The sequence below is a fragment of the Perognathus longimembris genome, chromosome 4, assembly GCF_023159225.1.
Source record: "Perognathus longimembris pacificus isolate PPM17 chromosome 4, ASM2315922v1, whole genome shotgun sequence".
NCBI classification, from domain to species: Eukaryota; Metazoa; Chordata; class Mammalia; order Rodentia; family Heteromyidae; genus Perognathus; species Perognathus longimembris.
Genome location: NC_063164.1, coordinates 84,143,861 through 85,199,118, shown reverse-complemented (window position 1 = coordinate 85,199,118; position 1,055,258 = coordinate 84,143,861). Strand labels below are relative to the sequence as shown.

The window sequence follows — 1,055,258 nt, the reverse complement described above, 5'->3', positions numbered from 1 at the left end:
GGAGCAAAAAATACCTCATAGACAGCATTCAGGCCCAGAATTCAAGCCCCCAGTACAGGCACACACACACACACACACACACACACACACACACACACACACACACACACACTTAACAGAATGTACAAGACAAAAAGCTCCTTGTCTGGGCTGGGGATATAGCCTAGTGGCAAGAGAGCCTGCCTCGGATACACGAGGCCCTAGGTTCGATTCCCCAGCACCACATATACAGAAAACGGCCAGAAAACGGCCAGAAGCGGCGCTGTGGCTCAAGTGGCAGAGTGCTAGCCTTGAGCGGGAAGAAGCCAGGGACAGTGCTCAGGCCCTGAGTCCAAGGCCCAGGACTGGCCAAAAAAAAAAAAAAAAAAAAAAAGCTCCTTGTCTGAAAATAAATGCATAAGCAATATTTTGAATACTAAATTATCAAATTTATAGTGAAATATGTCTCACATGTCTAAAGAAATACAGAGCAGGAAACTTGAAATATAAAATGTAGCTGGGTGCTGGTGACTCACACCTGTAATCCTAGCTACTCGGGAGGCTGATATCTGAGGATTGCAGTTCAAAGCTAGCTGGGGCAGGAAAGTCTGTGAGACTCTTATCTCCAATTAATCACAGAAAAAGCCAGAAGTGGTTCAAGTGGCAGAGTGCTAGCCTTGAGCAAAAGGAGCTCAGGGACAGTGCCCAGGCCCTGAGAACCTGCAAGGACCAGTCCAAGGACAAGAAGGAGGAAAGGGAGGAGGAGGAGGGGGAGGAGGGGGAGGAGGGGGAGGAGGGAGAGGAGGGGGAGGAGGGGGAGGAGGAGGAGGAGGAGGAGGAGGAGGAGGAGGAGGAGGAGGAGGAGGAGGAGGAGGAGGAGGAGGAGGAGGAGGATCAAACCTCTTTCAAGAACCCAACAGTATTTTTAAAAAAAACAAAATTTAAACCTATTAATTGAGATTAAAAACCACTGAAGGAATAGTTGAGAAGGAACTAGGATTAAGAACTGGAAGGATTGCTAAAATTAATCTCAGACAAGCAAAGAGATAAAAAGGTGGGGCTGGGAATATGGCCTAGTGTAGAGTGCTTGTCTCATATACATGAAACCCTGGGTTCGATTCCTCAGCACCGCATATATGGAAAAAGCCAGAAGTGGCACTGTGGCTCAAGTGGTACAGTGCTAACCCTGAGCAAAAAGAAGCCAGGGACAGTGCTCAGCCCTGGAGTTCAGTCCCCAGGACTAGCAAAATAATAATAATAATAATAATAATAATAATAATAATAATATAAAAAAGTACACAAAGAGGCATTATGGATCCAACAAGAAGGTATACAACATATGTAGAGTTGAAATTCTAAAAGCAGCAAGGAGAAAGAGAATCATGGTTCAAATTCAGACTGGGACAAAGTCTACTAGTATTATCTCCAAAATAATGAGCAGAACTAGCCAGGCTGAAGGAGTAGCTCAAGTGACAGAGCAAGACAGTCAAGCAAGCATGCATGAAGCCCTGAATTTAAACTCCAGTACCACCAAAAAAAAAAAAAATAGAAGGAACAAAAAAAATTATGATCAAGAGACATGCATGTGAAATACATTCCTATCAAACTGGAAAATAACAAAACAATCAGTAGATCATGAAAGTAATAAGAAAGAAAAGATAAAGTCAATTGAAAGGAATGAAAGTTAAGCTACAAGAATTTTCTCAACATATATCAGAATATGGTGGGATGATATCTTCAATCATATGATTAGCACTTGCATGGTACTTATAAAGTACCTTGAAATGTCTTAAGGGCTTCACTTGAATGAATCTATTTAATCCTCTAAATCATAATGAGGTAAGCCTTGTTCTTTGGCTCATTTGACCCATGAGAAAACTGAAGTAGAAATCTCAAATAATGTTCCTATGATCATACTGTGTTACAGACAATTTAAATGAAATTAGCCTGTTTCCAAGACTGTGCTCTTGATACACATATTCAATTAATTCCCCATGCTAAGAGCAATCACTGGCAACCTAAATAGCTCTCCCAAAGTATATTTGCTACCATGTATCCACCAAGTTTTAAGAAAACAATAACATCAGATATTATACAACCTCTACCACAAAAAACAGAATATATAAAAGTTTTTCAAGAAAACGCAATTGTAAGTCATTAACACACAGGAACATATAGGTGAATGTCTTAATAAAAATATTAGTAAATCCCATATGCCAGGGAAATTTAATAAAAGCTATTCAATTGAAAATATATTCAACCTGGGGCTATAGCTACAAATCCAGAGATTCATTGTATGGACTTAATTGCCCTCATATACATGGCAGGTGTTCACTACAATATAGAGTATTCTGTATTAAAAAGATTAGAAACAACCTAAGTTTCTGAAATAAATCTCTTATTATATGAATTATTGAATGTCACCAATGGGATATTTTCCAGCAATGATTATAATCTCTATTGATATGAAAGCTCTCTAAGCAACTGCTAAATTTTAAAAATCAAAGGATAGTATCTACATTATGCTTATTATTAGAAACTAGGAAATAAGAAGTTATCTTTATAGTGTGAATACTAAGAAATGCCAGAAAACAGGACATGTTTTTTTGTATGGGGAGGTGGGTAGTAGTCACTGGTAAGAGAAGGGATTTTTTTTGTTCAGTCCTAGGATTTGAACTCAGGGCCTGGGCACTGTCCTTGAGCTTTTTCTCAAAGCTAGTGCTTTACCCCTTGAACCGTGGTTCCACTTCTGGCTTTTGGTGGTTAATTGGAAATAGTTCTCATGGACTTTCCTGCCTGGCTTCAAACTTCGGTCTTCAGATCCTACTCAACCTCCTGAGTAAACGAGGATTACAGACATTAGCTACCAATGCCTGGCTGAGAAAGGATTTTTTTCTTCTTTATTAATTATCTAATTTATTTATTGTCAAAGTGATGTACAGAGGGATTAGAGTTTCATATATAAGGCAGTGAGTACATTTCTTACCCAACTTGTTACTTCCTCCTTTATTTTTCCTCTACCTTTTCCTCTCCCCAATTCCCTCCCCTCCTCCACGCCCAGAGTTGATCAGTTGGTTTACAGCCTATAGTTCTGTAAGTACTGCTATTGCATTGGTTCACCTTTTATCATTTGTCTCTCCATTGTGATGTTCCCCTTCCCTTCCCTAGTTCCAATAAACATATATACAATACCTAGGGTACAAAAATCAATTATAGTGACATCAGGGGTAAAATGCTGGGGAAGAAAGACAAAAGAAAATGGCTTAATTTCACATGGTACATTGAAAATAAAAACAAAGATAAACCACTTATTTCCATAACTTGGAGTTCATTTCACTTAACATCATCACATGTGTTCATATGTACATAGCTATTGAGCTATTGTGATCTGCTAGGACTATCCTAGTACTGTACTAAAGTGGGAAACCATAGAGTCATGTTTCTTTGAGTCTAGCTGACTTCACTTAGTATGACTTTTTTTCCAACTCTTTTCATTCCCTTACAAATGAGGCAATATCATTCTTTCTGATAGAGGCAAAGGTTGGACAAATGGGATTACATCAAACTGCATGGCAAAGGACATAGCTTGCAAGATAAATAGAAAGCCCTCATATTGGGAGAAGATCTTCACTGGCCATACAGACAAGGGCCTGATATATAAAATATATGTAGAACTCAAAAAGTTAAATGCCCCCAACACAAATCCTCAAAGAAACAACTGCCACCTTAATAAATGGGCTAGAGACCTAAAAAGAGACTTCTCTGAAGAGGAAATGAGAATGGCCAAGAGAAGTGCTCAGTATCTCTGACCATGAAAGAAATGCAAATCAAAACAACATTGAGTTTCCACCTCACCCCAGTAAGAATGTCCATTATCAAGAAAACTAAGAACAACAGATGTTGGCAGGGATGTGGCCAAAAGGGAACCCTACTACACTGTTGATGGGAGTGTAAACTTGTTCAACCACTCTGAAAAGCAATGTGGAGGTTCCTCAAAAGGCTAAACATAGAACTTCCCTACAACCCAGCAGTCCCACTTTTGGGCATCTACCCAGAGGATTACAGGCAAGACCACACTAAAACTACCAGCACAACTATGATCATCGCAGCACAACTTACCATCGCTAAAATATGGAACCAACCCAAATGCCCTTCAGTGGATAAATGGATCGAGAAAGGATTTTTTAAATTTCTTTTTGTGCTGGGAATGTGGCTTAGAGGTAGAGTGCTTGCCTAGCATGCAGAAAGTCCTGGGTTCAATTCCTCAGCACCACATAAACAGAAAAAGCCAAAAGAGGTGATGTGGCTCAAGAGGAAGAATGCTAGTTTTGAGTAAAAAGAAGCCAGGAACAGTGCTCAGGCCCTGAGTCCAAGCCCCAGGACTGGCAATTTCTTTTTGTACAATGTATCTTGATTTTTGAGCCATAGTACCATATTACAAAACCAACCAAATAAATACCTAAGAATAATCATAACTAAGGGAAATAAAACTAAATTTAAAACACTAAAAAGAAAAATATATGACAAAAAATGGCATGGAAGGAAAGAATAATATGATAGGAATTTAAATGTTCCATTGTTTGAGATGGTGAGCAATCATAGATAAAGTTTAGAATGTAGTGAGTTTAAACATCAATGACATAATTTATTTAATTTGAGTTAATATATTCTTATAGCATATATACAAGGTACTTGAAACAAAATTTAACAACCAGGATATGTATGCGTGTGTATGTGTATGTGTGTGTGTGTGTATCAGTAATAGTGAGAAATTTGATGATAGCAAGTACAAAAACATGATTTTGAGAAGACAAACTATGGAAAGATATAGAGAAGTTCATAACTAATCTTGATCTAATATCTATATATAACATATATATCTGTGTGTACACATGCATAACTTTGGACCCAAAAATAGGAGAGATGAGATAAAGTATACAGGAAGCACTTATAAAAGTTGAGTTTGTGCTAGATGATAAAATGAGTCTTAGTATGCTTCAATAACTAGTAGCATCAGACTATGTTGTACTTACTATTATGCTATCAATATGCAAATTTGCAGGCTCCCACATGTAGCTTAGTAGAGCCCTGGGTTCAATTTCCATCATCACTCTTGGGCATTTATCCAAAAGATTACTAATCAGGTTACAATATATAGCTGTATAACTATGCTCATTTTTACACTATTCACCATAGTCAAGGTGTGGAATCAGCCCAGATGCCCCTCAATGGACAAATGGATCAAGAAAGTGTGGTGTGTATATACACTGTGGAATTTTAGTAATAGTTTAGAAAGAATAACATTGCATCGCTTGCAAAGAAATGGAAGGAACTGGAAAAAATCATGTTAAATGATGTAAATCAGGTGCAGAGAGAAAAAGGATATGTATTTCCTCTCATATGTAGAAGCTAGAATCAATTTATAAATATACAAGTAAACATTTGGGGGTGGTGTGCAAGGGTACACAAATGTATTAACAAACATATGTTATTTTCAGACAAGAATTCAAATGGCTTAATTGATTAGAAAAACAAACTCACAGTCCAATAAAATTATTACCAGGTAATTGGCACTCAAAAGGTGTGAAGGAGAGGTAAAGAGAGTGAGGTAAGTGAATAAAGAGAGGAAGGGAGGGTGAGAATGCAGTCATATTATTCAATGAATATTCTATGAAGTTAAGAAAACTGGAAGGATGAGTTTGGTTGAGAGAGTTGGGGATAATAATGAAAGGAGTGACATTAAGATGCATTGTATTCATAAACTGATTTGTACAACTATTTAAAAATAATAAATATATAATTTAAAAGGTAGAGTGAAAACAAAAAATAAATGAAGAAATTCACAGTAATACTATATCACGTTATGACATTTATGTTAGAATATAAAGAAAATAGCACATTTCTGTTTATGTTAAGAGGCAAACATAACATTGATTTGAAAATAGAGTGAGGAAGGGCATGATGAGAAAGTAATCTCACAACCTAACCAAACTCCTGAGCATAAGTGCAAAAGTTCTACTCTAAATAATATGCTCTTTCTATTGGTAGAGTAGGAGAAAATTGAATTCAAACCAGTGAAGATGCTGAGACCAGATGAGACCATGGAACAAAGTAGTAAACTCAAGGAAGAAAGCCACCATATCTCTTGCTCATTATTCCAGAACTTCAAGTCTGTTTTGTAACAGTTCAGAGTCTATGTGTCAAATGCATACCTACACCTTTCTATACTAAAATCAACTTTGCTATCAAATTCTTGAATAATACATTCTTATCTGACGACTTTTAGGTATTATTTCTCTGTGTTCTTGAATGTATTGATCTACCAGATTTTTTTCCTATGTTTTTTCCTTTCATCTCTTATCACAAAACAGTTCATTTGCTTTCAGCATGATTCATATGTATTTATTTCTTGATCCTTTCATGTCTGATAGTCACTGATACAAATGGTGTGTATGTTAAACTTTCTCTCTTATGAATGTAGATACTGTTGTTCCTTTGATCAGGTTGTTGCTATGGAAAATCTGATGTAACCTGACCATGATTTAAAAGACTTCTTTGTTCTTCCTGTTAACCTAAGGAAAATTATTTTTTCTTCCTCCAATAAATTCTAAAGGATACAACTTAGAGGCTACCTTCAATATCAATGTTTTCACTTTTTTAAAACTTATTTTTATTGTAAAGGTGTTGAACAGGGGGTTACAGTCACATAAGTGAGGTAATGAGTACATTTCTTTTTTAACAGTTACCCTTCCTTCATTTTCTCCTGTTTTCCCCTCCACACTCCACACCCACCAAGTTGTAAAGCTCATTTCTAACATACTTTCCAGTGAGTATCATTATTGTATATGTTCTTCCTTTGTCCTGCTGTTTCTGGGATTCCCTTTCACTTGCACAGATCAATTAAACTTATATACAAGACAAAGGATGCAGAAAATGAAAACAAACAACAAAAAAAGAACTGAAAACAGAACACAGTAAAAACCTCTTGTTTCTAATTTTTGGGGTTCATTTTGATATGCTTCTTTATATATGGTCCTATGCACTCAGTGATTGGGCTATTGTGACACCCTGCTAAGAATATCATAGACATATTCCAGTTGTTACAAATGAGGGAAAACATACAACCTGCATTTTGGGAGCCTTGACTTGCTTTGCTTAATATAATGTTTTACTGGTCTTTCCATTTCCTTATGAATGGGGCAATGTCATTCTTTCTGATTGAAGAATCAAATTCCATTTTACGTATGCATGTATGTATGTATGTATGTGTATATCACATTTTCTTGATCTATTCATCTACTGAGAGGCAGTGAACATGGTTGTGCTGGTAGCTTTAGTATGGTCATTTGTGGTCATTTGGGTAAATGCCCAGGAATGAAATTGCTGAATCATAGAGAAGCTCTATGTTTAGTCTTTTGAGGCACCTCCATACTGCTTTCTAGAGTAGGACCAATGCTTTCCTTTTTTTTTTTTAATTAAATTTCATTGACAAGGTGATGTACAGAGGAGGTACAGTTACATAGTAAGGTAGTGAGTATATTTCTTGTCTTATTTGTTACACCCTCCCTCATTTTTCTTTCCCTTCCCTAGCATATATACAATATCCAGTGTACCAAAATCATATACAGTGATCACAGGAGGGTAGGAGGGTATGTCAAAGGAAATTCACCTAGTACATTAAACATAATGACAACAATTTCTCTAAAATAAAATTTGTTTCTTAGATAAAATTAGGATATTTCTTCCAGGAAATTTTTTCTTCTATGAAATTTTTTAATTTTTTTGGGGGGGGCAGTCCTGGGCTTGGACTCAGGGCCTGAGCACTGTCCCTGGCTTCTTTTTGCTCAAGGCTAGCACTCTGCCACTTGAGCCACAGCACCACTTCTGGCTGTTTTCCATATATGTGGTGCTGGGGAATCGAACCCAGGGCTTCATGTATAAGAAGAAAGCACTCTTGCCACTAGGCCATATTCCCAGCCCCTTAATATTTTTTTCTATTCTATTTGTTGAGCTCTCTTCTTCATGTTTACCAATTTTTATCATTATTATTTCGCTGTTTATAGCGGCTATATTGTTTCTCCATGTTCTTTAATCATGTGTGTTACTAAGAACTACATCCAGAGACCTTGTTTGCAAGGCAAGTGCTCTACTACTAATTCCCTTATTCTCTTTCCAAACTATTTAAATTTAATGAAATTGTGTCACCTTTCAGGGATGATTCTATTCCTTCTTATTTGTAATTTATTTATTAATCCTGCAATGGCAATTTTTACACTTCATTTTTGTTTCTTAGCTTTGCAACCTGCATTTCTCTCCCAATCTTATGTTTTGTAATGTAATTCCTGAGTTCGGAAAATTGAATCCAAGTTCTTATATTATTGTGTGGTATGAAATACTTGCAGGGAGTTTTGTTCTTTAGAGTATTTTCCTCCAGAATGGACCTTCAATTGCATTTGATGTTCCTTTCACTTCTTGCTACTGTTTATAACGTTCCTATTATTTTTGGTTGCTGTGTGTTGGCTCAAGTGCTGTTCAGTTTCCTTTGATTTTACTCATTCTGAACACGGCAACTCCATCCTCAGACACAGGTGGATGAATTTATGTTGCCTCCTCTCCCACTTGGACTCTATTTTCCACAACTCCAAACATGAATCTAAGAGCTGAGTATGAAATCTAATTTACTTTAAGTTAGAGAAAGAGATCCACTTGGGCTGTATACATAGACTTTGCTGACTCTTCCTTCTGTCATCTAAGATTCAGCTAAGTATCTATTAAAAGGTTCTTGTTGCTTAGGGAAATATTAGTCTGAACTTTGAGTTTGAGATAGTACCTTTAATTCAGTGTAATGTCCTAGAGACTGCCCAATCTCAATGGCCAGTTTTCCCTTTCACCTGACTTGTCTTGTCACGTCACAGCAGCTTTTATTTTTGCCTCCCCATCCAGAAAATATACTCACATTCATGCTCAATTCTTATTTTTTCCTTTACCAATTAGAGGATATTTGCTAAATTTCCAAGGCTTTAATTTTCTCTTTTCATATTCTAATCCTAGCAGTTGGAAAGATAAACACTTGTTTTCTTTATAACCATTGTAATGGGGTTGTATTTACTTATTTGGTTGCTGATTTTTTGTTATTGTTGTTGCCTTGGTTGTTTGGTTTAGTGTGACATAAAACATATGTTTTAACCTCACTCCACTACATTTATTTGAATAGTTGATTGGCCACATACTGATAAAAGAGAAGTATATTGTCGAGTTAAATGAAATGCAGATTTTACATGGCTAGCTCTATGTAGATGTTAACTATAATACTAAATATATAAATTTAGGTAAAAATACATAAAGGGGTGTATTTTAATGTTAATGCTGCTATTCTTTAAAAGAATAGTTTCCACTTTCTTCTTCAAGCTTGTCTACATTTCATAAAATTTCTATAATACACATTTTTTCCAAGCATGCTATTGCTTCTTTTTTCTTTGGTCTTATTTATAGCATGCCTTTTACCAAAGGGTATTTGATGTGGTTTTCAGCAGGAGAAATATACAATGAGGTTAATGAAACAGAAAATCATGACCAAGGGAAAAACAATGCAAAAAGCAAGAAGGGGAGAAAGAACAGAGCTGCTAGGGGATCTGATTTTGAAATAAAATAGGTTGCTGGACTTGCTTATATCCCAGCCTTAATATGCCCTGCTGGAAGTCAGTGAGTTTTAGCTGGAGAGAGAAGGCTATTCAAGGGAGCAAAGCAGAGACTGAACCTGTACCTGCCTGTGAGCTGAGTGGTTCTTTCCCAAACCACCGATCAGTAAGCAAAAAGATGACCATGTCATAACTAGAGGCTTGCTCTGTGACCACCTTTGACACAGGTATGAAAAATGGCAGAGACCATGGTTAGTGTCACATTCTGAAGGACACATATACACATACGTTGGTGATCAGGAAGTGGTTGCATAGTAGGAAGAAGGACTATCTTTAGGAGTTACAGAGAAGAGCTGTTGTCAAAGTCCTGCATGTGGCCCTGTGTTCATCCTCCAAAGGTTTAATCTAACACCTGGGCAGCAATGCTAGCTATTGGAAGTTCTCATAAAATCCTTTAATTCTGTAGGCAGAACTTGTGGAGCCCTCTGTGCTAGGCACAAATGGTGGTGAAGAACTTGCCCATGCTCCTTTGAAGTTGACTTCAACAACATTTTAAAGACATAATTTATAAGTCATAAAATAAATGTGGTCTAAGTGTACAGTTCAGCGAGTTTTAATGAATTTAGAGAGTTGTGAAACCTTTGCCACAGTGCAGGTTGAATTCGCCTAGGTTTGTCTGTCTTCAGTCCCCATTCCTATCCCAATCCCAGGCAAGTGCTGGTCTGTGTTGTTTCTAGTGTCAGCTCTTAGTATTTCCCATGTGACTGGAATCATGCACTATGAAAGAAGAACATGTTCACATAACTTCATAATGTCATGTAGATTATTATTGAGACCATAGGCTGTATATTTACCCTTCTTGCCTCTATACATACTTAGATTCGTTTGTTTTTTGTTTGTTTCTTTGTTTTTGGTCTGATTATCCTCATTTTCTTTTTTTTTTTTTTTTGCCAGTCCTGGGGCTTGGACTCAGGGCCTGAGCACTGTCCCTGGCTTCCTTTTTGCTCAAGGCTAGCACTCTGCCACTTGAGCCACAGCACCACTTCTGGCCATTTTCTAGATATGTGGTGCTGGAGAATCGAACCCAGGGCCTCATGTATACGAGGCGAGCTCTCTTGCCACTAGGCCATATTCCCAGCCCCATGATTATCCTCATTTTGTTAAGTATTGCAGAATCTAAATGATCACCCACTAGCCATCTCACCCCAATCCTAAAAAAAAAGTTCCATAATAAACACATGAACATACCTTTCCTTTTTACATTGGATAAAATGCATGTTCCATAAGTTGACATTTGAAGTCCTAAACAATCTGACTACATCTGTCCACAAAAAATATCTCCAACTCAAACTAGCAAAGACATATATAAGGTATGTTACTGCATAAAATCTCTCTATACAATAACTTTATTTATTTATTTATTTAAATAATTTTATTGTCATGGAGCTTGAACTCGAGGCCTGGGCATTGTCCCTAAGCTTTTTTGCTCAAGGTTAGTGCTTTACCACCTTGAGCCACAGCACCACTTCTAGCTTTCTGGTGGTTGATTGGAGATAAGTCTTATAGATTTTCCTGCTCAGGCTGGCTTTCAATCATGATCTTGAGATCTCAGTCTCCAGAGTAGCCAGGATTACAGATCTAGCTTACACAATAACTTTATATGTAAATAATAAAATGGTAAAATGTGGCAAGATACATTAGGAAAAATTAGACATGGTAAACAGCTGCCAGGAATTCAAAACAACGTTTAAAGCAAATACAAGAGATACTCATCCTTTTACTTACCTTAAGATTAAGGGACCAAAGTTGTTTTAAGGGAAAATGAGGCAGGATAAGTTAGGGAAAATGAGGCCTGGTGAAGGCAACTCAAAAACAAGGTATTTAGATACATAGAAGAACTATCTTTGCTTCAGAGAGAGACAACAGGATGCATTTATCTCTTAGGAAGAGATGCATTTTTCACTGCAAGAGTTAACATGTATTTGGCATGATATATTGCTTTCTAAGAGAAATGCTCCCCCCAAAGTAACTAAATGGTAGAGCCAAAACACAAAAAACCAGAATGGTAAACAAGAGCCCGGACCTTAGAAAGTATAACAATACCAAGAGTGATTGAGAGCAAAGATAAACATCTATCTTTTCTTATCTTTAAAAGTCAGACTCACTACCCTGTATACTGTATATATGTGTATTAGAACTAGGAAAGGGAAAGGGAATAACAAAATCGAGAGACAAAGGATAAAAAGACAAACGATTTCAAAAGCAATACTTACAAATCCATTTGGTGTAAACCAACTGTACAACTCATGGAGAGGGAGAGGGGGTGGGGGTAGGCAGGGGGAAATGAGGGAGAAGGTAACAAGTTGAACAAGAAATGTACTCACTGCCTTACATATGAAACTGCAACCCCTCTGTACTTCACTTTGACAATAAAGAAAAAAGGAAAAAAGGAAGGAAGGAAGGGAGGGAGGGAGGGAGGGAGGGAGGGAGGGAGGGAAGGAGGGAAGGAGAAGGAAGGAAGGAAGGAAGGAAGGAAGGAAGGAAGGAAGGAAGGAAGGAAGGAAGGAAGGAAGGAAGGAAGGAAGGAGAGAGAGAATATGTGAGTTTGAAAACCTTCTTATTTCTGATCTTATATCTATATGCAAATCGTGGTGAAGTCAGATCTCTTGCTGTCTTGAGGGTATGACCTTTACTTTTTGGGGTCTCTGATTTTTATTATATTAAATGGCAAACTTGAAAGTGTTGATTGGTGAAATTTTTCAGGCTTATTAGTTGTACTCCCTTACTTTAATTGTACTCCCTTACTTTCTGTATGTTAAGCTCTATCATTTGCCTTGCTGAATGGTTTTATTTATTTATTACAACAAATAAAAAAGTCAAAGTTTAGGCATACTAAGCACTCAGTTCTAGCTTATATGACCTGTAGATAGACAAGTTTGGTTCTGAATCTGTATATTATCTTAATGATCTTTATTTTTAATTTCAATACTATGTCACTGATCTTCCTTTTAGTAGTGCTTGATGTCTTTTCCTCGGTAATGAAAAAAAAAGTAAAGTTGAAGAAATGGCAGTCAACTTCTAATTGTATATTTTGCTTGTAGGAGAGGTGATAATTTCTATTCTGTTCTTTTCTATTCTATTTAAGGAGGGGCTACTGACTGCTTTGGGCACCTAGAAAACTGCTTCCCCTGGACTCAAATTCTATTGTGTGTTAGAGAGTATTGTTCATCTTTAGGATAGTAGATACAATCATGCTTAAGCACAATCTTCTTTTAAATGTGTATTTTTCATTGTTATTATGAAGATGATGTATAGATGAGTTATAGTTATATAAGTCAGGTAATTCATTTCTTTTTTAAACGTTTTAAAAATATTTATTCAATTAACTTATTTATTGTCAAAGTGATGTACAGAGAGGTTAGAGTTTCATACATTAGGCCTTGGGTACATTTCTTATAATGTTTGTTACCTCCTCCCTCATTCCTCCCTCCCCCCTCCCCCTTTCCTTCTCCTCCCATGAGTTGTTCAGTTGCTTTACACCAAATGGTTTTGCAAGTATTGCTCTTGGAGTCTTTTGTCTTTTTATCCTTTGTCTCTTGATTTTGATATTTCCTTTCACTTCCCTAGTTCTAATACGAGTATATACAATATCCAGTGTACTCAGATGAGATACAGTGATAGTGCAGGTACAACCACAGGAAGGGGACACAAGAGGATCATCTTTTTGGACAATGTCACCCCTTCCTGCAGGAGTTTTTCTCTCCTGCCTCCACCCATAAGTTGTACACTTCATTTTCAACATAGTGTCTAGAGAGTACCACTGCTGCATTTGTTCACCCTTTGTCCCACCCTTTCTTTGTTCCCCCCTGACCATCCCAAAGACAAATAAATGAACAAACAAGACAAAAAAAAAAGTCAGACTCATTGTTTTTATCATATAAATGCCCAGGAAGACAAAAAGGTGTGTGTCTCTCCTTTAAAGCACCCACACTCTTAGAGTTTATCTCTGCTTTTCTATTTGTCTGTTTGTCTGCCTGCCTACATGCCTGTTTGCTTGCTCATTTGCCTACTCAATAAAGCCCACCAAGTTTTCTCACCATTGTGGTTGTCCAGAAGTTCTTATTCTGCAATGGGAGCCAAGGACTCTAAGTAAAGAGTTCCTAAGGGAAACTTCACAAACCCTGACCTGCATCTAGTGACAAAAAAAAAAAAAGAATAAAGGAAAAATCCTTTTATAGTGAGAACAAAAAGCAAGTCTACTCTTGTGATTCAAGACCATAAGCAATCTGTCTCCAGTGTCATTTCCTCTGCCTCCTACGTCTCCCATAATGTTCTCAAGTCAAAGGGACCTGACTCAGAAAGTTCTCATCCTAGAACCTCAGGTACATGCTGGTTCATAACCTAGAATACCTGAGTCATTTTCCTCATAGCCTTTGGACCTTCTAAAAAATGTGTTTGTGTATCTATTGCCTGGCTTTAGGTCCTATAGTGGCTACACAGCCTATTTTCTACAATCACAAGAAATACTAGAGCTGCACCAGAGCAATTAACAACCAACAGTTCTTTGTTGCCACTAGGCCATATTCCCAGCCCCCAACAGTTCTTTGGTAGAGTGATAAAGGCAAGCATTGTTAATGACAATGGGAGAGCAGCTGTGTTTATTCAAAGGCAAAACTACTTTGATAAATCAAAGTGTTACAAACGTGGTGAAAGTGGGCATTTAAGTTACACCTGTCCTAAAAAATATGCCTGGAGAATGTGAACCTCCAAAGAAGAAAGAAAAAAAGAAAAGAAAATTCCTGAACCAGAAGCAATTGAAGAAGTAGAGTAGAAGAAAGTGAAGATGAATGAGAAGATCCTTGGCTTTACAGTCTCAAGCAAGCCATAGCATTCCAGCAAGCCAAAGCTGAATAGGAACAGAACACACAGAAACCTAGTTCAGAAGGTTCCCTCAACATCAGATGACTCAAGACACCCAAGTGAAGTAAGGAGACTGGGTCGGCAATGGGCCTTGATGGTAGAGGACATTCTTTGATTTGCAGATGTGTTTTGAGTTGTCAGGTTCCAGTAAAGTCTTACTCTCCTTCAATGATTGGTTCTTGATTTCCCTTGATTGTTTTCCATTTGATTTGTTTGGCTTATCTTCAACATCTGTGTTAGATTTAAGAGTGTTCACTTTTTTTTTAATTTACTTTGTGTTCACATCTGATTTGATTTCATACACTTTGTGTGGTTTGGGGTTATACAAGATGTGTGTTAGCTGCTGTACTCAGGGTGGTAGGTCTTTGAAACAGGAGGCCCCTTGCCGCTAGCTAGCACTCTAATAAAGACTCCACATTTGACATTTTAAGTGGTGGCTTCTCTGTTCTTGCCATTGGTTCTACCATAGAACACAAGGATAAAGAAAAGTATACATTGCAGTGATGAAAAAGAACTTAGTGACTAAACTTGTATTTATTATGTAAAATATCTGTAAAATTAAAAATCTTGGAGTACATACTTTAAAAAAACAAATCTCTCTAAAATCTGACTCAGGGCTGGGGATATGGCCTAGTGGCAAGAGTGCTTGCCCTCCTATACATGAGGCCCTGGGTTTAATTCCCCAGCACCACATATACAGAAAATGGCCAGAAGGGGCGCTATGGCTGAAGTGGCAGAGTGCTAGCCTTGAGCAAAAAAGAAGCCAGGGACAGTGCTCAGGCCCTGAGTCCAAGGCCCAGGACTGGCCAAAAAAAAAAAAAAAAGAGTGACAGATCAATAGGCAACAAGCAAGAAGGCAATGTTGGAATGAAATAATGGTGACCCAAATTCAGGGTTGTAGCCTAACCATGGGTTAGATAATTTGAATTTTAAAGGGTTTATATTTTATTCTGGAGAAAATCAGAGAGCCATTGAGAATTTTCAAGTCGTTGGGTACCTTCATCATATTTGTCTATTCAAAGCAATATTTATTTGTAGATCATTCTTGAAATAGTCAGAATGACGATGTAGAAAGATGTAGAGAGGGCTGGAGGAGGCTGAGGGAGGAAAAAAAAGGCAAGAGTTCAATGAGGATACAAATACAATAATTTCGGGCAGTGATTATGAAAGTCTTGAATGGAGCAATTGAATTGAATTGGCAATGGACACAATGGGATGTGTGAGACTTTACAAGTTCCAGTGAAACTAGTCACCCATAGACATGAGGAATGAGACAGAAAAAGAGTGAACAAGTGCAGAGATTGGGTGACTGAATGTAGAATGGCAACTGTCAAGACAAGAAACTCTAGTTAAGAGATGGTTTATTAAAAAAAAAAAAAGAGATGGTTTATTGGAAAGATGAGAAACTCCATTTAGGTTATGTGAATGTAACCTAAGTTACATTATGCAAATTATGAAACCTTGCAATTCTAGAGATGAATGACTGGGATTTGTTTGCAAAGTCCTGGCTCCAAATAAATATGCAAAGAATAGGCAATACGTAATTGTTAGATTGTTGGTAACTTTGAAAATGGGTTTCTACATTTCTGCTGTAATTTAGATAGTCACAATGAGTTAACACACTCAGTTTAACAAGTAGAAAAAAAATAAACATGCTGAAAAAGATTGTATGTTATTTAAGTGGCATTAGAGAGTTGTGAACACAAAGCCTAAAGGACAAAGTGCCAGTGAAAGATAAGGCTCCAGTAGGTAAGAAGGGCTCAGGGTCTATCTTCCTCCCTGGAGGCATCTAATGAGTCTTGTTACAAGTATGTAGGACATCTGACCTGTCATACACAGAAGACTTTGCAGGATGTGACTAAACAAGTAGAGAGTAAAACAACCATGTGGGATGGCAAAAGAGATTGGAATCTTAGAACTTCAAATATAGAACCAGTTCTCCCTGTCCATCAGTGCTCCTTATTGTCATTTTCTGTGTGCAGTCACATCAACATAACAAGCTGGACTGGACTTGACAGCCAAGACTTTCCTTCATGAGAAAGTTAAAAGTTAAAGTGTAAGCCATGATGAGCTAGGAGAAAATAATTCCCATACACTTCTGATACAATTTTTATTCAAAATATGTAAAGAACTCCTAGAGGTGGGGAATAGTGGCTCATGCCTATCATTCTAGCTACTCAGATGGCAGAGACCTGAGAGCCATGATTCAAAACTAACCCAGGCAAAAATAAAACATGGGACTCATCTTCAATTAAGCACCAAGAAAACCTGAAATGAAGCTGCAGCTCAAGTGGTAGAGTGTTACCCTTGATTTAAACAAACAAATAAACAAAACCTCAGTGACAGCATCCAAGTGTTGAAGGTTTAAGCCTCAGGACCTGCATATACATGCAAAAGTAACTCTTGGAAATCAATTCTTTAAAAGCTAAACTGTTCAATAAAATGAAAAGTAAAAGACTTGAGGAGAGTTAAGGGAGTATTTTACAAAAAGGAAATACTCAAAATATGAAAAAGTGCTTCCAATTGATTGTGAGAACACAAACAAAACCCACAAACAAAGAGATAATATGATATTGCTATCAGAATGCACTAAAATACAAAGGCCAATAATTGCAAGCATTGATGAGCATATGCCGCCATAGGCTCCTCAGAAGCATCTGGTATGAGTGCAAAAATAAGCCTTCTCTATAGTCTAACAGTACTAGCCCTAGCTAATTACCCAGGATACATAAAAACATACACACAAATGCCTTTACAGGGTTATTTTTTAAAAACAACTTTATTCACAGCAATTCTAAACTTAAAACACTCTGCATAAAAAAGGATAGCCACATTGTATACATATGTATTCATGCAATGAAATACTAAGTATCCATGAAAAAGAACAAACTTCTAATATGTGCCACAACAGGGAATGATTTCAAAATTGTTACATTAAATGAAAGGGTTAAAACATCAGAGGACCAAGTGTAGGATCCCATTTATATGAAATCAAAGAACATGAGAAACAAAGGCAAGCTCTGGCTCATTACAATGTTTTGTGTATACAAGACTGGTCCCACAAGTTCAGCATGTAGCTAAAATGTTCCTGTCACCCTTGAAGATGCTGAGGCTCAACATTTGCCTTGCACATGTGGAATACAATGGTGTAAATAAACCAATTGTGGCACTGGTCAGATAAAAGTCAAACACATACCTTTATGTACAGTACATAATACTTGATGACAGTGAACACCTAAGTAACTGGTTTGTGTTTTTACTGAACTCTACCTTTTATTTCTATATGCAGTGCTTTTCTGCTACTTAGAAAAAAAATTTACTATGTAAGTGTGCCTTGTTTGCACTAGCAATATCCTCATGTATCTTGTGTCAACTGCATCTCTTGACTGCATCAGCAACCCATGTTGAGCAATGGACCTAGACCATCTAGGTTTATGTAACATGCTCTGTGCTGTCCACATGAAGACAGAACTGTCCAAGGGTGCATTTCTCAGCCTGCATCTCCATCATAATATGACATTTACTGTGATAGAAGGAAGAGCAGTGGTGACTGCAGGGTGGGAGGAGGGAGTAGACTTTAACTGGGAAACAACACGGCAAAGCAACCTGAGCTGATGGAAATAGACTATTCTTCTCTTGTTAGTTATGGGGTTATACAAATATGACAAAGGTCATCAAGCTATATACCCTCTGACTCATGCATTTTCCTGCAGGTAAGTTACTCCTCTAGATATGATTGCCTGAAGAGAGTATATCGTCCATTTTGCTGTATTCCTGCAGAGAATGCCAAACACAATCAATCTAATCAGCAGGACATATCAGTAAAACACAAAATGAAAAACTATCTTTTTAAATGTCAGTATAATAAAATACAAAGAAAGTCTGTGGAAATTTCCAGCTTAAAGAAAGCCATAGAAGCATAACAACAAAATACAATACCTGACTGGAGATTGAATTTGATTGTAGAAAGGAAGAGTACTATAAAGACCATTATTAAGATAGCTGATAAAACCTCAATATACATAGTAAGCTAGATAAATCTGCATGGGTGTGAATTTATGGAGGAGATAATGAACTTAATTAGGTAAGAGAATATCTCTATTGATATAACATACAACCACAAGAATTTAAGAGGGAAAGAGATGTGCTGTGTATGCACACTTGCCTTTAAATGATCCAAAGAGAACAAAGGACAAAGCAATTTGGATGAAATGAATCTAGGTGAGATTTTATTCCCTGATACTATTTTTAATTTTACAAGCTTCTATAAATTTGGAATTATATTTGAATAAAAGTAAATAAAATGTTTTCAATAAAAAGCATGTAAATGTCAACATAGCATTTATAATGCTATAGTCTCTCTTTTTAAATGGATTATAGAATATTGTATACCTAAAGTACACAATATTAAGAGTGGTTACTTATGGTGGTAGGCTTATTTGCCTTAGGATATTATTATTTACTCCTATATTGTTTGGTATTTTCATGTCTTTAATATTATTGAAGGAAAGACTATTTCAATTTTTAAATACGGAACAACCACTGTAATGAAACTGGAATCTCCTCCCACTTTTTGGCAACTCAGTCTTGAAACAAAGTCCAAACCTTAGAGCATTCCAATTCTCTGGAAAGACTTGTAACATAGGGAAAATTCTTGTTTGTGGGTGCTGCTCTAGCTAATAAATGCCAACTGCGAATATGAGGAAGGCTTGAGCAAAACACAAGGAAGAGGGAAATGTTGCCAATAGGATGCAGGAACAGCCAAGTGCCCCAGGAACAAGGAGCAAACAAAGTTCTTTCCTGAATCACTCTCGTTTGGTTCCTTCTCAGCTATTGCTGTTGCCCATTTTTCTCCACATGACAGGAAGCCTGACTGCTTACAGCTACAGTTCTTTAGAACTTTCCAGGGGGGTGGGGGAGGTTGTTTGGTTGGTTGGTTAGGTTTTTTGTTGTTGCTGTTGTTGTTGTTGTTTGCCAGTCCTGGGGCTTGGACTAAGGGCCTGAGCATTGTCCCTGGCTTCATTTTGCTCAAGGCTAACACTCTACCACTTGAGCCACAGTGCCACTTCCAGCCTTTTCTGTTTATGTGGTGCTAAGGAATCTAACCCAGGGCTTCATGTGCACAAAGCAAGCACTCTACCGCTAAGCTATATTCCCAGCCAAAGCAAGCTTGCTTGCTTTGATTTTGGGGAAAATACGTGGGTTTGAACTCAGGTCTCATGCTTGCTGGGCAGGCACTATACCACTTGAGCCACACACCTCTAGCTCTGAAATTTTGTCTCTTAAAACATACTCTTACATACAAGCTGTCTTTCAGTTCTGTGTTAAAAATACTTCAAAGAGGGAGCAGATTGGACTAGGCAGGTTTATGCCCTTCCCTAGATCAATCAACAAAAACCTGGATTATAGATCAATTTGAGTGGCCATTCTGCCATTGAACAAAGACTTGTTATTGGAAGAATCTTAGGAAACTTTTTTACAATTCTTATTCTGTAATTCTCCATTATCTTCTGTGACTGGGGTAGTTGTTTGTCTACTTTGCATAGATGCTAGTTCCTTGTTGGTTAGGAACTACATTCTTTTCCCTGTAAACATTAACTTAATTGATAGCATGATGCTTCCATATAGGAAAGAAATGTCTAATATTTGTAATGAACATTGAACCATGTTGGTATTTGGTAGACATTCAATAAAAATTTGCTGAGAGAGAGAACATACATGTTTATTCTACAAAGGACTGAAGGAAGGAAGAATGAAAGGACAGAAGGATGGGAATGGACAGAAGGATAAAAGGATAAAAAGATCAATGGACAGACATCTACATTTTCCTGTAGAAAATATACATTTGTCTTCTAGGAACTCAAGGCATGTGTTCTGAGCTGACTAGCCTGGGTTCCACAGTGTGGACAAGAGGCACATTTAATCAGCACACGGAGTCATTAGGCCTTGATCTTGGCTTTCCTTACCTGCACTTTCTACATTAAAGCCATGGGATTGTGGATGAACAAGATCTAAGTAAGTCCCTTTTCCATATCCAAAAGACAAGAACATACCTGAAAAGAAAGCATAAAAAGATGGATATAATATATATGGCTTTAATTAGCAAATATGTAGTTACCAACAGTGGGCTCAACACTATTCAAAGCAGAGTTGTGGGGGAGCTAAGAAAAAGATAGTAGAAATCAATGTGTTAGTGCCGTAAGAGAAATGTACAACTTGCTAGCAAGGCTTTTTGTTTTAATTTTTATTCTCCTTATTAATTTAAGCTCTCTCTTCTTTTCTTTATCCCAGGCCAGTCCCCAGGTTGGAGGTGATATTATATGATGGATAGGAATGCATGAATAAGAAGCATTTTCCCTAGGTCCTAAATCCCAGCTCACTAGAAAGTTAAGTTAGCTGACAGAGCTAACTTAGTCTTGGGGCCAGGAAGACTTCCTTGGAATGACTGACTTCCTGACAGCCTTGAAGGAATACATTGTGATGAACTAAGCAACAAGCCTGAAGAGAGGAAAGTCTGCTGGGAAGAAGATCCCACAGCTTGGAATGTCAAAGAGGTGAATCAAGTCTGTGTTCAAGGTGTATCTGTAAGGATATTCATTGTGATTATACTTATAAGAATGAAAACTACAGGCCCACATGTCCAAGGATAGAGGAATGTTATTTAATAATAAGCAATGTAATATGATACTAGAGTCCAAGGAGTTATTAAAAAGTAATGTTTCAGATGACAATGTTCAAAATATATAAAGTTTTAAAATGGCACAAGGACAGTGTGGTATAAACATTGTTAAAACAGTATAGTTCTTTCACACATACATTACATACCCATGCCAATTACCAAAAATTCAACTGTAGTCATATCAAGATACTAGAGTGACAACTGATAGGTTGAAGTGAGTTCAAGTGAGTTCAAGGCCAGTCTGGGATACACAGACAGACCTGGTCTCAAAAAATAAAAGCATAGATAGATAGATAGATAGATAGATAGATAGATATACCATTTTCTACATTGTGCGTTTCACTATTTTTGAAATATCTTCACAATAAAAAATGCTAGATTTGTCATAAAAAGAAAATTGAAAGAATAGGCTTGCATTTGCAGTCCACCTCCCATTGTGTTCTCCTACGTGAAAAGCATCAGTAATCCCAACAAAGGCCCAGCCGAGCTTGCCACTGGGTCTGTTGCTGAGCAAATCTACCCATTTAAATCCACCACGCAGAGCTACCTGGGGATGTGACTTTCCTGCCAGACTCTTGTGTGGGAGCTTTCCTCTGCAGGAGGACATGTTTGACCTTCATTACACAAGTGCTGCCTTTCTGAAAATGCTTAGTGAATGTTATATTAAGGGACCTGACTTCTCTGCAGACATCAGAGTTGGAGCTGCACTGTTCTTATCAAGTCCTTTCGGGAGAGCTTCCCACTCTCGGTGGCCTCAGCATTCAGAACAATGTGTCTGAATGTCTTTTCTGAAAGGCAAGGGGCCACTCATTGCCATCTGCCCACCAGATGCAGAAGCAACACCCCGTGTTTCAAAACAACAGACTTCCCTCCCTCCAAGGAAGCAGGCTTTGTGAGTATGAAGGAGAGAGAAGAGCTGGGAGAACTGGAGTGCCTGCATGTACAGTTCCAAACACTTGGACCTACCTAGCCTTGATGGAGTCATTTGGAAAACTTTCCAAACTACTAATGCCCATGTCCAGAGATTATGACATAATCTGCCTCTCCGCTCTGCGGGCCTCTCCTGCCCGCGGGAGGAGCAGGAAGCGTATCCCAGGGGGGCAAAGCCAAGATGAGGTAAAGCCCCGAAACCGCCTGCCGAGCCCCCTTTAAATTTAAAGCAAGACTCAGGACACACAGGCGATTTCAGGGAGCCATCTCATGAACTTCCTTTTAATAAAGGGAAGGGCAAATACATTTATAGCAATAATGATGGTGGGAAGGGGAGGACCTGGAATCGCTAGCTCAGATTAGCGACAGGCTAGCAACAGATTAGCCTGTCGCTAATCTGAGCTGTCCATCACAGTGATGTCAGGGAGCTTCCCCCAGAGGCGGAGATCACAGCCCACAGAACCGCCCCCTTGGGCTCGGCTGGCGCCATTATGATATCCACTCGTGGCCAAGGCGGAAGGCGGGGCTGGTTTGCTATCTCTTCTGGACCCGGAAGGGGGTAGGAGTGGCTAACAGCCAAGCAGCCCCAGGGTGGGAGAAGACCCTCAGGACTGCCCCTTAAAGGTATAGCCAGAGCCCAACAGATGATACCCAGGGAATGAGAGTTTCCGAGGCTAGGCCTCCTTCACAAGTTTAAACTTGCATTGCATTTTCCATGTGAGAGGATAATTTAAGTGAGAATACCCTCTCCATTCCAGCATTCTGCCACACTCTTTCCTTTCTTCTAAACCCAAAATCCTCTTTCCACTTTTTCTCTTAATCCCTTAAATCCCTATTTCCTCTCTAAAACATTCAAAATGATCTGGTCCACAGTTTTCCAGCATGGTGAGATATTCTCTCCCTGACCATCACCAGCTGTAGACACACAGCCTAAGTCTTGACAGTCCCAATCTTTCAGTCCCCTATCTTTGTTCATACAATTCTGGGAGGTAACCCTGCTTTCTACAGTTGTCATCTCCTAATTCTGAGAAGGGGTCAATAAACCCTTTCAGCCAAGGACCAAACAGATGGCAAATATTTTAGGCATTGCAGGCCATATGGCCTTCATTGAGATTATTTAGCTCTGTTGCTATACCACAAAAACTACCATAAATAGATGTAAACCAATGAGAATGGGTATCTTCTGTTAAAACAGCTTTTACAGATACAGCCACAAGCTAAATTTGTTGCAGAGATTATAGGCCCTCTGCTTTCCTGTTATTGTCTTACTGTTTCAGCTCCTAGTTAAGAATTTTAAACCTAGTTAAAAATTTAAACAGTTCATCATATTAAATTGTTGATGTCTAGATTACTATTTATATTTGGATTTTACCAAGATCTTCCTGATATAATTTCTCTAATGTACTTTCATTGGGGGTGGGAAGAATATACTCAAGCCAAGTATGGTAGTACAAATCTGTAATTTCATCATTGATGAGGCTAAGGTAGGAGAATCACAAGACTGAGATTGTCCTAGGCTACTCTGTTTCCAAGAAAATAAAAAAAGGATTTTCTTTAGTGATTCTGCATTGTTTAATATTTTATAAGCCTATACTTTTTGAGGGGAAAATTGAACTAAAATGCACTGTTCCTAGCACAATCTTTCTTCCATTTTTTTTAGAAACAAGAGGAAATATCTATATTAAGATGTTTCATTTCATTCAAATTTTCTGAGGATGGGATAGTTGTGATCTCAGAAATATCACAGCTGATTCCACCTTGAATTTTTGCTCTGAATCTAGTAACTTTGTAATACATATATTCATATTACATATAAATATAATATATATTCTTTAGCTGCTAACACTATATAACATATATTATATATGCAGCTAAAGAAACATATAGAGATTATTCATGGGGGGAAAAGGAAAGGGGGAGGAGAGGGAGGAATGAGGGACAAGGTAACAAACAGTACAAGAAATGTATCCAATGCATAACGTATGAAACTGTAACCTCTCTGTACATCACTTTGATAATAAAATTTGAAAAAAAGAAACATATAGAGATTATTATATATAAATATAAAAATATAAATATAATAAAATAAATATGTACTTAAAGAATATATATTCTTTAGCTAATATATATTATATATAATGTCACTTATGATATATGTGTATATATGTGTATGTGTGTATATGTATGTATATACATGCATATATATGTGCAGCTAAAGAATCATGATTGCATCATCAGCCCTAGGGTGGCTGAGAAAAACAAATTAAGTAATGGATGGAGAAATGCCTTGAGAAGTTAAAAATGCCGAACCAATATGAGGAGGTGGAAGGAACCACAAATCCCTTTCAGCCTTCCTAATAATGACTCTTAATGTACCTTAGGGGAAATATTGAATCTATTTATTTCCTGGTTTTTAAGTGCATTTCTCTTATAAGTAGATATTGTGTGTTCACCCTTGTCATCACCTTCACTGTGTGCATACATGATGGCTAGCAGGTGGCAAGACTCCGCCTTCAGCCAGCTAATGCCATGGAGCACCTAGTCCTTAGCAAGTGATTGGCCCTGACAGCTGACAGGAGTTGGACCCTACTCTGCTCTCTTTTCCTTCCTTCCACTTACCTGGAAGTCTTATATACCATGATGAATCTTGCTAGGGATTTTTATTGAGAAAAAGAAAATTTACATTACACCAGGAGCAAGATTCTTTATCTAGAGTCTGCCACTTTGGTTGGACAACAATACTATTTGTATTCATGAAGGCACCCAAACAAGCTTTACTTGTGACTTTCTCAATCACTGGTGTTTTTTTTCTTATCACATTGCAGTTTTGGATCTGGAGATCCATCATCTATGCTCATTATGACTTCAAAATCTATGTTGGCCATTATACCACTACAAAATCTTTTTATGTACAGCATTACTAATGATGACCAAACAAAGTACAGTTAATTATAATACTGAACAACTAACTTATCATTTAACAAAAGGAACATTAGGAAGCTGGAACTTATGTTGCCAGGGAAGTGGGAGAGGGAGATGAATGGAAAGAAAAAGGATAGGCAAAAGTAGCCATAATGTATATGTATGAAAATCTAACTTGAGGGGATGGGTGAGGTTGGGAGAGATGAGAGAGAAGGATGAAATGGGTGACATGGATTAAGATGCCTGGACTTGTCAAATTGAAACTCCTCTGTACAACTACTTGAAGATCATTTTTAAAGATTGAGAACCAACAAATAATGACTCACACAGAAAAAAGAAACATAACAGTTGTTATTATATTATGAATAAGTGTACTATCTGAATTTTGAGCTGCAGGACATTAATGTAATTTTTCCTATTAATAAAAATAAAGAAAAGATGATACTCCAAAAAATAATGAAAGCTGTATGTTCTTGTTGCTCATACTTGTTTCTTTTTACACTTGGATAATTATATTTCAATGTAATTAGTTTCCTTTAGAATCCTACATATTTTATTTCCTGCATTTAAAAAGATATATAGGCTTCACAAGACAGTCAGGGGTTACCAGGTACATTAAAACATTGCCAGGCACCAGTGGCTCACATCTATAATCCTAGCTACTCAGGAAGCTGAGATCTGAAGATCATGAAGTCCCTGATCTGAGGTCCATGAGACTTTCATCTCCAGCTAATCACAGAAGAGGCTGGAAGTGGAGCTGTGGCACAGATGGTAGTGTGCTAGCCTTGAACAAAATATGCTCAGGTGACTTTTGGAAGAAGTTTTTTCTCTTGAATCTGTAAATCTTCCCAGACCTCCCTTCCCTTTGTGTTGAACAAACATGAATCATGGCTGTCTCCATCTCAGTGAAGTACAGAAGTCACCTTGTATGCTTTGAAAAAAAGAAAAAGAAAGAAAATCTCAGGTAGACTCTCAGAGTTCTTTTGCCAGTAGAGTACTGACTTTGTGAAGTATTCTATTGCACGTGATTGCTTTGTGAAATTTGCCAATGATTTCACCGGATCAACCTGGTTTGGTTTATTTTCTGTGGTTTGCATTGCTATTGAAAGCTCATGGGGGGAAAAAACAACAATATGCACAGGGCTGGTCAGTATACACAGGTCATGACCCAGAGGTCATCCACAGTTTTAGGTGAAACATGTTGAGTCTGAGGCTTTGGCATTGATGGGATGAGGAGCTCATGTGGCAAGGGTGAAGAAAGATGAATGCTGCTGGAGTCCTTTATGTGAAAGTGTGAGAATATAACCATGAAACTTGCTCAAATTGGTGTGGGAAGTGAGGAGGAAGGATGAGGGAGAATGATAGAATCGCTGGGTCTGATCAAGGTATATAGTATGTATAAGTGGACGTGTCCAAATTAAATCCCTTTGCAAATTTTTTTTAAAAAGATGCTCAGGGACAGTGCTCTAGCCCTGAGTTCAAAGCCTCAGGAAGTACCCCCCTCCACAGAGAAAAATAAAAGTTAAGTATCCTACCCCAACACAATATATTTTCCTAAGGTGTTTCGATCTTCGTTTTTGTTATTTTGCTTTGTTTTTTGGCTTTTGTCAGTTTAATTTTTACTCAGTCTATATCTTTATCCTCTCCTCTTGTTCTTTCTTTATTGCCAGATTCTCATACACACTCCAACTTTCAATTTCTCACCCAATTATACTATATAGAGCAATTCACCTCAGCATGTTTGTCAGCATCCTGGCATCCTGTGAGCCTGTGGGACGTGTTGGGTGCTTAAATATGTACATACATTTTTTATCTATACTAAAGACCTTTAAAATTAATGGAATCTTTCTTTCCTTCATATTCTCAATACTTGTAATTGTTTCTGATATTTATAATTATATCAAGTTGAATTTTGAAACATTGCTTACAGCTTTGTCTGACTTAAAATCACAATATATTATATAATACTACCAATGGGAAATAGAACCATCCCTTCTAATTGGGAGTGTGTGTGTGTGTGTGTGTGTGTGTATGTGTGTATGCAGGCACACTAATGCTATGCTAAATTTTTTAAAGTTTATATTAACTTTTCCTCATAGCAGAAATCTCATTCTTACAAATAATGCCTTACTTTTTTGCTTTAACTAACAATAAATGAATTCCATATTAATACATCAGTCCACCCATCCCTCAAGTTTCCTGCTTTCATTTTGCTCATGTGTACATTGAGTATTATGATTGTGCTCATCCGCCATTTCTCTTTCCATTCATGTGACCCGCTCCTTCCAGATCCCCAGTCAATACACATTTCAGCTTCCTGATGTTCATTTCATTATATTATTAATTAATTATTCAAAAGGGGTTATACCATGGAATCTCACTCCTGTATATACTTCAGTAGTTTGAATGTGTGTGTATGCATATGGTCATATGTATGTTTTCATATATGTTTATATTTTAAATCTAATTTCCATATCTGGAAAAAAACATATATTCTTTGACTCTCTGAGCCTGACCTTCAAATGATATATTATTTTTCCTCATGGATGGATAAATAAAATTTGAATACACATGCATACACATCCCACATGTTCTTGCTCAATTTGTCCATGGTAGGGCATGGTAGGGTATGGTAGGGCTTTTCTATAACTTGGTTGTAGTGAATAGTACATCAATACACATGAATATACAAGTGTCTTTGTCATATCCTGACCTGTAACCTTTTGGATGAATGACTAAGAATGTGTCACTGGATCATAGAGTAGCTCTACTTGGAGTTTTTAAAGAATCTCCATAATGCTCTTCATAGTGGCTGCATTAATTCACATTCCTACCAACAGTGTATAAGGGTTGCTTTTTTACCTGAATTATCGCCAACATTTGTTGTTGTTCATGTTCTTGATGATGGCCATTCTTACTTGAGTGAGATGAAATACCAAAATGTATTGTTTCAATTTGTACTTCATGGCCAGGAATGCTGAGCATTTCTTCATGTATTTATTGGTCACTAGTACTTTTTTCTCAGAAGTGTCTACTTAACCCATTTATCAGTTGGATTATTGATTTGCAGAATTTGATTTATGAGCTCCTTATATATCTGTTTATTAGAGCTTTGTTAAACATATGGGTGGCATGCACTATCACTGTATCTCATCTGAGTACCTGGAGATTGTATATACTGGTATTAGAACTAAGGAAGTGAAAGGGAATATCAAAATCGAGAGACAAAGGATAAAAAGACAAACAACTCCAAAAGCAATCCCTGCAAAAACCATTTGGTGTAAACCAACTGAAGAACTCATGGGGGGAGAAGGGAACAGGGAGGGGGGAGGGGGGGATGAGGGAGGAGGTAACAAATAGTACAAGAAATATGTCCATGGCCTAATGTAACCCCTCTGTACATCACTTTGACAATAAATAAGTAAACATAATAATATAAATAAATAAGTATAATATATAAATATAAGTATAATAAATAAATAAGTATAATATAAATAAGTGTATATATATATATATATATATATATGGGTGGCAGTGATCTTCTCCCATCTGTAGGCTGTCTTTTTAAATTAGTGACTATATCCTTTGCTGTGTAGAAGTTTTTAGTGTTCTGTAATCATTGTGTTGGGATCTATGTGTCCAATAGTGTTTATTTAGTAAAGTTGAATGCCCTGGCATTTGGTGAATATATGTTAAGAACGAATGTATCTTCCTAGCCAGGAACTAGTGTCTCATGCTGTAATCCTAACTACTCAGGAGGCTGAGCTCCACTTCTGGCTTTCTGGTAGTTAATTAGAGTTAAGAATCTCACACACTTTCCAGCTGAGGCTGGGCTTCAAACCAGAATCCTCAGACCTCAGCTTCCTAAATAACTAAGAATACAGTCATGTGTCATTGACACCCAGCTACAATGGACTAATTTTGTCTATAGTCATTTGAGATCAATGTATGAGGTTTCTTCTGTCTTGCTGTCATTCTAGGACTTTGTTGTATAATTTCTGTTTTCTGAAGATATTGTATTTCTGTGGTTTCTCTTATTTCTTATTTTACTCATTTGTGGACCCTTTCTGGTGGGCTTTTAGTTACCTTAAGTCTTCTTAATGGTTTATTCTCTGTATTCATACTAGAATGAGTGTTAGCTGGTTTAATGATCTATTTCATACTGTCGGGGTTATCTCAGCTCTGATAGCATCTCCAATTCAAAATTCAATAAAAGATTTACATATAGTAAGACATAATTGGTAGTTTTAGCTATACTCAGTCATACCATATGTACTGGGAGCTGGGCTTTTGTACAGTACCATAGGATACAAAGCTATTAGGAGTAGATGGGGTGAGGGAAAAGATAGAAAGTAAGGAAGACTGTGAGCAGCGGAATGGGATGTGTTGAGTGCTGGTGCCTGATGCTTGTTGTAGGTATCCAGTTCAGTTGTGAGAAGTGGTGACCTCAAGGGTTGGATATGAGTAGAAAAGATAAGAGCCCTAAAGTAAGGAAAGGGGGAGATGGAATAGATTACTAATGAAAACACAGTAAATAGAAAAAGAGTGGAAAGGAAAGGAAGAAGTCAAACAAACAAACTAACTAATAAGCAAAAATGAAACAAGTCCCTAAACAGTTTTCCTCCCTGGCTTGTTGCCAGCTAGGCTTTTGATTCAAAATAATTCTCCCTTTCTGTCTCAGACCCCTTTCTGCCATCTGGTTTGAATAGGTGTAACTCCTCTCATGGTAGAGGAAGCATGCATGGTATCTCTCTTTAGACCCACTCTTCACCTTGCTTAGATGATGTTGTGTGTCCTGACAGCACTTCAGGATAAAATAAAGCATGGGAAGTCTCTAATGCTGTTGGAAGAAGCTTCCTCTACCATTTTGTTTCCAGTCTTTCTCAAGTTGTGAAGAGCCCACCAATTAGATACCACTACTTAAGGATAGATGTGTTGCCCTCTGCCACCACTGATATTTCCTTTTGATCTCTACTCTTGGGCCCACTTGGGTGGTGTGGGCAGCTACTCTCCGGGTTACAGCAACATTCAGCTGTGCTTGCTATTTGGACCCACTGAGTCAGTGTGAATTGTCATCCCAGACATGGGGAATGTTACAGGAAAACTCAGTAGTCCTGTTCCCTGCTTGCGTGGAGCTTATGAGCTCTCCTTTTCTGTGACACATATGATCCCTCACTCACACATAGTGGCAATGTCTGTGCTGGCCACTTAGGTTATCTGTTTTTCCCTCAGAGCTACTGCTCCCTTGTGTGATGTCCTCTGGGAATGGCTGCCACCACATTTCACCCTGAGCTGCAGCTCTGTTCTGCCTTTTCCCCAAGTCTAACTTCCAGTTTTCTCTATTGTGAAACTGTTTCACTGGTGTGTCAGATATGTGAGTCATACCAGTAGATCAAAAATAAGACCAAAAGATGTATAAGGGACCCACAAAGGATCCAGGTCTTCTATTTCATCACCTCGCCTACAGCTTCCAGGGCACATTGTTTACATAGGGTTCTATGTGAGTAAAGTTGCTTGTTGTTTAGAAGTTTGAGTCATTTTTTTTTATTTGCATAGACTCTGTCTGCCTCTGCTCTGCCTGGTACCCTTACCGATGCTGTCTTAGCCAGCTTAAATCCTGCATTTCTTGTTGGTCCACTGAATGGTTATTGTCGGCAATCAGCCATTTTTGCCTTTCCTCTCTTATGGAATTTCTAGTAACCGCAGAACTACAGGTGTCTCACAGCTATAGTCCTAGCTACTCAGGAGGTTGAGATCTGGGGATCATAGTTGAAAACCAGCCCAGACAGGAAAGTTCAGTAGACTCTCATTTCCAATTAGCCAGCTGAAAGTGTAGCTGTAGCTCAAATGGTAGACCCTAGCCTTGAAGACAAAAGAACAGGGATAGCACCCAAGCCCTGATTTCCAGCTCCAGGACTGGCATATATACATACATGCATGCATGCATGCATGCATACATACATACATACATACACACACATACACATATATTATACATATATACATACATATACACTTTTTTTTTTTACAGATTTCTGACTTGGCATTAGGACTCTTGTATTATCATTATATTTTTATCTGAACTGAATTTTTTTTCCTTTTGTAAGAGTCAATATACTCTTCTTTATATCATAAATTACATTATGTATTTTCATAGCCAAGTGTATAACTTATAAATCAGAATTATTCTAATAAGTTATTTGAACCAGTAGCAATTAAAGTATCTCATTGTCCTTTAGGATATTTTAAAAATTGCATAGTGATTTGGAATTCTGTGTGATTAACAAGAAAGAACACACAAAACATGGCTGATATGATTATGCAAGAGAGCATTACTTCATGTACCGTATGAGGAATGTATTATTAGGAATCTTACATTCAATTAAATATAATTCTAGTATGGAATGCCAAGTTCCCAAAGGCCTTTATATAAACACAAGTGCTCATTACCCTAATATTATGGAAATTCAAGCTTCTAAGAGCAAATTAAGAATATTAGCAAATATAGCCAGATAAAATACATGGCTTAATAAGCAGAATAGAAAAATGTGACAGATATTACATCTTAAAATTTCACTCAGAAAAACAAAGCAACTACAGATAAACAAAATCCATTTCCTTAATAGAAAATATGTAAAACACTTGGAGAAAAACTTTAAAATATTTCTGAAAGGCAAAAGAGCAAAAATATGGAGGCAAGTCAAGTCCAACAGTAAGAAATAGCTTGAATCTACCCTGCTAAAACTATTCAATAGAGTACTACATATCTTAAATAATAAAATGTGGGCCATATATGAATGACCAAGGAAAACCTACAAACAAAAATCTACATACAAATCTATGCAGTAAGAAAGCAAAGTAGCCGGGCACCTGTGGCTCTCATCTGTAATCTTAGCTACTCAGAAAGCTCAAGATACAAGAGTGGAGGCTTGAAATTGGCCTAAGTAGATAAATCCCTAAGACTCTTATCCTAATTAACCAGCACAAAGCCAGAAGTAGAAGTGTGGCTCAACTGGAAGAATGCCATGCAAAAACATGAGGCCTTGAGTTCAAGACTCAGTACTAGCACCAAGATGGGAGAGGAAGCAAAGTAACAGAACGTTTACTATCCTGCTTTACATAGAAAAAGTAATAAAATTAGAATGCGTACTCTGTTTGTTTATATGTAATAAGAAAGACGAGATTAACAAAAATAGTTACCTGTGAAAAACAAGCTAGGCACAGTGGGTAGGAATAAGAGTAAGAGAAAAAAAATTAGTTTCTATCTCTTTGTATTGTTTTGATTTTCTTGGACCATGGAACTACATTACCTATTATATAAAACACAATTTAGAATGTTATATCACTGTTGTAATCATTTTCAACATGCCATATGAAACCCTAAAAAAAACAACACAATTTATCCTAACTATTCAAGTGCAAACATTTCTTTAGATTCATAGATGTTTTAAAAAAAATTGGGGACTGACTTGCACTAATTCACAAAAGATATCACTTTATAACATGTTTTTAAAATTTTTTCTTTATTGTGAAAGTGCTGTACAGAGGGGTTGCAGTTTCATACATAAGGCAGTGCATACATTTACTATCCAACTTGTTATCTTCTTCCCCATTTTTCCCTTCAATTGAAATCCCTTATTACGTTATGTATGCTTAATGCTATTGTTCTTTTCTCTATGGAGACTAAAACAGCAAGTCACATTCTTGATGCTAAAACAAAATGTTCACTTTTTTGTTTTCACTATGCAAATGTTAAATGTTTTGAAGTGTAAAGAGGATATTTTATAAAGATCCCCATATTTGAAAACTAGGTTTCACACAAAGCTAGATTCTCCAAGGATTATTTAAGCCATAAAGTAATACTCTCACATTTTTGCTTTTTCTAAAATCAGATCTTTTTATCCATTGGATTGTGTTATCTTATCAATGGATCAAGAAATTGTAGTGTTTAAGATTAAGCTGGGAAAAAAATTCTTGTTTTGTTTTTAAAGTAGCTTAATTTATAAGTTTTGGTTTCATATATAACACATTGTACATTTTTCATGGTCTGTTCAAACATTAGTCCCTTTATGGCTTTTATAATGAAGATTATTTTGTGAATTAAATATTTTTAAATTATTTGCTTCCACAGACTATTTCAAACAGTCAATCATGCTTGAGACCCTGAAAACACAAAACACTATTTTCATGCATCATTAAAAAAACTATGCTTGTTTTGTGGAATCTCGGTTTCCCTGGGGACACTAGTTATGATGCCATCTTCCATTAGCGGACATTCATTAAGACATTGTGAGATTACACTTTCATCAGTGACATACTGCTTGTTTCTATACTATTCTTGTGGAGCTTGTGGGCCTGTTACTGCATTGATGGCCCTGCAGCATCTTGTGTGGCATTGTTCTGTCTCTTTTCCTATCTAAGAACATCATCATACCCATGGAATTTTGTGTCAAGATGAAATGTTGTCAGGGAGAGAAGACTTAGCACCATTAAAATAGCCATATGTACAGCTCAGCACTGACTTCATTTTTCCAGTGTGGCTGTTAAGTTTAGAAAACTTATTACTAAACTATTTGCTGGAAAATTGAGAAATGCGTAGGTAAGGAAGAACTGAGACACTGGTGGACAAAGAACATGGAAGGGGGCGGGGCCAAGAGGAAAGTTCTTTCTGGAAGATGCAGTGAGCTGCAATGATGACTAATAGTCCTGTGTAAATAAGAGCCCCAGAACTTTTCACTCTGTGTGCCAGATCCTGAGCCATTGGGCCTACATAATAGTTTGTTATAACCTCAATGCAGGCTTCATATATGTTTCACTCAATCAAATGGATGTTCCAAATAAATCCCTTTCACTTATAGGGACTGGCAAATATCCCCTGTAAAAATCAGGATAGTTAATATTTAGGCTTTGTGAACTATACTGTCTGTTGTAGCTACTGAACTCAGCCATAGACAGTATAAAGCAAGGGCGATGGATGTGTTCTGATAAAGCTTCATGGACCATGAAATTTGAATTGCATAAAATTTTACAGCTCATAAAGAGTCATTCCTTTATCAACCATTTCCAAATGTAAAACTATTCTTGTGGACTTCACAAAAATAGCACAGAGGCCAGGATTGCCTGTTTCCCATAGTTTACCAACTGCTGTTCTTGATCTTGGTTAAACAGAGCCAGTCCAGCCCCTGAAAGTCTCCTACTAGTTGTTTTATAGTTTGAAATATGAAATGTTCTCCATAGGCTGAAGATATAGCTCAGCAACCTCGATTGTAACAAAATCTCTCCAAATGTCCACAAGGAAGTTTAAAACCCAATTCTCTATGAGAAAAGCCTTGGAATTTTGAGAAAATAGATATAGTATAACAAAGATAGCATTACCACTAGACGGTTGATATGTTCAGTTTGCTAGTAAATGGAAAGCATCCCTCCACCTCATAGAGCCCTAGGTAGCACCTGGACCAGTTTCCCTGCACTACAAGCAGAGAGAATACACAATGACAAGCTCACCTAGACATTCACACAGGCACCACTGGTTTGATCTGTTCCCCACCACTTCACTAGATGTCTCCTCCAATTGATGTATTAACTGCTAGCAGGGACTTAGGAGTCACAGTATGCCCGCTGGAGCATAACCAGGTTGTAAACAGGAAGAAAGAAGCAATCTACTATTGTCCTGATGACCTTTTTCTAATCAGGGGCCTCGTTCTTTAACTCATAGAGTTGTTTTATGGCTGGTAAGTGGCAAGAGGAAATAGATGGTCCTTGAGAAAACAGCTTTAGCAGCTACAAGAGTTCTACCTATTCCCTGACTAAGCTCATCCAAGTAATTGATGTGAGCTATTTGTCATGGTAGAAAAAGCAAGAGGAATTGGGAATGGCAATGTGCTAGAGAGAAAAAATAATGCATCATCCGGTAAACAACCAAGATCTGAATTGGGTTCCTGGAGACAATGATGGTGAAGTTAGAACACACGAGATGAACAAAGCTGACATATCCATTACGGTGGTATAAATTCTCCACAAAATAGTAGTTCTGTCTGCCATCGCAGCTCAAGTTTTCTGACCTCTATACTAGGGATCTAGATGGATCTAGATGTGGATTTGGGGTTCAAGCTAAAGCATTCTATGTAAGGAGGTTATTAATGGAGGCTGAAGATCTTATTTTGGGGGGAAGAGGATGATACTTAGCTTGAACTCAGGCCCTAGTCATTGTCCCTTAGCTTTTTCACTCAAAAGCTAGCACTCTACAACTTGAGCCACAGCTCCACTTCCAGTTTTTTCATGATTAATTGGAAATCAGAGTCTCAAAGACTCCCCTGGCTGGCTTGATCCTCAGCTTCCTGAGTAGTTAGGATTGCTGGCACGAGCCACTGGTGCCTGGCTTTGCTTTTAAAAACGTTCAACTTGTAGTCATGTAAGATCAAACTTCTCCTTTTTCTTTAGGGTCTGAACTGATATGGATTGCTGTTGGACAGTCATTAGTCTTCACCTCTTATTGAAGGCTGCATTCTGTATACCTTATGAAATTTCAAATAACAGTATATAAGCAAAAGTTTGCAGAACAACTCTTTTTTATTGTCAAATTGATGTACAGAGAGGTTACAGTTTCATACATTAGCCATTGGATACATTTCTTATACTGTTTCTTACCTCCTCTCTCATTCCCCTTTTCCCTCTACCCCCATGAGTTGTTCAGTTGGTTTCACCAAACAGTTTTGCAAGTATTGCTTTTGTAGTCGTTTGTCTTTTTATCCTGTGTCTCTAAATTTTGGTACATAAGCAAAAGTTTGCAGAACAATTCTTAAAGAGCCTTCAAATTCCTCTACCATGAAAAATTGTCTGTAGAATTCCTCCAAATTGATTATAAGAACCTTGAGAGTCTTCATCTGATTTTTGTTTATAATCTACTATTTTTTAATCAACTTGAATACAAAACTAATGAATACACTCTCCTTATGTCAGGTATTATTTTCTATTCCAAGATAGCCCACCAATGAACTGAGAAATTTTGAATCAATCCAAAAGCTGTTCACCATGGAGGTCAGAATGTGATCAGTCAATCTCAGAAGGAGTCTCAAAACTACTTCCAGAACCTCCTAACATATTCACAATAAGATCTACTACATAAGAACTACTTTTTAAAATGTTTAATTATCATAATGAATTGTAAAAGGAGGATTTATTATAACATTAACAACATGCATATAATGTACTCTAAGTTCATCCCATCTATATTACTTTTTAATTTCTCTCCTTTCCCCCACTATTTTCTTACATATATATAATACTTTTGTAATATTTACCCTGCATCAACCTCTTCTTTCTCCTTCCCTCCACCTGTTAGTTTCTCCTAAGAAAATGATAATATCATTCTTATTTTTCAATATTTGTGTTTCAGAGTTTGACTTGATTAACATGATCTCCATTTCCATGATTTCATTCTTCTTTATGATTGAATAATATTTTATTGTATATATGTACCACATTTTCTTAGTCAATCATGGATGGTGGGGCTCCTAGACTGGCTCTGAATTTCTTTTCACCTTGTTTGTATCTCAGTCCCTCTCTAAGTTTGGGAACATTTGATCCACAGTCTCTCCATGATCACCAGCCCAAGAGACAGAGGATCCTGGAAGGTGAAAGATGGATTTGGAAAAAGTTGTTCTTGGAGTAGAACTTGATCTACAAAATTATTGAGGTTCAAAACATAGGTCATTAAGTAGAGTCCTCCACATCTGAGTAATGTACCCAGGAAGGAAATTGGGCTAGGGCCTGGAGCAGTGTATGTTTCTGTAGATTCAACTCAGGGCCTTGCATTAACCAATCAGGAACTCTACAACATGATACACATCTTCAGCTCTTTTGGCTTTAATTGATTTTTCAGATAGGTTCTCTTATTTTTTTCACAAGTCAGCTTGGGCTACCATCCTTCAACGTATACATCTTAAGTTGATGGGATGACAGGCAGAAACTACCACACCCAGCTTATTGGTTGAGAAGGGGTCTTACTAATTTTTTACTCAGACTGGCCTTGAATTGTTATCCTCCTAATCCTAAGTATCTGGGATTCCAGATATATATGGTGCCAAGAAGAAATTTTTATCATAAGTAATATGCTTCCAAGGGAAGACCCAGGAAATTGGGATTTCTTTTACCCGTATGTTGTCCCAATGTGGATCATGAGGTAAATGTCCACACGTTAAGTTCTTGCCCAGATGCCAAAGCCAGGAAACAATCCTGGAAGTAGACTCTGGTCAGGCTGTGGGAAATAAACATTTGAAAGGCTTTTTTCTGGAAGCTTATTTTTTTTCAGGTATCTTAGAAAGCATCTCCCTGTGATGACTTCTTCAGACTTCCTAGTGTATTTCTGTGGAAGGCATCCCAGCATTACCTTTCATATAAACTTTCTTTCCTCTTTCACTTCAATTCCATCTGCTCAAGATAAATATTTTCAGGTTCTGCAACATTACAACCCATCAAAATGAAAGCAAAAATGTACCTTTCCTGTTGTGCTTATGCCAGATTTTACAAAATTGCCCAAGACAGCCAGTCCAATGGTTTAGCATAAAACAAACAGTATTGAGGATGCTTTTTTAATCCTTGGACAGAGCTGTGGTCTGAGGGCAACTTACACCAGGGATAAAAACAGAACATTGATGTTTTAAGGAATCTCACAGAAAAGGTATCATAGGTAAAAATGGATGACCCTGAGCATAGACAGCCTGCATTGATGACCTGAAATTGAACTGACAAAGCCTTCCACACACAGCTGTATCCTCTCTAGACATTAAAGAGAAACTAAGAAGAGGAAACGAAAGTTAGATGGCAGCAAGAGGCCCTATGCATCCCTCCTCTAAACTCGAGATGAAATGTCGTCTCATCTCCTCTATTCCAGCCACAAAGATATGCATCATGGGGACTGTGCCAAATCACATGGAAAAAAACACCAGAGTTTCCTATTCTTCCCAGTAAACCCCACCACTCATTAAAGTCAGAAAGCAGAAAAGGAGAGAGGCACATTTTTTTTTTTCCCTAAAGGAAATGAAGGTCAAATCTTCAGGCTTGTTGACCAGTGAAGTTTTCTTCAAAGGACCAGACAGTTAATGTGTCAAGCTTCCTGGGAAACTTCCTGGGCCTCATGATCCTATCACAGTTGTCCAACTCTTCCTTCATAGGGTGAAGGCAGGCAGGGAATAAGTGGAGCTGTGTCTAACAAAACCTTACAGAAGACATGAACATTTTCATTTCATAAAGTTCTTGAAAGGCAGGACATATTCAGTCACTTGAAAGTTGCAAATCTCTGCCACAGAATTAGGTTATTTAGGTTCAGGCAGGGTGAGAGAATGATGGAAGGGCTGGCTCTGGTCAAGAAACACAGGACACATTAAGTTGTAAACCTCCTATACAACCTTTACTATGTGTCTATGCTGGTACTGGGCTTAAACTCTGGGTTTACAATTTTGCTCAAGGCTGGAGCTCTACCACTTGAGCACACATCCATTTCTGACTTTTTGTTAGTTAATGGAAGAGTCTCACAGACTTTTCTAACCAGGTTGGCTTGAAACCACAATCCTCAGATCTCAGTCTCCTGAATAGATAGGATTCCAGATTTGAGTCACTGGTACTAGGCTGTACAACCTTTTGAAGTTTAGAAAAATTTTTTAAAAGGTTCATAGTTAATTTCATGTAGTAAGAATTGCAATTCAATTTTAAAACATTAAAAAAAACTACATTTTAACTTGTGTGCTAGAGATGGTGGGTTAGATTCAGGCCATGGGCTGCTGTTTGCTGGACCTTGCTTTAAAGAAACAGCCTGAGTTCATTATCTCTTATTGTAAGTGAATCTCATGAACTGTATAATTCATAATGAAGTCAGCTTACAATTCTGGAAGCTGGGAAGTTTAAGGTAAGAAGGTAGAGGTCTTTCTTCCTGGTAGGAACTCTACAGAATCTTTGAGATGACACAGTATACTGTTAGGCAAGACAAAGCTCCTAATTCAGATCTTTCTCTTCCTTAGAAAGCCACCGAACTGCTGAATTAAGACCTCATCCTTATGCCCTCATTTAACCTTAATTACTCTCTCAATAGTTCTGCATTCAAATACCACAGTTGGATTAAGTTTCCATTCTTTTTCTACTTCACAATGAATTTTGGGGTGGGAACATTCAAATCCTAGTCCAGTTATTATTTTATATACCATCACATGGAACTAACTCTGTTCTTAGAACCTCCTTTTAGTCTATATGTAAATATGTATGATGATTGATTTTTTTAGAGATGGACAAATGAGGATAGAGATTCATTAATGTTCCCACGATTAGATTGCACAGCCAATCAGTGGCAAGACTAGGATTTAAACATTTGAATTTTTCTTTCCTCAATGAAAAATGAAAGCTAAATATATTGGGGAACTCTTGTTAGTGTCACCGTGCATAGAACAGGTGCTTACTGGCATAAACAGGAAGAAGACAGGGATCCTGTAATAAACAGGGGCAGTGTCTACTACAATGAGTTATACAACCCAAATGTTTTCCACGATTAGATTAGAAAACCCTGCTCAGTTGCATCACCATATTAAATTCTTCCAGCAACTCTAAGAAGTAAATATTCTTTCCCATGCAGTAGAAACTGAGGCTGGACTGCTACTGGCCAGCAAACTAGGTTTGAACCCATGCCCACCCACTGGCCCCACCATGCCTCACTACTGAGACCTACTGCAGTTTGGAACTACGCTTTTTCTTTAATTGATGCTTTTTCTTTATGCTTTTTCTTTTTTTTTTTTTCCAAAATGCAAAAGCAAGGCTTTATTCAGGCAAGCTGCAGCTTGGGTCTCGTCCCATTCACCAATGCAGCAGAGATAGGGAGGAGGACCCCGAGCTGAAATTTTACAGGGTTTATAAAGGCAAAAACCACAAAGTTATAGTAACCAGGTGTTTACAGATCTCATTGGCTCTGGGCTAGGGGCAACATTCCAAGGTGGACAGAGGTTATCAAAACAGTCTCTCGGCTGTCTGGGTTCTGACAACCTGTCCTGTTAGGTGGAGTATTTGGCGGCCTGAGTGGGCTCACAGTGCTTGTTTATCTTTGGCCAGCATGGCCATTTCTCAGAGCTTGTGCAGGCCCAAGGTTACAGGCACAGAGTGAGGCCTGGCTGGCTTTAAGATAGCTTTGTTTAAGGAATTTACAGCTCAACAGTTTCAGCACAAACAAGTCTAGTTTTTACAGTCCAACCTAAACAACAAGATGGCTATGGTTTCAAAATGGAATCACTGCTGCCTCAAAGTAAGATTTACCTTCACTCTATGCTTTTTCTTTATTAATCTCACTGCACGAACAGTACCATGAACCATGTGACTTCCTTATTGCATCCTAGCACCTACACTGCAATAAATTCTTAGCAAGTGAGTGAATGAATGAATAAGTGAACATATACCTCCACATATTCATATCCAGCACCTGCCATTCTTTCTTCCCTAACCCCGTCTTTACCTATATCTATGTCTATTTCTATATCTGTATCTAAAGTTTACAGAGGAGACTTCTTTAACAAACTGAAAGTCATCTATTACCCTTCCAAAATTCATTTCCTTCAACTTTGGAGAGAATTATTTTTAAATGTTAGTGTACATTCCTGTCCCCTTAAACACTGAATAGAATAATGAAACTCAAACATTTATTTAGTGCTTTAAGACATGCAGAGGACTTTCAATCTATATTATCTTGTCTTCTCAAAGCACCTGTGGTGGGTGTCCTATTATTAGGTCCCTTATCCCCTGTAGACAAATGTAAAATTCAGACACAGAGAAGGCTGAGGACCTACTACAGGTCACAGGCTTGTTAGTGGTGGAATTGGCGCTGATCCCATATCTTCTGAGTCAGCCCCTCGCTTCCCTTTCCCCTTGAGGTATGCTGCTACCTCCTCCCAATGCTGGCCTTCTATTGAGAATGCAGAGTTTCCTTCCTACCAGGGTTACAGGGTTCAGGTGGGCTACAAAGCTCTAGGCACTTATGCATAAGCACATATTATGTAAGATCTAGGTTTCTTTTCCCATCACAGACTTGCTATTAGCAGGCTCAAATAGGCAGCTAAGCCGTTTCATCTTAGAAAGGCAGCTAATTGCACTTAGCACAGTCATAGATTCTATGAATTAACAGGCTCTGAGTGAAAGCATGAGGGACAATCTTTCTGGTAAAGGATATAAGTTTTCATGCATGGACTTGAGTTTGCTAGCCCGTGACTGACTGCTTAAGATGTAAACAGCAAAGCTGATTGTCTACAAGCTAGGTTTAGAGTCAAGGCCACCAGTGAGGGAGCTTGATAGAATCTCCTAGGTAGGCCACGGTAAGAGAGGAAGTTGATCAGTGTGTAGCCTAAGGTTGGCACAGATCAGAGAATTGCACTCAGAAGTGGGGAACATTCAGGTTAGTTCTTAGGGTGGAGTCAAAGGCTTAGCAGGAAATGCTTCCTAAAGCATAAAGAGATATGTGTTAACAGAGGTCTCACTCATTTCTCAGAACCTACCACCTTGGATGGGAAACATAGCTTTGGGATAGAAAACAATCTGTGAGCAAGAACTTGTCACCTTCTACAAAATGGACCTCTGCCTGCTGAGATTTAGTCTTCTCTCTACCTGAGCAACTCTTCTCACTTCTTCATCAATGTGCTCCTAAAGGAGGCAGAGATCTCAGTAAGAAGAACTAACACAGAATCAATACAATCAGAGATTGGGTTGAATGAGATTAGGGTTGAATGACTCTGCTGTAATATCAGTTAGACTATAGTACCCATTAGATGAAATAGTACATATAGATCACTCAATTCCATTCTTGCACATTCCATAAAATGTAATTATTATATTTATTGTTTCTTTTACTATAATATTATTTACTATTGGATAGCCTATTGAATCCTTGAAAATAAATGATGATTTTTAGTAGTATCTTGGAAAATACCTTCTGTTTATTTTTCTCAGTGATATTGTGAGTAACTGGAACATCTGTATAAATGGCCTTTATAAATTGTGTGTATGTGATGAAAACGATTAATATTGCATACGGGCACTTAATTGATTTAATTTAATGCATTCAATTCATTTAATGCATTAATTCATTTAATATTTATATTGTAAGAAGTAGGTACAGGTCCAGCACTAGTGGCTCATGCCTGTAATCTAGCAACTAAGGAAGCTGAGATCTGATGACCGTGGTTCAAAACCAGCCCAAGCAGGAAAGTCCTGAGACTCTTGTCTCCAATTATCTACCAGAAAACCAGAAGTGACACTGTGGCTCAAAGTGGTAAAGCACTAGCCTTGAGGGAAAGAGCTCAGGGATGGTGCCAATGCCCTGAGTTCAGCCCCACAAGCTGACAAAAAAAAAAAAAAAAGAGTAGGTACAACTACAGAGAAAGGCAGAAAGGCAGTCAATTAGTACATAGTGCTGTCACAATGTAGTTCTTGCCTATCCTCTGTTTACTCACACACCTCATCCTGCTTGTTCCCCATTCTTGGTAAAATCTCATTGAGGTTTTGAGACAGATTTCTGACAGCAATCTCCTTCCAACAGACCTTTTCTGATTTTCCCAATGCAATAGTCTCCTTCTTCCTTGTGAATCACCCACAACTTTCTTCCTGCCTCTTCATGTGCCTCCAATTTGGCTTTGTCATGTCATGTGGCTATTCATAGTCTTGTATACATTCTACAGTGTTTTACACTACACTTAGAAGACCAACTAAAGGATACTGACTTAAGTCACTAGTTCTTCACTAGCATTTCTGAGAATAAACAGAAGAATGAAATGGAGTGGAAAAATAGACCAGAATAAAAGAAAGAATAGAGTACAGTAGGATAACAGAATGGTATGAATAATAGAATGGATGAGGGTGTTCCACATAGTAAGGGCAAGGATTTGTTTCATGAAATGTTTGTATCAATGGCGTGTGTGTGTGTGTGTGTGTGTGTGTGTGTGCGTGTGTGTGTGTGTGTATGCACACCTGCCTTTATTAGGCTGCAACAGAAAAATGAACCTCTGAGAGTAAAGGAATTATTGTTTGATGAATATAGGGGTCCAGTTTTCTTTTTTCCTTATTTTTTTTATTATTTTCTTAGTTTTATATTCTTGTTTTGTTTTTTATGCCAGTCCTGGATCTTGAACTCAGGTTCTAGCACTGTCCCTCAGCTTCTTTGCTCAGGTGCTCTACCACTTGTGCCACAGTTCCACATCTGGCCCTTTGATGGTTAATTGGAGATAAGAATCTTGTGGACTTTCCTGTCCAAGCTCACTCATTTCAATTGCAATCCTTAGATCTCAGCCTCCTGAGTAGCTAGGATTACAGGTGTGAGCCACTGTCTCCCAGCAAGATGTGTCTTTTTATCCTAAGCATTCATACCTATCTGTCGGGCTCCCCTCTTCACCCTCGCGCATATCCTGCCCCGTCCCACCAGGAGGAAAAGCTGGAGTACGGCCCAATGTGCAAACCTTGGGGGTGCATAGTCACGAGATGCCCCTCCTCCCCTCTGTCCCTTAAAGAACGACACAGGATGCGAGTGGGGGCATCTTGGGGTAAGCTTCTGGAACTCCCGATTAATAAAGGGAAGGGCAAATACATTTATAGCATTAATGACAGAGGAATCGCTAGCTCAGATTAGCGATAGGCTAATCTGAGCTGTCCATCACAGTGATATCACAGAGCTTCCCCCAGAGGCGTAGATCACAGCCCACAGAACCGCCCCCTTGGGCTTGGCTGGGCGCCATTATGATATCCACAGGTGGCTGAGGCAGAAGGCGGGGCTGGTTTGCTATCTCTTTGTTTCTGGACCCAGAAGGGGGTAGGAGTGGCTAACAGCCAAGCAGCCCCAGGGTGGGAGAAGAGGCAGGCCTCTCGGGACTGCCCCTTAAAGGTATAGCCAGAGCCCAACACCTATCAGTATCAGTCCCAGCTCCAACTTATGACCATCCCTTTGAACTGAACACATCCCTCCTAAGGAGCAACATTCAGCATGCATGTCTAATCCACATGCACACACAAGGTCACACTACACTCTCCAACTCTCCCACAACACACACAGCCAGGGGGCATGCCACCTCTTCCACTAGTCACAGCTGCCACAACAGAGTCTTCTAGACACAGCAAGTACTAGCAAGAACAAGAAAGTCCAAACTGGGATATGTGCTTGAAAAATGTGGTTTGGGTCTTCCAATAATAGCCCTGCATTGCCTGATGTTATCCTATTTTCTCTTTGAGTTAGGGTCCTCTGCCTACAGCCCACAACCCCAGGATGCACAACAGACAGTGGCTAAGTGTCTTCCCACGAGTCTATGCTTTATCACTCAAGTAGGAGGTTTGAGCTTCCTGTGGCTACAGAGGAGTTCATAGAAAGAAAACACGATAGTTGCTCTTAGGAGATGGTCCAGTTGCCCTCCTGTTGGCATGGCTGCAAAAGGGATAAAGACAATTCCTGGTCCAGCACCATGCATAAAACCAGAGAATGAATGCCTGCCCTCAAGGAGGTGATAGTGCTGGAAGAAAGACTCTCAGTGTTTCCCTAACAATAGTGGGAATGCCTCAACTGAGACTGAGACCTAATGTCAGGAGCCCAAGCACCCCACCATTTCTTGTATTACCACCAATGGGTAAGTGACTTCATGGCAGCCACAACTCCTCCACATGGGCACAAATGAGCTTGGGGAGAAAACTATGAACTGGGAGGGAAATGTTTTGACATCATCATGATATAATAGAAAATAATATTCCTCCTTGGGTGATAGATGATTGTTCTATCTATGGAAACATTTTACTTCACTAATATGGACTAGAGAGATTATACTGTTGCCAGTAGAGGGAATTAGTACATATCTCTGGCAGCTTGTGTATCTGAGTCAATAGTTACCCTCAGAACAACAGACAAAAATAAAATCTTTGTGAATAAACCGAGCAGATGAATTTGTAAATGAACCTCCTATTAGCAGGAAAAGCTCAAATACTAACCACTGAGGGCAGCCCTACTGTGTCTGCATGTCTAATTCTGTGGGTGGCTATCTCCAGAGACAGAGAGGAGGGGCTAGAGATGATTGATAGCAAGATGAGAGAGAGACAAGCCCAACCTCTGGGCACAGGTTGGTGGACCTGTTTTAACATTGTGGCATTTTGAAGCCATTTCTTTCTAGGGCTTTTTGCTGGGGCCGCTGTATTGCACACCTATAGGAGGTAGCATTCTCACTATTCTGCAACCAAACATGCTCTTGGAGTTGGGTAGTGAGTGCATGTGTAGACCAGTTCTCTTTCAAAGGAGAAAGAACACAAGGCTAGCAACTGTGGTATATCATCCTGCATGAAGGACTGTCTGCTTTTCTCAGTTACCATAGACATACCACAGGCAGATCAAGGTATGTAGGCAAATCAAGCACAATTCAAAAAGACTTCCCTCCTTTCTCCTCCACCCTTCAGGGAATTCAGAACCTCCCATAGAGGCTGAAGAACAGATGTTGAGAAAAATGAAGAGAAAGGATAGAGAAGAAGGGAGATTTCTACATGTTCCTGTCCACTGTGGCATTTGCAGGAAGGGCCAGGAGTCCTGGAGTTACCAAAAATGATGTGGGTTAGGAAGAGCCCAGGTTTTTCTAGAAGTGAAGAGGAGGGGGAGCTTGTATGCCACAGAGGAACACCTAGAGGACCAATGGAGACAGGCCTCTTCCTTCCTAAATACTCTAGAGGAAGTTGAATCCAGGAAGAGATAAACACTTGGGCAGAGCACATGCCTACTGGAACAAGGGGAGTGAATTTGGTGTTGTCACCTCTTCAGAGCTGTGAAAACTTCTGTCTTGTTTCTGATGTGAAAAAAAATCATAAATATATATATATATATATTCTTTTAAAGAGAAGGACCTCTCTTTAAAAGAAGAAAAAATAACCTGTCATCTTTTAAGCCTTATGAAAAAAATTTCCAGCTATTTTCTCTTGAAAATAATTTTCCTTCCCACTCATACTTCATTTCTTCACTCTTTTTTGTATGGATGCTTAGTGAAGGACTCTTCTAGTTCCCTCCTCCTTGGCATGATAACTGCCAGACACCAACAAAAGGAGACCAGATCCCTTTCTGGAAGAGTTGACAGTCCATATAGCAGGAGAATTGCTATGATTTGAAAGTGTCTCCCAAACTTTATGTGCTTAATATACAAATAAGGGAAAGGGAAAGGGGGAGGAGGGAGGGGGGTATGAGGGACCAGGTAACAAACAGCACAAGTAACGTATCCAATGCCTTACGTATGAAACTGTAACCTCTCTGTACATCAGTTTGATAATAAAAATTTGGGGAAAAAAGTGTTGAGAGGTAGGCCTTAGCCTTTACGTTGGCCTTCTTAGCCACCAGGTCTGGAAGAAATAATATGATATGTCCACCTCTGGAAATATGCCAGACCCAGCCACCAATGACACCTGCATCAGTTGCCTACATACTATGGTAAGAAATCTACACAATTTGGTAAAAATAGTTCCAGTCAAAGTCACTAGTAACACTGTAGCTGCCATACAAGGTGCCATACAAGGCTTCTCTCAGGGAAAGGCCAGCAAAGGGATCCATACATAGAAAGAAGTAGAAGGTTGATATCTGGCTTTTAGGAAATTTCTGGAGGTAAGTTAAATTAGTGAATGTGAAGGTGGGCCACACCTTCACATAGGAAGACAGGATAGGAAGACAGATAGGAAGACAGACTGAGTAGGAAGGGCTGGGTCCTATCCAGATTTAAAAAGCACAGGAATCTCTCAAGATATAAATCAGTTCCTCTCTATTTGCAGCCAATTATGTCTTTCTTCTTTGGGTAATATTAGGTATTCAGCTGCTAGAGTGGAGGGTGGAGAAAACTTTCAACAATGTTGAAAGAAACCCATACCTTGACAACTTATTTTGCTATCTGATGAGCACAAAATTAGTTTCCATATTAACACATTATGTGGAGATAAGGCACAGAAAAATGAATGACAAAAGATAACATAGTTCTCACCTAATTTCCATGGAGTACAGTGTGTGTGTTAGTCAGAAGTCGGGATGTCTAATGCAAGAGAGATTTGCAGCGAGCAGTTAAACAGAGATATATTACCCAGAAAAATAGGTTTGGCTTGGGCACTGATATTTCCTTTCTTCTGTGAATAGAATAAGATAAAATATTTCTTACAAGAGATGACCAGTTCTGGCATAGTCCTTGCCTACCTCTAACACTCTTCCACCAAGTGCTGCCAGGTACCAAGACCAGCTCTTAGCAGGACTTGGAGGGATTATTACTCAGTCCATGGGACTCTTCAATGTGGGCCCTAGATACCCTTGCAGATAAACTGTGCCAGACCAGAGGGACATGTCAGTTCCCAATTCTCTCTGGCATGGCTGTTTTCTGTCAATCTAGCTTTGGATGATGGATTTCCCATATGGCTCAAGGCACTTGAGACACCATCACCTCTCAGCCTAAACCTAATGCATTTTTAACTTTTCCTTTTAACCAGGCATCAAAGGAAAAGATTGCCTTGAAAAAAAATCCCTGGACAGGCTCACAGGCAGCCAGAAAGATTAATGTCACTTGATTTGGAAGGCTGAGGGACCTGTGAGTAGAGGTTGTTAGGACTCCAGAGCCCCAAGGCCCTATGATTGTGAATGAGGATGCCTTTTTGTAGCTTCAGGACAATTTCCTGAAGCTGGTCCTGATGTGCTACTATGGAGAGGTGGTTGGCTGGCAGAAACATGGCATGTGAACTGACCCATTCAACCAAGAAGGAAGCCAAGAACAAGGATTTTGTTGGACATGTCCTTGCTATTTGACCTTGTACAAGTCACAGAAGCCTTTGTTTTCCACTTCTGTTTGGTAAAAAGTTGAGCATGACTTTTTATATATCTGTGAATGTCAATATCCTTTGTTCTTTTTATTCTATTGATTAATAACTACCTCATGCTGAGCTCTAGTGGCTTGTGCCTGCATAATCCTAGCTACTCAGGAGGCTGAGATGTGAGAATCAAGGTTCAAAGTAGGCCCTGCCTGAAAAGTCTGTGAGATGCTTATATCCAATTAACTAGCAAGATACTAGAAGTGCAGTTTGGGCCCAAATGGTAGAATACTAGCATTAAGCCTAAAAAACAAAAAAAGAAAACAAGAACTTGAGCCCTTGAGTTCCAGCCCCAGTACTGGTGTATGTGGGTGTGTGTACACACCCCCACACACAAACTACCTCGTGTTTTCACGTGATAGTAGACTAGGTGATGGGCCTTCCAGAAGCTCTATAAATTAAGTCTTTATTGCCCAGCAATTGAGAATGTCACTGGGAAATCGCTTCAACTGCAGATAGTTGCCAGGTCAGCCATCACACTCCCCAGCATCCTGGGACAACCACACTGATGGATTTAGGGTAGAAAGGTCTGACCCTTTCTTCCCTACTTAACACTAGGCCAAAGGATGGTCTGGCCTCACAAATCTCCATGTGTTGGTCAAAACTGTGATAAGGCCTCAACTGCTCATTCTACCCAATGTCACTTCAGCACCTTCCTCCATCCAGGTTTCCCCAAAGGTTTGTCTTACCAAGCAGTCTTCATGCCAATCCCTCCTCATAGTCATCTTCCCAGGAAGGACACTGGACACATCCATTTCTATAAACTCTGATCCTTTAAGTATTCTCTGTTTCATTCATCTCCATTTTACAAATGAATAAATACAGGCTTGGAGAGTGACTTACCAAGTTCATGCAGTCTGCATAACTCCTGTTAAATCTTTAGCTTACTAGAGTCTCAGTCATGCCTATTTCAATTACACCTCACTGCCTTCCCCAACATGCCTTATTTTTCTTACATGGCAAAAAGAGATGAGAAGTCAGAAAAATAACTCAATTCATCCATCCATTCCCACTGCAAGGAGAAATAATAAGCAAATGCATGCATCCATGAGTTACACATTGCCTCTACTTTAAATAGATAAACCTTTGGTTCTCATTTGGGGATTATTTTAATCTGCCTACCAGACTGTATCATATAGAGGCAAGCTGGCTGCAGTGGCACACACTAGTAAGCCAATCAATTAGGATCAAAGTCCTGGCTGGGCAAGGCAAAAGTGGATCCTATTCAAAAAATAACTAAGGCAAAAATGCCTAGGAACTATGATTCAAGTGATAGAGTACCTATAAAAGGACACAAGAAACTCTGGATTAGAGTATGAAATCTGAACTTTCATCCCAGCACCTCATCTTCACATGAATAACATGCTGCTCTTTGCTATTAGGCTATGTCAAATTCTAGGGCTGACTGCTGGAGCCTCTGTGGAGGGGAGAAAAGGGCTAGTCATGTAATAACCAGTGATGATGGCTCTCTATGTATTTTCATTAGGAAAGATGGGCAAGGAACTCTTAGGAATTCTATGTTATTTTTATAAAATTACATGGAATCTGAAAATATTTCTAAAGGAGAAGGGTTGCCTGCCCTGTGATCTAGGGCTAACACTGTTGGGAATTTATCTGAAAGATTTCAAGTCAGGATGCGATAAAGACACCTAAACATCCATGTTCACTACAGCGCTATTCAAAATAGTAAAGTTGGTTACAGCCTAGATAACCTACAGCCAATGAATAGATCAAGAAAATGTGAGGTGTGTGTGCGCCCGTGCGTCTGTATGTGTGCGTGTGTGTGTGTGTGCGCGTGTGTATCATGGCATCTTTTTCATCCATCAGGAAGAATAATACATCATTTATAGGAAATGGATGCTTCTCATAAAAATCATATTGAGAGAAGTTAAGTCAGACCCACAGAGATAAAGAGCACATGTTTTCTCTGATATATGAAAGTTAGATCTAAAATGTAAACACATACAGAAGCATATATAGGGTTTTATGTATCTACATACAATTAAACTGACCAAAGTGTGGGATTCTATGGTGTAATAGTGGTCTGAAACATCAGACAGTTAAACAAAGTTAATACCAAGAAGCCAAAACATGACTTGCCACAGAGTGCTGGGGGCCACAGAGAGGGGGCACATGAATAAAAAGAGGAATGGTAAACAAATATGGTCATAATCCTCAAAGTACATACCTGAAAACAGAACTAGTAAATGGGGGAAATCATTGGGATTGGATATATGGGAGGTTAGTAAAAATTATGGAAGGGGTGACAGCAATGAAGACGCAATGTATACATGAAAAGTCATGTTAAATCAAAGCCCATTAGTACAACTACTTGAAGATAATAATTTTAAAAAGAGGAAAAATAGTTTGAGACATAATTTTAAAAATCACCATGTACTATTTACAAGGAAAGGATAGCTGTGGTGTGGGAGAGATGGAAAGACATCAGGTTACAGAATATTCTCCACAAGTGCACTCTGACTGTCACTTTGTGAATGTCCTCGTGACAGAACACCCAGAGATTTGCACTGTCTTAGCCAAATCCCTAAAAATTAGTCACTTTTCTGTGTGGGTTAAATCTACCCAGGTGAATTTCACTGGTACCACAGCTACCATCCAGCCCCTTACTTCACAGGTGAAAGTGCCTGAAACTCCCAGAGGCAAATGACTTGTCTAGGTTTCCTAGAGTGTCTGATGTAATAAAAACAGACAATTTCAAGTTCCAGACACATGGCCAGCAATCTGTGAGGCATCCCTGACTTGGTGAGGTGGTACCTCAGAGTGACCCTTGCAGCCTCAGGCTCCAGCCAGGAGCGCACCAGCAGCTGAGCCACACTGGCTGTCCATAGCATCTCTTGAGAAAATATCCTAAAAGCAGAAACTGTCCACATATCACTCAAAACTGAACATTTCATTGCTGAAACTGAAGTGCAATCTAGGGCACTGCCATCTATAAACCAGGAGTCACCATTTACCAAAAAATAAAAATGAGAAAAGAAGAAACCAATCAACAAAATGAAGATTGTTGCCTCTTATCCCAATACCTCGCAATAAAAACTCCATTTCTTCTGTTCTTTCTCCTTTCTCTTAGGAAAAGCATAGGTCCTAGAGGTTATAACAGCAGAGCATGAACTAAAATTGCTGTTGATTCAAAATATATGCCTACTGATGTTTTGTGTCCAAAAAAATAGCAATAACCCCTAGTTCAATTTTCAATGTCCAAAGTCATAAGGATGCCAGTTACAGATGTTTTCCATGGCCCTGGAAATTTTGAGCCCATAATTTTTTCCATTTTTCATTTGTTTACATATTATATACAGTGGCAAATAAAAAGTAAATGAATCTGAGTATACCATGTACCTAGTAAACAACATCCTCACCCACATAGAGGATATTGCTGGCAATATAGAAGGTTTCTAAAGTGTACAAATGCCCAAATATCATTTAGGTTGTAGGTAACTGTAAGCCACCAGCCTTCCCCACCTGGATAGTCAGCTAATTTCATCTCTGGGACAACCCCTGACCACCATCCCCCACCCCACCCCCCACCCCACATACATAGGCAGCTGAGATGGAAGGAAAACTTCATCCTGAAAAGAACACTTTTCCAGAACTGCTCATCATTGGCTCTAACTTCTCAAAGTAGGTGAATGGCCTTTAGAACCTTATCTCAGCAAGAGAAAAGCAATCAAAGCAATGATAAAAGACAGAGAAAGGACTGCAAGGGAGGTGAGGGTGAAGGAAACCCAAAGGCGCAGACAGAGGAGAGGAAGCAATGAAAGTCCAACTTGTCAATTATACTTCTCAACAAGGAATAATGAACTTCACCTTGTTTAATAGCCAGACCACTCCTTAGGGTGAAAAGGAGATGGCCTAGTAGTTTGAAATCCTTAAACTAATGTTTGCAGAGATCTATATTTTTTTCCTCTTGCTTGTTCAGCCAACACCAACTATCAACTCTCATTCAGTTTTTTTCCCCCAGTGGGAAATTTCCTTCAACTCCAAAGTCAGGATTTAATAACACGTATTTCTGCTATCAACCCAGAATGGACCCTACTTTTCAATCTTCTAGAACACATTTCCTAATCCTTCATACTTATAATTTTCTACTCATGAGTGAGGGACATAAACTCCATTCTCCAAGTTAAAAACTTATGTGTATCTTCCAAAATTCAAATTCTACTTCAAAAAAGGGGGTTCCATAGCTTACAACATGTTCTGTGAGCACAGCCTGGTCATTCCCACAGGGGCTTGGCTAGGTAAACATGCCAAGCTAGTACAGGTCCTGAGTTGAAGAATCAGTACAACCAAAAAGTAATAGAAGGAAGAGAGGAAGAGAGGGAGAGAGGAAGGAAGGAAGGAAGGAAGGAAGGAAGGAAGGAAGGAAGGAAGGAAGGAAGGAAGGAAGGAAGGAAGAAAGGAAGAAAATGGAGAATAGGAGAAGTATTGTCATAGAGGCTTAAACAAGAAACTTTTGTTGTGATTTTGGTGGCTAGAAATCTGAGATGAGGTGTCAGCAGAACTGATATCCTTATGATATTTTTCCCAGCTTGTCAGTCTTGTAGGTTATCACCTCTCTGTGTCTCTGCATAGCCTTCCCTTTCTTTGTGCTAATTAATTCTATTATATATTGTTTGTTTTTGTTTGGCTATATCACAATTTATTCCATTTAGATCCTTCTCTTAATGTAGCATCAGCTTATTCTCAGTCCTTAAACACTAAAGCATACCTGTATTGCAAATCTCCATGCATATTTCTGACTGCCTAGTGTTGACCTCTATGGAAATAATTGGAGACTGAATGAAAATCAGGACTTTGAGGGCCAGAATACCATCCGTGATACTTGCGCTTCAATGATAAGAAGCAAAAGCTCATCATAAGCCATGCTACCATCTTTTTTCCCTGAAGACTTAGGTAGACCTGGACTAAATGAATATCTCTTCGAGGGCACCAACAGAGATCTAGGGCATGAGACAGATCCCTAGAACTTTCCAGGGACCACTGGGGAGATTTTTCCCAGGCTTGATGTTTCAACAATCACCTGACAATGATTTATACCACCAGTCAATTATAGGCATGGATATCTACATTGAATTAGGAAGTCTCCCATGTTTCTTTTTCTAGGTAATAATGCACATGATTGCTCTGAGGAATTCAAGGGATTTGACACTCTGGAAATCATTGCAGAGGCTTTACATTTTGCAAAGCAAGCTAGAGAATTACATAAGCAGCTTTATTCCTCCTCAACAGTAAGAGTAGAATAAATCTGACAGGACAGGACACTGGGGATATAAATGGCAAGTGTCAGAGTGATAATGATTCCATAAAACATGTGGTGTGGATAAAAGAGAAAGGATTTAGTGGCTTTACCCATTTTTTCTCCCTCTCATTGAATCGTAATTCTCTACTATTTAAATTAAGTTCCCATGAGTGATTTCCAGGGGAAGAATTCTGTCCAGGCAACCCTGCCAGGGACCCACTCCACCCAAGGACATCCATTGCCTGGATTGATTCTTTTGTTTCTGAATAATTACTTATTTATTGTCAAAGTGGTGTACAGAGGGGTTACAGTTTCCTATGTAAGGCAGTGGGTACATTTCTTGTACAATTTGTTACCTCCTCCCTCATTCCCCCCCAACCCCTATCCCTATCCTCTCCCCCCATGAGTTGTTCAATTGGTTTACACCAAATTGTTTTGTAAGTATTACTTTTGGAGTCGTTTGTCTTTTTATCCTTTGTCTCTCAATTTTGACATTCCCATTCCCTTCCCTAGCTCTAATACCAGTATATACAATATCCAGGGTACTAAGATAAGATACAGTGATAGTGCAGGAACAACCACAGGAAGGGGATACAAGAGGATCATCAACAATAGAAGCTACGGTTTCACATGGCATGTTGAAAGTAATTACAACAGTGACATAATACTCATTTCCATAACATGGAGTTCATTTCACTTAGCATTATCTTATGTGTTCACAAGGGCATAGCTATTGGGCTCTTGTGATCCTCTGCTGTGACTAGCCTAAACCTGTATGAATTATTCACTATGAGGGAAAACATAGTCCATGTTTCTTTGGGTCTGGCTCACTTCACTTAGTATAATTTTTTCCAAGTCCTTCCATTTCCTTACAAATGGAGCAATGTCATTCTTTCTGATAGAGGCATAAAATTCCATTGTGTATATGTACCACATTTTCCTGATCTACTTGTCTACTGAGGGGCATCTGGTGGGTTCCATATTTTAGCAATGACAAATCGTGCTGTGATGAACATTGTTGTGCTGGTGGCTTTAGTGTGTTCGTTTGTAAACTTTTGGGTAGAAGTCCAAGAGTGGGGCTGCTGGGTCATAATGGAGCTCCGTGTTTAGCCTTCTGAGGAATCTCCATACCACTTTCCAGAGTGGCTGAACAAGTTTACATTCCCACCAACAATGTAGTAGGGTTCCCTTTTGGCCACATCCCCTCCAGCATTTGTTATTGTTAGTTTTCCTGATATTCACCGTATACTGAAATAGACAGTGGGAGCTGTCTGGGAGCTCAGTCTGTATTACTTGGGAAAATCATTTACATAAATAATTTCTATGGATCTGTGTGCTGTTACCACCTGATTCAACTCTTCTTATACATTCAAGACATAATAATAGCATTTTAGGTATCTTTAAAACTCAAAGGGTGGAGGAAAAGTTGGGTCACAGTAAGAGAAAGAGAAATAATTAATTTCTGAAATGGCCACAGATTTTCCTGCCCTACCATCTGTTCTATGTCTTGGCTGTCTCCTTTCAATGAGACTTACATGTGAGGTTCCATTTTCCATGCTAAGTTTTCACCTGCCCCCAACTTTCTAACACAAACATTCTCAATTAATTCTTACTGCCTCCCTCTACTATGCACTCACATTGGCCCTTTCTCAAGTATCTGTTTGTATTTACCACCATAAATACTCCTTGAAATTGAGTGTCATACTTGCTGCCCTCCCTCTGATGCTTTCCCTCCACATGGGGAGGGAATTTCTGTCTTTGTGTTCACTACTGTATTTCCATGGTCCCAGATGCATAGGATCTGCTAAATAAATATTTTCTAAATGAATGACAAGTTCAAAAGTTTCCTTGCCGACTATCAAGACATTTGTTGCTCTTAATACCTTCCTTGAGATCCCTACTCATTATATTCATAAGACACCAGGGGAACAAGGAGAATAAGGATCTTTTCCAATTCAGCTCTCCTTTGCACTTTCTATTTACCACCTCATCACTAAGTGATGCTATCAGATGATACTTCAAGTCCTTCGGCATCAATACTGTAATAAATAAACACATCCATTTTTATTTTCTACCATCCCCAGGTACAGATGTTGGTTTGAAATTTCTTACTAGGTATTCACATATGACAAGATTTCAATTAATTTATATTCGATCAATACTAAAGGGTTTGCTGAGAGCTTAAGGGACACTAGCAATTATTTTTTCATCACTATAATGTGTATTATTGATGATGCATTGATCCCCAAAAGACATTGTTTAAGCACCTCAGCCATTCCTTATCTGCTTATCTGTTTTAGAAAACTGCAACAGCTTCCTAACTCATTTCCATGACCCTCACTTTCTTGTGTAGTTTGCTTCTCCTGCAAGCCCAACTCAATCTTACTCTACATAATGATGTTTCTAAAATGAAGGTAATTCCTCACTCACTCTTAAAGTTCTTCAAGGGAATCTACAATGTGTAGTATCTGAGGAGTTCCAATGGTCTTGAAAACACATCTACTTATCTCTTTTTTTTCCCCACTGGAAAATATTTTTTTTTCAAATTTTTATTATTAAACTGATGTACAGAGATGTTACAGTTTTATACGTTAGGCACTGGATACATTTCTTGTACTGTTTGTTACCTCGTCCCTACATCTACTTATCTCTTTAGCCTCATCTTTCCACAGCCATTCCCTTCACATAAACATATACACCACTACCACCATAGCAACCATCACCATTACCACCATCTCCACCATCATTTCCTCTGCATGCACTCACCTCACACCGCAGGATAAGGATTCAGATCAATGCCCTTTTTCTTTTTGCCTACATTTCCTAAATGCATTTTCTGAATAAGACGTGGTAAGTTTTGTCTATAAGTCTCTGTAAGAAACGTCACCTATAAAGTAAAATAACACATTGCTAATTTTTTCTGCAGTGATTTCAATAAGACAATTGGAGATTCTTTTCTATAGCATTTGCTTCTTAAAACCTTGGTGAAGGGGGCTGGGAATATGGCCTAGTGGCAAGAGTGCTTGCTTCGTATACATGAAGCCCTAGGTTTGATTACTCAGCACCACATATATAGAAAATGGCCAGAAGTGGCGCTGTGGCTCAAGTGGGAGAGTGCTAGCCTTGAGCAAAAGGAAGCCAGGGACAGTGCTCAGGCCCTGAGTTCAAGGCCCAGGACTGGCAAAAAAAAAAAAAAAAAAAAAAAACTTGGTGAAGGATAAGAACTGATTTTATGTGTTCACTCTGTTGAAAAAAAATTTTAATCTTGAGACAACAATAATATACATATAAGAAGATAAACTCTGAAACCATCTTTTCTGGAATCAAATTACATTTCTATCACATACTATCTGTGAGCCCATGGAAACATTGCTTATTATTCTGTGGTGTGATTCTGGATCACTTAAAATTATGTCAACAACAGCAACTCAGTCTCTGTGTGTGTGTGTGTGTGTGTGTGTGTGTGTGTGTGTGTGTGTGTGTGTGAGAACTAAGTAAATGAATGCATAATAGTAATGCAAATATTTTAAGCCTCAGTATCATTCAATAAAATTAATACTTGAAAAATACTTAGCATAATGTCTAGAATGCACTAAGAACTCAACAATGCCTTTAATATTATATTCTAGTGTATAATCCACAGGTAATATTTTATTCATGCATGAATTCAACATGTATGGAAAGCCTACTATATGCCCCAGTGCTACAGTCAGATCAGCATGCATCCATTCTTTTTTTTTATTTCAAATTTTTTATTATCAAACTGATGGACACAGAGGTTAGTTTCATACATTAGGCATTGGATACATTACTTGTACTGTTTGTTACTTTGTCCCTCATAACCCCCCCTCCTCCCCCTTTCCCTTTCCCCCCATGAGGTGTTCAGTTCACTTAGACCAAACAGTATTGCAAGCATTGCTTTTGTAGTTGTTTTTCCTTTTTTACCCTGTGTCTCTCAATTTTGGTATTCCCTTTCAATTTCCTAGTTCTAATATCAGTATACATGGTTTCCAATATACTCAGATAAGATTACAGAGATAGTGTAGGTACAACCACAGGAAGGTGATACAAGAACATCATCAATAATAGAAGCTACAGATACACATGGGATGCAGAAGGTAGTTACAACTGTGATATAACAATCGTTTCCATAACATGGAGTTCATTTTACTTATCATCATCGTATGTGTTCATAAGGTTATACCTATTGGGCTCTTGTGATCCACGGCTGTGACTGGCCTAAACCTGTACTAATTATTCCCAATAAGGGAGACCATAGAGTCCATGTTCCTTTGGGTTTGGCTCACTTCACTTAGTATAATTTTTTCCAAGTCCTTCCATTTCATTACAAATGGGGCAATGTCATTCTTTCTGATAGAGGCATAATATTCCATTGTGTATATGTACCACATTTTCCTGATCCATTCGTCTACTGAGGGGCATCTGGGTTGGTTCCATATTCTAGATATGACAAATTGTGCTGCGATGAACATTGTTGTGCCGGTAGCTTTACTGTGATTTTGTTTGTGTTCTTTTGGATAGATACCCAAAAGTGGGGCTGCTGGATCTTAGGGGAGTTCTATATTTAGCCTTCTGAAGAATCTCCATACTGCTTGCCAGAGTGGCTGAACCTGTTTACATTCCCACCTACAATGAAGTAGGGTTCCCTTTTGGCCACATCCCCTCCAACAATTGTTATTGTTAGTTTTCTTGATATATGACATTCTTACAGGGGTGAGATGGAATCTCAATGTTGTTTTCATTTGCATTTCTTTTATGGCCAGTGATGTAGAGCACTTTTTCATATGTCTCTTGGCCATTCTCATTTCCTCATCAGAGAAGTATCTTTGTAAGTCTTTAGCCCACTTGATGAGGGGGCTATTGGTTCTTTGCGGTTTTGTTTTGGAGGAAGGTAATTTTTTTAGTTCTGCATATATTTTAGATATGAGGCCTTTGTCCATTGAATGGCCGGTAAAGATCTCCCAGGCTGTGGGCTTTCTGTTTATCTTGCGAGTTATGTCCTGTGCCATGCAGAAGCTCTGGAGTTTGATGCAGCCCCATTTGTCCAACCTTTCTTTGATTTGTAGCCTTTCTGGGTCTTTGTTAAAGAAGTTCCGTCCTGTGCCAAGGAGCCCAAGTGTTTCTCCTACTCCTTCCTTTAGTGTTTTCAGGGTGTCTGTTTTGATTTTGAGGTCTTTAATCCATTTGGAGTTGATTTTGGTGCAGGGTGATATATAAAGATCTACTTTTAGTTTGGTGAATGTGTTGAACCAGCTTGCCAGCACCATTTGTTAAAGAGGCTTTCTTCCAAGCTATTGTTTTAGCTCCTTTATCAAAGATTAAGTAGGCATAGTTCTGTGGGTTCATTTCTGGGTCTTCAATTCTATTCCATTGGTCTTCAGGTCTGTTCCTGTGCCAATACCAAGCTGTTTTTATTACTATAGCTTTATAATATAGCTTGAAGTTCGGTATTGTAATTCCTCCAGCACTGGTTCTTTCTGCTTAGGATTGTTTTTGCTATTCTAGGGCTTTTATTGTTCCACATGAATTTCTGGATTGCTTCCTCTATTTTATTAAAAAATGGTGTTGGGATATTAATGGGTATTGCATTGAATTTGTAGATAGCCTTTGGCAATATTGCCATTTTGATTATATTAATCCTCCCAATGCAGGAGCATGGGAGGTTTTTCCATTTCCTTAGTTCTGACTTAATTTCATTTTTAAGCTTTTAAAGTTCTCATCAAAGAGGTCTTTCACTTCTTTGGTTAAGGTTATTCCTAGGTATTTTATGTTTTGGGGGGCTATTGCAAAAGGAGTTGCTTTCCTGATTTCTGCCTTGGTCTTCAGGTTGTTAGCATAGAGAAAGGTCATTGATTTTTGAGGGATTATTTTATATCCTGCAACTTTGCCAAAGTTTTGGATCAGCTCTACTAGCTTGGGGGTAGAGTCTATGGGATTCTTTAGGTATAGGATCATGTCATCTGCGAAGAGAGAAAGTTTAATTTCATCTTTTCCTATTTGGATCCCCTTTATATTTTCTTCTTGCCTAATTGCTCTGGCTAAGAATTCTAGTACTATGTTGAAGAGCAGGGGCAAGAGTGGGCATCCCTGCCTTGTTTCTGATTTTAAAGGGAATGCCTTTAGTTTTTCACCATTTAGAGTTATACTTGCTGTTGGTTTGTCATAAACTGCCTTGATTATATTCATGAATGTTCCCTGGAATGCCAGTTTTCCAGGGCTTTTAGCATAAATGTGTGCTGGATTTTATCGAACGCTTTTTCCGCATCCAGAGATAAAACCATGTGGTTCTTTATCTTGCTCTGGTTGATGTGGTGGATTACATTAATTGACTTGCGTATATTAAACCAACTTTCCATCCCTGGGATGAATCCAGTTTGATCGTGGTGTATGATTTTTTTGATGAACTGTTGAAGTCGATTGGCCAGAATTTTCTTGAGAATTTTTGCGTCTATGTTTATCAGGGAAATCGGTCTATAGTCTTCTTTCCGTGATGAGTCCCTGCCTGGTTTGGGGATGAGGGTTATGCTGGCTTCATAGAATGTGTCTGGTAGTGAACGTTCTCTTTCAATTTCCTTGAAGAGTTTGAGAAATATTGGTGTGAGTTCTGTTTTGAAGGCCTTGTAGAATTCTGCAGTGAATCCGTCTGGACCTGGTCTTTTCTTGGATGGGAGATCATTTATTGCTGTTTCTATTTCAATACTGGATATGGGTCTGTTTAGAAGGTTTAAATCTTCATGGTTGAGTTTGGGGATATGAATTTTTTCTAGGAAATCATCCATTTCTTCCAAGTTCTCAAATTTGTTGGCATAAAGGTTTGCAAAATAGTCCCTTTTTATTTTCTGAATTTCGGTTATTTCTGTGGTGATATTACCTGTTTCATCTCTTATCTTGTTTATTTGAGTGTGCTGCCTTCGTTTTTTTGGTCAGGTTTGCCAGGGGTCTGTCTATCTTGTTGATTTTTTCAAAGAGCCAACTCTTTGTTTTGTTGATTCTTTCGATGTTTTTTTTCGTCTCTAATTGATTTAATTCTGATTTGATTTTAATTATTTGCTTCCGTCTGTTGACTTGGGGTTTGGCTTGTTGTTCTCTTTCTAGGAGATTAAAGTGCTTCCTTAAATTATTGAGTTGCTGTTTCTCCAGTTTGTTGGTATATGCGCTCAGAGATATGAATTTTCCTCTGAGTACTGCCTTTGCTGTGTCCCAAAGGAGCTGGTACTTTCTGTCCTCATCTTGGTTGAATTCCATAAACATTTGAATTTCCATTTTAATTTCTTCAATGACCCACTGATGGTTCAGCAGTGTGTTGTTTAGTCTCCATGAATTGTGGGATTTTCTGTGTGTCTGTTTGAGTTGAGCTCTAATTTTATTCCATTGTGGTCTGAGAGTATGCAGGGAATGGTTTTGAAACTTCTGAATTTGTACAGATTTTCTTTGTGCCCAAAGATGTGATCTATTTTGGAGAATGTTCCATGTACTGCGGAGAAGAATGTGTATTCTGTTGTTGCTGGCTGGAATATTCTGTAGATGTCGGTTAAGTCTAGTTGTTCTATGCAATTATTTAGTTCTGTGGTTTCTTTGTTCAGTTTTTAGCGTGTTGATCTGTCCAGAGGTGATAGTGGAGTGTTAAAGTCCCCAACTATCAATGTGTTTGGGTCTATGAGTGTTTTTAGAGTCAGTAGTGTTTGTTTGATGAAGTTGGGTGCTCCTGCATTTGGTGTGTTGATATTTAGAATGGTTATATCTTCCTGTAGGAGAGATCCCTTTACTAGTATGTAGTAACCTTCTTTGTCTCTTCTTACCTTTTTTAATTTGAAGTCAATTTTGTCTGATACTAGGATTGCAACTCCAGCCTGCTTATGGGGGCCATTTGCTTGATAGATTTGTTTCCAGCCTTTCACTTTTAGAAGATGTTTACTTTTGCTGGATAGATGTGTCTCTTGGAGGCAGCAGAAAGATGGATCTTGATTTTTGATCCCACTTATGAGCCTATGTCATTTGATTGGAGAATTAAGTCCATTAATGTTGAGAGTTAGGATTGAGAGATGATCATTTGTTCCTTTCATTGTCACTATCTTGTTAAAAGCTGTGTCTTCCCATTTCTTGATCTGATGTTTACTATTTAGGGTTCATTTCTCTGTCTGTATTGGGATCTTGATTATTTTCCCTGTATAGTACATCTTTAAGGATTTTTTGCAAAGCTGGTTTGGTGGAGATATATTGTTTCAGTTTTTCCTTACTGTGGAAGACTTTTATTTGACCTTCAGCTATGAATGAGAGTTTGGCTGGGTACAGTATTCTTGGTTGATAGTTATTTTTATTTAGTGTGTGGTATACCTCATTCCAGGCTCTCCTTGCTTTCATGGTCTCTGCTGAGAAGTCTGGGGTAATTCTGATTGCTTTTCCTTTATATGTGATTGTTTTCTTCTCCCTAACAGCTTTAAGGATTCTTTCCTTGTACTGTACTGATCTTGTTTTGATCACTATGTGTCTGTAGGATGTCCTATTCTGGTCTGGTCGGTTTGGGGTTCTAAATGCTTCTTGTATCTGTATAGGCCTTTCCGTCTGGATATTTGGGAAGTTCTCAGCTAATATTCTGTTAAATAGGTTGCCTAACCCATTAACTTCTTTCTCCAACTTTTCCTCAATACCTATTATTCTTAAATTGGGCTTCCTGATCATGTCTTGAATCTCCTGTAGTGATCTGTTTTGTTGATTGGACTGGACTTGTATTGATTTTTTATCTTTCTCCATAGATTCAAGAGAATCTTCAGCTCCTGAGATTCGATCCTCTGCTTCGGTTAGTCGGGACTGTAAGCTAGCTACTTGATTTAGAATCTCTTTTCCTTCTGACTGGTCTTTCCTGATTATTTCCATGTCATTTCTTAGGTCCTGTATGGACTTCTTTACTTCATTAACTTCATTAATTTGGTTTTGAGTGTTGTCTCTCAAATCTTTAAGCTGGGTAGCTATCTTTTCTTTTGACTCTTGAAGTTCATTTATCTTTCTATTTGTGGATGCCATGAAATTCTCCATTAATTTTTGCTTTGCCTCCTCACGCTCTAGAATAATTGACTGAAGAGATTCAAACTTTTCATTTATCATGTTTATCAGTAGATTTTGTAGAGCATTTTGGGGGTTCTCTTCTATGTCTTTGATTGACTGCTCTGCTTCCTGCTTGTTTTGAGTGGGGATAAGACTTCATTGTTTGCCATCTTTCTTGTGTTCCTTCTGCCCATTTGGATTGGGAATGCCAGTCTACCAGCACCTGTGAGAACCATTTAAGACCCAAAGCAGACTTTACCAGGCACTGTTGTGTAAATCTTTGAAGGTCATAATTAAATACACATACCTTTTATACCTGTGCATAAAATTAGATTTGGCATTCCTAAAGAATACAATTTCAATATAACAACCAATCCTGAGCCCTGTATTCAGTAGTTACTTATTTACTGTTACAACCCTATGAGCAATTCTTGTTCTTATATTAAGTTCCTTTTGGACTGGCTTTCTCTATGAACCCCTTTGTTTCACTCAAATTAAGCAGGGATACCCTCTATCCAATAACCAGGCGTCAATGGGATCTGGAGGACCTAGCAGTAAGTCAGCAGGGTAAGTTAGAGGTAATAAAGAAACTAGAGTGAAATGTATGGGGGGGTGATGATTTTGGTTTAGTTTCAGTGATGTGGAAATGTGGAGGAGAGTAAAATCAGTAGAAACAACAAGATTAAAATGATAGACAGTGGAGAGTTAGCAGTAAAGAGTGGAGATGTTATTCATAGGAAAGTAATTTTTAAAGAGAATACATCGAGAGAAATAAAGAGAGAATACTAGAAGACAGATGCACATAACTGAGAAAAGTTATTTAAAAAAACAATAAAATAAAAAGGAAAAACAGAAAAAGATAAAAGAAAAAAAAGATCAACTACAACAACAACAACAAAAAAGATAGAACCAACAGGTGAAAATGGGAAATAAAAACAAACCAATGATGTTTCAGAAATGAAAATATAAAAAAAAAGAAATAAAAATAAAAATAAAAGCTTAAAAATCTTTTGAGACAAAAAAAAGTCTTCTTTGAATGGACTTTCTACAGTCTCTGGTTTCCTTGTGATGGTCTGCAGTTTATTCTGCCACTTGGCTGGTTTGACGTGCCTTCAGTTTGCAGGGGGTGGATCTGTTCTGACCCTCCTCCACTGTTGGTGCAATCCTGGGTCTCTGTGGTTCCCACAGCTTGCAGGTAAGACTTGGGCGTGCTCTGTAGGTGGGGACTTGAGCGGTCTCAGAAGCTGTGGCTCCTCCCGTCTGCTGTGGGGCCGCTACCTTTAATGACTGGCTTTGAATAGGCTGTGGACTCAGCAGGGTGGGGCGACTCTGGCCGGGTTTACCAGGCTGAGTCACTTGCCTTGAGGAGGTTCCACCCTCTGGGGCAGGGCGGCCTTCTGGGCAGAGCTGGGTATGGAATTCAGCTCTATTTCGGGCTGGGAATTGGGCATCTAAATGGGACCGTTTATCTGTCTCGGGAAGTTTGTTCTCCCGTTTGGCAGTTCTGTGCCGCCAATAGCTGCTTGCCGCTTTTGCTTTTTAATTTAGGAATTCCGGCGAGCAGGGCGGGCACCTCTAGCCAGGCCGAGGCACAGGACATGCCTCCCACCTGACAGGGGGCATTCTCCTAATGGCAGGGGGCAGCTCTCACTAATTGGTCCCTCCTGCCCTTCTCAAAGATGGCCGCTTTGTCTTCACTTTCCCCAGGCAGGCTTTAGCTCCAATCTGGTCTGACGCTTTGCCAGTGTCAAAGATGGCACTTTGCTCTCATGGTTGGGGGAGGAGCTGCTCTTTGGGCGCAAATGAGACTGTCTTTAGTAAGAGTACTCATGCTGTCTCTGAAATTTCAGCCCATCTGTGCTCAGCCTGCGATCTGTATGTACGCTGCTGTCTGGAGAATTTCTCCCTGGTCTCCATTGAGCTGCACGGGGTGCGCAGTGCGGTGCTGGCACCCACACTAGTGTGGCATTGGGACTCCGCCCAGAGCTCGAATCTGTGATTTCAGACCAGCTAAGTTGATTTTTCCTTCCTGGCCGGAACACCTGTACTGTTAGAACTTATTTGAGCTGTCTATCTAGCGGTAAAAGTTTCTCTGGGGTGGAAAAACTGCGCTGTTGGAGGGAGCTCAGCTAGAGCACTGTTGCTTCTCCGCCATCTTCTCCCGATCCTCTAGCATGCAGCCATTCTAACATAAAGGTAGTAACGCTTTTCAGTGTCCCAACTGCAATCAAAAGTTGGTAACAAAGGTAAAACACTGACATGCATAGGCACCTGCAAGAGCCAATTCTCATTATAGTCTTACCCTACAGCCATTTCAGCCAAATACATCTCTTCCAACTAGTTATAGTATTCTAAGAAGTAATATTGACTATAGTCATCCCCCTTTGTCCACAAGGGATATTCTGCAACCTACCTTTATTCTGACAGTGGATGCCAAAACCCTTGGGAGTACCAAACCATAGATAGATAGATAGATAGATAGATAGATAGATAGATAGATAGATACATACATACATACATACATACATACATACATACATACATACATATATACATTTATACACATACATACATATACATGTATGTATGTGTATGTATGTACATGTATATATGTTGTTCCAATAGAGGCACACCTATGATACACTCATTTATAAAATAGCACAATAAAAGATTAACAGCCATACTAATGAATAAATCAATTATAACAACATATTTGTATAATAGTCGTGTGAACATGGTATCTTTCACACTCTCCAAATACAATACTGAACTTTTCTCACCCCTCTTCTTCTTGAGATCATGTAGGACAATACTATGCCTGTGTGAAGAGGAGAAACTAGATGATGTACTCAGAATGGCACATAGTTTAAAACTGAGTGATTTATTCCTGGAATTTTTTTATTTATTATTTTGAGGCTATGGTTGAACAAAGGCAACTAAGACCTCAGGAAGCTAAATTGGATAAGAACGGATGATTATAAGTGCATGGTGAGTAAATCAACAAGTCAAAGACTGTTTGGCAGGGGGACTGTCTAATGGGAAGCTCAATATCCTGGGCCATCATAGTGGTTATCAGTGGTAAGTAAGAAGAGATTTTTAGAGTAGGATAAATATTTGGGTCACAGGCAACTCATATGCTTGGGTTTCTCCTTTCACATCCTACTACACAAAGTGGGCAGTAATTTGGTAAGGAAGCTGGTAAGATTCCATTACAAAGGCTATACTCTTGGTACTCTTACTGCTGTCTCCCCCATAACTACTTCTATATCAGACTGACCTTTTGGTTTCTGTGCTTCAAAGAACTTGCCCACATCAAGGCAGATGGAGTAAGGATGTTGTCTATCTGTTCACTCAGAGAAAAGGAAGATTGGCCTCTCTCTAAAGTTCTCCTCTAAGTGCTACTATGAACTGATTTATGTAGTCCCCAAATCCTCATTAGGACTGGATATGTGAATGAGTCTTGCAGGTAATATTTAAAGGAAGTCATGGGGCCAGGCCAAAAGGCTTAATGTAGTCATAAGAAGAGAAACAGAGCTGGCAAGACATCCCTAAAAGCAATTGTTGCTCTTTCCCCATTCAGACTGAAGGAAAACCATGTGAGGCCATACCAATAAGGCAGTTCTCTGTGAGCCATAAGGAGAGTCCTCACCAGAAACCAACTTTTTTTTTTTATCACCCTGATCTTGCACTTCTCAGCCTCTAGAACAATGGCAAAATAAATATCTGTCATCGAAACTGTGTGGCCTGTGGTGTTTTGTCATGGCAGCCAGAGATAACTAATGCAGAGACATTTGTAGGGTTTAAGGTTTGTCTCACAAGCTTTGGACTGTTGAGCTTCCAGAGGAACTGTGTAGGGTACTTTATCATCTCCTAGACAGCGGCTCTGTGCTGATGATCATAGCTACCTCCAATTTACTCTACAACTCTTTGGGCACTTTTGAATCCTTTCTGGCAATGTGTTTTTTTTCTTTGCATTGTAGTAAATAGAACTTTGAAAGCCTTTGTGAGACTGAGCTCTTGAAAATTCAGCTGAGTGAATAAATGGCTCCAGGAAGACTCCTTCTCAGTCCTTGCTAACAGCCTCATAGAAGCCCGAGGCTGCTTCACTGGGCAGGGTTTGGAATCAAGAGGGAGGGAGGAGGGTATAGAAACATGGCTTCTAGATCAAAGCAAATTCCAAAAATACACAGATTTGGTAGTTGAGTGTGACAAGGGTAGTTGAGAATGCTAAGGATCTACATAGTCTGGTTGTAACTAATGTATAGTTGTAGAAAAATTGAAAGCTTCATTAAGAATGAGAAAGGAAATTTATACATAAGGTTATTATTTATCCCAATCATTTTTGCTGTAATGTTATGCAATTTTGGACTTGTTACATTACTTACGAGAAAGAAAATTTTTATTACTCATAATTCTACAATTAAAAGGTGTTTCTTCTCATTTTTCTTTGCATGTGTTTGTGTATAGAGAGAATTGGGATTGTACCATCATATTATACTTCATATCATACTATATTATTATCTTCCTTTCATTTAGTATCACACGTCAATAATGTCAACTCATAAAGAGTTCTTCAGAATATTTTATTTTAGTGACGTTTTTAATATATGGGTCTTACCCAAGCTACTCAATCTATTAATGCAAAAATGACAAGGGGTGAAGAGAAAAGGGCTGATTATAGTGCGATTTCTTGCATTTTGCACTCCTTAGTGTTATCAAAGTATATGCTAGCCAGGGAAACAGTGGGTCCTTTTCTCTCTAGAAGAATTTAAGAACAGATGAGTTCCATCCAGACTTCAGAACTTGGGAACCTGTGGTAAGAAGATAGAGAGTTTGAGGCAAACATGGCCTATATGGGGAGGTTCTATCTAAAATAAAGATAAAGGAAGAATCAAAGAAGAAAGAAGGAAGGAGGGAGGGAGAAAGAGAAAGTCCTACTCTTCAACTAGGGTAGTTTAGTCAGTGCTAAAATAACAAGCCAGGGTAACTTAGGCAGAAATAAAAATAATCAGGCAAAAAGTAGTCATTAGGGTCCTAGTTAGTCACTTGGGTTTTTCATTCTCTCTCAACTAGACATTCAATCTTAGCACTGAAGAGTCAGGTGAACTTATCCCCCTCCTACAGGCAGACGTAGGCAACTGGACTGTAGAATACACCTCTTTCCATGCCATAGAAGGAGAAATTGAGGCTTGGAGAACTGAGGATAAGAAAACCCGTAAGGCTAGCACTGAGATGGACATTTAGCGTCCCCCACCCCAGGCGTGATTGCTCCCTTTTTTTGTTTTTATTATAATGGTAACATGTTCAGGCATACAAAAAGTATAATAAAATATGACAGGTAACTGCGCCCACCATCCAGCTTCATATAAACATACCTTCTCTTTTCCCCTCCTCATGTCCTTCTCTTCCTCCAAGCCTCACTCCCAAGTTGTGTCCACTGTCCTAAATGTGACCACTGTCCTCTTCAGACAACCGAGGTTTTCATATATAAAATAAATGGCAGGTCATTTTCACATTTAAACTTTATATACTTGTTGACATTTTGGGCACCCTTCTGAAACTTTCTTTTCCTTTCCAATTATTATTTAAATTTTTAATCTCTTTTAACATTAAGCATAGTCTATGGATATTTCAGAACAGATCTGCCTTTCTCAGGTCTGTGAACATTTAGGAAATATCGTCCATTCGGTCATGTTTTTGCATCAGGTGTTCTCTGGGACTTTCCTGTGAAGCTGTTGCCTATGTTGGACTGCTCTCTTATGCATGGATGCTCACTGCATATCACCCTGCTCAGTCTTGTCATTATTAAATCTGTGCTGCAGCATCCTGAAAAGGGAGAGAGGCTTTAACAGAATGGACAAGTTGGACCCAGAACAACTTGGCAGGGGGAGATATATAGAGGTAGGAAAAATCCCCTTCTGGGATGGTGAAAATACACCTGGGGGGACTATGGTTCTGCCATGATCCATTCCTGAACTCCTCCCCCTAGAAGACTCTGAGGCCCACAGAGATAGAGCCATAGTCCCAGATGCTTATTGGTTGAAGGCAAGTTTGACTTTTTCATGATTAAATGAAAAGCATTATGTGACTGATTGCTGTGCATTGGGAGTATTGCTTTTCACGGCCTCTGAATTTTATTTAATAGCTTTTTTCCCCTTAAGACAAAAATCTTATTATATAGCTCAGGCTGACCTCAAACTCATGATTTTCCTGCCTCAGTCTTCAAGTATTGGGGTTGAATAGCTATTTTGTTAAAGAACGTTCTTGAAGATCCCAACATTGTCAAGTGGTATTTATTTATTTAAAGTTGTATTTTTATCCTTCTACTATGGTCTGCTTTAGCAACTATTAAGATTAATGCTCTAACTCCTGATTTTTTTTTCAAATAAAGGTAAAATTAATACTGTATCCTTGACTCAACTACAGAACCACCTCCTTTGCATAACAGTCTTCACCCATATAACAATCAATTTTATTAATCAACAATCACCATCAGAAATGAAAATCTTAGTCCCCATGAAACAATGTCTGCCTTTTTTCCTTCTTCACTAACAAGAGTGAAGGATTTAGACACAAAGAAAACAAGAGAGTTGAAATCTAGACTTCTTTCCATCCCAGAATATGCTTGCTGTAAAGTAGGTCAGACTATGTTGCTACAAATCTTAATAATGCTCTTTCGCTCTTTCTCTGGCTATAGTTGGGGGAGAAGAACTCATCCAATTAATTGAAGAAAAATTACAGCAGAGAAAGAAGGGTTCCTGAAGTGCTGACAATACCCAACTCCACCCACAATGAGGTCATCAGCATGAAAATTATTATCAAAGGAATGACTGGTGGTGAGGCAATTATTATACAACTGATGCTGCAGTAGACTGCCTTCCTTGACCGCAAACATTTGTTCTCCTTCCTGGGGTCTGAGGAGAAAGCTGACACAGCTCTGGGAGAGGACAAGACTGAGCAGCAAGAAGAGAAAACTTGAATGACCCTTAGTACTCTGAAACTGACATCCCTCCACAGCAAGCCAAGGCAAGGGCTTCTCAAATTCAAACTTCAGCAGAAACTTGCTAGAAAGGTAGATTTCAAAGGGTATGTGTGTGTCTATGTGTTGTGAGTCCACTGAAAGCTCTCATATTCTGTAAGTCTGGGTATGCACATTGCCTCTGAATTCAATTCTCTTTTTTTTTTTGGCTCTCACACATTTTCTCACCTTAACTATGTTCCCAAGAACAACATTGCCAGAAAGTAAACCATATCAATTTAACACTTCATCAAAATGTTGCCAGTTTGAGACTCTTTTTCCCAATTTTGTATCTGTGACTTTGAAAACTCTAAATTGTCAGAAACCAAGATTTTGAGAGACTTTTAAAGAACCTGTAGCTTATTCTTTGACCATATCTGATTATTTGCCAAAAATATTTTTCTAGAAAAATGCTTTCATGAAGTTACTCAGAAAATGAAATGTCCATAATTCCCCAAATCAACCAATCTAGAATGGCACAGTTACCATCAACAAAATCTCCCTTCCATATATCTAAAAGGTAAGTTTTGGGTTTTTTTTTGCAGTACCCCTTGAGAGAGAGTATTTTTAACTACTATATATTCATTCAGCTATTGTCAAAAATATGATGCATAAGAAGTACTCCCAAAAGCCAGTAGTGAAACAAAAGTATTTTCTGGCTCCAGCATTTATGGGTTTTAGGAATTTAACTAAGCTAGGGTAATTTCGGGTAGTTTAGGACCAGGTTGATTCCACGGTCTCTCATTCTCTTCAGGTCAGTAGTCTCCAGAGACCTTGTCTTCCTGTTGATTGAAAAAAATTATAGGCACACAAGAACAAGTCCAGTCTCTTTGCTAGATGGAAGGCCCATGCCTGCCTCTTATCACTAACATTCCTTTGGTAGATGCAAATCACATGGCCAGACTCAATACCAACAAAGCCAAAGCTTTAACTCTACCTAGCATAGTAGGAGCTGCAAACTCCTTTAACAAAGGCTATGACTGGAAGGCAAATGGAAACAAAGGAATCCACTGCCTCATGTTTTTGTTTTCTTATTTCAAACCACAGCAATAATTTAGAACTGTGTTAGGACCCTTAGAAGATACTTCTGAGTTTGAATATTGGCTTTTCCTCCAGCTAGCTGGGAAACCTTGGGGTGATTATTTGTGTCTCAAGTTCCATATCCTAAACTGATAAAAGAGCAGAAAGAAATCTACTCTGAAGATGTGCTAGGGTGGCTAATTGAAACCTTGCATGTAGAAAGCTTAGCATAGTGCATTATGTATAGAAAAACATGTTACAAACAGGATTTGCAACTGTAAATAACAGTTATTCTATAGACATTTATTGGGAGTAAGTTACATGCCAGGTGTGGTGATATTAAGATATATAAAACACATAATGGCCTTTAAGCTCCGCAGTGAGGAACCACCTAACTCAGCCTACAGCACTAGGAGTCTCCCAGTGGATGTGGCACACAGGTTCTTGGGGAAAAAAATGAATGGGAATTTGTCTGATAAGTAGAGGTGTGGATGCAGGGATGATATCCAAACATAGGAATGGTGTGCTCAGAGGACTGAGACATTTAGTAGGTATGTAGGGGAAATAGAGGCCAGCTGGAGAGCTGTGATTATGATAGGGGACAAGTTCAGTTATGATAAATATGTTTTACCAAGGAGATTCTATCCCAAACTCCACTAATAATGTTCATATAGTAAGCAGTCATTTAATGCCACAATCCCCAGCCTACAGCAATGCTACATCATCTTATTTAAATTCTTAAGAGCTAGTATGCAGAGAGGTCCACCGGAAATGAGATCTTCAGTCACAGCTGCTGGGAGGATGAGAGGACCCTTGGCTGTACTTTCAATCCCAAGGTCTTAATGGGACATCTGTCAGTGAACAGCACTCTACTTAGTACTTGGGATAGAGAGTTGGGATGCAGAGGAAAGGGGAATAGACTCAATCTTGTGTTAAGGAAGTTTCATCTATGGGTTGGGTTCTGGCTAAAAGGCATACTGCCCACCCCCCAATCTCAGGCCACACCCTCTTTAAGATTCAGCTTCCTAACCCTAGCAGTGGTCACTTCCAGTGGGCAGGAGGGCCTTGTCTGATTTACATGGAATGTTGGCCTTTCTTCTCCTCCTGTAGGCCCTATTGTTTCCCAGAGAAGAGAAGAAAGGCTCTGCAGGACAGGTTGGAAAGAGAAGGTAGGCTTGGACTCACTGCATGTTGCCTTTTCTATGGGGAAAAAATTAAATAGTGTGTGAAGTCCGATTCTGTAGCTCATGAGCATTGAAGAGAGGAATTTTAAAAAGCTGATTCTAGGAATGAATTAGTAATGAGTTTCTGCTGAATTTTTAAACTTGTACTTGTCACACCATTCACTGGTCATTACCCCTTTTGGATTTATCCACAAGATTTTGTTTTATAATTTGAAAGAAATTCTGAGTTTCAAGAGAAGCTCTCTATGCTAGAGAATCTCATGGGCCAAGGTTGTTCTTTCTAATCATAGATAAGCATTTCCTCCTCTAGGGCTCCACAGCCCCTTGGGACCCCCCCCCCCCCCCACCTCCCCAGGAAGGAACTCTCCTCTGAGGTTCTGTCTCACTGCTTGCTTACAACTTTCTGGCTGGAGCTCGCTCTGTTGCTGTCACTCAGTTCTTTCTATAACTGACTCCAACACAGAATGCCAGAACTCTAAGCCAACCTTCCTGTCATCTCTTATGAAGATGGGCAACCTTTCACCTCTGCCCATGATAATTGGGAGTCAAAGGTTAGAGACCCTTCAACTCTACCTGCTGGCCCATCTCAGAACAAGTGAGTGAGATCCACCTTCATTTCTGAATAGTGAGGATGACAGATCTGACCTCCACTGGGAAGATTTCATAGGTACTATCTGCCTTTCTGTGAGTCAAGTCGGCTCCAATTTCTCCTTCCATTCAATTCCTGTTGCAGCTATAACAACATACCCAAATTTAGCTGTGAAGAAAACAATCAAAAGGGAGGCTTTTCTAGTTCTGAAGATAAGAAACCTGCAATGAAGCTCACTGAGCTAATTTATGTGTCATCATCAAGATCTGCATCCCTTTTGTAGACAATAATGGAGAGGCTTTCTTTCCTTTCCCTGCTCCTAGATTCCACCTACAATTCCTAGGCTCATGGCCTAGGAGCTAGGAGAATATGGTTGAATCTGCCTCAGGTCACATTTGTTCTTGAGTATTCCTCTTCCACATTTAAGGACCCTGTGACTCCATTGGGCCTAGTTGGATGATAAATTATTTTAATCCCCTGTGCTCCCTTATCGTGTAACAGGACATATTTGTAGTGAGCTGGGACCATGACAAGGGCATGTTTGTGGGGTTATGACTACCTCAAAAAACAAGGTGAAGGAGACATGTAGGAAACACATGCACGCACGTATTTGGTTTGTTGTTTCAGATACAACTGAAGAGATCTTCCAAATAGAAAGGAAAATACCACAAAGCAGCATTTCATTTCTTCTACCTGACTTCTTTCATCCTCTCAGTATTTCAAGTTGCCAAAAGGGTGGGGACTTTCCCCTTTGTTTATGGCTGCTTCTGTGGCACACTAATGACAGAGAACTTATCTATCCATACAAGAACGGGGAGGAGAGATGACACAGGCGATAAAGCCTGCCTTCTTCCATCTGCCACGGGCCTATCAAAGCCATCACCTAGCTTCCTTGTACAGAGCATTTCCTCAAATATTCCATGATGATGAGGCCATCTGCTTCTCTGTCTGTAATTAGTTGCACACTTGTGCTTCTGCTGCAATCACACTCTGTTATTATGGTTTGTTGGGGTTTTTTTTCCCCAAAAGTATGATGTATGCCACCCTTACTGGAATCAAGACTTTCTCAGAGTGGTATTTTCAGCTCCCAAGAGGTAGCTCTGCATAGTGTCCCCTCAAGTGAACTTGGCATAGGCTAGTTAAGGAAGCCCTGGGGGAATGACTGGAGTCCTTGAGTGGCAGTGAGGTCATAAGCATGCTCTTATTGCCTCCTGTGAAGAAGGAGGCACACAGGAGCTGGGGATATGGCCTAGTGGCAAGAGCACTTGCCTCCTATACATGAAGCCCTCGGTTCGATTCCCCTGTACCACGTATACAGAAAATGGCCAGAAGTGGCGCTGTGGCTCAAGTGGCAGAGTGCTACCCTTGAGCAAAAAGAAGCCAGGGACAGTGCTCAGGCCCTGAGTCCAAGGCCCAGGACTGGCAAAAAAAAAAAAAAAAAGGAGGCACAGTAAACAGGAAGTCCATTGAGAGTCCTGGGCAAGCAGTGTGGCTTTGAAATTTAGGAGAGGATGGAAGGGCTGCCCATTGTCCACAAAAGGAAATAGAAACTAGAATGGGAAAAGGGGTTCTTAAACTGAGTGTGGGTAAATTCTCACCATTTTTTCCTCAAAGAGAAAAATAATGTTGGTGTTGGGAGTCAGGCAGGTGAAGGAGCTCTGTCTAACATCAGGGGCAGGAAGGATAGAGCATGCCATCCCAAAGAGGGCAGGCAGGAGGGTGTTGCCACCTGGGATAACAGGAAAAAGAACAGGTGTCTTTCTCTTACCAAGGCTTTTTATTGTATATTGTTTCTATCAACTGCCTACTGCCAAGTGACCTGATAGCAAAAGAATATTGAAAAAGCTCTTCTTTCTGAGAATGTGCACAAAGAAAATAGCTCTTCCTCCATACATTTGCTTGTCTCCTGTTTCCTACTTCAAAGTGGAGAGAGAGCAGGTGTTGCAGCTCAGGATCTACTGGTGTTCTGGAGGAACATCCTCTTGCACTGCTAGGAGCCATACTTCCTACAGGAACAAGCATTGGTCTGGGCATACACAAAAGAAAAACATTACTCATACCCTGACTCTGGATGCCAAATCCCATCACTGGAAAGAGCTAATGTAATTAATTTCTCACCTATCCTGCCAGAAGTATTTGAAGAATATGTAAGGATGCATGCATGAATATTCTCCCCTCCTTTTATAATTTTATTTTTAATAGACTGATTTTTGAGCCCTTTATTTTTGAGCTCTATATTCAACAACTCACTATCATGTATTTTCATAGGAAAATTGGGCAAATATACCCTTATATATGTGCAACTTCTATTATCAATAAACCTAACATTTGTTACAATCAGTGGCCCTACACTGACACCTCATTGTTACTCAGTTTATAGTTATTAGGATTCAGTCTTGTACCATACTAACTGATTTGGATGAATGCATAATACATTTATAGCTGTCAATGTATCCATTATTATCATACAGAACATTTTATTGTCTTATAATTCTTCTGTGTTCTGTCCACTGAGTCCCCCTCCTACCCCATCCCCTGACTCCATGCTCCCAACACACACCCTCTCCTCAGTTCATGGCACCCACTGATGCTTGTGTCACTTTGTTTATTTGTGGGGGTACTGGGGATGGAACCCAGGGCCTCTCACACGCAAAGCAAGGATGCCACCACAGAGTTCAACCTTCAGCCCACATCCATTGATTCTTTTCCTGTCTGAGGTTTTGCACTTTCCAGGCTGTTATGCAGCCAGAACCATTCCATGTGCAGCCTTTTTTTTTTTTTTTTGGTTAGTAATATGCATTGAAAATTTCCTCACACCTTCATTCTCTCAGCAGTATTTGCCAAATGCCTGTTGTGCACCACACAAAGCTCTGGGAGCTAGGGTTCTCTGTGAAAAGATGACAAGTTCCTTCACTCCTCGGAGCTTATACCCTAAAGGTGTGGAAAGAATAACTGAAAGAATAAACAATGAAGAGATTTTGAGATGAGCTATGAGAGAAATAATACACAGAGATATGAGAGTGAGTGGCTGAAAACAGATCGAATAAGTGACCTACTTGGGGTTGGGTGGAGGACTTGCAGGACTGCGGGGAAGGGGTGGAGGCTACATGTAAACTGTCATGTCCACCTCTTGCCAGGAGGAATGATGGTTGAGAGCAGGGAGGCTGCGGCCTGCTGTAACCCTACTCTTGTCTGGACTGGGATCTGGAACAGGAGCCTGCAGAAGGCTAGAGGCAAGAGGAGAATCCTGCACACCATCCAGTTACACAGCTTCCTCACCACCTCTCGATTTGGATTATAGCATGGTCTCTTATTCCAAATCACCACCAAGAAAGCCACAAGTGGAGGTATTGCTCAAATTGTAAAGCACCAGAGTGATGCAAAAACCCAGGGAAGAAGATAAGACCCTGAATTCAACTCTCAGTACCAGGAAAAAAAGTTTCATATTGCTCTCACTGTCATGGAATCCCTGCCAGGGTACTATGTCAAGGACCCCGGAGCTTATCAGTAGAGGGGAAATGCAAAAGGAAAAAAATCAGTATCAGCTTCAGAGGAAGCTTGATGTGAATACAGTTACATAATTTTACCAATGATGTAAGCTAGCCAGGAGAGGAACAGGGTTCTCAACACAGGTGTATATACGATTATAGATCCATCATCTTCTAAATCGTCACTTTGGCGCTTATTCCTATTCAAAGGCCCCACATCTTCTGAGTTGCTATTCTCAGGGCTCACTGAGTAATTGTTCAGGGACCCTCTAGAGACCAGCAGGCAGACCCTAAGTTGTGTCCACATTCTGTCAAGAAGTTCTGGAGTGACATCTGACTGTCCCTTTGTACATCACCCTTTGGTGCTACCTTCTCTCCAGTCTTCAGTCATCATCTTTAACAAGAAGGAAAGCCGTGGTAGAAATCTGTATTGATCTATACCCATCTATCCATGGATGGTGCTTAACATCTATCTATCAGAAGTTACCTATCTAGGGGAGAACAATGTGGGATGACATTGGTCAACTATACTTATAATCTACTTTCTGGAACTTTCTGGAACCTCTGTAAAACTACTTAATAAAAATGAATAAATAAATATTGAAAAAAGTTACTGATTGGCTTTTTAAGGCTGAAAAAGGGGTGGTGAATAGCTACTAATAGCTAACTGTACACCTTAAATTGGGGATTGAGAGAGTATAGCTTCGTTTCATAGTCCATAAAAGACATTAGAACTTACTTCTGCCTTCTTTCTCTGGGTCATTCACTCTAGAAGGAAGCCAATAGCCATGTTATGAGAACACTCAGACAAGCTGTGTAGGACTTACGTGATGAGCAGCTAAGCCATCTACCAAGAACTACCAGACATCTTGGGAACAGACCTACCAAGCCCAGGGAAGCCTTCAGCTTCCTGCATCCCATCTAGCTCTAACACACCCTCATGAGAGATCCTCATCTAGAGCTATAAGCTAAGCTGCTCCAAATTTTCCAACCCAATATATGTTTTGATTGTCTTAAGTCTCTAAGTTTTAGAATGATCTTACACATAGCAAGAGATAGTATTACATAGAGTAAAATACATTCTTAGATTTTACTAGCTAACAATTAGTCAATCTGAGCAAAAATATAGACCAACACTGGCGGGCTAATGCATTATCCTTAAAAAGACACACACACAAAAAAAACACTTTTCTCTTTTAACAAAGGAACCTTGGAGATGCAGTGGCCCAACTCAGAAGTATCACGACATAGCAGGCTTGGGGGCCGGCCTGCAGGGAGGTTATTTTTGGCGAAGGAGCAGGGGAGTTTCTGTGGCTTTTTAATCACCTCATGCAGCCAGCTGCCCATTCTTCCTAGCGAGTGTCTCTGCTCATTCCTTTGGAGGCCCAGAGAGAAACAATTCCTGCAGAGGCAGCATGAGCAGAGACTCGATAATGTCACCACCCTCTGAGTGACAGGAAAATGCTCTTTTCTCTCTAGGGCTCTCATTCCTCTTTCTTTTCAGCTCCTTTTACTATATCTGATGTCCCTTGAATAAAGGTCAGTCATTTTCTACTTTATCTCTTTCACTAAGGGGGTCTTTCCATTCTGAGTAAGTTATATCTTTGCTGCCTGCTGACTTTTTCTCTTTTTTTTTTTTTTTATCCCTACTGTCTCCTTTGACATTTGTTGCTTCTACAGCACTTTGGAAATCCTGGCATTCAACTAAGAATTTAATAAAAGCCGAGGATTGGAGTTTGAGCATGCTAGGGAAATTACTTCATTGTTTTATGCTTGGCTAACAATGACAATGAAAATGCGTACATACACCACCACCACCAAAACAAGAAAAAGATGAGAATAGTGGCTAATCAGGGTCAGCCTTGCCATCCACAGGCCTGGAAGGGAGGTTGGTGATTTGTCTCTATTTCCTTCCTCAATTCAGAAATGGCTATTCCCACCCAGGCCAGTAGTTATTAATAGGTAACAGAAAGCAAAACCATCTATAAAATTTTAATGACAATTTCTCTCAGTCCCACAATATCTCCTTTGCTTAATCTTTTCCTTTTAGTGCTTCTTTCTCCATCAGTCTTGCATATGTTTGAGAATTTTTCTGCCCTTTGCTAACAATGTAAACAATAACTTCTTATTCTGTTTTGAATTTTGTTATGTCTTTTTTGGAGACCATGAATTACACTGTGCCCCCCTCTATTTTACAATCCTGGCTTTTGGAAGCTTTTTAGTGCATTGATAGGGAACTCTCGGGGGGGGGGGATGCCCATAATATTTATTTTTAAGAAAACTGGAGCAATAGCTGATAGTGAAGGCTACTACTCAAACTAGAAGCCTGTGGTGAACTCAAAGTTTAACATTGACCCAATTATATGCCTTTTTATAGCCTCATGTTTTTGCAAAGCTGAACTTTTCGTGGTCACTATGATAAAAGGATTATGTCATCCAAAATGCAATGCAGAATAAAAAATGCAGGCAGCAATATCTAATCTGATTCCAAAGTTTAGTAAGTTGTTTAGTGTCCAACAGCATGTATATTCTCTTAGTAAGTCATTGTGATTAATTTGGAATATTGATGTAGAATAATAATGTTGGCTTTGCTTTCAACATGAGTGTATTTCCCTCCCAAAGGGAGGGAATGTGTCTATTAGGCTACTTCTACCCAACTACTCAATAAATAGTACTGTAAGATATTTCTTTTGGCTTTAGGAAAAAAATTTTAAAAAAACACATAACCACACACTAAGAAACTAATTAGAACATCTGTTGTAGCCTTTTGTGAGGTGGCCCAATCCCATCCCTCTCATAAGCCATTGTACCCTGATTCTGTGTGTTCCCATAGTTACTGGGTGCTGCTTGTCCAACTCTCCATCTCTTTTCTGTGAGGAATGGTCTCTTGTTTTTCTTCACACTCACTGACTACTACAACAGGACTTGTCTTGGATTACATTGTAAATTAATGTTTTCACTAAGCTGTGACTTTTTGAGGGCAAGAAGCAGATCTTGTTCACTTCTATGTACCAGCATTGAAGGACAAAGCATACATGGAGTACGAGAATCTTTGTCTTCATTTTTTGTTACCTATCTGATGTCTTTTTCCTCCTCCAAAGACACTATGGTTAGTTATCTCTACAGTCAGCTGCATCATGTGTATGTAAAGTAGAGAGATCAACCATGGGTCATGTGGCCTTCTTCCTCTTGAAGATAACCTTTGAGTGATGGGTTATCTATGGGTTGAGACCTAAAGATTTTGCTTGTGTTACTCTTGGCCATGTTTTAGGAAATGTATGTACTGAAGCCGGACCTGGAATGGGGTTCTAGGCTATGCTACCAGGTCAAACACAATTTTCTGCAAGACACAGAGACTCTTAAAAGAGGAAATGATGATTGTTTTTGTTATGTTTGGTTTTTATTAATTTCAATTCTGTTTGGTATGTTAGTTAGCTTGATTTGCTGGTTAGAACCACAGTCTTAGGCTTGTTTTTCTGCTATATCAGGAAGAGTATCAGCATAAGAATCTTAGGGTAAGGGTCTTGCCAGGTCTGCTACTCTACAGGAAATCAATGCTGGCTCTGAATCCAAAGCAATAGTAGTTCCCAGGTTACAGTGAACCTCACCCCACTGTTCCATTGTTGAAGTGACAAAAATTCCTTCCTCCTCTCTTCAGGAGATTTAAGTATAGCAAAAGTCTTGGGAGTTTGCCTATCTGGTCCATGCTCATTGTTGCTCAATTCTAACTATTTAAGGGTTCTTATTTGTCATCCTTAAGCTGTCATTTATGTTTTATGCTCTGATCGTGTTCACACATCTCATTGTGAAGCTAATGGTAGCAAAATCATTACTTAACTTACTAAAAATATAATAAAACTCTTGTCTCTTTTGAGCAAGTTTCTTCCTTTTGGGGGAGAAGAAGTTAGATGTGTTACCTGTGAATGTGAACACAATTATACCTTTCTTGCCCAAAAAGAGAGAGCAGAGACCAATTCATTTCTTAGTATACTGGTTCCTACCAAGAAACTAAGATTTCACAGTGATTTATGAACCCAGAGTTTCCAGACCACTGACTAGGATCAATGTGCATGATAAATGAATCAGTGAGGTGAAAAGGGGGAGCTTCTTTAATTTGAGCAATGGAACTCATTAAATAAAGGGAAAAAACCTTTTAGTTGGTATGTCCAAGTATGTCCAAATAATTGAGGACTATGTACTTATTCTTGGCCTAAGTGGTAGATATTTTGCGAGAGTAAGGCCGGGCCTGGATGTTCAGTGAAACCTTCCCAGAATCCATGGTCAATCTCTGGTTTCTCTGAACTCAAAGAATGAGTGAGGTCTTGGCTGCTTCTGTAACTCTGCCTTGTCAACCATATCATGACCACCACTGGATTCTTATAGATTGTCAACAAATTTCACTTTCATTTCAACTGCTTCTCTCTTTTAGACCTTCTCCTTCTCCCTTTTGTAGCTTTTAAGCCTTACTGTTACTGGCACTTTACCTGAACTTGCATACATATTCAAGCCTTTTCCAAAAATAAATAAATAAATAGCCTTTCTTGCATCCTATGTAAGTTTCTAGCTCAGGAACAATTGGGGTGTGCACAGAATTTCCATTTATTCTATGTCCAATATAAGTCAAATGACTTTACTCCCTGCATACAACTGACCTTGGCATTACCAGGGCTACTAGAAAACTTTTAGTATCCATATTCCACTCAGGCCTGACATGCGTGGCCCTGGCCACAGCATCCTTACCTCAATGATCCCTCCCTGCTCTCTGGAACTTGTGGTTCTCAAACTTTTGTAAGCATCAAAATTGCCAGGAAATGCTTAATCAAACAAACCTTGCATGGTTTCTGACTTGGTAGGTATGTCTGGAGCCATAGAATGTGCATTTTGTGAAGCTCTCTGGTGGTCCCCTTTGCTGAGTCTCAGCAGACCACATGTCTCAGCAGAGCTGCGAATGACTTCAGATTACTGTCCTCTGAGCATTTGACAATGTCCGAAGACATTTTTTTTTTTTTTGCCAGTCCTGGACCTTGGACTCAGGGCCTGAGCACTGTCCCTGGCTTCTCTTTGCTCAAGGCTAGCACTCTGCCACTTGAGCTACAGTGCCACTTCTGGCCATTTTCTATATGTGTGGTGCTGGGGAATTGAACCCAGGGCTTCATGTATACAAGTCAAGCACTCTTGCCACTAGGCCATATTCCCAGCCCCCAAAGACATATTTGACTGTCACAATTAGATTGTGAGGAGAGAAGATACTGGAATACAATAATGGGAATCAGAGATACTCTCAACATCTTACAATGGGCAGAGAAGTCCTATTTCTCTCTCCAAACAGAATTATCTGGGCCAAATTATCTATAGTGCTGCATTTCAGAAACCTTTCTCTAAAGATTCTTTTCCTGGCTGGCTCTGATTTCCTCTTTTACTACACTGGTCTAATAGATCCCATGACTTGATGCCTTTATGTCTTCTGTATGTCTCATCTGTCCTCGCTTCTTTACTCCCACTAAAATTTAAGTTCTGGTGCATACCTGCTGTGTGATCTTAGGTCATCCACTTAGCCATCTATGCCTCAGTTGTCTTATCTGGAAAATGGGGTTGGTATGATGGCTGCCTTATTAAGTTGAAAGAACTAAGTGAGCTATCTAAACATAAAGCACTTAGAAGTGGTGTTGACGATAATAAAGAGTTGGCCATTGCTATTATTTGCTTGTTTCTACCTCAACTGACACACTGCAAAGATAGCAATATATCTTTCATTTCTGTGTCACCTTAGTCCATGACAAACACTTGATAAATGCATAGCTACTGAGTGCCTGACTTGAGGTCCAGATCATTTTCAAATCAATGGTACTAACACCATTTTCTTCTGAATTCTCAGAAAACACAAGACTTTGCCTCTTGATTTAATTCCAAAGTTATTTTCAACTACAAATCCAGAATCTCAAAAATATTCCAAGCAAAATTTTGATGAAATGAAGGAAAGGTAGATTTCATCTCTTTTCCATTCAGATATTGAATAATTTCCTTCTCTTTGAAATTCTAAATGCAACTTTTCCTTTAAATCTCCTTTCTTCAATGATTCACATACAACAGCAGTTACATGAAGCTCGTCCTAATGTCTTCTAACAATAAAAGCTCATCTCCATCCTCCACATTCCTATAATATATTGTCCACAATATTATTGGTGGTCTTCACAAACTCCCTTATAATTGTATATACATATAAATTCACATAAAAATCCAGTGCCAAGTAGAGTTACCACAATATCTGAGCCACTAGTATAGATTAACATACATCACGTCTCATCTCATATTAGCTCTACCTAATAAATGAGGTCTATACTATAATAAAAAATACTCCTAACCCTTTGTGATTTAATTCAATAACAATTTCTCTTACAGGTTCCATTTTTCACTAAGGCCAGTAAAGGAATCTGTCACTCAGACCCACATTCATAGTGACCTGACCAGTGGCCTCCTCAGTTGTTTAAAAATAATGTTGGAGATCTTACACTGGGCATTTCATGCCTTGACCAAAACATAACACAAGACATCTCAACCCCAAGCGCACTCATTATAACCAGTTATGTGGTCCTTCCCAAACACAGAGGGGTACAGAAATCTACTCATTTCATAGGGACACTCAAAAAAGGGAAAATTGAATGAGAACGAGCCACGGAAATCACTACCACAACATGGTGCAGTTAGTAGTTGTTTATAATAATATCTGAGTGGATTAAAAGATATATTTCAAAGGACATGGAATATTAAATAACTAAAACTAAATCAGAATGCTAAACCAGTTTATGCCCTGCTGTCTAACTTTGAGCAAGTTTGATGACTATTCTAAGCTTTAGATTTATCTTCTATAAAAGCAAGAAATTGGGTGGTACAATTTCTACTTGAAATATAGTCTATGGTGCATAGAAACATCTGTCCCTTTCTCAATAAAAGAGACCCTTAAAAAAGACCCCACCATACTGGGCAGAATTGTCCTTTAACACTAGCTGATTTTCTTTTTGTCCTAAATAGATGGAGAAGTTACCAAGGAGAAATAGTGCAGAGATAGTAGATCCAGAAATAGCCTTTTATTTCTAGCCAGAGTCAAGTAGGAGCCTTAAGCAGACTGGAGATGTCTACTTTGTTTTTGGGAGATGCCAAAGTTGTCTTTTCAATCTTAAAAGATGTTCAGAGAAATTCTTTAATGGTTTCTGAGCTGCTCTCAGGCCTGAGCCCAGGAAACATTGTTTTTGTAACCGAGACATAAGGACATTTGGCAGTGTCATGTTCTTCTTTGGCTGGGTGCAACTCTTTATTTATTAAAGCCACAGGCTCTTTAGGCCAAGGATCAGTGTATTAATTTATGCAGCTTGCCTCCAGAGACAGACCAATTTGAATTCCCCCAGCTTCAGGATGACCCAGTTTGCTGCCAAGACATTAACTCTAATGTTTTTCTTCTCTGTTATTATGTCTTTAAAAGAGATTTGAGGCCTGCACTAGGAAAAGATCAGGATCCAACACTTCATCCCTCCTCTTTCAACTCTTTTCTTCACTACCTCAACATGAGTTGTATTCTCAATTTAATTCAACAAGCCAATATTTCTTGAGTGCCTACTATATATAGGCCATATGTTCACATGAATTGACCCCAGTACCTGTCTACTGGAGGCTAGGATAGTCCTAGAGAGACAAACTGCTCCAAGAGAGTTTGGCATGCTCAGATCTCAAGACACGTAAAAAGGACCAGGTATGGAAATGGTGGTACACATTGCTATTTGGAGGCTCAGTAGTATTATTTGTGTTTGTCAGCTTTCCATAGCTCTAAAAAATGTCTTCCACAAACGACTTAAAAGGCAATGAAGATTTATTTTGCCCCATAGTTTCAGTCTGTAGTCACTTGTCCCTGTTGCCTTTGGGCCTGTAGCAGCACAGGAGATCATAGAAACAGCTCATGGTAAAGGACATAACTCACCTTCAGGTGCCTGGGAAACAAAGAGGAAGATAGAAAGGGGGCAGGGTGCCACTGTCCTCTTCAAGGGAACATTCCATTGACCTAACTTCTTTCTACTAGGCACAACTGCCTAAAGGCTCAACCACCTCTCAGTACCACCATATTCTAAGCCTCAAGTCTTTAGGATTTTTGAGGACATTTAAGAGCCAAAACACAGAACCTTTTGACTTGGGGACTGAAAGATGAGAGTTTCACATAGGCTTTGGGGACATAGAGTTAAAACCATTTTAATTCCAGCCTGAACCAAAGTAAAATGAGATAATAACAACATTGCGTGTTTGAGGAACTTCGAATAGTTTCTGTTGGATTTAGTATAGGATGAGTTAGAAGAGTTCAAAGAAAGGGGCTAGAGCATAGATAGCTGGCCTTGTTCTGTGAAAATAAAATAAACCATTGTCCTTACCAGTCATATTCAGAGAATAGATTTTGTAGACACAAATGTCTCCTAAGGCCATAAAATGAACTTCAATGGCATCAGTGAAGAGCTCAATAGAAAACAGTGCACTCAGGTTAGAATTATATGAAGATTTGTGATTTACCAATAGAAGTTTGATGCAGAGGCATGAGCCACAAGCATCAAGCTCAGAACTTTTTGTTGCGATGATTTTTTTCAAATAAGGTTTCTCATTTTGAGCTGAGTGCTGGCCTTCAAGTGTAATCTTTCTACCTATGCTTCCACAGAAGTAGGACTATAGCCGTTTACCACTATGTTGAACCTACTTGTGGAGATGAGGATTCTCTGGCTTTTTGCCTTAGGCAGCCTCAAGCTGTTATTCTCCCGAATCTCTGTTTCTAAAGTAGGTATAATTAGAGGCATTAGGGGCTGGGAATATGGCCTAGTGGCAAGAGTGTTTGCCTCGTATACATGAAGCCCTGGGTTCGATTCCTCAGCACCACATGTATAGAAAACAGCCAGAAGTGGAGCTGTGGCTCAAGAGGCAGAGTTCTAGCCTTGAGCAAAAAGAAGCCAGGGACAGTGCTCAGGCCCTGAGTTCAAGCCCCAGGACTGGCAAAAAAAAAAAAAATTGGAGGCATTAGCCTATAATTTGATTCTTTCTACTTTCATATTTCTTTCATATTTGTCATGTTAGTCAATAATATAAAGATGGGGGCTGGGGATATAGCCTAGTGGCGAGAGTGCCTGCCTCGGATACACGAGGCCCTAGGTTCGATTCCCCAGCACCACATATACAGAAAACGGCCAGAAGCGGCGCTGTGGCTCAAGTGGCAGAGTGCTAGCCTTGAGCGGGAAGAAGCCAGGGACAGTGCTCAGGCCCTGAGTCCAAGGCCCAGGACTGGCCAAAAATAAAAAATAAAAAATAAATAATATAAAGATGGGGAAGGTCAGGTGTTGGTGGCTCATGACTATAATCATAGCTATTTATGAGGGTGAGGTCTGAGGACCGAGGATCAAAGCCAGCCTGAGCAGGAAAATCCAGGAGATCCTTATCACCAAAAAACTACACACACAAAAAAACAAAACAGTAGTTAGAGCCGTGGCACAAGTGTAGAGTGCTAGCTTTGATGAAAAGAAACTCAGGGACTGCACCTAAGTCCTGAGTTCAAGCCCCAGGATTACCACCACCACTACCAACAACAACTATGTAATTTTATAACAACTATATAATTCTAACCTTCCAAGCAATTACTGTATGAAATTGGGCTTTTAGTGTCAAATAGATTATTGTTTTGTGTAACCATCATTGCAACCACAAACGTACACAAGTATATAAGTAAACATGCAAATACAAAATATGTGCAAAAGGACATTGAAGATAATAAAAGTATGTTACTGCAACAAAAATATTTAAACATACAAAAAAGAAGACGTTTGGTACAGCAACCGACAAGGGAGAGTACAGTGCTTAGAAGTCAGAGGCAGAAGAGCCACTAAAAGGTAGAGGCAAGGAAGGAATTTGGAGAAACTCGGCAGGAAGAGAGTTGTGTAGGTTCATAGCCAAGGACAACACAAAGAAATCAAGAGCACAAAGTTCTGAACTTCCATTTCTTCTCTCTCTCTAATTGCTTTTTATCCCCCGTAATTCAGCAAGACACCAGAGCCCATGAACATTGCTCATAAAGATCAGGAGGTCAGGAGGGAGAGGTGGGAGATAGCTAGCAATTTATTGCTGCTGGCGTTTGACAATGCTGCTGGTCAGAGATGCTTATGGCTAGGATTCTCCTCCATTATCTATACAGTAGTCTCCCTTTCTTCATAGCCCTTCTTTTCACATCCTAGCCATGATGGACCTTAACCTCCTTAGCAGCTGGAACCTGTTCCACGAAATATGAAAGACATTGTGCACCCAGCAACTAAAGAGATTATTTTTCTGCTATTGCAACAGAGAACATTCATTAGTAAGGAATGCTCAAAAGACAGACAATAACTTTTAATCTTAACAAAAGCAAATAAGAATGACAGAAGGTGAGTTTTATGTATGTCATATGAGCAAGAGTGATATTTTTGTGTGAGTCACGTCCCTGGACACAAAAGTTTCTTAAGTGTCACTTCTTTTTCCTGGAAGCATAGGGCTCAGGTGAAGCTTGATAATGCCAATTTCCATTCGTTCAAGGCAAGTGAATATTATTCATAAATCTCTGAATGAGGAGAAGCAGGATCTGAGAAGTAGTCTCTCAAAGACAATTGTGGGCATTGTGCCTATAAAATCAGTTGAACCCATCTGTTAAGACATGGTGGCAAAGATCAGTTATTTTAAAATCTTGAGTATTATGCATCTCACATTAAAATAGAGAAAAATTAATATTAAAGGTTACATTAAGGAGTCAGGGATTGAACCATAAAATTGACCAATCTGATGGATCCTAGGTGGTCTATAAGAGAGAACCTTTTGATTACACAACACTGTACATTTAGGTTCCTCAAGTTGGGATACTGATATTTCGGTGACATGGTCAATTGTCTTAGTTACTTCCTGTATAAGGAGATAATGACATGAGCTTTTCATGGGACTTTCTCCTTGGTGGTCCAGACAAGAAAAATATCAATCCCATGAAGCATCTATTACAGTGATGGATTTTTTTCTTTTTTTTTTTTTAAGTCCTGGGCCTTGAACTCAGGGCCTGAGCACTGTTCCTGGCTTCTTTTTGCTCAAGGCTAGCACTCTGCCACTTGAGCCACAGTGCCACTTCTGGCCATTTTCTATATGTGGTGCTCGGGAATCGAACCCAGGGCTTCATGTATACGAGGCAAGCACTCTTGCCACTAGGCCATATTCCCAGTCCCCAGTGATGGATTTTTTAAGGCTTACATCAATCAACTATATTAACTCTCAGATCTTCTTCAATTCCTGGAGAAAAGGACCAGAACAAGGGAACTTGGAATGCTAACCAATAGACTTTAGTTTTCCATGGTATCAGGTCAGATGGAAGGAAGGAAATGTTTGCCTGGGAGTGTTTCAGCTAGATATAGATGGAAATAGGAAAAATTGAATACTTGGTAGGGGTTAGAAGTTTAAGCAAGGTGACAGGATCCAGCCCAATTTACTGGTAGATGCTGTCAAACTATCTGTATCATAAAAGAGTTTATAGGCAGGTATGATGATATACATCTGTAATCCCAGTACTTGGGAGGCTGACTGAGGAAAATCATGAATTTGAGGCCAGTCTAATCTACATAGTCTCTAGTTCAAAAGGAGAATATAAAGGGGGCTTGGAATATGGCCTAGTGGCAAGAGTGTTTGCCTCCCATACATGAAGCCCTGGGTTCAATTCCCCAGCACCACATATATAGAAAATGGCCAGAAGTGGTGCTTTAGCTCAAGTGGCAGAGTGCTAGCCTTGAGCAAAAAGAAGCCAGGGACAGTGCTCAGGCCCTGAGTCCAAGTCCCAGGACTGGGAAAAAAAAAAAAAAGGAGAATATAAAGGAAAGAAAAAGGGAGGAAAGGAATGAGAAGAGGGGGAGGGGAGTTTGCATGTCCATTAACAACCTGCATTTCACGTAGAAGTACAAAATAGCTAAAAGTAATGGACAGGGCCAGGCACTAAGAACTGGAATGGGTAAGTCTGAGACAATAGAGTCTTCCACTGACACTCAAGATCTTTCGCTACAGTCACCTGTTGCAGCCCTGTGTGGGGTAACTGTAATTGCCCTCTGGAGGGGGCTTGAACCCAGGTAACTGTTATGACAAAAATCAGGACACGGGGGATACAGAGGCAAGTGAACCAATGCATACTTTATTTATAGAGGGTTTATATAGGGTTAGAAATCAGTTTCAAGAATAAAACAGAAAGATTTATGTATCAATGTATTGCTGAGGATATTACTACAACAAAGTGGATAACACTGCAACAAAGGATCAAGCCAGTCAAGGCAAAATTCTTAACTATAACCTAACTACTATTTCCACAAAACTAATTATCTTAGACAATTGACTTCCCTATTTACTGTAAAAACCTATCCCAGGAGCAGTTGGGCAAACAAGTCTCCCCAGGGACCCTCTATTCAGGGGAGGAGAGTCTCATGACAAAGTGGCTTCCTTTGGCCAACGAACACAGGAAATTCTTTAAAGGAGATGTATCCCCATTGGCCCATTAGTTTGCTAAGAGAGCATCAGAATATCTGTGCCAAGGCTAAGTCCCCCACTGGTCAGAGAAATCATCCTCCCACAGTCACCTTCCTTTTGTTCAAAATAATCTCAAAGAAAAATTATTCTTGAACACAAAGTAAAGGTGGGTTTGTTAGACTTAGCTTGATTACATAGGTGCAGAAAGATGGTAATTTATTGTATGTTAATCTTCTTAAGTCTGTTTTCACAAAGAATTTTTTTTCATGAGGAATCTCAACTTGAAATTTTAAAAACATTTCAAACCAAATAAAAATATATATCACCAGATTATATCTAAAGTTTCTGCTATTTGGGTGAATTCTACCTCTGTAAAGTTCTCAAAATATTATTCTAAGTTTCTTAGTAAGTAAGCTTTCACCTGCAGTGTCAAGAGCCTTGTGAGCCAGGTAAACATAGTTAACAGGTTTCCCCAGATAAGAAAGATAACCTTTCTTCAGGGGGTTTGGTCACATGTAATTAAGGAAGCATCATGCTCAAATATGGCATTGGAACCAAGACCACAGTTGCTTAAGCAATGTGTCCAATTCTGTCTTGCTAATGAGGAAGACACATCATTATTGAGCTTAGTCAAATAAGAATGAATATATAGTACTTAATAATATGCAAAGAATACATAGTACTTAATCATTCCTGAATTCCATAGGGAGGGAAAAAGGTATGTGTTTCACTTCTGTTTATAATAGCATAATTGTCTTGACTTATAGAATGATTAAGAAAAAAAGATGAGGTTCTTTCTATCCAGGAAATAGAACATTCAAAATAATCAGCTGTATTTTCAATGAAAATCACAACTATTTCCCATCTGTTCATTCAGTGCTATGTAATTGATTCTTATTCCTTTCTATCTGAAGTTAACAATCTTGTGAACAGAATTTTTAAGTAAATCCATTAATGATCAGGATATACCATTCAGATACCTTTGCCTCTCAAAGGCCTTTGCCATGCATCTCTGACTTTGCTGGAAAACATCCTTACAGGCAATGTCTCTGAAACATCAGATTAAAGCAAAATTCATCTATGAATGACAAAGGACTTCAAATGGCTGTGATTACTTTTTCCAAAAGTAAAAGATAAATGTTCACAGTAAGATAATGCACCTGACAAATAAATTTAGATGTTTCTGTGGTATTTAAAACCACACATAGTCAATCCCAAACAAGTTTTAGATAAAACATTTATAAACATAGTGATTAATTCTATTTTCATAACAGAGTAGATACTATATCTAGTTTGTAAAAATGGATAACTGTAATCTGTACAGAGAAAAGTATCTTTAGGTAGCAAATAATTATCTTGATAATTCATAATAAACCACAAGCTACTGGTTCATAAAATATACAAAAAAAATTGAAAATCCAGGTTACAGTGGCTCACACCTATAATCCTAGCTACTCAGAAGGCTGAGAACTGAGGAACATCATTTGGAGCCAGTCAGTGCAGAAAAATCCATGAGAATTTTATCTCCAACTAACGAGCAAAAGAGAAATTTGGGGTGTGGTTCAAACGTTAAAGTGCTAAGGGACATTAGGAGGTCCTGTATTCAAGCTCCAGTACCAGTACCCCCCCCCCCCACACACAGAACATACCAAGTAGAAAGATCCAATGAGTGAGAAGTCAGTCCTATACAGCTACATCTGCATACAAACAGTACTCCATAAGAAAGAGAATGTATGTCCCAAATTGAAAATCATTGGTTCAAAAGATGCTAGAATAAAGATAAATTTGTGACCAAGTTAGCACTGTTAAAAATGATGATGGACAACATTACTCCACTGCTGATTGTTATCAGACAAAGCAGCACATGGACCTTGTTAAGTGAGACTTCATTTTGCACAGTGAGCACACTGAAAATTCTCTTGGAACTTTCCTTATACCATATCTTTTCAAAATATTTCTGCTGATGACATTTTACTCATACAAACTTAACCTAGAAAAGTTAACAATGCTTTCCATGGAATTCATCAATATATTAGTAACATATCCACCAAATTTAATTATGTCTATAATTTGTCTTTGTACAAGATAAAAGAACAAAGCCCTTGTCCTTTTCCAGGAGCCCCTGGGAAATTTCTAAGATAGTGGTAAGTGTCAAAAAATAATTTAAATTAAACTTCAAAAAGATAAATTATTTAAAAATGCCAGATGTGAACACTGATCAAGATAGGGTCAGGGGTTAGTGAGAACAAAACTTGGCTACCAGCATGATCAAAGTGGCAAGAAGTGACAGATTTTTAAAGTAGATACAAGATGGGCACTAACAGTTCATGCCGATAATTAGATACTCAGGAGGCTGAGATTTGAGTATTGGGGTTTGGCTCTAGCCTGAGAAGACAAATCCAAAGAGACTCTTAACTCCAGTTAGCCAACAAAAAGCTAGAAAGGGAGTCTAGGTCGAGTGGTACAGTACCATCCTTAAGCAAACAAAAAACAAAACAAAACAAAACAAAAACCCTAAGCAAGACCCTAAGTTCAAGCTCCAGTACACACACACACACACACACACACACACACACACACACACACACACACACGCGCGCGCGCACACATTAAATATAGGAGTTATAGAACGTTTCCTCAGCTAATTCTCAAACAAGAAGCCTTTGTCCTCTTAAATAATCTGGACATGGAAAATCAGCACAAAACACAGAAAAGTATTGTTATAACACAAAATCTTTATTATACATGCACGTTCTTACACAGAAGGTAAGAACAATGTTTTATCACCTTATTCAGACCCAGAGAAACATAGGTTGCTTGCTTTCACTCATTTGTGGTAGCTACAATATGCCTATAAGTACAAGTAAACACACTAGATCATGAGCAATGGATTACAAATGAACTGACTGAAGTGTAATAGATTCTAGGGTGAGTGAAAATAGTGTAATTCTTTAAAAAGAGTAAGGCAAAGCTCAACAAAATAAGTACTAGGAAATGGGTACTTTTAAGAGGGGAGGGTGGGGACAAAGAGAGAAGGGTAGAAGAAGTGTGAAAGAGGGGAGACTGCAGGCAAGAATTCATTGTATATACCACAGAATTGAGAAATATAAGGGCAAGGAGTAGGTCCAAGGAAGGGGGAATGAAGATGTTCAAGTAATGACACAGATCAAGATGCATTATATGCATAAAGTGCATTGTTAAAAGGAAAAAATAAATACATAATCTAAAATTAAGATAAGTAAGGGAAATGGTAGGTTGGGAGGAGTGGATGCAAATGCTGGAAGGCATGGTATTGATCAAGATACGTTGTATTTATAACCTCCTTAGGTGAATGGACACTCCTTTGCACAACTAAAGATAATAAAAATATTTAAAAAGAAAAAGGAAAAACAAGACTTGAGTGAAGGCTATGGAAATGACTTACACTGTGGATCTAGGAAATTTCCTTTACAACAGTATCTATACAGAGCCCCTGTTCAAACTGATACAGGCCAAGTGGGAAAAACAGGGAGAGGTGCCAACAACCTAAATACATCTGAAACTTGGAATGCAGAGAAAGTCATAAAGCCAAGGCAAAGACTGAGTATGATTGTCAAAATATATGCTATCAAAGTGTGGGAAATTCAGAGTATTATCTTAGCCTACTCAAGGGAATGGAGACACTGTGGGATTTTCAGATTCTTGTCTTACTCAGAGGTTCTTTCAGCCTTCAACAACACTAATTTGATTTCCTTCTAGTTTCTAGCCCAGCTGAGCTGGTAAATTTTTCTAGAGCATAAGATCTCTTGAATGGCTATGTGAATGTATGCTGGTTGAAGATAAGGGACCATCACCATGCCCCTGAGTATGTTCAAAGTCAACTCAAGAATGGCACTGTGGAGGTCTGGGTTATATCTGAGAACAGGGCAGCAGGAACTCCCTCCATGTTTTGAAATCGTGTAAAATAATCATTATTTTCCTGCTACTGATGTAAATTTCAATTCATAGCATGAAATATTAGAGTGAAGTGTCATCTTCTTGCACTCTCCTCACCTCCAGCTTGATAGAGGACAGAGAACATAAGGATATGAATACTCATGGCAGAAGTATCCTTAGAAGAATTGACCCCACATCAATTTGGATGAAGTCACCATTCACTTTGCTACTGTTTCAAGCCTTTCCTCCAGGGGCAGGAAGATTTTTAAGCAAATAGACTGTTGCTACTATTGTACTGGTGCACCAATCTGTTACACAAATAGATTGTTACTATTGTAGATCTGATTAAATGGAGAATGTTGATAGAGAGATATTATCTTGGATATTCTGAGTGAGCCTAGAATTGAAGTTTACCCAATCACTTAGATGGCTCTCACCATGACTGGGTATAAGAAATTGATAATCTATTAGAACTCTCAACTCATCTATATAACTGGATTGCCACTTTGTAGTGAAAATCCTCCCAACAGCGCTCACTACCACCTATCAGCTGAATGTCACCAAACCACACTGAACCTGAGTTTGGGAGAAATGTGCACAATCAGCACTCAGCACACAATTACTACATATGCACAGCAGCACAACAATTAAGAAACTGCTGAAACAGTTATGCAAGGTACAGACTTTAGAGCCACTTTCTAAATTGCAAGTTTTGAAAATCAAGGGAAAGAGTTGACTTGCTTATTCTCTGTAGAACTTTAAGGTGTTTTGTAGCTCATCTCAGCAAACACACTCCATCATAATCTCATCTTCTGTTGATGATGTTCCAAGAAAGGTGGTTCCTCTATTTCCTGCCTTCCAGATTTTTTTTCTGTAGTTCAGGAAAAGGTTACTTCATCCAAATGATATTTTCTTTAAAAAGCAGTCTTTATAATCTCTAACAAAATAAAGTGTGATACATGATAAAATAAAATCTGAGTGTGTGTGTGTGTGTGTGTGTGTGTGTGTGTGTTTAAATTCACATGACTTTGGGTGTTTTGAACAATTGAATTGACATTGGTAGTTATCTAGTAGACCTTAAAGTCATTGTGCAGATGAGACAATTATCCTAAAATACAATGCATTTGACAATGTTCATTTCTTTTTCACACAGCTTAGATTAGCTTCTCTTACCTGGTCTTACTCTGCTGTCTGAAGAGATGCTGAGGCTTTACTATGAACTGGGGTAAACTGAGGCAACTTTGCTCTCTGTACCCTCATCATCTCATAGGGACACTGATGGAAGCCTCATTTGTCATTTACGGAAATCAAATCACAAGGCCAAGACCAAAAGCCAAGAGTGGAGAATATACCACACCCACATCCAGAGAGTGCTACTAAATCACAAGACAAAGGGCATGGCTTCTGATAGGGAGAAGAGGTAGATGGAGCTTAAGCTGAATGGCATGTCTAAAATATGCCCACATTTTAATCCCTGGAATCCATAAACACTGTGTTGGAGGGCCAAAAAAAGAACTTTGTAAATAAGATTAAATAAAAAAAATATTGAGGTGGAAAGATTATACTGGATATTCTGGGAGAACCCAAATGTAACCACGGTGATAGCTATGTCTGAGAAAAGTATGGTGTTAGAGTTTGAAGCAGCATACCTGAATACTGAAGCAAAGGGAAAAGGGAGATGTGAGCCTTGAGCCAAGTACTGAGGACAGGCCCCAGAAAACAGACAAGCCAAGGAGATGACTTCTTCAAGAAATACAGCCTAACAGCCATTAGATTTCTTACTTCTGATGTCCAAGACAGCAAAAGAATATGGGAGTGCAGTTTTAAGCCACTAAATTTGTAATAATTTGTTAGAACATTAGAAAACCCATACAGAATTATTTTCAGATTATGGGGTAAATGTATAAATGACTTTAGAAGAAGTTTAAGCAGCATGATAGAAAAGCTTGTATTGCCTTCAATGGACTTAGTAGAATGATAAATATTAAGACCCTGTTGATGAGGACTCAGGAGGAAATAAGGAACATATCCATGGAGAGTAGAAGAAAAGGTGTCTGGTCATAAAGTAGCCTAAAGTCTAGCTGAAATTGTGTTCTATGTTTATGCGGCAAGAAGAACTTGTCAGCAATGCACTTGAATACTTAAGTGAGGAGAGTTTCAAGCACAGTATTGTAACAACAACTTGGTTTATTACTTATTTTATAAAATAAACATGAGAAAAAAAAGAGATAAACTGAGGAAAGGATAGCTCAATAAAAGGAACAAGGACTTATGAGTTTGAAAATTATCAGTTTGGAAATTATGCAGAGGGGTTAGTTACATATGTAAGGAAATGAGTACAAATCTTGTCAAAGAGGTTATCCCTCCCTTGTTTTCTCCCACTTTCCCTTCCCTGCAACTCCCCTGCCCCCAAGTTGTAAGGTCCATTTCCAACATACTATCTTGTGAGAGTTACTGTTGCATCAATTCACCCTTCATCCTTTATCTCATCATTTCTGTGACTCCCTTGCCCTTCCCCAAATCAGATAAATGGATATACAAGACACTGGGTACCAAAATAAAAAACAGTGACAACAGGGGATTAACAAAAAAAACCTCTTATTCCCATATTTTGGAGTTCATTTCAATTAGCATCATTTTATATGGTCATATGTATATAACTATTGAGCTATTGTGGTCCACTTTTAGGATGATCCTAGACATATAATAATTGAGTCTGGTTAACTTTACTTAATATGATTTTTCAAAGTCTTTCCATTTTCTTATGAATGGGGTGAAGTCATTCTTTCTGATGGAAGCATAGAATTCTGTGTATATATGCCACATTTTCTTGATCCATTTGTCTACTGAGGGGCATCTGGGCTGCTTTCCTATCTTAGCTATGATAAATAATGCTGCAATGAACATGGCTGTGCTGGTAGCTTTAGTGTGGCCTTGTTTGTAGTCAGTTGGGTAAATGCCTAGGAGTGGGATTGCTGGGTCATAGGGGAGCTCTATGTTTAGTTTTCAGGAGCCTCCATATTGCTTTCCAGAGTGATTGAACACATTTACATTCCCACCAACAGTATAGTAGTGTTCTTTTTGGCCACATTCCCACCAGCATCTATTAGCATTTGTTTTCTTGATAGTGGCCAGCCTAACTGGGGTGAGGTGGAATCTCAATGTCATTTTGATTTGTATTTCTTCTAGGGCCAGAGATAGTGAACATTTCTTCATGTGTCTATGACCATTCTTATTTCCTCTTCAGAGAAGTTTCTCTTTAAGTCTTTTTCCCATTTATTAATGCAGTTGTTGTTTCCTTGAGGATTTGTTTTTGGGGGTTTTAATATTTCTAGCTCTAAGTATATTTTAGATATGAGGCCCTAGAGGAGATAAAAATTTAAGGAGGTTGTGGACTTCAAAATTGTATGGTCAGAAAAGAGGCTACTGGAACTACTTAGATGAAAATACATAATGGTCCTCATTAAAAATGAGATGTGATTTAGAGGTTGGAGCCTCAGTTTAAAGAGTAGAGCTGAGAGTCACAAAGGGTTAATCCTGTGCCTTGAATAAAGTTGGGACTGGGACACTTTTTTCCTTCTGCCATCTGTATTTTGTAGAATAGCCATGTCTAGAACCATTAGCCTATGTCTGTCTCACCACTGTATTTTAGTATCAGATGCCTTGCTTTCTTTTTTCACAGGTCGAGAGAATGGATATACTATGAGGCTTTCACCTTCTTGATGTAGATGATTTAGGTATCACAGCTGGGGACTTTTGAACTGATAATATCCAGAGAGGATTTGGACTTTGAGTTGGTGCTGTGATAGGAGACTTGGGGGGATTTGGGGCAAGGGTAGATGTATGTTGTTCTGAAATGGACATGACTCTCTGGAGTTCAAGGAGCAGACAGTGCTGAACTGAATAATGATTTAAATTTTTAAAACAAGATGCTGAAATGATATAGTCAGAAGCCAAGGAGGACCACAGTCTCTAGAAGCTGGAAGAGGCAAATGATAGATTTTTCCCTATCTCCAGAAGGAATTATCTTGGCTGACATGTTGATTTCTAAGCTTGAATTCATTCTAGATGTCCGACCTCCAGAACTGTGAATTCATGCATTTGCACCATCTCAAATTACATTTGAGGTAATTTTTATAACAGTAAATGGAAATTAATACAGGGCCATTAATAAAATTGTCTGTAGAAACAAACCTGCCCCTGCGATTTAAGCATTCTCATTATTATAAAACATATGCTACTATTTTTTATCATATAAGATTTGTGAATATTTAATATTCTAACTTGTGACTTAGCCTCATATTTGGGCCAACTTGTCTCCCAAAAGATAAAACTGTGTGTGTGTGCATGTGCACGCGTGAGTGCACACGCATGTGCGCCTGTTTGCGTGCCACTGGGGTTTGAACTCAAAGCCTCAAACTTGGATACTTTATTCTATCAGTGCTCTTCCACTTGAACTGATCCTATGGGCCTATATTTTGCTTATTATTTTGAAACAGAGTATCAGGGATTTTTCTGCCTACACTGAGTTTGAACCTCTAGATCTCAGCTTCCTTAGTAGCTAGAATATAGGCATCTGCCTATAGTGCACATAGCTCAATGAAGTAGCTTGACTTTTAAAAAAAATTATAGTGAATAATAGGATTTAAACACCGAATTGTCCCTTTTCAATAATTTATAAAGAGTTTAAAATTAAAATGATATAGGATAGTGCTTGCTTCAGCAGCACATATACTAAAATTGAAAGAATACTGAGAAGATTAGCATGGCCCCTGTGCAAGGAAAAAAATGATATATGATAGAACATAATTTTAATTTGAGTTTTAGGAGTCACCAAAGAGACTTTTGCACTTGCAAGTACTTTATTAAGCGAATGAGTCATACACAAGTATTTGAATGTATAGAAGTTACTGGAGGTTAGAAAATGTAGAAGGAAATGGGGAGTTTTGGTGTATTTCCAAACAAAGTTCTATAGAAATAATAAGTTCTGGTGTTTTACAGGATTGGGGGCAGGGAGGAGGGTGGTGCCTAGAGTTCATATTAACCTTTATATATTTTATGAAGAACTACACAAGAGGAACTTCAAAGCTCTAAACACAAAAATTGATAAGGAAAAGGAATGCCAGTCACCCTGATTTGATTGGTACATATTGTATACATGTATTGAAATGTCACAATCTATCTCATAAATATGTATAACTATTTTATGCGTATTAAAGCTTTTTTAATATTTAAGAATTAAATCCTAACAAGTTTCATTTGATGGTTACATATGCATACAACCTATCATGTCACCCCATAAATTCGTAAAATTAAAACAATCATCAAAAATGAAATATGTATTAAAAAATAAGCACTTATTCATCTTTGCTCGTGAGAATCCAGGGGGACTATATTATAGAGGCTTAAACAGCAAGAAAGGAGGAAGAGCCTGCACTATCACTGTATATTATCTGAGTACACTGGAAACGGTATATACTGGTATTAGAACTAGGAAAGTGAAAGGGAATACCAAAATCAAGAGACATAGGATAAAAAGACAAACGACTACAAAAGCAATACTTGCAAAACTGTTTGGTGTAAACCAACTGAACAACTCATGCGGGGAGGAGGAAAGAGAGGGGGGAGGAGGGAGGGGGGAATGAGGGAAGAGGTAACAAACAGTACAAGAAATGTATCCAATGCCTAACATGAAACTGTAACCTCTCTGTACATCACTTTGACAATAAATAAGAAAAAAATTTGAGAGACACTGGGTAAAAACAGACAAACAACTACAAAAGCAATACTTGCAAAACTGTTTGGTGTAAGTGAACTGAACACCTCCGGGGCGGGGAGGGAAAAGGGGAGGAGGGAGGGGGGTATGAGGGACAAGGTAACAAACAGTACAAGAAATGTATCCAATGCCTAACATATGAAACTGTAACCTCTCTGTACATCAGTTTGATAATAAAAATTTGAAAAAAAAAAAGAAAAAAAAGGAAAGGAGGAAGAGGAGAGAAAGGTCTGCTTGTCTATGGAGCAAGGTGCTCAGCAGCAACTGGACTATTCAATCAAAAGGGAAAAAGGATTTTAAAAACATATCCCTATAAACTATATGAAGGCATTTGGATACTGTTCAAAGTTCTCACAAAACACAGGGTAAAGACATGGGCCATGCTGAGATTTCTTCTGGGCTGGAAGAAAGATACATAGTTTATGTCAGGGATGTCACTTGGGGTTCTTCCTCCAGAATTATGTTATCATTTAGAAATGTTTCAGACCACAGATGTTAAAAAGTGGATCAGCCTGAAGATACATAGTTCCTGAGAATGGCTCTTCAAAGACACCAGCTCTTTTCATCTTTCTGAACTGTATCATCCAAGTGGCTTTTTAGTTTAGGTTTGTGTGGAGATTTGAATAATGGCTATTGTGACTCTAGGCTTCATGACTTTATTCAGAGGGATGATATCCCAAGTATCCGTGGTAAGAATCTAGTCCTTAAATCCCTCTTAAAAAGAAATCAAGAGTGAGAGACATAACTCATGATGGAGAACTTAACCCCTTAGGCCCTAGGTTTGATTCCTAGCACTCCCTGTAAACAAACAGCTAGCAAGCATTTACAGTAAGCATGCAAACACGTCAATACACAATACCTTTCTCAGAATTCCTCTTCATATTTTCCCTTTGATCTCATTGGCCAGAACTGATGCTCATGCTCTTCTCCTACCTCCCAGCACTAACTAGCGGACTTAGGAGCTGAGAAAGCATCAGACGCTTCAGTCTATAGAGGAAAGCAGCTACAAAGGAAAACAGACCAGGAATGGCTTTTGGATGGTCATCTTATGGTGTCTGGGGCAAGTATTTATTCTCCTTCCCTCAAAGGGCTGCAGCTCTGTTGGAATGAATGTAGGAACTAAGATTTGGCCTCTAGAGAGAAGCCAGTGCCCTGTTCCTGAAATGCACTGCCCTTACCTTTCCTTCTCCCCAACTCCATCTTAGGGAAATGGTATTGAGACACATAAGCAGAGCATACTTGAACAAAAAAAAAACCTATTCAATATTTCCCTAAATTCCTGGATTCCTTTATCTACATAATACCAAAGTACTTGTGGCATATCGCTTTCATTTAAAAAATATCTTTCACATAGATCTTAAAAGCTCAACAACTAGAACCAAGACATCCAATTTGAATCCCACATGGACTATTTATAGGCCATATGCCAGAGTGGTTGAACTTCTCTTTGCTTTGATTTCATCTTTTGCAAAAGGGGATGACAGTACATATCTCATAAGTTTATTATTAGGCTTCAATAACTTAATGTAGGAAAGTACTTTAAATAGTGCTTGGCTATAAGATCTGCATGTGTGCCAGCTAGCACTATTATTTACACCAGCCCCCATGAGTCTAGATTTTAGCAGCCAACTGAGCAGATGATTAACACTACACCCAACTGCTCAAGTGAGCACATTGAGTCTAGAAGCTTTAGAAACTCCTCCATATCAATAATTTTAGCTTGATCTAAAGCTGGTTTTCTTTCCTTGATTTGGCATTCTCAGCATCAGTCTCAATATGTATTTTTGAGTTTTCCTTTTGCAAATTAGTAAGATCTCCTAACACCTGCAATGGGTAAGTCTTTTTCCTTTGAAATTTTTCTCTTCCATTGGCTTTGAAGCATGCTGGGATCTGACTGTGTAGGGAGAGAAAGAAAGTGAGGGCTTGGTATAAAGCGTGAGATTTCAAGACAATATGTACAATCCAGGTCATTGCAGGATATCAATGAAGGTAACAAGAGCCTCTCTGTTGCCTTCCTTCATCAAGTGAAGCCATTGGAGTGCATTAACTCATTTTAATTCTCTCATAAATCTCTATTCAGTCCTCATGATTCTATTCTGTTCAAATCAATGACTGATTTCAAATAGCAGTTTTTAAATTGTGAACAAAGTTGAATTTTTAAGTCAGTAAGTTACTAGAGAAAAGTTCCTTTTTTGATTTTCACATATCTTGGATGCAAGCTACTAAAATTAGCTCATTTTTTGTTGTTGTTTGTGTGTGTGTATGTGTGTGTGTTTATGTTATGTGTTAATTTCAGAAGTCAGAAAAATCCTGTTCCATATGTATTTTGGCCTGAGAACTTATGACTTTTAAATTCATTGTTCTCTTTCTTTAATCAAGTCCACTACAAACATCCATCTTACTCTCATGGTTCTTACGTTCCTTATCTATTGGTGGTCTCCCTAACACTTGATTTTTACAGGTACTTACATCCTCAGTGCATATAGTTTATACCTTATTAAACCTAGGGCCTTGCACGACTGCTACTCCTAATCTATATTCCCAGCCCAGAATTTAATCAAACCTTTAAACTCATTCTCAGCCTTTATAAAACTAGCTAACCTTTTGTTTCCTTGAGACATTGCACTTCCTGATTCTAATTTGGATTTTATATTGCTCTAGCTATCTAACCACAAACAGAAACTTATTCTGACTAATTAAAGAAGAAATGTTTCTTTAAAGAAGAAGAGGAGAGTCAGGCTCAGAAGCATGCATGTGAAAATAACTGCTAAAAACATGCCATTAAACAGATAGGGGGAAGATACTTCTCCCATTTCACACTATTTGTTGGACATCCCAGCTCACATTAGCACATCCTGGGTCCATCACCAGGTGACAGTGCTGCCCAAAAACGTGGGCAGCCACCTTGACCACTGGAAGCATTGGCTTTCACCAACATTACATAATGGATAATTCCTCCAACCATTGAAGACAGATCAAGTCTTGGCAGAAAAAAAAGAGTCAAGTTCTACAAGACTGAACCAAGATTGACCCAAATGGGGCCCAGTTTTATCAAGTTTACAAACATAATTGTACATCTGTCACAATTTTTATACCATTTGAACAAGTGAATAAATGTATGTATAGTACCTTTAATATATTCTTTAGCATTTCAAATATTTTACAGAATAGCTTCTGTCTGTATTTTTATTTCTTCTTGGTTGTCTGGAGTTGGTAACATAGTATAGAAAAGAATTCTGGGCTTTATTGTCAGGCAGGTTTTAGATTCAATCCTGGTTCTGACCTTTATCAATCAATAGTGATTGTTGGGAGATGTGTAGTATTTAACTTTTCCAAGACTTGGTTTCTGTATTTCTTTACTTTTTTTCCTTCCTTCCTTCCTTCCTTCCTTCCTTCCTTCCTTCCTTCCTTCCTTCCTTCCTCTCTCTCTCTCTCTCTCTCTCTCTCTCTCTCTCTCTCTCTCTCTCTCTCTCTCTCTCTCTCTCTCTCTCTCTCTTTCTCTCTCTTTTGCCAGTCCTGGGGCTTGAACTCAGTCAGGGCCTGAACACTGTCCCTGGCTTCGTTTTGCTCAAGGCTATCACTCTACCACTTGAGCCACAGCGCCACTTCTAGTTTTTTCTATATATGCAGTGCTGCGGAATCAAACCCAGGGCTTCATGTAGACAAGGAAAGCACTGTACCACTAGGCCATATTCCCAGCCTCTGATTCCTGTATTTCAAAAAGGGGTACATAGTAAGATCTGCCTCATAGATTGTTATAAAAATCAATAGAATTCCCAGAGATATGCTGGGACACAATGGACTTGATTGTGTTGACAGACATGTGTTTCTGTACTTAGAACTGGGTAATTTTCTTATAATATATCTTATCTGGGACAATTATGAAGACAGACATGGGATAATCCTGTTCAAGCAGACTTAGCAATACTATAAGCTACTAAAGTATTGTTATGACATAATCCCCCAAACTCTTCTTTTCATCTAACACTTATTGTTCACAAGTGATGGAAATGCTACAAAGGAATCTCCCTTCACCAGTATATATGAGCTTGCCCATCAGCTGCTCATGCATAAACATGCAATACTCTGCGTATTAAACTGCCACTGTGTTTTGTAGTGAGCTTTCACTTGAGAGGACATGATACATGAATATCTTTCTATCTACAAGGCTGTGCCTTCTCACAAATATTAGTATAATACATTAAAATGTTTACTCTGAGGAAAAATTTGTCATAGTATTAATTTCCTCAAAGACATGAAAGTATATATTATTTATATAAATAAGCAGAGTATACAATATAGAAAATGCATATCTGTGTATACATGTGAGATTATACTCTTTTATACTTTGTTTCTGTACATACACACATATTCTTTCTTTGTTTAAAAAAGAAAAATCCCAGAATAGCCTGGTACTGGTGGCTCACCTCTTAATTCTAAGGAGGCTGAGATTGTGGTTTGAAGCCAGCCTGGGCAGGAAAGTCTGTGACACTGTTATCTCCAAATAGCCACCAGAAAGCCAGAAGTGGAGCTGTGGCTCAAGTGGTAGAGTGCCAGCCTTGAGCAAAAAAAAAACTAAGAGAGAGAGCCCAGGCCTCGAGTTTAAGCCCTATTATCTGAATAACAACAACAATGCCAAAATAACTATCTGTAACTTCCTCTATAGCAGTGGATCCATACTCTTCAAATGATTGGCGTCTTTCAGTAATCTTTAGGCCATTAGGCTGTAAAGTTAGTAAACACTCATGGGAACTTGACTTCAAAATGAATCCATTATGATTAAAATCTGTTATGATCCATATCTGGCACAGAAAGTCCTGGCCACCAGATGTCACCATTCTTCTATTTCCCTCCTGGTGCTGGAGGACAGAAAGAGATTTTCTTCTAAGGGACTGAGGGAAATATAAGCCTCTAAATATTCGGGATGGGAGTGTTCCACAAGAGGTCTTTTCTTATGAATTATAATGTTATACCCTTGCAGATTTCCTTGTGGCTCCTGAACCACCTGGATGGGTTCTGACAGCAGAGGATCCAACTGGCTGATATCTAGGGACTCATTTGGTCCAGCTATCTCCTCCAGGTTGAGGTTAAAGATAAGACCGATTTCAGGTGTTTAGGACTGTCGCTAATTCCATGCCAGAGAAACCACAGACATGTTCTACTAAGGTCCTGGAGTTAGGAGACTGCCTGGAGTCATGGTCCTGACAACTCACAAAATGAGAAAGACAAACTAAATTTTTTTGGAATTTACAAATTCTATTATTCTCAATTTTTAAAATCACTCTGCTAGAGAGCATAGGCAACAGGGTAGGGTGATTTAAGTGCAAGAATGAAGAAATGAAGTGACACGAAGGTAGGACAATTCTGCATGTAAGGTCAGGGACATTTGAACATAAACCCTGTGACTGGTTACAGAACTTGGAACTTGTAGTTACAAACTTTGTCGTTTACACTCCTAGGTAATTCACCAGCCCACTCTCCCTCCACTCCAGGTTACTTAACAATGATCTATAATACTTACTGAAGTAAATGTATGGCATTCTCTCCTGAGAATTGGTTGGATTTAATATTTCATGTCAGTGTTCTTTGTGATTCCTTCAGGGCATGGAATGTGCTCTCTTTTCTTTCCTTTCTTTTTTTTTTCTCTTGTTTTGAATTTACTACAGTGCAATATTCAGCTGGCATGTTCAGTGTTCCTAAAATCCAAAGGCTGAGAGCAAGGCCGAGGAAGAAGCCTAATTCATTTATTGTGTGTCCTATACGTATCCGTTATTCCTGAATACAAACATTTCATCTTTATAATAACCCCACGAGGCATATTTATTATACTTATGGATTAAGCAGCTGAATTTAGATGGTTGAATGGCTAGTCCAAGGTCACAAAACCCAAGTGACAGGAACACACAGCGCTATATAATGCATTCTACGAGGGAGGAAACTGAGCAGCAGTGCATTTGCTAAAGTAGCATCCTTTAATAGACAAGCCCCTGGACTTGACAGCTGGAAGGTCTCTGGTCATTAGAGACTTGACTTCAACACAGGAGATTGTATCGTCGTAATCAGCAGTTGGCCATTGCCTGTCCCTGACCTTGTACACTGTTGTTTACGGCCACAAGCAAACAATGTAGCTTGCTTCTTGTCTCCCTTTGGGTTGCGGAATTGAGAGGCTAGAAGTCCTCTTCGACAGAGTTGAGAATTTACAGACAACCCCTGAGAAGCTGGGGCTTTCCGAATTGGCTGAGCGCTCCGCCGGGGAGGGCGGGGAGTTTGCCGAACGTCCCTGGCCGGAATCCCTGCCTCCTAGAGCCGCGAGCTCAGAAGCGAAGAGAAGTTGGAGAGGTCGGGTAGGAGAGCGTTGGGGGGAATTGCGGACAGATCGCTCCCCCACCCCCGCCCTGATCTACAGTACCCGGGAGGAGCGGCTCGGCTGCGTCTGGGTCGAGCGTGGACGCGCTGTGCGCGGCCCCGCCAGGGCTGGGAGTTTGCAGACCGTCCCTGCCGCGGCCCGCTCGGCGGCGGCCCTGCGGCTCCCGCGGCGGCGGCGGCGGCCCCGGGCGCGATCCTGCCCAGGTAGCCGCGCCGCTGGCTCGGGGCCCCGCCACCTCGCGCCCGGCCGCGCCTCGGGCCCCGCGGGCACGGCGGCCGGCGGGCCATCCTGGCTGCTGCTGCTGCTGCTGCCCGGCGAGCGGGAGGTAAGGTCCTGGGGTCGGGGCGGTCGCGTCGGTGCGTGCGGTGCCCCCTCCCGGGGGTGCCTGCCTTGGGGATCGCGGGGGCGCGGGGGCCGAGCGGGGGGGACGCTGGAGAACCCGCGCTCGCGGTGATGCAGCCGGGGGCTGCGTGGGTGCCCCGGCCGCCGTGGCTCTGCGTGACCCGGGGACGCCGCGGGGCGCGCGCCTGGAGGCGCCCACCTGCCGGGGCAGCTCCTCGCGGGGGGACCCCAGCCCCGCGACGAGGGGGGCTTGCCGCCTGCCAAGGAACTGTCCAGAGGTGGCTTCGGGGGAGCGGGCAGGAGGCAGACGGCTGAGATGAGAAGATGGGCGCCCAGATCGCCAAGGAGTCCCGGGGGTCTCGCTGCGGGTGTGGGCCAGGCTGGGCTCCTGGGGACTGGGGACACGGGCGCGAAGGGCGGGTTCTCCCGTGGACCAGTGGGGGAGAAGAATGAGAGCGAGACCGGCTCGAGATCCTGAGACAGGAGGGAAACGGGGCAGGCGTTCCGGGCTGGGAGCTCTGGAGGCCCGGCCAGTGCCCGGGTCCCCGGGAGACGATGGGCTGGACTGCTATGGGGCCCGCGCGCTCCGCACGGCAGCTGGGTCGCCGGGCTGCGGGAGCGGAGAGCCCACACCCGGGCGCACACTCCCCGAGAGCATGCTCAGTGCGGTCCTGGGAACTTCCTGCCGAGTCGCCGGCCTCCCTGGCCCCCTCTGGGTCCGCAGCTCGCAAAGTTGGGGGCAGGGGTTTCGCGAGTGGGCAGCGCTCACCCAGCCATCGTGAATCTTCGCCCCAGGTCCTTGCTTCTCTGCCCCACCTCCTTCCCCGCCCGCCTGGCACAGGTCGCCGCATTCCCCCAGCACTCCTGCGGCTGGGAACGGGGGCGTGGATGTCATTCTCCACTGCCTGAGGCCGGGTGGTCAGAGGCCTGGTGGCTCGGCCATCTGCCAGGTGGACAAGCTAGCAGTGCGCCTGGCGCGCTCACGGACCTGGTGCGGCCAGCAGCCGAGCTGGAAGGGGGTGTGTGAGCTCGGGGAGGTTCGCGCGCTCGCTGTAGCTGTCACACACAAAGCCTTTGGCTTCCCAGCCAAGGCGCTGAAGAGGGAAGGGGTGGCGCTTTGCCATTGTACAGCAGCTTTTGGGGCATCATCGGAGCGCCCACTGGCTGCCAGGGACTAGGTGATGGTACATAGGGTTTTCTGAGATGCTGGAGTTAGGGGTCTGGGGCCAAGGGCTCCTGGCATTGATTGCCAGGCCGGTGCTCAGTGAATGCCGTTGTTTGCACTCAGCCCTGGCGCCCCAGTTAGGAAAGGCTGGATACTTGGAGCTGTGAAGTTGGGAATGGGGTACACTGAGGTTTTTATGGCCCTCCAGTTGGAAGGCAGCCCAGATCATGCTCCAGTGTGCATGTGGAAAGCGAGTACATTATATTGAACTCACCCCAGATCATTGTCGGTAACTGAGAGACCTTTGGTTTTTATTCTGAGTGCCTTACTTACATTGGTCATTCACATTTTGAGTCTTTTTTTTTTTTCTCAAAACATTTTGAGTCTTGACACTGGACCAGAACTTCCTTCTCTGACTCACCCCTCCTTGAAGAGGAAACAGTCTCAAATCTATCTTCAATAAATTTCTCCTCAGTCTCCAGTTTTCTATAAATTACTTTGTTGTTATTCGGGGTTAAGATTAGCACCCCTAGATTTGCTTGGCAGCATCAGAGCAAGCAAAGCTCTCCTTTCTAGAGGATTGTTAAATACCCTCCTGTAATCAACTTACTGTTCATATGGTCAACTCCAGATAGAAGAGCTGAGGGGAGAGAGTGACTTCTGCCAAGCAGTTATTTGTGACAGAACTTGGTGTCTGAGCAGAGATCTTGTATACTTTCTTTCCTTTCGTTCCTTCCAGGATTGGGTACACTTAAAACTAGGGTCACTAGTGTGTAAAGGTAGTGTGCAGTTTTGTACAGGTTGCCCCTACCTAAGTGGCCACTGATTGGTTTTAAGGTAAAGTATGGTGGCAGGATGGCTGGGAGGCTCTGCCTAGACCTTTTTGTGATAGCTGTGTGGTACCAGATGCAGGGCCTTTTGATCTCAGCAGTGTGCATTTGAAGTGCTTTGTGTTTGGAAGTGTGAATACTGTGCTCACGTACATATATATATATATTCACACATCCGTGTACATTTTTATAAAGAAACATGTGCATATGCATGCGCATATGCAGAGTTCTTCGGGAGAATCTGGAAGCTGGAAGGGACCTCGAGAGATCATAGGAATTCTAATTTTCTCCCTTCCCATTCAGCTTTCTCAGTTTAAAAATAACCACCCAGCCTTCTGCCCAGCTGGTCTCTCAAAGCATTGAAATGCTGGAGTCTCCCCTATGATCCTAGCTGGAGTGACTGGGGGAGGCCTTTGGCTCCCTCCTGGGAGAAGTGTGGCAGCTCAGGATTCTTTCTAGATGTCACCCTGACATTCATCACTACTTTCCTAATGTCCCACTTGTTTTGGAGTCCAAGTCTCTGCAGAGTCACTCCTGGATAAATTTTTACGAGAGAATAGTGACCAGTGTGCCCTGGATTGATGCCTGTAAAATGGCAAAGAGAAGTCATCATTAAGATCTGGGTTGGGAAGTGCCTATCCTCTGTCACTCTGACCATTCTGAGAGGTAGTTCCCCTTCCCACGAGGCTTGAAGAACATCCAGGCTCCTCTTCTTCCCTCTTCCTGTTCATCCTTGCCTCTCAGCTCTAGGAAGGGGTAGATGGGTGGCAGTTGGTGTGGCATTCTGTATGGATGCTATTGAGGTGGGCCTCCTGAAAGTCAGTGCTGTCAGCTTTTGTGTGGTGCTGCCATGGTGATTATCAAAGTTTGAGGTAGGGTCCTGGTGCCAGGTGAACAAAGTGTAAGGTAATTTTGACAGAATCTAGGGATTTAAAAGAGAAGGAAATACTTTCATACAAGGGGTAAGTGGGTGGAGTTGCCATGAGGGTAACAGTTGAGAAGTTTGAGAAGAAAATAAATAAGCTTTGGAACTTGTCAGTGCAGGTTTTACCATGCTGCTTTTAAAGTTAATGATTGCTTTGAAGTAGAGTCATTCTTAATAGCCAGAAGATGGCTATATTTTCACATTTCTGTTTGAAATTGAGTAAAGAACTTCCCAAGCTTTGAAGTTTTGCAAGTTTCTAGTCTAAGCCCCACCCCAGTGCTTATTTTGCATCCTGTGGCCACATGCTAATCTGAGTATAGTTGCTGATTACAGGTGTACTTACAGAGAGCATCTTCCACGATCTGCTGTGCACCATGACTGGGGCTGGGGCTGAGTATGAAGATGTCCTTCCTCTGAATTACTTTCTCACTTTTAATCCATCTGACCTTCTCTTTCAGTGTGCTAATGCAAACTAATAGCTCTTGGGAAGTTGCCAAGGTGAGTCCCAGGAGCTTTACTACTATGACCATGTGCTCAGCTGGGAGAGTAAGGCCTTAAGCTGTGTGTTTGACCATTTGGGTTATTTTATTTTATTTTATTTTATTCTTTTTTGTAATTGCCAGGGTTAAATGCATCCTTCCCTGACTTCCTGAAGGCTTCCCTGAAGGCTATGTGTGTGGAATGGGGGGGGGGGGGGTGTATGTCAGAGAAACCACTATATTTCTTCAAAATCCTGCAGCTCTTTTATGTAGACATACTACTTTCTGCAATGAGAACAAGGAAGGAGTTTAAGCTATTGTGTCTGGGTATGATGGAGGCAGTTGTCCTTGTAAACTGGAACTGTCTCTTTGTTACCCCCACTGCCAGGTTGTTTTGCCACTTGAACCTTGGCTGCTACTGAGCTGGCTACTTAGGAGGGTTAAGAAGTGTTTTTTCACCCTGCTGCCCATGAACTCAGGAAGGAGGTGTGTCTTAAGTATTTTGTTGCTAGTAACAGGTATATACTACTGTTTGCAATGATTTACTTTAAAAATAATTAGTCCTCAGTGGTCCTGTGCTTGCCTAACAAGCCTGAGGCTGCAGTTTCCATTCTCAGCACTACCAAAACAAAGTATAGAACAAAAAGATCAGCCTTACAAGGTATACTAAAATAATAAGAGCCTTATTTACTGTCTTCCTTCTGTGATTTTTGTGGCTGGTGCTTGAGATGAAACATATATTTCCACTGCCTAGTTCTGAGCCCTTTACTTTTGCACATAGCTTATAGGCCTTGCCAATCTGTGTTTGAATAAAATGTTTTTTTTTTCTAATTTTCCCACACAGAGAATCTTCCACTCATAATAATTTTTGGTCTCTTCCCTGTCTCTTTCTCTTAGGAATTTATTGGTGCTTATTGTCATGGAGGTCATTGTTTTGGTGGAAAGATATCAAAATCAGGTGACTAAGTTAAAAGGAATGATAGTGATGAAGGAATTTGTCTTCCATAATTTGTATTAATCCACATGCTTCTTTCTTACTATTTCATTTGATTCTCAGCACAACCCTGAGACAGATACAGTGGCATTGGGACTTGATAAGATCTGGTCAGTGTCACTGATAGCTCTAAGTGGCAGAGTGAGGATTTGAACTCAGAGTCCATGGATCTTGTCTAATTGTTGTCTGATGACAATGATATCTTGTGGTAGGCAGAGCCTTCCTTCCTACCCACACCCAGGGAGACTACACATGTGGCTATTTGGAGGGGCCTGCAGGGTTTCCTTTTTTTTTTTTTTTTTTTTTTTTTTTTTAGCTTAGGTCACAGTTGTGGAGAGGTTGAAGAAGGACTTCTCAGAGTCTCACCAGTAGGCAGCAATGGCAAAGCAGAGCATCCATTCTGAATCTTGGTCCCAGTGGAACAATTGGTAACAACCAATAACAGATATGTGCCAGGTTTGTTCAGAGAGATGTCCGGAAAGAGAATGCTCTCGTCACTGAGGTCTGCTTTTTCCTGTAGCCTCAGATACATATCTGTTTCACCTTGGAATGTGCAGGTAGTAGGTAGGGGTGACTGAGTACCCTCACCATCTCCAACTGGGACTATCTAGTCAACCTTTGTCCCTTTCAGTGGCATGTTCCCATCCTCATGTCACCTGTTAAGTTTGACATCTTAAGAAAACAGTCTAGGTTGGGCGCTATCTAGTCAACCTTTGTCCCTTTCAGTGGCATGTTCCCATCCTCATGTCACCTGTTAAGTTTGACATCTTAAGAAAACAGTCTAGGTTGGGCGCTAGTGGCTCACACCTGTAATCCTAGCTATTCAAGAGGTTGATATCAAGATGACCATGGTTCAAAGCCAACATGGACAGAAAAGTTCAAAAGACTATCCCTTTAACCAATAAAAAGCCAAGCTATGGGCATAGCTCAAGTGGTAAAATGTCACCGTTCAGTGAGCAAGCTGAGAGTTAATAAACCTTGGATTGTATGTTTTACTCTGTTAGTCCTTCTTTGCGCTCCTAACCTCTCTCAGTCTCACTGAAGTAACAAGGCAGAGGAATGGGGTATTGGTTAATAGTTCAGTTAAGGTTGCCTGTGAAGATACTCTACAGTGTAGGGAAGGCTGAAAAGAGCAGAGACCCTGCATGATATCCCCGTGACTATGGAGATAGACTTGGTGGCATTCTCCCATTGAGTAATACCTGTAAACACCATTTCCTTTCCTTTTGTTCCTTCACCTGCCCAAGGACCATACCAGGCATATCAGTGCTAGCCCTGCTCCTGATTCCAAAGGTTTTTGCTTACTAAGTAATAGCAAACTATTCAAAGGCTGCATAGGCATGATGAGGGCCCACACAGAATTCAAATCAGTGATAAAGAATATTGCAGACACATGAGACATTGTAACAGCTTATATCATGTGGTCATTTTATGCCCCAGGGTGTTTTTTTGTTTGTTTGTTTGTTTTTTTAATAGGCTGGGTGAGAGTCTCATTATATTACTGATCTTGAGCCTCTGGGCTTAAATGATGCTTCTTCCACTATAGTTTCTCAAGTAGTTCGGACTTCAGGTGTCTACTATCATACACACTATTGGGCTTCAGTTGTCCTGTTGAAAAGTAGGAGGGGATTGAATGAGCTCTGGAGATCTCATCAGATCCTATCTTTCCATGTGGAAAAGGAATTGTGGAATAAGGAAATTAAGTGAAATTCACTTACTGCATTTCAAAAAAGGTGGAGAGGGCTGGGAATGTGGCTTAGCAGTAGAGTGCTCGCCTAGCATGCATGAAGCCCTGGGTTCGATTCCTCAGTACCACATAAACAGAAAAAGCCAGAAGTAGCACTGTGGCTCAAGTAGTAGAGTGCTAGCTTTAAGCAAAAAGAAGCCAGGGACAGTGCTCAGGCCCTGAGTTCAAGCCCCAGGACTGGCAAAAAAAAAAAAAATAGGTGGAGAAAACATTCAAACTGGTTTTGCCATAGTCAGTAGACTACCTTTTGTAGGCAGTGAGATACTTACCTGAGAACTGATCCTTTATCATCACTAAATTTTGGGATGTTTATCTTAGTCCATCTAAAAATGAAAATCCTTGGTCCTGACTCCCAGCCAAGAAATAATCTGCTTTCCTCTAATGGAACAACGCCCCAGCCCCCCCTCCCCCCCACCCCTTGGGAAATAGGAAGGCAAGGAACAGATGATGAGCAGGCCTCCTGAGAACTTCATGACCCAGCAATGTGTGGGATGTAGCTCAGAACTGACACTGCCCCCAGCTGGGCCAAATCTTATTCCATGTCTTCCTCAGTACTTCCCTGTGAAACAAGCACACTAAATGAAGGATAAGGGAGCTCCGTATCAACTTCATTGCAGCTGCTTTTATTTATTTATTTTTAAACCATCTGTTATTTTCAGCTCTGTTTTTTTTTAAATTTACTACTGTTCATACCAATGAGGAGTTTTCTAAATGACCAGTTCTTCTTTTCTCCTTATTTCCAGAAGACTGTCTGTGCCTTTTGCTAATAGGATCTTTCTGTTTTCCTTTGGCACCTTTCTTAGTACTTCTGTTTGATGTTTTTTTCATCCCCTCTCCTGTTCTTTTCAACTTAAGCAAGAGAGAGCAGAGGCAGCACCAGGTGAGGGTATGGAGGGAAAGGAAGCTTTTCTCTGTTCCATGTACTTATAATGTACATTGTGAGTTATCCTCAGGCTCCTATAAGACCTTTGTGAACACAGGAAAGCCCCTTTGTCTATCTGAATTGCCTTTCCTTCGAAGGAAGTTCCCATGTCTAATGAGAAGGAAATGCCTTCCCCTTCCCCATTTATTTGACGGATAACTCTTATGCCTGCCAGACTTAAAGGTGGCTTTGTTGGGTGGGTAGTCTTCACTGTATATTCTTCTGTATGTGCAAATGTAATTCTCTAGTATAAACACTATCATCTTTCTTTTATGGGATTACCATTTCTTATTTGCAATTCTAATTTTTAAGAACATCTTCAAGAGAAAGTTATTTTTCCTAGGCTTGTTTAAAAAAATATGTCTGGCTCCAAGGGCCCTCAGGAAGGAGTATGGAGCTCTAATAGACTCAGACTGGAAGCGGTATTGCCTGGTACGAGGTGGCACAGTGGAGTCACAAGATCAGTGAATGGGGTTCATGAGTGGAGTTTCCACACCCACAGGAGATACTGTGCAGCTAGCTATATGACTGTCTACACATGGGCTGGCTCTAGGCTCTGGGATCCCTATTTCTTATTTGCAGAGTAACACATCACTGCACTTTCCCTGTACTTGGGGGTTCTCCTGCTGTTCATAGTTAATGGGACTCAGCACACGACTTTCTAGCTTCTTTAATCTATCCTTATAAATATGTGTAGATGTGCTCCTTTATTTGAGGTCCTATTTAGTCTTTGTACCTTTTTAGAATTTTGTGTTTCGAATCAATCAGTGGATTTTATAGACATTACAGTGAATGTAATTCCTAGGCTCACAGTGGTCATTAGGACTGTGTGTTTATGCGTGCATACATGCACAACTACATGTGTCTACATGCCACATGAATTACTACATTATTTTCACATTGTTTGCAAAAAGTTGGCAGTGATAACAGTTGGAGGTCAGGCCTGGAGTAGCCATTGGTTAAGTGAAGCTTCCAGAGAGTTCAGTGGAGGTATTCTGGTAATAGAGAGGTTCCCTTCATACTTGCATTTTAGAGCCCATGATAAAAGGATAGTTGGAGGTACTGAGAATAATAATCTTATTGTTTCCTGTAAAGTGCTTTTTCTATGACAGTGAGTTGCTATTTCCATCATACTGCCTTTGTTCCAGCTGCCTCTGTAGCCAGAATTGGATATAGCTTTCTGTTTTTTATGCCATGCACAGTATTCTATAAGTTCCAGAAATTCCAGAAGCCACAGTGATTACAGTGATTACAAGAGGAACTTGTCTTTGTTCTTATTGTCAGACGACAGTAGAAATGTTATTCAATCACCTGTCCTTCTGTCACTCACTATCCAGTAGCTTAAACAAGTAATGTCTCTTAATTGTGCCAATAGGAAGTTTAGGTGTATGCTCCCTTCCTCAGTCTCCAGGAACAGTGAGCTGAGACCTTGTTCCTCTGAATAGAGTTCTCTGCTTTTAGGGATCCATGTGATTAGATTAGATTAACTGGGATAATCCAGGATCATCTCTCCATCTCAAGGTCCTTAATTTAATCACATCTGCCCTGTGAGGTAGCATAATCATAGGTTCCAGGGATTAGTATAGGAACATCTTTTGGGGCCATTTATTTCCTGCTTATCACCATTCTCAAAAATTCTCTGAAAGGAAATACTATTTTACTTGTTATGAAAGTGAACTACTCATTTTGCATCAAGAAACTTTTCCAAGAAATGTACCTGTTTCCTTATTCTTGTCTTTTTGAACGTATTGTCACATTAACTCCAAGTGGGAGAGCCAGGGCACAAGAGCTTCTGCTTTTCTCCCTTGCAGTTGGCAACCTTAAAACAAAATGAGAAGTAGTCATGGAAAAACTGAAAATAATGTAAAATCTCTCTGCTTCTGTCAAGGTAATGATAAACAGCAAATGTTGCTGTGGTAGATTGTGCTAATGGCTCAGAATAATGGCCTTTCTGCATGTACATTGTTTGCCTCATAGCTTTGTAGTTCTAACTCCTCACCCCCACCTCATGGGATTGGCCATGTGACTTTCTTTGGCCAATAGATTATAGCAGATGTATATAAACTGTTACTGTTATTGTATGTTTTGGTGTGTGTGTGTGTGTGTGTGTGTGTGTGTGTGTGTTCGCACACGTACTAGGGCTTGACTATGGCCTGGGAACTGTCCCTTAGCAATTTTGCTCACTGCTAGCAACTCTGCCACTTGATCCCCAGCTCCATTTCTGGCTTTTTGGTGGTTAGTTGGAGATAAGTGTCTCATGGACTTTTTTGCCCTGGCTGTCTTTGAACCATGATTTTCAGATCTCAGTCTCTGAGATCTCAGATTTCTGGTGTGAACCACTGATGCCTTACTATAAGCCATTTTTTTGCCATCCTGGGACTTGAACTCAGGGCCTGAGCACTGTTCCTGGCTTCTTTTTATTCAGGGCTACTTGAGCCACAGTGCCACTTCTGGCTTTTTCTATATATGTGGTGCTGAGGAATTGAACCCAGGGCTTTCATGTATATGAGGCAAGCACTCTACCACTAGGCCACATTCCCAGCCCTAGAAACCATTTTTAAACTATGTGCTTCTGCTTATCCTTGTCACCATTGCTTTGTTCTCTTAGAGCTGTGGTTGCTGCCATGAGAACATGCCCAGGCTGGCTCACCGATTCCACCCTAGAGCAGACAGCCTTCTGCCCCCTGCACTGGTCACAGTCGCCTCAGCCTCAGCCTGCCTGAAGTCCCAGAACCACCCAGCTGGGATGCATGTGTGCAAATAGTGCATGAAGGTTTAGGGCAACCAAGTTTCAAGGAAAGTTCCTCTCTAATAGTGATAAAAAGTTCATGCCAGATATTTAAGTAGCATTAAGAGGAATTTTACTGTCTTTGGGAAGATCATTTTGGATTATTTACAATTAATTTGTAGTATTAGAAGATTATACTTTAGGCTCAAAAACTTCCTACCCTAGTTGTTTGTTTGTTTTTTTCAATTACAAACAGACCCCCCCCCCCCAAAAAAAAAGCCCATTGCAGTTTTAAAAGATATGAGCAATTTCACTCAGACTTATTTTCCTTTTCTAAACTTCTTCCAGTAGGGTAGTTTTTGACTAAAGCTTATAGTAAGAAATATATATTGTCTTGAAGTTACATATATAACAGCAAATAGGATTTTAAGATAAGCAGCTATAACTTACTTACTTTTACATTTTTATTAGAATCAATTAGCTGTACAATGGAATTTCATTTGGACATGTCTGTATAGGCATAAAATGTACCTTGCCTTCATCAGAATCACCCCCTTCATCACTTTCATCCACCCTCTCCTCCTTATTCCATTTTATTTTATGAAAAAAATGTTGATCAAGGATCAACAAAGAGCATGGCCCATTTTGTTAATAATGTTTTATTGGCACAGAGCCACACCCTCATGTTCTTATATTGCTTCCAGCTGTTTTCATACTGCAGCGACCAAGATGAGTACTTGTGACTGATGAGCTCGCCTACAATGCCTGAGCGTTTACTCTCTGACTCTTCAGAAAAGTTTTTTGAACTCTTGCATTGAATGGATTTCATAACTCATTGGTTGGTTGTGACTCTCCCTTTGGAAATGACCTGGAGCTGCCCCAGTGCCCTGTTGGAAATGACAGTAGCATATGTGAAACCAACTCTTCTCCCAGGCCTTACTCAAACTTTCTGCTCTTTATTTAGATCCAATAGTTAAGATTTTGCTATTTAACATTATTCCTGATGGGCTTGCATAGGAACCTTTTTAAGCTTTTCTGAAGTGTTTCATTATAAGTAGTGTTATACCACCCCCCTTTTAATTTAAATAAGGCTTTCTAGTGGAAACTAATTGGAATTAAAATGGTCACAAATTCCATTCAAGTGCTAGTTATTTATTCATTAGATTCCAGCAGTGCCTTTTTGTGATATAATGGAGTCCATTAGTGGAAGAGGTAGAGAAAAACCATGATCCTGGCTTCTTTTTAGAACACCTCTCTGGCAACTGGTCCTTATTGCCACATTTCTAAATTAAGGTGGTGTTATTGCTGAGCATAAGGCAATTTAGAGACATTAAATCATGAACTTTGGTAGTTGAAAAGAGACTTTGGAAGAAAAGTTTTCCTTTTCTTCTTTTTCTTACTCTGAGTAAATTGGGCCCTTAAAGGCCACATTTCTTTAATTTGAAGCCTATTAAAGAATGGCAGCGATGTTATTTATGTTGTGTGGCTTATGGGATTGATGAGTAAGAGCTGAGGCACAAAAGACCAGAGTGATTTGGATATGCCTTTTTAGATTCTGAAATGTCAGATGAAGAATAGCCACTGACCCATTTACTTATTAGCAGTGACAGTAGAACCAAAATAAATGAACTTGGATTACAGTATAAAGAGCTTAGGTTCAGTCTGAAGCAAAGTAGGCTCTTTGACATTACAGGATATTTACCTGTTTCTTTATTCCTGTCTTTTTGAACATATTCACGCAAGCTCTTGCCCTGAGAATTTTTGGTGATGGGCTGCCAACTTAGTATAGGTGGGTGGCCGCCTTTTAAATGGTTGGGTGTGATTAGTAATTCTTAGAGCCAGCAGTACGAACCTGCTAGAGCTTGCAGCAACCAAGATGGAACATTCACATCAGGGTCCAGGAGAGGATCCTGAAGCCATCTTCAATGTGGGATGGAAGCTCTGTGTATTGCAGAATTCTTTCTCCTGTTTCTAGTTACAGTCTAGCTACTTAATTCTTCTCCTTGCCTTCTATGTTTCTTGTCCCAAGGGTAAATCTGTGAGTAAGGGTACCTGCTACTTGGTAGGCTACTGAAGTCTGATCTTCCTCGCACAATGGCTGTTCCAAAATCCTAAGAAGTGCCCAGCTTGAGATCACTGAGAGCTAGACAGGGGGTGGGACTTGGAGATAAGAATCTGGTCTGGTTCTGGCCCCTACAAATGCTTTGGTTGACATTTCAGAAATTCATTCCTATGAATGATAATAATGATTAAGAGTGGTTATTGCATTTATCGGATACACACCAGGGATGTTAAATAACTGTGTAATTGGTAGAGAAATTGTTTACCAAAACCTATATCCTTTGGCTAAACGAGTATGGGCAAGACTTGAATGGAGACCTCATTTTTATATAAACAAATCATTTTTGCACATTTAAATAAGCATCAACCTTTCCAGTCAATGAAAAAAGATTGTTCTTTCTTTTGTTTGAGGAAATTACCAATTTTGGTAGGCTCAGACAAGTGAGAACATACTATCACCTGTCTTAGTCCATATTGGTATTGAGCCTCACCTCCAGTCCAGACTTTTGCTGGCTAATTCTTTTTGTTGTTGTTGGTGGTGGTCATGGGACTTGAATTCTGGACCTGGACACTGTCTCTGAACTCTTCAGCTCAAAGCTAGCTAGCATCCTACCACTTAAGCCACAGTGCCACTTCTGGTTTCCTGGTGGTTAATTGGAGATGAGTTTCACAGACTTTCCTGCCTGGGCTGGCTTTGAACCCCAATCCTCATATCTTAGCTTTCTGAGTAGCTAGGAACACAGGTGTGAGCCACTGGCTTCCAACTTTGCTGGTTAATTCTTAACGAAGTCAGGTGCACTTTTCTGTGTGAGCTGATTTTGAATCTGTCTTCCGGGTCACAGCCTCCTTAATAATTGATTAGCAACATAAGACTGTGGCTACTTGGGCAATGTGTGTATGTGTACATATGTATGTGTATATGTATGTTTATATATATATACAAGCATACATATATACAAATACACATATGCATATATATACATGTGTATATCCATATGTCCATCTATATGCATGTAAATACTACTGTAGAAGTTGTAATAATGTCATTAGAACATGTAATAAAGTCATGTATATGTATATTTGTAGTATATATGTGTATGTGTGTATATACTAGGATATATATATATACACGTATATATGCTAGGATATATATACGTGTATATATACATACATACGTATGTACACATGCACATATATACACATAAATATGTGTATATACATACATATACACACATGTATATATATTCATGACTTCATTACATGTTCTAATGACTTTATTACAACTTCTGGAGTAGTCTTAACCAGCTAATTGCATATTGAAATCATTATTTATCATAAACAACTTTCCTTTTACTCTTCCTATTACTCTTGTGACACTTAATATGTGTGTTTGAAATTGTTGTTTGGACAGGTTATATAAGAATTTGATTTCTGATAGTACAGTGTTACAAGTGTTACAAATTTGGTAGAATTTTTGGGGTTGGAGCTGATTTCAAGTACAGTGTAACCATATGGAGTCTCTATCCAAATGAAGGCTCCAAAATATGTAACAATTTGATGAGTCTAAATCAGAAAAATATACACATAATCTTTAACTTCCTGGCCAGTGCACTCAATATGTTGCCAGGTTGTTCAGGGCAGCTTCTTGTTCCTTCCATCTGGCAAGAGAAGAATTCAGGCAACATGCTAACATAGGGAAGGTGATAGGAAAGTTTATTAAAAGAGAAATATGGGGCTGGGGATATAGCCTAGTGGCAAGAGTGCCTGCCTCGCATACACGAGGCCCTAGGTTCGATTCCCCAGCACCACATATACAGAAAACGGCCAGAAGCGGCGCTGTGGCTCAAGTGGCAGAGTGCTAGCCTTGAGCGGGAAGAAGCCAGGGACAGTGCTCAGGCCCTGAGTCCAAGGCCCAGGACTGGCCAAAAAAAAAAGAGAAATATGATAGACAAAAAGAGCATGAGGCATAGACATGCCATGATGGCATGATGGTGGTGTAGCCTCTGTATGGGCTATCTTCAGTGGTCTTTCTGGTCACTGAGCCTGATTAGATGGCTTTCTGATTGGTGGACTTCCTTTCTGTTTCCTGTAAGATTGTTGTGCCAAGAATTGACTGTCTCATTGTTATTTCCTCATTTTCTTTTGTTCTTTTTACTTCCTCATTCTTTTGTAGACCTTTCCTCCCATTACATTGTCAGGCAAGTTTTGGTTTATCTGCTTATCCTGCTGTCTGCACTATATAGGCTGAAATTGCTTGCCCACATTTCTACTCAACCTGCATCAACAGTAGTAGGCAAAAATAATTGTAAGTAATTGTAAAGTAACTGTTTTCTTTTGCTCTAATAACTCAGTTGAATTAGTACTCCTAATACCACAAAAAAATAGACAAGTAAAAAAGCAAAGTAGTCCACATTTAAGATGTAGCAGAAAAATGGCCAAGAGAGATTTTGCCTCCCCTTGTACTGCTCCTCTACCTACCACACCCACTGGTAGGGGACCTTTGATTCTCCCTTTAATTCCTCTTGTTGGACCTAGATTCCCTTTTTGGTTCTCTGTATCATTCTGGAGAAAATGCAGGAGGTAATGGAAGAAGAAGAGGTAGAAGAAGCAGCAGCAGCAGCAGCAGCAGCTTATTTGGCTTATTTCTAGTGCCTAGGAAGAAGAAGAAGCTTATTTGGCTTACTTCTAGTACTTAGGAAGTGCAAACAGTATGGTACAAACATGTGATAACCATCCCCTGCTTACGCCACAATGTGGCAGGCAGATGGCATCACATGACGGGGTACACATGCGAGAGCTCACATACCGAGGAAGGGAACAGCTGAGGAAGCCTAACTTGGCATTTTTTTAAAAAAAATTTACAATCATTTCTTTTAATGTGATATACAGAGGGATTGCAGTTACATAAAACAGATAAGTACATTTCATTCTGAATAATGTCACAGGACTATTACAACTCCAAAATAAAAAGACACATTTTCAAAAAGACACTTTTTCAAAATGGACAATAGGTCTGCATAAATATTTTTTCCAGAGGAGACATATAGAAGGTCAGTAAGCACCTGTTTTCTTGTTTTCCACATTTATTTTTTTATTTTTTTTTATTGTCAAAGTGTGATACAGAGGGGTTACAGGTTCATATGAGAGGCAGTGAGTACATTTCTTGTTCTACTTGTTACCTCCTCCCTCATTTCCCCCCTCCCTCCTCTCCCCTCAAGAGTTGTGCAGTTGGTTTACATCAAATGGTTTGTAACTGTTGCTTTTTGAATGGTTTGTCTTTTTGTTCTTTGTCTCTCGATTTTGGTATTCCCTCTCCCTTCTCCAGTTCTATTACCCGTATAGACAATATCCAGGGTACTCGGATGTAATACAGTGGTAGCGAGGGTACAGCCACAGGAAGGGACTACAAGAGAAACAAAACTAGACAAACCACTCTGTCAAACGAACAGACAAGTAAAAAGAGGAAAAAAAAAAGTAGTACAAGTTCACATGGCATGTTGAGAATAATTACAACAGTGCTAACTTGCCTTTTACAATCTCGTCTCATGGGGAACTAATCTAGTCCTGACCCATTCCTGAGAAACAGTATTACCCATTCATGAGGGTGGAGCTTCCAAGACTCCATTACCTTCAATTAGGCCCCACATCTTAAAGGTTCCCTTATTCCCACATCCCTGCACAGCAGGCTAATCTTCCTGGCCATGAGCCCTGGGGGACAGAGCACATTGAAGCTACCTCATGGGTGAAATCAGAATGTCACATGAGTTTCATAGGAACTGCTGCTGACCATTTTGTAAGACGTCAGGGGGAAAATGAACCTATACCTACCTCCTCTGACCTCTAGCTAGCATTTAGCAATTCCTTTGCTTTTGAATGCAGACCTGTCAAATGAAGAGGTATGTGTGTTATTTACAACTTGGTCACCAGTAGGTAGCTAATATTTCCATAACACATTACAGATAGATAGCAGATATCATAAACTGTCAAAACTCATTGCTTCTTGGAACTTATGGTGGTTGTAAAACCTGCTGTTAGATAGTGTTATGTAATATGTAAATCAACGAGCACACATGTTACAGTATTACAATTTAAAAATATTTTGGTAACTATTTAAATATAACTGACTTCTCTGCAATCCTGTTTATACATTTAACTAACTGGGCTGTGAAAGGGTCCCTGTGGCTCGCCAGGCCACTGGGGTTCAGAAGTCATAAGATCATGTGGTTCTCTGAGCATGACACAGCACACTGTTCCCCCGTTCTTCCCTGTCAGCTGGGATTGACCTTTTCCTTGACTTTCCCCAGGGCAGGAAGGTGAGGAGATGAGCTCATCTCCAGTTGGCCCATTTTCTTCTCCCATACAATCTACGCATATATACACATACATACATACTAATAGTGAGGCTTGAACTAAGGGACTCTTGCTCTCACTTGGCTTTTTTGCTCAAGGCTGGCCTTCTACCACTTGATCTCTCATATGGGGAGGCAAGTTTGTCAAAACATTCTTTCAGCAAGGATCTAGTAGTGAACTCAATCTATGCTGAAAGCCAAAATGTACTTATTTTCTGAATCCTACACAGAAGTGTGATTCTTGCTTCAGATTTGCAAGTTGAGAAAAACACACATATACACACATTCTGCTAGAAAATTCCCTGTATACAGACAGATCAATCTAATCATTTTCCTGTACCTCAAAGTTGCATCACCTAGTCTAAGAAGTACCCCATTGCTCAAGAGAGATATTTTGCAAATAGTTGTGTTTGTTTTCTTGATACATTGTGGTTTAGCAGGCAGGGCCATTCTTTAAAAGTTAGGGCTTTGAGTGGAGGTTGACACAACTCTACAGGTCGGAATTCCAGTCTGATTCCTAGTGTGCTACTCATTGAGTTGGGATTCAAGCTGCTGCTGCACTGCACTGTAACTAGAGTTGTTTTAGTAGACTCAGCCTCTTTCTAGAATGTCCTGTTGATAGGAAGTGACTTAGCCACCAAAGAGAGCTTACTGCACTATTTCTTGCTGCTGTCTGGATACAAAGCCATTGTTGCATGATGTCCTGTATCTTTTCCCTCTCCTAAGGTTGAGGGCTATATTAAGAATATGAAAATGCTGAACATTTCCTTTCTAATTCTTCACAAGTGGTGAGGAGGGATTTTTCACATATTTAACAGCAGTACCTTGAATGAGCATATTAAACTATAGGATGATATTTTTTTCTTTGTTTCAAAAAATATTACGCGAAAGTTGGAATTGAATAGTGGCACATTTGCTCTTTATTTTTTCTATGGCTTCTATTACGGATTAAATTTCTCTTCAAGTCACTCCCTTAAGAAAGTAGAAGCAGTCCTATTTTGCATTATATTATTAGTGCCCATTTAAGACATAAAGAGAATGTATGTGTATTTAACAAGCTTTTCATTGACATGACAGCACTTTATCTTTATGGGGGGAGGAAAAATGGAGATAGCTTCCTGAGCTGGTGATGGTGTTATTAGGGGCTTGAATTCAGGAGCTGGTACTCTCCTTTAACTTTTTTGCTTAAGGCTAGCATTGTACTACTGGATCCACAGTTCCATTTCCACCTTTTTAGTAGTGAATTAGAGATAAGAGTCTCATGGATTTTCTTGCCCGGGCTGCTATCCAACCACAACCCTCAGATCTCAGCCTTCTTACTAGCTGGGATTAGACATGAGCCACTGACTCCCAGCTAGGACCTACATTTGAAAGTGTGATGTCTACGATCCTTCCATTGAGAGCTTATTCTTTTATCCTGGGATCTATGAGGATAGCTCTTTGGGGCAGAGGGGTGTCTTTAAGAAAGCAAGAAATTTATCAAATTCATTTGCATGGTAATTTTACTCACCTTAAAGCAACAATTATATCCACCTCCACCCCATTATTCATGATCACATTTTGTTCTGCCCCATTGATATTTGATTTGGGGTAAATTTTGACCTTGTCCTATCTTTATGGCTAGTGTAAAATCCAGAAGCTCTGAATATAGAATTTTAAATATCCATGAGTGATCCAGCTTCTGATCACATGGATAACAGAGCTAATTGCAACCCACTGAGATTGAACTACCACCCTGTTGTCCTTATTATAGTGTGGAGTGGGGAATACAACTTCTGTCCTCACGTGACAGTAAAATGAGATATCAAAATGTATAAACAAATTATGTCAAGAGCCTCCGTTGTTGTTGTTCTCCTCCTCGTCCTCCTCCTCGTCCTCCTCGTCCTCCTCGTCCTCGTCCTCCTCATCCTCGTCGTCGTCGTCGTCGTCCTCCTCCTCCTCCTCCTCCTCCTCCTCCTCCTCCTCCTCCTCCTCCTCCTCCTCCTCCTCTTCTTTCTCTCCCTTCTCTTCTTCTTTGACTCTTCTTCTGCTTGGAATCGAGCTTGAATTTAGGGCCTGGGCTCACTTTCCTTTAGCTTTTTTCCTTAAGACCAGGTCTTTACCACTTGAGCCAGAGTTCCACATGGGTTTTTGGAGATAAGAATCTCACAGACTTTGCTGCTGTGCCTGGCTTGGAATTGTGATCCATAGGTCTCAGCTTCCTAGGATAATAGCCACCTGTGTCCAGCTAAGGAGAGAGTTGCCTTGTTGAACGGAATGTTAGCTGGTGCTAGAGGGTACTAGGCTACTAGGCACACCTGTGACCCACCATGTCTTGTTTATACTGTGATTCATGCTCAGAGCAGCTTTGTAAATTAGAGTCTCTAAACTTCATGGAACAAAATGAAATCATTATGTGTAGCATGAAGAATCTTGCCTGCAGATGCTCCCATAGTAAACAAGGTGACCCTACAATTTATCATCCAGGTTGAAAAGGGGTGCCATTAATAATTATGATGGAGCAGACATACATAGAGAGGTATGTGGTCCTCCTAAATCAAGTGTGCTTTGGGATTTGGTATAGTTCTCTGATTCTAAAGCCTGCCTGCTCTCAATCACAGACTATCAGCTCATGCTGCTCTGTCTACAAACTCATCAAGCATATATCACATAGCACGGCACCTAAGTCTTGTGGGAGGTGCACAGCCTAAGAGAATCCTCTCCAAGGCTACTAGGGAGCTTTCATGTAGAAATGTAGAAAGCATTTTGTTGGGAAAGCAGGTAGTTTTAGTCTTTCTGAACAATGATATTCTTTCTTTAAAGAATGGATCTCCTATAGCACTTACAGGAAAAACAAAGTAAGAGCCTAACATCTCATATTCAGATCAGACCCCTTCACAGCACATACCTGTTGAGATTCAGTGATAGACAGCGGTTCCTGGCTATCCACAGGGCATTGGCTCTAGGATGCTGAATCTGAATTCTCAAGTTCCTTAGAAAAAATAGCATAGCATTTGCACATCACTTACGCACATTCTCTTCTGTACTTTAAATCATCTCTAGATCACATATTATAACTAACACAGTGTAACTGTTATGTTAATAGCTATATGACTTATGATACAAAAATATTTACATACGCTGTACGCCTTTTCCCAGATACTTTTTAATAATGGTTGGTTGAATCCACATGTAGAACCCATGGATTTGGAGGACTGACTGTAAAATATTCTTCAATAAGAAAGTGTATACATGCAAATTTACCACTGTTTTCAACAGTGTCCTTGGTGTTCTTGTCAAAATAGGGTTCTGTGATGTAATTATTCCTATAAGAATTTCAAGATAAAAATCCCAACCCTTCAATATGCTACATTCCCACTCTCTCCATACTGTAACAGGTGATAAGCCTTTTTGCCCCTATGTCAGACATACAGGTGTGAACATGCTGGGCAGAGAGGCTCAGGCTCAGAGATGCATGAAGGACAAGCTCAATGACAAAAAGTTAAGACAAGCATTTCACAGTCCCCCAGGATTTATTTGTTCATGGTTTCACATGTTCTGGCTGCCATCTGAGCCAGTTGGAGGTGTTGAAACAAGTTTCAGAAGAGAGCAGTTCTGTAAATACCACAGCCTGTAAAAAGAAGTCCTGCTAGATTGCCGTTTGTCATCGTCTGCAGTGCCAAGGAATGAAAAGCCTTTTAGAATCAATCCACTACTGGGAATGCAGAGCAAGTAGTTGGACCTATGAGATTTATGTGCTTGGGTTGGACATTGGGGATCCAACTTTGAATTAATGCCTGTGACACCCAGATTCCATGGGGATCCACCTTCTGAACGTTGGATCACCCAAAGAGATTAATATTCCAAAGGAGACAAAATGTAACTTTCTGGTGATGAAGAAAAAGCTCTTTCCTATCAGGAGTCGTCAGTAGGACCTGGAGGGCCTGGGCCTGAGATTACACCTCTCTTGAGCTTTCTTCGTGCCATTCTCTGAAGAGTGTAAGCAGCTCTGAAAGGCAAGGATTTTTTTTTCTTCTGGGAAATATAAACCACTGATGAGGAAACAGGGAGAAAAAGAAATCAGGTATGAGGAAGGGGAAGAAAAGGAAGAGATGGAGGCAAAGGCTACCTGGGTGGCAAGGGGAAACTCCAGGATGCCTCTGTTGCTGTGGATGAGCAATGAGAAGGCTGCTTGGACTAGGTCCATAGCCTGGGAAGTCAGGATAGACCTAGCACTGCTGTGTCCCTTGTTATGAACTAGCTTGTAAGTCTCTGTCTCTTCCACCCAAGTTGGGGAGTGGGGTCAAATATTAGTCCATTGTGATTTCCAGCTGTGAAACTCTTTGATACCAAGCCAATGAGCCATGCTTCTAGGACTTGCCAGCATGGCTCAATAAACATTTACCCAGAGCTTATATGTCAGGAACTGGGCACAATGGTGGCCAGTACTTGATCCCACATCCAGGGTGGGGCCTATCATAGTAAACTTTCCCATAGTTCCAACAACAGGAAGGGCATCTGGCTCTGGGAGAGCTACGAATTGCCAGATAGTGTTATGAATCGTTTTCATTTGTTGGCACTAGAAAAAATAGCCAGTGTTGCTATTGTATTTTTTTTTAGAGATGAGGAAATTGAGTCATAGAAGTAAAGCTATTTGCCTCAGGTTTCACAACTAGCATGTTGATGGAACCATGATTTCAACTCAAGGAGTCAGTGTAGTTGCTGTGAGAGGTATATGGTAATCATGTGTGTTTTTCTGTCTTTACTGAGAATAGCCATCCTGTCTATCTTTTTTTTTTTTGCCAGTCCTGGGCCTTGGACTCAGGGCCTGAGCACTGTCCCTGGCTTCTTCCCGCTCAAGGCTAGCACTCCGCCACTTGAGCCACAGCGCCGCTTCTGGCCGTTTTCTGTATATGTGGTGCTGGGGAATCGAACCTAGGGCCTCGTGTATCCGAGGCAGGCACTCTTGCCACTAGGCTATATCCCCAGCCCCTGTCTATCTTATCAACTATTTTATCCCTAGTGTCTGGTTCTACATGAACTCTTGGGATATTTTTGTTGAAAGAATAGGTAAATAGATGGATGGGTGGGTGGGTGGGTAGGTGAATAGATGCATGTAGATGGGTAGATAGGTGAATAGCTGGATAGGTGAATAGATAGTGGGATGGATGGATGGATGGATGAACAAGTGGATGGATGGGTAGATGGATGAGATGAACAAGCTCTTCAGGAAGCTTACAGTCTAAAGAAGAAAACAGACATATAAACAGCTAGTGTTAGTGAGCTTGGGACAGGAAGAAGTATTAGCCCAGTTCAGGAAGGTTTTGTGTGAGACTTGGGTAAAATATGTATAAAATTTAACAGACTCCAAGAAGAAAGGTGTTGGCAGCAGGGGGCTGACTAGAATCCTAACTCTGGCATGGTTTTATGATTCCAGAAAACAAATAGCTGTCAGGAGTTCCTAGGAAGGGTGCAGGTGGGGAAGACCATCCCTGGGAAGATATTTGAGCTTTCTCTTGAGAACAGCTGAGGGTGCCTGAAAGAGTTTATGGGGGGTAAAGTGGAATGTGTGGATTTGGATTTCTGACCTGTGTTCTGGCCACAGTATAAAAAAAAAAAGGAGGGACAGAATTGAGGAAGGAGGTGTGGATTGTTACAGAGATCGGAGGAGCCTACATTGGGGTTGTGGTAGGGGGAGATGAGTGGGAAAGGCAGGGGATGCCTTGCTGAATGCACAGTAGGGGTGTGGATATGTGCACAGTGTTCCCAATGTGGTGCCATTCTGAGCCCTTTAAGGTGAAGAGCAGGGCACCTGTCAGTTTAGTCCATGCCAACATTAAGATGTCAGGAAAGAGAAAGCCTGTCTTTGAAGAATTACTTCACCTTTAGGTTGGGCCACAAAGGGGTTTGGGAGGGATACAGAAAGGCCTGGTCTGCCTGAGCAATCTGGGTCATGGTTTCATGGGACATAATCCCAACCGTGGTGATAGGCGCTAACAGTTTTGAGTCCTTACAGTATGCCTGGCCCATGTATGAGCACATTAGGTGCTGATTATACTCATTTGCACTTCATAAAAATCCTATGAGGTAAGTGTTGTTCTGATCCCCATTTACCAATAGGACAGCAGGCACAGGGATGCTGAGTCACTACTTATCCTAGGTCACATGCTCCATGGGACCAAAGACACCAGGGAGATAAGGCCTTCTAAGTTATGATTGCTTTTGTGGATTTGGAAGTCTTCAAGGATCTTTGCAAAACCCACTGAATGATTCAGACGCAGAGAAAGAAAAGATGTTAGAACTGTCCTGATAGGAGAAAGAGGGGTCAAGGAAAATGTGCATGTGTGTTTTAAAGTATGAGAGAATTGCTCACTGGCTTAGAGCAAGGCAAGTTCAGAGGCAGACTTTATTTTATTTATTTTTAATTAATGTTGACACTACTGGGGTTTAAACTCAGAGTCTGAGCATGGTTTTTTAGCTATATTTCTCAAGGTTGGTACTCTACTACTTGAGCTATACCTCCATTTCTGGCATCTTGGTCATTAATTGGAGATAAGAGTCTTATGGGCTTTCCTGCTTGGGCTGGCTTGAAATCAGGTCCTCAGATCTCAGCCTTCTGAGCAGTTAGGATTATAAGGGTGAGCCACTTGTGCTTGGCTCAGAATCAGATTTTAAAGATGCAGGGCAGGAGGCAGCTGAGGGTGGGTGTGAGTGTGGGAGTGGTGTGTCTTAGGATATATGTGAGACATGGAACAAAAGCATGAGAGAGAGATACATACACAGTCAGATTTACAACTGGGAGAGGTTCACCTCACCTCACTGATATGAAATACCTAGGTTAGATAAATCCATAGAGACATGATTCAGATTTCAGTTCCTGAGTCTTGGGGAGTAGGGTGAAGCAGACTGCTTAAATGAGTCTGAGTGTTCTTTTGGGGTGATAGATATAGAGGAGATGGCTGTACAACATGGTTAATGTAACTAAATGCTATTGCATTGTTCACTTTGTGTGTGTGTGTGTGTGTGTGTGTGTGTGTGTGTGTGTGTGTGTTGCTGAGGATTGAACCCAAGGCTCTGTGTAGGTAAAGGATGTACTTTGCCACTGATCTACCCCAACCTTGACTAGTTTACTTTCAAAGGTTAATTCCATGTGTATGGATTTGACCACAAACCAAAAACAGAAGCACCAATAAAAACTTCAGGGAGCCAAATAGGTTATGTTTCTGAGCTCTGCTTACTCCCTATATCATGAGCAGCTTTAAAACAAATTTAAAGAAAGTAATAATAATTTTTATGTGCTAGTACTGGGGCTTGAATTCAGGAACTCCAACTATTTTGTAGCTTTTTTTGCTTAAGGCTAGTGCTCTACCACTAGAGTGCACCTCAATTTTTAGCTTTTTGATGGTTAATTGACCATAAGGAGCGTTTGGGTATGTCTGTCCAGGCTGGCTTTGAACCATGGTCCTCAGATCTAAGCTTCCTGACTAGTATTACAGACATGAACCACCAGTATTGGGCCAACATGATCATCTTTCTTTTTGTCATCTAGCATTCCATGATGTTTTCCTGTTTAGGAGAATGGAAGCACTGTGTGCATAGTGAGTGCTCAGGAAATGTCACCATAAATGGGGCAATAATTGAGTGTTTTGATGAGGTAGATCCACAGACAGGTGGAAGGGTGGTGCTGGCTCTGAAACCTTGACTATGAAGAGAATGAAACTGGGTTGCCTGAGAAGAAAAAGCCTGAGTTGTTACTATGTTTAAAGATCTGCTTAAGTCAGGGCACAAAGTAGCCTGGTGCCATTGTTTATGGACATTGTTTGTTGTTTGTGTTTGTTGCCAGTCCTGGGGCTTGAACTCAGGGCCTGAGCACTGTGCCTGGCTTCTTTTTGCTCAAGGCTAGCACTCTGCCACTTGAGCCACAGCGCCACTTCTGGCTTTTTCTATATATGTGGTGCTGAGGAATCGAACCCAGGGCTTCATGTATACCAGGCGAGCACTTTTACAACTAGGCCATATTCCCAGCCCCTGTTTATGGACATTGTTTATGTGCTGTCTGTCTGTCAGTCTGTCCTATCCCTGGTACTGTTGGAACTGCTTGAGTACGGAAAACAAGGCAGAATGAAATGGAGTGCAATTTGTTGTTGAAGGTGTTTGTAACAAATGGTTCAAGGGATTCTGGGAGAGAGACACTGAAAACCAGGGGGAAACATGGAAAGAAGTACTTCTAAAACTCTGGAGTGAAGGCTGAGTCAGTGAATAGGTGTATCAAGATCTAACTCAAGTAGAAGAATGAAAAGTCATTGGGCCCCAAGTCAACCCGTGACAGTGAGCAGCAAAAATTTGGTGCGTAGGGAAGTCTTTTGGAGTATAATATGAAAACTTAGGTTTTCTCCCTCAAAAATTAATGTTTTAAGTTTCACTTTCATGTTTATAAGTTGGCAGCAGTACCTTTTCCATTTTTAAAATAAGCGAGCACATGTTAGATAAGGATGCATGTTGTTTTAAGCAGAGTATTGGGTACTTTTTAAAGTTACTTTGTGGAGTTTGGTTACTGTTGAAACAACTCATTAATGATGTGCTTCCCTACCACTCCATGTAGTTTATCAATGAAGAGACAGAAACTAAAAGTCATGTCACCCAACTCCCTTCTGCGCCTTTTCATATATCAAGTTGAAGGAAATGAGTTCTGAGAAAGTTTCTTGGTGTTTCTGAACGAGCACTAGTGGATATGAGATGGCATTGGGAACCTTCTCAACTTGTTCCCAGCATGCCACAAGCTACTACCTCCTGGATGGCTGGCCATCATTGTCTGCAGTTGGGTTGCTTTCGCCCCACAACTGTTCACTATTCTTTTGGTTGTTACAGGCCTGTATGCAGACTCTGACCTTACCTTTCTCTCCTGCTTTCCTTGGAATGTTCTGTTACTTCTCAAATAGAAGAAAAAATTAAGCCATTCTGCACTCATTAGGAAAAGTTTGGCTCTGAAGAAAAATAGGCCTTTGAGTTTCTTAGCCTAGTCTAGGTGATGGCTCATTTTTTTTTTCCAGTCCTGGGACTTGAACTCAAGGGCTGTCCCCGGCTTCTTTTTACTCAAGGCTACTTGAGCACACACTTGAGCCACAGCACCACTTCTGGCTTTTTCTATATATGTGGTGCTGAAGAATCGAACCCAGGGCTTCATGTAGTTAAGGCAAGCACTCTACCTCTAGGCCATATTCCTAGCCCCAGAAAATACCTTAGAATTAAAAAGAAATACCTTTAAAAATTTTTAACTGGTCTTTCAAACACAGATGTTAATATGATTTCCCCCCTCCCCTCTTTCTCTTTCTCCTCTCCTCTCTTCCCTTCCCTTCGCCTCCCCACCCCCATCCCCTCTCCACTTTCCCACCCCAAATGGTTTGTAAAACTCAGGATGTTTTGAAGTTCTTGATCATTTTAGTTCTTTATTAGGAAGATCAGATAATAGATGTGAGTAATGGTGTAATTGAAGAAAAGATCCCAAGAACAATAGCCATTCAATGCATGGTAAATAGAATCTTAAATTCAGGTTAAAGAAACAAGTATTGAGGTTCTATGCAGGCAGCCTAGCACTGTGTACAAAGGTGCCTATTGATTAAACACTTAGAAAGTTTTTTAAAGTCCCCTTTTAAGTCCTAAATATTGGCATTTGGGTGATGGATGTCTTTAGGCAGATAAAATACTTGGATCTTTTAGTGGAAGAAACAGGGATCTTTTCACATGAGTTGGCACTTGAAAATATGGCTATAATTAACATATACAGTATCATTAGTTTTCAGGAAATGTTCATTTTTCATGTCTTAAGGAAGCTTTATAGAGTTACTTAAAAAATAGTAACAGCCTACTGGAAATGAACACATGGGGAAGAAGCTACTGGGTTTTTTCCCTTCTTTTCTATGTGAGGTCTTGTACCAGGTGGTAGAATTGATGGTAGGTGAGCAAGTTCTGTAATTCTCCTCTCCTCTTCTTTTCCTCCTATACCAGAAAGGAAAATAAGCTTGGGGAGTGGGGAGCACCCCCCCCCTTTATATACCCTGAATTCTAACTGAAATTTATTTTTTTAATTTTATTAAATTTTATTGCCAAGGTCATGTGCAGAGGGGGTAGAGTTACAATAAGGGAGTGAGTACATTTCTTGTCATATTTGTTATACCCTCCCTCATTGTTCTTTCCCTTCCCTAGTTCAGGTAAGCGTATATACAATATCCAGTGTACCAAAATCATATACGTGACCACAGGAAGTACGCCAAAGGAAATTCACCTAGAACATTAAACGTAATGACAACAATAGAATCCTCCTGTGTCCTCTTGTAGTTCTTTTTGCTTATCCTCATCTTATATAATCATGTATACATAGCTGTTGAGCTATTGTGATCCTCTGATAGGTCTATCCTAGAACCTTTTTATGCTTGTGTAGTAGTTGTTTGGTTTTAGATACATAATGTAAAGTCACTGACCCAAACATGTGGAAATATCATTTGAAAAGTTTCTTATTTTGCAGACCTGGTCTCTACTGTTCTTCCCCATCCCCCCAACAATCATATATCAAGGAGACCATGTACCTTTCTTTGTTCTTTGTGTTCTAGGCTTGTCTCCCTCAACATTATTTGTTCAGGCTCTGACCATTTCTCTGCAAATACCAATATTTTATCGTTTCTAATCGCTATGTAATATTCCATTGTGTATAGGTACCACAATTTTTGGATCCATTCATCTGTAGTGGAGCATCTGGGTTGTTTCCATATTTTGACTATTGTGAATTGTGCTGAAATTTATTTTTTAAAGTTATGGACATATAAAGCAGAACAGCTATCCTTGAGGAGAATTGGTTCCAAGACTCCCATGGATACTAAAATCTGGAGATGTGCAAGCCCTTTATTGGGCCGTATTAGCATACACCCTGTACATGGCCCCTGTGCATTTTAACTCATTCTTAGATTACTTACAATGCCTAGCCCAATGTAAATAATTATTAAATAGTATTGCTTAGGGAATAATAACAAAAGAAAAAAAGTCTGAATATGTCTAGTATCAAAGCAGTATTTCCCCCAAATATTTTCAATCTGTGATCAGTTGAATCTGTCCATGCTATATCCCTAGATATAGAAGAATTATTGTATTGGAAGTCCCTCGATGTTCATCATCAGGAAATATTTATATCTTTACATATATATGTATATATGTGTGTGTGTATACATGCATTTACACACTCATTACTTCCAAATGTTGGTAGGTTGTAGACCACTTTTATGTCTTATAACTTGATGTTTTAATAAAGAGGCACTCATTACTACAGCACCATTAAAATATGGCAGGAAGTCTAAGTGTACTTTCTAATAGTTTGTGTTTTATCTTACATATTTAACACCACATCGTTTTCAGGAAACATCCATGGCCTTCACTAGCTTGTGAGTGGGGTCGAGGACATGAAAAGGTTAAGGCCTTTCCTATTTCCTTGATCTCCATTTTATTTTACTAAACTGATAGTTAATTGGTATGTTATCACGATGGTTCTTGACCCTGGATGTCCCTAACAACTCCTGGGGGAGTTTGAGGAATATCAGTGTGCCAGTGAGAGTCACTTACTGACAAGGACATGTTCTGAGATTGCACTGTCGGTGATTTTTTTTTTGTCATCCTAGATAGTGCTTACACAAACCTAGGGATATGTCAGGTGATTCATAGCCTGTTTTGGCAATCCAGAGATAATTACAAATACAAGATAGAGGAGGCTACTACTTGTAGAAGATGTTATACTGTTTTAATAAGTAGAAGTACACTAAAATAACAATATAAAGTAAATACATAAACAAGGAACCCAGTCATTTATTGTCAATATCAAGTGCTGTTCATACTATATGTGCTATACTTTTATAAGACCATAGGGTAGTAGGTTTGTTTCTTCCACCCTCACCATAGACAGCTCAGTGATGCACCATATGACAGCCTTAGGAAGTCACAGCCTCATTAGATGATAGGAGTTTTCCAATTGCATTACAATCTGGGACCACCATTGTATATAGGTCCCTTCTTAGCTGATGCATGGTCTCCAGGATTAGAGAGCATTGTTTTAAATGATTCAAACTTCAGTTCTTTTGTATTTCTGGAGGTAATAGTGGCTGATAAATTATGTGCATACACAATTGTTATATCCATCCACATCCACAATACTCTGGATGGGATTATACTATGGATATTATACTGCATGTATTTTTTTCACTTACATCACTGGTTCATTCATAGCTACTTCAGTATTTTCAGTTTGCCTAAAACTGAAGGGCCTAATCCTTCTAGGCTCAGCTCAGGAGTAACTTGAAGATTCTTGTTTCTCAGTTTTAAGAAACGGGGGAACATGGGTATGTGAGACTCTCAGAGCAGTGGATCATCTATGTAATTCTCTGAATCTGTTTGCTCATCTGTTAGGTAGAGATAACCAGTGCTTTCTTAATAACAGTTGTGTAGTACATCCAAGGTCAGTGTTAGGTGGCTTTATCCTTACAGTCCTTGAGGGTTGTATTCCCTCATGGAGTTTGAAATGATCCTTGGGCCCTCCAGAGTTCCTTTTTCTAGTAATAACAAGATAGTCAAAAGCAAGGTCAAGTAAAAAGGAATTATACATGCATCTACTAAATACTCAAAGTATGCTCCTTAAACCCAGACTGTCTCCCTCAGGATTTCTGTCAGCATCCAGGTGGATTTGGAATTGAGTTCAAAGCTGCATGGATATTAAACTAACATTATAAAGTCTTCTAAACCTACTACTTATACCAGGTTGAGAAACTCTTAGAAATATTCCCACATACTTACAGGCCCACATTCATTCATTTGTATCTGTCTTGCAAAAGCAACTTTGATAAAATAGAGTCAAATCTCCTGGCAGCAAACAGGATTTACTCTGAACATTTTAATGAAGACTGATGTCAAAAATAGCTGCAGAATTGCTGATCAGCATGAGGGTGTGCTCAAGACACCCTGACCAACACCACCTTTAAGGCAGAGGAGCCAGGGACAGAAATATTATAGTTTCTGGAGCACAATGAGATTTGGAACCAGGGAGCAGGGATTTCAAGTGACCAAGGAAGCATAGGCTGTATCTGTTGTAGCTCTTGAGGAGGGAGAAGGGACTGGCAGCAATACCCTGACCTTGCTTCTTCTTGCTGAAGCAATAGGAAGCTAGCAAGCAGGAGAAGCCAGGTGCTGAAGGCTCAGCAGAATAATCAGGTTGTCTGTGCAGAAACTGCCCAATGTCAGGAATGTGAGAAGCACCAGGCAGAGGGCAGAGCACAGAAGTAGAACACAGCACACATTTTCTCCACTTTGTCTCCCAGGACTTGGACGGGCTCATGTTCACTCTTCAAGAAACATCAACAAGACCATTGAGGCAGAGAGATTCAAAATTGCATCACATGTTAAAAAGAAAAACCTCTGTATTTCAATTTCACACCTGTGGCAGACTGACCTCACGGCTGCTGGATTAGGATCAGCCTCCATTTTGCAGAGCTTAAGAGATGAATGGGCTACTTCCATTTCAGGATTTTAAAAAATGAGACAGTGAATAACTCAGGATTAGCAAACACAATGACCTCTCAATGTTTACCTGTAGGAGCTGAAGACACAAAGAAACCTAAATACAATAGAAGCATGCTTTCAAAATATAACCACAGGTGTTATAACAGTTTGGAGGCATAGGACATGGTAGTTGGTGTGGTCTGATAATGGGTTAAACTTTCAAAGTTCTGTGATGAATGTCTTCTTTCAACTCCATGTGCTGGGTATCTCTGAGAGGTTCTGTGGCTGCTGCTAGGGAACGTCTGAGGAGTCTAAATAGGAGGCTGTTTGAGGTAGGCGCTCACCAAATCTACCCTCTCATTTCCTTGCACTGTATACAAGTTAGCTCTAGTATGAAAATACAAAATAAAGCTCCAAACTTGGAAACTTCAAGAGCACCAACATGTCACCAGTGAAAAAATTCCATACCTAACCTTTTTTTTTTTTTTTAAACAGATCACAGGTGTATAAAGTTCCCTTCAGGCTATATGTATGAGGTTCCTTTGAAGCCTAAATGAATTCTATGCTAAGATTGGTCCCAGTTCCCAAGATCTCTCAGTATGTATATGCAGATATCTCAAAAGCCCCCCAAATTCAAAACCCAAACAGTTCTGCCCAAGCATTTTGAATAAAAGATACTCCACTCTTCACCTGGGGACCTGATTCCAGTTGCCTCTAGGCCTCCAGAGATCCAGGTTTAGAAAGATCATAGGTTGGGATGTGCCTGCGATTAGCATAATTTTGAAGGAAGGCACACATAGATGGCCTGGAGGTCTCAGGGGCCTGTTGTTGAGCAGAGAAGTCTAGCTGTATATCAAGGCACTGTGGCCAAATGTTGACCTCCTTAGGGCACTGCTAGTTTGTGGAAACGAAACCAAAGGAAAAGAAATGGGTTAGCTAGGTTTTTACCACTATGAGAGAATACTTGAGGAAATCACCTTTAGAGGAAGAAGGATTTGTTTCGTCTTAGAGTTTTACAAATTTCAGTCCACTGTTGGCTTTTGGGTCTGATATGATGGGAGGGCACATAATGGAGTAAAACTGCTTACATTATTGTGACAGAAAGCAAAGAGAGACGATGGGGTCCTAATAGCCCCATTCAGGAGCCGGTTCCTCAGTGACAAAACTTTCTTCCACTAACTTTCTTCCTCACACCACAGTAGCTGGCCACCTTTAACACAAGAACTTTTAGGAAGCATATAAAATCCAAACTCGAAAAATCAGTGTGACTTTAATCTTTTTACAGTAGTTAACTGTCTGTTGAAAAATGTTGGGTACGGGGGACATCCAGAGGTAATTGAGACTGTCCTCTTGGCTTTAAAGGGACCAATCATCCTCTATGTTTAGCTGTATGCCAGCAGGCTGTTAAGAGGGCAGTGATTTGCCAACCTCACAGAAAGGACCTAAGGAGCTTGTTACAAAGTCCAGTCTCTGGGTAAGCCCCTCTCCAGCCATGAAGTCCTCAGTTTTCACCAGCGTCCAAAGTGTTTCCAGAAACATAGTTGAAGTATGGCTCAAGTGATAGAGCACCTGCCCAGCAAGCATAATGACCTGACTTGTGAAAGGATCCAGCATAGCAAAAACCAAATCAAATCAAAACAAAACAATAAAACACTAAATTGATATAGTTTAGGAAAACACTGCTGCAGGGGGCTATTAAGCCTCTTAAGCTTGATCAGGACACCTTTAGTGTCTCTCTCTCTCTCTCTCTCTCTCTCTCTCTCTCTCTCTCTCTCTCTCTCTCTCTCTCTCCCTTCCTCCTTCCTCCTTCCTTCCCTCCCTTCCTTGCTTTCCTTTTTTCCCCTCTTAATTTGCCAGAATTATAAAACTCCTTCTAAATGTTGTTCTCAGCTACCTGTTTTAACTCCTGTACTTGAGATAGCTAGTCCTTGGCTGGGAAGATGCACAAAGTGATTTTTTCTGAAGAGGGTTTCTGGTGCTGCAATGTGGGAGATGCTGTCTTGTTTAAAAAACAAAGAAATAAGCCTCTCCATCAAACTCGGTGGTCTCACTGAAGAGGTTAGAGAAGGAATCTGGTAGAGTCTGTTTGTTTCCAGCCTGTGTTGTTATTAATCCTGTTATAAATGATAATGCTTTCCATTTACTGGTTGTCTCTGAGGAGTTTTCTGTATTGCCTGCTAGACCCTGCTGGGTGATTAAGCCACTCACTTGGTGTCTCACAGGCCACTTGAGGACGATTTGCTTACAGCAAATGAATGTATTTCTTGGAGCTTTCTCCAAGTGGTGTGTTAAACTGTTAATTCTGGCTCGTGGGGTGGAAAAGGTCCTCTGCTGTGGGGGCTGACATGGGATGATAGGGGATGAAAGGGAAAACCCATCCCATCCTACTCTGACCCTTTATTCCCTCTGTGTGTGCATGTGCATGCACACACACACACACACACACACACACACACACACACACACACTGTAGCAGCTTTTTTTTTCAGTGCTCATCATTCTATGGAAAAAAAAAAGATGCTGGCAGCCATACTACTTAACAAGAGATTTTTAATACTTTTGTAAACAAAGATATACAGCATTTTATTTCCTCACAAGGTCTTAACAACTTCAGTTTGCAATACAAAGGCTTTGTGGTCAATTAAGGCAGTGAGGGTGAGAGAAATGGATAGGGGTGGGTGATGGTCATATCTGGGAGAGTTTCAATGGGCACTCTGCTTACTTCTCTAACCACTGACTATGAAGCCTTTCAAAACTCCAACAGTCAGTGCAGTGGCCTTTTCAGAACTATAGAGGTCATTGGTGCTGTGATTTGATCACAGAAGGAAATTAAACAGTTCCCCTGACCCTGCCCACCTGCATCTTCCCCTGGCCTGTCCAGGTACAACTGGAATACAAGTCAGAGAGCATAGGAATGTCAGCCCAGGTCAGACCTATCACAGGAGACTAGAAGTCCAATGGCTCCATTGATCAGTTCAGTTGTTTCTACGGGTCTGCTTCGATTCTTTGGTTTGTAGATGATAGTTTAAAGATTCTATTATCCCCTCTGTACACACAGTGTGCAGCACACGCATGAGCGCACACACACACACACAAAATCTTTTAACTTACATTTGAGTAACATGGACCACATCCCCTCAGATTCGGCATCTAACCTGAAGAAAGGGCTGAAGATCGCCCCCTAAGACTATTTTACCAAAGGTAAGCCTTTTCAAGAAATGTAAGCCATTCTAACAAATATGCTGTCATTCTCCTCTAATGAGTTGTGAGGCAGACAAGATAATTAAAGAAACTCTCTGCTTGTTAAGGTTGGAAGTAGAAGCATCTTGTTCTATCAGGTTTGAAGTCAGTTCAGGAGGGCACTGAATGAAGTGTCTTGGTCACCTGTGTGACCTTCCCTGCTGACACATCTGTTCTGCATACAGAATAGACTTCCCTCCAGATTACAACTCCACATGCAGATATTTCTGCCACAACCATAGCCCTGTGGTTTGGACTAGTCTTATAAGATAAAAATACCTTTTCACTCCTTACTGTAATTCTCTGTCAGAAGGTAGAGGGGGTGGGGGTTAAGATGCACTCTGTTAGTCCATAGTCAGGAGCTTTAGGATGTGTTAAGCAACCCCTGGGAGACTTATTATTTCTGTTCCCAAGCTTATTCATCTCTGCTGCTACCACATTGGCCTTGATCATTTCTGGTCTCGAACTTCAGCAGACTCTGCTTTGTTTCTTCTTCCTGTTTATAGAGCCTGCACAGTAAGCTTTTGAAAATGCAAACCAACTAATTGCCATCAGCCAGAATGACAAGGGTTCCCAGGGCTAGGGTTCTGAAGTTTTGACCAAGTTCTAGTCATTTCCTGGCTGGGTGGCTTGGGAAACTTAGTTGACCTCTGTCCTCTTTTTTTTTTTAGGGATAGAGAGAGGGCCATCAAAATGGAATCTACTGGGGCTGGGGATATGGCCTAGTGGCAAGAGTGCTTGCCTTGTATACATGAGGCCCTGGGTTCAATTCCCCAGCACCACATATACAGAAAATGGCTAGAAGTGGTGCTGTGGCACAAGTGGTAGAGTGCTAGCCTTGAGCAAAAAGAAGTCAGGGACAGTGCTCAGGCCCTGAGTCCAAGCCCAGGACTGGCCCCCACCCCCCAAAAAAATGGACTCTACTATTGGAGTTGTTAATAATGAACACACACACACTTTTTTTCCTTTTGAGACAGGGTCTTGATATGCAGCTTGGACTGGCCTTGACCTCTCTCATGATTCTGCTGTCTCTGCCTCTAGGGCTAGATCACAGGTGTGGCTACCCTGCCCACCCAAATGTGATCACATCTTTTATGTGAAACATTTTGAATATAGGAATAAACATAGGAAATGCTGGAAAATATTACTGGTTTTTTCATTTGGTTGTTTCTTTTTTAAAATCATTATCTTTAAGCATAAAGGAGTTGCCATTTAACAAAGCAGTTTATGAATGCAGTGCATCTTGATCAGTGTCACTCCTTTTAATATTCTCATTCATCCCTGTTATCCACCCCTTCCCTTGCTTTTCTTAATTTTGTTGGATTCTTGACTGCATTCACCTTGCTACCTCTTCATTTGTCCTCCCCTCTCCCTTGTTTTTTTTTTTGTTTGTTTGTTTTGTTTTGTGGTGCTTAGGATGTAAACCTATAGGGTCTTGAGCTTACTAGGCAAGTAGAAGCTCCTATATTGTTGTTTTTCATTGTTAATATTCCAGATTCCAGAATATCCTTATTAAGCTTAGTTTCTAGCTGTGATTGAGATTACATGTGTGAGGCCCTGCATGCTTCAAGTATTCAAGTCCAGATGCCATCTCTAGCTTGTCTTCTTCAATTCCTTTATATCTATCTCTTCTTCAGGACCTTGGCATAAGCTTTTGCTGGACTGGGAATATTTACTTCCTTCTTTACCTGGCTAGCTCTTGCTCCTCCATTCTATTTTAGCTTCACTATCTCTTTTTCAGGGTAGCCCCTAGATTCCCAAGATGAAAACTGGTTCTACATTCTCTGCTATGTCTCTTACCCATTGTTTTCCTTGATAGTGTTTGCCACAGTTTGCAAATGTGAATTTGTTGGTGGGCTTACTTAGTTGGTGTCTTCAAGCTGCCCTATGCTATAAGATCCTGGAGGCCTAGCATGAAGGCTATAAGTAACACACTGGAAACAATGTAGGTCAGGTTGGTGCTAACTGTGTGAGGAATGAATTCCACTCCCTTCCTGGGCTGCTCATCTGTGCATAATTGAGTGTTTATTTGCAGAGCATCACCTAAATACAATTCTAGATCATAGCTTAGCCACAAAGTGTGAGGTTCACAAACTGTAGCCTGTCAGAAACAGCTGGGGAGGGGGGGGACTGTTTCAAAACACAGATTGCTCAGCTGGTCCCCACATTCTGTGTGCCTGGGCTGGAGTTCAAGATTTGCATCTCTGTTAAGTTCCCAGGTGATACCCTTGCTGCTTATATGGGTTGCTTGTGTGGAAGACCACTGATTAAGAGAGAATGTGTGTGGGCAAAACAAGCTTAACAAAGCACAAGACCTGTCAGCTGGTGGAATACCAACAAGGATATAAAAGTGCTAAGAAAAGCAGAATGCTTCATTTGTTCTGGGCCTTCCAAGGGAGTCTGTCATCTCCTCTTTCCCTTAGACTGGAAAAAGCATTTTTTTCTTCTTCTTTTGGTTCAGAGGTAGGATGTAGGGGCCAGGGAGGATGGAGGTGTAGGAGTTCCCCTGCAAGAACAATGGACAGGTCGCCTTGAAGCTGTATAAAACAGAGAGTAAGGGCAGGAACTATCATTGCTGGTCATTCCTTCTGCTCTTGCTTCCTCAGGTCTTTGGAAAGGATTTTTCTGTTTTGTGTCTCTTTTTGTGTCTCTCTTGGCTGACTGAAAGCCATGTGACAGCCTTTAGGCCGTAGAGCAGTTAGTCTCTCCTGCATGGTTTTCTTGTCTGCCTCTGGGATACTCTCCATTGGTGTCAGGGGATTTCATGAGCTCCATGTGGCTCCTCATGCTGTCTGTAATGGAGAGAGAGATAGTGTTGTTGCACTTCATTTAACCTTGGAGTGAGATATATCCAGGCTTGATGTTACTCAAGGCAGCCTGGCTTCAGGTAAGTTTTCTCAAACTTTTCTTGTTCTATTAAGTGAGGGTGGGGGCAGCTACTGTGTAAGGGGTGAGCAGAGCCTCCAGATATGGAGGACTCCCGTCCAAAGGCTTGGGCCTTGCTACTTTGACTATGAGTAGGTGATTGAATTCTGCCAAAGCTCAGTGCCCCTTCCATATGGGGACTCAAATTCTACCTACCAGGTTTTCTGGGAGGATAAAATGTTTGGGAAGACAAAAAGAACTCAAAGCTGCAGCTAATCATATCATAACAACGTTAGTCTCTTGGTTTTGCCAGAAGTGTCATGGTTCTGTAAGATGTTAAAGTTAGGAGAAGCCCATATTTTTTTTTCCTACCCAAAAAGGCTCTAGGATTCCTCTTTTTCCTTACCTTTCTCTCTTTCCCTGCCTGTATTCCCTGCTAAGTGAATCCCTGGTGGTAGAAATGTGAAATTCATGAAGCATGACAAAGTTGCTCAGAGAAAAGGTAGCTGGTGCTTTGTTCTATACATCACAACATTAGACAGTCACACTTCCAATTACATGTAAATAACAAACTTTCCTGGGGTGGGGGTTGGGTTATTTTATTTTATTTTTGGTCCTGGGGCTTGAACTCCAGGTCTGGGCGCTCTCAAGCTTTTTTCAGCCCTACTACTTGAGCCATAGCTCCACTTCTGGTGAGTGTGCACGTGCATGTGTGTGGTTAATTGAAAATAAACCCTTGAACTTTCTGCCCCTGCTGGCTTCAAGTAGTAGTTCTCTAATCTCAGCCTCTTGATAGCTAGAATTACAGCTGTGAGTCATGGCTTTGGAATTTCTCTAAAACATGATGCCATCTAATTTAACTGTATTCACAAAAAATGAGATGATTCTGCCACTGGGAAGAAGTCTTCAGAGTGGGGTGGGAGGGATAAAGAGTCATGCTGAGTACTACTTTAAACTCCTCTATGTTCTTGAAGACTAGTTGTTGTTGGGGTAGCATATCTTTTAGGAACTTCTCCCCACTTATCTTGAAAATCACCGTTCTGGAGAAGTGTGGGGTATGTGGTTCCTAAGTTGCTTTAGAGTTGCCTGGGAAGTGAAGACAAGAGTACCAAGTTCCCAGGATGAAGATGGATTTATACTCAACAAATCAGTGAAACACACCTGTGTCATTAGAATCGTGGTACAGCCTATGGCAAAAGGAAACCTCAGTTTCCACGTCAGTAAAACACAGCCTGGCTTGCTTGATGGGGCACTGGGATGCACTGGCTTGCTTGATGGGTCACTTGCTTGATGAGCCATCGTGTGTGTGTGTGTGTGTGTGTGTGTGTGTGTGTGTGTGTGTGTGTGTGTGTGTGTGTGTGTCAGGGACAGGGTGTTGCAGCTGCCTCTCCTTGGCTTCTGCACTACCCAATGATGGTTTATGGCACTTGACAGTGTTCTTACAGAGTTTGTGTCCTGGCCTTGCCACTTAGCTGGCTGCTTTATCTCCATGCTCCAATTCCTTCATTTGTGATACAAATCGTAGCTTCTGACGGGTTTGGATAAAGTTGAAAGGGCTTTATGTGCTTCTGACTGGCTTAGCAGCAGCCTTCTGCAAGATTCAGGCTGCTGCTCAGCTATGATCATTAGTGCCACCTGATACTTCTGGTGATCTTTTCCTCCAGACTTAATAGTTTTAGCAAAGAACATCTGTGAGTCCCCGGGCAGGGCAGGGTGAAGAAGGAAAGAGGACATCTGGAAGTGGGGGTTAAGGAGGTTTGGAGGCCATAGGACATCAGGGCCCATGAGTGGAGTGGCAGCTCCTCAGAGCTTCTAGGCCTCTGTGAAGGACAGACAGAGTTGCTGGTGTCGAATCTGACAAGCTTCCTTAGGCCTGAAACTGGGGGCAATGAATGGCTGTGCATGTGGTCTAAGTGGACTGGGATAAAATCCTGTCTTCCTAGCCATAGTCTGACCAGTGTGTTTCCTGGGTCTTGGGCTTGGGGCTTGGGTGGGCTGGGGAGCAAAGGGGAGGAAGTGAAGTCATTTTTTCAGCTTTATGTAGTCTGGCCGTGGCTTAAAGGGTGCATTTTTCTTGTGAGAACCTGGCTACCTGGTAAATCATTTAACTTCTGAATGCTGGCCTCCTGCCCATAGTAGGAGGACCCAGGCAGTGATCCCTCCCCTTCCCCCTAGCTCTGGGCCTCTGCTCTGCAACTTGGAAGAAAAGTGAGCCTGGAGGAGCCTCAGGATTCTGTTCAGTTCTGACTTTCCCTCAGAGTTTTCACAAACTTGCAAATTGGTCTGAAGGAGTTGAGTTTATTTTTCTTCTTAGTAAGTGTGATCTTGGCTGCAACTGCCTGCTTTTTGTGGGGCTGTCAACATTTCATCTACTTGTTTGAATATCCATTTCTAATCTTTGGATTTTTCTCACTGTTCTAAGCTCTTACTTTGTGAGAATGGCCTCAATCATACAGTTGCATAAAAAAAAAAATCCATCAGGAAACATACATGTCTAGTCTATCAAGAAAGATTATGCTAGTGTGCTCTGTAAAGTGTGTGATTGAATATTATAAACATTGCTAAAGCCATAATAGGGAGGACACATATTCTTAATAAGTTTCCTTACAGCTTTGTTTTCTTTTTGTTTTTGTTTTGGCTGGGCCTGGGCTCTGTTCCTGAGCTTTGGTCAGTCAAAGCTTGGGCTCTCTCTCACTCAAGGTTGGTGTTCTACTACTTGAGCCAACAGCTCCACTTCCAACTTTTTGTGTTTCTTTGGAGATAAGAGTCTCGAGGACTTCCCTGCCCCAACTAGCAGTGCACCTTTAGCTTCATATCTTAGCCTCCTGAGTAGCCAGGATTACAGACGTGAATCACCAGCACATGGCTTCTATGTAATTTTCGTGTCAACATAGTTTTAGGATGTTTTGTTGTCAGGGAGCTTGTTGATTGAAATGACCAGGCTTGGCTAAAGGACTTGAGATGTGATGGGAGGTTGGGTGTAGCTGTGTGTGCCAAGGTGAGAGAATCGTTTGAGGCCAGAGTAGATAATACAGAGAGATAGTGGTCTCTTAAAATAAACAGCATATGTTTGGAATGAGATGTGACTGTATGTTTTGTCTTCGCTAGAGTGTTTGGGCTTCAATTCACTTAAAATTATGTTGTGTAATTGCCACCCTGAGCTTTGACTCTGTGCAGGGAGCTTTGTATTTCCTTTTGGAGGCCTTTGAGTAATCCTTTCAGACTGACTTCCCTTTAGAGTTGAAGATGCAGTAATATTCAGACCACCATGGTCTGAAGTATGCAGAGGTGTCCCCAGAAGATTACATCATGTAGTAATGTTGGCATTTCAGTTTGTTAGTATGGTCTGGTCACATAAGAATGAAATGGCCCGATGGTGCATTTCTTAATGTACCCTAGTTATTATTTCTTAATGTACCCTAGTTATTAAATGACACAGGACTATACTGTGGCTGAATGGCTGAGTGATTGCTCCAGTATCTTACAGCTAGAATTTAAAGAATTGAGATTTGAATACAGATCTTAAACATGTGATTTCTGCTATACTGCATTGTCCCTTAAGAAGACAATAAGGAGGTAGATTCATAGTGCTTAACTATTATCCTGTCTAGCCCAGCAGCCCTGTGGGGTAGATGCTAATAATGTTTCCCAGGGGAAGAAAGCAAGGTTTAGAGATGTTACTGTTGCACAGACATGTGTATGTGTATTGAAGTCAAATGAATTTAGAGGTCCACTTCTCTATTGGAGGAATTGTAAATTTAGGAATAGGAATGGAAGCAACTCTATGGATTTGTCAAGTGTTTGTAGAGGACACTTGTACAGAAGTTTCTGTGTCTGAAATGCTCTTCAGAGCTATACCCAGATTTAGTTGTGCTCTATTTTGGAGACATCAACAGTTTGGATACCCAGGAAGGGAACTGTACCAAAGATCGTGAATTAGGGAACAATGGATTGAAATTGGGCCTGGATGTATATGTATTTATTGGGAGGGCAGAGGGTTTAATTGGGACCAGAGAAAAAAGTGCATGTGACAGTGATAAGAGTCTTCCTAAGGAGGCCTATTAATGTGAAAAAAGCTGTCCTTGAATCCAGAGGACTTGGAAGCCCAGGATTTGATTTTGGAGTTGGTGGTATGTAAGCCTCCTGCTGAAGTAGAAAGGCTGGGTGTGGTACTGCTCCTGAGCTTCACCTGGAAGATGCTCAGTAGTGGGTTAGGAGGGAAGAGGCTGAGGCTGGAGAAAGGCTAGCCAATTAGAAAGCTGTGCGAGCTACCAGGTAGGTGATAGTGAAGACAGGACCTCTCACCAGGGTTAGTAAGTCAGTTGGCTGTGGTCCTTAAATGAAGGTAAGTAATGTTGCAGAGAGAAGCAGAAATCTTACTGATACGATTGAGCTGAGAGATGAGCATTTATTCAGTACTGATGCTTTCATAGGCTCCAAAAGAACCACTTTGTGTTATTTCCCTACTCAGTGCTCTGAAGGATGAATTGATCTGCATTTTTTATGGAATCCTCTTCTCTCCACTTTAGTTTGTAGGTCTTACTCTATAAAGTTCCCTTTCATTGTCTTGTAAGAAAGCTCTAGCCAGGTCTGTATACCATTGTGAGTTTGGGACTGGCAAGGTGTTTGCCAATATGACCTACAGGAGCTGGCATGGAGGTGGCATTCTGACCTGGGTTCACCACTGTAGAAACAATGCTGGCAGCCATGACAACAGGCTTATTGGTGGATGTGGAGTTTAGTGTTGGGCAATTGGCCTATCTCAGAGGTTGGGAGAGGGTGGAGGGAGAAGTAACAGCACTGGATAACTATGAAAGAGATGAAATGCTATATGCAGAGAACATGGAGGCCTTAATAGTCAAAGTCAGATCAATAACCTTGCCTATTCCCAGCTTTATTGCCTCCTAGGTTGTTTTGTTGCAACAGTAACCAATACTATTTTAGGATTCTTTCTCAAATTGAAGTTACATCTAGAGTTTTCAAATCCTAGAAATCTTGTTTTCTTTTTTAAAAATTGATGTAATTACTGTCAAAGTGATGTGCAGAGAGAAGTTACAGTTCATATATAAGACAGTGAGTACATTTTTTTTTTTTGCTAGTCCTAGAGCTTGAACTCAGGGCCTGGGCGCTGTCCCTGAACCTCTTTGTGCTGGTGGGGTACTCTACCACTTGAGCCACAGCACCACTCCCAGCTTTTTTTTTTTTTTTTTTTTTTTTTTTTTGGGCCAGTCCTGGGGCTTGGTTCAGGGCCTGAGCACTGTCCCTGGCTTCTTCTTGCTCAAGGCTCGCACTCTGCCACTTGAGCCACAGTGCCACTTCTGGCCATTTTCTGTATATGTGGTGCTGGGGAATCGAACCTAGGGCCTCATATATACGAGGCAAGCACTCTAGCCACTAGGCCATATCCCCAGCCCCGCACTCCCAGCTTTTTGTTCTGTTTATGTGGTACTGGGGAATCAAACCCAGGGCTTCATGCATGCTAGGCAAGCACTCTACCACTAAGCCACATTCCCAGCCTGTTTCTTATCAAACTTGTTACCTCTTCCCTCTTTTTTCTCCTACCTTCCCCCTTCCCCAATTCTCTTCTCCTCCCCAAGTTGTACAGTTGGTTTACAGCATATAGTTTTGTAAATATTGCTGTTACATTGGTTCGCCTTATAGCCTTTGTCTCTCCATTTTCATGTTCCCCTTCCCTACTTCCGATAAACATATATACAAATACCTAGGATACCAAAATCAGTTACAGTGACATCAGAGTTAAAACCATGGGGAAGAAAAACAAAAGAAAATGGCATAATTTCGGATGGTACATTTTGTTTATGAGTGACAATTTGTGTCCATTACATACATATGAGGTACAATGTGGAGTTTTGATGCATGTTTGGTTTTGTGGCCTGGAAATTTTAAGAAATTCTTCTAGGTAGCTTGCCCTCTCCTCTGGTGGTTATTTTCAGTGGTCTTCTGTTTGCCTTTGGATATAGTGATTTGAGAGTTGATGTTCTAATGTTGTGCTTTTTTTTTTTTTTTTTTTGTAATTAGAAACAATGGTAAGGAGGAAATGTAGAGATTGGCTTCTTCCCTGAAGAGAGCTTTGGTGACAGTGTTCAGGGGAATGTGCCTTCTTGCAGATGGTGTTTGGGTGTCTGCTTAGCTACAGTCAGACAGGAATGCGTTCTTCGTGAATAGAAGAGCTTATGGTGGTTTCGGAGTACCTGTCAGTTCTGATGCCTCTGGTCCATGAGGTTTGGTTACTTGCTTCCTTTATAAGTTTGCCAAATGTCTTGTTCAAAGAATATTATTACTTAAGGATGAAGCCTAAAGACACACAACAGGTATAGACCATAGACTGATGAAAGTCTTAATTCTGTGGTGAAGATGGTAACTCTGAGCTGGGCTCTAGATACTTAGGATGCTGAGATTTGAGGATTGAAGTTCAAAGCCAGTGTCAGCCCAGGAAGACAAATCCTTGAGACACTTAACTCCAGTTAACCAGCAAAAAGCTGGAACTTGAGGTATGGCTCAAGTGGTCAAGCACCAGCTATGAGTGAAAAAGCTAAGCAAAATCTCGAAGCCCTGAGTTCAGTACTGGAAAATAGATACACACACATACACAAAGACATTCCGTCCTCTTGCATGGTTAAATATATAAGATGTACCTGTAAATTATTTATACCAGCATTGTGCATTAGAATTTTCTGTGCTTTATTTTGGCTATGTTATCTAGTGTAGTAGCCATCACTCATCCATAACCATTGAATTAGTAAGATAGCTAGTATAATTCATTGAGGAGGATTTCAAATTTTCTTTAATCTTAACTAATTTAAATTTGAATAGGCACAATTTCAGTAGCAACTATCATATTAGATAGGAATGCTGTAGCCAGTCACCAGAAAATGGTTGCTTCATTTAGCAATAGGAATTGTTCTAGGATTGAGGTTTTGATTGGATAGGCTTATTTGAGGGAGTTTGCATACACAGGGTATACTAATAGATATCAAAATTTAATAGATAGCATGTGATTGGGAATTTGAAGACAACTTTGGAGAGCTTGGTTGAAAGTAGAAAGGTGGGCTTTTCAGAGGATGATACCTTGCCTATAGCTTCAGGTCTTCTGAAATAATATATAAGTAGTTGAAGCTTTTCTGTTGCTTAAGTTCCCAGGGAAGTGGTGTAATAGGTACATTTGGTGTTTGGACGCCTGATAGAACTGTGTGAAGATGGAGATCCTCTATTATGGCACTGCCAGCCATGCTTATGTGTGTGTCACCCAACACCACCCTACCCTCCTGGGTTTTGGGCTCGGGTGGTCATCCAATGGGTACTCTAGTTTTCTTTTTCTTTTCATGGCTGAAGTTTAATCTTGGGATCCTGCTCTTACTAGCAGGTGCTCTCACTGAGCTATACCTACAGTCCTGTTTTGTGCTGGTTAGTTTAAACTACTGTGATTCTCCCATTTTATGCTGTAACTGAGATAAGAGGCACATGCCACCATACCTGGCTTCTTCCATTGAGATTGAATGTCATGAAATATTTTGCCCAAATTGGCCTGGAACCTTGATCTTCCTGATCTCAACCTCTTGCGTAGCTAGGAACGGGCATGTGCCACTGTGTTCAGCTGTTGTTTGAGAAAGGATTTTTAAAACGTACTACTTGTTTCTTTTTTCCTCCCTTTCCTTACCACCTTCCCTCCCCTCCCTTCCTTTTTCTCTTCTCTCTTTTCTCTTTTTCTCTTCCTCTCCCTCCCTCCTTCCCTCTTTCCTTTCTCTCTCTTTCTAGGCTGGCCTCAAATTACAGTACTCCTCTCATGTAGTAGGATACAGGTATGAGCTACTACTTTTAGCTAGCTTTTTGCATTTTTTTTGGTACCAATCTTGGGGCTTGAACTCAGGGCCTGGGCACCGTCCCTGAGCATTTTTGCTCAAAGCTGGCATTTTTGGTAGTTAATTGGAGAGTCTCAGGGGCTTTCTTGCCCAAGCTGGCTTTGAACTTCAATCCTCAGATCTCAGCCTGCTGAGTAGCTAGGATTATTATAGATATGACCCATCAGTGCTCAGCAGCTTTTTACTTTTTTAATGTAAGTCTAAGTCTGTGTAATTAACTAATCATGAGAACATTTTTTTTTTTTTTTTTGGCCAGTCCTGGGCCTTGGACTCAGGGCCTGAGCACTGTCCCTGGCTTCTTCCCGCTCAAGGCAAGCACTCCGCCACTTGAGCCACAGCGCCGCTTCTGGCCGTTTTCTGTATATGTGGTGCTGGGGAATCGAACCTAGGGCCTCGTGTATCCGAGGCAGGCACTCTTGCCACTAGGCTATATCCCCAGCCCAATCATGAGAACATTTTTGAATAATTTACCTGTAAATGAAGCAGAAGATGGCAGTTAAATGTGTCACCAAATTCAACTACTTAGCTCCATGAGCCTCAGTTTCTCCTTCCATATGATGCAAATAGTGGTACCTTAGACAGGTATTATGTCATCAGCACCAATAAGAGTAACATGTGGATGGAATTATCTCACTGCATGAGACAGTTCTTCTCCACCTCTTCTGAGGGCAACCAGTTCATGTGTTGGCCTATGAGTTCTGCCTGGGATGATCTCAGGAGAGTTCAGATGAGAAGAATGGAAAGAGGTTATGACACACAATGGAAAATTGTAGTATGATGAGTCAATCATTGTTTTTAGTCGGAGGTAGTTTATTGGTATGTAGTATAGTCTTCAACATTCTAGCTTCGTTCTCCTCCCTACTTGGAAGAGCATTACTTTACAGTTTAAACACTGCATTTCTGGGCATTAATATTCACATGGCCTCCAAAGACGTGTCTGTGATCACTTTGTTATCTGGGCTCTGTTTACTTGAACACTTGAAGTTGATTTAGTATCTTACAAGAACTGAGATTGTCTCCCAGACATCATTAATCTCACCTTCCTTGTCCAGCTTAAGTGTGAAATTAATAAAAAAAAAAAAAAGGAAATTAATAACATGGCAGTATTCACAATTCATCAGGAGACCTCCCAGCAGGTATGAAATGACTTTTTCTGAATTAATAGCAACCCCAACAAATTAAAGGTATAGAAAATGTTGTATCCATTTAGGAAATGCCCCTTGATGCTTCCTGCTTTGATAATTAGTCAAGTTAGATGGAGGTGGTATCTGACACTATTCTTTCTTGGGAGGTCATCTTAGGACCCATGAAAACATTAAATCAACTTCTCTCTTCCCCTTCATATATATTTCTCTTAGGTAAATGAGAAAGCCACATAGTTGATGCATACTAGTTTCTTGTCAATTGAAAAACATTTGCCTGAAGACATGCAGTTTTGATCTCTATTTACAGTAAACTAAATTTGATGGTGAGTTTAGTGTTTTCTTGTTATGACATGTGGTATGACCAGTTTCAAAGACTACATTATAATGAACACATTATTGGAAAGAATAGAGTGTTATAATTATAATTCTTTATTGCAGCTTTTAGTGAGGGCAGTAAAGGACAAGGTTCTGTCACTGAAGTGTTCCTGTAATTATATCAGAAATAACAAGCAGCCACCTTCCATTAGGGGTGTGAGAGAGGCTCCTTACTATTTAAGTGATCCCATAAGGAACTAAGTGAATCATCCTTAGCCACAATATGAGGAATTAAAAATAGAAAGGGAACATTGATATCATCCTATACCAGGTTTTAAGGAACAGAAAAATGCCACATTACTTTATAAGCAAATAATTATCTGAACTAATGGCCCAACCCACATGACAATAACCTGTTGACTTGGTTCTCCAACCTCAGCAAGCCTGCAAACCATGATCACTGGGCTCCACCTGAATTTCAGATGGTAAGGATGATGGGAGTCTCAACTTCTCAGAAGAGAGTGGTGGTTTTAGACTTTGAGCATCACTTGTTTCTGTTTAGATTAATTCCCTAGTGCTTGTTAAAATACAATTTGAAGAAAATGCTGGATTTAATTGGGGTAAGGAGCTGCAAAAGTTTTATAAAGGGCATCTTTTGTTTGTGATGTAAGTTTACATGGTTGTAAGCCTAGATAAATGGTCTCCCAATCCAGTAACATTGTCTTAGTAATATCATGGATTCATATTTGTTGGCTACAAATAAATACTCCCTTTCTCTAGTTAGTACTGGATTCAAAAGTTTCAATGTTCATTTTTCCCCTTGACTCCACCTTATCTGGGGATTGTCTGTAGGTCAGCCATTTTCCTCAGGGTATTCCAGGTCTAAAGTCATTACATGGCCCTCTTTGTCATACCTGGCTGTGGTCAACACAATAAAAGTGGGACACATTGGATCCCTCCCACTGTGCTTCCAAAATGCATATTGGTTCTAGGGCTGCTTGGTTGTAATCTGATTCACTTATCCTATTAAAGCCACAACAGTCACAACCATCATCACCACTAATGTTTGTAGAAGGCCTGCTGCCTCTCTGCAGCCATGGGCTGTGCTTTTCTTGCTGTAGCTTAGGAGCCCCTGCTCTCTTAATGAGGTACCATGGTGCCCTCTGTTTCAAAAGAAAAAAGAAGGTTGCTGAGTCACTCCAGGAACCTCAGGGCTCATCTCAAGACTTGAGAGTTTGGAGCTCTGTACTTGAGGCTGGCCATCTGAGTAAGTGTGGTAGATATTCCATTGTACCTCAGGAAAGCTTTCTATTGAGACGATCAGAAGGTCTTACTGAAATGGAAAGATGCTACAAAGTTCTGGAGCATAAATAAGCTAACTCTGCTTGTAATTAACATGCTCTAAATTCTGGTGCAAACCCCACTGCAGATCTTTGTAACTGGACAAAATTTCACTCTGGTAATTTTTAGCTGCTCTGGCTAATTTCAGATGGAAGCCAGAATTATAATCATGCAAGTCTGCCTATGTATGGCCATCTGATGCCTGAGAAAGAAGAATGAAGAACTTCAGGTTTATAAATGTGGTCATGATTTGGTTTTGGTGTGTAAATGTAGAGATGTTCTGGATAGGAGAGCAGAGTGGGACAAGACACTGAGCAAATTTCTCATAGAATTCTTCTGTATAGTCCACAGCTCATAAAGTAGATTCTTTTGTTTGCAGACATTTATATCTTATTTACAAAACAGTGAGTGGAGTAAATCTTGGCTGCTTTGTCACTGTGGCCTGTGTGGCTTCCTTCCTCCTCTCCAACATTGAATTGTATGTACTCTCACAACCTCTACCTACAAATGTTTTAACAGTTGAAGTATAATTAAGAAAGGGAGGAAAATCAAACAATAAGGCTAGGAAGAAATTGAGAAAGTCTGTTTGTGCCCAGATAAGATACTTGGGTATAATCTTAATGAAAGCTGTTTTGAAGGGAAGAAAATACCTCCAACATTTTCTGTATCTAGAGAAAGAGCTAGAAATGGCTGAACTTTTTCATTAATGTTGTATTTTTGGCTCTGCAGGAAATGGTACTGTAGATGACTGAATATTAAAGCTAAGGATGGAAGTAAATGGCCGTAGGTTTCTTGGTTTCCATGAATTTTGCAAATGGTTACCACCAAGGAAGGTTGGGGGTGGGAGGAGGGATATAGGATTTTCCCCCTGACTCAGGAAATAGATCTGGTTCCTAAAGTAAAATCAAGATTGCATTCTCAACCATGTGGATATTCTTTAAAAAAATAATCCAGAATTTAAAACACTGAATTTTTTCTCTTTTGCATAGTATGAGCATTTTTTTTCTGCATATGATAGTTGTAACGTAGAATTGATGAATTATCTACAACCTATGGGGAATTGGTCACTGTACTCATAGGAAACATGGTTATATGATGTCCCAAATGAGATGTTTATAAAAAGCTAAAATTTAGTAAATGCATGGGAAGTTGATTTAGCCTTGAAGTAGAATATTGATTTCTTTAGCCTATGCTTCTATTCATGAGTGAATTATTCTTGATAATGACAAGATGTTGCAGATTGTTATCTAGAAATACTTTGAGCTGGAGATGTTTTAACTTGGGCCTCATGCTTGTTCACTTGCTCTCTCAACTGGCACTCCCACTTGACCCATGACTCCAGCCTGGGTATTTGTTGGCTATTTTGGGCATGGAATCTTGTGCATTTTTCTGGATGGATTGGCTCTGAACCTTCAGCTTCCTGAGTAGCTAGAATTATAGGTGTTAGCCACTGATGCCAGGCTTGGTTTTCTAGAAATCTTGGTGATTGGAGTTAAGTGAGTCAGCAGTGCTTTCTGTATCATAATACATTTTCAAGACCCATTCCGTCATCTCAAAACTATCTCAGAAGCCAGTATAAAAATGGGACCAAGTGGTCACCAACTTGATTGTGTTCAACCTTCCAGCTGTTGGTTTGGCTCAATCAATGTTTACTGTTTCCTGGAGACAGTAGATTTGGAATGATTACAGGTTCAGCATGCTCGCCCAAGTTGCCCCAGTGCATAACCCTCTGGTAGTGCTCAGATCTTGCTATACAGATGCAAATGTAGATATTGTGAATCCATTTATATGCCACAGACCATAAAAAGGACTTGGCTTGTTTTGGATTAGAAATATCTGAACTTTTTCCATAGAAATCTATAGCATGCTGTTATGCGAAGTCCTTAACAATTGACTAGACATATGAGGTAGTACATACTATATTATAATCTCACTATTCAGGACACTAAGGCAGAAGACCCATGAGTTAGAGACCAACTTGTGCTATGTGGCAAGAGCCTGTCTCACAAAAAGAGAAAAGGTAGGTCAGTTCATTTAAAAAAATATACCAGTGGATTTGAAGATGACAGGTCCAGTGTGCTGGTTTCTTTGTTTTTTTGAGGGGTATGATTGGTGTTGGGTGATGCAGGTACTATAACACTGAGCCATATAACCAGTCCTTTTTGCTCTGGTTATTTTTGAGAATGTGACTTGCTCTTTGTCAAAAGTGGCCTGGATTGTAATCCTCCTGTTTATACTACCTACCATAGCTATGGTGACAGGCATTCCCAACATTTTCTGTTGAGATGGGATCTTGCAAATATTTTTGCCCAGGTTGGCCAGGAACTGTAATCCTCCAGATCACCCCAACTATGTAGGTTGGGATAACAGGTATGTCCCACTGCACCCAGCTTTTGCTTGAGATGGAGGTCTTACGAGCTTTTTGGCCAGGGCTGGCCTCTAACTGCAGTCTTCTTGAACTCTGCCTCCCTGGTAGTTAAGGTAACAGGCATGAGTCACTGGTACAGTGTACTTTGTGTTTTTCTTCCTACCTTCCATTCAGATCCTTTTCAGTTTTTCACTTCTCTACTGATATAGCCCATGAATATAATAAACATTATATACATAGTTAAACATTATTAAATATATACACACATATGACCTGTTTGTGAACTTTTCACTAAATAGAAACACATAGTAATTTATTTCTAAAATATCTCTTTATTGCTTCTTTTGGTTTTATTCTTCTAGGAGAGGCAACTTCAAGTTCTGTGCTTTATTTGAATGAACAGGCTTTTAAGCAGGTTAGATTAGTAGTGAGATTTGTTTTTAAAATTATGTGTATAGAAGTGCTATTTCTGTGTGTATGTTGTAATGTGGTCTGTTCTGGAAAGTGTTAGGATTGGTGAAAACATTGGTCAAACTCTTCCAGTGTCTTGGCACAAAGCACAGTTTTGGTACAGGTTCTCCATCTTTCCCAAGATAGCCTGATTCCTGTTCTGAACAAACAATGGGTACATTTGGAACCTAACAAGCAAGGTGGGAGTGATGAGGAAGTGGTAAGACCTTGGGGATAGAGATTTGGGAAAACTGTTGGGTCGCAGGCAGTTGGATCAAGGAATGGATCAATAAAATGTGGTATATACACACAATGGAATTCTATGCTTCCATCAGAAAGAATGACATTACCCCGTTCATAAGGAAATGGAAAGCCTTGGAAAAAAATCATACTAAGTAAGTCAGACTCAAAGAAACGTAAGCTCCCTCATTTGTAATAACTAGTATAAGTCTAGAATAGTCCTAGCAGAGGATCACAGTAGCTCAAAAGCTATGTACATAAGACCATTATAAGATGATGCTAATCAAAAGGAACAAGGTACAGAAACAAGAGTTTCATTTTTTAATGTACTGTGTAAAGTTTTTCGTTTCTTTTTCATTGTTTTTCCTTTGGTTTATATCCTGTTGTCACTTTTTTTATTTTGGTACCCTGTGTCTTGTGTATATGTTTATCTGATCTGGGGAAGGGAAAGGGAATAACAAAATGGTGAGACAAAGGACAAAGGGTGAACCAATGCAGCAGTGATATTCACAAGACACTATGTTAGAAATGAACTTTACAACTTGTGAGGAGGGGTCTCGGGAGGAGGGAAAATGGGAGAAAATGAGGAAGGGGGTAACAATGTTTGACAAGAAATGTACTCGTTACCTTAGTTATGTAACTGTAACCTCTCTGTACATCAACTTTACAATAAAATTTAAAAATCCAAAGCAAAGTTCAGACAAGTTCTTTATCAACCTGACTGCAGTGGATCAGATCCTTAAAGAGAAGGAATTTAAAATGTCCTTGTGCTTTCAGGAACAATACCCATTATAAAGTGAATGTTGGAGAAGGATCAGTTGGGCTATATGCATAATGTAATAAGCAAGTATTCAACCTAACTAAACTGAGCCTATGATGTCATCTTTGGAAGAGAGAGGACCAAGAAATCTGGTCAGATGTACCATTTTAGAACCATCAATAAGTGCAAGCCTGGGTAACTCTTATTGCCACACCTGTGATCCTAGCTTCAGCCATCTGGTTAAGACTGTAAGATGTATTTGATCTTTTATGTACCTTGGGCAAGAATATCTTATTTGCATAGAATTAGCAAAGTGACTTTAGAAGAGGGCAGTTGAATAAGTCATTCAGTCATTACCAAGTACAAATTTGGGTTTGATTGCTCCTTAGTCTTATGTCAGAGTACCCCCTTTACTGCAGGTCCTGCCTGATCATGGCTTGGCTGTAAATAAAGCCACTTTCTGGGAAGTGAGACCTTCAGATGGCATAACCTTTGAATTAGGTCTATATTGAGGAACTATTTGCTCAAGGAGTAAAATTTGTCTCCAATTCGAAGCATGTTTTATGGAGGAAGCAATTTGCTAAATACTTCCTTATTTCAATAGTGTGGATCATTGTAAACCACTGCCTGGGCTGCCCTTGAGACTCTGTTAGCTTGGTAAACTTGGAGCAGAACATTTGGATTTCACAGGCTAATAGGATCCGGGTGTCATAGTGATGGGGCCAAAACAAGGAAACATAAAGCAGTTCTAGTTCTTATTTCTTTCATATGAGTGGGACTTGGAATACACTTTATTTCTAACCCCTTCTCAGGAGAAAAATAACTCAGCAATCCACAAGCACATGAATGTCTTGATATGAATGAAAGCATTCAAGTTATAGAAAAAAAAATCACGTGGCCATGTGACTTTTATCTGTCTTCTCTTTAGCAGTCACCTTGAGACTTTGTCTCACTGGAAGAAACCAGAGAAGCTGGAAATGAGTCCTTTGGAACCTCAAAGGGATTTTGAACAACTTCAGGATATTGGACTTTTGTCCAAATGATACCATGCATATTTGATCTGACTTTCCTTGTCCCCATGTGCATACCCAAGGCCTGCTTAATGGGAAAGTGACTTTCTGAACAGTGTGTCTTCAAGTTCCTGAAACTGAATTAGTGATGACTGATATGGCGCCATTCTCTGATCTCCAAGAGTTGCTAGGTTTGGCACTAGGGGTTGCATGCTGGCCATGAGGAGGCCAGATTTAGGTCTATAATCCTTGCTGTCTGGTTGCAGGGCCTTCTACTTGGAGATGGGCTGCATTTTTTTTTTCTGGCAATATCTGCACTCCCCTCCTGTTCTTGGCTCACCGCCAAGAAGGCCTCACCGCCTTCATGAAGCAGGCAGATGTGTTGGTGTCATGTGGGACGCCTGGGCTGTGTTTCTGCCACTAAATATGTTGTCTCCTTTCCTCCGTTTACATGCCATACCTGTCTTTGGGAGGTGAGAGGTGGGTCTTGGATCCTTGGGGAATAACTACTGAAAGAGCAGCTGTCTGTCAGCCTCCCCCAGAGCCTTTGAGTTGGGCTGTTGTCAGCCTGTTGTTGGAGGACTTCCCAAAGCAGCAGACTTGCTATCACTGACATTTATAAACTTAAAAGCCACATCACAGATGACATTACATTTCTTATCGCCCTTTAAATAGCCTCAGCCTATAAAGCATGTGGCCTCTCTCCACATGGACAACCCTGAGTTGGGAGAAGAGTTGGGTCTTTCCTGAAGATGAATTGGCTTGCTCTCTCCCTGTGACATTTTGTAAACATGGGTCTCTTCACAGTGGTGGTCAGCTGTGTCCCCCAGTACCTAAGAAGTCAGCTTATACAGATAGTTCATTTGGGGCACAGTTCTGAAGTTTCTATCTATAGTCAGTTGGCCTCATTCCTCTTGGGTCTAGGTCTGTGGTAAGGAAGCACATCAGGGTGGCCACCATGGTGGAATACAAAGGGGAAGGAGTGGGCTCCCACAGCCCCAGTAACCTGAAGACCTCTAACTAGGCCCTATCTCTTAGACTGTATCCTACCCCTATCCATAGCCTCTAGAAGTATCACAGGCAAGGGACAAATCTTTAACCCACATTCCTTTGTGGGGAAAATTCTAGGTCAAGATTATAGCAGGTAATTTGTTGTTGTCCTGGCTTTATCTTAGGCTTCTATGTGGCTATGTGAAGCTGGTATAACTCACAGGAGACTATTAGGTTCTCAGAGCAAATGACAACCACAGAGTCTTGACAAGGGAGGGTAAGCCTGAGAGATGGCCATTTTGTTCCACCAGTGGCTAGCAGATGGCAGCATAGGAGCAGAGTGAAGGGGCATAACAATCTTTGGACAAGGAAAAGGTTTCATTCTATTTGATTATTATCCAGGTCGGGGTGTGACAAGAAATGTACTCACTACCTTACATACGTAACTGTGACTCCTCTGTACATCACCTTGGCAATAAAATAAAATTTTAAAAAGTACAATAAAATACATGAATCAAACTCCAGATTATGGGATTAACAGTTAATAAAGAGCCAGGCATGATTGTACACACACCTATAACCCTATATACTTGCAATGCTGGTGCAGGAGAATAGTATATTTGAGGCCAACTTGGGCTACAGAGGAAGGGCCTATCTCAAAACAAAAGGGATAACATGTAGATTCTTCAAAAGCTATGGATTCAATATCCAGTAAAACACACACACAAATGCATGTTCACACACACTTAAACACACTAATGATATGTTCTTGCTGGCATCAATGATGAACAATCTGAGACAAGAAAGGAGGGCATAGATGGCAGGTGCTAGCAAAACACCATCATTGCCTATGCTCAGATTTCTTCCTATGGTTTCTAAGACCTTAATAATATGTTACAAAGCTTTAGTGCCTGGCCTTGCTGTGTGGTGTGCTTACTTTGCATGGAGTTGAGCAGAAATTGGCCTCCAAGCAAGCTTGATGGTAGGCTTCCTCAGCTGAGCCAAAATGTCAGTCACCTCTTCCTGTCCTCTGCCTATGGTACATGCGGCTCCTCCGACTCAGCCTCTCAGAGGTCAGGCTCAGATTTCTCTCTCAGTAGTCACTGCCCATTGATAGAATGGCAGGGTGGGCTCAGGGCAAGGTGAGGCCATGGACTAGTCATGGCTTTCTTACTAGACCAAGCTTGGACCTGCAGAGCTAGTTTCTTTATTAGAGGTGAAGAGTGCATGTAATCGAGGACACCCCTGCCCCACTGCCCCCACTGGGCAATGTCAGGAGCACTTCCAAACAGAACCAGACATTTGTACTTTGACTTTACTTGGTTGTCGAAAAACAGTATTTCAAAGATCCTGATGAGCACAGACATTTAGGAGTTAAGTATTTACCTTCTATATGCCCTGCATTTTTTTATCTTGCTATGTCTCATTTAACTTTTGACAGGTACTTGTTTTGGCTTCTGTTAAAATTACTGGACTTTTGGCATGAGGAAGTTGTAAATAATATGGTTGGCCTGGGACAGACCTACACCTCTGGTTTCCATTGCTTGGTCTCTCCCTGATAGTGCTGTCTGGTTTTGTTTTCTTTTTGCATTTTGAAGTGTGTGTGTGTGTGTGTGTGTGTGTGTGTGTGTGTGTGTGTGTGTGTGTGTCTTCCTCGCCTTCCTCATTCTCCATCTAGTTGAAGACTCCTGGTAGGAGTTAATTCTGTGGCTACTACTTGGCTGAACTCATGCTATTGCCACGGCGTCTTGTTCCTCTTCCCATAATACTTCATGCTTGATGTGGAAGACAACTCACTTTGTAAATAAACTGAGTTCTCCCCAGGCTGGTGTGGGGTTTTTCTTTGCATTGACAGGCATGAAGCATGCTTTACATGGCCTTTCAAGATTTAAGTGAGGGACAGACAGCATTTGTTGGGCAAGCTGAGGTGCTTTTAATTAAGCTGAATAAGGCATGCCGACCATTTCTAATCAATGCCCCGTTTAGCTGGTTGTTTGCTGGGTGTAGAGTCCTGCATTACTTGAGCTCAAATGTGTGTTGGTTAACTAATAATTCACTTTTTGTTTCGGTCTAAGCCTCAAGATGACTGATAGGAATCGCCACACACAGTGAGCACGGAAAAAAAGGCTGTGTTGCAAGGACCAAGTTGACAGGAAGGCAAAGGAGGCCATGGAGTTCTCTGAAGAGATATAGAACATAGGTACAGAGAAGGTGCAAAAAGAGGGGAAGGGGTACAGTAACCTAAGGGATTTGGTAAAGAATCTGGGCCTCTTGAGTAGCCTAAGAATCAGACCAATTAAAAAAAATCATGTACAACTGAAAAGACTAAAACCTCAAATTGTCTTAGAGGAATGGAAAGTAAAGGGCTATGAGTATGAATGATAATAGACTACTAATAGTAGAAATTTAAGCTAAATATATGGCTCAACTTGAAGCTAAAGGGCTAAAACTTTCAGAAAACATACATATAATTAAAGAAGCCACATACTGGCACGTGAGTATAACCCATAATGTGACATTTTAGGGCTCTTGTACAGTTTTTCCATGCACTTTGTTCAAGATTTTAGTTTCATTTAGTGAATAAATGGAATGAAGTTTATTCTGTCTTATTCAGAATTTTTATTCTTATCCTTATTCAGAATTTCAAAAGGCATGCATTTTTCTTTTAATGGGTAGAATACAGTCTTCAAAAAGACTATACTAGCCAGATGCTGGTGGCTCATGCCTGTAATCCTACAACCCAGGAGGCTGAGATATGAGAATCACGGTTTGAAGCCAGATGGGGCAGGAAAGTTCATGAGACTCCTATCTCCAAGTAAGTGCCAAAAAAGGTGGAAGTGGAGCTTTGAGGGGAAAAAAAAGCTCAAGGACAGGGCCCAGGCCCTAAGTTCAAGTTCCAGAACTGGTGTGCATGTGTGTGTGTGCACACATACACACAGACTATAATAACTATCCACTAGCATTGTGAGAGGATATGCTTGGACTCATAGGCCTCTAATGTTCTTATAATTTTGACAGTCTGATAGGTATAACATGCTTTCTACCTCATTGCTATTTTATTTTGCCTTTCCTGGTAAGGTAATGAGATTAAAATCATCATGCTTTAAAAAAAATGATCATGAATGGGTACCTTTTCTTTAAAAAAAAAATGGGGCTGAGCATGGTGGTATGTGCCTGTAATCTCAGCATTGAAAGGTGTAGATGGGAAGATCTGGAATTTGAGGCTGGCCTGGGCTATCCAGTGAGGACCTATCAAAAATGTAAGACAAAAGCAAAAGCAACAAAAAAAGAGAAAAAATTACTGATAAAACTGAAACAGAAAAAGTTTAAAAAAATAAGCTACCAAATTTAGATTGAAAGACATTACTCCATGGATTTGTTCTAGTTTATAGGACACTTTTTCTTCTACTTTACTGTTTGTCTCTTCATAGAGTAGAAATACTGTATGGACTGGCAATAGCTGTAGATCCCCTATGAGTGACCTGACCTTGGGCAGGTGTCTTCACTGTTTCTGCCCCTGTGCTCTGGGAGGCCCACCCAGAGCCCCTCTAGATCCTGGTGTTCATATTCTTCAATGAAAGTGGTAGCTGGTTGATAGCTCACTGTTCTTCTGGCAGGATGTAGGGAAACTGGAGCAGGTGCTTGCTTCTGAGCCCCTTGCTCAAGTGGGTTTAATTATGAAGGGACATGTAGGGAATTAGCTCATGGTATACCTCCTTGATCACCTTGATGGGAGGCCTGCCATGCCTTCCAGCTCATTTGGAAGACGTGTATTGCAGTTGTGCCCTTCTATAGCAAATAGACTTGTGTATGTGTTTATTTATAATTATATCCAGTCTGTCCTTTCCTTTCTTTCTTTCTCTATCTCCCTTTTCTTCCTTCCTTATCTGTTTTTCTTTCCCCCCTTGTCTTTCCCCTCTTCCTTCCCCCCAGTCTTTCTCCCTCCCTTTTCCCTTATTTCCCACTTTTTCCTGATCCTGGAGTTGAACTCTGGGTCTGGGCACTGTCTAAGCTTTTCAGCTTAAGGCTAGCACTCCACCACTTGGGCTCTTGGGCCACAGCACCACTTCCAACTTTTTGATCCTCAATTGGAGCTAAGAATCTCAAGGACTTTTCTACCCAGGCTGTATTCTGTGATCCTCAGATCCCAGGTCCCAGCCTCCTGAGTAGCCAGGAGTACTATACTAGGCTTTTTGTTGGTTTGCTTTTTACTTCATTCTTATTTATCACCTACTGGGTAGCAGGCATTTACTATGAAACACCTGAAATGAGGTGAAAGTGCTGATTTTTAAGTGTTTTAGAGTTTGAAGGGTAAATCTCTGGGCTTTACAATGATTTTCTAGATTTTTGATACAATATTTTCTGCTAGGTCAAAGCAATGTTCTTTAAATGGCAGTTAAATATAAATTCCCTTTCCATTTCTTTTTTAAAAGCTCTGATACATGATTCTATTTTTGTTGCTATTTGGGTTTGAATTCCGGTCCTTGCAAAGCAAGCCCTCCACTACTTGAGCAACACTCCTAACCCCTACTGTGTGGTGATGTGTGTGTGTGTGTGTGTGTGTGTGTTAGTGTTGTTAGTGGTGTTCCTAGGACTTGAACTCAGGGCCTGGGCACTATCACTGAGCTCTTTCTGTCTAGTTTTTTTTTTATTTATATTTTTCTTTATAATTTTGGTTATGGGAGAGGTGACCTGTGTGAGGAATTTGTTATTGACTCAGGTTAAAAAGGCCCTCACTTTGACCTTCTTTTTGTGCTGGTGGTGGAATCCAGGGCTTCACACCTACTTGACAGGCACTCTCACCACTTGAGCCACGTTCTAGCCCTGTTTGCTCTAGTTACTTTTGGGAAATAGGGCTTCATGGTTTTACCCAAGCTGGCCTAGACTGTTCTGGCCTGAGATAAAGGTCTTGTGAACTTTTTTTCAAGGTTGGTCCCAAACAACAGTTCTCCTGCTCTCTGCTTCCCAAGCTGCTAGGGTTACAGATTTGTGCTGCTCAGGCTCGTGCTTCCATGGCCTCGGTGTTACCCTGCAACAATTGTCTTTCTAGCCTATTGGATCGGAGAGCAGATTGAGGAGCTGGCACAAGGACAGTCTTATGACCAGGCCTGGAGTTGTTATTGTCGCTTCCTACTCCCATTCCATTGTCTAGAACACCATCACTAGGCCTCCCTGGTTGGAAGTATAGTACAGCACACAGGAAGAATACTACATAGATTTTCATGCATAGCTGCCATTTCCGTTATCAGCCCTTTCTGTTTGTTTGATTCATTTACCAGAATTGTATTCACTATTACATTCTTTTATCTAAACTATCTTATTTATGCATCTCTCCTGCCCAAGCATGCTTATGGTTATATATGACATTTTTATGCACTGAGGAAAGAAACAATGGACGTTGCAAGAAAATGAAAGTTGCCTCAGAATTAATGGCTGGTGATCACACAGGCCTGCCATCAGTGGCTTGGAATGGCTGATGCCAACTGTGAGAGTGAATTGGCCATGTGCCATAAGCTGCATTTGGATTTTTTCAAATCAAGGAATTCATGAGTTGAGAGCAATGCTTAGTCTTTAAAAAGCAAATGGCTCTTAAGTGGGGAGGACCTATGGCTGCAGGGGCAGCCAGGAAGGAGCCCATGTTGAAAGGTGGCAGAGGTAATGTAACTTGATAAAAAGCTAACAGAGTGGGAATATCTTGGTAAAATTGTCTTCTTGCATATGGCTAGTGCCATATTTGATCTGTTTTTGTGCTTTTTAGTTTTGCTTTGATGACTCTGCTGCTTAAAGTGGCCACAAGTGTAGTGCTGAGGCCCAAGAAGGCTGTGGTGGACCTTAGGAGCAAATGGGTACGAGACAAGCTTCATTCAGTCCAGGCTTAGTGCTACTGGCTATTAGTTCCATGTTATTGAGTCAACAATGTAAGGTATCTTCAAACAGAAGTATATAGAAAGCAAGGGTATGTTTCATGACAAGATTTTCCGTCAGTTAAAAATGTTGTGATCAGGGGCTGGGGATATAGCCTAGTGGCAAGAGTGCCTGCCTCGGATACACGAGGCCCTAGGTTCGATTCCCCAGCACCACATATACAGAAAACGGCCAGAAGTGGCGCTGTGGCTCAAGCGGCAGAGTGCTAGCCTTGAGCAAAAAGAAGCCAGGGACAGTGCTCAGGCCCTGAGTCCAAGCCCCAGGACTGGCCAAAAAAAAAAAAAAAAAAAAAAAAAAAAATGTTGTGATCAGGGGCTGGGGATATAGCCTAGTGGCAAGAGTGCCTGCCTCGGATACACGAGGCCCTAGGTTCGATTCCCCAGCACCACATATACAGAAAACGGCCAGAAGCGGCGCTGTGGCTCAAGTGGCAGAGTGCTAGCCTTGAGCGGGAAGAAGCCAGGGACAGTGCTCAGGTCCTGAGTCCAAGGCCCAGGACTGGCCAAAAAAAAAAAAAAAAATGTTGTGATCAGGGACTGGGGATATAGCCTAGTGGCAAGAGTGCCTGCCTCGGATACACGAGGCCCTAGGTTCGATTCCCCAGCACCACATATACAGAAAACGGCCAGAAGCGGCGCTGTGGCTCAAGTGGCAGAGTGCTAGCCTTGAGCAGGAAGAAGCCAGGGACAGTGCTCAGGTCCTGAGTCCAAGGCCCAGGACTGGCCAAAAAAAAAAAAAAAAAAAAAAATGTTGTGATCAAAAGGCTTACAGAAAGAATGACATTGTTCCATTTGTACGGAAATGGAAGGACTTGGAAAAAGTTATACTAAGTGAAGTGAGCCAGACCCAAAGAAACATGGACTCTATGGCCTCCCTTATTGGGAATAATTAGTACAGGTTTAGGCAAGCCACAGCAGAGCATCACAAGGCCCAATAGCTATACCCTTATGAAAACATAAGATGATGCTAAGTGAAATGAACTCCATGTTATGGAAACAATTGATATATCACAGTTGTAACTACTTTCAACGTCCTATGTGTATGTGTAGTTTCTATTATTGATGATGTTCTTGTATCACCTTCCTATGGTTGTACCTACACTATCTCTGTAATCTTATCTGAGTATATTGGAAACCGTGTTTACTGGTATTGGAAGTAGGAAATTCAAAGGGAATACCAAATTTGAGAGACACAGGGTAAAAAAAGAGAAATAACTACAAAAGCAATACTTGCAAAACTGTTTGGTGTAAGTGAACTGAACACCTGGGGGGGGGAGGGAAAGGGGGGGAGGGCTGGGGGGCATGAGGGACAAGGTAACAAACAGTACAAGAAATGTATCCAATGCCCAACATATGAAACTGTAACCTCTCTGTACATCAGTTCGATAATAAAAATTTGAGAAAAAAAAAGGAAAAAAAAAACAAAAGGCTTATAAAAACCAAACCCTGAATATTCCTTAAGAACAATATAGTTCCGCATTCATTTACTCATTGTCACAGCTATTTATAGAACAGAACTACTGGAAGTACTGAGAAACTGCTGTACTGTTGTTCATTTAAGTACAAGTCCTGAAGTCAGGAGTTGCCCAAGGTCAGCAAGTGGGATCATCTATCTGACTGGCCACAGGCCATTTTCCTCACATTGTTCTTTCTCTTCTGCTCTGCTTCCCTCTGCTCTTGACCACCCAGCAGAATCTGCTGAATGTGCTGCTAAAACCCATCCCAGAACTGTGACTAAAACTCTTGGTAAGGCTGGTAGTTAGGTCTGGCCCATGGTAGACATTATGCGGCAATAACAGCAATAGTTGACATTTGTGAAAATTGCCATGTGTTGTGTATTGATTAGCTGAGTCACACTGTGAAATATGTTACTATTTTGTATGAAAGAATAAGGCCCTTAGGAGCCATGATTTAGTGAGGGCTAGAGAGACAAGAGACAAAAGATGCATCCCTTGTTCTTTCCTCTTTCAGAATACTTTTCCTTTGTGTTCTGTGGGGGTGGGGTGCCTCCCTGGCTGCTGCTACTAGATCAGTCTCTTCCATATTGCTTCTTGGCCTATAGAAAGAACAGGAAAAGTTGAGGTGTGTATAAAATGAGAGATTTCAAGATAGAGAATAAGAATTTTTTTCTTTATTCATTTCTACATTTACCAAAAATCTTTCATCAGATAGAATGACCTCTTAGAAAGATGATCATTTTTAATTTTTTTCCCTGTTCATGAGGGAAGTCTTTGAAAGGCAAGAAAATTGGAGAGGGCTTCGGGTACTTTCTCTGTGGTATTCTTTCTCCCTCAACATTATTTCCTGCCTATTTCTCTGGCTTCCCCTGTGTATGTAAATGGACTTGCTGAATACAAAATAAAACATGTACCTGTTAAGAATTCATAGTGCTATAAAAATGCCTCTCAAGAGACTAACATTCCTGTGTAAAACTTCCAGAGGTATTTTCACATTGATTCTCATCTCATGAGCTGCAAATGTTTCAGGAGTTATTAGGTGCATTTTGGTGGAGATTTGGTAAGTTACTTGCCTCTAGTGGGTAGAGGTTAGTGATGCTGCTAAGCATCCTATAACACATAGGGAAGCTCCACAATTAAGAACAATACATTTCAACCCATTAATTCTGTTGAACATGAGAAACCCTACTCTGTTCTTGCACAACACTGGAAGGACTTTCTTCGTGTCCAGCCCCAAAGCTTTTGGATTTGAACAAAATAATGTTCTGTGTCTTCAGAACGGTTTTGTTTACCTGGTTCTCTTGTCTCTGGTTGTACCTTAGTTCCCTCCTGAGGTTAGGGTGGTGAGAACAGTCCTAGGTGCTTGCTATAGGGAGCACAGTGTCTACTGAGACAAAAAAAGAATGAAGCTGACTTCAGCCAGTCTGCCTTTATGCTCTTTAAATGTGTGGGAAATTGTGAACAAAGCCAATGTTCACTTCCTGAAACCATAGATCTAAGTACTAAATAACTGTTGCTGTCATTGTGTGTGTGTGTGTGTGTATGTGTGTGTGTATGTGTGTGTGTATAATAGAGATGATCCTCCGTTAAGATGATTCACACTATAAGATTTTTTATTTCATGGTAGTGTGAAAACTGCACACTCAGTAGAAATTGAACTACAAATTTTGAATTTGGATTTTTAAAAAAATTGATTGTGGTTTGGTTCAGGGGCTTGCACTCAGTGTCTGATTGCTATCCCTGAACTTTTTTGTCCAAGGTTAGTGCTCTCCCACTTGCTTAACTGGAGCTAAGAGTCACTTGGATTTTTCCTGCCCAGGCTAGTTTCGAACTCTAATTCTCAGATCTCAGCCTCTTGAGTTGCTAGGATTATAGGCCAGTGCCTGGCTGAATTTGGATCGTTTCCTAGGCTACTGGGGTATGAATTAAGATATTCTGGAGATGTTCCTAGTAAATCATGAGGACACGAGGGGAGGCATCATAACACTCTGCAGTGTGCTCTTTTGCTTGGCTGTTGGTGGTATTAGGTAGTAGATGTACTCAATGCTTTTTACACTTAAAATTCTTTCAACTTACAATGGATTTATCAGGTCATAACCTTATAAGTAGAATACCTTTTTGTACTCTTCAAGCATTGTGTTACATGTGGACATTAATTCAGAGAGCTCTGGTTCACAGTGGCCTTTGAAACATGTTGACTGTATTTCATCCATAGTTTTGAGTACCTTCCTGGATGGTTCAAAAGTGTTGGAAGTGATCTACCAGCTATCATCCATACTAAATATGCTGCTGTTGGGATGGTAGATTTTTTTTTAAGTAAAAGATAATTGGAACCAGGCCCAGGAAAGCAATCATTATTACTGTTGATCCTGGTGCATTTTCAGATGCCACATCAAAGTTGTGACCCAGTATGGTCTCTGTGAGCATGGACCATACTCTTGGCCTTGAACCCTCAATGTTTTAAGACTTTGTGTTGACTTATTGATTCAACCATAAGGGATGGTGCATACCTCCTTAGCATAAGGGCACAGCCTCAGACAGTTATGTTAGCAGTACCAATATGGAGGGGCTAACCACCCAGTCTCCCTTGAGTCTGTTACCTTTACCCCATCTCAAGCTACATGACTATTATTTTCCCTGGCTTCTGACAACAAAGGTCATTTTGGTATGTTGCATAGTGGAATTAAGCAGTACAGAAAGATGAGACCAGCTTTTCTACCTACTTATTTCTATTTTAATGGAGACATATGAAATGGTCCAAAATGTATCAATTAAAGTCAGTGGGGACTGTTAGATGACCCAGAATTCTTGGTCTGTTTCAGGTACAGTTTTACTAATAAAAGCCTAAATCTGCAATGTGGTAGAATTGAATATGGTTACTTCTATAATGAGAAAAACAACCAGCCTAATTATAACATTTATTAAGTTCTGGGATTTTATGTGGAAGGAAGATAATTGCATAGAATTTAAGAGTTTATATAGTTATGAAAGCAATCAAGTTCATTGGAAGCTTGAGATAGGTTAAAGTGTGGTCAAAAAGCTAGGTATGCCATAGAGAAACTTATAATTGGATTTGAGCTGGAAACTATAACAATGCAGACTTACTACACCAGAATATTTTTTTCTGACTAAAAAGCCTGTTTTGTCTGTAGAAATTGAATAGATGGGATGTTAAATAGTTGGAAGTTTGGGTCACAGAGTTCTAATATTACCCTTTGCTGATGGGAAAATTCAGTACTCTGTTAAGGTGGTCAAGAATGTTGAAAACTATAAAATTTACTATTTAAAAAAAATGGAAAGGAAGGGAAGCTTTCTCTATAGTTTCCATGCGTGATGAGAATCTTTCTCCACACTTCTCTCTGGATCTGTCAAGAGGCTGGGAGCTGAGGTGGCCAAGTTGGGAACTTGTCATGGCTCCTGTTGGGGTGTTTTGTGGGTAGCAGACCACACAGGATGTGAGACATGTTTGCCAAACGGCTGCAGTTGGTCCCAGCAGAGAGAGGAAAACGAATGGTTCTTGCAAACTTGCTAAGTCAGGGATGTTGTCTCTGGAAAGCTGCCTTTTAGCTCATTTAATTTTTCTTGTCTTTGAAAGTCTTTTTTAAAACTCCTCTTCAGTGGTTTCTAGCTATCTTCTCTAATTAAAACTAGAAAGAATCTTCACATTTGTTACTTGTTTGCATCCAGTTGTCAACTCTGCTGTTCTCGTGCCTTTTTTCTTCTTCTTTCATTTTCAAGCTTCTAATGGAGAAGCAAAAAGTACAAATGAAATCAGTTCTGAGATGACAATTGAGTCGTTATTTCTAGGTGTCAGAGCTCTTCTGGCCACTCTGATTACAGGATGATGTTGAATCCTGCTATGAGGTTCTTGGCCCTAATCACCATCCTGTGGGTTCCCATGCCAGCTCTGCCCACTAGGAAAAAAGCCTTGGACAGTGAGTGGTATCTATAGCTTCTGCCTTGTCATGTGCTTTTCTCCATGCAGGGGGCGCTCTCCCAACCACCTTTCCATCTGTTCAGGGTCTAGCCAGCCTTTCTTGCCAGAGGAGCCTTTCTTAATGAGAAATGTTTCTTATGAATTTGTGCTATGCAGTGTGCGTATACACAGATGTTTGTGTACACCATTGTGTTTTCAGCATTCAGAATGGGCTCTCCATTTACTAGGCCTGAACAGAACACATGGGCTAATGTGTAGATTCCTCTTTTATCTATTGATATGTCGTTTTCCCTCCTCACAGTTTGAGGTCAAGGATTATGTCTGTTTGTTGTCATATACTCAGTGCCTGACACCAGGGGCCCAAAAAATGTCTGCCTGAAAGGTTTGGCCTGGAGAGTAAGCACTTAAGGGGTAAAAGATTCTGCTCTGTGCTGCACTTGTTTGCATTAATCCCTGAGTGTATGGGCAAGAGCTTGTCCTACAGCCCTGAGGTCAGTGAAGTTGGAAGATGCTATGGAGCAAAAATTCTGCCTTTGCCAGCCCCCATCCCTACCTCATTTTCAAGTGAGGCAGCGCTTTGTATGTGAAGGTGTTGATGAGAGAGCTCATGTCTGAGGAACAGCGCTTGACATTGATGTTGATTACCTTGCTGATTGCTGATGTAGGAAAACATCAGCAAAAAAAGAAAAATTAAAAAGGAGTGTGGTTATATAAAGGCAACATTAATTATCATCCTTTAAGGGAACTAATTGCCATTTTTACATGATTACTGAGGAGCTCAACAAAAGCCTAATGTGTCGCATATCTTGTTTCCATATCTGCACTAATTTTGATAGCGGGTGGAACTTATTCTAGTACTCAAGCCCTACAATCACATCAGAACATTGAGGATCCCCGCCCCCCACCCCCACCCCCCACCTCTCCAGTTCCCAGAAAAGCAAAATTCAGTGTGGAATAGAACTTTCCCAATTTGGAATTTTTTCTTTCCTAACTAGCTCAGGTTTTCAACGATCACTTTATCTGTCAATGAATGGCAGCAGGTGGCAAAATGAATAACCAAGGAAAAACCCTGATCCTGTGGGAAGTGGCTGTTGTCTGCATTCTCCTTAGATGGAGAGGCTGCCCCCACCCTACCTTCTGCTTCCCCTTTGTTCCCATTTCAGTAAAGGAGCTTCCATATTGCAGGAGTACCTGATGCACTACCTGGAGTCAGGTGATTGAGGCTCTGCTGTTTTCAGAGTTTCAACACTGTGACCATGGGCTTACTAGCCTAGGCACCTCACGGGGAAGCCTTTGGCTCACCCAGCATGGTTGACTACTCTCAACTTAGGAAGACAAATGAGAGAAGACTGGTCCCCAAACATATTTCAACCCTGCCTATCTCCTCAAATAGGAAACCAGAGCTAGATCAACATGAACGGTCCTATTGTAATCTAGTTTTGATTTTCTCCTGGGACATGTTGAACTTTTGTTTAGCCATTGTTACTTTGAATGGAACATACTCTTAGTCATTAATTCCTACTACTATGATACCTGAGATAATTAACTTACAGACAAAAGATTTACTGTGCGCAGCTCATGATTTTTGAAGTTTAAGTCTGTGTTCACTTGGATGAGGCCTTGTTTTGGGGTCTGTGTGGATTACCATGCCAAGAGCAGGTGAGGAAGCAAAGACACCTACCTCATGAGCAGGACTAGGAAGAAAGATCTGGAGTCCCATGACCCCTCAAGGGCCTGACTCTATTCTTTGAAAACCTAGCATTAGCCCCTGTCTCTTCTACCACTTCCCAATATTGCCAAGCTTGGGACAGTTAAGATCCAAACTGTAGCACCCAGTGACAAACATTTGCTGAATCTCATGGGCAGAAAGGAGTCGTGAAGACTGAATAGCAATAGGGCAGCAACTTCAGTGAAGGTTTTTCCTGGCTGGGGAACTTTTAGATGTAAGAAACCTGCCACTGTTAGTCATGCTGAAACAGTGCTATATCAAAGTTCTGTGGACAGTAGGCTAAGTTACCCAGTGTCACATGCTGGCCAGAGACAAGGAGGAAAGTGGGCTTATACTACTGCAACAGGCTGAAGGTAACTTCAGGGATGGAACTTGAGGACAAGGAGAAGTCCTCTTTTTTCCAGTTCTAGGGCTGGAACTCAAGTCCTGAGCACTATCTCTGACCTGCTTTTGCTCAACCACTCTACCACTTGAGCCACAGTGGCACTTCTGGCTTTTTCTGTTTATGTGGAAGTGAGGAATTGAACCCAGGGCTTCATGCATGCTAGGCAAGCACTCTACCACTAAGCCACTTTCCCAGCCCGCTCTTTTATTTTTTGTTGCTAGTGTTGAACTTAGAACATTGAGTCTGCTGAGTGCTCCTTGTACCACTGTGTCACACTCCCATCTTAGAGAGATTCTTTTCTGTCAGGAATGAGATCCCACTGCTGCCATGGGCCTCAGTTCCATTGTAGGACTCCCTTCTACGAAAATGGAAGAGCTTTCAGTCACTGCCCATGCTTTGTCTCCTGGTTATTTCATTTTATTTTTGTGCTGGTAATGGGGCTTGATTTCAGGACCTGGATGCTTTGCCTTAGCTTTTTTTTACTCAAGACTGACACTCTTCCACTTGAACCACAGCCCCAATTCTGGCTTTGTGGTGGTTCAGTAGAGATAAGAGTCTCAACAGATTTCTTTACCTAGGCTGGCTGAAAACTGCAGTCCTCAGTTCTAAGTCTCCAAAAGTATCTGGAATTACAGGTATGAGTTGCTGGTGCTTGGCTTCTTGATGCTTTTTGACAAGACAACACACTGAAGCTTACAATGATGGTCAGTCCTGCTGTCCCTGCCATTAGCTTGCAAGGAGTGCCAAGACTTGGGATCTGCCTGTTGGGATTACTTAGCATGTGCCTGGGGCTGAGTCTGAAGTCAACAAGTGTGAGGAGCTAACTGAGCAATTTAGCTGTGGTCTGAGTCTGTGCAAGGAAAGAGGCACTGAAGATACTTGTTTCCTAGGAATTCTGTCTCTCTCTACTTTCTTTTTTTTTGCGTTAATTCTTTTTTTAAATTTAATTTATTTATTAATTGAACACAATTTTTTTTGACAAGGTGTTGTGCAGAAAGGGTACAGTTACATAGTAGGGCAGTGTGTACATTTCTTGTGATATCTTACTCTCTCTACTTTCTAACAGTGGACTTGAGATGCAACTCCACTTACTAGTTGAGAGAAATTCATCAGCCAAGAAGTACTTATAGGCCTGTTTGCATGAGTGTTGGATCATTATGATTTTGTAGTAAGTTCTCAACCTCTCGGAGTCTGAATCAGAGTTGCTTATTGTATCGGATGGAAGATATTGCCTTCTATGCTTGCAATTGAAATTGAACCCAGAATTAACATTCTCTCTGGGTGGACAAAGATTGTCAAGGATTGTAGGTTATGGGTCTATTATGAATAGCTCTGTCAGATGACACCATCAAAGACACTCATTTGTCTTCTTTTTTTCCTCCCCTTTCTCTACCCCCTCATTCTCCCTTTCTCCTCCGCTGTCCCCCTTCTCTTCCCTACTCTCACCTTTCCCTCACTTTTCTTCCCCCCTTCTCTTACAAATACATATTAGCAAATCAGCATTGGGGTAGAATCCAGGTTCTCAGGCATGCTAGGCAAGTGCTCTATCATTGAGCCATATGCCACCTCTGGATATTTATTGAGCTCTTACTGTATATTCAGCACTATTCTGGGCACTGAGGATGTGGAGATGAATAAAGACAGGAAGTAGAGAAATAGGCAAAATATGCCAGGTAGACATACATGCTTTGAAGAACCGTCAGGTGTGGTTAGAATAGGGAACAACTGCCTTGGGGGCTATTTGAAAATTGGGGTCCAGTGAGAGTGAATGTTTGAGCAGAAAGCCGAAGCAATGCGCAGACCAGAAAGCTCCCCCAAGAAACAAACTTGGTCCAGATCCCAGGCCTGGTCAATACAGTGGAGGGATCTGGAGATGAGCCTGGAGGCGAGTGGTGCTGGTGGATGTTCGCAGAAAGGCTTGCTGGGCTAGGTTTTATTCTGACTATGTGATTGCTATGTCTGTAGAGTTTTGATAGGGGCTGGTTTGATGGATTAGTGTTTTGCAAAGGTCATTTGGCTTGTGTAGAGAATTGGTTGTGAGGGGCAGGAATAGAAAAGAACCAGGCATGTGTGACAGTTGTCAGTTAAGCTGATGGTGGCATGATTTAGATGAGAGGAAGGAGATGGTGATAGCTCCTTTTCTGCGTCCATTCAGGATGGAGTTGCCTTTTCTACTGTTTCCTACAACCTTTCTGTGCTTTTGTTTTACTTCAGCACTCATATCCTCTTGTAATTCCTCATTTTCACTGTTGTAAGTGGTATGACTTCCTAAAATTGCACACATGTACATATCCTTACGTATGTTTTTTCATTCTTTCTTTGATTTTCTTCCCTGCTGGCATGTGTCACAAAGGCACATAAGACCTTTATCAGAGTAATCGCTGTATCTCTAGTGTCTAGAATATTCTACATATTGTATGTACTCAAAATTATTTATTGAATGACCAGATGAGACAGGAGGCATGGTGATAAAGATTTTTGCTTCAAAAACTACCATCATGACTACTTGAGGTTTTAATTTTATTGTTTTTACAGCACTGAGATTTGAGCTCAGAACCTAAAGTGCTTGTTTATTCATGGCTGGCACTGTTATTACTGGAGCCACTCCAGTCCAGCTGTTTTAGTGGTTAATTAAGAGATGGAGTCTTGTGGACCTTCTTGCTTAGGCTGCCCTTTGTGATCCCCAGATCTCAACTTCCTGATTAGCTAGGATTATAGGCATGCACCAACAGTGACTAGTTCTTTCTGAGGTTTTAATTGTTGCATTTAATACAAGGAAAGCATCAAACTGTGCTATCAGTGTAACAAGAATGGGGAAATGTTTACCACTTTAGAATTTAATAAAGGAAAAGTAGAGGAGACCTGTGTAAGCTATGGGAAAATTTTGCTTGTGGTGAGAGAGACACTGCCACATGAGAAGGAATAACTTCAGATCTGCTCATTGATTGCAGTGACATTTGTCACTTTTGTTTACATCCCATTCCAATCTTTTGTTCATTTGTGTTTCTGTTGGAAAAGACTTTGAAGGAAATAGTTAACTCGCCCCAGTGCTATGCTCTGAGAACTATACTTCCCTGAGCTGTAGTCCACACCAGCTAATTCTGTCATGGGAAAGTACATATTCTTCCCTAAGGATATTGGCATGTGCCCATTGTGAGGACAGAATGGGAGCAGTGGGGATGGAGGAATTGGTGGCCAGGAATCTTAGTCCTGTCCTCTGGACTTGTGGCAGATGTGCCACCTCAGGAGATAGAGAAACCTCTTTTGAACCCAGGCATCTCTAATCTGTCACTTTGGACAAGTCCCTTCACCTTCCCATACCTCAGCCCTTTCTTCTGTAAAATGGGAATGATTGCAGCCCGCACTGTTTGAGGGTGCTATAAAGATTGAATCCATACAGTAGAAGGTTTTAGAACTCTTGTCAGGGATAGCAAGTCCTCCAAACATCTAAGCTGTTACCAAGTGGAAGAAAGTTTCTACTCACTAACAGCAGGCATATGTTTTCACAGGTGAAAATAGGTGTTCTTTGGCCCTGGGTATGGAGCCACTGGATAGCATTTGAATTGGAAGTGGCAGAGGAGCTGTCTTGGCACCTGATATTGTACCTCAGTACAGTTATGTACTCATCAGAGCCAGTACAGACCCCATCCGTTAGTCTAGTCTCCAACAAGACTGCTTTCTGTATTCGCTTTCAAGTGCCAGCTGCAAGTAGAGTTCCAAGCCACTGATACCTCATTCACAAAGCCAAGAGGTTCTCATGATCTCCCTAGGTTTGATAATTTACTAGAACGACTCTCAGAGCTGAGGAGAGAATTCTACTTAAGGTTAATTATAAAGAGCACAAGTCAGGATTGGCTGAGTGAATATACTGACAAGGTTTGGGAGGCTCTCCAAAGCAGAGCTTTTTTGCTCTGTTCCTGTGAAATTAGGGCATTTCACCTTCCTGGCACATATCTGTATTCATCTACCAGATGTTCCACTGAGCTTAGTGTCCAGACTATTTACTGGGGTTATCATTGCATAGGCATGATGTATTATGAGAATGTAACTCGTAAGATGATCTCCAGTTTCCCATATTCTCCTTCAGAATCCTGACTGATCACATAATTGGTCTTTCTGGTGACCAACCCCCTATCTGAGTCATCTTTCCAGGGTTCATAAATAACAGGCATGCCTAGGAAATTGCTAGGGTGTAGAGCCTTCTTCTCAGGAACCAGAGACTAAGGCCTATATGATAGGAATGTGCTATGAGAGATAGCAAGATATAAGATGGTGGTCTGGGAAGGAGGACCAATTCCCCTCTGGTTTTGATGCTTTTGTCTTAACTCACTGTCTAGGAAGCTGTAGCTTTCCTTTCTTTACAACAACTTTATTTTGTTGCTGAGCAAGTAAGCTGTCTTTGGGGATCTTATAGTAACCTTCTATTAAATAAGCCACAAATAAAGCATTTGAGTTTCAGTCCTTCAAAACTGTGGCTTAAAAACTGCTCTCTGATGCTATGTGAGTACAGTAAGTTGTGGAAGTGAGTCACAAACTATCTTAATGGATCCCAGAGATACCTTTCTCATTAAGCACATCTGAAATCTAGGTGGACACAGGGTGGTACCTTTCCGCTAGGTAGGCATCCTTTCTACTTTCTGCATTTCATGTGCTTGCTCCCTGAAGACTTGAGGTCAGAGGGTTGGCAAATCTGTGGCAGAGTCTTTTCCTGTGAGACCCTCTTATCTGAGTCCTTAGGGAATATTTGCCTCAGACCCATATGTTCGTGGGCTTCTATAGCAAGTGAGGTTTTTATGCTCCATCTCTTTGAGCCTCCTTTTTCCCCCTTTGTACTCTGGACTGTTCACTTATGTGCATCTCACAGTACATCTTGGTCTCTGCAATTATAGACTGAGTGATTCCAGAGGCATTTCATTTTATCTTAAGATTGTGTAGTTTTCTGTTCTCTGCCTTACTGCAATTTCTTTGGCATAATGTTACCCAGAAGGGCATATGAGGATCTATCTAGTTAAAGCCCACATAGTTTAAAGTACCCTCACTAGTTAAAAGCTCACAGGAGGCCCATTACTTCTAAATCACTCTTTTTTGTGCATTTTTTTTGTGGTTAGGATTTGTAACATAAAAATTTGCCATTTTAATCATTATTTTCAGTGAAAGTCACTGGCACCCCACTCATCTGAAGAAACTTCATTTTCTCTTAAAAAAAATTCTGTACCCATTAAATTTCTTCATTCCCTCAGCCAAATACTCACCATTCGATGACTCTTCTTTCATATTAGTGAAGTCGTTTGGTTTGCTTTTTGAAGTATTGCTGTAGCCAAGGCTAGCATTGAACTTGTGATCCTCCTACCTCAGCTTCCTGGAATCTGGAAATACTGCTTTGTTCTACCAGCTGAGCCAGAAGTCCATATAAACATGCATCTGCATTGTAGCCTGTGTCAAGAATCTCATTCCTTTTTAAAGCCGAATGACATTCCTTTGCATGTGTACACTGGCTTTTGTATATTCATATGTAGGTGGGCACTTGAGTGATTTCTACCTTTGGACTATGATGATAATGTTGCTGTGAATATTGTGAAATTACTTTGGAACAGCAGTTCCAGGAGTGGAATTTGTAGATTCTGTACAGTTGTATTGTTTTGTTTGTCCTAACATGAAATTGCAAAAGTCTGCTTGCTGCTTTTTATGTGATTGGTCCGACTGGGAAAACAGTTACTTGCTAAAGTAATAATAAACTCAGGCTGCTTTTTTTTTTTTTGCCAGTGGGAACTTACCAGTCTGAGATGCTAAGACATCTATGTTTTGGGACTAAGATCATCACTTAGGGAACCAGCCACAAGTGGTGATATGAATCATTTCCAGCAATCTCTGCTACTCCTTATCTGATCATTTTTGCTCATCATTGAGATAGTTTACTGTGGGGTTTTATGATATAGTGGTTAAGATCTTTGACTCTAAGATCAGATTAAGTGGGTTCAAACTCTTAACTTCTTCACTTACCACCTGGAGAAATTACCTCCCCCTTTTGTGTCTCAGTTTCCCCACATATGCAGTGGGGTTATGGATATAGCTCTACTTTAAACAAGCAAAAGTTCTTTTCAGGTATTTAGAAATACCTAGGTTGAGATGTATCTCAGAGGGAGGGAAAGCACTTGCTTATATACACAACCTTGGGTTCAATCCTGAGCACGGAACATAAGTACACTTAGTAAGGCTTGCTGGGTGTGATGGAGCATGCCTTAAAGCTGGACTGCTGCAGAGTCTGAGGCAGTTGCTGGTTGCCATTTTGAGATCAGGCTGGGCAACTTAACAAGAACCTGTACCAGGAAAGAAAAATAAATGATAAAGATAGAAGTGAAAGACAGATTACTATGTTAATTTGTGAATGTGTATATGCACATGCATGCATGAATTAATGTGTGCCTGCTTGCTGGTCCTGGGCTTGAACTCAGGTCCTGGCACTGTCCTGAGCTGTTTTGCTCAAGACTAGCAATCTATCACTTGAGCCATAGCTTTTCTTCCAGCTTTTTGGTGGTTACTTGGAGAAAAGAGTCTCACACTTTTCTGCCCCAGCTGTTTGAAGTGAGATCTTCAGATCTCAGCCTCATGAATAGCTAGGATTATAGTTATGAATCACTAACACCCACTATTTTTTTTTTTTGGTCAGTCCTGGGCCTTGTCCTGGGCCAGGGCATTTTTTTTTTGAATGGATAGTGTACTTTATTTATTTATTTATTCAAATTTTTATTATCAAACTGATGTACAGAGAGGTTACAGTTTCATACGTTAGGCATTGGATACATTTCTTGTACTGTTTGTTACCTTCTCCCTCATACCCCCCTCCCCCCTCCCCCTTACCCTTTCCCCCCCTGAGGTCTTCTTTTGCTCATGGCTAGCACTCTACCACTTGAGCCACAGTGCTACTTCTGTTTTTTTCTGTTTATGTGGTACTGAGGAATCAACCCCAGGGTTTCATGCATGCTAGGCAAGCACTCTACTGTGAAGTCACATTCCCAAATCCCTTACTCTTCTTAGTTTTGTAGGATATACATTGCATTCTTGGCCAAATTCTCCCCTTTTTCCTCCTTTTCACTAGTGTATCCCTTTCCCCTGGACCCTACCCACCCTTGTCAAGTCCCTGCTTCCTGTTTTATTTTGCTGAACTTTGATTTTACCTTACTAAGGAATTACACAATTTGTTCTCCCTTGAAGCTACCATGTTTCAGTTAATAGAATTGTATACACTTGAATACCACCCAACGTATTTACTTATAAGTTATAAGCTAAATCTAGCTTTCACACTTGAGAATAAACTAAGCCTTTAATTGTGGGGGATTACTTAAATAAAATGTGATATAGGTATGTACAGTACATTGCAGTACTACTCTACCTTCTAAATTGTCATTAAATGTATCAGAAAATGTCTAAAATGTGTAATGATAAAAATCAATTACAAGAAGCCAAGTGTAATATTTTGTGATATAGATGTATAGATAATATAGCATATACATGGAACATATACTCACACTTATACTTTTTCATATATATGGAGAACTACATGGAGAGAGATATTTCATACCACATCTTGCCAATGGATATCTGCTGGTGGCAGAATGAATGGTTTTTAAAATTTCTTTGTGCTTTTCCAGTACTTATCATATTTTTGGCACTGATCAAGTATTATGTTTTTATGAGAGAAAAAAATACCTTCACTTGGTGACAGAAGGTGCTATTTGGTTAATTGCAATTCCAAGTGGGAGAAGCAGATAGAGGGTCCTGTGCCTCAGGAGTCTCCACTACCCAGTGATTTGCTGATCTCTCCCACAGTGTCTGGCCTCATGCCCAGACTGTGGTGGACATGCCCCCAAGATCTTTTGCTGTTCTTCTGAAGTCCTGGCCTGGTGTGCGAGAGTTTCCCCAAGCCTGATGTCCAGGGACATCAGTAGCAGTCTCTCCTCTTGCATGTCTGAAGTCTTTTTTTTTTTGTTTAAGGAGTTTTGGCCAAGAACCTGTGAAGTTTTGCTATGAGAGCATTTAATCACTTTTAATCACTTGTGATGAAGGCTGGATCTCATTTTTGGATCCCACATTTTAGTCTTATTAAATATCCCTGGCATGCCTAATGCAGACATTTATGTCCTTGGAGTTTTGTGCATAAACATTTTAAGGGTAAAAATAAAGTTGCTTGCTGTTCAGAATTGATCCTGAGCAATATATCTTCTACTGGACGGGGCCTGCCAGCTGGTGTCGCGCCTCCTGCTGGGTTAATGAATAGACATTTGCAGAAAACCTTGACTTGCTCTTGAATCCTCTGTGCACCTTCACCACAAAACTCTGCTTTTGCCAATTTGCATTTGTTTTACTCTCCATCTTTAAATGTTTCTCAGAAGAAAGAGGAGACACTTTCTGGAATAACCGTCCATGAGTTGAATTACTTTGGTGACTAATGCTACAAATATGAATCCCTAAATAATAATCCATTATACCAATTTTTGAGAAAAGTAAATTTCTTGATAGAGTTGTCTTTGGTAATAGCTTTAAGACATAGGGGTAACTCCGTATCAGGTGGAGTAGAATGCTTAGAGGACAATCAGAAAAAAAGTGGTGCTTGTGGCTATAATAATACTCTATCATGTTTTCAAGAACATGTCTTGTCGCTTTGAGCAATTAGTGAGGAGGCAGGTGGAGGATATATTACCTCGTCTACCATTCATTGATGGTCTAAAGGTATGTTGTTTATCATTGTACTGGTAATAACTGTTGACTCAGCACACATTATTGTTTATACTAAAAAATAAATGTTGGAATTGGATGCCAATGGCTCATGCCTATAATCCTAGCTACTAAGGTTGAGATCTGAGGATCACGGTTCAAAGCCAGCTTAGGCAGAAAAGTCCATGAGAATCCACTAAACCACTAAAAATCCAGAAGCTGAGCTGTGGCTCAAATGATAGGAGTACAAAAGCTCAGGAATAGTACCCAGGTCCTGAGTTCAAGCCACAAGACAAGAACAAATAGGTGAGTGGATGGATAGCTGGGTGGATGGGTGGATTAAATGTCTAGAGATATCAAGAACCCAAGAGCTTTGGTCATCCATCATGAGTTTTCTCTCTCATCCAGGAGGTCAGAATACCTCAGATTATCTAGGGAGAGTAGTCTTGATCCAGTGATTGACACAGATGCAAGCCAAATGCTTTACCACTTGAGTTGCACCCCCAAACCTTGGGCCAATTATTTAGATCTTCACTCACTGATTAAGGCCTTGGTGACAAATCTTCTATGAGTGGTTACACTTTTCACTGATGTTTTTGATTGTTTGGGGGGTTCAAGTGTTCTATGCTAATAAAGAATTTTAAAAGGCTGGGAATATGGCCTAGTGGTAGAGTGTTTGCCTCATATACATGAAGCTCTGGGTTAGGTTCCTCAGCACCACATATATAGAAAAAGCCAGAAGTGGTGCTGTGGCTCAAGTGGTAGAGTGCTATCCTTGAGCAAAAAGAAGTCAGGGACAGTGTTCAGGCCCCGAGTTCAAGCCCCAGGGCTAGAAAAAAAAATTAAAGATGAAATTAGGTGTTTTACCAATGCAGATATGAGTATCTTTATCTGAAATGCTTGACATTAGAGATGCTGTATACATTGGACTATTTCTCTATTTGTAATGAGATATTTCAGGTCTGGAACCAGAGTCTGAATATGAAATTTCTTTTTCCTTTGGTACTAGGGCTTGAATTGAGGGAGTCCTGCTTTCAGCGATTTTTCTCATGACTGGCACTGTACCACTTCCACCACACTTCCACATTTCTTGCTTTTTGCTATTTAATTGGAGATGGATCCCACAGATCATCTTCCCAGGTTGGCTCTGATATACTGTTCTCAGATCTCAGCTTCCTGGATATATAGTATTAGCAGGTATGAGCAACCAATGCCCAGCTTATGAAGTTTATTTGTGTTTCCAGGATAGCTGTGCAACAGAACCTGATGCACCCCTAACCCTGCCTCCATGCTGATGAGGACTGAACTCTCAGGGCTTCTTGCATACTAAGGAAGTTCTATACCAAGTGCATGTTCTACCAGTAGATGACATCTCCAGGCCCTAGGGGTTATATACAGCAACTGAGTATGCATGAATCTTTTAGGGGTACCTGTCGTGAGGTCAGGTGTTGAATTTTCCACTAGTGATGTCATCTTGGTGCTCAAGGTTTCAGGTTTTGGACCACTGTGGTTTTGGATTTCCATGTTCGAAAGTTGTAAGACCTGTATTATATATACTCCATTCTCCTTGGATAAAGGGCTTGCTCAAGTTCAATGTCTGTAGTAGCAGTGTAGGCTGTGGAAGTCCCACCTACCTTCATAGCCTCTGATCTCGCAGAATCCCAAGGGTACGGTTGGATCTGTGTAATACACAATGTTGGTTATATAATTACCAGGACTAAACACCCTTTTGAATATTATTGTAAAGGCTTTGAATTCTTCTAGGCTCCTGAACCAGTTGCTTATTTATCACCCATCCAAGAGAGTGACTTGAATCTGAATTAGTAGATATTGTGCAAGACTTGAATCCTCGTTAGTCCTGAACAAAAATAATATCAGTCCCCTTCTGTCTTTTGCACTTAGACCTATTTCAAGTATGCATCTTCTGTTTTGGTGAAGGACTTTTCAGAGGTACTGAAATCTTCTTGTTTCATTCTGGGCATTGTATATAATTCTTTTTTTTATCCTCTTAAATTGGAGTGCAATTTCCTAGAAGTTACCCTAAATTAAAGGGAAGAAAGATTGAAAAATTTTAGTCTGGAGTCAAGACATGTCTTATCATACCCGGTTCTTGTCTCCCATATGAGATGTAGCATGTAGTTTTGTAATTTATGTATTGCTGTTTCCTTCAAGCACCTGGTGAAATGGGTACCCTTTAGTCTCATGTTTGAACTCCTATCACCTGCCTACAAATGAATCCCATAGTTGTTTGCCCACAGCCTTTTTCATGTCTATATTGTTTCTGTATTTTATGCCAGCTGTGTTCAGGCATGTTTGTGTGCGTCCATATTGAGTAGAACTTCTGAATGTACTGGGTAATCTCATTTTTCCATGGTTGATATTGTTCTGATAATAAGAATACTGTATTTTTTTGCTAAGCAGAAGAAGACATGAGGGTCATGAAGTTTTAAGTCTTGCTGTGTCCATGCTTTGAGTTACATCCTCCAACAAATGACTTAATTTTTCCTAATCTAATCATTTGACATACTTGCTGTCAGTTCCTGGTTATTCCTGTAGACATGGGTCCTTGATTTTCTCAGTACTTGTTCTTTGTGTTAACTCTCTGTGCCCAAATTATAAGCAAATAAATAGAAGTAGAAATGTAAGTACAGAATAGATCCAGATTTCTTAGGAATTGTGGCCTATGATATATTCTTGGTATAGGAATTACTATTTTTTCCTTTATTGAAAAGAGATGAGTTTAGGTTGTCTCTAGTCCTCAAGCTGTAGTATAGGGTAAGTGTCTGTGGTATAGTTTTTTTAAATATTAGAATATCCAAAGGGGCTTTTAAATGATGCTTAATGTGTCAATGTTTTCTTTATTGTGCAGAATCTGCTTTCAAAGCAAAATGATCAGATTTCTTAGTGAACTCACTGATTATTTTTCTATTAGTTGCAAAATTGGTTTTCCATTAGGTACAATATGTAATAAATGATAGTTGATGCCTTGGACATAGATCTTTAGCTCTACTCTTATACTTTAAGGCTTTCTTTCTATTTTAATGGGATAAGTTGTAATAGTTTAAGGGGAATGTGTGTGCTTATTTGATTTATAACATTTTATCTCAGAAACTCTGCCTTTGAAGTTTCAACTATTTAAGAAATTACTCATAAGACTGCATTAACTGTCCACAAATCTCATTCATTAATTTATCAAACGTTTATTGAATTCTTAATGTGCCTGGTACTGAGATGTATGTGGGTGTGGGGAGGAGGGGTCAGAGATGTCAAGAACTGCATGTTCATTTTTCTATTAGAAACTTTGCAGGCTGATGGTTTTACAGGTACGTAGAATAAAATGTACTTCAATCCATGTTTTTTTCAGTTTTCCAAGCCCTTAGGAGCGTTTTACAGGTGAGCTTGACATTGATGGGGAGGCATTTTCTAGGTCATCCAAGGCCCTCCAGGTAGAGGAAACAACATTAGCATTAGCAAGGTGACACTAGACATGTTTCAAAAATTGCAAATGTTTGAGAGAGACTGGTGGATACTGAATTTGAAAGGTATTTTGAGGCATTGAGAGGCTCTTTGTAGATTCTATCACTTACAATTTGAGTGTTTGGATTAGAGAGATATTTTTAAATCTTACAATATAGCTTGCTGTCCTTCAGAGTGCAAGATAAATCCCTCTTCCTTCTCGGATGCTATAAAGAGATGGCCTCTTGATCAGCAGTCTTAACCACATTCCATGTAGTTTAGATCCTGTGTGAAGACAGATTCCAGTACCTGACAGAAACCAAACTATTTATTTGAATGAGTAAAGTTCAGTTTCTTTTTATTTTTAAATTTATTTTGGTGTCTTTAAATACTTGTGCAAAGGAGTTTCAAATCAACATATCACTTTGTGTAGAATGTCTCTTCATCAGTGTCATCCATTTCTCTTCTCTTAATGTCTCTTCAATGTCAAGGGAGCCAGGCTCCTGCCAACTCCTGTTCTGCCATCTGTATCTATTGTTGGATTCCTTTGTCTGGCCTCAGATAGAGGAGGAAAAATGATGGAAGGCCAAAAAAAGGTGAGGACAACCTAAGTCACACATCTTCTATTCATATCCCTTTGGGCATAATTGAATAACATTTCCACCTGGCTACGAAGATGCCTATAGAATCAGTGTGGCCATAGCCGCATGCTGTGCTGAATTTAATTCCACGGGAGAAGAAGGAAATGGCTTTGGGATACAGTAATAATCCAGCACAACCCTATTGGGGTCTTGGAAGCTCTGATAACTGGAAGTAAAACATTCTTGAAGTTCTTGACAAGTAGTCAAAAATGGTGTAGCAGTAGCTGATGCCTTCAGGGCTCTTCATATCCAAGAATTAACAAAGTGCATACATCACATCTGCTTCTCCTTAGTCTCTCAGTGTAGCAGCTTAGCTTCTAGTTGTCATCTGCAAACTTTGTTGTCATAGGCAGTTCACGTGCACTGTGGAACATTCACACTTCGGTCCTGAGCTCTACTCAGCTCCACAGCTTGCCAGAATTCTGACCCAGAATTCTTCAGAACTACAAAGTACTTGATAGCAATGCACCAAAACATGGCAGGATGACACCTTTCTGATTTGAGCCTAGCTGGATGGAAGGCTTGGTTGTCTTGAACCATCTGGAGCCCAGTCATGGTGGCTGAATTTATAGGATTTTTGGTGCATTTGAGGAAACAGTTGATCAACTTGTAATTCCATTGGTGTAGCTGACCACATTCAACACATGCTTGCCACATTTCTTATTACAGAAGCTTTGGGTCCTGCCTGCTGAACCAAATCATCTGGAGTAAAAGCTGGATGAATTTGTAGGTCCTTGTAGTGGTGTTAGGAATGGGATCCCATGTGGATTAAATGATGGATAAGGTTTGGGAACCACTGGTTTTCAATCTTCCTTTTACTTCAAGCTCCTGGCAACCAGATCATGGTTTCCATTCCATTGAAAAGATTCATATTATAACATAACTTGTAAATGTTAGGTGTTGGATTGCTTCTGACACTCAGCAAGTAGAAAGGAGACAAAAATTTATTTTGTGAATGAATGGCATTTGTGTGTGGCTCCACAGCTCCCCTGCAATGTTTTCTTGTGGCATATTAAGTTGTCTTGAAACATTTTGGTTAACAGAAGGTAAAAATTAGCACACCAGGAAATGCTGCATGTGTACCATTTCAGGGAAATTAAATACTTTTATATCTTCCAAAATTGGTGATAGATTTGAAAGTAAACATTAAGCTCCATTCTGGAGTTCTTATGCTAAGCTATTATTTCTTATGGAGATCCTTTCTGTATAATTTGACTAAATTCTTAAGAGTACTGTCTTCCTTTCATGTTTTGATTATATATCCTTGCCTTCCCTCTTCTACTTCTCATAAGAGACTAGTGTTTTCCTGTTTGCTGATAGAACCCAGGATCATACATAGCCAACTAGACAAGTTCTTCCAGGATACGGCTGGAGCCTGGGTCAATCAGGGCAGAGTGGTAAACACTTGAGACTGCATATTGACTGACTTTCCTTTTTGTACCACCAAAGAATTATTGGTGACTTCTTGGGATGTGATGTTTCAGGACTTACTAAACCTTATTTTGCTTGCTTGCTCTTTTTACCTTGAGTAGCCTGTACCTCATTCTGCATTGGCTCTGGACATGGACCATTAAATTTCTGCTTAGATAAGCAGTGATTTTTTTTCACCCTGTAGCGTAGGCTGATGTATAAACTCTTGAAATCACTGTTACTCAGTTTTTCTTGTTTGATGATTGAAATACTCATTCGAGTTTGTTTGAGATTCTTTGCTTTTTGTTCCTCTTTCAATATTATTTTGAGACTTCAGCTTTGGGAAGTTCTCCCTCAAATCCTTCATTTGGGCAATGGCAGTACATGCTTGTTAGTGTTCACTGTTGCGTGTTAGCTCTCCTGGAGTTAGAAAGAAAGAATCCAGGGGTGGTCAGCTGGTTCTTTTCTTGGTGATACTGGTAGGTGGAACATGCTCTGGCCTACAAGGAACTTCAGTGGTCCAACACAGTTTTTTGTTATATCCTCCTTGCATTAGCCTCTCTATTTACTCATGTGGGGTATCATTGACTGCATGGTATGCACAAGGCCTCTGGTAACGTCAAGAGTGTGGTAGAAAATGAGAACAGATTTTAGGGCTTATATTGTGGTAACCTAAGTAAGCAGATAATATCAGGGAGCTTTGGTGGTCATGAATGAGGGAGTGTATGCTTCACAAGGTAATCAGGGAGGAACTGATCCTCTGTCTTTGGGTTGTAATTTGGGCGGGAGGAGTTAGTGGTAAAAAAAAAAAAGACAAAAGCTGTAAAGGGAGTGCATGAAAGGATGCAGTGGGGGCAAGTGTGGGGTTACATGAATCAGCAGCCAGTCAGATCATGACAGGCTGTATCTGAGGAGGGTAAAAAGTTTTGAATTTCTCAGGTGTGGTAGAAAAAAGAGGAAAGCCTAGCACAGCTGTGTAAATAACTCCTATTCTGAGGAACTTCTGTGGAGAGTGGAGGTTGTTAATCTTCCTTCTTTCCTTCCTAGAGATGATACCATGCTATCTTCATTGCCTGAATAGATTTGTCCCACATGATCAAGGCTGCTGTCTGTCAGGAAAGATAGATGGGAATGAGGTTGAATGAGGGTTGAGCTGTGCAGCTTGAACACGGTAGCAAGCTGTTAATGAGGGCTCCTCCTAAATTCTTGTTGGTATGAGGGGAAATGGAAGCTAAATGAAGCAAGCTTGGGCCAAGTCATTGTTCTGTGTTTCTAGGACTCCAGGCTTGTTTTTGGAATCTCCTGTCCCCTCTCCTTTTTCATTTCAAGCTGTGCCGTGTGTGTGTGTGTGTGTGTGTGTGTGTGTGTGTGTGTGTGTGTGTTTAGTCTCCTCCCTTGCTTGACCTGGCAAATCACTACCAGAGCTTACAAACACTTGGCAAATCACTACCAGAGCTTACAAACACTTTAAGGTCATGTGTGATGTCACATCATTAAATCACACCCAGACTGGACTTATGTCATGATAGTACCTGGACTCCCTAAAAGGTACTTTTGATATTGACCACAAAAATTAAAAAATATTTACCTTTCTTTGTTGAAGAGTTTGTCTTAGGTATGTTTCTGTCTTTAGTATGTTTGCCCTCTTTGCATCTTTGGTCTAGTTAATACAACTTGGCTTGGGAAACAATAGATATAATGTGTTAAAGGATAAAATTAAAGTAGATTCAAGATTCAGTGGGAGCCCAAAAAATGTCACTTGAGAGCTTGGAAAGTAAATATGTGCTCTGAGCTGCAGTGAGATAGTGTGATCTTTCCTTATGCTTGACCATAATAAAGCAAATTGATTTTTTCCATTCACTCTTAAAACTTGCCATGTTTCCTACTAGCACCAGTTGTGGAGGGTGAACAGCTAGGTGCCCCTCTAGTAACTCGAAAGGCCCTTGAGAAGACAAGTCAGCATCTCATGCATGCAGGGGCAGCTGTGGCAGCTGCAGACAGGGTGAAACCTTTTTTTGTGATTTGTCTTCAGAACCTCTTCTCCTTTCGCCTCTAGGGTGACCCTTGCTTGTCATATCCCCAGTCAGGTGTTACTGTCAAGTGTGCTGACAACCACACAATGCTAATGAGGAGGTGGCCTTGGTGCCTGCCAAGCACCGGCATCTTTATCTGCCTGATATGCTTTTCAGAAGTCCACTCTCCCGGTGCCAAGTGCTTCTTTAAAGAAAATAATATATGCGTGTGTGTGTGTTGGCACACGTGCACACGTATACACGTGCACGTGTGCACACACACACAACAAAATGAACAGTGATTCTTTCCTCAAGCTGTTAAGTCCCACTCAGGCTTGACAGATTAAATGCCAATAAGTGGGATGCTATCTGTAGTACAGAGACTGCCAGCCTTTAGTATGGTCACTTCTGTGGTTATTCATTTGGTGGTTAGATATTGATGAATATATGCAACTAGTTCCATGACATCATAATCCTCATCACTGAAAACCCATCAATCCCAAGGAATTGATCTTCCTTGGGCTTTATCTCTGTCTAATAGTTTTTCTCCTTTCCTGTCCTCTACCTCTCATCTAAGAAATTAGAGCTCAGCTTCTTTTGGGAATTGAGAACCAGTCCCTAATGTGATAGTGTGGTTGGTGGCTCACACCTGTAATCCTAGCTACTCTGGGAGTTGAGACTGGGTGGGCTGCTGTTTGAGTGAAGAGATGCCATCTCAATAAAGCTGTGCTTAGTAGTGTACACCTGTCATCTCAGCTACACAGGAAGGATAAATAGTAAGATATTGATCCAGGATGACCTGGGTATAAGTGGAACATCTGATTTTTATACATTCCAAAGGGGCTAGGGTATGGCTGAAGTGGTAGAGAGTCTGTTTAGCAAGCACAAAGCTCAAAACGGAACCTCCATACTGCAAAGAAAAAAAGGTAAGGCCTTTTGGTAGATGATTAAGCCATGTGTGCGAGAGCCTTTATGAATGGGATTTTTACACTTTTGTAAAGGAAGCTGGAGAGGAACTTTGTTCTTTCTACCACATGAGGACACAGCGAGAAGCTGCCATTTATCACCAGACATCAAATCAGCTAGTGCCTTGATCTTGGACAGTCCATCTCCCAGAACTGAGAAAATGAACTTTTAGTGCTTAGAAATTACCAGTGTAAGTCAATTTATATACAACTGCCAAAATATACTATTATACTGACCAAGGTAGGAGTATGCTTTAGGCTCCAGTCTCCTCTATGAGTGTGGATGTGTGTACTCTGGGGGGATTGGAGTGGTGATGGTCCTGGGGACCTCCCCTACTTATGAGATAAGAAAGGTCTCAAAAGTATATTTAGCCATGATCTTTGGATCTGTTAAAGGCCCTCTTAATCTCCTTTTGAAACAATTATTTGGTGGTGTTCCCTAAACCATAGATAATGTAACCCACTGACACAATTAAAAAAATCTAATGTCCTAACTGCAATATAAAACAGAAAAAATATCAACTATATATTTCATTACTTAAAAGCCTGGGCCCAAAAATCTTATGTAGACAAAATGAAGTATATGTAACTTTATATACCTTCTGGCAAAATCACCTATAAATGTAACAACTCCAACTACCAGGTTGATTTTGATTTAGATTCTGGGAGTGGCTTTATCATCAGCAATGAAGTATCTTTTTAAAATTGTTATTGTAAAGTTGACATACAGAGGCGTTATAGTTATGTAAATCAGGTAATGAATTCATTTTTGAATAATGTTGCTTTTTCCCAGTTTTTCCTGCCTAATCCTCCCCCCAACAAGTTGTATAGTTCATTTCCAACATAGTGTCTAGCATCACTGCTATGGTCCCCCAGCCCTCCCAAACAGATAAATTTACAAGGTAAAAGGTACAGAAAGCAAAAACAGAGACAAAGTAGAAGAAAACCTAAAATAACAAACCTTGTTTCCATTTCTTTGAGTTTATTTCGATAAAAATCATGTTATATGGTCATATGCACATAGCTGTTGAGCCTTTGAGATCCTTTCCTAAGAATATCTTCCTTTGTTCTCAGTGTGTGACTGTCTAGAGTCTTGTATAATTTATCATATCCAAGTGTATTTTTTGGTCTTTTACCATCCAATGTGTTTAATTGTGGATAAAGTATATTTTCTTTCAGCCTATGGAAAAGTTTAGAACAAAGAAAATTATATTTTTAGCTTATTTTATGTGATAGTTGTATGGGAAAAATTTGAATATTTAAATATTTGCCCCCATCAATACTGTCTAATCTCCACATCTCCAATCTCTGAGGCACTTATTTCTAATTCAGGTTTGTGAGTGACTCCTAATCTGTATATTTAATGAGCTTCCCAGATCATCCCCACACAATAAGATTGATGGGACTTGGAACTAGCATTTTGAGGAGTGAATTTAAAACAATCTGTCTTTATTCTCTCAGAGGCATGTTTATTCTGAGGACAGAATAACCCAGAGCTTGCTTGTCATGTTTCAGAACAGTTGGTTTTCCAGGTAAGCTAAGAACAGATTTTCCACGAGTATGGTAAGGTATATTGTTAACAGTGGTCCATGTAGGAATGGATGGCTTTGGTATGCTAGGAAAGATTTCTATCACCGAACTACTCTCTCAGAAATTCCCATGATTCTTGGCCCAAGAGACTGGCATTCTGAATGAAATTCAGGGTTTTATGAGGCATGGTAAGAGTGTGAGGAGGCTTAGTGGGGTTGGGGAAGAGGTTCTGGGGCTCCTCTGTACTTGATATGCAGGTTTTGCTGCTGTGGTCCTGGGTAAGTCACTAACTAGTCAGAGCCACGTTAAGACTGGGCTTAGTAGACCCCCTTCCTCCATTAAAAAAGATTGGATATTCTATTTTATAAAAGGAACAAATTTGTACTTTATTACACAACTTTTCCTAATTAACCATGTGGTGTACACAATGCTGCCCCTCCTAGTCTTCATTTATCCATGCCAATGCTTGTGATTTATACATACTCATGATTTTCACCATCTGCTGGGTTTGACAGCCTTCCCACCCTTTGGGAGCTTCCTATAGCCACAGACTCATCTTTTTTTAAATTAATGTTTATATATATCTTTATTTATTATCAAACTGAATTACAGAGAGGTTACAGTTTCATACATTAGGCATTGGATACATTTCTTGTACTGTTTGTTACCTCATCCCTCATTCCCCCTCCCCCTCCCCCTTTCCCTCCCCCACCCCCATAAGTTGTTCAGTTAGTTCATTTTCACCAAACAGTTTGTAAGTATTGCTTTTGTAGTTGTTTGTCTTTTTTTACCCTGTGTCTCTCGATTTTGGTATTCCCTTCCAGGAGAATGAGTGCAGACTCATCAGGTCTTACTGTTGTTGGGACAGTTTGAATTTTTTTTTTTCTTTTTTTTTTTTTTTTGGCCAGTCCTGGGCCTTGGACTCAGGGCCTGAGCACTGTCCCTGGCTTCTTCCCGCTCAAGGCTAGCACTCTGCCACTTGAGCCACAGCGCCGCTTCTGGCCGTTTTCTGTATATGTGGTGCTGGGGAATCGAACCTAGGGCCTCGTGTATCCGAGGCAGGCACTCTTGCCACTAGGCTATATCCCCAGCCCCGGGACAGTTTGAATTTTATTCCCCCATCTTCTGGAAATTCTAGCTTTTGGGTTTTTGCTCTATACTGTGACTTCTGCTTTCTGAGCCAGTGAAGTTATGATTCAGGAAGCTGAACTGAGAAACCTAAAAGAAAGAAATCTTGGTTAGTTAGCAGTTTGTATGATAACCTGAGGCTGAGGAATAAATTTGCTATCTAGATCCATGATGGGACCAGAAACCAGGTATAATGGAAGGTTAAGTGTTAGCTTTTTGCTGCTATAACAATTGGGGGGGGGGGTTGTACTAGGGTGTGAATTTACTACTTGGGGCTTGTGACTCAGTGGCTGAGTCACACCTTCAGATCCTTCTGTACTCCTTTTTTTGTGAGATAAGATCCTATTCCCTGCCCAGGGAGTATACTTGGACCTTGATTCTCCAATTCTTCCAGGAAGTTAGAATAACAGGAGTACCACCATTTCCAGCTCCAGAGGCATCTCACAAACTTTCCTTTCCAGGCTGGGCTTGAACTGTGATTGTTCCCTGTTTCATTCTCCCAAGGAGCTAGGATTATAGCCATGAGCCATGAGTGCTCAGCTGAAAAAATAGTTGAAAAAGAAGAAAGATTTATTTTGGCCTACAATTTGAGGTTTCACTCCAGGGTTGACTGAATCCATTGTTTTGGGCCTGATGGCAAAAATGTCATGGTGGCAGAACCATATGCCTTATGATGGCCAGGGGCCTTGGGATTCCACAGGAACCTATCTAGGAGGCTGTAGTTTGGCGTGCCACAAAGGGAAATTATTTTAAGAGTAGTATGTAAGGTAAAGAAGTAGTTCTTCCTCACTGCGCAGTTAGCAAAAATCTGCTTACCAGAGATACCCATCACTTGCTTCTGCTTCGTTTTGAAGAGGCTTTAGGGGCTAGGAGGGAATCCTGACCTTGCAAAACCTCATCTTTGTGGGAAGCTTGCACAGTTGTGACTGAGGTCAGACTCCAAGTTGTGATGATAAGTGTTACTTGTGTGTGGTGCTGTTGTCTCCAAGTCTTGGTGGCTGCTGTAAGAGGCAGGTGCCTATGGCCTTGGCCAAATGATTCTTTGAGACACAGAGGTTGTGTGAAGGAGAATGAGCTCTTAGTCTCCTGTTTCATTGGTTTGTATATCAGAAGTCAATAAAGATCCATGAATCTCAGCTGGCTAGTGGACATTCTTACTTCAAGGTGAAAAGACTTTTTGGTCTATTTTTCAAAGGTTTCAGGTGTGTCACACTGTTGTAACCTTAACAGCTTTGGTGCTGTCATTCTACCGATTCCTGCCTAGGAAAGATTAGGTGAAGGATGTTCAAAGGTGCAAGACAGCACTTTGTACCAGACTCTAGGCTGAATTGTGTTTTGTGATTTTTAACAGACCAGTATTTTCTAAACTCAAGCAGTTTTTTGTTTTAATTTTTTGTTTAACAAATCCATGTTAACTACCTAGTTACTCCTGGTTACCTAATATGATTTATTCTTTTTTTAAATTTATTTATTTATTTTTAAATTTTTATTATCAAACTGATATACAGAGAGGTTACAGTTTCATACGTTAGGCGTTGGATACATTTCTTGTACTGTTTGTTACCTTGTCCCTCGTACCCCCCTCCCCCCTCCCCCTTTCCTCCCCCACCCCCATGAGTTGTTCAGTTAGTTCATTTTCACCAAACAGTTTGTAAGTATTGCTTTTGTAGTTGTTTGTCTTTTTTTACCCTGTGTCTCTCGATTTTGGTATTCCCTTCCAGGAGAATGAGTGCAGACTCATCATTTTAGAATATTCAAGAATTAGAACTAAGGAAACATGAGGTGACATTGTGCCCACTTTTTCTTTGTTAAATATAGGAGGAACAGTGGGTGAATTTGCCTCAGGTTATATAGTCGGCTGCTTGGTGTTTATACTATCTAGTAGCCTTTTGCCTTTTCAAGAGAAGCCATCACCAAGAACCTAGATCTATGTGTAAAAAGGAAAGTCTACTTACATCAGACAACAAATGCAAGGGGGTTTTTCCCCATGTTACCTGCTATAGTTTGAATATGATCTGTTCTCATCAAAATTAGGTTGAAATTTAGTTACCATTATAACAGCAGTAAGAGGTGCTGGAACTTTTGAGAGGTCATGGGCTTATTAGCCTCAGAAGTAGATGCAAAATGAGATTAATCGTCCTGGCATGAGTTCTTCACCTGGGACTAGCTAGATCTGTTACAAGAACAGGTTGTTATGAGTAAGGCTTTGCCTTGTGTTTGCCTCTTCTGCATGAATCCTCTTGTTCTTCCCCCTCCTCTTGTGAATGCTGTAGTACCAGGCTCTCAACCCTGGCCAGGAGATTCTAGATGCTCAAACTCCAGAATTGTGAGCGGAATAACTGTTTTGTGAATTACCTACCCAGTCTCGGGTATTCTGTTACATCAAACAAAAATTGACCAACCTAGTAATCTCTAACTCCTTAGATACCAATTCTGATATTATGCGGAGTTAATACAGACCACACAAGTTGAAGGCTCAGTGTCAGTGCCCCGGCTCTAGTCAGTCACAAATGCCATCATGTCATCTGTACTTCAGACTGGCCAGAGGATAGGGAGAGTCCTATAATTGCCCCAGGTGTGTTAATGTGCTGTAGTGCCTCATCAAGCTCCAGGAAACATTTGCTTCAATGTATATTGTGAAAAAGAGTTACACAAGACAGAAATACGTGGATGAAGAGGTATATTTAAGTTTTGAATGATTTTAAATGCAAGGGCTCTGTCCAGTTGCAACTTGAGTGTGTCACCCTGCTAGCACCAGTGTATGTTTGAGAAATTTCCCAACCTGTTATGTAGGGTTTTGAGTTTGAACTCGGCTTCAAACTTGCTTGTTAGGCACTCTACCACTTTAAGTCATGCCTCTAACCTGGCTTTTTGCTGGCTATTGTAGAGATGGTATCTCAAGGACTTTTCTAACTAGGCTGGCCTCAAACTACAGTCCTCTGAATCTGACTCCTGAGTAGCTAAGATTATAGCATGAGAAACTGGGGTTGATTTATATAGTGTTTTTATAAATAACTTTATTGTAAAGGCATGATTGATTAATTTCATTGGCCATTGATCGATGATCACATGACCCAGCCCTTCTCTAGCCTCTTTTTCTTCCTCAGGCATTGGAGATGTACTGAAAATTGCCTTCCTCTTTCTAAAGAAGCAGAAGTATGAACTTTTAATCACCATCAACACATAAAAGCTTCTCTTGCCACTGGAGATTACAAGTCTTAGAGGCTCTTGGGGTCAGTAACTGAGGATTAAGATCAAATATTGTAACAAAAGTTTCCTTTATTACTTAGGAAATTGCTGGCATTTTAGGAGTTCAATGCTTTGAAAATGGCTGAGGATAGAATGGGACAAATATAACATGTTTATGTCAGATCCCAGTGGCTAACCAGTATTTGACAGCCATTGTGGGAACTTTATTGCTGTAATATACTGTGTAGAATAGTACACATTAGAAGTGTACAGCAGCATAAATTTCCATAAAGCCATATATGCATACCCACTTTACTACACAGCTAAGCAGAACTTTGCCAGCTCTTCAGAAGCCTCCCACATTCTTCCAGCCACAACTCCTGTCACTCACCTCCTTGCTGTCTTCACTTCTAACATTACAGGTAGTGTGGCCTATATTTTCTTGGCTTCTTTTGTTCAATATATGTTTGTGAAATCCATCCATTTTGGTGCATAGAGCTGCAAGTCATTTCCATGCTGTATATGATTCTATATTGCATCTGAGCCACAAATTTGTGGATCTGTTTGATGGCACATGAGCATTTGGATCATTCCATTTGGGGGCTATTGAGAAAATTGCTTGTGGAAATGGTTAAGAATATAATGCACATCGTAGGTACACACTGCATTTGAGTGGCAAACAGGTACAATGCAATTTGTACTTAGAAGTCAAATTTAGGAATCACAAGGAATACATGAATTCAGTTTCATACTACCAGTTTTCCTGAGTGGTGGCTTGTCTACTTTTACCAGCCTTGTGTAAATCCTTACCATACTTGGTATTTCTTTTCACCCTGGCCATTCTGGTGGGCCTATAGTGGTGTTATGTTGTGGTTTTAATCTCACCCTTTGCATTTAATTCTGAATATTTGGCTGATAATAGACTGATCTCCATTGTTTTTAGAAGGTGGCCTTAGATATTTTTAAATTTTCAGAAAAGCTGATGTGTTCTAGAGTCCATCAGCTCTTTGACAAGGGAGGGGATGGCAAAGTTGGCGCTTCCTATTGACTCATACTCAGCACTCACCATATGTTTCGTTTATTGCAATGAGATCAGCAGAAATAAGGAACAAGGTCTAAATTGGGGCAGCTTAATCTGAGCTGGCTGAATTTATATATGAAATCAGGATGTTTATGGTTTTGCACAGGGCATTCAGTATATGAAAGACAAGTATGTCTGAAGCTTACTCACACTGTAGTCCTGTGAGACTGAACTGGATTTTCAAGTTCTGAACTGGGAATTCCCATGTTGCAATCCAGGACATTTCTAGGGAAAAGGATTGTAAAGAAGGAAGGTGACATAGCTGAGACCCACTGAGCCCGGAGCACAGCCTTAAGATACAGTCTAGGGATTTCTGTTAGCTGAAGCAGATCCATGAGCTAAAGAATTTACTGTGGAAATCCCAAAGGAAAATTAAAACTTGACCAGCAAGGGAATTAAAGAGACTCAAGTCTCATGATTAAAGTGGGGAAATGGTGATTCTCTCTTCTGGTAGTTCTGTGATGCAGGTCACACCTGACATAGGAAGATAATTAATAAAGACCAGTTTGGTGTCATTTTTTTGTAATCTGTTGCCACATCTGTATAGTCAGGGGTACCCTTGAGTGCATAGTGAGAGCCCTAGTCTGTACATGGCAAAAGTCTTGCTTAGCATAGGGAAACATTTGCCAGAAAATAAAGGTACAATGCACTTGGCCCTCTTCAGTAGGATAACAGATGTTGTGCCCTAGAACTTATCAGCTACCTCTGTGGGATGTGTAAGGAGGTCTTTGGTATCCTAAGACATAGGTAGCACCCCTGGAGATCCTTTGTCATCCATACACCACATAGTGTCAGGTGGAAATTAGCTGAATCAATGTGTATGGCTTTGATGCTATTGCTGTTAGAGACAAGGGTATCTACATTGAACAGAAAAGGATGAGCATGGTCTAAGTCACCTGTGTGTGTGTGTGTGTGCACACGCGTGCACACATGTTTTTGTAGCTGAAGGGAAGGAAAATCTGTTGATTATCTGAGTGTCTGCAATGTGCCCAGCATTTGAACTTCTGTGTAGATTATCCCATGAAGGCTCATTTGAGTCTCCATTTTATACGAGACTGAGGCTTGCTGGGCTCAGTGATAGTATGTTAGCTGAGAAAGTAGAAGTGGGTAGCCAAAAACTGAACGGTAAGCCACACTGGACGAAATGTGTTATGCAGATGCTGCCTTAGCCACCCGTGAAGCAGTAGCCCTCAGTAAGGTTGTTCATTAATGTCCTTCATTTGGGGGTGAATCTTTTAATTATGTATGCATGTTTATGAAAACGTCACAGTGAAACCCATTATTTTATACAGTTAATATATAGAGGAAACAGTGAGATTTGAGGGTGTGAAGGTATCAGGGAAAGGTCTCTGCATAGAGGAGCCTGGGAAAGATCAATGGGAGCTAAGGGAGTCAGGGAAAGGTCAATAGGAACAAAGGGGTTAGAGAAAGGTCAGTGGGAACAAAGTTTCAGTTGGACAGGAGGAATAAGTTCTGGTGTTCTACTTAGCACAGCAAGGTGACTATGGCTAACACTATTGTCTATTTCAAGACAAATAAAATGATTTTGAACATTTTCAAGTGATAAGTGTTTAAAGTAATGGAAATTATAATTACCCTGGTTTGGTCATTGGACAATGTATGTTTGGGTTGAAACATCCCATTGTATTCCATATATATGCAGTTACTACTTGTCAGTTAAAAACTCAAGACAAGGGGCTGGGAATATGGCCTTGTGGCAAGAATGCTTGCCTGGTATACATGAAGCTCTAGGTTCAATTCCTCAGCACCACATATATAGAAAAGGCCAGAAGTGGCTCTGTGGCTCAAGTTTACAGAGTGCTAGCCTTGAGCAAAAAGAAGCCAGGGACAGTGCTCAGGCTCTGAGTTCAAGCCCCAGGACTGGCCAAAAATAGATAAATAAATAAATAATGCAAGACAAGTCTTTGTTAACAAATAAGGCTGAGCTAGGTGCTTCCTCAAATACAGAGGCTGTAATCAAGGTTGGTTATCTGGCTTGTTCATTTTGGAAATCGGGCCAGAGATTCTGTAGATTTCTGTAGATGGCTGACTTTGATAGAATCAGTCTGGCCTCTTGTCTGACTTCCTGTGAGGGAAGACGGTCTTTTAGAGCCACCACGTGGAGGGAACCATGTCTTGAGCATAGTGCTAGGCATTTTTATTGACTCAATGGGAGAATATATAGTCTGCTGCAAGAACCTGGATTATAGCTCTTAACTGTGTATTTTAGCCTTGTACTTTTCTCAAAGGATTTGTTACCACAAAAAAATTAAAAAATGAAATTTCTTGAAAGTTGTTTAACAGGACAGATGGTGAACATCTAGAGGGGGTTGAGATAGGAGATTAACTTCCTGTTCTTCATTGGCTACCAGGAGGTAGAATGTGGAGAGAGAAGCAGGTTCTTGATTCTACTCTCCCTACTTCCTCCCCCAACTTTATTTCCTTCTCATGAAAGATTATTATAAAGCACAGGTGAGTCATAGGGGCATGTTCTATATCAGAGTAATGAGGCCATAATAATCTGAAGTGACTTACAAAATTGAGAAATACTGGGTTGAAATACCTTACAACATGCTGTGTCTCGTGATATATCAGAACACCACCTTTAAGGACTGTAAGTTCTCAACATGGCCAACGATGCTACCTCACCCCTGAAATTTGACTCAGTGTAATGAATTAACACTTTATCCATTTGTCTTAATCAGTTTACTTTGATCAAGTCACAAGCTATCCCAACACTCAGTAGCTTCAAATAGTAAGGTGTCTTGGAGATCACAAATCTGCAAGTCAGTTGGGTGAGCTTTCTGATCTTAGCTGGGCTTTCCCACCTGTTTGACAGCTGTCTGGTGCTCTGGGATTCCCTTCCACACACACAGTACCACCTTGTGAACAATTAGCATGGGTGATTTTGATTGGTACCAAGGGGTAAGTAGAAGTACGCACTACCTCTGAGACCCAGGTGGGAGCTGGTATACAGTGACTTATTAGCCAGAGCAAGGGGGCTAATTGAGACTAGTTCCAAGAATAAGGACAGAGATTCTTGGCAGGCAGTGTGAAAACAGGAGACTTAATTGGGAGTATCCATGCAATCTGCTTATCCTATCTATTCTTCTCACAGTCCTTTATGTTGTTTCTGAAGCAATCCTTCATTCTCTGCTTCCATTCCTTATTAAATTAAAAGTTCCTGGGGCTGGGGATATAGCCTAGTGGCAAGAGTGCCTGCCTCAGATACACGAGGCCCTAGGTTCGATTCCCCAGCACCACATATACAGAAAACGGCCAGAAGCGGCGCTGTGGCTCAAGTGGCAGAGTGCTAGCCTTGAGCGGGAAGAAGCCAGGGACAGTGCTCAGGCCCTGAGTCCAAAGCCCAGGACTGGCCAAAAAAAAAAAAGTTCCTAAAAGTCTCAATTACCATTTGTTGTCCTTAGAGTCTGCAGAAGCCACTAAGAGAAGACATCAATTTTACTGTCTAGATGTCCATAAGCAAACAGCTGTGGAGGTGGACATGTAGCTAGCTGATGTGGGATAATCTGAGTAAATCCAAGGAGGCCTTATGTGCACTGTGGGCTGTGAATTTAGAGGAAGTCCTGGCCTAAATGTGTGGGTGCAACAGGCCACAGAAGAGCCTCATCACCGGGAGCAGAGAGCAGGAAATAGTTGAAGGGAAGCAGGTGGTTGCAGGGGGCCTGAGGGGCAAAAGGACTTAGAATTGGTGCTGGAATGTTTTGTTTACCATGGGGGTAGATGAGAAAGCCTATGGGTGGTGGTGGAGGGATAAGGACTCAGATATGGTTAATGGATAAATGAAAGTTGTTAGATTTTTTTCTTATGCCAGAGAAACATTCACTTAAGGAACAAATAAGGTAGCTATTGTATCAGTCCTTTGAGGACACAATGGAGAGGATAGTTCTGTGAATTCTATTCTGAGGCACTCCAGAGCAACACAGCAGTGTTTGGAAGCTGCCATGCGATATTTTAAAATTTTGAGGAAAGCACCAGAATGTCTTTCAGATGCTTTTTAAGTGCTAGAGTTGTTTGGACCTCACTTCCTAGTAAATGGATTTTATTTGTTATTGCTTTGGGCCTAAGGGTACCATGAAAACAAAACAAAATAAAAAACACAACTAGATCACAAACAGCACAGTGGAATGGGAATGTTTGAGTTTGGGAAGTTCTGGTGAAGTTGTTGAATATTGTGTTTGAACCCTGCCTTGCATCTAAACAGTGGTATGACCTTAAACAAATGTGGCACTTTCTTGTCCTCTTTCCCCATCATAAAGTAGAGATATACAACTCCTCCCTTCATTTACCTTATTGCAAGTAATAACCCAGGTTATATGAGTAAAGGGCATTCAGTAGAGCCTGCTAGAGCATATATACTTATAGGGAATAGCTCCTTTATTTTTGTTATGAATTGAACCAGTGCATCCCACAGTACCTGGGCTGAGGTGAGACCATTGTCTTGTGAAAACAAGGTAACCAACTAAGGGAAGGAGGCTTGCAAAGTAGTTGATGGTGAATAGGATTTTAGATTCTAATAACTAGTCTATGATTAATCTTCATGTGATATTACATGCCTACATAGAGTGTAGTACAGCTGTGTACTGGAACTTCTCTTTCAAGAAACTTAATATCCAAACTCTACTCTGGTTTCGAAGTGATAGGCCTAGCACATTTATTCATATTCTGTTCTTTCTGTGTCACCCTTAGTGCCAGAGAAATGACCTGCCAGTACCATAAATGGCTCAGATAAAAGGAACTCAAGATGGTGTCTCAAAACTCTTTTCTGCTTTCCTGGGAATGAGCAGTATGGGGGAAAGATCACATGACAGGGCAGTGGTTCCTGCCAGTGCAAGTAAGCCTGTGTACAGGAAAGCTTGGTAGCTCATCGTTAGTTGGTCTCTTTTTTTCCATTTGGGGGATGGCAGATTGCACTGGGTGAGAGAGATTCTCTACTGACCTTAGTGTGTGTACGTGCATGTGTGTGTGCTGCTGCTGTATTTTGCTTTGGGAGCAAGTGTCTGCCAGATCTAGTCTCTAGCCTTCCCTCTTCTCCAGTCCAGTCTGTATGCTTCCCTATACCTGGGAACCTTCTTTTGCATTTCCACTGATGTCACTCTGCTTCTGTCTCTGAATTGTGGCTGGGAATTAGCTGTGGCCTTCTGGCTCATTCTGATCATATTCTTTTGGATTCTGCCAAATATCTCTTGCATTTGTTTTTCACCTTAGCACTGTGTGCTGTCAGTATTTCAGTGAGCCATTTCCAAGTTAATTTTCCCCCATTTGCTTTGTAATTAGTTTTCATCTCCTTTGTCTACCCTACCCTGTCCTGTATTCCTCTTGTGAACAATCCATCAAATGAATCCCCTAATTTAGGGCATTATTTTAAGAGAATGTGGGTCACACAGTGCCATCCTTGAAGATTGTTCCCAGTGTGGTGGCTTAGTCTTGAAGTTTTCAGTTTTGTTTGTCATCTTGCTTTATTAGCAGTGATACTCAATAGATACTGTGCTGAAAATGAACTGATGGGAGCAGAGGGAAAAACTGGGAGAAAAGGAGGAAAGAGGTAACACTGTCCAAAAAGAAATTTACTTATTACCTAACTTAGTGTAACTATAACCCTCTTGCCTTAACAATAACATTTTTTAAAAACAGGAAAAAATACAATTTTAAACATAAAAAATATGCATCCTATTTGCAGGTATTTCATGATCTGCAGGAAGTTTTCAGAAGCAAGGAGGGGATTGGGTATCTCCTATGGGATAGTTGTTAGAAAAGACATGGAGCCAACTTCCTTCAACAGGTGAGATTTTGGTAAGCTTTATAAAACAAAAATGGAACTCTACAAGGGAAAGGTGTTCATGACTTTGCTCAGATTTGTATGGAGGCTGTACTGTCTAAGTAATTGGATTCCTGCCCAGTTATTTAGCCTACACAGATTTGAAATTATGTGATTTAACATAAAAGGATAGAGACCATAGGTACACGTAGACGTTTGCTTCTAATCAGGATAAAGGTCTAAATTATTTAGCGGTGTACCATTATAAGTATCCTTAATTGTTTCATCTAAAAGCAGCAGTAGCAAAAAGAAAAAAAGAGCTTGAGATTTGTTTTGGGGTTTCCATCCAGTACTAATTCTTACTCTTAAGGGTTGATTGCTTCTTATTATTAGTCAGTAAATTGAATTGCAGAAAGAGGTCAATGTCCAGTCTAATGACATATTGGACCCTGTCCAGTGGGACAAGTTAGCTCTGCTAAGTTACAGATCTCAGGTGCTGCCTCTTATTTTTGCTGTCTCCCAAACCTAGGATCTTGTTAGGAATGTAGACTCCCTAGACCCACTGACTTAAAAAGAAATCCTTAACTGTATGTACAAACGTTTCAATCCAACATATGAAATTATATGTGCAATCCAACTTGATCATTATCACCCCTTCATCATTCTCCCCCAAACTAACACTGACTTCTAATCTTTAGAATAACCAGATACCCTGGTGATTGGCAGGCACACTAATATCAAGAAAATTCTAGATTCTGCCTATTTCATGCACCCAGCATGCCCTATTCTTTTAGAGGCATTGAATTCTGAGCATAGCCCCTGTGGGATTAATAGAATGAATTAGAAAAATACTTGTGTTTGCCATGTAATCTGTTTTTCCATCTTTCTGTACATTTATACACACTTGTGTAGACCAGAAAATGGACACTTAGTTCACTAGTGCCTGGAAGAATGGGGTTGGGAAGATGCCATGGTGCCTGTCAAATGGTGTTGCTATGGAAGGTGCTAGAGGTTCAAAGCAGAAAATGCTGGCTCTGCCTTTGAGAAATCTGGTCCAGAGAGATAAACAAGAAGAAGGGAATTTTATCTCGCTAGGCTTTATCTTATGACGGCAGGAGAGGAGCAGAGAAAAGTGTAGCTAGATCTTTGTTCCACTGTTTTGGTCTTGCTGACATCAGTGTACAGAGATAGGTAGACTACTCCACACAACAGTTTTAGGGCTTTATCAGACTTCGATCTCAGAAAGCTGTCCTAGGTCCTCTTCAAACCATAGATAGCATCTGTTCTTTTTTAAAGCAAATTATCAATCTGCTAGTACTTGAGAATGGTTTTTCCACCATACTGGGCCTTAGGATACCTTAAGAATCTGTTTGCCACAGAGTAGAGTACTTCCTGCTGTATCTTTTGGGACAGAAGTCCTTTTACCTTCAAGGTTAATATCTCTCCTTTCAATTGCCTCGTTCAAGCATGGTCACTAATCCTTACAGTAGAATTAGCTTCGTACACAGACATTTAAGAAATGGATTTCTGGCGTTCTTGATGTAAGATTTGTCACATTTAGCAGAACAGAGAAGCAATAATAAATGTACTTCATGTTCAGAAGTATGGAGCCAAACATTATCTGAGGAGCTAGAGAATGTTGGCAATCAAACCATTTTATTGCTTTTTTAACATTTCTGTGTTTTTAACTTGCTTTAAACAGTCTTTTGAACCCAAGTTTATTTGAAAACAAAGCAAATTCTCTAATTACTTAGCTGGGTGAGTCTTGGAAGTGCAGTTTGCTCGTACACCAACATTTATGTGTAGAGTGAGAAACAAAGTATTCAAAACATTCTGAATGAAATGAGCATCCTTAACCCAACATCTGAAATGCTTCAAAATCCAAAACATTTTAGTGCTGACATAACACCACAAATGGAAAATTCTACACCTGACCTATGGGAGTAGTTGGAGTCAAACACAGGCACACTAAAATACTCTATAAAATTATCTTTAGTGTATGCTTGTAAAATGTAAGTGAATTTCATGTTTACAATTGGATCCTATCTTAGGCTATTTTATCATATAGGAAAATATTCTAAAATCGCAAGCCCACCATCTAAAACAGTTGGTCAGGAGCATTTCAGATAACAGATACACTGCCAATGGAATACACGGTGTGTCTGCTCCTTTAGTGGACATTGAGCTCCTAGCATGGAGCAGACAAAGTTGCTGAGAACTATGTGGTGTCCACTGTGTTGAAATATGCTCAGAATAAAGGTAATAGACATGATGTGCCTTCCCAGAGCTTTAGATCTTTCAGGACTCAACTGACAGGCCATCAGGGATCAGGCAGCCTGTATGGGTTCCATGGAAAACTGGTGAGCCAGGCTTTAGTACACCATTTTTACCAAAATCTATTTGAAGAAATGGGTCTCTGCTCCCAGAAGTCTCATTTGTTGTAGGAGTGAGGGCAGAAACCAGTCTCTCCATGTTTTTCAAATACAGAAATTGCTCTTATAAACAACTTCCTTATCTCGGCTTTCTAGTCCAGCTTCAAATAATTAGGCTGTATCCTTATGAACAAATGTAATTTCTATGGCCTCCCTCTCTGGACCATCAGTTGTAGCAAAAAACATGGTCTGAACCTTCAACTTGAACTTTTTCCTGTCCACAAAATGGAGACCCGAGGTCAGTATTCCAGAGCATTGCCAATTGTCATGAATTATACATTACTAGAGTGAACAAATTGACCCTGGGTGGCTGTTTGTGAAACAAAACACTGAACAGTGTAAAAGACCCACAATACAACTGACCTCTGATTATGGCCTTTTAACTACTTTCTTCTAATTGTTGCCTTCTCATGAAGCCAAATATGAAAACCTGGAGTAGAAAACTTTAGAAGCTAGCTACACCTGGCAATAGGACTTGGCATTTGTAGTCTCTGCAGGTTAGGAACACTCAAAATACTGAGATACAAATTATGCCGAAAACAAATAGTGCCTCTCCAAAAGGATTTTGGCACCAGCCTCTTGGATAGTAGGGCTTTAAAAAAAATAGACTATATTCTGCAAAAGATGGACTTGAATAACATAGATGCCTACCCTTGAATTGTGTTGTGTGGTTCCTAGGGATGAACTTGACAGTTCAGGCATCCTCCAGAAGACAAGGCCTTTGTTTTGCTCTAGCTGTGATTTTTGAAGGGCTTTGAATGATTCTGATTCATGGCAGGTTAAAACCCTTGTATCTTCAGTGCCATGGGCTTCGGAGCAGTCACTGCTGGTGCTAATGGGGTTATTTTGCCAATGGCTGTGGAGTGTAACAGGTGGAAATGAGCCACATTTCCTAGAGCCCAGTTGCAGAGCTTTTCTTTTGCTTGCCAGGAATGAGACAAAACACAGCCTGATTTAAAGGCTTGAGACAAAGACAAATTAGACATAGAAAATCACAGTGGTGATTTCCAAGTGGGAATACATCAGCATAGAATGAGAGAGATTTATACAGAGGTAGCAATTCTGTTAAAAGATGAAAGGTGATTGGATGCCCGTGACTCAGGTCTGTAATCCTAGGTATTTGGAAGACAGATTAGGACATCTGCCAGCCTGGGCAGAAAAGTTCACAAGACCACTTCTCAATGAAGAGCTATAGACAGTAGCATGTTATCCTGGCCAAAACAAGAAGTCTAGGAGTACATTTGGAGAGATAGCAAGAACTTTTTTCAAAAATAACCAGTGGGAAAGTGGGCTAGAGGCATGGTTCAGTGGTAAGAGTGCCTACTTAGCAATGTGAGGCCCTGAGTTCAGACTCCACTAACAGCAAACAAACAAAAAAGGATGGGGTAGGAGAAGACTGAGAGATGTTCTTACTTATGGGGGGCAGTTTAAGTAATATCACCTGTTCATCATAATGTGTTAGTGACTCTGTGTGTGTGTGTGTGTGTGTGTGTGTAAGTGTAAGTGTAAGAAGATAGACAAGAGATAGGAAGAAATGGAACATTGGAGGGTGTTTCTTTGGAGGGGAAGACTTTAATTCTCAGGAAAATTAAAAAGGATTTTTAACACTAGAATATATAAATACTCAAGATACAATATTGAAATTATAGTGTAAGAAAGCTCTGATTAGAATCATTGTTTTCACCTTTGGTACCCAAGATGCCTAAATTCCTCTAGCACACCAATATTACAGTAGTGTCTTCTCTCAGATATATATCTGGCAGTTTCCAACCATGTTTGAAGATAGCACGTGAGCCAGTTACTAGTTTATAGCCTGTTAACATCCATTCCTTTCATCTGCTCTTCCAGAATGGGTCTGGGCCCCTTCAGTGTTCTTCCCTTGTAATTGGCACCGTGTTCAGTTTTGTCAGTAGAGGGCTCCAGAGAGACATGGCAGCAGGAAAGAATTGTTTCCTAGGTCCATTGTGGTTCTTGAGTGGGAAGGTTCTAATAGTGTGTCTTGGGTAGTGTCCCCCCATTATGTTATGGTGGCCAGCAGCTTGCTGTGGGACCCTGGTGAGCAATCTTGTAGTGTGTGTCCAGCCACGTGCCTCCCTGTGAATTGATTTCCTGATGTGTAGAGGACATCACAGTGACTTTTCATCCATGCTGTGAATTGTAGTTGTGCTGTTGACAGCAAAGGCTAGGTCTCTGTTCTTGACTGGTGCCTCTCCACTGCAGGTTCTCAGTCCTTATATGCGCCGTGTGTGCGTGTGTGTGCGTGCGTGTGTGCATGCATGCGCGTGCGTGAATGTGTCAATGTGGGGCTTGAACTCAGGGACTTGATCAGAAAATCAAGGCTAGCACTCTACCACTTGAGCCACATCTCCTCTTCTAGGTTTTTGGTGCTCAATAGGAGATAGTCTTGTGGACTTCCCTGACCAGGCTGGCTTTGAACCAAAATCTTCAGATCTCAGCCTCCTGAGGAGCTAGGACAAGAGGCATTTGCAACCAGTACAGCTCCTTATGTGTTCCGTCTTACTAGTCAATATCTTGCTAGTACAATCCTAGGTTATAGTTAAGAGTTGTCTATATTAAAAAGATTTGTTTTCAGAGAACTGTGTGCTTTCCATCTCCTCACTGCACCTTGAATGATTAAAAAAATCCTTTAAAAAAATGTTAGGCCAGGTGCCCCAGGACAGGCATACCTCTCCCTCCCACCCAACTCCCCCTTACACTCACAGGTATGTCAGAAAAAAATGATGGAGGACTCTAATATGAACAGAAATGATTTCTTCGTATCTATTGCACCTTTCTGATTACTTGTCTTTCATCTTCCTTCACCTCTGTAACAGTTGGTCAAGTTATAGAAAAGTGGTAGTAATGGACATGATTCTTGTTTATAGAAACAAAAATGACTTTCCACCTTCAGTGGAGATTCACTATTCATCCTCCCTGAGAAACCAGCTGTGTGTGTTAAATGTTGTTTTTTGCACCCCTGATTCTGTATGTGTATGTTCTTTGTACTCATTCTTTTGAACGTACTATAACATTCTTTCATTCCCTCATTAATTATTGAGCTAAATAAAATGTGTAAAATTAAATCTGTGAAAGAGCCATGATTTAATTTTTAAAATAAACATTTTACAATGACACTGTGATATATTTAGGAGCTGGTGAAACATGACCACCTGTGTTTAAAAAAATAAACCCACAGAAACCTATGATAGGAACTTTTAAAATGATTTAGACACCTAAGGTATGAAACTGTAACCTTTCTGTACTTCACTTTGACAATAAATAAGAAAAATTAATTCATTCATTAAAAGAATGATTGAGACAGTCATTTTATTTTATTAAGAAGAAGAAAGAGAAGCAGCACAATTGTATATTGAAAATAGGTAAGATTCACCACATGTCCACAAAATTGGAGAAAATACAAATCAAATCTAAGTGATTTTAATTTAGAACATGTGAGTCTTTCAACTCAATAACAAAAATCAAATAACCCAACTTTAAAAATGAGCAAATAGTATGTATAGACTTCCTACCAAAACCAGTACAAATAGCAAACATCAGTGAATGGTCACCATTAGTAGAAAAATGAAAGTCAAAGTCACAGTGCAATACCACTTTACACCAGCTAGAATGACTGTAATCTAAAAGACCAATAAAATAATGTTGGCAAGGAAATGCTGGTGGAAATGGAAAAAGGCCAGTCACTGTGGAAAATAGTCTTGTATTTCCTCAGTGTGTCAACACAGAATTGATACATGACACAGTACTTCCACTCCTCAATATATACCTGAGAAATATACAGATACACACATGCACAAAGTTGTATGTGATGAATGTATCTAGTGACTTTATTCGGAATTGCAATCAACTAATCTGCAAAATGTGAGTTTATCCATAGTATTGAATATTATTTGGCCATAAATATACTGACACATGCTGCTATGTGGATAAAGCTTGAAAACCTACAAAGTAAAAAACACATAATTTCATCTATTTGTAATGAATAGGCCTATCTAGAGACAATAATTAGATCAACAGTTGCTTATTTCTGGGGGTGAAAACTGAGGAATTAAGGAAATGGTGATTAAAGGGCATGCGCTCTCTGCGGGGTGATATAGTCTGAAACTGATATATTTGTAAACTCTGAATTATTCAAAGTCAATGTAATGCACATTTTAATATGGTTGAATCATATATGAACTCTATTTCAGTAAAGTGCTTTCTAAAACAAGGGTCTCAACCTGGTAAGTAGTCATCAAATAAACTATGTTCCTCCATGGTTGGTGATAAACACATCATTGTGGATGACCACTTGTACAATGATACACATGTTGAAAGAGCTGCTTACACTATCTTGATGTGTCATAGTGATTTCTTCTTTGCGGTTTGGAATGACATTTCTTAAGAGTATTGAAGAGTTGCTGGGAACTGGTGGTTCATGCCTGTAATCCTGGCTACACAGGAGGCTGAGATCTGAGGATCACAGTTCAAAGCCAGCCGTAGGAGGAAAATATATGAGACTCTCATCCCCAATTAACTATGACAAAGCCAGAAGTGGAGCCATGGCTCAAGTGGTATAGCATAGCCTTGAGCACAAAAGCTCAGGGACAGCACCCTGAGTTTAAGCCCAAGGACTGCCACACACACAAAAAGAGTATTGCAGAGTGAAGTAAATAGTAGGCATGGGTCTTCATGAGTGCTCCTTTTTCCCTCCTCCCCCGGAGCTGAGTTCTTTTCCAGGAATGAAAGACCTGCAGACCAAACCCTCTCCTATGGAGTATCTCAATTGAGTAGCCCTTTACCCAGTGTTGGTACTTAGTCAAATGACTGAGTTTGTAGTTAGATGTACAAATGGTCTGTCCAGGCATGGCCAGGTGGCCTGTGTGGCCAAATAGTGTTGTATCCTGTTCAGGCATCTGGCTTCATCCGGAGCTGCCATTTTCCTGTCTCAGAAAGTGACATCCTGATTTTTCCTCAGTAGCTGAAATTGTAATCCTAAAGGTCTTTCAAACGGCTTCCTCTCTTATTCCCTCCAGTTAGCCACCCACTATCCACTAACTAGTCTGTTGATTTTTAACCTCTTACATACATCTGGTTCTTATCTCTACCATGAATACCACTCCACCATTCAGGCCCTCTGGGAGTAACAACTAATAAAGCAGAACAGACCTACACTGCAGCTACTAAGAGACTATTGGAAGCATAGCATATATATATATATATATATATATATATATATATATATATATATATATATAGCATGGATACTGTGGTCAAAGAAATAAGATTTATGTTGGGAACAGGATTTCAATTTCTTAAAATGGCATACAACCAAAAACTTTAATGTGGAATTTTAGTATTTCCAGGCTGCAGTTGGTTAAGCATAACTGAAACCATAGAGCACGAAACTAAGGAACTTTATACTAGACCTGGAAATTAACATTGACAGGTGGACCACAGAGCTAGTGAATGCTTTGTGATGTCCACTTCTTTTGCCAGCTTGGAAAGTACCAGTTCTTGTTCCGGAAACTGTTGGCAATTTCTTGATTTCCTAGGGACACATTTTAATGTAAGAATGGCATGAGAATTTTTGGTGCTGTGACATGGTGGTGGTCATGGTTGTTTGTATATAAGGTTGAGTTTTGAGGATAACCACTTGTTTATCGTGGTAAAGTGGATTATACCCCCACAAGAATGTATTTGAGCAGTGTCATTCCATCTGGTGACCTTGGGTCAAAACTTTCTTATAATAAAAAGTCAGATCTGCCACAGCAAGGTTTTTTCTTTGTTTTTGTTTTCTTTTTTTTGTTGTTGTTGTTGTTTTCTTGCTAGCAGAATAGCACTGATGTTTATACTTTCTGAATCTAAGATGTAGTTACTTTAAAATTATGTCAGCATTGTTTGTTAGGCATTGGTATGCTTTTACCTTTTCTTGAGCCTGTGAAATGTAAAGACAGAGGCTGGGTTTGTTTTTGTTCTTGTTTTGGTCCTGCTTGTAAAATTATAACATCTCTTGGGGAATAGCTCTGTGCAGTGAATTGTAAAGTGTGGTTTTATTTTGAAAGGTGGGTATTTTTTCTGATCATGATGAATTCAGTGGGATGGGTTTAAGACTCTTTGTGTTGACCCAGGGAATTCTTTAAAGTGGCAGTTGTGACCCATCCTAGAAACTGGGCTTATTCATTAAAAGTTGCTTGGCATCCTCATCTAAACCGAGGGGCATAGGCTGTGTGCAGTGGTACGTACCAGTAATCATAGCAACTTGGGAAGTAGAAATAGCATCTTGCTTTGGAACTAGCCTGGGCAAAAAGCTAGCAAGAGTCCATCTGAACAAATCAATCAAACATGAAAGTGCACAGCTGTAATTCCAGTTATGCAGGAGGTAATAAACCAAGTCCCAGGAGAAAAATGGAAGATTTATCTAAAAAATAATTGCAGTGGAAAAAAATGGATGCGGGCATTGCTCAACAAGTTCAAGGCCCTGAGTTGAAAGCAGAAGTGACAGAAAAAATTAAAAAAAGACTCTGGATCAGTTATGGTGACATTTTTCTGACACTTGGCTATGTTTTCTGTGTTTTCCACAGATGTGCTTACATTGTTTGAGACAAGAAACTGAAGAGTAGAAAGCTAACCACAATCTGCTTCAGAACGAAAGGAAGTTAGTGAAGCCTGATGTCATGGTTTCAAAGCAGGCAGAGGATTAATTCTGTGAACTGACTCTCGGAAGGCCTCTGAGGATGCTGTAGGAGTCAGAATTCTTAGTAACCCACCTCTCATCCACACCTCTGATCCACACCAGATCAGACAATGCCCTTTAGGAATTAGAACCCTGTAAGCTAGATGTTTCATGGATGAGAAATTTAGGTCTCCATTTCTAGAACTTTCCAAACTAGCCACAGGGCTAATTTTAGGCCAGTGCTCAGATGAGAATCTGGATCTAATTCCCCAGCCTTTCTGCCAGTCCCACTTGCACCTCTGTCCACACAGAGCAGTACAGCTTCCATCCTAGGGGAGTGCAGAGACCAACTGCTTTCACAGCTGAGAAGCTGCCTTCTGAGGTATGTCTCTGAATGGGGAGTTCAGTCACACTCATTGCTGTGTCTTTTGATGTGTGATGACCTTGTTGTGGTCTGGAGAGAGAAGGAAGCAGCCAGCTGAAGCAACTCATCAGATCAGTTCTGTGCACTTTTCACACTGAAGTGGTAGAGTGTGTTCCATGGGGACTGAAGACTTGGGGTTCTTCAGGAGACAGGTTTCAGAGCCTCCTGTCTCTTTTCTCCAACACTACCAGGTATCTTTATTGACCAAGGTGGCTGCAAAGACTTAGCCTCAATAAATATCAAGTACTTCACAGAAGGACTTTAATCTTCAGGAAGTCAGGATTTGCTCCCTGCTAAGATTCAAACAAGTCTGCCTATCTGTCTGTCTGTCTGTCTCTGTTTGTGTGATTACAAGATTATGGTCGTATGCACCCAACAACCAGATGTCTCTCTCCTCTTCAGCCAGGTTGTGCAGATTATGGGGTAGGGGAGCAGGCTCCAATGTCAACCCTGGGACAAGTTACTCACCTACCTTCAAGAACTTCTATGGCTGGGCAAGTTGCTGTGCACTTTATGGATCTTGGGGCCTGCACCTCTCTTACTTGACAATTGCTTTTTGGTTTTTTTTTTTGTTAGTTGGTGAGGCATTAGATGACTTATGTTTCCAATCCCCTTCTAGCTTCATAGCGTTTTAGTATGACCTGCTCATGAGCTTGCATTGGGTGTAACTTAGTTTATATCTGAAGGCTGGAAGTTAATGCTCTGTAGGGTACTTTGAAAGTGGTGAGCAGAGACACGTATTTGACACCAGTGCCAACAACTATTGAGAAGGTTAAGCAATTAGGACACAGGAGCAGGCATCTTAAGGAGGCTAACTGAGCTGTGAGAAAGATTATAAACAAACTCAGGGTCTTGGGCTTGCTTGTATTCAGAAGGCTTAACAGCTTCACTGTCAAGTTCTTGATTAAGGTGTGACTGTTCCTATCATATATTTCACATATATTTCATTGGACCCAGTAAGGATAATTTTTTAAATACCATATATCCTAAACTAGTGCAACATTAGCAAATAGTTCTGAGTGAAACTCTTGGTTTCTGATGTCTGGAAAGATCAGAAGGCCTGGCCACTCCAGGCTGTCTTCTACCAAGTTGTTGACTGACTGGAGCTAAGAAGTCTGCCCTGAGTAGATGGGGACATAGACCATGGCTTATCACAGATCCCTTTCTCTTCTGCTCTTGTCCACCCTCAAACCTCTTTTCCCCTCAGTCTTGTAAAGTGGACATGATCACTTACTAATTCTTAGCTTTAGACTCTCTTAGTATGCTCAAAATGATATTGCCTTCCTAGACCAATGAATAGATGGATAATTTTGGAGTGGGAGGAAGGCTAGCATTTGAATTTGTAAAATCTCTCAAGGTGATTGAAAAGCACAGTGAAGGAAGAGAAAGCATTACATCGGCTTGATCCAGAGTCTACTTTTTGGTTTATGTTTGTTTGTTTTGTTTTTGTTGTTCCATAACTGGGCCTTGAACTCAGGGCCTTATACTCTCGCTTGGCTATCGCTCTCAAGGCTGGTACTCGCGGACTTGAGGAATACCTCCACTTGTGATATTTTGATGGTTAAATGGAGATGAGTCTCAGACTTTTCTTCCCCTGCTGGCCTTGAGCTGCAATCCTCAGATCTTAGCCTCCTGAGTAGCTAGGATTACAGGTGTGCGTCATCAGCACCCATCACAGCCACTTCTAATGGTGGCACCATGGATGATGGAGCTGAGGAAGCTGTTCCCTTGACCCAATTGATGGGAGCTGATCCATCCTAAGTGTGGATGAACTCACTAGGGAAAATCTAGGTCCATTTCTAAAGCAGGCAAATGCACGGCATGTTTTGCTAAGGTATTAATAAACTCCAGATCTGTTGCACTGCTGTAGGCATTTAAATTATTACAGTTAAAGCCCTGGCTTTTTTTTTTTGCATAGTGTGATTATAAAAATACTTTTAATGGGCCTGCAAATCTAGTAATTATAAGAAGTGAGGTATATGGATTTACTTTATTTGGGGCAAGGGCTAAAAGGGAGTGGGCACAGTTAAAATGGGCTTTGGTAGCTTTTGGTTTTATAGAATGACTTAAGCTGTGGTTCTCACTGTAAATCTATGTCTGTTGTCTACCTGCCTTTCCTGATGATTTCTAAAAATTACATTCTAGGCTCTGGGTGTAGTCATCCAAAATGACTAAAAAGTGCTAAGGAACAATCAAATAAAAACCTGTTGTTATTCAGGAGGAAGATAAGATAGGAGGGGCTTAGTTTAACATGTGAAGCAACTCGTTCAAAGCTCACCTCAAACATGGTGGCCACATCATTCATTTCAGAGCTCTTCTTCTCAGGCTCTGAGTTCAGAGGGAGCTTGGAGACATAGTTGGGTCTGCAGGAAGTTTCACTGATTAGACGTTCATCCCATGATGTAAGTCTTGTTGAAGAGATGAAGGGCTGAGCTAATTCTGGCCCAAGGGTTTCCATGAAGTTCCATTCAGTTTCTTTCTAGCCAGCGAAGATCTTTGGGACCCATGATCTGTCCATATCCTAGCTGTTCTGGAGATGTGGTGTAGGTGGATGATTTTAAGGGCAAGGGCCATCTCTTTTTGAACCTTCAGTGTTATCCACCCTTAGCACTACCTGTCATACCTACCACATCGTTTCCTCACACCCTTGTCTTACAGTCACAGTTCTTATATCTAGTTTTATCTTGATTTCATTCTGTAGAAAATTCTCTGCCATCACTTTGGAGTTGCAAAAGGGAAAAACAGAATGACAATGTCTCTCTAAACTTTGGAAGCATATTAGTAAATCTCTTTCCTTTGGGATAATCTGAGGCTTAAGGGTGTGTGTGCGTCTGTGTGTGTGCATATGTGCACACGCGCATGGGCGCCATTCACTACCTAAATGTTGCTACCCCTCCCTAAATGTTTGAAATAAAATACCCATTGTGTGACTCCAACTAAACTATTCTGGATTTTGTGCTTGCCTGCCAAAGACACCCGGACACCTCCTGTTATAGTGCCTTTGTGTAGGATCACCTGGGAAGTTTTTGGTTGTAATCCACAATGCAAAAGGATAAAAGCAGAACTGGGGTAGGAGCCTGAAGGAGAGCCTCTTCAGGACTGGGGTTTTTGGACGATTCTCAGGAAATTTTCTTGTACCTACCTGGCTCCTTATTTGAGTTATTTCCTTATTTGCAGGAATGCAACTTAATACAAGTAACCAGTACATGTATTCACATTATTATGCACTAGATTGAAGATTCTGTTCCTTTATGATCTTTTGGCCTGATTGGTCTTATTCATCTCAGGAGTTTTGCAGAACAGAGTGTGAAAATCTGTGATGTTAAGGTGTCTGGGCACTGGGTAAGAAGCCAGTCTGTAATGGCTCTACCACCTGATGTCTGTGGCCTTGAGCAGATGGCTTCGTAGGCTTTTGCCTCAGTCACCCCTTCCTAAAAGGGGAAGGATCACTTCATGTATGTCATAGGTTTGTATTCCATGAGAGGACATGTATTCACATAAGAGCTGTTGCCTCTCATTATGTTGATTTAAAATAGAGACAGTAGTAGAGTATATAGAATGCAGTTTAGTGTCAGCCTCAGCCCAGAGGAGAGGCGGCAAGTGAGCGTGTGGTGTTTGACCCTATCTGTGACTTTTTCTCCCTTGCCATACAGTCTTTGTATCTTGGCCCCATGAGGCTTTATCACCATTGCTAAGTGGAGAGTTCAACCATATGTATTTTCTGAAATTAACCCACATGTCTGTGTTAGATTTATGTTATTAGCGATGTCATTGGGTGAAACTCATTCTTGGTCATAGAGTAATTCCTCAGGCTTAAGATTGTTCGCCCTGGGGCTAGGGATATGGCCTAGTGGCAAGAGTGCTCGCCTCTATACATGAAGCCCTTAGGTTCAATTCCCCAGCACCACATATACAGAAAATGGCCAGAAGTGGTGCTGTGGCTCAAGTGGCAGAGTGCTAGCCTTGAGCAAAAAGAAGCCAAGGACAGTGCTCAGACCCTGAGTCCAAGCCCCAGGACTGGCCAAAAAAAAAAAAGAGATTGTTTGCCCTGATGCCAAATGCTCCAACACTATTGTCCTTTTCTCTTCCATGTAGCTTGGGCTTTCTCCTTCAGTATTAGCAGTTACTCTTCGGTGCTGTGACCTACATCAGGCAGCCCCTCATTCTGATCCCAAGGGGAAGCTAAATAAACAGAGTTGTTGAATCAGTCCCCCTGTATTTATGCAAATACCTAGCCTTTCCTGAAAAATTCTGGTACTGTTTACTATCTGCCTGATCTCTCTTCCTTTCAGGATTTTGTGGTGATATTGAGTCTATATGTTACTGGAAAATGATCATTTTCATTGTTAGTTGATTAGCAACCTTAATTTCTACTGTTAACAAATTCTTCTTTGCCACATGTCTTAGTCTGATTTTTGTTACTGTAACAGAGCACATGACAGTGAACAATGTATAAAGCAAAGACGGGGTTTTTTTGTTTTGTTTTGTTTTGTTTAGATCTTGGTTTGGAGCCAAGGACATGTAAGAATATCAGAGGATGTATCTGATGAGGGCCTCATGATGTGTCAAGCATGTGGCAGATGGTACCATATGGCAGGATGTCTAAAAGATCCAGGAAAATTGGCCTGAATGCTTTGTAACTATCTACTCTATTCTGGCGAGAAATAACCTATTTCTGGAAGAACTGGGAAACAGAATCCATCATGAGTGTGACACCCATGACTCGGTCACCTTCCCAAACTGTCACTCGGTCACCTTCCCAAACTGTCAGATTGACAATTAAATCACAGCATGAGTTTTATTGTGGGAACACCATTTCCAAGCCATAGCACTGCGGTTTTGGGAAGGAGGGAGTGGCTTGTATTCTGTCTGACATATCTATCTGGTTCCTTTTCGTTTAGTTACAAATCATGATCAGTTTCAAAGAGGATTGAAATGAAACATGAACACAAGAGGGAAGTATTTAAAAGTGATTTTAAAGTATGTGAGAAAATAAGAGGGAAATTAGACCCAGGAATGAAGTTTCTACAGAAAGTATATAGCAGAAAGTATATAGCTTGCTGGAAGCAGACCTTGGCTTTGGCTCTGAACATTTCCTATTAGCTGGCTTGGAAAGGCATTGGCTGCTTAATTTAATGAAATCCAGCCAGTTGCTCAGATGTCATAGTGCTAACACAATGGGGACCTTTCTTTACTGCCTCCTGGATACATTAAGTGCAACCTTTAACATGCTTACAGTAATCCAACTACCTGTTTTACTTGGACACCATCACTGTTTTCCTTGGTATCATCATCATCAACATCATCATCTTCATCTTCAATCTCAGTTTTACTGCTTTCTACATCAGGACAGAAACTTCACTGCTTTGAAGACTACTCCTAAGCCACATGGTTCAGAAACAGGCCAAATCCAGGGCTTTGTAATGTCTAGAGAAGCATTTCCTCCTGGGGGGTCCTTACCTAGGATTTTTGAGGATACCCTGAACTTTTATTCTGAACAGCAATGATGTTATCTTTTACCATTTCTGTTTTTAAAAGCCATTAAATAATAGATGTATTTATACACCCTACATGTCTTAAAGCTAGGAGAATTTGACAGCCCACCAGCGTTTATCAAGAGTTTGGTAGGGCAGTTGCCGGCATTCAGGAGAGTATTCTATACCAACAACCCATGAGGTTATTTGCCATTGTATGACAGCATAATAAAAGATATTCTTAATGGCCTGTTGGTTAAAGGCAGGATGCATTAGGAAAAACAGGTCAACATATAAATTATTGAGAATTACACTGAGAATTCTGCCAGTTTCCCTCTGGATTTTCTTCCATGGAGTCAAAAGTTTTATCTGATCCAAATCCTTTTAGCATATCATGTAGTATTTTTTAAATCAATATTTAGAAAGAGAAAATACTGTATTTGAGTATTGTCATTTTGTCTTTCAATTTATTAGAATTAAAACTCCATACACCTGCAATGTGTCATTTGCAGAGTGCTTTCAAGTCGATGCTGAAACCACCTGTGTTATCCTAGTATTGTAGAAACAAAACAGGAAAATATGTAAAAATAAACATAGGAAGGCAGTGGAGATGCTACTTAATTGTAGCCTCCCTCCCTCTGTGTTCTAAAATAATAAGAATAAAAGCAGATGGAGGAAGATTAAAATATATTGCCACATTTATTGGGTCTGATTTTAAACCCTAGCACTGAATGAATGAATGAATGAATGAATGACTAAATAAATGAACCAGTGAACCAACAATTGAATGAAAGGACAAAAATAAAATAAAAAATTAGTTCTCCTAGTGTAAAGCTATATTGAAAAGCTGGGTTTGGGTCCAGGACTTACTGATCTTCCCTTAGATGTGTCTGGCCAGAAAGCTATAGGTAGGCTCTGAAGGTGGGTAAGGTCACCATGCTTATTTTGAACACAAGAATAGACAGTGTGTCAAGCACTGCCTCTGAGCTGAGATGTTGTCCTTTCTCCTGTTAGAAACACTCCAAAGAAAGTATATCCCTGGCCACTCTTTCCTGTTCTTCCTGGGAAACAAACCATATATTCTGTATGTATATAATGTCCAGAGAAAATAGAGTCCTCCCTGTATAAACCTTTTGATTTGTTTTGAAATCCAGATGCAAAATTTTCAAAGATTGAGCATCTTCTTTTTTTTTCCTCCCCCCCCCCCCAGTCCTGGGGCTTGAACTCAGGGCCTGGGCATTGTCTCTGAGTTTCTTTTGCTCAAGGCTAGCACTCTACCACTTGAGCCACAGTGCCACTTCTGGCTTTTTCTGTTTATGTGGTACTGAGGAATTGAATCCAGGGCTTACCATTGAGCCACATTCCCAGTCCCGAAAGACTGGGCAATTTTGGTTTGTTTCACCTACTTTTGATGTCAGGACCACTAATTAGATTGCTGTCTAGCTTTGAAAATACATTTGGTCTCTACACCAAATGCATAGTAATAAAGATGAAGTCTTAAAATTGATTTTCATGGGCAAATCATGCTTTTTCTTTCATAATTAAATGCTATGTGTTACATATTAATAACAAATTACCTTTTGCCCATTTAATCATATAAAACAGCAGAGGTGGTGTCAGAATGAACTTCATAACTTTAATACCTTGTTGCAAAAATGAATTAGGCTTTACCTTAATACCCTTAATGAAAATTAAGAAATGATTAAAACTTTCCTTGAGGATATAGATGTGTGGTTGTATATGCATATGGGAAAGGAAAGAAAGAATATGACTAACAAGAGCCTGTTGGCTCGCCAAAAGGATAGCAAAACTGGTTTAGAACAACAGATGTATTATAAACCCCTTAAGTCATCTTTCAAATACAGTTGTCTTCAGCTAAGCATCACCAGTGGCCATAAAGTCACTATGATGTGCTTTGAAAAATACTGCAAGTTAAAGCAGTATTTCCAGAAACTTAACTATTGGTTGATACCTTCTGATGCAAAATTAAGGCACTGATCAAGATGCCTACAATTCACTTGAAAGGTGTTCTCTTTGAATTCAAATGGGAAGGTGTCTGTGGTGGTTAGGCAGGTGTACCAAAGTGGGCACCTCAGCAAATACAGAACACCAAAACTCTACTATCTCACCTTCCCCAGGATGTCTACTGTTGAGACATGCAAGGAATATGTTGAGTAGCAACGCAGATTGCTTTCCTTTTGGGAGTTACTTGCTCTAATACAGTTCAAAGTTGGAATATGTATATAATGATATATATGATACATTTATATAATGTATGTATGTGTACATGTGCATGTGTGTATATATATGTATATATACATATATTGTGTATATATATGTATATATATATATACATATATATACACACACATGCATACACATCCCAAGTTGCAACTTGGATTTTAGTCTAATGAATCAGAAACCTTTCTGTTCATTAGCAATTACAAAGCAGGGTCAGTTGTTAACATGAACACACTGGTGCAGGCTGAGGAAACTGTACTTTGTGCATGTTATTCTTATACACAGTTTCTAGCTAGGTTGACCAGAGATCACTTTCAGAGATTGCTGCTATGTTTAGCAAAACTAACCTCTTCTTAGTTTTTATCAATTGAGGATGAAGTGATAGGTCAAGCAACATGTGACTGCTGAATTCTTCTCTTAAAAAAAACCCCAAAAACTGGCCTGGGGTGATTATGACCATAGCTTGGGTTGTGTGCACCAAGTGAATCAAGAATTCAGGGCTGGGGATATAGCCTAGTGGCAAGACTGCCTGCCTCGGATACACGAGGCCCTAGGTTCGATTCCCCAGCACCACATATACAGAAAACGGCCAGAAGCGGCGCTGTGGCTCAAGTGGCAGAGTGCTAGCCTTGAGCGGGAAGAAGCCAGGGACAGTGCTCAGGCCCTGAGTCCAAGGCCCAGGACTGGCCAAAAAAAAAAAAAGAATTCAAAGCTTTTTATCCGAAAAGCCTTTGAGCAACCATTGTAGATTCTTTGTGTGTGGTGGGCGGGGGGGGGGGGGGGGACGGGCGGTGGGGGGCGGGCGGGAGGGGGGTCTAGCTCCTCAAACATCAGCTAGTTTTTAACCTGATGGTTTTTATACTAGTTCTCAGATAAAACAGCTAGAATACTCTTGGGATGGGTCAGCATCAAGTTCAGCTTGACAGCATAGTGCTGTGTTTTTGAAATAACTTAAAGTGGTTTTCATCACTTTTTTTAAATATAGGAGGCATTTGGTTCTGTTGTCATTCATGGGTGTTTTCTAGTTGCCTGGAAATTGATCATCAGTAAAAAGGGTTCATTTGGTGCTTATAAAATTGCTTCGTGACTTAACTGCCCTTTAGCTCTTAGTGGAAGTGAATTTTTTGAGCATTTTTATTCAGTGCTGAGGAAATCTTTCTAACAAGTTCACATGCTGTGTAATCTTTACATATACTATTTTGTTTCTTCTTAGTCATTGCCAACCTCTCATTATGACAGTATGACAATTTCTCATTTTCTGGGCTGGAAGCCAGATGACAATCCTGTTTTTTGTTGTTGTTGTTTATCTTATCATCCAGATTGAATCTTTTCACATGGTTTCTTCTTGGGCCTGTTGAGTATGGTCCAAGATCTTGTGGAGAGGCACCTCAGTACCATGTAAAATTAGTAAATTAGCCTAGGATGATCTCTTCAGATGATATCAACCACTGTAGTACTGAAGGGAACTGAAGTTCATATATCAGTTAGCTTGGCTATGCTGGAGATCAGTCCTCTCTTCACTCTGTGGCCTTCCCAGGCCTAGCTCAGGTCTGGAAGCCTGCCTGTCATTGGGTCATGATGGGCTCCTGCAGATAGTCTCTCTGATTGTTCTCTCTCATACTCTGCAGCATAGTCTATGGCCTAACATCTGCATTGTCATAAAGTGAGAAAGGCTATGCTGGTTGGCAGTGACAGCTTCCTGCTCACTTTTGTCCTCTTTCTCCATTGTCCATCTTCCAATAATGTGCACAACCAAGAGAATGTTAGAATAAAGTCAACCCATTCATTTCCAACTGGTTCTCATCCGTGGCTAGCCCTCTAGTGGACACAGTCATATGTGAATGACAGAGCTCAGAAGGTGGGTAGGAAAGGAGTCAGGGAAGATCTGTGAGAAGGCAAGAAGTTAAGAATTCTGGATCTAGATTCAGTTACCTTGTTACACTGTTGGAAATTGTGCTACTGGTACCAGAAATGGAGGCCTGCACTTTACCAAGTGGCCAGCAAAATTGCAAGGTACATACCCACTTAGATGAATAGGGCCAAAATCTTCCTTTCTCCTGTCCACATTGGGAATGCACATGTGCATAATGAGTGAAAGTCAGGATTACCTTGCTTGATTGCTCCATATGTAAAGAGGGATGGACTGTATAAAGTCCCACCTAGAGTCAAACACACTTCCGATATGTTGCTGGAGCTGGTGTGTTTCAACGAGGGACTCAGCCTAAGACCAGTACAGCTAGTTGCAAAGGGAGCAGAGGGTTTTTAATTGGAATGTGATATACCTGTCTATTAAGAAAAGGATTGAGGGTCTCTGTTCATATGTGTGGGAGGAGAGTACAGAGGTCAGTGAGGCTCTTGGGAATCACAGTGGAAGTTCAGGCAACTGCCAGGTGGGCCCTCAGGTTGAGTTCAGGCTGGTGGCACCGATCTTGTATGTTCAGGACATCAAGGGCAATGAGTAACCTCAGGATCTTTCAAAAATGTTTAGTTATTTTGGAGAAATAAGCCTCTTCCTCTTTTGCAGCTCCTTTTAACAGAGTCAGAATCTTCTCCCCTGCCTTCACTACCCATTCTGCCTGTCTTCCTTATACCAATAATTCTATAGATTCTTCCTATCACTCACTGGTTCTCCCTTCCCTTCCAGGATGATTGGATATGGCCTTTAACATATCAGCTTACTGCTGACCACAAACTGTCAGTCTAGTATGCGTTTCCTATCAGTACATCTCTTTCCCTTCTGCAATTGTGCTGGCACTGATATTGTGAGTCTGGTTCGCTGGAGACTGACTGTATTAGTATTGTAAGTTCCGGTGTGATGTAACTGGAAAACATGTCATTGTGCTTGGTTGTTTCCCTCAGCAGGTTCAATGGTAGTGCAGCAGTCTGTGTGAAGTTATTTGATACATTTTAATTCATTGTATTTTCTTTGAAAGTTGATCAAGTTAGGAGGACCTAACTGATTCCCGTGCTTTGTTTGGGTTTAGAGTAGTGGAAGCCCAGAATCACCTAATTGTGAGTGGTAATGGCAAAAAGAAACACTGGACATCTTAGATCTCACCTTACAACTCCTCTCTTATAAGCAACTACTAGTGTATTTTCTATCTCACTTTGCTTATTCTAGGCATTTCATATAAAGGGAATCATAAAATTCATGGATTTCAGTGAGGTGGTTTTCTTTTCCACTTAGTAAGATGTTCTCAGGGTTATATATGCTGTAGCATAGTCACTTCTTCATCGCCTTCATTGCCCTTAATATCCTATGTTATGGATATACAACTTGTCTTTGTCCATATGGTAGTTGATGGGCATTTTAGGTTGTTTCAATTTGTTATAAAGAATACGGCTGCAAAATGTGTGTAAAATTTTTTGTGTGGGCATATGTTTACCTTTCTCTTGGGAGAATTCCTAGGAACAGAATTGTTTGGGTCACATGGTAACTCCCTATTTAAATGTTGGAGAAATTGCAGGCAACAGATAAAGATTACAGTTTTCTACATTCCCCCCTCCCAACAATTACATGTATTTTTTATTACCATCCTAATGGATATAAAATGATATCTCATTGTGGTTTTGATTTCCATTTCCCCTAATTAATGATGTTGGACATCTTTTTATGTGCTCTAAAAATAGGACAACTGATTTATTTCCTTGCCAGAGATCTTTGACCATATTTGTTAAGGGGGAAGCCAGATGTTACCATGTTGCAGAGAGAGTGGAAGGAAGGAAGTAGGGGATAGAGGTTAATATTGGAAACAGACATGGTGCAAATTTGCCTGAAGTGAACTGTTGAAGTCATGGCCCTGGTCTTTTCATTTCTATGCCTGGCAATAAGGTCTTCTGAGATAACTGTGCAACCCTTCTTATACTTGCTTAGCTATGGCACCTAGCTGCTAAATCTGGAGGCAGGCAGATTCTGACCTGAATTACTACTGTTTGATCACTGTTGTTCTGAGGCCTCTCTATTAATTGTGTGTCTATTACTGATGATCATCATTAAGTCTTTTTAAAGCACCAAGAATCTTTGTAAGGATGGTTGTCCTATATCCTCCTCATTATCCTCCCTATTACTATATGAGATGGGGTGTCTTCTGAATAATGCTTTGAAAAGTCTTGAATTCTGTCTTCTTAATAGGAATCGTAGAGATGAATTCTAATGTGAATCTTTGTGTGTGCTGATAGACAGTCTGTTATCTCATGCTGTACATTCCACTAGAGAAAAGAACATTCCTAGCAGTTCTATAGTCACTTAAAATCTGGCCCTGAAGTGCTCTGAAGTACTTATAGCTAGGGATTTGTACTTTAAATCTGCACCTCCCTGAGCTAGAAAATTTATACTTAGGTGGTTTCTTGCCCATCTGCAAGTCCCTTGATTGTACAATGGGGGGGGGGGAGGGTGCGCGCAGAAGAGTGTCCTGACCTTCATAAGGCTAGGATTTAGAAGCCTTCTGCCAAGATTGTATTTAGCTTCCACCCTTGCCTTTTCTGTGGCATAAATTCTGCAGCCTTGAGTATTGTTGCCTTTACAGTGGGGCAGTTGAGGAAGAGAGAGGGGTTTGTTTGACTGTTGATACATAATTCTTATCAGCAGTTGAGGTTCTGTCCTAAAATAAAGAAAATCATCAGAGGACGGTGGGTCACACTTCATTTGCTTGCCCTAGGACAATCCCTTTTTGGGGTGACAAATGAGTATGGTTGTCAAAACGAAAGTATAGCCACTTCCTGAGGAATTGGTGGCTGCAGAGAGATGTCTGTCAGCCTCCTGAGTATAGGTATTCCATCAGGCCCATAATGGTTTAGGCCACTGGCCTCAGAGCAGTGTGTACCCTTAGAACACATGGAAAAAGGAAGAAGGGACAGCCCTATTCATTTGGCCATCCTTTAGAAAGGTAGAATATAATACTTTAGTGAGTCCCATGATAATTTCATTTAGGTAACATTTTTACTGGCCCCAGTGGCCAGTATCTTTCTCCAAGAATATACATGAAGATGGTTCCTAATTTATAATAGTGTAACTTAAAGTTATTGACTTCGGGGTAGGGAGAAAGCACATGTGCACAACTATAGTTTTTCAGTGCAGAATTAAATGAATTACATGAGTTACATAGCACTTGATTATAAGTAGGCTTTGTGTGATGATTTTTTTTTTATCGATTTCAGATTAATATGTGTTCTGAGCATGATTAAGATAGAATGGGCTAAAAACTGCATTTTCCCTTTAGTATTTTCTTACTTAAAATGGTTTATTAACTAGTATGCAGTATAACTGGAGGAGTATCTGTGTCTGTGTACCTGAAGGACTCCTTAAACAAAGACATGGAATCAGTCACTTTTGTATCACTAGGACAAAATACCTGAGATAATCAACTAAAGAGGAAAGGTTAATTTCAGTTCATCATTGGGGAGGTATGATTCTGTAATAGGTTAGCCCATTGCTTTGATTCCTATGGCAAGGCAGTAAATCACAATGAAATACATGGTAGAGGAGTCTGGTTTACCTCCTGGTAAACCAGGAACTAAGAGAGGAAAGTCATGTACCCAGTTACTTAAGCTCCTCCCACCATGTTACTCTTCCTAAACATTTATTACAGTCTGAGGAATAAGTTTTCAATACATGGATCTTTTTTGGGGGGGTGGCATTCTATATCTAGGTGATCGTACCCACATACAAACTAGTAAAGAATCTAGGGTAGACAGGTTTTTCATTTGTTTTCCCAGAACTTAAGAGAAGGAAAGGAACTCTGTAGGCTAGAACAGTGAGGATCCTGGTTTAAAAAGGTGGAACTGGAGGTGGGGCTTAGACAATTGTCTGAATTTGGATTGGCACATGAATCAGGCAGCCTAAATGGAGATGGGAAGGTATATGAAGATGTCTGTGAAAGGTTATGGTAATAAGAAAACCAGCAAGTAACATAGGATATAGTGGGACAAAGGAAAAAAAGTAATGGAAGACAGAATTTTTGGTCTGTGGTACGTTGCACAGCAATGGGATACTTGCCCCTGGAATCTGGCCACCTAGTTCAGGGGCTCTGACACTGAGAATTTGTCAGAATTGTCTAGAGTTTATTGGAGCTTAGCTTTCTCAGCCCACCTCCAGAGTTGATTTAGTAGGTCTAGCATGAAACTTGGGAATTTTCATTTCTTACTGGTTATCTAGATGTTGCTAAGATTAGGAACTACACTTTGAAAATCAGAAGCCTGGAATTCAAATGTCAGCAAAGCTTTTTGGTTAAGAGCTAGAAAGTAGATATTTATATTTTAGACTTTGTGTAACTAAATGGTCCCTCCTCCCTTCCCCCCCCCCCGCCTTTTTTTGCCAGTCCTGGGGCTTGAACTCAGGGCCTGGATGCTGTCCCAGAACCATTTTGTGCTCAAGGCTAACACTCTACCATTTGAGCCACAGAGCCACTGCTGGCTTTTTCTGAGTAGTTTATTGTAGATAAGAGTCAGGGACTTTTCTGATCTGGCTTTGAACCACAATCCTCAGAACTCAGCCTTCTAACTAGCTAGGATTACAGGCATGAGCCACCGCTGGCTCTCCCTCACCCCTCCTTCCCTTCTTTAAAGAATATACTCTTTTTAAGGGCATGGTGTCTGTCTGTCACACACAATCTCACCATATTTTCAGAGTTCCTGGACTACATCAAATATATAATACATTGTTTTAGTAAATTTCAGTTGTTATGTAGTAAGTGGTAATATAAATTATCAAGTGTCTATAGTTGACAACTATACATAGACTCTTACATATTGTTTTGTTGATTTCCAAACCTCTAATAATGGACACACTGTTCTTGGCTTTACATCAACAGATAGTAGAGGAGCAGAGGTGAGGAAGGAAAGGTGGGTCACTGTTTATTGGTCCTTGGGCAGGTTATCCCTCCCCTGTCACCTGTATTTTCTTATCTCATTTGTATCTCATTTAAGAGAGGTGATATTACTTTTTAGCATATAACTTGCTTATGATGACTTAAACCACTAAAAGGCATTCTTCACAATGCCCAGAAGATAGCTAGGATTTATTTAGTATTTACCATTATTAGTAGAAGTACCAACAACTAGTTGCTCTGTTGATAGGCAAGAGGAAGGCTATGGAAAGTGGACCAATAGAGACATGCATTGATGTATATGAAAGATAATGTTTCAGGATCCTCCCACCTTCTTCTCTTAGGTTGGTGGCAAGAAGAACACTTTAAACTAAAGTATGCACACTCTGAATACAGCCTGGCTCAGACTCTTGTAGGACATCACTGCTCAGCCTCTTCCTGGCAGAGTGTTTTTCTTAGCTGACTGGTTCTTGGGTCCAGGACTCTTGCTGAAGAGGCACATATCTGAACATACCAATGCTTCTTTGCAACTCATGCTCAGACCCCACTTGCTGAGCAGCTCTGATTTTGTTTAAAGCGTTGGACCAGTCTGTGCAGGTACCAGATTGAATCTGGCCATCTTACTATTGAGATGCTTGCCTTTTAACTCCTCATTTACCTCAGGGTAGGAGTGAAAGTGAGAACCACAGTAAAAGCAGACAGCCAGGTCCTGCAAGTTTCCTGTGCAGGAGCAATGAGTTGCAGCTTTAGCTCAAGATAGCTGGAGCAAGGGGTAGGAACTCAATGATAGAGTCTGTGCTTAGCAAATGTGAGGTAAAAAGAAAAGCCAGAACATAAAATACCACTGACTACACCCCTTGTATCTTTCTGTGCTGATACAGGGAGACCATCTATAAATATAGATAATATAAACTGGGTGACCTTAAATAATATGGGAGCCCTTGCCCCTAGCTTGTCAGCTATCCTTCAAAGACCACCATTTTCTTGCTCACATGTCCAGCTGCCTGCTCTCATCCTTGCCCAAAGTACACACTGACTTTGTAAGCTCAAGTTACAGACTAGACAGACTAACAGTGCCCAATGGTGATAGGACTCCACCCTCCACCTGGGTTTTTGCTGACATACAGTGAAAATCTCCTTCCATCTCCTCTCTACCTTGCAAAACAAGCTTCCTGTTTTGAATGAGGTCCAGACGGGAACAGCCCCACTTACACCTATTAACACACTCAGACACACTTCCCTCTCTCTGCATGTGTACAGCTTTTTGTACCTTGCCAGATTTCCCCTCGGCTTACAGATCCTGAATCATAACCGAAGATACCAAACCAGCAGGAAGTCGACATTTGATGTAGAGCAGTCTGGGTGAATCATGGCTTCTGGTTGATTTTTTTGCTGTGTTTTGCCATGATCACTTTGCTAAACTTTCCACCTCTTTTACAGCAGAATGGAAGCAAAGAAAGGAAGTTGCCTGACGCAGGAGCCCGAGTGAGACCAACAGACTCGCAGACCCAGCCTACACCATGAACTTGACTTTATCTTCTTTGTGTTGAGAGCAAGGACAAGTAAAGTTGCTGGTGAGCAATGGCTCTCTTTACTCCCTGGAAGTTGTCTTCTCAGAAGCTGGGCTTTTTCCTGGTGACTTTTGGCTTCATTTGGGGGATGATGCTTCTGCATTTTACCATCCAGCAGCGAACTCAGCCTGAAAGTAGCTCCATGCTGCGGGAGCAGATCCTGGACCTCAGCAAAAGGTACATCAAGGCACTGGCAGAAGAAAACAGGAATGTCGTGGATGGGCCATATGCTGGTGTCATGACAGCTTATGGTAAGTATGCTAACATGGGGGCCATGCCATTGAGCCTACCTTGGCCTTAAATGGACTTCAGGGGCTCCCAGACATAGACTTGCCATGCATTAAGTAATCCTGCCTTTGAGGGCCATGATTGCTCAGAGAGAGAGACATCTTCAGAAATGTATCACAATTCCCTTTGAGGGATTCTGAGCTCTTGCAGACAGCCTTTCCCCAGGCACGAAGGGCAGCATTGTTAAGTTCAGGTTGTGATTGCTGCTTGCTTCCTGTCTGTCATCACATTTTTGGACACCATGGCCTCTTAAGGGAGTATGTTCAGGGAATGCTGATAAACATTCTTATAATCTATCGGTAAACATAACTTAATTGTGAATAGTAGGAGTGAAATGAGGAGGTAGAAGGGATTATTTTTCCCCCTTTATGAATAAGCTTAGAGCCTAGTGTATGCTGCTTTCCTGCCACTGTCGCCTGCCTTAATGATTTTAACCTTTGGTTACCCAGTTTTTGCCACTCTTATTTCTTGTTCCTTGTCTCTAATTGATGTCACTTTGGAAGAATTTTTTGTACTTGCTGTCTATAAGTGCCTTAAATCCTTTCTCAAATGACATTGAATTTAAAGAAATACATGGATTATATCTTATTTTCCTTTGAGCAAAAGTTATGCTCAATATAGAAAAAGTGGGAAGCTGTAGATAGGCAAAGAGAGCAGGAGAGAAACAGTTACACATATGTCTACTACTCCAGGCAGTGTATAAAATAACATTTCAGTGTATGTCTTTTTGATAGCTTGTGTGTGTGTGTGTGTGTGTGTGTGTGTGTGTGTGTGTGTGTTTTGGCAGATTCTTACAAAGCAAATTTGCAAATGAAGTCAGGATCACACTATGTCTTAGAGAATTGCATCACTGTGGTCCGTGGGCCCTGGGTATGCAGTGTGGACTGGTGTTCCAGAGAGAGATTTGTTCTTAGTTTCAAAATCATTGAATCAAGGCTACCGTGGTCTCAGTGTTTGGGACTTGTGACATGGATGTGATGCAAGGGTAGAGTTGGGGGAGGTATAGGAAGGTGGCTCTTGTGCTTTGTAATCCAGTCAGGGCTCATGCTCTCCACCATATAGAGTTCAAGTGATGGCTACTGAAAAAGTACAACTGTGGGTTCTGTCTGATTCAGCTTAAGTTGAAGCATAGGATGTCATGATCATTAATACATGCATCTTCTTCCTCTTCAGAAAGATCTGTGACACTTGGTCCTATGGTGTGTGTGCGTGTATAAGGAGAAAATGGTTGATTGTGAGGAGCAGTGTGGACACTTTTTCAGTAAATGCTATTTGAAATGTTCACACACAATCTACCTTTAATGTGCTCCTTTAAGAGTTTACTACTATCTGTATTACTATGTCTAAATAAAACTTTTCTGATGCAATGAATTAAGAAATTTTTATCATGCCTACTTAACATGCCAATCAAGTAAGTGATCTCTGGAGCTGAGTTTCTGAAATTTAATTGTATGTGCCTTAGGAATTTGGGATCATAATGTGGGGAGATCACACTAAGACAGAGTTTCTCACCTAATATTACTAGCATGTGGAGCCAGATGTCTATTTTTTTAAGGAAGATTATTTGTGCATAAAGTTCTTATACAAGATACCAATAGCATATCTCTGGTTGTGGTAATTAAAAATATCTTCAGATGTGAGAGGGGATTTTCCCTGCTCACTTGGATAACTGCTGTGCTAAAAGTTACAGCAACAAACACCATGTTAGCACCAGCTTTTGGGAGGTTTTAAAGCAGATGATTGGATTTTGTTATTTCAAATTTGGCAGCCTAGCTTTCTCTCTGGCCCCCATTTCTGGATTATAATAAACTGGGTTGAGGGAGAGGATTGGTGTGGTCCAGGGCCAGTCCTGGGAAGCTGGAGAGCCATTATAAAGACATGTGCTTCCCCTACAAACATTGAAAAGCAGCTCTGACAACTGATACCAGATGAGACTCAGAGACTGCAGGTTGCTTCCTGGTATAACTAGGCCAGCAGAGCAACAGTGAGATTGTGTGGGCCATCAATTTGCTTTCTTTTTGTCTGCCTCAGACAGCCCATGTGCAGTGCACTACATAGATATCTACCAAGAATGAAGAGCTGATGTTTCATGGCAGGGATCTGTTCCTGGTCTGAATGGATCCTGTTAATAGGTCAACAACAACCCTCTTAACATCTCTGTGTCAGTATAATTGGCTATCTGTGTTCCAAATGGATCTTTGGTGTCTGTGGCAGGTGTTTGATGAATTGTATTTGCTGATTTTAGAAGATTAGAATCCCTGGTTTGAGATCCTAGAGCAGCTGAGTTCAGCAAAATATGGTCTGTGAGCCAAACTTAGACCCTGCTTGTTGGTGTAAATAAAGTTTTGTTGAAACATAGCCATTCTCTTTTGCTTATAACATGCAATATCAGGGTAGCATGGTAATACTGGCTTTTATTTCACAAAAGGTCTGAAATATTCTGAATCCATCATTCAGCAGTCACAATAGGTCATTCTTAACTCTTGTCTGATTGTTTCTCATGGACTCAACTCTAATACAGAATGAGCAAACTGTAGGCTGTGAGTCAAATTCTCTGTGCTACCCATTTTTGGAAAGAAAGTTGATTAGGATACAAACATATCCATTTGTGTTATTAGTTGTTTCAGAGACCGCAAAGCCTAAAATACTTGTCTTTCACAAAAATGTCAGTCTCTGATCTGGATTATCTTGGGTGAGTCTACCTACCCATAAGTGTTTTTTTTTGTTTTGTTTTGTTTTTTGGCCAGTCGTGGGCCTTGGACTCAGGGCCTGAGCACTGTCCCTGGCTTCTTCCCGCTCAAGGCTAGCACTCTGCCACTTGAGCCACAGCGCCGCTTCTGGCCGTTTTCTGTATATGTGGTGCTGGGGAATCGAACCTAGGGCCTCGTGTATCCGAGGCAGGCACTCTTGCCACTAGGCTATATCCCCAGCCCTCCATAAGTGTTTTTTGAGTCCACAATCTCCTTCATCTCTACATTTGGATTCCCTGAACACATCCTCTTCCTAACACACCCATTCGAATGCAGTACTCCTTTGTCTTCTGAAGATGCTTTGGCGTGATAGGCTGTGAACTGTAGTGGTTAGCATGTTTAGTTTTGGAGTCAGAGAGTATGGCTTTGCCACATCTTGAAACTTTGGCTCTAGAGCCATAGACTATTTTTTTTTTTTGGTTATTGTTTTTTACTTATTTATTTATTGTCAAGGTGATGTACAGAGGGTTTGCAGTTTCATACATAAGGCAGTGAGTACATTTCTTATCCAACTTATTACCTCCTCCCTCATTTTTCTCCCCCTTCCCCCTTCCAATCCTTATCCTCCCCTGAGATGTACAATTGGTTTATAGTATATTGCCTTGTAAGAATTGCTGTTGCATTGGTTCACCTTTTACTCTTTGTCCGCTCTCCATTTTGATGTTCCCCTTCCCTTCACTAGTTCAGAAAAATGTATATACAATACCCAGGGTAACGAAATCAGTTACAGTAACATCAAGGGTAAAACCCTGGGGAAGAAAGACAAAAGAAAATAGCATAATTTCATATGGTACATTGAAAATAACAATATTAAACCACTTATTTCCATAACTTAGAGTCTTTTTCACTTGGCATCATCTTATGTGTTCATATGTACATAGCTATTGAGCTATTGTAATCTTCTGCTAGGACTATCCTAGACATATACTAATTATTACTAATGAGGGAAACCATAGAGTCTATGTTTCTTTGGGTCTAGCTCACTTCACTTAGTATGATTTTTTTTCCCAAGTCTTTCCATTTCCTTACAAATGGGGCAATATCATTCTGATAGAAGCATAGAATCCCACTGCGCATATGTACCACATTTTCTTGATCCATAGACTACTTTAAAAGTGGGCCATCAGCACCTTATACCAGGGCCTGTGAAACTTGAATGAGGTGCTGCTGGCCAGGTACCTGGCTTGTACCTCCTTTTGATTAGTACTTAATCCAGACTGCCCTTAACTTAATTAAGATTGTTCCACCTTATGATGATACAGAAACATACCCATAAAACCATCCTATTTTTTTCACCTTTGGTATGATATTCAATAGATCACATGGGATATTCAGTGCTTTCTTATTAAATGGGTGATGTTGATTTTCTACAACTATTCTAATATAAGTATTGTAAGCACATTTAATATGTGCTAGGCTAGGCTAAGTGATGATATTCAGTGGGTAAGATGTGTTACATGGATTTTGCCTTCGAAGCTTTTATGGAGGATCTATTGGAATGTTATCTCCATGGAAAGATCATCTTGCTCTTGCCCCCACTCATCCTTATTTTGGTGCTTTAAAAGAGCAGGCCACAGAATCTGAAGAACCTAGGGGGAGCCAGACAGCAAACAGGCAGATATGGAGGAGGAGTTGGCCAAAGCTTTGTTAGCCCAAGCTGGTGACCTTTAAGGCAGGAGATGATCTGACAATCTCCCCAGTGAAATGTCCTAGTACCCAGAAAGGAAAACAGATGAGACACAGTGGGGTTAAGAGGGTGTGGATGGACCACTAGGGAGTATCTCACCTGGCCTCAGGTTTCCATGAGGGTGCCTAGGAAATAATAAACAACAGAATGAAGAGGCTTCTTTCAAGAGTTGGTCATTTAGAAGTGCTGCTTGGAGGTCTCCCAGTAGGCAGACTGTGTGGAACAATTGGTGTATTCATCCTTGGGGTGTAGAGGGTGTGTCTGTTTCCCTGGCAATCTGGAGAGTGTGTTGGCTGTGACCTCTCAACCACATATAAGGCTTCTGCAGTTCTACATCTCCCTGACCAGCCTGGCAGGGGGTATGGCTGGCAAGACATCATTGAGATTGTCATAAATGGCACCATTTGCCTAGTCAATGCTGTTTTTGTTTTAGAGGCGACTCAATCTGTGTCTGACTTCAGTGACCCAAATTTGATTTCCAGTGATCACCACTTATTTAACAGGGCAGGCCTGGTCTACTTTGGTACTCTTGGGATCTGTGATGGAAACCTGAGGCCAGGTCAGAGTCCTTCTGGGGTTTATCCCCATATTATTAGCCCCAGTATATCATACCTGCTTACCTCTCTGGGCACAGGGACACATTGCCCTGGAAAGGTTACCAGCTCAGGATAAAATAGCTCAAGCACTCAGCTTCTCTGTGACACTTCCACTCATATCTTACTTGCTCTTCCTACAACTTGCCTTCCTGGCTTCTGAGGCTGTCTCTGTCCTTCTGGGGCCTATTGCCTTGTTCCGGAGGTTTTGGTGGTGGTTGTTTATTTTTGGTATAGTTACTGGGGCTTGGACTCATTCTATACTTTCCATTCAAGGATGGTGCACTTGAACTGTACCTCCACTTCTGGCTTTTTCCTGGTAATTGGATATAAGAATCTCATGGATTTTCTGCCCACGTTGACTTTGAACTACATTCCTCAGACTTCAACCTTCTGAGTAGCTGGGATTACGAGCATGAGCTACCAGTTACCCAGCTTTGTTCCTGAGTTTCTTAGGTGTAGATTATCCCTTTGGCTGGCTCCTGGCATTCAGGGACATGTCTTTGTTGGCTGAGTGTGCCATGCACTGTCTAGACCATATATGCAAAGAGCAGGAAATAGGTGGGTTGATACCCCTGCCTTTATGGATGCTGTGTCCTCTTTGTAGAGGAGAAATAAACAGAGAAAAATAACTATGGTGGTATAATTTTTTTAAATATCACCTGAGAGGCTTCTTGACACTATAAGGTGAGAGAAGGCTTCTCTTATGACATGTCTTTTAAATTGGAATGATAAACATTAGCAGATAGGTGGGGTAGAAGGAGAAGGCAGATTGAGGCAGAGCATGTCATGGAATGGAGCCAGCAGCCCACCAAGGAGAAAAGGCAGTATGGAAAATCACGGGGTCTGAGAAGTTAGCTGCTGGTGGGCCTCAGGCAACGTGGGTCCCTGTGTGGTAGGTCAAAGCAGAGTGTATGACAGAGTTTAGATGTTCTAGAAGCAGAACTGCTCTTGGCAACCTCCTGTGACCACTGCCATCTCCAGGAGGCAGAAGGAAAATTAAGAGGAGAGAATTCTGATTCCCTAAGAGGACCTCAGTAAGAATGGAAAGCCAGCCCAATCTTGGTCACAAGCCAAGAGTGATAAAGTTCTAAGTGCTTTGGGCTTCTGGTGATTTTCACTGGCCTAAATGCCAGTCCCACCTAGGGCTATGGAAGATTGTTCTGGAAAGGTAGCAACTGTCTGGTGTTGCAGACTCAGATAATACTCCAGATTTAAATAAGAGCTTTTCCAAGTCTTTGTTTCCATGGCTTCTATGAAAAAAGGAGGTGGTTAGCTGGGTGCCAGTGACTCACTCTATAACTAGCTATCCAGGAGACTGAGATCTGAAGATATCTGTTTGAAGCCATCCTGGACAATTAGTCAACAAAAATCTGAAACTGGAGATGTGGTTCAAGTGGTAGAGTGCCAGTCTTGAGTTGAAAAAGCTGAGGGACAGTTCATAGGCCTTGAATTCAAGTTTCAGTACTGGCCAAAAATAAAAAAACCAAAACAAAACAACAACAACAACAAAAGGTGGTGACAGATGTTGGGCGTTGCTGTTGGGTTTTATTAAAAATGCAAGCCTGAAAAGGGTTTTAAATTTTTTGCTTCGATTGCTGCCAATAGGATCAAAACATAGTTGTGGGCTAGGATATCTGTGGGGAAATGTGGAAAACTATCATCACTAAAGCAGAAATTCTCTCCATTTGAGAGAAAATGTACTGTTCTTGGAGTGAAACTGGTAAGGGTTAAAAAAAATTAAAGGCCAGGCTGGTTGTGTGTGTGAGGCAGCCCTGGTTATTCTATGGTGATGTGGCCAGTATGATTAAGGAAAAGGCTTTTTTTCTGCTTTGGAAAGCTTGGAACCTAAAAACAGACCCCTTGGGGGCTTGGAACTTCTCTCATGAGGCTGTGGTAGACTTTCTATTCAAGACCCAATTCACAAGCATACCGGGTCAGAGATTGGAGGTGACACTGAAGGTGGTTATCTTAGACAGGAGTCAAATCCAAATTCGGCCTCATTGTCTGCCACAGTCAAGTCCTTTGCTATCATACCTACCACTGCTTCAAGCCTGCATTGCAGGGACTTCACAGTTGTTTCTCAGAAGGGTCCTGCCCTTTCCTGGTGGCTCAGGAATTCAGCACAACCCTCTTTTCCCTCTTCACACCCCAGGCATGGAGCTCAGGCTATGCAGACCTCCTGCCACTGTGGACCCCTAAGGAGCTCAGCACCCTTCTTGTGCTTACCCCGGGGCCACAGCTGTCTTCTAAGTTGTGGTGGAGCATCTTTCTATTTTCCAGCCTCTGGTTTTCTTCATTTCATCTATCTATTCTTTTCTGTTACAGTGAGATCTGCCTGACTTCTTCACAGAAAGAGGTCTCATCCTGCTCTTCTCATTTTTCCCATTTCTCAGGCCAATAACACATGTTGATCATATATATGAGTCATTTCTCCCCAACTTAGACTGTCAGCCCCCCCCCATAAAGAGAGACTGAGGTCTAGTTTGTTCTCCATTGTGCCCCAAAGCTATGTCTGGCACATAGTAGGAACAATGGATGAATCGAATTGAGGCAGCCCTGCCCCTTCAGGAGTCTGTGACTGTCTGTTTGGTTTAGTTACAGCTGGAACGCATTTGAGAATCACAGTAGTGTTTTTAGTGAAACAGGAAATGGAGGGAAAGCCCTGGGGAATCTGCATCCAGGCACTCCAAGCAGTTATTATTCTAGATCCTGATATGACATCTATTGTGTATTCTTCCATGTGGGGTAGAGACAGGAGGAGCCTGTGTAATCTTGAGCAAGTGACTTGAGTTTTTGGAACCTTCTTTCTCTTTTATTGTGAGGTAGAGAATGTGCTGTTTGTTGTTCACCTCATGGGTCTGTGATAGGGTTGCAGATAAAAGCACTTACAGCACTGAGGTTAGTGACATAGGATGGTTGCTATTAATAATCACTACCCTTGGCTGGATATGCCTGTGTCTGTTACCACACAGCTAGTGCTGTGGGTTTAGTTTGTTTGAATATAGCTTCAGGGACTTGTTTGTGCAACTGTCCTTAGTGATGGGGCCCAAACACAATAAAAGGAACACACTGTACTCCACAGAAAGATGGGGCTTGCCACCTCATCCAGAAAAAAAGGAGATATGGTTATTTCTATGTGCAAAAGAGGAGGTTTCCTTTGTGGGCTGGAAGATAAGCTGGGTATGATCAGCCAACCTGTGCATTTTGGTAGGAGCTTGTTTGCTGGTCATGTTTCTGACATGAGTTGGCACATGAGAAAGAGCAGCTTGCAAGGAATGATGAGGTCCTGCAATCACTGGTGACCCTTATCAACCACCTTGGCTTCTCCTTACCTCTGAGTTCTCATGTCTTCCAGAATATTGACCAGAATGCTTGACTCTTCTATTTTGTGCATGTCAACAAGTACTAGGAAAATTCAGCAAAAAGCCTAAGGTATTTAGAGACTTCATGAATACCTGATGTTATCAACAGGCCTACAAATAGTCTCTCAGATTTTACTGTCCACTTACTACCTCCTTGCACCTCGCACAGCACCTCAAGAGTGGCATTTTTATCCAGATACAAGCTCTGGTCAAAGTTTAAACCCAAGAAACAATGGGGGACAATGGCACTGGTCATCTGAGCTGCTTGAAGTGAACTTTGTGATGATTGTCTGACTGCCTCCTGTGCTCAGGCTGTGTCCTCTTTGTCCACTGCAGGACAATGGGCGCTTGTGGAAGTTCACATGCAGCCCCTTATCTACCACATGGCTTTCAATGCAAACGAAGTAAGGCAGCAAGTACCATTAGGATGTTTCCAGGGAGTGTTATCACAGGACTCAAGAGTACCCATCACCAGTGTGAGTTCTGAGAGTGGAAATCACAGCACCGTGTCCATGTTGGAAATAGCATTTCAGCCAGGCATAGTGGTGTACTGAGAAGGTAGGGCAGGAAGATCATGAGTTAGTTCAAGCCAGCCTCAACCATATCTTGAGACCAGAACTAAAATAAACCCAAAAACCGATAAATACACACTTCATAGTTAGTGTGTTCTAGAAAATGAAATCTACCTAAACCTGAGAGAACATAAAGTATAAACAATAGAAATAAACATACTCCCCAGCCCCATATTGGGGTCTTACTTGTGTCTTTTCAAAACATGGGATGATCTTGTCTAAACACCTCTGAAAACTCACCTTTTTTATTTCCTCATTCTGCTAATTTGATGGCTCTTACTCCTTTTTTATGCATCCATGCAATAAATACTTATTGAGCTCCTGATGTTAATAGCTATTGGCAATGAATAGTGGACTAGAAAGAGCTTCTATCTGCCATCCTCCAGTTTACAGCTAGTTATTTATTCTGTCTTATGAATGGATGACATAATATAATTTGATCTTTTCTGCTGGGTGGCTAAGTAGTTTTTCAGTTCTTATCTGTAATAAATAACTGTTCTCTTTTATAAATAGCACTGCCTTGAATGTCCTTGTATATAATGAATGGATTGTATTTTAGTTATTACTGTAACAGTATTATCTCTGTTGGAAAGGTCACTTTCAAATTAATTTTAAAATATATAATTGATGAAACTTGACATTCCTTGCAGGCAATGGGAGTAAGGGGTTGAGGGTAACTCTTTTTTCATTAGCACCTTTCTTTCTCATTAACACCCTGTCTTTGCTGGTTTCCCCAGTGCAGCAACTAAAACCATACTGTGACTCTATGGTTCATGTTCTGTCTCTCAGGGTAGCTTTGATGAAAAGGAATTTGTGTAAGGTGTCAGCACAGATATAAATTATTTGGGGCTGTTCAGCTACAGATCCAAGCTCATTGCATAGTTGGTCCTGTGCCATCAAGTCATAGCAGCCATATCTTAAAAGTAGATTATGGGGCTGGGTGTTGGTGGCTCAAGGCTTCCATCTGTGGATCTCTGAAGACAGCCCAGGCAAGAAAATTCATAATACTTGTATCTCTCCAATTAACCATCAAAGATGTGCAAATGGAGCTGTGGATCTAGTGGTAGAGAACTAACTTTGAGTGAAAAAGCTAAGGGACAATGCCCAAGCCCTGAGTCCAAGCCTCTGCAATGGCACAAACAGGAAATAGTAGATTGTAGGGGCTAGAAGTATAGCTCACTGGTAGAGTGCCTGCCTAGCAAGCAGGAAGTCCTGAGTTCAAATCCTAGTATCACCAGAAATAAAAAAGGTAGATTGTAGTTTTTGTCTACAGCTCTTGACAGGTGATTCCTGCAATGTAGTACATTGCATATAGGGTATGGTAACTGACATCACAGGTGAGTATGAATAGCTAAGCTGAAAATCAATGCTATGGAAGCATGGCCTAGGGCAAGTTGGGTAGAGAACAGCCTTTCTTTTTTTTGTAATTTATTTATTAATTAAACACAAATTTTTTGACAAGGTGTTGGGCAAAAGGGTACAGTTACATAGTAAGGCAGTGTGTACATTTCTTGTGATATCTTACACCCTGTTTTTCTTTCCCTTCCCTAGGTCAGGTAGACATATATACAATACACAATGTACCAAGACCATATACAATAGCCACGTGGCCTATGCCCAAGAAAATTTGCCTAGGGCTTTAAATGTAATGTTGATATTAGACAATATGTCGACAGTAGTCTTATATGAACGTACATACATAGCTTTTTATCTATTGTATTCCACTGAGAGGTCCATTTTTGACCTTTATATGTTGAGTAGTTGTTTGGTTTTAGTTACATAATGTTGAGTCGCTGCCCCAATCCTGTGGGAAATACCATTTGACAAGCATTTTTTAGTTTCACAGACCTGGTCTCTACTGTCTCTCTGTCACCCCATCTTAACAGTCATATATCAGGGAGATCATGCCCCTTTGTTTTCTGTGTTCTAGGCTTGTCTCGCTCAACATTATTTGTTCAAGTTCTGACCATTTCCCTGTGAATAACAATATTTCACCATTCCTAATCGCTATGTAGTATTCCATTGTGTATAGGTACCATATTTTTTGGATCCATTCATCTGTGGAGGGGCATCTGGGTTGTTTCCATACTTTGGCTATTGTGAATTGTGCAGTGATAAACATGGAAGTACATATGTCTTTTTGATATCTTGGGACCTGCTGTTCAGGATAGATGCCTAGGAGTGGTATGGCTGGGTCATAGGGTAGGTCTATATTGAGTTTTTTGAGAAACCTCCATACTGTTCTCCAAAGTGGTTGTACTAATTTGCACTCCCACCAACAATGGAGAAGGGTTCCTCTTTCCCCGCACCCCCTCCAGCATTTGTTGTTGCCTGAGTTCAGAGTATAGGCCATTCTAACTGGAGTGAGGTGGTATCTCAGGGTTGTTTTTATTTGCATTTCCTTTACTACCAGGGATGTTGAACATTTCCTCATATGTTTCTTTGCCATTTTTATTTCTTCTCTTGTGAAGTCTCTCTTTAGCTCCTTTGCCCATTTCCTAATTGGTTTATTGGGCTTGGAGGGGCTTAGTTTTTTGAGTTCTTTGTAGATGACAGATATTAGGCCTTTGTCTGTTGCTGTGCAAGAACAGCCTTTCTTAGTATAGCCTTTCTTAGTAATTATTTGGGAAATGTGGTTTATCACCCAGTCTCACAACTTTTACTGGTTGGTGTACAAACTGTACCATCAGGGCCCTGATTCTTCTGAGCTCTCCTTTTGACTCTAGACATAGAGAAAATAATGACTAGACATGTTAGCTCCTTGTCCATCTTGTTCAAGGTGATATTGGCACCTTCCTACTGCTGCATGCCTTAATGTCGTGGTTCCTGGAAATGAAAACTTAGAGATGCTGTCGGAGTACTGTCTTAATGCAGCTTAATCGATCTCACCATTCATCGGAAGAACTTCCGACATGATAGAAACCAAAGTGTACTTTCCCACAGGGGCATTTTTTTTTCTCAAATTTTTATTATCAAACTGATGTACAGAGAGGTTACAGTATCATACTTTGGGCATTGGATACATTTCTTGTACTGTTTGTTGCCTTGTCCCTCATGCCCCCCCCACAGGGGCATTTTAAATGTTTTCAACTACTTTGATTTTGTCTTTATCATGGATGGAGAATTTTAAGAACCCAGAATTGTGGTAATAATATTGGGATTAAATTTTTATTACTAAGGCTTTGAGACACAAACAAAATTTTAAAAGCTCATTAGTAATTGAAAATTGTAATCCTGCTGAGGACACATTTTATTGCTATAATAACTGTAAAACACAATGACAAATATGAAAATATACTAGAATTTAGAGGAAAAACTTTTACCCTCATTTTCTTATTAAACTGTAGAAATTATTCTTTGGTATATAAATGGATTACCATTAAGGCTAAAATGCAAACACAAATATTCCACTATTTGTTTAAGATGGCAATAAAGCTGTTAACAGTTTTTTGCAAGTTCAACTGTAAAATGCAAAGGTGAGAAACAATTTTATCACCCAGAAAGGTACTTATAGAATTACTGTTCATTATTTATGAGAAGACTTTAGTTGTATTCATTTACTTATGTAAACATACTGAGTGATTTAATGTATCAGGTATGGTGTCTAGTTGATAAGGATGGACTTTGTTAAGAATGGATGTCATTTGCTGTTTGTCCTTTATTTTTTCTCATTAATAATATAATCTTACACTGAACTGTTTTGAAATGCTAAGTCAAATAGTTCTTTTTTTTTCTTTTTTTTTTTAATCTGGAGGAAAAACATGCCTACCCTTGGTAGCCCAGTGGTCCATCTTCATTTCTAAGACAGAGGATATGGAATGGCACATTCTTAATTCTTTTAAATCTTGCATTAGCTGATTTATCCAGTAGTGTCCAGCATCAGTTTGCATTGCTCAATGACACTGAATTGGTTGGGTGGCATTGCCACAGGATAGTAGCATTAGAAAGTCTTGAGGATGATTGGGTCATGACTTTACAAACACATTGGCAGAATCATAGAGGTTAGTGTCTAACATGTAGGCTCAAAAGCAGCAGGATGAAAATGCTTACTGGTTACTTGGGACTATGACTTAGATGTGAAGTAGAATGGGAGCTCCCACAGATTCCCCATATATAAATGAGTTAATCCATGAAAAGGGCTTTGGACAGACTGACACATGGACAATACTCACTGTGTGGTGGTGGTATTGTGGGGAGGGGAAGGTGGGTGATCATCAACAACTTCATCTTAGGCTTGATTCTCACAGTGGTGTGTCAGAATTGAAGAGAACATCTTAGTAGTTAACATGGCAACAATGTGTCCTACACAGGACATGTACGAATGACTGGGGGCAATCTTCTGTTCAGGAATCTGTTGCCTTTTAGCATGATTCCAAAAGGTTCCCAGACCTCAAGAATTGTTTTATAGGCTCATCTTCTGTTGCCTTTCTTAGGGTTGAGAGGCAGCAGTTTCTGTGCATGGAAGCCATGCCTCATGCAAGTTGAGATTTGCTTCTTATTCTTACATTCCCTAGCTCATCAGGGTTGGCAGAATGCATATAATCCATGTTTCTCATGTGGGGGAAATTTTTCCCCTGGAGAGATATTTGGTAATATCTGGAGACAATTTGGATTGTCCTGTCTATGGAATTGCTACTGGTAGAAACCAGTTTGGCTGCCAAAAAGCCTGTAATGCCTAGGACAGCCTCACAACACAGAATGATCTGGCCTACAGTATCAGTCGGCCAAGCTGAAGAAGCTGTGAGTTCCCTATGCTAGAGGAACAGGGCTTTTGGGTTTGGTAGTTGAATGTCATTTTAACACTGGTGCTAGTTGGCTGGTGATACATGCAGGCTTTCAGTAAAGAAACCGGAGGAGCGGATACTTGATGTCGTCCTGCATTTTGAGGACTGTTCCTTCTACTGAGCTTAGCCACCTGCAACTGGCATGGTTATCCCCTTTGTGTGTCTGGTCTCCAGGAATCTTCACAACTGGAGAGAGCCAGCTGATGCATTAGACACAGTGACAGATCAGAGCGGGTGACCAGCTCTGTCTGTCTGTGCCAGCTAATGATGTGCTAGAGGCAGACTGTCATGCTGACCATGGGGCTGCAGCTCTGGAGGACAGTGATCTCATGACCTTTTAGATAAAGTAATAAGCTTTGTGTTACCCAAGGGTAGACATTTTTAGGAAGGACAAAGCATTTTCTATTAGGAGATTTTATTTTATTAATACATGTATTTAACAGGCATATGTGCAATGCTTATTATGTGCCAGGCAGTCTTTGAAAGAACCTATGGTGGGAGTGACTGGGGATGAAACCCATGGCCTTGGGAGTATCAGATATGTGCTCTTCCCTGAGCCATGTCCTTACCATCCAGGTCTTCATAACCACCCCAAAGAGGAAGGCCTGTCCAAATCTGTTCAGTAGATGCAGACACAAGAAGGTAGAACCTCAGCTCAAACCCAGAAAACCTGGCTCCAAAATCTGGGCCTTTCCCCTCTGTGAGATGTATGAAAGACTCATATTCAAACTGTCTCTGAACTTCAGTTTTTTTTCAAGTGTAATGGATTTGTACTTCACTCACAGGGAGGAGATGAGGATAAGGCAGGTTTACTTGTGCAGTTGCATTGCATGTGACAGTGGAAACTGTAGTCCCTTGTACCCTCTTTTGGTTGATATTTTCATCTGTGACATCAGTTTGGCCAGGATGTGTTTGGTAATTCATTTGCAAGCTGCTTAGTCAATTAGATACCTGGGAGAGGAACTAGGAAGGACTCGGGAAAACAAAGGATCTTATTATAAGGCACCCTATATAGGGCCATGTGGGGAGACACTGTAGCAGTCAGGAGACAGAAGACAGGAAAGGTTCGGCCACTGCCTCTACTGGGGTTTCCTGAGAAAGGCCAGGAAAGGCAAGACAGGCTGCACAGGGTTGATAGCCTAGTGTGAATAATACTGGTGGGCTATGACCTATCACAGTGGTCTCTCCTTGCCTGGTACCTGTCCCTGGGATGATTATGGCAAAGGAATGATTTGTCTCCTAAGGTATGTGGTCAGATAGTGAATATATGATTTTGGTTTGGTAGGTTCACATGATCAAAGATGTGCTTCAAGCTTTGCTATCTTTGTAATTTGGCTAAGTCTCTAGGAATAGCCAGCCAGCAATGCTAATTTTTGATGATGTCAAAAATTATCCTAACAGACCAGAAATTTAAATAAATATGTATGGCATCTGTGGGTATGATGAACAGTGAATGGAAAATAAATGAGTCTTAGATATTATTAGGATAAAGGAATGTATGGGTTGCTACAGACCTGACTGTTTTAAAGAAAGCCTCATGTTTAGCGTTGGGATGAGATGATGGCTAGAACAGGACTTTGGAGATGTAAAGAAACAGACTTCAGGGATGAAGATATGATTATTGATGATGGCTTTTAGTTAGTGTAAGTGATAGTATCTGAGAACACAAATTCCATGTTAATTATAAGCCTGTGTTTCTGTTCTATGTGTTTCAGTTTTAATATGTTTCTCTCTTTACCTGGTTCAGCTTGGCCAAGGTAATGGATGGTAATTGGCCAGGTGTGTGTTGATTTCCCAGGCTGTTGGGAGCACTTTTATCTGTTCTCAGCAGAATTAAAGGTAACACTTCACATGTGCCTTAGTTGAGGTTTGTGCTACATCCTGCCTCCCACTCTGTGCTCTTCTTCCCTGGCCCACAGCCAATTCATATTGGGTCTGGAGTCTGTTCATGTAGATGGCTCTCCTCATGGCCATCTGCCTTCATACATAAAAGTCAGTGTGTCATTTTGTGGTGGTGAGTTTCCAGAGGAGAAAGTCTAATTTACTCTTTTTCTTTCTTTTGTATATTATGCTACATAAAAACCCAATATAGGGATCAAGACAATGTTCCTTCAGAAGTGCACACTTCCTCAATGTACACTGAGATGTGTACACCATGAAAGAATATCTCCAGGCTGGTTCATACTTGTTTCATTTTAAAGAAATGATTATTGTCTTAAGTATTTTCTGAATCTGATCATAGTCACCTCTGGTTATCCATCATGCCTGGAAGTCTAGACTGTAGCATTTATTAAGTGCTGCCTTCTGTAACTAACAGAAACAAACACTTGTCCAAAAACTTGGAACATGCCAGAGAGTACACAACACTAAAAATGACAATGAACTTCATCAAGAAGCTACTTCAAGACCTTGCTGCAACTTTGGGTGTCAGCAACCGCAGAGCTGTTAGGAGGAAGAATCTAAATTCCATGCTGTGGGAGGATGCTAGGGGGCAAAGTTTTGTTTGGCTTTGTTTTGTTTGCTCCAGAACAAGTGTAGTATAATAACTTTATGTCACTTCTTATCAATCTAGAGTTCTCCCATAGACTCCTTTGGTAAGATCTGGGCAGTTGAAGCTAGTCTCTGTTGTCTCTAAGATGTGGGGTTTTGTTATTGTTGTTGTCTTGATTTGTTGACAGATATTTCTTTCACAATCTCTTGAATAGGCCTTTTTTTATTTTAGGCTGGCATCAAACTTAGAGCATTACACATGCTAGACAAATTCTCCTCTTTAGTGAGTGATGTAGACTCCAGCTCACATTGGAGAAGTTTTTGTTTTTCTTGTGAAAGAGTCAGAGAGCAGACAGATATTCAGTGGCCACAAGCATTTTTACATTTTCCCCATTCTCTTTTACAGATCTGAAGAAAACTCTTGCTGTGTTATTGGATAACATTTTGCAGCGCATTGGCAAGTTAGAGTCGAAGGTGGATAATCTCGTTATCAATGGCACAGCAACAAATGCGACCAACTCGACCACAGCTGTTCCCAGCTTGGTAGCACTTGAGAAAATTAATGTAGCAGGTAAGAATGGCAGTTCTGTGGATTTCAGTCCTACTTTGGACCTGGGGCCCAGTGGTTTTTACTGGTGTAATATAAATTCCATAAACTTGGCATGCTATTGTGAAGATGTACAAATTCATCTTTGAATAACAGATGCTAGAGTGCTTTTATGATCTCATCATGATGTGTAATTTCCGGTGGTTTTCTAGCACATGTGCACATAATGAGTTTCTGCGATGGACTTCTTCTGAGAAGATTCGAGTAGTTGGAATGAAATACAGAAGTTATCTTAGACACCCATGCCAATTCCTTCCCAGTCTCCACTCCTGTCAGATATTTTTAAAGTCTGTTAAGTGTATAAGATTGTCTCTTTCCTGTAGGAAGGAAGTTTTTTCATAGGAGATGTATAAGTTGGCTGTAGAGCTGCGATTGTGGACTATGCCTTGTAAGTGTGTATGGAGCAATACAAATTCTGGAAATGGCCTTTAGGAGATAAGCAGGCCCTGCCTCATGTTGGTGGGGCCCTGTAGTTGCTCATAGACTCCCCCATGCAACCCACATTGGAAGGGACCGTCATTGGTACCTTTTGAAATTGTAACATTGGTCAAGAAAAGAATGGACTAAAGATAGACCCCCTTCCAACACACATTGACCTGAGGTCAGGCCATGGGTCATTCCACATGAGCCAAGATTATTTTTATTTGGGTGGCTGCTGCTTTGTAGGGACTCGACAAAGTGAAGAACCCCAAGGGTTAGGTGGATGGATGGTCTTGAAAAAGCTGTCTATTGTCATTCTGCTGAGTAGTCTCCAAACCTCTGGCTAGAGAATAAACTAAGTAGCTAGGTTACTTTTGAAATTTAAAAAGAAATCTACTTCCATACACTTTTATCTCATCTCTCCTATTATCTTGGAAAAATTCATAGACTTAAGTAGGAGAGATTCTTTTCCTTCCCACCTCCCAGTGTCAAAACATTTAATCGTTTCATATTATGCAAACTGGTTGTATTACCTTTTATGTTCTTTGCCCTTTAGCAAGTATTAAATTGCAAAATATATTTCTACTAATCCAGAATATCCAACCAAACAAAAGTATTAAAAATAACTTTTAATTACAACACAGAGGCAATGTCACCAAGGCCATAAATCCTGTCTTCCCTGCAGTTTCCAACCATTTCTGTAATTAGACAAGAAAACCTCCCACTGTGTTGAGCTGCTTATTAATAAATGAGAGAGCCAGGCTTCTCCAGTCTCCATTCCCCCATGCCTGTTCTCAGTGCAAGATGCTTTTGGGAAGCTCCTGTTGGTTTCATCACTCTTCTAAGTTTATCAGATTTTAGAGATAGAATGATTTTTGCTGCTCTTCTACTATGCCTCTGTCCTGGAATTCAGGAGCCCATGTAAACATAACATTCCTGTACTCATTTCTTTTCTCTGCTATGGCATCTTGCTGCTTTGGTGCTCTCTTCCTCCTCGTCCTCGTCCTCCTCGTCCTCGTCCTCCTCCTCCTCCTCCTCCTTTTCTTCTTCTTCTTCTTTTTCTTCTTTATTGTCAAAGTGTGATACAGAGGGGTTACCTATTCATATGAAAGGCAGTGAGTACATTTCTTGTTCTACCTCCTTCTTGTTACCTCCACCCTCATTTCCCCCCTCCCCCTTCTCCTCTCCCCCAAGAGTTGTGCAGTTGGTTTACACCAAATGTTTTCTAAGTGTTGCTTTTTGAATGATTTGTCTTTTTGTTCTTTGTCTCTCAATTTTGGTATTCCCTCTCCCTTTTCCAGTTCTATTACCCGTATAAACAGTATCCAGTGTGCTCGGATATAATACAGTGGCAGCAAGGTACAGCCACAGGAAGGGAGTATAAGAGAAATAAAACTAAACAAACCACTCAGTCAAACAAACAGACAAGGAAAAAGAGAGAAAAAGGTAGTACGAGTTCACATGGCATGTTGAGAATAATTACAACAGTGGTATAACTCTTGTTTTGGTAACATGGAGATCATTTCACTTGGGATCTTTTTTTTTAATTTTTTATTATAAAACTGATGTACAGAGAGGTTACAGTTTCATACGTTAGGCATTGGATACATTTCTTGTACTGTTTGTTACCTTGTCCCTCATACCCCCCTCCCCCTCCCCCCCCAGATGTTCAGTTCGCTTACACCATACAGTTTTGCAAGTATTGCTTTTGTTGTTGTTTCTCTTAATTTACCCTTTGTCTCTCAATTTTGGTATTATCTCTCAATTTCCTAATTCTAATACCAGTATACACGGTTTCCAATATACTCAGATAAGATTACAGAGATAGTGTAGATACAATCCAAGAAGGTGATACAAGAACATCATCAACAGTATAAACTACAGATACACATGGGATGTTGAAAGTAGTTACAACTGTGATATAACAATCATTTCCATAAAATGGAGTTCATTTCACTTAGCATCATCTTATGTGTTCATAAGGGTATAGCTATTGGGCTCTTGTGATCCTCTGCTGTGGCTTGCCTAATCCTGTGCTAATTATTCCCAATAAGGGAGACCATAGAGTCCATGTTTCTTTGGGTCTGGCTCACTTCACTTAGTATAGTTTTTTCCAAGTCCTTCCATTTCCTTACAAATGGGGCAATGTCATTCTTTCTGATAGAGGCATAAAATTCCATTGTGTATATGTACCACATTTTCCTGATCCATTCGTCTTCGGAGGGGCATCTGGGTTGGTTCCAGATTCTCGCTATGACAAATTGTGCTGCAATGAACATTGTTGTGCTGGTGGCTTTACTGTGATTTTGTTTGTGGTTTTTTGGATAAATACCCAAAAGTGGGGTTGCTGGGTCATAGGGGAGTTCTATATTTAGCCTTCTGAGGAATCTCCATACTGCTTGCCAGAGTGGCTGAACCAGTTTACATTCCCACCAACAATGAAGTAGGGTTCCCTTTTGGCCACAACTTGGGATCTTCTTATGTAGTCATATGGGTATCGATATTGGGGTATTTTGGTCTTCTATCATGACTAGCCTATTCATGTACTAGCTATTCCCTATAAGGGACACTATAAGGTTTATGTTTCTTGGGGTCTGGGTCACTTCATTTAGTATGATTTTTCCCAAGTCCTTCCATTTCCTTATGAATGGGGCAGTGTCATTCCTTCTGATGGAGACATAGAATTCCATTGTGTATATGTACCACATTTTCCTGATCCACTCATCTACTGAGGGGCATCTAGGTTGGTTCCATGTTTTAGTGATGACAAGTTGTGCTGCGATAAACATAGTTTTGCGGATGGCTTTAGTGTGGTCTTGCTTGTAGTCTTTTGGTTAGATGCCCCAAAGTGAGGCTGCTGGGTCGTAGGGGAGCTGTATGTTTAGCCTTCTTAGGAATCTCCACACTGCTTTCCAGAGAGGTTGAACAAGTTTGCATTCCCACCAACAATGTAGTAGAGTTCCTTTTTGGCCCCATCCTCTCCAGCATTTGTTATTATTAGATTTCCTGATAATAGACATTCTTACTGGGGTGAGATGGAATCTCAATGTTGTTTTGATTTGCATTTCTTTTATGGCCAGTGATGTAGAGCACCTCTCTCTGTCTCTCTCTGTCTCTTTCTGTCTCTTTCTGTCTCTCTGTCTCTCTCTGTCTCCTTCTGTCTCTTTCTGTCTCTCTCTGTCTCTTTCTGTCTCTTTCTGTCTCTCTCTCTCTCTCTCTCTGTGTGTGTGTGTGTGTGTGTGTGTGTGTGTGTGTGTGTGTGTGTGTGTGTGTGTGTACTGGGGCTTGAACTCAGTGCCTGGGTGCTATACTTTAGCTTGTTTGCTCAAGGATGGAATTCTACCACTTGAGCAAAAATTCCACTTCCAACTTTTTGTTAAGTGGAGATAATTGTCTCATGAAGTTTTCCTGCCCAGGCTGGCTTTGAACCAGTATCCATAAATCACAGCCACCAGAGTAGTTTAGGATTATACGTGTGAGCCACTGGCACCTGGCCTCACTGTCCTATCTTTATGCCTGGCTGACAGAGAGACATTTCCCAGACTAGGTTTCTAAGTCTCAGCACGGAATCACAGACGACCTCAGGAAAGAGCCTTGAGAACTGCTGCTTTCAAATGGGATAGTAGCACTATATTCAGCTAACAAATACCTCCTCCATAGGTTTTCAGTCATTGGCTTAGATTGGAGCTCCTTTAAATGTGTCAATACTGCTGGCTTAATGTTTGAAGAACCTGCAAGAGGGTTGCATCCTGTTGTTTGTCCTTTTAGGAAAATAGTCAGTTTAGAGTTATACTTTTAATAATTAACTTTATTCTCATCTATTTGCATTCTTTTTCTATAAATTCAATTGATACCTTCAAGACTTTGGTCAACTAGAGAAATAATATTCATGCATAAAAAAATACAAATCATAGTCACTGTGAAGTGGGAGTGATTGAGGAGGCATCCTGAAGGGAGAGATACTCTGGAGATGGGTAGGATTGACACATAGTTGCCTTGTGGAGGAAAAAGTAGGAAAAATGGCAAATAAAATAAGGGAGAAGACATGATTAACAAGCATCCACCAAGTACCAGTTACTTTCTCTGCTCTTCTAAAATGCATGAGTTTACTTAATCTTTATAGCACATCTGAGAAATGGTTTCACAGATGTCACTGAGTTTATGTATTTGGGGAGGGCCCCACACTGGTCCTAGAAACCTCTTTGTTTGGCTTATGCCTTCCTAGTGCCATGTTCTGAAGAGATTGAGTGTTTGCGCTTTCTTGTTTCTACTTGTAAGTCATTGTAAAGAGAGAAGTCTGCAAAAATTGTAACTAGGCCTATTTTTTAGAAGTTCCTGGACAAGGAGAGCTGAACTTCCTTGGATATTTAGTAAAACCTGTTTGATAAGGAAGTTCTCTGTGACTTGGGCCTGCTCACCTGCTCCTTGGCTGGCCTTTGTGATATCCAGGCCTCTGTGTACAGACACAACCCTTTATTAAGCCCAGAGCAAATGGGGATGTGTTGGGCATCCTCCTCGGTTTCTCCCAGAGTTGGGGGGAGGGGGAGAATGATGAATCCTTTCAGGTAACCAACACATATTTTTTGCCTCTTTGCCATATCCATACTTCAGAGCATGGAAAAGACTGAAGACTTGAGTTAGTAGTTCTCATTTGTGAGCAGTCAGTCATTGCTTTTCTTCCCTCTCTGTTGTCCATGACCATACCGTTGGTCCTCAGAGCCCTCTTGTCACTTCAATAATGGCTTTTGAGCTATGAGAATTCATTTTTATGGGGTCTACTCCTATTTGCCAAAGCTTTCCTTTCTCCCTTCCTTCATCTAGACATGTGGTAATTGCTCAGAAATGTTCTCCCTGGTGTGTCTTTACTGCTTGCTCTGGTGTCTTATTGCTCACCGATGTTTCTGAGTGCTTAACTGTTGTGTCTTATTGCTTGCTGATATATCTTCTGGTTGACAATAAACAGCTGCTAAATTGGGTGCCATGGCAGTTGAAGAAAGGTTCTCTATATTTTCTTTAGATGGGTAGTGTGTGTGGGGTGTGTGTGTGTGTGTGTGTGTGTGTGTGTGTGTGTGTGTGTGTGGTGTCCATCCCCTTTCCCTGCTTTGTCTAGCTGTGTTCCATGTGGCTTTTATCCAAAATGGCTTTTCCTTCAAAATGTATCACCCTTGGGCTTTTTTATTATGTGAAATTAAATGTGTCCCTAGAGAAATTTAGGTGGAAATGAACTTTATTAAAATCAAGAATCAGAGGGAACTATATTTTGTGAGCTCTGTTTATCTTGCTGGAGAGGAATGGGAATCAAAGAAATGGAGAAGCAGATTGAAAAAAACAAAACCTCCCCATACTTTTATCAATCAGATAGTAAATTAATTTATCTAGATTTATTCTCTGAAAGGGCTTGAATACTCCCTTGTCAGAATGACCTCCTTCCATGGGCTGGGGCTTTTTTTTTTTCTTCCAAATTTTTATTATCAAACTGATGTACAGAGAGGTTACAGTTTCATATGTTAGGCATTGGATACATTTCTTGTACTGGTTATTACCTTGTCCCTCATACCCCCCTCCCCCCTCCCCCTTTCCCATTCCCCCCCTGAGATGTTCAGTTCACTTACACCAAACAGTTTTGCAAGTATTGCTTTTGTAGTTGTTTGTCTTTTTTTAACCCTGTGTCTCTCAATTTTGGTATTCCCTTTCAATTTCCTACTTCTAATACCAGTATACATGGTTTCCAATATACTCAGATAAGATTACTGAGATAGTGTAGGTACAACCACAGGAAGGTGATACAAGAACATCATCAGTAATAGAAGATACAGATACAGATGGGACGTTGAAAGTAGTTACAACTGTGATATAACAATCGTTTCCATAACATGGAGTTCATTTCACTTAGCATCATCTTATGTGTTCATAAGGGTATAGCTATTGGGCTCTTGTGATGCTCTGCTATGACTTGCCTAAACCTGTACTAATTATTCCCAATAAGGGAGACCATAGAGTCCATGTTTCTTTGGGTCTGGCTCACTTCACTTGGTATAATTTTTTCAAGTCCTTCCATTTCCTTACAAATGGGGCAATGTCATTCTTTCTGATAGAGGCATAAAATTCCATTGTGTATTGGGCTGGGCTTAATGCTTGCCTATCAAGTATAAGGTCCTGTATTCATCCCTAGTACCACAACAAAAAGAATCTGCTATCTTCTCACTGGTGTTTGCTAGAAAGATCTTTTTGCCTTTGTGTAGTTTTGCAGGTACCAAATAACAGAGGAAAAGGAAAAAAATAGCTGTCTGATTATGAAAATGTTTACCTGCTCAGGATGGAGATTATCTAGCTTATTTCCTGTCACGTGTTCAAACCTCCCTGTTAAAAAGCATGTAGTAATAACTGATCTCATGGGTAGGGTTGTACTAATGGAGTTATAGTTCCTCTTCTCTGATTGTGTTTATGAGGAACTGCTTTGAGTTGGGAATTGGTCTCATTCTGAGGCCTCAACAGACTTCGCTTGCCCTTTTGATTAGTCATGACTAAGCTTTGCACAGATGATTCTGTGCTATGAAAACTCCATGAAATGCAACTTCTAGATGGCAGTAGTTTGGAGGACAGGGTCATCATTCAACTCTCAACAAGACTATGCGTGTGAGCACAACTGTACATGTACCTCTGCCTGTATTTACTTAACTATCAGTAACCAGTAGTTGCTGTCAGTCAACAACTGAGTAATTAGCCAGCATTGACTATTCACTAAAAGCCTAACATAATGATAGCATCTATTCTGTTATGACCACTTACAATTGCAAGGTCAATTGGGAAATGTGATCACAAAATTGAAAGTGCAGACATAACTCAAGTGGTTGTTTTCTGGTATTTGGTCCAAAGTGCATATTAGATAGTCATGCATGTTTGAAGTCTCCTTTGCCACATGTCTGGTTTCTAATATCTGGGAGTGAGGTACAGTAGTTTCTGTTCTTAAAACCATCACCATAATTATTATTTTTACCAAGGAAAATATTCATCCTGGGCTCCAGGCCTTGCCTTTGAAAATATCATTTCCCAGCTTTGTGTGCTAATGGACCCTGAAATGATGCTGCACCTGTGTTATTTTCTTGTTTGTGTGCTTGTGTTAATCACTTGTGTTAAAGTAATACCTGAAGTGACCCAGCTCTAAGCTCAGTCATCTGTTCACCTGGTAGCTTTCCCCGGGTCAGGTCTTGGCCACCAAGTGGGACCCCAGATTCTGTGGAAAGGCGGAAGAGGCACTAGTTCACTGCAGGGTCATTTCCTATTCATTTAAGCAAGAAATGAACCCTTTCCATCTCTACATGCCACTTTCTGCTTTGCTCTTTGCAGAGACAGCAATAAATATTAGAATACTGGTCAGAAACTTCTTTTGGTGTCTTCACAGAAAGTACATCATGTAGTTATTGGTGTGGTTTTCACTGTGTAGTCAAGGACATTTCCGTTTTGATCATTAAAGACAAGAAAGTACAGTTCAGGCAAAGTGGTGCCAACTTTCAAGGCAGAGTACCTATAGTAGTGATTCTCAACTGGGCACAACTTTATTCATCAGAGAACACTTGACAAATGTCTGGAGACCAAAGTTGTCATGACTGGGCCATGCTATTTATATCTAATAGAAACCAGAACGCTAGGTGTCCGTGGCTCCCACCTGAACTCCTAACTACTCAGAATGCTGAGATCTGGTCAGGTGAAAGCTAGCTTGGAAAGAAAAGTCGATGAGACTCTGATCGCTAATTAACCACCCAAAAGCTGGAAGTGGATCAGTGTCTCAAGTGGCAGAGTGTCAGCCTTGAGCAAAAAATCTAGGGAGCAGTGTTCACGCTCTGAGTTGACAAGGTTCACATCCCAGTACACACACACACACACACACACACACACACACACACACACACACACACACACACACACACACACACAGAGGCCCTAATATACAGTGCAGAGCTTACAACAGAAATTTCCAGGCCTGTATGGCCGTTGTACTGGGGTCAAGCAATGCTGATGAAAAACACATTCATAGAACCTATTGACCACAAGTACTCCTATTTAATTGCAAGGGTCCAGACAGGCTCAGCTGTTGAGGTATCTTGCCCACACAACTGAGAACCAAAGTCTCTTACCTACCTTCTAGTTTGTTCACATGCTCCCAAACCCATCCTATTTAGCTTTGCAACTGGTTTTTGAAACCTCTAAAAAAAAAGAGAGAGAGAGAGAGATTTATAAACTCTTGGAAGATTGTTTGAGAATTTTAGCCTTAAACTCGTTCCTGACCAACCACCAGTCCATCTGCTGGCAGTGTGCTTTTTGCTTCAGCTAATAGAGAAGGTAATCTGGCACAGAGTAGTCTGGGAGGATGGATTTAAATAACAAAGTGTTATTAGGAATCCCATTTTATAAATTTGAAGCAGAGTATAATATAATTACAAATAGAGGGGAGAGTAAATAAGTTAAAGAAAACAGGACAGGTCCCCAAAGGTCAATTTTACAATATAAAATACCCTCCAGTGAATATTTGGAGTGCTAAGGAGGATAAAGCTAGAAGGGGAGGCTGGAGTATTTGGGAAGTGTTTTCAGTAGGAAACTAAGGACTTTCTTGTTGGTTCTTTGGCTGTGCTGCTGAGGAGAGTTTTCAAACAGGAGAATGGGTAGATGAGATCATATTCTTAAGGAATAATTCATGGGCAGGTGACAGAGATACATGTGAAGAGGGCCCAACCAGAAGCTAGAGAGCACAGCCCTGAACCGTTCATTTGGGATATTGCTTTAAAGGCAAATAAAGAGTTAGTTCTAGGACTCTGGAGATGGAAGGGCCATGAAAAGTAATGCCTATGGAGATAGACTGCCCTGGTTTGAATCCTGGCTCCACTGCTGCATTGCTGTGTGACTTTGGGGCGCATTTCTTAACTCCTATGGCAGTTTCCTCCTTTGTGACATGAGGAACATAATAGTCATGCCCACTTGACAGGGAGGTTTGCAGGTTTAGCTAAAGATAAATATGCATATGGATATTTAGGAACATTAGTCAAGGTATGGTGTGGCTTTTCAAAGCCTAACTCAAACTTTTCTCTCCCTGAGAGGTTTATAGGTCAAAGCTTCTGGATTGCTAATGACCTGCCATCACTTTTCTCTTTTAAAGCTGTTAGAAATAAACTCAGTGGAGTGTTAAAGTCTCCAACAATCAATGTGTTTGGGTCTGTGAGTGTTTTTAGAGTCAGTAGTGTTTGTTTGATGAAGTTGGGTACTCCTGTATTTGGGGTCAGGAAAATGTGGTACATATACACAATGGAATTTTATGCCTCTATCAGCAAGAATGACATTGCCCCATTCATAAGGAAATGGAAGTAATTGGAAAAAATTATACTGAGTGAAGTGAGCCAGACCCAAAGAAACATGGACTTTTTGGTCTCCCTTATTGGAAATAATTAGCACAGGTTTAGGCTAGTCACAGCAGAGGATCACAAGAGCCTAATAGCTATGCCCTTATGAATGCATAAGATGATGCTAAGTGAAATGAACTCCATGTTATGGAAACGAGTGTTATATAACTGTTGTAATTACTTTCAACATGCCATGTGAAAGTGTAGCTTCTATTGTTGATGATCCTCTTGTATCCCCTTCCTGTGATTGTACCTTCACTATCACTGTATCTCCTGAGTACTCTGGATACTGTATATACTGGTATTAGAACTAGGAAAGCGAAAGGGAATATCAAAATCAAGAGACAAAGGATAAAAAGACAAACGACTCCAAAGCAATATTTGCAAAAACATTTGGTGTAAACCAACTGAACAACGCAGGGGGGGTAAGGGAAAGGGGGAAGGGGGAGGGGGGAATGAGGGAGGAGGTAACAAACAGTACAAGAAATGTACCCAAGGCCTAATGTATGAAACTGTAACCTCTCTGTACATCACTTTGATAATAAATAAGTATAAAAAAAAGAAAGAAAGAAAAGAAATAGGGCTGGGGATATGGCCTAGTGGCAAGAGTGCTTGCCTCGTATACATGAGGCCCTAGGTTCGATTCCCCAGCACCACATATACAGAAAATGGTCAAAAGTGGCGCTGTGGCTCAAGTGGCAGAGTGCTAGCCTTGAACAAGAAGAAGCCAGGGACAGTGCTCAGGCCCTGAGTCCAAGCCCCAGGACTGGCCAAAAAAAGAAAAGAAAAGAAAAGAAATAAACTCAGCTTAAATGTCTATTTTAAATGGTCACACCCTGCCCTGATTCCGGCTTTCCAGCCCCCTGCACTATACTTACACATTTACACCTTTCTCCAGCCATCGCCAATGCTGGCTAATTCTTATTTACATCGTTTTCAAATTTCCCTAAGAAGGCTTCTCTGAGCACTCCTTTTCTTGTCCCAAACCACTTGCTTTGTGTCCCACAACCTGTTACAGATATCTTTGGACTTTTCTTCTTTTGCTTGTTTCCACAGCTAGTCTCTAAGCCCCCAATGTCTTGCTCAGAGTCTAGTGAACAGGTAGGTTTTCAGTCAGTGTGTGTCCAACTGAGACTGTTCCCTCCCTTCTTCCCTCCTTCTTTCCTTCCCTCCCTCCCTCCTTTCCTCCTTTCCTTTCCTCTCTCCCTTCCTTCTTTCCTTCCTTCCTTCCTTCCTTCCTTCCTTCCTTCCTTCCTTCCTTTCTTCCTTCCTTCCTTCCTCCCTTCTTTCTTTCCCTTCTTCCCTCCCTCCTCTCTCTCCCTCTCCCTCATTCCCTCTCTCCTTCTCTCCCTATCTTCTTCTATCACTCCCACCCCATCCCTCCCTCCCTCCCTCCCTCCCTTCCTCCCTCCTTCCCTTCCCTTCCTCCCTTTTTCCCTCCCTCTCTTTCTTCAGCACACCAGGTGAGCACATGAATATCTCACCTTTTGTCATGGCAGCATGGTCCTGTCTTCACTTCTCACACTCTTTCCATCACTTGGCTGCTTTGGCTGTGTTGCAGACCCCCTGAATACTTTGGGAATTTAAGAGAGACTAGGAAGCTGATGATCATACTGTTAAAAGGAGAACTGCTCCACACTTTGTCAAAACCAAGATTTCTTACATAATGTGGTCATCTTTTTCTGATCTCATGGTGGCTCAATATATTTTTTTTTAATGTGAGCAGGATTTTTTTTTTTTAGAGATTTTTAACTATCTTACCTTGTATTCGGGATTGTTCTGAATGAATTGTTACTGCAGAGAGGAGATAGAGACCCGTAGATCTTAAGACCTGGGCACTAATTATAGACCCTTCTAGGAGTGGGCTTCTTTTATTGCCAAGACTGAGAGTGCAGGTCCCTGCTAGGTGTGCTGCTCCCCCCTAGCCACTGGTGGGAAAAGCATGGCCTCTCAGTGCTGTGCACTACAGAGCTGGGAACCTTGCAGACATCTGTAGGGCAAATACCTCTACACAGGATTGCTTCTTCCATCAGAGCTGGGACATGCTGAAATTAGACTTGTTTGTGTTCATCAGAAGGTGACAGATATCACTTGCTCTAACTTGGCTTAATGAGGTTTGTGTACGTAGTGATGATATCGGCTTATATATGGCATTGTTTCGGGAGACATTCCACAGCTACAACATAGCATATGCTTTCTCTCACATGTTCCCTTGTCTTTTGCTGTTTTATGCTCTGCCTGTTTACATTGATGCATATTTCAATAAACTCGTTTTAGAGCCTGGGATTTTAAAATACAGAGAAAAAAATGGAAAGAGCTGTTTTAGTGGAAACACAGAGATGTATCTGTCCCCGCATTTTTGGAAAGGTTTTTAACATTTGTGGGTTTAGAGAGATTTTCCACTAAACTGTCTTTTGACTGCATATGCACAGCTTCTAAAATTAGGCAGCCTATGTAAAAATCGGTTGTTAGTTTCCTGGGGTTTCTGTTGTAATGACCTTGTGGCCTTGTGCATGTTAAGCAAGTACTGTGCCACTGAACTACTTCTCTGGTCCTAGGGTTTTTGTTTCTTTTCCTCTCTCAGGCAAAGAAGCATGAAAGCATGTGAGGTGAAAGTGGTCTGAAATTTTCAGCTGAGTTTAGAAATTAAGAAAAGAAGGGTCCAGGGCTGGGGATATAGCCTAGTGGCAAGACTGCCTGCCTCGGATACACGAGGCCCTAGGTTCGATTCCCCAGCACCACATATACAGAAAAACGGCCAAAAGCGGCGCTGTGGCTCAAGTGGCAGAGTGCTAGCCTTGAGCGGGAAGAAGCCAGGGACAGTGCTCAGGCCCTGAGTCCAAGGCCCAGGACTGGCCAAAAAAAAAAAAAAAAAGGGTCCAGTTTAGTTTGTGACTGAAAGAGGCTGAACTGGCCCTTGGGTTTGGGATTCTTGTCCATTTCTTGTCCATCTTTTACCTTTGAATGTTGCAAACCCAGAGCCTGGGCAGAGCTAGCAGCAGGACTCCATGGCTGGGGACTGACAGGGTTTTTACATTTACTTGGCCTGCTTGATCAGAGTTGGACAGATCTCCTATTAGCTGACTTTATTCTGTCTTGGTGCTTTATGTTGGTAAGAGTTTTTTAAGAAACTTGATCTTCACCTTTGTTCAGCTGGAGATGGTCTCTTAAGCCAGTTACTGCACAGGGATAACAAATGATCCACTGATAGGATTGTGTTAATGCTTCCTCCCTTTAGGGGACTTGTTGATACCACCCATAGGATTGTAGTTCAGAGAAAAATGCTGCACCTTGACTGATTTGATTCAAATTCTAGCTCAACCATATCTAGTCATGTGACTAAACATCAAAAATAGGGATGAAGCTCATATGCCATGTTAAAACTGAGCAAAATATGTAAAACACTCAGGAGCACCAGGAACAAAACAAAAGTTTGGTAAGTTTTGGTCATTGTTTCATGTGTTTCTTTTTTTTAACTTTAAAAAAATTAATGCATTTTTACTATTGTAAACGTATTGTACAGAGGGGCTACAGTGATATAAGTCAGATAAAAAGTACATTTTTTGAACAATGTCACTCCTTCCTTCAGTCTCTCCTAGTTTTTCCCTCTTGTCCCCACCCACAAGTTGTATAGTTAAGTTTCAATATAGTGTCTAGTAGTATCATTGCTGCATTTGTTTACCTTTTTCACCCCCCCATTTCAGTGTTTCACCTCTGTTAACCTCCCAAAGACAGATAAATGAGTAACCAAGACAAAAAGAAAAGAAAACCAAAAAAAAAGCAACAAAGAAAAAAAGAAACGCTTGTTTCTATTTTCTGAAGTTCTTTTTCTTAAGAACCCAACTCAAAAGTCTACCCCCTGGGTCATAGCAGATGGCCAGTGCTAAGTAGGTATATAAACTACTAGGATTTTATGCTGTATTTTATAGAGAAAACTGGATCTAAGAAAAGGATTTCTGGAAGCTGTTTGATGATATAACCTATACTTTGTCTTTGACCTAGTCACTTTTGCATAGAACTCTTAACTCCCTGTGTATCACTTTAGCTCATCATTAAGCACCAGCTTTGTGCCCTGTGTGATAGAGATATTAAAACCAAGAGGATGCAAATGAGATAGTAGGTTCTGAAAGCTTGATATAATGCCTTATCCCCTTGACGTACTGACCCTGCCCTCTGTGATTAATTCCCTATCATGAAGTTGTGGCCACAGACACGATGTGGCAAACATTGAATGGTGCCGGGCTCCCATTGAGAATGTATCATTCACTGTAGTGGATGGAGAGGACTGAGCATACTGCCCAAGCTCACAATACCTTTCTTTACCATTAGTCCAGAGCTGTTTTCCCCTTAGTCTGAAGATCCTATTGGCCTCGCCTGACCATTTAGCTTTGGAAATAACCTTCAGCCGACAGCCATCTCATAATGAAAATGAAAAGAACCAAAGAAACCAAAGAAATCAACTCAGAAGGACTCTTTCCCTATCCTATGGTAAATGTCTATGGCCTATAGAACACTAGAAACTGCCTTCACCTCCCATGTTACCTTCTTTCTCCTAAACAAAGAGGGAATTCCTCTTCCAGAGAATTCTGCTCCAGTCATTAACCTGTTTAAATTCTGGGCTGATGGAGCATTCTCCGTAATTTCTTTCTTAACTGTACAAGCTATAGCATGAATTGTAGAACAAACTAAATATTTAAGTCTTTATTTCAGAGTGCAGTTGTATTTTGGCAAAAAGAAAAGTTAGTAAAGACCATCTCTGATAGTATCTGACATTGAGACACATGAGACACTTGGTTGAACTTCCAGTCATTTCTTCTCAGTTTTACTTTCTTTCTGAATCCTGCCTCTGAGAAGGCAAATGGGTGTTACTAGGAACTGGTTACAAGATTGGTTTTCTCCTCACATTTCTGGTATTTGTCAGACATGAATGACATGGCAATGAAGATAAACTGCCTTCCCTGTGCCACCAAGAATGCCACGAGGATTAAGAAGGTGCCTATTGGCTTGTAACTGTGCAATGTCAGGGTTCCCTGAGGGCAGAGGGCCATTAGTAGCGGCTGAATTGTATGTGGTGCCAGGGCCAACCCATAAGCCTGAGCTACTGAGCAGTCATGCGAGGGCACCTGGGGATTAAGTGAGCAGTGATTTTCATGCCTCTGGGCTATCAAGGGCCAAAGCAGCCATGTCACTTCTTATGTGTAAAAGTGAATGACAGGGTTATGTTTTCTCAAGAAAAAAAAAAAAAAACTGAACAACTTTTCTTCCCCGTTATAAAAAGGGATACAATTTTACTGCTGAAAATTTAGAAATTACAGCTCAGCCCAAAGAAGAAATATAAAACAGCTGTTCTTTGTTCCCACCCAGGGAGGGACTCACTGGATTCGGTTCCTTCCTGACAGATACTCTGAAGTGCTTGTCCTGTTCCAGGCACTTTCTAGGCACAGGAGATTGAGTAATAAGCAAAATCAGTATGTTCTGGTGAATATGTTCTTGCAGTGTAGTTAAATCACAAATAGATAATTTGACATCTTCTTGGTCTGGTGGTGATGAGAGTGAATGGAACATGATGGGGTAATGTTTACTAGCTGGGTGAATTTTGAGGGAAAGCTTCCCTCAAGGGGAGAGGAATCTAGGGACTATCTGAGCAAGGTTAGTCAATCCGTCTGCCCTATATTTCCAAGGCACATTCTTCTGGAGGGTACATTTAAGGAATGCTTTTGTGCTCCTTTAGTCATACTAAGTCCATGGTTTAATAAAGTAAAAAAAAAAAATCCCCAAAGAGACCATTTACCATCCAATGGCATCATCTAGCATTTATGCTCTTACTGGACTCAATAGAGACCTGTGAAAGAGTGGTATGGGAACCCTGGAAGGCAGGGGAGTTTATAGGGTGTACCACACATGCTGTGTGCAACAGCTGGGAGCTTACGCTTCACTCCTAGGATGCTGGGGTTGGTTTGAATAAGTTCTGGGGAGAATTGGAATGACTTCAATCAAGTCTCATTTCTGTCATCTGTACAGAAACTAGCTTATGGGAACATTAGGTGATGCACAAAACAAGTATATTTGAAAGGCTAGCTTATTAAATATTGGCCATAGTTTAATTATTGTTAAAACAGATGGTTTAAAAACGGTGCATGTGAGTGTGTATGGGCGTGCAAATGCACAATTAATAGGCTGTTTTGTTCTGCTTTGAATTAGTACTTGGGATTGAACCAGAGCTTCACACATGGAAGTCATGCTCTATATCTTGCAGCACCTGAAGATCTCTTTAGCCAATGAGGCATTTCAAAAATTATATTAGAGGCTTTCATAATGTAAGGACTTTAATAGTCGGATATCATTTTGCATAGGACTTTGTGTTTTGGCCATGAAGTGATATTAGAGTTTTTGAAGGGAAATTTCTAAGGTACCCATCTCTAGTGAGATTTACAATGATTGTTTTCTTAGGAGTGGAACACCAAGGAGCAATGCATTTGTGCCTCTCATCATATAAAATATTTATCAAAATGAACTCTAGGAAATGGAAAAAAATAAAACTATTGTTAGGAGAGGGAGTATTTGCTTTTTTACATAAACTTTTCTTGGTTCCAGGGGTGTTGGGTGAGATTTTGATGTTCTCAAAGCTCACCACAATGTCACAGTACTTATAAGGCTTGACCTAAATAAGGTGTTTGCTTTTAGCTTAATTCTTCATGGAAACTGGTACTTGGGTAAATATATCATTGAGGTACACCTTGGTTTTGTCACTGGTCTGATTCCTGTGACCCAGAAGAAGGTAGGCACACATTTATGGTGGAAGTGTGGCCTCCGTTCCTGTTCTCTGTAAGACTTCTGGCTGTAAGATGACTTCTGCTGCTCTCCCAGCTCCATGCTTGTCTCACCAGGGACAGATTGCACAGGTTCCCTGGGCTATAGATTTGATGTCAGAAGTGCAAAGGCATGGTATCACTACAGTAGGATCCCTGAGTAATGTGTGCTTGGCAGGTGATGGGACTGGCATCAAGAGTATAAGATGGACACAGATTAGGAATGTGTAGGATCCCCAGTGAGGAGCATAGAACCAGGACCTACAGTAGGGTTGTTGGCAAATCATCCAGTCTTTATTTCTTCTACCATAGCCAGACAGTCATGGAGTTGTAGAACTGAAAGAACTAAGATATTCTAACACTTCCCTAAGTCAAGGAATGACAACTTTCCGAAGTCCTTAGTGGATGGTCTTCAAGCATTATTTGAACAATTTTAGCAGTGGGATTTAGCATCATCTCTCCCAATATAGCTGGCCACAACCTCAGAGTTATATAAAGGGTCAGATGCTTATCACCTGTGTGCCAAATCTACTCCATTGTCTGAGGTTATAAGTAGTTTTATTTGAATATAGCTATATCGATGCACTTATTGTCTATGATTATTTTTGTGCTACAAAAGCAGAATTATGTCATGGAGGAAACTATTTGATTGCCCAAGCTAAAAATGTTTTACTCTCTAGATCTTTCTAGAAGGGGTTGCTGGACCCTGGTGTAAATGAATGACACTGTCTCAAGTGTGGAACATAGCCTGTGACCCCATGTGCTAAACAACTGGACTTAGGAACTGTTATTATAATGAAACAAAAGTAGCCATGTTTTTCTGAAGTATTATGGTCCCAGGCATAAATCATAACTTTAAAAATACTTTACTAGTGTTTTAAAGCAAACTTGTAAAATATTTATCTCAGTTTCATAGACAGGACTATCAGGATGGGAGATGACATATAATCCTGAGCAAGAATTCAGATCCTGTTGACTGAGGTCCACATTCACTCCTGTTGACTGTCAAACCAGACCTCACACAGGGGCAGTTTTTATGATAAGAACCATTTAAGGCTCAGAGTGAGAAGATTTAACAATGGTCTAGATCTTTTTTTTCCATGGTTTGGATATAACTATTTAACTTGCCAAGCATACATTATTTTTTGAATTTTGTGAGTCTTTTTGCTATCATGCATTCACAGCTGTGTGATTTTCATAGTAGCCAATTTAAAATGCCTCTGAATGTTCAGCATGGTTACATCCCAATAAACCTATCACAAATGGAAAATACAATGAGTATACTCAACTGGTGAATGTCCTAGCTTAGCAACACATCCACACCCTGCTCATTTACTCTCCTGATCATAGGGCTGACTGAGAGCTTTGACTCCCTGCTCACCCCAGCATCACAATAGAATCCAGATTCAAAAGTAGAAGTATGGTTTCTATTGAATCAATAGCATTGCTTTTGCACCATTAGAAAGTCAAAAGATAGTTTTATGCATGGGAAAGTACCTCAGTGTTAGAACACTTCCCCAGCATTCTTAAGAATGAAGCACTGAGGCCATATGGCAGTGGCTCATGCCTATCTTCTTAGCTACTTAGGAGGCTTAGCTAGATCTGAGGATCATGAGTCAAAGCCAGTCTAGTCAAGAAAGTACATGAGACTCTTATCTCCAATTAGCTACCAGACCCCCCCCCCACAAAAAAAAGTTAGAACATAAGTGGTAGAACACTAGCCTTAAAAAAAAAAAAAAAACTTGAAAAAGCTAAAGGACAGTGCCGAAGATCTTGAGTTAAGCCCCAGTATCAGCTCTCTCTCTCTCTCTCTCTCTCTCTCTCTCTCTCACACACACACACACACACAAAAAGGTTATGAAATAATTTTTCTACTGAAGACATTTAAACACTTTGTAAGTGTAATGTAATATAAGTTCCTTGTAAGAATTTTGGAAAATACAATTTGGAAAATAAAAGTGAAGTGACTTTAATCCTGTTATCTAGAGCATGTGACTGTTAATATTTGGTTATTTCTTTCTAAGCTTTTTTGTATTGTATATACAGTACTTCATAAAAATTAGCTATATTCACTGTAGTTTGAAAAACTGATTGTGAGTTAGTTATCTCTAGTATTTTTTTCAAATTTTTATTATCAAACTGATGTACAGAGAGGTTACAGTTTAATATGTTAGGCGTTGGATACATTTCTTGTACTGTTTGTTACCTTGTCCCTCGTACCCCCTATCTCTAGTATTTTTATTGTTCAAAAACCTGTGTCTTGTTTACATGTTTATCTGATTTGGGGAAGGGAAGGGAATCACAAAATGGTGAGACAGAGGACAAAGGATGAACCAATGTAGCATCAATACTCACAAGACAGTATGTTGGGGGCTGGGAATATGGCCTAGTGGCAAGAGAGCTTGCCTCGTATACATGAAGCCCTAGGTTCAATTCCCCAGTACCATATATATGGAAAATGGCCAGAAGTGGCGCTGTGGCTCAAGTGGCAGAGTGCTAGCCTTGAGAAAAAGGAAGCCAGGGACAGTGCTCAGGCCCTGAGTCCAAGCCCCAGGACTGGTGCAAAAAAAAAAAAATATATATATATATGTATATATATACACATATATATGGTTAAGAATATGGCCTAGTGGCAGGAGTGCTCACCTCGTATACATGAAGCCCTGGGCTCTATTCCCCAGCACCACATATATAGAAAATGGACAGTATGTTGGAAATGAACTTTACAACTTGGAGGGGGAGAAGGGAAAGTGGGAGAAGACGAGGGAGGGAGTAATACTTTTTGAAAAGAATGTACTCATTATCTTACTTATGTAACTGTAACCCTTCAGTACATCACCTTTACAATTAAATTAAAAAGTAAATTAAATTTTAAAAAACACAAAAAAGCTTTAATTAAAAAAATAAGTATGCATTCTTTTAAGAGATTCTTGTTTTCTCTCTTTGCTTCTGATGTAGAATGACATACAGACTGGCTAAAGGTTATAAGCAATTTTGAAGTTGAGTGTTTCTTATCAAATCAGTATATGTACATAGTTTTAAAAGTAAAATATTCAAAGCTTGTAACAAAATCCTAGACTCATGCCCAGAATTTATCCAGGCCTTTTTTACTCCTGACACTGTTCCTCAAATGGAAATTCCATTAACTCTGGTGGATTCTTTATAATATCTACCTATATTTATGTAGAATATATGTACGTTGGTTTTCCATACTTGGCATTTTTTAGAAACTACCTTTTAGTTTTGTTACAGAAGATGGGGAGTTAGCTCCCAGACATTATCCTACCACAGGCAGCACCACTCCTTGCCACCCATCCTCATTCAGTTGGTGGTCATTGGTGGTCATTGCTTACTCTTTTTTTTTGGCCAGTCTTGGGCCTAGGACTCAGGGCCTGAGCACTGTCCCTGGCTTCTTTTTGCTCAAGGCTAGAACTCTGCCACTTGAGCCACAGCCCCACTTCTGGCCGTTTTCTATACATGTGGTGCTGTGGAATCGAACTCAGGGTTTCATGTATATGAGGCAAGCACTCTTGCCAATAGACCATATTCACAGCAGTGCTTACTTTATAATAGGCGCTGCTTGGCCAGGCAGCGAAATAGGATGTGCTAGGATTATAGGCATGAGCCATATGTTTTAAGAAAAATACTATATTGTTACAATATATTGCTACTTCTGTTCTCATTCTTGTTACTTATTGTGAATCCTTTAACATACCTGATTGGTTCAACTTTATTAATAGGAAAATACATGCCATATATAGTTTAGAATGATTCACTGTTTGAAGGGTTTGCTGGAATCTTGCAACATATCTACACAATAATCTGGTAGATGTAATAGAGATATAACAACTGTTTTCCTGCATACATACACTCCTGCCTTATTGTGGCCCTGTTGCTTCCTGGACCTGCTGTGTAATTATTTCTTGGCTGTTTCCAGTGTCCCTGAATGGGTCTCCTATTTTCTGGGTTTTAGTTCTTCCTCTTAATTGGCTTATTGCCTCATCCTGTAATAGTTTACTGAGAAAGAAGTCTAGGGAGGAGATAATTTGTGAGATTTCTTCAGTGGTGGAATATATCTTTTTTTGCCTTATTATTGGAGTGATAACATTAATTATACATGAAGTTCTAGGTTTGTATATTTTTCCTTAAACAAAATGAAGAAATAGTTGCATTTATCTATGGTTTTCAGTGTCAGTTTTATGAAGTCTAGTTAACTTTTGTAGTAACCTCTTCATACCTAGAAGGACCTCTGGCCTTCTGTCTTGAAATTGCTTGTGCCTAGTGTGAGCCACATTTCATTCGTATTCTAACCCTTCCATGAACTCCTTCCATTGGGACACTTGCATCTTTATTGTCTGGGAAATTTTCTTTTAACTGTTCACTTCAGAGTCCTGGCTCTCCACGACTCTCCATGCCTACCCTATATGTTTCTTCTGAAATTCATTTATAAGATTATACCCTGTCTATGATTTTCTCATGCCTTCCTCATATCTGTTTTTTTTCTCTTATTATTCTTCCATTCATCTTTTTTTCTGTGTTTCCTGGAAGACTTCTTCAATTTTATATTCAGCTCCTCTTTTGAATCTATTGGTTTATTTTTGCCTCTTCCCGAGGGTTTCTTTAAAAGAAGAGGGAGGGTATATGAGTATAGTTGAGTGAGAGCTTGGTACTCTGTGACACCTTGGGTTTGATCCCCAGCATAAGGCAGAATTTAGTCATGAAAACAAAACATCTTCACTTATGAGTCACATACTATTTTCAAAATAATTTTAGTTTTTTGTTTCATTGGAGTGATTTTTTTTCTTTTTAACTTCTGAAGTTGTCTGTTACGTAGTGCAAGCTGGCCTTGTCCTCGCAACCCTCCTCAGCCCCTCCAGTATTAGGATTCCAGGTGCGTGCCACCACAGCTAGTTTAGTTTATCTTGATTCCTGTTGCCATGTTTTCCTCAAAACATCTGGTATGCTTTAGGTGCTGTGAGCCTTGGTTGGCTGTGAGGGCATACAGCTGCTATGCCAACTCCTAGATAATCATGGGGGTTAATTGCTTAATTTGGAGAACCCTAATTGCTTTCACTGTTGAGTAGCCCCAGAGATGGCTTCTTTAACCTTGTGGCTAAAACTGTACTGTAAAGGTAAAGATTGAGGCCTCCTAAAATTTGGAGCAGGTCTCCATTTCCACTTCTCTGACCTTTCCACTCTTCTAAGACCTTTCCTCACACCTCTCCTGAGAGGAAACCTTTGCTATTTATTAACTGTGGGGTCTCTCTTGTATAAGCATGGCAAGACCTAATTGCCATAGCCGGTTACACTCTGAACAAGGATGTGTGAATGTTCCTGTTCTATGTTCTCCATGTAAACACTTGATGTTTTCCTCAGAAAACAAACTTTGCCAGTACAATAAATAGAAAATGATGTTTTACATACACTTCTTTGATAGCTAAAGAAGTTAGATGTTTTCCATGTTTTGTGGAATTTGTATATTGGGAGAATTTCCTGTTTAAGTTATTTATTGTTTTCTCTTGAGTGCTTCTTGAAGTCTAAATCATGTTGCTAGTACCTAGATGTGGGAGCATCCTTTATTCTGACTAATTATGTGGTTCTGGTAGGGACATCATGGCAGCAGTACCCAGCATGCTAGGTGTGCATATATGTGAGTCTTTCTATTGTAGCTGTGGCAAATCCCTATGAGGATGGAGTTAGCCTGACATGCTTCATCTGGCACATGATAGGCATTGCCTATCAAATGGGTCAATAACATATGCACAAAGACTTGTCCCTTCTAAGTCCAATGGGAATTAGGTCAGTGGTTGGCCCACAGTCTGCTGTGTAAATAAAGTCTCACGGGAACACAGCTGTGCTCATGTGTTTACATACCATCTTTGGATCTACATCATGGTGGCAGAAATTGAACAAGTGGAACAGAGACTATGAAGCCTCTGAATCTAGAATATGTACCATCTGTCTCTTTAAAATGGTTACCAAGGCAGAAGTGTGGCTCGAGCTTATAATTATAGCTACATGGGTGGTGGAGATGGGAGATCATTGTTCAAGAACAGCCAAGGAAAAAGTTCAAAAGACTCCATCTTGGCCAGTAGCTGGATACTGCACTACCTGCCTGTCATTCAGGTAAGGAGAAAAGCACAAACAGGAGGATCAAAGTATAGGTTAGCCACAAATATAAAGCAATATTGTATCTCACAAATAACCAACTTAAAAAGAGACTGGTAGAGTGCCCTCCTACCAAGCTCAAAGCCCTGAATTCAATCCCATTGCTGCCAAAAAGAAGAAAGTTCACCACACCCTGAATCATATAAGTATTTGCCCAGATTCATGAAAACACACAGTTACTTGTTCTTACAAATGTAAACTAAGCAACACCATTATCATGCCTTCTGCAAAAGCTAGTACGTGTGGCAATGGCTGTCACCTTCCTTCGCCGGATGTATGTGAATGTGATAAGCTGTGAACTGTTAATCCATCCTCTCATGAATTCCCCCAGATAACTGGTTTCCAGGAATATTGCTGTGTAGCCACATTCTGCCCCCCACTCTACTTCCTCCCTCTCTCTCCCCCTGACTCTCAATTTCTCGAAATGTCATATGTACAAAACAGTGTTTACCTGCTCAGACCTTTCATTGTTGCTGTGTTCACAACTTTGCAAAACAAATTACTTGAAAACAAAACAGACTAAGGAGATAAAAGGGCAGTGATGAGCATGTGGAAGCCAAAAGATAGTACCTGGTTAAGCAGCCAGTGTTGGAGGCAGGGAATCCTTTTTCTCCCATATTACCTGTAGGATGCCAGTCTTCTTCCTGTGGCTTCTCCACATTCTCCCTTGTAGCCATGTGCCCTGTCGTCTCTGGATTCACCCCTCTAGGGCTGGCCTTGTATTTGGCTGAGCCCCGGAGTTGGTGTATCCCTCCCTATCCTCTCATATGACCTTGGTGGTACTGCAGTTCTGCTCTTTGCACCTGCTTCACCTCCCTGCCTGTGGAGTGGGAAACCATGACTGAGGTGTGTGCTTTTGGAGACCCTCACCCTTTTCCATGGTGTTGATCTCCTCTCTGGCTCTCTTCAAGCCACACCTAATATTAGTATACCCTTGATAATGACCCACGTACAAAGCAACTGGCTAGCTGCTCCCTGCCAGTCTTTTGCATGCTACCTGTGGTAGGGCCCTCCTGGCACTGTATGTTGTGTTAAGTGTTCATGGATGTGAGTGACTGTGGTATGGTGTGCAGAACTGTTGCTAGAAAGAATGAACATAGCAGGCCTCGGACTACTTTCCTTAGCAAAACCTGCTTGTAAGGCCATAGGGTTATCTGGCTTTGGGATATTTCCTCCTATTATTCCTTAATGATGGTGAGTGGCTGTGGCTAAACAATGTTCACAAGCAATACAGTTCCTGTTGTATACCTGTTTTGCAAGGTGCTTAAATGGCTAGTTCCCCAATACAAGTCTTAAGCACTGAGTCTCTAAGGTGTTTCACTGATAGACAACGTTTGACTATATCACTGCTGTGGTTTCCATATGATTTGATCACTCTAATCCCCAGAGTGAGATATTAAGCCATTGTTTTTAGATATGGGACCTGTGGGAGGTGATCAGTATTATATAGCATATACATGAGATTATATAAGGATGAAGGCCCTGTGACTGACACTTGGTGGCTTTGTAAGAAGAGAAATAGATGACCTGCATGCATACAAACTCTCTCTTCCCCCCACCTCTCTCTCTCTCTCTCATTCTCCCCCCCCCCCATACACACACACTCATAATCACACACTACTCCATCTCTCACCCTTATGCTCTAGCTCGGGACTCTGCCAGGAAGAAAATCATCACCAGAAGTTCTTGTATTTCGGACCAGAATCATGAGCTAAAATGAGCCTACTTTACAATAAAGTTACTTATACATCCATGTTTATTGCAGCATTGTTCACAATAGGCGAGTTATAGAAACAGTCCAGATGTGTTACACTAGATGAACGGCTGAAGAAAATGGGTCTGTATATGTACACAATGGAGTTCTTTTTATTCATAAGAAAGGATATTATATCATTTGCAGGGAAATGTATGGACCTCAAAGGAAAAAATAATTGATGTAAAGTCAAAAACAAAGAGTTCATGGTTTTTTTTAATATGTGTAAGTTAGACCCAAGCTATGAACATTTATGAAAATATTTGCTTAGCCATCTGCGTGCATATATATATATATATATATAATCAAATTGCCTAAAGTATGGTATTTGCACATGTGGGATTCCACATTTAATCCGCTCGAACAGTTCACAGTTTAACAAATTGTATCCATGAAGCTGAAACAAGTCTTGACTAGGAGAAGCTGGGATTGAGAGTGTGTATGTATGAACGAACTAAGAGGAAGAAGGGTGGGTGAATCCAGTTATAATTTCCAATGTACATGTATGAAAATCGAGCTAGCAAACCTGAGACCAGTGAGAATGAGATAGATGGCAAAGGGGATGGTGGTGGAAGGGATGATACTGATCAAGATGTGTTGTACACATGAACAGACATATTAAAATGAAATCCCTGGGTATAATTACTGGAGATAATTAAAAAAGAAAACAATGAAAATACACCTCCCTTGTAACTCAATTTATAGAATTATGTTATTGAAAACAAAAAAGGAGTTGTCATTTTTTTTCTGGAGGAAATGAGCACATCCTGTGTGACTACTAGAGAGAACGCTCGATCCTGATCTCAGGACTTTGCCCCATACACATTTTCCTTTTCTGATTCTGCTACATATTCACAAACTGCAGGTTACCTATGCTGAAACCCCACATCCTTTAGTAATTTATCTAAGGAGTAACCTTGGGAATCCTGATACTAGGATTTCTAATAAGCATATTCTGAACTCTCCAGATAATGTTTGTTCAATGCTGACTTGGCAATGTGGGAAAGCCTTGCCTTGCACATATATTCTCATACATGTCTTTTATACAGTTCACTGAAAAGCAGTGGGATTTTAGAACATTTCCCACCAGCATTATCTTGACCAGTTGGTACATTGTTTTGAGTTTTTAGCTTTGGTTCTTCTTAGCATTTCTAACCACACTGTTTCCTTTATATTCTTTCTCATAAGGTGGTCTAGTAAGGGCTGCTCAGCCTCTACGTCCCTGGGGCTTTGTGGGGAATTTAAGTACATGACATGCAGAGACCAGTTGCACTTAGAGTGCAGTAGCTCTGGGGCTGGTGTTTGCTCAACTCATATCCTTCTCCTGCACAACTAACTCTTCCTGTGCCTTCACATGCAAACATGAGGCCTGGCTTCCTGTCTCTAGTCATTTCTTGCAGTTTGGTTGTTGCTGATTTTAGTTATATAAAGTGTTCTTCTGAAGTCTTTCCAGATCATGTTGTCTCCATGGTTGGTTTTGCATAAAAAAAAAAGTGGTCCTGAAACAGGCACCAACCAACAGGATGGTCAAACAGAACTATCACAGTAATGGGGGCTTGCTTATTCTGGTACCTCTCCCTTTTTGATGTGTGCTGTCAGGAGAGAGATAACATACTAAAGGACTGAGCTGTAGGACAAAACCTGTTTCTTTAGCTCTTTACAGTAGTGATATAAAAGCAGAATAGAGAAGAATACTTCTGTCAGTGGAGCCTCATTAAGTGAGGCCACATGAGGAATAGATTGGGTGTGTGTAGTCTGGAAATTACATAATTCTAATTGCCCACTGAGCTTCATCTAGGAGCATAAGGCAAAACAAAATAGAGGCAATGCCCTCACTTCATGGCCCTTATGTTCTAGGAAGGGAAACTGGCAATAAACACGTTAGCACATAATATATAGAGCTAAGTATGGTTTTTAAAGTAGTTTAGATAAAGAAGATTTCTAGGAGAGGTTGAAAGTATATATGAACTAAGTAGCTATTTCCCTTCCACATTGGTATATCTCCTAACTCTTGAGGTGTTAGGAGGTGGCACCTATGATTAGGTTTTAGGGGTAGAGTCCCCAGAAATGGGGTTCATGCCCTTATAGGGTGAGAGACTTGAGAGTTTGCTTTTCTTTCCATTCTTGGCCATGTGATACCAAAGGAACACATGGTCAGTCCAGATCTGCTAGCGTGCTGACTTCCAGCCTCCAGATTTGTGAAATATATCTTTCTGTTAAGCTGTGTGGTAACTTGTTATAGCCGCCCAAAGTGACTAAGAAAGATGAGATGGATTGAAGATGATTTGAGAAGACCTTGGAGGGAGTATTTGAACCAAAATAATAGTGAACTGAACTTCCACCTGAGAAAATCTTTCAAAACACAGGGAACAGCATGGAGAGGAACTGAATGCTAGACATTTCTTAGCATATTTATAGGCGAGAGGTAGACTGGTGTGGCTTTGAGATCATGTTTTTAGACCCCAGGTCCAAAGTCTAGAAGTCCTGTTAAGCCCAGCCACTGGCTTTCACATGCCAAATAGAGACATGGTAAAAGGCAGAAAGGAGATAAATTACATACCAGCCATGGGAAGACAGCACTTTTGTACTTATTCTGCCATTGTCAGAGGTACAGATATTGCCTGTGACTTAAGGAGACTCTGAGGCAATGATTGAAAAAGATAGTCATAGTTAAAACAGCCTCAAAGAGCCTGGTTGACCATTAGCTCAGTCTTTGTCCTTGGAGGAATTCCTTAGTACAGATCAGAAACCAGGAAGTCTGAGTTCCACTGTTTAAGATGGTAAGGAGGCATTACTTGTTTGCAGGACAACTTGCCTTCAACACAGAGATGATTGTCAATCTCTTTTTTTCTTCCAGCAAACAAGATGATTTCAAAGGGACTACAACAGAAAATATCTCAGATCAAAGGACACACATACAAACTTGGGGTACTATTTATTAATTCATGATACCCAGCAAAAGCATCTTTTAAGCTGTTGCTTACAGCCACAGTGCAGAGTGAGGTCTAGAGTCATGTAAGCTGTGGTTGACAGTTCTGTAGGTCATACGAAGGTCACCTATTTGTACTGTGAGAAAATGTTTATGCAAAATGTGACAGCACCTACTATGATTGTTCAGTCATTTTTTCCCCTAGAAACTTACAACGTTTGGGCCCTACTAGAATCTTCTTTGATGTTTTATATTTAGTGATTTCTCAGCACCATTAAATATAGTGCTTCATCGCTCATTTTGTATCATCAATCAGAAAGCATGGTCCATTCTAGACCTTTCCAGGGCTATTTTCTAGAAGGTTCTCCCCTCAAATCATTCACTCACTGGCTGTGTGAGATTGGCATATTCTATTCTTTTATTTCTTGGCTAAAGAAAGAGTCAGAGTTTAACATTGCTTAGCCAAACACCAAAGAGTTTGACACTTCTTGTGAAAGCCCCATAGAATGAATGCATTAAATAGAAACTTTTCTTTATGTTGGCAGATGAACATTTCCTAATTTATTGAGTATCAGCTTGGTAAATATTATAGTAATAGTTTGTGGTTTTTTCAATTGTATCCAAAATAAAGCTGGGTTTCTGGTTTGTGTTCCAAATTTGGACTTTGAGATCTGTCTAAGTTGGAACTTTGAGTTCTCTTCCAATTTCAGTTTCTATGATTTAAATACAATACAAGTTCCATCTTTTCTACCACTCACCTCTGCTCCTGCCATTGGTTCTAAATATCACTGGGTGCTCTACCTTCTGCTCCTTCAGTATTTGTCTTTGTATTTGTTGTCATGAACTAGCCACAGCTGGTTCGCTGACTTTCCATCAGAAGGTCTCTGTTCCATGGACATCCCTCAGTAACCAAAGGTCATGCAGTAGCCTCTGACACACAGGAGGTTATTATCCAAAGCATGGTCTGTGACTCTTTGCTCCTGGAGCTCTTTGAAATTGCCTACCATTGAACAGAATACATAAATTGATAGGAACAGGAAGGTACCAGGAGGTCATGTTTCAAATTGGGGTCTCTAAATAGCTTTCAGATGAAGGAAAGTCTAGGCCTCCTAGATGTGTGCCTGACTCAGGACACATTCATTGTTCTCAATGGTAAAAAAAAAAAAAAAAAAAGAGCAAGCATGCAGGCAGACAGGCACACCTCCAGGGGTGAGTGGGGCCTATTTTAATAGACCTTCACACATGACAGATATCCTGTTCTCATTTCATTACAATTCACTCTGGATACCACTGTGCATCTTGGTTCCTCTTGACTATTTTCATAACATGTATATGATAGATAATAAGTGTCACTATTCAGTGAGTGGAAAATATGAAAATTGAAAGTGGAGAGAGGATTCATTAAATTGCAAATGAATACATTATTGGTGAGCACTTGGTTCCAAGCACTAGGCTGGTTATTTGTGCTGCAATTCTAGTATAAGTCTGGGAGGAAAATAACACAAGCCCGCAGGTGTTAGGGGTAAGCATTCTACTTGATGTCAGGGTAGTTAGTCTGCTCTGTTTTCTAGTACTGATTGCTAAGTCAAGAATTCATTGTTCTTTGCAGGTTAGGTCCTTTGCAGGACCCCTGCAAGTTAGGGGTAGACCAGGAAAATGTTATGCTTTCAGTGCTTAATTTTTGGAGGAGATGGAGTTTGTGTTGATGGTTTTTGTTGTTGGTTTAGTTTGGATTTTTTTGCATTACTTTTTTTTTTAATTCAGGGGCTTTTACTTGATAGACAAGTGGTCTGTCTCTTGAGCCATATCCCAACATTTTTTTTTGCCTTAGTTATTTTATTTTCAGGTAGTGTTTACGTTTATGCCAGGGCCTTCTTGAACTGCAGTCCTCCTATTTATGCTTCTCAGTTGTATGAAATACCATACTTGGTTTCATTTTTATTTCCATGCTTATAAGTCTTAATGTAAGTCTTAACATACAGATTTTATTTGCCTCAGCATTCATTGTATGATATGTACATTTCTGAAAAAAAATCTTCTAAATACACAACCTAATGAAATATTTTTATCCTAGGTATATCCCACTACAGGCCATGTTCTGAACATGGGATTTGTAGCCCTGTGTGCCGAGGGCAGTAGTTTTGGATTCCTCTCATTGATATTTGTATGATTCCTCATACATATTACTACTAGTCTGAAGACAATGGGAAGGGGGTAGAATGACCAGAAAGTCTAAAAGCTGTTGTTAAAGTTCTTATGAGTTGAATGTAGAGCTGTGTTATACTAGAAGTTTCTGCAGGCGCTGGCAGAAGACTTGAGAGTTAAGTGAGCCCAAATGGCTGCATAGATTTCTTCACTCAAGTAGGGAAAGTGAGACTTGTTGCAGTAATTTTCAAACAAAATAAATTAACAATTGGAAAGGGAAAGAAATGTTCCTAGTGTTGACAATATCTTCCTCCCCCCCCCCACCCCATTGGATCTCTTTTCTTTTTCACTCACTCCTTCTCTATTGTATTATTAGTAGATGATTCATTTAGTCCTGATTTATCATTCAGAAGCTCTGGAGAATTTCAGAAGCAAGAATAGTGGCTGGCTCCTGGATTGGAAGTGCTGTCCAAACAGGAAAGAGCCTTTCAGAGTTTCTGTTGGAACCACCATCAGTACTATTTGAGAGACTGTTTCAAGAAGCTTAAGTTATGCCGAATTGAAGTCAGTATTTCAGTTCAGCCTCAACCTTAACAAAACAAATGGTCCCCTGTCTTAATCTAACTTCCCCTTCAGGGGCTGGGGCAGGGGCAAGGATGGGTTAGTTGGTTTCACAGCATTCCCCCCTTAGGAACATATGCTTTTCTTTTTTGTAGAGAACTCCAAAACAACTACAGCTTTTATTTCAGAGGTTAAAAAAGTAGAAGTCAAATTCTTTGTCAGGGCAGAGCATTTTATCTAGTGATATTTGGCAATCTTATGCCTCCACGTTGGTTCTTAACTTGAATTTTGACTCTTTTGTAAGAGAAATATTATGGTCTTGGCCCTTGAGGCCATGAGGTGGAGTAGAGAAAGAAGATAGTGGGAAATGGACCAAATGCATTAAATTTCATTTAGCTGGCTAGACTAACTCTGTTGTATTTGAGTTGCTCTTTTTTCTTTGTGGCAATATTAGTAGAGTTGGAGATGGTACTAAGTATTTGAAAAATAGTGAATTTAATAAGTTACCATGAACATATGTTACTGGCTGAATCTAGGAGATAATTTCTGGAGCTGTGGGTACTAAATAAACACCAAATATTAAATTTACTTGGTTTAGTATTGAGGGAGTGGCTGCCTGGATTTTTTAGTTCTTTTGAGTTTCCTGTTCTTAATATCTTTGGTTTTAAGGTTTTATTGATGGAAGGTTCATTTTTTTTCTTGTAGCATATGACTAAAAGCTTATGATTTTATTGCTACTTTTTTGCCCCTCCTTTGTTTTTCTCTTTTATCTTGTTGAATTATTTTTCAAGAAAGGAAAATCACTTCGCTTAAAGTTCAAAAAAGAGTGAAAAATAGATCTGTTTATACCATAGATTGCATTCTGCAGATAATTATAATCTATTTCAGTGAACCTCTGTCTTATTACTTGTTTTACTTTGATAAGATAGACTTGATATTTGATTAGAACAAGAAAATCAGTAAAAGCTGTACAATCCAGAAAAAGGAAGACAAATGAAAATATGATCCCCAAGCCATTTAACATGAACAGATTATACTTCCATATTTCATAATATTTATGCTTTTTGTGTAAACTCAATAAGTTTGTAGGCAGAACCTTCAATATAATAGAGGGAATAGCTTGGCAAACTCTCTACATAAAAAGAGTAGTAAAAGTGGGCAAAATTCTCAAATGCAATCATATTGGGGCTTTGGAAGCTGACCAAAGATGCCTATGAAGTTAAAAAATGATTGCTCATGAAAATCTCATTAACTTGTCTAACAGCAGTGGGTGTTGGCCTTTATGTCTGGAGTCACTGCTGCTCCCTACCCCAGCCCTGGAAAACCATCAGCTTCCTTGGAAGATTTGATTTGGAGCAGAGCACAGAAAATTACCACGTCCAATAGCATAGTCAGCAATAGCGGTGTTGGCAAATGAGTGAAAATAGCAGGGGCTCGGCTACGGAGAGTGCTCACTGGTTCAGGGCAAGCAGTCTATACCTGAAGATAAGCCAGAGATTTAACTCTGAGACTTGAGAGATAAGCTGACCATAGATTACTTGAAACTTAAAACCACAAACTTGCTTATAAGAGATCTGAGAAAACACAAGCTTCCCATTCCCGCATTGCGGACTATGAAACTGTACAAAACAGAAGGAAGAACAAGAGAAACCAGAAGGAAGTAAGAGCCTGGGTAGATGTAAAACTGTTATACACAGAAGAGCAAATTCTTTGTCAGGCAATAGAAGTCTTTTTTTTTCTTTTTTGGAGAAGAGAATTAAGTATTTGAATTTTTATTGTTACTATAAAGGTGATGTACAGAGGAGTTACAGTTACATAAGTCAGGTAAAGACTACATTTCTTTTTGGACAATGTCACCCCTTCCTTTGCTCTCTCCCAGTTTTTCCCTCATATCCCCACCCACAAGTTGTATACTTTATTTTCAACATAGTATCTGTCTACTGAGTACTATTGCTGCATTTGTTTACCCTTTGTCACTCCATTTCTGTAACCCTCACCTTTGTCCTCCCAAAGGCAGATAAAGGAAAAAATAAGACAAAGAAGAAAACAAAGCAACAATGAAGAAATAAAGCCTCTTATCTCCATTTCCTGGAGTTCATTTCTTTTTTTCCCTTTATTATCATAGTGTGATACAGAGGGGTTACAGATTCATATGAAGGGAGTGAGTACATTTCTTGTTCTACTTGTTAACCTCCTCCCTCATTTTCCCCCTCCTCCTTCCCCCCTCCCCCTTCCCCTCTCCTCTTAAGAGTTGTGCAGTTGGTTTACACCAAATGGTTTCTAAGTGTTGCTTTTTGAATGGTTTGTATAAATACTCTTTTATATGATCAGAGGTACATAGGTGTGCCTATGTACCTATATCCTATGTACCTATGTGCCTATATCCTCCTCTGGTCTTACTATGGGAAGTTCTTACGTATTTGAGATGTTTGTGTATAAGCTCTGACAAGTCATTGATTGATCATTAAACTGTTGAGGAATATTCTAAGCCTTAACATTTGAAGAAGACTAAGAAGAATAAGGAAGAAGAGGAGGAGGAGGAAGGAGGGAGGGGGATTGGGGAAAAAAACCTGAGTGGGAAAACCATGGAGGAAAAATATCATGGAACAGATCCTACAGATTTTGTCTTGGCAATTTTTAAATAAATAAAATAATATTACTCAGGGCCAAAAAAATGGGGTCTATATCCAGTACAATGTATTCCAAAATGTTTGAAACATTCAGAGAAACTGCAATAGCCATAATCAAGGGGAAAAGAAAACCTATAAAGGGGGAAAAAAAAGTAGACAGTCTTCAAAGTAACAATTAAGGTGTCATTTTTTAATTAAGGAATGATGACTTTTAAAAATTAAAGTATGACAGTTATTCGAAAAATATAGAAAAAACATTGAATGAAATAGAAACAAGTTCAAAAGTAAAATAACTGACATAAAAGAGTTACTTAAGGAAGAGGTAACAAGTTTGACAAGAAATGTACTCACTACCTTACATATGTAACTGTAACCCCTCTGTACATCACCTTAACAATAAAATAAATACACGAAAGATTCACTGAAGAGGGACTTAGGACAGTATGTAAAATGTCAACAAAAATGCCAGGTCTGGAGAGAAATAGGAACTAGCCAACTGGAAAGCAGCCTGTAGCTATGGTAAAAGGGGACTCTCAGAGACCTACATTACTTTAAACATACTAATATTTCTACTGGTAGCCCAAGAAGAAAAAGTAAAAAGAGGCAGAAAGAAACATCTGAAGAAATCAGAATTGAAAACCTTGCTAAGTCTTGCTAAGGAATGTTACTCTATAAGAAAATGTAGTATATATGCACAGTAGAATTTTATTCATCCATTAGGAGGAATTACATTAAGTGGAAGGACTTGGAAAAAGTCAAGTGAAATAAGTCAGGCCCAGAGAGACAAGGGACACATATTTTCTCTCATACACAGAATCTAGATCTGATTTATAAAGAAATAAGTAAACATATACCAAGTTGTACACAACTATATGTGAACATACTAACTAAAATATGGTATTTTCAGGGGAGAATATAAATAGAATAATTCGTAGTCCAAAGAAATGAATATCAGGGAATGGATACTTGAATGGTATGTGGGGGAAGGTCTACAAAAGGGTGTAGATGAAGGAAGAAAGGAAGGGGTGGATAATTCATAATATTCAATACAAATCCTATGGAACTATGAAAACTGAAGAGGGAAGTTAGATTGGGAGGAAGATGAAAGAAATGATGCTAATCAAGATGCATTACACTTATAAACTGATTTGTTAAATGGTAACTTTTTATACAACTAAGAGAAATATGATTATTTTTAAAGAATAGTATTCTACTGACCAAAAAGTTGAACATATTAATAGTTATATAAACCACTGGGCACCAGATTCACACTAGTAATCTTAGCTATTTGGGAGGCTATTCAGGAGGATCTGAGAATACCAATTGTGAGCCAGCCTGGGCATAAAAGTATGCAGATGATAACTCCAATTGATTGGTAAAATGCTGGACTGAAAGTATGGCTCAAGTGGTAGAGTATGGTAGAGCTGTGAATGACAAAGGTGAGTGGGAATGAGAGGCCCTGAGTTCAAGTTCTGGTACAGGTACACACACACACACACACACACACACACACACACACACACACACACAAAAGTAGTATAAATACAAAGAATTGATATTTTGACCTATCATACTAGATAAAGTTCATACAAGACAAAGATAAAACAAAATAGCAACTTGTTTTTCCAGCAAAGCTATTTATCAATAGAAAAGACTAAATTAAGACAAATAGAAACTCAGAATTTTTGCTGAGCAGATTTTCTCTATTAGAAAAGCTAGAGAGGGACAGGTGAGAATGTTGAAAGGGGTGACATTAATCAAGATAATATTGTATTCATAAGCTGCTCTATTAAATGGCAACTCCTTTGTACAACTACTTAAAGATAAAACTAAGAAGATCTGGGCTGGGAATATGGCCTAGTGGTATGAGTGCTTGCCTCGTATACATGAAGCTCTGGGTTCTATTCCTCAGCACCACATATATAGAAAAAGCCAGAAACGGTGCTGTGGATCAAGTGATAGAGTGCTAGCCTTGAGCAAAAAGGAAGCCAGGGACAGTGCTCAGGCCCCAAGTCCAAACCTCAGGACTAGCAAAAAAGAAAAAAAGAAGTAAGAAAAGCTAAAGGATATTCTTCAGATCAAAAGAAAATAACACCAATAATAACTTGAATACGAACAAAGACATGAATAACACCAAAAGGTAAATGATAAGTTCAATGAAAAAGAGAGTACATATATACATATATAATGTTTGATTTTCTTCTCTTTAAAGTTTTGTTTTTTTGTTTTTTTGTTTTTTTTTTTTTTTTTGGCCAGTCCTGGGCCTTGGACTCAGGGCCTGAGCACTGTCCCTGGCTTCTTCCCGCTCAAGGCTAGCACTCTGCCACTTGAGCCACAGCGCCGCTTCTGGCCATTTTCTGCATATGTGGTGCTGGGGAATCGAACCTAGGGCCTCGTGTATCCGAGGCAGGCACTCTTGCCACTAGGCTATATCCCCAGCCCCTTTAAAGTTTTGTAATTATATTATTGTCTTATAACATATAATGTAAATTATGTGCTTAAGCACTTATATTGGAAAACTTTATCTTTTTAACTGGGATTTGAACTCAGGGACCTGTGTTTACTCCATTGGCATGTTACCATTTCAGCCACACCTCAAGCTTGGATTTTTGATGGTTAATTTGGACATGGAGTCTCGTGCATTTTTCTGCCCAGGCTGGCTTCAAACTGTGATCCTCCAGGTTTCAACCTCTTGAGTAGCTAAGATTTAGAGCCATGGACTACCAGTACCTGGCTTAAAGAAAGACTTAAAAAGAAATTTATTCCTGAAGAGATTCTTAAGAAAACTTCAATGGTCAATAATATAAGCTTCTACACAAGAAACTAGAAGCAGAAGAACAAATAAAAAGAAAATAAGCAGAAATCATGGCATAATAAAGTGTAGCAATTATTGAAATTGAAAAGAGAACAACTTGAGAAGAGCCATTAACCCTGAAATTAGGTTTTTTTTAATAATGAAAAATATCAGCTAGATTGATGGAAAGAAAAAAAAGTAGACACAGATTATCAAAATCATAAATGGACATTACTATGCTGATACAGGAATTTAAAAGCTTTTAAAGGAATATAATTAGCTTGTCACCAAATCAAACTAACTTTGAAGAAATAAAAAAATATTTATAGAAAGGCACAATCTATATGGGTCCCAAATCATCTGAATAGCTCAATTGCAAAAAAAAAAAAAAAAAAGACTCAAAGCTCCTTCCATATTACAGATGCACATGGTAAATTTTATCAGGAAATTGAAGAGGAAATAATACCAATTCTTCACAGCCATTTGCATAAAATGAATTCTCTAAACTCAACCATATCCTGACCCAAAGCTATATCAAGGCATCATAAATTAATAGTACATGGACTCCCACAAACACAGTATAAAAATTCCTGAAGTATTAGAATCCTAAATTCAGCCATATATATAATTATATTTCTTGATTAATTGGTATTTATCAAAGGAATACAAGGTTGGTTTAACATTCAAGATTCTGTTATTCTACATGAATATAGAACAAAGGCCAGAAATTATATTATCTTAATATCAAAAAACAAAGGTGAGACAGTCCAACACTGTCTTATGAAGACTTTCTCAAACTAGGCAAAACAGGTAACATCATATTCTGCAGAAAAGAATTAATTTCCTGCTAAGATGAGGGAAAAGCATGTTTACTCTTGCCACTTTTCTTCAACGATGTATTGGTTCGTATTGGACATAGTAATACATAGAAGCTCATTATATTATTTCCACTATTGTGTATATTTCTATTTTTCTAGTAAAATAATAATGGTCACAAAAATTTACTAGGTATTTAATTTTTGTTTTCTATTTTGCCAAATTAAGGTCATCTGACCAGTTCTTTTCTTTTATAGTATGGTGGCATATATTTTTGTGCCAATGTACAATTCTTTAGAGTTAGAACTCTATATCCACTCATTCTAAATTATGTTACTAAAAAAAAAAGCCCTAGAATGATCTGAGAATTAACAAAGCTGCTTGTAAGGGAGACTTTACATTGTGCATATACAAATATTGTTTCAAATTCTTGTGTATCATAAGGGCCTCTGCTGGAGGCCCTTTCAGCTGGACATGACCAGAAGTATACTAAAGAACTGAATCTAGGCCTCAGTGGGGAACAAAGATGATGATTCATAATGATGGTAGCAGATGATTACATATATTTTGGTAGTTGTTCTGGGTTGGAGTTGAAACTAGTTGAATGCCATGGATTAAATTTAAGATAATTCCAAAGCCAGAAGCATGAAAACAGTTTCAGCCTTTACCTTCCCTCTGAGGAAGTCAGAGAAAGGATGAAAGAAGGAAGAAATTTATATTTAAAAGATGATAATGCAATTTTCTGTAAAAAAAAAAAAAGGCCCTATTTTGAGAATATTATTCTAATGTAAGTCTTCTCAACACTTTTCTTCACTTTTCTGTCAGGAGCCAAACATTTATTCTTCCCTGGAGTTCGTATCTTATATGCCCAAATATCAGCATCACCACCATCTTCTTTCATTCATAAGAATATTATCAATTTTGTGAGCCACTGTTGTTCTTATGTTCTAGGGAATAGAAAAAGAAAGCTGATACATGGTTACTGATATTGTGGTAACTAATCTTATGGACTTTGCAACTTTTTGGTTTATGCACATATTTGCACAAATAAATATATCCCAACTAAAGGATGCTCTAATAAAATACCACCTAGATTTACTGATTATTTAGTACAAACCAAAAATGTTATAGATATTCCCAGGTGGCCTGAAGGTGTCTATTTGAGCTAGAATACTTGCAGAGTTTCACAGGTAGGGAGAATTTAAGTTGATCCTACAGGCTGGGTAGGATTTAGAATTTTAATTGTATAAGTTTGGTTATGTTACATAAATCCGAACAAGATTTGTATTTGGATTTTTTATGCCTCTTTGAGTTTATTTACTTGTATTTTTACCAGTCCTGGGACTTGAACTCAGGTCTTAGCCACTATCCCTGAACTTTTTTGCTCAAGGCCAGCACTCTATCACTTTAGCCATAGCGCCACTTCCAGTTATTTGGTGATTAATTGCAGATATGAGTCTCCCAGACATTCCTACTCTGTATGGCTTCACACTGTGATCTTCGGATCTCACCCTCCTGAGTGGCTAGGAAAAGATGTACGAGCAGCTGGCACCTAGTTGCTTTATTTTTTTTTTGTAATAAAGTGTGTCAATACAGAGCTTTATTTATGGAAAACTACAAATTGTAGAAACAATAGCTCTACTCTGTTATTTTTGTCTTTTTGCCTTCCTTACAAAGGCAATTTTAATTAAATGAATTTCAGTGTTCTCACATGATAGTACTATATTAAGGTCTCAAAAATGAAAAGTTCTGATCACTCAATATAAATAGTATGAATGACAGTATGCTTGTGTTCAGTTTCTCAAGAAATTAAGTTCAGGTCCATAAAGACTCTTGGGTAACTATAACACCTTTCAAAGAGTGAAGCTATGTTATTTCCTGAGCAGACAATGACAGGCTGTAATTAAGCTTCACTCTAAAACTATGCTGAAGAAAAATTGTGGATAACATCCTGTCTTTTGATTGCATGATGGTAGAGTAAGCTGAACAGGAAGAGTATGTAAAATGACTGCCTAAAAATTCACCCCTTTCCCTTCCTCCTCCCCCCCCACGACTTAGGTAAATATCTGACTTTTGTCTTCACATTAAGTAAAGATATTCCTCCCATAAATACCCCATTTCATTGCTAGCTTTCTTTAACCCACTACTCAGTGTCCAAAGATCTTAGGCAATGTCCCTTCTCTTCAGCACTCACCCCTGTGACATCCCTGAAACAGCAAACTTGCTTCCAGGTCCTCACAGATCCTCTCTGAGCTTCATGTTCTGCCCTAGGCTTGCATGTAGCTCTCTCAATGCCTCAAAGCTCATATTGTAAAATGTTGTCATACAATGTGGATGTCACTAAGGATTCCTCATTGATTGGCAGCTCTGTTTTAGAGAGGTTTTATATTTTTGGTTTTTAAATCAAATTTGCTTCTATGTTCTAGTGAGCAGACTAGAAGTAAAGGGAGAATCAATTCCTTGTGCTGTTGATTGGTTGCAACCATTCTCTTGGGATTTGTCTTATTATCATGCTCTGCATGGTGTTGGAAAATTTAGAAATGAGTTACCTAACGTATTTTCTTTATTTAGATTATCTTCCCTTTTCAGGATCTATTTTTAAATTTTGTGTGTGAGGCAAAAAGCCAGGTACTGCTAGGCTAAGAAAATCAGGGTTGTAGATTGTCCTTTAAAGCTAGGTGATTTCTGTCAGCCCACAGACTGGATGAAGCAGGAACAAAATCACAGCCTTTCTAGTAAGTGTTTGAGGGTGAATTATTTCCTAGCATGGATGACTCCTTCCACACTCATACAGTTACCCTTTGCTGTGAAGGCTGTTATTGAAACCTCTCTTCAGCTTTGGGCTGAACACAATAAATACAAAATTAGCTGGCCCGCTTCTATCCGAGATACCCCAGTGCAGCCAGTGACAGAGGGAAATGCTTTTCCAAAAGGCTGCACTTAACTCTGATTGTAATTTCCAGAGTGAAGACTTTACTTTTTGGTGTGCTTTTGTAGCCAGCCTAAAGTGATGGAGTACTTTGTTCCATGAGCAGACATGACAGATACATTATCAGAGGTTGCTGAGGGTGTTACGATTGGACATCAGTAAGGATACATGTGAGCTGGGCAAGAGGTTAGTGGAAATTAGCAAAAGAAAATGAACTTCCTTTCCTCTGTATTCTTTTCTTGTTGGTCATGGGACTTGAACTCAGGGCCTAGGCGCTGGCCCTGAGCTTTTTCACTCCAGACTAGTACTCTGCCACTTTGAGCCACAGTGTCACTTCCAGTTTTCAGGTGGTTAACTGGATATAAGAATCTTAGGGACTTAACTGCCTGGCTAGCTTAGAACTGTGATTCTCAGATCTCAGGCCCTGAGTAGCTAGGATTATAGGCCTGAGCCACTAGCACCCAGCGCTTCATCTGTATTCTTAAATCATGCAGAAACCTTATATTTTGAAGCCACATACCTTAATTCTTATGTGGGCAAAATTACCTATAATGTAAAACATAGATCTTAAGTGTACGATTTGATGAATTTTGATAAGTGTATGCATCCATAAAAACAGCACCACCCCAGATTGTTCCCTCATGCAGTCTCCACCCCCTTTGGCAATCATTGCTTAGGTTTTTATCACTATAGATTAATTTTTTCCTGTTTTTTGATCTGTATAAAATTGAAATTATATACTATGATAGTTTGGGGAGGTTAGTATTATCTCAGAGTGTTTTTGAGCTCTACACATGTTGTATATATTAATAATTCATTTATTTTAATCAAAGACTAATATTCAGTTATATGAATATATATGATTGATTTATCATCTATTTTCTTGAAAATGTGCATTTGAATCTTTTCCAGAGTGGAGCTACTATACTTCCAAAAACACATGAGGCTATCATTTTTCTAAACACCCTTCTATATTGCCATAAAAATGCCCATCATACTCTTTAATAATTCTTCTAATACCTACGGGATATTCACTTTTAATTATTAATGTTGCTAATAATCTAAGTATTTTTTTATTAACACAGTGTGCAAGTTTTCATTGTGGCATTTCCATACATATATACCATGTACTTCTACTGACTCCCCATCATTCATTCATTCCTTCTCCCCCTTCTTATTTCAATGTTTCATTGTTCTATTTTCATACTTGCATACTAAGTACTTTGACATATTCACACTCATTACTCTCTATTGGCCCACCCTCTCCCACTAATACCTGTCCCATGTGTCCCCCAACAGATCCTATCTTAATTTTCCTATGATTTTTTAGTATATATTAATTACACAAAACGGTTTACTATAGTAGTTAATACATATAAGTATTGTTTCTGTGTGTGCATACATGCACATGAGTCAGTATTAGGGCTTGAACTCAGAGACTGGATGCTGCTCCTTAGCTTTTTCACTCAAAATTGGTGCTCTGCCACTTGAGCAGAGCTCTTTTTCTGGCTTTTTGGTGGTTAATTGGAGGTATGAGTCTCACATCCTTTCTTTTTTTTTTTTTTTTTTTTGCCAGTCCTGGGCCTTGGACTCAGGGCCTGAGCACTGTCCCTGGCTTCTTTTTGCTCAAGGCTAGCACTCTGCCTCTTGAGCCACAGCACCACTTCTGGCCATTTTCTGTATATGTGGTGCTGGGGAATCGAACCCAGGGCCTCATGTATATGAGGCAGGCACTCTTGCCACTAGACCATATCCCCAGCCCCTCGCATCCTTTCTTGAGACTGAGCTGGCTTTGCACTGAGATCCTCAGAGCTTAGTCTCCTGAATAGCCAGAATTACAGTCATGAACTACCAGCTCCTGGCAATGTATGCATACTGTACTTTAGTCACATTAACCTCATCTATGGTTCTCTTTCCTGGTCCTCTTAACAACTACTATTCAAGGGTTTTCTGTGAGTTTCCTTGTGTCATCATCATGAATTTCAATATTTTCTTTTTAATTTTTTATTACCTTTAAATTGTTGCACAGAAGGGTTTGGTTCACCATGTCAGTTTTTTGTTTTTTTTTTTGGCCAGTCCTGGGCCTTGGACTCAGGGCCTGAGCACTGTCCCTGGCTTCTTCCCGCTCAAGGCTAGCACTCTGCCCCTTGAGCCACAGCGCCACTTCTGGCCGTTTTCTGTATATGTGGTGCTGGGGAATCGAACCTAGGGCCTCGTGTATCCGAGGCAGGCACTCTTGCCACTAGGCTATATCCCCAGCCCCACCATGTCAGTTTTTGAGTGCAGTGCATCTTACTCAGTGATGCTCTTGTTAGGGGGCATAGGGTTCACCTTTTCAAAGAATCAACTTCAGCTTTCGGGATTTTTTTTGCTAATATTAGTTGGGATTAAATCAGCGAGGCAGAACCACTAAAAGGCGTGTAGGATGTTAAGAGATTTGTTAAGTGGATTTGGTGATGCACGTATGTGGGTGCAGCTTTATGCCCGGCTATTGAGTTTTTGGTTTTGTCTGATGATGGTGTTTGATGTCCACAGGGCAGGTAGCCAGGAAGGATGGACAGAAATGACAGAGAACATGCTGAAACTCACATAGGAGCTGCAGCCCAGGATGACACCCATGCCAGTTTGTTTTTGTTTGGGGGGATATTTGTTTTGCCCCCAACCTCAGAGTGTGAGTGTTCTACAGAAGTGGAAGGCCTTTATTCCAAATTGAACGAAACTTAGAAAGAAGCCAGCCATAACTCCTCCATCTCCTATATACCAAAAAAATCTATAAGTAATAAAACTGAGCAAGGGACTCTGAAGGGTTAACATAAACTTTGTCTTTAAAGAGATGAATATGAAATACTTTATCTTTGTGAGATAAATCACTTCTAATCGCAGTTCTGCTATTTAATTTTTATAGTGCAAAGGCAACCATAGACAATATGGGAATGAGTGACATGAGTATACTACAATAAAACTGTAATTACAAATCAGGCCTTTGAGCCCATTTAGCCTATGGGTTACAGTTTATTGTTCTCTAATGGGGACCTTGCAATATACTTTCTTAATTTACTGTAGTTTGTTGAGATTTAGTATAGGATCCTAGATTATTCAGTTACCCAATGTCAATATTTGTGTTCCACAAATATTTAATGGGATATTTTAGAAATAACTCTTATGTTTTAAGTTGTATGCTCTTCTGTGGTGTGATGAAATCTTGCAATATCTATTCTGGAACATGAACCATCTTTCTATTGAGTGTTTCCATTCTTTATATGCTACCTGATGGTAGTCATTTCAGTTACCAGATTGACTTCCATACTATCACAATACTATGTTCAAGTAGCCCTTGTTTTATTTAGTAATGGCACCACCAGTGCCAGAGAGGTCATGCTGGCAATTCATATATGCCAAAGATGAGTTGTAAAGTAACTCTTTGTAGTGAAATGGTAAAAGTTCCTGACTTTGGGAGAGAGAAAAAATATGTGTTGAGGTTGTTAAGATCTATATATAGTAAGAAGGAATGATCTATAACTTACTCTAAGAACTTTGTTGTATGTTGTTACATACTGTGGTATAATACAATTGCTAAAATTGTCCTATTTTATTAATTTTCCTATTTTACAAGTTAAATGCATAGTAAGTATATGTATACAGGGGAAAACTGAGCACACAGGGACCAGCACTATCTGTGCTTTCTGGCATTCTCTAGGGGTCTTAGAACATATCCCTTGCATATGAAGGGATTCATATTGATATAGTATATCTTAATAGGGTTTTTAATTAAGCAATCTATTGCCTGATAACTAAAGAGAGTGAATAAAACTGTTGTCTTTTATTTTCACTCATGTATTAACATTTCATATACTCTTCATTATTTTATAAAACTCCAGGTTTTTATCTGGTATCATTTCCTTTTCAACCCAGAATGTTTCTTTGCATCTACCTGTACAGATTTGCTGGTGCTGAAATGTCTCTTTTCTTATCTTTAAATGGATATTTTGGGGCAGCATTTGTCAATGACAAAGATACAGAATTCTGAGGAAACAGTAAGTTTTCTCTCAGCACTTAAGAAAATACAGGTGTTATTTTGCTCTCTAAGTTCCATCCTTTCCTGATGAGAAGTCAAGTGGCATTTCTCTCTTCCTTTTTATGTAATATTTTATTTATTTATGTAATAATCTATTCTTGGATTTTAGCCGTTTTGAGTATGATAGATGTGTTTGTCCTCATTGTTTATCTGTTTTGTCTGAATTATTGGCTCTGAAGCTAACATTTTTAAATAAAATTTGGAAAATTGTTGCCCAGTATTTCTTCAGATATCTTTCTTCCCATTTTCTCCCTCTTTGACTTCTCAGGATCCACTTGCATGAAAGTTGCTTATATGGTGTTATCCCAAGGGTCATTGAGGCTCTGCTTGTTTTCTATCATTCCTTTTTTATCTCCTAAGTGTTATTAATCCTGTTATCTGAATTTTTCATTTTAGATAACATATTTTTCATCCTAGAACTACCTGTTTTTTTGAATTGGGGATTCTGTTATTTACTTACACATCTTTTGTTTTCTAATTTTATTTATAGTAGCTGCTTAAATTCCTTTTCTGTTCTCTAATATTTACATCATCTTAATATTTTCACTGGCCACTTTTTTTGACTTTTATTTACATTTTGGTTTCACCACATGTCTAGAAAGTCTAGTTGTATATTGGACATTATAGTATGTTGTAGAGTATCTGTATTTTGTTATTTTCCTCTCAAAAGTATTGTCTTCATTCTAGCAGACAAATAACTAACTTTTCACCCTGAACTTTGAAGAATTAATCTTGTGGTTTGTTAGGATGTGTCTGTTTCAGGTCCTTACCCGCCCCCACCCCATTCTCGGGAAATCATAAGTCCAGAGCCTCATGTGAGACCCTTGTAAGTTTCATTAGACAGCCTGAAAAGTTGATAACTAACTCCTCTGATTTGGGGATTCAAACTCCAGCTTCCCTTTCATGCCTAAGCACTGAAATTTCTTGAATTCTTTAAAGCATTCCTGGGGTTTCCATTATAAATGCTTAGGTATAGTGTCATTCGAGACATAGGTTATATATTTGGGGCTAATCTCTGGCTTCCTACCCCCCTTTTGGAAATATCTTACCTTAATTTCTCGGTACTACCAGACATTCAAGCCAACGAGACTATAGCATTTAGACATTTCCCACAACTTAGGGTGGTGTGTCTCCTCCAAGATAGCTAGTCATCTGAATGTAAATCTTGTTCAGCACATTTTCCATTATCTCAAGGATCAAACTTATTCTGGTTTCTGCCATGTTTTTCTCTTTCATCAATGTCTTCTTATAAGTATCATCTATGGGAAAAGTTGTCTGACACAAGAGTCTCTGTCTTTACCAGTGTGTGACATTTCAGCTTCATTTGTGGATATCACAGCCACTGTTTCCAGGTTCACAAATAGAAAATTACCCTGAGCCCTCCATGCTGTGGCTAGAAAGTAAGAAGTGATGTGGCTTAGGGGTAGAGTGCTTGCTTAGCATGCATGAAGCCCTGGGTTCGATTCCTCAGCACCACATAAACAGGAAAAGCCTAAGTGGCACTGTGGCTCAAGGGGTAGAGTGCTAGTTTGAGCAAAATGAAGCCAAGGACAGTGCTCAGGCCCTGAATTCAAGCACCAGGACTGGCAACAACAACAAAAAAAGTGACTGTGACTTCCTGTCACAGTCTGATGGAATGTCAAAGATCTGATGGAATGGTTCTTGTCTAGTAATGTCACTACCTTATGGATTCATACACTCTGGGGGCTTGCTTAGAAACCTACTACTAATCTCCTAACAAGAACTTCCCACAGCAAATTCCTACTTGGGTGAAATCTGTGTTTCACCTTAGAGAAATAGGCTCTCACTACGTATTTTCTCTGTTTTCAACATATTGTGTGCCAGTCCTACAGGAATACTCAAAACATCTAAGAATAAGGATATCAAAGTTAAAGATGAATATTGAAATTTATATGGTTACTATATTGGGCATGTTTGTTTTTCTTTTTTTTTTTCAAAATTTTATTATCAAACTGATGTACAGAGAGGTTACAGTTCCATACGTTAGGCATTGGATACATTTCTTGTACTGTTTGTTACTTTGTCCCTCATAGCCCCTTCCCTCCTCCCCCTTTCACTTTCCCCCCATGAGGTGTTCAGTTCACTTACACCAAACAGTTTTGCAAGTATTGCTTTTGTAGTTGTTTGTCTTTTTTTACCCTGTGTCTCTCAATTTTGGTATTCCCTTTCAGTTTCCTAGTTCTAATACCAGTATACACGGTTTCCAATAGACTCATATAAGATTACAGAGATAGTGTAGGTACAACCACAGGAAGGTGATACAAGAACATCATCAATAATAGAAGCTACAGATACAGAAGGGACATTGAAAGTAGTTACAACTGTGATATAACAATTGTTTCCATAACATGGAGTTCATTTCACTTAGCATCATCTTATGTGTTCATAAGGGTATAGCTATTGGGCTCTTGTGATGCTCTGCTATGACTTACCTAAACCTGTACTAATTATTCCCAATAAGGGAGACCATAGAGTCCATGTTTCTTTGGGTCTGGCTCACTTCACTTAGTATAATTTTTTCCAAGTCCTTCCATTTCCTTACAAATGGGGCAATGTCATTCTTTCTGATAGAGGCATAAAATTTCATTGTGTATATGTACCACATTTTCCTGATCCATTTGTCTACTGAGGGGCATCTGGGTTGGTTCGAGATTCTAGCTATGACAAATTGCGCTGCGATGAACATTGTTGTGCTGGTGGCCTTACTGTGATTTTATTTGTGTTCTGTTGGATAGATACCCAAAAGTGGGGCTGCTGGGTCATAGGGGAGTTCGTTTTTTTTTTTTTTTTTGCCAGTCGTGGGGCTTGGACTCAGGGCCTGAGCACTGCCCCTGGCTTCTTCTTGCTCAAGGCTAGCACTCTGCCACTTGAGCCACAGCACCACTTCTGGCCATTTTCTGTATATGTGGTGCTGAGGAATCGAACCCAGGGCCTCATGTATACGAGGCAAGCACTCTTGCCACTAGGCCATATCCCCAGCCCTAGGGGAGTTCTCTATTTAGCCTTCTGAGGAATCTCCCTACTGCTTGCCAGAGTGGCTGAACCAGTTTACATTCCCACCAACAATGAAGTAGGGTTCCCTTTTGGCCACATCCCCTCCAACAATTGTTATTGTTAGTTTTCTTGATATAGGACATTCTTACTGGGGTGAGATGGAATCTCAATGTTGTTTTGATTTGCATTTCTTTTATGGCCAGTGATGTAGAGCACTTTTTCATATGTCTCTTGGCCATTCTCATTTCCTCATCAGAGAAGTCTCTTTGTAAATCTTTAGCCCACTTGATGAGGGGGCTATTGGTTCTTTGTGGTTTTGTTTTAGAGGAAGGTAATTTTTTTAGTTCTGCATATATTTTAGATATGAGGCCTTTGTCCGTTGAATGGCCGGTAAAGATCTTCTCCCAGGCTGTGGGCTTTCTGTTTATCTTGTGAGCTATGTCCTTTGCCGTGCAGACGCTCTGCAGTTTGATGCAGTCCCATTTGTCCAACCTTTCTTTGATTTGTAGCCTTTCTGGGTCTTTGTTAAGGAAGTTCCGTCCTGCGCCAAGGAGCCCAAGTGTTTCTCCTACTCCTTTCTTTAGTGTTTTCAGGGTGTCTGTTTTGATTTCGAGGTCTTTAATCCATTTGGAATTTATTTTGGTGCATGGTGATATATAAGGATCTAGTTTCAGTTTGTTGCATGTGTTGAGCCAGTTTTGCCAGCACCATTTGTTAAAGAGGCTATCTTTCTTCCAAACTATTGTTTTAGCTCCTTTATCAAAGATTAAGTAGGCGTAGTTCTGTGGGTTCGTTTCTGGGTCTTCAATTCTGTTCCATTGGTCTTCAGGCCTGTTCCGGTGCCAATACCAAGCTGTTTTTATTACTATAGCTTTATAATACAGCTTGAAGTTGGGTATTGTAATTCCTCCAGCACTGTTCTTTCTGCTTAGGATTGTTTTTGCTATTCTTGGGCTTTTATTGTTCCATGTGAATTTCTGAATTGCTTCCTCTATTTCATTAAAAAATGGTGTTGGGATATTAATGGATATTGCATTGAATTTGTAGATAGCCTTTGGCAATATTGCCATTTTGATTATATTAATCCTCCCAATCCAGGAGCATGGGAGGTTTTTCCATTTCCTTAGTTCTGACTTAATTTCGTTTTTCAAGGTTTTAAAGTTCTCCTCAAAGAGGTCTTTCACTTCTTTGGTTAAGGTTATTCCTAGGTATTTTATGTTTTGGGGGGCTATTGCAAAAGGAGTTGCTTTCCTGATTTCCGCCTCGGTCTTCGGGTCGTTAGCATAGAGAAAGGCCATTGATTTCTGAGGGTTTATTTTATATCCTGCAACTTTGCCAAAGTTTTGGATCAGCTCTAGTAGCTTGGGGGTAGAGTCTATGGGATTCTTTAGGTATAGGATCATGTCATCTGCAAAGTGAGAAAGTTTAATTTCATCTTTTCCTATTTGGATCCCCTTTATATTTTCTTCTTGCCTAATTGCTCTGGCTAGGAATTCTAGTACTATGTTGAAGAGCAGGGAAGAGAGTGGACATCCTGCCTTGTTCCTGATTTTAAAGGGAATGGCTTTAGTTTTTCCCCATTTAGAGTTATGTTGCTGTTGGTTTGTCATAAACTGCCTTGATTATATTCAGGAATGTTCCCTGGAATCCCAGTTTTTCCAGGGCTTTTAGTATAAATGGGTGCTGGATTTTATCGAACGCTTTTTCCGCATACAGAGATAAAACCATGTGGTTTTTTATCTTGCTCCGGTTGATGTGGTGGATTACATTAATTGACTTGCGTATATTAAACCAACATTGCATCCCTGGGATGAATCCAGTTTGATCGTGGTGTATGATTTTTTTGATGACCTGTTGAAGTCGATTGGCCAGAATTTTGTTGAGAATTTTTGCGTCTATGTTCATCAGGGAAATCGGTCTATAGTCCTCTTTCCGTGATGAGTCCCTGCCTGGTTTGGGGATGAGGGTTATACTGGCTTCATAGAATGAGTCTAGTAGTAAATGTGCTCTTTCAATTTCATTGAAGAGTTTGAGAAATATTGGTGTGAGTTCTGTTTTGAAGGCCTTGTAGAATTCTGCAGTAAATCCGTCTGGACCTGGGCTCTTCTTGGATGGGAGATCATTTATTGCCGTTTCTATTTCAATACTGGATATCAGTCTGTTTAGAAAGTTTAAATCTTCATGGTTGAGTTTGGGGATATGAATTTTTTCTAGGAAATCATCCATTTCTTCCAAGTTCTCAAATTCGTTGGCATAAAGGTTTGCAAAATAGTCCCTTATTATTTTCTGAATTTTGGTTATTTCTGTGGTGATGTTACCTGTTTCATCTCTTATCTTGTTTATTTGAGTGTGCTGCCTTCATTTTTTGGTCAGGTTTGCCAGGGGTCTGTCTAACTTGTTGATTTTTTCAAAGAACCAACTCTTTGTTTTGTTGATTCTTTTGATGGTTTTTTTCGTCTCTAATTGATTTAATTCTGATTTGATTTTAATTGTTTTCTTCCATCTATTGACTTGGGGTTTGGCTTGTTGTTCTCTTTCTAGGAGATTAAGGTGCTTCCTTAAATTATTGAGTTGCTGTTTCTCCAGTTTGTTGGTGTATGCACTCAGAGATACAAATTTTCCTCTGAGTACTGCCTCTGCTGTGTCCCAAAGGAGCTGGTACTTTGTGTCCTCATCTTGGTTGAATTCCATAAACATTTGAATTTCCATTTTAATTTCTTCAATGACCCACTGATGGTTCAGCAGTGTGTTGTTTAGTCTCCCTGAATTGTAGGATTTTCTGTGGTGGCTGTTGCATGTTTGTTTTTCTACATGCAACACCAACTGCTAAGGTCTAAGAAAGGTTATAAGAACTTAAATAACAAGAACTTGGTCCTTGAGAGACATTCCCAGGAAGGACATTATCCAACAGACTTGGTAGATAAGTTAAGTCAATAGCAATAAGCCACATGAGAGCAATAAGTAGCTCTGTCGTTCATAGAACTTGAACCCAAATGCTTGCAATTTTCTAGCGTCTTTGTGACTTCTCTTTACCATTTTTTTCTATTTTAAAAAAGCTATAGTAACTAAAACTTATTGTCAAGGCATCTCAGTTCTCAAGTGTTTTGTAATTTACTTTTCCGTGCTAAAAAAGCAAAGCAGAAGACCACAACTAAGGAATCAAAACAAAACAAAAATCTCAATTTATGTGAGAATGAAAACAAAAACACATCTTGATATCTGTGAAGAGTATAATCTGAGCTTTCCCTCCTTGTAGACATCTGGGAGGCCATTTAAAACCCCTGTCCTATCACAAACAGCTGCAGGAAAGCTTGTGATAAGTGATCAAAAAAGAGGGCCTTGTAAGGTAAGAAAAAAATACCTATTTGGGACAATTTTGCACAATAAAAATAGCCCATGGCTATAGCAAGCCTTCTATAGTTTCTAATTCTGTATTTCTTTCTTCGTTTGTAAGGCAGAAATACACACACACACACACACACACACACACAGATTGTATATATTTCTTCATTTTTGTTTTTCCTAACACAATCCAAGTTAAAACTTAACTTTGACAGGCTAAGAGGAATCCAAAATAAATGAACTGCCAGGTGCCAGTGGCTCATGCTGATAATTCTAACTATTCTGGAAGCTGAGATCTGAGGATCATGATTTAAATCCAGCTCGGGCAAGAAAGTGCATGAGATTCTTATCTCCTCCACCATCAAAAAGCCAAAAGTAGAGCTGTGGCAGAAGTAGTAGAATATGAGCGAAAATGCTCAGGGACAGCACTCAGGCCCTGAGTTCAAACCTCAGGTCCATCACACACACAGTTAAATATATTTGAGGAGAGAAATTGGACTACTGTTATTTGAAGGGATGTAAAAAGATGCATGTCGCTGTTCTAATCAGCCAGCATGCTTTTCCTCCAGCAAATTGCCTGAGAGAACAGTGGAAGTGCTGGGAGGCTCTGCCCTGCCTGCTATATTGAAAAAGAAAAATAGTTGTAAAAATTGCCTTAGGCCCATGTGGATGCAGTTTTGCCAGTATGCTAAATTTTTAATATTTTCCACCTACTTCTCAGTTACTCTCAAATCAAAGTTGACAGCTGAGGACATATGAAAACATATCAGTTTATATCTTATTTTTTAAAATATTATATAGGGAAACATTTTTTTTTTTTTTGGCCAGTCCTGGGCCTTGGACTCAGGGCCTGAGCACTGTCTCTGGCTTCTTTTTGCTCAAGGCTAGCACTCTGCCACTTGAGTCACAGCGCCACTTCTGGCCATTTTCTGTATATGTGGTGCTGGGGAATCGAACCTAGGGCTTCATGTATACGAGGCAAGCGCTCTTACCACTAGGCCATATCCCCAGCCCCTGGAAACATTTTTTGGAAGTATGATACCAGTATAACTTTTTTTTATTTTTGAAATACAAAAGCAACATTCTCCCAATTTAGTTACTGTTCTGCTTATTTATTGTAACCAGACACATAAACAATACTCATGTAGAATATTTTATACGCCTTACCTTCTTCCTTGGAATTCTGAAGAACATTTTGTTGCAGAAGTGATGATAGCAGAAATTAAGTATATACTTATAGAAAATTTCATTTACATAGTGATGATAAATGCATATTTATGCATAAAAACTCTAATTATTCAAATTATATTACAGTTTTATCTTCCAGTCCCAGAGCTATTTGTGTATACACACATACACATACACACACGTGTATAGTTCATTTACAAAGACAAAAACCATAAGCCCAAAGCATTTTAAACAACTGTATATATAACACTCCACCAAGCATTGTGACATAAAACTAATCAAGGATGGCAAAACAGCACAAAGAGCATACATTCATGGGGTAAATATATCACACCAGTAGATAGAGTGATGCAATGAGAGGTAGTATGTGCTGTTTCAGTGTGGTCTATGCATGCTCTTTTCCAAGGATATTTCAGCATGCCACGTTCTGATGCAGAGATTGTTATGTGTGCATGTGTGCACATGTGTGCTGGTGTAGTTTCTGGTACTAGGACTTGAGCTCTGGACCTCATAACCCTACTTAGCTTTTTCATTTACATCTGCCATTTGCACCATACCTCCATTTCCAGATTTTTGGTGGTTAGTGGAGATAAGAGTCTCTCAGATTTCTCTGTCTTGGCTGGCATCAAACCTCAGTCCTCAGATCTCATCCTCCTGAATAGCCAAGATTACAGGTATGAGCCTCTAGTACCCAGGTTAGAGATTGGTTGGTGAATGAGACCATATGTGAGCACCAGACACATGAGCACCTAGGTTGTTACAGGGTTTTTGCTGATTCTGTTTTTGAGTGAGGAAGCAGAGTCTCCTAGGTGTTGGGTAATGTGCCCAGTTAGGCTTATAAGAGGCAGAGAGCTAATCCCTGCTGGGTTCTCTTAGATAGCAAAGCTACATTTTCCAGCATACAGCTATTACTCACAGATGTACCTTTTACAAAGCTGGGGTTGAAGGCAGTCAAGGCCCTGTAGAGAGCTGGTCTCACAAGCTCAGCTGGGCTTTCTTGTGTCCCTTCCAGGCGTTGATAGCTTCCTAATGGGGAGACATTGTATGTAGTGGCAATGAGGAGAGATGGTGTTTTAGAAGATGAATGATCTATTTAGGAGATTCCAGATTTTTTAAATCACTTTATGACTTCACAGACCAATATGAGGTCATTTTGAAAATACATTTACAAAGAAAGGATTTGCCAATTACATCCAAAATAGGTACCATTGAGAGTTTAGGTTAGTGAAAAACCGTGTTCGAGGGACTTATTTTTTAAAAGCCATTGGAAGAGGTTGAACATTCATAATTGTCTTTATAAATCCCCTATCAGAAAAAATGGCACTGGTTTCTTTACCAGTGAAACAGTTTTTGATGCCTAGGAAATTTATACTAGGTATAAACTATTCAACTGTCAAGATTTTATGTGATATCTTTTAACGTATAATGTGGTCACATTTGATGAATAGATAGACTGCTTAAATTGCACCTGTTTTATCCAGCAGGTTGCTTTCCTAGTCAAGTACTGTTGGTTATTTTCCACATAGCCATTGTAACTAATGCATGCAATGCCCTTTCTGCCTGAATGGATAAATGTGATAAATTGTGTTCTGAGCCTGGAACCTGAATCTATAGCACACAGCACCTGTGCACTTGCTCTACTGTACCCAGTGTTACCACTTCCCCCTTATGCGTAGATATGCTCTATAGAAAACCCTGTAATTATTGAACATAGATAAAATTGTTGTCTAACTGAGTCATCTCCTCTTCCTCAATGTTACCCTTTTCCCTCTAGGTTCTTACCTGTGGCTCACCATTAGAATCACCCAGAGCAGGGGGAGCATATAAAAAAGCAATGCCATAGCCATTCCTCAGGTCATTTAAAACATCAGAATATCTGGAGGGTGCAGAAATTTTATTTTTTTTAAATTAACACCTGGAACTTCTGAGAAATGAACAAGCAGTTGATAATTGCTACACAATGACCTTGACAAGTTGCTGGAATCCTAGTAACTTGGCTAGTAATTGACCCCATTGTCTTCTGTTGAATGGAGTAATAGTATTTCCTCTAAGATTTGTCAGGAAGATTAATTTAGTTGACCCTAGTGTATAAGTAAACATGTAAGTCAATTGCAGTAGGTGTTTGGGGAAGAATCTCAGGTCTGTTTTGGCTAGCATAGATACTGTTAGTGTGTGCTTAGTTTTCTCCTGCCTATTCCTGCCCCCACCATTTATTATCCGGTGATTATTTAAGCTATCAACTAAGATGTCCTGTCAGAGAGGTCCAAGAATGAGACCAAGGGGTTTCTTTCTCATGTTATGTGGGCTCCTGTAGAGAACAATGCAAGCCAAAACTGTGCCTCTACTCCATATGGCCATTTAGGATTAACAGTCTGTGTGTGTGTGTGTGTGTGTGTGTGTGTGTCTGTCTGTCTGTCTGTCTGTCTGTCTGTCTGTCTGTCTCTGTCTCTCTCTCTCTCTCTCTGTCTTCGTCTTAGTGTGTCCCCTTCCAGGCCATGGGAAGAGATGACGTTGTTGAAATTGGAGATGACTGGGAATTTGTTCTCATATTCTAGTGTGAGAGTGATCCTTCCTCTGTATACAAGTGCTCAACTAAAGTCTTAGCTCCCATGGAATAGAGGCAGATTACATCTGGAAAATAGCCAATGGCTTCCCAGAGCCCAGAAGCCCCTCATGCCTTCAGACACTCAGCATGCTTCTCTTGTAGCTGTTCAACCTTATCTTTGTTGCCAGGTCCTTTATTGCAATTGCACCATCCTGTCAAAATACTTTTTCTGGTGAGTTAGATTTAGGTTCTAAGACCTGTTGGAGACCTACACCAAGGCAGAGATTGTTTTATTTTGCTCTGTTTACTTCCCAGAATGGCACTGAAACCATTGCAGATGCTCACTTAGGAGCTCTATTTGTTAAATGAGTCAGTAGCAGAGTATAATTTGGGAGGGGATTGAAACAGCTATATGAAGATATAAAGATATAATTCGCATGCCATACAATTTGCCCATTTGAAGTCTGATTCACAGAGTGGCACAACTGTTAACCACAGTCAATTTTAGAACATTTTCATCACTTCAAAATAAACTGTATCTTTTAACCATTGCTTACCTCTCTGCTTTCTCTCCCTCGACTCTAGAAGTAAACACCTATCTATTTTCTGTTTCTATAGATTTTTCTATTCTGAGTGTTTCATATAAATAAGATCATACAAATATGTAGACTTTGCAACTGCTTTCACCTAGTGCAATATTTGAGATTCATCCATGTTGTAACATTATTACCCTAATTCCCTTTTACGACTAACCCAATATCTCTTTTATAAATGTGTGGCATTTGGTCTAGTCATAGGTTGACAGGAATTTGGGTTGCTTCTGATTTGGGGCTGTTCTGAATAAAGCTACCTTGCACATTTTTATACAAGTTCTTGTATAGTTATATTTTCTTCGTACTATAAACAAACAAGTAGAATTGGTAAGTCAAATAGACCTGTTTAATTTGTTTAAGGAATTGCTAGTATGCTTTCCAAAGCAGCTGTACCTACCCATATATTTCTACTCTTGGTGCTTGAGGGTTCTTATTCTTTCATATCCTTGCCAACACCTGATAGTATCAAAATTTTATTTTAGTCATGTTTGTTGCTTTAAATCCCTTTCTGGTGAGTTTGATTTGTATTTCCCCAATGACTAATGAGGATAAGTTCTTTTTCCCTCTCAGTGGCAGTGACAGTGCTAATATTCTTCCTGTGTATTGTTTCTAGGTTTATAATTGGCCCTTTTACTGGCTGATGTTCTTAGAAGTAGTGGCTTGGAATATATCAGAATTGAGGGTTGGTGTCTATCTAAATGTGGGGTGTATATTTTGATACTCTTAGACACCTTATTGCTTTCCTCATATGGAGAATCTCAGTCCCAGGTCCTCTTTTTTTTTTTAATCTCTTAAGGTTATTTTTATCAACATCCCATGTACCTAGAAGAAATTAAATCATGAACAGCTTAAAGGACTTGATACATGTCACCAAACCATTAAGTGGGGACTGGAATTTTCATGCAAGCGGGTCAGCATGTTTGCCTATTGTCTTTTTGTTGTTGTTGTTGTTTCTTATTTATTGCCAAAATGATGTACAGAGAGGTTACAGTTTTATACGTTAGGCATTGGATACATTTCTTGTACTGTTTGTTACCTCCTCCCTCATTCCCTCTCCCCCCTCCCCCTTTCCTTCTCCCCCCACTGAGTTGTTCAGTTGGTTTACACCAAACAGTTTTGCAAGTATTGCTTTTGTAGTCGTTTGTCTTTTTATCCTATGTCTCTCGATTTTGGTATTCCCTTTGACTTTCCTAGTTCTAATACCAGTATATACAATTTCCAATGCACTCAGATAAGATACAGTGATAGTGCAGGTACAACCATAGGAAGGGGATACAAGAGGATCATCAACAATAGAAGCTATGGTTTCACATGGAATGTTGAAAGTAATTGCAACAGTGATATATCACTCATTTCCATAACATGGAGTTCATTTCACTTAGCATTATCTTCTATATTCATAGGGGCATAGCTATTAGGCTCTTGTGATCCTCTGCTGTGACTAGCCTAAACCTGTGCTAATTATTCCCTATGAGGGAGACCATAGAGTCCATGTTTCTTTGGGTCTGGCTCACTTCACTTAGTATAATTTTTTCCAAGTCCTTCCATTTCCTTATGAATGGGGCAATGTCATTCTTTCTGATAGTGGCATAAAATTCCATTGTGTATATTTTTCCTGATCCATTTGTCTACTGAGGGGCATCTGGGTTGGTTCCATATTTTAGCTATGACAAATTATGCCGCGATGAACATTGTTGTGCTGGTGGCTTTAGTGTGTTCCTGTTTGTGGTCTTTTGTGTAGATGCCCAAAAGTGGGGCTGCTGGGTCATAGGGGAGCTCTATGTTTAGCCTTCTGAGGAATCTCCATACCGCTTGCTAGAGTGGCTGAGCCAGTTTACATCCAGGTCCTCTTTCTTTCTAGTGATATATCAACAAAAGCAAAAACCTTATGTTAAATACTTAAATAAGCAGGTAGTATTGCAAAAAATAATAGTAATATATTAAAGGGAAGGATCAATCACCTTAGGTTATTAGATTAAATTATGATTAGAAATTTTAAGACATTGCTTATATTTGGCAGTATTTTCATGTGATTTTCTTGCTGACTCTAGTACCTATACATAGGTAACTACAGAATTTCCGTGTTTCTATTTAGCAAGTCCATGAGGCTTTTGAAGGCATTCTTTCAGGGAGGAATGAGAATTTGTCATTTTATTCTTCCACATTCTCTCTTCAGATTTTCCATGCCAAACACCAATGTGGTGAGCGTATGATGGTATGGTGTGTCTCTTGAGCCTAGAGATAGTCTGGTAGAAATAGTCTTGACCTGGAAAGCAGAGGCATGGGTTGAACTTTCACCATGTTCTGCATGTAGAAGGTGCTTAGAGACTTTTGCTCCATTATTGAATGGAGAAGACACTTCCTTTAAGCTGCTGCTTGGATAATCATTCAAAGCAGAGGGTTGACAACTTAAGCTTTTGGAAGTCTTTCACATAACTCTTTGATGCAATGATCATTTTTATTTGCAGCTTTAGAGGCTGGAACAGAGAGAAAACAAAAAAGAAAAACAAAAGAAAGAAAAAGTAACTAGCAAAATCTAAAACAAATCTTTTCAAAGTACTGATCTGAAATGTTTCAGAATCTCAAGATTTTTTTGAGAATTAATATGCTCAAAAATTTCAAATTTGGGGTCCTTTGTAATTGGAGGTATTCTGCTTAGGAATAATGCTCAACTGGTAAAGGGCATAGAAATAACTGTAAAAGCTGAATATCTTTCAAATCTGAAATACTTATGGTACCAAATATTCCAGTTAACTAGCCTCAACTTGTCCATTCTCTTGGAGGTCAGTAACTCTTTCCCATTAGCCATATTTTGCCTTCCCAGCCCCTGTGGTAAACTGGAAGCTTCCTGTTACTGTGGGGTCATATGCTTGGAATATGTATACATGACTCAGTTACAGAAATTCAATCACTTTTCATGTAGTACAAGTGGAAAGCAGCCCTAAATGAATATTTGCCAAGCTAAGAATGACTGGTGAGCTCATTTTTTAATGGGAGACTGCATTTCACCATGCCTGGTTTCCCTCTGATATGCTGCTGTTAGCTCCTGAAGCCAAGCCCACTAACTGAGGTGCTGGCAAGGTCCAAGCCTGCCGGCCAAGAGTAGAGATTATTGGCTCTTGGCAGCCCGTAAGCAGCTAGCTAGGCTATGGCAGGCTCAAGTGGGTGTACTAAGTGGTCATCTGATAAATATGGCCCCGTGTTCATATCAGGTGTGCTAGGAGAAAAAACTACCTTGTCCTACACACAAAACAGTCACTAGAGACCTTTATCTTGTGAGAAGAAGATGTGTGGGTGGCATTGGGCTGAAGGGAGGCTAAGGAGATAGTTATCTTAGTTGTTGGCAAAGGGACTGGACAAGGTGATTTCAAGTTTCCTGAAGCTTCCAGGGACAGACAGAAGTTTTTAAAGTTTCTAAGAGTTTTTTTTTTCTCTAAACTTCTTCTATTTCCCCTTTCTATTAAATAGATAATGTTGAGGCAATAAGATTCTTTAATCTCTCAGATGTGTGTTCCAGATAAATAAAAAGTCAGGGTGACAGCGTCCTATAAGTTCTTCGACAGAAGTGCCATTTCAAACACTTGGCATTAGTGCCATGAGTCTAGATGGAGTGCTGTCTCCTTGGTGGGATAGCTCTCAACTCTGAATAGCTAATTGCCTTTGCATGGGGTTCCCCTAGACATGCCTGTCTCCCGCCCTCCGTAATCACCACCACTCAGGAGCAGGTAGTCACACGTGTGTATATGTATACCTGTAAGTGTTCCTAGAATCAGAATTGAAGCTGATGTCTGACTTGCAGCCTGTTTCTTTTCTTTGCTCTTCCCCCTTTTAAAAAAAATTGCTATCTTTGTAGTACAAAGGGGTTTCTTTTATTTTTGAGACTCTTTTACAGCCTTATTTCCAGATCTGTTTTGTTCAGTTGAGGTGAGGAGCAGTTATCATTCATGCTAAATGAGTGGCAGGTGAATTTTTATGACGCCGTGTTACTGATTGTCAAGGGTGCTTTAAATGCAAGTGTGTGTGCATTTGCATTGAACTGGTCAGTTTCAAGATGAATTGTGTGGTACCAAGTGAACCTTGCATTTGACTTTATAAAAGCACCGGACAGTTAATGTATGATTCATCAAGATCACATCTCATAGAAAGATGTAAAAGCTCTTTATAAATGCCAGTGAGATACAAATATCAGTAACTGCCTTATAGAATAGGTTCCTCTTCTCTTTCAGCATCAGAAAGGTTCTTCTCTCCCTGCTGCCCTCCGTGTTGTTGATCCTTGGTCCAGTGCGGCTTTCCTGGGCTGTGTGTAGTGTGTGTTTCAGAACTCAAAGTTCTTGGGCAGTGGTTTTGAGTGGGCCATTCTTTGTCTCTTTTGTCTGTGATACTTTCTTTACTCCATTGGAGCTTGGGCTCTTCACTGCTCTGTTACTTGTTTGTTGTTCACTTATTCAGTCCCAGTGTACGGAGCTTCTACATATGTATGTGTGGGGTACAGCCCAGATATAACCTCCTGCCATCTAGAAGACCCCTTCACTCAGTTAGCTAGTAGGGGGTCCACACCTTGCCTGAAGGGGACATAGCATTGACATTTCTATTTATAGCAGGTTCTCAGCAAGTGGGCTGAGTTTGGAGGGTTGTGCTGAAGCTTTAAAAGGTTCTCTTTTCCTATCTGTAAGAAGTCTCTGTTTTACCAATTGTAAAATGTAATGATTTATATGACAGCCCTTGAGAAAGGCCAAGTGCTCTATAAGGCTCTACCTCACTTCTTGTCCTGCCCTGGGTCACCTCATTCTGTTTCCTCCCCTTACCGGTTCTGGCCTCCACTTCCCACTCTTCCTCAGAGTCTGAGAGAGGCCTAAGTGAACAGATGGGTCTGATTCTCTCTCAGTCTCTGTCTGTCTGTCTCTTTCTCTCTCTCTTTCTCCCTCTCTCTATGTTTGTGTGTGTGTGTGTTTGTGTGTGTACGTATGTATGTATGCATGCATGTGTGTATGTATGTATAAATGCTTAAACCATAAGCATTTGTGGTATAGAGATAATACTTGTTGCCTTAGGTTAAGCCCAGCATCCAAGCACCACCTATGCTGTGTGGGGATCCCAGTGACTAATATGCATCAGGGTTTTATATCTATGTAATCTGCCCTTTGCACTGATACCTATTTGATAGCAAACTTTTGTGTATGAGGCTGGTCTGAGGGTAAGGGATGAAACAGAATCATAAATAGTCATATGAGCTGAATTTCTATGCATACATTAACATTTTTATTCTCCCTCCCCTTGCTCTTTTACTCTGAAGATAAAAATGGCAGAGGAGATAGCTTGAGGCAGAGAATATTCTAGTATGGATAACCTATTCTCTTATCCCAGGACCTCATGTATAGTAAGCTCAGTCATTCCTAAAAAAGCAAAAACAAAGGCCTGAAAACCTGCTGTAGTTTTTTTATTGTCAAAGTGAAGTACAGAGGGGTTACAGTTTCTTACATAAGACAGTGAGTAGATTTCTTATCCAACTTGTTACCTCCTCCCTCATTTTTCCTTTACCTCCCTCCTCCCCATTTCCCTCCCCCCATGAGTTGTACAGTTGGCTTACACCATATAGTTTGGTAAGTATTGATTTGTCTTTTTATCCTTTGTCTCTCAATTTTGGTATTCCGTTTCCTAATTCCAATACACACATATACAATATCCAAGGTATTAAAATCAGTTACAGTGCTATCAGGGGTATGAATACCTGTTTTGTTGGATTTTTTTGGTGGTTGTTTTTTAACTCAGATCACAGGTAAATCTTCCATGGACACTATGTAATAATATTTACTGATGTTGTTGTCATTAGAATGTAAACGAATGGGGAAATTATCCTCTTGAGGAGGAGCTCCAAGTCCTCATGAGCTAAGTAGTGATAGAAAGTCTCACTTAAGTTATTCTTGGTTAGATTTGGGTAAGCAGCTTTGATCCATGGTGGAAGACAGAAGGTTCTCTTTCCCCAGTCACTGCCGGTTTCCATCCCACAACTTGAAACACCATTAAACCAAACCAGAGCCTTTAGAAAAGCCCATTATCTATTCAGACCCCTCACTGTGTAAATAATGGAGAGGAAGTTCATCTGTAAGGTAATGCAGATTAGAGGAAACTTTTTGTTGGATAGCTTCAAAACTGCCTAGGCAGAAGAATAAAAACCCTGGCCTATCCAGAGCCTCCAGGTAATCTGAACCACCTCCAGAAGACACACTTGCAGCAGGCAGAAACATCCCGGTGTCCTTTCAAATAGCACACCCACTGAGTGCCTGGTAATCAGGAAGAAGGCATTAATATCTTGTAGGTTCCTCTTGCCCTAAGAGGGAAAATAGACAAATACAAAGAAAAAGAAATAGCTTACCATGGTGAGAGAGAGTAGGCAGTACACTAGGGAAGTTTAGAAGAGGACAGCACCAAATCCCAAACTAAATTCTGATTCACTCCGCATGGGAAGGAAGGGTTAGAACTAATATCTCCAGGAAAGTGAGGCTTGGTTATGTCTTACTAAAGGAAGGGTAGAGAAAGTGTTGAGGGGGAAAAAAGGCTAAGAAAGGGCTTCTAGGCACAAGACTATCTGCAAAATTCCTGAAAGAGAATTGGTTCAGCAGATCTTTGCCTCACCCATTCCTTCATGTATTCCCTTCTGTAGCTTACTTACTGTAACAGAGTTGGAGCAGTTGTGACAAAACATGAGGATGCTGACCTTAAACTACTCACTACAGGGTCTATTACATGGGTAGTTCGCTCATTTTCATCATATTTTTATTCCTTGAAAAGCACCCATATCATCAGCAACAGGGCTTTGTTTTCTGCCCTGGACTGGTTAAGCTTAATACCAACCCTCCTCCAACTCTGTAGTTCTGGCTTCTCAATTTCTGGTTCTAAATATTCCAGAAATAGAATGTTACTTTGTAGTATGAAAGAGCATTATCTCCCCCCCCACACACAAAGAGGGCATGTCCCCCTAAAATATCTATTCCAACCCTTATTTAGAAACTTTGCTTAGTTTCTTCAAACCTCTGTTGCTGCCTATATGTTTAGAAAATGTTACCCATCAAAATTAGAATTAAAAACAGCTATAGGAGTCGTCATGATTGTAAAGTCCTCTATAGTTTCTGGTGATTAGTGGCTTCTGGAGCCTGATGAATGGGAGGAGAGGAACAGTAGGATAGCCTTCCCTTCAAGCCTTTTATTTTAGAAATACAGAGAATGCATTTCTACAAAAGCAACTGTTCCAAGCCAGACTTGACAAATATTAACTTAATAAGAGCTGGACAAAATAAAGCTGCAGTCATTGCCAATTCACAGATCATAAGACAGAGAGGCTCTGATAAGCTAAAGGCTTTACTGACTGACACTGCCTCCTTTCTCTAAGGAGGAAGGTGTTGAGTTCTGTGCTTTAGTTGTCCTTAGCAAGTAATGATGCTAAGTAAGTAATGCAAGACTTTCAGACTGTAGAAAGAACTGGCTTTCAAATATTAGGCACAACTAACATCTTCCTTAATGCCAACTTTGTTTTAATCCCAGTAGCTACTGAGGTATTGGATATCCTTATCAAATGATATTGACATTTGAGATCTTCTTTGTGCTTAGTATTTGATATACAAAACTACAGGTAATAAATAATATTTTCCCAAGCTTTTCTGGAAAATAATAAAGTTGTTTTGGGTTGTCTTAAATCTCAACACAATCCTTCCTGCAGAAAATTCCAATTATAACCACTGTGGCTTTAGGCAAAGACTAAGTTCTTATTGCAGCACTTAAAGCCTTTTCTCTGCAGGCCCTGTCTGCTCCTGACTTCTCAGTGTTTCCCAAAGTCGTCCCTGAATTTGGAACTACCTCAGTTCCTTGAATGCCATCTCTGTCTTGTCCATCTGTCTTGCTCAGCCCTGTTTTGTCTTCTGGTCTCAATAAAAATGTTACTGGATCCAGGAATGCTTCTTTAACCCGTAGATATTGAGTTGGTATCATTCCCTTGCCTGATCCTTAACCACGTCTGTTGCACTGTTCTGTTGTTTATTTGTCAGTGCCTACCTTTAGATTGTAAACTTCTTGAAAGCATTCTTTTAGGTTTTGACACTATAGTTTTCAAGTATAGGAATCTAGTTAATACAAAGGGGATTTATTAATGTGTTTATGCTGGTACTGATGGCTTGAACCCAGGACCTCATACTCCTACTTGTTGTTTTTTGGTTTTTGTTTTTTTTCACTCAAGGCTGGCACTCTACCACTTGAGCCACATCTTTTTGCTGTCTAATCAGAGATGAGAATCTCACCATATTTTCTTACCAGGCTGGCTTCAACCCACGATCCTTAGATCTCAGCCTCTTTACTAACTAGGATTACAGGCTTAATCCATCAGCTCCTGGCTTAAAGAGGATTTATTGCAAGGAAATTTAAAGTACTAAGGAGACTGAAATTTGAGAACTGTCCTTTAAGCAGCCAGACCTCATGAAATTAACATGGGACTTCTTCAGGATAATAATATATGTCACTGGTGGCTCTTTGCTACTCTAAACTGTCTTTCTGGCTTTGTGAGACTGTGCATATCTGTTTACAAAGTCTTCATACAACCTCTGCTTGCCTGATGGCTTAGAATGAGCCTACAAATCTAATGTCATTTCCACCTCCCTGCTTATACGGTGCCTCAGTTTACCTGCAATTTTCCAAGCAAGCCCTCTGATTGGCCCAGCTCATCCTGTTACCTAGACAACAAGGAATATAGGTATCTAGCTATCCTTTAGGGGGCCTATCCTTGGTAAGGACCTCATTTAGACTGCTTAGACATGTTTGGTGCTGTCAAGATTTCATGAGCTAGAGTATGTCTGCAGTGCCAATCTTGGCTTCTGTTTCATGGACTTTGTTTTTCATTCTTTACAGATATCATTAATGGAGCTCAAGAGAAATGTGTATTGCCTCCTATGGATGGCTACCCACACTGTGAGGGGAAGATTAAGGTAAGGCACAGGCAGTGCCTGTTCATCTCCATCCTCCTTGATCTGATACAAATGGGCAAGTGAACCTGTGAGTCATTTCAGAGGTTCCAGCTTTGGGCAGTGGCCCTGATGACTCTACTCTGCTTAGGCAAACAACATAGGTGGTCTGCAGTTCTCACTGCTCAGGCAGGAAAATCCAGGGCTACTTTCCATGCGAGCTGTGTCTTTGAAGCTCTCTTCCTCTCTTTCCCAGCCTCCTGTGGGTGATCCCTCAAGGCACAGTGACAAGGGGCAGCTGTTATTTAATGACTATCTCCCAGTTCCCATAGTCACTAGGGGCCCTGCTCATTTCAACAGGATAGTGGTTTAAAGGTCACATTTGCATGTTCAGTTCAGTCCCCATAGATATATGGCCACTTTTCCATTCTTTTGGTTGTTGTTTACTTATATGTTGGTCTTGGTTTTTTTTTTTAATGCTGAGAATCAAATGTTGAGACCTCATGAATGCTGGACAAGTACTCTCTCATTGATGTACATCTCTAGCCCTTAGCCTTTTCCCTCCCCCCACCCTCACCCCTTTCTGAGGAGAAGTGGTAGACAGTACTACGGATTGAACTACTTTCTAGGCAAGTAAATGAGTGAGCCAGTCTTTTAGTCTTTTTGGTGTTTTTCAGTTAAGGTCTCCTACTTTTATCTTGGCTGGCTGGCCTTAGATTCAGATGCCCCTACCTCTACACTTCCTTCCTAGTAGAGATTACAGGCATGCACCACCATGACCAGCTCTAACTTTTTTATTTTCTAGTTTTGGAGGCTGGGGATTGAACTCAAGGCTTTGCCCATACTAAACGTATGATCTACCACTCAAGTACATCCCAGCCCGACATTTGATTTTAATTCCTATTATGGTTTGTCCTTTGGGAGACCATGCCTGACCAGTAGAGTTCAGAGAATAGTGTCAGCTCGGGTTTGCAGTTAGAGCCAAGAGAGCAACCCAGATGTACTTGTTTCCACTACTCAGGCCCAGCTCAAGCCCATGTTGGTTGTGGTTCCTGATTTTAGCTCATGATCTATCTCCTTGCTGTCTTCAGACCACAGCCTGAGTGGCTCACCTCACTATTGCCCTTCTTCATCAAGTGCGTGGGACACAGAAGGGGTTACTCAGAGATGTTTCTCTGTTCTTGTCATTTCAGTGGATGAAAGATATGTGGCGTTCAGATCCCTGCTACGCAGACTACGGAGTGGATGGCTCCACCTGTTCTTTTTTTATTTACCTCAGTGAGGTCAGTACCCTGGTGCTCCAAAAGGTGGAGGTGTGTGTTTAGACTCTTGTTGAGCCTGCAACTTGCAAAGTTGAAAGATGTGTTACCTCCATGTTTTCCTATGGTGTAAAATATACTTCAGTATTTTCTATCACAACCATTTTTCAAACATACAGTTCAGTGGTATTAAGTACATTCTCAGTGTTATGGGATGATCACCACCATCCATCTGTAGAATTCTTTTCATCTTGCAAAACAATCTGTACCCATTAACCTCAACTCCCCAACCTTCCAACCCAGTAATTAGCATTTTATTCTACTTCTGTCTCTCTGGATTTTTTCCCTAGCTACTCAAAAAAGGAGAATTCTGTTCTTTGTCATTTTGTGTCTAGTTCATTTTACTTGGTATGTTTTCAAGATTGTGCTATGTAGTAGCATACGTTAGGATTTGCTTTATAGGGCTGAATTGTTTAAATGACAATTGGCTTATCTATTTGTCTTCCACTAGACACTTGGATTCGTTCCCTCTTAGACAATTGTGAATAATATATACCCTTGACACCCTTCTTTTTTTTTTTTTTTGGCCAGTCCTGGGGCTTGGACTGAGGGCCTGAGCACTGTCCCTGGCTTCTTTTTGCTCAAGGCTAGCACTCTGCCACTTGAGCCACAGCGCCACTTATGGCCATTTTCTGTATATGTGGTGCTGGGGAATTGAACCCAGGGCCTCATGTATACGAGGCAAGCACTCTTGCCACTAGGCCATATCCCCAGCCCCTTTTGACACCCTTCTTTCAGTTCTTTGGGGTACATATCCCATAAGTGGAATTGGTGGGTCATATAATTCCATTTGTATGTTTGGAGAAGCTACCATACTGTTTTGCATACCTGCTATCCAGTCCACAAGGACTCCCATTTTTCTACATCCTCAGCCAATACTTGCTACTTTTCTGAGTATAAAATAACTCATAGCAATACTGACCTTCTTGTCATGTCTATGTTGGCTAATTACCTGTTTAATTAAAATCTGAGTTTATTATAGCCCCTTTCTGTTTTCTGCTGATACCAAAGTTTGAACTAAAAGCTTCATATTCATTTACTAGATTGTTCATAGCTGGTGCTCTACCACTTGGGCCATGCCTCCTTGCTTTTTGCTGCTTTGGAGATTGAATCGTCAGCACTTTTTCTGTCTTGGCTATTCTCCAACCATGATCCCCCTGGATCTCAGCCACCTAAGTAGTTACACTGTTGTAAGCCACTGGTTCCTGATTTCTCTTCTCCTCTCTTCTCTTTTCTTCCTTCCTTACATTCATTTGTTCTTTCTTTTCTTGCTTACTTGCTTTCATCTGAATTCTTTGTCATTTGCTCCTTTGGGGTTTTAAAAGGTTTCTTAGTACTTTCTTAATAGGCCACATACCATTTGTTGTGGCTTGAGTAACTTCCGTTTCACACTTCAGAAAGTCAGGGGGTAGGAAGAAATAAGATTTTCTCCTGTGAACAGAGCTAGTAGGGAATCAAAACTGCTGGCTGCCCCTTCTCCCCTTGATGGACGGGGCTGTCCTCAGGGCTGATGAAACAGATGCTGACTAATTCAGAACTGCTTCATACGGGCTCTCTGCTGCAGTTACTCTTTCATTCTGCCCTGTGTGTGCTTTGCTGGTGCCAGTTTACTAATAGTCATAACAGCACCCTGATGTCAATTTGGAAAGCACCTCTGTTTCTGACACTAAAAGAAATGTTTTTGCTGTAGTTGTTCTTCTGGGATCTAGACGCCTTTTTTTTTTTCTGCTGTAAGTGGACCATGCCAGTTTCTTTTTGAGGCAGAGCACAAGTTACAATGGCCTCTCTTTCCTAATATATTCAAGTCAGATTTTGTGTGTGTGTGCCTGCACTGTGATTGAACTTAGGCCTTCTCACACTCACTTGGCATTTTCACTGAAGGGTCATGCTCTACTGCTTGAGCCACACCTCCACTTGTGCCTTTTTACTGGTTAATTGGAGATCGAATCTCATAGACTTTGCTACCCAGGCTGGCTTTGCACCTCAATCCTCATATCTCAGCCTCCTGATAGCTAGCTGGGATTATAAGCATGAGCCATCAGCATCTAGTCTTCAAGCCAGACTTCTCCCACAGCACTGAGGTTTGAATCCACATTCTCAGCAAGGAACTGCCACTGAATCACACCTCAAGCACTACTGACCTTAATGACAAAGTTGTGTCCTCAACACAATCACCAGCATCTCAGAGCTAGTGACAGTTAAAATATGTCTTAAAATGAAAGGCACGTAGAATTGGGTGTGGCTGTTTCTCATTAGCACACTGTGGACAAAGTGACTTTACAGCACTGGGTATGTTTCTGGCTCTGGATTAGGTGGACAATGGCCTCCTTCTCATTTTCTTCTTCTCCAGAAGCAGGTCTGCACCTACAGGTGAGCCCTTACTCAGGTGAAAAGCCAATTGGAAGTACCTTTCCTATCCCTAGTGTGAGGCTTCTCACTTAGTTTAATTTTCAGAAGTTTCTGTCCCCTTTCCCTGTGGTAGAATGTAGCCAGAGGCCAGCTGTGTGCAGTGATTGACAAGCTGGGCTAATTTCACGCCTTTCTAAGAGCTGGCACTTGGGATGGACGGAAGGGGCTATCATGGAGGATTCTGCATTCCCATCCCAGGCTATTCTCCATCTCCTGGTGCGTGGGAGCTAGGGGAGTATGGGGAGTGCTACAGTTACTAGAAGGGGACTGTATTAATTCACAACCTGATCCTTCTCCTTGGAGACCATCTCCCACCTCCCTCCCATTGAAGGAAGGATATATATATAGCTAAGGGGAGAGGAAAGTGAGCTTCTGGGGAGGAGAAATGAGAGTAGCACAAGGCAGACTGGGCTATATAAAAAGATGTGTGGTTCACATATGCTTTCCATGGGATGCCAAGTGTTTCACATTGGGACCTGTGATTACTTTTCCTAAGATGTGGAATTGGCCTTCCTTAGCCCAGTTACTCTATCCTTACATAGGTCAGGTTTGACCTTTTGTTGGGTTGAGTTCAGTACAATGAGTACTTATTAAATATGTATTCAACAATTCTCAACTGCTACTAAGAACTCCTTCATTGGCCCCTATGCACAGTGTTTGTTGTCTGAAAGAGGAGAATGGGAGTGGAAGCAAAGGTAAACATCATGGACAAGGAAGGGTAGAGATTGTTTGTTTGGGAGAGAACTAAGGACCTTTTTCCTTGTTTTGCTCTGAAAATAGCTCTGAAAAAGTTCTGCTTCTTCAAAGGTACCCTATTAAGAGTACCCTATTAAGACTCTATATAGGTAGGTATAGGGTAGGATGATTGCTTTAGAACATCCTGCCTAAATTTCAGCTTTCTCCTATTCTCTAAGGTTTTTGTTTGGTTGGTTGGGTTTTTGTTTTTTGTTTGTTTGTTTGTTTTGGAAAGTCACTGCATCTCTTTTTGCCTCAGTTTCTTCCATTATAACTAAATCTTTTTAACTTTGTTTTCAAAGAGCCCTACTGTGAAGATATTGGAGGGTTCCTGAGTTAGTATGGAGTATGCTTAGAGTAGGCCTGGCAAAGAGAAAACACTCAGTAAATGCAACAGACACTTTGATGGTTTTTAATGATGTCGTTATTTGAGAGTAGTTTGTAGGCTGTCACTTAGCCTCCAACATTATAAGTGGACTCTTGGTTCCATTTTAGAATTAGAATCAATTTTGGCTTCCCATTTAGCATTATAATTCAATTTTAGGTTCTTTGACGTCTAGTAATGTAGAAATGTAGCTGGTCCCTTGATTCCTGTATTTCTTTAATTGGCAAATAAAAATGGTACACATTTACAGTGTACAAGATGATATTTTGATGTATGTATACAGTGGGAATGGTTAAATAAAGCTAATTAGCATGCACTCACCTCACACACTTGTTTGTAATAAGTAAACCTCCTCTTGACTGTTTGTCTCTTAGGATGCTTGTGTTTGCATTTGAGTTAGGAGCTGCTCATGAAGCCAGTAATATGAAGTTCATCAAGATGGTCAGTTAATTAACATCTAGAATTTTCTTTTAAATCATGGACAGTGGCTTTATGAGACTGTTAGTCTATAGTTACCCCCTAACCCCCCACGCTGCTTCCTCTCTTCCTGTTCTGGAGCTTTCCTTGTTTTGCCACATCATTGAACTCTGAGAGCTGTTTATACCTATATCATATGCCAGCTCTCTTTTGCAGTTGGAAAAATGTTTCAAGGACATCTTCATTTGGCTTGTTAACTCAGATCAACAAAAGCACCAATGACTTAATTCTATTTCTAACCCCTATTTCTACATTTGATATCAGGACTGTGACAAAAAAGGAGACCAAGTAAAATGTCTCTTCCAGTCAGTCACCAGGCAAAACTGAAGGATAACTTTTACATCCATTTTAGGAAGTGGCAGTCTTCCTTCCTCTGACTGATGGCTGTCTCACAATGCCAGTTTCCACAGAATTCTGGAATTACAAGCCTCTACGTTTGCTTTCAACACCTGTATCCTACAAAACCTATTGCTTAAATCTCAGGCAATAATGTTACCAATACCTCCCCCCATTGCATTCCTCAGCTGCTTGCCCTGTGTCTGACACTCCTGGGGACTGAGATGGAGAGGTCACAGCTGAATGGATGCCCAAGTGTAGGGACAGGGCTTTGCGCTGATCATACATAAAGGAAGAGTGGAATGTCATTGAGTCCCCAGCTGAATGCTAGATGTTGGTCAGCGCTTAGAGGTGACCCTCCACCCCCAAGGCCATGGATAACTCACAGAGGTGGGCTAGGTCTCTTCCCTGCAGAGTGCTGTCCTTTTCAGTGCCCTCACTCCCTTCATGAACTCAGGCTCATGACTGGTAGCTCTTCAGTCTTGTGATTAAATCTACTTGTGTTTAAACTCAGACTTCATTTAGCTACTTTCAATTAATCAATGCACTGCTTATTTTCTAATACTCCTTAATTTTGATACCCTGCCATAAAACAGGAGAGACCTATTGACCTACCTGAAGACATAACTCAAGAAAAACAGGCATCTGCCATGCTGAGAGCAAGGAGTGAGTGGATGATTCATTTGGAAGCCTTGTATTTCCAGAATAGCAGGCAGTTCATTTTCCGTATCTGTTTTTGTGAGCCATGTAACTACTCCTATTCTAGAGACAAGGTCCTATAAAGTAATTACTCTGAGAGTGTCATTGTTTCAGGTATATTAACTTAGCTGGCTGCAGAACCTTTTACTATGATCAGTACAGAGGAAATTTCTTCACCCTTACAGGTATTATATTGATGGATGACGCTGATGCATTTGACATCACACATTTTTATACCATTGTTCCCAAAACTAGCAAGCAGCCTACTTTTCCAGACTTCTAACTTGGTTGCTACTATTTTATAGTTGACTCAAAATAATCAAATTGCCCAGTAATTGATTTCTGGGTCTTAAGGTGTATACAGCTTGTAATGCTTTCAATAACATTTTGGGTCAACGTGTGTATATGTACATGATTATATACATTTGCATGTGTATACACACATGTGCATGTGTGCATGCATGCACATGTGTGTATATCTCAGAAAGGAAGAAAAGAAGCGATTTCATGCTTTACTCATCAATCTGCTCCTGTTTCTTGAGCAACAGAAATAAAGGTCTTTTTTCTGCTTTACCCTTGGCAATATGTAAAACTAATATTGGCTGAGCATGCTATTAACCTTGAGTTTAAATTCATCGTACTTAATCCCTTGATTAATGCCAAGATTAATGCCCAGCAGGAAAGGTTGACGCTTAAATGTTTGTGAATGCAAGCATGAAATGAAATCCTAATAACTGGTACAATGATTTAAATTTATGGGCTGTGTTGGCTGCTAAAGATAACTTGGAAATGGCGTGGCAAAGACTAATTTGTCAAAGTGGGCAGCAAATGAGAATTGCTGTCCAGGTTGCAAAAGGAAACCTCAGTGAAAAAACCTGACTACCATTGTTGAAAAGTCTAGAGGACTTGATAAAAATCACTAGACTGTTACCAGTGCACATATGCATGGGTTTAGCCATAGGAAGAGAGAAATTTCCCTTCTTCCAAGTAAGGTTTCTTGGCAGTAAAGGTGATGACAGAGATTTGTGCATCATGTTTTTCTTCCTAGGTTCAGCCTTGTTTCCTGTCTTTTTCATCTGTGTTTCATTTGAGTTACCTGCATTTGGAGACATCTTTTTGCACAGGGAATTCTTTTAAACATTACTGAAGGGGTTCTGTTTGTTTCACTTTATTTTAGTTTTAGTCCCAATATTGGGACTTGAACTCAGTGCCAGGGCGATGTCTCTTATCTTATCCACTCAAGGCTAGTACTCTACTACTTAAGCCGCAACTCCACTTGTAGCTTTTTTAGTGATTAGCTGGAGATAAGAACCTCACAGACTTTCTTACCCAGACTGGCTTTGAACTGAGATCCTCACGTCTCATCCAGTTGTATAGCTAGGATTACAGGTGTGAGCCATGGCTCCAGGCTACAATTCTGAGTTTGCAGAATAGTATTTAGTCAGCCTCACAGATCTCTCTATTCTCTCCCCTTTTGAAGTTTTTACCAAAGCTTCCTAGTTGACTTTCAGATGCTACATACACTATTTAGAGTTAACTCTTTCTGCCTTTAAAAAAAATCAGAGAGAAAAGAAAAAGACGTCCAGAATATTGCCTCTTTCACCCTGGAATGATGTGGCTGGTTGGCCTCCAATGTAGTTGTCTACAATTTGTTTTTTAAGTGTCCTCTCTTGTAATTTCTGGTGTATGTTCAGAAGTGCTTTTTTTAATTTTAGACTTTAAATGCTTTTAATACAAGAGATTTCATACATACACAGTAAGAGTAAAATGAACCTCTCCTGTGCCCAAGGCCAATCTCATTCCACTGACACCTCCCCCCCACTTCATTATTTTGAATAAATCCCAAGCATCTATAAACGCTGCCTATTAATGTTTAATATGTATCTGTCAAAGAGATTACTTTAAATAGTCTCATAACTACATCACATCTAAGAATTAACATAGTTTCTTAATATTCCTCAATATCAGATTGGTACTCATATTTTTAGGTCATCTTATATATTGAGCTTTACTGATTTCAACTGGGTTTGAAGGGGCCATAAATTGCAATCACACATATCTTTTCAGTTTCTTTGGATTATCAGTGGCTTTCCATATTTTATTTTACCCCTTACAATTTTTTGTTAAACATCTTGTGATGCTCTGAATTTTGATTCTTACATTCTGTGGTGTTGGGGAGGCTGCTTCTCTGTGTTTCTGTAAATTGATAATACACCCTGAGTTTTTTCAGTGGCCTGAATGTTCCTTTTACCCAGCCCATTTCATGAATGCTATGAGGAGACACATAATGTTTGACTGTATTTCTTAACATATCAGTTTGTTGACGATTTCATTAATTCTTTGAGTATTCCTTTGTTGTTGTTTTACTTTGTGCAGAACTGGGCTAGAACTCAGGGCCTCATACATGCTAGGCAAGCATCTGCTGATTAAGCCACCTCCCATCCTTTAGGCCTTTAGTTTTTCAGATATGTCTTATGCATTTACTGAGACCATTAGACCATGATTCTCCTACCTCAACCTCCTAAATAGGTAAGATTATAGGCATGTTGTACCATGCTTGACTTGTCTGTAAAATAGGGCCTCATCTAATTTTCCCATGCTGACCTTGAACCTAGATTTTCTTATCTTCTGGTGTTGAGTAGATGGAATTGCAGATATGCATACGATTACTTTTTTCTATTTTTTATTGTTTTTGTATAGTTTACATACAGAGAGGTTACAATTACATAAATCAGGTACAATCAGTACAATTCTTTTTGAACCATGTCTCCCCTTCCACTTTCCCAGTCTTTCCCTCCCGTACCCCCCATAAGATAGATACACCCTTCATTTTCCACATAGTGTCTAGTGAGCATCACTGTTATATCAGTTCATCCTTGTTCCACCTTTTACGTGCCTTCCCTACCCTCCCAAATATAAACAAATGTGAAACAAATGCTTCATCTGGTTTTGAATTATTTACAGACAGATCATATAGGAGATATTTATGTCACTTTCCCAGTTGGCTTCTTAGTATCTTCCATTAGTGACCAGCACCTTCTTTAAACATAAAATTTTTGTTTACTTTCCTATACTTTGTTTATTATCATTACAAGGTCATTGATTAATATATACTTGATATATATTCAATCCATTGTAATAATTGTCTTACTATAAAATTTCCTCTAATTTGACAATCAGGTACATTATTATATGGCCTTTTGTATTGTTTTGATGTCATTCTTGGTGTTTTTTTGAAACCAGAGTTTTTTTTTTTAATTGACTTCATTCTTTCTAATGCTGACATCAAGGTGTTCTAGAGAGACTTAATGGGAAGAAAACTTGTCATTTTTTGGCTAAAATAAATTTTATATATGATACAGCAAAAATTACCTTTTAGTAAAGGAAACCTTGAGAAGGAAAGCCAATTTTTATCAGTCATAACAAAAGCAATAACCTGCAAAATATGCATGGAGAATAAACAAAAATTTATATTCAATCTACTCTCTTCCATAGTATGTTTTGATGTCATTCTTTAAGTAGATTTCTTGCTCTCTCATGTGCAAAAGGCTCATTTTACACAGTTGCTCTCCTACCCTTGATATGGGTTATACCTGGGGAGATGTATAGGCCATCCAGGCCTATGTTGCAGCCCTTGCTCCTTCATGAATAAAATTGCACAGAAATCACAATCTGCAGGCAGGGTCATTCATTTTGCTAGGATTTCTTAGTATAAGGAATCTCACATGTACAAATATTCCTCATTGCTTGTTGTATGAGAGAAGACATCATCCAAAAGTGTATCAACTCTTACATTGCATAAATGGTCCACAGAAAAAATAAAATAAAAAAGTGCTCTTAGGAATTAAATGAAACCAGGCACTGGTGGCTCATGCCTATAATCCTATAGCTACTCAGGAAGCTAAGATCCTGTGGACTGTGGTAGCCAACCTTGGACAGAAAAAATCCATGAGAACCCATCTCCAGTTAAGCAGCACAATGTCAGACTGGACATATGGCTCAAGTGGTAAAATACCAGCTGTAATCAAGGAAGCTAAGTGAGAGTATAAGGCCCTGAGCTCAAGTTCAGTACCCAAGCAAAACAAAACATGATAGTATATGTGTGAGTTACTTTTGTGTTGCCATAACCAAATATCTGACATAAACTTCAAGGAGGAAATATTTATTTTGGCTCAATCTCTGAGAAAGTTTAGTCAATAGCCCTTGATTCCATTGATTCTGGGACCCTGGTAAGGCAGGGTTTTGCTCCAAGGGGACCAAAACTATATAGAGGAGGAAGCTCTTCACTTTCTGGTAGACATGAAGGGAAAGACAGGAGTGAAAGGGAAAGATCTAGCCTTCAGGGGTAAGCCTCAGTGACCTACTTCCTCCAACCAGCCCTACCTCCTGAAGTTTCCATCACCTCTAAAAATGGCACCACCAGTTGAGGACTAAGCATTCAACACATGAGCCTCATGGGGTACATCTCATATTGATAATATCACAAGTGGTAAGAAAAGGCCTTGTTAAAATGATAAGGGACTGATAATGTATGAGGGAAAGAAATGGAGGAATCTCAAGGAAGTATTCAGTGCTAGGCAAAAACTTACATGTATAATCCTACCTACTGGAGAAGCTGAGTGAACATACTTCAAGGCCAGCCTGGACAAAAAAAAAAAAGTTCATGAGATTTCATAGCAACCAATAAAAATCTGAGCCCAGAGGCATGCATCTGTTACCTCAGTATAAATAAGATTATGGTGTAGGCTACCCTAGGCTTAAAGTGAAGCAATTTGAAAAATAATGAGAGCTGAAATGCAGTGTGTACATGGACTAAGTGATAGAACACTTGCCTAGCAGGTGAGTTCAAACCACATTACCAAAAAGAAGGGGAAGACACAGATGCTCAGAAGGCAGTAATCATAAAAATAATGACCATTCAAAGGCCCTTGAGATCATTAACATACCAAATACAAGAAGAAGAATCTCCATGGAAATTTTTTTTCTCTGTGCTAGAAATGGGCTTGAACTCGGGATCTTGCACTCTTCTAAACTTTCTTGCTCATGGCTGTTGCTCTTCCACTTGAGTCATTCTTCCAGCCTAGATGTTTGCTGGTTAATTGGAAAAGGAGTCTCAACAGACTTCTCTGCCCATACCGACTCAATCTAATCCTCTAATTTTCAGCCCAAGTGAGCCACCCTCAGCTGGCTTGGAGGTTTTTAAACTGTTCTCATAACCAGCAGTGTCTGGTATATGTATTTATTGAATGGATGATTCTGTTCAACACATTTTTCAGAAGAGGCGATAGCCCTGGCCAGCTTTGGACTCTGATCCTCTCCCTACCTTGTCTCCTGCATAGCTGGCATTACATGCATGACTACCACACCATCTCATTTTAAAGATGGGATCTTAACTACCCAGGCTAGCTTCAAACCACAGTCCTTTTCTGCCTCCAATGTAACCAGTATTACAGGCATGCACTGCCAAACCTGGCTCACATACCGTTCTCACCTTGGAACAAATTTTGTGATGACATTTTTTTTTTCACTAAAATTTATTTGTTGGGCTCTGTTACTTTGTGCCTGTAGTGCCAGCTTCCAAGAGGATGGCGTGTAGAAGACTGTAGCTCAAGGCCAGAAAGGTCCACAAGACCCCATCTCCAAATTAACCAGCAAAAAGCTGATCTGGAGGTGTGGCTTCAGTGGTAGAGCTTCAGCAAGCAAGCCAAGCAGGTGTGCGTTCCCTGAATTTTAACTCAGGTATCAAAGGTAACAAGGAAAAAAATGTAAGAAATTCATGTTGAGACATGAAGTGGGCATTTTGAGCACTTGTTAGCAAGTTTAGTATAATTTTCTCCAATATTTTATCTATAAAGTATGGGGGAATCATAGAAAGGAATGACCAATTAGGTTACAATGCATAACTGTCCTGCCCATCTTCTGTTCTCACTGTCCCTTAAAATTATATGTCTGGATCTGCAAAATTATACATTATACACAAAAGAAGAGCTGTGTCTCTGGTTTCTAGAATGTGACTACTTTAGAAGATAGGGTGACTTGGGCTGTGGTCAGTGTAGACACAGGTTGGGTGGGACAGGCTTTGCTGTGGGCAGTGGGAGGCTGGTATGAACTGTGTGTCTGTGTGGCTCTTCTGTGATTGGTTTACAGAGGAATTCATTTAGTGCCTTTCGTGTGTGAGGGAAAATTGACTTTCTCCTCCTACAGCGATTTGGGATGGATTTTAGAAACTCTGTGTCATCATCTCATTAGAACCCCACTGGCTCTGTGGCACATTGAACACTTGGTGCTGCTTCCCTGTACATTCTGCCCCTTTCTTGTACTCTGATCAGAACCCTGGATCCCTCCAGCCCTTGGTGCCCTCCTGCAGGTAGCCTCATTTGTGCCTTGGGTTGGTAATATTTCTGCTGCCTTAATCAGGGGGCCAGAAGGACTGTCACAGTAAACCCCATGTGCAATCTTGTTTCAAGGAGTTGGAGTTACCCACAATCAACTTAGGTCTGAAAATATCCCATGAAAACTTCTCAAAACAATACATCCATTTAAAATACCATTTTATCACAGCATATGGTTAAAATTTTGTACTTTATTAGTGTTGGCCAACCACCTCTTATGGTGATTATTTTATAAGTTAAATGCTACCATAGGACAAAATACAATATCTGTAGGGTTTGGTGTTATGCACGGGACAGTCCTGCCTTTGGAAAAGGAAGGGTTACAGTAGAGAAACACATGTGCCCCTGATTGCCCGGTTGGCTTTCACCATTTATCTGTGTGGCTTTGATGCTTACTGTGAGCGAGGCTTCTATCCATTGGGATCAAGAGGAAGCCTGCCTTGCCTAAACTAATGTTTTGTTGAATGTTCTAAGAAAATGACCACAGTAAAGTGCTTGTGAATAGAGAAGGTATTGTTACTCTATCTTTACTGCTTAGATTATGTCTTTCATTTCATTCACTATTCAGTAAGTATTGGTTACTTGCTGTATGCCAGGCTTGAACTCTGGGCTCAGGACAGAGGAAGGATTTTGTTCACAGAGAGTCCATGTTTAGAGGGGCAGAGAAACTAGACGCTGGTGGTCATGCCAGTGCCTAGCACTGTCCCTATACTCTTTCCCTCAAGGCTAGTTCTCTACTACTTTGAGCCACAGCCCCACTTCCAGTTTTCTGGTGGTTAATTGGAGGTAAATGTCTCACGGACTTTCCTGTCAGGCCTGGCTTTGAATCATGATCCTCAAATCTCAGCCTCCTGCATAGCTAGGATTACAGGTGTGGGCCACCAACTCCTGGCTTGTCATGCTTTTATTCCTAGCTACTCAGGAGGCTGAGATCTGAGAATTATTATTCAAAGCCAGCTCAGGTAGATAAACCATGATATTCTTAGGTTTAACGAGCAAAACGCCGGAAGAGGAGGTGGGGCTTAAGTGGTAGAGCACCAGCTGTGAACATAATAGCCAAGCAAGACTCTAAGCCCCAATACTGGCATTTACAAACAAAAAAGGAAGAAGGGTAACTGTAATCAATATATGCATTAATTTCCACAAGTAGTGAGAAAAAATAGTGGGGAATGGCATAGAATGATAAGTCAGTCAGGAAGGATTCATGAAAAGAAATCTGACAGGTATGGGGGAGAAAGGAAGTAAAGCTTGAGACACCTCATAAAGAACATATTTTTGCTAAGCACCAGTGACTCGCACCTATAATCCTAGCTACCCCGGAGCCTGAGATCTGAGGATTATGGTTTGAAGCCAACCCAGGCAGGAAAGTCCATGAGAGCTACAATTAATCACCAGGAAACAGGAAATAAAACTGTGGCTCAAGTAGCAGAGCACTAGCCTTGAGCAAAAGGAGCTCAGGGATAGCATGCAGGCCCAGAGTTCAAGCCCCAGGACTAGAAAGAAAAAAAATTCAGGTAGAAATACAGATGTCTGAATTAAGTATTGGGTGTCCAGGTAAAATACAGGATACTTAGTAAAATTTGAATTTCAGGCAAATAAGTTGTTTTTGTGGTACTGGGGATTGAACTCGGGAACTCATTTTTGCTAACACTCTACCACTTGAGCCACATTGATAGCCCATTTTGCCTGTTTGTTTTTGAGATAATAACTTGTGCTTTTGTCTGGGAGAGTCTCAGGTAATGTTTCTCGTGCCTTTTGCCTTCTAGGAAGCTGGGATTGTGGGCATGAACCTGGCCTGTTTTATTTTTTTTTCTTTAAAGTATAAGAATGTGTCCTTGTTTTTCCTATATCTGACAGTTCTCCTGGGTCAAGAATGAGCTAAATGAGTTGCAAGGAGGTCGGTTTATATTGGGCCAAGTAAATAAGGAAGACACTGTAATGATGGAGGGCAGATGTCATAGGATCTTGATATAAATTGCAACTTGTACTCTTGAGTACAATGAAAAGCCATTGAAGGTTTCATTACATGTGGAGTATGATCCAGTTTTGGCTATAAAACAATCATTCTTGCTATATAAAGCAGACAGTAGGGTAACAGTTGGATGCTGAAATTTCCTACTGCTTTCATTGACTTTACCACACTGCTTTATGTAACAGTGATGCAACAAATGATTTTACAAGATGTTCTCTGGTTGATTTAGGTAATACTACTATAATATTGTTTAGAAACCAAATATGTGGTGTGGGTGTTTATGGAGTAGAGATTAAGGGCATCAACCCTGAGGCAGAAGAAAGAGGCTGCACTTCAGCTATTAGCCAAGTCGAGTCTTTCTCTTGCTGTTCTCATCTGGCATGATCATTAGTCTTTACCAAGACCAAATGAAGCAGCTTGTCTCTGTGTTTGTCTTTGAACTGTGCTCTATTCCCCAGAAGCATTTATTTGATCTTTTATATCTTGCATCCAGGAGACTATCACCCCTTAAGCAGCCAGACCAAAATATCCAGCACAGCTATTGGTACAAAGAACATCTTGGTAGCTGATCTATTTGCCATGAATAGAAGTCTTTTCCACTTACATTTTCTGAAATTTTAGGAAAAGGAGTGAATAAGCAGTATATGATGCAAAGAAGTCCTTTTGATTAAAAATGTGTGTGTTGGCATATTCACTAACCATTTTATTCGCTGTAATGTAAGTGTATTAAGTGTGTGCTTATGTGTAGAGTTAAGCATATCATCCATCTTCGCTGAACCCCAATCAGTTCTCTTTCTCCACTCAGCAGCAGTTAACTCAGCAAATGCCTTTAAGCCATGGATTACTCACGTGCAACAGGTGGTGTTGAGACCACAAGGTCATATTCATTATAAAAATTACAATATGCATGTTAACAAAAAAGGGAAAGCATCTCTAATACCCACCCAGAAATCATTTCAGTGTGTGTTTATAACACCTTTTCTTCTTTCATTTGATTATAATAACCACCTGAAAAAAAATGTAGCATGGAATCCCATATGTCAATGATCATTAGAAAAGAACTTCACATTGATGGTGAAAAAAGAGGTTATAACAGAGGCTATCTTTATTTTTACTTTTCTTCGATGCAGAACTAGGGTTCAGACTCAGCCTTGGTGGGCAAGTGCTCTCTTTTGGAGGCATTCCCTGCTTTAGGATTTTTAGATAGGGTCTTGCACTTTTGCCCAGATGGTCCCTGGACTGTGATCCTACCTCCCAAGTAACTGAGATTACAGATGTAAGCAAGACTACCTGGCTTTCTTTGGTAAGATCTTGCTGAGTTAACCTTTAATCATGATCCCCTCCATGCCCACCTCCCTAATAGCTAGAATAAGCAAGAGACACCAACCTGACTAAACAAAACTCTATTACTATAGAGTTAATGCCCTAGTAATCTATATGTGCACAGGCCTCAAGTCTTCTGTTTTTTGCAACTTGTATTGCTTTCTCATTCCCCCTTTACACTCCAACTTGAACTGTGTCTATATCCACCAGCAGTTTCTTTTTCCTTAACTATAAAGAATTGTCTGTCCCATGGACCTTGAAAGGAAACCTGACCCAGTTAGAATTTTTTTTTTTTTTTTTGGCCAGTCCTGGGCCTTGGACTCAGGGACTGAGCACCATCCCTAGCTTCTTCCTGCTCAAGGCTAGCACTCTGCCACCTCAGCCACAATGCCCCTTCTGGCCGTTTTCCACATATGTGGTGCTGGGGAATCGAACTGAGAGCTTCATGTGTAGGAGGCAAGCACTCTTGCCACTAGGCCATATTCCCAGCCCCCAGTTAGAATTTTTGGGGACTCAGAATGCTTTGATTCACAATCCTCATGATTAAGCTGCAAAACCTTTTTAGTTCAAAGAAGGCTAAATCACTAGGAGGAAGAATGTCAAAAACCAAATTGTTTTATACCTCCTCATGCAAGAAAAGTGATTTTTAGTACCCTGTCTGTGGAACATGTATTAGTTTTCCAAAGTTCTAGCCTGAATGGTCTCTGAATCTGCTGCTGCTTCATTTTGTGGCCTGAAGTTAGTACACTAAAAAGATTAGTTCATGTCCAAGGAGTTTTGCCTTCAAATAGAAGATTATTAGACTAATGGTAATTGATTGTTGTGTATGTTGTCCTGAATTGATATGGTTTTCAATTTTTTAACTTACCATGGTGAATTAAAGGCTACTGTTAAGATTACAGCCCTGGCTGGTGGTGTAGATAAAAGGTAGAACACTTGCCTAACATGTGCCAGACCCTAAGTTCTATCCCCAGCACTTGGAATGGAAAGGGAATATTGAAGTGCCTTCCCTGGAAGAGAGGCCATAGGAGTTGGGTAAAGGTAGGAGTAGACAATGTAGGATTTTTGCTTGTTTTAGTCCTAGGCTGTCTCTACCATGAAGATAAGCACACAGTGGCCTCAGACAGAAACAAATAGCAGAGGCACAGGTGGGAAGATAGCCCCAAGTAGATATGTAGACCACTGGGGTTCTGCCAGCCAGGAAAAGTGGTTCTATTCATAATGATGTGAAGCAGGATTGCTTCCATGTCAGGCTTCTGAGGGCTCCCCCTGAGGTCAGCATTATTAATAGGATGCTGTGCTGGTGAGTCAGTGTATTAAAGGGTTCCAGAGAAATCAGACAAAAAATAACAAGCCAGGTATTGAGAGGTTAAATTATTAGCATTGGGCAAGATTTTTTCCCTATGTGTTATTAAGGATGATCTTATTTAGGAAAATGCTGCTCATTGGAGAGTTTCTTTCAGTGCTTGGCATTATTGCCAGTTCTGGCTTCCTTCCAACCCTGGTAATCCTCTGGAGTTTTCAAAGGAAAGAAATGCTTTATTTTCTGTTCTCCATTCTCCCCATGGGATGATTGGTTTGCATATAATTTAATTATTTTGTTAACCATTAATCACTAAGTACAAAAACAATCTTAAAAACCCTATCTTTCCATTGTGGTAAGATCTTCACTGTCGGTTTTCCACTGTTCTGAGTATTATGTGTTAGCAGTGAAATTTCTCTCTAAAAGCTCAATTGGACTATTTTCCATTTTTGCAGGATGTCCTTGGAGCCTTGCACAGTAATGTCTAGTGATTTAGAGTAGCAAGAAGTAAGATAAGTGCTCAGCTTCGAAGAGGAATTAGTCTTGAGGAATTCATTGGGAAGTCATATATTAGATCACCTTGGATTATATTTTCATCAGTATGAATCTAGGAAGTTTCTTGTTGTGGCCAAGGAGTAAGGAGGGAGTTGCACTCTCCTGTAGCAATTTGGGAGCCCATTAATGTCTCCTTTTAGTTGCTGGTCTTTATTCATAGCCTTGCTTCATCTTTCCTCATCATGACCTTGATGGAATTTTTTTCCTGATAAATTGCTATACAAACTTGGTTATTCATGTAGTTTTGAACTTGTGTGAGTGCTCTCTCTCTCTCTCTCTCTCTCTCTCTCTCTCTCTCTCTCTCTCATGTGTTTAATGGGTGGCTGTGTTTGAAGGTCTCAAAATCAAGTCTTCGATGCATTTGAAGTCTTTGTATTATAAATACACTTTATAGGAATATTTTATTGCATCCACTTACAAAACTTTAATTGAAGTAATTCCATACAGCCTGAAACTCAATGGTACAAATATGGTGATGCTCCTAGACCAGCCTAGGCTTCCTCCTCTGACAAGCTTCATGTGTGCCTTTTTCTTCACTTTTCTCATCTGTGGAACTCCACTTGCTGCCTTTCTTGGCCATACCTCCTTGTTGAGAAGTCCCAGTCATTAGACCATCAGCCTCCAAGGCATGTTTGTGTTTTCTCTTTTTTCGTGAGCAAAAACAATTTTAACTTTTTGGGGGAAACTGTTTTTAAGACTCTGAAGTTATTCACAAATATCATAAAGCCAAATTTTGCTCCACAAGAAGAAAAAAGAATATTGCACATTTTCTGTCCAGGGATTTGACCCCATTTTGGTTTTTCCTAGCTGGAGCACTACTACTTAAGCCATGCCTCCAGCCCCAGTTCGACTCTCTAAACTTAGCACTCATGCTTTCAGAGCATTAGCAGTGGCAGATGACTTGATACAAACAAAGCCAATTATTTTTGGTCATAGTAAAAATCACCTTGCATCAAGAGTAATTTCTAGATTAATGAAGTTGACATGGTTCTTGGAAAACTTACCAGTTGTTGAGGGCAAACTATTTTGTCTGGCTGATTTTTCTGACCATGGGCTGTGCTCCCTTCATAGTGCTGCCACCTCAGTGATCCTCCAAAGACATTCCTACTCTGCTAAATCTTGGCCCACCTGATTATAAAAAATGGATTTTCAGAGCAATTTTGTAGTCATCTTTAATAATGTCATTATATTTTAGCAAATGGCTAATGAATTTTTGTGGCTATTTTAAATAAAGACCAGATGCTATTTCTCATTTTTTCTTTACTAGAAATTAATTTTCCTAATTTTTTGGTAACCTTGTAATTTCTTTAAAATATGGCACTGTCTTTCCTCTCCCTCCCAACTTACTAGATCCTTGTGCATTGATAAAACAATCTATCCTCCAGAATGGTTATCATAAGAGCAGCAAGAAATAGCCCTCTTTTTGTTCGCCTTCCTCTGGTATCTTTTCTTTCCCACTTTATTTCTTGAGATAATATGAATAGCCAGAAAATGAGAAAAAGCTTTGGCCAATTAGTTTTAAACGATCAGCTATATTCCTGAATCTTCAGATCAGTGATTGAGCTCTGTAGCTCAAATGCCATCGAATTTCCTTTCCCTAGAGTGCCAGAGGTATAACAAATCAACTGTCTGCTTACTAAATGGACACTGAGGCACCTTTGCATTCTCATTCCCCTGTGGCAGTGATGGAATCTTTCTGCCATCAGCCAGCCTCTCTCTGGTATAGAAGTGTGAGCACTGAATGATTTTTGGAATCGGTCCCTGTAAAGTATTTTGGGACAGGTGTGAAGCTCATTCTTGTGCTCTTTTGACCTTTGCTGAGGTTTCACTGAGTGAGCACCTGTGTCTGGATAGTTGACTGAAGTCATGAGAGTTTGACTGAAAACCATATCCCATATTAATACAGTGTTGATTGCATGCCAGGATCAGTTCTCAGCCCTTTGGCAGTGCATTAATACATTTGAAGATGAGCCACTGTACTTAGTATTGATGATTTATGTTTTTCAGGTTGAAAATTGGTGTCCTCATTTACCTTGGAGAGCAAAAAATCCCTATGAAGAAGCTGATCATAATTCATTGGTAAGTGATTTTGGAAAACTCTTCCTAGACTTGTGCATTTAGGTCAGATGATGAGTGACACAAGTGGAGCCTGCAAGTACCAGCTATAGGGTGAAATAGTGTTCTGCTAGAGAACTGTCACCAATCCTAAGCCCAAGTAACCAAATCAGTCAGCCAGTTAGCATAAATTTATATATTGAACAATTCTCTGTGGGTCCTTAAATGATGGGCAACTGATAGGGATAAGAGCCAGTGACAGATGTGGAGGCCCTGGATGATCTAATGAGAGAGGATGATTATAAATAATGGCCATGCCTGTCATAATGCTTTAATGCAGGCCAATGGGAATTAACGAGGAAGAGGCAATCTCAGCCTGCAGAGGTCAGGGTAGATTGCATAGACATGACACGGGAGCTGAATTCAAAATGATGAGTGACTTTCTATGATGTCAGGGGAAGAAAGATGTCTCCATTGTATAGCAGTGAGCACGTGGTGGTGTAGAGCAGGATTCAACGGGTAAAGCCAGGGAGTTGCGAATGAGCTAGGTTGAAGATGACAAGGATACAGTAGGAAAGGGACTATGAAAAACTTTGTATGCCACCTTGAGAACTGAAGTCTTTATTCTTTAGGTGTCAGCAATGTTTGCTTTAAAAGGCCAGATCCTAAATACTTTCCTTTTTGCAAGCCATATAATCTCAGTTACAGCTACGGCAATTTGCTATTCTAGCCAAGTGGTTGTAGGTGATACATAAATGCAAGTAGAAGCTATGTTCCAATAAAACTTTACACACACAAAAAAAAAAACAGGCAGTAAGGAGGACTACCCACAGGCTCATGGATGTCTGATGGGAGCTGAAGGCCTTGGGGCCTTGGGAGGCTGTCGGACAGAGAGGAAGATGAATGTTTACAGTGAACTATGGTGGCTGCTGGAAGATTAGTTCGGTATGTGTTAGGTGTCCTATGAAATAAGTATTATCCTGTTTCTGTCTTCCAATCACCAGTTGAATCCTATAATATCCAGAATAGTTAGGGGGTGGGGTAGGGGGACTACTGTTCTTGGATTTTAAACTATTCTGGCCTGAATTTTAAGTTGTATTCAGCTGTGGTAGAAAGATAATATTTCTGGCTTTTAACCTCCTCGGACAACCAGACATTTTGATGATTTGGATATGAGATTAGATGAGCATTTATTCCCCCACTTAACTCTGGACAGAAAGAGACTCTGTGGTAATGTACCTGATGTCAGGGAGCCTGTTCAGAGCTGATTTCAACTGAAGTGAGTAGTCTGCTGCCTCACAGTAGATCCGAGTGGCACAATCAATTCTGGCACAGAGAATTTGAAGGTGTGTCAAGCATACTCATTGTAAAATTGGCATTTTTAACATGGCTCAGGGGTTTGCAATGACTGTGCCGCCTTTCTCAATTTCTAATTTTTTAATGATGTCCCTGATAGCAGTTCAGCAGTCAGGGGCCTGTGCTTCAATTTGCAATCCTATGACCCACAAGTGAAAGCTCTAAAGCAAGACAAGACTCACTTTTGAAGCCTTGGATTTAATTGACTCTCTCTTTCAAGTTTTCAAATGTCACATCATGAAAACCATTTTTGCTCTCTGGCTTTTTATCTCCTATTCATTTTATTAAATTTCTGTTTCTAGGCAGAAATTCGGACAGATTTTAATATTCTCTATAATATGATGAAAAAGCACGAAGAATTCCGGTGGATGCGGCTACGGATCCGGCGAATGGCTGATGCATGGATCCAGGCAATCAAGTCCCTGGCAGAAAAGCAAAATCTTGAAAAGAGAAAGAGGAAGAAAGTGAGTTTCTTTTTTATGCATTTCCATTAGATGCCAGTTTCCTTTTAAAATGTACTTTTGCTTGGAAAGAAGACTAAGAGAAATGTCATGTGTCAGTTGACATTCCCTCAAGAAATCTGATCAGCCTTTTATACTCCCCTTTCTGGGCCTTTCATTCTCACAATACTCCTATTTAGCTGAGACCAGCACAATTTCTCAGATATTTTAAGCAGAATATCTGCTTGTTAGATTTTCTTTTTTTGTTGTTTTTACATTATTTATTTATTTTAAAAAAATTTTGAGAAGGTGTTGTGCAAAAGGGACACAGTTACATAATAGGGCAGTGTGCACATTTCTTGTGATATCTTACACCCTGTTTTTCTTTCCCTTCCCTAGATCAGGTAGACATATATACATTACACAGTGTACCAAAAACGTATACAGTAGCCACATGGGCTACAACAAAGGAAAATCACCTAGGACTTTAAATGTAACATCAACAATAGAGTTTGCTTATGCTTGTCTTATATGAACATACATACATAGCTTTTGAGCTATTGTGATCCACTAAGAGGTCTATTTTTGACCTTTGTATGTTGAGTAGTTGTTTGGTTTTAGTTACATAATGTAGGGTCACTGATCCAAACCTGTGGGAAATACCATTTGACAAGAAGTTTTTGGTTTCGCAGACCTGGTCTCTACTGTCTCCCCCTCCCCCCCACCTTAACAGTCATATATTGGAGATCATGCCCCTTTGTTTTCTGTGTTCTAGGCTTGTCTCACTCAACATTATTTGTTCAAGTTCTGACCATTTCCCTGCAAATACCAATATTTCACCATTTCTAATTGCTATGTAGTATTCCATTGTGTATAGGTACCATATTTTTTGGATCCATTCATCTGTGGAGGGGCATCTGGGTTGTTTCCATATTTTGGCTATTGTGCATTGTGCCGCCATAAACATGGAAGTACAAATGTCTTTTTGATATCTTGGGACCTGTTGTTCCGGATAGATGCCTAGGAGTGGTATGGCTGGGTCATAGGCTAGGTCTATGTTGAGCATTTTGAGGAACCTCCATACTGTTCTCCGAAGTGGTTGTATGAATTTGCACTCCCACCAACAGTAGAGAAGGGTTCCTCTTTCCCCCTACCCCCTCCAGCATTTGTTGTTGCCTGAGTTCACAGTATAGGCCATTCCAACTGGAGTGAGGTGGTATCTCAGGGTTGTTTTTATTTTCATTTCCTTTACTGCCAGGGATGTTGAACATTTCCTCATATGTTTCTTTGTCATTTTTATATCTTCTCTTGTGAAGTCTCTCTTTAGCTCCTTTGCCCATTTCATAATTGGTTTCCTGGGCTTGGAGGGGCTTAGTTTTTTGAGTTCTCTGTAGATGACGGATATTAGGCCTTTGTCTGTTGCTGTGCTGGTAAAGATCCTTTCCCATATGGTTGGCTGTCTTTCTAGTTTGGTGACTATGTCTTTAGCTTTGCAGAAACTTTTTATTTTGTAGTAGTCCCATTTGTCGAGTCTCTCCCCTATCTGTTGTGCCCCTGGGACTCTATTCAGGAAGTTCCTTCCTGTGCCTATAAGTTCTAGCGTCTTTCCTACTCTGTCCTTCAGTAGTTTCAAGGATTCAGGTCTGATGTTGAGGTCCTTGATCCATTTTGAGTTGATCTTGGTGCACGGTGATAGACTAGGGTCTACTTTGAGTTTTCTACATATGGCTGCCCAGTTTTCCCAGCACCACTAGTTGAAAAGGCTATGTTTTTTCCATTGTATGTCTTTAGCTCCTTTGTCGAATATCAGCTGACTGTAAGAGTGCGGTTTTATTTCTGGGTCTTCAATTCTATTCCATTGGTCTTCAGGTCTGTTTTTATACCAATACCAGGCTGTTTTTGTTATGATGGCTCTATAATAGAGCTTGAAGTCTGGTATTGTGATACCTCCTCCACTGCTTTTTTTGCCTAGAATTGCTTTGGCTATTCTAGGTCTTTTGCTGTTCCATATGAATTTATGGGTTGCTTTCTCTATTTAATTGAAGAATGTAGCTGGGATCTTGATGGGGATTGCATTGAATTTGTATAATAATTTGGGCAATATGGCCATTTTCACTTAATTTCATCCTTAATTTGGTCTGTGACCCAAGTATTAGATAACAGTGAGGGGTTTAGTCTCCAAGTATTTGTATAGCCTCTGTGGTATCCTTTGTTACTGAGGGTTACCTTGATTCCACTGTGGTCAGATATAATACATGGGGTGACGTCAATACATTTGTATTTGCTGAGGTTCTTTGTGTGGGCTAAGACATGATCTATTTTGGAGTATGTTCCATGGGCTGTTGAGAAGAATGTGTATTGGGTCTCTGTAGGGTGAAAGACTCTGTACAGATCTATCAGATCCATTTGGGATATGGTGTTACTTAGGTCTTCAGCTCCCTTGCTAATCCTCTGGGTATTGGATCTGTCTCTTGGAGAGAGTGGAGTATTAAAGTCTCCCACTATGATTGTCTTTGGGTCTATCTTGTTCTGTAGTTCTGTGAAAATTTGCTTGACATATGTAGGGCCTCTTTTGTTCGGTGAGTATAAATTTATCACCGTGATGTCTTGATTCTGGATTTTTCCTTGTATTAAAATGTAGTGCCCTTCTTTGTCTTTTTGAGTTGATTTTAATGGGAAGTCCAGCTTGTCTGAAATCAGGATGACTACTCCTGCCGTTTTGGTAGGTGCATTTGCTTGGAAGATCTTGCTCCATCCTGTCATTCAGAGCCTGTTTTTATCCCTTGCTGGAAGATGGGTCTCTTGAAGACAACAGATAACAACTTTTTGTTTACGGATCCACTCTGTCACTCTGCTCCTCTTTATCGGAGAGCTTATACCGTTTATATTCAAAGAGATCATGGATATGAGTGTTTTTTTCCCTTCCATTTTCCTGTTAGGCTGTTTTTCCTCCCCCTTTTTTCTTGTCTTTATTGAGCTGCTCTTCCTGTTGGGCTCTGGCTATTGTAGTTTCTTTCTTTTCTGTCTGGGGGTCCTGTACATTTACTGTTGGGTGGCGTTCCCCTCTTAGAATTCGCTGTAAGGTTGGTTTTTTATTCACATACTCTTAGATCCTCTTTGCTATGGAAAGATCTGATTTTTCCCTTGAAGGTCAGTTCTAGTTTTGCTGGATATCTAATTCTGGGTTGGCAATTGTTGGCCTGGAGGACTTGGATTGTGTTCTTCCACGCTCTTCGTGCGTTGTAGGTGTGTGTGGAGAGGTCTGCTGTGATTCGGATCCTTTTCCCATTGTAGTATAGCTCTTTCTTCACTTTGGCTGCATTCAAAATTTGCTCTTTAGTCTTGAGATCTGAAGTCTTGATTATTATGTGCCTGGGTGAGGATTTTCTAAGGTCTGGTCTACCAGGCGTCCTACAGGCTTCCATTACTTGGGTGAGGTCCCTTGTGAGATTAGGGAAGTTTTCTGCAATAACTCTATTGAAAATATGTTGTAGCTCTTTGCTCTGGTACTCGACTCTTCATCTATTCCAATTATATGCAGATTATATCTCTTGTCTGTGTCCACTAGCTCCTGGATTTGTCTGCCCTGGAGTTTAACCATTTCTTGGAGTGTGGTAATTTTCTGGTCCTTATCAGCTGCATAGTCATCCAAAAGAGAGATTCGGGATTCGATATGATCAATTCTTTGTGATGTGGCTTCAAGTGTGGTGTGTATGGATGACAGCGAGCTGTTTATGGTTGCCAGATCAGCTTTCATCGTGGAGATTTCTTCTTTTAAAGAGTTGAATTTTAAATCTATTTTTTCATGCATTTCGTTTCTCAGGATGTTAAGGTCTTCTTTAATGGAGAAGTGCACTGTATCCATTTTTGCTTCCATTTCTTTCTTGATTTCCTGTAGATTTTTCAAGACTTCCATTCTTAGCTCCTGTATCTGTTTTCTGAATTCATTCCTGAGGCTTTCAATCATTTCTTCTATTTTATTCTCATTTGATTTTTTATTCTCCATCTGCTCTTCAGTCATTCTACTTTTTGGAGCTGGCAAGTTGGCTTGACCTTTCATGAAATTTGTAATATTTCTTTGTGATTTGCACATCTGGAGATCTGTAGGTGACGACCTTGGCTTGGCTTTGTGCTGGTTCCTGCTGGTCTGTAAGTGGAGACTTGTGTGTGTCCTGGCTCTGGGTTTGAGTTTGGCTGTTGAACCTTACTGCCCAATGGGTAAGTGAGACCATCTCAGTTGTTGCCGAGGTGGTCACCCTCACTGCACTTGGGGGTGGGTAGGTTCTGTGTCTTTCTCTGCAGGACTGTGCCCTGCCGCTGTGTTGTGCTGACCCTAGTGTGCCCCTGATGGGGGTTTGCGGTTCGCTGATTCAGTGTGACGTGAAGACTTTTCTCTTCTTTGATTCTTTTCCCACTAGGTACCGTGGTCAAAGGAGCTCACCTCTCAGATTCAGAATTGCTGCTGAGAGGTGGCCCGCCCACCTGTGCAGAGTACTCTTGTCGGAGCAGGTGCTGCTGTTGAGGGGTGGCCTGCCCACCTGTGCAGAGTATGCCTATCAGAGCAGGCGCTGTCACTGGGGGGCCCTGCCCACCTGTGCGGAGTGCACCTATCAGAGCAGGTGCTGCTGCTGGGGGGCCCTGCCCACCTGTGCGGAGTGCACCTATCAGAGCGGGTGTTGCTGCTGAGGGGGCAGCTTGCCTGCTTGTGCGCTTCCGTGGGGGGGTTGGGCAGGAGATCCTCCTGCTGGAGGGCTAGCACGTTGACCCATGCTGGCCCTCCGGGGGGCACGTGTGTGTGTGCTCTAGTGTTTCCTTTGGGAGCGTGCTGCCCTGAGTTGTTGGTGGGTGCTTGTGCCCTCTCGCAAGTCTGCTGTGGGGGGCAGTATGCGTGTACCCCAGCAGGTTCAAGTGTCTGGATGTGGGTTGGTGCCCACAGACTCTCTGCAACTCTGCTGTGAGGGGGGAATATGTGTTTGGGCCCAGGTGTCTCTGCTGGGCTGGTATTGCACACCAGCGAGCCTGTGACTGTTGTTCAAAAAGTCTGCGCGGACCAGGGTGCCTCAGGTGGCGTTCCAAGGCCTACCAGTCCCCGGGCCCCTGCTGGGGGGTGGGGGGGTGGCGGGGCTGGTGCGGACAGGTTCAGGCTCCCCAGCTTGGGCTTTGGGGGACGCCTGTCTAAGGTGGTCCCGGTCACTTTGTTGGGCGCTGCTCCACCTCTGCTAGCTCCCATGTCCTCCCAGTGGCTGTAGAGTCCTAGAGCCACCAGTTATGGGGCTCCTTTGTTCCCTTGGGGTAGGGAGGGGGAGGGAGGGAGCTCTAGCTTCTTTGTAGGGTTTGGGTCTCTGCTGGAGGTCGTCTCCTGTTGGGGGGGGTGGCAATGGGGAACTTACTGGTCCTGGACGGTGTGTGTGTCTCGCGTTTCTGTGGGCTTTTCAGGGCTGGGGTGCTGGGGTGTGGCGATCAGTCGTTTGGTGGTGGTGGTCCTGGCTCTCCCTGTCTGGCTCTCCCCATCTGCGCCGCCCAGTTCCCCTGCTGTTGTTGTCTGTTCCTGGCTGTTCAGTCCCGTGCCTCCGGTCCCGCACCTCCAGTCCCGTGCCGCCATCTGTCGATCGGTCTGCACTCCGTCTGGGGCCCGTGGAGCTCCTGCTGTCTTGACTCTGCACTCCTGGCATGACTTTTTGGCTGTTGCTTCTCTGGTCACTATCTCCAGTCCTGTTTACTGGTGCCAGATCCCCTTTCCCAGTCGGGGTTGGCGTGGGGGGGGGGGGAGAGGGGGAAGGGGGGAGTGCCCCAGAGATTTTCCAGCTCCATGCAAGTTATAGGCTCTTCTTTTTTGTTCTTTTTCATTTCCTGTGTTTCTCTGTTGCTTCTGGTTGTTGGGTTTGCTGGACTCATGATGGGGTGTTGAGTGTTGGGGTTCCCAGCACACTGTTCGGTTGGAACGAGTTGGGGTGCCTCCCTATTGTGATGGCGCCATCTTCCTCCTCTCTGCTTGTTAGATTTTCTTCAGAACTGTCTGGATGTTTCTCCCAGGCTACTGGAAAAAATTTCCCCTGTTTTGTTTTTTCACCTGAGTCCAGCCTCCAAGAACTTCCATTGATGACATCAGGAAGTTCTTACATTTTTGTTATTGTTTTGTGTTTGGACAGCCTGTGAATTCCATTGCTGCCATGCTGGGTGGTGCTTCTGCATATGTACATAGGATAGAGAGGTTTTATTGAACTTGAGTCAGTTTAAATTTGTAAGGTGCTTGGAAGGACATTCTCTGAAATGCCCTTGGGTTTAGAAGATCTTATACCCTCTTCATTCTAGCTTAAAAGCAACATGGTGTTGAATTAGCTGTTCTCATTTCAACTGAGCAAAGCAAACAATGTGCTCTCATTTAAAAAGAAATACAGACTAAGTTTAGCAGGGATTACTTGACTAATTTGATACTGCTGAAAAGGAAAATACAGACACACGTTGCCATATTCCCAAGTCACAGGTTGATACATCAGTTTTGCTTGTTTGGAAAACAACAAAAACCAAACATTCTGGCACCAAGTAGTTATGTGTGGGAAAACATCTGGCCAGATGTATTAGGTGGGCTGGAATAACAAAGAATATTTCCATGTTTCCTATGGACTTAATCCTTAGAATACATCATTAGGTGAAACAAATCTAGATAAGGAATAATGTACATTATTTTGAAAGGGAAAGGAAGATACATCTGTAACATATGTATAAACATATACCTATAAATAATATACATATGCTTATTGTCATATTTTACAAGTTGAAGGCTAAGCCATAAAGTTATAAACAAGAGAGATGAGCTAGGTGGTTAGTACCTATAATCATAGCTACCCAGGAGGCTAAGACCTAGAGGACCCTATCCAAAGTCAGCCTGGGAAGAAAATTCTGAGAGGCTCCATCTCTAGTTCACCAGCAAAAATCTGGGCTAGAGGCATGGTTCAAGTAGTAGAAAGCAAGCTGTTAACAAGTAAGCTCTGTAAGTATGAGGTCCTTAATTTAAAATGAAGAGAAAGAGAGAAAAAATGAAAAGGAAGGAAAGGGAGGAAGGGTGGGATGAAGGAAAGGAAGGAGGAAGAAAGGAAAAGATAAGGAAGGAAGACTGAGCTAAGCATTGTTAGTGCATGCCTATAATCTTAGTACTTGGAAGGTAGAGGCAGGACAAGTGGGAGCTTGAGACCAGTCTGGGAAACCTAACAATACCCTCTGTCAGAAATTTTTAAAAAGAAAATAAACAGAAGTAATAAGGTAGATGGTGATGATGGTTGTACAATATGAATGTTCTTGATGCTACTGAACTGAATCCATTAAAATGATCGGTTTTATGTTATGCATATTCTGCCCCATAAGAAAATGAAACGGAAGAAGGCAATAGAGTGTCAGCAACAGATATAGAAATTGAACATCTCTAAATATATCATACTTTGTAGACTGGATATTATAGTTATTTTATATAGTGGAAAAACTCAATTTTAAAAAGCCATACCTAAAAAATATAAGAAAAATAAAATAGATCAACTGACACATTCCTCCAGATCTGATATGAGCACAGAGAGGAGGATAGTATTGAAGTCTCTCCAACACCATAAATGGAAGCTTTCAGGTGAGCTATCACTGAGGACAGAAAGAATGGCAAAAATACATTAAGACAATTCTTACCCTGTGCTATGTGGAATCCATTGTGAATATTGAGATGCAGAAAATAAGGAATTACATTAGAGAAGTGGGATTCTCATTGTGGGAGAGAGGAATTAAGAGCTGTAAAATGAATAAAGTTGTATAAAGGCTTGAATTGGAAGTACTAGTAATAACACATGCTTTATTTTATCTTTGAGGAAAATTAATTTTCCCAGTTACAGACACTGTAAAACCTCCAAACAATGATTAAGCCCTAGTCTTTGATCTCTAAATGCTCTTTGCACTAGATGGTATAAAAGTTCTTAGAAAATGCCTCTTTATAGTCTGAGACGGGAACTGTTATAAGCTCGGAATATCTTGTCATACCCAATAGCTGAGAAATTGCCAAAGGCTGATAGGTTTGTGTCCAAAGAATCGAGGAATATCTGGGCACGTTGGCCCATGCCTGTAATCCTTGCTATGCATGAAGCTCAGATCTGATGGGTCATGGTTTGAGACTAGCTGAGGCAAAAAATTCATGTTCTCTGTCCTGGCTGACTTGGACAAAAAAAGCACAGCCCTAATTGAAAAATAACTAAGGCAAAAGAAACCTGGATTGTGGCTCAAGTGGAAAAGCACCTGCCTGGCAAGGGCAAAGCCCTGAATTCAAACTCTAGTATCCCCACCCCCCTCCAAAAAAAAAAAAAAATCATTGAACCTACTAAAAACAACTTCTCACTGGCCAAACTGGGATAGATTTGATAGTAAGGGTAATAGTCACAACTTACTGGAATTCATTGTTATTTTTATATCATTTTTGTATTATTTAAAATTAAAACAAACTCATTGATGGCTCACACCTGTAATCCTAAATATTTGGTACACTGAGATCTGAAGATCTCCACTGGAATCTAGCCAAGGCAGAAAAGTCCATGAGACTGCTACCTCGAGTAAACTAGCCAAAAGCCAGAAGTGGAGTTGTGGCTCCAGTGGTAGAGTGTCCATCTTGAGAGAAAAAGCCAAGCAAGAACACAAGACCCTCTCAGTTCAAGCCCCAGGAGAACTGGCAACAGACTAAAAAATAAATTAAAAAATAAATAAGAAATACATGAAAACCTCAGAATATGTTTTAAAACTAATTATTCTGAAAATTAGAAAAGAAAGTGAAAGAATGTACTAGGCTAATTCCTTACAAAGTATATCTCATGGTGACCAAGTTGTTAATGAGAAGTGATTTCTTTTCACAAATGAAGGAATGCTAGACTATTACTGTGTTGCAGCCTCAAGTACACTAATGGGACTATTTAATGACTGTCAGTGACCACAAACATCCAACACAGACTTCCCAATATCACTCCCACAAACAGAACCACACAGCACCATCTATAAATTGTCATCACCTATAGAATTGCCAGGACAACTGAATCTGAACTTGATCACATCTGAAGACCTCTAATTATTCATTCACCATAAACACAGGGTGTGAAATAACCTGTATCACAATCCCTTGGGATTGCAATCTGCAAAATCTAGAATTAAGAGAAACTATTGAAATTACAACCCAGTGTCTTTGACAAATTGTAACACACTCACATTTACCCAAACCTTTCCTCAAATGAGTACTAGGAAATTACAGAGTTTAAGAGAAGATGAAACACCTGAAATAGTTATAATGTGTGCACTCTGACCTCACAATCTCACAAAGCTCAGTTGAGGAAGTATAGACATTAACTGGCTATCAGATGATATTAAGAAATTAGTCTGTTTAGGGGTGACACTGATGGTGTGGCTTCATATTTTAAGTGAAGATTTGAGTTGAAGTATGTATCAACAACAGATGTAATATATAGAATTGACTTCAAAACAGTCTAGAGAGGATGGGAAAAAAGAGGCTATGGATTAAATGATGTCATGAATTAATAATTGCTAAAGCTGTGATAAAAGTCTCTTAGAACTGACAACATTCTCCTGTCTGCTTTTCTGTGGTTTGAAATCTGCTGCTTTGGGAGGAAAAGAAGTCCCAGTTGCTAAAAGATTCTCTGTTGTCCTGTCTAACTTTAATTCTGACTTTACTACCCCAATGTTTGAAAGCAGGATAACCTGTCCATTCCTCAAACTCATGGATGGCTATACCAAAAAGCCACGAAGGCTTTATTCTCTGTAAATATTATTTTCTTCTTTTTTCCTGGGGAAGAAAATGGCACATCTCATATTGAAATTACATCAGGATATAAATGTGGCTTTAGAAGTGAGTGACTGTTTTGTGGAGCATTATTGTGGACTTTGTTCTTGATTCACTGAAATTAGTATTTGCCTCTTTTTTGTGTTTTCTAGGTTCTTGTTCATCTGGGACTCCTGACCAAGGAATCTGGCTTTAAGATCGCAGAGACAGCATTCAGTGGTGGCCCTCTTGGTGAATTAGTTCAGTGGAGTGATTTAATTACATCTCTGTACTTACTGGGCCATGACATTAGGATTTCAGCTTCACTGGCTGAGCTCAAGGAGTAAGGAGATTACTTTTCAATTTTAAATCAGAATACAAAAAAAAAGTAAACTCTTAAAGCCCTCTATTAGTGGATAATTTCTTATGGAGGAAAATAAAAGTGATAATTCACTAAAAAGAAGATAAGAAGATTATTTTCAGGACATAAAAACATACACTATGAAAAGGATAATATGTTTTCATTGTAGCTGCAGGCTCCCAAGGCTTCTTAAATGAATGCCAGAAAATTCAAACTAAGAAGCTTATTCTTTGCTGTTACAGGTGTGTCTAGCATCTGTAGCACAAGTCACTATTGACTTTCCTAATTCCCTGTCTCTTGCTGAAATTCATACCATTCCCAACTCAACATCAAGCTTTCTAAATTCTGAAACAGGCAGGTTCTTGTTTATAATTTAATTTGGATACAATGAACTTCCTGAAAGCCCTGATCCAATCCTTTTCAATTAGCCAGCTTTCAGCTCCATCTGTTAACTTTTCCCAGGTCTTCTGTTTCACTGAAATTTTCAGGAAGCTCTTGTTCTTTCTCAGTCCCTTCTTGATTGACATAGCTGGCCATGCAGATACTTAGATCTTCCACTCCCGTAGGCTGCCCACCAACTACATGTCATGTTGCAAAGCCAAGTATCTTCAGAATAAACCATTCTAGAGATGAGAGGTGTCTTAAATACATATGTATTCCACCCTGGTCTCTTCTGTAGTCAAGGGACTGATGGCAAGTTAATAGTTGAAGTCATCTGCTAATGATTTTCACCTGCCATGTACCATCATAAAGATTTGGTTGTCATAGTAATAGCAACAATAATGACAGTAATAACATTGATGGAAGCTATTAACTGCAAACTGTTGTGCCTCAACTTACTGTGCATCAGGTGCTTAGCACTCTGTGTTTTATCTTATTTGGTTCTTAGCAACAGGATGTAGGTACTGCATTTTAAAGATAGGGAAACTGGGGCTGGGAATATGGCCTAGTGGCAAGAGTGCTTGCCTCGTATACATGAGGCCCTGGGTTCGATTCCTCAGCACCACATATACAGAAAATGGCCAGAAGTGGTGCTGTGGCTCAAGTGGCAGAGTGCTAGCCTTGAGCAAAAAAGAAGCCAGGGACAGTGCTCAGGCCCTGAGTTGACGGCCCAGGACTGGCCAAAAAAAAAAAAGATAGGGAAACACAAACATGAACTGTCTGAACTTTAAGGATGGCACTGAGAGTTGAGCCCTATGACACTCTTTGACTTCAAAATAGGTTCTGAGGTCTGTGCCTTAATCATGTATTACATAACCGTTGTTCCTTTACCAGGCTGCCTCCTGCTGCCGTCTTCTTGCCTTGTAGGATGTCCAAGATTTACCCTGTGGACACATTCCTATGCTTCCCTGTATTCACCCTGACTTCTGTGGGATGGATTTTGATTCAGGGCCTACAGAGATGACTAGCATGTGGTTAAGGATCTGCCAGTCCTTTGATAATTGCAATTAATACATTAAATAATAATTACACTAATTACAATTCTGGTAGTACTAACTGAAGTGTGGATGCTAGAATGTAAATGTGGCAGGCAGGAAACTCAGTCTTACCCAGCACTAATGCCTAGCACACTGGGTGTTCATAGGATTGTTAAAGGAAAGGAAGAATACAGAAGTGACTTGGTGGCTGGCTTAAATGGGGCACCACCAAGTACCAGAAACAAGAGCTGTCTAAATGCTCAGAGAAGGCATATTAGGCATATACCTAGCAGACACTGATTTGATAGTCAAAGGAAAAGTCGATAATGGAAAGCTGATAGTGGTCTTTATGTACATTGGATTCAGGGATAAATGTATTTTATTTAACAAAATTACAGAAGTAGCATAGAACAATGGTCCCCAAAAGCACCTGTACATTGAAACACTTGTAATTTTTTTAAGTTTTGGAGAACTCTCTGAAGTCTCCAAATGTTCATCATTCCTATACTAATTAAATTACAGCATAAGGATTCAGCCTTAAATATTTTGTGATGCCGTCAATTCCATTGTAGAGATGAGTTTGACGACCACTGAGTTCAGGATGGACCAGGTGTCAGCACACTGTGTTTCACTAAGCCAGATGTACCTCGCTGCCCATTTCTATAAATAGCTCAGGATGCCAGAATACCCGTGGTAACTTTCTGTTTCTGGCAGCTTTCATCCTATAATGGCAGAGCTGTATAATTAGGACAGAGGTGAAAGTGTTTATTATCTTGCCCCTTACAGACATAGTTTGCAGACTTTTAGGAAGAAGTTCTATGGAAGTTGGCTTTGTATAAACCTACAGAAGAGGCATGAAGGTACAGGGGCAGTGGAAATGTAGAGCTCTTAAATTCCTCAGTATAGAAAATCTTGCTTTATAACCAATTCTTTTTTTTTCTGGAAAGTAAAATAAAGTTTCTTGAAGGTGAAACCACTTGCCTGAGTCTTCTAGCTTTGAGTTGGGCTGCTCTGCAGTGGGGAGGGCTTTAGAATTACCATGTGGTTGACTTTAAGGGCTGTGTTTATGCCCCACCACTCGCTTATGTAGGAATGAGAATGGGGCTCTGGATTCACCTTCATGTGAAGGAGGAATTGAGTGTGGCAACAGGTTTGGAAACATTATGCCATCCTCTCTAATAAGTATTTTGGGAGTGATTTTTTGCCTATTGAATTTGCCAAATTCAGTACCTTAAAGTTAATAGATTTTTTTCTTCTCTGGTTTGCTGTTCTCTAGAATCATGAAGAAAGTTGTAGGAAACAGATCTGGTTGCCCGACTGTGGGAGACAGAATCGTTGAGCTCATTTATATTGATATTGTAGGACTCGCTCAATTCAAGAAAACTCTGGGACCATCTTGGGTTCATTACCAGTAAGTGCTATGTGTTGTTCTGACTTATGTTAATACTCCTTTTTCTTAACCTTAAGAAGGATGACATAGTTACAGTACAAAGAGATAACTAAATATCTTTTGAACTATATGGAGTGGGTTTCTTATTCCTAATTGAGAGGTTTCTGACAAGGACTTTCTGCTTCCTAGGGCTATTCCTATGTTCACTGATGTCATGAGAATAGAAAACAAGTGTCCATCTTTTTCCTTCCCTAGTACCCAGCATTCCCTTCTCCACTGGTCTTGTCTGCTTAAGTAAATAATGCTTTTCACAAAATAGGCACAAAGTCATTTTTGTGGTCCTTAAGTTTGAGTTAATGGGTCATTTCTTACCTTTTTTTATATCAGTATTCTTGTCATTCTTGGGAGGAAAGGTTAGGAGCCTGATATGAATATTGAGGTATTTTTTCCACCTTTATAGCTATACTAGACTTCATGCTTACTAGGCAGGTACTCTACCATTTGAGCCACACCCTCAATCCTTTTGATCTGGTTTTGTTTGGTTTTTGAGGAAGGATCTTGCTTTTGCCCAAACTATCCTGAATAACTTCCCATCATAGTTAAAATGTCAGATATATACCACCATGACCAGCCTTTTCTGTCATGATATGATCTTATGAACTTCTTTTGGCCTAGTCTTTCCCCAAACTTCACTTCCTTAGTAATAAAAATATTACAGGTGTGAATCACCCTCCCTGGCTAGAACTCACATTATTTTAAAGGTAAATTTATGCTTCCTGTGAGAGTGTGTGTGTGTGTGTGTTTGTGCGTGTGTGTGAGAGCATTCTGTACCCTGCTCATTATTTAGTAGAGTAGGTTCTTAGTTCTTTGATTGTGAGTTTGAGACTATTATTTAGAGTTTGGAATAATTCTATGTGGTCCACAAATATGGTGCTAAGTAACACAGAATTATATAATGTCATTTATTATGTTTTCTTTTTTCTATGAGGCATTCTGCAAAGAAGCTTGGTTTTGTGCTAATACATTGCTAATATTTCTTTTAGCACATTCATGTTTTTTTTTTTTTTTTTTTGGCCAGTCCTGGGCCTTGGACTCAGGGCCTGAGCACTGTCCCTGGCTTCTTCCCGCTCAAGGCTAGCACTCTGCCACTTGAGCCACAGCGCCGCTTCTGGCCGTTTTCTGTATATGTGGTGCTGGGGAATCGAACCTAGGGCCTCGTGTATCCGAGGCAGGCACTCTTGCCACTAGGCTATATCCCCAGCCCCATTCATGTTTTTTTTAACAAAAAGAGAGTAGCTGTGTATGCCAGCCTTCAGCAGGCAAAAATCACCTATTTTGAATTTAGTAATATTTTCTTTCCCCCTAGTACTTAAGATCTGGCTCAGGACTTCTCACATGCTAGACAAATGCTCCTAAGCTAAACCTCTATCAACAGTTTTTTTTAATGCTTTTTTCATTGTTGTTACCTGCTGTTTATTGTTGATACTGACTTTGATGGCCACTACATTTTAAAGTAATTATTAAAAGCTGAATAAAGATCACAGTTCATTTAATAGTGTAGATGCCACAAGAATTTTAAAAGTATGAAGGCTGTTAAGACACTGTACCAATGGTAGTAAAAGAAAGCTACACTGTAGTTTGAAACTGCTTTCTAAGAGAACACTGAAAATCTTCCATTTAGTGCAAGATACAAATCTCCATGTGTTTATTCTTTGTTGCTACTGAATAGAAAGGTTTTTTTTTTTGTTTTTTTTTTTTGTCATTCTTATTTTTCCAGTAATACGGATTGAACCTGTGGCCCTTCACATGCTAAACCACTGCTATATCTCTGGAGCCACACTTTCAGTCCTTCTGTGCTTATTTTGCAGTAGGGTCTCTCACTTTTACCCTAGATAATCCTCCTACCTCTATCTCCACCTCTCAAGTAGCTGGAATTATGGGCTTAAAAAATGTTTTGAGGTGGTCTTCCATGTAAGACAGTTTTACTTCACTGTGACTAAACACCTGGGCAAAGCAAGGAAGGAGAGGCTTACTGTGACTCATGGTTTCAGATCATCACAGTAGGGAAAGTATGGTAAAGCAAAGCATCTCACATCCTGATGGTCAGGAAACACAGAATGCCTGTGCTAGCACATTCCTTCCTTCTTCACCTTTATTCAATCTTGCTGCCAGCCTAGAGGATAGTCCCACCTACATTCAGGGAAAGTCTGTCTTCTTAAGAAATCATCTTATATCCAGGCCCTGGTGGCTTACACCTGTAATCCTAACTACTCAAGAGACTGAGATCTAAGGAATGTGGTTAGAAGCTAGCTCGAGTAACAAAGTCTATGAGATTGTTATTCCAATGAACCATCAAAAATGCTAGAAGAGGAGCTGTGGCTCAAGTGGTAGAACTAGCAATAAAAGCTCAGAGACAGCATCCAGGCTCTGAGTTCAAGCTCAGGGCTGGCAAAACAACAAAACAAAACACCTACTCTGACCTACTCAGAGGTATGCTCTGCTAATCTCTTGGTCACTTCTTGATCCAACCAAGTTGAAAAGATAACCATCACACCTTTTAATTTAGCCAGTAAATGAATCAAGCTAGCCTGTAATATATCTTCCTCTTTCAGGTTAAATTTTAATAGTATTGACTATAATCCTCAAGGTTATATGAGTTTAGAATTCCTTTAGAAATCAGAAATGAGAACTGAAAATACAAAGAATCTCAGAAACATGGAGGAGGGATGCCATTGTCTGCAGAATTTCCTGGCAATTGTTTTTCCCGAGCAGCAATGGTTTGCTCATTCAACAATGAAATATTCACAGTAAAGAGACAGGAGACAGGAGACAGGAGAGACTGTTGATTAAATGAATAGTCTTCATGATCTTTTCCTTTCTTTTGAATGTAGATTTCATTTAAAAAGAAAAACAAAATTAGATGCTTGGTTTGGGGCAGAATAGTACTCTACTTTTTGTTTCATATTTTTCCTTTCTCTAGCTTTATTCTTTCCTTTGACGTCTTCATGAATCACAGGCTATCATGTTTGTTCTTACTTATGTGGAAATAACCATCTTTCTTCTTGGTTAATAAGCCATGTAGTAAACACACTTTTTTTTATTTAATCCAACAGACTGTTAAGAAAAGCATGGCAGTTGTTCTCTGGTATTTTGTGAATGGCAGACATCTGGAAAATGTGCACAGAAAACTGGACAGTTCAGTCCTCCCCTGACTGTCCTAGACTATTTCAGACAGGTGCTAGTGGTTCACACCACTAATCCTAGCTACTTAGGAGGCTGAGGTCGGTCTAGGATTGTGGTTCAAAGTCAGCCTCTGCAGGAAAGTCAATGAGAGTTTTGTCCCCAATTAACCAGCATATAGCTGGAAGTTGAGCTGTGACTCAAGTGAGTCTAGCCTTGAGCAAAAAAGCTCAGAGACAGGGCCCAGGCCCTGAGTTCAAGCCCTAGGCCTGGCACACACACACAAAAAGGACTGTTTGAATAGATATTCTCATTGGTGGTGTCCAGATCGATTAAGAAAGACTATGTTTTTATTGCAGTGTCAGTCTCTAATACTGGCATTTGACTTCTTTGTAAATGAGAAGGCACCATCACAAGGGTTTTATGGAAGAGTATGATGTTGATTTGTTTCCTTAAATAACTGGCTGGTATTAGTAACCATTGGTAGGAAGTCTTTTGGTGATTTATTCTTGAATCTTTGTGTTGTAACAAACAATTCTATCAAAACACCAAAAATAATTCTTGAGAAACTTCCTTGTTCACTTCTTTCTAAAAATGAATTGTCAGAGCTGTCTGAATTCATCTTGGTTCACAGAATATTCTATAAATTGTATCATCATATCTTCCCATTAAGAACAAGCCCTTTAGATCTTGGGTCTTGGGAAAATATTTGTAAGTTCCCTCTCCCTAGATAGATAGATCGATCTATTGATCGATCAATCAACAGATCTATATATTTCTCCACATAAATAGATACATCTACATAGATAGACCTATATATACACATCTCTATAGAGAGATACATAGATCTATAGAGAGAGAGATATAAGGAGATTAATCTATATAGATCTAAATATATATATATAGACATCTCTATATAGAGCTATATATATGTAAATAGGTAAATATATCTAGATATATAAGCCTATATACAGATATAAATAGATAGAAAATGTATACATCTATACTTATATACACACAGGAAATTCAATTAAACATTTGTTGAATATCAACCTATGACTAATATTCTACTAGATATTACCCTTCCCTGTTTGCTTCACATGAGGACTTAGGAATAAAAGACACAAAGGAGGTAAAATGAAAACAATCTACAATAAACTATTCTTTGCATCAAATCTAAAACTGGAAAATAGGCCCTAGCTAGGAGCCTGTAAAAATCTATCTCATTTTAATATGGCCAAAAACAAAAAGAATGTTCCAGGAGTTATTTGGCATTGCTCCTGAGGTCCCTGTCTAAGAAAAGTCAGCTGCCTGGGACATGAGGCAAAAATAGCTAAGGGACAGTACTTGGGCTTTGAGGTCAAGCCCCTCGGTACTCACATTTTTTTTTTAAGTAAAAAAAAAAAAAAAAGGAGTAGGCAAAGAAGAAATTGAGTCGGTTCCTTAAAATCCATTGCTATTATTTAATTCTAAATTGTGGTCTTTAATGGTGATAGGAGTTATTCAGAAGTATCATTGATACACAAAACAGACTGTTTCTATTGATCCACAGTGAGCTTAGTTTACATAAAAGTTCTGCAAATCTGTGATAGAATCAATGCAACCCAACCCAGAACATTTTTGTTTTAGTAGTGATTTTTTTTATTCCTTTATTCCAGTTGATCATTCTTTGTGCTCTCTCAAAGTGAGTGGAAAAGTGACTGGAAAAGTGATTGTTTGCTTGTTTTTAAAGAGCCCACTAGGAAATACTTAGGCTTTGGGGCTAGGTGTCCACCCCAACATATTAACAGCAGGAAAGTCAATGGCTAAGACACAGACTGTGTGTGAATTGAACGGCAAACTGTGGCTGGAGGCAAAGAAAACTTTATTTTTTACTTTAAAATAAGACTTTCATACAATTTTCATGTCACAAAATATCCTCACTCTCTTCTGTACTTAATCATTTTAAACTATAAAAACAATTCTTAGCTCACAGGCTAACAAAAAGAAATGGTAGGGAAGATCTAGGCCTGTTTTAAGGCCTTGGTGGAATAGCTACATGAGGTACCCTCTATTGTATTTCTTTAGGCTGTTGGAAGAAGTGATCTGTTCTGTTAGATACAAGAAACCCACCATTGCCTATATATGTGATTCTGAGTCCATTTTGTGTTGCTACAACAGAATACTTGACCTTGAGTAGATTATAATTAAAAGTAATTTTAGATCTCAACATTCTGGAAGCTAGAAAGTGCAAAATTAAGGGACCACATAAATACAGACTTGAGGGGGGCATCGCAGGGTGAGAGAGAGGACCAAGCCAGCCCAGATCCCTTCCTTTTCATACAGGTTCATCCTCAAGATTTCATTACTTCCCAAAGGGCTCATCTCCAAATTCCATCACCTTCTGAATGTGAGGATTAACTATAGTAACTATGAAGGTTAACTGTGAATGTAAACTCAGACTCTCAGTTTTGCATCCTCAACTTGACCAGGTAGTGAAGGATACCACAGTGAAGATCGCAGTCCCCAGTTCCAGCTTTGTGGAGCTTTTCATTTCGATGGTATTGGAGTGTTCCTATGTGATTCACCACTTGGCTGAAGGAACTCCTGCTGTGTGGTGACTAAAGCTCTCAGGTGCACAGGCAGACTTTTGAGATGGAACCTATTCTAAAACCTGAGGGTGTAGATGTCACTCAGAGATTCTGTGTTTACCCAGCATGCCTGGGACCTGGCTTTGATTCCCCGCATCAAGAACAAAAAAAGATAAGAAACTTAAGATTTGAGTCGTTTACCAGTGGTATGTTTTAACCTAATTCATCCTCGGAGAAGGGTTAAAGCGTTTTTCCCTTTGTGAACTTTAAGGTCCATGTTGTAGTCTCACACAGAGCTCCTTTCTCTTTCAGGTGTATGCTCCGAGTCCTTGATTCCTTTGGTACTGAACCAGAGTTCAATCATGCCAATTATGCCCAGTCTAAAGGCCACAAGACCCCCTGGGGAAAGTGGAATCTGAACCCTCAACAGTTCTATACCATGTTCCGTGAGTATTCACCCCTGCTTTCCAGAATGGCACCAAACGCAGATGGAGAAATTAATTAGATAGCATCTATTTAGGATAGTGATTATCAGAGCCCTTAGCTGAAGAAGTGCATACTGTTTAATCTTTCCGTGGGAATAAATGATTTTTTTCTTTAATTGCAATAGAAAGCCCATGTGAGCATTTTGAGAAAAGCAAGGAAGTGTTCTAGAGAAGAGTGTTTGATACAAATGATCATTAGAAGCCATGTCAGAGAGGACTAAGGTCACAGCACTGTGCATGCCTCATGCCACACTGAAATGGTTCAGTGTCCCCTTCATGCTTAATAAGGAACAGGGTCTCCCATCTCACCCCATTTTTAAGCAGTTAATGCCTTTTTTTTGCTCAAGGCTGACACTCTGCCACTTGAGCCACAGGCGCCACCTCTGGCCATTTTCTGTATATGTGGTGCTGGGGAATCGAACCTAGGGCTTCATGTATACGAGGCAAGCACTCTTGCCACTAGGCCATATTCCCAGCCCATAATTAAACTGTAATTCTTAATTATTTAAGCATCAAATGTTGAAAGAAAACACTTTAGCTTCCTAAGTTGATCTTTTCTAAACTCAGTTCCATACATTGCTGACCTTTTATTTATTTATTTTTTGGGGGGCGGGGGGGAAGTACTAGGGTTTATAAAGGGCTTTGTCTATCCCTGCTAAGCAGGTCCCCTACCCTTGAGCCACACCTCCAGCTCTTTCTTTTTCCTCTACTGTTTTTAATTGATCCTCCTATTTACAGTTTCCAGGAAGCTGGGAAGACAGGCATTCAACCGTGCACCTAGCTTTGTATTGGTTGAGATGGAGTCTGGTGAACCTTTTTGTTTTTCCTTCTGAGGCTGTCCTTCAATCACTGTTGTCTTGATCATCTCCCAACCAGCTATGAGTACAGGGGTGAGCACATCTTGGTGCATTACTGAATACTGGCCCCAAAATGACCCTTTTCCTTCTCTTACTGACTTGATGTGTTGCACACATGCTGACAGATGAGAAGCTGACTGCCCCCTGCCAACCTCTTAGAAACTTGGCATTTGCAGGTATTCCTAGCTACCATTTCTTCCTGTTGCTTTTCCTTTTCTTATCTTCTGCCCTCTTTGGAAGTAACTGAAGACTTTAAATCCAAACACAAAACTTGCTAGCATTAGTGCCAAGTGTAAATGTATTACTAATGCACCACAGTGAAGTTGAAGTTCTCTTTTGGAAAGAAGATCCCATGTTAATTGAGATGTTCAGGCTAGAGAATTCCCATCTTCATCCAGAACTTTCCATAGGTTGCTGATCATGTCAATCTGTTTGCTTGGTTGGGAAGACACCCAAGAGATCCCAACAGTGCCTTTCCCCAGTGGATGTAGCCCTCTAAATGGCTGAGAGAATACAACAGATGTGTGTACCCAACGGGTGCTAGGTATAAGAGGGGAGAATTGAGAAGGCCACAGCTTAGAGAACTCATGCTCTGTGTAATGTAAACATTATTGTAAGGGAGCTGTATCATCCTACTGAAAGGTGCCTCTGGGGGCACAATTAGGGGTATCTAATATTGGACACATTAAGTGACATGAGATGAGAGTTAGAATTAGACTTTAATGTGAAACTTTTAGAAACTGGAAAGAGGGGTCACCTAACTGCCTGAGAAGTAGCCTGTGTGTTCATTCAGTCAAGTGAAGTAAAATGATTCTGTGTCCAAATGGCACAAACTACTGCTGACATGATGTGGCAGGGTTGTACTTTCCAAGACATGGTTGTTAGCCCTGTGCTTTGGTTTTGGGGAGAGAGGGCTCCAGAAAGTATGGAGTTCCATTTTTATTGATGAGGGCTTAAACTCAGAGCCTCTGATTCTCTATTAGAGTTGGCCTCTATCACTTGAGCCCATGACTCCAGTCCATCATTTTGCTAGTTAATTGGAGATGGAATGCCAAGATTTTTCTGTTTGGGCCAGCTTGGAATTCTGGTCCTCCAGATCTCAGCCTTCTGAGTAGCTAGGACCATAGGTCTGCGTAACTGGTGCTCAGCTTAGACTTCTCTTTTTCAGTGGCAGAGTTTGGAGCCATGCAAATTCAACTTTGCATTTGTTTGTGGGGAAGCTGGTGTTTCTTTCTTTTTCTTTTTTTTTTTTTTTTTTTGGTGTTTTCTCTTTAGTGACTGAAGGATTTCAACAGTCTTAATTGACTCAACTGAAAGAAGTTGACTGTTTAAAATGTAACTAAAGATGAAAACTAATTTCTTTTAACTAGAGAGAGAGGGATATGCTTCCATATTATATCTAACAAATCAGGGAAATTTTATGCATGTGACTGCCTTTAAACAAATTAAAAAGTACTTACATGTCAAAATATCAACAACCACTGAAAATACCATAAGCAAACAGTGTTTTGACCATATGTTCATAGTAGAAAGTATCTGAATTGTTATTTGGAAACTATTACAGATATAGTGTAAGAGCCAAAATTTTCAGTATTCCAGAAAGGGAAGAACAATTTTATAATTGAAGTAGAAGCCATATAATCTTCAATTCCTATCAGAAATATTAATGAACTTATGCTTTCTCTAAAAGTAAAATGTTTCAGGGGTTGGGAATGTGGCTTAGTGGTAGAGTGCTTGCCTACCACGCATGAAGCCCTGGATTCAATTTGTCAGTACCACATAAACAGAAAAAGCCAAAAGTGAGGCTGTGGCTCAAGTGCTAGAACCCTATCCCTGAGCACAGAGAGGTTCAGGGACAGAGCCTAGGCCCTGAGTTCAAGCCCCAGGACCGGAATACATACATACATACATACATAATACTTACTTACATGATTCACTGGAGCACTAGTGATTCTACTCCTCACTACTCAGGAGGCTGAAATCCAGAGGACCAAAGCCAGCTCATGCCAGAAAATCCATATGACTCCATTTTCCAAATAACCAGCAAAAAGCTATGCTAGAGGCATGGCTCAAATGATAGTCAGCTGAGCAAGCGCCCAGACCTTGAATTCAAACTCCAGTGCTAACAGGAAAGACAAAATACATTTCCATACTTTGAAAAGGACCTTAGGACTGGTACTCAGACTGGGATTCCCTAAATATCTTTTCTGATTAAGAACATAAACAGAGCCTCTTCCTAGAATAGATAGCCAGTAGCAGCCTGAGACAGGGGAGTATTTAGGATTAGTATTATGCCAGAAGGCAAAGAAGCTACGAATGATTCCAGTGGTACAGTTTGGGGGACCCAGGACCCCAAAGTGTAGTTACTTAAGCATCAAAGAACACTGCAGCAGACTGAAGTGAAATAACTGAGAAATGACCAGGGCCCAGGCTAAGTGGCCATACAGGAAAACACCACAGAATGCAGTCTGTCACTTTTGCAAGTTGCTAGGTCACCCCCTCATGACTCTGCAAACTAAAGTTAAAAAATAAATAAAAAATAAAAAAAAGGTTTGATCTTCCTGTCTTTTTAGCACAAGTGATAGCTGAACATAATCAAATGCTTGATGAGAAAAAGTTGTTAATCATGGGAAAATCAGAGCTAATAAATGCAAATGGAATGAGGAATTAGAAAATCAGCATTTTGAAACTTAATGAGACAGTGGAGCGAGGCATCATCAGCGCCTGTGAAACCCATCAAAGAACAGGTTGATGGAAAACTCTCATGGATGAGGCTGTCTTGAATGGAGGAAATATGGAAATTAGGATGGAAATGAAGCCATTTGAGACATTCATCATGTTGGGATGTCTGGGCTGGAGAATATGCCACAGAAAACAGTATCTCCTGTACCCCACAGTCCAGAACCCCCACAGTGAACTTGAATGATCCCTTATCAGAGGGTCTCTTTCCCACATGATGGAGAACTAAAGTCCAGTCCAACTGTTGAAAGTGGCTATTCTAGTGGTATCAAGAAAAGTACTATTTCCTTTTAGCATAAGAAAACAATGTCAGGGCTGGGTGTAGTGATACACACCTGTAATCCCAGCTACTCTCCAGGTAAAGGCAGAATCATAGTTAAGATCAGCTCTGATGAAAAAAAAAATTAGACCCTGTCCATCTCAAAAACCAAGCTGAGCTTGGTGGTACACCTATAATCCTATCTTCTGGGGTGGTCACAGGAGAAAGACAGTCCAAGTCAGAAGCTAACACAGGCCCAAGTGCTAAGACTTACATGAAAAATAACTAAAGCCCAAAAGAGGTGAGGGGGCTAGAGGCCTTAGCTCAAGTGGTAGAGTTCAAACAAAGCCCAGTATCATGGAAGGAGAGAAGAAAGGGAGTGAAGTAAGGAGGGAGGGAGGAAAGAAGGAAAGAGGGAGGAAAGAAGGAAGGAAGGAAGCAGGGAAGGAAGGGAGCCAAAAATCTTTTTTAAGGTGCTTTATCCAGTTATCCTAACACATGCCTCTTGACATCTGTGGGTCTCTAAATGCAGAGTCTTATTTTCAGAGGGGCCAGGCAGGGGTGGGGGCAGGGCATCACACCTCCACTTTAGAAATTATAGACCCAGTTGAGAGAAAAAAGAAAACTGGAGCCCAGAAGCCAGGGACACCTGACTGCTTGTCTTAGTATTCACTCCTGAATGGTTTGCATTTTGCCTTTGCTGTTGATAGTAGTACTAGGGTCTGAACTCAGAGTCTTGTGCTTGCTAGACAGGCACCCTACTACTTGGGCCATTCAGGCCTTTTAGCTTTTGTTTAGTCCTTCAGTCAATTCTGACCTGGTCCCTGCACCATCTGTGTCCTGCTGGCTTCTCTCATGTTGTCTTGCCTCCTGGATTTCAGGTGTCATTTAGGATGTCAAGTTTTCTCTGGCCTCTGGGCCAGTGTTGTGCTGTTCTTTTCCCTAGAAGCCACAGTCCCCCACCATGTCCCAACATGTATATCCACATTAGTCCTGCGCATGCTCTGAAAGCCTTCCTGCAGCTAGCACTCTTGAATTTGGTTCTCACAGGACCATGTTCCAGCCCAGATCCCACATTTTACACCCTATCAACATGATCCCTGCTGAGTCCTCTGGGCCTTCACATCATTAATGTTAAATGAACTCATTGTTGAATTAATAAAGAACCTATAGACTCCAGTAAAGTTAGTTAAAACACAAGTCACTACATGACACTACTCTTTTCCATAGGACATGGCTCCCATGACCTCTTGCTGTAGGGAGAGTAATCCATTCTGGGGGGCCCTTTGTAGTCCTGTGTGGTCTCACCTCATCTCCCTATCTCCCTCCCTCCCTCTCTCTCTTCCCCATCTCTCTTCCTCCCATTCCCTCCTCCTCCCTCCTCTCTCCTTCTCTATCACTGTCTCTCCCTTTCCTCCTTCCCTATTTCAACCCCCTCCCCCTTCCCTCTCCCCTATCTCTCTCCCTCTCCCCTTCTTTCTCCCTCTCCCCCTCCATCTCTCCTCTCTCTTTCCTATACCAGTCATGAGGCTTGAACTCAGGACCTGGGCACTGTCCCTGAACTTTGATGCTCAAGGCTAGTTCTCTACCACTTGAGCCACAGCCTATTGCTGGCTTTTTGGTGGTTAGAGATAAGTCCTGTGCACTTTCCTGTCCAGGCTGGCTTCAAACCATGATTCTCAGATCTCAGCCTCTTGAGTAGCTAGGATTACAGGTATGAGGTACCAATGCTTGGCCTGTTTTATTGCTGTTCTCTACAGCAGTACAGGAAAAGGTAGACAATGGGCAAATTTAACATAACAGAAGTCTGGTGGAGTTGGTGGCCTCATCTTATACTCTTTTTCAGTTGAACTGATAGATTGGGATTTCCAGAGCTACACTGTACAGATTGTCATTGTTGCAGACATGTTAACTCTTTGAATTGCTGCCAGGATGAGGCCCTTTATTGCAACATCAGGACAAAATAGTAGCTTATGGACCAAAAATTTAGCCTGACAAAACAAGAATGAGCTCATTTAGAAATGAGCTACGTCCCTTTCCTGCAGGTGGTGAACCTGTGGCTAGGGAATGGTTGCTCCCCTGCACAATTTTATTTTCAGGGCATGATGGGCACAGAAGCAATTTGACTCAAACTGCCTGTGGGGCCTTTGCCTCAGAGCAGAAGGGCTCTTGCCTTGTGTGCAGACCTGTAAGTAATAGGATCAGCCTTGCTATTCCTCCTATCTGAGTTGCAGCCTTCAGGAATGATGTTCTAAGGAGTCCAGGCCATTCTAACTTGGTTTTTGACACTTGAAGAATTTTTTTCATGTGCCTTCTGTGAACAGTTTCCACATTCATCTTTCAGTTCAGCTCTGTGTTACAGCTTCTTCCGTAGTCAGCACTCAGGCTCTGTCTCAAACCACCTAACATCAACACCATTTTTGAAAACTCAGTAACCTATCAGTGTCAATATACAGTTTCAGAGTACACTATTAAAACAGACTTTATTTTTAATATTTTTATCTTTAGTTGTACAAAGGAGTTGCCATTTCAACAAAGCAACTTATGAATATAGTGCATCTTGATCAATGTCACCCATTTCAGACTCTTACCCATCCCTCCCAACTCTTTCACCCCCATTTTTCTTAATTTTGTAGGATATGTATTGAGGTTTGGCGGGGGGGGGGGGGTTGTTTGTCTGTTTGTTGCCATTTATCAATACAGTTTAGACCAGGTTTTTTTTTTCTGTCATATCTGTTTTATCACCATTGAAATCAGCAGGAAGATATTGACTATAATGGCAGTTTAATTTCTCCCAAATTCTGTGTGTGTGCATGTGTGTGCATGTGCACACGTGCACACTTATTGGTGCTCTGGTACTAGGGCTTGACCTTGGGGCCGAGGTATTGTCCCTTTGGCATTTTCACTCAAGGAGGGCTGGCCACATCCAACTTTCTGGTGGTTAGTTGAAGATAAGAGTCTTACAAACTTTCCTGCCCAGACTGGCTTTGAACTGTGATGCTCGTATCTCAGCCTCCTGCGTAACTAGGATTATACGTGAAAGCCACCAGTGCCTGACCTGGCCCAACATTTTTTTTTTTAAATATCAAAGTTTATTGAAATAAAATATAATCTATAATAAAAAATACTACAGGAGTTATTCACTGGTTACAGTTTTAAGGATATTAACACAACATTTTAATCCAACAAGGACACTATATTTGTGGTATAACAGACATGAAATTAAGTTCTGCTTAAGACTGAATAATTTCATCAGAAGTATATTATACTTTCCCACTTGGCCCAACATTTTTATAGCATATTCAAACCTACATAATAGGAGGAGAAATGTTTCCTAGAAACCAACTACCAAGACTCCACAATTTCCATTAATTTTCCTGTGAATAGGACATGTCAATTCTTTATCTACCAAAAAGAAAAAAATCTGTAGGTCCTTTGGCGTAACATCATTAACTAGAGTTAACTAAAGTTGAATTTAATCAAAACCCTATTTCATTTGTCTCTGTTCTATAGACAATATTGGATTTTTTTTCCCCTCCAGCTGAATATGCTCATTTAAGGGATTGCCTATCCCTGCTTGTCTCATTCACTGGTGTAACCTTGATTCCTAAGTCATAGCCTGACTCCTAGTCAGTGCTCAATCATTGAACTACATGTTGAATGAGGGACAGTAAACAGAATGCTGTGATACTAGCTAGGATTTTAATCTTTTTCTGTAATTTGTTTACCTTCTTTCCAACATCTATTTTGTGGCCTAGATTAAAAAATACATTAATTTTAACAACTTGGGAAATATTAATTGAGCACCTATAATATGGACCTGGTCTAGAGTCTGAGATAGAGACGCACACCTACTTGGTTACTGATTAATTCGAAGAGTGAGCCTTGGTTTTGGAGCTAGTGTGCATTGATGTTAGAGATTGTTTAGGCATGGTGTCTACTGCCTGCTAATGCAGATCCATCTGCAAAGCAATTGATTAGGCATTTATCATGGATTTAGTCATGCATTTGAAAAATATTTACTTGTCCAGGCACAGTAGCTCAAGCCTATAATCCTAGCTACTTGAGAGGCAAAGATGAGGGAAATCACAGTTGAAAAATAGGCTGAGCATAAAAATGTTGTGAAATTCCATCGCACCCAATGATTGGAAGCATGCTTCATGCCTGTTATCCCAAGCTGTAGAGGAAGCAGTGGCATGTGCCTCTTATCCCAGGGACAAATAGGAAGATCACAGCCCATGACAGCTCAAGCATAAAGTGATACTCTATCTCCAAAATAACCAATACACAAATGGTGTGGGAGAGTGAATCAAGTAACAGAGCACCTGGTTAACGAAGCTTGAAGACCTGAGTTTAAACTCCCATTACCGTCAATAATGTCTCTTTACGTCATTCCTACTGTGCTATTTACTCTAGAGAAACACAGCTCAGTGATCATAGATGATATAATTTGACAGGGAGGCAGTATTATGCAATAAGGGCTGTCGTTCTTCAGGGTATAAGAGAGCCACAGATGGTTGCTTATCAGTCTTGGAGAGTCAGGAAATCTCTCCATCAGGAAATGATGTGAGCTGAGATTTCAAGGGAGGGAGAAGTGATAGACATGCCAGACACCTCCTAGCCAGGAGGTAAGATAAAGATAGAAAAGCCCAAGTAGGTCAGCATGGAGCAGAGGTAACACTGGAGGCTTGGCCAGAAACAAAGTTGAAAAGAGGGCTACACTGGGCTCTGTGTCATCTGAAGGGGGTGACTCACTGTTTTCCCAGGAAATTGCCTTCATCACAGGTTCCTTTCAAAGCAGGATTTTGACAATGTCTAGCAATATGGAGGGTAGATTGGGGTTAGTTAGGACCAGTGGGAAAAAGAAGAAAGGAGTAAATGAGGGTACATGGAGACTGCTTCAGTGATAAATTTGAAACATCCCAAAAATCTTGTACTAGACTGCATTAGGTAGGATGTCTGTCGCACTTGGTAATGGGGTTTTTTGGTTTTTTGTCCCTGGGGATTAACACTGGCTCTAGGCAGAGCTCCATTGAGGCCATGGAGGATGTCTTTACATCTTAGCTGTAATTGCTACCATTCTCAGAGAGGTTGTCCTCACATGGCACAAGGGGAACCATCCACAGGGGGAACCAGACACAGCTCTCTACTTAAACCCTGCCAGGTTAGTGGCTCTGACTAGTCCTTGGAGAAACCATCATGGTGGGTCCTGGGTCTTGAATCTGTCTTTCAGCAGATGCTTGGTCAGGTAGGTCCTCTCTCTATGGGCTCATTCCTGCAGGCCGGGAGTGTGAAGAGAATCATGGACCCAAATTGACACCATGACAGCACCTGTAAGAGCAGAGCTGCATGGGCTGAGGGATGGGTGATGAGTTCCATGAAGGGATATTAGCATCCTCAGGAGATAGAATCAGCTCGGACACTGCATGACTGAAGTATTAGGCTGTTTTCCCAAGCATCGGTGATTGTGCTTAAAACCTGGAAGTATATCTGTGGTCCATTGTGTAAGTGGAAAAAGGCATTTACTCTTAAGAGTAGATGTGATAGGACCATTCTTAGTTTCACTGTTTTTATTTATTGTTTAATAAAAAGGTCCATAAACCAAGGAAGAAAAGCCTACTTACTCATTGTAGATATTTTTAGGCTATTTAAATTGTTAAATAGCTTCTTTTTTTCTTTGTCTTTTTGTTATCTAGAAGGGGAAGGGGAATGTTTTATATTGATGACATATTTCAGTTATCAGGAAAGCCAATAAAAGTGTTTATATTCAGGTGAATGAAAACTTAATGCTGAAGTCTTGGCAAAAAAAAAAAAAATATATATATATATCTGAGGCCTGGTAAAAGCCAGATAGACACATGGGAGAGGGTTGATGGATTTGGAGGAGCTCACACCCTGGGACATGGTGACTGCTGGCTACAAGGGCTGAGGCATGAGCCTGGCTGGCTGTGGACCTTCTGCTCTTGTTGACCATGTGATAGGTGTATAATGAAACATTCTTAGAGGTGTTTAAAACCCTCTGGTAGAGGGGCTGGGGATATGGCCTAGTGGCAAGAGTGCTTGCCTTGTATACATGAGGCCCTGGGTTCGATTCCCCAGCAACACATGTACAGAAAACGGCCAGAAGTGGCGCTGTGGCTCAAGTGGCAGAGTGCTAGCCTTGAGCAAAAAGAAGCCAGGTACAGTGCTCAGGCCCTGAGTTCAAGGCCCAGGACTGGCCAAAAAAAAAAAAAACTTACTGGTAGAAAAACAGCCCTTTTCTGAGTGCTGGTGGCTCACACCTATAATCCTAGCTACTCAGGAGACTGAGACTGAGATCTAGTGATCAAGGTTCAAAGCCTACAGGAAGGTCTGTTAGACTAACTCTGAATAACCACCAAAAACTCAGAAGTGGCACTGTGGCTCAGAGTGGTAGAACATAAGCCTTCAGCAAAAGAGGTCAGGGACAGCACCCAGGCCTTGAGTTCAAGCCCCATGACAGAAAGAAAAACAGCCTTTTAAGACTGATGGATTTGAATGGAAGGTTAATTTGTTTTACTATGGGTTGGTACTGGGGACCTCACACTTGCTGGGCAGGGGCTCTAAAAGTGAGATACACTTTTAGCCCCTTTTGTAGTAGTTCTTTTCTCAATCCTCCCACTTCCTGCAAGGACCACAATCCACTGTCCACAATCCAGAGCAAAAGAGAAGGCCTGGGCTGAGGTGAGAGCTGGATGAAAAGATCACTTTAGTACCACCAGCCTGGAGTTGTGGCTTTTGCTTCAGTGTAAGCAGTATGAGGAAGGGCACTCGACACATGTTAACATGCAGCACCACTGTATTTTGGAGCTCCTTTGAGCCAGGCCATAGCTGGCCTGTGGTTACTTTGAATCCTTTGCAGGGGCAGCTGAGGAAACTTGTGCTGACATGCTAAAGTTCAGCTTTATCTTAAAGAAAGACAAGAATGAGACTTCTGTGCACACTTGGACTCATTAAGTGTGGGTGTACTTTTGTAAGCATTTGAGATCCTCATGTATATGGAGTTGGTTGTTCATCAGGGTACCATTTCACAATAAAAAGTGCTGAGTTAGGATGTAGATGACAGGAGGTTTGTGGTTTGAAGTCAGCCCAGGCAAATAGTTCACAAGCCTTCATCTTAGCAAAAAAAAGCTGTGGGTGGTGGAGTGTACCTGTCATCCCAGCTATGAAGGAAGCATACGTGTAAGTAGGATGGGTCACAGTCCAGACTAGCACTGGCAAAAATCCCCAGGAAATAAAGTAAAAAGGCTAACGGGTGTACTCAAGTAGTAATGTGCCTAGCTAGTCATCATGAGGCCGTGGGCTAGTTTACACTTTGGTCTACCCCAAAAAAAAGTACTTGGATGAAAATTTAGGGGGATCTTAGAAGTCTTAACTTGTTCTTCATATACTATCAAAAGTTAATCTAGCATCAGAGTGTAGTCACAATGCAGAAGAACCTGCATTTTCTCACAAGTGTTTGAAATAGATTGTTTGCTGCTCTCCACCCCTCTTACCATCCAAGCCATTCCGGGAATCTGTGACACAAAAAGTTCTATGTATATATTTTCTCCTTTTGAGAAACCTCATAAATGTTTTACTTTTTATTTCACTTTAATATAATGTGAAATAAGATCCATTAAATATCTTACATACTACATTGTTTCATTTCTTTAAAAAGTGTCCAACCAAAGCTGGGCACTGGTGGTTCATGCCTGTAATCCTAACTACTCAGGAGGCTGAGATCTGAGGATTGCAGTTCAAAGCCAGCCCAGGCAGGAAAGTCTGTGAGACTCTTATCTGCAATTAACCACCAAAAAAACGGAAGTGGTGCTGTGCCTCAAGTGTTAGAGCACTAGCCTTGAGCTGAGGAGCTCAGAGATAGCACCCAGGCCCAGAGTTCAAGCCCCAGGAACCACAAAAAAAGGGGGGTCCATACAAAGAACAGATAATTGAATCACCAAAACAGATATCTCAAGAATGGATCATTAGAAACCATGTGGGCTTTCAGACAATAAAAAGAACCTTCACGAAGTTTAGAGGATTAGATTCTGACTCAAAATTTTTCAAAGCAACAAAAAGGCATCTTAAACTCTTAAACTACCTTAATGACATTCAGTATGCACATGGACTATCTTCCCCTCCCCCACCCTCTTTCAATTTTCTCCCCTTAGGGCTCCTCAAAAACAAAAAGAAGCTGCCATCCCTCTTGTTGGCTGCAGAATTTATTCAGTAATTTACTTTTCAGCCAACTGCAGCCATTGCCCTTGCCTCTGGGCACTTGTTCAAAAACACAGAAATGAAATAACAGATCAGCCAGACCCAACACAACTCCCCAGCCACAACCCTATTATCTCTGGTTCTGTCACCCCCATTAGGCAAAAGCCTGGGAAACTGGATGGTGACAGCACAGTATTTATGCAGCCTGAGCATCTCCATAGCTCCAGGCTTTCTGCCAGCATCCCTCTTTCTCTGGTTGTTCCCTGCACTGGACCACAAAAAAATGAGGCCTGGGGTGTTCAGTCTTAGGCCTGTGTTGTCTACCTCACACTGCTTAAGAAGCTTCCGTGACTTTGTGCCTGGGAAAAGTCTCTTTAGTTCCAGGAAAACCACCACTAGACAAAAGGACCGACTTTCCTATTTGTTAACCACCTACCTGTGAATGGCTGTGGTTGATGCCGCAGTTTGCAGATTACTGAATCACAAGACTAGCTCAATTACTGGGAGGATTTGGTTTCCTGTTATTTATAGCTAGCCTATTCAGGTCAGACCAAATAGAGAAGTTGCTTCATTTAATATTAGTTGTGTGTGGTCTCTGCTAGGCTGTCTCTTAAAAATAACAGATTTGTCTGGACAGGATGAAGGCAGAGGAGAAGAGGGGCTCTGTTATATCAAGAGCAAATCAATTGGGCTGGGGATATGGCCTAGTGGCAAGAGTGCTTGCCTCATATACATGAGGCCCTGGGTTCGATTCCCCAGCACCACATATACAGAAAATGGCCAGAAGTGGCGCTGTGGCTCAAGTGGCAGAGTGCTAGCCTTGAGCAAAAAGAAGCCAGGGACAGTGCTCAGGCCCTGAGTCCAAGCCCCAGGACTGGCCAAAAAAAAAAAAAGAGGAAATCAATTGTCAGCACCCGGTGAAACTCCTTTTCAAACCATAGGCTCAAGGTGCAAATATTTGAGGACACTATAGAATTCAGTCTCTTGCTGGTGAAGTGTTAAAATAGAGAAGTGGTAGACTCCCTGGTAAGGGAGAATCCAGAAAAACCATTTTTTCCTTCTAGATTTATCTAACCTGCAGACAAGGTTCCTTTGTTGTGGTTGGCTTTAGAGAGTGGTTTATACCCCTAGGGAGCTTTGCCTTATATTCTGTTTTCATTCCATGAACCTGTTCAAATTAGCCCCTCAATCACAATCATGTGTTGCTTAACGAAGGCATCCTCTGAAAGCAGGACCTTAGGTCATTGTGTCCTTGTGCAAACATGGAAAGATGGACTTCCACAAACCCAGATGGACACAGTGTCAACAGGCTCTATCATCTTACAGAACCACTGTTTGCCTTGTTGACTGAAATAGCATTTTGCGGTACATGACTTTTTGCCTTTGATTAGCATGTAATTCTCAAAAGTAAAAGTTGGAGTGATACTCAATTTCCCACCCGCCTCAAGCTCATTTTACCCAGTTGAATGGTATACAGGGCTAGAGTAAGATCATATGTTGTGGACTCCACCCTGTCACCCTGTTTAAAACAATTGATCCAGCTATCTTGTTCCTTCTGGCTATCTGGCAAGTGAGAGAGAAAAGTCCCACCAGGTCAAAGAAGGCATGTGTAGTAGGAAACCAGCCTTGTACCAAGGAAAGGAGCAAAGATGGATTTTTCCCTTCAAAAGCACAGGATTTGGTGTAGGTTAATGTAGTCCTAGCTAGAATTGTGTGCAGGTGAAAGTTTTACTAGGGATGTGTGTGGGAAAGGATGATCCCTTAACCCTTTCAGATGAGGATGAGAATACATAATGATGAGAGATGGCTTGTAATAAACCTGTAATTGCTGCTGCTGATTGTTGATTGAACCCTAACAGCTCTTTCCTTTGTTTTCTATATTAGCTCACACACCAGACAACAGCTTTCTGGGGTTTGTGGTCGAGCAGCACCTGAACTCCAGTGACATTCACCATATTAATGAAATCAAAAGGCAGAACCAGTCCCTGGTGTATGGCAAAGTCGATAGCTTCTGGAAGGTGAGTCAGTGCATGTGTGCGTGCATGTGTTTGTGTGTGTGTGTGTGTGTGTGTGTGTGTGTGTGTCTGTTTGTGTGTCTGTCTGTCTGCCTCACTCTCTGAAAAGAAGCTTATTGGATAATTTAATTTAACTTTGGTCTGGGGAGTAATCAAGCCAAGTGCCCAGGGCTTAATGGGATCTGCTTATACATAAACAAGAATGTTCAGGAGTTTGTTTTCTCCAGCTTTTGGGCATCTAACCAAGCCTGTTAAATGTGTCCATCATTACAGCAGCTTCAGAACCTCGTCTCTCTCTCTCTGCATGTCTCTGGAAGTGACATGCCGGATTCTTTCACCTCTTAGACAGGAGACCCAATTTTTGTGGGTTTCCATATTTTCAGATTCAGCCCACTGGGGATTCAAACCATTCTGGAAAAAAGAATTGTGTTTGTACTGGACATGTATATTTTTCTTGTTATTATTCTGTTAATGAGTTATTTGGGGGACCATAGTTCCCAAATAGTTCAATTTTAGCATCCCACTTTTAACTTGTTTTTTAAAAATGTATTCTCGTCCATACATAATACATAACTGAATGTGGTAAAGTAACCTAATAGACAACCTGACTCATGAAGACATAGTGCTTCCTCTTGCAGCTCCGCCCTTTGCTAGTTGGGGGAAGGAGTATTCCAACTTCCTACATGGACATAGCTGCACTGTGCATGCTTGTTACCTGAAATGTTTTGATCAGTTTTGTGTTTTCCAATAGATGACTGGTAAATGTTACCCAGACACAAATAGCACTGACCTAGGACCTCACTCAGCCACCTTCCCCTGCGTACTCTAACCTAGCAATCATGTCAGTTTGTCCTCACACAGTGAATGCCTGAAAATTAAAATTAATTGACAACTTGTTTCACAGTATTGCTTCAACTTCCACATTTCTTAAAAATTAGTATCCTGAACATAAACGAATCTTCTGGGTACTGGTATTGATTCATGCAGGATCATCATTGTATGAGATCTGTGATCTCACTGTAGTGTCCTTATCACTTACTACTATGATCCATGCCAAAGTGATTGCCTTGGAGGCTTTGCTCAGGCCATGTCAGGAGAACAAGTGTGGCCCCTGAATCACAATCTGGGGTTCAGACTTGAGCAACTTATCAATACATGAAGGATTTAACTATAAAATGGGTACCAACTACCATGCAGAGGAGGCTGCCCCTCATTAGTGCCTGTGAATACTGTAATCTTGTTAAATTTCAGGTTCTTATTCAGACCATCTAGAGTGGGACCAAGACCCTGCCCTGTTCACAGGAGCCAAGCAGGCCATTCATTTATGTTATGCACCCTTTCAGTAGCACAGAGGGAGGTGCTCATGCTTCTATAGAGTGTGTTGCTCTAGCTGACCAATCAGTGAATAAGGAATTTTTCTGTTCTCCTTACCTTTGCCACCTTCCTGCCACTCTTGTCAATCTGGCAGATCTTAGGTCAATTTTTTTTATTTATTAATTAAACAAATTTTTTTGAGAAGGTGTTGTGCAAAAGGGGCAGTTACATAATAGGGCAGTGTGTACATTTCTTGTGATATCTTACACCCTGTTTTTCCTTCCCTTCCCTAGATCAGGTAGACATATATACATTACAGAGTGTACCAAACACATATACAGTAGCCACGTGGCCTACGCCAAAGGAAATTCACCTAGGACTTTAAATGTAACGTCAATGATAGAGTTTGCTTATCCTTGTCTTATATAAACAAACATACATAGCTTTTGAGCTATTGTGATCCACTGAGAGGTCTATTTTTGGCCTTTGTATGTTGAGTAGTTGTTTGGTTTTAGTTACATAATGTAGGGTCACTGACCCAAATCTGTGGGAAATACCATTTGACAAGAAGTTTTTGGTTTCGCAGACCTGGTCTCTACTGTCTCCCCCTACCCCCACCTTCTAGGCTTGTCTCACTCAACATTATTTGTTCAAGTTCTGACCATTTCCCTGCAAATACCAATATTTCACCATTTCTAATTGCTATGTAGTATTCCATTGTGTATAGGTACCATATTTTTTGGATCCATTCATCTGTGGAGGGGCATCTGGGTTGTTTCCATATTTTGGCTATTGTGAATTGTGCAGTGATAAACATGGAAATGCAGATGTCTTTTTGATATCGTGGGACCTGTTGTTCAGGATAGATGCCTAGGAATGGTATGGCTGGGTCATAGGGTAGGTTTATGTTGAGCTTTTTGAGGAACCTCCATACTGTTCTCCGAAGTGGTTGTACTAATTTGCACTCCCACCAACAATGGAGAAGGGTTTCTCCTTCCCCGCACCCCCTCCAGCATTTGTTGTTGCTTAGGTCAGTTTTTGATACTGTGAATGCCTGACTTGCCATTTTGACCTCACTTCCAAAGGTATATTGGCCAATCTTGTTCCTTCTCATGCCTGCTGCCTGGTCCCTAGCTAGGAACATGCCTCGGTAGGCAGTGGGCTCTGAGTTGATAGAAGAACCATGTTGTCCTCTTTATGATCCACCGGCCACATCTGTGTATCCAGGTACCTGCGGAGCCACATGCTTAGCAACCCAGACATTTTTCAAAACTCAAGGCCTAGAATTCTTTTCCTGCTTCTTCTCTTGGCTTCATTTTTTTATAGAGCTCATCTTAGAGTTTCAGTGATGATTAAATGAGTTAATGTATGCACATTGCTTAGCACAGAGTTTGACACACATTAAATCTAAGCAAATGCTTGTTAACTGTTGTTCATATCATTGCTAGTGCCAGACTAGAGATGCCACCATAGAAATTGGTGGACGTTAACATAGGAGGGCAGGACATGAGGAACTGATGAATACAAAACTGCCCAATGATACTCAGTTTCCTATATCAGCAGTTGGCAAACTCCAGTCCATGGACCAAATCTAGTGTATTATCTGTTTTTGTAAATAATATTTTATTGGAACATAGCCATAGTAATTCATGGTCTATGTCTACACTAAAATTGTAGAGTTGAGTAATTGTGACAAAGACTGAATGACCTACAAAGCCAACAATATTTACTATCTGGCCTTTTCCAGAGCAGTTAGCTAGCCTCTGAACTATGCAGTGGCCTACATAAACCCTGTATCTCTCAGAGGACAGTTTGGCCAGCGGTCTCTGGCACAGAGCTCAGCAGAGACCTTTTTAGCTCATTTCAGGGTTGTTGAAATGTTGATGGATAAGCACTACAGGAAGAAATGAAGTATGACTTCAGTGAAATTCTGATCACTTTGAGCCTGGTACCTCTTGAGCATTCAGCAAAACTACTAATGCACTGGTAATAACAGAGGATGATAGCCTGGGAGAATATGTAGCTCAGCAGCAATGGCTCTCAATTTGATCCCCGATATATGCTAGGCCCTGCATTCCAGGCCCTGCAAGGATGTGGCTTAAGTTCATGGGGAAATTTATTTTCACTTCTTACAGAAGTTGATAGCCATGACTTAAGGTGATTCATGCTGGTATCTTTTGAGGAAGCAAAGTCAGCTGTTATTCTCCTTAACCCTCCTGGTTTACAGTTGAAGAATTAGCTAAGGCAGTGGAACCATGACATGATTGAGGTCCTGCAGCAGGCAGTGTCAAAGCCAAAGCCAGGCTCTACCCCACCCTCCAACTTAGAAACTGGACTCCTTGAAGCCACTTGCTTGATTGAGCTGTCCCTCCTCCATTCATCTGGAGGGTGGTTTTATGTTTAGAACCCAAAAGGAAGGTCTCCATGGGTGACTTGAGTATACAGCAAGATCCCTAGGTAAATACTGGCATAACAGGTAATCTGTTGTTACTGGATGCTTACCACATAGATGGCTAAGTCAACAACAGCCTTGCAGCCAGTTCTGCAAAGTAAACAGACCTTAAGAAGAGTAATTCAAATCATTTCTGGCGCTGGATCCCAGGCCCTGGCTTAACTGCAGCTTTAGCCTGCTTCACAACAACCAAAGTGAACCAATCTCACCTGAATTGTAGAGCAGCTTTTGTCCTAGACCTCACTGTGTGGTTGTGAAGTATTCCCTCCAATGGCACATGTTTTCCCTGCAGACCTGAGGGATAGGGTACAGGAACTTTTAGAAATACAATGCAAAGTTCCCCTGCCTCCTGCTCTTTTCTGACCAGTGCTCCATATATAAGAAGCCAGAGTGATCTCTTAAAAAACAAGAATTGCATCTTGTTACCCCTCTGCCTACAGTCTCCAGTGGCTTTATTTTAAACATATAGCTTACAGATAGATACATACATACTACATACATAAACAAACAAACAGCTTACATTTATAATGAAATTCAGCTTCTGTAATGGGTTTAAGGAGCTAGACACACCTTCTCTGAACCTACTATTATTATCTCTATTTTCCTAGCCATTTCCACACTTATCCTCACACAACTGTCCCTTCATTTGGGAGGATTGCCAGGCCCCAGCCCCTACAACCTCCATGTCTCACAGCTGCTGTCAACAAAATGTTACCTTTTCCCCTCTGTTACAGCTTGAATATGAAATATCCCCCCATTCCTATACATTCACCACTTGGTCCCCAGCTAGTGGTGCTAGCTTGGGAGGTGATAGGAACTTTAGGAGGTGGGCTCTAGCTGGAGGAAGTAGGTCACTTGGGTAGACAGAGGCATACTTTTGAAGGCTATAGTAACCAGGTCTCCAGCTACTTCCTTCTTCTGCTTCTGTCTGCCATGAGGTAAAGAAGCTCCTTGCCCACATACTCCTACTTCCATGATCTGTTCAAGGGTATGGGGGCAAACAGGCAGGAACTGAACCCTCTGAAACCTTGAGCAAGCTCTTTCCTCTGTTAGGTTTGTTCTCTTGGGTATTTTGATATAACAGACTCCTGTGTTGTTTGGAGCATTGTCAAATTCATTGTCATTTTGCTTCATTGTCTTTCTTTCTAGACTGGAAGCTGTATGGAGTGGAGGTGGGGGATTTGACCTGTTTTGTTCCACCTGCACTGCCTGGCTCATAATAGGCATTCAGCAACTACTTAAGAACTGAATCTGCCTTTGATCTAGCTTAAATAATGATTTGTCTTGGAAACCTGGGATTCAACCTGAAGTACTTTTTGCTTTGGACATTTCCTTGCTGATCCTGTAGAGGAGTGTAGGGCCTTTAGAGCTCAGTGGTGAGGATGGCAGTGAAATGACATGGAAAGAGAATTCTGCACAGGGGTCAGGGGCCAGCATTGGTGTCCTGAGTGATTTGGGGCAGACAACACTAGCCTTAACTTCCAGTCATGTATAAATGAAGGCATCGTTGAAAATGAGGATGAATTATGGATAGATGCAACAATGTGGATGACCTCAAAATAACTAGAAACATTCATACGATATGGTTTTCCTGGTATAAAACTAAAAAATGCAAACTAAACTATAGTGACAAAAAACAGATCAAGGGTTTCTGAGGCAAGGCTAGAGGGAGAAATGGATATGTTCACTGTTTTGAGTGTGCACATGTCACCACTTATAAAATTATTGCTTATAAATGTATGCAGTCCATTATATGTCAAATACCTCAATGAAGATGTTAAAGAATAAGTGAAAGTTAGCAAATTGCAGGTTATGGGCAAAATCCTATTTGTGGCCTATTTTTATATAGACTATAAGCTAAAGATAGTTTTTTTCCATTTTGAAAGCTTTTTAAAAACACAAAACAGGGGGCTGGGGATATGGCCTAGTGGCAAGAGTGCCTGCCTCATATACATGAGGCCCTGGGTTCGATTCCCCAGCACCACATATACAGAAAATGGCCAGAAGTGGCGCTGTGGCTCAAGTGGCAGAGTGCTAGCCTTGAGCAAAAAGAAGCCAGGGACAGTGCTCAGGCCCTGAGTCCAAGCCCCAGGACTGGCAAAAAAAAAAAAAAAACCACAAAACAGTATATGACAGTGCCCTTATGTGTTTCCACAGAATCTAAAGTATTTGTTGTCTGGCCCTTCACAGAGAAAGCTTGCTGACCCATGGAGGAGGACTGTAATTATTTACTTGTGTTCTTTGGGCCTCTGCAGTCCAGCCACTATGAGAGGCCCAGGGCAGGAACAAACCCCACCAGAGAAGCTCTGATGATCAAGGCACAGATTAGGATTTTCACTGAGTTAAACTCTTTAAAACCAATCAAACCAGTTCTTGTGAGTCTCTACAAACCAGGTGACCCCAGAGTCTTAGAATTCCCATCCCCAAAACTATGTAATTATCTAGCCCACTAATTTGGTTGACTTCAGCTTATTTTAAATTAATGCAAAATTGGAAAAAGGAGTCATTTAGAGAAATGCTGCTGGGTCTATAGTAGGAATTAACTGCTCTTAGCTCATTGTTTTAATGAACCACCAAAGACCTTTGCAATTAAAAAAATAAGTACTGATATCCTTGAACAATTGTTTCTAAGTAAGTTAAACCTTGTCATTCTATCCTTGAACACTTGTTTATAAGTAGATTAAACCTTGTCATTCTGTTTACTTTTATAGAGATTAGATAAATTTAACCCCCATCTTATGCCAAATAACATTGAAATTATTTTGAGATCATGAAACAGGAATTTGAGGTTGCTGATGGCTGATGTCATCAGAGCTTTTGGTGCTAATTCTAGCCACAAGAGCCTTGGAAGATAAAGGATCTCTGGTCTATTTCCCTTGGGAGACATGTTGAGCAGAAAAGACCTGGTCGTGGTCCCTTGGAGACTATGCTTGCTGGATACATGTCAAAGTCCAAGATGTAAAGTGGTGAAAAGGTATCCCCTCAAGGACAGCCATTGATCAGGCTGTGGTCACACTGTAGAACCTCTTCCCTAAATTCAAGTGACAGCCTGGGGCAGGTAGGGGAGGCATCTGATGCAAATGGAAATGTCAGAAATAAATCATTGCTTTTAGGATGGCAAAAGTACAATTCAGAAGACTTCAATGACTTCAAAAATAGTATTGGCATTATGCTGACGGTAACCTAACCCATGCCACTTCTGTACATAGTACTTGATGAGTGTATTCATGCAGAAAGAAATGGAGTTCAGAAGACCAGGGTAGCATTTCTCATCTTGTTTTCCTGGTCAAATATTTCCCACTTCAGCAAGCTTTCTCCTATCTTTTTTAAAACTCTTGCCATTTTCTTGTTGGTTGGCAGAGAAAATATGTTCTCCCTGTGAATCCTGTCCCATCCTGGAGATACTGATTATGATGGCCTGGGAAAACAGATTTCCCAAATCTGATGGGGCCACACCCCACTCTGGCTGCTGCCTGTGGCATTCATTTACCCTCTGGGTCTCACTTTCCTTGACTACAAAATGAGGCAAAGGACTGGATGTTCTTTTATTTTGATCCCCAGAGTTTCATGATTCTATAAACTCCTCTTTGGCCACCTCTACTTCTTTCAAAAGCAAGGGCAAGGAGAGGGTAGCCTTCAGGACAGGTTCATAGTCCATCAGAAGTAGGGCAGAGCCACAAACAAAGCCCAGAATCCATAAAACCAAATGCCTGAGGAAAGGATGGACTCCCTGTGGCTTAGCATCTTCCACTGTAAAAGAGATTTAAGGGATTCATTGATGGTAATGCTCTCCTGGATCAACAGTGTAGGGCCCAATCTTGGACTTCTTGGAATTGATCTTGGACTTCTCAACAAAGCATAATGTATAGAAAAAAGGGACTCTTTCCTGCCTGTTTGAGAATACTAACCATGGTGTCTGTCCCTGCCCCACTCGGGATATTAATCCCTTTCTGTCTTGTGTTCTCACCTGAAAAATGGGTGGTGATAATATCATATCTACTTTATAGAGTTCTTGTAAAGAACAGTCATGCTTCACCCAGCTGCATAAATACGTTCTGAGAAGTGTCGTTTGGTGATTTCATCTTAGCGCAAGTAGCATAAAAGGGCATAACTACTTGAACTAACATGGCTACAATGTCAGTAGGCTGTATAATCAGATGGGATTTTAGATTATTGACTGACACTATGTGGCTCAGGATTGTATAAAAATATTAGAATAGTACCTTATATGCATTAATGTCTATTAGCTTTCCTGCTATTAATGATTGTCTAGGAAAATGAATGCCCTTTTGACTAGGACTAAAATGTGGGGAGACTCCAAGACCTGTTTTATGAATACAATTGAAGAAGCTAGTGGCCTAGGGAGAAAAGGCTTGACTGTGATTGGGTAATGAGTCATTACCCAATGATGGAGAGTCAAACTGTGATGGTTAACCCCAAAAGGTACAGAACTCAGGCTTCATCGAGTATTCGTGGCTTTCCAGGAATATCAGACAAGGTATTACTCCTGAGATGAGCCACCTGGAAGGCCGTTAAGCCCCTGCTGCTGTTGGCTGAAGGAATGTTGGCAGGGCTTCTGAAAAGTATCTAATGCCAGGGGATATTGGGCTGTCCTAACTGTGAGATCCCTGGCAAGCCATGCACTCTATGTTTGTAGAATGTGGGTGGGAAGTAGCAGGGCAAATGAAATGAGAGAACATTCCACAGCGGAAAGCTTGGCCACAGGCTGGCAGTGTCAAGAAAATAATATTGCCCACTCTGTATTTTTATCAGGATACAACTACATGCCTAAAGCAATAGACATAGCCTTAGAGCCCCGTGGGCCATGTCCTACTCATGTTTAACCAGCACAATATTTTTTAAATTGGAAATTTTGCCACTTGGGGAAGTTCATCTGCAGAGCCAGAATTCTCAGCTTCCTTTGAAAATTTAGACCATGTAGCAAATTGAAATCTCATGCTTACCAAACCCGAAACAGTCTGGAACCAACATGGACAAGCGTGCTGGAATCTTCCCATGATGGTAGTCCTTCTTATATGCTTTCCAGTCTCCATAACTTCTTTGGTTCCTACAAGGGTTTGTGTTTTTTGAGTCTTGATGGAGAGGCCAGGAAGCAGCCACCTTGTTTTCCAGTTCTCTGAGAGGTAACCTGTTTCCTCTGAAAAGAATCAGAGAAGGAATTTGGAATGGAATAACATCCCATGATCCAGCCAGGCCAAGTCATCCTGGCCAAATCAGAGGCCTCATAGGAATTCTGTCAAGTTTTGAAGTATAAGAGCAGATGGAGAGGAAACCAGGGTCCATCTTTCAGCATGTTACTCCAGTAGGAATCTGGAGTTCGTAAACTGCAAACATCTATTATATAGATGTTCTGCTTGCTAGAGCTGGCCCATGAGCACATTCCAGGCAACAGTCACTTCTGATACAGGCTGCTCTTGTGCTGCTGGCAGTCATGCTAGGGAAGGAAATTCAGTTGTTTTCTTTGGGATGGGTGGGAAGGATGTCTGGCAAACCCTCCTGCATCTCCACCATTGAACTTTCTGGCTGCCACTGGTCTCAAATGTAATCATGCTTCTAGGCTTTTTTCCACCTGCAAGGGAAAACTTCTCCTTGAAACTCAGTCAATAGACGTGCTCATGGTTAGCACTTCTAGCAGTAATCTGGTCATTGGTGTAGGTATTGGGGAAAGTTTGCCAAGCTGACTTCCAACTTATTTTTCCAAAGAAAGGTGGGAAAGATAAAGGTCACTCTCAGAATTGTGAGCATGAAATAAATAAATAAATAAATATAAAAAAGAACTGTGGGTATGGTTAATACATCACATTCAGATATATATGTGCATACATAGTCATACTCACATGCAGATATGTAGATGCCATTATTAAAGAACTATTATGCATACAGATTCCAGGTCTCCTTGCTCATCCTTATCTAGTCAGAAAATTCAGAGAAGGAACATGGGAGTCTCTGTTCCACACCTGTCCCCAACAAACTAGTCTGGGGAAACACTGTACTAGGTATTTAATCTTCCCAGATCAGAAACACCTTACTTCCTTATCTTGTGTGGTAGATATCTGGCTCTGGCTGCCTTAACCACCCATGCTGTAGAATACTCTGTGCCCTTACTTGGACTTTCCTGCCCAGGACAGCTAACCAGACACATGGCCAAGCCCTCTGAGACCTGCTCCCCTATTGCTATGGCAACAGTCAGTCACCTAAATTAACTAGAAGATACAAACAGCTGATACAGGGACATCCCAAAGAATGCTTGCCTTTTAGGAGTTCAGATAACAATTTATAGGTATTATAGAGGCTTCAAAACATTGAATCATAGTCTCGCGTACCACATATGAGAGATTTTGGGGTTTTTTTTTTTTTTCGTGTGTGTGTGTGTGTGTGTGTGTGTGTGTGTGTGTGTGTGTATGTATGTATGTGTACATGCCTGCCAGTATTGGGGCTTGAACACAGAGCCAGGCTCTTCTCCCTTGGTCACTCAAGGTTGGTACTCTACCACTCAAGCCACACCTCTACTTCTGGCTTTATTTGCTGGTTAACTGGAGATAAAAGTCTGTCAGATTTGTCTGCTTGGACTGGCTTCAAACTAGGGCTCTCAAATCACTGCCTCTTGAGTAGCTAGGATTACCACTTGTGCCCCGCAGCACATGTAAGCTTTATAGGTGCTGATGTAAAGCCTCGAACATTTAAAAGGGACCATCTGCCTTGAAGTATGGATGAGTGTTAGTCTTCTTGATGTCTTTCCTTTAAAGGCCAAACATGGTTCAAACTTTTGGGTGATGAGTGGTAGATGGTTAGGGAAGCAGTAAAGGGACCTGGGGATGGAGACCCCAATGAGAGCCACAATTCTAGTTGCCCCACTATGACCAGCAGCCCTACTAGGGTGTCAACAAATCACTGACAGCAAATCATTGCAGCCATAATAAAACAAAGTATTATGGGTGAAAAGGAGTACCTGGTGCTCAGAGGGTCTCCTCCAAAAGCCAGGATTGGCTTGGAAAGCAAGAGATTTGATCAGCTTTCTAACATACTGAAAGTGGAGTGCTTCTAGAAGGTTCCCAATGCTGCCTTCTTTTCTAATAATGCTGAAATGATTTCATTCCTAGTTCTTAGTAAACACAGCTGTTATGCTTGTAATTTGTCTGTACGCTTTTTGCTATCATTCCAACCCTAACGGTTTGACAGCTGATAAGGGAAACAGTGTTGAGAGATGGGGAAAGAAGTTTTCTATTTCAGGGTAAAGAGAGGAACAGGAGTTGCTGTTCATGAACAAGATTCATTGAATGAATCCAAGTGTACAGAAGTGTGCTAAACTAAGGAAGAAGAAAAGACGAAGAGGGGGAGGGGGAGGAGAAGGAGAAGGAAGAGGAGGAGAAAGAGAAAGAGGAGGAGGCACATCTTAGCTACCAGAGACTTCGGTGGTCAGATGGTGAACATTACTGGGAGAAGACAAAGTCACAAAAACTATTGCCATATTACTCCATATCTGTGAAGATAGTGTTAAGATATTCCTTAAAGGAAGATAGACCCAACTTTATGAATGTATTTATTGCCTCTGAACTTACTATGGTCTGAAAGACATGGCCCTCTGAAAGCAACTAAGCATAGTTTTGTAAGAATAAGATAATTATGCTGATTGATATTTTTCTCCTAGATAGAAAGACCATGGTTGAAGGCACAGAGTAGAGAATACCATATTTGGGGATGAGAATTTTAAGCATAGCCCAAAGTCTTGTAAAAGTAGAGTGAAAACCTAAAAAGACAAACCTGTACCCTTCCCTTCCAGGCAGTGGTTGGTTGTACCAGGTGGGAAATGGGTTGCACGGTTTGATCCTGATATGCTAGTCACTGTGGTGAAGCCAGGTGATCCCCTCTCCTCTTTCCCCACACAGGACTCAGCTCAGCTGAGTAAATTTGGGACCAGGTTTATAAGGGGTTTCTAAGCAAGGAGGCAGAAGTTATTGAAGGAGCCACTGGGTCTAAGAAGTTGGAGACTTTTCCATTGGGCCCTCAAAGGACTGTTTACAGCTGGACCTCGGTGAATTTCTCTGCCTGCATATCAAAGTAGACCTGAGGTTTTGCCTGGTGTCTGTATGAACCTAGGGCAATAGAGTGGGGGTCGATTCTTCATACTCCATCTTTGGATACATAGAAAGAATGAGCCTAGAGGAGAGAGACTAGTCCTTCATATAGGATCTCTAGATACATAAAAAGAGTGAGCTGAGAGGGGAGCAACAAGGAGTTAGGAGAACAAAGCAGATTCCCATCAGATGCTTGACAATGGTCTTTCTGGCCCACATATGCCATCATTCAGAAAGCCAGTTCAGCAAAAGCATGGAAGAAGTATAGATTTCTGCCTATTTTTGGAGAGTAAATGAAAGGGGATGGATTGTGTGAGTGTGCATTGGCACCCAGGTGGCTTTCATGCCAGCTGGAATATTGCAGGGGTAATTTGTGGTAGGAACCAAAATAATAAGATTTGCTGTGGAACCTGCCATATCAGTGCAAAGCCAATATGCTGAGACCTTGAAATATACCTTGCAAAGACAGAGCTTGTTGGTGGAGTTTGATCCAAAAAGTACAGATTGGGGAAAGCCTTTACAATTTACAACATGGACTTACTTGTTGGAAACAGAATCCAGGAAATATTACCAGAAGTATTATGACATTGAGAAATAGTGACAAACCAATTGAGAAAATATTTTTAAATGTAATACTGTGTGTGCTTCTAAAATCACATTTAGGCTATATGTATGTTTTTATACTTAAAAATCATATAGGCAGCATATGCTCATAAAATCTGGCTGGGGCTGTACAGCCCTGAGTACTAAATGAGTCCATCTGTACTTGAACTGAGTCAAGAGAGAAATCTAAAGTTCTAGGGTAGCTTGGAGAGACAACAGAGCTCTAGGGAGCCCAGGAGATAGATACCTGCTTAGCTGGAATAGGTTCAGCTGGCTGGCCTTTGTTCTTCCTACATGATTCTCCTTTAGACTAGATTGCATTCCTTTGGAGATGATGATAATGGATACCATTTGAGTGCTTCCCTTGTGCCAGGTGACACTGTCACAATGAGCAAAGGCTATACTCTTATTAACCCTAGTTTTGAGGTAAAGAACTGGAGTGGTACAGTCCAGGTCCAGGTGGTGGTCAAGATTTCAAGTAAAGCATTGCTCTGTGAGTAGACACGCTCTCTGGAATATTCTTTTTTTCCCCTGGTTATCCTCTTGGATTTCCAAGAACCTAAATATGCCCTCATGGCAGAGGACAGACTTTGAGGATAAATTCTATGTATTTGCACCTAGAAATTTGAAATCTCTTATGCAGAAACCAGTGACACTGGGATGGATAATTGCATTGTTTACCTTTGTTGCAATACAAGTGAAACAAAGCCTTAGTCTAACAATAAAACCTCAATTTCATTCTATATATAGTGACCATTGTCATGTTTATCAATTATTAGAAATCTGCCTGCATACTGGAGGTTGCAAGGTTATATCTGCCCTGAAAGGACTTGCTTAGAGAGCCAAGTGACTTGGACAAGATGGAGGATATTTTTAAATAAACTGAACAGCTCGGCCATGGGGTGCAGCTCCGTGAAAGAGCACCTGCTTCATATGTGCAAGGGCCTAGGTTGGATCCCCATCACAACGAAGGAAAAGCGAGTGGAAGAGCACCTCACATATGCTGTGAAAGGGAAGTCACAAGTTAAGTGTATGTGCATAAGGGGAATACCATCTCACACCCTTTATTCCATCATACTACACATTTCAATTAAAAGGGGCAGATATAGTCAGTGCTAGTGGAGGTGGGAAAGAATCGTTGCATTGGCTGTTACTGTGTATATTCATCATTTGTCTAGGCGACAGAAGTCGGATTCAGTGAAGGACAGACTCACCAGGTCATGTCCCCAAAACTCAGAGGGCACCACAGCAATGTATGGAATAGAGATATCCAGCCCTGAGGGGATCTAAGCCAAACAGTGTTTCAGGTTCTCAAAGCCTGCTGGTTCTTGCCAGGCCTCCAGATGGTGCCAGCGTGCTCACAGTGGGTAATGTCAATTAAGCTGAAATTGTCAGACCAGATTGCCCAGTGGTGTCCAGTCTCACCATGATGCAGCAGGAAACCAGGATTTACAGACATGGAATTTGAACTCACTGCCGCAAGGAGGCTATGTCCAGTTCAAAGGCTTCCTTCTTCTCATCTTTTAGTTTTATCTCCTCTCCTGTCTTTTCCTTTTTTTTTTTAAGTTTAGATAACTTAGAGTTAATGTAGCACTTGTTTGCTGAATTTAATATAGAGAATTCATCCCAAATCTGTGTCCTCTTTTACTTTTAGCTCCATGGAGTGAAATGACTTGACAAATGAGTGATGTAAGCCAGTGATGTCTGCGTAATAACTTGAAGAATCAGTGTTGTAGCATTTTCATGAAATTCCTCTGTCAGTATCAGATACCATTTCTGCTCAGTGAGCTGTGAGTGCCTCACAGCTTCTGGTTGGGGAGAGCATTATCGATGGGACTACAGAAGGAAAAGCATATTCCTCCTCATCCAGCTAAAGTAACAGACATCCATGCAGAACTCAGCTGAAGCCAGGCTACAGAAGGTTCACTCTGTGAGAATATTTTGACTTTGCTGGACCATAATCTGAGGCTAGACTCCTCTGAAAAGAACTCCCTAGGTTTCCAGAGTAGGTCCCCCTACCAGCACCATCGACAGATAGGAGCTCAGTAGACTCAGACATCATTCTCTGTACTGGCCATCTCTGCCCTCACCGTATCCCTTTGCCTGTCTGTACCATGTTTTCACCCTTACAGTGGGCTTACAGTACTGACTTGCCTATTTCACAGGGTTGACATGGAAGTCAAATAAGAATTGGAAAAGTGCTTTTCAAACTAATACAATCTAGTCAGCGGTGCCCAGGAACCTCTTTGGGTCAACTGGAAGTATCTCCTGCTGTGAGCAGTAAACCATCTCAGCCAGCAGTGAATGAAGGATGCAAGGACTGGCTTTTCTTACACAACCCTGTCTGAGTTGGACAAGCCTGGGAGGGCTAGTTTCTCTACTTTATGTCACTAAAGACCCTGTGGCTTGCTCATATAGGGTCACAAGGCAGAGGGCAGAGTGGAGGGGAATAAGCCAGCCATATCCATTCCTTTTATCAACAATCAAAGCTTCTCCACATAGTTCCCCTGGTCACTTTCTGTTGAAGATTTTTTTCATCTTATAATTCAAGTGATGTGGCCATCTGAGGCTACTAAAGAGGACAGGAAAATGGGGTATGAAATTTCTGGGATAGGCTTATCTTTCACTTGCTCAAGAGTCTGAGACTCTTAACGAGGTAGAGGGGAAGGAAAAGGGATTTTATGACTATGGCACATTTACTTTTCCCATTTCTATTAAAGCCATGTAACACATGGACAAAAGCAATTTAGACACCATTATCAGATTCCTGTTCTCTGAGGACCCTCCTCCCACCATCAGTGAGTTGGTCATTCAAAGGACTCTTGCCATCAAAACTCAATATTTTCCACAATTGGGCCCTTTTCTTCTACCTGACTCTTCATTCTGAGGCAGAAAGAGCCTCCCACTTCTGTAGTGAGAAGTGGCTAATGCGTTTATTACCAGATGTGTCTGAACAGGTAGCCTCAGACTTAATTATAACCCAGTTCTTGATAGAAGTCTCGGCTTCTAGCTCTCTACTTTCAACCCACTTAGAAGGCCACTAGACACACTCAAGTCATTACCTTAGAAAGAAAGTATACTGGTATATTTTTGCACCCGCTGGGCTTCAGACTCATCCTTTCTATTTAATCTGTACAAATGAGTCTGGGACCTAGTAATAACTTTGCCTTTGCATCTGGGGCTAGAACATTGCCAGAAGAGGGTTCTGAAAAGATGACACAAGAGCAAAATGATGAAACGATTGTTCTGTCTAACTCATGAGTAGATTCTAACACATCAGGATCCGGATGCTGGGAGAAACGGTGGGGACCATGTGGCCAGAGCAGAATGTGGGAGCTTAGGAGTGCACATCTGGCAAACAGAGTCTGTGACCACATTCTCATCTGTAAATCTAATCCTCACCCCCCACCAACAGCATCTGGAGCTCCCCGGAGTCCAGCTACATAGCACTTAAAAATCAGGGACCTTTGCAACAAAACAGGTTTCTTTTTCAGGCTCTGGCATTGCCTCATATGTGCTTTTCTTTACATGACACTTACCTAAGCCTCAGTGTTCTCAGCTGAAAAAGGGGGAGAATAATAGCATGCACTCACAGTTTCTGGTTACTGGAGACAATGATAACAAATGATAGCCACTGAGTACAGTGCCTGGTACATGGAGGTAGTTATATGATGGCTGTTGCTAAGGCACACTGGCTCTCCGTGCAGACTGGACTGGATCGTTTTTTAGTCTTTTCTTTCCTAAATCCTGAAGTACATACATAATCTCCTGCCTTCTGGTTTTCTCTTCCTTTCCCCCATTTCTCTTCTCTGAGCTCTCCTTTCTGCCTTGCTTGCTCTTTGCTGATTTTTTTCTTAGACTTCTCCCAGTTCCTTCTCCCTGTGTTTAGACTTTTGCTCTAATGAATTAACAATGGTCTGATGAAACAGTTTCGAAATATTTGCCTGAGGCCTTTCAGAAACATGTGTGTTTGTTCTATTTCATTTATCTTGCAATGACTTGCTCATATTCCTTGTCACCGGGATCAAGTATTCCTTTCCAGTTTTGTTCTTTCAGGAGTAAACTAAGACGGAAGTGTTACTGTGGCTGTGACCCAAAAGACAGATGAGTCACTGCTTAGCAACCACCACAGAGATCTCAGCCTGAGAGTTTTCTTGTCCTTGTGAGGAAACATCTGTAACTTTCTAGAGCTTCCTTTAGCCAGCTGCGTAAAAAGTTCAAAGATTAAGTTTCATGCAGGCAGTCCAAGTATGGGGCAGCCTGCCAGCACCTGGAAGCCCAGAGAAAGTTGTTCTGTGGACAACCACTGCCTGTCTGTGATGAGATTCGGATGCTCTCCAGCATGCATCCATGGGCTTCCTAGGGGCAGGCACCTACCATGTCTATCTTAATTACTGTTTTCATCAACAGTGCCCAGCCAAGCCCTGGACACAGGAGATACAACTAAATTTTCAAGTTAATGAAGTATGAAAAGAAAAGCACATTTGAATAGAAGTAGGTTGATATGAAGAGTATGAAGTATCCTAGTACAACCTCTCTCAGAGTTCAGGACTCTTTGTTGCAAGAAAATATAAGTGATTTGCTTAGAGCTGTGTTTTTAGCGTGAGTGGACTCTGTACACATGGACTCTGGATTGGGCATTGTCTGGACTCTGTCACTCATGCTGGAACCATGGACACATTTTAGTCTTTGCAAACACTGTTTGCTCATCTGTTTTTTGGTTTTTTTTTTTTTGGTGGGGGGAGGTATAAGGAATAGCCTAAATGGTATATGTCAAAGGACTGTAGAAGTAAGAAAAGGAATGTCAAGAGCTTTCCTGTACACATAGTATTGTGGCTGACATGTAGAAAGGGTTGTTGGTCCTTAAGGACAATAACTATATTACTTTGCTTTCTTTGCTAAAGCGAAATGTCTGAGGCTGGGTAGTCACTTAGAGCTGAAGATCTCACGAGATAATAAATGCTGTCATGCAGGAATGGGAGCCTTATTTTTGTGATTAGATTTTAATTTCATATTGCTTTCACTGCCATGTAGAAGGGCAGATGCTCTGCAGTTAGCTGTTGTATTTCTGTCCCCACCAAGTGGTCTATGTTCTATTTCTCTTTCCAGAGGGAAAGAGCCTCATTTCATTTAAATGCATTCATTCATTCATTCATTTCATTCAAAATGCATGCATTCTATGCTTTCAACATTGTTGGGAGGGCTCATGATTTAGAATGAATACAGTATAGCTTACCTTCATGGCTCTTACACTGTGTTTGTGTATGCACACATGCATATGTGCACATACATGTGTGTGCTCTGGTACTGGGGCTTGAATTCAGGACCTGGACAGTGTCCCTTAGTTTTTTTTGTGTGTGCCCAAGGCAAGCACTTCAACTCAAAACACAAGTCTCATGGGCTTGCTTGCCCAGGCTTGCTTGGAACTATAATCCTTAGATCTCAGCGTCCTGAAAGTAGTTAGGATTACAGACGTGATCCATCAGTGCCTGGTGGGTTTTCTATTCTAAGAAGATGCAAGAAATCTATAAACCATCAAATAAAGGCATAGTGATGTAAATAGATGCTATGAATAATACTAAGACAGAGTGAGGAAACAGGATGGTGGAAGGTGACCTTCATTTTACCATTCCCCATTCCAAATTCCAATAAAGTCAGGCAAACACAAGAGCCTGTGTTATTCTTTGTAGAAATGAATTCTTGAGCTCCTCTGCAAGGTTGAATTCATGGCATTAGCTTAATTATGATAACTATTTAGAATGGTAGTAATTCCCAGTACCCTAGTAAATGCCAGAAAAGAGATTGGCCTTCCATTTTCCAAAGAATTGCGAACCAAAATGCTGCCCAGGCTCTCAAATGCACTTGGACACTGCTTCAAACCCTGCAATCAGCTGACTTTGCCTTTTGAAGTTTGTTCTTTCAGTCATTTCTAGATAATCCCCTAAATGACCTGCAGTTCTATAGAAATACATTTTTAGCTGTTTCCTGGTCCCTACTTAATCAGGACATAGGTCTTGTAGTTTAAAAAAACCTCTGAAATATTATATTTTCATAAAAATAATTATTTACCTCATAAGCCCTGGTTATGAAATATATTTGGCTTTTCAGGAATTCAGAAGGATCTTTAAAAGCTGCCCAATCCTTACTGCTAGCCCTGTAGTGTTGGGGTGGCCTACTTACTGCTCTTTGGAATGACAGAGTCTACCCATGAGTATGGCATGCCACAACGGTTGGCCATTTGTTCTACCAACTTCTCTTCCTTGTAGAGGATGGCACACCTGCTTCGTTGGAGTGGCTTTTTTGTTTTGGTGTGCTGGGGATCAAAGCCAAGGCCTCCTAAGTGCTGAGCAGATTCTCTGCCACTGAGCTACATCTGGAGCCCAGAGAATGGGTTTTATTACGTTATGCCTGTACTAAAGCTTGAACTCGGAGCCTTGCATTCTTACTTGACTTTTTAGCTGATCGCCTCCAGTTTCATCATTTTTTTTCTGGCTCATTGGAGATTAGAATCTCTGTTTGTCTGGGCTGACTCCAAATTGCAATCTTCAGATCTCAACCTCTTGAGTCGCTAGGATTCTTAACATGAGCCACTAACACCTGGCTGAGAATGGTTTTTAAATGTTGCCTGGATTCAAATCACTGGAGGACTCATCCAAAGTAAATGCCATTTAGGGATGTGGTCACAGTGAAGACAGGTAGGGCCTAAAGGTCTGGGGCAGCAAACACAGCCAAGGTTCTGTGGTAATCTGAGATTCATAACAATGAGAAGACAAGGAAACCCAAAAGGTAGTCCAATGGATCTTCTGTAGCTCTCAGAGCCCTAGCTGTATCACTTACTTCCAGTGTTGGATATATCTCTCTAAAACTAGTCTAGGCCACAGACCTGTCTTGTCATTGAATGAACCATTACCTAGGCTGATTGATCTGAAATGTAAATGCAGTCACTTCCATACAAACTTAGGTAGTACCCTTGGGAGCATTTGACAAGAGTGTGTATGTGTTTGCCTGTATGTGTGTGTGCACAAACACATGCCTGTGCCAGTAGTGGCATGTGAATTCAGGACCTGGGCTTGCTCTCTTGGCTTTTTTTAAGCAAAGATAGCACTCTACCACTTGAGCCACAGCTCTACATTTTGCTGGCTATTGGGAGATCAGAGTAGTTGCAGACTTTTTTTTGCCCAGCTTGGCTTCAAACTGCAATCCTCAGATCTCAGCCTGAGTAGCTAGGATTATAGGCGTGAGCTACCAGCACCCAGCAAAATTGTGCCTTTTTAAAATGCTGTTAAATTATGAGTAGTGAAGGCAACAAGAAAATACTGAAGACTTTCACTAAAATGCTGAAATTATACTTACCTTGCTCCGCAAGTATTTACACACTTACATAACACTTCAGAGAAATTTTACAGAACACATTACAGTTTTTAGGGTGAGATAAAATGTTCCCAGCCTATAGACATGACTCCACATTTTTGCCTGCATTAAAGGGTTGTTACTCTTAGCCAACCAACTGTTTCTTTCAAGTTGAATGAAAAATACAGAGTAATGATGTCTGCTATGGACAGATAAAAATGGCTAGACTAGAACCATAAACATACTTGCTTGTGCAATTACTTTTCTACCTGCTTGTTTTTTAAACAATGATATACAGTTTAACATATTTTTCTATTTTTCTTATAAAACACAGCATGCCTCCAATTTAATCAGGCATTGAGATGAAAATATTAGCCATATATCTCCTTATTAATCTAATTGTTGAGCTGTATTTCATTTAAAATTTTTAGAAGTTGTTTTCCTGATATTTTTATCTTTTTTATTTATTTTAATTTATTATTATTGCAAAGATAATGTACAGTTACTTAAGTCAGATAAAGAGTGTACTTCATTTTTTGTTTGTTTGTTTGTTTGTCTTCTGGTCCTGGAGCTTGAACTCAGTCTGAGGGCTGTCCCTGAGCTCTTTTGCTCAAGGCTAGTACTCTGCCACTTTGAGCCACACTTCTTGTTTTCTGTTGGTTAATTGGAGATAAGAGTATCACAGACTTTCGTTCCTGGGTGAGCTTTGAACTGCAATCCTCAGTTCTCGGCCACCTGAGTAGCTAGGATTACAAGCATGAGACACCAGCACCCAGCTAAGAATACATTTCTTTTTTTTTTTTTTTTTTTGGCCAGTCCTGGGGCTTGGACTCAGGGCCTGAGCACTGTCCCTGGCTTCTTCTTGCTCACGGCTAGCACTCTGCCACTTGAGCCACAGCGCCCCTTCTGGCCGTTTTTCTGTATATGTGGTGCTGGGGAATCGAACCTAGGGCCTCGTGTATCCGAGGCAGGCACTCTTGCCACTAGGCTATATCCCCAGCCCAAGAATACATTTCTTTTTAAACAATACCACTCCTTCCCTTGCTGTCTCCAAATTTCTCTGTCCTGTCCCTACCCACAAGTTAATTTTCAACATAGTGTCTAGTGAGTGTCACTGCTGCGTTTACCCTTTGTCCCACCATTTCTGTACCTTCCTCTTACCTTCCCAAAGACAAATAATGAAAAAACAGGCCAAAAGAAAATGAAAACAAAAACAAAGAAGAAACAAATGAATAGATGCAATAGCTATTTGCAGCTGACCACATAATACTTATCAAAATGAACTTCAGGAAATAGAAACAAGAGCTCCTCCTCCTCCTCCCTGCTATTTTAAATATTACTCATTTATTCTTGCCACTTGGTGGCAAGGTGTCAGATTTTCACTTGGGATTTACACTATGGGTTACTTTTAGTGCAATACCTCTGCAGGATCTACAGCAGGTTCACACACTCAATGCCTTTCATAAGTTTATGTAAGGCCTTTGGCTCTTGCATGTTTCTTAAATGGTTTAGAAATAATATCAAAAGAAGACTATGTTGAGACAGGGAAGTTAAAGGGAATTTATATTGAAGTATCCATAAAGACCAAGTGGGTCATACCTATCTATGCCCATCTGCTTGCTGTCCATGGCCACTTTTGACCCTCAGCAGCAGATAAGAGTCTAACAGAGACTACATGACAGAGACAGCCTTAAATGTTATCTGGCCCTTTAAGAAGAAAGGATATACACTCAGTAGTGGAGATAGGTTGTTTGTGGGGGTCCAGGGTAAGTGTGGGCTTACATCTACATAGTGAGACATTATCTCAAAAATGAAAAGCAAAGGATATTCTGGACCCCTGACACCCATACCAGCTGTGTCTCTCAGCCCTCCAGATACCTGGTACTTGGTCTTAACCCCACCTGGTCATCCTTTCTACTGTTCTTTTGAGGATTATCTTATAGCCTACCATTTTTGAGAGTATTAATAAAGTGGATCCATTTCTCAATGGTTTATTCTTCTTCACTAATTGGGGCCAACCCAGTGGTGTTTAGAACCAAGTTCCTGCTGGATTCTATGGCTCACACAGCTAACCCAGTTACTCAGGAGAAGGAGATTGGGAGGATGTTGATTTGAGGCCAGCCCAGGCAAAATGTTAATAAGACTTCGTCTCATCCAATAATCCAGATATACACATTTGTGATCACAGCTATGTAGGAAGCTGTAGATAGAAAGATCATGGTCTGAGGCCAGCCTCTAGCAAAAATGTGAGATTCTGCCTTAAATTATTTTTTGCTAATGCAAGTTCAAGTGGGAGAGTACCAACCTAGCAAGTAAAAGGCCCTGAGTTCAAACATTAGTAGCAAAGAAAGAAAGAAATTAAGGAAGAGGGGAAGGAGGGAAGAAAGAAGAAAACCCAACTCCTAGTTCTTCAAATGAAACGCTGTTAAGATCAAATGCTAGTTGTTAAAAGGGCAAATTGTTTCTTCATGGCTCTTTGATTTTTACTGTACATGTTCATGGAAAGTTCCTCAGGTTGACTTTTGGCGAAATCAGAAGCTAAGATACAGGCACTTCTGCTGGGTTAACATATCTACATCCCTATCTTCCAGACAATAAAATTGCACATTGAAAAGAACAGAACTGATGAGAAAGGCAAGGTAGGGTCAAATTACTGAAAAACTAGACAACTTTGAACCATAGCCATTAAATATTAAAATCCTAGTAGAAATGGTAGCAGTTAAAAAGCCATTTATAGCCCCAAAGGTAAGCACTGTAATAAATACACAATTTGCCTTTAAAATGGTGGGCTAAACCTGCTAGGAACAGTGGTCAGGCAATCTGAGACAAACCTTCTTCATGAAGACAGGAGGAAGACACCCCTGGGCCTTTCCTGTTGGTGGAGGGACCCACAGGCACATCTGTGATAGTGCTGGTAGCTGGCCACAATTGGAGGGAAGCCAGGTTTGGGCTACAATACTGAACCCCACTGTGGCATGCTGCATGCAGCTGGGTGTGTTTAGCTTGCATTCCTCTACTATTCCCATTTTTGCAAAATATTAATGTACTGGGAAAGATCACTTGTGAACCCTGGTGACTTAACATGCTCTATCTGTTTCATTCCCTGCTTGTCTTTGCGTCTGAACTGATTGACATTAGGGAAACATGCAGAGTGTTCCATACTCTCACCTTCCCCCACACCTCTCTCTCTCCCTCCCTCCCTCCACCTAATACTGCAGAGTAAGTAACAGGCTGAACAAGAGAACCCCCGTCTACTCCACAGCTGGCAATCCACCAAGCCAGTGTCCAACATGAAAAGTCTTGATTCAGCAGCTATGTCAGACCAGTGTGTATGTGAAATCTGGTCCCATGTTTGTGAAATCCAGAGGGAATTTGGGGGGGGAGGAGTATGTTTGGGATGTCATTAATCACTTAATCCTTTCTTGAGCCATCAAAAGCCCCTGATTCCTAAGACACTCTTAGCTGCTGACTGATGAGCCCAGGTGTGCCCCTGTCAGCTGTGCTCTGTGCTCAAAGGCATGTCACCCATGGTGACAGACAGGAGAGAGCAAGATCACTCTTCATGAAAATTGGAGGGTAGCAAAATAAGCACAAAGATCAGGCTCTAGACATGCATGTGTGTATTTTTATTGCCTGGATATAACTGTTGGGTATTTATAAATATATATCAGTGCATGCATGGGGTATGATGAAGAGAAAATGAAAGTTATTGACAGCATGAAGAGAAGGATCATAAACTCCTGAAGATGAAATATATTGAACAGTCTCAGGAGGAAGAAAAAATACAAATGATTAGACCTTGATTGATGCAGATAGAGAGGAAGATAAACCTAGCGGTTTTTACTGAGGCATAGAAAATGAGAACATGTCGGCTATAATACATGGAAAGAATGTGGACCAGCCATGCCGAGGCTGAGCCAATCAGCAGCCAGATCTCTTGGAAAGTGACAAAGGCATAAGGAGAACCTTGTTGTCATCCGGAATTGTATCATAGGAAGCACTTGAGACACTGGGTTATGGCGACAGAAATCCTCAAATAGAGCCATGGAAAACATTTTGTTGTAAGTAAAATAATGTTTGTCTTAAATGTGCCAAACAAGCATTGAGCCCATGTAGGAAATATCAGGGAAGTGTCAAATTATGACATGTTGTCAGAGGCAAACTCAGAAATGTTTGAATAAACCATTGACCTCTAGCACTAAGATGCTGGAAGGAATGCTATTCAAGCAAGTGAGAATGTAAGGAACAAAAGTATTAATATTCATGTCAGAATGTGGAAATGCATGGGTATTGCTTAAATTAGGAATTACATTGAAATGGGAGTGTTCAATTACATATATGTGTGTGTGTGTATGTGTATAAATACATGCATACATGCATATACCCATCCATAGTAATAATTTCTTAAATCAGGGTTTCTTTTATTTTCATTTAAGAAAGGCATATTGGAGCTGCATTAGTGGCCTATCTCTAAAGGAACCTAGACTGTTTTTATCTTCCAACCCAGCCTTCTTCCAAATGACCCCTAATGACTGCTGGAACTCACCCATTATGTCCTTCATCCACATAGAATGCAAAAGGAAGAAGGGAAAAATAGGAAGGATACTTCCCTTTCGTCATCCCACTTTCAAGAGCTCTCTCAGAAAAAATGTTTTGGATATTTACCTACCCTTTGTTGTTAGGGAGACTGGGAAAATTGAGCTTCTAATTAAGCTGTGCCTGCCGAGCCAGCCAGCAGAGAAAAGGGAATCCTGAATGAGGGGGGGGCGAGGATTAAAGAAAAGGAATAATACAAAATAAGAGAAAAAAGACAAGAGGCAAAGATGGGGTATGGGAGGTCTGCATCTTGAGATTGTAACTCAAGACTGCAGCCAAGTTTATTCTTAAGTCCCAGCTTATATGCAGTTTTGGAACCAGGGAATAGCATAGGGTTGTTAAAATTCAAGAACACAAAGAGGCTTTGAAGTTTGCAACATTTGATTACAGTAAACACAGGATAAGGTTGATTAACATAGGAATGTACTCCAGTGGACATAGCAAGGTGTGGACATAGCAAAGCAATTCCGGATAGTGGCTGTGAACAAATGTCCTTGCATCTAGCATATCCTGGCGACAACAGCACAGCTAGAAGTCAGAATGAATTTAGCTGCAAGTTTGGCTCCCGACATTTCCCCTGTCTTTATTTAAAGAAGCGAACCCGCCTATCTTTGGTGGGGTGGGTCACCCAGCCTGCCTTACCCGTCCTGGGGACCGTCTTCAGAGCAATGCTGAAGGCCCTTGTCTTTGGTCAGTCAAGCTGGCCCCGCCCTCAAACCCGTCTCTGGCCGCGGTTCCTCTCAGGGGAAAATTCATTCACTTGGAGCTTGACCTTATGCAAGCTGACTGGCTAAACTCATGAAAGAGTTTTGCAATATGCGTACAATGCAAGGAAGGCATAGGAAAGCCATCAGCAAAAGTATCCCTGGGCCAAGCAATGTCATTAGCAGCCCCTTAACATTAGTCAAGGAAGGGATATACTGTTGAAGTTGTTCAAACAGTTCTTTTGCTGTTTCCGCCACTTTAGAGTCCAGAGGCAGAGCTTGCTCTTGTCCAGCTATTTGCCTATGGAGTTGAAAGAGATCTAAGGACAAGTTATTATGGTGCCAAATACCATTTAGATGTGCTACAACTTGTTCCCAAGGATAGCTCAACCCATTATATTTATGGAGGGTCACACAAATAAAGTCAAACCCAGCATGACAGCGCACCCGTTGCAAAGTTTGTAAAGCGCAGATTTGTTCTCCCAGTGACAACACAGATTCATACAATGCTTCTAATTTTTGTTCTACCTTATCATCAATCCTGCCTTGAAAGTTCAGGGCTTGAGTGGTATTATGAGCAAGCTGATTAACATAGTGAGCTGTCTGCACACTTTGTGTTAAAGCCACAGTAGCCACTGCAGCAGAGGCAGCTAAGGAAATAAAGGCTACAATGCCTGCTATTAATAGCCCTACAAATAGGCTAGGGTGCATAAGCTGTTTTAAATGTTTTAAAACTTGAATACCTGTTTCTTCATACCAAGCTTCAGATATGTTCACAGGAAGCATGACAAATGGAGGCTGCTTAATAATAATTACAGAATCAGTAAGACCACTATACAAGCAATTTGTAAAAGAACAGTTAGTACAAGTAACATTGAAATACATGGCTCCTATAGAAATGTTAAAAGGTCCATACATGATGGCATAAGGAGGTGTTACACAAATCATAAGATTTTCTAAAGAAGAAAAAGTAGGCCAGGAGATATTATTTAGGGCAGCCACTAACATCCAGACATGACGTTGAGGGTGTCCATTCATCCACCACAGACCTGGGTTGTACTTGTTGGTGAGATTGGCTCCAGACCAGTCCAGCAGCTGAGAATTAGTTCTTGAAATATTGGTTATAAAAGTATGATCATGTCTACACTTTATGGGGTGCAGTTCTCCCGTGGATTCTACAATTTGAGAGGAGTTGATGCAGCGAGGTATCATGAAGGACGATGTAGAATTGGCATGTACAGGAAACCCAGAAGGCAATGAAGTCATTCGTATAGTATATACTTGACTGTTATCAGGAATCCAAATTCTATGATTTACGGATTGCATTACAGTACAGCCTGGAATATAACTTTTGGAGTCAGTTGTAAAACATAAATGGGTTCCAATACCAGAAGCTGCAAAGTCTCCCATTTTAACGTGTTGGACAAAAGGGCCTGGAGCTGTACTGTATGCTGATCTGTTGACATGGATGAACACCTCAGCTCCTTCCCAAGTCGCAGGGTGCACAATTGGTGGATCTGGCACGTAAGCCCAGTGGGTCAGCGTTTGTACCATTCTGATGAGTTTCCACAATCCGAACGCAACGCTCAGGTAGCCAGCGGGCATCATTTTCATCCTATGAAAAAACACAGACATGTCCTCGACCCCATGTCAATACTGGATCGGGCCCGTGCCAAGCACTTGTTAAAGGATCTTTCCACTTAACTTGGGCAAAAGCTCTTTGCTCTCTCTTTTCCCAGAACCACTGTGCTGCGGAGTGGCCATTGCAGTCCAAATTTAAAAAATTTAGTATGAATAAAGCATGAGAAAGAATATTAACAGGAGAGAAGGGGTATAATTCCTCCCCCTTTTAATTTAGAAATTTGGTGTTTTAACAAACCGTTGGCCCGTTCAACAATTCCTTGACCTTGAGGATTCTAGGGAATTCCTGTAGAGTGAACAATTTGGTAAGATTTGCAAAAAGTTTGAAAAGCTCGTCCAACATATCCTGGACCATTATCAGTTTTAATTTGTTTAGGAAGTCCCTTAGTAGCAAAGCAGCATAAGGCATGGGAGATACAATGTTTGCTAGCTTCCCTGCTAAGAGGAGTAGCCATAATAAAATTAGAGTAAGTGTCTATGGTAACATGGACAAAGTGGAGCCATCCAAAAGGGGGGATGTGGGTAACATTCATTTGCCAAACATGGTTGGCCACTAAGCCTCAAGGGTTAATGCCATTGGAGGGCACAGGTAGGAAGGTAGCACAGTTGGGACAAGTTTTTACAATTTGATGAGCCGCCTCACGTGTGATATGAAGTTGCTGACGTAAGGTACGACTGTTTTGATGGTGGGCAGCATGTGATTGCTTTGCTAAGTCAATTTGAGTAAGAAAAATTTGAGTAGCCTCATCCGTAATAGCATTGCCCTCACTTAACGGTAAGAAGAGGCAAATTGAAGTAATTTGTTGGAGGGACAATGATGTGGAATTATGCCCATAAAATTGTTCCAAGCAATGGCCCAGGAATCACAATGAATATAAAGCCATTTTTGCTGCTGTAAAGTATAGGGGATATAAATAACCTGTGGATCTCGCCCAAGATACTTACAAGATTCCACACGGCACATATGGAACTAAGGTGGCTACCAATTTATAATAGGTGAAGTACAGTGGGGGTTTGCTACAATGAAACGGGGTCCCCCACCAAGGGAGGGGATTCATGGTTCCCCCAAGAGTCCACCACACAGTCTCCAGCTACAAGATGACAAAAAGACAGATTTATTGGGGAAGTAAAAAGTGAACAAAAAGTGAACCGACCGGCCTTGGTTGCAGCCCAAACTCGGGAGCCGAAACTGCTGACCACGTGTGCAGGATCAGGGCCCAGACTCGGGAGCTGAGACCGCCCACACATGTGCAGCCAAGACTCAGGAGCTGGGACTGCGTCCACGTGTGGCCTTCCAGCCTGGTTATAAGGCAAACATCACAGACAAAGTTGTCACACGCAGGTGACCAATGAAGATACAACACTTACAGAGCATGCTAGGGCGCACACAGGTGGCCAATAGAGTTACAGTCTGTCTCATAATATCTATTTGAACTAACCTATCATTCTACGCCTACTCATAGCAGGTTCCCTTGAAGCTCCCAGGCCTCAGGTGGTCAATCTACATAACTTATCGTAATAAAGAGGAGGACACAGGTTCCCTTGAAGCTCCCAGGCCTCAGGTAGTCAATCTACATAACTTAACATAGTAAAGGGGAGCTTCCCTGAATAGGGTGAGGGAGGGCTTAGTGGAGATGGAGTTGGCTTCTGCTCTTATCTGAGCTGGAGTCAACCTGAAGTTCCTCCACAGTTAATGATGGCACTGGGCAGATCTGGCCTCCCTATTACAATAGGGAGTTAACACTTTTGAAGGAGTAGCAGGCAAGGAAAGCTATAAAAGGGGTCCCTTCTGCCAGAGGACCGCTGTTGGAGAATGAGATATAGTTAAAATACATGCTTCCCAAGGGGCTGAGTAATCAATATAATTTACATGTTGGCAAGAAATGGCAGAATTTACTATGCTTAAGGCTTTAGCTGTTGAAGTTGTCATTTCTCTGGGAGATGTAGGTTCAGGGTCCCCCTTTAATAGATCAAATAAGGGTTTTAATTCAGCTGTGGATAATTTAAGATAAGGGTGAAGCCAATTAATATCTCCCAGAAATTTTTGAAAATCATGTAAAGTAAGCAAAAGAGAAGTTTTAATCTGTAATTTTTGACTAGTAAAATAATAAGGACCTCAAATATGACCAAGATGGATTTTTACTTTTCTCTGCCTGGGCTGGCTTTGAACTGTAATCCAAGGAGTCTTAGCCATAAAAGCCCTTCTTATTTCCAATTAAAGCAACAGGAGAACAAAAGGAGTAGAGCTTACCTGTAAGTTTTTAAGAATTGACCAACAAATAGTTGCCAGAGTTTTGCTGTAACAGTTAAAGAACAGCAGACTGAATGAGATCCATGTGCCATTAAATCAAATCATATTATTTAACCTTACCTTACTGGCACGTGAAAGAGAAAACAAGTGAATAACAATAAAAGTCTCAGCTTCAGTGGATCTGAAGTGGCTGTGTCTTCCATCCCAAATCAGCAGGCCAGCAGGAGAGATGGCTTACATCTGGATAAGGCTGTAGTAGCATCTCAGAGTTCCCTGGATAGGCTTTTACACCTCCTGCTTGTTGCCTGTAAATTTCTACACAGACTGGTTAACAGATTTTAGGAGGCTTGGGCCTTTAACCATCTTTCTAGTCACAAAATCCACACAGATTGAAGGCCAACCAAGTCTGCTCTCTGTAGCAGTCAGGACAGTTTCTGAGTCACAGAGGGAGAAGACACCAATGCTACCCCAATGCAACCCTGTGGTCGCCAAACACAACTCTGATGCTTTTAACCTTGGAATAAGTCTCGGTTGCAACTCTGTCATGATAGGCCTGCTATAAACCCAACTCCAATCTTGGGACAGGCAGAGCCAGGGTAGTAGCCTTTATTGCCTGGGCAAACCAGGCAGTTTGGGAGCTGACTGTGGAGGCAGTTTCCTGTGGCCACAGACTGCCACGGTCCACTCAGCTAGCACACATGTCAACCTGCATCCTATAAAGCAAAATGTTAATTTTGGGTCAGGAAAATTTAGGTTAATAGTCACATTTGTACAGTTGTTCCAAAATGACTCTGGTCCCTTGATCTTAAAGAGTTTATGAGAGCACAGCGAAAAAAGAAAAAAAGAAAATAGAGAAGCAAAATCTTAGTCTTTACCAAAGAATTGTCAGGATTAGATGTACACTTGATTCTTAGCATAGATAGACATAAAAAATAACACACTGGTTTTACATCATTGTACTTATACCACATGCTGTATATTAGAACCTTTTGGAGTTTTTCTTAGACATATTTGCTTGAACCCAAACATTATCAATTTGGGTTTAAAACCTGTTTTTTGTTTTGTTTTTAAGTTTTACCAACACATAGACATAGACAGACATACAGACAGACATACAGTGTGCACAAGCTTTAGGGCACGCTTAGAATTGTTCTTTAATTGGCCATGTAAGTTTTTCTGGAATTCCAGTGGCAACTGATATTATTTTGCCTATATTCTAGAACCACATAGTTAGATAGTAAACAAAAAAAAACAAAAAACAAAAAAAAACTTTTCAGCAAACCAAAATTTTCACAGATTATCCAAGAAGCCACATTTTGAGAAACCAGGTTAGCTCCCATGGGGAGCTTATGGGAGACAGGACATCCACACAGACAGCAACCTCACAGTAAGACACCTTCATCTCCCAGCATTTGAATTGCAAGGTCCCTTTGAAATGCAAGGCCATAGTTACAGAGTTCAGAGTGGGGGCAGGGTTACCGGGAGCTGGAGACTCCAAGTCCCTGCCCAGCCTCCAGGAATTTTGCATCCCTGTCAACTGGGGGATGGGCAGGCTTTCACTCCAACCAATCCTATTGTCGACTATGTGCTCAATGCTAGAGAAAACTTACGATTTAGCCAAACAAGCAGGATTTAACTGAGTCTCCAAACTTAACATCAATAACAAGAATAGAAAACCTTTCTTTGAGTCTTTCAAAGCAGATGTTAAACAAATATCAATACCCATCCTATGTCACAGGCAGGCAGGCAGAGTTTAGAGGGAGGCAGAAAAAGAGACAGACAGAACTTCATCTGCCTGAGCGCTCATAGAAGTTAGGTAAGTCCTGCAAAATATTCCAAATATGTAAGATTGGGCTCAAACTTGACCAGCTTTCCTGAAGCATTTTAGACTGTCCCCAACTTGATGAATGACTAGCGGAGCTGAACTAGAGATCAGTTGACTCCAAACACCCACAGTTCAGCGGCCCGGTGGCCTTAACATGGAGCCAAGATTTGCTGATCCCCTTGACCTAGCCCAGTAGCTTTATGGAAAATCCAAGTTCCAGGCTAATGGTCACTCACCCTGGTTGGGGTTTCAAATCTTTCATTATCGTGGTGGATGGAAGTAAAGCGCTTGGTCAGGAGAAGTTACCTCGGTGGTGTTAGCATTTCCCTAGCCTCAGGTCCCTCCCCTCTGCGAGCAGCCTGCATCTAGGAGAGCTGTAAGTCTGCCAGGACTGTCAGTGGGGGCTCACCAGTATCTACCTTTAAGGGAGTTTGTTGTTCTGGATGAAGCTGTGACAATAGAGCTATAACTGATTTAAACATATTCTCAACATGGGTCATCTTTAGTAGGCTCATTGTATAATTTCTCCTTGGTGTCTGAGCCATCTGAGTCTTCCTTAAAATCTAGCCCATTGGGTTCAGATTTTATTAATTTTCTCAGCTCTTCCTGGGCAGCAGCATATGCTCCCGGGGCTGGGCAACACTCATCAGGTCCCTGTTCAGTTTCTCCAATCAATTGATTGAATTTATCTAAGCAATCTCGGACCAGATACCAAAGAATAATAGCATCCACTGGGGTTTTCTCAGGGCCATTTGCATCATAATGTTCCTGAATCTTCTTTTTTTTTTTTTCAATTTTCTGCCAAGTTCCTAAGTTATTGGTTCCTTCCTCCAGGAACTGGGGGCATGCTTCCTCAATAAAGTAAAAGAAACGATCTAAGTGACTTTGGCCAACTTTCACTGCCCGGTCATTAAGCATGCCTTTGGGAGCCTGCACGTATAGCATGCAGCCTATACTTTATCCCATAATTTCTTACTCCCAACAATACTCTCTCTCTCCCGCTCTCCTTCCCAAGTGATCTGATGTCCTTACCTGAGAGGGGTCCTCTGCCATCGTCCCAGGCGTTCAGGTCCCTGTTCAGGCGCCACACCTGCTGAGCCAGCCGGCAGAGAAAAGGGAATCCTGAATGAGGGGGGCGAGGATTAAAGAAAAGGAAAAATACAAGATAAGAGAAAAAAAGACAAGAGGCAAAGATGGGGTACGGGAGGTCTGCATCTTGAGATTGTAACTCAAGACTGCAGCCAAGTTTATTCTTAAGTCCCAGCTTATATGCAGTTTTGGAACCAAGGAATAGCATAGGGTTGTTAAAATTCAAGAACACAAAGAGGCTTTGAAGTTTGCAACATTTGATTACAGTAAACACAGGATAAGGTTGATTAACATAGGAATGTACTCCAGTGGACATAGCAAGGTGTGGACATAGCAAAGCAATTCCGGATAGTGGCTGTGAACAAATGTCCTTGCATCTAGCATATCCTGGCGACAACAGCACAGCTAGAAGTCAGAATGAATTTAGCTGCAAGTTTGGCTCCCGACAGCTGTGGATGTCCCGAACAAAAATAAGCCACCAAAGGTGGAAAAATGAGTATTACCAGGAGAATGAAAAAAATATATATATCAATTAGATTTGATAAAGGAACAGAAGATGGATATATACCTGGGAAAACCTTTGTATTAGATACAAGGGTAGGGAAAGTATTGCATTGAACCCAAAAACTTTGTGTGGGTCATCTTAGCATAAGAAAAAGTAGAGGAAAGAATAAAAATAAAGGACAACATATTATCACAAGAGTCTTCCAAAAAAAAAATTCTTATCCAGATTCTCTTTACCAAACTGGCATAGAAACTAGACTTTATTGTATGTCAGTCAAGAACTCTTTTACCATCCTGGTTCTACACTGGCTAAGTAGGCCTCAGGCAAGTTTCTTACTATCTAGGCCCCAGTTTCCGTGTAAAGTGGAAACAGCAATCCATTTCTCCTAAGAGAGTGTGAAGATGATTAGCTATTACTTTGTATACCATGTCTTCTTACAGAGTTGTATACATGAGCCGTGCCATTCCCACCCACATGGCTGGCTATCTTTGCTAGCTCTGTATGGCTGGGAGCAAAGCCTTTCATATGCTCTTGCTTCACTTGTCATGCTAGAGGGAGCAAGAGAAATGGTCTTTCTACTCGTGACCATCCTGAGCAAGGGTTGTTTGGTGATGGAGAACAAGAGGGATAGGAAAATGAAAAGAAAGCTTATCTCTCATAGCTACAGAGGGCTGACTATCCATATATGTCCCTGAGAACTCAGCCCCAAAGCCAAGTAAATAGGTGTCTGGATGGAAGACTGTGAGCAGATGCTCATGATGGAAGGAGAGAAGAAGGGGGCTGTTGAAAAATCAGGAGATTTTCTGCATGATCCTATCATGCCAGCAATCCTATGAGGAAATCAGGAGAGTTCAACAACACCAGCTGGGATTGGAGCCTTGGATTTTAGAAAGATGCAAGAAGAGGAATTGAAGGGAGGCACAAGGCTAAAATGTGAGGGTAGTGGTAACTGAAAGCCAAAAATTAACCCGAAGAAATCAAGGGTAACAACAAAAATATCTCATCCTCTCTACTTTCATGTGTTCCAAAGCTCTTCTCAGTATAAACTAGTGATCTCACTTAGAGTTTGGCCATGAGACATTTCTGTTAAAGGTGATACATACCTGTAATTCCAGCTTTTGGGAAGGTAGAAAGAGGGTCACAGTTCAAGGACAACCTAGACAGAAGTGTGAGACCCTGTCTGAAAAATTTGAAGCATTAGGGCTGAAAGTGTGGCTCAGGTAAGGTCGTGAATTCAAGCATGTCCAACCCTGATTACTGAAGAAAGATGATTACTGTGAAGAAAACCTAGTCTTATTCTTTAGTCCAAGTATTTTAGCATGTCTCAAATGTAAGGATCTTCAATCAGAGAGCCACAGGACTATTATTACAACTAAATGTAATTTATAGTCAGTTCTTAGTGTTGAAAATACACAGGGCTGATAGTTTAAGCTCAGTTGTAGAACATATGACTAGCATTCATGAGGAACCCTGGGTTCCATCCCTGTACTACAGCAAAATAAAATCCACAGGCAGTGTTTTGATATCTTGCATTGTCCCTATTTTAAATTTAAATCAGCATGCAAATGAGATCTCGATGTGTTCTGAGTATAATCCTTAAGTCGTGTGTGTGTGTGTGTATGTGTGTATGCACACACACGCACACGCATGCACAATGTGCATGTATGCAGGCCTCAGCGTCCTGAGTAGTTAGGATTATGGGTGTGAGCCACTGGCACCCAGCTTTGGTCTCTTTTCATGGAAGTTCATTTGTTGAAATTAAGCTACTATCTTTCTCAGGGAGTTGCCCACAATCTGTTTTCCTAATTGGATTCCTTGGCATCATTCTCATTTTGCTACATGTCCCAAAATTAGTGGGTAAGGTGTAATGGTTTGATCACATTTGCTTTTTGCAAGGCTTCTTTTTAGGGGTTGGGGTCAGAACATCTGGAGGCCCATCATATCTGCTTATCTGATTTTTCCTAATGATAGCAACCACGAAGAGTCATCGCCTAAACTCATCGATTCATTAGTGCCTGCTGATGATATTCTAATTGTCTTTCTGTCACTTAATTTAAAAATACTTGATGTTTTCTAGTCTGCTGGAGTTATTTCCAGTCTTATTGATGCTTACGAACAAGTAAGTTTGGCTGGCAAATGCTTTGTGTGGGCATATCTGAAACATCTTCCCAGGAAGCAGACGAGGCATCTGCAGTGAGCTGGCACCCTCTGCCTCTTCCAGGTCTTCTCTTTTTCAAAAGGAGAGCTTTTCTCACTTTTATTTTGCTAAGTACAGTTCAGCCTCAGCCTCTGCACTGCCTCCATATGTTCTACCAACTGAACCATCAGCCCAACCAGCTAGATAGGTTCTCAGTGATTAATTTTTTTTTCCTAGAGACCCTGAGGCCCACAGTCATGCACATATGGTGGCTAATGGCTTGGTGGGCAACTGAGCTAATGGTGTGTGAAGGTGACCTGAATAAATGGGGAATCAGAGCTAATGTGGGCTATGGCAAGCTGCTCTTGTAATAAATTTGGAGTACTCGTGTTTCTGCCTAAATGGGTGTTAGATAACTCTCTTAGTACCTGTTTCCTGGGCTCAGAAATGCTGTCAAGGAACATGAGACCAACTGAACTTCTTTTAAGCCTCCGTGGTAAACTTGCTCACTCATTCTTTCCCTTGTTCTGCTGCAATTTCAAAAGCAACTTCAGGATGGAGCAAGGTAGTCTAGGCCTGCATTCCCTCCCAGTTATAAGATAGACATCAAAAGAACCATGGTTTGAGGCCAGCAGAGAAAAAAGTTAGCAAGATCATATCTTGCTAGGTTAGATGTGACAATACACATTTGTAATCTCAATTATGCACAAGGCAAAGGTAGGAAGACCAAACTTTGGTACTACTCTGGGAAAAATTAGCAAGACCTTATTTGAAACACTAAAAGCAAAAAGGGCTAGAGGCCTAGCCCAAGTGGCCAAGGACTCACTCAGTAATCAGAAAGTCCTGAGTTCTATCTGGGAAGGAAAGGAGGAAGGAGAGAGAGAAGCTAGAAGAAAGAGGGGATGGGGGGAGGAATAAAGAAAGGTTCATTTCTTTTACTTGTTTTTTAAAATATATTTTAGTGTTGTTTAGAGGTGATGTATAAAGGGGTTGTAGTTACATGTCACATAATGAGTATATTTCTTTTCTTTTTTTTTTTATTTATTTTATTGTCAAATTGATGTACACGGGGGTTACAGTTTCATACATTAGGTCATGGGTACATTTCTTGTACTGTTTGTTACCTCCTCCCTCATTCCCCCTCCCCCTTCCCTTCACTCCCCGTGAGTTGTTCAGTTGGTTTACATGAAATGGTTTTGCAAGTATTGCTTTTGGAGTCGTTTGTCTTTTTATCCTTTGTCTCTCGATTTTGATATTCCCTTTCACTTCCCTATTTCTAATACCAGTATATACAGTTTCCAGTGTACTCAGATAAGATACAGTGATAGTGCAGGTACAGCCACAGGAAGGGGATACAAGAGGATCATCAACAATAGAAGCTACGGTTTCACATGGCGTGTTGAAAGTAATTACAACAGTGATAATAACACTCATTTCCATAACATGGAGTTCATTTCACTTAGCATCATCTTATGTGTTCATAGGGGCATAGCTATTAGGCTCTTGTGATCCTCTGCTGTGACTAGCCTAAACCTGTGCTAATTATTCCCTATGAGGGAAACCATAGAGTCCATGTTTCTTTGGGTGTGGCTCACTTCACTTAGTATAATTTTTTCCAAGTTCTTCCATTTCCTTACGAATGGGGCAATGTCATTCTTTCTGATAGAGGCATAAAATCCCATTGTGTAAATGTACCACATTTCTTTTTGAACCGTCACCCCTTCCCTCACTGTCTTCCAGTTTTTCACTCCTGTTCCCACCCACAGGTCATTTTCCACAAAGTATCTAGTGAGTATTTGTTCACTCTTTGTCCTACCTTTTCTGTGTTCCACCTTTCCCTCCCAAAGACAAATAAAAAACAAGGCGAAACGAATGACAACAAAAACAAAATATCTCTTTGTTTGTATTTCTTGGAGTCCATTCTCTTTTGATAGTTCCTGTAAGTTCAGTAGGGACCAGGATGAGAGGCATCAGTGTGGTTTCTTTGGTTTTCCCCAGCCCATCCTGGTAGGAAACGTCAATGCCAGCAGAATTTGATTTGCCGAGTTGGATCTCTATGTCTTGTATGCTTCTCTGTGGCAGCCCTACTGATGTTCATACATCAAGCCAGATTTCCTAACCCATTTAAGTGGATATTAACTGAGCATGACTAGGATTATAAGTGTTCTTCACATTATAAAATGTTGAAAACAGTAAGCAGACCTTTTCCTGTTTTTTTTTCTTATATTCCCAGGGATTGTTTTGTGCATACCACTTTGGGGGCCATGTTTGTTTTCAGGAATTAAATTTTTTTTTTTTTGGCCAGTCCTGGGCCTTGGACTCAGGGCCTGAGCACTGTCCCTGGCTTCTTCCCGCTCAAGGCTAGCACTCTGCCACTTGAGCCACAGCGCCGCTTCTGGCCGTTTTCTGTATATGTGGTGCTGGGGAATCGAACCTAGGGCCTCGTGTATCCGAGGCAGGCACTCTTGCCACTAGGCTATATCCCCAGCCAGGAATTAAATTTTGTTTGAATCATAGGGCAGAGCAGGGCAGGGCAGGGCACCAGAACATTCTTCAGTGTGGAGTTCTCAAAACATTTTAACCTGTCTGTTATTGCATGAATTTGTCCTGTGTATAGTGAAGACAAAGCTAAGCCACAGGTCATCTATACTAGTATGTGAAAATTCAGACAGCCTGACTCCTCAAAAAATTTTGCAGTGTAGACTCTATTTGGTTGTTGCTGCTGAGTTCCTTTAAAACACGGTATTGTTAAGGCCTAGGACTCTACTGGAGCAGGCGGTGATGTGGTTCCTTTCTCTAGATGAGCACAACTGCCTTGTAGCTCTTTCTTATTTCATACCTTAAGGGTCTTTTATTCTTGGACTGTTGTCTGGTTCACATAGCAAGTATGATATAAGCAACTTTGTGTGTGTGTGTGTGTGTGTGTGCGCGCGCACACGCGCACATGCATGCACACTAGTTTTAGCGCTTGAATTCAAGGCCTGGGCCCTGTGTCTAAGCAATGCTTAGATCTCAGCCCCCGAGTAGCTAGGATTACAGGCAAGAGCCACCAACACGAGAGTAATGATGACAGGTGGATGTGTCAAGTCCTTCACCCTGGAGGCTACCAATCAGGAAAAGAGATGAGTCCTTGAGCAGTGTACAACAATAGAGTAGAAGATGACAGTGGAGAGGCTGAGGTTTCACTGGCTAGGGGTGGAGTTGGTGCTGAGAGTTTGGAAGCCAGGGAGCAAAGGGTCAAAAGTGTCACTTGAAATGCCTCCAAAAGTGGCTGCTGGATGGCATGTCCATGTGGGAGAGCATCTCTTGAGCTAGGGCTAGAGGTCACAGCTATGGGCTCACTCTGTTTCAGATGCAGTCACAGATGCCACAAATTGGGGGCTAATGCACAACACATGTCATTTCTCACAGGATTGGAGGTTGGAAGTCTAGGATGGGGGCCCTGGCATGGTAGAGTTCAGCTGAAAGCTCTTCCTGCTTGTAGACAGCCTACATCCTACTATATCCTCACATGGTGGGAAGGAAGCAAGCTAAATCTCTAGGTCCTTCTTGCTAGGGCATCCCATCCATGAAGGCTTCACCCTCAAAACCTAATTACCTTTCACCTGTGACATCTCAGGGACTAGGAGTTCAATACTAGTCAATAATAGCCATGGCATGAAATAAAGGAGAAAAGTTTGAGAAGCCATGGGAAAAGGCATTTGCATTACACCACCTCATGTCATCTCCTGGATGTCTCCAGAAGAGAAGACAGTACCTGAAGGATTTAAGATCAATTGGTTGGGGAAACACACCCAAAGGCCACATCAGGACTACCTGGCAGCAGATCTGTGCCCCATTATCCTTTTCCTCCTTATGTAAGTTATATGTGTGTCAGTCTCAGTGATAGAGCAGAGCTGGGAACTGGCTCTGGTCCTGAGGTATGCAGGGGACCGGTGAGGAATGCGTGGAGTGGTAAGAGATGTGGAAAAAACAGAGAAACTCCCAAAATGACTGACCAGGGTGAGTTCTCAGCTTCTCCTACCCAATGTAGTTTAAATGTTCCTGTTTTCAAATTGCTGTTTCTAAATTAGACACTGTTACTACTTTTTCTTCCTAAATATATTTATTGGCATATTTTGGATGCAAATGCACTTTAATTAAGTTGATCGCTTTTATTTTGCTATCTTCGTGTTTTCAAGAAATCAGGAACGAAGAAAAGACACTTTTAAAGTCCTGTGATTTGTTTTGAGGAGAGAGGAAAGGGGGGAGGGTATTTTTAGCTCCACTCTTACAAGTCCGATCTTCCATCAAAGCTCAGTTGTCAATTGCCCTGGCAAGGGGACTGTCACACTGTGATTGGAGCACAGGAAGGAAGGGCTGAGTCTTATGTTTTAAATGGCATAGTTTGTCACGAGTCAGATCCCAGACTACAACAGTGACATACTGACACTTGGTGCTCTGAGGGTAGAGATTGTGCACATTATTACTGAGTGATACATTTGTCCTGGTGGGCCTGTGGGTATTGATGCCAATGTCTGGGGCAGAGGGCCTTGGAGAGGAGGTATGAACAGCATACTACTTACACACTCAAGCTTAAACTAGAAATTCACCCCCAAAGTGGTGTGGCATCATGAAAACAAACCCATGCTAGCCGCCGCCCGCCCCCCCCCCCCCCCACATACACAGATGGGGAATCCCGGGTCAGCAGGCCCAACATGGAGGAAAGAAGGTCACTTCACCACAGAGAAGCACTGCACCCTCTGGCCAGTGGTGTACCCTATGGCAAGCCACAAAACACTGTACAGTGTGCATCTGTAGATGCATGTGAGTATGGGGAGGGCGGAACTGCCAGTATATAAGAGTATGTATGCATCTATGTGAGTTGTGTGTGCATGAGAGAGGGGGAAGGGAGAAGGAAAGGGGAAAAATAATATGCTGGTAACCTCATGCTTTAAAAAAAAACTCATTTATTTCTATGAACACCCTGTGAGATAGTAGGACAGTTTTTGTTTGTTTTTATTCTTTTGTATCGGTGGTAAGGCTTGAACTCAGGGCCTGGGCACTGTCCCTGAACTTTTGTACTCAAAACTAGAGCTCTACTACTTTGTGCAACAGTTTTTAGGTGTTACGTTGGAGATAAGAGTCTCATGGACTTTCCTGCCCAGGCTGGCTTTGAACCATAATCGTCAGATCTCAGCCTCCTGAGTAGCTAGGCATGAGCCACTTGTTCCTGCTTAGTAGGACAGTTTTAATAGTCTATCTTCATAAACATAAGACAACTGAAACTTAGGAGCTTTCCCAAGATCTAACAAGAAGTTGGTCAGAGAACTGGAAAGAAACTTTAGCTTGCTTTGTTGTTGACCCAAACTGTATACTATGTTAAATATTGAAAGGGGCTCCAGAAAAAGTCAGACCACATCAGCAGAGAGTTTGGAGGGTGGGTACCTACACAGAAGCTCTATAAAGAGACAGACCAGCTGGAAGTGGCTCTTGTGGCTCAAATGGGAGAACACTAGCCTTGAGCAGAAAGAAGCTTAGGGACTGCACCCAGGCTTTGAGTTCAAGCCCCAGGACTGACACAAAAAATAAAATAGAATGAAAGAAAGGAGAGACAGACAGACCAGCTGTCTCCTGTCCTCACTCAGTAATTAAAGCCATCCATTCTGCTGGACTGCTGGGAAGAGCTGCCAAGCTTCAGGAACTTGAAAGTCTTCGGTAGTTTTGAAGCAAGGCTGTTTACCCTGTGTATGATCATTAGAGCAGCGAGAGCTTCCTAGCACATTGAATTATGTCTTATTTGGAGTTTGCCTGCCTCCTATGCAGACTTCACAGTCTCAAACAGCAATTGCACTGAAGGACACGTTTGTAACCTTCCCTAGTCTATTGGGCCATCCTGGTGTCCCCAGAGAGGTGATGTTTGTTATTAATTAAGTCTCCAAAGAGAGGAATACATCTAAATACTGATGGCAAACAGGATTAATTCTTTTACGGTAAATTAAACACTTAATGAAAGTTTTGTAGCCCCAGACTGTGTGTAGCAGTTTTCTCCACATCACAGCAGCCTGGTTGTATGGTTGATGTCATTCAGAATCAATGAATGGAACCAGTGTTGTTGCACTACCCCATCTCATCTGCTGCCTTTAAGAGTCTGCAAAGCTCATGTATGCATTGCAGTATACCTGCCTTCAATGTGTTGTGGGCTCCAGCAAGTTCAGTTCATTGAAGGTTCCTTGGCCCTTAGCTATGAAAGATTGGCAGAAGAGTGAGGCCTCTCAGGTGCCCTCCTCTCTTTATGATGATAAAGTTGTGTCCTGTCCTGGTTGGGCACTGTGTGCATGCCTATAGTTTCAGCAACTCAAGAGGTAGATTGCAGGAGGATCAAGATTCAAGTTAACATTAACAAGACCTTTTCTCAACAGTTATATACAGGGAGGCATATGTATGAGTATCCTAGTCTGAGGCCAACCCCATAAAAAAACCGAGAAATTATTTTTTTATTTATTTTTAAAAAGCTGAAGCAAAAAGGGCTCAGTCATGGCTCAACTGGTAGAGTGCCTGCCTAATAAGAGCGGGGCCCTGACTTCAAAACCCTAATATTTATACACCTGCACACACACACACACACACACACACACACACACACACACACACACACAGTATTCAGGCCTGCAAAAAGCAGTCTTGGCTCACATATTTTCTCTTCCTGGTTTCACAGCAAAATAAGGCCTCCTCCATTGATCTCTCCTCTCGGAATTCTACCTAATCCCTGCGTGTGAGGCGTGCCCTCTGGGGCTGCCAAATATGATTTTGGAGACAGATGCTATCTTTTCCCCCCTGGTTGTAAGATAATTACATGTGGAAAAGTTGGAAATTGCAAGAAGGCAATTACTTTTCATCCTGGCAGGCAGAAATAAACAGGCTTGATGTGTATTCTGCCAGTCATTTTGTGAGTTATTTGTGTATCATCTTGCTTCACTTGATTAAAAAAAAAAACTTTTTGGAAAAAAAAAAAAGCAAGCCTTATAAACTTTAAGTAAAGACAGGCTGACAGAACTGTCAGTGCTTCCCTTTAAAATGGCTATAGGAAAGGTATTATTTGATGATGTCATTATAGGTTAACACTAAAAACAAAATGTAATACTTCTGTACTTTTCACTGAGAGAAAGCAACATAGACAAGTGTTCGTGCCCCCCTTTTTACAAAGAAATAGAGTAAAAGGATTTAAAAAATTGATCTCCATTTTACATATAATACAAATACAAGATCAAAGTAGAAGATAGTCATATTTTTTTCCAGACCACTGTTATTCATTTCAGACTATGGCTAGTCCTGAACAGAGTCTTTGTTCTAAAGATGGAGGTGTTGAAAATGACCCCTGTGATGCCAGATGCTGAAAGTATGCTGCAGGTTGTCCAGTGGAGACCAAGGCTCCAGCCACCCTGGCAGCACCGGGAATAGCTTTGTTCAGCCTGTTACCCCAAAGTGATTGAAGACAGGTCGGATGATCACTGGAAAAGTGACACTCAGCTCTGTGTCATTAGGGAAGGAACTTTCTGCAGAGCGCCCAGAGGCATTTAAGTTTGGCAGCTGCCAAGTGCAGTGAGGTTTATAAGGAAAATTTCCACCCCGAGGCCTTAACAAAGCAAGGGATCGCTGACAGGTTGACCAACTGCCTTTTGTTTTGACCCCCACACCTGCCCTCTCACTACCCTCTATTTGGCAAGGGGCTTGTGTGCAATTCCCCGGGCCCTGGGTCACCCACTTTCTCACTCTCTCTGATCCTGATCAAGTCCTAGTGGCAAAGGGGGAAATCACTTGGCAGCCCGGGCCTTTGCCTGTCATTACCACACCTGAAAAGAAAGTGACTGTGTCTCCCTTCCCTGCACCTGTGGAGTGTCGCTGCTCTCATGTGCCTCCACTCCTCACTCAGTCCACACGAACTGGTATTCACCTGACTGGTGGTTTTAATGGACTGTTGGTTTTTTTTATTTTTTTAATTAATTTATTTTAATCTTTTTTGGGGGGTGGGGGGGGGCAGTCCTGGGGCTTGAACTCAGGGCCTTGGCTTCTTTTTGCTCAAGGCTAGCACTCTGCCACTTGAGCCACAGCGCCACTTCTGGACATTTTCTGTATATGTGGTGCTGAGGAATCAAACCCAGGGCTTCATGTATAGGAGGCAAGCACTCTTGCCACTAGGCCATATTCCCAGCCCCTGTTGGTTCTCTGTGTGTGTGTGTGTGTGTGTGTGTGTGTGTGTGTGTGTGTGTGTGCGCGCGCGCGCGCGCGCTTGAACTCAGGGTCTGGGTGCTGTCCCTTAGCTTTTTCACTCAATGCCAGCACTCTACCTCTTGAGCCCCACATCCACTCGTGGCTTTTTTTTGTGGAGGAGGGGCGGTGGTGGTTAATTGGGGATAAAAGAGTCTTACAGACTTTTCCTGCATGTATTAGACTTAAACCATGATCCTCAGATCTAAGCCCATTACATGTGTCAGAGCTACTAGTACCTAGGACAGGCTTTGATTTTAAAAGTAATTAGGTTGAGAAAAAATAAATAAATAAAAGTAATTAGGTCTGTCCTAAGTTAAAAAATTAATATCCATGAGGTTATATAGTATGCTTTTTTCCCCCTAATGTACCTATGTGTAGATTTGTACAAGTTGACATTTAAAATGATTGTCCAACTCCTACCTAAAGGCAATCTGTATAATTAAGTTGAGGAGTGGAATTTCACAGACTACAAGAAAAACCAACTGTTTGAACTCTTCAATTGGTGGAGCTGTTTTTCCCTGGCCCTTGGATACAATTTTGGGCAGGCACTGTACTTCTTAAGCAGTAAAAATACCCTTCTGTTAACTTGAAGTTCCAAAAGCAATTCATTGTAGTAAAGTGCCCACTTTAGTTTAATCATGGAAACTCTGAGCATCACTTCAAGTTCTGCTTCTTTCTCTACTGCCAGGCACTGGAGCCTAAGCAGGATGAAAGCATGAGGTCACTTTCTTGGATTCTCCAGCCTGCATCTGCATGTTACTTCTTTTTCTTTTCTTTCTTTTTTTTTTTTGCCAGTCCTGGGGCTTGGACCCCAGGCCTGAGCACTGTCCCTGGCTCCCTTTTGCTTACGGCTAGCACTCTACCACTTGAGCCACAGCACCACTTCTGGCTTTCTCTATTTATGTGGTGCTAAGGACTAGAACCCAGGGCTTCGTGCATGCTAGGCAAGCACTCTACCACTAAGCCAAATTCTCAGCCCATGCAGGTTACTTCACCTTGCCTACCATCCTCCTGTCCCCTAAACCAGGAAGCTGTAAGTTCCTACTGGGACCAAATGAGAGAAGCAGATAGGACTGATGGGAAGACACTTGCCCCATGCAGCTGGCCCCATCTGGGCTCTGCAGGTGTCTGGTGCTCATTGCTCTGGCTAGATTATGAGTGTTTGCTATCTGTCCTTTCCCACACCCACCTTGCATCGCTCATGTATTTTGTTTGTCAGCTTGATCTGATTCTTTCTCAGCTCCTGGTTTGCAGCTGCCCACTATCCCTGTGGCCCCTACAAATAAAGCCCTATCCATTAGGACCCAAAGTCCCTTGGTGTACAGCCCCCACTTGTACCAACGGAAGCCTGTCTAATCCCCCTGGAAGACTGGCCATTCTAGCATTGGTTCTGTTGTAGGCTTCTCCCTTAGGGCATCTATCAGCCCCATCTCTGACATTCTCCCCCTATCTCTGGGGTGTAGGGTTGAGTAGAGACTGGCTATATACCACATGCCTTTTATGCCCTGCCTCAGAAGGTAAGGGCTGGTTACTCCTGTGGAAGGCAAAGCCCAGTGGAGTATCCATCTCCTCCTTGGTTTCAAGAAAGGAATCTTAATCAAGTTTATGCAACCTACTGGTCATTGACCCTTGGGAAGATTCAATGCAAAAATAAACCTTTAGTTTTCCAAAGAAGCCTCTTCTTCCTTCTTTTGTGTCAGCTTTCTCTTTATTCATTATCGTGAATCTAGTGTCTAACACTGAGAGTAGGAAGCTCTTGGAGGAGTCTCTTAATGTGGGCTGTGGGCTCTGTTCAGCTTCCCAGCCTCTTTTCTGAACACAGTAGAGTAGCTATTGGGCTTGGTCGCTTTAGAACTCTGTCAATCAGACTAGATTTAGGGACGTCATTATCCATAAGTGACTGCATTTGCATCAGGGAAAAGAGAAATCAGCTTGACAATTTGAAGACCCCCTGCCCTCCTCAAGGCAGAAAGGAGGTCATGTCAAAGGGTTTCTTGTTTTCACAAACTGGCTGGCAGTTCCCCAGAGTCCTTTAAGAGGCATTTGTTAAATGGCAGAAAATGCTAGTGCTAAGACAGAGAGCTCTGGAAAACAACAGGGCTGCAAGCTGGAGCAGCATACTAACTAGCAGCTCAGAAAAGACATCAGTAGGGGGCAGGGGCATTGGTTCAAGCAGAGCACCAAGAGAAGGCTGTAGCCATCTAAGCTCTTGTGATTCTCACAGGGCAAGCTTGGCACCATATTTTTTAATAAGGTTACATCTTAAACACCTGAATGTATTTCACCATTCCCAGTTCTTGTTCAATACTGCATATATAGCAGGTGTGTAATAAAAGTGTGAAATGGTGTGATCCCCAATTTATATATGAGAAATTTTGTCACCAAGTTGCAAATACAGAACGATTGCTCTTTCTATACCACCAGTAAAACTGAGAAATTTCCTGATTTCCCCCATGTAAACCACAGACCAAACTTCTCTTGCAATCATAGTAGAGGGAAGGAAGTGAGATTCTAGAGTCACTCATAAGCATTTCTAACTCAGTCTTATATACAGCCACTGGGCCTTTGTCCTAAAAGATCCATAACTTGTACAGCTGAGGCCTGGTCAAGGAGAAATTTGGAAACAAGTGCAAATGGGAATATCACTCTCAAATGCTTGATATCAAAGGTGTTTTACATTTCTGAGGATTTTTTTTCTTTTGTTAGGTTGTAGAATATTTGTAGTCTTTTCCTGGTTGAACATCCATAGCCACTTTTTATTTTTGTATTTTGTTGTTATTGTAAAGGTGGTGTACAGAGGGGTTACAGTTACATAAGTCAGGCAATGAATGCATTTCTTTTTGTACATCCTCCCTTCCCTCTCTCTCCCCAGGTTTTCCCTCCCATCTCCACCCACAAGTTGTACAGTTAATTTTCTACACAGTGTCTAGGGAGTACCATTGCTGCATTGCTGCGTCAACCTTTGTCCCTTCATTTCTGTGTCCCCCTTTACTCTTCCAAAGACAGATAGGTGAACAAACAATACAAAAGGAAAAGAAAACAAAACAACAAAGAAAAGTCCTCTTGCTTCCATTTCCTGGAGTTCATTTTGATGAATGAATTTCACATAAATTTTATATGATCAGAGGGATAGAGGCATTGTGCCTTTGTGTTTTTTCCCTAAGAGTATTCTTTGGTCTCACTGTGTGTGAATACCTAGAGTCATATATAATTTATCATGTCCTGATGTATTTTAGATCTAGCTCCCACATATGAAAGAAAACATGCATCATTTGTCCCTCTGTGCTTGCCTTTCCTCATTCAACATGATTTGTTCTGGGTCTATCCATTTCCCTGCAAATGACATAATATTACTCTTTCTAATGGCTGTGTAAAATTCCATTGTATACAGGTACCACATTTTTTTGATTACCTCATCTATTGTAGGGCATCTGGGTTGTTTACATACATGGATATTGTGAATAATGCAGCAATGCACATGGATGTAAAAGTGTCTTTACAATACCTTGGCTTGTGATGTTCTAGGTAGAGGCTTAGGAGTGGTATCGCTGGGTCATAGGGAAGATCTGTGTTTAGCTTTTTGTGGAATTTCAGAGTCCAAAGTGATTGCACTTGTTTACCTTCCCAGCAGCAGTGCAACAGGGGAGCTTTTTCCTCATATCCCCTCCAACATTTGCTGTTGTTTGAATTCACAATGTTGGCCAATATAACGGGGGTGATATGAAGTCGTAGAGTTGTTTCGATTTGCATTTCCTTTATGACCAGGAAGAACATCCTTATTCTTAAATCTGAAGTGCTCCAAAATTTGAAACTTGAAGCAGCAAGATTTCAGATTTTTGGATGTAGGAATGCTTCATTTTATACCAGAAGATGAGGATTCCTTCTTTTGATTGTTCTTGAATCATAATTGGACCACAGATCCACCAGAGATGAGAGAGTAAAGTCCCTCTCATTATTTTCTCTAGTGATTGAGAATCGGTTTGCTTGTAAAGAGGTGAGGGGGTGGGAGGGGCAGAGCAGGGGTGGGCAACTGGGAGACTCAGCATCTTAGCTTCTGAGGGCCTTCTAGAGTCTCACAGAGCTTGAGTGGGGTAATCATCTCCCCCTATACACACACCTCACCAATGGACAGTTAATTCTGATACATGAGTCAAAAGACTGCACAGACTAAATTATTCTGTAATGTAAATTACTTCTGCTTCGCTGCCGAAATGCACAGAGATTTGCATTTTAGAGCTTACCTCTAATCTTGGAATAAAAAACATTTTCATTCTTTTCTTAATTTTGGCTTCCTGGAACAGGCAGGTGAGGTTGTTTTCTTTTGTCTCTCTAGCTCCCTTCTTCCCTTTTATCTCACAGAAAGCCTTATTTTGGTAGTTATGATGAATCAACTATACTACCTATGGTTTGCCCCTCGCCTCTGTTTTAGTTTGTGTTAAAATAGGCCATCGTGGAGGTAATCACTTGCTAGGAGCAAGTGGAACAACTTGGCTCCTGAATCTGGGTGGGAGAGATGGGCAGATCCCTGGGAGGTGTCTAAAAGAGCTGGGCAGTACCTGGGATTGCCTTTCCCGTGTGCCTGGAAGCTGCAGTTTGTATCTTCTCTATCCTTTTACCCAGCCAGTGTGCAGTGGTTGAGCATCTGCTCATTGCCAGGTTCCTGCTGAGCTTTACATCCTGCCCTTGAGAAGCTTACATTTCCCACTAGGTAGGAACACACAGACTGCTGACCAAGAGGCCCAGGAAGAGGCTCCTGAAACAACTCACACCACCTGGATGAAGCCAGGAAAGCCAGGTTGCCCAGGGTGAGGAGAGGGAAGGAGGAAGGAGGAGTCTGTCCAGGACTATGGGGAAGGACAATAGGAGATTGTGAGAAAGGGTCATGGTTGCAGGTGTTATCAGGAGCACCAGAGAGGAGTGGGAGGTAAAGCTGAGAGCTTATAGAAAAGAAGTGCAGATTACAAAGGGATTTGTGAGCCAAGCTGAGAGGGTCTGTCATGCCACTGGCAGAACTATTTCATCATTTTCCATAGAGGAAGAAAATTTGTAATTTTGGAAACTAATAGTAATAAGGAGGGAATGAACTGAGTGAGTGGGAGCCTGTGAGCAGATAGCTGGGCCTGAGGCAGATTTATGTATAGTCGTCACTACTCCCCTTATCTGTAATCTTCCTCTCGGTTCATAGTTTTAGTTGTCTGCGGTCCACCATGGTTCAAAAATACTCTATGGAAAATTCCAGAAACAATCGATTTACAGATTCTGAGTAACATTCATTAAAAATATTTTTATCATTGTCCTTTTGTTATTATTGTATATCCCTTAATGTGCCTAATTTATGAGTTTAAAATGACTCAGACATATTTGTGCATAGCTTTCAAAAGAATTGGCCCTGTGCAGAGTTTCAGGCATCCACTGAGGGGAGGGATGTCTTAGAACTGTCCCTCATGGAGGAGGCAGGACTACTGGACTTATACTGGAGCAAAGGGCAGTGCAAGGTGGCATGGTGGAATGTGAGACTACATTCACCCAGCTTTATGAGGAGTGAACACTGACCCAGAAGCACGATGGACCCTGGATGATTCACAAGCAGAAGCTGAGTTCTGCCTTACTTTGGAAGAGAGCAAAATAATAGGTTTACTTTTTTTTTTCACTGTCCCATTGGCCCAGTTTTGTATAATTCTGGGATGCTGTTCAGGAAAGGGACTCCTGGCCTCCCATTCCATAGTGTAGCTTCTTCCCAGCCTGGATGGCATAAGCACTGCCTGAAAACCCAGAGCAGATAGCCAGGGGAACTGGAGAAGGCTTACAAGGTGCGTGAATCATCATTCAAGGAACTTCGCTCAAGGGTTATGATGGATGGATGCCAGGGTGAATGGAGGAGGTCAGTTCTGAGAAAGGCTTGCAAGACCACCACTGAGTACAGTTGATGAGTCTAACTTTCCTCCCTTAGCCTTGTTTGCAGCTGATTCTGCCCCTCTGGAGAGGGTTACCTTTCCAAAAGCATCTAGCACTGCCCCAAGTTGGATTCCCATTGGCTGATAAGGTTTTCCACAGCTGTTAAGGAGTGGGGGATGTCCCAGCAACAGTAAAGGGACTTCCATGGCTAGTTTGGTTTCAAGTGTACACTATGGCCTTACGTATCTTTCTCTCTCTTTTCTTTCTTTCCTTCTTTTTTCTTTCTTTCCCTTTCTCCCTCCCTCCCTCCCTCCCTCCCTCCCTTCCTTCCTTCCTTCCTTCCTTCCTTCCTCTTTTAGCCAGTCCTGGGGCTTGGACTCAGGGCCTGAGCACTGTCCCTGGCTTCTCTTTTGCTAAAGGCTAGCACTCTGCCACTTGAGCCACAGCGCCACTTCTGACCTATTCTATATATGTAGTGCTGAGGAATTGAACCCAGGGCTTCAAGTATATCAGGCAAGCACTCTTGCCACTAGGCCGTATTCCCAGCCCTAGCCTTATGTTTCTTAAAGAATCAAATACAATTCACTGTTGGGTGTACATGGTCCAAAACTTAGGGACTAAATTACAGGGGGTTTTCAACTGACAATGGATTTATTGGTGTATCAAATGCATTTTTGAACTACAGTGTTTTCTACTGATACTGTATTGGAGCCTCTAGATTTGTAAAAACTATGCAATGGGCTAGTTATTGTGTGTGAAAAAAGGTAGATGCTACTCCTTTAGAAAACGATGAAAAACTCCATAAAGTATGTGGCCACAGTGTACTGGTCAGGACACGGTGTGTATATGTTTGTGTACTTATATACATGCATGCTCATGCCAATATTGAGCCTTGAATTTAGGACCTAAATCTCTTGGCTTTTCACTTATGTCTGGCACTTTTCCACCTGAGCCACAACCCTACTTCTATGTTTTTGTTTCTGTGGGTTTTCTTTTTTTTTTCTTTTTTATGTTGTTCCCCCTTGCTGGCTAATTGAGAAAAAAAGAGTCTTGTGGAATTTTCTGCCCAGACTTGCTTTGAGTCATGATCCTCAAATATCAACCTCCTGAGTAGCTAGGATTACAGGCACCAATACCTGCCTACACTTCTTGCTGTACATAACAACATGCCTGACTTTATACTAGCCAAGGCAATGACAGGGGTAGGTTAACCCTTAGAACACAGGGAATGGACAAAGATGAGCCTGAGCTCAGATGTAACTGGAACTGTGGAGCAAGAGCCTCCCACTTGGCCTTGATTCCATGTGTGCAACTCCATTTTTCTCTCTGTGGACCCTGCTTGTACAGCTCCAGTTCAACTGGAGCAACTCAGTTGTGTTGCTCTGGAGAGGGTTGACTTCAACCATCCCTATCGAGCATTCCGGGAGGATTTCCATTGGCTAGCACTCACCAAGTCTTTGCCCTGAGATGAACCAATGGTGAGCAGGGCTATAGAATTGTTTTATAAATATAGCAAGTCCAGTGGTATCCTGTGGATAAAGAAAGCTGGTGTCCAGGAGAGAGGCTATGTGTGTATGTCTGTCTGTGTCTGCCTGCATGCCTGCCTGCATTGGGAGCTGGGAGTTACTGGGGAGAAAAGTACCAACCACTCCAGTGCAAAGCTCAAGTACTTTCCTATGGCCCCATTCTCCAGGCAAGAAAAGTTGACCAGAACCTCTGATTCTCCCATTCTGTGGTTGGTCCCTCTTACACAAGGTTGTTGAGACTGAGTTGTTTTCTTAATGCTTTCCATCCAGGCTCTGCATAGCTTACTACCAGTTCTGTGATCATACCTGCCTCCAGCTAGTCGTAATTATACAGCCAGAGACACACTGATAGCAGTCCTTATTGACTGGTGCTCATTCTCCTTTTCATTTGCATCCCCTCTCCCCTAGATGGGGTTAGGAAGATTAAAATTTTAATCAGTTAGATACGTTGTTTTGAATGGGAATTTAAATTGAACTGGAGATGGAAAGCATTAGGGGGCTGCCAGCCACTCGCCTGGGACCTCACAGAGGCCTTTCCCATAGCAAAGTGTTGTGGTGTGGTAATCAGTATATGCCCTGGACCACATCTCTAGAAATAAGTAGATGATGGGGTTTGGGGAGGAGATCATTTTCTTTGACTTTGGCCTCAAGTCAAAGAAGGAAAGCTTTCTGGGAAGTGATCATGACCTAGTTCTTAGATCCGTGGGACTCCTAGGCTTGTGGTATCACCTTCACCCTAGGCCTGGATGACCAGGATGTGGAAGATGGAGTTGATGTGCTGGAGAATGCCTCCCACCCCTGTTTACCACTCCCTGCTTTGGGCCCTCCCAAAAGGGAAGGAAAGGCAGGCAGGGATATAGTTAATTTAAGAAACTCAGGCCTGTTTTTGTTTATTTCTCTTCTTTTATTTTTACAGTACTTGCACTTGCCAGGCAAGTGCTCTACTACTTGAGCCTCATCTCCAGGCTGTTTTACTGTGGTTGTTTTCCAAATAAGTTTTCATATTTATTTCCGGGCACACTTAGACCAGTATCTTCCTATTCTTTTCCATTAGCTGCAATGATAGACACATGCCACCACATGCAGCTTTTATTGACTGAAATGGGGCATTACCAACTTTTTTCATGGGATAGCTTCAAACTGTGATTCTCCTAGTCAAAGCATTCCAAGTAGCTGGGATTGCTGGCATGGGCCATTGCACCCCACTCTCCTTTTCCTAAACACAGAAGTTGAGTGTACATTGAAGAGAGAAAGGGATTGTTTGAACCCTTGATGGCAAGAACCAAGCTATCTACCACGGTGGCAGTAGTTCAGGTTTGGGAGTCTTGGGTAGACTGGCATTTATTTAGTCACTCATGATTGCATCTATTTTAGTTCTGAAATAAGACAAATATACAGAAATGTACAAAGTAAATCATGGTGTTAGTATATTTCCTACTGTTGCACCAAAATATTTGAGACTGGGTAATTTACAAAGAACAAGTCTATTTGACTAATGATTCTGGAAATCTGGCATGTCCAGCATCTATCTGGGGCCCAAGGAGGGCCTGGTGCTGTATCTTAACATGGAAATGGTTATAACATGACAAGACAGCAGGTGTGCTAGCTCAGATCTCTCTTCTCATAGAGTCACTAATGTTATGTGATAAGGACCCCATCCTCATGTGTTCATTTCATTCTAATTACTTCTTAAAAGCTCCACTTCCAACTATAACAGGTCAGCTTCTGGGATACACATTCAAATCATAACAGACTTCCAAATACCACCTATATTTATAAATGTTAGTACCTTAACAATATTTTGACATGAAAATGATAAGTTACAAATTTTGCTAACGTGCCATCTTCCTCTACAAACTGTCCTCAGTAACCAATACCCGAAATATTTCATCCTCACATAGGTTCTTATACTTCAGCTATGAATGCTTATGTGTATGAACATTGCCTATACATAATGTTGCTTTGTGTGGTTAAAGAAGTTTGTGAAATAACTCTTGAGCCATACAGATTACTTTGCAGTGATTCGGTGCTGCTGTTTACTTATGGAAATCATGGAGAAATTGCACCATATTTTTGAGCTATAAGGAGGTACATTACGGTGCTATTTGTCCGCTCACACTAATAATCCAAGCTGTACAAGAGGTGGAGAGTAGAAGGGCACAAGTTTAAGGCCAATGCCTCCCTTAGAAGAAGTGAAATTTACAGACCCCCCTATCTCAATCAATAAGCTCTAGGTATAGTGGTATGCACCTTTGATGGCAACCATATGGGAAGCTGTAAATTGAAGGATCACAATCTGAGGCTGGCCTGGGCAAAAACAAAGGCTGGGAACATGGGTCAAGCAATAGAGCATCTGCTTAACAAGTATGAGACCTGAGTTCAAAACACAGTACCACCTCCCAAAAATTAATTAAATTATTCTGTTTAGATTAATGCAGCATAGCATAGTTCAGATAAGCAAGATCAATCAGAACCTGACAGAGGCAGCGTCAACAGGACTTTGTGACTAGTTTGATGTGTTGGGGCATAGGAGTTCAGGAACAAAACATCCAGGTACCTGGTAGGAAAGTTGATGTCAACTCACTGAGCTTAGGAGCAGAGGGAGAAATGCTGGTATGGTAAGGTGGTATGTCTTTTGGACCTGTCCAGTTGGAAGTGGCTACAGCAAACCAGGCAGAAAATCTCAGGAGACAGTTAGATGTGTGGACTCAAACTTGAGGCAAGAGATTGGAACCAGAAACCCCTTGGGTTCCTTTAGCCTCCAGTGAGCGTCAGTCTGAGTGGGAGTACAGTACATGTGGAGAGCCTGGGGTTGTGCCTTTACTTGGAACAGGAAGTGTGGTTCACGCTCATGGGATTTTAATAGAATGCCGACATGTGACAATAGGGAGAAGTTAGGAAGAGTTACCTTCAAAGATTACAGTTATGTTTGAAATATTTTCCCTCTGATGAGCTGCTGGGATTTTCTTATTTGTGTGATTATATATCCTCCCTAACAGGAATATCGGCTCTCATTTGTTACCATGCCTAAAGGTCAATAAGTTCATGGACTTCTGTTAGCCTTTATGTAGACTTCTTTTCACTTGACCAACCTCTCCCTGATTATACTTTAAGAAGCTCCAAACTAGGCTGGGTCCTGGTGGCTCATTCCTGTAATCCTGCCTATTCAGAAGGCTGAGATCCGAGGATTGTGGTTCAAAGCCAGACCAGGAAGAAAAGTCCCTGAGACTCTTATCTCCAATTACCACTCAAAAATTAGAAATGCAGCTGAATCATAGTGTTAGAACACTAACCTTAAGCAAAAAAAAAAAAAAAAACAACAAAAAACTAAGGGATAGCGCTCAAGACCTGAGCTCAAGCTCACAACTGATTGAAAAAAAGAGAAGCTCTGAACTTTGCCAGGATTTACAGCAACATAAGTGTAACTTAGTATGTATCATGGCTTTTTCAAGAGTTTTCAATTTGTCTTCAGTTTGTGAATGGTTTTTGGCAGGGCAAGAAACAGATGAGCTCTTTTCTGTTCTGCCTATAGCTCCCACATGCCTGGTCTGGGGCCTATGGTCCAGCCTTACTAGTTTGCAGCTGGCATTACATGGGAAATTGTCCCCTTATTCATCAGGAACAGATGCATGCCCCATCCTAAGTCCTACTTCATGCATGCATGAATACAAGATGTTCTGGGAGGCTTCCTTTGGGAGGCTTGGAATCCAGCCTCAGTAGCGCAAATAAAAATATGGGATGGAATCTGGAAAGAATTTGGTACCTGCTATTTTAAAAGGCCTTAGGGATTTAGGATAGAAATGGCTACAGGTAGCTAGAGTTGCTGTGGGCCCTCATTTCTATTTGTCTAATTTTTTTCTATTCTCTTCTTCCTTCTCCTTCTTTCTCTTGGCTTCTATTTTGGTCATATTCACAGGGACGATGTCTCTGTCCAATCTGAGGCCTCCTCATTACTACCTATGTGCCTGTTTTGCTCATTCCTTCCTTATAGCTTTCCTGCTCCATAATTAATTGTGCAGACTCCAACACTGAATGACCTTTGCTCATAATGCCCACATCTATCTCTAGGGAAGTGGGCCCTCTATGTCAGGATTTTGATTTCCTGAAGTATGATCTGGAAGGCTTTCACCTACTATCCCTGAGGTCAGCCCTTCCTCTGAGCAGGGGGCAGGGTTATGAGCTCCTGCCTGTTTTCCAGGGCCTATCGGGGAAGAGATGGAGTAATCAGACACATATAACACAGATTCCCTATCCTACAACCCTTCCAGGGGGCTTTTACTGGGTACCAGTAAGCTAACCATGCTCAAGCTTCAAATGGACAACCATGGCTTACAAAATGCTTCTACTCTGGTCACACAAGGCCCACATTGTTGGGGCTCGGTAGCCTCTCCCGGCATAGGGAACGAGGCTCGGGCACTCTTCTTTTCACACTCCCTTTCACGCCCTCTCCCCTAGTCACCTGGCCCGCAGATGAAGCTAGGGTGGAGCGGGGGAGTCAGCACCGACCTGCCGCGCGTGGCCAATCCAAGAATGTGTGCGCACCCCATTACCAATAGACAAAGTCAGGCATACGCATGTCTCGGGGTCAGCTTCTAGAGCTAACTAACTTTATTGAGACAAGGGTAACGGGAGATGATTCCGAGGGAAGGGGATTGGCCAGGATGCCGATAGGCTGAGAGGTATCACCTGATCCCCGTGAGCCAGGGCGGGGCTGGTAGGCGCCGGACTGGCTAGGCTGGGAGGCGCCTGGGCTAGCTAGAGAGTTGGGGGCTGGTTGCAGAGCCGGTTACTCTGGTTTCTGACCCAGAGAGGGTAGCCTGCTTCCGCATTCCCCAGGGCTGGGGGAGGGGCATCAAGCCCCCCACCAAGGCTAAAGACCGGATCCCAACACCACATCTCAGAAGTACTGATCTCAGCATCTTGTAAACCACACAAGCATCTCATGGAACTAAGCGCGTAGTTCAAGTATACATTTTTTTTCATACCTTGGGCTACAGGGAGGAGCTTGCTTGCTTACCCACAATCTTCCTGGTTCAGAAAATAGAGGATTTGAACTTGCTGTTTTAATTTTTAATCATGAGCAGTTCTAATACCTGATCTTGAAGTAGTTTCCCAAACTTGAGTACTAGTGAGTGGGATAAGGAATGGCAGTGAGAAGATCATGACCCACTGCACCCAGAACCAGCCTCCCCCTCTCTTCACTGTGACAGCTGCCACCACACCCCAAGTCCCCCAGTCACAGAATCTGCTATGATTAGATCTGCCTGAGGATTGAGGGGGCGGGGGAAAGCCTTGGAATTGGAGACAAAACTTTATCCTTTTTTTTCATACAACTGGGAAACATTACAGAACTTTACTCAAAAAAATAAACAACCACACCATACAAAATCCAGCTTGCACTACTTAGTCACACAGAAACATGAAGAGGAAGAGAAAGTGAGCTTGCTTCTAATCCCAGGTGGTTTCTATTTCAAAATGTGCCTCAGGGCCTGCAAATACAGGGAAGGGGGTTTGCTTTTGCTTCTGATGAAAAGTAAAACAACCCTGGGATGTTTCAGTGCTCATCAAAGTTTCCACTTACCTTTTTTTTTCCCTACTTTGGCCTACCTGTATTTTCTCATCTTCCAGCGGCTACATGCATCAGTCCATTGTGTGGGAACTCTCCTCACCCCAGGATCAGGACTAAGTGGGATCCCATTCTGACAACATAAGTTAATCATCACTAGAAATATTGGCAAGAACTAGAGATGATTGTATTCCTTAGAGACAGTTTGACATCTCTGGATAAATATTCCAGGTCAACTGACTGTCTTCTCTGAGCCTTCCTTCTCCTGACTTCCTCTCCCAAAAAGAGAATCAGCCAAAAACAATGCATTGAGTCCCTGATAATTTACAAAATGAAGATGGAGCCTCAAAAAGGGCTGACCATAGCACTTGTTGGAACCTCAAAAAGGGCTGACCATAGCACTTGTTGGTATGCAGTATTATGTTGTTGTATAATGTGTTGCTGCTTAGAAAATGGTGCTGTGGCTATATGACTGTTTCTCCCTCAAGAATCCAGCTAGATTACTTTTAAAAGAAGTTTCAGAAGTTGGATTGATAAATTCTTAAGTTTAAGAACTTCCATCTCTGTGGTTTCTGGATTTAGAAGTCCTATCAGGCATGTTGTTATGCAGGCTGAATGAAAGGGAAAGAAAAATGCTGTGTTCTTGTGTTCCGCCTATAGAATAAGAAGATGTACTTGGACATCATCCACACATACATGGAAGTGCATGCCACTGTCTATGGCACCAGCACAAAGAACATTCCGAGTTACGTGAAAAACCATGGCATCCTCAGCGGGAGAGACCTGCAGTTTCTTCTCCGAGAAACCAAGGTAAGCTTTCAATAGATAGATAAACATTCACCAGGGATGGGTTTACAGGTTTCTTCCCATCCATGTTGAAGATGAGATCAAAGTCTTTGCTGCTTTTCTTTTCGTCAGTGCATGGGATTTTTAGGCTACAACTGGGCAGTGTTTGGTAGAAGAGCTATCACTGGTAACAATGAGTTTTGAACAGTTTTCTCCAAGTGTACGCACTGATTTTGCCCCCAAAATGTATTTATGTAATTAAAAATAAAAGTAGTATTTCAGTGGTACAGCACTTGTTCTAGCAGGTGCAAGGCCCTAATTTTGATTTCTAACATCATGAATGTGTGAACGCATGCACACACGCAGCAGATACACACACACACACACACACACACACACACACACACAAACACACACCTGGGAAAAGAGCCACAAAACAGAAGAGGTAATTCCCCAACTAGAAGGATGGACTGTTTCTCTTAAAATAGAAAGCTAGGGCTGCTGAGCCCCCCCACCAGGTCACTACCACAGGAATGAGGTCCCCAGCATGCTTTTGCTCACACACCTTCAGCAAGTATGTGCTGATCACTGAAGAAGTTGAAGTAAAGGCCAGTCCCTACTCAGGGAGCAGGGAAAAGCATCAATCATGGAAAGTAATGGAAGGAAAGATTTTATGAGGAGGTAAGTGTCTGATTGCCATAGACATGACCAGAGATCAAATGGTATGAGTGGTTAGAATGCCCTGAGAATTACTTTGCTAAGCTATAGCACGATGATACATTGTTTTAACACCAATGGTCTCTGTCCTTTCCATATGCTGTCAAGGAAACAGCAAACAAAGGGCAGAAAATTGTGAATAAACTGCAATTTGCCCGTTGATGGATTAGATAAGCTCCCTATGTGTACTACTAAGTTCTTATTTATGATTTTTCTGAACAGTAAGGAGGTGCTATCTGCTAGGGACAGAAAAGTAAATAGCAGTAAGTGGATCTGCTCCTTCAGTGTCTCCTAAACACAGCTGAGCTTGTTGTCATCCAGCTCGGACAGCAAGCACACTGTTTTTGTGTTTGAGGTAGGCAAGAGTGGTTGAGCCGATGGACTCCATGACATAGATTGACAAATTCTAACCTTTGTGAGGCATTTTGTTCTTAGAAGGTGTATTTGCAAGTGCTATCCTCTTTAAATCTCACAGCTGTCTTAAAAGGTAGACAGAGCAGGTGTGGTTGTAATTGTTAGAGAGCTAGGCTTGCCCAAAGTAAACTGTAGTTGAATCATGGAGGCAACTTTAAATTACAAATTAAAGCTTTACTAGGCCCTTGGCATACCATCCTCATAAGAACTGTTACTGTTTGTTTGTTGCATGTGTATGTGTTGTTTGGTTTTCTGAAATGCTTGGGTTTGTACCCAGGGACTCGCTTACTTGGCTTACTTGGCTGATGCTCTACCACTTGAGCCATGCATCTAGTGCTCCTTTTTTTATAGTTATTTGGAGACAGAGTCTCATGGATTTTCTGCTCTACCTGGCTTCTAGATCAGTCCTCCAGATCCCAACCTCCTGAGTAGCAAGAATTGTAAGCATGTTCCACTAGCACCTGGCTCTGAAGAACTCTAAATGGGCACCCTCTAGCCAAAACAATTGTCTGTTCTTTGTCCTCTATAAACACACTTTGACCCTTTCTACCTGTAGGTCATTTGTGTGGTATCATGAATAAGGAAGTTTGACAGATTTTTTTTCAACTCTTTGTCCAAAATCCTAGTTTGTTTTATTTCCTCTATTTCTATCCAAGGTCTCCCGTATAGTCTGATGCCTGTCTGGACCCTCCCAGAGTGATGTGTGTCCCAGTTTCCCTGTTTCCTATCACCTGTCTTAGCTCGACATTTTAGGATCTTCAGGATGTCCGAGCCCTTTAAGGATGATGCTATTTTTGCCATTTGCCTTTCTGCCACATCAGATTGTGCAAAAAGTTCAAGTTCCTTTAAAATAACATTTGGCAGAGCTGGTTTTCCACAGCGTGTCATTACTGTCTCACACACTTCTATTAACCCAGCCTCTTGAATGTCTTGCTCAGCCTTGCAAATTTTAAAAGAACACTTACCTACCATCCATTTAACCTGTCAGAAAATGGGAAATAGGCCAAAACCAAGGTCCCTGATGTCCAAGGGAGCACAAGAAAAGAAGCCCAAAAGACACAGTCACAATGGTGGAGATGGCCTATCAGACATAGAATGCAGCTTGATTTTGGAGTGCAGGAGGCATATATTCATCCTTGAAAAATGAGTGCCTTCTGAGGATGTCACTGATTGAATTACATAGAACAACTTATCTGACAGCAAGATATTAAAATACTCTTCATTGCGATTGTGGCTCGAATCATTAGCAAATGTGACAAGGACAAGGCAGTGTGTCACCCAGACTCTCCTTCCACTCAGAGCCCAACAGCAGTCACAAAAATGAGTGAATTTAAGGCTTGGAAATAATAGTCTAAAAGACCAGTCTGGCTATGCATTTATGGCTCTTCCTACTTCTAACTCCTTGCTCTATGTTTCTGAGCAATTTAAAAGCAATTTATTCCCATCCACACTGGAAGTGGAGAACTGGAGCTGCAGAATGAATGAGACCACAAGCTCCTCAGACACATAACTAGAGAGAAAAACAAGTCTGGTCTCCTCAAGAGATTCAGTGCTACAGAAAGGATTGATGTTTAATCATCCTTACACTCATTACATTTTTTTTTTGTGAGCCATCTTTGAATCTCCAGCCCTCCCTCAGCCAAGCCCAAAGGCACTCTTTGCCTAGCAGAATTTTGTCCTGGCATGCCATTAGAGGCTTGGGCATCTTTAGCAGAGTTTTGCTTTGGAGAGCCTGAGAATTCAAGAACAACTCCGTGTAACAATAAAATCAGAACTGAAAACATTGCAACTTTGTTGAAATCTAAAAGGTCCTTATCTTAGGGGTATAAATGTGAATGAATGAGTGGATGGGTAGATTGATGGATGAATGAATGATTTATGGAGAGATTACAGATCAGTCATTAAGTACAGTAAACTCAAAGAGTGGAGTCAGAGCCTGCAAACCAGGGCTCACCAAGGCAGCATGTTTTCTTTTTTACTTAAATCCCCATCTCATTCCATGTATTTTCTTCTTCACCTTCCTACTTTGAACTTCTTCACTTCCAATTTCTCCCATCTTCCATTGGATAGTTCCTTGTTATGTGTGCCATATTGAATAGCACATTCATCTCCTATACTTCTGTGGTGGTGACTCCAGGGTAAAGAGTTCTAATTCATAGACAGATAAGTACCTTCCTTTCTATATCCAGCAGAAAACAGTAGCTGTAGCATACAAGGTATTGCTGTCCCCTTATCTATGCACACTTCCTACCATTCCACCTTCCAATAATTGAGTTGCCCTTGGTAATCCTGGTTCCCTCATGGAGAAGCCTGGACAGGCTTGGCAAACATGCAATGTATGCTAATCCAAGCATCCTGACACCTCCCCTCCCCACCCCAAAAAAAAGCCACACACAACTGTCACTGGGCCTGGATAGATTTTGAAATCTCTGTGTAAACCCTAGCTTGAGTCTCCCCGACCCTGGCACCAGACTCTGTGAAACCTCCATCCATAGGGATGCGGAATGAAGAGTGCAGAGGCACAAGTCGGGAACTCCTTCAACTTCCAGAGCAAAAGTGTACCCAGTTCCAGGAGTGCTGACTTATGCCTGAATTCACAGCTACATTGGGAGGAGGAAATCAAGAGGATCACCATTCAAAGCCAATCCAGGCAAAAAAACTTATCAAGACCCCACCTCAAAATATATATTAAGAATAAATTTGAAAAGCTAGGCATAGTAGTGTGTACCTGTAATTCCAACTGTATAATAGATCTAAGTCTATTATAGGAGAACTGCCATCTAATCAAACTTATACATAAAGGAGACCCCACCTGAAAAATAACTAATGCGCAAGGGCTGGGGTCCATGTCTTAAGTAATGGTAGAATGCCAGCCTGGTAAGCATAAGACCCTGAGTTCAAACCTCAATACCAACAAAATAAATGAATAAAAATTGCCTTCCCTGCCAAGCCACACAGTACACATTCATCCTCTCTACACAAGTACTCTTAATCTATTCATATTTATACTTTTGCCCATTTATCCTATTAGTATATACTACAGTCTAGATGTATTTCACCCTTGGACACATGGCTTAAGTAGAATGTCCACCTAGCAAACATGAAAGCCCTGAACTCAAACTCTCAGCATCTTTGAAAAATAAAAAGTGTTCTGTGGCAGTAAAGTGAATAAAGTGGCTGGGTGAGCCATCTCTAGAGGTCAGGAGCCAGCACATGTGTGTTACACTGATGTGCGTGACCATGGTGTTTACTGTAACTGAATCAATCTGTCCTCTCTACCTCTTATCAGCTGCCAACGTCATGTGCTAAGTCCTTGCTGTGGATTTTTTTTTTATTTCCACAAGAGCTTATGTTCTTGCATTACAACCCAGTTACAGCAAAGCCAAGGCTGAGGTTTCATTGGTGAATAGCCTGCATGGCCTTGCTGTTGGCTGCCTACTCAGAAGCCTGGTCTAGAACTATGAGAGGCAAGCCATCAAGGAAAGGCTTCTCCAAGGCAGGATGCCCAAACTAACTTTCAGTGGTCACTGTTTCAGGATGGTCCACCTGCAGATGTCCAACATGTCCAGTTACAACTTTACCTAGATACTTTCTTCCAGCCCCATCTCCAAGTTAGTGAATTTAAAAATTAAAATGTGTTTGATTTCATGTTTGGGGCAAATGAAAATGTAAGAACTTTGGATCTGGGCAGTGGTGTCACTAGCCAGGTAAGTTGGTCTCTGGGAGTGGACTAGAGTCTGCCCCCAGGAAAGAGCCTTTGTTTTGGTGTAGTAACCAACTTTGAGAACTTTAATATATTTGATCAGCACCCTTGTCACAGCCTCATTGGCCCCTGAATATCTTCACCAAAGCCAGCCTGCAGGCACAGTGAGTCAGGGCTTCTGGAGTGTTAGAGGATGGAGCCAATCAGGATGGGAGATAACGTGGCCACTGTTAATCTCATCCTTCAACATCAGGTACTTGAGGAAGACAGGTGGCCAGAAAGGGACCCTTCAGGCTACATGAAAGCAGCACTTCTCAGGAAAATAAATAGTTTTCTCCATCCCTAGCCATTGTATGGGTTCTTTCTAAAGCAATACAATAACTACTTTTCACCAGAAACATGTTGAGTCCCAATCATTGAATGAAGAATGAACAAGTGAGACTTAGCAATAACGAGTGAGGAGAGTCATGGAATTGGCCTCCATACAAGGCAGTCACAGTGAAGCATCCCATCTCTCTCTTCTGACAGATATCTCTCCCCTTCCTCATCCAAGTACTTTTTGAAACAGTGAGAACTCTTAAAGGCAATGCAGATGCAGAAAATCCTGTAAAATTCCTGCAGACACAGCTCCCATAAACCTGCAACAAATGATACAACATTGTGATTACAGCTGTGAAGTTGCAGCTGGATTTGAACTTGGGAAGCTGTTTAGCAACAGTTTACCAAATCCTGGGATAGTGAGGATATTTCTATGGAACATCAGTGTAATCTTCATGGCAACCCAGGAAATCATGCACTATTATTTTCTCTGTTTTAGATATGAGACACTGAATTTTAGAGCCCATGTTGTCCTCACTAATATAGAAAACAGATTACAAATGAGCCTCATAGAATCAATAGTCAGAGGCAACAGACAATAACAATTACTGAACTCGGAAGCCACGTTCTTGGGACTCGAACCCTGATCTTGCTTCCAGAGCAATGAATGCTGTTAAGACATTGTTCTGACCATTTTTTTTTTTGAGTTCTTAACTGACATTTATTGGAGTAGCTGGAATAACATTTCCCGATTGACACTGTTTCTAAAGGAAAAAAAAATTACATAGTTTGAGCCCACTGATTCTATTAATGATGTACGTTTTCCTCTCTCTATTAAACTGTTCTGACCATTTTATACCATGCAGCCATCCTATGAACTTCCTGGTCCATGGTTAAAGGAATCTTTACTAAGTGTGGGGTTTAAAACTATTTCATGTCCCTTTCATGTAGGGAAAAGTTCTGAGTGTTTTAATTGACTTTTTGTACATAGTCTAGAATGTCCTGTGCCAGAAATAAGAGGTATGGCACTTTGTCTTGCTTAGTAGGAATTCATAATTTTCACTTTAGAGCATATAATCCTTCTGTGTAACAACACACATGTGTAGAGCTGTGGAGATGTTCCATCATCCAGAATATCCTTATTAGACTCTGTTTCTGAGGGCTAGACAAGTACACATAGAATAAGGCCTGTTTTGTTTTGAGGAGTTAATCCTTGCTACTTGAATGCATTCTTGCCTCTCCTGTCTCTTGCATCCATGCTAAGGAAATCTGTGAGCACAGTTATGCAAGAATGAAGGATTAGAGGCAAAGCAATTTGATTTAGCCAAGGTACCCATGTGTGGCAAGCCTAAAGCATGCAGAAGTTGATGGCTGGATGTGGTAAATTCACTGCCAACCTTGTTGTCATTCAACCCTCAAATGTACTATTTGACCTTCGTACATCTGCTCCATTGTAATGTCACAGGTAATGACTATACAGGAAGCCAGGAAAAAAATTGCTTATTGACAGAAGTGACAGAAAACTGTTATTTTGGTGTTTCCAAGTCATGCATTTCCTGCAATCTTAATTAGTGTGATGAGAAACCTCATTGCCAAGAAATTCTGTAGCATTTAAGCTTCTTTTGAAAATAGTAAGGCTTGAGAGAGTTAGCTCAAAATGTTTATTTTATGTGTACTAACAAATTCTGTTGCCAGCAGGGCATAGAAAACTGGGATAGGTTGTTAAAAAATATAATTAAACCCAGGTCACATTCAAGTCTATCAACCAACAGCCTCAAATCCTCTCAATTAATAGGATCAGATTGGTTGGTCTGAAAGAGATAATTAAATTTTTGCCACAATTTTCCTATTTAAATTGACTAGCATTGTACTTTTTCTACTTGCTCCATAGTGGACAATTTCGAGTTGATGAAGATATCTGCACTTGATGGTAGGCCCTGATTTTCAGAGGTCAGGAAATATTGAGGTCTCCAACTCATCCCCTTAAGCCAATGGAGACCCAGTCTGTATCTTCTAGAACTTTCCTTCTTTCAGTCACAAAGATCCAGATGTTTTCCACTATCCTGTGCCCAGCCATGGCCTGATAGAGGTCATCGGTTTGTCCGTGCACAGCTGACTCATCTTCCCCAGAACATCATTGGGAAGACAGCACAGAAATCAAAAGCCCTAAGGATGGTCACTTTGAACTCCGCCCTGAGTGAGCTGGAATGTCTTAGGAGGCTAGCACATCCCACTCTTACCTTCTGTGTGTTCTGCTGCTATCTGTCCAGCCGGTCTAAGCCACAGGGCCAGAACACGTCCTGTGTGCATGAATTCTGATCATTGCATTTCTGTTCACTGAGGAATAAAAAGATCCAGAGCGGAGGTATTCAGGTACTACAGAGATGTTCCTCTTAGCACCCCAAATTCCACCACCATGCTTTCCCTCACTCTCATGGCCTGTGGTGGTACTTCTGCCCCAGGGTGTGGGGGTGGGGGGTGGGGGGAATGACCCAGCCAGCAGTGGAGCTCTGAGGGTCTCCCAAAGCCTCTTTTCTCTCCCCAACCCCCTCCCCTGTGGATACTCTGGAAACAAGAGAGGTTATTCCTCCAGTAACTCAACACAGTTGAATATTCTGTGCAAAACAGAAGTTAGTAGGGTATTCTTTTTTTTTCTTATTTATTGTCAAAGTGATGTACAGACAGGTTACAGTTTCATACGTTAGGCCTTGGGTACATTTCTTGTACTGTTCGTTACCTCCTCCCTCATTACCCCCTCCCCCCTCCCCCCTCCCCCTTTCCCTCTCCTCCTATGTAGTAGGGTATTCTTTTAGAAACCCTGTGCTTTTACTTTGGATGGCCATGCTCTGTGCTGCCCTGGCCTGATGCCCTTCATCTCCAATGTTGCCCAGAGAACTTGCCAGCACAGACCCCACAGTCTTCAGTGGAGCCTTTTGATAGAGAACCCTTCTCAAGCAGCCACAATGCCTCTGTGAGAAAGTGAGGAAGTGGAACCCAGAGCTCAGTCCAGTCACCTGTCCTCTGACCTGGTTCATCCTCAGAAGGAAATATCTGCCCTGCTCTAGAGCCCAGTTGGCTTTTGTCACTTGATGTTCCTGTGAGCACTAGAGCAACTACGGATTCCTTGATGTGGGCAAAGAACCCAGAGTTCATCTAGTCCAGGTTTCAGTGGCCAGGGTCCCTGGCCTGCATCATTCTGGCAGTGCAGAGGGTATTCCCACACTCAGGGTAGGTGGTGAAGTTTTCCTGTGAAGTGTGATTTCATTTGTGGCTTAAGAATCAGAGCAGCTGAAACAGCAGCATGCCCCCTTTGTCACCGCAGCTCCCTGCTGGTACTGGCAGTCCAGACTTTGCAGGTGTGTGTTTGCTGCCATCTATTGTCTGCTTAGAGGAATTGCATAGTGTCCCTGCTGGCGAGGGAGGTCCTCTGGCAGATGGGCCCTGCAGAGCACCCTCTGCCCCCACCCAGGGGAAAATAAAAACAAGATGTTGGCATCCCCGAGTGAAAAAGCCATTATGGAAACCTGTGTTTACTGACCTACCATCGTTTGAAAGCAGTTCCATTTGAACTGTAATCAAACCGCCAAGTGACCTTTCTGTCCCTGGCCCAGCAGCCCTGAAAGGGCCTGTTGTTCCGCTGCTTCAATGAAGAAACCTTCTGTTTAGTTAAGCAAGTGTTTTTCCAGTCATGTCTCCTGGAGAGTTACAGAAAGATGATTGTTGGGTCTTGGGGGTTTTGTTGTTGTTTTTCTTTTAGTATACCCCAACCTCTCTACCTCCTCATCACACACACACACACACACACACACACACACACACACACACACACACACACACCATTTCTTTGCTTTCTTAGCAGAGTAGAGTTTTCTTAGCCATGCTGCTTCACTAGGGCTTTCACAGTCTCTGTAGTGTTTTGTAGATCTTAGTATGAGCCCTTTTTCTTTAACCTTACCTGCCCTCCCAGCCCCTGGCCTGGTAGCCTTCCAGAGTGCCTGAGGTGTTCAAAGGAATGGACAGCAGAGAAGCTCCTGTGAGCCAGGAGGCCAGTCCTGACTGAGATGTTCATATGATGCTTGTTGTCTTGTCTTACAGCTGTTTGTGGGGCTTGGGTTTCCTTATGAGGGCCCAGCTCCCCTGGAGGCCATTGCAAATGGATGTGCTTTTCTGAATCCCAAGTTCAATCCACCCAAAAGCAGCAAAAACACAGACTTTTTCATCGGCAAGCCAACACTGAGAGAGGTGAGTATCAAAATTATCCTACTTTCAATAAGAAGAAAAGGAATTCAGGTGTAGCTCAGTTATAGAGTGCTTGCCTAGTATGCACAAAGTCCTGGGCTCCATCCCCAACATAGCAATATAATAATTTATAATATAATATAATATTGCAATATTCTATAATATTGATTTCTCACTGTCCACAGAACATCCAGCCCTGTCCTTGTGCACACACAGATACCAAAATCTTGAAATACTCAACAGCATAGCATTTACATAAACCATCTCTAGATGACTTAGCTGTAAAAAGCTTTTGTACTCTATTGTTTAAGGAAAAGTAAGAAGGAAAAAACATCAGCATCAAGTTCAGCATCAAGTCTTTTTTATATATTTCTGGGTCTACAGATGCTGAACCCATGGATATGGAGAGCGGAGAGCTAACTGTATTGTTCATCTAATGTGGTGGACCATGGGGGAGGGCTTGGAGGGCGGATCCTGAGACTCGGGTCCATGAATGATGATCACACCACTTTGTTAGTGGCAGGGCCAGGATCTGGATCTGCATCTACATCTGCCTCCACAAAGTATCTTTTCACACTACTCCAGCTTTATCTTAACATACACATAGTCAAGCTGAACTCTGAACTCATATATGGCTGAACGCTAGCATTTAGAGAATGAGATCAACTGGGTAAAACCTTCATGGAGAATCAACTCTCCATGATATTCTGTGGAGAATATAAAAAGTAGACTATGAGCCAGCTGCCATTGGGGCCCAAGACGGTTATCCTAGCTCTCAGGAGGCTGAGATTTGAGAACTGCAGTTCAAAGCCAGCCTTGCCAGGGAAGTCCATGAGACTCTTAACTCCAATTAACCAACAAAAAAAGCTAGAGGCACAGCTGTGGCTTAAAAGCCTTAAAGGAAAAAAGCTGAGGGACAGCCCCCAGGCCTTGAATTCTTAATGCTGGCACAAAAACAAGCAGCCTGTGACTGTTCTCAATGAACTTCCACCTGAAGACAAGTTGTATCATGTGTGACTGAAGTAGTGTTCCGGATTCCTTAACTTCCCACCAGCAGGCACCAACCTGAGAAGTAACCCTGCCATTGCCATTCACAGAAGCCTTGTTTCTGTTTGAATTGCCTTCAGATATCCTCTTAGAAATCCTCAGTGGGTGACAAATCAGCACAGAGGATAGATGGATTTGATTTGAGGCAATAAACAAAAGTCATTTCCAGCTAAGTGTGAGTGAAGCCTGGTAATTCTGTATCTGGGCAGAAACAGGTATGTGTAAGAAACCATAAGATTGATTTTTCTTGTTAGTTCTGGATAGTTAATAAATGGCTCTGGCTCGAGGCCTCTCAGGGCCACCAGCTAGGGGCTTACATTGTGAGCAGCCAGCTCTCTGTGCTATAAAACATTTCTGCTGCTTTTTAATCCTTCTGGTTTGCTTTCCTGTCTCCTAGACAGGACAAAATATGCATTTCCCAGGCTCATTGTTTATTGATGAGGCAGGAATCTTGCCATGGATTATTCCTCCAAACCTTTCTATCACTGCTGAAATGGCTGAAAGAGAGTTAGAACAGCTGATCTATATATTATCTCACAGAGGGTAACCATTACCCAGATGACCCATCAGTCAAGGGTTAATTGTACGTTTTCTTGCTTGCTTCTTCCTTCTGCTGGTGTAATAAATTTGAACTCTTTACTTTGGTGAGTGTTTTCTTTTTGAGAGGTCACTTTGTTCATGCAATACTCTATTGTAATGCTCACCTGTGTGCCAGGTGCTGTGGGAGGGTCCAGAGCATAAAGATCTAGCACATTGTTGGGGAAGATTCAAAGGACATGCCTCAGCAGGCAATAAGTCTCAGTTTAGGAGTTTCTGCTTTTGCTTGTGACTAACTTCTTTGAAACATTGGAGTTTGGGATAGAAAATAGTCCTCCTTGAGGATTTTTGTTTGTTTGTTTTCACAAATAGAAACTAACCATCAAGTTGTATACATTAAATATATAATGTACATATACACTATAAAATTATCTCCTTGATCAAATTAATTAAGATGGCTATCACTTTACATAGATGTGTAAATGTGTGTGTGTGTGCGCATGCACACACACGCACCAGATTTTCCCTCTTGGCAAGTTCTTAGTGGATACTGCAATGTTGTTAAGTATACTCACCATGTTGCACAGTAGATTTTTAGAACTTAGTGAGCTTAAAGAACTGAACCTTCGTAGTCTGTGATCAGTATAAGTCTTTATTCACTCCACCTCCCCACATCCCTGAGCAACTAGCGTTAAACTCTGCCTAAGCGAGTTATGCTCTTTCAGGAACCCCACGTGAGGCCATACAGCATTCATCTTTACAAGTATGCTTATTTCATTCAGCCCAAAGTCCTCTGGGTACATCTAAATTGTTAAAAATGGCAAGATTTTTTTTCTTTTTTGTTTTTTTGAGGGGGGGGATTAAATAATATTCAGTCTGGTGCATATAGACACAGTTTTTTCCTTTGTTGATTAGCAGTTAATATACTGTGTTCATGTCTTGGCTGTTGTGAATAGGGTTTTTATCTGTCTTTTCAATATCCTGATTTCCTATCCTTTGATATGAAAATTCTACCCAGGAAAATGTAATTCCTAATTTGTGTGGTAGCTCTCTTTCTCATTTTTGAGAAAGCTCTATACTGTTTTCCATAATGGCCACAGTGATTTACATTCCTTTTTTGAGGTTTGTTTTTGTCTCTTTGATAAAAGCCATTCTAGCAAGCTTGAGGTGATATCTCACTGTGACTTTGACTTGCATTTTCCTGATCATCAGTGGTGTTGAGTTCTTATCTATTGCCTTTCTATGTCTTTTTAAGAAATGGCTATTCAGATCCTTTGCCTATTTGTAATGGGTTGTTTTTGATATTATGTTGTAGGAATTCTTTATATATTTTAACTCCTCATCACATACATCATTTGCAAATATTTTCCCCTGTTCCATGTACTTCCTTTCCACTTGGGTGATTAGTTTTGTTGATATGTAGAAATATTTTAGTGTGATGCCATTACATCTTCCCATTTTTGCTTTTATTGCCTATTCTTTGAATATCAAATCCATAGTATAATTGCCCAAACCAGTATTAAAAAAAGCTTTTTTCTGTTTTTTTTGTCTAGTAGTTACACTGTACCAGACTTATATTTAAGAATAATTCATTTTAACTTGATTTTTATACATGGTGTGAAGTACAGATCTAATTTCATTCAGCACATAGATATCCACTATTCCCAACACTTTGTTTTTGTTTTTGTTGGTCACGAGGCGGGCCTGGGTGCTATTGCTGTCCCGGAGCTTTTTTCATTCAATGCTAGTCCTCTACCAGTCTGAGATACTTCCAATATAATAAAGCCACTTCCAGTTTTCTGGTGATTAATTGGAGATGAGTCTCACAGACTTTCCTGCCTGGGCTGATGAGAGCCACAATCCTCAGATCTTAGCCTCTTGAGTAGCTAGGATTACAGATGTGAGCCACTGGTGCCTGGCCCAACACTATTTTTTAGGCCTATCTTTTCCTCTTGTATGTCCTTGTTGAAGATCAGTTGACCATAAATATTTCTGGGCTCTCTGTCCTATTCTTCCATCTAGATGTCAGTTTTATGCCCATATCACTAATAAACATTCATTTAAGTGTTCAAGATCTTTCAGGTTCTATTTCTGCCCAAAGATAGATAGATGATAAATTGATAGATTCCAACTTTTTAAAAACTTTCTGTAATAAATTTTGTATAACTTTAAATATATTAATGCATTTGTTCATGTATTCTGCATTTGTGCTATTCATTCACCTGTTGGGCATTTTCTACCTTTCGCCTGTTGTGAGCAGTGCTCCCATGAATGCTGGCGTGCAAGTATTTGCTTCCTTCCCACTTCCTGTTGATATTCCAGCTGTTAGTTTGCTTTTCATTTACTTAAAAAACAGTTGAAGGGCTGGGAATATGGCCTAGTGGTAAGAGTGCTCGCCTCGTATACATGAAGCCCTGGGTTCGATTCCTCAGCACCACATATATAGAAAAAAGCCAGAAGTGGCGCTGTGGCTCAAGAGGTAGAGTGCTAGCCTTGAGCAAAAAGAAGCCTGGGACAGTACTCAGGCCCTGAGTCCATGCCCCAGGACTGACAACAAAAACAAAACAAATAAACAAAAAACAGTTGAGTCTTACAAACTTCAGATATACCATTTATCCTAATGGTAACAGCGTACAGAAACCAGGACAATGATCTAAACCAAATTAGTGTCTTGGTATTATCTTAGAATCATATTTGCTCTTCACCAGTATTCCCACTGAGACCTTTTTGCAGTTTCTGGATGTGATTCAGAATCAGGCATTGCCTTTAATTGTCATGTCTCCTTAGTCTCCTCCAACCTATTTAAAAAAAAAAATCAGACACCCATTGGCACTCGTGGCCATAATGTTTTTAAAGAGTACAGGTCATGTCTTTGTATACTGAATGTCTCCCATTAAAGACACTCTAACCCTTGCCCAGGGAATAATGTAATATGACCAAGCTCAGATCAGCCAGTATGAAGTTATCAAGAAGAGTATGTTCATTATTTTCTGCCATTTGCCGTCCTTTAGTAATTTGATTTTGCTGAGGTCATGGAGGGCATTATTCTTCATGGCATGAAGAGAGAAGAGACATTGGAGCTGCTGCACAGGAATGAGACTCCAGGACAAGGACTGTGGAGCCAATGACCTCACACAGATGGCTCCATCAGTTCGGAACTCCCACTGGAAGGCTAAGAGGCAGATGAGCAATTGACAGATATTGAATGCATTTCTAAAGGGTCCGTGACACCAGTTTCTCCATAAGAAAGAATTTAGCTCCTATTTTCCAGGATCTCCCAATATGATAGGGAAGAATGAGAATACTGCTGCCTAGTCAGTGGGATTGTATAAATGGCTACATGAATTTAGGAGGAGGAGAAATAACTTTAGTTATGCCAGGTGGAGAAAAATGTGAGTGGTCAAAAGAAGAAAGGGAAATGGGAGTTGAGCTTTCAGAAGAAAAGACAGAAGACTTCAAGCCTAAGAGGCATGATTATGGATGAAACTAGGAGAGAGGAAGGCAGATTTGATCTGGTATCCAACACCATCCAGCAACATCAGACAGCTTTGAGAGGAAAGAGACCTTAATCTAATGGCAGGTGTGTTACCTGCCATGCTCTTTCAGCTCAAAATGCTCTCAAACCTCCCTAGCCAAAGGGTTTTTGTTGTTGTTTTTTTAATTGGGAAAGAGCTACTAATAGAGCTGTAAATGTGGCTTACTGGTAGAGTGCTTGCCTACCATGCATAAAGCCTTAGGTTCGATTCCTTAGCACCACATAAACAGAAAAAGCCAGAAGTGGTGTTGTGGCTCAAGAGGTAGAGTGCTAGCTAACCATGAGCAAAAGAAGCCAGGGACAGTACCCAGACCCTCTGAGATCAGGACTGGCAATGAAAATAAAAAGAGTTACCAATAAGTCTAAAGACTGAATAAATGGAATTGTATCAAACTGAAGAGTTTCTGCATAATAAAGGACATAACTAGCAACATAAATAGAAAGTCCACAGAATGGGAGATTTTTACCAACTATACTTCAGACAAGGGCCTCAATTAGAGCTCAAAAAAATTCCCCAAAATTCTCAATGAAACAACAACCCAATTAATAAATGCGCTAAAGATTTAAAGAGAGACATCTCAGAAGAAGTAACGATAGCCAATAGACACGTGAAGAAATGTTCAACATCTCTGGCTATAAAAGAAATGCAAGTCAAAGTAGCATTGAGATTCCACCTAACCCCAGCTAGAATGTCCATTATCAAGAAAACTAACAAAAAAAATGCTGGCTGGAATGTGGCCAAAAGGGAACTCTACTACACTGTTGGTGGGAATGTAAACTTGTTCAACCACTCTGGAAAGCAGTATGGAGTTTCCTCAAAAGGCTAACCATAGAGCTCCCCTATAGCCCAGCCATTCCACTCCTGGGCATTTGTCTAGTAGAAGAACACAAACAACTCTATAGATTTCTAAGTCAAAACACTTAGAGCAGTTGGAGACCAGTGGCTTATTCCTGTAACCCTAGCTGTTTCAGAGGCTGAGCCCTGAGGATCTTGGTTCCAAGCCAGCCCAAACGGGAAATTTATGAGACACTTATCTCCAAATCACCCAAAAGCCAAAAGTGGAGCTCTGGCTCAAGTAGTAGAGTGCTAGCCTTGAGCAAAACTCTCAAGGACAGAGCTCACAATTTAAGTTCAAGCCCCAGGTCTGATACAGAGGAAAAAAATATATACATATACTTAGAACTTATTGTTTATATCTCAGCAAGTGAAAGTTTTAACCAAAGTATACATCATTACAGAAATATCTCTTTGTGTCATACAAATGTTTAATGGTAAGCAGTAATTTATCCACATAAATTGATCCCCATCAATTTCCTTTGTGTCTCTTTTTTGCCTTTACTTGAAAATAGGGGGAAAAATGAGATTTCAAAATGTGAGTTTAGCTTTGTTTTTATTTCTGCATTGGATCTATTTTTGAAAGCTGTTATACCTGCTCAAGAGAGGGGAAAGTTCCATAAACTATATATACTTTAATATAACTTGAATGTTTAATCTTTGTATTGGGAAGCATGTTAGTAGACTGCAAGTCATTATTCTAACATTTTGTATACTATGACAAACTCTCTGATTTCAGGAGGGGGAAGTTCCATAAGAGAACTCATGTTCTCCTTAAAGATTTAATAGCCACTCTGAAATAATGTCTCATATTTAATAAGATTTTTATTACTTTTACAAACTATACTCCAGTAAATTTACTGATTGATACACAGTGAAGTAGCTGAGATCTGATGGTTCTCAATAAATAATCAGGGAAGAACATAATGTTCAGAGGAAGCTAATGAATCACAAATGCCTTACTCATAAAATTAAGCAACCCTCAGTAAATGTAAATCAATTAAATGATAATGGCTCAGCATTTTGTGTTTTCTAAGTACTTAACACAACCTTGTAAACAAGCAGGGATTTTTGAGGAGAGACAAGAGACTGCATCTAATACATTACTGAATAGAAACACTGATAGCAGTTTTTATTTACTCTGACTTCCATAGGACTAATTAGTTTGTTTTGTAGGACAAAAATAAAAACTGGTGGGTATTTTGCTCATCTTTTTCTGTGTGTCGGTCAGTTTTAAGTGTGTGCTAAAGGCTTTTGTTTTTCTTTTTATTAAGAACTAACTCAATTGCACCCTCTAAGTTGTCATACCCCTTTCTGTTCAAAGCTAGTAATTTGTTGAAGGATTTGAACTTGGTGAATTTGGCTCTTCTGCTTTCTGCTTTATATTTCTTGAAGAAGTACAAACCTGTCTAAACTCCAGAATCCTTGTGGGTACAAAGGAAACCTGATAATGTGAGTGCACATGATTAATGCAGTGCCTGGCCCAGCCTGCGTCTTGATTGATAGGTTCTGAGCTCAAATAGGTGCAGAAAAAAAAAAAATTGTGGTCACATGGGCCTCAAATCTCCTGTAGCCTGTCACTGACCATAGAACCCACCAAAGGAAGAGGGCAATGTCAGAGAACGAGGAGCTGCCCCAACTAGTTAGGGACTAGTGAAAGATGCAACTCTGGGCAGAGGAAGTAGGAAGGAGAGAAGGCGGAGTTAACCACATCCTTAAGAGATTGCAAGATTTTCTCATGTGATTTCTGGAGTGGTTGGCAGGAAAGACTGCAGCTGGAGGCCAGTGACTTGTGCCCCAGTTTTCCTGCCCTGGTAGCCCACAGTCACCGATGTGGCAGGATACCAAGAACCATGGCCAAAAAGGAGATGAAGGCTAAGCATTAGATCACCCAGACTTCCAAATATGTATGTGTGTATGCATGTATGTAAGTATGTATGTGTGTATGTACATATATATATATATATATATATACACATATATGTATTAAGAAGATAAAAAACCAGGTTGGCCTCTAAAGCAAAGATCTTAACACTAAGGGAACCAACACCAACTTTTACAGTAAATATGTTATACATTCCTTCTCTCTGCTGAGATGAAACTTGTAAATAATATAACCTGAGTAATTAAAAAAAATTATTATTCTCTAACTGTAATATAAAGAAGAAATAAAAGGCAAATAATCTATAATGAAGTAATACATATTTCAGTATCATGTAGCCAAGAACGATACTAGAAATATATCTTGTTCCTCCTTACAATGGGCATTTTTATTTAAAAGGAATAAAACATTTAGTAGAGCATTGTCAACATTCTTTGCTTTTAAGTATGAGTGTGTATGCATGTCACACATATGGACATAATTGCCATGACTACAAATGGTAGCTACAAACTGGTAACTGGACCACTTGAGGTGTATTTTACTAGAGAGGCTAGTGTCCTAAGTGCCATTAATTTTGCTGGTGAGTACATAGGAAATTAATTTTGCTGGGGCTAGTGATGTGCCCCAGTGGTTAAAAGAAAAGTAGGTTTAACTTACACAAATCTCTGGGTTCAATCCTTAATGAAAGAGAAAGAAGAGAAATGGAGGGGAGGAAAGAGTTGTTGATCAATAGACAAATTTTTCTACAGGACTGTCCAAACCATTGTCATATGTCTCCACCACAGACTAAGGGTAGCCTCATTCAGTCATTGTAGTAACTGAAAATGTTCTCCCAACTGTTTACAATGCTCCTTTACACCAGAAACTCTAAAGGATGTGAAAACTGAGGGGGAAACATGATTGAGAAAAATATAGCAGTCTTGAAGAATGAGCTTTGTGGAACTCAAATTTGCCAGGATGCATACTCGGTTTCTTTGGCCACACATTGTTCTTAAACCTTTAGGATAAAAACCACCATCTTTTCTGATTACAAATTGTCTTTATAAATTTCAGGCTCTGATTTATGGTTTTCTGAGGGTGCTCTGTTTCATACTGTCACCTTTGTATGCACCCTTAGTCATCTCCCTATGACTTCAGAGCATTGATTTTTATTGCAATTTTCTGTGCTTGCCTGTCTCTTCTAGCCAGGATAGTACATTACTGAGTTTATCGAGGTGATATTCTGGTCTGAGTTATGAATGAAAGTTAAGTGTTCCTTAGGAGTTCAAGCCACCTGTTGTAAGGGCTTGTAAGGTGTAAGCCAGTGATAAAGTACCCACTTGGCATGCACCAGGCCCTTGGGTTCAACCCCCATCCTCACCAAAATGGAAAGAGGAAAAACTGGAGGGAAAGAAGAAAGGAAATCAACAAGACAGAGATGGGGGAATGGGAGGGGAGGGGAGGAAAGGGGATGGGGTGTAGGGTGTGTGTGTGTATGTGTGAAGAAATGGAAACATCAATAATAGCTTCTTTTCACCAGTTGTGACATTCTCTTATCTCCAAAGTGGGATTCCAAATAGAGAACCACCACTGCATACTGTATGTTTTTAAAGTCTGCTTGTTTTGTCAGGAGGTGTTGATAATGGAAGGGAAGGACAAGAATGTCTTGTAACCTGGGAAGCACAACTCAGTACCATCAAAAACATAGCATTTCATCTAGCACAGGAGGTTCTTCAAAAATAATTCAGTGTTTGTGAAACAAGGGTGTTATTTTTCTCTTCCCAGCTGACATCCCAACATCCTTATGCTGAAGTATTCATCGGCCGGCCCCACGTCTGGACTGTGGATCTCAACAACCAGGAGGAAGTGGAGGATGCAGTGAAAGCGATTTTAAATCAGAAGGTTGTTGCTTTTATTCCACATTCCCCCAATGTGTACTGTGACCTGGTTATGTTGAAAGAGTCACAGGCCCTTAGTTTCAGTAAACAGATGGTTTTCACATGAGCTGGAGTCAGGAAAGAGACGAGCTGTAGGATGTGGCCTGGGGACTTCCTGGATGTTCTGTGAAATGGAAAACAGAGCTGGTTCCACGTGTGGACTTGGTTTCTCCAACCTGTGGACAGGCTCCTGGGTCTCTTGTCTAATTATTTCACACATACTGATAGGAAAAGACAGCCTGCCACTTTTACTTTACCTACAGAGGGGGGGAAAATGGAAGAGAAAGAACTAATGGAGGAAATGCTGTGAAATGTGATGGAGAATCTGTTTATTCCTTTGGTAGAACCATGTAAAAATGACTTGATTTTCTAGACTCTTGAAGAGGCATTTGTATCCACATGCAGAGATGAGCCTGGTTCCTCCATAGAAAGTATACCATCCTGTATGGGTTCTGATATCTCAAGACACCCACGATCTGTCATGTCCAAGGAAATCTCTGAGCACTTTTCTCATATAGTTTTAATGTGTGAACAGAACTATAGGAGATGTGCTGTGAAGATGGGCTGATATTGTGGATATGGATTCCAATTACTAGCCATACTCCCTCCTCTCTAATGTAGAGCTAATATTATCTACTTTATCAGTCCCTTGTGAGGTCATACATATAAGTGCTAAAGTACAGTGTCTGCCTCATAGTGTTGGGACATTATTCTTTTGTAATAGATACTCTTGATTTCCCCTAGACCATAAGAAACATGAAGGTATCATATATATATATCCATATATATATATGGATATATACATATATATGATATATGATATGATCCATATATATATGGATATATACATATATATGGCTATATGTGTTATATGTGTGTGTGCATCCCTGCTGTATTTGAAGCCTTATGATTAGATGGATGGATGGGTGGGTGGGAGGATGGGTGGGTGGGTGGTTGGATAGTTGGATAGATGGATGAATTAAGTAAGGAGAGGAGAGGAAAAAAGGAATGATGTTTGCAAACAAACATGTAAGTTAACACAAGGCAAGTGCTGTTGAGTGCCAAAAACAACATACAGAAGGTCTAGGAGGGAGATTTCTGTATAATACTACATTTTGAGTGGAGTCTTATAGAATGAGAAGCAAAACTAGGTTCAAAATGCAGTGTACATAAGAGGACAGATATAAAAAGGCATATATCCTGAAAGGAATAGCCAATTTGTCTCTCCTTGGGAAGGGCTTTGTTTCCTCTTGGGGAAATAGAATGTGTTGACCCATCTGTGGCCCACAGAACTGCCCTTTCAATTAATTCCTATCATCTCCAGGAAATGAAGCATTATCCATGCTTTGCTACCTTATAAATGGTCTGGTTATTGGGCTTAGAATCATTCTCAACTTCAAACTACAACAGTCAGATAAGAGCTATGCTTGGTGAGGAATGAGTGGGAAGCTGAAGTAGAAGCAGAAAGCTGGAGATCATGGAATCCAAAACTTTATGTGATAGATCCATTTTGTCAAACCAAAATCTAGCTGAAATGCCTGCTTGGTAGAGTGCTGAGGAATGGTCCAGAGTTCTGTAGTCAGCTCTATTCACCGCATGGATCCTTTAACATTGCACAGGTTAATTGAAACCCTCATCAACCTAATTCTATACTATTCCCAAACCTACATAAGACCATTTAAAAAAGTAATTCTAACAATAGTTTCTTCATAGAGCAACCTTGTTACAAACCGTATGTCAATCTTTGTACAATTCTATAGAGTGAGGCTATACTCCTGTTTTACAAAGAGAGAGAGAGACAAAATAATTTGATGTTGCACAGCTATCAATTAATAAAGCTTGTGTTCAAAGTCTAATATTTTGACTAGGTTCAGATAATGTAAACTAAAAAGGAAATGGATGGATCAAGTGGTAAAGAGGAATGGTGTGATGGAAGAAATATGATAAATACAAAACCTTAAAGTTCCATAATAGAAATAGGTAAGAAATTTAGTGTTAGGTTTTCTCACATTTATCTCCAAGATCTTTACGTGAAAAGAAAAAGAGGAAGAAAAGTTGACATATCTTTTAAAGAGTAAACTTCCAATAAAACCAGACCTAGAGATGGTCTAGATGTTGGAATTTTTGACAGCAGTTTAAAATGTTATAATGCACTAAAAGGTTTTGAGAAAACAAAGTGGACAAAGTGTGTGAACAGATGGGGAATTTCAGTAGAAAGATTGAGACTATTTTTTAAGCCAGTTGAAAAATGCTAGAAATGAAAAGTATAGTATCAGAAATGAACTCATTTCATAGCATTCTCAGCCAATGGTGTATAAAAAAGGAAAGAAGTCAGTGAAGCTAAGACTTGTAGAAGAAATTACTCAAATAGAAGCACAAAGAGAAAGGAAAGAACATGTAAGATCTATGGAACAATACTGAGCATCTTGGCTTACATGTAATTAGAATCTCAGAGGGGACAAGAATTATGTGGAAAAAATATTTGAAAAGATATTGGCTAAAATTTTAAATGAATGAATGCTATCAAATTAAATATCCTGGGGTTGGGGGTCATTGCTTCATTAGCAGAACACTAGCCAATGAGCAAAAGCAGCAAGTACCAAAAATATCCTAAGAGCATGGTTACCCTCATGCAGAATAAATACAAAGAAAACCATGCCCCGATACAGCAGGATTGTAGTGCTGAGGGCAAAGATAAGGGGTGGGGGGAACTCTTGGAAGCAGCTAAAGAAAGCTTTATTACAGGCTGGGCATATGGCCTAGTGGCAAGAGTGCTTGCCTCGTATACATGAAGCCCTGGGTTCAATTCTCCAGCACCACATATACAGAAAATAGCCAGAAGTGGTGCTGTGGCTCAAGTGGCAGAGTGCTAGCCTTGAGTAAAAGAAGCCAGGGACAGTGCTCAGGCCCTGAGTCCAAGCCCCAGGACTGGCAAAAAAAAAAAAAAAAGCTTTATTACATTTAAAAGAATAATTTAAAAAATAGCTAACTTCTCATCAGAAATAATGGAGACTGAAAAAGGGTCTCCAAGGACCAGAACACACAAGACCTTTAAATAGGCAATGATAGGTAAAAATTCTGCATTTCATAAATATGAACATTTTGAGCAGGGGAATAAAATGACCTACATCTGGCATCCTCCACAGGAATTCAAAGATCTGCCTAACCCAGAAACCTGTGGTTACAAAATAGAGGCACTTAGGCAAAATCACTGGTCTTCTGGTACATTCAAAGATGATCTTTTATTGATCTTCCATGAATTGGGGGTCATTCAAAGTCTCCTTGATCTCTGAGAGAAATTCTACATAAGAATTGTACCCTGACTTTGGAGTGTGAGTGGGTACTAGTGGACATGGAGAGTCTCACAAGAAGGAAGGTCAAGAGCAGAAGGTGGGAAGTTCATGGAAAGTTCCAAGGCCAGCAGAAACTCCCCAGTCCAGCCTGCAGGCATCCTTCCTGTGACCTTCAGTGCATGAGTAATGGGCCTCTTTCCATCATCAAGAGGACAGGAAGGCCCCCTTGCCTTTTTGTAATGAGCCCTACTTGGCTCTCTCTGGATGTGGTTTCAGTATTCCTTTTCATCCCATACCCCAGGAGGCCCTGCCTTGTTTCTGAAGGACATTAGGCAGTCCATCCCCCTAGCCGACACAACAGCTCCAGCTTAGACACATGCCCAGTGCTCCCAGAGCCAGGTCTGGAGGACTTTCCTACCCAGAAGGCCCTGTTCCTACCCACACAGCAGGGTAGCCCAGGAATGCAGTTTCTTCCCTCCTCTCCTCACTTATAGGAAAGTTGTTAAGCTTCATATACTTTAAGAGTGAAATGGTCCCAAAGCAGCAAATGAGTCAGCATCCATTTCGTTTAACTGGGTGTGGGTTGGTAGGAGACCAGAAGAAGAGCTATTTTTCTATAACTCATTTTGTTTTCTAATGGATGCCCTTTGCAATATGCTGTGAGAATGGCTGTTGAGCTTTCTGCCTGCTTCCCAATACAGAATTGAATCTGTTGCTGTCATGACAGCTGACTACTAATGCATGGAATTCCTACTTGGCCTCTTATAAATGTCCACTTATATGTCATGTCCTCTGTTCTAAATGGTTTGTTTTTGTTCCTCTATCAACTACTGAGAGCAGACATATCTGTAGGCCAGTTATAGAACATGTCTGGAGTGAATTCACACCAGAAATGGAGTGAATGCCCTTTACAAGAAAAGAAAATTGTACCTTTTGAATGAAGAAGTATGTCTAAGTCAGAGCCAGGCAAGTGCCAAAGCTTGAGATGGGAAGGAGCAAGCTGAGGTCATGGAAGTTTGTTTTTCAAAGTACCTCTTCAGAGGTAGCATACTGACCTCTGTGCTTGTGAAGTTGTGGGCAGTTGTCCCCATGACATCATTGGCTCAATCTAGACAGATGTGAGCAGGTGTGGCTGAACTTAAACCAGTTGATGCAACCTGCATCTAGATGTGTAGTTAACAGTAGGCTAGAAGGTTTTAAATCTTGGTTTGCTATTTGACATATGAACACAGATACACACACACACACACACACACACACACACACACACACACGGAAAAAGCATGGCACAGGACCAACTGTGTGGGTGCCCATGAAAGAATGTCCCATCAGAGGTTCAGTTCTCAGCAGCCTCAGCTCCTAGATGTTCTCTGGTTCTCCCTGTAGATTTGAGCTAGGTCAGTAGGGGAGGGTGAAGGTGCCCCTCTCCCCTGTCACCAACAGACACTGTTGAGCTCTCTGAAGCTCTAATAGATGGATCTTCCAAATGCAGTTTCGTTTCACATTGGTGTACTCCTGAAGATGCAGGCCTCAGAACATGGGGAACTCTACAGCAGAGCTCAAACCCACCATTCTTCTCAGGTGTCTCAATATCCATCAGAATGCCCCTCTTTGTCCCATGAAGCACCTCTAGGGCTTCCTGCCCCCTCACATAATGCCTAGGCTCATAAAATCAGCTTTAAAATTACAAGGCTTTTAGACAACCCCAGTGAGACTGTCTACCTAGTTTCCACAATTCTCATAGTCCTAAGCTCCAGCTTTTTGTCTTTGTCAAATCTCACAGTGCTCACTCAGCCAGCAGTCTTCCTCCTCTTGGCTGTCCCCAGTCTTCATTTTCTGGATCCATAGCTAGCTTTAAAAGTCCACCATGAGCAGAAGTCTGCTTTGTTCTGTAGCAAGGGCTCCTTGGGCACATGCTAACTTCCCCAAGTAATGTAGACCAGTGTCATTGTCATTGCCATAGACCCTTACACTTCTCTGTCTTTGCCCTTTTCAATAATGGTAACCATGCATTTATTCAACAGGTATTTGCAAATATCCTGAATGTACCACACCATGCTCAACCCTGGGACACTGATGATTCATACCATGTCTTTCCCCTCTGTGCTTACTTGCTAGCTAGTGATAAGCTGTACCTTAGGCTGAATGCCTTCTTTATGCTAGCTACTAACTTATGCACTTTTCCCCATGTATTCTTCACTATAGTTTAAAAGAAGTGGTACCAGGCAGCAGGGCTCATGCCTGTAATTCTAGCAGTTCAGAAGGCTGAGATCTGAAGATCATTGTTCAAAGCCAGGGAAGTAATGTCTATAAGATTCCTATCTCCAGTTAACACACACACATACATACACACACACACACACACACATACACACACACACACACACACACACACACACACACACACCACCCCACCCCCAGGAGTGGAGCTGTGTCTCAAGTGGTAAAGTGTTAGCCTTGAGAAAAATAACTCAGGGATAGTTCCCAGGCTTTCAGTTCAAGCCAAGCCTCAGGATTGGCACAAAAAAAGGAAAGTGGTGGAATTTATTGCCACCTATGTATGTATGAGGGATCTGAGACTTAGAGATAGTAGATAGTTGGTTCATGGAATCTGTACTTAGGGAAAACCACAGTGAAGCTATGAGCCCTGACTGTTGACTTTCATGTCTGTCTGTCCTATCTGCTGCTGAGGCTAGCTCAAGGCTTGAGCCCCTGTGCCCACATAGCCCATAGAAGACTGGTACATGCCAGGGATCATGTGCTATATTTTGTTTCCACAGATCGAACCGTACATGCCATATGAGTTCACATGCGAGGGGATGCTGCAGAGAATCAATGCTTTCATTGAAAAGCAGGTAAGCCTTAGCAAAGGTCAAGACTTGGCTTCTGAGTCCTGTTCTCTCTCTCCTTCACAGTTGAGAAAGAGGGTGCAGCATGCGTCTGTGGTTATTTTCCTGTTCTGGAAAATTCTAGAAGCTATGTAATGGCTTGTTGGAATTCTGAAAGCAATGAAGGAGCAGGTCTTGGGGTTTATTGTTTGCAATTGGAGAGGATCAGTTAGAATAGGAGCTGGAGATGAGTGGGCAGATGGAGTTTTCCTGCCCACCAGCTCCTGTGCCCTAAGCAGATTCTCTGGGGGCATCATCAGGACTGGGAAGCATGAGGGGACAGACAGATTATTCTCTTCCCTGTCTTTATTCTTACCCCTACAAAGACAGGGACTGAAACCTCAATTTCTAAGCAATCTTTTAATAGTATATATACCACAATTCTAAGCATATTAGGATTTCTTAGAGTTTTGCAAATGGAACCCCTTTTCAAATGAAACCTCACATAAAGCCTCTGGAAATAAAGCAGATAAAAATAAGAATTCAGTTCCAAAGCAAGGGAGATACTCACAGTCCCACTACCCCCAACAGGGTTTGGAAATTATAGCCCTACTTCTAGAAGTAAAGGCCACAGAGCTCATTCATTGCCTTCCCTCTAGAATGTTTGAATTATTTGAGCTTCAAAAGCAACACAGAACTAGAAATAGACAGACGCAGGCCCCCAAGGGCAAAGGAATCTGAACTCCTTGACCAGATTCCAGAAATAAGGGGCTCCTCCTGATAGGTCAAGGCAGAGTATTTTAGGGTGATCAAGGGATCTTTACACAATGGGAAAGGAGAACTATGCCAGCTGAAAATAGAAATAGTAGGTTGAGTATTTTAAGTAAGTCTAGATTATGAGCCTAATGGGGTTTCAAAGGAAGAGTTGGTAGCTTGAGGAGACTAAAGCTCTGGGGTGTGAGCCCCAAGGCAGTGTGTCTGAGCACCTGAGTTTTTGATGACAGCACGGCTTGCCCTGCAGACCAGCCCCTAGGCTCATCTCCCAACACTTTCTAATTATGTGAGTGTGGGTATTTGTTACACTGCCTCTCTGTGCTTTATTTTCCTCTTATGTAAAATGAACATAATAAGAAGACCTTCGTGCTCAGAGAGGGCATGGCACATAATGCTTAATGAATGCAATCTAATAGTATTGGTGTTTCAATTATTATGCTGCATCACAGTATATCATAATATACATTATAACCATGTATATTGTAATATATATCACTCATCAAACTTGACCATGGTAGCTTAAGCATTGAGTCACTATCTCATTCGGTAGATCATAACTCTATTGACCATGCATAAAGTCTATGCACCAAAATATGCAGAACCTCACTTCCCTTCTCATCCACAATTTCACTTCCTGAGTGTTTTGTTACCCACCATCAACCACAATCCAGAGATACTAAGTGGAAAATACCAATACAGTATAATAAGGTATTTCTGGAGAGAAATTATACCCACATAACTTTTATTATGCAATAGTATTATAATTGTTCTAGTTTATTTTTAGTTGAGCTGTTTGAGCTGCCTAATTATTAAATGGTACCACAGGTAAGCATGCATACATAGGAAAAAGGCATGGTATGGAGGTTGGTGCCGTTTATGGTTGCAGGCACCACTGAGGGTCCTGAACACCATTCTGTAGGCATCCATGGATGCAGCTGTATAACATCTCATTTAATCTTCACAGTAGGACCAAGGTGGCAGCATTAACCCCATTCTCTATATAATGAAAGCTGAGATTCATAGTATTGGGGTTCATAGGTGGTAGAATCCAGTTTTGTTTCAGGTTTGATGTGAAATCTACATTGATATTTACCAGAAACTCAGGAGGTAGCAGGGGTCCTGGGCTTTGTCTTCCTACCTTCTGACTACTTAGCCTCTCTGGACAGCTACTGGGCTTCATATAGCGATAGATTAAGACATCTCTACCCTGGCTGCCGTCCATCTCAGTCTCTCTTGAGATCTTATCTGATCCTTTCCACTGCTTCCTGCACCGTCCTATTCTTCCTGAAGTCACATCCTCTCAGGTTACTCTCTAGCTCATATAGAGGGACTCTTAGGTTTATCTCACTGCTTGTGCTTTTTTCCCTGGCTGGAGCTTATACGTATCAGCCAGTCCTGACAATGGTGTCATGTCCTCTGTATGCCTATTGGTAAGTTTCCTTTTAAGTAGAAAACTTCTGTTCCCTAAGTTAACCTTGCTAGGTGCTTCCATCATGCTGGGGTTGTGCCTGTGTGTTCATCCCTAAACCGCAGGTGCCTCATACCTGCCTGCCATATATAACAGGTATCCAGCCCATCCCTGCTCAGAGACTGTGTAAGTGAATGAGTAGGTGAACAAATGCAAGGGGGCTTTATTGTGTTCATGTGTAGTAGGAACCAAAAGGCTGTGAGTGAATTCTCTTCTAGGAAACATGCTTATGAACCTGCCCTGTCTTCCCCATCACCTCCTAGGTGCAGGAATCCAGTGGTTCCTGGTTTGTTTTGAAAGTGAGTTAATTTGAGTACAGATTTGTCAGCTGGAGCATCTGTGGACTGCATGGGCTGTTGGGGAGAAGTATTGTTAGAGCCTCATCCCTGTGCTCAGGAGCTTCCATTTCAGAGGAAACAGTGAAGCTCACAGCAGTGCTGCCGCTGTAGGCACAGATCTTTGCAAGTGATAGAACCCATATTCTTTGGGTTCATATTGCCCAGCCTGCAGAAGGGTGGGGGGGAGAGAGGCAAGAGAAGAGGGTATTTGAAGGCTCCTTAAGGGAATTGAGTCCAGCAAGAAACAGAGGAGAGAAGAAGGACAGGACAAGTTGAAATGCCAAGGCTCCAAAAGATGGCTATGAATGTTAAAATGCATAGCTATGACTGAGAAGGGTGAAGTGAGAAACCAGACTGGAGGAGGAGTCAGAGGGTAAAAAGATGCCCAGACTTCGCTGAAGTATTTTGAAGTAGAGTGGGGGTTCGCTACAATGAAACGGGGTCCCCCCCAAGGAGGGGATTCCTGGTTCCCCCAAGAGTCCACCACACAGTCTCCAGCTACAAGATGACAAAAAGACAGATTTATTGGGGAAGTAAAAAGTGAACAAAAAGTGAACCGACCGGCCTTGGTTGCAGCTCGAACTCAGGAGCCGAAACTGCCTACCACGTGTGCAGGATCAGGGCCCAGACTCAGGAGCTGGGACTGCCCGCACCTGTGCAGTCCAGACTCAGGAGCTGGGACCGCGTCTCCGTGTGGTCCTCCAGACTGGTTATTATAAGGCAAACATCACAGTCAAACGTGCCACACGCAGGTGACCAATGAGGATACAACACTTACAGAGCATGCTAGGCCGCATGCAGGTGGCCAATAGAGTTACAGTCTGTCTCATAGTATCTATTTGAACCAACCTATCATTCCAGTTAGAATTGGTGCATGGATTTGGCGGGGCTCACATGATGCAGGTGGATATGCCTACTCATAGGAGGGCACGGGTTTAACCTTGAACATTCCTTGAACTTTCCATGCTTCAGATGGTAAAGCAGTTTATACAATCTTATCACAGCAAAGGGGAACTTCCTTGGATAGGGTGGGGGAGATCTTAGTGAAGATGGAGTTGGCTTCTGCTCTAATCTGAGCTGGAGTCAACTTGAAGTTCCTCCACAGCTAATGATGGCACTGGCCAGATCTGACCTCCCTATTACACATTTCAATTTATTTCTGGGATAACAAGAAGCCTAAGACATATTTTACCACTGAGTTAGCAGCATTGTCAGTAGTTATCGTATATTGGAAAAAAATCTTGTTACGATTTTGTACTGGGGGCATTTCTCATAAAAAACATTCTCCTAGTGCTCCTAAATGAGCAATAAAGGAGGACTTGGGGGCTCATCCCAGGAATTCTACTGGACCCATGATATTCCCCTGGTGCCAGAGGCAGCCTAGATCCTATTGGCTCATAGAGTCGGTCTTCTATTAGCCCCAGGCCTGGGATTTTAAAGCTTAAGGCATTTGTTCTTTTTACAGCTAGCAGAATATCTTCAAAGATCAGTGGAGGTTGGAGAACAGGGTGTTTTAGACAGGAACAGGAAACCCTGCAGCCTTCAGGAGGCACTTCCGATGCCCCAAGCTGTAGGAGCCTCTGAGCTCATTAACCTGATCTCAGCCTCCAGAATCCTCCATGGGATATGCAAGGGAGCATGGGAGCTTTTACCCAGAACCCTTTCAAGGTCATCCCTCCTGCCCTACCCCCACAGCGGCAGGAGATGGAGGAAGCCAATTGGCAGTAATAGAGAGCACCGTAGGCTTCAGTGTACACTTTAACAATCGCTGCAGGAAACCTGCCTCAGACCCAGCCAGCCTGGGGCGTGGGCTCAGTGGGGAAGGAGACTGAATTCCTCTTAATGCCCCCCCCACCCTTCACTAAAAACACTGATGTGCATGGCTCTTTGAAATAAGCTGTCTCAAAGGGGAACTGCCTCCAGCACCGGGAGAGTTGTGCCAAGGCGAAAATCCCTTGTGATGGAAGATCAAGCTTGATTATTCTCTGACCTGAGTGTGTCCTAGCTTGTTAAGATTTTCATTATGCATTTCTTCAGAAAGTTATGTATTTGCCTCCAGCCAGAGAGCTTAGCAGGTTCTTTTGAAGGAATGGCAATGTTCCAGTTGATTTCTGGGGAAAAAAAAAAAAAACACTCAGGTTCTTTAAACCCTATTTTCTGCTTCCTATAAAGAATCTCTAAATATACAAGGATGGTCAGTCACAGATGGTTTGTAAAAAACTGTGTAAGTCATGTGAAAAACATGCTGAAGATACAGAAAGACAAAAGGAGTCAATTCCCAGAGCAGAAAGAGAAGAGAGCTCCCAGGCTCATCTTGAACTGCCTAAGGCATGTATAATATTGTTGGGGTTCATCTATGCTGTAAGACTCACCAGCAAGGACAAACTGTTGGTGAATCTGCAAAGTTTTAGGTGAAGGAACAGTAGAAGTGACAGGGGCTGCAGGGAATGAGAAAAGGGCATTGAAAAGAGGGGAAGATGGGCACTGGCGTGGGGAGTCTTTGCTCCTGAAGTAGCCATGGTTGTGGTTTCCCAGCCCTTCTGGCTCAGGCACAGGCTGAGTCATGATGAAGCAAGTCTGGATCCTGATGTCTGGCTGGCTCGCCTCTAGCTCTGATGCCACCATCTCTGACCTTGGGCACATTACCAAGTCTCTCCTATTTTATTAAATGGAGATAACACTGTCCACTCCACAAGGTTGGTGCAGACAGGCTAGAGCTCATAACTACTGTGCTGGGCCCAGCTGGATCCTCTGAACACCACAGCAATGGACTGCGGGGGCGGGGGGGAGTGGGAACTTGAACCCATCAACCAACATGTGTTTGTTAGCTTCACCTGGTATAATTTACAGACCATAAAATTCATTCCCTGTAAGGGTACAATTCACTGACTTTTTAAGCAGGGATATTGAGGTACAACTACCACCTCAGCCTCATTTTGCAACATTTCATTCATTCCTGAGTGATAACTATTTATAAGCAATCCTTGCTCTTGCCCCAGTCATAGGAAACCACTGATCTGTTTTCTGTCTCTCTAGATTTGCCTTTTCTTCCACTCAGTAAAGTGTTGTTAATGTTCATTTGTGCCGTAGCACTTCTTAGCACCTACTTTTCATTGTTGAATAGGATTCCATGGCACATAAGTACCCCAAAGCTTTTCCATTCACTGGCTAGCAAACATTTGGGCTATTTCCACATATTGCAAAGAGTTCTGTAATGAATGTCCCATGCAGTCTTTAGATGTGTGTTTTCACTTCTCTTGCATGGATTCCTTGTAGTTGAGTGTTGAGCTCCTCCCAAGGCAAACTTGGTACCTGCATTGATTGGCAGGTGCTGGTGGTCCCTGGAGATTGGTTCCTACTCCTCATCTTCTCTGTTGCCCTTATGGAAACACAGATTCACATCTCTTTCTGGGAGCAGCCCCAGGGCCTCCTATGAACAAAGTTTGCTTCTTTTACAGTACAGGCTAGGGATGAGCAGCTGAGGTGTGCTTCACCTAAGCACTGTTCATCAGTATTTATTAAACATTCTTTGTATTCTAGGCACTGTATTTCCCGGCAAATATATACATATGTACATACATATGTATACGCGCGTGCGCACACACACACACACACACACACACACACACACCCTCACATTACTGGTTGATTGTGGGACAAATGCCATTTTCATAATCTGGACCCTCCCCCTTGCTTCCCCCTCAAGCCCTCTGTTTTATTTTAATTATTTTGTGAATGTCTGATCTTCCTCCTCAGAGACAGTGAACCCTTTTGTCTGCCAAGGGCCATTTGGATAGTTATAACATCATTACAGGCTATATAAAATTATCGGTTCAGGCAAATGGGACACAGGAAACCAATGAGAAGCATCATGTATCTGTCCTGTCATGTACCAAATGAGGATCTTAATATGGTACATAGGCCAGATGTTCCCCATCCTGTGGGTAGCTCCTGCCTCTAGACCTGTACATCAGAACCATCTTCTTGGTTCCAATATCCTAAAAAATGGTGGACTTAGGAACTGTGTTAAAAACTTGGCCAGGTCTGAGAGGAGTAGGGGCTTCATTCTGCACTGCACTCCATGTCCTCATGCTGGCTCTTCTCCCCCTTTAGGCTGTGCCAGGTGGGAAGAGCCGCCTGCTTGGAGCAAAGTTTGGCACAGCCTAAAGGGGGAGATGGGCCAGCCTGGCCTAGTGCTTTCCTCTTAAGGATGCCTTTCACCTCAGCTCAGCCTTCTCTAAGTCTTTGTGTGTCTGATAACTCATGTGTTCTCAGGACTGCTACTTAGCCTCTACCATAGAGGCCACACTCATGTTTTTCTACCAGTGGCTTGTGCTCATGTGTTGAGAACATTGCTTTTCCTCACAGATTTTTGGGTGGATACATCTCTCTTCTACTTTATGGTCAGTGAGTGGGAATAGTAGTCAGAGAAGAAATTTGGTGAGTGGTTGCAGTGATTGTTAGGAAGGAATGCAGATGGTTGTGCACTAAGCGAGCTTGTTAGCCAGATTGGAAATCACTGTTTATATCTCATTCTGGCTCCATACATAGATGCCTCATTGAGTTAGAATAGTCTCCTTTTCCACTTCTGTTACTATCAAAATCCCAGGATGCCAAAACCATGCCGTGCAGTTCAAAAGCTCGTTGCTGAGGGCCAATTATCTGCAAAGCACCATGCTAATGGTAAGCCACTAACTCGTATGTGGCCTGCAAAACCCAAGCCAGAAGTCTGTACCTCCTGGAAGCCTTCTCTGGTTGCTATCACTGCCACTCTTCCCTTCCTCGTAGTGGTAATCCTTTACTTCCCTCAAGTGGTCTTTGTATCCTGCTTGCCTGTCTGCTTTTCTGCTCTGCTGTATGTAATATGTAAAGTGTCAGCTCCTCCGGGCTGTGCAATGAACCTCTGAGCTCAGGGACTCTGTCTCCTTCATGTTCATAATTCTGACACCAGGCAGACGGCTTTCACAGTCATTTGTAAAGTTGTAAATGAGCTCGTACTTTTCTGCCTCTTATTCTGCCTCTTAACAAGTTCATGTTGAGTGTGCTAATGAACGAATGAGTGTTTGGAGTGATGTGGCAACTCAGCATTGCTTTGTTAGCCTGTACCAACAAGCTAACAAAACATAAGAGAGACTTCCAGCCTCCTGCACACCAAGCAGTGGCTGAACCTGTGGATGAGAGGACACTTAGGACAAGGACTTCCATTTTGATTGTGCCCTGTGTATGGCTGGACCCAGTGGCAGCTGTCATGGATGAGTGGTTAGATACAATCCAGCAACTCAGTTTTTGCCTCATGACCTGGGCAGCAAGCCATGGTCAGGCCTGAAATGTGATCTCTAACATCCCTTCCAACAGTTACCTTGCTTTGTGGTCACAGAAATTGCACAGGGAATGAAGAGCAGATGGTCCTGTCCCCATTTCAGGTGAGGGTGCTTGGATCCTATCTGTGAAGTCCACAGCTGGGGCCCAGATTTACAGCCTAAACCTGTCCAGCCCTATTCCTTAACCTGCTTTCTGATGACACTTTAGGCTCCCTCTGTTCAGCTGTACCACTTCAGGCTTTACAGTCAGTTCCCTAAGCTTAAAGAGAACTATTTTTCCTATGCCTGACCCTCAGAACTGTGGGAGGATGCCTAGCCATCTCCTCCTGGTGAGCTGAATTGAGCAAAGCCGCAGTCTTGGGTAAGTTGACTTCTGTGGTTTACAAAGAAATTAACAAGCCAGCCAGGCACCAGTTGCTTCATGCATGGAAGGTGGTGATGATGAGGAAGATCGCTCTGTAAGGCCAACCCAGACAGAAACATTCACAATATCCTTTCTCAACTGAGAACTGGTGGCATGCACCTGCCATCCTAGGTGCCAAGGCTTCTCCCACTCTTCCCACCTTACAGCACATCTTGCCATGCTCAAGACTTGGTACAGGATATCTGCTCACCCAGAGCTGCTCAACTTCTGTAGGTGCTCCCTGTTCAGTGTCTAGGCTGCAGTTTCTAGAATGCTGCCTAAGGAGAAGGAACCTCTCTAAGGATGTATTCAGTTAGGAAAGTGAGTGTTTATGGAACACTTTTTGATTTGGTTCTGCTGGACTCTTCTTTCATTCTGTTAGAATCACCCTGGATAGGTGAGCTTGTGACCAGACTTTGTAATGTACCCAAAACATTGTGGTAGAGGGACCAGGCTTCAGATTTCTGTGACTTCAGGTTTAGCCTTTTATGGGGCTGAACTGAATAATGAACAAAGCAAGCATTATTCCAAACCTCAGCAGGAGGAGAAACTATGCCCTAAGCTCTGCTTGAGGGGACAGGTAGTGAGAAACAATGCCAGTTCTCAGCCTTTGTGGGTTTCTCAGCCTAATCCAGGGGTGTTAGTGAGTTTTTCATTACTAGAACTTGAAGACCTCTTACTTGGTCTCACCTACCCTCCAAAGGCTTCCACTTCCCTACAGAGCCACTACCTGGCGTCCAAGACTGTATCACATGGGCTGTTAGGGTTGGGCCACGCTAACTCAGGAGGTGTTGGCTCGGTAGCCTCTCCCGGCGTAGGGAACAAGGCTTAGCTACTCTTTTCACACTCCCTTTCACGCCCTCTCCCCTAGTCACCCGGCCTGCAGATGAAGCTAGGGTGGGGTGGGGAGCCAGCACCGTCCTACCTCGCACATGGCCGATCCGAGAAAGCGTGCCCACCTCCTTACCAATAGACAAAGTCGGCATACACAAGTCTCAGGGTCAGTTTCGAGAACCAACTGCTTTATTAGGACAAAGACGAGGGTGGGGGGGGGGGGTGGGGAATGATTCCGAGAGGAGGGGATTGGCCAGGATGCCGATAGGCTGAAAGCTGTCACATGATCTCCCTGAGCTAACGTCACTCGAGAGCGCCGAGCCAGGGCGGGGCTGGTAGGCGCTGGGCTGGCTAGGCTGGGAGACGCCTGGGCTGGCTGGAGAGTTGGGGGCTGGGTGCAAGGGCGGACCCAGAGAGGGTAGCCTGCTTCCGCATTCCCCCAGGGCTTGGGGGAGGGGCGTCAAGCCCCTCCATCAAGTCTAAGGATCCCAACAAGGAGGCAGAAAAATTCTCACTTCTTTTTTTACACTTTTTTTTGTCAGTCCTGGAGCTTGAACTCAGGGCCTGAGCATTGTCCCTGGCTTCTTTTTTCTCGAGGAGAGCACTCTACCACTTGAGCCACAGTGCCATGTCCAGCTTTTTTCTGTATATATGGTACTGAGGAATCTAACCCCGGGCTTCATATATATGACGCAAACACTCTACCAGCAGGCCATATTCTCAGCCCCTCTCACTTCTTTATTAAACAATGTTCCAAGAAAACCTAATTTGCAATAAGCAACAAGTGAACATCATTTGGTCTGTAAGCTATTTCTAGCTAGCCCCTATTCAAGAAAATAGTTAGCCAAGTCATGTTTCAAAGCAAATGGCACATGCCATACATGACATCTTCAAAAATGTCTTCTTTTTGGGCTGGGGATATGGCCTAGTGGCAAGAGTGCCTGCCTCATATACATGAGGCCCTGGGTTCGATTCCCCAGCACCACATATACAGAAAATGGCCAGAAGTGGCGCTGTGGCTCAAGTGGCAGAGTGCTAGCCTTGAGCGGGAAGAAGCCAGGGACAGTGCTCAGGCCCTGAGTCCAAGGCCCAGGACTGGCCAAAAAAAAAAAAAAAAATGTCTTCTTTTGCCTGATGTTAAATTTACAAAGTTAAACTGAAGTAAATATAATCTTTTTTCATAGTGTCAAAAAGAATCACCTGGCTTCTTCTGATGCAAATGTGATCTTGTCATGGTCTCCTGGTCATTTGCTTGTTCTGTATAGTCACACAGTAGTTGATGTGTGAGTGATTTAAACTCTCTTCATTATAATAGTTAAAGGCTATAGAACTTACCCATTTGCTCCTGAGGAATTATAAGTAAAGGTGCTTCTGTTAGCCAGAAAAATAAACATATATGACACTTAACCTCTTCCAAATGCCCGTATTCTTAGCTCTGACCATCACAGACTCCTTTGGTGATGATGTACATCAGTTCCTCCTGTCTTCTGGTGGCCTTCCAGACAGATGGAAGTGTGTCATGATGCAGGGTCTCTACATAGCAGAGGGCGGCGGCCACTGTCTCACACTCTTCCCAGTCAGGGTATCCTGGGTCTGTGCAGTCTGTGCCATCACCCTTAGTAACAGCATGGAGACCCACAGAGCAGATGTATGCTCCTTCATGAAGTTACATAGCCCAGTGGGTTCTCCAGCCCAGGGCTGCCTGTATCTCACAGGCTGCTCTGCTCACCGACCTTCATATTCAGATTACATTGACACCCTAAAAAACTCATATTTCTATCTGAAGTATTTGACCCTCCTGGAATCTTATGTCTACAGAGGATAGGAGCCTAGCCAGACATCTCCAGCCCATGGTTAGGTGTAGCATTTCTGTTGTTTACCACCAAACTCAGACTCCAAGGAGTCCTATAACTTTGTCAAGTGACTATAATGTCATGGACAGCATGTGTTCCAATCTCCATCATTGCTTTGCAGAGGCACAAAGAAAAGCTAGTGCCAGGTGCTTGCTAACTTCCAGTGGCCTTTGTCAGCAGGTAACAGTATTACTTCATTTGGATGTAACATCTTGATTTCTGATTAGGAAACTGAGGTATCAGTGGCTGCAAAGTTTTGTCCAAAAGTTTATACAGCTAGTAGAAGGAAGAGGCAGGATAGACTCAGAGCCAGCTGCCTGGGGAATCTGGGAAGAAAGGGATTTTTTTGCTGTCTTTTAGCTCATCAAAATAAATATAAGCAGCTGGATGTCATGCTCACACTTGTAATCCAAGCTACTCTTGAGGCAGAGATCTAGAGAATTACATATCCAGGACAGTCTGGGCAAAAGTTAGCAGGGCTCCATCTCAACCAGTGAGGTGTATGTAGTAGTGATCACCTGTCATTGCAGCTACATGGGAAGCCTAGGATTGTAATCCAAAGCCAGACCTGGACAAGAACTAAACCTTAATCTGAAAAACATCTAAAGCAAAATAAGGCTGTAGGTGGTATAACACCTACTATGAGGTCCTGGACTTGAACCCTAGAACTGCCAAATAAAGAAGTAAACAATGAAGTTAGCATGAAAAACAAAGCCACCCATACCAGAGGCCCTGCCAGATGCAACTTGCTAGGGTTCCGCCCTTCCCGGTTGCTAGGGCAATGACACCCAGGCAGTGAGGCCCCTCCTTAGACATTCTATGGGACAAACAGGGTGGGGCTCAGGACATTTCCTGCCTATGGCCGGGTCCTAGGAGCGCTGGGCTGAGAGATGACTAATTTCCTCATCAACACAGGGAGAGGTGGAGCTGAGGAAAAATAAATATCCCAGAAGGACAGACATTGCAAAGTAAATTTCCTGACTGCTCCTGACCCCAATCTTCCATGTCACCAAGCAACAGTCCTGCCCACAGGAGATACTTATTTCTACAGCAGAGCAGTGGGGTACATTTCTGTGTCTTTTTGCAAACACCAGGGGCCACTTTCCATCCCCTACTTCAGAGTGTTGGACAGATACATGTTAGGTCTCAGAAACTTGCCTCCCTTTTAGGTAGTATTTGTCTTTAAACAGGATCTAGAGAGGCCTCTTTGTGCCCCATTCCCCATGTCTATAGGGTAAATCCCTGCATGGACCATCAAGTCCACAGCCAGGTGTTTCTGGGGACTGACATTCCCCAAACATCATCCAGCATAGGCAGTTCCTGGGTGGGTAGGGCAGGTGCCAGATCCGGAGACATTCTGCGTAGTTCTGTTGACCAGGGGTAAGCAGATCCGGCTCTGGATCCATCATGGACATAGCTGAAAGGAGATCTGGGATCCCAGGCCCAAACGAGTGGCCTGCTCCAGCCTTCCCTGGCTTCTGCTTTTCACCCAGCTGAGGGCTCACCATGCTGGGTGACTGCTTCCTAGCCTCTGACTTCTTTGCTATTCCTGGGTCTCCTGTAGCTGCCCTTTGCTTCCTTCGCTCCTAGAGTCTAGGACTGGACGGTTCTTTCTGTTCTACTGTTACTTGTAGGATGCCACATTTCCTTCACATTATCCCTACTCACTGAGTCAGTGCAGCATGGTGATGACTTTTTTTCACCAAACAAGCCCAGAGTCCCTACCAAGGGCACACTACCTTGTCAGGTAATATCAGAGATGCCTATAGACTCCACACTTTGATCCTTTACCTCACAGTGGCAGGAGCTTGCTGTTGAGATAAAACTAGCTTCTGATATCATATGATGTGGCTACCAAGTTGGAAGGCATATCATGTCTTTGGAATCTGAGAGGAAGCAGAAGATAGCTGGTGGCAGCAGACCTGGACCTGAGGCTTATAGACAGCCTGCTAGAGTGATGGTGATGAGGATAATGAATCACCACCTTAGACACTGGTGTGGGCCTGAGTCCATTCCAGGTAGTGGCTATTATCCTGGAGACTGTAGGAGAGACTTTGCTGTGGGACCCCTTTCCATGGCTCAGGAAGCTGGTGGGTAGAGAGGTCAGAACTTGGCCTATGAGTGTATCTAGCCTGAATCAGTCTGGCTCTCAACCCTCCGTTTCATAACTCTTTCCCAGCATGGCATCTGCCAAGGTCAGGATCGTTTGGCAGGACTGGAGATCCCCAATCGCATCCTTGGCTGATGGTTTCGTTCTCATTCTAGGACTTCTGCCATGGGCAAGTGATGTGGCCGCCCCTTAGTGCCCTGCAGGTGAAGCTGGCAGAGCCCCGGCAGTCCTGCAAGCAGGTGTGCCAGGAAAACCAGCTCATCTGTGAGCCGTCTTTCTTCCAGCACCTCAACAAGGACAAGGACATGCTGAAGTAAGTGCACTAGGGAGGGGAGGCTCGGGCAGCTCCACCTCTGTGAATATTCTGGGGTCAGAGGCTCTGGGTTTCCATTTCCCTGCTGTGGGGCTGGAGGGGAAAGATGTGGGAGGAGAGGGGAGCAGGTTGTAGCATGGTCCCCAGAGAGAACTTACCTAGTGTTTTCATTGTTCAGCAACATGAAGCCACCTGGCATGCTAATGTGTTTAGACTTTGAGTGGAGGATGTTGTAATTTGCATACATAATGTCACATCTGAGCTTGGAGTTTGTAGAAGGTTTGTACCCAAGAACCAAGAAGGAAAGATAGAGACTCACTCATGGATAGACCTGTCTCAGATCCTGACAGCAGCCAGGTCCTCAAATGGCCTGAGGATCGCAAGGGGCAGATAACAGGTTTGCAGCCATGGAGTAAAAAAGAAATGAAAACTCTAGTGTAGAGCTGCCACAGAACTGTCAGTAGGGTTCCAGGCCCACCTCCCTCTTCGTGGCCCTGCCTCCTTTTGCCCATGAGTTGTGTGGTGCATCCTGGCTGGGCTGGGTCCTCAAGGGAGGCTGGTATAACAAGGAGGAGCTCCAGTGCTCTTGACCCCTTCACCCCACCCTTGCAGTACTTTGTTTCCAAATGGAGTTTGGTATCAACCATTCCCAAATTTCCACATGAAGTTTCTTCTGGCTTCTGACTTGTGATCTCTGTCAGTGCTAATTCCACTCTCCCAGTTTTTATCACCCCCCCCCCCACAGTGGTTCCCATGCTTCCTAATTATCTAGCTTCCCCCGCCTCCTGAAGAGCACTAGTGAAGGATTTTCTCCAAGACAGTTACCTACAAATAATAAGACACAGCGGATGCACTTGTAAGTGATCCGACCATTGTTCTGCCCATGCAGACCAGGCATACAGAGTGGAGTGCACTGGGGATCAGGGCTTGCCGGTCCCCCATTCTGGCTTTGTGCCTGTCCACTGTGGTTACTGTGCATGGTGGTCTGATCTGTGAGTCACAGAGTCCAAAGCATGGTATAAACCCCTTTTAGAGCATGTGGTCTCTGGCATGGTTCACAAGAAAGCTCTTTTCAGTGGGGCTGTGGGGAATGCTGACTTCTCCCATGCTTGTTTTTCTGATCGACTCTGAACCAACACAAAAGCACAGGCTAGGAATTGGAAGCCAGGGTGGGATAAGGGGGTGGGGGGCTCCTGCTCTCACCCAGGGAAGCTTTGGGAGAGAGCAGGGATCTGACATGAATAGAAAGCAGATGGCAGCGCCATAAGCTTCTAGTTCCATAACATAGATCCAGTTCCATGCAGGGCTTCCCACGGGCTCCTTTTGCAAATAGCTCCCAGAGTAAAGTGGGTTTTTTTTTAAAGAACCCAAGCACTCTGTTTATATTAGAAACACCACTGAGTCACCAGGGCCAGATTTCACACTGTACTTACAATTCAGTGTGCAGCCACCTCTGGAAGAGGAGACACTAGAAGCTGCCTCTGCGTATGGGAATCCTGAACAGTATAGTGTGGCTTTCTCCCCAGCCTGGACCTTGACCTTAAAACTGTGTTTAGTGTCTGGTGCAGAGCTAGTGTGAAACTCATGTGGCTGACCCCACACACAAGGTCTACCTCCAAGGCAGGAGTCAACAGGAACAGGAAAGGTGACCAACAACAGGGTAGGTGGCCGGTTCCCTCTGTTTTTATCAGTTTTCTCATCTGCAGAATGGGGACTTCCTGAGTATTGATGAGATGGTAATTCAGCCCTCACTGAATGGCCCATTTGGGTAAGAGCTTTGGGCAGTAGAGTAGGCTGAATACTGGCAGTCTAAGACTAGAAAAGTCCACAGAGCAGAGAAGATGGGTGCAGCCAGTCCCTGAGCCATGCATGCTCCCTCCCCTCCTCCAACACATCCACTGTAGAGATTCAGGCTTCTTACCAGGAATCTGGAGCAAATGGTAATTTTGCAATGAAGCTATCTGAAATTAATTCTGTGAGTGTAAGAGCTCTACTGAATAACTTGTTCATGCATTTGTAAATACTGATAATGTTGTAAAAGCCCAGCTATCTGGCAGTCTATTGAGTGTCTCCTCAGCATGGAGGTAATCCTGGTCCATCCATATTCATGGCCAATTAGCAATTAGCAGCTCCAACAAACTCAGGCTGTTTTGTCTTCTCCAACTTGGAGCTCTGTTCTCGGCTGAGTTTAAGCTCCTTTCAGACTCCCTGTGTCCACAACCTTTAATAACCTATCCTGGTTATCTGGTAGGAGTTTAATATGTCACAGAAGTCAAGCCCTTTGTATGATCCTGTGTTGCCATCTTGAATCAGTAACAAAGCAGACAGGTGGTCTTTGAGCTTCTGTTCCTGCAAGGGACAGCTGAGTGCTGAGGAGACTGGCACAGAACACACACAGTTGAGGTCTAAGTGTCCTCCGGGCACGGTTCCACCAAGGCCAGATGAGGCTAAAGGTAGAAGGAACCAGGAAGTGGCAGAGTCCATCCATTTCCGCATGGCCTAGTTTCAAATTACAGGAGATACCTCAGTTTACCATGGTACAGCTCAGGTTTTTTGTTTTTCCATTCCTGGGGCTTGTACTCAGCCTGTGTGCTTGCTGTCACTGTCTCTTAGCTTCTTTTTCTCAAGGCTAGTGCTCTACCATGTGAGCCACAGTGCCACTTCCGGCTTTTCCTGAGTCATTTTTTTGGAGGTAAGAGTATCATAGACTTTCCTACACAGGCTGGCTTTGAAGTGCAATCCTCAGCTCTCAGCCTCCTAAGTAGCTAGGATTACAGCCATAAGCCACCAGGACAAAGCTTCAACTCAGGAATTTTTTAACTGCTTTACTTCAAATTTTGAATTTGAGTCTTTTTCTAGGATACAGATAAGTGGTTTGTTCCTGTGTGGTGATACCAGGCCCTGGCAGCAGCAGCTCCCAGGAAGCTACATGGTCATGAGGGACAACAACTGACAGACACTAAAGCATGCTGCGTTGTTGAGCTGTGGCAGGCACTAGATTGTTTTAGGGTTTTGTTTATTTGTTAGCAGTACTGAGGTTTAATCCCTGGGATTCATGCTTGCTAGGCAAGTGCTCTGCCTCTTGAGCCACTGATTATTTTTGGATATGTGCATTATGGTACTAGGGCTTGAACTCAGGGCCTGGGCACTGTTTCCTGAACCTTTCTTTTACTCAAGGCTGGAACTTTACCATTTGAGACACAGCTCCACTTCTGACTTTTTTCTGGTTAAATGAAAATAAGAGTCTCTTGGATAAGAGCCTGCTGAGTAACTAGGATTACAGGCATGAGCCATCAGCACCTAGCACCTCTGGTTATTTTTGACATAGGTCTTGGGTTTTGTTGTGGTTGTTTTTGGGGGGTCATTCTAGACCAGGATCCTCCTTTTCTTCTGCCTTGGGATTCAGGAACAGCCTCTATAACCGGTGTTTTTTTGGGGGATGAGATCTCATAAACTTCTTTTCTTGGGCTGTCCTTGAACTGTGGTCCTCCTGTTGTCAATCTCCTCCATAGCTGGAATGGCAGGAATATACCCAGCTACTAGTTGTGACGAGATCTTGTGAACTTTTTTGTCTTAGCTGACCACAAACCATGATCCTCCTGATCTTAGCCCATAGAGCAGCTAGGATTACAGATGTAATCCATCACGCCCAGCTGATTAGATGTATTTAATGCATTTGTCACTTATGATATTTTCTACCTGTGGTGGATTTATGCAGATATGAGTTTATGGAAAGGGGGAGCATTTGTGTGAAACATATATGTGAATCTCCTCTTTGAGGAGAAAGTGATGGATGTAAACTAAGTGCTTGGGCACCTGGGAGGACCCTGAGGCAGGGCAGCCACCCAGGGGTGGGGGTGGGGATGGGTCTTAACAGAAAGGAAGGTGCACCAGGTCAGGGGCTAGAAGAAAGAACAGGAGTAACAGCTGGGAATGCCCTTCTGCCAGGCATCTGGAGGGGCCATGACTCCTACACCCTACATGAGGGAGAGTCAGGAGCTTCTGTCTGTTCTGCTGGGGCTGGGCTTCTCAGCCTACCCCATGACAAGAAAAGGAAATGGGCACTCCAAATTGTGAACTGAGAGCCGATGGGCCCCACAGAACATCTGCTCCCACCCAGTGAGAATGCCAGCTGCTGAGAACAGCTGGAGAGAAGGCATTCTGTGGGAAAAGAGAGGGGAGAGGCAGGTGTGGTGTGTGTGTGTGTATGTATGTCTATGTATAACAGATAGGCAAACACAGCCCTGTGTGCACACTGTAAGGTCAGTCTCTGGGGGGACTGAGGTGCCTGGACTGTGGCACTGTGTAGTCATAGGACGCCCTCTGGAGATTGTATTGTTCTGGTGACTTTTGTTCTGTAGTTCAGCAAAGGTGATGCAGCACCGTTCCTGTATCCCACCCAGCACTGGGGGACCTGCATTGTCACATCGAGGGGTTAAGAAAACACCTGTGTGGGAAAGTGAGATGGCCTTTAAAAATGGCCAGAGCCAGCTGATGCAATGGCTCAAGGCTGTATTCCTAGCTACTTGGGAAGTGGAGTTCAGGGGATCATGATTCAAGGCCAGCCATGGGGAAAAAGGGAGGAAGAGATGAATTGGGAGAGTTCATAAGACTCCATCTTTGTCAGTGCATGGGTATGGTAGTATAACCCAGTCATCCCAAGCAAGGGGGAAGTACAATAGCAGTGGTGTATGCCTGCCATCTCAGCCACACATAGAATCGCAAGTACAAGGATCACAGTTACAAAATGACCAGAGCGCTATGTGCCCACAGCATCACAACTCTGGACTGCTGGGAAACTGCCTTACCGCTGGTCCCCACTGTGGTCCTGGGAACTCTCTGCTGCTGGGATACTTTTCTACCTCATCCTGACAGACAGGTTTTAGCCCTGCTGAATATGCACACACAGACATGAGCACATGTGTGCTTGTAGTTGGCAGACTTGACTTAGCCCCTAGAGCCTGAGTCTAGGTGATCTGGGAAGAGGGTAATAGGGCCTTCCATGGCTTTCAGCAATTTCACCCATCCACATGGGGTCTGTGAGTGGGAGAGAGCTCCATGCTCACAGCCAGCAGTGAGCCAGGCAGATGGTATGATTTAAGCCTTCACATCTGCTGTACTCCACCTACAGAAATAAATAGCATGCGCATAAATCTGTGTCCCAAGGCCACATTCCATATGCAAACTTAGTTCATTCTGAGTGGAGCTCCAGATACCCTTTGGTTTTTTAAATTCTTTTTCTTTCTTTCTTTCCTTTGTGTGTATATGTGTGTGCGCACGCTCATGTGCAAACACCAGTCCTAGGTCTTGAACTCAGGACCTGGGTACTCAGGACAAAAAAATCACTCTACCATTTGAGCCACAGCTCCACTTCAGGTTTTTGTTTTTTTTTGGTGGTTAAATGGCAATATGAGTCTCATGGAGTTTTCCTGTCCAGGCCAGCTTCAAACTGTGATCCTCAGCTCTCAGCTTCCTGAGTAGCTGATGTAGTACAGATGTGGCCATCAGCATGTAACATCCCTTTGCTCTTTATTGGTTAACTGGGGTACCTTGTGAAGGTGTTGGTAGCCCCAAGGTTTAGAAAACCCATGAAACTCCCCCATTGCTGTCTTTCTTCATGATCCATGACCTTAACCCCTGGGCACTACCATCTCCCAGCTGGCCCCAAGACCATGGGTGGGAAGGTGTTTAGAATCATGGAAGAGATCCCCCAGTGACTGTGGGAATGAAGCAAGAAGGGGAGGGCACCTGCCCTCTGAGGTGTCCTGTCCTTGGGGCCTAAGGAACATGTGGAGGGGAAGCTTTGACTTCGCTGGGAGACCCAGTGAGTTCTGGGTTCCCGAAGCAGGTGGGGCTTCTTGAGCTCCTGAGCAGGATCCAGGCTGGCAGCCTGAGAGAGTGCACTAGAAGACAGCAGATGTGCTGGGAATTGCAGGATTTCCTACTGGCAGGGCCTAGGTGGCTGGCAGGAATAAGAGGAAAAAAGATACCTCCTCACCCTACTCCTACCGCAACACACACACCTCATTAGAGGCAATTAGAATTCGCAAGTTCCCTATGCTCATCCACTCTCCCTCAGCAAGAGGAGAGACTTCCATCATCAAAGCAGAATGAAAAGGGTTTTAATGCCTATCAAGGGAAATGGCATAGCCCAACCAGTGCCTGCTAGGCAATGATGGCCATAGCAGTGAGCATAGTCATCCCAAGCATGAGTATTTATGGGCCACCAACTCTGCAAAGTACTGTAGAAGCACTAACTTAATTCCTTGCAGTTGAGGTTTATTGATCCCCATCTTAGAGAACAAAACACTGATGCACAGAGGCTGTCAGCTGTCCAAGGGTCACATGGATGCTCAGAGACAATGCCAGGATTCAAGCCCAGATCTGCGTGGCATAGCACACCTTGTTCCCCAAATTCAAGTGCAGCACTCTGTACTGGATTCTCATGCAGGACACTGAGTGGGGCCTCCTTGTTCAGGGAGGGAGATGGCTGGTTGGTAGGAGGATCCAGTGTGCCCAGGTGAGAAGGAAAGGGGTTCAGTCCTCTGAGATACGCATTCTATTGGCTCATTGGGAACACAATATCTGAGTGGAATTAGTTCTCCAAGTAGTGGCTCCTAGACTGAAGAAGCAAAGCTATTTGTAGCTCACAGACTGCTCTGCCATGGGGCACTGGAATAGGGCCTGCTTCACCTTTTTGTGGTCCTGAGACCTCAGCTCTCTCATCTCCAACTAGGGTTACAAGAAGCCATGAGTATTATAGCAAAGCCCTAGGAATCGAGGTCAATGATAGCATACCAGACAGCTTTCCAGGGGAGAGTAACGCCAAGTAACAGGAATCTTTCCCAAGTTTTTTGTGGGTGCATACGTGCCTGTACTGAGACTTGAACATAGGATCTTAATTTACACTCTCCATTGGCTTTTTTGCTCAAGTCTGGTGCTGTTACTTGAGCCACACTTCTACTTCTGTTCTTTTGCTGATTAGAGACAAGAATGTCACAGACTTTTGTGCATGGATTGGCTTCAAATCACATCCTCAGATCTCAGCCTCCTGAGTAGCAAGGATTACAGGCATGAGCCACCAGCATCCAGTTCTTTTTAAGCCTTTAGTTTAAAAGGCAGGGCTTTGCCTCCCTTTTGCTCCTCGGAAGCTAGCACTTTAGTGAGTGGCCACCTTGGCCTTTTCTTATTGTTTTGTTCAAGACCAGGAGTCACACCCAATACTTGATGCTTTCACTCCTTGGCTGGTGCTCTAACATCTGAGCCATGCTTCCAATCCCAGCAACCTTGGCTCTCAACACTCAGTTGATTAGTTTCTCTGTAGCATGCCGTGTAATCATCCTGTAAAACCTTCCCTGCTCTGACACAGTTCTTACACTGGGATACTTTTCCAATGACTAAGAGCACAGAAGGGCCGTGGTTTGTGTGGTCATTTCCCACTTGGTGAGTAAGCAAGTTATTTCCGGTTTTTCTTTTTTTTTTTGCCAGTCCTGGGCCTTGGACTCAGGGCCTGAGCACTGTCCCTGGCTTCTTCCCGCTCAAGGCTAGCACTCTGCCACTTGAGCCACAGCGCCGCTTCTGGCCGTTTTCTGTATATGTGGTGCTGAGGAATCGAACTTAGGGCCTCGTGTATCCGAGGCTGGCACTCTTGCCGCTAGGCTATATCCCCAGCCCCCGATTTTTTTTTTTCCGGTTTTTCTTAATAGGCAGTTTTTCCCCTATGTAGCTGAGCCCCAAAGACACTCTTCCACCCTCATGTATGCCTTTTACAGCTGAGATTCATAAGACAGAGAACTGTGGGATCAGAGGGTATACATCATTCCATATTTAAAATAGGAAAAGTGAATGTGCTTCCCACATCTCAGGTGTACCAGTGGACACATGACCAGGACAGGTTCTGTCCCCTGAATCTCTAACCCCTGTGACTTTCTTTCCTACCCCAGGTATGAGGTGATCTGCCAAAGCTCAGAGTTAGCCAAGGACATCCTGGTACCCTCCTTCGACCCCAAGAAGAAACACTGTGTGTTCCAGTCAGACCTCTTGCTCTTCAGCTGTGCAGGCGCCCACCCTAAGCACCAGCGGATCTGCCCCTGCCGGGACTTCATCAAGGGCCAAGTGGCCCTCTGTAAAGACTGCCTATAGCAGCTACCTGATGGATGCCACATGCGTTCTGCTAGGGAAGTCAAAGATGGTGGCTCTGTTGTTCAGGGCCAGGGTCAGAAGTCATTCAGGGATTCTGGCCAGAGCCTGAAAAAAACTCTGATCCAAGGTATGGATTGGGTACTGCTCCCACTGTGGTCAGCATATCCCAGTTTTCACCAGAACAAAATGAGAGCAGGCCAGGATATATTTTCTATGTTGTGAGGAGCCACTGTAGGGGATTTGTCCCTGCAACTGCTCCAGGGTAAAAAAAAGAAAACAAGAAAAAAATAGTCTCAAGATTCATTTAAATTTAAAACAAAACAAGAGGAGGAATTGAGCTCATTGGAAAGAACTTTGAATGGAAACATTCCTAAACCCATTAACTTATTTATTTGGGAGGGGGGAGGTTGGGAGGGCAATAAGGGAGGGGGAAAGGGATTGATCTCAGTCTCTTCTATTTCCCACTGATAATCATCCACTTTCACTATACTATTACTCTGTCTGCTTGGGGTGGGGCTGTGTGTGGTACTCAAGGCCAGCTGTGAGGACCTAGCTTCTAGAAGCAGGTGGCAGCAGAGCAAAGGAAAATCTTGCTTTAGAAGCACAGCCAAACAATCCAGGACATTTTCATCGTTTGTGGAGCCTGTGCATGTTTGGCAGTGGCAGCTAAAGGACCAGGAACTCTGTGGCTGGGGTGAGGGGAGGGACACACTGTGATTGTCCAGAGCCCCCAGCCAGGGCTGTTTGGAAGTCAGGAGGGGACTCCTTCCCTTTCCTTTTCATTCCCTTCCTACTCACCCTCACACCTTAGCTCCATTTTCTTACAATATTTCTAGGAAAGAAATGCAAGACTGGAGTTTTTGTTTGCTAGTCTATGACAAATTCACCCTCCTTCACTTTAGGACTTTGTAATGAGGACCTTTGAACCTGGAGGGCAGCTGTCTAGCCCCCAGAGAGGTGAGCCTGGGACAGGAATGAAAACAATCCTTAAGGGTTCGTAGCATAACTAGAGCTGGGCTCTAGGTGAGTTTGTGTCCCCTCTGATGTCTGACAGAACTGAAGTCTAGTGAATGGGACTCACAGTGACCTTAATATTCACTGAGAGACCACCAGCAGCCCAATGTGAATGCTTTGTGTTGTTCTGACCACTCCCTAAGGTGTGGTGAGTCTATACGGCTTTTACTTCAGACACTATTGCTAGGGTTAGGGACAGCAGGTTGGCCCCACCTTCCACATCCCCAGCCTGTCCACTCTTGCTGAAACCTTGCTTTTGTCCCATGTGTGTGAGCTGCCCAAAGCCCTAAAGTTCCATGGCAGCCAGAGTGAGCCCTCTTCTACCTCTTGCTATGAGCTCTCAGCATCTTCACCCAGTCCTGGCTGGCCAGATGGAATACTTTGGGCTTCACTGCATGCATGCAAACTTGGGGTTTCCAGGATCCTGCCTGCTGGGGATAGTGGGGAGCCAGCTGAGGCCTTTTCCAGGAAGAGCCTTTAAATTTGGGAAGTGAGATCTGCCTGCTTCTTGATTTCTACCCTGGGGCCTAAATAGTAGCAACAACACAGCCAGCCGTTTTCTGCTGAGGCTCTCAGATTGCTGCTCAATGGGTCTGAATTGTATTTCCAGTCCTAGAGAATAAGGAGGAGCAGCTGGGGCTCTCCACCCACTCAGGGAAAGTACTGAGGAGAGAGGCCTCTGCCTGGGCCCAGTTACAAGGGCCAGTAAAAATCCAGTTACTGGTGATGGAGTATCAATCACTGGTGATAGGGAGTATGTGCACCTTTCTTTGTTTTGCTAGGGCAGTTTCCTACAGTAGGAGGGGAGAGAAGTAGCTTTCTTCCTGTGAGGAAGGACATTTTCCCAGTGTCTAGGCCTCTTGGCTGCCCCCCAGGGAGTTTGCCTGAGTTCCCAGATTCTTAGAACAGGTCTGCCCTCTCCTGGGCTCTTCTGGAAGCTCCACAAGCTGAAGGTGACAGTGTATGCATTCTACCAGCAGGAGGCACCTCCAAGCCTAGAGATTTCCCAGCAAGCTAAGTTAACAGATTTTCAAAACCACAGGAATTCAGAAAGCAAGAAAATGAGAAAGTCACATTATTCTTCCCTTCAGAAGCTGCAGGAATCATTTGCTGACTGTCCCTGAGCCCAAGGTCTCTCCACCTTCCCATCCCTTCCATTCCTCTTAAGATCTTCTAGGCCAGATACTGCAAAAGAGCACTTTCTTCTATTTAAAAATTCCTCTTTTCCAGCTCCATTATGAGCTAGATGGAAGCCCATTTCCACTGGAGGAAGCAGGGGCTGCCTCTCTTGGGGGCAAACAAACCACACTCCACTTGCCCTGAGCCTTATCAATAGGTGAGCCCCATGTACACTGGCTCCCAGGTATGGTCAGTGACCCACCAGGGAAAAGTGAGGAGGAAGCTTCAACCTGCCTGCCATGTGTGTAGAGAAACAAATAGTGTGGGCCTGGGAGCCTGCCACAGTTTTACCATTATTGATCTTTAAATCTAAACTCCTATGTAAATTGATAACAATTCCACAGGGAGAGAAATCCAAAATCAGGATTAATGTTTTCCTGTGCTATATAATAATGTCTTGCCTAGTCTTTCAGATTATTTTCCCCTTTGTGATCTTAAGCTTTTTTAAAAAATTGAGGGGAAAATGTATATCTAATTTATGAATAAAAAGCTTTCCTTTGTAAGGTCAGAATTTTGCAGAGCAAAAACTCCTGAAAGGAAAAATACAGACTTCTCTGAATGTCAGTAAACACCTCATTTCATGGATGCAAGTTGGTTTGCACATGTGCAAATAGAGACACCTTTTGCATTTTTGCTTGGATTAGGTTTTGGTTACTGCTTGTGATAATTTTCTTGTTGTTGCTTATTTGCTTGTTGGCTGCGTGTTTGGAAATATTAGCAACTACTTCTTGGGTGATAGTTGTTTTCCTGATGTGCCTTTTCATTTTCTTTTGGGGTTAGTTTTGAAACTGTGGGTGCTGTTGAAGGCTGACACCAGAACACTCCAATGTGGAGGCAGGACAGGCTTCTTGGTGACTGCAGACATTCAGGCAGGGCATGAGAAATGTTCCCCAACCTACAGCCTGTGTGCTCACATTCACCCCTAGAAGGTGAAAGAAAAGCTCTAACTTCCTCTGGACTCGGCCAGGCTTTGGGTCTGTCTGTCTTGACCTTGCTGAGGTGTACCCAAGGAAGAAGCCCACCCCTAGTTGACAATGGTCCTGAGCTCTTTAGTAACAGTAGCCCAACTGATTAGCAGCATAAAGGGGAGAAAATGTAGAGCCCCTTTCTGTTCCTTAGTGAATGAATGTAGAGTCCCATACAACTCACTGGTCATACTGTCTTCTGGGTGGTAGAGGAGAATGAAATTGTTTAAAGGTGGGTGGGAGATCTTTAGACCCAACCAAGGTGGTTAGCCTAGATTGTATAATTATATACACTGCCACCCTCTCCCACGCCCCCCAAATTCTTGATTTATAAAGAAAAAAGTCTACTTTGTTAACGACAGGCTCTGTTTTATGTTACTATCCTAAGCCTGGATTGTTTTTATTTATTTAAAAATAGTTTAATTTCTCTATTGGCTTTATTTCTTATCTCACCCATCCGTCTAAGGATGCAGGATATCTGCATGTGACTAGACGGGTGGACATAAATGTTCATGCTCCTCCAGGAAGCTGGCAGTTCTGGAAAGCTGAGGGGGGGAAGTTCCTTTCAGTCTTAGCTTCAACAAAAAGTGGGAAGCCAAGTCTTTATGTATAGTAAAAGACCAAATTAGATGTATAGTCTTGGATGCAGGAAAAAAAAAAAAAAGGTTCCCTAGATTGCCTAGCACTTAGGATTTTGTGAGGATTGTGTTTAGCACAGTACCTGGCACATAGTAATCCCTAGTAAATGTTAAATATTGTTACTATTAGCATTTCATAAAATTTGAGAAAGAAATGAGCTCATTCCCTGTTGACTCAAAAGTGATTCCTAAATGAAAATAATATTCAAAGTTCATTGAATGTCGTAGGAATTACTGGTTTCAAGTGTCCAAGTTCTACCCTACCCTGCTAGTTGAAATTTTAATGTATTTCTGAATGCAATGAATGGTTTGAAAATATGCCAGACTTCAGCCTCCATTGAAACAAGGCTGCAAGAATTTACTGAAGTTTGAAAGAGTAGAAGTGACCTTTGGCCACATATGGCTATCTTCTGGAACATTCCAGGGATTTCTTTGAGGAACTTTTTGAGCTAGAAAAGTTCTTGGGCAGAGTACACCCCTTAAGTTAATGTTCATCCTATTTCTCTGTAATGCAATAATGGAGACTTCTGTTTAAGGGGAATGAAATGATCAATTGAAGGAATACATTCCCCCAGGAAATCCCTTTGCTGCCCCCTGCTGGCCAGGGAGGCCTCTAACAGGCTGGTTACCTCATGTTTCCTTTAAATCCAAGTTGAATTGTACTAGTACTGGACATGATTCACCCCAGAGGGGGCAGCTGAAGTCCTGGGGGAGGGATCTGAGCCTCTTTCAGAAGAGCTCCCAGAGGCAGCTCATAGTTGAATAGTGTTTTCCAAAGTGATTGAAATGCCAGTTTGCTCTCTATTTTGTTGTGGATTTAGCTTCTTGCTTCCCTGATAGATTTAAAGTTTTTATCTCCAAACCTTGGTCCACACAACTCTGGGTAGATTTTGATCATAGAATAAGGGGAAATGTCTAGAGTTCAGTGTGGTGTTTTTTTTTTTCAAATTCCTTTGGCTTCTCTGCAGTTGATTAGCACTCTTATCGCTTTATGGATATAACTGTTGACGTTTACCTTCTTCAGAGCCTCCCTCTGTCCCAGATTTTGTGGCACCTTGTTCCTTACCCTGCCCTGAAGTAGGGATGGTGGGCAAGCAGAGAGCATACTGGTGCTGCAGGTCAGAATGCGTACTGGGATCCCAGCACAGTCTGCCAAAGCTGAGATGGTACAAAGGTGAGTGGCACTTTGCTCACTGTCCTGCCTAAGTATTAAGACACTCGAGTAACAATTGATGCCAAAGGAGATGATGTCCCTTCTGCTGTCACAACCTTGGTGGTGTTAAGCTAATGAGTGTTTGTGTCTGTGTCTTCGGATTCTGGTCCAGCTGTTTTCTGTTGTACTTTGGGGGTTTGGTAGCTGGAGTCCGCAAATAAGATATCACTATCCAAATGTACTGTACTGGCACAGGGAGCACAGGCTTTGTTTTCCACTGTCGTAGAGAAAACTAGGGAGAACTTTATTTTTCAATAAACTTTTCTTGTGTGAGCAGTGGAAGTGTTTTTTGGGGGAAGGGAGCTGGATGAGGACAATCTGGGCTGCTGCCCAGCTGTGTCTTGCATTTACAAGCACTTGGGAAAGCTGGTGGGAAGCTGTGTTGAAGGAGAAGATGAAGAGTTTTACTACTAGGTATTCATTCTCTCCAACCTGTGTGCACCTTGAAAGGAGCAAAACTAGAAAGTGAGCTGATAGCCTTTTCTGATATAGCTGTTACTGCCCAGGCATTTGAAACTCAGAACCCAGTTCCTTCAGAAATAAGCAGTGTTAGAGGCAAGGGATGAGTGGGCTATGAGCACTTGGTTGGGTAGATGCTCTAGAATTGAGGCAGGCCACCCCTAGGCCACAATGAGGGGTTCAACCCCCATGAACATGGCTCTTCTGACCTTGTTAGATCCTCCTGAGAAGTATCTGAAAATGGATGCCATGGAGCTGACATTGAGGATTTGGTGGCATAGTGCCTCAGAAATATCCTAAGAAAATGTCAAGGTCTTCTGTGCCAGGGATTCTCTTCCTGGAGCATATATTAAATTCAGCGAGAAATCTTGCAGTAAAGAAACCTGGCGAATCCTGCATTTTCCAGACTTGCTCTAACATTTGGCCCTTTGTGTGTGTGGCATATTAACATCTCATAGAAGGCTCCTCAGAGATTCTGTTGGAGTCACACTAAAAGGAGCACATTTGATTGAGGTTTTGGTGCACCTCCTGTGACTACAACCCATCCCTCACAAGAGGCCAGGTGTAAAAATTTCCATTTGTGGCACCACATTGGCTTTTGGAACAGTTTGGATTTCCAATTGCTAGATCAAGGTTATTCGACCTGTACCTTTCTGAAGCAGCACTACATGAGATGGCACCTGGTGATTAGTTGCCAGTGACTCCCCGTGAATGTGCAACCAGATGTGGTAGAACTGCCATGGAGCCCAAGATCTCTGCTGTCATTCCCGCTAGGCACAAGGAAGAACCTGCCCACGATGAGTACGTCACACAAGGACAGCTCTCAAACATTCCCTCCCGGTACAGGTACCATACAAAACAGGTAAAGGTGTTTATTGGTCAGCTGCTGCTGCTGCCTGGGTAGACAGTACTGTGAGAGGTACAGAACATTGTGGGGTGGGAGACAGGTCTATGACATCAATACTTAGCATCACATACACTGAAAAAGTCTTGTTTCTTACAGATGAGTAAACCATCTCACAGACTGTAATATACCATTACCACTTAACACAGCATATAGATATATGCATATATGGATAATTATATCATTATGTATTACAAATAAACTCACATCTCTCAAAAAATGGATCCTGGTTTTTACATGGATGTGCAGGTTCTGAATGTGTGAGAAAGGGCCATGTGCTGCTTTAGCTTGTCCATGCAAAGCTCATACATATATCACTACATACTTTTGTTTAAAAAATAGAATGGTTTCCTTTTGGACAAATCTGTTTCGATTTTAGCATTATTAGTAAAACAGTATGAAACTAATGTAATACATTGATAGAAATTAGGAAGTGATATACTGATGGTTCTGGGGAGGAAAGGGGGTGCAGGACACACTCTCCCCTAAAAACTGCCAGAAGAGACCTTGGAACTCGGAGGTGGACCTGGCCAGTTGCTGTTTCCGGCTTGGAGCACCACAGAAGGGCTTTCTGCCAAGCAGAGATTCTTACCCTACCCTTGAGAACTGTTCTATTGTGGAAAATAGAAAATGTCAGCTCCCACCCAAGATGGGGAAGCAAATCCCCTCCACTGGGTAAGGTCTTACTGTGTTTGACAAGGACAACAGTGAGGATATAGGGAAGATCTGCCCACTGGGCAGACCTCATCCTTTCACGAAAAGCTGTATGAAAGAAAACTTCCAAGAAAGAAACAGGATGTTCAGTGAAATATTGGCACCATCTGCCGACATGGAAACTCGGTATCACCTCGACGATCTTCAGGAGCCACCTGCACCCGCCCCTCCAACCTCCTTCACTCAAACATCTCGTAGTGACGCGTCTGCCGGACCCTCGGCACCATGTCAATGAGGAGTCTGCAAAGAGGAAAATGGACATGGTCACTTGGCACAGACCTCACAAGCCCTAGGCCTGGAGGAAGCTCAGAGGGAATAGTGTTTCCGAAGACAATCACATACCATAAGGTTCACCCTTGAAGACGGTGCAGTTCATTAGTACACTCACGAATATGTGTGATCGTCCCTATTAATTCCAGAACCGTTTTTGATCCCCCCCAAAAACTATGCCCATTAGCAGGGCATAAGAAAATTATGCCCTTAGCAATCAATTTCTCTCATCTCTATAGATTTGTTTTGGGAATTTTATATAAAATGAAGTGTGTGGCCTTTTGTGTCTAGGGTCTTGTACTTGGCATAATGTTAGAGTAAGTTCATCTACATTGTAGTGTGGATTTCATTTTTAATAGCTAGTAGTCCACTGCATGGCCATACCACATTTAGCCATCAGTTAATGGATAGTGTTGCTGTGAGCATTCCTATGCAAGTTTTGGCATGGTGTTTCCATTCTTCTGGAGTAGTATAGAGCACTATTGCTGGGCCAAATGGTAACTCCTTATTTAACATTTTTAGGAAATGTCAAGTTCTTTTTCAAAGCAACACCACCATGTGCATTCCCAACAGGTATGGATGAGTATCCCTTTGCATCCCTACCCACACTCCTAACCATCTCTGGTTCTGAGTCTAGTCCCTGTCTATTGGGAATCAGAAAGCAACTTAACATTTAAGAGCTCAGCTAGTGTCTTGCAGAAATGATTCTTTCAAAGGCTTACTCCAGCCTGGACACTAGATCCAGAGCCAGCATGCCTGTAGCTCTTTTTCAGTGAAAGCACTGGATATGCCTTAGCTTGGCTCTTCTGTCTAATCCCTTTGGCCAAAAAAAAAAAAAAAATCTCTAAAGCTTGGGCCTAGCCTCTGGCCAGTGGTTGCTACTAGCTCTCCAACTCACCCTAGCATTACCTACATGTAGTAGGTGACAGGCAAGACTTAACAGGTGAGAAAAACACTCAAGGGGCATCATGGAGACCCCCATTACAGAGAAGGTTAGGAGGGCACATCTAAAGACATTATAGTAAAAAGGAAGTCTCACCAATTACAAAGAAGCCTGCAGCCACAGAGGCTGCAGGTTTCCCGCTATCAAGGCTCTGGGTACAAGCTATGACTCCCAAGATCCTGTCATTTCCTGTATGAAGAAGGGGGTGGAGTAGCAAAGAAGAAATCAGAACATACTTGACCCCATAGGCAAAGATGGTGAGTCCGATCAGCACACCTATGCTGCCATCCAGGTACCAGACAGCTGCATTGTGCTTGAATACTTCAGCACTCAGAAGAATGGAGAAGCCCATCACACCACCCACGAGGGAGTTAAACCCTGCAGAAGAAGCAGAGAGATGGTATATGACAATGCCCAGTGATCCTAGCTATTCAAATGTTAGCAGAAGTTTCCCAGATGTTCTCTTATGGGTAACAGCCACCACCTGGGTGTCTGTGGCTCATCAAATCTTATGTCACCAACCACCAGGGATTTCCCTGAATGGACATGTTACCCACACTGTCAGTCTCTGCTCTCTGTTTTCTAAGCACTTACAATCCCATCACAGAGCACATGTGGGGTTCACTGTAGGTCACACACACACACACGCACCATTAGAACAAAAACTTTGAGTAGGAGTTTGGTTTCTGGTTGAAAGCCAGAGCCCAGGACAGCACCTGGTTCACAGTAGTGACTCAAACCTGTTCAGTGTCCACTGGGCCATGCTTTGATCTGGCCAGATTATCAATGTTTAACCAATAAAAGCTAAGCAGTGGGAAGGAAATAAACCAGTTATTCCTCTTGAGCAGGGCCTGAGTTCATTCCCTCTTAACTCTCCTTTAACCTCAGGTCAGACCATTTCCCTCCCTCTCCAGAAGGAGCAATGTGATGCTCTGAATTAGCTACCTGGCTAGACATGGGAGGAAAAACAACCAGCAGTACTGGACACAGGTGGCTTATACCTATAACCCTAGCTACTTAGAGGCTGAGATCAAGGTTTGAAACCAGCCTGAACAGACAAATCTGGAGATTCATCTCCCATAACTAGCTGATAGCCCCAGTACACATATACACAGTGATCACTATCTCCCCTTGTGACACATCCTATGGTCCCCACAATTTACACATCACATTTCTGTTTTACCCGTTTTCTCAAAGGCCTCAAGGCTAGCTGAGGATGCTTGTGGGTATTGTTGTGCCACAGGCTCCTCACCTGCTTCCATATCTCAGGGCTCTGGGGGGAGCTCAGGTCCATACAGGGCCAAGCCCCTCCTAGCACCAGGCCTGGTATCATTCCTCAACGAGAACACTATCCTGAGGCCTTCAAGGGCACCTCCAGGCCTGTGACCCTGGGATGGACACGTCCCACCATACCTCCCCCCTCTTCTGATTTGCAATTGATTTAGTCATGTTCTCAGAGGACAAGAATTCTTGTTCTCCCAAATAACACCACTCACCTGTAACAGCAGCTTCTCTAGCCCTCCTTGTCCTAATGTAAGGCAAATCTTACACACCTGGATCTTTCCCAATGGGATGTACCCCACCTTATCATCCCCATTCACACCCATCCTTGACCCAGGTGCCACTGTTCCCCATAAAATTGCCAGAGAGAAGTCTTCAGTGCTTCCACCCCTTCCACTCAGGCTGCCTTTTCCCCCACAAGACCCTTCTCAAGGTCATCTGTGACATGTGGCCTCATGGAGGTGACTTTCTCTTTCTGGAAAGTTCTTCAGCAATTCTTTACTGGCTTTTCTGCACATCCCCATCCTGGTGGCTATAGCTGCATTATCTGTATTCTTCCATCCCAGAAGGCATTTCTCAAACATCTGTCTTTGGCCTTTACCTTTCTCCTCTGACTCACTCAAAATGTGCACAACACAGAAATCAGTTCCTACAACTGAACATCTCACCATCCAGCAGCCATCTTAGTACTTGTTACCATGTGCTCAGTTGCCAAGGCCAAAAATCTAGAAGCCCTAGGTAGGCTTTTAGATGTCTTAGGACTTGACTCAAAGTCTAGGGAATTCTGAAGAGCTGATACCTCTATCCTTCCTCCAACTTCCCAGCCCTATCCAAGCCGCCATTCAACTCCCCTGGACTCCTGTACCAGCCCCTTCACCTTTCACTTCTGTCCACCACTCCTCAAACCCACATTCCATCTCCCACAGCAGCCAGAGTGCCAGGCTGACCCTCTCTTAAGTAGACAACTGCCCAAAGCCACCAGCGTTCATGAAAACTCTTCCATCATGACTCTTATACCACATCCTTCCCCTACCACATTCCAGCCACTCAACCACTACACTGTTATCCCACAGGGGCACTTAAACTTACTCTTACTCCAGGGTCTTTGCAGGCTTTCTGCCTATACCTAGCCCAACAAGCTCAGCCCCCTAGCACCCCTCAAGCACCTCCTCTCTACCCATGGCCCCCTACTTACCTCTCAGGCCTCAGGGAGACTCTGCTTCTCTCCATGGAGCCTATGAGCTCTCCACGTAACAAGCTACCTTCGCTGTTTGTGTTTGATCATTTCTTTCCCACAGACAGGAACTTGGTCCTTTTCCTTGCTGTATTTCACATCACAGAAGAGGGCCTGACATTTACCATAGGCTCAGATGGACCCTACATTAATTATTGAATTACCAGATGGAGAGGACGGAAAGGTGTGTGTCATGGCCCTGACGTCTAGCAAGTCTTGCCTGAACCAGCAGCCTTGATCTATTTCCAGTGGTATTTAGAAGATATGAGAGCCTGCAGTTCCCCAGCCAGCCACTAGATGTCAACTCTGCTCCACCAAACAAGCACTGGCCTTCTGGCACCAAAGATCCCAGAACAGGTGTTCCCTCTATTATTCACAGCTCCTCCCTAGGATTTGAGGCAACCTCACCTCCCTCACCTAAATCTTCTAGAAGAGGGTTACTTGGCTCACCTTGTGAGATGATAAAACCTGACCTCTTAGAAGCCTGCATGAGAATGCTAGAACACACCAGGGCTGGGGCCAGGTCTTCTCTGCTGCTGCTTCCCTCAGAGCTTCATAGCCTTCCTGGCCAGAGTCATCCCACAGGCAGGAAGAGCCTAAATCCCAGCCCAGGGCACCATCCCAGCCCCATCACCAGACTCGGATGGTCACCCAGTGTAGCTGGACCTTGAGCCTTAGTTATATTGCACAAAGCTATTTTACTTTGAATAGTACAAAGCTTGCATATCTTCCTGGTCCTGAGCATGTGCGTGTTAACAATGTCAAAATACCACAACTGGGCAGCATAAAGCAAGTCTTGAAGGTGGTCCTTGCCTCTGTCATCCATCTACCTGCTGCTGTTCCTGGCTGCAGAGGCACAGTTGTAACAAACCGGCTCCACATAGCTGCACCTTAGGACTTGCCACCCACCAGGTGCCCCTCAAGTCTCACCCTTCCATCTTCAGGAGAAACAACTGCTTAACTTGCTTCCTCTCTTCTCATAGAAACTGCCTGGCTTGTGGGGTTCATGGAATGTCATAAGCTGTGCATTCCAGAGCTGTCCCCTCTGAGAACCCCCAACATTGATAAGTAGGGCTCCCCTAACCTCCAATCAGCCTTTCTTCCAAAGGGAAGGAAGATCAAAAAGGAAGTAATTAAGAGATTACTAACCAATGAATGAAGCCAGACAATACAATTAGCAGGAGGCTGTAATTAGTTTTCTATTTTTCCTAAGACACGCCCACTCCTAGAAGAGGGCCCTACTGGGTAACACACTGAAAAGGTGGGGCTGCTGCCTCTATGAAACAGTGCTCTACCTCCCTCTCACCTCAAATCCTGGGTCCATCTGTCCCTCTCCCACCACTTCCCCCACCCCTCCCATCATGGGGTAGACTGCCCCATTGTACTGCCCCAATTTCAAGTGAACTCTCCCTGCTTCCATTCTTGTTCTACTGTTTCCTACCACAGATACTCAGAGAACTGTAAATATTTGGCAAAATATCTACACTCCTGACCCTGCAGGCCTTGCCTGTGAGATCAGTCCCTGCCCACTGCCCCACTTGAGCCGCAGGACGAACCCTGCCTAAACAAGAGCTCATTTCTGCTTTCCTCTGTTTGGGGGATGATTTTCACTTCAACCACCCACTCTCCTTTGTAACTTTCCCTCCTCTGGTTCAAGTGTATGACAAATAGTTTGCTTGTGGATAGTTGTATGAATGAATAGAAAAGCAAAGAGTTAGCTCATTAGAGACTCATACTTAGCATCAATTTCTCCCTCCCCCGTCACACACCTATATAATACAAAAATGGAAAATTGGCACAGTGAAGTCTAAGTGAATATGTGAGTTTGGAAAAGCCATCATGTCAAGGAAAAGCCACCAGCCCAGACAGAAGGCCCATGGCTCCAAAGAGATGAGGCCATGGTCATTGAAGCTGTGGAGAATGGCTGGATGTCTTGGCCCACGCTCATGCTTCTGGAAAGCACTCCTTCCTCCCTGATGCGAGCTGAACATACATGGACACCTGGCCTCTGCAAGCCAGCAGGTCCTGGAACTGGCTACAGAGCTGCTCACCCAGTGCTCGCTCACTCTGGCAGCTCAGAACAGGCTGCCTATGCTGACACCCCAGGCACACCTACCCTGCTGCCCCTTATGTTTCAGGGAACATGACATGGGGAACTCATGACTTAGCCAGGCCAATGTCTTGTTCTTCCCCAATAGCTGGGCCAGTTGAGTCCCTCAGCGAGGTGGATAGGGATCTCACTGGTGACTGGAAAATCCAGACCCATGGATCTGTCCATGCCTGCTCATCCTTGAAGTTTACATCCCAAACACCAAACACCAGATCACAAAAATCATAATAGGTAGACATCTCAACCCAAACTGAAGGTCAGCTCCACATAGGAAAGGGAGCCCAGCCCAGGTCTGTGGAACTCTATTAGTGCCAACTTGATATACACCTCTAATTCTACCGTGCCTTTGGGGCAACAGCAAGCCAGAAGGCTAAGCCAGGCTGTGGTTGGCCTTCAATTTTCCGTATCCATATCAGGAGAATGAACCACTGGTTCTCTAGCTCACCTCTGGTAGGAAGAATAACTCATCTATCCCTAAATTGCAATCCCTTTTGGAGACCAGGGAAGGCTGCCTCTCAGCAGCAGGGCAGATACTGAAAGGAGATGATTCTGCTGGAGGAACTCTTCAAACCCTGCTGACCTGTTGTTCTTAAGCACCAGCCCAACAGTACCCACCCCAGAACCTGATGTCAATAGGATCCCCACATCCCTCAGGCCGTGTCAGGAAGGCTGTGTCAAGAGCTTGCCACAGTGCTGGAGGAGCCCTGGGATGGCAGCCTGCTGCACACAGAGGGGCCTTAATGCTGCTTAAAAGCAGAGAAGGGTACAGGAAAGCCCAGTCTGAGGAGAAGGTTCTTTCATTCCATCCACAGTCCTTGCTGCTTTAAAAGCTTTGGTTTCAAGTGAGCCAAAGGCTTCCTCAGCCCAATCCGTGTGACAAGGGCAGATGGAACTGCAGGCCGGGCAACAAGTGGCCCCTTGAAAACTGATTCCAACAGCTGCTTGTCCAACAGTACTCAAGAGTGCTGGGCACAGCGGGGTCCATTGTCCTTTGGGTGACACTGTACATGCACCCTTAGAGTGACTATAGAGGCATCACCAAACATCAGTGCCTACCACATGGACTGAAGCACTGCTATGAAATGCCCATTCCTGGGCCCCCACTTGAGCCCTCAGAATCTCCAAGGGTGAATGAAGCCCAGGTCCACAAACACCCGCCAAGCACTTTTAATGCTACCAGACTGGGAGTGGCCACTGCCTAGGGCCTGGGACCCCAGGTTTTGTATTGAGGATGTCAGATTATGGAACCCTTCAGGTCTGTTCAAAGAAAGTCCCACCAGCATCCACTGGCCCAGGTGATGCTCTCCCCATGCAGGTCACCTTTTGCCTTCTGAAGCAGCAGTGCTGCAGGGGTAAGGGAGAGGAGGCAATGGGGGGGACACAGATGGGGTAGAGTCTTAGTCCTGAGCTCAGCCCCCACATGGATGCATCACCTGGGTTCTTTGTGCCACTCTGCAGTCCAGCTCCTCACACACCAAGGTATCAGAGTGGGGGAAGGATGAGAAGTTAGCCCATACTACATTCACCAAGCTCCATTATTTGGAATAGAGGGGCCTCTGCATGGCCATTCTCCAGTCCAAACTACAGCTACCAGCCACCCATCCCCTCTGCCTTCAGATGTTTCATATATGAAAGCTTGAGATTCAGGAGGGGAAATGTGTTCTATGAAAAAAAAAAAAGTGTTGAGCAATGGTGGCTCACATCTGTAATCTCAGCTACTCAGGAGGCTGAGATCTGAGGATCACAGGTCAAAGCCATACCAGGCAAGAAAAATTCCTAAGACTCATCTTTAGTTAAAAGCCAGGAGTGGAGCTGTGAGTCAAGGTCAAGTGATAGCATGTACACCTGTAGTGAAAAAAAAAAATTCCCAGGCTCTGAGTTCAAGAGCCCCATAACCAACATAATAAACAAACAAATAAATAAAATGAATAAACAAATAATCTAGGCATGCAATGCTAGTATTGGAAGGCTGAGGCAGAAGGAGCTTAAGTTTGAGGCCATCCTGAGCTACAAAACAAATGAACAAAAAAATCCAGCCATTTGTGCTCATCTTGTGCAATACACTCCAAACTTTTACTCTTGACTTCCCATGAATTTATTCCTAGAGTCTGCACACACTCAGAAATAAATAAAATTAAAACAGCAAAGCCGTTGGCTTCTCTTTGCCAAATGTCTAGTCTGGAGTCTGCACTTTTCCTGCATTCACACCTCCTATGTGGTCAGGCCAAAGGCCTATATAAGCACTTTTCTACTTGGTTTAAGCTTTGAACTGAGAACACATGGGGCTTCCCCAGAGCAGGCAGGCACTTGGCAATCTCACCTGATAATCTAACTCCGATGTGAACTGCTCACTAAGCAGATGGGAAAGGAAACATGGAGACTCAGAGGAAGCATTTGTAGAGTCCAGAAAAGGCACTTGCCTTTACTTGGAACAATCTGCATGAAATCTGAGATTCTGAGAAGCCCGTTGTACATCATTATAAAGAAGCTGGGACCCCTGAGCCTTCATTAGGGAGTCAGCATCAAAGAGGCAGCATCAAGAGCTTGTCCCACGTGTGTGTGTGTGTGTGTGTGTGTGTGTGTGTGTGTGTGTGTGTGTGTTTTGAGACTTAAACTCAGGACCTTTTACTTGGCTTTTTCTCTTAAGACTGGCTCTCTAACCACTTGAGGTAACACTCTCCTTTCAAAAAGGGGCTTCAAGAAGAGTTTATTAAACTCAGTGATATAATACCTGTATCTGTACCCTGAGATCATAAAACAGGCTAAACAGGTTGGGCTAGGTGAATTCTAAATTGTTGAGAGCACTACTGCAACACAAAGTAGCTGAAAGTGGCCCCAAAACTCAGCCCCAGAGGTCAGGCCCACACAGCCTATACTCACCATCTGTTATGAGTGCTCTGCTGGTCAGAACTTTCCCGAGCATAAACTTCAGAACCGCCAAGATACTGCACAGAATCCCACTTAAAATGGAGACACTGAACAGGAAGTCATCCTGGAAGAGAAATTTCAACAGTTTACCTCCTGCTAGAGCAGGTCATCTGTGAATCGTTTGCCTTAAAGGTCAGTCAGCTATACTTAATAACTAATCAGTCAAACATGCTGCCACCAGGTAGAGGTGTGCTGTCTGCTTTCATTTATCTGGGATTTAGAAAAGATGATCAAAAAGTATCAGATTTATATTTATTTATAAAACCACTATGTATTTTTCTCTCTCCTTGTAGGAAATTCACTTTCATGCCATTCTGCTAAAAAAAAAAAAAAAAGCAATCATTGATTAATAACAGAGTCGGTCTGAATAGTAAACCATGGTACCTAGTCGTTTCCCACAGATAAGCACTTAATTGAGAACTTTGGATCTATCACTAGACCAAGAACCATATCACACACACAGACAACGGAAGTAGCCACAGGGTCAGTTATGGCTGGAGCTACTTAAAATTCTATTTTCTCCCCCGAAGTCACACAAGTGAGATTTCAAATATAGCCTTTAAGGTGGGAAAAATTGCATCTAAAAATACAGTCTGCTATTGACGTGATCTTAACACTTCCTGTAGGTTGTTACCTTAGGTTTGTGAGCAAGTGAGTCACATCTGCAAGGCCAGCACCGCCATCTCCGACATCAGGCCCACTATACTCCCACACCTCACTCCCCTGGGACACAGACTCCAGCTTCTCCAGAATTAAAATGCACCCATCAGCAGAAATTCAAGATGGCATCATACATCCACAGAGGCAGGATCCTCCCTCAGCATCTTAATAAATTCACTGACATAGTGACAGGAGCTTGGAAGAAGGAGACTGCTTCCTTGGGCTTCAAACTGAACAGAATCATTTGAAGAATCACCTCAATGGAAACAGGATATCTGCATGGTGGCAAAGTATCTCCTGCCAAATACAGATCACTGGTGCTGGTAGTCTTAACAACATACATTCGCAAATTATTTACTATTTCTTTCTTCAGGATGTAGAGATCAATACTCTCCCTCTACTGCCTTTCCTTCAATATGGACTGGGTTCACTCAAAGCAAGCTAACAAATATAATAGGATGTGGAAAGGAGAAAAGAGCAACTTCATATACCACCTAGCCAAGTCATCAAGGCTAACATCACCTTTGTATTTTGATGTCAACGTTTGTCTACATGGTGTTCTACCCCAAAATCTATAGACTCCACTTAATCATGAACAAAGCATCAGACAAAACTGAACTGAGGGACATGCTACAAAATACCAGACTAAAATTCCTCCCAATGTCAAGGTCATGGAAGACAAAGAATAACCAAGAAACTGTCACAGACTGGAGGCTGGAGGAGAGGTGACAGCTAAATGCAATGTGGAATTCTGGGCCAGATCCAGGAATAGAAAAAGGCCATCGGTGGAAATGCTAAAGAAATCAAAACTGAGTCTATAGTTCTGTCCGTAAGCGCTGTGATCTCAGTGTAGATAAATGGGTATGGTTATAAAGATATTAATGTAGGGCAGGCTGATGAAAAGTATATGAAAATCAATGTATTAGCTTCATTACTCTCCTACAAATTTACAATTATTTTAAATTTATACTTTTTTTCAAATTATAAGAAAGGCTGGACATCACTTTGACAATAAATAATTAATTATTATTTTAAAAAACAAACCTAACAGTACAAACATGTTCATTGTAGCATTATTTACCATAGCTGAAATATGGAACCAAGCCACATGCCCCTCAGTAGATGAGTGGATCAAGAAAATGTGGTGCATATACACAGTGGAATTCTGTGCTTCAATCAGAAAGAATGACACTGCTGCATTCGGAATGAAATGGAAAAACTTGGAAAAAGTCATATTAATTGAGCCAGACTCAAAGAAACATAAGCTCCATGGTTTCCCTCATTTGTAATAATTAGTATGTGTCTGGGACAGTCCTAGCAGAGGATCACAATAGCTTAGTAGCTATGTACATATGATCATATAAGATAAGATAAGTGAAATGAACCCCAAGATATGGAAACAAGAGATTTTCTTTGTTGGTGATGTTTTTAATGTACTCAGTGAAGTTATTTCTTTTTTCTTTCATTTTTCCCCCTATAGTTTATACTCTGTTGTCACTGTATTTGATTTTGGTGCTATGGGTATTGTATATACATTGATCTGAATCTAGAGAAGAGAAGGAGAATGGCAAACTGGTGAGATAAAGGACAAAACATGAATCAATACAACAGCCATACTCACAAGACAATAAGTTGGAAATGAACAATACAACTTGAGGCAGGAGTGGGGCAAGTGGGTGAAAAATGAGGGAAGAGGTAAGAAGTTTGACAATAAATGTACTCACTACCTATATGTGTAACTGTAACCCCTCTGTACATCACCTTGACAATAACATTAAATTTAAAAGAAGGGGCTGGGGATCTGGCTCAGCAGAAGAGCGACTGCCGAGTGAGCGCAAGGCCCCTAGTTCGTTCCTTAGCTCTGGGGAAAAAAAATTAAAAGAAAGAAAGGCTGGTCCAAACCAGATTTCTTGGCAAATGCTGAGTTCTTCTAAGTAATTCAGTAGCAGGGCTGCCACAGTGGACTGGGGACCCAGAACACCCAAGTCAAAGTGCCCTTTGAGAATTCAGCCTCATTACAGACATCAAATAAGGGTCTGAATGAAATGGTGAAATGGTACTTGGAAGAGGAGGTAATTACACCTCAGTGAAGCAGAATGTTTATGAATGAAATTAGTGAATTAAGGAACTCACAGAATCACATTGTCTCTTCTCATACGACACAGGAAGAAGACAGCCACCTATGAATGAACTAGCCCCTCATCAGATACTAAATATGTTGGTCCCTTGATCTTTAATTTCAAACCTCCATATCTATAATCAACACCACATCTGTAACCCAACATTGGGGCTTGGATCTCAGCTGAAGTAAACCTAGGAAAATAGTCCTTGAGTTGCCCTCCACCCATTCAACCAATAAAAAGCTGCTCTGAGGGGTAAGCATCTTTCACCCCAGCTATGTGAGAAGCACAGAGAGGGACCATAATCTAGGCTAGCTTGGGCAAAAGGCAAGACTCTATTCAAAAAAATTACTATATCAAAAAGAGCTTGGGGTCCTGTCTCAAATGGTGGAGCACATACCTAGCAAGTACAAGGTCCTGAGTTCAAACCCAAGAACTGTGGAAGGAGGGAGGAGGGAAGGACTCCCACTACTCATGAGTCACCTAGTTTGTGGTCTTTTGTTACAGTATCCAAAGCAGAATAAGATCCACTAGTAAGGAGTCACATATCAACACAGTCCTAGTTTACTAACTGCATTTGAAAAGCACAGATTAGGAGACTAAGGTAGTCCATCAAATAAATAAAGTATGCTCATGAATTCAGAGTTCATGTTGCTCTCCACAGGTGTTCTGACTCCATTCAATCTCTCCCCAGGACATACTTGAGACCTAGATTTCCAGTAGTGGAGAAAGTCTGTGCTCCCTACCTTGGAGGTTCTGAGGAGCTTGGGGACCCTCTGTTCCCTCAAGTTGCCACCCTTGACCTTGGGCGTCATCTTCTGTGGCTGGCACCCCAGGGAGCTCACTTCTACCACATAGCCAGTATGCCACAAGCCAAAGTTCTCACCACATGCCAGAGCCAGATTCTGGCAAAGGGACATAGGAAACGTATTACCTAGGGAAGAGTAATGTCAGAAAGACTAGAGTCACAGTTTTTTTGGTGGGTGAGAGAAACACATGGTATTTGGGGGCCTCCTTCTGAGAAGCTTAATTTTAGAGAAACCATCCACAGATTGGGTGGTCCTGAGGTTCACTCCTGGAGGACAGGGCTGGGCTGCTGTCAGAAATAAGTGGAAACATCAGGCAGTGGTTAAAAGACACCAAAGTGAGTCCCATTTAATATCTATAAGACCCTCAGATAATTTCCCCTTTCCTCTTCCCCTCTCTCTCCATTTCCCTCCCCTGACCCCTCATGTCACCCTTTGTGAAGTGGAAAAAGCATAATAAATTACTAGCTGAGGCAGCCTCATGCTGTATGCACCAGGCTCAGCTGGAACCTTTCCTAGAATTTTCTTCCTAAGTACTTCCAAGTTTAAGTTGGCCCCTAAGACATCTGTATTAGTCCCAGAAGGTCCCTAAAGGAACTGCTGTGATTCAGATGAGTTTGCTGATGGGCAGGCCCACCTCGGAGGAGGGGAGGCTGCAGCACACCTCTAGCTTCTCTTCGGCTCAACCTCTTCTTCCATCTCAATAAGAAGGGTCATCAATGGGAGCCCTTCTGTGGCTGCCTCAGGTCTTGAGCCAGGCCTGTGGCAGCTTCAGAGAAAAAGGCACTAACTTCCTAACAGTTCACAGAGCCTACGTCAGTAAGGGGCAAATGTAAAAGGTACCAGGATGCCTCATTCATGCCCTCGTAATCCTTGCATGTCCCTAAACCATAAAAATCAGGGGAGTTCATTTCCTTGTTTCATACCCAGGATGTATTATGATCAGCACTCTGATTTCTCACAGTTATCTTCATTGAACAATAGAAAATAGGGGCTGGGAATATGGCCTAGTGGCAAGAGTGCTTACTTTGTATTCATGAAGCCCTGGGTTCGATTCCCCAGCACCACATATATAGAAAACAGCCAGAAGTGGTGCTGTGGCTCAAGTGGCAGAGTGCTAGCCTTGAGCAAAAAGAAGCCAGGGACAGTGCTCAGGCCCTGAGTCTAAGGCCCAGGACTAGCAAAACAAAACAAAACAAAACAAAACAAAAAAACAATAGAAAATAAGGACAAAAATCTTTAAGGAAATTACCACTAATTCAAAGTCAAACACATACTAAAGGTGATTACTATATGTCTATTCTAGTAAGCTTATACTTGGAGTAGTAAAAGCCCTTGGTTGGGGGGGGGGGCGGTCTGTGTGTGTGTGTGTGTGTGTGTGTGTGTGTGTGTGTGTGTGTGTTGGTTGTGGGGCTTGAACTCAGGGCCCAGATGCTGTCCCTGAGCTTTTTTCTTTCTGTCTGTCTGTCTTTCTTTTTTTTTTTTTTTTTGGCCAGTCCTGGGCCTTGGACTCAGGGCCTGAGCACTGTCCCTGGCTTCTTCCCGCTCAAGGCTAGCACTCTGCCACCTGAGCCACAGCGCCGCTTCTGGCCGTTTTCTGTATATGTGGTGCTGGGGAATCGAACCTAGGGCCTTGTGTATTCGAGGCAGGCACTCTTGCCACTAGGCTATATCCCCAGCCCCATGTCTGTCTTTCTTTCTTTCTTTCTTTCTTTCTTTCTTTCTTTCTTTCTTTCTTTCTTTCTTTCTTTCTTCTCTCTCTCTCTCTCTTTCTTTCTTTCTTTCCTTTTCAATGCTAGTGCTCTACTTCTTTGAATCATAGCTCCATTTCCAGTTTAATTGGAGAAAAGAGTCTCACAGACTTTCCTGGCCAGTCTGGCTTTGAACCAGGATCCTCACATCTCAGTCTCCTAATTAGTTAGGATTACAGGCATGAGCCTTAAGTGCCTCTCAGCAAAAGCCTTTTGAAACTAATTCAAGACCATAAAAGGTTGATCTCCTGAACTATATGAAAAAAATGTACATTTCAGAGATTTTTAGGTCACCATCACTGAGACATAATTCAGCTTATGTGCATTTTCATAATGTATATAATATTCATTACTAGTTTGTAGTAGTAGAAAGAAATCAAACCACAGTAATTATACAACTTAAGCCAGAAGCTTAGAGAGATCATAGTAGAGCAAGGACCCAGATGTCTGACTTCAAGTCCCATCAATGTCTCCAGATATATTTCCACTTCTTTATTTAGACTTCCACCAAGTGTTTCCTGCTCTATTAAGCACCTCATAGTTCTGGAGCCTGGAACCACCAAGATCAAGCACAAGTAGAGTCAGTGTCTGATAAGGACCATTTTTACCTTATAGATGGCACTGTCTAGATTGTTCTCACATGATTGAGGTTGCACTTTCTAGGGTTTCTTTAAAGACACTAATCCCATTCACAAGGGCTCTGCCCTCCAAATCTTATCAATTCCCAAAGGCCTCACCTAATACTATCACTATGGACCTTTGGGTTTCACCATATAAATTCAAGGGGACACATGTTCAAACCACAACAATTCTAAATAAAAGTTTGGAACATAAGGTAGAACACCTAACTCAGGAAAGTAATTTCTGAGCAAGTGGGAGGCAGAACAAAAACCAAGAACTCCCTGGTGTTCTAATGATCAACTACAGGTTGAAATGCACCTTGGAATGGAAGAAACAACACACATCCTCACCCCTGGCCCCAGGGACAATCTTCCTGAGCACTGGTGGCTACTCTAGACTTCTGGATAGAGGGTCATTGGTGACAAAAAAAAAAAAAAAAAAAACGTGTAAGAAAGCCACAAGAGTCTGGGTTAACCAGACTCCCCCCCCCCCCCCCAGGTCTGACTTACTTGTCAGCCATGGTGTAGGAAGGCAAACCTTGAGTACAGTAGCCCTCACCACACTCACCAGGGTTGCTGAGCAACATCTGCCTTTCATGAACAGCAGCCTATAGCCCCTGGTAGGGACTCAATGTTTATATCTATCCAAAGTGAATATGTCGGGCTGGGGATATGGCCTAGTGGCAAGAGTGCCTGCCTCATATACATGAGGCCCTGGGTTCGATTCCCCAGTACCACATATACAGAAAATGGCCAGAAGTGGCGCTGTGGCTCAAGTGGTAGAGTGCTAGCCTTGAGCAAAAAGAAGCCAGGGACAGTGCTCAGGCCCTGAGTCCAAGGCCCAGGACTGGTCAAAAAAAAAAAAAAAACAACAAAGTGAATATGTCAAGTTCTAATTCTAATCCCTTGGGTGATGGTCTGATGAGGTGGAACTTTAGAGGATGACCAGGTTATAAGGATGGAAGATCTCTTCATGTAAGGGATTCATGATATTCTAATTAGAGATCTTAGAGGTTTTATCTGCCTTTCCCATAAAGATATCACATACAAGAGCCACCTATGAATCAGGAAGCAGGTCCTTCCAGAGGCTGAATCTGTTGGAACCTTAGACTTCCCAACCTCCCAAACTATAAGAAATAAATGCCTGTTGCTTATGAATCCCTCTCTCTGAAGTTCAGGAGAGCTTAGGAGAAACCATCTCAGCCTACTCCAAATGTCACTCCAATGCTACTCCAGGTGACAGGAGACAATGAGTCCATCTGAATGACAAGTCCTTTTTAAGAGCGGGTCATATATAGACTTATCATTTCCAATGTCACTGGTCCCAAAGTGTGGAAAATGCCTTAACCTGATGAAACAAACTCCTTATACATGTCTTCCAAGAACTGATAGGACCCAGGGGTACAAAATCTTTGTATCCCAAACCCTTTGGTGTATGCTTAGATGAATACTTATAACCTAGGACGCTAACTCCTGGAGACATATACACCTAAGGCTGAACCACCATCAACTAGATCGATGAGTGAGAATATCCCTTCTGTATAAACATGTGATTTTCAAAACATACTGGAAAAGGATATAAAAAGCATCTCACCCATGCTGCAGTAAGGAAACTGAGGCTTGGGGAAAGGTGTTGATTCTACCCCAAACAGCAAAGGGGTAAATGGTAGCAGAGTTGTGTTCCACACTCAGCACTCCCTATCATTTAGCTCTCCATCTCAGCCTAGTACCACCCACCCTTCCAGTTTCCTCAGCCCCGGTTGGAATGCGGTTGAAAGTCTCAGGCCTAATTTTAGGACCTAAAGTTAATTAGGAAGGAGTTAAAACCTGATCTGAGTGAGGATCTTATGCTACTGTGTGATATTTGTTATCATTTGCTCCTCTGGGGACCTTGGTCAGCGGGATCAGAACATCAGTCAGCTTTTCTCCTAGAAGACATAGGGTTCCTGTATTATCCCACTGATAGTCTGGTGAGCTAGTTATTGAGTGTCTCCATGGCCTGCTATAAAGTGATAGGATAAGATCTTTTCCAGCTCTTCTCAGAAAGGCCAAACCCATCCAAAGGATAGAGTTGACTCCTTTGTTTACCTCTCATCACTCTACCTCTTCTTTCATTCTGCTGCAACAAGCCAACCTGACATTCTACCTGTTACACCAATATGTAACATGCTGGTAGGTAAGGGCCTTAGCATATGCTGTCCTTCTGCCTGGAAGCTCCACATGTCCATCCAGCTTACTCCCTTTCTTCTGTTTCCTTTCTCTCTTCTGTCCTTCTTCCTCATTCCTCTCTCCTCTCTCCTTTGTCCTCTCTCTTCTCCCATTCTTTATCCTCAAAAACACCTTCCCAATGAGGTAGTCTGTAATGTAATATCCCCTCATGTATTTTTAATGTTACTTTTCTCAACACATGTGCTTAAAGTGAGAAACTAATGAAACTAAAAACACAGGTGGTCCTCTGACTAGCCACATGCAGGTATGCTCATGTCACAGAGTGTAGATATAAAATGTTTCCACCATAACAGAAACTTATAAACTTATAAGGCATTGTACTGATTTAGAAAAAAAAATATTTTGACCGGTGAACTTAAGATAAAGCAGTAAATAGAGAAGGGCATAGAAAAGTACAAGACAGAAGGGACTAGAGCTCACAACTAGACAAATGGTCAAAAAAAATTAAAAAGTGGTTAGACAAAGCAAGTCCCAGGTCTAAAAATTTATCTTGATTAATATTCTGCCTTCCAAGTATACCTAGACATTAGAGTTTAAAAAACTATTATATATTTTCTTAATACATAATTAACATGAAGTAAATATAAAGACTTGAGAGGTTCACTTTGATTAATTCTGTCAGTGGTAAGGATAATCTATATAACTATCAACAAAGTAGAACAAAAAACATTTACTTTACCCTAGACGCCATTTTATAACTTCAGTTACCATAGATTTAATTTTTCCTATTTTTTTAAATTTGATACAAGTGCAGTACACACTTTTAATCTGGCTTCTTTTTTAACATGACTTTTTGAGACTCACCTTTGATGTTTTGTAGTTTGTCCTGGGTGGTCCTGGAATTTTATTCTAAAAATCTGTTTCATTGCCCTCCTTATGAAAGAATTTTTATAATTCAATCTAAGAGCCTCCTGCCAATATCAGGATTTTTTATTTAGGTTCTCAGTGGAGATGGTTAACTGTTGATGCCAGGAACAGGTAAAGGAATAGGAGGGAAGCTGAAGGATCTGTGACAGTTAATTTAGATTGTCAAATTGGTTATATTAAATACCTAGGAGGTTAGTAAAGCACACCTCTGGGTGTGTTTGTGATGGTGTTTCCAGAGACAATTAGATCAGGAGGGTTCTGTCCTAACTAATGCACTAATCCCTTGATGGATTCATAATATGATGACATTCCTCAGAGCTTGCAGAAGGTAGGAGATGGGGCCTGGATAGATGTAGGTCACTGAGGCATGTCCTTGAAGGCTAGCTTGCCCTTGTCTCTTTCTGTCTGCCATGAGGTAAAGAAGCTCCCCCAGTACTTATCCTGCTGCAATGATGTTCTACCCAAGGGAATGAGGCCATGAAACCATGGACTGAACCCTCTGAAACTTGGAGTCAAACCTTTCCTTTTTTAAGTGTCTGTGTCACATATTCTATTGTAATAACAACAACAGTTTAAAAAAATTTAAAATAGTAATACAAGGTCTAATTCTCTCTCCTTACTTAGGACATTATTTGCCTTCATGAAACATACCTTTAGATCAAAAGATCAAAAACAGAGGGTTGGGGATATAGCCTAGTGGCAAGAGTGCCTGCCTCGGATACACGAGGCCCTAGGTTCGATTCCCCAGCACCACATATACAGAAAACGGCCAGAAGCGGCGCTGTGGCTCAAGTGGCAGAGTGCTAGCCTTGAGCAGGAAGAAGCCAGGGACAGTGCTCAGGCCCTGAGTCCAAGGCCCAGGACTGGCCAAAAAAAAACAAAAACAGAAGGATCTGCTATGACAAACTCCACCGAGTAGAACAGGCTTCAAGAGCAAGGATCTAATTGTTGTGCAAGATCTCAGTTGTCAGGATATATCTAGTGCCTCATCCAACTTGCTGGGGCTGATAACCCCATCAAATTTTCCCACTGTACCCACCCAATGTCCCATCCACCAACATAAACAGATGTGATTTGCTGTCTATAAATCCCACTCCATCTTCTGACTGATTCTCATCTTCATATCAAGTGGCCTGCCCATTTCTAGCTAGTCACCAGCCTGAAGCAATTTCTAACACTGTGGCCAATTTTTCATCCTCCATCACCATTCTCACTTTCTCACCCATCCTCATCTCAAGGAACTTGTATTTTTGATACTGCTCCCAGGAAAACATCATGTACAAATGATTTTTTTTTTCCAGCAGCACCAATTGCCACCAGCCATGTTAAGCTTATACCTTGTCAGAGTTAACACCTACAGTTCCAGTTCCAGACCACAATGGACTGTGGCCACTGATACCTGACAGAAGCCAGGCCTGTAAACCCAACCCACTCTCACCCCACTCCACTTTCCTGCTTATAAGGCATGAGGCAGCAAGCAGGGAATCTGGATGTGTGCTTGCTTATGCCTGCAAAAAGGCGTCCTTTGCCTTCTAATGAGGACAAATTTCAAACCATTCTGACACTACATGTATTTGAGTATTACTCAGGGAAATGCTGCTGCTGGCTGAATAATAAATGAATATTGATTTATGGCCCCACATGAAATTAACAGTCACTCTCATCCTCAACTTTTCATCACCACCCTCCCCCCACCCCAGTAGATGAGAAAGCTGGCAGATGTGGAGGAAATTATGCCAAGCACGAGCCCTCAATTTCTCCCAGTTATTAAATTATATTGACAAATTACCATGGACTCACATCCAATGGCTTCACAATTTTTTTAAGTTTTTTAAGTTTTTATTATCAAACTGAATTACAGAGAGGTTACAGTTTCATACATTAGGCATTGGATACATTTCTTGTACTGTTTGTTACCTCGTATGGCTTCACAATTTTTAAATGAGCATCAGACCATTTGACTGTTGGGATATCAAGCGTTGATGTCTAGACAAGCAGATATGTAGTCAGTGGACACTGGCTGGGGTCAGCAGAGGGTTTTCAGGTACTCTGGGGAGCCCTGCTCTGGTGTTTCCTGGCCAGAACGCAGGGTCTGACAGGTGATGCCCCTCAATGTTATAAAGAGAGCACCAAGTTACTGAGGATGACAACAGGGTCACAGAAACCCACAGAGGAGATGCAGCATTTCAGCTGAGGGGAAATGGAGGCACTCTGAAGGATGCCCCATCCCCCTGTGGAGCCTGACTCCTAGAAAATGAAACATCAGTCCAATTGTAGTTGTCTGGTACATGATAAGGAATGTAAGTGTCTCTGAAACAAGTGCCTGGTCCTTGAATGTCACCATGGAGTCTGAGATGAGCCACACTGGCTGGGCTCTCCCCTCCCTTCCCTGGTGACTGTGGGCTTCTGAAGAAAGTAAGACCCTGGGGTTCCCTAAACCCATACAAAGCAAAACATCTCCTCCACAAATCCTCAGCACACACAGGCAATGCCATCCCTGAAAAACTTCTTTGTAAAGGAAGGAGCACTTTCTGGCTGCCTGCTTCCTCCCTGTACTTGAACAGGGATTTTAGAAACTGACCTTGCTAAAAGTGTCACAAGGACATAAAGGCTGCTTTTACTGAAAGCACTGAATCTCACTTTAGCCTACAGATGTGTGATGGGTAACTATAAATAGGGTAAAAGCTTGGCATCTTTGCCTTCATACTACATCTGTCTCCTTTGCTCAGGTTCCTCCTTAAATCTGCATATGGCCATGTTAATCATTTAAGAAGCCTCTATCAAAACCTGGTAATGCAAGACTGATTTGTCCCAAATTTACCTAACCTCTTGTCCCTATTCAAAGCTGAGAACATCAGCTCTAACTGGTAATAACCATACACCACCCAGCAGCAAATAAGAGAGGACCTTAAGAAACAATTACATCAACTGATACTTTAACAGCAATTACAGGTGGAATTATTTTCTAAGTACTAAATAGGTAATTTAATTTTATTTCAGATATAACTATTCCATGAATCCTGTTATATGGAAATTATGACTTTTTTTTTTTTTTTTTGGCCAGTCCTGGGCCTTGGACTCAGGGCCTGAGCACTGTCCCTGGCTTCTTCCGGCTCACTCTGCCACCTGAGCCACAGCGCCGCTTCTGGCCGTTTTCTGTATATGTGGTGCTGGGGAATCGAACCTAGGGCCTCGTGTATCCGAGGCAGGCACTCTTGCCACTAGGCTATATCCCCAGCCCGGAAATTATGACTTTTAACAGAGAGGTTTAGTCGCCTCCCAAGGGTAAGATCACACAGCTAGTCATGGATATTGAAGGTGTTCAAACTCCTATCGTGGAAATCCACTGCCCTTCACATATAAAAATATGCTAGATCTTCTAAACATTGCCCAATGACCTTGAATTTGTTTTTTCTAATAAAGGAAAATAACACATAATTCTAATCCATAATGCTAAGAGCACCCTTCTATATAGTTGAAAATGCCTTAAAAGTCAGAACAGAGTCTAAGTAAAGATTGAGAATGAACTCAACTTTTGCAAGTCCACTTAATTGCAACAAGGGTTTTGGGTGTGTGTGTGTGTTTTTTTAAGGGATGACAAAGACAAAGAAATGAAGAGAAGCACAGCATCCAGGATTTGTGTGAGCTAGCTAGGGAGACACAGGGGTAGCAGCTGCGTTTCTGGGCCAGCTTGGAATTATAATCCTGCAGCTCTGAGACCTAGAGCTCTGTGAACTATCAGTGCATCAGCTAGGGTTTATTGCTGAGGTGGTACTGATAGTTTTGTTTTTTTTTAATAATGAGCTTTATAAGACAATGGGCTATTTACATTATGTACATATTTAGCTTGGATAAAAATGAAAGGAAATACATCAGAATAGTAATTTCTGGATGTGTCAGTCAGGGTTCAACCAGGGAAAGAGAACCTGAGGGAGACAGACACAGGTATTTAGTGCAAAGGACTGGAACTGGTTTGCATGGTTATGGGGCTTCCGGGAAAATCCCAAGTTCACAGGGCCAATATCAGGCTGGCCCCTCAGGCTCTAGCAGAAGATGTGTCCACAGGAAGACTTTCTTCTGAGGGAAACCTGAGCTCTGGCTGAAGGTCTTTCAAGATTTCCAGGCTGAGATTATCAGCCATAAGCTCCTGTACTTAAGACAACTGACCACACCTACAAAATACCTTCAAAGTATCACCCAGGTTACCATTTCACTGAGAGGCTGGGGTTACCTGAGCATCATACTGGGTGCCATACTTACACTGGAGACTTATTCCAGAAACCAGTGACCTTGAAAACTCACCTCAGTGTTAAGTTACCAAGGAATCCAGACTGTTTCTCAGAGTGTAATACATCATGGCTGCCTCAGAAGGACTTATGGCAGAGTGTGGTTAAGCCAGAACCTGAAAACCACCCAATACCTAAAAAACATTGTGGAAAATGACAAAGACGAGCACACCTCTATTCAAATGACCTTTGCCAGCTTCTCAAATTTTCTCTTTTATGGTTTGAAACAAAATAGAGAAAAATTAAATGCCAAAATTCAAAAGGAAAAATACAAACATAAAATTACTTGACCACAAACATTACAGTACAGAGCTTCATGGCCATGAATGGGGAGGAGTCTAGTGCAAGCTCTTTTGGCTATTATTGTCACACAGATGTGTAAAAATGTCCTCACTAACCAACTGGGCAGTCTGTCTGCAGCTCACTCAAAGATGAACTCTTCCGTGCTTATAACCCCACTAAAAGCAGTATTGGCTGAGTGCCTGGTTCAACCCAAAGGTGCACATATAAAATGAATTCATCCAGTCCACAAATACCTACCAAGTTCCTTCCATATGCCAGGCCCTGTTGTAGACACTGGGAAAACATTGAGTCTAAGTTCTTTACAACTGTCCTATCCCCTCCTCAAAATCTACACTCTTATTTCTTGCTTTATGCAAACTCAGACAGACAAACAGACCAAACATTGCACTGCCGTGCACTAAGAGATACTGCAGCCATCAGCTTCAAATGTTACAGCACAGAGGACTGAAGGATGTTGAGGGAATTGCAACAGGAGAGAGACAGTGTTGGTCAAAATAGATGGTGGATGCCAGGCAGAAACTAGGGCCAAACTAACTTCAGCCAGGCAGCTTCTCCCAGGAGGAGGACATAAGTGTCAAGGACCACAGCACTGGGTGTTAGGTCCTCTTACAACTCTCCCTGCAGCCAACAATGCAGAGGATGAAGGAGAAGATCAGGGTGTCCTCACACGCTGACCTTCACAAGTACCCATGGATCTTCTGATCTCATGTTGTGTCTCTCCTTAGGAAGTTTTTATTAGGGAAAAGATCCTCTTGTTGGGGATTCAGCTTGGCCTTGAAGGGGGAAGGGCAATGAGAGCACTCCCGAGATGCTGCCCTTCCCCCAGCCCTGGGGCAGTGTGGAAGTAAGCCACACCTATCTCCCTCTGGGTCCAGAACCAGAAGGAGTAGCTTTGAGACCAGCCCCCCAACTTCTTGCCAGTGAGCACGTGTGCCCAGCTTTCTGGGCTTTGCCCAGAGGGCGGTACTATGGGAAGTGACATTAGCCCATGAGGGGGTCCTAGGACAAGCTAGCTGGCCTATCGCCAGTTTCTGGTCTATCACCCCTTTTCTCCTCATCATTGCCATATTACTTTAGCCCCTCCCTTGAATAAACAGATTGTTCTTTGAAGCCTTCTCCGAGACTCTGTGTGTGCCTGGCTTCCTTGGTGGGTATAAGGAGGGAGGAAAAAGGTCTTGTTCGGCCACGTGCACCTGAGGTTTGCCCGTGTCCCTCACTCCACCTTGGCCGCCCGCAGGTCAGGCGCCCAGGGGAGAGGGTGAACAGGGGAGCACTGATAAAGGAGTAAACTTAGCATCCCCGGACCCAGGGGAGGTATATCTAGCCTGGCATCCTCTATTCAATCATCTTGGACTCAGAATTTGTCAGTTCCCCCAGGGGAGTTCATCAAAGAGCTCACTTAAATAGGGTTACTCAAAGGTTAAGAATTATTATCCAGTGCCCTATCATCACCCAAAAGACCTCCATCACAGGGAAGTATTCAATGTTTTCCTAACAACTCAGTTACATGTATTGCTGGCTTTGCTACTAAATATTCATATTCTGACACAGGAAGAGTATTCCAGAGTAACAATATTGTCCATGTGACAGGAGAATAGAGTAGCTTATAAAAGGGGCCTTTATTATTGCCAGGACTTATTCTCCATTCTGCTATGCTGGGACATATTGTTTATACCCTATAAATAAGAATATTTTAGTTGGGGCTTGGGAAATAAAGAAAAATTCAGTCTGAGTCTCTCATACTCAATACAATAAACAAAAATCAAATACTCGGAGGAGCAACTGTCCATATTATACATGGGAAAGTGAGTGAAAAATTAGTTATATTAAGCTTAAATAAACACCTTTTGAAAGAAAAGTCTTCTTTTGTTAAAGAGTAAAGACTCTCAGAACTACAGAGATAAGTGCTAAGTTAGTTCATTTTGACATTCAAGATTTTTAAAAAGTCCTAAAGATTAAATAAGTCTCCCAAGGTCAAGTACAGATACATTTGAACAACGAAGTATTCACCACTAATACTTGGACTCCTATCTTTGATAAACACCAGTAGCCCTAAATAAATACACAGGTGCAGGGTAGAAAAAAGTGAACACTTCTCTATGCTTCCTCCCTTCTCTGTTTTTTTTTGTTGTTGTTGTTTTTTTATCATTCTAAGCTAACATTCCCCTAAAATGGGGTGTGTGTGTGTGTGTGTGTGTGTGTGTGTGTGTGTGTGTGTGTGTGTAAAGGGTTAAATTAAAGTGACTCTGTTCAGAGGTGTTAGTCAGTTTGTTGCTTACATTAAAATATAAATGACCCTGAGCATGCATAAAACCCAGGCTTGTTTGTGCTAAAGCTGTTGAGCTGCAAATTCCTAGAACAAAGCTATCTTAAAGTCAGGCTCCACTCTGTGCTGTGCCTGGCCTTGGGAAAGACTGTCAATCACCCCATTTGGCAGGACATCTTGTAAAAACCCAGACAGCCGGGAAACTCCCTTGATAACCTTTGACCGTCCTAGAATGCCCCTAGCCCCGAGCCAATCAGCCTTCAGTCCATACCCTAATTCTGCTCAAACACCTGGTTGCTGTAAATTTCCTAGTTTTTGCCTTTATAAACCCTGTAAAAATCCAACTCAGGGCTTCCTCCCTATCTCTGCTGAGTCGGTGTAGGGGACAAGGCCCGAGTTGCAGCTCACCTGAATAAAGCCTTGCTTTTGCATTTCAGACCGTCTGGCTCTCGGTGGTCTTCTTGGTGGGTTTCTCTCGACTTGGGCATTACACGTTTAAAGCCTATTAGTTCTTGGCTCTGGGACAAACAAAGAGCCCAATCTTACAAGAGTGGAACACCCCTCAGGGTCTGAAACCAGGAATTTCTCTGTCTTTGTGCAGCACTGGGTAGACAGTAGTGAAGGGAAGCTGAGGACCTTCACCAGATATAATGAGGGGGGGAGGGAAAGAGGGAGGGAGAGGGTGGGAGAGAGAGGAAGAGAGAGGGAGAGGAAGAGAGAGAGAGGGAGAGGGAGAAGGAGAGAGGGAGAGGGAGAGAGACAGAGAGACAGAGAATGGAGCTTGAACTCAGGGCCTCAACCTCTTACTTGGCTTTTTTGGTCAATTTTGTGTTCTACCATTTCACCTCCATTTCCAGATTTTTAATGGTTAATTGGGATAGAGTTGCACAGTCTTTTCTGCCTAGGCTGGGTTGGAAATCATGAGCTTCAGATTTCAGTCTCCTAAGTAGCTAGGATTACATGTGTGAGCCACCAGCACCCAGCTAAGATGGATCTGCATGGTACTGATCCAGTCAGAATCTCCAAAACCACTGAGAAGTTGCAGGTTAGGGGCTTACTCCCATTCTGTAGAATGTAGGAAACGTCCTAGACTTAGCATTTATTCAGAATCTTCTGAGACACTGGTTCTCTGGGCCATGTTTCCTCACTCAGGAGACCTGGATTAGCCTATGTGTATCTCTGCTACTGACATCTCATAGTCTGGAGTGAGGTGTTTTTATCTGAGAATTTGCTTCCTTTCTTGTTATTATATGTCTGTGGGTCTAATGCCTCTGCCTACTTCACAAACATACCAAAGGTCTAACAAGACTTCAAGCTAAAAAGCACTCTTTGGAGGTTAAAAAAAAGGAAAAGAAAAGCATGGAGATACAGCAAACAGAATAAAGAAGATAGCAGACTGCTCACAGCCAGAACATCCTCTAACTAAAATCCAGGTTTCCTGAGCAAGGAAAAGAGAACCAATCAGACTCCCGTGCCTTCATTTCCTAGGTAATAGGAACTGGTAAACCAAACTGCATGCAAAGAGACAAAAAGGACACACTGCCCAGGCTTCCAGAGGCTTGGAGTGCCAAAGCCTGAGACAGCCACTTCAGGGGTGCAGGGAAACCCCATGAAACCACTCAGGCTTGTGCAAAAGCACAACCAGCTATTTTCACTTTCTCCCCAAATCATATACTTTGTCTTCTTATTTTATCCATTTATGTTATAACTATCAATAGTGTTGTCCACATCCTAGGCTCTAAATGCCTGAGTTACACTCAGGAAAATAAACACTCCCACCCCAGCAACTCCTTTATTGTAAACATGGCTCTCTGAGCCAGGCGAGGTCACCTGCGGCCAAGCACAGCCCCTGGATGAGCGTAACTGCATGATTTAAAGTGCACCCTATGAGCACCATTGATTTATTTTTAAGCCTATGAAACTACCAAACCAAAGCGAATATTTCCATTACTTCCCAAAGTATCCTAGTAATTCTTGATTCATTTCTCTTCCTCCTTCTGCCTCTACACACAGACAATTGCTATGCTTTTTATCATTACAGATTATATTGCATCTAAATGGTTCAATAAATGAGGCTCATAGAGTACAAACTACTGCCTCTCTCTTGGCACCTTAATTACTTTGATATTCCCCCATGCTGTTCCATGGTTCAATACATAGTGCCGTTTTATTGCTGAACAGTATTTTACTATATAAGTATACTGCTTAACTGTTCACCTGCTAATATACAATCTGGGTTGTATCTACTTTTTGACAGTAGAAATAAAAACTGCAATACATATTTGTAAGTCTTTGTGTAAGGACAAATCTTCATTTCCCTGGGGTAAATAAATACTCATGGTTGGAATGACTATGTTAGGGGGGAAAATAGATGTTTAACCTCTCTGAGAAATACTGTACTATTTTACTCTCTCACCACTCATGTGTGAGAAGTCTAGAAGCTCCACACATCAAAAGAAAATTCTAGCAAAACTGTTTGGTGTAAACCAACTGAACAACTCATGGGGGAAGAGGGAAAGGGGGAGGGGGGAGGGGGGAATGAGGGAGGAGGTAACAAACAGTACAAGAAATGTATCCAATGCCTAACATATGAAACTGTAACCTCTCTGTACATCACTTTGACAATAAATAAGAAAAAAAAAGAAAATTCTAGTTGGGAAGTGGAGCTGTGTCTCAAAGTGGTAGAGTCATAGTTTTGAACAAAAAGCTCAGGGACAATGCCTAGGACCTGAGTTCAAACCCCACAACCAACAACAAAAAAAATTCTAATGGGTGCATAGTGTAATTCCCTGATGACTAATAATGTTTAGCATCTTTTCCCATGCTTACTAGTCATTTACTGATTCTTATGAATTGCCTAAATATTGTTTCCATTTTTCAGTCTTTTAATCTTATAAAGATTCTATATTTTAGATATAAGATATTCATCTGATATATGTTATCTGTCGTATCTTATAATTTCCTTCATACAGTCTTTGTTAGCATTTCTCTAGCCTCAGGTCCTCAGCTCCTCCCATTAGCCCCCAGATCCACCCATACCTAATGAGCCACTCCTACTCACTACCTACTTCCCCTTTTCCCCCAGAGAGAGAAACTGCCACCTGGATAAGGTAGTTCCCTCTCCCGTGGGAGCTATGGCCCCACTAAAAAACCTCCTCATGAACCTTCTTCTCCTGTCTGTGATTATCTCCTCATGGTCCTTTGGGATGGCCAGGACATATCCTTTCAGTCTTAGAACAGCAAATGTTTCTGATTTTGATAAAGCTTAATGTTCAGTATTGTGATGTCAATAAACCACATGTAAGAAGCCTTTGTTGTATCAGTTTTCTTTGGTTTCTTCTAGAAGTTGTATAGTTGAAATTCACTCAAGTAGAGGTTAGTAATCTATTCACTTGAACTTCTATATAAACAGTTGATGTCGGTTTTGTCCATGTGGCTAGCTGGTTGGTCCAGCAATGTGAGTTGAAGAGACTTTTCCTTCCCCTATGATGATACCACAGTGCTCTTGCCAAACTCCAGTTGGCTGGGTATATGTGGATTCCTTTTCTGGACTTTTCTCTTTGAACTCACTCAAGCCAATAATTTCACCAGTACTCAATTCTGTGTTGTCTTAAAGCCTGTTGGTTCCTAGCTCTGGGACAAACAAAGAGGCCAATCTCACAAGCGTGGGACACCCCTAGGGCTCTAATACCAGGCATTTCTCTCTATCTTAGTGCAGTTCTGGGTAGATAGTGGTAAAGGGAAGCGGAGGACCTTGACTAGATACAACTAATTTTTTTTTTTTTTTTTGGCCAGTCCTGGGCCTTGGACTCAGGGCCTGAGCACTGTCCCTGGCTTCTTCCCCCTCAAGGCTAGCACTCTGCCACTTGAGCCACAGCGCCGCTTCTGGCCGTTTTCTGTATATGTGGTGCTGGGGAATCGAACCTAGGGCCTCGTGTATCCGAGGCAGGCACTCTTGCCACTAGGCTATATCCCCAGCCCCGATACAACTAATTTTTAATAATTTTTAAAGTATTATCCAATACTACTCTCTAGTTAACTTTAGAGTTACACTTGTAGCATGTCATCTTAGCAGATGAGTCTCCATGGGGGATCAGAGATCACAGCTTAGTACAAAAGAAAGAGTCCATTGCTTTTCCCAGCCTAAGCAGAAAAGGGCATCATTGAAGGCATTTCCTGGAAGGTTCAATACAGTTTAATCTTCCAGCATTAAAGGCATCAACAGGTCTAACAGCTTCCATACAATGACAGCATCAGCCAACATCCATTCAATAATTATATGCTCAGCAAATCCCTACATCGTGACTTTGTTAAGTATCTTACCAAGAAGGTATCATTAATATTTGATTCTACAATCCCTGGCTTCTTTTTGCTCAAGGCTAGCACTCTGCCACTTGAGCCACAGCGCCACTTCTGGTTTTTTTCTATATATGTGGTGCTGAGGAATCGAACCCAGGGCTTCATGTATATGAAACGAGCACTTTACCGCTAGGCCATATTCCCAGCCCCATCATGGCATTTAATTTCTACAATTGCTGCTGTGGTGTAGATGGGACTTCATCCCTTTAACAAATGAGGAAACTGTTCTCACAGAGGAGAAATGATTTGCTAAAAGCCATCCAGCCAACAAGTGATGGGTTAGGCTAAGTGAGCTGGTCTCCAGAGTGCCTTGTGTTCTACGACGGCATGGCTCAAAGTTAGCTATGGGGATTTTCTGAAGCCTATTCAGAGCAATGCCCATCCCATCTAGAGAACCAGGACAGGAGCCAAGGGCACAGGGGGACTCCAGACAAGCATCAGAACAGCTACAACAGCCAGAGGGAGAAGAAGAGATCCGAAAGCAGGGAGACGGGGCCCAGGAACCCAGTCTGAAATGACCTAAGGCCTCAAGTTGGAAGTTGGGATCATTTCAATTACCAATTCAGAGACCTCAAAAAGAAGAACCTGAAGAGGCAACTGAACAAGTGTTATTTTTGAATGCCGATTATTTTAACTAAATTGCTCATTGGGTCCTTATTGTAGACCTCTGACATAAGTAATTCTCTATTTTATATGCAAAACCAAGCATCAGAGAGAGCACATGGTGTGCCCATGGCCACCTAGGTGAAGAAGCAGCAGAGATGAGGTTGGATCTCAGGAGGATCTGCTCACATCCTATTGCCATGCTCAGCAGCCACTTTTCTGTGAGATTCCATGCATCTAGGGACCTCCTCACTCCATACTTGTCCGGGTTCATGTTCTTGGTTCACCTGCCAGTGGGGTCCCTTGAGAAACAAAGTAAGAGTGGACAAGGTGATCAGTGTTATGAGGTACTGTGGAGCCTGTGCGATAAGAGACAGGATGGCCAGCATAGCCAAAGATGAGGCCAGTGGGGGGTAGGGCTGGACACTCTCCCCCTACCATAGCCCCTGGTTAGTAGTGCCTCCAGGAGAATAAGAAGGATACATCAGGAGGATCAGGGCCCAAAAAGCCAGTGGGAATAAAGAGCCATCAATTCCAATGGACCTCAGTCCTAAGACAGCCCTAGACAAGAAGACAGGGATTCAAGTGCAGGCTCTGTCATCAGGCTGCTGACAGCCTCTGGGAAGTCATGTCAGCTCTCTAAGCTATATATCTCAGCAGAAAAAGCAGCATGCCGCACAGCCTTCCTTACCAAAGCGGGATACAATGGCAACAAAACCAGGAAGAGCTTTCTAAAGCTTCCCACATCAGCCATTCTACAATGTAGGTGTATGGAAACATTATGCAGCACCCTATAAACACATATACCTTTCATTTGCCAACTAAAAGTTAAGACATTAAATAAGTTACAATTGGTAAGGCAGTCCACAAATAAGTAGAACCGGAGATTTCTGGAAGTTGCTCGTTCTTGCTTAGAGTTTTTCTTCATGCTAGAAATAAAGTGAGCCATAGACATATAAGGCAAGCACTGTCTGCTCCCTCCTGACTCCAAGCAGTTTCACAGGAGGCTTCTTCTGGAATGTTACATTAACCAAACAAAGGACACAACCATTTGCTTCTGTCGACTTGCGGCAGATTCTCCAGAGTCCTGGGTAAGGGTTTCCCAGACAGCCAGGCTGACCTCACTCCTCTCACAAACCCCAGGGGGCAGGACGCAGAGGAGGCTCAAAGCCAGCTGACTGCATGGTTGGTAATTCCTAAGAACACAGAGGTCATATTAAAAAGTGACCCATTCTTGCCTTGGTTCTTACTCTGAAAACCATACAGCTGAATTAAAAGAAACAGCCAGGAAGAACAAGGCTGTGGGAAGGAAGACGCTACTTCTGAAAGAACAGAAGGGCTCTGTAGTCAGCTCTTGTAACACTGGTCCACATCCTGCCATGACAGCTGTGGGAAAGGCCAGAGCCTTCACCTGGGCATACCCTTTCAGGGTACCACAACTCTGACCAGTTTCTTGCATATTTTATTCAAGCCTAACTTTGGGCATTTGAGTTTGTGGCTCTCAATTTACATTAAGTACTACAGATGAATGCTCATTTTTTCAGGCCAGAGGTTGGGGCTTGGCTAAAGCTTCCTGGTTTCGAGAAACTCCTACTGCACAGCAAATGAACCAAAGACTTGAGAATGAAAAATCTTTGGCTATAACCTGGTAGCATTTACCTGTCCTTATGTGCTGTTCAGCACATAGGAACCTTTCTCTCCCCATACACAGCCCAACCCAAGCTCCTGCAGCTCAAAAGTACTATTTGTTAACCATTCATTATTACTCTCTGCTAAAGACCAAAAAAATTTCACCATAAATAGTTGCAATTTTTTTCTGGTACTAAGAAATGAACCCTGGGCTTCAAGCACTGTAACCTCTATTTGAGCTACATCCAGCCTTTTTGTTTGTATTTTGTTATCAAGACACAAATTTTGTCTCAGAATTGGCCTCAAACTTGTAGGGATGATGTGGACAGTGATCCTCCTGTCTATACCTCCCATAAAGCTGGGTGACAGGTGCACCATGACACTCAGCTTTTTATTGATTGAGATGAGGGCCTCAAGAACCTCATTTTTATTATTCTGGCCCTAGCTGGACTTGAACCAAGATCCTTCCAAGTAGCCTCCCAAGTAGCTTGGAATATAGGGATAACACACCATGCCTGGTTTGTAATTTCTTAAATCCCATCCCAAAACTGATAAAAACTGCAATAGCTGTATCTCTATTTGGGGTCAATCCACGGGAATGCTACCTGAAACAGAACATTGAACAGTTACTTCCTGAGATAGAATTTAGGCTGGTAAGCTTGTCATTTAAGAGTATTTTACACCCTGGAATAAAAGAGACTGTTCTCAGGTAAAAGTAATTCTGAACAAAGACATGAGGCCCTCTAAAGAGCCGGGTGCACAGTCATCCATTCCATATCAAGTTACCCCTGCTGGAAATAAATTTTTAATGCCCATATAAATGATATGTCAACTGGCATACTGCTGAAAATGCTTACCCAGTAACATTTCTTAAAAGTTGAGGCATGTTTGCATCTCCTGAAAGACGCAGAAATGTCTTATGTGTACAATCACACTCAGTGCCTTCATCTCTTATGTTCAGATTCTGACAGAAGGGAACATGGGATAGAAAATTTGTTTGGTGGAAAACAAATATGGAAAAGTCTAAGACTCCAAGGCAACCCAAATGAGGGAATTCAGTACTTAAGCATGAAGAGCACAAGACTATAATAAATACTAGGATTTGATTGAGCTTGTTCTGCTGAAAACAATCAAATCCCCTAAGTAGGTACACTGTTAACCAGCCATCCATCTTTCCTTGGTGTGACTGAGATAATAGAGCATCTGCTTCTAGCCAATGGCAGTAATCAATAGCAGTTAAGGCCCTGGAGGATTATGAAAAAGCTGGCTCTAATCTCAGTGTAAAAGGGAGTAGAGTCAGGTGCCAGTGGTCCACCCCTGTAATCTTTGTTACTCTTCAAGAGGCTGAGATTTTTTTTTTAAATCACAGTTTGAAACCAGCCCAGGCAGGAAAATCTGTGAGAGTCATCTCCACTTAACTAGCAAAAACCCAGAAGTGAAGCTGAGGCTCAAGTGGTAGAGCACCAGCACTTGAGCATAAAAGCTAGCAGTACCTAGGTCTTGAGTTCAAGCCCCCATATCAGCACAAACAAAAAAAGTAGAAAACAACTTACAGCCTCTACTGAAGGTACTAGAATGCTCCACTCCATTGTCATTACCCATAAACATATCCATACAATGCATCACCCCAAAAGAATTCATATATATTTTTCTAAAAGTGAAATTAATAATCTGATCATTTTGATCATATTTAAGTGTGCATCACAGCCACATTCAAACCAAATCACATCCTACAAGGCCGTATTTCACACTTATACTGCTGTGAACTCCTAGCCTAAGCATTGCTATAAAGGCAGCATCTCCATCTCCTGGTAACCAAATCACTTGCCTTCTATGAAGACTGCCTGATGGGAGAAATATTTCTTTTCTCAGCATTGATAGGCTGAGGACGACAAATATAAGAATTCAAGTTCAAGTAATGACTTTCACCCAAAGGTCAAAGCATTCAAAGATGCATTTTAATATGAAATTGCATCCTCCAATTGCTTTATCTGAATGAAGTTATACTAAAAAAGACCTAATGTGAAAAGATTTATGTATTGAATTGAGGTACAAAGGAAAAAATAAATCTTATTACAACCACAATTGAATGAATACTGAACAACAGATGCAAAAACCAGAGATTAAATCACTGTTCCAGTTCTCCTTGCCAAAAGAAAGACATCTTGCTATGAAATTAGTCAAAAGACACAGGAGAACAATGAACCCAGTACTAGCTCAACTATTTGAAACCTCTTCATCTTACCCAGTACTTCTGTCTGGCAAGTCATTTACATTTCTGTCCTCCCATTCCAGTCCTTGAATTTCCCATGATTACCATCACTATCACTACCTGCCCAGATCCTCTAAGTAAAGGTGTGCTGAGAGGCTGTGCAGGAATTGCAGGAAGATTTATGTGTTGTTTTTGTTTTTGTTTTTGTTTTTTAAAAGAGGAGGAAGACCTTACCACTTCTGGGAGCAGCCTAGTTGAGAGGTCATGGATGGCTTTGACCACTATACATATGGAAGAGAGAAGGAATATCACCCCCAAGATGACACAGGCTCTGTAAAACAAAACAAAACAAAACATTGAGAGTCTTAACTGGGAGAACTCCACACAACTGAGCAATCAGCACCATTGACGGAGACAGGGACACACTCTGGGAATGGAACTCAATTGCAACTTGCCACACTCCCAGGACAGACTGCAAGTCTATTTATTCTCTCACTTCTGAGAGAATACAGTTCATAGGAAAGGAGCTCACCATCTTACATCACTAGCAGCATCCATGAGCACTTGCATGGAAGGGTCTTCCAGACATGAAATCTATCCCTTTGTCCTGACTAACATGATACTTCAGCCCTCAAACCAAAGGATAAAGAGCTAAATAACAAAGAACAGAGCCCAAGCCTGATCTTTTAGCTTGCTGAATGATCTTGGGAACATTTCCTACCTGAAGATAAAACAATATGAAACTCAAAGCATGAAAAGTAACCCATTCACATTAGCTTAGACAAAGGCAAAGTCTACTCTGGATTCTTCTTTTGATTTTTCCCACTGATGAGGAAGAGTGATTTGGTAAAGACAAAAGAGTGTTTGTGGTAAGATAGATTTTTTTTTCTTTCAATGTGAAGGGAGAGAAGGAAGGGTGTGGTCAACCAAGGTACCCAACACAAGAGGAAGTTAGGAAACAGCCAGAGGTAAAGCTGACAGGGACTGACAGGGACACAGAGGGAGTGTGGGGTGGGGAATGACAAGGAAATCTTTGGAGCTTGTGATGTAGAAGTCTCTGGCCGTCTAGATACAGCACACCTCAAGAGACAAACATGAGGAAATGATAATGCTAATATACAAGTCAAAATCCCAAAGAAAACAAAGAAAGATAGAAGAATGTGTACAATTATCTCTAGGTTGTTCCTATCCCAAATTAATGTCTTCATTGCTTAGTCTTATCCAAGCTATCAAATAAGATCATTTTCCATGTTCCAGCCTAAGATTCTCTTCTCTGGACTAACAGCATGGTCTTGAGTTGGACACTGAACTTGGAAGGGGAACCTACTTATTATCCTAATAAACCTGTGGACAGACACAATCCTCAAAATTCAGAAGTCAGGAATAAAAGAGAATAAGCAAGGCTACAGGGAATCTACCCAATAGGCTTCTACTGTAAGTTTTACTCTTTTAAAGACCTAGACAAAAAGAATAAACCATTGCAGGAGAGAGCAAAGTGAGGAGCAGGAAGAAGAGGAGGAAGAGGAGGAAGAGGTGGAAACAGAAGCAATGAAAGGGCTAGGGTTCTCAAGGGAGACTTGAATAAATGAATCAGGAACTGAGGGTACCATGCATCTTCATAAAAGTCAGGCAGTAAGAGCAGCTTATGCAGCTAACATGGGACAGTGCACTGAGGGCTAGTGACAGTCCCATCAGGCAATCAGGGATGGAGAGGACTCATGGAGGAGTGAGGTACATCTACTGGAGGGTCTCTGAGTAACCGAGGACTGTGGCAAAGGCAGGGATTCCCAGAACTTGGAAATCAATGCTCTCAAAGCACCTGCTCTTGAGTCTCATGTATCCCCTCAGAAAATAGTCAAAGACCTAATGTGATGGGGGTTTGAAGTAATTATTTCTATCAGAGCAAATGTATACTGGAAGTCAGTATGGGAAAAGAGCCCAAGTGAGGCTAGATTTCCAAGGTTTTTCAGTATGGGGTTTTCCCCCATTCACAAAATCCCTAGGTGACACAGAGTCAGGGTATCCTCTTTTGATAAATCCAACCACAAATCCATCACCTTTTAGTCTTAAAGGAAAACTTCACTCACATTCACTTGGGAAACATTTTTGTATGTTCCTTGAGAATCACTGTGGTTCGTGTGTGTGTGTGTGTGAGTGTGTGTGTGTGTGTGTTGTGTTGGTCCTTGAATTCAGGGCCTTGGTGCTATTCCTAAGCTTCTTTTGCTCAAGGCTAGCACCCTACCATGTGAGCCACAATTGCACTTCTGGCTTTTTTGGGGGGGTATTTTTATTGGAGATATGAGTCTCATAGACTTTTCTGCCCTAACTGGCTTTGAACCACAATCTTCAGCTCTTAGCCTCCTGAGTAACACAGACTACAGGAGTGAGACAATGTGCCCAGCTACCTGGTTCAATTTTTTTTAGCAGAATCTCTAGGGTGAACTCAAGACCCTACATTTGTTTACTGGCCTAGTCTAATATTTAGCTAATGCAAGAGCTAAACCCATGGGAGGCCTTTCCTAGGACACTCCTACTGTGGTATAAAGCACACAGCTGTTTGAACAGAAGCAGGAAGGGAGAGGCCATCTTGCAGGTGAGGAAGGATGGAATCCAATGAACCGTAGCAGCTCTGTGGTACATGGCTGGTCAGATCCTTCTCCTTAAGAAATAAGTGAGGTAGTCTCCATCAGTGCACCAGAACTACATGCAACCTGTCACTGCATCCTGACCACATCAGTACATACTCCTCTGGGTAGGGATATGGGACAAACACCCGTGCTTCATCCTGACAATGATGTTATAGGAATCCATCTTTCACAATGTCACTATGAACAAGCCCTTACCATTCACAAAATGTGAGCTGTGAATATGTTATATTACTAAAGCAACCAAGTGAGAATGATGAAACTCATTGTACATAACTTCTTTTTTATACATCTATACTCAAAAGTACACTATACATCCCTTAGATCAAAAGCCATTACCTTCTATTTCTAAATGTCTATAGTAGCAGGTTGCACGAGCTCACTCTCTCTCTCTTCCCCCCCCCCCCGTGTGTGTGTGTGTGTGTGTGTGTAGAATTACCAACTGATTAACCAATCACTGAGTCACCTCTATGTTTCTCTCCATGAAGTCTCAGGAGCAGTAACTGCTACCAATAAGGTTGGAAAAAAAAGAAAGGCTCCTAATGGTTCTGCCAAATACCCCCACTGAAATGAAAATCTGAGATACAGCCTAGCATTGGTGGCTCGTGTCTATAATCCTAGCAACTTAGGAAGCTGAGATGTAAGAACCAAAGTTCAAAGACATCCAGAGCAAAAAAGTCTATGAGATTCATCTTCAATTAACCAGAAAAAAGGCAGAAGTGGAGCTGTGATTCAAGAGGTAGAGCTCCAACCTTGAGGGAAAAGGCCAAATGAGTGAGACTCTGAGTTCAAGCCCCAGTACTGGCACTAAAGGGGGAATGGGGAACGGAGAGGGGAAAAGGAAACAGAACAGGGAAAAAGAAAGGAAGGGCAATGAGAAAAAAGCCAAAGGAAAGGAAGAAGAACAAGGAAGGAAGGAAGGAAGGAAGGAAGGAAGGAAGGAAGGAAGGAAGGAAGGAAGGAAGGAAGGAAGGAAGGAAGGAAGGAAGGAAAAAATTCTGAAATATAATGACAATCAAAATGAATTTTCTATTTTGATTTATGAAAGTTGAATTCCATAGAATTGTAATCATTTCTTCTTCACCAGCATACTTATGGAAATACTCAAAACTGTTGTGAATACCCATTTTCCTCTTCTTTTTGAATGTACTGCACATCTGAAAACCACAGAAACTCTTTCTAGCAAAGCTGAAGCCTGTGTGTCAGAACCCAACCACGTCTGCAGCCCAAAGCAGTTATTAATAGCAGAGGGTGTGATGCTATTTTTTTAATGTTGTATTAATAATAGATTGTGTTTATACAGCAGCTTTCTACTCAGGCTCTCAGAGTTCTGCCCATCCACTCATAAATCCCCAAGATTCCACTCACCAGTCCCAGGTCTTCGTTTATGGTTGGGAAGGGGAGGGAGGGATGTTGCCTAACAATGGGGCAAGGCTTAGGAGACTTGCCCAAGCCATCCAAGCAGTTTCAAGTACATGTCACCTGATGGCCTTCAAGTGGCCAGTTTCAGTCATCCACCACTTGAAGGTTCTAGGCATCTCCACTGCATGCTCCCATTACCCCTGCCTGGAACTACAGCAGTCTCTAAGCAGCTGGAAGATTTAGGTCAGGAGCAAACACTGTAAATGTGTGCAAATATGGTTGTCTCTTCCTCTGTGCTGTGAGCTGCTTCAAGGTTTTGGGGACAGAGGGTGGTGGGGATTGCAAATGGTAGTTTGTGACCTTTTTTGATAGGATGACCTGATAAATGACAAGGGCACCAGGATCTGGTCACCATAAAGAATACAGACTCCTCCTCCCTCCTGCTCAAACCTCAGAGAACTTTATGAGTTAGAAAGAGGCAAATGAGTCACTACCCTTTCATCATAATCTCCAGTCAACCCAGACAGAAACTAAAGCTCTCAGTGCACCAGTGGATGTCACAGTGTAGAACACCTACAGATTACTAGCGTCCTCATCACCTGGGAACGTGTTAGAGAAGTATATGCTGAATGAGTCTATCCCAGACCTACTGAAGCACAAACTCTGAGGGATCCCAACAATATATGTTTTCCTACATGCTCCAGGGGGTTCTGATGCATGCTCAAGTTTAAGAAACAGAGCATGAATTTAAGGCACAGTCTGGTACAAAGCTGGTAAAAGTCCAAAGAAATGGCTAAAGCTGCTCAAAAGAAATAATTAAAAGTCTAGTGCCAGTGGCTCATGCCTGTAATCCTAGCTACTCAGGAGGTAGATCTAAAAATTGTGATTCAAAGTCAGCCCAGCCAGGAAAGTCCATGAAACTCTTATCTCCAATTAAACAGTAAAGTGGAACTGTGGCTCAGGTAGTAGGATGTAAGCTTTGAGTGGAAAATCTAAGAGAATAAATACCCTTGTCACGAATTCAAGCTCCAATACTCACACAAAACAACAAAAGATTAAAGGTGGTTAAATTCATTCTTACAGATGTTCTGCTATAGGCTATGAGTTACTAATCATGCATAGGATTGTAAATCCAGTACTGTTAAGGGAAAAACCTACCAGCAGGTGTTCACAAGTAAAATGATGTCAGATTGAACGGTGGTTTGGTCCCTTATCAACTTCAGATTTAATGGTCTCTAGTCCAATCTTACCAGTTCTCAATGACCTCCCATCAGATCAAATAGCCACACAAGAGAAACTTCCTCCCTCATCCTATAATTTATGACAGATCTAAAACACAGAATAGCCTTGGCAATTAACCAATCCAGCCCTCAGTTTAAAGAGTAATCACTTTACTCATCAAGTTCCATCTTCATCCCCAAAGCATTTACAGTCTGGAGTGTCATTCAAACAAGAACCAAATAATAGAAACAGAAAGACAAGTGATGTGAGCACACCTAGCACTTGGGGACACACAATCTCTCAGGTGGGTTTATTCTAGCCTTGCACCCACATGTACCTTGCCATTTCAAAAATAAAGTTACAGGGCTGGGGATATAGCCTAGCGGCAAGAGTGCCTGCCTCGGATACACGAGGCCCTAGGTTCGATTCCCCAGCACCACATATACAGAAAACGGCCAGAAGCGGCGCTGTGGCTCAAGTGGCAGAGTGCTAGCCTTGAGCGGGAAGAAGCCAGGGACAGTGCTCAGGCCCTGAGTCCAAGCCCCAGGACTGGCAAAAAAAATAAATAAATAAATAAAGTTACAAACCAAAATGCATTTGGAGGCAGGAAAAAGAACGGAGAAAGTGAAAAATGAATGGCTGCGAGCCATTCCATGTTCCCTATGACAAAATGCCAAATAGGCACCAAACAGGCACTGACTTGTTCAAGACCCACATCATACCATCATTACTCCCACCCACCTGCTCTCCTACTGCAGAAGTTCCCTCCCTCCTCTTAATATACAGATTATATTTAAGCCCTGGAAGTAGATGAGATCATCCCCCCCCCACCAAGAACACTTGTGCCCCACTGGGGTGAGCAAAAGGTTCTGTGAGTGGTGTTGGACCAATGAGTAAAGATGAACAGGAGTCATCCCTGAGAGGCCTTCTGTGCTAAACTGAGCCATATAAACTTTCTTATGAAAACCATGCAGAGCCCCTGGCAGGCTTAAAAACAATTATTAGATTTGCATTTTCAAAAGCTATCTCAGGTAATATTTGTTGTAAGCATCTGTGGGACCTGATCTGCCTCCATTCCCTTTCCAGTGGTAAGCAAGCCTTTCATCCTTTCAGGATTCATTGTCCCAAGGAGAGGATCAATGGCCACCGTACCCTACCTTGAACCAAGATACCTAAACCAAGCTGACTTTTTCCATGGACTCGGAATCTTAGATAAAGGACAGCAAAAACTGACAGCCAAGGTGATTCACCCATACCCCCATACCCAGGGTAGCTGGAGGCCAAGCTGGGTCTGTCAACCAGTTTTCAACCAAAGTCCCTTGGGCAAGTCAGGTTTTCCCACACAGTGGCTGACTCCCCCAGATCAAGTGTTGCACAAGAATTAGGAAGAAGCTGCAAAACCCCAGGGGGCCATGTAGCTTCTTCCAGAGCCTTCCACTGCCTATAAATGAGTTTACTAAAATTAAAGGGAAGAAAAATGAGATGATTCCTCAATCACCAGCACAATGCAGAAGAAGGATGGAGGAAGGGAAAGAGGGAAGGAGATAAAGAGGGGAGGAAGAGATATTCTGTAGTCAGAAGATACCATCTGCCATGGTGATGGAGAGGCCCAAAACTGCATCCTCCATGAACTAACTACTTTGGTAAATCCTTCGATGTTTCTGGCTAGGGTCAGAGTAGTTCGTGCTAGGCCAGCTTTTGAGTTTTTTGTGCTGCAGTGGACCAAGGGAAAGAGGTGGACTGGAATTAGCAGAAAAATAGGAGGTCGCTTCCCAGCAGGCCGGTAGAAGAGTGCATCATCAGTCACATCAGCTTGCTCTCAACTATACATCCCAACTTTTGTCACATGATTTGCAGAATCTCTGTTCAGAGGGAATATATTCAACCTCTTGATTTCAGATATAGTCTAATGAAAGCCCCTTGCCTCCATTCTCCACTGGAGTGTGAGCAGAGATGATATCCACTGTACTTGTGTCAAGGATTGCATATTCACAGCTGGGTTGACCTCTGTTATGGTTTGAGTATGAAGCATTCCCCACAGGCTCCTATGGTGGGATCTTTGGTGCCACCTGACTGGCTTTTAGATCATGAGGGCTCTGACTTCATGAATAGATTCATCTGTTGATAGAGTCATAATGGGGGTACATGATTGGAAGTTGATGGAAACAGGATGTGGAGCCATGCCATTTAGAAGATGTCTCTTGTCTCCTGGCCCTTCTTGGTTCTCTGCTTGCTGTGTAATATGAGGTGAGGGCCTCTGCCACATTCTCCTGTTACCATGATGTTCTGCTTCATCATAGACCCAGAAGCAACTGACGCAAAGGCTATGGATGGAAAGCTCTATGACTGTAAGAAGAGTAAATCTTTCCCTCACTATGTTGTTTTTGTCAGGTGCTTTGTCACGGTGATGTAATAGCTAACCAATCTAGCTTCTGTGCTGTCCAGTGGACCTCAGAGAGAAGCCATTCCTTCTGCCCTGAACCTGAACTCTTGTGGAATATGCTACTGCTGACCCTGTCTTACATGAGAAATGTCTAAGAAATTAATGTGTGTGGTAGAAGTCTCTGAGGTTTGGTGGGGAGGGGGGGAGGATTTGTACTGTAGCTAGGTTGACAGATTCAAGGCTCCTGAATGAGATACAAGTTAATATAGTAGCAGAAAAAGGAATTGCAGGACAAGGAAGTGAGGGCAGATCTGAGTACTTGAGAAGATCACTCTGAAGCTCTTGCCTGTGGTGGAAAGGAGGAATCACCTCCTGTTTGTGTTCACCTTGAAAAGCAGGCAATAAAAGTGTCAGAGCCCAGAAGTACAGAAGCCCACTCCTTAAATGATGATCCCACAAAATGCATACCTGATCAGAAGTCCCCTGAGACATCTGTGACTCCCACTCCTTTATCTCCATGGGAAACCCTGAGCACACACCTCCCACATCACTTAGTTAATTAAATCATTCATTCATATCTTTCTCTCTGTATATATATATATACATATATATACAAAAATATTCCAGTGTTTCTTTAGTAACCTACTCTCCAGTTTTCTTAACCTACTTGCTGACAGTATTTAAAGTAATTGGTTTAAATTGTTCATTCACTTTGACCCACTTCTATCCCTAAAGAAAAAGCTTACTACAAGAGAATGTTCATGGAAGCATTATTTATATTTAAGAGTGGGAAATTTAAATATGTCATAAAAGGAGTGTTTAAGTAACTGTGATACATCAATTCAGTTGACAACTGGGGCCCTACTTTAAAAACTACTCAATGTGGTGGCTCACATGAATAATTCTAGCTACTTGGGAGTATTGAAGTCTAAGATTGGCCAGGGTAAAAGCACAATACCCTAGCGAAACAGTTGGCTAAATGATCTGGGGGCATGGCTCAAGCAGTAGAGCATCAGTCTATCAAGCATACGACCCTACAAAAAAGAAAATGAAGTTCATCTCATAGAAGAACAGAGTAGAATATTGATCACTACAGACTGGAAAGTAGGGTAGAAAAGTTAGATAAGGGACACAATACAGAGATTAGTTCTGGTTTTCTATAGCACAGTAGGATAATTTTTGGTTATTGTAACCTATATTTTAAGATGATTAAAAGAGCATAAAATCCTCAATATATAAAAGTGATGAGCCGGGCTCTGATGGTTCATGCTACCCAGGAGACTGGGATCAGAGGACTGTGGTTCAAAGCCAGTAGGAAAAATCGAGGATACTCTTATCTCCAACTAACTAGCAAAGAGCTAGAACTAAAGCTATGGCTCAAGTGGCAGAGCACTCACCATAAGCATAAAAAACTCAAGGAAGCTCAGCACAAGCCCTGAGTTCAAGTTCAAGCCCCAGAACTGGCATGCGCGCACACACACTAAATGAAAGTGATGAATTTTGGAGGAAATGGAAGTGCTATTAACCTGATCATTATACATTATACACATGTATCAAATCAGTATGACCTCATGAAAATATGCAACTATCTCAAGAAAATACATATTACATATTTTGTGCTTATAATAACAGGAAAAGTATCTAAAAGATAAAATATTAAGTGAAAACATGGGAAGCCTAGCAATGTATCTCAGTTGGTAAATACTTTTCCAGCATGCTCAAAAGGCCTTGGTTCCATTCTTCACACCCCAAAATTAAAAAAAAAAAAAAACAGCCCAATGCTGGGGAGAAAAAGCAAGGAAGAACCTGAGTTATAGATTAGGCTGTTCTTCATAGCAAAACCTTGTTCACAAGACAAAACAAAATAATGGCACATAAAATTAAATGTATATGGAATAGAATATATAACACAACCTAAATCCAAGGAGACATTTATACAATTAATATCCTATTAAATAACAAATAGTGAGACAATGGGCTTTGTTAAACTTTTCTGAATGCTAAATTTTTATATGGGAAAAATAATTTTCTGGAAATGTTCTCTAGCTACATCACTATTTCCCTTTGTGTCCAGATTTGAGGTCACAGATTTATCTGCAGAACCAAAATGTAGGAACTGAATAAGTATTATTTACTCCTTGGCAAGTTAGAGGGAAAATCTGAATCTCCCAATGAGATTATAAATTTCCTTTCACAAGGCTGTCAGATGAGGAGATGGAGAAACATGCCATGTTTTGGGCTGGATCTTGTCTATTTCTGCAACTTCTCTTTGACCTATGCACTCGACTATTTTGAAGGGCTGACAGTACAAGAGAGGAAGAAACAAATAAAACAGGAAAAGAGCACCTTAAAAGAAACATTATTCACCTACCAAATTGGAAAGAAATCTTCACACACACACAAAATTGCAAGTTATTTGAAAAATATCAATTTGCTGGAGACTTACTACATTGTAAATTGGGAAACACACATTAATAATTAATACTAAAGCTTTCACTTGAAGTAGCCAGTTTCTGAAAATTCTGGGCCTTTAAGTTGCATTGATATCCATGATTAGGTTCATAAAATACTAAGTCCTTTTAAAAAAGAAAAGAAACTCACTAATTAAAAGGCTGATTTGGTCTCTAAACTAGCAATGCAAGCTAAAAACTCTAAGAAATAATGCTAGTGATTGCACAACCATGATCATTCTGCCCATCTTAGAAATGGAGAAATCAAGGAATCTAAATTTATTTTTCCATAGTATTATATTAATGCAAGGATGTCCCAGCATAAGGACAGGTGGAAAATGTGTGTGTGTGTGTTTGTGTGTGTGTGTGTGTGTGTGTCTGTGTGTCTCTGTTTCTCTGTGCGTGTGTGTGCGTGTGCACATGCCAGTCCTGGGGCTTGAACTCTGCTCCACTTTCAGCTTTTTTGGTGCTTAATTGGAGATTAGAATCTCATGGACTTTCCTGTCTGAGCTGGCTTGGAACCATGATCCTCAGATCTCAGCCAAATGAGTAACTAGGATTACAGGCATGAGCTACTCTACCCAGCTGAGAAGATTTTTTTTTTAAACCATGGAGGGAGGGTCACCTCAAAGCATACAGGGAGCCCAGAGCTGTAGCTAGGGCTTCTGATGCCACAGCACTACTTCTTTTTTTTTTTTTTAATATTTGTATTGTCAAACTGATCTACAGAGAGGTTACAGTTTCATACGTTAGGCATTGGATACATTTCTTGTACTGTTTGTTACCTCCTCCCTCACTCCCCCCTCCCCCCTCCCCCTTTCCCCCCATGAGTTGTTCAGTTGATTTACACCAAACAGTTTTTCAAGTATTGCTTTTGTAGCCATTTGTCTTTTTACCCTGTGTCTCTTGATTTTGGTATTCCCTTTCAGTTTCCTAGTTCTAATACGAGTATACACAGTTTCCAATGTATTCAGATAAGATACAGAAATTTTGCAGATACAACCACAGGAAGGGGATACAAGAACATCATCAATAATAGAAGCTATGGTTTCTCATGACATGATGAAAGTAATTACAACAGTGATATAACAGTCGTTTTTATAACATGGAGTGCATTTCACTTAGCATCTTCTTATGTGTTCATAAGGGTATAGCTACTGGGCTCTTGTGATCCTCTGCTGTGACTAGCCTAAACCTGTGCTAATTACTCCCTATGAGGGAGACCATAGAGTCCATGTTTCTTTTGGTCTGGCTCACTTCACTTAGTATAATTTTTTCCAAGTCCTTCCATTTCCTTACGAATGGGGCAATGTCATTCTTTCTGACAGAGGCATAAAATTCCACTGTGTATATGTACCACATTTTCCTGATCCATTCTTCTACAGAGGGGCATCTGGGTTGGTTCCAGATTCTAGCTATGACAAATTGTGCTGCGATGAACATTGTTGTGCTGGTGGCTTTGTGTTCTTGTTTGTGGTATTTTGGGTAGATGCCCAAAAGTGGGGCTGCTGGGTCAAAAGGGAGCTCTATGTTTAGCCTTCTGAGGAATCTCCATACCGCTTTCCAGAGTGGCTGAACCAGTTTACATTCCCACCAACAATGAAGTAGGGTTCCCTTTTGGCCACATCCCCTCCAACATTTGTTATTGTTAAGTTTTCTTGATATAGGACATTCTTACTGGGGTGAGATGGAATCTCAATGTTTTGATTTGCATTTCTTTTATGGCCAGTGATGTAGCACACTTTTTCATATGTCTCTTGGCCATTCTCATTTCCTCATCAGAGAAGTCTCTTTTTAAGTCTTTAGCCCAGTTGTTGAGAGGGCTATTGGTTCTTTGCAGTTTTGTTTTGGAGCAATGTAATTTTTTTAGTTCTGCATATATTTTAGATATGAGGCCTTTTTCCATTGTATGCCTGGTAAAGATCTTTTCCCAATCTGTGGGCTTTCTGTTTATCTTGCGAGCTATGTCCTTTGCCCTGCAGAAGCTCTGCAGTTTGATGCAGTCCCATTTGTCCATCCTTTCTATGATTTGTAGCATTTCTGGGTCTTTGTTAAGGAAGCTCCGTCCTGTGCCAAGGAGCCCAAGTGTTTCTCCTACTCCTTCCTTTAGGGTTTTCAGGGTATCTATTTTGATTTTGAGGTCTTTGATCCATTTGGAATTGATTTTGGTGCGGGGTGATTTATAAGGATCTAGTTTTAGTTTGTTGTATGTGTTGAACCAGTTTTTCCAGCACCATTTGTTAAAGAGGCTATCTTTCTTCCAGACCATATTTTAGCTCCTTTATCAAAGATTAAGTGGGCATAGTTCTGTGGTTTCACCATGATCAAACTGGATACATCCCAGGGATGCAAAGTTGGTTCAATATACGCAAGTCAATTAATGTAATCCACATCAACTGGAGCAAGGTAAAGAACCACATGGTTATATCTCTGGATGCAGAAAAGGCGTTTGATAAAATCCAGCACCCATTTATGATAAAAGCCCTGGAAAAGCTGGGATTCCAGGGAACATTCCTGAATATAATAAAGACAGTTTATGACAAACTAACAGCAAGCATAATTCTAAATGGTGAAAAACTGAAGCCATTCCCTTTAAAATCAGGAGCAAGACAGGGATGTCTGCTCTCTCCCCTTCTTTTCAACATAGTACTAGAATTCCTAACAAAAGCAATTAGGCAAGAAGAAAATATAAAGGGGATCCAAATAGGAAAAGATGAAGTTAAGCTTTCTCTCTTTGCAGACGACATGATCCTATACCTAAAGAACCCCATAGACTCTACTCCTAAGCTACTAGAGCTGATCCAAAACTTTGGCAAAGTTGCAGGATATAAAATAAACCCTCAAAAATCAATGGCCTTTCTATATGCTAATGACCCAAACACTGAGGCTGAAATCAGGAAAGCAACTCCTTTTGCAATAGCCTCAAAAAACATAAAATACCGGGGCTGGGAATATGGCCTAGTGGCAAGAGTGCTTGCCTCCCATACACGAAGCCCTGGGTTCGATTCCCCAGCACCACATATACAGAAAATGGCCAGAGGTGGTGCTGTGGCTCAAGTGGCAGAGTGCTAGCCTTGAGCAAAAAGAAGCCAGGGACAGTGCTCAGGCCTTGAGTCCAAGGCCCAGGACTGGCAAAAAAAAAAAAAAACAACCTAGGAATAACCTTAACCAAAGAAGTGAAAGCTCTCTATTGTTGGGGATGGCTGTGCCTTTAAGAGGGGACAGCTGGCTTTAGCCCATCCCGCCTCTTTCCAGCTTCAACCGGAAAAGAAGCCAGGCCACCCCCCACCCCTCAGCGGCAAGCACGTGTGCCACCATGGCAGCTGGAGACCCCAGAGACCCGGTCCTTGGGGGGCTGTGGTCTCCGCCCATGGAGGAAGTTCCGTGACATCACCATGATGGACAGTTCACTAGCTAATCGTTAATACCCAGTTAGTCCCTCCTCTTCCTGCCCACCATTACTGTTATATAAACCCCTCCCTTGAATAAAATCCTTTGAGGCTGGTAGTCCATCGGACCAGCTCCCTGAGATCTTCGTGTCTGGCGTCTGCTCTTAAATGTGAGAGGGATTGGGATCAGGGGTTTCGGCAGCCCTACCTCAGCTTAGCTTAGCCCGATAGGGACACACTCCGCCTCTCCTGCTGGCAGGAGAAGCAGAGCCGACCACCCCTCACAATTTGAGGCTTGGCGTCTCCCCGGGGAAAGGTGGGGGATGTGGAATTTAGGCCCGACACTCTATGATGAGAACTTTAAAAACATGAAAAACGAAATTAAGGCAGAACTAATGAAACAGAAAAACCTCCCATGCTCCTGGATTGGGAGGATTAATATAATCAAAATGGCAACATTGCCAAAGGCTATCTACAAATTCAATGCAATACTCATTAATATCCCAAAACCATTTTTTAATGAAATAGAGGAAGCAATCCAGAAATTCATATGGAACAATAAGAGATCCAGAATAGCAAAACAATCCTAAGCAGAAAGAACAGTGCTGGAGGAATTACAATACCAAACTTCAAGCTGTATTATAAAGTTATAGTAATAAAAAACAGCTTGGTATTGGCACCCGAACAGGCCTGAAGACCAATGGAACAGAACTGAAGACCCAGAAATGAAAGCACAGCACTTCTTTCCTAGGCCTAGAGGCTTGGGGGAATGGCTCCTTGCGTTCTCTAAGTCAGCCTCAGCTCAGCATGCACCAGGCGGACAGGGAACATACCTCCTCAAGGCAGAATCCAGCCCTACTTCAACTTACAGAAGTGACCATGGTAACACACCACATCCACACCAAAACTAGCTCTTCCTCCTCACTTTGTCTGCTTTCCTTTCCCCTTATTTAATCTTTCAAAATTACTATCATCCAATCGGCTACCTACAGCAGGTCTTTGTTTCCACTCCCAACTCCAGGCAGGAACAATTGCAGAAAGTACTTCATAGAGGGGCAGAGAACATTGTCAAAGTAAACAGAAAGTTAAGTAAGTTTGGACATAGGATGGTCAACATGTGATCAGAATCTGATCACAAACATCTGTGTTAACAAGCCAAATGCAGATCCAGGATGGTAGCTTCAACTTTCTTCCTGTTTTTGCAAATTAAATCTATCAGCAGCCCAAAGCTTAGGACATTCTTCCAGATCCTAATGTCCAATCAAAAGCAGCAGTCCTTGACACAACTTTAGTTGTCTATGGTCCCTTACTGCCATTTAAGATACTCACAGATCTGAGAGCAAGGCCATGAATAAGCCAAAGCAAATAAATTAAAGAACTAAAGAAAGCAAGGATTCAAATCATTATATATTTTACAACTTGAACTCAGAGCCTGGATGCTGTCCACTTGAGCTATAGCTCCACTTCCAGCTTTTGGTTTTTAGTAGTAGTTTGTTGGAGATAAGACTCTCACCGATTTTCCTGCCTGGGCTGGCTTCAAACCAAAATGCTCAAATCTCAGCCTCCTAGGTAGCTAGGACTAGAGGTATGAGCTCCCAACCCATATTTTACCTCTTAAATCCATTTTCTTCTCCTTCCTTCTATGACAGTTTTTAAAATCTATAACATCCATGAAAGAAGTCATTTCTAAGGTCTGTGTTGGCCTCAAATGGGTATGGGACAATTTGGGAACAGAAAATGAACTTCCAGGGATAACAAATCCAGAGTATTGGCCATTTTAGCTCTCTGAGGACAAGCATAGTTCAGAATCCAAGGGCCCTATGTGTTCTGTAATCTGATCAACTCAGCCAGAAAGGCAGGAAAGAAAAGAAATTCGAGTGAACTCTAGATACAGACACATCCTCTGGGAGGTGAATGGGTGGGTGTGGAGAAAGAGAAAAGAGTGGATAGCTGTGCACCAAAGGAAAGGCAAAGACAGTTCCATGGTCAGTTTCCCCTCAATGTTCATCAGTCAAGGAGTTCCTGGGTCAATATATAAAGGCCAAGGGGTGCTAGAGGAAGGAAACGTTGTAATCTTTTATCTAACTCTAACTCTACATATTACTATCTTGTAGAATCAAGGGATTCAGACCTTTACATTGCTTCTCTCTATGGATTCCATACACAGCCCTGAAATACAGAATCAATGTCCTACAAAGGACTTGTCACATTATTAAGAGTATGACATCTCTCAGAAGGAATTATGCACAGTAATTTCTGTGAAATCCATCACATGCCCTAATTTTTAGAAGCAGTAGATGCTCTGAGTAAGCCTTTTTCTTGCAATGAAAAGAGGCAGGAAGGAAAAAGCACAGGCTCTGGAGCCAGAGAGACCCAATGTGTTACAGCAGTAGAATTTACCGGTGACTTAGAGGAAACTAACGTCTCTCTATCTCTCTGTGTGTCTCTGTGTCTCTTTCTCATTCCCTTTCCCTCCCTTCCTCTCTCTCTCCCTCTCTGCTATACTTTCTACATGTATATAATATGTATATACTGAGATAGCAGTAGGCCTGTTGTGAGTTCATTCACATGAACAGGTTATCAGTATTACCTAGCACAGTCAAAAAGAAAGCTAGGTGCTGTGGCTCACACATGTAATCCTAGATGCCTGGGAAGCTAAGATGAGTGAATTGCAATTCAAGGCTAGCCTGGGAAAAAATTCACAAGACCCCCATATCAAACAGTCAAAAAAATAAAAAGCTTAATGCAGTGGCACACACCTGTTATCCTTGGTGTATAGGAAGGTGTCAAAAGGAGGATTGGGACCCTAGGCTGGTGGGCACAAACACAAGACCCATTAAAAAAATAACTAAAGTCATAAAAAAAAAAGGTCTGGCTCACATGGTAGAATTCCTGCTAAGCAAGTGAGGCTCTGGGTTCAAATGCAAATATCACAAAAGAATGTAAGGATGCTGCAAACACAATCTCCCCTGTTCTCTTGGACCAGTCTATCTTCCTTCCTGCAATAGGGTCTATTATAACCCGCCCTGTTGTGATCTCTGCTAAGTACAGAATGCTTTCTTGGCTATCAACTCTCTTTCCCGTTAGTAACCCTGCGGCCTGGCACAGGCAGACATCTATCACTTTTGGAGGAGATTATATCAGCCAACGGGTAAGTTGATCCAGAGCCACTGGCAAAGGGTCCACGGAAGGGTGAGTCATTCTCTTGATCCCCAAACTATCAGCTCTTTTAGGCCCTTAAAGCAATCCCTGGGCCCTTAAAGCAATCACATTTCTGCCTCCCCCCGCCCCCGCCATGACCCTGTGCCTGGACAAGGGCCTGAGCAGGTGTTATTTGTTAGTTCAGGTTTGTTTTCATTTTTACAAAGTGGTCCAAGTGAGCTGGGCACAGTTAGTTCATGCCTGTAATCCTAGCTACGCAGGAGGCTGAGATCTGAGGTTGTGGTTCGAAGCCAGCCCAGGCAGAAAAGTCCCCATGAATCTCTTATCACCAATTAACCACTCAAAAACCAGAAGTGGCACTGTGACTCAAGTGGTAGAGTGGTAGAGCACTAGCCTTAAGCACAAAGAGGCTCAGGGACAGCAGCCAGGCCTTGAGTTCAAGCCCTGCAACTAACAAACAAAAAACAAAGCAAAACAAACAAAAACCCAAAGTGCTCCAACTGTTTTCTCATGAAACAAGAGGCCTGGAAACTCTTTTCAAAAGCACAGACACGTCTCTAAGTCTATGGTTCTGAACTATGAGACAAAAAGATATTAGGCAATATCTGGAGCTATTCTCTACCAGTACAACTTGAGGTCCTCTACCCAGTGGGTAGAGGCCAAGGATGCTGATAAATGTCGAACAAATGGCAGACTAACTCTCACAACAATAAATTTTCTCCTGCACAGCATTAACCACACCAATGTTGCTTTAAGCCATGTGAGGGTCTGGCTTTCCCTGGAGCCCTGTCAGGTTCCCACTTTCATAAACTGGAGCCAATCCACAAAGTCAAGAGAACCAAACTGGGAAACAGCTGGACTGATAACTGGGGAAGCATTTCAAGCAGCAATGAAAGAAGCATTCACCAAAGACCCTGCCCTCTGCGAACCACTGACACAGATGTAAACATGAACTATTTAAAATGAGCACAGCAGAGCTGGGAATGTGGCCTAGTGGTAGAGTGCTTGCCTAGCATACATGAAGCCCTGGGTTCGATTCCTCAGCACCACATATATAGAAAAAGCCAGAAGTGGTGCTGTGGCGCAAGCAGTAGAGTGCTAGCCTTGAGCAAAAGAAGCCAGGAACAGTGCTCAGGCCCTGAGTCCAAGCTCCAGTAATGGCAAAAAAAAAAAAAAAGAACACAGTAATAATCCCAACACTAGAGACAGCTCAGAAATACACCTGTTCCTTTGGACCAGTGATTATCAGCTCCATCAGCTGAACACCAACCAGTAAGGAGCAGAAGCAGGGTCCGGAAGGTGGTCGAGATGGAGGAGGCAGCTGCTCTACCTCCACTCTCCCACTCACTCCTCACAACTGTCAGACAGACAGATCCTCTAGCAGTTGAGGAAGCCCAAGTTCAAAGGCTGTGCAAAGGTGCTTAAAGCTGTCCTTCAAACCCATCATTTAAAACCCACACTCTAGTCACTCAGCGTCCTGCTATATTTCTGAGGTTTTCCCTGTGAGCACTGATACAGATCTGTGGGGCATTGCTAGAGGGAGGTGGGCTCAGACCCTGGAGACTTCCAGAGAGGCAGGCCATCTAATGCTGGTGGCCTGTTTGTGTCCATCATTGTGTCCATCAGGCCCACTGCCTGGGGCTGTTTCCTCTAAAGTGGAGAGTGTCTGAGACATAAAGACCCTGTCTGATGACTCCCCTTGAGAGAAAACAAAACAACTCTATTGGTCAAAGAGAAAGAAAACATCCATCTGAATCTATTTCCTTTTATTTGTAAAACCCATCTCCTAAGCAGCTCCTAAAGGTAAGCTAAGCAGGTTACAAAAACAAATAAACTATTTTTTTTTTTTTTTTTGGCCAGTCCTGGGCCTTGGACTCAGGGCCTGAGCACTGTCCCTGGCTTCTTCCCGCTCAAGGCTAGCACTCTGCCACTTGAGCCACAGCGCCGCTTCTGGCCGTTTTCTGTATATGTGGTGCTGGGGAATCGAACCTAGGGCCTCGTGTATCCGAGGCAGGCACTCTTGCCACTAGGCTATATCCCCAGCCCCGACAAATAAACTATTGTGGCACTAATAGTAACTAAGGTTCCAAGACTCTGGGATGTGGTATGTGCATGGATGTGATCATTTACCTCCCAAAAGCTCCACAAGCAAAGACCACAGGAGCATCATTTGTAGAGAATCTACTGTGCACAGATCTGACAGGGACTTGACCGACCACAGCCTTTATTTTGCCAACAAGAGAAACAGTCTTGTAAGGACAAGTTGCCAGCTACATGGGGCAAATGATTATGGGAGCAATATAAAAGGAAACTCATTTATTATTCCCACTATAATTATTCTACTGGTTCATCTAAAGCTCATTCTCATTTGCCCTAGTGTTCCAAGTGCCCCATTTTGCTCTAATCACTCTGCCCACTGATTTTACATTAAAGTAATCTGCCATTTGCTTTTTTTTTTTAAAACAAAGAGAAAAAGGATTGAATCCTATGCATGTTGAAAGAAAAAAATGCCATGTGTCTTGAATAACCCTTTGCAGTGTCCATTCCCTTCCTAATTACCAGCTTACTGGCTTTCTGACAGATGGGAAAGAATGATCCCACCCCTTATACAGCTTATATAATGAGGCACCAGGCAGTCACAGCTCCATATTCAATGAACCCCATTAATTCAACTGAATGACAGAATTAGAGTCTTGTAGATAAGACTGATGTATGTGTACAGAGTCATTTATTAACCATTAACATATGTTGTAAAAAGGGCTTTGAGTTCACAACTGTGAAACAGATATGCAATTTGCAACCATCCTTGACTTAACAGCTTGTCTGAGTGAGGAGGTGGGGGTCCAAATGAATATGTGCACTATGCACTACCACACGCAACTACACTACAGAATCAAAACATCACCAAATCAAAACATCATCAATCAGTTAAGACAATTTATTTAGGGGCTGTTGAAAGGTCACATGCTGAAAACTTCACTTATCAGAATCTCAAGTATAAGCTCCAATTTCTTTTAACTCATATCATTAGAAAAGGAGCAAGCCATTTTCAAATGTTATTTTCATTGAGAAATATATGTCCATGTGTATGTATAAATATGTATACAAACATGCACATATAAACATACATATTTGTACTATACCTATATGTATACATGTGTGTGCATGTACATACATGGGTACATGTAGTCCATGTATGTATACACAAAAATGTTTATACACATATATACACTAGAGGGGAGAGCTTTTAGTGATGCCTTTTAAGATCTATTGTTGGGAAACTTAGCAAGGCCCTCTCTTCTGTCTTCCAATTTCTTGGACTTCCTACTTCATCAGCACCACAACATATTTCTCTGCCTTGAGCCAGGGAGCTTCTACGTAGTTCATCCTACTAGACCTCCCTGAACAGAACCTGCACTTTAAACAGCACAGTGATTGGTAAGTGCATTACAATTTGAGTAGCACAGAATAATGGTTCTCAAAGTTGTCTCTACACTGGATTCACCTAGGAAGCTTGGCACTTGGGTCTCATATCCAGACATGCAGATGTGATTGGTGTAAGAAGTGGCCTAGAGGTGTTAACATGTCTTTGGCTTTTGTCTGTGTGGGGGGGGTGAGACAGACAGACAGACAGACAGACAGAGCGAGTGAGACTCAATTCTTTTTCAGATAGGGTCTAGCATTTTTGCCCTGGGTTACCTCAGACAATAATTTTCTTATCTATGTTTCCTAGGTACCTGGGATTATAGGTTTGAACTAACATGTCTAGCTTACTTTGTTGAGATAGGGAATCTCATTAACCTTTTTGCTAGAGCTGACCTTGAACCATGGTCTTTCTGATCTCTATCTCCCAAGTAGCTGGGATTATAGGCATGAGCTACCATGCCTGGTAGCATTAGGAGTTTAAAAGCTCCCAGGTGATTTCAATGTTTAGTCAAGTAAAAACAAACAAAAAAAGTCTTTGAAAACAACAACAACAATGTTAAGTCAGCAAAGCACCAGTGGCTCATGTATAATTCTAGGCACTCATGAAGCTAAGATCTATGAATCTTAGCCAGCCAATGGAGCAAAGTCCATGAAACTTATCTCCAGTTGACCACCAAAAAGCTGGAAGTGGAGGTGTGGTAGAGCACCAGCCTTGAACAAAAAGCTGAGAAACAGCTCTCAGGCCTGAGTTAATCCCCGGTATAGACACAAAAATAAATGAATGAATAAATAAATAAACAAACAAATGAACAAGCAAGCATTAAATCAGTGCTACTCAAAGTGTTTCTCCTTACCTGTGGCCACAGCATTACCCAGGAGCTTGTTAGACAGAGATGCAAGTTCTCAAGCTCTCCCTGTTTTGGAACTGGCAAGGCATATGCTGTAACAAGTCCTTGGCAGAACTGCAGTCCCTGGCCGTGAGCATTGGTACATTAAATAACACTCCATACCCTTATAGGTATTTCTGATCACTTGTTATACAATCACTGGATTACAGTCACCCTGTGGGAATCAATATTCAACTTCAAGACTGCCTGCCTGGCTAATGGGATGCACAGATTACAATTTAGAATTAAAGCTTTCCTGTCCAACTTTGCATTTAGGACAGAATCCACTGAAAACAAGTTCTGTCTCCTGCTGTGCTCCAAGGAAGTTAGTACCACCTCTAACCTGAAGCAGAAGGCAAACTACAGTGTGGGGGCTGGATTTGATGGGGCATCTTTTCTAGACCTGTAAGTCATAACAGTCTAGAAAAGCACCTCCTCGGAGTCTTTTGAGGAAGAAGGTGCTAAGAAAACAGTGGAGCAGCAACAAGAACTGCTTGAGGACAAGCAGGCAGGAATGAGGAAGGAGCTACTCCTGCTGGGCAGACAGGAAGAAGTTTGGAGAGGTGGTTCGGGCTGGTCTTCAGGTGTGCCCACTTCTATGACCAACCACAGTCCAAGTACTGAACTTTTCACAACTAGTTTTAGTTTGCTTGAACTATGATAGGTGGGAGAATCATGTCTACTTTTATTCTTAGTGTTTAACATTATCTTTTCTAAAGCTAGGAAGAAGTGTTTTCCCTTTCCTTTTGTCATGACAATAACATTTTATAAAACTACCTAAGATTGGTAAAATATCCAAAAGTTGTCCACTTCTAATACTGCTGTGGAAGAAGCTGACCTAAAAATCTACTGTACGATTTTGCTATACAAATTGGCTGCCTGAAATGTGATTAACAGTTTCTTCACCTAGATTGATTACTTGTAAAATAAGAGCTCAAGCATCTCCCAGTAGGATGAACTGCCCAGAAATGCAATGAGCTAACAACACCTTAGGAAAGCATTTCGGAGTATCATTTTAAATTCCTATGTAGTTTTGTTCTGTTTGGGCCACTGTACTTCAAGAACATGATAAACACCTGTGCTTTAAGCCTTACCAACTTCAATGGTCCTTACAGGGAAAACCTAATCATAAAAACAAACACAGCAAGGTTCCCAATGTGTTGGTCAAAACGTGAGCAAATAAAGCCTCCTATGGTTCAATCTTAACCATACCACTGAGTTAAGCCTCGGTAAAAACTCAAATTGAAAGGGACAAATAATTAGTGCTTTATAGAGTTCTGGTACCAATTACTTCTTGTAATGACATCTCCTGTATTCCTCATCTCCTTTCCCATGACCAAATGACTCAGCTCTTAACTAGAATCAAATCTTGTCTTCTTACTAATCATATCATCTCACTTCTGTCAATTTGACTCAGTCCTCTGTGAAGCTATGTAGATACTTAGATCCATGTGTAAGAACATACACACCACACACCTGTGCTCATGTGTCTACATATCTGCCCGTTTGTGTGTATGTCTAGGCATGTCTACATATAAACACACATGTAGAGGGGGAGGGAGAGAGAGAAAAAAAAATAAATTACAGAAAGTTTGTAAATGTACTTTAGAAAACCTTAAAAATCCTAAAGGAATCATATAAAATGTTCTAGAAGGAAAAATAACATTTCTCAACATTTTCAAACATTCTTGCCAAAAGAATCCCAAATTCCCAAATCCTGATATGATTTAAAAACAAAACAAAACAAGGGGCTGGAGAGAAACAGTTATATAGGAAGACATTTTCATGGTACAAGGACTTTATAGTTTCTCCAAGTAATGAGACTATACTGCAGGGCTCCCCAATCCCTCCTCCCCCAGCAGGGTATGAGCCACTTGATAGGGACCTTGGCAGTCATTTTGGTCCTAGATGAAACCATGCAAAATTATGGGAAAACAGCAAGATCAAAGGAAAGGAGGCTTGTAGATCAGTCATCAGGATAATATGGGCAACTCTCTATCAAGGAGAGATTAAGCTCTCTGACATAGGAAAATAATTAAGAGATGTATACAAAAAATCTCAACCGTGTATATCAGACATAGATCTGAAATTATCTGAGCCCTAAAAAAATACCCCTATGTTCTTTTTCCCCTGCCTTCCTGCTACCCACCCCCCCCCCCCAGAAAAATCCTCAATTGCTATTGAGAACAAAATTCTCAGGCTAGTTACAAGGTAAGAAAAGTGATTCATGTCAATAAAGACAAAGACAGAACAGCTTCACTTCCTCTAGGATCCTTTCCTCAGGCCCACCAATGAACAAGGTACAAATTTTTTTTTGATTAAGAGACCTCCAAGTCCAATAAAGCAGAGAGCTTCAAACTCTAAAAGCTGTTTACTCTCACCACACCCAGATCCTAAAGCCCATCATCTCAAATTCTGTACCTTCATTCAAACCACTGACGAAAACTTACCAACTATCTGAAAAAGAATCTGGACAAATAGGAACTGTTCTAGAAATAGACTTTTAACTTTTTTTTTTGTCAGTCATGGGGTTTGAACGCAGGGCCTTGGTGCTGTCCCTGAGCTTGTTAGCTCACAGCTAGCTCTATATCACTTTGAGCCACAGTGCCACTTCCAGTTCTGTGGTTGTTAATTGGAGAAGAGTCTCATGGACTTGCCTGCCTGGGCTAGCTTCAAACTGCAATCCTCAAGTCTCAAGCTTTCGGAGTAGCTAGGATTAAAGGCATGAGCCAGTGGCGCCCAGTCTAGGCCTTGATATTTTTAAGCAGACCTTGGGGGAAGTGGGGAGGCTTACTTCAAATGCTTAGATGGCTTACTCAACAGATTAGAAAATACTCCAAAATGAAAAAAGATTTTGTTCATTAAGACCAAATATAACCCGCTCAACTTCATTTTCTTTATGAATGTTTTCTCTAGTTTGAATAATTAGGATGCTGCCTTGGATGATATTTGTGTTTTATCAAAACCATTTGTTTTTAGTTTTTCATAACATTACTTTCATGTAAGAGAACATTGAGCATATTTTGAAGTCAACTGTTTGTCTGGCTGCACAAACATTCTGTAAAATCTTGATTAGCAAATCAACTTGGAATGTCTTAAGCCATTTGACATTTAAGTCATTTAGATGTCTTAAGTTACATTTGACACCATTTGCTTCTTAAACTGTCAGTTTTTTTTATTTATTTCAATGCCAGGGTTTAAATTCAAGGCCATGAGCTTGCTGGGCTGGTGTGATACTGCTGGGCCATTCCTCCTGTTTCTCACTTGTTAATTTTAGAATAAGGTCTTGCTGCCAGACATAGCCTGTATAATTTAGGCTTCCCCTCGCTACTGGAAACACGAGCATGTGCCACTGTGTCCTGCTTCTTTCAGGGACTGAGTCTCTCAAACTTTTCTGTCCAGGCTGGCCCAGAACTGTGATCCTCCTAATCTTAGCCTTCTACCTAGCTCTAAGTTGACAAGCACAAGCCACTGCAGCCAGCAATGGTTTGAAATGATTCTTGTCAACTTTTCTGTCGGGGCTGGCCTTGAACCTCTACTCTCCCACTCTCCATCTCCCAAGTAGCTAGGATTCCAAGCATGAATTACCAGTCACTGGTTTAAATGGTCAATTTCTTATGTGATAATATCCAATGCTAATGATATATAAATGGTCATAATCTTATCAGAGGACATTTAGAAACATCTATCACACCTCTAACTAGAGAGTTCATTTTAAGAAATTTTTTTCTTAAGAATATAGATGGATAGAAAATATCAAGGCTTCTCATTGCTGTGCTGTCTTAGGGGGGACACCTCAAATATATTTCATAAAAGAGGAAGGGACCACAGAGGTCCAACCAGCAAGAAAAAGGCCACAGTGGTTAATAATGGTATATCCATAAGATGGAACAGGTATGGACAGTACATCAACTTTTTTTTGGTCAGTTGTGGGACTTGAACTCAGAGCCTGGGTGTTGTTCCCAAGCTTCTTTGTGCTCAAGCCTAGCACTCTACTACTTGAACCACAGTGCTACCTCCACATCAACTTTTTTGTGTGTACCATTCTGGTACTTAAACTCAGGGTCTGGGTATTCTCTTTTTAGCTTTTTCTGCTCATGGCTGGTACTCTACCACTTGAGACACACCTCCCTTTCTGGCCTTTTGTTTGTTAATTGGAGATGATAGAGTCTCATGGACTTAGCTGCACAAGCTAGCTTCAAATCGTGACCCTCAGACCGCAGCCTCCTGAGACTAGAATTACAGATATCAGCTATTGGCACCCAGTTAAACCAGCATTTTTAAAATGACAAATGATGGATGGGAGCAAGAGGCCCAACACAGAGCAAACAGCCTTGTTTCATGAAACAGTGTGTAAACCTCTGCTCATGTATAGAAGATGGGAAGAAATGCATTTTTCTTGAAATGAGTCATTTTCTGTACATGCAGGATGCAGCCAATCCAAGCTCCAGGACAACTATACTCATGCAAGTTAGGAAGCTATGCCCCCATTTGAGTCTCAAAAGTAGGAGATAAGGAACTTCATCTGCTCTTCCCCCAGCTCATTTCCCTTAGAAGTCATTCTACAAATGCCTCTTCTTCCTGTTCCCACCATCTTTCACTATGGACACCTCTCCATGTTACTCTCTAGGAGGCAGCTGGCAAAAAAAAGAAATGCCTCAGGTTTGACCTCTCAACAGAAAATAGGCCTCAGAAAAATTCAAAGGAAATCTTCCTCAATAAATCTAAAACCATTTTATACTACAGAAGAAGAAAAAAAAAAAGGCTGAATGACTAATCTGGGCATTTTCATTAACTTAATAACATATGCCTACTTCAGAAGTAAATCTAATAACCTGGGCCTATTCTAAGGTTGGAGGGGAAATAAATCAAAGTAATTATGTCTGGAAGGTAGCTAATGTGTAAAATTTATTTTCTCCTACAATAAAATTCCCCAGTGCGGGCGCGCACACGCATGCGCGCGCACGCGCACACACACACACACACATACATTCTCTCTCTCTCTCTCTCTCTCTCTCTCTCTCTCTCTCTCTCTCTCTCTCTCTCTCTCTCTCTCTCTCTCTCTCTCCCTCCATGCATTTGTTTTCAAATGGTTCAAACCAATGTTATAGAAGTTAGGATCCAAAAAGAATAAGGTTAATATACTTTTCCACATTTCTTCAATGATGTTTTGACTTTTTCTGGCCTGACCTCTAACAACTTTTATCAGCAGCTTATATTAGTTTGGTTTTGGTGATACTAGGGTTTGAACTGAGGGATTCTCACTTGTTAGGCAGGCACTTTATCACTTAAATCATGACCCCAACCTTCACAATTTGGTTTTGGTATAAAGAAGGAAAAATGGTATAACTGTTCTACCTTACCATTAAAAGTTCAAGGCCATTGAAATGTATGCTTTGGAACCTTGGAATGTAGCTCAGTGGTAGAGCACTTGCCTAGTATGCACAAGGATCTGGGTTTGAACCTCAGCACTGAAAAACAGTATATACACACCTTGTGTAATATGCCCCATATCCTAAACCCATCCCCAAAGAGCTACTGGTGCAGATCATTACCCTCTATGACTAGAAGACTGACTCAAGGAGGTAGGATGGACTCAGCTGGTTTCAAAGCCAAGGTCATGTGTATACATTCAGTACAAAATCATGGTATCATGCCCTTGACAACCCAAAAACTAAAGTCTAGGACTAATACCAGTAGGAGAGACATCAGTCTGGGACTATCTCCTGGCTCAGCTTTTGGAGCCAGATGCACTATGAACAAATACACAACTATGTCAAGTCTACCCACTAGGTTCAAGTTTAAATACCACACAACAAACCCAAGTGTTAAACAACTCTCCACACGTCTCTGTAAGTCCAGTCTTCTGGGACTGTCTCTGAAAGCAGGTCTAGAAACACATGCAGAAATTAATCATTAAAAATTCTTTTACCTGGAGAACTTACATTATCCAAATCCTCCTCCCTATGCTCCTGGGCCTATAATAGGATGTAATATTAGCAAAATTGTAGATTTGATAATAGGGAAGCATGTGTTTGATTCTAAATGTGCTTGCTACTGCTTCAGACAGTCACGTGCCTAGAAAAGCAGAGTTGCCGGTTAATTATGCGAAGGACAGACCCAGCTTTGTGTAGTCTTTTGTTTGAAGCCTATCCCTGGCTTTAGTTACTCATGATATTAGGCAAAGCAACCTAATACAGTCGAGCAGCTGTGTCCACACAGTGAGGCACGCTTAGGGAATACTCCAGGCTTCATGTGCATATAAAATAAGTGAGCTTACCATTTCCTACATATGTTCCTCATTCTTCTGTGCATTTGTGGCTGGCAGCATTTCTAATCACAGCAGCGACTCCATGAATAATCAAGCTTAAAGATCAGTGGCAAACAACAGCCTTACCATACTTAGGGACTGGCAGGTCTCTGGTATAATGTACACCCATGCCAACCCACCAGCTTTCACTTTCATCAGGAATACAGACTGGGCTAGGATGCTTAGTTTGATTCTCTTAGTAAAGAAAATGTGTCCCACACCACACATATAGGACCAAAAGGAATAAACAGAGGTATACACAAATTGACATACAAGAGATAAAAGTCATCACCGCTTAAAAACAGCAAAAGGTAGCACATTTCAGATCTCCTAAAAGATTTTTAATTATGGTACAACCAACAGCTGAATGTGTATGTATGTATATAAATATGTACTCATTTTAAAAGGGCTAGACATAGGTAAGTGTTTTAACATAGGTAAGTGTTTAGACATAGGTGTTTTAAATGCCCTTGGTTTTATGTTACAGGAAAGAATCAGGTTCAAGAACAGTATGTATAGAAAGATAAGTTCACTATAACACCTCATCACATGTGTATGTGTATGAGTTATGTGTATTGTGTATGAACATAGTAATGTGTGCAGACACATACAAGTATGTGTCCTGTTTCATTTGCTAAGAAAACATCCTAGATGCAAATGTGCCCAACCAATTGTGCTTTTCTTCTGTGGACAGGGAGGTCAGGAGAAAGGTAATGAATGTAAGAAAACATTCATTTAAAATTTTGTATTATTCCAGGTTCAGAAGGTTGAGATCTGAGGATCATGCTTCAAAGCTCTGGTAGAAGAGTCTATGAGGCTCATCTCCAATTAGTCAGCAAAAAGCTAGAAGTGAAGGTTGTGGCTGAAGGGGCGGAGAACCAACCTTGAGTGAAAAAGTCAAGTTAGAGTATAAGGCCCTGAGTTCAGCCCCCAGTAGCAGCACAAAAACAAAAATGAAAATTGAAAAAACCACCCACTTTGCAGTAAAAAGCTGGAGATAACGGTTAATTCACATGATAGAGTACTTGCATTTGTGAGGAACTATATTCCATCCCCAGTTCCTCAAGACAAAAATCTTGAACAAATTCAAAGGTATTTATTCCTACACAAACACACAGAATCAGTGAGATGAAAGTATTTCTGTTTTGATAAAACAGTGGAGGACATCATATATTCACTAGATTTATAGCAAAACCATCTGAGCTCTCCAACTTAATTACACAGCCAGGGCAACTTTGCCCAGAGACTTAATAACTCACCATGGCTTCCTGCTGTTCTTATAATCAAAACTTCCTCTCAAGGCCTCAAGGCCCCAAGGCCCCAGCTGCATCTCTCTCTGCCCCCTCACTACTTAGATGCAGACACAAGAATTTTTCTGACTCTCAAAAACACTGAGGTAGTCACACCTTAGGGTCTTTGTTTGCAGTGATCTCTTCTCAAAAGGTGTTTTTTTTTTCCAGGCTCCTCCTGTTCATGTTTAGTATCTGTTTATGTGCCATCTCCCTAGAGAGAATACGTCCCTTAATTCCCAGATGCCCTCTATATGCATACATGCATACCACCACATTTCTTTGGCCTATTGACTTCTTGGCTCTTACTGCTTCTGCAATCACTTCACTACCCATCTTCTCCTTTTGGAGACAGCAAGGTGCTAGACTGGTTTGTTTTGTTTCCTCCAGGTACCTCATGAAGTGTCTGGCATACAATACGCACTCAATACCCAATAAATGATGGGCACCTGTCGGCAGGGTACTAGAAAATGGATCTTTTGACAGGAAACTGACCAATAAAGCCCAACTTTTTCAAAACAAACTTTACCTTCTCACATATGAAGAAAAATACTAATTATATTGACAGACACCTATCCAACCAGAACTCAATGACTCATCATCCCAGAAAGGAAGAAAACAATCTAGAGAATGCAAAATAAGAATTGAAGCTTAGATTTCATTACTATTTATGACAGGAATGAAAATTGACTGCAAAGCAAACAAACCAATAGGACAAGTAGATTTTTAATATCAAATAAGGCTTAACTGAAGTCAACAAAACATCTTGCTCAAAAGATGGGGAAAATACTGAGACATAGGGGTCTAAACATGTCATTTCCCCAACTTCCATCTATTCTCTTAGCCAGGACTTCCCAACAAACCATTTAAACAGTCACTAGTTTTGCAGAGTCCTCAGCTTTAGATTCCAACACGTCTTTTCATAACTGAAGACCTACAGATAGGCATTCAGTTCCTTTCAAACAGTAAGAAAACTTGAACTGGCATTTAAGAAATGGATACAGTCAGCTGTTTATAGGTGACTTCCACATCACTGGGTAACCTGTTTCTCACTCAAATGTTTTCTCATTCAAAATACATGTGTAAAAAACAACAACAGTTCCTTGCCTGAAAATACCCAGGAACACGTTTTGGTGGGCAACAATATCCAAATTAAGCAAACCCTTTGTAGTAACAAACAACCTAAAAAGAGAAACACAGTAACTTTGCTTGTTCTGTCCTAATGAAGCTATGGAGATGAGGGTTATTCATTTTTTTACAATTATTTTTGTTGTTGATGGTGGTGGTGTTGGTCCTGGGGCTTGAACTTGGGCTGAGCAAGAAATGTAATGACTGCCATATATAGTAACTGTACCCCTTTTGCACAATACCTTGTCAACAAAATTTAATTAATAAAATAGAAAAAAAAAAAAGGAGCTCCAGAGAGCTTCCTTGTGGTCTCTGCCAAGTAAGCAAGAAAGTATCTACACAAGGAGTCGCCTCAGCTGACCATGAGTTTGCCTCGATCTTGGGCTCCCCAACTGTTCCCTTTCCCACAGAACTATGAGTGAAAAAAATTGTACTGTCCATAAGCCACCCAGTTTATAACACTTTGTTATAGCAGCAAATGGACTAAGATATCCAGCCATTCCTCTCCTAGCCCTAGACCTCCAAAAAGAGGACAAGAAGGCTACGAAGGGTCAGGTTGTAAAGAGTACGATGAGCAGGACACAGACTTTTTTTCTTGGACCCACAATATCATGAATCACCAAAGGAAGACTACACGTATGGTAAGGAGTTGTTTTGTAAATAAATATAAAGATGTGTATCTAAATATTAGCCTATTTGCCCAATCTGGTATAAACTCTGGGACTTAAGCAATTGTCCTAACCCAGCCTCCCAAGTAGTTTAAGGAATGACTACTACACCCATATGTTAATTTTTTATTTTTATTTTTTTTTCCAGCCCTGGGACTTGAACTCAGGGCCTAAGCACTGTCCCTGGCTTCTTTTTGCTTAAGGCTAGCACTTTACTACTTGAGCCACAGCACCACTTCTGGCCTTTTCTGTATATATGGTGCTGAGGAATTGAACCCAGGGCTTCATGCACACTAGGCAAGCACTCTACCACTAGGCCAGATACCCAGCCCCCCATATGTGAATTTTATTTTAGAAAACTTCTAGATTTTTCTTTCTTTATTTTTTTTTTTGCCAGTCCTGGGCCTTGGACTCAGGGCCTGAGCACTGTCCCTGGCTTCTTCCCGCTCAAGGCTAGCTCTCTGCCACTTGAGCCACAGCGCCGCTTCTGGCCGTTTTTTCTGTATATGTGGTGCTGGGGAATCGAACCTAGGGCCTCGTGTATCCGAGGCAGGCACTCTTGCCACTAGGCTATATCCCCAGCCCAAGATTTTTTAATTTATTAATTGAACACAATTTTTTTTGACAAGGTGTTGTGCAAAAAGGGTACAGTTACATAGTAGGGCAGTGTGTACATTTGTGATATCTTACGCCCTGTTTTTCCCTTCTCTACGTCAGGTAGACATGTATACAATATACAATGTATCAGGAACATATACAGTAGCCACGTGGCCAAGCCCAAGAAAACTCGCCTAGGGCTTTAAATGTAATGTCGATATTAGACAATATGTCAACAGTAGTCTTATATGAACGTACATACATAGCTTTTGAGCTATTGTATTCCACTGAGAGGTCGATTTTTGACCTTTATATGTTGAGTAGTTGTTTGGTTTTAGTTACATACTGTTGGGTCGCTGCCCCAATCCTGTGGGAAATACCATTTGACAAGAATTTTTTGGTTTCACAGACCTGGTCTCTACTGTCTCTCCGTCTCCCTTTCTTAACAGTCATATATCAGGGAGATCATGCCCCTTTGTTTTCTGTGTTCTAGGCTTGTCTCGCTCAACATTATTCGAGTTCTGACCATTTCCCTGCGAATAATATTTCACCATTCCTAATCGCTATGTAGTATTCCATTATGTAAAGGTACCATATTTTTTGGATCCATTCATCTGTGGAGGGGCATCTGGGTTGTTTCCATATTTTGGCTATTGTGAATTGTGCAGCGATAAACATGAAAGTACAAATGTCTTTTTGATATCTTGGGACTTGCTGTTTAGGATAGATGCCTAAGAGTGGTATGGCTGGGTCATAGGGTAGGTCTATACTTAGTTTTTGAGAAACCTCCATACTGTTCTCCAAAGTGGTTGTACTAATTTGCACTCCCACCAACAATGGAGAAGGGTTCCTCTTTCCCTGCACCCCCTCCAGCATTTGTTGTTGCCTGAGTTCAGAGTATAGGCCATTCTAACTGGGGTGAGGTGGTATCTCAGGGTTGTTTTTATTTGCATTTCCTTTACTACCAGGGATGTTGAACATTTCCTCATGTTTCTTTGCCATTTTTATTTCTTCTCTTGTGAAGTCTCTCTTTAGCTCCTTTGCCCATTTCCTAATTGGTTTATTGGGCTTGGAGGGGCTTAAGTTTTTTGAGTTCTCTGTAGATGACAGATATTAGGCCTTTGTCTGTTGCTGTGCTGGTAAATATCCTTTCCCATATCGTTGGCTGTCTTTCTGTTTTGGTGGCTATGTCCTTAGCTGTGCAGAAACTTTTTAATTTGTAGTAGTCCCATTTGTCAAGTCTCTCCCCTATTTGTTGTGCCCCTGGGACTATATTCAGGAAGTTCCTTCCTGTGCCTATAAGTTCTAGCATCTTTCCTACTCTGTCCTTCAGTAGTTTCAAGGATTCAGGTCTGATGTTGAGGTCCTTGATCCGTTTTGAGTTGATCTTGGTGCATGGTGATAGGCTTGGGTCTACTTTGAGTTTTCTGCATATAGCTGCCCAGTTCTCCTAGCACCAGTAGTTGAAGAGGCTATGTTTATTCCATTGTATGTCTTTAGCTCCTTTGTCAAATATCAGCTGACTGTAAGAGTGCGGTTTTATTTCTGGATCTTCAATTCTAATCCATTGGTCTTCTGATCTGTTTTTATACCAATACCAGGCTGTTTTTGTTATGATGGCCCTGTAGTAGAGCTTGAAGTCTGTTATTGTGATACCTCCTGCACTGCTTTTTTTGCCTAGATTTGCTTTGGCTATTCGAGGTCTTTTGCTGTTCCATATGAATTTATGGATTGCTTTCTCTATTTCAGTGAAGAATATGACTAGGATTTTGATAGGGATTGCATTGATTTTGTATAACAACTTGGGCAATATGGCCATTTTCACTATATTGATTCTGCCTACCCATGAGCATGGGAGGTCTTTCCATCTCCTTGTGTCTTCTTTGATTTCCCTTATGTTGGGATCCATTTTCCCCTTGATGGAAGGGGCTTGATGCACCTCCCCCAGCCCTGGGGAATGCGGCCCTTCTACCCCCTCTGGATTGGAATCCAGAGGAACAGGTTGGGCAAACAGCCCCCAACCTTCTAGCCAGCCCGGCGCGCTCGAGTGACTTTAGCCCTTGGGGGTCAGGCGATACCTTTCAGCCTATCGACATCCTGGCCAAACCCCTCCCTCGGAATCATCTCCCCTTGTCCTTATCTCAATAAAGTCAGTTCGCTCTAAGAAGCTGGCCCCGTTGCATGTGTTCGTTGCAGGTGATCACACATCTATGGCAGATCACGTGCTCGTCAGGTCGGAGCGACCCCCACGTCCCACTCTAACTTACCTGCAGGCCGAGGGTTAGGGGAGAGGACGAAAGGAGGGTGGAAAGAAAGAAGAGTCCGAGCCGGGAGGGGCAAAAAAACCCCAACACCCTTATTCGATTTTTATAGTTTTCATTAAATAGGTTCGTCACGTCCTTGGTTAAGTTGATCCCTGGGTACTTAATTCTTTTTTTGGCTACTGTAAATGGAATTGTTTCCATAATTTCCTTTTCTGTTTGTATATTGCTGGTGTACAGAAAAGCTGCTGACTTTTGTGGATTGATTTTATATCCTGGTACTTTGCCAAAATGGTTTATTAGGTGTAGGAGTTTGGGGACTGAGTTTTTTGGGTCCTTCAGATATAAGATCATGTCACCTGCGAATAGGGATAGCTTGATTTCTTCCTTGCCGATGTGGATCCCTTTGATGTCCTCCTCTTGCCTTATTGCTATGGCTAGGGATTCCAGTACTATGTTGAAAAGAAGTGGGGAGAGTGGGCATCCTTGTCTTGTTCCTGAGTTTAGGGGGAATGATTTTCGTTTCTCTCCACTTAATACTATGTTAGCAGTTGGTCTGTTGTATATGGCTTTTATGGTTTTGAGGAATGTTCCATCTATTCCTGTTCTCTCCAAAGCTTTTAGTAAGTATGGATGTTGTATTTTGTCAAAGGCTTTTTGGGCATCGACTGAGATAACAATATGATTCTTGATTTTAGTTCTGTTTATGTGGTGAATTACGTTGAGTGATTTACGGATGTTGAACCAACCTTGTGACTGTGGGATGAAGCCTACTTGGTCATGATGTATAATTTTCTTGATCAGTTTCTGGATCCTGTTAGCTAATATTTTATTGAGGAGCTTTGCATCTGTGTTCATTAGTGATATTGGTCTGTAGTTCTCTTTTTTTGTTGGGTCTTTGCCTGGTTTGGGAATGAGTATGATATTAGCTTCATAGAATGAGTTTGGGATTTCTCCCTCTGTTTCTATTTCGTGGAAGAGTTTGAGGAGTATTGGTATTAGCTCCTCACTGAAGGTTTTGTAGAATTCGTTGGTGAATCCATCTGGGCCTGGGCTTTTCTTTGTTGGGAGGTTCTTGATTACCTCCTGTATCTCACTGTAAGTTATTGGTTTATTTAGTTGATTTATTTCTTCTTGATTCAGTTTGGGCAGTTTATACTTCTCCAAGAATTGATCCATTTCTGTAAAATTATTGTTTTTTATCTAGATTTTATTTTTGAAAATCTTAAAAGCCTGCTGCTTATAATAACCCCTCTTTATCAGGTACCTGGTATAGGTGCCAAGAAACTTTCCATATTACATCCTTTGTTTCTCATGACAATTTTATAAGACAGGTAGAAACTGAAGCATTCCTTAAATTGCTTCAGATTTCATTATTTAGCTATAAAAAAAAAAAGAAAAACTAAACCATTACACAGAGCTCCTGGGAAAACTATGGTAGGGACTCTGTGATCAAAGGATACAGCACTTAGAGGAAGCTAGAAAGAGTCATCAGTAGATCCATCCAATGAAATATTTTTGTGTATGCATGTGTGTGTGCGCATGTGCACACGCGTGCACATGAGTGTCATTACTAAGGGCTTGAATTCTGGGCCTGATGCTCTCCTTTAGCTTTTATATTCAAGCTGGTGCTATGTCACTTAAGCCACACCATCTCTTCCAACCTTTATCTGGCTAGTATAAGAGTGTCGTCAACTTTCCTGCCTGGGCTGGCTTCAAACTGAGATCCTCAGACCTCAGCCTCCTAGTATTACAGGTGTGAGCCACTGGTGCCCTGGTCCTCTCCAAAGGATCTCTTGCAAAGAAAAGCTACAGCAAGGAGTCAAGTTCCTTTGTAAGAGATGTTGTCATGTATGAAAATAACTCCATAGTTAAGACAGATTAAGTGTAGTAACAGTGCAAGATAATCAGAGATAGTGTCAAATGGAGGTGAGAGCTTTATTCTTTCTTCTCGTGATGTCTTTAATATTCCCCCAAAGGGAAAATATGGGCTTGATGCGAATTATGAAACTAATGCGTTCTTCCCAAGGGAGTCAAAAAGTATGAATATATAACTGATCACTGTAAACAACAGGATATAACTGATCACTGTAACCAACATGGACAATTTGAAATTGATAGGTAGCCAACAGCCACTGTTATGCAAAATCAAACTGGATTAAATTGTTCAACAGTAAACACAGAACATATATTCTGAACTCAAGTGAGGAAAACAAAACAAAACAAAAAACCATAAAAAGTCTGGTGGTAAAGTTTCAGACTATTAGGGGGTAAGCAAGCCTAGAATTGTGGGCAATCACCAAGGACAAGAGCCTGCCAAGGGATCCTGCTGGCAAAGGTGGTCAGAGAGGGAGGGATCTCACTCTCCTGTCTTCTGGAAATCTACCCTCTTCATACACGCTGCAGTTCACACCAGTACAGCAGAGAGCACTGGGACTTCCAGTTCTAAAATTGTGGCCTTCCTCAGAAACATCATGCAGGCTTTCCACAGTGTTGGGTTCTGGGGCTCTCAGAGACAGAAAACTCTTCATTCAGCAAGTACCTTGTCCTGGCAGATGCTGGAGGAGAGGCCACAGAAGTGGATAAAGGCTGGCTTCTGTTCCCTGATGCTTAATCTGAAGAACTAAGCCTCAGCCTCATGTGGTGAAGTCAGAGCTGTTTCAAAGACATGGAGAAGACCAGGCTGGGGCCAAGACCAATGGATCACTATTTGCAAGGTCTCTGTGACGTCAGAGGCTGCAGTGGTCATCATGACAGCCATTTGCCAGGAAACCCAGGATCTGAACACCTGTTCCTACTGACTCAGCTGCTAGATGACCATGCACTGGCCCAGGCATGTTTATCTGTGGATATTTTCCCCACCTTTGTTTGAACAAAAGCACAGGAATACATTTCAAATAGGGTCATGTTGTAGTTCTTAGTTCTTCTGAATCCACAATTACCTTCCCTATCCTTCTAAGTAATTCTGGGTTTGCTAATTGCTAAGGAAAAGATCTTTCTAGGGAGGACGTGGGATCAGACAATGGCAAACTCAGCTGGTGACTCCTGCCTGTAATCTACTTAGGAGGCTGAGATCTGAGGAATATGGCTCAAGGCCAAGCTAGACAGGAATGTCCATTAGACTCTTATCTCCAATTAATGACCAAAAAGCAGAAGTGCTGTGACTCAAGTGGCAGAGTGCCAGCCTTCAGCAAAAAAGCTGAAGGGCAACACCTAGTCACTGAGTTCAAACCCGAACACACACAGGCACATACCCAAACACATACATGTGCACATGTATGTGCATGCATATGCATATAAACATACAAGCCAAACTGCCAAACAAACTAAGCCATGCAAATGACTATTTGGGGAGGTAGTCTTACACAGTGGTTGAAAGAAAATTTCAGAATAAGCACGAGATAGATCTAAACTCCATTCTATCCATTACTAGTCACGAGCCTTCAGGAACAGAATTCACCTCTCTACAGGGAGTTCAACATATGTCTTTCTAAGGCAGAGCATAGCATGATACTTGGTAAAAATCAGGTACTCAGTGAATGTTTATTACTATTCTAATTACTCTGTAATAATAGTAATAATTAGTATATTACTATACTAATAAGGGTTACAAAACTTTATGTAAGATGCAAGGATCCCATAGTTCAGGCTTTTATTCTGCAACTCTTTAAGGATCACCTACTAAGTGCTATGAATCATTTAAAGGATTTGGGAATAAAAATAAGACTGTTAAGAAAATCTCTTACCCATGTCAGCATCAACTCTTATGTGGGCATATTTACCAATTAATAAATTAAATACAGTCAATCATATCTGTGGAAGGGAAATATGGTCGGTGGATGCTGGTGCCTCATGCCTATAATCCTAGCTTCTCAGGAAGCTGAGAGAAAAAAGATGTCAGTTTGAGGCCAGTTCAGGCAGAAAAATTTTCAAGCCTATCTTGAACATAACCAGTAATTAACAGGGCTGGAAGTACAGCTCTTGCCATAGAGCACCAGCCTAGCAAGCATTAGTTCTTAATCCAAACCCTAATAAGAAAGTAAGAAAGTAAAATGTGACACTGCAAAGAAAGGGGGAAAAGAAAAAATCAAAAGATAACAAAACAGGTGAGTCTCGTCTCAGAGCAGCAGTGACAGTGGGCTCATCTCAGAGGCTGCTAACACCAACCTAACACAGCACCACAACCTGGCAACTAAAGTGAAATGGATTGTCTAACTATTCTGGAGTCTAGAAATGTAAACTGCAGGTGTCCGCAGGGCCCCATTTCTTTTTAAACCTCTGCTTCCTGGCTCTTCTGACTTCTAGAATTTCCTGAAATCTTTGGCATTCAATCTCTTCTGCATTGCCAACATGGACTGTCTGGGCTCTGAAAGGCTCTGCTGGCCTTACAAAGATGCTAGTTGTTAGAACAGCCCAGTGATAGACTGTGACTACTTCTTAACTTGATTATATCTACAGAGACTCTACTTTTAAATAAGATCCCATTCTGGGTTAGGACTTGCAAATATCTTTTGTGGGGATATAATTCAATGCCCAACAGGAACCATCTACATTCCCTTCCTCTAATACATTGTCTCATAACACCACAAACTTTTTGGGTCACCTTTGGGGGTTTCATGTATACTTTCACAGATGAAAGATGGTTTTGACATGTTTACATGGTAGAAGCTATTCTCTTCATAAAAAAAAAAAATCAAAACTAGAGCAGGTGAGCTGGTGTCATCCACAGAGAGAGGCTCCACCTTTTCCATCAAATTCCATCAGTCATGTGGTTCCTCTTAAGCTATTTATTCTTCTAGTTCAATCCTACTCAAGTTAAAGCACATTCAAGAGCTTTGTAAAGTGAATAGCACTAGACAAATTTTGAGTAAATGGAATTCATTTCCACAGAGCCTCTGATTCAAGGCCAAATCAAATACTCTCTCCATGAGAAGAAGGGAGAACTCTGATACTTTTTTTAAATTTTGATGTTGGTGCGAGTACTAAGGCTTGAACTCAAGCCTGGGCACTGTCCCTGAGCTATTTTGCTCAAGGCTAGCGTTCTACCACTTGACCCACAGCTCCACCTCTGGCTTTTGGCTGGTTAATTAAAGAGTCTTGCTGACTTTCCTGTCCAGGCTGGTTTCAAATGATCCTTAGATCTCAGCCTCCTATGTAGCTTAAGATTATAGGTAAGATACTGGCACCTGGCTTGTGATACTATTTAAAAGTACTGTAGGTATAAATCATGGCTCTTGAGACAAAGCTAATGGCCAAGCAAGCTATTGTCACTTGACTGAATTACTTACTTCTCTTACTTCATTTTTGGAGCAGCAAAGGTGGTTGCTGAAGCCAGGCATGAAAATGCCATCATCAAGCCAGCCTGGCAGTGTTTAGTCCAAGGTATTTTCAAGCAAACTAGAAATGGCTCCCTGGGTGAGAACCAGTGTGGCCCATTTATTTCACATGAGAACTCACACAAAGGATTTATGTGTCTTTAGTACAGCTTTCCAGAGCTCTCATATTCGCTTTACAACATGCTGCTGAGCAGAATGCCATCTGCAGGTAGGCCTGGACCAGAACAACCTCCCAGGCTTACTTGGCTGACTCTGCTGAAGAATGAGAAGCCTATGTGGTGAGCAGGACCTCCCACCTGCCTCCACCCCTCACTCTCAATGAGCTGAAAGATGGGCCAAAGAGACAGCTGGGCCTGGGGCACCCGCGTGTGTCCTCACCTGGGTCGCAAGCGTATGCAAAATGTCAGTGGATCCCAGAGAGCACCAAGCTGTATCTTCCATGGCAAGCATTCCAACAGCCCTGGCAGCTGACAGCAGCAGGAGGCTGTCCTTCCTGTGGCCTTACAAGGTGCGCAGAGCCTAGAATGGCCTATTTTCACAGGAGTGAAATTCCCTGTGTAATTCAGTCTTGCCAAGTTCCTAGCAAACTAGTTTCTCCCCACATCCTCCAGCCCTTCCTTACTTCCTCAAAACCTTTCGTTTCCAATTTGCCCCGCACTTTGATTTTTTTCTTTGATACTGAGGATGGAACCCAGGGCCTCAGGCATATTACACACACACAAAATAATACTGAACTATGCCCTGTGCTTTGATTTATTAACAAAATACCGTATTTTTTAAAAATAGGTTGAAAGCAATCAAAGTACAGTCATCCATTGATGTGGTAACCTCTAGTCACATGTGACTACTTAAATCATTTTAATGTTCAACTGGTGGCTCATGCCTATAATCCTAGCTACTTGAAAGGCTGAAATCTGAAGATCATAGTTTGAAGACAGCATAAGCAGCAAAGTCTGTAAGATTCTCATCTCCAATTGACCACCAAAAAGCCAGAAGAAGAGAATCAATTGGTCAAGCACCAGCCTTGAGAAAAAAAAAACAAACAACAACTAAGTAAAACAAGAGGCCTTAGGTTCAAGCCCCAGTACATGGAAATAGATGAGCAAAACTTCAGTCCCTTGATAGCCATTGACATCTGTCCAGTGACCAGAATAAGGCACAGTACAGTTATACATAGCTTGTCTATCATCACAGAGCAGCTACTGGACATCCATGGTCTAAATGATATAAAGAAATGGCTCCTTCTGTCTGTCCACTGCCCCTCAGCTGAGGGGAGGCGATCCTGCTGCCAGTCTCCTTTGTGTCCTTGCAGACATCTTTCATATGCCTAAACAAGTGCATATGAATGGAAACCTCTTTCTTAAAACAAATGAGAAAAGATCGCATACACTAGCCTGCACCCTGCTCTCTTCTCTTAATGAACTTAGAGCTCACAATGTAAGGGTACAAACAATGCTTCGTTCTTTTCATTGGCTACATAGCAATCCACCGGCACCAAGCCAATGTCTCTACTCCACCCTCATCACCAGGCTTCCATGTTCACCCTGGTATGGCTCCATGCCTTCCCTCTCTGGAACTGGCACCCTAGTTTCACCCAGGTTCTCCATCCTCTAACTTCTGATGGTTCCCTTCACTGCCTTGCCTGAATGGAAACCTGCTCATCTCTCAACCAAGTTGCTTTTCCTACTTGTGAGGTAGAGGCACTTTCTGCCTCTTATCCCTTCCTCAAAGTCTCTTTCTTCCTGGGGAATACTCTCAAACTTCCTCTCCATCTTCCTCACGCAACATGACCTGCTGCCATCACACACAACCACTCCCTGACCTCCCCTTCTTCATTAACCTTCAACTTCGGTTTAGTGATGACAACTGTACCTGATTTACTGCCTCCACCTGCTCCTGCAAACACTCCTGGGAGCTCCCAGTGCAGGTGCAGCTTTCAGTCCACATCTGACCTCCTACAAATTCCCTGGTCTTTTATTTCCACACCACAGCCATCCACCCACTTACCATCTACACCAATAGCTGAAGCACCTATGAAATCCTAGCTTTTCACATCTCACATCAAACGCCAACAACTGACCTCGTCGAGACTTCTGTTCATTAACCTTGTACTGTCCTCTCTACCTCTCCTTACCCATTGTGGACACTGGTTCACATGGAGATTCCCGCCCTGTACACACTCAACTCCTTTGCTCTTCCTTCTTTCATACTCATGTGTTCAAAACCCCAACTATGAGAAAGTCTGATGATCTGCTTCACCATATATAAATTCAAGGAAAACTGTCTGGGCTTAAAATTCAGAGCTTCAAAATAGTTGGAATTATAAAATGGTTGCAACTAATATCTAAAACAGGAAAAACAGGGACAGTGGCTCTTCATTGTAATTCTAGCTACTTTGGGGGCTGAAATTGGGAGGCTAATGGCCAGCCTAAGCAAAAAATGTACAAGACTCTATCCCAACCAATACAGCTGGGTGTGGTAGCACATACCTGCCATTTCAGTCATGCTACAAAGTCCATGCCAGCCCAGGCAAAAATACTCTATTTTAAAAATAATGGAAGCAAAAAGGGATAGGAACATGGCTCAAGTGGTAGAGCATCTAACTAGCAAACCCTGATTTCAAACCCTTGTACCATCAACAACAAAACACCCTCCCCCCCAAAAAAACCACCTCAAAACCTGTCAGGTGATCCAGCAATCCCATTTCTGGGTTTGTATCCAAAAGAACTGAAAACAAGTTCTCACAGATATTTACACATCCATGCATGGCAGCATTATTCCCAATTATTAGGTAGAAACTGCCTAAATGTGGATGAAAAGGATACACAAAACATGGTCTATAAATACTATGGAATATCATTCAGCTTTTAAAAAGTAGAAACATGTGGAGGCCAGGCACAGTGAGTTACACTTGCAATCCTAGCTACTTGGGAGGGTCAAATCAAGGTTAGACTGTGGGGGGAGAAGTGAGATTCTATCTCAGGTAAGCTGGGCATAGTGGTCCATGTCTGTAATCCCAGCTTTGCAGAAGGCATGGATAGGAGGATTTTAGTACAAACCCAGCCAAGGCAAAAAAGCCTCAAGAACCCATTTGAATAAAGTCAAAAATAGTTGGAAGAATGTGGCTAAGTAGTAGAGTTTGTCTAGCAAGCACAAGGCCCGGCGTTCAAAACCCCTGTCCTATCAAAAAAAAGGAAGGAAATTGTGTTAAATACTACAAAATGAATATGCCTTGAGGACAGACAGTACACTAAGAGAAATAGCCAGTCACAAAGACACGAAAAACTGAATGGTTCATTTGTGAGTTTAAGTTGTCAAATTCATTAGAATAAAAAAATGATATGTCATTACCAGGTGCTGGGAGGGAAAGAGATGAGGAATTGTCCAATGGGTGTAGATTTTGTAAGATGCACATTTCTGGCTGCTTCACAATAACATGAATATACTTAACATTACTTAACTGTGCACTTAAAAATAGTCAAGATAATAATTTTATGCCATGTGGGATTGCTAAAACAAATTTAAAAGTAACAAAGCAGAACTCTTGTGGTTACTCTGTGGTGGTACAAAAGCCATAGCACTTCTTCCTGTTGGCATCAAACAACTCAAGGTGTAAGACTGAGACGCAGTCATAGGGTATGAGGCTAGGGACCATTTCAATACTCTGCATTGGCAATTTCAAACTCAAAATGAATTTGAGGCTGTGGTCTGATTCAGAAAAATAAAAGAACTAAACACTATTGGCTGTTTCTCAATTCCAGTATTATTTCCTAGCAACTGGAAACCAATGAATTTTCCATCTATGCCCCCACAGAACCCATTTATACTCCGTGACCATCAACTATCAGCTTCTTGTCTAGTAATGACTTCATTAATTTGGTACTTCCATAGGTTGAGCCAGAGATGAAATAATTATACTAGAAAGATGTGGTGGTGGTCTTTTATAATCCCAATCCTTGGGAGGCCAAGGAGAATTCTTGTTTGAAAATAGCCTAGACTACATAATGAGACCCTGTCTTAAAAACAACAAAACTTTAAAGCCAACAGTATGGAAGACTGTATATCATTTGGATTCTTGGGTTAAGAATCTCCAAGTTGGGCTGGGGATATGGCCTAGTGGCAAGAGTGCCTGCCTCATATACATGAGGCCCTGGGTTCGATTCCCCAGCACCACATATACAGAAAATGGCCAGAAGTGGCGCTGTGGCTCAAGTGGCAGAGTGCTAGCCTTGAGCAAAAAGAAGCCAGGGACAGTGCTCAGTCCCAGAGTCCAAGCCCCAGGACTGGCCAAAAAAAAAAAAGAATCTCCAAGTTAACTTAATATCCATCCTTCTACTATCCACCACGTAAAACTGGTCAAGCATCACCTCTGTGTTTGGCTTTCTGGTAGTACATATATTGTCATTGTTGTTTTTAATGGAGGCCATTTGAGGACCAAAGACACTGTCATCAGCCTTGGCTTGGGAAAACCTCCATGCCACATGTGAATGGTCAGGATTGTCAATTCTACAGAGAAGCCACAAGAATGTGTGGCTTTGTGACTAGTATGTTCGAAAATCATTTTTGCAGAAAGAAAATAAGATTTTTTTTAAGCAAGCATGAAAAAAGAAACTGGAAACCGCACTTAATTCTTTCTGGAATTATAAATAAAATTTTAAATAAAATTCAGCATTATTAACTCTAAAGACAGGCCAAGGATAAGAGCTTTCTCCTTATATTACTTTACACATATTTCTCTAAGAAAGAAATATAATGTACAACACAGGAAAAATGTAAACTTCTACAAGCCACATTTTAAAATTAAAAAGAAAAATTTCAATATTTTAACCTAATATATTGAAAATGATCTGATATTAGCATGTAATCAATAGGGGTTTTTTGGCATATGTATGTGTGTGCACACACGCTCACACATACATACCCACATACCAGTACTAGAGCTTGAACTTGGGGCGGTGCACTATCATTTTCTTTTTCACTCAAGGCTGATGTTCAATCACTTGAGCCACACTTCCAATTTCAGCTTTGTTGCTGGTTAATTGGAGATAAGAATCTCATGGGCTTTTCTGCCCATGCTGGGTTTGAACAGCAATCCTCAGGTCTCAGCCTCCTGAGTAGCTAGGATTACAGGCCTGGACCAGCAGCACCCAGGCTCAATGTCTTGTTTTTAATTAGTAAAATGTTGATATTGTCTTTAATTGCTAGGTCTTTAGCATCTGATGGGTATCTTACACTTAAAACCCCTCTCAGTTCAGATGAGCCAACCTCACCTGCACTCCATGGGAGAGTGCCACTGCATAACCAAGCCCAGTGTTCGTCACACAATATAGTTAGTAGCAGCTTTTGAAGTCCAAGCCTGTTTCTAGTTTGCATTATTTAGATTGTTTTATAGGATTCTTCAAATCCCTACCTAGAAGGTTGGATGGCTATATGACCTGCTCCCTCACCCTAATGTAATCATCATTTAAAATTTTACAAAATGTACTGTTTTAATTTTTTTCAATCATAAATTAACTTTTCTTAAAAAATTAACTATCTAAAACACTATCATCTCACAAGTCAAGTTTGATATCTTATTACTATCTTTTTTGTGCCAGTCCTGGGGTTTGAACTCAAGGTCTGGGCACAGTCCTTGAGCTTTTTGTGCTCAAAGTTAGAGCTCTATCACATGAGCCAGAGCTCCATTTTTGGATTTTTTGGTAGTTAACTGGAGCTAAGAGTCTTGCGGGTTTTCCTGCCCAGTTGGCTTCAAACCATGATCCTCAAATCTCAGCCTCCTGAATATCTGCACTTACAGGAATATGTCACCAGTGCCCAGCTAAGATTGATATTTCCTATTTGCAAAAAGAGCTGGCACAATCAACATAAATATTTAACATGTAAAATAAGTTTTTGTATACCAGCTAAAACCAACAATCAAGTGAATTAATATTTGCTCTCATGTTGTCATTTTTCAGGAGCTTTCATTTCAGGACATTTACTCTCAAATACATTCCTGCCTGAATCTCCTGGCACGAAGAGATAGTTCATGCTTCCTCTGTGTGATTTGAGGACCTCATAGCAGGAGTATTTTCTCTGCACATCACCACAAATCACAGGAGGACTTGCTATTACACCACCCAAAAACTGCATAGGCATGATGTAACACTACCAAGCCCTGTATACACACACACTCGTGTGTGTGCATACAGACAGATATTCACACGAGTCACATATATACACAAAAGCATATATGTATATGCATGTAATCACAACAATCTCAAGAAGAATTTTTGTTTTCCTGCTTTTCCAGATAGTGGCTCGGAGAATCTCCATGCCTTTTTCTCTAAGTCATGGTTATCCAAGCCAAAAATCTAATTGTGAAGGTTGAGTATTTGCCTAGGATATTGAGTTGGAAAGGAGGGAAGAAGGGATATGAGAAAGAAGGAGAGAGGAGTGAGGGCGGCAGAGGAGAGATAGAAAGGAGAGTAGGAGATATGGAGGGAGGAAAGAGATGGAAAAAGGGAGAAAGGGAGAGGGGGACGGGGGAAATCTGACTCAGAGCGATGGAACAGAGAGAGGGATGGATGATGGAGGAATCTGATTCTGACTCTGGAACCTGGTCTCTTTTCACCGTAAGGACTACAATGCTGTAAAGAGACAGAAGTTGAGACAAAGAGAGAGAAAGAGAGAGAGTGTGTTGTGGTCATATACACAAACCTCTCATAGTCAATTTCTCCCCCAGCCTTTTAGTAACCTCCTCTAATATAGACAAGGGTAGAAGGCAAGTATTTAATTTAAATAATTTAAATAATTTAAAATTCCACCAAGATGTCTTCTGTAACTTACAGTGATGAATTCATTTTACTTAGAATGGTGAAAATAACCATAACAATCCAAAAACAATGAAGATTCTAACAACAAAAGGGTTGGGGGGGGTGATTGGGAGGGTTGATGGGTAGACAGAAAATAGCTGGACCAAAAGATAGACAAGCAAATCTTTGCTTCAAACCATGGAAGAGAGAAATACCAAGGTACATGTGTTCTCTCTGACCATTCTAGGAAGGACCTGGCCGGTAGGTGACATAACACTAGCTGTCCCCCAAGGCAACTTAGGACAAAAAGCTAGGTGATATGTGCCAAGGGCCCAGTTACATGGCTTTCATTTGCAGGGTGTCTGCAGTCTGGGCAAAAGTAGGATCCACTTACATGTACTCTCTATGGGCAGAGTGCACAGCGGCTGCATTGCTGTAACGCCACAGGACAATCGCTGATGACAGCACATCCAGGATGGCATCAAACTAGGAGAAGGAGACACAGTGTTAGTGGCTTTCCAGAGCTACAGGGCCCAGCGAGGAAGACAAAGGGCAACTGTACTGTGACTCAGAGTCCTGGAATGAGGACCTCACATCAACGAGGTTTCTGGAGAGTCTGGAGTCCTGCTGCTCTGCTACTGCGTGGTGGGTACTGTCCCCCAGAGCCCCAGGCTCCCAGTGCTCTGAAATATGGGATGGGGGTGAGGGGTACACTCTTCGGAAATCTGTAGGATTGATGTCTATGGCAGGCAAGGCAAAGTGCAGCATTTTTAAGTACATTCCAAAGGAAAGATTGCAGGTGCAGATTCCATTTCTGGTTCTTCATGGTACTATTCTACCTGGGCTCAGGGGTGAGGGTGGGCCATTGTAGGGCTCTAGGAAGTCCACCAACACTTTGATTTGCGCACAATCCAGTGTTTTTGTTTGATGACAGCAAGCCAGAGAGAGAAGGAAAGGAGAGGGTGGTGGTGGGAAAGCTTGCTAGAGAAGGAAGACAAGGCACGTGTATGTGTGTATGTGTGTGTGTGTGTGTGTGTGTGTGTAGTCACATATGTGTTTCTGGCCATGTGACATGTATAGCATGTCGGTCTGTGGTATGGGGGTAGGCATGTGTGTACAAGTGTGTGTGATGTCTGGGTATCTGTGGCCTGTGCTTGTGATAGATGTTATGTGTGTATATCTGGGTGCATGAAGCCATGTGTTGTTTTCTGAACAGAGCATACTCTGTAAGATTCTACAAAGACTCTGCAACATCCACAAAACATGAAGTTCTTACAACAGAGGGCAGAAGTGGTTTGAAGAAGCACACATAACTTGGGGTACAGAAACCTACATCTATCCAGGAAGGATAGTGAAAGGGGCTTGCTCCCCTTGAGTCAGCATACTGTGTATCTCAGCTTTCATTTCACAGGTACAAGCACTGGGGACAGGGGAAACACTGTCAAGTTTTTTCAATATACCTAGGCTACAAGAGATTCACTCTCTGTGACTAAATTCTTCCAGGAGGCTGGTCTGGAAAGCAGGGACCCCAACTTGGGCTAAAGACTGACTACCCTAATGTGAACAACTTCAATCCTAATTCCTATCCCCTCCATCTATACCAGTGACCAGAAAAATCTCTCTCCAGTACATGTCAGGCCCACACACAGCCTGGAAGGGAAGGGGGGCTAAAGCAGACTCTCAACCAACCACTTTGTAGAAAATGTGACCATTTCACCTTTGAGAAATAAATGCTCTTATTGCAGTTTATTTTAATTAACTTGTAATTTTTATAGAAGCTGTTACTATAAAAGCTGCATTTCTCATGTCAAGCTCTTTGATGCTACCCACCCTCTTATTTGAGAGCTTGGAGAAAAAATGGGTTCAGGGGGAAAAAAACGTGCAAAATTTCATGAAAGTACATTTCAGGTTACTTACTGCAAACCCAAAAGCAGAGGCGCTGTACCTCATAACGGAGACAGCTAAAAAGAAAGAAAATATTATTCAGAATATTTGAAAAACCTCATGAATAATGGCTCTCATTGGTGTGGCAATTAATAACATTTGATATAGCCTATTAAGTATCAATGGAAAAAGTCCAAAATAAAATTTTAAATTCCTGTCTTTGTAAAATATGAGACATTAAAAAAAAGTAGAGAATAAAAGATTTCTATACTAATGCCTGGGACAACTTTCTTTGTGTGTTCAGAAGCATCAAAGGGCAACATCAGAACAAATGACCTCAGCACTTATCCATATGATGAAAGGAAACTCCAAATTTAGAAAGTGATTAACAGACTAGATGTTAAACAGAAAAGATGTTAAATTTTCAAAGTGAAACAGCAACCTTAATTCTTCCCATAAGGGATTATGCGTATCTCATTGCTACCAATAACAGAGAAAAATCTTTTGACCACCCTCCCACCCCCAACTTTATACTGATAGACATTAATGTAGCTATTTATAGAAACAATGAAAAATGAGATTAAAACAGATGTCTATAAGCACAGTTATAATTAAAATATTTATCTATAATAAAATATGAGGAGGAACAAGTCAGTTGAGTGTATAATTCTGATCGGGGCCAGAGCAATGTCCAGCTTCAAACACTGTCCCCAGATTGATTCAGTAAAGGCTACTCTCCAAGCCAAAGCCACATTTAACCAGCTGTGTTAACCTCACAGCAGTAAACCCCACCTATGTATCAGCTTTGAAGCATCTTGCCCCAGGCATTCCAGGTGTGCACCTGTGGAGCTAAAGAGGCCTGAGGCACACAAGTCAGCCCCTAGGTAGACTTCCATTTAGCTCCTCACAATGTCCCTTTCCTAGGCCCTCATTGCTATCCCATCCACATGATTCAGGGACAGGCCCCCACCATGATGGGGGCACTTAATCCAAAGTGAACTGAACACTGTTTATTCTCTGTGACCTAAGTATTGAGACAGATCCTCTCTGGTCAATTTATGTAGGCAGACCTACAATGTTACTAGCCATTGTTTGCTATAAAGACTTCTGTGCAGAAAAACAAGCATGGGGCTCACTAACACTGGAAAGACAGAAGCACAGGCTCTCCAGGATTTTTGTGTATGTGTGCCTGTCCTGGGGCTTGTTTCTAGGCCCTGTGCTTGAGCTACTTTTGCTCAAGGCCATCACTCTCCCACTTAAGCCACAGCGCCACTTCCTACTTTTTCTGAGTACTTTATTGGTGTTAAGAGTCTCACAGACGAGGGAGGAGGTAACAAACAGTACAAGAAATGTACCCAAGGCCTAACATATGAAACTGTAACCTCTCTGTACATCACTTTGGCAATAAATAGGAAAAAAAAATGAGAAAACCTAGCATTGAGTTAAAAGCAAAAAAAAAAAAAAAAAGTCTCAGACTTTTCTGCCTACACTGGCTTCAGTGATCCTAAGATCTCAGCAAGCTGAGTAGCTATGACTACAGCTGGATTTTTACATATTCCCTGATGCCCAGCCACACTGAAGGCCTCAGGCTGTGTGAGACTAAGTACAGTCTATTAAGTCTCTGACCTTTTCTGTCTGTGACATGAGCTGCCCCAGGCAGCCCTGCTGTTGCTCTTGCTGGCCCAAGGAGTGGGGCAGAGCCAGCTGTGCACAGGGCTGGCTGCAGCTTTCTTGGCAACACAGGTGTGTGGTACACAAGGGTCTTGAGCCTTCCATAGAGCATTAGCTCACAGACCACACTGGCATGAGCAAACCAAGAAGTGGCTCCCTTGGGTTGGTGGGGAGGGTCCTGCCCTGAGCACAGAGATAGTCTTATAAAATCAGGTTGTAGTACATGCTCACTATGAACTGAGTATAGCAAGGTTTCCCAGAAGCGAGCAAAAGAGGATGGCTGGGTTTTTATTACAGCCTGTCTTTAACTATCTTAGCTGAGCTTTGGGTGGAGGGGGTGGCCTTTGTAGAAATCAGCAGTTGAAATGGATAAACTCCCACTATCAATACCTATAACCAATGAGAGGAGAGCCTCCAGGGAAAAGATCCCATCTGAGCTCGCTGGAGTGCTCTGTCTGGACTGGGAGCCAAGGGGATGGCATGTGTGGAGAGCCCCTCCTCAGGTTTGACTTGAAGTCAATTTTTCTATGAGTTATCTAATAATACAAGACATTTCTATGGTAGACTACATATTTCAAACATGTAGATATGTGAGTCTAGTGAGAAACACAAAGAAACTCATCTCAGGATCTGGAATCAGAGGACTGATGGGGTTTCTTTGGCTTCATGGGATTCCATGTGTCAGACAAAAGGGGCTTGGGGTGTTGTTTTTGTGGTAATGGGGATTAAACTCAGGGCTCTGCCACTTGAGCTACCCAAGTCCTTTTGGTTTTAGTTTTTCAGATAGGCTCTTGCACTTCTCCCTGGGCTAGCCTCAGACTGCGACCCTCCCATCTCTACCTCCTGAGTAGCTGGGATAATGGACACATAGTGCTATATGCAGTGCATACAACACTGCCCAGATTCCCCCTCACTACCACTACCACATGAAGGATTGAACTCAAGGCACTCTTGCTTGGCTTTTTGGCTCAAGGCTGGCTCTCTACCTCTTGAGCCACACCTCTATTTCCAGCTTTTTTGCTATTTAATTGGAGGTAAAAGTCTTACAGACTTCAAACCATGATCCTCAGATCTCAGCCTTGAGAATAGCTAGGATTACAGGTATAAACCCCTAGCCTAGCCCCCATTATTTCTTGCAGTAGCAGAAGGGATTGAATTCATGAAGTCCAGTGTCCATAGTTCCAAACACATTTGGAATCACACTGTCAAGTCTGTTTGTATGAAGTAAGTTTGCCCAGTGGGTGGATAATCTAGAGTACATGTGGAATATTAAAATTGTTCTCTTTCCAATATACCAAGGAAAATGTGAGCAAGAAGGTTCCAGGTTAACTCAGAGTTCTTATCAGAGATGGGTCATTTACTTATAAATTACCTCCCTCTAATTTCCTTGATGACATGGAAAGGGAGAGATGCCAAAATTGCATGGGGATTTAAGAGCACACCAAAGGGCTCTCCACCCAGCCTGATTCTGCCAGCTTCCCTTTGCAGCCCACTCCTGGCTCTTGCTACTAAATAACACAAGTAGTCATTAGCACAGGATCCAAGTGGAAGGGCTCAGGTGGCCTTTTAAGAATTTATGAAGAGTGTCAAGTAAGAACTTCCATTTTCTTTGGTCCCTAACTCATCAAAATGAAGAATGAACTCAACAGAAAGGGTGAGTGGATTAGATAGGCCTTGTTCACAGGAAAAGACAGAACAAATCTGGAGTTTTTCATTATAATACTTCCACTTCTAAGACAGAGTTCCACGTGGAAAAGTGCAGGCCTGGCCCAAGATGGACACCCAAGACAGAGATGAGCAGAATGGTTCCTGAGGAACATTTAGCTGGCCCCAAAGCAGCCACCAGCCCAAAAGAGTTCAGCGTTGCTTGTAAGGCAGGCACCAGATTCCACTAGATTAACAGACTTGAGCCCTGTCACCAAACAATTATGCTTCAGATCAGCAAAATCCACGAAGAAGTGAGCCACCTGTGAAGCAGAGCTCTCCCATGAGGGTTGCTCCTCTTCAGGCCAAAGCCATACTGCCAAAAACAAGTCACTGGGCTGTGGGCATTCCAGTGCAGAGTCTGCATAAACACAGTCAGTGGCATATCCAACTGACAACACTACTTTCCACCACCTCCACTTCATCCCGATTATCACTGTGACCAGAAGCTCTTAGGAAATCCTCAAAGAGGGTTTCTGCTTCTCACATGTGAGCCCATTTCCCTTACTCAAAACTTCAGCCTGTCCTTGGGGAGCACACTGGTGGCCACCAAAGGGGTGCGCAGTTACAGGGCCTAGGACCCATGCCCAGAGAGATTTGTCCTGGGCTCCCCACCCCCACCCCCATCCCCACAATGAGACAATGGAAATGCTTTGCCATATGATTAAGCTGGATTTTCACATCTGAAAGATGTATGCTAGGGTGCAACAGGCTGATCTTTTTTTCTGTTTTTTGTTGTTGTTTTGTGGTCCCACATCCAGAGTTAATTATTCAAAGGCAAAATTAAATGAGTCAATGAAAACCTGTCAAGTTTCTTCTGTCTTTTTGCTGAAAATACTAGAAGAATATCTTTTTTTTTTTTTTTTGGCCAGTCCTGGGACCTGGGCTCAGGGCCTGAGCACTGTCCCTGGCTTCTTTTTTGCTCAAGGCTAACACTCTGCCACTTGAGCCACAGCGCCCCTTCTGGCCATTTTCTGTATATGTGGTGCTGGGGAACTGAACCCAGGGCCTCATGTATACGAGGCAAGCACTCTTGCCACTAGGCCATAGAAATAGATTTAGCTGCCTGTAGTCCTTCTCAGGAGGCTGAGTTCTGAGGATTCATTTCAAAGCCAGGCAGGAAAATTCATGAGGCTCTTATCTCTAATTAAGCATCAAAAGGCATAAAATAGAGCTGTGATTCAAGTGCTAACCTTGAGTAAAAAGCTCAGGGACAGCATTTAGGCCCCCAGTTCAAGCATCAGGACTAGAACAACAATAACAAAACAAAAACAAAAACAAAAGTATATTTAGAAGAATAACAGGATCTACAGTGAACTTCACATGAATGGGTATGAACTGCCTTGGAATGTTTGCACACACAAAAAAAAGGGAAAAGTCAGAAGAGAAGAAATACCAGGTAACACCAAGTGAACCTCTAGAGAAGCATGACATCTCTCCCCACATTCCACAGACTCATCACCCAATAATTTCCTGAAGCTATTTTGAATTGTTTCCGTGCGTGTGTGTGTTTGCGTGCGTGCCTGTGTGTGTTGGTGTTGGAATTGAGGGCTTGAGTCTTTCCCATAGTTTTTTCGGTCAAAGCTAAGTCTCTACCATTTGAGGCACATATCCACATCTGGCAGACTCAGACTTTTCTTCTTAGACTGGCTTTGAACTGAGATTCTCAGACCTCAGCTTCCTGAGTAGCTAAGATTACAGCTGTGAGCCACTGGTACCCATTTTGAGTTGTTTCTGTGACTACAGCTAAATAGATCTTATACAATATACCTGCACGTGATAATCCTACATTCAACCCTTTCCTCTAGAACCTAACAAGTAGAAGATTACTTTGTACATGAAAGGTTCATCGTAAGTTCATGGGAATTGTAAATAGCATAACATTGGATGCAAATCTAAATGTCCAGTAGTAGGGTGATGAATATGTATGGTCTATTTGAAGGACAGGCTTTGTGTAGCTATTATTAAAATATGTACAGCATTCTGTTGCTTAATGCTTATAGTATCTATCAGGCAGTGTAATTATACTGATGGTAGACAGGTTTTGGCTTGATGCCAAGAGTGATGGGTACCATGGGAAAGGATGGAAAAAGGGTCTGGAACAAGGGAAGATTCTCAATGGGGGAATAGGAAGAGGTTTCATTGTGATGATGGCATTTCAGCAAGACTTTGGAGAGGCAAGAGTGAGCCAGTAGTTATCTATAGGAAGAACCTTTTCGGATAACAGGAAGTCCATGAAAAAAACCCTGAAGTAGAGCACTGAGCATAATGGAGGCCCTAGGCTAGAGTCAAATGGAGAATGTAGGCAGTTTCATGAAATAATTAAGATAAAATACAAAACAGTGCATGTAAAATGATAAGCTTTATGATATAACTGCTTTAAAAATGCATAGATGCCTGGGCTACACAGCAAAGATGATCTAAAAAAGAAAGGAGAGAAGAGGTGAAGGGAGGGGAGAAATGAGGGGAGAAGGGAGAGGGGAGAGAGAGGCAAGAAAGAGAAAAGAAGGGGGAGAAGGAAAAAGAAAACTGAAAATAGAAAAAACATCCTAAGATGTTAGTGGTTAATCTTTAAGGGATGGGAATATTTGAGACTTTTTATTTGTTTTGTACTTTTCACATTTTCTACAACCATTGTATATAACCATTCAAATTAGAAAAAGAAATCAATATTATTAGGGAAAAATGATCCAATTCATTAGGAAGTAATCAAAAGTCTAAAAGGAAATAGCAAAAGCTAGATTTACTGAGAGGTTTACAATGCTTATCTGGAAGCAGGAGGTGGTTGAGCTTGGGGTACTTCTGGCTGGGGGAACATTACCATTCATGATTTTAGTTTTATGTTCCTGAATCCATCTTTATATATATATATTTTTTTTTTTTGTTGTTGTTGTTGTTGTTGTTATCTAGCTGAATTACAGAGAGGTTACAGTTTCATACATTTAGGCATTGGATACGTTTCTTTTCTTTTCTTTTTTTTTTTGCCAGTCCTGGGCCTTGGACTCAGGGCCTGAGCACTGTCCCTGGCTTCTTCCCGCTCAAGGCTAGCACTACTCTGCCACCTGAGCCACAGCGCCCCTTCTGGCCGTTTTCCATATATGTGGTGCTGGGGAATCGAACCGAGAGCTTCATGTGTAGGAGGCAAGCACTCTTGCCACTAGGCCATATTCCCAGCCCCTGGATACATTTCTTGTACTGTTTGTTACCTCGTCCCTCATTCCCCCCTCCTTCCTCCCCCTTTCCCTCCCCCCTCCCCCCTATGAGTTGTTCAGTTGTTCAGTTCATTTTCACCAAACAGGGTATCTATCCAAAAGACCACAAACATAATCACACTAAAGCCACCAGCACAACAATGTTCATCGCAGCACAATTTGTCATAGCTAGAATCTGGAACCAACCCAGATGCCCCTCAGTAGATGAGTGGATCAGGAAAATGTGGTACATATACACAATGGAATTTTATGCCTCTATCAGAAAGAATGACATTGTCCCATTTGTAAGGAAATGGAAGGACTTGGAAAAAGTTATACTAAGTGAAGTGAGCCAGACCCAAAGAAACGTGGACTCTATGGTCTCCCTTATAGGGAATAATTAGCACAGGTTTAGGCAAGTCACAGCAGAGGATCATAGGAGCCCAATAGCTATACCCTTATGAACACAAAAGATGATGCTAAGTGAAATTAACTCCATGTTATGGAAACGATTGTTATATCACAGTTGTAACTACTTTCAACGTGCCATATGTAACTGTAGCCTCTATAATTGATGATATTCCTGTATCACCTTCCTGTGGTTGCACCTATACTATCTCTGTATCTTATCTGAGTATATTGGAAACCAGGTATACTGGTATTAGAACTAGGATATTGAAAGGGAATACCAAAATCAAGACACACAGGGTAAAAAAGGACAAACAACTACAATAGAATACTTACAAACTGAATCCATCTTTTTAGGTCAAATCACCAACAAAATCAGGTTGTTAATGGCCCACAATACTCAAGAGGGTGCTGTGGAGGGCGGAGCAAGCCAGGGTCCAGAACACAGGCAAAATGTCAATCCTCCTCTGAGCAATCACACCTCCCAGGAGTTGGCAGGTCCAATGCTAGACTTTTATTTAAACATCAATGGGGGAGATTTAAGCATCAATAGGGAGGAGGAGGCGAGAAGTGCAGAAGTATACAAACAACAGAAGTCTTAAGTAAATATTTATATAGGTCTGGTTAAAAGAACAGATCTCTTTTTCAATAACTCACACCAGGCCAAAAAACATGTTAGCTGGAAACTTAAATTCAAACAGAAAGACAGCTGGAAAATTAAGGGGACCCAGGCAACCCATTGTTAAAGCAAAGGCAAATGCAAATCTGCACTGAATAAGCAGCAAGCTTTAAAGGAAGGTCTGCAAGGCTGAGACAAAGAGCCTTGAAAAAGCAGAAAGGGACATGGCAGCAAGACAACCAAAGATCAATGCAAGAGCCCCTCAACATTCAAGAGAAAGCTGTTTCAATTGTCAGCTAGATTTACAGAGACAAAGAGGACCCATCTGTCATTCTCTCCAACATCAAGCAATAATTATCTTGAGCCTTAGCACTCTTTAGCAATACCCCAGGCCCCATAACACCTCCAAGTTGTTAAATTATGTGACCAGTAAAGCTCTGCTAATAAATCAATCCCACTTTAATTAGAGCGCCTCCTTCACTCAGATGCTTGGCAACCATCTCAGCCACAGCCAAAATCCAAACCCACCTGTAGCACTTCCTTCCCCTATCCCACTGTAGGGCAGGCTTGCCCACTCCCAGCTAGGTCTCAGAAGAAGAGATGGAACTGAGACAAATTTTCTTTGTGCTAATTTCAACAAAATCTCTAATAGGTACCTGATTCTACCCCTCTCAAATAACATTATCAATGACTGCAAAAGTAAGTGACAGGTTGAATTCAGTGAAGAAGGAAAGGCTTTAAAAAAAAGGGGGAAACAGCATATGCTGGTAATCAATGAGGAGGATAAGATAGAAGGATCATGAGTTCAAGACCACTCTGGGCTGTTTCTTTTCTCTGTATATCACCTGTATAATAAATTTTTTAAAGGGTATGCATGATGGCTCACATCGTTGTTACTTGAGGAAAAGGAGATTGGGAAGATTGTAGTTTAAGGCCAACTCAAGCAAAAAGTTCCTGAGACCCTATGTCAACCAATGGCTAGATGCACAGGTTCAGGTTCAGCATCCCAACTATTTGAGAGGCTAAGATTAGGAGGATCATGTTTCAAGCCAGCCCAGGCAAAAGTTCAAGACTATCTCCTAAGTAGAAAACTTTATGATACTCCTTACATCTAAGAGCCAGCACAGTGGCACATGCGTACTATCCTAGCTAGGACTGGAAGCCTAAGATAGGATCCAGGTCAGACACACACTAAGGCAGTAAGTGACTAGTAACTAGTGCAAAAGAAGGGCTGGCGGTGTGGCTCAACAATAAGAACATCTGCCTAGAAAATGGAAAGCTTTAAGTTCCAAAGCTGGTACCAAAAAAAAAAAGTCTCAATGATATAAACTTGCTACATTAGCCTAGTGAATATTTGTAGAGGTAGGGAAAAATTATCAAGTAGAATCTTCCCATTTTCTCTTCCCAGGCCTTCTAGGGATGCTCTGGGGATAGGTGTGGTTACTGGGAATTTCAAGCCATTTCTCCTTCTCAGGCAGTTGTTTCTAAGTTGGTTCAGCATCTCCTGTGGCACCAGAAGTTCCCACCAATACTGACTCACTGGGCACACAGAAAGGATATGCATAAGAAAGCCAGAATCAAGGGTTATAAAACAGTACAAGAAATGTATCCAATGCCCAACGTATGATACTGTAACCTCTCTGTACGTCAGTTTGATAATAAAAATTTGAGAAAAAAAAAAAAAGGGGTTATAGCACATTGGTCTGTATTCCCAAAGACAAGGAAAGCACAGAGTATACTGTTGGTGCTCAATAAATGACTTGATGTCAAAGTAAACTGAGCAGGTCTGAACCCCACTAATAACATCTAGTTTTTATAATGTAATCAACTCATTCCAGATCCCAAGACAGCGCTCAATATCAGCCTTGGCTATGGCTGGCATGACCTGTACCGTATTCTACATTGAACCTCTGATTGAACTGCTGAAGGAACATTTTGAACTGAATTCATTATGAAGAAGGAATCACTGAACAAGGCTTTAAAGGCATGACTCAAAGAAATGGTTATGAATACTCATTTGATCTGAATCCAAGTCATTGGAAGATCGTTAACATTATCACTCAGGAAATAAAAGCTAAATATGATGTAATAAAGCTCTTTTCTCTCCTCCTCCCAACACTCTCCTGCATAAAACCTACCAAAGTAACAAGAAACATGGGAAAGAAACCAAAGAATAACTTACACCAAAGAATGGTCAAGGCCAAAATCTAACTTAGAACAGATGTTGACAAATACATTAAAATTTAGACCATACCAAGATCAAGGGAAACATCGGAAGACTGCTAACATATCTCAGTCAAATTAGACAAAGGGTGCTTCAAAGCCCGACTCAGTAGTAAAGCACTTGCCCCACATATGTCAGGCCCTAATGCTGTTCCTTGGCCATTGCAAAGAATTAAAAGTTTCCACTGAACTCTTATAGAGCTCAGTCTTCCATGATTGATTGGATGGCACAGTCATGAAACAATGACCTCTCCATGCTAATCTAACATTGGGTATGGTGTAGTCCACTCTTGAACTCTTCCCAATTGTACACATCATTAGGACATCAAGGGAGTGAGAGCAAAGCAGTCACTCAGCCACAGGCACAGAATCAAGCCGTGGGAAAATTAATGGCATTGTCAATAAGGGAGCCAATGCCAGCCAGGCTGTCTTTTGCTCACAGGGCAAGAAAAAGTTCTTTAAGGTTGACTACTGAGGTATTTTTTCCTAAGGAAATACTCAAAGCTGCCTGTAGCTCCTTTTGTGTCCCTCACTTGAAAAAGTAAAACAATTCATAATCATTTATTTGTAAGTATAAGTTATATGCTAAATTTAAGAATTTAGACAAACAAGATTACATTAGCAATCATAAAATGCTCATTCTGTATAAAGCCACAGTTACTAAAATTGTAAGATACTGGCAAAAACAGAAGACAGATAGAGAACCAAAGAGACTTAAATAAATTCAGCAAGGCCACCAGACACTAAGCCAGTACACAAATACAAGTTTTTTCTATATTAGTCACAATTAGAATACTAATGCTAAAGACATTTTTACACAGTATAAAAACCAACTCGGGGCTGGGAATATGGCCTAGTGGCAAGAGTGCTTGCCTTCTACACATGAAGGGGCGCTATGGCTCAGGTGGCAGAGTGCTAGCCTTGAGCAAAAAGAAGCCAGGGGCAGTGCTCAGGCCCTGAGTTCAAGGCCCAGGACTGGCAGGAAAAAAAAAACTGCCTAGAAATAAACTTAATAAAATATGCAAGGTCTCTAACTAGAAAAATAAAACATTCAAGGATTAGACTTAATTATATAGAGGGATATACCTTCCATATACCATGGAAGGCATAATATTGTCAAAGTTTAAGGTGGTTTTCTTGGGAACTAATTGATCATTCTAAAGCCTGTGTGGAAAGTGAGGAGTTAACATGAGGGGAAGATATCTTGAAGACAACCAAACTAGAAGAGTTACTCCCAGTATCAGTATTATTATCAGCAGTTATTTCAAAGCTGCAGAAGATATGACAGAATGGTACTGTCATGGATAAAAAATAATCATAGAGCAAAAGAAAATCCACACATATTTCACTTGATTGATAATAAGAAACTCTCCAAATACACTAGGGTAAGAAACTTCTGTGCACTAAATAATGCATTGTCAATCTGATATTCATATGAAGTGACTAAATCTCGTTCCTACTTCTCTATACCAAAAAATTATGGATGAGGTATAAATATGTAAGGCAAAAGATGCCTTAGGAGATGTCTGAAATATAATATTGGAGAGTATTTTCATAATCTTGGGGAAGAAACAGATTGAAGCAGGATGTAAATGCATTCCTCTGAGTGAATTGAAAGTAAATAGAACTCCATTAAAAGACCCTGTGAAGAGTCTATAGCAAGCTACAGAGTGGGAGAAGATATGCACAACATTTAACACATACCAGGGGACTTGAATCCTAAATATATGAAGATGTTTTATAAATTAACAAGAAAAAGGACAAGGGGCTGGGGATATGGCCTAGTGGCAAGAGTGCCTGCCTCATATACATGAGGCCCTGGGTTCGATTCCCTAGCACCACATATACAGAAAATGGCCAGAAGTGGCACTGTGGCTCAAGTGGCAGAGTGCTAGCCTTGAGCAAAAAGAAGCCAGGGACAGTGCTCAGGCCCTGAGTCCAAGGCCCAGGACTGGCCAAAAAGAAAAAAAAAAAAAGAAAAGAAAAAGGACAACAATCCAATAAGAAAATGGGCAAGAGATCTAATAGGCCCTTTATAAAAGATGATACATAACATAACCAACAAACATGAAAATGTTTAGCTCTATTTTCAGGGAAAATTAAAAACCCACAAAGAGACAATACTGGATACTCAAAAAAGGTGACCATTTTTAATGTTGGGAAGGGCACTGTACAGCTGGAATGCTTAGAAATTAGTAGAAGTGTAAATAGCCACAATCTTTTGAATTATTATATGCTGTTACTTGTGTTGTCATGGATTGAATCCAAGGCCTTGTGCATGATATGCAAGTACTCTACTACTTAGTTGCTTTAGTTGATTTAGTAGCCCTAGTACAAACTTTTAAAACACATTACTAGCATTTTTAAAAGCTGTGCTCACTCAGAGACAGAAGCAGAGAGGTAGACAGAAGTAGAGCAGTTAACAGAAGAGAGAGGTAGAAAATAAGAGATTGAGAGATACAGATATACATATACATAGACATGACATCTGTCTATACACACACATACATGTATGTGTCAAAAGATGCTTACAGTATCATTACAGCAGCATTATTCATAATTTCAATTTACCTAAATAGAGAATATTAAATGTTTTTCAATATCAAAATGAGTTGGTACACTATTCATCTAATGGAATATTATACAACAATAAATGAATTACAATTAATCACAACCACATATGAGTCTGAGACAAAAGGGGTAATCACAAAAGCATGCATAAAGATTATACAAATAGGATTATACAAAGATTACTGGTTACATAAAATTTGAAAACAAGACAAAGCAGTCTATGGTAGTAGATATTGGGGACTGAGGTTAGTGATGGGATGGGAACAATGGTTGGAAGGGCACATGAGAAGGGATTCAGGCCAGAAGATGAGTGAGAATGGTGGCTGGACATCTATGTTAACTTTGTAAAAATTTATTAAGCTTCACAATTTTGACCAGTGACTACTTTGTATGTCTAGTATACCTTGATACCCATCATGTATACAATGTACCTTGACCAGACTCACCTTCCATTACTCATCCCTATCCCCCTTTCTCACACCAAGCTTCATTATTCTATTTTTGCACATGCATTCATTTGTCTTGACCATATTTATCCTCCTTCAGCCTCTCTATTCCCACCATCCTTCCATTACTATGTAGATCCTGAACAGGTTTAGATTCATGTGGGGGGGGGAGAGGTCCTGAGGTCTGAATTTTTGTATTCAAAGCTAGCTCTCTACCACTTCAACCACAGCACCACTTTGGCTTTTCGCTACTTTATTGGAGATGAGTCTCACGGACTTTTCTGCCCTGGCTGGCTTCATACCATGACCCTCAGATCTCAGCCTCCTGAGTAGCTAGGATTAGAGGCGTGAGCCACTGTGGCCTGGCTGCAAGTCATTCATTTTTGTTAAATGTATGTTAATGGTCCAAAGGGATTTTACTGTGTTTTTTTTACACATGCATATATTATAGGTTAATCAGATTTATTCCCTTGATTAGTCTCTGTCCCAAACTCCCTTGCCCCTTATTATTTAATAGCTTTCAGTATACTTAAGTTTTTAAAATAGTGCAATTTTAAAATCCAAGAGCCTACAAAATATGTGAAGGATATATATAAATAGGCAATTATTAAAAGTAAAATATCAAAAAACGTAAGATGGCAAAATTGAATGAAAGATGAACATCAGTTCCTTTTCCACCTATTACAATGGCAGAAACAACACATTTCTTTTAATGATAAGAGTGTGTGAAGGTATCAGAATGTAATCTTCTCCTTCAAGGTCTATAGGGAAATTTTTTTGAAGGACAAATTGGAAGTTTTTATCAAAATGTAAGCTACATTTTCTCTGAAACTAGAGATTCTACTTGAGATACTCTATACTTACTCTGGCACAGGAGTAAAAGGAATACATTGAAGTGCATTAATTTCAAATATGTAACACCAAACTATCAACAACTTAGGCATCCATTTGTAAGTGAGTAAATGTAATGATCATTTTCATACTATATCACTAAGCTCTTGAAAGATGTGTAAGGCTGCAAAATACAGGAACATAATAGAGTGATTTGATATAATAGTGATTATCAAAGATTGCCCGTGTAGGTACACAGGTGTATGCAGAAACAAATTCATATATATGCATATAAAATATGAACAAACTAGGGGTGATCGTTATCTTGAAGGGAATTGAGAGTAGGGTTGAAAGGAAGTTCTTGTTCCCTTGACATCCTTTGGTTTGCTTTTGTTCTCTCACTCTGGGTATATTGTGCATGCACCTGTATGTACTTCCAAGGCAGAAACAGAACTTCATGTACAACTAAAGAAAGCAGCTGACCACTTTGACTACACATCAGTCACTATGGAATTGCTTGCCATAGTAGACAAATGATTTGACCAAAAAGAGTCTTTGGAGATTGAGAGTTGTGTGGCTGACATTTTAGACACTTAGTCCTACTCTTCACTGATTCAGAAGCAAATCAAATAGATCCACTGTTTGTCAGTATCCTTAAAATAAAGAGTCAGAGCTGGGTGTCGATGGCTGCTGCCTGTAATCCTAGGTACTCAGGAGACTGAGATCTGAGGATTACAGTTCAAAGCCAGTCCAGGCAGTGAAGTCCATGAGACTCTAATCTCCAATTAACCACCAGAAAACCAGAAGTGGTGCTGTGGCTCAAAGTAGTAGAGCACTAACCTTGAGCTGAAGAGCTCAGGAACAGTGCACAGGCCCTGAGTTCAAGTCCCACGACAAAGAAAAAAGAAAGATAGTGAGTGGAGTTACGGTTCAAGTAGTTAGCCCTGAATACAAAAGCCCTAGGAGCCCAGTACCTGGGTTCAAGCCTTAGGACCAGTACTAAAAATACACAAACAACAACAAAAACAGGTAAGATTTCCCCAAGTTTAAAGTTCCCAGTACAGCTTTCCCCATTTGCAAAAAAAAAAAAAAAGCCTTTCTTTAATTGGAGTAGGTGCCAATGGAAAATCAAGAGGAAGAGTTATCTTTGAGTGGATTTCCTTCTTCATCTACGAGGGACAGCACTATCTTCACCCCACGAAGAGAATGGTCACAGAGTGAATTCTAAGATGCCAAGTACATTCTGGTCCCAAGCATGGATTCCTCCCCCAGAATACAGCCTTGTACCATTGGGGCATCCAGATCTTACAAATCACATCAGTCTTGTCTTTGAAGTGGCATGGATACAATCCTCAGTTGGTGAACCCATTTTGGAGCAATGTGCTCTATAGCAGAGAGAATTATCACCGAATACCTACTGAAGAGACAGATAAACTGTGGAACACAGGTTGTCACAAAGACTGTAATGAAAGAAAGCCAAGAGAGTGTGAGAACTGGTAGGAGCTGTACTTCAGCATCAAAAGCACCACCAAGAACACTATCTGGCAACATTGTTCTTGAGTGTCCATTGCAATAGGCTTAAGGCCAACAGGTACAGGTGATCTTTCTCAATTCTCCAGCCAAATCACCTTGTCATGATGCATGGTGTCCAAAGTTTGAAGGGCCAGACATCTATGGAGAAGACCAGCTCAAACCAACCCCATCCTGCACAGGAATCAGCAACACCTCCACATTGCCAGCAATATCAGCAGCAGAAGAATTAATCCCAAAGAACATACAACAGCCTGTGCCCCTACCAGCACCAGAAAGGCTCCCCTGATGCCTGTGGTTAACACCAGGAATCTCATTGCTAAGAAACTATCCCCACCCATGGACAAGACCATTTGAGATTGCAAGTTTCTCAACAGCAGGTTCTCCTGGCAATGAACTGGGGACATTCTTCCTACTGGCATTTCCAAAGAACACCAGAATCTTTCCCATGGTGGAGACAAACTGTCAAACCTAGGTTTTCCCATTCTTGCCCCTGTGACCTCGCATCTCATAGCTATTCCTGCCCTTGTATTAGCACATTCATTTGTGTTTATATTAATAAATGATTAAATGGGGAAAAAGGAGAGAAACAAATGAAAATGTTTTCTATGCTATTAACTATCCTTGACAGTTGCTAGGTTAAGATATAAAAGTCAGGGAATCACTTGCCAAGGGCAAAAAGGTGAAGTTTCCACTTGGTCTCGTCATCTCCTCTATGAAGTGTTGAAAACTATCTGGTATTTTTTTTTAAGGTTGTCATCTTATCTGAGGCAGTTCATTGACTAACCTTAGGAATCTTTAAGCTTAATTTTTAAGTGTATTAATTGATATATTTTAGTGTACCCTAAGTCTGTTATGTTTCAGTGTCAGCTTTCAATACTGGAGCATGAATCATTACATGCTACACAGAGGTAGACGCATAAAAAGGAAAGAAATCCTAAGTCTGGTTTCCAAGTCAACCAATGCATTAGCTGACCATATGCCCTGTGTATGTGTACAGTGAGAAGAATGCAATACAAATACAAAGCAACCAGCCAACATGATTTCACAAATCCTGAGAAATCCATTACAAGAATAAATATGGAAGGCACAACCATTAAAAATGGAAGACAACCATTAAGAATGAAATTATAGACACTATGATGTCATTCGGCTAGGTCAACAACATTTCCCATTATCCAGAGAGAAACATCGTGGGTTGGATTCTTACAGGATTTTTATACATGGAGAGCTATGATTGTGAGTGTTTTACATGAACCAGTGCAAGTTACCGAGCTAGGAGCAAAAATGAAATGAGTGTTGATGTGCCAAAAGAAAATAAAGGAGACGTGGTGTCTCTTGATCTAATGACAGTATTTTTTCCTGAGAGCATCAACTTTATTTCCACTCAGTCCTCATAAATAACTCATAACTAGATATCAGAACAGTGAATTGTACATTTCCAAACTCTGCCAGGTCAGATGTATGCCTCAGTGTTTTTTTCAAAATGAGCCCCTTAAATCCTGTGAGGTTTAAACCTTTGTGAACCTCATTAAGCCTCCCTGGTCCCTACTTCATTTTAATCAGCGCACCTATCTTTTAACTCCTATTAAGAATAGGGTTCTACAAAGGTGCAATGCCTCTGTGCCTCTGATCATATAAAATAACATTTATCAAAATGAACTGCATGGAATGGAAACAAGACTTTTTCTTTGTTGCTGTTTTTCTTTTTTCTTTCCGTGTTTTCTGTCTTTGGTAATGTAAGGGAACACCGAAATGGAGGGACAAAGGGTAAACAAATGCAGCAGTGGTACTCACTGGACACTATGTTGAAAAGAAACTATACAAATTGTGGGGGGATGGAAGGGAGAAACAAAGAGTGAAGGAGTGACATTGTCCAAAGAGAAATGCACTCTTTACCTGACATGTAATTGTAACCCCTTTGCACATCACCTTTAGAATAACAATAAAAATAATAGGGTTCTGTGAAGGTTTAACTGCAAAACTTTAGCAAAAAGAATATACTGCTATACTTGTAGTCTAAAAAGAGTCAAAGCAATCTATGGTGGGAGAAACTGAATAGGTCCCCTGCTTAGGACTCTCGAGTGGGAAGATAAGCAAGAGTGACTGGTGGCTTCACAGCTATGTTCACATTGTGAATATTCGTTAAGCTTTACCATCTAGCGACAAATCATAGCTCCATTCCCTAGACCAGATCAAAACATTGGACAATCACTGTCTAATAGAAAAATAAGACAATTTCTGTTTCCATCTTCAGAGAAAGTTTTCAGGGATACCCACCAAATAGCACCAAACAGTGGGGACACATAGCTCAAAATTTCATGGAAGTTACATAAATTTTTCTTGGGGAAGGAACACAGGTAGTCAATCTTATTCATTCAGCCTTCCTTTTAGCTATTTGTTTTCAAGGCAAAGGCTGGTCCTTCCCAGCAGAATAGCTGACACTAAGATGCCCCTGTCCTCCTCCTCTGGAGGAGAGCATACTACAGGCTGCACAAGCTTCACCACATGAACAAAATGAGTGGGTAACCAGAGTCTTTCCTCAGAAACAAGAGAAATGGTAAAACAGAGAAGATGGCTGGTAGAAGAGGAAGGAGGGTACAAATCAAGGCTTAATGAAAACCTAGCCTGAGAACAAAGCTGACAGAAGAAAGGATAGAGAAACAGAATTCTGACACCATTTAAGCCTGTGGATGCATCCAATTACATTCAGTAATTCCTTCACATTTATTGTGCTTAAGCTAGCAGGGGGATTGCCACTCTTTGCAACTGGGACACTTGACTGCTACAACACACATGCTTCATCAGCAGGCTTGCTGCTCAGGCACACACAATTCCCTTCTCATCTTGGTATCAGATCAAAGATAAATTAGGAACCAATTAGAATTCAATAAGGAATCCTTATTTGAGGATTTATTCAAATAAATTCCTCTCCAATTATAGACAGAGCCCCTCAGTCTTAAGAATCCAATTATATCTCATGCAAAAACAGCCACACACCAATATGTAAGATATTTGGCGCATAGGGTAAGGGGTGGGACAGCACTGCCTCTTTCCTATCTCACTGTGTTGGCCCTTCAAAAGAATGCCACATGTATTTCTCATTATCAAAAGCACATACCTGGGGCTGGGAATATGGCCTAGTGGCAAGAGTGCTTGCCTCGTATACATGAAGCCCTGGGTTTGATTCCCCAGCACCACATATATGGAAAAGTGCCAGAAGTGATGCTATGGCTCATGTGGCCAAGTCCAAGGCCCAAGACTGGCAAAAAAACAAAACAAAACAACAACAACCAAAAAAAACCATACCTAATGCCCAGCCAGGCTGTGGTTTGACCACACCGAGGGGTATTACCAGGACATCCCACTGCCTCTCTACCATGACCTTCTCCTCAAGACCAAAAGCCTAAAATACAGGAATAATTCTTACCCTGGAGAAAATCCAAGAATTCTTAGAAAATTTCTTTTCAGAGTTTTAGATTATATATGTCAGAGTCCTTGTTTGATGACTTGCCTAGATTGGGCACATTGTCTTATCCATTGCTAAGATTTATGATGACAAAATAAGCATAAGAGAAAGATGTGTGGAACAAAGTCAGAAGACAGCAAGCACAAGCTTCCTTTACACAGGACATGGCATTGGTCCTCCAGAGGGAGAAGTGATAGCATGGCAAAGTGCACTTTACCAGGGAGCTTGTTGCACTTGGCTCCCAGGAACTTTACTGGTGACTCTACATACTTTCCTCATAGTACCAGAATCCCAGACTTCTAAAGGGAACACAAATGATCAGGGTAAAGCACAGAGTTGTTACACAGTTGAGGCACACTGAGCTACTCTTCAGAGGAAAGTTTATTTACCCTCAGTGTAGCAACTGTTTATTAGCCAAGTTCCCAAACACTGCTCTATGAACCATCTCCCAAGTAGGCTTTTCTGAAGATAGGCAATCTCAAGCCTTTATACAGGAAGGAAGCTTAATTTTACATATTAAAGAGAATGGAGCTAATTATTCCCTATGATGGAGACCATAGAGTCCATGTTTCTTTGGGTCTGGCTCACTTAGTGTAATTTTTTCCAAGTCCTTCCATTTCCTTATGAATGGGGCAATGTCATTCTTTCTGATAAAGGCATAAAATTCCATTGTGTATATGTACCACATTTTCCGGATCCATTCGTCTACTGAGGGGCATCTGGGTTGGTTCCATATTTTAGCTATGACAAATTGTGCCGCAATTAACATTGTTGTGCTGGTAGCCTTAGTGTGTTCTTGATTGTAATCTTTTGGTAGATGCCCAAAAGTGGGGCTGCTGGGTAGTAGGGGAGCTCTACGTTTAGCCTTCTGAGGAATCTCCATACCGCTTTCCAGAGTGGCTGAACAACTTTACATTCCCACCAACAATGTAGTAGGGTTCCCTTTTGGTCATATTCCCTTCAGCATTTGTTATTGTTAGTTTTCCTGATAATGGACATTCTTGCTGGGGTGAGGTGGCATCTCAATGTTGTTTTGATTTGCATTTCTTTTATGACCAGTGATGTAGAGCACTTCTTCATATGTCTCTTGGCCATTCTCATTTCCTTTTCAGAGAAGTCTCTTTTTAGGTCTTTAGCCCACTTGTTGAGGGGGCTGTTGGCTCTTTGAGGTTTAGGCTAGTCACAGCAGAGGATCACAAGAGCCCAGTAGCTATGAAGCTATGACCTTTGAACACATAGATAATATTAAGTGAAATGAACTTCATGTTATGGAAATGAATGTTATATCACTGTTGCAATCATTTTCAACATGCCATGTGAAACCTTAGCTTTTTTTTGTTGATGATCCTCTTGTATTCCCCTGCCTGTGGTTGCACCCGTGCTATCACTGTATCTCATCTGAGTACCCTGGATAATGTATATACTGGTATTAGAACTAGGGAAGGGAAAGGGAATATCAAAATCGAAAGACAAAGGATAAAAAGACAAACGTCTCCAAAAGCAATACTTACAAAACCATTCGGTGTAAACCAACTGAACAACTCATGGGGGGTGAGGGGGGAAATGAGGGAGGACGTAACAAATTGTACAAGAAACTTACCCATCACTTTGACAATAAATAATTATTCAAAAAATAAAGAGAATGGAGCTGTAAAAGCTGGCCATAGTGGCTCATACTTGTAATTTCAACTACATAGATGGTTACTTTGGGGAGAACTGAAGTTCAAAGACAGACCAGACAAAAACTTGGCAAGATTACTTCTCAACAAACATCTCAACAAGAGCTGTCCTGTGATACCCAGCTATTCAGGAGGTTACACATGCAGAGACTATGCCTAAGGCTGTTCCCAGGCAAAAAAAGAAAAAAAAGAAAAGTGAGACTAAATGGAAATTAAGTAAAAAGGGCTGGAGGTATACCTGAAGTGGTAGAGCACATTTCTAGCAAGCATGAGATCTGGAGTTAAAAATCCAGTACAAAAGAGGAAGAGCTAGGGAAAGGGGTGACATTGTCCAAAAAGAAATGTACTCTTTACCTGACTTATGTAACTGTAGCCTCTCTGTACATCTCCTTTATAATAATAAAGGAATATAAAAAAAGATATTGAGAGAAAGAAGAGAAATAGAGAAATTTAGAGTTCTGGGGTAGAACACAAGTTGACTCATATTACATGGCAGAGCAAGAACCTGCACCCACATGTCCAGAATCTCAGAGGCTGGCTACTGTCAGTCACCCACAGACTCAACCTCAAGACATTCCCATTCTTCAAGGAAACCAGTTCACTACAGAGTGGATATTACAAATGAAGGAGCTTTCAGACAGCTCTGTTCTGAGCCACAAATTCTCCATGGCAACATTAATTACAGCTGCTACTTTAAAATTTCACCAACTGAATGAATATAATTTTTAATATCCTTCCATCACTCTTTCATATAAAACATACCTCTCCAATTCTATTTAATTACCTTTGAAAATGCTCAGTTCATTACCACTTTAATTAATAGCATACAATTTTTTGTTGGTGGTGGTAGTGGGGCTTGAATTCTAGGTCTGGGCACTATCCCTAAGCTCTTCAACTCAAGGCTAGTGCTCTAACATTTGAGCCACAGCACCACTTCCAATTTTCTGGTGGTTAATTGGAGGTAAGAGTCTCACAGGCTTTCCTGCCCAAGCTGGCTTTGAATGCCAATCCTCAGATCTCAGCCTCCTGAGTACTAGGATTACATGTGTGAGCCACCAGTGCCCAGCAGTGTACAGTTTTACTTAAAGCTGAAATAATCCTTACAGATTGTTAATCAAGCCCAACATCTTTATGTGACAGAAAAAGCATAGGTTTGTAGAGATTCTTTGATTGAGATGCTCCCCCCACCCCCACCCCATCAACAACACATCTAAAAGCCAGGGCCAGAACCTCTCATCTTGACTTTTAGTTATTCAACCTTCCTAGCACATCTTGCTGTCCCAATAGGCCAAGCCGGGCTGTCAGAGCTCAGAAGAAAAGTATGCTACTGGTAGACAATGCTGTATGTGTATAATGATCTGACATGAATTCCCCTCCACGATCTCTTCAAGGAAGCCTGTCCAGCCCTGTGAAAAGCTAATATTCCCCAAATTAGAGGGAAAAAGTGACTAGAGATTTCATGACATTTAGATGCTATTTATATGTATCCCTTTTAAAATATACATGATTACCCAGAATTAGACCTACCACACTGGATTCACAAAGGTACAACTTGCCAGAGACAAGCAGCCTCCACAAGCTCAGAACTGGGTGCTGGGGCTTTCTATACCATCTACCTTCTGGGATATTTGTGTTTCCTTTCTGGTCTTTCAGCCTGAAAGAAAAACTCTATCCTATTTGTACTGCCCAAGGAAACAGAGATTCAGTCTTCCCAAATATCATTCTTATACAACAGACAGATGCGAAGCACACAAATACAGAAAACAAGTCATTTCTCTACAGAATAGATCCTCATTGTATGTGTGTAATCCAGCAAGTAGAGGAGCTCAAATGCGGAAAAGGTTCCCATAGTTAATCAAAATATATATTGTCAAATCAGGAGATGTGAGTGGCTTAGCCTAGGAAAGAAATCAGAAAGGTGGAAAAACCAGCATCCTCAATGGAGGCATATTCCCCTACTTTTCCCAGCTGGTATTTGCCAAAGTCTATGACATTGTTGATGATCACCATTTGGAGAAAGGAGGCTACAACCAGCAGACACGCGTAAAGACCAGCTTTCCTGCTGGCATGGGACAACCTCCCACAACAAAGAATAATCCATGCCAAAATGCAAATAGTGCCAAAGTTGAGGTGCCTGCTTTGAGCAGATGAAACAATCCACACTGCTTGGGGACTTGCATACAGCTCTGTAATGTTTTAGGGTGAAATATGGTGATGCACAAAGATGAGAAAAGTGAAATAAACTCATAGCTAAATGAACCAGAGGACTCTGAGTTCTAGCTTTAGTTTGGTTATTTCACTCTGTGTGTGTATGTGTGTGTGTGTGTGTGTTTCCCCATGCACACACGCACATGTATGCACATGCTGCTCTGAGGCTTGAACTGAAGTCCTTGTGTTCTCTCTCAGCTCTACCTCCATGACTGCGAAGGGCCCTCAAGATTACCTTGAGAGGGGCCAGCAGAGCAGAGCTGGCCTAGGTAGCTATCTGTCATGTTGCCTGTGTTCCAGGAGTTGAATTTGTAATTATGTTTCTAAGGTTTGAGAGTAAAATTTTAGAAAATACTGTAAATCAACACAACAGCAGAGGAAGAAATGAAACCTAAATTAGCCCCCAGTGAGGCTGCAGGCCTTCAATGTGGGAGACAGAATAGGTAAACCTAGCAAAATCTGTAAAACCTGAGTTAACAACAAAAAAGGCCAAGCGTTGAGAGTAAAGTAGCCATTGGTTCCGAGTATTCTAAAAATCTAGGGAGACCTGTTCAAATGTCACTTTCCTTGTCTAGTCTTTTGGTGTCCTTTCTTGCAAGAAAGTCCTCATTTAGATGAAGAAATGATCTGAAGACTAAACAGGAGGGCAACTCATTAACAGGATCTGTTGTGCTTGCTGGTTTCCCAGCTGCAAGAAGTGGACAGATTGCAGGATGGCTCATAATGCAACTCCATGGCTTACAGCTGTGCAAGCTATTCTCTGCTCAAGGGCTCTCCGCTGAGCTTCCCGGTAGATGGCTTTATTCAAACACAAAGGGAGGGCTTTTTCTCAGATACACAAAAGGTATCTGTGGCCTAGCAAGGTTTTGACTCCACAGTAGATAAAAGGGCATGACTATTTGCCAAGCAAGGCCAGCTCTGAAGAAGGTTAGGTGAAGAGGGTTAGGGTGGGAGGAAATGATGGGTGGGAGTCCCAATGATGGAGAGAAAGGAGGAAGCTGAGATTTTCCTGGTTCTGTGGGAATTTTCTTCCCATAATGGGGAGGGGGATAAGAAGGTAGTAATCATAAGAGACTGGTGCTGATTGCTGGGGAAAACTTAAGAAAGATGCTTGGCATTGTGTTTTCATGGATAAAAATAGGACCTGGTTGAACAGTCCTGAAAATACATTCCATCTCCACTTTCCCTCTACTACCTACCATTTCTGTAGACATTCAGCCAAGAGTGAGTGAAGCTGAGACTTCTGTGGTGTCATGATCCCTGCCACTTTCACCTCTGAGGCACCTGCTCAGGGCAGTACTACCAGCCGAGAAGAGGGAAATGATCTCTGCCCCTCTGCTTGAGCTCCCCCCTGAGCAGTGCCCACACAGTTTCAGGGCTGCTGGGCTTTTCCTAGCTCCATATCTTCTTTAAGTGTCTCTGTCATGAGATGGATCCCTGATCACAGGAAGTGATCACCTGCCCCCTTAGGAGGCAGAATGCCACTATCACAGCACAGGAAATCCAATTCTGTTGAGAAAAAAAAATAATTTCACAACATGTGGAGCACACTCGCCTGGACGCCTTGCATCATTAAGAGGCGGTTCTAGCTGGCCCTGCCTCTTGTCCCAGCCTCGGGCCACGTGTGAGCCAAGATGGCCGCTGGTGGTGAACCCAGAGGCGGTCCTCGTAGATGTAGGCCACCCCTTAGGGAGGTCCCTCGGAGCTCCAACAGCATAGGAAAAAGTGTTCTAGTTTGAGAAAACATGCTAAGTCAAAGCAAGGGACACTTTGGGGACATAGGTCTTCAAGTAGGACTGAAAATCACTAGGCTCCTAGGGGGTCCAGGAACCTATCCACACAGAAGCTAGCCTGGAATGTGGGAGTTTTCCAAGGAAAAAAACACCAGAAAGGACTTTGGGGCAAAGATGGAAGAGTCAGGGAAGAAAAGAAAATCGTAGGCATTGATGAGAGCTTGAAGGGTAGTGCCACACCATGAGGAGAGGGAGGAAGGGAGGATGAAGTTTCAGGGTGATAGCCATTAACACTGCCCAAGAATAAGCCCCCAAGGAAAGAGCACCTCTTGGTCACCTAGAGAGCAGAAGTATGGAAATCGGATGCAGGATAGAGGGGATATGGGGATTTTAGAAACTCCTGGAGATCTTAAGGAGAAAGATGTTAAAAATCAGGGTGTGGATTATGACCCACTCATGAAATTCTACAGCTGTTTTAGTCATCAGAAAAACCTGTTGTTAAATTTCTCACTAGACCCTAAATTAGGAAAACAAGAATGTGAATTGGGCCATGTTGGTATCCATGTTGGAAGGTGGGGGTAGGCATCTCACTTGGCCTAATTTTAGCTTGCAAAATAAATCTCCACATCAAAATGACACCAATGGTGAAAGGAAGAATTTTAACCTTGTGCAAATGTCTCAGCAGGACTCCTTACCAATCAGACTGAATGTCTCTCCAAGGCCTGGGTTTTCTTTTCAGGAGACAAAGGTCTCCCACACAAAAAAAGGAAGCAGCAGGAGCAACAGATAATGGTCTGGCCTCTCCAGAGTCTCTCTGCCAACAAAGCTGAAGGTTTTAGGGCCAGCAGGGATCACACCTTTCTCAAAATCTAATGCATCTGTAAATGTTTTCAAATCCAAACAGAAAGGGCCTCCTGCATTCCTCTGATGTACAGGGTTTCTTTCCCTCCCCTGCTATTAATGCTGTCTCAGGATGGGAGATGGGGTAACCCTCTCAAACCTCCTAAATCAAACAGCATTAAACAGATACTCTTACTTTTTACTAGCCTGCTGCAGAGCTCTTTCTAAACCACCTATATACCTTTATCTGTTCACTGTCCCTTCCTGGGCAAACTACTGTGTGCTATCTCCTGATTTCCCTCATCAGAAGAATTCCCGCACCACAACTATTGTCACTCTCTGCTCTCACCTCCTCCCAGAGTTAGGTTAACAGATGGGTGCAAAACCCCACAGACTATTCCTGAATTTAATGACAGTAGCTGCCATCTTTGAACATTTTGATAGATATGACACATGTACAGCACACAATCTAATTTAACTCCCCACAAGAGCCCAGATCTGCTCTCTTTTCTCTAGAACTCAAATCATCGCTTTTCTGGAAATTTCCTTTCCTTCTCTCAAGAATCTTCCATACCAGCCAAGTTACCAGCAAGGTACAGACATTACCCAGATAGCAAAAACAAACAATAACAAAAAGACTTTAACTTACTTCAACTTATAGAACCAAACCTGGAATGCTGAGGCACGGAGAAAGTCACCCCAATTGGTAAGTGCTCTACATCTTGGGCTAGATGGAAAGCAAGGAGTCGCCAAAGCCCCACAGAAGTTGGCATCCTGAGAGAGATGGCACTGAGGAAGGAAGGCAGTGGGAACTGCTACGGGGAGGGGTGCAGTCACACAAAGGAAGCAGGATCAGCCTGGCTTCTTTCCTGCATGTGTCTCCTATATGCTGGTCATATTTCTCTCAGCTGGAGGTATTTCCCAGCCTTTCCCACCTGCCCAGGTTAGCCTGTAAGCCCAGGAGACATTGATTTCTATCATAAAAGAGGGCTAATTAACTGATTAACACACCAATTTCCTACTTCGGTTATATTAGTTTTATGATTTAAAACTAAGAAAAAAAGAAAGGATAACTTTCAGATGAGCTGTGTAGTATTCTGGTAGGCTTCCAAAGTCTTAATCACAAGATTTAGTTCAGAGGGAGAGAGAGAAAAAAAATACCTATAGATTCTGCTCACATTATTTCCTGTTCTCAATTTGCCATTTTGAAAGGATTACTCACACCAAAGCCAACCAGAAGCACTCAGACCTACCCATCTAAGCCAAGTCTGTTTTGCTTATGTTAATGCCTCCACTGGCAGAACCAGAAATGGAATGCATGACATTCCTGTCAGCCAACTTGCTGTCCGTGTGAGTAGTGAAGCTTACCATGGCAGTTAGATTTTGCATGTGTAATGTTGCATGCAGCCATTTGGAAAGATTAATTTGATAACGAATTGCGAAAGGCAGCAGACAATACTTCCCCATGGCACCGTTAATATGAAAAATACTGTGCACACGCTGAATATTACTAGCACACAGCTGTGATTACTCTAGCCTCTCAACTCATCCCAGTAATCTGACACACGGTATAGACTCAGTAATTCTGATCATGTAAAACATCAAGGCTAATTGGGTAAGTAGTTGGTATGTGTAAGTGCACATTAAGCAGCCATGTTTATACAGCTCAGCCAAGTGGATCCTGATTATTCTTAGGAAGGGAGGCAAAAGAGATTTGTTTATTCCCCCAACAACCTAATTTCCCTATGTTCCCTTCATCTCCAGATTCCCTCCCAGAAAGCTGCAATCCTCCATCCTGAATGCGGTCAGTACTTAAATAGAAAGACAATCATGAAAGGAAACAGATGGTTCCATTTGTCCTATAGGAGGGCAGACGAAAGAGAGGCTTCTACCAGATAGAACACTTGAACAAAAAAAAAAAAAAAGAGAGAAAATTGGCAGGGTGGTATCAGGCCCTCATGGCCAGTCAGGGCAATCATGTCTCACCTCAGTTTTCTACAGCAGCCCTGGGTGTCCTGTAGCTGACTTCCATCAAACTCCCCATGGTCTCAAGTCATTCAAGGAGATGCTATTATATCTACAGAAGGCAAGTACTCTGATAGCAACTTTTGGCACAAAGATTCTAGCTTATCAAAGCATATACAGTGTGGGACTTAGGACTTAGAATTTCTTTGACAAAGAAAGAAAGAAAGAAAGAAAGAAAGAAAGAAAGAAAGAAAGAAAGAAAGAAAGAAAGAAAGAAAGAAAGAAAGAAAGAAAGAAAGAAAGAAAGAAAGAAAGAGAAGAAAGAGAGAGAGAGAAGGAAGGAAGGAAGGAAGGAAAGAAAGAAAGAAAGAAAGAAAGAAAGAAAGAAAGAAAGAAAGAAAGAAAGAAAGAAAGAAAGAAAGAAAGAAAGAAAGAAAGAGAAAGGAAGGAAGGATGGAAGGAAGCATGGAAGGAAGGAAAGAAGGAAGGAAGAAAAAAAGAGAGGAAGGGAGGAAGGGAGGAAGGGAGGAAAAGAAAAGGCGGGACACTGGTGGCTCATACCTGTAATCCTAGCTACTCAGAAGTCTGAGATCTCAGGATCACAGTTCAAAGTCAGCCCAGGGAAGGAAACTCTATGAGACTCTTATTTATATCCAGTTAACAGCCAAAAAACCAGAAGTAGCACACTGTGGCTCCAAGTGGTAGAGCCCTAGCCTTGAGAAAAAGAGCTCAAGGATATGCCCAGACTGTGAGTTCAAGCCCCCTCCAAAAAAGCTCTTTGAAATAAAAAAAAAGAAAAGATTCACTAAATTAGAAGTTCTAGATTTGTCCAAGTTCTAAATTTTTTCTGCCATTATCACCTGAACCACATTCCAACCATTTTTTACTGATTGCTCCCTTAAAAAGGAACAAATAAAGAAGACCTGCCTTTCTTGGGGTACTTTATCAAATCACTGGCTATACTGAGCTCTAGGACAATCACATGGATTTGTATACAGCCACAAGAACATGGCAAAGTATTTGTTATTACTGTATGATTATTTTTTTTACTAACAATTCAGCCCTTGAATTGTTATAGTAAGATTTTTTCTTTTATACACAACACATAAGATCTCATGTGATACAAAACTGAAAAGTGCAGTCTTAGAAAAGTAAGATAACCAAAAAATTACAATTATATTATTATTAATTATATTATATTATTATATTATATTATTATATATATTATATATATTATTATATATAATTATATTATATTATTATATTATTATTAATTATATTATGTAGCAAAAATATCAATTGTCAAAACAGAGATTTGTTCATGTTTGGTATTAAATGAAATCTCAATCCTAGGTTTTCATCAACCACTTTAATAAACAAATGATGAGTATGTCACCTGTCCCAACATAGAGATAAAGCAATTTTTATTAAAAATGTCACAGGGCGTTAAATGCTTGCGGTTTGTACCTCAATTATTTTGGTAGTGAAGGAAACAAAGGTGAAGAGAGTTAGAATTCACTAAGGTATAAAAATTAATTAGGCCATCCCAATCCTTTGAGTCAATGCCACCAGTTTAAAAGACATAATACCATATACTGGATTTTAATTAAGAAGGTTACAAAACTGTTTAAGAATGAAAATCCAACTGCCATGCTCAATTAAGCAGGCTGATGGAACATATGTTCAGATGCTCTCTCTGAAGGGTCCTTTTGGCAACAGAACATAAAAAAAAATCCTGTTCAAGAGTTCACCTCCCTCTCCACAATATAGAGGTGTGTGTGTGTGTGTGCGTGTGTGTTAAGAGTAATTCATTTACTGTGACAAGGATGTCAAGTATTAATCTAGTATTAGACTAAAGACCAATGAACTTATAAGTCAAGAGTAAAGATAATAAAGTTAAATAAAGTTAAACATAATAAATAAATAGAATAAATAAAAAGAAATTTTGAAAGAGTAGGGCCAGGAGCACGTGATGGTCCAGGCTCAGTCTAGTTCTGACTAACCAAACTCTCCAGGCCTTGTCATGAAGAACCTCTGAGGCTCAGTCCAGTTCCAAGAGTTTCCTGGGCTTTCTTGCTAAGGCTGGCTTTGAACCTTGATCTTCAGATCTCAGTGTCTTGAGTAACTAGAATAGACACAAGCCACCAGTCCCCAACTTTCTCTGCACTTAATGTTGTAATACTCTGCCTCTTAAGAATAAATGGTGTCTAGAAAGCAAGGTTTAAGGCTAAGGTGCTTAATTTAAGTGATGACATGGAATTTTAAAAAAATGTTTTATTGTCAAACTGATGTACAGAGAGGTTACAGTTTCATACCTTAGGCATTGGATACATTTCTTGTACTGTTTGTTACCTCCTCCCTCATTCCCTCCCTCCCCCTTTCCCTTCCTCCCCCCCCCCCCCATGAGTTGTTCAGTTCATTTACACCAGTTTTGCAAGTATTACTTTTGTAGTCGTTTGGAAAAAAAAAAAAAGATGATGTCGAATTTTGAGATTCATTGAAAGGAGGCACGTCTTTAGTGGAAGTTGGATGGTATTATGGGAAAAAATGAATCAAGCATCCACCATACAGTACTGAACTCTATGAGTTCTGACCATTCATGGCTTTTCTTCAATAGTGGCCTTCATATATATATATATATATATATATATATATATATATATATATATCTTATTATCAAACTGAATTACAGAGAGGTTACAGTTTCATACATTAGGCATTGGATACATTTCTTGTACTGTTTGTTACCTCGTCCCTCGTCCCTCATTCTCCCCTCAATAGTGGCCTTCTTAGAATCACATATCCAAGGATACTCAGAGTAAAATATACTGAAGTTTGAAATGTTCTGACCATCACAGAGGCTGGTACCAATGAGAATGGAACTCAGACAGGCACACAGTGGGTCTACTTTCTTCTCTCTCTCTCTCTCTCCCCCTCCTTCTCTCTTTCCTTCTCTCTCTCCCTCCCTCCCTCCCTTTTTTCCCTCCCTCTCCCTCCCTCCTTCCCTTCTTCTCTCTCTGTCTCTCTGTCTCTGTCTCTCTCTCCCTCCCTCTTTCCCTTCTTTCCTCCTCCCTCCCTCCCTCCCTTTCTCTCTCTCTGTCTCTCTGTCTCTCTCTGTCTCTCTTTTTCTCTCTCTCTCTCTCTCATTAAGCAAAAAGTAGTGGTTTGGGAAAAATAAAACAAACTCAAAACCTCAAGTCTCCTTCCTCTGGAAAAAAAATTAATAGTTTAAATTAACTAGAAAATGTATACTACAGAAACCAGAAACGGTTTTCACACCTTTTGCCTAAGTGTCTACACGCAAGTAGTCTCAACATGTCAGGTTTGTCACTTTCAGAATCGATCCCCCCTTCCCTTGGGTGAGATAAATTGAATGTCAACATTCACATCCACAACTGAGTCTATTTCTTTCAAAATGTATGAAAGCAGCTGCCACCACCCGGCTTTGCCTCCCTCCCCTCACCCCATCCTCCTCTCAACTCTGTCCTGCATGAGCTAATGATGTCCTTCCTGCTCTGTGAGGGGCAAGTTTTTAATGAAGGTGATGAGGAGAGAGCTCAGGAATAAAAAATGCTCATTTTGAGAGACTATTCCTCTACATACTGAATATGTCAGTGTGTGTTTAACCAAAAATACTATTTTACATGAAAATGTAGAACCCAAAAAAGTAGCTACCCTTAGCCCCTCTCCTACCCTTGGGCCATTGATTTCCCATTTTAAATATCTACTGACTCAAAATAGGTTGCCCATAATAGAACACCATGCTCTACCTAATGGTGTCGAGCTGAGGGATAGTATGTCCAGAAACAGCAAGAGACACTGCAATCAGAATCGGCTTGGAAGTGGAGAAGGGAGAGAAGAAAGGGGAAAGAGGAGAAGGGTGAAGACCATGAGAGAGCAAGACAAAGGCCAGAATTTGAGAAAGCTTTCAGTTTCCTAGAAAGTATGATCATGGAAAGAAGCCTGTTGAGAAAGACCTAAAGAGAAGGCAAAGGGTGGGACAAACAAGGGTTAAGCTTCACTAATGCATGCCTGAAAACCAGCCAGCCTAATCAAAAACCACAACTCAGGCTGGTGAAGACTAGATCCTGCCCCATGTTTACATTTACAATAATTTGCATACAACCAATGAGTCATAATAAAGACCTGATATATGTGAGAAGAAATGAAAACTTAGTCTTCCATCAACTTGTTGCCTTGATTAAGCAATTAGCAAGTGAAGAAGATGAAGTGGTGTTGAAGTCCCAGGTAACTGTTGGGGTACAAGTTTCACTCTGAGAAGAGGGAAAACAGAAGAATTGCTTGTGGGGTTCAAAGGGATTCCCTCATGCATGTAAGGAATGGAGAAGAAACCACCTGCTAGAACACTCTTTACATGTCTCCTAAGCTAGCTTGACTTCTGCAACTAGCCTTTTATAAAAATGGGACTAAAATACCTTTTGCTATTTTAAGAAATGTGCCTATGCAATAATTCTTTAAATAGAAATATATTAAAATAACCTTATTTCTACTTAGTGGAAAGAGAAATTACTTCATGAGGAAAATACTATGGGCAGAGATGTTCATGACAGCACCAGCTTTGGATCTCAGAAGCCTGGGATTTCAATCCGCAGCCCACCCTCACAAGCTATTTAAAATGGGCAACTTATTTAATATCTTTGTGCCTTGGTTTCTTTCCTCCTTTCTTCCTTCTCTCCTCTGTCTCTGTCTCTCTCTCAGTATGTGTGTGTCTGTGTGTGCACACATGCATGTGCACATGTGTATGTGTATGCCTAAAATGTTGAGGATCAAATTCTAGGGCTTTAGACATGTTCTCAAAGCACTTGACCACTGAGCAACACCCCTACTCCTGTCTTGTTTTCTTCATCTACAAAATGGACATAGGAATCTCCCCTTTGGGCAGTCTCTGAATATTGAAGGAGTTAAGATGTGTAAGTGTTCAGGAGAACACAGCAAATGTTTGCTGGCATAGAAGTTTTTGCTAAGTATACCTCATCATTATCCTCTACATGCTCATATGTGTCACTTACAGTACTGAATCTTTCAGAAGACAACTATCTGAGCAGAAGCTCCTAGAATTTGAAAAGCAAAGAGCACTTAATGAAGACCAAGAATAATGAAGCATCTCACTTGAAATTCCACAGAGAAGGCCATGGTCCCCCAAAATGGAAGGCACAGGATCTAAAACAGAGACCCAACTCAAGGATCAATAATGAAGCAAAGCCAGCAGAAATCTGAAGAAAGGGTCTCACTCTCTCCATGTAACTGCCATCCCTGAAAGCTTTAAACATCCCATAGACTTTTAATAACCTCGTTTCAGACACTCAATACTTCCCCATACCCACTGGGCCTCTCACCTTGTCTCTGCTCTAGGCAGTGACCCTGGCCAGCTAGCTCTGGAAGAAGGCTCCTCCTGTGGTCTTTTGGTTCCCTCTGTGGGGAATGTATTCCTCCCAGGTAACTGTATGCTGGTCCCCCGGTCTCCCATCACAGCAACTTTCTCAGTGAGGTTTCCTACAACTGCATTATTTAATATACAACTGCTCCTTTACTCCTTCTCCTTCCTTTTCTGGCTTCATTTTTCTCCATGGCACTCCTCATTGTCTAGCACACAGCTTTCGTTGAAGCGCCATAAAAGCAGTGATTTCAGCCCCAAAGCAGCACCCAGCATATATAAGGTGCTGAGTAGATAGACTACTACAAGATTTCTGAATAGGAAACATACATTATTGTTTGGTTGAAATAAAAATTGAATAGTATAGCAAATACACCTCTAAGTTCTCCTTACCTTCCTCCTAAGGATAAAGTCATATTTTGACTATGACAGCTGATATCCAAGTAAAACCTAGTAGTTTCCAGGAACAGATCTGAGAACAATGCAAACCCTTGAACAACATGAATATATTATATACCAAGAGAGGGCTAGATCAGGGAAGGCCATCAACCTTGAGCAAAATCTGCAAACCACCACTAACAGCACAGAAACGTGTTCACTGAGCTCCCATCAGGCAAAATGGGCTGCCAGTGGTCCATGAGAACCTTCTGCTGTCATGTGAAAACCATAAGTGTAAACCCTCTCCTCACAAGCTAACTTTCACAATCCTCAAAGTCTGAGAGGTAAAATACCCAGCACCATTGAATTGATTGGCAATTCCATTTTAGAAGACTTCTCTGAAATTGCTTATAAAATTGCTAGTAAAATCAGAGTCAGATGAATGGATCAGAAAAAATGTGGTATATATACACAATGGAATTTTATGCCTCTATCAGAAAGAATGACATTGCCCCATTTGTAAGGAAATGGAAGGACTTGGAAAAGCTTATACTAAGTGAAGTGAGCCAGACCCAAAGAAACATGGACTCTATGGTCTCCCTTATTGGGAATAATTAGCACAGGTTTAGGCAAGTCACAGCAGAGGATCACAAGAGCCCAATAGCTATACCATTATGATCACATAAGATGATGCTAAGTGAAATGAACTCCATATTATGGAAGTGATTGTTATATCACAGTTGTAACTACTTTCAACATCCCATGTGTATCTGTAGTTTCCACTATTGATGATGTTCTTGTATCACCTTCTTGTGATTGTATCTATACTATCTCTGTAATCTTATCTGAGTATATTGGAAACCGTGTATACTGGTATTAGAATTAGGAAATTGAAAGGGAATACCAAAATTGAGAGACAAAGGGTAAAATAAGAGAAACAACAACAAAAGCAATACTTGCAAAACTGTTTGGTGTAAGTGAACTGAACACCTCGGGGGGGAAAGGGGGAGGGGGGAGGTTGGTATGAGGGACAAGGTAACAAACAGTACAAGAAATGTATCCAATGCCTAACGTATGAAACTGTAACCTCTCTGTACATCACTTTTATAATAAAAACTTTTTTTAAAAAGGGCCATAATTATATGTCAGTGGCAAAGTGCTTACCTGGCATGCACAAGGCCTTTGGCTTAATCTCTAGTACTGCACATAATTTTGTCTCCTCACCATAGTCATCTTTTCCTTTGAGTCTTTGGGTGTATAATAGCTGTTTAAAAATTCTTTTTTGTTCATTTTTTCCTCTCTGTGATTTCTGGTTGTGTTTCTATTGACTGATCTTTTTTCCTGGCTATATAAAAGGAGCACATTTTTCATGAAAAAAAAATCAGAGTCAGAGTGATTTTTACTGGCAAAAGACATAAAAAGTTTGTTAAAACTATCTGCAATGGGCAGGTGCTTAGCATGAGCTTGATCTGTAAAAGCATTTGTAGTTAAGAAACTGGTAAGTAGAAAAGTCTAGCTCTAGACTCTGCCTGTACACAGTGATCTGCCTGCTACCACCCAGCCACTTCACAGCCAAGATACTTCATGATGTTTGGATATTATTGTAACAAAAGCAGGAAAGATGGTCCCCAAATTGTGAACTTGCCTGCTGATACTTTTATCATACTATAACCACATCTCATGTAGAGTTGTCTATTACATTTTTCCATTAAATTCCTACCCACCCTAGATACAGGAGAGGAATATATGAAAAACTCATGAACTAAGTAATATCTGCCAACTGAATGACCTTATAAAGCCTACACAAGTTATTTCGTCTCTCTGTACCTCTATTTCCTCTTAGATTTGGGAGAACTAACACAAGTTATTTCGTCTCTCTGTACCTCTATTTCCTCTTAGATTTGGGAGAACTAAACAAGTTAGTTTATTTGAAGGCCTTTAATACAGAGACAACACTTAGTAGGACATTCGCTATTACCAATGTTAACATTTCTTACAAACATAATGTAACATTAAGCCATGTCATTAATAAGAAATAATGAAAATAAATAGTTGCTTTTACAAACATTTATTAAAGAGAAGTAAAGTCGAGAATTGTAAAGGTCTTATCATAAATGTGTATCTCACAGCGGGCTGGTGGCTCACACCTGTAATCCTAGCTACTCAGGAGACTGAAATTTGAGAGTCACAGTTTGAAACCAGCTGGGACTGGGGCAGGGACAGGGCAGGGGCAGGAAAGACTGTGAGACTCTTTTTTTTTTTCAGTTTCCTCAAATTTAATGTTTTATATTTACTAATGCTACTGTAAGTTGATATATATGTGCATATATATGTTAAAATTCCAAGGATATATATCATTACCAAGTAATATCAGCAAGCATGCCTATCATAATATTCAAGCAAGTTAATTTAGGCTGCTGTTTTAAGAAAAAGAACACATCCTGAAACTTAATAACAATTGACATTTTGAACAAGGCGCCCATACCACCCTGAATGCACCCGATCTTGTCTGCTCTCCGAAGCTAAGCAGGCCGGGCCTGGTTAGTACTTGGATGGGAGAACAAGGCACACATGGTTGATGAAAATCTTTTACCTTCCAACTTAGTACAAATTCAAAGCCAGCCTAATTCTGATCATTAAAATGTGTTTCTCCCCATTTGGCTCAAAATGAAATAGAAAAAAAAATAACACTTCCAGTTAACAGACAAGTAAAACCTACCCAAATCAAAGAACATTATAACATGTATGAAAATATCACAATGAACCGCTTTGTACCAATAATGTAACATACCAATAAGAAGAGGGGAAAAAAGCTACCTAATTATTGTTAAAAAACAATTAGGAGCCAGGCCTGTGGCTCACACGTATAATCCTAACTATTCAGGAGGCTAAGATCTAAGGATCAAGGTTTAATGCCTGTTAGGCAAGAAAAGTCCATGAGACTCTTATGTCCAATTAACCAGTAAAATAATCAGAAGTGAGGCTGTGGCTCGAGTGGTAGAGCACTGTGAGACTCTTATCTCCAATTAACCACCTGAAAACTGGAAGTGAAGCTATGGCTCAAAGTGGTAGAGTGCTCGCCTTGAACAAAACAGCTCAGGGATAGCTCCTAGGCACTGAGTTCAAGCCCCAAGACTGACAAAAAAAACAAACAAAATAAATATGCCTCCCAAGGAAGATAGTGGTGAATAGACAAGACTTTTTACAGTAAGATCAAAGTAATACCTGGAATGAAAGATAAGCAGAGGTCTAGGACCTCAGAACAGAGCTTCAAACTTAAGGTTCAATTATAAGAACTTTCACAGTTGAGTCAAGCTATATAAATGCTCCCAGGAAGTCTTTAGATGGTATTTGTTGGAGAAAAGACTGTTTCCATGGCAACTTCCTTTTCTTTAGGAATCCCTTACTCTCAGGCCAAACTTGTGTTAGCTAGAGTAGCTGAGACAATGAACCACAACTAGATGTTTCAACCACCAGACAATGGTTATCTCAGAAACTAGAAGTCTGATGAAGTTGTCACCAGAGTTGATAGTCTTCATGCCTCTCATGGCTTCTGGTGGTGGCTGACTGGCCATCTGTGGGTTTCTATGGCTTCTGTTAAAGTCTCTGTTACTGGCCTTCAAATTTACATGGTATCTCTCCTCCCACTGAGCCTGTTTGATCCATATTTATCCATTGTGTATGGACATGGATCACACTGGTGGCTCCCTACTCCCAAAAAACCTTACCTTAATTGATATAGCAACCCTATTTCCAAATAAGATCACATTCTGATGTACAGAACATTTTGGCTCCAATATGTGAATGTAGAGGAGTACAATCAACCCATAACAGAACTTTTGAGGGAGACCAAGGTTGATCAGCTGGAGCTGCCAGGAAGGACTGATTCAGTGGAAGAACTCCTGATCCTGTTTCAGGATGGCCTTAGGCACAAGTACTGGCTTTACCTTGGCCTTTCCCTAACCATAGAAAAGCAATGTTATTATACTAGGTTATTAGAGAAAACCCAAAGGCTCCTATGATCCTTTCTACTCTTAAACACAGTAGTTAAGAGTGGCATTTCCTTCTCATGAGACTTGGGCAAGATGAGAAGGTGGAATAACAGGAGGATAAATAATGGTTCATCGTTGACTTAGGATCAAAGTCCTGAGGAACCATGACCTCTAAAGTCCTTAGAAAAAGAAAAAAGGGCTGGAGGTATGGCTCGACACTAGTAAGCCCTGAATTTGAACTCATGGCAGTACTGTTGAAAGAAAAAGAAGAAAGAGAAAATGGAAGAGACAGGAAAGATGGGAGAGAGGTTGAGGGGAAGGGAGGAAGGGAGGAAGGAATAGAGAGAAAGAGAGAGAATCTTGACCCTGACCTTGCACTAATGTACTACCGCATCTGGAAAGTTAGGTTTGAGAACACTATCTACATAAAATCTGAACCTCTGAGCCACTCACAGTCCTCAATGCCAGCCTTTGTGCATGGCCAAAGTCCCACAAAGACGCAAAAGAAACTAGACACATGGTCAAATCATATCCAGGAACTCTGTCTCCTAACTTTTAAAATTGGTACACTAAGACTGAACAAAGGTTTCCTTTACCAAAGAGTGCCAAGGACTCCTAGCTGAAGGGATTTCTTCTACTGGTAACAATTCAGTGTAGCCTGTTCCCAGTTTTTGAATGAAGAGGCATTCAAACAAATAACAAGGGCTGGGGATATAGCCTAGTGGCAAGAGTGCCTGCCTCGGATACACGAGGCCCTAGGTTCGATTCCCTAGCACCACATATACAGAAAACGGCCAGAAGCGGCGCTGTGGCTCAAGTGGCAGAGTGCTAGCCTTGAGCGGGAAGAAGCCAGGGACAGTGCTCAGGCCCTGAGTCCAAGGCCCAGGACTGGCCAAAAAAAAAAAAAAAAACAAATAACAAGAAAGGATGCACTTTAAATGCAATTACAACAGAGTGTTTATATTTAATTTACTTTTAGAAAGGAAGCAGCTTCATAGCTTTCCCTGTTGTGTCCTGTGAAAAGTAAACCTGTAAGTTACAACATCTTAGTAATCACCACATCCAAAGGGAAGCAAAATGTTACAGAAATCCAGGGGACATTTGAATATAAGTCATTGTTAATATCGGCTAAATTTCTACCGAACTTAAAACTTCTCCATAAACCAAGATTCACCAATCTGGTCCTAGAATTTACATTTCTGGAACCCAAAGAATTGACTGTGGGTATGAAGACTATTGGTATCTTTCTAGATATCCTTGCCCACATATTGCTCTGAGAAGAAACTGAAGTATCAGCCAGACCACAAGCGTGGGAAGTCAGCACACTTGTTGATTGAATTAAAAAGCCACCATTCTCTGGCACTCCCGGAAGAAAAGTGAGTTAGAGAATAAGAAAGGAGGAGGAATAATAACTCTAGCCCTAGTTTCAGGTCAACATTCAGGACACAGAAGCAGGACACAAAAAGAGACACTTACCACCTTGAATGCAAGCTGCAGTTCCTAAATCAAACCAAAATGAAATCACCACATCTGAGAAGGAATACACAGAAGTCCTTGGGGACAAGAAGAGGACACTGAACCAATATGTGTCAGCTAAGACAACTCCACAGCTCCTCCCAGGAGTCAGTCTTCCATTTACACCTTCACTAGATGCCTACTATGTACAAAGATCATGTGAGATGGGCAGCAGACAATAGAAGACCCTGATTCCTAGAATCTAATTCCAGTGAAGGTGTATTCTAATTCCAGTGTAAGGTCTGCTTTTCCCATGAATGTAAGGCATGCGATTTATTCCTTGATGATAGAAGAATCAACAAAAGGCTGTGTAGAAGAGCTGCTATGTGAGCTGGTATGGAAGAATGATAAAAATAGATACGGGAAAACTGGAGGTGAGAGAAAGAGAAAAGGAGAGACCATTCCCAGTGTAGGAGAGGGGCTCAATTAGACTGAACTATAAGGCTCAAAAAAGCAGAGGAAGTAATATGGGATTTATTTAGTAAGGAACAGGAACCATTTAGAGTAAATGAGAGGTGAGCTTTTTAAAAGTTTGCTGTAAGCCAGTGCTCATGCTTGTGATCCCAACTTCTCAGAACTTCTCAGAAAAAAGACATTTAGGCATAAAAGTGCACAAAACCTCCACTCAACAGAAATAGCTAGGCACGGAGGCATGCCTCTGTCATTTCAGCTATATAAGAAGATCTCAGTCCAGGAAGGCCAAGGCCAAAAGCCAGACCTTATCTCAACTAGAGCAAGAAGGATTAGAGGTGTGGCTAGATTGCCTGCCTAACAAACATGAAGCCCTAAGTTCAAACCCCAGTGCCATAAAAAAAAAAGGTTGATATAGCAATCTGTAAGATAAACAGAAAGGAACAAAAGTTTAAGGTATAGAGTGTAATTATAAGGCTATTGCGAAAGTTCTTGCCCAAGATCATTACTTCTAGAGGTAAATGGCAGCAGAAAAAAACGACTTGAATGAGCTGTGAGGTACAGATAGAATACACAGGATGAGGCACTATAAAGAGAATAAGAGAAGACCATGGTTTAAAAAGGGACCAATAATCACTGAGTGCCTGCCTACTGTATGTAGCACATGGTGATACAAACATGAAAAAGACATACCTCTAATCCTCCAGAAACCTGGGAAAGAGAATCCACAGTTACAGTACAAATAACAACCACTAGATTTGGGCTTAAAGAATAAATACACATGTATTCATCAGTCTCTTAAACTTAAAATAGTCCATCATCTCTCAGGCTTTCATCATTTCTACCAGATTTGACTCTTGCGTTTTTCAAAATTTTTCCACAAAGAAAAAAAAAAATGTATCCCCATCTACTCCTATGAGTTTCAGCCCGAGTTGAAATACAGAAAGGTTAAAAAGCCACAGTCACTCAAGAGGCAGTGACTAAACCAGTTAGTCTGTGTCTTACCTTGAGCTCTTACCTACCCACCCTCCCTGAAACCTTTCACTCAACCCTTCCTCCCATTCTTAAGGCACTTTGAGCCACAGAGCCACTTCTGGTTTTCTGGTGTTAATTGGAGATAAGCTTCTCACAGAGTTTCCTGCCTCGGCTGGCTTCAAACCACAATCCTCTGATCTCAGCCTCCTGAGTAGCTAGGACCAGCACCTAGCTTAGGTATGCAGATATGTATGAATACATATAAAAACATTTGTATGTCATATATATGTATGTCATCTATACTGAGAATTAGACAAACATTGACACTCATATAGACTATTCTTTCTTTTTTGGCTGCCCTGGGGTTTGTGTTGGCTAGCTAGGTACTGTACCACTGGGCCACATCCCTAGCCCCTCATATAGACTATCTCATGTGCTGTTCTACTCCACTTACTGAGTAGCTCCAGGTGCTTATCTTATGGAAGCCCCAGGTGCTACTGTGCAGTTGGAAACACAAGATAGAAAGTTTTCAGGAAGACAAGACTGAGTGTCCAGTACCTGGGCTATGTGGTACAGCTTAAGCCTCTAGGAGCTAAAATGCTTGGAACCTGACAGGGCTCAGCATCAGGAACATTAGGACTTGAGCTAGCCTTAAAAGGCAAGCAGAGAAGTAAGAGATGGGCACTTGCAGCTTCTCAGAAAACATGAAAAATTTCCAAAAATTCCAAATTTCCTGCGAGTGATTCTAATTATATTTGCTTCTGACTATATTAGAAGCCCTGTGCATAACCCAGAGACTAATAGTTGACAGGGAAACCAGATATAAACCACACCATCCCCTGAGGAACACAGGAAAAAGAAGCAGTCTCTTCTCTATCTACCTTTAGCAGCTCATAGGAATGAGGCAGAATGGGTCACAGAAACACCCCGAAAGACACGTGCCCAGTGCTATCTTGCTGTCTGCAGTTCTATCTGGAGCAGATCTCCTGAGGACACAGTGATGAGAAGCCTGAGGTGTGCTGGCAGGCAGGAGGATGAGGGCAGGCCTATGGTGCACAAACAGGGAGGGGTGGGCTGAAGTTTGCCAAGCCCAGAAAGGACTGCTCACCATTGTTTATCCATCAAGCTGTCTGAATCCAGGCCATCAGAACATGGGCAACTGCAGAGTTATTTGTTTCTTTCCAGTGTCTAAAAGCTTGATTCATAAAAAATTAAGATGGCTCTGACTCTGAGATTCTTTTGCACACAGATTTCACTTATGAGATAATTAACCCTTAGGAAGGCAGTTCAGCCATCATGGAGTGGTCCTTCAGGGGAAGGAAAAAAAAAAAAAAAAAAACACTTACAGGCCAGAGGGTCATGGAATAAAGTCTTGGTGTTCTCTAGGTGGATAATTTACAGGATGCATCAACTATTTCTATGAAAAAATAGGAGAAAGATAAGGACAACCACAAACAATGGGAGAGCAAATATAGGATATATTTATATCCTACATGGGAGATATAGGAGAACTTTTTCTATACTCTTAACATCAGTATGTATCTGAACTACTTTCAATCTATGTCAACCAGTGTATCAGGCATAAAGGGAAAGTGGTGGAAAGACAGGTAGAAAAGAGGGGTCAGGAGGAAAGAAGGAAGAGGGCAGTGAGGAACCAAAAGATGGGATAAAGGTTGCACTGTATCACCAAGCTTATTTTATCCCATTATATGTGGATCTTAACTTTGCTGAGAATTTCCAATATGTATGATGTCTTCTGCTAGGTGGTAATTACATCCCATAACTTATTAAATAAGAAATCTCATTAAAAAATAGTCATTATCTCTAAAAATAATAAGTGGAGCTAGCTATTTATATGCTGCTGGTCACCATGCCCTGTCTCACACACAGCAGGATAAAAACAAAGACATATGTGAGACAAAAAGCTTCTTTCCTGTTACTCAGAGCCCAGGAGGAGCAGATCTATAAAGCAAGGAGGCATGCCCTCCCCCCACTGGCAGAGCTCCTGCTTGCTGAGATTGTTAGCTTTAGGTCCACTCCATCTATTACATGATCAGATGGTGAACATCAATTCATGAAGCCCACAAGAGTGCAAGAGCCAATACTCTGAAACCTCATAGGATCTGCAGAATATAAACTAAGAAACTACATGCTGCATAGAGTTAAGGTGTTTCTGTCTCTTTTCCTAATTCTAGCTAAGAAAGGACAGGAAAAGTCTGTGAAGTTGCAAGTTCATTAGCCTCACTGAAACATTACAATTTTTAAAAAGATGGAAAATCCATATCCAGGCAGCTTGATGCACATTCTGAATTACAGTAAATTCAAGTGTATGTTCAACTATACATAAAGCATGAACTCTTTAACTGCCCTCACTTACCCACCTGCCAGAGACAAGCCACTCTTGTCCTTGTAAACAGCCCTCAATGATCTAGGATGCTGTCTCAGGGATCCCACTCAGTAGTAGGAACAGGTTTTAACTGGTTCCTAGCCAAGATCTGGTGTTGTCTGCTCTCAAACCTGAGTATACCAGTTATATTTGTTGTGCAAATTACGTAACACTAGTATTTGTTGTAATAATATTATAGGCATGAGCCAGACATGTTTCAAGGCCTTTATTTGTATTAACAAATTATAACTCATGACAGTAGAATGAGGTAAATGTAATCATTAGCCTTACTTATTTAAGTAATGCAAAAAGGAAAGCTAGAGCCTGCTTTAAGCCAGCAAGGAGAAGACCACAGATAAGAGGACAGGCAGTTGAGCTCTAATCCCACACTTTCTAACTACTGATCTTTGCTGCCTATATAAAAGACGAACTAAAAATAAACATGTAGATAAAGTGAAACAGGAGGGAAGTTCCCATGACATAAAGACTCAATAAAGCCATTCTGCTGAAAAATAATTGACTTTATACTATATATGAGCCAGATAATTGTGAATTGATACCAAATATTATTTTCTGGGATCAGATAATCTTAAAAAGTACCCCTGTGCTTGCTCTGCTTTAATCCCAAATAACTGGAGATATGGCGCAACACACTGTAAACATGGCTTTTAAGAAGTCTGTACAAAAAGATGGTGCCGATAGAATAGGGAGGCACCCCGACTCGCTCCAACGGCATACATAGTGAGGTGGGAACTCCAACACCCAACACCCCATCAAGAACCCAGCAAAACCAGCAGCCAGAAGCAGTGGAGAAATGCAGGAAAACAAAAAGGAGCAAAAAAGAAGAACCGAAAACCTACACGGAGCCGGAGATTCACCGGGGCACCCTCCCCCCACCAGCCAACCCTGGCCCAAACAGGGTCAGGCTGGGAAAGGGGAACCTTGTTTGTGGTCTTTTGAGTAGATGCCCAAAAGTGGGGCTTCTGGGTCATAAGGGGGCTCTATGTTTAGCCTTCTGAGGAATCTCCATACTGCTTTCCAGAGTGGCTGAACAACTTTACATTCCCACCAACAATGAAGTAGGGTTCCCTTTTGGCCATATCCCCTCCAATATTTGTTATTGTTAGTTTTCTTGATATAGGACATTCTTACTGGGGTGAGATGGAATCTCAATGTTGTTTTGATTTGCATTTCTTTTATGGCCAGTGATGTAGAGCATTTTTTCATATGTCTCTTGGCCATTCTCATTTCCTCATCAGAAAAGTCTCTTTTTAAGTCTTTAGCCCACTTGTTGATGGGGATATTGGTTCTTTGGAGGTTAAACAACACACTGCTGAACCATCAGTGGGTAATTGAAGAAATTAAAACAGAAATTCAAATGTTTATGGAATTCAACCAAGATGAGTACACAAAGTACCAGCTCCTTCGGGACACAGCAAAGGCAGTACTCAGAGGAAAATTTATATCTCTGAGTGCATACACCAAACTGGAGAAACAGCGACTCAATAATTTAAGGATGCACCTTAATCTCCTTGAAAGAGAACAACAAGCCAAACCCCAAGTCAATAGACGGAAGCAAATAATTAAAATCAAATCAGAATTAAATGAATTAGAGACAAAAAAAAAAACATCGAAAGAATCAACAAAACAAAGAGTTGGTTCTTTGAAAAAATCAACAAGATAGACAGACCCCTAGCAAACCTGACCAAAAAACGAAGGCAGCACACTCAAATAAACAAGATCAGAGATGAAACAGGTAACATCACCACAGAAATAACCAAAATTCAGAGCACAATAGGTAGTACCTCTTATGAGGCAGGACTCTGCCATAAGAAACACTAAGGAAAACTGAAAGGAAACCACTCCATATGGTGGTATAAATGAGCAGCAAGAAATAATGAGCACTAGGAACAGTAATCAGAGCAAAAGGCAAGGAAAAATGAGTACATATTTCCCATTTATTATTCTTTCCTTTCCTTGTATAGTTTAAAATTATACAAGCACAATATTTAGAGGTTTGTTACAGATACAGATACAATAATAAATGCTGGCATAAGCTATAGAAAATTTGAACATTCATGCACAATTAGTGGGAATACAAAATAATACAGTCAATTTGGAAATCAGTTTGATGGCTTCTTAAAAGATTAAATGGCTTACCATTTGCCTGTGTGCTGGTGGCCCACACCTGAACCCTAGCTACTCAGGAGGTTGAGATCTAAGGATCATGGTTCAAAGGCAGCCCAGGCAGGAAAGTTCACAATATTCTTCTCTCCAATTAGCCCCAAAGCCAAAGTGAAGGTGTGGCTCCATGGTAGAGGGCCAGCTTAAGCAAAAACACCAAGCAAGAGCACAAGGTCCTGAGTTTAAGCCCCAGTACAAGAGGAAGGAAGGAAGGAAGGAAGGAAGGAAGGAAGGAAGGAAGGAAGGAAGGAAGGAAGGAAGGAAGGAAGGAAGGAAGGAACTAGAATTCAGATCTGTAGTTACTTGGGGTTGAGAGCAGGAATGAATACAAAGAGGTATCGGGGAACTTTGGGGATGATAATAATATTTACAACTGGATGTCCAACTTTATGAATTGTATGATATATATGCTATCTCTTAATGAAAATCTTGGTTTAGATGGATACAGCAAATATCTTTGTTTATCATCCTGTTACTGCTTGCATCTTGACTCCACAGTAGGGACTAATAGCTTCCCTCTCATACTGGGAGGATGCTAATTTCAGTCATGAAACATGCCAAGAATACATTTTTGCTGAATTGCAGCCAGGGCTATCGGTTTGCATCACCAACACTCTATGGTGCTGAAGCATTTGGTCTCAGTGCACAAAAGATGGCCAAGTACATGGTTTGAACATGCTGTTCTGGGCCAAATGATACTGGTTTCTCTTAATCTCACCAACTTAACTCCCAACAGCAAGTGTTATAAGAAGAACACTGCAAATGCTACACATAGGTCCACTGACATGAGAGTGGGGCTGAGTTCCATGGTATGAAGCCAAACAGTTTAGTCAAACCCTAAGAAACTAGCAGCCAGTTTGCTGAACGGGATGCTGTTGTTTTGACAGTACAGGGTCACAGCCTTTGGGAATTTTTAGTTGAATGCATATGCATAGGATTAATTAACAGTCTCTCTCACCATCAGAAGAAAGCAGGAAGAAAAGAAAACACAAAAGCAAGAGAAGGAATAAAAAATGCACAATGAATGAGAAATATTCTTTCACCTTTGCTCTAACCACATCAGTTCAAAGGGTTTTCAGTGGTTACACCAACAGCTCCCTTCCATCTACTCTCAGCTATTCTCAGCATTTCTGATGGTAGTGGAAAAAAACAGAAGCAAAAGAAAATTTTAAAAGGCAAGAACTGAGTTTTCTCATCAATACTGGCTTCAAGAGTGCATGTGTTCCATACCCAACAATGTAGCTGTGGTAGACAACAAAGACTATATATATACCTTAGTCTCACATCTTCCTTGTACATTGCCAACTTGGGCTCATAGCAGGGACTAGATTCAATTAAGAATTCTAGAGAGTTAACTGTAAAAAGGTCTAGAAAACTTACAATATCTAAACTTTGTTTAATTAAAACAGGTATGGGCGTCAGAGGTCCAATGAGGTGAAGCAAGTTTTAGGCTGATAGCAAGAATTTGAGCTGACCAGCCTTGATATTAGTGCTCTCTACATTGTTCTACACACTCTTTTTCCAACAGAGAAAGCCACCTAAGCCTGGGGAGAACAACTGCTGGTCAAGATGACATGTTCCTGCCAGGAAACCCATAGGAACATCTGTCTAACGCCTACAGTGTCTCAATTGCTAACAAGCTATGAATGCAAAGAAGTGAGTGGTCGAAGATGGCAGACATTCCCTGCTCTCCATGTAGTTATCATGACTGGTCAAAAATAAGAATTCCTGAGTTCTAGTTCCTTTTCTCTGTAACTTGAGGCTCACACGAAAAGGTAGGTCTTAAATACTCATGTTTTGCTGACACTCAAAACTATGACTAGATAGTAAGGTTACAAATGAAGACATCCAAAAGAAAAAAGTCATTTTGGGGGGAGGGGGATCCTGGGGCTTAAACTTGGGGCCTGGGCACTGTCCCTGAGCTTCTTTTGCTCAAGGCCACAGCTCTACTACTTGAGCCACAGCTCTATTTTTGGCTTTTTTGTAGTTTATTGGAGATAAGAGCCTCGTGGATTTTTCCTGTCAGGGCTAGTTTTTAACCATGATCCTCAGATCTCAACCCCGTGAGAAACTAGGATTACAGGTGTAAGACATTGGTGCCCTGCACATCTTTCTTTTAAAAAATGCATTGCAAACTGGGAGGAAGGGATGACACTGTCCAAAAATGAAATGTACTCATTACTGACTTATGAAATGGTAACCCCTCCGTACAACACATTAATAATAAAATAAAATTATATTTTTAAATGCACTCAATGCATATTCAATGCCAAATTAGATTAAATAAAAGAAAGTGGCCAAGAGAATACAAGTCACCTTTGTTCCCAACACCCAGAGTCAGTTGCCTGCCTCCTTTCTCCCTAGAACTAAATAGAGCCATTTCTTAAGAGCTCCATGCTGAGATTTCTAATCATGAGCCATATATGGTTCTGAGTTAGGATCAGGAGCACTATATAAGGAAGTGGTCATTGGGAGGATCAAGAGGGTGAAACCAGGTATCCCTGGATAGTGAGGCTTACCTTTATATGAGATGCGGCCTTCATGATGCTAAGCATAGCTCAAAATCCAAATAGGTCCTAAATGGTATCAATTGCCTATTAAAAAGCAACAATAGTATATATTACTTCTGGCCAGTAACACCAAAGGTAGAAAAGAGCCCAGGACACAAGACAAAATTATATGATAGTTTTTCTAATCTTCCAGCTCAACACTTCCAGCAGGCAGAGTTAACAGCTGATCAGAATCTATTGTGGGACAGCCCCCACAGTTCCCACAGTTATCTCACTGTGATGACATCCTGGCTCCCCAACCCCTTATAGGATGTGAGCTTTGCTTCTGGGTAACATATTAAGCCACACAGAGTTATCGTTTTAAAGTTCTGGAGGTCAGAAGTCTATAATTAGTCTCACTGGACAAAAATCAGGGTGTTAGGCTACAGTCCATCAGGAAGTTTAGGAAGAACTGTCTCCCTGCCTTTTCAAACCTCTAAATGTGCTCACATTCCTTGCCTCATGGCCCCACATCCCTCTGTCCTCCGTTCTGTCATTATATTACCTTCTCTGACCTTGGCCTTCCTCCCTTCCTCTTAGAAAGAATGATGAATACTCTGGGCCCACTGGATAAGCCAGGATAATCTTCCTCTCTCGACCTTAACTTGATCACATCTGCCAAGTTCCTTTCATCATGCAAGTTAACATATCCACAAGTTCTGGGGTTGAAAAGTTGGATGTCTTTGGGGAGCCATTATTCTGATCCTATCACACCTAGTCATAAAACATTCCTTAGGAACATGAATTTTAATGTATTGTTCATAGTCCATTCAGGGGCAAATTTGCCTATTGTTCCTGTTAGGTTGTTTCCAAAACTTTTGCTATTATCAATAATGACAAAATAGATACTAAGCCATATAAATATTTAAGTATTCCCAGAGTTATTTTCAGATCTAAGGATCTGAGTATGTTTAAGGCTTTTTACATGCTCAATGGCAACAGATAAGACTGCCATTTCACACTACTGTTGCCAGCATAGAATATTATACTTTTCTTCAATCACTGCCTATTTGAAAGGAAACATAGGTATGTTTAAATTTGCATTTATTTTCCTTCCAGTGATGCTATAATCTATATATAATATGAACTAGTCATCTATATTTCTCCCTTTGAAATTATCTTCTTGTGCGTTTGTGTGTAGGGATGGGATGGGACAAATGAGGAAGAATGATTGAAAGGGTAACATTGATCAAGATGCATGCACTTATAACCTGACCTCTGGAATTAAAACCTCTTTGTACAACTACTAAACAAAAAGGGAGGAGAGGGAAGAAGAAAGTAAGAAAAAGAGGAGGTGGAAGAAGAGGAGGAGGAGGAGGAGGAGGAGGAGGAGGAGGAGGAGGAGGAGGAGGAGGAGGAGGAGGAGGAGGAGGAGGAGGAAGAGGAAAATGAGAAGCGAAAAAGAAACAATTATCTTCTTACGGTACTTACATATTATGCATTTGAAATGGTATATCTTGAAGATTGTTAGACTTTTAAACTGGGCACAATGGCACACACCTCTAATTCCAGTTACTTGGGAGGTAGAGGTTAGGAAGATCAAGTTTGAGGATAATCCAGCCCCAACCCCCCAAAAAGAGGCTCCTCTCCACCAAAAAAGCTAAGCCTTTGTGCTGTATCCCTTATAGAGGTATTTTAGAAATGCATCACTTTCTTCTTGGGACTAAACTACTAAATCTTCATACAATTTTTTTTAATTATCATGCTTTTCTCGAGTAAGTGTCTTACCTCATCTTGACTTCTCTTGTTTCTTAACTGAGAAATTCTGCCTTAGTCTACCTTATTCTGTCTTATAAAAATTGTGTTTTATGCCTTAGGGCTTGGAGTATGCAGCTTTGTTTTCTCACCCAAACTTTTTTTTTTTTTTTTTTTGCACCAGAGGCTATTTGTGACATTTGGTGGGGGCTATACATTATTATCAATATGGGAACACTGGCCTCAGGCAACCAACAGGAAATACACATTTTTGTCCTACCATGAACCAAATGATTTCTTAGACCTTACATACCATGTCTTATTCCAGAGTCAGAATTCTTAATATAGATACTGCCTCTAAACATATATTAAAAAGTTTCTTCTTGGGGTGAAGTTATGGAAAGAGAAGATATAGTTTTTACTTTGAACATGTATTTCCTATACAACAAGCATGTAATAATGATACAATAACTGTTATGGATTAAGAGATTTAACTGACAATATTTAGTTTCTATAGATACATTTGGGGCCTGTTTCATATCTCCCTCTTATCACTGACCAACCCAACCCCTGCCATATTGTGTTTTACTTTTGCATTTCCAATTTTCACTTCACTATATTTTTGATTACACTAATCCTTCTAAATCAATCTCTGTTCAAACTTCAGGTTATTTTCACATGTTTACTTTTCTAAGTCAGTTTTAACATCACTCTCTCAGATTCTCCAATAAAAATTCCATTAGTATAATTAATTGGAGTTAGGTACATGAATTTTACCCAGTAGTGCAGCTTCATTAATAAAGGGAATATGAAGGACTGAGGTGTGGCTCAAGTGATAGAGAGATTGCCTGGCAAGCATGAGGTCCTGAGTTCAAATCCCCATAACCACCAAAAAATTAAAAATAAAGAAAATTGCCAACTCCAAATTTGTAATTCCAAAAGGATTGGGGTCAGATTTCCATCTGCTGATTGTGAAGAAAGGATCTGGTAGACAACATGGCCATTGTTACCAAGTGCTGCAGACAGGCCTTTGACTAAAGGAAATAGCTACATGTAACAAATGTTTTTTCTAGTTAATGAACATGCTGACTTATACATCAATGTCAGCATCTATTGAGGACCTCTCAGTAGCAATTAAACTCATTTGCACAACATTCTTATAGCACGCCTACAATGTCAGGACTGTATGCAGTACTTGTCTGAGTAACATTCGGGGTTTAACTCCTGTCCCTAAAAAGTTGTATGGTTTAAGTATGAGAATTACCCTGAAGATTGATGGACAACCCAACATAAGTTTCTAGGATATGATAGACACTGAAGGAATGGAAGAAATCATCGGTTCTGCTTCTACTGCCACACCAACAGCCTATTTAAAGTTGTGGTTCAGGTAGGCACTAGTGGCTCTCACCTGTCATCCTAGCTACTCAGAAGGCCTGAGAAATCATGGTTCTAAGCCAGCCTGAACAGAAAAGTCCTTAAGACTCCATCTCTAATCAACCAGCAAAGTGCTGACTAGAGTGTGACTAAAGTGGTAGAGTGCCATCTTTGAACAAATAAAGCAAATAAGAGGTCAAGGCCTTGACTTCAAGACCTAGTACTGAAAGAAAGGAGGAAAGGAAGAAGGAAGGGAGGGAGGGAGGGAGGGGAGGAGGGGGGAGCAAGAAGGAAAGAGAGAACGAAGGAAAGGAGAGAAAGAAGGAAAGGAAAGAAAGAAAGAAAGAAAGAAAGAAAGAAAGAAAGAAAGAAAGAAAAAGAAAGAAAGAAAGAAAGAAAGAAAGAAAGAAAGAAAGGAAAGAAGGAAAGAAGGAAGAAGAAGAAAGGAAGGAAGGAAGGAAGGAAGGAAGGAAGGAAGGAAGGAAGGAAGGAAGGGAGGGAAAGAGGGAGGGAGGGAGGGGAGGATAGGAAGGAAGGTTATTTCCTAGAAAAAATAGACAACTTTAAATAATACTTTTATTTCCAGCATCTCCAAATCAGTAACGTCTTCTTGTATCTGAAGTCCATCTACTAAGCTCCTCATCTCCAGCACAGCAGTGTATAAGAAAGTCAGGGAAGTGGTGGGAGAGTGAGAACACTGGTACTGGATGGGAAAGAGAGAGAAGAGCAAACTGTCTGGACTCAGGCACAGCCAACAGAGCTGTCTCTGGCAGGCATGCCCTGTATTCTTGGAAAGAAAATGCCGATCCCATGAGTGTGGCAAGAAATAAGATATTTCCAAGGGGCTGGCCAGGGGTCTGACAGCCTCCCTCTCCACCCAGGTTCAGTTATCCTTCCCCATCACCATGGCAACACTCTGTCAGAAGGCACACCACCTCCAGCCTGCAAAGTAGGTGCCAGCCTCTTCAGTGCTGTGACATCTCTAGAAGGCGCTTTTGAAACTGATATAGTTCTCTGTGTTGTGCAGGGGAGATATGTGAGGGGAGAGAGGGAGTTCTTGCTGCTAATTGGTGGCTGAGAAGATTAAACAAAAACCCACACACACACACACACACACACACACACACCCCTGAGCAAAGCAGCCTATGCTATTGATGGAAGAAAAACATTTTGACAACATCACTCAGTTAAGCATCAAACACTTGAGAAAAAGAAAAATTGGCTTATAAAAGAAAATTAGTAACCCAGTACAATGAGAGCCCAGAAGCAAAGGGTTAAAGGCAGTTTATATTCTCTCCAAGGACTAGAAACAACTTTATAATAAGAAAGAAAATGAAGACCCCAAAGAGGTCTGAAAAATATATCCAGGGGGCATCATAATCTGATATTTCCAAGAAATTGAAAAAGATCAAAGATTAGCACAACCTGTAACTTCCTGTGATGTTGCCAGTAAATTTTTAATACTTAGAGCAAATGGTAAAGGACAATACAGCATGGGCAGGTTTGCATGGTCATCCCCCAAAGAGGAAGCATGAAGCTCTGGAGCCAATGCCTGTGTGGCCACCAGTTACCACAGATGTGCCACCATGTCCCATCCATTAGGGAATAGAAAGTTCCAGAAATGTAGGCAATCAACTGGGTTATCGCTCCTTCACAGAACATCTCTAAACACTCAACCAGACTGAAGTATACAAGAGCTTGTGTCCCCAAAAGAACAAGTAAACCTTTTTTGATGTAATAACAATAACTTTTAGCTGGATTTGTAGCCCAAAGTAGGAAGTGAATGTGTTAGTCCTGGAAGGGAAATTAAATACAGATTGGACCAGAAGTGTATTGTAGTTGGTTTTTAATTCAAGATTCTTTGCATATATAATGAGATATTTTAGGAGTGAGACCAAGTCTAAACATGAAATTCACATGTATTTCATACAAGTGATATGTGTTTGTATAAAAGGGTAATTTTATATGAAAATTTTAATAATTGTGTGGGCAAAATAAGGTTTGTTTTCTTGTAATTTATTTATTAATTACACAAAAAATTTTTGACAAGGTGTTGTGCAAAAAGGGTACAGTTACATAGTAGGGCAGTGTGTACATTTCTTGTGATATCTTACACCCTGTTTTTCTTTCCCTTCCCTAGGTCAGGTAGACATATATACAATACACAATGTACCAAGAACATATACAGTAGCCACGTGGCCTGCGCCAAAGAAAATTCGCCTAGGGCTTTAAATGTAATGTCGACATTAGACAATATGTCGACAATAGTCTTATATGAACGTATACACATAGATTTTGAGCTGTTGTATTCCACTGAGAGGTCAATTTTTGACCTTCATATGTTGAGTAGTTGTTTGGTTTTGTTTACATAATGTTGGGTCGCTGACCCAATCCTGTGGGAAATACCATTTGACAAGAAGTTTTTGGTTTCACAGACCTGGTCTCTACTGTCTCCCCGTCACCCCATCTTAACAGTCATATATCAGGGAGATCATGCCCCTTTGTTTTCTGTGTTCTAGGCTTGTCTCGCTCAACATTATTTGTTCAAGTTCTGACCACTTCCCTGCGAATAACAATATTTCACCATTTCTAATCACTATGTAGCATTCCATTGTGTATAGGTACCATATTTTTTGGATCCATTCATCTGTGGAGGGGCATCTGGGTCGATTCCATATTTTGGCTATTGTGAATTGTGCAGCGATAAACATGGAAGTACAAATGTCTTTTTGATATCTTGGGACCTGCTGTTCAGGATAGATGCCTAGGAGTGGTATGGCTGGGTCATAGGGTAGGTTTATATTTAGTTTTTGAGAAACCTTCATACTGTTCTCCAAAGTGGTTATACTAATTTGCACTCCCACCAAAAATGGAGAAGGGTTCCTCTTTCCCCGCACCCCCTCCAGCATTTGTTGTTGCCTGAGTTCAGAGTATAGGCCATTCTAACTGGGGTGAGGTGGTATCTCAGGGTTGTTTTTATTTGCATTTCCTTTACTACCAGGGATGTTGAACATTTCCTCATATGTTTCTTTGCCATTTTTATCTCTTCTCTTGTGAAGTCTCTCTTTAGCTCCTTTGCCCATTTCCTAATTGGTTTATTGGGCTTGGAGGGGCTTAGTTTTTTGAGTTCTCTGTAGATGATAGATATTAGGCCTTTGTCTGTTGCTCTGCTGGTAAAGATCCTTTCCCATATGGTTGGCTGTCTTTCTGTTTTGGTGGCTATGTCCTTAGCTGTGCAGAAACGTTTAATTTGTAGTAGTCCCATTTGTCGAGTCTCTCCCTATTTGTTGTGCCCCTGGGACTATATTCAGGAAGTTCCTTCCTGTGCCTATAAGTTCTAGCATCTTTCCTACTCTGTCTTTCAGTAGTTTCAAGGATTCAGGTCTGATATTGAGGTCCTTGATCCATTTTGAGTTGATCTTGGTGCATGGTGATAGGCTTGGGTCTACTTTGAGTTTTCGGCATATGGCTGCCCAGTTCTCCCAGCACCAGTAGTTGAAGAGGCTATGTTTATTCCATTGTATGTCTTTTGTTGTTGTTGTTGTTGTTGTTGTTGTTGTTTTGTTTTTTTTTTTTGGGTTTTTTTTTGGCCAGTCCTGGGCCTTGGACTCAGGGTCTGAGCACTGTCCCTGGCTTCTTTTTGCTCAAGGCTAGCACTCTACCACCTGAGCCACAGCACCACTTCTGGCTGTTTTCTGTATATGTGGTGCTGGGGAATCAAACCCAGGGCCTCATGTATACGAGGCAAGCTCTCTTGCCACTAGGCCATATCCCCAGCCCCCATTGTATGTCTTTAGCTCCTTTGTTGAATATCAGTTGACTGTAAGAGTGCGGTTTTATTTCTGGATCTTCAATTCTAATCCATTGGTCTTCCGATCTGTTTTTATACCAATACCAGGCTGTTTTTGTTATGATGGCTCTATAGTAGAGCTTGAAGTCTGGTATTGTGATACCTCCTGAACTGCTTTTTTTGCCTAGAATTGCTTTGGCTATTCGAGGTCTTTTGCTGTTCCATATGAATTTATGGATTGCTTTCTCTATTTCAGTGAAGAATGTAACTGGGATTTTGATAGGGATTGCATTGAATTTGTATAACAATTTAGGCAATATGGCCATTTTCACTATATTGATTCTGCCTACTCATGAGCATGGGAGGTCTTTCCATCTCCTTGTGTCTTCTTTGATTTCCCTTATTAGATTTTTATAGTTCTCATTAAATAGGTCCGTCACGTCTTTGGTTAGGTTGATCCCTAGGTACTTTATTTATTTATTTAGGCTACTGTAAATGGAATTGTTTCCATAATTTCCTTTTCTGCTCGTACATTGCTGGTGTACAGAAAAGTTGCTGACTTTTGTAGATTGATTTTGTATCCTGGTACTTTGCCAAAATGGTTTATTAGGTGTAGGAGTTTGGGGACTGAGTTTTTTGGGTCCTTCAGATATAAGATCATGTAGTTTGCAAATAGGGATAGCTTGATTTCTTCCTTGCCAATGAGGATCCCTTTGATGTCCTCCTCTTGCCTTATTGCTATGGCTAGGGATTCCAGCACTATGTTGAAAAGAAGTGGGGAGAGTGGGCATCCTTGTCTTGTTCCTGAGTTTAGGGGGAATGATTTTAGTTTCTCTCCATTTAATACTATGTTAGCAGTTGGTCTGTTGTATATGGCTTTTATTGTTTTGAGGAATGTTCCATCTATTCCTGTTCTCGCCAGAGCTTTTAATAAGTATGGATGTTGTATTTTGTCAAAGGCTTTTTGGGCATCGACTGAGATAACAATGTGATTCTTGATTTTAGCTCTGTTTATGTGGTGAATTCCATTGATTGATTTAAGGATGTTGAACCATCCTTGTGACTGTGGGATGAAGCCTACTTGGTCATGATGTATAATTTTCTTGATCAGTTTCTGGATCCTGTTAGCTAATATTTTATTGAGGAGCTTTGCATCTGTGTTCATTAGTGATATTGGTCTGTAGTTCTCTTTTTTTGTTGGGTCTTAGCCTGGTTTGGGAATGAGTATGATATTAGCTTCATCGAATGAGTTTGGGATTTCTCCCTCTGTTTCTATTTCACAGAAGAGTTTGAGGAGTATTTGGTATTAGCTCCTCACTAAAAGTTTTGTAGAATTCGTTGGTGAATCCATCTGGGTCTGGGCTTTTCTTTGTTGGGAGGTTCTTGATTACCCCCTGTATCTTGCTGTAAGTTATTGGTTTATTTAGTTGATTTATTTCTTCTTGATTCAGTTTGGGCAGTTTATACTTCTCCAAGAATTGATCCATTTCTGTAAAATTATTGTTTTTTAGTGAGTAGAGGTTCTGGAAATATTTCCTTATGATTGTTTGAATATCATGTCTACTTGTTTTAATTTTTCCGATGGAGTCCCTGATTTTACGTATATGAGTCTCTTCTTTTTTTTGTAAGTGTTGCGAGGGGTCTGTCAATTTTATTTATTTTCTCAAAGAACCAGCTTTTAGTCTTATTTATTTGTTGGATGGTCTTTCTATTTTCAATCAGATTTATCTCTTCTTTAATCTTTATGATCTCTCTCCTCCTAGCCATTTTAGATTTGATCATTTCTTGTTTCTCCAGTTGTTTTAGTTTCATCTTGAGATTATTTACCTGCTCTGTTTCCATTCTTTTAATGTGAGTGCCGAGGGCAATGATCTTGCCCCTCAGTACTGCCTTAGCTATGTCCCATAGGTTTCTTTGTGATGTATTTTCATTGTCATTGTGGCTTATGAATTTGTTGAGTTCATCTTTAATTTGGTCTGTGGCCCAAATGTTGGATAACAGTGTGGGGTTTAGCCTCCAAGATTGTGTATAGCCTCTGTGGTAACCGTTGTTATTGAGGGTTACCTTTAATCTACTGTGGTCAGATATAATACTTGGGATGACATCAATACTTTTGTATTTGCTGAGGTTCTTTGTGTGGACTATGATATGGTCTATTTTGGAGTATGATCCATGGGCTGCTGAGAAGAAGGTGTATTGGGTCTCTGTAGGGTGGAAGATTCTGTATAGATCTGTCAGATCCATTGGGATATGGTGTTACTTAGGTCCTCAGCTCCCTTGCTAATCCTCTGGATGTTGGATCTGTCTCTTGGAGAGAGTGGGGTATTAAAGTCACCCACTATGATTGTGTTTGGTCTACCTTGTTCTGTAGTTCTGTGAAAATTTGCTTGACATATGTAGGGCCTCTTTTGTTCGGTGAGTATACATTTATCACCATGATGTCCTGATTCTGGATTTTTCCTTGTATTAAAATGTAGTGCCCTTCTTTGTCTTTTTGAGTTGATTTTAATGAGAAGTCCAGCTTGTCTGAGATCAGGATGGCTACTCCTGCCGTTTTGGTAGGTGCATTTGCTTAGAAGATCTTGCTCCATCCTTTCATTATGAGCCTGTTTTTATCCCTTGCTGTAAGGTGGGACTCTTGTAGACAACAGATGGCCACTTTTTGTTTGCAGATCCATTCTGCCAGTCTGCTCCTCTTTATCGGAGAGTTTATACCGTTTATATTCACAGAGATCAAGGATAAGAGTGTTTTTTCTCCTTTTATTTTCTTGTTAGGCTGTTTTTCCTCTTTTTATTCTTGTCTTTAGTGACCTGCTCTTTCTGTTATTTTTCTGGTAGAGCCTCCTGTTTGCTTGTTTGTTTGTTTGTTTGTTTGTTTTGGCCAGAGCTTGGACAGGACTTCAGTCCTCCTATTTATGTCTCATGCATAGATGGGATAACAAGGGAATACCACACCTAGCTTATTTGTTAAGACAGAGTCTTGTTAACTATGTGCCTGTGCTGCCCTTTAACTACAATCTGCCCAATCTCTGTTTATCAGGTTGCAGCTTTATTTTGGTTTGCTACACTTTGTTTCCTTTTTATTGAGAGAGGGTCTCAATAGGTAGCCCAGGCCAGCCTCAAATTCATGATCCTTTTGCCTTAGTTTCCCTAGTGGTAAGATTATAGATAATGCACTGCGACACCACCATATGTAGCTGTTTAAATTTGAAAAAATAATCAATTTAAGGACACTTCTTTAAAGAGTAAATCTCTCAGCGAATTAAACTAAAATTTAAAATATCAGGTTTAAAACAGTCCATTCAATTAACTAAAATAAGATTTTACATTACCAGCATGCTGAACTTGATAGTCCCACAACCTCATGTAAATGACATGTTGAATTAGATAATAGTTTGTTGTGGAAGTTGTCTGTGAAATGAAAATATTTAGCAACATTCTTGGCTTAGTATGAAACCCCTTTCCCAAGCAGAGCCTACCAAAAATGTCTGTAGATATTACCAAACATCCTCCCCTGGGGGGAGGGGGACAAGATTTCTCTGTCTGTCACTGTCTCTGTCTCTGTCTCTCCCTCTATCCCTCTCTCTCACTCTCTATCTTTCTCTTTCTCTCTCTCTCTCTCTCTCTCACACACACACACATACAGTCACACAATCGGGTACTGCTGATCAACCTAGAAAGACAAATTTTCCACACAATTTACAGATAAGCACACTGTACCCTGAAATTTCCAAGAAGCATATTCAGTGCTAGCTATGAGAGTTAAGTATCAGAACAGGGTATCACATGCCACAGGGTTCTTGTTATTCCATTACACTAAGCTGTTGGGACAGTACCTGAAGTCAACTTGCCTTTCTTAAAATAGATGCTGCTGAAGCATATTTGAAGAACTTAGCACCACTCAATCAATAGTATTAGGGATACCAGAATGAGAAGCCTGTTGACTTCATGGCCAATCATATGACTTTTCTCCTATAATTCCATTCAGAATAATGATTCAGCAAAGACTCATGAAGCCTTTCCCAGGCATCGGAAACATCAATTGAGCTGCAGTGAGCACAAGGGAGACAAGTTCACCAGTGGCAGTGCAGATAAACACCAAGTTCCCTAAGAAAAGCACTAACAATGTAATGAGGTGGCTCACGAGGGAGAAAATTCTCATGAGCTTAGAAATCAGTAGAACCACAGAGGAAAGAGGGACTGAAATGGGCTTCATAATATGAAAAATGCATTCTAGAAATATGTAACATCCTGAAGGTGAGAAGCCCAATCCACTCTTAGGACCTTAGGAGTGTCTTTTTATCAGGAACTTGGTATAGAGTAAGTAATGATGCTGGCAGGCTCTGCATGCTTACCTAGACACTGAGTTTCGATGTAATTAGTCAAGAAGGAGCCATTAATTTGTTAGCAAATAAATGACATAATGAGAATTATAACTGCAGAAAATAAATTAGAAAAGGAATGGAGATGCATGCCATTACCAACTGTTTTAGATTGTTGGTATTTCAGATTGTTGGTAGGAGTGTAAACTTGTTCATCCATTCTGGAAAGCAGTATGGAGGCTCCTCAGAAGGCTAGACATAGCTCCCCTAAAACCGAGCAGCCCAACTTTTGGGCATCTACCCAAAAGATTACAAACAAGAACACACTGAAACCACCAGCACAACTATGTTCATCGCAGCATAATTTGTCATTGCTAAAATCTGGCACTAATCCAGATGCCCCTCAGTAGATAAGTAGATCAAGAAAATGTGGTATATATATACACAATGGAATTCTATACATCTATCAGAAAGAATGACACTGCCCCATTTGTAAGGAAATGGAAGGACTTGGAAAAAATCATACTAAGTGAAATGAGCCAGACCCAAAGAAACATGGACTCTATGGTTTCTCTCACTGGGAATAATTAATACATGCCTAAGATCACAATAGCTCAATAGCTATGCCCATATGAACACATAAGATGATGCTAAGCAAAATGTAGTTCAAATTATGGAAACAGGGGCTGGGGATATAGCCTAGTGGCAAGAGTGCCTGCCTCGGATACACGAGGCCCTAGGTTCGATTCCCCAGCACCACATATACAGAAAACGGCCAGAAGCGGCACTGTGGCTCAAGAGGCAGAGTGCTAGCCTTGAGCGGGAAGAAGCCAGGGACAGTGCTCAGGCCCTGAGTCCAAGGCCCAGGACTGGCCAAAAAAAAAAAAAAATTATGGAAACAAGTGGTATATCATTGTTGCCATGTGAAACCGTGCCCTTTTTAAAAAAAATTTATATTCCCTTCCCGTGGTTTTACCCCCAATATCACTGCAACTGATTTTAGTACTCTGGATATTGTATATATGTGTATTGAAACTAGGGAAGGGAAAGGGAATGCCAAAATCGAGAGACAAAGGATAAAAAGACAAACCAATGCAACAGCAATATGTACAAAACTATATGGTATATACACTGGATATTGTATATATGCCTACCTTATCTAGGGAAGGGAAAGAAAATTGGGGGTGTAAGATATCTCAAGAAATGTATTCACTGCCTTATTATGTAACTGTGCCCCCTGTGCACAACACCTTGTCAATAAAATTTAATTAAAAATGTGGTACCTATACACAATGGAATACTACATAGCGATAAAAAAAACTATATAGTATAAACCAACTGTACATCTCATGGGGGAGAAGAGGGAAAGAGGGAGGGGAGAGGGGGCAAAAAAGAGGGAGGAGATAACAAGTTGGATAAGAAATGTACTCACTCCCTTACATATGAAACTGTAACCCCTCTGTACTTCATTTTGACAATAAAGAAAAAAAAAGAGGAAGAAAACTTGAAAAAAAAGGTATTTTAGGGTAAGTAACATTGCTCCCAAAAAATGTACTCTTGACCTAACTTATGGAACTATAACCTCTCTGAGTATCATCTTTATAATAACAATAAATATTTTAAGGTATTTTAATGTAGTCCTATGCCATAACAAAATGCCAGAGGCTGTTTACTATGATTTGAATATGGTAGTGTACTTGAAAGCCCACATGTTAAAGATTTGGAACCCAGGGTACCACTACTGGGAGGTACTGAAGACCGCTAGGGGGTAGGGCCTAGTGGGAAAACCATGGGTTATTGAGGCATTCCTTTTAAGAAGATGAGGGGACCCTAGCCGCCTCCTCCTCCTTCTCCTCCTCCTCCTCCTCTTCCTCCTCCTTCCTCTTCCCTCTACTCTTTTTACTCCTCTACCTTTTCCTCCTCTTCTTCCTTCTTCTTCTTCTTCTCTTCCTCATTCTCCTTCTTTTTCTTCTCCTCTCTCCTTTCCTCCCTCTCTCCTTCCTGATGCACAATATAAGCAGTTTGTGCACCACACATCCTGCCATGTGGTGCCACCCTTGCAAAAGTACCAAAGAATAGGGTCACCTGGTCTTAAATTGTAATGTCTAGAAACATGAACTCTACAAAATATTTTCTTTTTGGATGCATGTTGCTCATACTTGTAACCCTAGCTAGTTAAGAGGTTGAGATTTGAGGATCATGATTCAAACCCAGATCAGGAAGACAAAGCCAAGAGACTCTTATTTCCAATTAATCACCAAAAAAGCCAGAAGTGGAGGTATGTCAAACGGCTGAGCACCAGCCTCAAGAGAAAACCTAGGAGAGCTTGACCCCTTGAGTTTGAAGCTTGAGTACTGACATAAAAAACCTTCTTGATAAACTGCTTCAAGTATTTCATCAGAGCAACACAAAACTGAACAACCAACAATTTCATAAATAGAAAGTGATTCCCCACAATCTGGAAGCTGGGAGATGTAAGATCAAGGATCTAGCAGATGTGGTATCTGGTAAAGGTTTTCTATGCTTCTGAGATGGCACTATGCTGTTGCATCATCATCATGTGGCCCAAGTGGAGGGGGGTTCCCATCAACCTTGTTAATAAAGGCATGAATCCCATTCACAAGAACAGACCCCTCATGTCTTAATCACTCGCCAAGGATCCACTTAGTAATAGCACCACAATGGGATTGGGTTTCAAATGGATTTTGGAAAGGCACAATCAGACCACAAAGAAGGTTTCCGAAGTACAGCTAACCGAAAGGAGAGAGTCCCACAATGCAGGCTGTCTCCTCCAGCAGGGAGCACTGCACACAATCAGAAAGAAGCTATGACACTAACCTGAGAAAAAGGCACTGAGAAGGAAGCCAAGATGAAGTAACAGGAGTGGGACACCAGTCAGTGAAAGGAGAGGGAGGAGAGGGACACATGAGCATTCTTTTCTGAATCTCAGTGACAGGAAGAACAAAGTGGCATGAAAAGAAATCCTGAAATCAGGGAAAAGGCTGTCCTAAGGGAAAAGCTGAGACCTCAGGCAGACACCTGAGAGAAGGCCCCTGAGAGCTTTGAAAGGTAAGTGAAGCTTTGACAAAAGACCTGGCCCATGATTTAGCTCACAAAGAAAAGTGAATTTATAGATGTGTAGTCTTCTGTATAAAGTTGGTGCTAAGACTGGACATGATAAGTCACAACTGTTACTCAACCAGACCAAAATGTTTAGTAAGAACCCCCATATCAACCAACAAGCTAGATGTAATTGTACTCATCTATAATCCTAGCTAGGCAAGAGGCCATAGGTAGGAGGATCTTCATCTGAGGCTGTCCCAGGGCAAAAACATGAGATCTTACCTTAAAAAGTAGCTAAAAACAAAACAGGGTTGGATATGTAGCTAAAATTGTTTCCTAGATTTCTTTCTTAGCAATCATGAGGCCCTGAGTTCAAAATCACAGTTTTGAAAGTTTAATCACAAATAATACCCCTGTAGGAAAAAAAAAGAATAAATAAGAAGAGTCATAAAGAATGTCTAAATTGAGTTGGGCACCAGTGGCTCACATCTATAATCCTAGCTACTCAGGAAGCTGAGATCTGAGGTTCGAGGTTTGAAGCCAGCCTCCACAGAAAAGTCCCTGTGAGACTTTTTATCTCCAATTAACCACTCAAAAACCAGAAGTAGTGCTGATGCTCAAGTGGTAGAATGGTAGCCTTGAGCAAAAAGAGGCTCAGAGGTAGCATCCAGGCCCTGAGTTCAAGCCCACAACTAACAAAAAGTCTACATTTAAGAATCAAAGTAAAGCTAGACACCAATGACTTACACTTATAACCCTAGCTACTTGGGATGTTAAGATCCAGTAGGATTGTGTTTCCAGACCAGCCTAGGCAAAAAAAGTTCTCAAGATCTCATTTAAACAGGAAAAAAGACACCAAAAAACTAGGTATGTTGACATGTAACTGTTATCCCAAGACGTATAAATAAAAAAGTATGGTCCAGACTGGTCACAGTAAAAAGTGAGATCCTAATGGGGTAAAACCAGCTGCAAGTGGTAAAGTACCTGCCTAGCAAAGGTGATAGTAGAAGTTCTTCAAAGTAAGAAAATAAGAAAAAACAGCTATGCAGACCAACTGTAACTGTCTAGGTAGAAAAGAGAGTGGTGCACATAACAGACAAAAGCCCAAAAAGACATGGCACAGACAAAAAGCCTGTAAGGCTGTGGAGGCTGCACTGGGTTCTGACAATAGAGCATTACAGCACAGGAGGTAGGAGACTGCCTTCTGGAGTCAGGCAGACAATGGGTCTATCCAGACTATGGCAACAAGTTACAAACCTTCTCTGTGCCTCATTCCCTCAATACACTGAGGATAGGAGAGCTCTCTGCATGCAAGCTGCTGGGAAGTTAAATGAGTAAAGCTTCACTAACATTAACTGTCCTAATAATGGTCCCACCTGCTCAACATCTGCTCCCCTCCACAGCAGCCTCTCACAGGAGAAAGGACCAGTGACTCAGGGATGGGATGATCTTCACTTAAAGCCAGGAAAAGGAAGTACTGGGAAGACAGGATTGCACACCTACAGCTTGCATGGGCCCATGAAGCGGGCGTATCTCTATGAACACCAGCCAACTAGAAGATAGGATGCTCCACATGTTTTCTGAAAGTTTAAAAAGACAGTACACAGTCTAGGTCCTGAGGACCACAGAGTCTTTGTTGAAACTATGTAAGTCTGTCCTTACATCACAATTACAGAGATGAATGGGTATGGCCATGTCCCCGTGAAACTATTTACAGAAACAAGCAGTGGCCGACCTGATGAGACCAATGTTCTTCATACTCTTAACACTAGATTAGCTGCAAAGCTTGCAGGAAAGGGCCATGGAGACAGGAGAAACCCAACATTGACATAGCCAGATAAAATAGTAAAGGATTCCAGTCTGACAACTTTCAAGTTGTTCCACTTGCTTAATAATATTTTGTTGTGTTGACAGAGGCGTGGGAGGGGAAGAAAGATGAAGAGCCTGGCTAGAAAATATGGGAAGCACTCATGGGAAACAATATGTGAGCTAGAGAAACAGTAAGCAAAAGCATTTATCAAAATCCAGGGTAGATAAATGATGAGAGGAAGTCTGGGAGATTGCAGTCCTAATATTCACTGTATATATGTGCATATATATATATACATATATATTCATATATATATGAAAATGGAACTAGGAAAATTGAGGGAATGGGTGGGGTTGGGAGAGATGGGGAAAAATGATGAAAGGCGTGACAGTGATCAAGATGCATTGTATTTATAAGCTGATATATTGAATTGAAGCCCCTTTGTACAACTACTTTAAAAGAATTTTAAAAATAAAAAGATTTTTAAATCCATCTACACTGCAAATTCAGAGAACTACGGTCTCAAATGCAGCTTCCTGGGCTCACCTGGAACTCAGGAAGGACTGCCTTATTTCCTGGTGACAGGAACTCATTGCTCAGGAAAGGGCTCTTGGGTCTTATCCATCCCTCACCACAGCCCCAACCCCAACCATCACCTCGTCAGATGCCTCCTACTGTCTTTGCTAAGAAAACAACAATCAATCCTTATCTGTTGCCCAGCATTGATCAGTTGAGTTATCACTTGAAGTATCTCAGAAAGATACTTTAATTTAGATAATTTAAGATTGCTGGACTGATAGCTAAGACTGTACTTAGAGGGACCTGAGAAAACACTGAACCTTGTTGCAATCTTAAGGAATCCCTTCACTGTAATAGAAGAGCTACAAAGAGGAATGACTCTGGTGTTAACAGCCTGTCAATAAAGTCTTTAGCAAGGGAGATGAAAATTGTTTTAAAAAAAATAACCTCATGTAAAAGAGGTAAGTGTGGAAAGGCTGATATGGATAACAGGGCAACGGTGATGAGTGTGATTACAGTAGTCTTTCTTGTCAGTTGTGGGGCTTGAACTCAGGGCCTGGGCACTATTCCTGAGCTTTTCTGCTCAAGGCTAATGTTCTACCACTTTGAGCACCACTTTCAGTTTTATGGAGGTTAATTAGAAGAAAGAAACTCCTGGACTTTCCTGCCTATGAACCTGGCTTTGAACCACGATCCTCAGATCTTAGCCTCTTGAGTAGCTACGATTACAGGCATGAGCCACCAGCACCCAACTAGTAGTCCTTCTTAATCTGCACATTCAGTCTCCACTTACAGTTAACTACAATCAACCACAGTCCAAAAATACGGCATGGAAAATGTCAGGAACCAACAGTTTATAAGTTTGAAATGGTACATTGTCCTGAGTGGTAGGATCGAAGCGAGGTAATTGATGTTCCACTGTGAGGAAGTGAATCAAGAACATGAATCATCCCAATGCTAGTATATCCATGCTGTATATTCTACCCACTTATCAGTCACTTAGGAGCCCTTTTGGATATGACTATTACAGTATTGCAGTTTTTTATTATACTGAATAATGGCTCCAAAGCACAAGAGAAGTGATGCTGGCAGCTCAGATGTGCCAGAGAGAAGCTACAGTGTTTCCTCGCAGGGTAGGGAACAGGATCTTGGGGGCCACAGAAGACCTGAAATTACTTGGTACATGACAAGACAGGTGCATAATTCTTCTCATCTGCTTCCCATTTGCTGCCTTCAGCTGCCTGCCTGTATTGATAATTTTGTATGGCTAGCAAATGATGTCATAATATTTCAATGCCCTTGAGCAAAAAAAAAAAAAAAGATTCCTCACCTCTGTGAGGTGGAGGTTTCTTGACTTAGTAATGAGAGGGGGGAAATATGCTGAGTTTGCTAAGATCTATAGTAAGAACAAATCTGTGAAATTGTGAAGAAAAAAAGAAACTGGCGTTAGATTTGCTGTTGTACCTCCAACTGCAAAAGTTACAGCTCCCGAAAGAGTGGTAGGTATTTAGCTACAATGGAAAAGAATGGCTGGGGATGTTGATTAGTGTTCAATCCCTAGCCATGAAAAAAAGCATAGTCAGCACTATGCACATATGCACACACACACACACACACACACACACACACACACACACACACACAGAAAGGGCAATCCAATTAGAAAAGACCATACAAGCATGGGCACACAATGGGGGAAGCAAACAGACCAAGGTAAGTAACATTTGGGGGAAGGCAACAGAATGGCCCTGCTAGTTGTTAAAATCTCCCAAAACTCCTATCCAGAAGGTGTATGGATGTTCCCCTCACCCTCATTCTCTCCTCTTACACAATTGTACCACCTTTTCCCCTAACCATGAAACTTTCTACAAGTCTCTGCGACTCAGTAATATCCATGAAAACACACCAATGCACCAGGATCTGATCTAGTACTCTCTGGTGCCCATTCTGTCAGGGCTGTGTCTATACCACACCGTTCCAGTGGTTAAAGGTCTCTTGTCTTTTGTCATCAAGATGCACCTGGCTAACAAAGCGCTTGCAAAGAAAAGAAATGGAAACAAAGCTACAAATCTGAGAAGTGCCAAATGCAAAAGTACTGGGAAGAGGGCTTGTTCAGAAATGCAGACTTCATTTTATAGTTTATAAGAAGCAACTACAAGGTTCTATTTCTTATTATTAACTAAGTCTTCTTGAGGAACAATGTAGTACATATAGATAATTTTCAAAGTAAGCTATACAAAGAAATATTAAGTAACCTCCCACAAATATTTGATAAATATTCTACAGTGGATATTAATTCATATCCTTTATTTTTAACACCAAAAGAATTGTGTGTGTGCATGCTCTTCTGCTCCTTATCTTTTTTCAAATTTATGTATTTTGGCATTTGTGCCATACCAGAAAATATGTGAGTCCTGTATTTTATTCATTAAATGATTCTACCTCAACTTATCTATGTAGAGCCCAGCTGATAAACACAGAAGTCATTCCCATTTTCCTGTAACAAACTGCAAGGCAGCAAACACTGTTGTGTGCATATATCTGCATTAATCGCAGGACAAAACAGAATAGAAATAGAAATGCTGGGTCAAAGAGCACTATAGTGTCCTCAATGGATGGGACAGCCAAGAAAACAACTGTGTCGAGGTGGGAAGTATGAAGGGAAAGAGAAAGAAAATTACAGAAGAAACAGTCTGGAAGAACATCTGGAAGGCCCTAGCAATGTAGAGAGAACCTGAGTGAAGTGGGGTACAACAAAAAGCACAGAGTGAAAGGAACTCAAGAGTCATGAAAGAGAAATTGAAGAGGAAGGACCTGAGTTAGAGCCTAAGGGTACTAGGATAGGAACAAGTGGCGAGAGGGGAGGACAGCAGAAAGGAAGGAGAACAGCCAGTGCTCAGAGCATTTCTAAGCCTCACATCTCAGGAACACATAGCTGCCAAACAGTTCACCAAGGAGAAAGAGGGCTTGAATGAAGAAGAGGCCCATGTTGCATATGGTGAACTCAAGATATCCAAGGACCCCAGGGAAAGGAGCTAAAATGGAAACAGGGAAATAGGCACTACCTACAGAGGTATGTACAGCCTTGGATGAGACAGAAGTCAGGGAGAGAAGACCACAGAGACTCACCTCACAGAATTAACTAATATGGAGAGCCAGAGGTGGCAAGAAGCCAGTCAGGGCAGGAAAAACCGACATCAAGTGTTAGGGAAGAAAACGAGAGGAGTAAATCTAGGCAGAAAGAGGCTTCTCTCCAAAGCAGTGGAGGGAAGGGATAGGCATCATTTTTTCAACACATGAAGACTCAAAAGAAAATGGAAGCAAGCCTGAGAGCAGCACTCACAGAGTTATCTTTGAGCAAAATCAACTCAGGAGCTGAAGGAGAGGAACAATATCTGAGTAGACTTTTCATAGTCTAGGATGGCTTCAGATTTCTGAAGCTGAATCAGAGTGTAGGTGAAGAAAGAGGAGAACTAATTGCAACACCCAAGAGGAAACAGAGACAGCAAAAGCTCAGAGCAACTGGCCCCAAAGACCTTCTTATCAGGACTGATGGGAGAGTGTGGTCACCTGACAGTCAGCCCACTGTCACCGTTCATGCACCAACATGGTTCATTTCTTTAATGTGTGGTTTGAGGTTTCGGCTCCAAATTTCCATTTTCTGGCAGCTCTTGCTTCTCTTGGAGATGCTATAAGATGCTAATCCCAATGGTGTTTCTGCAGGCAAAAGAAGCTTCTAACGAAAGGGCTCATGGCAAAATGTCACCAGAACAAGCTACTGTGTACATGTGCTGCATTTGTCTGATCTCATCCATGGAGGACTCTTTTATCTACTTAGAGGAAAACTGTCTGCAAGTCAGAAATACAGAGCTAGAAAAGCCCACAAAAACAACTAGGGACACAAAAGGTGACATCCAACTCTTCCCAGAGCTTAGGGATTAGACATTTTGCAAGCCTCGCATGGAAATAAAAGAAAAAATAGCTCTTGTGAAATAAGCCCCTGTCTCCTGGGAAAGCATTAATGTCTCTTTAGCTCATTCCTTTATTTTCAGGTCAGTAATAGCATTCATTCAACAAGTCAGATATTAAACTACTCTATTTCTTACTTCATTCCCAGACACAGTGCACACTTGTAATTCAATTTCCCTTTAAAAGGACAAAAAAAAAACCACTAGTTTTTCTAGTCTTCTCAAGACTTCAGTTCTCATTGCTGCTGCTTTTATTCCCTACTTATGAAACTCTAAGTTTTGGAAGTACCAGTTCTTCAATCAATACTTAGGCAAAGGTTAAAATTCAAGTCAACAAGATGGGACATAAAATACAAAATCAGAAAGCAAAAGTGTATAGTCCCAAAGTAGAGACTAGGCATAGGCCATTCTGTAACACATCTGTGTTAAGGATGACAGAGAGATCAAGGACCAGGGCCCTCCCCTGCACTAATGCCTAGACAAATAATGAACAATAACCACCACCCCCAGAAGAAAACATACAAGAATAAAAATTTATCCATCAATTTCAAAAATGAAAAAGAAGTATTGAGGGGAGGGGTATGTCAACATATTGGAAATTCTCACCAATACACTTCAAGTTAGAGAAAAACAAGATGAGAAAATGAATAGAGCAGCCTAGCCAAATGGCATTAGTACAGAAGAATTTCAGCCATTACTGCAGTACCTCTAGACTTTAGTGAGACCAGGAAAGTGGCTATAGCATCAAACTTGGACATTTCCACATGAATCCAGAAAATGCTTTAAGCCTGAAGATAGTGCCCACATAGCACAACAATGTTCATCACAGCACAATTTGTCATAGCTAGAATATGGAACCAACCCAGATGCCCCTCAGAAGAAGAATGGATCAGGAAAATGTGGTACATATACACAGTAGAATTTTATGCCTCTATCAGAAAGAATGACATTGCCCCATTTGTAAGGAAATGGAAGGACTTGGAAAAAATTATACTAAGTGAAGTGAGCCAGACCCAAAGAAACATGGACTCTATGGTCTCCCTCATAGGGAATAATTAGCACAGGTTTAGGCAAGTCACAGCAGAGGATCACAAGAGCCCAATAGCTATACCCTTATGAACACATAAGATGATGCTAAGTAAAATGAACTCCATGTTATGGAAACGATTGTTATATCACAGTTGTAACTACTTTCAACGTCCCATCTGTATCTGTAGCTTCTATTATTGATGATGTTCTTGTATCACCTTCCTGTGGTTGTACCTACACTATCTCTGTAATCTTATCTGAGTATATTGGAAACCATGTATACTGGTATTAGAACTAGGAAACTGAAAGGGAATACCAAAATTGAGAGACACAGGGTAAAAAGACAAACGACTACAAAAGCAATACTTGCAAAACTGTTTGGTGTAAATGAACTGAACAACTCATGGGGGGAAAGGGAAAGGGAAAGGGAGAGGCGGGAGGGGGGAATGAGGGAGGAGGTAACAAAAAGTGTAAGAAATGTATCCAATGCCTAACCAATGAAACTGTAACCTTTCTGTACATCAGTTCAACATTAAATTTTTTTTAAAAAAAATTTTTTAAAGAAATGAGCTGTTCTTGACTGGGAAAATGGTTAGCACTACAGTGCTTACCTAGCATGCATGGAGCCCTGGGTTCCATTCCTCAGCACCACATAAACAGAAAAAATCAGAAGTGGTTCTGTGGCTCAAGTGGCAGAGTGCTAGCCTTGAGCAAAAAGAAGCCAGGAACAGTGCGCAGGCCCCGAGTCCAAGCCCCAAGACTGGCAAAAAGAAGAAAAGGAAGGAAGGAAGGAAGGAAGGAAGGAAGGAAGGAAGGAAGGAAGGAAGGAAGGAAGGAAGGAAGGAAGGAAGGAAGGAAGGAAGGAAGGAAGGAAGGAAGGAAGGAAGGAAGGAAGGAAGGAAGGAAGGAAGGAAGGAAGGAAGGAAGGGAGAAAGAAAGAAAGAAAGAAAGAAAAAAGAAAGAAAGAAAGAAATGAGCTATACTTCATTTAAACAAGGAATTAATGTAGACAATACAGTTCCTGCTAAGCTGAACAGTATAAACGATCTGCTAGCAGATGAACAAGCATACTACAAATGGACAAAAGAAATGTTATATCATTGTTGAGATGAGTGAAGGATGCAGTCAGAAATAAAATAACTAGAAAAACAAAAGCCAGCTCACATGAGTACAAATATCTCATAAATAATCAAAATTGATATAAACATAGTAAGCAGTCGTGAAGAACATAAAGTACTTCAAACTGGAACAAAAAAAATAATTAAAAGGGAACATAGGTTGACTCCTCGCTCCCCGCCCCCATTGTAGCTGGAGATTTCAATACTCCTATTTCAGTAATAGTACTAGTAAAGATAAAAAAGAGAACTGAGTATAGCAGTATCTAATTGGCACTAACTGACTTTATAGAATACCCCCAAATAGTAAAATACCACTTTCAAGTTCAAATAAATTATTCTCATTGAGAAACCATCTTGGATCATAAATATATATATTGTCAGTCCTGGTCCTTAAACTCAGGGCCTGAGCACTGTCCCTGGCTTCTTTTTGCTCAAGGTTAGCACTCTGCCACTTGAGCCATAGCACCACTTCTGGCCGTTTTCTACATATGTGGTGCTGAGGAATGAAACCCAGGGCTTCATGTATATGAGGCAATCACTCTTGCCACTAGGCCATATTCCCAGCCCCTTTTTTAATATTTTTAAGGAAATAGGGGTGTCTCACCACACACGACATCCTACCTCACAAAGATGAACAATTAAAAAAAATAGTCAACAGTTACTACTTTACACTTACAATGTACACTTAGAAACAACTGTTGCAGATTATGTTAATTTAAAAAGTTAACTTTTTACAAAAATAACCTTTATTATTATACCCTCATATAAGATATTTTTATGTGTATACCAGTCTTGCAGCTTGAACTCAGGGCTTGCATGCTGACCTTGAGCTTTTATGTTTAGGTTAGTGCTCTATCACTTGAACCACAACTCTACTTCCAGATTTTTTGGTGGTTAATTTGAGATGAGAGTCTCAAAGATTTCCCTGCCTGAGCTGGTTTTGAATTGCAATTCTTAAGATCTCAGCCTCCTGAGTAGCTAAGATTATAGGTGTGAGCCACCAATGTCCAGCTTTCATATAAGATATATATTCCCTTACTGGCCTCAATGTGAAACTTTAGAGGATACCTTTATCTTGTCAATTTACTGTTTTCAATTCTAACCCATAGTCTACATCTTTCAATTAAAAGAGAAGTCTGGGCCACTAGAAATAAGCCAGGGACTTGAATCACTGTGGCCAGACTCCTGAAGGCACATAGAAAACTGCTCCAGATGGATAAATTCTTTGTCTTCACAGCCTGCATGTACTGTGGCTGTGAAATTGCTCAGGCACAACAGTAAATGAAGTCCACTCTCAGCTGAGTCCCTTCATGCAGTTTCTGAGAATATTCTGTCAAAACTGACAAAACGTACAACACTGCATGTTCCCTGCTTGAGAAGAAACAAAAGTTACAAAAAGCCAAACAAATCACTGTACTTTCTCTCTTACTCCATTTCTCCCTTTCTTTCTTCTTTTCTACATGTCTTTACCTTTATTATCCCTTTTTTCTTCCTTCCTTCAACCTGAGAATTACATTATTTATATGATTACATTATTACAAATATTTTCTATTATGATGATAATTTTGTGGAGGTTTTATTCGTGCTTTTTTGTGTGTAACATGGCATCTACAAAGGTATTGTGGCCAGATGGCTAAACAGGCTAATTTACCTAACTGCATTAGTAGTTGGATATGAAAGTTTTTAAAAATGTGAAAATTTTATGGGCTAACAATTTAGTGGACTTTTACTATTTGTTTTACTGTTGTGTGTACTCTGAGATGAATTTATTTTTATTGAGAAACAAAGATTCTATTTAGCATATAACAAAAGTTTACTCTCATAATGTAAATTTTCCTCTAAGATCACTGTGATATTAACAAAAGATGATTATTTAATAACTAGATGAAGGAAACAATTCCGTCTCTCATCAATGCTTCAGATACATCCTAACAGATTTATAGATTGTGTAAAATTCAACTATTTGTGTACTATATAGGTTTTTCTTTCCTACTTTTTATTAGTTCATGGCTGCCATGTACTTTGGATACAATTGGAATTGACATAGTATTAATAAACCTACACTAAACACTTTTTAAGTCAAACAAGTAACCCATTGTGGGTTCTTAGCTGTCATTTGACCTCTGAGTGCCTCAGTTTTTTTCATTCAGAGGAGACTCCCAATGTTCCCACATTCTTTTCCAGCACAGTTTGTTATTAATCTATGGTTATATTTTTAACCCATTAGTTAAAACTTCCATGAGCAACATTTCCTAAACAATAAGGAGAAGACTATTACAGAGGCAATATTTATGTCTAAGAAGAATACTCTCAGATTTTTAATTAAATTTAAACAGGAAGTCTTAGTTCCCCCAATGTCCTAACCTCTCCAAAGGAAACCAAGTCTTAGACTGTCCTACCAACCTTCAATTTTTTTATGGCAGGCTTTCTCCACTATTCTTGGGCACTAATTACAGCTTTTAGACATTCATTCTATGTGGATTGTACCTGAGGTAATCAATGTAAGCTGAAGAGGTTAAGATCCAGTCTTCTAACAGCTTAAATTTTCTTCCTCCCACATATATTAAGAAAATAGCCAAAAGATCATACCCACTACACAAACCATACTGAGGAGTAGAGAGAAGACCTAATAAAGAAAAATCACCAACCATCCAGCCACAACAAAAAATTATTGTATTTGTATTTATATTTGAGTTGTGCACACGAAGATGTGAAAGGAAAAGATAATAACTCCACACAGACTTCTTTCTAACTAAACAATCTGTATAAGCATTCCTGTGCTAATTATAATAGACTTATAGGAGACAGGAGGGGTCATGAATCAGGGTGCTAAGGACTGGCTTCCTGCCAACAGCATTAAATTGTAATATCTCATATCTATGGAGGCCTGGCTAATACAGGGGGAAATGAGTCGCTGCAACCAGAAGTAAACACTTCCTCACATCTTATTACAGCTGATGGCTCATAGCTAAAAACTCACAAGGTACTAAACAATCATGTTAACTATTAAAGGAAAAAATGGGCTACAAGAAAGAACTGAATGTCAGAATTCTGAAAATGTAATTCTTTGACCTAAAATGTATCAAAAGAGATATAACATTTATTAGACACTTGAGACACCAAAATAAAAGAACTGTGTACAAAATAATAGGGTAAAAGGTTGTACAAAATATCTATATGAAATGCAGCAAAGTATTTATATAATAAGTAAATTTTGCAAAATCAAGGCTTTAGAAGATAAAATACATGCAATTTAAAGAAAAATAGATAAACACTTGGAAATAATTGTTAGGACACAAACATTTCCTCTGCATCTTCAAGTCTGTCCTGTCCTAGCACTCACACCCAATATCAATGACCATTGCCAGTGAAAGGAGTTGCACTGGCAATGTTTATCATGATTTAAAACTTGCATTGAAATCACATTAAAATATAAATATTCTAATAAGCCAAACTTCAAAACAATTAACTAAGTGCCAACCAGTATTGGAATGGTTAAAATAATACATACATAATTCTGTAGAACACTATGCAAGCATGATAAAGAGTCCATGCAGTAGAGCTGGGCCATGTTAGAGCACATATGTAATTGTAGTACCTCGAAGGTAGAGCAGGAGAGAGGGGGAGATGGGGAGATGGGGAGATGGGGAGGGGGGCAAAAGGGTCAAGGGGGAGGGGGGAGGGAGAGAAGAGGAGAGGGAAAGAAAGAAATCCAGTCATGTCACTTAATGACCAGGCTACATTGCATTCTGAGACGTGTGTTGTTATAGGTGGGTGTGATGGTTCATATCTATAATCCTAGCTACTCCAGGGGTTGGGATTGAGAAGACTGTGGTTCTAAGGCAGCCTGATCAAACAGTTAGGCAACTAGTTAAGAACATGCTCAGCAAGGTGTCAAGCACCTGTTTTCCTTTCCTATGAAGAAAGTGTGACTATAATCATTGTGGTCAGGCCACCTCTGGTAAAAATCTAGACCCTATTGGAAAATGGTTGGGCATGTGGCGCAAGTGGTAGAGCACCTGTCTAACAACAATAAGATGATGAGTTCAAAACCCAGTACCACAAAAAAATGTGTTCCAAAAAAAGTGCTCATGAAATGTTTTCATTGTGTAAACGATGTACTATACTCACACAAACCAAGATTGCTACAACTTCACTAGGTGACATAATCTTAATGAGATCACTATAGTATGTATGCATAAACAGTCTACTGCTGACCAAATCTGTCATGTGTCATATAATTATAGCTGTAACAGGTAGAAATGAGAATCAAATAATTTCTTGTTACTTTTATTGGTTGACTGTTAGTCATAGCTATCTTGTAACTTTAGGAAGCTTCTACTCTGTGCAGATAATAACCTTTGAAAACACAAAACCACACCCCCCAAAATACAGAAAAAAAGCAACTATGAGAAGAAATCAGTAATTAACCTGTTTGATTTAGCTCCAGAATCACACACACACACACACACACACACACACACACACACACACGCACTAGCTTTCAATTTGACATTCTATTTGTTTTGGAGAACAAAAGCATGAACGCCTTTGTGAGATTTTATGCAAGTGACAAATTCTCCCTCTATTTTTGTGAAGAAAGGTATCAATACATAAACATGAAAAATTATGTATTTTTCATGTGTTTTTAGAACGAATTCCTGGCCTTATTCTGAGTACCCACATGAGCAAAACAGATCTTAATTCTCAATTCTTATTCTAAAGGAGTGAAGGAAGGATACACATTCCAAGACAGTAGATAATATAAAACTCATTGATTTTTTTTCTGAAGCATTACGTTTTTATGAAACTGTGTTTTTACTTCAAAAAGAAGGACAATAGGCTTTGAAGTCGCCAAGTCCAGAATTACAAATCAGTCCTGCCTCTTTGTCCAGGAGGAGCACAGATGCTTATAACACCCTCTCAGACATGGGCAGGGGAACCCCACAGAAGCCTAGAGCATACTACCTCCCAAGTCAAAGCAGGAACAGAACACGAGGAACAGACATTGTCCACATTTAGACAATCAGAGGCCAGATCACAGGACCCAAGGAGTGAAGATGTCTGTTTAAATGCAATGGAGAACCACTGGAGAAATAAAAGGGTGAGAAGAGGGAGCTGTAACTAAAACTGACAAGCCATCTTGGAGGGAACTAGAAGTAGGGTGCACAAGAGGCCATTGGGCTGGCGCTGACAAGAGATAATGTCAGTCTAACAGAGCTGGAGAGGAAAGAACTACTTAGGGACATATTTCAGATTTTCTTTGTGTTTGTACTGGGGCTTGAACTCAGGGCCTTGCACTGTTGCGTGGCTTTTTCTCTCAAGGCTGGTATCTACCACTTGAGCCATACCAATTCTGGCTTTTTGCTGGTTCATGGGAGATAAGAGTCTCACACATTTATCTGCTGAGACTGGCTCTAAACTTTGATCCTAAGACCGTAGCCATGTAAGTAGCTAGGATTACAGATGTGAGACACCTAACAGAATTCACAAATGCACTAGATGGGGGATAAACTAAAGAAGGAATCCCAAGTCATATGAGGAAGCTCGGTGTTTTCGGTTTTAAAAAAATGCCTTTCTATCCAGATAGAAGTAGTGTGTGCTTTAAGTTGTGTCTCTGTAGTGGGCACAAATGTACCACCTGAGACCCCACAGCCAGCTTTTAAAAAACAGACAGACTGAGATCCACCATCAGTCAGTTCACAGTGGAGGGGAGTGGGGTGGGCAAGTGGAATCAAGCCAGCAGACAAATTCAAGTCAGATGCACTGCAGATTAAGCAGCTAAATGAAGACATCACAATGCATACCCAGTGGTATTGACGAAGATCTTCTGAGCTGGGGGGGAGAGGGGGGAGGAGGAGTTCATCGTTTAAAATAAAGTACAGATTTCATCATCTAAAATAAAGTGCAGAGGACTGGGAATATGGCCTAGTGGTAGAGTGCTTGCCTCACACACATGAAGCCCTGGGTTCAATTCCTCCACACCACATATATAGAAAAAGCCAGAAGTGGTACTATGGCTCAAGTGGTAGAGTGCTAGCCTTGAGCAAAAAGAAGCCAGGAACAGTACTCAGGCACTGAGACCAAGCCCCAGGACTGGCACTAAACAGTAATAATAATAAAGTGCAGAAAAGATAGAGAAGGATTATTTTTCTGACAGTTCAAAAATGAAGGGAAGACCTGGAAAAGAGTGCTGTGGTTTGAATGTCTTCCCAAAGTTCATGTGTGGGAAACTTAATCCCCAATGACACTGTTGAGAGTTGTGACATTTAAAAAGTGATAGCAGCACTGGGCATGGTGGTTCATGCCTATAATTCCAGCTACTCAGGAAGTGGAGATAGGAGGCCTGTAGTTCAAGGCCAGGAGTACAAAAAGGTCAGCAGAGCCCATCTCAATATACAAGCTGAGCATGGTACACACTTGTGATCCTAGCTGTGTGAAGTGGAGATAATCATTATCTAAGGCTGGTCCTGGGCCAGCACAAGAGTCTCTAAAAAATAAACTGAAGCAAAAAGGGCTAGGAGCATGATTCAAGTAGTGAAGAGCCTGCCTGCTAAGCACATGATCCTAAATTCAAACTCCAGTGCTACCAAAAACATTTATTATGACGCTATCACTGTCATTCATAATGCCATTACAGCAAAAGTAGATGACTGATAGAAGAACTTGTGCAACCCCTCTCCTTCTCTCCCTCTCTTCTTCTCTCTTCTTCTCTTCTACCCCCACCCGCTTATAATGCCCTCTGTCACAATGTGATACAGCAAGATGGCACTTACCAGATACTGATGCCTTGATCTTGGTCTTCCTAGTCGCCAAAACTGTTTCTGTTCTAAGTCACCTGGTCTCTGGTATTCTGTTATAGCAACACAAAATAGACTAAGATATATATATATAATTTTCACCAAGAACTCATTTGTAGGAGATGTACAAGCAAATGGAATCTGTGGCAGATTTCAAACCAGTAGTTTTATTCCTACTGGTTTCTTTACATCAGGACTAGATGAAGCTCTGTAACCCTATTCAAAGACTTTGGCACTCTATAGTTCCTTACTTTTCCAGGTGGGAAACAGCAACATTTACTACATTCATTCAAGGAGCTGCTGATAACCCCAGAAAACATTCACAATGAGCAATCCATTTAAATTCTACAGAATAAAGATCAATTTTACTCTATCATTTTTTCATCCATACAGTAAGCAGTAAATAAATGTGCACAAAATTCACACGTTCTTGAAAAGGCGTGTTTCCTTCCAAAATGAATAACTGAATATTTAGCTCTGCATATTTTCTTGAGACTTGAATGATTTTTAAAGGAAGCATTTTTAGAGTTGGAAATAAGTAACAAAATTATACACAATCAAGATATTCACAACTTTATTAGTTTTCATTCATTCAGTTTCTACCCTTGAAATCAATCAACAACCATCAACATTTTCTCTCTTAAGGTAGTTATTTTGAACTAGGTAGAGGTTATCTCTTTCTATCAAGATGTAAGGAAGGATAAAAGGCCAAGAATACATGCCAAACTCCTAAATGTAGATACTCTCTAACCTGGCGAAGCAAGGCCAAAATGGAATATATATGGACTAGCTGAAAGTATGACTAAAATTCATGCTGGAATTTAGAAGATGAGTATTATTTTCCTCTCTTCATATTTTTCTCTCAGGAAAAATTAAAAGAAGAAAGAATATTTGTCTTCATCGATGACCTGAAATCCACTGGTACAAGAGAGAGGAAGAGTAAGGAGGTTTTTTGATGGGCTTTCATAACAAGGCTACTTAATAATTGACGTTTTGTTTGTGCCATACCTGGCAAGGAATGTCTGCTCAGGTCACAGTCCGCAGTTTCTGTGACAATGAGTGTTTTGGAAGCACACCCAATTCCAACTGGGTATCTGGTATGATGGTACCCTCAACTCCCAGGCCACAGTGGATGACATGGCTAGAATCAGGCACCATCTTTCACCTGGAAATCTTGAGTTGGATCTGCAGGACAGTTAGGTCTCTGCATGATCAACCTTCTGTCACTGGAAGCTGCATTCAAAGAAAGGAAGAGAGATGGAAGAGGATAGCCAGAATCTCCATCTGTAGGAATAAGCCTTGCAAGTGAGCCCTGACTGATTGCAGGAAGCTCGGGCTGGTTTCTATCATTTACATATTCTCATAGTCCTAATATTTCCAAGTCTGTTGGGTGGCACCATGATTATTGGTCTAGAATGTGAGGCAAATACACAGGACATAACTCAGCAGACTTCCAGAGGCTCATCAACTTTAATTTCTAGCTACTCTGAGCACTACCAGTCTCTACTTAGTGTCCCAGGCATAGCCCTATTTGGGCATATCATTAGGGCTGTATTGATCTTTTCCCATATCAGGCACAGTTACTAGGTGCTCTGAATCTGTCATCCCACATCTTCCACCCACCCTACAAGGCAGGCATCAACTCAATCCCAGAGGTAGGGGCAAGAAAATGCTGTGCACAACAGCACACTAAGGCTGTGCAGCTACTAGCTGGCCAGAGCAGAGCTTCTGTCCATACCTGACTCCTTTCTGTTCCACACACCTGCCCCTCTCAGGTGCTTCTGAAACTACCAAGGAAGAGTTTCTGTCACCGCAACAGAACAACTTCAGACCTCTCTGACAGATGAACATCCTAGCGGCCGGCTTGCAGAGTCTCTAAAACCCTACAGACACAGGTTTGTTTGAAAGATCCAAACAAAATGCCATCTCTCCATTTCCATTCCATGGCTCTCCTCCCAATTGCAGCATGGCATTTTCATCTTGACCGGAAGCGATCATTCTCCTCCTTCCTGACTTCCAGAGCTGAATTTCTCAGACCTGCTTTCCTGTGGAGCAGCAAGGGTAGGCTTCCATCATGCCTAGTGCACTTATTAATTTTTTTTATATCTTTATGGAGACCTTAAGATGGCATAGATTTGACAACCCTTTCCCTGGCCAACACAATGAATAGCTTCTAATTACAGGCTGAGCTGTGTAAACTCAATATCAACATCAGTCCACAAGAATCACCTGAGAGCTTACTAAATCTGACAGTTGTTATTGAACATCCCCCAATGGCCATAGGTAATAGGGCTGGTCCCCAATATGTTGCTATTGGAGGATGATGGAACTTTTGACACAAGGGGCTAGGTGGAAGGTTCTTAAGATACTGGTGTGTGTCCATGACCAGGATTGTGAGATTCTTCTCTTCCTCCCTTTCTTTGGCTTTCTGGTCATGAAGAGAGCTGTTTTGCTATGTCACACATTCCTGCTATCATGTGATACCCACACCACAGGCCCAAAGCAATTGGGTCAACCCATCATGCACTGGGACCTCCAGGACTTCCAAAAGTAAACATATTTTAGGTGATTGTTTCAGTTAATTATAGTGATGCAAAGATAACTAACAGATACAAAGACTGTTGACCCCACCCCACACCTACTCCAAAGTCTTTGATTTTGTAAGTCTAGGATAGGGTCTAAGAAGTTACATTTCTAACAAATTTACAGGCGTGATACACTGAATAATAACCCCAATGATATCTAGGTCCACCTTAAGATGTTGTCTTGTAGATCAAAAGGTACTTTTTGGAAGTGGATGTGATCCTGAAATGGGAAGTTATCCTGGGTTATCAGATGGGCCCTCAATCTAATCTCAGGAGTCTTCATGAGGGAAAAGCAGAAAGAATACATGACAGCAGAGAGGGTAATGTGACAATTAAAGGTAAATGGATTTGAAAGATTTGATCACAAGGCAAGAATGCCAGCAGCCACCAGAAGCTGCACGAATTAAAGAACAGATTTTCTGCTGGAGCTTCCAAAGAGAACAAACCTGGCTAGCATCTTGCTTTAGCCCCAGAAGAAACTCAGACTTCTTGCCCCCCTGATCTGTAAGAAAACAAATAGGCAGGGTGTGTGTTTGGTTTTGGTTTTGTTTTGTTGGTCATGGGGCTTGAACTCAGTAGCTGGGCTCTGTCCCTAAGCTCTTTAGCTCAAGGCTAGCATTCTACCACTTTGAGTTTCAGCATCACTTCCAGTTTTTTGATTGGTTAATTGCAGATAAGAGTCTCACGGAGACTTTTCTTCCCTGGCTAGCTTCAAACCACAATTCTCAGATCTCAGCCTCCTGAGTAGCTAAGATTACAGGCATAAGCCACTGTTTCCCAGCATAAATTGATATTTTTAAGACACTAGATGTGTAGTAATTAAAGCAGGCAATGATGTCTTGCCAGTCAGAGCTCATACGTGGAGAATTCTTGCACTCTCTCTATCCCTGACCACATTCAATCTCATTTTGAGACTCCCAGAAGATTGGATGATGATCCTGAACTGATTGAGTGGGAACGAGCATGGTGAAGTGGGTTACAGGAATGATTTTGATGCCTGATCCATTCACCAACACTGTGGCTTAGCCAGCCCTAGAATCACTCTTGAGATGCTTCAGTTTCTGCATCAGTGACTCAGTGTAATACCACCAGCTCCAGAGCACCAGCATGAAAAATATTACACACAATCATGTATCTAATCTCTGCCTGGCTCATCGAAAGCACTCTCTAATGTCTCCTACTACAGGTTTATTATTATTTTCCTAACTGCACACTGGTTTTAAAATAGCTGAATGCACATGCCTCACTCTCAACAGAAGCCTCCTTCTTAACAATGTATATTTCTTGACCCAAATCCTGTCATCTATACATCAACAGAAGAGAACAAAAACCAAAAAATGTAGAATTTTAAAAAATCATATTGTCTCCCTTGCACAGAACACGGCTAAACACACTAAATCCCAGCCACCGTCACTAGAGATCAAATTGACAACTTCTGTCTACCTGTCTCTTGTCCTCATCTCTCCCAACCCACTCCACACTTGATACCATCTCCCCAATCACACTTCTTCCACAGCACCCACTTACCTACAAAATAAAATCCAAGTTTCCTGACACGCCTAGTAACCGCTCTAAAACTAGCCCTTGCCCATGTTTCCCATCTAAATCCTTACACTCCCCTTCACCCACAGAGACAATCTATGCCAAGCTTACTGGACCATCAGTTCCTTAGGATCCACTCTTGTTTCTGCCTTCACTGAGGCCTCCTTTTTGCTCTGACAGCCCTTCCCAGGTACCCATCTTTGTCAGCTCAGCCACAATGGGCTAGATATCTCCTGAGGGGAACTGTCCCTATTCCTGCCTGTGAAGTAGGACAAGCCTGGTTATCATAAGTCTGGAACCAGGTAGACAAGAGGACTTGGGGGCCTTATTATCCCTTAAGGATAAAGGCTATGATTGCCTGAGATGGAAACCTAATTTCATCAATTCCTCATTGTATGACCCAACTGGCATGTGACATGGTAGGTAGACAATATAGAAAAATGAAACTTTTCCTGAACAAATGGATGCAATTGGCATTCCTGGAGAGCCGAACAGAAAAAGGGAACCTTGCTTCTGATACCAGAGAAGCCCTGAGTAGCTTATGCCTAGGTTACATGCCTAAGCCATGAGTAATTGTGACCCCTGACAATAAGTGAATCCACATTCCAATAATTGAATCACACCTTCTAAAATTTCAGCAAAAGTTTAAAACATATTTTAGACAATGATAAGATTACATGAATTTTCCCAAAATGATTAATTGCAATACAGGCCTCATTTAGCTAGAATATTTGTAGATTATCTAATGAGTCATATAGTATACAGTTAATAACATCTCCTAAAAAAGAAATCATACCTAGTGGTCCATATACACTAATAGCACCTAACACATTCAATTATATTTACAAACTCTTTGAATACCATCGTTGGAAAAAATATAGACTCTTCCAATGGATAAAGCACTGGACCAGCTGCTAGAAGCCCCATCTGTTGATCCATTCCTGATGAGGACAAGACCTGTAGGGCATCATTCATCTGCAAATCCTAAGACTATGGGACTCAGAAGAGGTCAGAGAGCAAAACCTTACAAGCTAAAGAAAGAAATGGCCTAAAAATGGTAATAGGAAACAAACTGCTAAGATAAAGAAAGATAAAAAATGTAAATTCAACAGAATTTTTTATCCAATTCCTAAGTCATTTCCATATTGTTCTCCCTGTTCTCGATCAGCACACCGCCTCCTCCTGAGACAAGCCAAGAATCCCTACCTAGGTTCATTGCCTCTCCCAAGGACACCAGGTTTATGTCAAGGGGATGGAAGCGAAAGGATTCAACTAGGGGGTGGGGAAGAGTCACATCTTTCCTTCATTAGCCTTGATATTCATCGAGATATTTGGACCCTAAATTCAAGTTCCTAAGGCCCAGAAAGCCAACCCCCTTGATTGGAGGTGTAGTGAAGTGTCTCTACCATTTCTGCTTGGGTTCTCTGGTGTCCTGCCTTCTCACTGTGACATAACATGGGCTAGTATATAGCAAACACATAGTTAAATTAATTTACTTTAAACAAATAACTGATCAAAAAAGCCCAATCCATCAATTTCCTATGGAGGCAAGGTAGACCTCTTTGCTCATCTGTGGCTACTTCTCTACTTCAGTTATTGTAAGATTCCATCTCCTAAAGGAATTGTCAGTGGAGATTCATTGGCTTGCAGCCTCCAGCATGTGCTACATGAAAGAAACCACCACCAAGGAGTTACTCAGACAAGAGGCCCTCACACACAGTGGAGTGAATGAAAAGTTTTTTGATCACTTTTAGAATATGGCAGCATTGGAAAGACCAAAAGTCCCTCCCCTGAGTAAATGCTTAACCTCTTTGGCCATCTGCTCCACAAGAAAATTATCCCTATGCTTCTTTTTGCCCTTTGCTACTCCTTCCTACCTTGGTCAGGGATCATGGCCCTCTGTGTCTCTCTAGGGATAACTCTATTCTCCAGGCAGATGGAAAAGAAGAAATAAAGTCAACGGTTGCCTTTACACTTTCATTTCTGACCACTTCCAGAAAGAAAGAAACCAGATCCTAAATGGAAGTTCTGTAACCATCTAGTTCTAAATCTCATCAGTGATTAACATTTCCATCTACAGTTCCATCCCAAGGTGCAGCAGTTTTTTTCCGTAAATAGCTATGTTAGTATCTTTCCCATCCTATTGTCTGATGTTCCACTGACCTTCTGCCATCGAGAAGCAAGTCTTATTCCTTCCCCTATAACCTAGGCTAACATTTGTGCCTGCTCTGACCAGGAGAGGTGGTGAAACTGATGCTGCACATCTGCTGGCACTGGGTCCCATGGGGCAAATCAGCTTTCACCTGTTTCTGTCCTGACACATGCATTCAAAACTTCAACATGTCATTAAAGGATATTGGGCAACCCCAAAGCCACTCTGCTGGAGAAATGACATGGGCAGATTACATAAGGACAGGGAATGTAGAATACCCCCACCTGTTTCAGCTCTAAGAAATCCAAGGTTCACTAACTAAACACCAGACATAACAGTGGAGAAGCTTTTGGAGATGTTTATAGCCACCACAGCCCCCACCAGACACCTTAGGCCAGGATTCAGCTAAGCTTCTCCCAAATTCCAAACTCATAGAATAATGAGATATAATAGCAATGATGAATGTTTTAAGCCAGGAGGAGGTGGTATGTGATTTACTATACATAGTGACTGGATCACACTCTTTAGTAGACCTGGACGCTTCTCTCAAAACAGAAATGTACCATCTCTGGGTAGATTTAAATCATCTTGTCAGAGGCAGGTATGAGTGGTTCATGCCTGTAATCCTAACTATTCAGGAGGCTGTAATCTGAAGATTGCAGTTCAAAAAGTCCTGCCGGAAAATCTGAGAGTGTGTGTGTGTGTGTGTGTGTGTGTGTGTGTGTGTGTGTGTGTGTACATGAACACACACACCAGTCCTGAGGCTTGAACTCAGGGCCTGGGTACTGTTCCTGAGTTTCTTTTGCTCAACTCTAGCTCTTTACTGCTTGAGCCACAATGCCACTTCTGGATTTTTCCAAGTAATTAACTGAGGATAAGAGTCTCATAGGCTTTTTGCCCTAGCTGGCTTTGAATTGCCATCCTCACATCTTTACCTCCTGAGTAGTTAGGATTACAGGTGTAAGCCACTAGCACCCAACCATGAGACTCTTATCTCCAATAAACCACCAAAAAGATGGAAGTGGAGGTGTGACTCAAGTGGTAGAATGCCAACCTTGAGTGAAAGAACTAAGGAACAGCTTCCAGGCCTTGAGTTCAAGCCTCAGTACCAGCACTTATGCACGCATTCACATAATACAATATTCTTGTTAGCATTTAATTTCACAACTTTGCCTCTTGTTAATTAACATTTAAAAAATAAGAGCTAAAGTTCTACTTCCAGATCCTGAGACTTTGAAGAGACTGTTCAGCATCTCAAGGCACAGTGGGCATTGATCAATCAGCACGGGTAGAGGAGGTATGTGCTGCTCCTGAGTGAGCAACCCAAGGGCAGGAACTAAGTGGGAAGTCAACAGGCTGGACAAGGTTGGGCCTTCCCAGTACCTCCTGAGCACTGAGCCTTGATCCCTGTGATCCTCTGCTCCATAGCCCAGAATCAGACATGCTGACTAATAACTGAAAGGACTGGTGACAAATTCACTGATGTGACTGGAACCCAATGCCCTAGGTAACAGCAGCCAGTGACACCTGAGGGGAAGAGGGCACATTAATGAGCCCCTGAAGAGATGAGAAATGGAAAGGAGTGTCACAGAGCTAGAGCTTCCATTTCACCTAGCCAGTGGCTTGCTTGTAACTAAGTCAGATTGGAATCTGAGGACCCCACTCCCCTTATGTAACTGGAAACCGATCTATAAAGAGCTTGACATTAAAGTCCTCAATTTTAAAGAACTTTGAAACCAGCACCACTACCACCAAAGTGCTTGAATATACAAAATAGCTGTTGGTGATATCCTGGCTCATTTCTTTTCTTTCAAGAACACTTCCATTCTTCTGTTACAAGATTGTCTGCACAGGACTCTGGGAATTAATTCTCTCCCACCTTCACTATACTACCCTCCTCCCAAGATGGTCTCTGTGCTCCTGTCCAGCCATATCTGCAGTGTGACATCTGAAACTATACCATCTCCTTCCTCCCCATCACGGCTGGACATTCTTCCACAAAGACTAATTCAGGCAAATCATGAAAAGCCTGGCATGTGATCCACAGTAGTCAGGCCCCCAGAGACTGGGTCCTGCCTGCCTTTGAGAATCCACCGCACCAACAGATACAATGATAACTAGTTGGTTTTCAGGGGCACAAATGTCCCCTGAAGGCAAGCCAGCCCTCCTCCCCATCTCCTAACTCCTGCAGTCTCTTCCCAAACTATTTGGATCCAGCCACACTCAATCTGTGCCCAGTGTTTCTCTCACCAGCCTGGCTCTGCAGAAACACCCAGATCCCTGGATCAACACTCTATGCAAACTACTGACCTTGGTTGTGACCCAGGTACTTTCTATCATTCCAGAGACCCCAGAGATGGCACAGCCCCGTGCTTCTTGTGGCACAACCCCAACCAACCTTTCTGGGACCCCAATGTTAGATATAAAATAGAAATGCCGTTATCAGTGGCCTCCGTATGATCCACTCAACCCTCACCTTCCTAGAGGGAACAACACGACACAGTGGAAGGGATACAGGAACTGGAGTTGATGAATGTGAATACGAGCTAAGTCCCACCACTGATGGGGCTGACACAGACTCAGGATCCTCAGCTGTGTGAGTTCAAAGGCTAGCTCCTCTCACTAGCTATGTGACTTAGGACACATTATTCAACCTCTCTGGAACTGTGGTGCCTCAGATAAAATGGGTTGTTCAAAGTAACTCTCTTAAAGGCCAATTGTGAGGATGAATTGAGCTCCTAGATACAAAGTGCTCACAACCTAGTCTGACCTGGTAAATGTTCATTGTGCATTATTGTCTATTCCTGCTTAGGCTCATTAGCATCCTATTCACATGTCAGATACAGTTTGTTCATCATCACCACCAGAATGCTATAAGGATAAAAGATGTCCTGAAGATTTTAAAGATAAGGAAAACTTATTAGCTGTTACCACTCTGCCCCCAAAAACCTCTCAACCAATATTCTGCAAGTTTCAAGTGTTGAGTTGTTATAGAGGAAGATAATGTAAGGTATTAGGTAAAAACCAATAAAAATGTAGAAAGACACCTCTGTAATACAGAATTTTCTATGATTATATACTATATATTATTCATCTTTATTTTAATATTCGACTAGCCTTGATCTGAATATGCATAGTACTGAATTAGCCAACATCCTTTCATCTATAAAAAAAACATAAAACTACTCCCCTATATCCCTAAGTCCACTAAGAGAGTTCATTCCGGAACTCTGGCCAGTTACCTCCACCCTGTCCATTCAGGAGTTATCCAAGTCCTGTCAAGTCTCCCTGTCCCTCAGAAGCCCAGTCCCACCATTCTGCTCCTATTGCCTCCCTCACCCTTGTCTTCTTCAGTCCTCATTACTGAGGGGTGGTAAAAAGGTTCCTACTTCTACTCATAGTCCTAACTCCATCCAGGGCCAATTTTCCAGAGTGCACATTTAACTGTGGCATTTCTCTCCATACTTCTTTTAAAGGCATCCCATAACCACAGGTGTGGCAACAATTTTTTTAGGAAAATGAAGCCATTAATGTATTGGTTTACATTTTTATTTTTATTTATTATAAGGGTGTACATGAGTACATTTCTTGTTGAACATTGTTACCCCCTCCCTCCTCTCATTTTCTCCCACTTTCTCTCCCCTCCAACTAGTCTCTCCCCCAAGTTGCAAAGTTCCTAGTGTTGTTCTTGTGAGTGTCACTGTTGCATTGGTTCACCCTCTCTCCTTTGTCTCACCCTTTTGTTATTCCCTTTCCCTTCCCCAAATCATATAAATGTTATATACAAGATATGAGATACCAAAATCAAAAACAGTGACAACAGAGACTAAACCAAGGAGGGGGTACAAAGGAAAAAAAAAATAACTTCACACAGTACATTTTCAAAAACCCTCTTGGTTCTATATCTTGGAGTTCATTTCAATTAGCATAATTTTATATGGTCATATGTACATAGCTATTGAGCTATTATGAGCCTGTGCTAGGACTATCCTAGACATATACTAATTATTACCAATGAGGGAAACCATGGAGCCTATGTTTCTTTGGATTTGGCTTACTTCACTTAATATGATTTTCTCTAAGTTTTTCCATTTCCTTATGAATGGGGCAATGTCATTCTTTCTGATGGAAGCACAAAATTCTACTATGTATATATGCCACATTTTCTTGATCCATTCATCTACTGAGGGGCATCTGGGTTGGTACCGTATCTTAGCTATGGTAAACAATGTTGCAATGAGCATAGTTGTGCTGGTAGCTTTAGTGTGGCCTTGTTTGTAATCATTTGGGTAGATGCCCAGGAGTAGGATTGCTGGATCTTATGTAAGCTCTGTTTTTAGTCTTTTGAGGAACCTCCATACTGCTTTCCAGAGTGGTTGAACCAGTTTACATTCCCACTAACAGTGTAGTAGTGTTCCCTTTTGGCCACATGCCGCCCCCCCCCCCCAATCTATTAGCATTTGTTTTCTTGATAATGGCCATTCTAACTGGGATGAGGTGGAATCTCAAAATGGTTTTGATTTGCATTTCTTTTATGGCCAGAGATGTTGAGCATTTCTTCATGTGTCTATTGGCTATTCTTATTTCCTCTCTAGAGAAGTCTCTCTCTTTCTCTCTTTCTCTCTCTCTCTCTCTCTCTCTCTCTCTCTCTCTCTCTCTCTCTCTCTCTCTCTCTCTCTCTCTTTGCTTTTGTTTTTGCCAGTCCTGAGGCTTGAACTCAGGGCCTAGGCACTGTCCCTGAGCTTCTTTTGCTCAAGACTAGCACTCTACCATTTGAGCCACAGAACCATTTCTTGTTTTTTCTGTTTATGTGGTACTGAGGAATCAAATCCATGGCTTCATGCATGCTGGGCAAGCACTCTACCACTAAACCACATTCCCAGCCCCAGAAATCTCTTTTTAATTTTTTAGTTCACTTATTAATGGGGTGGTTGTTACTTTGAGCACTTGTTATTGAAGGATTTAATTTTTGAGCTCTAGGTATATTTTTTATATGAGGCCCTTGTCTGTTGTATAGCTAGTCATTTCCCAATCTGTGGGCTTTCTGTTTATCTTGCTAGCTCTAGGACCTCTGAATATATTACCTTTAATAGAAAACTTTGCAGAGTTAAGAATTTGAGATGAGGGTGATAGAATGCCAGCCAAGGAGCAAAAACAAACATCAGTGAGTTCCAGTCCCAGTCTCAGACAAAGAAAGGAACGAAGAAAAGGAGAGGGAGAGAGAGAGAGAGAGAAGGGAGGGAGAGAGGGAGGGAGGGAGACAGAAAGAGAGAGGGAGGGAAGGAGAGAGGGAGAATTTTGAGATGGAGAAATTATATTGGATTATCCAGGTAGAGATAGAATCTCAAGATTCCAAAGAAATTAGGATGTGGGGGAGCCAGAAAAGGAAATGTAACAATAAAAACAGAGTATGGAGTGATGTTGTTGCTGGATGGATGGAGGCCACAAGTCAAGGGAAGAAAGACCTTCCAGAATCTAGAGCAGGCAAGGAAACATATTCTTCCTAGAGCCTCCAGAAGGAACATGATCCTGCTGACTCTGCTTTTATCTCACTGAAAATGTTTATGGACTTCTGTCTTCTAGAACTAAGCCACTAAGTATGTGGTCATCTGTTACAGCAGCAATAAGAAATGAGTACAAATACTATACAGAACAAATTGCTCTACAGATACAAGTATATTCTCATCACAGAACTGTTTAGAATTCTAAAGCTATAGTATCTTAAGTATCCATCAATAGGGACCGGTTAAATAAATTTGAATGAAAAGGTCAGTACTTGTCTTTTGCTCGTTTATACACATACACAAATGTATACTCTTGTCAAAGGTATAAATTCCTCCATATTTGAGAATGTACTTTCTGTACATGATTATATTTTGCATAGCATTCCTAACCTGCCTTTTACAGTTAAGATATCACATCACAGGGATCAGGACAAGTTAACATAAAAACATTACATGTATTTCTGAAGGCATCAACTTCACTTCTTATGTACTAATTGAAATTCACAATATGTTTGCTCAAAAAGAAACACATGGATACATTCCCCTGTAGAGGGAAAACTCATTCTCAGAAAAAGTTTCATGTTGAAATTTTATTGGATCATTACCAAGAACTGAGACCAAATATTAGTGAATGTAATAAAACACTCCTTTAAATTAAGACAAAAAGAAAAAAAATCAACCAATGAAAGAAATCTAAACCATGTAGGTACATAAAAAGAATATTTGGGCTCACACTTGAGCCACTTGTTTCACCTCAAAACTTCTATTGTTCCCACAATTTCTAGGGTAGCTAATATCTAAATAGTAATATCTCACTGAGCAATGTTGACAAATGAACACACAGGAACAGCAGTAAGATGTGTAGCACTGATTTCTCAAGGGACCGATATGCCTGGATCATAATGGGAAGGATATGAATAATTCAGATATTTCCTGTCTAGGGAAAAAAGACTTTTAAATATCTAAGCCTAAATCAGATTGAATTAATTAAAGAAGATGAATAAGAAGTAGAGTGCATTCTGATGCCTAGCTTCACAAGTTACCATTGCAAATTTCATCTGGAACTCAAAATAGGGCAGCCTTCACGTGAATGAACAGTGCTAATTAACAAATCTGATCCCAGGATTTGGGAATCAAATTTTCCTTTCACAAAAGCAATCACTGGTTATTGGCAGACATGCCACAGTGCATAGCTTCTGAAGAGGAGCTACCCTGAGAGGAAACCTCGCAAGCTAGTCCCTAGATCTGAGACATGATAGCTGGCAGAAATGTGGGAGACTTCAAAGGCCCTACATTCAACCTTCCCCACTTCCTATAAAGACAAGCCCCCTAAGCACAGCCCTTAAGCCAATACACAGACCACTTCCTTGTCCTACGATACAATGGAGGGCTGCCAATGTTGTGGTGGTAAATGCTTCACTCATTCTCTGGCACAAAAAAGGGCTATGACTTGCAGCATTTGCCAATTTCCATGGTATAAATACATCCATCCCATTGCCAATTTCAAGTCACCAGCCTGATGTCAACTTACTCACAAAAATCCTGAAATTTTAACAATTAGTTCTTATTTACCAGTCCACTCCAGTTCGGTGTCCAATTGGCCTGCATTCTTGCAAATACATACATATATACCAGCAGGGGCTTGAATCTCTACTCATTCTTGACCTTGGGGATAATCACTCTTTAAGGAACATGTCCATTGGGTTATAGGTTAATTGTACTGTTTAGTACTGCAATAGGCACACATATATTCATAAATGTCTTATTCTAATGACTTGAGATGTTATTTATAAGCCCTACAATGTACAGATGTAAAGTGTACATGTCAATGGTTTTTGGTGCATTCAGAGTTATACAATTGTCACAACATTTCATTTTAGAACACTGTCATCATCCCCAAAGAAAGTCTCCATCCCTTGCAAGTGACTTCTTGCTGTCACCAATTCTCCCAGTCCTAAAAAAAAAAAAAATTCATCTACTTTCTGCCTTCCACATATCTACCTTTTCAGTACTGTTCACATAAATGGAATCATAGAACTATATGTGATACTATATAGACAACTATTATAAATTAGTGCTGTATAAGTCAGTGCTACATGAGAAATTTAACCACCTTCCTTGATAACTCATTCAGCCAACTGATACAATTCATCAACAGAGTTGCAGAAACAAAAACAAACACACAAATACAAACAAAAAATAGAAGAAGAGTATAATACATTTCTGCTTTCTTCCCACAAATTTTCTCCCATTTTCTGAAGAAAGCATTTTCATCAGGAAAAGGATATAAAATATCATTAAAATGTCTCCATTCTAGTAGCAAAACTTGATGCTACAAAATCAAAGCAAGCCAGCTTCCTGTGACCCTGCCCCTTCCTCCTCTTGCTGTAGACATGGTGGCTTTCACTGAGCAGATAATGAGGCTTTGAAGATGATCCAGATCCACAGGGTTAGAAGGAGGCTGCTGGACAAGACAGAGGCCCACAGGACTGCGATGATGGGCTATTTTTAAAGGCATCTCTGAAGTGTCAGCAACTGATCTTGCCATCCCTGTCCTCAGCACAAAAACCCATTCCATCTAAGAGATACGCCACAGACAGAAAGCATACTGCAATCTATGCAAAGAAAGGCATGGAGATCATAATAAAAGTGAAAGTGGCCTTTGGAATTGAAAAGAAACTACTATCTTCCAGTATTGATTTTTTTTTTCTTTTTTGAGCCACATCATGTTTAATTTTTACTAGCACAAGGAAGATGAAAAAGTGAATTGCATCTTATGTGAGGAGGGGAGAATAGCTTAAATCTCTGAAATACTTTTAATTTTTTTGTAATAAAATCACCAAGACAACAGAAGACAAAGTTACATTTATAATATAACCATATGTTCCTTGTTTTCATGTGTGGATACTGGGCCCTGAACTCAGGGTGTGGATGCTGTCCCTTAGCATCTTCACTCAAGGAGGATGTTCTACCACTTGAGCCATAGCTCCACTTCTGCCTTTGTGGTGAATTGGAAATAAGAATCTCATGGACTTCCCTGCTTAGGCTGGCTTCGAACTGTGATTTTCAGATCTCAGCCCCCTGAGTAGCTACAATTATAGTCACAAGCCACTGGCATCCAGCTATATGTTTCTTAAAGTATCCCAAGCAGGGCTAGACTGATGAATTGGTAATGTGTAAGTGGCTGTTCCTGAGATATGCAAGAGTAGAGGATTATTATCCTTCATTTTTCCAAAATGAGGTGCTATTGTTATAATATTGTGGGTGTGGGTGTGTGTGTGTGTGTGTGAGAGAGAGAGAGAGAGAGAGCGCTATTCCTGGGGTTTGAACTCAGAGCCTGGTAACTGTTCCTGAGCTTTCTAGTGCAAGGCTAGTAGTCTACCACTTGAGCCACAACTCTACTTTTGGGTTTGGGGTGGTTAATTGGCTATAAGAGTCTCAGAGACTTTCTCTCTTTAAATTGCAGTCCTCAGATCTCAGACTCCTAAGTAGCTAGGATTATAGGTATGAGCCACCAGCACCTGGCTTATAATTTTAAAGTACCTCAGCATTCCTTACCTTCCCTGTATCACCAGTTCAGAACTCCCCCAGCACTGCCACATACACAGGAAGAAGGGCCTCGTCAAGCCATTGATCCTCCAGGCATAGTCGGACCATCAGGAGAGACTTTGGCTGTAAGAAACCTTCACCCTCCATAGAGTTCACCTACAGCCAGACTTAGAACACCAGGTGAAGAGTGACTGCTTGGCCCACCTGCAGCCCCCTCTTTGCCATAGCTTCTTTCTGCTCTCAGGAAAGTAGACCAAAAACAAATCAACTGATTCTGAGGTTTCCATTCCAGACAATTTTCTGGGTTTGCACTGAGCCATTTAAAATTATTTCTTGGGCTGGGAATATGGCCTAGTGGTAGAGTGATTGCCTCATATACATGAAGCCCTGGGTTTGATTCCTCAGCACCACACATATAGAAAAGTCCAGAAGTGGTGCTTTGGCTTAAGTGGTAGAGTGCTAGCCTTGAGCAAAAAGAAGCCAAAGACAGTGCTTAGTCCCTGAGTTCAAGCCCCAGGACTGGCAAAAACAAAAACAAAAACATTTGCCTCCTAAAATTGTTTTTTAACATATCTGCTCCTTCTCCAGAAGACTCTTTGCCTGGCTGAACTTTAATCAGGATACTAAGCCTTCTGTTAGGATCATCTGTGAAGTTCCTTTAAAACAATTTTAACCAGGCATAGTGGTGCATGCCTATAATCTCAGAACTTGGGAGGGTCAGATAGAAGGATCATGAGTTCAAGGCCAGCCTGAAATACATAGTGAGTCATGGTCCAAAAGACTAAACAAAACAAAACAGAGGGAAGGGGAGACATTGTTCAAAATAATGGACTTGACTTGAGTAGCCCTTTGTACATCACCTTTATAATAACAAAAAGGATGTTTTAAGATAATAAAAGTATAACGTATGAAACTGTAACCTCTCTGTACATCAGTGTGATAATAAAAATTTGGAAAAAAAGATAATAAAAGTAAAATAAATAAATACTTCTGAAAAAAGACAAAATGAAAACAACAACAAAAACCAACCCTTTAGTGAAGCCATTCAGTCAGAATCCCAACTGAAGATTCCTTGAGCTCCACCATCTCTCACCCTGACCTGTCTTTAAGCAAGAATTATATTAGGTCAGTTTTGCCAAAGGCACCTTTACCCTTTATGTTTCCTCTTACTAATTCTCTACCCTGTGACTGGCTGTAAATCTCCCCAGCCCGTGCTGTATTCAGAGTTGAGCACAGTCTCTCACCACTGCAGGGGGAGACTGTTGCAGTGGTCCCAGCCTACCAAGATGGTGCTGAAGAAGGCTTTCTTACAACCCTTTAGCAAGTGTTACTGGTATCTTTTCCTTTTCTTTTTTCAACTCCAGTATAGTAACAAATACCCCTGGGTGAAATCAGCCACAAAGTAACTCTAGGACTTCTGAGGTGCAATATCCAAGAGAAAGAGAAGAATTTCACTGTCAAGTCCAGGCAAATGTCAATGGCACCTTATGGTCAAAGCCATCACAAATGGCTTGCCTGCCTCCTTCTTATGACTGTGTTAGCATATGGACTATTACTGTCTTTGACTCCCTTTTCAGTGTTGATGGGTTATAAAATGTTCCAAAGAGGATGACAAGGTAGAGAGGGTTTTATTACTGTTTGTTTTGTGTGTGTGTGTGTGTGTGTGTTTGTAACAGGATATGTTGGGACTATTTGTGTTTACACGTGGCTCGTCCTCACTGGAATAACAGAGGCACTACCATCTTACTCTGTCATTTTCCTTCCTTCTTTCCTTCCTTCCTTCCTTCCTTCCTTCCTTCCTTCCTTCCTTCTTCCCTCCCTTCCTTCCTTCCTTCCTCCCTTCCTTCCTTCCTTCCTTCCTTCCTTCTCTCTGTCTCTGTCTCTGTCTGTTTCTCTGTGTGTGTGTGTGTGTGTGTGTGTGTGTGTGTGTGTGTGTACTGGTACTGGATTCATGGCCTAGGTGCTGTCCCTCAGCTTTTTTGCTCAAGGCTAACCCTCTACTACTTGAGCCACAGTCAGATAGACTTTTCTGCCCAGGCTGGCCTTGAACCTGATCCTCAGATCTCAGCCTCCTGAATAGTTAGGATTATAGGTGTGAGCCACCAATGCCCGGCACTCTGCCTTTTTCTTGAACATACCCAGTGGGAGCCAAGCAAGAAGTCAGAGGGAAGGCTCTGGAATCGTCACACCTAGTTCAAACACAGCCTATGCTTATTACAGTCATGTTCCAGAATCTGTAAAACAGGAACCAACCCAAACACTGGGTGCTCCTGGGGTAGATCCAGTTGCAAGCCCCGGAACACTAATCTTACATTTGGGAAAAGCTATTATTTTTCCAAGCACAGAGCAAGTGATCAATAAATGTCTGCTGAATAAATTAATCTTTTCAAGTTACTGGTTTTTAATTGCTTTAAGATGAATTTTTATTGAGCTCTTTTGTTCTACCTTCCAAGTAGATAAGCTACATCCTAATGAGGCTACTGTATTTGAGAACAACAGTTCCTTCAGCTGTTGAAATGTCATCCTTCACCAAGCAAAAAAACCTCTTCCAATCTCCATTTATGTACCTGAAAATAATGGATTCATATACAGAGATGACAAACCACACATTTAATAGCTATCACATAGCCAGATGTGGTGGCATATACCTGTAATCCCAGAGGAGTCTGAGGTAAGAAGATTAAGAGTTCCAGACCAGCCAAAGCTATATAGCAAGACATACACCTGTAATCCCAGAGGAGTCTGAGGTAAGAAGATTAAGAGTTCCAGACCAGCCAAAGCTATATAGCAAGACATACACCTGTAATCCCAGAGGAGTCTGAGGTAAGATTAAGAGTTCCAGACCAACATCTGATAAAAAGAGCTCATTCTGGTTTACTTAGGTAACAAACACTGCAGTTGGTAGAAATGATTAACATTTAAGGTGTTAACACCTGTGAATGCTTTGGATTTAAGAGAATAATAAATATTTTGTAAAAATAAAAAAAAGAGTTCCAGACCAGCCAAAGCTATATAGCAAGACTCTTGTCTCAAAATAAATAAACAAGTAAACAAATGAATCAAACCCTCAAACCCTCATCAATCACAAGGAATAAGGGACATTTTAACTCCCCAGCTAGGGAAGGTCTTGGAGTCCACACCAGGTACTGGCCTTTTCAGCTTCTGGCCAATAGATAAATCCAGAGGACAAATGAGGGAAGCTGGAGGCTTGGGCAGTAGCTGATTCCCAAGTGGTGTTTTAACAAGCAGCAGAGCCATGAGGTACATGCATACCTTACACCAGCCCTGCATTTAACAACTACATGTGTGTGACTGACTGTGTGTGCACACATTGCCTTGTTGTATTGTTCCATTGACTTTAAGACCAACTCATGCACTTTAGTTCATGTAGCATAATGTGAAGGAAGGCTCCCTTCCATTAGAGAAAAACTGGCCTCTCAAGTAGGTGATGGGCTTTCAGCATCTTCATATCTGACCAGCCCCTGTGAAACTTCACACTTGCAGTAATTTCACTTAGGTGAGAGAAGGGAGTAACAATATGTTCTGGACTAGAAGGAGGAGCCAAAGGAGAGGAAGTTGAGTGACCCAGAACCTCACCAGGGCTTTCTAAGGCACTTTAACTGACTCTGACCCCAACTTGGACAGAACCTAAGGAGCAGCTCATCTCAACCTTCTCCAAGGATCCCAGAGACTGACTCACTGTCTTGTGCAAAGTCACGAAGTCATGCTCTATCTAGAAACAAACTTTCTAACTCCCATTTCCTCATTGCCACCTCCCATCACCTCCCTACAACTAACTTACAGCAATGGTGCCAGGCCCACTATGAGATTCCCATCCACTCTGCCCAGGTAATGGGTCACTACTTCCTTCTCTACCCACTTCAGCTTCTCCAGATCTCCTATTGTGTCCATCTCTCAACACCGACCAAGAAAAAAAAAATTATTTTAAGTTGTTCTTTACATGTGTATTCCAACAAAAGGGTTACAAAGGGACCAACAGCCCTATCATACAATACACTCCATACTACAGTCCACTTCACAAGGTGGCTCTGTGACAGGTAGGCCAATGACTAGAAAATGTTGCTTACTGAGGCAAGACCTCAATTATTCCCAAGTCTCTTAATGATGCAAATGGTCTGAGAAACTGCTTTTCTATATAATTTTTTGGAGCAAAAAATTTTGAAAACAAAACCTCAATAGAATTTCTAATTGTTTTATAAAGAATTAATAACTTTCCCTTTTGTGGGATTTTCATTTTAAGTAGATATTTTCCCCCTCAAGTGATAGATAAACGAATTAAATTTAAAAACCAAAATCAAAGACAGGATTTAACCCACACTGATGAGATCTATAAAAATAAGTCTTTAAAGCCATGGGTCAAATTTAGCTAAATACTACCCTGAACAATCTTTCACTTTTGTGTTTTGTCGTTAACTAAATGACCAAAATGTATGATTTTCCTTAGTGATTCATTCTCAAAGGGCTGGTATGGGACCCTATTTAAAAAAAAAAAAAAAAGGCTTCTCTGAATTCTGGGAGCTCATTAGTCTGGTGAGCAGACACTTTCCTGCTCCCTGCCCTGGCCAAAGCAACACCCAGTTCCCCATCCTGTGCAGAAGGTCCCAGAAGGTGTTGTCTCAGCAGGGCTTACTAATTCCAGTGCAGTCTGAGACACTTACCATATTCTAGAACTAGCACCCAGATTCATATTCAGCTCTGCCAGTGTCTGCTGTGTGAGCCTGGAAGAGTTACTGACTTCTCCATGGAGCTTTCATAAAGATTCAACAAAAGCACATAGAGGGTTTAGAAGATTGCTGTCACCTTAATAAGTGCTTTGTTACCTGTCTTATGAAATAGTAATCCTTCTGTATAACACCTTAATATTACAATAAAGTTATATTTTAACAAAATACTGGTGGGGGGGAGGGATACATATTACACATGGCATAGAAGCTTACTTCACCATAATACTTTAGAGATGCCTGAGAAAATAAATAATCTTCATGCAGCTAACCCCAAAGATGGTACTTAGTCCTGCAACCTTCCTTAGCCACGACCACTCATAAAATAAGAGTGGGTGCTGGCTGCAATCCTGGCTACTTAGGACACTGAGATCAGAGGATCAAAGTTCAAAGCTAATTCTAGCAGAAAAGTCTATAAGACTCCTATCTTCAAGAAACGACCAAAATGCTAGAAGCAGAACTGTGGCTCAAGTGCTTGGGTGTAAGCCTTCAGTGAAAAAAGCTAAGGTACAGTGCCCAGGCCCTGAGCTCAAGCCCTAGTACTAGCACACAGAGTGCACGCACAAGATAGAAATGAGCTTCCTCAATTCTCCAGGCAAGCTCATGTCCACTGATAATCTCCTGGACAGAAATCCTTTCATTATACACAAGATTCTTCTCAGAGCTTTAGAGATTAATTGTCTTGCAAATTCTTGTCTTCCTTCACCACTTTGCAAACCTTATATCTCGTTCTGCTTTACAAAGGCCAAAAACATGCACCTGGTCATAGTCAGCTTATTTAGAGGGGTTAAAGTCATGTCTCAGTCTAATGACCATCTGTGTCTCTGCAGCAGCATGGAAAGCTGGGGTGAATAGTGCCTTATGAGAGGCATATAGGAAAGGAAGTTAGGAGAAAGCAGTCTGAGTCCATAGAACCACAGGCTACTAAAACTAGAAAAGCCTTAGAGAGCTCTTCATTATTACACATGATAAAAGAACACAAGAAACTGTCTTGCCTATTAGAACAACTCAAACCAGAACATGACAACACCAAAACCTAGAAAGAACCCTTACTGGTACAGCCATTTGGGAAGATAGTTTGACAATATATTTTAGAACTAAACATACTGTTACCAGCAGTTCCATTCCTTGTGACTTTGTTTACCCAAAGGAATTGAAAATGTAGGTTCACATATAAACCTGCACACAGATGTTTTCATAGGAAATTGAAAGGGAATACCAAAATTGAGAGACACAGGGTAAAAAAAGACAAACAACTACAATAGCAATACTTGCAAAACTGTTTGGTGTAAGTGACCTGAACACCTCAGGGGGGGAAAGGGTAAGGGGGAGGGGGGAGGGGGGTATGAGGGACAAGGTAACAAACAGTACAAGAAATGTATCCAATGCCTAACGTATGAAACTGTAACCTCTCTGTACATCAGTTTGATAATAAAAATTTGAAAAAAAAAAAGATGTCTTTCAATTGGTGAACTGATAAGTAAACTATAGTATATGCAAACAATGGAACACTTTTTAAGACTTAAAAGAAATGAGCTATTGAGGCAAGAAAAGCCATTGGGGAAACTTAAATGCATATTACAAAGTAAATAATGCCAGCATGAAAATTCCCTACTATACGATTCCAACCAGCTGACATTCTGGAAAAGACAAAAGGACCAGTCATTATTAGGTACTTGGGAAGAGAGGGTGAATAGGTGGAGCACAGAGGAATTTTAGGCAGTGAAACTATTCTACACAATATCATTATAGTGATGGATATATGTCACTATACATTCGTTCAAACTTATCCAACACCAAAAATGAACCTAATATACACTGTGAATCTGGGTGACAATGATGTGCCAATGGAAGTTCATCCATTTTAACAAATATGGTGCTCTGTGGCAGAGGATGGCATTAATGTGTAATGTGTAGTTACTGTGTAGGATATGAGAATTCTTTTCAGGAATTTAAATGACTTCCAGAGTCCCAAAGCTGGGACATCAACTCTCATGACTTGTAGTTCAGTCCCCTTCCATTGCACTCTTTCTTACTTCAAAAATCAAACTCATTTGTTAAGCCACAAGCAGAACAAATTTTCTGATCATAAGGCAAACAGAAGTAGCCATTACAAAATAGGTATAACTTCCAGGGAGATACTGATCAAGATGCATTTATGTCATAACTTGATGTGCTAAACTGAAAATCATTAGTATAACCATTTAAAAATAATAAATAACCAATGAGTTTGGTGTGAGAAGTATTAAAAAAATAGGTATAACTTGTCACTAGAATCTAAACTTCTACTTGTGAAAGAGTCTGACAATCTCTTGATTAAATCTCTAATAAGTCATAGATTTCTGGGCATCTTTCATACTCATCCCTACATTCCAGTATAGCCCTTGACTTAATGGAAAGTGGCAGACACAGAGAGAGAAGAAGGAGGAAGTTGATCAGATTTTGCCATTTAAACAAGTAGGGGGCCAAGCATGGTGATCATGCCTGTAATCCCAACTGCTTATAAGACAAGGTAGAAGAACCATGACTTGAGGCTTGACTAAAAACCTATCCAAAAAATAAACTAAAAGCAAAAAGCAAAAGCGGTAGTGTGGCTCAAGTGGTAAAGCACTTGCCTAGCAAGTATAGGGCCTTAAACTTAATCCCCAGTACTGGGAGTAAAGTGACTAGCAAAAGGCACAAGGACAATGAGGACTCTGGAGTAACTTGTTTCAGCAGTTCCCTAAACACGACATGTCATCAGCAGTGGGAAACCCAGAAGAAATGCTTTTAACACTGCTGACTATAGACACACTCTGCCCTCAATTTCTAACAATCTCCAACCAAGACAGTTAGTTTAACCTACGGCAAAGTCAAAACAGTAAAATGGAAATTGATTAACAATGACTGATACTCATTATTGTCTCTTTCTGCCATAATGACCTAAGCAGTTGTGTTGTTTCCCACAGTCACCCTATCCCTGGCTAGCACTATGACTTTGCTTTATAGATGAGAGAAGCAAGACCTATTTTTAAAAAATAACAACTTCTTCAAGGTCACAGAGAAAACAAGCAGCACTTGGTCTCTGCCTTGTGACATGTCTCCCACTTATTTGTCTCCAGACAAATACTGGATTGAGCAACTGATATGTACCAGTCTTTGAAAATATATACTATGCAAAATCCCTGTCATCCAAAGATTGGAGAGTTGCAGACACATTGCAATCACCATCTATTGGGCAAAATAAAACGAGTCACAACTAAATTCACAAGCAGTGTTGCTTTGGGATAGTGATTAATTTCATGTGCACAAGCAGAAGGAGCTTAGCATCCTCCAAAGGCCAAGGACAATGGGAAAAACATTTGGTTCTGGGGAAGGCCATAAGCTCAAGGCATCCTTGAAGTTGAGCCAGCTGGGGAGGCTGGACTCCAGAGGTAGCAAGCAAAAGGACACAATATCAACATAGAGTCTTTACAACCCCTGTGTTCTAGAAACACAGACAGATGCCTTACAAGCAGAATAACTCAGGTCCCAAGAACAAGTCCCATACAAAATATGGCACTCATGGGCTAGAGCCATAGCTTAGTGGTAGCATAGTTGTCTAGCATGTGTAAGGCCCTTGATACTATCCCCAGCACTTCAAAGGAAGATTAAAAAACAAAGCCCAGAAACAAAACTAACAAAAATCCTATGATACTCCAAGAATGAACACTCTCCTATCTGCCTTTCAACCTTCCCTTTGCTGATGTCATAATCAAAATATCCCAGAAGCAGCTTCTTGATCTCAGCTTCCCTTGGGTGCTGAGTTGACAAAGGAAATGGCAGAATGTGTCCTCTCTGTGGTCAACAGTATCACCTTTAAAGGTCCTGGCTGAATCAGCTCCTGAAGCCAAGCACTGTATCTTAACCTTCAAAAGTAACTGCTTTTAAATTTCCTATTTAAATTCTCTAGGTATCCACAGTCAACTGCTGCTCAGGACCCTCTTCCTGAAAGTATCCTGAATAATACATAATTCCTAACCCAGAAAATACTGTGAGCAGGTAGGAAGCAATAGACCAACAGCCTGATCAGCAACTGCCATGATTTTATCTTAAGCAGTTTGGAAGGATCCATTTTTTTCCTTGCCAAAAGCAGCAATTCACAGTGCTAGGAAAATCAAATTGTGCCAATGAATTATTTATAAGTAATAAATCATAATTAAGCACCATGCTGCACCTATTTGAGTTACAAAGTATATTTTTCCACAATAGTCACTGTAAGGTTCAGTAATCATTCAATTAGATCTGGAGACCCTACCTCACCACATTCTCCTGTCTGTATCCCTTAGCATTTCACAAAACCACTGTAAAATAATCTCAAAAAGAATATAGAGTTTACAGAAAAACACACATGAACCTTTGAGCAGGGTTGTCTCTGTAATAAGAAATAGCTATGTGAGGCCAGGTGTGGTGACTCTGGCTTATAAGCCCAGCATTAGGGAGATTAGTGTTAGAAGCCAGCCTGGGGCTACATAGTGAGTTCAAAGCTAGCCTAGGCTACATAGTAAGACCTTACCTCAAAGAGAGAGGGGAGAGGAAGAAAAGGAAAGGAGGGAGGGGAGGGAGAAAGTAGGAAAGAAGCCATGTGAGGAGAAATGAGGAAAGGAACCCACTGGGGAAACTCATTTTGTTTACCAACTTCAGCACTATTTGGCTGAAATCATGCGACTATGTCAATTAGATAAACAAAATTATTTTTAAAATGCATGTGGATTTAACATCAAATGGGTAACTGCTTCCAGGTATGCCAGTTACCTAGGTAACACAGGTACTCGGTGCAGACTTAAACAGGTGGGGGCATCTTCATGGAGCCCTCTTGGGAGTGGATCTTACATTCCAGCTCTGTAATAATTATGAAAAAGGCACCGACTCTCTCTGGATACTTCCTGCTGGCAAGGGGCATTGACATTAGGGGTAAAGGGCGGAAATGTGGCCCCTCCTGGAGAAGGGAAGCAGAAGCTGACCCTTGGTGGTAGATGCCAGTCCTTGAATGAAGCCTGGAAGAAGTCTCAAGAAGCAGGGGCTGTAACTTATTAAAAATTGACCACAAATACCTGTCAGAGTTATTTCTCTAAAACTGCCCCATTCCCTTCAGCTTGTGGAGTAGATCAAACCCAGAATGGCTAGTCTTTGAGAAGGAACCTAGAGGAGGGTCCCTGGAACCCAGCCCACATCACACTCTCCAGGGCACAAGCCAAAAGGTTGGGCCATTGAGACTGATTTTCTAGCCTATCAGGCATGTTTACTTTATGGAATAGTCTGGTGAGGACATAGAAGTCCAATAAGGATGTAGAGGGGAGCTCATAAGGAAATCCAGTCAAAGTCTCCATTCAGGCATCCATGAATGGGAACAGACTGGGAAAAAAGGCATTGGAGTCCCTCTGACATGGTCAGACAAACAGAGGACCTGTAGATGGGAGTCACTCACCAGACATGGAGAGGAGATGGTGTGGTGGATGTGTAGCCAGCAATGGTAAAAGCGTCCAAGGTGAGTTTCTGCCGGCTTTTGGCAGTCTGGTCCAAGGAGGGTTAGTCAAGGAGGTGGATTAAACCCTCAGAAGAGAAGAGGGAAGAGGGTATCCAGTGACTCCTGATTCTCTCACCATCGGAGTCTTGGCACCAAATGTAAGGCTCACAGGAAAGGAAGCCTGTCACATGGTTCAGGAAAAAGGAGTTTATTGGGGGGAGAGCAAACTCACAGCTCATACAAGATGGAGGCACGGAGAGAGAGGGGAAGGAAGAAGGGAAGAAAAGAGTAAGAGAAAAGGAAAGAGAGCAAGGACTTGTGCTGAGCCAGATTATGTAGGAAAGGCAGGAGATATGGCCAGGTGGATAGGATGTGAACTCAGAGAAGGGGGAGTTAACTGCCTCCAGGTATGTCAGTTACCTAGGTAACACAGGTACTGGGCACAGACTTAGACAAGGTGGGAGGCATCTGCATGGAGCCCTCCTTGGGGTGGACCTTACCTTCTCCTCTCCAACACACAAATGGTGAGTTCCAGCACAAAAGCTGGAAGCCAGAACACAGAACAAAACGATCGACACCACCACATATACAAAATTAACACAGAAAGTCAGCCACAAATCAAGAACAAATGAGAAATTTTTAAATCTCTGATCACTGTTTCTTTTTTCTCCTAGATTCTTCCAACTCTTCTATATGTCGTCATCCTCAAAATATTCTTTAACAGGGTAATCCAAATATCAGTTGGAGTTGAGAGAATACAGTAATTTTTGTTTTCCCATCACTGAATCCCTTAACAGTAATGTTTTCTCCAGTAGTAGCAGACTTAAGACTCTTCCTCACACATCCAAGAAATAATAGATGTTTAACAGTGACCTTCAGTTTTCATCAAAGTGTTAATCCTATTCAAATATAATACTGAACAATGGATGCCTTCACCTTCCTCTAAGAACACAAACATGAACATTCTCTACAGTACTGTGCTATCCAAAATGATAGCCACTTGTAGCTACCCAGTACATGAAATGTGGCTAGAGCAAACTGAAATGGAAATTCAAATGTAAAAAATCTCAATAATTCTTATGATTTATCAATAAAATTTGTTTTTTTTTTTGTTTTTTGTTTTGTTTTGGCCAGTCCTGGGGCTTGGACTCAGGGCCTGAGCACTGTCCCTGGCTTCTTTTTGCTCAAGGCTAGCACTCTGCCACTTGAGCCACAGCGCCACTTCTGGCCATTTTCTGTATATGTGGTGCTGGGGAATTGAACCCAGGGCCTCATGTATACGAGGCAAGCAGTCTTGCCAGTAGGCCACATCCCCAGCCCAATAAACTTTGGTATCACATTTTAGATATGGTTGACTAAACTTGTAAAATCTTTTTACCTTTACTTACTGTGGTATCTAGAAAATGTTTAATTATACATGTTGCATACTTTTGTGACTAGAACTTTTTTTTAATTTAGGTTGGACAATGCTAATCTAAAGATCCATTCTTCCCCAAATGATTAGTACTGTGGCACCCCTCTGACCTGTGACCCCTAAGAGGCCTTCTGTCACTCAGAGGTCCACAGATTTCCCAGATTGGAGTCACCATGAAGAAGGAAAAAGAATGAAAGAAGTGGGGGGAAATATTTGTGGGTTTTCTTGTACATATAAATTTTCTTGCATATATAAATGCGCTCATGGAATAAGACATAATTTAGAAAAACCAGTAACTATACTTCATGACCAAATATTATGGCTTTCTATACTTCAACAGCTAAGTGTACCATAAAGTGTGTACTTTATTTTAAAAGACTGTCTAAGTAAGTATAAACCTTCCTCAAAAACGTGGTTTCTCGGGCTAGGGATATGGCCTAGTGGCAAGAGTCCTCACCTCGTATACATGAAGCCCTGGGTTCAATTCCCCAGCACCACATATACAGAAAATGGCCAGACCAGCACAACAATGTTCATCGCAGCACAATTTGTCATAGCGAGAATCTGGAACCAACCCAGATGCCCCTCCATAGATGAATGGATCAGGAAAATGTGGTACATATACACAATGGAATTTTATGCCTCTATCAGAAAGAATGACATTGTTCCATTTGTACGGAAATGGAAGGACTTGGAAAAAGTTATACTAAGTGAAGTGAGCCAGACCCAAAGAAACATGGACTCTATGGTCTCCCTTATTGGGAATAATTAGTAGAGGTTTAGGCAAGCCATAGCAGAGCATCACAAGGCCCAATAGCTATACCCTTATGAACACATAAGATGATGCTAAGTGAAATGAACTCCATGTTATGGAAACAATTGATATATCACAGTTGTAACTACTTTCAACGTCCTATGTGTATGTGTAGTTTCTAGTATTGATGAAGTTCTTGTATCACCTTCCTATGGTTGTACCTACACTATCTCTGTAATCTTATCTGAGTATATTGGAAACCATGTTTACTGGTATTGGAAATAGGAAATTCAAAGGGAATACCAAATTTGAGAGACACAGGGTAAAAAAAGAGAAATAACTACAAAAGCAATACTTGCAAAACTGTTTGGTGTAAGTGAACTGAACACCTGGGGGGGGAGGGAAAGGGGGGGAGGGAGGGGGGCATGAGGGACAAGGTAACAAACAGTACAAGAAATGTATCCAATGCCCAACGTATGAAACTGTAACCTCTCTGTACATCAGTTTGATAATGAAAATTTGAGGGGAAAAAAAAAAACAGAAAATGGCCAGAAGTGGCGCTGTGGCTCAAGTGGCAGAATGCTAGCCTTGAGCAAAAAGAAGCCAGGGACAGTGCTCAGACCCTGAGTCCAAGCCCCAGGACTGGCCAAAAAAAAAACAACATGGTTTCTCCAAAGCCCTTCATAGACAGTAAAGTTCACCCTGGCCTTCTGGTTTCACACACAGCACCACAAGGTACTGTTGATGTGTACCCACTGATTTGTTAAGTATAAGTTACAGCAGGAATTTCTAAAAGAAAAAAAAGTCACTAAGTAGTTTGCAGGATGGATTTCATCCACCAAAGGAAAAGTCACTGCATTCTGAATTCTTCAGAGATTTGATTACACCATGACAAAGCCCAGCCTTTCCTTCACTCTGTCTTCACCTCAGCACAGTTAGAAACTACAGGCCCTTCAAAAGGGAACCCTACTTCATTGTTGGTGGGAATGTAAACTGGTTCAGCCACTCTGGCAAGCAGTATGGAGATTCCTCAGAAGGCTAAATATAGAACTCCCCTATGACCCAGCAGCCCCACTTTTGGGTATCTATCCAAAAGACCACAAACAAAATCACAGTAATGCCACCAGCACAACAATGTTCATTGCAGCACAATTTGTCATAGCGAGAATCTAGAACAAGCCCAGATGCCCCTCAGTAGAAGAATGGATCAGGAAAATGTGGTACATATACACAATGGAATTTTATGCCTCTATCAGAAAGAATGACATTGTCCCATTTGTAAGGAAATGGAAGGACTTGGAAAAAAATTATACTAAGTGAAGTGAGCCAGACCCAATGAAACATGAACTCTATGGTCTCCCTTATTGGGAATAATTAGTACAGGTTTAGGCAAGTCATAGCAGAGCATCACAAGGCCCAAAAGCTATACCCTTATGAACACATAAGATGATGCTAAGTGAAATGAACTCCATGTTATGGAAACAGTTGTAACTACTTTCAACGTCCTATGTGTATCTGTAGCTTCTATTATTGATGATGTTCTTGTATCACCTTCCTGTGGTTGTACCTACACTATCTCTGTAATCTTATCTGAGTATATTGGAAACCGTGTATACTGGTATTGGAAGTAGGAAATTGAAAGGGAATACCAAATTTGAGAGACACAGGGTAAAAAAAGACAAACAACTACAAAAGCAATACTTGCAAAACTGTTTGGTGTAAGTGAACTGAACACCTCCGTGGGGGGGTGGGGGGAAGGGGGAGGAGGGGGGGTATGAGGGACAAGGTAACAAACTGTACAAGAAATGTATTCAGTGCCTAACGTATGAAACTGTAACCTTTCTGTACATCAGTTTGATAATAAAAATTTGAAAAAAAATTTAAAAAAAGATATTTGCATAGAAAAAAAAAAGAAACTACAGGCCCTTGGCTCTCTTTACATTGTGATTCTCGAGCTAATTACACCTTGTACAATCAAAAGTGCGGCCACTAGCACCAGTATAAAGTCTAATCCTGGCAAGATGCAAATACTAATGAAATCCAAATACACTCCCAAAATAAAGACAGAGACCTGAAGGACAGTTCAAGAGGGACAATGTACACATTCACTTATTCACTAACCTTGACTGCCCCAGTCCTTGGTTTGATTAGGCAGTGCCCCAGGTGCTGGTGACATACAACAGAAGAGAACAAGTCCCTACTTTTTTGGAGCTCATGGTGCCATTGGTGAGATGGCAGAGGAAAAGCTTTGATAGCCAAAGGGAACACAAGGGAACACCAGACCACCAAGCACGGAGCTGCCAACTTCCCCACAGCCATGCAGGACAGCCGGGGAGTAACTGCAGTCCTGGTGAGGTGGAGGCCCAAGTGGTGTAAAGCCCCACCCTCAGCCTTCTGCAGCCAGTTTGCTGCAGGAAAAGGACCCCTGGCATTGGCATCTTTCATTCTGGGAGCTGAGCAAGGCAGATGTTGAGTTCTGGGAGCAGGCAGCAATCAAGTATCTAAGTCTGTTTAGTTTAAGCACCAAAGCCACATTCTCCTATCAGCAGTAAAGATGATCTTTTTCCCACTAGACTCTATTCTCTCAATTTGGCTCTGAATTAGGAAAGAGAAAAAGAATGTTATTCACTGGTAATCTTGCATACAATGTACCTATCATCTGCTTGCTAAATGGTAGTTAAGAAAGTAAGAATCGTGCATTATTATTATTATTATTATTATTTTGGCCAATCCTGGGGCTTGAACTCATGGCCTGGGCACTGTCTCTGAGCTTCGTTTGCTCAAGGCTAGCACTTTTACCACTTGAGACACAGCACCACTTCTGGCTTTTTCTGTTTATGTGGTACTGAGGAATTAAACCCAGGGCTTCATGCATGCTAGGTAAGCACTCTACCACTAAGCCACATTCTTAGCCAGAAGAATGCATTATAAAAAGGCAAATTTCAGCCAGTTGCTGGAGGCTCACTTCTGTAATCCTAACCCTATAATCTCTAATCTGAGAGTTGTGGTTCAAAGCCAGGCCAGGCAAAAACAGAAAAGTCCATGAGACTCTTTTCTCCAATAAACTTCTCAGAGGAAGGTGAAGGTATCCACTGTTCAGTATTATATTTGAATAGAATAAACACTTCGATGAAAACTGAAGGTCACTTTTTTCATTGCTCTTAAACATGGTGGTGTGAAGAAGAGTCTTAAGTCTGCTTCTACTGGAGAAAAGAGCTGTGGCTCAAGTGGTAGAACAAGAGTAGCTTGGGGACAACATTCAGGCACTGAGTTCAAGCTCCAAGACCCACATGTGTGCTCATGAACACGCGCGCATGTGTGCACATACACACACACACACACACACACACACAGGCAAATTTCAGCTGACCGTTTAAAACAACAACTTTCTAGTTGGAGATGTGACTCAAGTAGTATAGCACTTGCCTAGACACTAAGTTCAAACCTTAGTACTGTCAAAAAAAAAAAGAAAGAAAGAAAGAAGACTTACAACTAAGAACATAATCATTTCTCACCAGAAACAAATCACATTTGTCCTCAACAAGAACAAAAAACACAGTTATCTTTTGTCATTTAACAGTAATCCCCAAGGGCCAGGGCTGCTGCTCAGTGATAGAACACTTGCCTGGAATGCACAAGGCCCTAGGTTCCTCAACAATGTGAACAAACAAACAAGTCATTCCTAAGAATGCTTTCTTTATGGGACTGGTACATACCAGTTACTCTGTAATAAATCATCTATTTTGATACCATATCTCCTCATTCACATGAAAAAAATGTAGCCTCAGATTGAGTCCAAACTCTTGCAAAATGAACATACATATATAATTATCCCCCCGCAAAAAAAGCAGAAAAATCTACATTTTATATTGAAAAGAAATACCTGAGTATATCAGATTAAATAAGACCCACAACTAATTTTTTTCTAAAAAAAGAAAATCTCCATTTTAAATATGTTTCATCAGCCAGGCAATGGTGCCTGACACCGATAATCCTGCAGGAGGCTGAAATATGAGGTTTTTGGTTTAAAACCAGCCCCAGCAGGATAGTCTCTATGAGACTCTTATCTCCAATTAACCACCAAAAAAGCCAGAAGTAGCACTGTGGCTCAAGTGGTAGAGCAAAAACAGCTCAGCGACAGTGCCCAGGCCCTGAGATCAAGCACCAGTACCAGCATCAAAGAAAAACAAAACAAAAAACAGTGCTTCATCAAGTGAAGCCAAGAATCTTCCTGGATTAATCAAGACTTAATAGAAAAGGAAAACTACATAGTTTCTGGAGGGATAAAAATGATGGTAAACTACTTTATTCAACTTCCCAGAATTTTCTGTAAAGACATCAGAGCAAATAAAATATTTGCCAAAATTCAAGCATTTACAACAAAATTAGACAAAATAAGTCACAAAATATAAAACAGGACTTACAGGTCTGAGATCTCTATATTACCAGCAGTGATCATGAAGGAGCCAAGGGAAGGAAAGAAGGATCTCAGCTTACTAACATAACAGCTGGAAAAAAACACCAGGTCAGTCAGAGAAAGAGAGCCCAAACTGAGAGAAAGCTGTACAGGCTCCCGCTTGAAGACAAGCACACTGGAACAAGCAGAAAAGTCAGATAGTGCTGAAGCCACAGGCACACACACCTTATCAACAAACAAGTTACAGATTCCTTCCAGAACAGAGATTACTCTCAGAAGAAATTACTGAAAGTAGAATGCAAATTCATCCAGGAAGGATGGCCCACATCTGCAATCCTAATATTCAGGAGGCAAAAGAAGGGAGATCACAAGTTGGAGGCCAGCCTTAGCTACATATTGAGACTATATACATATATATGCATATATATGTGTATAAATAATATATAATATATACATAAAATATAATATATAATCCAAATTAAACAAGAGAGAGAGAGAGAGAGAGAACGTTTGATCATTAAAAAAAGGGAGCAAGACCCAAAGAAAAAAGTAGGAGAGAGACCCGAAGAAGAAAGCCATATTTTTTTTACATCATTAAAGGTGAATATTAGAAAGAGCTGTAGAGCTATGTTGTTTAAAAACCTCTCCAGATTTACTCTGCCCCATAAAAAGTACAGGAAAATTCATTTCATTGAGGAAAGCACACTAGGAAAATATGCTCACAAAACTGAAACAAAGGCCAATGTAATATCTTGAAGCAAGTTAAAGCAATGAAAATGATTCATGTATATAAGGTCAGCCTGGGCCTTGTTATCAAGATCCTATCTCAAAGAACAAGCTGGTCATACCTGTCATCCCAGTTACTTGTAAATACACAATACTCTATCTGGAAAATAACTAAAGCAAAAGGGCTAGGGATGTAGTTAAAGTAGAAAAATGCCTGCCTAGCAAGCACACTGAATTCAAAACCTCAGCACCACAAAAATAAATTATTAGTTAATTAATTAATTTAAAACATTGGAATTCAAAACTTGAGACATATATAACTGAAGAAATTATACACTTTACCTGGGTACTGTTGGCTTACACTTGTAATCCTAGCTACTCAGGAGGCTGAGAGCGAAGGATCAAAGTTCAAAGCCAGCCCAGGCAGAAAAAAAAAAAGAAAAAAAGCCCATGAGACTCTTATCTCCAATTAACCACCAGAAAACTGGAAGTAGAGTTGTGGCTCAAAGTAGTATAGTGTTATCCTGGAGCACAAAAGCTCAGGTACAGTGCCCAGATCCTGACTTCAAGCCCCATAACCAACAACAACAACAACAAAAAAAAGAAATTATACATTTTTAAAAATAGAAAATAAGGGGCTGGGAATATGGCCTAGTGGCAAGAGTGCTTGCCTCCAATACATGAAGCCCTAGGTTCAATTTCTCAGCACCACATATATTGAAAAGGCCAGACGTGGCACTGTGGCTCAAGTTGGCAGAATGCTAGCCTTGAGCAAAAAGAAGCGAGGGAATCCTGAGTTCAAGTCCCAGGACTGGAAAAAAAAAAAAAAAAAAACAGAAAATAAGACTCAGAAAAGGCTGACAAATAAAATATTTCTTTTTTTAATTAAATTTTATTGATAAGGTGATGTACAGAGAGGGTATAGTTACATAATAAGGTAGTTGAGTACATTTCTTGTCATATTTGTTACACCCTGTGAAAACTTAATAGTAACAAGATTTTCATTTCATCAATAAGAAACTAGAAGGAACACAGAGTCAAATACTGACTAATATTTTTAGAAAGCTAGATGATGGAAAAAAGGAATTTTTAAATCAAGCAGAAATGAGAAATAACCATATAAACCATTAAAAAGTAAAGAGAATTTGAGGGAAAACAACAGATATAAATGACAGGCAAAGAAGATCCAACATACACATATTAGAAATCTCAGAGGAACAAAACTAAAGCAACAGAACAAGTAATAAAGATTGTAACATAAGAACACTTTTATAAAATAAAAGACAAGCAATGCTGGATGCCAGCATGGGAAAGAAAGTCCAAGAGACTCTTATCTCCAATTAACCACCAGAAAACCAGAAGTGGTGCTGTGGCTCAGCACTAGACTTGGGGAAAAGAGCTGAGACAGCGCCCAGGCCAGGTTCAAGCCCTACTAAAGACATGAAACTACTTCTTGTATTTAAGAAAAGTTGACTCATACCAGCAATTGATAAGATTGAGTTAGAAAAATCTAACATTAAATATGGAACATTAGAGAGAGATGGTGAGAGAATAACTATGATGGCAAGGGAGTATTATATATAAATATATTTGGGGAAGAAAATGTGAAGCAAAGATTTTTTTTGGGGGGGGGGGGGCAGTCCTGGGTCTTGGACTCAGGGCCTGAGCACTGTCCCTGGCTTCTTTTTGCTCAAGGCTAGCACTCTGCCACTTGAGCCACAGCACCACTTCTGGCCGTTTTTTCTGTATATGTGGTGCTGGGGAATCGAACCCAGGGCCTCATGTATACGAGGCAAGCACTCTTGCCACTAGGCCATATCCCCAGCCCCCAAAGATTTTTTATAGTTAGCCAAATTTCAAGTATAAAAGCTACAGAAAAAAAATACAGTCTCCTAATACTATTCAGTGACATTTCCCTAAAGAATCTTGTGAAGAAAATACTAAAAGGAAACATCAATATAAGGACTGGCAGTGACCATTAAAATGTTTGTGATAGGGCCATGGGTGACAGTGCACATCTGCAATCCAAGCTACTTGTGAGGTGGAGACAGATAGATCATGGTTTGGGGGTATCCCAGGCAAAAAAATAAGACACAGTCAGGTGCCAGTGCTTATGCCTATAACCCTGGCTATTCAGGAGGCTGAGATCTAATGACTGAAAAATTCACAAGATTCTGTATTAACCAGAAGAAAAATCAGAACTAGAGGCATGCCTCCAGTGGCAGAGCACTGTCTGTGGACAAAACAAAACAAAACAAAACAAGTGAAAGCACAAGCCCCAGTACTAGTATTTTTTTTTCAAATTTTTATTATCGAACTGATGTACAGAGAGGTTACAGTTTCATACGTTAGGCATTGGATACATTTCTTGTACTGTTTGTTACCTTGTCCCTCATGCCCCCCTCCCTCCCCCACTTTCCCTCCCCCCCCCAGGTGTTCAGTTCACTTACACCAAACAGTTTTGCAAGTATTGCTTTTGTAGTTATTTCAGTACTAGTATATATATTTTTTTTTTTTGGCCAGTCCTGGGCCTTGGACTCAGGGCCTGAGCACTGTCCCTGGCTTCTTCCCGCTCAAGGCTAGCACTCTGCCACTTGAGCCACAGCGCCGCTTCTGGCCTTTTTCTGCATATGTGGTGCTGGGGAATTGAACCTAGGGCCTCGTGTATCCGAGGCAGGCACTCTTGCCACTAGGCCCCCAGTACTAGTATTTTTAAAAAAGTGCAAGACCCTATCTGAAAAAGTAAAAAGGGCAGGAAGTGTGGCTCAAGTGGTTAGCAAACACAAGGCCCTGAGGTCAAACCGTAGTACTGGCCTTCCAAACAACTTTATTGGTGAAACTAAGGCTAAAATAGTTATAAGAAAAACAGTAAAATATGTCAATATAATCAGACAATGTAGATGCTGTGTGTATATATGTATACATGTATACATATGTACATATGTATGTGTACATGCACGTATACTCATATATACATATATATGTATTTTTTTGCCATATGGAGATAAGGGTCTCACAGACTTTCTTGCCTGGCCTGGCTTCAATGATCCTCAGATCTCTGTCTCCCAAATAGCTAGGATTTCAGATATGTACCACTGATGCCCAGCTAATGCTGTATGTTTTTAAAGTAAAGAAACATGGAGAGCATATATGAAAAATGACAATTTATATGTGGAAATATGTGAAAACTTAATAGTAAATATATTTTAAAAATAATAAATCCACTTATTTCCCTACAGGTAGACTGTGAGTAAAAGGACATCATTTCAAATTAGATGTCACATGAAAGAAAAAAGAAAAAAATTATTAGTTTATAGTAAAAAGAAAATAATAAGTAGTAAAAAAAAAAATGGAGGGGAACAAAGCTATATAAAGGAATAGCTACAACAATAACCTGAACTCTATCTTATTCAGCCTCATGCTTTGTGGTCTTGTTTGAGATTAGTTTTAGTATATGTGCTGCCAAAATGAGCACTTGCCTGAGATTATTATGTTAGATTTTTAAGTTTACTATGAATATGAACTACAGAATAATAAAAGAATTAACACCAATAAACATTCCATCTCCATTTTGACAAATCCTAACCTCTCATCATATTTGTTCCAGACCTTTTCTTTAATAAACTTTACATTTGTCATCACATTTCCTGCATATCCTTTATTGATCCATCCTTATCCTCTGTAAAATGTCCACTCTTCTGGGTATAAGCCATCATCCATATACTCTGATACTCTATTCATGTGTGCATAAGCAACATGTATTGATTAAGATTGTATACTAGGTAGACCTTGTAACTTCTTTATTTTCATTATTGTATTTTAGATTCATTCACATTCATGGTTGTACTTCAACATTTTTCTGGAGTAGTACAATACCCTACCAAGCATTTGGGAAATGTGTAGATTTTTCACTGGTTACACTACGGGATTTAGTGGGCTGAAAGGAGCCAGGAATCTTGATGTCCAGAAATACTTGATAGAATTATGCACAATGAAGATATCTTGAACCCCATAGGGCTTTTGAAAACTCAAACACACCCAGTTAGGTAAAAAAAAAATTATCTGAGCCTAGAACTTAACTCTATTTTATCTATACAGAACTTATACTCTATTTCATCTAACTTTATTTTATCTATTTTATTCTACTTTTAAATGAAAACTTAAAAAAAAAAAAAGGAGTGTAACTATGGTATGTGTTAAGAGACAAGCACAATTGGTTTTAGGAGTTACAAGTGCCAATCTAACAAAATCAAGTCACCAATGGCAACCCCACTCAAATTATTGAAAACACACAGCAAAATATTTGTTATCAGTCTGTTCTTTTAGCTGCTACAATCCTGATGATCATACATACAAATACCAATATACTCAGCCCTGTTACAAAATATCACACAAAGAAAAATGTCAACACTACAGTATCACAACCACAAGTACAAACAATAACCACTTACTTGGATCTATCATACCAAGTATATGTGTACCTATGTGTAAATATATGTAAGTATGTAACTTACATATATAACTATATATGTAAGTATATAAATATATGTAAATATATGTGTAATACTTTATACATGTGGTTAAATAAGTGTGGTAAGATGCATTCCCAGGGGAAAAATGTATATCATAGGTCCCTTGAAAGACAAAATATAGAGTTTCCATATGACCCTGCAATTCCACTCTTGTGCATTTATCCAACAGAACACAAAGCCACACTAAAGCCACCAGCACAACCTTGTTCATTGAGGCATTATTTATTATAGCCAAGATAAGAAATAAACCCAGATGCCCTTCAGTGGACAAATGGATCAATAAAATGTGGTATATATACACAGTGGAGTTCTACTCATCCATCAGAAAGAATAATATTGTACCATTCATAAGGAAATTGAAAGACTTAGACACAATTATATTAAGCAACGTAAGCCAGATCCAAAGAAACGTAGTTGCATGGTTTCCCTCATTTTTGGAAAACACACTGGATGGTAAAATAAACAAAAGGTAGGTAGGCAGATAGATAGATAGATAGATAGATAGATAGATAGATAGATAGATAGATAGATAGATAGAACAAATACTGGACACGATAACTTATACAGGTCTCTAGGCATACACACAGAGTGAGACCAAAGAATGATATTCTTAGAAGAAAATCACAAAGGTGTAATTGCTATATGCACTCATCATATAAAGTAAAATTTATCAAAATAAACTCTAGAAAATAGAAACAATAGGTTTTGTTTCTTTGTTGCTGTCTTGGTTTTCTTTCCCTTTTGTCTTGTTTGTTCATTATCTGTTTTTAGGAGGGTAAGATGGGCACAGAAATGAGACAAAGATTTCCCTAATAAATTTCAATACTTATATGATATATTTTTGCATTATTTATTGTTATTGTAAAGGTGATGTAGAGGGGTTACAGTTATAAAAGTCAAATAAATAGTACATTTCTTTTTGAACCATGTCACTCTTTCCCTAGCTCTCTCCCAGTTTTTCCTTCCCATCCCCACCCACAAGTTGTATGGTTCATTTTTAACAGTGTCTAGTAAGTATCATTGTACTTGTATATTCAGAAAGATATTTCTAGTATGTCACAAGAGTAAAGAAAATGGACCCAAAACATTTTTATCATGGGGCTGGGAATATGGCCTAGTGGCAAGAGTGCTTGCCTCGTATACATGAGGCCCTGGGTTCGATTTCTCAGCATCACATGTACAGAAAATGGCCAGAAGTGGCGCTGTGGCTCAAGTGGAAGAGTGCTAGCCTTGAGCAAAAAAGAAGCCGGGGGGGGCTGGGAATATGGCCTAGTGGCAAGAGTGCTTGCCTCCTACACATGAAGCTCTCAGTTCGATTCCCCAGCACCACATATATGGAAAACGGCCAGAAGGGGCGCTGTGGCTCAGGTGGCAGAGTGCTAGCCTTGAGTGGGAAGAAGCCAGGGTCAGTGCTCAGGCCCTGAGTCCAAGGCCCAGGACTGGCCAAAAAAAAAAAAAAAGAAGCCAGGGACAGTGCTCAGGCCCTGAGTTCACGGCCTAGGAATGGCAAAAAAAAAAAAAAAAAAAAAAAAAAAAAAAATTATCACAACTAATACTGTAATAATAATAATACTTCTTATACAAATAGAAATAAGTTCTAGAAGGATAAATGTCAATAGATTATCTGGATCAATTATTTTTCCTCATAATTGACATATGGTAGTTGCACAATAAAAAATAAAAAAAAAAAACTAGGTCTTAGAACATTTTGTTCCTTGAGTCAAGGTCCCCTTCATGGCCGTGACCAACTCTTCAGCTGATGAGCCACAGTCTCTCCCTGGGAGAAAATGGGACATCTACTCTGCATGGGTAGACCTGGATTTTTTATTTTGTACCAAAACCTTCTTTCATGGGCAAGTACTATGACAAGGCTATGTACAGTTTTTAACTTAAAATGATATTGTCAGGGCTCTTGGTTGTAAGTAACAGGAAACCATCTTGAAGAATATTCAATGGTTTGGCTGAATCCAGGTGCTAATATTGTTTTGGCCAGCTCCTCTTCCCTGCCTCTTTCTCCTGTTTGCCTCTGTGGTTACTTCTCCAGCAGGCTCTTCTGAATGTTGAGATGATAGCCAACAGCATGGTAGCCAACTGACCAAGTTCAAAGACAGATTTCTTCTATCCAAACGACTCCAGTGAGGGTCCCAAATGGGGGATCCTTATTGCTTGATTTAGGTTCCCTGAGTCATGATGAACTTACTCTTAAGATCAAACTGGCCTACAGCCAGGAAGAAGTCTGTCCCACCCAAGTTCTGCACTCTGCATTTATACGAAGCTCTTTCTCTCTATGGGTCCCTCATTCACCCCAGGTCAGTTCATAAATGAGTAGTGGGTTTATACCTTACTGTATGGTATAATTACACATATCCTTATTATCCCCTATAAGTGAAAAATCAGAGTCTCTATTATTTATGTGCTGGTTTTGTTTTTAATTTTGCAAATCCACAAAGATGCTGCTGAGGCAAACGCCCACTGTATTGTTTAGCAAATTGAGGTAATGATTGATGGCCTTTGTGATCCTCCCTTGTCAACATGGAGAGTTGAGTGGGGAGGAGGGAAAATTGCTAATGCATTAATGCTATACCAAGTATTTGAGTTGAGTAGAATAAAAATAAAACAAATGAGAGAAGGCATGAAATACTATAAGCTTACTCAAATATTCAGTGGACTTATCCAGTCCTTGCCTCCCAAGTCATTATGGCAATTACAATCATTATGGCGACCTAAGGCACTGGAACTTCACAAGAGAGTGGAATTTTCCCCCTTGATTTCTACTCAGGGCATCTTGGATTAGTTTTCCTTTAAAAAAAAATAAAATTATTGTCTTTAAGTAGTTGTACAAAGGGTTTTCAGCTCAACATGTTAAGTTATAAGTACAATACATCTTGATCAATGTCACCCTTTCCACTGGCCTTGAAGAATTCATAACAGAAAAGCATCAGTAATGCAATGATACTTCCATGAAAAAATCAAAGATATGAACCCCTCATGCTGTTGCATACCTTTCAGTTTTCTGGTTACAGTCTGGTTTAAAAAAAAAGGACTTTGCTTCAGATGGGTTCTAATAGAAGGACCAGATGCTAATTGCTACTTCCTCTTTAATTCCTAGGAAGAAGAATAGGATTGGTGGACAGTTGTACAATCTCTTGGTCAGAATATTACAGGCAATGAGCTTGGTTCTTTTCTTCTCAAAACACTTTTTCTTCTTTGCATGGAGAACTAGGCTTGCCATCCCAGGAAAAGGAACTAGAAATATGGAAGTTTTCTAATATTCTTTGGGGAACTTTCAGAGATGTGATCCCACAGGTTTTTGCCTGGTGGCTCCTTGGCCTGGCCTAGTAGACCCTGAAGGCATGCTTGTGACACCATTGCACCCGTTTCCAGGTTGTACCTGACAGGTTCACAGGGACACTCAGTTTCTCAGGCTGGATGCTATATTTATATATTTAAATATACACATTTTCCCCCAAATTGCCTTCCTTTATTTCTCCACTATATTGCATTTAGGAACTAATGCTGTTTTTATAGATAGTATGTATAGACATAAGTTCACTTTAATAGTAAAATATAATGAAGTATTCACTGTAAAAAGAATACATTGGATCTGATGAAGTTAAAAACTGCTGTTAAACACAGATGCAACTGTTTTAAGGCAGTGATATACTAGCCGATCACAGTTCCTGCTAATGGACATGTCTGGCTCCTTCCTTTTTGCTGTTACAAACAAAGCTGCTCCAACAATCCTGAGTACTTCCTCAACCACATGTAAGTTAATGCTTTATAAATATCTTCTCCCAATCAGTGGCCCATGTTGGTGCTTTCCGATGCATGCATAAAGGTTTTACTCTGCTTACTGCTAAACTGATTGATGTTTTCTTTCAGTATTTTAAATTGCAAAAGTCTTACTTTATGTTTAGGTCATCTAAAGGTTTTGAATTCCTGCTGGCAGGTTTAGTTTCATAATTCACATAGCATGTATATTTATATATTTGGGAGACAGAAATTGTGTTCCTTCTTCTCTCTGCAGACAGCCGATTGTCTCAGTATCCTCATTTCCCTCCCTAATGGGTGGTGCTGCAGCTTGTGTGTACCCAACTGCCATATATGGGTGGTACCATTGGGACTCCTTCCTCAGTCTATTTATCCTAAAAATTATCATAATCTCAACTGTTTTCCTCTCGAAAGTTCTGACAAAGACATGCATGTTGTACCACAAAATTTATCTGGACTATTCTCAGCCTTTTGCTCCTCCCTCTATTCTCTAGAACTCACCAATTTTACTGGAAAAAAAAATCTATTAGAATTCTTTGTGAAATTGCATATTCAGGTTTATCTAAGAAGAACTGATATCTTCCTTATATTGGCTTCCAATTCATGAACATGAAATTTCTTTATTTTGATCTTAGTTTAAGTATTTTAATAATATCTTATAATTCTCTCCATAAAGGAACTATACTTAGATTTATAATTTTGCTTTGTTACTCTGAGGAATGGAATCATGATATTTAGAAATTTAAGGCACTGCCATGATATAGCAATACATCTGATTTTTGTGCATTAAGTTTCTATCCATCCACAGCAACTTTGTTAAAATGTCTTACTATTAACAGTTTCTGCAGAATTCTTTAGCATTTCTTTGTAGAGCAGACAATAATACTCATGACAATTTTTTTTTTTTTTGTCATTCATGAGCCTTGAACTCAGGGTGCTGTCCCTGAGCTTCTTCCACTCAAGGCTAGTGCTCTAACACTTTGAGCCACAGTACAACTTCCAGTTTTCTGGTAGTTAATTGGTGATTCTTACTACCATGACTTTCCTGCCTGGGCTGGCTTTGAACTGCAATCCTCAGAGCTCAGCTTCCTGAGTCGCTAGGATTATAGGTATGAGCCACCAGCACCTAGCAACAATTGTTCATTTTTTCCCTCTTTGAGGGTTTTTATTTCTTTTTCTTGTTGTACTGCAATGGCTAAGACATCATGTATAATGTTCTTATACTTTCCTTCATTCTGGATTTTAAGAGACCACTTCTATTTACCACTTACAATCATTAATGTTTTATGATAGATATCCCATCCCCCACCCTCCCTTTTTTTTTTTTTTGCCTGTCCTGGGGCTTGAACTCAGGGCATGGGCACTGTCCCTGAGCTTCTTTTGCTCAAGGCTAGCACTCTACCACTTGAGCCACAGTGCCACTTCCAGCTTTTTCTGTTTATGTGGTACTGAGGAATCAAACCCAGGGCTTCATGCATGCTAGGAAAGCACTCTACCACTAAGCCACATTCCAAGCCCAAATATACTTTTTAAGATTAAAAACAATTCCCCTGATAGTTTACTAAAAGTTTTTATCTTGCCTCTTCCTTTCAAATGCTTTCTGAACACTTATTGAAGTGTTATGATTTTCTCTCTTCATTATGAACTTGGTTAATTACTTAATAAAACACTCTCTATATACTATTCTACATTCCTAAAATAACACACACAGTAAGGATATTTGCTTATTTGTGGTTCTGTTGTTCAAACACAAAACAAGCTAGTTTGTTAATATCTATACTCATAGTCACATGAACCTATAAATTATATGTCATCTTGGTACCAAGTTAGCATTAGTCTCTTAATGATATGGGAAATGATTAGTCTTTTGCTTCAAAATAGACTTGTGCACCTAGAATTATTTGATCCTGGAATGTTCAGAAAAGCATTTCTAAAACCATATTGATCGAAATCAGAGTTTCTCAGCCATAGAACTAATGACTTTGGGTGCTAGATAATTCTTTGCAGGAGGCTGTCCTGTAAATTTTAAGATTTTAAGATTTACTAGCACCCCTGACCTCTACCCACTAGATACCAAAGCCATCTTCACTCTCACTCCAGTTGTAACAGTCAAAATATCTAGTAGGTGTCCTCTGGGAGTGGCAAGAGGCATAAAATCACTTCTGGCTAAGAACAACTGACCTAGTTAAATTGTTAATAGTCATAGACTGCTCAAATGATTTTTTTCCCTCAAGTCAATCATGAAAGGTTCTCATTCTATAAAACCATGTATTTAAGTCTTCAGAGTTATAGGAATAAAAGTTATGCGTGGGGGCTGGGAATGTGGCATAGTGGTTGAGTGCTTGCCAGCCATGCATGAAGCCCTGGGTTATATTCCTCAGCACCACATAAACAGAAAAAGCCAGAAGTGGAGCTGTAGTGTAAGTGGTAGAGTGCTAGCCTTGAGCAAAAAGAAGCCAGGGACTGTGCTCAGGCCCTGAGTCCAAGCCCCAGGACTGGCAAAAACAAAAAGAAAAAAAGAAAAAAGAAAGAAAGAAAAAGGAAAAGAAGAGAAAAGAAAAGAAGAAAGAAAGTTAAGGGCGGGGCGGGGGTGTTCATTTCCTAAATTTTTTGGTTACCCATTACACTCTTCATTTCATTTCTAATTACTTTTCATTCACTTGTTTTCTGTTTAAGTGAATCTTTCTGGAATTAAGACTAATTTATAAGTATTAAATGGCTTTGGAATTTATTGATTTTATGATATCTTTTTCTTTCATTGATACATATATTTTATTTTTTTTTCTCAAATTTTTATTATCAAACTGACGTACAGAGGTTACAGTATCATACGTTGGGCATTGGATACATTTCTTGTACTGTTTGTTGCCTTGTCCCTCATGCCCCCCTCCCTCCCCCCCTTTCCCTCCTCCCCCCTGGTGTTCAGTTCACTTACACCAAATAGTTTTGCAAGTATTGCTTTTGTAGTTATTTCTCTTTTTTTACCCTGTGTCTCTCGAATTTGGTATTCCCTTTGAATTTCCTACTTCCAATACCAGTAAACACGGTTTCCAATATACTCAGATAAGATTACAGAGATAGTGTAGGTACAAACATAGGAAGGTGATACAAAACATTATCTATAATAGAAACTACACATACACATAGGACGTTGAAAGTGGTTACAACTGTGATATATCACTTGTTTCCATAACATGGAGTTTGATACATATATTTTAGATATAGTTTCTATAGTCTCCCCTATGAACTTTTTTTTCTGTTTCTTCTTCAAACAGTTTTGTTCAGTTTTCAATTTCTCATTTTAAGTTCTAAATGACTTACAACCTTTCATATAACTTTCTTCCTTGAGCTTTTTAGAAACATGTTGTTTAATCCCCTAGTGTTTCATGTTATACAGGATCATTTTAGCTATTTTGATTTCAAGCTATCATTTCAATGCAACCACACTATTAAATACAGGTTCTCTGAAAGTTAATTACATTCCTTTGTAATATTGAAGCAGTGACTTGAAACTATCTCATGTTGAAACAGATTTGTTGGATGCATGGTTCTGTGTTGATCCAGTAGGTCAATTGTTCTTTAAGCCAATAGATACAGTCCACTAGTGAGGCACAAAATCTATTTGATAAATTATGACTAGCAGTTTTTTAAGTGAAAAAAGATTTAAAAATTATCAAAATGCCTATTTTTTCACAACTCTGAAATCAAGTAGCTCATACAATGAACATCATAATACATGGTAGCATCTTTACTTCCCAGTAATATGAAAACTCATGTTTATTATCATCAAGGATCTCAGATGTGATGATATGTAGTATAATATTTATAAATTTAAATATTCTATTAATTTCTTACTCTAAATAATAAAAATGATGGGTAATGCTGAATTAAGTCCAATCTTCAATATCCTCACTAATTTCTTGTCTTTTGATCTACCAACTAGTATAAGGGATATATTAAAGTCTAACATTGTAATTATGAATTATCCATATCTATGATTCTAGCCATTTTGGTGAGTGCTTTGGGCTTTGTTGTTTGGTATACATATTCATCAGTGCTTTCTATTCTAGTGAAATGAATTTTTTATTTATATAATAGTATGTCTTAAACTTAATAATACCTTTTGCCTTTAAGTCTATCTTGATTACCAACACTCTTTAGCTAGTATTTGTCAAACATGTCATTTTCTTCCCCTGTATTTAAGCCATTTGCCACTTCATTTTAACTGTATCTTATGTAAATACTATTAAGTATTTTAATGCAATATAATCCTAGCTTTCTGTTTTGATTTGAGGGTACTGAAGATCAAGCACTGTACCACTGAGCTACACCTCTAGTCCTTCTTGGACTTTTATCTGATAGATTTAATCCATTCATATAATGTTGCAATTGCTGATATATTTTAATTTGCTTTTACAATTTATTTTTCCGTTTATATGCTTTTTTTTCCTGTGTTGCTTTTTTCACTGCTGATGTCTACTGAATGAGATACATACTCTAATCCCTTTTTCTCCTCTAGTGGTTTAAAAGGTTCCCTTCCACTAGTTCTAGCATGGTCTGGGACACTTCTAAGAACATAAACTATTCTCTCCTTACTCTCTGCTTCTAGAATTCTCCTTGTTCATATTGGAAATTATCCTGTTTTCCATGACTCTCAGTAAATACGAAAGAGAATTACTTTTTTGTACCTTCTGGGTAAATCCCTCACATTTATATTCTGGTTGACTTGCAATTTCTCATAGATTCTTGATTCACTTTGTAAATTTTTCATTGCAAAATGTTCTCTGAAACTTTCGGAGAAATATGGCAGGATGGTTTTTCATACTTACTTTTACTTCTTCTGACTGCCCCCCTTAACCTAGGAGTGGAAGGATATTTAAAGGAGACAATCCCATTAAGAAAATAAAATAAAAGAGGCAACAAAAATAATTTTATAAGCTATAAAACATATGAGCAATGGTAATAGCTTTAACAAGCTCCAGAAAGCAAATTTCAAGCATAGCAGTGTAAAAGCAAAAAGTCAAGCTAATATGAATCTCAACATACCTTCAAATCCAAGAATTGGTAAGACAATAAAATCAAGAGAAACAACAGGAAAGATGTTTCAAAGCATATTTACAAAAACAGATCTCACTGGAAAAATGGCTCAGATGGTAGAGTGCTTACCTAGTAAGTTCCATACCCTGAGTTCAAACCCTAGACCTGACAAAAAAAAAAAAAATGGGGGGGGGGCAGTGATTGGGAAAAACAGTGCATTTCTCCATATCCCCTTGTTAACAATACCCGTGTGCTCCAATTCTTGGCACATACTTGGGGAATTATTCTCTAGAAAGGGTCTCTTACTTGAAAAACAGTTTTAGCCCAAAGTGGAATGTCAAAATTTGTCCCCATGTGGTAAAGGCTTGATCTCTAGCTGGTGGCACTACTAGAAAGTCATGGGACCTCTATGAGACTGGGCATAAATGGGGCTGGGAATGTGGCTTAGTGGTAGAGTGCTTGCCTTACATGCATGAAGCCCTGAGTTTAATTCCTCAGCACCACATAAACAGAGAAGACCAGAGACAGTGCTCACGCCCTGAGTCCCAAGTCTCTGCCAATAAAATAGGCCAACCTATACAGAATTCCATCCACATGCTCACAGCTCCAGTCATCCTTACAACTTTATTTTTGTGTGCATGCTGGTTCTGGAGCTTGAATTCAGGGCCTCTCAACTGGCTTTTTCAGTCAAGATTGGTACTCCACCACATGAGACACATCTCCATTTTTAGCTTTTTGCTAGTTGAGTAGAGATAAGAGTCTGCCCAAGCTGTCTGTGAATGATGATCCTCAGAGCTCAGCTTCCTGAGTAGCTAAGATTATAGTCATGAGTCACCCACACCCAACCACCTATTCTTAATATAAGCAGATATCCAGGATCACCACTCACAGAATGGCTGATAGAAATGAATAGGCCTTGAAGGAAGGCAATACAAGAAACTGAAACTTTTTTAACTATTACAAGTATTTTCAGAAACATAACAAAGAATCTGTTTAAGACAAGAGTTAGAGCAGGCTTGGTAAATCTTTTTTTCTGTGAAGGGCCATTTGGATATTTACATCAATAGGGTTCGAGTCCTTCCTTTCTTAATGTGAAGATTTTACAAAATTATCTGTATAGGCAGATGGCCAAAGCCAAAGAGAAGCATACATGTCTGTTCATGAACTGAAAACCATGTACCAAATGAGTTTGAGGGCTGTATGCCAGAAGTTCCCCACCCCTGTAAAGAAACACACTTAGACAACTAAGAAAAATGCTCAATAATAGAAATAAGAAACTCATTACAAAGGTAGGAAAATTTGAGGGAATTTCCCAGGAATTAAAACCAAAACACCAAGCAACAGAAAGCCAAGACATGGTCAGATGACAGTGACCTCTACCACAAGTCCAGCATGAAAGATTAGCACTCAGAATAGCTTAGTACTTAAAGAGCAACACTAGAAACTACTGCAATATGCAGTAAAACCTTCATAAAGCTTTTTAAGGAGCATTATTTCCTACTGAAATTTTTCTATTCAGTCATCAATCAAGTGTCAAGATACATTACAGACATTTCAGCCAGTACATGCATGGCTTGAAAATTATTTCTCCCTGCACCCGTCTTCTTGGGAAGGTAGAAGAAGATATGTCATGGTGTAAGCTGGAGAAGAGAAAAATCTGATATCCATGAAAAAGGGAATACATTGAATGTCAAATGGAAATTCCATTGTACATCCACTTAAAAATAATTTTTTTTTTTTTTTTGGCCAGTCTTGGGCCGTGAACTCAGGGCCTGAGCACTGTCCCTGGCTTCTTTTTTGCTCAAGGCTAGCACTCTGCCACTTGAGCCACAGCACCACTTCTGGCCATTTTCTGTATATGTGGTGCTGAGGAATCGAACCCAGGGCCTCATGTATACGAGGCAAGCACTCTTGCCACTAGGCCATATTCCCAGCCCCTTAAAAATAATTTTTAAAAGCTGGGTCCTGGTAGCTCACACTTGTAATCCTAGCTGTAATCCTAGCTAGTCAGGAGGCTCAGTTCAGCCAGCTCAGGCAGGAAAGTCCTAGAGACTCTTATCTCCAATTAACCACTAGAAAGCCAGAAGTGGTGCTGTGGTGAAATATGTATACTGGGTCTAACTGGTACCATCTTGGTAACATGGTGGATGATAGGGAATTGGATTTAATTGGCGCCATCTTGTCTTACTGGTGAATATAGGTGAGGTTCTACCCCCAGGTGATGGGTGTACCTGAATTCCTAGAGGCAGGGGCAGTGACTTGAACAATAGGTCACTGGACCTGCCATTCCTGTGCCCTGAACTCCTGAGACTTGAGCTTCCTGTGACCCTGCCCCCGACCATTACCATATTTAATCCCCAACCAGCTCAGCTGCCATTTTTTTGTGCTATGCCTTGTATCTCCTGACTCTCCTCAGGTTACCACAGCATCCCTTGGAGTTGATATGGTTTGTTAGGATTGTTTTTCAGCTCTTTCTTTAGTCTCCTACTCTCATAGCTCAGTTTCCTAAGTGTCAAGTGCATTTGAGGATGCAAGAGTTTTGGGGACAAGTGTCTGCCTGCAGTCACTGGCTTTCTAATAAAGAATCCCAATTAGAGCTCTCAAAATGTGGCTTCTCTGTATCTCACAATGGAAATCCCATATGACCATGGCTCAAAGTGGTAAAGCAATAGCCTTGAGCAAAAGAGTTCACAGTCAGTGCCCAAGCCCCAGGTTCAAGCCCCATGACCAAATAATGATGATGATGATGATGATGATGATGATGATGATGATGTTGATGATTCTAGAAAACTAATTTTTTTTAAAGAAAGACAAAAAAGGAATTCTACAAGTGTTCAAGGGAAATGCTGTAATACAGTTGTACATCAGGTACAAACAACAACTAGGACACAGTCAAGGTGACCCAAAGGAGAATTAGCTTCAAGAAGCTGATACAATTATCCCTGCATCCAACAGGATCACAGAGAAGTTGAAGTTGAAATAAAAATACTGAACTGAGTTTAATAGAAATAAGTTCATAGAAAAGTAAACATACAAATAAATAGAGAACATGAGGAATTTTTTTTTAATTACAAGAAAAAAGCAGTCAGCCTTCACCATGTGGCCTAATGGGCAGGATTTGAATAGTCATAGTAATGAAAGCAATAACTTTAATGCAAGAATGGAAGTTTCAGGAAGTCAGAATGTTTCTGTGAGGCCAGGATAAGAGAGAAAATTATCTTCTTCCACCTGAAGAAGTCAACAAGTTAGGCCTGAACTTGAGAATTTTCAAGAATTAGCAGTAACAGCCTACTGTTTATATATGTACAAGTATGTAAAGATTTAAATACTGAGGTGGTTTCTGGTAGGGGAGAATAAGGACAGTTGTAGTTAATGACCTTGTTATAATTACATGCATGTTTGAGCTTCAATATTAATATAAAAATATATTTATTTGATAATATTCCAGTTGATCTTTTTTATGTCCTTTCATGTGTTTTATGTATTTTGATTATTTATGTCAAACATATATAATATGTTTAAATAATATTACTTTTATAGGTTTTATACATTTCTGGGACTTTTAGGGAATTGAAAAGCCATTTTCTTGTGCTCTGGCTGGCTTTTTCTACTCCAGGCTTATTTGTTACTCCTTGCGCTTTACCTCTACTTCCAGCTTTTCATTGGTTAATTGAGGATAAGAGTTTCACAGGGCTGGGGATATGGCCTAGTGGCAAGAGTGCTTGCCTCGTATACATGATGCCCTGGGTTCGATTCCCCAGCACCACATATACAGAAAATGGCCAGAAATGGCGCTGTGGCTCAAGTGGCAGAGTGCTAGCAAGAAGAAGCCAGGGACAGTGCTCAGGCCCTGAGTCCAAGCCCCAGGACTGGCCAAAAAAAAAAAAAAAAAAAGAGTTTCACAGATTTTACTGCCCAAGCTAGCTTCAAACTGTGATCCTCAGATATCAACCTCCTGAGTAGTTAGTATTACAGGCATAAACCACCAGTGCCCAGATTCTCATACATTTTCCAATGCTGGATTGGGAGCTCATCTTGAGTGGGGTGGCATTCAAGACCTTGTTTCTTTCAGGAATTCAGTTATGTATCCCCTATGACCTCATCCATATTAATATCTCAAAATTTACTGAGATAATACTGAGGGTTCTCAGGCAAAGTAGGGTATATATCCCTAAGGTAATAGCTATGGTTTGTCTGCTGCATCATTCTCCAAGGTCCACCCACTCACTGCCCCAGCAGCCATGAATGGGGCTGTGAAGGTTGTACTGCTCTGCTAGAACCACCCTCCACTGAAGAAAGACATTTACTTAATTCTGAGATTTTTGTTTTTTCTACCCAATTGGTGCTTGCTAGTGCCAAACTGTGTCTCCCCAAAATGTGTGTGTGTGTGTGTGTGTATTTGGTCAGTTGTGGGACTTGAACTCAGGGCCTGGGTGCTGTCCCTGAGCTCTTTCTGCTCAAGGCCTAGCACTCTACCACTTGGAGCCACAGCCCTACTTTAAGTACTTAGTTGAAGACAAGAGCCTCACAGGGACTTTTCTGCCTGGGCTGGCTTCAAACTGCCATTCTCAGATGTCAGTCTTCTGAGTAGCTAGGATTGCAGGTGTCTGCCACCAGCACCCAAACAATATTTATTTTGAAGTTCTAAAGCCCCAGTATCTCAGCATGTGACCAACTGTATTTGGAAATCGTATTTAAGGAGATTAAATTAAAAGAAGCCATTAGGGTGAGCCTTAATCCAGCAAGACTGCTGTACTTACAGGAAAAAGAAGTCAGGCCCAGACACATATAGTGGAAGACCATGCGAAGACACAGGGAGAAGACAATGACCTACACAGCAAGGAAAGATGCCCTACAAAACTAACCCTCCTTCTCATCAGACTTCTAGCCTCCAGATTCAAGAGAAAATAAATTCTAGTGTTTGAGATGATCCCGGACACTGATGTACCCAGACTAGTTATACTAGTGCAGCCATGTAGACATCATAACCTAAACCATCCTACTAAGGTAACTTTCTCCTCCTACATCCCTATACAGCCTTAAGTTTTTTGCAATAGCTCTAATTCATAACTTTCTCCTCCTACATCCTTATACAGCCTTAAGTTTTTTGCAATAGCTCTAATTCATAACTCATTCTGTTAGGGACAGTTGGCTGCTGAGAGCTGTAGAGTCTTTAGCAGGCCAAAGATGAGGTTCCCTGAGCATATCATGTGTCTAATGTGGGAATGTAGGATTTCCTGTCCTACCCTGGTGCCTTGTCACCACCTGCCCACTTAGTGCTGAACTCTGAAGGTTGTTCTGCTTCTTGCTGTCCCACATGCTCCCTGGCACAGTTCAGTGTTCTTCACCAGTGGACTTGCTGCAGGTAGATGAACACACTCACCAGCTGCAGGGCAGCATGGTGTTAGGCACGTGTTGTGGAACATGAAGAACAGCTTCCCCTATTGAAGCAGTCTCTTCCTCCTTCTGGCTTCACCTGCTCCTTCCAAATCTCAGCACTCACAGAACAATACACTACACAGAACAATAGCACAGGACCCTACAAGTCACCTCTCATCCAAATGAAACTACAGCAGAAATTCACCTTTAATGAAACAGTTCCCAGACCACTAAACCACAGCCTGCAGCATAAGCAGATCAGAAAACCTCTTTTTGTCCCTCTGGCTAACAAATATGAGAGAAAGAATCCCAGAGTCAGGAGGAAAGCCTCACAAATCTGTCAAGGGGGCTCCTGATCCTTGAGGCCTGCCTAGCCTAATGAGAGCCCAGCTGGGCTCATCACCCCACTCCCCTGTGTCTCTGACACCACTGTGTGACAAGGACACCCCCATACTAATGCACCCTGGCCACACTTTTAATTAAGCACTGTGTGCAGAATGTACTGAGAAGGGAGGCAAACAGGCAGACAGCTGCAGAGACCCCGCCTCCACGCCTGGCTGGAAACAGCAGCCCTTTGTGCCAAGATGTATTCGCCTAACCAGATTAGGGGGAGCCCCCGTCCATGGAAACCTGGATCCTTCAGCCCAAGAAGAGACAGAGGGACAGGGGAGCACAGAGGACCAGAGGGCAGAAGGGAAGGGAATGAGCTACTTGGAGTTACAAAGGCCCGAGATGCAGCTTCTTTCTTTTCTCCCTTCCTTCCTTCCTTCTTTTCCTTCCTCCTTTCTTTCCTCTCTTCCTTCCTTCCTTCCTTTCTTCCTTCCTTCCTTCCTTCCATTCACCTGAGAAAGCCACTATGCTTTTGTCTGAAATAATTAATACCCTCAGCCTGCTGTGTCTATGGCAGCCTCCAGAGGGAAATGCCAATGCTGATTCCATCCAAACAATAACTGCAGGCCAACTATCTCAGAAACCAGGAAGAAAGAGTGGAGAGGGCAGAGGCCTCCACTGAGTAGCCTAGCACACAAAGCAATATCAAAATGATTCAAGGATTGTGTGCCAAGTGTCTGATCTATGGTATCCATGATGCTGAAGGGGAAAACAAACATTGGAATTATCTAGGAGGACCATGGAAAGCTCCCTGGAAGAGGTGTTTTTTTTTTTTTTCTCTCTTTTTGTGGAGATGTGAGGGGGATACTGATTTGAACTCAGGGCCTTGTACTTACTCAGCTTGTTTGCTCATCTAGTGTTCTACCTCTTTATCTACCCTGGCAGCTCCGCTTTTTTGCTAGCCATTTTGGAGATAGCGTCAAGAGGACTTTTCTGCCCAGGCTGGCCTGAAACCACCATCCACCCTCTGGATCTCAGTCTCCTGAATAGCTAAGATGAAAGGCATAAGCCTTCAATATCTAACTAGTTTTTTATTTGATCTGAAGAAATAAGTGAATTTTGGCTAAGGCTCAATAGCAAGACCCTGTACCAAAAGAACAAGAAGAAAGAAGAAGAGGTTATGGTGGTAATAGTAGTCAAAAACCTAGAAAAGAGAAAGGGTGTTATGAAGGCATAGACAGCAATACTGGGGAACCACGAAAAGCAACTGTGGGTTGGAGTAGCCAAATGTCAGGGAATGGGCATAGATGAATCCAAACAGGAAGAAGGAAGAAAGATCATAAGGAGCCTCCTGGGAAGCAATGAGCCAGACTAAAATAGGAACCAGTATTCTGTGTGCTGTCATCAAGCTAGCAGCGCAGGGGTGGCTGGCACAGAACCTTATATGATAGGGCACAGGATGTGAAGGAAGAAGTTGTCAGGACAAAGTTGCCCAAACCCAGTTCAGCCTGATCCTCCCCTGCTGGCTTCTACCTCTCCAAAGCAGCTCCATACTTATCATTCACAGACCATGATTAGGAGGAGCAAGTTATCCCACCAAACACCCCCAGGATGTGGCTCACACTTCCTGCCCACATTCCCCACTACCCACTGCCTCACCAGCTGGGTCAGTGGCAGCATTCAGATGTTCATCGGAGGCTATTCCTGAGAATTCTCCACTTCCATTTCAGTTCAACACAAAACACTGAAAAAATGCTACCTTGGAGGGGGGAGGGAGAGGGGTAGAGAAGTACTCCACAAACATCTAATCTCATGAACCTGTATCATGGCATTTGCTTACTTTTCAATAAAAATAAACACAAGACCAGCAAACAACACAAAGGATTGCTCTCCAAGCAGAATGGATACTGTATGCTTCAGTCTAGTTCACAGAAATATTTGGAGATGGAGGAACATAGGCATCAGAAAGCAGAGCTTCTCAAGCCTCATTGCCTGAGTGAAGAAAGAACAGGAAAGAAGAGAACAGGCAGTGTCATGGATGAAAGTACTCTGGGGCTTCAGCCACTTAATTGATGAAGCTTCTTTGAAGACTCTGCCACATGAGAAGCTGGGCTGGATGGAAGGATATGGCTCCAGTCCTAATGACAACATTAGCACAGAGAAGAGATGGGGATGAGATAAGGTCAGGTTAGAGCTTTAAGGTCACTGGAACTACTTATATGTTACTCATAGAACCCCAGAAAGCCAACCCCAGGGTGTGGGGGGTTAGGAGACTTAATTATTCGGTTTGTTTTGCTTGAAACAAGGCCTAATAATATAATCCAGGCTGGCCTTGAACTCACTATGTAGCCCATAGACAATGTGTCTGCCAGGCAGAAGAACACATTAGAAAGTTCCCGGACATTTTTTTGCTAATACAAATGAGTCATATAACTTCATTTTATCCATCTATCAACCCTTGCTCACATGGTTTAGAAATAAAAAAGACAAATACATATGATCCTACCCTGCTTAAAGGTCGAGTTGACACTAAAATCAAATAAATTATTTTAAAACCTCCAAATATAAAAAGAAAAAATCACTCCTTTCAGAGATTTCTTTTTCTAATTCTTAAGGCTGCTGATGTACAGAGTTTTACTGAATTTTTTTCTGAAATCTTTGGAGTTCTCTCTCTCTTTCTTTCTCTCTCTCTCTCTTTCTGTCTTCCTCTCCCTCTCTTTCTCCCCCCCCCTCTTTTAAATGGAGCTTTCTATCCTAGAAATGGTTTTCCCCTGAGAATGTTTCACATATATCTTCACTTCCCACAGAACAAGCATCAAGTGCCTAAAAATTAACTTGTATTCAAACCTCAAAAACAGAAAATACATTTTCTCTAATCATCCTCACAAAGATATCAACAGTGTGAAAAACCTCAACTGTGAAACCAAACTTCTATTCTCTTCCTAGCCTCATTATTAAAACAGATCCTTTTTCGTATTTGTCCACCACAGGATTGCCATTTTCCAAACTGCTTGCTGATTATAAATAGAATCCATTTTAAAACCAAACTAAGGCTCTCTCCAAAATATTCCTAGATGAACTACTACTACCAAGATTTGTTGACACAAATCATGATACAAATTCAGATGCTGATCATCTGCTCAGGGCCAAACTACTCTATTCCCAAGTATTTTCAAAACCAGTCCATATATCTAATTCAATGAACTTTTAAGTGACAAACTTCGAAAGTTCACTTCATTTTTCAAACTATACTAGACACATGAATAACCAATCCTAGCTAGTCAGATGAATTATCCCAAATAATTCAGCAGTACTGATTAAGTGAGCTTTAGCATCAGGTACTTTAGAAACTACTCACTTAAGGAAATGGCCTGTTGAAAGTATCTACAAATAAATAGAAAATGGCAATTCAGAATTCCAGCTGAGAGCTGGGAATATTGTCTAATGGTAAAGTGCTCTCCTCGTATACATGAAGCCCTCGGTTCGATTCCTGAGCACCACATATATAGAAAAAGCTGGAAATGGCACTGTGGCTCAAGTGGTAGAGTGCTAGCCTTGAGCAAAAAGAAACCAGGGACAGTGCTCAGGCCCTGAGTTCAAGCCTCAGGATTGGCAAACAAACAAACAAAAAAAAAAAACAAAACAGAATTCCAACTGACCAGTGGGAGTAATATCTAAATATCACAAGAAAACACCTCACCTGCTCTCAGCAAGAAAAGGTCCAGAGGTAGCCCAAGGTCTCCAAAACTTGAAATTGAAAGGGTAGACCATTTGCTCACCCCTTCTTTTACTGCCAAACAGTAAAAAGACACGACCATAAATACAGTCCCTTTCTCTTCACCATTATTAACAGCCCATGACAACACACACACACCCCACATACAAACAAAGAGAGAGAGAGACAAACAAAAGCACACAGTGAGTTCTCTGACACACCAAAGTGTCGCCTTTGATAATTCTGTAAGTAATGACCTTAAAGTACTAATTGGTTCTTCCCAGCCATTTCACTGGATAGGACAGGGGTTCACCAAGCCCAGGTTTTGCATCTCATCCAACCCTCTGTCAATCACTTCCTTGGAGAATAGGATGGCAGGGGGAGAGCAAGGAATTCCCCTGACACTTATTTTTTATTAGTATACTCTATTGTATAATGGCTTTTATTGTGACAGTTACATGCATGTATACTTTGATCAAATTAACCCTACTTATGACATTTTTTTGAAAAAAATTATTGCCACTTCTGAAGTGTACAATTTTCCCTTAGATACTAATTTAAATGTAACTTCAAATTTGCTTAATTTTTGTTTATTTTTCTGTGTATTTAATATCTCTTTGTTTTCTTCTCTATTTGTATTAAACTATGGAAAGCTTACCATAAATGTCAACTGACATGTTAATGACACTTTGAGAAGGATTTTATGTGTTAGTGTTATAAATATATATAGGAAACTAAATGGTAAAACTAGCAACCCTATCAACACAATCAGAGACCAGCCCAAGGGTTTGATAAATGAAACACACATACACATACATGCACACATGTAAACACACATACACACACACACAGTGTGAAGTTACTCTATAGTTAAGATGGGGAGGATTATAATTCATCTTCTTTATGCTTTGGTGTATTAACCAGAACAAGTAAGCAATTTGAAAATGAACTGAATGGATTATAAGAAAAGAACATAGGTCATAATACTCTATGTCAGTGTCCACATTTACAGGCAAGAATTCAGATAGTTTAAATTAAATATTTGCTATAATAATGGGCTGCAATCATTTTCAAAAAAATCATTTCAAAAGGAAATCCTTTGCACAAAGCGACAGTCTAGCTGTGTATGCATTATACATGCCATTCCCTACTAAAGAAAACAGAACATTTTAAAGATAACATAGAAAGCCAAAATTTTCTCATAAGTTCTCCCTATTATGAAGTTTAAGTATATCAAATATGACAGTATCTTCCTAAAGGAATGGTTCTCTCCAGAGTTCTTCACACTCAGGTCCTCCTTTCAAACACTCACAGGATAAAGTCATAACAGCCTTATCAGGCACAAGGCAAGACCTGAGGAACTATTATCCCATCTGTAAATCACCTCCCTTCATCCCATTCCCCTTTTCCTTACATATGGAAATTACTGTGTCAAATCCAGAGTTCCCTACCAGCCACCACTGCCAAATTACCCTCCAGGGACATCAAGGGCTTGTTATTCTTGTTTCAACATTAAAAGGGGGGAAGAGGGAGAGTAGCTGTTTTCAGGGATCTGAATTCTTCTTGATTAGATTTCTGGCTCAGTGGTAAATGTTTATTCTCTGAAATGCATTACCCTCTGCTTCTAAATGTTGGAAGCTTTTTTTTCCCTTTACAGCCAAGATACGGTATAGTGTTTCCAATATAAATTGCTTCAAGTAATATATTCCAACTTTTGAAGGGAGCATTTGGTCAAATTCGAATATTCCCTCTTGGGATCCAATTCCAGCTTCCAGCAGCAGATCCAACCTGGCAGAATAGAATTTTAAACAACATACACAGAGCCAGAGCTTCTAATGGTTACAGTCCATTTTCCTCCTGCTCTGAGATGCCTCATAGCACGTTAGATAGTATTATTTAGAATTCAGATCTCTATGTTAGTAATAAATGTATCACAAAACACATAAGATATTCTCCTTTTCTCAAGCATTAAAAACAAAAATAATAAAGAACTAACGATCAAGAAAAACCCTTATGGTTTTTATCAAGGTTGAGCTGTAGGTGTTCCTGCTTATGTTTATGAACCATTGATTAATCAATAAGAAAAAGAGCACATGCGTATTTCTACAGGCTGCAAATGTTGCCCAAAAAAACACATGTCAGCAGGCTTCTTAATTCCCAAATAGGATTATCTATAGGCAGGAATGGTTCCACTTTTGTTTCCCTTGATTGTAACGAATGAGTTCATTTCTGTGATCACTGAAAACTTGAAAGAAGGAGCTTCCATTTTTCTTTCACAAAAATGGATGTGTGATTTTATTCCAAACCTTACACAAGATACAATGGGGGGAGGGGGAGGGGAATGGACTCACTGCAATATTGCACTCATCTTGTTGCATTAGGCTCAAAATACTAATCTCAAGGATATATATTGTCACACATCAGCCTGAGCTGAAAGCATCCACCAAGAGAATATTTTCACTATTCAGCTGGCAGGCACATCTACTTCCACAAACCTGCATATTGATGAGTGCCAATGCTCTCAGTACTGCTCTCTGTCTCTTTTTCATAATATCTTCTCCCTCAGCAGAGAGAGAAGCCATCTTACTAATTTATAAGTACCTTGACTAGCCTACCATCTAAAAAAAAATCACTCATCAATAATAGTCAACTAAAAGCAAAAGCATATCCCACCGGGGTTAGAGAGTAAGACAGGCAACAACAGCTCACATCGATCAGCAAGATTCCAGATACTCACTGAAGGCAGCCACTGCAAGAGCCAAAGTGACAAAAATGGAGAGCCAGGAGACCCATAATGCCTTCTTTCTGTAGTTCTGGGCTTCATGAGGTTTCAGCCGGGTGCTGCTTTCTAGTAAGCCTGACCAAAACAAAACAAAAGAGAGAGAGAGAGAGAGAGAGAGAGAGAGAGAGAGAGAGAGAGAGAGAGAGAGAGGTTAGATATTTCCTTATTAAGAAACCCACAGCCAGAGCTAAAATTTCTTATCCAAAGATTGCAAACTGACAGCCCGTGGGCCAAGATGTGTTTGTGTTTGGCACACACTGTGTTTTCACAATTAGGAGGTTTCACATGAACATCAAGCTTTCTGCCATCCCTCGAAAAATCACAGGCTCTTGGCAATATGGGGCAGGATTTCTACAGAATGACAGCAACTGTCCTCTTTGGCAGAATTCCATAGACCCCACCACTCCCTGACATGCCACTCAGGCCTTTCCCTTGCCCCTGTACTAAGTTACTGGGCTCAAGTAGAAACTGCTCCATCCAACAAGACCCTTTGGTTAGAACAGTACTGTGGTTAGTTAAGAATTGCCTGGTCCCACTAGCACATCTCCAATTGAAGAACTGGATTCTACCCAAAGCAAAGAATCATGGGCTGTAAGTGCCCTCCCTGCACCACCTGACAACTAACAGTAGGAAATGAACCATTTAACCACAACCAACAACAGCTGTCAGGCCCAAATTGTATGTCATATTTTTCTTCCTTCCTCTTTGTATCAAGCATATACCAGAGTCTTCTCAGGTTATTAAAGGAGAGTAGACCTGCTAAAGCCAGGATAGCTTCCTAGATAGACCATCCAGTAAGATAAATACATTTTCATTTTGTCTCCTGTACACTGCATATGGACAGCACTGGACAACAATAGAAACATGAGACAACTCCCAGGCAATGCTCAAGCTTCAACTGCCTGGGGTCAAAGACTAAAATATTTTCAGAATGGACTTGATTATTTGTATTTCTTTCTTCTCTTTTGAAAATTAATCATTGAATATATTTTATTTTTATTCACATTTTATTGTTATTATAAAGGTGATGTACAGAAGGATTACAGTCACAGAACTCAGGTAATGAGTACATTTCTTTTTGGACAATGTCATCTCTTAGAGTGCATTTTCTTAGTTGCAGAGAGAATCGAATTTTCAGCCATGCATCCTATATAAGCAGAAGGTTATAATACCAGCTCTGACTACACAATCAACAATATTCCTCTCAGAAGTGGAATAACCTCTTCACACTAGCTTCAGAAGAAGAAGGAACTGGTAATCAAAGCTTAGGGACCCATTTAGAAAATGTCACAGTGTGAAACATGGCACACCTATGCAGCACCTCATTTGTCTCACTAGCCCCACACTATGCTTCTAGTTGCTACAGGGCAGAAAGGGCATGGCACTTTTCCTTGTCCATAATAAGGGACAAGGCTGACACATCTACAATAAAGAGACAGGTAAACAGGAGAAAAGGAACAATAAATGTACTAGTTTGATGTGACATGGGAGCCTTCAGAAATGAAGACCCAAATATACAGGGTGAGCTATTTTTATGCTTAGGTTTGATTTTTAAAGAAAATGGATTGTCCTGTGGAAATAGTATGATTAAATGGTAAAACGCAAAGGGAAACTGAGCAAGGCATGTCTATTCCCTTCTTGGTATGGGACATACTCACTTCTGGAATGAGGGTCTTGTGGTTGATCTGCTATTAAACAAATGAGGTCAGAGATCTCTGCTACCAGCCCTTACACTGAAAGAAAAGGGAAGTTAGGGTAATATTTCTAGGTCTTATGATACTCTGGGAGAAAGGAGTTCTAGTTCTATGCCACCTTGGGGAAGAAGAATTCTAGTTTCTATGGACTGCCTTGGGAGAAAAGGGGGACCAGGAGGAAGAAAGGGAGGAGAACGGAAGAGACAGTGCTTCTAACACCTTCCAAGACCCTTAAATTTAGAGTCCTCGGCATTTCAAAGTGCTAGACTCATTTTCTGAGCCTCCATCAGTGCCAAAAAATGTATTCTGCATATATATATGAAATATATTTATATATGAAATAAAGACACTGCAGTAATTTCTTAGTTCCATTTATTACCTAGACCCAAGCATCTCTGAACAGGCCCTGAACAAACAGGAATGTAGGGAAGGCTGCTTAGTGACCCCTTCACAGGCCAGAGAATTGCTAAGTAACTAAAACCTGTGGGCTCATGTAGATTAAAACAGGAAGGAACATCTCTAACTCTACCATCTCACTTTACAGGATTCCCAAAATCTTCATAAGTGCATCCAAATGGGAAATAAATAAATAAATAAAACCTTCTCTCCTGTCAAATTTCACCTAAAGGTGATTTCAAATGAAAGTACAGAAAGTCATTCTTAATTTTTCCTCAGGTTCTGAGGAGAGATTTTCAACTACTACCACCCAAGTGAAGTTATAAATTGGAATAAGCAGATCACACACACCTCTGATCATTTATTTTCCCTTTTCCAGATGATATTTTAAAAAATCTTCCTTTCATCTTAGCCAGAAGAAATGAATCTGTAATCTTTATGGTCAAACTCAAACAAGTGATTCATTTGCTATGTATTTTGGTAGCAAATACCCAAGGGTTTTAGCTACGGAGTGAGAGAAAAGTTCTTTTAGAAGTAGATTTAGTTTTCCAAAAGGTATGGCCTGAGACTGCCATTCTGCCAAATGTCATATTTTTTCCTGTGCCAAGTCAGCTGCTTTCAAGAACACCGGGTCCTGACCACATGTGTGGACCTCACCCACCAAGGGCCAGCAATCCCTGCAACAGTCAGATGACAGCCTCATGGGCTACATACATCACCTGCTAAGGTGACACTGGGTTCTCTCAGCAGGATATGGGTTCTTTCCCAGATCTGATCTTCTGTGCCTTCCCCATGAAGTTTTTTTTTTTTTAATTTAATGAAGTAATTGCAATGGGAAAATTACTCAAAAGAAGTACGTCCCCCATTTCTATCCAATCTTTGCTTATTTTCCACTGCTTTTCCTACCTAAAAATGTAGCCAGTACCAAGAATGGAAAACATTTTCTTAAAGAGGAGTATGATGACTTACAAAAGCCCAGATTGTAAATGAATGATCTATACACAGTTGTCTCTACACTGTGCTGAATGCGTGCACACTCACACTCACAAGATACAAAGAGTTGATGAGCATTCCCTGGAGTTTCCAAGAAGCTGTGCTTCAGAGGTAGAAGCCAAAGAGCCTGGAGAAGCAGAACTGGGCCACAAGAAGAAAGACTTCAGATCTGCACACAGGTCTAGATCATTCCTCCTCATAGCTGGCCTCCACATTTACATTTCTAAACTCACTCAAATTTACAATTTTACTTGACAATACCAAGCATAAGGTTTTATTAATGAGGACTGACCCTTTATTGGGCTAGATGCAAATATATGTAGAAAGATTTAAGGCATCATTCAGTCCATAATTGTATCGATTAATTTTCAGTCCATAATTGCATCAGTTAATTTTCACTACATTCCCTTAAATTTTTTTCAATGTTTTAGTTCTCTGCAAGAGGAATTTCTATTAAATATAAAGGGAAAGGAGAGAAATATTGAAAGAGAAATTATTTTAAAGGAAAGGAGAGAATATTTATGATAAAGTTGGCCTATTTGTGTTTTTAATCCCTACATGTCTTAAGCCACAGAGCTCTGGCTCCCTGAACAAAAGGCTGAAGGAAACAGCATGGTAATGACTGACATTCTGAGCTATCCAGGTTTCTGGGAATGAGCCCTTTTAAGGGGAGTATGTTACCAAACACTGCATTATAAAGCGAGACTTCGATTTCGTAGCTGTCATCAATAGGGTCCTAATAGGTCAGAAGGAAGTTAACACATAAGAGATAGCCAACTGTCAGCAGCTATCAAGAGAACCCCACACCACCACCTCCCCCAAATAACCTATAAGTATTTGAGTAGAAGAAAGCCAGCTCTGACAGGATGAAGAACCCGCACAGCAGGTGATTGCAGAGGATCCTCTTCCCGTCCCTCGCACCATTAAGAAAGAGGTCACAGCACTCAAGCCATTCTCAAGGGATATCAAAAATCAATTCTGGAAAGATGAAGCCCCATAAGAAAAAAAATAACACAAATACAAAATATTACCATAAACCTCCCCAGGTAACCTTCTAATTTATTTAACCGAAATGACTCCCTTATCATTAACTCTTTGCCATCAGGAGTGGATCTAACAAAAGAATGTCACACTGACTTAGCTAGCTTGGCAGGGCACGCGGCACTGGGTTCCTTGGTGGGCAGGATTCATCCTAACAGAGAGTCTGTGTGTCATATGCAATGCTTTCACACTAAGACAGTTTATGAACAGTGAATGCTTTCAAGCGGCAATATAATGGAAAATGAAATTCAGTTGACCACTGGCAAGTAACCTTAGGAATGAATTCAGAAAGACTTTATACACTTGTGGGTGAGCTACAAAATAATGTGCAAAATATTAACCGCCCCTTTCGCTTTTTTCCCCTCCCATCATTTTCTGGGGTGGGGAGAAACAAGCCAGCTCTTACAGATGACCTGCAATGCTACAAAATTCAGCTCAAGCTAGGCTTCTTTCTTCAACAGAAAAAAATTTAAATCTTAACAATATTTCAAGGGTCGAGGTCATTCACACACCCAATAATAAAATGTGACCGGTTTTCCTGAGTGCTGGTGAGGTCGCCAGTCTTGGGCCCCCAAAGGCTTTGTAGTTCGGTGAGGACACACAGAGAAGCTGCACCAGAGGTGCAGAACTCGTTGCAACTGGAGCGGCTCCAAGCATTTCCGCCTAGGAACCGCTCTTTCCACCTTATTCTGCTTCCACATGCTACACTTCAGAATTTCCGAGGAGAAAGAGATCGTTCATCTCAATACGAAAAAAAAAAAAAACCCACCAGAATTAAAATGTACGGGAGATACTAAGAATAGGACAGAAACCTGCTAAGACGAAAATACATAAACCTTCCACAACTGACAAAATAAAGATATCAAGAAAAGGGAGGTACCAGAAGCCGCCCCCGGCCCCCACCCAAAGGGCCGAGCTGCAAGGATCCCTTGTCCCCACTAGCGGTTTTAGCAGGACCGCTGGTCCTTTGCTAGGGCCGGGGGCGTTTGGAAACCACAAGAAACCTGAAAGGTATAGGTAAGGTACAGCCAGGAGCGGGGTCCCTCCGCACGAATCCAAGCCGAAAGGAACGAAAGCGGATGGAAAAGGGCTGACACTCTGGAAGGGACGGAGGATCCTCCCGCCCCAGGAGGACAACTCAAGGGGGGCGATAGGTAGAGCTTATCCCCCCCCCCCCCCAGGAGACGGATTTCTGCAGGATCCGAGGCCCGTGTGCAGGAAGGGGTTGGTTCTCAAGGGCTGGGGACGCGCTGTCCGGGAAGCGCCGGGTTTCAGTGGCGTCCATCCAGAGGAGGCTGTAGCCCGAACCCAAACGTCACAGCCCCCTGGCCCCATCATCACGAAGCAGGGCAGTGACCACTGTGACCCCAGGAAGGATCGGGCCCACCCAAGTCCTGCAGCAGTTCGGGACCGAGCTAGCTCCCCTTATTTAACCCCCTGGTGCTGGCATCGCCGCGGCCACCGGCAAACAACTGGCCGAGGGAAGTTTTCCCGGGTGGTCCCCAGAGCTAGGATCCAGGATCTCAAAAGAAGACCCCATCAAACCTGGGTCCCATCGCGCTGAGCAGAGCCCGCAGTCCCCACCCTGAGAGCGCTTGACTCCCGAGGCCAAAAACCGGCTCCCACAAACTTTTCCAGTGCGCGCCGGGAGGGTTGGGGATGGTTTAGAGGAGGGCGCGAGCTCCCCAGGCCCGGGCGGCCCAAGGGGATCGGAGGAGCCGCCGCCGCGGGGTCGTGTGGACCGCGGGGGGTGGGGCTGCGCCGTCCCTGGCAAGGACCGGCTCTGCGCCCCCCAGCACATCGGAGACGCGGAGCCCCGCACCTGCCTAGGTCCTACCCCCGAGCAGGGAGAGGCGGGACCGAAAGTCATCCGGCCGCGGGCCCGATCCGAGCAAGGGACCCCGGCCAGGGGCGGTGCCGGCTCACCTCGGTCCTCCAGTCCGTCGCTGAACTGGCCACTCTCGCTGATCCGCGGCTGCCGCTCCTCCTCCGGCTGCGGCGGCTCGCGCGCCGGGGGGCTCAGCCCGCCTGGGCAGGAGGCAGCAGCCAAGGGCGCGTGGCCCCGAGGTGGCGGCGGTACTGCGGGGCCCTGGGGGCTTCTGCGCTCACTGCCAGCTGCCGGCTCCATGGCGCGGAGCTCCAGATCCCAGGGGCGGCGACGGCGCTGAATGCGGCGGGGACTGAAGTCAGAAGTACCAACCGCCGCGGCTCAGGCGGAGGAGGGACGGGTGGACCGACCGCGTGGAGACAGGGAGGGCGGGCGCGGCGGAGAGGAGGTGCACGCAGGCGGGGGGGGGGGGGGGCAGGGGGCAGGTCTGAGAGCCGCAGGCCAGCTCAGCTGGTGGCAAGGCTGAGGCCGCGCTGTCGCCACGCGCTCCGCCTCTGGGGGCAGGTGCGGACGGCAGGGACCCGCCCCGAGGCCCCCCGCGCCCGTGCACCTGCGTCCGGGCACCTCAGGTGCTTGAAGAGGGAGGAACCCAGACAGGCTGGATACTCTGAAATCAGGGGACTATCGGGGACGTGGGGAATCCCAGGCGGCTAAAGCGGGGCTTGGAGAGGGCGTGACGAGGGACGCGCCCCACCCGCGCTGCGGATTGGTGCCCAGAAGGGCCCATCAGACCCCGGATTCCTCTGCGTTCCTCGAGGCCAGTGGCCTCCCGTGGGCAGGCGAGCGGGCAGCGCCCCTCACCAGGCATCTTTCTCTTGCTCTCCTGGCTTCGGACTGTATGGGTCTCCACCTGCCTAGGCCGCCACCCTCAGCCGCCCACCCTCAGGAAATGGGATTCACCTCCCTGGAAGTCTGCTGTTGATCTTCTCTTTAAATGCTTTGACTCTGCTCTCCGTTTCCCTGGATCACTAAGTACCCAGGGATGGAGTATCTGTTGGAACAGCAGGCACTCTAGAAGATGCTTGGAGTTCCCCATTGTGACTCTCCCTGGGCCTTTTCCTCCTATTCATTTCTTGCTCTGAACACCCAGGATCCAGAACTCAAATTGAAGCCTCCCTAAAAATCTGTCTCTGACCGCAGGGAGCTCTCCTAAAAGTCTGTCTTTGACAGCAGGGAGCTCGTCGCGCCCTTTCACGTCCAGGCCCGGCCTGGCCAGCTGTGCCATAACCTAGTGCAGGTTGGGAGGGCACCTGTTCCCCTGTAGCCCAGAGAGGCACAGAGGGAAACCTGCCGCTTGACAAACTGAGTTTATATTTAATAACATCAACATTCAAGCTCTGGAGTCTAGATTTCATCTGTAGGTTTATATCAGTGTCTAAATTTAATCTGAGTACTCAAAAATGCCAATTCCTCATTTAAAGGAATCCATCCTGTAAATAGTAACTGGTTCCCGTGCTCATTTCCGCTATGCTTGTGATCGAAATCAGGGCAGGATTTAAATGCCTTTGCAGTGGTGCAGTGGAAAGATCACCTGATAGATCAGTGTCATTTTATTCTGTGTTTTATTTTTTGTTGTTGTTGGGTTGGAATGACATGTGAGCTGATTGGCTCCCTTTATCTTTATCTTTTTGACCACTAATTTCTTCCATTGCAAACTGAACATTCATTTTAGAGGTCCCTTCTTACCATAAAAGAATATGATTACTTGGCCAAAAACAATGCAGATTTCTCTGAATGAAATCTAGTTTTGTCCTGCAAAGTAGATGATCCTTCCACTATACTTGCAAAACCCTCCATCTCGCCAACCCCTGGATTTTGTTCCTCCTCTTTATCCCACTGGACTCTCCTGTCAAAGGACATCGATGAATTACACAGGGCATAAGAAAAATGAATTAATAATAAAGAATAAGAATTAATGAATGAATGCTAGAGACTGTATCATAAACTTAGGAGAGATATTTTGTAAGATTCATCTTTCTCCCCATCCTAAGTCATCTGATTTTTTAAGGTTTTTTATTGTTATTATTATGATACTAAGAGCCAGTAGCTTAAATCTGTGTAGTTACTTAAGAGGCTGAGATTTGAGGCTTGAGGTTTAAAACCAGCTGAGGGAGGGAAAGTCCCCTGAGACTCTTATCTCCAATTAACCATCAAATGCTGGAAGTAGAACTGAATCTCAAGTGATAGAGCTTTAGTCTTGAGGGAAAAAAAAAAACTCAGGAACAGCACTCAATTCAGATCCTTGGACCAGCACCAAAAAAGAAAAAATACTACGGATTATAAACCCATGCACATTCTAAGCACATGCTTTAGCACTGAGTTACATCTCCAACTCTCATCTAATTTGGGGGTTGTTTTTTTAAATATGTATTCCTCCTTTGCTCCACAAAACTCTCATTTAGTGAGTCAGTTGGTCTTCCATCTGTCTGTCTAGAAATCTTTAATCCTTACCCCTCCCCCATATACATATTCTCATATATATTTTGCAACAACCAATTGTGATTCTTACTAAACTACACTCCACCCTGTACCTCTACTGCACACACACATCATGTTCTATAGCAGGCTTTGACGGAAAGGCAAGAGTATCTGCTCATTCTTCAGATTTCTTGCTTGGGTTTGTAGGCCAGTCAATCTGATACAGGATTGTGCAAGTGAATGCCTTGGAGCTCAAAAAAAAAAAAAAAAGAGAGAGAGAGAGAGTGTGTCCCAAAGTATGGTGTTTAGCTATGCTGAGTACCTTGAATTGAAAGGAGGTTCAGAAACAAGACCTTTCTGAGTGTCTCCTGCCTTTTTTTCTCCCACAAGGCAAGCCAGAGAAATTAGAAATCCTCATCCAACAAGGTGGTTCATAGAAACAAACCCTGCTCTACTCTTCTAAGGCCAGACACAAAAATTAGAAATGAGGCAGATATCGGGGAGATTGCCAGATTCCATCTCAACCCAGGGCCGGATGCAGTGGCATGCACCTGTAATCTCCAGTAATAAAGGGAAACACAAATAGGGAGACTACCCCAGACCAGTTCCTGCATAAAGCAAGACCTCACTTGAAAAATAATCAATATAAAAAGTGACAAGAAGTATAGTTCAAGTGATAGAGAACCAAGCTAGAGACCCTGAATTCAGTCCCAGTCTCGATACTGGCAAAACCAAAGAAAATCCTAGAAATATTATTCTAACCCACTCCCATCTTTCTATATAAGAGCTGGCCAAAAAGTTCGCTTACTAGGCTACAAGGAGAATCTAAGCAGATAGGCCTTGCTAGGTTTCTTATGCAGCCTACTACCATTCCAATTTGGCTATCCATTCTTCATTGAATCTAAGTATAAAAATGGGATTTCCCTGGGCCTCTGGGTCTACATTTCTGAAGGTTCCAGTATCACACAAAACACTGGTTAAATAAATTTGTTGTGCCTTTCTTCGGTTAATCTGTCTTTTGTTATGAGATTATCAGACAATACCTTTCTGAAGCGGGAGAGAGAGTCGTCACACCTGCCTTTTCTGCTCCTCTGCATATTCGGGATTCTTGTTAAAATGCAGATTTTGATTCAATAGGTCTGGCTAGAGGTTGAGACTCTGCATATCTAACTAGCTTCCAGGTGCTGCCTATGCCGCTGGCTAGTCTAAATATTACACTTTGAGAAATAAGGATCTAGGAGTTTTTTGTTCCTAGGGTAAGTATATTTTCCTTTATGCTCCACCTGCCTTAATTCAATAAGCTACTATTACCTTCTTCAGAATTTTTCTTAGTATGGCTTACCCCTCAGAGCTCCTTTTTCTGAATATAAGTGATCAGTAATTCACTGCTTATTTCATGTATTAGGCTGGTGCTTATTTGGTCTTCAACCCCCCCCCACCCCCACACACACACACTTGGGGGCTAAGGACACTGTGTTCCCCCAAACAACCCCTACCAATTAACTAGAAGATAATATCAGCTTACATTCTTGGAGGGCAAGCATTTTACTGTTTTTCATCCATTGTCTTCTGCACTCAGCTAGTGCTGAACTTGTTTTATAAATAAACCAACATTTCCTGTTACTGTTAAGCTGTCTGGCACCACAATCCACAGCAGTGCTGCCCCCTAGGGGAGTAAGTTGGAAAATTGCAGGTGCTTCCATTCCTTACCATAATCAGCTGAAGAAAGGGCCGCGGATCCAGAAGATTGGGTCCCACACAGCTTTCATGTGTCAAACTGGATTCATGATGATGTAAAACATGGGTCAATTACATTAGAAGTTTATCTCTGATTTACATAGAAACTCAAAATATGTTAGCAACTTTTGAATACACAGGGAGTATTCTGGAAATACAACCACTATGCAAGTCTAAGACAGGTACTCTTTTTTTTTTTTTTTTTTTTTGGCCAGTCCTGGGCCTTGGACTCAGGGCCTGAGCACTGTCCCTGGCTTCTTCCCGCTCAAGGCTAGCACTCTGCCACTTGAGCCACAGCGCCGCTTCTGGCCGTTTTCTGTATATGTGGTGCTGGGGAATCGAACCTAGGGCCTCGTGTATCCGAGGCAGGCACTCTTGCCACTAGGCTATATCCCCAGCCCCAGGTACTCTTTTAACTTAGGAAAATCAGGTAGCTGAAGATAGTTCCACTTGTGGTATCTGGGCAGCGACACATTTGTGCCTATCACCCATGCAACTGCCACAGGCCCAGTAATTCCCTGTGTTTAGGAATACATTCACTTATCTATTGTTTTAAAATGTCAAAAATAAAGAGTCTTGGGTTCTTTTGAACTTAAATTATAAGTTGGTACAAATAGCTATTTCTTCATGACTTCCAATCAGGCTCCAAGTGGATGTTTATGAAGGCAAATGCACGTTTTATTAGGTATGTCACTACTTTTACTCCTCTTCTGTGATAATTTAGACCATTGTATTGATTTCTAAATTATATGTTCATGTATTATCCATGAATTCATTTCATAACCACAATAGTGGATCTAAATAGTGAATCTAAAGAAACTTATAAAAAGTGATACAACTAGGAGATCTTTACTGGCCATATAACAGACAAAGGCCTTATATCTAAAATATATGTAGAACTCAAAAAATTAAATTCCTCCAAAACAAATCCTCAAAAAAACCAGTGGCCCCCTCAACAAATGGGCTAAAGGCCTAAGAGATTTCTCTGAAAAGAAAATAAAAATGGCTAAGAGACACATGAAGAAGTGCTCTACATCACTGGCCATAAAAGAAATGCAAATCAAAACTATACTAAGATTCTACCTCACCCCAGTAAGAATGTCCATTATAGAAAAAGTAATAAGAACAAATGCTGGAGGGGATGTGGCCAAAAGGGAACCCTACTACACTGTTGGTGGGAGTGTAAACTTGTTCAACCACTTTGGAAAGCCGCATAGAGGTTCCTCAGAAGGCTAAATATAGAGCTCCCCTATGACCCAGCAGCCCCACTTTTTGGCATCTACTCAAAAGATTACAAGCAAGACCACACTAAAGCCACCAGCACAACAATGTTCATTGCAGCACAATTTGTCATTGCTAAAATATGGCACCAACCCAGATGCCCCTCAGTAGATCAGTGGATCAAGGAAATATGGGACATATACACAATGGAATTCTATGCCTCTATCAGAAAGAATGGCACTGCCCCATTTGCAAGGAAATGGAAGGACTTGGAAAAAAATCATACTAATTAAAGTGAGCCAGACCCAAAGAAACATGGACTCTATGGTTTCCCTCATAGGGAATAATTAGTACACATCTAGGATAGTCCTAGCAGAAGATCACAATAGCTCAAGAGCTATGCCCATATGAACACATAAGATGATGCTAAGTGAAATGAACTTCAAGTTATGAAAATAAGTGGTATAAAATTGATGAGGCTGGGGATATGGCCTAGTGGCAACAGTGCTCGCCTCATATACAAGAAGCCCTGGGTTCGATTCCCCAGCACCACATATACAGAAAATGGCCAGTGTTGGGGTTCTGGACACCCCCTTTCTCCCCCCACGGGGAGAATGGTAACCACAAACTCTATGAAAGAGCACTCAGCCTGGCCCTCCGCCAGCGGAAGGCCAAAGGCGTGCTCACATGGGCAAACGCTAAGTTGAGGACGGGTTGCTGAAGCTTCCCCTCCCCCCAGTCCCCTCACATGTTACCGAGGGCGGAGGCAAAAAGGAAGGCATCAGGGACACGCTGCGGTGGTGAAAAGCGTCTCAAAGACTTTAATATGGAAGGGCACTTATATAGAGGTAATGGCGGGAAAGAAAGGGGGCTGGCCAAAGGGTCAGTCATAGGCTAGGGGTCACATTCATCAAGTGACATCACGAAACTTCCCTTTGTGGGCGGGACAACCCCATCATGGTGGCACGCACGTGTTCACCTCCCAAGGGGTGGAGGCCAGAAGGTGGGAGGGACTTCTATTGTCCCAAGGCTGGTGGAAGGGCAGTCTTTCCCAGGCCATAATGATCCCCAACAGCCAGAAGTGGCGCTGTGGCTCAAGTGGCAGAGTGCTAGCCTTGAGCAAAAGGAAGCCAGGGACAGTGCTCAGTCCCTGAGTTCAAGGCCCAGGACTGGCAAAAAAAAAAAAATTGTTGTTATTTTCAACATGCCATGTGAAACTGTGCTCCCCCCCTTTTTTTTATTCCTTTCCTGTGGTTTTACCCCTGATATCATTGTAACTTATTTTAGTGTCCTGGATATTGTATATACATGTATTGGAACTAGGGAAGGGAAAGGGAATACCAAAATCGAGACACAAATGATAAAAAAGACAAACCAATGCAACAGTAATACTTACAAAACTATATGGTGTAAAGCAACTGTACAACTCATGGGGAGAAAGGGAAATGGGGAGGGCGAGATGGTGGGAAAATGAGGGAGGAGGTAACAAGTTGGATAAGAAATGTACTCACTCCCTTACACATGAAACTGTAACCCCTCTGTACCTCACTTTGACAATAAAAAAAAAAAGTGATACGACTATTATCACAAGATGATCTGGGAAACCTGCCACCTAGATGTGATATGGCCTATTGAATGAGATCTCCTAACAGAAAGAAGACCTGAGAAAACTGGGCAAGGACCAGTGGCTCATATCTATGATCCTAGCTACTGAAAAAGCTGAGATATGAGAATCAAAGAGCTAGCCTAGGCAGACAAATCCTTGAGATTCTTTTTTTTTTTTTTTTGCCAGTCCTGGGGCTTGAACTGAGGGCCTGAGCACTGTCTCTGGCTTCTTTTTGCTCAAGGCTAGCACTCTGCCACTTGAGCCACAGTGCCACTTCTGGCCTTTTCTATGTATGTGTAGTGCTGAGGAATCAAATGCAGGGCTTCATGTATACAAGGTGAGTACTTTACCACTAGGCCATATTCCCAGCCCCAAATCCTTGAGATTCTTATTTCCAGTTAACCAGCAAAAAGCTGGAAGTAGAGATGTGGCTCAAATACTACAGTGAAAATCCAACCAAGAGTTCAAGCCCCAGTTCAGGCACAAAGCAAAACAAAACAGCTTATCAATACTTCTAGTGTATTAGCTATGGTTTTGATAAATGTTCATGAATGTGAAATATTAACATAGGAAACCAAGTGTGGGGTGCACGGAATTCTGTACTACTTTCTCAATTTTACAAAAATCTAAAACTGTTTTTAAAATAAAGTCTAATTTCAAAAAAGTAAAAGTAAAGGGAGAAGGATAAGAAGATTGAGTCTAAGAAACAGAACCTTGAAGTTGACTTATGTCAGAAAAGGGACAGTAAAGGGCAAAGTACTTAGAAATTTTCCTATGATTGTGTAGAGTAAAACATTCATCGACATTGCTGAGAAAGATTAAACATGACAAGAATTAAACTAACATTTATGATTTCAAGCCAATTCTACTAACTTTTATTGGGTCTTATTTTAGTATACATAAAGATTTTAAAGTTTCGTTAGTTTTGTGAAATCTCAAATTCTTAAATCAGTGGGCTTCTGTCAGAACACTTAGAAACTCACATATACATAAGAGCAGATAGGCCATAAATCTGATGATGGTATCATTTTTTGTTCTTATCTCTTTTTTTTTTCTTTTGGCCTGTTCATGGGGCTTGAACTCAGGGCCTGGACACTGTCCCTGAGTTCTTTTGCTCAAGGCTAGAGCTCTACCACTTGAGCCACAGTGCCACTTCCAGTTTTCTGGTGGTTAATTGGAGATGAAAGTCTCTCGGACTTTTCCATCCAGGCTGGCTATAAGCCACAATCCTCAGTTCTCAGCTAGGATTACAGGCCTATGCCACTAGCACCTGGCTCCAACAGGATATTTTTTAAAAACTCTTGACATGGCAGCCAACCTTCCTACTCCAGGAGTCTGGGTGGCGGGGGAGGGGGGGGGTGGTGGTGTCAGGCGGACCTTGGCAGCATGAGGGTCTGGGGAAGTTCTGATGAGCCCAATGCACTGTCTGTATGAGGACAGCCTGCATGTAGTCTGCTGGAGGACAAAGGGCATCTTGAATGTACTCAAGTGTCATGCCACAATCTTGGTAAAATGAAGTTTTTTCATTCAGTAGGCCTTGGGAGAGGCCCAAGTTGCAGCAGTTCCCTGGTGATGCTAGTGCTATTGGCTAATGGCCACCCTCTGAGCTGCAAGGGAGTGGAATATATGAGCAGAAGGTTTGCTTCTACTTTGATAGAATCTATAATAGATTTCAGAAAGGAGTAGGGAGGCAAGTACAGAATTAACGAAAGGCAAAAATCAAATGAAATGTAAGTATCTAGTACAGACATGGGGTGGCTTCAGTTAGCACAATGGCAGCACAGAGCAGACTTTCTGCACCCAGAGAAGGTTCACCTAGATCATACTGTGTGGGGCAAGCACTGACGAACACTTGCAAGGGTGGTAAGGCATCCCAGGAAACAGCAAGGATTGGGCATCTGTAATAAAAATTAGCTAAAACTTTGAACAAATGTACCAATCCACAGTTCTCATTCAATGATTCCTTTTGAGGAAAGAAGGGGAATGGGATGAGGCATGTAGAGAGTACTTCAAGGGTAGATGGGAAAATTCCATTACTTCAATTGGGTAGCCATTTGTCTAATAATGATTTGTTAGGTCATGAATTTGTGTTTTGTGAGTCTAAGTATCTCTGTTTTATCTTACAATATATTTTTTTTACCCAAGATGACCAGCTACATTGAGAAAGAGCAGACTTCTTTGGCTTAGACAGATTGGCCTGGATGGACCCATGCAGTGGTTGCTAAGGGCTCATGAGTCATCTCACTCAGCTCAACGGGGAATGTCAAAGGAGGAATAGGGATTCAAAAGAATAAAGTCAAAGTTAGCTGAATCCGTGAAAGGGGAATTACATAAGCTCAAAAAATTGCTTCCTTTTCTCCCGCTTGTATAAAATAAAAGAAAGAGATGATAGCATTAACTCTCCTTTCCTATTCCTCTGGTTTTTTCCCTAGGACCCCAGACCCATGAACCCAGCTGTCTCTGAGCATCTCCAGTTGAGTAAGCCCCACTTGCAACTCAGAAACATCAAATCTATGCATCTTCAATCTCTCTCTGTTGACAAACTGCAGTACCATCTTCTCTAGCCAGGATTCTAGAAATACCTCATCTTGATTGCATTCTTCTTTACCCTTTATATGCAGGAGGAACAAAGCTGTTAGTAAGCTTTCAGCTCCCAAGACATACCTGAGACCATCAGCTTGCACATAGGAAAGGTTAACATTTGGCCTATGACTTCACAGGTTTTGTCTGATAGTTGCCTGGCCCAGATGCCTTGGGTCAGCACACTATGGCTGAAGAGCATGGCAGAAGAGGCAGCTCAACTCATAGCAGTCAGAAAAGAAAAAGGAAAGGAAGGAGGTGGGTTCCCAATATCCCCTTCAAGGTCATGCCCCCAGTGACCTAACTTCCTTCAATGCGATTCACCTCCTAAATGTTCTACCACCTGCAAATTGTGCCACAGGCTGGGGACCAAGCCCTTATTTAATACATGGGCTTTTGTAGACATTTCATATGCAAACTATAGCACCAGTCTCTGTTAATCCCACCATCTAATAACCCTAAGAGGTGTGGCAGAGCGTGTTTCCAAGCCTAAGTTTCTGGCAGCATTCCACACACTCCTGTTACAGAGCAAAAATCACTCTAACATGTTGTCCCTCTGCTCACTCTTATTTCTACAATAAAGCTTTAAGTCTTTTCAAGGGAAGTTATGCCACTTTTCTCTCTGTGTATTATTCTCTCCCTCCCTAGCCCTTCAATCCCCATCTCTCAGTTAGGCAAAATACCTTAGGTTTCCCAGGCTTACCTAGACAACTCAGTCACATGTATGTGCTTTTGTACTGTGAATCTCTCTTCATGGAAGGGCTGGCTCCCCCTCAATCTCAGCCCAATGCAGGCTCACCCTGTACCTGATGCTCAGATCTTTGCTGATACATCACCCACTCAAGGTAATGTGTCTTTCCCTCTGTTTATCTCTAGATATTTTTTCTGATGTAGCTCTCATAACACTATTTCTGTAATTTTGTTAATTTGTCAATTTCTGCCTGTTAGAAAATTTCTCAAGGAAAAAACAGTTTACTCAGCCAAGTGACTCAGACATTTACCACAATGTAGGAAGAAGACAAGTATCCAGAACATAATAGGTGTTAAAGAAATAAATTAATAAACTCTACTGCTCTTACATCAAGCCCCTAGATAATTGATCTAGCCATGTTGTTTGGACTGATCACACAGACAGCCCTGAAGCAGTTCCCAGAGATTACAATTCCTCCTATGCCCCTCTCTTCTCACTTCTATCAGAAAAAAAGGAAAAATGAAAAAAAAATCATGTGCTAGAGTTTAAGCTGCTAATCAGATACATGGTTCCTACAACCCTCTTAAAGAGACAGCTTTTTCCGCCCATCCAGAATGCACATTGGCAGGTACTATTAAGACTAGATGATGTTAAACTTGACAATCTTTGTAGCTCCAATGACTACAACTTTTTTGTTGCCAGTTCTGGGACTTGAACTCAGGGACTGGGCACTGTCCCTGAGCTTCTTTTCCTCAAGGCTAGCACACTACCAATAGAGCCACAGCACCACTTCCAGCTTTTTCTGTTTATGTGATACTGAGGAATTGAACCCAGGGCTTCATGCATGCTAGGCAAGCTCTCTACCACTAGGCCACATTCCCAGCCCTGGCTACATGTTTTTATGAAAAAAAATTGTTGATGTTTAACATACAGGTCGATGAGCACACAATCTTAAAGGTGCAGCTCAATGAAGTTTCAGGATGTGAACATACACATGGAACCACTTCAGTAAAAAGAATGCTATCAGCTCCCCAAAAGCTCCTCCTTTGTTTCCTTCCAGCCACTCCCAATACCTCAGAACATTTCCAACAATGCTTTGACATAAACCATTTGGTAAAACAACTCTATATTCTGCTATTCTATTGATTTAAGGAAATGGTTTTCAACCATAAAAGAAAATAACATGTCCTCATTGTAAAAAAAAAAAAATTAAAACTGAACAGAAGTGCAAAAAACGTGTAGGAAGCAAATTAGTTTTCCTCATCAACCTTCTACCCACACACTCATACACACCATTCCCAGGGTTAAACACTTGAAAAAATTGGGTGGATATATCAATTCAGACTACATAACAAGAAAAAACTCAGTTTAAAGTGGACAAAACAATATGATCATGTAATATCCACATAATTGTTCTAATCATTTTCTTAGTAAGTGAGCATTTAGATTGCTTCCAGTGTTCTGTTTACTACAGTGTCACAACAATCATTTCATTTCAAACACCTTAAAAAGGAAAGGTAAAAAGATTCTCAAAGACCTGAGGTTGGACAGGCTTTGGGTTTTGTTTAATTAAATCATTCATTGCACATAATTAAATAAGCCACATAATTAAATAAGACTCAGTTGTTTCCTATCTCCTTATTTTGTCCTCTATAATAGCAGATTCGTCTTAAGGCTTAATCACCTCACAGTTGTAAAATAGCATCAGTAGAACATACTTCATCAGAGAAATGTGGTAGGAGGTAAATGGAGGGAGGGGGAGAGAGAGAAGGAAAGAGGGAGAGAAGGAGAGCATGTATCAATAACCATAAAGTGAGAATAAGTCCTAGATTATTTTCCTGATTAGACTAGGTTGGCCATATGCCTACTTATGGGGTATCCTAAAGGTCTGAAGGATGCAAAATACTGGCTTGGCCACCTCCCATTCTTAAACCAATTTCTGTAGCAGAAAAGATGGATTAAATTAATTGGCTCCATTAATAGGGCTAATTTTTGGAGACTGATATGGGGTCAATTCCACTCAAACCAAATAGATGGCTAATGCACAACCAAAATGTGTGCTGAGAAGGCCATCATATCCTTCATTGCTGTGAATATCTTTTGAGACTTTTTAGTCTGAGTATATACTCATGTACGTAACACATGTTTAATGATACCTAAAATGGGATCACATTTCAGCAACTCAAAGTATTCTTCAGTTTTACATACATATAAAGTTTCTTAAACCTAAAGTTGCAAGATATTACAGTATTTAAATAAATAATAATTAAATGATTTACCTAAACAATAATAATTTAGATGTTTTAAACATTTTTTTTAACAAAAATTCTATGTTGAGGTCTGGGAGTGTGGCTCAAGTGGTAGGCTATTTGCCTAACATGTGTAAAGCCTTGTGTTTAATCTCTTGTATCAAACACACACACACACACACACACACACACACAGAGTTGATCTTACTTTGAACAACACCTTAGTTACAAAACGTAAGTGATTTGATTGTACCTAAATTACTCTATTTTTAATTATTCTTTTAAGTGTTTCTGTTGTATTTAAAGTTCACAACATAAGAGGATGCCATGTTCTCTCAAAAATGGCTAAATGCATCTCTACCTAGTCTCTAGTCTCTATACAGAAAATAATGTCCTGTTCCTTAACCATTTCATTCAATGTAGATATAACCTGTGCTTCCTCTGTGAAAGGAGTAATAAATATTTCATTGTTGCTTGTGATTGAGAGGAAATAACATCCAGTTGTAGTAACAGAGTTCAGATTGGGAGGTGTGGAAATGTTATCTGGTCAAGGAGAGACCTGTAATTGATGAAAGCAAGGACCGCAATGAAGCCCAGGGGTCACTCAGCTCCTTCCCTACCTTCAAGCCCAAGTTCATTGAAAATCATGCAGACTCCGAATTAGAAAGTCACCTGAAGCCATCTGGAGTCCTTAAAAAAATTGAAATGGGGAATTTTTTTTTGTGAACAAATCTGCATTCAACTGCAAACATAATTCTTTACTTTGTCTTTTCTGTAATGTTGCTCCTTTTTAAATTTTGTTGTTTTGGTGTGTGTGTGTGTGTGTGTGTGTGTGTGTGTGTGTGTGTGTGTGTGTGTGTGTGTGTGTACACACACTGGTATTAGGGCTTGAACTGAGGTCCTGAGCCTGTTCAACGCCATTGCTCTACCACTTGAGCCACAGCTCCATCTCTAGGTTTATGGTGCCTAATTGGAGATATATGTTTCACAAACTTCCCTGTCCTGGCTGATTTCAAACTGTGATCCTCAAATCTCAGACTCCTGAGTAGTTAGGATTACAGGCATGAACAACCAGTACCTGCCTTGCTCCTTGATTTTCTTTCTTACTATTTTTTTTGTTAGTTGTGGGGTTTGAACTCAGGGCCTAGGCACTGTCCCTGGGCTCTTTTACTCAAGGCTAGTATTCTATCACTTTGAGCCACAGCTTCACTTCTTGTTTTCTGGTGATTCAAGTGGAAGATCATCAGCCAAGCAAGTGTAAAGCCTTGTGTTCAAATCCCCAAAGTATAAAATCAATGGAGATCTTCAGGCAGCGTTCCAGAGAGTAGACTCAGATTCAGCAATCCAGTTGGGGAATCTGCCTTTTTTTTAACACAAAAGGAAATTACCACAATTTGAGAAGTTTCACTGAAGATTTCTTCTTTCTTATCTCTACAGTGGTCTTCTACCCATGGCTACAATTAGACTCCTGGGGGGGTAGGGGTTATTAAAACATCCTTGTCTAGCAAAGAAAAATCTCAGATAACAGAAGCAAAAAAATAGACAAATGAGACTATATCAAATAAAAAAATAAAACTTCTACACAGCAAAGGAAGCAATCAACAGAGTGACTAGACAAACTTCAAGGGGAAATATTAAACTATATATCTAATGATTATGTATATTTGATATCTAAAATATCTAGGAAACTGAATAGCAAAAAAAAATTTAAAATGGACAAAATATCTAAAGAAACATTTCTCAAAAAACATACAAGTGGTCAATAGAAATACAAAAACATACTGAGCACCTCTAGTCATCAGGAAATGCAAATCAAAACCATAACACTACCTTATTAGGATGGCTACTATCCAAAGGATAGAAGATAACAAATAAAGGAAGTGGAAAAGAGAATATTGGCTAAGTGTGGTGGCACATGCCTATCTGGAAAGCTTTAGCTAGGTAGATAATAGTCCAAGGTGGGCCTTGAACAAAAAGGGAAACTCTATCTGAAAAATAACTTAAAAGCAATAGAGGACTGGGGATGACTCAGTGGTAAAAGTGCCTGCCTAGCAAAGTCCTGAATCCAAAACTCTGGTAAAAACAACATCAACAAAAAGACCAAAAACTGAGAAGAAGGGAGGAAGGGAGGGAAGGGGAAGAAGAGTGAGAGAGAAGAGAGAAGAGAGGTGGGAAGAGAGAATCCATATATGCTATTGGTGGGAAGAGAGTGCCCTTCTGAAGTTAGTAAGATTTTTCTTTTTTAAAAAAGCAGTTCAGGCTTGGAAATTGAAAGGGAATACCAAAATTGAGAGACACAGGGTAAAAAAAGACAAACAACTACAAAAGCAGTACTTGCAAAACTGTTTGGTGTAAGTGAACTGAATACCCCATGGGGGGAAAGGGAAAGGGGGAGGAGGGAGGGGGGGTATGAGGGACAAGGTAACAAACAGTACAAGAAATGTATCCAATGCCTAATGTATGAAACTGTAACCTCTCTGTACATAAGTTTGATAATAAAAATTTGAAAAAAAAAAAAAAAGCAGTTCAGGGGTTTGAAACTCAGGGTCTTATCAGTGTCTAACTTTAGCCACCTTCCCCATCCCTTTCTGCTTTAGTTCATTTTTCAGATAGGGTCTTATGTTTTTGCCTAGGGCTAACTTCAGACCACAATCTTCCTATTTCGGCTTCCCTGGTAGCTGAGATTACAGGCATATACCACCATATTGGGGTTAGTTAATTCTTAGGCACAACAAAAGGTCCAGACTCAAGGACCTGGCCTTGGTAGCCAAACAAGCCAACCCAGGACCCTATGTCACCTATCTTTATACTCCATGAGACAATATTCTTCCTTAATTGCTATAGGACTAGGTGCCAAGCAGGTAAAGACCACAACTCTAGCCCAGAAACTTGTTTCCCAGGGTAATCTTCAGAAAGGCAGTGGTCTAAGACTGTTTTGACTACCTGATGTCTCTCCCCGAGGCTTTTCATGGAATTCTAGGCCTTTCATGTCAGGACTTGTGATACAATACACTTGGTTTTCCTGAGCCTTTCCAGTGTCTCTTCTTGTAACTAACTTAATTGACCATCATGTAAAAAAAAAAGAGAACAAAACAATCTCACCACCACCATCCAGTCCCCCTCCCCCCCCCCCCCCCACACACACCTTCTCTCTCTGTTGTTGGCCATAGGGCTTAGTTTGAGTAGCACTCTACCACTTTAAGCCACAGCTCCACTTCTGATTTTCTGGTAGTTAATTGCAGATAAAGAGTCTCATGGACTGGGCTGGCCTCAAACTGTGATCCTCAGATCTCAGCTTCCTGAGTAGCTAGGGTTAGAGGTGTGAGCCACCAGCAGCTGGCCTCACCTCCTTTTAATGGATGAGCATGTGCCCCCACGGGAAGACCTGAGGTTTGTGGAGCCAGATTTTGTGGTTCCAGTTTTGGCTCAGTCATCCCCTAGCATGGTGACTTTAGGAAAGTTGCTTAGACCCTCACTCAGCTTTTCAGCTACCCAATGAAGGTGGTAATAATACTTTATATTGTTGCTGTGAGCTTGTAAGAACAGGAAGTGGTTGGCCCAAGGTAGTTAGTTATACATCTCTTCTGTTCCTACCCCTAAGCAGGATGAGAACAGCGTATTTACACCAGCTCCGGTATAAATATTTCCACTTAATTTTAAGCAGATGTGACATACAGCAGTCTGAGAACTAAATCCATATGTCTATATGTAAGGGAGTCTAGCCTATTTGTGGATGGTAAGGATATTTTAATTGCCTAGAACAGTGCCTGCTATAAAATGGATGGACATTTACAAATTAGAACATATTTGCTGGCTGTGGCAGAGTGAATTAGCAACCATTCTATTGGAAGAACTCAGTGAGTCTTTCTCCCTGCTGTGAAGGCTTTCCATTTCACCAAAGAGTTTATTCATAAGGGCTAAATACAATGTTCTCTCTTCTCTTGTTCACTTTTTTTTGCATGCAGACTGAAAATTCTAAGTACTCATTGGATACATGTGCACATTGAGACATTTAGATGAAAAGCCTTCATAGGTGGGGAGAAAATTACCTGATAGTACTTTAATTTTAAAATAGTAATTGTGGGCATCACCTGCTCTGGAGACTGTGAAGCTTTGTAGCTGCTTATAAACTTGAAAATTGGTTCTAATTCATCACTGGCTATTAGATAAGGAGCTATTGCTTATCACCTTGACTTTGACTTTCAAGTCCTCTCTAAAGTCTGACTTTGATCTTATAATGCCAACACCATTGGAACAGGCTCAAATTGTTCTACATCCTCTTCTTTAACTTTCTAATCTAACAGAAATGAAGAGTTAGCTGAGTAGGTTGTAGTTTAATCCAGGCATAATTGAGTATCCTTATTAGATTTTACCATACCTCTTAATGTCTGAAAAAGCCAGTTGTTACTTAATCTACCTAGCTCCCAAAAAATAACCACAGAATGAAAACCCAAGAAAGGGAATTCAATGGTACCTCATAGGTTCATTTTCAGAGCAACTTGAGGCACAGCAGCATGTATCTGTTTCCTATTGCTATCATAGCAAATTACCACAAACTCAGTAACTTAAGACAGCACGACTACGAAGGGTGGTAGTTAGAAGTCTGAAATGAGTGTTAGGCCCTGCCTGAAAACCATGCAGACACCCAGGGACATAGAAAAAGAAAGGCTTATTGCCAGCAAAGGGACCAGTAAGGCTCCTTCTCACAAAGGAGAAGCAACCCTGGTCAATGTCTGAGGTGATCTTTCTAACCTAGAGGGACTAGGGGGTGGACACTTTGGTGTGGACGTGGGAGCCAGGGACTCATGGCGGACTAGGATTTATGGCCCCTGTCCAAGTAGTAGATAAAGGGTCCTATAGCTGCCAAAACTGAAGATCACTTTAAGGGGGTCCTGTTACCTTATATGGTTGCAACTGCCCCAGTTGAGAGTCATAGCAAGGTAAAGGGGAGGAGGAGGCCTGTTGTTTGTTGCCTGTACCAAATGGGTCTAGGGATGAACTCTCTGGGATGGTACCTGCCAGGTTCTGGGAAAGAAGCATAAGATATGGGAAAGGAGGCCATTGGACTAACCATGAGGCTATGGGTTTAAAAGAGAGGTGCCACCATGGTTGGCTCCTTCTGCGGATGCCAGGGGTGAATCCACTTCTCCCCTACTTCCACCATGGGCAGCTGCTACTCCTTGGTTTCTGGCCACAGGGCTCAAATCTCTGCCTCCCTGATTACAACACACAACTTCTGACTCTGATTCTCCTGCCTCCCTTTTGTAAGGATTTGAATGTTAATCCTGAACCCAACCAGATAATCCAGGACAATATCATTTTAAAATCCTTCCTTGCAAGTGTAAAGGGCCTTTTGACATATAAGGAATGTGAGAAAAGCATCTTTTCTATTGAAGTGGTTTGCTTCCTTCCTATTAATCTTAAGAGAATGGTTTTCCTAAGGGTCCCAGGCTGGCTTCAAGCTGAGATCCTCAGATTTCAGCCTCCTGAGGAGCTAGGATTACAGGTGTGAGCCACCGGCACCGGACTAGGAGCTTCTTCTTCTTCTTCTTCTTCTCCTCCTCCTCCTCCTCCTCCTCCTCCTCCTCCTCCTCCTCCTCCTCCTCCTCCTCCTCCTCCTCCTTCCTTCTCCCCCCTCCTCCTCCTTCTTCTTCTTTGAGACAAGTTAATTCTATGCAACTTATGCTGGCTTCAAACTTGAGATCCTCCTGCCTCAGCCTCCTGAGTACAACACAGAGCATTAAAGTATCACAGCGTTAGGGCTGGGAATATGGCCTAGCGGTAGAGTGCTCGCCTCGTATATATGAAGTCCTGGGTTCAATTTCTCAGCACCACCTATATAGAAAAAGCCAAAAGTGGTGCTGTGGCTCAAGTGGTAGAGTGCTAACCTTGCGCAGAAAGAAGCCAGGGACAAAAACAAACAAACAAAGAAGCCAGGGACAATGTTTGGGCCCTGAGTTCAAGCCCCAGGACTGGAAAAAAAAAAGTGCCACAGCATTAAAGCATTAGAACATTATAGTATTACAAACACATAGAAGTCACCACCATGCCCAGGCCTTGGATAGGTTTAGTCCAGTGAGACTAAACACTTGCAGAAGTGTGTAAGGAAAATCAACTTTATTACTCATAGGTACTACACAAGAATCAATAGAAGCTGGGCACCAGTGGCTCACACCTATAATTCTAGCTACTCATGAAGCAGAGATCTAATCCCAGTTCAAAGCCAGCCTGGGCAGACAAAGCTGTCACTCTTATCTCCAATTAACCATCAAAAACCTGGAAGTGGAGGTATTGCTCAAATGGTAGAGCAACTACCTTGAACAAAAAAGCCAAGCAAGAGAATGAGGCCCTGAGTTCAAGCCCCTGTAAGTTCAACACATACAAAAAAATTAATAAATACCTAGGGTCTGTGGTAAGTTCATTTTTCAAAACTCAAGCTAGCTGCCCAGGGTAGCTCACATGAAACTGCAGCTGACAGACCCTAAAAGTGTTCTGTCCAAAGTTTATATACACTGGTGTCATTTGGATCACTGGAAGCAAACACTGCTTCCACAGCAACTTGTTTAAAGGAGAGTTGAGAACCCTATCTCAGGATGTTGCATTCTCAGTACATTCTGCCCAAGAATTATAAACAAGAGAGAAAAGTACTGGGTCAACCAAGGACATCCAGGATTCAATCTCTGTAAACAAGCAGAAAAGGGTGCGCCAGTGCAGCCTGGATCATGTATCTACTTCTGGCCAATTCACTGAGGAGAGGGAAACAGGATATGTATCCATAGAAAGGACAGGCAGAAGACTGTGCAGGACAACTAAAATCCATGGATACCTCAGCTTCCAGCTTCTCTATGAGTGTCCCTTTAGTGACACTCCATGCTAGGTTAGAGGAGAATACAGTTAGACACAGGCTTGAGAAAGAATGAGAATTAAAAAGAAGTGAATCCAGAAGTGCATACTTTGAGAAATTACTCCAAATGCCTATTATCTCAGCTTTGTGGGAGATGGAGATAAGAGAGTCCACAGATGAAGGCCAGCCCAGGCAAAAAGTTTGAGGGACTCTATCTCAAATTATAAGTAAGTAGCCCACAACTGTAATCTCAGTTACGCATGAGGTAGAAGGTAGGCAAATCACAGTCTCAGTCTGGCCCTTGGCAAAAGTGTGACCCCCTAATCTCAAAATTAAACTAAAACAGAATGGGCTTTGGGGAGTAGCTCAAGTGGTGGAGTACTTAGCCAGCACAAGGCCGAGTTCAAGCCACATATCCAGTAGGAGAAGGGCTTTCGTAAGGACAGCCACCTCCAGCTTCACATCCCCCTCTGCAAAATACAGAGTCGAATTCCTAGGGTTTGTCTGAAGTTCCAGGAAAGTAGGACTGCAAAGAAATTCTTAGCATGAGTACTCATAGAAAGGGAATAGAAGAAATATGATAGAATAAATAGACCAATACAACACAGGTTCCTGAAATCCAACCTCAGATTCCATGAGGACTCTGTAGCAGACTGAGACAAGGGACCAGCCTCCTGTAGCCCATATCTGTCTCTTCTCTTATTGGTTATGGCTACCCTCATAGGGAAGGCAATCATTTCTACAGAAGGTAGCTCTGGTTAGCTGAGAGCTCAGAAGAAGGAAGCAGCTAAGGAGTGGGTCAATATCATAAAAAGGGATGTGGGTAGAGCCCCAACAAATAGCTCCTACAAGGCTATTGTGATAAAGTGTCTTTCACATGCCTATCACAATGATGGCACCATTATTGTTTTCCTCTAGTACAGAAGTAATAGTAAGCATCACACAATGTGTGATTCTGGTGGGACTTAGCACGGGCAGGAATAGGAAGTAGGAATCAATAGACACAAATGCATACTGTGGTCCAGCTCTACCATGGATTAATTACTTTAGGGTGCAGAATCTAACTCCTTTGAGCCTCAAGGTTCTCATCCACAAAACAAGGTACTTGGGGCGGGATTAGTACTTGAATAATGCCAGCTTATTATTAGCTTCTGAGGTCAAATTGTCTAAAGCAGCCAGACCTTTAACTCAAAGATAAGTTGAAATCATAAGGACACTGGTTTCACAAAAGACAGGAATAAGAATTTGCATTGTATAAAGATGAAGCCAACTGTGTTTAAGAAAACAAATCTGTTTTCAAAAAGATGATGTGAAACTGCCTCTAAAGATCATGTGATTCATCAAGGCAATGTGGGCTTTGTCTTGTTAGTAGCTCTGCCAGCCCACACATATACACATATACAGAAACAAATGGGCCTTGCCCTGGGCCTCTAACATGATTTTTCAGCCTGAAATCAGCCTAGATTCTCCTGTCTGTTACCAAAGAAAAGGGGAGATATAGATAAATAGATAGACAGACAGACAGACAGACAGACAGACAGACAGACAGACAGATAGATAGATAGATAGATAGATAGATAGATAGATAGATAGATAGATATGGTGCACCCTAGCTGCAGCTCTAACATCAGAACCTCTGAAGCTTGCTCTGTACCTTAACAGCTGTATGCCTATAAATCTGTGTGGTAGCCTCTCAAAACCTCATTTCCTTCTTGGTAAACAATCATTAGTAATATCCATAGTTAGAGTTATTTTAGAGAACTAAATTAAATGGTATTTGTAAAAACTCCAGTCAGTACCTGATTTCTAAATGGGTGCACTTAAATCAGGCCTGCTCCTAAAGAACAGCTATTAGTGTTGTTATTGATGTTGATTTGATAATTGTGGATCACCCACTGTATACCAATAGTTCCTTGTGATAGGAAGACACGGGCAAGAGAAAATTGATGTTTCTGCTCATATAAGAAGCTTCTGAATCTTCAACTCGAGAAGAGATGGTGAGTAAACCAACAAGGATGTGACATAATGTGGGCAGAGAATTAAAATTGGGTGATAAGACAGTTATAGTATAGATTCTCGGGTCCAGCCTTCCCTTTAGAATGGATACCCAAAGGAAGTGAGGTTCAGGCTGAGATCTGAAAACCCAAGTAGGTCTGGGAAAAGTACACTCTAGGCAGGGCAAGCAGCCCTTGCAAAGACCTCAAAGTAGAGACTAGTAGGGAATGGTTGGGACTAGTTCAATATGCCTGAGGAACACACAAGATGCTAGAGTGTTTAGAACATGGTAGCAGAGGCTACTGGACAGGTAGTTAAGAGACAAGTTTGCACAGTAGACAGGTAACTATGTAGAGTTCAGATCCTAAATAGGATAGAAAGCAACAGAAGGATTTAAAGCCAAAAGGTATAATGTTTTTGTTCGCTCCCCCTTCCTCTCTCTCTCCCCCTTCCTCTCTCTCTCTCTCTTTCTCTCTCTCTCCCCACCCTCTCTCTTTCTCTCTATTTCTCTCTCTCTCTCTTCTCTCTCCCTGTCTCTCAGTACTGGGACCTGAACTCAGGAACTATTATAAGGTAAATTATCAGAGAAGTCACATTTTGAAGAATTGAATCTTGGAGTCTGTATTAGAATGCTAGCAGCCTGCAGGCAGCCAATTGCTACAAAGGCCTACAACCGGCAAATACACTTAACACAGCTAGGAAATGGGCCAGAGAGGAAAGAAAGAACAAAAGCAATACCAACAAACCAATTCAACTCCAATGGAGAGCTGAAGAGGGACGCCACAATGACAGGAGAAGAGCCAGGAGAGAAGACACAGGATGTTAACATGGAGACATGTGGCATGGTATAATGGCACCTGACCTGGTCTGCATCTAAATAGGGTCAGGTCAGGAGGCAAGAAAAACTCCCAGTCATAGGCACTGGACTGAGAGGTCCAGTAACCTATAGGCCAAGTGCCCACCCCTGGATCTCCAGGGATTCAGACACATCCATCACCTGGGGGGTGAGACTTCCCTTCCTCCACCATGAAGACAAGATGCCAGATCCGATAATTCACCATGTGGTCAAGGTGGCGCCAGCCAGACCTGACTCCTCACTTCAGAACTGCATGCTGTCCTTTAGCTTTTTCATTCCAGACTAACACTCTAGCACTTGAGCCACATCTCCACTTCCAGCTTTTTGCTAGTAAATTGGACCTAAGAGTCTCACAAGCTTTCTTGCCCACACTAGCTTTGAGCCTTAATCCTCAGATCTCAGCCTCCTGAATAGTTAATTACAAGTGTGCCACTGTTACCCAGCTTACATGAGTAATTTCATCAAATATTTAAAGAACTCTAATTTTCTAACAGCAAATTGAGGATTGGGGAACACTTTCCAGTTCTTTAAATGAGTCTGGTATTGTCCTAACAATGAAGCCAGACAGCTATCAGAAGACTAAAACAAACAAATGAAACTGAAGACTAATTAATCTTCCTGAGAAAACTGATATAAAAATCCTTAACAAAATATTAGCAAACTGAACCTAACAACATGTAAAATGTATTATGCACCATGACCAAGTAGGATTTATCTCAGGAATAGGAAATTAATAATTTCTAAAAAAAAATAAGGCTAGGGTTTAATGAGAATAGATAATCTGGATGTAGAAAATACTAAGGAATGTGTCTAAATAAAAACACAACTAAATTATTGAAACACATACATTCAATTAAGATCAAAATACATTCCTAAATGTATAAAGGATTTGAGTAGGTGTTTCACAAAATAATATATCTGAGGCTGGGGATATAGCCTAGTGGCAGGAGTGCCTGCCTCGGATACACGAGGCCCTAGGTTCGATTCCCCAGCACCACATATACAGAAAACGGCCAGAAGCGGCGCTGTGGCTCAAGTGGCAGAGTGCTAGCCTTGAGCAAAAAGAAGCCAGGGACAGTGCTCAGGCCCTGAGTCCAAGGCCCAGGACTGGCAAAAAAAAAAATAATAATAATAATAATAATATATCTGAATAGCTAGTAAGTACATGAGTATGCTTCACTCATTTTTGTGGAACTAAAACCTATCTCTAAAACTATGTATTTACAAATTGTGATTTGTTATTTTTCTATTTCTTTTTTAAATTATTATTATTTTTTATTTTTTATTATCAAACTGAATTACAGAGAGGTTACAGTTTCATACATTAGGCATTGGATACATTTTTGGTACTGTTTGTTACCTCATCCCTCATTCTCCCCTCCCCCTTTCCCCTTACCCGTCCCCGCCCTCCCCTGAGTTGTTCAGTTCATTTACACCAAACAGTTTTGCAAGTATTGCTTTTGTAGTTGCTTGTCTTTTTTTACCCTGTGTCTCTCGATTTTGGTATTCCCTTCCAATTTCCTAGTTATAATAATAGTATACCCAGTTTCCAATATACTCAGATAAGATACAGAGATAATGTAGGTACAACCACAGGAAGGTGATACGAGAAGATCATCAATAATAAAGGCTACAGTTACTTATGGCACGTTGAAAGTAGTTACAACTGTGATATAACAATCGTTTCCATAACATGGAGTTCATTTCTCTTAACATTATCTTATGTGTTCATAAGGGTATAGCTATTGGGCTCCTGTGATCCTCTGCTGTGACTTGCCTAAACCTGTGCTAATTATTCCCTATAAGGGAGACCATAGAGTCCATGTTTCTTTGGGTCTGGCTCACTTCACTTAATATAATTTTTTCCAAGTCCTTCCATTTCCTTACAAATGGGGCTATGTCATTCTTTCTGATAGAGGCATAAAATTCCATTGTGTATATGTACCACATTTTCCTGATCCATTCTTCTTCTGAGGGGCATCTGGGTTGGTTCCAGATTCTAGCTATGACAAATTGTGCTGCGATGAACATTGTAGTGCTTGTGGCTTTAGTGTGATTATGTTTCTTTCTCTCAATAGTCTTCTCTGAGGGAAAGGGGCAGTAGTAGTAGTAGATTTTACTTGCTATTGTAATCCACACATTTAGAATGGTACCCAGCATATAATGGTACCTGGCATATAATGACTATAGATTAAAAGATGGACAGTTTTCAGTATATGGAGAGTAGAAGGGAGGTAGGAAGTGAAAAGCTGTAAATAACTCCTTTTAAGAGTTATGGCTGTGGCTGGGTGCTGGTGGCTTATGCCTATAAAACTAGCTTCCTGGGAGGCTATGATCTGGAAGATTGCAGCTCCAGGCTAGTTCAGGTAGAAAGTTCACACACACACACACACACACACACACACACACACACACACACACGCGCGCACGCACACACACACACACACACACACACTTCTCAACCCATACCTGGATGTGATGGCATGAACCTGTCTTCCTGTGGAGGGCTAAAAATGGGAAGATTGCAGTTCCAGGCCAGCCCTAGGCAGAAAGTCTGTGAGTCTATCTCAACAGAAGAAACTGAGTGTGGTGGTATACATCTGTCATCCCAGCTATAATGAGCAGATCATAGTCCTGGACATAATCACACACTTGGACAGAAAGTGAGCCACTATCTTAAACAACCAGGACAGAAAGAAAGGAAAAAAGGAAAAGAGAGAGAGAGAGAGAGAGAGCAAAAGCAAGAAGGAAGGAAGGAAGGAAGGAAGGAAGGAAGGAAGGAAGGAAGGAAGGAAGGAAGGAAATAAAAGAGTTGAAAGCATGGCTCAGAGTACCTGACTAGTGCCTAGCAAGCATGAGGCCCTGAGTTCAAACCCCAGTACTGCCAGAAGTAAATGGATGAATCCATGAATGAGTATGGCTGAGGACTAGGGGTGTGGCTCAGTAGTAGAGCACTTGACAAGGCCTTTGTTGTTGTTGTTGTTTTTTCAAATTTTTATTATCAAACTGATGTACAGAGAGGTTACAGTTTCATACGTTGGGCATTGGATACATTTCTTGTACTGTTTGTTACCTTGTCCCTCATGCCCCCCTCCCTCTCCCCCTTTCCCTCCCCCCCCCCCAGGTGTTCAGTTCACTTACACCAAACAGTTCTGCAAGTATTGCTTTTGTAGTTCTCTTTTTTTACCCTGTGTCTCTCAAATTTGGTATTCCCTTTGAATTTCCTACTTCCAATACCAGTAAACACGGTTTCCAATATACTCAGATAAGATTACAGAGATAGTGTAGGTACAACCATAGGAAGGTGATACAAGAACATCATCAATAATAGAAACTACACATACACATAGGACGTTGAAAGTAGTTAAAACTGTGATATAACAATTGTTTCCATAACATGGAGTTCATTTCACTTAGCCTCAGTAGTAGAGCACTTGACAAGACCTTTGTTGTTCAGCACAACAAAAACAGTACACACACACACACACACACACACACACACACACACACACACACACACACCAAAACGTTATGTCTAAAAGAAGAGAGAATGAACGTTGGAAAACTCAGGGTAAAAAAAAATCGTTATTAATATGACAGACTGGAGAATAAGGGGGTAAGGAGAATTAGGATCTTCAGACTGGCACTGTCCATTGCCAACCACAGGTGGCATTATTTAGACCACGTGGCACACAAATAGCTATGTGATGCAGTGGCCTTGTTGAACTGAGAAGGGGTGACTCCTGTCTTCTCTCCTAGGGAGAAGATAAGCAGAGCTCTAACTGGAGCTCAACTACAATTGAGGTGTTCATGCTTTGAGACCTGACACATGATAATATGAGGGAGAAAGTAGGACACAGGAAAAATATGGCAGTTTTTGCCCTGTGGCCTAAATTTCTTGCCATATAGGAAGTGATGAAGGCAACCATATTAGGGCTCAGATGTGTGAAGGGCATAGGAAGGGGACATAAGCAGGGCTTGGAAGGGTAAAAAAAAGTTGATTAAAAACAAAGAAAATGTTAGGCACCATGCATGTAATCCTAGCAACTCAAGAGGCTAAGACCTGAAGATCAAGGTTCCAAGTCAGCCAGGGCAGGAAAGTCTGTGAGACTCTTGTCTCCAATTAAGGAGCAAAAGAAGCCAGAAGTGTAGCTATGGCTCAAGTGGTAGAGCACTAGCCTTGAACAATAAAGCTCAGAGACAACACCTCAGGCCCTGAGTTCAAGCCCCAGGACCAGCACACACACACACACACACACACACACACACACACACACACACACACACAAAACAGATAGATAGATAGATAGATAGATAGATAGATAGATAGATAGATAGATAGATAGATCGATAGATAGATAGATAAAAGAAGAGGGAGGGAGAGATGGAGACAGAGAGATGAAGAAACAGAGACACAGAGAAGGAAGGAAGGAAGGAAGGAAAGAAGGAAGGAAGGAAGGAAGGAAGGAAAGAAGGAAGGAAGGAAGGAAGGAAGGAAGGAAGGAAGGAAGGAAGGAAGGAAGGAAGGAAGGAAGGAAAAGGAAAGGAAGAAAGAAACTTAACAAAGGAAAAGATGTATCTAGATCATATTGCATGTTCTAGGGACTAGAGGCTGGGTCTAGGAGAGCTGGGATCCTCAAAAGGAAAACAAGCGAAGGAGAAAGTACAGTAAGGGAGGTGTTAAGGAGAAGGTAAAGACTGGGAAGTTAGTCTTCATGCACAGTCTCTGATACACAAATAATTATGAAACTTTTCATTTTCTTTAGTGTTAGGAATCAAACTTTATATATGCTGGACAAACACCCTACCTCTAGACCAATTGTTTTTGCTACTCTTTTAGACACAAAATGTATTTTCCCAACAAAACTATTGTGTTTGAGCCAGGCTCAGAAGGACAAAGGCCAAATATTATCTGGGTGCTAGACTTAAAAGAAAACATATATGTAACATACACATACATAAAACATGTTTGCCAACGTGGACACAGGCATGGTGCAGCGTGGGGTCGCCACGGCAGAGGTGAAGCAGCTCTGGTGCAGGAGGTGGTGGACGCCATGGTGAAGAGTATGGAGATGCAGGGCCTTATGTTCAGGTACAGCACTGCCTGCTGTGAAGATAGCCAGGAGTCCATTCAACAGGTGCACCAGTGCATGGAGCACTGCCATGACCTCTGGCTCAAGCACAGGCATTGTTGACCAGTGAGTTGGAAAAGTTCCAGGACTGCCTGTTCCGATGCACCATGCATTATTATGACAAAGCCAAATACTCAACAGATGCAGGGAATAGGAGCCTCCAATGAAACTGGACAGCTGGACAGTTGTGTGACCAAGTATGTGGATGACCTCATGCTCCTCATCCCAACTATGAGCAAGAAGATGAAGGAGTCTCTCTCACCCATTGGAAAATAAAAAGTCTCTGCTAGTGACCATAAGCAGGACTCTATTTAGTAAGAGAAATGGGAATTTTAGTCTTTTAAGCTAAGTTCATAAATGAAGAAACTAAGGATGGCAACAAGTTTAAGGCATATTTTACTTGCCTCTGGACACTGGTTTTTTTATGTTTTAACTATAGAAAGTGATGTGGTACTAAATGTGAGTCACAATAGCATGAGAGAGTGTTCTAGAGCCTAGATGTCATGTAGCAAGTGCTTTTCTTGGCAGTAAAGATCTCCATGTACCAAGCCAGAGATCCTACAACTATTGTATTCTTCTTACTACACAGGTTACAACAGGTTGGCATGTTCCTGTAACCCGCCTCTAATCTGGTTAAGTTTGAGGAAAGGTGTGTCTATTGCCAATTCCTGTTTACTAGAAGTGTCACGACACCAATTTCCAGGAGTTGTAAAGCAAATTACAGTAGATCACTAATTTAGAAGGGGATAAAAATGCTTCTGGATCTTTAGTTTTGCTTGGTTTTATTATAAATACAAGAACATGAGGTAGATATAGAATATGGACTTGGAAGAAACAATAGTTTGGATAAGAACTTGAATAATTCCTTTTGCCATCAAGATGTAAATTTGAAATTCTAACATTGCATTTTTCAGCCTGGAGATGATTGCAAAATTATAAAGGTCAATGTCACACTTGAGGGTGGAAAGCAGAGCTTCCTCCACTAACTAAAAAGCCCTGAGGCTTTTTGTAGCAGAATTATAGGATGGTCTTGGCCGTGATATTTCTCATTGCAGGGAAAGGGATACATAAATATGGTATTCAGTTTTTTAAAAAAACACTAAAATAGGAACCACAGTCAGTTAAGAGAACTGTAAAATACTGGAATCCAAAAGCCCTGGGTTTTGTAGAACAGAATGGAATAAAAGTCTAAACCCTTCATTATTTACTTAGCCCCTGAATTAATAGAGCCTAATTGTGATCATCCCATGGGCACAGGAAGGTCAGAACTTAAGCAACTTCAACTGAGAAAAGCTGTGACTCCCTGAGAGCAAAGAACATAGACAGGAATTCATTACCAAATACCAGTTTGCTTGGAGTCTTTACTACATGTGTTCCTGCCTTAGCATAGCATGGCACCTTATCTTTTGAGTAGGGACCATGTTGTCTTTTCTTTTCTTTTTTACCAACTTACTACTTAAAATTATAATATAGCCTGTTTGCTGTGTCAAGGCTATGATATATATTTTCCTAGTGGTATGATTTTTAAATGACCTTATATTATTTCCCACTATCTGGATGATGAATATTTAACTTTCTCAATATGTTTCTTGCTATATGTGAGATGAATTTATTATGCTATCCAAAATAATAAAAATAAAAAATTTTAAAAAACATAAAACATGTGCTGGGAATATGGCCTAGTGGCAAGAGTGCTCGCCTCGTATACATGAAGCCCTGGGTTCAATTCGCCAGCACCACATATATAGAAAATGGCCAGAAGTGGCTCTGTAGCTCAAGTGGTAGAGTGCTAGCCTTGAGCAAAAAGAAGCCAGGGACAGTGCTCAGGCCCTGAGTACAAGCCCCAGGACTAGCAAAAAAACCAAAACCATAAAACATGTTTGCAATTATGGGACTGTTTTGAGATGTATAGATGGGGTGGAAAAGAGAATGATAGAGGGTAAAAAAATACAAAAATAAATGGGATCTTTGAACAAAAATAGCAAAACAAAACTCACTGAAAGCTGTTGTTTCAGAGGAGGGAGCAGGGATGGAGAAATGAAGCAAGTTGAGATTGGTTTGGGAAGGGAAGGCAGGACAAGAGACAGTGCTCAAGAGGTGAATTTGATCTAGGTACATTGTATGTAGATATCAACATGCCAAATGAAAACTCCTTGTTCAAATAATTGTTGCTAATAAAAAATGTAATGAGTTAAGAACTAGCATCTCATGCCTGTAATCCTAGCTACTCAAGAGGCTGAGATCTGAGGATCATAGTTCGAAGCCAGCCCTGGCAGGAGAGACTATGAGACTCTTATCTCCAATTAGTCACCAAAAAGCTATAAATGGATCTGTGGCTCCAGTGGTAGAGTGCTAGCTGTGGTAGAGTGCTAGCCTTGAGTGAAAAAGATTAGGACAGTGCCCAGACCCTAAGTTCAAACCCCAAGATGAGCGCACACGCGCGCACACACACACACACACACACACACACACTCGTTAGCAATAAAGAACTTTTGTGTTCAGGGCTCCATTCATCCACCAGCAGCCTACCAAAGCCTATTTATTCTTCTGAGTGTCTAGAGTCATGAGCTTCATGACTTCATGCTGTATTAATCATGTTGTATTAGTACATGTAAGTAATGTTTCACTTCCCACTATTACTAATTATAACCCCCATATGGGAAATGTATTCCAAGCTATAGATCCATAGACTAGGAACACCTCTCACCACTATCATCCATCTCTAAGACTCCCCCAGCTTCCTCACTGAAGGGTTGAAGAGAGTCCTGATCAGGATTTAATGCCAAGACTGCACCATATCTTGTTAATTCCACCCTCTTTGCCAAATGTTAGGCATATCTTCACTCCTAACTTCACTGAGCATTCCTCTAGGGTTTCTATAAGTGTTTATTACCTTCCTGGGGAAGGGCATGCTGGAGAGGACACATTCTTAAATTAGTCACCCTTTGATGGAGAGGACATTTCTTTTTTTTTTTTAAACGAAAGAGAAGTACACACATTTTATTTTATTTATTTATTTTTTTTTTTTTTTGCCAGTCCTGGGGCTTGGACTCAGGGCCTGAGCCCTGTCCCTGGCTTCTTTTTGCTCAAGGCTAGCACTCTGCCGCTTGAACCACAGCGCCACTTCTGGCCATTTTCTGTATATGTGGTGCTGGGGAATCGAATCCAGGGCTCATGTATATGAATGAGGCAGGCACTCTTGCCACTAGGCCATATCCCCAGCCCCGGAGAGGACATTTCTACATCATAAAGTTTAATCATTAAAATTGCCTTCAAACCAATACTCTTATTCCTAGAGATTTATGCAGCTAACATATCTGCACAAAAGTAGCATTATTTAGCCAGGTATTGGTGGCTCACATGTAATACTAGCTAATCAGGGGTCTGGATGCTGAGGACCATGGTTCTAAGCCAGCCTAGGTAGAAATTCTGTGACTCTTATCTCCAATTAGCTACCAAAAAAGCCAGTAGTAGAGATGTGGCTCAAATGGTAATCAGCCTTGAATGAAAAAGCAAAGCAAGAGCATGAGATCCTGAGTTCAAGCCCCAGTACTGACAAAAAAAAAAAAGTAGCATTATTTATAATCAATAAAAACTGGAAATTATAAACATATTCATCAAGGATGGAATAGGAAAAATATATCATGGTGACCCTGCTTTTCCATACTGTGAGCCGTTATGCAACATTTTTTGGTAGTTGTGGACTTGAACCCAAGGCCTGGGCACTGTTCCTGATCTCTTTTGCTCAAGGCTAGTGCTCTACTGCTTCGAGTCGCAGAGTCACTTCTGGTGTTCTGGTGGTTAATTGGAGATAACAGTCTCACAGACTCTCCTGCCTGGGCTGCTCTGAACCATGATCCTTAGATCTCAGTCTCCTGAGTAGCTAGGATGACAGTTATGAGCCACCATTGCACAGCCACTATGCAGCCTTTGAGAGAATAAAACAGATCTACAGGTATTGACATGGTGTGTGTTAAAGAAAACAGTGGTTTAAAAATAGTATTGTGATATGAAGTGAGACAAAACTATATAAGGAACAACACACATCAGAATGCATGATTACCAATGTGATTATTAAAAACACTGTGTAGGGGCTAGAGGTCAAACACTAAATAGGGGCTGGAGGCAGGCATAGTTCAAGTGATAAAAACACCTGCAGCATGAGGCCTAAATTTAAAAAAAAGAACAGCACAGAAAAAAGGGGGGGGGGGGAAACGCCAGGAAATAGATAGATAGATAAACAGATAGACAGACAGACACACACACACACAAACACACACACACACACACACACACACACACACACAATGGGCACATGTTACATCTATAATGAAAATGGCATTTTAAACCTATCTAAAAGGTAATGCATTGTAAATATGTTCCTACACCATAAATTAATCCATTATGTGTTCTCTCAATGAAAATACCAACAGGGGCCTTTTAGGAAAATAAAAAGCTGATTTTAAAGTTCATGTGGAAAAATAAACATCCTAGAATAACCAGAAATTTTCTAAAAAGGAAGAAAAATGAGATGAAGCAAACCCTAGTAGGTATGAAAATGTATTGTCAAAAGCCACAATAATTAGGAAGATCACTAGGTAGTGATCCACAAGTAGATACACAGCTCAATTCAATTTAATCTAAAAAATCTGAAACTAGACTGCTGCTTATAAAAATCTGTTTATTAGAGAAAGATGGCACTTCAAACCAGAAAGGTGAAACAAATCCTTCAATAAACGGCATTAGGGAAATGAGGGAGGGGTGACATTGTTCAAAAAGAAATGTACTCAAGGGCCTGGGAATGTAGCTTAGCAGTAAGTATAGTGCTTGCCTAACATGCACGAAGCCCTGGGTTTGATTCCTCAGCACCACACAAACAGAAAAAGCTGGAAGTGGACCTTTGGCTCAAGTGGTAGAGTGCTAGCCTTGAGCAAAAAGAAGCCAGAGACAGTGCTCAGGTCCCAAGTCCAAGCCACAGGACTGACAACAACAACAAAAGAAATGTACTCAATACCTGACTTATGTAACTGTAACCCCTCTGTAAATCACCTTTACAATAAACTTTCTTTTTATGATAGGCTTTTCAGTCTTATGAGAATTAAGTTGATTGAATACAAGGAAATTGTCCATGAAAAAAATAATAAATGGCATTGGAATAGGTAGGTTGTCAGCTTCTAGGAGAAAGAACAGCATTTCTGATATTATCCTGTAGCCTAGGAGCTTGAAACATAAAAGTGAAAAATAATCAAATAATTAGAACCAAGTTTATTATATGAGATTATTTTGTAATATAGGAATGTGAAGTGATTTTCTAAACAACAAACAAGACCCAGAAGCCATAAAGGAATTTATTGATGTATTTGGTTTGATAAAATTAGTTTTGTGGGGCTGGGAATATGGCCTAGTGGCAAGAGTGCTTCCCATGAGTACATGAAGCCCTGGGTTCAATTCCTCAGCACCACATATATAGAAAAGGCCAGAAGTGGTGCTGTGACTCAAGTGGCAGAGTGCTAGCCTTGAGCAAAAAGAAGCCAGAGACAGTGCTCAAGCCCTGAATCCAAGCTCCAGGACTGGAAAAAAATAAATAAATAATATTTTTTACTTGGAAACAAATATTATGAATAAAGCAAAACAAAATATCCGCATATATCAGGAGGTTAAGTTCCTTTTTCCCCTCCTTTATGTCAGTACTGTGTATACAATTCAGCTTCCTCACAGTTCGAAAGCAACCATTGGAGCCATGATTCCATCCCTCCTGTTTGTTTGTTAATTGGAAATGGAGTCTAGAGGACTTTTCTTCCTATACTAGCTTCAAACCACAATGCTCTGTTCTTAGCCTTTTCAGAGACTGGATGGCTGTGCCATCCAGTGGGCAGATAATGGGGTCATTTCTTTCTTTTTCTTGAGCAGTTCTGGAGTTTGAACTCAGGGCTTGTGCTTGTGAGACAGGTGCTCTACCACCGAACCACGCCTCTAACACAGAAGCCTGAACCTGACTCCAACCTCTAGCACCTATAGCATAAACAGGTAATGGACCAAAGCTGGAGTGTATCTCAGTGGTAGTGTGTTGAGGGCATATAAAAGGCCCTGGGTTTGAACCCCTGCACTGCAAGCAAATCAGCATACACACAGAAGCAGATAGTGGCCAGTGGCTGAAGTGATTGCCTCTCAATACAGAGCTCTGGATGGAGGGTGGAGGCTGGAGTTGCACCTGCTCTACCCTGGGCAAGTTAGAGGCTGTTGCTGTGGCAGCAGGAACTTTGTTCCCTCACCTGATCTGTGAGGGATCAGGAAAGGTTATTCTGCAGTGGTTTCACAGTGGAAAGAGAAAATCATCCCAAACAAAAGGAAAGAGGAAAAAAAATCTCCGGCAATTCAGTCTGTCTTTTCAGCTCCCAGAACATCACATTCAGCGGGGAGTTGTCATCTTTCTATTCCTGACCTGGGTCAAGGCTCAGAACTCATAGCCTGGCTGCTTTTAGCCTCAATTTCTTTGCAAACATGAGACTCAAAGTGAGAGTCCCAGGGGGCAGCCGTTGCTCTAAACACAGAGTATGGGTGAGGGGAATGCAGCAAAGCCCGCTGCTCCCTCTGCTGCAGACCCCACCACAGCTACCCTGTCCACCTCCACCTCCCTGCCCTGTCCTCCAGCTGCCTCTGCCAGAACAGGCCCTAGGCTCAGGCTTCATTCCCATGGAAGTCAGTCCCCTATTCAAACAAGGACTTAGAACACTGAGCCTTACTCACCCAGTTTTTAGTAGTCACACTTGTCCTTTAGCATCTGCAGGAGTGCTCCAGCAAGGACTCCACATCACCAGCTTGCCATCTGTAATCCATACTGAATCAGAAAGTGTTGTGACATAAAGTCACAGTCCATGCACCTAAAAATATGCAAATTAAAAATTACCTGGGGTGAGAAGTTGATTTGGGGCAAATGTGTGCGACTCTCCTTGGGATATGTCCCTCTTGAGGCTCCCACCACAGTGGCATTCAGTGGCCAGAGAGGCCTGTGGGTGTCTGGGATGGTAAAGGAGGCTGTGGTTGCCTCTGAGGGACTCTAAGCCTGTAGACTAGGTCCAGACTCAGCCTCCAGACAGAGCACACACAATGTGGGTCCCCAAGGAGTGCCACACCTGAGCCTTGGTATTACAAGTGACTTCAGTGGATAATCTCACTGACAGCTCACAGAGTGCTCCCCAGGGGAACCAGGAAAGCAGGAGATATGTTCTATCCTTTTTCACTCTGACAGTATTAGAATGCACATGGTGGGAAGCACAGAGAAGAGAAACAGCTTCCATTTCCATTTCAGAATCCACAAATGGGAACTGAACACCTTCCACATGACAGGTGAAATAAAGGTTTTGACACAGCCCGCCTTCATCCCCTGCATCCGCCACACCAGCCTCCTGAATTGGAATCACTTCTTTGAACAGCCAGCTCACATTTGTACACCTCAGCATAAACACCTCTTTTTGGCTTATCCCAGCCACAGAGGTAAATGATGATGTGGCCTAAAGCCATTCTGGTGACTGATCTGTGATTGGGCATGGAGTAGAGTTCTGACAAAGAACCAGAAAGGAGATCCATGGGAGCTGGGAGGAGACAAGAATAAAAAGCACATGAAAAGAACAGCTTTTCTTATTCTGCTACACACTGTTATATCTGTAATGTGAAACCTGGCAGCCATTTTGTAACAAGGAGGGAGCTAAACTGATGTAACAAGGATGGCAGATTGGAAAGGTGGAAAGAACTTGGGTTTGTTTTACTGGATCGAACTCGGTACTTCATGAACACCAGGCAAATTCTCTACCACTGAGCTATACCTTCAACTGTGGAAACTGGTTCTTTGTGACACAGACACAGTTGCCCTCATTGGGACTTATTGCTAAGTGAGATGATACATTGTCCTTGTAGTTGTCATTTTGAGATGTGTTTGTGTTTAATCTCCACTAAAAGCATCCCAACTGATAAATGGCCCTATGTGCCTACTTGAAGTTGATTTTTACTGCTTTAATCTGGGCATGTAAATAGTCACAAGGTTATAAATTACCATTGACTGAAGGGCCCATACTGTAGGTAGCAAATACTTTGGTTTCTTATACTAAAAGAATTTGAAAATTCAAGCTACTTTTTCATGATCCTTTTTTGAACTGTTGTGTCATTGTTGTTTTTAATGGTCTCCTTTACTTTTCAGTTTAACAAGAAGCCAGCTGTTGAGCACATGCCTGTAATCCCTGTACATGAGAGGTTGAGGTAAAAGGATTGAAAATTGAAGGCCAGCCTGAACTACTAATACTGTCTGAATATAAAGCTAAAAAGGATAGGAAAATAGAATTTGTATCTAAGCTGTTTGGTGTCATGTTTACCATTTAAATATCCCATAAAATGTACAGCTGAGTATCTACAGTGAGTGTTTACTATAGCTACTAGCAGGTTTTTTAAAGTATTTCATCACAATGGCAGCACTGAACCACAAGAAGGAATTTCTCTTCTATCCAAATCCAGGAAATTAACCTGACATCCATCTAAAAATAGCAATGATCTTTCTCTTCCATATCTTTTCCTCTATTTAAAAAAAAGTACTTGTTCATCCCCTTTTCCCAAATGTTATTTGGGAAATGAAGACCTTTTTTTAAACCCTAGCAAGAACTCCAAACGTGTTGATAACACCAACAGTGCCACTTGCATCAAAATCTCACATAATTCAGAATAATAAAGATGTGTAGTTGCCACTTGACCTTCCATTATTAAATGCACAGAAATCACAAGGTATGTACCTGTGAGAATTTCTTGAATGAACAACCATCCAAAGTGTCTGTTAACTAAAGGGACTGGCATTCAGACTTTGGAGGCAGAGCTAAATTCAGATTTGAAAAGGTTGGTCAGATGTTCGGTGCAGATGTTGTTTTTTCGTTTAGTGCTGTGATCATTTCAGCAGACAATTGAGCTTCTTGGAGTGGCAGAAAACTTGTAGGTTGAGGCATTTTTAGGAAGGATAGTTCCCATGACCCTCCTGAAGGCTCATACCGATTGTACTTATATCCACTCTCAACAATCTTCAGCAAGGTTTTAAAAACTGGGTTCTGATCCTAAATTATAGACCCTAAAATCACATGAATCAAACCCAGAATTAACTGAAATCAAACAGAAAACACAACACAGGAGTACTACAACATATGTTGAAATAGAACTCTCTCTCTCTCTCTCTCTGTTATGATACAAAATAGATTTTTTGTAGGGTGAATTGTCCTTAAACATATTAGTAAGCCACGTATCAAAGATTACTACATGCAGATATCCCACATGGTAAGTACTACTGGTGAGAAGAAAAATTAGTACAAGTCTAATGAAAAATTTTCAACAAGTTTCATAGGCCTTGAAATTACCCACAATCTCTAAACAACTTATTTCATCTTTGGGTAGTTATCCTGGGGGGAGGGGTCCTAGGGCTTTAACTTGGGGCCTGGGCACTGTCCCTGGGCTTCTGTGCCCAAAGCTAATGCTCTACCACCTCAGCCACAACTCCATTTCCAGCTTTTTGGTGATAAGAGTCTCATGGACTTTCCTATGCAGGATGGCTTCGAACTGCACTTCTCAGATCTCAGCCTCGTTAGTCCTAGGATTGTACAGGTGTGAGCCACTGATCCCTCCATAATCTTTGGGTATTTATCTTAAGGAAATAATCCGGAATTCAAGTGCTATGGTATAGATATGGGTTGTCCTGTCAAGGTTCACGTACTGGAAATTTGGTCCTCAGAATAGTGATGTTGAGAGGTGGCAGATCTTTCATATGTGAGGCTAGGTGCAAGGCAATTACATCATGTTGGTACCACTCTCAGCAGGGACTAATGTAGTTCTTGCAGGACTTGGTTAGAAAGGCTATTAACATGGTGGTACCTTCTGCATGCAGCCATTTCCCTTTTTCTTTACCAGATGCTATGATACTTAGACTTTCCAATGAGCAGAATTGTGAGCCAAATAAAACTCACTTCTGATAATTCGTTACACAACACAAAATAGACTGAGACACCAGACAACAACCCTTACATATTCACTACACTGTTATTCATTACACTGAAAAATCCCAACAATCTAAAATGCCCAGTAACATAAAAACACTCAGTAAGTCAATTTCAAACTCCAGAACCTGGTTGAATGTGTCATCATTCATGACAATATTTTCAGAGGACTTTTGGTGATTTGAGGAAATACTCATGATATAGTACTAAATTTAACAAGAGAATTAAAAAATTGTTCATACTATTTATTATTTTATTTTGAGATGAGGGTCTTATTACATAGCTCAGGCTGGCACCGACAAGATCCTGCTGCCACTGCCTGAGTGCTGGGATTACAGGCATGCTCCACCCCACGGGGCTTCTTGCTATATAAGCTTAATTAAAAACTAGCAAGAAAGAACAGTGATAACAATGAGATTGAGTTATGGGTGGCTTTCTCTTCCTTTTTCTATCTTTTTCAATGTTTCTATAGCGTGAGGTATGTAATATATCTACTTTGCAAGATTAACTGTGTTCTTCTCAGTCAGGTAACAATATTGTGTCCATTGTTACATCTGCAAGGACATAACCTTGGTTTATTCCATTGTTGGGAGAACTTTCAAAGATCAATGTCACACTCCTGAGTGACTGACACAGGAGCAACAGCAAGTCTCTACCTATTCTCCAGCCAAGCGCATTACTTACCATTGTACTGTAGCTCATCACCACTATCCCAGTGGTTTAAAACAACATCCACTTATTATCTTACAGCTCTGCAGGCTGAAATTCTGACATGGTCCCACTGAGCTCAAACAAAGGTTATCAGAAGTCCTGAGTTCCCACTGGAGGCTACAAAGGAAAATTTGCTTCCTTGCCTTTTCCAGTTTGGAAAAGCTGCCTGTGCTCTTCGTCCTCCTCCATCTGCAAAGTCAGCATTGAAGCTTTCCAGCTCTTTCCTTCCACACTCACATTTTTTTAGCCTCCCTATGATTACCCTGAGCCTACCTGGATAATCCAGGGGATTTCCCTGGATTAGGACAACCCTTAATTTGCTAGCATCTTCAAAATCCCTTCCCATGTGCATGGTAACACATCCATAGAATCTGATGATTAGGAAAGAGATGGGGGGGTGGCATTTTTGCATCTAACCACACCAGCATGACAGAATATCAAGGATGAGAGCTGGACATGAAAGGGTTTGACCTTTCCACCATTACAGAGTGATTTGAATAATGCCCTGTAGCATTAGCGGGCCCCAATGTGTATGGACCAGTGGATTTTCCACTAGAGGGCAGTATCCATTAATAACAGGATCCCTTGTGGCTCAGCAAGGTCATTCATTACCTTACACAAAGGCTACACAGAGAAGGGTCTAAGTGTACTGTGACTATGAAACTGTACAGCATTCCCAAAATATAGACAAGATGCAGAAATATACAAAGACCACTACAGTTGCAATCAGCATTACTTTCTATCAGCTAGCTCTGGTCATCCATAGAGGGGGCAAATGAACTAAAGAAGGAAGATAGATGTTGAGCTCAAGAAATTTGAAGATTCTAACTTACTTTTATTTGTACTTTAGTGCTTTTTAGGCAATGCCACAAGATAGGAAATTAGTAAATACAGATTTTTCCATTTAAAATGAGATTGTCATTAAAAACTCAATATTAATTAAATGTAAAGTAAATCTGTCATTTTTTCAGAAACAATTCCAAAGATATAATGCTGAAAAAATTTGGATACCTACCTTCATTTTAGAAAAGGCTAAAGACAAATTGATCTTGAGGGATTGAATGGTTGATAAATCTCCTAAAACATCACCAAAAAAGAAAAAGTACTAGCATAGACTCAGGAAAAAATGATTCTACATATTACATTTTAAAAAAGGAGTTTTTATGCTGGGTATTAGTGGCTCACATCTGTAACTTTAGCCACTTGGAAGATTTAGAGGATTGCAGTTCAACGCCAGCCCGGGGGAAAAAGTTTGTGAGAGTCCTTTCAACCAAGAGTTGACATATTTTTGCTTCCTCGTTGCTGTTTTTGCTTACTGACCAGTTGTCAATTTTTTAAATTATCCATGCTTTAGTAGGCATATTCAATTCCTACAAACTGAGTATATAATTACTAAATATGCATGTTTTACTTTTTAGTCTTTTAAACTGAATTGTAGATTTCAAAAATTAACATTCATTTAAACAATTAATGTTCAAATTCAAACCAACAAGAACATTTCGTTATAAGCTTAGCTTTCTTTGTTTCTACTGGTTTTTTGTTTGTTTTGTTTTTTGTTTTGTTTGGTATTCAATGATGTGCTGTTTCTTTAAAAGTTAATTTCACCATCTCAGTTCTAGGATTAATCTTCTCCAGGTTTTGGACAGCCTTTCTGCTCCTACCCCTCCCCTTTTAAAATTTATTTTATTTATTTATTTATTTTTATTATCAAACTGAATTACAGAGAGGTTACAGTTTCATACATTAGGCACTGGATACATTTCTTGTACTGTTTGTTACCTTGTCCCTCATTCCCCCTTCCCCCCCTCCCCATCCCACAAGCCATAAGTTGTTCAGTTCATTTACACCAAACAGTTTTGCAAGTATTGCTTTTGTAATTGCTTGTCTTTTTTTACCCTGTGTCTCTCGATTTTGGTATTCCCTTCCAATTTCCTAGTTCTAAAACCAGTATACCCGGTTTCCAATATACTCAGATAAGATACAGAGAAAGTGTAGGTACAACCACAGGAAGGTGATACAAGAACATGATCAATAATAGAAGCTACAGATACACCTGGGACGTTGAAAGTAGTTACAACTGTGATATAACAATCGTTTCCATAACATGGAGTTCATTTCACTTAGCATTATCTTATGTGTTCATAAGGGTATAGCTATTGGGCTCCTGTGATCCTCTGCTGTGACTGCCTGAACCTGTGCTAATTATTCCCTATAAGGGAGACCATAGAGTCCATGTTTCTTTGGGTCTGGCTCACTTCACTTAGTATAAGCTTTTCCAAGTCCTTCCATTTCCTTACAAATGGGGCTATGTCATTCTTTCTGATAGAGGCATAAAATTCCATTGTGTATATGTACCACATTTTCCTGATCCACTCATCTACTGAGGGGCATCTGGGTTGGTTCCAGATTCTAACTATGACAAATTGTGCTTCATTGAACATTGTTGTGTTGGTGGCTTTAGTGTGGTTATGTTTGTGGTCTTTTGGAAAGATACCCAAAAGTGGGGCTGCTGGGTCATAGGGGAGTTCTATCTTTAGTGTTCTAAGGAATCTCCATACTGCTTGCCAGAGTGGCTGAACCAGTTTACATTCCCACCAACAATGAAGTAGGGTTCCCTTTTGGCCACATCCCCTCCAACAGTTGTTGTTGTTAGTTTTTTTGATATATGAAATTCTTACTGGGGTGAGATGGAATCTCAATGTTGTTTTGATTTGCATTTTTTTATGGCCAGTGATGTAGAGCACTTTTTCATATGCCCTCCCCTTTTTTAAAAAAATAGCTTCCAATGATCCTTTTCCCTTCTTTCTTCAAAGGGGATAGAGGAAATAAAATACCAATATCACAAGCCAATGAGCCTTTTCATTCTTATTTTTGGACAAGAAAGTAAAGAGATTTGACTCCTTTCTATCTCTTCATTCCCTTAGTTTTCCTTCTTGAGACATTTTCCTGTCTGAAACAGATGGTCTTCCTCTCCATTTTCCTGATCTCTCCCAAACCCTCAGAACTCAGCCCAAATCCACCTTTTCCAAAAAGCCCATGAACCAGGCAGAGCAGCCAGAGGACTGCTTCCCTCTTAAGCATCTTGGGAACTGAGACGCTTTGTCTCTTCAAGCCACATAAACATGCCTTATCTGCATGTCTATCAAATACTGTGCAGTTCTTTTATAGCTAAGGGGACTTCATCTCAGAGATGCCCAAAGACTGTCCTCAAATATCATACAAATAATGTGCTCCAAGCTGCCTCTCATGCCAACGCTAGCTGCAAACAAGTCTCTACATTTTATAAGGAGATTAACTATTGAATGTATGTGTCTTTCCATCTTGGATATGTTATAATGGCTTGAAGAGGGAGATCCTGTTTATTCATGCAAAGTACTATAAATATGTGTTAAGCTCCTATCATTTGCCAGGTAGTGGGCCAAGTGCTAGAAACATAAGGATCGAATAATGTAATCCTCACCATCAATGTTCTTACAGAGAAGTAGACCAGCAATAGCCCCACAGCGGGCATCGTCCTGGTACAGAAAATGCAGCAGTGAACAAACAGGAAATCTTTCCCAAGCAAAGGTCCATGAATTGAGCCTTAAAAGGCAAGGAAGGCAAGGAGGGACCAAGAGGCAGTGGAGAGTATAGGGGACAGGACAAGGAGAAGGGAGGGAGAACTAGCATTTATTTTCCTCAGCAGCTACTAATAAGTAGTAATTAGCCAAGCATGATGGGGAAAAGAAAGGAAAACCTAAAATAGCAGATGGGATCACAAAATCTCTAAGGGAAACTGCTGTAATTAAACTTCCTGATTCACAGGTGTCTACAGCCCTGAAAAGCAAACTTTGGGACAGGAATGTCTCCCAAGTAATCACAATAAGCACTCAGGCCTCAAAGACTCCCCCTAGAGAAAATCCATTTTTAGTCTAATAATAGGTACTGTTTCTGCTGCCACAAATTAACTAAAATCAGGAGGAAAGCTTGGCATCTCTAACTCGATTTTGTGTTTGTCACTGGCCTAGGCCATTCTCTCTAAGTTACTTTGCAAACATCTTGAGTTCCAGAAAAGACAGGACTGAGTGATAACATCTTCATGACAAAGTATTAAAACTACCTCTGAGGAGCATCTGAGCCTTACAGGACAGACCACCCCATGAGAACAATTACCTATAGTGATCAGGCTGCACTTGAGAAATCATCTCAAGGGAACTTTTCCTGAACCAGAACTAAGACAATTACCAGCTCAGTCACACTTGTAACCAGGATTTTTACACTATGAATACCTTTGTTCCCTGCCCCTAATTCTTCTTACACTAAAAAAAAAAACAAATATTTATGTCTATACTGAAAATGGGCTGAAGATTATCTGAAGCACCATCTGCCCTTGACATGTTTGTGTCCATAATCTCCTTTCTTTCCTAATAAACTTTCTTATTGTTGTAGAGCTGACTCCATCTTGATTAGGGAAACATGGTAGGAAATGTTGGGGGGAGTAGAGCTGACTCCATCTTGATTATTAAGTCAACCTGACCCCAAAATTCTGCTTCTGTAAATGGCTTGGTTAACTTGTTTGTTGCTTGCTCTATCCCCTGGGTCAACCTCCTACATCTCTGCCACACTTGCTTAACTAGCTGCTTGCTCTACCTGCCCCCCTTCACCCTGCATCAAGCCCCCACATTTGTGCTATGCTTTTACCTTTATAAACCCCAATTTGAGGACTGCTCAGGGTCACAGTGTCAGTGCTCGAGTCTGCACTTGTCCCTGGCTGGTCAGCCTACTTTTCACTGTCACAGTTCAGCTCCCGAGTCTGTACTGCATCCCTGACTGGTCGGTTCGCTTTTTGCTTCCCCAATAAATCCATCTTTTTGCTTGAGACTGTCAGTGAGTGGTGGACTCTTGGAGGGATGAGGTCTCCCCTCCCTCAAACCCCATAACACTTATCACTGTTACAGTGTTTGAGTCTTACCTGATTCTTCTCTAGCTAGATGCAAGGATGGAGGTTAATTAACTGCTCCAACGTTGTGGTAACAGTTGCTATGTGCTTAGCAAGAACTAGGGGCCCTCACATCCATTTAATCCTCACAGCAACCCTGTGAAATATGAGGCAAGAGCATTGGACATCAGACAGAGCTTATTATTGTGTATCACCATCCATTTCAAATAACAGCAAACTTATCTATACCACTCATATGGCCAAACTATTCCAAACACTTCAAACATGTTGCTTATTTAATTGTTACAACAACAGAACTACAAGATAAGCACTACTAGTAAAAACCAGTAGACTAGGCACAAAATGGTTAAGTAACTTACCCACAACCACACAGAGCCACAGGGGGAGCTGGATTTACACGGGGCAGTCTGGCTTCAGAGGACGTTCTGCTAACTGCTAGCCAATGTCGGTCAGAATTTGTTTTCAATCCTTTAAGCCCTTTTATTGGCAAGAGCAATGCAGAATCTTGCTAACAAAATCAATATTTAAAGCTAGACCCGGTAGTGGCTTCTTGTAGTCCCAACACTCAGAAGGCTGAGACAAGATCACCAGTCAAAGGTCAGGCTGGTAAACAAGAAGACCCTGTCCCAAACAAACAAAAAGAAGTTAATAATCTAAAGTTGTATCTAATGCAACCTCCTAACTAAACTTTCTATTTCCCTGAAGGAGTCAGTATGTAGAGGTTATGGACTGATTGGCTGACACGAATGTCATGACTAGAAGCTGGAGAAGCTGAACCCTGTCTTACTTTCAGGAGCAACTGTTCAGGATTCCCTGGTCTAGGCAAACAAGTCCGGTAAATACAGCTCAGGCCAGGTTACACCAAACAATTCCAATCATATTTGTTGAGGGCTAGTTTCAGCAAATAGTTCATTATCTACATTATTTTATTTCTACACAATTTCACCCATGACCTAGAAACATGGATTTGAGAAACAACATGGTCCACTGAGGAAGAAGGTACATGAGCATTCATAGTTACAGAAAAGAAAGTCACAAACCAGTGTGTTTGCAAACCCCACAGGAAGATCATCATGTAGGCATGCAGCAAAATGGGGAGCCTATAAGATTTAGATGTTGCCTTTTTCACATGCACAGCTGTAGGAGGCTAGGTATGTCAGACTTAGGCTCTTTACCTTCAACATCCCATGCTCTACAATCAATGTCCTACTCAGCCAACGTCACTTCTTTGAAGAACTTCAGTTCACATGAAGGGTGAGGGGTTGTCTCTGAGCTCCATAACAAAGTACTGGAGTCATGTGTGGTTTCTTTAAAGTGCTAGAGGAAACTTTCTGCAACCCCTATAAATAGGTCAGGTGCACTCTGGAATGCCTTTTAAACTGGGAGAATATGATACGTCATAGAACAAATGTGGAGGTAGCCTTCCAGATCTCCTGTCATTGATTCTTAGTGGCTCACCCCAACTTTAAGCCCACTGATAAGGAACAGAGACCAGCTTCCAGCACACAGAGAAGGGCAAGGAGTGGGTCTGGGAAGTGTTAAATGAAGAATTAAGTCAGCCCAGGGATCCAGGTATTAGGTACGTCCATAATTAATGCACAAACATATACTAAGTGCTCCATGGAGCTTCATACTCTGACAGCTTAGGACAGATGAACATGGCCTGGTCAGGTGTGAAGACTGCTCCCCAAAAAGGGGAAGTTTGAGCTGTTCTTTGAAAGATGAATGTGGCCAAATATCCCAACTAGAGGGAATACACACACAAGAGACTGTAGATGAATGTGTTCACGGGAATCAGCTGATGAAAATTTTAAAAGTGCTGGTCACTAGCAGCTCACACTTGTCATCCTAGCTACTCAGGAGGCTGAGATCTGAGGATCAGAGTTGAAAGCCAGCCCTAACAGGAAAGTTGGTGAGATTCTTATCTCCAATTAACCACCAGAAAACTGAAAATGGTGTCATGGCTCAAAGTGGTAGAGCCCTAGCCTTGAGCAAAAGAGCTTAGGACAGCACCTAGGCCCTGAGTTCAAGCCCCATAACTGAAGAAAGAAAAAAAAAAGTAAAAACCATTCCTTTGAGAGGCAATTTGGCAGTTACTAAGAATTTTTTAATATATGCACTTATAACCCAGAAAAAGGTTTTGTACTCTAGAAAAACTACTTATACATTGGCTCAAAATAGGTTAACCTATTGATCAAAGATGGTGAAAATGTGGACACCATGAATAAGTACTCTAGGCTCATTGCTTTGGAAACTTTCCTTTGCCACCAATTTTAGAGGTTGCCCAGCTAAGCAACACCCTCCTGCTGGCTTTACTATAGATAATGCCTCTCTCATACCTAATGGTAACAAATGTCTGTTGTTTTTCAGGAATCATGAAGTTGCTTTTGTGTATTTCAAACCAAATGAAACACTGACCCTTCACTTGGGCCTTGTGTAAGTGTCCAGTGGGTGATCTATCAATATCAGAGCACCGAGATTCTACCCTCAGAGCACAATAACAACCCCATTTTCTTTATTTTTTTCATTTCTTTATTGTCAAAGTGATTTACAGAGGGGTCACAGTTTCATATGTAAAGCAGTGAGTATATTTCTTATCAAAGTTGTTACCTCCTCCCTCGTTTTCCCCCCCTCCCCCTCCCCATTTCCCTCTCTCCCCCATGAGTTTACAGTTGGTTTACACTATATAGTTTTGAAAGTATTGCTGTTAAATTGGTTTGTCTTTTCATGTTTTATCTCTTGATTTTAGTATTCCCTTTCCCTTCCCTAGTTCCAATACACATATATACAATAGCCAGGGTACTAAAATCAGTTACAGTGATATCAGGGGTAAAACCACAAGAAAGAAATACAAAAGAAAAAAGGAATAATTTCACATGGTATGTTGAAAACAACAACAACATGATATTCCACTTGTTTCCATAACTTGGAGTTCATTTCACTTAGCATCATCTTATGTGTTCATACAGACATAGCTATTGAGCTATTGTGAGCTGCTAGGACTATCCTAGGGATGTACTAATTATTTCCAATAAGGGAAACCATACAGGCTATGTTTCTTTGGGTCTGGCTCACTTCACTTAGTATGATTTTTTCCAAGTCCTTCCATTTCCTTATGAATGGGGCAGTGTCATTCTTTCTGATAGAGGCATAGAAGTCCACTGTGTATATGTACCACATTTTCTTGATCCACTCATCTACTGAGGGGCATCTGGGTTGGTGCCATATTTTAGCAATGACAAATTGTGCTGTGATTAACATAGTTGTACTGATGGCTTTAGTGTGCTCTTGCTTGTAATCTTTTGGATAGATGCCCAAAAGTAGGGCTGCTGGGTCGTAGGGGAGCTCTATGTTTAGCCTTCTGAGGACCCTCCATGCTGCTTTCTAGAGTGGTTAAACAAGTTTACACTCCAACAGTGTAGTAGAGTTCCCTTTTCACATTCCCACCAGTATCTGTTATTACTAGTTTTCTTAATAATGGACATTCTTACTGGTGTGAGGTGGAATCTCAGTGTTGTTTTGATTTGCATTTCTTTTATGGCCAGTGATATAGAGCACTTCATGTGTCTCTTGGCCATTTTCATTTCCTCTTCAGAGAAGTCTCTTTTTAGGTCTTTAGCCCATTTGTTGAGGGGGCTGTTGGTTCTTTGAGGATTTGGGAGTTTTTTTTGTTTTTGTTTTGTTTTGTTTTGTTTTTGTTTTGCCAGTCCTGGGGCTTGGACTCAGGGCCTGAGCACTGTCCCTGGCTTCTTTTTGCTCAAGGCTAGCACTCTGCCACTTGAGCCACAGCGCCACTTCTGGCCATTTTCTATATATGTGGTGCCGGGGAATTGAACCCAGGGCTTCATGTATGGGAGGCAATCACTCTTGCCACTAGGCCATATTCCCAGCCCTGCGGATTTGTTTTGGAGAAATTTAATTTTTTGAGTTCTGCATATATTTTAGATAAGAGGCCTTTGTCTCTTGTATGGCTGGTAAAGATCTCCCAATCTGTAGTCTTTCTATTTAACTTGCAAGCTATGTCCTTTGCCATGCAGATGCTCTGCAGTTTGATGCAATCCCATTTGCCCAACCTTTCTTTGATTTGTTGTGTTTCTGGGCCTTTATTAAGAAAGTTCCATCCTGTGCCAAGGAGCCCAAGTGTTTCTCCTATTCCTTTTTATAGTGTTTTCGGGGTATCTGATCTTACTTCGAGGTTTTTGATCCATTTGGAATTGATTTTGGTGCAGGGTGATATATAAGGATCTAGTTTTAATTTGTTACAGGTGTTGAACCAGTTTTGCCAGCACCATTTGTTGAAGAGGCTGTCTTTTTTCCATCCTATTTTTTTAGCTCATTTATCAAAGATTAAGTAGCCATATGTCTGCGAGTTCATGCCTTGGTCATCAGTTCTGTTCCATTGGTCCTCAGGTCTGTTCTTGTGCCAATGCCAAGCTGTTTTTATTACTATAGCTTTGTCATACAGCTTGAAGTTTGGTATTGTAATTCTTCCAGCACTGTTCTTTCTGCTTGGGATTGTTTTTGCTATTTGGAGTCTTTTATTGTTCCATATGAATATCTGGATTGCTTCCTCTATTCCTTAAAGAATGGTAGTGGGATATTGATGGGTATTGCATTGAATTTGTAGATAGTCTTTGGCAATACTGCCATTTTGACAATGTTAATCCTCCCAATACAAGAGCATGGAGAATTTTCCATTTCCTTAGTTCTGCTTTAATTTCCTTTTTCACATTTTTAAAGTTCTCATGATAGAGGTCTTTCACTTCTTTAGTTAAGGTATTCCTAATTATTTTATGTCTTTTGAGGCTATTGCAAAAGGAATTGCTTTCCTGATTTCAGCCTCACTCTTTGCATTATTAGCATACAAAAAAACCATTTATTTTTGAGGATTTATTTTATATCCTGCTACTTTGTCAAAGTTTTGGATCAGCTCAAGTAACTTGGGAGTAGAGTCTATGGGGTTCTTTAAATGCAGGATCATGTCGTCTGCAAAGAGAGAGTTTAACTTTCTCTTTCCTTATTTGGATCCCCTTTATATCTGCCTTCTGCCTTATTGCACTGACTAGGAATTCTAGTACTATGTTGAAGAGAAGAGGAGAGAGCAGACATCCTTGTCTTGCTCCTGATTTTAAAGGAAATGGCTTTAACTTTTCACTATTAATATAATGCTCACCGTAAGTTTGTCATAGATAGCCTTTATTATATTCAGGAATGTTCCCTGGAATCCTAGTATTTCCAAAGCTTTCATCATACATGGGTGCTGGATTTTATCAAATTCTTTTTCCATGTCTAAAGAAATAATTGTGTGATTGTTACCTTTCTCCTGTTGATGAGGTGGATTACATTAATTGACTTGTGTATATTGAACCAGCTTTGCATCCTGGAATGAATCCAGTTTGATTTTAGTGTACTTTTTGATGACATGTCAAAGTCAACTGAACAGAATTTTAACAACCCCATTTTTTAAAACACATGTCCCACAAAGAGCCAGGCCTTGATTACACATGCACAGACCACCAATTACTTCACTTTCCCTTACTTCTGATCATCTTTCCCCATGCCTTAGACCACTTGTTCCTTTATCCCTTAAGTACTCCTAAGCATATCCTTTCCTGATGGAGGCAAGTTTAAGGCTTGCCCTCAGTTTCCTCATGTGCAGCTACCTCATGAATAAACTGTTGTCTTTTGGAATACTCCTTATGTCATCAATTGGTGTACAGTACTTACTAACAGCAGCAGTGTTGGTTTCCACAAAACTCTGGAAACAGCATGTGCCCACAAGCAAAGCATGCTAAAATAAACGTTGAAACTTCCAACTTACACAAAGCAGAAATTAAAAGAAAAGAAGTGAACACAGATATGGAAGCTTGGAATACCCAGGAGATTCATTGGTTAAGGGGTAGAAAAACACTTGAGAGCAATCTCAAAAGCATAATTGCAATTATACAAAGAGAATCTATGTCTGTACACACATAAGCAAATAAAATACCAAAGAGAAAGGTCTCGAAGGATATATTCCTTGCTAACAGGAGGACTATCTCTAGGAGATGAATGAAAAATAATTGTGCTTTTTTTTTATTAAACAAAAATCTTCCCATGGACTTCTCAATTATTTGAAGCTTTAAGAAGGCAATTTGGTATATAATCCCCATTAAAAGTACTGTGCATATTTAAAGACAGAAAACAAGTTGTTTTGACTTAATCTCTGTAAAGGTAAGTTTTCCTAGAATAATTACTTCCTATGCTTCATCTAAGTCCTCAATGATCCTCCAAGCCAGTAGTTTCCAACCTTGACTGAATGCAAGAAAAAATTAGGGAGCATTATAAAATTATGATGCTCAGGCCCCATCTCTAAAGTTAACTGGTCAAGATAGAGGGCAAAGCAAAAGGATTTTTCCCCAAAGTCCTAAGTGATTTCAATGCATAGATAAGGTTGAGAACCCCCACTGTATGGTGTTATAACCATGGGCCGTGAAATTAATACCTAGCTAAGAGATGTTAGTCAACTTGGAATTCCATTCCCTTGCAAAGACTAGTGGAAAGGATATTGCTAAAGGCACACACACACACACACACACACACACACACACACACACACACACACATCACTGGCCCTCCACACTGAGGTGGTATCATAGTCTACAGAACACTTTTTGGGCCTAGAGTTCAGATGGTGCCATTGACCAGCATCACAGCACTGCAAAAGACACCTCACTAAGGAAAGAGTTTTGATGTCAATAATTAAAGAACACTTCACTTACCTGGTGAATTACTGAGTGCCTATTATGTTCTAGGCTTTTCAGAACAGAACACAGAGTGTGCTCAGGAGTTAAGAAAAACTTCTTAGGATAGTTAACACTTAAGGTACATGTGAGATTAGGTTTATAAGTTGGACACATTGTTTATTTTACATGCAAGTAGATAATTATCCATTTGAGGTTTAGCCAAAGTAGGCTAAACCTAGAGAAAACTCAAGAGGGATAAACATGTCTGTAACTATGTTCTAAGAAAGCATTATGAAGAAGGCCTTTAGGGAAGTTGCAACACCCAGAGATGAATCAACTTTCCTAGGTTTGTTTGTTTGCCAGTCCTGGGGCTTGGACTCAGGGCCTGAGCATACATGTCCCTGGCTTCTTTTTGCTCAAGGCTAGCACTCTGCCACTTGAGCGACAGAGCCACTTCTGGCCATTTTCTGCATATGTGGTGCTGGGGAATTGAACCCAGGGCTTCATGTATACGAGGCAAGCACTCTTGCCACTAGGCCATATCCCCAGCCCTCTAGTTTGTTTTAAATTATGGAGTAGCCGTATTCCTCCAAAACTCATGTTCAGAGGTTTCAACCATGCAGGAGGTAGCATGATATGAGTAGGGCCTTCGTGATAGAATTAGTACTACGAGACGATCCCAGAGAGCTCTCATGCATGCCTTCAGTCCCACTACCATGTAGAACACAGCAAGATGTCAGCTAGTGGATAGCCAGAAGTCCCTCACCAGAATTCAACCATGCTGATACCCATTGTGGGCTGAAAAATCATGACATAGATCACAAGTCTCTAAAACTGTGAGAAGTAGGGCTGAGAATATGGCCTAGTGGCAAGAGAGCTTGCCTTGTACACATGAAGCCCTGGGTTCAATTCCCCAGTACCACATATATGGAAAATGGCCAGAAGTGGCACTGTGGCTCAAGTGGCAGCCTTGAGCAAAAGGAAGCCAGGGACAGTGCTCAAGCCCTGAGTCCAAGGCCCAGGACTGGCAAAAAAAAAAAAAAAAAAACTGTGAGAAGTAATTGCCATGCTATTTCAGCCTCTTGTTCTATGGTGCTTTGTTATAGCAGCCCAGATATAGAATTTTCCTTTTTAAAAGACAGATGGCATTAGTAAACCATTCCAGGATTCCTAGGACTTGAGACTTCCAATGCTAAAACCAGGAATTGTTCATTCTGCTCATTACATTGCTCTATTTCCAAAGGGAGTTTTTTTCCTTTCATTGGACAAGGACAAGATTTTCTTTTCCTGGAGTCGATTCCAGAAAGTATCTTAGATTCTCTCTCCCCCAGGAGTTGGCCCCTGAGGTAAAGGCGTTTGCACACAAAGATTAATCTTTCCTTGGCATAGGACATACTGCCTTTAGAAAATTGAAGTAGAAGACTATTTTGTGAGCCAATCCTTTACTGCTTTCAGGACTAGTCAGACTGAGGAAATGGTCCACAAAGGGGTACCTGAGATTATATTTATTTTCTATTAATAAATCTGGGCTTCTCTCAAGGTATCAAAGTAAGCTTGATTAAAGTTCTCTTGCAAATGATCCCCAAGTGGTGGCTTCCTTGCCTGTAATTCAAAGTCAAGTGCAGCTTCTTGTCAAATGGTTGCCAGGAGAGAGGCTAGGAGGCAACTCCCCATCCCCTCTGCCATGGCAACATGCTGTTATTTCCTCATCTGTCTTCTTTCTGCAAAGGTCTAGGTTTCTGCTACCTGTGATTGTTTAGTTAATGTTGCAGAGAGAAAAGAACCTTTCTTACCTTCCTTCTAGATAGATATTACCAGCCTACTGCTGGCTTTTTCTTTTGTGACCTGAAAGTACAACTGTCATTATTCTTTCTTATTTTCTCAAGGCTCTTCCTGAAAGCATCAATACTATATACAATGAACCCTTAAAAGTACAACTCACTTCAATTGTAGCTGAAGTGAGCTACTGCAAGAGTGTTGTAGTATTTTTCTGACCTAATGGCAGGAAGTATGTTGAACCTACTGTTAAAGAAATGAGAGTACTACCTCAGTTTCCCAATCTGTATAATGGAAAAATATACTTACTTATAGTTTAATACAAGAATGACTGGGGGTGTGAAAGAACTTTTAGAACAGAGCCTGGCATATTGGTGGGTATTTAATAAATGTTAGGACTTATCACTGCAAAAGAATATTGTTTGGTTCAACTGGTATTCAATTTGGTTTTCTAGGAAACACTAGTCGATACTCTGCTCAACTATTTTGATTACAAGTGGCCCATGTAAAGGTATTGTACCAGCTCCAAGTTGACTTGTCTTCAAGAAAATCTGACCCTAAGAGTTTAAACCTGATTTGCCTGTCCTCACATTACTTGGATCTATTTTCCTTGCAGAATTCACCGAACAATAGGCATTTTTGGAGCCTCTATTTTTCTGATCTCCTTTCATCTGGCTATTTTCAGAAAGAGAGGTTCTCTTTCCGAGAATGTCCCATAGAGATTTCAGAATGGGGTCCATCGGCCTAACTGACATCATGAGTCCATCTTCCAAAGGACAATCAGGTTATTACTAGAGAAATGAAAAATGTGGTAGGTAGATAATGAAAAACATATGTGATGTAATATCACTTCGCATCCTTGATAACAGATAGGCAATAGTTTAAATCTACTTGGTTTAAATAACCTCTTGTTAAACACAGGAAGTAAACATCAGTAAATTCACATATCCAGTCCCAACATCATGAAGTCTGATTTGGATAATACTGAAGCAATGCCCAGGCATCTTTATGTTTAGAAACTTCATGTGATATATAAGTATTATTTTGTGTATTTTTGCCTGGTTCTATTTAACAAAGGTAACATGTGTGCTATCTGTACTTCCAGGAAATTTAATACCACGCCTTGGAATCTAAAGAAAGATGAAATATTTAGCAGTGCCTCCATATTTTTTATGTTTCTTTTTTTAAAAAAAATTTAACAGTACTGCAGATTGAACTTAGGGCCTTGCACTTGCTGGGTAAACACTCTACCACTTCAGACACCACTATCCCTTAAAAAAAAAAAAAAAAAAAGAAAGAAAGAAACTTCCTGGTCTAACCTTTTACAGTGGTTAATCACATCAGTTATAAAACTCTTATCACATTCATTCATCTACTCATTCATTCATTTTTTCATTTCTTAGTATTTGTTTGGTGTGATAGATATAGCAATCAAAGACATCCCATCCTACTTATGAGAAGCTCTTAGATTTAACAAGAAGAGATGAAGAAACCAGATACCAACAAGACAAGACAATACAATGAGGGCTGTGATGAAGAAAGCTTGCATGATGGGGAGGTAATCTAGGGGTAGATTTTGGTTTAAATATAGCTAGATACAGATACTCCAAGGAACTCAAGAAATCTCAATCTCTCTTCCTGTCTCTTTTTCCTCTCTTCACCCTCATTTGATTAGTCTCTTTCTCAGCTCTCGTTTCTTTAGGGTTTCTTTTTTCAGCCAGCCTCTTCCCAAGTGAGGGCAAAATTGCCACAACTACTTCCAATTTTATATTCTACCAAATGCATTCTACCTTCTTTCTCCATGGCAATAGACAATGGCCTCAGGCTGGGTCTGATTGGCTAGTTTGGGTCACATGTTTACCTCTCTACCAATCAAGTTGGCCATTGGTGGGCTAGAACCAGAGTCTAGGATTAGCTTTGCTGAAACCACCTAGCCTGCCAAACTGGGAAAAAGACTAGGTTAGGTCCTGCTAGGTGAAGAACAAGGAAGGCATTAGAGGGGAGAACAGCCCATCACATCATGACTTCAAATCACCAGACTGACACTAAATAACTCGAAGTCTTTGGTGCTTCTGCAGTGTAAGGCAGTGAGAATAAGAGACCAGGCATATCTGATTAACCACTGTGCAACCTTGAACTCCCAAGTCATACTCTTGGCCTTAATGTTTTGTGGGACCAAATCTCTGAAGCTCTTGGTTCCAGAAATATAGATGCCTGTATATCAATACTCAGATATTTCAAATGTCCAATTCCCAAATGAAAACTGAATAAAATCCACCACCACAGTATAAAGCGGACATATAAATTACTTTTTACTTTGTTCTCCCACAGCAGAGGCAGAGTAGATCAGCATCCCCAAGTAACGCTGCCAAAACTTCCCCTCGGGGGCCTTATTGAAATAGCTTATGTGAAGACACTATGTGACATGCTATTTCTCTCTCACATGTTGACCTTAGAAATATTTTCACCAGAAGATTTACTTTGAAGTTGGTAAAAATGAGACAAAAAAAAAACCCTTCAAACAGAAAAAAAGTTCTTGAGAAGTCATCTCAACCAATCAAATTTGGGTATATTTTATTGGTGTGTGCCTGCCACACCAGGAACTCAGAAACACAAATGGGAGGATCATGATCCAGGCCTCTCCAGGCATAAATGCCAGGTGCTATTGGAAAAATAACTAAAACAGAAAGATCTGATAGAGTACTTGGCAAGCAAGCCCAAGGCCCTGAGTTCAAACCCCAGTACGCCAAAAAATAGAAGTAAAAAAATATTGGTTATACTTTGGGGATAGAAATTAAAGATGAAAATGGTTAACCAGTAGTTGACACTAACTTAACACTAACAGACATGAGAATGAAAAATGAAGACTGTTTGAAAGCAGAGGTGGAATCTTTATGGGATGTTGTCCTTCACCTTACCAGGCCTGCCATCCTGGGACCATTGCCTTTCTTCAGAGCTGGTACACTAGTCATATGGTCACTGACTATAGCTAGAGTGCTATAGCAAAGCTGAGAAGAAATGTTTGTAGTGGAAAAACTATATTCCAATACTGATAATGGGCAGGATTTAGATGTCAGGACTGAGCACCTGGTAGAGATTTTACCTGGAAGTGCGAAGTTCTAGGTTCCATCCCCACTACTTGCTACCAAAAAAAGAAAGAAAGAAAAAAGGAAGGAAAAAGAAGTATCAGGAAATTCAATCTGGTTAAAGTAGGTAAACATAGGCTGGGGATATAGCCTAGTGGCAAGAGTGCCTGCCTCGGATACACGAGGCCCTAGGTTCGATTCCCCAGCACCACATATACAGAAAACGGCCAGAAGCGGTGCTGTGGCTCAAGTGGCAGAGTGCTAGCCTTGAGCGGGAAGAAGCCAGGTACAGTGCTCAGGCCCTGAGTCCAAGGCCCAGGACTGGCCAAAAAAAAAAGTAGGTAAACATACCTGCCTTTATTACCAGTCAGTAATTGTATTGTTTGCTATTATAACCAACTATCCATGCATCCCATTGTTTCCTGTTTTTGTGTTTTTTTCTTTTTCTTTCTCTTTTTGTGTGCCAGTCCTGGGGCTTGAATTCAGGGCTTGGGCACTGTCCCTGAGCTTTTTTTGCTCAAGGCTAGTACTCTACCACTTGAGCCACAGCTCCATTTCCAGTTTTGAGTGGTTAATAAGAGATAAGAATATTACAGGGGCTGGGGATATGGCCTAGTGGCAAGAGTGCCTGCCTCTTATACATGAGGCCCTGGGTTCGATTCCCCAGCACCACATATACAGAAAATGGCCAGAAGTGGCGCTGTGGCTCAAGTGGCAGAGTGCTAGCCTTGAGCAAAAAGAAGCCAGGGACAGTACTCAGGACCTGAGTTCAAGCCCCAGGACTGGCCAAAAAAAAAAAAAAAAGAAATACAGGGCCTGGGGTTATGGCCTAGTGGCAAGAGAGCTTGCCTCCCATACATGAAGCCCTAGGTTCGATTCCCCAGCACCACATATACAGAAAACGGCCAGAAGGGGCGAAGGGGCGCTGTGGTTCAAGTGGCAGAGTGCTAGCCTTGAGCAAAAAGAAAGCCAGGGACAGTGCTCAGGCCCTGAGTCCAAGGCCCAGGACTGGCCAAAAAAAAGAAAAGAAAAGAATATCACAGAATTTCCTGCCCAGGGCAGGCTTCAAACCATGATCCTCAGGTCTCAGCCTCCTGAGTAGCTAGATGTGAGTCACCTATACCCAGCTTCATTGCTTTCTTTTCTGTACAAGTCAACAACATTAATTAGAACAACCCCTTCTCCAATCCTGAGTCCCAATATGATATCTGCACCAAATGATCTGAAGTTAGAAGCAAAGAATGGATAGCAGATTTGGCCTAACTATATTTCCACATTTGTTTCTGCCAACAGTGACAAAATCAAGGGATAAACAGAACAGGATGTTTACTTTCCTAGTGGTTTCTGATTAAATTGATTATCTGTTCAGTTACCAGTGGTATCAACTAACATAATTTAAGTGTATTTTTCTGTAAAATGCTATCCATCACTAAAATTGCTCTTCTCTGTTCTAATGCAGTCTGATTTTTTTAAATAAGAGTTCTTGCTTTTTATCAATTGTCACACATTTTGGTTGCAGAACTTTACACTTTTAAAATTGATTGAGGAGCTAAAGTAGAGTGGCTCATTCTGTAATCCCAGCTACTTGGGAGGCAAAGATGGGAAGGACTACAATTCAAGCCTAACACAGGCAAAAAGTTAGCAAGACACTTTTTCAATCAATAGGCCAGGCACAGTGGTTCATATCCTAGCTTCTGGGGAGGCCATAAGTAGGAGGCTCATGGTCTGAGGCCAGTCTCAGGCAAGAATTCAAGACCCTACCTGAAAAATGATGAAACTAAAAAAAGGCTAGAAGTGTGGCTCAAGTGGCAAACTACCTGTCTAGCAAGCATGAGGCTCTGATTTCAAGTGCAGTACTACCACAAAAAGGCAAGATTATAGGGCTGGAGATATGGCCTAGTGGCAAGAGTGCTTGCCTCGTATACGTGAGGCCCTGGGTTCAATTCCCCAGCACCACATATACAGAAAATGGCCAGAAGTGGCACTCTGGCTCAAGTGGCAGAGTGCTAGCCTTGAGAAAAAAGAAGCCAGGGACAGTGCTCAGGCCCTGAGTCCAAGCCCCAGGACTGGCCAAAAAAAAAAAAAAAAAAAAAAAGGCAAGATTATTGACAAACTCAATGAACTTTTTTACTGTTTTAAAATTACTATATAGTAATTATAAAAGGGATTTCATTGTTACATTTCCACAGACACATACTTGAATAAAATTCATCTCCTCTATTATACTCTTTTAACACCCTTTGCTCCTTTTTCAAACAGTATCTGGTGGGTTTAACTATTCTCTCTCTTTCTTTCTCTGTCTCTGTCAATGTCTCCATCTCTCTCTATCTCTCTCACATTTGGTCTGCCTTCCATGCGACGAGATTAGCCAGCTTTATCAGTAATGAAGATTGCAAATAGGGAAAAATGTTGTCCAGGAGAAGCTTTTCATAGAGTGTAATATTTCAATACAAGGAAGAACACAGGAAGAGTGGCCCCAATTCAAGACTGAAAACTGCCTATTGGTGGAGTTAGAAAACTTATGTTCTGACTATAATTCTACCCATCACTTCATGGCTTTCCTTTCTTCACATAAGAACAAATAACAGGGTTAGAGGCCTGGCTCAGTGGTAGAGTACCTGCTTCGCAAATGTACAACCCTGAGTTCAAACTCCCGTATCTCAGAAAACAAAGAAAAATAACAACTGTCACAAGGCTTTTACTGAGTCCCTGGGGGTTGCTCTGAATAAGAGTAACTACAAGGCAAATGAGCTCATCTAGAATTTACCAAGGCTTGATTTGCCCAGTATGGACTCTTCCAAAGCTAGTAGAAAGTACCTGGGGAGGTAGTAAGTCCAATTTCTACCCCTTCCTTACAAGTGGAATACAGTTTCCTCAAAGCCTTTGTGAAGCCTTCATTAATGCCATGATGATGACAGTCTGATTGGGTGGCAAGATCAAAACCTCAGAAAACATTTACAGCAAAAATTTTATCAAGGTGCTGGGAATATGGCCTAGTGGTAGAATACTTGCCTCACATACATGAAGCCCTGGGTTCGATTCCTCAGCACCACACATATAGAAAAAGCCAGAAGTGGCACTGTGGCTCAAGTGGTAGAGTGCTAGCCTTGAGCAAAAAGAAGCCAGGGACAGTGCTTAGGCCCTGAGTCCAAGCCCCAGGACGTCAAAAAGAAATTATCTAGCCAGAGACCCTGAGGGAGAATTGAGTCCCTCTAATCTGTCTCAAAACCACTGAGATTTGGAACTTTGAAAGTCTTTTCCAAGTCTCTCCATTTCCTTGAGAATGGTACAATATCATTCTTTCTGATGGATGAGTAGAACTTCACTGTGTATATATACCACATTTTCTTGATCCATTCATCCACTGGGGGGCGTTGATTCCATAACTTGGCTATGGTATTAAGCTAAGTCAGACATACAGAAACATAGATTTAATGGTTTCCCTCATTTGTGATAACTTGAATGTGCCTATAAATCGACTCATAAATACAATGGATGGTAAAACAACACACACACACACACACACACACACACACACACACACACACACACACGGACATAATAAACTATACAAGTCTCTAGACATTCACACAGTGAGACCAAAGAAGGATATTCTTAGGAGAGGATCACGAAGGCTCAAAAACTATGTGGATCTGACCATATAAAATAATATTTATCAAAATTCAGAAATGAAAACAAGAGGTTTTTCTCTTCTTTGTTGTCGTTGTTTTGTTTTGTTTTTAGCTTTCATTTCCTTTTGTCTTGTTTATTTGTTTATCTGTCTTTGGGAGGGTAAGGCAAGGCACAGAAAGGATAAGTAAAGGGTGAACAAACACAGCAGTGATACTAAATACTATGTTGAAAGCTTGTAGGTAGGGATGGGAGGAGAAAGCTGGGAGAAAGAGAGGGAAAGGGTGACATTGTTCAAAAAAATGTAGTCTGTATCTGACTTACGTAACAATAACCCCTCTGCACATCACCTTTACAGTAACAATAAATAAATTTGTTTTTTAAAAGGCAATACAAAATGGGTGCTAGTTGCTCACAGCTGTAATCCTACCTACTCAGGAGGCTGAGATCTAGGGATCATAGTTTGAAGCCACCTCAGGCAGAAAGCCAGAAGTGTTGCTATGGCTCAAGTGGTAGAATGCAAGTTTTGAGCAATAAAGCTAAGAGACAGTGCCCAGGCCCTGTGTTAGAGCCCCCAAATTAAAAGAAAGGTAGCCAGGTGCCAGTAATCCTAGCTACTCAGCTGACTGAGCTCTAAGGATGGTTGTTTAAGCCATACTGGGCAGGAAAGTCTGTAAGATTCATCTCCAATAAACTTTTCAGAAAAAATCCAGAAGTGGCTCAATGGCTCACGTGGTAGAGTGCTAGCCTTGAGCAAAAGTGCCCAAGCCCTGAGCTCAATCCCCAGGACCAGCACCAAAAAATAAAATAAAAGCAACATGAGATAATCCAGAAATTCTTGACCTATGTTCTCTAAATCAAGAGCAACATTACCAGGTCAATGATCACAATTCAAAGCCAGCCTGGGCCAGAAAGTCCATGAGACTCATCTCCAACCAAGCACCAAAAAATCCAGAATTGGAGCTGTGGCTTAAGTGGTAGAGTGCTTGCTAGCCTTGAGCAAAACACTCAAGGACAGTATCCAGACCCTGAGTTCAAGTTCCACAACAAATGCACATGCACACACACACAAACACACACACACACACACAAACACACACACACACACACACACACACACACACCAGCAGAAGCAGCAGCAACAGCAATAATTTGTTAACATTTTGCTAGAAACCTAAATTCTTGTACCCAACCATTATATACCAAATTAGAAACTCTGAAGGTAGGACCTTGTTTTAATAAGCATGCATTATTCTAATGATCACTTAATTTTAAGAGCCTCTGTTCCAAACTATCTCATCTGACTCTTCTTCATTACCATTTATCTTTCCAGAAGTAAAATGCTCATAGGCAAATCTCTATGGTCTATTTAATCATTGTTACTCTACTAGGCTGAGCTCTTATTCCATGCCACTTCATAGACTACTGTCTAGATTATAGACTGGCCAGCATGAGTCATGACTCTCCCTTAAGTTTATTTAGCCCTTATCTACCTCAGAGACAAGTTTGAGAAGAGCAGGAGAGATATTGATATGTATATGGCCACACATGTCTGCACAACCACCTGAAATTGCCCACTAAGCAATTTCATAGGTTCCAGGTATGACAGTTTCAGTAAGGATTGTGTATATACCAGGCACTGTGATGCTTTCCTCAATAAGCTATAACAAGTATAGAATAATATAAAGAATATAGAATAACAAAACTGAAGATTTTTTGGACTTCTAACAAATTTAATTAAATATATATGTATATATATATAATCTTTACACTAAAATCTACAAATCATTAGTGGATTATTTTTAAACATCTGAACAAGTGGAAAAGCAAAATGTATTTATAGGTTGAACAATTTAAGTTGCCAATGATTCCCAAATTTATATATAAGGATAATGCAATTTCAACTGAAATCCTAGCAGATGTTTATAGGGTTAGAAATTAATGTAATGATTCTAAAATTTATATGACAACATAAAAGACTTAAAATAATCAAGATGATCTTCATAAAGAACAAAATAAGAGGGCTTACACTACCAGATTTTAAGATTCACATCAAGCTATAGAATTTAAGACTTGTGGTTCTGGCATAAGGTAAACAAGACTAATCAAACAGAACAAGTCCAAAAATAGACCTATGCATCTGCAGCCAGTGATTTTTTTGAAATTATTAATTTACTTTATAGTTATTATAGAGGTGGTGTACAGAGGGGTTAGAATTACATGCATCAGGTAATGGGTATAGTTCCTTTCATACAGTGTCTTCTGTTCCCTCTGTCTTTCCCAGTCCCTCTCTCCTGTCTTCACCTACAGCTTGTATAGTTCACTTTCATCAATGAGCTCCACTGCTTTACTTTTCACCCTTCTTTTTCCCTCTCCCCAACTTTCTGAAGTTGAACATTTGAATAATCCATACATAAGGTAAAGATAACTGAATCATCAGAAACTGAAAATAAAGATATTTCTTATTTCCATGTCTTAGAATTCATTTTAGTATGTATATTATTTTATACAGATATGAAGAGGACTTAGACATTGTGCCTTTGAGTTTCTCTCCTGAGAGTATCCTCTTTTGGTCTCAGTGTGTGTGAGTCTCTAGAATCTTGTATAATTTATCATAACCCTGTGTGTTTTAGATCTGATTTCAGCATTCAAAATAGAAGATTTTAAAGTAGTTACAACAGGTTTTGTTGGTTTATCTTAAACATCATTTCCCTTTTTTTCTTTTCCTATTTTAGTTCGTGCCCGCCTCCTTTAATGTTTATCCCTAACTAATGGTGAGCTAATGGTTCTCAGAAACTTGGTAAACAACAAACAGAACCACATGAGGGGCTTAAAATTTAAAAGACCTGTTAATTCTGAATCTGGTTTGGGGATTATAAACCAGAGTTAGCAAGTACAAATACAGGACTATTATTAAACTTTAAATTTCAGATGACCAATGAATTTTTGTATAAATATGTCCTATAAAATATGCTTACACTGAAATATTATTCATTGGTCACCTGAAATTCAATTAATTAAGCATTGCTGGACAAATGTGGGACAGGTGAATGGGGACAGAACTAGGGGAGGGGAATAGCAGCGTTTTTTCAAGTTCTTCCACTGATTACCATTAGGTTTTAGTATCAAGAAGCTAGTTTCACCAAAACCATCCTCTACCCCATGGAAAAAAAGAATCATTTTTTTTCCAGTCATCAGACCTCTTAGATTAGAATTCATCCTTTTTTTAAAGCATACACTCATTTATTCCCGCCTCTCTCTTTGATTATATTGTAAGGGATACAGTGATCGACAACCCTAGCACTGTCATCATGAATATTAGCACATAACCTCTCATTCTGTAAATGCCTACCATTTATTTCTGAATTAGTTATCAATTATGATAATAGTAAACGAAGAATCTTAGAAGAATCTTAGAATTCAATGTAATAATGAAAAAAATGAATAAAATTCAAGCATACCACTAAAAGTTAGCACTCATATCTCTGATTGAAAGTGAGCCAATAATTTTCCTTGGCTCTAGTAGATCTGATTCTCCTTACAAAAGGCAACAATAAAGCAATCATAGGAGATATTGCACTGAATCTCAATTCTTGCTTCCTACAGCTGGCTGAGAAAAAGAGTTCAGATAGAATGGGGTTCAGAGTATGGGGTTATTGACAGAACTATTGAGACAAACAGGTAAAGTCTATCATGCATGGGTGATCAGAGTGGGATGATAATAGTGATCTAAATGATGACTAGATGGTTCTGGAAAGTTACCTTCACTTTTAATGATCAAGTTACCATCAGTGATGGTAACTTAACAATGTGACACATAATAAATTCTTCCTTACATTTTTCAAATGATTATACTAGGCTGGCTTCAAACAGCAATCTTCAGATTTCAGCCTCCTGAGTAGCTAGGATTACAAGCATGAGCCACTAGTGTTTGGTTTTTGTCATTTACTTTTTTGAGGCAGTGTCTTCCTATATAGTTCAGATTGACCTTTTCTTGGCTCTGTAGCACAGGCTGGCCTGGGGCTTACAATCCTCTCACCTCAGCCTTCCTAGGGCTACAATTACACTTATACTCTGCTATGCCTAAGTCCCTCAATTGTTAATAAATTCTGTCATCAGCTGGTAGAAAGTTAATCATAATTGTTTCGTGTGTGTGTGTGTGTGTGTGTGTGTGTGTGTGTGTGTGTGTGCCAGTCCTGGGGCTTCAACTCAGGGCCTGAGTGATGTCCCAGGGCTTTTGTGCTCAAGGCTAGGGCTCTACCACTTGAGCCACAGCTCGACTTCTGGTGTTTTTAGTAATTAATTGGAGTCTCATGGACTTTCCTGGACTTTCCTGGCCTGGGCTGGCTTTGATCCTACATCCTCAGATCTCAGCCTCCTGAGTAGCTAAGATTACAGGTATGAGCCATCAGTGCCTGACTCAGGATTTTTGCCTATACATTTTGTTGGAGGTTTTACCTAAATTTTGGTAGGCATATATGACAATAATATGAATAACAATGGCCAATACCTGTAAACCACTTATCTACAGCAACCATTGTTTTATATGCCTTTTCTTTGTTAACGATTTCAGTCCTTCCTGCATCCCTATTATTGTTCTATTTATATAGGAGGAGATGGGTTGTAAGTAAATAATTTGGAAAGAAATAAAGTTTGTAAGTCTATTCTAGGACCCATGTTTTGACCCTTTTTTTATTCTCAGTAGAAAAAATAACAGCTAGTTTGGGTTACCAACAACATTGGGTCTACTTATACCTCTCTTCCAATCATCAGCATACATAGTTGCCTAAAGGTTCATCCTATACCCCTTACACCAGGATCTCTTGATGGCTGGCTTGTTTCAGCTACTATCATCCTCTTCTTGAGATCATACAGTATGAGCTTTAGGCACTTTACTGACCCATGAAGTTTTCTGATCAATTACAACACTTTTTGGAACCTTTCCCAGCAATGTCGGGTTGTCAGAATCCTTTCCATTACCAAAGCAAGATCTGCTAACACATCTTGGGGTTTCTTCTCACATCTCACCCTTGGTCTTGAGAGGGAAGCCCTTATTACAGTATCCACATAGTCCTTTCCTTCTCTGAGTGCCTCTACAGAGTCTAAGTGATCTTTAGTTGGAAGTAGGTAAACCTGTGGTCCCAACCATGGTTTTTCCTAAGTCTATGGCTCAAAGTCCTTCCATTCACCACTGAGGTGAAGGCAGCCACTCAGGCAAGTGGTATGGAGATTCCACAGAAGGCGAAACATAGAACTTCCCTATGACCCAGCAGCTCCACTTTTGGGTATCTATCCAAAAGACCACAAACATAATCACACTAAAGCCACCAGCACAACAATGTTCAGTGCAGCACAATTTGTCATAGCTAGAATCTGGAACCAATCCAGATGCCCCTCAGTAGATGAGTGGATCAGGAAAATGTGGTACATATACACAATGGAATTTTATGCCTCTGGCAGAAAGAATGACATTGCCCCATTTGTAAGGAAATGGAAGGACTTGGAAAAACTTATACTAAGTGAAGTGAGCCAGACCCAAAGAAACATGGACTATATGGTCTCCCTTATAGGGAATAATTAGCACAGGTTTAGGCAAGTCACAGCAGAGGATCACAGGAGCCCAATAGCTATAGTCTTATGTGTCGGGAGCCAAACTTACAGCTAAATTCTTCCTGACCTCTGGCTGTGTTTTCAAGGACGCGCAAGGACATGGCTTAATGGAAAATCAGAAATGCTTTACTATGTCTGCCATGAGTTCATTCTTATGTTAACCAAACTCATCCTGTCTTAGCTACCATCAGGTATTGCTCTGGAGTCCATTCTTATGTTAATCAACCTCACCCTGTCTTAGCTATGTCAGGTATTGCTAACTTCAAGCCTTTTTGTGTTCTGGAATTTTAAGCCTATGCTGTTTCCTGGTTTTCAAACTGCATTTATCCTGGAAGTTAAGAATAAACCTGGCTGCAGTCTTGAGTTACAATCTGAGGCTGCAGACCTCCCGTACCCCATCTTCGCCTCTTGTCTTTTTTCTCTTGTCTTGTATTTTATCTTTTTCTTTAATCCTCGCCCCCCCCCCCCCCCCCCCCCGCCATTCAGGATTCCCTTTTCGCTGCTGGCTGGCTCCGGCACTTATGAACGCATAAGATGATGCTAAGTGAAATGAACTCCATGTTATGGAAACGATTGTTTTATCACAGTTGTAACTACTTTCAACATGCCATATGTAACTGTAGCCTCTATTATTGATGATATTCCTGTATCACCTTCCTGTGGTTGTACCTACACTATCTCTGTATCTTATCTGAGTATATTGGAAACCGGGTATACTGCTATTAGAACTAGGAAGTTGGAAGCGAATACCAAAATCGAGAGACACAGGGTAAAAAAAGACAAACAACTAAAAAGCAATACTTGCAAAACTGTTTGGTGAAAATGAACTGAACAACTGAACAACTCATGGGGGGGGAGGGAAAGGAAGAGGGGGAGGGGGGAATGAGGGACGAGGTAACAAACAGTACAAGAAATGTATCCAATGCCTAATGTATGAAACTGTAACCTCTCTGTAATTCAGTTTGATAATAAAAATATATATTTAAAAAAAACTCAGGGGCTGGAAATATGGCCTAGTGGTAAGAGTACTTGCTTCGTATACATGAAGCCCTGGGTTCGATTCCCCAGCACCATATATATAGAAAATGGCCAGAAGTGGTGCTGTGGCTCAAGAGGCAGAGTGCTAGCCTTGAGCAAAAAGAAGCCAGGGACAGTGCTCAGGCCCGGAGTCCAAACCCCAGGACTGGCAAAAAAAAAAACCTCAAACCTAAGGAATAGGTGCATGGACCATGTAGTAGAGTGCTTGCCTAGTAATAGCATAGCCATGAGTTCAACCTTGAGAATTCTCCCCTCAAAAAAAGAATTGATTTTCTAAGCCCTCTAATCCAAAAGCTAATAATGTTTTCTTATCAAAAATAATTAAAAACCCTCTAATCTATAAGCTGATAATGTCTGCTTATCCAAATATAAAAAGAGCCAAAAGATTTACACAAACCCTGAGAATGGTAACTTGTTGCTGCATAATATTGAATAAGGGCTGAAATGTTTCACATAACAGTTCCATATGAGGCTTAGATACAAATGTTCCTGAAAAAAATACATTTTATTCACTTACCCATGTTTACTTTTTAACCATTTAGATTATGAAATATTTATAGAGTATGTTCTTCAGAGTTCTTCAGAAAAATACAACCAATAGGTGACAGCCTATTGTCACACACTGCATTTCCATCATCGATAAACCATATATGGGCTGGTAGTTCCATAAGATTATAATGGAGCTGAAAAATTATTGTCACCTAGAGATAGGAAGTGGAGCTGTGGCTCAAAGTGGTAAAGCACAGGCCTTGAGGAAAAACATGCAGGGTGCCCAGGCCGAGTTTAAGCCCATGATTGAAAAAAAAAAAGAAACGTGGAAGCTGACATAAGCCTCAACTGTTTGTGGTGATGCTGATATAAACAAACCTGCACTTTCAGGTATATGACATAGCACACATATATTATGTATAGTATGACCTACTATGCCACTTGTAATATATTTACTACATTGTACTTTCTCATAATCATTTTAGAATATACTTCTATCTATAGAGAAAATTTTAAGGTACAAGAGGATGCTCCATACTCTTATGCCAGTAGCAACTTCATGTATCTTGTTTGCTGAGTCTTCTGATTGACCTGTACTGTTCAGGTGTGTGTTTACACAAAGACAAGCTTGCCTGACAACACATTTCTCAGAACATATCACTGTCATTTAATGAGAGAGAGAGAGAGAGAGAGAGAGAGAGAGAGAGAGAGAGGGAGGGAGGGAGTGAGGGAGGGAGGGACAGAGAGAGAGAGAACAGATTGAGAATGAGAGGGTCTTATTTTAAGGAACTGGCTGGCTCACATGAGTGTAGAGACTGGCAAGTCTGAACTCTTCTGGGTAAATTCCTTCTTGCAGAAAAAGTCAGTCATTTTTAGGAAACCTTCAACTGAATGGATGAGGATCTCCCATACTGTAGATGATAATGGCTTTACTCAACGTCTGCTGATTTGAAGTTGAATCCCACTTAAAAAAAATATGTCTTCACAGGAACATCCAGAATATTGTTGGATGAAATATCTGAGTGCTATGCCTGAGCCAACATAAAATTAACAAACAATAAGATAAACATAGTCCCTATCTTTCTCAAAACTTTACTAGCAGCATTGCCTGAATGTAGATAAATTTAACTCCAAAAGACTGGAACCAGCTCTTCTCTAAATAGCACATATTGATAAAGAGGGAAGAGAAACCAACAGATCTCTGGATGCCAAAACCTAGAGACTGGGGGAAAGGTACCAGAAAGTGACTCTGCTATCTTTGAAGATAAGATAGAACTCATTCACACCTTTTCCAGGGTGGTTTCTACTCACTCCCCCAACCAGAGTGATTTATCACTGGGGGATGGGAATGGTTTAAGCCAAATGTTGAGTCATGATTAGGCATACCCTTGGCAGAAAGTAGGGCTAGATAAAATGCCATTTGAGACATTAGAGGCCCAGGAAGCCACAGAGAATGGATTACATCTGGGTGGTATGGTATTCCCTGGCAAAGCAGCAAGTCAAGAGATGTGGAGAAGTATAGCTCGGCCCTGTTTCTCTTAGGTAGTTAGACTTAGCAGTGAGACCATAAGAAGTAATATGCTGAACGGAAATAAAATTGTTTTGTGTTTTAAGAGATCACATTGTCCAAGGGTCTTGGGGATGGTTTACAGGGCCAAAGACTGAAGCCAGAGACCATTAATAGGGAAAAAAAAAAAAAAACCTGGATAAAGACAATGAGATCCTGAAAGACTTCAAAGAGGAGTAGATGAAATGGGCTTTAGGATTAAAAGAATGGATAATTTGTTGATTGTGTAAGATAGGACTGAAAAAATAAATAAATGAAAGAGTTTAGCTTGGATATGTATTTCCTGCAGAGAGGAAACACAAATGAGAGCTTCCAGAAATGGTCCATTCAGACTACACAGGCTTGGACAAAGAGTAACATGATCATATTGACAACTACAGAGGACATGCCTCAACCTTGTTCCTGAGAATGTACTTTAAATTAAAAAGAGAGGGGAAAAGAGGGAGAGAGTGATGGAAGGGTGACATTGTCCAAAAAGAAATGTACTTTTTACCTGACTTATATAACTGTAACTCCTTTTTACATCACTTTTATAATAACATAAAAAAATTTAAAGAATATGTTACTGAAGTATACATTCCTCTTTTTTTGAGATAGAGTCTCACTATGTTGTACCTCAGGCTACCTCTTGTGCCATCCACACAAATGCTAGGATTATAGATATGCACTACTATACTTTGCAAATAAATTTTTTATTTCAGTACTGGATATTGAACTCAGAGACAAGCTTACTAGGTAATAACCTGACATTTGAGCCATACCCTCAAGTCAGAGATTTTTATATAATCCAGGAAAGGGAGTATAGAGATCCCTTCAACTGATTGATACTAAACTTCTTGCCAGTCTTTATGTAGGATAACCCTAACAAACAGATTATGTATCATACTATAATTTATATCTAACATTTCTATATGATTCAAGTTAATACTTAATACAATTCGGTGTTTCTATTATCACTCAATTTTTTAGAGACAGTATTTGCCCCAGGCCATTCAACTAATATGTAGTAGAGGCAGAAGTCTAACCTTGGTATCTGAGCTGATTCATATTCATTAAATTGGGATCAAGAGAAAGCAGCTGCTTGGTTTAAATAGTTTTTCATTTTTACAAAATCCAGCTACTTGGAGGAATTTCAATATCAAACTTCAAGCTGTATGACAAAGCTATAGGAATAAAAACAGCTTGGTACTGGCACAAGAACAGGCTTGAGGACCAATGAAACAGAACTAAAGACCCAGAAATGAACCCACAGCCAAAAGGAAACCCTACTTCATTGTTGGCAGGAATGTAAACTTGTTCAGCCACTCTGGCAAGCGGTATGGAGATTCCTCAGAAGGCTAAACATAGAGCTCCCTTATGACCCAGCAGCCCCACTCTTAGACATCTACCCAAAAGATTACAAGCAAGAACACACTAAAGCAACCAGTACAACGATGTTCATCACAGCATACCTTGTCATTGCTAAAATATGGCACCAACCCAGATGCCACTCAGTAAACGAATGGATCAGGAAAGTGTGGTACATATGCACAATGGAATTCTATGCCTCTATCAGAAAGCATGACATTGCCCCATTTGTAAGGAAATGGAAGGACTTGAAAAAAATTAAACTAAGTGAAGTGAACCAGACCCAAAGAAATATGGACTCTATGGAATCATTAGTACATGTTTAGGCTAGTCATAGCAGAAGATCGCAATAGCCTGACAACTATGCCCTTATGAACACATAAGATGATGCTAAGTGAAATGAACTCCATGTTATGTTTGTTTGTTTTGTTTTTTGGCCAGTCCTGGGGCTTGAACTCAGGGCCTGAGCACTGTCCCTGCTTCTTTTTGCTCAAGGCTAGCACTCTACCACTTGAGCCACAGCGTAACTTCCAGCTTTTTTTATATATGTGGTGCTGAGGAGTCGAACCCAGGGCTTCATGTATACAAGGCGAGCACTTTACCACTAGGCAATATTCCCAGCCCAAATTCCACATTATGGAAACAAGTGTTATATCATTGTTGTAATTATTTTCAACATGCCATGTGAAACCGTACCCTTTATTTTCTCTTGTATTCCCTGCCTGTGGTTTTACCCCCACTATCACTATATCTCATCTTAGTACTCTGGATACTGCATATATGTGTATTAGAACTAGGGAAGGGAAAGAGAATACCAAAATTGAGAGACAAAACATAAAAAGACAAACCAATGCAAGAGCAATACTTAGAAAACTATATGGTGTAAACCAACTGTAAAATTCATGGGGGGGGGGGAGTGGGAAAGGAGGAGGGGAGAGGCAGGGGGAAAATGAGAGAGGAAGAAACAAGTTGAACTAGAAATGTACTCACTGCCTTACATATAAAACAGTAACCCCTCTGTACTTCACTTTGCCCCATTCATAAAGAAATGGAAGGACTTGGAAAAAAAAATCATAGTAAGTGAAGTGAACCAGACCCAAAGAAATATAGATTCTATGGTCTCTCTCGTGGGGAACAATTGGTACACATCTAGGATAGTCCTAGCAGAAGATTACAATAGCACAATAGCTATGTCCATATGAACACATAAGATGATGCTAAGTGAAATGAACTGCAAGTTATGGAAACAAGTGGTATATAATTATTGTTATTTTCAACATGCCATGTGACATTATGCCATTTTTCTTTTGTATTTCTTTGCTATGTTTTTACCCATGATATCACTGTAACTGATTTTGGTACCCTGGATATTGCATATACATGTATTGGAACTAGGGAAGGGAAAGGGAATACCAAAATTGAGACACAAAGGATAAAAAGACAAACCAATGCAACAGCAGTACTTACAAAACTGTATGGTGTAAAGCAACTGTACAACTCAGGGGGGGATAAGGAAATAGAGAGAAGTGAGGGGGGAAAATGAGGGAGGAGGTAACAAGTTGGATAAGAAATGTACTCACTGCCTTAGGTATAAAACTGTAACCCCTCTGTACATCACTTTGACAATAAAGAAATGAAAAAAATCCAACTACTGAACAATTTAAGGATCACGTGCCTTTTCAAGATAAAGCCCATCATTTTTTAAACTATGGAAATAAGATCTTACATGGTTTTCCCTTTTGTTTTCATTTTCTTTGTTATTGTGGTGGGAACTGAAATGGTATTTCAATGTCTGCTCTTAAGGACCCTATAATTAACCTCTCCTTCATCCAGCCCTTATGTTGGTCCATGAGCACAACGAAAGCACTGCTCTTTTCATCTGCTTTTGCTTCATTGCACACAGGTTGGATGGAATCTACACAACCTTTTAAATCTTCCACTTGTCCTTCCATTCTGTTTAGTGAATATAGTCTTTCTTGTCCCTCTGAGTGAAAATCTGCACATTGTCCAAAATATTTTTGGCTCCAAAAGTTCCTACTGTTTCCTTAAATTGCAAGCTTAATGTCAGTTCCAAAACTGAAAATGTTCAATGGGATGTAAACAGTTTCTTTGGAAAGTTAGGACTTTCTCCACACAGATAGGAAGTGATCCTTTCTTCTTCCCCAACTGGCATTTCTCCTTCTGGAACTCCATCTCTCCTGCAACTCAATCCCTTGCTCTGCAAGTCCAAAGCATGGAAAGGAAAGAAATATTAGGGCTGTAGAAAAGTTGTCACTTGGCTGACCCTGATAGTAAGAGTTCTGTGGGCCAGGCCAGGCCAGGCTCTTTTCCTTGTCTTCTGGAATGCATTGGGGGTGCTTTTGTGGCTCCCCAGCATTGGTGCTCTCATTTTCAACTCTCCAGAGATGATTTTCATTTGATTGGTTTACCAGTAATTCAGAGATATATGTTGGAAAATTTGTCATATATTTATACACACATACACATATACTATATATCTGATGTAATTTGTCATTAAAAATATAGAATTATTGTAGCTTTTACCTGACCATTTATTATATATTATCCTCTTAAACCCCAAAACTGCCTTATATTGAATAGCCTCATTTGTCTGATATATATTCCTAGTACCCTGAAGAATTTACAACAAACAACTATGATTGCTTTCTTTTGGCTAGTATTTTCTTCTTTTAATTTCTCTTAACTTTCAAACTTTCTGTATTCTCTCCCTTCCTCCTTCTCGCCCATCCTTTCTTCTTTCCTTCCTTCATTGTCAGTGGTCAGTTGCTCAGATTGGCTCCAAACTCTTGGGTTTAAGTAAGCCCCTACCACAGTTTATCAAATAGTTGGGAATGCAGACATCATTAAAACCTTTAATTATGTTTCTTATGAACAACATATAGGTGAATTTTGTTATTTCTGCTGTTTTACTTTTTACTTTCCTTTTGACCTATTTTTCTATATATGTTTTTCTATATATGTTTCTATATATGTTCTATATGTTCTATATATGTTTTTTTCTTCTTCTTTATTGCTTTCTTTTGAGTTGATGTTTTCATTCTGATTCTTTTTTTAGCCTCACTGGCTAGAAAGTTATATATCATATTTTTTTCTTTTAGTACTTAAATAATTGAGCTAAATTGTGAGCTAAATTGTGGCAAGCTAAATAATACCCTCATATCCCTTCCTCAAAAATATCCACACTATAACCCCCCAAACACACACACACACAAATACACACAAACTTTACATGGTAAAATGTACATTTAAAATGTGGTTAAGGATCTTTTAAAGTTTAGGATCTTGTCCTTTCTCATTTTACTTGCTCAGCTGACATTCTATTGCTTGAGCCACAACTCTAGCCCAAAGAAAAATAATTGCTCAAGCTATGTGTTAAGATTATACTTGCAGGAATTATTTCTATAGTTTGTTACTAGAGAAACTCCACTGATCATACCCTAGGTCCTCTGTCACCTGCCATTGATGATCATTCTCCTCCTTTGGAGGAGTAAGATGGGGAGGTTGCAGTCTGAGTGGTTTCCTTCCTAATAATAAAAAAGAAACAGATATGTGTTGATGGAAGCAGGGGCTGTCCTCATATCTTTGAAGATAGAGGACAGGACCAAAAGCCAGAGGTATTATCTCTAAAAACTAGAAAATCAAGGAAACGCATTCCTTTTCTAGAGTTTCCAGCAAGAACATAACCCTGTTCAAATACTTTAAATGTAAGATCTCTGGACCTATGAGAAAATAAATTCATGTTTTTTTTAAGACACAATGTTTTTGCCAGTTTGTTGTAGCAGCAATTAGAAGCTAATAGAGATGTTGGCAGCTGAAAGTAAAGTGGTGCTATGACAAATGCACAAAAATGTCAAAATGGTTTTGAGTTAGGCAGAAAGTGGAAGAACAGAGTGTCTAATATGAAATCTTACATTGCCTTGAACAGTAAAGACTCAAGGGAATGAAAAACATAATACAAGCTGTTGTCTTAGAAAATGCATAAATCATAATAAGCAACATTACAAAGTTGGTAAGTTGCTAAAAGTTGATATCCTTTTGTTGATCCTTCCCTTTTGGGGGGGAAAAGGAGGGGAGGAGGGAACAACCTGTCATGGGCTTGAACTCCGAGCCTAGAGGCTTTTCCCTGAGCTTTTCTGCTCAAAGTTAGTGCTCTACCACTTTGAGCCACAGCACCATTTCCTGTTTCCTAGTGGTTAACTGGAGATGTGTCTCACAGACTTTCCTGCTCAGGCTGGCTTTGAACCACAATCCTACTCAGCCTCCTGTGTAGCTAGGATTACAAGCATGAGCCACCAGTGCCCTGATTGCTGATCTTTCTTGATACAGGTCTTGTTTGCTGAAAATACTGGCCCACCAGATCTGGAAAATTCTCAGCTATTTTTCACAGAATAACCATCAACATCTTTTTTAGCATTCTATGGAGATTCATTTTAAAGTTTCTTATTCTGTCCTTTGCACTCAGTGAGTCTCTGATGTGTGCCCAAGCCCCTCATCTGTATAAAAGCCTCTCATCTAGTTCAGTAATTCTCTCTTCAGCTATGCCTAGTTGGCTATTTAAATCACCTACACTGAGATTAAGCTATTTTGGGCCCATGTCTGAAATTTTGATTTAGCCCTTTTTACAAATTGGTTGATCATATTTTAAATTATTTTTATTGCTTTAAAAATTTCATACATAATAAAATTTTATTCTTTGCTTAGTGATTCTAATATCTATGTCTTTGGAGATTTAGGTCTACAATTTATATTTCTATGAACTCACGGTGGCTTTTATTCCTTATGTGTACAGAATTTTTGTTGTGAGAAAATATTTTATTAGTCTTACTCTGGGGAGATTCTGAGGAGACTGAGCTGGTATGTTTCTCTACGAAGCAGGGAAGGAGTCGATAAGCGTTGCTGATCTGGTTCTGCTTTACTTTGAATTTTCAGTGGTTGGCCTTGGATAGTAAATTCTCAAATTCTCAGTGAAACCACTATTCCTTCTCTTCCTTTTCTGTTTCTTTTTCTCAGAGTGGAAAAGCTGACAGAATCCCTTCTTGCCTACTGGATTTTTTTCTAAGAATATAAGATATTCTTTATTTTTATTAGTTTAATGAATTGAATTTAATGAATTAAATTTAATGAATTAATTTAATGAATTTTTATTTTTATTTTGTGCCAGTTACTAGGGCTTGAACTCATGGCCCAGGTGCTGTCCCTTAGCTTTTTTGCTTAAGGATGGCACTCAACATTTGCGCCACAGCTGGCTATTTGGAGCTGAGCATCTCACAGACTTTCCTGCACAGGCTGGCTTCAAACCTTAGTCTTCAGATCTTGGCCTCTGAGTAGCTAGGGTTACAGGTGTGAGCCATCAGCATCCAGCTCCCTAATGAGGTAGTTTCAACTACATAGAAGCCCATATTAGATTCTCCCACTCCCCGTGGGATATTTATCCCCATATCTCCAGGATTCTGAAGTTACACTATGTGTATTCAGAGTCAGGCTTTACTCACATACAACTGCATGACCAAGGATGAGTTACTTAACTTTTTTTGTGCTCCAATATCCTCTATGAAATGCTACCTGCGCAATATGAATCAATATGGTTGAAGTGCTTGGAACAGAGCCTAGGCCATGTCACCACTCTAAAAGTGCTGACACCAACCCTCATTGTGTTTCAGACACACTTAAAGTTCACTGATTATGTTTCGGCTCATTGAATTTTTGACATAATAGAATTTAAAAGTTTACTTCTTTTCTTTCAAGGTGAGCATCATTTCTTTACAATTATATCTGTTATAATCTATCTACAATCTATTTGCATAACAGCCACCTCACGAGGTTTTTTGACTATTTAGTTCTTTACTAGAAAGGCAGAGCTAAAGGTAACATCTCAAAGCAGGTTCAAGGTTTTGCTAGAGACTCTGGGTTTCTTAGAATACTTTAACTTTCCAGGATGAGAAAAGAATAAACACAGAACAATAAAGAACAGCTCTATTGCAGGTTCTCCTTACAAGCATGACTATGAACCCCACTTCATTGCCCAGTGGAAGTCTTCCCAGCTGACTGACCATCAGTTCCAATGGCTCTTGGCTTCTTTCCCTACACATAAGCTACTTAAAATGATCAATTATAGGAATGGGAATGTGGCCTAGTGGTGAAGTGCTCACCTCATATACATAAAGCCCTGGGTTCGATTCCTCAGCACCACATATATAGAAAAGTCAGAAGGGGCACTGTGGCTCAAGTGGTAGAGTGCTAGCCTTAAGCAAAAAGAAGCCAGGGACAGTGCTCAGGCCCTGAGTTCAAGCCCCAGGACTGGAAAAACAAAACAAAACAAAACAATGATCCCTTATAGGATGTATACCACCTCTCATTCACCCCTATCTCCTCAGCACATGGAAGTTCCTGATGAATGTTTGTTAAATGCATGTGTGTATGTGTGAATAACAGAATGATTAAGCAAAAGAAAAATAATAAAGGAAAAATATAATATGAAAAGCAGACACTCTCTATGATTTAAAAGTAAATATGAATTCAGTCTACCACTTTTTCACATACTACATTTTCACAAACAAACCAATTGTTAAATATTATTTAAAGATAAAAGCAAAAACAGTAAAACTGGTTGGTCTGAGAAATAAAACTAAGTATAAAACAAGGTGAGTCAGCAATCTGTCACTTTTCTTTAAAAATCTTCTTTATTGGGCTGGGGATATAGCCTAGTGGCAAGAGTGCCTGCCTCGGATACACGAGGCCCTAGGTTCGATTCTCCAGCACCACATATACAGAAAACGGCCAGAAGCGGCGCTGTGGCTCAAGTGGCAGAGTGCTAACCTTGAGCGGGAAGAAGCCAGGGATGGTGCTCGGGCCCTGAGTCCAAGGCCCAGGACTGGCCAAAAAAAAAAAAAAAAAAAATCTTCTTTATTACTTAATTTTAGCCATGTAATTTTAACTACATATATCTAATGAAATAAAAACACTTAAATACAAAGTTTGGCTTTTTTTTTCCTGCTGCTGGAAGGTCAACCCGGCTTTTTTTTTTCCTGCTGCTGGAAGGTCAACCCAGCCTGCTGTACTTCTGATCTCAGAAGTTGAATCCAGGTCTGTGTCGTTGTGGTTTCATTTTAAATTTTGTGCTAAAACCTGATTACTAAACAATATTGACTCAAAGCCAGATGGATAAACAGAATTTTGAACTTTAATAGGGCAGTTCAATGGATTGAGATGGGGCTGGCCAGGCCTCTTGACTAGTACCTGAACGTAGTCATAAAAGGCACTGGGCAAATCAATTCACTCCATAGTTTTCATAGAGATCTCCTGATATTAATTTTTTTCTTACACGTGTCTCCTCTGATCCTCTGGAGATGAAAATTGACATCCATAGTCATATTCTTCCAAAAGAATGGCCAGATCTAGAAAAGGTAATGGTAATGATTTGTTGGATTATTTCTGGAGGTTCCCCAGTGTTTCTCAATGCCTCTATTTATAGACCTTTCTCTTCTTTGGGGAAATAGGTGTTATGTTTCTTTTTTCTGGGTACTATTGAAAAGTATGTGATAGCTCTATTTCCTTTTGTCAAAAAAATGGCTTTTATATTTATTTAGAAAGAACATTTAATTAAAGAAATAACTGACTTTTTGAAATGACTCTACCCCTCAAATGAAGCATTCTTTTAAATTTGTGGACAATTTAAATCAAGCAGATTTACTTTCTTTTAAATCACACATTCATCTACTGGAAGGATACCTGCCAACTACAGAGCTTAAACTTACAATTTCAACTTAAGGACTATTAAAAATGGAATGTTATAGGCTTTGAAGATTTTTAAAATATATTTCCTTTCCAAAATGCTGAAAATAAGTTTTAGAAGCATCAGGAGATAGTTTTGTAGGGGGGGGGGGCATTTTTTAGTCTATTTTAGAACACTGTCTAAAACCTTTCCTTTCTGATATTTAAGCTGTAAATCCTTGTTATGAAGAACCAGGAAATAGGTACATGAAAAATTTCAAGAACAGATGACATGAAATCTTTGTACAATGAGTGTCTCTAAAGAGTATTCTCTGTAAAAGTGGGGGAAAGGAGCTGGGGTGTGATTCACTGGGAGAGTACTTGCCTAGATCACAAGTTGAGTGCTTTGCCTAGCGTGCTTGAGGCTCTAGGTTCTTTTCCCAGCATGAAAGAAAGAGAGAAAGCGATAGGAGAGAGAAAGGAGGGGAGAGAAAGAGAGAATAATCCAAGCCCTCAGGCAAAGGTAGGTGTACAAGTGTGAAGCTAGCCTTAGCTAAATAGTCATTTCTTTTCTTTCCCTCTTTCTTCTTTTTCTTCCTTCCTTCCTTTCTCTTTCTTTCCCTCTCTGTTTGTCTATGTCTCTTTCTCTTTTTTCTCTCTCTCTTTCTCTCTCTGTCTCTGTCTCTGTCTCTCTCTCTCACACACACACATACACATACACACTCAGAGTGAATCGATACTTAAAAAGGAAAGCTGGGCTGCACGCCAGTGGCTCACATCTGTAATCCTAGCTACTCAGGCGACTGAGATCTAAGGATCACGGTTTGAAGCCAGCCCAGGCAAGAAAGTCCATGAGACTCTTATATCCAATAAGCTACTCAGAAAAAGCTGGAAGTGGTGCTGTGGCTCAAGTGGTAGAGTGCTAACCTTGAGCCAAGAAAGCTCAGGGACAGTGCAAGGCCCAGAGTTCAAGCCCCAGGAGAGGCAAAAGGAAAGCTGGGAGAATGGAGGACATGTTAGATTCCCTGAAAGTTTATTCTGACTTAGTATTGAATTTTACTCAGTCTTTAGCATATTTTGCATGCTGTTAATACTTTCTTTTTCTTTATAATTGCATTCATTAGATTAACTGGGGAGGGGGGCATGGCTATACAAGGTATACCTTGTATAGCCATGCTTGTATTTTCATATCACTTAAAATATTTCATCTTTTTATCCCAAATGAGAAAAAAAACTCACACTCTAGTTAAAGTGTGTTTCATTGTTCAAGTAAATGGGAACTAAATGCTTAGGTGGGAACATGCTGTTCTGAATGCAGCTGACCTCCTGGTATCTTATTAAAGTGTGAACATCAACACACCAGTGTTAATGATTTCATGAAATGAAAGCACAAGTTACTCCACAGGAATTCTTGGGTTTCTTCTTCATTCTACATTTTCTACCCCTCATTTATGAGCAGTTGTCGGTGAACAGCATGATGAATAAATTAATTGATCGATGATACAACTAATAAAATAGTTAGATTATATTCCCTAATCTGAGATCTTTTTTTGTTGTTGTTGTTGTTGTTGTTGTTTTGCCAGTCCTAGGGCTTGAACTCAGGACCTGAGCACTGTCCCTGGCTTTTTGCTCAAGACTAACACTCTACCAATTTAGCCACAGTACCACTTCCAGCTTTTTCAGTATATGTGGTGCTGAGGAATTGAACCCAGAGCTTTATACATGCTAGGCATGCACTCTACCACTAGGCCATATTCCCAGCCTGGAGATCTTTTTTTTTTTTCTAAAAATCTTAATGTGATATTTTATAATAACCAAGAATGTTAATTCCAACAGTCCAGCTTTTCTCTGTGATTCACCCTACAAAATCCTTTGGGAACTCCATGGTGGTCTCTGTATACTCTGCCCACAAGTGCCCTGCCCCTGAAAAAGCAGACCTGGCCACCTAGAGAACATCACAGGTCCATGGCACCCACTTCCTTATCCAGACAAGGATTTTTTCCCCCAGTGGTAGTAGAGTTAGAATGTAAGGCTTTGTGCTGGCTAGGCAAGCACTCTACTACTTGAGTAACATCCTCATTGCTTTTGTCTTTACTAAGCATCACCATGTTGGCTTGTTGGTTGAAATGGGGTTTCGCTAACTTTTTTGTCCAGGCTTTCATGCCTCCATCCATAGTCTCTTGATGTCTGCCTCCTAAGTAGCTAGGATTATAGGCATGAGCCACTGTGCCTAGCACAGACAAGAAATTTTAGTCTTAGAATGTGTTCTGGTCTCAATATCTATATCCCCTGAGAACTTCATATGCTGAAAATCCTCATTCACCCAAGGCTTTGAGAAGCTATCAAATCATGAGGAATTGGACAATGCCCTTATCAAATGGTCTCATGGGAGCTTATTAATAACCCTTCCCACAAAATGAGTTATCAGCAAGCAGTCACAACCTATGAAAAAAAGAAATGGGCTCTTACCAGACCCTGAATCTGCCGGTGCCTTGACATTGAACTTCCCCAGTTTCCAGAACAGTGAGAAGTAAATGTCTATTATTTATTAGTGACTAGTTGATGGTATGCTGTTATGGAAGACAAAATAGACTAAGAAAGACAGTAAGCCAGTCATAGTTAAGATATTTTCATCACTAGAAGAATTTGCAGTTCCTTTCATAAACAGGCATAAGGCATAGTATAGAAAATAACAACAACCATTCTTGTTGTTTGGGGTTTTTTGTTGTTTGTTTTTGTTTGTTTGTTTGTTTTTCTGAGACAAAGTCTCACTATATAGCCCAGTCCAGGCTGCCCTTAAACTTGTGATTCTCCTACCTCAGCCTCCTGAATGCTAAGATTACAGGCATGCATGGCTATACCCAGCCTCTCATTACATTCTTAGTGTGGAATTTTGATTTAAGTCAACATCTCTTGTTTCTGAAAAACACACTCTCCTTGAGAAGAATGATTATCTTCCCACTAAGCCTAGATCGCAACAAGATCTTAGCTCTAAGCACTGGAATATGTTTCTAATAATTTACAAGAATAAGGGCCCTGAGCCTTCCTCATCTGGAAGACCTATCAAGTCTTAAAATTGTACCTACTCTTTGCAGGGAGGAGGAAACATCCATCAGCACCTTTGCCACAGTCCCACTCATTGCCTGACCTTTAAGCTTGTCATCTATAGCTGACAGTTTAAAACCACTAATAAAACCAAAGGTAAAGAGAATGGAGCAAGCAGGGTGCTGGTGTCTCATGCCTGTAATCCTAGCTATTCAGGAAGCTGAGATCCGACGGTCGTGGTTCAAAGCTAGCTAAGGCAGAAAAAGCCATGCAACTCTTCCAACTAATCATAAAAAAGCTAGAAGTAGAGCTGTGGCTCAAGTGGCAGAGCTCTAGCCTTGAGGTGAAAAGCTCAGGGACAGTGCCTAGGCCCTGAGTTCTAGCCCCAGTACTCAATCTCTCTCTGTGTCTCTGTGTCTCTAACTATCTCTGTCTCTCTGTGTGTCTGTCTGTCTGTCTGTCTGTCTCTCTCTCTCTCTCTCACACACACACACACACACACACACACACACACACACACACACACACATGAACATAGACATATCCCCTGAAAGCCTCCCAAGCACTTGGCCTGCTGGCTCTAAGGAAATGGAAGTTTAAGCCAGCCTAGACAAAAAAATAAGACCCTGAGCTGGGTATATGGCCTAGTGCCTGCCTCGAATACCCGAAGCCCTGGGTTTGATTTCTCAGCACCACATATATAGAAAACGGCCAGAAGTGGCGCTGTGGCTTAAGTGATAGAGTGCTAGCCTTGAGCAAAAAGAAGCTAGGGACAATGCTCAGGCCCTGAGTTCAAGCCCCAGAATTGGCCAAAAGAAAGAAAAAAAAAAAAGTAAGACCCTACCTCAATCCTTAAGACTGGCACAGGCACTTGTCTGAAATCCCACCTACATGGGAGGTATAGGTAGGAGAATCTTGGTCCAAAACCAGCTGAGGCAAAAAGCAGAAGATGCTATCCGGAAAAATAAAAAGCAAAAAGAGCTGAGGGCATGGATCAAGAGCATGAGGCAATCAAGTTCCAGTACTGCAAAAGTATGACTTACAAATATATTATTATGACTTAAAAATATATTATTTATTTTATTAGCCCTGCTTGACAGATGAGGTACTTGTACTTGATATTCTGAAATGAGCCTATGTAGATAGGACAACAGTGATCTCTCCAGAGTACTTTTTCCACTCATCCACCTTGAGAAATCTGGCCTAGGAGGGCTGTCCATACTACCCTGCACTCCCCACTGTCCCCCTTGATACCAGCCTACCCCCCAACTTCTTGCTAACATTAGCTTCATCATGAGATCCTTAGGACTCTCCAGCCCACTGGTCAAGCAATTGGATCTGTTCCATGATAAAAGTTTCCCTTTAAGGGCTGGCAAGCCAATAATGAAGCAACCAGTCCCAAACAACAGGAATGAGAAAAATAGAGAAATAGGAATGGTCAGGACTCCTCCCTCTTCCCTCAATTCTAGTCTATAGATCCAGAATAGAATGAGTTAAAATTAGAGTGACATTAACTACAGAAGTTATTTTAGTCTTTAAATTATTTCTTAGTGGAGAAAATATTATTTTAAAAAACCTCAGTCTCTAACCTTTCTTCCAGTTTTTTCAAACTTTGCAACAAAAGAATGAAAAGATTTAAGCCAGTACAATTTTATTTCAGAAGATGAGGTCACTTCGGAAGAAATAATGACCCCTTTCAAATGTGCCTTTCCTTCTCAAATATTAATAGACACACCACCACAACTTTGACCTTCTTGTGCAATGAAGAAACAGAAAGCAGAATCAACACACCCAGGCTGATGATTAACTAAACTCACAAAGGACTAGGATTTCAGAAATCTTTTATTTTCACTCACTAATGGTGGTTTAAGTCAGATTTACAAATCCTTTATACACACACACACACACACACACACACACACACATCTGATAGGAGATTTTGGATATTGTAAAATGGTTTCTGGTGAATCAGGATCCATACTCTGTTGTCTCAAACAGGAAGACCCTGGCAGGGTGTTGGAGATATAATCTCATTTACAACAAGGTTATCCATAACAATGACCATGGTAAGGTTTTGGCTTTTTTCTTCAGCAAGGTCTTATTGACTACCTCATTATGTGCCCATTAGGAAGTATTGCAAAGTATCTCTTAAATTTAAATAGGGTAAACCTCCCTCCCCAGTGGCCTCTGATTAAAATGCATATATTTGCATCTCTTTTTATTACAATGATTTAATGGCATTTGCTCAAGGTAAGATTTTCAAAGACAAAATCTCAGGGCTGGGGATAAGGCCTAGTGGCAAGAGTGCCTGCTTCATATACATGAGGCCCTGGGTTCGATTCCCCAGCACCACATATACAGAAAATGGCCAGAAGTGGCGCTGTGGCTCAAGTGGCAGAGTGCTAGCCTTGAGAAAAAAAAAAAAAAAAAGAAGCCAGGGACAGTGCTCAGGCCCTGAGTCCAAGCCCCAGGACTGGCCAAAAAAAAAACCAAAAAAAAAAAAAACCAAAGACAAAATCTCAGATGTAATTTGACTTTTAAATCACTGTTCTGAGGAAACAGATACCTGGTTCTATCATTTAGGAGGGGCATTGTTCACCTCTGGAAGGTGTGGTGAGGTTCTCAAGATATTAAAAATGCCATTCAGAAATTGGGCATGGTGGTACACACCTATAGTGCCAGCTATATAGGTGTGTCTGGAGACAGAGGCAAGAGAATAAATTGAGCCCAGGAGTTCACGGACAGGCTGGGCAACATATGAGGCCTCATTTCAAAAACAAATGTCATTTTTAAAAAAAAATGTTATTTAGTTCATCCACTTTGATTCATATATAGCTATGTGGAAGTATGTCTCTTGTATATAAAACTGAGTTCCCTCAAAATTTTCAAGTTCATGTCATAAAAGCCTCTGGTATACTACCTACTGTCAAACACCTTCAGACTGTGAATGTCTCTTTGCATATACTCTGATTAACTCATTCCTGGGGTTATACCTTTGAGACCCAAGGTTTGGTTCAGCCCAGAATGAACATTTCTGGGCGACTATATGGAGCATTAGATCCAGAGCAGATAGAGCTGCTCTGAATAGGTTATACCTTTGCAAGGTGCTTATGGAGCAACTTAACACTTCCCAGGAATGGGAGGGCAGAATACAGAGTGAAAAAACAAAACAAAGCAAAATAAAAAACCTTGCTTCAAAACTCTCACCAGTGTCTGATGACAAGATATTCCACCTACAGGTAGAATACAGCTGCCACCACTACTGCCACTCCCACAGCCATCACTGTCTGCTACCACATTACCAGCCCACACTACTATCACTGCTGTTATCATCATCATCATTGCTAAGGCCATGACTACTACCACTGATATCACCACTGCCACTATAACAAGTGCCAACCACCACTACCACCCCACTCCCTACACTGTTGCCATTACCACCACCTCCACTTCCACAACCACCACCACCATCACTATCATTTGCATTGATAAAGCCCTTTCTATAAGCCACCCCTCTTGTTAACATTTATAGGTGCATGACCTCAGCTAATTCTCATTACACACTATGTCTCAGCTATCCCATTTAGCCTATCTCATACAAAAGAAAACAGTAATTGGAGACGTTAGGTTTCTCCAAAGAAGTCAAATCCCTGCCACACTGTGGCAGGATCTGTATGTTTTTCCTCCCTCTACCTCTCTTTCATTCCCCAAATGAAATACCCCTCTAATCTTCTGACACCTGTATGATAAAGTTCTTTGGAGATTTTTTTTAAGTAAGGAAGAGAAGAAAGAAAAAAATAGAGGATGGTAGAGAGGAAAGACACAGGAAGGGTGGAAATCTACATTAAAGATAACAAGGCAAATTTCTAGTTCAAGAATATATTGGTTGCCTCACATTTACTCTGGCAAGTACTAGAGTGCTTCTGAACAATACTTGGCTCAAACTCCAGTACCACTAAAAAATAGTTTTTTAACTTAAAAAATATAACTGGTTGAGGTCATCATTTACCTCCTCTTCCAGCACTCTCCCAGCTTTTTCCAAAGGAAGATAAGGGAAAAATACAAGGGTAATGAAGGAAAGCAGGAAGGGAGAAGAATGAGCAGTTGGTACAGGCAAAGAGAAACCAGGTTTAGGAAGGAGAATCTAGGTCCTAGGGGACAGATTTCTTTCATGTCATGCTACACAAGGTCCATAGATACCACTAAGGAATAGTGCCACTAAGTAGATAGATTGTCAGAGCTAATACAATAATTTGGAACTAGAAGTCAAGGGAAAATCTCATACCAGGGTAGAATAAGAGTAAGCAATTCAAAAGTAAGCTTCCTGAGGTGGATCCCAGTTAAACAGTCAAGCACCCCTAGCTGCACTGTGGTCCAGATGGAAAGGAGCCAACAGTGGAAGAGTTGTGCTTCTGTGGGAGAAGGCTGTGACAGTGCTGCTCAGGTTTTCTGGATCTTAACCCATATCTCTGGTCACGTGGTATCATCAGAGGGAGACTGAAAAGGCAGTCTGGGATTAGAGAAAGACTCTGAGTGACACAAAATTAAACTGCCCATTGCTCTGCTCTAGTGAAGCTTGTCATAGATGAAACTCCATGAGGCAATAAATGAATGATGTTTAAATACATGTATTGGAACTAGGGAAGGGAAAGGGAATACCAAAATTGAGACACAAAGGATAAAAAGACAAACCAATGCAACATCAATACTTACAAAACTATATGGTGTAAACCAACTATACAATTCATGGGGCGGGGGGAGAAATGGGGACAGGGTGAAATGAGGGAGGAGGTAACAAGTTGGAAAAGAAATGTACTCAGTGCCTTACGTATGAAACTGTAACCCCTCTGTACATCACTTTAACAATAAAGAAATGGGGAAAAAAAAAAGAAAAGCACCTACATTAGGGATATTTACAGTAACCTATGATAATAAAAACCCTATTGTATTTCTAAAAAAAATTCATAGTTACATGAGTCACACATACCTATTGTCCTTAGGTAGTGGCTTTTAAATAGTTTTACTCATAATTTCCAGGAATAAATGTATTTTACATCATGACTCAGCACAAAAAATATATAATATACATATATATAAAGTACAAATATACATGTACATATGTATATACACATATATATTATAAATGTATGTATAATTAATTGCAATCTATTCGTGGATGGAAACCCACAGTGTTTGTGTGTATGTATATGTATATATATGTAGCTGTATATATATATCTACATATATAAATGTATATAAGAAAGTTTTTCATAAAGCACACTACATAAAAGACATTCTATTCTCCATTCTATTCCTTTCCTGTTTAAGCTTGTATTTTCCAAGAACCCTAAGACAAAGAATTTAAGCAAGTCATGTATTTCTCAGGAAACACTGGTAAGCAGGGAAATCAAGGCAGCCAGTGAAAGGCTGCTATTCAGAATAGATGTGTCCCTTGCCTCAGGTATCCTGCCCAGGGATGGGTTATTAATGTATGCACTTACAAACTCATCTCATCATGGGCTGAGAACTGCAGTGGAGTTGGAGAGGGAGAACTATTTTTCTAGCACTTCAGACCTGCTGAAAGGGTTTGATTAAAGATGGCCATAAAGGAAGCCCTCAAAGAAATGCAAATGCTGACCGCTGGAGGTGGGCTGGTGTGCCCAGCAGCAGGGAGGAGAGGTAATCTGAGGAATACAGTGACAGCATCTACTGCACAGCCTATTTCAGGTTTATAAAATGTATGGGTCCCTATCCACTAAATTCATTGCATGATCCAGTCACAGATTGGAACCCACAGTTAGAAGAACAATGTATTTTCTTTAGATAGGTCCTTATGGTCTGTGTGCTCTGGGTAGTCCATGAAAGCATTTTGAGTGGAGCCTAAATATATACAGTTTGGTGTTCATCTTCACTTTAAAATTTCAAACTGTATTAGAAGAAAAGACAAAACTAGTATTTCTAAGATAAAGGACTTTCTTTTTTGTTTGAGGGTACTAGGGTTTGAACTGTGGAGTTTTGTTGCTTTTAAGATAGATTCTCAAATTTATGCCTGGGCCAGTCTGAATCATGATTCTCTTTTTTCTACTTTGTGCAAAACTGAGATGATTGATACCACCTATACTCAGCTTTTTATTGGTTGAGATGGGGGTGTCACAAACATTTTATCTGGGCTGGCTTCCTTGAACTGCCATTCTCCCCACCTGTGACTCTCAAGTAGCTAGGATTATTGACTGAGCCACTGCATCTAGTTTAAGGGAAAAAAGTAAGTGGGTACTTAGGGGACACGTAGGAAGGTAACACCTGAAAGAATGGAGCTCAGGAGCCTTCTTCACCCTAAGGATGTGCCAAGCTTGCTACCTTCTCTTCTTTGCTTTTTAAGTCTAATTGTGCTTCTCTCACTGCAGAGATTTGGCTATGGAGGCTGGATCCAGCTCCAACACCACAGCAAGGTGAGTTTATCCCAAAGGATAACCATGAGCAGGACCCAGGAACATCCTGAGCTTGAGATACTTTACTTCCCACTGGGCGTGCAGGGAAACTCAACTCTTTCGCCCTTGCATTAAGTCTGTAGTAGGCAAGGGAGCAGCACTGATCTCTCAGAATTATTAAGAAAAAATGGAGGTGACTTCAAAAAGCTGCCTTTATAAAGGTAAAATTAGAATTTGAGACTCCATTAAGAAATCATTCTTTCTTTTGCCCTGGAATCAATTTTGGCATTTATTATTGTGCCTCAAGGAAGTGACTTAGCTCTCCTTGCAAGTTATGACAGTATATTAAGGCTGACAAAAATAAATGCAACAGTTAGATTTAAGCAAACACTAGAGATATCAAACACTGGAGACAAAGGGTGAGAAGCCAGTTATTAAGTACTGAGTTTGATATGAGAAGAGGGTGGCATGGGGCAAAACATTTGGCAAATAATGAGGCCTAGAAATGAGCTAGGAGTCTAAACCTGTATAGAGTTCAGGTAGTGCTTCATTTTCAGAGTTACCATATGCCTTCTCAGAGTTCAAAGAAAACATTCTTGAGCATCTAGTGAAAATACCAACATGAATAAGATAGGTCCTAAAGAACTCATGGTTCTTCCAGGTGCTGATGGCTCATACCTGTCATCTTAGCTACAGAGAAGGCTGAGATGTGCGGATCACACCCAGAAGCCAGACTGGGAAGGAAAGTCTATGTGACTCCTATCTCCAATAAACTACCCCTCTGCCCCTGCCCAAAAAAAGTATCTGGAAATTGGAACTGTGGCTCAAGTGATAGAGTGCTAGCATTGAACAACATAAGCTCAGGGACAGCTCCCAGGCCCTGAGTTTAAATCTCAGAACTGGCACAAGAGAAAAGGAAGGAAGGGAGGGAGGGAGAGAGGGAGGGAGGGAGGGAGGGAGGGAGGGAGGGAGGGAGGGAGGGAGGGAGGGAGGGAGGAAGGAAGGAAGGAAGGAAGGAAGGAAGGAAGGAAGGAAGGAAGGAAGGAAGGAAGGAAGGAAGGAAGGAAGGAAGGCAATGTGGCTGGAAGTTAGTTACACTAGGAAGATGGTAGGAAATAGGCCCAATCACCCAGGAATATGTGCTAGGCAGGAGTCTGGATTTTACTGTTGAATCAATGCAAATTATCTGAAAGGTCTTTATCCCTTTAAAAGAGCACTTTGGCTGTTCTGTAGAGAATAGCTACTCTGGCAAGAGTTTATGCAGCAAACTGGTGGGAAGAAGCAGGAGAGGTGAGCAGAAGTCTCATGAGACAGGTCCTTAAAGGACCCAACATGGGTTAAGACCTTTGTTCTTGATCCTGAAGGCAGCTCATCCTCACCTCCTAAGTGTGTCCCCTAAGTGCCAATTTAAACATTGTTCCACTCTTCCATTCCAAGTCTAGTTCCTGGGTAGATTGCTGCTTCTCTCACTTTCCCTCAAGTCTCTCCCATGAGCAGTTGATGACACAGCTGTGCAAGGACAGGCAGTTTGTGAGGGCTTTATTCTTTTTTCTTTTCTTTCTTTCTTTCTTTTTTTTTTTTTTTTTTTTTTTGCCAGTCATGAGGCTTGAACTCGGGGTCTGAGCACTGTCCCTGGCTTCTTTTTGATCAAGGCTAGCACTCTGTGACTTGAGCCACAGCACCACTTCTGGCCTTTTCTTTATGTAGTGCTCAGGAATCAAACCCAGGGCTTCATGTGTACAAGGCAAACACTCTACCTCTAGGCCTAGGCCTGTTCCCAGCCCACGAGGGCTTTTTTCTTATCACATGTCCCAGGCTGAGGTTTGCCCCTTAATACTGGGTTTGAATGACCTTCATCTCATTTTCTTTTAATGTCAAGAGAGTTCATAAATTTAGTGGCAGATCTCCAGAAGAAAAGAAGGAGCAAAATATTTCCATTTCCATATACTGCTCTACTTATTTCCAGGAAAATTAATTACAGTAATAGTCTAATAGAATATAACAGGGACTCTTCTGTTTCTCTCTCTCTCTTTAAAACAAAGCAAAATCAAACAGAGCATAATCAAGTCTGTATTTTTCAGAATTACAGTGGTTAAGGATTACAGTCACTAAAAAAACAAACATGCAAATAATACTATTAAGCAAATTATCCAAGAGCAATGAGATGATCCCATATTTAGGATTTTAAAATCCTTTTTTTTTTTCTCCTACGTTCCTTTGGTGAACAAATATATTCTGTCCCTTGTGATTGATTTTCTTTTCACATTCTAGTTCTTTGACAGATCTTTCTAAAATATTTCCCTGCTTGTTTCTCTTTCTCTCTCTCTCTCTCTCTCTCTCTCTCTCTCTGTGTGTGTGTGTGTGTGTGTGTGTGTGTGTGTGTGTGTGTGTGTGTGTGTGTGTGAACAGGGAGGGTGATATTGGGGATTGCACTCAGAACTTTGTGCTTGCCAATCAGGGATTCTATCACTTGAGCCAGCCCTCCAGCCAGCCTTTTAATTACTTTCAGTTATTTTTCAGATGATATCTGGTGTTTTTTTGCCTACAGTCAACCTCAGACCATGATCCTCTTACCTATACTTCCTATATAGCTGGGACTATAAATGTGTGCTACCATATGTGGCTTTTTATTAAGATAAAATCTTGCTTAATTGGGACTGGGAATTTGGCTTAGCAGTAGACTGCTTGCCTACATGCACAAAGCCCTGGGCTCAATTCCTCAGCACCACATACCCAGAAAAAGCCTGAAGTGGCTCAAAAGGTAGAGTGCTAGCCTTGAGCAAAAAGAAGCCAAGGACAGTGCTAGGCCTCGAGTTCAAGCCCCAGGACTAGTTTAAAAAAATATCTTGCTAATTTTTTGTCAAGGCTGGCTTAGAAATACAGTAAGCCTCCTGATTTCTATTTCTTAAGTCCCTAGAATAACAGGCATGTGCCACCACACCAAGCTCCTACTTATTTCTTTTTAACCTTTGGTTTTCCAGTGCTCCTGGGATGAATTCAGGGGAAATTGTTTGCCATGTAAAGCCTTGCTCAGAACTGTAAAATATCATTTGTCTTTTGGCTGAACATTTACAATAATACAAATAGTAAGCCAATATTGTGTTACTGTGACAATCTACAAGGAATATGGTAGGGGGAGAACTGTGCCCCAATGGCTATGCCACCTGGAAGCGTTTTAAAGACTTATACATAAGGACCACTTCAAATGCATAGCTAAACAAGCCCATTGTGTGTCCACCTGGAAGCATTTTAAAGATTTACACATAAGGACCACTTCAAATGCATAGCTAAACAGGCCCATTGCATGTTCTCCAGGACCATGGACACACACACACACACACACACACACACACACACACACACATTTATATTGCTCTTAACATTTTTATACATACAAGTCTGTCTGATTCCCTGCTGTTGTGAAATGAATGTTTGTGGCTCCTTCAATATGATGGTATTTGAAGACAAAGCCTTTGAAAAGTAGTTAGATGAGTTCAGGAAGGGGTCTCATGATACCATTACGATCTGCTAAGACACACCAGAGAGCCTGCCAGCCATCTGCAGGCCAGGAGGAAGGCCCTTAACAGGAGCTAAGTCATCCAGCCTCCAAAACTGTGAGAAATAAATGCTGTTTAAGCCACCTACTTTATGGTATTTTGTTACAGAAGCCTAGGCTAAAACAGTCACCTGGTCTTTGATTTTCCCCTTGCTAGACAGCCAGGCATATGCCTACATGAATGAAAACTACACAGACAGAGAGCTATTATGTGCTGTATGAGTAAAGGAGATAATAAATAGTAAGAAAGTTCAAAAGAGGTGGAGAGCCCAAAGCAAGAAGCAATTTTCAGAAGATTAAAGAATCATCTAACTGTAGGGCTAGCGATCATTTATCTTAGTGTTGGAAAATATGGATTACAACCAGTAATGAGTTATAATATAAATGTAGTGCATTACTACAGCTCAAAAACAAAAATGAATTGCAAAACAAACTTGCAGAATATATTGTTCATAGAAAAATACATACCCAGCCAGTCCCAGGATTTGAATTCAGGGCCTTGTGCTTGCTCAGTTGGTGATCCACCACTTGAGCCATGCCTGCAGCATGGCTCTTTACCGATTATTTTGGAAAGTCTCACAGCTTTTCTGGCCAGGCTAACTTTAAACTATGATGTTCTAGATTTCAGCCTCCAGAGTAACTAGGATTACAGATATGAGCCACCAGTATCTAGCTTGAAATATAGATTTCTTTTTTGTGTGTATATTGGTCCTGGGGCTTGAAGTCAAGGCCTGGACACTGTCCTTGAGCTTTTTTGCTCAAGGCTAGTGCTTTACCACTTGGCCCACAGTTCTACTTCTGGCTTTTTGCTGGTTAATTGGGAGATAAGAGTCTCATAGACTTTCCAGCCCAGGCTGGCTTTGAACGGTGATCCTCAGATCTTCCTAGGATTACAGGTGTGAGCCACTGACATCTGACAAGTGATATATTTCTTAATGTAGGTCATAATCAAAACCAAAAGCCATTGATCTAGCTCAGTCTCTTCATCTCATATTTTTATTGTTAAAATTAAGTTGTCATATGAGTACTAGGGGAAAGTTCTTCTTTTTAAAATTAAACCTCTAGGGGAAAAAAGTTATCATTTCTATGAACCAGTTCTCTACATTTTCAAAAATAACCCTTATTAACAGCCTGGTGGGTTTCACTCCAGAATTTTTTGTATGATTTTACTTACATATGCCTATATATGATTTGTGTATGACCTACAGAAATAGCATAGTATTGTTTAATGAATTTTAGTACTTTTATAAGAATGTCAATCAGTTTCCAAACTGAAAACAGAACATTTGAATTAGAACACTTAGAGAAGAGTTAAGTGACTGTTTATAAAGCTATAGGTATGTATGGAATGGCAGAGATCACTTAAGAAGTATGGATTTTACCTGTAGGGCAATGGAATCAATTCAAGAGTTTTAAGTGGAGCAGTAGAAAATCTGAGCTAGAGACTTAACATGGGCTCCATTTTGTGGAGAGGAACTAGAGGCGCATGGAGTATAAACAGGGAGATCAGGCTGAGTAGTCCAAGAAGAGAAGATGGGGGTGTGGTCCACAGCTGAGCAGTAGAGATAAACTGATGAGAGCTGTCAATGGATATATTTTGGAAATCAAATCAATAGTACTGGGAAATGGATTACATGTAAATATAGTAGGCAGAGATAGAAAGATAAAAAAGATAATGAAGTGTTCAAGGAGAGAAACTGTTAACCAAGAGGCTAAGGGGATCAGGGAGAGATAAAAAGCTTGAGGAAATTAGGCCTGGTGCCAGTGGCTCCTGAAATCCTAGCAGCTTAGGGGGCTGAGATTAGAGGATCACAGTTCAAGGCCAGCCAGGGCAGAAAGTTCCAGAGACTTTTATCTCTAATTAACCAATTTTCTGGCTAAAAAGCCAGAAGTGGAGCTGTGGATCAAATGGTAGAGCCCTAGCCTTGGACAAAAAAAGCTAAGGGACAGTGCCCAGGCCCTGAGTTCAAGTCCCAGGAATGTATAAAAAAAACTTGAGGAAACTGGGTTTCAGATGTTTGTAGTAGAGCCTCCATGGAACTGTCCTTCAAATCCTTGTGGTGTGGGAGTTGGAGTGATCACAGAGACTGCTTTCTATTGATATGGTCTGGGCCATATGTGTGTTTGCCTATACCAGGGCTTGAACTCAGGGCCTTGAGCTTCCACTCAGAGCCTTGAACTTTTGTTCAGTTTTCTTCCTCAAAGCTAGCACTTTGCCACTTGAGCCAGGCATTCAATCTAGAAGTTTGCTGGTTAATTGGAGATTGTCTCACAGACTTTTCTGCCCAGGCTGGCTTTGAACTGTGATCCTCCAGACCTCAGCCTTCCCAATAGCAGTGAATAACCAACAGCCAGCTGGATCTGAGCTATTTCTACCAAATCTGCATATTCAGTTTTACCAATATGGCAATGTGCCATAGTCTAGAGGGATAGCCAGAATGGGAATATGGAGAAGGAACAAAGATTGGAAATCTGAGGGTAAAATACTCAGTTTGAAAATACATTGCTAGGGATATATGTAGTAGCAAATAAAATATCACCCATATTTGAGCTTATTTGGAGATAATAATAGAACTATAATGTAAGATTCAGAAGTTCTACAAGCTAAGCTGCCTAAGAATCAAACTCTAAGACTGAGATTAGCAAGTAGAAGATGTATAAGGACATGTTCTTGGTATAGAGAAGGAAGGATAGAGCAGAGGTCCAATACTAAGTGGTGATGCAGTCTCAATGAAGACTCAGCTAAACATCTAAAGCCAACCTCCAGGTTAACCCAAGCTGGAGAGAAGAAGAGAAGAGCACATGCATCCCCATGTTAATCAGCCATTAGATGTAGCTACTTTGGAAATGGACTAAGACCTTGAGAGCAGAATCTCTCTTCAACCTGGCCGGCCCCATGGGAATGAAGAGTTGACATATCTATTGGCAAACCTTCTTAACAGCTAAGAAAACAAGTCCATTATTCCTGAAAAGGGATCTGGGTGGCACACCATACCATCTATCCAAGACTTGACACATCTTTTACTTTAAACCTTTATTTTATAGAGTTAGAAGCTGATATTCCAAGGAGATAGAATGCTTCACACATAGCATAAGGGGTTTCTGACCCCCACAATATCACATCATGGCACTTCTTCAGGGTTTGAAGCAAGCCATGCAGGAAAGACCTTGAGACTCTTATCTCCTATTAGCCATCAAAAATCAGGAAGTAAAGCTATGACTCAGGTGGTATAGTGCTAGCCATGATAACAAAAAGCTAAGGGACAGTACTCAGGCCCTGAGATCAAGCCCCAGACTGGCACAAAATTAAAAGTTTTTGCACAGCTAAGAACCTAGTTTCTAAGCTAAAAAGACAGCCTATAGATTAGGAGAAGATCTTTACTAGCTATACATCTGGCAAGGGTCTAATATCCAGACTATACAAGAAGCTCAAAAAACTAATCCCTTCCAAAATCAATAACCTAATTAATAAATGGACAATAAATGCATGAGGAAATGTTCAACATCCCTGGCCATAGAGGAAATGCAAATAAAAATAACATTAAGATTTCATCTCACCCCAGTAAGATTGGCCAGCATTGAGAATATGAACAATAAAAAATGCTGGTGGGGATATAAGGGAAAAAGAAACATACTACATTGTTGGTGGGGATATAAACTAGTAGAACCACTTTGTAAGGCAGTATGGAGATTCCTCAAAAAACTAAACACACAATGACCCTATGAGCCAATGATACCACTTTTGGGCATCTACCCAAGGCATTACAAGTCAGTATATGATAAAGACAAGTGTACACCCATGTTCACTGCCACACTGTTCACAAAAGCCAAGTTATAGAAACAGCCCAGATGTTGTATAACAGATGAGTGAAGATCAAGAAATTGTGGTACATATTCACAATGGAATTTTACTCATCTATCAGAAAGAATAATATTATGTCATTTGCAGGTAATGGATAGACCTAGATAGTGAAATAAGTCAGGCTCAGACAGACAAAGAACACATGTTTTCTCTCATATATGGAAGCTAGGTTTAAAATATAAACATACATGACAGCATATACAGGGTTTTATGCACATACACACAAACTGACTACAGGAAAGTACACTTAGGGGAGGAATCCAAAAGTGTAACTCCTCTGAACAATTAATGAACTGTTTAACCAAATGAATAACAGGAGCCGGACACCAGTGATTCATGCCTGCAATCCTAACTACTCATGAGGCTGAGATCTGAGGATTGTGGTTCTCAGCCAGCCCTGGCAAGAAAGTCATTGAGACTCTGACCTCCAATTAACCACCAGAAAATTAGAAGTGATGCCACAGGTCCAAAGTGGTAGAGTGCTATCCTTGATCAAAAAGAGCTCAGGGACATTGGCCCAAGCCCCAAGTTCAAGCCCCCAGACCAACAAAAAATACAATAAAACTTTAATAAAAAAAAAAAGAATACCAGGAAGCAGAAACATGTTTTTTTGGGGGGGAAGAGGGAACAAATGAATGGAGAGAGGAAGGAGGAGCAAAAGTAGATACTGTATTCTATGCCCATTATGCAAATAATGAACTATATAACTTTAGGGTAGGGATGGGAGGAGCAAAATAAAGAATTGAAAAAAGAAGTATATTTTAAAAGTTTTATCTGGATGGGAATGGTGGCTTGAGGGAATTTTTTAACTGAAAAAAAAACTGTTTTTTTTTAAGTTTTTTAAATCTTCTGTTTCTAATTTTTTGAGAGTTTTGAAAAATGGAATTGGGTTCTGGATGCATAATTAGAATAGCCTGCTCCACTTACTTGACTACTCATCAAGTTTAAAATCTTGGTTGATATTGAGGTCAACATTAAGGGGGGAAAAAAAAACTAAGAGAAATTCTTCATCCCTACCCTCAACATCAAGTGCTGACTGCTGAGATAGTTTATAGGTCTTTAAGAACTTTGAATTCCTGAATGCAAAAATGGGTCTGAAATAGATTCTTTGCCATGGCTATCAGGTCTCCAAGTTCTGACTAAAAAATTGTAATAAGAATTTGTGGGAAATTATGGAAGCACAGCTAGCTGCTCTGCTCTACCAATGGCTGCTATCCTTCATTTTCCTTACCACAGATCCAACATGGAAGATGTAGAGAGAATTTAGTGGGTCTGATTCTCCTGCCATGTAGTAAGATCACCCCCCAGAAGAGCAAAGTCTTTAGCACATTATAGGAATCCACTTTCACCTACCAGATAGACATCCATTACCAAATATCAGCTGGGTGGCAGTGAACATGCCTTCATAAACATGAATGTTTGTCTTAGCTCTATACTAAGCATATGGCATTGGAAAAGTCACTGCACATCACAGACTCACTGGTAAAAGACAAGGGTTGAATCTGTTCTGCTTTGTGTGACATCAGCACTTAGGCATCTCCTACAGAAAACCTTTCTCCTCCCCTTGAAGTTGATAATGTATGGTAAATCTGGCTGATATTTATTGAGCCTGGGACTAAGTCCTTCATACACAGTGTATTGATGAATCTCCTCTATCAATGTTACTAGTTACAAACAGCAGGATCTATTCTAGCTAATTCAATTAGGCAAGCAACTGGGTGGGGAAATATTTGAGGTTTGGAGATTTTGTGGAGGGAAGCAGACTCTGCCTCCACTTACAGGAGATAGCAAACCTTGGAAGTTGGTTCAGAGCTGATATTATCATCTGATGAGATGAGTAACATCAATCCTGATTGCAGATGTCAAAGACCCAGCTTTGCAGGAGTATAGTTTCTTGTCACAATTATACAAGTCATTTGCTCACTGACCTGGTGTTTCCCAGTCCCTGAAAGATAGAGATGTGGATCTGAGGCTATCCTCAGATGCAAGATGGTAACAGATAAAGCACTTGAAGGTGAAAAGTGGCTGCCTTTCTCTTTGCATGAGAAAGTCATGTCTATGAAGGAAACTCTGTCAAGGTTTAAGTAGTGCAATTTATAGAAACAGCCATGAACAACAGGATGGCAGAGACTCCACTAAGCAGAATTCAAGGCTTCTAACCTCCATATAGAACTGTGATGATCCTGTGGGGCCCAGGGATAATCCTGAGGCTCTTTAGCAGCACCAGAGATGTCCTATCTGAAAGAAGAATAACACTGAGTAAATAGACTGGACCTTAATCAGCTGTACCCCATTAACAAGTAAAAATAGTAACTACTCTGAGACAAACTTGATGTGCTATGTTCCATTTCATGCTCACAAAAATCCCTTTTTGGACAGAAAGTATTAGTTTTGTTTAAGGCAAGTCATTTATTATCCTCATTTTAAGGAGGATCAAACTAAAATTCAGATATGTCATTTAAGTTGCTCAAGGCCACACAGTAAATGGTAGAATGGGGTTTTGAACTTGGGGCATCTGACTTCAGAAGCCTGATCTAGACCTTTTCCCTTCCCTTTAGAAACCACAATCTAGGGGTCCAGTTCATAGTTTACTGCTCTGTTCTACACAACCACTTAGTTTGGCCTCTTGCACTGGGAATTTTTTTAAATAGTATATTCCATTATGATTATAATAATGTACATGCACACTAGCTATGTACAGATTTCCTTTTCTTCATATCCTTGCCAACATCTATTATCTTTTGTCTTTTTCATGAAATCCATCTTAAAGGTATGAGGTAATACCTGACTGTGGTTTTAATTTGTAGAACCTGGAGGACAAGTGATGTTGAATATTGTTTCATATTTGTGTTAGCCATATAATCAAGGACAGAAAATTTCAGTTAGACATGGGAAATAAACTTAGATATATTGTACTACAATTAGAAATAATGGGTTATATAATTGAAAATTGCTAGTAGAATAGGTTTTAAGTATTCTCACCATAAAAAGGTATGGGAGGTGATGGATATGTTAATTTGATATAGCCATTTTTCAATGTTTACATATGCTAAAATATGTTGCATGTCATAAATATATAAACTTTTTAAAGACAGATTTTAAAAATGATGCCAGGCACTGATGGCTCATGCTTGTAATCCTAGCTACTCCAAAGGATGAAATCTGAGGATCATGGTCCAGCCTGGGCAGGACCATCTCTGAGACTCTTTATCTCCAATTACCTATCAAAAATCTGGAAGTAGAGATGTGGCTCAAGTGGTAGAGCACTGCCCTTGAGCACAAAAATTCAGGGACAGTGCCCAAGCCCTGAGTTTAAGTCCCAGGACTTGTATCAAAAATAAATAAATAGGGGCTGGGGATATAGCCTAGTGGCAAGAGCGCTTGCCTTGTATACATGAAGCCCTAGGTTTGATTCCCCCAGCACCACATATACAGAAAATGGCCAGAAGTGGCGCTGTGACTCAAGTGGCAGAGTGCTAGCCTTGAGCAAAAAGAAGCCAGGGACAGTGCTCAGGCCCTGAGCCCAAGGCCCAGGACTGGCAAATAAATAAATAAATAAATAAATAAATAAATAAATAAATAAATAAATAAAATTTAATAGTGTAAACAGACAGGCATGTTGCTACTTAGAAGTGGCTCAGAACAAAATTTTGTGTTTCTCAGCTGATTCACTTCATTGCCCCTCTTCTCCTATAAGTGTTGGCATCAATAGGTCTTGTTCTGTTATTGAAACCACTTGTTTTCAGTATCCAAATGTTGCCTCTCTGTAAAACAAGAAAATACAACTAACGGGTTTACCTCAAAGGTCCTTTCCAATTCTACAATATTATACATCTATGTTCTAGACACTGGGCTATGCTCTTGGGTCTACAAAACTAATGGTTCAGGTCAGCACAGTCATCTATCCTCAATCATGTAGGCCAAAAAGTCTATGACTATGACATTGCTATTTCTGTTCAGATACTGATACTCACAAAGCATACCCCATCAACACCAGGCCAGAGGAAGGTATGGCTGGGGGTGGGAGGGTGGGGGGAAAAGGGGGGTTAGAGTTGAATTCAAGTAAATGAACAGATTTTTACTTTTGTGAGGATTAATTAAAGGTCCCTTAAAAATGTTACCGAAACATGTGCTAAAGCAAAGATTAACCTAAATGAATTTTCTGTCCCAGGGAGAAGCAAAGATGGTGAAAGATGGAAAGATCTTCAGAGTGGTCCAAGAGAATTGCTGGGATCCAGAAGTTCGTATTAGAGAAATGGATCAAAAAGGTACTTAATGAGGAATGTTACCAATACCTGCCTTTAGTGAGTAAGCAATATCTGCCCTTAAAGACTCCTATTTGGAATGAGTTACCTGACGACAACTGCTATGCCAAGCCAGCTGCTCTGACTTCACTAAGGGAAGGAAGAGTCTTTATTACAGTGCCCTAAAAGCATAGCTTTGAAGTATTTTAAGATTTTGTCACACCCTGTTTAAAAACAGAATACTATATCATCAAAAAAGATAATGGCATTTTATTATTTTAAAGAATTTTTAGTTCAAGTGCATAGTATTTTTTTATTACTGAATCACTTAAAACAATAAAATTAGAATTGATAGATTAAGGATGTCAATTATCTGTCTGCTTAGCTAGACTTGGGATCCAGTTTTTTTCTACAGTTTATCTCAGGGCACTATATACAGATATCATCACTGACACACATAAGGAGTGGGAAAGAAGAAAAAACAGTTTGTTAACAAGTTAATCATGTATCTCAGAAGTCCTTATGATAAAAATAATTCCAAAATTTGAAAGAAGAAAATTAAGAAAGTTTTGTTTCAAACCTGTGTTGGTAACAATTTTAAGAATAGCTTGTCTTTCTTATATATAAAAACCAAACAGGGCCACACAATTGGAACAAATTCTGAAGACTATATGATAGCCACATTATGCTTTAATTTGTTAGGTAGCTAACAGTGCTGTTTCAGAAGATCATGCTCCAAGAAAATGCATCAGGCCTCTGGACATCAGTGGGCCAGTTGTACCCACAAGCTGTGATAGAAATTCACCACCACCGACATTTGACATTGGCAGCCTGGATTTGAACCAAAACCAAATAATTCATTAACACATACAAAACAGCAGATTATAACTAACTACCACCTTTCTAATCAATGACAATTTTTGTGTGTGTGCCAGTACTGGAGCTTGAACTAATTAATGGCTTAGGCACTGTCCCTTAGCTCTTCCTCTCAAGGCTGGTGCTCTGCCACTTGAGCTCTACTTCTGGCTTTTGGTTAATTGGAAATAAGAGTCTTGAGCTGGCTTCAAACCATGATCCTCAGATCTCAGATTCCTGAGTAGCATGAGCTACTAGCACTTACCTCAAAGACATTTCTTATAAGTTCAGATATATACCCCAGAGATAGCAGGAGACTTAGGTTTAATTCCAAGGTCTTAAAAAAAGGCATCAATTTTGCAGCCTGAAATCAGTCGGTGTGCAACAAGAATTTGGTGTTAGATTATCTCTGTCCAAATATTGACTGTGCTCCCTCTCTCCCTGATTGATTGATTGATTGACTGACTGGTTTTTGCAGTGCTGGGGTTTGAATTCATTCACATTTGCCAGGCAGATGATCTGCTTTTGGCCACACCTCCAGCCCTGTCTGTTCTGGCGGTTTTTGACAAGAGGTCTTAAAGGACCTGGACGGTGATCTCCTTATTCATACTTTCTCCCGTAGCTTACAGGCATGTGCCACAACATTCAGCCTTTTCTGTTGAAAGAGAGATCTTGAGAACATTTTTGCCTGAAGACTGTCCAGAGACTGCAATCCTCTTGGGTGAAATAGCCTTTCTCATAGCTGGGATGACAGTTGTGAACCATCACATCCAGCTATTAGTTGAGAAGGGGTATCTCAGAAGCTTTTGCCCAGTCTGGCCTCAAACTGTGATCCTCCAAATCAATGTTTGCTTCTCTAGTAGTTAGGATTACAGGCATAAGAAACTGCCATATGGCTGCTTTAAATATTTTTACCAATTAAAAAACTCATCTAAGTTTCAATCAAATGGAACTTTCAAAAAGCCTAAAGTGCCTCAGTTGACCATTCCACAGACATAGTGCATACACCCCTGTTCTGAGAGTATTATGAGGTGGGAGGGGTACTAGAGAAGAACATGCTTCCCTGATCTACAATAAAGAGGTTTTGCTATAAATGTGAAGTGACAGCAAGGATCCATCTTTTCAAGGAGAAAACTAGTGGGAATGGGTCTTGGCTAGCTGATGTTGATTTACAAATCATCACGTCTCTCCTTTTGTTTTTATTGTGTGCTTCATTCCATGGCTGTCTCTGAATTACTAATCTTTATGGAGCATGCACTATTCTATTCACATAGTATGTATTAACCTAGTTAATGCCTATTGCGATTTTAGAAGGTATTCCCTTGAAGAAGAGATATTTGACTTCTTGGATTCTGGATTCTAGAATCAAACTCAAGATCACATTCTTTCTGAGTATTCTAGACCATGAGGCTTCATCCAGGTTGGCACAGGAGATGAATTAATGGGGGCTAAGATAAACATCATGCATGGCCTAAGATAGAAAGCCCTGAAAAACTCGTGGGAAAATGTCCCCCTTAAAGAAAATTTCACAGAAAGGAAGAGTAGACCCTTGGAAAATGGAGTCACCTCATTGCTTTTGTTGTTGCTTTGTTTTGAATAGTATTGGTGTTTGACCTCAGGGCCTGTGCTGGCTGGGTAGGTGCTATTATTATGTGAGCCACATTTCCCATCCCTTTTTGCTTTCATTACTTTTCAAATAGGATCTCATGTTTTTACTCAGGCTGACCTGGACTGTGATCCTCCCAATTTCCACCTTAAAACTAGCTAGGATCACAGGCATGAGCCAATGCATACAGCATTTATTTTTCTTAAATGATCTCATTTTTGCTCAGTCTTTACCTCTTTGCAAAGAAACTGTGGCTGGCAGATGAGGGAGGCATGGGAGAGTGGGTGAGGGAAGGGATATGGGGAGGAGGAAGAATGAAGGGAAGAAAGGAAGAAGATGAGCTGGAGTTTTTCTGGCCTCTTGGCCCTGGGAAAGGCAGGAGTTTTGGGGCTATTCTTAAAGCTTTGCCTTTTTTTATACCTAGGAGTAACAGTGCAAGCCCTTTCCACGGTTCCCATCATGTTTAGCTATTGGGTGAGTGTGAAACTCCAAACCATTTCCTTGGTGCTAAAGACTCATATCACCAGATCCTCAAAAGGTGGACAAGTCTTGATATTGGTACCATCTATACACCCTCTTCCCTTCAGATATCACCAGCATCCTCTCTCAGGCTGTCTTAGACATGTCTTTGCACTAGTAAAACAGCTAATATGTCTCTAATGGACTTGCATTATAGTTCTACTGGACAGCACAGTTTGGGCCCCACCTTAAGTCTCACCAGAACTTACCTCTCTGGCCCCTCATTCCTTCAATGCCTTGCTGAAGAACTGACAAACCAACTTGTTCTGAAATGAGGATAATTTTGAAAAGGGATAATAATGCCCTAATATGATACCTCTCCCAAAGGAATATGGAATTCAAAAGGGGAGTTCTGAACACCCTGTCTACAAGTGACTAAATCTCAAGCAGTGAGAGTGCTTTAAGGAATGAATTTGAGCTAGTAGAGGGAAATTCCTGCACAGAGCTGAGGGTGTGCAGAGTAGCTGCTCAATCTAACAGTCACTTCTGTTGTGATTTAAGAAGCAATGAAAATATCACCACTCACTTCTCCCACCTGCTTATAAATACAGTAGTAACTTAGCCCTCCTCTGTTACTATGATTAGATTCACTACTTAAAACAAAATGAATTAAGATGGTAGTATGCTTGAACTTACCACATTGGATATAACTCTGATTGGACCATCAGAATTGTAGGAGAGTGCCAGATTCCTTGTAGTGAGCATTGCTGAAAGGAGAGAGAGCAATAAGGAGAGTTAGTGGCACTAAAAGCAAATTTCATTTGCCTCAAAGGCCAGCCCTCAGTGTTGCAGCCAAAGGAAGGATGGGGAGAAGGACAGACAATGACAGGATAGTTCTGTGAGCAGGTCTCTCATCCCTTGGGGAGGTATAACAAGGTGACTTAATCATAGCTTCATGCACTGGTCAAGACTGAGTTGGGAAGGCTTTCAAGATCCATCCGTTCCTGCTGGTGGTCTCTCCTTACTCAGTCTCTCAGAAGGATGTCAGGTCTAATAATTGTGGCTTTAATTTTTCAGCCTTGAAGAATATCGGCAGAATATATATGCACTGGGTCTTCTGGGGCCAGTGTCTTTCTCAAACTGTGCTTCAGTTTCTTGAAAAGAAAAGTCATTGAGTAGGATATTTCAGCCAAGAAGAGATAATGCTCAGAGTGAATGTCTAAAGAACTCGATTCTAATTATGTGGATTTTACCCCCTGCCCTGTTTTCACCAGGCCAAACCTCAGGACACTTTGGACTTAAGCCAGTTTTTAAACGATGACCTAGCTGCCACTGTAGCAAGCCACCCTCGAAGGTTTGTGGGTCTAGGGACATTGCCTATGCAAGCCCCTGACCTGGCAGTCAAGGAGATGGAGCGCTGTGTAAAGGAGCTGGGATTTCCAGGGGTCCAGATTGGCTCCCACATCAACACCTGGGACCTGAACGAACGGGAACTCTTCCCTGTCTATGCAGTGAGTACACTACTGTGGCTTAGCCAACAAGTAGCCACAGAAAACATAGCCTAGCCAGTAATAGACTAGGTGATGGTGAGAAGATAGAGGTACCATCCACTGAGTAAGTAGATAAAAGTGGTGATGGCTCCAGGTGCCTGTGGCTCAGGCCTGTAATCTGAGAATCACACGCAGTTCAAAGACAGCCCAGGCAGGAAACTCCATGACATTCTTATCTCCAATAAACTACTCAAAAAATCCAGAAATAGTGCTGTGACTCAATTAGTAGAAAGCTCATCTTGAGCAAAAGAAGCCGCAGCGGGCTGGGGATATAGCCTAGTGGCAAGAGTGCCTGCCTCGGATACACAAGGCCCTAGGTTCGATTCCCCAGCACCACATATACAGAAAACGGCAGTGGCAGAGTGCTAGCCTTGAGCAAAAAGAAGCCAGAGACAGTGCTCAGGCCCTGAGTCCAAGGCCCAGGACTGGCAAAAAAAAAAAAAAAAAGAAGCCGCAGGGACAGCGCCCAGGCCCAGAGGTTAAGCCCCAGAACCAGCATGTGGCTTTAGAGGTAGGTAGGAAGAAATCTCCTATCAAGCCCCTGGGACTATATTCAGGAAGTTCCTTCCTTGCCTATAAGTTCTAGCGTCTCTCCTAGTCTGTCCTTCAGTAGTTTCAAGGATTCAGGTCTGATGTTGAGGTCCTTAATCCATTTTGAGTTGATCTTGGTGCATGATGATAGGCTAGCGTCTACTTTGAGTTTTCTACATGTGGCTGCCCTGTTTTCCCAGCACCAGTAGTTGAAGAGGCTATGTTTTTCCCATTGTATGTCTTTAGCTCCTTTGTTGAATATCAGCCGACTGTAAGAATGCAGCTTTATTTCTAGGTCTTCTATTCTATTCCATTGGTCTTCAGGTCTGTTTTTATACCAATACCAGGCTGTTTTTGTTATGATGACTCTATAATAGAGCTTGAAGTCTGGTATTGTGATTCCTCCTATGCTGCTTCTTTTGCCTAGAATTGCTTTGGCTATTCTAGGTCTTTTGCTGTTCTATATGAACTTATGGGTTGTTTTCTTTATTTCAGTGAAGAATGTAGCTGGAGTACCATCCCTTTCTGAAGTACCCTACTTCAAGAGTTCATTTCACATTCTCCTCCACCAGTCTTCCTCTTTCTGTTCTTTCTGCAATATAAACTGCTATCCTTGGTAGCAGGATTTAAGATAGTTTTTTACTCAATTGTGTTTTCAAATTTCTTATTTCCTTTCTAGAATTATAATGATATAGGATTGTTTTCTACCATTTTCATTGTAAATGTGAAATCTTCAATAATGAATTAAATAGCTGTCTGTGGACTCACCAGGGCTTTACTCACTGTCATTTATTCATTTAGTATGTATTGAGCTCTAATTACATGCAAAATTTTTTTCTATGTTGGTATCTATGGTGACTGCCCATCAATTGGGAGGACTTGTCATTTAAATTGCCTCCTAATGACCTTAAAGATTGAATGGTCCTCTAAATATTGAACTCCCTGAAGCTTATTGGCTACAGTAGCTTAGCTGATGAAACAAATGTTTGCTAGAAACTTTAATGAGTTCTGAAAAAAAGATTTATTTACTTGTGCATTCTTGTTGCAGCACAGTATGAGTGAGACTTCAGCTGCAAGTCATTTTCATTATTCATCCAAATTAGATTTGTGAATTACCAAAGAGCTTAAAAAGCAGCAGCATCTAGTTGGAGTTCACATAGATATTTTCATTAGTGGCACTAGCTCAACCCATCAATCATTCTTACTAGATTGTTTGTTGGGTTGCCAGTCTCTGTGGGATTCACAAGCACATCCTGTCCCCAGTTCACTTGTGATGTCCAGAGGTTGACAGAACATTTGTTTAGTTAGCAACCTTACCTGCCTCACTACTCTCTAGCTTGCGTCAGTAAGGTGCTCAAACAAATGGGAGGATTTCTGGGTGCCAAGTTGGCTTTGTCATTTCAAAGTAAGCCTGGTACTGAAGAGCATCTAACTGTGTCCCTTATTTCCTACACCTCTCTTCTTAGTAAGTAAACCTAATCTACACACTCAGGTCAATATTCAGGTACCAAAACAAAAGACTTCAATACAAGTATGTGGTAGACAGAATATGAATGCCTGGCTGTCTGGCTCTACCAACTATCTGCCTCAATTACCTTCTTAATAAAATAAAAGAGGGCTGGGGATATAGCCTAGTGGCAAGAGTGCCTGCCTCGGATACACGAGGCCCTAGGTTCGATTCCCCAGCACCACATATACAGAAAAAACGGCCAGAAGCGGCGCTGTGGCTCACGTGGCAGAGTGCTAGCCTTGAGCGGGAAGAAGCCAGGGACAGTGCTCAGGCCCTGAGTCCAAGGCCCAGGACTGGCCAAAAAAAATAATAATAATAAAATAAAATAAAATAAAAGGAATAGGAGTAACTCCTTTAATAACAAATTAAAACAGTAACATTTATAAACTTATTATAGTAGCTTCAGCATATGTTAAATTCTTAGTGAATGCTAGTTACGATTTTAAGGTTATGAATGACTTTGTTTTCTCTATAATGCCTCACATATTTTATTAATTGTTAGTTTGAACTGAATAGAAATAATGCATCATAGGCATCTAAAGTTTTATAGAAATTAGTAGGAGTCAACTGAGATAATACAATCATGCATCTTTGCCAAGCTATCCCAAGAGGTCAGTATTCTCTTTCCAACTTATAGTGTGTGTGTGTGTGTGTGTGTGTGTGTGTGTGTGTGTGTTCATTCCTCTGTCTTCAAAAGGCTCTGTCCCCAGAACCTGTTGAGTTAGAAATCTTCAATTTACTCTTGCTTGCCATTTCCAGAATCTTTCGTTATCCAAATGGTTTTTCCATTAAAAAATGCTTTGGTACACAAGAGATATTGCATCAGCCTGGTTAACACAAATATTTATGTGTGAAGCTAGGATAAGTCACTCTAGTATCCTAATATATATGGAAAGAAAATGTTCTAAGGAAAATCTGTTCTGAACATTGGCAAGCACTAATATTCAAGGGTTGTTGATGGTACTTAACTTAATTAAACACTTTATTGAATAAAGTTCATGTTATCCAGATGGCATTTCATTTTTCCCAGAATGTCTTTAAAGCAGGTTTGCCCATGACATTCATCTTAGTATCTTCCAAGCACTGAGAACTCTTTCCTCTTAAGGTCATCTCATTCATACAAACTGCTTAGATACGCAGGCTTGAGGAGCTGCCAGAGTTCTATAGACTTAAAAATTTCTTCCAATGGGCTGGGAATATGGACTAGTGGCAAGAGTGCTTGCCTCACATGCATGAAGCCCTGGGTTCAATTCCCCAGCACCACATATATAGAAAATGCCCAGAAGTGGCACTGTGGCTCAAGTGGCAGAGTGCTAGCCTTGAGCAAAATGAAGCCAAGGACAGTGCTCAGGCCCTGAGTCCAAAGCCCAGGACTGGAAAAAATAAAAAATAAAAATGCTTCCAGCATTGGGCTCATGATTCAAGCCTGCTCCATGCCTTAGATCAGGCCCAGCCTGGCCTGGCCCAGCCCAGTGTATCATTTCCTCACTTTCTCCAGCCTCAAGTTTCAAAACAAGGAAAATAAAGGAGCACTCCTTTCCTGGTTCTAAGGATATCATCTCAAACATCCATCGGAAAGAGTGGGCCAGCAGGGAAACTGCCCTTACATTTGAGGTGTGGGATTTGTTCTTGAGCATTTTGACCTTGCTCAAAATGTTTGAGTGATAGATGTTGCCTGTGATTCGTGTTGCTGAACAATTATTAAATTCATCAACTTGGTAAATTCATCAATTCCTTTTGTTAGTTGTAGTCCTTTTACTTTCCAAGCAAGAAAAAGAGTTTGCCAATGATTTCCTTATATAGATCAAGAAACAATTTCTAAAGCATTTTAGTTTATTTAGATCAATATAAACTCAGAGAAAAGCAGTTTCCTTAAAGCAATCCCTTGCATTTGCTGGCTGGTCAAAATAACTCTCTCTGTGTCTGTCTGTCTGTCTGTCTGTTTGTCTGTCTGTCTCTCTCTCTCTCTCTCTCTCTCTCTCTCTCTCATTGCTTCTTTGAAGGCAGCTGAAAGGCTGAACTGTTCCCTGTTTGTGCATCCCTGGGATATGCAGATGGATGGACGAATGGCCAAATACTGGCTCCCTTGGCTCGTAGGTTTGTATTATCCTAGGGTCTAAAATGAAGGACCAATTCTTGGGTTTTTCTAATCATATTTGGAGCCCTCTAATGTCAAGGAGAGATACATGAAAAATTAGCAGCAATTATTACTTACTAGGCTCTCAGATATGTGCTGTATATACTACGACCTCTTTTGGTTAATCATATCCAATTTGATCATAAATAAATAACATTAATATATCACATACCAAATCTATGAAGTTGACATTATAATGATTATTTTACAGATAGAGAACCTGTCTTGAAGTGATAGGTAAACTGCTCGATTTCCATAGTTAATAAGCAAAAAAGGGAAATTACTCAAATTTGCCTGACTCAAAAGACACTTTCCTAGAGTAACTTCCCAAGAAGCTCCAAAAGATGTAACCATACATTCATAAATGTTTTCAGAAGTTGATAATAATAGTTGATAATACTACTTGGGCACTGTGGCCCAAGTAGTAGAGTGCTAGCCTTGAGCAAAAGAAACTCAGGGACAGAGAGAGAGAGAGAGAGACAGACAGACAGACAGACAGACACAGAGACAGACACAGAGACAGACAGAGAGAGACAGAAAGACAGAGAGACAGAGAGAAACTTCCATTCATCCTCTCCAATTACTCATTGTCCCAAGAAGAAAGATGAGAAAAAAAATGTAAAATTGTGGAGCTACAAGTACAAAAAGAAAAACTGCAGCTCATCTAAAACCCCAATGAAAAATCAATACCTAAATGAAAACTGTTGAACTTTCTTTAAAGAGGCTGTAAATTGTTCTTTTAAAACAATCGGTATAATTAGTAGTCAAAATGGCAACTGGCATGAAAAATTAAGTACAACAACATACCATATTGGAAGTCTCCAAGCCACTATTGTCACTGAACTTCTTCTTACATAAAGTGACAAATCCTCAACCTTGTGACTATTTCCTCTTCCAGGAATGCCAGCAGAGACCACCACAGCCATTTGCTCCATGATCATGGGTGGAGTGTTTGAAAAGTTTCCAAAATTGAAAGTGTGTTTTGCACATGGAGGTGAGACTCTATCTGTATTAGTTCAGGCTGGCATAACAAAGGCCCTAGACTAGGTGGCTTACACAATCAACATTTATTTTCTCACACTTCTGAAGGCAAAAACTCTATAAGAATCAAGGTGTTGGCAAGGCTATTTAAAATAAGGTTTTCTTCCTAACTCACAATGACCACTGAGTAATCAATCACATGGCCCTTCTTCTATGCATGCAGGGTGACAGAAAAATGGAAGACATATAAAGGAGACAGAATTCTGCATCTCTTTCTCTTCTTTATGAGGGCATCAGTCTTGTTGGATTAGAGCCCTGCCTTCCAACGTCATGGAACCTTTAACTACTTTCTTAAATGCCCTGTGTCTAAATATAGTTACATTGGAGATTAGGGCTTCCACATGTGAGTTCTAGAAATATTCAATTCAGCCTGCAACATCTTTCCAACTGTAATTCTAATCATGTAATGGTTTAGGGATCAAATTATATTTTTTGTAGGCAAGTTTAGTTTGGTTGTAGTTGGTTTTTTCTTTCCTTTTATTTAAATGTCTCTAGCCAGAATATAGGCTCTCTAGTCCCTGCTATTCAGTATTGATTAAAATAGGCCTATTTCATTCCTTTACATTGCTTGACTAGTCCATATACATAATTGAAATATTTGACTCTTGGACATTCCTACATATATTAAACATATAATATCAAACTGTATATGTTATTCTCTAATCTACTTTTCCCTCTTGATTCATAAAGTCATCCTTCTGTGTCAACAAATACAGAGTTCCATTCTTTTATGGCTTCATGTTTTATGAATATAGCATGGTTTACATGACACTCACCTGGTAGGTCATGTTACTATTGTGCTATAATAATCACACTACAAAATGACTATAGCCAGATGCTGGTGGCTCATACCTGTAATCCTAGCTATTCAGGAGGCTGAAATATGAGGATTGCGGTTTGAGGCCAGCCTGGGCAAGAAAGTCTCCAATTAACTACCAAAAATCTCCAAAGTGGAACTGTGACTCTAGTGATAGAGCAGTAGCTTTGAGTAAAGAAAAGTTCAAGAAAGCACCCTGGCCCTAAGTTCAAGCCCCAGGACATGCATACACATGTATACACACACACACACCTCTTTTGGGATATATTTCTCAAATCTAATGTTCCAGATGAGTTCTTGTCATTTCTTCTGGGTGATAGCAATATCTGGAATCAAGCAGGTCCTTTGTAAGTATTGTTAGCCAGAGGGGAGACTTGTTGCATACAAACATCAGAACTGAAAGGAATCTTTTTTTTTTTTTGAGACAAGGTCATGTCATGTAACTGAAGATGACCTAGTATACTTTCTATGGCTTCAAACATATGATCCTTCTACCCCAGACTCCCAAATGCCGGAATTACATGTTTGCATCACCATGTCTAGCAAAAGAAATCTGTTTTAATCAACACCTGCACCTTACTTTCAGGTGGTGCTTTCCCTTTCACAATGGGAAGAATCTCCCATGGATTCAACATGCGCCCAGATCTATGTGCCCAGGACAACCCAAATGACCCTAAGAAATACCTTGGTTCCTTTTATACAGACTCCTTGGTTCATGATCATCGGTCTCTTAAGTTGTTAACAGATGTCATAGGAAAGGTAAGCAGGCTCTGCTATTTGGTTGGCTTATGGGGTATAGAATGCTGGATCAGTAGCCAGTTACTTGGCAAGTTAGACAATAGATAGAGAAAAAGTCAGTGTGAATTGGCAAAAAAAAAGAAAAGTTTGAAATAGTAGTATCCAAAGAGAATTGATTCCAGAATTCTGAAAGATACCCAAATCCTCAGCTGTTCAAGTACCTTATACTAAGTGGCACAGTATTTGTATATAGTTTACATACATCCGCCTATATATTTTAAATCATCCATATATGACTTGTAATACCTATTATAATATAAATGCCAATAAACAGTTAATATTGTATCATTTAGGAGATATTCATGAGGAAAAACATCTGTACATGTTCAGTACAGAAGCATTTTTCCCAAGTATTTTTAATCCATAATTGGTTGACTCCAAGAATTTGGGACCCAAGGATACAGATGACTGAATTTATTCCATTCAGTTTATTAAAACACTGTGAGTGCGTGTGTGTGCACATGGGTGTGTGTGTGTGTGTGTGTGTGTGTTTGTGTTACTGGGGACTGAACCCAGTGCTTCGCACACGCTAAGCAAGTGCTTCACCACTTGAACCATATACTCAGTCCTCCATTCTACTACTTTAAGTATAGAAGGTTCTCAAATTTTCCTAGGGGAAAGTCTTTGAGATTTTTCTAAAAGTATTTTTATTTAAAGGTTTAAATAAGGCACTTGGACTGAGATTAGATACTAAGATTTTTAGAATATTGTTCAGAAGAGGTCCATCATTTGAAAGATACAACTATGTTTGCAACTCTAAGTGTCTTTGCCACTGTTCCTCTAATTAGAGAAAATCACCAGAGTATAAATGTTAAATGTTCTAATTTGGCAATAAATTAGAGTCCCCCCCCCCTTAGCCAAGGGAGATGTATTACAAGAACCCTAGTAGATGCCTAAAAACACAGTATCAGACCATATAATACAAGCAAGGAGATACTGTGATGGTCAATCTGAATACCAAGAAAGCTGCTAAATGAATAATGGACAGGTAGCATATACAGCAGGGATACCCTAGACAAAGGAATGATTTGCCCCAGGCTGGATAAGGCTGACAGTGAACGATTTCATCAAGCTACTAAGAATGGCTCATGATTTTAAAACCTATGAATTATTTATTTCTGGTACTTTCTATTTAACATTTTTGGACCATGATTAACTGAGGATAATGGAAGCCAGGGAAAATAAAACCCCAGATAAGAGCTACTTATTTGGTTGAACTATAATTTCTAGCTCCTGTGGAAATGGGCAGTTAGCAGTTGGTTCTGACTATTGAAATTTTTTAATTTGAATGGAGCATAATGAGGAAGTATGTAACTGTGAAACTATAAAGTAGAGAAGTTGGAAGAGAGAGCTCTGGGTTTTCAGTAGAAAAAGCAGGTGGAAAGAAGTAGGGAACTGAATAAAGGGTCATTTTCATCACATCCCATCAAGCCTAATATTCTTTTTTTTCTTCTTCTTCTTTTTTTTTTTTTTTTTTTTTGTGGCAGTCCTGGGGCTTTGGACTCAGGGCCTGAGCACTGTCCCTGGCTGCTTTTGCTCAAGATAGCACTCTACCACTTGAGCCACAGCGCCACTTCTGGCCGTTTTCGGGTACATGTGGTGCTAGGGAATTGAACCCAGGGCTTCACGCATAGAAGGCAAGCATTCTTGCCACTAGGCCATATTCCCAGCCTAATATTCTGAAACATCATGGAATGTTTGAGCATATATAAAGCCTATCTTCTGAGCAAAACTATCAGCAGTGAAGAATACTGTTAGTACCTTCAATCCATACCCAGGGCAATACACACTGGCCAAAGCAGAAGAGGAAGAACATGAGAAGTACCTTATGGTAAGCAGTGGGTAGAATGGTGAGCACAGGTAATTGCATTCCCTTATAACCTTCCCCTGAGAAGCTCAAAAAGCGCTTCACAAAGGTAATTCTACTAAGATCTTTCATTCAAAGTGTGAAATCCTGAACTACAATAATTTGGGCTTGAGAATTAAGTATAATCTCATTTTATGTGATTTCACAGGCTGGTGAATCCAGGAGATAGACGCCATATATTAATTATTTAGGATTGTCTGTAAAATATTAATGTTTTGCCTTTCTAGTTATGTTCACTTTAGCAGATTCTCTTTTTTAAAAATCCCCAAGGACCTAGAAAAAATTGTGTTGGATGAAATAAGTCAGGCTCAGAGAGACAAAAGATACATGTTTTCTCCCACATGTGGAAGTTAGATTAAAATATAAACATATATGGAAGTATGTACAAAGCCATATATATATATACATAAATATGATCAAACTGACTAGAGTATATGCATGGATGGTGTAATCCTGGTTAACTGTGAAACAGACACTTAAGAAAATGAATACCAAGAAGCTGAAACAAGTGTCTGAGGAGATTAGGATTAAGGGGAGGAGGTACAGTGAAGAGGGAGGAAGTATGGGAAAATATAGTCAGAATATAATCATAATACTCAATGTGCCTATGTGAAAATGAAACTAGCAAATGAGGGGTGGGTGAGGATAGCATAGATGGAGAAGAACAAGGATGGAAGGAGTGACACTGATTAAGATACACTGTACACATAAATTGACATGTTGAATTGAAACCTCTCTGTACACTTATTTCCAGCTAAAACAATAATAAATGTTTTTAAATCCCCAAATCAGAACAGGTAAGGGAGGTTTAGCAGGACATCTGAGTTAGAAAGTAACCTAGCTTAACAGTACAAGAAATGTATCCAATGCCTAACGTATGAAACTGTAACCTCTCTGTACATAAGTTTGATAATAAAAATTTGAAAGAAAAAAAGAAAGTAACCTAGCTAGATTAGAGCAAGAGAACTGGTTGCCTATGGAGGAAAGTTGGCACATAGGAAGGACAAAATGGAACTGATGGGTTGTTACTGGATATGCTTGAGAGCAGGTAATAATCATTGCCAGCCATTAAGTAGGTCTGTTGATGAACTAGGAACAAACAATACAAACTAAGAAAATTGAGCAAAGGAAATAATTCTAACAAATAAATATCTATATGAGGGCAAATAATTATTTTACCAAGTAATATTCATAGTCATAGAAGTGTAAATATTATATATTGATTTAACTGAAGATTTCAGTTTTATTGGGAATATAGAGAAGTTGAAGGCAAGGAAGAAATTCTCAACCATAAAAGGAAATCAGTAATGATATCTGAAGATAATAAATCAAGAATCAACAGCATAAGCTTTTTATTTGAGATTATGAAGATAGTTATTAGCAGAGTCAGTTAAGAAGGCAAAAATTGGAGGTTGCTAGTGGGTCATGCCCGCAATCCTAGCTATTCAGAAGGCTGAGATCAGAGGATCAAGGTTCCAAGTGAAACCGAGGCAGGAAAATCCTCAAGATCTGTATCTAACTAGCAAAATGCCAGCCTGGAGCCACAGCTCAAGTGGCATAGAACCAGCCATAAGCAAGAAAAAAAAAGCAAAAGTGGCTGTTTTAGGGGATAAAAGTTAGTTGGAAAAGTGGGAGCTGAGAATATAGTCAGGATATAAAACACTCACCTAGTAAACTTGCAGCCCTGGGTTCAAACCCTAGTATCACACACAAAAAGAGGGCTGGGGAAGTGGACATGAGACTGTTTTCAATAATATAATGCTTGAGCAATATCTGATTATCCAATTATTTGTAGGTGCTATTTTGATAAATCTCAATTTTAAAAATAAGAATAGAGAGAATATATATCCTATTTATCTATATCTATCACTATCTCTCTATATATAGGCTCACACCTATAATTCTAGCTTCTCAGGAGGCTAAGATCTCAGTTTGAAGACAGCCCAAGCAGCAAATTTGTAAGATTCTTGTGATAAATTAACCAGCAAAATAGTTTAGCTCTGGAATTTTTGACTAAGTGATATAATTCTATGCATTGCAATCTGAAGAACAATGTAATCATTTTTGACGTCTATGAGCCTCCTAAGAGGGGAAATATAAACTTGCTATCTTAAGAAATAAAGGTAGAAAGTGTTGGGGTGAGGCTCTACCATTTATTCACCTGTGGCCTTTGATATTAAGTCACTTAGCCCATTGAGTCTTGCTTTCCACAACTGTAAGTGGGGATGATAACTAGGCAGAGTTGATGTGAAGATTTAGTATAGTACTATGCCAAAGGACTATAAATGTCAGAGATTTATAACACTTACTCTGGTGCTTTACAAATAGTAGATGTTTGGTTCATGTTTGTTTAATTGAGCTGGGTAGTGACCTTGAGGATATAAAACTAATCTTATTTTGTATTGACTGACTTAAACCAGGCTCTTTTCCCATGAAATTATGTGTCAAGTAACAAACTGAATCCCAATATACCTGAAACTTTTGTAGTAACCCATGTTATGAAAGTTATATTGTTTTTTTTAACAAATGCTACTAATGACATATGCTAGTGAAAGACAGTTAATTGTTCCTTTCCCCCCCAAAAAAACTGGAACACACATCTACTATAACTTATTTAGTAAGCTATCTCTTTCAGTGTTTGCAGCTTTCACTGAAAATGTGAAAAAATTAATGCTTCCCAGCAGGTGAGCAGTTTATTCCTTCTCCCTGGCAGGAATATTAATCACTATTATTATCAGCTCAGTAAGTTTTTTACCTCATAGGGAGATGTGTGCTGCTGCCACATTTGGGAAGGAAAATGAAATTTGAGTAGTGTTGATGTGAAAAATTCATCAAGATTATCCACTGCATTTTTGCTGCCTAATAAAGAAAGCCAGTATATATGGTATAACTTGGGGAATCCCAGAAGCAGTAGTTATGATGTCTAAAACCCCATCAATAAAATTATTCCTTTGAGTTTAACAGAACGTTGCTTATTTACTGTTTTTAAGACCAGGTCTTACCATCTAGTTCAGACTGGCCTCAATCTTGTGACTCTCCTGCCTCAGTCTCCTGAATGTTGGAATTACAGGCATGCCATGCTCAGCTCTAACAGAATCTTCAGAACATCTCTACTAAGTCATGACAATTGCCCACTAACTGTGAGGCCAAGGTCAAACCTTAGTAACACACACACACACACACACACACACACACACACACACACAGTCTCTATTAAAATGCAGTAGAATTGGGGCTGGGAATACAGCTTAGTGTAGAGTGCTTGCCTAGTATTCATGAAGCCTTGGGTTCAATTCCTTAGTACCACATAAACGAAAAAAGTGGGAAGTGGTGCTATGGCTCAAGTAGTAGAGTGCTAGCCTTTAGCACAAAGAGACTCAGGGACAGTGACCAGGCCCAGAGTTCAAGCCCCAGGACAGGCAAAATAAATACATAAACAAACAAACGAATGCAGTAGATTCTGTGGAATGTTACCTTACCACCACATTAGGGCAGTTTAAAAATTGGTTTATGATCAAGGTGGATCCCAAAGGAATAAAATCTTGAATTACAGATAACAAGAAAATTCAGCTTTGAGCAAGCCGGTGATAAGGTATGATTATGTATATAACTTGGGAACCTTCCTTGAGAACACTGGATAGCTCAGGAAGCTAAGGTCAATAGGAAATACAGCAACAGTTACTGATGGCTATATAATAAACTTTCTAAACCCAGTATTCTTCTTGTAATTAATTAAACATATGATCAATTTGCAGTAGTGAGAAAATAGATTAAAGAAATAGCAATTGAAAAAGTATTTTAACTCAAGTATTTACTAAGCATTTATCAAGCAAATCCTGGAATTCAGCAATACAATGTATGACCTTCATCCAATAAGACTATAGAATTGTGGATGAGGTTCATTCCCCTATCTCATCTCCATCATAATATGAAAACTCAATTCATTTCTGTTTTTTTATGCCTACTTTTCTCTCCTTTATAAAATTACTTACAAGTTAAAAGTAGTACAAAACATAGCCAAATGACAGTGACTCATGCCTGCAATCCTTCCTATTCAGGAGGCTGAGATGTGAGGGCCACAGTTCAAAACCAGCTTGAGCAAGAAAGTCCATGAGACTCTCACCTCCAATTAACTCTCCTGTATCTTCTCCCCCAAAAAAGCTGGAAGTGGAGCTGTGATTCAAATTGTAGAATACCAACCTTGAGCTCAGAGACAGTGTTCAGACCGTGAGTTAAGTCCCAGGAACCACATACCCACACAAAAAAGAGTCCAAACATTTATCAGAAGTCATAAATAAAAGGTACACTAAGAAAAGATGTACAAGTATCAATAAGAACAATTTATAAGCCAGATAACTAACATCCTATAGAAAGGAGTTGTGAATGGTAACTACAAAATAATACTTAAACATTGTTACAATATGAATGTGATATTCAGCAGTGAGCATCCAGAATCAACTTCAGAAGAAAATCGAGAAAGTATCTTAATCAAGGATGCATTGCAAAAGAATGATTTTCATTTCTTAAATTACTTGTTTTCTCCATATTAATATAAAACAGACCTCTTCTTAAAATGTTTGTTATATCTGAGAAGACTGTTACGCTACTGGGAAGGGAAGTATTATTCCTGACTACAAAACAAAATTAATTACTAGATTTCATTTTTAATGTTCATACAGTTGACAAATGTGGTATAAGCATGGGACTTGAAAATTATGTTGTGTTTTAGAACTGTAAACAGCTTTAGAAAGAGAAGGTAGAAAAAAAGACAAATGAGCCTCCACTGAATACCAAGCAGACAATTCAGAATAAGATCAGCTGTTGGTACAGATGTGAGTAGACATAACTTTGGGTCTTTAGGGTTTTTATCAACAGGTATATTTGCTTGGTTTCCTAGAGAAATTAATATAGAAATCTTGAAACACATTTCCTAGTTTACCATGGCTTTTTGTAAACTCTATTATATACTTTCCTATATATTTCATAAAAATGTACTACTAAGGCCTAAGAAATGTTTTCTTTTATATTATTATTTGCACTCACAAAAGCTTCTACTTGGAGTATTTAAAATAGACTTCAGGAGTTGGGAATATGGCTTAGCGGTAGAGTGCTTGCTTTGCATGCATGAAGCCCTAGGTTCACTTCCTCAGCACCACATAAACAGAAAAAGCCTGACGTGGTGCTGTGGTTCAACTGGTAGAGTGCTAGCTTTGAGCAAAAAGAAGCCAGGGACAGTGCTTGGGCCTTGAGTTCAAGTCACAGGACTGGCAAAAAAAAATTTTTTAATTAAAAATGAAATACATTTGATATTTCAAGTCTAATTAAATTAGACTTCCCTCTTTCATATTTTCATTCATTCCTTCAATACAAATGTTTGTTAAAGTAATGGATTATAAACTTGTGTCAGAATTATATCCCAAACTTGTCTCAGGAAGAGGCTTCTTCAGTAGTCCAGTTCAAATAATCACACTTGGCAGAGATACTATATGAGAAAAATGGCTAGACAATCTATGTTCACTGGATTTAAAAAAGAAACATGAACACGGAGGTCTCCTTGAGTTATTAAAGGTCTTACCCTAGTTTCAGTCTTATAATTGAGTGGGTTTTAGGGAAGGGTTCTTAAGTTCATGAGTCTTAGAAAATTTCTCAAGTATGTTATTAGGAATGCTAAATATTCTCCTAGGAAAAGCAAATAGTCATATTTGCTACACACACACACACACACACACACACACACACACACACCAGACTATAAAGCCCTGTATCAGCTCAAATTTGAGATCACTTTTTTGGTGTAGGTATACCCAAGTACTCTACTACTGGCATCATTCCTGAAATATGTTCTATATGTACAGATATATATTTGTGGGTCCACAAGTTCCTCATTAAAAACAGAAATGTGCGTAACAGACATATTGTCCAAGACTTTTTATCTTCTTACAATATACCCTCAATGTCATTCCTCTTTACATAAAATTTAGGGATTACTCATCTTCAGCATAGGAAAATATTCTTTATTCTTTTCTATTTTCAGATATTCTACAATTTAGTTGTCTAGTCTTCTAATTGAAACTAACTTAAATAATTTCCTTTTATAAGCCTCTCATAGGAGTCTGAGATACACTTCTACAAGTAATTATTCTAGTTGAGATATGTTTTTATTAGATTTTGATAGTCTGCTACTATTAATACCCCTCATTCTCAGTAATATATAGGTCCCCTGAGAAGAAGGACCACATATGCTTTCCTGACTAGAGCACATTGAAATTTTAGCACACCATTTGACATGCTTCTTAATACATGTATACACTGTCAAGCCCATGATTTTGATGTATAGTGTCTAAAGGAAATTCAAAGCTATGCCATTCAAAAGAAAACTGTTACCTATCATACAGCGATAGAACTGTTATAAGGTTTATGCTTTTTTTCATTTTTTATTTTGCTTTTACTTTTTACCCAGTTTTCTTTACAACTCTAATATGCTTTCAAAAATTGTGAAATCAATTGTGTTGTATCATTCTAATGGTCCTTAACTTCATATCAGTATATTTTATTAAGTAAATGCCTATTTACTAAGTAAATGCCTAATACAAGACTGCAGTTTGCAGTTATAGAAAGAAAGAGAGAGAAAGAGAAAAAAAGAAACAAGGAAGGCAGGAAGGAGGGAGGGAGGAAAGAAGGAAGGAAGGAAGGAAAGAAGGAAGGAAGGAAGGAAGGAAGGAAGGAAGGAAGGAAGGAAGGAAGGAAGGAAGGAAGGAAGGAAGGATCCTGAGGCTTGAGTTGCAACTTTAGGAGACCTAATAGTGACACCTACTGGGGAAAAAATTGAACTAGTAAACTTTTTGGTCTAGTTTGTTTCTTTAATCAGGAGGAAATTCGTTATTTCACCATAAAAGTATATATAATTACATAAAGTCAATATGAGGTTTTTTTGTTTGTTTGTTTTGTTTGTTTTTTGCCAGTCCTGGGCCTTGAACTCAGGGCCTGAGCACTGTCCCTGGCTTCTTTTTGCTCAAGGCTAGCACTCTGCCACTTGAGCCACAGCGCCACTTCTGGCCATTTTCTGTATATGTGGTGCTAGGGAATCGAACCCAGGGCCTCATGTATACAAGGCAAGCACTCTTGCCACTAGGCCATATCCCCAGCCCCGATATGAGGTTTTTGATGTTCTTAAATTTTATAAATGAAAATACATCTTCTTTTTGTAGGATAAAGTCATTTTGGGAACTGATTACCCCTTTCCATTGGGTGAGCTAGAACCTGGGAAACTGATAGAGTCCATGGAAGAATTTGATGAAGAAACAAAGGTATGTATTCTTCCTGAGTCTTGTTGTTCTAATTGAGTTTGGTTTCTGAGCATTTTTTTTTTTTTTTTTTTTTTTTTTTTTTTGCCAGTCCTGGGCCTTGGATCAGGGCCTGAGCACTGTCCCTGGCTTCTTCCGGCTCAAGGCTAGCACTCTGCCACTTGAGCCACAGCGCCTCTTCTGGCCGTTTTCTGTATATGTGGTGCTGGGGAATCGAACCTAGGGCCTCGTGTATCCGAGGCAGGCACTCTTGCCACTAGGCTATATCCCCAGCCCGGTTTCTGAGCATTTTGACAAATTGTTATAAAGAACAGCACAGCTGTTACATTAACTATGACTAGAACTATCACTCTATCTTCAGAAGCAACTGTTAAAGGACAAAAGAATGTTATAGATGAAAATCAGCCTAGTACAGTTAAATTCATAAAACCAAGAAAGAAAATTGTAAAGAAGCATCTAATAATAATATAAAGTTACATATTAAGTAGGTCATAAAATATTTTTCTTTTAACATTCCTGTTACAAATCTGTCAGTCACAAAATTTGCAATGGCTCTAGTTATTTTGGATATTGAGACTAAAGGATTCAGAGTACTCCAGAAACAATTGTTTTTGGTCAGTCCTGGGGCTCAAATTCAGGACCTGGGTACTGTCCCTGAGCTTTTGTGCTCACCACTAGTGCTCAACCACTTGAGCCAAAGTGCCACTTCCAATTTTCTGCTGGTTAATGGGAGAAAAGTATCTTATGGACTTTCCTGCCCAGGCTGGCTTCAAATCATGATCCTCAGATCTCACTCTCCTCACTAGCTAGGATTACAGGTGTGAGCCACTAGTGCCTGACTTAGAAACAAATTTTTTTTTTTTTTTTTTGGCCAGTCCTGGGCCTTGGACTCAGGGCCTGAGCACTGTCCCTGTCTTCTTCCCGCTCAAGGCTAGCACTCTGCCACTTGAGCCACAGCGCCGCTTCTGGCCGTTTTCTGTATATGTGGTGCTGGGGAATCGAACCTAGGGCCTCGTGTATCCGAGGCAGGCACTCTTGCCACTAGGCTATATCCCCAGCCCTAGAAACAAATTTTAACACGTATTTTAAAATGTATTATTTTCATTTCATTGTTATTGTAAAGGTGATATGCAGAGGGGTTATAGTTACATAACTCAGATGAAGAATACATTTCTTTGTCAACATCATGCCTTCCCTTTCTTAAATGTTTTTTTAAAATGGGTAAATGATACTAAAATTTGCCAGTATGCTATCATTACTTATACTACCCCAAATGAGCTTACATTGAGTGTCCTCAGATGTCTTCTCCTTGCCATCTCCTCCCACAACTAATCCGCTAAAAATACTATTTTCCCTCTAAGGTCTTTAACATCAATCACTACCAAGGGTCAAGAATGGCCACATATAAATATGCTTTAAAATGTTACAAAAGAGTGTAAGTCACAATCTTTTTTGCATACTTATTTTTTCCTAAAGTAGAACCCCAAATATTTTTGTCATTCATTTTTGTTTTGTTTTGTTTTTGGCCAATCATGGGACTTGAACTCTGGGCCTGGGCAATGTCCCTGAGCGCTACAGCTCAAGGCTAGCATTCTACCACTTGAGCCACAGCTTTTCTGGCGGCTAATTGGAGGTAAGAGTCTGATGGATTTTCCTACCTAGCCTGGCTTCAAACTGTGATTCTCAGATACCAACCTCTTGAATAACTAGGATTCCAGGTATGAACCACTGGCACATGACACAGGCAAGGACTTGGCCTGGTACTCCACGCCCATAATCTTTGCTATTCAGGATGATAAAATAGGATGATTGTAATCCAAGGCAAAAGTCCAGCCAAGGCAAAAGTATGAGACTTTATCTAAAAGCAAACTAAAGTAAAAAGGGGTGGAGGTATGAATCAATTGGTAGAGGACTTACAGTACTGCCAAAAAAAAACCCAAAAAACATTATCACAATTTCACAGTGACACTCTAGACAAGATTAGTCACTGTAACGTTGTTTCCAATAAAATACTAGAAGCAATCTGGAGACTAATAGCTAATAGTACATTATTTAATAACACAGGATTATATATAGTATATAAATACAATTTTATGTAATATATAAATACAACTATATGCTAATTATCCATGCAGTAAAATCCATACCAACATAAAAATAATAGAAATCAATTTTCAAGACACAGACATTTAAAACTTAAGCTTAGAAAAGCAAGATGCAGCTGGGTGTCATTGGCTCATACCTGTAATCCTAATTACTCAGGAGGCTGAGATCTGAGGATCATGGTTTGAAGCCAGCCTGGGCAGGAAAGTTTGGGAGACTCTTATCACTAGTTAACCATCACAAGCCAGAAGTGGAGCTATAGCTCAAGTAGTAGAGTTCTAGGCTTGAGCAAAGAAGCTCAAGGACAGTCCCTAAGCCTCAAGATCAGCACACATACACACAAAAAAGCAAGATGCAAAACAAAAACAATTTGTATATTTCCATTGGTAGACACTAGTCCATATGTGTAAAACAATAGCACTGTAAATAAAGAAAAATATTTGCTTATACATGTATAAAATATCTCTAGAAGAAAAACAAGAAACTGATAAATCTGGGAAGAAAAAGTGGTATTTAAGTGGTGGTAGTAAAAGAATGTATCTGTTGTATACCTCTTGAATTTTGATCCATAGAAAGTTAAAGTATAATATTAACTCCACTTAATGAGTACAAAACCACTGTGAAAGCTGGGCGCCAGTGGTTCATACCTGTAATCCTAGCTAATCAGGAGGCTGAGCTTTGAGGACTGCAGTTCAAAGCCAGCTCGGGCAGAACATGAAACTCTTATCTCCAATTAACCACCAGAAAACCAGAAGCCGTACAATCAACCAACAAACAAACAAAAAAAACCACTGTGAAGATACATTCTACCATCAAGATGTAGAGGAGGAAAACAAAGATTTAGCTGTTGAGTAGTTTGTTAAAAAGAGATACAAGGATTGAATTACAATATACAGAAGCAACTCCAAAGCCCTTTACTTCAGGATCAAGTGTCATCTAACTGCACCAAAAAGTATCACCTTCAAAGGATACTCGGTATCAACCTATTTTAAAAGGTAAAGCAAATTATGTTTCCAAGCAGTTGACTATCACTTCTAAAATCTTCCTCTGAAAAGAATGTCCTCACTGTGTTTCATGAGAAGAATACTAAGAGGCTGCTATGAATCTCCATATTTCAAAGCCCTGTAAGAATCTTGAAACAATTATGACATACAGACACATGAATTGCATGAATGTTATACAACTTCATACATGTTTCCTTCTACCATCAGGTACATGTTTGCCTTTACAGACTAGACACAAATCAATCAGGGTATTACAAAACTTCCCATCAAATCACTTCTTTCTATAGAGTTGATAATAGTCAATAAAAGTGGAGTGGGTAGAAAAAATTAGGAGTCCTTTACTCATAAAATTTATGAGATGTACAGATTTTTTACTCCACCTGAGACTCTTCATTATATTACTTCTTTTGCTATGAAACAGCTTATCTTTTACTGGTGGCCATAAGAACAGAGCATGAAAGCCAGAAAATGGTTACCTTGCTGTTTCCAACCTTCTTGTCCTTTAGAACCAAACTTCATCTTTTTTTCTGTATTTCCTTCCAACTACTCCCTAAGACCTACTAGACAGTTCACTGACAACATTCAAAGATAGGTACTTCCTTAGGAAGTCTCTTCCCTTTATGAGCACCTTCCTTTTCTTCTATAATTAAACTTCAGATTTAGATTTCAAATTGTGGGGGGCAAAGCCATATGCAGTGGTACACACCTGTAATCCCAACACCAAGAAGGCTGAGGTATGAAGATTTTAAGTTCAAGGCCACCTTGGGCTACATAGTTGTTTGAGGGCAGCATGGTAAACCTCAAAAAAACACAAAAATCATGAGTCTAAAGAGTATTAGTAATAACCTACTAATGTTTTTGTCTCATACTGGTTTTAAAAAAAAACAACCTGAAGACATTCAATAAAGTACTTTAAAACAATCGATAATGAGCCAGGCACCAATAGCTCACACCTATAATCCTAGCTACTCAGGAGGATGAGATCTGATTAGCCAGTCCAGCCAGAAAAGTCCATGAGATGCTTATCTCTAATAAACCACCAAAAAGTAGAGGTGTGGTTCAAGTGGAGTGTGCTAGCTGTGAGTAAAAAAGCTAAACAGCACGGGTCCTTGGCGCAAACCCCAGGACCAGCACCAAAAAGTAAATTTTATAATAATAATGAAAAACACTTTTCTCTCTCTCTTCTAGGAAAAACTCAAAGCTGATAATGCCCTGGCATTTTTGGGTCTTAAGAAAAAACAATTTGAATGAATTCAGTATAAAAACAAACCTCCAAGAAGATATTTCACTTTTGTTTTTAAGTATGTATCACATTACCAAACCCCTATTTTGAACCACTTTACCCAGAAATGGGATACCTCCAAGTACCCTAAATTGTTCATAACAAGCATAATTCACACCGCTTTCTGAAAAGCCATACATTATGTCACATGTAAACCAAAAATATTGCCCAGGGCTGGGAATGTGGCTTAGTGGCAGAGTGCTTGCTGGAAGCCCTGGATTTGATTCCTCAGCACCACATAAACAGAAAAAGCTGAAAATTGCACTGTGGCTCAAGAGGTAGGGTGCTAGACTTGAGAAAAAAAGAAATAACCAGGGACAGTGCTCAGGCCCTGAGTCCAAGCAAAAAAAGTCTGGCAAAAAAAAAAAAAAAAATATATATATATATATATATATATATATATATATATATATATATATATATATTCCAGTTCCTCCTCAATTTTTCTGGAAAACTAAAAATGTCATTAATGATTTATATAAAGGTTCACTTTATAAGGCTCATGTATATTCTCCTTCTATCAAGGACATAGGAACTAGACCTGAAAAAACTGTTTTTTTCCACATTTAGCACTTTTTTACTTTTATTTTTTTGCCAGTCCTGGGGCTTGAACTCAGGGCCTAGGCACTGTCCCTGAGCTTTTGCTCAAGGCCAGCAATCTACCACTTGAGCCACAGAGCACTTCTTGCTTTTTCTTTTTATGTAGTTCTGAGGAATCGAACCCAGGGTTTCATGCATGCTAGGCAAGCACTCTACCACTAAGCCATATTCCCAGCCCACACTTAGCACTTTTCACTAGTCCAGTATCTGTAAATATTTTGCATGATAAATGCAGCCCATATATAGAAATTTCATAATCTCAAAGATCTTACAATCCACTTAAAGAAGCAAAAGTTCATGGGACAATTACTGAACAATCAATACAACATGAACAATAAACCCATATTGATCTTGACTAGCTGGGCAGATAAAGACACTGGAACTTGAGCTGAGTCTAGGAGGATAGATATGCCTTTCTTTTTTGGGGTTTTGGGAATAGAACATAGACAGAAGGGCAAAATTATGGGAACATGCCTGTGACTTCAGACTGGATAAAACTTATCCATTCTTGTTTTGTGTATGTATGTGTAGGCCAAGGGGCTTAAACTTAGTGCCTAAGTGCTGTTCCTAGGCTCTTTCTCTCAAGGCTACCGCTTTCAGCCACAGCTTCACTTCCAGTTTTCCAGTGGTTAATTGGAAATAAGAGTCCCATGGACTTTCCTGCTTGTGTAACTAGGATTACAGATGTGAGCCACCAGCACCTGGCAACTTATCCATTCTTGTCCATTATAGTTTTAGTCTACAAATGTACTTTACCAGAAGCTCTTTTAATTTAAAATACTGAGCAGGATATATGAAGCTAGCTGTGAAGAGTGATCTGGGCAATATAGGTTGACTTGTCTAGTGACTTTATGACTTCATCCCACCTGAGCTGACACAAAGGCACTTGTATGTGAGATGGGTAATGAACATCTGTAGTTCATATACCTCTGGCTGCACTCCAAAATCAAATAAATATTTTTCCAAACTTCCCTCTTACTTTGGGTTCATTCATATTTCTTTTCTGAATAAAAAAAATTGAGCTAAGTATTGACATGTAATTTTGGTTGGCCCCTCCTCAGGGTAAAACGATTTAACTCTTACTAAACTGTTCCCATCCCATCATTTTCATTTTATATATTTCATCACTTTTTTCCCTTGTTTCAATTTGTTTTTGCCTGACCACCACTGATTATGCTCCAATCTGTCTTCCTAGAAGAAATAAAATTAAGCTGGATAAACCAACATGAAGCATACATAATTGTTTTTAACTACCCAAAAACATTGGGAGAAATGTCTACTCCTTTTTGATTTTCTATATTTTAGTTTTGTAAATATAGCGTATTTATTACTTACTTTTTGCACCACTGTTATCAAATACCTGATATAAACAACTTAAAGAAGAGTTTCTCATGAGTTGACACAAAGAGGGTGTGCATAGTGGAGCTGCTCACATCATAGCCACCAGAAAGCAAAGAGAGAGTATCTGCTGCAGGGGGCTTTGCCCTTTCCTATGTTTTATTCTATGTTGGGCTCAGATCATGGGATAGGGCCACACACATTCAGAGAGGGTCTTCGCTTCCCTTTGTAAATGTCCTCACAGAAACATCCAGAGATGTGCTAAACTACTCTCCTAGGTGATTCTAATCCAATCAAGCTAATAATCAGATTATCTCCAGCATTTCATCACTGTTTTATTATCAAGTGATTTATTTAATGGATACCTTATGTACATATAGGGAATGTGTATATTCACATTCACAAATTTTTTTCTACATTTGAAGTCTATAGGAATGCCCCAGACACTGGGAATATAGAATTAAACAAAAAAGAATAAAATTACCTCCCTAACAGAGACTACAATCTGGAGGGTGATAAAAAAAAAGGAAGGAAGGAAGAAGGGAGGGAGGAAGGAGATAGGAAGAAAAACAAGAGAAGGAAAGAAATAAGAATTTTTTTCCTTATTGATAAGCACTATAAAGAAATTAAAAGAGAAATGTTGCTGGGTGCTGGTGGCTTACACCTTTAATCTAGCTACTCAGGAGACTGAGATCTGAAGATCACAGTACAAAGCCAGCTGGACAGGAAAGTTCTTGAGATCCTTATCTCCAATTAAGCTGTGGCTCAAGTGGTAGAGCACTAGCCTTGAGTTAAAAAAAAAAAAAAAAAAGTCAGGACCTGAGATCAAGCCCCAGACCCAGCACTAGAGTAAAAGAGAAAGAGAGAGAGAGGTGATGAACAGTGAGTGGGGGTGGGGGTATGAATAATGACTAGGAGACAGATGGGAAACAAATATTAAATTGTATAGTCAGAGAAAGCCACTGTAAAGAGGACTTTGAGACTTAATTAACAAGGAATAATAGCTGCAGGAAAGTACCTTCCCTCCAGGCAAAGTGCAAAAGCACTGAGGTAGAAAAAGAGCTGTGGCTGGAGTTCTCCTAAACAAGGAAGGGAAAAGTAGATTAAATCACAAAGTTGGGCCAAATTAGTAAACCATGAAGAGTTTAGATTTTTAAACTTTCACAGAATGTTGCTGAAAATTTTTAATAGGCCTGTCACATTCTGATTTATGTGCAACAGAAAACACTAACAGCAGCACACAAAATTATTTAATGGAAGTCATATGAAAGTATAGAGAGACAGGGGAAAGAATTGGTCACTAAGGCAAGTATAGAAGAATGGGGATGGTGAGATATCCTTGTAAATAGAAAAAAACAGTACTTGAAAATAGAGTAAATGTAAGAAGAGAGAGGAAAAGAAGAAAAGAAATAAAAGTTTAACCTCAGAGAAGTATGTGTACGTGTATGTGCCCATGTGTATGTGTCATATGTGTCCACCATGGTTGCTTCAACTTTCTGTATTTAGGAACTATCCAATTTCTAGTATTTTGCAATCATAAATAATTTCATTTGATTCCTAGGTCACACTTAAGGATAAACTACAATTATGATTGGATAAAAAAGTTAACTACAAAAATGTTAAACCTGGGGCTGGGAATATGGCCTAGTGGTAGAGTGCTTGCCTTGCATACATGAAGCCCTGGGTTCGATTCCTCAGCACCGCCTATATAGAAAAGGCCAGAAGTGGCACTGTGGCTCAAGTGGTAGAGTGCTAGACTTGAGCAAAAAGAAGCCAGAGACAGTGCTCAGGCCCTGAGTTCAAGCCCCAAGACTGGCAAAAAATAAAAATAAAAAAGTTAAACTGGCCTGTCCAGCTGTCAGACACCAGCAGTTCAAGCCTGTAATTCTACTTCAGAAGCTGAAATCTGTTTGAAGCCAGCCCAGGCTGCAAAGTCTGAGAGACTCTTATCTCTAATTAAGAAAAACAGCAACCAACCTCCAACGAACAGAAGACTAGAAATGGATTAGTTGCTCAGGTGAGAGAGTAATGTACAAATCCTGGCTACTCAGGACAAGAAAGTCACCAACACTCAATTGGGCTACAAGTCTTTATTTAGCTGTGCACAGCGTCTGCTCTCCACCATCAGGGCTGGGTTTTTAAAGGTAGAAGCTATGCATTCTACAGCAGGTAGTCACATAGCACAGACCAAGGGGGTCAACGCAGGGGGTACAGCAAGTCACAAACAGGTTAAGCAAGCCATTTACAGAAGCAGAATTTCACGGTCAGGCTGACCTAATATCAACTTTAACAACTGTTACCATGTTTCCCCATTATCAACTAAGCAAGCATGAGTGGGCTAAAACAATTGGTACTCAATCATAAGTGGACCAACCTGACAGTCACCGTGGCATTTCTGTAACTACTATTAAGATCATTCCTATAATCTATTACTATGATCATTTTTACAATCCGTTACTACGGTTGCTACTTAGATGATACAGAGAGGAACAAGGGCTACATATATTTTTAAATGTCAAACTACAAGGAACTAGTCTCATGGGTGGAGGTGCAACGCTCTAAGCATGGAGTCACCAAAATGGAGTTATAGAAGCTAAGAGTAAACTCTAAGACTGTGAAATTTTACAAGACCCATTGTTTCTAAGAGCTCAGGGGGCTACTCTTTTCCTTGGTTCTCACATTTTGCCCTTGAGCAGAAAAGCTCAGGGACAGCAGCTATGCCTGAATTCAAACCCCAGGACCAGCACCAAAAACAACAAAAATAAAGTTAAACTGTGTAGGTACCATAAGAAACAATGAATTCCCTTTTTAATTTTGATATAGCAAGGTGCCAGAGCCTAATGCCTGTAATCCTAACTACTCAGAAGGCTGAGATATGAGGATCACAGTTTGAAGCCAGCAGGGGCAGGAAAGCCTATGAGACTTTTTTTTTAACTGTTTTTTGGGGTGTGGTTTTTTGTTTGTTTGTCTTTTCTTTTTTGGTACTGAGGATCGAACCCAGGACATTGCACTTGCTAGGCAACCGCTTTGCCACTGAGCCACATCCCAGCCCTCCTATGAGACTCTTATCTCCAATTAACCGCCAAAAACCAGGAAGTGAAGCAGTGGCTCAAGTGGTAGAGTGCTGGCTTTGAGCAAAAATGATCAAGGACAGCTCCCAGGTCCTGAGTTCAAGCCCCAGGATTGGCACAAAGAATTTAAAATAAAGTTTGCCTTTGAAAACATGTTAAAAACAGATCAAATTCAACTTGCTTCCCAGTCTCTATTCCCCTAAAGAACCAAATAGAACCTGTTCTGTTATTTTTTTGGTTGTTTTGTTTGTTTTTGTCAGTCCTGGGCCTTGAACTCAGGGCCTGAGCTTCTGTCCCTGGCTTCTTTTTGCTCAAGGCTAACACTCTGCCACTTGAGCCACAGTGCCACTTCTGGTCATTTTCTATATATGTGGTGCTGGGGAATTGAACCCAGGGCTTCATGTATAAGAGGCAAGCACTCTTGCCACTAGGCCATATTCCCAGCCCTATTTTTTTTAATGTTTCCTTATAGTCTAAGATTACTTAAGTACTTACATGCATTCTTTTCTTTTTTTCATTTCATCCAAAGCCTTAATCTCTGGTGATTTATAAGCTGCTTCATGTTTTTTAACTGTGGAATACTGTGAATGAAAATTATATAGTAGTTGTACTGTAATCATCCAATTCTCAATTTATGGACACTCGAATTTCCAATCTTTTCCCATGAGCTGCTGCTAAGAATACCCTGACGACATACGGTGAGCATCTTTTCATGTTATCTTAAATCTATCTTCTTTGAGAGGTATGCATTCAAGCCATCTCCCAGTTTTTACTGTCTTGTGGATTGTTGTTGTTTACAGTATTGAGGTTTGAACTCAGGACTTCACACTTACTAGAAAGCTCTACTGCTTGAACCATACTTTCAGTCCTTTTTGTTCTATTTTTGAGTGAAAGACCAAAGTGATTCCATTTTGAAAAAGAGGCAGCCATGTTAGAGTTAGAGCTGATTCTGAAAAGATGAGAGTGCAGTTAGTGGGAAAAACCACAACTATGTGCCCACCCAGGTACCGATTAAACAACAGACAGGAGGCAAGCTGACCTAGCCAAGAATAAACCGTTGCAGTTTTGAAATGTGCAGATGGCCCCTAACCAATCAAGTTTGAACATATCAGGCATTGCTGAAGGTCGACCAATAGGATAGCTGCCAACATGGGAAGCCCCTAAAGTTGTTTGTTCACCCGTATAAAAAGTGTGCAATCCCCTTTCTCAAGGCCCTTGTCTCTCAGCTGCATCTGGTGAGCAAGTTGGCCTGAATGCACATTTGCTAATAAATGGCACCTTTGCTTTTCCATCGATCTCGGCCTCGGTGGTCTTTGGGATATCAGGATTTGGGCACAAGAGGATGGTACTAAAATTTGAACTCAGAGCCTCAAGACTGTTAGACAATCTACTGCTAGGCCACATCTCTAGTTCTTTTACACTCTGGGTCTCATTTTTTGCTCAAGCCTGACTAGACTATGATCCTCTTTAGGCTTCCCAAAGATGGGATGAAGAGTGCCTGCCACCATGTCCAGCTTCTTCCTTTTAAGATGGAGTCTGATGGACTTTTTGGCTTAGGCTGGTCTGGAGCTACAATCCTCTGAATCTCAGCCTCCTGAATATCTAGGATTACAGATATGAGCCACCATACACTATATGTTCTGTTTATTTTTTTATATTAAGCTCTTGCTTTTTGCCAGGTTGGCCTAGACTTTAATCCTATTTTATGCTCTCTGCTGTAATTGGAATACTGGGCACATACTACTAGATCCAGTTTGTCTTTCTTTTGCCTCAAGCCAGCCTTTGAATGGTGATCCTTCTCACCTGCCTAAGTATCTAGGATTTCAGACACAAGCCACTAGACTTCTAGCCAGTTCTTAGTTTTAAGAGTTATTTGTGAGGAGCAAGGAGAAAGAGGGATAGAGATAGATTTTATATATTCTGTTACTTGTTTAAGTATTTACACAGTATTAGGGTTTGAATTCTGTCTCTTATGCTTACTAGGCAAGAACTCTACACTTGAACCTTGTTCACAGTCCTTTCACTTTTGTTTTTCAGACAGGGTCTCATGCTAACTTGGCTCAGGCTTGCCTAGAACCCATGATTCTCCCAAGGAGCTGGGATTACACTCATGCACTACCACAACTGACCTTATATATTTTAGATTTAAGTCCTTTATCAGATGTGTTCTGTAAGACTTTTTATATTGTTCAGAGAGCAGAGACTTAAATTTTAATGTAGTCTAATTCAATTTCTGTGTAATGGGATTGTTTTTGTGGTAGTGTAAGTAAATCCTCATTTTCAAAACTAGTGTCATCAACATTTTCTACAAGTCTAATAGTTTTGCATTTTACATTTAGGTATATGATGAGTTGAATTTTTTTTTTTTTTTTTTTTTTTTTTTTTTTTGCTAGTCCTGGGGCTTGGACTCAGGGGCTGAGCACTGTCCCTTGCTTCTTTGTTTTTGCTCAAGGATAGCACTCTGCCATTTGAGCCACAGCGCCACTTCTGGCCTTTTCTATATATGTGGTACTGAGGAATCGAACCCAGGGTTTTGTGTATAAGCAAGCACTCTTGCCACTAGGCCATATTCGTAGCCTGATGAGTTGAATTTTGTGGAAAATACTGGGCGTTGGTGGCTCATGCCTGCAATCCTAGCTACGCAGGCTGAGATCTGAGGATCACAATTCCAAGCCAGCCAGGACAGGGAAGTCCGTGAGACTCTTATTTTCAATTAATCACCAGAAAACTGGAAGTGGCCTATGGCTCAAAGTGGTAGAGTGCTAACCTTGAGTGAAAAAAACTCAGGGACAGAGCCCAGGTCCTGAGTCCAACTGCCCCCCCCCCCAAATTGTGGAAAGTATAAGCTATCTAGACTTTTACCCCCCCCCCATTGATATCCAGTTGATCTTGTGCTACTTGTTGAAGAGTATCCTTACTTTATTGTATTGCCTTACCTCCTTTGTCAAAGGTCGATTATTTGTGTGGCTATTTTCTTTCATTGACCTGTCTATCCTAACATTCTTAGTCCAACTTGTTCTTCATGATTCTGTTGGGCTTTGTGTCATTTGCCTTTCCACAGAAACTTTAGAATCTATATGTTAGTAGCTAAAGGGACATACTGAAATTCTGATTGAGGTTGCATTTATTTAATATATCAAGTTGGGAAAAATTGTTATCTGACCCTTCTAACCCATAATCCTAGAATCATTTTGGATCTTTGACTTAATCAGTTTTGTAATGTTCTATATATAGACTGCATATCAGAACTACATCTATTACTTTGAGATAGGGACTATAATTGTAAATAGAATGTGTTTTCAATTTCAAATTCCAATTATTCTTTGCTGGTTATACAGGAAAACAATTGACTTATATATTAACCTTGTATCTCAAAATCTAGCTAGTTCATTAGTTACAAGACTGTTATTTAGGCTATTATACACAAACAATTGTCATCTATGATTAAGATTTGTTTCTTCCTTCCCAATTATTTTTTTGCCAGTCCTGGGGCTTGGACTCAGGGCCTGAGCACTGTCCCTGGCTTCTGTTTGCTCAAGGCTAGCACTCTACCACTTGAGCCATGGCACCATTTCTGGCTTTTTCTATATATGTGGTGCTGAGGATTCAAACCCAGGGCTTCATGTATGCAAGGCAAGCACTCTACCACTAGGCCATATTCCCAGCTCTTTCCCAATCTATTTTTAATTTCCATTTCTTGTTTTGTACTTAATACATCGTCTACTGCATGTGAACAAGTATTCTTTAGTTGGGGAGGTCCTCTTTCCTAGTTTGCAAGTTTTTAACATGAGTGAGTGGTGAAGGTAGGTTAAAAATGTTGTTTTGTGTCAATCGATGGCATTCTAAGTCACAAGACAGGAGGCAGATAAATGAAGTTACTTAAGCAGTCGTCCCAAATAAGGGTCTACTACAATTAAAAATAACTTTATAATACAATGGGAGCAGGCAAAAGGTTGAACCAGGAGCCCGAAAAGCAGGGAGTTATCAGAAATTCAGTTGAAATTTACACTTGCCTTTTATAAATCAGTCTTACTTCTTGGTGGTCTTCAGCCAATAGTAGCAAATTTAATCATACTTGTTCACCTACAATAGGAGTTGCCTCAGAACCCAACATCAACTACTGTGAAAACTATGTAGCACTGACTTAAAGAGAAAATGGATAAACCAATTAGTATATGAGATGTTACTTTATCAAGTACTAAAGATACAACCTTCACTCAGTTCCTCTTGCACTACTTCTCCCCAATCTTTTTCTTCAACAAATGAACGCGGTTTAAAAAAAAAAAAAGATTTGCAGTGTTAACTCATGACCTAGTTTAGAGATACTGGTCCTCCAGTTACTTAAGTGAATATTCTCTGGCAAGTAAAACAAAAGAAGACACCAGGGACTTTGCGTTGAAGAAGGAAGAGGAGTCAAGTACTGAGAAACAAGTTAATTCCTAAAAGCACCCTTCTTCCCCAGCTAGCTCCATCCCAAAGTCGCCTCGACATCAGAGGCCATTCTAAAATAATTGTAGTCACCTGCCTGAGAGAATGCACCGATCCAAAAGAGAGCGCCAGGGATCGGTGTCTCACGCCTTGTCCAAGCCAGCCCAGGCAAAACCTTCTGTGAGACTATTTCCAATTAACCACCAAAAGCCACAAGTGGAGCTGTGGCTCAAACCCCAGACCATTAGTCTGGAGTGAAAAAGCTAAGGGGCAGTGCTCAGGCCCTAAATTCAAGCCCCAGAACGCGCGCGCACGCACGTACACGTACACGTACACACACATACAGGGGCAATGGCGTGCGAACCCGACAGGGTCACAATTTTTAAAGCGCCAACTGACTGTGGTTCCAGGGAGGAACCGTTCAGCCTCTCAATCCATCCAGGCTAGGCCCAGAGCGCAGACGCCAACCCGCCCGCTCGACTCTCCCCACCACTGGTCACGCCCTGCCGGTCCCCTCAAACGCCTTCCTACGTCTAGCGAACCTGCACCCGGCACGCACCGCGCCGACCTTTTCCTTCTGCGTGACCCCCAACCTTCGGCGCCTCCCAATGACAAGCGGCGCGAAGCATTGTGGTCCCGTGAGCGCGCGCTAGAACCGGGGGCAGGAAAGACAGCATAAGACCGGAGGGGGCCGGTGTGAGGCCTCTGCGCACGCGCGCAGGCGGCGGCAGGGCGGAAAGGGGGCGGGGCGAAGCCTACGGCGAGCAGAGTGGGGCGGGGTCGCACGGCCTTGGCGGGGAGTCCGCGAGCCAGGAGGGGCGGGGTGCGGGTGAGGGAGCGGGCGGAGGAGGAAGTGTCATGGCGTCGGGCCGTGGAGCTTCTTCTCGGTGGTTCTTCACTCGGGAACAGCTGGAGAACACGCCGAGCCGCCGCTGCGGAATGGAGGCGGACAAAGAGCTCTCGAACCGCCAGCAGGCGGCCAACCTCATCCAGGAGATGGGGCAGCGTCTCAATGTGTATCCTTTGCTCCTCGGGGCCCTCCACCCCTCAGGTTTGGTCCCCCCTGGCCCGGTGGTCGGGCCTTGCTGTCCCGCGAACATGGCGCCGCCCCTCCTGCCTCCTCCGAGCCTTGACCGCGCTACGGGAGGGAAGGCTGGGGCTCGGGCGGCCGCGAAGCCGGGCGGAGGAGGGGAGAGGACGGGGGAGCCCGGAATGCGGGCCGGGAAGCTGCGTTGTGTAATCTGTTCCGGGCGGCGCGTGGTGCGGCGGGAATGGGGGCGCCGCCCAGGCGAGTGTCGAAGATCCAGGGGAGGCTGCTTAGACTTTTCGGGGTCGCTGAAGTGGTGAAGAGAGAGGAAGGTGAGCGGCACGGAAATGCTTGCTTCAACCTGCTCTCTCCACTGGCCCGGTGGCGGCTCTCTGGTAGCCTGGGAGCGCTCTAGAGGTCTTTATGTTAAGTTGGTTTTGTTTGGGAATGGAGCGCGCCTGTTTCTACAGTTTGGTTCTGAGTTTCATCAGTTGTAGCCATTAATAAATAGTCCCAGGGCTCTCTTAACAGCAGTGTTGAGAGTAAAATGCCTAGAGGTTATTTCTGTTATTTGGCGTCCGGCCTACTCTTCCACTCCCCTTATCACCCTTCCCCCCCACCCCCCTCAGGCTTTTATTTATTTTCAGACCGGGGTTCTGTTTTGAATGAATGGGAAGCTGGGGCGGGGGGCAGGGGGGACTCTGCTCATCGAGTCAGTAATTTTCCATGAAAATTGTTTTGGAAGTGAGACGTATTTTCTGATTATTTCCTAAATGTTACATTTCAGCTCTCAGCTTACAATAAACACAGCGATTGTTTATATGCACAGGTTTTATATGCACCATTCTTTCACCAAATTTAGTAGAAATGTAAGTACTATTTTATTGTCTTTTTACTGCTGCTAAATTTTGTGTAAATCTATACAGAAAAGTTAGGTAGTTGATTTTGCTGTTCGATTTAATGTGCGTTAACAATAAAAGTAGATGGCAGGATATACATTTTTTCTCAAATGCAGAGGTTTTTTTTTTATTATGATTGTGAGGCACTGTTAGATGCTGCCAATGTTTTAATGTAAAAGAAAAAATACTTTTACCTGAAGAGATAATAATTTTCTTCATTTAAAGTTTATGCTGGAATAATTTCAGTACTTATAGTGTGTGGTTCATATAGCCTAGTTTTTCAGTGAAACAGCTTAATTTTGTTGGTCTCTGTTTCAAGTATGCATTTGGATTCCTTTAGTTACATCAGTGTAACTAATGTCACTTTGAAAGTTTAAGATTTCATAGTTTCTCTGTTTGTCAAACCTCATTAGCTCCTTTTAGTTATTGGTAGTTTAAATATTGCCTCTTGCTGGGCACAGGTGGTTCGTGCCTGTAAAACTAGCTACTTGGGAGGCTGATATCTGAAGATGAAGAATCAAAGCCAACCAGGGCAGAAAAGTCCATGAGACTCTTACTTCCAGTAAAAAGCTAGAAGTGGTAGAATGCCATCTTTGAACAACAGCAAAAAAAGTCATCTCTTCAAGTATCCTATGTCAGGAGTATGTTTATGTATATTAATTTTTATGTAAAATGTCACTAAGGTACTGATTTCATATCAGTAAATCTTCACAAGTTTCAGTCTTCATTCAGTTCTGTTCTTTTCAGAATGTTAGATTTGTTAATGTGTACTTAGAAATACTTAGCCTACCCTAATAATTCTCAGCATCTGTATTTTACTCTTTATCACAGTGATCTTCAGGTTATTCCAAAAAATGTTAGAAGAAAAATGAATCAAAAAGACCATATGTTAATTGTGGATGGTCATTATGGCCTCATTTGCTAAGAATATAGCATTAGAAAAGTTCCTATTTGTAATGTTCTTGAAGTGAAAGAAATTTCTTCATTTAGACTAATTACTGCTTTAGACTCTTCTAATGATGTTTAATTTGGATTGTCCAATTATATATGCTTATATATACTTACATATATTTCATATAAATTTGAGTATCTTTTAGTTCCACCTTCTACTTTCTCTTCCATCTATGTAATTGTTGCTCTGTTGTTTCATAATTATTCCTTATGCATAGCACTGGAGCCAGTGATAGTTGTGAAGCAGGAAGGTAGTGGTTTTTCTTAATAGTCCTGATAGAAATTACAAGTCTCAGTAGTCCTGTTTATGCCCAGGGCTGGTAGCTCATGCCTGTAATACTAGATACTCAAGAGGCTGAGATCTGAGCATGGCGGTTTGAAGCCAACCTGGGCAAGAAAGAATGAAAGTCTTATCTCTAACCACCAAAAAAACTGGAAGTGGTGTTGTGGCTCAAGTGGTAGAGTGCCAGCCTTGAGCAAAAAAGCTCAGAGACAGTAACCAGGTCCTGAATTCAACCCCCCAGGATGGCACTCGTGTGTGTGTGTGTGTGTGTGTGTGTGTGTGTGTGTGTGTGTGTGTCCGTGTCCTGTTTTTTCGTTTATTTGCATTTTGGGGATCGCATTTTGAGCACCCTGCATTTGCTAGGCTGTATCCTCACCCCTTGAAATGCTTTATATGGCTATAAATCTTTTTTTTATTTTGAGCTATCTTTTCTCATAATTTGTTTTTTATGTTCTAGTTGGTGTGTTTTAAATATTTTGCTTAAAGCCAGAATTCACAACTTTAAATTATCTAGTGAGGTCCAAATCATTTGTACCCTTTGTTTCATTATTTTGTTTAAATATCATTCAACTAATAGAGTATTTTTGTTATCTTCCTTAATGCATATGTATGTGAAGGAAAACAGCATTTTACTTTGAATCATTGTTAAAAAGATAATCACAAAGCAACATTTACCCTTTATATCTAATTATTGTCTTTTGTGCCTTCATTATACTATATCCAAAAACGAGTTTGATATTTGTATTTGTGGCATCAATTACAGGACCTTGCCCTTTTTATTACAATTCTTTATTGAGTTTGTTATTACATATGTTTCACAGTATACATTTTAGCTTTCGCAATGATAAAAATTATTCTATTCTGTGTAGCTTACAAAGTCTATGAAGTTTAACAATAAAATCATTGTCTCCATTTCGGATTATATGTACATTACTTTCCTTTTGTTTAGTAACATCTGTTCCCTAAACTCATCCCTTCCTTCCCATTCCCACTCATGAGTTGCTTAGTTCCTTTTCATCAGTCAGACAGACCTTGCCCTTTTAATTTCCTATTCCTTTAGATGAAGGGATGATCTGAAAGTGAATGAGTCATGCCTAATTAGGTTCTCCCACATAATTGAGATTTTCTTTTTGAAGGGTTATCATTGAATGCCTTACTAAACTTAGAAAAATTGTGAATCTTCATCACAAACTGAACACTTTTTGGTAAATTAAACTATATAGAATAGCAAGCTTAAATGTTAAGTGGTAGGACAAAGCCTATCAAGTTTTAAATGTCATGCATTATATTAAAGTATTTTAAAATATTTGCCATTCATTGCTTTCCGAGGATGACAGATTTGAAAGTAAAGAAAACCCTAGAAATAAAGTGGTATTTTAAGGATAAAATCACTATCCACATGTTTTAGCGATTCCAAAACCTTTTTTCTAATCATTCCTTGTGTCAGTCTTGGAGAGTTGATTCATTATTAACAGTAAATGGCTTTTGAATGTATCCTAGTTAGATAACTCTATCATTTGTTATTTGCAAAATGTTTCTATAAATTAAGCTTGTAATTAAAGAATGACTTTCCTAGGTTAAGCTTAAAATAAATCTTGTGAAGTATAAAATCTCTGAAGCCAACAGTACTTTCTATATGAAGTGAGGTTGAGCATCTTCTCCTGTATTGACACTAGAGTAAATATTGATCCAGCTTCTCACATTGATTTGGTTGGTTAGGTTTATATTACATTTATTTCTTACTCCAATTCCAAGTTGAGTGATTTCTCTCTAGGTGAGCCTCATGGCAAATGCCTGTAATCTCAGCACTTGGAATGCTGAAGCCAGAACATGTTGAAGTCCAGCTTGGACGACATAGTGAGACCCTATCTCAAAAAAGGAATTAAGCCAGGCACTGGTGCCTCATGCTTGTAATCTGAGCTACTCTGGGGGCTCAGATCGGAGGATCAGTTCAGAGACAGCCTAGGCAGGAAAGGCCATGAGACTCATCTCCAATTAACCACCAGGAAACTGGAAGTGGTGCTGTGGCTTTAGTGGTAAAGGGCTAGCTAGCCTTGAGCTGGAGAGCTCAGGGACAGTGCCCAGGCCCAGAGTGTAAGCCCCACAACAAAACTAAACAATTACATAAATATGTCAGCTGGGTACCTGTGGCTCACGCCTGTAATCCTAACTACTATCCAGCAATCTGAGATCTGAAAATCATGGCAGGATGCTCTGTGAGACTGATAACTCCAAATAAGCATCAAAAAGCAGAAAGTGGATCTGTGGCTCAGGGAAAGTGCCCAGGCTCTTGAGTTCAAGCCCCAGAACCAGCCCCAAAAAGTGGGGGGGGGGGGGCATTTTTTTTATTGGTCATTGTCTGTTCTCATAGCACTCCCCAATTGATGTACTTCTCTTTTTTTAATATCTCTCTTGAGAATCGGAACTACATATACTATGTACACTTCATAAATACAATTGTGTGTTAAGGGAAGTTCTTGGTCATGGTCTTAGGGAATAACTATAATGACTTATAAAAGTACATCCATCATATTTATACATGTAAATTAGGTTGGTCCCCTGCTACACAGAGATTTGCATTTACTTGTGCTAAAATCCCACTTCTTGCTCAATTTTTGTTTCTCAATTGGTTTGGTTCTTGACTAGTATATATTGGTAGAAACTTAAAAGATTTTTTTTTGCATTCCTTTCTTCCTCAGTGATTTGAAGAAGAAAGACTATTTTATCTATCTAGAGAAATGCCCACAATTTCTTTTCTTTGTCAGATAGAAGTTACCTGTTAAGAGAGTAATATCGAGGTTTTTTATGAGTTTTCTGTTTTACTTTTGTATTTTTGGCTTTACTTTTGTATCACTTGTACCTAGAAGTGGAATTGTTGGATTGAATGGCAGTTCTATTTAAATTTTCTGAGGAACATACTATATTTTTAGAAGCCGCCATTCCTATTGTCGATATGCAGGGGTTCACCATTTTGAAATAGTAGCCATCCTGATTTGAGGTGGTATCTTACGGCAGATTTGAATTTCCCTGTGTTGAGCATCTCTTTATGTGCTTGTCAGTCATTTGTATATCTTTTGATAAATGTTCAAATTCTTTATCCATTTGTTAATTGAATTATTTTAGGGGGTTGTTGAATTGTAAGATCTTTGTGTATTCTGGATATTTTTTACCAGGTGTATCATTTGCAAATGTTTTCCCCCATTCTGAGGGCTATCATTTTGCTTTATTGCCAAGTATTAGTTTTTAAGAAGTCCCAGTTTATTTTTTATGTTCTGTACTTTTGGTGTCATTCAAGGTAACACTACCAAATCCAATGCTGTGAAGCTTTTTCTCTATTAGAGCTTATAGTCCTAGATCTTAGGTTCATCTGTGTGGTTAATTTTTGCATATAGGTTAAGGTAAAATTCCAGCTTTATTATTTTGCATGTGAGTGTCCAGGCTGATTTTTGTTTATCTTTTTGTGGTGGTACTTGGGCCTGAATTCATGGCCTTGGGCTTTCATTTGGCTTTTCATTCAAGGCTGGAGCTCTACCACGTGAGCCACAACTCCACTTCAGTCTTCTGCTGGTTAATTGGAGATAAGAATCTTTCAGACTTTTCTGCCCAGACTGACTTTGACCTGCAGTCTTTAGATATCAGCCTTCTGGGTAGCTAGAATTACAGGCATGAGCCACCCACACTAGGTGGTTGTGGTAGTTTGATGAACTGAAAATCAAGTTAGATCATTGTGCATTCTACTATGAGAATATATACATATCCTAGGAAATAACCCTCCAGTATTTTGGTATATTCGCCTAATATATTACACTTAAGTTAAAGTTTTCTAATTGTAAATCGGCCTATTAAGTACTCCCTAAGTGGCCATATTTAAGGAATTGCTGTGGTATTTTTCTTGGGAGGCTAACAAAGTTCACTTGTTTAGTGTTAAGATTTAAAAATAAATAACTTGCTTTGCAAGTCATTTATATACTCTATACATACAGTAAGACCATATCCTATAATCTGAGTTCCTAGTAATGGCACAAGCAAAGATGAGATTTTTTTTTTTCCTAAGTAGTACTTTACCTAAGGAACATATATTCTCCTAGGTGAGAGAAAAATTACCCAGTTTAAAATTACTTATTTTAAACTTGTCTAATGTGGAAATGACTAAAAGAGTTTGTGCCTTTTGTGTACTTGGGAACATTTAGGACATTTTATTTCTTTATTTTCATGAGTTTGAAACTGATTAGAGCAACGTGATAGGCGCTAACTAAAACTGGCTATTGAACACACAAAATATTAACTAGTGTACTGAGAAACTTCCTTGTAATAAACTTTAAAAATTACCACAAGAATATTCAGTGTACATATGTCAAAAAGCAAGTGAGAAATGTGAAATGAGTCTAAGGGAGTAGATAGGTGAGATAGGAGAGAATGATGAGAAGAGTGACCTGTCAAGAAACACTAGACACTTAGACATTGTCACCCCATTGTACAGCCTTTTGTTTGGTTTTGGTTTTTTTGCTAGTCCTGAGCCTTGGAATCAGGGCCTGAGCACTGTCCCTGGCTTCTTTTTGCTCAAGGCTAGCACTCTGCCACTTGAGCCACAGTGCCACTTCTGGCTTTTTCCATATATGTGGTACAAGGGCTTCATGCACATGAGATGTGAGCACTTTACCACTAGGCCATATTCTTAGCCCTTGTACAACCTTTTGAAGTTCAGAAAAATTTGTAAAAATAACTGAAGGTAAAATAATTTGACTTTGAAATATTAACATCTGAGTTGAGATAATATAATGTAAGACTAGTTTTTTAAGTTCTAATGTGGAGAAAATATATAAAATATAGCATCTAGTATTTTATATCAATTGGAGATTTGCAAGTAATTTTCCTTGTTTAATTGCTTTTAACTGGTTTCCAGAATGTTGTAGGTTATATTTATAGCTAACATTTCCATTTAACAGTAGGTTAGGCTTATTTGTATCAACAAAATAACCATTGGGAGTTACATTGTATTAATTTGTTCTGTAAGCCACTTGTATGTATTCAAATTGAGACCACTGTTTAGGTTTTTTTAATGAGAAAGATAATTATTTTCTGCTTAAAAATATAAAATTACAAGACTGACATTGAGTTTTGTTTGAGGAAAAACAATAGTAACTAAGAAGGCAGGGAGGGGAAATGCTAAGAATTTGGAGCCCTGTTTTTGAAAGTTTTGTGTTAGATCACAAAAAAGGATACTAGATTTCTCTATGATCCTTGTCCTAAGGTAGGTGTTAATAGTTATTTTGTATTACCTTAAGTACTTAAAGAGATATACTAAATAGATGCTTTTAACATTAGCAGTTTTTTAAAAAATTTTATCAAGGTTTGTTATCTAACAAACTGTAAAATGTAGAATGCATAATTCAAAGGGTATGTTTTGTTCAGAATTCTACAATCACCACCACAATCTAAATATTGAGTACTTTTGACCCCTGAAAAAGAACCGGTACCCATGAACAATTTCCAAATTTCAATAATTTTCCTTTTCTAGACAAATGTGATCATGTAATATGTGGTCTTTGACATAATGTATTGTTTTCAAGATTCAAAGGTGGTGCAACGCCCATGTGCACTTTTAATCCTAAATAATAATATCTATCCATCATGTGACTGTACCTTCATCTATATCAGTTGGTGAACATTTAGATTTATTCTACTTCATGACAAATAATACTCTGAACATTCAATGTAAGTTTTTGTATGAACATGATTTCACTTGTCTTGGATGTATATGTAAGAGAATTGCTGTATGTATATATTGTGTGGTCATTCAAGACTACAATAACCTGGGATACAGGTCTTTTAAAACATTTTTCAGGAACTGCCAAATATTAGCCACACCGTGTTATTCTCCTAAAGCAGTGTATAAAGGTTCCAATATCTGTACATGAGTTCATTAGCTATTCTTATGGATGTGAAATGTTATCTCCCAATGTATGTGTTGTGTTTATCACTTTCTTGGTAATATTATTTGCAGCACAAACATTTGATTAATTTTTTTTCTTTTGGTACTTTTGTTCTTGGTGCTATGTCAATGAATCCTTTACCTAATATATGGTCAAAGAGATTTGTTTTCTTCTAAATTTAGCTATAAATTTAGCTTCTAAATTTTAGTCTGATACATTTGAGATAATTGTATATAATGCCAAGAAGTTTGAACTTTTTTATGACTATAGGATTGATTGTTACAGTACCTTTTGTTAAAAATAAATCAACCATAAATAAAAGGGTATATTTCTGAATTCCTTGGTTTTATTACATGATCTATTATGTCTATCCTTAATGTTAATACCATATAGCCTTAGATTAAAGCAGCTTTTAGTAAGTGTTGGATTCAGTCTTCCTTTGTGGGGAGGAACAGTACTGAACTGTCAGCTCAGGATCTTGCTAACACGCATTAACACTTGCTAACACGCATTAACACTTGAGCTATGTCCCCAGCCCTTTTTGATTCAGTTTTTCAGATAGGGTATCCTGGTATCCAAACTAGTCTGTACTACATTCTTCCTGTTTATGCTTCTCACATAGCTAGAATGACACGCCACCATAACCAGATTTTATTCATTGAGATGAGCTCTTGAGAACTTTTTTCCTAAGCTGGCCTTGAGCCATAATCCTCCTGATTTCTGCCCCCTGAGAGACACTGTACTCTGCCAACTTTTTTTTTTTTTTTTTGGATATTCTTAGCCCTTTGTGTTTCCATAGTACTTTTAGGATCAGCTCATTTGTTGTCTGTAAAAAGGAAGAAGAAAAAAAAAAAGGTAACAAAAGCCCCTGAAATTTCAATGGGAATCTTGTTGGGCTTGTAAATTTGAGGAGAGTAATGACTGCTCTCTTTATAAAAAGCCATCTGAGGGAAAATGGGTAAGAACTGTTTAGCATATTTGGAAACTTCTGTAGTATTAATGTTTGTATCTCACAGGACTTTTTAATATTGAGATCTATTTTTTAATATTGTGGGCTTATAGACACTGTAATATACTTTAAGTTGCTATTTTTATTATAGACCTTTTTTTGTTTGTTTTGTTTTGGGTATTATTTTATTCTGTGTGCCAGTCCTGGGGCTTGAACTCAGGGCCTGACCACTGTCCCTGACTTCTTTTTGCTCAAGGTTAGCACTCTTATCACTTGAGCCACAGTTCTACTTCCAGCTTTTTTGGTAGTCTGGTGGAAATAAAAGTCTCACCAACTTTCCTGCCCCAGCTAACTTGGAACCATGATATTCAGATACAGATTTGAGCCACCAGCGCCAGTCTAGAAAGTTGATGTCAGATTGTGCTACACATATTTAGTATGATAATATTTAAATATGGTAGAGAAATCAGCCCTTATTCTCTTAATTAGGACCACTTTTCAGCAATACTTGTTTTTGTTTTTTTGTTGTTCGGTTGATTTGGTTTGGTGTGGTTTTTTTGCCAGTCCTGGGGCTTGAACTCAGGGCCTGAGCACTGTCCCTGGCTTCTTTTTGCTCAAGGCTAGCACTCTACCACTTGAGCCATAGCGCCACTTCCGGCTTTTTTTTCTTCTATATATGTGGTGCTGAGGAATCGAATCCAGGGCTTCATGTATACAAGGCGAGCACTTTTACCACTTAGGCCATATTTTCAGACTTTATTAAGTCAAGTATCTTTTAAATGTAATGAGGTATCCTAAATAACATCCAGTCTGAAGATTGTTTAAATTCTCAATATGAATTTTCTCATGTGACAGTATTTCTCCCATAATTACATGAATAGGAAAATAAAATGCCAGACTGAGGTAATGGCATCTTGTGTAATACTAAAAATGCTAATGTTTTCATTGCAACAAAATTAAAGGTGTAAACTACTTATTAGCATATTGCTAAAGTTTTTGCTGAGTTAATCCGGATAGCATGGTGATTTTTTTTTATATATACCAACAAATGCGTATTTTTATCCCATTTTTGTGGACTATTCTTTTTTCCTCTTAAGTTCTACTTCTTGCTCTTATTCTAGGATGTATCTGTATTTTCACTAAATTTACACCCTTTTATATATACTACAATAATTCTCAAATTGTAGTTGTGGCAATTAGAGCTAGTGATACATTAAGGAAACTTTTACCAGGCACTACAAGTAGTTATAATAGTCTTAGTTGGAGCTGAAATGGGGAGATATTTCGGACAAGGAAAGAATAGCTTCACTTGTATGTAGAACCTAAATAAGAAATATAGGAGCAGATTAGAATAATATTGGTAATATGTTAGCAAACATGGAAGCCTTTGCTTCTTGGCTTCTTTCTTTCCTCAGTTGGTTTAAAGTTGGAAGTACAATAAAATAGCATCACTGGTTATTAAATATATGTGTACCAAGATTATTACAAGAGGACCAAAAAGGAGTGTTATCGATCAAGATACATTGTACTTATAAACTGATATGTTGAATGGTAATAACCCCTTCATACAACTACTTAATAAAAGAAAAAAAAGTACCAGAATGGATTCATTTGAAACTGACTGATAGATCCATCTTTGGTGACTTAGCAATTACACAGGCCTTTTGTTAATTCAACTGACCTTGCCTCCAACTATCAAGGTTGAAGCCAGCATTGGAGAGTGAAGAATGTCAGCAGTGAGGGCATCATGGCAGAGAGGGGAGACAGCGGCCAGGAATGGGCAGGAGGAGAACAGATGGAGAAGGAAGGGAGTCAGATCAAGAGGTAGGAATGGAAATATAAAGGAGTAGAAAAGGAAAGGAATATGGGTATAAATCATTAAAGTAATGTCAAGTGTCATAATTATAGTGTTTAAATATACTTAGGACTGCAACACAATCTTGAAAAAATAAAGTTTTTAAAACTGGAAGAAAGAAGAGAGTTAATTTTAAAAGCTTGTTAAATCAGTTTTTTAATTTAAAGTCAACACTATACAATCATTTAAAATTTCAGGATGGTAATATTGAAGATATATTCCTGTGGGACACTGTTCTAAGTAACATAATGGTTCATTCAGTCTGACCACTCTTAACTGATGAATTCATCACCACTGACTCTCCCTCTTCATGATTTGTATGGCATATTTCTGTAGATATTTGTCTTGAGAATGTAGCATTCCCTGGAAATAGTTTTACATCTGCTAGAGTGACAGACTCTGAATACTTATTTAAAAATCAACTTTCTTTGACATTTTCCCCCTTTGGCAACAGTAATTTAAGAAAGTTTACTTTAAACCTAAATACCAGCATGCTGAAACAGTGCGTGAGTGTCCCTAGTGAATTGAGACTCATGTATAATTGTTTGGTCACATAAACCAAATTGATTGTCTGTATCCCTCTAATAGTACTGAATTCTGGTAATGATTTCTAGCTTTGAACTAGGTTTATATGCGCTAATGAATGTTTGTTGCCTTCAACCCCTTTTAAAGCAACAGACTGTAATATTTCTATTACTTGAAACAATTCTTTTAGGCTATACAAAAGGAATAGTACCTTATTTGATCACCTTAATTGTCATTATTAAATTAAGCCTCACATATTCACCAAGTATCTATCTAAAAAGGCGTTTTGTTCTTTATAGTCAACCCTGATAGAGTAAAATATTTACAGGCTGCTAAGAAGGAAATGTAAATAGAGTTAGCTAATTTCACCAAGGGCTTTGGAAGAGTGTTGTGTATTAGTGTTACACGGAAGCAGAATGAGAATTGAGTCCTGTGTAAAGGGAACAAAAAGACTTCAGTGAGGGGTATTGGTTAATAAACCAGGAATATATCCTGCTTGACTCCCTAGAAACTTTATTTCCCCTCCAGTCATGGGGTGTCAACTTAGGGCCTGGGCACTGTCCCTAAGCTTCTTTGTGTTCAAGACTAACACTCTACCATGTAAGCCACAGGCACCACTTCTGGCTTTTTCTGAATAGTTTATTGGAGATAGGATAGGAGTCCCACATGCAGGGGCTGGCAGGCTGGCTTCAGACCGCAATCCTCAGATCTAAGCCTTCTGAGTAGTTAGAATTATAAGTGTGAGCCACCAGCACCCAGCTTCCCTGGAAACTTAACTTGGTAAAATAATTTATGAAACTTTAAAATTATTGGTATTCATTCTTTGTTTTCTTTGAGACTGCCTTCTAAAGAGAAAAGTGGATATCTTAAAATTTTTCTTCATAGTAAAGCTTAAAGTTAATACTGCCACAAGATCTATGAAGGGAATGGAGCAGTGATTGGGAAATCTTTGAAAGAAGTTTACCAATAAAAGTCTGTTGGCAACTTATAAATGTCCTGTTGGCAAATAAGAGGAATCATCTGGTGATTAGGAAGGAAATTTGGGTATCGTATGAAGTTTGGTTTGACTTTTGACTTGAGTCTCTGTTACTTAATTTACAAAAATTGAGCTCTTAAAGGACTAGCATTTTTGAAAGCTAGACTCACTGTTCTCTTTGTCATCAAGGTAATAGATAAGAAATTGTGTCTTTTTTTTTTAATGTTTCTTGAATTTTTTTGTGCGGGCATTGGCTGATTGATTGATTGATTGACTGATTGATTTGTGCTTGTACCAAGCTTGAACTCAGGCTCTTATGTTCTCGCTAGGCTTTCTTGCTCACTGTTGACACTCTTAGATTTTTATTTTAGTTTTGTAATACTTTGATATTAATACCTTTATATTTTCTCGATATCTTATTCATTCAGCAAACATTGGATAGCAGTCATGCAGTGCAAGAAAATGAATAACTTAAGTCTGTGCTTTTTTCTACTTTCAGATTAAGTCACTCTTTTGAGCATTCTTGATTCTTCCAAGCTATAATTATTATTCTAAAATAATAAATAGTAAAATCGTTATTCTGCCCATTTAAGGTAACGATGTTTCTGTGGAAAACAGTATTAGTCAACTTTCTGTCAGTGTAATGATATACTTAAGGCAATTAAATTACAAAGAGAAAAGGCATATTTTAGCTAACTGTTCTGGCTCCATTGCTTTGGGATTCTTGCAAAGGCAGCTAGCTAATCAAGACCAAGTAAACTGGTTACCTCATAACAGAAAGACAAAAAGGCCGGGTCCAATGATCTCTTTGGAGGGCATGCCCCAAATGGCCTAAAAACTTCTCACTAAGTCCATAGTACCTCCCAATAGTGTCACCTTGGAGATGGTACCTTTAACATCCATACTGTTGCAGAAACCACATTTTTAAGGTCTATTTTAAAGTTCATACTGCAGAAAGAGAGCTTAAAGTCATTTTCACTCCACTCATTTGCAAATAAAAGTTCTTTTCCTATCCAAAGTTTACTGATTAAATCTCATGTCATGTCCAAGCTGCTTAGGAGGCTGAGATCTGAGGATCGAGGTTCAAAGTCAGCCAAGGAAGAAAAGTCCATGAGACATCTCCAGTTAGCCAGCAGAAAGATGGATGTGTAGGTGTGACTCAAGTGGTAGTTCATTATTCTTTTGCCCTGGTTTTCTAGCTGCTTTTATTATTGCTGTAGTGATGTAATAAGGGTATTAAGTGGCATATTTGCATTCAAACTTTTTAGCATTTTTCCTTGCGAATCCTTTTTTCCCCCTTAAATAAGATGTCTAACTTCTAATTGTGTAAGGGATTGTTTTACTTAAAACCAGAAAGTTTTAGAAAGTAAATCTCTGCCCTCAAAACAATTCACTGTGGGATTTTACCCTTTTTTTTTAATCTTTTTTCTTTTAAACTACATCATCATCTTGCTTGATTTTTTTTCCCTTTACCTCCACAATGTGTAAATTAATAACTTAAAACTTACGTTAGGATTAAAGGTATAGCTCAGAGGTAGAATTCTTGGCTTAGTATATATAAAAACTTTTAAAATTCAGACCCATCATGATGGTACATGATTGTATTCTCTCTTAAGACACAGAGATAGATTAGGACAACAGTTCAATCTGAAAAACAAACTAAAACCAAAAGGGTCATTCAAGCGGTAGAACTTGAAGCCAGTACAGAATCCTGTTGTAGCCCACTATACAGTTTATACCATTAAACAGAACATTTATTTGTATACCTTTCCTTTTAGAAAGTAGAGGGATTTCTCAAAATGTATTTACTTTTTAAATGACCATTTTTTAAAAATCTTTCCTGCAGATAATATCACCTACTGCATTATTTTTGGCTGCAAAAGTAGAAGAACAGGCGCGAAAACTTGAACATGTTATAAAAGTAGCACATGCTTGTCTTCATCCCCTAGATCCACTGCTGGATACAAAATGTGATGTATGTAAATTTCAGTGGTTTCTTTATTCTTCGTAAATTTGGAGCTTTTATAATACAATCCTAATTAAAGTATAATTCAATTAGTATTGCCTTTCAAATTCTTTTTATTGCCACTTAGGAATATGCCAGGAAGCCATGTAGCAAAAATATCTCATACAAGTTCATAACTTAGATGTCATTCTGATTGCTTTGAATTCAAATATTTTTATACAAATTTACTTTCTAGTACTTCACATTTGATTGTTTTATCCTCACAGAAAATTTCTGATGTTTAGAGGATATCATTTACTCTCAGTAGTGGTATATTTGAGACCAAAAGGTGAATAACTGTTAAACTGTTAGTACATGAAGGAATGGAAAACTCCAATTTTGCCTCTAGATCAGTAATGAATCATTATAGTCATTTCTATGAAATCTTAAAATAGAACCTAGAACTGTAAGCCTTTAAAATGATTTTTGTAGCTTTCTTGTGAGTTACTTAACTGAGAGCCTTTTCTTACTAAATGACTACTGTGTTGTATTGATTCCATTTGACTTAGGTCATGTTTAAAGTCCAGATTAATAGAATGTGTCTGATTATATTGATGAAACTTTGTTGTAGATGTTGGCTTTTATATTAAAATATTAATGTCAATATTATAAAGGAATTTGTGCTTGTTTTGTCATTTTTATAGCTCCTATTAACTTTACAAATTCAGTTATTTCTAGTTAATGCTTAAGGGTATTGTTCAAATTCTGGAATCAGGCCAGTGACCTTTAAAAAGGTGGCATAAATACAATCAAAGGTGTTCTTAATCTCTGGAGTTAGCAGAGTGCCTCATAGAAATAAGTGTAAGCTGCACTCTGGTGGCTCATGCCTGTAACCCTACCTACTCAGGAGGCAGAGAGCTTAGGATCACAGTTCAAAGTCAGCAGGGGAAGGAAATTCTGTGAAACTCTTAACTCCAGTTCACTACCAAAAAGACAAAAGTGGAGCTGTAGCCCAAATGGCCTTGAGGGAAAAGCTTAGGGACAGTACCCAAGTCCTGAGTTCAAGCCCCAGTACCAGTCAAAAATTATTTGCATAATATTTCTTTTTCATCTGGGTCAATTGTCATGATCCTAATAATGTGGGGCAAAAGAGTTTCAACCTATCCTTTCTCCACAGAGTAAAGGAAAATAATCTCTAAAATATACAGAGAATTTAACCCTCTTGTACATCACCTCTGTAAAAAAACAACTTAAGGAAAAAGAAGGGGAAAAAAAAGAACTTAAATATGTACACTCTTGCATTTGTGTCTTTATGGTTGTATAATAAATTATTTTGGTTTTATATCCAACTTATTTTTCTTTTCATCTAGTGGAATGATTAAAGATTTTATCTTTGTGTTTCCTAAGAAGGGTAAATAACTCATCAACTAACTTTGACTTTCAAAGAGTACCACATGACAAGACTTTTGAGTTTGTCTTGAATTTACAAGACTTTAGCTTAAAAGCAGATTGAGTTTAATATTTTCATTTGGTTTGGTGATTCTGTCTACTATATCTTAAAGCAGCCATGCCTATATAGTTAAAAGTACATCTTTTTTCAATCAGCCTATACTCTTGCATTACCTTTAGTTCATTTTCATTCTTTGACTACAGCTCCTGTATTAGGAAGTGATTCCATTTAGACGTCACAGTAAAATATTTTTTTCTTCACCCTCTATGCTGCTGTGATTCTTTTGTTATTTGTCTAATTCTTATGAGATATGATGGTCAGGTAGTCTAATATTATATTGTATATCTTAAGCATTTCAATAATTGTTTCTATCTGGCAGGCTTATCTTCAGCAAACTCAAGAACTGGTTTTACTTGAAACTATAATGCTACAAACACTAGGTATGTACTTGGCATCAATTTTGTGTTCTTTAATGCAATATTCTAAATTTAAAATATTCCTAGAATAATTTTATTAAAACAGGTTTTTGACCACACTAGTGTTACCTTGCTAAAAGAAGCCATTTTTCTAAAATTGAATCTCATTTGGCATAATTTGATAGTAAATAACCTCACTGATTTATTTGGTTTTTCAGATAGTTGTTTTTTTGTTTTGTTTTGTTTTTTGTTTTGCCAGTCCTGGGCCTTGGACTCAGGGCCTGAGCACTGTCCCTGGCTTCGTTTTGCTCAAGGCTAGCACTCTGCCACTTGAGCCACAGCGCCACTTCTGGCCATTTTCTGTATATGTGGTGCTGGGGAATTGAACCCAGGGCCTCATGTATACGAGGCAAGCTCTCTTGCCACTAGGCCATATCCCCAGCCTTTTTCAGATAGTTGAAGCAGTGTGGCTTACACTGTAGAGTCAAATGGTCCATGAGTGTAGTTTACATATCCTGGAGCTGTGTTCAGACTTAAATAACATTCAGTCCTTGCCTTTTTCTGGGGTATATGTGTTGGCATACATGCCAGTATAGGAGCTTGGACTCCAGGCCTGGCACTGTCACATATCTTCTTCACTCAAAGGCAGGTACTCTGCCACTTGAAACACAGCTCCATTTTCAGCTTTCCAGTAACTAATTGGAATTAAGAGTCTCTCTAACTTTCCTGCCATGGCTGACTTTGAAACACAATCCTTAGATCTCAACCTCCTGTTCTTATGTGTAGTATAAAACTAAGAGGACTATACATAAATATCATTTAAAGCTTATTTCTGCCACAGTAGTCCAACAGCATTTATGAAAGAAGTAATTTTTACATATTCTGGAAGAAAGACTTGGATATTAAGAAAGTTACATTCCCTGCTTAAATTAACTATGGGACCAGCTTAATATTGTTGATTGTTAATGTTACTCTTTGCCATTGTTTTTATGTGTTTTTGACTTGACAACAGTCACAAGTTAATTAGGAATTTTGAATAAAATTATCCTTGATCTTTTAAGTATTTTTGTCTAGTTCCTTCATTGAGATGTTGTTTTTGTGCCAATACTGGGGCTTGAACTCAGGGCTTCTTCCTCTTGCTTGGCATTTTTGCTCATGTCTGGAACTCCTCCTCTTGAGCCACATTTTCAGTTCCCTTCATTGAGACATTGTACTTGAATAAATTCACATTCTTAAGTGTAAGGAACATGCCAGTATTAAGAAAACTAATAATAAGTAAAGGCTGTGTTACATATTAGCAGTTGTGTGGTAAATGGTATTTCACAGGCAATTATAGTAGTAGTAAGTAGTTGGGGGGGGAATGCTTATCGTTTCAGGTTTTGAAATCACCATTGAACACCCACACACAGATGTAGTGAAATGTACCCAGTTAGTAAGAGGTAAGTGATCTTTGGAACTTTTAAGATAACTATTAATGCTCTTCCTTTTGTCATCTGTAATTGGTTTGGATATTATTTTATTCTTTGGGTCTTTTATTGGGTTTATGAATATACAGTAAATGTAATTTTGAAGTTAATATTTTTTTAGTGTTCTATGTTTACCTATTCATCTATTTGTGCACTGGCTTCCCTTCAACCTAGATGAACATCTGCTTACTGTATAATTAGAGAATGTCCAGATACTAACAATCACTCCCCTATTAGGCTATCCCAAGCACATTTCAGTTCATACTTAAGATTTAAGCCATTAGTGCATAAGTGCAGAAAATAATAAACTCTTCTTGGCTTGAATAATTTTGAGCCAACCTCAGATCTTTCATATAAAACCATTTGTTAGTTGATGTGTCATTTTGGGAAATAGTTTTCCCGTTTTTATTTAAATGAAACTGATTTAATTTTTTAGAAAATTGGCATTACTAAGAATGCCAAAGAGCCAGGTGTCAGTAGCTCACACCTGTAATCCTACCTACTCAGGAGGCTGAGATCTGAGGATTGAGGTTCAAAGCCAGCCTGAGCAGGAAAGGCTATGAGACTCTTATCTCCAATTAACCACTAGAAAACCAGAGTGTTGCTATGGCTCAAGTGGTGGTAGAGCACTAGCCTTGAGCTGAAGAGCTCAGGGACAGCACCCAGGCCCAGAATTCAAACTCCATGACTAAAAAAAAAGAATGCCAAAGATTTTCCTTTTTATGTATGATGGAAAATTTTAAACTTATATACATATTGGGGTACCTATTAATAGCTTTTATAAATAGGAATATGAAATCTTTGTATTATTTTGCTTTATAGCATGTAAAACATAGTACTTTTATTACTATTAATAAATTCAATGTATGTCATAATGCTAAAAATAACTTTTCACACAGTTGTTGCATATTGGGCTACTTTTTACTTCTGCTTACCTGTTTGCAAATGAATTGTTTAGATGTGCATAGCAATTCCCTTGGGACACTTAGTGTGCCTAATAAAATTTTGTAGTTTTTTTTACACTACCACTACCACCCAGGCTTTCAATCTTGTGTTGTTATTAGTGTTTATCTAAATGTTCTCATTTTACTCATTCTAAATTTTATACCAAAATATTAGTTTTTGCATTAAAAAGCAAATGTAGTCTGATAACTATAGTGTCCTTGTTCAAGTAAACCTTTTTAAAACCTCATTTAATGTTTTTTACCCTAATAGCCCACATTATCACTAAATCACTTTATAAGCTCGAATATATTTTATTGATTCCTGTTATTCGTGTCTATATGAATACACACACACACACACACACACACACACACACACACACACACCTATTTTTCTCTCTTTTTTTGCCAGTCCTGGGGACTGGACTCAGGGCCTGAGCACTGTCCCTGGCTTCTTTATGCTAAAGGCTAGCACTCTACCACATGAGCCACAGCGCCACTTCTGGCTTTTTCTATGGCTTCATGTGTGTGAGGCAGGTACTCTACCACTAGGCTATATTCCCAGCCCCTATATGAATATATTTTGTAGCACATCCTCATCCCTAATATTATAGACTTATATAGTAACTAGTTGTAGATGTTGAAATCAGAAAATTGGCTTAATTTTGTTTTACTAATAACTTAAAAGTAAAAGCCAAGCTTTTGCAAGAATAATAGAAAATCATGTAATTCACTCTTAAGATTAGAACCTGATTTGGAATGATTAGTGTATTTTTAATTATATTAATTACTTTAGTCAAAAATAAAGTTGGATTTTCAAACCAGTCACAGAAAGTAGAAATTTGATACAACATCCAAAACAAAAACTTGATTTGCATACAAACCATGGATATGTTGATTTCACTTGTCTAACACGTCAGGTAACTGCAGTACCTCTCCTTTTAAGAACATTCTTTCATGTTTGATGTCTTTTCTTTACTCTGTTAGAATTTTCAGTGTAGAATTTGTACAATGACTGTTCATATATTATTGAGCTTAGTTATGTTCCGTGGGTGAAAACATGATAGAGCTTTTTTTTTTTCCTTTTTGTCTATGTTTCTATGCTTTTTTTTCAGGGAGGGGTAAATTGCTATCTGTAAAGTCCTCCCTTCCCCCAGTATGCTACCTTGCTACAGAATTGGCTTGTTATTTTATCAGGGACCTTTCACTTCTGTGATTTCTCCTTCCCTCTCCACCAGGAAAGAATGCAATACTTAAGTCATACTGCCTCCAAGACATCTGATGTTTTGACACTTCCTTAGCACAACTCTGCCAAACCCAAATCCCTTTTGTTAAAACCCTTATGTTGATGATCCACATGGGGCATCAGGGATTACAGGTGCCATGGCTAAAAAATAGTATGGGAAAGGAATTTGAGGCCTGGTATTAGAGGGATGGGTGGAACTGAGGTGAACAGATCCTAGGAGAGCAGTGATTATGAATACGGGAGGAAAGGAAGAACAATGTTTATAGCAAGGACATTTCTATTAAAAGAATACCAGACAGGAAAACGAATGGGTGGGAAAATTGTTTTCACTGTCATGAGAAGCTAATTAAATATTACTTTTCTGTTGGGGATAGTGTTGAAGCATTCTGATTTCTCTGAGAATACTCAAATTTTTTCTACACATATCTTTAACTGGAATCTATACATTAAAAGAAAAAATAATACAATGAGCTTCCTATATCTGCACCTTTAGTGTGTTTCTAGGTTGTTCTGTTGTGCTTAATAACGTGATGAAGACCTGAGTGAGTTTGTGCTAAGTTTGGGGGATTGGGGTTGTTTTGTTTCATTCTGCTGGAAGTATTTAAGACAGCTTAAATACTGCCAGGATTAATTAACTCTGGCAGGCAACTCTTTGTGTTTTGTATTAGACTTCAAAAATCTTTTCTTGTTCTCCTTTTTCTGTTTTTTTTTCTGTTTTTTTTTAATCCAGGAGAATGCTTTATTTCAACTTTTAGCTGACTAGATGCTTAACTTAGTAACAAGTTTAGCCCTTGTAACTGGCTAGCTAAAAGCAAATCGGCTTGTTTCTCAGATCTTTGGGGGATAGCAAGAAACATTTGAGTGAATGTTGTTGAAGATTTTCAGTAGTATAGAAAATGATGGCGCTCTTGTGATATTTGTAAGTAGTAAGTAAAATTTACTTTTTGTGTACAAATCTTTGAAGTTTTGTTGCGTTGAGAACTTTTTGATGGTAACATGTTTGAGCTCATAGTCTTGTCTTCCTTTTTTTTTTTTTTTTCCTTTTCTTACAGCAAGCAAGGATTTGGCACAGACATCCTATTTCATGGCTACCAACAGGTTGTTATCCTGACCCTCTTTGTTGCACTGTTGTAGCACACTATAGCTTCCTTTAATGCAGGGTCCCCTCAATGTGTCTCTTACCCTTGTTGCAACAGGAGACTGGACCATCTACTGTGGTGGTACCTTCCTGTTTGCTTTGCGGTGTATTGTACAAGGGACTTTGGGCACAGAGGGGTTAAATGCACAATGTGAAGTGTAGTGGTGCTTTCTGATGACATATTCTCGATTTGTGAGTGCATAAGTCTAAAATTGGTAGCCTGAATAGCAGCTAAAGATTACAAAGAGCTAAACTTAACGTAGAAATTCGAGCAACTTGGTAAGTATAAAGCTATTTCTAGTTTACAATTATAGTTAAATGACCATTTTTTTAATTTCACATTGATCCACTCTTAACTTTAAAATATACGTTAAAAGTTTTTTAAATAAAACTTACATAATTTAGGGTTTTTTTCCTAGATAATATTCACAAGCAGGATAGTCCTATCAATTCCTGTCAGTCAGTTGTATAAATAGTGTTTTACTTTTTAAAAGCCTTACTTCCTTTCAGTAAAAAATGTATTTGTGATTATTCAGTAAACATTTCATCATTTCTGAAACTGAATTGGAAGAATACTTTTAAGATATGTTTGATGTCTCCTATAATTCAGAGAGTTTTGAAGTGGGACCATTAGGAAAAGGATACCAAACTAGCTTTGTGTGGTCTTTAATTTATATGGCTCTGACAGCTTTCATTTAAAATTTTGGATTGGCAAATGACATCACATGTGCTGGGATTTAGCTTCTATCACTAGGTATTGGGGGGGGTGGGATTTAAAAACTTTGGTTAGAAATCTAGTCTATGGCATGATAAACAATTTTTTTTAATGGGAGTAAAAGGGGGCTGGGAATATGGCCTAGTGGTAGAGTGCTTGCCTCGTATACATGAAGCCCTGGGTTCAATTCCTCAGCACCACATATATAGAAAATAGCCAGAAGTGGTGCTGTGGCTCAAGTGGTAGAGTGCTAGCCTTGAGCAAAAAGAAGCCAGAGACAGTGCTCAGGCCCTGAGTTCAAGCCCCAGCATTGGCAAAAATAAATAAATGGGAGTACAAGGTACTGTTTTTGGTAGTATTTAGCTACCTTGAGCCCTGATGTTTGAAGGTAAATTCTTCTTATGCCCTTGCTGGAAAGAACACAGATGTACATAGGTAATGGTAAAGTCTGGTTTGCTAATGATTAGGTCTGGAATGATCCTTGATTATAATGTGACATTGAAATTGCAGTTTGTTTTATAGTCTTTTTTTCTTTTTACATTTTTGCTAAGACATAATAGAAACTACCACAAAAGTTTATAGTGTTAAATTTTGTATATAATGACTACAAGTATACTATTTTCCTTTCCTTTTACGTAGTACTCTTAATTTAAAAGCAGGGTATTTTTAATAGTCATATTAGTAAGATATGTGTGGTGGGAAGTGGGTGAGAGAAGTTTCATAATCTAGGATTTTCTTAAATTTTTATTGCTGTTTTAATTTGATAAAATAAGGCTATATAATCTAGACTTGAAGAAAACCTCTGTAGTTTTATTTTTACTTTAATCTTACTGGCAAATGTTTTTCTTTGTCTTACATATTTGAATTTCTATGGCTCTTCATTTTCAAACCTGCTCTACAACAGTCTGCATCTTACCACATTCTGTCTTCAGTACAAACCAACAGTGATAGCATGTGTATGCATACATTTGGCTTGCAAATGGTCCAATTGGGAGATTCCTGTGTCAACTGATGGAAAGCATTGGTGGGAATATGTGGATCCCACAGTTACTCTTGAGTTACTAGATGGTAAGTAGAGAGAAGAGATCTTTCCTTGTGTGCATTACTCACCTGAATAGTTGTCAAGAGTTTGTAGGCCATAAGATTTCTGTTAAATTAAAACTACCACTATAGCTGAAAAGCAGCCACAGTGATTTGTAAATAAACAATGGAGCTGTATTTCAGTGTAACATTGTTTCTTTTTCTTTTCTTTTTTTTTTTTTTTTTTTTGGCCAGTCCTGGGCCTTGGACTCAGGGCCTGAGCACTGTCCCTGGCTTCTTTTTGCTCAAGGCTAGCACTCTGCCACTTGAGCCACAGTGTCACTTCTGGCCATTTTCTGTATATGTGGTGCTGGGGAATCGAACCCAGGGCCTCATGTATAGGAGACAAGCACTCTTGCCACTAGGCCATATCCCCAGCCCAGTGTAACAGTGTTTCTAAAAACAAGTAGCAAGTAGGTGCTGGTGGTTCATGCCTGTAATCCTAGCTACTCAGGAGATTGAGATAGGAGGATCACAGTTTAAAGCCAACCAGTACTGAAAAGTCCCCATTGAGACTCCTTTATCTTCAGTTAGCCACCAGAACTCCAGAAATGGTGCTGTAGCATTGTGGCTCAAAATGGTAGATTGCTAGCCTTGAGCAAAAGAGCTCAGGGACAGCAAGCAGGCAGGCCCTGAGTGCATGCCCCACGACTGACCAACAACAACAAAAAACCAGGTGACAAGCCATATTTGGTGCTGACCTGGTCACATTGTTTGCCTACACCTGCTCTAAAATATACTTTGTTACATTCCTTTCTTTTCTTCTTGCTTATTGAGAATTTTCTCCCAGAACACATTACTGCTACTTGATTATACTATTTACCTTAGATTGTCAGGTTTTTATAGTTTGTCCAGGGGATATTTAATTTCAGTGGGTTGAAATGACACCTAAAACAAAACAAGTGAGAATTTACTTGTTTTCATTTATCCTGTACCTTAAAAGCAAGGTTTTTATGTCACTGCCTTACCTTAGTAGCCAATAATTAAGACCTTGTTAAAAAAAATAACTAACATATATATAATGTGGAAATACAAAGGACCAAAAAGTAGTTTACCTTTTTTTCTGCTTTTAGGCTAAAGTTGCGGGGGTGGGAGGGGGGAGTGGGTCAGTTTGGTTTGGTATTTTTGTGTGTGTGTACAACATAATAGGAACTACCTAAATACTCCTCCACTTGCATTTCTGAAAATGTACAAGTTCATTTTTTTTATTTGAAAAGCAGTTGACTATGAATCTTGAACACTTAAGTATCATTCTGTGGCTTCAGTGCATATATTATCTTGTTCACTTTCACAGGTTGAATGATTCTTCCTCTGCTATAAAATTCAGCAGAGTAAATAAAATATTTAAGAAAAATAAGTGTGCATTTTTCTTGGCAATTAAGAAATTGAATCAAAACAATTTCTCATTAATGTTGGGCCCAGAAGTATCTTGTATTTGCTGTATTTATTAGTGTTGGGTAGAAAATTACTTTTTTCAAATGAGGAAGTGGAGCTCTAGGCATTAGATTTTATTTTATCCAAACTTTGTCAAAAAGCTCAGACTACAGTACTCAAGAAATTGTAAAGGAAGTTACACATTTTGTAAAATTGATAGTGGTTTATGAAGTGATTGTTAGCATACCTATTTCAGTGGCTAGTTTTGGATAGTTATGCTTGTGACAACTGTTAGTTGTGTAGTGGCATAGTGTTTTTGTTATGTGCTTTTTGGAAACATTCCATAAATCTGTTAATTTTTAGTCTTAGCATTTGTATAAAATAGTGTTCAGGAAAACTTACTGTTGTACTAAAAACAGTAAGTGAATCTAGTTTATTGATGGAGATCCTTCCTGTTATTTTGATCAACATGCCACAAAGGATATTCTAACTTAGTTGACTATTTGTCTTTAGAGTACCAGTAACTACTAATAAAACTATTTTAGATTAGAAAACATTATAACCATACCACTTATGGAAGTACTCAGTGATAACTGTAATCATAAACTTAGAAAATTGACCATGGTAACTTATATTACAGTAATAGTATTGATTGCTAGGAAGCCTTGAGTGTTGGTCAAAAAACCTTTTAATTCCTATTTGCCATTTACCCATTTGCTATTGTTAACATCTTACATAACAATGTATGATATTAAAGCTAGAAAACTAATACTGATTAAAAAACTATCAATTAAATCAGATTTGTCTTTCATCTCTTTTGGTCCCTGATATTTTACTTTTATGATCTTAGCACTTGAAGTGGTTGACAAGACCGTTATATTTGACAGAGCCTTTCCCAGTTGTGGTTGGCTGGGTATTTTCTCATAATTGAAGTTAAGCATTTTTAGCAAGGGTAATTACAGAAGTAGATCCTACCCTGTTTGACACATCATAGCAAAGTAGTACATCATGCTAATACATTTTCCCACTTGTGGTTCCAGCTGGTTACAGTGGTATTGCTGAGTTTTTCCACTATATAAGTACTCTCTCTTCATAGTGAGTAATTTATCTTAATGAAAAAATATTGAGATACAAGTATCCTTTTCCTCGATCTTTTGCTCACTAATTTTAAGGAATCCATTAATGGATTTTTCCCTCATCAAACCACTACTATTGGGCTACTTTTAGTACTACTGAATTTTCCAGAGATTCTAAGTAAGCAAATAAAATTGGTGTGAAGAGTATTCTTGTGTTAAAAAAGTCCTCAGCTTTTAAAATATCAGTTCTGTCTACTTCTATATATGATAATGGTTAAATAGAAGGTTAACAATTAAGGAGATAGACTTTTAAGGTCCCTTTTAGTAGTGCCCACTTGAGAGAAATTTAAATCCTAAAGGCACTTCTAAGTTTCTAAATTCTAAGTCTTAAATTTAAATTTTATTTTTAGAGCTAACACATGAGTTTCTACAAATATTGGAGAAAACGCCTAGTAGGTTGAAGAGGATTCGAAACTGGAGGGTAAGAGAATTGGCAGGATTTAACAGAATATCAGTTTGTCATTTAGCAATCGTGTAGCAACCAGTTTGAAATTACATGGTTAAATAATCTGTTTTCCAGTATTCCCATATAACTACAGTATACGAAAACTATACCTATATTCAATTTATTCAGCTATTGTTTTCAGTGGACTATAAAATACATTATGCATTTTACATTTAATTCGTACAGTGACTGGTAGAAGTACTGTCTTTGTTTTACAAATGAGGAAGCTGAAAAACTACATTACTATCTCAAATACTGAGTTAGGGTTAATTCAGAAACTAGAGTTTTCGATTTATAGCCTTCTATTATGCCTCTAAGACATTTTTATGTACTGATAACATAAAATCCTGAAACCAGGTGATTTTATTTCATCTTTTAATACCAAATTTTTAGGAACAGTTTGTATTACATCTCTTTGCTGTCATTGTTTCTTTTGTGTTTTATTTAAATAGGCTACTCAGGCGGCTCAGAAACCAAAAGTAGATGGACAAGTATCAGAGACACCACTTCTGGGTTCATCTTTAGTCCAGAATTCCATTTTAGTAGATAGTGTCACTGGTGTGCCTACAAACCCAAGTTTTCAGAAACCTTCTACATCAACATTTCCTCCACCAGTACCTCTAAATTCAGGAAATGTTTCTGTTCAGGACAGCCGTACATCTGATAATTTGTCAGTGCTAGCAACGGGAATGCCCAGCACCTCATATGGTTTGTCATCTCACCAAGAATGGCCTCAGCATCAAGAAACATCAAGGACAGAACCAATATATTCACAGAAACAGGAAGCATCTTTGTCTAGTAGCCAATACAACATCAACTTCCAGCAGGGACCTTCTATATCACTGCATTCAGGGTTACATCACAGACCTGACAAAATATCTGATCATTCTTCTGTTAAGCAAGAATATGCTCATAAAGCAGGGAGCAGTAAACATCATGGGCCAATTCCTGCTACTCCTGGAGTAATTCCTCATAAAATGTCTTTAGATAAATACAGAGAAAAGCGTAAGCTAGAAACTCTTGATCTCGATGTAAGGGATCATTATATGGCTGCCCAGGTAGAACAGCAACACAAACATGTGCAGTCACAGGCAGCCAGCAGCAGTTCTGTAACTTCTCCCATTAAAATGAAAATTCCCATCACAAATGCCGAAAAGACTGAAAAATATATGGCAGAGAAAAAAGAAAAGAGTGGATTACTGAAATTAAGAATTCCAATACCACCCACTGATAAAGGCACCAGTAAAGAGGAACTGAAAATGAAGATTAAAGTTTCATCCTCAGAAAGACACAGCTCTTCTGATGAAGGCAGTGGAAAGAGCAAGCATTCAAGCCCACATATTAGCAGAGACCATAAGGAGAAGCACAAAGAACATCCCACAAACCGCCACCATGCCAGTGGCCACAAGCATTCCCATTTACATGTTGGCAGCAGCAGTGCCAGTAAACACAGTGCTGATGGAATACCACCTACAGTTTTGAGGAGTCCAGTTGGCCTGAGCAGTGATGGCATTTCCTCTGGTTCCAGTTCTTCAAGAAAGAAGCTGCATATCAATGATGCCTCTTACAACCATCACTCCAAAATGAGCAAAAGTTCCAAAAGTTCAGGTAGTTCATCTAGTTCTTCCTCCTCTGTTAAGCAGTATATATCCTCTCACAACTCTGTTTTTAACCATCCCTTACCCCCTCCCCCTGTCACATACCAGGTGGGCTACGGACATCTCAGCACCCTCGTGAAACTGGACAAGAAACCAGTGGAGACCAACGGTCCTGATGCCAATCACGAGTACAGTACAAACAGCCAGCATATGGACTACAAAGACACATTCGACATGCTGGACTCACTGTTAAGTGCCCAAGGAATGAATATGTAATCATTTGTTTAGGTCAATTTTTCCTTTTTTTAATTTAAAAATTGTTAGAATGGAAAACCTCCTCCTGATTTAGCAGTGGTAACACATGCTTTTGCTGCCACTGCTTCAATATTTGTAAGTGCTGCTTTACTCGTCATTCTGAAAAGAAGAGATTATAGTAAACAAGTCTTTATCTCCACATATGATAGTGTTATAAATACTGTAAAAGCATGGAAGGTGCAAAATTCAGTATTTCTACAGTTGCAGCTGAGAACATTAGGATGAATGGCTGGCTGCTTCTAGGAATATAAGATGCGTCAAGCATTCATTATTTATAATTTGAATACTGTAGCTGTTTTTTGTTGCTTGGCTTTTGGATGAGTGTAACTTGTTTTATTTTGTGTATTTATATGTGTATGTATGATTTGCATGTTTCAATGATAAAGGGATAAAACAGTATACTGACAACTGTTTACAAGAAAGTGGAGAAAAATGTACATACATTTTTGTATGTTTAGATATTACCATAAATACTCAGGATTGGAGCTGCTTGTAAGTATAACAATATACAGAATAACTTTATTTTCTCTTGTCAGAGTCCATCACTAATCTAAAAGGTGGCACTTTTTCATGTAAACCTTAAACTCTAGGCCTTACTGGAAGCCACTGATGGGGAGACACTTCACTACCAGATGGGTATACAGTGCCTCAGGTAGTCTTATGCACTACAGAGCACTCAAATTCTGCCTTCAGAGTTTCTGGCCAGATTGACTAATGAAATAGCCCCTAATTTTCTGAAGGCTTGAAGAGGAAAAAAAAATAAAGTTTACATACTCTTGATGTGAAGTGCATTTAAATGTTGGCTTGTTGCAGTACCATAAAACAACTATTAATGATGGTTATGTGGATTACTGTGATTTAAAAACTAAATTTACAAAAGCATACATAGTGAAGAATCAGTAAGTTTTTTGTTTAAAGAACTTAAACACTACATATAATAGTAAGCTGAGATTGCTTCCTTTAGCATTCACGATAACACCATATTTTTTACTATACTCCTCCCCTGAGGTGTGTTTGCGTTGTGATGCCATATTTCTTTTTCAGGTAAATACAGTCTTCCTTATAAAAATGAAAATAAACCTATGCTCTCGATTCTTTTATATACTAATAATAAATAAAAATAAAATATCACTGACTGTGCATTGTACCTGTATTTATAGCTTATGGTTGTTATCAGGAAGCTATGTTTTTTGTTTTTTAAGAGAAAAAAAAATGCCAGCCTCCAGGCAGACCTGTAGTGGAGGATTTTACGTTTGCACATCTCAGTATATTCCTGTTGAGGTAAAGTTTGCACAGTCATCTGACTCCTGATCCAACAATAGGCTTTAACTTGCGTACATTTTGGTTTAAATGCCAGTAGTCTGGCTCTTGTTTTTCAGTTAATCTTGAATTTTTTCTGTGGTAAATCTTCAAGCTGTTGAGTATCTTTAAGAGGGTTGGATTCAACCTTGGTTGAACTGAAGACTATGTTAATTTTTCCTCTGTGTATATGAGCTATTTTGTTACAAAGCTACTGGTATGTGCACAATTGTAATTTTACTCAAGTATATTGTGGTTGTAAATATTAGAGGTTTGAACTTGTGATCTACTTTTATTTAGCAGTTACTTAAGTTGCCAGTAGCTTTATAATTTTTTAAAATAATTGTTCATTACTTTGTCGATGTTATTTGAACTTTTGACATACTAGGAGCCTCTTTGTAGGGACTTTGCCTAGGTAGCATGTCCTCACATTTGTTCTTGTCTTGCATAACATTAGTAATCTTTGTCATTATATGTAACTTTGTTGCTCTGTGTAGCATAATGTTGTATCCATAAACATGGTAATTTTGATACAGTTATACTTTACCATGGTACATAATCCAAGGACTAGTATAGAATTAAGCTGAGTGCAAGATGAGGGAGGGAAGGGTTTTGTTCTTGGTAATTTAGATGTGAAACCTCCACAGAGCTATCATGTAAAATGACATGGGGTGGTTGTGCTACTGTATAATGGGGGGGGTGGGGTAATAATACCAGGAATTTTAATAAGATTTTGTAAAGAATATCCAGAAAAGTAGTGAACTTATTTTCAGTATGACATAGAAAACAATGTGAATATTTAAGGTCTGTGACTATAGTTAAACTTCACTAAGAATTTGCAGAATTGTTTTGAGATGTGGGAATAAAGATAATCTTGTTGAATCTTTATTGGTGCTAATGATGGACAGTTGAAAAAAAAAAGATAGCTAGTGTATATTGTTATGGTCAGTACTTACTAGTACTTCCAAAACTGAATTTGAAATGCTATGTATTCACTTTTCACTCTGTAAATGTAATTCTTTACAATGACTATTTATTAAAGGGCAGCCAGTTGTGACTTTTACAGGATTGTGTGAGCTATTCAAACTCTTTAACCTCTGAACAGGATATTAAGCTTCCAAAACCACAGTGGGGATAAATGCAGAACCCTTTAAAGTTTCATGTTCATAAAGAAAAACCCTTCTAATTCGTATCACCATGAATTCATTCTAACCATCTGCATAAAATAGTTCATCTGCCTGGTCCCATTAGACTCTACCAAAGAAAAAGACTCAGATGATGAATGGACATTATTACTGTGAGTCTTGTAAGTAAGTAGCCATAAATAAACCAAAATAGTATCAAATTTAGGTATGAAATTCCACATGTGCAAAGTACTGTTAAGGTGATAACGTTTTTGATGAGTTTTTTTAAATATTTGAAATATTAAAAAACATTATCTTTAAAACATCCTATAAAAGAGTGACTCATTTTTAAGTTGTGTTTTCCCTATACCATATATTTGTTAACCTTATTACCCAGAAGCACATTGCAAAGAAAGGCCTCACTACTACCTCTTTCAACTAATTTTCCAATACTTATCTATTTCTTCTAAATACTTGCCTTAGCTGCTTTAAAGTGTGTTATTTTCAGAACCAAAGCTATCAGATGTTTGTATTCTCAAAGGACTGCTTCACAAAATTGGTGGCTATATCCTTTACCTTGCAAGAGTTACCTGTTTGCAAGTAACCGGCATCTGTCCTAGCTTCTCTGAGAAAGTGCATGTACATCTTGGCCTCTGTAAGTATTCAGAGTTTTGAGGGGTTTTCATTTCCTGGAATTCATTCTGATAAATATTTTATATGACCAGAGACACACAGGCATTGCACCTTTGTGTTCCTCCACTAAGAATATCCTCTTTTGGTCTGTGTGTATGAATGCCTAGTTTTTGTTTTTTCTTTTTTTAATCTACCATGATGTGTGGTTTCCTGGAGAATGTCATGATAGAATGCTGGTATTTGTACCAACAGGTTATTGCTATATAAGAATTCTTATCTTTTTTGGCCTTTCCATTTGAATGGAAGAAATGATTTGTGGTCTGCTGCAGAGACCACTTTAGAATGTTTTTGTTACTTAACCAAATATTTTGCCTTAAAACATTTTAAGCACATTTTCTTTTATAGCTGAGAATTAAAATTGCTAATTTTTATTCTTAACCAACCTTAGTAATAAATCACTAATTAAATGTGCAAGAGTACTGCATGATTGAGTAGATATTTTAAGCTTTTGCATTTTTTGAAATTGGGAACCTTTTTTAGAAAATGGTAACATCTATTTTTTTTTAAAGGAAGGTAGTTCTAAGGTTTTTGGTTGGTTTATTTTTGGTTTAGGGAGGGCTTTTTTTTTTTTTTTTAATGGTATTGGGGTTTGAACTCAACCTTGCAAGACAGGTAGATGCTGTCATTCATTTTATTCTTTAGATAGGATCTTATACTTTTGCCTGGACCTTTTTTCCCTCTAAGGTGGCTTCAAACCCCTGAAATTTTCGTCTTCCTGATGTCTGCCTCCCAAGTAACAGGATTACAGGCATGAGCTACAAGCACTGGTTTTGTTTGAGACTGCATAGCCCAGGCTAACCTTCCAATGCTTAGTCCTGTTTTAACCTTAATATTATAGCTGTTCTTAAAGTATCTCACTTTTCTCTCACTGCTGTGCTTTTTAGGAATTCTTTTGTTAAAAAGAAGTGGTACAAGGTGAAGAATAATTGATTTGGTATCTTTCTTACTGAGTTGTTGCTCCCTTAGCCTTTCTGTAGAAGCAGTAAGTAGAACATAGGTAAAAGCAAATCTCACTCTCAGAAAACTTGAATGGGGCTTAAAGCTCATGTGCCTTTCACCCCTTCCCCCGCCCCCCCCCCTTTTTTTTTTAAGGATCCACTGGTCTAGGCAGATTTTAACACTAGGAAAGCAGCACATTGTATCTGCCCTTCTAGGGTACTAATTTTTGGTACTGGTAGGTTGAATGAAGATTAAGATGCTTATGTCTGAAATTGGTGGTTAGTTTATGGCAGGCTTAATAACGATGGGTGGCAAGTAAAAAGTTTCCTGCAGCATATATCCTCACAGTTAAGATGATCTTGTGTGTGGGACTGGAATGCTCCGTGATTTGGCTTTCATGCCTAGTATTTTATTTTTACTCCTGTTAATTGGAACCCAGCCATTTTTTGCCTCTTTGCCTCCTTTCTCTGTTCTCTAATTTACCATCATGTTTTCTGTCTGACATTTTTAGCTAGGTGTATATATATTGAAGGTTGCATGGCTAGCAGTAATTCTATTATACAAGTGACCCCTTAATCTCAAAACTAGATCCTGAGGGCTGTTTAGGTTTATTTCAAAGAGAACACATTTAATATCCTGCCTGTAGACATTGATTTAGTAGTCCGGTTTGTTTTGCCTGTTTAAGTGTATTCTTAAGCAATGTACATTCCTGTTTTTAAGGTGTGTTTTTCAAGCAGCTTTATTTGATTAGAAAAACTTCCTGTAGTATTCATTGTGAACAGTAAATGGGATTTCATTTTCTGAATGTACTCAAGACACCCATGGAAATTTGAATGGGATGTTTGCTGATAGAAAAATCCTTAACAGGCATATGTATGTATTGGCATTAATTAGTCATTGAATTTCATCTTCTCAGTATCTATACAAGGGATTATTAATAAAATTTATTGATTGGCAACATAAATCCTAAGGCTCTAACATGTCTTGTTAAGTTAATGTGAATCAGAAACAACTGTTACTCTCTGGGAAATGTGGGAAATTATAGAGACTGTAATTGACCTTTTTTTTTTTTAACTCAGAGCCTGAGCTTGAGCCATAATCTAGTCTGCGTTTAGTTGTTTTTTTAGGTAAGATCTTACTTTTTGCTTGGGTCAGCTTCAGAGTACAGTCCTACTTTGGCCTCCTTGGTGTCTTGGGACCATAGGTGTCACTACTACACTCAAGCTGTTTTTTGAGATAGAGTGTCCCAACTTTTTCTCTGGGCTAAACATGGTCTCTGGGATCAGTTCCACATTCCAGTTTCAGCCCCATTAACTTACTAGAGGGGCATTGTGTGAATTGCCTGATTTGGGGGTCTTGATTTGCTTCCATATAAGGTTGAATAATAATACTCTTTAAAATTATATCTCTTAGCTGCTCTCTCCACCCTCCCTCTCCAACTTCCTATGCTCTGTACTTGGGACACAATGAAGACTTAAATGCAGTAACTTTAGTACAGTAGGATTATGATAGAAGTTACTTCCACTGAAACAAATGTCTAAGTCACAGAGACTTATGGTGACACACAGTACTAGGTTGTTCCCTTAGCACATATCAGTTGGGTGGGTTGTACATGAGAACATTTTAAACCATGTGTGTGCAGCTCTATTCCCTCCTTCCCATGTCTTAGTTTCAGTGTCTATATATATATATACATATATATATATATATTTTTATACATTATATATAAATATATATATATATTTTTTTTTTTTTTACCTGTCCTGTGGCTTGAACTTGGGGCCTGGGCTCTTTTTCTGAAAGTCTTACATTTTTGTCTTAGCTCTACTGTATTTATTCACACACCACTACTTTTGTCATGAAAGTAAGGCAAGACTGAACCTAAACCTTTGAAATGTCCTGGTGTAAACATAGTCGGGCTTTTTTAGTCTTTAAGTCTATGAAACTGCAGATGTATTTGGCCATGGTCTTTCACAGTTTTGAGGTCCTGACAGTAGCAACCACTCCTTGAGGCTTAACTGTTTAAACTTTACACTGTGTAATGGCTTACACAGAAACCTTACCTGGTTACCAGAGAAGATAGCCAGCTCTAAATTGAGTACAAGTGTGAAAAGTAAACTGCAATAAGTGAAGAAGGTCTATGGCTGTTAATGAATCAGATTGAGCAGATGATGTTGGAGCTGCTTGGAGAAAAAAAATAATAAAATGAGCTATTTAATGTATGGAAAACTGGTTACAACTATGCATGGTGAAAAGGAAAGGTGACGGTTATGGAGGGGAAGGCAGTATAACTGCCAAGTGAAACAGTTGAGATCTCATCCCATCATTAAAGTAATTCAGAGGGGCTGGGGATATGGCTTAGTGGCAAGAGTGCTTGCCTCGTATACATGAGGCCCTGGGTTCAATTCCCCAGCACCACATATATAGGAAACGGCCAGAAGTGGCGCTGTGGCTCAAGTGGCAGAGTTGCTAGCCTTGAGCAAAAAAAAAAAACAAAACCCAGGGACAGTGCTCAGGCCCTGAGTCCAAGCCCCAGGACTGGCAAAAAAAAAAAAAAAAACTCAGAATCATGAATAGGATTTGTGCCTTTGGCATTTTGTTTGAGTGGAGTAAAACTTGAGAGTATAATGGATATCTAAAATCTGGAAGACAGAGGAAAAAACTTGGAAATTATACTAATTTGTACAACTTAGCAGCCGGACGGAAATTACTTATTTCAGCCCTATTTTGATTTTTTTTACTTGCTTTATTTATTTAGTTACTTTTGGCCAGCCCTGGGGTTTGAGCCCTGGGCCTAAGCACTGTCTATGGCTTCATTTTTTTTTTAATTTTTTTTTTTTTTTTTGCTCAAGGCTAGCACTCTACCACTTGAGCCACAGCACCACTACTAGCTTTTTCTATATATGTGGTGCTGAGGAATCAAACCCAGGGCTTCTTCTATATGAGGCAAGCACTCTACCACTAGGCCATATTACCAGCCCTCAAGATTAATATTCTTGCTGGGGATATGGCCTAGTGGCAAGAGTGCCTGCCTCATATACATGAGGCCCTGGGTTCGATTCCCCAGCACCACATATACGGAAAATGGCCAGAAGTGGCGCTGTGGCTCAGGTGGCAGAGTGCTAGCCTTGAGCGGGTAGAAGCCAGGGACAGTGCTCAGGCCCTGAGTCCAAGCCCCAGGACTGGCAAAAAAAAAAAAAAAGAATATTCTTAAGTTGTATTTCATATTCTTTATCAAGAGGTCGATTTGCCTTTCAAGTTAATATGTCCCTTACTGTGATTTACACAATATAAATCTTCCCACAGAGGTTTGAATGTAAGTAGGTAACTAATCCTAGCTACTCAGGAGGCTGAAATCTCAAAAATCATGATTCAAAGCCAGTTTGTGCAGGAAAGTCCATGGGATTCTTCAATTAACCACCACAAAAATTAGAAGTGGCACTGTGGGTCAAATAATAAATCAGTTACTCAGGGATAGCACCCAAGCCAAATAAAAGCCCTCATGAAACAGTTGGATATACTAGCTTGAGTAGAATTTGTAGTTTTGCTATCAACAGGTGGCAAGTTGAAAGATAAGTCCACATTAGTAGAAACTACTCTAACAACACTTACCAGTGTTCTTGAAAATGAAGAGTGACCTTAACAGATGAAGAGACCAAAGTTCTCTGGAAAGGGACTCATTTCAGCCTATCAAGACTCCACTTTATCTGACAGCTGGCTCCAGCTTTGCTTCTAGATATAGTACTGATCTAATGCACTGCAAATAGATAAAGCTGTCAGGTCTTATTACTAGTAAATTTGTCAGTAAGTCCAAATGATAATGATTTTTTACCCCAGCACAAGTCTTTATTGAAGTATGAGGGGCACAGAGAGCATTAAGTCCCTGTCCAGGAGCAGCCTACTGGACAATCACTGTCCCAAAGGTTGGGGAGAATTTGACCCGATGCATCAAGTGTTTTCTGTCCTTTCCTTGGTGGGCCACTTCGGTTGTAAGTTTAAGTGCAATGTTCTGTTTCAAAGATCCTGCAATTTCATCTATTTTTGGTTCCATTTTCATTTTCATGTCATTCATAGCTACCTGTCATGTACCCATCAAGGAATGGAAATGCTTAAATCTTTCAGGAAATGCCAAATTGACATCTGTCTTTGGCTACTTCCTGATGGTATGGGGCATAGGCCTAGGTGAGGCCTCATTCTTGCTCTCTGTCAGTGGAAACAACTGGGATCACAAGTATTGGATGATGGGCAGATCTTTTGGAGATCATAATCAACTCCAGTTGTATTTAAGGAGGAGGAACCATACTGGGGAAACACAGAATAAAATGTTGAAACCAATGAGACACCGTAGTAAACAAAGCAGAGTAAGATTCCCCACTTGATTTTAAGAAGGAACAATAATAAGACTTATTTTCTTTCTCCATGTGAATGCAGAGGAAGAAGAGAACAGGAGACTACTCAAGTTCATAGCAGTCAAACTGCATTGATTTGGGCCCAGTTACATTGGCTGAATTGTCTGGAATATAATTCTTTGATTAGTTTTACTCTTGGCACGTGTGTCACCCTGTGCTTTGGTTAGGATATGAGGACCATCCTGTCTTGAAGTATCGCCTGTCCTGTCAACTTCATCACAGAGTTAGAGTTAGCTCTTAGGCTGTACCATTTTTTACTTTTATATTCTGGAGTAAAGAAGTAAGCTTAGCTGAAATATTAACAATGAGATCTAATGAAGAGGAGCATCTAGTTTTCTCCTAGCTCCATGGAAATAGTTGATAGGCAAGGATTCAATTGGAAGGTAGATAGATGGGTGTCATGTAATCACATATAAACTATTTTCAACCCCTCAGCCTTAGTTTTTTTTTGTTTGTTTCATCAATAAATCAATTTATTTAAAAGAATATGTTACAATTAATTACACTAAGTGACATTACCAAACAATTTTAGAGTGGTTAGCTCTAGAACAAGGAATGAAAGGAACACTGTTAGCCATTATGTGTCTGTGTACTTTCTCTTCACATTTCTTAAATCACAAATAAAAAATACAAGATACTGCAGTGAAAATACAATTAGAGTTTCTCTCAAATAAATTAAAAGTGTGCATGGCCCAGCTCACTGGCTTAAAAGAGGGCATGATATAAAGTTGATTCATTCTGATTCTGATGACATCCCCTCTTGTCTTAACAGTTGTCCATACGATAAGCAGTATGAGATATCCTAATTGCTTTTTCCTTGTTGCTGGGATAAAACATCCCAATTGGTCTGGTCCCACAGATAGGTCAAGTGGAAATCTATGCTAGTAAGATCTTTTCTGGCCAAATGTAAGCAAAAGCTAACTAGGGATACCTAGAATCTCTTGTAAAGCTGACTCAGTTTGACAAATACATATTTAGAGCCATCCTCTATGGGCCTACCTGCAAATGGTCCAGAGGAGGATCAATTCTACAAAAACAAAAGATCCAACAACGGCTAAGAAGATCCAATCCATGGCTAATATTTTGTAACAGTAATTGACAAAACACTTTAGTTATTTCTATTGTATACAGAATTTTAAGATAATTAATATTGACCTCCTTGTTAGGACCATAAGATTTGTTACAAATAACACATGGACAGGGCTAGGATTCAGTGGCTAACACTATAATCCTAGCTACTCAAGAAGCTGAGATCTGAGGATCTTGGTTTGAAGCCAGAGTAGGCAGTAAAGCCCATGAAACTCATCTCCAATTATCTTCCATCAAAAGGCTGGAAGTGGTGCTGTGGTTTAATTATTAGAGTGCATGCCTTGATGGGGGGGCGGAGGAGGGACAGCCCCAGGACCAACACAGAGAGAGAGAGAGAACTTAGTGTTTTATATAAGTGTACTCAGTCTTGACCTTAGAAAAAACTTAAGATAATTTTTTAATGACAGCCTGCTTAATTACACAAATAAACTTTTCATAATTTCCATCTTTTATATACTTCAAGGCATTCTGATTTCTTTGTCCTTGCTGTTTCTACCCTCCATACACACTCTTGTTTTTTGAGTTTGGGGGTGTTTGGGGTTTTTTTTACAGTCCTGGGGCTTGAACTCAGGGCCTGAGCTCTGTCCCTGGCTTCTTTTTGCTCAAGGCTAGCATTCTACCACTTCAGCCATAGTGCAGCTTCTGGCTTTTTCTATATATGTGGTGCTAAGGAATCAAACCCAGGGCTTCATGTATATGAGGCGAGCACTTTACCACTAGGCCATATTCCCAGCCCCTCCATACCCTTTAAGGACAAAATTTATTCTACTTGTGTGTTTGTTTTTTCATTTTGGACCACTTCTTTAAAACAAAGCTTGTGTTCATTACTCCCACATTTAAAAGAATTTTCTCTTTTGTTTTCCCAAAAAATATGTTCTCATACCTTCCTATATTTGTCCTGCTTGCTAGCTCCTTTCTGTCTTTTTCCAATGTACATTTTGAAATAACTTATAAAGTCTTTGACTTTAGACAATAGTGCTTCTTTTCCTGATAATATACTCTTCATACCCATGGAAAAAAAGCAGTCTTCTACTGTTTCTTTATGTAATTTGTAAATGTTAGTACACCCATATATTGTAAAAGAAATATATTTATGACAGCATGAAACAGATTATGATCATTTATCCAAATAACCAGAGTTTAATATCCTTTTTATTGTTTACATCTAAAATGCTCCTTTGTTCTTTGGCTTGAGCCTACCCAAAATCCTGAATGCCTCCATTTTGGTTAAACCTGATTGAAAAATAGTAACCATTTTTACATATACATATATGTATGTGTTAAATCATATATATGTGTGTATGTGTCTGTGTACATACACACACAGTTTAAAGACCATCCTGAAGATTTTTACACACAAAAGGATGCATATTTGCAAAAAGTTTTAATCATGCCAAGACTGAAACACTCAAATTTAATTAAAGATGAAAATCATACAAGTCTTTGGTGGCTCATGCCTGTAATCCTAGCTACTCAGGAGGCTAAGATCTGAGTATCATAGTTTGAAAAAAGCCCAAGGAGAAAAAATGGCTTAGTGGTAAAGTGCTCACCTCATATACATGAAGCCCTGGGTTTGATTCCTCAGCACCACATAAACAGAAAAAGCCGGAAGTGGTGCTGTGGCTCAAGAGGTAGAATGCTGCTAGCCTTGCGCAAAAAGAAGCCAGGGACAATGCTCAGGCCCTGAGTTCAAGCCCCAGGACTGACAAAAAATAATAATGATAAAATTGTGGGGCTGGGAATATGGCCTCGTAGCAACAGTGCTTGCCTCGTATACATGAAGCCCTGGGTTCGATTCCCCAGCACCACATATATAGAAAATGGCCAGAAGCCGTGCTATTGCTCAAGTGGCAGAGTGTTAGCCTTGAGAAAAAAAAGAAGCCAGGGACAGTGCTCAGGCCCTGAGTCCAAGGCCCAGGGCTGGCAAAAAAAAAAAAGGGAAAAAAAAGGAAAAGTGAAAAAAGCCCAGGCAGAAAGGTCCATTAGACTCAACTCAAACCCCCAAAAGTGGGAAATGATGCTGTGCCTCAAGTGGCAGTATGCTATCCTTGAGCAAAAAAGCTCACAGACAGCCCCCAAGCCCTGGGTTTAAACACCAGTACCAGCATACATACACACACACACACACACACACACACACACACACACACACACACACAGAAGAAAGAAGATAGAAAAGAAAGGAAGGAAGGGAGAAAAGGGTAGAGGAGGGGAAGGGAGGAAAAAAGGATGGGAGGGAAACAAAGAAAGGAAAGAAGGAGAAAGAAAATTTGTTGTAATAACTAGTCTGGTTTTTTTTTTTTTTTAGAATTCCAGGAGAAAATTGACTTTTTATTTTTGTTTGGTTTGATTTTTGCCCAGTGTTTGATAGACTAATGCTCAAAGGGAATACCTATAGCCAAGTATATTACCTGTACTCAGACCTTTTTTTTTTTTTTTTTTGCCAGTCCTGAGGCTTGAACTCAGGACCTGGACACTGTCCTTGAGTTTCTTTTTGCTCAAGGTTAGCACTCTTGACACTTGAGCCATAGTGCCACTTCTTGCTTTTTCTGTGTATGTGGTACTGAGGAATTGAACCCAGGGCTTCATGTATACTAGGCAAGCACTCTACCACTAAGCTACCTTCCCAGCCCGCACACAGACCTTTTAGCTAAAAACTTGATTACAGTTTTTTTTATTGTTGACTACAGTTTTCCCCACAACATCTTACTATAAAAGCCATGCCATTTTAGCACTATCCTGGTGGAAATGGCTACTGTAGAGTCAGGCCACAGTACTAAGGGAAGTATACTGGCCCAATCATGAAGGAATCAGACCACAATACTAGAGCAAGTATACTGGCCCAGTCATGGACGAGGCATTTCCCTACCTATCTTGCTGAATCTATGATCACAGGTTTTCTGAAGGGCTTTTAAGACAGAATGTGTATACACACATATTAAAACAAACACAATGAACTCTTCTTTGGGCCCAAGAGGCTGAAGGCAATGGAACCAATTTAACAGGCTCCCCTCAACTAGGAAACACTTGCTTTGATTATTTAAAATTATTTTTTATTTCTTATGCCTGTCCTGGGGCTTGAACTCAGAGCCTGGGTTGCTGTCCCTGAACTGTTTTTGTCCAAGGCTAGTTCTCTGCCATTTTGAGCCACAGCTCCACATCTGATTTTCTAGTGGTTAATTGGAGATGAGTCTCATGGACTTTCTTGCTCAGCCAAAGGACGGTCCTGAGCTCTTATATTAATCTGTACTTGGGCTAGCTTTGAACCATGATCCTCAGATCTCAGCATCCTAAGAGCTAGGATTATAGGCATGAGCCACCAGCACCTGGCCAAATTTTTTATAATTTTGAGAGCAAGAAAAGACAGGTTTGGTCTGAACTTTTATCAAGAGCACAAAAAATGTGAGTAAAATAATTTCTCTTGAAGATATCTGTATCTATAGAGATAGAAATGGTGAGGAAAAGAAATCAGAGTACAAACAATAAAAAAGCACTTGCAGATCATAACAAACAGGCATGTCCTCAGCCGAGGCTGGGTCTTACTCCTTCAGAAACAGACATTTTAGATCCAGTCATATCCTAGACAAGATCAAAGTCAAACACAGACATAATTTATCCAAGACACAGTGGCAAAATATGTAACTGGCAAGTCAATGTAGTTACATACTTTGGTCCTTAAGTCTGGCAAGAGAAGAATTCAGACAAGATTAGAAATGTAGTAACCACTAAAAAAGTTTATTAGGGGGGCTGGGAATATGGCCTAGTGGCAAGAATGCTTGCCTCATATTCATGAAACCCTGGGTTCAATTCCCCAGCACAACATATATAGAAAATGGCCAGAAGTGGCTCAAGTGGCTGAGTGCTAGCCTTGAGCAAAAAGAAGCCAGGGACAGTACTCAGGCCCTGAGTCCAAGGCCCAGGACTGGCAAAAAAAAAAAAGTTTATTAGGAAAGGAATATATTTTCAATAGATTAAATGCAGGTCATCTCTGGGGTTAGAGTGACTACACAATTCTAAACTAATGACATAAAAACTGAGAAGCAAAAATAAAGGAATATAAATTGAAGTACTTAGAGAATCAAAAACTGTAAACACTGGAATAAGGGGATTTTTTTTTCGTCGGTTCTGGGACTTGAACTCAGGGCCTGGGTTCTGTTCCTGAGCCTCTCTGTGCTCAAGGCTAGCACTCTCCCACTTGAGCCACAGCACCACTTCTGGCTTTTTCTGCTTATGTGGTACTGAGGAATGGAACCCTGGATTTCATGCATGCTAGGCAAGCACTCTACCCTAAGCCACATTCCCAGCCCAATAGGGCAACTTTTGTTGATATTTTTTTATCAATTTGTGAGCACTTATGCTTGAAGCTTGTGACACTGATATTCAACTAAACTTTGTTAATGACACTGCAGGATCTGGTTAAGTTGGATTAGGTTGCATATCCAGTAGGAAAGCAAAGGTCCCTTAACCATCATTCCCCACAATGAAGGAATAAGGGAGCATCTCCAGTGGGCCTGGGAAGAATGTCTTGATGTATGTTCAGGGACTTCTCTTCAGGAAGGAGTGTTTCAGGAGTTGGAGAGCAGAAGGTCGCTCATGTTGATCCCTAAGAAGTGGAAAACATGTTAGGAGCAGTCATGTGACTGCAGTAAGATCTACTTGTTTTAAATGAAGATCTCATAGATGAAGTAAAACAGGTAGCAATACCTAGATTGAATCCCAACTTATTTTCTCCATGTAATCTAAAGTAAGTGACTCAAACTTCCTTCATTAGAAAAAAAAAAAGGCTAACAAAAATACCTGACTCATTTGAGAGAATGACACTAAAAAACACATGGCAACTGTAATTATAAAGTAGGCCCTACTTTTCCATGGCATTTTGGTTCAACTGGCAGTGGAATTTTTTTTTTTTTTTTTTTTTGCCAGTCCTGGGCCTTGGACTCAGGGCCTGAGCACTGTCCCTGGCTTCTTTTTGCTCAAGGCTAGCACTCTGCCACTTGAGCCACAGCGCCACTTCTGGCCGTTTTCTGTATATGTGGTGCCGGGGAATCGAACCCAGGGCCTCATGTATATGAGGCAAGCTCTCTTGCCACTAGGCCATATCCCCAGCCCTGGCAGTGGAATTTATACACATTTAAAATTCACACTTTGGGCTGGGAAGTGGCAAGAGTGCTTGTATCCTATACGTGAAGCCCTGGGTTTTATTCCTCAGTACCACATATATAGAAAATGGCAGAAGTGGCATTGTGACTCAAGTGGCAGCGTGCTAGCCTTGAGCAAAAAGAAGTCAGGGACAGTGCTCAGGCCCTGAGTTCAAGCCCCAGGACTGGCAAAAAGGAAAAAGCCCGAAGTGGTACTGTGATTCAAGTGGTATAGTGCTAACCTTGAGCAAAAAGAAGCCAGGGCAGTGCTTAGGCCTTGAGTTCCAGCCCCAGGACTGGCAAAGTAATAATAATAATCCCACATTGGACACTCTTAGATATTTGTGCTATTTCTTTTTTCTTCAGGAGAGTAAAGAATTTAGAAATATATGTTTGTTAACTGAGAAAACCATCAATAGCTTTTGAGTCCTGTTCCAGAGGCATTCTTTTAATTATCTTTTGGTAATTTAGGAAGCAAAATGACTTTTTCCAGGTGAAAATAGAAAATCCTTTAAAACATTATTTTGTTTGTTTTTTGTCCCAGGCCTGGAGCTTGAACTCAGGACCTTAGCACTGTCCCTGAGCTTCTTTTGCCCAAGGTTAGCACTCTACCACCTGAGCCACAGCACCACTTCCAGCTTTTTCTGTTTACATGTTACTGATGATTCATACCCAGGGCTTCATGTTCCCAGCCTAAACATATATATATATATATATATATATATATATATATATATATTTTTTTTTTTTTTTTTTTTTTTTTTTTTTTTTGCCAGTCCTGGGCCTTGCACTCAGGGCCTGAGCACTGTCCCTGGCTTCTTTTTGCTTAAGGCTAACACTCTGCCACTTGAGTCACAGCGCCACTTCTGGTCATTTTCTGTATATGTGGTGCTGGGGAATCGAACCCAGGGCTTCAAGTATACGAGGCAAGCGCTCTTGCCACTAGGCCATATCCCCAGCCCCTAAACATATTTTTTTAATATAGCATTTCAAAAATATTTTAATCTCTATCTAGAAACCCTTTTACCTACTTTCAAAATATGCAGAAATCTGGGCTGGGAATATGGCCTAGAGGCAAGAGTGCTTGACTCCTATACATGAAGCCCTGGGTTCGATTCCCCAGCACCACATATATAGAAAGCAGCCAGAAGTGGCGCTGTGGCTCAAGTGGCAGAGTGCTAGCCTTGAGCAAAAAGAAAGCCAGGGACAATGCTCAGGCCCTGAGTCCAAGGCCCAGGACTGGCAAATAAATAAATAAATAAATAAATAAATAAAGCAGAAATCTTTCTTCAAAAATCCGTCCTTTGGGGCTGGGAATGTGGCTTAGTGTAGAGTGCTTGCCTAGCATGCATGAAAACCTGGGTTCAATTCCTCAGTACCACATAAACAAAAAGCCAGAAGTGCTGCTGTGGCCCAAGTGGCAGAGTGCTAGCCTTGAGCAAAAAGAAGCCAAGGACAGTGCTCAGGCCCTGAGTCCAGGACTGGAGATATATGAATATATGGATATAGATATAGATATAGATATATCTTTCCCTTGCCATTTATTAGCCATATGGTCTCTGTTATTCCTGCCAAATGTCTCTAACATGTTCAAGTCTAGTGACCTTTTCTCTCTCAACATTTGTTATTTCCTAAATAACACTGGGCCAGTACTATATAGAAAGTTCCATCTTGAACTGAATGATAGTTAATGAGCTCATTCTCCTTTTTTCTATGGGACATATGGAATACTCATTTCCTATAACTGAAACTATCTCAGTTTAGACTTAAGAGAAACAATTCTTTTGATTCCCTCTTAAGGTAATCTTTTCTCTCCCTCTTCCTTCTTTAGTTACATCCTAAGTCTGCACTGTGCATGTTCTGTTTTCTTCCCCTATAAGCATTTTCAAAAACATTGTCATCAGCTCTCTGCTTTTTGACAACTAGTTGTTGACCTTAACCATGAATTTTTGGAAGTGGTGTTGGGGATTGAACCCAGGGTCTCATGCATGCAAAGCACATGTGCTACCATGTGCTACATGAGCTACAACTACAGCCATATAGTTTTAACTATGTACCTACAACCTTAATTGCCTTGCTGAGCTCCATTCAAGTAGATGCAAATGTCTCCTTAGACAAAGGAAGAGTGTTTCACTTCCTTCCTTTTTCTCTCTCATGACTTACTCCTATTATCCAGACTCAAAATCATAAAACCCTATCATCTTTCTCCACCATCAAGCACAAATTCAATTTTTTCTTCATGGCATTCTTTATACAAAAATCCTTTGAATGCCCTCCACTCTCTCCTTGCTTCTACAACAAAGCTAAATTCCTTGGCCTAACTTCTTAGAATGTTCAGGCTGCCCAAAGCATTAGCCCCATCCATGCTATTCTAACTGCTTTCCTAAGTTCTTTTTTGTTTGTTTGTTTTTGTTTTGCTCTTTTGCCAGTCCTGGGGCTTGAACTCAGGGCCTGAGCACTATCCCTGGCTTCTTTTTGCTCAAGGCTAGCACTCTAACACTTGAGCCACAGTGCTGCTTCCAGCTTTTTTCTATATATGTGGTGCTGAGGAATCGAACCCAGGGCTTCATGCATGCTAGGAAAGCACTTTACCACTAGGTCATATTTCTAGCCCCCAAGTTCTTTTTTTGTTCTTTCTTGTCTTGCTCCTGATCTTTACCTGATCCCTTCTATTTCTAAGTCTTTATAAGTATCTCATTTTGGGTGTTGGTGGCTCACACTTGTAACTCTAGGGATTGAGAATAAGAGGATAATGGTTTGAGGCTAGCCTGACAGAAAATTTTGTGAAACTCACACCTGGGGCAGTTGCATGTGGCTGTCATACCAAGCTGTATGGATAGCTGACAGGAGGATGGAGGATCCAGGCCAACTCCAAATGGAAAGGTCTCTGAACCTCTGTTTCCACAGAGAGAATTTAGACACAGTAGTATATGCCTGTCATCTTGGCAATGACAGGAAATCGAAAGTAGGTGGATCTTAGTTCTGGCATGTATGTGAGGAAAGGAGTGAAAGCTATTCTAAAAATAAGCAGCAGATAACAGGGCTAGAAGTGTGTTTCAGCCATATCACACTAACTTAACCCAAGTTCAACCCCAGTACCCAAAATGATAGCCTCACTCTTTAACTTCTAGCTATCCACACCTCTGAGGAATCTTGTTAGCTATATCAAATGAGACACTTCAGTCTATAGGGTCTTTGTTTTAGGAAGTATTTTAGGAGGCAATGCATGTGTGCACAGCATTGATTAAAGTGTGCTAGTATTCTCCCTAATGGATATTAACTGGAGAGTCTCCATTGTGTGTCCTATAGTCTGCTGAGCAATTTATACATGGAATTTCACTTAACTTGCATGACCCTGTTAATTTATACTAGTAGTGTGAGTCAGCTTTTGCTCAGTTTGTAAAGCAATAGTTCAAAGATGATCTATAAAAACTTCTGCTCTTTCTCTTTAAAACTTTCTCTGTGTGGGGCTGGGAATATGGCCTAGAGGCAAGAGTGCTTGCCTCCTACATATGAAGCTCTCGGTTCGATTTCCCAGCACCACATATATGGAAAACGGCCAGAAGGGGCGCTGTGGCTCAGGTGGCAGATTACTAGCCTTGAGCGGGAAGAAGCCAGGGATGGTGCTCAGGCCCTGAGTCCAAGGCCCAGGACTGGCCAAAAAAAAAAACAAAAAAACTACCTTTTTCTGTGTGTATACGGGTGTTATGACAACTTGAATGAAAATGAGACTAGCAAATGGATTCTAGCTGAAAGTCAATAGCAGGTAACTGTTACACTCAGAAAAGCAACTACAGTCATTGTAGAGCTAAAACAAACCTCTACACCTAGTATTGGTCCATAAGAGAATGCCAGTGCCATTGCATCCCTGCCACAGAATTTATCTGGGAGACTGAGTAGCTCTGTGCCTGGTGCTCTGTCCATAAAATCTACACTGAAACACCCAAGATGTGGCAGCATCTAGAGATTCTCACAACTCCCCTCCCTGCTGGAGGGGATGTAGAAATGTGTTTCCACCTTGGCCTATGTATTTATCCTGAAATCAACCAGGAGTGCATACCCATGTGCTGGAAGAATGAAATAGAGACCAAAAGAGAGGCACATTTCTTGGCAGACAGTGAGCCCTGTGGTTTCTTCCATTCATGCAGAAAGGCAAAGTAAAACCTCTTGGAGTTGAAGGTTGCCTTATGTATGTTGTATAGGCTGGGCTATAGAGTTTTTCCATGTAAGGATATGAAAATACCCTACAGCCAAAGACAAGAAATTGAGTTTGAGTATTAAGAATTACTATCCTCATTAGGTGGGTAGATTTTTAGGATGCTCTGCCCTATCCTAGAATAATGAGTAAGCTCCAGGACTCACTCTTTTGCTTTCCTACAACATACACACACACACACACACACACACACACACACACACACACACACACTTTAATCATAACTATCTCTCTGCTTATATGCTTTATTTATTATCTTATTTTGCAGTGCTAGGGAACATGCCAGGGAAAGTATTCAAAAGCTGAGCTACACACTCAACCTTGTTATTTATATTTTTTTTAATTTAATTTTTTTTTTTTACCAGTTCTGGGCCTTGGACTCAGGGCCTGAGCACTGTCCCTGGCTTCTTTCTGTTCAAGGCTAGCACTCTACCACTTGAGCCACAGCAGCACTTCTGGCCTTTTCTGTTTATGTGGTGCTAAGTAATCGAACCCAGGGCTTCATGCATGGTAGGCAAGCACTCTACTGCTAAGCCATATTCCCAGTTCCACTTGTTTTATTTTTTTATTAAGAATTTATGTGACTAAAATAGTACCTAGCTAAAAATTTGGGAAACACACTACTAGTTAATCTCATAGTCCCTATACCTATCACGTTTTATGTGGAAGTTTATTCCCGTAGATAATGACAGAGAATAAAAAGGAGAAACAGGCTGTTTATTAGGGCCTTTCTGCTTCCAAAATACTCTAGTACTTGGTGCTTGGGATTTATTCTTTTTATTCAAAATATTTTCCATTCCTTTAAATGGAAAGCAATATCACTTCATGGAAAGTGTTCCATTGGTGAATAACTGAATCTTTAGGATATTTTGCAAAGCCATTGATTTTGGAAATGATTGTCAGGACCTTATAAGGCATTTAATTGGAGCACTCTCTACTTGAAATGGTGCCTTCTTACACCCTGATACAATAATGAACACAACTATCCAATATGGTTAGTGTGATTACTTTCAGCACAACTCACTCCTTACTTGATTTCCTTACTGAAATAGAGACTTTAATAGGCCACGGATTACAAGGGGTAGTACCAGCTTCTTGTAATCTTTGGGCATTTATTCTCTTCCTACTTTGTTTCTTACCTGGTCAGGCACATGCGCACGAAGTCTGCTGCATGTTGGGAGAAGTGGTCTGGTAGGGGAGGCATGAGCCCTCTGTGGGCTCCAATGTAAAACATGGCTGCCATCCTATCCATGGAAGCTAATGGAGGCTTTCCTGTGGCCATCTCAAATACAGTGCAGCCAATGCTCCAGATATCTGATTTCCTTCCATAGCCAGACTCGTTGATGACTTCTGGGGCCATCCAATATGGTGTCCCATGCATGGACTTTAGCATGTCACTGTGGGTGCCATTTAAGCCTGCCCAAGCCAAACGCTTGGCACAGCCAAAATCAATCAGCTTTATTATTCCAGTTGGCATGAGCATAACATTATTTCCTTTGATATCTCGATGTACCACACAGTTTTCATGCAGATAAGCAACACCTTGAAGGATTTGTTTTGTATACTTACAGAACACCATCTCAGGCAAAGGCCCAAAACGGTTTATAATACTAGAGATTGAGCCTCCAGGAACAAACTCCATGAAAATGCTTACAGTGTTCTCTTCCAAGCATGTGCCCAAATAGGCTACAATGTTGACATGTTTCAGTGCTTTAAGCAAATCTACTTCTTCCTGTAATTTCCGATATTCTTTTTCAGTAGCCAATTTATCAGAAGTATCCAAAGTCACTTGTTTTACAGCTATTAGCTGCCCTTGGCTAGTGAGACCACAGTATACCTAGAAATGAAACAATACCTTATTACTAAATTTAAGTTACATAATGATATGTTCACAGACTTCTGCATGTGACATTTGATGTTCCCTTTTCCTCCTACACACTTATCTTTCTCTAAGTTGATCCATTCCCACTTAAATGCACCAACATATTTAGGAAGTTCTGTTTTTCACTGGAGCCAAGATGGGAATGAGTAAGCCGCATGATGAATAAATATCATATTGACTTATAATCAAGGAGGTTAGATTGACTAGTATTCTGGTTTCACCATTCTTCAGTCATATATTTTGGAGTACATTGTATAATCTTTGTTACTTATTTTTTTCTCATCTGTAAAACTGAGGTAACAATATTTGCCTCATAGATTTCTCTGGCTACAGATGGTAGCTTGGGAAAAACATCTCACCAAATAAATGAATTCAGTCTAGGTCAGATCTAAAGCTCCCTGAAGAAAGAGGGAGGTGGGTCATGGTCAGCCTCCTTATGATGTGATCTCAGTGGTTTTATGTCTTCCCACTTTCTCAGTGAAATGTTCCCCCCAGAAAGTATATGGACCTTAATTGGAGGTCAGTTTTTTTTCTTTCCCAGATTATATAAATACTTCTAGATTACCAAGATTTTAATTGGTCTTTTTCAATGTACTAAACACGAGGAACATCTTTGATTCTGCTTCCTTGCAATGATTCTCCCACCTCTCCAGTGACATGTGGAGCTACCAAAGGAAGAGAGTTCTTCCTCATGGGGTGTGAACCTGAAACAATGAGAATCTACAAATTCAATGACCATTGTGCCCACATGGAGCCTGAGAACAAGAGCCAGTCTTGGAGAAACCAGACCCTAATGACATGGTTAGGCCTTAAACCACCTGTTCCCAAAGCCAGATCATCTCCTTTCAGATGCATAAAGTAATAAACATCTCAGAACAATTTGGATTTTGTTACTCTGGCAGAAAGAGTAAGGGTATGGATAGAGGAAGCTTCAGGAGAATGATGAGAAGAAACAATGAGGAAGCAGGAGAGAGAACACTCATTTCAAGATTCCAGGTTAACTTACTGTGCCATAGGCTCCCTTTCCAAGGATCTCACCCTTGGTCCACAGGATATCTTCTTCATGCTTTAAACTGTTTTCAGAAAATGACTTCCTTTCAGTTGAGTTGGGAAACTCCTCCCTGTCATATATCGTGAATCCATTGTTATACCTCTGAGGAAAACAGACAAAAAGATCACCACAGAACTCTTGAGTCATTGAGATGGATAGTATGATACTCTTCTTTTAAAGTGCACTGGTTCTTTGCTCACAAGTAACTTCTAGAAGCACAGTTTTGCCCAAATGATAGAGTAATACACTTTAGTTGTACGCTTCAGCCTTGTAGATTGCACCCATCTTAGCGTTACATTTTTCCTTGTATATTTTGTAGGAGGATTAATAACTGATAGCTTTTAAAGTGCCTGTCCACTCCCAACTCCGGACCAATTAAATGAAGCTAAATATGCAGCCCTACTAAATCATAGATTATACCACTCCCAGTTCACCTGCCACATCTTCCCAGCACCAACAGCCTCCAATCAGGGAACACCTTTGCCTTCTTTTTTTCTACTATAAATCTTCTCATTCCCCTGTCTGTCTTTGAGTCTTTGCCAAAATGGAAGTTGTGGTGGCTGACTCTTTTGTTATTCCTAGCTCTGAACAAATAGCCTTTCATTGCTCTTTATTCATTTCCACAAACACATACACAGAAGCATATACAAACAAGCATATGCAAACATACACTTTTATATACAAACACATTATTAACATATGTACAGATTCCTCTACCCACTCCCTCACACATCCATAACAAAGAATTTAAATGAGCATGACCAGCAAGCAATAAACCAAAGATCTACACTCCTGAAGACTCTTGCTTCACTAAGGAGAGCCATAGTCCAGCAGCAGCAGCAGCACTGGGAGCTGGCTTGGCCTGCCCACTCTTAAGCCCTAGACAGATTCATCTGAAGTTTACATATGAATGGAAAAGTGAAGGTCTCAGAAGTCAGAAAACAAATATCGATTTGAAGAACTTAGACCACTTTTTCCATCTGGGTAGTCAGGACCACATATGCTTTATTTTGACCCTTGGTACTAGAAATATTAAAAAAGAGTCATGGTGAAATCCTTCAAGAGCAAGACTTCTTGCATTCAAAGCTGTATTCTTCTTTCTCCTTTTCTCACATTTCTGTACAAACTGAAATTTAGGACTGCTTGGAAAAGAAATGTCACTCAAAGATATTGTTTGACTCTATGATTGTGAGTGGGAGTTATAGGATAATGTTTACTGGCTTGTTGAATTTGAAACAGCTCCTTCAATTTAAAATGGCAGGTTCATCTTGGTTATCTAGGCATGCACATGTATCTGTGTTCCACCACAGCCTAGAGGCTTTTCCAAATCACTGTATCCTCCCAGCTAACCAAGTTCACCATATTTAGAACAATGAAACTCCTCACTGTGCAGAAAGTGTGTTCCTGTCACTCACTAGCTGCATGATTTGGCGGGGGTGGGGGGTGGGGCAGGGATGTCAGGCCACTTATTGAGGCTCGGAGGCAGGAGGGAATGAAAATGTACTGAAGACTACAAACTGACGTCCTCAATGTGGCAGGCCCTTCCCAGACCCCTAGTCTCAAAAGCTAAATGATTTTTTTAAATCTCACTATCTTCATCTATAAAATAGGCACAAATTAGTACCCACTGTAGTTGTAGAGTTATTGTGAAGCATAAAATGAGATAATATAATGCCCATCACTTACATGTGTGAAACCTAGCTATGAGGATAACTATTTACTTTATGTATGTTTCTGTGCAACTATGTAAAATACTCTTTTTTTTTTCCCCTGAAGCTTCCTATGTTCTGTTCTTTATTTTGATGATACTGAGGCATTAACTCCAGGTTTTGCCCTTGTTAGGAAGGTGTTCTGCTGCTTGTACTATGTACATCCCCATCCCTTTTTGCTTTATTTTGTGTGTGTGTTTTCTAACTTCTATTCACGTACACCACATATGTATATAATGTATCTCAATCAACTTTACCTTCTATTCTTAAATAATTATTCTTGATCATGATGTAGTATGATATAACCTAGCTTCCTATTTAATAAATAACATTTCAGTTTTAAACTTATTTTTCTGTCTTTAAAATTTGAGAACAAGGGGTTGGGAATATGGCCCTGGGTTCGATTCCTCAGCACCCCATTAAAAAAAAAAAGCCAGAAGTGGTGCTGTGGCTCAAGTGGTAGAGTGCTAGCCGTGAGCAAAAGGGACAGTGCTCAGGCCCTGAGTTCAAGCCCCAGGACTAGCAATAAACAAAAAATACACTCTTATTTGAGCTAGCAGATGTCCGCTTGGTGACTAGAATGGAAAAACAATTTTGAGAACAAACACTGGGTGCTTGGTGGTTCACAGATGTAATCTTAGCTACTCTGGAGGCTGAGATCTGAGGATTGCAGTCCAAAGCTAGCCCAAGTAGGAAAGTCCATGCAACTTTTATCTCCAATTAACCACCAAAAAGCCTGAAATGGAGCTGTGGCTCAAGTGGTAGAATGTTGGCCTTGAGAGAAAAAAGGAGGTGGAGGAGGAGGAAGGGGGGGGGAGGGGGAGGGGAGGGGGAGGGTTAGGGGGGAGAGAAAGAGAGAGAAAGAGAAAGAGAGAAAGAGTGAACCCAAGGAGAGTGTCCAGGACCAGCCCCCCAAATTATTTTTTGAGAACTAGATAGGCACCAGTGGTTCACATCTACAATCCTAGTTATTCAGAAGGCTGAGACTGTTGAGATCATGATTCAAGGAAAGCCTGGCAGGCAAAAGCTAAAAATAAATAAATAAATAAAAATAAACACACAAGGGCTGGGGATATGGCCTAGGGGCAAGAGTGCTTGCCTCGTATACATGAGGCCCTGGGTTCAATTCCCGAGCACCACATATACAGAAAGTGGCCAGAAGTGGCGCTGTGGCTCAAGTGGCAGAGGGCTAGCCTTGAGCAAAAAGAAGCCAGGGACAGTGCTCAGGCCCTGAGTCCAAGGCCCAGGACTGGCCAAAATAAATAAATAAATAAATAAATAATAAACACACAAGGGCTGGGGATATGGCCTAGGGGCAAGAGTGCTTGCCTCGTATACATGAAGGCCTGGGTTCAATTCCCCAGCACCACATATATACAAAAAGCCAGAAGTGGTGCTGTGGCTCAAGTGGAAGAGTGCTAGCCTTGAACAAAAAGAAGCCAGGGACAGTGCTCAGGCCCTGAGTCCAAGGCTCCAGAACTGGCAAAAAGCAAAACAAAACAAAACAAAACAAAAAAAAAAAACACCTCAATGTAGACCTAGACAGTGGTGACTGCCTCTTATCCTTGCTCAGAGGAAAGTCTAACGTAAGTGGATCATACCTGGCATACCCCCAGGAAAGGAGACCCTATCTCAAAAATAATGAGCAAACTGCACCAGTGGCTCAGACCTGTAATTTTAGCTATTTGAAAGGCTGCTCAGGATCACAGTTTGAAGTTAGTCCAGGCAGAAAAGTTCACTAGACTTTTCCTCCAAAATAACCAAAAAGCAGGGCTGGAGATGTGGCTCAAGTGATAAAGTACCAGTGATAGAGCACTAGTCTAGCAAGCCTTGAGGCTCTGAGTTCAAACTCCAGTGCAACCAAAAAAAAGTTAAATTTGAGAAGAGGAAACTCACAAACTTCAGGGAAAACTGAAACTAAGCCCAGATACCCGTTGATAGTCTTTGTACCCACTCTAGTCTCACAACCATGCTACACAAAATGCTTTTTTTTTTTTTGCAAGACTTGCTTATCCTTTCTTGAGAATAACAGCTAAGTCTTATACATCACCATTTCCTAGTTTCAATCCAGGGTCAGAAACGCAGTGGGCATTTTGGTAATATTTTCATGCATTGAACCACCTGACAAAAATAATCAGATGTAGGAATTCTCTGAGAAATGCGACTTTCTTGTTTAAAGAAGAATGAAATAGGCTGGAACTTATTTCCATCTCATTCAATGCCTAGAACAATACTTTAATTGTAACTTTTCTTTGCTAGCTATTGAAAATGATCTGTTCTCGACTGAAAACTATCACTCAATAAAATATTGGCATTTAAATAATTTTGTTATATGAATTTACCCTAGATTATCTCAATGCTAAATCTCAGAAATAAGGCAGCCTAGCCAGTGCCAGTGGCTCATGCCTATAATCCTAGTTAATCTAGAGGCTGATATCTGAGGATCGCAATTCAAAGCCAGCCCAAGCAGGAAAGTCTTTTTTTTTTTTTTTTTTTGCCTGTCCTGGGGCTTGAACTCAGGGCCTGAGCACTGTCCCTGGCATCTTTTTGCTCAAGACTAGCACTCTGCCACTTGAGCCACAGCACCACTTCTGGCCATTTTCTATATATGTGGTGCTGGGGAATCGAACCCAGGGCTTCATGTATGTGAGGCAAGCACTCTTGCCACTAGGCCATATTCCCAGCTATCAGAAAACTGGAAGTGACACTGTGGCTCAAAGTGGTAGAGCACCAGCCTTGAGCTGAAGAGCTCAGGGACAGAGCACAAGCCCAGAGTTCAAATTCCATAACAAACAAATAAGAAAGAAAAAAGAAAAGAAAGGAAAGGAAAATGAAAATAACAGAAATAAGGTAGCCTAGTAAAGTAATCTTAGCCTGGAAGTGAAGAGACCTGCATTCCAACCTTGCAACCAAACAATGAGACCTTGAAGAAACTACTTAATTACTTAGGGTTTATGATTCCTCATTTGAAAATAAAGGATTTGAACCAATTGTCTCTAAGGTCCCTTTTGCCTGAGTCTCTGACTTTCATTATACCAACCTGTAATTTGACATTTGTTGTCTCTCTGCCCAATTCCTTGGTAGTATTTTCTCTCCTGTTGAGGACAAGATTTAAGCTTTCAGAATCTGTTTCATTTGCCATTATTTGGCAAGAGCTGTTATCTTTCTCATCAAGAGCTAATAGTTCTGCAGCCAGACAACCTAACAATTCATCTGTCAATGCTTCGTTATTTAATGAATCTAGAATTTCTGGGGAAATAGAGCTTTCCTCATTTAAAGCTTTTCCAAATGTTTGATATGTGATCGATTTATGTGATAAACTATCATCATCAAAAGAATGTGCCCAGTGTGGATATGTTTGGGAAGACATCTTTTTAGGTGTTTTAGGCTTATCTGAAACACTCTCAAATTCTAGATAATTCATTAACATTTGGCTGGCATTTATTTTCTCAAGAGGTGCTGCATTCTGCTTTTCCTGCAGTATGTGCTTGCTAGAACTCTTGTCACTGGGCACAGCCCAGCTGTCTTCTGAAAGGACAACAGGGATCTGGTGATGGAGCTCTTCAAGTTCCTGCAGATCTCTGAGACTTGTGGTAAGTATTTGATTGTTAGAAATGTCTCCATCCACAAACTCTTCCATCGAGATCTCTTCAACAACAGATAAATCTGACATAGGAAGGAATTCATTCTGCTTAGGACCCTTCTCAGAAACCTGGGCCAAATTCATCGACTGAACTTCATCTTGGATAGACAGAAAGTCATTTCCTGATGATTTCATATGCCAATCTCCTTCTGGAATACCATTTTCAACATTTTCTAAGTTGCTACCTATGGCTTTGCAACCTTTCCCTTTAGGAATTAAACCTTTGTGCTTTTGTTTAAGGGCAAGTGAAGGCTTTGGAGGTTTAATATGTGGTCTTTTCTGAGAAAGTCTGGTTCTGTTATTGCTGCTTCGTTCACTGTGTGAAGATCGACATTTGTTGGTGATACACCTGCCTGATGGAGCAGAACAGATCTCATGCCTTTCTGCCTCCCGCATATGACAATAAACAGGAGTCCCAAACATTTCATAGATTCCAGGTCCATTCGAAATTGAATTGATTTCTTTGAACATGTCACTATACTTAAGATCCAAGTAATGTAATCTGGGCTCTGTTGGTGGAACAGAGAGAGGAACACATGTTTTTTTTATTCCTGGATTCTTACAGATGCATGGAAATGATTGCTTTTTTGATTTCTGTGTCCAGTAAGATAATTGCTTCTTTTCAATCTGTGGCATTTTCCTTTGATACTTGGATGATTGCCTGGCCCTGGGGTCAACAAGCTCCAAAGCAGGGAACACTTGAGTTTTTATGCTAGTTTTTTGCAGATTAGGCTTAATGGAAGTTTGAATGGATATCATGAAATTCTGCGGTGTCTTGTTACTTGTCTTGGCCTTTGAATCCAACTTACTTCTGTGGGTATTCATCTTAGGTTTGTTGTTTTCTTGGTGTGCAAGTATGTTGAAGCCATTGTTGTTTGGAAGAATAGTCTTTCTTTTCTGGAGGCTTGGTTTGGCTAGAGCTGGTTCCTTAGGCATTTCATCTCCAGGGAAAGTGATGTGGATAAGAGGCACTATCTCATTCATTTCTGGTTTGGTTGCTTCAGCTATTGATACTCTCGTGTTTGTTCTCATGTCTTGTTGACCTTCTGGGAGCTGTTCGTTGGGACTATCAGAAACCACACTGGACAAGCCTTTAAGTATAGTAAACTCTCCTAAAATATTCTCTGATTCCATTTTTTTGCCTTTAGACAAGGAATTGGTTTTTGAAAGGGTAGTATCATTTCTCGTCACTTTCTCCTCACCTGGAGTTACTTCAGAGTGCTGGGCGTCTTGGGGCTTGCTTGGGATAATATACATAATTTCTGAATCCTGCTCATCCTTTCCGGCTGATGAGTCCTCTTTCTTTCTCCATGACAGATGCAGAGAGTTCTGTTCTGTTTCTTTCATGTCACCATCATAGTATTCTGTATCCTGTTCCTTAACTGCAGGAATACCACCATTCTTAAAATGGTCATAGGTCACCAAAGACTTCCCTTTTTCAAAATGAGAGATTTCAGTTGTGTCCCATCCTTCTGTTTCCTTAGATTTCCAATTTTCATCCACCTCCAGGTGTTGTCGGTGATGGTTAGTCTTCCAAAAAGGACACATGTTTCTGGACCAAATGGAGCTATCAGAAGACCTGAGCATCTGATCCACCAGTCCCTTCAGTGAGGCTTTTTGCTCCTGGTTTGATGCAGTGAATTCACCCGAGTGACTAACAGGTTCTAAAGGGTTAGGTGCAGAGGATGTGAGCCTTGCTGTGTTTCTTTCTGTTTCTCTTGGAAACTTGTGGCTTTGGGGAATAGTGAGCACACCAGATCTCAAGGGCACAAGTGACAGTGGTGGCAGAGGAAACTAAAACGGAGAAAGAAAAGGTGAGACATGCACAAACATGGAAATACTGTATCACATTAACTGGCTTAAAGCCATGTGAAATTCTGTTTTCTTAAGGAAAACCTTTAAAACACAAAGCTACTTTAAAGACTATCATCTATCTATCTATTATCTATCTATCATCTATCTTATGGTGCTGGAGGTATGTCCCAGAGCCTGCCTTGTGCATGCTAGGCAAGCATTCTATCACTGAACTACATTACCAGCCTTTGGTTTGTTTTTTTCTTTGTTTTTGTTTTTTGCCATAAGGTCTCACTATACTAGTCCAGGCTAGTCTCTAACTTAAGACCCTTCCGTCTCTGCCTCTCCAGTGCTGGAATTACAAGAGTAAACAACCACATCTGACAAAAATCATACTTTTACAAACCAAAGTCTCAGGCTACAAGTGTAGCTCGTTGATACAGCAGGTGCTTAGCATGAGGCCCCAGAATCAATCCTCAGCACCAAAATATAAAAAACACATAACCAACTAAAATCCCATTTGTTGTTAAAAGCAGAATAAAACACTTAAATAAGAATGAAATTAGACATAACAACTCATAATTATCTGTTTTAAATGAAGGATCTATAATTTATATGTTAATTGTTTAAAGTGAGAAACATTTGTGTTTATCTCTTTTCCTGAGTTTTAAATGCAGAGGCTCAAGCTTGTTAGGCAAGTACTTCCCTAGGAAGCCATACCTCCACCTCTTTTAAGAGCTTGTTATTTTTGAGACAGGGTCTTGCTTTCTGCCCAAGCTTGATATGGCCCACCTATTTTAGGCTCCCTATCATCTATCATAGGTGGGATGACAAGCAAGTGCCACTACACCCAGCTATTGGTTGACAAGATGGTCTCATGTACACCTGGACTGGCCTTGAACCTCTCCCTATCTCAGCCTCTTGAGTAGCTAGGATTACAAGTCAACCATGGTACCTTGCTTCTACTTTTTTTTTTTTTTTTTTTACTTTTCATAGAATTGATTTAAAATTGTTGAAACCATCCAAAGAGCTGTTTACATTGCTGTTACAGATACAGCAATGGCAATACCACTATTGAAGAATGCAGTTTGCATCTGGAACAAAAATGTTCATCATCTTCTTCATTTATATGTGAAAATTAGCAGCCCTAATGTTTATTTTCAACGTTTTCTTTCCTTTTTTATTCTGCTTGCTTTTGGCAAAGTACTAGATTTGAACTCAGAGCCTTGCACTCTGCTAGACAGGTGATCTACCACTTGGGCCATACCTCCAACCCTTTTTGCTTACTTTTCAGATACTTTTTGCTTACTTTTCAGCTTAGGCTGGTCTTAGTCTATTGATCCTTCTCCCTGCACCTCTCACATATCTGGGATGGCAGTTGTGAACACCACACATGGCTTATTGCGATGAGACTACAACTTTTTGCCTAACCTATTCTCAATGGTGATGCTTCATATTCTGGCTTCTGGAGTAACTAGGATTACAAGAGTGTACCACTACACCTGACTCCCAACTGTTAGTTTTAAATTATTGTTGACCTCTAGAGGTCAGTGTAACCCAATGTATTACAATCAGCTCATTGCTCAAAATTATAAACCCTTTAGATCAATGTTTCTTTTCATTGTGGCCTATTCCCTGGCACACAGACTTAATATCTAATTATATCAGAATATTTATAGGCATGGATCATGCAGAGCAATTGAGAACTGTTAAGTTTAATTCGATTCTGTTGCCATCTATGAGTAAAGAGAGAGGAAAAGGAACCCAACTCTGACTCAGGCACGCAGGAGACTAGCCTGAATCATCTCTTCTGGATGACCTTTCTTATTTCTTAAAAATGATTAAGGAAATAAAGACAGATTTCCCAAGTGCTTAAATGTCTGTCTCATAATGCCCATTATTTTCAAGCCAATAAATTCCTTTTTAAAATACAGCAAAAATACTTGCTCAAAGGCTCATATGCTACACAAGGATCAGCGAGCTGAGGAAATGAAAAAAAAAAAAACAAAAAACTGCATGTATCTTCCAAAAAGCCTTACTATAAACTAGACAAAAAAAATCTTTCCATCAGTGGAGGCAGGGGGTAATGAACCTCGTTTCAACTGGGTGCCAGTAGCCCATACTTGTAATCCTCACTACAGGGGAGCTGAAGGTCAGAAGGATCATGGTTCAAGGCCAGCCTGAACAGAAAGTTCACGAGACTTCATCTCAACCAAGAAAAAGCTGATAAAGTGGCATGCTTATGATCCTAGGTACATAGGAAGTCTAGATAGACTAATCAGGGTCCAGGTATGCAAACACATACATGTGAGACCATATTCAAAATTAACAACAGCAAAAAGGCTAAGGGTATGGTTCAAGTGGTAGTGTGCCTGCAAGTACAAGCCCCCAAGCACAAGACCCTGAGTTCAACCCCTCATACTGCCAACAAAACTTTTTAAATTAAAAATTACCTAGTTTCGGCGGGCATCAGTGCTTATGCCTATAATCCTAGTTACTCAGGAAGCTGAGTTCTGAGGATATCTAATCCAAGCCAACCCACACAGGAAAGTCTATAAGACTCATTTCTAAAAAAAATAACTATACAAAAGCTGGATGTGGAGCTGCAGCTCAAGTGGAAGAGCATCAGCCTTGAGCAAAAAAGCTAAAGGTATAGCACCCAGTCTCTGAGTTGAAGCAGCAGCATCACATGTGTGCATGTACAGACACACACACACACACAGACACACACACACACAACCTAGTAATCTAGATATGTTCAAAACAGTCAACTGAAAATATCTCTGAGAGAGCTATTCACCTAGTTATGTAAAGAACTGAACCAGCCCAGAAAAGCAGCAGAAAGCTGTACATAATTTTTCCAAGAAGGATTTGGTACCCAATAAGCTATATGACTCACTGTTTTATCCAAGATGTAATTGCTGAGGATTTAGTTCTCAATTATTTGATGGAGTTTGTCTATAACAAATAAAGTTCTTAGATTATTTTTATTCTGGAGTGAAAATGGTAAAATTAAAAAAAAAAATCTTACCTCAGTTCTTCGGCTACTGTATTTCACATCAGAGGTAGAAAACTCTACAAGAAAAAGAAAATTAATAGTCTTAGTAGCACAGTGTTAGTTCAGAATTTGAGGATAAAAGACTGTTGCTGCTGAGGCTTAATAAAAAGTGTGGGAACAAAGTCTGTCCTTGTGTAATTCCTGAAGAGGTAGCTGACACAAAACCCAGCTCTTGCCACCAGGAGGAGGTGTTGTGTTATAAAGTGGTCCTTGCTTACCTGCGGTAGCTCTTTCCAAGGTTGCAGTTAGTAGTGGTCAAGAGGGGTCTGAAAACAAAAAATCAAAACTCCAGGGGGAAAAAAGACCACATAATAAGCTTTAAACTGGGTACTTGCTGAGTAATGTGCAGAAATCTCATACCCTGCTGAGAATCGTAGCAAATGCCTGTAATCTCAGTACTCTGAAGGATAAAACAGGATGGTAAATTCAAAGCCAGTCAGGCTACATAGTGAGTGTTTACTATGTAGAATATACTATGTAGGGAAATGGATGGATATAGAACAAATCACAGTATTTGAAGTAATCCAGGCTCAGAGAAAGAAACAGCACATATTTTCTCTTATATGTGAAAGCTAGATCTAAAATATAATTATGAATGATAACATATACAGGGCTCAATGCATATTTATACACAAACAGAATAAAAGAGGGTATCCTGAGGGGAAGAATCCAAAAGCATAACTCAGGAAATGGAAATACATTTTGAGGGGGATGGACAAAGAAGACACAGAATGGAGGGTGGAAGGATAAGCAAATGTAGTCTTTATATTCAATGTACATTATGTAGAAAATGAATGTATAACTTGCGGGTGGGGACAGGAGGTGTGGGAGGGGTTAGAGAATAAAGGAAGGAGTGACATTGACCAAGATATATAGTGCTCATAACTTGACTTATGGAATTGTAGCCTCTTTGTACAACTACTTAATAACAATAATAATAAAAGAAATGAAAAGAAACATAAAAAGGGAAGAAAGGAAGAGGAGAGAAGGAGAGGGGAGAGGAGAAGAAGGGAAGGGAAAGAAAATAATCTCCCACCTTCCTGCTCTGTCCTGTCCAGGACATGAACCATTCCTTTGTTCAGCATCCATGCTGTGGGTACCACCCATCCATTCATCACTTCATCTCTCTTGTCTATGCTGTCTGCTGAAGTGAGGTGGCAGCACTGTGTTCAGGAGCCCTCATGCAGAAGCCTAATGCTACATCATAGTAGCTGTATCACTCACCTCCCCTTACCTCATCATGTGCACCTTGGACCATGTCACACCATCACACCAAAAGAGGTGAGTACAGCATAACAGGATATTCAGAGAGACACAGAGAGAGACTATGTTCAAATATTTCCATTATACTATATTGTTAAAATTGTCCTATGTCATTATTGGTTATTGTTAATCTCTTTATGTACCTAATTTGTAAATTAAGCTTTTTCATAGATATACTTAGAAAAATGTGTGCATCTGTGAGTGAATGTGTGTGTGTGTGTGTGTGTGTGTGTGTGTAAATGGTCACTTACTGCTGGGAATGTGGCATAGTGGTAGAGTGCTTGCCTAGCGTGCACAAAGCCCTGGGTTCAATTCCTCAGCACCATATAAACAAACAGAAAAGGCCGGAAGTGGTACTGTAGCTTAAGAGGTAGAGTGCTAGCCTTGAGCAGAAAGAAGCCAGGGACAGGTGCTCATGCCCTGAGTCCAAGCCCCAGGACTGGCAAAAAAAGAAAAAGAAAAAGAAAGCCTGGATGTACAAGAGAGTGGACATATTCATGTTGAATTCTCTGCCAACAGTTGTTTGAAATAGTTAGGTTATGGGCTGGGGATATAGCCTAGTGGCAAGAGTGCCTGCCTCGGATACACGAGGCCCTAGGTTCGATTCCCCAGCACCACATATATGGAAAATGGCCAGGGGCGGCGCTGTGGCTCAGGTGGCAGAGTGCTGGCCTTGAGCGGGAAGAAGCCGGGGACAGTGCTCAGGCCCTGAGTCCAAGGCCCAGGACTGGCCAAAAAAAAAAAAAAAGAAATAGTTAGGTTATAAATCCTGAACTGGAGGTATGAGGAAGAAGAGGGTGGGATTTTTCCAAGTCATTATAAAAGTTAGAAGTTGTTCTCTTCTTACCAAAAAGTCAAAATGTTCCCCACAACTCTATTCCACTACAGCTTAGGGCTAAAGTCAATTTATTCAGGAGCCAAGATGGTCACATAAATGATGAAGCGATGAATTGAGATCATGTTCCTTGACTAGCACCATTACCCAGCTCAGTTAGGTCCAAACCAGATAATCAGCCAGCACTGCTAGAGCTCCCAAATAGCAAGAGAAGCCAGACATCTGAAGGTTTGTGACACTGCACTCCATGCATTTGTTTCTAAAGCTGTGAGTCTCCAATAAAATATGTGAAGAGGTCTCCTCAGCCATGGGGTACCATTTTGAAGTTTCACTTAAAGAGAAATTAATTTCTCTAAGGTATTATGGGTAGAGAAGCCAATCTCAGATGAAGAATAGCCACCTAAAAAGAAGATACCCATGGGATTAGGCACTGGCATTCACCACAGCCTCTCCCTACCAATTTCAGGCTTCTCCCTACCAATTTCATAGGCATTTATTCAACAAATACTTATTAAGGGCCTCCTGAGTGGCCAACACTGTCCTAAAAGATGAAAATATATAGCTTTGAACAAGAAAGACAAAAATCTTCATTCTCATGGGGATCACATTCTCCAATTTGAGATTTTCTGTTGAAAACATACTAGAAATAAATCTAGAAATATGAGCAAATATAACTTGTGGTTGGATACTTATGAATAATTCCTGAGTTTAGTATTTTCTGGTGTTGTCATAGTTCTTGGATAGATACTATTCAGTGTTGGTATGATGGTTAATGTTTACTGTCAATTAGATTGGACTGAGAGCTATGTAAGAGCTTAGTAAGGTACACTCCTGGGAGTGTGTATAAGGGAATATCAAGGGACAGTTGACATGTGGGACAGTAACTGAGGGAGAAGGACCTGCTCTGAATATGGGTGTGAAAGACACATGCTATAGGCCAGGGAACATGTAGGATAATAAGGGGAAAAGAAGGAAAAGGAAGAAAACAATTAGCATGAGCATTCTTTCACTCTCACCCTCTTTCTCTCTCCTTCTCCCTCCTTCTTTCCTTTTATCTCTCCTTACTTCCCCCTTGCTCCCTCTCTGCCTCCTATTCTTGCTCTTTTCTTCCTTTCTCCCTTCCTCCTTTCCTTCCTTTTTCTCTTTCTCCCTTCCTCTCTTCTTCTCTCCTCCCTGTTCGTCCACCCCTCCCCCACTTTCTAGTCACCATAATGTGAGTTTCACTACTCTGCCACCATGGCAGGGAGATCTGCCATGATGGACCACTGAAACTATGAGCTAAAATAATTTTTTCCTTCTTATAAAGTTTTCCACCAGTATTTATCACAGCAACAGAAAGCTAACATCCAGTGCAGTTGGGTAGAAAGATTCTTCTCTGAGATTTCTGGTGGGAACAAAGAGATCTTTCTGCTAGGTTAAGTTGAAAGTATGAGTGAAAAAACCTTTAAAAATGTGTACAGTTCCACTACACTCTCTCAAACCTGGGGAACCTTGTCCTCCAGATCTGCCAATTTATCTTCTTGGCGCTCACTCATCAAGCCTACTCAAACACATAGAGCTTTTTAAGGCCACTCTCCAATAATCATAGATAACCAAGTGTGAGTTAATATATGAGAAAATCCCCTAACATGGAAATTCAGGGAACAAAACAAATAGCTTTCTAGGAATTTCCTGGGAAGTGTGGTCCCTTGAACACAGTGGAGATCAGGGAAGAGCAAACTATCCAGGACACAGGGATTCATCTCAGCAGGGAGTAAGGAATTCTCTGTTTTGGTGATGGGCCAGCTGTTCAGTGGTTCAAAGAGCAAGGCAGAGTGAAAACAGGAAAGTGGTTGGTTCCAGAAACCAAAGGAAGTAACATAACAGATTACCAGACATGTAACCACTTGTGTTTTACAAATCCATTAGACTGGCTGGGGGTAAATTAGTGATAGGGAACATTTTTGGCTCTACCACTTGAGCCACAGCTCCACTTTTGGCTTTTTTTTTTTTTTAAGTTAATTGGAGATAAGGGTCTCACAGACTATCCTGCCCAGGCTAGCTTGGAATCACAATCCTCAGATCTCAGCCCCTTACATAGCTAGGATTACAGCCATGAGCCACCAGCACCTGGCTTTATTTATTTATTCATTTCTTATTTTTTATTCTGAGACAAGTCTCACTATGTATTCCAAGCTGAGCTCAAATTTACAACTCTTCTGCTTCAGTCTCCCAAGTAGCTAGGATTGAAGGTAAGAAAATGGACTTGAAAGTTGACTTTCTTAATGAACATACATTGCTTAATTTTTAACTTACATTTAGAAAAATGAAAAAGAGATGCAAACCAATTCTTGTTCAAAAATAAATAAAGTTGGGCTGGGGATATGGCCTAGTGGCAAGAGTGCCTGCCTCATATACATGAGGCCCTGGGTTCCATTCCCCAGCACCACATATACAGAAAATGGCCAGAAGGGGCGCTGTGGCTCAAGTGGCAGAGTGCTAGCCTTGAGCAAGAAGAAGCCAGGGACAGTGCTCAGGCCCTGAGTCCAGTCCCCAGGACTGGCCAAAAAATAAATAAATAAATAAATAAATAAATAAATAAATAAATAAATAAAAAATAAATAAATAAAGCTGAATGTGGTGGTACACGCTTGTAATTTCTGAAGTTGGGAGACTAAAGTGGGAGGATTGTGAATTCCAGACCATCTTGGCTGCATAGAGAGACCTTGTCATAGGAAAAACACATACACACACACAAAAAAAACAGTAGCTCTAGTGGTAGAGCATTGGCCATAAGCAAGAAAGTCAAGTGGAAACATGAGGCTCTGAGTTCAAGTCTTGCTCCCAACATACACACACAACTACTATATGGTTTCACTTACATGAGAAAAAGATTTAATTGGTCAATTCATATTGAGACAGTGACTAAATAGTGATTATCAAGACTTTCTAGGGAGAAAGGAATATGGAGGGGGGTGTGTGTGTATGTGCGCACGCGTGCGCACGTGCACACACTGGAACTGGGTTTAAACTCAAGGCTTGGACACTGCCCCCTTAGCCTTTTCTCTTCTTTAAAAATTTTTTAAATTTATTTTTTTGTGTTTATGTGGTACTAAGGAATCAAACCCAGGGCCTCATGTATGCCAGGCAAGCAGTCTACCACTAAGCCACATTCCTTGCCCCTTAACTTGTTCATTCAAGGCTGGTGCTCTAACACTTGAGCCACATCTCTATTTCTAGCTTTTGGTTTATTAATTGGCAATGAGAATTTCACAGACCTGCCTGCCCAATCGGGCTTCAAACTTTGATCCCCAGATCTCATCTCCTGAGTGGCAAGGATTACAGGTATGAACACAATACTCCACAGGGAGTTACTTTTTCATTAGGCCCAGAGTTGCTGTTTTGAAAGCTGAAGGGATGTATGGAGGTAGTGATGGGGGGAGGGACTAAAGGTGTAGCTTTGTGGTACCATGCTTTCCTAGAAAGCATAAACACTGTGCTATCAAAGAAGAAAATGGTGACAATGGGACAACAATGTAAATATACTTAATGCAATTGAACTATATGTTTGAAAATGGTTATTTTTAATTAATTGTGGTTAATTTTACCATGATAATTTTTTTTTTTTTTTGCCAGTCCTTGGACTTGCACTCAGGACCTGGGCACTGTCCCTGGCTTCTTTTTGCTCAAGGCTAGCACTCTACCACTTGAGCCACCGTGCCACTTCTGGCCTTTTCTATATATGTGGTGCTGAGGAATCAAACCCAGGGCTTCATGTATACGAGGCAAGCACTCTTGTCACTAGGCCATATTCCCAGCCCTGTTCCTAGAGATTTAGATTGAAGGGCTCAGGTCAGTGGCAAATACCAAAGACAACATAATCTTGTTGTAAGAAAAGGCTGGTATTGGTACTGATCTCTGGTAAGTCATGGGCTCAATATAATTCTTAGATTGCCACATTAACTTAGGAATCCAGGAAGGAAACTAAGGTGGAAACTTTAGTACCTAGCAAAAGCAAACTCAAAACCGTTTGGTACAAGATATCCTTAGTGTAGGCCCCCAAGATTTGAGCTTTAAGAAAGGTTTTTAAGTACTCAGGGGGGAGGAGAACAGCAGGAAAATGAGTCAATAAAAACTAAACACAATAGATTTGAACTCATCAGAGATTTCAGATATTGGAATTATCACGTGCAATGGGAGACTGTCCAAGAGGGGATTGGTAGGAGAAATAGAAGGTACTGAAGGGTGAAGAGTATTGAAAGATATTACATATACATGAACATAACAGAGTGAAAGCCACCAAACATTGTTTCAAAAGCAGAGAAAGAGAGAAGGGAAATAGCAATATGGTAAAGGAGGTAATTTGCATGGAGTATACTATGTGTACTGGATGGAAATAGCCCAATAAAACATCTTTATCCCACAAATATATGCAAATTCAAAAATAAAATGATAAAATGACATAAAGAAATAAAAAAGGACTGACTTAAATGTTTAAAGAGTGTGTATATATGTATGTGAATACATATAAATAAATATGTGAATGTGAATGTAATTAGCATATATTTTAGAATGGAAATGTATATTTATACTGAGTTCCACAAGGGCAAGAAATAGTATGTCCTGTTCACTGCATTATTGCTAGCATTTACAGTAGTGCTTGGCATAATAAACAAATGTTAGTTGAGCAAAGTAATAAAGAAATCACTATGGAATTGACTTACCTTCAGATTTTCTTTGCTCCACCTTAAGAAAATTAGGAGGCTCTTCTCTGGTTACAGACTTGGAGATACTTGGTTTCAAGCAAGGTCTGGGCAACAAAAAGCCCAAGTTCACATTGGAACTTTCTTGCTTTTTTAGAAGGAAAGGCATGGTCAGTGTTTGCACTGCAAAGTCTGCCATCTCAGTTTCATTTGGGAAAGAAACAGAATGTGTTTGTTCCCATTCTTGATTCACTGAAGTTATCTGACTAAAAGGAGAGAAACAGTTACTGCTATAGTTTGAATCTCAAATATTCCCCAAAAGTTGAGGTGTTAAAAGCTTGATTGCTAGCCTAACAGTACTTTAACAGTACTTTAGTACTGTTGGGAGGTGTCAGATCATTTAGGAGGTGGGAGCTGGTGAAAAAAGTTAGGTCACTGGGGGTGTGTCCTTGAAGGTAGATATTGCTCCCCCACCCACACACCTTCTTCTCTCTCTGCTTCCTGGCCACCATGAGACAGTCACCTTCTCTGCTACATGCTCCTCATCATGATGTAATGCCCTTCACAGACCTCAAAGCCAAAGCAATCATGAACTCTTGAAACCCTGGTTATTAAGGCATTTTGTCACAGTCATGGAAAGTTGACTGTCTTCTGGCCCTCTGGTTCTCAGGCCAGTCTGACCTCACTGGAAATTTTGGAGAACTGTTTCCAAACAGTGCTGTTGAACAGAATGATTGAATCCTGAGAGTACAAGACCTCTCCACGCTCTGACCTGCTTCCCACCTTCTCTGTCCTCTATACTCAATACAATAGCCTGCATAGATTCCAACTCAGTCCACTTCAGTTTTTCCAGTCCCCATTTCCTGGATCAGCAATATATGGGACAAAGGGCAGGTACAGAAGCTGTTAAATCATTACAACAAAGACTGTATTATCACAGAGCCTAAGACGTTTATTATTTTTGGTCCATGACACATAGTATTTATTGTGACTCTAGCTTTAGGGTACTATTCTGGATTAAATTACTAAATGTGTAAGGTATCACACAAATATCACTACTTTGTAATTATATTCCAATCAAACACTTCAAAGGCTATTCCTTACTTGCTTTCTTTCAAATCTTCTTGGCTCATTTCTTGGGGATGGTCTCTTGGAAAAGTCACAATAATCTCAACATCTGTAGAAATTCATGACAGAAGTAGAAGGAAAAAGAAAACAATGATTTCCAGAAGTAAGAATGAAAGGTATTTTATTTTTGACTACTTGTCTAATCTGTTCTTAATAATTAGAGAGTAGATGTTTATAAGAAGCTGAGGTATATCCATCTTTGTATCTTTCCTGCCTATTATAAGGTAATTCTATTTTTAAAGTAATATTTATTTATATTTACATTTTTGTGCCTGTATTGGGGCTTGAATTCAAAACCTGGGTGCTTGTCTTAGTTTTTTGCTCAAGACAGGAGCTCTACCATTGGAACCATACCTCTACTTCCTATGATAGCTTCTAAATGAATACTTTGTTAAAGAGAAAAAAATAAAAAATCCTTTATAATGAAGTATTTTACCTATTAAATAAAAATATTTAAATAAATAGGAGAGAGGGAGAAAGAGAGAGATAGAGACAGAGAGAGACAGAGTGCTGTCTCCCGAGTGAAGACAACAAAGTCTTGCTCCTATGAAGTGGAAGTGATGAGACTTCCTGTAAGCACAGGACTGTGGTAAGCATTAACTGAGATAATTTATGCAGCCCTGAAGTAACTTGCTTGTATTTGTAATTTGGGCCATCTCTTGTTTGACTCTACAGAAGGATTCCCAGCATAACATTTAGGTGGAAAGTTCCAAGTTTCTTATCATATATCATGTTCAGCAAATTTATGTAAAAAAAAAAATTAGTGTGAACCACTCTAAAATAGGTCTTTTGGTTTTGTTCCCATTCAATAGACATTTGTTAATTATATGCCAAACCCAGGGCTTTGGGCTAAAGAAATAGAAATAATTATGATAGAGCTACATACAGCTCTAGGGGAGACAACCCAAAAGAAAAAGAAGTTGTGGTGAGATAGTACGTATTGTGATAGAAGTATCCAAGATTGTGGGAGCATAGAGGAGTGTCCTTCCAGCAGAATGTGATGCTTATCCCAGTTTCCATTTCTATTCTTACATTTGTCAGAATTGTTTACTCAGTGTACATATGTCTGTACCTGGAGGAACAATGGTTGGATGAGCTCCATTGATGGAATACTCTTATCACAAGGACAAGGAAAGAAAGTGATTCAGATCTGGGCCTACACATTTCTTTTCCACTTTTTGGTGGCCTAGAAAACGTTTCTCACAGCTATCATCATCAATACCAACTCATGTACTAGATGTTTATTATTCTTAAATGACATTGGATATTTTACCTAATTTTTGAAAGCATGACATCTACAATTTTTTGGGCAGTACAAAGGATTGAGCCATCCCCCTAGTCCTTTTTGCTTTTAGTTCATTTTCAGATAGGATTCCATGCTAATTTTGCTCAAGCTAACCCCAAACCATGATCTTCCTACATCTACCTCCCAAATAGCTGGAGTGTGCTATCATACTCAGCGATGACAGAATTTTATTGTTCAATATGTATATGTGTGTGTCATTTAATGACGCTCATGCATTAAAAATATTGCCAGACAAAACATTTTACTTATAATTGGATAAAAATATTAGTATTTTCTATCTTTGTCAGCCAACAATATATTTTGTGGTACCACAAAAATACATCTAGCTTTGGTTTTGTTTTTCAAATAAGACAGCTTGGCTGAATGTTTTCTAATATTATACAATATCAAGGACTGCCTCTGTAAAAATGGAGCTTCCTTGGGTCAACTTTTTTAACTTTTCAAAGATCCTATCACCTCATAATGTAGTGTAAAATGAGAGGTTTGAAATTACAGAGCTGGAGGGAACTTAGAGGTCATCTGATCCAAACTCTTCGTATTCGAGATGAAGAAACTGATAGTTGTGAATCTGGTTGACATGCTCAAAGTCACTCTCCAATCTGAAAGGTAGATGGATGTCTTTCATAACATCTCTGCCATCATCCTTGAGTCTAAAAGTTTAGCTGGCTTGTTATGGTGAGCAAATCATGCATCACTAATAACTAAACTGTGACGAAAAGGATGCTCTTGGACAAAGGCCAGATGCACTTAATATTGTGCCATGGAAGTTAGAAAACTGAATATTCACATGAGCAGATACTTAAAAACAACTCTACTTTCACAGTTATGGAGAACTACTAAATCTAGAATGTCTTAGGTATATTTAACGTGCTCCATTGTTAACTGGTTTCCTTTTCAAATTAAGGGACAAAGACAATAAACAAGTGTCAGGAATATCTGCCTTTTTAGAAATAGTGAAGAGTCATGGCTGTCATCCTAATTGTTCAGCCTAAATGTGGAGATAGAGAATTACAGAATGTACTGACTCAAATTATTTAGAACCATGTCAGTGTTCTCTTTCTTCTGTCTTGTAAGCATTGAGTGGCTAATGAGTGGTAGATATGGTCTCTAAATGTAACCAGTAGGTCAGAAAACATGATGTTTTGTTTATAAAGCACTTGCATTTTTAAAAACTGAGTACATTTTTCACAAAGAAAGTGTAAATTAAGTGCCAGAAAGTGTTAAGAATTGAGAGAAATTAAAAGGCATCATTCCAATGTAGCCAGAAACATATTTTCTTCACAGAACAAGTGAAAATGATATTCATAATTTTTAAATGATCATTAATTTATTGTTAGTGCTATGGCTATTAATAAAATGGAAACTTAAAATTTTGCCCAGTTTAATTTATTCGATGAGGAAAAATTATTGTCTCTAGAAAAACATCTTCCTTTCTTATGTGTTCTCCTTGTTCTATTTGGAGATTCTGCCATATTCTACCAAGACTGATACACCTTGACATTTTGATAATTTCCTAAGTTGTGATTTCAATATAGACTTTTAAAAACCTATATTGTCTAGCATCCTGTACCACTAGAATTCAGAGAGCTTCCATGAGAGATTGATGCATGTGAATTGGATTAAAAAGATAAGGTGCCTATCCCTGCTATGGTTCTCTTTGTCAAACCCATGAAGAAGGTATGATTTGTTTGCTAGCATTTATATTCATGCAGAATATTAAAATTATTTTTGAAAAATACAAAAAAGGAGAGAAAGAAAAAATGAAGGAAGGAGGGAAGGAAAGAAGAAAGGAAGGAGGAGGGAAGGAAGGTTATCATTGGTGGTATGACAGGAGTCCCTTAAAACACACTGAATGAAGTCATTTTGAGTTGTTTACATACTTTAAAAAATAAATAAAAGATAAGGTGCAGGTATCCTTTGAGCTATGTGACTGTCAGCTGAGGTAGATTGTCCTTCAGTAGATAATGAGAGTAGCTCCCTGGTTACAGCAGAAGCAGTGTGATTTGGGGGTCAGCAACAGCCAGTTTTCAGATGTAGTCATAGGAATTCTTTCTAACAATACAATAGAGTCTTCCTGTTAGGGCCTGGAATATCTGTGCCCTCCTCAAACTCACACATTGAATCCCTTATCCCCAATGTGGCTACATTTAGAGACGGGTCTTTGAGAAAGAAATTAAAGTTATATGAGGCCTTGATTTAATAAGATCAGTGTCCATATAAGAAAAGGCCCTAAGGGGGCTGGGAATATGGCCTAGTGGCAAGAGCACTTGCCTCCTACACATGAAGCTCTCGGTTCAATTCCCCAGCACCACATATATGGAAAACGGCCAGAAGGGGCGCTGTGGCTCAGGTGGTAGAGTGCTAGCCTTGAGCGGGAAGAAGCCAGGGACAGTGCTCAGGCCCTGAGTCCAAGGCCAGGACTGGCCAAAAAAAGAAAAGAAAAAAAAAAAAAAAGAAAGAAAAGGCCCTGAAGAACTGAGAGACTCACTTCTCTCACTGCACACAGAAAGGTCATATGAGAGCCCAGAAACTTTCTGCAGATAAAAAAGAGAGCCCCTTATCTGAAATTAATCTCTGAAACATGTCATATGCATAAGTATCTGTGCACTTTGAACCTTGATCTTAGACCTTGCATCCTATAAGAGTTCTGAGAAAATAAATGTTAGCACTGTGTCTATGATATTTCCTTATGGCAGTTTGACTGGGCTGAGGCAATTCTCTAATCATTTGATTGATTGATTGATTGATTACATTGCTAGGAATCAATTTCAGAGGTTTGCACATGCATTAGGCAACACTCTTCCATGAGAAATTTGCTTTATATTTATTTTAGTTAGTGATGACTTCTCTTCCCCCATTTTTTTGATTGTAGGGCATGAACTCAGGGCCTGTCCCTGAGGTCTTTTTGCTGAAGGCTCTATCACTTTGAGCCAAAGTGTCACTTCTAGTTTTCTGGTGGTTAGAGATAAGAGTATTATGGATTTTCCTGTCCAGGCTAGCTTTGAACCACAATTCTCAAGTCTCAGCCTCCCAAGTAGCTAAGATTACAGGTATGAGCCACCAGTACCCAGCTATGATGTTCCCTTTTAAATAGAATAAATAATATGAACAAGTGTAAATAAAATGATTAAATATGTATTTCTACAACAGAATAGTCATATGTTATATGCTTAGGTATGTGAGCATTTTGAACTTTAATAACAGGTAAATGGCCCTTCAATAGATTAAATTGATATTTAAGACATTGATATTTTAAAAATGCACAAGAATGCTTACAACCCTGTTACTTCAAAGTCTGTGAAGAAAAAGAATAACTCAACTGAAGTTAATCACTAAGGAGAAAGTTTATTAAAAAAAACATTGTTTCTTAGAAATTTGTAACCCAACTTACTAAAACTTTAAACCTGCAATAATTCATTGGAGGTGCTATATGTTATATGCTTCCTATGTAAAAACCAGGAATACTAAAGAGAAAAACTGAAACAAAAAAATTCAAAATACTACAAATCAATTTGAAAAGAATGACTAACACCTCCAATGGACAGTCATGTCCAAGTTGAGCAGAATAAATGAAATATTTTACCTCTTGTAGGGTTTTAAGGGACATGATTAGGTGTTCATGACATTTCTGGAGAATTTGACTTGGAAGTTTATAAAAGTCAAAGGTAGACAACAGGACTATTTAGGAAGGAGATCAGGATTTGCTTATGTTAATTATCCTTCCCAGGCCTAATGGTGTTCATAATTTTAACTGTTACTAAGTTAGTCACTGTTCTCAGCCAGGGGAGGTTTTAGTGAATTTGAGAAAAGCAGAGGCAGAAGGCTGCCCAAGACGGGAGACAGAGGCGAGGAGAGTGCCTTCAGGGAACGTACAAAGGAATGAGAAAAACAGCTATCTAAAAGGGCAGCTTCCCTGGGGTGTTACAGATGGAAGCCAGAAAATTGGCAGTGAGGAACTGGAGCAATTCAAATAAACATTTAATTTAAGACGGTTATAGGGGACAGATAATAGAAAAATGTGATCACTGTGACTATTTTGTGAAGCAAGAATCTGCAAAAATCTTAGGATCTGCAAAGGAAACTTAGAGCTGTTGCAGGATAACCATATTTGAAAGAGAGATTATTCTAGGAAATGCCTGATTCTTAGAGAATCAGAGACTGAGGCTTGGGGTTTCCTTACTAATTCATTTTTCTACTTCCTGTCAAGGGAACCAGCACCTCAGGAACTATTGATGGCAGATGGAGAAATTTTTGGCTCTAGGGAGAAACAGATTCCTAGAGATGATAGAAGATTCTGATAGGAAAAAAATGAGGGAAGATTATTGGACAAAAAGAGAATGGAGGGCTGGGGATATAGCCTAGTGGCAAGAGTGCCTGCCTCGGATACACGAGGCCCTGGGTTCGATTCCCCAGCACCACATATACAGAAAACGGCCAGAAGGGGCGCTGTGGCTCAAGTGGCAGAGTGCTAGCCTTGAGCGGGAAGAAGCCAGGGACAGTGCTCAGGCCCTGAGTCCAAGGCCCAGGACTGGCCAAAAAAAAAAAAAAAAAAAGAGAATGGAAAATGGGTAGCTGAGCTGTAATAGAGTGAGAAGAGCCAGGGGAGGTTTGCCCATGTGGGCAGAGGCATGTTGCTAAGATTCACTAATTCACATAGGGCTAGAGGTAGAGTGATGAGAGGTTTCAATCTTCTTCCTGAGCTCTTCTGCTTTGCCTGAGCACTTCTGAAATTGGAGGGAACACCCAATAATCAATGCTATCGCTGTAAATACATTGAGGACAGGAGTTGTTTACCATCTGTCTTAGGTGGCCAGTCATGTCCTTCACCCCTGGCATCTCCTTCTTCACTAACCAATATGGAGTTACTGTAGTCATCATCTTGGTCAAAAAAGTCCTGCAATATCATAAAAGAAAAGCTCTGTTTTTCAATGTATTTTTTCACTGGCAGGGTAAATGTTGAGTTTTCAAGGCTAACATTTTACACTGTGGGCTCCTTTTAAATTGTATAAAATTCTTAAGACTAAAATAATGGGAAAGGCTTTGCCCCAGGAGCACCAGTCTCAGACAGTTGCACTTGTGATTAATTACATAAGCCAAAAATAAAGATCAAAGTGGAAATCACATGAACACATAGCAATTCAATATTTTATACTTTCATCATCTCAACATTCAGGCTGTTAAGCTGCCACAACTTCTATCTGGATGAGTAGCTGGAAAGAATCCTTCAGCCACAGTCACAGTGAACAACCCCAAAGGAGCATTATCTTTTCCATAACACCCTCTCGGGACATCATTACAAATAGAGAGGATGGAAATCCCTTCCCCTTGTGGAAGCTACAGATAGAATTCTAGACTGAAGGAGGCACCAAAGCCTGTTAAAGTTTGCACTATGGTAGCTTTTTGATAGGTCCGTGGCAAACAATTTCCACAACTTCCTATTTTTCCCTATAGAAAATAATCTTTATGCTGAAAAACAAGGTTGAAAACCAGCTGGATTTATAAAATGTACTCTGAACATTCTAAAGGAGTTCATTAAAAAAAATTCATTGTGAGTTTATTTGTTGTTGTTCTATAGCTGGTTGACTGGGTGGCTGATTTGTTGGTTGGTTTTTGAGACAGGATCTTACTAGGCAGTCCAGGCTGCCCTCAAATTCACAATTGTCCTGCCTCCACCTCATGAGTGCTGGGATTATAAGCACCTCCCCTCTTAGTAGAATTCATTGTTGTTGATAGGTTCCTTCATTAGAAGTTGCTATTGATTTTGTGCTTTTAAATTGCTAGAACTAATCTGAGTAGTAGACCATATGCTTGGTAGGTGCAAGGCTCTAGATTCTGTCCTCAGCACAAAGGAAGGGAAGGGAGGGAGAGAGGGAGGGAGGGAAGGAGGCAAGGAGGGAGGGAGGGAAAATGAAAGAGGGAAAGAAAGTTTGTAGAGCTAAAATAGAGCAAATACTTCACCGCAATCTGGATCTTCCCGCTAGCTCTTTGCCTTCTATGATGTGAGTAAGTCACCTGTTTAAGGAGAGCCTTAAGTTATACGTGTCTACCCAGAATGCTGAGGCCTGTCATTTGACAGTTCAGAAAAGTAGCTGGTCACAAAAAGCCTCTGATAGGGAGGAGGCAGGGAAAAATGAGGGAGGAGGTAACAAGTTGAATAAGAAATGTACTCATTGCTTTACATATGAAACTGTAACCCCTCTGTACTTCACATTGACAATAATAAAATGTTATAAAAAGCCTCTGGTATTCCATTTATTAATTCCCAATACAATTTGGAAATTTTTTCTTTATTCACAATAGTTACCATACAAAAACAATAGAAGTAAAACCCTCCATTTATATTACCATTGAAAGTACTTTTAGGAATCCAATCATAAGAACTTAATTGTCGGGGCTGGGAATATGGCCTAGTGGTAAAGTGCTTGCTTCATATACATGAAGCCCTGGGTTAAATTCCTCAACACCATATTTATAGAAAAAGCCAGAAGTGACGCTGTGGCTCAAGTGATAGAGTGATAGCCTTGAGCAAAAAGAAGCCAGGGTGGACAGTGCTCAGGCCCTGAGTTCAAGCCCCAGGACTGGCAAAAAACAAAACAAACGAAGAACTTAATTGTTATACTTCGAGTTTATGCCATAGTCCATATTTTAAGTGTGTTTTAATTGCACCAAAGGGTTTCATTGTGATATTTCTATGTAGGCATGTAACGTGATTTGATTTGATCATATTCAATTCATCTGTTATTCCACAATTTATACTTTTTAACTATTGTCTATCTGTTAGCAAAGATATGGTGTCCTGTCTCTGCTCATGACATATATCAGAGGCTGTCATTGTTCTGTTTGCTTCTAAACTTGTCAATTTTAGAGCTTATTCTCTGTATTTCAAAAATACTACCCATTCAAGTTCCTCTCTCTCCCAGAAGCTATAAAGGAGCAGGGTTTTACTCTTCACAATACAAAAATTTATTTTTTTATAACAAGAGAGAAAACCTAATCTATAATGTAACATCTCAAAATCAAGCACTGTAATGTAGAAAAACTCTTTCCAGTGTAGTGATTCACTCCTGTAATCCTAGATAGAGGTTGGAGGTTAGAGGCCAACAAATGTTAGCAAGATGGTCTCTCAACCAATCACTGAGTGTGGTGGTGTATACTTGTCCCCCTTCCCAGCATATATAGGAAATACAAATAGGAGGATTGTGGTCCAGGCCAGAGGGAGCATAAACTCATGTTCTTACCCTCAAAAAATAAATTGAAACAAGAAGGGCTTAGGATTGTGACTCAAATGATAGAGTTCCTGCTTTCCAAGGGCAAGAGGGGGAAAATCATTTTCCTTGAGCTTTTCCCTGAGATTTGAAATCTAATTACATCGTGTACTTATTAATTTTGTGTGTGTGTGTGTGTGTGTGCGCGCGCGCGCGCGCACATGCGCGCCAGTAATGGGGCTTGAACTCAGGGCCTGAGCAATGTTCCTGAACTTTTTCACTCAAGACTGGCGTTCTATCACTTGATCCATCGCTCTACTTCACTGACTTTCCTGCTCAGGCTGTCTTCAAACCTCAGTCCTCAGATCTCAGCCTCCTGAGCAGCTAGGATTACAAGTGTGAACCACTGGCACCCAAATGTATCATATAATTTTGTGTCTGGCTTTTACACTTCAAATAAATGACTATCCCCACACTCAGAATGTTGAGGCAGTAAGACAGATGGCAAGTTCAGTTATAGCTTTTTGCTGGTTAACTAGAGATAAAATTTTCTAGTTGAGTGCCTGGGTGTGGTCAAACCCCAATCCTCGGATCTCAGTCTTCTGAGAATCTAGGATTACAGGTATGAGCCACAAGTGCCCTGTTACCCAATATTCCATTAGAGGGGATTCCTAGATAGGAACTAAACTAAAGAGCATAAAAAATATTAAAAAACATGAACATTTTTGGTTTGTTATATTTGCTTTAAAAATTAATTGTACATCCGCTTAGAGTCTACCAGTAATGAATTTTCCTTTGTCAATTTTGTGTGTGTGTGTGTGTGTGTGTGTGTGTGTGTGTGTGTGTGTACTGAGGCTTAAACTCGGGATCTGGGCACTGCCCCTGAACTTCTTTTGCTCAGGGTTGTTACACATGAGCCACAGCTCCACTTCTGGCATTTTGGTGGTTAATTGGAGATAAGATTCTCATGGACTTTCCTTCCTCAGCTGGCATTCAACTTGTGATCATCAGCTCTTAGCCTCCTAAATAGTTGCAATTGCAGGTATGAGCCGCCAGTGCCTGGAATTAATTTTTGTCAATGGAATATGCGAAATTGAGTATCTTATTATTTGAATGTGCACAACTTGATTGATAGTAAAGTCAGAGATGCATGTATTTAGTATTTTGTTTCCTCCTCCTCCTCCTCCTCCTCCTCCTCCTCCTCCTCCTCTTCCTCCTCCTCCCCCTCCTCCTCCTCCTCCTCCCCCTCCTCCTCCTCCTCTCCTCCTCCTCTCTCTCTCTCTCTCTCTCTCTCTCTCTCTCTCTCTCTCTCTCTCTCTCTCTCTCTCTCTCTCTGTCTCTCTCTCTTTCTCTTTCTGATATTGGGGCATGAACTTAGGATCTGGTGTTTGCCAGACAGGTGCTCTCCAAGTGAACCATGCCTCCAGCCCTAGAGACAATTTTACATGTTTATGGACCATTTGAGCTTTTCTTCTTAGTATAGTTTTTGTTTATTCAAATTCTTATGCTAGTCCATACTGAGACCTAAAGCATATTTTGCCCATCTTAGATAGCTACTTTAATTCAATGAAAATTTTATGGTAAATTTTAGGAAAATAAGAACACTTGTTTGGAAGTATGAATTATTCAACTGGTTCTCATGATAAGTTTCCCTGCTGATTAATGAGATGTGGTCAGGTTCAACTGCTCAGTTCATTTATCATTTGGTCCTTCAGAAAAAGGTGAAAGATGATAGAGTGTAGGCATTCTTCCTACAAAATACCTTTCAGTGAGTACTGTTTACCAAGAATTGTGTCATGCTTCTTGCTCTATTGACAAATTTTATCCTCATAACAAAGGTAGGAACTATTACTTCCTTTTTATATATGGAGGTCAGAGAAGTTGAATAATTTACCTAAGACCACACAGCTAGCTAACAGCAGACCTAGGATTTACACCTGGACTCCAAGGTCTGCTAAAAGAGAATCAGTAACCATGAGCAAAATGAAAAGACATTCAAACCTAAGTTATGCATTTTACACATAGAAAAAAGATGTGCAATCTCTACAAGAGCCAGACAAAAATGTCTACTCTGGAATTAACTAAAAACCATAAACAGTATAAACAAGAAGGACAAAAAGAATAAGACATACTTTGAAGGTAATCATAGAAAGAAAGCTTCTAAACCCAAAGCAGTTCTAATATTTCTAATTTCTTAAAGAATGGTAATTATGAGGCTCCAAATGTGGTTGGATGCCTTAACGAGAACTAAAATAATGGCACTTATCAGAGTGTGAATGATAAAAAATGTTAGCAAATTCCCAACCTAGCTGGATTTTATAAACTATGAACACCCACCTAGGAAGGTAAATATGGATGAGAAAGGGTGTATAGTAGTCTAACCTGCAAACAACGAGCTATCAAGTACGTAGAAGACAAAAATCAACCTAGGAGTCACATGCAATTAAATTTGGAAAGAAGTATCTCTACAGATGAAAAAAGACTTGGAGAATAGTCCTATGAGCAAAGCCACTACTTAGATTTGCACACTATAAACACCTATTTTAGCCAAGCAAGAAGAGACACAACCCTCCATTTGAAAAAGCAAAGGATGACCTTGAGTTTTACAATTTAAACCCAGGGAAGGCAGTAGAGAACAAAAGGCAAGTCCAGTAATGAAGAAATCTATTTTGCCCTAAGAAAATGAGTTCAAACTTTATTTCAACCACAATAAGAAAAATAGAATGAAAGTTTAAAAAATAGCTTTGAAGTTACAGTGCACAGTGTATTATCTGAAGTTTTGAGTCCTTTCAAAATGAAAATTGCTTATATGAGCCATCAAATGAAAAGTAAATGGTTGTTCATCAATTTCTTACTAGGGCTTGAACGCAGGCCCCCCAGCTTGTTTCCTCACAGCCAGGCTGATTCATTGGAGATGGTGTCTCACAGACTTTCATACCTAGGCTGGCTTTGAACCTTGATCCTCCAGGTCTCACCCTCCTGAGTAGCTGGGATTACAGGTATGAGCCACCAAGTGCTTTTTTGTATCAATTTTGAATGTCTGACTTTTGGCAGTTTACTTCGATTACTATGTAATATTAGTAAATAAACACAAAACAAATTCCAACATTGTAACGAAACTTATGACTTAGCAGAATTTGGATTGTTGTTGTTTTGTGTGTGCTGGGAAGTAAACAATGTTCCTTGAATGTGCTGAACAGTGCTAGTATTGAAAACCCACAGGGTTTCTCAGCCTCAATATCTGAGTTGATATCTGAGTCTAGATAATTCTTTGTTGTAGGGCTGTTCTGTGCATTGTAGGATTTAAGCATCATCCTTGAACCCCTACTAGATTCCAGATGCATTTTTTCCCTATTATGGTACCAAAAATATTTGCAAACATTGCCAAATGCCCCCTGGTGAGGGAAGTAATTTCTGTCATTTCCTGTTTGGAAAAGGTATTAAATGAGCCAAAAGAAAATAGTATTTTAAAATAAAAGTTTCTATGCTAACTCATTTTACCAAATGCCCTTAGAGAAATCTTGATTTAACCATTTTTAAATTGTATTAAAATCAAACTACATTAAAAAATTAAACAATGGAAAAGACTTACAATCAAAAGGAATTTTCTTCCCTATCCTTTCCCTCAAGCTTTCCCTCCAAGCTTCAGGTTGTTTCTTTGGTATATTCTTCCATTCACATAGCTTGAAAATGAGTTCTACTAAGACATCTATTACCAGGCACTAGTGGCTCATACCTATCATTATAGCTGCTCAAGCAGCTGAGATCTGAAGAACAGAGGTTCAAAACCAGCTCAGGCAGGGAAAATGCTCATGATTCCATCCCTGAACTAATAAAAAACATGGGCTGGAGGTATGGCTAAAGTGGTAGAGTACTAGTTGAGCCAACTGTCCAAGCAAGTGTGCAAGGCCCTGAATTCAAAACCTGGTAAAAAGATGTCATCACGAAAAAAATACAGTCATATTCAATGTTAAAAAATGACATAATCTATTGACTTTTTATTGTAGTATCTATTGACATTTTATTGTAGTATCTATTGACATTTTATTATAGTAGTTGGCAATTTAACATTCTTATACAACACTCCTATTTCTCCAATAAATTTACTGTTTTTGCTAAGTCAATGCCAAAATATAACTAGGAATTATATGGGCATTGTACTATGTAGTAGTAAATTGTATAGTATAATTACATTTTGTTTTTTATAATTTTTTCCCAGACAAAACTTAAAATCCACATTTATTTATTATTTATTTATTTATGCAGGTCCTGGGATTTGACCTAGGGCTTGGGTGCTGTCCCTGCACTTCTTTAGCTTGAGGCTAGCACTCTACAACTTGAGCCACAGCACCATGTTTGACTTTTTCTGAGCATTTATTAGAGATAAGAGACTCACAGACTTTCCTGCCCAGGTTGGCTTTGAACCACAATCTTCAGATCTCAGACTCATGAGTGGCTAGGAATACAGGCGTGAGCCACCAGTGCATAGCTTGCTTGTTTGTTTGTTTTTTGAGTAAAAACTTTTAGAGCAGTTTTAAATTCACAAAAATGGAATTATTTTCCTCTGTTCAGAGGTTCCCCATATATCTATATTCCTACACACACGTAACTTCCTTCAATAGCAACATTGCACGTTACAATGGTACCTTTTTATTTTATTTTATTTATTTTTTGGCCAGTCCTGGGCCTTGGACTCAGGGCCTGAGCACTGTCCCTGGCTTCTTCCCGCTCAAGGCTAGCACTCTGCCACTTGAGCCACAGCGCCGCTTCTGGCCGTTTTCTGTATATGTGGTGCTGGGGAATCGAACCCAGGGCCTCGTGTATCCGAGGCAGGCACTCTTGCCACTAGGCCATATCCCCAGCCCACAATGGTACCTTTTTAAACATGCTACGGTTTGGATATGAATGTCTCCCCAAAGGCCCATGTATTGGAACTTTAGTCCCTGGCTGGTAGATCATTGAGATGTGATTTGATCATAAGGGCTCCAATCTAATTGATGGATTCATTTATTGATGAATTGATAATTGAATGGACATTAGGAAGTAGTGGAAACTAAAAGGTGAAGCTGGTTAGAGGAGGTGGGTTACTGGCACATGCCTTACAAGTATATATCTTCTGCCTAACACCATCCACACTAACTAACTCTGCTTTCTGTTTGCCATAAATTGAACAGCTGTGTTTCATCACCTGTTCCTGGCTACAATGCTAACCTCACTTCAGTCCCCTAGCACTATAGTCAACCCTCATTATGGGCTTAGTGTTCTTATAAAAGAGACTCCCAGAGGCTGGGAATATGGCCTAGTGGTAGAGTGCTTGCCTTGCATTACATGAAGCCCTGGGTGCGATTCCCTAGCACCCCATATATAGAAAAAGCCAGAAGTGGCGCTGTGGCTCAAGTGTAGAGTGCTAGCCTTGAGCAAAAAGAAGCCAGGGATAGCCAGGCCCTGAGTCCTAAGCCCCAGGACTGGCAGAGAGGCAGAGAGAAAGAGAGAGAGACACAGAGAGAGAGAGAGAGAGAGAGAGAGAGAGAGAGAGAGAGAGAGAGAGAGACAGAGAGAGAGACAGAGAGAGAGAGAGAGAGTCCACAGCCAGGCAATGTTGGTTCACTCCTGTAATGCTAGCTTTTCAGGAGGCTGAGATCTGGGGATCATGACTCAAATCCAGCCTGGGAAGGAAAGTTAATGAGACTCTTACGGTCAATTAACCACCAAAATTCCAGAAGTGGAGCTGCAACCCAACGGTAAAGCAACCCAATGGTAAAGTACTAGTTTTGAGCAGAAAAATTAGGGACAGTCCTCAGATCTCGAGTTCAAACCTCAGGACCAGCACTAAGTGCTAGTTCCCTCTCCCCACATGAGTATAGAACAAGTATAGAACAAGTATAGAACAAATTCACTAGAATTTGGCCAGCCTAACACCTTTATATTAGATTTCTAGCCCCTATGATCACAAAAAATAAGTTTTTTTTGTTTATAAGCTACCCAGCATATGGTACGTTGCCATAGAAACCCAAACTGGTTAATAAACACACACACACACACACACACACACACACACACGAAACTCAGAGATGCCTAAACTTTGAGAATAAACCTCAGAGATGCCTAAACTTTGAAAATAAACTCTCACAAGAGTGTCAAATTGTATTGTACAATTTAATGATGGCATTAAATATATATATGATTATTATAAAATATTCCAACAAAACAGATGAAGTGGTAGATGGAGTGAATTATTACCTGCTTTCTTTCTTTCTTTTTTTTTTTTTTTTTTTTTGACCAGTCCTGGGGCTTGAACTCAGGGCCTGAGCACTGTCCCTGGCTTCTTCCCGCTCAAGGCTGCACTCTGCCAACTTGAGCCACAGTGCCACTTCTGGCACACACACACACACACACACACACACACACACACACACACATATATGTATATATATGTATATATATATATATATATAAATATATGGTGCTGAATAGAACCTATGGCTTCATGTAATCGAGGCAAGCACTCTTGCCACTTGGCCATATTCCCAGCCCCGCTTGCTTGTTTGTTTTCTTTTTACTTTTTTTCCTCTAAGGGGAACATCTTACCTCACCACTGCTGATGCTTTGCAATATTATGTTTTGATTTTTGGTAACTGTCATCATATCAGTTAGAGAAGAGTTTGTATCGTGACAAATGTCAAGCAATGACTCAGCATGTCTTTCTGTCAAAAGGAAACATAACATGTTTTGATAAGATTCATCTCTAACAATTTCATAGGAAGATCTAATTCTAATTCTTGAGGCAGCTCTATTTTGTCAGATTTTCCTGACATAATGTTTTTGGGTCTCAATGAAGCTTCAGGCAATATTTTTCACAGGAAGAGATGCAAGAACACATAATCCACTTGTGTCAGTCAGCTTTCCCAAATACCTGAGGAAAACAACTTAAAGGAAAAGTATTTTATTTGTTGGGTTCTTTTTTTTGGGGGGGGGGTTTGGCCAGTCCTAGGGCTTGGACTCAGGGTCTGAGCACTGTCGCTGGCTTCTTTTTGCTCAAGGCTAGCACTCTGCCACTTGAGCCACAGCGCCACTTCTGGCCATTTTCTACATATGTGGTGCTGGGGAATCGAACCCAGGGCTTCATGTATGTGAGGCAAGCACTCTTGCCACTAGGCCATACTCCCAGCCCAGGAAAAGTATTTTAGATTCAGGGTTTCAGAGATTCCAATCCATGGTCATTTGGCTCCATCACTGAGGGACCTGTAGTAAGGCATGGTGGACGATATGGCAGAAGCATGTGCCAGAGGAACCTGTTTACATCATCATGGACAGGAAGCAGAGAGAACCACAGAGCAAGGAAAGGGCCTAAGACAAGATATAGACTCCAAGGACACATCCCTAGTGCCATGCTTCTGCCAATGTAGCCTCTACTTCTAAAAGTTTCTATCACCTTCCAATAATGCTATTAAATTATGACTCCATCAGTGAATGGATCCACTGATTAGGTCAGAATTCTCATAGTCTAATCACCTTTCAATGATGGATCTACCAGCTAGGGAATAAGCCATCAAATCTTTTGGGGGGACACTTTATAGTCAAACCACAGAGTATATAATTAAACATTTTTCTATTTAAAAAATACTTTAATGGTAACTATTACTGTTCAAAAAATAGATACTTTGGGGTTTAAATCAAGTGAAACATTTCAGTTGAAGTTCAATAAATTAACTCCTGAACACCTACCAAACCTTAAGTTCTAGGAAAAACTAAAAGTTACTCAAGATCAGATTTTGACTGAAGATAAATTGAGTCTGTTCCTTCTTAGTGGCTACACTGTCATTTCAGCCCTCTTTGTAGGGTGATAGGACATGAGAGAGAGCCTTTTTTTTTTTTTTTTTTTTAAACTCCCAACGCCTCATTATGTGGCCAGCCTAAAGGGCTTCCTCTTCTGGAGGGCTCCAAACACAGACGAAGGATTTCTGCCTTTCACAAGGATGACCCCTCATATGGACTTCTTCTGGAGTACTGAAGACTACTGTTTTTGCCAATTGTAGCTTTTCATTGTCTGAATTTCCAAACTGTCCTGGAGCATCATGGGGAATGAAGATGATTTCAACATGGTATGCTAACAAACGAAAGAGCAATGCAGGGACTTGCAGACCATCCATTAATTCCAAAAATTTAGACAATACAATATTTTTTTTACTAAATAGAAGGGGAGATATTTTAAAATTAAATAAACAGTGGGCAGCTGTTATCTACAAATATTTGGGGCTAACTGATTTGTCTTAGGCAATGTTTGTTGCTAACTGGAATCCCTAAGGATGGTCTGGAAATCACATTTGCTCTACAGTTTTCCAGGACAAAAGCTCTCAGCAACTCTTAGCACACTTCCCATCTAGCACTTAAAGACACATGACAGCCTGAACACCAGAGACTCCGGGTTAATTCCAAGGGATATTACTATCCTAACTTCTGCCATCGTGACCTTTCAAAAAAAATTTTTAAAAACATGGAAACTTTCAATGAGTAGAGATGCTACCATGAAAACAAAACAAAATTGAACAAGTGATCTATACTTAGACCATATTCACCATACTTTTACTACATTTTCCTTCTTTATTCTTACCATCTTCCTTCTGACTCCATTCTTCCATTGAAACTCTTCCTTTGCACATAAGCCCATAATCTCTTTCCCAACCTGACATTGTTTATCACTCTTTCTTTAACTCTTCCTGAATTCTCCTCTTTCCTCCTTTATTCCTGAGTCCTCATGTGCACTCCACTTCCTAACTTTAGGTGCACTTCCTTAGCCAAAGTCCTCTGCCAGTTTCTCACTACCATCAATATTTCAACCATCTCATCCATTGGGAGGTCCTCTCAATCTCCTGCTGTCAAGAACTCCCAAACTCTCACACCAAGCTATCCTTTTCCCACAAGGTTAGTCCTATACAAACTCCCATGCTTCTACCCAATTCTACATTTTAAAACTTACTGTTTTCCTGTTTGATACCCTTACCACACCAGAATGTTCTCCCATTGTGACAGTTGGACTTCTAAGTCTTCCTACTTGCTGGGATGGAAACTTTAGGGTCTCCTTTAACTTAACCCTCTTAATTTATTTTGCTGTACCTCTTCAGTCAGCTCTGCATCTCTAAATTCTGTGAATTGCTCTTCCACTTTAGCACCTCTCACACCCACTACCCCAACCCATCCAGCAATTTTGCACTACTTGTTCTTATCACCAGACTTGTGGATATATCTAGTTTCACTTCCAATCCGCCCTACACAATATGAACAGTTTAATTTCCCCCAAACATGGCTTTCATTAGTCTCTGGCTTAAAATTCTTTAGTGGCTTTGTTTCATTGAGAAAAAAAAAACTATCCTTTAGACTGTCATTTAAGACTTTCCCCTCAATGGACCTCGTTTCTTAATTAATCCAATCTTTTATTTCTCTGTTCACTAACATTCTCTCTCCTCTCTCTCTCTCTCTTTCTCTCTCTGGCTGGTACTAGGACTTGAATTCAGAGCTTCATGCTTTCAGATTTTTTGCTCACAGTTGTCACTACCACTTGAGCCATGCCTCCAGTCTGTCATTTTGCTGGTTAATTGGAAATAAACTTTTCTCCCAGGCTAACTTTGAACCATGATTCTTGTAGGTGTCAGCCTAGGTGGCATGAGCCATTGGGGCATTGGTATGTACTTTCTTTTCCAGTATTTTTGCTCCTGAGATAATCTTAAACTCACTCACAACATTGTGCAGAAGGTTAATGAAATCTCTACCACCTTTTAAAATTAGCTTACATAGCTTATATTAATTATACAGAGGGGAAAGGAATTTCTTTCTTGTTACAAAGATCAGATTCTTACCCTTTCCATGAGAACTCTTCTTAGGTATAACCTTATCCCCTGCTCCAGAAACTTCAAATACAATCAAATGATAAAAGTCATGTAGCTCTGACTTTAGCAATGTAGTTCTGACGATCCTGCATACTTTTAAGTGTTTGGAGCATGTGTCAGTTTTCTTTGCATGCCTTGGAGCACATAATATATGCTTTATGAAGTCACTGCTCAATAAATAGTTGTTGTTTTAAAAAATAATTGGTTTGAATTTTTTTAACAAGTCAACCCAACATAAAGCAAAAGCAAGACTTTAGGGATTTTTGTTTGTTTGGAGAATGTGCATATGGAATACAAATATTTACCTGGTTTGGGCATAGAATTCATGAGGATGTCCAATAACTGTTGTTTCTTCAGACTCTCTATTTGTGACACATAATGTATTGCTGATTTTCCACTGAAATCACAGAGTTTAGGGTCTCTAGGAAGAATCAAATCAACATCAATTATTTAGTTAAATTGGTTGAAAAAGGAGAACGATATGGGAGGGAAAAATCACTGACATCAAATAAATAGAAGGTACTCCTGGGTAGTTGGGGGAGGGTAATAGTAATGATTTCAAAATGGATAAGATAAAGGATAACAATTTTCTAAGATTCAAATAAGAGGGTTTTATTTTAGCTAATTCCCATCCCCATCCTAAAGACAGAAAATTTTCCACTTTAAGCAAAATTTCTATAATTCATAAGTCAAGTAAAAAAAAAACCTCACTAAACTATTGTTCTCAAGTAGTTGATTTAATGTTTTTCTTTCAACATTTTAGTTAATTGCTGACTTTCTTAACATTTCTTTTTTCTAATGCTAATAGCTAACCCTTTCATCCTTCAAGATGGTAAGATGGCACAGAAGCTTTTTAAAATTAACTTACACTCAGCAGTAGTATGCTTGTCTAGGCCCTGGGTCAAAGCCAAGCACTTCATCAAATAAAATAAAGCGAATTATGATCCCCATCTTCCTCCTCACCCCCAGACTCTTGGCTGAGTGGATCTATCTTTTCATAAAAGCCAAAGTGTCCCTTTCCACATTACGTGCTTTCTTCCTCTGCCCTAGTTTTAAGCACAGCCTGATCTAAAGACTTTTCCCAACATCGTGGACATCTATGCTGATCTGGATCCTTGCATTAGATATAGACTCATAGAGATTCAAAGGGTAAGTGATAAGAATCCTAGTAATAGATAATGGTGATTATTACTCTGTCTGTCACATCTGGGACAGGATCAAGCTGATCATAGTCTCCAACCTAAAGCCTTTCAATCTCTGTCTCTGATGGCTATGAACAGAGTAAGGTGTTGTGAGCTGCAAAAATATCATCTTGTGGCCTTTCTCTATCAAAGGTCACAATTGAAAAGAAATAACACAGAACAAAGAATGGGGGAGTTGCCACTGCTTTAAGAACGCACTCCATTTTACTCGTGTTGTTGTTTCCATTGGATATCTTTAATCTCCTGTATTCTGACCCTAGTTGCTGGCCCATTAAATCCATCTTGTGATGGTTTCCAGCAATATGCATTTTGAACAATCACTCCAAACAGTTTCTTAATAAAAAAGTCTATGATAGCTTCCAAACTGTATTTGCATTTCATTATATTGATGCTTTTGTGATCATTCACATCTTTTATTTCTCTGTTCACTAACATTCTCTCTCCTCTCTCTCTCTCTCTCTCTCTCTCTCTCTCTCTCTCTCTCTTTTTCTGGCTGGTACTAGGACTTGAATTCAGAGCTTCGTGCTTTCAGATTTTTTGCTCACAATTGTCACTACCACTTGAGCCATGCCTCCAGTCTGTCATTTTGCTGGTTAATTGGAAATAAACTTTTCTCCCAGGCTGCTCTATCTGTTCTTATCTGATGACAACTTTTCTAGATAATAGTAATAGAAATATATAACTTTTAAAATCTAACATCAGTTATACAGCAGAGGAGGTTTCTTTCACACATGTGAATACTGTAATCCAATCAATTTCACCCTCTCTACCACCCATCCTGAACCCCAAAATCTGTAATTCTAACATAGGCCCCAGGGTTCAATCCTCAGCACTGGGAACAAAACTCAAAACAAAAGACTTGTATGTGTATATGTGCATATATGTGAGTGTGAATATATAAACATGAGAGAACAAACTATATGTCTAAGTTTTCGTGTGATTTTGTAAATAGCAATGGAATGGATGTCTTTCAGCTAGTACTGATTGACTATCATACTCACGCGTGATGCTGAAGTAGCTCAGACAGAACTTCCACAGGCCTGTAGACTCTCAACAGATCAAGACTCTCAAACAGGTCCACATCTCTCACAGCGAGCATCAGAGGGGTCAGACCATGTTGGTTTGGGAAATTTATATCCAGGATCTCTTCAGATGCCTTTACAAACATGATATTTTATTTCTATTGTGCATTTACAGTATTACTTAAATTAACATTTGTGTTTTCAACAATGGATGATTTCTTATTTTAACTTTGTTTAAATGTTGATTTATTTTTTAAGGTGAAATGAGATGCTAGGAGTAAGATCTCCACGTATACTGATGTTGAACTACATACTCCCAACCTTAACTTGAGTACATTCTTTCTCAGTATCTGTCCTAGGAAGGAGGTGAAAGCACACAGCCTGACACACACAGAGAGACAGACAGGTAGATACACTTAGAGCTAAGTTTCACTTTCAACTCCATAAGCTGGCTATTTAACTTCCTCAATAAGTTATAAAGGGAATACCTTTAAAAATATTTTTATTTGTTTATTTATATTCTTGGAGACACTCTTGTTCAAACCGAACTGAGTGTCTTATATTTTATTTGCAAATCTCACAACCCTACTTGCTGACCTTCAGAGTTCTAAGGTGATATTCAAGTTGAAATAGTGGTGTCTTTCTTATAGGGTTATTTTGGTGATCAGAGCTAAAAGGTGAAAATCAGCTGAGTTCTGACACATAGTATGTGCTCAACAAACTTTTTTTGTTTGTTTTTTGCCAGTCCTGGGGCTAAGACTGAGGGCCTGAGCACTATCCCTGGCTTCTTTTTGCTCAAGACTAGCACTCTACCACTTGAATTATTATACCACTTCTGGCTTTTTCTGTTTATGTGGTACTGAGGAATCAAACCCAGGGCTTCATGCATGCTAGGCAAGCACTCTACCACTAAGCCACATTCCCAGCTCTCAACAAACTTTTTTTGAATGAATTACTCACAATGACAACACAGTTAATTTAGCTATATATAGACAAATGGTGATAGACACAAATGTGATTACTAGCTTTGAATGTAAAATTTAAGTTGAACAATTAAGAACTGCAATACTGGGGCTGGGAATATGGCCTAGTGGCAAGAGTGCTTGCCTCACATACATGAAGCCCTGGGGTCTATTCCCCAGCACCTCATATATAGAAAATGGCCAGAAGTGGCGCTGTGGCTCGTGGCAGAGTGCTAGCCTTGAGCAAAAAGAAGCCGGGGACACTGCTCAGGCCCTGAGTCCAAAACACAGGACTGGCAAAAAAAAGAAAAGAAAAGAAAGAAAAAAGAACGGGGCTGGGGATATGGCCTAGTGGCAAAAGAGCTTGCCTCATATACATGAAGCCCTGGGTTCGATTCCCCAGCACCACATATATAGAAAACAGCCAGAAGTGGCACTGTGGCTCAAGTGGCAGAGTGCTAGCTTTGAGCAAAAAGAAGCCAGGGACAATGCTCAGGCCCTGAGTCCAAGGCCCAGGACTGGGAAAAAAAAAAAAAAGAAAGAAAGAAAGAAAGAAAAAAAGAACTGCAATGCTACTGGAAAACCAAAATATCCAAATTTATCATTTTATAAATAAAAGTAACACTAGATTCTATCTTTATTTCAGTTTCTTCCACTGTAGCCCAGTTAGCTTCTCACCTAGCTTAACTTCTCTTGGGACAAGGTAGAGATAATGATATTACTTCGGCAGGGTGCTGCGGGAATTAATTAGTCAATTTTTTTTCAGCCTCTGAGTAGAAACTACCTCTTATGTCAATGTTTATTATTAGCTAGAACCAATATGAACATTTCGAGCTAAAATTCAGATTGCAATAGCACATGCATTTGGCCTCTCTGGATCTAGTTTATAGACACTTATTCCTTAGAGCTTGGTTTCTAAATCATCAGAGGTGACAAATGTGATTATGAAAACAAATTTTGGATTACAATTTCATCTGTCAAAAATATGACTAAAATAAAATGTCTTGTCTTTCAGAAAATATTCTAAGCTTCTTTTCATGATGTATAGTGATTTCAGACTATCATCTAATACAATAAAAGAATTTAAACCATCCTTTGGTTTTGTCATATCTACCCTCAAACTCTACGTGACTAAAATACCTTGAACTTCTTCAATTGTTTGTGTCTTTACCATAAGGGATTAGAAGAAACTGTTTCCTAGCAGCGATTGATTTTTCTTTCAGCTAGAAGGTCACGTGGTTATAACAGTATCTTTGAAGGTAAATGTCAAGAGTAGACAATTGACTATAATTAACTGCCGTGGTTATGCTTATGATTTCACAAGGTGCTTTGGGGAAAGGCAGCTATAGGTAGGAAATCTAAATAAGAGGATCAATATCTTCAAAAGACAGCATTTGAAAAATATATCCTATGTCCTTTCATCACAACTAAATATTATGCAAAGCATGGTCTCTTTGATTCCCTTTTCAGGATAAAGATAATAACTGCATCTAGTCCAAAGGGATCTAAACAGCAATTGTGCAAAAGGCAATGATGTCAAGGGAACTCCTCTGAGCAAGATGACAGTAATCCTCTGGGTGCTTCCTAAGAGCATCATTTCCCAGGGCACTGCCTGACTTCTTCTAGCATTCAGTGAGAGGAAGATAGAAATAGGCCGCTGCTGTGTTCTTTCATTATCGTTTCATACTCCACTGTCTCTTTTCTTCCTTCCTTCCTTTCTTTCCTTCTTTCCTTTCTTCCTTCTTTCCTTCTCTCCTTCCTTCCTTTGCTTCTTTCTTCCCTTCTTTCTCTCTCTTTTTCTTTTTCTTTCCTTCCTTCCTTCCTCCCTTCCTTTTTTTTTGTCTCTCTCTGTCTCTTTATGTCTCTCAGGTTCTCTCTGTGTCTTTCAGTTTCTTTCCCTCACTGTTTCCTTCCATTATTGGACATCATACTCAGTTTGCTAGGCAGGCACTCTATCTCTGAGTCATACAACCAGTTTAACCTCATTTCTTTCTCATTTCCTGCCTTAAAAATAACTTATTTGCCTTTAAAAAGAATCATTTATAGTATGTGCTCTTCTTATCAACTATTATCCCATCCCAGGTAGAAGTAAACATTAATTTAACTAACCAGTAAGTGTTGAAGTTGCTCAAGGTCACCTTGCCACGAACTTTGTAGAAGCTGCATTTGGGGAGCCTGGCCTCCGTTGACTTCCAAAAGTTGTCTTTGAATATTACAGCTAGCTACATGGACCGCAGTTTGGTTGTTGTAATTGCAAAGGGTGATGTCTGCTCCCTTTTTCAGAAGAAATCCAACTACCTGCAACACAAGAGCATTCTTTTTTTTTTTTTTTGTGCCAGTCCTGGATCTTGGAATCAGGGCCTGAGCACTGTCCCTGGCTTCTCTTTGCTCAAGGCTAGCACTCTACCTCTTGAGCCATAGCACTACTTCTGGCTTTTTCTGTTTATGTGGTGCCAAGGAATTGAACCCAGGACTTCATGCATGCTAGGCAAGCATTCTACCACTAAGCCACATTCCCAATCCTCAAAGAGCATTCTTATGTAGCACTGTTGTATACCAACTGTACCTTAAAAGCTGGATTGAAAATCAACTTAGATGTGGCTCTGATTTATGATAAAATGCAGGAGAGAATGAAAATAAAGGATTACACCGGTCATGTTTGCACAGGTAGGAGTCTAAGTAAACTTACTGGAGCAAAATTTGAGACCTTACCTGAAAAACTAGAAGCAAGAAAGACTGGGGCTGGGAATGTGGCTTAGTGGTAGAGTGCTTGTCTAACATGCATGAAACCCTGAGTTCGATTCCACAGTACCATATAACTAGAAAAGGCTGGAAGTGGTGCTAGCTTTGAGCAAAAGAAGCTCAGGGACAGTGCCCAGGCCCTAAGTTCAAGCCTCAGAGCTGGCAAACAAAAGAAGGATTGGCGACATGGTTCAAGTGGTAGCACACTCAAGAGCTAAACCCTGAGTTCAAACCTCAGTACTACAAGTAAAAAAATAACAACAACAAAATGTTTGTGTGTGTGTGTGTGTGTGTGTATACATACTGTTGTTAAGATATAGCTCAGTAGTACAGTACTACCATGTGTAAGACCCTGGGTTTGGTCCCTACCACCACAATAAATAAATAAAGGATTGGTTTGGATACAAGTAACTTCTATTTACATTTCTAAATCTGGAAAACAAAAACCTCTGTAATAAGGAATATTTCTGGACACTTTTTTAAAAATATTTTCCCCTTTATTGTCAAAGTGAATTACAGAGCAGTTACAGTTTCATATGTAAGGCAGTGAGTACATTTCTTGTTCAACTTGTTACCTCCTCCCTCATTTTTCCCCTGCCTATCCCCTCCCCATTTCCCTCTCCCCACCCCCATGAGTTGTACAGTTGGTTTACACCAAATGGTTGTAAATATTGCTTTGTAAATATTGCTTTTGGAATGGTTTGTCTTTTTATCCTTTGTCTCTCAACTTTGGTATTCCCTACCCTTCCCTAGATCTAATACACATATATACAGTATCCAGGGTATTAACATCCGATACAGTGATAGTGGGGGTACAACCACAGGAAGGGAATACAAGAGAAAAAAAAGGGTATGGTTTCACATGGCATGTTGAAAATAATTACAACAATGATATAACTCTTGTTTCCATAATGTAGAGTTCATTTCACTTAGCATCATCTTATGTGTTCATAAGGGCATAGACATTGGGCTATTGTGATCTTCTGCTGTGACTAGCCTAAACATGTGCTAATTACTCCCCATGAGGGAAACCATGGAGTCCTTGTTTCTTTGGGTCTGGCTTACTTCACTTAGTATAATTTTTTCCAAGTCCTTCCATTTTCTTATGAATGGGGCAATGTCATTCTTTCTGATAAAGGCAAAGAATTCCATTGTGTATATGTACCACATTTTCCTGATCCACTCGTCTACTGAGGGGCATCTGGGTTGGTTCCATATTTTAGCAATGACAAATTGTGCTGTGATTAACAATGTTGTGTTGGTCACTTTAGTGTGGTCTTGTTTGTAATCTTTTGGATAGATGCCCAAAAGTGGGGCTGTTTGGTCGTAGGGGAGCTCTATGTTTAACTTGAGAAATATCCATACCACTTTCCAGAGTGGCTGAACCAGTTTAAATTCCTACCAACAACGAAGTAGGGTTCCCTTTTGGCCACATCCCCTCCAGCATTTGTTATTGTTAGTTTTCTGGACACTTATTTATTTATTTATTTATTTTTGCCAGTCCGGGCTTGGACTCAGGGCCTGAGCACTGTCCCTGGCTTCTTTTTGCTCAAGGATAGCACTCTGACACTTGAGCCACAGCACCACTTCTGGCAGTTTTCTATATATGTGGTGCTGGGGAATTGAACCCAGGGCTTCATGTATAGGAGGCAAGCATTCTTGACACTAGGCCATATTCCCAGCCTAGACTCTTATTTTTTAAATTATTTTTTGTGCCAGTCCTGGAGCTCGAATTCAGGGCCTGGGTGCTGTCTCTGAGCGTTTTTGCTCAAGGCTCGAGCCACAACTCTACTTCTGGCATTTTTGGTGCTTAGTTGGAGATAAGAGTCTCAAGGACTTTCCTGCCTTGACTGGCTTCTAACCACGATCCTCTGATCTCAGCCTCCTGAGTAGCTAGAATTGCAAACATGAGCCACCAGTGTCCAGCTGGGCACTTTTTAAAATTCAGACTAATAGATTGTTTTCCCCTGCTCATCCCCTCCCCCTATTATTAAACTAAAAGCCTTGTGCTTTCTCGGCAGATATTCTACTAATGATCTGTTCCTATAATTCAACATATATCTTCATGAATGTTGCAAGTATTTCTTCAAGTGTTTTGAAGGAGAAAATGAACTACATTCAAAATGGTAAAGTGATTGCTTACTCAATAAGTATGGATTGGCTATTCAATGTGTATCAAGAACTGTCCATGATGGGTCAGGTACTAGTAACTCACATCTGTAATCCTAGATACTCAAGAGCTGAAAATTGGGAGGATAATGGTTTGAAGCTGTCCCAGAAACAAAGTTCAAGAGATTCCCATCTCAACCAAAATCTGAGTGTTGAGATGTGGGCCTGTCATCCCAGCAGAAAATATAAAGAGGATGATTGTAGTTTGGCCCAGGCAAAAATCTAAACTCTGTCTCTAAATTAACCAGAGAAAAAAAGAACTAGAAGTATTGATCAAGCAGTAGAAACCTTGCCTACTAGGTACGAAGCCCTGAGTTCAAAATCCTGTCTGAAGGAATGTGAAAACAGAAGGAACTGTCCTTGCTGCTGAAACCCAAACAACAAGTAAAACAAACAGAAGCCTTTAAGCCATTACAAATTGGTGAGGAACAAAAACAGGGGTAGGGGGAGGAAACGCCAACTGTAACACAGTATGGTAAAATGTAATGACAAGAGGCTGCAGAAGAGTTCATTTACAAGGAGCTATTGAGCTCTTTTGGCAAGTCCAGAAAGACGTTTAGAAAAAGTGATGTTTAAGTCGAGACTTCAAGAATTAGACTCCCTTAACCAGGCAAAGACTGGGTGAAAGGTGGTTTTTTAAAAAGGATGCTATATGAATAAAGGACTGTGGACAGGATGAAAAGGAACATTCAAAGTTTTGCTGTAGTTACACATGTCCAGGGCTCAGGATAAAAGGAAGGAAGGAGATGAAGATGAAGTCAGCAATGTCTAAATCCTGAAGGCCTTACATATTCCTGGGAGAAACCAAGGCTGGGTGTTCAGGGCCATGGAAACTCAGTGGCAGATTTTAATTAGGAAAACATGAGCAGATCAGTGTCTTAGAAATAGGGTGTTGTGGGGAAAGAGCAAAGCTGAAGAAGGAATGAGAACACTGCAGTAGACTTATGGGAAGACAATGGCAACTGACTAAAGGAAATGGCAGTAGAAGTCAGTCAGGGATGTGGACAAAATCTTAGGACATTTAAGAGGCAGATTGAATGTGACAGACTTTAGATAATAGGACTAACAGTGAGCTAGAGATCAAGGATACGTCTCAGGTTTCTATCTCCTTTTATCTATTTGTTTTACTGCTCTTACAGAACAGACTGCCATGATCCGTTGAACCAGTGGAAGAGCTTTCTGATGGATCTTTCCATTTTCAAATGCCTTTATATGAAACTCACTAGAATAGCTAGGATTAAAAATTCAGGAAGCAGGGCTGGGAATGTGGCTTAGCAGTACAGTGATTGCTTTGTATGCATGAAGCCCTGGGTTTGATTCCTCAGCACCACATATATACAAAAAGGCCAGAAGTGGCGCTGTGGCTCAAGTGGCAGAGTGCTAGCCTTGAGCAAAAAAAGAAGCCAGGGACAGTGCTCAGGCCCTGAGTTCAAGCCCCAGGACTGGCAAAAAAAATTTTTTTTTAAGAATCTTTAAAAATTCAGGAAGCAGCTCAGGCACTGATGGCTCATACCTGTAATTATAGCTACTCAGAAGGCTGAGATCTGAGGACTGTGGTTCAAAACCAGCCTGACCAGGAAAGTCTATGACACTCTTATCTCCAATTAATGACCAAAATTCCAGAAGTGTGGTTGTGGATCAAGTGGTAGAGCACTAGGCTTGAGCAGAAAAGCTCAGGAACAATGCAGAGGCCCTGAGGTCAAGCCCAAGATTCTCTCTCTCTCTCTCTCTCTCTCTCTCTCTCTCTCACACACACACACACACACACACACACACACACACACATACATACATACACAAAGGAGCAAAACTATTAGCATATAGGTGAAGAACTTTAAGGAATGATAGATGCTTTGTGAAACCGTCTAGAGTTGTCTAGCTGTGCCTTCAATGATTAAGCATAGAGTTACCATATAATCCAGGAATTCTGCTCCTAGAAATGTTCTCAAGAGAATTTAAAACATATCCCCACAGTCCTCTACGCAAGTTTGTAAGAGCATTATTCATAGTAATCAGAAAGTAAAGACAATCCAAATTTCTACCAATAGGAGATTAGATAAAGCAAAATGTGGGGGCTGGGAATATGGCCTAGTGGTAGAGTGCTTGCCTCACATACATGAAGCCCTGGGTTCAATTCCTCAGCACCACATAAATAGAAAAAATCCAGAAGTAGCGCTGTGGCTCAAGTGGTAGAGTGCTATCCTTGAGCAAAAAGAAGCCAGGACAGTGCTGAGACACTGAGTCCAAGCCCCAGGACTGGCAAAAAACAAAAACAAAAGCAAAATGTTGTATATCTATACAATGGAATATTACTTGGCAATAAAATTGGAGGAAGTATGATACATGCACAAGAATAAACCCTGAAAACATGCTAGGTGAAGGAAGATTGTATACTATACAATTCCGTTTATATAAAAAATCCAGAATAGGAAAAGTTACACAGACGTAGTGGTAGAGTATCAACCTTGAGCAAAAAGGCTAAGGGACAGTGCTCAGGCCCCAAGTTCAAGACTCAATATTTGCTACATAAATAAATATAAGTAAGCCAAATCAATCCTGTATTAAGCAAAGACTATAAGTCTCACAGTTCCAGCTAGAAAGTGGAGTGTATTCCACTGAGTTAAAGGGCCCCTAAAGCGGAAATAAAGAGTAATAATAAACTAGTAACCGTGGCTCATGCCTGTAATCCTAGCTACACATGAGGCTGAGATGTGAGGATCATGGTTTAAAGCTAGCCTGGGCAAAAAAGTGTGAGACATTTTTTTTTTCTCAAGGCTAGCACTCTACCACTTAAGCTACAGCACCACTTTCAGCCTTTTCTGTTTATGAGGTGCTGAGGAATCAAGATAAGGGCTTCATGCATGCAAGGCAAGCGCACTCTACCACTAAGCCACATTTCTAGCCCCAGTGTGAGACTCTTATCTTCACTAAAGTACCAAAAACACACACAAAAAACCTGGAAGTGGAGCGGTGGCTCACATGGTAGAACACTAACCTTGAGCAAAAGAAGCTTAGGGGTCATTATTACGTGTGTGTGTGTGTGTGTGTGTGTGTGTGTGTGTGTGTGTACATGTGTATGCACATGCACACATGCCAATCTAAGGCTTGAACTCAGGGCCTGGGTGCTGTCCCTAAGCTTCTTTTGTTGAAGACTATCACTCTATCACTTAAGCTACAGCACCACTTCTGGCTTTTTCTCAGTAGTTTATTAGAGATGAGAGTCTCACAGACTTTTTTGCCCTGGCTGGCTTTTAATCCTCTGATCTCAGCCTCCTGAATAGTCAGGATTACAGATATGAGCCATATCCAGCCAATATCCAGCTGATGAAGAGCTTTGGAGGGACTAGAAACATTGGAACTTCATTTGGTTAAGCAACAAGATGCTTCTGGAAATCGAACACACATATGTCCTGCTAGATGAAGTAGAGCCACTGGTTTCCCTCCCCTGTACCTCTGTCAGGTTTTCTTCTGCTGCAGTAATGAGAGGTGTATTCCCAGTCTTTGGGTGCTGGAAGTCAAGGTTCCCAAGGATGGAATGGACTTTAGGAATATGGTCGCAGATGAGTTCCACATCACCTCTTGAGACAATTTCCAGGAAATCATGAATTAGTTTATTCTTATTCATCTTGCTAGTGCCATATAATTTTCTTCAAGAGAAAAGAAATGATTTGATTATATAAGAGCCAGCAAAGAGTGGATCACTGAAATGTAACAGATTCTGTCTTTATTGTCAACTGTTGTCTTCTTTTGCATGCACAAGTATTACAATAGTATTAAGACAATTTATGGGTTTTCTTTTTGTTTGTTTTTGCCAAGGCCTGGCGCTTGGACTCAGGGCCTGAGCACTGTCCCTGGCTTCTTTTTGCTCAAGGCTACCACTCTGCCACTTGAGCCACAGCACCACTTCTGGCCGTTTTCTATATATGTGGTGCTGAGGAATCAAACCCAGGGCTTTATTATGTGGAATAAAATCCTTCTTTCCATCAAGTTTGGTTCCTTGCATACATTTTAAAATAAGAATGATAATGATTTTACCATTACCTTAGAAAACATGTCTAATTTCCTCTCTGTTGAGTAGCAATAGTGTGACTGTGGGCATTTGCTTATCTCACCTCCCAAGGGAATGATGGTCCCTTTAACAAAAGGCCAGTGAGAGGGCTGGAGGTATGGCTCAGTGGTAGAGCACCAGCTTATCAAGTGTGAGACCCTGAGTCCAGACCCTAGCACCACCAAGAGAAAAAAAATTTGGTGAGCATCTGAATTATTACACAAAAAGCATGAACACTGAAAGACTCCTGCCTGTTATCCTAGCTACTAAGGAGGTTGAGATCTGAAGATTGTGGTTCAAAGCCAGCCTGGGAAGAAAAATCTATGAGACTCCTATCTTCAATTAAACAGCAAAATGCCAGAAGTGGACTTATGATTCAAGTGGCAGAGCCCCAGTCTTGAACTAAAAAGCCAAGCAATATTGCAAGGACTTGAGATAAAGCCTCAGGACTGGCACAAAAACTACTGGCACACTTAAAAGTGAAAATTTTATGCTGAATTTTATTTTCTTTAATGTTACTAGCTTCATAAATATTTCTTTAAGTCTTATTTTCCCAATAATACCTCAATAGTTATGTATTTACCTATATATATTTTTGCTGGTTTAGGGGAGGAGGTTGGACTCAGGTTGCTTGACTTGCTGGCTTGGCTGGTGCTGTACTCATCACTTGAACCATACTTCCAACCTGCCTTTTTGCTGGTTAATTGAGGAAGGGATCTTGCCGCTTTTCTGTTCAGGCTGCTTTCAAACTGTAACCATCTGAATCTCAGCCTCCTGAGCAACGAGAATCATAAGCATGAACTGCCAGTGCTCAGTTTTAAAATCCTAATTTTTTCTCCCCTTAAGGCTAGTGTTTTACTACTTGAACCATAGTTCCACTTCTGGCTTTTTGGTAGTTTGTTGAAGATAAGAATCTCACAGTTTTCTACCAAGGCTGGCTTTGAACTACAGTCCTCAGATTTCAATCTCTTTAGTAGCTAGAATTACAGGTCTGATCCATTGGCACCCAGCAAAAGTTCTAGTTTTAAATACTGAATCTTGGTTTTTCCAATTGTTGTAATACTTGTTAAGTTGCAATTGCAGTCTCCAAATATTACCTTCATGGAGTGTGCTGCTGCTAGAAGCACAAAATCCTTTGACAGACATTCCATTCATACTTCTGCATCTAAAACCATAGTTCACTATATGGGGCCCTATACTATTCAGTGGAGTAGATTGCTGGAAATGGTCTAGTTTGGGGGTTGAAAGAAAGGGAATTTGTTTCGTAATATAGCTTTATGGCGAAAACTTAAGAAAAGTAAAAAAGAAGTATAAAGTTGGTCTTCAAGGCTCTAAATACACAAATGCCTTCAGAATTCATAGGCTAGATAACATCAAGCCTGTGTCTCTAAAACAAACTTTATTCCAGAAATAGCATTACCCCATGAATTCATCCATTCATTAGGAAAATATTATATCCTTTCTCAGAAGATTCACTGACCTGTACAGATAACAAAAGGTCCTAGTATTAGTGGCTCACATCTATAACTCTAGAAGATACTCAGTAGGCTGAGATATGAGCATTTTGTTTCAAAGGTAGGCAAGGAGGAAACCGTGAAGCTGGAAGGGAGTTTGGACAGTATTCCCCAACATGTTATGAAGTTTTTACCAGTACGGTTTAGGAGCACTACTACTTTAGGAACATTATTATGATCGAAAACAGAAGAGCAGAAACCAAAATTTGAAAGAATATGTTAAATACGTTATTTTATGATTTGATTGCTATAAAAAATAAAAATAACTCCAAGCATTTGGGGGCTGAGACCTGGGAAAGACCTAATGTTAAAGAGAAAGGAATTTCCTTTTATAGGATAACAATAGATGAGGTCAGCCAAACAGCCAATGTGTAAACAGAGCATGCTGTCTCCTAGGTTTCTAAAGAAACCATAACTGTAGCTCAGTGCAGTTTCCTAAGCTTTACCTGTTCATGAAGAGTATGTGCATATACATTTATGAAAAAGAATGCCAAAACTACTTAAAATTGTTTGAAAGAGGGTAAAGATGATAAGAAAGTAATAGAAGGGGTGAATTTGATCAAAGTACACTATATACATGTATAGAAGTATCACAATGATATCTTTTGTATAATTAATATATACTAATAAAAAATTACCTTCTTCATGCTATACATAAAGATTCCTTGGTTCCCTTAATAGGTCTGGGTTGAGGCTAGGGATTCTTCTTATTAAAAATCTTTTAATGTTTAATATACTTAAAAATAGGCCTTATTCCTGTGAGTAGTTTTAGGTTAATAGCAAAATTATGCAGAATAATTACTACATGTCTCCTGTTCTCACTAGCAACATTCTGCACCAGACTGATGCATTCCTTAACAATAGAGGAGCCAACATTATGGTATATGTACCCTAAGTCCATAATCTACATCAATGTTCTAGTGGTGTTTTACAATCTGTGAGTCTGAATAGATACATAAGCACATACTGTTAAAGACTCATAAGCACCTACTGTTATAGACTCATGCAAAATAATTTCAGGGTCCTAAAAATCCTCTATGCACCACCTCATCATCCCTCCTTCTTCCCTCCTTTTCTCCTCACTCCTGGTAACCAGGGGCTTTTTCCAGGGGCCCACTTAATCAAGTGCTCAGGAGATTCTGATCACCAGGCAACTTTTGGAAACACTGGTATAGTGATAAAGATTCTGTTGACAATCTGTTTTCTTTACTTTTTCTTATGGACTTTTATCATTACCACCTGTCATTCGTTTTGATTTAAACCTCCTGAGATAAATATTACTTCCCCCCCCCCCCTCACAATTTTCTCAATTCTATTTTTCTTTTCTTTGGCAGTACTAGAATTTGAAGGCAGGGCTTTGTTACACATCCACTTTACCACTTGAATTACTTTTCCCCTGCCTCTACCCCTCTAATTTATTTTTTATTAATTATTTTCCAGTCCTTAGGTTTGAATTCAGGGCCTACACACTGTCCCTTGGCTATTTCTTTTCTGTTTTTTTGTTTTTGTTCAAGGCTAGTGATCTACCACTTGAACCATACCTCTACTTTTGGCTTTTTTAATAGTGAATTGCAGGTACGTGTCTCATGGACTTTTCTGCCCAAGCTGGATTTGAACCAGGATCCTCAGATCTCAGCTTCCTGAGTAGCTAGGATTACAGGAATGTACCACTGGTGTCCAGCTCTACTGTATTTTCTCACAGAGAATAATTTAAAGTGGCCAGGCACCAGTGGCTCACACCTGTTATCCTAGCTACTCAGGAAACTGAGATCTGAGGATCACAGTTCAAAGCCAGTTGGGGCAGGAAAGTCTGTGAGATTCTTATCTTTAATTAACCATGAGAAAACCTGAAGTGGCGCTGTGGCTCAAGTGGCAGAAAAGTACTAGCCTTGAGCTGAAGAGCTCAGGAACACCAGCTAGGCCCAGAGTTCAAGCCCCATGACCAACAAATATGTGCTATTATATGTGTGTGCAAGCTTAATTTCCACAAACAGTATTGTACATATACCTTCTTTCCCCCTTAGACACGAGGATTGAACTTGGGCCCTTGAACTTATTAGGCAGGTCTTCCTTCCAGTGTGTCACATTACAGCACTTTTTGGCACTGGTTATTTTGATATAAGGTCCTGCTTTTCTTTTTTCTTGGCCTGGGCCAGTGACTGGATTGCAGTCCTCCTATTTATGCTACCACAGCTGAGATGACAGGTGTACACTACTGTGTGCAGTTTCCGATAAAGTCTATTAACTTTTCTTCCCAAACTGGCTTAGAACTGAAATCTTCCTGATTGTAGAGTCCAATGTAGATGACATGACAGGCCCATACCACCATGTCCAGCTAGTAGTTGAAATGTCTTGTGAATTTTTGCCTAAGTTGGCCTTGAACTGCAACCATCCCACTCTCAACTTCCCAAGGGACCTAAATGACAGGTATGAGCCACCATGCACTGCTTACTTACTTTTTGATTTAACACTTTGTTTTTAAGAATAAGCTTTTGTTATGCATCTACCATATTTTATTATCAACTTCCTTGGTGATGGACATCTACATAGTCTCCACTGTCCCAGTCCACAAACAATACGGTGATAAACATCCCCATTTGGGCATGTTTGGTCAAAAGGCTCTGCGGCTGTATGGCAAATGGGTCAAGGATATTTATTTTCATGAAATACGGCCAGATTGTTCTTCAGAGTGGCTTCATCAATTTACACTCCTAATAGCATTGCCTGACAGTTTTCCTTAAGTTCTTCTAAGAAAAGTAAACATTTGATTGATTGCTGTCAATTGATCATCATACTAATCATTAGCATTTAGTAAACAATGTACACGGAATTTTACAAAGGATGAAAAGAGTAGACAATATGTTCTAAATTAGACTACAGGAAAATTCCAAACTCAAATGCATATATAGCCCAGAAAATTGCTTTGACACTTGGATTTATCTACATAGTTGTTTGTTTTTTTAATGCAACAGTAGCTGGGCATTGGTGGCTCATGCTTATAATTCTAGCTACTTAGTAGGCTAAGATCAGAGTATCAAAGTGTAAAGCCAGCCCAGACAGGAAAGAGACTCTTATCTCCAATTAGCCACCAGAAAATCTAAAGTGGAGCTGAGGCTCAATGCAGTAGAGCACTAGCCTTGAGCAAAAGAGCTCTTGGACAGTGTCCAGGCCCTGAGTTTGAGCCTCATGACCAAAAATAAATAAGTAGAATAAAATAAAAATGCAACAGTATTTTAAATGTCATTGCAGATAAGAGAAATGTTTTCATAACAGATAATTAAAATATCCTTCAATAAAGCAAAATATCATATGTTGTGTTTATAACTAACCAAGAAATATATATTTGTATCACTAGTCTATTCATAGAGTAGAAGTAAAACCTCAAAAGAATTTTCTTCTGAGGTTATTTCCTAGCAATTATTTTAGAGTTTATGCTTTGATTCCTTCATGATTGTTTTTATGTTAGTATTAGGACTTAAATTCAGGACCTCACATGCTTGGCTCAGCCTGATTGCTCACAGCTGGCACTCTACCATCTGAGCCAGGCCTCCAGTTCAGCATTCTGCTGGTTAGAAATAATCCAATAGATATTTTTTCCCCAGGCTGGCTTTGAAGTGAGATACTCTATTTTTAGTTTCCTGAGTAGCTAGGATTACAAGTATAAGCCACTAGCACTCACCTTGTGTAAGCTTGAAAAGAACATTCCATAAATAACATCTACCCCCTAAAATAAAATACAAATGTAGATTTGACCACTCCAATCCCAGAGTTACCAAATCAGAGAGCTACAACACTGAGTAACACATTTGCTATGTGGACACCCATTGGCTCAGATACTCAGTGATGGCTGGAGAGAAGTGGAGATTAAGGGAACACATAGTAGAATTAGCATTCTAGAAGTAATGTGGACACACCACATAGTTTATTTGGGAGCTCCATTTCATCTTCTGGCCTTTCATCTATACATTTCTATTTGGAGTTTCTTTTTAAGAAAACTGCTCCATTTTCCATTTAGAACTATGTTTTGAACCATGTTTTTTTTTTTTCAAAGCCATAATGTTTCATTCCACAGGGCTCTCTTTAAACTCAGTCTTTTTTTTTTTTACATCTGATTATTTATAGTTTATTTGTGAAGCCACAAGTTTTAATTATATTGTGCATCTAGTTTGAAATCTTATATAATAAAAACTTAAAACAATGGCACTTTGATTTTATGTTAGTAAAATGTGTCCCATACTATATGTATACAATATTCAGTGGTTATGATTTATACCACAAAAAGTTTACAAATATTAAAGTGTTTAAGATACAAGATGATCTCTGCACATAATTCAATGGGAGCAAGTATTTCCACATGCTTGTCTTGCCCTACTAGTTTAGCCTACAGTCTACAGGCATTTGCATGAAGTATTGGAAGGGATTGACACAATATTTCAAAAGCCAAAATAGCTTATTACAACTCTAAGGATATAATTAGTTGGGATTAAAATGCAGTTTTCTCTATCAGTTTACCTGATGTTCTTCCTTTGGGACATACTTTAAGGGCAAATAAAAAAGGTTTCAACATATGCTAGCATCTAAAACAGAATGAAAAGTTGAGATTTGGCTTACCTGTGGTGTGTTTTGCTGAGGGAGTTGGTAGACAGTTGAAGAAACACCAAGCTGAACAGTAGCCAATATCATCCTAATTCATTGTGGCACTGATTTCTGGGCCAGTTATCAACCCTTACTTAGTTAGAAATATATTTGAAAGCAGCATAGATTTAGATTTTCTTCTTTGATTACTTTCCAGTGTTGTGCAGTCTAAATACTTAAAAAAAATAATTTTAACTGATTTTCAGTGCTGAAACCCTTGAGTTCTCACGGCAAGGAGACTGCTTAGTTTACAGGTTGTCACCAAGGTAACCATCCACTGTGTGTATAGCTTGGAGAATTGAAAGCAAAACAGTTTCATCTAGGAAGAAAAACAAGTATTACACACTCTTCTAAGTTGCTGCCCGAGTGCTTGAAATAGTTGGATACCTGTGCACATTTATGTTGACATAATTGCCATGATCACCTTACTGGAAAGCTGTGCCTCAAATAATCTCTGTCATATTTCAAAAAGTCCTTTTTCAAATATGAAGATATTTCTGAATGAGAGTGTAGTAGATGGCCACTCAATTGGTTGTATTCATAGACCCATGCTTAAGAAAGCACCAGCAGATAGAAAGCCTTACATTACAAACATTTCTTGCCCAGACAGGCTTGTAAAATTAAAAGCTTAAATAAATACAATGCATTTCTTTGTGTGTGACTCCTAAGCTGCAAAAATCTAGGTTTGAAATGACTGTGGAATACAGAAACATACTTATAAGAAAGTAGATCCTGAGGGCTGGGAATGTGGCTTACGAGGACAGTGATTGCCTTGCATGCACAAAGTCCTGGGTTTGATTCCTTAGCACCACATAAACAGAAAAGGCCAAAAGTGGCGCTGTGGCTCAAGTGTTAGAGTGCTATCCTTGAGCAAAAGGAAGTCAGGGACAGTGCTGAGGCCCTGAGTTCAAGCCCCTGGGTTGGCAAAAAAAAAAAAGTAGATCCTGGTGCTCCAGAATACAAGATCAGTCAACTGGCATTCATGTACTGCTAGGTGTATTTCTAAGGATACAGACTTTCTCCTCTGAATTGAGCACACACTTGTATCTTGGAATTCTTTGCATGCTTTTGAAAACATGAAATTTTTCTGAGTCTGGCTTATAGAGCCATACACACACACATACACACATATACACACACACACACACAATCAAACTAAGTTAAGGATGATAGATATAGAAGATTCCATGACATAACCACTTTAAACAATTATCAGGAGGTTTGACAACATATATACCAGGAAGCAGAAGTATATCTTGACTGAGTAGGGTGGGAGTAAAGGAGAAGGGGTAGAGAAAGAAAAGAGGAATAGGGCTGGGAATATAGCATAGTGGTAGAGTGCTTGCTTCATATATATGAAGCCCTGGGTTCAATTCCTCAGTACCACATAAAAAGCTAGAAATGGCGCTGTGGTTCAAGTGGTAGAGTGCTAACCGTGAGCAAAATGAAGCCAGGGACAGTGCCCAGGCCCTTGAGTTCAAGCCCCAGGAGTGGCACAAAAAAGGGGGGGGGGAATAAAATTAATAATACTACATGTAAATAACAGAGTCTCACCTAATAGTTTTTGTATATGTGGAAGGGCTATGTGAGAAATGTACATTTATATAGTTTTTTAAATAAACTAAACTTTCTCAAAAGTAGCCTATTTACCAATTTTAGAAGAAGTGTACTGAATGGAAGACATCTTTACATAAATCAAAATATTTGTCACCAGCAAACCTGCACTATAATATGTGTCACAGGACTATCTTCAGAGTGAAGGAATGATGATGAAAGTGCAAACTGAGGGGCTGGGGATATGGCCTAGTGGCTAGAGTGCCTGCCTCGTATTCATGAGGCCCTGGGTTCAATTCCCCAGCACAACATATACAGAAAATGGCCAGAAGTGGCACTGTGGCTCAAGTGGCAGAGTGCTAGCCTTGAGCAAAAAGAAGCCAGGGACAGTGCTCAGGCCCTGAGTCCAAGCCCCAGGACTGGCAAAAAAAAAAAAAAGAAAAGAAAAGAAAGTGCAAACTGATAAGAAAGTGTGAAAAACCATAGTTTTGGTGGTTTCCCCACTAAGCTGTAATATGGAGGTCAGATTTGGCCAGCACCATCATTGGCCAGATGGTGAGTTGTACTACCTGGCATCTTGTCTTGATGGGTGTGCCTGGATTACTAGAGGAAGGGAAGTCCCATCCCCATGGGATGGGTATTCCTGAATCCCTACAGACAAGGGTGGGCACTTGACCTATAGGTTACTGAGCCTGTCAGTCAAGTGCCTGGGACTGGGAGCTTCCTGTGACCCTGCCCCCTGACCTGATCCTATTTAGGGCCAGGCCAGCTCAGGCACCATTACACCATGCCACATGTCTCCATATTCCTGTCCTGTGTCCTGGCTCCTGGCTTGTCTCTGGTCACCATGGCGTCCCAAATCAGCTCTCCATTGGAGCTGGATTGGTTTGTTTGTATGGTTTTTGTTCTTTCTTCCCTCTCTGGCCTGTTTCCTGATGGTGTTAAGTGTATTTGTGGGTTGCAGGCCTCTGTAACAACTGGCGGCCTGCAGACTGCTAATGCTCTAATAAAAACTCCAAGATTTGATCCTTCAATACGTGGCTTCTAGGATAATTTACACATATAACAACACATATGGGGAAATGGGAAAAAAACGAGGGTGATAAGGGAAATGGACCCAAGGGTTCAAAAGTTCTTATGTCTAACAAGAACATTAACACTAAGTACATTGTGAAAAGTCAAAGATTTATAGTTTCATCCTTAGAGGTAACTACTAAAAACAATGGATATGTATAACTAATAAGTAAAAAACAAAAAGACAAGTTAAAATGTAATTCTAGTTTTTAAAATTTACCCAAAATGTGAAGGGCTAAAAAAGAATAAAGAATAGATACAGCAAACCAAAGACAAATAGCAAGATGGTAAAACATCAGCTCTATCACACAAATAGTTATGTTGACAACAAAGAAAAGGTCTGCAAATAAGAACAAGAATGCATGAATCATTCAGATCAAACAGTTTCTATGCAGCCAAAGAAACAAGCTGAGTGCCAATGACTCCTGCCTACAATCAACTACTCAGGAGGCTGAGAATTCAGTTCAAAGCCAGCCAGCCAAATCCTTGAGACTCTATCTCCAATCAGCCAGCAATAAACCAGAGTGGAGATATGAGCTGAGTGGCTAACCAATAGAGCACTAGCTGTGAGTGAAAAGGCCACGGGAGAGCATGAAGCCCAAAGTTCAAGCCTCAGTTACAGCACCAAAAAAAAACAAAAAACAAAAAACAAAAACAACCTGAAAGAAAGAGAGAGAGAGAGTGAGAGAGGGAAGAAAGGGAGGGAGGGAGACAGGGAGGGAGGAAAGGGAAGGAAAGAAGGGAGACCTGGGGTCATAGCTGAAGAAAAAAATGCTGCTTGTCTAGTGAGTATGAGGCCATTGGTTCAGTACCAGGAAAAATATAAAGATGTACCATAATGGCAACACAGCAGAAGCAGTAAAGATGGAAATTATTAAGAATTAGTAACAAAGCTGAAGAATCTAGGAGCAGATCAGCAGACATTTGGAGGTGTTATTTTTGTGAAAGTAGTTAGTGAGATTCAGCATGGTATGACACAAAGTAAGGCCAGAGCTGGTGGTAGTGGCTCCAGCCTGTAATCCTAGCTACTCAGGAGGCTGAGATCTGTGAATCATGATTTAAAGCCAGTTCAGGGAAGAAAAGTCTATGCAACTCTTATCTTCACCCAACTACCCCCCCCCCCCCCACAAAAAGCTGAAAGTGAAGCTGTGGCTCAAGTAGTAGCTTTGAGGAAAAAAAGCACCCAGGCCCTGAATTCAAGCCCCAGGACTAGTACAAAAAAAAAAGAAGGTTAAAAAAAAAAAAAGGTCAGGATGAAGTCTAAGACTTTTGTTCATTAACTGTAACTGGAATAAGTCACCACCCCAAACAAGGAAAGATTAGAGGTTAAGATTTTCCATGTATAGGGCTGGAAATATGGCCTAGTAGCAAGAGTGCTTGTCTTGTATACACGAAGCCCTGGGTTCGATTCCCCACCACCACATATATAGAAAACGGCCAGAAGTGGTGCTGTGACTCAAGTGGCAGAGTGCTAGCCTTGAGCAAAAAGAAGCCAGGGACAGTACTCAGGCCCTGAGTCCACGCCCCAGGACTGGCCAAAAAAAAAAAAAAAAAAAGATTTTCCATGTATAAAACAGAATTGTTGGGCTGGGGATATAGCCTAGTGGCAAGAGTGCCTGCCTCGGATACACGAGGCCCTAGGTTCGATTCCCCAGCACCACATATACAGAAAACGGCCAGAAGCGGCGCTGTGGCTCAAGTGGCAGAGTGCTAGCCTTGAGCGGGAAGAAGCCAGGGACAGTGCTCAGGCCCTGAGTCCAAGGCCCAGGACTGGCCAAAAAAAAACAAACAAAAAAACCAGAATTGTTGTATATAGACATATGCACATATACTCATGTTTAGGTGGATGTCTATATCTTTTAAAGTTTTTTCAATTATTTTGTTCCATGCATTTGAGCCCAAAGTTCATTAAAGTATTTTTTAAAAGAAACACATAAACTTGAACAAACCAAATTAACCCATTAGCAACCATTGTCCTGTCTGACTCTGCCAGACAACAAGGCAGAAACTTAAGGGTTAGAACAAGATAGTCCTGAATTACTGTCATCTAAAATATTTGCTTACTTTACATTTGAAACTTCCTCAAGGATTATGAATATAGTTGTGATAGAGCACTTGTCTAGCACTCTTAAAGTCTTTTTTTGGTATTTTTTCTTTTTTAATTTAACTTTATTGTCAAGGTAATATATAGAGGGGTTACAGTTACATATGTAAGGTAGTGAGTACATTTCTTGTCATACTTGCTATCCCCTCTCTCATTTTTATCCCACCTTCCCTCCCCTCAACCTCCCCACAGGTGTACAGTTAATTTCCAACATACTGTCTTGTGAGTATCGCTATGGCATTGGTTCGCCCTTTATCCTTTGTCTCACCATTTTGATGTTCACCTTCCCTTCCCTAGTTCAGATAAATGTATATACAATACCCAAGGTACCGAAATCAAATACAGTAACAACAGGGGATAAACCATAGGAAGGAAAAAAAGAAAAAAAAATCACATAGTACATTAAAAATAAAAAACAACAAAAAACTTGTTTTCAGATCTTGGAATTCATTTTTCTTAGCATCATCTTATATGATCATATGTACATAGCTACTGAGCTACTGTGATCCTCTGCTAGGACTATACTATACATTTACTAATTATTACCAATGAGGAAAATCCTGGAATCTGTGTTTCTTTGAGTTTGGCTTACTTACTATGATTTTTTATTTAGTTATTTTTTTTTTACCAGTCCTGGGGCTTGGGACTCAGGGCCTGAGCACTGTCCCTGGCTTCTTTTTGCTCAAGGCTAGCACTCTACCACTTGAGCCACAGCACTTCTTCTGGCTTTTTCTATATATGTGGTGCTGTGGAATCAAACCCAGGGCTTCATGTATACAAAGCAAGACCTCTACCACTAGGCCATATTCCCAGCCCCCTTACTATGATTTTCCACTTAATATGATTATGGTGGGAGTGTACATTTGTTCAAACACTCTGGAAAGCAGTATGGAGATTTCTCAAATGACCAAACATAGAGTTCCCCTCTGACCCAGCAATACCACTTCTGGGTATGTACCCAAAGGACCACAAACAAGGCCATACTAAAGCTACCAGCACAACCATGTTCATTGCAGTATTATTTACCATAGCTAAAATATGAATCAACCAGATGCCCCTCAATAGATGAATGGAATGTTTCCAGCAGAAAGAATGACATTATCCCATTTGTAAGGAAATAGAAAGACTCAGAAAAAAAATCTTAATCTTAAGTTAGATCTCCACCACCTAAAAAAAAATGTATAATGTTCCTGAAGAAGGGTACCTTCCTTTTGTTTGTTTTCTGTTTTCTGGAGCAACCTGATAAGGCAGTTTCCTATAGTTTATAAGTACACAGCAGCTGCTTTAACAAATGTTTATTGAGTAAATTAGTGGCTGAATGAATTATAAATGAGTGAATTTTCTTCAAATTCTCTGGAGATTTCTCACCTGTGTGTCTGCTTTCTGGTTCAAGAAATTATGGACTTCATTTTTTTTGTTTTTTTTTTTTTGTTTGTTTGTTTTTTTGGCCAGTCCTGGGCCTTGGACTCAGGGCCTGAACACTGTCCCTGGCTTCCTTTTGCTCAAGGCTAGCACTCTGCCACTTGAGCCACAGCGCCGCTTCTGGCCGTTTTCTGTATATGTGGTGCTGGGGAATCGAACCCAGGGCCTCATGTATACAAGGCAAGCTCTCTTGCCACTAGGCCATATCCCCAGCCCTGGACTTCATTTTTAAAATACAAGATTTTTGTGTGTTCTGAAAAGTCACTTGAATGTTTTCCCCATCACTGCTTTTACAAAGAGCTTTAAAAAAATTGGATGACAAAGAGTGAACAAATTTAGCAGTGGTGTTCACTAAAAACTAAGTTGAAAATGAACTATACTATTTGTGGGTGAGAGTGGGAGGGAAAAACTAGGAGATAGCTAGGGAAAGGGGTAATATTGTCCAAAGAAAGAAAAGAACTGTACTATTTACCTGACTCATGTAACTATACCCTTCTATGCATCACCTTTATAATAATAATTTTTTGAAAAGTTTTTTAAGTTGAATGATCCAGGAGCTGGTGGCTCACACCTTTAATCCTAGCTACTCAAGAAGCTGAGATCTGAGGATCACGGTTCAAAGCCAGCTTGATCCCCAATTAACCAGCATGAAAGCCAGAAGTGGAGGTATGGCTGAAGTAATAGAACACCAGCCTTGAACAAAAAGGTACAGGCAGAGCATAAGGCCTTGAGTTTAAAGCCTTAGTATTGGCACACAAAAAAGTAGTTGGATGAATCCTTTTGTAAACCATATTATAGTTACTGATGTCTTATTTCTGGAATCTGAGAATCCAGCAGGTAGGTTTTTGTTTCCTTTTTAAATTCCTACATAGGATTGATCACAATGCCAAGGACAGTAGACACTTGATAAATGTTCTGAACAAATGAAAAGACATTGTCTTTGAAGTTTCTGATTCACATATCTTCCTTTACCAGCTGTAAGTTCTATTGCAATTGTTCCTGGCAGCATCTTGGAGAATTCTTGGTTCTCCCTGCAGAGGGTCATCAAGGTAGATGAAGATAGTGTTAGTCCCATGGCTGTTGCTCCTTTCACAAACAATGTTTTCTCTATCAGCAAGACCTAATTAAACTGCTCTGCCCTCAGATTCCTCTGAGGACTAAGCTGAGGGTGATGTTTCCATGCTTCTAATCTCTTAAATTGCCTATGTGTCCAACTATCTCCCCATGGCCATTACTGATAACACCTTGAAATAACTGAATTATACCAGAGAGGAAACACTTGCAAGAAAAAACCTTTGCTTTTGGACTCGAGCAAAATAGCTCTTAATATTGAAGAAACAAAATCTTTTCTGCTTTGTGAACCAGGGAAAAATCTAATAAAAGTGTGTCTCCCTTGGGTATTTTACATCATTAGCATCCTAGCTTCGCTTCGCACTTTGTTTTAACAAATAACTTACTTAAAAAAAAATTCTCCAGGGAGAAGATAAAAGGCCAAAAATATCTTGAAATAAAACTTTACCTAGCAACCTGATAAGGCAGTTTCATATAGTTTTTATAATTTAACTTCATGCAGCAAAATCTTTGGTGGTTACTTTAGTATCTGATTTTGGTTTGTATTGAAACATCTTCAAGGCTAATTGAGTAGGAAAAAAGTAATGGTTTGTATGTCAGTAGCACTTTATTGTTTTTAATCATACATTCATGATAATTCTGCTACTATGATTGACTACTGCAGGTTAGGTATTGTGCCGATTGTTTTACATATGAACAAGTAACTTAATCTTCAACACAATCCTATGTAGCAATCCTATATAAGTGTTACAATTCCTGTTTACTAATAGAAACAGGTTTAGATATGTTAATTGACCATCTTATACTTTTAATGACTCAAAGAGGAATGGTCAGATTTTTTAATTGCATAGATTTACTTCACTTGAGATTCTTTTTTTTTTGGCCAGTCCTGGGCCTTGGACTTAGGGCCTGAGCACTGTCCCTGGCTTCTTCTTGCTCAAGGCTAGCACTCTGCCACTTGAGCCACAGCGCCACTTCTGGCCGTTTTCTGTATATGTGGTGCTGGGGAATCGAACCCAGGGCCTCCTGTATACGAGGCGAGCTCTCTTGCCACTAGGCCATATCCCCAGCCCCTTCACTTGAGATTCTTAAAATGTGAACAAGTCTCCCTATATCTGTATCTATCATTCCTGCCTGCTGCCCCCCCCCCCCCACAAGTCTTTCAATTCTTAAAAAAGAGAAGCCAACTTCACCAGTTTTCATTCTCTTTATTCTGCTACATGTGCTCTGATTTCCTCCTACTTTCTCCATGCACAGCTCTGGGGGCGAGGGGCTGTTCACAAGGTGTGTTCTCTGTGGGTGGCACCTACTAAAGACAGATTTCAGCACACAATGTGAGTGGTACCCCCAGAAGTGAGTGATGACCAGCTCTGTGATCATCTATTTAAGCCAAGGCACCGCTTTTAGTTTTCTGGTGGTAAATTGGAGATAAGAGACTCATGGACTTTCCTGCCTGGGCTTTGAACCAGGATCCTCATATCTCAGCCTCCTGAGAAGCTGGGATTACAGGTATGCACTGCCAGTACCTGGCTGTAACAGGATTTTAAAATGAAAGTACAGGGCTGGGGATATAGCCTAGTGGCAAGAGTGCCTGCCTCGGATACACGAGGCCCTAGGTTCGATTCCCCAGCACCACATATACAGAAAACGGCCAGAAGCGGCGCTGTGGCTCAAGTGGCAGAGTGCTAGCCTTGAGCAAAAAAGAAGCCAGGGACAGTGCTCAGGCCCTGAGTCCAAGGCCCAGGACTGGCCAAAAAAAAAAAATGAAAGTACAACCAGTTGGAGCCAAGAAACCTGGCCAAATCGGGAACTCATCAGGAAAACAATTCTTATTCAGCTGGCACTCTACCACTTGAGCCATGCCTCCTGCCATAGAAAAACCATTTTTATAATAAAAGCATGTGGCTTAACTAAAATAGCTTCTTTAAAATGGCAGCTACCCTTAAAATGGTGTTCCTTATGACAAGCAACTCTCTATCCACCTTACCAAGATGTATTTTCTTCAATTACACCTCCCTTTCACCACCAATCCCTCTAGAGAATTCCACCAGCATACAGACATGTCTGTTATTCTCTACCTTAAAAAAATAGACAAAAACCCAGGAAACAATAACTCTTTTTTTTTCTTTTCAGTTAAAAATTTTTTTTTCATTGCAAAGGCAATGCATGGAGTGGGTACAGTTACATTAGTCAGGTATTGAGTAATTTCTTTCTAATCAATTACTCTTGACTCCAAATTCCTCTCATTTGTTTTTTTTTTTTTTTTTTTTTTTGGCCAGTCCTGGGCCTTGGACTCAGGGCCTGAGCACTGTCCCTGGCTTCTTCCCGCTCAAGGCTAGCACTCTGCCACTTGAGCCACAGCGCCGCTTCTGGCCGTTTTCTGTATATGTGGTGCTGGGGAATCGAACCTAGGGCCTCGTGTATCCGAGGCAGGCACTCTTGCCACTAGGCTATATCCCCAGCCCCCCTCTCATTTGTTTTTACACACACACACACACACACACACACACACACACACACACACACACAGATACCATCAGTATTAACCATCTTCAAATAGTTTCTTCTCTTGCATTCACCATCATCAGTCTTCCCTTGTTTTCTTCTTTTTCTATCTACTCCTTTCCTCTCTCTTTTTCTGGGGTCCTCCTTTTACCTATTCTCTATAAAATTTCTCCAAGGCTCCATAAGAAATGTCTTCTTCATTGGCTATATTCTTGTCTTAAATCAGATCACCTGTTCTCTCTCTCTCTCTCTCTCTCTCTCTCTCTCTCTCTCTCTCTCCTCTCTCTCTCTCTCTCTCTCTCTCTCTCTCTCTCTTTGCCAGTCCTGGGGCTTGAACTCAGGGCCTGAGCACTGTCCCTGGCTTCTTTTTGCTCAAGGCTAGCACTCTACCTCTTGAGCCACAGTGCCACTTCTGGCTTTTTCTGTTTATGTGGTGCTAAGGAATCAAACCCAGGGCTTCATGCATTATAGGCAAGCACTCTACCACAAAGTCACATTTCCAGACCCAGATCACTTGTTCTTATGATTTCAATTACTATCTCTACTCTCAAATGTATACATTAACTCAGGATCTTGTCACTGCGCTCTATTTCTCTATGTACTTTTATTGTTAACAACTGCCCTTGAATATCTTATGATATTTAAATTTAACACCTGGCAAGCCAAACTCCTATTTCCTTGCTTCTTCTAGTCAGATCCAGCTCAGGAACCTTCCTGGTAATAATTAATGGTTGTCTAAGTTCTTTTGAACTGTTTTCCTCACCTGCTTTATTATTTTCACCCAATCTTAGATATTCCTAACTGTTCAGTTTAAGTATTGGTGCTACACTTCTAGACCACATTTCCTCTGTGTTGAAAAACTCATTAAATGACATATAATTTTTACAGTTTTGTAATTATGAAAGCTTCAAACCTAAACAAAAATAGAGGAACTATAATAAGCACCCGTGCACTTATCATCTGCTTAAGCAATTGCCTACATATACATAGAGCATTTATTTCATTCCTATTTCCATTCAATTTCTCTTTGCCATTACTTTGAAGTAAATCTTAAACACAGTATCATTCTGTCTGTAATACTTCAATATATATCACATAAAAAGGCTGTACTGGGATTTGTAGAAGTTAGAATATTTTCTGTCAATGTGATTGCTTGACATAGCACAGCCACTTAAAGAGCAGCTGCCATTTTACAAGAAGCTATTTTCAGTTAAGCTACAACCTGTTATAAGAGTTTTTCTTGGGGCTGGCTCAAATGATAGAAGGCCAGCTAAGTAAGAATTGTTTTTCTGGCAAGTTCCTTCTTTGGCAAGGTATCCTAGTTCTGGTTGATTGATCAGGTAAACTTTTTTTTTTTTGGCCAGTCCTGGGCCTTGGACTCAGGGCCTGAGCACTGTCCCTGGCTTCTCTTTGCTCAAGGCTAGCACTCTGCCACTTGAGCCACAACACCGCTTCTGGCAGTTTTCTGTATATGTGGTGCTGGGGAATCGAACCCAGGGCCTCATGTATCTGAGGCAGGCACTCTTGCCACTAGGCCATATCCCCAGCCCAATCAGGTAAACTTTTAATCCTTTTCAAAGTAGCCAAATGTGCAAGACTGTGAATTTAACTTCTGACTAGCCAGAATGAAGGGAAGTAAGGTACTAGGGGTAAAACATGGCTTACAGCTTGCCCAGTGTGCTCCCTTACTTGACTTCCTGTTAGCACATCCATCTACAGAAGTAAAATCTTGCCTTGCCCAATTCGTTTTGAGTTGGTGTCCCTGCACTCCAATATCAGAAGACATTTCTACTAGGTGTGAAGTACTCTACCACTTGAGTCACATTCTTAGCTGGAAATAGAATTCTTCTTCTTTTTTTTTTTTTTTGCCAGTCCTGGGCCTTGAACTCAGGGCCTGAGCACTGTCCCTGGCTTCTTTTTGCTCAAGGCTAGCACTCTGCCACTTGAACCACAGCGCCTCTTCTGGCTGTTTTCTATATATGTGGTGCTGGGAAATCGAACCCAGGGCTTCATGTATAGGAGGCAAGCAGTCTTGCCACTAGGCCACATTCCCAGCCCCGGAAATAGAATTCTTAACCTGCTAGCTGGCCTCACTTCCCCTTTTTTGTGTGTCTCTACTGGGGCTTGAATTTAGGGCCCAAGTGCTATTAGTTTTTTGTTTTTGTTTTTAATTTGAAGCTGGCACTCTACTATTTGAGACACAGCTCCAATTTGGCTTTTTGGTGGTTAATTTGAGATTAGTCTTATGGAGTTTTCCTGCTCCGGCTGGCTTTGACCCAGGGCCCTCAAATCTCAGCCTCCTCAGTAGCTAGGATTACATATACACATTACACAGATGTCTGGCTCCACTTCTGTTCCTTAACAGCTAAAAAGTGAAGATTCTATTGAACTGCATACCTGAATAGCTAGTATGATTTTATTTCATACCATAACCTAACTGCATAAAGCATAAATACTTTTGTAGGTAGAGTAGATGCCTAAAACTCAATGAAGTTTGGCTGGGTGTCTGTGGCTCCTCCCTGTAATCCTAGCTACTCAGGAGGCTGAGATCTGAAGATCACAGTTCAAAGCCAGCCTATGCAGGAAAGGCTGTGAGACTTATCTCCAATTAACCATCAGGAAACTGGAAGTGGTGCTGTGGCTCAAGTGGTAGAGCACTAGCCTTGAGCTGAAGAGCTTAGAGACAGCGTCCAGGCCCAGAGTTCAAGCCTCATGACTGACAAAACCCCAAAAAACAAAAGACAAAAAAAGACTGAAGTTTGAGTGAAAACATACACAATGTATGTTTTATGCAAGACTAGGATCTTGTCCTTCTGTTACTTCCCATAACCACACCTCTACAAGGTACTTAAAAATATCCCAGTGTTGGTGGATCACACCTGCAATCCTTAGATACTCAGAAGTGTATCTAGTACTAGGATCTGAGGATTGCGGTTTGAGGTAGACTGCCTGGGAAAGTCTGTGATACTTTTACCTCCAAATAATCAGCAAAAAGCTGGAAGTGGAGCTGTGGCTCAAGTGGTACAGCACTAGCTTTGGGCAAAAAAGGGACAGAGTTCTGAGTTCAAGCACTAAGACCAGCATCCCTTCCGCCCCCCAAATACACACACACACACATACACACACACACACACACACACACACACAAAAGCAAGAATGGCTTTGGAGGGCGTGCTAAAAATCTACCTGCCTGGAAGACCAAAGCTAACTTTCTCTCTGCCCCAAGCAGGACTCACATCAGAAGGCGGGGCGAGACTGAAGCCACGCCCTCAACACGCCCCCAGTCACTTACTGCCCCGCCCCTCCCTAGTTCCTTGCTCTTCTCTTTTTCCCAGCTGCCCTTGCGCCCGGCCTGGCGCTCCTCAAGATGGCGGCTGACAGTGAGGTTTGTGTTCCGCTCTTTACCTACCCCGTCACTAAGTTCGGTCCTCCACGTCAGCACTCCGGAGCTCAGTGGAGCTCAGTTTCTTTTCCTTCTTTTTTTCCGCAGCCCGAGTCGGAGGTGTTTGAGATCACGGACTTCACCACTGCCTCGGAATGGGAAAGGTGAGTGGCGTCTTTAGTTACTAGGACCTTGGGCCTGGCGTCTCCACCCTCACCCCCCCCCCCCGTCCCCGTCCCCCAAACACGGTCCACGTGACCCCGGGCCCCTTCTCCCCCTCTTCCCCCCCCCCCCCCATGCCGGTGCGGGCTCGCTGAGGTCTCCCCCGGGCCTTTTCCGCGTCTCACGGCTCATAAGCCCAGGCCTGTCCCCGTCGTTCAAACGCTGGGGATCCAGGCTTCGAGAAAAAGTTTACTCCCGACCACTTTCCTAATTCCTTCAGCCCGCTTTTCGCGTCCGTTTGACTTACTTGGTTGTCTGCAGTGAACTTCTCAGCTGCGCTTCTCCTTCCCGTGTACTTTGTTATCCCCCGTTTCAGGATGAGGCCTTCGAGCGTTTGATGGTTGCGCATCTGCCACACTCCCACTACCTCCAGCCCGTCTTGCACAACCACCTTTTTTCACAAAGTCTGCTTGTCTTCTTGGGTTTGGAACACTTCAATTCCTCACAGATTGGGCGTGGGGAGGGGGGATTGCCCAGTCTTCCTGTGCCTGTTAAAAAGCGTAAGAACGAACAGCTGTCTGGACGCAACTGTTGTATCACTGAAATTAGTTGTAAGCCAAGTGGGTGGAGGAGTGACAGATTGAATAAAGTTTTCTGTTCGGCGTCATAGAAGTCTTCACTTTTGCCGGGCTAGAAGTCAATATTTAGATTGTTCTAATAGTTTATAATTTTTCTGATTGGGAGAAATTTGTATATATCATGGTCAGTGGATGGCATAGGAAAATAGAAAAGGAACCCTGCTGGAATAATAGTTTAACCTGTGTATTACTCCTCCCCCCTCCTGCACCCCCCCCCCCCCCAGTGGGTAGGATAACCACACTGGCAAGGCTTTTATTGACTAGTCTTATCTATATATGACGTTATATTTTGGGGGAGAAACTCTCAGATTGATTATGTTTAATAAAGTTGAGCATAAAATGTAAGCCATTTGGTACTAACTATAAATAGTGGTTTAGGATGATTTTGTGGACTATAAAATTGTTGGGGTTATTTTTGTGGAATGAAGGTAGGAAATGAGCTGCTTTGAGAATGGGAAATGAATGCTGACCTGTAGGTCAACCTATAATCCCATCTACTCTGGAGGTTGAGGTGGGAAGATAATTTGAGCTGAGGAGACAAAAAAAAAAAACTAGATCCATATATTTCTCTGTCTCTTTCACACACAAATGAAGGGAAAAAAATGGGAAGTGGTTGGTTAGACATGAGAAGAGACTGACATTAGTAGAGACTTGAGGATGAATTTCAGCTCCTCATGTAGAAGTAACTATTAAATACAATTATGAGGACTATTACAAAATAGGAAACTAAGTTTTTGGCTTTTATCTTGTTTATAGAGAAAAATCAGTATTTTACAATTCTTGAGGAAAATACTACATTTTAGAAGTTTTTTAAACATGGAGTGTAATGTTTGAAAAATCTGTTATTTACCATACAGGTAATTTATTGGGTGAATTAAGCAGAAGCCAATAACTTTATCATTTGTTCCTTGAAGTATTTTTATTTTGTTCCTTGAAGTATTATTTGCCCATGTCCATGTGTCAAAGAGGGACATTGGGGATATAGGGACTTAGTAAAAACAGACACGGTTCCTCCTCGTGTTTGTCTAGTAGAAAAAAACATAAATCAAAGCTGGAAATCTCAGAGGTAAGAGTGCCTATTTAGTAAGCACAAGGTTCCCAATTCAAACTCCAGTCCTGCCCCTTCCAAAAAAGAATAATACAAATTAGTTTATAATTTACAATGACATGAGAGCTAGGAGAGGAAAGATGAACCTGTACAAAAGCTACTAAAAAAACTAATTTAGAATAAGGAATTAACTAATCCTTTAACTGAGATATGGACAGCTCTTAAGGAAAAAGTTACTAAGTTTTCCAGTCAGATCTCAATATTTGTAGGATAAAGTCTAAATATTCTTTTAGGCAGTTTATGCAACAAGTATTTCTGTATTATAACTATGAATTTGTACAACAAATATTTTAAGATGTTCTTTTTACTCTAGAAGCTATATTTTAATTTTTTGAATTATATTTTAAATTATAATTATTAAAATAAAGACCTGTAAATGTACTTCTAACAGATAACTGCTATTAATTTTTCATGTATTTCCTTCTAGTCTTGTGTGTTGTAAACTGTTTGGACAATACTTATTTCTATAGCTTCTTTGTTTTCTTTTAACATGTAAATAGCTCCTTGTTTCCTAAAATGTTCTACAAACTGTGTGTGTGTGTGTGTATGTGTATACATATAGATGTATATATACACCTTTTCTTTCAGTACTGGGCTTTGAACTCAGGACCTGGAGCTTGTTAGTAAGGTTCTCAACCACTTGAGCTACACTCTCTGCTTTTCTGCTTACTTTTCAAATAGGGTCTCATGTTTTTTGCCTTGGTTGGCCTGGGCGGTGATCCTCCCACTTACATTTCCTGCATAGCTGGATGACAAGTGCATGCTACTACACCCAGATTTTGTTTGTTGAGATGAGCTCCTACTAACTTCTCAGGGGACTGGATCTTCCTGCTGTCCACCTTCCAAGTAGCTGGTATTCAAGCCATCAACAACTACATTCGTGGCCCCAAACATGATTTTCATTGGTTGCCTATTATACCATTGAGTGGAGGATGTACCACTAACTTATAAGTCTTTGCTATAATCCAACATGAAGATAGCTGTCAGTTTTTTACCTTTGCAAGTACAGTATGCACTTAATGCTTTTGAGTGCTTGGAATGGAACCTTGGGCCTTGTTCTTACCAGACAAGCTCTGCACCACAGGCAGAGGTTTATTATATATAACTCTCTGTAGTGTGTGTGTATATATATATATGTACATACATACATATATATGTACATATGTATATACATATATATATATTTTTTGCCAGTCCTGGGCCTTGAACTCAGGGCCTGAGCACTGTCCTTGGCTTCTCTTTGCTCAAGGCTAACACTCTGCCACTTGAGCCACAGCACCACTTCTGGCCGTTTTCTATATATGTGGTGCTGGGGAATCGAACCCAGGGCTTCATGTATACGAGGCAAGCACTCTTGCCACTAGGCCATATTCCCAGCCCCTGTAGTATATATCTTATGCAAAGTTTTTTTTTTCCCACTTACGGATATATATTACGTTTTAATTCTTTTGTAAATATGCAAATGCATTTCTAGGACACTGATTTTCAAACTAATAGTTGTCATTTTGACTAAAAACCCCAAAAGTACATTAGTGTATGGGTTAATACTACTTTTATTTTTTCATTTTCTTCCTTTCACTTTTCTTTGCTTCCTTCCCTTCTTTCTGTCCTCCCTCCCTTCCCCCCCCTTACTTCTTTCTTTTCTTTCTTTCTGTGTCAGTACTGGGTTTGAACTCCAGTTCTTGTACTTTTTTTAAACTGTCATTTGAGGACCTTCAGTCCCACATTTTTGCTGGTTAACTGAAGACAGAATCTCACAAACATTTTTGCCTGAGCTAGCCTTGAAATGAGATCCCTAGATCTCAGCCTCTTGAATAGGTAGGATTATAGAGACACTTGTGAGAGACCCTTGTGCCAGCTTGTTGATTTGTTTTTGTGAGTGTTCTGGTCCTGGGGCTTGAACTCAGGGTCTGTGCACTATCCCTGAGCTTTTTTGCCCAAGGCTAGTTTTTTACAGCTTGAGCAGCAGCTCCGTTTCCACCTTTTTGTTAATTGGAGATACTGAGTTTCAGACTTTACAGCTGTCTTTGAACCATGTCAGGATTATAGGCATACGCCACCAGCACCTGGCTAAAATAGTGCATAGCTTTTAGATGTCTGCAACTTCTTAAAGCTGAGAAGTTGACTTGAATTCTCTTGTCAGCAGTCCCTTAAAACTTGTTTAATTTAATATACCAAGTTTCCAAACAATGTTTTCTTTTGGGAGAAAGACGAGAAAGTCAGATAATTCTTAAATATATTTAAAGGATAGTTGAATTGAATAGGTCTGCTAATTTGCATGTAGAGGAGAGAGTTATTTGCAAAATTATCTTACTAGTATTTTCATCTGTAAGTTTTTCTGTCGAAGATTTATCATATTTTAATAAAAGATCTATCATTTATAAAGAAGGTAGATTATCTTTATTGGGAAATGATAGATTTAAATGAATTAAAACTTAGGATTCTTTGCGGGTGCTGGGAATATGGCCTAGTGGCAAGAATGCTTGCTTCGTATACATGAAGCCCTAGGTTCTAGGTCCTAGTGGATCTGTGGCTTAAGGTGGCAGGGTGCTAGCCTTGCGCAAGAAGAAGCCACAGACAGTGCTCAGGCCCTGAGTTCAAGCCTCAGGACTGGCAAAAAAACACAACAAACAAAAAAACCGTTAAAAGATTCTTGAGCTAAGTGGGATTATTACTACTTTTATTCCTTTTCTACTTTTATTCCGTTCTAGTGAAAAAGAGAAGTAATAAAGAAGTAATCAATTGGACTAGTGATAATATTAACTTACTGAGTTTTCTTTAATCAGAATGTTAAAATATACTTTTAAAAAGCTTTTTTAAGGGAAAACTGGGATTGAGCAAGGGAAGGGGTGACATTGTCCAAAAAGAAATGTACTCTTTACCTGACCTATGTAACTGTAACTCCTCTATACGTCACCTTTATAATAATAAAAAACGTTAAAAAAAAGCTCCTTTTAAAGTAATTGTATCATGATAGTAGTTGTATAATGTGCAGTTACATATTTAGAAAAAATTTTCCCCTCCTTTCCTAGGTTTATTTCTAAAGTTGAAGAAGTCCTGAATGATTGGAAACTGATTGGAAATTCTATGGGAAGGCCACTTGAAAAGGTCAGATCTATTTGCTGGTGTCTCTAAATCGGTATATATTTTGAAAACTTACATGATTAATTCTTTTCCTGCACTTGGGACATTTGAATTAAATGTTTAAAAGTTATGCATATGGGCCCTGAGTTCAAACTCCATGACTAGCACCAAAAAAAAAAAAAAAGTTACATAGTATATAAACATCAAATAGCATCTGGAAGAATTTGGATTTGAATTTATAGCAAATAATATATGAAAGACATTTGTGAAATCTTTTTAAAATAAAATATATGTGACTTTTTATGCCAATTTTCTTTCTGTATTTCTTGGAATGTTAGATAACTTTTTTCAAAGTTTTCATCAGGAAAATTGGGCTTTTAATCTCTTGGGTAGAATATTTTGTTTAATGAGGGAAAATCTTGGAGTTAAAACTCAAAACCTGGGGCTGGGAATATGGCCTAGTGGCAAGAGCGCTTGCCTTGTATACATGAAGCCCTGGGTTCAATTCCCCAGCACCACATATATAGAAAATGGCCAGAAGTGGCGCCGTGGCTCAAGTGGCAGAGTGCTAGCCTTGAGCAAAAAGAAGCTAGGGACAGTGCTCAGGCCCTGAGTCCAAGGCCCAGGACTGGCAAAAAAAAAACAAAACAAACTCAAAACCTGTAATTCATAGTTTTCATATTTTATATCACTATGAGTAACTCATTTGTAGCATATGAATGTTTTGAGGATTTTATATAAGAATGAAAAGCAGTCTGCAGAATTGAGGTGAAACTCAAATACTAATTCAAGATATTGATTTTTTTCTACTAATAAACCACACCACAAATGTATCAGAAGTTATTCTGAGAACCAATTTTTATTTTCTCAACTCAGTGAGGGTATTTACAATTTAATATTTTGTACCTTCTTAGATTGTTAAATTCTTATGAAGTAAAATTGATCATTTTGTTATTGTTATTAATTTAGTATTAATTTATAATTTAATTGGATGTAAGCCCTGAAAAGAACTCTCAATTCTTAGTATTTACCAAGGTTTTCTAGCATTATGGTGGTGGTAACAGGATTTGAATCTATCAAAAAGCATTCAGATTTCCTGAATGAGCAGATAAATGAGCAGATAAAGCAACACTAGAAAATATATATCATTTTAAAATTTGTTGTAATATACAGAGTAAATTGTTATTCTGTGTCAAAATATGTTTGTGTTAACTTTTTGCCAGTCCTGGGCCTTGGACTCAGGGCCTAAGCACTGTCCCTGGCTTCTTTTTGCTCAAGGCTAGCACTCTGCCACTTGAGCCACACCGCCACTTCTGGCTGTTTTCTGTATATGTGGTGCTGGGGAATTGAACCCAGGGCTTCATGTATAGGAGGCAACCACTCTTGCCACTAGGCCATATCCCCACACCTTTGTGTTAACTTTTTAATAAAGAGGAATGTGAAGTTCTGATAGATCATTCTATTGTACTTACCAGAAGCACCTAACAACAATTGAAGTCTTTTAATTGAAGTCTTTTAAGTCTTGTAAGGCAAAATAAGCTAGATATTTACCTGGAAGAGGAAAAAAGATTAAAATTTTTTTCATTGTCATTATAAAAGTGATGAACAGAGGGTTACAGTTATATAAGTCAGGTAAAGAATACATTTCTTGTCAGATGCTGATAGCTCATGCCTGTTTATCCTAGCTACTCAGGAGGCTGAAATCTGAGGATCATGGTTCAAGGCCAGCCTGGGCAGGAAAGTCAGTGAGACTCTTATCTCCAGTTAGCCACTAGAAAACTGGAAGTGACACTGCTCAAGTGGAAGAGTGTGTTAGCCTTGAGCTGAAGAGCTCAGGGACAGTACCCAGAGTTCTAGCTCCACTACCAAAAAAAAAAAAAAGCATTTCTTTTTGGAAAGTGTCATCCTTGGAAAAAAGATTGGTATTACCAAAAAGAGAAAACGTATTTGTGTATATATGTATATTTATTTAATAGTAAAACATTAGGTTTATTGGAAGCAAAAGTATAGACTTCATAGAGAGGAGCTCCACATCAGGATGTCCATTGACTGTCTCCCAGGGAAGTGGCTTTTATGCTTTGTTAATTCCCCTCCCCCACGAGGACACGATTGGTCAGCATCTCTTAGTGGTCTGTGCCAGTAGGCATGTATATTCCAGGTTTTTAAAATTATTTTTGCTGGGCTGGGGATATGGCCTAGTGGCAAGAGTGCTTGCTTCATGTACATAAGGCCCTGGGTTCAATTCCCCAGCACCACATATACAGAAAACGGCCAGAAGTGGTGCTGTGGCTTAAGTGGTAGAGTGCTAGCCTTGAGCAAAAAGAAGCCAGGGACAGTGCTCAGGCCCTGAGTCCAAGCCCCAGGACTGGAAAAAAAAAAAAAAAGACTATATGATGAATTCCTTGAGTTTGTCATGTGTTAGAGAAAATAAATACTATAAACAGATTATATATTTAGCTGATTGTATGTTTTGTTAAAATGTGACATTTTAAAAACCTTATACAAAAGGCAGTTATCTAGATAGTTCAGTACATTTTTATCTTTCTGTATTTAGTTTCATAGGCAACTATGAAATAGGTTCTTTTTTTCCTCTTTTGATTAGTCATTTTCTCCTTGGAATTAAATTTAGTAATTTGATACTTTTTTCTTATTTATTTATTTATTAATTGGACATAATTTTTTTTACAAGGTGTTGTGCAAAGAGGGTGCAGTTACATAGTAGGGCAGTGTGTACATTTCTTATGATATCTTACGACCTGTTTTTCTATCCCTTGTCTAGGTCAGGTTGACATATGCAATATACAATGTATCAAGAACATATACAGTATTCACAGACTTGGTCTCTACTGTCTCTCCGTCTCCCTTTCTTAACAGTCATATATCAGGGAGATCATGCCCCTTTGTTTTCTGTGTTCTAGGCTTGTCTCACTCAACATTATTTGTTCAAGTTCTGTCCATTTCCCTGCGAATAACAGTATTTCACCATTCCTAATCGCTATGTAGTATTCCATTGTGTATAAGTACCATATTTTTTGGATCCATTCGTCTGTGGAGGGGCATCTGGGTTGTTTCCATATTTTAGCTATTGTGAATTGTGCCGCGATAAACATGGAAGTACAAATGCCTTTTTGATATCTTGGATTTTGCTGTTTAGGATAGATGCCTAGGAGTGGTATGGCTGGGTCATAGGGTAGGTCTATATTGAGCTTTTTGAAAAACCTCCATACTGTTCTCCAAAGTGGTTGTACTAATTTGCACTCCCACCAACAATGGAGAAGGGTTCCTCTTTCCCCACAGCCCCTCCAGCATTTGTTGTTGCCTGAGTTCAGAGTATAGGCCATTCTAACTGGGGTGAGGTGGTATCTCAGGGTTGTTTTTATTTGCATTTCCTTTACTAGCAGGGATGTTGAGCATTTCCTCATGTGTTTCTTGGCCATTTTTATATCTTCTCTTGTGAAGTCTCTCTTTAGCTCTTTTGCCCATTTCCTAATAGGTTTATTGGGCTTGGAGGGGCTTAGTTTTTTGAGTTCTCTGTAGATGACGGATATCAGGCCTTTGTCTGTTGCTGTGCTGGTAAATATCCTTTCCCATATCGTTGGCTGTCTTTCTATTTTGGTGGCTATGTCCTTAGCTGTGCAGAAACTTTTTAATTTGTAGTAGTCCCATTTGTCAAGTCTTTCTCCTATTTGTTGTGCCCCTGGGACTCTATTCAGGAAGTTCCTTCCTGTGCCTATAAGTTCTAGTGTCTTTCCTACTCTGTCCTTCAGTAGTTTCAAGGATTCAGGTCTGATGTTGAGGTCCTTGATCCATTTTGAGTTGATCTTGGTGCATGGTGATAGGCTTGGGTCTACTTTGAGTTTTCTGCATATGGCTGCCCAGTTCTCCCAGCACCAGTAGTTGAAGAGGCTATGCTTATTCCATTGTATGTCTTTAGCTCCTTTGTCGAATATCAGTTGGCTGTAAGAGTGCGGTTTTATTTCTGGGTCTTCAGTTCTAATCCATTGGTCTTCCGATCTGTTTTTATACCAATACCATGCTGTTTTTGTTATGATGGCCTTGTAGTAGAGCTTGAAGTCAGGTATTGTGATACCTCCTGCACTGCTTTTTTTGCCTAGAATTGCTTTGGCTATTCTAGGTTTTTTGCTGTTCCATATGAATTTATGGATTGGTTTCTCTATTTCAGTGAAGAATGTGGCTGGGATTTTGATAGGCATTGCATTGAATTTGTATAACAATTTGGGCAATATGGCCATTTTCACTATATTGATTCTGCCTACCCATGAGCATGGGAGGTCTTTCCATCTCCTTGTGTCTTCTTTGATTTCCCTTATTAGATTTTTATAATTCTCATTAAATAGTCATTTTCTCCTTGGAATTAAATTTAGTAATTTGATACTTTTTTCTAATTAAAAGTTTTTCTGGGGCTGGGATGTAGCTCAGTGGTGGAGTGCTTGCCTAACAAGTGCAACATCCTAGGTTCGGTTCCCAGTACAAAAAAAAAAATATTCTTTTTCTAAAAGTTAATGAAAGTGAGAAATTCAGTTGTATTTTTCCACAAAGGAGTACATGTTTAAAATCCGATTTCTAGATACTTCATAAATATTAAATTTTCCTTCTTCTGACTCATGTTACAAAGACTTCTTTCAAGCTACTCTCTTGCTCATTTATTTGTTTTGTGCATTTGTCATTTGTTCATTTGTAGAGTGCCTAGAGAGCACTAGAAACTTTTTCCTCTCTTACTGCTTATCAAAATAGTCTTCCAGGGGCTGGGGATATGGCCTAGTGGCAAGAGTGCCTGCTTCATATACATGAGGCCCTGGGTTCGATTCCCCAGCACCACATATACAGAAAATGGCCAGAAGTGGCGCTGTGACTCAAGTGGCAGAGTGCTAGCCTTGAGCAAAAAGAAGCCAGGGACAGTGCTCAGGCCTTGAGTCCAAGCCCCAGGACTGGCCAAAAAAAAAAAAAAAAATAGTCTTCCATTTCCATTCCCCACTTTCAGGTTGTTGGGTCCTTTTTCCTTTGTTCCATGACCATTGTTTTTTCTTTTTGTTTTCCTTGGGAATGCTGGAAATTGAACCAAGGAAATCCAGTATGCTAGGAAAGGACTGAGTTGTATCTCTAGCTCTTGCTCCATGGCTATTTTATCCATGCCCCTTTAGCTGTCAGTGTTCTCTCTGTTCTTCCAGCAAAGGTGTGTGGAAGTAGAAATTGGATGAATTACAGTTCAAGGCCCAGCGGGGTGGAGGAAGAGGAGTAAAGGGAAGTTCTTGAGAATTTGTCTCAGGAGAAAAAAGCTGTATGTGGTAGTACTCACCTGTCTTACCTGTTGTTCCACCTAAGGGATGATATCTCTCCTGGGCTGGTCTGGACCAAAAGCTAGACTATATAAAAAACAACTAGAGCAAAAAGGGCTGGGGATGTGATAATGTACTTGGCTACCATGATGTCCTGAGTTCAAACCCCAGTACTACCAAAAATAAAAATTGTATTAGAATCTGGATTTGTCATACTATAAAGATTATAATTCATCTAGGTGAAGGATTCATAACTCCTTGTAGCTAGAAGGGCTTTAAGCATCATATATAAATGGAGTTCTTAGTCCACAGACTTTTGTCTCATTAAACTGTATGTATGGATAATTTTTTTTTGGTTGGTTGTTTTTGGGGCTTGAACTGCATGGCTAATTTTAAATGAGAATATTTTCTTGGGAGGGTGGTCTATAGCATTCATTATATCCTTGAAAGGAGCCTCACAGGGACTTTTCTGTCTGGGTTGACTGAACTGTGATCCTCAGTTCTCAGCCTTCTTACTAGATAGGATTTACAGATGTGAACCACCAGTGCCTGGCTGACATGACTACGGAAAAATACTACACTTAGTATTTTAAGTGCACAATCCATTAGTATTAAATATATTGACATTGTTATGCAACTGTGATAACCATCTGTGTTCATTTTTAAATCATCCCAAACTAAAATGCTACTTAAAGAAAAACAAGCTCAGAAGAATCATATAATAGTTGTCTTTATTTTATTTATTTTTGCCAGTTCTGAGGCTTGAACTCAGGGCTTGAGTGATAACTATCCCTGGCTTCTTTTTGCTCAAGGCTAACACACAGCACCACTTCCAGCTTTTTTTATGTGGTGCTAAGGAATTGAACCCAGGGCTTCATGCATGTTAGGCAAGCACTCTGTCACTAAGCCACATTCCCAACCCCCATTTGTCCTTTTTTGACTAATTGGTTTCACAAAGCATAATGTCTTCAAGGTTTGTTTATTCTGTATCATATATTTTGCAGCAGAATAATTTTTGTATGTATTTACCACTTTAAAAACCTATTAATTCTTCCCTTGATAAACTTTGGGCTTGCTTCCACTTTTGACTATTGTGAATAATGCTACTATGAACATATGCAAATATGTTCCTTTCAATTCTTTACAGCGTGTACCATTAGTGGAATTGCTGGATCATATAGAATTATATGTTTCATTATTTTGAGGAGCTGCTGTATTGTTTCCTACTGTTGGTGCACCATTCTACCTTCTCACTGGCAGGGGTTCCAATTCCTACACATCTTTAACACACTTGTCGTTTGTTGGTATTGTTTTGCGTAATAGTGATCTTAGTAGGTTTGGAGTGATATCTCACTGTGGTTTTGATCTGTGTTTCTGTGTCTGAATGTAGTCTCAAGAGGTAGGTACTACTATTTCCTATTTAAAGATAGAAATTGAGACAAGTAGAAAAAGCTAATGACCCTGAGTTACTAAACTAGTAGTCAGTGAGAACTACTCATCACCTAAGAATTCTAACCTCAATATAGCTTTTCTTTTGTGATCACTGATCTAAGTTATCTTCTACTTTTTTGCTATGTTACTCAACTTTCACCTTTCTTTTTCTTTCTGATTTCTCCCTTCTCCCAGTTTTTTCAGAGGAATTCTAATGTTGTCATATATGCTTTCACGTAAGAGCTCAGTAGCAAGCTGGGCCACTGGTGGTGGTGGCTCGCTCACACTTATAACCATAACTACTGAGAAGTCTGAGATTTAAGGATCGTAGTTTAAAAGGAAAGTCAGTGAGACTCTTAGCTCCAAATAACCACTAAAAAAGCTGGAAGTGGAGCTGTGGCTCAAGTGTAGAGCAGTAGTAGCCTTGAGTGGTTGAAAAACAAATAACAACAAAAAACAGACCTAGGTGGCTTTCTTGAATGGTAAGCTTAGATTCCTATGACTGATATTCCTTCCTAACTGTCATGGTCAATTTTCTGTTTCATTTACCTTTTCTCTACCCTCATAGAAAACTTCAGCTAAGTAGTCCTGCCCTAAAACTTTGTCTCTTCTTCCTTGCTAATTTTATATGAAAATGGCAAACTGAAATTCACTTTTCTGTAGCAGCCATCCATTTCTGACTTACTAAGCATTTATCCAACATCTCCTTAAATTTGACCTACTGATGGTTATTACTTGTCTTGCCTTATATCTATCATATATAAATTCTATATAAGGATATGTACCTTAGCTTCTAGTGGAAGAAACAGGGCCCAAGTGGATCAAGTTTCTAGCTTTAGCATTTAGAGATGTAACCTTGAGCAAGTTTTTCAAACTCCTTTTTCTCATCTATAAAATGGGATTAATACATCATAGTGTAAAAAGACACACTCTTACATATAAATTGTCTGGGCTTACTAGGCACCAAGTAGATATTAGTTCGTATGTTTATGTGTAGGGGAATTATTCTGTGTAGTCTTTTAAGAATATTTGTAATTGGGGCTGGGGATATAGCCTAGTGGCAAGAATGCCTGCCTCGGATACACGAGGCCCTAGGTTCGATTCCCCAGCACCACATATACAGAAAACGGCCAGAAGCGGCGCTGTGGCTCAAGTGGCAGAGTGCTAGCCTTGAGCGGGAAGAAGCCAGGGACGGTGCTCGGGCCCTGAGCCCCAGGCCCAGGACTGGCCAAAAAAAAAAAAAAAAGAATATTTGTAATGACTTCAGGTATATGTACTTGGACTAATTAAAATCCTTGCTGGAAGCCGGGCACTGGTGGCTCATGCCTGTAATCCTAGCTACTCAGGAGACTGAGACCTGAAGATCATGGTTCAAAGTCAGCTGGGGCAGGAAAGTCCACGAGACTCTTATCACCACAAAACCTAGAAGTGGTGCTGTGGCTCAAAGTGGTAGAGTGCTAGCCCTAAGCAGAAGAGCACAGGGATTGTGCCTAAGCCCCAAGTTCAAGCCTTGCAACTAACAACAACAACAAAAAAGATCCTTGCTGAGATACACATAATTACATACACAAAGATGAGGTTATATATAAAAATGAGGTTATATGAATGGAATCATATAATACTGTAGGTGGTATTTTGTGGCCAGTTTCTTTTACTTAACCACATTGTTTTCAAGGTGTCCATGCTGTAGCGTTGTCAATACATTATTCCTTTTGCTAAATAATTATTGTATGGATAAAATACATCAATTTATCTATTTGTCCTTTACGGAAATTTGGGTTCCTACCTTTTTGGTCACTATGAAAAATACTGCTATTAATGTTCATATGTAACTTTTTATATGGGTGTTTGTTTTTTTAATGTCTTTGGAGTGTATATGTAGTAGTAAAATTTCTGTAACAATCGTAATTTTCTTTTTAATTTTGTATGACACAACAGATTTTTCCAAAGTTGTTTTCCATTTTATTTTTTGATGATCAGTGTAAAAGGCTGCATCACTCCACATTCTCATCAGTGCTTTTTCCACTTTTTTTGATTATATCATGGTAGATCTGAAGTGGTACCTCATTGTAGTTTTGATTTGCATCTTCCTAATGGGTTCACACTATGTTTTTGTTACAGAAGCATCCAGATCTTTTGCCCATTCTTAGGTGAGATTGCCTTTGTGTTTAGTTGTAAGATATAAATCTTGGAAATAAATCTCTATGAAATATCTAGTTTGTACATACCTTTTTCCCATTCTCCATGTTATAGATGTATCACTCTTGAGTTATTCTTTCCCTTTCAGGACAGTTATAGTTTTGGCTCCTATATTTTTGTCTGCAGTCCATTTTAAATTTAATTTCTATATGTAAGAAATGGGTTCTAAAAAAAAATAAATGGGGGCTGGGAATGGGGGCTGTAGAATGCTAGCCTACACATGAAGCCCTGGGTTCGACTCCTCAGCACCACATAAACAGAAAAAGCCGAAAGTGGCTCTGTGCCTCTACTGGTAGAGTGCTAGCCTTGAGCAAAAGGAAGCCAGGGACAATACTAAGGCCCTGAGTTCAAGCCCCAGGATTGGCAAAAAAAGAAAAAAAGTACTAAAAGAAAGAAATGGGTTCTATTTCATTCATTTACATGTAGATACACAGTTTACATCGTAGCTTAAAATACAGGCAACTTTTGGACTAGATTGTTTGCTAGTTCAGATTGTTCAACTTGACGTATGTGTGTGTGTGTGTGTGTGTGTGTGTGTGTGTGTGTACTAAGAAACAGATGTTAATCTAGAGTCTTTGAAACATCGAGTTATTACAAATCTTGGTAAAAGGTAATTCCCCAAATCATTATTCATTGTGTATGTACTCTTCAAGTATGGGACTGCAAAGCTCAGTAGAACACTGACTTTTATTTCTACTTAGTAGAGACATAGACATAAATAAACAAACTAAGGTCCCATTTCACTGATTCAAATAACATGCTTAGAAAAAAATCACTAACTGCTTGAGGGTTTTTGACTCTTTAAAGTTCTGGCTTGTAATATACCTTAGTTACTTTAAGTTTCTAGAGTAGTTGATACTTGGAAAGGACTGTTGGAGTTTAGTTAAGTTTAATACTATGGTGTTCTTGCATACTTGGGATTATCTTCTTTTCCTTCTGGAAAAAGAGTTCTATCCTCTCCCTAACGCTTACATTGTTCTCAGAAATTAAAACTTTTCCCTCTTTTCTTTTTTAAGGGATCTATTTATTTTTTTCTTTACTGGTAGAGGCATATACAGAATCCAAGTATATAGTTTCCACAAGTTACCATCATTCAAATAAAAACGTTAAACTTTTTTGTTATTCTAGAAAGTTTTCTTCTTTGTTTAGTTACTTTCAGAAATGACTGGGTTTGAGTCTTTCCGCTGTATTAGTTTTTCCTTTTCTTGAGCTTTGTACACATGGATTCTTACCATGTGTGTACCCTGAAACAGACGCTTTCACTCAGCCTCCCTACTCTTGTTGAGCTTTTTGCTTCCTGTCTAGCACTCTACCTCTTGAGGCATGACTCCACTTCCAGGTTTTGTCTGGTTAATTGAAGATACAGTCTTTTGGATTTGTCTGCCTAGACTAAATTCAAACCCCTGACTGTGTCCATCCCCACTGTTTGGCCTGGGCACACCTGCCAACTCCACTATTGTAATGCCAAGATGGCATACAGTGCTTCCTCAAAGTGACATCTTTCATATGATTGGTAGCTTTTTTTTTTTGGCCAGTCCTGGGGCTTGGACTCAGGGCCTGAGCACTGTCCCTGGCTTCTTTTTGCTCAAGGCTAGCACTCTGCCACTTGAGCCACAGCGCCACTTCTGGCCATTTTCTGTATATGTGGTGCTGGGGAATCGAACCCAGGGCCTCATGTATATGAGGCAGGCACTCTTGCCGCTAGGCCATATCTCCAGCCCCGATTGGTAGCTTTTTGACTCTGCATTCCCTTGCTGGCCTGGGCTACTTCTCCAGTGTTCTTTTTCTTTTTTTTTTTTAATTGAGTTTAAGTAACTACATATATTTAATTGTACACATCTTAGCCTTCACAATGGTGAAAATCATTCTCCTTTACAAAGCTTACGAACTCTATGAACTTTAACAATAAAATTATTTTTCCATATTGGGTGATAAGTACATTTCTTTCCTTTTGTGTTGTATCTGTTCCCTTTTTCTCTCTCATTTCCTCCTCCTATCACCACCCTTTTAGTTGCTTAGTTCACTTTCATCAATGTCCAGTGTAGCTGATTTCTCCAGTGTTCTTGAAGTGAACATGAAGATTTGAACTGCTTACAAGATTTTGTGGGGTTTTCTGGGTCAAGAGTCGCAACTCATCTTCACATGTCACCTCAAGCTGCTTAGCCTTCCTTCTTTTTATTTTATAACTCTACCATATGTATTTATCCTTCCTTTTATTAGTGAGCATTTAAATTGTCCCCAGTTTGGATTATTAGTATTAGTAATCCTGATGTGAAAATTTTTGTGAGCATTTGCTCTATGGTAATAATATATTTTTAGGAGTGGAATTCCCAAGTATTAGAGTAGTTAGTTTCAGTTTTATTGGGAACTGCCAGGCTATTTTCTGAAGGGATGAGAGGATTTCGAGCTCTCGCTTGGCTTTTCTGCTCCAGGCTGGTGCTCTACTACTTGAGCCACAGTTGCACTTCTTTTTGCTGATTAATTGGACTTGCTTTGTCTGTGCAGGGTGGCTTTGAACCTTAATTCTTAGGTCTCAGCCTCCTGAATAGCTGGGATTCTAGTCTTATGCCACTAGTATTAGCTAATTTTTTTTTTTTTTTGCCAGTCCTGGGGCTTGAACTCAGGACCTGAGTACTGTTCCTGGCTTCCTTTTGCTCAAGGCTAGCACTCTAACACTTGAGCCACAGTGCCACTTCCACTGTTTCTGTTTATGTGGTGCTGAGGAGTTGAACCCAGGGCTGGTTGAACCCAGAAGTGGTTCTGTGGCTCATGTGGTAGAATGCTAGCCTTGAGCACAGAGAGGCTCAGGGACAGTGCCCAGGCCTTGCATACATGCAGCCCTGGGTTCCATTCTTCAATACCACATAAACAGAAAAGGCCAGAAGTGGTGATGTGGCTCAAGTGGTAGAGTGCAAGCCTTGAGCACAGAGAGGCTCAGGGACAGTGCCCAGGCCCTGAGTTAAAGCCTCAGAACTGCAAGGCAGGAAAAAAAGCATCTTTGTCCTTCCATATTTAGATACATATATTTTGAGTTTTTCCTTTAATCTATGGCTTCTTTAGTCATTTTAGCTGTCTCTTGATAGTTTTATTTTGATAAGACTTTATTTTCTCAGTTTTTTATTTTGGTGTGTGTGTGTACTGTTAAAGAAATATTTGCCTACACTAAGGTTCTCAAGATCCCATGATTTCTTTTTTCTTCTTGGTGAATAATTATTGCAGGCTATCTGTTTGAGGAGACCATCCTTTCCTCCACTAGCTTCTGTAGCACATCTGTAGTAATCTCAAGTATAAGAATGAATGTATTTCTACACTCTATGTTTATTGTTTCATTCATCTGTCTTTTGACAGTAATGTACTGTCATAATTCCTGAAGCAAAGTAAATCTTAAACCTAGCAATGTACTTATTCATTCAAATAATTTTAGTTCTTCTAGGTCCTGTTGAGTTTCATATTAGTTTTAGAATCAGCATCTTGCTTTTTTTTTTTTTTTTGGCCAGTCCTGGGCCTTGGACTCAGGGCCTGAGCACTGTCCCTGGCTTCTTCCCGCTCAAGGCTAGCACTCTGCCACTTGAGCCACAGCGCCGCTTCTGGCCGTTTTCTGCATATGTGGTGCTGGGGAATCGAACCTAGGGCCTCGTGTATCCGAGGCAGGCACTCTTGCCACTAGGCTATATCCCCAGCCCAGCATCTTGCTTTTTGCAAAAATGCTTTCTGGAATTTTGATTGAGATTATGTTGCGTTATAGATCACCTGGGGAGAATTGACATGTTAACAGTATTGAGTCTTTCAATGCAAGTATATGATTTATCTATAGTAGATCTTTTGTTCCTCAACAGTGTTTGAGGTATTTTTTAGAGCTCTCATTTATCATTTATTAATTTCCCTCATAGATGTTTGATTTTTTTGTAAGAGTGCTACATATAAAATTTTTTCACTTTACAAGACTGCTAGTACTATATAAAATAAAGATTTTTCTATATTGACTTTGAATTCTATAACTTTGTAAAGAATTCAGTTTGTTTCATTAGTTTATTTGTTGATTCCTTGGATAGTTTATGTAATATTTGAATTTTCAGTTAATTTGAATGCAAGTGTGATTTTTTTCTAATTTATATTGCTCTCTCTTCTCTCTCTCTCTCTCTCTCTCTCTCTCTCTCTCTCTCTCTCTCTCTCTCTCTCTCTCTCTCTCTCTCTCTGTTCTGGTACTGGAGCTTGAACTCAGGGCCTGGGTACTATTCCTTAACTTTTCACTCAAGGGTGGCACTGTACCACTTGAGCCACAGCTACACTTCTGACTTTTTTCTGGTTAATTGGAGATAAGAATCTCACAGACCTTTCCTGTCTGGGCTATCTTTGAACTGTGATTCTCAGATCTCAGTCTTATGAGTGTTATGATTATAGGCTTGAACCACTGGTACCCAGCTCATGTGTTCATTTTTTTTTTTTTTTGCCAGTCCTGGGGCTTGAACTCAGGGCCTGAACTCTGTCCCTGGCTTCTTTTTGCTTAAGGCTAGCACTCTATCACTTGAGCCACAGCGCCACTTCCCGCTTTTTCTATATATGTGGTGCTGAGGAATCGAACCCAGGGCTTCATGTATACGAGTTGAGCACTTTACCACTAGGCCATATTCCCAGCCCTCATGTGTTCATTTTTATTATCTGCTTAGGATCCTCACATCTGGGTGAATTACCAGATTAATTTTGATGAGTTAGAGCTGTCATATCTAGATATAACTTTTTTTCTGATAGTAAATGTATGCAAAGTTGGAATTTGGTGTCAAATGATATGATTTGGTGTGAAAAGATTTGATGTCAAATGATACCACTAAAGAGGGGATGTTCGAATGTTCTTTTTCAATTAAGCTAAATAATCTTAAAAAGTCTGTTTTGGAGACAAAACTTTGATGCACTCTTTATTGAACATAACCAAATTCTCCTTAGGATAGTTATTGGTAAGGTTGTCAGTATCAGAATTAGTATTAGTACCAGAATCTTGGATTAGCTTCAGCTTTATTATAAATGTAAAACATGGAATTGGCTCATAATTTTCTGGACTTGTATCATGGGTTCAATCCTTAACTGCTGTACATTGGTCATTCTGACTATCAAACGAAGCTGTTATGTGTATCATTTCCTTACTTATTACAACTTGAGATTTTGGTGTAAGCTTTGTATGTTGTAATTTAACATAGGTTAACTCATCAAAGAAAAGCATACATATAAAAACCATTATTTTGGGGGCTGGGAACATGGTTTAGCTGGTAGAACACATGACTAGTAAGTACAAGATTTTCAGTTCAAACATAGTAGTAACAAAAAACAAAGACAACCTCCCCCCAACTTTTAATGCACATCATACATAGCAGTTCTAACAAAAGATTAATATTTGGTTTATTTGTGTAGTCAAATAATCCTTAAGACATTTAAATATATTTTAATTGGGAATTATAAATATTTCTTAAGAACAAATGTAAAGCACTCAGACAAAACTATAAAAACATTGTTTAAGGCTCAGTAATTCACAGAATGGTTGCTTCCGTGTTTTCCAGCTAGTTTTGTACTGACAGTGCTTGGCAAGCGGTTTATTGGTATTTTCTGGTTCAGAGTTGTGATGTGTTGTAAACGACTATTCACTTCTATCTTGGAAAGAACAGCTATGGGATATTAGAGGCCCTGTGTGAAAAATCTATTTTTCTTTTTCCTTTAGTGGTCATATTATATAAGTAAGAGTTTCCTTGGAACTTTTGATTAAAATATTTTTCCATTCTAGAAGTTTCTTTTCCAAAGACGAGATTTAAATGCCAAAGCTTAATGTTTGAAGCAATCTGTTAAGCTAAGGGCAACAAAAATGGAGACTGCTTCTTTATGAAACAATTTTTTGTGTTGAATAATGTTGTGTATTATAATAGAGATGTTACCAGGTTTGAAGTCTTTATTATAAAATTTTATTTTGATACTATTTGTGCCATTTATAAATTTAATCAAGTGGGGCACTGGTGGCTCACACCTGTAATCCTGGCTACTTAGGCTGTGATTCAAAGCTAGCCTAGTCAGTAAAACCCATGAGACTTTTATTGCTAATTAGCCACCAAAAGCAGAAGGTGGAGCCCAATTGGTAGACGGCTATCTTTGAGCAGAAAAAGCTCAGAGATAGAACCCAGGCCCTGAGTTCATGTCCTAGGACCAGCGCGCGCGTGCGCGCACACACACACACACACACACACACACACACACACACAAAATTGATCATTTTCAATTAAAAATAGAGTGGGGCAGTGGTGACTCATGCTTGACTCGTGCTTGTAATCCTAGCTACTTGGGAGGTGGAGATGAATCAGTTTGAAGCTGGGCTCACAGAGAAAAGGTGTTTTTTTGTTTGTTTGTTTGTTTTTAAGAGACCCTGTCTCTATTCAGCAAAATGCTGGGCGAAAGGAATGGCTCAAGTGGTAGAAAGCTAGTTATCTAGATCAAGCAAGTCTAGTGTGAGTACAAGGCCCTGAGTTGAAGGCGCAGTACTGGCACAAAATAAAATAAAAAGTAACTAGTAGAATTCTTTTATTGGTAGAAAAGATTTTTTGTTTGTTTTGCATGTGAAGAGGCATGGATTTGCTGTATATTCATGATTTTGAGTATATAGGCTCACAAGAAAATTATTTGAAAATTATAATTTTTGTAAGTCACAACAGAGTAGTTAATATTCTAGGGGGCTTTTCATTTTCAAGAATAATTGTGATAAACCATGTTTTTTTAAAAAAACTTTCACTATTTGAGAGGTAGCTATAGATGAAATATAAATTAGTAGGCAGAAAAGGGAAAAATCACTGTGATTAATAAACTATCAAATATTTTAAGGTGGATTCTTTTTTCCCCCCATTATATTAAACACAGGGTATATTTACGTCTGGCATTTGGGAAGAAAAATCAGATGAAATTTCCTTTGCTGACTTCAAGTTCTCAGTCACTCATCATTATCTTGTACAAGAGTCCACTGATAAAGAAGGAAAAGATGAAGTGTTAGAGGGTAAGGCTAGAGCTGAAAAATCTTGAGTGTTGAGTGGTTATATTTTGAATTACTAATTTAGTTCTTATAATTGAGTAGTATCCTAATGAAAATTTTTATTATATGCAAAGTTGTATTACCACATCGAAAGTATGAAATAGTACTTGTAAATGAAGTACAAGAAGAATTACGTTGCTGTTCATCTTAAATTTAGTCTGGTCAGCACATATTTAATACGTAACATGTGTTAGATATTCTGCTAAGCTTTGTTGAACCATAATTTAAATAAAATGTGCATTGCAGTGTGAAAGGCAAGATCTTTAACAATTGACAGAGGTAGAAAGTGATAAATGAGGGTCTGGGAATATGGCCTAGTAGCAAGAGTGCTTGCCTCATATACATGAAGCCCTAGGTTCAACCAGCACCACATATAGAGAAAAAGCCAGAAGTGGCGCTGTGGCCCAAGTTGGCAGAGTGCTAGCCTTGAGCAGAAAGAAGCCAGGAATAGTGAGTTCAAGCCCCAGGACTGGCGAGAGAGAGAGAGATTGAGAGAGAGAGAGACAGAGAAAGAAGGGGCTGGGAATAATGGCCTAGTGGTAGAGTGCTTGCCTTGTATACATGAAGCCTTGGGTTTGATTACTCAGCACCACATAATACAGAAAAAGCTGGAAGTGGCTCTGTGGCTCAAGTGGTAGAGTGCTAGCCTTGAGCCAAAAGAAGATAGGGACAGTGCTTAGGTCCTGAGTTCAAGCCCCAGGACAGGCAAAAAAGAAAAAAAAAGTGATAAATGATGTCTCAAGAACAAATAAAGTTCTACTGGAGTTCAGAGGAGAAAAGATAACTTTTAATGAAGAGTTATAGGAGACATTTTAAGGAAATTTTGTCTAATGATTATATCATGTATATTTCAGACATACCTGAAAATTGTACTTACAATAAAGTGAATTAAAGTTCCAATTTTTTTTAACCCAAATGTCAATAGTTTACTCCTGTAATCTTATCTACTGGGGAGGGAATGGGGAGGATTGAGGTTTGAGGCCATTCCAAGCATACAGATTAGACCTCATCTTAACCAATAGCTGGGCACAGTGATGTATCATCTGTCATTCCAGCATCAGGATTGTAGTTCAAGCTGGCCTGATTAGAAAAACCATGAGATTCTTAAGAAACTGGATGTAGAAGTATAAAATAGGAAGATCATGGTCCAGGTACAGGCTCAATACCTATAATCCTTGCTGTTTAAGAGGGTAAGATCTGAGAATCACAGTTCAAAGGCAGCCAAAACAGGATAGTCCATGAGACTCTTCTCTAATTAAGCACTAAAAATAAAGCCAAAAGGGGAGCTGTGGCTCAACTGGTTGTGTAAGTCCTGGGCGAAAAAACTCCAGGACAGCACCTAGTACCTGAGTTCAATCCCTAGGACCAGTATTAAAAAAAATAAAAATAAAAAAAGACAAAAAAGCTGTGTAAAAAAGGGCTCAGTGTAGAGTGTGGCTACCTAGCAAGTGTGAGGCCCTGAATTCAAAGCTGAAGTAATGCCAACAAAAAAAATTTTAGATGATTTTTATACTTGCTAGTTACTTGGCCTTTCCAAAATCAAATCAACTCATTTGTAAAATGAAGTGATACTGTATAGAGGACTAATGTGAAGAAAGAGTAATACAAATGGTGTGAAATTACATTATATGCATATTGTGAATATCACAGTGAAGCCTCTTTTTCAGTTACACTAATAAAATTAAAACATTTAAAGGATATTGATTAATGAAGTCTTATTAATGAGATATTGTTCTTAAGTCTTTATTACTTGACTCATGCCATCCCAGGCAGATAAACCTAAGAGACTCCTGTCACCATTTAACAAGCAAAAACCCAAATCTGGACTTATTGTTAAAGTGGCAGAGTGATAGCAATGGGCAAAAAAGCCAAGAGCTTGAGGCCCCAAGTTCAAGACCTAGTACATGTGTGCACACAGATGTATATACAGGTATTCTGTGCTTGCGCACACACAAAGTTAAGGCCTTGTTACTTATGTATAAATGTATACATACTGGACAGTTTTCTTTTGTGTTGTAAGTAAAGCGGTAACCAATGGTTACAGCTATAAGCAAACTATAAGCTCAGCTAATTTAAAGATACATATTTAAAACTATTATGAGCAGTCAGAAGATAGAAACACTGATCCTTTTATTATCTTGGAGTTGTGTATTATTTCTACTTACGTGGAGTTTCAAGTCATTAATGCTCTTCATTCTCTTAGTAAATTATCACAATATAAAATTTCCAAGCAATTACAGCTATCTAACAGTTGGCAATCTTTTATACTGAGACATTATTCTTAGTGATCTGAACTTAATATGTGATTATAAATAATAATTGATATTAGTATCTTTTTTAAATTTGTTTTTTTATTTAGCAAACATGAGGTTTCTTTGTGATAATTCTGTGGATGTATATAGTGTACTTTGTTAGTATCTTATTATAGACTGCAGATTAGGTGCTTCAGGGTACATGAGTTACAAGCAGGAAACTGGGTAGAGGTTTTATAAAAATATTTAAGATTACCATAGTTATAGAAAAGAATACCTAAAGGAAGTGATAATAGACTTGACAGATCCATAAGTAAAAGTTTGAATAAAAATAGAGACAAGCATGACTGGAAGAACAAACAAGAATTTTTAGTAAAGTTAGGGAATTGTTTAATGATTTAGAAGCAAAAAATGAGCATAGAAGTGGTATACATCTTTTTTTTTTTTTCTTGTTGCCTTGAACTCTGGGCCTGGGCACTGTCCCTATGCTCCTGTTGCTTAAGGCTATTTCTGTGATTAATTGGAGATGAGATTCTCATGGGGACTTTCCTGCCTTGGCTGGCTTTGAACCATGTTCCTCAGATCTCAGCCTCCTGAGTGATTAGGATTAAAGAACTGTAGAACTATATAGTTTAGCAGGATGTTTCTTTCCTTGAACATGTTACAAAATTCTGTCTTAAAGTGAATTTATGCTTTCATTTTCAAATGTTTTTATAGATGCCATTCCACAGTCTATGCAAGATTTGCTATGCATGAATAATGACTTTCCTCCAAGAGCACATTGCCTGGTAAGATGGTATGTATTCCTTTTATGCTTATGTCTTCCAATGTATGTGTCTGGGAGACCCCAAGTCTGCCTGTAGGCTCAATCATTTGTTTGGAGTACTCACAGAATGCAGCATCCAGTTGTATTTACAGCTGAATTTTAGTTAGATACTACCCTAGACTGTGAAACATGTTATACAGAAGAGTTAAGACCAGGCCATTGACTGGTATTCTTAGAAATGACCAATTGCAAAACAAGTGATAAAATAAGAAAAATGACAGATTGCAAGGTTAGCTCTTGATTAGCACCTGGAAATTTGGATTTCAGGAGGATTCTCACCATTCCTAGAACTGATTGTTATTTGTTGTGCCTAACATTTATGTAAGATGTGTGATTTACGCTGAATATCTGGTTTCCTTGTGAGAGTCTAACCATCCCCTTGTTTAAAATCCTGAGGGTGGAGCCTCTAACAAGTTTCCCTGATAATGTTTCACAAGTATTGTCACAACTAGTTGCGGAGGGAATTGAATATAACATGTAGGATTTCATTAGAAAACAACTTTAAAACTTGCCTTTCTGCTGAATTTGATCTCTTATGTCTTTCCTCTTATTGATTTTTGCTTTGTAAGCTGCTGATATAAGGCCAGGGATGTAACTCAGAGGTAGCACTCAGATAACAAGTACTTGCCACCATATCCAGCTTTTATTTGTTAACATTGGAGTCTTGTGAACTTTTGCCCCATCTAGTCTCCAACTGAAATATTCCCAATCTTAGTCTCCTAAGTAGCTAGGATAATAGGCTTGAGACACTGTGCTTGGCTGTCTCATAAAAAATTATATGTATTGTTGGAAATTGAAGTTAAAAATGTTAATTTCAAATAGTTATGTGATAACAAAATTCACATATGTATAAACTATGAACGTGTTGTGTTAATGTAAGAGGCACATATTTAACAGGCTCCTTCCTAGGCTCTGGAGGCTCATGCCTATAATCATAGCTGCACAGAAGGCTGAGATCTGAGGATCCTAGTTCAAAGTCAGGAAAGTCCATGAGATTCTTATCTTTAATTAACCACCAAAAAGGTGGAAGTGGAGCTAAAGGTTTCTTCCATGTGTTTGTATGTGTGTCTTTGTGTGTTGTGTCTATGTCTATGCCCATGTCTGCCCTGGGGCTTGAACTCAGAGCCTGAGCACTTTTCTTGAGCTTTTGTGCTCAAGGCTAGCACTCTACCACTTGAGCCACAGCTCTACTTTTGGCTTTTTTGTGGTCAGTTGGTGGTAAGAGTCTCACAGACTTTTCTGCTCAGGCTGTCTTTGAGCTGCGATTCTCAGATCTTATCCTGAGTAGCCAGAATTACAGACCTGAGCTACTGGTGCCCAGCTTCTTTGGTGTTCATCCCAGTATGCAATGGTGGTTCAATATATGTAAATCGATAAATATAATACTCCTTATTAACAGAACCAAGACAAGAATTACATGATTATCTCAGTAAATGCAGAAAGAACCTTTGGTAAGATCCAGTGTCCTAAACAGCCCATGTTTTCTCTCATATGCTAAAGCTAGATCTAAAAAATACTCCAGGACATGATCAATTATATAGGTCTCTAGATACACAGTGAGGCCAAATGAAGATACTCTTAGGGGAGGAACACAAATGCCCAGTGCGTATGTGCCTCTGATGACATAAAATAATACTTATTGAAATGAACTCTGGGAAATGGAAACAAGAGGGTTTTTTTCTTTTGTTATTCTTTTCTTTTCTTTTTGTCTAGTTAATTTATCTGTCTTTGGGAGGATACGGGGGCACATACAAATGGTGAGGAAAAGGGTGAGCAAATGTACCAGTGATACTCATTAGACACTCTGTGGAAAATGGACTATACTTATGGGTGGGGATGGAAGGGAAAAACTGGGAAAGAACAAGGGAAGGAGTGACACTACCCAGAAGTAAATGTACTCATTACCTGACTTATGTAACTGTGACTCCTTTGTACATCACCTTTATGAGGCAAGCACTCTTGCCACTAGGCCATAATCCCAGCCCTGTACATCACCTTTATAAGAATAAAAAATTACAAAAAAATCCAATGTCCTTTTTATGATAAGCTCAACATAATAAAGGCTGTTTATGACAGACCTTAAGACAACATCATACTTAATGTTAAAAAACTAAAACCATTCTCTCTAAAGTCAGGAATAAGACAAGGAGCTAGCATAATGATATTTAAACATTTTCACTTCTAAATTGTTCATTGCTAATATATGTAACACAATTGCATTTTATCCATTGACTTTGAATCTTGTCAACTTGCTAAATTCATTAGTTCTAGGAGGAGTTTTGTAGTTTTTTTTTACTATGAGCTTAGTTTGTTTTTCCTCTCCATTTCTTTGTCTTGCCTCCAACCTCTTTTTAAAATTCTAGCAGCTGGCCAGCCCCATCATTGGCTGTTGAGGGGTATCAGTTTGACTCCATCTCGGATTAGTTAAAGAGAGCAAAAGCTGACTCTATTTTCACTAAGATCCCCTCCACCGCACCCTATCCAGGGAAGTTCCCCTTCTCTGTGATAAGATTGTGTAAACTGCTCGACCATCTGAGTTGTGGAATGTTCAAGGTTAAGCCTGTGCCCTCCCATCTAGGAATGTTCAAGGTTAAACCTGTGCCCTCTCATGAGTAGACATATCGGCCAGCATCATGTGAGCCCCGCCAAAAACGTGCACCAATTCTAACTAGAATGCTAGGTTGGTTCAAACAGATGCTATAAGGCAGGTTGTAACTCCATTGGCCACCTTCGTGTGGCCTGGCATGCTCTATAAGTGTTGTAACCTCATTGGCCACCTGCATGTGGCAAGCTTGACCATGTGGTGTTTGCCTTTATAACCTGACCCTGAGCGCCCAGTTCCCAAGTCTGGGCTGTGGCCGGCCAGCTTGCTTTTTACAGTCAGGGTTTCAGGTCTCGAGTCTGGGCTGCGACCCTGGCTGGTCAGTTGACTTTATTACTTCCCCAATAAATCCATCTTTTTGTCAAAAAAATAAAAATAACAAATAAAATGTTGGCTAGCATTTGTTTCTGGTATCAGGAGGAAACAACTAGTCTTTTGCTATTAAGGATGAATTTTTTGTTTTGTTTATTTCTGTTGTTGTTGTACACCCAGTCCTAGAGTTCTCATTTTATTGAGGTGAATTTCTTTTCTGAAGTCTAAGCATTAAGCAAAAGTCTTAGTTTCAGTGTTCCTAACCTTAGGTACATCCATGTATCTGAGGAGCCATTGAGAACATCACTACTGTGGGTGGGTATGGTTGTGTATACCATAATTCTAGCACTCAGGTGCTTTTGAGGTGGGAGGATCATGAGTTTGAGGCCAGTCTGGGCTACATAGTGATTTCTAGGCCAGCCTGGAAAATTGTGATATTGTCTCGAAAAACTAGTGAAACAAAAACATTACAACTTCTGTACTGATTTGTATCAATGTAAAGTCCATGCACAAACAACACTTAAATAAATCTTAAGGATTTAGAAGGAAGCTGATGTATTTAGGTTTTAGTAGGAAGATTGCTGACATATCTAAAATATATGTAGTTTCTTTGTTCTACTACCTTATAAGCAAAAGCACAACTGTAGAGATAATGTCAGTTTGCTTGTTTTGGAAACATAGTTTACTGTCCTAACCTTATATATATGTATCATGAGGCTGAGATATTCTTAGCATTTAGTCTAGATATGTTCCAGAGACTATCTTTTCTGAGTTGGGTATACCTTATCAACCTCACATTGATTGTTAATACATGGTATTTTCAGACATGGACAGTTTTTTTCCTCCCTCATCCTCAATCTTCACACATTATAGTTATTTTTGCCGTTATCTCTGTGAGTTACACCAATAGGCATTTAGCAGCTAAAAGGCTTATCCTGTAAAATCTCAGTTTCTAGTTTTTGTCTGTCATGGCCTAAATTCAGAGCTGATAATCCTCTGGGATACTTTAATGTCACCTTGAATACTTACTTCTGCCATTCAGTTTCCTCTTTTGTTTCTGTCACCTAGGAATCTCAATTCTTTTTCTTCCAAGTTAATCTATGTATTTTTAAAGCATTGTCATTTTTTTTTTTTGGCCAGTCCTGGGCCTTGGACTCAGGGCCTGAGCACTGTCCCTGGCTTCTTCCCGCTCAAGGCTAGCACTCTGCCACTTGAGCCACAGCGCCGCTTCTGGCCATTTTCTGTATATGTGGTGCTGGGGAATCGAACCTAGGGCCTCGTGTATCCGAGGCAGGCACTCTTGCCACTAGGCTATATCCCCAGCCCGCATTGTCATATTTGATTAGGTATTTTTGTGAGTTTTTAGGGGCAGAAGGGGTCAATCTTCTATATTGTTGACAGTTAACTCTCAAGTTTTTATAGACATTAGAAAGCCAAATTTTATTTTATTATTATTTTTTTTGTCAGTCATGAGGCTTGAACTAGGGGCCTGGGCACTATCCCTGACCTCTTTTTGCTCAAGGCTAGTAGTGCTCTGCCTCTTTGAGGCACAGCATTACTTCTAGGTTTTTTGGTGGTTAATTGGAGATGAGAGTGTCAGACTTTCCAGCCCAAGCTGGCTTTGGACTGTAATCCTCAGATCTCAGCCTCCTGAGTAGCTAGGACTATAGGTCTGAGGCACTAGCACCCAACTTTATTTTATTTAGTACCTATTGCTTTTAACATTTACTGTGAGCCAGACACAAGGACCAAAAATAAAATATGGTCCCTACTTCAGGAAGGTCTGAGATTTGTAGAAAAACAGACAGTGGCAACAACACTTTGATAAATGCTTGTAGAAGACATCACAGGGTTTGATAGTGATATTATACTTCCTGATTTGCATAGATGAAGTCAGGAAAATGTTTCTTAAAGGTGTTGATAACAACACTTGAATCCCAAAGAACAAGTCATATGATTTCAGGGAAAACTATATTCAAGACAAGAGAGCCGTATTAGAAGTGGTAATGCCTAAATGAACTTCTAATTTGCAAGTTACTGGTAAGCTTAGTTTATAGCAGTAGAGAGTCAAGAATAGCTAAAGATCAGCTTTTTTTTTTTTTTTTTACTGTATATGAGTATTACAGAACCAACTGATCTTTCATTTTAAGATGATTTCATAAGCTTTCAACCTTCCGCTTTTTTCTGTAGAATTTTAAAACTAATTGTTAAAATTAAATCTATTAAAATTTTAAAGGATACAAATTACATCATGCTGTCTAATGAAGTAAAGTGGGGGTTCGCTACAATGAAACGGGGTCCCCCCAAGGGAGGGGATTCCTGGTTCCCCCAAGAGTCCACCACACAGGCTCCAGCTACAAGATGACAAAAAGACGGATTTATTGGGGAAGTAAAAAGTGAACCGACTGGCCGCCTAGACTAGGGAGCCTAAACTGCCAACTACGTGTGCAGGATCAGGGCCCAGACTCGGGAGCTGGAACCGCGTGCCCATGTGGCCTTCCAGCCTGGTTATAAGGCAAACATCACAGCCAAACTTCACACGCAGGCGGCCAGTGAGGATACAACACTTACAGAGCATGCTAGGCCGCACACAGGTTGCCAATAGAGTTACAGTCTGTCTCAGTATCTGTTTGAACCAACCTATCATTCTAGTTAGAATTAGTGCATGGATTTGGCGGGGCGCACATGATGCAGGTAGATACGCCTACTCATAGGGGGAATGGGTTTAACCTTGAACGTTCCTTGAAACTTCCATGCTTCAGGTGGTCAAGCAGTTTACACAATCTTATCACAATGAAGGGGAACTTCCCTGGATAGGGTGGGGGAGATCTTAGTGAAGATGGAGTTGGCTTCTGCTCTAATCTGACCTGGAGTCAATCTGACGCCCCTCCACAGTTAATGATGGCACTGGCCAGATCTGACCTCCCTATTACACCTAACAACTGAATGACAACATTTTCATATATGAATTTTTTTTGTGTGTGTGCCAGTCTTGAACTCAGGACCTGGGTACTGTCCTGAGCTTTGTGCTCAAGACTAGTGTTCTACCATTAAGGCACAGCTCCACTTCTGGATATGTTTAATTGGAGACATGATTCTCTGGGACTTTCCTTCTTCACTCAGCTGGCTTTGAACTGTGATCCTAAAGTCTCAGCCTCTTCACTAGCCAGGATTACAAGTATGAGCCACTGGTGCTTGGCTGAACTTTAAAAAAAAAATTGTAGTAAGTACTATAGCTATATAGTATATACTTTATAGAAGTATATAGTAAATATATATAGTATGTAGTACCTACTATATGTATCTATAATTTAGATTAGAAAACTTGAGTTAGTTTTTATTTACAAATGCTTGTACCATACATGTATACTTAGTATAAACTCAACATTTAAGAATGAGATGAAATTATTATATGATTAACATTTTCAAATCAGACTTTTCCCCCCCTGTTTTGGGGATCAAACCTAGGGCTGCATATGAACTAGGGATGTATTCTACTACAAAGCTTTCTCCTAAGCCTCAAATCAAAATTTAGGAAATAGAATTTTGACATTTATATTAAATGCTCAATTTTGATAATTGCAGTTTTTATTAGTTACTTTTGTATCTCTGTGACCAAAATACCTGAAAGAACAATTTAAATGGAGGAATTATTTATTTTGCTCATGGTTTCAGAGGATTCAGTCTATGGTCACTTGGCTCCATGCTCTTGGACAAGAACACCATGGTCGCAGGAGCATGTGGCAGGGGAACTTCTCATGGCACACAAGAAGCAGAGAAAAGGAGACAGGGAGAATAGCAGGTAATTCCTCCATCAGCACCCCAACTCCCAAATTATCTACAACATCTCAAAATAGTACAACCCACCAGATGTGAAACAAGTGTTCAAAATAAGAGCCTGTGAGTGGTTTTATATAAAGAATCATCCAGAATTGCTCTGTTTTCAAAAAGTCTTTGAAAGAACAGAGTGTGACAGCAAATGCCTTAATCTTAGTACTCAGGAAAACTGAGGCAGGAGGATGGTAAGTTCAAGGCCAGCATCAACTCCATAGCAAATCCCTATCTCAAAGAAATTATTAAACAAAAAGGGATCATTAAAAGATATGTGAGGGCTGGGGATATAGCCTAGTGGCAAGAGTGCCTGCCTCGGATACACGAGGCCCTAGGTTCGATTCCCCAGCACCACATATACAGAAAACGGCCAGAAGCGGCGCTGTGGCTCAAGTGGCGGAGTGCTAGCCTTGAGCAGGAAGAAGCCAGGGACAGTGCTCAGGCCCTGAGTCCAAGGCCCAGGACTGGCCAAAAAAAAAAAAAAAAAAAAAAAAAAAAAAAAAGATATGTGAGCACTATTAGTTTTGTGGTCTAGGAAAGGTAATTGATCTTGATCTTGTACTTTGTTGGATCCTTCTCTCCATTGCCTGTTAAATACCTTTGACTGTTTGCTAAAGCTATCAATAGAAATTCACTCTTAATTGATATTCCTTATGATAATGTAAATAGTTTGGGAAATGACATGGACTTTAGCCTTAGCAGACATGTATATGCCATTGTAAATTCATGAAATTTCTGCTGAGATAAATTTAAATAGATATGGTAGACAAGACAATGAACTTTCTCGCCCCACCCCCCTCCCGCCCTCTCCCCGCCGCCAGAGTCCTTTATATCCTAAATTTAAGAACCTCTGAATATAGGTTGAATATAGATTACAAGGCAAGAAGGAAGTCAAGGGAGCAAATGGAATTAAAGTTGCTAGTCATCTGACTTTAAAATAAGGAAGTTTATTCTGGAATAACATCGGAGGATCCAATATAATCATAACAATTGCTTAAAATGGGAGAGGGGAAGAGTCAGTGTCAAAATGGTATGGTGGAAGAACTCAGCCTGATGTTGCTGGCTTTGAAAATAGAAGAGGGGCATGAGCCTAGGAATGAGAGTAGTCCCTAGAATATGGAAAAAAGACAAAGAATTGATTCTTGTCTAGAGAATCTCAACTCTATCCGGACATACTAGATTTGAAAGATTAACAGAAATTGTTCAGTCTATAGAACAGAGAAGAAAAGTTTATTGTAAAATGAACAGCTCCTTAGAGATATGTGGCGTCAGATGCCCCAAGCAAACATGTAATGGAAGTTCCCAGTGAAACAAACAAATAAACAAAAAAAACAAACACAACAAAAGTAATAGATTCTTTTTCTCCTGAAGGATTGCCATCTTCTTTATTTTAGTGAGATCCATGTCAGAATACTAAATTTTTGTTGTTCTAAGCTATTAAGTATATGGCCATTGAGCATAGTAGCAATGTGAACTAACAGAAAATAAAAGCGTGAAAGCTCTAGATGCATAGGAATGTTGTTCTTAGAGTAGAAAGGACAACTATCTTAACAGAGAACAAATTCTGTCCCCACAATTTTGCATTTGTGTGGCCTTTCCTGGTCTACCAGTTTCAGTAAAACTTAGGTCACCATAAAGGAATAGGAGCCCTTGGTTGCCTCTGATTGTTCCCCCTAGCTTGCTTTGCTACTGTACACTTTTGCTTGGTTATGTTCCTCATAACAATAATGTGATTTTTGTCTTTATAAGCTTTGTATTAACTACATTTCAGGCTGCCAGTTCTTTGGGGACATGAAATGATGATAAAAGAAAGAGTTAGTGGATTTGAAAGAGTAGCAAATTATCCAGTTCACAGAACAGAGCAAAGAAACTGAAGAGAAAAATGAACAGAACTTCACAGATCTGTTTCAGTCAATGTTTAGAGTTCCTGAGTACACACATAATAGGGTGCCCAATGAAGAAAAAGCAGATTGGAATAATGGCTTAACTATAAATTTGACTTTTAAAAAACTAAAACAATTCCCGAGAGATCCAGATATCTCAACATATTCCAATTACTAAAAACACAAAGAAAAACCACACCCAAACACAGCATCATCCCTGCTGAATCCCAGATACTTAAAAAATCTTGAAAGCAACAATATGACTCATCACATAGGACAGTAGTACTACTGTCTTGACTTCTCATTACAATGAAGACTGGAGGTTATTGCAATTATGTATTTACTCAAAGTGTTGAAAACCAAGAATTCAAAACCAGGGAAGCTATCTTTAAAAAAGAAAAAATGAAATGTCATATAAACAAAGTGGGAGAATTCATTCCAGGCTGGCTTGCCTTAAAGAACATCCCAAAGAAACATGATAACTTGTATTCACAAGAAGAAAGAACATTGTGAATACTCCAGTAAATATAAAAGATATTCTCTTAATTAAAAATAACCACATAATGTTTAAACAACAATGATGACATTGTATTTGGGGGCTTATGACATGTAACTTTTGTTTTTGTTGCTGGTTGTTGGGCTTGGACTCAAGGCCTAGCATTGTCACTGAGCTCTTTTGCTCAAGTCTTAAGGCTCTATCACTTTGAGCCACAGTTCTACTTCTAGTTTTTGAATAGTTAATTGGAGATGAGTCTCACTGGGACTTTTCTGCTGGGGCTGATTTGGAACTGTGATTCTCAGATCTCAGCCTCCTGAGTAGCTAGGATTACAGGCATGAGCCACCAGCATCCAGCTATATAACATGTTATAACAATATTGTGTTAAGGGGAAGAAATAGAACTACACTGTGTAAAATTGTTAGTTTTTTTAAAAATCAGAACTAGCCTGAGGAGATTTTTATAAATTAAAGCTTCATATTATAATATCTAAAGAACTTCTCAAGAAAAATTTTTTTTTTTTTTGGCCAGTCCTGGGCTTTGGACTCAGGGCCTGAGCACTGTCCCTGGCTTCTTCACGCTCAAGGCTAGCACTCTGCCACCTGAGCCACAGCGCCCCTTCTGGCCATTTTCCATATATGTGGTGCTGGGGAATCAAACCGAGAGCTTTATGTGTAGGAGGCAAGCACTCTTGCCACTAGGCCATATTCCCAGCCCAAGAAAAAATTTTTTAAAGGAGTTGTTTATTAAAGACCTCCAACTTCCCATGTATTTTATAAGTGCTAGGTATTTAACTTGGCAAAAAAATAGTTTTTTCATTATCACCCTTATTTTTAGTGATACATTTTATGCATTGCTTGTTTATACTATTTGAAGAAGCTCTGAATATGTTTTCTTTTCTAAAGTAATACATGGGGGAAGGTTATAAAATTGTAGTATTTGAAGTGTTACCAGATTGTGGCATGGAAGCTCATTTTTGAAAAAACCAGTGTCTACAAGATGAGTGTGGGGGATTAAATAGAAAGTCTTCTATCAAATGGCTTACAAGTCAAGAAGAGGGAGATTTGATCTCAAATCAGCTTCTCAATGCCAAGAATTTGAGGTCTTAACAGGAATAATGGAAGAGAAAGACTAATCAATGTTCACATGTTTTTTGGGCATAGGCAGAGATCTTCTAGGAACTCTTCTGCTACCCATTTTTACTTCTTTCATGATCTACTATTTCCAGTTATGGTGGCTGGTAGGTTGTTACTGGGGTGACAGGCACAAAGTGAGACTGAGTTTCACTCTTCTGGCTGGACAAGCCTGGAACTGATCTTCCCAGACACAGGCTAAGGTTCCCACACATCTTGAGATGACAGGCTCATGCCATTGCACCAGCTAGAAACTAGTTTAGAAGCAGTTATGAAAATTTTTCTGTTCAGGCTGGTCTTTAATCATGATTTTCTCATTTTCAGCCTCTTTAATTAAGATTACAGGTATAAGCTACTGTCCCAGGTTTGGTGGAAGAAATTTCTAACCAGCAAAACCTTTGAGATTTGTGTATGAACATTAGCTTTCTTCTTGTTTGGGTAAACACCAAGGAAAGTAATGGCTGGATCATAGGGTAAGAATATGTTTAGTTATTAAAGAAACTGCCAAACTATCTTTTGGAGTGGCTGTATGATTTTCTTGTTGTTTCATATCCTCACTGAGGTTTGGGTGGGGGAGGATGGGGCAGGGTTAACACTAGGGCTCAGATATGAGAAGAGCCAGGAGGAGCCAGGCAAGATAAATGTTCTGCACATAGAATTTATAACCTTCAAAAAGCAAAAAAACACTGATATTATAGGAGTTTTGGATTTGGGCTATTCTGATAGGTTGTTTTGTCTATGTTTATACCACTTTGCAAGTAATCTGGTCTTGTTGTTTGTATTTTCATGATGATGTATGATGTGGAACATCCTTTTTATATGCTTATTTGCCATCTATATGTCTCTTTAAGGTCTTTAGTTTTTTGTTTTGTTTTGTTTTTGGTTCTGGGCTTTGAACTCAGAGCCTTGTACTTGCTAGGCAGATGCCCTATCACTGAGCAGAGCCTCCAGACCTTTTTTGTACTTGTTATTTCTTCTTTCCTCCTGCCCTGTCCTGTCGAGTCCTGTCTTGTCCTGTCCCAGCCCTTCCCGCCCTGCCCCGCCCCTTTCCTCCCCACCCCCCACCCCGCCTCCTTCCTGTCTGTCTGGTTATCTACCTTCCCATTGTGGGTTTTGAATTCTGGGCCTGGGTGCTGTCCCTGAACCTCTGAGCACTCTACCAATCCACAGCATCACTTCCAGCTTTTGAGCAAGGATAATTGAAAATAAAGAGTTTCATAGGGACTTTTCTGCCTTGGCTGGCTTCAAATCACTATCCTCAGATCTCAGCCTCCTGAGTAGCTAAGATTACAGGCATGAGCTTCTAGCACCTGGCTTAGTTTCTACTTTTTTACAATTATAATGAAATCATTGTACATATTGTTTGTGTTTGTGTAAATCCCTTTATTATTTTTTTTTAATTTGCCAGTCCTGGGGCTTGGACTCAGTGCCTGAGCACTGTCCCTGGCTTCTTTTTGCTCAAGGCTAGCACTCTGCCACTTGAGCCACAGCGCCACTTCTGGCCATTTTCTGTATATGTGGTGCTGGGGAATCGAACCCAGGGCCTCATGTACACGAGGCAAGCACTCTTGGCACTAGGCCATATCCCCAGCCCTGTGTAAATCCTTTTGTAATACAGATATAAAGAGATTAGAGGACTTTGAATTTTTTTTTTTTTTTTTTTTGGCCAGTCCTGGGCCTTGGACTCAGGGACCGAGCACTGTCCCTGGCTTCTTCCCGCTCAAGGCTAGCACTCTGCCACTTGAGCCACAGCGCCGCTTCTGGCCGTTTTCTGTATATGTGGTGCTGGGGAATCGAACCTAGGGCCTCGTGTATCCGAGGCAGGCACTCTTGCCACTAGGCTATATCCCCAGCCCCAGAGGACTTTGAATTTTAAATACTGATATATATTTTCCTTTCCCGTCTAAATCTATATTGCCACCCATGACATATTTCATTACTCTAAAAAGCACTAGAGCTTATGTGTGTTTTACATTTTTATTTCCCTAATAACTACTGAGCTTAGCATCTATTTTAAAAAATTATTTTTAAGTAGTTGTACAAAGGAGTTGCCATTCAGCAAAGCAGTTTATAAATACAATACAATGCATCTTGGTCAGTGTCACCCCTTTGAACATTCTTACCGCTCCCTCTCAACTCCTCCCTTCTCTCACTTTTCTTAAATTTGTAGAATATGTGTTGAAATTATGCTTAATTTCCTGCCTCCCTTCATTTGTCTTTTCCCACTTCCCCGTGATCTTTCCCTAGTCTCTTCAAGCACTGGTTTCCTGGTGTTTATTTTGTTTAGTTTTGAGTTCACCTTTCTAAAGTATTACATTGTTTGTGTTCTCCCTTGAATTTACCATATTTCAGTCAATACATTTGTAAACACTTGCACTATCTCCAAAATTACTTATTTATATAATTATAGCTTCTACATGATAGAAAATATGTAATCGTTACCTCTCCGGACTGGACTTACTTCACTTTACATTATTTTTTCCAGGACCTTCCACTTTCAAAAAACTTTTAATAGACTAGTCATTTAGGCTTCTTATTCTGTAAAAATTTACATTCATTTTCTTTGTTTTTTATGTTTTATTTTGTATGGTGTAACATTTTAACCATTTTCAGCTATGCAGTTCAGTGATACTGAGTACGTTCATGTTTGTGTGCAACTATCACATCTTTTCATTAAGCAATAACTTTCTCTCCTACCACTTCTCTAGTAGCCACTGTTTTACTTTCTATCCATGAGAGAAAGTCTAATGTCCGTGTAATATGGTTATTCATGTAATGCAATGCTATGTGTCAACCTTCCATTCTATTTGAAGGTTAATGAGTATTAGTTTGGTAGGCATTTGTGTTGTTTCTTTGTTCTGGTTCCATGTTAATGATGCTGTGAATGTAGCAGTGTAGGTTTTTAGTTCTTTGGAGTAGATAAGCAGAAAGTCATATTTAATTATTTTTAAATATTATTTTTAAGTAGTTTTACAGAGAGGTGACAACTCCATAAGTCAGGTTATGAGAATAATACTTCTTTGTCATTGTTATCCTTTCTCTTGTTCTCCCCCATTTTCCCTCTCTGATTCCCACCCTCAATCTTGTTTAATTTTTTAAAGAACTGCCATACAGTTTTCCACAGTACCTGTATCATTTTCTGTTCCCACCAGTGAAGCTTGAGTTCCAGTTTCTCTCTGTCCTTGCTTACTTTGTTTTGGGGTGTGTTTGTGTGTGCACGCTGGTCTTGGGGGGGCTTGATCTCAGGTCCTTTGGCACTATCCCTGCGCTTCTTTTGCTCAAGGCTATCACTCTACCACTTGAGCCACTGCTCTACTTCTGGCTTATTTTGGGGTGGTTAACTGCAGATATGAGGCTCAGGCTGTCTTTGAACTGTGATCATCAGACCTTAGCCTCCTGAGTAGCTAAGGATTACAAGCGTAAGCCACTGGCATGCAGCTTTACTTTCATTTCTTAAAATAGCCATCCTAGGGGCTGGGAGTTTGGCTTAGTGGTAAAGTGCTTGCCTAGCATGCACAAAGCCCTGGGTTCAATTCCTTGGTTCCACATAAACAAAAAGCTTGGAAGTGGCGCTGTGGCTCAAGTGGTTGAATGCAAGCCTTGAGCAAAAACTGCTCAAGGACAGTGCCTGGACCCTGTGTTCAAGCCCCAGGACTGGCAAACAAACAAACAAACAAAGTCATCCTAATTGGATGTGAAGTAGTATTTCATAACATCTTTTATGACATTCCTCTAGTTATTACTAATGTTGAACATCTTTTCATGTATTTATGTGCCATTTGTATATATACTTTGTGGGTCATCTGTTCAAATCCTTTGTTTTAAAATCTGGTTGCTCATTTAATTTTTTTTATTCCTTTCTTTTCTGCCTCCCTCTCGTATTCTCTGTCTTACATCCTAACTAGTATTTGTTGACTTGATGGAAGTATAGGAAGGTACTAGTAAGGAAAGTAAATCTATGATTTATGTTGGCAAGTTAAATATCATAAGAAGAAAAAGGCTAATATTCAGAGAAGAAAGGCTGTCTAATGGGGCTGATAGTTTGAGAAAAAATTTTCAAAAAATTGGATTTGGCTATTCAGTGATAGGTTGGTGGGGGAAAGAGGTATATATTAAAATAGGCATTTATAACTGTATATCCAGAGCTTATTAAACTAAGCAAACATACTTACCATAAATTATTATTTTTTTTTACTTTTAAAGGCTGGGAACATAGTTTAGTAATAGAGTGCTTACCTAGCATGCATGAGCCCTGGGTTCGATTCCTCAGTACCACATAAACAGAAAAAGCCGGAAGTGGTGCTGTGGCTCAAGTTGTAGAGTGCTAGCCTTGAGCAAAAGCTCAGGGACAGTGCCAAGGCCCTGAGTACAAGCCCCAAGGACTGCCAAAAAAAGAAAAGAATTGTTTTTAAAATGGAGAAGTGACTAGGAAATGGTAGGCAAAAACAATCAACTTGATCTTACAACATTTTTAATGTTTGGAAGCAGATTTGTGGTTTTAAATGACTTGGCAACTAATTGGGAAAGGTTTTCATTAATGTGGATATGATTGCAAGAATAAGCTGTTTTCTGATCATTTTGTCACTCTTATTTAATGTTATTGCATAAAAGAATATGAGATGTCTTTTGTTACCATATTCAATAAACATGTTTTCATTTTTAGATAGCCTATGTACATTAAGGCTGATCATTATGTTCCTGCCATTTAGTTAATTTATCACACTTTATTTTCCTACCCCATGGACACAATATTGTCAGTTATTTAGAGAAAGATTTAAGTGTTTGCTTTTTTTGTTGTTATAAATTTAACTTTTAAGGTAAATATGGTATGGTCTTTTCATGATCTCTGCTTCTAGTTTGTAAAGAATAGAGGAGAAGTAGAATCTTGTTAAAGAAGATTTTTGGGGCTGGAGTGGAGCATGCATGAGACCCTGGGTTCCATTCCCAGCACTTGGAGAGAAAAGAGTGAGAAAGGGAAAGAAACAAGAAATTTTAAGTGGTTGTTGGCAGTTGGCATGGAGGGTAGGAGACATATCCTTAGTGCAACTTTGATTTACATTCTTCTAGGGGAATTTTTTTTCCCCAAACAATGCCTTTTAGTTTGCATTTAACGCAGTCATTCTTTGTTTAAGGTATGGCCTGCGTGAGTTTGTGGTGATTGCTCCTGCTGCACATTGTGATGCAGTTCTCAGTGAATCGAAGTGCAACCTTCTTCTAAGTTCTGTTTCTATTGCCCTGGGAAACACTGGCTGGTAGGTACACATCTTGATAAGTCTAGACAGTAAGCTGAACACTATTTTTAATGATAACGTATGAAGTGTGATTATTGAATATTAGGTTTTTGTTATAATGAGGAACTTAATATGTATACTTGGATATTATACTAGAATTTGTGATATAAGGGTAATAAAATCTCTCTGAAGATCTATAAAGGAAATCATTGAAATATTCAATGATATTTTAAATGAAGACTTTTTGTGGTTTATTTTAAAATTTTACTTTATCAAATTGTATGACAAAATCTAGTTTTTTTTTTTTTTTTTTGGCCAGTCCTGGGCCTTGGACTCAGGGCCTGAGCACTGTCCCTGGCTTCTTTCCGCTCAAGGCTAGCACTCTGCCACTTGAGCCACAGCGCCACTTCTGGCCGTTTTCTGTATATGTGGTGCTGGGGAATCGAACCTAGGGCCTCGTGTTTCCGAGGCAGGCACTCTTGCCACTAGGCTATCTCCCCAGCCCAAAATCTAGTTTTTAAAACAAGAAATTTTAGATATTTTTGAAAAAGCTTCAAAAAGTTACTTTTAAGTACTTTTAGTCTCTGCTCTTAAATGAATATTTATTATGATGAAATTTGCTATTTTGAGTTCTATTTAATTACATATTGTATAAATGAAGGGATTAATGTAAATTAAATTTATTAGGAAAAATCTAATGTATTAGAATAAATACCTTTTGTATACCCTAAGTAAATAATTTAAACATTTTTAAATAAAAGAAATAGTTAGAATATTTGCTAATGTAACATGATTTAACCTAGGAGTGTATTTGTACAGCTTATTCTTTATTTGAGGTAGTTGAATTCTATAAAGTTACCATAAACAGTGAATTATCAAATTCTAACCATTGAGCCTATGAGAAATAAACTTAGGTTCCTGTGAGCATCTAGGAACAACACTTTGGTCAATCAATTAATATATGGTCTTATTTTATGTGTGTATCTGTTTCATTATACCCATTGTTGATTCAATAGGATTGAACTCAATCAATAGCACTATGCCTTATTCCTGAATGAAGTTTATGTAATACATGTCTTTTATCTAGAAAAGATCTACAGTCTTGCCCTTAGGAAGATTACCTTTAGAACTATACTTGGAAACCACTTTGAATGAAATCACCAAACAAAAGGCACAGAAATTAGAAAAATAAGTAAATAAACCTTGGTAGATCATGAAAAGGACACTTTTTATAGTCTGATAATTGAAACAGAAAGACAGCTATTCAAAATGTTGCTGCTTCGTACATTTCTGCAAATGGCTGGATGTACTATTCATATTGATTTGAGGTTACAGATTGTGGTGAGTAGGCTAATTTCCAAATATGGAAATGTCCTAATAGTAAGGGCCACTTTTACCTTGAAATGGTAACTGTTATTTCAGCACAAAGTTGGTTTTGTGCTGTTTCATATTTATAAATCAAGTTTATCCTGAACTTGTAAAGAATAATATGATACACTTTCTCAAAAAAATTTTTTACAAATAAGAATGTACCTTTAAAGTATCCCTTATTTAGTGTTTTAAAATATTTGAAATTTTAAATAAGAATGTTTTGAGGTTTTAGGTTATTCAGTATTTACTGAACTTTCGCTCTGTTCCTTTTGAATCGTTTCCTGAAGTCAGGTACCATTGTTTGTGCAAATTCATCACAAATGGCGAAGAATGTATGTGGGAGAATGTCAGGGTCCTGGTGTCCGAACTGATTTTGAGATGGTTCATCTTCGAAAAGTGCCAAATCAGTACACACACTTATCAGGTCTGCTGGATATCTTCAAATCAAAGATTGTGAGTTGCTGATAATATTGTCAATCTTACTTGGGATGCATATAAAAGTGGCATTTTGCTAATTGGAGAATAAAGAAACATTTTTCTATACTAGTGATTATTAAGGGCTTGATGTGGTGGTACATTCCTGTCATCCTAGTTACTTGGAAGTGGAGACTGGATGGATGGCAATTCAAGGCCCATATGAGCAAAAAGCTAGGGAGATTTTATGTCACCAAAAGGCTGGATATGGTTGTTTACTCTTACAGTCTTACTTATGCAGAAGGCATAGGTAGGAAGATTATGGAGTGAGACCTTATCTGAAAATTAACTACAGCAGAAAGGGCTGGGGAACTGACTCAAAAGGTACAGTGCTTGAGTAACAAGGATGCCAAAATAATAATTAGAAGAAAACTATCCTAATTAGCAACTGAACTATTTTTTTTTTTGTTCAGTTGACATTACTGAATTGTTCTATTTCTTGTTCTATGTTATATCCTATGATTAAGAGCTTTGGGACTAAATGGGATGTGCTGAATGAATTTTTGGTGTTCTGTAAAAAATGTTATGATGGATATGGATGAGTGCCTATGTTGCTTTTGGAGAAAAATTGAGCATTAACCTTAATACTATGTCACATAGCGATCAGACTTAATAAATTGATATTCAAATAATAAAACTTGTATTTTTATGTTATCAGTTAAAAATTAATTAAAACAAAAAAACAAACATACCATATGTGTCCTGATATAATACTATTATTTATGTACCTTTTTTCAAAATGTTTATATAAAACATAGGGAAGCAATTATATACTTCCAAGATCAACCCTATTTTACAAAATAAAATGTTTCCAAAATGTTACTATCATAATAGACAAAGACTGGAAGCTGTTTACATTCAAGGAGATTAATGCTACATGATATGAATGCAGTGCATGATTTCCATTGGATACTAGGTCAAAACAAACTAGCTATTAAGGACCCAATTTGAGATAATTGGACAGTTTTCATATAAAATGAATATTGGGCAATAGTATAAGTGTTAAACTTCTTCAATGTGATAGCTGAAATATGGTTGTATAGGATAGCATCCTTGCTCTTAAGTGCCAGATGAAATAGTTAGAGATGAGCCACCTACAACTTATTTTTAAAAGATTTGGCAAAATATTACACACACACACACACACACACACACACACACACACACACACATATGGCAGTGCATATGCAATTAATAATGGATGAGCTTGGTGACAGTCATAAGGATGCTCATTGTACGGACCCAAACATGTGGAAATACCATTTGAAAAGAAGTTTGTTATTTTGCAGACCTGGTCTCTACTGTTTCCCGCCCCCTGCAACAGTCATATATCAAGGAGACCATGCGTCTTTTTGTTCTCTGTGTTCTAGGCTTTTGAACCAACTTTGCATCTGTGGGATAAAGCCTACTTGATCGTGATGTATAATTTTCTTGATCAGTTTCTGGATCCTTTTTTGTTTTGGCCAGTCCTGGACCTTGGGCTCAGGGCCTTAGCACTGTCCCTGGCTTCTTTTTGCTCAAGGCAGCACTCTACCTCTGGAGCCACAGCGCCACTTCTGGCTGTTTTATATATATATATACACACACACACATATATATATGTGGTGCTGGGGAATCTAACCCAGGGCTTTATGTACTCTTGCCACTAGGCCATATTCCCAGCCCGTTTCTGGATCCTGTGAGCTAATATTTCGTTGAGGAGCTTTGCATCTGTGTTCATTAGTGATATTGGTGTGTAATTCTCTTTTTTTGTTGGGTCTTTGCCTGGTTTTGGGATGAGTATGATATTAACTTCATAAAATGAGTTTGGGATTTCTCCCTGTGTTTCTATTTCACAGAGGAGTTTGAGGAGTTTTGGTATTAGCTCCTCACTGAAGGTTTTATAGAATTCATTGGTGAATCCATCCAGGCCCGGGCTTTTCTTCCTTGGAAGGCTCTTGATTACTTCCTTTATCTCGTTGTAGGTTATTGGTTTATCTAATTGATTTATTTCTTCTTGATTCAGTTTGGGCAGTTTATGCTTCTCTAAGAATTGATCTGTAAAAGTTTCGTTCTTTAGTGAGTAAAGGTTCTGGAAATAGTTCCTTATAATTGTTTGAATATCCTGTGTATTTGTTGTAATTTTTCCAGTCGAGTCCCTGATCTTACAGATATGAGTCTGATTTTTTATAACTCTTGCAAAGGATCTGTCAATTTTACTTATTTTCTCAAAGAACCAGCTTTTAATTTTATTTATTTGTTGGATGGTCTTTCTATTCTTAATCAGATTTATCTCTTCTTTAATCTTTATTATCTCTCTCCTCCTAGTCGTTTTAGATTCAATTTTTTCTTGTTTTTTTTTTCAGTCGTTTTAACTGCATCATGAGGTTATTCACCTTGATCTGATTCGTTCTTTTAATGTGTGCTCTCAAGGCAATGATCTTGCCCCTCAGCACTGCCTTTGCTGTATCCCATAGGTTTCTTTGTGATGTATTTTCATTGTCATTGTGGTTTATGAACTCGTTAATTTTATCCTTAATTTTCTCTGTGACCCAAATGTTAGTAGTGAGGAATTTAGCCTCCAAGTTTTTGTGTAGTTTCTGCAGTATCCCTTGTTATTGAGGCTAACTTTGATTCCACTGTGATCAGATAGAATGCATGGGATAATGTTAATACTCTTGTATTTTCTGAGGTTCTTTGTGTGGACTATGATATTATCTATTTTGTAGTATGTTCTATGGGCTGCTGAGAAGAATGTGTATTGAGTCTCGGTAGGGTGAAATACTCTGTACAGATCTGTCAGATCCATGTGGGATATGGTGTTACTTAGGACTTCGGCTCCCTTGCTAATCCTTTGTGTGTTGGATCTGTCTCTTGGAGAGAATGGAGTATTAAAATTTCCCACTATGATTGTATTTGTGTCCGTCTTGTTCTGTAGTTCTGAAAGAATTTGTTTGACATATTTAGGGCTTCTTTTGTTCGGTGAGTATAAGTTTATCACCGTGATGTCTGTGATGTCTTCTTCCTGGATTCTTCCCTGTATTTATATGTAGTGTCCTTCTTTGTCTTTTTGAACTGATTTTAATGAGAAGTCTAGCTTGTCTGAAATCAGGATGGCTACCCTGCCATTTTGGTAGGTGTGTTTGCTTGGAAGATCTTACTCCATCCTTTCATTCGGGGCCTGTTCTTGTCCTGTAAGATGGGTCTCTTGAAGACAATAGATAGATATGTGTTGTTTGTGGATGCACTCTGCAAGTCTTTTCCTGTTTATTGGAGAGTTCGGTCCATTAATGTTTACAGTTACTATGGATAGGTGGGGTTTTTTCCCTTCCATTTTCCTGTTAAGCTGTGTTTTGCTTCTTTCCTTTCTTTCTTGTGTTTATTGAGATGTTCTTCCTACTTGGTTCTGCCTATTGGAGTTTTTGTCTGTTTCTGTCTGGAGGTCCTTTCTGTTGGGTGACATTCTTAGAATTCTCTGTAGGGCTGGCTTTTTGTTTCTATATTCCTTTAATTTTTCTTTGCTGTGGAAGGTTTTGGTTTCTCCCTCGAAAGTAAATTCTAATTTTGCTGGGTATCTAAGTCTGGGTTGGAAGTTGTTGGCCTTCAGGACTTGGGTGGTGTTCTTCCAGGCTCTTTGTGTATTGTAAGTTTGTGTGGAGAGGTCTGCCATGATTTCGATCTTTTTTCCGTTGTAGTATAGTTCTTTCTTTGTTTTGACTGCATTCAGGATATGTTTCTTGTTGTTAAGATATGAGGCCTTGACTATGATGTGTCTGGAGATGTTTCATGTGCTCCTGTTATTTGGGTGAGGTTTCCCTTCTGAGATTGGGGAAATTCTCTGTAATAATTCTATTGAATATGTACAAACAGATATTTAAAGCTAGAACTTAATCAGAAAATCCGGGGCCATATATAGCCTAGTGGTAGAGAAAACTTGCCTAGCACACACAACACTCTGAATTCTATCCCCATCATTGCAAAAATAAAAGGTATAATGGTTTCAGTATAAAATTACTAAACAGTAGAGTGGTAGGATTTTCACCATTCAGATAAATCCATTTGCCATTTTGCAAAGTAATGCATATTGCCAATGATATACCAGGCTAGAAAACTTAAGCAAAATGTTGCTTTAACTCTCCTTTCTCCTTAAAATAAATGCTGTTAATTTCTTATGGTTATCACAACTTTAAAAAAAATCATGGAAACATATTTTAGAGCATTCCATCTAAATATGTAATTTTAAAAAGTGTTATAGGCTCTGAAATGTGTTAATACAGAAAACCTGCCTTACTCAGGGATTTATTTTGCCCAATATGGCCTTAAAAATAAAAAAATTTAAAAACAAATTTTAAATTCTTATGTGAGCATTATACAGCTCATATGCAGAGTTTATGCAGAGTTCAGTCAGTACAATGTAGTCATTAGTTGTGTTTAAGTCATTGTGTGATCTGCTGGATATTTCTTTTGCCCCTAATTTTGTGGAAATACACCTTCCAAAAAGAATATTTTGCCACAAATCAAGGTAAATGTAATTGTTTGATTTATGTGGTAATTTGAAAATTTTGAAATTTGTTGAAAGGAGGCATGTCTTTAGCAGAACCTTATTCGTGTTACTGGAAAAACAAATCATTCTCAGTACAATACTGAACTCCATGCATCCTGAGTATTAGTGTTTTTTTTTTTTTTCTCTATGGCTCTCTCCTTGGAGTTATACCTACAAGTAATACCAGTTAATTTATTCTGTATATTATTTTGAGATTTATTTTAATATGGAAGAATTTGAGTCTAGGGGTTCAATGCCAGTCTAGGCAACACAATGAAACTCTTTCTCACAAAGAGAAAGCTTTTAAAAACACTAACAGTGAGAAAATAACAAAATAAAACTGCTTTCTTTCACAATATACTTTTAAATTTTTATTATAAAGGTGACATAGAGAGGGTTACAGAGGGGTTACAATACATAAGTTCAGTAAGGAGAATATTTCTTTTGGGATGGTGTTACCCCTTCCCTCGCTCTCTCTCTCTCTCAGTTTCTCCCTCCCTTCACCAACCACAAGTTGTATAGTTCATTTTCAACAGTGTCTAGTGAGTACCACTACTTCATTTTTCACCCTTTGTTCCTTCATATCAGTGTTCCCTTGACCCTCCCAAAGACAGATAAATGAATAAACAAGACAATAAGTAAACAAAAAAAAAACACCAAAAGAATAAACCTTGTATCCACTTCCTGGAGTTTGTTTTGATAAATATTATTTTATATGATCAGTGGCACTGGGCCTTTGTGTTCTCCTCTAGGCATATCCTCCTTTGGTCTCAGTGTGTGAATGCCTAGAGTGTAATTTTATAATACAATAAAATTGTTTACTATTCATTTCATGTACTGAATGTAAGAAAAAAAACTGAACTTTTAAAATAAAGGTGGAAGTATTTTAAGTGTAGTATAGCTTTGGAGAATTGGTATTTCTTATTTAAGTGAATGTAAAAAAAAACAAAAAACGGTTCTGAATATTTAGCCAGAATTTTAGACAAAGACCACCAAACAAAATAGGTCATGCAAAATAGGTTAGTGAATCAATTAACAAAAGAACTAAATTTATCTCAAGCTCACCAAAAATCACAGAAATTAATACTTCTAACTAAACAGCCCATGATCTCAGATTCTCTTAATGCTTATTCCACATCATGCAAAATAGTACTTAAATGAGTGAAGGAATAATGTAGGAAACTTATAAAAGTGCATATTCAGTACTGTTGCCCATATCAGGCTACCAGGTGTTGCTGATGGTGCTGGTCTAGAGACTAAATTTACTTTGAGTATTGGAGAAAAAAGTGACATTAAGCTTAGCAACACCATATATAAATGTCACTGGTAACTTGTATTAACTATACATTCATTCCAAAGTGACAATATAAAGTAGTTGATTCTCAAAATAAGTTCAATTTTAGGCTGTTGTGTCCTAAGTAAGCAAGGTTAAGATTTTTTTTTTAATTGTGGTTTTGTTTTGCTCTTTTTGTTTGCCAGTCTGGGACTTGAACTCTCCTCCAGGGTACTGTCTGTGAGCTCCTTTTGCTCAAGGTTGTTGCTCTATCACTTGAGCCACAGCACTACTTTTAGCCTTTTTTTTTTTTTTTTTTTTTTGGCCAGTCCTGGGCCTTGGACTCAGGGCCTGAGTACTGTCCCTGGCTTCTTTTTGCTCAAGGCTAGCACTCTGCCACTTGAGCCACAGCGCCACTTCTGGCCGTTTTCTGTATATGTGGTGCTGGGGAATCGAACCCAGGGCCTCCTGTATATGAGGCAAGCTCTCTTGCCACTAGGCCATATCCCCAGCCCGTTTACTTTTAGCCTTTTCTGAGTAGTTTTTTAGAAATAAGAGTCTCACAGCCTTTCCTGTCTGGGCTGGCTTAGAACTGTGCTCCTCAGATCTCAGCCTCCTGAGTAGTAGGAAGGATTATAGGCATGAGCTACCAGTGCCTCACCAAGGTTAAGATTTTTTTTTTTTTTGGCCAGTCATGGGCCTTGGACTCAGGGCCTGAGCACTGTCCCAGGCTTCTTTTTGCTCAAGGCTAGCACTCTGCCACTTGAGTCACAGCATCACTTCTGGCCATTTTCTGTATATGTGGTGCTGGGGAATCGAACCCAGGGCTTCAAGTATACAAGGCAAGCGCTCTTGCCACTAGGCCATATCCCCAGCCCAAGGTTAAGTTTTTTGATAGCTCAGGATCTATATACATACATACATACTACATATGTTTACCCATAACATGGCACAAATTGTCTAGAACACATTGGAAGGTCACTTAACAACATTTGCTCTAGTCACAAAACAATGTAGATAAAATAAACGTACCTGAAAAGATATAACTAGGGTCCCATATGACATAGATATAAAGATACATGGGGCTCATGCTTGCTGAGCTGCAGGTGTGTGAAAGAGGATAGCAGCAACCTAGGATAGACTGCATTAAATGGAAGGAGCCAGAGTAAGGGCATTTCAGACTTTGCTGCTTGTCAGACACTGGAGCAGGGTACTTCTACTTGGTACACAGGCCTGGGGAGGAGTTACTGTATAAAAAGAAAGAACTGTCACTTGCACCATGAGTCAACACCCTCCCCTTCTAAGACTAGATAAACAGTATCCCTAATATCATCACAGAGCAAGAGCTCCAGTAACAATTTTAGACATGTTTCTGAACTATTTCATGTGTGAAGAGGATGATAGGAAAGAAAGTTAAAAATTTTAAATAAAGCTCTAGTACAAAAGCCACAAAGCATACAAAAATGTATTTCTAAGAGAGACCAATACCCAAATGAGCAGATTAGAAAGTCATGAATTTTAAGGAAACTGAAATAACTACAAATACTTACATTTAAAAAAGGAGTTGACTGATGAGAGAGAGTTATCACATATTTAGGAATATGGCAGAAGATTTAAGTCCTTGTTTAAAGTAACTACATACGGCAAAAGTACCCTCAAAAGGAAGATTTTCTAGGAGCTCATTTTTTGTTTTTTGTTTTTTTTTTGGGGGGGGGGGTTGATCCTGGGGCTTGAATTCAGAGCCTGTGCACTGTCCCTGAGCTCTTTTGTTCAAGGCTAGCCCTAGCAATCTACCATTTTGAGCCACAGTGCCACTTGTGGTTTTCTGGTGGCTAATTGGAGATAAGAGTCTCATGGGAACTTTTCAGTCCAATCTAGCATGAGTAGCTAGGATTATAGGCATGTGCCACTGGCACCTGGCTAAGAGCTAAATCTTTATGAACAAAGTATATTACTAGTGAAAATAAATACCATTGGGCATGTACATAAACAAGTAGTTTTCACAGATACAGTAGAAACGTACTGTACATTATGTAGATTTACATAAAACAAAAGTTCAAAATATCCAGGGCTGGGAAGTTGGCTTAGTGGTAGACTCCTTGCCTAGCATGCATTAAGCCCTGAGTTCAATTCCTCAGTACTACATAAACAGAAAAGGCCAGAAGTGGCACTGTGACTCAAATAGTAGACTGCTAGCCTTGAGCAAAAGAAGCTCAGGGACAGTACCTAAGCCCTGAGGTCAAGCCCCAAGACTGGAAATAAAAAACAAACTCAAACCAAGTCTATTTAAGTCCACTTCTCAAATCACGTTTTGAAAATAAATCTCTAGTTCTTTTAAGGCAAGAACTAAGGCATAAAATTTGCCTTTACACAAAAAATTCACATTTATTTAGTACATGCCTGAAAAGATTTTAGTGTAGATTTAAATGCAAGTCTAGACAATGTTAACTGATAGAGCCCAATACAGGGCTTATTAGTTGGATGTGGTGGCACACACCTATAATCCCAGTTTAGGAGGCTAAATCAAGAAAATTCAATATATAGCCAGCCTAAACTATATAACAAAGTACTTCAAAAAAGGCTATCGGTTAATTAACATTGTGTTTGTTTTGTGCTTTGAAGGGAATCTCAGCCTTAATAGAAAGATAATCTCGCTGAGACCTCAAAACAATTTTGAGAGAAGTTTTATGTCAAAAGAGTGAGTTTAAAATTTCAACTGATTCACAAAGGATGTGATAAACTAGGAACTTTTGCTTATTTTAAAGCACAAGTAGTAAAAGCCAAAATCTAAGTTCACAGATCAAAATAGTCCTTTCAAAATAGGTAGACAAATGTCAAACTACAATTGAGTAACATAGAAGAGTGACTGAGATTATAGGTACACACCACCATGCCCAGCTTAAAGCTGAATTTTTAAATTTTGTAACCACTATTTTAGCTATACAAACTGTTTATTAAAAATTATGACAGCAGTATGCAGAACTTTTAGAAATCTTTTCTACATACAAATGCATGACCAGCTATTTTTTTTTTTTTTTGGAGAGTGTACGTTTCCATTTTTTAAAACCAACTCTAACTGTTGCCAGTATTGTTCCTTATGATAGGTTCTTGATTTCTAAAATTCTGTATTTTTGGCTTTAATAACTTTAGGTGACTTGTCTGTATGGCTAGACTAAGCATACTCTGGTCTTAACATTATAAAATAAAAATCTAGATTTCATAAGAGTAGTTTTTATTCCCTAAGTTTGGAATTTTGGTGTTGAATTTATTAGAAGAAGGTTACCAGCATTTACATGGTATTGTCTTTTATATATTTCCTAGGGATGTCCTTTAACGCCATTGCCTCCAGTTAGTATTGCTATTCGATTTACCTATGTGCTCCAGGATTGGCAACAGTACTTCTGGCCTCAGCAACCTCCAGGTAAGAACATTTAGAACTTACATTTAACTTACTGAATACAGGTGGAAAGGAAAACAAATACATTGAGTAGTTAAAATTACTTAACAGTGTTTCAAGTGTTTTACATACATAAAAAATATTTGTAATTTGTTTTAAATACAGTATTGCTGATTATATTGCCTTTATAATTTTTCTCTTATAAGTTTTGTAGTTTTTCTAGAGACATTTTTCATAATTGGCATCATGTCTTTAAAAGCTAGTATTTATTTCAGATTTTTTTTTTTTCCTTTTTGGCCAGTCCTGGGGCTTGGACTCAGGGCCTGAGTACTGTCCCTGGCTTCTTCTTCTTCTTCTTCTTCTTTTTTTTTTTTTGCTCAAGGCTAGCACTCTGCCACTTGAGCCACAGCGCCACTTCTGGCCGTTTTCTGTATATGTGGTGCTGGGGAATTGAACCCAGAGCCTCATGTATACAAGGCAAGCACTCTTGCCACTAGGCCATATCCCCAGCCCCTAAAAGCTAGTATTTATAAAGCATTCCCTGCTGCGAAAAATCATGTGATATAAATTATGAGATAGTGAATTATTAAAATAAATGCTTTTTAGAGTATAAAAGAATTCACCTTCAAGCTGAGAATAGACATGCAGAAAACCTTATAGAAAGATTTTGAAAAGAAAGCAGAAAAAAAGGTATGTATCCCCACAGATGTGTGGGAAAAAAACTATAGGACATTTAACATACATTTTATGAAAATGTTGCCTGTAGTTACTGATCAGTTAATTCACTCAAGAATCATTTGTTGTTGTAATATGCTAGATTGTGCCAGTGACACAAATTTCAACCGGATATTACATAAGTTTAAAAAAAAGTTCAACTTAAATACGTCACAAAGAAACCTATGGGATACAGCTAAGGCATTACTGAGGGGCAGGATCATTGCCCTCAGCATTCACATTAAAAGAATGGAAGCAGAGCAGGTGAATAACCTCACGATGAAACTAAAACATCTGGAGAAACAAGAAATGATTGAATCTAAAATGACTAGGAGGAGAGAGATCACAAAGATTAAAGAAGAGAGAAATTTGATTGAAAATAGAAAGACCATTCAACAAATACATAAAATTAAAAGCTGGTTCTTTGAGAAAATAAATAAAATTGACAGAACCCTCGCAATACTTACAAAAAAAAGAAGAGACTCATATCCGTAAAATCAGGGACTCCACTGGAAAAATTACAACAAATACACACGATATTCACACAATCATAAGGAACTATTTCCAGAACCTCTATTCAGTAAAAAACAATAATTTTACAGAAATGGATCAATTCTTAGAGAAGTATAAACTGCCCAAACTAAATCAAGAAGAAATCAACTAAATAAACCAGTAATTTACAGCGAGATACAGGGGGTAATCAAGAGCCTCCCAACAAAGAAAAGCCCAGGCCCAGATGGTTTGACCAATGAATTCTATAAAACCTTTAGTGAGGAGCTAATACCAATACTCCTCAAACTCTTCTGTGAAATAGAAACAGAGGGAGAAATCCCAAACTCATTCTATGAAGCTAGTATTATACTCATCCCCAAACCAGGCAAAGACCCAACAAAAAAAGAGAACTACAGACCAATATCACTAATGAACACAGATGCAAAGCTCCTCAACAAAATATTAGCTAGCAGGATCCAGAAACTGATTAATAAAATTATACATCATGACCAAGTAGGCTTCATCCTACAGACAAAAGGATGGTTCAACATTCGTAAGTCAATTAATGTAAGTCACCACATCAGCAGAACTAAAATCAAGAATCACATTGTTATCTCAGTTGATGCCCAAAAAGCCTTTGACAAAATACAACATCCATACTTATTAAAAGCTCTGGAGAGAACAGGAATAGATGGAACATTCCTTAAAACAATAAAAGCCATACACAACCGACCAACTGCTAATATCGTATTAAATGGGGAGAAACTAAAATCATTTCCCCTAAACTCAGGAACAAGACAAGGATGCCTACTCTCCCCACTTATTTTCAACATAGTTTTGGAATCCCTAGCCATAGCAATAAGGCAAGAGGAGGACATCAAAGGTATCCACATTGACAAAGAAGAAATCAAGCTATCCCTATTCGCAGATGACATGATCTTATATCTGACGGACCCAAAAAACTCAGTCCCCAAACTCCTATACCTAATAAACCATTTTGGCAAAGTAGCAGGATACAAAATCAATACACAGGGCTGGGAACATAGCCTAGTGGCAAGAGTGCTTGACTCGTATACATGAAGCCCTGGGTTCAATTCCCCAACACCACAAATACAGAAAACGGCCAGAAGTGGTGCTGTGGCTCAAGTGGCAGAGTGCTAGCCTTGAGCAAAAAGAAGCCAGGGACAATGCTCAGGCCCTGAGTCCAAGGCCCAGGACTGGCAATAAAAAAGAAAAAAAAAAAAGAAAATGCAAAATCAATCCACAAAAGTCAGCAGCTTTCTGTACACCAGCAATGTACAAGCAGAAAAGGTAATTATGGAAATAATACCATTTACAGTAGCTAAAAAAAAAGAATAAATTACCTAGGGATCAACCTAACTAAAGATGTGAAGGACCTATTTAATGAGATAAAAGTCTAAAAAGGGAAATCAAAGAAGACACAAGGAGATGGAAAGACCTCCCATGCTCATGGGTAGGCAGAATCAATATAGTGAAAATGGCCATATTGCCCAAATTGTTATACAAATTCAATGCAATCCCCATCAAGAACCCAGCTACATTCTTCACTGAAATAGAGAAAGCAACCCATAAATTCATATGGTACAGCAAAAGACCTAGAGTAGCCAAAGTAATTCTAGGCAAAAAAAGCAGTGCAAGGAGCTATCACAATATTAGACTTCAAGCTCTATTATAGAGTCGTCATAACAAAAACAGCCTGGTATTGGTATAAAAACAGACCTGAAGACTAATGGAATAGAATAGAAGACCCAGAAATAAAGCTGCATTCTTACAGTCAGCTGATATTCGACAAAGGAGCTAAAGACATACAATGGAAAAAAGAGCCTCTTCAACTACTAGTGCTGGGAAAACTGGGCAGCCATATGCAGAAAACTCAAAGTAGACCCTAGCCTATCACCATGCACCAAGATCAACTCAAAATGGATCAAGGACCTCAACATCAGACCTGAATCTTGAAACTACTGAAGGACAGAGTAGGAAAGACGCTAGAACTTACAGGCACAGGAAGGAACTTCCTGACCAGAGTCCCAGCGGCACAACAGATAGAGGAGACTCTCGACAAATGGGACTACTACAAATTAAAAAGTTTCTGCACAGCTAAGGACATAGCCACCAAACTAGAAAGAGAGCCAACCATATGGGAAAGGATCTTTACCAGCACAGTAACAGGCAAAGGCCTAATATCCGTCATCTACAGAGAACTCAAAAAACTAAGCCCCTCCAAGCCCAGTAAACCAATTAGGAAATGGGCAAAGGAGCTAAAGAGAGACTTCACAAGAGAAGAGATAAAAATGGCAAAGAAACATGAGGAAATGTTCAACATCCCTGGTAGTAAAGGAAATGCAAATAAAAACAACCCTGAGATACCACCTCACTCCAGTTAGAATGGCCTATACTCTGAACTCAGGCAACAACAAATGCTGGAGGGGGGGTGAGGAAAGAGGAGCCCTTCTCCACTGTTGGTGGAAGTGCAAATTAGTACAACCACTTTGGAGAACAGTACGGAGGTTCCTCAGAAAGCTCAACATAGACCTACCCTATGACCCAGCCATACCACTCCTAGGCATCTATCCTGAACAACAGGTCCCAAGATATCAAAAAGACATCTGCACTTCCATGTTTATCACTGCACAATTCACAATAGCCAAAATATGGAAACAACCCAGATGCCCCTCCACAGATGAATGGATCCAAAAAATACGGTACCTATACACAATGGAATACTACATAGCAATTAGAAATGGTGAAATATTGTTATTCGCAGGGAAATGGTCAGAACTTGAACAAATAATGTTGAGCGAGACAAGCCTAGAACACAGAAAACAAAGAGGCATGATCTCCTTGATATATGACTGTTAAGGTGGGGCTAGGGGGAGACAGTAGAGACCAGGTCTGCGAAACCAAAAACTTCTTGTCAAATGGTATTTCCCACAGGTTTGGGTCAGCTACCCTACATTATGTAACTAAAACCAAACAACTACTCAACATATAAAGGCCAAAAATAGACCTCTCAGTGGATCACAATAGCTCAAAAGCTATGTATTTATGTTCATATAAGACAAGGAAAAGCAAACTCTTGTTGACGTTACATTTAAAGTCCTAGGTGAATTTCCTTTGGCATAGGCCACGTGGCTACTGTATATGTTTTTTTTATTTTAATTTAATTTATTTATTAATTGAACACAAATTTTTTTGACAAGGTATTGTGCAAAAAGGGTACAGTTACATAGTAGGGCAGTGTGTACATTTCTTGTGATATCTTACGCCCTGTTTTTCTTTCCCTTCTCTAGGTCAGGTAGACATATATACAATATACAATGTATCAAGAACATCTACAGTAGCCACGTGGCCAAGCCCAAGAAAATTCGCCTAGGGCTTTAAATGTAATGTCGATATTAGACAATATGTCGACAGTAGACTTATATGAACGTACATACATAGCTTTTGAGCTATTTTATTCCACTGAGAGGTCAATTTTTGATCTTTATATGTTGAGTAGTAGTTTGGTTTTAGTTACATACTGTTGGGTTGCTGCCCCAATCCTGTGGGAAATACCATTTGACAAGCAGTTTTTGGTTTCACAGACCTGGTCTCTACTGTCTCTCCGTCTCCCTTTCTTAACAGTCATATATCAGGGAGATCATGCCCCTTTGTTTTCTGTGTTCTAGGCTTGTCTCGCTCAACATTATTTGTTCGAGTTTTGACCACTTCCCTGCGAATAACAATATTTCACCATTCCTAATCGCTATGTAGTATTCCATTGTATATAGGTATCATATTTTTGGGGTCCATTCATCTGTGGAGGGGCATCTGGGTTGTTTTCATATTTTGGCTATTGTCAATTGTGCTGTGATAAACATGGAAGTACAGATTTTTTTTTGATATCTTGGGACCTGTTGTTTAGGATAGATGCCTAGGAGTGGTATGGCTGGGTCATAGGGTAGGTCTATAGTGAGCTTTTTTTTTTTTTTTTTTTTTTTTTTTTTGCCAGTCCTGGGCCTTGAACTTAGGGCCTGAGCACTGTCCCTGGCTTCTTTTTGCTCAAGGCTAGCACTCTGCCACCTGAGCCACAGCACCCCTTCTGGCCGTTTTCCATATATGTGGTGCTAGGGAATCGAACCCAGGGCCTCATGTATACAAGGCAAGCACTCTTGCCACTAGGCCATATCCCCAGCCCCTATATATTGAGCTTTTTGAAACTCCAGTTCTTGGTTCTTTCCATTCTATAGTGTATTTCAACTTCTTGTTTTTTTCCCCCAGTCCTGGGGTTTGAACTCTGAATCTGGTGCCTGGCTGTGTTTCAACTTTTGAGTTAACAGTTTTGTACAGTTATATCTTGATAATAATTCAGTAATTTATAAAACTGCGTAATGTAAGATTTGAAGCTCTTGAAAAACTCATATCTCACAGTAAAGCCAGTCATTGTGCTCTTTGTTATTGTATTACCTTTCTTTTTGGTTGATCATGGGGCTTGAGCCCAGAGTCCGGGCACTGTCTCTGAGCTCTTTTGCGGAAGGCTGTTGCTTACAGCTTCACTTCCAGTTTTCTGGTGGCTAATTGTACATGAGAGTCTTACAGACTTTGCTGCTTGGGATGGCTTTGAAGTGTGATCCTCAGATCTCAGCTTCCTGAGTAGCTACGATTACAGGTATAAGCCACCAGCATCCGGCTTGAAGCATTCTTTAGTTAGCAGAAATATAACTGGAATATATTTGCTAAATAATTGAGCCACACTTAATGACTAATTTTAGTAATTTAGTTAAGGGAAATAATTGCCTACGGTGATTTAAGCAAATCAGGGCAATGATTATAACTTTAAGTATTATTAGATAATAATTTGTAACTACTATCTATATTATTTCAGAGAGAAATTATTTTAAATTCCCTCCTAAGAAGGAGACTGCTTTATTCTAAAAATTTAGCTTCATCCAATAACTGGTGGCTCTGCTGGTAATCTTCCTCAAGAAGTTGAGATCTGATCACAGTTCAAAGCCAGTCCAGGCTTATCTCCAATTAACTAGCAAAAAGCCAAAAGTAGAGTGGTGGCTGAAGTGGTAGAGCACTAGCCTGAACACAAAAGCTCAGGGACAGTGCTTAGGCCCTATGTTTAGGCCCTAGGACTAGCTAGCACACACACAAAGTCTCTATTATCATAGACTTCATATTGAAAAGTAATGTCTTTCCTGTAGTTTAAATTTATATACTAATTATTTATAAATGATGACAAATGTGCTAGTTTGTTATTCAGAAATTATTGACAGCAAAACTGGTGAATGTAGGTTGATGAATAAATTTTTAATGCTTAGATAATATTCATTTTTAGGTTATATTAGCCTTAGAAAATACAAAAATGGGAATAATATTTTCTTGATTATTTCTTGCAAGAAATATTTCTGAAGGGTAAGTCGGGTTGTAGAGAAACACTGAATAATAGGAAACTGGATCTTTTTGTGTTTTTGCTCACAGGGCAAGTCTTTAATACTTGACTGAATGTGCCATAATGTGCTCTAACTTGCTGTCTTAATTATACATACTGTGTACAAGGCACTTTTAAGCTATAGTTTTTCAAATGACTTAACTAGGTTAGATCCTTCTCTACTTTTGTCAAATAATGAAAAAAAGATTTCTTTTGTTCAGATATAGATGCCCTCGTAGGAGGTGAAGTTGGAGGTCTGGAGTTTGGCAAGTTACCATTTGGTGCCTGTGAAGATCCAATTAGGTGAGAATTTCAATCTGTTTATTTTACTTTTATAAATTTATATTGATTGCAACATTATCATACTTCAAATACCTGTATGTTATTGGAATTAATGTGGTAGTGGAAATAGAGAACTACACCTTGCTTTCTTTAAACTTTTCATATAAAACTGTCTGTTTGAGGCTGACAACGTGGCTCATAGCTCAGTGTGCCCAGTAGTGTTATTTTTGTATGGCCAAAATTTTTAGAATTTTTTTTATAATTTTAAGTAATATGAAAGAAAAACAAGAATATATCAGAGACTGTACATGGCTCAGAATGCTTAACATATTTACTCTCTGGCCCTTTACAGAAAAGTTTGTAATTTTTTCATCTGTACCTGAATCAACCAACCAACTTTTCCAGCCAATCAACCAACCACCTTCCTCCTTCTCCTTCCCCCTCTCTCTCCCTTTCTTTTCATTCCAGGCTTCTAGCTATCATGCAGCTTTTTTATCTCAGGGCAACTCTTAACCCAACTCCTGTTCTGGCTTTTGCTAGTTAACGGCAGATAAAATCTTGCAGATTTGTTTCCCTGGTCTAGCTTCAAACCTCAATCTTCAGATCTCAGCCTTCTGAATTGCTAGGATTATAAGTGTGAGCTGTTGGTGCTCAGCAATTTTTCATTAAAAATTATTTTTGTTCAGTTTGATAATAAAAAATATATAAAATTATTTTTGTTAGCATGTATTAATTATAAAAAGTGAAGGGTCTTAATTTGATATTTCTGTATATACATGTAATGTATTGTCATATAAGCCTATTATTCTTTCTCAATCCCTTTGTTTTTCAAGTTGAAAAAAATTTAAAATGGATTATGACCTTTTTATGTGTGATTACAATTTACTTCTATCATATTCAACCCTCCCCTTTTTCCATGACCCACTTCCTGCTGGTCATCCCCCAGTAACCCTTATTTTATGTTCATCCTTTTTTAAATCAGATATGAGAGAAAACATGCAATATTTGTCTGAGCCTGTTTTATTTCACTTAACAGTTGAATCCATTTTTTGGCAGACACCTAAGTTTGATTCCATATTTGAGCTATTGTAACTACTACTGCTATAAACTTGAATGTGCAGATGTCTGTAGTGTAAGTAAGACAGCATACACTGTCTTATTTTACTTTGTGTATGCATCCAAGAGTGCTATAGCAAGATCATAAGGTAATTCCAATTTTACTTTTGAGAAACCTCCATGCTGATTGTCATATTGCTAGACTATTTTCCACTCCTACCAATTGTGTGTAAAGACTCCTTTTCCTCTGCACCTTCTCCAGTATTTGTTATTGTTTTCTTGATGTTTGTCATTCTGATAAGGTGAGATAGAATCTCAGAATCATTTTGACTTAAATTTCCTTTATGGCTAAAGATGTTGAACCTGTCTTCAATGTGTAATATTTAGCCATTTTTACTTTCGAAAACTGTTCATTTGGTTTTTGTTGTTTATTTTTTTTTGAGTTACGTCTCCTGGATATTCTTTATCTGATGAATAACCAGCAGATTTCCTAACATATTTTAGGCTACTTACTCTAGTAATTGTTCCCATATATGTACAGCTTTTTTAACCTGATGAAATTCCATTTGTCAATTCTTGCTCCTATTTCTTGGGCAATTTCAGAAAGTTCTTGCCTATTCCTGTATCTAGAAGTGTTTACCCTATGTTTTCCTCACATAGTTTCAAAGTTTCAGATCTTATACTAAGGTATTTGATCCATTTTGAATTGAGGGATTTTTTTTTTTTTTTTTTTTTTTTTTTTGTCCTGGGGCTTGAACTCAGGGTCTGAGCACTATCCCTGGCTTCTTTCTTTTTTTTTTCCTCAAGGCTACTAGCACTCTACCACTTAAGCCACGAAGCCACTTCTGCCTTTTTTTTCTATATATGTAGTGCTGAGGAATCGAACCCAGAGCTTAATGTATGCAAGGCAAGAACTGTAGGCCATGTTCCCAGCCCTCAGATTGAGTTTTTTAACAGGGTTAAAAGACAGATTCAGTTTCACTCTTTACTTCTGAATATCCAGTTTTCCCAACACTCTTTGTTGATGGAGCTTTATTTTTTCCAATTTATGTTTGTAGCATCTTTATAGAAAATCAGATGACTGCAGTCTTATAAAGGCTTATTTTCTGTTCTCTATTCTCCTCCCTTGATCTTGTTTTGTGTCAATACCATGGTGTTTTCATTACTATGGCTTTGTAATATAATCAGGAGTCAGATAGTATGATAAATCTATCATTGATCTTTTTGCTCAAGATTAGCTATTTAGTGTGCTTTCAGATGAATTTTAGGATTGCTTTTCCCAATACTATGAAAAATGACATTGGGATTTTGATAGAGATGTGTTGTCTCTAAATCACTTTCAGTAATATAGCTGTTTTCATAGTATTATTTCTGTCAATCTGGACATGATGGGAATCTTTCTAACATGTAGTGTCTTCTTAAGTTTCTTCAGTGTTTTGGTGGGTTATTTTTTTTTTTCTTGGTTGTGATACTTGAACTCAGGGCCAGGACGCTGTCCCTGAGCTCTTTTGCCTAAGGCTAGTACTCTACAACTTTGAACCACAGCTTCACTTCTAGTTTTCTGGTAGTTAATTGGAGCGAATAGTCTCACAGATTTTCCTGCCCAGGCTGACCTTAAACTGCAATCCTCAGATCTCAGCCTCTGAGTAGCTGGAATTTCAGGCATGAGCCACCAGCACCTGGCAGAAATGACAAAGCACATCATGGTTCCAGTGGTGCTCTAAGCCAAGACCTTCTAAATTACTACACTATGGAACCAAGTGCTATTGTTTTTATTGTAGAGAGCTTTTACCTCTTTAGTGAAGTTAATTCTTAGGTAACTTTTTTGGGAAGTTATTATAAATGAGATTGTTCTGGATTCTTTTTTGGCATGTTTTCTATTAGTACATAGAAAAGCTACTGGTTTTTGTATTATAACATGATTTTTCAAAACTAAGATAAAATTACTTTATAAAATTAAGTAATTTCTTAAAGTATATAGTTCCATGGTTTCTATATTTATAGAGCTACGTTACTATCATTCCTGTTTAATTCAGAACAAAGAGAAAAGAAATACTTTACCTTTCCCAAACCTCCTTCACAGCTTCTTCAGTTCTAGGCAAACCCTAGCCTACTCTGAGCATTTCACATAAATAGTCATATATTATGTGAACTTTTGAATCTGGATTTTAATTACTATAGTTTTTGAAGTTCATCTATTTTGTTACATGAATTAATGCACTATTTTTAATAGTTGTAAATTGTCACTATGTATATTACTGTACAGTACACTTTGCTTATTCAACTATCAGGAACATTTGAGTTATTTATACTTTTGGGTTATTATATACAGTATGAGTTTTTGTATCTGTAAAATGTTAACTTCATTATGGATATGTGGCCATTTGCTAAACGAGCTATTTTCAATATAGCACCACTTTTAAAACACATGTATGTACATCTTTGATTATTAGAATGCATTTCTAGAAGTAGGATTGCTGAGTCAGAGGAATATGTTCAATATTAAAGCCTTTGGATACATGTTATATTTTGTTTGTTTTAGTGAACTCCATTTAGCAACTACATGGCCTCATCTGGCTGAAGGAATAATTGTGGATAATGATGTTTATTCGTAAGTATGTTAAAAATGTAGAATATAGATTAGTATGTGTAGACTAACTGTATATATAAATAAATGTAGAGCAAATTACCAAATGGTTAACAATTTCTCTTTTTTGCTTATATCAGTCTATTAATACTCTGTGTGTGTGTGTGTGTGTGTGTGTGTGTGTGCATGCTCACACATTATTCCTGTGGCTTGATCTCAGAGCCTAGCCACTATCCATGAGCTTTTTCTTTTTCTGTGTTTTTTTTTGGGGGGGGGTGCGGTTTGGTCTCAAGGTTAGTGCTCTACTATGTGAGCCATAGCTTTACTTCTGGCTTTTAGGTAGTTAATTGGAGATAAGAGTCTCACAGACTTTCCTGCCTCAGCTAGCTTCAAACTTCAGTTCTCAGATCTCAGCCTCCTGAATAGCTAGGAGTATAGTCATGAGCCATCAGTGCCCTGAAGGTTTTTTGTTTTTTGTTTTTGTCTTGTCAGCTGTGGTGTTTGAATTCAGGGCCTGAATGCTGTCTCTGAGCTCTTTTGCTCAAGGCTAGTACTCTACCACTCTGAGCCACAGCACCACTTCCAGTTTTCTGGTGGTTAATTGGAGATAAGAGTTTCATGGATTTTCCTGCCCGGCTGGCTTCAAACCATCATCCTCAGATCTCAACCTCCTGAGTAGCTAGGATTACAGATGTGATCCACCAGTACCCATCTTCTTTTTGCCTTTTTTAAGGGTCATATTTTAGAACTATTTCTGTGAATTTAGATATATGTTTTAGATGATGGGTTTTAGAAATATAATCCTAAGGTTCAGGGATAAGGTTTGCTTTGGTTTAGCATAGCTGTATCTAAGTTTCAGGACTCGGTGCATAATTGCTTCTGAACTCTTCTTAGTTTATAAGCAGTCTGGGACCTGGAAACTATAGTTCCCCTTACCGCCAGTGGCAGAATAGTTACATAGCATATCCAAAACCATGAGTTTGAACCCTCGCACTAAAGATGAAACAAGAAGGAAGCATTTCATAAAGTGCTTTGAAGAGATAAGGGTCATAAGGGTCATCCGAATGTGTGTGGGGGTATTAATTGATTTTTAAATGTTGTAAATAATAAAACATCCATACTCTCTTCTCCTGTGCAGTAGAAGGAACTTGAAAATTACAGCAAGCCTTCTAGAGTACAAAGAAAAACCAATTTACTTCTTCCTCATTCTGCATACAGAATAGTTATAAGTAGGAAGGACAGTTTTCATAATTACAATAAATCTATTGTACTTGCTAATAGTGAAAGTAACATGAAAGCTCTTAATTAGAAATTTATGTATAAAGAAGAAAGTAAAGACTACCTATGGTCCCATTACTTAGAAACATAGTTAACATCTTGGTTTTTGGGGGGAGGGCAGGGGGTTAGTTATGGTACTTGAACTCAAAGCCTGGGCACTGTCCCTGAGCCTCTGTGCTCACGGCTAGCGGTCTACCAATTGAGCCACAGCACTACTTCCAGTTTTTGAGTGGTTAATTGGAGATGAGTCTCATGGAAACTTTTCTGCCTTGGCCAGTTTTGAACTGCGATCCTTAGGTCTCAGCCTTTTGGGCAGCTAGGATTTCAAGCGTGAGCCACCAGTGCCTAGCTTGGTTTGTATTTTTTAAGGTTAGCTATCAATTTACTATATTCACTTAACGTGTTATGTTACATCTCTTCTGCTAACGAGCATAGATCTTCATTATTCGTATTACTATGTGTAATATACCATCAAGTTGGTCTACCCTAATGTCTTCAATTAAGAGACAGGATACTTTTGATCTTGTGAACATTTTTGTGCTCCTTTTTTCATTATACTGATTTTAAAAATTAGTTAAAACTATTGTATAATAAGTACTTGTTTCTTTAATATTATTTTGTTTGTTTGTTTTGCTAGTCCTGGGGCTTGAACTCAGGGCCTGAGCACTGTCCCTGGCTTCTTTGTGCTCAAGGCTAGCACTCTACCTCTTGAGCCACAGCGCCACTTCTGGCCTTTTCTGTGTATGTGGTGCTGAAGAATCGAACTCAGGGCTTCATGGATGCATTCTACCACTAAGCCACATTCCCAGCCCCTCTTCAGTATTCTTTTTAAAATGTGTTTATCGGCTAGGTGATGGTGGCTCACACCTGTATTTCTAGCTACTCTGGAGGCTAAGATCTGAGGATTGTGCTTGGAGCCGGCCTGTGAAGGAAATTCCAGGAGATTCTTTTCACCAATTAACCCCAGAAAATCAGAACTGGAGCTGTGGCTTAAAGTGATAGAGTGCTAGCCCTGGGCAAAAGAGAGCAGGGACAGCATCTAGGCTGATTTCCAGCCTCATAACAACAGAACTGTTATTCAGAATAGCTGTTATGTTTTTAAGAAAATGTATCTAAGTGGCCATACTGATGAATAAGTTGAAGAGAAGCAAAATGGATTGCTTTTCTATCTGGAGTTTTTTTTAGTAGGCTGTATTCTTTAGTGTTTTTTTTTTTTTAGATAGTATTTCAATAATGTAGTTGAGGTTATCCTTAGGTTCATATTCCTTCTGCCTAAGCCTCCTTAGTGTGAGTGTGCTACCATTCTTAGCTTTCATTAGGTTGCATTTGGTAAGTTTGTGAACCTTTGTCATAATTATTGTCTTATTTTTGTTGTCTTTTAGTGATTTGGATCCAATTCAAGCTCCTCATTGGTCTGTTAGAGTTCGAAAAGCTGATAATCCCCAGTGTTTACTAGGTAAGATATATTACATTCCTTTTCAGAAATACCACTAACTGGGGGCTAGGAATATGGCCTAGTGGTAAAGTGCTCGTCTTGTATATATGAAGCCCTGGGTTCGATTCCCCAGCACCACATGTATAGAAAAAGCCGGAAGTGGCGCCATGGCTCAAGTGGTAGAGTGCTAGCCTTGAGCAAAAAGAAGCCAGAGACAGTGCTTGGGCCCTGAGTTCAAGCCCCAGGACTGGCAAAAAAAAACAAACCAAAGAAATACTACTAACCTGCCTGCCTGCCTGCCTTTCAAATTAGGTATACTGAAGCTGGGCGCCTATAATCCTAGCTACTCAGGAGGCTGGGATCTGAGTATCTCAGTTCAAAGCCAGTCTGGGCAGGAACGTCCATGAGACTCTTATCTCTAACCACCAGAACACTGGAAATGGCACTGTGGTTCAAAGTAGTAGAGTGCTAGCCTTGAGCTGAAGTGCTCAGGGACAGAGCCCAGGACCAGAGTTCAAGCTCCATAACTGACACCCCCCCCCCCCCAAAAAAAAAAACAAACCCATAGACAAACTGAATATATTCCTTTTGGGGGGGGCAGTCCTGGGGCTTGAACTCAGGACCTACTGCTGTTCCTGTTGTTATTATTATTTATTTTTATTTTATTTTTTGTCAACACTAGCACTTTATGACTTGAGCCACAGCTCCAGTCCAGCTTTTTAGGGTAATCAATGGGAGATAGTGTCATGGACTCTCTTGCCTAATCTGGCTTCAAACTGCCATCTTCAGATCTCAGCCTCCTAGGTAGCTGGGATTACAGACATGAATCACTGGCACTCTGCTTGACTGCATTCTTTATACTTTATTTTACCTGTTCAAGTTTTTTTTCTACCTTTATAATCTCTTCAAATTACTACCATATAGATAAAAGATTAATTGGCAATAACAGTGTATCCATTTTTTAGTATCACTAGTGAGTTTCTTTTTTGCCATTCAGTTTAGATCAACTAGCACTTCAAAATTCTCCATTATTTTCTTACTCCCACAGTTTTATTCTTTTTTTTTTTTGCCAGTTTTGGGGCTTGAACTCAGGGCCTAAGCACTGTCCCTGGCTTCTTTTTGCTCAAGGCTAGCACTCTACCATTTGAGCCACAGAGCCATTTCTGGCTTTTTCTATATATGTGGTGCTGAGAAATTGAACCCAGGGCTTCATGTATTTGAGGCAAGCACTCTACCATTAGGGCATATTCCCAGCCCTACAGTTTTATTCTTTTTTAATTTGTTTTGTTTTTGTTGCCAGTCCTGGGGTGTGAACTCAGGGCCTGAGCACTGTCCCTGGCTTTTTTTTGCTCAAGGCTAGCACTCTACCTCTTGAGCCACAGCGCCACTTCCAGCTTCTTTTTACTATATATGTGGTGCTGAGGAATTGAACCCAGGGCTTTACCACTTTACCACTAGGCCATATTCCCAGCCCTACAGTTTTATTCTTATTTGCATGTACTTCTTTTCCTTTCTCTCATGGCGTAGGTTGCATTATTTTAATTAGTGGCCCTTTTTGCCTTTTGTTGTGCCTTTGGACCTGTGGCATGTGATGGCAATAGTCAGTAACACATTTACAAGCCTATTTTCCATTAGTGGAAAAAAGGTATAAGCATATGTTTTATACCTAGTAGAGTTGTAAGTTGAAATTATTCTCATTTTAAATTACTGTTCCATGACATGACCCTACCTTTTTGTCTAGTTTTCATGACTACATTATGAAGGTGTGTGTGTGTGTGTGTGTGTGTGTGTGTGTGTGTGTGTGTGTGTGTGTGCGTGTGCGTGTGTGTGTTTTAGCACTGTTTCTGGTCTGGCTTCTTTTTGCTCAAGGCTAGCACTCTTACTACTTGAGCCACAGGACCACTTCTGCTTTTTCTATATATGTGGTGCTGAGGAATCAAAACCCAGGGCTTAATGTATACAAGGCAAGCACTTTACCACTAGGCCATATTCCCAGCCCCACTGTGAAATTTTTTATCCGGTTTGTTTAGAACCAGTTGTCAAATTAAAAAATTGAGACTTATACTGTATGTTGTATTTAGTACTAAATGTGTTTGTTAAGCCATAATTGCCAACATAGCTCTTTGCAACTCTGTTGGAAATATCCTCTTTTCCCTCTTCTTACAATGACAAACCATATCATTACTATGCAACAGAGATGGGATGGGGAAAGATGGGAGAGAACAATGGAAGGGGTGACTTGATCAAGATACACTGTACTCATAACCTGACTTGTGGAATTGAAACCCCTTTGTACAACTTCTTAATAAAATGCAGTGCACACAAAAAATGCAACAGGGGCTGGGAATATGGCCTAGTGGTAGAGTGCTTGCCTATGAAGCCCTGGGTTCAATTCCTCAGCACCGCATAAACAGAAAAAGCCAGAAGTGGTGCTGTGTTTCAAGTGGTAGAGTGCTAGCCTTGAGCAAAAGGAAGCCAAGGACAGTGCTCAGGCCCTGACTCCAAGCCCCAGGACTGGCCAAAAAAAAAAAAGCAACAGAAGCTGAAATTTTATCCTACATGTATTTTTAATCCTTTTGAAGCATATCTTTATAGAGTTTTAAATGTATGTGTCTTTTAAATTTATGTCTTTGAATGGATTCAGAATCCTTGTAGAGTGTCAGGGAAAGAAGACTATGACTTAATGATAAATGTAATGGTCTCATTGAAACATAAAAAATGTGTGTTTTATGTGATATACTTTTTCCTCTTTCTGGAAGTAATCCTAGGGAAAATTATGTTAATATCACAGAACATGGAGACATAGGAAAAGACTACTTTTGAGATAAAATTAATTTTTGTCTTTTTCAGGGAAATAATGGAATGTTTTTGTACCATATCTTAGTAATAGCTTTCATGAAAAGACATGTACTTTAATTTATAGGACTGCTTTCTTTCAGTATAATGTCAAAAATGGTAACTTCTTTTCTATGTAGGTGACTTTATCACTGAATTTTTAAAAATTTGCCGTCGAAAGGAATCAACTGATGAGATTCTTGGACGATCCACATTTGAGGAGGAAGGCAGAGGTGACTTTTTCTTTTTTGACACTACTTTCAAGTGCTTTACCCTTTTGTTTTGGCACACTTTCTGAAAACTTTTCATGTGTTTTTTTCATCTTGAATTGAATTGGAGAAGCAAGTTTTGATAAAATAGCTGTCATTTCAGGCTACACTCAGAAGTTTTAAGATATTAGTATATTTATTAAGTTCTTTCTACAAAAAATATATTTTGAGAACCAGAGTTTTAAAGGCTGATTTTTGAAGCCCTGAAAGGATAAATTTGTGTGATACCTTTATTAATTATTCATGCATACAAAGCTCAACACATGGATTAAAATTTTGTAATTCTGGGGCCATGTGAGACTAGTGAAAAGAAGGACTAAATATTCTATGCTATCATCTGTTTACTCATTACTTTAACCTACTAATATTGGTAATTAGTATTCCTATCTATGCTTTTTATAGACATTGCTGATATAACTCATGCTTTGTCAAAGTTGACAGAGCCAGCACCAGTTCCAATTCATAAATTATCAGTTTCAAATATGGTACACACTGCAAAGAAGAAAATACGAAAACACAGAGGTGCAGAAGAGTCACCACTGAATAATGATGTCCTCAATACTATTCTCTTGGTAACTGAAAGTCTTATTTTTTTATGTCTGTGTGTAGTATTTATATTTAAAATATATTCAGTTCCTTTGATATGACAATCACTGGTTTGGGAATATAAAGTGATAAGCTCCATATTTAGAGAATTCTTGCTACTTAGTGCGAGGAAGGAAAGTAGATAATAGTTACTCTCTCGTGTTGTATGTCAGAAGTACTGCTACTTGATCTCAGGGCCTGGGCCCTGTCTGAGCTTTTTCGCTCAAGGCTAGCTTTCTGCCACTTGAGCCACAGCTCTACTTCCAGCATTTTGCTGGTTAATTGGAAATAAGAGTCTCATGGACTTTGCTGTTCAGTCTGGTTTTGAACTGCAATCATCAGATCTCAGCCTCCTTGAGTAGCTAGGGTTACAAACATGACCCACCAGTGCCTCGCTATGTTTAATTTTTTTTTTAACACACCTACTAACACAAACACAGACCATTGAATATACAGAAACTAAATGAAACAAAAACATTGCTTATTATAGGTTGTTACTACTCATTTTTTAGGACTATCTCATAAAATAAAATCCAAGTCTTTTTAATATCAGACCGTTTTTGTTTGTTTGTTTGTTTTGGGGGGGGCAGTCCCTGGGGCTTGAACTCAAGGACCGGGCACTGTCCCTGAGCTTCTTTTTGCTCAAGGCTAGCACTCTACCACTTGAGCCACAGTACCACTTGCAGCCTTTTCTGTTTATGTGGTACTGAGGAATAAAACCCAGGGCTTCTTGCATGCTAGGCAAACACACTGCCACTAAGCCACATCCCCTGCTCTATCATACCTTTTTTTAATTTATGGAAATGTATATATAAGTATAGAGAGAACTACACAGATCCTTATGAATATATAGATGTCTTCAAATTGTCTTATTACAGTTTTGCCTGTAGTAGAGTTAATAATTTAAAAAATTTAACAGCATTCAATGAGGCAGAAATCGCAGTGAAAAGATAGAGCTCACAGAAACAGGTGGTTTTATGAAAAATTTGTGATTTCTCAACTTGGATATTTATTTTAAGAAAAATAAATAAGAGACTGTAGAACCAACTGGCCAATAAGTAAAAACATTCTCATTGTTTTAACAACAAACATTGTATATACTGTATATGATTTATAAAAATCAAAGTAAGTGTGATTTAACACATTTTTTTTTATCCTTGCAGTTTTTATTCCCTGATGCTACTTCCGAGAAACCATTAGATGGAACTACTGCAGACAATAGTAATCCTCCATCAGAGAATGAGGACTATGTAAGTTCATGTGCAATATTAAAGTATTTTAGATACATTGAATTTCTAGGTAAATACCTTTTTATTTTTAAAAATTTTCTTTGGAAAATTGACTGGAGGTCATGGCATTCTACAGATACTGATCTGTAGCAGAACATTAGCATTAGGAACCTATTTTAGGTAGTAGGAATTCAAGAAATAGCAAAAATATACTGTGCATAGCTACATGATTACCCTTGTTTTAAAGATTTTGTAAAATCTTTGTTTTGAAATAAGTTCTGGTATATATTTAGAACTAGACAGTGATTGCAAAACTTTAATGAAGTATATAGAGTGAAGTAAAATTTTTGTGTTCTGACTATCTTATTTGGAAATGAGAACACTTAAATGACATCTGTAGACATGTATCAAACTGTTCTCAGTAGATTTATTAAAAAGTAGATTTCATGGGGCTGGGGATATAGCCTAGTGGCAAGAGTGCCTGCCTCGGATACACGAGGCCCTAGGTTCGATTCCCCAGCACCACATATACAGAAAACGGCCAGAAGCGGCGCTGTGGCTCAAGTGGCAGAGTGCTAGCCTTGAGCAGGAAGTAGCCAGGGACAGTGCTCAGGCCCTGAGTCCAAGGCCCAGGACTGGCCAAAAAAAAAAAAAAGTGAAGGGGAAAACAGCTTTTTACATTTTCAGCTTACACAGTTCTAGTTTTATGTTTTTAACAGTGTACTCATTTTGTAAGGAAAAAATTTTGAAAACGTGAAATTGGAAATACATCTTAAAGACCATGTAGAAGAAAATGACAGCTATAATTTGTATTCTCATTTAAACTATACTAGTTTTAATCTCATTAGAAAACACAGATCTTCTTATGAACAATTACTGTATTAAGCATTTGATAAGAGCTAGTTTACATAGAATAGATTGATTTTTATAAGATCCTTCTGCACTTTGATTATGCATATAAATATGTTAACAAGTTTTGCCTTCTCATTTTATTCAATTTAGAATCTCTACAATCAATTTAAATCAGCACCATCTGATAGTTTAACATACAAACTGGCTTTGTGTCTTTGTATGATCAATTTCTACCATGGAGGGTTAAAAGGAGTGGCACATCTCTGGCAGGAGTTTGTTCTTGAAATGCGTTTCAGATGGGAAAACAACTTTCTGATTCCAGGGTAATGCTTTTAATTTCTAGTTGTTTACATAGAATTTTTATTTGTTAGCAAACATTTATTTGACTTTTGACTCATGGACTTCCCATTCTAGAAAAAATCATCTTTTAAAAATCAGCAGGAAATTAGCCAGACTCTGGTGCCTCATGCCTGTAATCCTAGCTACTTGGGAGGTTGAGATCTGAGGATCATGGTTCAAAGTTAGCCTGCATAGGAAACTCTGTAAGACTCTTATCTCCAATTAACCACTAAAAAGCTGGAAGTGGACATGTGACTTTAGTGGTAGAGCACTAGCCTTGAGCAAAGAAACTTCAGGGACAGTGCCTAGGCCCTGGGTTCAAGCCCTGGCACACACACACACACACAAATTGGCAAGAAATTTGAACAAAATTTATATTTACAGTGTTCTCTAAAGCAAATTTATAATAGAGGGAAAATGTAAAACAACCTATATGTCAACATAAAAGAGTAATTATTCTGTCTTTCTATAATGGAAATACATTGATCATAAAAGTTGTTCTGAGTATCTTAAATACCATTGACTAGATAGACTGCTTTTGATGATACTGTTTTATATATAGCAAAAAGATTGGAAAAGAATATAACCAAATGTTAATTTTTTTCAAGTATGAAATTACATTTTTACTTAGTCTTTATACTTCTTTGTGCTTTCTAAGTCTTTTGTAATGACCATATTTCGTTTTGGGGAGAAAATTGCCTTTAGAGTTAATTATAAGTTCAGGCATTAAACATTACCTATAATTTTTTTCATATTTATATTGGAATTTTTCTTAATGAAATAGAACATTTTAGTTAGCATACATTTTATAACTAGGTAACAGTGTTTATCTACCATACTATAGGAGAAGAATGATATGAATGGCAATTGACTACAATAGCAATTGACTAAAACATTTATTTTGCCATTTATTAGTCTCTATTTAGCTGGGTTTTCTCTTGGTTCTGTTTTGCTCTGGAATTTAGTTTTGTTTTCTTATAACTTGATAGGTTAGCAAGTGGATCGCCAGATTTAAGATGTTGCTTATTGCATCAGAAATTACAGGTAAATATTTCTTAATAGCAGCTTATACGTATATAACTGGTCTTGATATAATCAAAGTTTACTCAAATGCTAAATATAATAATGGCTTTTAGTCATTTTTATTTTATTTTTGTCGGTCATGGGGCTTGAACTCAGGGCCTGCGCACTATCCCTGAGCTTTTGCACTTAAGGCTAGTGCTCTACCACTTTGAGCCACTTCCAGTTTTTGGTGGTTAATAGAGATAAGGTCTCATGGACCTTCTAGACTGGCCTGGCTTCAGATAGGGATACAGGTGTGAGCCACCAGTACCTGGCCATTAGTCATTTTGTTGCTATATATTGCTCATTATGGGCACAGTAAAATCCTGAAAAGTATTCAAACAATGGTTAGATTTGTCTAATTTTTTCAACTATACATATGATTTCTGTTTTCTTAAGATGTTAAATTGTTGTATTGAAAGAAAGAAAGCACGTGACCAGGGAAAAATGACAAGTTCCTCGGATAATGTAACTAATACATACTCAGGGGATACTGGAAAAACTGGAGTCCAGTTGGGGCCTGATCATCTCAAAGATACAGATAAAGAAAAGGGAGAGGTGGGAAAATCTTGGGATTCTTGGAGTGACAGTGAAGAAGAATTTTTTGAATGCCTGAGTGATACTGAAGAATTTAAGGGAAATGGACAAGAGAGTGGCAAGAAAGGAGGACCCAAGGAAATGGCAAATTTAAAGCCAGAAGGACGTCTCTATCAGCATGGAAAACTTACATTGCTACATAATGGAGAACCTCTTTACATTCCAGTAACTCAGGTAGGATGTGCCAAATCATAATTTCTTTTTATGTTGTTTATATAACAATCCTAGTAGATAACTGGTTTGGGAGATAAAATTCTTTCTAAAAGATTTGAAAAATCCTTTTAAAACGATTTATTTAAAGATTAAGGTTTGAAACCTGCATACATTTTTGGAGGTTTATTATTTCCCTAATTTTGAAATCAATAAGAATTTTGAAGTTTGAGTAAATAAGGAGTTGGACATAGGTCCTGCGGAATGCTGAGCAAATCATGGGATGTTTGGTCATGTGGAACTGAAAGAGACACTGAACACTTTCTTCTTTTCCTCATGTTGGGGCCATGAGGACAGGCTGTTGGTCATCCTGCTGCCCAGCATCATCTAGCCTCATTGGTTCTTTATATCATGCTTTTACTCTCCATATGTTAGTTTCTATCCTATACTTAATAGTATTTCTTCCATCTACTAATTTTTGGTTTGACTTATTTTTTCTAAGAGCTTGAGATGTATTGTTAGGTTACTTCTCTGGGACCTGGGTTTTAATGAAGGCACTTCTAGCTATAAACTTTTGCTATGTCTCAAAGGTTGCTGTGTTTTCATTTTTTTTTTTTTTTTTTGGGCCAGTCCTGGGCCTTGGACTCAGGGCCTGAGCACTGTCCCTGGCTTCTTCCCGCTCAAGGCTAGCACTCCGCCACTTGAGCCACAGCGCCGCTTCTGGCCGTTTTCTGTATATGTGGTGCTGGGGAATCGAACCTAGGGCCTCCTGTATCCGAGGCAGGCACTCTTGCCACTAGGCTATATCCCCAGCCCTGTGTTTTCATTTTTATTTGATTCTAGGAATTTTAATTTCTCTAGTGATCCACTGATCATTTAAAAGTGAATTTCTTAGTCTCCATTCATTTGGATATTTTCCTTTAGCTTCTCTTGTTAATTGATTTCTAATTTTAGTCCATTGTGATTTGATAAAATACAGGAAACTTATTTTTTATATGTTAAGACTTGCATAACATCCTAAGTTATTATCTGTTTTGGAGAAGCTGCTGGGAATAATATGTTTTATCATTCTGTTGGGTAGAATGTTATGTAGATGTCAGTTAAGTCCATTTGCTCTAGTGTTTAATTCTTCAGTTTTCTTGTTGGTTTTGTCTAGATGGCCTTTCCTGAGAGTTGGGCATTAAGGTTACCTACTATTATTGTACTTAGGTCTGTGTTTTTTATGTCCAGTACTGTTTGCTTTAAGAAAAAAAAAATGGTGCATGTTTGTTACATTTGTTACAGCTTCCTCATGGATTATTTCTGTTTTTAATATAAGAAAAAAATTTAACCTTCATAGAAAGCAAAAATATCTTTGTCTCTTCTCACCAATTTTGGTTTCAAGTCAACCTTTTCAGATACAAATATAGCCCCACCCCTTTTTTTTAAACTCCAAAAGCCTATTTATCTTTGTAAGCAATAAATGTAAGGTCTTTTGTTTTGTTTTGTTTTTGTTTTTGTTTTTGTTTTCCTTTCCAGATTTTTCTTTTTTTTTTTTTTCAAATTTTTATTATCAAACTGATGTACAGAGAGATTACAGTTTCATACATTAGGCATTGTATACATTACTTGTACTGTTTGTTACCTCGTCCCTCATTCCCCCCTCCCCCCACCCCCCTTTCCCTTTCCCTTTCCCCCCATGAGGTGTTCCATTCACTTAGACCAAACAGTTTTGCAAGTATTGCTTTTGTAGTTGTTTTTCTTTTTTTACCCTGAGTCTCTCAATTTTGGTATTCCCTTTCAATTTCCTAGTTCTAATACCAGTATACATGGTTTAAACCCAGTTTGCCAGCTCTGCTCAGATCAAGGAAAACTATCTGGAATCTCTCTTTTTTTTTGCCAGTCCTGGGACTGAAACTCAGGGCCTGAGCACTGTCCCTGGCTTCCTTTTTGCTCAAGGTTAGCACTCTACCACTTGAGCCACAGTGCCACTTTTCAGCTCTTTCTGTTTGTGTGGTACTGAGGGATCAAACTCAGGGCTTCATGCATGCTAGGCAAGTGTTCCACCACTACACCATATTCCCAGCCCTATCTGGAATCTTTTTTAAAAAATTAAAAAATTGTTATTATAAAGGTGATGTACAGGGCTGGGGATATGGCCTAGTGGCAAGAGTGCTTGCCTCGTATACATGAGGCCCTGGGTTCGATTCCCCAGCACCACATATACAGAAAATGGCCAGAAGTGGGGCTGTGGCTCAAGTGGCAGAGTGCTAGCCTTGAGCAAAAGGAAGCCAGGGACAATGCTCAGGCCCTGAGTCCAAGGCCCAGGACTGGCCAAAAAAAAAAAAAAAAACCCCCCAAAAAAATAAAGGTGATGTACACTTACAGTTACATATGTGTGGCTGGAGTCTCTTGTAGAAGAGTTGGTTGTATACTTCTGGACTGCTTTCACTATTGAAGCTCAACTTGGTGTACTGGGAGGCAGTGCTGGTCTCAGCGAGCTTTAAAAGCCTATGGACCCGGCTGGGAATATGGCCTAGTGGTAGAGTGCTTGCCTCGCGGTGCATGAAGCCTCAGGTTTACTTCCTCAGTACCACATATATAGAAAAAGTCAGAAGTGGAGCTGTGGCTCAAGTGGTGGAGTGCTAGCCTTTAGCAAAAAGAAGCCAAAGCCAGTGCTCAGGCCCTGAGTCTAAGCCTCCAGACTGGCAAAAACAGAACAAAAAAAACCAACAAAACAAGCATGTGGACCAGGCAAGTTTCCACTAGTCGCAACAAGCATCCAAACCTAGGGCTATCCTCCAGAACAAACAGCACTGAGTTCTACACTGGCTAAGGGAGAATGGAGAGACCTAGGTGCTCTGCCTGCTGATCTCAGTGCTTACAGAACCCCACCCATCATTCCTCTACTATGGGGAGGAGGTAGCTATGGAAGTCTCTTGATTCAGAGATTCGAATTCAAAGCCCTCTGTTTGCTTAACAGCAAACACCTGCTGGAATTGAGTTCACAGAGGCAGGTTTCAGGACTTGGAAGTTTTGCCCAGGAGTTCGCCTACCTTTGTAGGCAGGAGGCTGTGGAAGACACATTCGGAAGTTCTATAGTCTTTGGGCTCTTGGACATGCCTAGAAACAAACACATTCTGGGATGTGGGTCCCAGAGGTGAGCCACAAAGTTTTCTGACCTCATCTAGCAATTTATTTTCACATAGTTATGAGGAAGTGGTAGGTCTCAAGTGATTCAGAGTATCTGGATGCAGGACTTTCAGACCCAACCAGCAGCTACCACATGTAGTCTGGATGACAGGCCCTGGAGGCCAAAAACTATACCAGACAGACTTGCTTCTGCCTTGACCCTCAGGTGATCAGACTTCTTGCTAGGAAGTATAGGGCCTCTAACTACTGTGCCCTTCACTGCCAGAGTTCCAAGCTGCTGGCACTTCTCTGAAGGACATTAGAACTTCTCCCTGGCCATAACCACCTCTTGTGGCTGACTTCTACCCATACACTCTGGCAGGATTTTCCAAGACTCCCCGAACTGTGGCTGTTCCTTGTTTTCAAGCCTTCAGAGTAGTTCAGTCTCAAACAATATGTTCCCAATATAGCATCTGCTATAGCTCTCAAAGATAAGGGGAGCAGTTGTAACATTTAATGGAGGCTACCCTTCCACACCAGAGTAGTCGCTTCCTCACCAAATCTTTGCACTGGGGACTGAAAGGGTAGGCTGGAGTGTAGGCTTATTCTGCAACTAGAATTGCTAGTCAGTTACCAGGGTTATCTGACTTACCTTATGATGGGTCTTCCTCCAGAGAGCTGGGGATCTGGCTTGGAATGTTTGCTACTTTTTTTGGTTTCCTCTGTTTCTCTGCTGTACTGCTTACTCTTTCCTTAATCCTGATACCCTTCCTCTCTAGAATATAGTCTCTCCTGTGTTGTCTGGACTGTTCTCATTTGTGAGTCAAAATGGTTAGCACTTCTAATCCACTATCTTGCCTTGCCTCATCTTAACTAGACATTTTGACTTGGTCAAGGAGAATGTCAAATATGATGCTGCTTTCATACAACCTAAATGTTTTATGTGTAATGGCTAGTTATTGAATATGTGCCAGGATTTAGTTTTTTAATGAATATCTGAAATGTGTGATCAAATCCCAAGGTCATAGAGCTGGGATTAAAAAACAGACATATTATCATTGGTAGCCAAACCCTTCACCATTATACTGCCTCACTAACCATTCTGTAGCCTTGTGAGTTCATGTGAGAATATTGTTGCATAGTTACAAGTATTCCCCATTCATTGTAGAGCAAAGAAAACATAGAAATAAACCTCTTAGTTCCATAACCAGACATGATCACTGTTAAGAAGTTTCCTCCCATTTTTTCTGTATGGAAACATTTTATTAGTTACGTTGAAAGTTTTTCTAAAACTAATAATGATATATATATATATATTTTTTTAAACTAAGACTTCATTTCTATACCAGTAATGGACAGGAAAATATGTACCAGACCTAATTCTTGTCTTTTACCTCTCAGTCCTTGTCAAGGGAAACATGGTAATCTTGTTCATTTAGGGCAAGAGACCTGAGAGTCATGTGTATTCTTAATTTGTAACTTTGTAAATGTAGGTTGTGAAAAATTGGTACATTTGTCTGGATTCTTTCAAATACTTATTTTTTGCCTTTAAAAGCAGAAATGATGGCTGACTTCATTCTATTTTTATAGTTTTTCCTTGTCTAAAAAAGACTGATCTTTGTTCTCTTTTGCTTCTCAGGAACCAGCACCTATGACAGAAGATCTGCTAGAGGAGCAGTCTGAGGTCTTAGCTAAATTAGGTACATCAGCAGAAGGGGCTCACCTCCGAGCACGCATGCAGAGTGCCTGTCTGCTCTCAGATATGGAGTCTTTTAAGGTGGGTCACACTTTCAGAGTGCTAAGGTCTACTTTGAGCTATTCTGGGATGAAACTGTGAAAGTTACTCTGTATAGCTATGTGAAGGCTTGCATGTCTTTAAGTGTTGGATTGCAATAATAGTTATAAGACTCCACCTCCATCCCTCAAAAGACAGTCACAGCTGGTTAAGTATTTTTGAAAAACTGTTATTAATAGTTGGAAATTGAGGATCTATTTCTGTGTGTGTATTAAAAGTCTTTTTGTGTGTGTGTGCTCAGCCAATGTAATACAAAGCTCTTAGGAAACTCTTAGGATTAGTTCACTCAACAAATCTTTTGAGTGCCTACTGTATGCCTCACTATGATTAGGTGAGCAAGAAATTTAGAACCTTCAGTTCTAGTCTTTTATAGTTTTGAATGATGTGTAAATTATGTAATGAGTTTTCATAAAAAGGCAAGATATAGCTAGGCACAGTGGTTCCCATCTTCGTGAGGCTAATAATGGGAGGATAGTAGTTTGAACATAGCCCTGAGCAAACATTTTTGAGACCCTCCATCTCAACCAGTAAAACCTAAGTATAGTGATATGTGCCCATAATCCCAGCCATTCAGGAAGTGTAAACAGGAGGATCATAAAAGCAAAAACATAAGACTCTATTTGGAAAAAAAAACTAAAGTTAGTAAGAAGTGTGTGTGAGGGGCTGGGGATATAGCCTAGTGGCAAGAGTGCCTGCCTCGGATACACGAGGCCCTAGGTTCGATTCCCCAGCACCACATTTACAGAAAAAACAGCCAGAAGTGGCGCTGTGGCTCAAGTGGCAGAGTGCTAGCCTTGAGCGGGAAGAAGCCAGGGACAGTGCTCAGGCCCTGAGTCCAAGGCCCAGGACTGGCAAAAAAAAAAAAAAGAAGTGTGTGTGACTTCATTGACTTGGTCATGGGAGGTTTCTCATATGAAGCTTCAGTGTCTTGGATAAGTAAGTAGGTGTTAATTTCCTGGAGAAGAGGTTATTTTAGGCTTACATACAAGCCAATGTATAGAACACATAGGATTCAGGTAATAAAGATGTGAGTATGAAGAATGTTTTGAAGTAATTGTTATTGGAAGCAAGTACTTGTACAGGTTGAGCATCCTAAATCTAAAAAGGTAGAAAATTCTACATCATGAAACTCTGTTTCACACACAAAATATTTAAAATATTGTGTAAAGTCAACTTTAAGGCTATTTGTATGTGGTCTAAAGTAAATGAATTCCTTGGATTCTGTCCCAAGATATCTCATACAAATATTCTCAAATCTAAAAATACAAAATACTTCTGTTGCCAAGTATTTTGGATAAGGGTTACTCAACCAATAATTAAACCAATAATTATTTAAAATGGGGGGGGCGGGGCTGAGGATGTGCCTTACTGGTAGAGTGCTTTCCTAACATGCATGAAGCCCTGGGTTCCATTCCTTAGCACCACATAAGCAGAAAAAGCCAGAAGTGGCACTGTGGCTCAAATGGTAGAATGCTAACCTTGAGCAAAAGCAAGCCAGGGACAGTGCTCAAATCCTGAACTGAAGGAAGGAAGGAACGAAGGAAGGAAGGAAGGAAGGAAGGAAGGAAGGAAGGAAGGAAGGAAGGAAGGAAGGAAGGAAAAAAGAAAAGAAAAGAACACAGGGAAGGGAGGGAGGGAAGGAAGGACACTTTTTCCAAAGTGTCTTACTCATCTGCTCCCAAGTGGGAATGATAGTGCATTTAAGGAAATATGTAGTCTATTAAAGATTTTTTTTTTTTTGTATAGGGCTAAGTTAATATTAGGAGCCCTCAAGAGAGAGAGTCCTTAGAGCTTTGGATGATTGTGTTTGAGGCACTTGCATCACATTTCCAGACGACAGGACCTATTTTGGAGCATGCCCTTGTACATACATGCAATAGTAAAAGAAAGAGCCCTGACTGAAGTGAGCATTGATTCTTGCTCTGTTAGCTGTATGTTTAGCCTCGTATGGTAAGCACAATCAAGAGGAAGAATTCTGATACAGAGTGTTGGTACTGTCTTAAAAGTAGTTAACTTTTTTACTCCTCTTGACATAGGGTCTGCCCTCCCAAATGTGTTACCATGACCATGTTTTCTAATTATAATTGTTCTCTTTACGTGTATACATTGTTGTTACCAGTTTAAGATCCAGATCTTTGGAGCTGAGAATGTGGCTTAGTGGTAGAGTGGTTGTCTAGCGTGTATGGAGCCCTGGGTTCAATTCCTCAGCACCACATAAAGAGAAAAAGCCAGAAGTGGGTGCTGTGATTCAAGAGGTAGAGTGCTAGCCTTGAACAAAAAGAAGATAGGGACAGTGCTCAGGCTTGAGTCCAAGTCCCAGGACTGGCAACAAAGAAAAAAAGATCCAGATCTTTGTGCAGAATTCTGAATTATTGTCATGAAGTAATCTTTTCTGTTTATATGTTTTACAGGAGTTTGAACTTAGGGCTTCAAAACTTGCTAGACAGCTGCTTTACCACATGTACCACAAACCCAACCATTTTGCTTTTTCCTCGTGATTCCACATAGTAGCTGGGATTATTGATATGAACCACCATGCCCAGCTGTTTTGTCCACATGGGGTCTTGATAACTTTTTGCCTGGACTAGCCTCCAACCATGGTCTTCCCAATCAATGTCTACCTCCTGAGTAGCTAGGATTGTATGTGTAAGCTACCACGCTCAGCCTTTATGAAGTAATCTGGACCCATTGCAGCTCATAGAAGTTCTGTATTGCCATGAACTTTGACATAGTCCTTAGACACCTGTATTGTTAACTCTGTTAAGGACTTTCTTCTCATTCCTCATTTCAGGATGAACTGTTAGCCAGTGAGGAGGAAATTGGCAGTTTTGCCTTCACATTTCAGACCAACCATTCTCAACATAGTGATTTTCATGCCTATCCTTAGTACTCTACTAGCACACACAGGACATTTTTGCGAAAAGATCTCCACACTTGACACTGTAAAGACTTATGCTGCATATGTAAAATTGTGCATATCCTGCACAATTATCCACCAAAGGAAACTTTAGTATGTTTATTTCCAGAAGCCTGAAAAATTGTAGTTTGAATTCTAGTTCCTTAGTAGTACAAAAGTAATTTATATAATGGTAATTTGTTATATAAAGCACAAGATTTTTGAGATTAGGTGATATTTATTGCAGTACTTGATTTACTGAGGAAAAAGAAGAGGACAACTTTTCTGTTTGTGTGGTGTTATTCGGATTATGTATATTTAATTTACTTGAATTCAGTTTATTTGCTCTTAAATATTGAGTAGTTATTACACTGTAATTTTAAACTGAGTTACATACATATAATCTATTTAAGAACATTTACTTTACATGAAGGATTTCCAGATTCATTAAATGAGAATTTTCTACAAAACTAAGGCAGCAAAAAATAAAGTACCTTTGGTACTTTAATGTTTTCCCTATTTGTGTGTGTGTGTACTGGCGCTGGGTCTTGAACTCAGGGCTTTGTGCTCTTACTTGGCTTTTTTGCTCAAGGCTGGAGCTCTACTACTTGAGCCATACCTCCAATTCTCCAGTTTTGTGTTTTGTTTTGTTTTGTTTTTGCCAATCCTGGGGATTGGACTCATGGCCTGAGCACTGTCCCTGGCTTCTTTTTGCTGAAGGCTAGCACTCTACTACTTGAGCCACAGCACCACTTCCGGCTTTTTCTATATATGTAGTGCTGAGGAATCAAACCCAGGGCTTCATGTATACAAGGCGAGCACTTTACAACTAGGCCATATTCCCAGCCCCAATTCTCCAATTTTTACTGATTAGTTAGAGGTAAAGTTTTGAATTGTCTGCTTGGGCTGGTTTTGAACCTGGATCCTTAGCTCTCAGCCTCCTTGAGTAGCTAGGATTACGGGTCCCAGCCACCAGCCACCCGGCTTAAAGTTAGTTTTGTTGTTGAAAGTGAAAGTATGGTTCTGCAGACTTAGCAGTAAATATGAAATGTTGACTTTTAGTTGTTTTTTTGCCAAATGTATTATCTTCCTTTAGGCAGCTAATCCAGGTTGCTTTCTGGAAGATTTTGTGAGGTGGTACTCACCCCGGGATTACATTGAAGAGGAGGTGACTGACGAAAAAGGCAATGTGGTTCTGAAAGGAGAATTGAGCGCTCGGATGAAGATCCCAAGCAACATGTGGGTAGAAGCCTGGGAAACAGCTAAACCCATTCCTGCTAGGAGGCAAAGGAGGCTTTTTGATGATACCCGAGAAGCTGAAAAGGTAATAGAGTTTTGGGATGTCAATACTAGAATGCTAATTCTTGAAAATTAGAAACTCATTATTATAGGTTTGAGAACTTTGGACAGACTTGACAAGCAAAGTATTGAAATTCAGTGAAACTCTTACATACCTAACATTCACATTTAAAAACAGGTCCACGCGCTCACACCGTGCTCCTGTGTAGCCTTCATCACAGCTGCGAAAACAAAATAAGAAGGCAGCCCAATAAGCCAAACCTCGCTTTGCAAAAAATCACCTTCATTTCCATTACCCGAAACTAGCCAAGAACACAGTTCATCTATTTAGAAACTAAAGACGCTGTCCTTGCTATGTTCATAGTAACTTCGCTGTCTTTTCTTGGCTGAAAACTCGGCTATGACTCAAGTTTATTGTGAGCATGTCTAATACAAATAAACAGCTGTAATGGCAATTTGCTACAAAAAATAAATAAATAAAAATTTAAGAACTGGTTAAAGATAGGTTAAAAAAAAAAAGACATTCAAGCCCACCTGGTTACCCCTACTGTATTTTCTCATAGTATATATCAGAAGTATTAATAAAGAGACATGTCTTTTCACCTAGAATTCTACCCAACATTTTATTAAGGAAACAATGAGCAATGAGATCTGTGTATATGAACCATATCCAACAGTGTTCTTTGGTGAAAGAAGGAATAGCCAAAATAGCTACAAATGAGGGCTCAATAAGTTATGGCATATCCATGAGGGGACTGCTTTGAAGGTGTTAAGATATTTGCAGTTCTGGAGAGTAGTAAGACCTTCCTGATACCAGGTTGTCTTGCACACCCTCACACCCTTTTTATTCCCCTTGAAATCAGTAATCACCTCAGCATTACTAAGCAATAGAGATGACTTTCAAATGAACAGTAGTAAATAGAGAAGCAAAAACTTAGTGGAGTGCCCACTACCATAAGCTCATATAGGTAGGTAGTCATGAGGATTTTTGAGAAAAGGGACCAAGAGATACATGGGACTTAAAGTATAGTCACTAGAGAGAGAGAGCCTAACACCAAGTACCAGTGGCGCTTGGTAGCTCACAACACTGGCTGAGTGGATTAAATATTCTAGGACTAGAAGTGAGCATAGAGAGAATCCAATACAGTCATGTGCTGAATAGTGATGTTTCAGTCATCAGTGGACCTCATATGCCAAAAGGGTTCCATAAGCTTAAAAGGGGCTGAAGAATTCCTATTACCTTGTGAAGTACATCAGAACATCATAGTGCAAGGCATTCATTATTTGTTTGTGGTGATGCTCGTGTAAAACCTATTCTGCCAGTTATATAAAAGTATAGCATTCATACACACAAGTATATTCTATATAATACTTGATTATGATAATAGACACCTGTTGTATATGTGTTTAGTAAACTTTGAATCATTATTTTAGAGCATATTTCTGCTTACAGAAAAATATTGTAAAATCGTGTCATGCTGTCATCCATCTCATATTTCCTGTTTATGAAGTTATTGTATTAAGAAGCTATGTCCAGGGCTGGGGATATGGCCTAGTGGCAAGAGTGCCTGCCTCATATACATGAGGCCCTGGGTTCGATTCCCCAGCACCACATATACAGAAAATGGCCAGAAGTGGTGCTGTGGCTCAAGTGGCAGAGTGCTAGCCTTGAGCAAAAAGAAGCCAGGGACAGTGCTCAGGCCCTGAGTCCAAGCCCCAGGACTGGCAAAAAAAAATAAAAAAGAAGAAGCTATGTCCATGGGTCTGGGAATGTGGCATAGCCATAGAGTGCTTGCCTAGCATGCATGAAGCCCTGGGTTCATTCCTCAGCACCGTAAACAGAAAAAGCCAGAAGTGGCACTGTCACTCAAGTGGTAGAGTCACCTTGAGCAAAAAGAAGCCAGGGACAGTGCTCAGGCCCTGAGTTTAAGCCCCAGGACTGGCACCAAAATAAAAAAAAAAGAAAAGAAGAAGAAGCTATGTTCAGCAATTGACATATCATTTAGGTTTTAAGTATAGGCTTTAATCTTTTTTTTTGCTAGTCCTGGGGCTTGGACTCAGGGCCTGAGCACTGTCCCTGGCTTCTTCTTGCTCAAGGCTAGCACTCTGCCACTTGAGCCACAGCGCCACTTCTGGCCATTTTCTGTATATGTGGTGCTGGGGAATCGAACCCAGGGCCTCATGTATACGAGGCAAGCACTCTTGCCACTAGGCCATATCCCCAGCCCAGGCTTTAATCTTTACACGTAATGAAATGGCCAGATTTCTTAGAATATCCCCATACCATAGTCAAGTAGTGCATGATTACGTAAAGACTATGTAATTGGGATACTCTTTATAAGAAAAGAAAAGAAATAAGAGGGAAAAGTAAGGATCCTGTAGAAATGAGAAAGTACAGTTTACCTCCTTAATCCTCAACTTTTCATCAAGAAATTACAGAAGAGACACTTTGAAACCATCTGTGATATTATTAGGAATAGAAGAGAGCAGACCATGTCTCTAAACCTACTTTAAAAACACACCAAAAATGAGCTGGGCACAGTAGTTCATACATGTAATACTATCTGTTCAGGAAGCTGAGGTTGGGAGGATCATGGTTTGCAGTCAGCCCAAGCAAAAAATTCATGAGACTTTGTCTCAGTGAATATCTGGGCAGCCATTTATGTGGGGGACTGAGATCTGATAAATCACAATTTCAGGACAGCCTGGGAAAACAAGTTTTTTAGAATCCATCTTAATAGAAAGTAGGTGCCTAGCTCCAACAGTAAGTGTAAATAGGATTTAAAGTCCAGGTAGAATCTAGTTTTACCAAGCCCACATGTCAAAATAACCATTATAAATAAAAAGGACTAGAGGTGTGGTTCAGCAGTAGAGCATCTGTCTAGCAAGTGGAAGGCCCTAAGTTCAAATCCTGTTACTGCTCCTGTCCCAAATTCAAATAAATTTCGGAACATATTCCTCGCCTGGCATAATGACACACATCTTTAATCTTTGGAGGGTCAAGGAAGACAGCCATAAGAGGCTAACGTGGTACAGTGCAAGACCCTTGTTCAATAAAAATATAAAAACAGTGGCTCACGCCTATAATCCTAGCTACTGAGGAGGCAGAGATCTGAGGATCAAGATCCAGAGCCAGCCCAGGAAGGAAAGTCCCTGAGACTTTTTAATCTCTGTTAACCACCAGAAAAAAAAAAAAAAAGTAAACAAAAAAAAATTAGGGGCTGGGGATTTAGCTCAGCAGAAGAGCGCCTGCCTAGTGAGTGCAAGGCCCCGAGTTCGGTCCTCAGCTCTGGGGGAAAAAATAAATCTATAAAAGACCAAAAAAAAAAATCTATAAAAAAATTAGGAGAGCAGCTGGGCACCAGTGGCTCTTGCCTGTAATCCTAGTTACTCAGGGGACTGAAATCTGGGGATCACAGTTCAAAGCCAGCTGAAACAAGTCTGTGAGACTCTTATATCCAAGTAACCACAAAAAGCCAGAAGTAGAGCTGTGGCCTAAGTGGTAGAGCACTATCCTTGAGTACAAAAGCTCAGGGACCAATCCCAGGAGGCCCAGAGTGCTCTATCACTGAGCCATACTTCCATCCAGTTCTGTATTAAACTCACAATCTCTCCAAGCCAAAAGTAAAAGCATACAAGTCATTAAACATACAACTAAATTATAAAGAGTAAATTAATTTTTGTACTCATGTGCATCTTGTGTTTAAATGGACTAGAAACATGTCTGAGAAGATAAACATGAAAGTGTTCTATTCCTTAAGAAATAGGATTTCATGGGGCTGGAAAATGTGGCTTAGTGGTAGAGTGCTTGCCTAGAATACATGAAGCCCTGGGTTAATTTCCTCAATACCACATAAACAGAAAAAGCCAGAAGTGTCACTGTGGGTCAAATGGTAGAATGCTAGCCTTGAGCAAAAGAAGCTCAGGGGCAGTGCCCAGGCCCGGAGTTCAAGTCCTAGGACTGACCAAAAAAAAAAAAAAAGGCCGGGCACTGGTGGCTCATGCCTATAATCCTAGCTGCTCGGGAGGCTGAGAACTGAGGATTGTAGTTCAAAGCCTGGGCAGGAAAGTCCATGAGGTCTTATCTCCAGTTAACCACTCAAAAAATGGTAAGTGGGGGGCTGGGGATATAGCCTAGTGGCAAGAGTGCCTGCCTCGGATACACGAGGCCCTAGGTTCGATTCCCCAGCACCACATATATACAGAAAACGGCCAGAAGCGGCGCTGTGGCTCAAGTGGCGGAGTGCTAGCCTTGAGCGGAAGAAGCCAGGGACGTGCTCAGGCCCTGAGTCCAAGGCCCAGGACTGGCCCAAAAAAAAAAAAAAAAAAATGGTAAGTGGAGCTGTGGCTCATAGTGGTAGAATGCTAGCCTTGAGCAAAAAAAGCTCAGGCATGGCACCCAGGCTTAGTTCAAGTCCCAACACAGGCACGCACGCACGCACACACACACACACACACACACACACACTTCATTGTTATGTCATTCTTAATTTAGGTAATGGCAACTGCTTCCCCAGCTGAGCACAGCTAGATAGAAAGACAAAAAGCATGTGAGGGTGAGGTCAGGAATTTTGTACATTGCAAAGTGGCTTCTTTATTCTTTAATACCAGCAGTAATTATTGTGTAATGTGTGGCTCCTTCAGGTGCTGCACTATCTGGCAGTCCAGAAACCTGCAGACCTTGCACGGCACCTGTTACCTTGTGTGATTCATGCGGCTGTTCTCAAGGTAAAGGAAGAAGGTAAATAAATATCTTACTTCATTAGTTCATCCCCCAAATAAAAATATATTTGCCTTAATTTACTTAATGATGGCTTTTATCCTTTCCAAAAATAGAAAGTCTGGAGAACATTTCTTCTGTGAAGAAGATTATAAAGCAAATCGTATCCCATTCCAGTAAAGTTTTGCACTTCCCTAATCCAGAAGACAAGAAATTGGAAGTAAGTTTGATGTACTGTCAGAATCTTTGGCAAAGTTATATTTTTAAAGGTATTTTTTTCTTCGTCTTCTCTTAATTTATGCCTCCCTTTTTTCCACTGCTAGGAAATCATTCATCAAATTACTAATGTGGAAGCTATAATTGCTAGAGCCCGGTCTCTGAAAGCCAAGTTTGGAACTGAGAAATGTGAACAAGAGGAAGAAAAGGAAGATCTTGAAAGGTAATTGCTATTTGGCTTCTCCAGTTTTGATGGCAACAGGAAAAACCACCAGTGTCCTTAAAAAAATTGTAATAGGGCTGGGAATATGGCCTAGTGGCAAGAGTGCTTGCCTCCGACACATGAAGCTCTCGGTTCATTCCCCAGCACCACATATATGGAAAACGGCTAGAAGGGGCGCTGTGGCTCAGGTGACAGAGCACTAGCCTTGAGCGGGAAGAAGCCAGGGACGGTGCTCAGGCCCTGAGTCCAAGGCCCAGGACTGGCGAAAAAAAAAAAATTGTAATAGAATATTCAGACTCTTTTGTGGTTTAATCATGTTAGCTAACCAAAGATAGAAAAATATTTACTTGTGTTCAGAATTAATGACTTCCTGCTAGATATTTCCATTGCACCCACTTGGAGAAACTCTGGTAGCTAGCTTTGCTCCTGGAGGTGTGGTACCTAGGGAGGGGCTTGCCTCCAGTGGTCACAGGACCCTCTCTGGACTGTCTGCTTTCACTGTTCCTTATTCACAGCAAGGGTGTAGAGAAACTACCTATCTGTTCTGTACTCCTAGGTATTTATCTAAAACATTTGTGAGAGCAAAAGTGAACATTCTCTGTACATGGCAAGTATGTCTTGAAAGAATGACAGTGTCTTCCTCCTGTGAGGCAAAGCAAGAAGCTCCTATATGTCTGGCCATTTTGCCCATCTCAATGTGTGTGTGTATGTGTATGTGCACATGTGTGCACATATAATATTAATTCTTGAACAGGGCCATGTGCTCTTGCTTGGCATTTTCACTCAAAGTTGGTGTTCCTCTATGTCTGGTTTGTCCCCATTACTGAAAAGGACAGTATTATTTTAATATGTGATAGTGTTTCTTTTCTTTTCTTTTTTTTTTTTTTTTTTTTTTTGCCAGTCCTGGGCCTTGGACTCAGGGCCTGAACACTGTCCCTGGCTTCTTCCTGCTCAAGGCTAGCACTCTGCCACCTGAGCCACAGCGCCCCTTCTGGCCGTTTTCCATATATGTGGTGCTGGGGAATCGAACGGAGAGCTTCATGTGGCCACTAGGCCATATTCCCAGCCCAGTGATAGTGTTTCCAAACTAGCTTAGCGGCATAATAAATTGGTCACAATTTAATATTTTTCCCTTAGCTTTTCCAGAAGAAAAGTCATTATTAATGATAAATAATATTACATGACAAAGCACTGGTTATAGCTTTTATGAAGCTCTTCCTTTAATACTAGACCTTTTGTCCCAGCCTACTTTACTTTTGAAAAAGCCTTTTTAAAAAAGAATAATCTGTAATCAAGGGAATTGCTCCTAAGATAGCAGTATGAATTAGTAAGCAGCCAGAGCAGCTTGCGGGCTCTGTGCCTTTGACTCCTACTTCAACCATATACTATCTGGTACATACTTGAAAGTACAGTATTTCAGGCACACAATAGTGACTTTTCCCAGCAAAACATGTATTCTAAGCACACACACATCTCTTAAATCATAATAGACATTGCTTTGCTGGATAAAATTAGTTTCTATTGTTCCAAAAATACTTTCTGATCTTTTGTATTTTAAGGTTCTAGCATGAAAAAATGGCTATATCTTAAACTTTGATGGAGATTTTTTTTTAAGTTGGTATTGATTGCAATCTTTATTTTTTGTTGTTATTTTCAATTTACTTCACATAAGATCATGTTTCAGGCCTATGATTTCCATTGAATTTCAACAATCTGTACAGAAAATCCAAAGGCAACCAACCATATAGCATAAGTCATATGTAAAATATGTAATATTTATGTAATAAATATGTAATAGCATATGTAAAATGTGCAAATATAGTTTAAAATGCAAGTTACTGTATAGAATTTGTAAGGTAGAACTTTATGGTAATTAAGGAATCTACCTTATTCTAACTAATTTAGTCTTTGCATGTATAGTCAATGCAAATGTATAAGGCACAACTTAGTGTCAGTGCTAAAGTGTGTAACACATCCTCAAATCATTTATTTTAAATACATTAAAATAACATGTTTATGTTTTATTATCCAATGAGATAAGTTCATTTTTTTTAAGTTTTTATTATAAAACTGATGTACATAGAGGTTACAGTTTCATACGTTAGGCATTGGATACATTTCTTGTGAGATAAGTTCATTTTTAAAGCCTCATGAAGTATCACACTGATAATGTGTGTGGAAGGACTGTTCCCTGAACTTAAAAGGTAGAAGGCAAGAAAACCCTTGCTATATTCTATCTTAAAAAATTATATATACATATATATGTACAATACACACACCCATTTCACACACTGGACAACATCCCATTATCCAAAGGGAGACCATTTTCTTATTAGCAGAGGTTCCCATTACAGTATCCCATGACAGTTATTAAAAAAATTCATACTTATTTTCCACCTGTTTTGGTCAATCTTGCTACAAAAGACACTGAAATAGACAATTTTCATCTTCAAGGTAAATTCAACACCTAATTTAGAAAGTCTTTCTCTTGAGATTGCACAGGTAATTATAAAAGCTTGTTACCGTTAAAAGAATTAAGTCTCCACAGGAAAACAAAACAAGACAACAACGTGTTTAAAAAAGTAAGAGCACTGGCTGTAACACAATTCGAAATCTCTCCAATACCAACCACAGTTCTATTGCAGTCTTAAATTAGTATGTCATATGCATTCTATGAAATCTCCACTCCAGCAGTGGTAGGTTTAACCAGTGTCAGTGGCAGTTTGTCATGTGGACATGTGCACGGGTGACCTGGGCTGCAGCTGGCTTGGCCTACTTTCACTGCTGTTCTCTCCTAGGTTTGTGAGCTGCTTATTGGAGCAGCCTGAAGTGGTAGTCACTGGGGCAGGAAGAGGACATGCTGGCAGGATCATTCACAAGTTGTTTGTGAATGCTCAGAGGGTATGTGAGATTCCTTACTATCAGCATCACATCAGATTTGCTCAGGAAGTCATGGTTTTGAGTTCCACACTTGGCTGATTATACCCACAGCCGCTGTCTGGGCATTGGGTTTGTACACTGAAGAAACTGACTCTATGACTTTTTGAAATCGTCGGCTTTGTAGCATAATTAAGTAAAATAATAGAACCTAAATTTCAGAATTAAAAGGGGCTTAAACCCATACAGAAGTTGGCAAGGACTTGTTAGCAATGGCCAGAGCTGTGCTATGGGGGAAAAAAGTTAGTTTTCAAATCAGTATAGAAGTTCAGATTTGCCATCTGTAAACCCAACATACTTCAAAATGGATTTACATTACAGGTTGAGTTGTGAATCCAATTAGCCTTAAAATTGTTAAGAGACTTAACTTTGTAGAGATTTTTAGAGAACATTAGAAACAGATTTAGGTACAAAAAGAAAGCCCTGTTTGGAAAGTTTTCTCCAACATTACCTCTGCTAATGAACCTAAGAGTTTCTAAATTATAGTTAAGAGGTGCTGGCATCCTATAGATGATTCTTGTCTGGGCATATTTGATATTAGAGATTCTGATAAAAGTGTTATATTCACTAAATACAGGTTATTTTACTTGGAACTGAGGTGACATTTGAAATTAGAACAGCAGCTCCATTTAAAAATTATTAGTACAAATTAACTATACAGAAGAGTTTTGTTGTGGTATTTACATTCATGTATAAGCTGTATTTATTTATTTAGTTATTTTGCCAGTCCTGGGGTTTGGCTCAGCGCCTGAGCACTGTCCCTGGCTTCTTTTTGCTTAAGGCTAGCACTCTACCTCTTGAGCCACATCACCACTTCTGTCTTTTTCTGTTTATATAGTGCTGAGGAATTGAACCCAGGGCTTCATGCATTCAAGCAAGCACTGTACTGCTAAGCCATATTCCCAGTCCTAAGCTGTACTTTCAAATCACATGCTTTTTCTTCTTGCAATACTGGGGATTGAACCTGGGGTCTCTTGTAATGCTAGGAAAACACTGTATAGCAGTTCTATTTTAACAGTCTAATTTTCAAAACCAAATAAAATTTTTCTTGATTTACACGTATCATAACAATTTTGTACCTGTTGAGTTGGAGTGTCTACTTATATATTAAAATATATTTTAAGACAAACTAAAAGCCAGTTAATTTATGGAATAGTTCCCTGACTTTTACGAGTTTCAAGTTAAAGATCAAATATCTTATTTTCTTATAAATTGGGCTTTCTGGAAACAGTAAATGCTTGCTTTCATTTTTTGTTGTTGTTGTTGTTTTTTTGGTTTTGTCTGGCATGAAAGCAAGAGTGGAGTTTGTTTTTATGTCCTGTAATGTCTACTAGCTTTTGTGCAGAGGCCGCAATCACATTTCCTTGTTCACCACTCACACATATGTAAACTTTGCTTAGATCACAAAATCTTTCCTTTTGATCATTTTTCTAGAAAATTGTTTTGAAAATGTTTCTAGTTCTGGATGTTATTTATTTTATTTATTTATTTTATTTTTAGTTGTACAAGGGATCTTGATCAGTGTCACCCCTTTCATCACATTCCCCCCATCCTTATATTACTTGTTTTGAGTTGTTATAGAAACAGCCACTTCAACTATGTGCAGGTAGAAAAACAAAAGTAATCACAATGATAGTATTTAATGATTATTACTGTTAACTACTAGCATCTAGTACATACAAATATGGCTCCATTTTTGTTTTCCATTGAAGATGCCTTTCAGTATCCTATGGTGTATCTTTTTGTCATCCTCAGTGTATAGCTTACCTTTAACCAGCAGTGAAGTTGTAGATTCATACCATATGATGCAATTCTTTAAATGACTGTAAAATTTCGGACCTTGTGTGAATGAATGATTGTAGGTCATCTGTAAACTGTGTACTCCATGTAACAAACTTACCCAGTACATCTTCAAACTCAGCTCTTCAATGTGTGGCCAGAGCAAACTGTTAGATTTCCTTATATGACTTCTTATAATTAATGACATTTTTTAATCAATGTTATTTGCAGATTTTAAATACGTTTTTAAAGATATTTGATAGAGAATTCTTGTAACATTTCATAGAGAATTTTTATGGCACACATTATCTTATTTATAAGTATTTCTAAGTTTAAAGAAAAAATTTAAAACTTGATAGTAATCACATATGCCTTTGTTATATTTAAATGGAAATCAGCAAAAAAAAAGAAAAAAAACTAGATCTTGCTGAATACTGTTTTTCAAGCCATGTGTGCATTTTTAGACATCAACTCTGCAGAAAAAGAGCTAGGTTTTTATTCAATCACTTCCTCTTCAAATGATACCCCATATGTTACCTGTTGAACCATCAGATTAATCATGAGTAGTGAGATGTATTTGCTCTGTTTACTGGCCAGGTGTGTTGTGTATGGTTTGACTTTGTGCATCTTAAGTATTCTTTTGATAGAATCCTGTTTCTTAATGTAGTGCATGCTGTCAAATAATCCTAGAATCTGTCCAGCTCTTTTTTAAACCATCTTGCTTGTTTCCCTTTCATCACTGTTTTCTTTTCTCACCCTTTCTCAAGCTGACTGAATCTTCTGATGAGGTAACAAAATAGCCTTTGTCCCTCATGGTTCCTTGTTCCTTCCCATTTTCTAACTTCATAAGGTCTTTCCAACTAACCACCTCTTCAACAGCCTGGGTCTGGCATATTTTCCTGCTGATTAACTTAACATGTTTCTGTTGCCAAAACATTTTTTTTCGAAAGCAGTGGTATTGAGAAAGAAGTGTAGTAATCAGAATTAAGAATGAAGGCTCTAATGGAATATGTAATTGGGGGGTGGGAGGGTTGTTGGTGGATTCTGATATTGAACCAGGGCCTCTTGCTTGCTCTGCTTGCTTGCTCTGCTAGTGCTGTACCACTTGAACTATGTCACAAGCCAATGGCTTTTGCTGGTTATTTTGGAAATGGAGTCTTTGAGACTTTTCTGCCCAGGCTGGCTTTTGAACTAAGATCATCTGGATCTCTCAGTCTCCTGCGTAGCTTAGATTACCAGAACTTGAATTTGAGTCATTGCTTGAAGAAACATGGAAACCAATACAGCTCCATGGTCTGTTTCCATTAGATGTTCGAATGTGGTCCTCACTTTTCAAAGTAGATTGCCTGGTGATCATTCTCTCTTCTGTCTTTCTAAGCTAGTGGCTCACGCAGTGTTTCAAGCTTCTTGCTTTTTTTTTTTTTTGAGTAATCATAGCTGACTGCATTACGGAGTAATGTAGGACATTTTAATGTATTTATGTTTATTCATCTGTCCTTCAATATTACCTGAGTTTAGCCTTAGATTTGCTGATGAACTTAGCATTTGATTCTGTTCAAGTCTGCAGCCATGTCTCCACCAGAGGAGGAACTGAAGAGAACAGGCGGCCCAGAGGAAAGGAGACCGAACTCTGTGTCGGACTTCCCCCCTCCTGCCGGCCGGGAGCTCATCCTGCGAGCCTCGGTGCCCCGCCCGGCTCCTTACTCCAGGGCGTTGCCGCAGCGGATGTACAGCGTCCTCACGAAAGAGGACTTCAGACTCGCAGGTGCCTTCTCCTCCGATACCTCCTTCTTCTAAGCCTTTGGCTTCTTTGTGGTGGCTGCAGAGGCTGCACTGCCTCCTGTGAGATGGTAAGGAAGGGGGAGACCTGAGTGTTGAGGAGAGGCCTCTTCCAGCCAAGTGAGAAAATGCCACACCAGCATCTGAAGGCCTCTCAGCTCCAGGTTCCTGCTGCTGGACCTCGAGCCGGCAGGGGATTGGCTGGGGCTGCGCTGGGGTATCTGTCTGCCAGGGAGATGGCCTTTGTGTAGGAGGGAAAGCAGGACTCAACAGGTCATCAGTCCTCCCTGTGATGGGACAGCATTCATCGTACTTTACTCTGCCTGTCCTTGGGGCTGGGGCCTTGCCTTCGTAGTCTGTGTAAACACTTCATGGTTTTACTTAGTAGTATCAAGTATAAAACTCAGATTTCTAGGTATTTTGGTGGTAGCTTCTAGTCCCAGAATCTGTTTTTAAATTGTTATATTTTGTTTATCCAATCACTTAGTGGTCAGCTTTATTATACTAATTAATTTCTGAGGATGACTTGGAATATTCCAGGAGAAAGCCTAGAATCTCAGTTTTTGTTTTCCCATGTAACTGTACCTTAAATGTACTCTGATTAAACTGTACATGAAATGTCATTGCAAATCAGTTGATATATATCCTGTAAGAAGTGTTTTCTTATCTGTTCTCCCTTTGGTACCATGTGAGTCTCACCCTGCACGGGTTCCCCTCTCCTGCCACACAGGCATGCTTTCCTCTGAGGGCTGCTGGCCTGGTAGCTCCTTTCAGGAGGCAGCTAGGAGCACAGCCTGGCAGTACCCTTGTGGCACTTAGTGTACATGCCAACTGTAAAGAGTGCAGGGTTACTTTAATGTACTATTTTGCTTTTGTGTTGTAATAAAAAAGAAAATGACCCATGGGATGCATAGCATCACTGTACGGATAGCAGCGCTACATGTCCTGTTCTGTAAGGATCGCAATATACTTACTGACTTTGTGTTGCTATATGGCCTCTGTTTAGTAATTGTAAATTAATTTTAGGCATAAAATTACCACATTAATCCAAAGTTACAAATAGATATATTGAAGCATAAGTTCTGCCTGTGTAATTTTAATGAATTGATAGAACTGTACAAACTGTTAAATTATTTTTGTAAAAATTATATACCTATAGTGTGTGAGACACACATTGATGTGTGAATAGGAGGGCGGTGGCCTTCTGATACCCTTCCCTACAACCCTGTTCTCCACCATGCTGCCCTTCACTGCTAGATCTCAAGACCACGTAGATGATGTTCTGTCAAAGTCGGTGCTTGTCTGCTTTCAGAGGGTGTCAAAACTGCTGGAGTGGCTGGGCTTTCGAACGGCATTGCAAGTCTAATAAAAATGACAGTGTTGTTTCTGTGGCTAATTTCCCCTTATTCTCTCTACTCTGAGGACATTTTGGTTTCGTTTCACTTAGTTTTGTGCTTTGTCAGCTCTTCCTAAAGATTTGTCTCCCAATTCTTACAAAGTAATGGGTCTTCTTTAAAGGAAATTACTGTTACTTATATGTCATATGCTTGTTCATTTCATTGATCTTCTGAGATACTTAACTTGGTATTAGGCAGCGATAGAACCTGCAGCACACCCCTCTTTTCTTGGACCTTTGGACATTACATAGGATGGTGCTGGTCTGTAAGCTGAGTGCAAGCTGGACATCTAGCTCAAACCATTCCTTCACACATTCACTAGTGACAGCAGAGTACTCAGTATAGTGAGTGGGCAGCTGTTAGGAGAAAGGACTTTCTCTCTGCCTCTAGGAAAAATCATCCCAGAGGATGTGACTTCTGGTTGAGAGCAGAAGGTAAGTTGGAGCTGCAAAGGGTGAGAAGTGAAGCAAGCCTTCCTGAAAAGTAGGTATTCCCCATTCCTTCACTGTGAGCATGCTGCTGCCCCAGCAGCATCCATTCCACCATCCATTCCTATCCATTCCACCATCTGCTATAGCATGTCTTTTTTTGTGAGTGTGGCTCAAGCATGGCTCAGCCAGGCGTGTGAAAGCACTTGCATATCGGGGCCTTCCTGCTGAGCATTTCAAGGCCACTTCATGAAGGCCCAGGGCTGGGTGGTGCTCCCCAGCGAAGCTAGTGGGAAAAAGGCAAGAAATGAAAATGATGTTGTAAACTAAGGAAGATCTAGGAAGCCAGAGCAAGGACTGTGGGCTGTATCTTGAGAGCAGTGTTAATTACTGAACAGCAGAGTGACACTTTAGTCAGGCTCATGGAGGCCCAGTGTATTCCCACCCTGCATCTCAAATTGTAAGCTCCTTAGAAGGAGGGTAGCAATTATATCTAGTGATTTTTCTTTTGAGACAATGTTGCTATAGAACTTAGGCTGACCTCTGGGTGCTGGGATTGTAGGAGTGTACACCTTCACTGTTTTGTTTTTAACCTTAACAAGTGTACTGTGCTCCACAGAGGTACACAAATGTGGTGGGGTGAACATAGGTCTTCAGTTCAAGGCCCTTTCTACCTGTGCATACTTATACCAAAATAATTTTTCTTTGGTTTGTAATTCAACCCTAAGCATTTATTTTCTGTTCATTAGCCCAGCAATTATTGTCATCCTGCTATGTGCCAGACACTATTCTAGGAATTGAAGAGGCAGCAATAAACAGTACATGAGAAGACTTAGCATGGTAACAATGAGGGAAAGCAAAGGGCAGGGAAGGCCTTTGTGAGTAAAGTGGGGGGCAGGGCCTCAAACAGACAATGGGAGAGAACTCCACCCAGAAAAGCAGTTGGTATGTCAGAGGCACAGGAAAGCAAGTCAATAAGGTGAAGGTACAGTAAGAAAATGAGGCCAGGGGGCTGGGGATATGGCCTAGTGGCAAGAGTGCTTGTCTCGTATACATGAAGCCCTGGGTTGATTCCTCAGCACCACATATATTGAAAAGGCCAGAAGTGGCACTGTGGCTCAAGTGGCAGAGTGCTAGCCTTGAACAAAAAGAAGCCAGGGACAGTGCTCAGGCCCTGAGTCCAAGCCCCAGGACTGGCAAAAGAAAAAAAAATGAGGCCAGATGCACAAGGGCCAGATTGCATCAGGTTTTAAGAATTTGTGTTTAAAGGGCAGCTAGTGGAGAGTTATGAACAAGCAGTGTGTCACAATGTGACATTTGAAAACTTCACTTATTGTGTAGAATGTGGGTCTGGACAAGAGTGGTAGCAGTGCAGGGGCAAAGGCAATCAGATTTAACTATGTTTTGAAAGCATTTTCAGGAATTTTAGGCACTGGCCGTGGTCTTTCCCCAGAGCTCTTCAAACACGCCCTCTGCCCACAGCTGAAAAGGGATTACAAGCTGCATAAGTTTACAGTATTGTCTTCCTCTTGAATGTTGAGGGGGATGCGGTGTGAGAATGGGCGAGCAGGGCTGGCTGGGGCTGGACTTGATGCTACCTGGGTCCCTTGCTGGGCAAGCAGTACTGTCTGCACTTAGACCTGTGGTAAAAGGCATTTTCCAAGAGAAAATCTTTTAGAGGCTCTGTTTGTTTCTAGGGCTGTCATAACGAAGTGCCACAGGTGGATGGCTTGTCTTACAGCTCTAGAGGCCACACCTCCAGAGTGGATGTGCTGATGGAGCTCTGCTTCCTCTGAAGCAGGAAGAACCCTTCCTCGCTTTGTCTTAGCACATGCTGGTACTTCAGTCTCCACTCCCTTTATGTATCTTTTCCTGTGATGCCAGCCATACAAGGTTCCTCCTAGCCTCACTATAACTAATGACATCATCAGTTATATCATTAGTGGCCCTGTTTTACAGTAAGGTTACAAACCAGCCTGGACAGTTATATTCAGCAGCCATCCAGCTAGATTCAATGGGTCTTTTGTAAACATAGCCCTTAACTCTAGAAAATTATTTCAGATCCCAGGCTTCCTCTAGTTTCTCTTCTTTAAAAGGTGGTGAGGGGCATACACCTTTGGTAATATTTGCTCTGGAGGCTTGAGGCATAAAGATCACTTGAGTCCTGGACTTCAGAGATAGCCTACATTCACATGAACCTAATCTCAGCAAAAATAAGCCATGTGCCAGTGGCTTATACCTGTAATTCTAGCTGCTCAGGAGGCTGAGATCTGAGGAACCCTGTGCTGTTCAAAACCAGCCCAAGCAGGAAAGTCAGTGAGACTCATCTCTCTAATAAACTATCCCTTAAAAAGCCCGAAGTGGAACTGTGACACAAAGTGTTAGAGCACCAGCCTCGGGCAAAAGATACTCAGGGACAGTGCCTAAGGTCCTGAGCTCAAGCTCCAGGACCAGCACCAAATAAAGAGAAAAAAAGATAATTGAGAAGTACCAAGAGGGCACTAAATACACTTAAAACAACTTGTATTCATTACTAAACAAAGGGCCTAGAGATGTTGCTCAGTGACAGCTCTTCTCTGGCAAGTGTGAGGCCAATGATTTGATCCCACAATACTGACTGGCAGGAACAGGTGAAGAAATGATAGCTGTTGGACACAAGCTCCATTTTAATGTGAGGATCAAACTCTCCAGCATTTGTAAATGTGACTGCCTAGATCTGTCAACTCATTAAATGGGCTGTCTTCTTCTTACCCCTTTTTCATCATTCGTAGCATTGTTATGACAAAATACCTGACACAAATAGAGGGAAATTGTATTTCGCTCACAACTTTAGGCTTCTGTCCACCCTGGTAGGGATGCGTGCCACAGAGTAAATCTGTTCACGTGGTGGCAGACAGCAAGCAAAGAATGTAATGTCTGGCTGCCAACTTCCTACTTTTCTACCTTTTATTTCATCTGGGCCCTCAGATAGTGTCCCCCACATTCAGGGTGGGTCTTTCCCATTATTACTCTCCTTTGGAAACTCACCCAAAGGAACGCTTTATTAACCTAGTCAGGTTGACAAGGTGAACCATCACATCTCTTCCTGGAACTCCTGGCTCACAGAAGGCCCACAGAAGAGGGAGGGACTGGTGGCTCATTCTTGGAATCTCAGTGACTCAAGAGGAGGAGATAGGAAGATGAAGCTTGAGACCAGCCAGTCTCAATAATAAAGCATAAATGGGAGACTTGAAAAACAGGAAGCTCAAAACCCGAGTTCAAAACCTAGTCCTTGGATGGAGGGGAAGGCTTATGGAGAGGAATTTCTAGGGGTGACGGCCAAAAGCAGAATCTGCTCTGGAGAGGAAGCATTGCCGTGGCTCTGCCTCCTGTCAGCTGAGGCCCCAGCACAGGCCGGTGTGGGTGTGGGCCAGGCTAGTGATCCCAGCAAGTGAGGCCACTGACCCACAGTAGTGATAGTGTGACATTGGCACGTCTTGCTAGCCCACTGGAGTGGGCAGCAAACGGGAGGCCCTGGCTGCCCACTGAGACCTGAGGACAGTTGCTGAGAGGACAGCCCTGTGCTCCACGGCCCACCATCAGCGTTGCCCAGCTGTGGCCCAGCCTCCAGCCAACTCAGTTCTGCACCCTGCCTATGTCTGGCATACCCAGGGTGGGTGCCAACACCCACCCCTGCACCCAGGAACCTTCAGCCTGCCTCAAGGGCCCCACCTGGGCTGGGAAAGGATCACTGCTCCCAGCTGTCCTCCAGTGGCCACCTCTGGATGTCTGCTTCCACTAAGTGCTTGTCAGGAGCAGGACCGGCTCTGGCCAGTGGGCCAAAGAAACAAGTGAGTGAAGCGGAGACTCCTAAGTTCTCCAAACCCCATGGCAGTTTTAGTAAACAATGACTTTCCAGTGCTATTTATTCCCATTCCTTTAAGCACTATTTTTAGCCCAGCACACTCCTCATTTCTGCGGGAGTTACATAAGGAGCGAACCACATTCTTAGCAACCCACTGTCATTCCGGCCTTATCTTGCCTACATGAGGGAAGGAAGTATTTTTAGAGTGTGAATTTCCCAAGTGTTCTCAACTATTTTGGGACTGAACTCCAAGGCTGGGGGAAGGAGGGCAGTGGGGGAGGCTCTATCCTCTGGAGCTGAGCCCTGTCCTGAAGGCCCCGAAGCTGGGCCTCGTACTAGGCAGGGGGCTCTGCTTTGCAGAGTTTGATATTAGCTGCTGATACTCTGGTCCTAGGAATTTCCTATCCCCACTCTTGTCTTTTGGTTGTGAAGTCTGTGTGTGTGTGTGTGTGTGTACACCAGTACTGGGGCTTAAACTCAGGGTCTGGACACTGAGCTTTTGGGTTCAAAACTAGCACCCGACCACTTGAACCACAGTCTACTTCTGTTTTTTTCCTTTAGGGGGCGGAGGGGATGTTTAGTTAATTGGAGTTTTCTTGCCAGGGCTGGCTTCGAACCTCAATCCTCAGATCTCAGCCTCTTGAGTAGTCAGGCACTACTTGCTTGGCTTTTTGCCACCCGAGCTGCACTTTCATTTCTGCTTTTCACTGAATAGTTGAGGATAAGAATCTCAATGTTAAGGTGGGAGGTGTGGCCAGTGGTAGAAGGCTAGTCAGTGAGCAAATGGGTAAGGTACCAAGTTCCAATCCTAGTTTCAGACCCAAGAAAAAAATCTCTCAACTTTGTCTACTTAAAATGGCTTTGAACCACAATCCTCAAATCTCAGTCTCCTCAATAGCTAGGATTAGAGATGTGAGCCATCAACACCTGGTACTCTTTTAAAAAATACTAAATTAGCATACATTAATAGCACAAGTAATTATACATGCACATTGTATACCTTGAGCAAGTTGACCCCCTCTATTATATTCCCATATTTTCTCTCCTTCCCCTTTGGTGCCCATACTGGAGCTTGAACTAAGCTTTATATTCTTGCTTTCTTTCCCATTCAAGGCTGGTGCTCTGCCACTTAAGCCACACCTCTATTTTCTCCTCTTCCTTTCAAACAGTGTCTGGTGAGATTTATTATGCCTGCCACCCCGCCCCCCCACCTTTAAGGCATCAGGACCTGGCTTTGTTACCCAGGCTATTCCATGTGATCTCCCACCGAAGCCAGGACCACAGGTGGCATTATTGTTATTGTGTCTCAGATTCCACTTCTTTCTTACCCCTGTGATTAGTCTGGGGAGAAAAGGCCTACAATGCTTTTCTTAGGTACTCTAAGTGCAAAGCTGAATCCCAGCAGAAGGATCCAACCTGGAGAAGAACCAGGGCTAATGCAGGGGAAAGGCACGGCTCAGTCTGTCTACAATACACACTGGCCTTTGCCATTTGACTAATAAGGGGTTTGGATCGTGCCTGGAGGAGGAAGGGCTAACCAATGAACTTAATTGATATGACCCCACATCTGCCTTTCTCGTGGTGGGGACTCTAGGTTCTTTGTGAAAACTGGCCTTGTAAAGGAAGTTGAAAGGTGAAAAAGAGGCAATGGCTTTATATAGTTTCATTTGGGGTTGGCTGGTGATCTGTTATAGTGTATAGCATTTGAAGGCAGAACTTTATGATTATAATAAAATCATGAAAGATCAAATGCAGTTTTTGACTTTATGAGAAAGTTAATTGGTTTCAAGGAATCCATTGGTTTTTTGTTTTTGTTTTTTTCATTATAAGGAATAAAGGCCTGGTAGCTCAAGCTGATTCATGGTGAATAGGCCTAGCCTTGTAAGAGTCCCGAGACTGGAGGTCAGTGTGGTGATGTGCATCAGCTCTAGAGAACCTAAGCTCCAGGAACTCATGGTTCATACCCCAGCATGTGACGGGATGCAACTCAGCACCACATGTTTAGCTGCTGTCTCTCTTTTTTTTTATGTGCCAGGACTACGGCTTGAACTCAGGGCCTGGGTGTTGTCCCATAGCATTGTTTTGCTCAAGGATGGCATACGCAGCTTCACTCCCAGCTTTTTTGTGGTTAATTGGAGATAAGAGTTCCATGGACTTTCCTGCTCAGGCTGACTTTGAACCTTGATCCTCAGATCTCAGCCTTCTGAGTAGCTAGGATTATAGGTATGAGCCACGGTGCTCATTCACAACTTCAGTTATTCCTAAAGTTTCTATTTGGAAGTTATTTCAAACTAGGAGCAAGTTGCTGCATAGTGCAAGGAGTCCTATAAACTGCCCGTGTTCACTCAAAATATTATCAATATTTGGCCATTTTCGTTTTCTAGGCTTTTTCAATTAATCTGCATTAAATAGAAACTTTCACTTTAATTCCCCTCCCCCTCCCCTGTTCTGACACAGAAAAGTTTGTTGGGTCAACTGTCAAGTTATCAAAATGGCCATGAAGTTCATTTAGGAAATTTTCATATTTGAGTTCTCTATCACACATAGAGCGAGCTACTGATATTTTTATTTTTATTTATTTATTTATTTGCCAGTCCTGGGCCTTGGACTCTGGGCCTGAGCACTGTCCTTGGCTTCTGTTTGCTCAAGGCTAGCACTCTGCCACTGAGCCACAGCGCCACTTCTGGCCATTTTCTGTATGTGTGGTGCTGGGGAGAATTGAACCCAGGGCTTCATGTATACAAGGCAAGCACTCTTGCCACTAGGCCATATCCCCAGCCTGATTTTTTTTTTTTTTTTTTTGGCCAGTCCTGGGCCTTGGACTCAGGGCCTGAGCACTGTCCCTGGCTTCTTCCCGCTCAAGGCTAGCACTCCGCCACTTGAGCCACAGCGCCGCTTCTGGCCGTTTTCTGTATATGTGGTGCTGGGGAATCGAACCTAGGGCCTCGTGTATCCAAGGCAGGCACTCTTGCCACTAGGCTATCTCCCCAGCCCCCAGCCTGATATTTTTATTGCACAACAAAAAACAATGCAATTAAAGTTTGAGGGGCGATAATATGGAGGGGTGGGTCATGCCTGTACTTCCAGTTACTCAAGAGGCAGAGAGGTGGACTGTAGTCCAAGAATGGCCAAGGCCAAAACAACACACACACACACACAACTGCCCAAGAAAGACCAGCCTTCCCCTTTCAACACCTGGGAAGAGACACTTCCAGGGATATTGAGGGGTTGTTGTTTTTTTGCCACCTGGTCAGCACCAGTTAGACTGTTCCCAGGTGAAAGCACAGCACAAGAATCTGCAGAGGCCCAGCAGCTTGAGGATGCTGCCGATGGTGCCAGGGAATCTGATCTGAAAGGTGAATCCATGCATCCCTTTGTACCTCCAGCCTCTGCGGGGAAAGTACAGAACTAGTGCTGAGGCATCCAGTTGGAAGCAGCAGCTGTCTCATGACTTTCTGGAGACTAAGTTTAAAACCCTGTAGCTTTTGAGTCCTCAACAGTACATGGCTTGTCTGCCCCACCACACTATGGTAAAAATCTCCAGGTTACTTTCCTCCAGGAGTTTAGTGGCTCTTAAGGTGTACGTTAGATGTACCTGTTTATCATTGAATACTACATCAGGCCAGCTGATTCTCGCTGGGTTTGGGAAGCAGCTCAAGTAAAGCTATGTGAAAGGGGATGTGTGCTTTCTTGCCAGGCATTGCCCTACTGCCATCGGTCTCAGAAGGGCTTTAGGGGCTGCAAGCTAGGGCTGCATGACAATCACTGGGTCCCTGCCTGCCACAGCTTCAATCGGGCAATCCATAAGAAAGCAAGAGTGAGAAGAAGAATACTGAAGTCTTTGTGAGAGGCAATGCAAAGGCCCATTTAACAAACGAGTGTTGCCTCTCAGTCCCCAGTTGAGGGGAGTCTACTTATTCCATCAGGACTGCCAACTTACCAGCTGTACCAGAAACGTGGTCACATACGTTTACAGTAGAGCTGCACACTTGATCCCAGTAGCTTGGCTCACTCAGCTAGGAATAAGTTATGCCTGTTTTTCCCACCAAGTCCATCCTCAAATGATGAAGACTTGCACTTGTCAAGGATGTTCTGAGGAGTTCACTGCAGACAATCTCTAAGCAGGGACACTGGAAATGTTTTTAGCACTGGTACCTTCTTTGAAGTAAATGAAAAGGAAATCAGGACCCTTGGATGCAAAGTATGCCTAAGAAGTAGAAGCCAGTTACCTTACTTTAGACCTTGTATGTGTGATCCTGTGAGACTGATGTTTGTGGCTGGAGACAGATTTCAAGCCCCATGGTGTTTACAGTGTCCGAGGGGTATGAAAGTGCACATTAAACCTGAGCACCTTTACCTTTAGATGAGTGCTTTGGCCCCTCTGTAAATAACGTGATTAAAATCCAGTTGTATATGATGGGCAACTGACTACATATAATCACCACAATGCAGCTAAGATAGTGTTGAGGCTATAGTGTGCTTTTAATCATCTCACCTCAAAATCGCATATCCTACAAAATATGAATGTTACCTGTATAATATACCTGTATAATATATGAATGTTTCTGAGAAGCTCTAAATAGTTAAGAGTTAACCTGTTCCAAGGATACCAACTAATGGCTTAGTTGAACAATCTTAAAATCAACATAGAGAACAATCCTTCATTATATTTTAGTGATCCATCAAGAATGAGAGACAATGTAGTCATATTACACTTTTTATATTATACATTACATATTTTATATTATTTATCTTTTCTATCTGGCCACAAAAGTTTTTAAACTTTAATAAAAATATGCATCTTAAATGGGAAGAAAGACTATCCGAAAGACAAACTGAAGCAAAATGTCTGCTCAAGTCTGCGTGAGTGTGGCTCAAGCAGCAGGTCATTTGCTAGGCAAGCGTAAGGATTATGGTTTAAACTCTATACCAAAAAAAAAAAAAAAATCATCCCAGATTCCATAAAAACCTAACTTGCAGCAAGTAAAATACCATATAAATTATTTCAGGTTGGTTATAAAACTATGAACATGGCCAAAGATATATAGCCTTTTAAGTGAGAATCATTAAACTTTATTGAAAATTAAGACAAATGGAAAGACACGTAGGTTATATATTGTTCTTGCATAGAGAGACTCAATATGAATATATCAATTCTCCCCACAATGATCTTTGTAATTCTACTCAATCCCAAAGGGTTTGTTTTCGTAGAACTATTTGAATTTTAAAATATACATGGAAGAATGCAAGGTTATGAACACCAAAGCTATTCCTAAAAACACATAAGTAGGGGATATTGCTCTGCAAGATAGTAAGCCTTGTTATTATGTTATGTTAATTACAAGTTGGTATTGACTTAAAGCAGTCCAGTAGAGCAGAAAGTTCAAGAGTTTTGATGTAAAATAGTCAATTTTGCTTGGACAAGAGTTTGTCCTTATATCCAGAGAAGGAAAATAAAAACTTTTTTTTTATCAAGTCTTGCAGACTTTTCTACCCTGGCTGGTTTTAAAATGCAATACATTGTATCTCAGCCTCTTAAGTAGCTACAATTACATATGTGAGTCAATGGTTCCCAGCAAAGATAGCTTTTTTTTTTTCCTTTTTGGTATTACTGTGGTTGAACCATAGTCCTTGTGCTTGCTAGGTAGATACGCTAACCACTAAGCAACACCCCCAGTTCCTGAAACTAGATCTTAATATTACTCCCTACTTAAAAAAAAGCATAACAGATTAAATCCTTTGAAATGAAAGTACAGAAAGCATTTAGAATATACGTAGGAAAGTAGCTCTAAAATTTCAGAGTAAGAACAGCTTCTTAAATAAGACACAAAGAACCATAAAGGAAAAGGATATGAACCAAAAGGAAATACTTATAACATCAGTATTAAGAAATTCTGTCTAATCCACACCATAAAATGGAAAGACAGGCTACAGATGAAAGATTGGCACATGTACACCCTGTATAGTGTCTAGACAATTTCTCAATCCCTCTTACAAGTCAGTATAAAAATCTAAAATATTAATAGAATTCAACAACTAACCAAAACACTGATACATCATGATCAAGTGGGTTTCATTCCAGATATGCAATACTGGTTCAACATGCATAAGTCAATAAATGTAAATTATACCACAAAAACAGAGTCAAGAAGAGGAATTATGATTATCTCAACTAATGCAGAAAAAGCCTTTGAAAAACTTTCATATCCTTTTATGCCAAAAAGTCTGAAGACATTCGGATTAGAAAAAATGTACCTTAATGTAGTAAAGGCTATTTATGACAAACCTGTAGCCAATATGATAGTGAATGGGGAAAAAATGAAACCATATTTTTAAAATCAGGAACAAGCAAAGGCATCCAGACATTCAAAATATAGTACTGGAATTTCTAGCCACAGCAATAAGAGAAGAAATAAGGCATCAAAATAAAGACAGAAGAAGTCAAACTATCCATAGATAATATGATCTTATATCTAAAAGATCGACAAGTTTTTCATCCATATACACTTATAGAACTGATAAAGAACTTTGGCAATGTAACAGGATACAAAAACAACACACAAAAACTCAGTCACTTTTCTGTACACCAAAACTGAACAGGATGAGAGAAAAATCAGTAAAACAATTGCTTCACAATAGCTGCAAATTTTTTTTAAAAAATACCTAGGAATAAACCTAACCAAGGGCTGGGAATATGGCCTAGTGGCAAGAGTGCTTGCCTCGTATACATGAAGCCCTAGGTTCAATTCCTCAGTATCACATATATAGAAAAGGCCAGAAGTGGTACTGTGGCTCAAGTTAGCAGAGTGCTAGCCTTGAGCAAGAAGAAGCCAGGGACAGTGCTCAGGCCCTGAGTTCAAGCCCCAGGACTGGTGAAAACAAAAACAAAAACAAAAAACAACAACCTAACCAAGGACTCAAAGCACTTAAGTAATGAAAACTATAGAACCACGAAGACAGAAAGATCACCCATGTTCTTGGATTGGCAAAAATCAATATCATGAAGATGTACATAGTGCCAAAGGCAATCTAAAAGTTTAATGCAATATCATAAATATCCATGAAAATCTCAATGTTATTCTTCACAGAGATAGAAGAAACAAACTCAAAATTCATTTGGAAGCATAAAGGCCTGAAATAGCCAAAGCAATCCTGAGCAACAACAAAATAACACAAGAACATAAACAAACGACAATGCTGGAGGTATCACAATATCAGATTTCCAATTATACTATAAAGCCACAGTAACTAAATCAGCTTTGCACTGACACAAGAACAGACCTAAATATAAACAAAATAGACTAGAAGACCCAGAAACATAAACATACACACACACACACACACACACACACACACACACACACCTGATTTTTGACAAACCCAAAATATATACATTGGAAAGAGGGTAGCTTCATCAACAAATGGTGCTGAGAAAACTGGATATTCACATGCAGAAGACTGGAATTGGATCCTTATCTCTCTGTACCAATAATCAATTCTTTTTTTGTTTTTGTTTTTGCCAGTCCTGGGCCTTGGACTCAGGGCCTGAGCACTGTCCCTGGCTTCTTTTTGCTCAAGGCTAGCACTACTCTGCCACCTGAGCCACAGCGCCACTTCTGGCCATTTTCTGTATATGTGGTGCTGGGGAATTGAACCCAGGGCCTCATGTATAGGAGGCAAGCACTCTTGCCACTAGGCCATATCCCCATCCCCACCAATAATCAATTCTAAGTGGATCAAAGATTTTAACACAAGACCTGAAAACTTAAAGCTACTACAAGAAAGAGTAGGGAAAACATTAGAACTTATTGGAATAGGCAGGAACTTGTAAAGTATAACTCTTGGGGCTCAACAAATAGGAGAGGATTGACAAATGAGATTGCATGAAGCTAAAACATTTCTTCACAGCAAAGGATGTAGCCACTAAGAAGACACCCTACAGAATGGGAGAAGATCTTTGCAAGGTACAAATCTGACAAGGGTCTAGCAACCAAATATAAACCCCCAAAGAATCAATAGCCCAAGTAATAAGTGGGTAAATGAGCTAGGCACTTTTCAGAAGTACAAATGCCAATGAATAAAGAAATGCAATAAAGGGAAAAAAAAGTCAAAACAGGGATGCTGAACTTGGAATTCCTGTCTCTTTGGAGAATGTGCTCCAAAACTTTTCTTTCATTTTACTTCTAGATAAACTTATTCTATTTAGTTAAAAATAAAAAATAAAAACAAAGCTAGGCACAAACAAAGCCTAGTGGCTCATTCCTGTAACCCTAGCTATCCAGGATGTAGAGATCTGAGAGAGAGTCATGGTTCAAGGCCAGGCAGTGTAGAAAAGGCTAGGAGATCTGCTGTTTGGTTTTGTTTTTTGCCAGTCCTGGGGCTTGGACTCAGGGCCTGACCACTGTCCCTGGCTTTTTTTAGCTCAAAGCTAGTACTCTATCACTTGAGCCACAGCACCACTTCCGGCTTTGTCCATTTATGTGGTGCTGAGGAATTGAACCCAGGGCTTCACGTATCTGAAGCGAGCACTTCACCACTAGGTCATATTCCCAGCCCCAAGTCTATGATACTTTTATCTCTAAGTAACCACCAAATAGCCAAAGTGGCGCTGTGGCTAAGTAGTAGAATACTATCCTTGAGCACAAGTCCTGAGTCTGAGCTTCAGAATTGACATTAAAACAAAAAGACATTGAGATCATCCCTTTCCACTCTAGTCAGAATGGCCATCATCAAGAATATGAACAACAGCACATGCTGTCAATGGGGAAAAGAGACCCTAATATACTGCTAGTGAAGATGTAAGTTAGTGCAGCCTCCATGGAAGGCACTATGACGAGTCCTCAAAACACTAAATAGAACTACCCTATGATCCAGTGATCATAGTGAGGCATTTACCTGAAAGATAAAGTTGGGGTATAATAAAGGCATCTGTCCATCCATGTTCACTGCAGCACTACTCACAGTTTCATAGAAACAGCCTAGCTACAATGTGATGGATAAAGAGATCAAGAAAGTATGATAGTGAGATTTTATTCGTCAGGATATTATCAGGATATTATCAGGAAAAATGAAATTATGTCATTTGTATGGAAGTGGATGGAACTGAGGTAGGATTGGGGAAGTCACATTAGGTAAGCCAGGCTCAGAAAGACAAAAGGGTAATGTGTTAGACCTAACATATAAACTTTTATGTAGCTGGGAACATGGCCTAGTGGTAGAGTGCTTGCTTCACATACATGAACTCCTGGGTTCAATTCCTCAGCACCACATAAACAGAAAAAGCCAGAAGTGGTGCTGTGGCTCAAGAGGTAGAGTGCTAGCCTTGCACAAAAAGAAGGCAGGGACAGTGCTCAGGCCCTGAGTTCAAGCCCCAGGACTGGCAAAACAAAACAAAACACCCCAAAACCTTTTATATAAACACATACAGGATCATATGCAAATATATATCATCAAGCTGACTAATGTATGATATCCCATAGTATAACCCCTTCAGACAATTAACAGTTGAAAAATGAGTATCAGCAAGCTACAACATGTCTTGAGTGAAGTGAGAAAGCCGGTGGGAGGAGGTGGAGAAGGAATGGTGAATGAATGCAATCATGATACATAAGCAAAAAAGCAAGTGGGAAAGGATGTGACGGGCGGGGAGGAGAGATGGAAGGGCGGACTATGATCAAGTTGCACTGTGCATATAAATGGACATGTTAAATTGAACCCTATTAATACAGCCATTTAAAGATTAATTTTAAAAGATTAAAATCCTAACAGCAAAATAGGCAAAATGGGGGCTGGGGATATAGCCTAGTGGCAAGAGCGCTTGCTTCGTATACATGAAGCCCTGGGTTCAATTCCCCAGCACCACATATACAGAAAATGGCCAGAAGTGGCGCTGTGGCTCAAGTGGCAGAGTGCTAGCCTTGAGCGGGAAGAAGCCAGGGACAGTGCTCAGGCCCTGAGTCCAAGCCCCAGGACTGGCCAAAAAAGAATTCATTACATAAGATGATCAAGTACTCTTGAATGTGTGGTTCAGCATGGATGAGTATTAAGTACAAACAACTGAATGGATGAATTCTCTCACAGGGACCCATTCTATATGATTTCACTTACCTAAAAGGCAACAGGCAACTCTTAACAAAATTGTTTAGAAAGGATACATGAGAAAGTGAGAGGAAAGGAGTGGCACTGCCCCAAAAGAAATGTACTCTTTATCTAACTTATGTACCTCTAACCACTCTGTACATCACCTTTATAGTAACAATAATAAAAAATGCTAAGTGAGAAAATCCTTCTGATCAAGGTTTGAATAAAACAAAACCGAATCACAAATTGGCAAATCCCAGAACCAGAGTCTTATGCACACTAGGCCAGCTCTCTACCACTGAGATCCACGCCTAGCCTTTGGCACTCAATTTTCTGATTTCAGCAGGAAACAAATTCCTTTGTTACCTCCTTCTAAAAGGATGGAAAAGTCATTGCGTTTCTGCAAGTCGTCTGAGGAGAAAAACCATTCTACTTTAGATGAGTTTCTAAGAAATTAAACTCAACAAATCTTTTTTTTTTCCCGGGGGGGGGGGGGAAGGACACCATTTAATTGACTGAAAGGTACTTATACCCAAGCTTATAATTCTGTAGCTTGTCATGCAAAGACAGAATTGGGTTAGGAATTAAATGCACCCTAATTTTTCAGAGGAACAACTGGAAGACTCTGGGAAAGCACCTTACATCATTAAGCCTACCAGAAATAACAGACTCCTTTTTAATGAAAATAATGAGGAAAATGGAATAACAACATGTGAGGGCAGTAATCTTGACAATTAAGTTTGACAATTCATATAGTCATTGTTATTTCAGACTGATGGAATAGTTCATGGAGCAGATGCCTTACTGGTAATTTTATAAATCACATTTGCTGAGCACTAACTTTGCAGTTTGTTCTTCAATTATCCCATAGACTTCCTTTTTAAGATTCATGGCTCAAGAACTTTCTAACAACTATCAAGATGTTTTCTGTTAGGTGCAAATGTCTGATCAGAATCAGAGTTTAGGAGATGGGAGCTGGGCACTGATGAAAAGTTATCAATAACATAATGGGGTCAGCTCCTAAACAAAGCCCCCAACAAGCCCAGAAGACATCTCTGCCCAGGGAGACTGACTTTCCCGAGATTTGCCATGCCATTTGCTAAACACCAGGACACACAGAGGAAACTAAACACCAACTCACTGATGCTCCTTAAATGTCTTCAGTCTTCTAGGGTAACAATGAGGACATCTGATGTCTAGCACTAAGCTTTTGAAATCTGAATATCCCTCCAAGACACATATTGCACAGGACGGGTCCCCAGAATGGTTATTGGGAGACTGTGGAACCTTTGGTGGATGGAGACTCGTGGCAGCTCCTGTGGTCACCATAGGTATGCCCCTTCTTTCACTGCTTCCTAGTTGATCATGTGAAGGTTTTGCTATGTCACAAGCTTCTGCCTCGATGAACTACCTGCCAAAGGCCTAAGAACAATGTGGTCAATTAGTTATGAACTGAGACTCCCCAAATTGTGTAGCCCCCATTTTTTGCTTATAGCTTGATTATGTCAGGTATGTTGTTACAGAAACAGAAAGATGCCTCACAGTGCCATCATTTAGCTTTGGCATTTGGAAGTTCTGCACCTTTAATAAACAGATATAGTTACATGAAAGGAAGACATGTAATAACAGAGACAATGTACTTTGAACAGCTTGATAAATGCAGGATTTTTCAAGGTGCTCCAAAGTCCTACTTTCAGATTATACTATTAATCTTCTATTGGAAAGACCCTTGCCAGAAGTTAGAGAGAACCAGGAGGGAAACTGTTGAGGCAGAGAGGCAGGTTGTTGAAAGCCAGAATGTAGTTTTGGCAACCATGACATTTCTTGGGGTGATAGAGAAGTTGGCAGTACTTTGGTTTGAACTCAGAGCCTCATATTTCCTAGGCTGGCCGTCTACCACCTGAGCTATACCTCCAGCTCTCCCAATTATATTTCTGGATGCTAACTAAGAGCAGAGCCATGGTGGCAGAACACTAGAAGCTCAAAATTCTCCTGTTCAAAAGAATAAAAGATGGAATGAGAAACAGGTGTATAATATACAATAGAAAATGAGATATTATTTCACAATCTTTTGGGGTTTGATTCCCATGATTCTTTACCCAGTAAATAAAAAGAATTTTTTTCCATGTTACTCTCAACAATGCTGACTTCTTTGACACATGATTTAAAGTGCTTCATACTTAAATAAACTATATTTTAAACATTTCATTCAAGGATCTGAAAAAGAGGTGATTCATTACCAAGACGTGTGGGCAGAAAATTCTTTTGCCATTCACAGTTAAGAAATGTGGGAGGTATTCATTTATCACAGGAAAATGTCACCAAGAAATATATATTAGGCTGTAATAAACTCTGAGAGAGGGCTTTAAAAAACCCATATGAATTCCTTCCTGGACTGTACCTAGTAAAAGCAGGTAGAGCATCTAGGGTCAGTGTCACTGAGTGATGAGAACAGGAAAGTAGGCTTGCCTAACACTGGGTATCCCCAAGGAGTCCCCAACCCAGCACCCCAGCCCAAGGGGTCCCCAAACCAACTGTGCTTCTGAGCCAGACAAAGTTTCTCAGCATAACAGAAGTCTCAGGCAGATACATGTTAAAAACTGGCTCGGGGGCTGGGAATATGGCCTAGTGGCAAGCGTGCTTGCCTCTTATACATGAAGCCCTGGGTTTGATTCCCCAGCACCACGTATATAGAAAATGGCCAGAAGTGGCGCTGTGGCTCAAGTGGCAGAGTGCTAGCCTTGAGCAAAAGGAAGTCAAGAACAGTGCTCAGGCCTGAGTCCAAGGCCCAGGACTGGCAAAAATAACAACAACAACAAAAAACTGGCTCGGGCTGGAAATGTGGCTTAGTGGTATGGTAGAGTGCTTGCCTAGCATGCATGAAGCCCTGGGTTCAATTCCTCAGCACCACATAAATAGAAGAAGAAGTGGCACTATGGCTCAGGTGGTAGAGTGCTAACCTTGAGCAAAGGAAGCCAAGGACAGTGCTCAGGCCCTGAATTCAAGCCCCAGGACTGGCAAAACAAAACAAAACAAAAAACCCTGGTTTATTTCCCCCGCTATTATGATCCAGTCTTTTCCCTGCTTCCAGGACTTTGCATTTCTCTGAATTTTTTTTGGAGGTTGGCCAACCCTTCTCTGGATTTCTGGGGACATTGTGTGTTTCAATTCACTCATGTCCTGTGTTGGCACTGGTCTTCTTTGGTAGGAGCATTCTATAGTTCTTTCTGTGAACAGAGGTGCTGTTTGCCCTGACACTTTCTGTGTACCTGTCAGATCTTCCCGTTTGTAATCCATAGACAGTTTCTCTTCCAGACTAAGGATAAAAGGACAGCCTCCCTCAGATTCCCTTGAGCTCTTGGCTATTAGACCAATCTCTGCTTTCATTTTCAGTCTTAAAGCCCTTCATCTCATTGTGTCCCACACATAAAGCAGATCAAACCAAAGGAAAGCAAAGCAGCTCTGTGTGTGCTTGAAGGGAAGGAAATGAGCTGGGTAATGTCCAGTGTGGTAATGCTTGTTATTTCTTAAAGCTGTGTATGTGTGCGTGTGCGTGCACATGCGTGTGTGTGTGTGAGAGACAGAGAGAGAGAGAGAGAGAGAGAGAGAGAGAGAGAGAGAGAGAGAGAGAGAGTCAGAGTCTGTCCTGGGGCTTGAATTCAGGGCCTGGGTTCTGTCCCATAGCTTTTTTGCTTAAGGCTAATGATCTATCATTTGAAGTACAGTCACTTCCAGCTATATTGAGATGAGTCTCATGATACTTGGGCTGGCTCCAAAGCACAGTTGTCAAATCTCAGCCTCCGGAGTAGTTAGGATTACAGGTGTGAGTCACCAGAACCCAGATCTTGACAGCATTTTAAAGTGATAATTAAGAAGAGTGATGGAAGGGTTGGGTAGGGAAGGGATGGATGAGAATGTTGAAAGGGGTGACATTGATGGAGATGTATTCATAAACTGCTTTGTTAAACAGCAATCCCCTTCTACTTAGAGATGATAAAAATTAAAAAAGAAAAGTGAAAAAAAAGGAATTTTGAAACCTGGTGTATCATACAGATTTTATAACCAAATACTGTATCCTTAGAATTACTACCTTAGTATGATCTAAAGAAGAAGTGCAAACCACATCTGACCTACTTAGACTACATTCAGCCTTGCAAATACCTCATGATGGAAGAAAGGT

General features: G+C 40.4%; 6 protein-coding genes, 3 long non-coding RNA genes, 1 other non-coding gene and 3 pseudogenes across 25 annotated transcripts; 9 read left to right on the top strand and 4 right to left on the bottom strand.

The window, feature by feature from the left end:
* Window positions 1-15,063, top strand: part of LOC125350890 — a 29,960-nt pseudogene extending 14,897 nt beyond the window's left edge.
* An 81,646-nt stretch (window positions 15,064-96,709) lies between these two features.
* Window positions 96,710-96,816, top strand: LOC125351006. Its single transcript, XR_007210900.1, has one exon. It is a non-coding gene; the product is annotated as a U6 spliceosomal RNA (small nuclear RNA).
* Window positions 96,817-104,078: 7,262 nt separating this feature from the next.
* Window positions 104,079-469,681, top strand: Mgat5 (alpha-1,6-mannosylglycoprotein 6-beta-N-acetylglucosaminyltransferase). 5 transcript variants are annotated; one of them, XM_048345586.1, is made up of 17 exons: window positions 104,079-104,467; window positions 225,644-226,022; window positions 242,707-242,871; window positions 305,904-305,980; window positions 307,150-307,239; window positions 325,869-325,940; window positions 327,575-327,736; window positions 337,676-337,845; window positions 340,558-340,692; window positions 346,734-346,867; window positions 360,863-360,996; window positions 417,454-417,603; window positions 426,827-426,973; window positions 436,571-436,687; window positions 442,796-442,870; window positions 456,100-456,257; window positions 464,201-469,681. In XM_048345586.1, exons 2-17 carry the CDS (start codon window positions 225,782-225,784, stop codon window positions 464,397-464,399), a joined length of 2,226 nt encoding a protein of 741 aa, XP_048201543.1. In that variant the 5' UTR covers window positions 104,079-104,467; window positions 225,644-225,781; the 3' UTR covers window positions 464,400-469,681. The 5 variants fall into 5 exon arrangements, with proteins under 5 accessions (XP_048201543.1, XP_048201541.1, XP_048201544.1 ...); XM_048345584.1 differs by having other exon boundaries at window positions 225,641-226,022; XM_048345587.1 differs by lacking the exon at window positions 104,079-104,467 and adding an exon at window positions 158,441-158,597.
* LOC125350752 lies at window positions 263,565-274,846 on the top strand. Its single transcript, XR_007210810.1, has 3 exons — window positions 263,565-263,576; window positions 271,010-271,013; window positions 273,624-274,846. It is a non-coding gene; the product is annotated as an uncharacterized LOC125350752 (long non-coding RNA).
* A 1,038-nt stretch (window positions 469,682-470,719) lies between the features above and the next one.
* On the bottom strand, window positions 470,720-693,518 carry Tmem163 (transmembrane protein 163). The gene is made up of 8 exons (XM_048345598.1): window positions 692,982-693,518; window positions 686,887-687,006; window positions 552,188-552,231; window positions 550,665-550,756; window positions 505,197-505,293; window positions 480,204-480,315; window positions 472,935-473,076; window positions 470,720-471,725 (listed from the first exon to the last, which is right to left on the bottom strand). The coding sequence occupies exons 1-8, from the start codon at window positions 693,181-693,183 to the stop codon at window positions 471,665-471,667; spliced, it is 870 nt and encodes a 289-aa protein (XP_048201555.1). The 5' UTR covers window positions 693,184-693,518; the 3' UTR covers window positions 470,720-471,664.
* Window positions 693,519-720,179: 26,661 nt separating this feature from the next.
* Window positions 720,180-720,548, top strand: LOC125350749 (annotated as a pseudogene).
* A 44,056-nt stretch (window positions 720,549-764,604) lies between these two features.
* LOC125350976 lies at window positions 764,605-764,747 on the top strand (annotated as a pseudogene).
* A 3,721-nt stretch (window positions 764,748-768,468) lies between these two features.
* On the top strand, window positions 768,469-814,916 carry Acmsd (aminocarboxymuconate semialdehyde decarboxylase). 5 transcript variants are annotated; one of them, XR_007210807.1, is made up of 10 exons: window positions 768,470-768,633; window positions 778,390-778,434; window positions 790,003-790,099; window positions 792,961-793,010; window positions 794,270-794,506; window positions 798,590-798,683; window positions 799,622-799,717; window positions 801,168-801,340; window positions 810,495-810,553; window positions 814,846-814,916. XR_007210807.1 is itself a non-coding variant. In XM_048345593.1 (10 exons), exons 1-10 carry the CDS (start codon window positions 768,577-768,579, stop codon window positions 814,906-814,908), a joined length of 1,011 nt encoding a protein of 336 aa, XP_048201550.1. In that variant the 5' UTR covers window positions 768,473-768,576; the 3' UTR covers window positions 814,909-814,916. The 5 variants fall into 5 exon arrangements, 4 of the variants coding, with proteins under 4 accessions (XP_048201551.1, XP_048201553.1, XP_048201550.1 ...); XM_048345593.1 differs by having other exon boundaries at window positions 768,473-768,633; window positions 810,455-810,553; XM_048345594.1 differs by lacking the exon at window positions 799,622-799,717 and having other exon boundaries at window positions 768,469-768,633; window positions 810,455-810,553.
* Window positions 780,423-797,771, bottom strand: LOC125350750. Its single transcript, XR_007210808.1, has 2 exons — window positions 797,218-797,771; window positions 780,423-780,726 (listed from the first exon to the last, which is right to left on the bottom strand). It is a non-coding gene; the product is annotated as an uncharacterized LOC125350750 (long non-coding RNA).
* Window positions 780,745-794,263, bottom strand: LOC125350751. Its single transcript, XR_007210809.1, has 3 exons — window positions 793,692-794,263; window positions 793,265-793,321; window positions 780,745-780,760 (listed from the first exon to the last, which is right to left on the bottom strand). It is a non-coding gene; the product is annotated as an uncharacterized LOC125350751 (long non-coding RNA).
* Window positions 814,917-825,204: 10,288 nt separating the features above from the next.
* Ccnt2 (cyclin T2) lies at window positions 825,205-855,034 on the top strand. Of its 5 annotated transcripts, none has more exons than XM_048345590.1 (10): window positions 825,205-825,392; window positions 826,191-826,272; window positions 839,621-839,749; window positions 841,549-841,609; window positions 842,962-843,024; window positions 846,294-846,339; window positions 847,999-848,162; window positions 851,035-851,105; window positions 851,582-852,737; window positions 852,836-855,033. In XM_048345590.1, the coding sequence occupies exons 1-10, from the start codon at window positions 825,235-825,237 to the stop codon at window positions 852,901-852,903; spliced, it is 1,998 nt and encodes a 665-aa protein (XP_048201547.1). In that variant the 5' UTR covers window positions 825,205-825,234; the 3' UTR covers window positions 852,904-855,033. The 5 variants fall into 5 exon arrangements, with proteins under 5 accessions (XP_048201547.1, XP_048201545.1, XP_048201546.1 ...); XM_048345589.1 differs by adding an exon at window positions 836,119-836,242 and having other exon boundaries at window positions 825,377-825,392; window positions 851,582-855,034; XM_048345588.1 differs by having other exon boundaries at window positions 851,582-855,033.
* An 11,828-nt stretch (window positions 855,035-866,862) lies between these two features.
* Window positions 866,863-923,111, bottom strand: Map3k19 (mitogen-activated protein kinase kinase kinase 19). 2 transcript variants are annotated; one of them, XM_048345580.1, is made up of 13 exons: window positions 922,938-923,111; window positions 916,685-916,873; window positions 913,593-913,747; window positions 911,695-911,810; window positions 908,094-908,209; window positions 899,095-899,194; window positions 892,971-893,043; window positions 891,888-892,132; window positions 885,060-885,103; window positions 879,632-882,028; window positions 874,838-874,984; window positions 873,089-873,786; window positions 866,863-867,198 (listed from the first exon to the last, which is right to left on the bottom strand). In XM_048345580.1, the coding sequence occupies exons 1-13, from the start codon at window positions 923,109-923,111 to the stop codon at window positions 867,132-867,134; spliced, it is 4,521 nt and encodes a 1,506-aa protein (XP_048201537.1). In that variant the 3' UTR covers window positions 866,863-867,131. The 2 variants fall into 2 exon arrangements, with proteins under 2 accessions (XP_048201537.1, XP_048201538.1); XM_048345581.1 differs by lacking the exons at window positions 891,888-892,132; window positions 892,971-893,043; window positions 913,593-913,747; window positions 916,685-916,873; window positions 922,938-923,111 and having other exon boundaries at window positions 911,695-911,776.
* Window positions 923,112-942,744: 19,633 nt separating this feature from the next.
* Window positions 942,745-1,036,734, top strand: Rab3gap1 (RAB3 GTPase activating protein catalytic subunit 1). Of its 3 annotated transcripts, XM_048345578.1 has the most exons (24): window positions 942,745-942,798; window positions 942,904-942,959; window positions 947,736-947,811; window positions 963,603-963,735; window positions 966,741-966,819; window positions 982,240-982,359; window positions 983,997-984,162; window positions 993,300-993,399; window positions 1,000,240-1,000,321; window positions 1,003,899-1,003,967; window positions 1,006,604-1,006,677; window positions 1,009,632-1,009,724; window positions 1,010,163-1,010,332; window positions 1,011,509-1,011,595; window positions 1,012,577-1,012,749; window positions 1,013,755-1,013,809; window positions 1,014,227-1,014,598; window positions 1,019,325-1,019,462; window positions 1,023,473-1,023,700; window positions 1,028,320-1,028,416; window positions 1,028,512-1,028,615; window positions 1,028,719-1,028,834; window positions 1,031,633-1,031,735; window positions 1,035,111-1,036,734. In XM_048345578.1, exons 1-24 carry the CDS (start codon window positions 942,781-942,783, stop codon window positions 1,035,345-1,035,347), a joined length of 2,946 nt encoding a protein of 981 aa, XP_048201535.1. In that variant the 5' UTR covers window positions 942,745-942,780; the 3' UTR covers window positions 1,035,348-1,036,734. The 3 variants fall into 3 exon arrangements, 2 of the variants coding, with proteins under 2 accessions (XP_048201535.1, XP_048201536.1); XR_007210806.1 differs by lacking the exons at window positions 1,031,633-1,031,735; window positions 1,035,111-1,036,734 and adding an exon at window positions 1,029,111-1,029,493 and having other exon boundaries at window positions 1,028,719-1,028,899; XM_048345579.1 differs by lacking the exons at window positions 942,745-942,798; window positions 963,603-963,735 and having other exon boundaries at window positions 942,902-942,959.
* The last annotated feature ends 18,524 nt before the right edge of the window (window positions 1,036,735-1,055,258 follow it).

Bases quoted from the DNA above. Each gene is read 5' to 3' on its own strand.
- Tmem163 (XM_048345598.1), bottom strand. From the start codon at position 693,183: ATGGAGCCGGCAGCTGGCAGTGAGCGCAGAAGCCCCCAGGGCCCCGCA. The intron at 480,316-505,196 runs GTAAGGTCTTCC...TTTCTCTTCCAG, and splicing joins CTAGGCTGCTCCCAGAAGTG to GATGACTTCCTGTTCAGTGT. The intron at 473,077-480,203 runs GTGAGTATAGGC...CTTCTTCTGCAG, and splicing joins CAGAGCACTCATAACAGATG to GGTTTAACTCCCTCGTGGGT.
- Map3k19 (XM_048345580.1), bottom strand. From the start codon at position 923,111: ATGAATAAGAATAAACTAATTCATGATTTCCTGGAAATTGTCTCAAGA. The intron at 916,874-922,937 runs GTACAGGGGAGG...CTTGTGTTGCAG, and splicing joins CAGAAGAAAACCTGACAGAG to GTAGTTGGATTTCTTCTGAA. The intron at 882,029-885,059 runs GTAAGATTTTTT...TCTCCGTTTTAG, and splicing joins ACAGTAGCCGAAGAACTGAG to TTTCCTCTGCCACCACTGTC.
- Ccnt2 (XM_048345588.1), top strand. From the start codon at position 825,235: ATGGCGTCGGGCCGTGGAGCTTCTTCTCGGTGGTTCTTCACTCGGGAA. The intron at 825,393-826,190 runs GTATCCTTTGCT...GTTACATTTCAG, and splicing joins ATGGGGCAGCGTCTCAATGT to CTCTCAGCTTACAATAAACA. The intron at 846,340-847,998 runs GTTGTTATCCTG...GCTCTACAACAG, and splicing joins TATTTCATGGCTACCAACAG to TCTGCATCTTACCACATTCT.
- Mgat5 (XM_048345586.1), top strand. From the start codon at position 225,782: ATGGCTCTCTTTACTCCCTGGAAGTTGTCTTCTCAGAAGCTGGGCTTT. The intron at 417,604-426,826 runs GTAAGCTTTCAA...CTTGTCTTACAG, and splicing joins TTCTTCTCCGAGAAACCAAG to CTGTTTGTGGGGCTTGGGTT. The intron at 436,688-442,795 runs GTTGTTGCTTTT...TTGTTTCCACAG, and splicing joins AAGCGATTTTAAATCAGAAG to ATCGAACCGTACATGCCATA.
- Acmsd (XM_048345593.1), top strand. From the start codon at position 768,577: ATGAAAATTGACATCCATAGTCATATTCTTCCAAAAGAATGGCCAGAT. The intron at 793,011-794,269 runs GTGAGTGTGAAA...TGTTTTCACCAG, and splicing joins CCATCATGTTTAGCTATTGG to GCCAAACCTCAGGACACTTT. The intron at 794,507-798,589 runs GTGAGTACACTA...GCTTCTTTGAAG, and splicing joins AACTCTTCCCTGTCTATGCA to GCAGCTGAAAGGCTGAACTG.
- Rab3gap1 (XM_048345578.1), top strand. The intron at 947,812-963,602 runs GTCAGATCTATT...TATTAAACACAG, and splicing joins TGGGAAGGCCACTTGAAAAG to GGTATATTTACGTCTGGCAT. The intron at 1,019,463-1,023,472 runs GTGGGTCACACT...ATCTTCCTTTAG, and splicing joins CAGATATGGAGTCTTTTAAG to GCAGCTAATCCAGGTTGCTT.